At 42.7% G+C, this 1,012,893-nt stretch overlaps 4 protein-coding genes, 3 long non-coding RNA genes and 1 pseudogene across 14 annotated transcripts; 3 read left to right on the top strand and 5 right to left on the bottom strand.

The window, feature by feature from the left end:
- Positions 1 to 108,808: 108,808 nt before the first annotated feature.
- Positions 108,809 to 617,106, top strand: NKAIN3 (sodium/potassium transporting ATPase interacting 3). Of its 6 annotated transcripts, XM_075920623.2 has the most exons (8): positions 108,814 to 109,770; positions 345,999 to 346,136; positions 359,109 to 359,189; positions 499,998 to 500,195; positions 575,156 to 575,216; positions 609,155 to 609,234; positions 610,751 to 610,783; positions 616,076 to 617,106. In XM_075920623.2, exons 1-7 carry the CDS (start codon positions 109,717 to 109,719, stop codon positions 610,778 to 610,780), a joined length of 642 nt encoding a protein of 213 aa, XP_075776738.1. In that variant the 5' UTR covers positions 108,814 to 109,716; the 3' UTR covers positions 610,781 to 610,783; positions 616,076 to 617,106. The 6 variants fall into 6 exon arrangements, 4 of the variants coding, with proteins under 4 accessions (XP_075776737.1, XP_075776740.1, XP_075776739.1 ...); XR_016348755.1 differs by lacking the exon at positions 610,751 to 610,783 and having other exon boundaries at positions 108,810 to 109,770; positions 575,156 to 575,264; XR_012901430.2 differs by lacking the exon at positions 616,076 to 617,106 and having other exon boundaries at positions 108,810 to 109,770; positions 575,156 to 575,264; positions 610,751 to 610,785.
- Positions 583,987 to 585,758, bottom strand: LOC142826718 (E3 SUMO-protein ligase ZBED1-like; annotated as a pseudogene).
- Positions 617,107 to 641,890: 24,784 nt separating the features above from the next.
- GGH (gamma-glutamyl hydrolase) lies at positions 641,891 to 666,210 on the bottom strand. The gene is made up of 9 exons (XM_006113643.4): positions 666,020 to 666,210; positions 662,664 to 662,778; positions 655,070 to 655,120; positions 653,241 to 653,325; positions 649,164 to 649,302; positions 647,747 to 647,853; positions 647,566 to 647,656; positions 646,270 to 646,407; positions 641,891 to 644,275 (listed from the first exon to the last, which is right to left on the bottom strand). Exons 1-9 carry the CDS (start codon positions 666,138 to 666,140, stop codon positions 644,154 to 644,156), a joined length of 969 nt encoding a protein of 322 aa, XP_006113705.3. The 5' UTR covers positions 666,141 to 666,210; the 3' UTR covers positions 641,891 to 644,153.
- Positions 666,211 to 692,228: 26,018 nt separating this feature from the next.
- Positions 692,229 to 726,698, bottom strand: TTPA (alpha tocopherol transfer protein). Of its 2 annotated transcripts, none has more exons than XM_075920621.2 (5): positions 726,275 to 726,698; positions 711,153 to 711,306; positions 709,606 to 709,649; positions 701,685 to 701,795; positions 692,229 to 696,306 (listed from the first exon to the last, which is right to left on the bottom strand). In XM_075920621.2, exons 1-5 carry the CDS (start codon positions 726,473 to 726,475, stop codon positions 696,130 to 696,132), a joined length of 687 nt encoding a protein of 228 aa, XP_075776736.1. In that variant the 5' UTR covers positions 726,476 to 726,698; the 3' UTR covers positions 692,229 to 696,129. The 2 variants fall into 2 exon arrangements, with proteins under 2 accessions (XP_075776736.1, XP_006113706.1); XM_006113644.5 differs by having other exon boundaries at positions 709,456 to 709,649; positions 726,275 to 726,686.
- Positions 726,699 to 745,045: 18,347 nt separating this feature from the next.
- Positions 745,046 to 757,012, bottom strand: LOC142827055 (uncharacterized). Its single transcript, XR_012901428.2, has 3 exons — positions 756,857 to 757,012; positions 756,474 to 756,651; positions 745,046 to 745,607 (listed from the first exon to the last, which is right to left on the bottom strand). It is a non-coding gene; the product is annotated as an uncharacterized LOC142827055 (long non-coding RNA).
- Positions 757,013 to 759,720: 2,708 nt separating this feature from the next.
- YTHDF3 (YTH N6-methyladenosine RNA binding protein F3) lies at positions 759,721 to 813,937 on the top strand. 2 transcript variants are annotated; one of them, XM_006113645.4, is made up of 5 exons: positions 759,842 to 760,012; positions 762,003 to 762,027; positions 769,650 to 769,735; positions 775,096 to 776,688; positions 809,270 to 813,937. In XM_006113645.4, exons 1-5 carry the CDS (start codon positions 759,989 to 759,991, stop codon positions 809,291 to 809,293), a joined length of 1,752 nt encoding a protein of 583 aa, XP_006113707.2. In that variant the 5' UTR covers positions 759,842 to 759,988; the 3' UTR covers positions 809,294 to 813,937. The 2 variants fall into 2 exon arrangements, with proteins under 2 accessions (XP_075776735.1, XP_006113707.2); XM_075920620.2 differs by lacking the exon at positions 762,003 to 762,027 and having other exon boundaries at positions 759,721 to 760,012.
- A 28,603-nt stretch (positions 813,938 to 842,540) lies between these two features.
- On the bottom strand, positions 842,541 to 856,236 carry LOC142827054 (uncharacterized). Its single transcript, XR_012901427.2, has 3 exons — positions 856,138 to 856,236; positions 853,922 to 854,014; positions 842,541 to 842,651 (listed from the first exon to the last, which is right to left on the bottom strand). It is a non-coding gene; the product is annotated as an uncharacterized LOC142827054 (long non-coding RNA).
- Positions 856,237 to 1,003,060: 146,824 nt separating this feature from the next.
- On the top strand, positions 1,003,061 to 1,007,937 carry LOC142826717 (uncharacterized). Its single transcript, XR_012900926.2, has 3 exons — positions 1,003,061 to 1,003,169; positions 1,004,072 to 1,004,117; positions 1,006,142 to 1,007,937. It is a non-coding gene; the product is annotated as an uncharacterized LOC142826717 (long non-coding RNA).
- Positions 1,007,938 to 1,012,893: the final 4,956 nt, after the last annotated feature.

Raw genomic sequence — 1,012,893 nt, 5'->3', positions numbered from 1 at the left:
GCTGCGTTGCTGAGTGAGCCGCCGTGCCTCAGTTTCCCTACCTCTAGTAACCAGTCCCAGGGGTGCTCAGTTAGCTGGGGTAAGGACGCTTGTGTTGGTGACACAGGAGCTATTGCAATTGGCTAATGCTGCTGTGCACCCAAGGGAGCTGTACGCTGCAGGGCACGAGCCATGCAAGACACCTTACCTCAACCTAACTGGTGTAAAGGACCTGCAGGGCTACATCTACACTGGCAGCTTCTTGTGCAAAAACTCTTCCAGAAAAGAGCATCTACACTGGCATGTGCGTTTGTGTAAGAGCATCCATGCCAGTGTAGATGCTCTCTTGCACAAGAAAGCTCTGATGGCCATTTTAACCACAGAAATTCATGTTGCCTGTCTACACTGGCCTCTTCTGGAAGAGCTCTTGCGCAAGAGAGCTTATTCCTTAGCGGGAGCATGATAGTTCTTGCGCAAGAAGGCCTGATTTTATACATGAGAACGTCGATTTACTTGTGCAAGAACACATGGCCAGTGTAGATAGGCAGCAAGTTTTTGCGCAAGAGTAGCCGCTTTGGCACAAGATCGTGCCAGTGTAGACGCAGCCTTACATTTTGCTTTTGCCCATGTAACTGCCCCCCAAGCCTGACTGAATAGCCTCAACTCCACAGGCGGCATGGAGTCAAGGGCAATGTGCATAGGCTGAGGCAGAATCATTGTATGTGTTGCAGGCCAGTACGGCGGGAGGGGGGGTTGAAAGATTGCAAAAGCAGCCCCCATGGTCCACCAAGTAAGCATGCTCCAGCCAGTTAGAGGAAGGCAGGAGCAAGGTAGGAGCAGCGTGCTGCTAGATCCTCCCTCCCCATGCTCTGGCAGGTCTGGAGAAGGCTGGGGCTGATTTCTCTGCTTACTTGGGGGAGTGTGGTGGTGCATTCACACCTTTGTGTTCCACGTTTACAAAAAAAAGCACTCCCACCCCCACAGAAATTCCTGCGTAGGGGCCTTGTTTGTAGTTCTAGGCTATAACCTGGGTGGGGCAAGCAGGGGGCTCAGCCACTGGCAATGTAAATAGGAATATGGGGAAGGAAAATGGTGGGAAACTAGCATAGGGACTGGCTCCACCTGTAATTTGGGGGTAATCAACCATTCCTTTCCAGCCCTGCCCCCACTTCATCCCTTCCTCTAAAATAGCACCTCTTCTCCAACTATGTCCTGCCCCCATTGCACCCTTCCTAAGCATCTGTCCCACTGCAGCAGCCGCTGTGTTCTGGCAGGTAGGAAGGAGGTGGAAGAGTTGGTCAGCAGAGCCACTGGGTGGGTTACTATAGATGAAAGGAAGAGACAGAAGGCAGGAGCAAGGCTGCCAGCAGGTACTGAGCACTGGCCAATTTTTCCCCAGGGGTGCTCCAGCCCCATAGAACCCATGGAGTCTATGGTAGGAGGTGCAAATATGCTTGCTGGCTCCAGTTGCAAAGATGCATAGGTAGGGTTTTGCTTACATTGACTTACTGGCTTTCATGAACTTCCTTACAAATAATACAAGTGTGCCTGGGGAGACATGCACCCCAAGAAAAGTGTAGTTATGCACAAGCAATATAATTACTGTGACAGTTATCCAACATTATGTGCATAGAAAATAATGTGTAATTTCTAATTTAAAAGAAGAAAAGGTTGGATATCTATCCAGTTGCACAATGTTAGTATATAATAAATTATACAGAAATTTTCTTCAGTAAATCCCAAAGCATCAATATCCTCATTTTACAAATAGGGAAACTGACAGAGGTCTGATTTGCCTAAGGTCACGATAGGCCAGTAACCGAGCTTGGAATAGAACTCCTGAATTTCAGTTCAGTGCTAGCCCTTACATCACATTTTTCTGATTACATTGGTGCCAATTCTGTCAGCTGGGCTAACAGGAAGAAAAATGGCTGCTCAGCATCCACCGGGATAATCAGCTATGACAGCCACAAATCCACTCATGTGCCTGCTGGGCTCCCTCAGTCTTTCCCCTGAGCAGCAGGATTAGTTGTGTCCAGCCAATCAGCTATAGTGTGTAGTCAGTGAACAGCTGCTGGGCAGGGAGCCAGCACATGAGATCTTTTGCAGCCTGTCTCCCACTACTGTATTGGCAAAAGTGGTCTCTTTCCAGGGCTGAAGGAGCAGGAGCCCTTCAGCTACTCCTCCATTTTTCAGCTGTGGTAGGAAACTCAGGAACTGCTGCTCCCTGCTGTCACTGAAGAAACCTGAAACCCTTAGCTGTGAGCTGATCAAAAAGTTGCTTTGGCTGATGGGGCTTTTCTGGAGGAGCCGGATCAGTAGCTTCTCCTTCCCCTAGGCTCTGAGCTGTGAGAAATGTGAATTCCCCTGGCAGGGCTGCTGTTGCTCTGTGCCTGGGACCAGGATGGGAGAGCTCTCTTCATTGTTCTGTCCATTCTCTCCCCTTCTCAGGCAGAGGGAGTCTTTTAATGAGGTTCTCAAATTTCCCCTCAGGCTAGGAGACTGAGTGCCTATGCACCTTAGGGTAGTAGTCTACACTACCAAGTTTTGTTGCCACAAAACTTATGTAAACACCCAGAAGTCAACAAAATAAAAATCGACAGATTCACACTTGCTCCCTCTGTCCACAGATCATGTCCACATTGGAGGCACCATCATTGGCATTGTGAACAATGCATAGTGAGTATATACCCCACAATCAGGGGATGGGGATGGAAATGTGTGTCTGAGAGGGTCAGGGCATGGCACTAGACATGTTTGCGTGAGGGGCTCAGGGCAGGCGGCTGGAGGCGTATGGGGTAGAAGTCAGAGTAGGTGGCTGGAATGAGTGTGTGCAGGATGGGAGGCTCAGGGCTGAGGCACCCCCAACCAGCCACTTTCTTACTAGTGCACCGGCTTACTTTCACCTTTGTTCACAATGCAGAGCTGTGTTAGCTGGAAATATGGGAGTACCTGCACTATGGGAGCCTCTCTCTCTCTCTCTGGAATCCTTTGAATCAGGTAAGATTTCTCGGTGAGTGCAAAGATGAGAAATTAGACCAATTCTGGCAAGAAACACTCTCTGACAGTGGCTGTGTAAATGCCACCAGGTAGATTCAAACCTAAGATATCCGCATAGGAGTCTCTACAGCTTGAGATATAAAGCCAGCTGGCTTGCAGCTTAGTTTGTAGAGCTCACTTGTTTTTATCTCTTGCTGTAAGTGGTCTAAGTGCCATTACATGGAACGTTAAACCACACCCACTAGGTGTGTGGTTTACAGCTGCACAAGAGGTCTCTATCTCCAGTGGTGCCAACACCAGCAGCGCCAATGTGGGCTGGAGCATGCTCCTTATGTTGGGCTCTCCGATCTTCATGGAGATGACGCCTGATCTCAGCGTGTCAGGCACCATTCTTGATGGTGGTCCTCCAAGTTACCGGATCCTCCACCTGCTTCTCTCAGGTGTCAGCATCAATGTCATAATTTACCAAGGTGTTCCTAAAGATGTCTCTATAGAGATTCTTCTGCCTGCCATGAGACCTCATCCTGATCCTCAGCTGAGTGTAGAAAATCTTTTTAGGCAAATGTGTGTCAAGCATTTTGACCACATGACCAGACCATCATAGCTGCCTGTGGGTGATTATTGACTTGATGCTGCAAGAATCAGCCTCTGTGAGGACAGTAACATTGGTTCATCTGTCCTGCCAATATTCTCAGGTACCGTTGGTTGAATTTCTCCTGATCTTTAATATGACATCTATATGATGTTTTCATATAACAAAGTTGGGATGATTATGGCTTTGTAGATGACGATCTTGGTCTGCGTCTTGATGTCACAGTCATCAAAGACTCGCCTCCATAAATGTCCATAAGTCACCCTGGCACTGGCGATTCAGTGGCGGATTTCATCATCAATGTCAGCATTGCTAGACACATAGCTTCTGAGATAGGGGAAGCTGCTGACATTCTCCAGCACTTGGTCGTCCGCCATGATGGTTGGTTCTGGTAAGGGTCTGAGGGGTGTTGGCTGAAAGAGAACCTTGGTCTTTGAGAGTCAATCCCACCCTGTGGTAGGTTCGGATGAAAATGTCAGTGATTGCTTGGAGACCATCTCCCGAGGTGGCACTCACCCTTGGTGTTGTCAACATACTGAAGTTGTACCATTGACGTTGTGGTCTTGGTCTTGGCTCTGACATAGCCCAAATTGAAGAGGCTATCATCCACTCTCTAGGTTATTTCAACTCTGCCTTGGAGCTCATCTTCAATAACCTGGAGCATGGCCACCAGAAAGATATTAAATAGCATAGATGCTATCACACACCCATGGTTGACTCCAGTCCTTATGTCAATTGGTTCAGTTATGTTGCCATTGTTGAACATCATGGCCTGCATGTTGTCATGTAAGAGGCATATATTACTGTCAAATTTTGGTGGACAGCTGAAGTGTCGCAGGATCTTCCACAGGGCTTCGAGGTTGACAGAGACAAATGCTTTACTCAAATTGAAGAGTGCCATATACAGAGGCTGATAATGTTGCTCCCAACATTTCTCTATTAGGCGGGCAGAAAAGACCATATTGGTTGTTCCTCGCTCTGGTTGGAAGCCACATTATGACTCCAGAAGGACTTTTTCAGCCAGTAGAAGGAGACAGTTCAGAAGGACTTGGGTGAGAATTTTACCTGGGGTTGAAAGCAAGGAGATCCCTTGGTAGTTTCCACAGTCTGTCCTGTCACCCTTCTTAAAGATGGTCATTATAATGGTGCCTCTGCACTCGCTGGGTATGGTTTCCTCTCTCCAGCTCATCAAAATGAGGGAGTATAGGCTGACAGCAGGGATGGACCTCCATCGTGCCTATACTCCCTCATTCTGATATGGGAGACTAGCAGTCTATCAAATTGCACCGTTGAGGGCAATCTGAAGAAGCATTTTAAAGTATTGAGCTATCACCAAATTAACTCTGAAACAGTTTGTAAAAGTAATTCAGACAGTGAAGAAAAAATCCATCAAACAGCCAGTAATAAAATAAATCTATATTTTTATGGAAATTCTTTATCTTAATGTGAGGTTTTATTTTTGGTCAGTTACTGATCTGGAGAAAAACATAATTGAATAATACAGTCATAAAAACAAATGAACTCTCACATCCAAAAAAATTCACATTGAGGCCAAGACCATGAAAACAAAGTTTTAGTTCAAAAGAAATATTTGTAAGAATTATGAACAATTTAAAAAGAAATCTAGAATGGATGAAACTCTTTGCAACATCAGCAGACTACTTGCTACTCAACTAAACAACAAACTGAGGGCTGGTCAGAAAGAATTTCTTATTGCTGAGCACTTTGAAGCAATTCTGTAATGATGCTCCAGATTTTGGAAAACAATCCAGTAAACAGAAAGGCAGCATTGTTTTGTACTTTAATTGATAAAAATGCTAAACATGTCATTCATTTTTGCAACATGCTTAGTCTCCTGTCTTTTTAAAGATATTTGTGAATGATGAAATATGATTCATAACCCCAAGCTCTTTCTTTAGCCACAAATTTTTCAGATGGTTTTTGAAGTGCTTCTGCAGCTAAGTTCCATGTGAAAAGTTGCTATAGCTGAGTTCTTGTCTACAACGGCAAGTTACAGCTCAGTAAATCAGCTCAGTAAAGCAGCATTGAAACTCCTGAGGTGTCCACAGTGGCAATGCACTTAGTGTGCACTAATTCGACAATTGCTCTAAGGCTATGTCTACACTGCTGGCTTTTGCCGGCAGAGAGTATGCTAATGAAACAACTTCTCACACTTCATTTGCATAATCTCTGTCCGAGACTTTTTGCACAAGAGGGTTTTGCGCAAAAACTAGCTAGACGGATCCGTTTTGTGCAAAAACACCCTTTGCGCAAGATCTGTATACCTCCTTTTTTGAGGCATAAGGATCTTGCACAAAAGGGTTTTTTTTGCACAAAACGGATCCATCTACACTGCTAGTTTTTGTGCAAAAACCTCTTGCACAAAAAGCCTCGGGCAGAGATTATGCAAATGAAGTGTGAGACGTTGCTAATGACTGCTTCATTAGCATACTCTCTGCTGGCAAAAGTTGGCAGTGGAGACACAGCCTAAGTAAACCACCAGAGTGAGAGGTGTAAAGCTATAGTGCTGGGATGCCAGTGCTCCTCTCCTACAATGCCTGTTCTTGCCTCTCTAGTCACTGGTTTGAATTCTACTACCCTGCCCTATGACCCCGCCCTTTATATTCCTTTGGAATTTTGAAAGTCCTGTTCCTATTTGCTCAGTGACATGCAGGGTACTCTCAGTGCATATTTCCAAGTGACCATGTCTGCTCCATGCACCAAGCAATTCCCCTCCCTACTTGGAGCGATGACGAGGTGCTGGACCTCACCAGTATTTGAGGAGAGGAGGCTGTCCAGTCCCAGCTGTGGTCAAGCCATAGAAATGATGATACTTATGGGCAGATATCAAGAAAAATGACTGTTAGGGGCCATGACCAGTACAAATTGCAGTGCAGAGTCAAAGTGAAGGAGCTATGGCTATGTCTAGAATGCAGGCTTCTTTCAGAAGAAACTTTTCCGGAAGAGATCTTCTGAAAAAACTTCTTCCAAAAGAGAGCGTCCACACACAAAAGTGCATCGAAAAAGCGATTTGATTTTTTGAAAGACAGCATCCATGCTGAATGGACGCTGTCTCTCATTTAAGCTGTGATTACAATGGACGGAGTGGCCACCAGAGCACCTGTGCTTTTTCCTCTTTCCTCTTCTTCCAAAAGAACTCCCTCTTCCCTGTCCACACATACCTTTTTCTGAAATAACTCTTTCGGAAAAAGGCTTCTTCCTTGTAGAAACAGGTTTACCAATGTCAGAAAAAACGCTCTTTTTTGTCAACTTTTTTTCTGAAAGAACGCGATTGCAGTACGGACGTAAGTGAAGTTTTTTCAGAAAAATGGACATTTTTCCGAAAAAACTCTGCAGGGTAGACGTACCCTGGGGAATGTCTACTACCTATGGTGATCCATAAGCACCTGGAGAATCATGGAGAAATACTCTTACCCTTTAATGACCTGGTCTACACTACAGTGGAAGGTCGAAATGAAATATGCAACTCCAGTTACATTAATTACGTAACTGGAATCAATGTATCTTAAATAGCATTTCTACGCCTTCCACATAGTGGGAGGTCGATGGAGCAAACACTCCTGTCAAAAGAAGGAGTACTAGACACTGAGCAGAGCCACCCTGAGTGTTCGATGGAGTCCATACTTGATCTGCTAAATCGAACGTCAGAAGATCAGCCTCTGGAGCATTGATCTTCCACATAGTGTAGATATGCCCAATGTGCTTAGAGGCATGATCTGGTGCCAGAACTGGAATATGTGTGCCATCTATCGCCCTTCCACAGTTAAGAAGGCCCATTCACAATTTCAAGCATGTTGCCCAGAGTAATGGTCTTTTGGAGCAGGATGCAATTAATGGTCTGCACACTTCCATCAACACAAGTTGTCTCAGTTGTCTCAATTCAGCCAAAAATCACCAGCCATTTTTTAAACATCTGAGCCTAAACCTTTTGTCACAGAGATAGGTGAAGTGTATGTCAACTATGCCAGATCATAATGTCACTTCCAGGAGGGATGTTAAAATGGTTAACCGTTTAAATGATAGCACTTAACTGACTATTGTAACTCAGCTCCTGCCACCACTGCTGCTGTGAAATCCCGCCATGGCCGTGAGGTCTCACTGCAGGCCCATTGGTGGCTAGGGCTGCTCTGGCCTGGCGTGACTGACCTCCACTGGAGTTCACTAGCATGGACCAGTTATCAGTTTAACATCAATAACTTCCAGCTAGTTTCATCCAAGTGACGATAACAAAGAAAAAGTAGCAGGAAGTAGTTATGATGACAGATATTACAATTGTATGCAGTGTTGTTGTTTTGAGGGGGGGGGGGCATATTTAGCTAAGTTTATGCATCACTGCCATGACCTACTTAGTCAGACATGCAATTATGCACTTACATGCAAAATAGCATCCTCCATACAGCATGCCCTCACACTTACAGTGTATGCGAGATTATGCCATGCGGAGGACACCATTTTCTTTATACATTGGGAGGCCAGGGAGGATTGATTTGGAAGCACGGCTGTTGCTGGAGCATGCAACACATGTTGTATACGATGGCACATCACTGTTCACAAAGGATTGTATGTGTAATTGTATTCTGCTCATGGGAAGGGGGGGGATGTTACCACAGCTCCTTCAGGAACTAAAACAGTGTGTTTGTGAGCAGGGGTCAGTTTGAGGACTCATTCTCCTTGTCAATGTCACTAGAGTCACATGGTTCAAACTAGATTTCCAGAGATTAGGAAAACAAATAAAACACTTTTGTCTTAAAAAGACTGGCTACGTCTACACTGGCCCCTTTTCCGAAAGGGGCATGCTAATTTTAAACTTCAGAATAGGGAAATCCGCGGGAGATTTAAATATCCCCCACGGGATTTAAATAAAGATGTCCGCCGCTTTTTTCCGGCTTGTAGATAAGCCGGAAAAAAGCATCTAGACTGGCCCGATCCTCCGGAATAAAGCCCTATTCCGGAGGATCTCTTACTCCTAATTTGAAGTAGGATCTCTTCAAAGTAGGAATAAGAGATCCTCCGGAATAGGGCTTTATTCCGGAGGATCGGGCCAGTCTAGATGCTTTTTTCCGGCTTATCTACAAGCCAGAAAAAAGCGTCGGACATCTTTATTTAAATCCCGCGGGGGATATTTAAATCCCCCGCGGATTTCCCTATTCTGAAGTTTAAAATTAGCATGCCCCTTTCGGAAAAGGGGCCAGTGTAGACGTAGCCAACTGTGTTTAGACTGTCTCAGGGCCTTCTTCCTGATCCAGCAAATGGACAGAACTTTCTCTGCAAGGCCCAACCCTTGCAGAAGGGTTAGAAAGAATTTGGCCTGCCAGGACCCCATACATCTGTTGAGTGACTTACGGTAAGCTTTTAGCATGCATATGGGACAAGTTATGAGGATTGCATGTTTTCTCTCTAATGCTTATGCCCATGAATAAATGTAGTTTGCTTTGTGAAAGCTGGTTGGTAACTGGAAAGCTGGTTGGTAATACATAATTATAGTCTTAAGAAAGGGTTAGCCACAGATGCTGGACCCTGGTCAGATCTGCTAAAAAGTGAATGGGGTCCTGGTATGCCAAATCTTGCAATCTTAAAAAGCCAGTCTGCAGGGAGAAAGATATGAGTTTCCACCCCAGGAGTGGCAAGGTCTGGAAAACCTGCAGTCTTAAAAAGCCAGTCTGCAGGGAGAGAGACATGAGTTTCCACCCCAGGAGTGGCAAGGTCTGGAAAACCTTAAGTGGGTGCCTTCAAGGAAGAGGATCAAAGGTGCAGTTAAACCTGAAACTGTTATAACTACTTAGGAAGTACTTAAAAAACAACAAATAGTCTAGAAGCATCTTAAAGATTGAGCAGTTATAAGAGGCTGATAAGACCCATTAGTTAGCACTTGGAAAGGAAGATGACCAAATTCTAAACAGACTGTTTGTTGTTTTTTAAGTTTTTCCTGTTATAGACTCACTTGGCTATCCCTCTGAAGCTTATCTACTCACTGTATTTTTTTCTTCCTCCTCTTCAATTTTTTTTCTTTCTTCCTCCCTCCCTCCTTCCTTTATTTATTCTTGGATCTGGACATCCAACACTCCGGTCATCTGAAAAAGAGGGTTGTGTCCGAGTCAGAACTACAACAATGGCTGCAGATGAGCCATAGCCTGTCATACATCTAGGGCTGGTATAGGGGGCTCTGTCTGTGAGGCGGAGCGCTTCCCATATAAGGGCATGTAAATTACTGATCTTCCCCTGCTTGCTCCACCCACTGCAGTGAAAGATCAGCCAATGGGCTGACTGGTGGTCAGGCCTGCTCACTCCACCCACTGCGGCAAAAACCAACCTATGGGGTGATAAGTCCACAGGCAATAAAACAGGCAGACGAACCCTCCCTCAGGGGGATCGCATCGTGTCAACGCCTGGCCTCATCACCCAGTCGCCTTGCACCCCCCGCTCTCGAGTCTGTTTGAGCATACCTCGAGTTGGTCGACCTGAATGGAGATAGTTTGGGAGCATGTGCCTGGTATTCGTGTTCCTGCTGTCTCCAGAACCTGTAGAACACCTCTTACCCACGATTATCCCTATCCCAATTGATTTTTGAGTTGCCCTCATTGCCTATCTAGTAACAGTAGTTTAAAAGTTATTGTGTTAGTTCTTTTAATAGTGGTTGTTAAGGTTTTTAACTGTTCTTTGTGTAATATAGTGTAAATAGTTAGACTTATGAACAACACCAGTGTGGATTCGACTGTTTCTAACCCCTGGGCAGTTATTGGGAATTATTGTGATTTAGAAAAGCCTCAGGGAATTGTTTTATATTGTTTGATGATTTGTTTGTTTTTCATTCTGATGATTGTCTGGCGACCGCGCATGTGACTAAGTTTACAGTCATTAGGCGCCAGAGTCCTCATCAAAATAAAATCAGTTTTTATTTTTTAAACCCCCAGTCGTGGTCTCATTCTTTCCGGCATCCCTTCGAACCTCGTGTATTGCGGGAACTGACAGGTTGTACCTACCAAAGCTCATGATACCATCTACATGTTCTGTTAGTCTTTAAAGTGCTACCAGACTATTTGGTGTTTTTAAAGTTTTTCCTGTTAAAGACTAACTCGGCTACCCCCTCTGAAACTTAGGAAGTAGTTACTTTGTGAATTCTCCAAATCAGAAACTCCTGTTCTTAGGTGTGTAATTTGTCCTGCATTAAATACATTATGATCTAATTATTGTTAATATATGAAATACTTGTTGGGACAAGATTTAAGGAAGCTACGACTGTCTGGAATTTAAAGTCAATTAAGTACTTAAAGGCAAATACAGCAGTCAGAGCTCAGCAAAGCTCCAACTAAGCCAAGTTATCCTTAAAACTGTCAGTTAAAAAAAAGGCCACGTTAAGGCAAACTCCGTCTCCTCTTGCTTTGTTGACTTACATCAGCACCGCACTGTGACCCTCTTCTGACAATTAAAATTACTGAACGACCCCAAGAGGAGGGGACTGAAGCCTGAGTCCACCGGAGTCCTGTCATCCCGGTGGAGAGGGGGAACCCAAGACAAAGCCCGAGCCCAACTGCCCCAGGCAGGGGTGGGGAAAATGCAAAGCCTAAGTCCAGAGGATTCAGCCTGAGGCAGAGGGCCTGTAACCTGTGTTCCTCCACTCAAGATGGAAATCCTCAGGCTTCAGCTTCAGCCACTGGCAGGGAGGCTTGGACCCCAAGAAGTGTAACACCAGCACTGGTAACCCGATTAAAACAGGGCGGCAACCCACTCTGAGGTCCCAACCCACAGTTTGAGAACTGCTGACTTACACTGACATTTGACAAATTTATTGGGAAGTTTATGCAGCATTTCTTGGCTTCTGGACACTTTGTACTGATTTTTTACATGAGTCAGCGAGAGTCCTGTAAATGCAATTACAGCTGGCAATATACCAATAATAGTAAGGGTCACTTCTTGCATTTTCCACTTCTCAGGACAAGATTTTGCATCTGGTGAGGAAATCATATTGATTTTCACTGAGTTCATTTAGGGGTGATATGGCGGCAGGGAGGGGGTAAAGCAGAGGGTTGTCCTGGCCTCTCGCCCCCCTTCCCGCCTAAATAATAGCCCTCATGAGCTCAGCCTACGGTAGGGGGCTGGCTGCTGGGGTTGGCAATGCCACATACACAGCTGCCTAGGGTACCATGGAATTTGATTACACTCAAATTTCATGGTGCTGCATGCAACTGTGTATTTTAAGTGTTGGTAGGGTCGGTCGAGCCTTTTCCCCTTAAAGTGATAGCTTGTTGTTCTATACACAATCCTCAGCATATTACATATATGCTATGTTCAATTCTTGGCATCTCAGAACCAGAAAATACCAAGGTATGATGGAGGTTGTGGTGGGGAAGCTCCCCACCTGAGCCTCAAAGGATTTTAATAGATCCTCTGGACAGTCATTTCCAAACTGGTGAATCTCTGAGGCTTGTCAAGCCTGGAGAAGGGCAGATCCCTGTTGAGTTTAGGGGTGACACTCTAAATGGGCAGGACAAAACCAAAACCATTTGAGAGGCTTAGCCACCCGGCACTGTCAGAAAGGAGAGTCACCAGTTCTTTTCTCTTTTTCCCTCCTCTCTTTTTCAGATGTCCTAAAATCTGCTTTTTGCAGGCTGCAGAAGCATTTGGAAGCTTTTTGCAGAAGATGCTTTTATTTGGACTTTACCCACACCATGGTAAGGGGCAGGTGCTTAAGCAGCACAGCCTGAAGCTTGCTCTCCAAGCTCTGGGCCAATTGCACAGCAGTACTATGGTCCAGTGAGGGATCTCTGAGATAGGAATGATTCCAAATATTTCACCACAGGGCTGCCAGAGAAGTTTAACCTACTACAGAGGAAATTCAGAGAGGAATAATACAAATCGAGAAGTAATTGGAAGGCATGTCTGTGAGGAAAGAGTAAAATAACTCTGTGTTTTGCTTATCCAGTTAAATATTCCTGTTGGAAACTAGGTTGATGAGGATGTGATGGTCTGTACCCCCATGTTCACCTCTTTTACAAGACTGTGAGAAATTTCTTAACAAAGTAGGCCTTGTAAAGTATCATTTTAAATGTCATTTGCTAGCCATTATTGTCTTGATACAATATGTGTGGCAACAGTGTTAATGCAAAGTTGTTAGAGTCTACTGTATATTATTAAAAAATGTTCCATGTCTAGGGAGCAGCCACAAACTGGTGCCCCAGGGTTCGTGTACACAGCAGGGCTTAACTTGAAATAAGATATGCAGATTGAGCTGTCAATTGCGTAGCTTATTTCAAAATAGCCTATTTCAAAATTGGGAACGTCAGCACTTATTTTGAAATAGAGCACTTTTCCTCTGTCTTTCCTTACTCCTTGCATAATGAGGGTTGCAGGAGTCAGAGTAAGAAGTCCTCCAGCTTCACAGTATTTCGACATTATTTCGAAATAACTGCCTGCTGTGTAGATGTGGACTAAGTTATTTTGAAGTAATGCTAGTTATTTTGAAATAATGTTGCTGTGTAGATGTACTCCTAGAGACAAAAGGCTTGGCTGATGCCAGAGCTAGGGGTCAAAACCAAATGGACCAGCACCTGGTTAAGGGGCCATCCCATAACAGGAAAGAGTGTGAGGGTGGAAAATATATATCTTGACAAAGAAATAGCTTGGAGTTCCCATCCACACACAGACTTGCTGTCTCCTGAACCTCAATTGTAGATTATTCTCAAAGAGGAAAAAGCTATAAAAAGGGAGAGCAGAGGCTCCAGATTCTCTCTCCCATTCTCTCTACCCACAGCATCTACACAAATAAAGTAGCACTGACTAGGTGAGGGATCCTGACTGAAAGGAATTCAGCCAGTAAAAATTACTAAAACATATGGTAACAGAGATCTTTGCTTTGAATTCACTTAGATTGGGCATTAGTTGATTTTATTTTTATTTTCTTGTAACGAATTCTGACTTCTATGAGTCATTCCTCATAGTCACTTAAAATCTTTCCATGGTTAATAAACGTGTTTTATCTAAATCAGTGTGTTTGGACTGCAGTGTTTTGGAAATTCCATTGGGATAACAGGATTTCTGAATATTATTTATTAATAAAATGAGTGAATAAACAGGCTTTATATGATTTAACAGTGCAAAAGACACCCCAGGTTGGAGAACTGAGGAGACACGGCTCTTCATTAATCCATACTGTATCCTGGGTAATGTCACAGTGGGATATTGAGTACTGCTCTATTGTATCAGAAAAATCCTTTGGGTTTACTTATATACCATTATTTCATTTCTCTAGTTCAATCAGAATTTATGGGCTTAATGAAGGAATTCTGGGTGAGATACTATAATCTGGGTTCTGCAGCAGATCAGTCTAAATCATAATGGCTTTCTGGCCTTAAAATCTATGAATCATTTACATCAAACAATAGAATGCACTGAATAAACAAACTGAATGGTTATCTGCTGTTCTGGTAGTGTAGTGTGTGTGAAAGTTCAGTGATTGTAATCTTCTGTTAGAGTCCCTAATCTGCTCCTGAAAAATGCTGAGCACACTCAGCTCTTACCAACAGCAGTGGGAATCAGGGGTGCTCATCACTGCACAGGATAGAGACATTGGTAAACATTGGTCTTCTGGTGAGCAAACAGTACAGAAGAGGTTTACATTTTAATTTTATCAAGGGCAAACACAGAACAAATATAGTAGGAAGGAAAGCATTTATTTCATGACATGAGTCATACTTTTTGCAGAGCAACTCTACATGGCACATCTCAACTTTAAATGGATTTTAGTACATGTATACTGTCTTTTAAAGTAACAAAGCATTTTCTCCTCCTTAATGGCAAATCAGGTATTGATATCAAAATATAGTTGGATCCACATTATACCAATTTTCATAATGACATTGGAGAAACCATGTGGGAGCACAATCTGTTATTGCACCAAATTCTGTTGGTGAGAGTGACATGTTTTTGAGGTTTCACAACACTCTTCTTCAGGTGTAGGAAATATTCTGTGTCACAGCTAAATACAAGATAAAAGAGATTGTTTAACTTAACATAAGAGTTAACACCTCTTCAGTCATAAGTGGGAAGCGGGGGACGAGGGGGAGAGAGGGGGAGCTAGGAGAGGGGGAGAGAAATCTGGCCACCTCACCTTAAATGTTCCCTTGAAATATGCATTAATGGATGTTACATTTCATAGACCTGAAGAAGAGCTTGGTGTGCTTGAAATCTTGTCTCTTTCACCAACAGAAGTTGGTCCAAAAACAGGTACTGCCTCATCTACCTTGTTTTACTGACATCCGGAGCCCTAAACAGCTACATCAGCACTGCGTTTTTCAGATATATGGCACTGTAAGTGAGTAGGTCCCAGCCCTTTTTAAAATTAATGGACTTTGGATCTTCAGCTATATATGAACTGTACTTATCTCTTTCATATGAAATATGCTGAAGTTTTCCTTTGTCCTTTCCAGACTGTAAGTAGAATGGAGTAGCTGTGTTTACGTTCTAAAAATAACTGAATCTAAAAATCACATGATTATTTATTAAATTATAAACATAAATTGCAATGGTATATTATAAATGAGATGTGCACTTTGGAGCTATGTGCTTTGGAGGCAAGAGTCTATCTGCCTGTAATGGACAGGAGTGCTGACTAGCACCAGAGAGGCCCAATAGTGTTGAAATTTGAATTGGATATAGATTCCTTGCCTGCTTTCTTTGTGTGGGAGAGAAAAACCAGGAGTTGAGAGACACAGAATGATTAAACCCAAGCAGGACTATCTTAACTCCAAGGAATTTAGGACATAGGAGTGGACTGAATAAAGAGAAAATTAGAAGTAAGTAAAGGGAAAAGTGAATCTAGTCACATTCAAGATAATTTTTCTTTATTTTGTGGTTTGATTTCAACGAAGCATGTTAAATGTTGATTTGTTTACTAGTCGAGTAGTCGATGAAATTTCCATTGACTAATCAATAGGCACTTCTGCATTCCTCTTTGAAATGTTCAAAAGCCACAGTGGGGGCTCTTGTGCATTTCAAAGCAGAAGCAGCAACCAAGTTACTCTGTAACATCTAGTAACCAAGTATACTTTATCAAGTTTATCTTTTGTTTTATAATAAAAAAACTTTTCTTAAGGTAATGATTTGATTCTTGTGTCCTGTCTGTCTGTGTGTGTCTGCATGTCTCAGACTGAGAGGTCAGCTATGGAAGACTGCAGCTTGTTTTCCTCTTTTCAAGCTCTTTTAGGGCAAAAGAGCTTTAGGTACCCTGAGGGTAGGTTCAAATGCTCACCCCTGGGTTTTTAGGGATAAAAATCACTTGGTGGTGGTAATGATTCCCCAAAATATGTGTATTGTGATTCTGGGGAGAATTTTTTGTAACCAATGTAGAGGCAAAGAGTTGTTTTTTTCTTTCTGAGTTTTGTGGGCCCTCACCTTCTGCACTCGGAGCGCCAGAGTGGGAAACAGCTCTGACAGTGCCATTGGAGGGTAGTTGCCTCTTCTGAGGCCAGATTGTGGCTAATGATAATTTCATATAGCTTTGTGCCATTTTCACTCTGGCTAGTACTTTAAAATGTGCACCACATTGTACCAAGTAATGCAACATTTGCATTCCTTTCATTTAACTCAGAGGGTTTTAAATTGTTCTGAAAAGTGCACTTTCCATGAGCCATGCATTTTACTAAGCTATGCCTCAGTCACTGACAGGTAACAATATGTCTCCCCTTATGACTAGAGCAGAACTCTAAGGCTACGTCTACACTACGAGTTTTCTTGGCAAACAATATGCAAACGAGAAACTCATTTGCATGAGTCGTGATCTCATTTGCATATTTTCTGCCGATCCGTTTTTGTGCAAAAACAAGCATTGCGGACATTTTATTTTTGCGCAAAAACCCCTTTTTCCACAAGATCTTTATGCCCCATAAAAGGAGGTGTACCGATCTTGCAGAAAAAGGGGTTTTTGCGCAAAAAGAAAATGTCCACGCTGCTTGCTTTTGTACAAAAACCCAGTGCAAAAACAGATTGGCAGAAAATATGCAAATGAGATTGTGATTCATGCAAATGAGACCCTCTTTTGGATATTTTTTGCCAAGAAAACTCATAGTGTAAACGTAGCCTAAGACTGGTAAATTTTATTGCTTGTTTGAATGACTTATAAACCCTTTATTTTTGTTTTACTTTTTTCCACTTATTTCCCCAGAAATTTCAGTGAAAAAGAAAATAATGAAACTTAACTAAAGAAAAGAAACAGACAACACCACAAGATTCACACCTGGTTTCATTTTATTTACACCAAATTAGTCAACAAGTTCAACTTGATTTCTGATCAACCTTAATATCTTCAGGCTGAAGTTAGCAATTACATTTGAATTAGGCAAGTAGGCAGACTAGTACAGTCTTGTCTAAAAGGAACCAGAAGTGTCATGTAAACATTTGGTTGCATTACACTTTCACTGCAATGTGGATTGTGCATCTTTGCAGGGAACCTTGCACTTATTTGGTAATCAGAAAATCAAAGTCCATGAAATACAAGTGTATTACGTCTCTTCCTGATTGTATTTTTCTTGTAGATTATAAGAGTTTGCTCATTTTTTGACATTTAAAGTAAATTGCTTTCCTGCCATAAATAGTTGCTCATGGTGACACAGTATAAAGGTCGCCATTTCCAGTATAAAGGTCGCCATTGTGTCAGCTGTGGAGACTGTCATAGAAGATGTGCTATACTGAAGATTCCTTATTCACTATTAACCAGCCACGTGATTATCAACATTGCTTCTTTATCTTTCATCATAATAGAATCATAGGGTTAGAAGGAAACACAAAAGTCATTTAGACTAAATCAGACTCAATCTCAATCTCATCTCATCTATAACGTGCTTGTTTTTAAAGTTACATGACCATTACAGACTAACACAGCTACTCCTTGGAGACTTTTAGACTAAGTCAGACATGTCAATCTTAAGCGTAGATCCAGTAAGATGAAAAGATTTGAAGTAGCTATTTCTATTACACTGTCGGTCAGTTTCTGCCAACCTTTTTGAATAATAAGTGGAATAGAGTTCACTCAGTGTAAGGGTGGCTAGATCTAGCCTATTTTATTAATTTGTTGTTCTCTTTATACAATTTAGCAATATCAGTCTTCTAGTGTCTCTGAAACATGGGCTCCAAACCTTAAGGGCTAGATGATGACCTTTTGAGGTCCCTTCCAGTTGTAGTGATCTATGATTCTATGCTCTACTGAAAGTCAGTATAGTGTTATTGACTTTCACGGAGCATTGCTGATTTATACCAGTTGAGCTCCTAGTCCCAGATTTTTAGCTTTTAGGTAACCCTATCCAATCTGGAATGCATTTTTGAGTCCAAGCCCTGGTCTACATTAGGGAGTTATTTCAAAATAACCCCCCTTATTTTGAAATAATAAGTGGAGTGTCCAAACTACCAGGCCAGTTATTTTGAAATAAGGGACTGGTTATTTCAAAATCTGTACTCCTGCTTTCCCTGGGGAATAATGCTTATTTTGAAGTGGTTATTTCAAAATAGCGTTAGTGTGGACGCTCTGCTACTGCTATTTTAAAATAATTACTCCCCACAGTATTTCGAAATAATTACTCCACAATGCTTCCTGGGGCTCTAAGTCAAGGTAGTGCATCCACAATAATGGAGCCTGCCTCAGACTAACTTCAAGGCTTCCCAGTAGTGGGGACATGCTAATTTCAATTTTGTTATTTTGGGAGTTATTTCAAATTTAGTTATTTAAAAATAATTTCCTAGTGTAGACATGCCCCAAGAGAGCTTTTACTTCTATTTTAAAGCTACAGTTGAGACAGTTGTTTTTTATAATTTAGTCACAGACATTATATGTATGTTTAATTAATTTATAAGGACACTAATTGAGATGCTAATAAAAAATGTGTTCTATTATGTGCTGGGGCAGAGAACCTAAAATTAAACATTGCTACTAAGTTTTAAAATCTAAATGCAAATATTTTAAAGTTATTTTTCTGCCCTTAAAAATTATAATACAGTTAAAAATAAAGGCCCAGTCCTGGTTTCATTGAAATAAATGGCAAAACTCCCATAGACTTCACCTTGCATACTCTTGCTCTACACTTGTAGCATTCATGAGCTATTACCTTCTTTGTGATATTTTATTCTGTTGAAGTCATTATTATGTGATATTCTGTTGAAGCCATCGTGTTTTATTGATAAATAGAAAGTGATGTCCCAAGTCTCATTTATATTGCACTGTAAGTGAGATAGTTTAGGAGTGGATTCCCGGGAGTTACCCAAGGTGAACTGCAAAGAATGGAAGCTTCAGGGGCAGTCAATCCCCATTAAATATTCCTTACTTAGATTTACCAGGTCAGCACAAAACTGCTTCTTATCCAGAAGCCAACAACAATTCCCTTAAAGCAACCCAGGCTTCAGCCTCCACCCAGACACCTAAATCAAATATGATGAGGGTTACTGAAAATCTTATTCATCACATTAGAAAGTTCTACCAATCCCAAAGGATGAGACACTGTAAAAGGTTGCAGTTACCTCTCATGAACACCTCTGGTCTAGTGTGTGCGCCTGTACTCTGTTTTTTGTTGTTGTGGCTCTTCAGTGACTCAGACCTCCAGCCAAGTCACACACAGTATGAATGTGAAAATAAAACAAAGTAAACCCCTTCCGAGGTACAAGGCTAACAGGAGACTCCCTCAGTTTGTCCCTGCTCCAGAATAGGTCAGTACCTCAGGGCTTCTTCCCTGGAGGCAACATACACATAATCTCAGGGTTTTATCCACCCCATCGCAGACAAGTTACTTCCCAGGTTAAGAACTATTTCAGATTTTACCTAAAGACATGCTTACAACCAATTCTTATTAACTTTAAAGTAAAATGTCTTTAAAAAAGAAAATAAAGGAGAGAGTGTAGGATAAAATACCAGTATACATATGGACATGAGCACAATTCTTGAGATTCAGATTAATAATTGGGATGGTGAGTTTTGTAATTGCAGAGTTCTTTCAGAAACAGTCCATAGGTTATAGACCAATGTTTGTATTCAGGGAGTTCCATTTTAGGAGTGGGATCTTACTCTCATGACTCAAACTTCCTGTAATGAAGCTTAAGCAGACCTGAAATTTAAGGATCAAGTAACAAGATTCTTTTATACAGTTTTTAGCAGCCTCTTGACCATTCAAATCCTAGGTGACCAACAGGCTTTTGGTGTAACCTTCTGTTTCCCAAACATAGTAATTTTTACATGATTTCACATAAAGGTCTATACATCCTAAATTCAAAACTCCGGTCATCTGAAGAAGTGGGCTGTGCCCACGAAAACTTATACCCCCATCTATATGTTTTGTTAGTCTATAAAGTGCTACCAGACAATTTGTTGGTTTTTTAGTTTATCCTGTACAGACTAACTCAGCTATTGCCGGCTTATTATATCTAATAAGATATAAGTAAACACATACAATTAGTTTCACCTCTAATTCTCTAACAATACAGGTTTGCATTTCAAAGTTCTAGCCTACCTAACATGGAATGACCCTACTTACCATTTACATAGTTTTCTAACACACACCTCAGGGTTGAACCTAGGTCATGATTGCTGCTTAACCCTTTCCAGTCATGTGTCACATAATTAAGTACAGATGTATAAGGAAATGGTATTCTAAAACTCAAAACTTGTCAGCATGCATTAACCAAATTAGTCATGTGTTAAGTATTATGTTGAAAAGAAGTGTCTTATTTCAAGAATCTGTTTGCTTTATTCCTGATTAGATGAAGAAATGACATGAACCATTAAAAAACACACCCAGTGAACCATGAATACACAATGGCACAATCTGAAATTATTTTGTTAAGAAAATAGTTTTCTTATACTCTTATAATTTGCAATTTTTGGGGAGGTTAGTTGGGAAGGGAAATGCTGAATGAAAATACAAGAGCAAGGATCAAAGATATTGAAGGGAGGAGAGCAGTAAAAGAAGGTGGGTTTTGAGAGGCAGGTGTATAGTGGGACAGAGGTGAAAAGGCTGAGAGAAGGTGCAGGAAGCAATTGGTTTGATAGTAATTTCTCTAGGTTAGTGCAAACAGTATTAACAAGTAGGTAATGTCCTACTAAACAAATAGCTGCCTTTTCTCCCCTCTCCTGGTGACCAGTGCCAGATTTACGCACAAACTAAGTAAGATACAGCCTAGGGCATCAAATTATGAGGAGCCTTTTGTGAAAGCAGGCTCTTTTCTGGCCAGGCCTCGTGCGCATAGCCTTCCTAGCCCAAGTTTACCTTCCCCTCAAACCAAAAATCCTGCACTATGTGACTTAAAATCAGTAAAAACCAGGAGTAAGACACCAGGCAGGTAAGGGTCATACAAAGTTCGCGCCACTCAAGGGCCATCTCACCCCCTCCCCCTCAGCCTGTCACTAGGCAGACTGAATCTGTCAAGCCTATCACAACTAGGCGCGGGAAAGCTCTTGCTCTCTCTATAAAAAAGCTTCCCCTCCTGCATGCAGTTGAGGGTTCCCGAACATTTGGAAAGCAGAACACGAGCCAGGTTCTGAGGGCTGATCACCCGAGGACCCCCTCCCGCTCACCGAATCTACCGAATCTTTTGCAGAGCGTAACGAATAACGAATATGCTGTTGTCTCTGTTGTCTCTTGTATGTCTGATAAATGTGAGTATTGCTGTGTAAAATTAGTTAAAGGTTTGATAAATAATAGTGTTAAGAGTAAGTTAGTTAGAAGTTTGTTAAATAGTATAGTTAGGAGTTTAAATAGATGTTAAACCTCATGAGTGAAATTAATGTAAATATAACTGATAAAAATCCCTGGGCTGTTATTGATAATTACTTAGACTTAGAGAAACCCCAGGGCATTTTCCTCTATTGTATTGCAGTTTGTTTGTTGTTACTGTTAATAATTATCTGGCGCCCACGCATGTAAAAAGCTGATAAATAAAAAGGTATAGTTAAAAAGCATTTTAATAAAAGTTAAAAATATTCAATACAAGGCTGCCTGTTTCTGCACCTCTCTGGGGCTGGCCACATTCTCGAACCTTCCATTTTACCTCCACACCTTTAAATTAAAAAAAAGTTTTTAAATGTAGCCTCACCTATATACCAGTATAAATGCAAATATATAACTTTATTATTTCTATTTTCATTATCCTTTCTGTTATAATAATTCACATTTTTGGTAATGCTACGGGCTGTCTTAAACTTGACATAGTTTAGACCCTCAGCCTGTGTCATGATAATGAGATATGGCCAGCAGCTTAGGGACTAAGGGGTTAACTCCCTTCAATATCTTTACCGACTCAGCACTTTGTTGGCAAAAAGCGGCAGTCTAGGGGGGATCTGTCGAGAAAGAAAGCCTTTTTCAACAGATCCCTTATGCCTCCTGCAAGGAGGTTTACAGGATCTGTCGAAAACGGCTTTCTTTCTTGACAGATCCCCCTCTAGACTGCCTCTTTTTGCCAACAAAGTGCCAAGTCAGCAAAAACAGCGACCATTTTTATGCAAATTAAGCAAGGATATTTAAATCCCCGCTTCATTTGCAATGTTGACCTGCCTAATCTGCATCCCTCTGCCGACCGAGAGATGCAGTCTAGACATACCCTATGCTTGCAACAGGAATATTGTAGTGATAATAAAAGTTCTTTCTCTTTCCTTTTTATTAACCTGGTATTGGTTAATGGTTGTGTCCTGGTTTGTACTATAGAGTGAGATTTCCCAAGTGATCTCTCCCCTGATTTTCTTATCAATAGTTGGGTGGTGGCAGCAGAGTTTTTTATCCCCAAAATCTAGGTTAAGATTTTGGAGGGAAGTTTTATAACAAAGCCTGGTAGTTAAGGTTTTGGGGTACTTTTGCTGGCCCCCACTTCTGCATTTATCATGCCAGAGTGGAGAAGGAGCCATGACAGCCTGTCTTAATCCAGCGCTGCTGGTGAGCAGAATAGACAGCATTGCTGGAGCAATTATGTCAGAACTATGTCTGTAACTGATCCAGGGAGCTGCTGACAATTGTCACAAATTAAAACAGCCTGAAGGTGTCAGGTGACTCAGTGAAGAGCAGCCCAGCTCCTATCAATGTAACATCTAAGCACTGAATAGCATTAGTGTCACTGTCACTGCTGCGCTTCCTCCCGATGGGTTGCCATTTAAAGTCTGATCACTCCATCTCTAGTTACAAACAGAACAAGATCAGAAAATAGCAAGACACTAAAACAGGGGAGAGTTGCATTATTTCCTGTGCTAGTACAGCTTTAAGATTATAATCTTGTATGTCTCCTCACATGGCATACTGCTTTCATATTTAAAGATTTTACAAGTGCTTCTTTTGCTGACTCTCACAGCCAAACAGCGTTAACTAATGAATTATTCCAAGAGAATTAACAGACAGAAAGGATTCTCTACCTGTGTAATCCTTACGGAGCAATCTGTGAAAACAATACATTCAGTGAAGTAGGTCGCGTTTCAAGTGCCCATAACTCTCAGTGCAAATTTGGGCCTCTCACTCTGTTAATTAATTGGGTGGCCAGTCAAGTGATCACTGTCAATTGTAACCACTGAAAAGGGTGCTTCACTTCGCAAAACGCCTGACCCAGCATCTCTTGAAGCCAATGGAAATTTTTCTATTAGCTTCACTGGGCTTTAGGTCTAGCTCCAATGGTCTCAGACATAGACGCTGCTTTGAAATGTAATGAGCGGAATGGAGACTCTTTTCTATGAGGTACAAATGTTCACTTTTTGAAAGCTTCAGAGGAGTAGCTGAGTTAATCTGTCCTGTCATCTGAAGAAGTGGGTTGTGCCCACGAAAGCTCATGATACCATCTACATGTTTTGTTAGTCTTTAAGGTGCTACTAGACTATTTGTTGTTTTTTAAGTTTTTTGGTTAGCCAGAAATTCCCAAACTGCTAAATTCTGAAGACAGGTGTAAACGTTACCACCAGCACCAGCTCTCGACTTCAGAAGTAGAACTACATGGGGAGGGAACACTTGTGTTTTTCTGCACTTCCCCTGTGCTATCAATGATAAAGCTGTATTGCAGAAAGGGTGCATGCATTACCACCATGTCATTTGACCCTGCAATACAGCACTATAAATGCCGGCAGCAGCTACATTAGAGCTGTCATTGGTAACACTGCTGGAATTCCGCTGCTGCCAATATCAGTCAGACTCTAAAATCACTTCCAGTTAGCAAAGGCACCATAGATATGCCACACAAATAGTTCTGTCCTCAACACAATAGACACCCTGACATATAACTCCTCCTGAGGTCTCCTCCAGCCCTAGAATTCTATCATTTTATGATAACTGCAGCATGCAGGCCTAATTTGCTCCTGTCACAATAGCAACACTCTACCACCAGCACAAATTTCCTCCTGCCTTCAATTTATATCCTGAAGCATGAATGCTGATGAAGCCTGTAGCTGTTATCTTAACTAATGTAACAGTAGAAGGTATTCACATTCATGTGTCTCCTGTCTCCCTCTATTTTATACCTTACTAATTAGTTCACCTCAATAATATCCTACTAGAACTCTTTATTAAGTTTAATTTGAATGAGGAACAAAAGGTGACAATACACAGTAGTTTTCTACTACATCTAATAAGTTGTGATGTAAGTTAACAATTCCTCAGATGACGAATCATTCAACAAAGTTGGTCTTTTCCCATTTATGGATAGCTGTGAGATTGGACCCATTTATTTCACATGCAAATCTTGTCATGTACACTTTTTCAACCTTAAGATTGTACTACTGGAGTGCTCCATAGGGAAACAGTGCTTGACTCTATTGAGAAACTGCAACTAGTGCAGAAATTGATGGCCAGCTTTTTAAGTAATGTTTCTTGTGTGGAACATATTTAACCTGAATGGCTCTCAATTGATTTCCAGATCAGTTTTAAGATATTAGTTTTGACGTACTGAGCTGTAAATGGCCACAGGCCTATATAAGAAACGGCTTCTGTCCATGTGACATACTGCCAGAGACTCGGCTCAGTGACAAGTTTCAGTTGATGCCTCATTGGAAGTGTGGGTGGCTGGCAGGCATTCTCCATTAGAACCTTTGGAACTTGTTTCCTCCCCAGGTCTGTAAAAACAACAAACAACATAAGGTAAAAAAAACACACACACAAACCTAATTTTTTTTTTGTCAGTCTTCTTGGTGTCCTGCAAGACTCCTCTTTTCGTCCAGGCCCATGAAGGGATGGGACTGAGGTAGGGCTGTGTAAGGAGGGACTTGGGTTGTGGATGTGGGTATATTTGTTTTTTAGATTTCTGTTTAATTTATCCTGTCCTTGGCTCTTTGATCTGAGCTACTGAGATTGACAGGATTATTCATCTAATCAAAGACTGTGTATGCCTCTCAAAATACTGTACAGTGGCTTTGTCAAATCCAATTTAATTACATAAACAAATGTGTACATAAATTGTAATTGAAATGATCTGTCATACTTTTATTTGGATACTTTTATGATGCTAAGAGGGTTTTAGATATCTTTCATGAGAGTAATGACAGACATTTCTCTCATTTATTCACAGGGTGTGTGGTGGTGTAAGTGTAATTGAGTGTGTGTGCATGACTGTGTAAAGCATGAATAGTAGCAGGTTCAGTTTGCATGATTATAAGGGAAATGCCTGACAGTCAAAATGTAGGAGCATAGGATTTGGTATATAGAATCAGCTCATTAAACTACTTAGTCTAGCATCTTGTTTCAGGCAAATGCTCACACCTATTAGTTCAGAGGAAGGATTAAAAATAATTGAAAGAGAACTCCACTAGAACCACAAGGCACTTAGCCAATTCTGCTAAGCTACATGTCTGAACAAAATTCCTTCCTAATATCTATGGGTAATCAATTCATGCCTTGAAGCATGGAATTTGATAACTCGTATTATCTTAACTTGCTTAGCCACAAATGGTTTTTAATGGACATAAAATTACCCAATCCCTTAAGAAAAATCAGAAATCATATTTGATGTAATGACTTCCTGTTAAGCTGAATGTAATTTTACTTCTGTAACATATAAAGTAATATTCTCTTAACTTGAACCTGTACTAAATTTACAAGTTTTTAACTTCAAAGGTGGCCCTGTGTTTTTGTATTATAAGAACACAATAAAAGAGCAATCAATTTTCATTAGAAACTTCATCTTTTGAATGCTTAAATTTAGAAATATGAGTGAGGTAATATCTTTTAATAGATCAACAAAAAGATCTTTTATTAGTAATCTTTTTATTGGCCTAATAAATATGATTACATTATCCACTTTGTGTGTCTAATATCCTGGGACTGACACACCTGTAAAGCTAAACTTGGGAACATCTAGTTTCCCATTTCCCAACTAAACAATTATAGTGTATTTAATTTCTTATTATAAAGAAGTCATTTAATACCTCTAGCCATCTTTGTTTCCCTTCTTTGTCCCTTTCTTCTCTGACAGCCAAATTTTAAAAAATTAACTGAGCTTATACTATTGTATAATAAAGTGATTTGATTACTTCCTTATGTAAGCCCCAGAGCTAGAAGGCTTAGATGGATGAAACTGAGCTCTATCTGCAAGGGAAAAGCCAGCTCTGGCCAGCCTTATTTATATCCATTATAGTGTTGCTTATGCATTGTTCCCACATACTGTGTTTTCTTGAATTAGTTGATATTTGTCCGTGTTTTGAGTGTGTAAATGATAACAGATTATTCCTTTGAATGTATTAATGACAAAGCAAAGGAATAATGCACAATATGCTCTGGAGTAAGTAAACCACCCTAAGCATATAGATGAGAATTCTGACTTGGAAATAGGATTCAAGTTCAAAAAGTAAAGTGAGAAAAATGTATCCTAAAAAATAGGAGCTCTGTCTGAAAAAGCAAGAACTTTCCAGGGGTCCTAATTATACTAGACTCTCTATTTGGAGATTCTGAATCCTGGGTGTGGGGATTCTGTGGATGGGAATGGGATAAACTGGATGAGGCTGAATTAGTGTGCAGCGATTTAACAGTATCCTAATAGGTGGCAGAAGCTTAGAGTTGAACTTCGTAAGTCCCAAAAGACCAATAGTGTCAGAGCTGATGTTCTATAGCAGCGATGGGCAACCAAGACTAGTGAGTGGGCTGCATGAGGAGCTCTCCATCTCAGTGGGCCTCAGGATTGCCGGTGATGGGCATTCAGGGCATTCAAGCTCTAGGAGGGAGGGGAAAGAAGCAGGGACGGAGCATGAATCAACAGATTCATGGTGTTCTGAAAGTGTTGGAAGGGAGGAGGAGGAGGAAGTGTGGGGCTCCAGTGCCATACCTCTAGCAAGAGGTGCTGGGGGAAGGAGGCAGACAGAGGGTTTGTGGGCCACATGTTGCCCAGCACTGTTTTATAATGTAGACATCTCTGGACTGAAGCAGTTGGAGGAGAGCCAACCCCTCACACTCTTAGATGATCAATTAAACTAATTCATCCTGTAAGTGGGGATTCGGGCGGATGGTATTTCTTTCGTAACTACATTCTGGATTATAATAAGCCAGATAATAAATATTTTTAACTATGTTGTCGCCATGCTCCTGATACAGTAACTGGGATTTGTCCTTTTTGTGTATCAATACATGTAGCGCTATTATTTATCCACCCCCTCCCCACACACACACACCCCACCCCTGTTTGGTTCCTTGTTCTCTGGGAATCCTGAGTGCTCATGAGTAGGGAGAACCACCTGCAAAGATGAGCAGGAAGGTTACATTTATATTTCTCAGAGCTAAGGCAGGAAAACAGCTCTGGGTGGAGACTAAAGCCATCATTCTATTTATGTTAGAAAAGGATCTCACACAGGTTGCACTGAGCCCTGATTGCTGCCACTGGCATCTGGCTATTTATTTTGTATCTTTCTTTTAACCTACCCTTGCTGCCTGTTTGCTTCTGTAACTAATGCTATGTTACGGGGCTTGATGAAGTAATTACTATGGGAAGTTTTATGGCTAGTGTCATGGAGAGACTAAATTATTGTAATTGCCTTTACAAACTATGAATTTGTTTTCGGAAGACATTTTAATCGAGCTATATAGATGGTTACTCTATTTCTTCCTCCTCAAGCAAACTGAGAGCGCATCATCATACAATAGAGAATGGTGCACCAGTCCTGCAGCAGTCACAAAAGCAAGTCCAGAGCTGAGGCCAGGAGGTGAGTGGAGTAGCAAAAGGTACTGATGACATTCTGGGCTGCTCAAAGCTGTGGAGCAGCCCATAGGCAAGCCTCAGGAAGCAACTATACATTAGAACAATTTCAGATTGACGGACAGGAGCCCTCAGCTGTCAGTGGAACCTCTGTACTTCATAAAGACTTGCAGCATTGTGGCAATATACAGGGGCACCAACAGACTTGTCGGGCCCCTGGGTAAGGTGGGGATGGCCTGGCTTCATGCTCCTGGAAGGCGCAGGGCCTCAGCCGAAAGGGGCGGGGTTGCTCGGAGTGTACCACACGGTGCTTCAGAAGCAATTTAAAGGGCCAGGGCTCCTGCAGGAGCAGCGGTGGCATCTGGGAGCCCTGAGCCCTTTTGAACTGCTGAGCCCTAATGCAACTCTGCCCGCTTTGCCCTCCCCATTAGTGGGACTGCCAGTAAAAAATGGGTTATGTAAGTGAGATCAGAATTAGGCTGCATGTAATATCAATCACATGCATGTGCTTTAAAACCTACATCGGAGAATTGTGAAAGCAGGCAGAACACAATGAAAATATCTTTCACACAAAGTTATAGATATGCCAGAAGACTTACCCAGCATTGCCTGGGTCCTTCAGGGCAGGTGGATAGTGGTGGAGGGGTGCAGAAGTCAGGGCAGGACCTTGGGGATGTGAGGGAGGAGCAGTGCTGGAGGCTGGTGGGCTGCAAGAGAGAATTGGGAGGTGAGGAGGGGCGCAGGGTGTAGTCTACCATCCAGCATTGGCCTTTTCTCTCCCCCGCCCCCAGTCCGTGTCATGGCCATCAGGGGCTTCTTCTCTCTTCTCTCCCTCTCCCCCAACCTGGCACTGCAGCCAAGGGTCAGGAGTGGGAAAAGGGTTTGGGGCAGAGGGGCTACTTATCTAGGGTTTCCAGGTGTCCAGTATTCACTCAGACAGTCTGGTACTTTCGACTCCTGTCTGGTAAAAAAAAAAATTCAGAGAATACGGGACACCTAAAATGTCCGGTATTTTCTGAATTTTTTCCTGGCCAAGAGGCGAAAATGCCAGACACCTGGCAACCCTACAAACACTCAGCGCCCGGCCTGCCCCGAGCCCTCCCATGGCTCCCAACACCCCCAGCCCTCCGACTCCAGCCCTCATACTTACCTGGCTCCCCAAGGCTGCTGGCACAAAATGGCTGCTAGCCAAATGACCTAGGGGAAGCAATGCTTTCCCCTGGGTCTTAGTGTTCAACTTCTCCCTTGTTCCTATCCCTGCACTAACTCTTAAAGGGGACATGCTTTTAATGCTGTTTTATTTTAATTTTTTTTAGTTTACTTGGAGTCCTTTTTTTTTTGTTCAGCAACTTTGCTCTCCCCCCCCCTTTTTTTCCCCTTCAACAGAATTTTTTCCCTTTTTTGGGGGGGGAGGTAGGGTGTTCGGTATTTTTATTTCAACCATCTGACAACCCTATACTTACCTAGTGTGCTGGTAGGAAAGATAGCACAGCCCCAGCCCTGTTGGCCACTCTGTGGGTGGTATGGCTGCCCCCCCAGTGGCCACTCTCAGTATCGCATCTCTCCGAATAGCCCCACCTTTCTATGTTATGGAAATGCAGTCCCTTTCCCAGTGCTTCCAGTTTTCCTGGCACAACCAAAGTTAGCAGACGAGGAAGCTGCATACCAGATTTGGTGGCTTTAGCTTTTACCATTTAGGAGCTCTTGAGCAACCAGACTCAGACACATGCACAAACCTCTAAACTATATACACAGATTCACAGAGTGGTCACACTCAAAATGTTCATTTGCTTGTGTGAGATGTTATTACCAGGTCTAGGTGTTGAATTAAATTGAATTTATAAGAAATGTATCTCCAAGTGGTACAGTTCAATCTTTGTAAAAACATTTTAACAGTGGGGTGCATGAGAGAGAGAGAGAATAAGAGATCAAATTCTGCTCTCAATGTATATATGTAGCTCCAAGTGGCATTTAGTTCTATGAGTCTTCTTGAAGTGAAATTAATAGGAATCTCTCTATTGACTTCAATGGGCTTTGGATCAGGCCCCAAATTAGAGGCCCTTGTTAATTTTTCTTTAGCTCTCTTAAATGTCTCTGGGAGACAATTGCAGTGTTCTTCAAGTTTGCGATTTACTTTCTACTCCCCTTTAGTAATGCATATTGCTTTGTTCTTAAGCAATTTTGCCCTGAAGAGTTTTTGGATCCTGAAACAATACTGACAAAATTAGTTTTAAGAACAAAAGTCTTTCTTTTGTATCAGATTCAGGAGTCAGCCTTCACTGCTTTGGAAAGCTATGTGACTAATGTGAATTTGCAGCTCAACCTGTTTTTATGGTACCTCCTTTTTCAGACAGGCATTTAATTAGAAGTGGAATTTAATGAGGGTAATTAAATTCTTAAAATCAATGTTTATGTAAAATATCTGTCAAAATTACCCTTAGTTATGCTATCACATGCTATTAAATTATCCTATTTGTTGCGCCTTTGTATTATACACCCCACCTTAAATCAAAAAGGTAAACTCTCCAGCCAAGAGTTGTTAGACACATTCTGCATAGCAAGAGACATATAACTACTTTCCCATGCATAGCATGCTTCCTGTTCAGCCAAGGAGCTCATCCTAAGCACCTGAGGTTAATAGCAGTTTGAATCTAGATAAGCCCCTGTTTGTGTGATGTCTGCCATCTTGGCTTTTATCAGACTCTAAACCAGCAACTTCCAAAGCTAACAAAATGAGTTTCTACAATTTGAGTTCAATAGCTAGCCTGTTTAACTGAGCTGCAACAAACTCACACTTCCTTTGTGGAACAGGAGTAGTAAGGAACAAATACATTAAGTAGGTCGCATTTGCATTTTTGAAGTCACAAAACACCACACAGATTTCTTCAACGAAAGGGTTAACTTGGATTTAACATAGAAAAGCTCAAAGATTAGAGAGCAGTGGAGCAAAATTACATCATATTACATTCTCAGGGAGGTCACTGCATAGCTCTAGATCCAAAATAATTAAACATAGATGTAAACTAGAATATTTGTTTCAATAATGTGTAATTTTTTGTTTTTCCCCCAAGATTTCCAGCCACTTACTAGGCCACTAGCATCTTAGCTGAGTCTTATCAAGTCTGACCCCAGACCTTATGGCATCCCAGGTAAAGAACATCTTCTACACCCGCCTTTATTTGTTAAACTTTTGAATAGCTTGTTTTTATTGACTTTGATGCATAATTTGCATGCATGATTTATCCCTGTCATATAAGATAACAATTCTGCATGCTAGGTTCTATAAATCTATGATCCTGGTACCCCTCAAAACCACCTGCCCTAATCCAGCCCTGGGTCTTATCCAATGCCCATTGAAGTTTGTCTGTTAACTTTAATAGGTATTCAGTTAGTATAAATGATCCTTGCTTACTCTCTATATGCTTACATTTCAGAACCTGCTCAAAAGGGCAAGGTTCATTAACAGTAGATCCAAATCTTTTTTTAAAAAGAATTTATAAAAACAAAGAATGGGAGAAATGTTACCTCTAACTTCCAATGGGATCATTTCACAGAAACATTCATCTTTATTACAGACAAACATGCCACTTTATGCTAATATCTGAAAACATGGCTGAATAGAAAGTTTCTAGAAACACAAGTTAAATTGAGTTATAGGTTTCCATTGTACAAACAGAGAAAAATAAACAGTATCACCATTCATATTCTGAGATGTTATTTAAAGTATAGGTAAAGACTTTGTTGTGGTTAAAAAATATTTTAAATCTGACAGTAACCCTTTAGTATTCTAGTAGATTATTGTTTTAGATATGTACCAAATAGAGTTGCCAGATGGTTTCAACAAAAATACTGGACAAACTTGACATTACATGACAATCTACGTTACATCTTATTTAGAAAATACCAGGCATGTATATTTTCTCATTTATATTTTCTCAATTTGTTTCCCGAACAGAAAGCTCAAATACCGGACTTTCCAATTCAACACCAGACACCTGGCAGCCCTAGTACCAAAGTTACTCTTTAGTTACTGGGCCTTTGATGGATTATACCCCCAAACATTTAAAACATTCAGTTTTATAGAACCTTACAGTTCTTTTCCCGAACTTTTCCTATGAGGAGACAACAAATTTCTTGCGCTTCTCCTTGCAAATATTTCTATGTAATATTCCAATTGCTATAGAGGAAAAACAAGGATTTTTCCCTTACAGCTTGAAGCCACAGTAACAGAAGATGGCTTCAGGATGGCAGGTTCAGGAGCCCACAGAGGAGAATTTTAGAGTGCCAAAATGTGACAAAGTTAATGGCAAAGTTCAATGAGAATGTTTGTAAACTCCACCAGCCCAGGAATGGAAATAATCACTGATCCTAAATTGTATTTTGCCTCCAGCAGAATTTAATGTTTTAATACAGAAGACATAAATAATGCAAACTAAAGCAACTCTAATGACCGGCAATGGCTGAGATCCCAGAAGGATTCTCCATTTTGCTAACAGAGGGGAAAATAGGACACAACGTTCTCCTCTGACTTATGGGTTCAGCTTTCTCCTTTTGATAGCTCCTACCCAGCCATGATGGATAGGGGTCTTTTGCCCCTTTCCAGGCTGCTGTTTCTTGTTGACATGGTGTTGTGGAACAAGTTGTCTCCTCCACTAGCTCCCTCAGTCTGTAGACAGACTTCCAAATCCTCTGAGGGCTTTACTACAGAGAAGCTATTCCAGAATAAAGTGAATTGAAAGTGCAATAGCCCTTCTGGAATAATTACCTGCGTAGGCACTATGGGCATGTCTACACAGCAGCGTTATTTCAGAATAACATCAGTTATTCCGAAATAATATATTGCATGTCTACACAGCAAAATAATTAGAAATAACGGGCTTCTTACTCCAACTTCTGTAATTGTATCAGGAGTAAGAGAAGGCGGAGGAAGAGTGATCTATTTCAAAATAATCGCTGTGTAGACATGCCCAAATTCAAAATAAGCTATTTTGACTTAAGCTATGCTATTAGCATAACTCAAATTGCGTAGCTTATTTCGAGTCTAGCCCTGCTGTGTAGATATGCCCATCAATTATTCCAGGCTAAAAATAACATTTTTTGGTTTCACTTCATCTACTTCCACATTAATTTAGGTAAACCAGAAAAAAGGTCTCTACTCCAGAATTTGTTGGTAATCCGTCGTGTCCAATGATGCATCTTAAACTTGTACAGGCCCATTGGTTGTGGACTCGCATGTGGCTAAGGAGTCCAAGCCTTGAACGGCATAGGCATTCACAATAGGGGCAAAGGAATATCCTGGCTCTGTCGGTGTAGCTGCTACTGTTGCTTTTTTCCTCTCACGAGCATCAATCAGGCGTATGCGTCACTGCTCTTCAAAGTTGTCATACGCGTGTCGTAAAAGAACATGCCAGCCTGTTTGGTCTCCTGCATGCTGCTCTAGCTGCTTTGCCTTTAATCCAGCATGAGCAATGTTGGCCTTTACGCAGTCTTTATACCTCTTGCGAGGCCTACCTTTTGCCCTGGGAGAGTTCACCATAGAGGAGTTGCTTAGGAATTCTTGACTCCTCCATTCGAATGACGTGCCCTGTCCAATGAAGCTGGGCTTTCAGAATCATGGCTTCAGTGCTTGTGGTTCCTGCTCTGTCAAGGACTTCCAAGTTCGTAACTCTGTCCTGCCAGCAAATGTGCAGTAATGACCTCAGGCTGCATGTGTGGAAGCGCTCCAGTAGTTTCACATGTTTTCTGTACAAAGTCCAGGCTTCACATCCATACAGGAGGCTGGATAAGGCTACGTCTACACTACAAGTTTTGCCACAAGAGCCTATGCAAATAAAGCGCAGATTAGCATTTTCTCGCATTTCATTTGTATATTCTCGTCCGATCCGTTTTTGTGCTAGGGGTTTTTGTGCAAAAACAAGCAGTGTGGACATTTCCTTTTTGAGCAAAAATCCCTTTTTGCACAAGAACCTTATCCCCCAAAAATGAGGTATCCAAATCTTGCACAAAAAGGGTTTTTTGTGCAAAAAGGAAACATCCACTCTGCTTGTTTTTGCACAAAAACCCCTAGCACAAAACGGATCGGAATAGTATGCAAATGAAGCACGAGAAAATGTTAATCCGCACTTCATTTGCATAGGCTCTTGTGGCAAAACTTGTAGCATAGACTTCGCCTAAGAGTGCCCACAGAAGAAGCTATTCTGGTCAATTTCCCCACATAGACAAATCACAAGAGAAGAATGGGGCAGAGGCACTGCTCCCAGACAGACTTTTGCCTTGCATCATTACCTATTATTTTGTCCAAAGAAAATAAAACTTTAAGCTTGAATAGACATTTTCATTTTAATATCCTTTGAGGGCTCAAGAGAATAGACTTCTCTCCCACTGGTTTTGTCCCTTTTCCACTTAGCAGATATTTGTTTTGTTTCTTGCATTTTTGACTGGTGCTAAAAGTACTCTTCACTTTGTGGTATGTGCACTATAATCATCATGCATAAAGATAGCAATCTGGAAATATTATTTAATTGGTAGATATTGTGTATTTTAAAGCACAGTAATAATTCTAAGGTATACTATACTCCACAGAGCTCAGTAATAGGTAATAGAATAACGAGTCTCATGCTTTATAGAGTTGATTGAATTCAGCCCAGGTAAGATGTAGTTAGTGAAATTCTTCTGATGAGTAAAAGCTCTATAGGAAATTAGCTTGAATTCTGTACTGATGCTCCCTCCATGGCCCACAGTCTCAGTCCTAGCAGAGTCCAACATCAAATGGATATGGAGAATGCTCTAATTTTTCTCATCCTGAAGAGGCGTTGTCATGGTAGCACTGTTGTTGTCCAGGATGTACTGTTTGTGTGGATAAATATAAACATCTAACTAGAACAGTGGTCACCAACCAGTAGATCTGGATCTATCAGTAGATCTTGGAGCCACTGACAGCCGGGTGATCCTGACTGGTTTGGCCAGGAAGCTATCAAGCACTGGCACTTCAGTTGCCCCTGCACCCACTGTCAAGCTGCTCCTGCCCTCTGCCTTGGAGCTGCCCCCCCTTGGATCTTCCTGCTTGCTGTGCAAGGTGTGGGAGGCGGGGTGCTGATGTCAGGGTGCTTCTTCTCTCCCCATCGTTTACCCTGTTCTCTTTACACAGAGAGAAGGAGATGGCGGGAGCTTGGCAATGCAAATCTCTGTCACTCTCACACACTGTGTGTCTCTCCGTCATTCTCACAAACACCAACGGTCCTTCATTCTCATCTCCCTACCAAACACGTGGCAGGTTGTTGTTACTACTTTTACTGCTTGCAAAGTGTGTTATTTTTGGTCTTTGTCTGGTATTTCATAACTTTCATTTCTCTTTTATGCTTAAATTTAATTCTTTGAGTAGTGAGTTCTAAAATGCCTGACCTGTCCTGGCTGGAATAATTATCCCTGTGGTAATTGCTGCTCCTGGAAGTGGCTGGCATGTCCCTGCAGCCCCTGAGAAAGGCAGAGCAGGGGGTCTCCACATGCTGTGCTTGCCTGCTGACACCACTCCTGCAGCTCCCATTGATCATTAACATGGAACCGTGGCTAGTAGAAGCCTTGGGCTCAGTGCCTGTAGATGAGGGGCAGCACATGGAGCCATTGTTGTACAAACCAACTGCTTTCAGAAGTGGTACAAGGCCAGGGCAGGAGTAAGCCTGTCTTAATTCCACTGCTCCACCACCTGGGAGCCATCTTAGCTAAACGGTGCCCAGCCAGGGCCTGCTTCTTGAACTCCTGTCTCAGCCCTGAATCACCTCCTACACCCATCCTCCTGCCCCAGACGCAAGTTCCCTTGCACCCAAACTCCTTTCCAGGGCTTGTACCCTGAAACTCCTCCTGGACCCCAATTCCCCACCCTTGACTAAGCCCATAGCCCTCCACACGCCAAACTCCTTAGCCCAAGACCAGAGCCTGCACCCCAACCAGCTACCCCAGCCTGGTGCAAGTGAGTGACGAGGGGGGAGAAAGAGAGTGAGCAGGGTGAGGCCTCGGAGAAGGGGAGGAGCAGGGGGAGGGCCTCAAAGAAGGGGCAGGAAGGAAGTGGGACAAGGGTATTTGGGTTTGAGGTACATCTTACATTGCACTTAAACTGAAAAAGTGATATTGTGGTTTAAAAGGATGGAGACCACTGAATTAGACTGGCAAAAGAATTCCATTATTAACATCAGCAATCGGGAACTTTTCACAAGGATTAATATGTATTTTAAAAGCCATATCTAATTCTGGGTCTAAAGTGCTTAAGTAGAATCAGGATTAGAAGAATATAAAACATTAACACAATCCCCATTCACACTAAATGTAAACCAGAACATTAAAAAGCTACAAAATGATGATTTAAAGTGCTCAGCCTCAGACAGTGTATTCAGTGTTTGTTAATGGCAGCCATGCTCTTGCCATAGAACATGATATGCCTCGTGCACCTCATTAGTTAAATGTCTAACCTGTTAGACATCAAGAAATGTATGTGCTATGTTAATAACATTCTATAGTTACAATACAAGCTTCGTCCCTTCTTCCTGAGACTTACAAGTGTTTAATTTGAATCATAGGAGGTCTAAGAGCCCAGTGGTGAAAGCACCCTGCATGCAGAACTGACATTGACTTTATTGGTAGTACCGTATACCCGGTCGGTGTTCACACAACTGGCATAAGATGCTAATGTTTAGAGTTCTGACACAGTTTCATAACTACATTCCTTATCACTCTCATAGTCTTGCCATACGTTTTAATGCAGGGGTGGGGAACCATTTTTGGGTTGGGGGCAGCTGACCCACAGAAAAATCAATGGGAGCTGCACACAAGTAAGAAGTGCAAAAAAATAAAATTCCAAACCACCTCACTGACGTGGTGCCTAACTGAGAAAGAGAAAGACACTCCCCACATTTCCCTCACACACCAGAGCCTAAGAGGGTCCAGGCTAGTAGATTTTATGTGCTCCAGCCCCATGGTGAGTGGCAAGCTCCCCAATGCTGGGGCAGAGCCCTGAGCCTCAGGGGCTGAATCCAGGCAAGCCGGGACCACATCTGGCTCCCAGACCTGAGGTTCTCCACGCCGGTTTTAATGATAACCAGTTCCTTCAAAAAAGTTATAGGTTTGTAGCATCTCGTTTATTAAAAGCAATCTAAGGATATGATTCTATAGCTCTTACTCATGCAAGCTTTCCCACAGACTTCAAGACAATAGGTCATAGGAAGGAAACTTTACAATATCAACCATTTCTCCCTCTGCTATAAACAGGCAATATAGATATTGCTCAGCAGAGGTCAGTAGAGAAGCATGACAGAAAAGTACTGAGCGTTCTTAAGAACTCTTAGTTCCATACAGCAATGTTGCAATTGGAAAAGTCTGGGAAATTGTAATTTCTAGAAGTGGAATTTAATTAAACCTCTTTTTAGCAAAAGTGTAAAGTAAAAAAAACAATGGAATATAAAATAGTTTCCTATCATTTTAATCAAAATGATTAAAATAGTATTAACTCACCAGTAATTCTTTAATACTATGATGTAAATACACATATATTTGAATTTAAGGTAGCTGTTACCTAAACTGTAGGTGCTCTAAAAGTTAAAGCCAACAATAATTAAATGACAGAATACAAGATTTATTAATAATCTTAATATGCCCTTGAATAGAAAATACTTAAGCAGGGGACCATATTGTCAGCCTGATAACATGGACCTATTAAGAAAGATCAGTTTTACAGCAAGAGGATTGGGAGATAGTAGGTTTCTCCTTTTAAGTTTTATGTTTTCTGTTCTTTGTTTTATGTGGATATTCAAATGTACAAAGTAAAGAGGTGAAAAGATGTAAAAATCTCTTGCTGTCATCAGTAGCTCAGGAAGCATCTCTGGTCATCCTGTCTTAATACATGTCATTAAGCTAATTTCCTTTTGGAAATATAATGGTGGTGATCCAAGACTTCACCAGAGTCAATGGACTCCATTGTTTTTAATGGATTTTTGTAGTATGTGGGACAGGAGCCTCAAGGATAAACATTCATGTTAGTGCAGATTTTGAAACAGTTTAACATACATTTTAAAGCACTACTTTTTAATGTTCTTACATATCCTCATTAAATTATTCTGTTTATAGTTATTTAAAGTCATAAAGAAGCATTGTTGCCATTTTCCTTTAAATATTATATACTTTTCTCTAGAGACAGAATTATTAATGTACTAAATCAAATAAATTAGATATCATGTAAAACCAAATTTTTGACCAAAATATATAGATTTTTTTTTAGGTTCTAATAATGTAAAATCAATACAAATATTTAACACATTCTGGTATTTTCTGAATCTGACTTGAAATGCAGCTTCTCAGAACACTGTGTTATAAACCATACTGGCTATGTCTACACTGCAGACTTTTTGCAAAAACTTGTCGAACGTCCACACTACAAGCATGTTCTTGCGCAAGAAAAAGTACAGTAAATTATAAGAACACAGGCCTTTTTGCGCAAGAGCTATTCCTCTTTCTACGAGGAATAAGCCTTTTTACACAAGAGCTCTTGGCCATCAGACGCTCTTGCACAAAAGCACATCTCTTGTGCAAAAACACACGGCAGTGTGGACGCGTTCTTGCACAAGAACTTTTTGCTCAAGAATTCTTGTGCAAAAAGCTATTGCGCAAGAAACCTGCAGTGTAGACATAGCCCTAGCCCTAGTGTGGTTCACTGTCCCATGTAGTGGCACTTAGACCTCTTACAGCTAGAGATAAGAACAACGGAGCTCTACAACCTAAGCTGCAAGCCAGCTGGCTTTTAGCTCAAGCGGTAGAGGGTCCTACGCTAAGCTCCATGAGGTCCCTGAATTTAAGCTCCTGTAAGTCCAGGTTGAAATCCACTTAGTGGAGGTAACATATTGCCAAAAAACTGCTCTCTGAATAGGAAATGTGTTTCCAATGCTTGCACAGTTTAGTAGTTCTTCTTACCTTTGTACTGTTACTGAGTTTCTATTTGAATAGACTTAAAGACTCTCTCTCCTCTCAAACAATAATTCAATGACACATTAATTTAGCACAATCATCTGTCTTTGTTTTGAGGAAGCTCAGAACTCAACTTCAGGTTAAAAAGATTAATTTAATTTAGAGTGAAACAAAGAAATGATGCAGCCCATAAATCCAAAATCCCAACATATGCCTGTTCCATCCTGTTCTCTCAGCTGTGCTAGGACCTTATCCAACAATCAATGAGTGTTTTTCTGTTGACTTCATTTGGGTGAAATGGATCTTAAATATAGAGCACTTTTAATTCTGACACATATTAAGGGCCCAGTTCAAAGTCCAATGAAGTCAGTTAACAGTCCCAATAATTAATTCAGTTGTCTTTAGATCACATACCAAATGAATAGTTATAGATTATGTACAGGCAGGAGGGTGCTATAAAGCATCTTCTAGTAAGGCTGTGCCTTCACTGCAGAAAAAGGTGTGTTCTTATCTCAAGTTAGTGTTCTTTTGCCGGTATCGCTTATACCAGGTCCCTACTCCCCTGTAGGAATATGATTTTTATTGTATGCTCCTAATTGACAGCTATGCTGGCAAAACTTTTTAAGTGTAGACCAGGGTTTAGTGACAATGTTCCATGCTTTCTGTAGTTTCTTTCTGTCCTTTCTTAATTAACATTTCAAAACTAACTTTTTCCTCCACAAAAAAAAGGGCTCAGTATTCTCAAGAATGTCTGTATTTTATGCTTTTGCAGTCACAGGCAGCACTTTGACAAATTACACATCCATTTTCTGCACTGGGCCTGGAGCTCCTCTCACATCAACATTATAAAACCTCCATAAGTTAACTGAATGCAGAGAAGTTACTCCTGATTTACACCAGAACCAGTCGCACTGTCTCTAGAAGTACCCCACTACTAAGCATAGACAGCTTTGATTTGCAGTATGCAGTAGCATTAATGCAACAAATAACTAAAATGGGTTATCTAGAAATGTAATTGCTAATAAACACCCCAAGCATTCCAAGGTCAATGGGGTTGTGCATGCAAAATTAATTGGAAGCCGGGGACAGTGAGAATATGAGTTCAGCTTGATCTACACTTAAATGTTCAGTCTGCATAGCCATATCAGTCAGGGGTATGAAAAAAATCACTCTCAATCAACATAGCTAAACCAAGAGTAGACATAGCTGTGTCAATGATAGAGGGCTTCTAGGATGTAGTATAGGCTCTGTAGAATAGGTATGCCTTTAGGGAAGACACAGGAGAGAACGTATCACATAGATGGATCATTCTGCAGCAAGAGTTAAATTATTAACATTAAAAGAAAATTATAGTGCAGATTTTTTCATTTTCTCATGTATACCATTTCAGGATTTGTGGCACTATTCTGAAACCTATCCTATTGGGCTATATGTCCTTTGGGCTAACTGCTCTGTCACAGTTCATTAACATCCAATTGAAGACAAATGGAATGTATAATTTACCTGGAGGAGGGAGGTTAATATGATTCCTCTCGTGTTGCCTACACCACACTTTCCCCATTCAGATTGCATGGGTTTAGTTATGTGTGGTGGTGTTACACTCTCCAGGGGAACCCCAGTTGTGAGACACCTCACCTCCAGCTATCCTGAGAGTGAGTAGCCTTGCCTGCAGTGAGGAGCCTTGCCTTGCTCCTGAAACTACCAGCCTCTGGCAGCCCAAGCACTACCTTCCAGGCCCCTGTTGGCCTTGCACTCTCTGGACAGTACAGGTCGAGATAGGGACACACCAACCTCCAAGTCTTCACAGCATTTCCTGCAATTTCCAGCTCCTTATGCACTGAACACGCAATTACCAGGCCCACGGTTCCCAAATCTTTAAGATTCAATTTGCTTTGCTTACCATCCCAGCACTGAATGTATTTAAGCTTATTCTTCTTTTCACTGTATTATCAAAGAATAGAAATTAGACTAATAATGAGAAGACTATTGGAAACAAATAGCTACACATAAAACAGAATCCTAACTTTAACACCAGCGTATTCAACCAAGCCTAACTGAGGCCAGATCTACACTAAAGGGGAAGGTTGAATTAAGATTTGCAACTCCAGCTATGTTAATTATGTAGCTGGAGTCGACATACCTTAAATTGAGTTTCCTCGCCATCCCCACAGTAGGAGGTTGACAGGAACAAACACTCCCGCTGGCTTCCCTTACTGCTTGCAGGAGCAGGAATACAGGCCGCCAACATGGTTACCCTCTGAGCTCGATTTAGTGGGTCTTTCCTAGAAACCCTAAATCAAACTCCAGAAGATCAACTGCAGCAATATCAATCTTTCCTGGAGAAAAGGCATGGCCTGAGACCCCTTTTTATGAAGCAAAAATCACTGTCCTTTTACTATTTTAGTGTAGGGTGCCCAGGTGGCTTCTCTGCTCCCCCAAATATAGTCAAAGCTTAGGAGAATCTCAAGTTAATGATCTCTCCCCCGCTGGTTTTCCCCTCCTGTTAATTTCTTTCTGAAGGTCTGTCGATCCTATTGCATTCAGTTCAGATCAGTGATACCAAGCATATTCTGAATGGATACCATTCAAAGATATTTTCAATGTACGTATACATAACTCTGTACATAAGATCTGGACTTATATTTCAGAAAGATATTAATGATCTTGGGTTTTATTTGTGACCTCACTCAATGGTCCTTTTGGTGAAATAGAACATATGCGTCAGTCCCAAGCAAAGCTACTAGTGACCTCACTAGGCTTTAGACAGGATCCTAAATCTGTTTGCACACTATGGCTCAAGGACCTAACAGAGAGTGAAGACTTTGGAAATAGTCTCCCAGTGGGAGATCCTACTAATTGTTTAGATGGTATCTTCACTCTCAGGGCTTGCCTATACTCCCGAGAGGTTAAAATGGATTGATTTGATATACATTATTTAACTCAGTCTGTAGGACACAGTGAGTGCATGTGCATGGAATGCTGTGCCTCCTTCCAATTCACATTTACTGTGTACTAAATGTGAAGCATTCTTGGAGGGTGTCCTATGGACATTTGCTTCAGTGTTATACTCTGCTCAGCAGTGCACATCCTGGAATTTTTCTTGCTCTGCATTTTGGGATGCATAGTGGAAGCCAAGTTGGTTAAATGTTGTAAAAATTCCATGTTTCCCTTTTCTCTGCCCTATTCTTCCTTTCTGGGCAGCCTAGCTCTATTTTGAATTGTTGTCAGCTAGCCTTGGCCTAAGAATGTTCTGCACCACTGTAGTAGCAACTGCAAAGACAGAGCGTGGGCTATATTTCACCTTTTGAAGCTGGTCATTTCTGCAATCGACTTCACTTGCCACATCTGCAGTGGGATGACGTGGTCGTAGCAGCAGCTCCATCAGCACATTTAGCAGCCTTTTAAACTGGCATTTTCCATTAAGCATGACTTCACATGCACTGTATGTTTTTTTTTTTTTACAAAATGATGTCCTCTGTACAGTGCGACATACACACAAATGGTGCATGTTGTCACGAGAATCACAGGTCCGATGATAAATACCCGGAGGGGGGAAGGGCAGAACCAGGTGGACAGTTTTATCAAATAAAAAATATTTATTTATGACAATGGTGAATTTATAGTATTTATTCTAAGATTTTTAATAGACCGTGTTAATAATGAATTTACAGTATTTATTATATTTATTCTATGATTTCTAGTTAAACGTATCAGAAATATAAGGATGGGAAAGACAAGGGGAATAGTCTCTAATCTTAAAATATCCAGCTACACTAATTAAATAACAGTGATAACTACAAACTCTATGTACTACCCAAAACAACTACAACACTAAGCTTATACAACAAGAAAAAATCAAATCATACATACCAACTTACAGCACATGGAACATTTCACAGATATCGGTTCGGTTGCGAAGGCCTTGGTTATGCCCGAGAGTCGGGGGAGGTGGCTGGTCAGTTGATCAGGCCGGCAGCGCTTTGAAGTATACAAGAAGGCACACGCACGGTGGTATCTCCTAGAGCGAACTGTGCAATGGGTATTTATCCCCAAATCTGCACATTGCTTTCCTGCGCTTGCATATTACCATATATGGCCCAATGGTCACCAAGTGGGGGGGGGGGGTCTGTCCCCCAGGGGTAGGGCCGAAACTGTGCAGGTTTTATGCGACCAGGTAAGCCCCGCAGTTCTCACGCCAAGGTGACAGGTGGGAGAGTCTGAGGCTATTTTCCCCTTTTCACACCTTCCCTTTTTCTAAAGGCAATGGTATGCAGGAAGGGTGCGGCCAGTTTCTCTCAAGGAGTACTGCAGCCCACTATAGCAAGAGTGGCCTGGCCAAACTTTTTTACTGGGGGCGCAGTTTCTTTTCTCTAACACATGTGAGGTCAAGCTGTACAGAGTGACATTTAATAGAGCAAAAGAGCATTCTCCATGTTGCATGACCCTGCACATACAATGTGTGTGTGACATCACATTGTGTGGGGGATGCTATTTTGCACAACAGTGTCCTGACACTATAACCTCATCTGCTGATGGAGAGATCCCAATCCTAGGTTAATAGACACTGCTTAAAACATCCTTTCCTTATCTATTATTCTTTATATAAAGGGGAACTATATCATTTTCAATAAAGCTGTCTTGCCTGGGAGGGTTGAGAGAGCATTTTTCCATAAAATTTCTCACTTGTCAATAGCAACATTGTGTTACTTGCACTTTCTTCCTCTTATTTTCTCATTCAGCCAAGCTGTGGTGAAAAGATGCCTAGGTGAATACCAATTATTTCAGGTCACACTAGAAATCACTCCAAATTTCACTTGTGATCCATGACAAGCTCAGAGTACATGTGTTGCTGTTCTCTTAAGAAATGCTCCAGGATGGTGATATTAACGAATAAGAGTAACAGGACTAATTTTCCCCTGCTTTTGTGCCTCATGTGGTTATATTTTAAACACACATTGCGGATGTGTAAATGTCAGTGAGCAGAGAATTCTGTATTGTTAATGTTTTACACTCACGCTTTTCATGAATGCCTAGGCATGCTGCAGGCCTGGAGAATCAAGCCCAATACACAATTGGAATGGAAGGAGCTTAGAAAGTCCATTTAAGTAAGTACTTTGTAGAACTGTTAAATCCCCTTTCAGTAGCACCCTTTCATAAACAGTATGAATGAAAAATTGCTGAACTTTACTTTTACTTTTCTAAGTTCGTTTCATTAATATTTTTTGAGGCAACAGGGCGAAGTCCACACAGGAGTGTTATGAAACTGGATACAGTAAAACTCCAATAGACCGGCATCCAATAATCCGGCACTCCTGATAGTCTGGCATCAAAATGGCAAGAGCTTAGTGAGTGAGCTTTGGCAAAAAATTAGTCACAAGGTAACAGCAGCTGAACTGAGCAAAAAGGGTAAAAAAGTCTTAAAAAAACTAAAACATTACAGTATACTGTATACAGTATGTACAATAAAAAGAGTTAAGAACACTTTATATACAGTATATAATGTATACAGTATATATATAACCAGCTTATAGTACCTCCTGATAGTCCGGCGTATCTGATCATCCGGCACCACCTAGGTCCCATAGGTTCCGGATTATCAGAAGTCTACTGTACTTTCATATTACATGTCTTGGGATCTATGGATGGAAGATGCTATTGAGTTGTGAAGTAGTGATATTATTTTCTTTCTAGTAATTATTATTTTCCAAATTTCAGGGTGTTTAGCTATTACCCATTATAGAGAGTGATTTAGAGCTGTGAACTCTGATCTGGAGTTTTGATTTTTGGCTCATCTCAGAAATCAACCAAGAGGCATGATTCAGATGCTGCTTTAGACAATAGGATTCCAATACTGACTCTTCAATCCTTACAATGGCTAGTACTGACTTACATTCATTGATCCACAAGGGGTATGTCTAGACGGCACCCCTCTGCCGGCAAAGGGATGCAGATTAGGCTGGGCAAAATTGCTAATGAAGCAGGGATTTAAATATCCCGTGCTACATTAGCATAAAAATGGCCACCACTTTTTTCCAGCATGGAGCTTTGTCAGAGAAAAGCGGCAGTCTAGAGGCTGATCTATTGCTAAAGAAAGCCTTTTCCGATAGATCCTGTATACCTCGTTTTACAAGGCATAAGGGATCTATCGGAAAAGACTTTCTTTAGCAATAGATCAGCCTCTAGACCAGTGTTTCTCAAACTGTGCTTCGCGGAGCCCTGGAGACATCTCCAGGGGCTCCGTGAGGTTGACAAACTGGAAACATCAATAGGTACAACCAGGAGCGGCCCATGACTATCAGCAGACTCAGCCGCCGCCTAGGGTGCCGCCACCCGGGACGCCTGATGATGATGTCACGGGGCACCCGAAGTGCCCGATGATGACATCAGTCCATTGACGACCCTGCAGGCGGGGGCGCTGATGGCGTATTCCACCTGGGGTGCCAACTGCCGCAGCCGGCCTCAGGCCGCTCCTGGGTACAACACATACAACAAGTGGACCGCTAGGGCTCCGCATAAATTTTTATGCATGAAAAGGGCTCCGGAGCCCAAAAAGTTTGAGATCCGCTGCTGTAGACTGCCACTTTTCTCCAACAAAGCTCCGTCCGGAAAAAAGCGGCAGCCATTTTTATGCTAATGAAGCGCAGGATATTTAAATCCCCACTTCATTAGCAATTTCTCCCAGCCTAATCTGCATCCCTCTGCCGGCAGAGGGGTGCAGTCTAGACATACCCAAGGTGACTGGCCCTTATAAAGGGAAATGGCACCAGCCCTACCTGTGCCATAATTCACTGTCTTCTAGCCTGAGGGGCTGGGCTAGGGTTTAGGGTTAGGGACCAATGGAACACAAGGGCTTCGTAAAAAGTGTGAGGGAACTCAGGTATGGAAAGGAACTATAGCAAGTAGATTAGGCTCCTACAGGAGGCTCTGAGGTAGAATTTGCCTAGAGAAGCTGCTAGAGTCCCCTGGGAGATGAGGCAGCAGCAACCTGATAGGAAAAAAATCAATCCTTGGAAAGAAAGCTTTGGGAAGCTGTGCTGAGTTAAGGGGAAGGGAAAGCTTTGTGGGGCATAGGAGGAAGGGGTGGAGATATACAGTGAACAGAAGAGACAGAAAGTCCATGGAAAGAAGCCTGGAATTTTTGTTATCGCAGAAGGGGCCTGAATGTGAAAAGTGACCTAGCCAGTGGGTTGGCCCATAAAAGCTGTCCCACTCCAGAACCAGAATGGCTAACAACAGTGGGCATTAGAATAAAAGAGCCCCTGCAACACTCATGGCTGGGGGTGCTTTGGCAGAGAGTGCCCCTATCACATACAGGACAAATTTGACTAAAGTCAGTGGTATTCTTCTGTGGTTAAGAATGCAGAATTGACTCCTTATAAAGTGTGAGGTACCATGCAGCCAGCATGACGCAAAAGGGATCTGAAGTTCATACCCACTTATCAGACTGTTGGCTGATGTGAAGATTGTGTATCTGTCCAAGGACACAGCACTGATTACTTCCCCGTAGTTTCAACATATTTACAATTGCTGAGCAGCATCATTCATTTATTGTGTAATGCAAGAAAAATCAACTACAAAAACATTAAGAAAGGCAGTCTCCTACAGCTGACTGATTTGTGTAGAAATGAAGCAGCTGGAGCACTTTCACCAAATAATTCATCAAAAGGGCCCATTACCATTAGTCACACTAATGTCCAACCGCACCATTAGCTTAAGCGAGCTCATAGGCAGCCTCCATTTCATTTTTCTTTCATGAATGAGTCTTTCAGGGAGCCTACCCCTGCTACAAGTCACAGGGGATTTTCCCCTCCCCCCATTCATATTTACGTTATATTGTTATGATACACGATTTATATATTCAGATCCATTTGAGAGGCAAGCGATGCAGCAGCAGGGGAAATCAATAGCCAGGAAAAATATGGTGAGGATTCTAAGTACTCAGCAAAGATAGAAGGGTCAGGTTGTGAGCTGTCCTTATGTTTTCAAGTATGGTTAGAAGAGATAGCTAATATAGTCTTGTGTCATGGAGAGAATATGAAGCCTCAGTAAATGGTATCGTCTACCCCCTCCAATGTATGACTGACCTTCTCCTTCAGCTGCACAGTTCTTAAGAGGCTCTTTGAAGAAACTTCTACTGGTTCTGGGAAGGAAAGTCATTTCACAATGGCAAAATAGCCTTCCACATACAGACAAGTTCTGATAGATCCTTTCGTTCCTGACTAAGTGTTATGACTGTCACACAGCAGCACTCACCACACAGTGCCTCCTGGCTGTAGTACTGGGAATTAGCTCATATCTGCCCACCAGAAACCTCCCTCTGGCTGGTGTCCCCATCAGTTCCAGACCCACGTTGCTCCCAGACTGCCCTCCAGCTGCCCATTCCAGTGTCTCTCAGCCTTCTCCCAGAGGTGGGTTTTATCCTGAAAGGGCCAGTGTGGGGCAGATGCCATGTCACAGACCCATTATGGAGACTTACTATAACCAATCAATAATATTGTCTCATTATGTGTACATACTCCTATATCTTACCAGTTTGTTTTACACAAATGTATGACCATGGATACATACAAATTATTTGCAAACTGCAGCTAGCAAAAAAAGTGGCAGCCAGTCACCTGAGTAGAGAGCATGTTGTACCTCTGATCTGGGATCTGTGTTGCTTATTGATTAATTTTCAGTGTGAATTTTAAGGTGTTAATTCTGACCTTTCAATTCCTAAATGTTAGTTTGGATCTGGCTATCTTAGATCTTGTGTGCCAGACACATTCCTCAGAACACTGGAACAATCCTCTTAAGTGGTGGCAGAGCATTCTTAGGAAGATGTCCTCAGTTTCTGAACCTAGCTTGCTAGTTGGTCTGCCCGAGCCCAGATTTGTTTAAACTGTACACTACATCTATTTTGTTCACTGCAAACACTTAGGGAAGTTAGATAAAAATAATAATTTTTTTTCCGGAAGACTGCTGAGTAACACAACTGTATTTCTTAGAATGTGGAATCCTAACAAATGTGAACATAGAGAAAAACCAAGGTACTCCCTGAGGGTAGGGTTGCCAGATGGCTGAAAGAAAAATCCCAAACACTCCCCCCTCCCCCAAAAAAAACCCACCAGGAAAAAATTTTGTTGATGGAAAAAAAGGGGGGGACACCAGAGTTGTTGAGCAAAAAAAAAAAACTCAGAGAACCTAGATCTCTGAGGTAATCATTAAAAAAAACAAAACAGAACACGCTTCATGGAGGGGGGGGCCGGCCAGGGAGGGGAGGGGTCTGGAAACAGCTAATGGGGGGGGGCAATGGGGGTGGCCGGGGGAGATGGGGAGGGCAATGGGAAGCAGGGCTGGTCATGGGGGGGGGGGAGTCGGGTGGAACGGGGCTGGCCGCGGGATATCAGGGGAGGGGGGACCAGCCGGAAGGGGGCGGGGCTGGCCGGGAGTAAGGGGAGCGGGAAGCAGAGCTGGCGTGGGGCGGGGGGAAGTGTAGCAGCACTGGCCAGGAGGAAGGGGGAGCAGGAAGCAGAACTGGTGGGAGACGGGAGGGGTTGTAGCGGGGGGGAGAGGGGCGGGAGGAAGGGGAAGCGGGAAGCAGAGCTGGCAGGGATGGGGAGAGGTGCAGCGGCGCTGGCTGGGGGAGACAAGGAAGAGGAACGGGCCGGCAGGAAGCAGAACTGGGGGGCAGTGCAGGGGGGCTGGCCGGGGAAGATCAGGAGGGGAAGTGGGGGAGAACCGGCTGGCCGGGAAGCGGGAGGGGGGGGTGTGAGCGGGACTGACCTGGGCATTTGCTGCGTGTCCTGCGTAGGCTCCCGGTGACGCATGAGCGAGGAGGAGGCTTCCCCTCCTCCTCATACTCAACCAAATGAGGGCTCCCGCTGGCAATCGCAGCCCCACCTCCCACCTGGGAGGTGCCAGGCTTCCGTCGGGTGCGCAGCCGGAAAAATCAGAAAATACCGGACATTGCACATGTCCGGTATTTTCTGATTTTTTTTACCAGACAGAGAGCGCAAATACCAGACTGTCCATTACAATACCGGACACCTGGCAGCCCTACGAGGGCACATCTTCACTTGCTGCGCTGGAGAGTGACATTCTGCCATTCAATTTAGAGGGCCTAGTATAGATCCATAAATTGAACACTGATGGCAGCTCCAGCTGGCATCTGTACTTCTCTCAATCGCAAGGAGTAAGGGAAGCCAATGGGAGCATTGCTCATGTTAGCCTCCGGCAGTGTGGACAACACCAAGCTCAGCTTAAGGTAAACCAACTCCAGCTACGTATTCTATATAGCTGGAGTTGCGTACCTTAAGCCGACCTTCCAAGTCTAATGTAGACCTGGCGTAAGAGAGGCACAACTCACCTCACCTTACTGTAGCTGTTTTTTTTACACACTGACTACACAAATCCCAGATCACATGCTTCCCTACTGAGCACCCTACTCTGAAAGCAGGACTAGGAAATATTTAAATCATTATATTTTAAGTAGTAACTTGTGATTTCAACAATACCCCACAGATAAATAATATCCATTATAAATTTCCCTTTCTGGGAAACAAGATATCTTACAAATGTGATGTCCACTTTTTTCCAATCTCTTTTTAGAGTAGAGGGACTTGATTGAAAGGCTTTGCAAAATTCTTCTGCATAACAGTTACATCCGATTTATGTACAGACTATTTTGGCACATCTTCTGACAAAGTTACTTAGGCTCTAATTCAGAATAATATTTAAACATGAGCTCTAGTCCCATTGAAGACTATGGGCCTCTGTTGTGTGCTTAAACTTGAATATGTACTTTAAAGGTCTGATCTTGCACCGTTAAAGTCACTGAAGCTTTTCCATGATATCAGTTAGCATAAGGACTTTGTCCTGCTTCACTTGAGGGTTGGAAGGCATGGGGGAAATGCCTTCTCTAGGTTGTCAAAATAGGGCTAGATTTAAGCATGCAACTAAAACCTGGATTTATCAAAACACTAAATGTGCACCACCATATATATCAACTGGTATATCTACTGATCCCACCATATATATCATCAATGAATTTCAATGATACTTTCTAAACTATCTCTCATGGCACGCTGTCACTTTGATGTCTCTGGATGTGAATGAATATATTTTTGCAGAACCAGTCGTGTTGCAATAAAAAGTGCCCTTAGAAGAAATATTGTTTAATACAGAAATACTGATAAAAGACTCAATATCAGGAAGTGGATGTTGCAATAAGCAGTTGCATTGTCCTTAATTTGTTCAAGACTTTGTAGCCACATATGCCATTGGCCATGCCATTGACAATTAAAACAACTATAGTTACTTTTTAAAACAAATAGTTAGACAAGTAAGATAGATGGAAACATTGCAAGTCAGAATTAATTTATCTTTCATAATCTTAACAAAGTTATGAGAAAGATATACAAACCCTTTTACAATCTTGATTTTCTGCTCTATGATTTCATTACTAGCAATAAAATTCAAATTCAAGAAGGCAACAGCTAACTGATTACTCAATGATGCAGCAGAATAAATCTGTCTCAACCATAATTAAAGAGCAAATGAGTTTCACACTGCCCAGGCAATGAACATTAAATGTGCTACATACAGGAAGCAGACATCTTATTGATTACTTACAGTTCTCTAATAAATTGAGGTAATTAATTTCTGCTGTGAATGTCTCAGATGAACATAGCTTAAACTTTGTAAAAGTGCTTTTTGTATTCAGTAGTAATGATTTTGTATTTAGCTTTCCCAGTGAAATATTTAGATATGAAGATATAATTGAGCCCTTCTCTTAGAGTATCTTCCATTTAAAGCAAGCTTGCAAATTCTGCTCTCCCATTTATCTGAACAATGGTGGCTTTTTGTTTGTTTCTAAAATGTTTTGGGCCAGAGCTCATTCTCCTGCAGCAAGGCCTATTGGAGGTTTACAGACCCCACACTAAACCAGGGTAAGGCATAGATCAGTACTGGGGTAGGGAAACCCTGCCTGTGGGCAGCTGCAGAGCAAGCTCCATGTGGAACAATAGATTTAAATGACCCCAATAGGTGCAGGGAAGGAGTTAGAGGAAACCCCAGGAAATGAGACTGTGGTTGCAGTATTCTTGGGGCTACTCTGGAAATAGTGATCTAGATTACACACACACCCCCCTTTTGGGAGTTGGAAACTGACACGAGACAGTGAAGAATAGGACATTTTCCCATTTACAAGTAAGTGAATATGCAGGAGTCAGTGACCATCACACCCCAGATTGAGGAGTCATGTACAGGCAGTCCCCAACTTATGCGGATCCGACTTATGTCGGATCCGCACTTACGAACGGGGCTTTTCTCGCCCCGGAGCTCGCGAGTGGCGGGACCGCCCAGAGCACAGCGGTCCCGCCACCGCGTCCTCCGGGGCAAGAAAAGCTGCTCCGGGTCTCCCTGGTGTGCTGGGGGGGGCTCCCCAGCACAGCAGGGAGACCCGAGCAAAGCTGCACAGGCGGGGGACCCCGCCGCCTGTGCGGCTTTGCTCAGGTCTCCCTGGTGTGCTGGGGGGGACTCCCCCAGCACAGCAGGGAGATAGGAGCAAAGCCGCAGAGGCAGCGGGACCTCTGTACCTCCGCAGCTTTGCTCGGGTCTCCCTGGTCTGCTGGGGGGGAGGGGGCGCAGCTAGTGCACTCCTCCCCAGCAGACCAGGCTTTTGTTGCGGGACGCCTGGGGTAGAGCAGCTGGGGTGCTGCCGGGTTGGTCCTGCGGGGACCTACCCGGCAGTGTCCCAGCTGTTCTGTCCCAGGAGTCCAGATTCAGCCGCTGTTGAAACTGATCAGCGGCTGATTCCAGGAAGCCGGGGGCAGAGCAACTCTGCCTAGGGCTTCCTGTAGTCAGCCGCTGATTAGTTTCAGCAGCGGCTGAATCTGGAGCCAGTTCCGACTTACATACAAATTCAACTTAAGAACAAACCTATAGTCCCTATCTTGTACGTAACTCGGGGACTGCCTGTAGTAAGAAGTGACCTGGGGGAGAGGATAAATTGAGGTGGATCTGTGAGTGGCTCAGACTCATTAGTGGCTCTCTAGGGCCCAAGGTTGAACCTGCTGAAGCTTAAGTGTTGGCAGTAGGTGGTGCAGAGGGTGCAGCTGCACTCCCTGACTTGAAATGGCTTCCTTTATAGACAAAGTTTACATTTTGGTTCAATGGCTTTTAGCACCCCCACTATAAAAATGTTTCCAGCACTCCTGTGCTGAAGTGGATGGCCTACCCAGCTAGGGGCTCAGGAGGGACTGAAACCTACCACATATCACCTGGTCAGGACCTGCTCTGGAATCATCAGTCCAGAAAGAACTGTGGAGCCACTTCCTGACCACTAGGACAGCTGGCTCTCAGTGACCTGCTACAGTGCCACTGCGGAATTACCCTTCACAAAGGTTCCCGTGCATTTTATCACTGATGTGGTGAAGTTTCACAGATGGAACAAAGGTTATAGCACATCAGGTTTTGCTAACCGCCAGGAATCTTGGGGAATACACCAGAGGCTCATGATTATCTGTTCACCAGTTTCTGAGCATCCTGTAGCTCTCCATGCCAGAGAGACTGCCAGAGCTGTGCTGTTAGAGCTGCTTCTGCTGCTGGAGCTCCTAGGAAGCAAAGCTCTACTGCACTTTGAGGAATAATGAGAAGGTCCTGGGGCTCTATAGTGATAGAAATGTAGCCGTGTTAGTCTGTTGTAGCTGAAACAAAATACAGGACTATGTAGCACTTTAAAGACTAACAAGATGGTTTATTAGATGATTTCCCCTCCCCCCCCGCATCCCTCTTCTGTTCTGAAATGTGATTTGTCCTTTTCATATGTGTTCATTTTTTTATTTGTATCCTTTGGTATATATGGTTGTGACTATTTTCTTCTACTTTCTTCTATTTTCTTTGGTATATATGGTTGTGACTATTTGATCTGAGGAAGTGGGTCTGGCCCATGAAAGCTCATCATCTAATAAACCATCTTGTTAGTCTTTAAAGTGCTACATAGTCCTGTATTTTGTTTCTGGGGCTCTATGATCCTTTTGCTGTGACTCTGCTGGCCACCACTAGGGGCTGGTGAGAATATTGCTAGCCCTACTCCTGTTTCACTCCTCCCAACACCCTACCACGCGCAGATCCATAGAGTGTAAAGGATAAGTTCTGGTCCCTGTTGATCCTCAGTGTGGAAGAGATGAGCTCAACACACAGTCTGGGAAAGTGACTTCATGCCAACTTTTTCATTTCCCTGGTGTAGGGAGACGCAGTTAGATTTTGTGCTCCCCTCCACCCCCCCATAGCTCTTGGGCTATGTTCATTTTAATGTCAGGTTTGCCCCCTGTAGATGTATTGCCCTGCTACTCTGTGCGGTCCACTGTGGTTACACCTGCAGCCTGCAGACCTTCTCTGTGCCCCTTCCCTCATGTGCCTCTCACACACTGGGGCACTGGAGTTCCACACTTCCTACTCTGCCTCCCCAGCCCTCTCAGCACTTTCAGCACACCACAAACTGTCTGATTCAGGCTCTCTCCCCACTCATAGCTGATTCGCAGCATTCCAGCTTTGGGGGGGAGAGGGAAGAGTGGGAACAGAGTGCGAATCAGTGGATTTGTGGTGCTGCGAAAGTGTTGGGGGGGGGGGACAGGAAAGAGTAGCAAGTGTGGGGTTCCAGTGCCCCAGTGCAGGGTGGGCGAGAGGGACAGACGGGGTCTGTGGGCCAGAGATGGAATCCTAGTTAGCTGCATGCGCATCGTGGCATGCATGTTGCCCACCATTGATCTAAGCTGTTTTGCTAGGTGCTGTGCAGACATAAATGAATTAGTCCTTGCCCCTAATGGCTTAGAGTTTAAACCAAAAGATAAGATGTATAGGTATTAGAGACAAACAAAGAGGCCTAGATATGGTGGTGGGGGGCAAGAGGGTGACAAATGCTTGATTAATTGTATTTTTTGTAGAACTATTTCACCTTTTCCCATTTCTATATTTCAGATTTTATTTGATACCTTAGTATGCTTTATTGCCCTACCGTTTGGCTAGTTAATTGTTAAAGTAATACATGGTAAGGTGTTGTTTGACATGATTTTGTGTATCTGTTTCCTACGCTAGATGTCACACTAAGCATGTTTCTATTTCTTTCCTGTCTGGAGAGACTTCAACCTACAGACAAAGGGAAGACTGGACATTTTAAACTATAATTTTAATCTTAGTTATTAGAATCAGTAATTTAGTCTTTCATGTGGCACATACCAAACCATATTGGTGAAAATAGGAATATTATTAGAATAGAGTTCTAGAAGATTTTTTTAAGATAAAATGTACAGATTTTTGCTCCTTCAGATTGCTATACTGCAAGAAAGATTTAAATCCAAACTATTCATAATTCTCCAGCAACACACACTAGACTCATGTTGAAAGCACTATAAAACTTTTTTATGAGAGCTCAGAGTGAAAAATTGTTGAGTTTTAAATTGTGCGGATGAACTGGGACTTTACAAACTTAGGGCCTGGTTCTTTGCTGCCTTGCAGCTCATATAGACAGTGACACATATAAAGCACGGCCAAGGTAGAATGGTTTATGCTCCCTGGGCATATGTGTCAGTGGCAACACAAGTGGCGAGGCAATAGAAAATGTTTTGGCTTGTGCTCTCTCGCTTTTTCCTAGGTTTTGCAATCTTGATATATCATAAGGAAGATCAATGGCTGGGTGTCTACACCTGCTCTTTTCCCATTTCTGCTTTAGCACCAGTGAAACTCAGTGGTGGTAAGAGCAGAGGGAGTAGGTTAAACCAGGCAAAAAATGTTTACCGCCGTGTCATTTTACCCCAGCTCTTAGGGGATGGAGGAAAAAAATCATGCAGGCTTCATGATTCCCCTGAGCCTTGACAGTGATTTGGTCATTTTCAGATACCTTTATCTCTATAATTATCTTGCACAAACTCTCCATTGTTAACAAGGACAACAGGAGATATGAACAGCAGGATGGTGACCTTTGGGAGTCATTGTGTGAGAAATGAAAAAGTTGTTGGTGGAAGGAGCATCACCATATGTTGAAGTCTGTGTGTGAGGAAAGTTAACGCAGGTTTCCTACATGGAACAGATGGAGACAACGTCTTTTTGAAAGCTTTCTAAAACCTCTAAAACCATTTTGAAGCCTGCACATGAACCACTTGGCCATGTTTGAAAATGGCTTAGGTAGGACTGTGTTTAAATTGAATCACAATTTAGATTTACAAGGTTTTATTATAAAGGATCAAATTAATGCTTGGTACAATTGGACAACTTTAATTTAGGGTTGGCCTAACTTTTCTCCCACTGATTTCAATGAGAACTCCCCCCCCCCATCTCCTATTTATTTTTGGATCTGGACTTTTAATACTACATTCATCTGAGTAAGTGGGTTGTACTCACAAGCTCATGATACCATCTACATGTTTTGTCAGTCTTTAAAGTGCTGCTAGACTCTTCATTTTTTTAAAGGTTTTCCATTTTCAGACTAACTCAGCCACCCCTCTGAAGCTAAAGGAAGAAGAGTTAGGCCAATGATTGCTTCTGAAAATCCCACCCTAAATTTCTTGAAGCCTGTTTAGCCCTAGTGTATACGAACATTATTATAGGCTATAAATCATGTTGACGCTGGCACAGAGAGTGAGAGAACAAAGCAAACAGAGCACTAATAGGTCTCCCAACCCCTTTGAGTGTTCTAAATTATGGAATGCTGTCAGGCAATTTAGATCAAAGATTAGCACGAACACAGTATAAAAAAGTTATGAAATGTGGATGTAAAGGTGTTCAGGCTATTCAAAACAAAACATCTGTAAAAGTCTTACTTAGATATAAACATTGTTTTACTGTGTTTACACCTCTGCCATTGCAGAATGAGTCTAAGAGCATGAAAACTGGAAACTAAAAATCAGCATAAGCAAAAAACCCCACACAAACCCCACAGGTGCCAAATTTTGTGCTGCTTCATGTGTGACATTTAACGAAAATGGTTTATTGAGGAAATTTGCAAATGTACAGGAAGTTTATGCATTTTACATGCCCTGCCTCAAGTAATGGTGGAAGTAGGGCATACAACTGCATGAAACTTGGTGGTTGTTGGAAGTAGGGTTGCAAAAAACACCAAGCATAACGGGAAAAAAATTGGTTGAGCAAAAAAAAAAGGGGGGGATCAAAGTTGTTCAGGAAAAGCAAAAAAACAACACAAAAAAAACCTACCACCAAAAAAAAGTCACGGCACCTTTAAATCCAAAACTCCCTACCCACCAGACGTCGCAGGGGAAGAGTGTCCCAAGTGGCCTTCTGCCCGGTATTTTCTGGGTTTTTTTAACAGACAGAAGCCGCAAACACCAGACTGTCTGGGCCAACACTGGACACCTGGCAAACCTAAAAGGAAGAGGGAGTGTTGAAGGATGTGACTGTGCAGGGTAGCAAGAGCATGAGGCCAGAACTGCGTCCCACACATTTAGTTCCTGCTGCCACTGCCACCACCTCCGCTTGCTGCCACTGCTGGTTTCACCACCTGCTCCTCCTGCTATTTCTTTCCAAGTTCAACTAGCAGCAGCAAGATGGGAGGCAGAGAAGTCATCTGGCTGCCAGATCAGCAGGTCACCCAACAGAATCACACCCCTGCACAGCAGGCATAATGGGCCGGAGAATCAGCTCTATTCTATGTAACTCCAGTTTCCCTTTAATGAAGGGAGAGTTGTTGTACTCTTTTTTTCCTTGTCCAGACTGCTTGCATGCATGACAGGGAATGTGTAGCTGAGTGGGCAGCTTTACAAGACACAGAGCAGATTGCTTCCTTCTAAGTGGTTGTCTAGAGGCAAATGCTTCTTAAATCACTGGATGTGAACCAAACTTTGGGACAGTTTGGATCCAAAATGTGTGGCTTGTATTTTTCTTTCATTCTAGCTGCTTACCTCTTCCGTATTAGATAATTATCTGTAATCCTTTCTTTCTGCTGCTTTTACAAAACGACTCCTATCACTTAATTGAGTTGGCAAATAAGTGCATAATTAGAACAATGAATTAGTATTTAGGAGAGGGAGCCACAGTCAGGGCTGGTAAATGCAGTCAGCCTCTACATGCCTGATCTGGACTCTACACTGAAGTGTTAAATTTTCCTTACCTCATGGATGGAAGTTACAAAATAAAGTGCAACCTGAAGAGTGCTCTCTAAGAGCAGTTCCAAGTACAATGTTTACCAACAGCTTAGCTGAACAGTGCAGAGGCTGATAAAAAGCTAAACTCAGCAAGCTTGCTGGGGGTCTCATTCTGACCCAGTGCTGGATTTATCTGCTTATTTTTTATTCTACTCACAGAAGTCCAGCACCAGTTATTTTGCTGGCAGCTGCTGCTGCTACAGAAGATTATTGCTAGCTCTTTTTGTACTTGTCAGAAGTCAAAATATCATTGTAAAGCCATTAAGATATATGAATGGGACCATCTCCATGGGCTCCTTAAGAGGAATGCAGACAGTTCATGACATTTTGTGTAATAGAATTCTGTCTGCCAGATTCCTTATCTTTCATCAGGTTTCTAGGTTATTTCCTTTAGATGTTTTAAGGAAAGGATGTAATCTGATAGTAAGTTAAATTCTTGTATGCTGTTTCCTTGGGTGGGTGAACAGGACATGTCTACACATCTTGCCTTACACAATTTTGACCCTTCCATTCAAACTGTGTGTTCTATTGTCAACTGCAGAACTTTTTGGCAAACTTTAACAGATGAGCATTATTCAGTTTGTTTCAAGTTCCCTAGGTCTTTTGTCTAGCCTGATACAACTTGGGATGGTTTGCACAGTCACGCCGATACTATGGTGATGAATGTGACGTAAGAACCTATAAGGAAGTGGGTTGCTGGATAATAATTGAGGCCACTGTTTATTAGAACAAAAATGAGTGAGAGAAAGGAGGAGGATTTACAAAACTTATTAAATACTCAGTTCTGTCAGAGTTCTGGAACTGTTTCTGGCATCTATGATCTGCCCTAATACAAATGTTGTACAAAAAAACACAGTGAAAAATTAACCAGAAACTGTTTTTAAAATAACTAAGGGTTTGATGGCCATCAAGTTCCCAGCCACTCAACTGACATATGACTATACGTTAGTGAATTAGGGAGTTATTTTTATTTTATTTTAGAGTTCAAGGGGGAAAAACAGAGGAAATTACCTAGTATTAATGATTTATTGTAGAGTGTACCTAATTCTCTCTCCTGGCAGCTCCCAATTTCCAAGACTATTTCAAAGCCTTTCCTTGAAACAATTTTGTATTCCCTGTTTTTCTCTGTTCCCATGGTTTCTTTTCTTATCCATGGTTCTAACCTCTCTCCCATGATTCTGTTTCCACCTCTCATCCCCACCATCATTTCCCCACATGGTACCATGTCTTCAGAAGGTTTTGCTGCATCTCCATAGAGATTTTCCTTTCTGCCCCACATGTAGCTGTTAAGCACTAGGTAAACTGTGCTTCAACATGGTTTGGTAAATCTATTTGTGAGCCCTGACTTGATCCTTAACCGTTTCTAAACAGTGCCCTGGAAGGTTTTTTATTAGCTGGGAAATCCGCAGAGTTACACGTAATCTTTATTTTCATCTGAAATTAAATGAAATTCAATGTGGTTAAATGCAAAATAATGCACATTGAACACATAATCCCAATTATACATATAAAATGCTGGGGTCTAAATTAGCAGTTACCATTCAAGGTAACTCTTGGGGCTCGTCTAGACTGCATTCCTCTCTCGAAAGAGGAATGCAAATGAAGCAGATTGAAAATTCAAATGAAGCGTAATCGCGTGAGCGAGCTTTTTCAAAAAAGAGTTTTTTGGAAAAAAAATCCCACAGTCTAGACAGGGTTCTTTAGGGAAAGAACCTGAAAAAACGAGGAATGCGGGTTCTTTAAAAAAAGGGTGTGTTTTTGTTTTTATTGTTTTTTTCGAAAAACTGCTCTCACACGATTATGTAAATGAAGTGTGAACTTTGCAAATCCACGCTTAATTTGAATTTTTGATCTGCTTCATTTGCATTTCTCTTTCATGAGAGGAATTCAATCTAGACGAGCCCCTTGGAGTCATCATCACTAGTTCTCTGAAAACATCCACTTAATATGAAGCAGCAGTCAAAAAAATCCAACAAAATGTTGGGAAACATTAAGAAAGAAATAGACAATAAAACAAATATCATTGTTTTTATATAAATCCATGGTATGCCCACATCCTGAATACTACATGCATCTCTGGTCACTCAACCTCAAAAAAGAAATATTGGGAAAGGTACAGAGAAAGGCAACAAAAATGATTATGGGGATTGAACTCTCATATGAGGAGAGAGTAATAAAATGGGGACTTTTCAGCTTGGAAAGAGATGACTAAGGGGAGAGGATATGATAGAGGTATATAAAATCAAGACTCATACAAAAGATAGTGAATAAGAAAAGTATTATTTACCCCTTCTCATAACATAAGAATTAGGAGTCAAGTGAAATAAATAGGTTTAAAATAAACATAAGGAAATGTTTCTTCACACAATGCATGATCAACCTGTGTAAGTCTTTGCCAGAGGATGTTGTGAAGGCTAAGACTATAACAGAGTTCAAAAAAGAACTAGATAAGTTCATGGAGGATAGGTCCACTAGCCGGGATGCAAAACCATGATCTGAAGTGTCCAGAGTGGGGAGTTTGCCAGAAGCTGGCAATTGGTGACAGATGATTAACTTGATTATTAGCTGTTCTGATCATTCCATTTGGGGCACCTGGCATGGGCCACTGTTAAAGACAAGCTACTGGGCTAGATGGACCTGTGGTCTGACCAGTATGGCCGTTCTTATGACGTGTATCAATATTCTCTCTTGACTGGATATTAGATTTACTTGTGTAAATCTGTCAATTTTAAAAGAATCCAGCATACCAATGGGGGGGCTACCGAGATCTATTTTGGCATCAGTTTTCTTCTGCAACGTGTGAGGGTTATCATTTGTGAATGAGGAGTTTAAGAACAAGAAGATAGCCTATTACGCCCCACTTTAGAGCCCCATGTTTATGGTCTACACAAATCACTTGCAATCTTTATTTCCCTCTTCATAGACATGCCTAAAAAGACTGTTTCCAATTTGGTTGTCCATACAATTATTTTTAAATAATTTTAAAGCATAGTGCCCATAAAACTAATCCCTGTATGTACCCTGATTGTTGAATAGCAAGCTGCCACTCCCAGCCACAGTCACCCCAATGACTGATAAATTTTGCTATTGCAATGGCTTGACTTAATTCTTATTTGTGCCACAGGCAACAGCTGTTTTTTTTCTATTTATGTTTCTGCAGAATAAATTTTCCTTGGCTACTATAATTCTTCAGCAGGAGCCTCATTAGACTTTGGTTACTATCTGTGTCATATCGGCTTTTGGTTCCTTTTATTTATTGGTTGGCACAATGCAGTTCTGTTCTTCACTGGTGATGTATACAATCTGTAGCTGTTCCATATCTTTGACCTTGAAGCTTGGCATTTCAGATGCTCACTTACGTCGCTGTGTGATAAATAGAAAACTATGAATGTCTCAAAATTGTTTCCAGTTCAGTTCTACTAACACAAAATTTATGGGACCTGATTCCATTGCACAGGCACAGCAAGTCAGGGATTTAAAATTTAAAAAAATGTATTCTGGATTGGGTGAGATTCCAGCCTCTTCCTGAGCTATTGTCAAAAGTGTGAGGTGAGGGGTAGTGAAAGTTGCATTAATCCAAAGCTCAATACCCACATTTGTAAGATCACCACTGTGCCTTAGGAGGGAGATTCACGCTAGGGAAATCCATGTAGCAGACTTATTTCAGTTATTCTGGAGATAGGCCATTGAGCCATAGATTCAGACATAGATTCAAGCTTCTCCAAAATTCAGGGATGATCACAGCCAAGGTGCTGGTTCTCTTGTTTCCCTATTCTTGCCATATTTGCTACCTATTGAATATATTTTGTGCTCGATTCTTCACTTCCTTTTACCTTGCATGGCCATTTACATCCATTCTAATATTTCACACCCATGTTGCCCTGGTGTAAATGACTACACAAAGTGCAAGGCAGGAAAGAACCAGGTTTATTTGTCTTTAAGCAAACATGTACTCTTTCCTAGCCTATCTTGTCCTGTTATTTGACCCTCAAGTGAAATCATAAGGTGAAGTTTCTGACATCATGAACTTTTAGGCTTGGTCTACAGTACAAGTTTTTTGCGGCAGAGAGTATGCTAATGACGGACTCATTAGTATGAGTCGTGATGTCATTAGCATATTTTCTGCTGATGCTTTTTGCGCAAGGGGTTTTTGCACAAAAAGAAGCAGTGTAGCCGCTTCCGTTTTGCGCAAAAAGCATCCGCAAAAAATATGCTAATGACATCGCCATGAGTCCGTCATTAGCATACTCTCTGCCACAAAAAACTTGCAGTTTAGACGTAGCCTAAGGGTGAAATTCTGGCCCAGATAAAGAGAACAAGAGTTTTGCCATTGACTTAATGGGACCAAGATTTCATCACCTTATTTCACTGAATTGTTGTATTGCAAACATAGAGTTATGACTTCACTGCAGGTTATATAACAGGAAGACAGAGGGAGAAAGCTCTTATTCAAATAAACCAGTCTCCTGAAATAACTAAAAATTGAAAGGAAAAATGACTGAACAAATACATTATTTTCTGTGGAATTTTCCCCCTTTGCTAGTTTGGCCATCTTTGGAAGCCCCTTTTTAAATCCTCTGTATTCTGTTGATTTGTACACTTAACACTTGCATGTTCAAAGACCAACCGACACATTTAATTTATTACTGTTGTCTGGCAGAGGGAGCATTTTGCATATATTTTTGCTTTCTAAAAATAGTAATACATTGAAATTAATTTTGCCCCTTTGCACTGGCATAAAGTTTTAAGAAAGTCTTTTACTCACACTGATTTTGATTATATATAATGTACATTATTTGGGTAATTTAGTTCTCGACTTATACAGCCTGAGGGTATGTCTACACGGCACTTCTATTTCAGGATACCAGAGGTATCCCAAAATAGCTCTCCTGTGTCTTCACAAGCCACCCGTTTTTTTTTTAAATAAGAGGCGCACTTTTTCAGTATCCCGGTAACCCTCATTCCACGAGAGTTAAGGGATGACTCGAAATAGCATTTTATTTTGAAATTTGGTGCTGTGTATACTATTTCGAAATAAACTCTAAATAAATACACAATTTGCTAAAGTTATTCCAAAATAACATAGTCCTCATCTACACTACAAGCAGTTATTTTGACATAATGTCAAAATAATGTCAAGTTGGAGGACGTCTTATTCCGACTCCTGTAACCCTCATTTTATGAGGAGTAGGGGAAGCTAGAGAAAGAGTGCTCTAACTTGGACAAAATAAGCTATTTTGACTTAAGCTATGCTATTGATGCAGCTCAAGTTGCGTAGCTTATTTTGGCTTTAGCCCTGCTGTGTAGATATACCCTAAAGGTGGGTGTGTGCATGTGCGTGCATATATGCACACGTATAAACATACATGTATTATACAGTCTCTCTACCTGTTTTTTCACCTGGGAATGATATAATTTCTTAATGATTTAAGCCTTGAATTGAAAGCATTTCCTGTCAATAGGCATCTAAGCTGTGGGACTCGTTTGAATGCTATTAGAGGCTGACTGTGATTCAGACGCACCCTTCATTAAATACATTCCTGTTCTCCAGAGATTTTAGCTTCAGTTAATCGTGTTGATTCTGGCTTTTAAGGCTGACAATATTTACACTGATGCAAAACCTCACAGGATGTGATTTGAAAATTAAGCAACAGTATAAGCTTAATAAAACAAACTTAATGAGTTCAACAAGCAGCTTCATGTACTGTATTTCTACATGCACGAATGAGCATAAAATTCCATATATTTAAATATGGTTTGAACTAACTGCAAATCTGTGTTTTTCTTTTGCAACATATATTGGCGTATGAATCTGTAATCAATTGTATTCGGATCATTGAATGTCCAGGATTTCAGGACCATTTTGAGACAGGGTTTTAGCTAAGGTCCATCTCTACCCAAGCACATTTTACAACTATAATTTATACTGCTGAACATTTAGATGGTATGTTGCCTTTTTGTTCTGTAGAATGTTGATTCATTCTTGACCAGTTCAGCAAGGCCCTTAAGCAGGTGCCTAACTGTAACAACACGACTAGCCCTATTGAAACGAAAAAGACTATTTATGCGACTGAAATGAGGCACCTGCTTAATGACCCTGCTAGAACCAGTACTTGTACCTCATAATATGTGTGTCATATATGTATTAGAATGTTAAAGAAAACTATGGAAACTAGGGATGTAAGAATTCAACTGGTTAAACTAATGCTTATTAATTTACCTTAAAAGTTAAACACCCAACATGTGCAGAGCCCGTGAAGCCAGTAGCCACTGGGAGCCTGCAGGGCTGGCAACCAGCAAAGTGTTTAACCAACTGAATTTCAATTGGTTATGCAGTTACTGTTTTTTATATTTTTCCATCTCTAATGGAAACTGTCATTGACGGTTGCTCTTCTCCCAGCCAAATGGAGGCTGAGATCAACAACACATATTTTACTGTATATTTTAGAAATGCGCACCTGTCTGTCTGTTCATCCATTCGTTCAAGAATTCATAGAATCATAGGACTGGAAGGGACCTCGAGAGGTCATCTAGTCAAGTTTCCTGCGCTCATGGCAGGACCAAATACTGTCTAGACCATCCCTGATAGACATTTATCTAACCTACTCATAAATATCGCCAGAGATGGAGATTCCACAACCTCCCTGGGCAATTTATTCCGGTGTTTGACCACCCTGACAGTTAGGAACTTCTTCCTAATGTCCAGCCTAAATCTACCTTGCTGCAGTTTAGTCCATTGCTTCTTGTTCTATCCTCAGAGGCCAAGATGAACAACTTTTCTCCCTCCTCTTTATGACACCCTTTTAGATACCTGAAAACTGCTGTCATGTCCCCCCCTCAATCTTCTCTTTTCTAAACTAAACAAATCCAATTCTTTCAGCCTTCCTTCATAGGTCATATTCTCTAGACCTTTAATCATTCTTGTTGCTCTTCTCTGGACCCTCTCCAATTTCTCCACATCCTTCTTGAAATGCGGTGCCCAGAACTGGACACAGTACTCCACCTGAGGCCTAACTAGCGCAGAGTAGAGAGGAAGAATGACTTCTCGTGTCTTGCTCACAACACACCTGTTAATGCATCCCAGAATCATGTTTGCTTTTTTTGCAACAGCATCACACTGCTGACCTCTTACTCAGTAAGAGCTAGGACTACCCAAGTTGGTATGCAGCTTCCTCTTGTCATAACTTAAAGCAAGGTCAGGGTTTGGTTGTGCCAGGATAGTGAGATGTTGAAGGAATATGATTGTTTATCATAAAATGGAAAGGAAGGGATCTTGTAGGAGGGACAGTTATATTGCAGAAAGACTACAGAAGGACAGCAAGGGGACCGAGACAGTTATAATGCCATTGGGCCAACAGGGGACAGGGAAGAAAAAGGGATAGCTATCTACTATATATTTCAGAAACTTTGTGTGTTTGTTTGTCTGTGTGTCTGTCTGTCTTCCATCCACGCCCGATGCAGCATCCGTGAATAGGCATTTCTCACCTGGCTCCAGGTTGCTGTGGTGAGAAAGCTGGGGTTGTCTTCTCTCTCCGGGACAGCCTGTGTACCAAATGCCTCATCCCCAGCCCCACCCCAAAACACTGGTTTAAATGAAGAAAAACAAAACTTATTTGAGTTAAGGACTCAAGCAACACTGGGTAAATCTTCTAGTATTAACTATTTGCCAATGGTTCAGATGAAGCTGCTAGATGGAGGCTCCATTTCTTTTCTTTTTCCCCTGCCAAAAGAATACAGCAGTTTGGCACTCACCATTTAAGCAGGATCATTCTTGATCAATACAAAGCCTTGTTAAATGGGAAATAATGTGGATTTATAATAATTTATTATTTCAACTTCTTTAGAGTCTACTAATCTTATAAACTGCTGTCATGCTCCTTACACATGAACCTTACTCCTATGACGTTTACTACTGGAATCAGTGAGTAATTTTGAACACTAGGGACCATTTAGCTAATATCTAATCCTCTGTAAAACATGCTAGACATTCAGGTTCTCATCAGGATTCAAGGGAAAGAAGAAAAACTCTACTACCCCTCAAAAACAGACAATATAATCAGTAGATTAATGCTATTGTCTATCTATCAAGCAGTAGCAGATGTCCAAGGCCTTGCAGATTGGCTTCTCAGTGGAAGAGAAATCAATGGTGCAGAGTCTGGATAAATCAAACTGCATGTAAGATTCTTCCCAGAATCTCAGCCTGGCTCTAATACTTGATTCCCAGGCAGCTTCACATTTGGAATGGTATCTTTTTATTATGTATTTAGCACAACAGAGTCCTGGTCAGTGACTAGGGCAGAGGTGGCCAACCCATGCTGGGCAAAGAGCCAAGATAAAAGTGGATCCAGCACAGCGCGAAGAGCTTGGGCAAAGTTGTCAAGCAAAAAAAAAAAAAATAAAGGTCTGCCCCTTTAAAAGGAGCAGTGCCCTGGTCGCATTTGGAGGCTTTTTGGCCACATCAGGCTCCCACATCTTTATACTCCATCTTTAATGGCTGCACCAGCCGGCTCCCCTACCCCAGTGAGCAGGAGAGCCGGGAGGAGAGGGCTGTTTTCCGGGACTGCATGGGCAGCTTTACGAGCCATGGGGGGACTTCAGAAGCTGCACCCTGATGGAGGGGTGGGGGGAGAAAGAGCTGCGTGTGGCTCACGAACCACAGGTTGGCCACGGCTGGACTAGGGTCTCTAAGCACTATTTCAGTACAAATAATAAGGAAATTGATTCCATTCAGAAACCAATGTAGACAGCAAACTCTACTGCTATTTTCATGGCTTCCACCATCTAGAATCTTGCATGACTAAAACTAACACCAATTTTATAAAAAAAACTGGATGTGTTTAATCTTGAGAAAGTAAGCCCAAAGGGGAGGAGGATCTGATAATCTTCAAATATGTTAGGGATTGTTATAAAAGAGGATGATCGTTACCAATACTAATTATATTGGTAGTTAAGCACTAGAATAGACTTTCAAGGGAGGTTGTGGAATCCCCAATAAGAATAGTCTGGATAAATGCTTGGTTTAGATCAGCGGTTCCCACTGGTCCGTGGACCTGCAGCAGGCTGCGAACCCCAGACTGCCTGCATATTACCAGGCCACACTGCCAGCTTTTAATTAGCTCTGCCTTCTGGAGTTCCCCATAAGGGAATTCCCGGTGGGCAGCCGGTTGTGCTGCGGCTGGAGTCGGGGCCACGGTGAGTTTGTTCCAACTAGGGCAACCTCACCGTTGTCCTGGTTCCAGCTCTGACAGCCGCTACGGAGCCCGGCTGGCAGGGCCAAGTGCCATGTGGAAAACCACCAGGGCTTAGTGCAGTAGGAATTGAGGTAGGTTTCAATGTTTCTTGAGCTTATCAGTGCAATGAGTTATGTCTATTGTCTGTTGTCAATGTCTGTTATTATTTCTGCATCAAAATAGGCAACTTTGGATAAGTCATGACTGGAAACATGATAATATGCAAGGGCTTCACAGCAAGAAGGAACATGTTCACAGATCCATTCCCATATTATATTTTCACCATTAGAGAGGTGAAAAGAATATATTGTTCTGGGAAAACACTCTTTTATGGTAAAAGAAGAAAATTCTGGGTTCCTTCTGGGGTATGAATTGTTTTCAGTGAACCAAATCTCTCATCCACAGCTTCTAAGTCCAACCTTGCAGATACAGGATAAGAATTAACATGATTTTATTATTTATTTCCGGTAGTGTCTTCAATGAGATGATTAGGGCGTGGATTGACATTATTCTACCTAGCCCTATTCTCTTTCTAGTGACTTATTAGTCTCTCTTGGATTGGAAACATGTTTGTTTGGTTACATATCTAACAAATTACTTCTTAAAGGGGACTTGCCACACACACACACACACACACACACACACACACACACACACACACACACAGACACACACACACAAATCAGATCTTTTTAATTAAATTAAAAAATCTTTAAAGTTGCTTATTAATAGAAAGGAATTTTTGGGCTGTTTATTTACATTAGAATTTCAGGTCTGGAGAATTCTGTGATGGCTGGAGAACTAGTGTTAACCATCATGTTCCCCATCTTTGATTTGCCTCCTATACTATTGTCTATGGTTACAATGACATGTATTGCATGGGTACAGATGCGATGTAAAATAATATGCGACCCCTTAAAATTACCATAATGAATGTGTAACTATGGAAATATATTAATTATAATAATATGTGAATGTTTCAGTGCTAATCCACCAACAGTTTTTGAATGAGTTTGCCTGTCTGCAATATAAAAAAGGTTGGGAACTACTGGTCTAGATGGTCTAGATTTATACCTCAGCACAGAGGACTGGACTTGACTTCTTCAGATTCCCTCCAACCTTTCATTTTTATGAATCTGTGACCATATCTTTCCAGGATTGAACGTTTAGTCAAATGCAAACAAAAAGAACTTGGAAGAGTGTGACAGTGCCATCTGGTAACAGCTGCCAAAACAATATAATCACAGTGCCACTGACCGTGCCCCCTCCCTTCCTGATAATCTGTGCTCTACTCTTGCAATTCATCTTGAAAGGTGTCCTGCTAATGTACTGAACATTCTGCTTGCCCTCCAAAATGAAGGTGAAAATATTATTAAAATGCAAGTTCCTCAATTGTGTGATACCAGCAACAAACGGGCTTTATTGAAGTCACTGAAATTCATGTAATACAAGTGCATGCCAACATAAATCCTCTTTTTCTATTCTTTGCACTTGCTTTTTTATTTTTATGTTTTGTGAGGCAGCAGGGGATAGTACCAGACAATCCTCTTTTCTGATACGAGGGGAAAAAATTCTTGTCAATGATGGGTTACATTATTTAAGTATTATACCTGACCCATTTTTCTAAATGGAAAGAATTTTTTTCCCTCTTACGTTTTCCAAGTCATCACATACTAAAATTTGGCCATCAAGTATGGAACAGTAGCTATCATATAGTCGTGATAAGCTGGAATAGCTATCATTACTCCTATAATCTTTAAGTGTTTGATCATTCCTCAAGACAAAATGTATAGGTATTATTCAAGAGCAACATGAATAGGACTGGAACACATAAAAATAGCTGGTGTTTAAGGAAGATATTGGAAGAATGAAGGGAGGGAATGTATTAGAACAGCTTTTGTTTGAGAATAAAAATGGTGACTTTCTAAAATAAGGACCGTAAAAACATAATTATTCAAAGATGACATTAAGTAGCCTATAAAATGATTCATAATGATAATCAAAGATCATATAGAAGTACTTTGAATACATTGGACTTATTTGACTTAGATCATTGCAGTAATTTAATAAATATAGACACATTTTCCCATTTCATTTTGATATTCATAGTTAAACCACTCATAATGAAAAAGTTGAGGACTACTTCTTTATGCTACGGGGCTAAAAATAGCAGTGTAGCCCTTCAGGCTGGGGCTGGAGCCCAGGTTCCCAGACACAGCCCCTCTGTTGCTAATCATAGGGCTCTCGCTTCAAACAATTAACCAACACTTTCATAGGGAGTTTTGTGAAGGAAAAGCTCAGTAGACAGAGGCAGTCCTAGGATTGCCAAGGGATGTTAATAAACATTGATGTATTTGCTATTAGAAGCACATTAATTGCAGCATGTCTAAAAGAGACTGTCTGGAGCACAGACCAAAGGAAGAACTGTTGGACAAACATGTAAGAGTTGCTCTAGATAATACTTAGCCCTGCCTCAGGGCAGGGGCCTGAACTAGATGGCCTATTGAAGTCCTGTCCAGTCTTATATTTCAGTGATTCTATTTTAAAAACCCTTGTTTCCAGCTACAATACTTCCCTTTCATGATTTATAAATTGTAAAATATACTTAAAATACCAGATCTAAAAGGAGTAGATTTACAAAAGCTTTAAAGATGTGAAAGCACATATTTCAGGGTAAAAAAGGTTCAGGGGGCGGGAAACAGTTTTTTTGTAAATTTGCTGAAAATCTTTGGAAAAAAGTAAGCAAGGGAGTTCCAATGCAAGATGAAAATGTAACTATCTCTGCAGCTCTTTTCTGTTGCAGCTCTGTCAGTGACAGGAAACGGGGGAGAGAGTAATGGAATAATTGAACACTTGTATTCTTTAAGCTGGAAAGTGAACGTAGAGGTTAGCATCTCAAAATAGGAATTCAGCAGATCTAGGTTAGGTTGCCATTGTTCCTTTGGAGGCTTAAATGTTCTGCCTTGCCGTTTAGTACAGGGTGGTGCTAGCTACATGACAGTTATGGTTAAGAATTTGCTTCCACTACCAAAGTATGTGGGCAGAGGAGAAAAAGTGGTTTGGCAGCTTCAGAGCTTTTTTAATTTATGATGGGCTGGTAAAAAGCCCAGATATCTTGGTTTGGCTTCAACCCCCCAAGTTTTTATATCAAGTTTTCAGTCTCCTGAGAACTTCTCTTGAGGCACCTGAGATTTGATGTTTTTTTTCAATTCATCAGCATGCACTGAAGCAGAAAGAGTAATGGAGCAACTCTGGGCCCAGGCACCCGCCACCCACTCCCATCTGCAGAGCATGCTCCAGGTAGAGGTGGAGTTTAAAGGGAGTCAGACAGCTCAGAAAGTGACTGAGAGGGCAGGGGAGAAGACCTACCATAAGAGCTTCTGGAGAAGGATACTACAGAAACAGGTGTGGGGGGCAACGGAATTGCTGGGCCCCCTGAGCTAGACGGGGGTGGTGTGGCTCCTGTGCTTCTGGAAGAGGCAGGACCTTGGGTGAAAGGGCAGAGCTTGGGGCTAGACCCCCCCCTCAGCCCTTCACTGCTGCCCGGAACACACTGTCCAGGCCTCTAGTGAGCCTGGGGCTCTGACTGCCAGTGCTGCCACAGTAGCAATGGCAGCAGCCAGGAACTCCGCAGACCCTTTTGGATCACCAGATCTCAGGGTAGTTGCCTCCCTCTTGCCCACCTCCTCTGTGGGCAGTGCTGTACTGAAACTACCTTCCACAGAGTAAGAGCTTGTCTGCTGGGCCCAGAAGGGCTTGAATTATAATATTTTCTTTTACTCCTTAGAGGAAAACCAGAAGACTCTGGCAAGAGAGGGGTGCTAGGAAGTGGCCCTGGGAGGCAGCCTTGAGACACTGTTGGATGCTTGACGCTGTTGGATGCTTGACAGACTGCTACAGGGCATGATGGTGGCCCAGCAGGAAAGATTAGAGTCGTGGCAAGCAGAGGCCTAATCCTCTGACTATTAGGCAAACAGTACCAGCAAACAGTACCAGTACCAACCATTACAATCATTTGAAAGGTTTTAGGTTTTTAATAATGCCAACATACATGGTAAAACCTGTATCATTGATCAACTAGCAACTCTATGTTTTGCATCAGTCATTGTTCAAGCCTAAAGTAAATCCATTATCATTCATGTCTCAATGTAGGTGTCAGAGCAGAACTTTCAAGCACTCCGCAGCTGGCCTTCCAGTGATCTGCTGCACACTACCCATCCATCTCTTCACTGGTTGTTACCCTAATACAATACCCTCCACTATTTCTTCCACAGAAACTGTGATACTGGTAGACCAGCCAACCTGTGTGTGACCCATAACAAAACAGAAGGCATTAGAATTGTAATCAAGGCAATAGACTTGTATGTGAATTTCAAGTAGATGTACTAGACTAGCAATCAAACTCATTCATTTATTTCAAGATCATCTCATCTAAGTGAGTTTTGCCCATGAAAGTGCACGATACTTATATACTTCCGGTCCCCAACTTATGGCCACCTCGACTTATGACCATCCGCACTCATGACCAAAGCGGTCGTAAATGCGGGCTCCAAGTTACGAACGCGACCTGCACTTACGAACAGCGCGGTTGCAATGTAACTCAATGGGTTCTGAGTTACGACCATTCCGAGTTACGGCCAAGTGTTTGGTCCATAACACATTCGTAACTCGGAGACCGGCTGTATAAAGTCTCTAAGGTGCTACAGGACTACTCATCATTCACTTGTAGTATTAGAAATCAAAGGTAGCTATTAAGTGAGTTTATCTGTGTTTACCTATGTCTTACTAAAAATTTAACAATGTAGCCAGATTAGCTTGCAGATGCTAATTAATTTTTTGTATCTTAATTATGTATGTGATCAAAGATGTAAGATACTTCAGGAATCTAATGATATTTTTTATTTTGCCTACAACTAAACTACTTCTGTTATAATGAAGGACCAGTTTATTGCTTCTGTGCTTGTAACTAGTTTATCTGGATATGCATAGGAAATAGAAGATTAACTTCAAAGCAAAGGTCTAAATTACTTATGCTTCCTCCAAGGAAGGCCCTGCTGTGCCAATTGCTGTGTGGAGGCTTGTCAGCCAACTATGAAAGTGAAACCTTGAGCCTGAACCTGCCATCTTGTCTGATTAAATTTTGAACAGGGAAAGTATAAGCAACGGCAGATTAGCCACTAGACCAAAAGTACCCGTGCTCAGGGGCCATTGGCCAATTGAGGGCAGAAAAATGGGTTCTCCTGCTCCACTCCACCCACCAGCCTTCCAGTCAGGGAATGGGGTCAGGACATATTTGCAATTCTCTTCTTTCTTTTTCCTTTTACTATGAAACCTTTTAGATTTAGTTAATAGAGGATTAGCATCTGGTTATTGGGTAAAATTTGAGACTCAGATTGACCAGGGGCTAAGTGACTGATGCTTTGGGATTGGTGAACTTGAGATATGGTTAATCAGGTTTTCAGTAACCCCCCTCTATAGTAGACCAAGCATGTTTAAAAATCTCAGAGGGGTAGCCATGTTAGGGCATGTCTACACTACAGAGTTATTTCGAAATAACTCACGTAATTTCAAAATAACAAGGCGAGCGTCCACACAGCAAGGTTGTTATTTTTAAATTATTTTGAAATAACGGGCTTCTTATTTTGAAATCATAAACCCTCATTTCATGAGGAATAATGCCTATTTTGAAATTGTTTTTTCGAAATAGGGTGAGTGTGGATGGTGCAGCTGTGCTTATTTCAAAATAATTGGCCTCCCAGGCTCCTCACAGCTGTCCTGGTGGCCATTCTGTCCACACTCCTCAAAACTCTATCATTTCCCTTCCCCTGTAGCCCTTATGCTGGGCTTTAAAGTAAGACCCTGCACAGCCTTCTCTGCTGCCATGGATGACCCCAGCAGTCCTTCCGAGTCACCTGTGGCTGCAAGCATTCCAGCAGCCACGTCTGAAGTCTCTGGCCAGGGGAGGAAGAGGGCCCCATCTTGGACTGGTGTGGCAATCCTGGATCTCATAGAGGTCTGGGGCGAGGAGTCTAATCTCCAGGATCTCTGCACCAGGTGCCAGAACGCCAATGTGTACAGCCAGGAGATCCACACGCGCACGACGGACCAGGTTTGCATAAAAATTAAAGAACTGCACCAGGCGTACACCAAGGCCAGGGAACAAAGTTACCTATCCGGAGTGGCACCCCAAAACTGCCACTTTTACCAGCAGCTGGATGGCATCCTAGGAAAGGGGATCGGTTCCTTTCCCCCTGCCCTCCATTGTGCACTCTGGCCTGGACACGCCCATTGTCAACCTCCAGGAAGGTGGGACTGTGGATCAGGATGATGATGATGAGGGGCAGGCCGTCCTGGACACGATGCCTGCCAGCCAGCAGGTGGTCATCACCCTCGAGCTCTCCTTCCCAGAATGTCTCCCAGGGCTCCAACAAGACTGCGGAAGGCACATCGGGTGAGTTCTCTACCTTTCCCTATCTACACATAGGGGCAGGGGGCAGGCTTCAAGGGGCTGCACGCTCCTCGCTTGGCCTTCTCGGCCTGGGGATTGCACTGCAGCCTATACATGTGAGTGCACATGGAGCACCAGTCCAGAGCACATAGCCCCATGAGGCTGCCGTGCAGGAATCTGTTGCTTCACAAGGTTGTTGGACAGGCCTACCTCCCAACTCCATGGCTAGTCATGCCTGTATTCTTGGGGCACCATCCATTCCCAGAGGCGGAGGACACTGATCCCTTGCAGGAGAGCTAGATGGGGAGGAAGTAGAGGGGACTCCAGTTGTAGTTCTCTCTCTGTGAGATGCTGCCAGTGCCTGGCCTGGCATGTGTGGGACACAGAGGGAAGCCAAGCCACCCCATACCTCCACACTTGCAGGCTCCTGGCCTGGCCAGCACCTTCCCATGCCTGCTTGTCCCTGTAATGTGGGGGTAGCAAGGGTCCCCTGGGACATCTATGCCCCTGCTGTACAGTGCCTGCTGTTCTTGCTTGAAGCACATCATCGTCTGACCTGAGATCTTTGGTGTTGGCTCAGATATTAGGGCTAGGCTTCTTGCACAGTGTCTCCTGGGATAACAGCCCTTTCCACTTTTCTTTGCAGCTGGACCAGCTGTGAGTACGATGCATCCACCACCTCTTGCACCATCAGCACGACCCCATGAGAGCCATAGGCAGAGGAAACCCCAGAGTGACCTGATGAGGGAACACCTCGAGTGCCTTCATTCCCTGAGCAAGAACCTTGATGAGCAGCGCCAGGAGTGCCATGCTGACCAGGAGCTGCACCACACCGTCTGGGAGCAACTGTCCTGGCAGCACAAGGTGCTGTGCGCAGCATACACCAATGCCGGTGAGTGTCTGGTCACTGCCATTGTGTGGTTCAGCAGCTGCCCCCCTAGCATCTGTTCCTCCCTAAGTCCCTCTTGCCTTGTCCCCTGGTTTCTCCTCCTAGCTCTCCTGGGGCCACTGAGGGCTGCACACACAAGGCAATGGGACCTCTTGGGCAGCCACAGCATCCTGACACACTTGAGGCAGTTGCATCCCCATACCTGAGCCCCTCCTCCCCTTTCGTCCCCTCTCCCAGGTTCTTTCACCAGTCCGTCCCCAGTTATATATTCCCCAAATAAATATAACAGAGTTTATTTTTTTTAAACAGTCTTTTTTCTTTGCTCTGCAGGGGAAGGGTCGTGGGGGAGGGGGGGAGGAAGGTGGGAAGAGCAAGCAGGGCAGGAAAGTGTGTCAGAGGAAAGGCACACAGGGGCTATGCAGAGGCCCTTGTGGGAAGGCCTGGGAGAGAGTGTCACAGCTGGCGTTGGCTAAAACTCTCCCTCAGAGCCTCCCTGATGTGCACAGCTCCCGATGGGCTTGCCAGATGGCAGTGGTGTGCGGCTGCTCAAAAGTCCTTGTGAGCCCCTCAGCCTCTGCCCCCACCCTGGCAGGAATGTCTTTCCCTTGCTCTCACACTGGTTGTGGAGGACACAGCAGGCTGCAATCACCGGGGGGATGTTCCAGTCACTGAGGTCCAGGGGGGTGAAGAGACACAAGAACTTCCCACTGAGGCGGCTGAAGGCGCCCTCCACCATGATGTGGCAACTTATTTCAAAATAACATGGTAGTGTAGATGTAACTTTAGTCTGTAACTTAAAAAAACTACCAGGGAGATGTGCCCCCTGCTCGCTCTGCTCGCCAACCCCTCTGTTACAGGTGGTGGGCTACTCTGGCTCTCCCGCTGGCCACCAGGGAGGGCTGGGCTCCAGCTGTGTCAGCCAGGGTCCTGTCTCCCTCTCCCTACCCTACCAACCTGACTCCTCTCCTCCCACCCGCCAAGCCACCCTTCTTACTCCTCCTTCCTCCAGCCAAGGTGCCCTTTTCCCTTCCCCCTCCACCAACCAGGGCCCCCTTCTCCCTCCACCTTCCCACACCCAGGCCCGTCTTCTCCCTCCCACAGCCAGGGTCCCCTTCTCCATCCTCGCTCCACCAGCCAGGGCCCCGTTCTCCTTCCCCCTCCCCTCTCCCCCCTCCATCTAGGGCCTTCTTCTCCCTCCCCCCCTCCGCCAGCCAGGCCTCCCTACTCCCTCCCACTTTTTGCCATCCAGGGCCCCCTTTTTCCTCTCCACCTCCCCCCATCCAGGGCCCCTTTCTTCCTCTTTCCCTCCTCCCCCCATCACCACCTAACCATAACTCCAGTGGCTGGGTGGTGGTGTGTTCCAGGCCCAGCTCCTGGGGTGGCTTTCTCCCCATGCTCCAGGAGGGGGAAGACCCAAGCCACACCAGCCTGGTTTTCCAATTGGAGGGTCCCACTGGGAGGGGCTAGGCCCAGCTTCTCTCCACCCCCATTCTGCCCACCTGCCTGGAATGCCTGGACCCGAGACATGCTGGCCTGGTTTTCCCACTGGAAGGGTCCTGCCGGCCCTGGGCCTAGCTTTCCCTCCAGCCATTGTAGACAGCCCCAGCCCTCCATGTGGGTCCTGGGAAGGGCCAGGTTGGGGACGGGAGGGGCATGTTCCTGTGGGATGCAGAGTGACATGATGATGTCACTTTGTCATCCCACAGGCAAAACTTGTTTATAGGTATAGTAAAATAAGATTATGGCCATCTAATGGGAGTGGAGCGCTGAAATGCCTAAAGGGGACTGTTTGGTTTCTTAAACAGTGTCATATTACAGAAGCTCTTTTGTTGCTGCTTTAGCAAATCTAATTAGAGAGCAAGCCACCAGTTTTGGGGATTGTCTGCCCTATTTCTTGCAGTCTGCCTGGAGTGTTGCATTCTCGGTGTTGTCCATCCAAGCACATCGCTCACTGTAACTTTCTCACAGTTATTTCCATATCTAGGTGTAGCCCAAGGTCCAGTGTGTTTCAGCCGCAGCCCTGGGAACTACAAGTTGTGGACTACAAACTGCAGCATGTTGGGAGAACTTCCTGGTTCCTTCCAGGATGTGCCCTCTGCTCCCAGCAGGGTCTCAGCAAGGACTGTGCTAGAAGCAGCACACAGGCTGCATGCTGAGAGAAGGGGGCTGCTGAACTGTTTTCCTGTTCTATGTTTTTTACAGAATAAAGCCTGTTCCTGGTGATTTGTCGGAGTGGGTCTGGTCTGAGGTGCACTCACACATACACAACGCAGAGCACACCAAGCAGCCTCAGGCCTAGCCCTCCCCCCACAGTGGTGTAAGAAGTCACAAGCTTCCCCTATGCTGAATAACCTCACACTGGGCTAGCCAACAGGAGGGGTTACATATGCATAATGTGAGCAAAGTACATGTGATTGTATCTGCTATTTCTGATACCAAGATCAGCTCCCCCCCCCCCCAATATTTCTAACTAGCAGATGAGACCCGTCGTTGAGTGGGCAAAGTTATTTTGTGTAGATTACACTTACAGGAAAGTTCAAAAAATTAAATACAGTAGACTTCCGATAATCCAGCACCTTTGGACCTAGATGGTGCTGGATTATCGGATATGTTGGAGTATCGGGAGGTACTCTGGCGGGGGACTGTGATGGGTCTACTGAGTCCCACACTGCGTCCAGGGGGTGGGCGGGGAATGGCGCGGCAAGGGGCGAACCCTCCGCCGTTTTGCAGGAAGACAGGGGAAGGCCCGCGCAGCCAGCGGTGACAGGCCAGCTGGGGAAACCCAGCTGCCAGCCCGCAAGCAGCAGTGGAGGAGAGGGGGTAAGAGCTAAGTCCCCGAACTTGCATTGTTCTGGCTGCGCTCAGCCCCACGCCACCGCCAAGAGTTTCCGGGAAGGGAGCGGGGCTCCCCACTCCCCAGATTGCAGTAGTTATCGCTGAGCAGGAGGGTGGGGCGGTGCTGTGGAACCAACCCGGCAGCACCCCAGCTGCTCTGCTCCACTGCTTCCCCAAGTCTGTTGCTCGTCAGTTTTAGCAGCAGCAGCGGCGGACTTGGGGAAGCGGCGGAGCAGAGCAGCTGGGGTGCTGCCGGGTTGGTTCCGCAGCACCGCCCCACCCTCCTGCTCAGCGATAACTACTGCAATCTGGGGAGTGGGGAGTCCCGCTCCCTTCCCGGAAACTCTTGGTGGCGGCGTGGGGCTGAGTGCAGCCGGAACAGGGCAAGTTCAGGGACTTAGCTCTCGCCCCCTCTCCTTCGCTGCTGCTTGCAGGCTGGCAGCTGGGTTTCCCCAGCTGGCCTGTTGCTGGCGACTGCGTGGGGCTTCTCCTGCCTTCCTGAAAAATGGCGGAGGGTTCTCCCCTTGCCACGCTGTTCTCCGCCCACCCCCTACCCTCCGGCCGGACACAGACCCGTCACAGGGGTATAATCCCCTTCCCCTCTTCTCCCCTTCCCTTTCCCAGCCGCGAGTGCCCATGGGGCTCACAGCAGCTCCAATTGTCTGGCTGGCCAGAGCACTTCCGGGTTCCAGTTGATGCATGACTATCGGGAGTGCCAGACCACTGGATGCCGGACAACTGGAGTTTTACTGTATATGTAATAGAATTTTGTATTAAAGTGCTTGCAAAAGAGAAGTAAACAAACAATTTTAAATTTGTAGTATTTCAACTTCAAACATTATTCATTTTATTGAATGATTCCTATACATAGTAAATTTGAATCAGAAACTCGTAAAGCTTTCATTACTCTTTCTATAACTAATTTGATTATTTTGTGATTTGTAACAGTAAAAAATTTCTTTGCACTAAAATGACAGTTGAATACACAACTCGATTTTAATTTTGTTAGCAAATATTTTTTATGGACTGTAATCATAATAGTCATGACTTTTTCTGATGGAAAAAATATATTTAAACCTTTCACCCTGTATATTCTGGTGTAACAAGTAGTGCATTCAGCTAATATAAGTGGCAGGATTGTTTATGCAAAATTTGGTATTTGTAGGTAATCCCGAAGTATGATTTTATTTTGCACAAACAAATCCATAAACAAATAAACTCTTCAAAATATGTAATAGATATAGGCATTTGTCTTTTTTTTCTGTCCAGCAGATAGAGAAGAATCTTAACCAGCACCACATTTCAAAAGCTTCGATTTTCTCCTTGTCAGCTCCACTTCATATCCAGAAATTGCTATGGAACAAGTTCGGCTTTCCACCAGTCACACTTCTGTATATTTGTAAATGTTTTTATATTCTTTAAGGGAGGCTGCAGGTGAGCAAACAATCCCATATTCATCTTCCTGATTTCATTGGAACAGCCTCGATGCTTGGGTTTATATGAGATCAAATAATTAAATCCCTCTGCCTCATGGCATGACAAAGAAGCATATGGACGAGGTAATGATACTGCAACACTGGAGGTCAAGTGTCCTATGGACAGAGATTTTCCTGAGTGCAGATTGTGGGTCACACAATCAGCTGTTCACCTCAAACATCAAATTAAAATATAAAATAGAAATGACTAGGTTTGACAGGTCCACTACATTTGGATTGTCCAGAATCAACAAAAACATATGTAACTTTTATCCAGAATGGGTTTGAGCATTAGCATAGGTGAAAGAAGAGAATAACCCCAACAAATTTTAGAGTAAATGAAAACAATAATAATTGATACTGCCAAAGTACATATTCCAAAAAATCTGCATGAGATTGCACCAGGATTAACTGAAAAGGTGTTTGAGATTATGGAAAAAAGATGCCAGATGACAGAGAATGATTTGGAGACAGAAAAATGTAGGCGAGAATAAATGGAACTGAGCATGTAGAATCAAAGGCCAATGAGACAAGATGAACAAACTTAGAAGGGCAAAACATATGGAACTTGAGAGCTATCCAGGGTAATCATACAAAAGGTATGTTCTCAGTTGTGAGACCTTAAAGGTTTTCCGTATAATGAAACATGAGCATAAGGGCAGAGTTCTCACAGTGCGTAATGATATTAAACACAAGTGGGGAGAGTACTGTGTCAGTCTGCGGGACTCACAGAGCCACTCATAGTACAAGAAAATGGAAAAGAGCGTATGGAGCCAAAGCCATCAACCATGCAAAAGAATGCTCTTACTATCAGGAAAATGAGACCAGGGAAAGCACCAAGGACAGAACTTGCCTACACACCAGTTAAAAGCAACTGGTGAATGTGGTCCTGATATTATATGGAAAATGCATAATGAACAGTGTATGACTAGAAATTGGTCAGATAACTGGCCAAAGGGAATTATTCTGTCCTTGCCCAAAAAGGGAGACGTAACATAGTATGGTAACACTCAAAGCTCTGATCTACATATTTAGTATTGCCTGAAACTAAAGAGAGGAGCAGAACTAGCACCACAGCAAATTAGTTTCAGAGAGGCCTGGGGTACACATGACCAATCATGAATATCCTTCATATCATTGAAAAAGGCAAAGAGCACTGTCACTCATTGATTATGTACTTCATTAGCTGTTAAAAAGCATTTGATCCTGTCCCAGCATAATCACCTTTGAAGGATACTGGCTGACATGGGGATTCCAGAGTATCTCTCTGAGTTCATTACAAGTTTCTACCACATCACCAACAGACCACAGTATGAACAGCAGTGGGCTGTGGTATTCCAGTGGGCAGGGTGTAAATCAAGGGCTTATTTTGTCCTGAGGTTTTTAAATATATACATAGACTTTATTATGGGACAAACCTTGGAAGGTTTTGACAAAGTGAAAAGAACTTGGATTTCCATTAGTCATCGTAGGCATCCTTCAATCCTGAAGGATCATGGGTTTGCGCCCCTGTTGGACTGATTCAAGCAGCGTCTTCTGTGGCTGTGCAATCCAATCCGGGAATGGCAGTCCTTTCCGCACTGTGAGTAGCAATAGGCAGATGTCGCTCTGGTATCACGGGCACAGATCTTCCTGAGGGCTCTCTTGTCTTCCGCTTCCTTCACCAAGGTAGTTTCATACATAGCAAGAGCTTCCTTCAGTCCCTGTTTCCAGGCATACTTGTCTAAGGCGAGCGAATGCCAGGTGTTCGCACTGATAGAGAGAGTGCCGAGGTCACGCTTGCACGTGTCCTTATAGCGCAATTTAGGTCGCCTTTTCGGCCTCTTTCCAGATGCCAGTTCGCTAAAGAGAAGGTCCTTCAGTATTCGGCCATCCAACATATGTGAGACATGGCCAAGCCAGCGCATACGCCTCTGTTTGAGAAGGGTGAACATGGAGACAGTGCCCGCCCTCTCAAGCACTGCACTATTGGGGATCTTGTCCTGCCATGAGATACTGAGTATATGCCTAAGGCAGCGCATATGGAATATGTTGAGCCGCTGCTCTTGTTTTGAGCACAAAGTCCATGTTTCACTGGCGTACAACAGTGTGCTCAAAACACAGGCTGTGTAGACCTGCACCTTGGTGTGTATAGTGAGCTTATTATTGGCCCATACTTTCCATTTCCATGAGTACACTCTTCTTAATTGATCTCCAGTAGGCTGATGACATACTACTCTTTGCTGCAACTACCAATACAACGTAACAAATGTTGGAATCTCTAAAAAGAGGGAGAGAGGAATATAGACTCTTCCTGAATGTAGCATGAACAAAATGCTTGTACACTGACACAACTAACAATAACAGGATGCAAGCATGTGCGGCGAGTTATATGGGCTCATGGTGCCCATGCTCCAGCAATATTCAGAGCGGGGGGCCCTGCTCCAACAATATTTGGAGCTGGGTCTCTCCCCTGGCCCTGCCTGGAGTGGGCCCCGACCCCCACCTGCTGGCCCCCCCGCGCATCCTCCCACCCCAGCCCCAGCACATCCCCCCCTGGCCCAGTCCCGGCCCTGCCATGCGCAGCTTTCAGTCCGGCTCCCCCTTGCCGGCACTCACTGCCAGCTGCTGCTGCTGCCATGTGCGGCGTTTACAGGTGAGCAGGGAGACACCCGGATGTGACGTGACGTGACGTCACGGCCTGGGACTTTAAAACTGCTCGGCGTGTTGTTGCATCCGGGGACGTCTGGGGCCTGAGCGCAGACTCTGGCCCTACAAAGTGGAAAGCAGAAGGTAAGGTAAAGGGAGGGGGAGGAAGGGGCTTGTGCCGAGAGAGAGGGGTGGGAGAGGAAGGGGCTTGTATGGAGGTGGAGGGGGGAAAATAGGGGAAGCGGTGGGAGAGGAAGGGGCTTGTGTGGAGGGGGAGGGGGAAGAAAAGGGAAGGCACCAAGGGACTGGGTGGAGGAGAGACAAATGCCAGGGGACCAAGTGGAGACAATGAGGAAAAGGGCAGGAGGGGAGGTGTCAGTGGGAGGGGGGGCAGGGTGATGCTGGGAGAGGAGAGAGTAAAGGCATTGGGGGCTAGAGGGGGAGGGTGAGGTGCTGGGAGAAAGCTTGAAAGAAGGGGTGGGCATGAGAAAGGCAGGGATGGAGCAAGTCGTGTGAGGGCACAGAGGGGCAGGAGGGAACGGGGGCAGAGAGTGGTGAGGGGGTAGGCATCAGGGAAAAAGAGGGCAGAGAGGGCAGGGACAGTAAGGGAAGGGGGAGGCACCAGGAGGGTGCAGGGCTAAGGCAAGGTGCAGGTGCCAGAGGATTCTGGGGGTAAAGCAGAAGGGCAGACACCTGCAAGGGAGAGACCAGCACCAGAGGAGAAAGGCAGGGCAGGTGTGTAGAGGGAGGTGTTAGAAGAGGGGATGAGGAGGGGTAGCTCACATGATCAGAGTGGGGCTACTGGAGGAGTGGGCACGGGGGGCAGAGAAGGGCTGGTGGAGGGGGGCAGGTTGCAGGAGGGCTGAGGGCAGTGAGAAGGGCAGGAGTCAGGACAGCAGAGAAGGGTGAGTAGTTGAGGGGCAGCAGGCACCGAGGAAGCTGATGGAGCAAAGGGAGAAGACATGGCAGCAGAGAGGAAAGGTAGAGGTTTATAAGATATTTATTAATAACTTGGGTGCCACAGTGGCACATCCAAACAAGCCACATGAACTCAGTACTGATGCACAACACAAAATTCATTCTGCTCATGGGAGGAAACTCTTAGGCTATGTCTACACTGTTGGCTTCTTGCGAAGGATGGTGGGAAAATCCTTCGAGAGGGGTGACATGACACCTTTTACTTCTGGTCATGTGTCCATCTTGCCCGGAGTGTTTTACCTCCTGAGGCCTGGTTAAGGGGGGGGCTAAGGGGCGTGGTTAACAGGGGGGTCAGGGATGGCTAATGGGGGTCGGGGCGTGGTTAACAGGGGTCAGGGGGTATGGCTAATGGGACACCACCAAAAATTATACAGACCTGCCGCCCCTGGATGCAAGTAGATATCATGATTAACAGATAAACTGTAAAGGTTGTAGATGAATTTATTTATCAAGCCTACAGCTTGACATAATCTGTCAAACCCACGGCATGTCAATGAATTAACCCAGTCTCCTCCCCATAGGACCCGCTCTGACCCCTTTGTCAGATCCTTGTCATCTTTCAGTCTGTGCTTTGTACAGTTTATCATTCAGCTCTCTCTCTTATCTTGTCTGCAGAGTGACAATTTTTTTCCTTTAAATCCGCTTCTTCCTGGAATCTTTCCTACCTTGTTCTCCTCTATTGTATTCTCCCTTCCCCCACCCACCCACAATCTGTTTTATGTCTCATCTTTCAGTGTAAGATTCACAGCTAAAAAAGTGTCACTGTTTTATGAAGCTTCTCACATGCTTACACCACCGTATAAATGAGTAAGTCATTATTGACCATCTACTGAACCTGAGATATACAATAGGGAGGTGAATGAGATAACCCTTAGCTCTCTTCCATCTATAATTTATATTAATAAGCCTTAAAAGTACACTGATTATGTCTTATTACTTAATTTCACATTTTAGTAACACTAGTGTATGTGGTATTTCCATCTGGGTTATTTTAGAATGCAAGAGAATAGCATTTAATTCACTTTTTTCTCTTCCTGGCTGGAACACAATAAAGGAAATTAAAATCAGTGATTGATTGTCTTTGGGAGCATTATCATCAAGGCTGAATACATAAACAATGTACCAGATGAAAAACTATTTAATCACACTCTTTCCTCTGTGTCTTGCTCTTCTCAATTGCTGTATCATGAACCAAGTACATGACATTTATTTTTATTCAAAATAGGAAAAGTTCATGTATTCAGTTTAAATATTTCTCCCATGTCAAATACATCGTTTTCCTTTTACTTGACATCTCTCTGCTTAGGAAAACATAACAGTATTTGAATTTGGCACTTGGCATTATATATATATATTTGGCATTATGTACATATAATGCCAAATGCCAAATTCAAAAACTATGTTTTCCTAAGCAAAGAGACTTCAAGTATATGTCTATATGCTTTAGAAATGGCTCACAGAGGGGTTCTGTAATCATACTACAATACAGATAAAGCCCCAGTGAATGTGGATGCTGTTTCCATCAATATACACTTGTGTACAATTGCGGAATCCTTCTAATAGATGTTCAATACTATTTCGCATTCGTCTTGGCTAGTGTTTCTTTCAATCAATCTTATGTATTGAACAACATGGTCTTTTTTTAGTGTTATATTTCAGTTCTATTCTGTGGGGATGGGTGTGCTATAGAAAAACAGAATGTGTCTATTCTGCTCCGTGCCCTCATTTTCCATGACTACAGACAGAGCAAGACAGTGAAGACTCAAGATCTCCCTTTTTTTAATTAATGTAACGCACCAGTATTCTATGCATTTCTGACTTCTCGTATGAAATATTGGTGGACTTTTTTGTGCATTTCTTATAAATCAAACAATACGTGGCTACATTACTGTACTAAAATGTACAGATGCATTTGCAATGTAGTGATTTGAAAAAAAGAAATAATTTCAATAAATTTAATCATGTTCATCATTAGCTATATTTATTTAGAACAAATATTTTTCTTCAAACTGTCACCTATTATATTATGGGCCAATATTTTGTGCATTTCTCTTCTGCAGGATCTGTTGCTAAATCCTTCTATTGTGACCACCCAAAAGATCTTTTTATTTCTCCTCCTCATTAGGGGCAGGGGGACACTTTTATGCCAACCTTCTATGGCCTGTGTGTACATGTAAGCCTGGCAGAATCTGGCCCTTAATTTTCATGTTTTCTCAGCGCGAATAGAAGTGGGAATTTTATCTTATAATTTTATTTTCCCAAAATTCTTAGAGAAAGGAGAGATGATGGTTTTTTGTAGCTTCCCCAACAAAAAGTGAATGACATTTGCAGGTGGGTATTCAAAGAGTGTTGACAAATTAAGCTTTTTTCACCAGCTAGTCAGTATGTGTATGTTCATGTGTGTGCGGTGTGTGTGCACGAGAGAGAGAGAGGTAGAGCGAGAGAAGGAAGCTGGTTAAATTTGTAAATACCTTCACTTTTATCCTTTTTAAGGATCACCTCTTTCATGATGCTAACAGAACATTGCCCTCTGATAACAGCAAAGCAGGTGATGAGCAGAGATTACTGATATTGATCAGTTTATTTGTGCAAACAGTTGGCCTCCAAAATATGCTTGATTTACTCTATCCTGTTCTCCCATTCAACTCTTCACCCATTTATCTTGTGTTTTGTCTTTAAGGTTGTGTATGCTTTGAGGTAAGGATTATCTTTTGCTATATGGCTGCAGCTCCTACCATAATATGCTCCCAACCTGGCTGGAGGCAATACTAAAATACATACAATAATAACAGTAATTAATAATAAACTGATCCACTGACTTCTCTTAAACAGGACACGGATTGTCTGGACATTCCAGTTGTCCATTTTAAACTGACAACCTACACAGAAACCCATTTTATATAAAGAGATGTAATTCATTTTAATCCTACTATCCACCATTTTCACCAGCATTCATCTTACCATGGCCCACCCTTGTGGGACTTCTCCATCCCCACATCCCAGCTGAATATCGCCCTCCATGAAATACACAGATCTGTGGCATGCTGTCTATTAACTACCAGAAATCTGATGAGGTTCAACAAGGACAAGTGCAGAGTCCTGCACTTGGGACAGAAGAATCCCAAGCATTGTTATAGGCTGGGGACCAAATGGCTAAGTAGCAGTTTGGCAGAAAAGGACCTGAGGATTGCAGTGGACGAGAAGCTGGATATGAGTCAACAGTGTGCCCTGGTAGTCAAGAAGGCAAATGGAATATTAGGTTGCATTAGGAGGAGCATTGCCAGCAGATCAAGAGAAGTGATTATTCCCCTTTACTCTGCAAAGGTGAGGCTACATCTCGAGTACTGCATCCAGTTCTGGGCCCCCCACTACAGAAAGGACGTGGACACATTGGAGAGGGTCCATCAGAGGGCAATCAAAATGATTAGGGGGCTGGCACACATGACCTATGAGGAGAGAGTGAGGGATTTTGACTTATTTAGTCTGCAGAAGAGAAGAGTGAGGAGGGATTTGATAGCAGCCTTCAACTTTCTGACAAGAAGTTCCAAAGAGGATGGGAAGAGGCTGTTTTCAGTAGTGAGGGATGGCAGAACAAGGAGCAATGGTCTAAAGTTACAGTGGGGGAGGTCTAGGTTGGATATTAGGAAAAACTATTTCACTAGGAGGGTGGTGAAGCACTAGAATGGCTTACCTAGGGAGGTGGTGGAATCTCTATCCCTAGAGGTTTTTAAGTCTCGGCTTGACAAAGCCCTAGCTGGATTGATTTAGTTGGGATTGGTCCTGCTTTGGGCAGGGGGCTGGACTCGATGAGCTCCTGAGGTCTCTTCCAGCCCTAAAATTCTATGATTCTACTACTCTGCACGCAGTTCCTCTCTCAGAACTTGCTGAAGGGAAGTGGAATAAGAGATGTGCAGGTAGATTGGCATAACAGAATCCTGATGTACTCCTGTTATAACTTCAAAACTGAGCACACTATAATCAGCACTGCATGTAAAGTTGAAATAGAAGCTTCTGATGTTGATTATATGGAGAGGGATTCCATGTGCCCTCAGAATGCGCTGATCGTGTGAATGCTCTCAAAAGTCTTCTCAAAGACTAGGATGTTTATGTAGAGTTTCCATCACCGTTCTCAGCGTTTTTCTATTATGTTTCATAGAGTGAAAGTCTGGTCTGTGTATCCATTTTGCTCTTTTCTGAGAATGCTATCAACTGCCTCAGATATATGCTGGACTATGATCTTAAACAATACTTTGAATGGCACAGATCAAAGTGGGATACCGCACTAGTTATTACAGTCACTCAGAGTTCCTTTCTTTGGTATCTTCATTATGACTTCATTGGTCCATTCAACTGACACTTTTTCCTTTTCCCAGACTGATGTAAAGAGAGGAGCCAGGATAGATGCTACTAATTCAGGATTTACCTTAAACAATTCTATATTCAAGTTATTCTTGCCGGGAGCTTTCTCATTATTTAAGGGAAATTATTTGATGGCTTGAATGATCTCTTCTTTAGTTGGGGTGTCTATGTTGGCATCAAGATCTTGCTTTAGGTGGCTTCCTTCTCAGCAATTCTTTTAAATCCTCTGTCCAGCCCATTTCTTGTTGTTTTTCTGTTGTTAGTGAGTGACCCTGTTTGTCCCTGATAAGAGAGTTTGTTGGTGTCTGACATTTACCACGTTTGCTAGTGGCCCAGTTCAGAGAGCTTGAGCTTTCCCTGGGTGCCCGCCCAGCCAGAGGCAGTGGGAGAAAGCAGGAGCCTGCCATCCAGGCTGTGGGTGAGCTGAATGATCCGACCAGGGGCTGGTTGTCTGCACGGTGCTGGGAGTGGTGGGAATATGGAGGAGCAGCAAGGCTGGGAAGGGTGAACGGGCACAGCAGTAGGACAGTAAGAGGGGGAAGCATGTAAAGGACTGATGTGTGAGCAGCAGAGGTGACATTGGCTACCACTAGCTCACACTCACCGGCCCCCGCAACTAGTAGCCAGTGCTGGCTGGAAATGGGGCTGGGGGTTAAGGGGGCCTGCTGGCCAAAAGGAGGCATACAATGGAGACTGCACTGATGGACCAGCACTGGGAAAGCAGCTGGCCCTTCACACTGTTGCTGTGCCCATCCACCAGCCTTGCACTCCCAACCCTATTGTCAGCCACCAGACACTGCCCCCCCCCCCCAACACTTACTGCTGGTGGGTGGGCAGCTGGTGATCAAGGATCTGGCCAGGAGCATGATCCACCAGTACTAATGGGAGGGGAGAGACAGAAAATTTGGGACAATTGGCCCATTTTTTTAAATCTAGGGACACGTGAAGGAGGGCTGAAATATGGGACTGCCCCTTTGAAAACGGGACACCTGATCACCTAACAAAAATCTCAGTCTGTAAGAAGAATGAACCACAAGTGGGTCAAATTCATATCCAGAAGTTCACCGTAGTTTCATCGATATTGCAAGGCTCTTGTTCCTTGCTGAAAAGATGACATTTCCAATTGAATGCTGACATTTAAAAATACAAAACTAGAATATTACACTTTTTTTCTGAAATACTTGATATTTTCTCAAACAAATGACAGGCAAAGCTTTTCTGTTTTCATTAACTTTTGAGGAAACATTACCTAAGTTATTTGTGTTGGAGCCTTACTTCTCCATTTCAGTGGAAAATGGATGAAAAGCTGATCTTGAGTTGTTTAAGGCAAATAATATTATTATCCCAGTAGCATCTAAAGACAGATTGGGGTCCCTTGGGGGTAAGGTAGCAAATGTAACATAAAAGATAATCTGTGCTTTAAAGTTTTTGATAAATATATCATGACAAATTAGAAAACATTTTAAAGAGGAAGAGTTTACTCCTTTTTTATATCAGAAATGTAAGAGTTCTTGTTGCAGATTACAGAATGTATTAAATCAGCCCAGTATTAAAATGAAAACAGAAAGGTATATATACAAACCAAAACTATGCTCTATGATCAGAAACATGCATTGCTGGAGCATATATGCACAGTTCCAATAGTATCAAAGATATAATCAGACTTCAATGAATGGAGCTGCATCCCTGTAAAACCAGAGGAGAAACAAGAGACATCTCATGGTTGTTTGATTCATTTAATGTTGGCAGGACTGCTTTTTTTCTAACATATACACAGATGTGCAAATTGTTAAGTTGGAATAATGATTATTAGTGGGATGATCCAAAGCCTACTGAAGTCAAATAGATCAGTTTAGATTAGTTCTTATTTATATCTCCTGATATTGTGCAATTTTAAAGGACTGTACAAATATCCTTTTCATTTTGCAATAGATAGAATTCAGACGTAGAATATTTTTAATTTAAGATTAAAAAATCATCCGCAATCACATCCTCATTCTATCCACTGCAGGAGAAAACTCTCACCATTAGAGCTGGGGAAACTATTTGCAGCAGACAATTTTTTGTCTGAGAATTATCTGCAAACAGACTGAATCATAAACAAATTCAATTAGTTGGTTATGCAAATGTGCTTGAGCTCCTGAACTACTTTTCAACTCTTCACTCTGGCTGTCTTTTGTGCTGGGTAATCAGTCAAATAATCTGGTTGTATTATTTCTGTTCCCTGAATGGATGATTGCCAAAGCCCTGGAGGGCCATCTACAATATAGTAGCCAATCATCAATTACTGATGAGTGGTAGTGCTTCCTAGAATTTTTGTAGTTGTATGCACCATGACTCTACCTATTGCTATCCCTGACAGGGGCCTCTAACTCTACCAGGATACCCTGTGATAAAGTGTATATCCCACACAGGCCCTGAATAGGTTAATGTGGGCCTGCTCAAATATTTAATGGTATCTGGTTGCAATTTGAGGGTGAGCCATCCTTAAATGAACAGTAGCCCCATCTGGCAAAGGAACTAGATGGTGACTATAAACAGAGGAAATTTAGAGCAGAAAGGGGCTGGGTGCTGAACTAGAGAGAGGTGGAGAATTTTCTGACCTGTTGTTACTGAAAGATTGAAAACAATTATAGCAGGGTTTGCCTAGAATACTGCTTTGTAATTGAAAACCATTTTTGTTTCTACATTTCTCTTATTCTGGTATTCAAGGTTGTGACAGCCCTATGGACTTTCCAGGGAAAGTTGCTAATTAAAGCTAGTCGATTTCCCCGTTGAAGGACACGGATACAGCCCTCCAATCAAGAATAGGCAACAAGCAATCATTGATAAATGCTTCAAAAACAAGAATAACATGTGTTTAGACGTGATGTTACAAAAAAGGGAGATATAGAGGTGGAATAAAATAAAGCAGTAAATATTACAGTTATAATTTAAAGAACAGCAGCATGATAAATAAAGACTCAACACCGCACTAAGAATTTCTACTTAACTCTATGGCATACAAAAATTTACCAAAATAATCTTTCACTAATCACTCTGTGATATAACAATATATAGCAAGTAAATGTAACAATGTAACATTTTACATTAAATACTTAAATCATTAAAACATCCAATAAAAGCTGGGTAGAAGAAGATCTTACTCGGACCACAAGCATTCAGTTTTATTGACAGACAAAACACTTGTTTTTCTGGGGGTTAAATAAGAAAAGAAAGATTTTCACTTAGAAGCTTATCTGAATCAAATCCAGAATGGACCTTCTGTTGTATCACTAATGAAGGGTGATGTGCTTGGGGAGCATTATTCAGTGGAGGGATGCTTTCTGTGCTGTGGTAGCTGCTGAGGTAAAGCTGTTGCACCAGTGGGAGATACAGCAGACAACTCGACACTGCTGCTGAGCTGATGAATGAGCCTCCTGCTAGCCAGGTACCAGAAATGGCGGTTGCCAAGGCAGCCCTGAAGCCTAGGAGTGGGTGGCTTGCTGCTGCTGTTACAGTGACAAGTATTCAGCCAGCTCTTCCCTGGCAGGGTCTGCCCACGACTTCTCAGGTGGCTTCTCTTGCATAGTTGTCTTCTTATAAGTGTTCAGCAGTGTTATATGCTCTGGCTGGTCTCTGTACCTTCTGTTCCCTTCAAAGCTTAAACCTGTGCATAGTGGCTCTTATATACTCTTTGGCCACCTAGCTCAGCCAATCAGCTTTCAGTTTTGCTCTGATGTTACCACTCATTGACTTCTATGGGCTCCAATATAGCCCTCTGGGATTTTGCTGAGTCATTTTGACACATTTCCTCCCACTGTATTCGATGGGCTGCAATGCATTTTGATTCGAGTTGTCAGATGGTTTAACAAAAAATACGGAACATCCCCTCCCCCCAAAAAAACACTGGGAAAAAATTCTGTTGAGAAAAAAAAAGGGGGGGGGGACCAAAGTTGTTGAGGGAAAAAAAGGGGGCGCTGCACCTTTAAATGGATCCACACTCCTTACCCCCTCAGCCCCGCCAGACATGGCAGGGGGAAATTGTCCCTGCCAGGCTTCCTGCACTCTTCACTCCCCTGCCCCCGCCAGACGCGGCAGGGGAAAATTGTCTCCGCTGGGCTTACATCCGAGGGAAACGGGAAATACCAGACAGTTCACATGTCCAGTATTTTCTGTTTTTTTTAACTGGACGGGGGACCCGAATAACAGACAGTTTGGGTGAAAACCGGACACCTGGCAACTCTAATTTTGATGTGTTTTTTTTAGCAGATCTTTAGATGAACTCCAGCTACTTCCTATTTAGAGATCTCACTGCTTTCTATAAGCTATAATGTATCTCCATTGGGTTTTTCTCAGTCATTCCCCTGATGCCACCCTGCACCAGGCCCCCTGGTAGTCCCCCAGCTTGCATCTCTAGGAGAGGAGACTTTGGGGAAGAGGTGCAATGGGGCAGGAGGAAGTGGAGCAGGGGCAGGAAGAGACAGGGCAAGGTGGAGCAGCAGTGAGCCTTGGGGGAAGGGTTGGAGTGAAGGTGGAATGGGGGTTGAGTGGTGGTGGGAAGAGTCAAGGCAGGGGGAAGAGCTTGGGGCAGGAGAAGGTTGCCCCAGGCTCTGTGTCCACCAGACAGCCCTGTCCTTTAGCAACATAGTTATAGTGAAATAATTCTGCAGGGTAGCTCAGGGTTCAGCTATTCTGAACCAAGCCATATATTCCCCCTTTTTTGTACCAATGTTATGGGCACATAGCTACTGTTTGTAAAGGGAAAATGACATGCAGTAAATGTGAGGGAGAGAATTCATATGAATATTCTATAGATGGGGCAGAGGTCAAATAGTAAATGCGGTGTAAACACAATCCCGCATATAAAGGGTGTATTGAGGCAATGCAAGCTAAAGAGATACAAAAGACAAAAATTTGTTAACATATTTTTTCCACAAGCTGTAAGGAGCCTCTCAAAGCATCCAGTGGAAATGGAAAAGAAAATCAGCCAAGGAAAAGGTGTACAGAAGACACATTCTGTAAACAAGAATACGATAAACAGTGGAAAAGGAACAGGCAATGATATACTAGTAGTAACAGAGTAAAGGTTTATTGCTTTTATGATAGAAGTAATATATTGTACATCACAAACAAGGGAAAAAATTAAATGAAAATTATAGCAAAAACAGCCAAATATTTGTATATTAGCAATTTTCCAATGAATTGTATTCATGCAATTCTGAATGAGGTTAATGGAGAAATGTTTGGAATGTGCACAGTTTGATAGTATATGTTCAAGGAATAAAAAAGAAAATATACTGGAAATGAAAATTAAATCAGATATATTCATACAGGAAACAATTAAATCAGATATAAACATACAGGAAACAGGCTGGCCAAAAAACTTGCTTGTAAAAGTCCAGGGTATTTTGACTTGAGGCAAAACCAGAAACCAGGAAGAGGAGAGGTGTTTGTACTTCCATAAAGAAAAAAATTATACTACATAGCAGGAGAAAATAAAGACGTTAGACTAGAATATGATATTAAGATCCCCATGCAGAAGAGATAGACAGTATTTCTGTAAGAATTTAGAATCTCTGTAACCTGTGTGGGAAGCATAGACTCTGACTCCATGGAGCGCCAGGGCTGGAGCACCCACAGGGAAAGAAACTACCTAAAATACTGAAGTACTCAAAACTAAAAACTCACTTTCAGGGTGGAATGAAGAATGAAAAAAGGCAAAAATAAAAGGAACAAAGTCTACAAAAAATGAAAAATACAATGAATAGCTAAGATCTAATAAAGTATAAAAGAAGCACAGCAATAGCACAAAGAATTATTTTTAAAGAATCAAAGAAAAAGTTGGAGAAAGCACTGTGGGCGGATAAAGAAAGTTACCAAAATATACAGGCACGTTAGAAAAATTAATGGAATTCCGACTAATAGTCACATCACAGGTCTGATTGCAAATGACAACATAGACGTTCTAACAATGAGAAAGCAGAACTTTAGCAAAAACTTTCCTGGGGGAGAGTAAAGATGAAAATCAAAGTGAAGTTTTTCATTAGATTAAGAAACAGTTAATTAATTATGTAGTTGGGGTAAACATGAAGAAACTACACTGACTAAATGCTTTTGCATGCAGAAATTTGAGAAAGTTATTGATATCAGCAAGAATAAATCCCCAGGTAAATGTAATACATGCAATATAGAGTTTAAATAACTCTCTGAAAGCACAACAAATGGTCTGGTTGCACTTTATAGACTAACAAAACATATAGATGGTATCATGAGCTTTCGTGGACACAGCCCACTTCTTCAGGAGTTATGAGTTTAGGATGTGTATACCTAAAATAAATAGCAGAGGGGAAGGGGATGGGGGAGGGAAAAAAGAAGGGGGGTGAGAGACAGGGAACTAGAGGGAATCAGTAAGTCTCTGAAGATTGAATAGTTAAAACGAAGCAGATGAGAATCAAAGTCAATAGATAGTATCCTTCCTGACATAAGAGTCTAGAGCTGTTTGCACCTTCAATGGCTGTTAAGTTGGTAGTATCACAACCAACTTTAATCAATAAGTATTTTATACAAGAAACAGAAAACCATCAAGAATGACATTTCTAACTTAGATCGTCTCATCTCAAGACAAACATCCACACCAACTGACACCTTGCAAGACTTTTGTTCCACCAGACAAGAAATCTACTATACACACTTCTATTCCCTACAACAAAGAAAAGACAATAAATTTTCTAACCTGCTCCGTACCACTGGCTACAACAGCAACTGCCTCAACCCACCGGATAATATTGTTAACCTCTCCAGCTACAAACTCAATCCAGCAGAAGAGTCTGTCTTGTCCCGGGGTCTCTCTTTCTGCCCCACGTCCCCCACAAACTGGATACAATTTTGTGGTGACCTTGAGGCTTTTTTTCACCGCCTCCGCCTCCGAGAATATTTCCAAACCACCAATGAACATCAATCTGACCTACCAGATCCCCCCTATCAACACCAAAGGAAAAATAATTCTATATGGACTCCCCCTGACGGTCGGAATTACAATCTGGATTTCTATATACAAAGCTTCCGCAACAACGCACAGACTGACATTATTCGCAAACGATAACAAGCGACACACAATCTTAGCCGCGCTGAACACTATGCCATCCAGAGTCTCAAAAACAACCTGGACATTATAATCAAACCAGCTGACAAAGGGGGTGCTGTGGTCATTATGAATAAGGCCGACTATAACCAGGAGGCAACCAGACAACTCTCGAATACCACATTTTACAAACCTCTCCCCTCTGATCCCACCTTGGAATACCAAAAGAAACTACATTGTCTCCTTAAAAGCCTCCCCACAGCTACTCGGGAACAAATCCACACAGAAACACCTTCTGATCCCCGACCAGGATTGTTCTATCTGCTTCCCAAGATCCATAAACATGGGCACCCCGGACGTCCCATCATCTCTGGTATTGGCACGCTCACTACTGGTCTATCAAGCTATGTAGACTCTCTTCTCAAACCCTTCGCAACAAACACCCCCAGCTATCTCCGAGACACTACTGACTTCCTACGGAAACTACAAAACATCGATAACCTCCCCAATAACACCATCCTTGCCACCATGGATGTAGAAGCACTATACACCAACATCCCACATGAAGACGGATTACAAGCAATTAGAAACACTATCCCAGAGGACACCACTGCCAACCTGATAGCAGACCTATGTAACTTTGTTCTCACCCACAATTATTTCCAGTTTGAGAACAACTTATACCTCCAGATCAGCGGCACAGCCATGGGTACACGCATGGCCCCACAGTACGCTAACATCTTTATGGCTGACCTAGAACAACGTTTCCTCAACTCCCGTCCCCTTTTACCCCTTCTCTACCTACGGTACATCGATGACATCTTTATGATCTGGACGCATGGCCAAGAAACACTGGAGATATTCCACAGAGATTTCAACAACCTACACCCCACCATAAACCTCAGCCTGGACCATTCTACATGAGAGATCCACTTCCTGGACACCACAGTACAAATCAACAATGGAAAATTAGACACCACTCTCTACAGAAAACTCACCGACTCATACAGTTACCTACATGCTTCCAGCACCCATCCAGAACACACCACACGATCCATTGTCTATAGCCAAGCCCTTCGATACAACCGCATCTGCTCTAATCCCACCGACAGAGACCAGAAGCTTAAGGATCTCTACCAAGCATTTATAAACCTCAACTACCCACCCAGAGAAATAAAAAAGCAAATTGAAAGAGCCAGACGAATACCTAGAAACCATCTACTTCAAGACAGACCCAAGAAAACCAACAATAGAACACCACTTGTCATCACCTACAACCCCCAACTTAAACCTGTCCAACACATTATCAAGAAACTACAGCCTATACTGGAACAGGATACCATACTCGAAGAGGCTCTGGGAGACAGACCCATAGTCTCCTATAGACAACCACCTAACCTCAAGATGATTCTTACCAACAACCACAGGACATACCACACTAATACCAACCCTGGTACCTTCCCTTGCAACAAACCCCATTGCCAGCTTTGTCCACATATTCATTCTGCTGATACCATTATTTGACCTAACCAAGTGAGTTATAAGATCAAGAACACATATTCCTGCACATCCAGAAATATAATTTATGCTATCATGTGCCGAAAGTGTCCGTCTGCTATGTACATTGGACAAACATCTCAGACACTTCGCCAAAGGATTAATGCCCACAAAACAGATATCAGACAAGATCACAAAGAAAAAACAGTTTCTTGCCATTTTAACCAGAAAGGACACTCTCTCAATGACTTAACCACCTGCATTCTGCTACAAAGACCTTTTACATCTGCACTTGAAAGGGAATCCTCTGAACTGTCATTCATGTTAAAATTCGACACTCTCCAAGAAGGAATGAACAAACACTCAAACTATCTTACCCATTACCAAGATAGCTTCCCCAATTATCACCTCTAATACCATTAACTCACAGACATCCCACTCTCCCCACCTCTAATATCATCAATTCACAGACACTTACCTTCCTTCCCCCCCCCCCCCCCCCCGCATCCCCCTCCTGTTCTGAAATGTGATTTGTCCTTTTCATATGTGTTCATTTTTTTAAATTGTATCCTTTGGTATATATAGTTGTGACTATTTTCTTCCACTATTTGATCTGAGGAAGTGGGTCTGGCCCACGAAAGCTCATCATCTAATAAACCATCTTGTTAGTCTTTAAAGTGCTACATTGTCCTGCATTTTGCTTCAACTTTAATCAAGATTGAGTCCATTAGCATGTGAACTGAATTTGCAGATGAACTCTAATTCCAATGCTTCTCTGTGGATCTGGCTAGTAGAACTGGTTTATGACAAGACAGCTACTTGAAGATCTTTTAAACAGTGGTTCAGAAGATTGAAGTGTTCCCTAATAGGTTTCTGTATGTTTCCTTTACATATATCTGATTTATGTCCATTGATTCTTTCCTGCAGAGACTGTCCAGATTGTCCAATATATATATGAATTTGGATGTGGATACAAATTTTGTATCTAGAACTCTGCACATTTTCAGATATCCACTTTATATCTGGTGGTATCTGCACCTGCAGATGTGGATATCCACAAATCATTTTTGTAGATGCAGATACATATACAATTTTTTTTGTTTCTGTGCAGGGCTTTTCTTATGGGTGGGAAAGCTTCATGATTAAACATAAATATATATTCCTTTTATAAATGTAAGGGAAAAAAGAGATAAGTAGGTACAGTAGACTTCCGATAATGAGGCACCCTTGGGACCCAGGAGGTGCCGGATTATCGGATATGCCGGAGTATCGGGAAGTACTCCACCGGAGAGCTGTGACAGGTCTTTCAGGACCCACATTGCGTGGGGGGGGGGGAGTTCGGCAGGGAATGGCACAGGAAGGGGCGAACCCTCTGCCGTGTTGTGGGGAGAGGGTGGAAGCCCCATGTAGCCGGCTTGCAAGCGGTGGAGAGGAGGCGAGAGGCAGGCAGCTGTTTAAGGTGGGTGGGAGGTGTTGGCGGGCAACGGCGTGGCGAGGGGTGAACTCTCCACCGTGTTGCGGGGAGGGGGTAGAAGCCCAGTGCAGCTGGCTTGCAAGTGGGGAAACTCAGCCACCGGCTTGTAAGCGGCAGTGGTGAAGAGGGGGTGAGAGGCAGGCAGCTGTTTAAGGCAGTCGGGTGGGCAGGGGCGGGGGGCGGCGGGGAATGCTGCCTGCCTCTTGCCCCCTCTCTGCTGCTGCCTCTGGGCAGCTCCAATTGTCCGGCTGGCTGGATCATTTCTGGGTTCCAGTAGGTGCTGGACTATCAGGAGTGCCGGACCACTGGATGCTGGACAATTGGAGTTTTACTGTATTAGAAATGAAGTATGACATTATGTAGATGAAAAGTGGAATTAGTTTTGTCAGATATATATAGATGGGTGCACAAAAACAAAAAACCAGAGTGGCAGAATCGAGACAGCATATTGTATACCAAAAGTAGGAATTAGTACATCTAAAAGAATATCCAATTATATAGCTGTCATGACAGCTGAACTAGTAGCAATAATACTAGCATTAAATTGAAACTGGGATGTACGCCCAGCAGCGGTGGTTATTTTTTTGATTCAGTTTCAGGCCTTATGGTGAATAAAAAGGGTGTCAGTATGCAGAAGTGATTTAATCAATGAAATTATATTTCCAGCAACAGCTAAGGAGACATACAATTAGCTTGGATTCCTGTGAATATTGGTATAACAGGGAATGAAATGACAGATAAAGCAACTAAAAACACAGTAAGAAATGGAAGGATTGACACATAAATAGCCTTGAGTATACAGAAATTCAAATACTGCCTAGTACAGAAGAATTTAAAAATAGAAATAGAAAGCAAACTTAATTAATAAAAAAGTGAAAGATTATTTTTTGAATTGTGCCCTACAGTTGAGGATAACAACAAAGGACTAGTGATGTACCTTTGTTTAGAGTACGAGCTGGCCAATGTGGCTGAAACAAAAATCTTATTTTTTATAGACAGAAAGAGGAACTATGCATGCTTTGTAAGGTGGAAGAAGCAATTGATCACCTCATACAGGTATGTAAGGATTTTTATAAAAAGGAATTCTGAGGAATTTAAATGACTTGAGATAACAAATTACATTGTTATTTCATAAAACGCTGGGGAAGTGGGGTATTATTAAAAAAAGGCACTGTTATATTACCTGAAGAAGTCAGGGCAGAATGAGAGAATCTAAACTGCTACACATTGAGGAACTACAGTTAGCGGTAGCCACAGACTATCAATCAAACCTGCTTTGCTATGAAAAAAGAAAGGGGCTGCAGCTTGGAAGATCTCTGCTGTCATGCTCTGGGAAGTAGAGAGATGAGGGGGGATGGAGAGGAGAAAGAAAAGGAGTTGGAATTCCATCTCATTGAGAAGGAGAAAGGGGAGGGGACCAGCCAAGGTGAGCTGGATACCCTAATGATCCCTATTAAATGGAGGAGCGCGCCAGCCCCTGGATTGTGGGGTGGGTTGAGGGACAGGACAGTGTATGCTAGCGATGAAATGGCAGCCAAGTGAGCTCAGCCAGGCAGAAGGTTTGTTTTTTGTATTGCTACTACAGGACTTTGGTAAAGGGCTTGGTAGCCCTAGAAGAGGCTAGACTGTAAATTGAAGTAGGACAAAGGACAGAGGGAACCTGAGACACGAGTTGCGACAGCACTGTATCCAGACAGGAGAGAGGATGTTGGGCTAGCAACTGTGTCACTGCCCCACTTTAAACTAAGTTTTGTGAGAGTGTACTTAGAGGATAGCCTGTAGCTGTTTTCCTCCATGCCTATGCCGGGAGAGTTCTCAATTTTAAAGCTCCCGTACACTGTTTCACATCCTTTATCCAATGTCCACAGGCCACACTGGGGATGAAAATCTCTTCCAACGTATCTCAGTCTAAGGTTATGTCTACACTACAAAGCTAAGTTGGCCTATATTTGCCGACTTACAGCCTCCACAGTAAATACTGCAGTGGTGCATGCCTGCACTACCCTCCATGGTGTGTGGTGTGTGTCGTAACCAGGAACACTTCCACTAAAGGCAGTGTGGGGAGCTGCGAGCCCAGTCTCAGTTCCTCTAGCAGCTCCATGCAGTGAGCTTAGCCCCCCAGAGGCTCCCGGGCTCAGCGGGCTGTGCCCCCACTCCCTGTTCCCTGCCAGGAGCAGGAAGTAGCTGCCTGGAACTTCTCACCCTAGATCCCAGGCAGGAGTGGGATCCAGCTGCCTAGCCTTCTAAGGAAGCATGAAGAGGAGGTTGGAGGAAGGGGGAATTAGATGCCCAATTTTCTTGTCAGTTTCACTTTTCCTGCCATGAAATTGATAAGACAGCCAACAGCAGATGTAAGGAACCCACAGTCTTTACACAGACGTGGTGTCACCCTAAATAGATCGACATAGGCCTTGTACCTCTCATGGATGTAGTTATGATGTCGGTGTGCTAGGGCTTTTTTATCGATGGAAGGAAAGTTGTAGTGTAGACACTGACATAATTAGGATGAGGTAAGCTGCCTTGCCTTGACCTTATTGTGTAGTATAGACCAGAGAGCAATCCTTTCTGATGCTGTCAGGGTTTGCCCTCCATGTAGGCATTCTAGTAAGTCTAACAAAAGTGCCTCGCTATAAAAGTTAGATATAATTGTGTATAGGACAGAAAGTAGAGTAGCGCTTTTTTTTTTTAGTAATTTAGATACACAGGCTAAATTAGGTTTCAGTGAACTCAGTTATGGAAATTGAAAACTAAAAAATGTATTTATTTCAGAGTGACACATAATTATGTACTTCTAGTTTGTGCTATTTCAAATTACTTTATGCAAATCTAATTTCAAGGATTATGTATGGAGTATAAAATTAGGTAAATCCTTAAACTGCTAATATAATTGTGGAATTATTGTGTGCATTAGTGGGCAGGGGGCATATAGACACATTCATATATAAATGCCATGCTGTTTAAAATCTAGATGATAATTTGTAAATCTGGTTGGTTTAGCTAGCAGAAATTGGTTTAGCTTTTGGGAAAATTGAGAAGCCTAACTTTTTCCAGCAACTTAATGTTTATATTATGAGCTCATTGAGTTGAAAGAAAAAATTATATGGAGCAAAATAATTGTGTGTGTGAAGATACATGCTTGCCCCCAGGCTTTGTATCTTGTGGGCTACATAGCCTGGGTAAGTCAGCCCTGATTACAATATGAGCCCTACCTGAAAGGTATCATGTAATTAAAGTGTAAAAGGTAGCATGAATCTGTGTTTGGGGGGAGGAAGGCAGACAGAGCAAGGAAGCCCAAGACAGAAGTCTAGGTTTCTGTTGTGCCGTATAAACACTTTATGAATGACAGGGGCATTGTTGATGTTGGGTAATATTTCCTACAATCTGTAAGCCACTAAGAAGAAATGCAAATGCTGCTCAGCTGATTATCAGAGTGCCCTGCAGCCTGGTTTTGTTTTTCTATGTGTGGTGCACATTTCTATATGCTTCAGTGCACATACAATTTATTCTGCACATGCATGGAAAAAATTAGAGGGAACACTGATGGGTATGAATCATGAAATTACTATTGTGTTTAGACACTGGAGACTATTTTGAATTACTCTGGGCAATGAACAGTTTCAGTGATAATCTCTCTTAGAGCTATATGTGGCTCCAAATAGCCACTGAAGAGAGTATACAGAGGGAAGACTATGGTAACTTCTTTGGCTCTCAGAAGCACCTGGCAAATAGTGACTCTCCTACAACACACATAGGGGAAGCCTACTGCCTGCCTAATTTGTCTGGCCTGGCTGGTGCAAATAGAAGAAGTTTCCTGCTCATGGATGGTTGCTTAAGTTTACAAATCAAAGATAGGAACCCCTTAGAGATTATATAACTCAGTAGCTCATAGGATATTTTTGACAGTCAATTACAAAACCTCCCCATTATCAATCACACATCTTTAGTCCATGTCAACTCATGAAGACATGCTGCAGAATTTTAGGCCTGAGTTGGTGTGTCAGCATCACAAGTGCGTGGGTTTTTATGGCACTTTGCAGCATCAGCATGCCAATCTTCTCCACCCGCCCACCACAGATCCCTAAATTCCAAAGTCCTATCTAAATCCATTCTTGACTAACCTCTTATTAGCCCTGATAGACATCACACATCCAGTAGCCTTGAAACACAAATTGTAATGTCAAAGTCTGAAACAATTACCTTGCCCTCCAATGAACTGAGTAAATTCCTCCTCATCCCCTCCTCCCTATAAATACTTTGAACAGCCAGGCATTAAGCATTTTGCACAAAGACAAAATTAGTCAAGGACCAAGGTCGCAGAGATTTAGCTATCTGAAAGGGCTTCTCGCTGGCCCTTGTTGCGAGAACCACAGGCCCAATGATGCATACCCAAGGGGGAAAGGATAGAACCAGGTGGACCATTTTAGCAAATAAAGGATATTTATTTATTTATTTATTCTAATAGACCATGATAATAATGAATTTACAGTATTTATTATATTTATTCTACGATTTCTAGTTAAACGTATCAGAAATATAAGGATGGGAAAGACAAGGGGAATAGTCTCAATTCTAAAGATATCCAGCTACACTAATTAAATAACAGTGATAACTACAAACTCTATGTACTACCAAAAACAACTACAACACTAAGCTTATACAACAAAGAAAATCAAATCACACATACCAACTTACACAGCACACAGAACATTTCAAAGATATCAGTTTGGTTGCGAAGGCCTTGGTTACGCCCGAGAGTCAGGGGAGGTGGCTGGTTAGTTGATCGTGCCGGCAGCGCTTTGAAGTATACGGGAAGGCACGCGCACGGTGGTGTGTGTGTTGCGAAGACCTCCTCGAGCGAACTGTGCGATGGGTATTTATCCCCAAGTCTGTACATCACTTTCCCACGCTTGCATATTACCATATACAGCCCAATGGTCACCAAGTGGGGGTCTGTGTCCTAGGGGTGGGGCCGAAACTGTGCAGGTTTCACGTGACCAGGTAAGCCCCGCAGTTCTCACGCCAAGGAGACGGGTGGGAGAGTCTGAGGCTATTTTCCCCTTTTCACACCTTCCCTTTTTCTAAAGGCAATGGTATGCAGGAAGGGTGTGGCTGGTTTCTCTCAAGGAGTACTGCAGTCCACTATAGCAAGAGCAGCCTGGCCAAACTTTTTTACTTGGAGGGGGGCAGTTTTTTTTTTCTAACAGCCCTATGCATCAATTCTCAAATTCGGCACACCTCTTATCCTGAGTGACTTGCAAGAAAGAGTTCAGACCGGAGGGACAGGGTTTATATGTCCTTCCTCACATACACGGGGTGGGGGGGAGGGTGATGGTTTACTTCAGAGCCACAGGCCCAACTACCAGCTCAGATGATGCATCCCTTCACTTTCTCTTAGCTCTCTTTCCAGTCCTCTAAGGTTGGGGGATGATTAAAGGAACCACTACCACCTATACCACATGCCCAGTCAAAATATCCCCACACTTTGAGATTGCAGGGGTTGAATTCAGGTTGGTGAGCCAGAATGCTTCCCCATGGGTTGGTGTGGCTCCTCACAATATTATACTATGGGCTATGCCTTGTATGCTGCATAAAACAGCAGACACTTTACTTAAAATGTTTAATATATGTTTTTTAAAACAAAATAATAGCTATAATTTAGGTGAATTTTGTTGTTTGGCATTTAGTATTAAGTCATCTTTACCTTTCTTGTCATTATATGTTGGTGATGATGATGAAGTATAAATCAGCCTAAAAACACCAAGTCTTCTAAAACTGTTACCTAATACAGTGTCGAAATAACATGGACCCCTCCCTGCACAAAGGCAAATCCTGCAATACTCATTCAGGCCCCAATACTGAGTCCTTTGACCACTCAAAACCCCCATTGTCTTCAGTCGGAGTTTTGAATGCACAGGGAATAGGGCCCACAGCTCTTATTCAGCAAGGCTCTTGTTGTTTGGTAGGGATGGTTCTCTCAATCTTTTGTGGATGTCCAGACCAAGATTTTTCACTCCATGGGCCATGAGACTGAGACAGGCATGAGAGTAGTAGAGAGAAAGTGCCTCATGCCACATTTAACAGAATGATGTTGACATCTGCTGTATCCTGCATTAGTATATTATTAAAGACTAATATTAGAATAGGATCAAGAAGAAGAGAAATTACAAAGAACACCTCAGAAATGTCCTATATTTTGGATAATCTAAATTCAGGGGTTTTCCTCCATAAATATTACCAGAAGTTTCCTGTGTTCCATTTCAAAAGCTTCTAAAGAATAAATAGCAACACACTATTTGTTATTACTCTTCTGCAACTAGAAGGTATGTTAAATGTTGTCACTCATTCACTACTGGAAAACATGCATTTTTTAAATGCATGGTTTTTTTTACTAAAATATTTCTGTATCTCATTATCCAGGTTTTTAAAAGTGTTCATTCCATTTCCTAATGATAATGGGTAACCCTTTCAAAAACACCTACACTTAGGCTCCTGAGTCAGTTGGACACAGATGAAAATGTTACCTATTTTCACAAATCTTTGCTACAATCAGAAGTCTGTTCATTGTTGTTGTTTTAGTGAATACAATAGGGTGAAACAAAAACACTTAGTCTATTGTGTCAATTAGTTTGGCTTTGTGTAAATGGTAGTATTTCCATTAATTTTTGTTTGTCTGCAGTGAGGCTTTGGTACCACACTTTTATTCAATTTTGCATCCCTGAAAGAAAGAATAAATAAATAAATAAGGACTGCAGCACTGTATTTGTTCACAGTGAATGTTTTCAAGTGAAACATTTATTGCCTAGCAAACAAAAAGAAGTGTCAGTACTTGTTAGATTAAGTGTTTCTATGGTTAAGATAAACAAGATAGTTACAAAGCAAAGATCTCTAACAGTGTCCTAGTTCTACCAATGGTATTGTGTCATTGTAGCAATCACTACATATAAATAGGAGTGATAAAGAAAAAGAAAACAGAGGGAACATAGCGTATCTGGACAAAATATTTTGTCAACATTCCAAGACACTTTATATTTATACCCCCAAAACAGGCTCAAGTTTGCAAATTTAGTTTCAAAAGTCATCTTGGGTTATAAGTAAAAATTAGCTTGTGTTTTCATGCTACTCAGTCAACATCCATAGTTAACATCTGAACAAGGAAGCCAAAGACTGGAAATCAAGTATGTTGCAAATCAAAATTAAAGTATATGGGCTGAGCTATAAAAGGAAAGTAGTGTAACAGCTGCTCATGCTATTCCTTGCTCAGATCTGTGCTATCAATTCACACACGATATTATTTAAAACAATATATTTTACATAAAATCATTTTTTCACTGATCGTTCAGGACTTAGTAAACTCTTCCATTCCATAAAGTGTTTACATTTTAATGAGAAATACAATTTCCTAGCAGGAGGTGTTAAGATTGGAATGAAAAATTAGCTCATTATACTGCAGTTCTGCCTTCTGAAGGATAAATTGAAACTGGAATTTACTAAAACCGATAATATCTTGAAATACTCGTTTGTCTTTAAACATATATTAAATTCTATCTAGTTTCTAGGTTGTTTGTACTGCAGTATTTTAAGATGCTTATGGAAAATACCATAGAATAGTTTTTTCTCACCTATTACAATTCTATATCTGACTGAAAACTCAGCCTACTGTTAACTATAAGGAGAAGCACTATGAATTTTGTAAACATAGAAGACAAATATTAAAAAAATATCTAGCTCAGACTCCATGTACTTCCATTATTTCTTCACTATATGCAGAAGAACCGGGAAACTATTCCAAGGTCTAACCCTGATTTTTAGGTGAGTTGGTTTAATTTTCCATACTACTGTTATGAATACTCAGAGTTCATAAACATAGGCAGGGGTATAAGTCTTTGCAGGATCAGGGCCTAAACTGTAAGAGCCAGATTCTGAGACTAGTCAGAATGAGTGAAGGGGAGGAGGAGTCATCTCACTGAAATCAATGAACTCCTTTCGAGTCAGGTATTATTCCAAATGTTAGACCACAAAAGAAGAGTCTATTCTCCATTTTGATAATGATTGGCTGTGTTGAACATATGTAACAAAACTACTTTCCTTAACTTCCTGATCAACCATATTTAATAGAGGTTAGGCAGAGAATTAAATAATCGTGTTACTAGCTTCTGTGAATAACATGATCAATTTTAAAAGTTACAAGGAAATCTGGGGGGCAAGATCACTTCAGTATCATGAATTCTACTTACTTTTTGTTTGTTGACTTTAGCCTTTTAACATTACTTGAAGTGATTCATAGAGTCCAAAGTATAGTCTTTGCATAAGGTTATAACCTATCCCAAGGATGTAACCTATCAATCCCTGTACATATTAGATATAAACAATCTCTCCTGCCTAATAGTATATGTAAATATTGACCCAAATTGGAATTGCAAATCTGAATCCCCCAAACTCTGAAAAAGTTTGATGCAGATGGATCAAAATTTCATAGCTTGTGATTAATTTGATAATGTATTTGACATATAAAGTATTTAATGTAATATTAGCAATGTAAAAGGTTAACCGGTTACCTGGCAAGCATAAGCCTTACCAGCATGCTTACTGGGTAACCAGTTAAGTGTAGAGCCCGGCTGGCGGGAACTGCCCCCCACCTACAGCAGCCCAGCTGGCAGGACCCTGGCAGTGGATGGCCAATGGGGCCAGAGCAGCCTCCAGTCTGTGGAGTGATGGGCCTGTGCCAGAGCAGATTCCATCACCCGCAGCTAGTGGTTAAACGGTTAAACAAATCATTTAACCAGTTAAATATTTTAGTGGGCTTTTATATCCCAATGTTATATACATACTAGCAGATGTACCCAGCATTGCTGAATGAATTTCTTGTGTTGGGAAAATAGATTAAAAACATACACGAGTTATTTCAATGATTTTCTTTTTTAAAAATGAAGGAAATTGAAGGCTGGAGTGAGAGTTCAGGGGTGAGGAGGCGCAGGGTTTACGTGGCTTAGTGAAGAGGTTGGCAGGTGTGGGGGGCTTAGCACAAGGGGAGAGGGTGCTGAAGACAAGGTAGGTATGAGGTGCAGGACTCAGGGCAGGGGACTTATGATAGTGGGCTGGGAGGTTTGGGGTGGGGGCTTACAGGGACCACCTATGGCGATGAGGGTGGTGCTTCTCTAGCAGCGCTCCCCTGCCAGTGGACCCCCTCTATCTGCACCCCCACCCATGACCTACAGGCTATCGGGGGGGAGGGAAACCAGGTTCTGAAAACTACCGACCCCTCCAGTGGTTAGGGCTGCCAGGTGTCCGTGTTGAACCGGACAGTCCAGTATTTGAGCTTTCTGTTCGGGAAACAAATTGAGAAATTATGAGAAAATATAAATGTCGGGTATTTTCTAAATAAGATGTAATGTCGATAGTGATGTAATGTCAAGTGTGTCCAGTATTTTTGTTGAAACCATCTGGCAACCCTACCAGTGGTCCTCCCTGTCTGCAGCCTGTTGGAGTGCGGGTGGGTCAGGGTTCCAGGGACTGCTCCCAACCTCCAGCATTCCTCCCCACACCCCATGGCCTGCAGGTTGTCTCAGGGGTCAAGGCTCTGGGGGCTGCCCACTTCTGCAGTGCCCCTCCCCCTCCACAGCCTGCAGGCTGTCTGGGGAGGGGCTAGGCTCTGGGGGCTTCCCCCTCCTCCAGTGGCCCTCTCACAGCCTGAAGATTCTCCAGGTATGGGGCAGGGTGGCTCCTTACTGGTGTGCTGGCAGGCAAGATGGCAGAACCCCAGCCTTGCTGTCCACTCTCTTGGTGCTATAGCTGTCCCAGTGGCCACTCTCAGAATCAAACCCCTCCCCTTATGGTGCCCCTCCCTTTTGCATTCCTCCACTCTCTGCCCTCCCTTTCCATGTTGTAGGAAATAGTCACATTCCCAGCACTTCCGATTTTCCAGGAACAACCAAATCTTGACAGGTTTAAGTTGGATAAGCTTAAAAAAAACAACAAATGGTCTGGTAGCACTTTAAAGACATGTAGATGGTATCATGAGCTTTCATGGGCACAGCCCACTTCTTCAGATGCCCAGAGTGTTCGATGTCCAGGACCAAAATAAATAGGGGGGGAGGGGGAAAAGAAAAAATGGGAGGAGAGGAGGAACAAGAAGAGGCAGTAGGTAAAAAAAATATCAAGGGGAAAGGCCAGCTGGAATGAAATAGGAAAAACAAATTGTTTCTAAGCACCTAAAGGCTAGATAGTCAAGAGAGGCAGATAAGAACCATTAATTAGCAAACAACAAATTGTCAGGTAGCACTTAAAGATGTACCAAACATGTACATAGTGTCATGAGATTCTACATAGACAAAGAACCATTGTCACCTTCATTGTTTGGTAAAGTTAATAATGACCCAGCCATCCAGTATCTTTATTCAATCCATGGGTGTGAGACTCCAACTTGTGAAAGAGTTGTAGTTCCAGTCCTTCCCTGTGTATTTGGCTTGTGGAATTGGTTTAATGAATGCCCAGGGAGATTAAAGTGTTCTCCAACAGGTTTTTGTATGTTTTGGGAACCACTTAAGTTGCCGGCTCTCGGCATGTGCTGTGAGTAGCATTATAGCCCCTGGGACTTCCAAAGTTGAGTACCCTATCATAAACCATATAGTAAAGAGACAGAATCACCAGGCAGGTGAAAGAAGCTGGCTAGGGGTGCGACCCCTGCTCAGGACTGCCCCAGCTCCGAGCCTCCCACTCCCAGGCACTCCTTAGCGAGGACGGGAGGGGTGCTTAAGCTTCTTCTCCCCCTCCCCTTCAATTTGTATGGGAACATTGCTGGCTGTTCCTATCATGGAGCCAGGGTAAAGTGTACAGTTTACTGCATTCCTCAATATTACACACTTCTTAAAATATGAGCACCATATTCTGTGTTTGCTGCAGATTCTAAATGGTTTTAAGGTTATAGTTAATTCAAGTGGAGAAGGTATGAATGACTATGACAGAATCTGCATCTCAGGGGGGAAAAAAAGGACTGCAACTTTTTTTATTATGTTGCAGATAAGAATGCTGTTGTTAACTGCTGCTACCTGAGCATCTAGCACCAGATGGGAATCCAGCAAACCCCTTAGCTCAGGCACATCTGCTCAGAGAAGGAAATACTGACATCTCTTATTCCTCACAATTGCTTCTACTAACCTGTAAGTATCACCTCCCTCCTATCTTGAGCTGAAACCTCAGTAAACCGAGCTAGCTCCTTTATTCAGTCTGAGTGAGATGCTCAACTCCAAAAGTTTGGAAAATAAGTAAATATAAAGATTTGGCGTCACCCCTACATTGTACTCCACTGATGGGATCTGTACTTCACTTGTACTCCACTGATGGTATCTGAGCTCTTTCCCTGCATACAGGGATCAAGATGGAACTTTTATTTTCTATACCCTTAAATTTTCACAGAGCTTAGAGCTAAGCTTCAGTTTGTGTTTAAGGGATGTGTGTAGTCCATATAAACCTCTGACACTTGTATTCAGTATATCCAGTGCTTTTTTGTGACGGTACTGTCTGGTACGCAGTACCGGCACCTCCAGTCAGAGCTCAACAACTTTTCCCCTGGAGTACCAGCACCTTTTTTTTTTTAAACAAAAAAAGCACTGAGCATATCCCTTGAGGATGTTTAAAAAATGTGTTTACATTTTGCTTACCTTAATCCTGTGACCCAGTGGTTACTCATTTGAGCAAGGGGGAGCACTATGGCTTTCACTTCTTTATTTTGTTTCTTTATGAATATAAAACTGTGCTAAGCACTTTAATTAAAAAAAACACTACAATTTTCATAATTTAAAGCAACAGTTCAAATCCAGGTAAACATGTCACAGTCCTAGCTCACAATTAATTTTCTGGTAATCTTAATTGTGTTACCATTACTAACATTTAATCCATCAATTAAGTAATAATTAGATGTTGGAGACCAATCGTAGTTAGTCTATAAGGTGCCACAGGACCCCTTGTCAATCTTAAATAAGTCACTTATCTATTTAAGGAATTTAAAGCCAGTCTATGTAATGTATTTTAATTTTTGGGTACTGTACATTTCAAGTTAATCAGGTATTTGTCCAACCTCACAGAAATGTAGGTTTTGCCAAAAGCAACATTAAACAATTATTGGTAATCATTAGTAGATAATAGAATGACAGTAGTTAGTAGACCACAGAATGTTGGTAATTAGTGACTGGAACATGCCACATCTCCCACTATGCCTGTAAGAAGCAAGACAATTAATTATGCCATGCTAAAGGGAAGATGGGGAAAACTGACACTCTATCCACTTGCACAAATATTTTTCCAAAGGGGATGCACACATGTCTATTACTCTCACTTGCTCCTACTCACCCCATTTGCTTCAGGCCTAGATCTTGTAATGTGGTGCAGGAGTATGGATCTTTACACTTGTGGGGAATCCCATTCATCCTTTAATGCTCACATTCCCATAGCAATAGTAATAGAGATGTGTTAGTCTAGTCTAACAAACAAAAAACAGGACTATGTAGCACTTTAAAGACTAACAAGATGGTTTATTAGGTGATGAGCTTTCCTGGGCCAGGAAAGCTCATCACCTAATAAACCATCCTGTTAGTCTTTAAAGTGCTACCTAGTCCTGTTTTTTATTCCCATAGCAAGACTTTTCCAGAGGAATAATACTCATGCTTGCCGTGCAAGCACCCTCCTTTGCAATAAGAACTATTCATATGGCCAAACCTTTCTCCTGGGGGTGGTGTCGCTCAAACATGGGAACCAGCGACTGAATAACCCGCCAGGCTGGGGCAGCACAAAGGAGTTGCTACAGAAGGAACCGCGATTCCTCAAATACCGGGGGGGGGGGGGGGGGGGGGTTAATTAGCTTGGGAGCAGATTAAATAATTTGATCTCCCGGCCAGGGCACCCAGCTGCCTTATCCTCCAACAACCATCTCCGCTATCCCTGTCCGCACTCTCTTGCTATGGGGGTTGGCTCCCCAGCGGAACAGCCTAGAAACGAACAGGACGAGTCTGGCCCACATTCTGCCATCAGCTACACCTCGGCAGCAACCGCGATGCTCCTTGGAACAGAACATTAGACCAGTATCCGAGCTCTCTTACACCTGTGCAGCCCCCCCCCCCCCCCGCCCCGATCCGGCCTAGAAACTTATTCCTGCAGGCAACGCCGCCGCCCGGACGTGTAACCGCGGCTGAGATTTGCACGCCGAAGCAGGAGGCTTAACATGACACTTGGCTTCCTCAGTGCGACCGGCGCTGGGGTGCACTTCGGAGCAGGGGGCGCCAAGCCCGGGCTGCCGAGGCGCTCGCGCGCTCCTTCCTTTCCGAGAGGGATGGAGAGCGGCGAGAGCCAGGCAGCCCGCTCAAGTCCCGCTAGCCCCCGCTCTCCCTTTGCCCTCCTCAGACGCGCCGAGCCCCTCCCGCCACGTGCTGTCGCCCCTTGGCGCCCTTCCCCACCAGCCCCGGGGGCTCAGGCCGGAGCCGGGAACAATGGAGCCAGGCGCCCGGCCCCAGCTGTGAACACAGGGGAAGGGGGGTGGGTGTGGTCGAGTGCAAGCCCCTCCCAGCAGCCAAGCGTCATCGCCTCGCCCCCCTCCCCCCGCTCTCCAGCCAGCCCCCCAAGTCCCCTGAACTTTCCCTGGCAGGCTCTGCCACTGGCACCCGGAAAGCGCCACCCCGGAGCCTGCTCCGCAGCAGCCCCCCGCCCGGGCTCCTCCAGACTGTCCCGCCCCGCGCTACGGCGCCCCCCGCCCAGCCCCCACGCCCTGGGCCGCTCCCGCCCCTCCCTCACACCCCCCTCGGCCCGGCCCAGCCCGCTCACCGCCGCCGCCGCAGCAGCAGCTCGGGGCTGCCCAGAGCCCCCCGCCCGAGGCGCCCGCCACAAAGGAGGGAAGGATCCCGGGGAAGCGCCGCGTCTCGCGGGGCGGCGGAGCCGGGCGCGGGCAGCGGGTCGGTCCGGATGCGGTGAGCGCCGCGCAGCCTCCGGGGCTGCCTGAGCAGAAGGCAGGCGAGCGGGAGAGAAGCCGGGACCGTCCCCGGGGGCTCGGGCACCGCCAGCCGCCACCATGGTCTGCTGCACCGGGCGCTGCACGCTGATCTTCCTCTGCGGGCTGCAGCTGGTGAGTGGCCGCCCCGCGCTGCGCGCCCCCCGGCAGGGCCCGCCTGGGGCTGAGGGTCCCGTGCGCGCTGCAGCCAGCGGGAGCCCCCCCGCTCCTCCCGGGCGTTGCCAGGTGCCGGCAGTGAGGGGAGGGTGCCTGCCGGGCACGCTGCAGGTGTCGGGAGTCTCTCGCGCTCCCTGCATCCAGGTCCCCCCGGGGCACTGCCGGCTGTGGTAGGGCCGTCGCGGTGCAGAGCTCAGTGCCCTCTGCGCTGCTCACCGCCGCGCACCTGCGAGTGAAGGCTGCCCAGCCCCGCTTCAGCCAGGCAGCGCTGCCCGCTCGGGGATTCCGTTCTTGATATTAAATCCATTTTGTTTGGCTCGAAATCTGCACCTTCGGGGCGGGGTCGGGGGGGGGGGGGAGGATCTGTTCCCATCCCAGGGCACAGGCGCCGCTTAACGGTGCCTAGCTTCTGTTTCGGGTCTCCGGGGAGTTGCCACCGCTTGTTATACCTGGGAAGTCTCCTGTGTTTGATTCTGGACTCATCTGGAGCCCCGCTCCTTCTCTCCCCAGTTTGCTTAAACAACATGTTAAAGATCTCATTCAACTTTCTTTGGACATCTCACCCGTTCACACTCAGGTTGACAACCCTGTAAAAAAGTCACTTCATGATCAATTTCACGGTATTCACGCAGCATTGGGGGCGGGGGGGTCCGATAATGCGGGCGTGTAATATGAAGTCCAAGCGACTGAGATGAAGTCGTGATAGCCTAGCACAAGAATGAAGCTTTTAGGACACGTTTGTTGGGACTTAACAGTGGATACCGCTATTATTTTTCTAGTCATTTTCTTGGCACTCAGGAGGTACTAATCTTTTGTGGGAGATTCATTGGGGAGTGTGAAAAAAATCGTTGTGTTTAAGAATGCAAAAAACCTGCACATCCTTCTGGGTGTCGCACTTCAGTGAGTACATCTGGAGATGTAATTGACACAATTGAAAATGTATTTTTTTGCGTTTTAAAGTTGGCATATTTGTTTTAAAAAAGTGTTAAAACAGAACTATGCTGAACAGTAACAATTCGTTGTAGCTCAGTAGCTAAATAATGTTCTTCCTGTAACAGTTAGTCCCTAATCCTATAAATATTGAAAAAGTGTTTTTCTTTTCAACCCATTTAGTCACTTTTTGCTACCTGATCTTTCTTTTAATGAACGATCTTCATTCTGTGTTTGTGAAAAGTAAAGCTCTTACTGAATATAATCATGTCAGTCTTTCTAACTTTCTTCTAAACCTTTGGAAAAGGTTTCTGTTTCATGGGAAACAGTAATGTTCTGCTAAGCACAATGTATTCAATACTTCACTTTAAGAACATTATTCATTTTGAAGGATCAAATCCTCAGCTGGTGCAAATTGGTTCATTAGTATTGTCTCCTGTTCAGATATTCTTAAATAGCATGGGTGGGTTGGAGTATTAAAACCTGAAAAAATAGACAAAGGAAAGAATTACCAGTATATTAAATTGTACTTTTAATATTAGCAAATAACTCTGTGGCCTTGATCCCCTGGGCTTGTTTTACACTGCTGTGTAACTTCTTGACTACTGAGGAGTTATGTTTGATTTACACGAATGTGTGAGAGGAGAACCAGGTGCTTCATCTTTCAAAATATAACACCAACACACCTATGAAGGTTATAGTAACAGTATTTACTATTCTGAAAGATTACTTGGAGGCTATAAAAGCTGAAGAAGTGAAGAATAACTATCATAATAATGTAGAGTACTGTAGATAAAAATCTTTCAGAAAAAATAATCGTGTTTTATAACAGACCTATCAAATAATCTAATCACTTTCAAACAGTAGGTTTTTAATATGTAGATTTTTCTACTGTTCTTGCCAGTCTTATAAAAAACACAAATTAGGTACAGTCTGCTATAACATCCGTACGTTTTAATGATTGATCAATTTATATACATTCAAGTTCTTTTAGTGTAATTTATTTTCATTAAAACAAAAATAAACTGCAGTAGAAATGTGTTAGATCTAAAATTTAATCTAGTAGACATAAACTCAAGCAAAGATGCTCTCACTAGAGGTGGTGTTGAATTTATGTTTGTAGGAATTGTCACCACAGGGGACTTTAGATCTGTTTTTAACATCACAGAGGTCGCTAGTATAAAGTATGCCCAACAAAACTGTATCCCTAGACATTACTATCATTAAGAGAGATTTATTGAATGCTGCATCCATTTATGGAGAGGTGAAATATATATTACTGACTGTGGACAATGTTTAGATTAAGGTTACAAAAGCCAAAGTATGTGTCGTACTAATATCGATTGAAAAAACTTTGAAAAATAGTTGACAATGCTTTAAAATAAGTAGTGAATTTTCACACAAGAAACAGGTCACCCTCTCAATAACAGTGTCTTGTAGACCACACCAAAGGAATAAAAAATAGGATAATAAAAAGGGATTCTGTGAAAAATTCAAGTTTTAATTTGATTAGGAACTGTATAGACACCTCCTGAAGAAACAGCCAGCCAAAAATCTTCTTGAACATTCTTAACTGGCAGTTCTCTTTGTATGTTTGTGATGTGGACTGTGCCACTCACATCTTCCTGGTTGGTAAATGCATATTTTGGAAATACTAAATGTCACAGCATTTCTCTTGTGCAGATGTATTGATATTTGCTCTTGGAAGTCTTTCTGTACAAATGGTATCGTTGTTATTATAATCCATAAATGGAATGCCCCTCGCACAATTCTTGGCCTTGGAGGTTCTCATACTGGGTTTTAGATAGTTGTTCAAAATGAGACAGTTGAGCTTGATTTTCCACAGAGTTACACTAATTTTATATCCAGGGATTTAATTTAAGTAAATAGTCACACCAGTGTAAAACTGATGTAAGATAGCAGAGAATCGAGAGCATGACCTTTTAGGATTCCATTCTATTTGGCTCTGAAAATGCTGGCCATATTTGTGACCTGCTGGCTTCACAGCAGTTTTGCTGGTTTCCCCACAACCTTTCCCATTCAAATCTATTCTCCCCTCTTAATTGTACTCATTATGCTTGTATATAGAAAAATGCTGTTAGGAAGGGATCATAGACATTGAATGATTGTGGTGGCAATGGTGATCTACATGCCATCCTTTCTCTGATGGTAACATACTATGGCTTACGGTCTTGAAGAGGAATTGTTTGTAAACATGGTGGCTACGTCTACACTGGCCCCTTTTCCGAAAGGGGCATGTTAATTTCACAGGTCGTAATAGGGAAATCCGCGGGGGATTTAAATATCCCCCGCGGCATTTAAATAAAAATGTCCGCCGCTTTTTTCCGGCTTTTAGAAAAGCCGGAAAAGAGCGTCTACACTGGCGGATCTTATTCCTACTTCAAAGGAAGTACTTCAAATAAGGAGGATCTTATTCCTACTTCAAAGGAAGTACTTCAAAGAATAAGATCCTCCGGAAAAGGGCGCTTTTTCCGGAGGATCGGGGCCAGTGTAGACGCTCTTTTCCGGCTTTTCTAAAAGCCGGAAAAAAGCGGCGGACATTTTTATTTAAATGCCGTGGGGGATATTTAAATCCCCCGCGGATTTCCCTATTACGACCTGTGAAATTAACATGCCCCTTTCGGAAAAGGGGCCAGTGTAGACGAGCCCGGTGTGTGTGAGGCAAGATTTAAGTGGAAAATATTTATAAAATGTTATTACTTTCATTTCTATATTTTGAACTTCAAAAATGTATACATCAAACTACCCACGTAACCTTTCAGATTTGGTATGGAATATAGTTCAGTGTTAAGTACAAACGACTCTCAATATAATGCACAATGTTGAACAAGTCAGAGGCATTCCATGGTTAATCTTATATGGTTTCATGATAAATTTGTTTTTTCTTGATCAACTTGAAGTTTAAATTTGCATAAATTAGGGATATAAAATTGTAATAATTTGAAGGGGTAACTGATAACCTCTTATCAGTTACTCAAATGGTTATGTCAGCTCTCTCTGTATCAGAGGCAGCTGTGTGGGGCAGCACCTGGCTCCCCAAGAGCTGGGCAGCAGTTGGAAGCCAGTAGCATGGGGAGCCAACTTAAAAGCTAATTTTTTTAGCAGCTACCCAGTTACAATAATAAGTGTTTAATATCCTTAGCATAAATAGATATAATACAAAGTGTCTTGTAGTGAAGGCGCACTCCATTCTTTCTTGCGACAGGGTGGAGGTTAATGATGGCCCTGCAGCTGAGTCTATACGACCATTGGGATAGCTTGGCCTAGCTGCCAGAGTCAATAGGCTGCCCTAGACAGAATCCAGGTAAGGGACCCAGGTTCTCCCTGCTCCACCAGGTTCCAACACAGGGCCCTGACAGTAGCAAGCATGCCCACCACTGGGTCAGCAGGGATTCTGCCCAAAACACATTGCTACCACTTTGTACAATGTCTAGTGCCTCTGAGCTACTTCTTACCCTGTCCCAGGTGTAGTGGTCCTAGTGTCCCAGAAGTCCATAGGTTCCTTGGCCTGTGCAACTCTTAGCATCTCCATCACGTCTTGGATATCTTTCGGAGCTGGGGTACTTCTCTGGGTCTCAGAATTTCCAGCGTCTATGATGTGCAGCTCCAGCGGGCTTGAGCTTGCAGCATTCATCCTTCCCCTTAAGTGGTCAGCCCGGACTGAACCGAGTTGCTCACTTTTATACTTACTTCCCAGCCAGAGCATGCCCAGCCAGCCTGAGGGAACATGGACTCCTCTGCCCAGGGAGTAGACTTAACCCTTGCAGAGCCACAGAAGGGCTCTGGAAATTGCCTCACGTTGATTGAGGCTCTGTTAGGCCCTTAAGCACAAACTTTCCTTAACTGGGTCATTGTACAGTCTTGGAGGATGTCTCAGTAGTCTTTGCTTAGGCAAAACTCCCTTTGAGGAACCTGAAGTCAGGAGAACAATTTTGAAGGCCTGGCTTTTCACTGTGATATTATTACCTCTAGTATTGTAATAGTAATTTCTGAAGATGTCATATTGGGAGCTCTCAAGTGTGTATAACAGGAGTTATGTACATGTATTGAGAATATATCATGATGATATATTAATCTTTGAGCGTGTGACCATAACTCTTATTAGCATCATTGGGAGTCACATAAGTTGACCTTTTCTGTACAAGATAAGTCAGTAGCTCTATTGCAGAAACTGCCAGCATTGGTGTAAACTCTATTATAGCCACCAGGTCATTAAACCCTGCAAAATTAAAATGCTCAGAAAATAAAGCAAATCCAAAAATACTAATACCTCTTCCAGAATGTAACTTGGCAAAGAATTGCACGGAGTTACTTGTGTGAATCCAACTGAAATTAATATGTTACAGCTAAAGCCTTTATGCAGCCTAGAAAATGTATCTCTGAGGAATTTACATTTACATTTAATTTTGTTTTTAAAGTTTACATTAGATGTGTGTGCCAGTGGGGCAGCGATATTTGTAGGCAAAAATTATATAGATCTGTAAACATAACAGAAGTGTAAATAATAAGTCATGGCTCAGATTTCCAAAACCATGCAGAGAAGATTAATGGAAGGTGTATGGCTAACACCCCATCATGGTTTTAAAAATCTGTCTCTGTTTTAATCTACAGTTGTTGATGATCTGTGTTCATTTACGGACCCTGATTTTAAAGTATAACATTATATAGCGCAGTTGGTCTAAAATAGCTTATTTTCTACTTACCATATTACTCACACTTGAATTTATTTGATAGTTTAGCATGAGTTTAGATACTTGTCATGTAAATGTGACTGCGTATTAATATTTGCCAAGTAAGTGATTATTTGGTGAATGCATTCGGTCATCTTAATCTAATTCTTCTTTTGATATGCTGGAGATTTATGCTTGTAAATCCCATTAATGCTAATTGTAGTAATGTGTGTAAATCCTTGCACTTTGAGATGAGGCTGTATCCATTAGACTAAAACATAATACTTTGCCATTGATTAATATGCATAATACCACTTCAGTAGTGGTAGTGGCAAATGATACATAACACATAGTGTAATAATTTACATTTTTCATCTCATTGGGGTATTCTTTATAAAGCAGGAAATTATAACTGCTGCTACAATGCACTTTATGTAACCTTCTAATTTTTGGCTTTATACACTTTTTATGTTAGAGTAGACATATAGCAATTATATAATAGCATAAAGACTTGAGAGATTTGATGAGCTAGAGAAAGTAAACCCTTTGAACCGATAAATTGTGGAACCATTTAATGCTGGTAAAAGAATCACCAGTCTATTGATCTGGAGATGAAGCATCTGTCGATGGGTAAAGCAGGAGGTTGAGAATGTATGTTTTATATTAGTGGGGCAGGGCAGGGCTTTGTACCTGGCACTGACAGATGTACTGACTGCAGGAAACAGAAGGCCAGTTGCTTCTATTAAGGGAAGAAGGTGTGAAGTAACTGGCAAATTTTCTCTGACATTTCATATGGCTTCTACAAAATGAAGTCCTACTTTTTTGGCTGTTCCTGATAGAATGATTCTCTTGCCTAAGGCCCTGATTCTATAAAGATTTATATACATGCTTAATAGAGCTGAGTGGAAATTGGGTTTTTTGTTTTGCAGGAAAAGCGGGGATTTTGGATTTAAAATTCCCAAACAGAATAAAACCAATGTTTTAAAAATTTTTCTGTGAAATGAAAATCTAAAAAATATTGTGTGGGGTTGATTAAAATGCCGTGTTTCAATAAAATCAAAATGTTTTTCTCTGAGATGGGTTTATTAAAAGTGTATGTTATGTAATATTAAAAGTCATTTGGAAATGGAAAATCAAGGCCTTCTCTTTTGAAAAATTGTTTGAACCTTAAAGTAATATTTTCAGTTTTTTCCTTGAAATGAAATTTTGTCAATCAGCATATTTCTGCAAAATACTTCGCTTTAAACAAATTAAAATTTTCCATTGGAAAAATATTCTGTCACATTTCTGATTATATCTTCTACTTAACTTCAAGCATGTGAGCAAACCTATTTGGTTGACGGAGGTACTTGTGTGCTCCAAGTTGTGTAAACCTAAATCTTTACAGGTGGGAGCCAAAGTTGTCATTTAGAATCAAGCTTCTGACACGTGTTGGTCACCAGGGACATAAATATTCCTCCCTCCTAAAAATAATGCTTAACAATTGCATTTTGACTGTTGTACATACATTCCATAATGTGATATTAATATACATATTTCCAAATGGCTTACTATCTTAGTTTCTGAACACTCTGCAAGAGGAATAATATTAATAATATAAAATAACCCCAAGAATGAAGTCTATTTTTGTTTTATTTCACATACTAGGGGCTGGTGGTTGATTTTTTTCAGGAGATTTCTTTTGAGAATCATGATATAGTTGTTTGGGAAAACATGATTCTACAGAGATGTAACATCCTGTGGAGCTGGATGGCTATAGCGTTGGGCTAATGTTGGGTGCAAGTGAGTTCCATAAACATATGGTCTCCATCAGAAACTCTGCATTTTTTTGGTTTGTTTTATTCCAGAGGACAAAGTAAGTCCATATATCAGGAACTAAGCCTTAAAGTAGCTACAGCTAGCAAGGCAGAAAGAACTGTGGGATATGCCTCGAGAAACCACAGCATCAGATGTATATCACCGCACAGTCAGTATGAGCACACCTGCCTAGATATGGAATGGAAATGAAGTGTACACACCAAAGTACAGTTTTCACCTCCCAAAACCGGGACTCTCTGGTCTGGCACCCTCCGTGGTTCGGCATCTTGATAGGTTCTCTCAGGTTGGAGCACTCGCATGGAAGAAGCGGGGAGCCCCACACTCAGCAACTCCTACCCCATTCTCCCACAGCTTCTGGAGTGCCACAAATAGCTCATTTGCAGTGTTCAAGCTCAGGGAGGAAGGGAGAGAAGAGTGGTGGAGGGGAAGTGGAAGAGTGAGCGGTAGGGGGAAGAAGCTTGTGGAATAGTGAGTGTGGCTGCAGGGCCAGGTGTCATGTAATAGGCTAATCGAACAGTCAATGCATTTTAGCTGTGCCTTCCCTTTGAAATGCCACTGCAGCGTTTTAAAGCGGCAGTGCTTCACGGAGCCCGGTTCCGTGTGGCACTGATACTTTGAAGTACCCCTCTTTATCTTGTCAACTATCTGATAAGCCTTTGCTTATCAGCTAGTCGACTAGTCCTTAACATCCCTAGTGTGCAGTGTGGTGGCTGCAGGGCGCGGTGGACTTCCATGCGGCTGTGCCCCTGGATGTGGGGCTTCACAGCTATGCTACCTCTTCTCTCCAAGCACCTCCTCTTCAGTCTCCACCCAGTCAATGCTGGCCCCTCTCCTACACCGGGGCAGAAGCCCACTGCATCAGAGGGGCTGGCATTGATCTCTCCTGGTCCAGTATATTCTCTGGTTTGGAACCAATCAGGTTCCAAGTGTGCCGGAGCAGGGAGGTTCAATCTGTAACTCTAATGACCATATAATCTTATCATTTTTAGGACTGTCACTGTAGGATACCAGTTCCTGCTGCACATCTGGTGCTGTCCCAAACAATAGATTCTTGGGGTGAGATACTATGATTTACAGAGCTTCCTCTTGTAAAAATAAATAAAATTCAAAATAGGAAAGTTATATCTAATGTAGAGTCTGACTCTGGATGCAGAACTTGGATGTGGATGTGCATTAGGATCAGGACAAACTTTGTATACTACACTCTAATCATAGCAGAGGTTGACTAGATGATGCCAGTTGTGGATTTTATGAGGTAATGGTACAAACTGGAAAAGAAACCCTTTGGCTACGTCTACACTGGCCCCTTTTCCAAAAGGGGCATGCTAATTTCACAGGTCGTAATAGGGAAATCCACGGGGGATTTAAATATCCCCCACGGCATTTAAATAAAAATGTCCGCCGCTTTTTTTCGGCTTTTAGAAAAGCCGGAAAAGAGCGTCTACACTGGCTCCGATCCTCCGGAAAAAAGCCCTTTTCCGGAGGATCTCTTATTCCTACTTTGCCAGACAGAAATCTTTAAATACCATCTATCGAAGAGATTTCAGCCACGTCTGCACTGGTACCAGTGCATAGGTTTCCTTGTACTCTTGTGTCTGACCTGGTACCAACTAAACTGTAGTGGCACATTCAGCTATGAGTGTGTAAAGAAGTAATGGAACAAGTCACAAAATTCTTATATCCTGATCTTTCACTATGGAAGACAGGGCATTTTGGCAATTAACTTCAATAGGAGCAGGATCAATCTTGAGTGCAGACAGAGGTAGACATCTTGCTCAGGTTCAGTATAAAAAGCCATGGATTCTTGATGAGGAGGTGTGACAAGGTCTGTCAGGTCTTCTCTGCTTGATGAAGAGGCATTAGCATACTGACACTTCCTGCCTAAGGAAAACCCTCTCAGGCTGAGTGATCATGAAGATAGTCCACCAGAGGCCTAGAAGGGTGAGGAGGAAATATTGAAGCAGCCAGGCCAGTTAAGAAGGCTTGCCTATTTTTGCTTTGGGACACAGGAGGTCCCTTGGCCCCACTGCATCCCCCTGGATATTTCTCCGCACAATTTGGGGACCCCTGGTTTAGACTGTTGCTAAGCTCATAGCACAGATTGCCTTGGTGCAAGAGGGCAGCCAATCTTATAAACTAAGATGGGGAGGTCCTGCAGTACTTTGTGTGTCCTTAAAGAGTGCACTATGAGGCAGCCGCAACTCCCACAGCACATATTGTGTATTCAATCATTTAGATTACACCTAGGGTGCAAGAAGTCCTTACAGTCATTTAAAACCTCCTAGTTTGATGCTGTGGAAGTGGATCTGATGTAGGAATGGTAATTCTCAACCTTCAGATATCTCTTCTCTATCACGTTTCACTGTTAAATTAACAAAATAATAGCAATTTTCTGCAGTAATTTTTCCATTTTGTTTTTATTCCAAAAGCTGATGTCAAATGGTGTATAGATGCATTTGTATTAAAGTCAGCTATTGTTTATTCATTCAGTTTTACAACAGACTTACTAAAACAGACTGCAGCCACTTTGGGCAGGGGTAGGCAATAAGACGGAGGTGGCTTGCCAAGGTTAGCTCCCAGTGGCTATATTTACCTGTACGGCTACAAGTATCTGTGATTACAGCTCCCATTGGCTGTGGATCACTATTTTTGGCTAATGGTGTGGGGGGTGGAGGATAAGGGGGAAAGCGGTGCAGACCTAGATACTGCTTCCAGCAGCTCCCATTGGCCAGGAATGACAACCAATGGGAGCTGGGATCACCAGTACCTGTGGCTATGTAGGTAAATATAGCGGTGGAGGCCCCCCAGGTGCTAACCCTGGGGGACTGGATCTGGCTTGTGACTTTATCTCTGTTATAAATTGTGATGTACGTTTACGACTCTAGATAAATAATAGGTACTAATAACAATAAGGGACTTCATGGTTCATGAGTCTTTCTCTCATTTTTAAGTGGATAATTGAAATTCAGTGCAGGTTAGTTGCAGCTGCAAGTCAGTAGGCTTTTGTGCAATGAGTATTTCAATACAGTTTACATATAAAAACTCCATATTAATGCTAAGGGTACGTCTACACAGCAGGGCTAAAGCCGAAATAACCTATACAACTTGAGCTATGTCAGTTGTGTATCTTAAGCTTATTTCGGCTTTTGGGTCTGTTCACGTAGCAGGAAGTCTGAGACACCACTCCTCCTTCATCTTTCCTTATTCCTCATAAAGTGAGGGTTAATGGATTCAGAGTAAGAAGTCCTCTAGCTCGACATTATTTTGACATTATGTCAAAATAACTGCTTGTAGTATAGATGCGGACTAACACTGCTGTATTGACATACCCTAACTGGCACCCTGGCTGCTGTTGTAGGACTAATCTCAGTTAAAAGCTATGGAGTTATGAAGACTAAACCAATCCTTTTTCCTAAGGGTTCCCACAGGCCCCTGGTCAAGAATATCAGCAGGATGATGTGATGAAGTTTGCATTGTTTTGCGTATGCTGTACCTGATTTGTTATACAGAACATCATTGTCTAGGGCTTTCGCTTTGACACCTTTCATAAGCCGTACATTAAGTTTAGCACCCCATAAATCCCAAACAAGCAAACACACACATGCTCTCACACACTCACAAAAGAAATGACATTGATTATTAGCTAAATTTTAATTTTGGTAAGGGAGAGATCCTTCCCCTTCCTTTCTTTGTCTGCCTTACTTTAAAGACTTTGACTTGGAAACAAAATTCATGCAATAGAACTTGGAAATAATTGAGAATCTTGAAAGCTTTTCTGAATTTCATTGCATAAACCTATCTCCTTTCATGTATCAAGAGAGACTAATGCATACCTTTCCAAAGGGGGTGTCAGCAAGTTTAGGCCAGTGTATGGCTACTTTCAGTGTGGATTGCACTTCCCTGACAAATCAGTGCTAATGGCACTAGTATAATTTTTAGGGTGATCATGGGCTTTTTATCTCTCTGCGTGATAAATGACATCTTCGTCATCTCACTACAAATTGATGCCTTTTGACGGGTTTGCAGACAGTAGTGAATTGGGATAAATTTTTGATTTCTGGAAAGTACTGAATGCTTAAGATCATGGTAACAAAGAAAAGTAGATTTTTTTTTACGTTTTTATTTATTAGTATATTCCTTTTTTTTTCTTCCTGAACATGGAGCCATACCTTGTGCATTACTTTTCCTTGGCTCAGTGAACTAGTGGCCTCCTGTTTTTAATGGTGTGTCTGATGATATTGGACCTGATTTTATGAGTTGCTGAATGCTCACTAAAGTCACAGAAAATCATTCTTATGGGTCCAGAACTTTTACTATGATAAGCTCAAGTAAAAATAGCAACGAAGTCTTCCTTAGCAGTAAAGGCACACAAACATAATAGAAAAGTTGATTTTGTATTTGGATTTGAAACAAATAATGCATATGAGACAAACGTCCCCAAAAGTAAGTTCCAATACAAAGAACTAAAATGAGAAAACTTATGATATGCAAAAGAATGAGGAAATGAAAATGAATTAGTTGTGCTTAAGGATGTTACTCTTTCTAAAAGATTGAATTAGAGGATTCATGATGGAAGTTGAGACTGGTACACTTTATTGACCAAGACAATTAGAAATTATGAACATAGAAGAATTTTTACACCCAGAAGAAGCCACAATTAGTGACAGATATATGCGAGAGAAGAATAAGATAGGAGGTGAATTCATATAGGTGGAGATCTAGATGTGCTGTAAAAGTAGAGAGATGATCTAGGTTGAGAGGAGAGTCTGAATGGACCACAGTTCACCCAGTCGAATTGAGGTCAAGGTAAATGAAATGGGCAAAAAGCCATCGTCAGTGAGCAGATGGAGACCAACATTTTATATAGAAGACATGGCTGTTTTGCAGTGAGAATGAAGTCTGTATTTCGGGCAAGTAGCATTGTTCCATTAGGGCCTGGTCTACACTAGCTGGAGTTGGATTACCTTAAGCCAAGCCTTGGCAGCATCCACGCTGTGGGAGGCTGATGGTGGGAGCTGCCTTCAGCATTCGATTTAGGAACCTATACTAGACCTGCTAAATTGAATGCCAGAAGATAAACCTCGGGAGCATCAATGTTCTGGTAAGTATAGACATGCCCTAGGAGTCTTGAATACATTGTGCTTTAAGCAGTGAAGTGTGCAGGTGACACACAGATACCATTATTCCCATATGATTCTAAGCATTCATAGATATACCATCTCCATGTGCCAGTTTAGTGCCGTCCCTGCTGAGGGCATGCCCATGTTTTTAAATAATTTTTTTTTATTCAGAATGAAGCTGTGGAATACATCAGATGCAACCTCTGCTGCTCCAAAAAAACCCCCAAAGCTGAGCAATGACATAAATTATACCACAGAGATAATATCACAGAAATGTATAGGCTGTATCAATGCGCTGTACAATTCAGTTTTTACATTTTTTAAATTTCAGTGGATAATATCAACATTTATTTTTAAATACATATATTTTTATCTATTTATATTTTTATAGTGGTGGGACACTCCAGAGAGAGTTCAGACAATTATTTAGTTGCAATGAACCTTGAGATTCAAAAAGGTAGTTTTATGACTGTTAACGCACACACTGTCAATATATGATGTCCAAATATACAAAGTAAACATCCTTCAATCAATAAATCACATCTGGGTTTGTTTATTTGCTAGTTAATTTGTAATAAGCCTGCTACAAAAGTCTAAATCACTGGATTTTGATTCTAATAAATTCTCAGACTACATTTTTATTTTATTTTGCCTATTTACAAATTTCAATTATCAATGAAAATATATTTTCATGGACGTGTGTGTGTGTGTGTGTGTGTGTGTGTGTGTGTGTGTATATATATATATATATATATATATATATATATATATATATATATATATGTATATGTATGTATATAAAAAATTGGTATTTACTGATGTTTATTGGTGATAATCTAATCCCTCCAAGCCTAGGTTTATCCTACCTGCCCTCTCAATACAACCTTAGTAGCCTTTGCTTGTGGACCATTTATTCTTACTGCTAACAATCTTTGTGTACCCTTTTCCCACACAGTAAACTGAAAAGTTTTGTTTATTTAATATTTATTCTCTTTTTCTGAATTAGGTAGACACTCTCAAGGTAGGAGTGTTCAGAGGTTTTTTAACTGTCAGAAGCCTTGCTACTCTCACAGACTATCTGAATTATTTACATCATGGAAATCTCCAAAGTGTGTTAACTGAGACTAACCCACTTTCAGAACATTGAGGAATGGAATCCTCATTAAAGTCTACTGAGCTATTGAAGAGCAGTTGATTTCTCTGTGGCCATCTGTTCATTTTAGGGTGCCTACCACTAGAGTGTGAACATGCAATACAAAGTGCATACATTCTTCTTCATCCCTTTAATGACCTAAATTTCAGTGTATCCTGCTGCTTACATTTCCTGCTATCTCTCAGTTGACTACGGTATCTTTTCTGTTAACTTCCCTAACTACTGCCCCAGCAAAGTCTTTCTTTCCTTATATGCCTTTCATAGCAAATTTCTGGGTCCAGATATTTTTCCATGAGATGCTGGACTCTGTGCCATTCTAGCTTAGAATCCTTCTGCTTCTTTTCCCTGAGACAAGTGCATGGCTCTGCTCCTCCCACTGATATGATTCATACAGTTTTTATTAGTTTATGTAGCAATTATAACACCACCTGTCCCTCCTCAAGCTGACTTCTTGCTCTTCTTTTGGGTTCAGACCCTTTCCCCAGCACTCAAGACAAGATTATAGGTTGCTGCTCACAGCTGCTAAACACTGAGCTGGCTTGAGGCTCTCCCCACTCCCTCAGCTATTCCTACTCAGTGTTCAGCTGTTACCTTACTCCAGCTGAGGAGCTGTCCCATCACCACACTATTTCTATCTACCAGAATCTCCCACTTGAAAATTATGTAGCGTTCTAAGGATTAATGTAGGGCTTGATGAGAATTATATAGGAACTGGTAGGTAGGTGAATATTGTAACGTTCTAACATGTATCTTAATTACACAAAGATTAAAATTAATTTAGCTTAAAAAAACCCTGACAACACACACAACCGAAAGGGTATGTCTATACAGCAAAGTTACTTCGGGATACCAGTAAAGTTACCAGGTAGACCCTCCCCCCCAAAATACCGGACACACTTGATTGTGGGTGGGGGGGGGGACGGGGCTGGCAGAGAGGAGGGTTCGGGGGCCATGGGGCTGGCTGGGAGGAAGGGGAGTGGGAGGTGGGGCTCGCAACGGTGGGGGGTCGGGAGCCGCGGGGCTGGCCAGGAGGAAGGGGGGGCGGGAAGCAGAACTGGTGGGGGAGGGTGTGTGCAGCCACTGGCCGCAGCCGGAGCCGCACTCCCTCTAGTTGCTAGCAGACGCCGGTCAGGGGCGGGGGTGTGTGTGGCTGGGAGCCACTCCCCCAGCCTGGCTTCTGCATGCAACCAGAGGCTCCCAGCTGGGAGGCAGGGCCGCGATTGGCTCTGGGAGCCTCTGGTTGTGTGCAGAAGCTGGGCAGGGGGAGTGGCTGGGAGTCCCAGCCACTGGCCCCGCCCTGCCCGGCTTTTGAACGCGACCACAGGGCTCCCAATGCTAATCATGGCCCCACCTCCTCCCAGTTGCTCCCCCGCCCCCGCCAGGCTTCCATCTGGCATGGAGCCGGAAATTCAGAAAATACCGGACATTGCACATATCCGGGATTTTCTGAATTTTTCTACCAGACAGAGTGCGCAAATACCATACTGTCCGGTAGAAAACCGGACACCTGGCAACCCTAGATACCAGAGGTATCCCAAAATAGCTACCCTGCGTCTTTTGAACGCTTCTGCTATTTCAAAATATAGCGGATATGCTATTTCGCCATCCCTGTGAACCTCATTGTACGAGGAATAAGGGATGGCTTGAAATACCACTGTATTTCGAAATTTGGCACTGTGTAGACAGTGCCAAATGACAAAATAAGCTATTTTGAAATAGACTCAAAATAAACTACATTATTTGCACTATGCAAATTGTGTATCTTATTTTGAGTTTTGGGTGCTGTGTAGACACACCCAAATTGAGTGCTACATTCCTGTTGAAAACCAAAATAGGTTTTCAGAATGTCAGGTCTAGGTTTTCACTCATAAATTTCCCGATCGTCTCTTCAATAAAGTAAAGCTATTGCACATAGTAAGCATCCTTAATGCTGCGATATACATCACATTTTTTCTTAATCTATGGGTTTAAAAAAAAGGGTACGAAGTACTGGGTTGCAATTTGATGTAGTTTATTCCTTCTGTGATCCCATGGAAGTTAATGATATTCTATGCAGTCTTAATTAAGAGTGAGTTTGGTTCTTCATATCTTATAGGCACCAGGATCCTAAAAAGGGAGTGTGATTGATAGCATTTTGTTTTAGAAAAACTAGAGCATAGATGTGATAGACAATAACTGATGCTGGATGAATGAACTAATAATGTCATTTTCTGTAATGCCATTGTCTCTGTGGCTCTTTCAACAGAGTAGAGAAATGGAATTGAAAGGGTTTTTCTGTCAAAAACTTCATTTGTGATGAGACTTTGCAAATAAAAATGAAAGTGTTCTAATTTTAAATTTCATGTGAACATCACAAATGACTTGAAGTGCATTGAAGTATTTTAAATGTAGTCATGTCTTGAATGGCTTTAAATTGTATTATTAATGTATAATTTAATCACAGTTGCTTGATGAAAGTTGAAAATGACTGTCTTGTGTTAGAAGTAACCACAAAGTGCCAAACTTGGTTTAAATTGGATTAATATGATCAAGGCATACAACATTTCCAGCTATTTCATAATATAACTTTGCACATCCATGGACCAAAGTCTGATTTTTATGTTTCCCCAGCCTACAGAACTTCCATAAGCAATTTGCATCATGGATATAGACTACACAATGGTTGGAGACTTCTACTGACCTGTAATCTATCTTGGATGTTTAAGTGAATTAAAGATCAAATGGAAAGAATGAAGGGAAAGCTGAGGTGAAATAATTTCATCTCATTTTTTTAATCCCTGAAATGTATACATTCTCTTCGTGCAGAGACGGATCTTCACTTACATAGTTACATTAAAAGCAGAAAAAATCTGTTTTTTTGCAGGTTTTGGGGATGCTGGAAATGTCACGATTAATCTCAACTTTTATTTTAAACCAACGTTTCTAGGCCTTTTCTCTCTGTAGATAACTGTACAAATGAAAATGGATCTGTATGGTTGAAAGCGTGTCACTGATCTTATCTATAGTCACAGTTTCTCTAAGTTTCAGGCAGTTCCCGTATGGCGAGTGAAATTCTTGCCCACCAGTCCCTTAGTTTTTGAGAGAATTAAAGAGAACTTGAAATGCGAAGGAATGAACCACACATGCTGCTCCAATACTGAGGGCCATTACAGATTTCTTCCAAGATGATTCATTTGTCGCACAGCTCCTAACTTCTGATCAGAATCCAGCATTGCTACTTTTTAAAAGTCATTTGTTATGCTGCAACTAAAATTGCTTTCATACTAGGCTCTGTGCATACACATGGACAGAGAGTGCCCCAAAGAGCTTACAGTCTAACACAGGACACACAAGGTGGGTTAGAGGAAGCACAGAAACATTAACTTGCTTGAGTTTGAATGCAGAGTTTGTGAGCTGAACTCAAGTGTCTGTAGTGCAAATAGTTAGCCACAAGGCCACTTTTCTTCTCTGTGCCTATGTTTGTGTGTTCAACTGCCATAAATGGTGGGGGTTCTAACTCACATGTGCCTATCCATGTGGAAACAGTTCATTTTTGTATGTGTGCTCATGGTATCTGGAAATGCAAGAGTGCATATGCCAAAATATACAGGGTTTTAATACATGTTTGTAAAGTATATGCAAAAATGTATCCACTAACATTTCACTGCAATGTGCAACAAAGTTCTGGTACGAAATGGGTATGTGAATGGTAAGTGTCACTCTTACTGGTGATGCTTACCAGTCGGTTACAGTTAACCAGTGGCTGGATAGGGCTGGAACTGCCTGATGCAGGCAGGAGACTGCTCCAGCCTGGTCAGTCCCACCATGCAAAGGGTACTCCAATACAGCCATGCTGTAGCAGCTTCTCACCCACTGTGCAGCGCAGTGGGCTGGGCTTGGCTGGAGCAGACCCCACTCATGGCACAGGGCTGCTCCAGCCTGGCCAGTGGACCGCTCCAGCCCAATCAGGCTAGAGCAGACATTCCATCCTTTCCCGTTTAAGCAGTTAACTAGTTAAACATAAAATTTAACTGGTTATCTGATTAAACAGGATTTTACATCCCCAGCGTGAAGTGAATTCTAGTGGCCCACGTACACCCACCGTATTTGGAAAATTGCCTTCTTATAAACTATTCTATATGTTGACAAGTATGAACTGTGCTCCACTTCACTTGCAGCACGCGGCTGGTGCTGACCAAAACCTACTTGTCACCCCGTGACGAAAGACTTATTTTTGTCTATGGATGCTGCAAAGAATCTTCATGCCAGACGTATTCATGGGGGAGAGGTAGCACAGAGGACAGGAGTTAATTACTTTTTGTGGGTTATGATGAGCAGGGGAGTGAAAAGTTTTCACTGCAAAAATATTAAAGTTGATCTTACGCAATGCAGAGAGGGGAGTGTTTACAGAGAATGAAGAATTTCTTACAGCCCCCTCCCCACAATAGATTGAAGAAGTGCTTTGACTTTGGATATTTACAGTACAGTTTGGTATATTACTTCCGTCAGCCATCTGATGGCTTTAGTTTTGGATAACTGGAATTTAAAATGCTACAGAACTGTTATTGCAACGACAAAGAAATTCTACCCTTTCAGCAGGTGAGCCTTTGATTTGTGCATGTGCTCTCTATTTCAAGAAACAAAAACATATCTGACAGTGAATCCAAGGTATCTAGGCAGATTGGCAGATCATTCATAAAGCAATAGTTTTTCCTCCAAGAAACAAAGCCATACATTATTTTCATTGTCTCAGGGAGTAGTCTCTCTTGGCCTTAGAGGGTCTAAGTGCTTGATTCTGCAATATGTGGACCACCTCCTTAAAAAGTACTGAGTAGCCTTAGTTCTCATTGAGATCAGTGGAAGTTAAGGGTATACTACCTTCAAGGAGGTCCTCAAAACCTTGTGGGATTGCACCATAATTGCGATAGCCATGCCTTTGTAAATGTGAGCACTATTAGAAGGGACCATTAGATGAACTCATTGAACCATTAGGAAGCCTGCAAAAAATTAGTACTCTGTTTCTGATCTAAAAAGGTGTTGTGGTTGCGCACAGAGTCATCCTCAAGGGAAGATTTCTTTTACATCTACTGACTCCATCAATGCTGCCACCCAGCAGTTCACTAATAATGAGTCTTATGCTTTGTAACGTTTCACAGATTCCTTTATCATGCTGAGTAGAATTGGTCATCTATTATTAACATGCTGGCATTTTTGCTAAAGTAAAAGTGTCTTCATATTATCCATATTTCTGTTAACCCTTCCATGATAAAATAACCTTGAAAGCTCTATTCTGTTGCCACTTTATCACTTGGGAACAAAAGACAGTTCATATCTCAAAAACTATAACATGCTCCCTACTGAGCTTACAGAGAAAGATACATATTGATTTCTTAGAAATACCTCTGATATTTGAACCTAATGTCTGTAAAATACTTGTTTTTTTTAAAAACCATATTTCACTGGGTAACATTTTTATACTGTTGCATTAGAAACATGAATTATAATTGAGACCGCATGTTTTGGACTTGCATCTACAGAAAATGTTAAGAAATTACCACCCTATGAGGTAAGGAAGTATTTTAATTCCATTTTTGCTGATGAGGATACTAAAAGGGCTTTGTCCAAGGTCACAAAGGATGTCTGTGCTTGTGGCAGAGCAAGGACTAGACCCTTATTCGTATGACTCATGTTTAAACCACAAGACCATCAGTCCTCTTTTTTGAGCCTTTCTTGTTTGGTGCTTTCAAGTTTTCAGAAAAATTGGCCTTTGTGCGAGGAAAAAAGATTGAAAATCGCACCACAAAGATGGATTTTCTTGTGGAAGGTTTGATAATGTTACACTTGGTGGTTTGTACTGATTGAGCATACAGTAACTGAACAGTTAAGAGCTTTATCAGATGCTTTTTCTTTGCATGGGTAAGTCAGAGCTCATTTTGGGCTTATTCCCCAGGTGGTGCAAATATACTGACTTCAGTGAAGCTGATTTACATGAGTTGAGAATCTGGCCTGTTTTGAAAACTTCAGATTTGGAGCTGGCCCTCGGTGATTAGCATCATTCACATTTTTGAAGAAACTTGGCTTAGAAATGAATGTCCAAAAATCACATCTTTAAAGCTTGCTACTGATTTTTTTAATTCAATACTAGATGCTGTGGTAGGAGTATAGTGAGGCCCCTGTGGATTGAAACCAATAAAGTTGAGTTGCTTTCAATGAATACTTGTCCAAACACATACATGTAGGTGATTCTTCCTTTCTATATCCTTTGAGATGTTTACATGCCTGGGAATGGAGAGGCCCAAGATGCAGCAGAATCATTCCGAGGTTCTGTCTCTGTAGCATGGCTTTTGGCATAAAGGCCATGTAGGGTAACCAAGCACTCTCTGTATGCGATAGAGCAGTTCTGCGTGGCAGCTTTCTGTAGCACACAGAGGGATGATGGAAGGGACTGGGAGTCATGGGGAATCACAGATACATTCACCAAATCCATGTGTGGGGGGTATATGTTTTGATCACTAGCCATGTCCATGCACAGTCATAGCAACAGCAGATCAGGTGATATTCCATTCCCACATATCTTGGGGAGATCTCCAGTGTGAGGCCCATTTACTCAGGTGTTACACAGAGGTCCACAATTTAACCTGGTTGCAAACTGTATTGGATTGTGTGGCCATTTTCTACCTTTTCTATTGTTTTTTACACAGAATTTTATTCTTGAAATAAAAGAGGAATTACATGCAATGTTACAGTTACCATTTAAAACATTTCTGGTAACATTTTCCAGACAGGAGATGTGCACAGCTTGAAAAACTAATCACACTCTGTGTGGTTTCTTTGTAGGTATTTCTTCCTGTTCTTTACCATGTGAAAGGCGAACTTGATTATTAGATTGTTCACTTACTGGTATGTGTAGAAGGCTCTACATTATTTTCCATGCTCTATCCGATATTGATCAGTGTGTAAATGAGTCTGATGGAACATGGGGAAAATAAATATCCATCTGGGAATGCAGTTGTGAATTTCAACAAATATATTAAGGGTCAAATTCTTCCTTCAGACACTTATGGGCAGATCACATGGACTCTAAGAGATGCTTACACAAAATTGCTGATGGCAGAATTTGGTTCCAAGTACATCACTAGATACGTCATGAAAAACATTCCACAAATAAAAGTCTCTGTGAATGGGAGAGGAAATGTTGTCCAGTGTTTAGAACACTACTCAAAGACTTAAAAGACCTGGGTTAAACTCTCTGATCTACCACAGACTCATGTCTGACCTTGGACAAGTCATCCTAACACTGTGCCCCATCTATAAAATGTTGTTAATAATACTTCTTTGCCTCAGGGGGTGTTGTGAGGATAGATACATTAACAATTGTGAGACACTCAGATATTAAGTACCTTAGATTCCTAGATAGGCTTTTGTTCCATATTCATTGCTATCTCTCCCAGCATATGAATGAGCCCGAGCTACTCTTTAAAAGAGCCCTGTAATACTCACTTTTAATCACGATGGGCTTGATTTTCTATTCCCCTTCCCTCAGTTATACAACAAACCCTATTTTATCTTAAATAATGAATGGAATTGTATTCTGTTTTGAAGAATGTAAGCCTAATTAAGTGCAGGCAGGAAGGAGGTGCAAACCATGCAAACATTAAGTATTAGAAAGATTTAAAGTTAATTATAGATTATAAAGATATGTTTATTATGGCCCTGTATCGCATTCTTTTGGGAAGTTATGTAATGCCTGAAAGATGATAGAAAATGAACACATCAAAGGAAGGAAAGAAGGAAGAAAGGACAAAATCGAGAGAGATAAGAGGATATGTTTAGATGTAAAAGGCTCTTAGTTAATTTTTTTGTGCCAGATTTTGCTAGTCTTATTCAATTTGTGCAATCCCTTGCTTCTCAGGGAGTCCCAATAGTTCTAGTGGAACTCCTTGCAATACAGGGCAATAGAAGTAGCAGGATCAGATCCTTTAAAACATTGGTTATTTTAGTTATGATGAATTCAATATTTTCTCTCTAGCATGATAAAACATTTCTTTTTGCTGGATGTATGACAATGAACTTGAACCCATTCATTCAGCCTCCTGATCTTCCGTCTCCCTGCCACCTAATCCTCTCTGTTCCTCTTTCTCATTCCTTAGTTCTTCCTTCTTGATACTCTTGTCTTTCAAAATCTCCATTTGGTTTAAGTAAAAAATATAATTGAGAGTCTAATCTAGCTTCCAATAGTCAGGGTCCACTTCACTGTAACACCATGAATTCCAAATACTGTACCTGTCAGGTGGACAGCTGAGTGCTGTAGCCAGCATGCAGGGGAAAGCAGCAGAATGTGTCACTTGCTGGAGCAGAGACCCGTTTTCTGTTCTATATTGTACAGTACCAGGCACAATGGGGCTGGAATCTCTGCATGCAATCCAAACAAGCAATAATTTCAGTGTTAACAAATGTACAGCTAACTTGGGGTCTGTTAACTTGGACAGTGTCTCTATTGAAATATTCGTTTGTTACAGTGAAACCAGTGTTTGAGATTAGTTCAGACGGGGAGCTCTTACAAATTATAGAGGAAAAGGAGGCAGCTGAGCTAAAACTCCCAAGAAGCAACATAGCAGCATTTTCCAAAGCTTTTTCTTGTTTTTGACCAGAAATTTTTTTCAGTCAAACATTTTAAAATATCTGCAGAAAGTAGATTTTTTTTTAATAGGAAAAAAGTGAGTCAATAGTGAGTCAGGTGGTGTTGGAGAGAGGGATTTGGATTCTTTGATCATGGGATGTTGTTCCAGGAAAAAGTATTGCTAGGTAGAGCTGGGGTTCACCTAACAGAGAGAGGAAAGAGCATCTTCACAGGCAGGTTTGATAACCTAGTGAGGAGAGCTTTAGACTAGGTTGACTGGGTGATCGTGACCTAAGCCCTGAGGGAAGTGGGATAGCAGGAGGGGGGTGCAATAGGGGAGGCCTCCTGATTCATACTGAGAAAGTAGGGCAGTCAGCTAGTTAGCTTAGGTGCCTGTACCTGTGTGACGGCGCGATGGGGTTCCCCCGTCTCCTGCACCCCGAAATGGCACAAACAGACTGCACCAGCCGGTGTAATAGAGGAAGTTTATTGCCTCTCCAGGATACAGCACAGCATAGATGTAATCTGGTCACAGAGCTGGGCTAGGATGCCTCAGGCCCCCTTGAGATGGGGGAGACTGGGCCCCTAAACTCCAGTCCCTTTCCCTAGGCTGTCTCCTCCATGCTTCCAGCCAGCAACTAACTCACTCTCCTCCAGCCCTGCCCCCCAGCCAGGGCAGCATTCCACCTTCCTTTGTTCCTCTCCATGGGGGGTGTCTGGCCATACTGGTTGCATAATGACTCATCCTGTTTTGCTGGGTCGTGGTACCCACGGCAGCCAGTGGGGGTTACCCCAGAGCCAGCAGCATAGAAACCAGCCAGGTACCCCCACTACGTCACAACCTGCATGCAGGAAGCCTGGAATACAATCAGGAAGATGTAGAAGTCCTTGTACAGTCAAAGAACTATGATGTGACTGGAATAACATAGTCTTGGTGGAGTGACTCTCATGATCAGAGCACTGTTGTGGTGGGTATAAAAGATTCAGGAAGGACAGGCAGGAGAGAAAAGGTGGAGGAGATGCACTGTATGTAAGAGGGCAGTACGATTGCTCAGGGCTCCAGTATGAAACTGGAGAAAAGGCTGTTGAGTGTCTTCAGATTAAGATTAGAGGTGAGAGTAAAAAGAATGCTGTTGTGGTAGGTGTCTGTTATTGATGACGAGACCAGAAGGATGAGTTAGACAAGGCTTTCTTGGACAACTAACAGAAGTTTCTGGATCACTGGCTCTGGTTCTCATGGGGGACTTCAAACACCCTGAAATCTGCTTAGAGCTATACAATAGTGTACAGATAATCTAGTAAATTTTTGGAGAGTGGGGATAGGAAGAGATGGGGCCTGTGGTATAGGAGGGGATTGTCCCTGCCCTTCCCCAGGCTCTGGGTGATGTGGGGAGGAGTCACATGGGGGTGATCATGTGACTGAGACAGTCATGTAGCCAGTGCTCCCAGTATGTCCCTCCTCATCAGTCATCCCTGACTCTCAGATGGATAGAAAGCTGGCTAGATTTTTGGGCTCGACAGGTAATGATCAATGGCTTGGTGTCTAGTTGACAGCTGGTATCAATCAGAGTGTCCCAAGGGTCAGCCCTGGCTGATGGGACAGAATACATGTTTAGCAAATTCATGGATGACACTAACATGGCAGGAAGGAAGGCAGATATGCTGGGGGGTAGGGATAGGGTCCAGAGAGAAGTAAACAAATTGGAGGATTGGGCCAAAAGAAATCAATGAGGTTCAACAAGGACAAGTGCAGAGTCCTACACTTAGTCCATAAGAATCCCACACATTGTTATAGGCTGGAGACGAACTGGCTAAGCGGCAGTTCTGCAGAAAAGGACTTGGGCTTACAGTGAATGAGAATCTGGATATGAGTTAAATGAGCTTTGTTGCCAAGAAGGCCAACAGCATATTGGGCTGCATTGGTGGAAGCATTACCAGCAGATAGAGGGAAATAATCAGTTCACTATTTGGCACTGCTGAGGCCACTTTGGAGTGTTGCATCTGTTCTGGGTGCCCTGCTACAGTAAGGATGTGGACAAATTGGAGAGAGTCCAGTGGAGAGCAACAAAAAGGATTAGGGGATTTACGAGCAGAGTTTGAGGGACTGGGGCTTTAGTCTGCAAGAGTGAGGAGGGATTTTGGTAGTAGCTTCAGTTACTTGAAGTGGGGTTCCAAAGAGGATGGAGCCAGGTTATTCTCAATGGTAGCAGATGACAGAACAAGAAGAAATGGACTCAAGTTTCAGTGGGGCCAACCTATGTAGGACATTAGGAATAGCTATTTCATTAGGAGGGTGGTGAAGCAATGGAATGGCCTGGAATGGCTTTAGAGGATTTTAAGGCCAGGCTTGACAAAGCCCTGCCTTGGATGATTTAATTGAGTCCTGCTTTAAGCAGGGGGTTGGACTAGATGACTCCTGAGGTCTCTTCCAACCCTAATCTATGATTCTGTGAAAGGCATTCTAGTGGAAAAAAACTTCAACCAGCTCTAATAACCATATGCAAAATTTAATGTAAATTGCACTACCAAGGCCCAAATCCCTCATGCACATACTTATCTTTAAGCTTTAAGTAGTCCTGTTGACTTCAGTGGATACAAAATTCTAATTCGAGCATCAGCTGCTGTTGCATGGGATTATTAATGCCAAAATTTGTTAAGCTCTTGAACGACAAGTATAAGGATAAGAATCATGGCCTGAGGAGTTTACAATCCAGATCATTTTCTTTCTAATAGTGTCACAAACATCAATCTGAATAAGCTAATTGAAATCAATGGGATTGCTCATATGCTTAAAGTTAAACTCACAGGGTACATCTAGAATAGTGATAGAAATGTAGCCGTGTTAGTCTGGGGTAGTTGAAGCAAAATGCAGGACAATGTAGCACTTTAAAGACTAACAAGATGGTTTATTAGATGATGAGCTTTCACGGGCCAGACCCACTTCCTCAGATCAAATAGTGGAAGAAAGTAGTCACAACCATATATACCAAAGGATACAATTAAAAAAATGAACAAATATGAAAAGGACAAATCACATTGCAGAACAGAAGGGGGATGCGGGGGGGTGGGAAGGGGGAGGAAGGACATCTAGACTACGCAGGGTACATCTAGACTACGCGGAGCAACTTTTCTCGCCCCGGAGGACGCGGGCGGCAGGACCGCGGTGCGTCTGGGCAGTCCCGCCGCCCACATCCTTCAGGGCGAGAAAAGCCCCGTTTGTAAGTACGGATCCGACTTAAGTTGGATCTGCGTAACTCGGGGACTGCCTGTACAGTAATTGGGCGTAATAGCTACAGTTTTATTGGAATGACTGAAGAGCTTGTAAAAGTTGAAGGCGCTAAGTTGAAGCCTAATCTCATAAATATTTTACTTTATGTAACTCTATTGACTTGAGTCGACTGACCCTAAGTAGAGTTACACCACTTACAGAGTAAGTATGGTGAGAGAGAATCAGTTCTATATGTTCCCCATTAAGCTCTGACTGTAAAATATAATGGGACAAATTTTGCTCACACTTGTACATTTGCAACTGCATTTAAGCAAATGGTCTTGCATGGCGAGAAAGTGAGAACAGAAATCGGTACTTGGGTTTCAGTATAGTTGCATATACACTTTTGCACAGTAATTGTTGCATTTTTGTTCCATTTCGGCAGATTCGGTCCATTTGATAAATGCAGCTTCTACGGCATGGTATCTTAAATCTTAGACATGTAATCCAAGAAGTGATATTGAAAGAGTTAAATGATGTTTTTCCCTCATGGAAAAAATGTTTTATGTCTTCGATGAAACTTTCCTTAGAAATGTTTTGGGGTTTCGTTGGAAAACTTTTTTTTCTAATTTTTTATCATCTCTGATTAAAGATGGAACACCTTATGCTTTTACCCTTACTCTGATGGTGCACTGAAGTTTTATTCTGTAAGAAGTACAATGTTCTGGTGAAAATGGGAATGTAGAGTGTGAATAGTTCTGTAGTCTTGTCCAGACTAAATTTAATTTTATGCATATTTCTTACAAAGGTTACTTTACTCAATGAAGAAAACAATGTTTAGATTTTTTTTCTTCTTAAATTGCTGGGCATTTACTTTATACCAAGTTTTCTCAAATCCATTTTTTCTGCCAAAAAAAAGTAATTAACTTTGTTTCCCTTTTGATAACATCACCATTCATCTTTGTTAGCACCAATAAAATCTCTTATCACTTTGTCCTAAAAGTATGATTACATTTACCAACCTGTGCACATCATCTCTGTGTTCCCCAGGACTTCTCATTAAGTATCTTTTCTAGCTTTCAGAATTAAAAGACCTGTCCATAAGGGATCTATAAATGGACACTGATAAATATAGTCAATGTTTGGAAGGTCTTTGGAAGGATGGTGCTTTCCTTTCATAATTAAGGATTATTGTCATCTTCCAGGGTGAAATGTATATGCAGGGCATGCATCCTATCTTTCACAAAGCTTGTATAAATGGGCTTTGTAAATTATGCAGCAGCTTATTAACAGAGTCAGTTCCAAAGTACGTGCTGAAGTGTAGTCACTATTGTCCCTCAATTACCATTATATGTCTGGAGTTTTTTCAGTTGTATCCAAGTAAATGCATATCGAGAGGCTCTTTCCCAGTCCTGTGGGGAGGGGTGGCTCTGTGCCTCTGAAGGAGCAGGGCCTTGGACAGAAGGAGCGGGGCTGGGGCAGCCAGCCCTTGGTGCCACACAGACCGTGGCATGCGTCCCCCAACCCCACAGAGCCACATGGAGCACCACTGTGGCACTCCAGTGATGATTCAAAGGGGGACAGGGTAGCAACAACTGCAGCTGGGATCTCTGGGCCCCTTTGAATTGCCCAGCTTCTAGGCAACTGTCTCCTTGGATCCCTTCTGACCCCATTGGAAGGCCTAACGGACAAAATTCACACTGGGTAAAGGATAGATCTCAAGCTCTTGTTCAGGCCTTTCTTTGGTCTTTTTGTCCTGGTCTCATTGTGAACTGAGATTAGATTTTTTATTTACAAATCAGAATACACATAATGACAATAGTCTTTACTGTTGACTTGCAAGCATTTATATAGGAGTTTTTTTTTACTACTCATCATGTGTGCATCTAGGCACTTCAGGCAATTGAAGTTAGATGAATTCTTATATTTATGAGGTACTTATGTGCACAGAACAATGAGCCATTGTCACCACAACAAATTCACTACCTTTTTGTGTTTAAAAGTAATCCTTCTTGATTGCTTGTTAAATATTTGGCTACAATCTAATTGTGACCTTCTTCTCCTTAAGAGCAACTGTAGTTTGAGAGAATATCTATGGTAAGATTAAGGTAGATTGCATAGCATGTTATGTGTTCTCTGCCAAAATTTGGCCTACCTTGCCTTCTGACAAATTTGTATGGCTTGGAGCACCACTAATATTTATAGTTTGATCAAGTTAATTGCATCAAATTCTACATTTTATAGCCAAACATAGTGCTTACTGCCATGAATGGTTCAGCTAATGGGGTTACTGACAGTACCAAGTGCTGCAATAAGTATTTCCTTTATCAGATGGATTGTTAGCTTAGAGTCAGGAGGTGCACTCCTTTGAACTTCTCGTTCTAAGAGTCCATGCTGTAAAAAAAAATCCCTGGTTGCAGTGAGTGAGGCAAATTTTAGAAAAGAAATGCAAATCCAACAGTTTTATTCACTTTTCATGGCTGTCAGTGCCAGGTGACATTGATCTGTCTTTAGACATGGCAGTTTTTTCCATGTTGCAGTAATGGGTCTAGAAGATTTTAGATGTCTGTACAGATAGACAGATATTCTAAAATAATGATGATAACAGGCTTTTTACACTCTTTAATTTACATGCATTATCATCTCTAATGTATTTTTTACATATGCCAAGTATTGACAGGTTACACTTAGTCAAGAATTTTGATGCCAAAACTCCCTTCCGTTACACTTAAGAGCACTCATATCTGTGTTCTGGATGTAAATAGTGACACAAGCTGAATCCTTCCACTCAGATGTGACCTTATGGAGGGAGGGTACCATCCATGTACAAAGCAATCACCTCTTACTTTTGTAAATGAGAGAGTTAGCTCCTTTTCTAAGATTCCATTGAAGGCTCCTGGTGGAATACAGAATTTGCATATGGGGAGGAGAAATGGTGTGTGGGGACACCTGTCATGGGGTATATTTAAGAATATGAGAGCAGCCTGGGAATCTGTAGAACCCTTTCTGGCTGTTTGATCATCAATTTTTTTTCTAAACGGACTACCACCATAAGATGATGTCTGTCAGGGTCTATTAGATTGATGCAGGAAGTGTTGATATATTTAATACAAAAATGCATATTTACTACAAAAGAGTTAACGCAGTGGACTAGACAACTACCCAATGGAAATCTGTATAGCTCTATTTACATCAGTGGAGCTATCTTCAGATACACCATCTACAGATCTGGCATTGCTTGCCTTCTCTCACATACTTTCCTGCAGTGAATATGTAAATGCACACTAAAAGCTTTAGTCTGTAAAAATTCAAGTGAAGAAGGAATTGTATGCAAACTTTGGAGAGCCACATAGAAACAAATTTTGAGTGCTGACTTTTATACAATTGTATACTATAAAAATGAAAATCATGCTTGAAATAAGAGACTCCTTTTTTTGTATTTCCCATGCTATCCTGGAGAGAATACATGTTGCTGTGTTACAGAGACTTATAAACATAGTTTTAAATAGTAGTTGTGATATTAACTAAACCAGTTCTTGCAGGTGCCTTTTGATGGGGTGCCTGCCCCACACAATGGTGAAGAAGGGTTAAAGCAGCCTTTGGTAATGTTGTCCAGGGTCTTTGGCTGCCTCTACAAACCCTCTTCTCATTCGCAATGAGAAGGCATCTTGCTGGGGCAACCAATTGAGAAGGCCATATAAAAAGGGCTGCTCAGCAGAGCAAAGGGTAGTCTCTCCCTGGAGAGCAAAGGGAGGATTGGCACCTAAGTGAGGCACCTAAGATAGAGCAGTTCTGGGCAAGATCAGTAGGCGGCTGAGAGAGCTGTAGGCTTACTGCCAGACTGGGACCCTGACACACAAGGCAGAGAAAGTGCTGGGGCTATGGGGAAATAGGAAAGGGAAGCAAGTAGTAGAGGAGAGGTGGAGGAGGGCAGTAAGTGACTGCTGCTTGAGGATCTCTGGGTTGGGGCTCTGCTTTCTAGCTGATCCCGAGCTCCCTGCGGCGAAATGATCAAAAGCTTCCTGTGCATACTAGGAATGTTACATTTCGATTAATCAGCTAATTGAGCAGCCGATGGAATTTTCATGAACTACTTGATTAGTCAATAAGGGGAGGTGGAGCGCTTGCTATCCCAGCAGTGTCTGCCTTTTAAATGTAGTAAGAGCCACCCACAGCTCTTGCTACATTTAAAAGGCAGAGGTGCAGCAGGGAACCCGGGACTAGCAGAGACTGTGCCTCTGCCTTTGAAATGTGGCAAGAGCCCCATAGAGCTTTTGCTACATTTCAAAAGCAGAGGCACAATAGTTGGGACCTGGTGTGAGTAGGGACTCCTTCAGTCCCCACTCAAGTCATTTTCCCTGCTGAGCCTCTGTCTCCCATCTCCCTATGGAGATGATGCTGGGGGGAGCGGGCTTAAAAGCTGGTTCCCCCCAGCACCAAGCCAGTTCCCCCCAGCAACAGCTCCTGCTCCCCCACCCCTTGCTGCCTCCGTATCCGAGGCAGCGGAGGGAGTGATTAGTCGAGTAGTGACTTAAGCATAGGTTTATTGGGTAGTTATTGGGTAGTCAACTAGTTGCTTACATCCCTGATGCATACTGAATGAGCCAACAATGCACAATCATCAGCAAATAGGAGGTCATAGAGAACCTTTGGTGTGAGCCTGAAGTCTTCGGAGGTTGAAAATGCTACTGTCTGTTGAGAACGGAATAGGTATGCCCAACATGCAATCCTTGAAAGCAACTAACAGCATCATTGAAAAATAGATGTTGAACAGGAGAGAAGCAAGGACAGATCCTTGCTTTGTATCATTTGATACTTCAAAAAGGTGCTGAGATCGCTCCATTGTTAAGGATATGACCCGGCATACCATTATGAAAGGGTTCTAAACTATATATACAAAGTAGTAATGCTTAAGCAAATACCTCACAGCATATCTTTTACCTTTAAATTCTGATTTAGTATTTGCAACAGTGAACAAAAGTATACCTTCTTTGTACATTAGATAATTGAAGTAGTCTCTCAGAGATCGCACAAACATTTTATTCAGAGAAAACTTTCTGATAGTATGATGTGCTAATTCTTTTCTGATAGTTTGAAACTTAACAAGAGCCATTTAATATGTATTTAAGCCAAAACTTCTATTAAAAAGATAATCATTAAATGGTTGTCAAACTTTATTTAAAAAAAAAATAGAAGAGCTCATTAATATTTCCAAAATGCAGATAGACAGAAAAGTGGGAAAAGGTAAATCGTTTTTCACAGACTTATCATATGTTGTGTTCCAAAAAAACCCACTACTGGTTTGTAACTGGAAGAAGTAAACTACTGGCAAATTATGAAAGTTAATCTGACTTTTGCTAAAGTACTTGCTATATCCCAGGAGAATGGGAAATAGTAGATTTTGCGACTAAGTTTGTTCCTTTTGAGGTAACCAGATTTGCTTGTATGCATTTCAGTTCTTGGGATCAAAATACAGTCAGTACTAAAAAACATACCTGTTTATCTATCCCCCAAAATGACAAATTTGTTCATGGCCCTTTCCTTTGTCCTTGATATTTCAATAGAAAAACACTTGACTGTAGGCTTTCATAATATCTTTGATAATAGTCTCTTAATATCAATGGCAAATTTTAAAAAATTAACCATAGACTGCATAGGCATGTAATGAGATGCAGACCCACCACTACGGCGTCTGACCCTGGGCTCCTAGTGGCATGTATTGTAGCATGGAGCTCTGGGTCAGCGGGGGACTCTGAGTTCCCCGTTGATCTCAGGCTCCATGGCTTTGAAATGCAGAAGAGCCCCTGCTGGGGACTCTTGTGCATTTCAAAGAAGACACCGCATGCAGCCCGGAGTCAGAGGGACTTCCCACTGGCCCTGGGCTGTACATGGAGTTCTGCATTCCTCCTTTGAAATGTACAAGAGCCCCCACTGGGGGCTCTTGTACATTTTCAAGGAGGAATGTGGAAGTGCTTATCGACTAGTCAAAAAACTATCTGATATATAATGCTTATTGGATAGTAGACTAATCTTTAACATCCTTAGTCTCGGGAGGAATCCATGGTCTTGCTTGGGAGGGTAGTCAAGTTCCCCCTCCTTCCCCCCCGCCCGCATCACATGCAGCTGATCATAGAAGTAGCATGTTTGCAGCAATGCACCAGACCATTTGTCTCCTTTGTTTTCTGGTAGGACCGTTTCAGCTCCTTTATTTTAGTATAACACTGCTGGGTGACCCTGCTATATCCATTCTCCTACATGCCATTTGTGATCTTGCCATAAATGTACATGTTTCTTCTGCTGGCTTATAGCTCCATGAGAACAGATTCCTCTCCCTGCCCATCAATGAGGTCCAGGATCTCATACACGGCTGTTCTTCCGCAAGAAGCTGCCAGTGTAGACCTAGCCATAGTGTAGACCAGGCCTAATTATGAGAGTCAATGTCCTGGCTGGCATTACAACTCATTTCTGGCTTTCTAGTCACTGGATCATTCCAGTATATCATACATTTGATTTGTCATGACATTTTCCATATCTGGGCCTTGTATAATTATTTTGTGTTGGAGGAAACATTGCTGTTAATAATGAAAATGTCTTTCTGCTCTAAATATGAGTTTGTATTTGGGTTTGAATATGAACAGGATTCTGTATTTCTAAAGCTGAGCAAATAATTTACAACAAAATTTGTCTGATGAATGTAGCCTCTTTTTCTGCTCTTGGTATATTTACAAATATTGTGACTCACTCAGATTTTTTCTTAGAAGTATTTGCCCCTTTTTTTTCCAATTTGTTTAATTCCATGGATTCATTGCAGAAAAATCTCTGCAAGTATATGAAGTTCAGTATTAACTCTTCAAGGGGCATTGGTTAATTTTTCATTCATCAAATAAAGTCCCATGATATTGTATCTATTTCAAGGAATGAAAGCACTTTTGGTGTGAATAGTTGGGTATGCAAATTTAAAATATTTTCCTACCAGTATCCATGCAACTTCAAAATTTGTTATATGCAGTCATTTATGATAGCAACATTTTTATCACCTAATATAAGCACTTACAAACATGAACATCACCAAAGCAAATTCATTTAAAAATTATAGCAAATATTTACTGGAAATTGTTCTCATTATTGCTTTACCTCTGTTAATTTCCCATACATTCCTGGTTTATACCCCACTAATAATATTTGGGACCAAATAATATTTTACTTATCACTACATGATGTCTGGCATGACACTATCAACAGTGATCACTCTGACTGGCACAGCCTTCCTCAGTAAACCATTGAATGTTGGCTATTCAAATACAAATGCACAGCCCAAGTTGGTATATCAAAACATACTATGAAATCTCATTGACAAATATTTCATTGTATACCTTAGTAAAGCAGCTCAAAATGTTTTTTATTTTGTTTAGACCACTGGCAGCCATGAGAGAGCCATGATATAGCCATATATTGCTTATGTGCAGTGTACAATATAAGTGATTTAATCCCTAAAATAAGTAAAAAAATATAGTTAGAATTTTCTTTTCAAGCAATTTAAGTGTTACTTTTGTTCATAACATGAAAACACTATTTGAAATAGCTGTGGTAACTGTTGTCGGGCAATTCTATGGAAGTTACCTATATTTTTTACCTTCTCTGAAACACTTTTTAAAATTGTTTATTTAGTATAGCGTACTCTGTTAGAATAAAAACATTTCCATTCTCACCAAGCCATTGCCTTTAATTGCATCTATATTTCTGTCAAGGAGAGGTTTTTAGTGTGATGGTTTGCTCAAGCTGAGGAGCTGTCAAACATTTTCTCTTACAGTAAGTGAATTCATGATGGATTTGTTCGTTCTTTTGTACTGGAGCAAGACAGATTCAGATGACATGCATGGAGGTTTTCCACCAATAGTAAAAACAGTTCTGGATCCTAATGAGGCTGATTAGAATATCATCCACATCCAATGTTCTTTAAGGCTTCAATTCAGAATCAAAAGCCTAAAATCCTTGGAGAATTTCCTTCTATAGTACCTGTCATCACAAATGAACTGTATTTTAGCCTCACTGCTTACAGATAAAGATAAGTTGGCCTTAAGACTTTTTTTTCCTCTTGCATACAGAGATTAGTATTTCTGTGAACTAGCATAGTGCTGACAAATCAAAGAGGCAAACGTTTGCTGTCATTGTTCAGAGTGTCGTTTTCCTATATATCTGCATCTGTATTCAACAGAACTGTTTGATATGGCTAATTTGTGGTACGTTAACTGGGGGCTCTTTTAGTGTAATGGTACTCAGAAGAACAATATCCTGACAATAGTTTACAGGCAGCCAATGCCATGTGTTGAAGTGGTTTAATTGTAAAGCACATGGCTTTTTGCATGTCAACTTTGCTTTGACTTTATTTAAATACTGTATTTTGCAAGTGATAATATCTAGTAATTCAGCAACAAAGTCAAATTACCTTTCTGAAGTATGACGCATGAGGGAATGTTCATATTACCCTGACATTAGATGGGCGTGAACAAGTATTAATGACTGGGAACTTGATATCACCCCACCCTTTGATAGGACTTACCTTCTTTCTCTGTCCCCATAATCACACTGAGTCAGTTCATAGCAGAGTCTCTCTCTTTCTTAAAACAGCTTTGGGAGCTGTGATTTTTTGCTGGCTCCCCCCACTTCTTCAAAGCAGTCACTTTTTCTGCATGGAACAGGAATCTTCTAAACAGATCATGGCCAACCATTTCTCAGATGATGTGAATCTAGTAGACCTCCTATGGACTTCAGAAATCAAGATTGCTGTCCCCTCCTTGGTTATCTGTCACACAGATCCACCTGTCTATAAGACCCTGCTACTGGAATTTTGGAGTGTCTCTCCAATTAGGGGCAGCTGTCACCAATTAACACAAGTGACCCAAATTGCTCCATTTAATTTTGGGAAAATTTTATGATATTATGTAAAGGACTTGACTTCTGTGTACCTGGACAAATCTGACTGACTTTGTGTTCCCCTCTCACTGATCATCACGCTCACAAAATGCCCTCTCTAGGGCAGTGGTTCCTGAACCATTGGCTGCTAGGCCGCATAACACTGCCAGGCCATGGCCATGGCTTGACATTCCTGTACGCAGGGGTGTGAAGAGTGCAAATGCACCCCTCTGGTCCCTGTGCTGGTCTCTCCCATGGCCTGATGTGTGTCAGGCCCTTGGCCACCCTCCACGCTTTGTCCAACTCAGTGTGGGTCGGGGTTGCCAGGGGAGAGAGCAGAAGGCCGGCTCACAGCGCCTCCCCTGCCTCACGGAGCACTAGCTGCTGCAGCTCTGCCCCTATTGCTGAGAGTTTACTCCAGCTCCTCTCTCCTAGTGTGGTGGAGCCAAGGTGGGACAGACCCAACTGTTGCTGGGGGAGCAGCTAACCGAGCCCCTCTGTGGAGATGTGAGATCTTTCTGCCTGCCCCATGTGCGTCCCCTGGTCCTAGAGGTGCGTGGGAGCATCCCAGCTTCTCATGCTGCAGTTGCTCCTGCCTTCCCCAGGGGAGCCAGGTAGAATGAAGCTGCTCTGCCCGGTTCATGTGTGGGGCATGTAGGCTGGGAAGGCCTAGCTGTGTGTGTCTCCCTCTCTCTGGGGGTAGGGACTACTGCAGTGAGGTGGGGTTAGAGGGGACTTTGGGTACCTAACTTGTTTTTTTCTGGGCTGCAGACAGAACAAAAGGCCTAGCTCATGACATTTTCATGATTACATTTCAAACAAAACATAGTCTGGTAGCATGTTAAGAGTAACAAAACATGTAGATTGTATCATGAGCTTTTGTGGGTACTTCTTCAGCTCTTTCCCCTCCGAAATTTCAAACAAAGTTTACAAGATGTTAATGTTTCAAGATAAGAAAGGAAAGGATTATTTTAACAGAATTTTTTTGTGTTGTAGATATCTGCAAACTCTGATCTGTTACAATGACATGTATTACGTGCGTACAGATGTGATGTAAAATAGTAATTTTAAGAGGTCAATGGTTTGCTACAATGAATATGCCAATGAAATGTTACTAGTCCACCAAAAGTTTGTGAATGTGTTTGCTGGTCCGCAGTATGAAAAAGATTGGGAACTACTGCTCTAGGGGCCTGGCATGTGTCACTGAAGCTTGATCCAAGCAAAACCAAGGCAGCTACCATCATGGGGCACTCACGAGTCCATGCCCTGCCAGTCAGCTCTCAAGAAACTTCTAAAATCTTGGTTACCGTTATCTAATCTATTCTTGATGTGGTGAAAATAATTTCTGCTTGCTTGGAAGAAAGACCCACATTCTCAGGGTAAATAATTGGGTTCCAGATCAAAAGTGTCTTCCAATGCTCTTGCCTGCTGTATTCAATAATAACCAGTTGGAACACAATACTTTTCTAAATCCCATGTTCCTGAGGCAATAACTCTTTCCCAGTCAAGATTCTAGGATTTTGGGAATGTTCACTTTAGCTATACATTTGTCTTAGATGTTAAATATTCAGAAGAGTGAGAGAGTGATGGCACCTGTCCCCTGAGCATGTGGCATTGGGGATCACTGGCGGGAGGGCTTGGTGCCATGTAGCAGGAGCAGTCGTACCCTCCCCATGCCACCACAGGGAGCAGGAGCCGTGGAAGAAGCGGCGCACACTGGGCGGGCACACTCACACCACTTCACCCATGGCTCCTGCTGCCACGGGAAGTGTGTGAGGGTGGTGCAACTGCTGCTGCCTTGCAGCGTCAGGCCTCCTTGGTGATCCCCAAAGCCATGGGCTATGGGAACGGGGTGCCATGGGGGAAGAAGGAGGGACAATGGTGGGAAGGGACAGGACTTGGAGGACAGTAATGGACGACCCCCCGTTCCAGCCTGGTGGGAGTCCAGAGCCTGATTGCACAATCACTCCAGGTAGGAATGGCCCATGGGCCAGGAGTTTGAGACCCCTGCTCTAAGCATATGTAAACAAGAAAACCTAAAAATTACTTATACTCATATTCTATGTACATATAAAATACTAGGAGTTCCCTACCCCCATTCCTTCTCCTTATCAATTATCTCCCGATAAATAGCAATGTTAGCCCAAATCATGAGAGATACTGAGCTCCTGCTGAACATGTCATTTCCCCGTGATTTGTCTTGTTATCTTTTAAGGTAGAACTTCATTGCCAATTTGCACTGTATAAATTAAGGAATTATACCGGGTAAAACAAGTTGAGGGCTTGTAATGCAGATTCCTTCATCAAGATTCAAAAGAGGAATTTAATGGTGAGATATTATTCTAGCAGAGAGAGAATAAATGGAGAGGCTAAAAGCAATATGCGTCCAAGGAGTTCCTCTTGGTACACAGGTGGTCAGAAAATGGTCTGGCTGGTTTTAATTAGTCCTCTGGGACAGAGGAAACATGTGGCCAGCCACTCATTGCTAATTTTGGACAAACAGATAATGCTGTGTGCCCCATGATGCATTTGAGTCTGTAATTATGAGTTACTATTTTTCATGCTGCTGTTTGTCACTAATCAGCAGGTTATGTTCTTGATCTGCGCATTTTCCTTTTATCTGTCTGTTGCTAAGGTTTCTGGGTTTTGGTGTAAACAATAACAAATACCTATAATCCCAGGAATAACAGTCCACCGAGGTCTTGCATTCTTTATGTTCATCCATGAGCTTTGTGCTGCCTCTTGGCAATTTACAACTAGAGATTAATGCAGGGCTGACAGCCTGGGGCATGCACTTAGGATCAGTTGAAAACCTACTCATGGAATAGGGTTTTATAGCACCAAACATATTTGACAACCAAAACATCCCTTTCCCCTTTTTAATTAATCAAACAAATCTCAAGAATTATAAATTTAGACATAATTGTGTATACAAGCTTTATTTTCAGAGTTCTCTTCCACAGCTAAACAGATGATCACTCATTCCTGCCCAAAGGCATCATATATGAGATCCGAGTGAATTATCCTGAGTTATCTTTGTGACCAACAGGAGATAAAATGTTGTGTGGTATCTTAAGGCATGCGGTACTAAGGAGAAATCATTCTTTCATTTAATATTCTTCCAGCCAGACAGAGTTTTTCTCACAATAACTTTAAGGATGGCAGAGGAACAAATATCATTGATCATTGCTTTATCAGTTTGTGCTATGAAAAAATTACAAACAATTAAATCTGGCCCTGTAACTGGTCTCTTAGGGTACGTCTAAAGTAGCTTGTTAGGTCGAGCTAGGTAGGGTAGTTAGGGCAAGAGGGGTTGCAAATGAAGCCCGGGATTTAAATATCCCGGGCTTCATTTGCATGTTCCCGGGCGCTGCCATTTTTAAATCCCCCTTAGTCCGAACTCAGTGCCCGCGGCTACACGCGGCATGGATTAGGTAGCTCGAATTAAAGATCCTAATGGATCCTTAATGGATTGTGGAATGAGGAGCTTCCTGCTGCTCCACAACAGCCCACAGAGAGATCAGGTCTGTTACCATGGCAGTGAAATGACCATGTCACTCAAGTGTGGATGATGGACAGACTCTTTGTCCAAGCAGTTGATGATTTAAACAGCATTTTAAGATGCCACATGAAAACTCTTAGTGCATCCACAGAAAGAGAGGGTATATCCTCTCTCTACAGCGAGTCTTGTTATAATTTGTGTGTCTGGGTAAACAAGCTCTTTGTGAGCTCTGTAAAGAGGTGAGATGTCTTGACTTCCAGTTTCAAGGGATTTGTTCTTCTGTCTTCGGGCTGCATGTTGCCTAGATCTGAATGGAGTTAGCTGTAACAACGGATTTCTTAGTTATTCTGACACACAGAGTGAAATCTGTGCTAAAGACCCCAAATCCAGTGAAAGAAAGTGCTACTGTCAGAAGAATTCAATTCAAAGTCTCTTCAATTTTCTTCAAAGATTGTCTCTTACCAGGTAGTGGGACTTTTACTGATTGGTCCCTTATATTTTTGAAGGGTGACTAAATGTTAACTGGATTTTCTTGAGTAATGTCAATATTGCTTTTGGTCCAATCCTAGCTTAAAGTTTAATTTGGATCAGGCCCTTTGTAAGCAGGTTGGGAAGTTGTCTCATTTGGCAATTATTATTAGGTATTATTTACATAGTATAGGCATTGCCTTCACGGTATTGACATATACACTTCTCAGTAGCTTTACATATAAAATAGCCCAGCCCCATTGACCTCCCTGGGAAATGTACCTTTCAAGCAGTGATGGTGAGGGTTAGTGACATAGTTGTCTTCACTACTTGTAATTGTCATAATTAGTTCAGTATTGTCATTCTGGCTTGAAATGGAGGAGACTTGATAGTTTTGCTGTAACTTCAAAAATGCACTCGCACTATCTCTCATTAGGGATGTAATTCCCATTCATCAGTTAACCATTAATGTTAGGCCACACTGGGGCTGCCACCGGGACCCAGCACATCTAGGGCAGCCCCTGTCCGCAGCAGGCTGGACTCCCCATAGAAAGAGGCTTCTCCCCGGACACTGGCTCAATTCCTGTCTGCAGGGCCCCCTGGTCCCTCACAGATGGGCTGCTCCACAGCAGGGGGGAATTGCTCCAGTCCCCTCTGATTACCAGTTAATTGGAATCAGTAGACATCATCTGGTAAGAGGACCAAGGAAGTTGTCCCATGAAATTGTGGGATAGTTCTGGATGACTCCCAGGTCCTGAGCCAAATGGGGCTGCATCTACACTGGAGAGTAATAGGTCTTGGATCCTGGATCTCATATTGAATTGAGGTTGGACCCCTAGCATTGCGGTATCATGGGACCCTACATCTGGGGTCTGGGTTAATGTAATGGCAGTCTAGTTGCATGGGGGGGGGAGCGGTTCTGTGGGCTCAAACCCATCCCTATTGGTAGAGCATGGTGGGAGGAGTGCTTAGAGAGGTCACATGACACCCTTTACTTCTGGTTGTGTCCATCTTGATCCCGGAAGTACTGCCCCAGGCACAGAACTTCTTGTCTAGGTGGGCAGGACCTAAAGGGTCAGTGGGAGTGACCAGAGTGTCCCTATTTTTGATTCAGAAAATATGGTCACCGTACTTATTCAGTTCCCCAGCCCTGTGGAAAAGTACCACAGTCAAGATGGATTCCAGCACCAGGTGACATGGATGCATGTCTTCGTCTGGAGGGAGATAGTACTCCCCTACTCAATTTTCTCTTGCTAATGGGCTATTGTCTCTATGTCTGGCCTCTTCATTGTTGTTCCTGATGGGCTGAAGGTAGGCTTTCTCAACATGAACACTTTGATAATAAATCCATAGTTAATATGCTTAATTTCAGACACAGAAATGGTACATGCATACAAATAAACTATACACATTCAGGGGATTACAAGCTTTCCAATGATAGGTTACATGCAATTATTTGTAGAAGGCATGTTTGAGTTAGGTCAGAGTAATGGGCATATTTCCAAAAAGAATATGGGGTTCAACATCACACATTCCTTCTCCGGAACTGCCACTCATCCTCTTTATTTGTATGTAGGGCAGTGCTTGTATCTTTATTGGCATACCTCTGCTCCAATTGAAGTCAATAGAAACAAAGTTAGGCTAAGATGGAATGCTTTTGAAAATCTTGCCTCTAATTAATAATAATGTGGGCCCTTGCTCATGTGTTCAGTATGTGTTTGAGATGTCTAGTTCAGGGATTCTCAGACTTCACTGCACTGCGACTCCCGCCCCCCACTCCCACTGACAACAAAAATTCTTCTTCGAGTGATGTCCCCGTGGGTGCTCCACTACAGGTGTCGGGCTCGTCCCGGCGCCGCAAACCGGAAAGTTTTTGCTAGCAGTAGCCCCCTCTGGAGGACCGCGCATGTGCAGAGCGTCCTGCGGCGTTCGCGCCTTTTCTGCGTCGCGTGGTCCGACCCGCCAGTTCCTCCTAACCGTCCACGGCCGCAGACGGATTTGGAACACGCTCCTCTCCTGAGGAGAAATCGCATTGTTATTCTATATTCTTTCCCAGTTAGCCCCTTCCTACTTAGTGTTAGTCAGTTATGGTCTTAGATTAGTTAGTTAGTAGTTGATAGTTTAAAAAAAAAAAAATTCCTCTCCTGTTATAAACCCTGAGGGAAGCTACGGCGAGCCCCTCAAGTTGGTCTTTCCCCGGAGACCTCCTCAGCAGACATGCCCGGCTCTCCGGGATTTAAGAAATGTGCTTCGTGTGGAGAGGCCATGCCCGTCTCTGATGGCCACTCCCATTGCATTCGCTGCCTAGGAGAAGGCCACATCCCCCAGAAATGTGGTTACTGTGCCAAGTTAACCGCACGCACAAGGCGCGACAGAGAAATGCGCCTGAAAATGCTGCTTTTCAACAAGGCTCTCCAGCCCCCGTCAGCAACAGAACGAGAGGATCCGGGTGCGCATAAGTCTAAGGACGGAAGAGGCTCTGCTCCGTCCAAGAGCCTAAGTGCAGCAGACGTACGAGGCGCGTCGGGCCACCCTCCCACACAGGGAGCGGGCAAATTATCGAAAGCCCGCAGCACATCAGCGCCGAGTCCCGCGCTCTCAGTGATATCGGTCCCGCCAGGCCGCCCGGAATCGGCACCATCATCGGCGGCACCGAGTCTCCGAGTGGCACCGCAGCCAGACACGGTGCGGTCCTCGGCACCGAGGCATTCGGCACCGTTGCCTCATGATCGCTCCCAGGCTAAGCTGGTACCGGGAGTCGACCCGGCACCGAAGCCTAAGCCGGCACCGAAGACTAAGCCGCAACCACTCAAGGCACCGGATACGGCACCGAGGAAACACTCGGCACCTAGGTCATCCCAGTCAAGGCCTAGTGATACAGCTATCCCACACACTCAGGGCACGTCGGCACCAACCCGCACCGACCAACCATTGTGCGCGGCTGAGCTGGCTCCGTGTGTGGTTTCGGCACCGGCCCTTACGGCCCTACAACCCCATGTCTCTGGGAGTGACACGGCTCCACCATCCCCATCTTCGGCGCCTCGGTCACCACACCTTCTGGGAGAAGTCTCTGAAGTTGCCTCAGTTGCCTCCATTCCGGGTAGCCCAGTCCCCCAGGCTCTACCATCCACGGCGGTGCCGACTAAGGTGCAAAGGAAGACCCACCATCCTCGCACACCTTCTCCAAGTTCAGATAGGGCGACCTTCTCTCCTGGACCATCGCTCTCACCACCTCAAAGACGGCGGGACCACTATTACAATTATTCCCCTACGCATCGCTATTACAGATCCCCAAGGCGATCCATTACACCGCCTCACTATAACCGCAATAACTACTTGAGATCTCCGTATCGTTACTCATACCGCTCACGATCCCCGCGATCTCCTCCTCGCTCCCGTTACTATCGCCACAGGAGCGCCGCTTCTTACTCTCCGCAGTATCCACACCGTGGTTCTCGCCATCGTATGCACACCTCGCCTCATTCTGATCGTTCACGTTCAGTCACAAGGTGCTTATCCTTGTCCCCAGACCAGCAACAATTATATTCGCCAAGGCCGACTACCCAGGATTCTATTCCGCCGGCTCAACGCCCACCAACACCTACCCGGGGTGCGTCAACAACCTCCGCCCCGCATGACGATACCACTCAGTCGCCGGTGGCAGAGCACCAGCCTGTGGCCTCTCTGACAGATGCCGCTGCTTCTTCCCCGGACGACACGGTTTTTAATGACGATCCTCCTCTTGCGGATGACTACAAGCAATTTCATGAACTTTTCAAACGGGTAGCGCATTCACAAAACTTACGCACCTCTGGGGCACCACCAAAACACCATGCCCTCCTTAGAAACTTACAGCAGTCCAGCAAATCAAAACTAGCTCTCCCTTTCGATGCTGCTATCCTGGAAGTGGCTAATGACATCTGGCAAACCCCGGCATCTATGCCCCCTACCAATAAACGCACAGACAGAAAATACTTTATTGATGCCAAAGACGCAGAATTTCTTTTTACTCACCCCGTACCAAATTCCATTGTTGTCGACGCAGCTCAACAAAAGGCAAGGTCCGCACAAGCGAGAAATTCCACCCCGGACAAAGAAGCCAAGCGTCTGGACTTGCTCGGCAGGAAGGTATATTCGTCGGCAACAGCCACATTAAGGATGGCAAACTACTCAGCCCATCTTGCTAACCATGACTTCGATAACTACTCGAAGTTGGTGCCGTTGATACAACATCTTCCTCATTCCAAAAGGGACGTACTGAAATCCATTATGCAGGAGGGTTACACAGTGGCCCGTAATGCACTCCAGATATCTCTGGATATTGCCGATTCAGCTTCCCGCACTACGGCGACATGGATTGTCATACGACGTGACTCTTGGCTCCATCTGGCTTCTGTGCCAAAAGATCTACAGCCTAAGGTGGAAGACCTTCCATTCGACCGAGCATCCCTGTTTGACCAAAACACGGATCAAGTGTTTCACTCCGGAAAAGACTCCCGAACCATGTTAAGAACTCTCGGGATGTACACTCCGCCTTTCAGGCGCCGGAGAGCTTGGCCATATAACAGACAAAGGCCTCCTCCTTCTTCTTCTTCTTTTTATTCCAACCAACGCTTTAGACCTTACGACCAACATAGACAAAGGCAGCGCCCCCAATGCCGCCGCCAGCAGCCTAACAAAAATCACAATCAGCAGCAACCTCGGCAGCAGGTTTGACGGACTTGTCGAGGGTCTGCGTACCATCCCCCTACTGGAATCCCCAACACGAGTAACCAAGCTCTTCCACCGCCGTCTGAACCCTTACTCCCCTCGTTGGTTCGCCATCACCACGGACCGTTGGGTCAGGGAGATCGTAACCTCTGGGCTCACCATTCCATTCTCCACTTTACCTCCCACCAACCCCCCCATCCCTGTCCCTTTTCAGGGACCCCTCTCACGAATCCCTGTTACGTCAGGAGGTCATGCACCTGCTTACCATAGGTGCGGTGGAAATAGTTCCTCCCAAGTTCCGAGGCAGAGGTTTCTACTCCCGGTACTTTCTCACCGAAAAGAAGTCGGGGGGATGGAGACCGATCCTAGATCTTCGCAGCCTCAACCGCCACCTGCGAAGACACAGATTCAAGATGGTTACTCTGGGTTCCATCATCCCAGCACTACACAGAGGGGATTGGTTCGCGTTCCTCGATTAACAGGACGCATACTTCCATATTGCCATCCATCCAGCTCACAGGAGATTTCTACGCTTTACCGTGGGAGACGATCATTACCAATACACGGTGCTTCCCTTTGGCCTATCCTCAGCCCCAAGAGTGTTTTCAAAGACCATGGCAGTCGTGGCTGCGTACCTCCGTCGAGCCGGCATCACCATCTTTCCTTCGAGACAAGAGGCCGAGACCGCAGTTACCACTACAAAAGGTATCTTCGAGACTTTTGGATTAATTGTCAATCTTCCAAAATCTACTCTGATTCCTGCCCAGTCCATCATTTTCATTGGAGCCAAACTAGACTCTACCACCGCTATGGCATACCTACCTACAGACAGAGCCGATGTCATACGGGACCTATCGAGCGTCTTGCTTACGGCCCCGACAGTCTCATACCTCACCTGCCTGAAGCTGTTAGGCCACATGGCCTCCACCACGTATGTCATAACCTATGCTCGCCTCCGCATGCGATGTCTACAACATTGGCTCCTTGTAGCCTACAAACCGGGCATTACCAATATCAACAGTCTCACACCTGTCCCTGCCCGTGTCAAGGAATCACTCGCATGGTGGCTCCAACCGGCCAATACCCTGGCGGGTGTGCCCTTCCGGATCCAATCCCCGTCAATTCAACTTACCACGGATGTGTCCCTTGTAGGCTGGGGGGCACATATGCTGCACTATCGGGTCCAGGGATTATGGTCACACCAAGAATCCCTACTTCACATAAACTTCCTGGAACTCAGGGCAGTTTTCAACGCTTGTCGCCACTTCGTCCACCAAATACAGGGAACCACTCTACAGGTCCTTACGGACAACATATGCACTGTATACTACATCAATCGACAGGGCGGAGCCAGGTCCAGGACCCTGTGTGCGGAATCAGTGCGCCTTTGGAACTGGGCAATTCGTCACAATATCACAATCACAGCCTCCTATCTCCCCGGCAAAACCAATACAATTGCGGATGCACTCAGCAGATCCTTCCATTCCCAACACAAATGGGAACTCCTTCACTCCGTAGCCCGCAATCTGTTCCAGCTATGGGGCTACCCAGAGATCGACCTCTTTGCTACTCGCGACAACAAGAAATGTCGCGCTTGCTGCTCAAGAGCGGGCATAGGCACCCAATCGATGGGGGATGCCTTCCTGCTCAGGTGGGGAACATACCATCTCTTATACGCCTTTCCTCCAATTCCACTGAAACCCCGAGTAATAGAGAAGATACTATCCGACTCAGCGACAGTAATCCTGGTGGCCCCCTTCTGGCCTCGCCAGACATGGATCACGCAACTCATGCAGATGTCAGTATCCAGACCTCAACGACTTCCACGGATCAGCAACTTGATCTCGCAGCAAAACGGCAATCTTCTCCATCCGGACATCGACCGTTTGCACCTGACAGCTTGGCTCCTAACTGGTTCCAAGACCTAGAGCTAACCTGCTCCCAAGCAGTCAGGGACGTACTAGTACAGAGCAGACGCCACAGTACTCAACGATCTTACCTCTACAGGTGGCGTCGCTTCTTCGCTTGGTGCCAATCACAGACCAGCGATCCTCTCAAAGCTCATATTCAGTGCATCCTAGACTATGTACTTCATTTACATTCGCAAGGCTTGGCTGCTGCTTCCCTAAGAGTACACTTGGCAGCAATTTCGGCCTTTCATGCTCCAATAGAAGGGTTTTTCTGTCTTCTCTCATTCACTTGCAAAGAAGTTCCTCAAGGGTATTTCGAATCTCTACCCACCGCATAGGCCTATCTCACAACCATGGGACCTTACCCTCGTCCTGGACACTCTTACCTACCCACCATTTGAACCACTTGCAACTTGTGATTTACAGACCCTCACAATTAAAGTTACCTTTCTCCTTGCGATCGCCTCGGCTCGACGAGTCTCCGAGCTCGCGGCACTCTCTGCTGATCCTCCCTACACAGTATTCACTCAGCAGGGAGTCTCACTTAGATGTCATCCAGCTTTCCTGCCAAAGGTTAATTCGTCATTCCATGTCAATGAGCCTATAGTCTTTCCTACGTTCTACCCCAAGCCACATGCTACACCTGAGGAAGCCCGTTGGCACACATTAGACATCAGAAGGGCGTTGGCATTCTATTTAGACAGAACGCGTCCCTTCCGGAAGTCCCCATGATTACTATTGTCACTGGCGAATCGCTCTAAAGGTCAGCAACTGTCGTCACAACGTATTTCGGCACATATCGTTAACTGCATCACTCGTTGCTACACCCGCAGGGGCAGGTCTCTACCCTGTCCACCAACCGCACATTCAACCAGGAGTATGGCCGCCTCCACGGCTTTCATGAAGAACATACCGCTACGGGACATATGCCGTGCAGCTACATGGTCGTCTTCATCCACGTTTGCTCGACATTATGCCCTTGACCGTCTCAAAGCGGCAGACATAGCAGTTGCTCAGGCAGTTCTTTCTTCTGTGCGCAAGTAATTCTGAAGCACGACCAGCGGTTAAAGGACTGCTTCATACTCACCTGTAGTGGAGCACCCATGGGGACATCACTCGAAGAAGAAGAAATTGTTACTCACCTTGTGCAGTAACATCTGTTCTTCAAGATGTGTGTCCCCATGGGTGCTCCACGACCCGCCCTCCTCCCTGCTTCGGAGCTCTATTTTGTCTCTTTCAGATGTTCCGGCTAGGAGGAACTGGCGGGTCGGACCGCGCGGCGCAGAAAAGGCGCGAACGCCGCGGGACACTCTGCACATGCGCGGTCCTCCGGAGGGGGCTACTGCTAGCAAAAACTTTCCGGTTTGCGGCGCCGGGACGAGCCCGACATCTGTAGTGGAGCACCCACGGGGACACACATCTCGAAGAACAGATGTTACTGCACAAGGTGAGTAACAATTTCTTACTGGCACATATCAAATCTCGGTCTTGAATTCTTAAAAGATCAAGCACTGATAGAAGGTACATGCATGATGCAGATGTTCTCTGTGTGTGTGTGTGTGTGTGTGTGTGTGTGTGTGTGTGTGCACGCGCAAGTGAGAGAGCAAGCGTGAGAATGAACACCCCCTCCGACAACCAGCGGCAGATATAGGGCAGGATGAGTGGGGCGACTGCCCCGGGCCCCACACTTCAATAGGCCCCGTGGCAGTATTAGCATGTGCATGTGTGTGCACACCTGCATGTGTAAATACATGAACAAATCATGATGCAGATTCGATAGATATTTCAGCCTTGATCCTGAGAGATGTTGTATTCAGTATCTGCCAGGATTGGGATCTATATAACTATAAAGTAAAACTAGGATGGGTTCGTGTTTCTAGTACATTTTTTGCCAAGCTCTTGATTCTTTTTTGTATTCATAATGCACAGCACACTTCATTATTACTGTGGTTTCTATTGTGGTACCATATAATTCTTCTCTTTTAAGAATGCATCACATTCTGTCAAGCTCAAGTTGTGTCTGGCCCTCAGAGAACTCTACAGATAATAAACTGTGAAGTCCAAGCGTAGTTGGATGTTTATTGTAAAACCTACGTTCTTGTTACAGCCGTAGCTGATTTCCCCATTGTGAATGCTCACCAGGCTGCTATTCTGGATCCAAACCTTTGATCCCACAGGATTTTAATCTTACTCAGTTTGAGCAGCTCACTTTAGTAATCAAGGCACACTGTTGGGGAACTGACTCAGAGTCTGGTACCCTTATAAGAATGTGGGGTCCATAGCACAGCTAACTTAGGCCCCAAGGATCACTGCTAAGTCAGGACACCCCAGAAGCTTATGAATACACACTCATGGGCACCCTGGATTACTGTTTCATTCTTTGGGAAGACTGATAATTAGAGAGAGACTGTCATTAGTCAATGTCATTGAAGGCTTTTCTCTGCACCCCACTCATTACTCATAGACAAGGAAAGAGATATATAGATCCATGGGCAGATAAGTAATATGCACACGCAAGTTTCCTCACCTCTACCCAGAGCCCTTTCTACCTCAATCAGTATCTTTCAGGGCATCCAGAGCTGTGTTATTCCCTCTCCTGCTGAGTCTTATCTTCTGCCTCTGGTCTGCTGCCTCTTGCTAGGAAAAATATTTTTTGAACAGCAATTTGAACATCTGGGCTCATCTTGGTCTTCTCCTGGGCTCTTCTGTGGGCTGCTACCTCTGACCCTCTATCTTCACAAAAGCAGATAAGTCATTAGCCCTTGAGTGGTAGTCTCCATTAACCTGCTGAGGCAAGGTTATTCATTTGTTGATGATTCTAATCACTGTCCCATTCAGGGTGAATCTTCCAGGTGCCAGTCTCTTCCCTCTTAAAACAGTGATTGTGCCAGGATACAGTGTAAAACATCAGTAAGATATAATGCAGAGTTAGTCAGTAGGTGGAACATGGGCTAAATCTGTTCCACAGATGTTTTTGAACAGACCCCAAAATGTTATTTACTTTATTATTATTATTATTATTATTATTTTATTTTATTAGTGTGAAAAGTCTCAGTAGGGTAGCCCTGTTAGTCTGGAGAAGTGGGTTGTGCCCACGAAAGCTAATTATACTATCTACATTTTTTGTTAGTCTCAGGTGCTACAGGACTATTTGTTTTTTAAAAAATTTCAATTACAGACTAACATGGCTACCTCTCTGAAACTGTAAAAATAAGGAGTCTTTTGGCACCTTAGAGATTAACCGATTTATTAATGCATTAGTTTCTAAGGTGCCACAGGACTCCTTGTTGATTTATTATTATTAATAATATTTTATTATTTTTAATCATTATTTTCTCTGGGATCTGGATCTTGACAATGCTTTGAAATTCAGAGAAGTCATGAAATCTAATTGGAATTCATGAGCTGACATACATATTCCCAAACTGTCACAGTTAAGATAAATTTAGGTTAACAAGATTTTGTTGAAAACCAAAGCTTTGGAATAATAAAATGTATTTAAATATATGTTATCCAGGGTTGATTTAATGTTGTCTTTAAAAGCAAGTGTAGTCTTCGGTGACTAATTCTATGACAGTTTAAAATGTGACTCTGCTGAATTATCTCAGTATAAGCACAATAAAACTGGTCACTACCCTAGCAGACGTGAGAAGATCTTTTCATTTTGATTTGCTAAGGTTTTCACAAGACTCTTGACATATAGTCTGTGTGTGCAGGTCTAATTTTTAGCCTTACCAGTCTCAACTTTGTGTATTTTTAATGTGACTCAAATCTAAATTATGTGTTTGGAATGACCAAGCTATATTTCAGAATGCTCAAGCGAGTCTTTCATGTCATTTGATTGCAGATGAGATTGTGGCTTTCTTTTTTTCAGATAATGTGGTGAGAAGGTTTGAGTTTGGTTTAATAAAATGAAACAAGATAGTTGGCTAGAGGTAACTAGTGTTGCATGTGGCATGTGCTACTTCTTTCCATGTTTGGATGGGGCCTATGTAAGTGCAAAAACATATTGCTGTTACATGTATTTTAAATAAGAGATTATTTTAAATTTACAATACATGTATAGGATTACAGTGTCTTGTGACCATGCTGACCAATATTATTCATTTTTCACTTGTGTATTCATCCTCCTCCATTTATTTGCTATAGCTCCCTGTCGATTGTTTCATATTTAGTATGTAAAACAGCCCTGCACAACTTGGAAAGCGGCGAGGGCCATATTACTCCAAAGAAAACAGCTGTGGGCCGCAAGTAGGGATGCTCTTTCAAAAAATATCAAAAACGCGGGCTGAAAATTTGTGTTGAGTAAAAAAAAAAACCAAAAAAAAATCCCATGCGTGTCTCCACTTGGCCCCCTGGCATTTGTCTCTCCTGCACCCTGCCCCTTGGTGCCTTCCCCTTTCTCCTAGCCTGCCCCCCTCTCCTCAGCACAAGCTCCTTCTCCTCCCCTTCCTGCCTTCTGCCTTCCAGGTTGCGGGGCTGCTGGAGCCTCTTTGAATCCAGTGGTTGCCGGCTGTGATGTCACGAACCACATCACGCCAGCATCCTGGCATCTGCCGGTGTCCCACCCTCTGGGTCGCACCCCACTCCTCGTGCCAGAGCTGCATGCAGGCAGCCCGGCAGCGAGAATCACTGCACTTCCCCCTCCCTGGCGGCGCTCCGCTTCTCCGCCCGGCCGGCGGATTGGATGGGGCCGCACTGCCCGTAGTCGGCACGGACCGCACAGTGAGCCATGCGGGCCGCATGCGGCCCTTGGGCTGTATGTTGTGCCGTCCTGATGTAAAACATTTGGTGTGAGGACAGTCTCATTTCTGTGTTTAGGATCTACTCCAGAGGATCCCTGGTCTCTAGTTCCTACACACATTACAAATAAGTAATTTTAACTTCTCATTTTAAGAAGGATCAAAGTGATGGCCTGACAAACCAAAGAACACAGCTGCTATTATTTTTAAGCAAATCATAAAATATAAGCTGAAAAACTGATGTTCAAGTTTCAAATTAGAGGTTGGGTTGATTGTTTTACCAAAGGCTCAGATGCTCAGCATAGGCTCACAGGCAACTGGTGCCTGCGGGGAGGGGGCAGGGAGGTCCACCTGGGGGTTAGGGAGGGGACATGTGGGGGCACCCCATTTAGCAATTAATAGGAACTGTAAGGAGTTAGCAAATCTCTAAATAAAATACAAACAGGAAAGAAAAATAATATGATGCAGACTTTTTGTCTTTAGTATCGGAGAGCCAAATCTAATTGCTAAGACTGATACTATCAAGTATCCTAGGTAAGTGCACATGGGGCTGACTAGGTTAGTTAGTATAAGGGGTAACTGGTTAACAGATGCCCGTCCCAGTCAGAGTAGTCCAGGTGGACTTGCCGTGCTGCACCACAGGTGGAGGGAGTACTGCTCTAGAATTGCCATGCGGCAGGCTGGTTAACCAGTTAAATATATAGTTAAACTAGCTAAGATTTTCAAAGGGATTTTACATCCCTAGACCAGATGAAAAGAATCATGGGAAGGAAAAGAGATTGTTTGGGGCCAAACTGTTGATTTTGCAGGGGAGAAAATTAATGCAGTTACATAGGTGTCATTGATCATGACTTGTCACTAGCACTGTCTCATTTCCTTCTATTTCCCCATCTGTCTATGTCCATCTGCAGTTTCTTGCCTTATGCGTCTATCATAAGCTCCTTGGGACTAGGATGGTCTCTTTGTTCTGTACTTGTACATCTTGTAGCACCATGGGGACCTGGTCCACGAGCAGGGCTCCAAGGGTACCTCTATGAAGTGGAATTAAGCTACGCAACTTCAGCTATGTTAATTGCGTAACTGAAGTCGAAATAGCTTAACTTGGCTTCTGGCACTGTCCACACTGCAGGGAGAACTCTTTTGACTTCCCTTACTTCTTATGAAAGCAAGGTTACTGGCATTGAGTGGTAACTTCGAATTAGCTGTCTTAACTAGACCGCTAATTTAAACCCTGGAAAATCGACAGCACCAGCTTCAATCTTCCTCTAGTGTAGATGTATCTGTGGCGGTGTAGTCACACCACGTGACAGGAGTGAGACTATTCCAGGGTGAGGACGCCACCCGATTGGCTGCAGGGTCGTCCAGCGTCTCTTTAGTCTGTAAATATCTCCATGTGTCTGGGTAACGCAGAGTCCATAAGCAGCCCTGCTCGCAGGGCAGAATGCCCAATGGCCAAAGTCTGTAAGCAGCCCATGTCACCGGGTAGTATGGCCTGCTGGCCAAAGTCAGTAAATAATCCCTGTCTCGGGGCAGCACAGAGAGGCAGTTAGTAGCCCTTGTTTCAGGGCAGTAAGGCCTACTGGCCAGAGTCTGTAAGCTGACCTTGTCTCGGGGCAGTATGGCCTGGTAGCCAGAGTCAGTAGGATTGGTGGCTAGCACCTGGTAGGGGAACCCAAGCCCACCCTGCTCTACCAGGTCCAGAACCAGGGCCCTGTGAATGTCTACCACTCCCTTAGCGGGGAATCAGGCTGAAACATGCCAAGTGTGTCTGGGCAGCAGAGGCTGCCCCTGCACCCTCCCTGGGTCACTTCATACCAGTGCTGCTGAGGCATCATCCCATGTAGTGGTTGGGTCTCCTGGTTCCCTGGCATTGGTTTCTCCCTGGGGCTCCACTGGGAGTGAGTAGCAGCACCCTTCTGGAACTTCTGTTCCCAGTGTCTGAATCACTGGCTGTTGGAGCTCTGGCTGGAGGTCCTTCCGCTTCACTGGCCAGCCCAGACTCAGCTGCTCTCTTGCCTTTTATGCTGCCCCAACACCTGGAGCGTGTCCAGTCTGGTCGAAGGGGCGGGACTTCCTCTGCCCAAAGGGATTTCACCCCTCCTGTTCTAGTGCGGGGTATGCATATCCCATCACGGTACCCGTTGGTGCCTCAATAATACAATATAGTAATAACGAATAACAATAATTTGCCCCTGAGTGAAGCCTTCTGTATTGCTAAGGCCAAATGTGAAGTTATGACATTTTTCTTGTTAGCTTTGCTTTATTATAATGCAGCCTCAGTACTATAAGTTTTAGGAATCAGATTTTAACTAAAATCTGAGGCCTTGTTCCTACAATGAGCTCTGGAGAGGTGGAGTTTCACTGATTTTGGTGGGACTGGGCATGAGCCCAGGGACCTGCACAAGTGGTCGCTGCAAATTTGTGGCCTAAGGTATGTCTAGACTACAGGGTTTTTTCGAAAAAAGTGGCCTTTTTTCGAAAAAACTTCACCTGCATCTAGACTGCAGCCGCATACTTTCGAATATAAATCAAAAGAATGCAGCAGTTTTTTTCTACCGCAGTAAACCTCATTTTACGAGGAATAATGCCTTTTTTCGAAAGTGCTCTTTCCAGTCTGCCTGAGTGCTCTCTTTCAAAAAAGTGGCTTTTTTTTTTAAAAAAAAAGTGGTTGCTGTCTAGACTATCTTTCAGAAAAGCCTCTTTTGAAAGAGACTTGTAGTCTAGACGTAGCCTAAGAGTTCAATATCCCACATCATGCTAAATATCTGCCTCTGTCAGTCCTGTGAATGCCTTATTTGTTAGAAAATAGTGCCAATATTATTTTTAAAGATGTTCTGTTATTTAAAAAAAAAAACCTTTTTAAAAAAAGAAAATGCTGATCAATTTTAACAACATTATCCAAGCAATGTTCTTAATAGCTGTGAAAGACTTCCCTTTGGCAAACAAAAGCTTATCTACAGGAGCTATGTCATAATCCACAACAGGAAATGAGTTTATTCTATGGTTGCGGTGGTTTAGCTCCCAGGAATAACATCTGCATTATTTTACAAAGACAAATTGTAAATTCAAAAAGAACTACCTGTTCTGTTTGAAAAATAAGGTGACTATAGCAACATATGATGAATACCCTGACTTGCTTAATATAACACGTTGGCTATAGGCAACGTGGCCATTGAGTCTGCTGTACAGACATGTAATGCTTCATGAAATATTGGTCCTGTAGTGGGGTGTCTGTCCAACCTCCCTGGCAGAAGAGAGGTTTAAAGCAACCCTGGAGAGGCTGCCCAGGAGCCAACCAGTTAGCAAAGGATAGCCAATCAGGACCAGGCTGGCCAAATATGAAGGGCTGCTGAACAGAACAGCTTCAGTTCCTCTCTGAAGTTGGAGGAAGGAGAACTCTCATCTCTTGAAGGAGGGAGAAGACAGCCCCATGAACAGAGCAATTCTGGGCATAGGTAAGAGAGCATGAGTGAGCTGCCAGCCTGAGGCCCTGATACTAGGGCAGAGAAGATGCTAGGGCTGAGTGGAAGTGGCCCAGGGGAACAGACAAGGGTGGTTGGAGTCAACACTGTGTGGATGCTGGCTAGAGGGTCCTCGGCCTGGTACCTGGAATAGTGGGCAGGCCTGGGTTCTCCCCGGCCCCACTTGCCATTGAGGGGAATGGCTAGAGCAGTGGTCCCCAATGTGGTGCCTGCGGGCGCCATGGCGCCCACCGGGGCATTTATGTGCACCACTGAGTGACCAGGGCTGGGCCAAGCCATTCTTGTGCCCCAGGCCACATGGTGTGTGCATGGCTCCCCCCCCCCCCCCCGCAGGTGCCTGGCAGCCCCAAAAGGTTGGGGACCACTGGGCTAGAGTATGGGCTGAGGTCTACCACTGAGGCAAGTGACTGGATGGAGGACTGCCGGTCCCCCGGAAGTGGGGAGAGGACAGAGTGTCCAGAAGAGGACACTGAAGTCCTGAGAGCAACATAGGCCCTGATAACAGAAGTGATGGTGGTGAAATGCCACTAGATGAAGGCAAACCAGAGCTAATTACCAAGAAAGCCAGCAGGAAGTGGTACAGTGGTAAGTGCGCCCTGTGAGGGTGCGTCTACACAGCAGGGTTTAACTCAAAATAAGCCACGCAAATTGAGCTACATCAATTGTGTAGCTTAGTTTGAAATTGGGAGCATCAACACAGCACTTCAAAATAGAGCACTCTTCCTCTGAATTCTCTTATTCCTCATACAATGAGGGTCACAGGAGTCAGAGTAAGAAGTCCTCCAGGTTGGCAGTATTTGGACATTATTTCAAAATAACTGCCTGCTGTGTAGATGCGGACCAAGTTATTTTGAAATAATGCTGCTGGGTAGACATATCCTTATGGGCCTTTATTTATTTTGAACCTATTTTAATTTAATGTTAAATAATTTAATACTCTGAGTATTATTTATATGAAATTGGAAGATAGATTTCTCTGCTTTCATATATGTGTGAAGAAGGAAAATACCAGCACATCTTAAGTCACTTTATAGAAGACTTTTCAGTAGGCAGTTGAAAGACATCAAGCACTGTAGAAAGAAACATTGAAAAATACATTAGATAACAAATGGAATGAGTTAAGGCTACATTGTTGACTGGAGTTTGTAGTTTAGATTTCCGTAATAATTATAGTACCTTAATTTTACATTCTGCCTCAGTTACAAATTTGTATTATAAAATCCAGTATAGCAATTTTGTGGGAAATAATTTTGATCAAATGAATTTTTTGTCAATAAGCAAAGTACTTTAATGATACACATCTGCTGCTTAACTTGGTCCTGTAGCTTGGTGTGTAGCACCTGCAAATAGAAAAGAATATATTTTTTTTCATATAGGAAGTATAATACCAAGTATTCATACCAAGTATGATGATTTACAGTGCAAATGAATTATAAGCAACAGAGGAAAGCAAACATTTAAGGTGAGATTTTTAAGGAGGAAAATTGACTTAGTACCTCATAAGAGACAAGAGGATAGAATTCCAGATAAATGAAGCAACAAAAGTGAAAGCGTGACCTTGACCGTTTGGGAGGTTGTGAGGCTGCCAAATGTGGAGGAGTGGAATGAGCAGGGGGCAGAGGAGTAGGTGAACATAAGTTTATGGAGGTAAGGTGAGAGAGTCAATAGGGTTTCATGAGGTAGGAATATAATTCTGAAAATAAGAAACATTAATTTTTACAGTAATTTCAAAGATGGACAGATGACTGGGAATTATACTGGTGTCTTTTCACTTTTTGGAACAAGATGTTAGTTTGAAGCATTCTTGGCCTCTTGAAGCTATGTGTAGAGATTTGGGAAGAATAAAAGAAGAAATTACAGTAGAATCTCAGAGCTGTGAATATCTTGGAAATGGAGGGTGTTGTAACTCTAAACAAAATGTTATGGTTGCTCTTTGAAAAGATTACAACTGAACATTGACTTAATACAGCTTAGACATTTATTAATCAGAAGAAAAATGATGCTTTTAACAATCTTAATTTAAATGAAACATGCAAAGAAAGTTTCCTTACTTTGTCAAATCTTTTTTATAGTTACCCTTTATTTTTTAATAGCTTACATTAGGGCTGTTGCGTGACTAAAAATTGTGATTAATTGCATTATTAAACAAAAACAGAATACTATTTATTTAAAGTGTTAGGTTGTTTAACATTTCAAATATTTTTTTCAATTATAACATGTACAGTGCTCACTTTATATTTTGATTACAAATATTTACACTGTAAAAAAACCAAGAAATAGTATTTTAAATTCCCCCATTGCAGTACTTGCAATTCAGTCTCTTTATTATGAAAGTTGAACTTATAAATGTAGAATTATGTACAAAAATAACTGCATTCAAAAATGAAACAGTGTAAAACTTTAGAGCCTACAAGTCCACTCAAACAAACATGTTGGTTTACATTTACAGGAAATAATGCTGCCTGCTTCTTGTTTACAGAGTTACCTGAAAGTCAAAACAGGTGTTGGCATGGCATTGTTGTAGCCAGCATCGCAAAATATTTACATGCTAGATGTTCTGAAGATTCCTGTGTCCCTTGAGACTTAACCACCATTCCAGAAGACATATGTCCATGATGTTAATGGGTTCTGCTTGATAATGATCCAAAGCAGTGCAGATGGATGTATGTTCATTTTCATCATCTGCACCATATGCCCCCAACATAAGGTTGACTTTTTCTTTCGATGGTTTGCCTCAGAGAATTTGCTCTTGTAAGACTTCTGAAGGCATGTTCCACATTTGTGTCAGATTTTGGAACCTTGAGTCAAGTGCTAGAGGTATCTTTAGAAATCTCACACTGGAACATTTTTTGCATTTTGCCAGATTTGCAGTGAAAGTTTTCTTAAAACAAATAACCTGTGCTGGGTCATCATCCAAGACTGATATAACATGAAATATATGGCAGAATGTAGGTAATACACAGAACACGAGACATACAATTCTCCCCTAAGGAGTTCAATCACAAATTTAATTAACATTCTTTTTAAACCAGTGTCATTAGCATTGAAGCATGTCCTCTGGGATGGTGGCTGAAGCACAAAGAGGCGTATGAATGTTTAGCATATCTGGCAGGTAAATATATTGCAATATAAAAGTGCCATGGGAATGCCTGTTGTCACTTTTAGGTGACATTGTAAACAAGAAACAGGTAGCATTATCTCCTACAAATGCAAACAAACTTGTTGCTCTTAATGATTGGCTGAAGAAGTAGGACTGAATGGACTTATAGGCTCTCAAATTTTACATTGGTTTGTTTTTGAGGTAACAGTCTACATTTGTAAATTGTACTCTCACAATAAGATCACACTACAGTACGTGTATATGAGCAAATGAAAAATACGATTTATTTAATCATTTTACAAATATTTGTAATAAAATGTAAATTGAGCACCATATACACTTTGTAGTTTGTGTTGTAATTGTAAATGTTAAACTGCCAAAATATTTAATACATTTCAATTATTATTGTATTGTTTAAAATTGTGATTAATCACAATTTTTTGAGTTAATTGCCTTAGTTAACTGCATTAAATTGACAGCCCTATCTTATGGTTAACCCAGTACTTTACTGTATTTGCTTTTTTTGGCTCTGTTGCTGTTTGATTGCATACTTCCAGTTCCAAATGAGGTCAGTTCATAACTTTTGTGTTTATAACTCTGAGGTTCTCATGTATGTTGGTCAAGCTGGAATATGGCAAAGGGCTAAGCCTATTAAAAATGCTACTTTTCCATATTAAATGGTGTTTTTCATGTTTCATGAAACAGGATAAATACTTTCTCTTTACATATGAGTGAAGTAAAAGAGATAATATATGTCATGTTTTGGTCACATGCCACAAAATACCACTGCTTCTACTTAATTTTTTTTGAAAAAATAAATTTATCTTTGGGTGACAGTAAACATAACTTGAAGAATAATCCACCAAAGAATGTACGTAACCTTTGCCATGATGCTCATGACAAACATCGTATGTGATAAAACTTAAAAAACAACTAATAGTCTTGCGGCACCTTAGACACTAATAAAAAATGTAAATGGTGCTGCAAGAGTATTTGTTGTTTTTAAAGATTTTCCAGTTACAGACTAACATGGCTACACGTCTTACAATTTTTAATGATAAATCACTGTAGGTAGAATAGTTTTTGAGATCTGTCGTCACCCTGATCTTCCACCAAACACAAATGTTTCAATTTGGTAAAACAGGATTTGTGGCACCAGCTTGACCCTGAATAAGGTGGATTTATAGACCTTGCACATCATTGGAATCTAGTTCTAGATACAGGAGACCTATTGGAAGCATATTGGATAAGCATTTTCCATATATGAAGTGTGTGGATCTGGAAGAGTCTCCTATAGCTACATCTGCAAGAGTTAGGCACATTTTCATGTCAACTTATCCTGCTCAGGAGCAAAAGTAACAGCTGTTTGGGAGATCCATCAGTGCATTTGTACATGTGGCGGATGATATAATTTTAGCCATAATGTATACAGTATATTTTCCTTCTTTCTTATCATTTTTTTCAGTGTATAGTAGGAGTTTTTTTGCATAGTGAAAGAAATGAGATTTTAATATGTTTCAGTCTCACTTTGGAGGGACAATAGTTTTATAGTTTCAGGCTGATTTTGAAATAACACGTTTAAAGGTATGTGGTTGTATGTCTATCCATCTTGAGTAGTCCTCCTCTAAAGACGTTTATGTTCGATGAATCTTACTCCTGAAAACTATCCAGGTCAGTGGTCCCCAACATTTTCATGCCCAAAATTACTTTCTGAATATTAAGGGCAATCAAAGATCTATCTTGTTCCTCTCTCAATACTCTCCTCTCTCTGTTGCTTGCTCTCCCCTCATCCTCACAAAGTTTTATTGAGCTGGGGCAGGAGGTTGAGTTTGGGAAGAGGATTGAGAAGGTGGAGATAGATGCTGGCTCTGGGAGGGGGCTCAGGGCTGGAGTTTGGGGTGCAAGAGAGGCTATGGGATGCTGCTTCAGCAGGGTCAGGGCTGGGCAAGTTGCTTGGGGTGAAGGAGAGGGGTTCAGAGTGCTAGAGGGGATCCCTGCCTCAAAGGGGGATCAAGGTTGGGGCAGGGGTTAGCGTCTTGGCTTTGGGAGTGGGCTGCAGGCTGGTGTGTGGCCTCCTGGCCTCCCACTGGCAGTGGTGCTGGAACAATTCTTTGAATGGGGGTGCTGAGCTGCAACCTCCCAGCCCTGTCCATACCCCTCACTGCTCCTTAGACCTGGGGCCAGTGGCCAGGACAGGGACCATGACTGGCAGACCCCCAGGACCATCCCTGCAGAGAGAGACTCAGGGACAGCAGTGGTGTGTGAGGTCGGGATCCTGGGGCCACTGGGTGGTATTTACGGCAGGTGGCTCCCTGTTGGCAGTGCAGCAAAGCTAAGTCAGGCACCCTGCTTACTCTGGCTGTACGACACTCCCATAAGGGGGGGCAATGCACCCCAGAGGTAAGGAGTGGGGAACATGTGGCTTCGTGTGCTGTCCCTTTCTGCTGGCACCACCCCCTTAGTTCCCATTGACCAGTTTTCTATTCTTGGCCAGTAAGAGTCCTGAGAGCACCCTGAGACTTCTGCCCCCCAGCATCCTACATACACACACAGGGCTGTGGAGCTGTGCTGGCCGCTCCCAGGAACAGCCAATGGCATGGGGCCACGGTAAGCAGGGAGCCTGCCGATTGCAGTCGATTGTGAGACTCAGTAGGATGGACCAGTCCCTCGAGTTGACTGGTTTGTGACCACTGAACTAGTTAATGTTATTGTGAATTATCGGCTTTAAGCAAGTTGCAGCTATGTGGATACAGCTCTAAGCTTTTATTGAATAAATGTGTTGTGCTTCTGTATGCCCCTATAACACTCTTTCGTGTTAGATCAAGTCATGATGACTTTTGCACGTTAGTGTGTCCTTCAGCTAACAGGTCTCCTGAGGAGTGATAAGAAATCTGTGTTGATGAATTTGTTGCTATGTATGTTGCACATAATTAGTACAAAGGAATTCAGTGTCGCTATCCCTGTTTTTAAAGATGGTAGGAATGAGGCACAAAAAGGTGTAGAATGTTAGCAGGTCTGGCCTGACCATCTTCTAGATGAAGTAGGGGCCACCAAATTAGAAAAAGTGTTTTTTTTCTCTATTTTTAAAAATATATTCATGTTATCTTGTGTACTAAAGTATCAAATATTGTATTTGTGAAACAGGGCATCATTGTCATGTCAGAAGTTGAGTTATATTATTTATTTCACATTGTGGAACACATCTGTGTATGTAAATACAGTTTAAAAAGTGTCATGGCAAAGCTTTTTACCTGTGTTTGCTGCTTTGGGGCAGGGTCTGGCAGTTATAGATTCATAGAACTAGAACTGGAAGGGACATAGAGAGGTCACCCAGTCCAGTCCCCTGCCCTCACAGCAGGACCAAACACTATCTAGATCAGTGTTTCTCAACCTTTATAAAATACCCCCTTTAAAAAAAAAAAAAAAAAAAGTACTCCTAGTACCTACAGTTTTCAGATGCACACAATTTTTTTTCTACCGTTGCAACACATTTATTTAAACAACTTAATGGTGGGCAATTTTGGGGTGTAAAAAGTACAAAAATAATAAAACTCTGTAAAACTTAAAACAAAAATTCAGTTTTCTCCAAATTTCAGTTGTCAACGTACCCTCCAGACTTTTCTCAGGTACTTCTATGGGTACTTGTACCACTGGTTGAGAGACACTGATCTAGATCATCCCTGATCGATGTCTATCCATACTGCTATTAAATATCTCCCGTGATGGAGGTTCCATAACCTCCCCAGGCAATTTACCAACCTGACAGTTAGGAAGTTTTCCTTAATGTCCAACCTATACTTCTAATGATGCAGTTTAAGCTCATTGCTTCTTGACCTGTCCTCACAGGTGAAGAAGAACAATTTTTCTCCCTTCACAGTTACTCTGAGTAACCCACTGTTGGCCAGGCGTACAGTTGGGTCTGTGTTGCTAGCAACTTAGTAAAGGCCAGTCAGGAACCCACAACAGCTGTTCTGCCATGTTATGAGCCATGATCCCAAAGATGCTGAGCCAGCAAAGAATTTGATTGGACTTGAAAATTTTGGGAAGAGGTTTGAGCAAAGATTACAAAGGGAGAATCACAAGTACTTGTAAGGTGAAAATGGTGTATTTATTGTAGACTACTACTGTTAAAGTAATACTAAAGGCCTAATTTTTGAACACCCAAGTGCTAATGTTAACAAATACCACTTACCCTATACATCCTTTCCATTCTAACTGTAGTTTTGTAATAGAAATTCTGGCCTTCCATTTAATTTTTTAAATAGTTTTTAGTGAACATTGAAATGATAAATTCATATTTACCAAGATGTATGTTACAATGTCATCGCACTGCATGAACATTTGGAAAATTTACAAAATTGGAAAGAACTTGAATTATGATTGGAAAAAACAAAACTATTGAAGAAAATTTACCTGTAATCAAGTGAGAAGAAGAATACTAGAGCCAAATATTGGAGCATCTGATTGCTCTAGTGAGAGTTCTCAGAGGGCAATCCTAGCATTCTGTGGGATAAATGAAAAATTATACAGTGCAAGTAACAGAAACTTCTTTAAAAGTATCGAATACCTAGCTTTGTTTGATCCATTCATGAAAGAGCATCTGTGTAAAGTAAGTGACTATGAAACTCATTTTAATTACTTTGGAAAAATTCTGCAGAATGGACTGATTCAACTCCTAGCAAATGCTATTAAAGAGCAAGTCTTAGAAGCTGCCCATTCTGCAAAATACTTCTCAATAATTCTGGACTGTACACCTAAGAACATAAGAATGGCCATACTGGGTCAGTCCATCTAGCCCAATATCCTGTCTGCCGACAGTGGCCAGTGCCAGGTGCTGCAGAGGAGGTGGACTGAAGACAATAATCAAGCAACTTGTCTCCTGCCATCCATCTCTAGCCTTTGACAAACAGAGGCCTGGGACACCATTCCTTACCCTCTGGCTAATAGCCTTTTATAGACCTAACCTCCATGTAGTTATCTAGCTCTTTTTAAAACTGTTATAGTCTTAGCCTTCACAGCCTCCTTTGGTAAGGAGTTCCACAGGTTGACTGTGCACTGTGTAAAGAACTTTCTTTTATTGGTTTTAAATCTGCTACCCATTAATTTCATTTGGTGTCCTCTGGTTCTTATATTATGGGAACAAGTAAATAACTTTTCTTTATTCATCCTCTCCACACCACTGAGGATTTTATATACCTCTAGCATATTATAAAAACATAAGAATGGCTGTACTGGGTCAGACCAAAGGTCCATCTAGCCCAGTAGCCTGTCTGCCGACAGTGGCCAGCATCAGGTGTCCCGGAGTGGGTGGACCGAAGACAATGATCAAGCAATTTGTCTTGTGCCATCTGTCTCCAGCCTCTGACAAACAGAGGCCAGGGACACCATTCCCCTCTCAGTCTCCTCTTTTCTAAACTGAAAAGTCCCAGTCTCTTTAGCCACTCCTCATATGGGACCTGTTCCAAACCCCTAATCATTTTAATTGCCCTTTAGTGAACCTTTTCTAATACCAAAATATCTTTTTTGACGTGAGGAGACCACCTCTGTACGCAGTATTCAAGATGTGGGCGTACCATAGTTTTATATAGGAGCAGTAAGAGATTCTTTGTCTTATTTTCTAAAGCTTTTTAAATAATTCCTAGCATCCTATTTGCTTTTTTGACTGCAGCTGCCCACTGCATGGATGTTTTCAGAGAACTATCCACAATAACTCCAAGATCTCTTTCCTGATTAGTTTTACCTAAATTAGCCCCCATCATATTGTATGTGTAGTCGGGGTTACTTTTTCCAATGTGCATTACTTTACACTTACCCATATTAAATTTTCATTTGCCATTTTGTTGCCCAGTCACTCAGTTCAGTGAGATTTTTTTGAAGTTCTTCACAGTCTGCTTTCATCTTGACTATCTTGGGCAGTTTAGTATCATCCGCAAACTTTGCCACCTCACTGTTTACCCCTTTCTTCAAATCATTTATGAATAAGTTGAATAGGATTGGTCCTAGGGCTGACTTTTGGGGGACAACACTAGTTACCCCTCTCCATTCTGAAAATTTACCATTTATTCCTACCCTTTGTTTCCTGTCTTTTAGCCAGTTCTCAGTGCATGAAAGGATCTTCCCTCTTACCCCATGACAATCTAATTTACACAAGAGCCTTTGGTGAGGGACCTTGTCAAAGGCTTTCTGAAAATCTAAGTACACTATATCTACTGGATCCCCCTTGTCCGCATGTTTAACCCCTTCAAAGAACTTTAGTAAGACATGATTTCCCTTTATAGAAACCATGTTGACTTGTGCCCAACAAATTATGTTCTTCTACATGTCTGACAATTTTATTCTTTACTATTGTTTCAACTAATTTGCCTGGTACTGACGTTAGACTTGCAGGTCTGTAATTGCCAGAATCACCTCTAGAGCCTGTTTTAAATATTGGCATTATGTTAGCTGTCTTCCAGTCGTTGTGTACAGAAGCTGTTTTAAAGGATAGGTTACAAACCACAGTTAATAGTTCCGCAATTTCATATTTGAGTTCTTTCAGAACCTTTGGGTGAATGCCATCCGGTCCCGGTGATTTGTTACTGTTAAGTTTTTCTATTTGTTCCAAAACCTCCTCTTATGACACTTCAGTCTGGGACAGTTCCTCAGATTCATCACCCAGAAAGGACGGTGCAGGTTTGGGAATCTCCCTAACATCCTCAGCCATGAAGACTGAAGCAAAGAAATAATTTTGTCTCTCCGCAATGGCTTTATCATCCTTGATTGCTCCTTTTGTATCTTGATCGTCCAGGGACTCTACTGGTTTTTTAGCAGGCTTCCTGCTTCTAATGTACTTAAACATTTTGCTATTACTTCTTGAGTTTTTGGCTAACTGTTCCTCAAAATCTTTTTTGGCTTTTCTTATTACATTTTTATACTTAATTTGTCAGTGTTTATGTTCCTTTCTATTTATCTCACTAGGATTGGACTTCCACTTTTTAAAAGATACCTTTTTATCTCTCATTGCTTCTTTTACATGGTTGTTAAGCCACGGTGGCTCTTTTTTAGGTCTCTTACTATGTTTTTTAATTTGGGGTATACATTTAAGTTTGGCCTCTACTATGGTGTCTGAAAAGTTTCCATGCAGCTTTCATGACCAGATGTGAATCACATTGAGCAGATGATAAATATGATGAGTCACTTTGGAGATGTGTCAGTAATCTGCAGATGAGGATAATGCTGAAGAGATCACAAAGGAACATTTTTTGGGGGGTTTGTATCACTGAAGATCATTGAAGGAGATGACTGATGCTTTTATGACTGAATGTATTCTATGAGAGTTTTGAAAGAATCCTGTTATCTATTGAGAACTTGAGTGGCCAAGGCTATGACAATGGGAGTAATGTGAAGGGTAAAGAAAATGGTGTTTTAAAGAGAATAATAGAAATGTGTCTGTGGGCGTTTTTTGTTCCTTGCAGTACACATTCCCTGAATTTAGTTTTGAATGACACTGGCAGATGTTTGGAGGCAAATAGCTTCTTTGACCTAGTGCAAAGCATAATGTGTTTCTATTTTTTTCTAAGTTCAACATGCTGTTGGGAAGTTTTTCATGCCCATGTGTGTTCTCTGACTCTGAAATCATTGAGTCACACAAGATGGGAGAATCAAATTGATGCCTTGAAGCCTCTCCAGAATGAGCTTGAAAGTATCTATAATGCACTAATTGAAATTTATGATGGAATTATCCTAACAGGATCATCTGGCAATACGGTATGTGCAGATGCAGAATCTCTTGCAAATAGCTTTTGCAAGTTTAAATTCGTAGTTTCACTCATTTTGTGATATATCTTGTTGGAGGTTAACCTTACCAGTAAGAAAATTCAGGCAAAGGACTTCAACATACATTTTGCTGTACGACAATTGCAACAGGCTAAGAAGTTTCTAGTGGGATGCAGGAATGATGAAGTATTTGAAAAGACACTAATATATGCTAGTGAGCTTGATGAGTAATCTGAACTACCAACAGACTTAGAAACAGAACCAGCACACAGTTTGAGAAAGAAGCCACAGCTTGCATATGTGTCAAAAGATGAATCAGTTCAGGATCCAAAACAGAAATTCAAAATCAACTTTTACTTTTTAGTCCTATAATACTGTAATCCAGTCAGTTAAAGAATGATTTGAGCAGATATAGCAGCTTGATTCTAGGGATGTAAAAAAGATTGAAAATGTTAACCATGTAACCGATTACAGTTCAATCTGTTGTATGGGTTACCACTGTTGGCAAAGCTCCCAGCGTTCATGGCCCTCTGGAGTGTAACCAGCAACTGGAACCGAAAAGCTGATGCTTATTGGTTAACCGGTAACTCTTGCTTGAAGCTAGACTTTGCATGACAACATGGAACTTCAAAAGATATTGATGTTGTAGATTTGTGCCGTGAAATGAAGGATACTCCACCACTACTTACTCCTCAAAATGTACTGAAGTTAATTTTTCTACAGACTCAGTCAGCTTTCCCAAAATATTCAGTGGTCTTCACTGATCCAGTTGAGTTTCTAGAGGGAAGCATAGCTTTTCAAATTTAATATGAAGACATACCTTTTCTCTTCCATGCAAAAAGAGACACTTGTTGGATTGGCCACCATCTTGTTAGAACAGGAAATAGCTTCAGATCTTTGTCTCCAACAACTTATTGCCCAATTTGCAAAAGGAAAAGCAGGAAAAGCAAAGTTCTAAAGGTTTACACAAATTAATGGCCTGGTGAAAAGGGTTACAACTCAAAACCAGACTTAATTCAGTATCAGGGAGTAAAGATTTTCATAGCTTCCCCAAAATCAGTTCCTTTGGAACAGGGATGAGCAATAACTTTAATGGGGGGGCCCACTCCAAGGGTTTGGTAAATGGTCAGAAGGGTTGGCCGCCAGGGTTCCCTCTGTGCTGTGTGCCTGTGTACGCATGCAGAAAAAATTTCTACTTCGCCCACCTCCTATGCAAGGCAGGAGACTGCTGTGGCAGCCAGGACCAGAGGAGCCACGAGCTGCATGGAAGGTGTCAGGAGGCTGCTGAAGAGGTTGGGGCCAGAGGAGCCATGAGCCGCGTGCCATGTGGTGGGCGGCAGGAGGTTGCTGCAGTGGCCAGGGCTGGAGAAGCCATGAGCCCTATGCGAATCTGGGTGGGGCTTGGCAGGCTGGATCCCACCTGCTATCTGCCTCTTGCCTACTCCTGCTTTGGAGGAAAGACCATACAACTTGAAATGCAGTTGTTACAGCATTGATCAGAAGCACAGTGTACAACCCAAAATGGTTAAAACTTACCATATTTGTGGCCAAGAAGGAATTCTCCCCTCCCCAATAAGATTGGCAGAGATCATAGGATTCTCTGTAACTTGAAATCTTTAAACTATGATTTGAGAACTTCAGTAACTTAGCCAGGGGCTATGAGTCTATTAAAGGAGTGGATGAGGTGAAGTTCTATGATCTGCTATACACATGAGTTCAGACTCGATGACCATGATGGGTCCTTTCTGGCCTTATAGTCTGAGGGTACGTCTAGACTACATGCCTCTGTTGCCAGAGGCATGTAGATTAGGCTACCCGACATAGTAAAATGAAGCGGCGATTTAAATAATCGCCACTTCATTTAAATTTACATGGCTGCCACACTGAGCCGACAAACAGCTAATCAGCTGTTTGTCGGCTCAGTGTGGCAGCCATGTAAATTTAAATGACGTGGCGATTATTTAAATCGCCGCTTCATTTTACTATGTCAGGTAGCCTAATCTACATGCCTCTGGTGCCAGAGGCATGTAGTCTAGACGTACCCTTAGTCTATAAGAACATCCTAACACTTTCAGATGGCAATCAAACTTTTGCAGAAAACAAGCTTATTTAGCAATAGAGGGTCCCTGTGACGGGGTGAGGCAACCCTGCACTAAAAGGGCCCCCCTAGTGAGGCTGGAAAAAGCGGCACGGCTTGTCTCGCCGCTGCCGAGGACGCGTTTGGTGGGGTAACCGGAACGTGCCGCTCGGCAGGCGGTCTAGCGGGCGTGACCCTGAGCAGCGTGGGGGGTGGTGACAGGGTGAGGCAACCCCGCACCGAGGGTGCCCCCGCCAGCGGGGCAGAAAGGAGCGCCGCAGCTTGTCCCGCTGCCGCCGGGGACGCAGTCAGCAGGGCAGCCGGGACACGGCGCCTGGCTGGCGGCTCCACGGACGCGGTCCGGAGCACCGCGGGGGAAGGACCCCCCGCGCTAAGGTCAGCAGGGGCAACGGGAAAGGTACGCCACCCCACTAGCCTCGGGGCGGGCGGCCCCGCGGACGCCCCCAGCCAGCCCTATTCTCCACAGCTGCTGGAGGCAAGAAGGACGCTGGGGGTGAGGGGAAACAGCTGGGGAGGAGAAGCTAGAACCGCGGGTGAACGCAGGTGTGGGTGCTCTGGAGGGGCGGGGGCGGCACCTTCCCCAGGTATAAAACCAGCAGAAGCAGAAGCAGAGGGGGAAGGCGAGGAGGAGGACGCCGGAGGAAGGGACTGAGCGACACGAGGAGGCAGCAGGACAAGCCGGCTGGTGAGCGGACGAGCTAGGGCGTCAGGAAGCAGCCCGTGGCGGGTGTACTGGAGCCCGAGGGTTGATGCGTTGCGGCTCCGTGCCCCATCAGCCAGGTTGGGAGAGAGAGGAGCATCTCCCCCGCCTTAGGGCCCTGGGCTGGGGTCTGGAGAGAGGGAGGGCCCGGACCCCCCTCACCTCCTCGCTCGTGGGATCGTCTGGGCAACCGACGGGAGGGTCGACCCGGCGCCGCGTCACGGAGACTGGGACCGGCCGGGACGGCAGCCGGGGTAGCGGGGCTGCCCAGGGCGGGGTGGGCCCACAGACCCCTTAACAGTCCCCCTTCCCATCTCCCGAGTCTTCACCTTTGTGCTCTAGGCCTCAGGTTCACCTTTCGGAGGTATTTGTGACATTGTCTATAGTAAGATTTCTGATCTGGTTTCTTTCCATTGGTCTACCATTACTGATATAGCAAAAAAATTATAGTCCTAACTGGTGGTGTGACCAAATCTTGTAACTAGTAATTAATGCCACCTGGATTAGTTTACTATAAAATCTGTGATCTGCTAGACCTTGACTATAAACATAAAGATATCAGCAGGATCCATTGAAACACAAAATCAGTGCAAGGTTTTATTTAATAAATTTTACATGCCTTCTTTTGAAAATGACGTTGTACTGTAGTTTGGCTCTGAAACTTGCTTTGTATTTTAGATCTTTTGTAATGGAAGATAGAGCTTCTGGGTTCAAGGTCCTGATGGCAGTAATTTCATAGAACTAATAATTAGCAGTTCAAAGGTAAACTAGAAGAAATTATTAATTTATAGTCAGAAAAAGCCATATTCATTAAAAGTTGTATGCAGTTTTATTTGCGTTCTTGCCTATGAAAAACGAGGGCTGATATTACTATTGGTATCTAAAATTCAGATTTTCCCTGTTATATATTCTAAGGGCATGTCTACACTTGCCATTTAAAAGAGAAGTCCCCAGAAGTTTGCAGAAAACTGTAGAAGCATTCACACCTGCCAATGACTTTTTGCAATGAAAAGCAAAAGTTTCACAGAAAAAAGAAAACCATTTCTAGGAGAGGCATACAGTTTTTACCCATGATGCTTTTGCAGTGATGTGCAAATGAAGATACATTCAAACCCTTTACAAAGCTTACAGCCAAGCAAGGCTGCTCTGATGCCAGGTAAACAGACATTCACCCCTCCTCCTCTAAAGCCCACAGAACTTTGAAACTCCCCTTCCTATTTTCTCATCTCGCTTATATAGCCTGGTGACAATTAGGGTTGCCAGGTGTCCAGTTTTGAACCGGACAGTCTAGTATTTGAACTTTGTGTTCAGGGAACAAATTGAGAAACTGTAAATGAGACAATATAAAATACACAGTTTTCTGCAATATAAAAGTCCAGTATTTTCTAAATAAGATGTAATGTAGATTGTGATGTAATGTCAAGTGTGTCCGGTATTTTTGTTGAAACCATCTGGCAACCCTAGTGACAATGCCTTTTCTGAGTTGGTGTTTGGAGACAGAGGGCTATACAGGAACCCAAGATGCTCTTCAGTCACAGCCCACTTGCCTCAGGGCACTGCTCTCATTAGGATAAGGGACAGAAGTAAATGTAAACACACTCTGATGCCTGTGGAAGTGAATACACAAACCAACTGTTTTCTTTTATGGGTTCCCTCTCACTGGTGAAACTTACAATGGATAAAACCTCTTGTAATAAGGCTATGTCTACACTTGCAAAGCTGGGTTCAGTGGGTTTACACCAGCGATGAATTTGGACGGCAGTGTGAAAAGGCATGAAAACAAATAGGTTTACGGTACTGAAAAACCCCGAGCCCTTCACTAATGCTCAGTTAAGTTTACAAGATGGAGGTGGGTGAGTGGGGGTGTAATTTGCTGTTCTGTGGGCTGTCTCTCTGTATTAAATATGAAAGCAGATGCACTCTGTTTCTGTCAATGTAATTTAGGTGCATCCCAAAAGCTTCTAGCTGGTTGGTAATTAGGCCCGCAGTTGTACTACCTTTGTGTGCACCAAAATTAGTGCAAGTTCTGGTTAGTTTCTATCCTAGGAGAAATGAACAAAATGAAGGAAATCAGTCTTTGATCAAAGACCCTGTGCAAACGTGTGGTGTTTGTCTGTATGCCCTGTAGGATTTTTTCATGGAAAAGGGAATTTCCTTTCCTTGCTAAATTATACTTTTGCCTAACTTGTTTAATTCTATTGTAAGCCTTTTTCCATTTTTTTCTTAACACCTTATGAAATGTTCCACACAGAAGAACAAACTGCAGAGGCAGGGCATGGTAGTTATACTTTCTAAAGACTTTCACTCTCATGTTCTGGTTTGTAATGAATTCCAGTTGTTTTATCTCTAATTTGGGCAATAAGCAAACATTAGGTTGGATTGTCTTTATAATTTGCCAGTGGTTATTTTCATTCTTTTGTAGGAAACAAAAATGTAGCGTACAGTGCAAGGCCAACACTTTTAAGGTGCCTGTAACAAGATACTCAGAAAATCAGAGTTAATGCAGCCCAGCCATCAACAGAATGGGGAAACTCATTGCTCCATAAACTGGTCTTGTGGAAAAGACACATTCAAGCCCTTATTTTGTGCTTACAGAGTTGTAATTTATTATTGTCCTCTTATGGTTCTGATCTCACTTTCTGCTGTACTATTGACTCTGGCTTCTGAAATGTAAGGCTTCAATAATGGATTGTATTCTCTGCATGTCCATACGTATTTCTCCTCTGCCATGCACCTTTGTACCCTCCCTGTTCTTTTGTATGAAGAACACATTTTTCAAAGTAAATCCACACTAGTGAATAGTCATTTTTCTTATTCTGAAGGGGGCAGTTTCATATTTGTCAACCTTTCTTTCTCGGGTTGAATTGAAAACAGCCAATATGCAAGAGATAGTAGGCCTCTTTCTGCCAGGGTGTACTAAATGCCAGACTAGACACCAGTGTAGCAAAACAGACTTAAATTCCACCTGAAGTGCTATTCACTGATCAGCAGCAGGAGTTTTGAAGATTCAGTGTGATGTGATAAGTGGCAGTATCCCACTGGTGTAAGAATATGATGTAGCACTATTATCATGCTGACCATGCAGAATGGCAAGGGAATTCCATTAGTTGCTTTCTTGGTTATGTTTGGTCTTTGTGCATATAACTTATCTAATAACAAGATAACTGAAGGCAACTTTTCTTTCACCTGCTCTAGCTATTTTTAAAAGCAAATTAGACTACTGCTTTGTTTCATGAAAACCAGTTCATTTTGCTATATGTGGTTGATGTAACTCAATTAAAACATCAAGTTCTTGAAAAGCCTTCTTAAGATAACCAAAAATTATGATGCACAAGATTAATGTGTTGAGGTCTTTAACATGTATATGTGGAGAACAATTAATTTATCTTTAAAATACAGCCGTAACGAATGTGTATTTGTCACAGGCACACCTTCATTTCCAGTTTTTTTCCATTTTTGTTTGCAATTGTTTTTCCATTTGCAAAGTAAATCCCAGTGGTTATGCTTTTGAAATTTAACAGGGGATATATGTAGTAGCACACAATAAATTAACTATTAATTCAAAGAATCTTTTTCTAAATGTTATCATTTCAAAACAATTAAGTTAATAATGATTTTTCATATTGGTTCCATCCTCAGCACATTAACTGCTCATTATATCCTTGCATTGTGTATTGATCCATCTATTATGCTAGTTCATTCCTTTCTTATGCAGAGAAAACGCTTATCAATTGTACCCATGAGTTTGAATTTATTGGAACAGTTAAATGACATTTAATGCACTGTAGCTAGGAAATAGTGCCAGCAGACAAACCTATTATTGTACTAATGGAGTTTTTGAATTACATCGCTAAGCTCAGCATTATCATCTATGGTATTCTTAAAACCAATGACAGGTAGGATAGTTTAATATCTTCTGAATTGTGTATAATTCTGATTTGTTTGCTTAATGGACCTACCGTTTCTGACATTGTTTTCCTTTATTTCTTACTGAGATTAAATGTTTTAAAATAATTGTAAACAAACTAATAGGGATGTTAGATATTGTGTAATTGAATAGTCGTGCATCCGCATCAAAGCTTAGCAGCTACGTGACTATTCGATAGTCCCTGGAGGCGAGCAGCAGCTAGTGTGCTCCCAGCACTACTCCTTGGAAGCCCCCTGCTACCGAGCACACTGCTGCTTCTCTGTCAAGGACAGCCGTGCAGGGTGGCATGCAGAAGCTGGTTTAAAAACTGGCTTCCTGTGCAAACTGGTTCTGCCTGCTTTCTCGGAGTGTTGCCTCTGATATAGAGGCAGCAGCACGGGGTGGCAGCATCCTCTGTCTGCAGCAAGGGCGGGGGGAGGAAATGTGTGTAGACAACAGGATTGATTACAAAACAACCATGTGGTAAAGGTAGACTAGAATTTTGGAGATGGCATTAATTAGTTTTTCATTAGTTGTCTTTTTCTTTCAGAAGTCTGAAGCAACAGTAAAATTGCAACAAATCAAACTCAGAATTAAGTTAGTTGGTCTAATTCCAGAAAAATGAAAACAAGATGGGAAACTAGATTCTCTTCAGTGGAAGTATGGATTTATACCAGCCAAGCAGCTGACTCAGTGTTTTACTCATCCTGAAATATTTACTTGAAGCCTAATATTTTCAGAAAGACTAACCACTCACAAGCTCAATGAGGGAGCTGTCCCTGTTAGACCAGCTTGCCATACCTGGGATGAGACACAAGGTTTAATTAGTAGTACCAGGTGAATCCAAATAACTAATTCCCCTTTCAAGAGCATCAAAAAGTAACGGACGGGGAAAAAGTCAGAACCAGAGGGAAGCTGGTGTGAGAGCTCAGCAGAGGCTTGTCCAGACAGCAAATGGCTGCTATGAGTGAGTAGGCGCCTGTGAAGCTCTCTTATGGTATGTCTATGGAGAGAGTGCTGGTCTGGGACAGAAGTTGAGTGCAGAAGGGATCTCAGGGTGGGGGGAGGAGGACCCCAGTCTTGGGCTGTAAATAGCCTTGGTTCTAAGCAGGGCGCCCTGATTTGACTCTTTTACTGCACTCGGACTTTGTTACATTTACACTGATACAGCCCTGGAATATCCAGAGTCAGTGCTTATGTACTGTACCAAAAAAAACTGGGGGAAAAAACTGATTTCATCCTACTACAGATCAGAACAATACCCTATAGGGCTGATACGGTAACTAAATATCTTTGATATGCTGTTGCAAAATTTTTCACCTGTCAAGATATTTTCATTTAGAATTGTGTCTGCTAACATTATGATGCCCAAATCTGCTCTGGTTTACACCCAGGCATATTTGGAATAACTCTTCTGAAGTCAGTGGAGAGACCTGTGAAGGGACAATCAGGTACTTTGCATTTATATTAATTCAAATTGCCAGTGTCTGTACTAGAGCCAGCAGAATAATCTTCCCTCTCTGGTGTGAGCTACAGCACACTCTGTTTCTTATGTTCAGACTCCCAGTGCATATTGGCAATTTACAGTTCTTGTTATGCATTAATCTAAGTATTTTACATATAAAGAACAAGAGAAGGAATGTCAATTCCAATACTGGGCAGGCCTTTTTATATTAATCCAGTAAGATTAGAGTAGAGCCCTTATTTTGTTAAATTCTGACTAAACCTAAAACTCTAAGTAGAGTATGCAGCCATTCTTTCAGATTAATCAGACTGTATGTGCTGCTGGTAGAAGCATAGTGTGTCATGTCTCACCCAGTCCTGTGTTAGTTACTGTATGTGGAGTGAAAGTTTCATGTCCTTAGGATAGGAAAAAGAGAACCATCCTGCAAGGCCTCATAGCAGCTTTATTGTGAGCACCGAAGAATAACAATTAGAATTAGAGATGTATTCTGTGTGGGTGCAGTGATACAAAAGGGAATCCAGTTTCACAGAACAGTGTGGACATGCTGCTTTAGGAATAATTATTGATAGAGAAATGTAATTGAAAGCAATTCTCAAGCGCAGATGAGCTCCACCATATATTGCAGTATTGGTTTCACTCTGACCCCACAAAGTTCAAAAAGCATATACAGGCAGTCCCCAGGTTACGTACAAGATAGGGACTGTAGGTTTGTTCTTAAGTTGGATCTGTATGTAAGTCGGAACTGGCGTCCAGATTCAGCCGCTGCTGAAACTGATCAGTTTCAACAGCGGCTGAATCTGGACGCCAGTTCTGACTTACGTACAGATTCAACTTAAGAACCCCAGGCATCCCCAAGTCAGCTGCTGCTGAAACTGATCAGTGGCTGATTCCGGGAAGCCCGGGGCAGGGGCTTCCTGTAGTCAGCCACTGGTCAGTTTCAGCAGCGGCTGACTTGGGGACGCCTGGGGCAGAGCAGCTGGGGTGCTGCTGGGTTGGTCCAGTAGCGCCAAGGAGCGGTGCTGCGGGACCAACCTGCAGCGCCCCACCTGCTCTACCACAGACCCGGGGCTTTGCTCCACGTCTCCCTGGTCTGCTGCGGGGGGGGGCCACTAGCTGCGCCCCCCCCCAGCAGACCAGGGACAGGGGGAGCAAAGCCGCAGCGGCGGCGGGGTGCCGCGCCTCTGAGGCTTTGCTCTGGCAAAGCCTCAGAGGCGTGGGACCCCTCTGCCTTCCGGCTTTGCTCCAGGTGTCCCTGGTCTGCTGGAGACGGTCCCCAGCAGACCAGAGGCACCGGGAGCAAAGCGGCAGCAGCGGCGGAGTCCCACGCCTCCCCGGCTTTGCCAGAGCCAAAGCCTCAGAGGCGCGGGACCCCTCGCCTCCCCGGCTTTGCTCCAGGTGTCCCTGGTCTGCTGGAGACGGTCCCCAGCAGACCAGAGGCACCTGGAGCAGCTTTTCTCGTCCCGGAGGTCAAGGTGGTGGGACCGCTGCGCTCTGGGCGGTCCCGCTGCCTGCGTGCTCTGGGGCGAGAAAGCCCTGTTCGTAAGTGCGGATCCGACATAAGTCGGATCCGCGTAACTCGGGGACTGCCTGTAGTTGAACCTAATTAATGTAGTTGGTAAGGTACACTCAGGCCCATCTCCACTTAGGATCTCTTAGTGCATGGGTTTGCAGACGGGATCCAGCCCATGGCTTGTCTTGATTTGGCCTGTGAAACATGGGGCGTGAGGTGGTGCTGGTGCTTCAGCCACATGAAGGATGCTGTGGCTCGCTCAGCAGCCCCAGCCAGCTTGCACCAATGCAGGTGGAGGGGAGCCCCAAGTCTTTGTGGGGCCAATCAAAGCAAGCTGAAGTCTGGGTTGGGTCTGTGTCTCTGCCTGGGGCGGGGGGGAGAGGAAACTGCTATGTGAGGTGCAGGGAAATGCTCTGTACAGGCACCGACCCCTGTTCCTGCCTTTGGCAGAGCCATGCGGAGATACTGGTCCTTCCCACCGTGGGAGCTGTCAAGTAGGTCCCCCCCCATCCATTGCCCCATCCTACCCATATCCCGGACCCCCACCTCACTCCTACATCCTCCTTCCCACCTAGACCTTGCACCTTCAGCCCACTCCTGCACTTCTCCCCTCTGCCCAGTCCTTGTATCCTCACCACAGTCCAGCACCCTCCTCGACTCGATGCCAAGTGTGGGGAATCATTTTTGTGGGGGGGGGAGGCACTTAATGAATTTTGCTATGTGGTTATGGGTTGGCTCCCTACCCTGAAAGGGGCAGAGTCTGGGGCAGAAGGGATGGTGTTGGTGACTAGCTTCCCTCCAGAGTCGACTCGGACTGGAGGCTTTGAATTAAAAACACAGCGAAGGGCTCCTGGCCCTGCCGTTGTCACATGGCCTAGGAGCAGCCCAGGTTGCTGCAGCTATTTAAAGGTCTCATGGCTCTGGCCCCTGACTGGGAGCCATGAGCCATTTAAATAGGATCCTGCTATCTGGGGCACCGCCTGGGAATTTGGTGGCACCAGCAGCAGGCTCAAAATAGAAAGCAGCAAGGTGCAGTCTGCAGGCCAGATCGAAGTGTTAGGTGAGCTGGACCCTACCCAGTCCTGCCCTCTTGCCCAGTCTGCTTCTACGTGCCTTCCTGCCCAGCTCCATTCCTGCATCCTGTCTCTTGCCCAGAACCCACATCTCCATGCCCACTCTGCTCCTGTACCCTCACTCTTAGCCCACTCCTGCACCCTACCTGTCATCCAGAGCCTGCACCCTCACTCCCAGACTGCTTCTGCACCCACTTCCCATTCAAACCCTGGACCTCACAACTAGCCTATTTCCCAGCACACACCCCCGCACTGACCCTCCTCGCTTTTAGCCCCACCCCAGAGCCTGAGGTGGGTGTGTCTCAGACTCCATTAGCCCTGGACCCCCAGAAGAGTTAATACCCTTCTCCCCAGGCTGAAAGCCCAGAACCTCAGTGGCCTGGAACTTCAGGGAAGTGAGGTAAATGTTTTTTTTTCCTCCTTCTTTCATTTAGGGGCCACATCTGTGAGGATTTTTTTGTTTTTGCTTTGTTTTCCCTTGGGAGCCAGGTTAGTGAGGGTTGTGGGTTTTATTGATTTATTGACTTTTGCTTCTCATTGGTGTACGGCCTCCAACTGATTTTTTTTTTTTTTTTTTTTTTTGGGTGGGTCAGTGGTCTCCAACCTGAAAAGTATTCTCCACCTCGTCTTAGTGCTTGGGAGTACAGGTTAGGATTAAATAAACATCCACCCATTGAGTCTTTTTTTTTCTACTTGGGATAAATGGTTGTTTTTAATTTTCCCCCTTTTGTTCCTGACACCTTAAGAGTGTATGGCACTAGTCCTTCCACAAACACGCAGATACGGAATGGAGAGCAGTGCAAACAGTTGAGCGAGAGCATCCCAGCTAAGTAAGCAGCTAATGTCTGGAATGTGGGAAGCATGATCCCACTATGTCACATGCTCCTATTCTTAACTGAGTATGTGGTCTCCAGACACCATGGTGAAGGGTGCATTAGAAATGCTGAATAAGAGTGTAGTGACTTGGAGTTAGTGTTTCTCAGTCCTGTAATACCAGTTCTATTCTCAAGAAAGTCTTGTGTGGAAGTGACAAATCCTCTCTTGAATGAGGTGTCCAGTCAATCCCCATGAAGCCCTTCTATTGTAACTATGCTGTTTATTCTCTTCCTCTCTGCATATATTAAAGCTGGCTAAATCTCTCTCACATATGGCTACGCAAATTGCTGTCTCACCAGTGTTAGAATGGAGAGACTTCTGCACAAAATTCCCAGAGCTTTTGAGTTTCATGATCTAGTGGCACAGAGTTACGAGGCTCCTCTTTTGTGGAAGTGCTGAATGAAAGAAGGGTTATCACAACAGCCATAGCCAACATGGCATCGCTTGCCCGTACTCTTTGTGATATTTCCTGAAAAGAATATATTACGGAAGTCAACGTTTCTCTTAGGTTGTCAATCAGACATACAACAGTTTGCTTGGAGAGAATAAAGTCTTGAGACAATTACTCTTTTCCAGATTGTATTCATGAGGAATATTCTACATACTGTGTGAGGAGACACCCTAAGAAATGTTAGAGATTGAAAGACATTCCTTTTGAGAGTCAGTTAACAATGACCAGAGCTCTTTAGAGAAATGAGTAAATGTATTCAATAGTGTAATTTTCATAAGGCTGGAGTTGGTTATGTTGGCTTTTCAGAAATTGTTATTATGCAACATTATTTGTTTTCTTTCCTATTATCTACCTTATAATGAATGAATCATTACAATCAGTGTTGAATTTCTTTATAAATTCAAGAAATCCTTAATATTTCATCTTTGAGTATATCTTATGCCAAATTTGTATATATTTAATCTTATAGGGCTCGTCTACACTGGCCCCTTTTCCGGAAGGGGCATGTTAATTTCACCTATCGTAGTAGGGAAATCCGCGGGGGATTTAAATATCCCCCGCGGCATTTAAATAAAAATGTCCGCCGCTTTTTTCCGGCTTTTAAAAAAGCCGGAAAAGAGCGTCTACACTGGCCCCGATCCTCCGGAAAAAGCGCCCTTTTCCGGAGGCTCTTATTCCTACTTTGAATAGGGCGCTTTTTCCGGAGGATCGGGGCCAGTGTAGACGCTCTTTTCCGGCTTTTTTAAAAGCCGGAAAAAAGCGGCGGACATTTTTATTTAAATGCCGTGGGGGATATTTAAATCCCCCGCGGATTTCCCTACTACGATAGGTGAAATTAACATGCCCCTTCCGGAAAAGGGGCCAGTGTAGACGTAGCCATACAGTTTAGAAATGTCCATTCAAAAGAGAGACCTTACAATATATTTGTCATAGATATGTAGAAAGATGTTCTTTCCATAGAGTCACCAAGACGTGACCCAAGGAGATATTACTAATGTTTCCTTTCTTAAACTCTTTCAGAAAATGTCAAGCTACTTTATACTAATAGAGGACAAGAAAATTGCAAAGAGCTATAGATCATCTGATAAATTTTGGGTTGGGCTTTTCCAACTCATTCCCTACATGTTGTTCACATCACACCAAATGAGACTATAATGAAAAGCATCTATTCCAGAGAAGTAGCACATGCTGGAACATACCAATAGATTTAGATATGGCCATCCCATTCTAAATTTTAGGTGACACAGAAAGCTTCAGTTCAGATTTCTAGGTATCTGTGATTTGAACTCTTCTCACAGTAAACTGACTGTCATTCAAATATAATCCAATATTTGAGGATGCCCACTATCGGAGGATTTATCATGTGAGGTGCTTTCAGCCTGGTAAACTGTTCCCTGAACTGCCATAGCATGTAAGTGACAGGGTTAAAATAGAGTTGAAAATTCACCCCACGATGTTTCGTTTCTACCTGAAATTGTTAATGTTCATTCTGTGTTAGCAGACTTAAGGAATTGGATGGTAGTCTGTAATTCCCCCCTATACACACATTTTAATTTCTATAATTTCACTGGACACTGTAGTGATTAAAAAACAAAACCAAGATTACTTATTTGTCACATACAAGGTGATATTTTAAAGAAAATTTACAGAAATTAATTTTTATTCTCTAAAAAGCAGTTATTTTTACATTTAAAAAGTGGTTTTCCATGGCAAGGTTTTTCAGAAGATGGGCCTAAATTACTCTTGTGTAACCCCTGACAACAGTATAAATAGCTGTGATAGATTGAGAGTTGGCTTTTCACAGCAAATACTTCAATTTATCTACTGAATGTTTCCTCTTTATTAATTGCCCAGCAACATATCACAATACAGATATATCTGATGGATACTTTGTGCCATCTTCTTTTGGTACATGGACTTTGTGAAAACTATTGTCCAATAATATCTTTTTGATTCATTATTTGTAATTTGCTGTGACATTAGTCATCCAAAGCACATGATATTGTTTCATTTCCTGGATTTGGATGACTCTAACTCTCTTATAAACAGCAGAAGTTCCTCAGAAATCATTGTGACTTTGATTCTGTCAGGCAACAGGTGGCATGTCTTGAGGGAGAAATAAATAGCAGGAGGTAAGCAGACTTAGGGGATTTGAGGACATTCACTGTAACAGATGTGTATGCTTCCTCATTTTTGAATTAAATATTCTGCCTCTGGTGGGCCTCCAGTTGCTGTTCCACAGTGTACTGCTGCACAGCAAAGTCAGCTATCTCATTCCCTGTGTGCCCTCTGATCTGGGCTTATTTTGATGGGATGTCACATTCCTATTGAAATACTGGTGTACAATCACACACTCTTCTTTGTTGTTGAAGTTAGTGGCGAGTTCACACACTGGGAGTCGCATACTGTATAGAGCTGACATGCCCCATATTTCCATATGGTCCCAGGCTGAGGTCCATGCTAGATTTACTTAGCCTGTGGGGAGAGGAGCAGATCATGGGCAGTCTACAGCATTTGCCAAGGCTGACTTGAGCACCAGAAGCTCCTCTGTCACCCAGACTGTGGCCTTGCTCACTCCTGCTTTGCCCCAGCCCATAGTCAAGCTGGGCCCCTTTCCTCAAAGCTCCTCCACCCACTGGTCAGAATGTATGGGTCAAAAAGCAGCCAGCGCTGGGTGTGGAGCCATGGGAGGAAAGTGGGAGGGAGACTTGGGGCACAGTGCATGTGGGGCTACTAGGACTCAGGCATCTGTGCGCTCAAAGGCCTTGGGTCAGTGGCTGTGTCACAGGAAAGGTTTAGCTTCCCTGGCCTATTAGGGGGATCCAGTTCCATTTTAACAAGACACCAGAATGCACAGCTGTGTGAGAAACTATCAAACCAAATGAAGGAGAGGGGGCATTTCTGGGACCCAGTCCAGTGTAGCATTATAGAAATGTCAGGGACAACAACAAAACTACTTCTCATCTATAATGAGGACCTGGACTAGATTTTTGCAAGAGAAAGTGCTGCTGAACTCGGCATGTTCCAGACAGCACCAAAGCCACACCAGCAAATGCTGAGCAAGACTCCAAGTAGTGGCAGGTTACCCCAAACTTGCAAAAACTCAAGACAGGCACCAAGGCAGAGTGTGTGCTAGAGACCCAGGAGACTCCTCTTGTAACAACCACAAGTACTGGCTGCTTCCATTAGCATCAGGCAGCCAAAGTCACTAAAACAATGTGACACATGCATACGAGTTTTTTACTTCATTGTCACAAATATGAAGGTGCCTTTGACCAGTTGCATCCTATAGGAGAGACTACCTTTCTGGCTGTTCATAATGTTCCAAAACATCTTTCCTTCTCCTATTCCCACCCATTTGTGAGAGTATTCCTTGTTTTCTCAGACATTGTGCAAAATGTAGCAAGTAAGCATATGAGGCAGATATTACCCAACAGCTTGCAATCTTGTCATGTTTCCAATCTGCTTTTCCTTTAGTGTTTCAAACACACAAATTGTCATTGAGCAGTTACTTAGAGTGTAGTTGAGTGGCCCCACTCTGTCCAAGTGTCCAATAAAAGTCTCCAGAAGCCGGGTACACAGAGAATAAGCTGGTCTCTCAGAAGGAATGGAGAACTCTCAAAATCATTAATACAAACAGGCCTACCTTGGACATTAATGACAGGCAGCATTGCAAGACTCAGACATGTTTCCTCCATGCTGCGTGACAATAGTTGAAATATTAGTGCCATCTTGTAAAAGCATGATGGGACCACAAGAGAGGATCATATGAATTTGTTAGTTTGATTTAAGTCCCAGAATTCTAGTGTCTTCTAGTAAATATCCTATGATGTGTCATGAGAAAAATCCCAGGATGCAGTCTAGTGGTGGAACACTGCATCCTGGGATGTATGCTCGGACTCCTGTGTGGTTAGCTGGAGTTGGGAAGGAAAAATCCAAAGTAATTTCCAAGCCCTAACATATCCTGCAGTATGAGTTTCATTTTGAACCTCAGAAGTTCACAAAGCATAGAGTTGAAACTAATTAATGTTTCTATTTTTAGTATCCAAACACCTGAAGTTAGCAGTTAATTAGACTGTTCTTCATATTCAGTCAGAAAATGGAGACAATTAGGAATGAGAAAGCACTGGGTAGGTCAATTATGCATCATTATTAGAGCCATTTAATGCATTTTAATAGTAGTAGATAGGATGCAAAGTGCTGTGTAAGCCAAAAGTCAATGCTTTATTCCATTATACATTACATATATAGTTGTAAATAGACTCACATTTGCATTTTGCTATGTTGCGTTCAGAACACTGAAACTTGTTCTCATATCATGCTAATATGTAATTGTGTGAGACATATCTGTTGGTGATGTCAGTGACTTAGTATTTAGGTATCCTAGGCTTTTCAGGGGTAAGCTGACATTTTGCACATATACACTGATGTCAACAAGGAAAGGTGATTTTAATGCTTTATTTATCTACAAAGCATATGTAAAGTTGCAGCCTATGGGCTCAGTTCTGCAACCCTTATTCTCCTTGAATAGGACTGACTTGAATTAAGCTAACTATAACTGTTGCTTTGGATTCTGCTGAGGGTTATGCTCAGGCCACTTTATAATCACTCCACAAAGTAGCCTTTAAACTGACAGATACAGCTCTTGGAAGGTCTTCTTTGCAAAGATGCAAAGAGCCACCTTGCTGGCAGCTATATTGTTCCTTCCCAGCACCTGGCATGGTGGACTGGCTGGGTAAAACAGGGTAGTTAGGGCTCCAATAGTTATCCCTGATCTTTTATTGGTATAGCATAGTCAGTGTCAAAAGTAGGAAACTGGCCACATTTGACAAATGTGACTTTCCTTGATTTCCTCCAGCCATGGCTAAGGAGAATTGGTTGAACGTAAATTGAGTAATTATACGGTGTCAAGGTTTTAATTCTAACAGGGTCTGATCATGTAGTCTGCATCCTGAACATAGTTTGGCTCATCTCTATCAGCAGTAAAACTATTCAAACACAACTAAAGGATGAGCTTTGCAGCTTTGTTTGTAATCCAGTGTCAAACAATTTATTTTCTAGCATAGGAATATTTAGTAATAAAATAAATACAATAGTTTCTTTTTAGCAGAAAAACATGAACGTTGGATGTATTGTCTCAAATTTTCAAGTGACTTGTTATTCTAGGTGCCTCATACTTTGGGTGCCCAGCAACAGAAAGCGGAGTCTGATTTTCAGAAAATGCTGGGCACCCACTTTCTGAAAATAAAGGTCCTGTAAGGTGTCTCAAGATGGTCTCCCTTCCACAAAGTAGAAACACCCAGGATAACTAGTCACTTTCAAAAATATGGGCTAATTTTGTTTTCTATTTTACAAATTTATTTGCATAATGGTGGCCGTGTTTTTTTTTCGAAACAAAAATGGCTGTTCAGATGGGGATCAATCGAAAATAAAACCCTTTTTTGAAAGATCCTGTGCTCATTTTTTCAGGACCTCATTATGCAAATGAGCAGGAAATTAAAATCCCGCTTAATTTGCAATTTCGAACTGTCTAATTTACATCCCTTTTTCAAGAATAGAGATGTTGTTTAGACACCATCTGAGAGTCCTGGAAAATATGGGAATTCCATATGAGGGTTTTAGTTTTCAGTGCTATCAGTCTGGCACCTTTGAGAAGCAACTTTATTTTAAAAAAAATCTCAGCAAGTCTTTTGATAACATACAGAGATTAGTAGTGGGTTCTGTTTTTTGTGGTTTTTTTGGAAGGGGGTGTGGCTTTGGGTTCAGGTATTTAGTTTTTTAGTGAATGAAAGGGAAAAAATGGGAGCTGAATGCTAATTTCTAATACTGGAGGTTTTTTGCCAAGTTTGATTGCAAGAAACCCTAAATGTACCCCCACCAGTAAAAGAGGTGTTTGTGGAGTTGCACTGAATGTTTGAATTGAGCCCTAATTTTGTTTGTATACAACCTTGCTCTTTTCTTGTAGACTAGATTGACTTATTTAATTATAGAGCCCTGGGCTACGTCTAGATTACATGCCTCTGCTGACAGAGGCATGTAAAATATGCTACCCGACATAGTCAATGAAGCGGGGATTTAAATATCCCCGGATTCATTAAAATAAAAGTGGCCACCGGGCTGTGCCAGGTCAGCTGATCGTCGGCACAGCGTGCGAATCAAGACATGGATCGGTCGTCAAGGGAAGCCTTTGTTGACCGATCTGCATCTTGATTCGCACACTGTGTCGTACCCCTAGTGTCCAGCAAGTTCTGAAGCAGTAGTCCCCAGTGTTCCCTCTAAGACAGACCTGGGCCAAATACGGCCTGGGGGCCAAATATGGCCTGCCAAGCCACCAGATCCAGCCCATGGACCCTGCTACCAGGACCCTTAGGCACGTAGCTACTGCAATTTAAAACCCAGTTCCTGCATCTCTCTGCTGTGTGGGGAAGGATCTCTCCACCCCCAGCCCAATACTCAGCTCCTATTGGCTGGAAACAGCCATCCAACTGGAGCTGAGCGATTAGCCTGTGTGAGGGGCAATGCAAGCCTCTTCCCCCACAGTGAGTTGAGAGTCATGTGGAGGGAGGAGGCTGCGTTTTCTAGCGAGCTGGGCTGCAGCAGACAGGGAACCCAGCCTGGCTTGGGGGTACTGCAGCCTGCTGGCCAGGAGACACTTAGGTAAACTCCTCCCAGCCAGCGCCTGCTTCTTGCACCCCCAACTCCCTCCCCCAGGTCACATCCAAACTCTCTGTGCCCCCCTGCCCCAGGTCACAACTCCCTCCCAGACAGTGTACCCCCTTTAAAATCCTTCCCCCGGGACAGAATCCTCTCTTGCACCCACACTCCCTCCCTGACCCTACATCTCAATCACCTGACCCAGGTCACAATCCCCTCCTCCACCCAAACATCCTCTCAGACCCCACACCCTCTCCTGCACCCCAGTCCCTTACCACATGCACTCTTCTGCACCCAACCTTGACCCTGAACCCTCTCCACAGAAAGTGCGGCCCTCAATCGCTTACCAAAATCTTGAAATGGCCCCTCACCAAAGATTATTGCACACCCCTGCTCTAAGATTTTCCATCTCTGAGCGGGTTAAATTTTCTTTTGGGAAGGTTGAAATTTCTTATGTGCAGCACCAATATTGAGGTTGCGTGTGGATGTGCACTCACCAGTACAAACAAAAATGATAGATATAATCCTATTTTAAATAGTTCATAGGTGTGAAAGAAAATATATTAAAACAAGGGATAATTAACAAGGAGCCATGCTTATGATTATTTAATATGAAATCAAATAAAAAGAAAATGAACACTACCCTTAGCTGAAGAAGTGAGTTGTGCCCATGTCAGCTCATGATACTATTTCTATATTTTTGTTAGCTTAAGGTGCTACAGGACCATTGTTGTTTTTTCAGTTGCGGACTAACACAGCTAATCCTCTGAGGCCTTGGAGCACATGTATCATCATCCTTTCTAACAGACAGATACATGTTTCAAAGATCTTGAAAATAAGGTTTCATCCTACAAAACCGCTAGCATCATACCTAGTACTTTTGATTGTAAATATTCCCAAAGTCAAAATGCAAAAGTTATGATTCTTATCACCCTTTATTGGCCTATGTGGCATATTTGAGATTACTAGCTATGCTAAAAGACAATCTTCATACAGAATGGTCCTGGCCCAACTGAAGTTCCAGATAGTCACAACAGGTCTGGAATTGGTGAGGTTTTTGATTAAGGGTCCAATCCTGTAATGAGGACCCTGCAAGCTCATCACAGGACTAAGGCTTAAAATTATAACCCTGATGCTACATTAATTTAAAGACATTTTTAAAAATAAAAGTTATACGTCAGTGCTAGTACTAGTTTCTTTTTATCATAATTTCTCAGTTCTTTAAATCACTTCTTTTTCTTATTCCTGTTAGGAGAAGTTCTCCCGAAATTATCTCTGCACTTAAGATTTCTCTGTTTATTAAGATTTTTTACCTTTTCATATTTTTCTCATAGTATTTATAGAAATTAGAGATATTTTACCCTGTGCAGGAATGTTACAAACTATTTTATAGTGGTTTCACTAGGGTTGCCAGGTGTCCGGTTTTGAACCAGACAGTCCAGTATTTGAGCTTTCTGTTTGAGAAAATATAAACGAGAAAATATAACTGTCCAGTATTTTCTAAATAAGATGTAATGTAGATTGTGATGTAATGTCAAGTGTGTCCAGTATTTTTGTTGAAACCATCTGGCAACCCTCGATTTCATATTATTTGCTTTCTAGGGTTCTACTTCTCATTGAATATTCATGATTTTTCCGTAGCTATACAAATGTGCATTTAAAATAACTCCCAAAACAAATCAACCCCCACCACAAACCATTAATCTTATCTTTTTCCCTGCCCCCATAACTTGTCCATCCCTGTATGTTGTTTTTATGAACATGGCTAGTGATACTGAATTCGTCAAGCAGTGTAGATAAGTTGGTATGGCTGTAAAGTCCTGATTTGATCATTTAAGAAGTGGGATTTAGGTGTTACCTATTTTCTCTGAGTCTGGTGACTTGTGCAGTTCCTTAGATCTTTTGGAGGGTGGGAAAGAAGGACAGGAAAATAATAGTTTCCACATAGTGGCTCTGAGAACATCTCATGCTACCAACTACGGATGTTAGATAGCAGGAAATAGAACAGTCGACTAACTGCATGAATTCTTAGCAGTTACTTGATCATACTGTAGTCCCTGAGGTGGAGCTAGCAGCTGTATCAGAGGCAGCAGTGTGGGGTGGGAGGTAGTCCATGAGGGGAGCCAGTTTAATAACCAGCTCCCTTCCCGGACCTGCTGCCTGCTACCCTGCACTGCTGCCTCTGATACATGGGTGGCAGTAGACCGTGTCCATGGAAGGGTGCAAGCTCCCTGTGGACAGAGGCTGCTGGTGGGAGAGTGTTGGGGGAGCTGCTCCTGCTGCTTTGTGGCAGCCTCCACTGCTTCTCTCTGCACTGCTGCCTCAAATAGAGGCAGCAGCATGGGGGCAGGGGTGGCAGGTGGAACTGCAGAGCTGATGCTGGGGGGAATTGGCTTTTAAGCCATCTCCCCCTAGTACCAGCTCCAGCTCCATCCCCCCTCCCTTAGCTGCCTCTTCTACAGCGGGGAGGGGGAATGCAAGTAGTCGACTAGATTAACTGATAGGCATAGGCTTATTGGTTGGTTAATCATCTAGTCGACTACTTGTTGATATCTCTACTAGTAACAGGAGTATAAACTATTACGAATTTAATTTGTTCACTTTCAAGCAGAAATATGTTTTCGTGTTACCAGTGTTTATAGGGAGAATATTACAGGCAAGTGACTGCACTAACACTTTAGAAAATATACTTAGATGACTCATAACACATTTGCTGTACTGTTTCCTTATTTTTAACTTGTGAGGAACTACAGTGGATACCAGGCATTGAGCCAGTTCTGTGTGGACAATGGAGAAATGTGGGCAGAGAGCAAATGCTGTCGTCTTGGCCTATTCTTAGGTGTCCGTCTCTCTTAAATAACCTAGTTTCAGAGACAGATTCTGTGTTGGTTATGGAATTATGACTGTTCCTAGTATGTCATTCCATCAATTCCTCAGCTAGTAGTACACAGAAACTAATGATGATTCTCCTGCCTAAACAGAAAGCAACAGATTCATTGCTCATCTGTCATGCCCAGTAAATTCAGTCAGGTGTTTAATCAGGTTCTTTCTGAATTGCTTTTTTCAGCACAACTGAAGAAGCAAAAGGTACACACCAACATACCTAACAATGCAGAATTGTTGTATGGGTGTTCTTTCCGTTATTTTTTTTCAATGTGACAGCTTTTTTGTACGCTACTTCTCTCCCTCTTTTCTCTTACTCATCTGTGTCTCTCCCTCTGTCTGCCTGTCTTTCTCAAACACACTCACGTGCCCTACCTAAATCCATCAGAATGAGTGTACTTTAGGGATATGAACAGGTAACTGGTTATCCAGTAAGCATCACCCTTAGCGTGTGTTGCTTACCAGGGACCAGTTCAGAGGGTTGCTTCAGCCCTGTGGGAGTTGGGAGCTGGCTGCCCCACTTGGGGGAGGCAGCTCCTGCTGCTGCCCTCCCCCCCATGCAGGGGAGGAGGCAACCTGCTTAATCAGGTAACCAGTTAAACCTAAGGTTTAAGTGGTTAACTTGTTACGGTATCTCTTTGACAGAATTAGGAAGGATGTCTTAAGGACAGCTTCCTCGAGAGTTATCTAATAACTCTGCTCATCCGCAAGAGATGGTATATAAGGTAGTGACTCTCAAATCCGTATCTGATCACCGGGAGTGCCAATCTTAGATTTATATGGCGCGCAAATGAAAACTGGAGACTTGGATTTAACTGGAAACCATAAGACTATATTATTAAAATAAACAAATTTAACAACAATACCTCAAATGAACAAATGAGGGGGCAGTCCCCTTTACACTAATAGACCAGGAGGGGAAGTCTCTCCAGGCCCCTATACCTACACAGAGTCTACGATGATAGACGGTTGATGCGGTGCTAGCGACCTGCAACCTTCAGGCTAGTTGGAAGCCTTCAGGGAGGACAGCTAGGCGTCCCTCGTCGGCTGATCTCGACGCTAGGCGACCTACAATCCGTTGGCTAATTAAAGCCATGGGAGAGGAGCAGCCCAGGAGATCCCTCGAAGCACGGATGGAGGACGAAGACGGTAGGTTCACCTTCCGCGAAGCCCTCTGGTCCTCGCTGCCTCTTCTCTGTGCTTCGGTGTAGCCGGATCAGACGATGGAAGCTAGACTCCTTCCTATCTATCCTAACTAAATCTAAAAATAAAAACCCTATCTAAACCCGACGAGCCCGACGAACAGGCACGACGACAGCCGACATGCATGGACTGACGCAACCTGACGTACAAACTCGATGACGGGAGCTATCCTAACTAAACACTACCTAACTAAATACCTAACCTAATCAGAGTAGGTCTGACCTTCCGTCAGCCTATCCCTGTAAAAGACTAAATTAGACTAAATTGAGGGAGCATGACTTTCCGACAGTCCCTTCTAAGAGAGAAAGAGTTCCTGTATAGGACCTCACTCATACGACCTAGGACAAGATTAATGAAGAATCTCACTCTCTCTAGACCGACGCCCAACAATAACCCGATGCAGCTAGCTCCAAGGTTAAGCCCAGGGACCAGAACGAACTGCGCAGCAAAAGCTTTTATACTTAACACTCATGAATATGCATGAGGGTTTGAGGTTTAAAATGATTGGTTGGTAAAGATGCTCTTGTTGCCTGGTTCAAATTGATTGGCTCCTGAAAGATGCGTGTTATAAGCTGATTGGCTGGCACAACAGCTAATGAATATCCATAGTTTATTCAAATCTTGCCAGGTAACTGCATTGCTGTTTTCAAAATCTAACAGTTACCTGTGGACGTAACAGAATGTATATTTCAAATGGAAGTCTAAAGAAAGTTCTAAGGTTTCAAAATGGAGTTTCAGACTCCATTTTGAGATATTGCAGTACTCCATCATATTTAAGTTTTTATATATAGTAAGGAGTATATTAATTCACACAACACCAGTCCTATACACTGTACAATTATTCACAAGAAGAATTTACATTAAATAGCATAGCTTCCATTTGCATTTAACCACTTGATTTTACTTAAACATAGCCACTCCTGCCTTACAAACTGATTTACTGGAATTTTATATCCCTAGTATTTATTGCACATGTAAATCAGTAAACACATTCTTATATGTGCTGCATCTTATTCCCATTAAGTGAGAGCAAGAATAAACTGGAGTATTACTTAATGTGGTGTAAAACAATTAGCATATGAGAAGTCAATTAACAAGATAAAATTTGCAGTAATGCCTTAAAGGTGAAACTCAAAAGCTTAAAAAAAAAAAAGAATTAAAAAAACCCTCTTAGATCCCAAACTCGCTATAAAATACATCTGTAAGTGTAAAAATGACAAATATATTGTGCTACTGAATATTTAAAGATAATTTATTTCTTTACTTTCCTGTTGGGTTGTAATTTCACGGGTTTGAGTCACACCTCCTAGAACTGATAACGTATAATCACACAATGTACAAGGAATTAAATTTTTGGTGCTTATCATTCTGTCAGACCTAAATTCAGACCCTGCCTTAGAGCTTGGATTGTGACCATCTCCTCCTTCATCATGTGCTGAGATCAGAGACAACTCCATTTTCAAAGTGAAAAGCAAGGACTCATAATACAGAGTGTCATAAACTTTAACCCTTTTTTTTCAGGAACTGTGAAAATCCCCTTGAATGCTTTTGAGCTACTGGTGTGCTGGATGGAAGTGTATACAGGCTTACCATCGTTTGCTGCAGCTGGAGAGTAAAAAGCATAATATTTCCAGTAGAATATTCTTAATGATGATAGCTATACTGCTATCTTCTATCCTTTATGGCTGCGTCTAAACTGGCAAAATCTTGCTGCCTGTCTAGACTGGCCACGAGTATTTGCGCAAGAACACTGACTTTGTACTGAACAAAATAAGTGGTTCTTGCGCAAATATTTCAATGCTCCCGCTCAGGGATAAGCCCTCTTGCGCAAGTATTCTTGCGCAAGAGGGCCAGTGTAGACAGACAAGTTAATTTCTTGCGCAAGAAAGCCCGATGGCTAAAATGGCCATCAGCGCTTTCTTGCGCAAGAGAGCATCTACACCAGCACAGATGCTTTTGCAGAAAAGCAAATCTTTTGTGCAAAGGCACATGCCAGTATAGACACTCTCTTGTGCAAATACTTTTAACGGAAAAACTTTTCCATTAAAAGTATTTGTGCAAGATCATGCCAGTCTAGACGCAGCCTATGATTTGTATTGAATACAAAATTTGAACTTGGTAAACAAGATTCTTTTAAAGGATGGCTAGCTTCAAAATAGTTTTCAGAATGCTGAGTGAAATAAAACCAAAATACAATCATATGATACTAGTTCTGTTTTCTGGAATATGGGAGTTTATTTAATGTCTTCTAAATTACGAACTTCATGGCCTTCTCTTTTATAATGCCAACAGTTTGCTTCTTAAAGTGTGAACAAAAGACAGGACTATGCAGTTCTTTAAAGACTAACAAGATGGTTTATTAGGTGATGAGCTTTTGTGGGCCAGACCCAGAGGAGAAGGTTGCTGCCTTTTGAAAGACTTGGATTTTCCAAAGAGCATATAGCATTGCCTAGCCCTATAGACATCAGTGCTTATTGTTCTGTGGACAGTTGTCTGAATGCATTTGCGAAGCTGGACTTAGGCATAGGATAGGCTTCCAGCTACATATACAATACGGAATACCCATTGGGCTCCTCCACCTGTCATTCTGAGAAGCTCCTATGTGATATATGATAGAATTTTCAAGAAGACTAGCTCAGAAGGCAGTATGTAAAGGTTAGGGAGCACTTATGCACTGGTTTATCACATTGGTCCAACAGGTCATAATAGGTTCAAATGTTGCTTACAAAATTGTATTTACTGAACATTTGGTTAAGAATGCAGAGGCACTTAACTGTCTGGACAGTCGTCTTACTCTTGAAAGTCATGTGATCTGAGTAGATATTGAGCTTGATTAAAATGACATTTTATAGTATATTTTCAATAAATTTGACTGTTTCCTCAAGGATTCATTGATTATAAGGCCAGAAAGGAGCACTTAATTCTCTAGTCTGAGCTCCTGCATACCAGGTCACAGGAGTTCCCTGAAATAATCCTGCTTCAAAACCAGTAGTTTCGGCTGAAATGAAATGATCCATATCTTTTGGAAAAATAGTGGATGTGCCTGCGTGAAGATGCTCCAGTACCTTGGGGATGGGCATGGAATAAATCCTTACTTCAGTACTCTTGTCTTTCTAATGTAGAGCTTTAAACTTAATTGTTTTTTGGTCTTTAATTACAATACAGTGGACATTAACAGTGACATTTTGTCCAAATGCAGTAACTTCTTTCACTGCAATAAATCGTAAATTTTATCAAATATGTATAGGCTAATGGAAGAACAGAGAAACACATAAGCTGCTGGTTTTCCTAGATACTCAGTTTCTCAAGCATTCTATTAATGTCACTCTGAAAATGTGCTAGGAGCTGTTCAAATTCATAACGAGACCAGGTTGTAAACTCCAAGGAAAAGACTTTAACAGACAAGAAACAAGCAAAAGCTGGCATACAACAAAACAAAGTGATTGAACAAGATAGTTTAGCATATCTTGTTAGTTAGATCTGAGAACATTGACTTTCTAGTACTGATTTTTGTCAACACTTCACTTCAGGAAAGAAGCCAGGGTTTATCTTTTTGCAAGAAATGTGTTTTAAAGAATGGCTTTGTCCAGAGAATATAATGCCTGAGGGTTTTTTTTAACGTTGACAAGAACTTCTTAATAGCTGGCATATTGCCTTCACTCAGCAAATAATGCCTGCAAATTAAAAATGTATTACCCGAATTGCCAGCCAAAGTGCTTCCTTGGTCGTAAGAGCCTTAAGCTACAATATATGGCTGCTGTGCTGTTTCACCCTTTTCTGGAAATCAACCTAGCCTATCCTTCTAGGAAAATGGTACTCCCTGCAAAAGCATAGGTATGTGTACATTTATTTAATACTTAATGTTTAATATCTTCCCAGTTGTGGCTGCATCAGACTCCAGCGTTGTGTGCTTATAAACTTATTTATGGAAATAATCACTGTAGAGTGATAGATTGTACTTCATGGTATCACTTCTTTTCCCAGATGTCTTTGTTTGAAAGGTTTGATTGAATGAATTGTCATATCAGGAAACTCAGTAAATCAATTTGTTATACTGATATTCCTGTAAAATACATGGGGAGTGAGCCAAGAGCTGCTGTATTCCATGAGTCATTTCAACAATCCTAACTGATAAATCAGATTGAATCACATTCAGTAAATGCTGTGGCTTAAATTTCCTTCCACCTTGACTTCAGCTAAATTACAGCGACTGAGATACCAAATCCAATCACCAACAGCAAGGCCTGAACTGTAAGGAAGAGACAATATGAGAAAATGGGGAGAGAGAGAGAGAAAGAGAGAAGTGGTTTTATCTGACAGTCTTCATACATGAAGCCCTCAGCTCAGAATAATCTCCACAGAATGTATATGATCAGAATCTTTAAAAAAAAAAAAAAAAAAAAAAAAAAACACAGGTCCGTGAATTTTGGAGAGGCTCAGGTAACTGTATTACAGACTTCACAGAATACTAAATTAAAGGGTCTGCATTAAGCTATGCAGGATTACCTACAGAAACTCGTTTTGTGGTTCTGCCTCTTTCCACAACAATGAATTTAATATCTGATGTGACCACAAATATCTGATTAAAATAAAGTGGTTTTCTATATTATGTCAGGGGAAATCACAAAGATCACACCAGATCGGGTTGTATTGCATCACATAACAAAACCAATTTTATGCACTGTGACCTTATTGACCTGTTACTGTGGAATGGAATGCAAAACACTTTTTTAAAAACCAAGAAAGCCCGCAGAGCTCTTCTCTCCTGATTTTTTTTTTTTTTTTGGATGAGATACTCGTTGTTTTATCCCAGAGTGTTTGATTTTGTCCATAAGCCTAGCTCTCAGTAATGGGCAGTTTGTAAAGCTCACTCCTCAAAAGGCACCCCAAGAGGTGCCATACTCTGGATCCAAGGTAGGCAGTGAAAGGTGCATCCAGCCTCATGTTCCTGGGCAACAGCCTCTGCTTTCCACAGAGGATCCTGACCTGGATAGCAGCCAATATGGCCTTTCTGAACATTAGTCTCTATATAGTTCTGCTAGGGCTAGTCACAGCACAGCCTGTGTTACATATACGCTAGATGATTTGAATGTGTTTTTAAAAAGTCATTATGGTTCAATAGCAGCACATTTTCTAGCCATGTTAACATTTTAGTTGTGGGGTCTAAACATTTCATTAGACAGGAGGTAGAATTCTCACTAAAATCCTGACATTCTTAGTCATCACTCAGAGCAAATTCTCATTCAGTGATTTCAATCAGTTTGCCCTGATTTGGGGCTTCAGGATTTGTCTCGTTTCTTAACACTGGTATCTAATGTGGCAGCCTGGTAGGATGATTTATGCATGTTGCATTAAATTTCTTGCTCCGTTTCCTGCTTCCTCACTCTTTCCACTGCTCTCCCAATCTTACTTTTTCCTGTTTTGCTCTCCAATTATAAATAATAAAAATGAGGTGCATCTCAGGCTAATATCACAGGCCTCAGATGGCTCCCCTTTGAGCTGCTATAGGAGTGCAAAAGGCATTTCAAGCTGCTTTATGGCAGCATCCCAGGACTTTGCTATCCAAAGGGAATTCTCTGAGCATGTCAGCAGAGTGGTATATTCCCGAGATTCTGGAGTACTGCCTCCAATAGAGAGGAGCCCGGATCATTTCTGAATTCTGGCCAACATAAACAAAGACAACAAATTAAAAATTAAATTAAGAATTCTTTGTGGAAGGGCTACTGCAAAATCTCTTCATAATGCAGTTTAAAGAAGGGAAGTAGGGTACCAGCTGTACCTACTTCCAATTTCTGAAAGTGGTTTAGCATCTGGAAGAGAGCAGAGAGAAATGTGACTTCCTATGCTATTGGTTTTCCATGGTAGCACTCCCCTTCCGAGAGAGAATATATTGCTGTCCTCCAGCACTTGATCCTTGCATAAATCTTCACCGTTTCCCTTCTCTTTCATAGTGTACCTTTCTCCATTTTCTGTCTGGAGAAATAGACACACTATTTCAGTGGGTGAATAAAAAATGTTTTATTATTGGTCATTCTATTATGTATGGCTTTGGAGGGAAGATTTATCTCACTAGATCTGTCTTATTGATCTCTTACAAACCTCTCCATGCCTCCATATCCACCCCTGACATATTACCACCCTTTCCCTACATCACCCCTGCCTCTCTGGACTCCCCTCCTCAAGCAGCAATCTCCAATCCATCTTAAAAATCACCACCTATGCCTATTATGACAAGTTTTCATTAAGAAACAGTCTGGGGTTTTGTTCTTTTTCCTCTGAATTCAGTTTATTTTCCTAATCTATGTGTGCAAGGATGTAAACTCTTCCCCCCCCCCCTTTTTGCTAAATACAGTAGTTTGTGCATTCTGTCTTTCATTGAAAACAAGTAAAATACATATTAGAGATTTGCTGGCATACTAGTGGCTGAAGGAGCAAAATTAGCTAAGCCCTGTTAGGCATGGGTTGTGGTAAATTAGCAGATTGGGTACCTGAAGAACAGGAACAGGTTGAAAAACCAAAAATCTCAAGAGAGCAGGAGCTGTCCAAGGAAGTTCTGATCAGAGTTGGCTAGTGATAGAATTATAAAATACTAGAATTGGAGGAGGCCCTCCCAGCAGGACCAAGCACTGTCTATCATCCATGATAGACGTTTGTCTAATGTGCTCTGAAATATCCCCAGTGATGGAGATTCCGCAACCTCCCAGTATTTAACTAGTCTATGTGGTGTGTGCATTTTGTTGATCTCTTTCCGCATGGTGTTTTTTAAATCCTGATTGGGCTAGTGTACCCTTCCTCCAACTTTTCCCCATCTGGCAATCCATTCCCTCCAATTCCAGTCATTTGATCTCAAAGTCATCTTTTCATCCCTCAAATCCTCCATTTCCATGCATCAGAATGATGAGGAAGCTGCTTCTGCAATCAGTTTCTCTTACAGTGGTCTCTTCCTTTCCACCAATGTGACATCATCAAAGAAACATCATGCTAATGCTGGATTTCTCCTCTGTGCTCTTACTGCATCCTGCACTTTTCCTTCTTGCTCCTGTGAGTAATGTTTTGTCCCTATATCATGTAACTTCACTGGTCAATGATATGGCACAAACAGTGAATGGTTAAAGCAAACAGTTTGTGTGCAAATGGTAAGCGAGTATTTATTCACATGGCCTGCTCATCAAATAACTGGGGGTGATGAATAAATCACTAGTATTCACAAACTGTTCTCAGGTAATCCAGAGAGAGAAAAGAAAATGCTATATTTGTCAATTTATTCCTTATAAATATTTGTCAGCTCTGTTTGTGATAAAACAGGAGACAAAACATCTGTCTTTATTTAGACCATGATATGATAACTTTTATTACAAAGTGGTAACAACACTTTTTAAAATGGCAGCCACAGTCTTGCAAAATATACAGCTGCATCCGTGATGCAAAGGGCAATATGCGGCTCCACTGAAGTCAATGTAATCTTTGGCATTGGGTGAACTCCTGGCTCCACTGAAGTCAATTAGTAACTTTTCAATGCAATTTTCAAGTTAATAGAAATTGTACAGCTTGTCTCTGCACATTTTGAAAATATATCCTTAATTGGACAATGCACATATGTACAAAAGGACAATCACTACATAGAGAAACCCTTTTCATTAAGTATTACCCATGAAAATCACCTGTAATACATTATCCGATATCAGGTGACGTCCTTCCCGAAAGAACAAAATTAATTAGCTCCAGCTGCCATTGAACTGCTCCCATCCCCTTGAAATGAGCACTGAAGTGAAAGGACTCCATGGTGCTGATGTGTATTCCACCATGGTGGTACAGGTTGGAACTCTCTTAACTGGGATTCTCTGGTCCAGCAACATCCATGGTTTGATATGGACGTTGCAGGACCAGAGAGGCCCGGTGGAGGAACAGCAGTAAGGATCGCTGCAGGGCTAACAGGACAGTGGACTGCTCAGTGGGGCTGGAAGTCCTGGTGTGTTCATGTGGATGTTCAGGAAGTCCTGTCAAATGGGGCTGACTAGGGAGCCCCAGCATGTGCGGCTACCTGGAGCCCCAGCGATGGCTGCCCAGCAGGTTGGCAAAGCAGCAGAGTCAGCAGGAGGTGGGGAGCCAGCTGGGAGGCCAGCAGCCAGGCCTACGGGGCCGGTGGCAGCGGTCCAACATTGACCTCCCCTGGAAAAATTGATTCCCTTGGTCATTCAGGTCCTGAGGGTACTGGACCAGGGAGCTCCAATGTGTATTTCAAAAGCCAAAGCGAAGTCTGGCTAAGCAGACAAAAAAAAAATAAAAATAAAAATAAAAATAAAATCTATCTATTGGGGAGAGAGAGGTTGCTTTTGAGGGCCCCTGTTTTCAGTTTGATCCATGAAATGGGGGTTATTGGCAAGTTGTAAAGATGCAGAGCTACACATTCTGTCAAAGATCTACTTTATTAGTACACATGTATAGGAATAGGACACTGCAGAGACCAGAACTCCAGTCATTGGCTTCTGAAGAAAGTGCCATGCCTATCAGCTGAAATGAGCTGCTCCTGCCTACCTACAGTCAGCGTCATTCCAGTATACTGTCTACAGAGGAATTTCAGTGCACCCTCCAAGGAGGACCTTTTAGCTGTGTTAGCGCTGAGGCTTGGAACCCCCGCTAACAGCAAATGGCAGTAGAAAAATCTTGCTGAGGCAGGCACTGGAAGACTGCGCTCTTCTGTTAGAAGTGAAGCAGAAGAGAAAGTATTTCAAATCCAGAATAGGAGAACAGTATCAAAATGTACTGCATGAAGTTACACTGAAGATGTTTTTCCATAAGATTTAAGAGAGGATCTTGTTGGACTGTCAGGGAACTTTCCATAAACTTCTTAAAGCATTTGTGGGAGGAAGGATGTGACCCTCCCTGAAATTGAAGAGAAATGGCTAAAAAAGTGAACTTCTCTCAGCCAGAAAATTAATTCACTGACCATTTAGAAAAAGTTGGATAAATTTAGCGTCAAGACACATATTTCATCTGACTTAACCTGTTTTAAAGCTCTGTAACTTCATAATCAGGCTAAGGTTTCAGTGCAGGGAAAATATGTTTAAAAGAGGCTGTTAAGGACTTCACATTGCTTTTCCCTTGAGAAGGTTGCATATGCCTGATATGACAGAATAGTGTCATGAGTTAACTACTAATGACGGTCAGACAACATGCTACAACATTCACCCATGCTAGTTAGTTTGGCAGACTGTGCAACAAAACCATGTCAATTTTAAAGCCTCTTGCTCTTCACACAGAATTAAGTGAGTGCCAAAAAAAAAAAAAAGAGAGAGAGAGAGAGAGAAAAGCACTTTGAAGAGAAAATAGGACAGATAATAGCTCAAGCGAGGTGCAAATGGTCCATCAAAGTGCTAGGAAGTAGCAGATTAACAATAGCTGAGACCTAAAACAGTCTGAAGGATTAATTATAATGAATTTTTAAAGACTCTTTGTCCCTGCCACCCCTCACTGCAGGTACACATGTGCGCATGCACACACATGTGTGCACACTCTTTTTCTCTCTCCAGAGAGGCAAAGAACACACATGCAAACTTCACCTAGTACGTGGTACAAGTGGTCTTGTCCATCTCCGGCGGGGCCAATCACCCCCACGGGCCCCTGGACTATATGGGGAGGAGGTGGCTCCGTGCTCCCAGAAGGGGTGGGCCTGAGTCCAGCTGGCTCTCGATGCTGCCTGGAACTGGTGCCTCCACCCCAGCCCTTATCACTGCAGTGGGGTGCTCAGGTAGTAATTTAAAGGGTGCAGGACTCCAGCCACCATCTCTGATACTGCTACTGTTTTTAGGAATCAAGCACTTGTGACTTCTGTTGACTTCAGTGATAGTTTAGAGGTCTGAATGAGGTTACCACCCCAATGTAGTAGATGTCATTCAAACACATAGCAAAAGAGTCTACATGCAGCAGTTTTACAAGTTTAAATTAATTTTTAAAAAAGCAGTGTACTTACATGTGTGCAAAAGCACTACGTATACATACCTTCATTTTGATAAGAGTAGGTTGTCTCACCTCTGTGTAAATCTGTTCCTAAGCTAAATTCCAGTAAGTGATTCTTCCCATGTAAGAGTGTCGAGACACAGTTTTTTTCCACTGATTTAATTGAACGTTTGAAATGGTATCTTTAGCAGTGCATCGTCATATGTAAACAAGCCTAAGACCTTGTCCAAGTGAGAATGACCAGCAAAAGGTGAGTATGGAGGATAAAAAAAGGAGGGAAATGGTGCCTGGAACACGTAGTAACTATGTACACTATCTGCCCAAATTACTGTTCCATATAAACTAGCTGTTTAGATACAAATAAGTGGTATTAACTTGGCGTATAAATACCATGTAAATTGTTAACTGATTAACTGCTCACCATGCTATGGGAAGGGGGTGGCACTGGAGCAGCTCCCCCCCATGGCATTATGGGCTCCAGCTGGGCTGGAGTGTGCCCACAGTGCAGCGGACCGGGATGGGCTGGAACGCCCCCCCCCCACCTCCATCCATGCTGAGGTGTGGTGGGCCCGTAGGGTTGCCAGATGGTTTAACCAAAAATACCGAACATCCCCCTCTTGCCCCCGCCCCCCCCCCCCCCCCAAAAAAAACAAACAGGAAAAAAATTCCTGTACAAGGACAGTAATCTGCCTACTTAAACAATCTGCCCATCTCCTTGGGTGCTTTTGGATTGTATGGTTATGTGTAACTCGCACTCAATGATTTGTGGGTAATTTAGGGCACAGCTCATCTCCTCCACTATTCTGTGCACCACAGGGGTTGATGTGGTTCTTTTTGTTTAGCAAAACAAAACTAAGTTGTAATGAGAAAATTAATGTCTTGGAAAATTACTCTAAACGAGATAATACATTTTACCAACAAATGACATTATATTTCATCCTCTAAAGCAAGTAAATACTAATCCTGAGGTTGTGTATCTCTTTTTCTGCAACTAAGAACTTTAGAGGCTCCAGTCTTGTTTATTTTCTCTGCATCAAGTCTTCTGTCCCAGAGGCCCCTCCTTCAAATACAAATATACTTTCTCTGCCTCACAAATTTCATTGTTGCTTTTTGTAGTTTTCTGGTTAATCTTTGTTCTGCAATCCTTGTTACCATTTTAGCACATCCTTTTCTTGGTCTCCTTATATTTCCTTCTTCCACTGGATTATTAGACAGTACCTCTGTTTCTGCCTTTCTTTTAAATTTTTCCTTCAAACATAGAATCATATCAAATCCAGTCCCCTGCAATCATGGCAAGACCAAGCATCATCTAGATCATCCCTGTCAGTGTTTGTCTAACCTATTCTAAAAAATCTCCAATAATGAAGATTCCACAGCCTCTTTAGGCAATTTATTACAGTGATTAACCACCGTGACTATTAGGAAGTTTTTCCTAATGTCTAACCCAAACCTCCCTTGCTGCAAATTAAGCCCATTGCTTCTTGTCCTATCATCAGAGGTTAAGGAGAATATTTTTTCTTCCCTCCTTCCCTGCCCCACTTTTAGGTACTTGAAAGCTATTATCATGTCCTATCTCAGTCTTTTCTTCTGCAGACTATACAAACCCAGTTCTTTCAATCTTCCATCATAGCTCATGTTTTCTAGCCCTTTAATCATTTTTGTTGCTCTTCTCAGGACCTTCTCCAGTTAGTCCACATCTTTTCTATGATGTGGTTTGCAGAACTGGCTAGAGTACTTAAAGTGAGACCTACTCAGTGTGAAAAAGAGTGGAATAATTATTTGTCTTGCCTTCAACACTCTTGGTAATACATCCCAGAATGTTTGCCTTTTTTTTTTTTGTTTTGTGTTTTGGTAATAGTGTTACACTGTTGATTCATTTAGTTTGTGGTGCACTGCGATCTCCTCTAATATCTAACCATTTCCAAAACTCAGTCCTACAAGGAATAACATTACAATTCTAAGAAAGAAAAGTACAAAAGAAAGTGCTGTCTTAAAAAATGTGTAGAGGGGGAAACACGTTTACACTTTCAATTCTAGAAGCATCTAGTCATTATAAAAAATTCAAGTACTCAAACAAAATCTCAGCAAGCATTTTTATTCACCATGTAAAATAGGAACTCTGTTGAACTTAATACTACATAAACACAACAGTAGGAAAGTGCAAAATATGAACTGATTTTTTGTGTTGAGCAGTGTTCCAGTACAAATTGAAGAATATAATTTACTACTTAAACTACAGATTAAGAGTGCTCATTGTGCTAGGGTTTTGAGTAGCATATTATAATTTTTATAATGTTATCAGCCAGTGTTACTTGGAACTGGAATCATATTTTTTGTTTATAAAAGATTATTTAGCAATTCCTTGTTTCCTGAGTTCCTGTTTGAATTCTTATGTTTCTTGGACTATAAAAAGGTATGGAATTCAGTTTTGAATGATTTTATCTTTAAGGTGTTTGGTATCTGTCATGGCATATGTGCACCCTATTTCTTGGGGTGTGGGTACCCGGAGTGAAGACACCCCCTACTCAGCTGCCAGGTTCTCAGCAGTCTCTTTCAATCTGTAAAAACAACCCTTAGTCTAAGGTAGTACTGCCTAATGGCTAGCGTCAACAGCAACAAAAATTAATGGTACCAGCCCTTTGTTCAGGTACAGTCTAGTGTCTAGAATCAATAGGAGTAGCCCTCAGTTCAGGGCAGTATGGCAAATGGCCAAAGTCATTGGGGAGGAGGGCTGCTTAGGTCAGGGCAGCATGATCCAATGGCTAGAGCCAATAGGGTAACTCTTAGTTCAGGGTAGCACAGCCAAATGGTCAGAGTCAATAGTTTGGGACAATAGCCCTAAAAGGGGAGGCCCAAACACACCCTACTCCACTGGGTCCTGACCCAGGGCCTTGTGATTGGCAGAGTGCTCCACCATTCGCTTAGCGAGGAATCTGACTGCAACACACTGAGCTCACTCGGGTTGGAGATACCACTCTAGCACCCTCTTTGGGTCACTTCCTACAAGAGCTGGTGTGGGGATGTTCCATGCGGTCTCTGGGTCCTCCAGTTCCACTGCAGTTGCCTCACCCAGTGGCTCCTCTGGCTCTGGTAGCTCAATGTGGTCTCCTAGGCTCTGGCTCCCGTCGTTTGGGTGTCTGGCAGGAGTGTGTCTGCAGCCCAGACTGAGCTGAGCTTCTCCCTTTTATACTGCTCCAGCATTTGGAGCATGCCCAGTTGGGTAAAAGGGTGGGACTCCCACTGCCCACAGAGTTTTAACCCCTCCTGGTTTAGTGCGAGGTATGCACATCCTGTCACAGTGCCCTTTTGACTTTTACGCTATTTTTGTTATGGCTCAGCTTTCTTTTAAACCTCTACGTTGACTGCTGTATATATTTTACTCTGGGAATGAAAACTTCCTGAATTCCCTTAGGGTATGTCTACACTACAAAGTTAATTCGAACTAACGGACGTTAGTTTGAATTAACTTTGATAGGCGCTACACTAGCGCTCCACTAGTTCGAACTTAATTCGAACTAGCGGAGCGCTTAGTTCGAACTAGGTAAACCTCATTCTACGAGGATTAAGCCTAGTTCGAACTTACTAGTTCGAATTAAGGGGTGTGTAGCCCCTTAATTCGAACTAGTGGGAGGCTAGCCCTCCCCAGGTTTCCCTGGTGGCCACTCTGGCCAACACCAGGGAAACTCTATTGACCCCCTCCTGGCCCCGGACCCCTTAAAGGGGCACGGGCTGGCTACGGTGCCCATGCCAGGTGCAAGCCTGCCAGCACCCAGCTAGCAGACCCTGTACCTGGCACGGCTTGAGCCAGCCACCCGATGCCCCCCAGCCTTCTCCCTCTTCCCAGGACCAGGCTGGCGGCTCCCGGGGCTTGCCCGGGACCGCAAGAGGCGGGCACCCGCCTGGTTTAGTGCGGACATCATGGACCTCGTCCACGACCTCCGCACTAGGCACAGGAAAGTGGCCGTCTAGGGCAGGAGAGCTGCCAGCCTGGCTACCCAGGAGCAGGTGTGCATGAAAATCAAGGTGGTCCACTGAGACCCCCGACCCTGAGCCCTGAGCTTACAATGGCCGTACTGGGTCAGACCAAAGGTCCATCTAGCCCAGTAGCCTGTCTGCCGACAGCGGCCAACCCTAGGGACCCTGGAGGGGATGGACCGAAGACAGTGACCAAGCCATTTGTCTTGTGCCATCCCTCTCCAGCCTTCCACAAACTTGGGGCAAGGACACAACTCCTACCCCCTGGCTAATAGCACTCCATGGACCCAACCTCCATCACTTGATCTCACTTCCCTTTAAACTCTGTTCTAGTTCTAGCCTTCACAGCCTCCTGCAGCAAGGAGTTCCACAGGTTGACTCTTTGCTTTGTGAAGAACAACTTTTTGTTACTACTTTGAAGCCTGCTACCCATTCCTTTCCTTTGGTGTCCTCTAGTCCTTCTATTATGGGAACTAATGAAGAACTTTTCTTGATGCACCGTCTCCACCCCACTCATGCTTTTATAGACCTCTATCCTATCCCCCCTCAGTCTCCTCTTTTCTAAACTGAAAAGTCCCAGTCTCTTTAGCCTCTCTTCATATGGGACCTGTTCCAAACCTCTGATCATTGCAGTTGCCCTCCCCTCTCCCATCCTCTCTCTTCCCCTCTCCCACCTCCTTTTCCCAGTCTCCCTGAGTTTTGTTCAATAAAGAGAGATGCTATTTTTGACCACACGTTTTCTTTATTTTGTACATCAAGAAGAGGGGCTAGGGAAGGGTAAGTGGAAGGAGGTGAGGGAGGAATGGTCTACGAGCCCTCGATGGGGAGGACTGGGCTGGCTCTGCGGGCTTCTGGGGGTGGAAGCTCTCCTGCAGCCCCCCAATTGCCCCCTCTCCCCAGATGGCAGCCTGCGGCAAGTGCAGCCGGTCTGATGGCCGAGTGCTGTGATGTGCCTAGTGTGGGCACTCAGGGCACTTCAAGCCAGGACTGCTTTGCAAGTGGGGCACCCCTGAGAACTGTCTGTCTGGGATGGGGGTTGGGTCCCTTTAAGCACAGCCCTCAGCTAGCCTGAGGCAGCAGTTCCACGCTCTAAGTCCTCATCTGATGCCCTGCCGGCACTGCTTCCGGCCATCCTTAACCCCGGTTCAGGGTCCACTTAATGTGGACATGCTAGTTCGAATTAGCAAAACGCTTAATTCGAACTAGTTTTTTAGTCTGGATCCGTTAGTTCGAATTAGCTTAGTTCAAATTAACTTATTCGAACTAAGTTAGTTCGAATTAGCGCTGTAGTGTAGACATACCCTTATAGTCCTGCTGATTTTTCTCCTTACCATTTCTGGCTGCTATTGCTGCTATATATAAAAGCTGCACATCAATACTTCCTATTGAGGAGGACCAGGCACAAGCCATTCAATGACTTGTCCCCATTGCTCCTGAACAGGCCAGAAGCGTTGCTTTGAAGTAATGTGCAGCATTCTTTCACCTCAAAAGTTTCAAACCACCTTCATGATTCTATCTTGCTCCTGGGCTATCTAGGGCTGGTTTTCCCTCATCCCTCCAACACTGCCCATAGCTGCTCTATTTCCAGGTGATCGCTTCCTGTTAACATTATAGTTACAGCTGTCTGCGATATGATGTAAATGATTCATCTTTACCTGACCCTGGTGATATTCAAACCCCCCCCTCCACTCCCTTTACATGTATTCTCACTCTAGGTACAGTATTTGCTTTGTTCATGCTTCTATATTTTATAAATAAATTTCCATACTTCTTTCACTTTTATGTGACTGAGACCAGTAAAAAACCCCTCAAGTTCTTTGACACTGAAATGTAATGTAAAAGAGGAAAACCACAAGACATATTTTAGTCTTATGCACGTCCTAGGCTCCACATTCCATACATTGAGAGGGCTATATTATTTTCAGTAAACTAACCCTAACATGGCTAATAGAACCACAGCAATAAAGGTGGTACTATGTGTAATGTCACTAGGGATCTATTTAACAAAAGAATACATACCAATTAACAGCACTGGATCAGTTCTAATTGCTGACCTAACAACCCTGTTCTGACCATGGTTTTCTTTCCTGCTAGGTGGAGGAAATTATTGGTTTCTTTTAGAGAGTTAAAAAAATGGATCTGTCATGATAGCAGAGAGAACTATTTTTTTTCTCACTACATTCATTATTGGTACCTAGATTTGCTTCAGCATCTGTACAACTTGAGGGGAAGGTGTATTGATTTGTTATTTTAAAACAGATTTCAATATTTCTAGACACTTGCTTAAATTATATTTTATATCTAGTTTTCTGTGGCATCCAGCTTTGCTAGGCAATGAATAAACAGCCCCAAAGAGATTGCAGTCTAAGGCCCAGATCATGGAGTGAGCTCTGTGCATGTGGATTCCTGTACCTGCACAGAGCTTAACTGAAGTCAATCTACCCATATGGAGCTCAAGACTAGATTGAGCAAACACAGAACAAAGTAGTGGAAAGGTATACTGCAGGCAAATTGGAGCTGGCCAAATAATGGATTTTGTAATTTGTTGGCAATTTTGAAAAATTAATAGTTTCATGACAAACAGAAAATGACTCTTTTCAACATTTTTAAGCAAATTAAAATTTCAACTAGAAGCCAGTCAAAACAGTTATACATTACAGGAACTACAAAAAAATTACCCTTGAAATTTATTGGTAAAATAAATGTTTCATTTTTAAATGTTTCATTTTAACTTTAATTATGTTAGGCAGTGTTATTGTAGCCACATTGCCCCAGGGTAATAAAGATTGTCTTGTATTGGACCAGCTTTTTTTTGGTGAGAGACACACTTGCTCTCACCAAAGGTAACTGATCCAATATGATATTTCTCCCCTCACCTTGTTGCTCTCATTTTGACTTCAAGGCATTTTGACACAATCAAGCAGCGGAATCACAAAATGGCTTGAGGTGGTCCTTCTGTCACACTGTCCCCACTTTTAAACTTTAGCTCAGTGGTTAGGCTACTCACCTGGGATAAAAGACTCAAGTTCAGTTCCCCCTCTTCCTGATGTGGAGAAGGAATTTGAGCTTGAGTGCCCCCCAATTCAAAAAAGTGCCCTGGACTATGAGGTGTGTTGGGCTCTGACTGTCTCAAGGTCTCCTCTTGAACTTGATCAAAACTTGGGTCCCTCAAATCCAAACATTTTGACTTTCAGTTTGGTCAAAACTAGTTGGAGAACTCAGTAGGAATTTGTGAATAGTTTTGGTCAACTTGAAACTACTGATCTGAAAATTTTCACCCAGATCTATGGATAACTAAAGTAGTCTAAGTAATGACTGTTCATGTCTTAATAAAACAACATCATTACATACATAGACATTGATCAGACTTGCTGTTAGTACGATAAGCATCCGTAGGAAAGAGCAGTGGCTAGCAAGTCCCACTCAGGCAGGGCAGTTCATGTGTCTGAAATAGCCAAAGATCTTTTGTATTTAAAGAGTGAATCATGAGTTACTTCACATCAGTCTGAATAACAAATACTGAGTGATATTTAGTAACAGTTCATTAGTATCAATCCTTTTTATGACTTTGGCATTTTCTACTGGTACATTGCCATTCCCCGGGAAACATTGGATAGCTTCCTAGTCACACTGGTTCGATGTCTTAGACAACTTCACAGCCTCTCTTAGGAATGTACAGAGATTAAATAAAAATGGTCTTTAAGTCCCTTTCCAATCAAACTCTGATCAACACCAGTAATTTCTACCAGTAAATAAGTCTTGATTTTCTACCATCACCAGTGCATGTGCATCCCTTTTAACAAGCCCTGACAATTCTAGAGAAAGGTTCTACTCTGATCTCAACGTTCTCATCAAATCAACACTGCAAAGTGATCAACTAATCATCTTAAGAGTTTTCAGTTCAAGAATAGGTAAAGATAACAACTGGCAAGTGTCACTGGAAAAAAATGGCATTCCATAAATGAATGAAAATGGTCTCCTATTGCTAAGCAAGTGTGCAGAACGAAGCCTGAAAATTACAAATACTATCTTTAGACAGGCAAACAAATATAAACTATATGAATGCACACCAGATTCAAGCAATTGTATCTAATAGGTGACATCATAACTGTCTGGATAACTGTTTTCAGAGAGTAGTTATTAACAGTTCACAATCATGCTGGAGTGGCATAAGTGGGGTTGCACAGGGGTCTGTTTTGGGACCGGTTCCGTTAAATGTCTTAATCACTGATTTAGATGATGGCATAGAGAATACGCTTATTAAGTTTGCAGATGATACCAAGCTGGGAGGAGTTGCAAGTGCTTTGGAGAACAGGGTCAAAATGATCTGGACTAGAGAAATGGTCTGAGGTAAACAGGATGAAGTTTAATAAGGACAAATGGAAAGTACTTCACTTAGGAAGGAATAATCAGTTTCACACATACAGAATGGGAAGCGACTGTCTAGGAAGGAGTACTGCAGAAAGGGATCTAGCAGTTATAGTGGATCACAAGCTTAAATATGAGTGAACAGTGTGGCACTGTTGCAAAAAAAGCAAACATGATTCTGGGATGCATCAACAAGAGTGTTGTGAGCAAGACACGATAAGTCATTCTTCCGCTCTACTCTGAGCTGGTTACGCCTCAATTGGAGTACTGTGTCCAGTTCTGGGCACCACATTTCAAGAAAGATGTGGAGAAATTGGAGAAAGTCCAGAGAAGAGCAACAGAAATGATTAAAGGCCTAGAAAACATGAGCTATGAGGGAAGACTGAAAGAATTGGGCTTGTTTAGTTTAGGAAAGAGAAGACTGAGAGGGGACATGATACCAGTTTTCAAGTATCTAAAAGAATACTCTGTTACAAGGAGGAGGGGAAAAAATTGTTTTCCTTGGCATTAGAGCACAAGAAGCAATGGGCTTAAACTGCAGCAAGGGAGGTTTAGGTTGGACATTAGGAAAAACTTCCTAACAGTCAAGGTAGTAGTTAAACACTGGAATAAATTGCCTAGGGGGGTTGTGGAATCACCATCTCTTAAAATATTTAAGAGCAGGTTGGATAGACATCTAGATAGTGCTTGGCCTTGCCATGAGGATAGGGGAATAGACTTGATGATCTCTTGAGGTCCCTTCCAGTTTTATGATTCTATAATGTTATCTCCTGGGAGGAATTCAGAGACAGTACGACAATCTCCAGTTGGCTTCCTGGAAGAGATGGGCTCACTGTGACTGGTTTGATGAAAATAAGAAAATCACAGTATTCTTGAAAGAAATAATGAGGCTTTCTAAAATTGGCAAAATTGGTCTGATTGATATTCAGTCCACCTCAAAGAGAGTGAAACCAAGACACAAAGACAACTAAGGTTCAATACATGATAATGATGGGAGAAGGTAGCAGAAGACATTCACTCATATGCGGAAACAAATGAAACAAAGACATTCTTCGACTGATTGAAAGTAGTCCATAGTTGGCTCAGGTTCATTCTTGATGGCTAATCTTAGGCAAAGACAAACATGGCATGGAACAGAGATCAGTTGAACACGTTAGCCAGCTATTGAACAGACCATTCTTCATTGAATTAAGTGCTATTAACTAGATGACTCAGTTTAGCAACACCACCTTTACTTGATGAAACAGAAAAGGCAAAATCATCATGATGAGCTCAGGAAAAACATCGTACAGAGATGGAATACTAGCAGAAATATATAAATCCACCCGTCCAAAGGGGCTTTCCCACCTCTTCCCATTTAGGCCCAACCTCTTCCGGGGTGGCCCAGGGCTACTTCAAAATTTTTTGAAGTGGTCCCTGGGCAAAAATTATTGCCCACTCCTGCTCTAGAAGATACTGACATCCGAGAGAGTAAAGAAATGCCATACGGCTTCAGAGATGCCACAATTACTCCTGGCTCCCCCCAGCACTGCCTCTGTGGTGCCGCCTGTCTCCTTCTCCCCCTGTTACCTCTATTAGGGGCACCAGCAGGGTGGGAAGCAGGGGAGTCTGCTGTGAAGCAGCCTCTGCAGGGTGAGTCTGGGCCTGCTGTGAACAGAGGCTGGACACTGGCAGCAGCCCCTGGAGCTCAGACCACCCCTGTGGAAAGGGGTTGTTGCTGGATCAGCCTCTGTCCACAGCAGGCCCAGGCTTGCTGCGGACAGAGGCTGCTCTGTAGGAGGCGGAGTAGCCTTTGTAGACAGGGAGTTTGGACCCCCCACATACAGGGAGTGCTGCCACCCTGCACAGTATCAGAGGCAGTAGTGTGGGGTGGCAGGCAGCTGGTTTGCGTGGGGAGCTGGTTTTTAAACTAGCTCCCCTTGTGGACATGCTACTGCCTGGCACCTTGTGCTGCTGCCTCTGATACAGAGGATAGGGATGTAAGCAAGTATTCAAGAAGTTGACTCACCTGATAAGCCAGAGGCAGCAGGGTGGTGGGGGAGTAGGAGAGGCTGCCACAAAGCAGCCTGTGCCTGTAATGGGCCCAGGACTGCCTCAGGCAGAGGCTGCTTCACATCCCACAGAGTAGCCCCTGGCTAAAAGAGTCTGCTGCGAGATAGGGGCTGCTGGGCCCAGCATGAGCCAGGACCAAGCTACGGCTGTTAAGGACTAGTCCACTAGTTGACTCCCCTTCCCTTGCTGCCTCTATCAGATAGAGGCAGCAGAGGGGGTACTTTAAAGCAGCAGTGCTGCACGGAGCCTGTACCCTGGGCTCATGCGGCGCTGCCGCCTTTGAAATGCCAGGACGGCATCCTACTACAGTCAAACTGAAGAGCCACAGCGGGGGTAGCTCCTGGACTGGTGCGAGCTGGGATGGAGCCCTTCCCTTATCGATTATTCATGCACTTGATACAAGTGCGTCGACTACAGGATTAATCAATTACCCACCTTTTAACATCATTAGCGTGGGTTGGCAGGGGACTCCCTGAGAGTGGGGCACATTGGCTGCTAGCCCCACCCCCAGGGACTATCCAATAGTCGTGTCAACTATAAGAATTCATGCGGTTACATGACTATTCAATTACTCACTATTTAACATCCCTAATTAAAAAATGAAGGCAGTAAAATTGTGTGATAATTACCGTGGAGTAGCTTGATCCTCACTAAGAGAAGAAGCACTTTTGGAAAATAGGCAATATGAGGTGAGGGTATTGATAGGAATACAGACCATTTTTGCCATCTCCTGGGAAAGGCTTGGCACCTCACAGGGTTAGGCCCCTAGTCTTATTAAAGATATGCATCTTTAATAGTGAATGGACTTTAGATAAGGCATAAAAGGGAAATGGATATGCATTCGTAGGTCTATTGGAAAGCACATAACTGCTTTAAATAGGAATTTCCATATTACTCTAATAGTAATAAAAAAAAGTTGAAATGCTCATAACATGTTCAGATGCTTTTTAGTACATTAAGTTTAAAAAGTTATTTTGCTTACTGAACCCCTTTATTATGCGAAGAAAAGGGTAAACGTATTATATTCATTGAACCATTAAATGGGAGTCCAACAAGCCATTAAAATTAATAGATCAACCTGGAACTTGGGCGGATGGAAAAGAAAAAAATCAAGGTGATTAGCTGTCAAAACGTTGCATCCATTTGTCAAGATGAACAGCGTAGTCCAAATTTTGTATAATAGTCTTTCCATTTTAGTATTATCATTATACAAACGCTTGTCATCTTTAAAAGTTGCAGATTAGAATTAAATGGAAATGATATACCCATCCGGCAACAAAGCTAGAAAAAAATATGATTTAAGTTTTGTGGGAATTGATTTCATGTTCAGTGTTGCTGGTCTCATGGACTACAGCGTGGTAGGTAAGATCAGTTGCATATGTAACTGCTTTAAAAGCCTGTGCCGATATCTGTTGTAGGTTGGTTGACATGAAACTATCGGGTATCTTCACAAGGTAGAACACAATGAAATGTACATTCTATAAAATGAATAGTTGAATGACTAGATGAGCTCAGTAGAAGTGAACAAATGGAAACAGTATGTTGATCCAAGTTTTAATATTATTTAAATAGAATTTGTGCCGTGGCAATTAAAAATAATATAACAGGCAGTGAGATGAAGCTGAACAGGTTATTTCTAAGGGTGGAAAGAGTAATAGGTGGGGGTTATGAATGGAATGTTGTTTTAACCCCTGGACTACTGCTGGGTATTTTGCTAATCCTCACAGAATGCACCTTGCTATGCTCCATAAACCTAGTGCTCCATTGACTGCAATGGAACATAAATGGCACATCTGCAGCACAGCAGGTACAATGGGAGCCTGCAGTGAAAGGATTAATAAGGATTATGACCTACAGCAATGACTAGTTAGTTGGTGATTCTGAAGCGCAGGACACTTCCCTTTCTCAGTTATTACTTCAGGCAGCTTCCCGTTGCCCATTATTGCCTTTACTGTGGTTGCATGTGTGATGACAAGAATACTATTGCAATAGAAAGCAATTGCAAGATGTCTGAAGTGTGTTGGAACACATTAGAGGTGGGATATTTTCTGTGTCTTGTATTGTGAAAGTTGTTTAGATTTAAAATGTGGATTCAAACTAAGGAATGCTAGATAAATATTGAACGTTTTATACCGTGTCCTAGCCCTGCAAACCAGAACTCTTAAGTCAGCATTAAACTATAAAGGTTGGATTTACTTTTAATCCTCTAGAAGGCATCAAGTGAAATATTTTCAAGTATTTCAGTCAGGAGTCGTTCCAGCATTGAATGAATAACAAATGTGGATGCTTATGCCAGTTGCATAGGTATAAATCTGAAGTAACATCTTGGACATCAGCAGAATTAGTCTGGATTTATACTAGCAAAACTAAAGGAAGGATATTAGCACTGAATTTTAAGATTAATTCTATTCAACCCTTTCCCTAAATTAGATATTACATGGTACATCTGATCCTCTTGAGACATGCTATGCTCTTGAGACACTTTCTGTAGTTTTGACAACTCACATTGAATCCAAGCTCTTGTGATGCCACAAGTCCAAGTTATTGCATAAATGCAGTAGTGCCCACTTATCAGAACTTGCAGTTCATCTTACAGGGTTGTAGGTTCTTTGAAACTGGCCCATAAATTATACTTTGGGTCACAATGAGCCACTGCAAAATTTCCTTCTTTTAGTGCAGACACTTGCTTCAATTTAAATTATGCAAATTGTCTCATAGAAAACCACAAGACATTAGTGTTGTGGTGATTGATTGATTATTGGTTGGCCCTAATTATCTCACTGATAAAGAGCGATCAGTGGTAGGAAACAGCTCATAAGTTGGTCTTTCTTAATGAAAGTTAACAGATCCAGATCATATAAATTTGTAACTTCCTCCAACTATATATTTTGATCAGGGATTAAACTCTTCACTAAAAAAAAGTCAAGAGAAGTAGGTGAGCATGCTAACAAGAAAATTCAAATGTCTTCTATGTGATTTCAAAGATTTCCTCTCTACATGTAATGAAGGGACTGGTTGCAGTACGCTGGAACAATTAAGTTATAAGAGCCTGATTCAAAGGCTCCTGAAATCAATGGAGATTTTGTTCACTTCAATGGGAAGTTGATCAAGTCTTTAGTTCATAGTCCATAACGAAATCGATAACTCAGTGTGTTTCACTTATGGCAATAGTAAAATAAATTCTTGCTTCAAAATACCCTGTAAACTGAAGAGAGTTAGTCAGTGACCATTTAATTCTCAAGCATGATTAAAAAAAAGTCAAGTTCGGAAGTATTTTTCTGTAGAGTTCAGCTAATATAAAATAACAAATACAATCCACTCTATCAAAAAGATTAGCTTCTAAAACCCCGAAGTTAAAATGTCTAGAACTGTTAAAGGATGCAGCCATTTCTCCACTGTCATAATTCTTTGTTGCTCAATATCCTCTCACCTGATTCATACCATCCCTAGTTCTCTGGCCTTATTCTTCTCTGGCCTCCAAGATTCGGTTCCTTTTCATGTTTATGCTCTGTGCACCAGTAACCTGCAGTTCTTGCCATCGCCTATCCTCCTTCCCATGCCCCTTTGTCTTTCCCTGACTCCCTTCACTGCTCTTCGTAATAGCAAGCTAACATAATCTTCAATTATGGCGCAGTTTCTACAATATTGGATGGGATCTTCATATACAACAAACATTGCTTGTTTGTTGTTGCTTTGTGTTCAGGACACGGATGTTCATTTCTGATGTACTAGACTTGCCACTGAATTGCAGGTAGGCGATCAATGTCCAGGTGTTTAGGAAAAAAAAATTTCTGTACCCTCCTCTTCGGTCTTGAAGGACTGCCTGACAGCAGAAAGGGCTGGGTATGCCATAGATATTGCATGCCACAGTGCACAGTCAGTGGAGGCTCTTTGCACAACAATATGCAGGGGTAGGAATGATAGGATGGCCTTACACCCAAAGGATCTAGCACATCGCTGATTGTCTAGTGCTCATTCCTACACAGGAAGAGGGGCTGTATGGGTCTGTGGACCTATTGTAGATGCAATAATCCTGGGAGAGTTCTGACTTAAAAATATTTTTCATGTGGGGCAGAGGATTTGTTGCCCTATGCATCTGCTCAGCACCTAGTCCAAACACTTCAGATGAGCATTGGGTGAGGATTTGGCCTTTAATGTAGATTTAAGCTGTGGGCTGAATGTTAACAAAAAGCAATTTTTATATTCTAAAAATTAGATTAAGATGTGTGAAAGATGATCATTTTACCAACAAACATAGAATGCAGAGATCTCCAGGCACAAAGGCAATCAGGGAAATTGTCAATTGGCCTAGTTTGGGCTGATTTCACTGAATTGCCTTTTTAATACAACTAGCATCAGAAACCCAATATATGGGGCACAGATATGAGACTTTCCTGTGCATATCTTACCGAAGTACACTTAAGGAAGCAGAAGGAAGGTGTGGAAGAGAAAAACTTTCTGACTAAAAAGGGAAGTTTTGTAGCATTCATTCTCTCATTTTACATATTCAAAGGAGATAAGGGAAAACTGGCTTTTGAGATGCATCACAAGGGACATTATATTTCTCACACATCATAATAAACACATGGATTTCACTCATAGATGAGGTCGACTTTAGACTAAAAAATGTGTTTTGGGATAGTCCTTTTTTTGGTACAGATTCAAAATCATTTTCATTGCCTATTTTTAAGAGGGAGGGTGCCAAGTCTCTTGGGAGGTCATAGGTGTTCTCTTGGGAGTGTCTCCATGACAACACTGACAGATGCAGACTTTCCAAGAAATGGAATTGTGAAGGAAAGGAAAAAGAAGGCTCTCATGAATTATGCAGGTTTTCAATAGCTAATCAAATGAATACAGCTGGACTCCTTCTTAATAAAGTTGTCATTATGATGTTGCATCAGCATAGCATAGTAATGATGTACTAAAATCTGTATTGATTAGTAATTGAAAGCTAAAAGTAAGCTTAAAAGCAGCAATATGTAATCATCCCTCTATTTTCCAATTTGCCATTCTCTGTTTTGTCTTATACTGTCACTAGACCCAGCTTGCAATTAGAGAAGAGGCATGGAAACTAGATAACTGTTCTGCCATCATCATTTGCATTTTAAATGCATTGTGTGTAGCCAGGCATGAAGAGGGATGACTCTGTTTTCCTTTGGTGAGAGTTATATTGTAAATCCTACAGTCTAACCAGAACTAAGGACAACATGCATTTGTGCTGCCACAGGAACAACGTAGCTCTGAGGTCTTGTCTCCACTTACCAGAAGATCGATGCTCTGGCTATCCATCTTCTGGGGTTTGATTTAGTGGATCTAGTAAAGACCCGCTAAATTGAACGCTTAGGGTGCCCCTGTCGACTGTGGTGCTCCTCCTGCCGTGAGGCTGCCACAGAAAATCGATGCAAGGTACATTGACTCAAGTATGCAATGTGCATAGCTAGAGTTGCAGATCATATCTTGCATCAATTTTCTCTGCCAGCATAGACATGGCCTGAGTCACATTCGATCCTTCTTTCCTCACAGGGTGAAGTAAGCTGTGCTAGTCCTTTTTCTGGGGAATGGCATTGTCCTGTGGAACCCTGCTACGTTTTTCTTGATTTCCTTCTCTGCCCAGTGCCATGGGTTATCAGATTCTGAGGGGTATGATTAGGGAGACAGATGTATGATTAGCAAAACCAGGCGGCATGTGTGATACATGGGAAGTTGGGGATATTTAAACTGCCTTATTTTCACTTGAGGAGTCAATCGGGAACCTTTATTAGTATTTTGAGAAATTTTTGGAGTCATGTGAAATAAAAACTGAAACTCTCATGTTACAGTAGTGTTCAAAAAGAGAGGGGCAATATAAATCTTAAAAAAATTATTTTGATGGCAAAGGCCATCTATGAAAAGAGGAGAGAAACCAGAAATGGTAAAGTAGGAGAAGAGAGGGATGGAGTATCTTTTGGTGTCTTCATTCTGAAGCCAGGTACACTCCAGCAAGCCAGATGTATGCCATGTGAACAGTTTACATTTCATGTGCTGAGTATTCTGTTTGCATAATATATTTATCTAAGTGCCTCACTTGTACATCTCTAATATAGGTGCTTAATTTTGTTACTTTAGATCTGAGGACTGAATTGACTGAACAATTCAAGTCCTTTAAGGTTGTTTAGAGGATGTTTCATGCTGTGAAACAAACTGTTCTTCGATTATTCCATGGTTTCCAATCTACTCAGATAAAAAAAGGGTTTTTAATGCTAATTTTTATATCCCATCCAAAAATTGTTTAAATACCCCCCATTATAAAGATAGGATCCTTACGACGGAATATAAATGTGAATGATATTTGTAATAGGGAGACTGAGGTTGATAAGCACTACAGGAGGCACATAAATGGATTTTTAAATCCTTTAAAAATACTGTCTCTCCCACCATATTAATATATTGGAGCTTTAAAAGTTTTAGCTGGCAAAGCACTCCCTGATAGCCATTGACCAGGGAAATTAAACCACTCTGACCCTCTTCTCAGCCCCATTATGCTGACAGTTAAGAGTCCCTTATAGGAAACACTTGCCCAAGCTAAGGGTTTTCTCCTTTCTTTATTGTTTCTCTTTACTCTCATGTACAAAGCTTCTACCCATTTATCTACCTTTCTTCCTGCTGTATGTTCACTAAAAGCTAATTGACAGAGTGCCAATGGCCACAGTCTTTCTCTCAATAAAGCCTGGCAGTATCACACATAATTGATTGTGCTAATCCATGACATAATGTATAGCATCCTGCATTCAAAACCCAGAAGCTCACTGGTCAGTGCTGCTGCTGTTAGTCTAAGACATTTTGTTGGAAAATGAACCACTGACCTTGGAAACAGCCTGTGTAGATTATTAGGATTATGAAAAGAACCTCCGATTACTTTAGCATGTAATATATTAGTGCTAGTAAAAGGGAAAGATTTTTTTTCAAGAGCTAAATCACCTTACTCAAGTGAGTAGTCCCTCTGAAGGCATTGAGATAGGGGCGGATATAGGGCAGGGCGAATGGAGCGGCCGCCCCGGGCCCCACGCTTAAAAAAGCCCCATGCATGCGCTGTGGTGCCACGGCGCATGCGCCGTGGCAAAGGGGGGCCCTACGGAGTTACGCTGCCAGGGGCCCCGCAAAACAGTCATCTGCCCCTGCATTGAGACAAAGTCAAAGAGGATTTGGCTTCCAACATGTGCTATCATTTTATATAATCTTTTATGTTAAAATATACGGAGGTAGTTTTAATGTATTTTTCTATCTGATTTCAATTTAATGTACTTTCACATCTGTGTAGAGATAAGTATGGTGCTTACTTCAAAGTTTACAAATTTGCTAGGTCAGTATTTTGTGAAAGGTTTTATAGTAGTCATGGTAACACCAAAAAAAAAAAAATCTAGTGAAGTCTTATATGTTACAATAATCCTTAGAGAACCCTATTAGCATTTCTGCATTGCTAATTTTGACAATGGAAACATACTTCAGCTTGATAAAGATTTCATTAATTCAACATAGACTTCTGTCCTGGTTTTACTTTTCTTTAATATTAAAGACAGTATGGACAAGATTAAACTACATTTAAATGTCAATTAAAATTGGTAGGAGGACCACGACGTCAATAAATTATTCATATACAAATAAATTCAGTAATGATTTTTGTCATACTGTAACTTTTAGAATGGCATTTGTATATTACCATATTTTCCGGCATATAAGACGACTTTTGATGCTAAAAAACATCTCCCAAAAATCGGGGGTCGTCTTATACGCCGGGTATACAGGCGGCGGGGCAGCCCAGGCGCGCCTGGGATGCCCCGCCACCCGCTTCCCCCGAGACTTTGCAAAGCCGCGGAGGGGCCCCGCCGCCGGCTTCCCCGAGGCTTTGCAAAGCCGCGGAGGGGCTGCGGCGGCGGGGCAGCCCAGGCGCGCCGGGGCTGTCCCGCTGCCGGGGCGTCCTCAGAGGCTTTGCTCCTGGTGTCCCTGGTCTGCTGGAGACGGTCCCCAGCAGACCAGAGGCACCGGGAGCAAAGCCGAAGCGGCGGCGGGGTGCTGTGCTTCTGAGGCTTTGCTCTGGCAAAGCCTCAGAGGCGCGGGACCCTGCCGCTGCTGCGGCTTTGCTCCCGGTGCCTCTGGTCTGCTGGGGACCGTCTCCAGCAGACCAGGGACACCAGGAGCAAAGCCGGGGAGGCGTAGGGGCGCTGGGGTATAAGACGAAAACCTATCTTTTAACTAAAAAATTAGGGGGTCGTCTTATACGCCCAGTAGCCTTATATGCCGGAAAATACGGTAATTCAGAAGCACTAAATTCTGTCTCCAATGAGGAAACTGCAGTTGAAGACTAGCATCATTAACAGATGTTAATTTAGCTTTCTTGTGTTAAGGACTAATCTGGACCTAACCTCAAACTGAAAATACTGAAGACATTTGAAACAAAATAGTATCTTTGTATAATTCTAATAAGAGCTAATGATAAGTATCATTAGCCAATTTAATTTAAATTACACATAAACTGAATATAATCGAATTGCTTTTTCCTCTCACATAATTGAAGTATAAAATTGAATTGAATCTGTTTTGATTTAACCATAAAGAAGTATTTGCACCTCTTTTTTTTTAATCAAACTTCAGTGCTCTTAATTTCAATGTATTTTATATAAATATGGAGTCAGTTTCATCCTTAGAACTATCCTTTGTTGAAGACTAAGGATGAATTTAGCTCTGAGATAAATTTGGCCCATTTTGGAATTTGTTCACAGGGCACCTTGGTTGAATGATGAATGATAAGCAAAGAGAAAAGACAGTGGATGTCACAAATATTTTCCACACTAGGTAATCTAACAAATAAAAAATGAGCTTCTGAAGACATGTGAATAAAAGACATGGCGTGCTCCTCTATTTTTCAGTATGAGTGGGTAAGTTATTAGTTTTTTCCAGAGGTCCCTTCACGTGAATAACATGCCATATACATCACACTCCAGGAAGGCGAAACAAACCTATACTGATTAGCCTCTGGAAAGACAGTAGTTGGGTACACTTTTCATTCTTTGTATTTTCTATTTTGGAGAGGATGTTAAGAGTCTGTACCTGAGTGTCACGAACAGCTGAATTATCACTTGTATGTGTGTGAAGAGTTATTTTTAATTAACCACCTTCTTCCGTGAAAGGGACATATTTGAATATTGGGAATCTGAGAGTGACTAGAAGTAAAATTTAAATACTTCTTAATGTAACCACCACCAAGGCGGTTTGAACCTGGAGACCTCTCTTTAGGGAGCCTCTACCTTCTGAGCTAAAAGCCAGCTGGCTCCCAGCCCATGCTGTAGAGGTCTCTTGATCTTAACTGTTGCAGTGGTCTAGGTGCCACTTGCAGTCCTCAGTAACCACGCTAGGTGTGTGGGTTACACTAACACTGCTCAAGTGAGGCTGCAATGGAAAGATTCTAGGAGACATCAAAGCCATTTTAAAAAGGAGCAGATGGCAATCACCTTCTTTTGTAAGACATTAGATATAATTTTCCCATGTATTGCACAACCGAGGTGGTGGTGGTGGTAAGACCTGATCCAAAACCCATTAAAAGTAAGTGTTTCCATTGACTGTAGGTCTGGCTCTTAGTGAGTGCTCTCTCCTGCCAGATATGAATGGATTTGCAGGGCTGGAATTACAATGGGTGCATTGTGTTTATTCTTCTGGAAGAGGAACAGCTTTCCATTACTCAGTAATGAGTATTCTGGCCAGTTTAGGAGTGGAACTAGAGACTGGAAAGCGTATCCCACCCAGTCCTGCTCTGCCTAAAGATTAACTGTGTTTTGTACTGTTGGGGACTTTATAAAGCCCTGTAACTCCATGGGAAACAAAGAAGTATGATATGGGTCCTATCTTTACAACATTTCATTCTAACTGAATTTTATAGTGAAATTTACATTAAACTTTGCATATGGTTATTAGAGCTGGTTGAAGTTTTTCTTTCACTAGAACACCTTTAATAGAATCATAGATTAGGATTGGAAGAGACCTCAGGAGTCATCTAGTCCAACCCCCTGTTTAAAGCAGGACTAGCTCCAATTAAATCATCCTAGGCAGGATTTTGTGAAGCCTGGCCTTAAAATCTCCTAAAGCCATTCTAGTGTTTCACCGCCCTCCTAATGAAATAGCTTTTCCTAATATCCAACATAGATCGGCCCTGTATGGGCATGTACAACCTAGGGCTAGATTCATCCCGGAATTCATACTGGCTAATTCTATCATGCAGCCTGATGCTGGGCAAGAAATTGTTGGGGGGGAAAGTGTCCACAGCAAGTTTTGGACCAGGTGGGATGATAGGGACTCACCCAAAGTGAACAGTATTGGAAATGAGAGGAGAGGGAGGATGATTAGGAAATGCTCAACCCTCAGGCAGTGGTTCTTATTTACAGACTTCCAAGGGAGCACCTGTTGATGCTAAAGCTCATTCCCTAGTAGGGAAGTTCTCTGCTGTTGCTCCTTTAACTTCCCTTTCAACTGGGATTTTTTTTTAACCAAAGAAGACTTGTTTCATGATTGCAGAATGTTGGTATTTTGGACAGCCTGCTACCTACTTTATTTGGGTTCAATGCTCCTAAAATGCAAGCAACTTTGCTGAACAAAGCAGATATAATTTATAATCCCAGCAAGAGCTCTAGTGAATATGGCCTTTCTGACAAAACATTCTGCTTACTCTGGAAGGTATATTGTGTATTCTACTTACTCTGGAAGGTATTCTGCTCTGAAGATGAACATTGCTGAAGTGAGTTAAAACCATGTCTTTCCTTCAGGATAGGTGGAATTTGAATTAAATAATGTGACTGAATGCAAAGTTTATCTGTTTTATGTTTATATTTATAAACAGATGGAAATACAAGGAGAGTAAACATGAATTATTCAAGATTGAAGAAAGACCCTTGATTTTAAAAAGCCCTACAACAATGTATCTTATTATCCCATTATTTTCCTCACTGAAGAAACTTCTTCAATTTTAATTTAATAGCTATACACCAAGGTCCAAATTTACAAAGGTATTTAGGCACTTAAAAATTCAGATATGTATATAATAGGGGCATAAATTGATTAATCCAGCTAAATTAGAATTTTTTGGTAAATCTATGTCCAAGATCTCAGACCAAAAGCTGTTGAAGCCAGTGGAAAGATTCAGAATCCTCAGACTCTGACTTTTGCTCACATGCACACTGATTCAGAGTTAGAAGTTGCTAAGTTTAGTAATGAAGGGCAGCAGTAGAAAAGTGCATAGCAGATTCAGTAAAGAGACCTATTTCTGTTTCTGAACTCAGGAATGCAAATATGTTTTTGTCCCCAATGGCTTTTCTTGATGGCTTTGAAAGGTCCATAAAGAATGCAACAAATTATTCTCTTCTCCCTAATATGTCTAATTAGTTTGGTGCACATCAGAGATGCAATGGAGTTTTTAAGTGTGTGAGAGGTTTGTGACCCTAAAGTAAAATAATTCAGACTGTGAGGAAAGTCACAGTTTCAGTGTTCTGTAGTCGCTTGTCAAGCGCATGTTGATTATACTGTGCCATTTTTCCTCATCAGAGAGAGGTGATTTTTTCCATTTGAAAAACAACTGAATACTGCAAACAAAAGACAAAAAGTCTCATTGTGAATATTTGTTCTGAGTTTTAAATCACTTTGTTTTAGTCATATATAGACCCAAATATTGGTAAACAACTTTATGCTCTTATTCCAGAACTAGGAAGTGTAATTGTGGACTACAAGAAGTGAATTAATAGTTTGTAGTGAAAAATAAATTAGACTTTGAGTTCTTTAAAATTTATTCAGTTTTAATAGTAACATGAGGAAGAAATCTTAAGTATTATTGTCATCTACACAGTGGAATATTTTATTATGAACTGCCTTGCTTTAAGAGGGTGAGCTGAGTTCAAATGTGGGATTAATTGTACCTCCAGCTTTGTTCAAGAATGAAACAGAAGTGCTTTGATTATATACATGGAAGTTGGATATGTGCTCAGCTGTGATCTTACAGAAATATTTTTGGCATATTGAGTACAGTTATTTTTAAAGGAAACGATTGAAAAGGTCTTAAGTGTTAGCCTACTGTCCCAATGATCCTGAACTACTGTATATATGACTCAGTTATTTTCTGGAGATTAGGCTAGATGAACTATCAAGGTCCCTTCTAGCCCTACATTTCTATGATATAATATGTGGATGTTTTCAGTAGGGTGCTTTGTTATAGCCTATATGAGTTACATGACTGTTGATACAATGACAGATGTGCTAAGAACTCAGTTGCATATCTTCAGTGGTGTACACAAGGTTTTTATTTTTAAATGTATGCTGACTTTGGTTGTCTTTAATCTAGAACAATCAGTATTTGAGAGAACTGAAACTGTTAATTGATTTGGCTAAGAGTTTACATGTCAGGCTAATTACTTTAGACGGAAAGCATGCCCTGTGGGTAATCATGATATGTAAATTACATTCCCCATTTCCCTGTACATTGTTCTGGCTTTATTTAAAAAGGGTTCCAGGTCTTGGCTTCCAGGAAAGATGTATATTTTAAATTAAATGTTCTATCATTGCAGTGGAAAAACTGAACAGCTAATTACTGATAACTTGACTCTGATTACATGAGCCAACTGACTGTAACTTCAAAGAAGGAATGCTGATGATTTAGGGTCTGTAAACTATATTCAGGGTTTGGCAGTCTCATAACAGAGCAAACGAAGTGTCAGGAGCCTTCACAGAATTGTCATGAGATTTCCTGCTCCTTTTGAAAATGACTTTGTACTTCAGAGACTGTTAGAGACTGGCTTCCTGGTCATTCATATTCACTGGACTCTTGCTCTTAGAAACCTCTGACTTAAAGCTGAAGAATTTCCTAGACTTGGGCCAAATTCTGTATTGACTTGTATCCCATGCAATTTTGCTTCAAGATTAAATCATTATCAAAACCAATTTAGTCAAGGATAAATATTGGAGTTGGGAAAAAAAGGAGTTGAGACATCTTGGGAGATCATTCCTTCAACAATTGTAAATCTACATAAAATCCTAGCCAGTGGTTTTTTTTGCTTAACAAAAAAAAAAAAAAAAGGTACCGGTACTCCAGAAGAAAAGTTTGTTGAGCTCTGAATGGAGGTGCTGGTACTGGGTCTGGAGGTGCCAGTACTGTGATCCCAGCGCTCTTTAATTAGGCTAAAGGTTTCAGCCAAATACCTCAGTGTTCTTTAAAAGAAAGTATTGAACCATTTCCAGCAAACGTTGGAAAATTCAACTAATAACAAATGTAGATTGCTTTAAGACAATGAAATGTACTAATTATATTTTCCTATATACTTATTTACTATTTTAAGGCTGTCACCTTGAAATTGACAAATTAAGGAATGTTTGAGGGTTTCCATTATGATGGAAACAAATAGAACAGACTGTCAAATTTGAAATTGTAATGTAACTCAGCCAAAAAATGTTAAATTAAAGTACAGCTCAAACTGTTGCAGTTTCAGTCTCTTAAACTATCTAAAAAGTCCGTGAGTCAAGGAGGATGAGGTAATAACTTTTATGGGGCCAGCTTCTGTTAGGGTACGTTTACACAGCAGCGTTATTTTGGAGTAACATTAGTATTTTGTGTCTACACTACAAGCCTTTATTTCGAAATTATGTTGAGCTGGAGGACGACTTATTCCAACTTCTGTAACACTCATTTTTTGAGGAGTAAGGGAAGTTCGACTTCCTGCTGTGTAGATAGTGCCAAAGCCAAATTAAGCTATTTTAACTTGAGCTACGCAATTGACGTAGCTGTAGTTGCATAACTTATTCTGACTTTAGCCCTGCTGTGTAGACATACCCTTAGTGAGAGAGACAAGCTTTTGAGGTATAGATTTCCTCAAGTCTGCTTGCCTGGAGGCTATTTAACAATGAAGACATCGGAAAACAAAATGGCTAAATTGAAAATTAATGCTTGTCTTTACAAATAGTTAATCACATGAGTAGAATTCAGTTAAGGTGAGCTTCTAGTGTAACAGTTTGAGGGCCAGGCCCTTATCTATAAAGAATAACAGTTAGTATTTTGTATTTGTTTTAATTACAGAATTTTAAAGTAGCACTTAAAGCAAGGTTAAGGCACACCTTTAAAAAAAAAAAAAAAGACAGCTTGTTACTCAAAAGGCCTAGCTAAATAAAAGATTTAGCTTCCAGCATGAATAATCTAATTACTGCCCCTCCTCCCCCCATTATTTCCGCTGGTGGAAGATCAGGCATTTTCTTGGCCAAACTTACTCAGAACTGCCATGCTAGCTTTTAATTTCTGTCAACGATTTTATCCCTTAGGTTGCATAATTTTAGAACTTTGCTTGCTATGACAGCATGCCACTGCATTGAAATACATTTAGCTCATGTTTAGATCTTCAAGAAATTCATATTTTTCCTTTTTATGAAGAACATGTTAAAAAATGAATTGATTTGATATTCATCAACAACAACAACCATGGACTCCGCGCCCTTTGGTGTCCGAAGCCTCCCTCACTATTTCCTTCCATATTTCCCTGTCCAGTGTGGAGTGGCTTAGTTTCGTAGACCAGCTCTGCACCAGACTACTGATTTGATATTGGAGTTAGCCATTTCTGCACATGATGGAACTATTAGACTTCTTGGTATGTGGCAACTAAACATTATATATCACCTGAACAATGAAACTTTCCCAAGCAATACTTCCCTTTTGTCTTCCTATTTTGAATGTTGCATTTTTGGATTATATTAAATTGGGCTAAATATAAACTTCCCTGCTGGTGAGAAGAATTGATGTGGGGCAATGTGATAAGGGCATGCAGACCAGTTATGGGAAATGAACAGTAGCAGTGCTAGTCTCCATGGTGACTGAATGGCTGACAGACTAGTCATTCATTTGCAAGTGAGAACAATGTGTATTGTTGCTTTTAAAAAAGAAATGTCTCTGTTACAGTCCAGCACTTTTTGAATGTGCTCCTAATTCTTTTTTTTTAATTGGTGCCTCAATAACTGGCAGTGGCTTGCCATAGTATTACTAGAGCAGGTAAGGGGAGTTAAAGGTCTCCATAAAGAGGTTTGAAATTATTTTTAATGGGGAGGTAATTCTCTAGGAAAATATTTTGGCTGTAATACCTAGAAAGAAGCCTTTGTCAAGTTTTCAAACTTGGCATCCTAAAATTAAACCCTTAAATCTGTATTTAGGTATTTTAATCCCCAATGTTTGAAAATGTTTACTCTTGAATTTGGGACAGGCCTATCTCTCATCTGCTGAGGAAGCTGTCCCATAGGTTGGGTGAGCAGTGAGCTGTCTGGGAGCATATCTCCGTATAGACAGCACAGTGGTGCAAACCTGCAATTTCAAAAAAATCAAGGTGCCACAGATGATTCCTTATGGCAGATTTTTAGTCCTATTCTACTTCCAGTTAGTATTAGGGATGGGGAATGGTAACTGCTTAACCAGTTACCAGGTAAGCCCCTCCAGGGCCGCAGGTTGGACACCACTGCTCTAGGATTCTTTGTTAGTAATGCACAACATACTATAGAACAATATTCCTGACTTTCAAAGTAGCCTCAAGCCCATGAATACTGACCTTGGCCAAATAACTTTGTTACAAACAAGGCAAGTTACTGTTTGTAACTTGGACCCATGTTATCTAGGGATAGAAAGGAAGATACCAGTATTCTGGCATATGACGTTCTTATTGCACTACTGTGACATTACTACTATTAATATATTATAATAAATGGCTCAGAGGGGTAGCTGTGTGAGTCTGGAACTGAAAAAACTTACAGTGAACTATTTGCTGTTTTTAAGGTTTTTATAGTAAATGCCATTGCCAAGCAGTTCATCTGTCACAAGCTGTTTTACGTTTCACAGTTAAAATCTGGTGGGAAATAACACTGGTTTATAAGGCCATATTTTCATACAATCATCTAATTTTTTAAGCCAAAATCACTGCGGGTACGCTATTTACAAACTGCAGTTATTTATGCCTGCAGTCACTTGGACAACCCAGCTTCTGATTTAAGGGTTTAATTAGGGCTTAGAGGTGTACCGTGACCTAATTGACTGGCACAGTTTAATCGAAGGCATTAAATTATGTTCACATGTTTATACTTGTGATTGTGTACCTACAGAAGTAAAGGTCTCATCAAGGTCTCAAATGTGAACCTAAATATCCATTTTTGTTCAATTCCACTATGTGGTGGCAATTTTTTTTTAAAAAAATCAATGTTTAGGTGAGACACAATATACTGCAATTGCTTTGCTTCTTTACAGCCATCTGTAAGATTAGTGACTGAGTGCTAGCTCTCAGAGCCGTGCAGGCACCGACAGTGATAGTGATTCCCAAACAAGGAAGCAAATGAAACAGAATGATGATAGCCTGTGCTTCTTAGAAATGGAAGAATAAAACTGTCAATATTTGGTACAGGCAGTCCCCAGGTTACGTACAAGATAGGGACTGTAGGTTTGTTCTTAAGTTGAATCTGTATGTAAGTTGGAACTGGCGTGCAGATTCAGCCGCTGCTGAAACTGACGAGCGGCTGACTACAGGGAGCCCGAGGCAGAGTTGCTCTGCCCCGGGCTTCCTGGAATCAGCCGCTGATCAGTTTCAACAGCAGCTGAATCTGGATGCCTGGGACAGAACAGCTGGGGCGCTGCCAGGTAGGTCCCCGCAGCGCCGCACCTCGACGCTGTGGGGACCAACCCGGCAGCACCCCAGCTGCTCTACCCCAGGTGTCCCCAAGTCAGCTGCTGCTGAAACTGATCAGCGGCTGATTCCAGGAAGCCCGGGGCAGAACAACTCTGTCTCCGGGCTTCCTGTAGTCAGCCACTGGTCAGTTTCAGCAGCGGCTGACTTGGGGACGCCTGGAGCAGAGCAGCTGGGGTGCTGCTGGGTTGCTCCAGTAGCGCCGCTCCTCGGCGCTACTGGACCAATCCAGCAGCACCCAAGCGGCTCTGCCCCAGGCGTCCTGATTCAGCCGCTGCTGAAACTGAGCAGCAGCGGCTGAATCAGGACACCTGGGGCAGAGTTGCTCTGCCCCGGGCTTCCTGGAATCAGCCGCTGATCAGTTTCAGCAGCAGCTGACTTGGGGACATCTGGGGTAGAGCAGCTGGGGTGCTGCCGGGTTGGTCCCCACAGCGTCGAGGTGCGGCTGAAACTCACTGTGCCGGGACCAACCGGCAGCGCCCCAGCTGATCTACCACAGGCGTCCCGAGAAAAGCCTGATCTGCTGGGGGCGGGGCGCACTAGGTGCGCCCCTCCCTCCTCCAGCAGACCAGGGAGACGCGGGCAGCAGGACCGAGACGCGCCACGGACCCGCGGCCCGGGTCCTCCGCGTCTCCCTGGTCTACTGGGGGTCCCCCCAGCAGACCAGGGAGACGCAGAGCAAGCCGTGGAGGACCCGGGCAGGGGGACCGCCCAGACGCGCTGCGGTCCCGCCGCCTGGGTCCTCCGCAGCTTTGCTCCCTGGTCTGCTGCGAGAAAAGCCCCATTTGTAAATACGGATCCGACATAAGTCGGATCCGCGTAACCCGGGGACTGCCTGTACATGTACAAAGGATAGAGACCCTGATGTGTGATCTGTGATTTTTACTCAATAGGTTTACTCACATGTGTAAAATTGCGCACGTGAGTAAGAGTTTGCAGGATCAGTACTCTTGTTGGGAAAAGAGATGATAAAGACATGATTATAAAAAATGGGCAGTAAAAGTGGTTTACAGTGTGAATGCTTGTCTTACACATTATGGTAAAAAAGAATCTGAGTTTGAAGGCAGTTGTGATACAGCTCATATAATCTGCCAGGCAAGTTTATTTACAAGTGGCCTTCTGTGAAATCACTCTCTTCTTCAAAGCCATTGATGACCCCTGATTCTCATGAAATGCTGATCTGTTAAGACTGTTTATTTTCCTTATTTTGAGCAGAGTCAATATCCTTGAACTTTAACAGCATATATCAGATTTCCAGGAGGAAAAAATAAACTTAATGTAGCCTGTACTAAGATCCTATGTAAGCACCTACTGCCTTGTTTGTGTAGTTTAAGTTTTTAGCTTTTCATTTAAAGGTCTGTTCATGCTAGGTGTCAACCATAGAGTAGACAAGAATGGCAAAATGCCATTGGTTTCAATAGCAGCTGAATCGAGCTCCCTGTTTAGTATGATATTCAAATATAGGTTCTATAACATCATTTCTTTTCTGCCCATTGCATCCTATAATGTCTGACATTCATTCACAACAGATTTCTGTACAATTGACTGAAAGATCAGATCATGAATGCAATACTGGTTTATCACTGATTGAGTTTTGATTAAAAATGGAAGAGCTGTGAATCCAGCACCTCATTTTAAGTACATAATCCTCTATCAGATATTCCCTAGAACTAGAAAATAAACCTGATGACATTCTTTGTATGCCCACACTATAGGATTGTGTCTAAAACATTTGTTTACACTGTGGAAATCAATTTTTTGTCCTCTCCAACAACAGCATTTTTTTAGTGTATTCAGGTAACCTGAACAAATAGTTTATTTTCTACTAACTACTGTTAGTAACATGTGAGAAGAATGATAAAAGTTCATTAACAGTTTAATTATCTTTTTTGAGATCCTTAAAAACAACTGAAATAATTACTAATAAAAATAATCACTTAACTTATTCTGGAAAATATCCCTTCCAATTAAACCATAACAGAAATGTATGCTTGGGAATTCTAACATCTTTTGAGATTGTTTCAGCTGGAAACAGATGAATTTAATATAGCAGAAGTACAGGCAGATTCAAACACAACAAACAGCACATAAGTTTATAGCAGCTTTTTAACTGCATCTCCATATGACAGACCATTCATCAAAATTGTCACCTGTAATACAATACTGTTCAGAAGGAAGGTTTAATCATTTAAAATAGGCCACAGATATTGTTCAGATGATAAATCTGTGCTGTGGCAGCTTTATATCCTTCAGAAACACACAGAAGAATTGAAGCACCCTTGTCAGCAGATGGTATCATGAACAACTTGTGCTCACACCCCCAGAATCAAGTTCAATTGAGAATTTTCATTTAGTTAAATTTCCTAGTCTCAGTATGAGCCTCCACCCAAGACAAAAGAACTTGAACAAGAAATAGTCAAAGGATCCGTTCTGACCATGATTACTTCCAAATAGCTGTAAAAGTAATTTTAATCAGCTACTTCTCTCTCAAAAGAGAACACTACCATGCCTTTTAATTTAGTGACCCAGAAAACTTTCTCTGATGTTGATGTCGCCCAAGGGCATGTGCATTACAATTAATCTGTGCGAGACACTGCATATTAGCATGATATTTAATGCCCTGCCATATGAGGTTTACATATTTTTTTTCTTGCTGTCTTTAATCCTTTCTGGAGGGCAGAGGTAAGTGCTGGGAATGGCCACCATTGAAAGAAATGCAAGTGCATACAGCAAACATAGGCAAATACTAGTCCGTTGAAATAATGACTGTTTCTGTAAAAGTGCAGATTTTCCATTGTTGCAGTAAGAATGTGAGTGTGGCTTGCCCACATGGCCCTGCAGTTCAGACTATGGAGGTGTGAACTTTAGCACTAGCGTGCTGCCCTGTAGTTACCCCATATAGGCCCCGTGGGCATGAACTAAAAATTCAGGGTCTACACAAGGCAGTTACAGCACAGCTTGCTAGTGCTTGCTACAGGATACCTCCTGTAGTTTGAACTGTGGGTCTGAGTTCTACTGGTTGCTTGTGTATCTGAGTGAAAGATACAGTAGCTCAGGGGTGAGTATGGTAGAAAACACAATGGCATCTTTAACGGTATGTCGTTTGTGTATGGAAAGGGGTGATGGCGCAATATACTAGAAAAAGCATTCCTGTATTTATTTCCACTGTTACATAGTCATTATGATGTGAACTGTAATCAGTATGTTGGAATGGAATGTGATTTGTGGGGCCAGAGTGTCTACTTTGGGAATGAAGCTCAAGTATGGATTGGAATTGAGAGCCCAGGGCATGTCACAAAAAAACTTTTATACTTATTTCCATTAAAAAATTGTATGAGGAGAATTATCATATAGATTATCAGGATTTTGATTTTACAGCGGCAGATTGTGCCTATGTCTTCTTTGCTCACTCATCCATGCCATAAGGAACTTTCACCTTTGTGCATCCTGCCCTTATGCACAGTCAAAGCCCTTATCTGAAGACAGGAGCCATTACTTCCATGCACCTCTTGGGAATGGAATCCTTCAAAAGGGGACAAAGGAAGTAATGCCATGAATACTCCATTCTTTACGCTGGTTTTTTGAGCCAGATGGGTATCGAAAAGGTTATACCGTCTAGATGAAAAGGATAATGCAACTTCTGCGCCTTCCCTGTGCACTGGGGATGTGTAGGATGGATTGCACACACCTTATTAGAGCTTCCTCTGGGACAGTGCAATGCCTGTGATAGTGGTGTGTACCTTATGGATGCACACTGTGTTTAAAGCAGTGCAATGAAAGGAGTGATCTTTTTATATCACATTATGTCTAATCAAGGATTCCAAATTATTTTGATTATTTCTCAGCATGCTTGTTTACCTTTTGAGGTTTTCTGATTTCTGTTGCTGCCTGATCCATACAACTGTGCAAAAAAAAAAAAAAAAGAGTAGAAAATTATTTGGGTTAACAAGAAGAATAATCTTTGGGGGGAGGAAGGGGTATAAGAAATCTCCCAAATTTGGAATTTTGCATTCAACAAAAGGACAGATGTCTCAATTCAAATTGAGTCTCTGTACTGCTTTCCTAACTCACTGGCAGCTTGGTCCCACCAGACAGAGGGGATCATGTTGCCATGATTTGGGGGATCACTGCAGGCTACAGTCAACATTCCAAGTGTTCATTTATGCTGGGAACCTGTGCAGAGTGGGATGAGTCTGTGGAAAGTTGCTCCCTTCAATGCTAACTTGTCCTCAATATAGAACTGAAGAGTATACCTGTGGTGATAGGCACTGGCAAGAATGGTGAGGTGCTAGTACTTCCCATTTTATGGACTACTCATCAAGGAGCTGAAGCTTTAGTTTCTAGAGGAGAGAATGTGGCTCTCTGCATTATCATTTCGATACATTGAATATCACCTATTGCCCAGTATTTCATTTTCACTTGTTTCCTTGTTATTCAGGTAAGATGCATCTTAATAAATTATTCCTTTCTGCAGTTGTCATAACCCATTGTGAATTCTTAATACAGAACACAGGCATTGGTTTCTGAACGAGAAGAGCAGTTTCTTCTTGGAGGCGTGTCCCTGTGGTTGGTGTGCTGTAGGTGTCTAGGCACACCTGCGCTTATTAAAGGAACTTTCTAGCAGCAGTATTCCCCTGGGTGCCAGCACGCTACATGGGGTCACCTGGGATGCAGCGAGCGTGCTGGTGCGCATGCGCCATCAACCGTCCCCTCAGTTCCTTCTCAGCCATTCCTGGCTTGGTTGGAACGCAGCAGTGCTCCTGCTAGAATTTAGAGTAGTTTTACTTGTTAGTACATAGTAATTAGGATTTAGAGTTTAAATTGTTTGTCCATGGTTTTCTCTCCACTCCCCATTAGTGCTATTTTTTAAAAAGGAAGGTTTTTTTCTCTAGTTATTATAGTGTTAGCATAGGCATGCCAGGCTTACCAGGATTTAACGGTGTCTAACATGCAGGATGTCTATACCCATTTCAGATGGACATGCCCAGTGCATTAGGTGACTGGGCCAGGATCGCTGTCCCCAAAACTGCCACCATTCTAAGAAAATGTTGGTTAGGTTGTTGAAAGCAAGGGAACTCCAGCTGAAGCTTCTCCCATGGAGAAGGTAGAGGGACCTGCCTGAGAACTGGCTTCGACTGCATCACCACACCGTACCTCACCGACAGCAATATCAGACTAGAGACCCACACTGAGAGACGAGCTGTCATGGCTCCTTCCCCACTCGGGCATGATAAATGCAGAAGTGGGGGCCAGCAAGTGTACCCCAAAGCCCTATCTACCAGGCTTTGGTATAAAACTTCCCCCCAAGATCTTAAAAACCTAGATCTTGGGAATAAAACTTCCGCTGCCACCACCCAAATGTTGATAAAGAAATCAGGGGGAAGATCATTTGGGAAATCTTACCCCTAAAATAAAAATCAAGGCACACAATTAACCACTGCCAGGTTAATAAAAAGAAAAGAAAGAACTTTTATTATTACAACAATATTCCTGTTGCAACCATAATGACTAGATAGGGAGGTAACAAAATATACTCATGGAGAAACTCCATGGGCCTAGAACTTAGTTACAAAGAAAAGCCAAAACATCTTTTAAACAGTGCCAGATCTCAGATCCCATACCCAATCCTTAAAACAATAAAACCTAACGAAACTGCCTAAACTTTACCCTACTTACAGAAAATGAAGAATGGTGTCTTGGAGAGAGAGAGAGACATGCTTGTCCCTCTCTGTAGTTGCAGAGAACTCTCTCCGAGAGACAAAAGGGAGAAAAGAGAGAAACCCAAATTCCTTTGTCCCAGTTTGAAAAATCCCACCTACATTCCTATTGGTCACTCCACCTGGCTAGGTGTAGTTAACCCCTTAATCCCCAGGCTGCTGGCTAACCCTCATAATCATGACACGAGCCTTCAAAGAAAATAGTGAAAAGGAAGCACTCCTTGCCATCTGGTGACAGACCACCAAAGAAAGCATCCCCTTAGGACAAGCCCTTTCATCCAAGGCAAGAGCTTTGGGGGAAGCGCAGTTGCCAGGGAAGTCTGGTATGGACAAATCAAGGGGCAGTGTCCTCCAAAGACGCACGCCCTGTGGTCTCAGTGATGAAAATGAAGACAACCGCCTCTGTGTTATTGGTACCAAAGGCTCTGGTACTGACAAAATCGGTGCCCAAATTACCATTGCAGATTCTGGCAAAAGGGTGACCAGAACCGGCTGTGCAAACAGTCACAAAATCAGTACTGACCATATGTACTGAGTGTTTCTCAGTGCCGTTGACATACAATAGTGGTAGAAATGTAGCTGTGTTAGTCTGGTGCAGCTGAAACAAGAAACAGGACTATGCAGCACTTTAAAGACTAGCAAGATGGTTTAATAGGTGATGAGCTTTCGTGGGCCAGACTCACTTCTCAGACTCAGACTATTTGATCTGAGGAAGTGGGTCTGGCCCACGAAAGCTCATCACCTATTAAACCATCTTGTTAGTCTTTAAAGTGCTACAAAGTCCTGTTTTTTGTTGACATACAAGGCACGCGATGAGCCAGTGCTGCAGTGATCACAGGCTTTCACACCAGCAGAACCAGCCTTCCTGCTTCCTAGAATGCTTACCACACAACAGGAGTTAGCAGTTGCGTTGGTACTGGGTACGCCACTCTTCGGTATTGACAGTACTCCTTCATCAGAGGAACTGAGTAGATTGATGATGCCAGCAAGCTTGGTACCTCGCTTCTCCAGTGATAGTGAGGATGACCTTCTCCCTTTTCACCATGCTATTCGTCGCCCAAACAGACCTTGCAGTTGCAGCAGCAACAACAGCTGGTACAGATACAAATGTGGCAGCCCTTCCCATGGCTCCCTCCCATCTCACTCCCACAGCTTTGGCAGGGGTGGGGTCCCTAGAGTACCATGAAGGCCCAGATGCCACACCGGTGATGGTGAGACCGCAACCGATGGCACCCAACCTGCCTACCCGTAACATCAGAAGTGACACAGGAAGACATTGAGGACATGGATGAAACCCAAGAGGAGGACACACTTCCTCCATCTTATATTTCTTCATCCTCCCTGGACGAATCCATAATACCCCTGCCGCCTGCTATGGATGATGACTTTAAGTCATGTCAGGACTTGTTGTACACTGGTCGAGGTCCTGGACATTCTACATAAACTAACTATATATTGCAAGCTTTGCCTTCAGTGAAAACAACCTTGCCTGTTACCAAGGCTGTACTTGACCTTGTAAAGATTTTGTGGCAGACTCCAGCTTCCATCCCACCCACATTGAGAAGGGCAGATAAAAAATACTACATTCCAGATAAGGGGGCCAAGTTCCTTTTTATGCATCGTGCCCCGAATTTGCTAGATGGCGATGCTGCAAACAATAAGGGTAAGCAAACCCAGTTCAAATCTACCTCATATGACAAAAACTGGAAAAGGCTGGATCTCCTAGGGAGAAAATTATACTCATCAGCATTCCTCCTTATTAGGATTGCAAACTATTCGGTATTATTAGCCAAATACACTTACAACCATTTTGACAAAATGAGACCATTTATTGAAAAAGAACAAGGCCACATTCAAGTCCAACATAGATGAAGGCATCCTTATAGCAAAGACAGCACTCCAGGCATCCCTTGATACCGCCGACATGGCTTCCAGATCTCTTGCCACATCAGTAGTGAAGCGTTGCATCTCCTTGCTGCACCACTCTAGACTCCCTAGGGAGGTACAGAACACGGTTGAGGACCTTCCATTTGAGGGTCAGAAGCTATTTTCTGCTAGCACAGATGCATCCCTTAGGACAATTTTGAAAGCCCTGGGGATGTACGTCCCTCAACCAAAAAATAAAACAATTGTATGTATACGCCCTGTGGCAGACCAGCATCCTATCTACCTGACAGGGGCTATGAGCTGAGATGCTGCCAGGCAACAGAAATGCAGGTAGCCTCAAGAACAGCAAACAACATCCCAGTCATCCAATGGCATACAAATATTTTGAATAGTTGGCCAAGGGTTTGATGTTGTTTCTGCTAGCCAACCACTACAAATTCATTCTACCACGCTTGGTCCAACATAACTGACACGTGTGCTCTAAAGGTCTTTGCGAAAGGCCTAGCAATTCCATTCCTCACATTTTCCCCAACCCATTCCACCCCCTTCCCCATCTCTCTTCTGGGATCCATCTCACGAGACCCAGTTGCAACCAGAGATGGGGGCAATAGAGATTGTCCCAGAAGATCACAGAGGATAGGGGAGTTCTGTTCCAGATACTTCCTCATGCCAAAAATGTCTGGCAGGTGGAGACCTGTACTAGACCTGCTCAGACTGAACAAATACTTTAAAAAAAAATAATTCAGCATGGTAATACTGGCAGAGACCATATCCTCTTTGTAATGAAGCCATTGTACTATGGACATGGTGCATCCATCATATCAGCGGTATATATCCCAGGCAAACAAAATGTCACAGTGGACCAACTGAGTTGTTGTTTTCACCAGAAGCACAAGTAGGAGGTATACCCTCAAGCCCTGAATTCCATATTCCGTAGGTGGGACTTTGTGGGAATAGACTTATTCGCAACATCACTCAATTCCAAATGCCCCAAGTACTATTCCAGGGTGGGCCTGGGAATGAACTCTATGGATGACACCATGATCAGCAACTGTCCTCACAGCCTATTGTACACCTTTCTGCCCCTTCCCGTACTAGGGAAGGTCATTCACAAGATAAAACACAACCAGGCCAGGGTGATCACGATAGCACCCGCATGGCGCAGACAGATGTGTTGCAGATGTCAGTTGCTCCTCTGATTCCTCTTCTTCCATGGCTGAATATAGTATACCAGGACCAAGGCCGAGTTCTGCATCTAGTGGCTCACAAGCTTCAACTCATCGAATGACTCCTTCAGGGTTAACAGTGCAACCTTTCACATGTCCCAATGAAATACAAAAGATAATCCTTAGCTGTCACAAACAGAGCACAAGAAAAAACTTACCTTTACAAATGGCGGCGTTTCTCCCACTGGGCTAACCACAGAGCGCTTCAGTTCTGGTCAACACAGCTCACAATAGTCTTAGAATACCTCTTTGCACTCAAGGTGCAAAACCTGTCTAATTAATCTATTAAGGTGCATGTGGCGGCCATATCTAGTGAGCATAACATGGTGGACGGACAAACTCTTTTTTCTTACCCGACCACCAAGACATTCATGAAAGGAGTTAATAATAGCTTTCTTCCAAAAAACCCAATAGTCCCATCTTGGGATCTCAACTTAGTCCTAAACACATTGACTCACCTTCCATTTGAGGCCATGGCAACATGTTCCCTGGCACACCTTTCTATGAAGTGGCATTCTTGATAGCAATTACAACAGCCAGAAGGGACAGTGAGCTAAGCCACTCCAACCCACCGTTTGACGTTCCATAAAGACAAAGTTGTACTAAAACCACATCCAAAATTCTTTCCAAAAGTAGTCTCATGTTTCCACATCAATGAGCCTATATACTTACCAGCCTTCCACCAGAAGCCTCATCTGGATGCCACTGCAGCAAGGCTCCGCTCCTTGGACGTTAGGCGTTCTATCACCTTTTACCTAGACAGAAAAAGACAATTTAGACAATCACACAGGCTGTTTGTATCAATAGCAAACCACTCTACAGGACAAGCGGTATCCAAACAGACTTTTCAAATGGATTGTGAACTGCATTAAAGAATGCTATAACAATAACAAAGTTGCATTACCTGCACTCTTGCAGGCACGTTCTGTGAGAGTGATGGCCACATCAACGGCCTTTTTGCACAATGTGCCCATCCGAAACATTTGCAGGAAGGCAACATGGGCTTCCACGCATACCTTTAAAAAACATTATGCAATAGATACTTGTACTACCTTTGGGATGGTAGTCCTCACTGTGGTCCACCGCTGAGGTCTGAAGCCCCTCCTTCCTAAAACCTCAGAGTACTGCTCTAAAGTCACCTATAGTGTAGTGCCCACAGGGACACTCCTCATAGAAGAAAAGAGAAGTTACTCACCTTGTGCAGTAACTGGTGTTCTTCGAGATGGGTATCCCTGTGGGCGCTCCATGACCCAGCCTCCTCTCCTTCTGCTTCAGAGCTTTATTGTCTCTCTGCGGTTGAGAAGGAACTGAGAGGACGGTTGACAGTGTACGTGCATCAGCACGCTCACTGTTGCAAGCAGTCGCATGGAAATGTGCTGGCACTCGGGGGGAATACTGCTGCTAAAAGTTCCAATTATAAGTGTAGGGGCATCTAGATACCTACAGTGGAGCACCCACAGGGACACTGATCTCGAACATCAGTTACTGCACAAGGTGAGCAACCTCTCTCTTTTCCTTTTCAAGCTAAGCAACTAATAATTTAGTAAAATAAGTGAACAGATCAAGCTGGGAATACAGGAAAGCTAGGATGATATCAAACCGTATAATGAACAGAGCAATCATTCTAAGAACAATAGAAAAACAGATAAGATTAGAACTTATCATTGTTCTCAGGGAAACATTATGAAACAAAATACAGATTCTCCTGTGCTATTTCCTGTTTTTTTTTTTTAAAGAAGACCTTTAACCTGAGTGCTTAAGGAAAAAGCAAATGAATTTTGGGGTTTGGATTGTATTTCCCCAGGCCAAGAAAATTGTGTAGCACAGCTACTGAAGTAATAAGTATTTCATTTATACAGTCTTCTTTTTTCTCTTGATGTTAAATGCCCAGACTGGAATATGGAATCTAAATCAACTGATGCTGTCCCTGTTCACCTCACCTCCAGCTGGTACTTGGGAGATGAAAAATGTGACTACAAATGTGTGAAAGGTGCAAGACAAACCATCTGCTTTCACACAGCTGTGCATGATGGTCCTGTCTCTTGGGGTACAACTAGCTAAGGTCAAGTAGCACAGTGGCACCGGTGGGAAATTGGTTGAGTCAAGTATTTCAAAAGCTAGCCATGTCTAAACATCCTAATTAAGTCAGTATTAATTAGCTTCTATAGGTTCCTGAAAGTGCTCCTCTGGATATGTGCCAATATTCATAATTCAAGAGAGTTGTTTTCTGTAAGGGACGTTTGATCGAATTCCATTGTATTATGAATTATTATCAATATATAATCAGCTTATAGGAGAACGTTGTTCCTGTCTCAAGTATGTTATCGTCTTGATAAGTTAGTGCAAATGCTCCTGTTCACCCTAATGGAAGTGGGCTCATGCTTTAAATGGTAAAACAGCACAAGATACACTTTGAGACCAAGATAACTCTTGAGATTCTAATAGAGAAGAGGTGTTATCTGTCTTCCTTTCACACCCATTCCTCATTGACACCAGTTAGCATTTGTTGGCCTAGTAGAAAAGTCATCAGTGAGTATTAGGGTTTTAAGCAATGGTTTCATGGTGTGCCTCAAGGTGGCATATAAGATGCTATGAAAGAGACAAGAGGATGGGAGAAAAGATCAAAATTAGTGGTGAGGCATGATTTTTGAAGGAGTTTAGGAGGAATGTATTCAATATTGTCTGTCATTATGGTGCCTGATACTGAACTCTGTGTGTGTGTGCAATTATACGTTTTTCCTTCCTTAAATTCCTAAATTTGCCCAGCTACATAGTTTACGCTGTCAAAATAATTGGAGGTCTATGAATTGTGCACATGCTGGCCTGTGAAAAAGTTATACTTGTACAGTGCTGACTACTTCCAACCTCCTGGTTTCCTGTTTCTTCATTTCATGTACCTGTTTTGTCTGGTCTTTAGCTAGGATTATAAATTTTTTTAATGAAGGGATGGTCCTTTAGGGCATTCTTGTGCAGTGTTTTCTAGAATGGGAGTCAAAGTTGATTGCGGTCTGAATACAGTATTGTATTGCAAAGTAATAAAAATATTGTTTCACTTCACATCGTATCTTTTTCCTGGTGAGAACTGTCAGTGGTGCATGCTGCCAAAAGAACTTCCCAAAATCCCATTAAGACTCCTGCAGATACAACTGATAAAATAAAGTAGAATTCATAACTTCTTCTTATTTAGTGTTTATGAATGTTTGAATGGAAAAGAACACTGGCCAATACCAGATGCCCCAGACGGAGTGAACAGAACAGGGAATCTTCAAGCAATCCTGTCACCCACTCCAAGCCTTTGACAGTGGCCAGGGACACCATTCCTACCCATCCTGGCTAATAGCCATTGATGGACCTAACCTCCATGAATCTATCTAGCTCTTTCTTGAACCCTTTTAAAGTCCTGGTCTTCACAACCTCCCCTGGCAAGGCGTTTCACAGGTTGACTGTGCACTGATTGAAGAAAAACTTCCTTTTGTTTGTTTTAAACTATTAATTTCATTTGGTGACCCCTAGTTTTTCTGTTATGGGAATAAGTATATAACTTTTCCTTATTCACTTTTTCCACACCAGTGATGATTTTATAGACCTCTATCATATACCCTTTAGTCTCCTCTTTTCTAAGCTGAAAAGTTCCGGTCTTTTTAATCTCTCTTCATATGGGACCCGTTCCAAACTCCTAATCATTTTTGTTGACCTTTTTTGACACTTTTCCAATGCTAATATATCTTTTTTGAGATGAGGTGGCCACATCTATACACAGTATTCAAGATGCAGGTGTACTATGGTTTTATATAGCAGCAATTAAGATGTTTTCTGTCTTATTTTCCATCCCTTTTTTAATGATTCCTAACATTCTTTTTGCTTTTTTGACTGCCACTGCACATTGAGTGGATATTTTCATAGAACTATTCACAATGACTCCAAGATCTCTCTCTTGATTAGTTATAGCTAACTTAGTCCCCATCATATTGTATGTCTAGTTGGAATTATTTTTTCCAATGTGCATTACTTTACATTTGCCAACATGAAATTTCATTTGCCATTTTGTTGCCCAATCACTTAGTGAGGATGAGGTTTTGTTAACTCCCAAGTTATGTGGCATCTGGTATAAATGAAGATGAACTTGTTCTCACATGAATATTAGTTTTCATGTATAACTGGGTCTTCATGCTGGACATCATAAAAAGTAGTCAGCCAATTTGGTAACCAAACAATATCATGACGCTTTTGTGATGAATCAGGAAGCATGAATAACAGAGTAAAAAAACCATCACAACTAACAGTTCACAGATTAATAAAAAGGTGGAAATGAATGGATTTGGAAAAATCATATGCGCAACTTGCAAACCAAATAAACAAACGCAAACCTAAATTAATTGAATAAATTGTTATCTGCTGTTAGTTTGATTTGTTCTAATCAGTTTTATTCGGTATCTAGTAATGAATGCAAAATAAAGTATTAACCTTATACTTCAGCCCAAAAGATCTGCATGAAGAACTAATTTGGACAGATCTTCAAATAGACACTTTTCTTTCCCAATTTTCTCACAATGTTTGCTGTAAAAATCATGGCTGTTGAAATTCATGAGTAATCACAAAACAATTCATGTGATGCTCTAGTAGGATTCACCATATGTAGTATGCACTTGGAACAGACCTCTTTAATTATTTTTTCCTGTTTGAACTGCAAGACTAAAATATAGTTGTTTCCTATACATCTTAGGCTCTGTTTGCTAGAGTCTTTATTGCAGTAAGACAGGGTTTTTATGTAAGTCCTTTGTGTTCCTTGGTCCATGTAAATACAAGATTTTTTTGCCAGCTTTATCCAGTTCTCTGCTGGAAGGTTTTTATTTTAAGCTTTATATTGTGTGTTCCTCATTACAGCTTGAATTAGGTCTCTGAGGGTGCCTGATGCCCTTTCCTGAAAGATGTGTTACATCTTTAAGCGCTTCCAAGGTCAGGTTCTTCTTAAACTGGGAAAACATAATTATCTTTTTATTGATCTATGGAAGTGCTTTTATTTATCTTCTTACTGAACACCAAAACAGATCAGGAAATATACCAGAACAAGCTGGATCAATCATAACATTTATTTTTTAGCTACCATTTTTGCTATGTGGTTACAAATTAATCGTTTTCAAAACCCAAGTTTTATACTGACAGCCTCCGAACAAAAATAATGACCTGATTTAAAAATGGGTGAGTGGACTTAGTTCCTGTTGTTGTTGATGGAAGTTGAGGTTCCTCAGCATGTCTAAGAGTTGGACTATGGGTAAGCTTTAGCTTAGTGATGTAAGCAAGTGTCTCCTTGTGGAACCAAGAGCCATGTTGTCATCTTATCGTCAACATGAACATCTACACGTAAACGTGTTTAATCAACCTAAAATATGCAATTTCCTGCAATCTAGACAGTATATTTTAATAGAAGAACTGCAAAAAAACTGTGTGTGAGAGAGAAGGAGCAAACGTGAGGCAGCGGGTGATCTATCTCCTTTCCTTTCTTACTTATGTCCCTCTGTCAGTTTTATCACATTTGATGTATCACAATTCCCTATAATTTGACAATATATTTCTATTTATGGGATTTCTTGCTATGCTATATTCTAGTGACATAAAGTGTATATGATGCCACAAATTGCATGGCCCGTTTTGCTGCTATAACACATTTCATACTCAGACTAGTTTGCTGTTCACTATTATCCTGGATTCTTTATCAGTGTTTACTCTTTCCCAGGCTTCTTTCTTCTATTTTGCTTCCTATCCTATCACCCCATCACTGTGATTATTCTTGTTTGGTTGTCAATTCCATTTTCCATTGCCATATTATGATCTATCCCTCTGCTAAGAATTAGGTGATGCTGAGAGTCTTTCAGGTTGGTTTGGAGGAAAAATCAGTTGATGCAATGTCTGGGTATTTTCTTGGTATAAAATGTTTTAAATAAACAAAGACCATCACAAAAGCATGGTGATACTTCAGCCTTAACATCAGAGCCCCATTTGAAGGAAACAGTTCCACCCCAAGAACTTAGACTAATTAGATTCAGTCTGAGAGCAAATTTTCTTGCTGTTTGCTGCAGCTTTCCCAAAAGAATCTACATCACTGAGCTTACAATATAGTGTTTTTTCAAATACTATGTAGTGCCGAGACACTCAGAAAAAGAATTTGTAGGACTGTGTGCACCATCTGCAGCATTAACAATACTGACCTTAGACTTATAAGTAGAAAAACTTAATTCTCTTATGTCTTGTATTCCTTTTTCAGAGAAGCTAAATATACAATTGTGTTATGTCCATTTATCAGTGTTTCATGAATGAATCACTTGTAACTATAGCCGATTAAACTTTCCTGTGGGAAATTTCAATATTTTCATACTTTTTTTTTTTCTTCCCAAATTGACACTGACTTTTTGTTTCTAAATTTTTCATGGAACAAAAAGCTCTGCCAATTTTCAGTTCAGAAATGTTAGTGAAACACTTCAGCATTCTCAAATTGAAACATTTTGGTTTGGTGAATCATATCAAAATATCCCATTTTCAGCTTGGTTTGATGTTGATTTGTGTCCTCTGAACTGCTGGAGTGCTTCTTGATTGTTTTTGTTCAAGTGCCTCATGATCTTATTCTTCTCTATGAGCTGGGCTCCCAACAGATTTGGATTTATCATGGTGCAGTGCATTCACATGACTCCCATGATGTATCACAGTAGTTTAACAAGAAGGGAGACCTTGGTGCTTTATGGGAGCTGTATGTAACAAAGGGAACTGGATCCATGGAGAAGAATGCAGGAATGAGGCACTGGAATTACAACTCCTATGAAGCACTGTGTCAGTTTGGGGAAACACACATTAACATTGAACTATTCCCCCCCCATATTTATATATAATGTTTATCTCAGGTGAACCTGTTCTAAAACCAAATATTTTGTTTTACCAATACAAGATGAAAAATCATTTCAGCAAAAATATTTTTTCCTGTGGAATATTTTATTTTTTTTAGAAACTTCATAATTTCATAAAACCATTTTGACAGAAAATACAGTCCAGCTCTAATTGCAGAGTTATGTAAAGAGCCTTCCAGCTTGTGCCTCAAAATTTAATGTTCTGGGATCCCCTCGGAGAATTTGATATGAAATTAGATTAAGTGATTTTTCCAGAAAGCACTTCAATAATAAAAATGAACAACTTGTGCAAAAAGTCATGTCCATCTACATATGTAGCCCAGTGGAATGTCCAGAGAAAGCAATGGAACATTGCCATATGAATCTCTGTCAGTTGTAATGTGTATTATATGTGAAAAGTAGGAGGGAGGAAGAAAGGACTGTTAAACTGCGATGCAAATTGTTGCTTGGAAAAATGTGCTTTGCTATATTTCTGAAGGCTAATGTAAATTCATAACACAATATAATCTAGAGTTTGTTAGGACAAGAAGGTCAGGTCTTCAACTGGCATCAATCAGCATAATTAAATGGTGTTCCACTGATTTACATGAGGTATGGTACATGATATAGTGCAATAAAGAGTTGATTTATCTACTGTGCACAAAATCCTGCAGCATGATGTGGTGAGAGTTTAGTCAAATTCTTTAACCCCCCCTTTGTCTCTGCTTGGCCATACTTTCCTTGGCAATACTTTTCTATAGAATATTCATTTAAATAATGGGAATGAATATCAGATGGGAACAAGCATCTTTTGGTGAACTGGGACCCTGCATTTACCATTTGCACAAGATAGAAGTTGTAGTTCATTATGGAAGAGTCAACACACAGCACTCATCATCATGACACTGAAACCAAGCTCTTTTGCTATGCGTGTCACAATTCTGGGCAATTGCAACTGTATGCTCCCCTCGTGATCCACCAAGGGTTACTCACTGCAGGCTCCTAGTTGTGCTTTCCCCTTCAGCTCAACATTTCCCTGGTAAACGATTTTTTTACTGTGTGTCCTAAAATCCATCCTTGGCATGTTCATTATAGTCCCTTGAAGTTCATATACCCTTCCCAGGGTTCACATCCATCTTCTCCCAGAGAGTTGACATACAATCCTGAATCACAATAATAATTAATAATCTTTGCATTTTTGACACTGGGCCCAAAAGATATTTAAACTTAACTCAATAGGGTTTTTCAAGAATATTGCTGTTACATTGTGGTTTATTTCAGTTTTGCTATTATAAATGTTACATAGAAGCTGGTTGTAGTTTGTTTTAATTTTGCTTTTGCTTTGTACATGATAACCTAGGATTAATTCTTAATATAATTTGCACCACAATGTGAAGTCACATAAAAAGCAGAGACCAAATAACTGCTACATGAAAGGAAATTTATTTTTCAAATTACAATCTAATTTTACGTATGAATGATAAAAATTCCAAGGGAGGCAAAAAGCTGCAGTGAGGATAACAAACCTCTTCTACGTAAGCCCTGACTGTCAGACAATTGGAAAAATGCCAAGACTGTATTTTTAAAAAAACATTTGTATAAACAAATGCGGCCTGAGCAGAAAGGTACAACCTACTTATTCAAAATCAATACAAATTCATTTTTACCTTGTAGAGAACACATCTTGGAGGTATGCAGAAGCTACACCTACACTGTGACAGGATGCATTCTGCCTGGGAAACACAACGAGGGAACACACTGTCTTGTTCGCACACACAAACACAGTTGTGGCCATCAAGTGTTCTCTCTGATTACTATACCAGACCACTAGCCAGTTCTCGGGGGGGGGGGGCGGGGGCGTGTGTGTGAAGAGTCACAATTCTGCCCCTTTAGGGCATCTGAACCTGATATGCCAAGACCTGCCCCTTTTTTGTCCCCTTCCCATTTAAATCTGAGAGAATAATTGGGAATTCTGGCAACAGCCCTGCAAAGGAGCACATAAGGCGATAGCTCCCCATACCTCCTCCTCTTCTCATATCCACATATAAGCAGCCAGAATATAGCACCTAAATATTAGTAGTATTCAGAGAAGTGTTGCTTGTTAAGACACTAGGGCTGTGTCCAGATTCAGGGTTTTTTTCGAAAAAAGGCGCCTTTTTTCGAAAAAAACGTCACCTACGTCTAGACTGCAGCCACATTCTTTCGAAATTAAATCGAAAGAACGCGGCTTTTCTTTCGATGGCGGTAAACCTAATTTCACGAGGAAGAACGCCTTTTTTCGAAAGTGCTCTTTCAAAAAAAGGAGTTCTTGAATGCAAACAGGGGTTTTTCGAAAGAGAGCATCCAGACTGCCCGGGTGCTCTCTTTCAAAAAAGCGGCTTGCTTTTTCGACCACTTGCAGTCTAGACGCTCTTTTTCGAAAGAGGCTTTTTCAAAAGTATCTTTCGAAAAAACCTCTTTTGAAAGAGGCTTTCAGTCTAGACATAGCCTACATTAACACTTGAGAGGCCAGGGTTCAATTTCTGACTTTGCCACAGGTGTCCAGAGCTATTTGGCCATGGAGCTCTCTCTGGCTCAATTCCCCATTTATAAAATAGGGACTTCCCCTTTGTCTGTTTAGACAGTCAGCTCTATGGGACAAGAGCTCTCTTAGGGTACGTCTAGACTACATGGCTCCGTCAACGGAGCCATGTAGATTTGTTTGTTCGGCAAAGGGAAATGAAGCTGCGATTTAAATAATCGCGGCTTCATTTAAATTTAAATGGCTGCCGTGCTGAACTGACAAACAGCTGATCAGCTGTTTGTTGGCTCAGCACGCTAGTCTGGACGCTCCCGTCTACATGAAAGCCCATTATCGACCTCCCCGGTAAACCTCATCCTACAAGGCATAACGGGGAGGTCGATAAAGGGCTTTCAGGTCGGCGCGGGAGCGTCCAGACTAGCGCGCTGAGCCGACAAACAGCTCATCAGCTGTTTGTCGGCTCAGCGCGGCAGCCATTTAAATTTAAATGAAGCCGCGATTATTTAAATCGCGGCTTCATTTCCCTTTGCCGATCAGCCTAATCTACATGGCTCCATCGACGGAGTCATGTAGTTTAGACACACCCTTACTGTGTGTTTGTGCAATACCTAGCATAATGGGGCTTTGATATCAACCTGATTTTCTGGAGGCTGTGGTAGGAAAGGTCATTAATTACCTTTAAATACCATCATCTGTCTCAACAGAGTACAAGGTGCCAATTTTAGATGGTTCCTTTCTGAAAGGGTTTTCAGTCTAAATTAAAAAAACAAACAGAAGACAAGATGGACTGAAAAGCAACGGAAAAGACTGTGTTAGAGACGGCGTATAATGTATGTTATTTGTTCACTTCTGAGTATCATAGAGGGGGACTTGAAAGTTAAGACACTTGTGGATTTGAGAAGTAGGATAATGAAAGTATTTCCAGTGTACCAGCTGAACAAGGCAAAGTGTCGGGACAGGAGGTGCCAAGCAGGGCATTGGAGGCTGATGTCAGTGGTGAGATAGAGAAGATGTAAGAGAATATCTTAGATGTAAGCTGGATTTTGAAGCTGTGAAGGGCTCTGACATTTTCATTATGTATTGTGTGAGTAAGCATTTGTGCACACTACTCTCCAATGTGATGTCTAATTCAAATATGTAGTTTAATACCGACAAGAGCACAGATTTTTTTTTTTACAGCAATTTAAATTCCAGATCTAGTCATGGAAATTTTTCTGTGTTTATCTGCAAAAAGCACAAATTGTATGGTCTCATGCTGCTCTTGGTTTGTACTCAGAATTAGCATTGATGTAACTGATTTGGAAATGTGGTTTCCCCATTTGACCCAAGACATCTGTTCCTTTCTGATATTGAAATCAGAGGATTTCATACAGCTCTGAGTACTTTTAAAATAACCTTGTAGTCCAGTAATTAGTCACTGTTATAGCTACGAGCTAGATGAATGACCTGCATAGATGGTAGAGCTCTGGCCCACTGATGGGGTAAAGGAGGCAACTTCCCAGGGACCTAGTGATTCAAAATGGCCGGGGGCTCCCAGCCCACACCACTGCTGCTATGGCTGCTGCCAGAATCTCGGGCCCTTTAAATCTCTTCTGAAGCACAAGGTCCTGGCTTTGGGGGGGGGGGGGGGGCGCTAAGAATTGGCCCCCTGCCTTGCCATGGGGCCCGGTGAGTCTGCCAGGCCCCACTGGTAGTGCTGACTCTTCTCATGCCAGGGGAGATTAACTAGTGTAATGCCGGGTGATGTTCAGATCCAGGGTGCCTGCTATTTGATATGTACGTGTATCAGAAGTGTTCATCTTATGCTATTTCTGGTCTTTCCAGCTCCCAGCATTCCTTCCTACCCCTTGTAATTAAAAATCCCCAGCCCTAGGACTCCAGCATTCCCTCACTATAGTCATTGGGCCATTCACAGTGCCACTTATTTTCTGAATACATTGCATGCGTATGGGAAAAGCCTTCCACCTGCAGGCCATTCACCTTCTTCCTGGATCACAACGGTGTGACAAGTGATCAGTATCTCTCTTAGCCATTTTCAGCAAAGGAGAAAAACTGATCTCTGGTGAGACCATAGGCAGGTGTGTTGGCTACTGGTCAATCCCACCTTAAGATACGTTAATATTAAAGAAAATCCCAGTTGGTAAGCAGGAGTGTATTGCATTTTTGTGGGTTCATTCATTGTACCTGTCTTTGAAGTGTTGATTCCAAATATCAAAAGAAAAAAATTTCTGTTGTATAATTTTTCAGATGAATAATTGTTTATAACCCCAAAAAACAGTGATTAGATGAATATTACCCAGCTAAAGAAATATGTTTAAAAGCTTGCAATACTAATCATTGTGAGAAAAATGGGCAGTGTAGAAATTCTGCAAGCAGGAATGTGTCATTGATAAACGCAGATGGAGCATATTAGCGCAAATCTTAACTGGGATTCATGAGGACAATGTGGAAACTGAGAAATGTGAAATACCAACATTGAAACTACAGTGGCAGAAAGGAATCCTATAATAAGGTGTTGGTTAGAATACAGATACACATTTTACAAATTTCTCCATTAAAGCACATTTTGGGCACAAGATTTATTTTAAAAGCAATAAAATATGTTCTGACTCTGGTTGGAAGTAGGACACAGCTCTTCACTTCAAAGCTGCTACAATGCCAGATTATAATATTCACTATCATCTGAAGTGGGCGTGAGCAATAATTTCTGATGGGGGCCACACCATGATTTTGGTAGGTGTTCAAGGGCTACCCTTTTCTATGGAAGGGGTGAGGGTCGAGGACTGTGGTGAAAGATAGGGTGTGGAGTCTGGTGAAGGAAGGGGTTATAACCTTGAACAGGAGATTGGGGTTCAGGATCCAGGAGGGGTATACGGGTATGGTAGCTTTTGACTTGCAGGAGAGGTTAGGAGGTTGTGCAGGGTTGGGGAGGCAGTACGGGTGTAGGAGAGGATTCACACTTTTCTATGGAAGGGGTGCAGAGTCTGGGAGTGAGGTTGGGTGCTCAGGGTTGAGGATTAGGGTACAGGAGGAGGTGTGGAGTCTGAGGGGGAGTTTGGGCAAAGGAGGGGGTTGTGACCTGGAGCAGTAGGGAGTGCAAGGTCTGGGAGGGAGTTGTGACGTGTGTGTGTGTGTGTGTGTGTGTGTGTGTGTGTGTGTGTGTGTGTGTGTGTGCGCGCGCGCGCGCGCAGAGGGCTTAGGTGGTGACCCTGGAGTAGTAGGGGGTGGTGACCTGGGGTAGGGAGTTGGGGAGCAGGAGAGGGTGGGGTGCCAGAGGCAGGTTCTGGCCAGGAGGCGTTTCCCTTAAGTGGCTCCCAGCCAGCAGCCCAACAGGGACCCTGAGGCAGGCTCCCTGCCTGCCACAGCCTCAGGCTGCTCAAAACATCTGGAGCCTCAGGCTGCTCAAAACAGCTCCCTCTGTGTGCTGCTCCGCATCGTGCACCTCAGGCAGGGGCAGCAGGCAAAGTTGCCCCCCGCCCACCAGGGGTATGCAGCACCTAGAGGGCACTGCCAGCTGTTTTGAAAAGCCTGGGAATGCAGCAGACACAGCACCTGACTCAGGGAAGGGCTGAATCAAAATGCTGGGTGGACTGTATCTTGGTGGACCTCTCCTGATCTAAAGACTGCCAGTGCAATGAAAGGAGTTGTCCACTTGCCATCCAATTCATAATGAATGGGTGTCCTGATATCTAAAACCACCATCAGATGTGAGATCTTTTATGGCAATTAAAGCCGTTGTTGTCTTCTGTACTGTTCCCTCAGACCTTTATTCTGTTTTCTCTATCTCAATATCTGTCTAGGTTCCCCTTGCATGATGTTCATCACCCTGATCATCTATTCAGGAGCTCTAAGTGGAGCCATAAATGTACATGTATAATATTGCACGTAGAACTGCATTCCGCCTTTACTGTGTAATCTGTACATGTTACAGATCATTCAATGCTGGACATGCTCTTTATGACATAAGTTTGTTTGCTCTTGTCGGGTATGATGGCTCTTTTTTTTCTAAAGACTATTATGAGCAGACATAATGTTTCATTGTCCACTGACTAATGCATGTATGCATACATGCTTTACACTTCTGGAAGACCAAATGAATGGAAGCAAAGTAAGAGTTTAGAAGTTCTGCTTACTTTATTCATAACTAAAATTTGCAATCTGCTAAGGACACGCCTGACTTCATGAGCTGCTGTTCCAGTCAGCTTGCTTATTTCAAGTTCTTTCCATGTTTGACTGGAAGCATTAAGAAATGGTGAAGGCATAAAATATTTAAAGCCTATGAGGCACCGCAAACTGTCAATGTGATCTATGCCACACATGTGTGGCATTATATTGAGCCTTTTAGGGCAGCTTTTGCAATTTGTTAGCTCTAGGTAGAATTGCTGTTTTCTTATACTTCACTGAACTACATCATAAAACAAATAATTAACTTTTGAATATACTTTAATATCTCCAAGTCTTTTTTGTGTGATCTAGTTGCTTTCAGCTAGTACACATCAGAAAAAGTGGTGAGGTTGGGTGGGGGGATTTTACATTGTTCTAATGAATGATTTAATAGTTTTAGAATTGGAAGCAACCTTTGGAAGAATGTTTTCATTTGAGTCTTGATGCTTCCACATCTTTGCTGACTTGCCAGTCTGAACAAAGTGGTTTTTTTTTTTTCAATTTAGAAGGAATAAGTCATGTTAAAATTACCAAACTTCCCTTAGGGCCTGAAGGAAACTCAGTAAAGTCTCTGGCATGCGGTCCTTTCATAGTAGGGTTATCATCCAGTGAGCCTAGCAGCTTTGACTGGAAATAATGTGGAGGAAGGGATGTATATGAATTGCTAAATAAAAGAGCATTATTATCCTTGTTGGAGAAGAAAAGAACATTTGAATCAAAATAATACACTGCATTTAAGGTGCTTTTTTTGTTTTTTGGGCAATTAAAGTAACTTTTACTTTCCCCTGCTCCCAGTTCAGAAAGTAGAAAGCAGTGACTATAAATGTAGAGAAACCTAATGATGAAAAATGAAGATGGGTTAAAAAAGATTTCCAAAACACTCCCTAAATCCAGAAATTCTTTCTTGGTAAATCAGAAGAGCAAAGTAACAAATGAATTAACACGGGTGTCCTGTGACATTACTAATAGCCCTGCTTGAGGGAAGGCTCCTTGTAATGGAAGGTTTGTTAATAAAGAAGGCTTTTTGGAGCTACTGCATTTTTTTTTTAATAATCATGGTGTCAGTTGACAGTGGCATTTCTAGGTAATGTTTGATATTTCTAATGAACTAATATATTGAAGTGGCTGCAAGAACATACACATTTAGGGTTTTGTTTTTGTTTTTTCAATTATTCTTCTTGATACAGATATCAAAAGATACATTTGTGACTGGCTAGATTTTCCTACAAGGCTCCAACTTGTTTCTGAGCAGCAGTTGGTGAAGAAAGGTTCTTAGCACAACTTTAATCACCACCAGATTGCAAAATCTGGACTCATGGAATTGTAGGCACTTCAAGAGGTCATGTTAATCTACTCTCCTGCTCTGAAGCAGGACCATTTATTCCTGGATTTTTGCTGATTGGGAACTAACAAAACCTCTTAGTGGGCCAGAACTGAAGCAATTCCAGGCCCTGCGCCTAACGGGCGTGTGCCACAGAGAAAGGAGCTCAGCCGCTGGAGAGGAGACTGCGCTGGGGCTGAGGCTCCTCAACAGGGCCGGCCCCGGAGGCACTGCTATAGCGGCCATGTGGCCTAGGGCCAGCCCCGGAGGCGCCACTACCATGGTCATGCGGTCTGGGGCTGGCCCCGCAGGCTGGAGGTGTTGCTGCCATGGTGCCTGTGGGGCTGGCCTCAGGCCATGTGACCACGATAGTGGTGCCTTTGTGGCCAGCCCCAGGCCGCCTGGCCAGGGCAGCAGCACCTCCGGTCTCTGGGGTTGCCTGTGGATGAATTGCCTTGGGGCTGGCCTCAGACTGCGTGGCCCCAGCAGCACCACCTCTGGCCTCCAGCACAGTTTGTGGCTGTGGTGCCTTGGGGCCAGCCCCGGACCGTGTGGCCGTAGCAGTGATATCTCCGGCCTCTGGGACTGCATGGCTGTAGTACCAGGGCCTCCCTCCGGGATGGCTGGGACAGCATGGCTGCAGCCGTTGCTGCAAGGGGGCATGAAGCCAGGTAAGGTTCCTCCTCATGCCCAGACTCCCCCTACCCCAAATCCCATCCCTTCCCCCCCCCAAAACCTGGCACCCCCAGGTTGCTCTAACACCCTCCCTTGTTCTTGCACCCTTTCTCCTGGCCACACGCTGTACCCTCCCTTGTTCTTTCTCTGTACACCTGGCCAGACACCCTACTCCCAACCTGCTTCTGCACCCCAGCTCCCTACCAGGTCCTGCACCCCATCCCTATCCTACTTGCTGGCAGCCCTGTCTCACACACTGTGCCCCTCATTTTTGCCCCTACTCCAGAGCCTAAGGAGGTCAATAAAATCCACTAACTCTGCAACCCCAGAGAAGTAAATCTGGTCTATGGGATGCCCTGAACCTCAATCCTCCCTATTCCTTCTCCTCACCCCGTGAGGCTGGGCACCAGGGGAGTGAGGTCTCAGTTGGGGCCACATCAGTGAGCATTGGGGGGGGGGGAGGGTTGGGGTTGGGAGGAATTTTTTTGTTTCTCACTTGTGTGGTCCCCAACTGATTTTTTTTTGTGGGTCAATGACCCCCCCCCCATCCAAAAAGTGTTTCTCACCCCTCCCATAAATAAAGGAAACGCTGAAACCTTTTGTGTTGGATACAATATTTTACTTTATTTAAAATGAAGTTTGATAAACTAACATGAGAGAGTTAAAATGCTTCATCTGTTTCATAATTTAAATTAAACTGTTCTTACTCACTGCAGCTGGTTCAGAAAATAAGGTTACTGTACCCAGCAGGGTAGTTCTCAACCCCGCCTCTTCTACCTGAGGCATTGCCCCTTCCAGGTCAGCCCGCGGCCACTTGCAAAATTATTGCCCAGCCCTTGTCTAACCTGTTCTTAAAGGAGGGGAAAAAAGGAAAGGAGGGGAAAACCTTCAGTGATGGAATTTGCACAACTTTCTTTCAAAACTTATTCCAGTACTTAATTAGCCTTATATTTAGAAAGCTTTTTCCTAACATGTAACCTAAATCTCCCTTGCTGCTGATTAAGCTGATATGAAGACTCTTATCAGGTCCTCCATCAGTCTTCTTTTCCTGGACTAAGCATACTCAGGTTTTTTAAAATCTTTTCTACTAACAGGTTGTGTTCGCTACAGCTTTTATAATTTTTATTGTTGCCTTTCTGGATCTCTCCAAATTGTTCACGTCATTTTTTTTTATTGGTGCCCAAAACTGGACATACTACTCCAGCTGTGGTCTCACTTCCACCAGTTATAAACCCATCTATAGGAATTTTATCTATTTCCTTAGTTTGCTTATGAGAATATCACAAGGGATAGACCTTGTCTGCTGTTTTTCCTTCTACCCCCTACCAACTAAGGCAGCTATGCTGTCAAAGAAGGAGGTGAGGCTCGTTCTGGCATGATTTGTTCTTGGCAAATTCACAATAACTATTTCTTTATAATCCTGTTAGACTTTTGGTCCCTGCAAACTGATTTATTTAATAATTTGTTTCTGTCCTTCCCATCAACCTTTTAAAATCGACCCTGTACTTTATCTGAATGAGTGGAGTAAAGCCTGAGGCGGCATTCACATCTTGAATTAAGGGCAGTGTAAAATACTGTATACTGTCATTCAGTGTTAGTGGCTTCCATATGGTGGTGCAGAATGCTCTGTTGTGAATGCTTTGGCGAGCACTTGGAACTTCAATACTGTGCAGGCAGGTGAGCAGGAAAAGCCCTGGGAACTTTTGAATGTTTATTTCCCATTGGATTGGGAGAGCTCACCAGCATTGCTGAACGTGCATGCTCAGCGTCAAAAGTTCCTCCAGCATGGAGTGTTCTGGAGACTGGATCCGATTGCTGTGTGGAGAAAAGAGTCTGTGCAGGCAAAGCCCCAAGCCAGCAAAAGAAATGCTGATATTTATGCCAACATGCACAGGGCATGGGGGAGAAAGGCTCCACCAGGAGGACACAGTAATACTGCAAGCGAATAAAGAAGCTTAGACAAGTGTACCATAGGACGAGGCTGGTTCTGAGTCCTAGACATTGGGAAGGTGAATGACATGCACAAATAAACATGCACTGCAACATTTTCATCCCATGAGGCATTGGAACCCTATACCAGATTTCCAGTCTCCTGCAGGGACTGTCAGTAGGGTTGCCAGGTGTCCGGTATTCACCCAGACAGTCCGGTATTTTTGCCTCCTGTCCAGTAAAAAATATTGAGAGAATGCCGGACACCTAAAATGTTGGGTATTTTCTGATTTTATTTTTCCCTGGCCAGGAGGCGAAAATGCTGGGCACTTGGCAACCCTACAAACACTCAGCTACCAGCCTCCCCACCTCTCCCTCCCAGGCTCCCAACACCCCCAGCCCCCCGAACCCAGCCCCCATGCTTACCTGGCTCCGCAAGACTGCCAGCACAAAATGGCTGCCAACCAATAACTTTGGTCTCTCCACCCCCCGTCCCTTTTTTTCCTTCAACAGAATTTTTCCTGGTGGTTTTTTTTTTTTTTGCAGGGGGGGGGGGAGAGTGGTTCGGTATTTTTGTTTCAACCATCTGGCAACCCTAACTATGAGATAGTTACATCACTCCTTGAGTCAGTGCAACCCCTGGCAGTGAGGGTGTGCTCCGTTGACCACAGCCTCTTCGAGGGCCATGCAAAATTGCATTTGTTAAATTTGATGCTCAAAGTTGAATGAAATAAAACAAAGCTATTTTTGTAGTGTAGACATGTCCTGAGAGAGTATTTCCCCAAGTTGCACCTCTTGGGGGAAGGAAAGGGGAACTTGTAGCTTCCACAGAGTCACCTGAATCTTCATCGGATTAAACCAGCATGGCTCTATTGATTGTGGTTGAAGTTAAAATGATTTACACCAGTTCAGGATCTGGCCCCCTGATGACAAGTGTGGTGTGGCTGTTTCACCCCAGCAGCACCAGCTGGAAGTTAATCATATTGCAGTGTGTTAGAAGGTGTACAGATTGCTGCTCCTTTGTTTCCTACCCTAGCCCACCTAGAAGTATTACGCTTTCATCCTTCTCCACCAACACAATGCCCCATCACTGTAATGCTGGTGTAACACAGTGCATCTTAATGCACAATTAGAATTGATATTAATTATAACTGGTTGGGAAAATTCCAGTAAACATTTTTTTTCAAAATTTGTCAAACTTGAAACCTTTCTTGGAGACCGTTCTAATTTGACAAAGTTTTAATTGAACCTAGGCCTGATTCTAATGGAAACCTTATCGGATTCTTGCTAGCCCTCCTGTTTGTAAGTTTTCCAGGATCCATAGCTCTAGGATAGCACAGCAGGCCAATTTCCTAAGAGCTGGGGCTTCATTCCCTTTTGTGGAGGATTTAAAAAAAAAAATCAGATTTTGTTCCACATAGCAGATTCTTCCATGAAATAGAATTACTTTTCTTTTCCCAGCACTGCTATTACTGCCACAAACTGGCCCTAAAGAATCACTCTTACAAAAGCTGTTACTGATCCAATGAATGCCGTGGCTGGATTGGAGTGTGTAGAAACTGACAGTGGTATTTCCTGCCAACTACCGTACATCTTGCAATCAAGAACTGAATTGAAAAGCATTTAATTATTGCAAAGGACTATTGTGCACTTTGTTAATAGGTGTAGTGAATAATTCAGCGGCATTTTCTCCAAACAGAAGCTTGGTTTCCCTCCACTGCTAAATACTAGCAGAGGAAGTGAGGACTCATCAGATAAAAGATTCTGAAGAAACAGAATCCAGGAACTAGCTTGAGATTTTCTTGGACTCCCGGCCTTCCTACCGTTAGGTGAGCAGCAGTACCATGTGGTAGAAAAGGGGTTTACCAGCCTCTACCACAAAATTGAATCTCCCTACTAGCATTTCCTCTCCTCTAGGCAGAGAAGGAAAGAAGGGGAACCCTGCAATGGAGAAGCAAAGAGATAGGATATAAGACACAGATGACCCATACACTGGCTTCCCATGCAGTAATGTCCCATATAAATCAGCCAGCCTACAGTCATATCCCAGTGCTAACAATCTGGTCCTGTCAGGCCCATCTGTCTTAATGGCACCTCTCTAAAAATGAGAGAGGAGAAGTGAATTTAGGAGACATAATGGAGGGCAGATGGAATTGATCAGGAAAAAATGAAATGAGAAGACTACATGGGAGGAAGGAAAAGAATAACACCATTCCTGCTTCCCTGGTCTCCTGTGTCAATGCAGTGACAAGTCCTGTACACAGACAGAGTTGGCAGCAAAACCATTAGCTAATCTTGAACCATAAGAGGATTGTTCCATTTTGTTCAGTTGATATTGTGTATATGTTGTATGTAACCCAGATAAAATTCTTCACGGGCTCTCAACTTGTGTGATCCCAGCATGGTTGTGGAAGGCACGAGTCACCACAGAATGTGTTCACTTGAAAACTGGCATTGGCGTTTAGTTGTTCATCTGTCTGAATGAAAGCTGCTATTTCTGCCATCATCTGCATTTTACCCTGTGAAGCCATATCTTCACAATGCATCCATATTGTATTTAGTGGTGTTGTAGCTATGGCCCTAGGATATTAAAGAAACAAGATGGGTGAGATAACATCTTGTATTGGCCCGACTTCTGTTGGTGAGAGAGACAAGATTTTGAGTTTACACAGAGCTCTTCTTCAGACCTGTCTAGGCTCTAAAGCTTGTCTTTGACCCATAGAAGTTGGTTCAATAAAAGGCACTACCTCATCCACCTGGTCTCTCTAATGTGTCCATATGGCATTTAAAACAGTAAGAGAGAAAATAATCTAGTAAAAAATATACTGTCAAAACAGCAGGGTTCTGTGATAATCTGCTCCTTAGACAGTAATGCGCTGTGCGTGCATCCTGTGTGAGAACTGTGTGTTGAAATCTCATACAAATATTTTACAACCCACATAGCAAAGCAGGATTGTCTAAAATCTCTTCTAATAAAGGACTTTTTCTTTCCTTTCTCTTTCTCCTTCTTTCTTTTCTGAGTAATTGTGTCTCCCACTCACAAAGGTATTTTCTGTTGAGCACCTTTCATATGGTGAAGTAAAAGAACGAGCATGAAAATTCTTAGTGACATTTTTAGATTTAAAAAAATAGCTCTGTGGTTTTACAATAAAGGTATCATTATCTTTAGATATCTCAGAATATAGAGTACAAATACACCCAGCTCTTTTCCTGTCCTAATCTGATCAAGTGTTTACTCTTACTTGTTTTTTGAGTATACATTGAAGAATTCCTTTCATGAATTACTCGTGACTGTATTCTGCAACCCTTGTTCAACTTGAGTAATTATCTAGCAGTAGCCCTATTCATTTCTCACACAATGAGATACTATTAATTGAGAGAAAGGGTGGTATGATATAATCCAAGCTAACTGCAGAGTAAATCAGTGTTTCGGTTTTTGGGATAAAATTGCATATATCAATATATCCGAGCCCTTGTCAGGTCGACATGTTAATTACCATATAATGGGTTCCAATTTGTTTTGCTTGAAGCATGAAAAAAGGCAAATGTGCTAATCTTAGGAAGTGTTAGGTCCTGCTGCATTTTCTGTAATTCAGGTTCCATAATTTATGTGAATTTATTTATGGAATACTACTAGTAATATTCATATTGCATCCATCTGGTTAAGAACATAGCCTCTATGTAGAATGAACAATCATTTCCAAATATGGAGAACAAAACTTTTTTAATCTACGATTTAGCAATTATAACTGGGCGAATATATGATTTTTTTTTCAGTTTGTGGCAGCTCCCTTATCCCGTCTATAAAGGCCCATGTTTCTCCTAGATTCCAACATTTCTCCCATGTGTCCATATTTTTGATTGACCTGTGGGCTTTTATCATATACCCCTATTTGTATCTATGCTCTGAAGCACAGACTATTACCTAAATCTCCCACCATTCACTGAACGTAGATTATCCAACAAATTCTTGGAATGTATAAGAGACTTTATTTAGTTTTTAATTAGTTGAGAGACTGTTCTAGATTTGATTTTTTGCAAATAGGGAGGAACTGGTTGAGAATTTGAAGATGGAATGTAACTTAGATAAAAGTGATCATGAAATGGTAGAGTTCATGATTCTAAGTAATGGTAGGAGGGAGAACAGCACAATACAGACAATGGATTTCAAGCAGATAGAACTTTAGTAAACTCAATGAGTTGGTTGGTAAGATCCTTTGGAAAGTGAGTCTAAGGGGAAAAATATTTCAGGAGAGCTGGTAATTTTTCAGAGAGATATTGTTAAAGACACACGAGCAAACTATCCAGCAGTGTGGGAATGATAAGCAGTATTATGGCAAGAGTCTACCCTGGCTTAACCAGGAGATTTTTAAAGATATGATACTCAAGAGTCCTACAAAAAGTGGAAACTAGATGAAATTACAAAGACTAAACATAAACTAACAAAATTTAGGGACAAAATTAGAAAATCCAATGCCCAAAACAAGATTAAATTAGCTAGAGATGTAAGGGATAAAAGAAAATCTACAGCGACATCAGAAGCTAGAGGAAGACCAAGGACAAAGTAGGCCCATTACTGAATGAAGGTGAGGAGACAATAACAGAAAATGTGGAAATAGCAGAAGTGTTAAATTACTTCTTTAGTTTCAGTTTTCACTTGATAAATTAGTAGCGATTAGACAGCTAACATAGTGAATGGCAGTGAAAATGAGGTAGAATTAGAGACCAAAACAGAAATAAAAAGTTAAAAATTACTTAAATAAGGTAGAAGTCTTTAAGTCAGCAGAGCGTGATGGAAAGAAATCTTAGAATTCTTAAGGAGCTGACTGAGATGATATCTGAACCATTAGTTATTATCATAGAGGACAACAACTTAAACATGAGTCAACAGTGTGACACACGTAAAAAAAGCAAACATGATTCTGGGATGCACTAACAGGAGTATTGTGAGCAAGACACGAGAAGTCATTCTTCTGTTCTACTCTGTGCTGATTAGGCCTCAGTTGGAGTATTGTGTCCAGTTCTGGGCTTCACATTTCAAGAAAAATGTGGAGAAATTGGAGAAAGTCCAGAGAAGAGTAACAAAAATGATTAAAGGTTTAGAAAACATGAGCTGTGAGAGAAGACTGAAAGAACTGGGCTTGTTTAGTTTAGAAAAGAGAAAACTAAGAAAGGGACATGATAGTGGTTTTCAAGTATCTAAAAGGGTGTTACAAGGAGGAGGGAGAAAAATTGTTCTCCTCAGCCTCTGAGTATAGGACAAGAAGCAATGGACTTAAATTGCAGCAAGGGAGATTTAGATTGGATATCAGGAAAAACTTCCTGCCTGTCAGGGTGGTTAAACATTGGAATAAGTTGCCTAGGGAGGTTGTGGAATCTCCATCACTGGAGGTATTGAAGAGCAGGTTAGACAGACACCTGTTAGGGATGATCTAGACCCGTGGTCCTGAACACGGTGCCCGTGGGCGCCATGGCCCCCCCCCCCCTGGTTGCATTTCTCGGCGCCCGCCAAGTGCTCAGGGCTAGCTTGGCCCCGGGCACGTGGCGCATGCGCGGTGCCAGAGCCGGCCCCGGGCGCGTGGCGCACTGTGAGCGCCGGCCCTGGGGGCGCCGCGGATTCACCCCCCACGGCGCATGGGGGGGGAGAAAGCGCTAGCGCTGGCCCCGGGTGCGTGGTGCTTGGGGGAGGGGGGGGTGAGCGCCGGCCCCGGAATGCGGCTATGGGGGGTCCCGCCCCCCCGGGCGCCCGGCGGGCGAACGGCCACGCCCCCTGGCACCCGGCAACCCCAAACGGTTGGGGACCACTGATCTAGACAGTGCTTAGTCCTGCCATGAGGGCACGGGTCTGGACTCTGATGGTCCCTTCCAGTTCTAGTATTCTGTGATTCTACAAATCCTGAAAGATAGGAGAGATTATAGAGGACTGGGAAAGGATAATATAGTGCCAATCTATAAAAAGGGAAGTAAGGACAACACAGGGAATTACAGATCAGTAAGTTTAACTTTTGCAAAACCAATCAATTTGTGTACACCTAGAAAAAATTGTAAGTCACAACCAGAGCTCCCTCTGTGCTGTGTGGCAGCACAACTTCACGCAGATCATTAATCAGCCCTGCTCAGTCAGTCAGTTCCATGCATGCAGCTCTGAGCCTTTGACTGGACAGGGCTGGTTAATCACCTGTAAAGCTATGTTGCTGCTCAGCTTAGAGGGAACACTGGTCACAAAATGGATTGGCCAAGAACAAATTGTGTCAACCAACCTAATAGTTTTCTCTGATGGGATAGGGTGAGGAATCGGCAGGTTTGTTTATAAGCAGGGCTCGACAAATCCGCTTATCTACTCGACCGTGGTGAGTAGATTTTAGCCAGTTGCCCCGTTCTCTGGCGGCTCACGCATGCGCAGTGCGGGTCTTGTGCATGCGCAGTGTGGGGCTGGCGAGTGGTTTTCGACGTGGTTTCTCGAGCCCTGTTTATAAGGCTTTTGATACTATCTCGCATGACTTCATGAACAAATGAAATATAACCTAGATAGGGCTCCTACAAGATGCTACAGAGTGTAGTTCTCAGTAGTTCACAGTCATACTGGAAGGGCATATTTGATTAGGATCTGCAGAAAAGGACTTGGAGGTCATAGCTGATCTCTAACTAAATATGAGTCAAAAGTGTTACACTGGGGGTGGGGGGGAAGCAAGCATTGGTCTGGGATATATTACCAGGAGTGTATAAGCAAGACATGAGAAGTAATTTTGCTGCTCTACTCCAGATTGATTAGGCTTCAATTGAATTATTGTGTGTCTAATTCTGGATGCTACATTTCAGAAAAGAGGCTGACAAGTTGGATTAAGTCCAGAGAAGAGCAGCAAGAGTGATTAAAGGTCTAGAAAACATGACATATGAGGGAAGATTTTTTTAAAAATGTCATTACTTTTGTCTGGAAAAGAAAATTGAGGAGGGGCATTATAACAGTTTTCAAATATAGAAAATATTTTTACTAAGAGGAGGGAGAAAAATAATTCTCCTTACCTTCTGAGGATAGACTAAGAAGCAATGGGACTGAATTGTGGCAAGGGTGGTTGAGGTTGAACATTAGGATAAGCTTCCTGTCAGGGTGCTTAAGCACTCAATAAATTGCCTGAGAAAATTGTGGATGTCCATCACTGGAGATTTTAAAGAACTGATTAGACTAACACTTGTCAGGGATATGTAGATATTCTTAGTCCTGCTCTGAGTGCAGGGAACTGAACTAGATAATTTTTCTAGGTCCGTTCCAATCCTATAATTTTTTAATTCTGTTAAATCTGAAACTCCCATATCCTAAGGGAGGGCCCTAACCATTGGGCTAAAAATTATAATGGGGTGAACCACATGCTTTTCCAGCCACTTTTTTCTGTGTTAAAATAATTGGTAAATAATGTCAAATTCATTAATCTGTACCTGTATCTTCATTTTTCTGTGAATAAATTATTAATCCATGAATTTTTGCCTACCTCAGTTAGCAATATACTTTGCTTTCTTGTTGCATATTAATCTCTTTTCCTGTATCTTAAAGCTATTCACTGCAAGGTGTAATTAATGAAACGATTGATTAAAGAATTTATCACTGATTTTTTATTTAAACAAGGAAATGTGATATGTTAACTTAGATACAGATATTTTTTTAAATATAGCAGCCTATCTTACACTGCTCTTTCTCACTATAATTGCTCTTTGCTCAATTAATTCTTACATAGGTTTCATTTACTAATGTCTGGTGTATATTAGGCTTGTATCCAAAATGACCCAGAGAACTATAATAGTTTCACTATTGATCATGTAGTGATTTTCTGTCTCCTTTGTTTGGGCTGTATCTATAGAAGAGATTCAGCGATGAACAGCAACCATGTTAATCCACTTCTATCCAGTTGCCAAGGGCTTCCAGGTTTAGATGAAACAAAAATATTGACAGTACAATAGGTAACAAGGGTCAGATAATTGTCTGCCTTTCTGACTGTCTGACTTGGATTAACCTCTCCCGGTTTTGTTGTTGTTAGTGGTGAGGTTTCATAGTTCAACTCTTTCTGCTTAGGTCCATGCATGTCACTCACCAAACCTATGATTCAGAAATAAACATAAAAGGTTTCAATAGACAAATAGGGTATTTAAGTAAATGAAGAATTGATCAATATCACCATTTATAAGATGTGACTGTGTGTGAAGTTGTGGCTGATGATGGCTGCTGTATAGCAAGAGCTCTGTGTTGTCTGTTCCCTTGTAAGACAATAGTTGTTGTTTCATCACTGAACTCATCATCAGCTATCACCTTGCAGGGTTGGGCAAATAATCCTGATATGTGGAAACAGCTGATGTAGATAGGAGTTTGTGTGCATGTGTGTGCCTGTTTGAGAAAGAAAAGAAATACCAGTCTAACAATTACATATTTCTTAAATGGGGATGCTTTTCTCATTTAGATATGCTTGCTCTCTATATAAAGGATGCTTATGCCTTTTGAAAAAAGCAATAATTGAAAAGAATTCAGTATGCTGATTGCTGAGGACATAAATGAGTAATGAATTTGTCATGTTCTTATATTGCCTTATCTAACCTTTCATCACAGCTATGATTATAAACTCAAATATTATTCTATGGGTGGTTCAACATGAAGCAAGCAGGGGGGTTCTCAGAAAAGATCTCTGTTCTAATTACAGAGTGGACTAAAATCATAGTTTGCATGTCTGACTATTGACAGAGTGAATGCAACAGCAGTTGCAAGAATGTTATGTCATCAGATGTCTTTTATACCTTGACTTTTATTGACTTGCATAATAATAGCCTGAGCATGTTAGTGAATTGTTGTATTTATATTGTTAACAGAGATTTCTGAACAAGGCTTGTAAGGGTTCCAAATGTGGTTAATAGATACAAGTTGACCCTTTTTGCTTCGGTTGAAACAAGAGATTTTGGCATTTTCCACTTTAATCATTATTTACTGTTGCACAAATGATCGGGAGTGAGTGATTAAAAACAGTGATGTATTTATTTCTATCTCCAGTATTAAGTCATACAAAAATGTTCCTAGGTGTTCAGATTGGGGCACCTCAGGTCTTAGTTTTGAGGTATACTAATTTTAGATCTTGAATTTACTTTTAATGTGCTTTAAGCTTTGTTAAGTTTGCCACCCTTCCTCATATTGGACAGTATTTCTATTTTGCCAATAGTCCTCTTAATTATTCATGGTAGACAGTACTCTCTCTACTTGATGTAAGGAAGAATGTCAGAAATGGGTCTTTAAAAAAATTGAAGGGGCTGGATGATTTAAGGGGATACATTGCCAGATTGAATCCATATGTTACTAATGATGGAAAGTTGTTTCCATCAGCTGACAGGTGAGTGGCGAACTGAAATTGACTTTGCAGTCCTAATGCTTTTCCTGGTAGTGAAGTATTCACATCTCAATTGTCACTAATTAGCATCCTTCTTGGCAGTCTGGCTTGAATGGACACTGTAAATTAACAACACTAGAATGATGGTGAGCCAGTAGGGGGTGATCTTTCAGCTGCTGCATGTGCTGCACCTTTTCTATTGATAAACATTTGTAGCCTTCGGTTTCTATCACACACTTTTCTTGACCATAAATTAATTTTTAAAAATATTTAAATTTAAATTCAGGTTTTGTCAGAGAAAGAAAAAGGCTAGAAATACGGTTGGTATGGTTTACTGTTTATTTAAAGTGGGCAGAATTTCATAGGTGCTGAAATGAAAGGTGCTGGATGTGCTGTGCAGTCTTTGAGTTGAAGTGCGTTTCATGATACACAGGGTTTACAGTTTGCTTCAACAGCTCTCAGCACCTCCACTGTGTGAAATGCTCCTGAACCCTTGCAGATTTCTCCACTTTTGTTTACAATCAAGTAATGTCTGGCTCTGAAAGAGAGGAGGCAGGTGCTACTCAGAGAAAGTTGGTGTAGTGTAATATGTCCCTGTGTGTATAGCACTCACGTATCTTCATCCTGCACAAACGTAGTAGTAGTCCCCCCTTCCCAAGATGCTTATAATAACATTAAAATGCAAAGAAAACAACTCAGACTTTTAATGAAGGCACAAGCCAAAAAAAAAGAGTTGTAAGGAGGGTTTAGAATTTGTTGTGTTGTCTGAGGCTTTATTAGTGTACAAAAAACAGGGACAAGCACAAGAGAAGAAGGCCAAAAGATGAGGAGCAGAGAGGAACATAAAGAGGTGAGTGGGAGATGTGTAGATTGCAGAGAGGAAGTAGGTGAAAATGTAAGGCGAGGATGGGATGTTTTTGTACAGTGCCTTAAGGTGAGAACAAGAAATTTAAACACGATGCGAAAGGAAGCCAGTATATGTATTAAAAGAATGGAGTGTCCAGAAGAATGAAATTGAAATAAAGTCAAATACTTTCAGAGTAGACCAGAACATGAATTGTAGATTGCCATTATTAATTACTATGATTTATAATTATGGTAACACCTAGAGGCCTCTGTGCACTGTGGAAAAAAATAGGACAGAGACCATCGCTGTCCCAAACAGCTTGTAAGCTTAGTAAATAGTGATAAAATGAGTAAATAAGTGTTTTTTTCTTCTTGTATAGATTTTTCATATGGCTTCAGACTCCCTTCTTGCAGATTGTTGGTCATTATCAATGTTCCCTCTAACTTTTTCCATCCATGTTCAAAATAAATTGTTTTGTGCACTGAGGCATGTGTGGATGTGCACAACCAGTAGAAACACGTGATACCAGATATGAGCAACTGTTGATCAGCTGGTTGATACCTTAATCTCTCGTGGGTGGCTGCCCAGGTGCACAGTTTACAGAGAACACTGGCCACTATTGCAGACACAAGTCTAATATTGGCACCTCCCATGGGTGGCTGGTACGTTAGGCAGGGAAAGGCACTGACTTCCCAAACTGCCAGCCACCCCCACACTGCCCCCAAAATGCCTGTGGTAGGCATTCTGGAGTCAGACGGTTGCTGCCCCCAGTGCCTGCCCTTCCCGTGCTCTCGGGCTGGGGAGACTGGAACCATGTGCCCTCTGTCCTTTGTATGGTTCGGGGCCAGAGAGGCTGGGCCCACATGCTCTCCTACCTCTGTGCTCTGGGGCCGGGAAGGCTGAGGCCACATGCTGCCGCCCCCCGTTCTCTGGGCCAGGAAGGCTGGGGCACACATGTACATGCCTGCTTCCCTCTCCTCCGCTCCCCTCCCCATGTTGATGGGTGCCAGGGCCTTGACAGAAGGGGCAGGGATAGGGGTCGGGGCTTGCCTCTTCTAGCCCTACCTCCACCAACCGCCTATGGCCCTTCTCATTATTTTTTGTGTACCTTCAGTTGAAATGTGGGCACAGAGACATGAACCACAAATTGAGCTTGTTGAAAGGAGACCACCCATATGCAAATATGGTTTTAAACATCTTTTTTTAATAAATTTTACTTCTTAGAAGTTATACATTGGGAAAAGTTTCATGAGGATTTTTTCAGATTATAAAGTATAGTTTGGGATTTCTTTATCTTTTACTATATACTTTTAATTCTCTTCAGAATAGCCAATTGGAATCTCTACATTTTCTTGCTGAACAGTTCAGTGTATGAATGATATATGGAGATAAAACTTGAAAAGCAACAAATAGTCTGGTAGCACTTTACAGACTAACAAAACATGTAGATGGTATCATGAGCTTTCGTGGGCACAACCCACTTCATATGACTGAGCTAAATTCATCATAGGTGTAACTCCACTGAAACCACTTGACTACTCTGAAGTTATACCAGGGATGACTTTGACCCATATAATTTACATATTGTATCACAACGATTGAAATGTTTTTTAACCCATATAATTTAAAATCAAACAATTACTATTAGGTCACAACAGTCTGTTTTGTACATCACACACCATATTCTTACAGAAATTATACATATTTGGCTTCTCATTCCATTGAACTGTGCTTTGTGAAATCTAAACAAGACAATGGAATAGGAAAAACTCTTGATATATTCCTTATTTCTACAAATGCATTTTTGCCCAATTAGCACTTTATAATATTAAATGTGATTTAAAAAAATATTTTGCTAATTCATAGAACTTATAAAAGTATTTCTTGCAAGGTTGGTTGCCACTGAACTATCAATATAGCTCTCCTAACGGATGATATTCCTCAAATTTCCTTAATGTACACTTTCAGTATTTCCAATCTTTGAACATCAGTAATCTGATCCCACTCCAGCCTGAGTGAAAAGGTAGGGTAGGGGGACCAAATCTTCATGAGCCTTCAAAATTTTGCTGTTCATTCTGTTATTTTCAATGTGGGCTAAACTCATCCTGATGATATCAGTGGAATTTTAGTGGTCTGATGCCAAAGATGAATATAAGCATTTTATGTCTTAATTCTGAGAAACTTCCCAAAAATTGATTAACATTTTTCATTTGGAGATACATAAGTGAAAATTAAAGAATCAAGAAATATGATGATGTAAACTGAAAGAGAAAAAGTGAGGAAACAAATGGAAGGGAAAGCAGCAGATATACTTTATCAGCATTTAATGCTTGTCATATTTTTCTAGAGAAAAGTGAATAAAACTTCTAATATTAACAAAGAGGAGAAAAGGACTAATTAATTCCTATATTGCCTTTTGTGTATGTGGGGTTTTTTAGGCACATATTTCTCACTAGGGATGCAAAGCAGCAGATTGCACACAAGATTTGAAAACAGAAGCTGAAAGATCCCTGTGGAGTGCAATTTGTTTTCTGTTAGGGAGAAATCTGCATATGAAAATTAACAAAACTGGCTCTTTACTTATTGTAATCTATTTCCCTATTATATTATTTAACCCTGGCTCCATCTCTGACATTGAAATTTGTTCTACAGAGAATCACTGTTTCCCATTGACAAACATACCAAATGTTGGGAGTAGTGGATAGAGCTTTAGTTGAAGAAGTTTCTTACAAAAATTGCAGTGATTGTGATGTAAAGAATCTTTGAAATATTTTGCTGTAGTTATGCAGGAAAAGAGGAAACATTTTAACACTTCACTATAACGTAAAGTTAATAGTTTTCTCAAGCTAGTTAAGGGAAGGGCTGAAGGGTATGGACTGGAGAAGAAAGGGTGGTCAAATGTTACAATTATTGTTGTTTACTATTAAGCGAGCCTCAAAATACTCATTTATTTAGTTGCTTGTTATTACCAACCTTTACCTCTTTGGGTGAGTCTAGACTACAGGTTTTTTTCTTTTTCTTTTTTTTGAAAAAAGTGGCCTTTTTACGAAAACTTCTGTAGTGTAGTCATACCCCCCTGTCAGTCAGTTTCATTCATGGAGTCCTGTGCCTCTACCTGGGTGGGGCTGATTAATCACCTTTGAAGCTGTGCTGCCGTGCAGCTTAGAGAGAACACTGGTCTGGGGGTGCAGGAAAAACATTAAGATTGGATGAGCAACTGGAGTATATGAGGACTGTTCGGAGAGGGAGACTGGGAGTAAGTGTGAGACATGCATTGAGGTAGAGGGGAGACATTGTATAAGGAGCATGGAAGGATAGGCAAGAAGAATAGGGACAAGGCAGTCTGGTGGGAGAGGAAATAGGGACTTGTTGGGAAAGGAGACATTTATGGATGAAGAGACTGGGAATGTTTGCGGGGGGAGGGGTGAGATTGGGATTCAGACAGCGAGCCCAGCAGAAGAGACTAGGCCCTGGTAGGGCAAGGATACTAGGACTGGTATGTGCAATCTTAAATCAGCCCCTTTTTGTGTTGTGTAGTTGGAGGTGAAAGTAAGTGGGCACACACTGGTGCACAGCTCTGGCAAGATCTGGCTGAGCTGCAGAAAATGCCAGCAGGGAGCTATTTAAAGAATTGGCAGGGCCCCAGGTAGCAATAGCAGAGTACCCGTAAGAAACTTTACTTTCTCCACAAGAATTTCATTCTGGCCATTTTGTAACTTTTGAATGCTTGAGTTTGTAACCTTAGTGATGTAATTTTCTTGTGTGATACGCAACTCTTTGAATACTTACACTGGATTCCTTTCACGTCATCTTCAAATTTCTCCCTTTCCCTCCAGGCCAATAAGATGCTCTAGATCAGGGGTGGGGAAACTCCAGCTCACAGAACAGGTCCAGCTTAATTTCATCCAGCTCATGGCAAGTCTGTGAGCCAGAAGCCCTGAGTCTTATAGTTCCCCCCCCCCCCCATTCCTCCATAGGGCTGGAACTGCGAGCACTGGCTTGTGGTGATCCAGGACACTCCATGCGCTGCCCTCACATGTGAGAGCTGTGGGGCAACATCTGCAGGTGAGGGCCTACATGCCTATCCTCTGACTCAACCCTGCACCTGCTCCAACACCCTAACTCCCACCCAGAACCTATTCCCCCCCCACTTCTATCTTGAGCTCCCTTCCGCACTCTAAACCCCTTGGCTCCATACCAGAGCACTCCCCTCATTCCTAGCCCCGTCACACACTTCACAGGTGTCTCTCAACAAAGATGAGGAATTGCTTCACGCATTGTTCCTGCCAGTGCAGAACCCTGATTGAGAATATGGCAAATGAGCTGTAACATTAATTTGACTACTTTTTCTCATCACAGATGCTGTTTGATAATCAAAGATAAGATTCTGTTGGAACAGTAGCTACTGTAACAAGTGCTCTTCATTTCCTAAATGTAGAATTTAAATAATGCTCGTTGGAATATTTCAATATATAGGAACTAGAGTGAAAATGATTTGCCTACTAGATCATACCACTGGCCAGTCAAGTCTGGATTATATTTTGCTTCCAGCGGTAGCAAATACACGGAAATTCAAGGGAAGACAAGTTCACCCCATCCCACAAGCACCTGCAACAATGCACTTAGCCAGTAGAGAAGTATTATACATGTGTGTGGGAGAGGGAGGTGGTGCAGAGAAATCCTTCCTGCCCTCTGCAGCAATAAGTTTCTGCCCTGAAGCATAAGACTTGATTGCTTTTGTTTGGGCTGATGATTCAGCAGGAGTGTAAGATTTATAAGAGCTGTGGTGCCACGCTTGTTCAGGTTGTGTCAGTATTTCATTATGAATGCCTTTGTGTACAAACCTACTTCTCTCTGAAAGAGTTTATGGCTGTTAAATGAGGATTGTATTTTATTGCAAAATTCCCCCAAAGTTGGGTCACATTTATTATTATCGTTGTAATAAAAAAGTAGATGAATTTTAATTTTTGAGTGCATTGAACCGTATGCTTTTGTATTTTTAAAGAGAAATATTTTGAAACACCTGGACTAATAGGTGAACTTTATAAACTCAATAATTATCTGCACATGCTCTTTCCATGTTTCATTAGTATGATGTTTACATCATTCAATGTAATAATTTGTCGTATTATACTATATATATAAAGTCACAACAGCATAGCATAACTATGCTAAAACATGGTAAATATATTATTACAAATATTTACATTCTATGTGATAACTTAGTGTAATTTAGCAACATAAATCTATGATAATCAGTGAAAACTTATCTAAACTAAACAAGGAAATTCTCCCACAGAAATCTATTCAAAATTACCTTTAGGTGTGTGTGAAAATAAAGCACAGTTAATTGAAAGGTATTATCTCATTATCAAGTTTCAGCAAAGCAATAATTTTGCTCTTCCATATTATACGGTTTGTAGATACTGGAACTTAAATTTTTTTTTACTATGATTTTCCTCTTTTTTGAAGCTGATTAGAAAAACTTTCCTATTACTGCAAAGGAAAATGTGTCAGCCAATCTATTGAAACTGAAATGCTTCCTTGAAACATGTCAATTTTGCAGAAATTTTATTTTGGAGAGAAAAATGACTTTCATTTTTAATTATATACTAGCATTTTTAAAAGTAAAAATTGAAACTAAACATTTTGATTTTGTCAAAATGAAATGTTTTGATTGTTCCAAAAAACTCCAAAAGTAATAACTTCTTTGAGAATTTAAAAATATTTGGATTTTATTATGAGTTCAAAGTGTCAAATTCAATAGAAAAAAATCTTTTAACATGTTAGACCTTTTCCTGTTTCCATTAGTGGCAGATGCAGAGCTGTTACTGACTTCAACGGAAAAGAGATCGGGGCCTTATGGCAAACAAACATCTTGTTTCTGATTGCCATATAAGAACCAAGGCCAATCAGTTAGCATAACTGCCAAACTTACACCAAACCACAACAGTACTGATTTTTCAGCTATCAGCTGATGTATACCAAGAATGACACAAATCATTGTAACCACGTTGTGATACGTAACACCTCAGCTCATATACTCAGACATGTAAAAGGATTTTCATACAATATTCTACTGCACAAGATGCTTCTTTTGCTAACTCATTCAGTGTTATACATATCACGTTCCTTCTATTTTATTTAATCTGGAAATAAATTCAAAACATTTTCTAAATACTTGGCTAACAGTTGCCATTTATTGTGAGCTATCAGTGTGTGTAAAACAGCCTTTAAAACAGCTCCAGCCAATTAATTCTAATTTTAAAACTCCAGTTTCGAGTTTTGAAAGTACTGACATGCACTTTTATAAAAGGCTTTTTGGATATATGAACTCTACCTGCCAATGCCATTTGTTACGATTGCTACTTAATTCTTCTTTTATTCAAATTAAATACCTTCTAGTTATTCAGAAACTGTGAATTATGTTGCCACTTCTTGTGATTGTCACACTAGTTAATTAGCTCTTGGCATGCCTGATGTGTCTGGAGAGATTGGAAAAATGATTTGTAATTGTTCACTGAAGTATGAAGAGGCACTTGAAATAAATAAAGCTACACAAATGTGGAAAAATAGATGTGTATTTCTATCTAATTTAGGTGTAAGATTTTATTTCATCAGCAGAAAATAGAAAGGCTCATTTGTTTTACGTACAAAATATAGGCTCACTATTGTTACCTTTACCGGAGCTTAGCAAGGTCATAAAACACTAGGAAAACTGTAAAAAGAAAAATAGGATTGTATAGAAGCAAACTGCCAAATAAAATTTGTAAAGAGTTCCTCCTGTAAGACCTTTGGCATAGTAGCATTGATTCTCTACTAATGTTATATTGTGCTAGAATGGAGAGATTTAAACCACAGACCAAAGTTCATAAAGTGGGAACTTGCACACTTAAATGTATAGGGCTGGGTTGTGGGTTACTTGTATCTCTTGTGGCACAAAGTAGCCTTAAAATTGGCCTAAGCAGCTAGCAGATGATTCACCTGTAGCTGGTTCTGCATCACCGTTCCTCCCAGTTTGTGGTAGAGGGGCGAAGTTTTTCAAGGGATGCTGGCAGCAACCTTGAGAAGTCACTGGTCCAGCCCCTGATGTTGAGGCAGGACCAACTTTACCTATACCATAAGGTAGAAGGTACTGTACTTCAATGATGTATGGTAGTCTGAACACCTTTTTGGAGCTGTTGCAAGTGATCATAAATTAGAGAAGTTCTGAAGATGGGCTGAAGAGGCCTCTGACAGCCCTGGGTCTTGAGGGAGGACAGAAGTAGCAGGAAGTCACCTTCCCTCCCTCCTCCGTTTAGTGCAGATTATCTAGACCCGTGGTCCCCAACATGGCGCCCGCGGGGGCATTTGCATGCGCCCGCCAGGTGCTCGGGGCTGGCCTGGCCCCGGGCACATGGCGCGGCGCTTGCGGGGGGAAGCGCCGGCCCCGGGCGCGCGGCGCTTGCGGGGGGAGGAGTGCCGGCCCCGGGCGCATGGCGCTTGCGGGGGGGAGGCCCCGGCCCCGGGGCTATGGGGGGGGCCCCCAGCCCCGGGCAAGTGGCTATGGGGGGGCCTCAGCCCCGGGCATGCGGCTATGGGGGGGGCGCCCCTGGGCACGCAAGTGTCCCCGCCCCCTGGCGCCCGACAACCTCAAAAGGTTGGGGACCACTGATCTAGACCCCAAGGCTGTGTCTACACAGGCGCAATCTTGCGCAAAAGCAGCTGCTTTTGCGCAAAAACTTCCTGCCCGTCTACACTGGCCGCGTGTTTTTGCGCAAGTAAACTTACATTCTAAAGTATGAAATCAGGGCTTCTCGCGCCAGAACTCTGACGCTCCTGCTCAGGAATAAGCCCTTTTGCACAACTGTTCTTGCGCAAGAGGCCAGTGTAGACAGGCAACACGAATTTCTTGCGCAAGAAAGCCCTCTGGCTAAAATGGCCATCAGAGCTTTCTTGTGCAAGACAATGTCTACATTGGCATGTGCTTTTGCGTAAGAGATGTGCTTTTGTGCAAGAGCATCCATGGCAGCGTGGATGCTCTCTTGCACAAGAAAGCTCTGATGGCCATTTTAGCCATAGGGTTTTCTTGCCCAAGAAATCCCTGCAGAGCGTCGACACTGCCCTCTTGCACAAGAGCTCCTGGGCAGGAGGGCTTACACCTGTTAAAGAGTGTAGCTCTTGCAAGAAGCCTTCTCTTACCACACAGTATTGTAAATCTTCTTGCGCAAGAGCGGGTGGGCAGTATGGAGGCTTTCTGGAAGAACGGCTTGCGGAATAGCCTTCCAGTGTAGACATAGCTCAAGGATTGTAAACCATGGAGTTTTGATGAGTAGTTTAGTCTCTTCTGTAGGAGAATAGGTGGTAGGATCTAGGTTAATACTTTAAATGGTGTATTTTGGTGATTGTAGCTTCCTTTAGTAAAGATAGAGCCAAATCCTGCTCAGTGGGTAATGTTAAAACAATGGGATTTTTTATCTGAGGAAGGGGGTATAGGATTTTCTTTCTTGTTTCTGCTAGAATTAGGAAAAAAGTGATCCAGGATATAAGTGAGCTCTGTTTGTTTGTTTGTTTGATTGATTGATTGATTGATTGAAAGGAATTCAGTGCTTCATTCTTAGTACAGTGGTTACCACAGTTGCACATTATATCACGAGGGAAAGCAGGCCATATACAATATGCGCCTACATATCCTGAACATGAATAGAAGATGTCTGCATTGAATTGATAGAGTAAGAGACCTTATTAGCTAAAAACTTCAGAGACCCAGTTGTTCTATGTTTTTCTACCAAAAGCTTAATCTCCTAAACAGTCATGTAACTATTAGAGAGAATGCCAAATGCTGGGTTAATACAGAATTTAACATACTGAAGTAGTGGTGTCAGATAATTAGCACGATAGATTTTCCAATAAAATTGATGGTATAAGCCATTTATTTTTTATTTTTTTATAGAAGACATTGTAAAATCAATCTGAAAATAACATATCAAACTCTATAGCATGCTTGTAATTTTGGTTACATTGGTTCAGAATTGTTTCAGGCTCATTTTCCTTCAGTGCTCTTCTTCACCTTAATTCTGGCTTGCTTTGAAAAAAGTAAGCTGCCAGTGAGTGGTTCATTAATATCCTCAATTTGATCAAGAAGTACAGTGTCATGTGGTGAGAGTATTTTCACAAATAGCTGTTTCAAACAACTTTTAGATTTAGAGTGTTTTATTGTTTGAATTCTTCCGTTGATTAACCTTCCTAGCAACAGCATCATGAATTTTTACGGATTCCCATTTTGTGGTCATGAGAACTCTATGTTTAGAACAAAGGTACTGTACATGAAGATGAGCAAAATAATTCACATTTATTATGTAGTGCTTTTTCATATTTAAGGCACTTTACACACTTTATTGTTTAAAATTTGTATTGTATGCAGCATCTCCAGCAGAGGTTGAAGCTCGATTTTGCTAGCTGCTGCCATTAGAACACAAGTGACATACAAAGAGTTGGGGAGAAGTATATAATCAAATATATTACAACATTTATTTACACAGATATACTTTCAGTTTCATATATAGTTACTTTATCTCTGTATAATATCTAACAAACCACATTTGTCCCTCAGTATCTCTTTAGTTGACCGATTTCTTATGGTTGACATTGTAGAAATGGATGATAATAGGAGATTTAAAAGAGTGGGCTGTGAGTTTCCCTCTCTAAATGAAATTTCACAACCAACCTGTAAGATTCTTTAAGGAATGTGTATTACCTTCATTTTACACAAGAGAAAACTGAAGCAGAAAATGGAGGGTCTAGTGCATAGTCCAAGCTGGTGTCTGAGGCAAAAATAGAGTTTAAGGCTTTCTTATTCTGAATCATGTGCTTGATCCTGCATCATCCAAGTCAACAGTTTTTCCAATCAGTTGATTGAAATCAGGATAAAGTCATATGTGCTTTAAAATACAAGACTGAGCCACTTTCAAGTACTGGTATAATGACTGAAATAATTGATAAGATAATGACCAGGTAATTCTCTCAAAGCATTTAATACAATTTTTTTTATATAAAATTGGTGTGAAATGCCCAGAGTTTAGGATGGGTAGAGCCCTGCATGGATACAAAATTTGTATCTGCATGTGTACCCACAAAAACGAGTTGCAGATATTCACATTGACAATTAGGGATGTGGACCCCCACAGAAATAAAGTGGGTATCTACACATTTTCAAGATTCTAGAAGCAAAATTTGTATCCCCATCCATATCCACAAAAATGAGCTATGACTAGCCATATCCACCTCCATGGATATGGATACCTGTGGCTATAAAGTGGATATCCATGGTTTTGCATGGCTCTAAAGATGGGCACTTAATCAATCAAAACAAATTACACAGTGTCTTTCACCCAAATCAAACTGAACTACAGACCAGTTTAACACTGTGTAGCAAATAGCGCTGGGTAACAATTTTGGATAGAGAGCGCAGAATGTCCTGCTCACGTGAAACTGCAGTGCCTTCTGAAAGCCCTGCAAAGAGAGAGGATGGGGGAGAGTGTGGGATAATCTTTTTTAGAGACCTGGTATAAAAACAATAACCTGCTGATATTTTTAAGGTGGAGTTTGTCTGCTAGCACAGCTAAACCTGGTCTTGCTTCTGTTGTTAAGTGGTCTATGTCCTGCATAGAATCAAAGTAAGCAAATGATTCTTAAAATCCTGTCATCCTTGGACAGGCAAAGGTTTTATTCAAGCCACAGCAGGAACTCTGAGTAAAAATGTCCTGGGGCTGCAGAATTCCCTTCCCCACCCCATTTCTCTACTTTGTCTTAATTCCTAGTTTTTCTATTCATTCCTTTCTCTTACCTTGCCATAATGTGCGTCTTCCCTGTTGCATTATAAAGAGGTCAAAGGCATTTTAAAATGGATGACTGCACCAATACAGGAGGATATGTGAGACAAGGGAGTACACTGTGACTGAAGGATGAAATGACACATAGTTTGGCTATCACTGCAGAGACGGCTTGGATTGAAGTGAAATATAGGAAAGGCACAAGCGCAATCACAGGAAACTATTATAGATCTCCAAGGGCAGAATGAAAAGGCAGAGCAGGAAACATTTATGCAGATAGAGGAAGCGGCTTGTAAAAAGGCTAGAATGTTAATCACAGGGGATATATTCAAGGCTCATCAGAGAATAAATTGCAGCAACCTTTATTGGATTTGAGGTGGGAGAGGCTTTAGAAGGAATTTGTGCATTCCGTATGAAAACTTAAAGATGTTACTTGAAAGAAATCAGTCAGCAGATAGATATACATTATTGTTCCATTAAAAGGCAGATAGGTTATTAACACAACTGACACACAAGGACCAGAAGCGAGAGGGTAAAAGCAAGGCAGTTGAAGGGGACAGAAGTAAATAGTGAATTTGCTGTCCTATACAAATGAGCCCATGCCATGTTTGTACCATGAATGCTCCTTCTGCTTTGGTGTTCTGTATGGCTGATTCTTAGACGTCTCCTTATGGTTAGGTCTGTATATGTGAATGACATAAGATTTCACCCACGGGTGCATCTTCACAGCAGGGCTTAACTCAAAATAAGCTATACAAAATGAGCTATGTCAATTGTGTAGCTTATTTCAAAATTTGGAGCATCTACACAGCACTTATTTCGAAATAATAGGGAACTCTTCCTCCAACTTCCTTTACTCCTCGTACAATGAAGGTTACAGGAGTCGGAGTACGAAGTCCTTCAGCTTGACAGTATTTCAACATTATTTTGAAATAACTGCCTGCAGTGTAGACGAGGACTAAGTTATTTCAAAATAACGTTAGTTATTTGGAAATAATGTTGCTGTGTAGACTTACTCCAACTCTCATTAAACTCAGTGGGAAGCCTCCGATTGAGTTGTATGGGAGTTGGGTTGGACCCTTTAGGAACAGAACCTCAGCTGCTACACATTGTTCTAGCTCTAGATTCTGGAAGATTCAGTAAACAATATGAACACTCCAAGAGACAAGTAGGAAAGGATTTTGTAAGTATGTGAAGGAAGAAACTGCAATATATTATAGAAAGTCTAAGCGCCATCATATTCAGAAAGAGTATTTGAAAAAGGGATAAGAGATCAGCCTCAATGGAGCTTCTGCATATGTTTTCGCTAATCCTAAACAAACTGTTATATTTGGCAGGGTGCCATGGAAATCAGAGGGTATAATCTAATAGCTGGGATATTAGGACCTATAAATGTTTTAAGTATGCAGGAGGGAATAAACATATGGAATACATTACTTTTCAAGGCTGTTCAAAGAATACTGGCAGGACAGCTTCAAGGCACAGGGTGAAAATAGGGAAGAAGATGGAAACCATCTTAATTCCCTGCTTCCTGTAACATTTCTTGTAATCCAGTTATGTTAGATATTCCAAAACCATGTCTTGAAGCCGCTGCAAAAGCAAAGCAGTACCAGTCTGAACTGTTTTCTTTATGTAGCTATTGATATGCCTGCCAGTAACACAATATCCATCAAGCCAATCTATTTGGATAACTTTAAATATCAGGACAGAGTCCTGGAGGTGGACTCTGTATTCATTGGGACCGAATGCAGGGAACAGAGCACCAAGATGATGTGTTCACTGTCACTCATCTGGCTGAGCAGAAGGGTTTTGTATTTGTACGAGTTGGAGCACTTCAGAGTGTGTTCAGAGTTTGAAAAGGGCGTGTGTAGGTCTGACTTGCAGTAAAACTCTAGATCATGAATGTATGGATCACTGTGTCCAGTTCTGTGTCTGATAGGGTGAGGTGCAATTTTCTGGCCATCCATAGATGGAAATAGACACTTTTTGTTACCATGTCCGTTTAGCAATGAGAACAAGTCCAAATGAACCCCAAAGCTTCAAACTGGCAATATGAGAGAACAATCTTGTGATAATGGGGAGAGGACAAGGCAAGTAAAGTTATTCCTTCTAATGGACAGCTGTTCGTCAACCTGGTGCTGATTTTTGTAGCTGGGATATGGTGCTTGTTTATCAATTCTAGATTACATATGGGGTAATGGGCAGGAAGAAAAAAATAAAATAATAAATCAGTTGGTACTCCAATGATGTCAGAAATGTGAGAACTTCACTGTTGTGGTTTATTGGATTACAGGGAAGTAGATAGATTCACAGAATGATTTATTGTTGGGCTATGCAGGAAGAAGGACCGGAGATATTGGATGTGGTTTAATTAGCCCTCAGTGTTGTTATTAACTGTCTGGGAATGCCCAGAAGCTAAAAGTGCACAGTGCAGGTAATTTCATGATCATTTCAATATATATATCTGGGGTGCTTTGGTCAGCCCCCCCTTCCAGTCCTGGTCCTAGCTTACCTGCTTTGGAGACCTTACCATTCCCACCTCAAATGATGGTTAAGATGGGCTATAAAGAGGAGCAGGAGGGCTGGTTTCCTGCCATGTTGGTCATAGGAGCCGTACATCTAACACCTTGTTCCACAGCAACATGACAAATACCTCCTTTGTATGCTTTACCAATCTATTTAATCTGAACACTGTCTCCCGTCCCTAAAGAGAACCTGCACTGGGCATCACCTTTGGAGAGGTGCCAGCAATTACTTTGGCTCTCCCCCCTCACATGTAGCCAAGTTCTGGGGTATCTTCTAATGCCCTTTATTATCATACAAAAATGAGTCAACCCCCAAATCTGCAGGTGAGCCCATCCTCCTTGAATAGTTCTGATGCCTCATATGCTATGTCCAGATGTGAAATTACTGGTTCATCTGTGATGCCCCCATAAATTTGGCCACTTCCCTAATCACTACCTCCTAATCCATGTTGACTTCAGGGGCCTTCACAGCTCTCTGCCACACCCTGCATTACAGCATGTTGGATCATACAATTTTTACTTCCTGGAAATGTTCTTGTTAGCTCTGACATTAACTATATGCCTTTTCAAATTTCCAAATTACTGTCCCCAAGGTGAACCACAGTTATATCTGGTGTCCACTCAGAGGTCCCCCAGTGTACAGAAAGGGCATCCCCTGGTGCCATAACACGTCCCTTCTCCAGTGCCAGTTCAGGACTGATTCACTACTGAGGTCCAGCTGCAAACCTGTAGACAATCTGGACACCAGCCTATGTACTCAGTAAACAGTATTGTGCAGATCCATGCCACATCCTTTCTGGCCTACCTATCCCCATTTGGAATGAAAATATAAGGGTGTCAGTCCCCGTAATACACGAGGTTCGAAGGGATGCCGGAAAGGATGAGACCACAACTGGGGGTTTCAAAAAGCACAAACTGATTTTATTTTGATGGCGCCAGACAATCATCAGAACAAAAATTAAACAGATTGCCAGACAACACAAAACAATTCCCTGAGGCTTTTCTAAATCACAATAATTTCCAATAACTGCCCAGGGGTTAGGAACAGTTGAATTAACACTGGTATTATCCATAGGGCTGACTATTTACACAACTTTATACAAGGAAACAGTAAAAAACCTAAACCACAACTATTTATAAACTAACTTAGTAACTTTTTAGCCACTGTCACTTGGCAAGCAATAAGGACAACTAAAAAATCAATTAGGATAGGGATGATGGTGGTGGTGGGGGGGGGGGGGGGTGTTATACCAGTTCTGGAGACAGCAGGAACACAAGTACCGGTCACACGCTCATAAACTGTCTCCACTCGGGTCGACCAACTCGGAGTACGCTCAGTAAGACTCAAGAGCGGGGGGTGCAAGGCGTCTGGGTGATCAGGCCAGGCGTTCACTCAATGCGAATCCCCAGTGAGAGAGGGGCTGCCTGCCTGTTTTATTGCCTGTGAACTTATCACCCCATAGGTTGGTTTTTGCTGCAGTGGGTGGAGTAGCAGGCCTGAGCACCAGTCAGCCCACTGGCTGATCTGTTACTGCAATGGGTGGAGCGAGCAGGGGAAGATTATTAATTTACATGCCCTTATATGGAAAACACTCCACCTCACAGACAGAGCCCCCTATACCAGCCTCAGAGGTATTACAGGCTATGGCTCCCTGCGACGGGCAGCCATTTCTGATGTTCTGTCTTGGACAAAGGGAAAACTAATACAGATTCCCCACTACAGATACATTCTATAGGTTTCAGAATTACCCATTGCTTGAATTGCTCTTGCCCCCTATACCTGGCTAGGATGCTACTGTTGCCATCCCAATTCTGAATGAGTCAGTCCCAATAGCATAAGTACCCTTCCCAGCACTGTAAACAGACTTGTTTATTGTGAGAGGACCCCTGTCCCCATGAATAAAGAAGTGCCCATCTCTTCCTCGTTTTATCACCATGTATCTCCCCACAGCCTCTAGAGGGCAAATCCTCCCCAACTGGATTCTATCTGACCCCCTGGAACTGTTTTTGATGTCCTCAAGTTTAATGTAACTGTGTACCTCTCCCAATGTATATCCCTCAGTTTCAAGGCCCTTCCAGAAGAATCCCTACTGGACTCAGCTAAAAGCTCTGATCCTCAAAACTCAAAAAAATCCAAAACAAATAAAAAACCCATTACCAGAAATGCAGCCGTGAGTAAGGCCATCGCCTGTCCTCAGCAGCACCAGACCTTGAAGTGTATTAGCAGAATGGGATGATGTGTATCGTTCCTGGAGCCAGTGCTTTACTAGGAACTTGTGAACCAAAAAACTGCTGCAAGGATCTGGGTAACTATTCAGCCTGCTCACAAACATAAGGACTTGATAGGCAACTGGAGATAATGGAGGATGCCAACTGTTGGCTTGCTGACATCATGATGTACTACAGCATATGTTCCTATTTAATAGGCCCAAATCAGTGGCCAGTATTCCATATCTTGAAAGTGCACAAAATGTTTAAAACTTCTCTCATAGCTCTGCTGTGTTTGCGGAGGCACCAACCTCTGTGATAGGCTGACAGCCATTATATGTCAAGGTTCCATAGTGCATCTGTTCAGGTTTCTTGTGTATTTCCAATGCTAGCTCCTGAAATCTGTCCATCTGAAAACAAGAGAATGTATCTTCTGTGCTATTGTCAGCTCTTGGCACATACCTGACAGAGAAACAGATTTCAAAATTTAAATGTTGTAGCACAAATGGCCGTAACACCCTAATAGCCCTGTGTGATCTGGAGGTCCTGCAACTGATTACCTCTTCCACATTGTCACCAAAAACCTTTTATTAAAAAATTCCATTCCCCAAATGACCAATGTAGCCAAAATGGAAAAAAATTCCAGAAGTGTTGTATCATGCACTGTCCCTTTTTGCTTCTTGGTAGAGGGTCACTTCTGGGTGCATCACCTGCCTTGGTAAAATGCCCCCAAAACCACAGCTCCCAAATTGTCCAACTGCATTTTTAAATCCGCTTCCAGTATCCATTCCTCTCTCCATAATGGTGCTCTATTAAACTGGTTCATTAACTGTTCCCATGCCCCCAAACCATTCATCTCTCAAGTAACTCCTATAAAATGGTAAGTTCTTGTTGCACTGCATTGGGGCTAACACCAGGAAGGTACAGTTAATATGTCCAATAATACACTGCAGCTCATGGAGGGGGATGGGATGGGTCAGCATTGCCATGCAGACCTGCTTTGCAGCTGCTGCAAAATCTTAGTGGTACACACCTTTCAGCAGCAAGCTAGTCAGTGCCCCTCCCCACCCATACCTCTGGCTGGATGTGGTGCAGTCATTGCCTATGCAAGGCAAAATTTTTTGGATACAAATTAGTTTTAGTTTACAAATGTAAGTACATTTTAAAACTAGGGTTGCCAGGTGTCCGGTTTTGAACCGGACAATCCAGAATTTGAGCTTTCTGTTCAGGGAAACAAATTGAGAAAATATAAATGTCCAGTATTTTCTAAATAAGATATAATGTAGATTGTGATGTAATGTCAATTGTGTCTGGTATTTTTGTTGAAACCATCTGGTAACCCTATTTAAAAATGGAAACCAACTTAAAATGTATCCATGCGATTCATAACAGACGGAATGAGCATATTATAGAAGGGGGTTCTTTCCACCCTTCTATAATACATAGTTTTCATAAAAACAAAATTTGTTTCTAAATTAAATTAAACTATACATTGGTATGGGCAGCATCAAAATATGGAGAAACTGCACATTTAAGCACCTACCACCTTTAAACATTTTTCCTATCAGATTTTTAACTATTAGTGTAAACATATCTCTGAAGTGGGAGCAACTCAGAGATCATAGGACTGTAGCAATCCCACTGTGCTGTAGGTCTTTTATGTTCACAACTGCCTGCTTTCTCTGGTACAGCAGTAGCTGTTCTCCTTTTTCTTGTCTCCTTCCTTCTTAAAGCCCACCTCCGTATTTCCCTCAGTCCCTTCAATCAGGTATGCACAACTCCTTTCCCATGTACAGCTGGCACATCTCAACAATACCTCCCTTCAGGTGGCTGGAACAGATGTAGCCACTAAGTGTGAGCTGGCCAGCCACCTGCTCCTAATGATTCCCCGATAACTCTTCCACTTACTACTGCTGCTTTCTCATCTACCACCTGCTTGACTCTCCTTCCCCAAACACATCATCTGCTTCCTCCCACAGTATTCTGTATTCTCCTGTTTCCAGGAGTCTCCCCACTTCCACACAGCAACTGCTGTCTACCCAGCTCCCTCGTCCAGCTCAAGTCCAACAGCTAAGGCTAATTCTATTATCATTATCATCATCATGATTCATAATTGAGATGACCATGTATTGTCCCACCTCAGCTTCCTACTCTACCAAAGCCTTGTCTCAGGCCTCATATATTGACAGGTTAGTATTAGAGATGGGCTCAAACCAACATTTCAAACCTGAATGACCTGCTAAAATATGGGGCTGTTTGGAGTCTGAGCCAAAGTTGGCCCTGTTGTGCCCATGTGGGGCCGTGTTGATGTCACCACATCTGTGTGGCTCTTCTTGCAGGTCCAGTGTCTTACGGATCCCATATGTTTCAGAGATTGAACTGAAATGCTGGAACCAAACACCTCCAGACTTTGGGAAAACTTGGAATCACACCAACCTTTGCATCTGAAATCCCTCCTTACTTCTTATCTCTGTAGACATGCTGGGTGTGCATGTGTGTGCCTACATAATATAAATCTCGTATCTGTGGACTCATCTGGGTTGAATTTGACCAGAATTCATGTGAATCTAAGATACTGTATGAATCCGTCTAATGCAGTGGTTTTCAAACTTGGGTCGAGATCCTGCCAGAGAAAGCCCCTTGTGGGCCCGTGAAAGCTCCACAGCCATGGAGCCTTGCAGCTCCCATTGGCCGGAAATGGCAAACTGCAGCCAATGGGAACTGCATGGCTGTGGAGCTTTAGAGTAAACAAAGCATTTGCAGGCCCGCCAAGGGCTTTTCCTGGCGGGTCTGTGACCAAAGTTTGAAACCCCCTGGTCTAATGTATACTTTTAAAGGCTATCCTATGACTGTGAAGTCCGAGCTCCTTGACTGCTAGTAGATTAGTCAGTAGTTCATGAGCTGGTCCGGAGAATGAAACTGGCCTACTGAAGGTTGTCAGAAAAACAGCATCCTTCCTCTTTGTGAGTTTGTGTGTTTCTGGATGAATTATCCAGACTACAGTACATTAACCAAGGGAGGTTTGGACTGTGTTACAAAGAGAACTACTAAAAGGTAGGAACTCAGGGGCATATATACAGCCGACACACATCTGTTAACTTATATACCTGGTTCTGTGCTCTTATGAAGAATATTATGGTCCAGCCATGTGTTAAGATGCTGTTTACAGTATGTAAACATAGATGTAAGAGGTGAAAAAAATCATATTCCTTTATGGAATTAACAAGTTGATTAAGCTAGTCCACTAATGAGTCTCTTTTTTCCAACCCATATTCAGAACTATTACAGCCAATATAGTATATTTCCATTTATCTGAAATCTTACCGTAGGAACCTCTCCATTATCTGAATTGTTCCTTGTCCCTGCCTCCCAAATAACTGCCTGCATGCAACTCTTGCCACTTGTGCCCAGCTGCCTCCTTGCACCTCTGCCATGGAGCTCCTCTTCTCCTGGCTGATATCATGACTCTGTTATGGGCCCAGTTCCCGCTTTCAGGATCCAGTACTGAGGCATGCATGTGCCATGCAGTCTCAGAAGGATCCAGGAACTAGGGAGTCTGCTGTCTGGTTGTTACTATGCAAATGTAGTGAGAGCACTGAAGTCTATACCCTCCTGATAACTGAATGAAATCCATATCCTCCAGGCTATGTGAATAAATGGGAGATGCTACCAAATGCATCAAATGTTTAAATGCATATAGCAGGATGGCACTTTGCCTTAGAGTCCCAAATTTCCTAGATCTGATCTTGAGCACAATGATGTTAATGGAAAGACTCTTCAAATGGCTGTGGGATGAGGCCATCTCTAGACAGGAATTGGAGTATTGCAGAGCAAACACCACAAATATCTCTTTGATTACCTAGTCCTCTAACAAATACAGCCACTCTTACAGTGACATTGATGAGCTCAACGATTGCTTTGCCTAGTCCTCCTTGGGCAGAAGGAAGATGCTGGGACAGTAATGCAAGTCCTGTGAAGTCAGTGGTGGAGAGTACTAAGTGGCATGTGCCCTGAAAGAATGAAAGCCTCTATATGGTTTCCCCCAAGAGAACCATAGCAGAAGACTCTGATATGATTAAATGTGACTAAAATTAGGAGAACTATTTCCTCCTTTTCAGCATTCCATCACTTTAGTGTCATTAATTTCTTATCAGGGAATGGTTCAGTTCTCTTTCTCTCATCCTCCCCAGTGTAATGATTTTTTGCCGTCTTAATAAGTTACAATGAATATGCTGTATTAATGGGAAGCATCATTAAAGAGTGTAATTTCTGAAAAGACTTAACATATTTCACAATTAAGAAGGCATTAATTCAAGGTCTCTTTCAACAAGTAAACAGTCCAGATGTTTTCCCTCATAATATTTTCTGCCCTGGTGAGAGAGATGTTTTGAGTTTTTTCTGTCTGTATTTGTGTGTGGGTTTTTTAAAAACTTTTCTTCCTGAGGTGTACACTCATTTGGTTAAACCAGCATTATCTAGTCCCGTAACCTGCCTTAAATATAGAACACTTACAGATAGATAGTACATAGCTTAAAATATGTCATTTCACAAACGTAGCTCTTTAAAACTGAGTTATCCCCAAAAGATGCAAAGCAAACATTGTAAATGTGTTTAGTTTCGTTTTAAAATATATGATAATCAGTAAAGACAATTAGTGGTTCAAAGAATCAATCGCATTAGGATCCTAGGTTTAACTTAAAAACATTGAGATATGCCTCACTGTTTTCTTCTTTTTTACCCAATGGTCTGGCTTTAATGACACAGGTTATACCACCCTTAACTGGGACTCTGTGGTCTGAAAACATCCACAGTTTGGCATGGACCATGGATATTCCTGGACCATAGAGCCCAGGAGGAGGGATGTCTGGCAGCAGGGCAGGAGTGCTGTAAGGGGCATTAGTGACTCAGCTAGGAGCACTGTGTATGGGGAGAAGACGGATGGCATGGCAGGAAGTTCTAGCCTTAGCGGGGCTCTCTGGCCTTGGTGGCTGGGGAGCACTAGCCTGGCTGCAGCCATGGACCTCTGGCCCTGGCTAGGGAGCTTTGGCCCTGTGGAGCTCTGTATTCTGGCATGCCTTCATCTGTTCTAAGTCCCAAGAGTGCCAGGGCAGGGCTTGAACCTTCAACCTGTGGCTCTGGAGGTGAGTACCTTATCCATTGCACCTCTGGAGGAGCCCCCCTGTGTGGGGGCCCTCTTTCTCCACCACAGCCGCAGAGCTCCGGCCCCAGCCGCAGCAGCCTGGCTCCACAGAGATCTGCTTCAGTTGCTCAGCTATGGCCATGGTGCTCCAGCCTGGCAGCAGCAGGGATGGGGACAGGGCCGGCTTGAGCTATTCCTGAGCCCCAGGCAGCGGGCACGCAACGCATACGCAGCTTCACCCACTGGGCGCAGGGCGCATGCGCGGCTCTGCACCCCTGGCACGCTGCGCACCTTACAGTGCGCAGTGCCTGATGGCAGCTGTAAGGGGCGCCATGCAGCCCCCGGGCGCATGGCACCTCATGGCAGCTGTAAGGGGCACTGCGCTGCCGGGCATGTGGCGCCCCTTATAGCTGCCATCAGGCACCCCCCATAGGTTGGCACCCCGGGCAGCTGCCTGGCTAGCCCCCCCCCCCTTAATCCATCCCTGGATAGGGAGAGCCCTGGGGGGCTGAGACAGCAGTAGGAGCAGGCTAGAGACCTAGACTGGTGACAGCATGGTCACAAGGGGAGGGGCCTTCCCTCATCCTGGCAAATCCCCTTGTTCGGGACCAGTCAGGTCTTGAGGGTGCCGGACCAGCGAGGTTCAGCCTGTATTTGTGAGTGCTCAGTATTGCTCCGAGCTCAGCATTGTGGTGCTAATTTAGCAAAGCACTTAAGTATAAATCCCCTTGACAACAAAGGGCTTTGCTGAACTGGCAGGGTGCCTAGTAGTTCCATTGAACTCAGTGGGTCTGCTTATGTGAGTAAAGTTAAACAAATGTGACTTTTTCAGGATTGAGACCTATAAATTTCACACATTAATTTTAGAGCTGTGAAATAAATCTTGAGTGAAAATGAAAATTTCAGGTTATGTGTAGTGCAGTATTTTACTATCTGCTTTTTTGTTGATGAAAATAACCTTTATACTTTGGTGACTGAGTTGGAAATGCATATGAGAGTGAATAAACTTTGTATAAACCTTATATAAAGCTACAGAAATGATGTGATCCCTTTCTGGTTCCAAGCAATGCTGCATGCAAGTGTCTTATCTTTGGACCAATCAAAATTAGTGCCAGTTAGCCATCATCCCTGCCTGCTATAGCTTGTGGCTTTATATGCAGCAAACTCTTGCCAACTGTGAACCACTCTGGCAAACTGTCAGGAGTTCAAGGTCAGCTCCTGTTCCAACTTGTATAAAAATTGTAACCATATGGCCCTTTCCCATGGATGTACAATACACTGCGATCTCTGCTCTCTGAAGGCCTTACCTCTGCAAACCACATTGTAGAAACGGATGGGATTCAATTGGGGTTAACCTGGCAATAAGATGAGGTTTATTGACAGGAGTTCCTGTAAATGACAGCTCCCCCCCCCCCCCCCGTTTCTCTGAGCTATACAACATAAGATTTTTAAAGTGGTTACCATTTTAATTAATTTCTCATTATTTCTTGTCATGGTTGAGGCATCTTCAAAGGACTGATAATGTCAGGAAGATAGATAATTGCTGGTTCGTTTTGACAAGAGAGGCCAGCATTTAATAGCAAGGGCCAACACTGACAACATTGAGCCATTTTGCCTTGTGAATAGTAAGATGCAGATCTGGAAGGTTCTTTGACCAATTTCCCTTTAACTCATTAGGAAGCCTGACCCAGACCTGCTGGCTTGCTCCACTCCCATATAATTCTTTTTTGATATTAGCGACATTTGAAGGCTTACGTGTGTCATATCTTTATGCTCTGAACTTCTATTACTGTTGTGAAAAATGAGAGATATGGGCACGACAGCCCTTTCATTTAGTTCTCTTCTGCTCTTTTCCATAGTTGTTATGAATTAAATTATATATGTAGCAAGAATCTGAATGTTCATTACATGTTAAATTCATTGTTCATTACACAAAAAAATTGGGATTTGCAGTGCAAGACTCTAGTGAGAATAATTGTTTCAGATGGCAAACCTTCCCCACAGTGTCTGCGAACCTCATAGATTTTTATGAATTTCTTCTCATAACACCCTTGTGAGATAGAGTATTACAGTAACACCCCTTATTATTGATGCGGAATTGAAGTACAGACAGGCTAAATGACTTGCCCAAGGTCACATGGGAAGTCTGTGGGGTAGCTAGAAATTAAACCTAGGTTTCTTGAATAATAATAATACTCAGACCTCATATAGAACTTTTTATCACTAGGTCTCAAAGAACTTTACCAAAGAGGCCAGGATCTTTATCTCCACTTTATAGATGAGAAAAATGAGGCACAGAGCAGTGAAGTAACTTGTGCAAGGTCACCCAGCAAGTTAGAAACAGACCCAGGAATAGAAATCTTCTTTTTCTGTATCTCCTCCTTTCTCCAAAACTTATAAGTTTACTGATTCTCTGCTCCTAGCCCTTTTGCTTTCTCTCTTTTCCAGTTCCTGATTATTGTTTCCAGTCCTTGTCACCCTCTTTTAAAATTTGCTCATGTTTTTCCTTGGTACTTCCCAGATTCTCATGCTGATGTGACTTGCTGTGAGGAAGGGAAAGAAGGACTTTCCAAATCGTTGGGATTGCTGCAGTGATGGCTTTTCTCAGCCTCATTGCTTTAGTATGCTGACACTAGTGCAAATATAAAGGGGATGCATTGATTCATAATCTAGTGATCTTTTTTCATATGTTCATTTCAAACCATCGGATTCCGAAAGGGCTGGATATGTAACATGAATGTGACTGAACATATGCACAAGCTCTGTAATAAATTTAAAAGGCTCTCCAGCTGAACTGCTCGATCTACAGTATGTTGTGTAGCATTGCACACTGCTTAAACAGATGTGCCATTAAAATAGTCTAGTGATTCTGTGAGCATTATCTGTCTTCAGCTCTACTGTAGAAAGTCACTTTCTATTACAACATTATATTATTGTGGGAAAACATATCAAAAGCTTTGCTAAAGTCAAGGTACATCACATCCACTGACTTTTCCATATCTGCAGAGCCACTTACCTCATCATAGAAGCTAATCAGATTGGTCAGGCATGACTTGCCCTTTGTGAATCCATGTTGACTATTCCTGATCACTTTCCCCTCTTCCAAGTGCTTCAAAATGAATTCCTTGAGGAATAGGATACCAAATGCAATGGCCTTTTTGCTGTTTGTTGTAATTGCACAATACGATATTTAAGATAATTAACGGGGCATACTATGGACTACATCCTGAGGGGGGCTAGATGCTTGTTGACCAATGGTAAAATTCATTGACATCAGTAAGAGATGTGCAATGCTTGATGTGGTCCGTGAGGCAAAGTCTTGTGGTGTGTGCAAACCTCTTTCAATTCCCATTGTTAGGAGAGGAAGTTGAAGTCATTAGCTCTCAGGAGGCAATTAGCATTTTACAGGCCCAGGCCCTATACTTGACTGCCTTTCTCCCTTTAACAGATGGTCTTCAAAGCTCCCTCTCTCCACAAATGCTAATTTCTTGGCAGCTATGAATATGTATTCTGGACTAGTAGCTTCAGGACTCCCTTATTCCCACTGTTTTTATGCACTTAAGACTTTTGCAACAGGAATACTGATGCTTTCATGATCTCGTTACTTGCTGGTCATACTGCAGTGTGCTTTGACATCACTGATTCTGTCCTATTTGACCATCAAAGCTTAAACTGATTTTTTCACCGATGTTCTTAGACACACTCTCTCCTCCTTCTCCCAAACAGATGCTATAATAAAACCCAGTGTGCTAGTCCTTTCATTACATCCAAAAGGACAAGTACATTCTGAGAGGCAGGGACAATCTTGTTCAGAGTTTATACAGAGGGTCCAGTGTACACAATGTGCAAACGATTTCATTGTTTGCAATGATGGTCGTTATTTGCTGTAGAGCTAGACAGGAATATGGAATACTAATACAGCAAAATATACTTGACTCATCCCCCACTTAGATTTAATCTTGTGATCAAGCTGTGAGATTCCCCCACTTTAGCCTATGCTTGCAAAAAATTAGAAACAAAGAATGAAGTGGGACAATACAGAATCTATAAACTCTTCTCCTCCCTCCAAGCAAGCATCCTGAGTGTCCTCCCTTCCTTAGATATCTTTTGATGACAAGTGCAGTGACACAAAACTCCAGTCATTTGAGAAGTGGGTAGGGTTACCAGATGATTTCCAAAAAATACTGGACACACTTGATCTCAGATGGGGATGGGGACTAGCCGGGAGAGATCGGGGGGGCGAAGGGGACGGGGGAACCAGGAAGCAGGACTGGCTGGGAAGGAGTTGGGGGAAGTGGGGCTGGCCTTTGGGGGGGGGGGGGGAACTGGCCGGCAGGGAGCTGGGCTGGCCCGGGTGCATGCAGATCTTGGGGTGCTGCCTGTCCCACGCATAGTCCTGGCTGGGTGCACGGGCAAGTCCAGCTCCGGGGATTCCATCCTGCCCCCACGCCCACTCCTCTCTACTGCATGCTTACTGATACTCATGATAATAATAAAACTTACTTAATTAGAAAATACCGGACATTAATATGTCCAGTATTTTCTCAAGTTGTTTCCCGCACAGAAAGCTCAAATACCGGACTGTCCAGTTCAAAACCGGACATCTGGAAACCCTAGAAGTGGGCTGTGCCCATGAAAGATCATGATACCATCTACATGTTTTGTTACTCTATAAAGTGCTACCAGGCTATTCGTTGTTTTTTCTGTACAGACTAACTTGGCTATCCCCTGAAGCTCTTTCCCTTAGTTCATTCTTCCGAGGGCATGGTTTTCTGCCTTGTGTAGGTCTTTGCATGCTATTGGCATCAGCAGGCTCTTCTGGGGGATTGTCAACACTGGGCTTGTGCTTCCTCAAATATCCTTACAAGGTCATGTGTGTTGACTCAAAAGAAAGACATATGCAGACTTACTCCCTTCACTGCTTGATAACTTGAGTATAGAGTTAGCGAAAGATTTTGAATTTCCCCTGATTTTATGACAGTTTGGAGCACCTCCAAAGATTAAAACCATAGTGTTATCCATACTTTGCACTTTATAGCACCCTCAACCTCTTTTGCAAACATTAATTGGTTTCATCTCCCACACCTCTGGGAAATAATGCAGTTAAGTATCATTTTTCCCTTTATGCTAATGGGAAAATGGGGAGCGAGGTGAAAACTCTGATGCTAATGCTAGCTCTGATCACTACTGTAGGCTCAGTTAAAAACTGGCAAACCCACTCCTTGAATGCCAGGCCATTTCATTTGTATACTATCACAGGCCATAGTGATTGTATTTGGTGCTTAAACTTAACCTTTTTTTTTTAATTACATACATTGTTTTCTCCTATCTGTATTCTATACTAATGTAATAGTGATTGTAATTATATTGTAATGGAATACAGAGTCATTGACTTTTGGTTTTGCTGGTGGATGCTTTTGAAGAGATGTGCGTGTTTGCAGAAGGGGGAACTCTGCCCGTTTTAGAGGGAGATTATTTTCAGTGTATTTATACGCTTCTTTCATATTCTAGTTATTGAATATGCATCTATCATTGGTATTGTAATACTTTAATTATTAAAGCAGCAATGAACAACATACATTACATTATCATGAAATACAGCATATTAAAATCCTTGCTCTCAGCTGCAAGCTGTCTTCACTACCATCAGTTTAAAGACATTTTGTCTCACTGTAGCTTTCTGGATGAAACTGTCAGCAGTCTTGTATGCATCTTTCAGCCTGGCCCTTCTCACATCCATTACTGAACTGTGAATTGTGGCATACTAGTCTAATAATTCTGCCTGCGGGTTTCACTGCACACCATGTATGTGCTCCTGTCATCTATTGATGCCATTGCAAAATGTCAGTTTAAGACAAAGTAACTTCCAACGGACATCTTTAATAATATTTGTAATGTTAATTCCCCCCCCCCCCCCCCAATGCTGGGGCTCATCACTACTGAACACTTCTTTTTTTGGTGGGCCCTTGGGATGTAAAAAAGCTTTAAAAATAGTAACAGTTAAAATCCTAGCAGGTACATGGTTAAGCATTTTGGGGCTGTTCGGCTGGGTGGGACTAGAAAGGGAAGGATGCACCCTGCGGCTCCTGGGGAGCCAGCTGTCGCACCATGCTGTGGGCTCTGCAGTACAAGCTTTATACTGCATAGCACACAGCATGAGGTGGCAGCTGGCTCCCAGGGAGCGGGACCAGCAGCCAGGAGACACATGCCTTCAGGGCAAAGTTTAACAGTAACAGAAATTGATAATCTGATGCTCATTGGCTAACCAGTTAAAGTCTTGCATCCCTTGAATCCCAGAGCATCATGGAGGTGGCTGCTATGATTTAATGCACCCTTGTAACTAAATGGCCCAACAAATGAGAAACAAATCTTGTGTCATCAAAAAGAAGAACTTGAGCATGAAAGTGCTACTTCTTGTGCATTTGAAGGCAAGTAGTCATGGTGTGTGATGACCAGAGACTCTACATTGGCTCCTCTTTCACCACCAATTGAAGAAAGAACCCATGTGGGTGATGACTGTCAGCTTGTTTGCTGTGAGACAAAGCTATAAGCATGGATTTAGGAAAGATCCAGCATCTCTGGGCTGTGGTTTCTAACAGAACAGAATAATTACAAGAAGTACAAGATGAGCGAGATCCCAAGAGTTATGCTGGGTAGCCCTGAGATTTTTGAGATCTTGGCAGATTATTAGATTTGTTACCATTTGGAATGATAGATTGTGACTTATCTGTATGTGTACAGGCTGGACCTCTCTGGTCCAGCAATGCTGGGACCATACCGGTCCCAAATGAGACACTTGTACAGACCAGAGATGTCCCCTGCCACCTGCCCTGAGCCAGCCACTCCCTGCCTCTGGCCTGCCTCATCTCTTTCATCAACAAAATTTGGTGCAACAAAATATAGTACCTTGCCCACATTGCCCCTTTTACATGGATGTGTCTCTATGTTCACTGCTGCTAGTAAGTACATTTTACCAACTGGCAGACAAAAAGCTGACATTGATTTTATTCTTTTGTTCTGAGAGTGGGGTTTTCAGAACAGATCAAGGAGAAGACCTGTGACTTCTTTGCCCTTTCAGGTGCTAACATGAAGCTGCTTTTCCCATACACTGTGCACATTTGCTAGCAGATTAAAAGCCTTTCCTTGGTGAGATTTGAGAGAGATATGATGCCTCACTCCAGACAACCCATTGCAAGTGCCAACAAGGGAGCAACATGCTTGTAGAAAAGACACATAAAAGGGAGATGGATGATGAGAGAGCCTCAAGTGACCTTTGGAAAGATTCTGGCTGTTCAAAAGTTGTTGACTAAAATTGCCAATATTTTAAATCAGTGGTATAAATATTGCTGAAAAGATTGAAGTTTAATGTGTAAAACAAATGCTTGGAGATGACAGACTTATCAGTCACAATGTTGGAGAATTGGTCTTACTAAAAGTAACGTGATGAATTGTCATGGCAAGAAAGTTCCCCATTTCCTTTCCTCTCCAGGTGGTTGTTTAAAGATAGTTTTGGACTAGTGATAAAACCACTTGTATTAGGAAACATCAAGTGACACTCTGACATAGCATCCCACTGCGAAGCAATATTTTTCCTTTTTCCATTATTATTCTCTTCTATAATTCAGTTGCAGAATAAAGGCCTTCTCTGTTCTAACCTTTCTTCACCTGCTGGTATTGAGAATTTTACAAAGGATATTCCTGTGTTTGGCAAATAGCACATCCTCCTCCTTTTCCCAAGTGAAACCACTCATTCTGATGCTGAGTTGGGTTTGGAGTGGTTACTTGTCTTTAATTAAACCTGCTTCCTTATGTCTTCACTCTGGCCCGTCCGGAGGGTTAGACTTTTTTGCTGGCTCCGCTGAGCAGGGTTTTTAGGCTCTGTCTCCACAAGCACATGGCCTATTGCAAGCTAGTTGGAACTCTGAGAAAGGGAGGAAATATACAGCTGTCACCTGCTCTGAGACTACCTGCTCTAGGCCTGATTGACTTCAAGTACGTGTCAGTGTCAATCTTACACTGTGCATGAAGCTACCTCCAATTAGTTCTCTGCTCTCTCGTTCCTCCTGGTGCAACGGGTGGAGTTACTGGCCTGCTGGGCTGTCTTAAACCCTTCCCATCACATCCTGGTATTATTGCATCTCATTGTTTATCCTCATTCCACCAAGTTTCTGTGATGCCTGTTATATCAATAGCCTCATTTACTGCCAGGCACTCTAATTCGCTCTTCTTAGTATTAGACTTTTAGCATTGATAGATAAGCACTTGTACATTTTGCCAGTATTCAGTTGCTTGCCTTTATATGTTGTATTTAATGGGAGTTGTATGTTTGACTGTTCCTCATGAGCACCTACCTATGCTTTACGAACTTCATTCCTATCCTCTTTACTAAGATATAGATGTCCCCCTCCAATAAACTCATTTCTAAGGGAAGTCTCCACCCAAACTGTGCTCCTCTGTGCCTGTTTGCTTTCCCCTGATCTTTAGTTTAAAATAAATCCTCTACAGCCTTTTTAATTTTACCAATCATCGGTCTGTCTCCCTTTCGGTTTGGTCGGTCATCCTTCCTGTATAGGTTCTTCCTTTCCCAAAAAGGTCCCCCCGCACCTAATAAACTTAAACCCTCCTTCCTACCCCATTGTTTTATCCACACCTGGAGACACTGTATTTCTGTGTATCTTTGATTCTGTACATGAATCTGGAAAAAAATTCGGAGAATGTTACCATTGCAGTTCTGGACTTTAATCTTTGGTCTAGCACACAATATCTGACCTCTAACACCTCACTCCTGCATTTTCTAATATCATTGGTGTCTGCATATATCCTGACCATTAGTTCCTCCTCAAAACTGCACAGAAGTCTGTCTAGATGCTTTGTGAGATTTGCAACCTTTGCACCCAGGAGCTGGTTTACCACGTGGTTCTCCTAGTCATCACAAACTCAATTATCTATATTTCTAATAGACAGCTCCCCCATTACTATTGCCAGGCTCTTCCTCGGAACTGGAGTTCCCTCCCCAAGAGGTAAATCCTTAATTTTCAGAGGAAGGAGGGTCCCAACTAAAGGATCATTTCCCTCTGCTCCAGCTTGATGCTCTCTTTTCACAAGACCATCATCCTCCTTACACCAGTCTGATGGTCTGTTGATGTTAAGGGGAACACTGCTGTACTGCACCCCTCACCCTCTCCTCTGTATACCTCTCTGAACTTCTTAGCTCCTCCTGTTTGGTCAGTCTGGCCTCATGGGCTCTGAAGATCATGAGTTTTGCATAATGTATGCTGCCTGCCCACAAGCCAGGTAATGGTACATTTTGTATGCAGTGAAATAAATTGGATAACTCACGCACTGTTGCTGAACTTCTGACTGAATTATTTTTATTCTTGCTGGAGGGTTTTTTTTTTTGTTTTTTTTTTGTTTTTTTTTTGGTGGGAGGGACTGACTGGGTGGTTATTGGCTTAAGTTTAGAGTATGTATGTTAGGTGGGTCTGCCTCTCCCTCTCCCCCTCTCCTTCCTTCTCTCTTTCTCTGTCTCTCTCTCTCAACTTCCTTGCAAGACTCTCTTGTTTGTTGCTTCTCTGATCACTTAGGAATAGGGATTAATTTGTTAACCAGTTAAACATTTAGTTTAGTTAAACGTAATGTTTAACTGATTAACCAACTACGTGGGATACTCCGTTCACATCCCTACTTAGGAACTGGCTTTTTTAACCACCTGTGTAAAACAATATAGACTGACAGGGGTTTGGAGAAATAAAGTTCTCTTTATTTCTATTTTACAGGTAAAGATCAGAGACCAAAGGTGTACAGCTGGGGTATAAATAGCAGTATAGCCTTGGCAGCATAAGTATCTGCACCAAAGACTTTGGTTGTGTTGTGCCAAGTACAAATCCACTGGGTTCAAGTGGATTGCACTCCACATGGCTCAGCCATGCCTCCACTGCGGTTACCAGCACTACCGCTGCCATTCTTTGATTTACGCTTGGGCTAGTTCAGACAGAGTAATGTGTACCCGAGTAGGGGATTCACGTCTCTAGTTTGCAGTGGGGCTGTAGGCTATTGAATTGCCCAATCTGTCAAATGTCTCTGACAAAGAAAGAAATGGAAGACAGATTTTTCTGAGTCACAGTCTGGTGTCTGAAGAACCAGATCACCCAGGCTTTGCTTCCATAAAATAGAGGCCAGTGTTTTTTGTGAGCTGTTACTTTCTGTGTGTTTGATTCCAGACCTTGATCCCTGTATTGTGTGTGTACTTGATCACAGGTTTATAGACAATTAAACTGATATCAAACTTCCTAAAAGAGTTCCCTCGATAGGACCTTTGTTCAGCAGGGTTTCCTTTACTTTCAAGCAGACAATGTATTATTACCTACATCAGCACTACTCAACATGTGGCCCTCTGGCTGCATGCAGCCCACGGCCTGTTTGTTTGCAGCCCGCGGGGAAGTTTGGGTTTACACAGGGCTCGACACACACAGCCTGCGGGTGGGATTCTTTGAACATGGCCTCCACTGGGAACACACTCCTCAACAGCAAGGTGTCTCCCAGGTGGGGTGAGCATTGAAAGATGCAAACGGATGGGCTGCCTGAAACAGACAGGTACGGGGTGTCGGCGTTTCTAGCCCCCCAGGGAGGAAGAGCCGGGAGCTCCATGGCATTGTGGGAAGTGATTTGAATTCATGCCCGTGAGTATGAAAGAAGCTATTTGCATATATTTGTATATATATTTGCATGTATATGCAACTACACTTAAGTTGCAGTCCTTGGCATGTGCTGTATCATTGTGACCCCTGGGGCTTGCAAAGTTGAGTAGCCCTGACCTACATACACTGAGTATTTTAAAAGTTTCTGAAATATTTTGGCAGCAGGATTTGTTAAAATACATCTTCTTGATTTTTATCCTAATCTTTGCTGTTCATCTTATAAAAATATTAAATGTCAAATAAATCTTACTTTGACAAATCTGTCAATATTATTTCCATTTCTTTTGCAAGTCAATTTAGATGAAATTTTCTTGCAAAAAATTCCTGCCAAAACTTCCTTGTCCCTTGAAGACAATGATTCCACTTAGGACTCTCCAAGTATATACAGGCAGTCCCCGGGTTACGTACGGACTGTATGTTTGTTCTTAAGTTGAATTTGTATGTAAGTCGGAACTGGTACATGTTGTAGGGGAAACTCTAGCCAAACATTTCTCCAGAGCTCAGTTTTATTCTCCCACACCTCACTTCCCTCAGTCCTTTATTCTCAAGCTGAGGTGTCTGCTGAGATAAGCCGCTCCGCGTCTCCCTGGTCTGCTGGGGGTGGGTGCTAGCTTCGCGTCTCCCTGGTCTGCTGTGGGGAAACAGCTAATGCGGGGTTGCCTCACCCCGTTTGTAAGTAGGGATCCGATGTAAGTCAGATCCATGTAACCCGGGGACTGCCTGTACATATATTCTTCAACACTACTATGAAAGAACACAAGGATATTGTATTTCCAATAAATGATATACAACTCAAAACGCAGAGAATGGTTATTTTTATTTTGTGTCCTCCTTTATCTCATGTGGTACAAAAGACAGCATTAGCACAATGAGCTGAACGTGGGAATAGATTCTAAGAATAGGCAGTCTGGCTTTGTGGTTAAGGCCCTGGGCTGGGACTTTGGAGATCCGTGTTAAATTTCCAATTCTTCCCCCAGTCACTTACTTTCTCTATGCCTGTTCTGTAAAATGGGAATAATATTTCTCTCTCTCAAACAAGGATATTGTGAAGATGACTTTCTTGATGATTATGAGGTGATACTATAGTGATGAGATTTTTTATAAGGAAATGACCCAAATTGTAGTCTCACCAATTCCACTGGTTCACATTTGTGATATAATGCAAGTCACTTCACTTCCTCTCCATCTCCAGTCTGTAAGTTCCAGCTCACAGAGTCTTTGCAAATGTTAATGACAAGTGTTTTGAAAACACTTTGTATGACAGTTAGCAGTTACCATCTTGGAAATACCAATTATCTCCGGTTGTAAGCACAGGGAAATACTGTATCACAGATGTCAGTATGGGGTAACAGTTGACTGTCTAAGGCTGCTTTTGTGTGTATTTTTAACAAATACTCCAGCTAAATTATGAACAACTTTAATGTGTACCCCTTTCTGTCACCTTAGCTTCATACTTTGCTGAAACATCAGCCAAAGTTCTGTCTTTAGAGATTTTTAGAGAACATTATATACAATGTTAACCTCAGAGTTATTGTATGTAAGACCCTGAAAGTATTAATAGTATCTCTTAGCTTTAATGAGAGAATACTACACCATTTCTAGTAATAGACTGTGGCGGGGTACCACCCGCCTCCGTCCCCTTTCCCCTGGGGAACAAAGCGTTAACCCCCAGCCTGGGGGCCTAGTCCGCACTTGCAGCAGGCCCAGGGGCCTAGTCCAGCACTCGCAGCAGGCCCAGGGGCCTAGTCTAGCACTCGCAGCAGGCCCAGCGGCCTAGTCCCGCACTGCGGGGTGGGGTAGGGGGGTCCGGGCCCTCCCTCTCCACGGGACCCCAACCCAGGGCCCTAATGGTGGTGGGTGGTTCCCACCACCGGCTCAGCGGGGGGTCCTCCCCCAAAACATGCTAAGCCCAGTGTGGGGGGGGGTGTTTCCCGGCCCCTTGCCCTGGGTTGCTTCTTACCCCCAATCTGGTAGCCGACGGAGGTCCCACCTGGCGATGCTGGGTTGCTGGCAGCGGCTTCGTCCGACGGTCTTGTCCCTGGGGTCGCCGCACCAGGCGTTCTGCAGTGGGGCGGGTGGCCAACGGGCGTCGGTGTTGGGGGCGGGCTCGCCCCGGGGCTGGTGGCAGCGGCAGCAGCAGCAGCGCCTCCTCCGGCTCTGGATCTGGCGGCGGGCCTGCAGCTTGGGCCGGAGCTCCTGCCTCCCCAGCATTCTGCCTCAACTGAGCAGCCCAGCAGTCTTTTATAGTGAGGCTGCACTTCGAGCATGCCCAGTAGGGCTGTGGGGGAGGGGCGTGTTCCGCCCAATAAATGGGCTCCCCTTCCTCCTGCTCAGTGCGGGGCAGGTTAGCCCCGTCACATAGACAAAAAACAATGGATAGTATATACCAAACAGTATATGGAATATAGGTAGTGTATCTACTGGTGTTCCTGATACACCACTTTGTTACTCATGTATCAGAGGGGTAGCCGTGTTAGTCTGAATCTCATGCATCTGACGAAGTGGATCTTTGCCCACGAAAGCTTATGCTCCAACACTTCAGTTACTCTATAAGGTGCCACAGGACTCCTCGCCACTTTGTTATTTGTTATATATATATTTCATTAAAAAAACAACAAATGGTCTAGTAGCACTTTATAGACTAACAAAACATGTAGATGGTATCATGAGCTTTCGTGGGCACAGCCAACTTCTTCAGATGACCAGAGTTTTGAGTTTAGGATGTGCAGACCCAAAATAAATAGGGGAGAAGGGAGAGAGGGGAAGGGAAAAAATGGAATAGGGGAGAAGGGAAGGAAAAAATGGAATGGGGTGGAAAACAAGAGGGTGTGAAAATATCAAAGGGAAAACCGAATAGGCAGAACTGGTAATCTATAAGCACCTAAAGATTGGATAGCAGATAAGGATCATAGGATAGCAAGTAGAGAGGAAGGGTACTAATGCAAGAATCTACACAGACAAAGAGCTGTTGGCACCTTCATTGAATGTTAGGTTGATAATGTCCCAGCCATCCATTATCTCGATTGAAGAGGCCTTCAGAGTGAGAATTGAATTTATGGATGAATTGTAATTCCAATTGTCTCTGTGTATTTGGCTAATAGAATTGGTTTGTGACAAAACAGCCACTTGAAGATCTTTTAAAGAGTGATTAGGTAGATTGAAGAGTTCTCCAACAGGTTTCTGTATGTTCCCTTTAGGTAAATCTGATTTGTGTCCATTGATTCTTTATATTTCATTATAAGGTTTCATTACAGTGAGAATACTTCTTTACATTAGCACATACACAAGAACACGTTCCCCTTGGTCCGTTTCTCAGAGATGATTCTCCGTATTTACACGGTAGCTGTAATATTTAGTGGGTTTCCTTTGAGTTCTTCAAAGCTTCTTTGAACTTTCTCACCCATTACCAAGACAGTTTCCCCAATTATCACCTGTAATACCATTAACTCACAAACATCCCACTCTCCCTACCTTTAATATCAGCAATTCACAGACACTTACCTTCCTTCCTCCCCCTTCCCACCCCCCCGCATCCCCCTTCTGTTCTGCAATGTGATTTGTCCTTTTCATATTTGTTCATTTTTTTAAATTGTATCCTTTGGTATATATGGTTGTGACTACTTTCTTCCACTATTTGATCTGAGGAAGTGGGTCTGGCCCACGAAAGCTCATCATCTAATAAACCATCTTGTTAGTCTTTAAAGTGCTACATTGTCCTGCATTTTGCTTCAACTACCCCAGACTAACACGGCTACATTTCTATCACTACTCAAAGCTTAAGACATTGTCAGCAGCTTGGTTCTTTTACAAACACTTCAGAGCCTTGTCAGCAAACAAAAGTCTAAGCATCCTGGTAGCTAGTAACATTTCAGTCTGGAGCTTAGTCTCATCAGTTTTGGGTGTGGTGAGAAATCAGTTGGTTGCTTGGTGCAGATATTGAAACAAGCATATCAAATATCCATTTACAGGTAGTCCCCGAGTTACGAACGGGGATTTTCTCACCCCGGAGGACTTGAGCGGCGGGATGCCTGGTCCTGCCGCCCGCCTCCTCTGGGGCGAGAAAAGCTGCTCCCCATTTCCCTGGTCTGCTGCGGGAGCCAGCAGACCAGGGAGACGGGGAGCAAAGCGGCGCAGGACCTGAGGCCGGACCCGCGGCCGTTTCCAGATCAGCTGGAAGCGCCGGGGGTTGGGCCGGGTCCTGCGCGGCTTTGCTCAGCGTCTCCCTGTTCTGCAGACCAGGGAGACGCTGAGCAAAGCCGCGGAGGACCTGGGCTGGACCGCGGCGCTGATCTGGAAGCGCCGCGGTCCGGCCCGGGTCCTCCGCCGCTTTGCTCCGCGTCTCCCTGGTCTGCTGGGGGGGGGAACGCAGCCAATTCCCCCCCCCCCCAGCAGACCAGGGAGATGTGGAGCAAAGCCCGGGGCCTGTGGTAGAGCAGGTGGGGCGCTGCCGGTTGGTCCCGCAGCACCGCTCCTTGGCGCTACTGGACCAACCCGGCAGCACCCCAGCTGCTCAGCCCCAGGAGTCCTGATTCAGCCGCTGCTGATCAGTTTCAGCAGTGGCTGAATCAGGACGCCTGCGGCAGAGCAGCTGGGGTGCTGCTGGGTTGGTCCAGTAGCGCCGAGGAGCGGCCACGCTACTGGACCAACCCAGCAGCACCCGAGCTGCTCTACCCCAGGCGTCCCCAAGTTAGCCGCTGCTGAAACTGACCAGCGGCTGACTACAGGAAGCCTGAGGCAGAGTTGCTCTGCCCCAGGCTTCCTGGAATCAGCTGCTGATCAGTTTCAGCAGTAGCTGACTTGGGGACGCCTGGGGTTCTTAAGTTGAATCTGTATGTAAGTCAGAACTGGTGTCCAGATTCAGCGGCTGAATCTGGATGCCAGTTCGACTTACATACAGATTCAACTTAAGAACAAACCTACAGTCCCTATCTTGTACGTAACCCGGGGACTGCCTGTACTGTATTTCTATGAGGGTCTCATTCTATCTGGTGCTTTGCCCACATAAATTCAGTTAAGTCAGATGAGGTTCCACAGTCACCTCTTTCTGTTCTCTCTGACACATTCCTAATTTAAAGCAGATAGCTAATAGCTAAATGGGATTTCCATAGGCTTTGTAGCTTCTAAGAGTGACTGATGTTCTCAGCTCTTCCTCTACAAAACATATAACAATGAACCATACATTTATGCTAATGGAGAGCTTCCTTAGTAAATATAAATGGAATAATTCTAATCTATATAAAAATGGCCAGATACTGGGATCCAGCACTGACAGTAAACACATCTCTTGGTCCTGCATCAATCAATTGATTCTTGTGTTTATATCCTTACCCAGAACCCAAACTCTAAGACTTTGTGTGTAGCCCACAAGAGTGCTTGCCCTAGCTGGAGTGTTTATACATAGCTTCAGATAGAACTACTGAGCATGCCTAGTAACCACCACAACCTTCATTCACATGTTTCTGGGCCGTTCTTGCCTTGCCTTCGCTCTCTACACAAATGCAGAGACATAGTGTTCAAACAAAAATCCATGTCCTCTCCACTGATTCTCTCCATTTCTTTGGATTTAATCTTTTCCCATATGAAAATAATTCAAATAAGGAGGACCTATACCATTAAGTTTCACTTTAAGATATTAGAAAAAAACTTAGGTATTTCTTAGACCATTAGTCAGATTTTCTGCATTGGGATTGAATTCAAACTCCACTGAAAGAGTTTGAAGAGCATGGCATCTCCAAGGCAGTCTTTTAGATCAGTGTCTGGGTTGTATGTCTATTTCTTATTTGTACATGTCTGATTATACTGGTAATTTTGACATCTGCACTTTTTCAGTATGTAGCTTAGAAAAATATAACTTCTTTGGCTATGCTATCATGGCTGCAAAACATGATTATTTCACAGGGCACGTACAATATATATGGTAACAATTTTGTTGTCAGGCTAAAATTTCTTTCTAATCATGCCATAAAATAATGTGTCAATGTCAGAAAAATGGAAGGACTGGAGAAAACAAGCAAGAATGCCGCTACAGTCAGTTGGAATTATGGATTTTACAATACTCTTTGATATTTTCGCTTGTGACGTTAATGATTCATTCTCTTTTTTTCACTCACTATTAAAATGCTGAATATAACAAAAATTGATTTAGAATAGAAAAGTCATTTTCTTCAGATTTTACTGATGGGAAAAAAATCTATTAGTTTTCTGTTCAGAATGGAAGCATTTCATACATGCTGTCTCATAGCTTTTCAGTAGAATCAGTCAATTTATGTTGCAGCAGCATTTCCCTAAATGATTATGAAATGCCAGAGTTTAGTGGTCATTATTATTGCTATGCTCTATCATGCCTGCATTTTCTAGGAAGCTCTACTAAATTTAACTGGAAAATGTGTAGTCAAGTTCATTAAAGTTGGAAGGGCCTTACATTATTTCCTTAAACAGCATAACTTTCTCTTCATATTATGAATGAGAACTCAGATCCAAATCTTGATAATCACTTGCAGTTTCTCCCTGCCTGTCCACGAGCATCTAGGGATCCTACCTGAGTTTGCATTGTGGCCTCCTGGCTCTGCTATATAGTGCAGGCTGCAATATTGCAAAGCAGGTTTCAACTTATCTATCAAGCCACACAGAGAAGCAAATGAACATAAAATGTTTAAAGGTCAGAGCAGCAATGACCTAGGTTCATTCCACAAATATCTCTTGTTCTTTATGGGTGGATTTGCAGGTCTACAGAGCATGTCTAGTGTTTCTCAACAGACAGTCAAAGCAATAATACAGAGCTAACTTAGGCAGTACAGTAACATCATATGAATGGCATGTTTTGCAGATAAATAATGTTGAAACAAATACATTGGGTGGGCAACAGTGTTCCCTCTAACATTTTCTATCCTTGGGCGGGTTGAAATTTCTCATGCGTACCACCAATATTGAGGTAGAGCATAGGCGTGGATGTGCACCACCAGTCTAAACAAAACACGCACATGTAATTTTAATCAGTCCATAGGTGTGGAAGAATATATATTGAAACAAGGGATATTTAACACAGAGCAATGCATATGATAGTTAATATGAAATTAAATAAAAAAGAAAATTAACATTACCCTTGGAGTGTACGTATCAACCTTTCTACATGTATCAACCTGAGGCTTGTGAGCAAATTGCGGCTCCTAATGGAACCAGGACGGAACCCGGAACTGCTCAGATCAGCCACTCTCATGGCCGGGCCGCTGTGAGCCACATGCATGCTCACGGCCCTCACCATTCCACTCACGGCCCCCAGTACACTGCGTCTTATACTGCACATGCAGGCCAGATCACACACAGCATCCCAGCCTGCATCTACTAGCAGCTGGCCACTGAGCGCAGGCAGTGGCTTCGGCAGTGGCTCTGGGACCCACGCATATGGTTGGGGTGGGGGGGAAGGGGTGGGGGGGGGCAGATGCCTGGCTCTAGAGAAGGGGAGGGGAGGGGGATCGGGTTGGGGTAGAAGTGGTGTGCATGGTGTCCTGGATGCGGCGCAGCAGCTCTGGCTCTGAGCATAAGGTTAGGAGGGTGGAGGATTGGGTTACAGCAGGGAGGGGAGGTGTCTGGCTCTGGGGAAGTGAAGGAGAAAGGAAGGGGGATTGGGTTGCGCATGGCATCCTGGCCAGCTCATGCTCAAAGCCGGTCGTTCAGCGCATGTGCCTCAGTGCGTGGAGGGAGACACGCGGCTGTAGCGGTGGGGGTGGTTCTGGGACCTGAGAATTAGGTTAGAGCGAGGGGGAAGGTATGGGGGGGGGGCACTGTGCCTGGCTTTGGGGAAGGGGAGAAAAGGGGGATTGGGGGGGGAGGTTGCCTGGCTCTGGGGAGGGGGACTGGGTTATAGCCAACTGCTCTTCCCGTTCCCTAAACAGCTGGCACGCTTCCTGAAATGCTAGGTCTGCCACACCAACAGGGACTTCCCCCTGCTGTGTGTCTGAGCAGGGGGCGGGGGGAGGGAGTAGGAATCCTGGGACTGCATGCCAGCTTCAACTTCTCAGGAAGCATGCGGCTGTCATGAGGAGCAGAGGAAGAGCGTGCACTTCCTGAGAAATTGGAACTGGCATGCAGTCCTGGGACTCCTTCACACTCACACTCTCCCTCCCTCCCTGCAGGCAGGCAGCAGAGGAGAAGGAAGTCCCTGGCAGAGCAACAGACTGGGCATTTCAGGAAGTGCTCCAGCTGTTTAGGGGAGGGGAAGAGCAGCCCGCTCGCTTCCTGAGTCCCAGGATCCCCAGGTACTGGCCCCAGCAATCTCTGTCCCCTCGCTCTGGCCAGACCCTCCCCCCCCCCCCCCCCGCCCACTGGCACCCTACCCTAGCACCCTGTCTTCTGCCTCCACCAGCACAGTTTGGGCCATATTAGTGAGGCTTGGGTTTTTTTGGAGGGGTTGTTGTTTTTGCATCTCACTTGTGTGACCCCGACTAACTTTTCTGTGGGTCAGTGTCCCCTGACTCAAAACAGGTTCCCCGCCCCTCTCATAAATAAAGACAACGCTAAAACATTCTGTGTTTGACATAATATTTTACTTAAAAATAAAGCCTGGCCAATTGGGGCCAAGTCCCCATATGGCTGCAGCATCATAATACTCCTGCAGACCCCAAACCTGAGCTTATCATACACTGGAACCCTCTGTCCTGAGCCTCTCTCATCCCCAAACTCCTGTACCCCCATATCCCCAGTCTTCCGCCACAACACTTCTGCACCATCCACACACTGCAGATCTGTGTCCTGAGCCCTCATACTCACAGCCTCCCTGCCCTGAGCCCCTCATGTACCCCAACCCAAACTCCTGCACCCTCACAGCCACAAGCCTGCAACTTGCTCAGCACCTCAACCCTACACCTGACCCCAACACTCTCCAGCCTGGAGGCCCCTCCCTGAGCGAGCATCCTCTTCTCTACTTCCTCCTGCACCCAAATTCGCTCCCAGAGCTTGCACCTCTCACCCCTTCCCACTGCTTTTTTGTGAACCACAGTAGCAGTGGAGACTGCATGAAGAGCCGGGGCAAAGTTGTTGAGCCTTCCCCCCCTCCCCTCAAGTCAGGGCTGTGAAGGCCCCCCAGGGAAAAGTTGTTAACAAAACAAACAAACAAGCATCCCTGGGATGGTGTACCAGCACCTATTTATCCCCAGTGCAGTAGTGTTGGGTTTTTTTGGCTCAGCAACTTTGTCCCGGCTCTTCACACTGTCTCCACTGCCTGCTATTGTGGCTCTTCGTCTGGAACGGGTTGGCCACCCCTGCAATATGCCATGTATTAATTAGTAACAGATTTTGTAAAAATCAGTAAGTTCAGAGTTTTAGATATCTGCAACACTCCAAAGATATTCTGTTAAAAGAATCTTTTTCCTTCTTATCTTAACCCATTAACACCTTATTCAAACTTTGTTTGAATTGCAACCATGCAAATGTCCTGGCACACACATTTCCCTTGCAGCCTACTCTCCCACTCAACCCAGTCAGACAGAGAGGTCTGCAGCTAGTCAGGCACCCCCAAAAAACTGCCCCTGCCTCCACTCCACTGCACAGATGCCATCACTCACCCACCCTCTCTTTTCCCCCCCACCTACCCCATGCATTCAATCCCTTATCTCTCCCTTCCTAGGAAGCTTGAGAGTGCTGAGTGTTCACCTCTCTCTCCTCCTGCAGAGGGATGCTCTAAACTCCCCTTCCCTCCCCTCTGACTCCTCATCAGCCAATTAATTAATTACTTACTCATTCACTCCCCATCCCCCCAGCCACTAATTGTGTCCTTATCTTCCTTTTTTACCAGCTCTCTGGAGCTCCTCAGTTCAAGCAGGCAGCAAGCTGCTTGCTCAGTGAGACACCCCTCTCCCCACAGATCAGCTGAGCTCCCTGCCAGCAGGGATCTTTGAACTTTTGAGTGGAGCTCAGAAAACGGCTGTGTGAGCGCACAGGTGCACACCTTACAGGGAACCTTGGTGGGCAATAATTTTTGGTGAGGGATCATTCCAAGAATTTGCAAGTGGTCAGGGGCCGCACTCTTCCATGATATTAATGAAGGCGGTGTAAGGTCTGGAATGCAGGTAGGGTGCATCTGGAAGCTTGGGGTAAGGGATTGGGGAGGAGGAGAGGGTGTGGGATCTGGGAGAGCATTTAGATGAAGGAGGGGGTGTGTGACCAGGGATAGGAGTCTGGGGTGCAGAGTCTGGGAGAGTGTATAAGTGCAGGGGAGAATTGTAATCTGGAGGAGGCATTCAGGAGAGGGTGCAGGATTTGGGAGGGGTTTTGACCTGGGTCAGGAGTGCAGGACGGGGTGCAGAGATCTGGATTGTGTCGGGATAGGGGATTTGGGAGCTAGGTCTGCAGGTTCCTCAGCCAGGGTCCCTGCCTTCCCTGCCCCTGCACTGGCTGTGAGGCCATGTGTGGCTATGAACACTGCAATCCCAGAGGAGAATGGCCTCTCCCCCCTTCTCCTGGGTTTGCAGCATTCAGAAAACTGCTTTGTGAGGCATGTGGGGGTAGGGCAGTCAAGGAGCTTTGCTGAGGCTCCCATGGGCTGCCAGATCCGGTGACTTGGTTGACCAGGTTTGGCCTGTGGGCCATATTTTGCCAGCCCCTATATTAAGACTTAGTATATATTAGAACAGTTACACCGTATTTACAGTTTACCATTCTTAGGACCCAGTCAAGACAGAATCTCTCTGAACATGGGGTTTAGGGAAGACCCACAAGATGACAATGTTGTGAAACTGAAATGAGATTGAGTTCAGTTTCAATCTTAATTAACTTAGCTAAAATGGATGGTCTTGTAGCAAAGCCCATGAATAGATGTACTGTCAAACCAATTTCCATGTAATACCCATAGAATTTAAAGCAAATCTGGAGAAAAGGGTAAGCAGTGAGGTGGTAACATTTGCGGATGATACCGAACTGTTTAGGATAGTCAAGACAGAAGCAGACTGTGAGGGACTCCAACAAGATCTCACCAAACTGAGCGATTGGGCAACAACATGGCAAATGAAATTTAATGTGGATAAGTGTAAAGTAATGCACATCAGGGAAAAATAACCCCAACTATACGTACAGTATGATGGGGGCTAATTTGGCTATGACAAGTCAGGAAAGAAATCTTGGAGTTATCGTGGATAGTTCTCTGAAAACTTCCACACAGTGTGCAGCGGCGGTCAAAAAAGCAAATAGGATGCTAGGAATTATTAAGAAAGGGATAGAAAATAAGCCACAGAATATCTTACTTCCCCTGTATAGAACTATGGTACGCCCACATCTTGAATACTGTGTACAGATGTGGTGGTCTCACCTCAAAAAAGATATTTTGGCTTTGGAAAGGGTTCAGAAAAGGGCAACTAAAATGATTAGGGGTTTGGAACAGGTCCCATATGAAGAGAGGTTAAAGTGACTGGGACTTTTCAGTTTAGAAAAGAGGAGACTGAGGGGGGATATGATAGAGGTCTATAAAATCATGAGTGGTGTGGAGAGGGCCGATAAAGAAAAGTTATTTATTAGTTCCCATAATAGAAGGACTAGAGGACACCAAATGAAATTAATGGGTAGCAGGTTTAAAACTAATAAAAGAAAGTTCTTCACACAGCATGTAGTCAACCTGTGGAACTCCTTGCTAGAGGAGGCTGTGAAGGTTAGGACTATAACAGAGTTTAAAGAGAAGCTAGATAATTTCATGGAGGTTAAGTCCATAAAAGGCTATTAGGCAGGGGATAGAAATGGTGTCCCTGGCCTCTGTTGGTCAGAGGCTGGAGAAGGATGGCAGGAGACAAATTGCTTGATCATTGTCTTTGGTCCACCCTTTCTGGGGCATCTGGTACTGGTGACTACAAGGTTGGGGATTTTGAGGACTCTGCTACTCAGGAGAGTGGAAGGAAGGGGAGCCCTCAGGATCAGGGAGGCCTTTGGGTAAAAGAAGTGGGAGCAGGGACTCAGATCCTTTCGCTGGTCCATTTCACCAGGGTAGTATAGAAGCCAGGAAAGTTCCCCACAATAGAAGGACCATTCCCCCGCTTACAAAGATAAGAATTTTGATCAGATACTTGTAGGTTTTCTTTTGAAGTGCTAAATATAACTGCACTATAACGTTCCATGGTGGGAGAGGTTTTAATAAGCGTTTACTGTAAGAAAATGAATTTTATAAGATATCTTTTAATTTGAGAGAGAAGCCAGTATGAACATGTGGGGGCACGTCTCAGCTGTGTGAACTTCAGAGGAGTGATAAGAATTTTACGCCAGCTGAAGATCTTTCCCACAGGATCTAATTTTTCTCTCATTTACACTGGTTTTACACATGCATAACTTCTTTTGGATTCAAAGGCATTATTCTTGATTTACCCCTGGGTATGTCAGAACAAAATCAGGTCACCTTCTCCTTGCCAGGTTGGAACCAAATTTATTCTTAAAATCATTGACCTATAAGCAGAGGAAGTCTGAGACTTAAAAATATAGACTCTGTGGTAAGTAAGAGAAGTGAGAGTGAATGACATTTTAGTCAGAGACAAATGAACCAACAGTGTACCTGCACTTCAGGGCTCCTTCAGTTGTTCATTTTGAGTATGTCCCTAAGGATGATCCTATGCAAATCCCAAATCACCTGCTCTGGTTTATTTTAGCTTGTTTTTCTGTGGCTCCAAGACTTGCTTTTAGATCTTTGTTTCTAATGCTGTACCTACTGCTAGGATTTAAATTTAAATAACTCACAGTATAAATTAAAACATAATTTATAGATAATCTTTTGGCATTCTTGTCTGTTTAATTTGAGCTCATTCACATTATGTTTGCTTAAGGACTGGACATTATACCTTTCAGAGTTTGGGGTACAAATTCTGTGTTCTTTCTCAGGAGGATGGAAAGAATAACATTGTTAGAAAACCCTAAGCACTTAAAATATGAAAATAACTAGTTACAGGAAGATACCATTGAATAAATAACCAAATATTTTCAGAGTCCATAGAATCTCTTAAATGTACTACACAAATGTAAAAATTCACATTATACTTTACAAAGTTAGCCTTATTTTTACTCCATCCCATTTTATACTTAATTATCATCTGACCATCTATATATCAGAAAACCTCCTGAGCCAGACGCCATATTATATTATACACATTTCAAATGCAGGCTGCAAGGAGAAACAAGACTGAACATATGTGGCCCACAGACTGTCTTCAAATTCATCGACTTATTACTTTTTATCTACTTAGTATTTTGACTCTAACCAGAGCTGGTCAGAAATTTTTCAGTGAATCACTTTTTTTTGTGAAAGGATGCCAATTTATCAAAACAAAAATGTTCCATAGGAACATGGAATCTTAAAGTCCTTTCTAAAGGACTTGAGTTCCACTGAAGCCAATGTATTGCTAGATAGATACACGTATACATAACTGTATATGTAAACATATAGACACATATATTAAAAATGTTTACATTCACTTTACATTATGCTGCCAGAATGGAGCAAAGGAGCCATAGTATAAATGAGTATAAATGAGAATCAGACCAAATACGTACAGTGAAAATGTAGCCATTTTTTTACGTGAAAGGCACGTAAGCTCTATTATTTGCTTTGTACGTACGGTTTGGAAGAGGGAATCTTATAAAGCTTCTGTTATCCAAACCCATCATAGAAAATGGCTTGTGTTCACTATGAGACCTAAAATTAGATCCTTTAATTTATTTTATCATTGAATTATTTCAGACAGATCAAGAAATTACTTGATTTTAAATAGAAACAAATATATTGGACCAGTGATTTTTTCAAAATTTCAGGTGTCACTTGAGAGATGATTCTTCTATATGCCCCCATTGGGTCTAATTCTGAGTTATTGGTTGATTTCAGGAATAATTAAGCCAAATAGTGGTGAATTGAAAAATGAAACTTCTCTGAAAGGCACACACTGAATCTGATTACTGATTCCTTCTCAGTTTGTGGCCCAATGCAGGTCAATCAGGAAATGAGGCTAAAGGGAGCAATTATTAACCTTCAGTTTGAACAGCTCTGTTGGTTTTACTTCCAGAGACATTAATTAACCCCTGTAGTTTTAGGCAATTGTAACAGTGTAAAACCACTCAAACTTAGGAATTTCTGCAGAATGCCAAAATAGGCCTCCAGGACATTCAGGTTGTTTTGCTTTCCTTTTAAAAGCTTTCAGCATAACAACTGTGATATTTAAACTCTTTTATTCTAAAGAGCATTTCCTTTCTTTTATTTGAAGCTTGCTACCAAGAACATCTTGACATTTTGAAAATGAACACAGGTCCCTGGAGGCCATGCAACGTACTCGGGCTTAGCAGCTGCTTGAGTCAGTGATGTATACAATCATATTAAACATGTATTAATTGTGCATCAGAGTGACTGAAGGTTTGCTGAAAACAAAGCCCACACACTAGCAATCCATTACTTTGCACCTCTGCATTCACAGAGAGCTACTTCAGGAAAAAGGTGAAGGAGCCCATATTAATTTCTTCAATCAGTGCCAGCTTCATAATTCCACCTGTGAGCTGTCAAGAAGTCAGATTTAGCTTTAATAGAGAGCTGTGTACAGAGAATTCTGCCACAAAGCCTCCTAATGAGCGTTGATTACATTAAAAATTGCTTCTTAGGGATGGCATACTTATGTATGAATTATAGCCATTGCAAAGTTAAAAGTCTGAAAGGAACAAATATTGAGGAAAAAGAAACAAATACTTGTATAGTGGGAGTAGTCTTTGCTATTTTTTAAAGTTTTTTTCAGTTACAGAATAACATGGCTGCCCCTCTGAAACTTTTGTATGGGGTAGGGGATTGTCACAAAACAGGCATTTAAATTTGCCAAAAGATTATTTGCACTGACTGCAGTTTTCCTGATTTTAGGTCCCCATAAACTCATTTCTTAATACCAGAAATGGTGCCAAATAACACAAGGCCAGATTCTGTTCTCACTATAATCAGTTATCCAATCGGATTACATAAGTGGCAGGAAGAGTGGGCTGAGTTTATTTGGCTCAGTATCTCGGAATCAGCTTTGAGGTTTGATCAAGTTCAGTCAACTCTTCCTAGTTCTCTGATTGGCTGAGCAGATGAAAAAGAATTTTAAAAAAGTCCTGATTGACCACTATTAAAGGCAAATGGGACCAATCAAAATTTGTCTCAATTTGTTTGATACAGGTGGCAGTCTGTAAATAGACTACACCATTTTCTTTTACCGGTTAAGCCTACAGACATATTGCTTCCAAAGGGGGTCAGTCTTCTTGCTGTATATGAATGAATTTGCCCTCACTTTATCCTTTGATTTGTGGCTTGAAAGATTCTTTATATAGAATCTGAAGGAGTTGGACTGAAACAGAATCCTTTCAGTACATTTGTTGTCCTGTTCCTAAATTGTGTGTCTTTGGATTCACATACTACCTTACTCAATATTTTTTGACATTTTACTGTATTTCAGTGGAAATAATAGAGAAAAAGTATTAGCAGTAGTAGTATAATTAAAAAATAGGCCTTTACATTCCACACAGTTCTACGTCTCGTCTTGTTAAATATATTTATTTTAACAGTAGTTATTTATTATTGATGCCATTTACCCATCTATGAATTCATCTACCGTCTATTACAGAGTGTTTCCTTGGAAATAGTTGTTTCTCTTGGACTGTGTCACGTGAACTATTGGAAATTTGGGACCAGATTGTTGGGAAGATGTATCCAGAAATTCAACTAATATGGAAATAAAACTAGCCGCAAGGAAGGAAAATGGAAACAATAGCCTTATAGAGAACTTTTTCGCAACCCATATTTTAACTTCTTTCTTAGCTCAAGTGATCTAAGGGGCCAATGCTGTAGTGAAAAAAATATCAGAGCATGGCAATTTTGTAATTGCCCTACTTGTTTACTCAAGTTTGTAAAATTCTATATTATGACTCTTAAAAAAAGCAAAAAGAAATACTCAGTTCAGTTCAAACTAAATTAAAAATTACATACATCTGGGTGAACTGAAAAAATCAATTTTGAATCTTCTTCAACTCCAAATAGATTTTTGGGACATTTTAAAAGGGGATAAATTCACAAGCTAACTAGAGCAGAGGAAATTTCCCCCTTATAATAACCTTATAATAACCCCAGGGATTAGAGGTGGACGTCCCAGGTTCAATTTTCTTGTCTACCTTATGTGGAGAAGGAATTTGAGCAGGGGTCACCAATATTGCAGGAAAGGATGCTAGGTTTTGGACACTTTTGAGTAGGGCTTTCTCAGCCTTTCCTGTTGAAGTTCTTCCACTAATAATACATTATTATCATTTAAGCAAGAACCTGAACGTGAGTCCTTTGCAGCTTAAGTTAGCACCCTGTCTACCAGGCTATATGGTCCTCCATGCTCTTGTTCTCTTTGTGGTACAATGAATATTAACGGTCATTCATATTAGTACTCCATAGTCCAGGGATAGGCAATAATCTTTGACAGGGAATCTTTGACTCCAAGATTTTTTAAAGTAGTCAAGGGTCGCACTCTTCCATGATATTAATGGAGGAGGTGTGGGGGTTTGAGATGAAGGTTGGGTGCAGAAGGGAGGTTGGGGTAAGGGATTGGAGTGCAGGAGGGAGAGTGGGGTTTGGGTGAAGGAGGCAGTTGTGACCTAGGGCAGGGGACTGGGGTGCAGGGTTTTGGAATGGGACCTAGCGCAGGAGGGAGTTGTGACCTAGGGCAGGGACCTGGGATGAAGGGGATTGGATTGTAACCTAGGGCAGAGGACTGAGGTATAGGAGTTTGGGTTATAAACTAGGTTAGGAGGGGACTGTGATCTGGGACAGGGTATTGGGGTCCCAGATCTGGGAGGAGGTAGGGGTACAAGAGGGAGGCAGAGGGTTGGGTATCTTGTATGGTGGGGGAAGAGAAGGGTTGAGGTGCCAGAGGCAGGCTCTGGACAGGAGACTTACCAGCCAGCAGCCCAACCAGCATGCCTGCAGACTAAATGCCTGCAGAGCTTAAAAAGTTTCTTAGACTGCCTGCCCTGTGCCTGCATAAACTTCAGGACCATGTACTTGTATGAATAACTGAGCAGGAGGGGAGGGGGCTGTGGTTCTTTGTGTGCTGCCTTTTATTCAAACAGCTCTCATTGGCCAGTTTCTGGCCAGAAGCCAGCCAATGGGATTGTGCTGGGGGCAGGAGTTATGCCTGAAACTTTCCCTCCAGGCTCTCAGATTTTAGAGAGAAACGGCCCTGCAGCTGCTTTTCTGAGCCATGTGTGGGGCTGCGGGGCAAGCAGGGGAGCCAGCCTGGGGCTCCACATTGTGTCTGGGGGCTAGAGCTGGTGGCTTGGTGCGCCTGATCCAGCTCCTGGGCAGTATTTTGACCAGGCCTGCCATAGTCATTCACCATCATCACCTTCTCCTCCAGCTCTTCTGGCTAATTCATGAATTACACTTAAACCATGCATCTAAAAATACTTGGCCAAAATTTTTTTCACACATTGGACAAATTAGTGAACAGTTTTGGTTTGGTGAAAAAAGCATTTTTTCAACCAATTCTAGTGACAAATCCTGACTAATCCCCCTTCACCATATATGGCTCTCAGAGCATATTCCCCTTCCAATTCTAGATGGAAAAAAGACAACAATTCTATCCCCAGTTATGGTGAAAAACTATCCATAATTTTATCTCATTCTTATTTTCTTACTAATCCTGTGATATCTTGCAAGTAGCATTCTGAGACAAAGTACCATTGACTTATTTTAAAATCACAGCATTGCGTGCAAGAAATTGTCACCCAGAGACCTTTTGTCTGATGAGATGATTCAGAGGGAAATAGTAACAAAGCATCAGAAAAGCAAAGCTTCTGATCAGTTTATTTTCACTAGAACATTGTTTTAGGCTGCCAAAAAGAATTATTTACCTTTCCAATTAACAGAAAATGGCAATTGGCAGTGCTTGACTGCATCACTAGTGAGTGACATAGGATTAAAATAAATTTGAAGACATGGGATCATTAAGTTCAGTGCTTCTCTTAAAAAAACAAAAAACACCACTCTTAAATACTGACCTGCAATTGTATAATTATTACATGATATTTTTGTATTTGGGTCTGAGCCAGAACTTTGATACATCTAGTAAGATGTATTTACTTAATTGCAGTAAATTTTAAAAGGGTAAGTTGTATAGGGAGTGTGACGGCACTTCGGGGAGCCCCTGACCCTGGACCCCCATCCACAGCCAGATGTGACTCTCGGCCATCCAGTAGAGTAGAAGGTTTTATTGCTTCTCAGAGATACAGCGTAGCATAGGAGCGAAGTTAGTACAGGAGGCAGGGCAGACAGCCTTATTCCTCTCGGGGGGAAGGGGCGTCACCCCCTTCCTTGGTCTAAAACATCCTTACTCATCCTAACCCAGCCGAGACTCACCCAACTCCCAGGCCCTACCCCTCAACCTGGTGGTTCCCTCCCTCCCCCCCCCATCTTCTTTTGTCTCTCCCTCTGGGAATAGCCTTGTTACCTGCTCAGGCTGAGACGTAGGTGTATACGACCAATACACACGTGGAGTGAGTCATTGGGAATCACACACAGCAACACAGCCAGGTGGGAACATCTGGTTACAAGATAGACAGTACCCCCACTACATCACAGAGAGAAAAGGACTTTAACTTATTATGTCTGGCATCCTTTTGGCAAAGATGAACTTAATTTTGTAACATAAGCTTAATTTTAGTGGCTTAGTCATTCAAATAGAACATATTTGGGGACAAGTTATATTCCAGTTTATAGCAACTGCCCTTTGTTCTCACAATATTAAAGGATCTGAAGAGTCAGAAGAATGTCGTAGGTATGTCAATATTTCCTTCACAAAGTAAATAAATGGAGCACATCTCTTAGTCATCTATTATACTACCTGGCTTCTCTGTTGTACACAGAACACTCAGTACTCAATCCTACACTAATTAACATCAGCGTGGAACAGGGCCGTCTCAGTTTTTGCTCCCAGGCTGTGGAATTCTCTTCCTTGGGATAGTCGTATGGCGCCAATGCTAACATTGTTTTGGAGTCAGGCTAAAGCCACCCTTTTTACTCGTGCTTTTATTGGTGTTTGAGTCTATACGTGTATGTTCCTCTTCTCAATATTTTTAGCAGGTTTTATGTCCCTCTGGGGTCTCGTATTTTACATTTTTATATATATTTGTATTGTGTGTTAAAAATTTTCGTAAGCCGCCTCAAATATTTTAAAAAAGAGGCGGAGTAAAAATATTTAAATAAATAAATAAAAATAATTACACAAAGCACAACTCTGTTCTTCTCATCCGGGATACAGATCATCTTTGTAGACATCTACAAAATTCTTAAATTATGTATATTGCCTAATCCAGGTTCTGAATTCACTGCTTCTTGTAAAACATTATTTCACACCAAAGATGAGCCAGTGACTTGACTATCTTGTACAATTTAACAATAAATAATTTGCATATGTAAATTAAAAAATAATAAATATTGAAGCTAGAAAGTTCCTAGGTACTTAGGAAATTGTATAAAATGAAAGATGATATAAAGATACTAATGTACAGCTATTGATTTTTTGAAGACTAATTTATAACTAGCAATTTTATAGCACCAGAAGTGCAACACTGGAAGACTTGCTATGGCTTTAATGATGCAGTGTTGATCTACAGAGATAGAGGACATTTAAGAGTGAATTTTCCATTCCCATTTCATGTGCATGACTTTTCACAAAGCTTTGTGTTGTTTCCTAACACTGGAAGTTGGTGCTGGGGGTGCAGAACCTTTAATCCCTAAATCAGTGGGTCAAATTCAGGTCAAGTTATTAGTGGATGAAAATGTTAGCAATATGACATCTGCATGGTGACATTTATGACATGAAACAGCAATTTTAATTCATTTCCCTATGGCTAGATGGTACTAACACAAAATTCATCATAATAATTAGTTGGCAATTCCGGCACGAAATAAAGTTAATGAATGAGTTCATATAATAACTATCTTCCTGTTTTCTGACAGGTGTGTGTAAATTTTCCCTGCAGCCAAGTGTGCTGCTACCAGTTCTATGGGTAATTGGAGGACTTTTGATGTGTCCAATCCTATGTGTGTCATGTGTGCTTAATTTCTAATGGGAAAAAAATAAAAAAATATAGTACTATTTCCTTTAAAGTAAATCTATTAGATCTAATCTATCTGGATTTCTGTACAGTATGTGATACAATTCCACATGGTAAATTATTAGTTAAATCAAAGAAAGTAGCGATTAATACAAGAATAGAAAGGTACATAAATAACTGGTTAAAGGGGAAACTACAGCAGGTCATGCTGAAAGGGGAACTGTCGGTCTTAGGATCAATTTAACATTTTCATTAGTGACTTGGTACAAAAGTGGTAGAAAGTTAGTAAAATTTTCTGAGGACACAATGTTGGGAGGTATTGCCAATACAGAGGTGGCCCAGAATATCATATACGTTTTGGATGTCCGTGAAAACTGGAGTAATAGAATTGAAATGAAATCATGCAACATGCAAGGTCATGCACTTGGGGACTAACAAGAGTTTTTGTTATAAGATGGTGATGTAAACTCTTGTATCAGTTGGAGGTGACAGAGGAAGAGAGACATGGGGCATTGATGGGTCACAGGATACCAGGTGAGGTATTGCCAAGAGAAATAGGAAAATATTATTATTACCATTGTACAAGGCACTGGTGAGAGCTCATCTTGAATATTGTGTGCAGTTCTTGTCTCCCACGTTTAAGAAAAATCAGTTGAACCTAGAGCATGTGTAGAGACAGGCTATTAGGATGATCACTGGAATGAAGAGCCTACCTTGTGAGAGAAGACTTAAAGAGTTTTGATCACTGGAATGAAGAGCCTACCTTGTGAGAGAAGACTTAAAGAGTTTTGCTTATTTAGCCCAACTAAACGAGGGATGAGGGGAGATATAATTGCTTTCTATAAATACATCAGAGGGATAAACACCAGGGAGGAAGAGATGATAATGTTGACACAAGAACAAAATGTAGGCTTGAAATTAGACGAAGGTTTTTAACTACCAGAGGAGTGAAGTTTGAATCAGCTTTCCAAGCACAGTAGGGGGGGAAGGGGGCAAAAGTTGTTACATGTTGTCCGATCGAGGCTGATAAATTAATGGAGGGGATGTTATAATAAGATAGGCAGTATGCCTTTGTAGGCTATCTTGTCTGCTATTAGCAAATATCTCTAATGGTTGGAGGTGGTACACTGGAAAGGGAGTTAGAACAGAAAATTCTCTCCTAAATACCTGGCTAGTGGGTCTAGCCCACATGCTCAGCATCTTTTTTGCCTTCTTCTGCAACTCAGTGCCTGCATCACTTGAACTAGAGTAAATGATAGATTCTCTGTAACTTGAAGTCTTTAAGTCAAGATTTGAAGACTTCAGTAACTGAGCAAGAGGTTATGGTCCCATTGTAGGTGTGGGTGGAAGAGCTTCTATGATCCGCAATGTGCAGGAGGTCAGATAAGACTGAAGGACCAGAAGGGACAATGAGTAGGACTTGGAGCAAGGGTTGTCGATTATTTTTTGTCAAAGCGTAAATTTCTTGGTCAAGATATAGTCAAGGTCTTGACTCCAGAGAAATACCACAAGGTGTTCAATGAACACCTACAATACTGTGAAATATATTAAGTGTCTATATTGGTTATAGTGATAGAAATGCAGCTGTGTTAGTCTGGTGTAGCTGAAACAAAATACAGGACTATGTAGCACTTTAAAGACTAACAAGATGGTTTATTAGATGATGAGCTTTCGTGGGCCAGACCCACTTCCTCAGATCAAATAGTGGAAGAAAATAGTCACAACCATATATACCAAAGGATACAATTAAAAAAATGAACACATATGAAAAGGACAAATCACATTTCAGAACAGAAGGGCGATGGGGGGGGGGAAGGAAGGTGAATGTCTGTGAGTTAATGATATTAGAGGTGGGGAAAGATAGATGTCTGTGAGCTAATGGTATTAGAGGTGATAATTGGGGAAGCTATCTTTGTAATGGGTAAGGTAGTTGGGGTCTTTGTTCAACCCCCCACGGAGAGTGTCGAATTTTAGCATGGACATCGTACCCAAAGGACTGAAAGTGAACAATCTATTAAGATAAACATACTATACTGGCTAAAGTGAAAGACTCTGCCTCACACTATCCAAGAAATTAAGAAATCACCTGATAAGTATTTTATACAAGAAACAGAAAAACATCAAGAATGACATTTCTAACTTAGAGAGTCTCATCTCAAGACAAACATCCATACTGACTGACACCTTGCAAGACTTTTGTTCCACCAGACAAGAAATCTACTATACACGCTTCTATTCCCTACAACAAAGAAAAGACAATAAATTTTCCAAACTGCTCCACACCACAGGCTACAACAGCAACAACCTCAACCCACCGGATAATATTGTTAACCTCTCCAGCTACAAACTCAATCCAGCAGAAGAGTCTGTCTTGTCCAGGGGTCTCTCTTTTTGCCCCACGTCCCCCACAAACTGGATACAATTTTGTGGTGACCTTGAAACTTTTTTTCGCCGCCTCCGCCTCCAAGAATATTTCCAAACCACCAATTAACACCAATCTGACCTACCAGATCCTCCCTATCAACACAAAAGGAAGAATAATTCTACATGGACTCCCCCTGACGGTCGGAATTACAATCTGGATTTCTATATACAAAGCTTCCGCAACAAAGCACAGACTGACATTATTCGCAAACAACAACAAACGACACACAATCTCAGCTGCGCTGAACAACATGCCGTCCAGAGTCTCAAAAACAACCTGGACATTATAATCAAACCAGCTGACAAAGGTGGTGCTGTGGTCATTATGAATAAGACCGACTATAACCAAGAGGCAACCAGACAACTCTCCAACACCACATTTTACAAACCTCTCTCCTCTGATCCCACCTCGGAATACCAAAAGAAATTACTCTGTCTCCTTAAAAGCCTCCCTACAGCTACTCTGGAAGAAATCCACACAGAAACACCTTCTGACCCCCGACCAGGACTTTTCTATCTGCTTCCCAAGATCCATAAACCTGGACACCCCGGATGCCCCATCATCTCTGGTATTGGCACACACACTACTGGTCTATCCAGCTTTGTAGACTCTCTCCTCAAACCCTACGCAACCAACACCCCCAGCTATCTCCGAGACACTACTGACTTCCTAAGGAAACTACAAAACATCGATAACCTCCCCAATAACACCATCCTTGCCACCATGGATGTAGAAGCACTATACACCAACATCCCACATGAAGATGGATTACAAGCAATTAGAAACACTATCCCAGAGGACACCACTGCCAACCTGATAGCAGACCTATGTAACTTTGTTCTCACCCACAATTATTTCCAGTTTGAGAACAACTTATACCTCCAGATCAGCGGCACAGCCATGGGTACACGCATGGCCCCACAGTATGCTAATACCTTTATGGCTGACCTAGAACGTTTCCTCAACTCCCGTCCCCTTTTACCCCTTCTCTACTTAGGCTACATCGATGACATCTTTATGATCTGGACACATGGCCAAGAAACACTGGAGATATTCCACAGAGATTTCAACAACCTACACCCCACCATTAACCTCAGCCTGGACCATTCCACACGAGAGATCCATTTCCTGGACACCACAGTACAAATCAACAATGAAAAATTAGACACCACCCTCTACAGAAAACCCACCGACTCATACAGTTACCTACATGCTTCCAGCTCCCATCCAGCACACACCATACGATCCATCAGCTATAGCCAAGCCCTTCGATACAACCGCATCTGCTCTAACCCCACTGACAGAGACCAGAAACTTCAGGATCTCTGAAGCATTTATAAACCTCAACTACCCACCCGGAGAAATAAAAAAGCAAATTGAAAGAGCCAAACGAATACCTAGAAACCATCCACTACAAGACAGACCCAAGAAAATCAACAATAGAACACCACTTGTCATCACCTACAGCTCCCAATTTAAACCTGTCAAAAACATTATCAATAAATTACAGCCTATACTGGAACAGGACACTAAACTCCAAGAAGCTCTGGGAGACAGACCCATAGTCTCCTATAGACAACCACCTAACCTCAAGATGATTCTTACCAACAACCACAGGACATACCACACTAATACTAACCCTGGTACTTTCCCTTGCAACAAACCCCGTTGCCAGCTTTGTCCACATATTCACTCTGCTGACACCATTATTGGGCCTAACCAAGTGAGTTATAAGATCAAGAATACATATTCCTGCACATCCAGAAATATAATTTATGCTATCATGTGCCGAAAGTGTCCGTCTGCTATGTACATTGGACAAACATCTCAGACACTTCGCCAAAGAATCTATGCCCACAAAACAGACATTAGACAGGATCACAAAGAAAAAACAGTTTCTTGCCATTTCAAACAGAAAGGACACTGTCTCAATGACTTAACCACATGCATCCTACTCAAGAAGACTTTCAAATCTGCACTTGAAAGGGAATCCTCTGAACTGGCATTCATGCTAAAATCGACACTCTCTGCGGGGGGTTGAACAAAGACCCCAACTACCTTACCCATTACAAAGATAGTTTCCCCAATTATCACCTCTAATAGATGTCTGTGAGCTAATATCCCCACCTCTAATATCATTAACTCACAGACATTCACCTTCTTTCCCCCCCTCCCCCATCCCACTTCTGTTCTGAAATGTGATTTGTCCTTTTCATATGTGTTCATTTTTTTAATTGTATCCTTTGGTATATATGGTTGTGACTATTTTCTTCCACTATTTGATCTGAGGAAGTGGGTCTGGCCCACGAAAGCTCATCATCTAATAAACCATCTTGTTAGTCTTTAAAGTGCTACATAGTCCTGCATTTTATATTGCTTATATTTTTACTGCATTAAGTGAAAAATAAAATCAAACCACTATATAACCTCAAAATAACCTCCAAGAAGTAATTTATCTGAGACTTTGGGAAAGTATTAAGATAAAAAGTCAAAGAGAGGCAAATATTTGCATTACAAACACTTTCAGACAACTGTTTCAAGTTTTGAATGAGTTTTGGCAAATGCAATTATTTTAATTGAGGCATATCTGCATATAGATACACATATTCAAAAATCTTTTCAGCCTTTTGGGGTTTGTGGATTGTTTAACATAAGTTTCAGAGTTTGAAAGAAAATAACACTTAGTATACATGAACTCTTTGTCTTCCATGAGTCAAATCTGTCTAATACCAGGACTATCAATGGAGGGGGGGCAAAGAGGGCAATTTAAGGGGGACTTAAGGGAGGTCCGGGACTGGTGCCTTGTTGGGTTTATTTTAAATAGCACTGCTATGGTAGCACAGCAGCGACTGCAGGGAACTTTAGTGCTCTCTGTTGCTTTTAAACACATGCATGTCTGGGTTAGAGAGTGGAGGGGGAGCAGGCGTTGGTGTTAGATTGCTAAGGGCTGAGCTGAGGTAGGTGGCAGTGGGGTTGGGCAAAGAGGAGAGTGGAGCTGGCCAGGCTGTATTTCTATGGGATGAGATTAGTTGTGAGGGTGGGTACAGACAGGAGGGGAACAAGCCTTGCTGCTGGATCTCTGCATGTGGGTTCAGTGGGGGTAGATTGAGATGGGTTGAGTGCAGCCTGTGCTCTGGGAGTCTTTATAACTAAGAATGAAAACTGTGTGTATAGCAGAGAAATGACGGAATAGTGTCATCCAGAGCCCCTCACAGCAGCTCCTAGTTCACAGGCCCTGGTGAGCTTGGTGGACAGGTCCAGACCCGCCGACGGGAGGAGGGCAAAGGGGACAATTTCCCAGGGGCTTCTGGCTACTGCCACAATAGAAACAGCTGGGAGACATAGGCCCTTTTACATTGCCAGAGTGTCAGGACAAGAGGGGCTCTGGGTAGCCAGAAGGTAAGTCAGGGCAGCAGCTCCCCTGCTGCACTGGAAAGGCAGAGCCAGGGGAAGGAGCTGGCCTGGTGGCAGTGGCCATCACTTCAACTTTGTAATCGTGTGAGTGAGCGGGAAGAGGAGAGCTTAGCTGGGAAGAGAAGGAGCCAAGTGCTGGGAGTGGAGCCGGGAATGGGACTGAGCAGAGTGAGGGCTCACTGGTGGAAGCACCAGGCTGGGGATAGCTGGGAGGTGCCAGGCTGGGAAGAGAAAAGAGCAGAGGGGTGGCGGCAAAGTTAATTAGCATATCTGGGAGTAAGGAGCCAGGCAGGTAGGCGTTGGGGCTGCGAATGGCTACAGGGTCCTCTGATTGAGGGATAGCACATAGGGTTTTTTCATGTTGGGGACAAGGGGCTTACGGTTGCATCCAAGTGTGTGGGACGGGGGATTTATTGTGGTGTCCTGGCTCCAGAAATACCTATCCGCAGGCCTGCCAATAACAAGTACACCTATGCGTGTATTCACAAAATAATCATGAATTATTGTGAAATACCTGTTAAACTCTAATATCGTTACTAAAAATATAACTATATACAGCAACACAAATTTAAAATAGAATGTATGAATAATATAAAACTATCAGTGGGGAAAGTGACAAGGCCCTCTGGCTGGACAAGGGCTTTGAAGTTTGGAGCGAGTTCAGTCAAGTCCGTCAATTGCACAGATGATCACATAATGTAATGTTATTTATTGCTGAAAATACTGACTCAGACACTGTTCCCTCCACCGCCAGACTCCCAGCTGGCCCTCTGCTCCAAGCCGCTGGGACTCTCTTAGTATAGCAACATCTGTGGTCCTGCCGGACCGTAGAAGTTGCTGAAACAGAGAGTCCCAAACTGGAGAGATTAAACATGCATTAAATAGTTTAAGTTCCGTTGATCTAAATACAAATGGATTTAAAGATTCATAGAAGTCTGTGTTGACAATTAAGTAACACTCCATATAACTCCTGTAATGAGGAGTAAGGGAAGTTGGAGGAAGAGTGATCTATTTCAAAATAAGTGCTATGTAGATGCTCCGAATTTTGAAATAAGCTACACAATTGACTTAGCTCAATCTGTGTAACTTGTTTCGAGTTAGGCCCTGCTGTGTAAACGCACCCATAGTGAGAATAAGCTCAATAATATTTTCTGTTCAGAATAAAACTATATGAGACTTTAATCTTTTAAATGATCAAAGAGTTATGTGTGGTGTTTGTATACCTTTTCTTTAACCTTCAGGATTTATACAGCTCTTCCTTGGATGATTTTGAATGAGAAATTGATGCTGTCTGCATGTTATCTAAAAACAAAACAAAAAACAATGCAACAGTACAGGTCTCTGGCTTAATATCCTGGTGACATACTTTTCAAAGGGGTATTTTGAAATGCTGCAGTTATTACCAATGATTTTCATGGTATCATTGAGTTTCTTTTCTTGCTAATGGTAGTTCTTAGATTGCTTCAGCAGCTGAAGAGAGAGAATGTTCCTCTGAAACTCCAGAAAAGGGTTTTTTTGAGAAAAGTCTTTAGACTAGGTGTGGGGAGAGAATAATAAATACTGCAGCTTCAGCTTGAAGCTGGACATACGAAAGCCAATGGAAACTTTACTATTGATCTCAATGGATGGAGAATCACTCTCCCCGGAGGATAAGGTTTTCATAGCTGGGCTGGTGACTCAGTTTTGAACTGTCAACTTGGAGTAAGTCAGCCATGGTTTAAGAGTTGAGTAGATTAGAATATTGCTTGTGCTGGTACTGCATGTAACATATCAGGCCAGATGCTCAAATGTCACTCATGCAAAACTTCCTTGTCACCAGCAGTTTCTCCTGTGTTAGAAATTTTCGGGGTTTTCACTTTTAAACTGACTGCTTTCATTACAGTGCTTTATTTGTTAGGATTCCATTATATTGATACAATTACACAAATAACATCAAAAGGATTTCCATTGTTCAGTAATTGGCCTCTTATGATTTATACAGGTTCAGTTAATACCTACTCACACAGAAAATATTCAAATCATTCCAGCAATCTTGAATTTGAACTGTCAGAGAGTGTGAAAATTAGCTGAAGGCCTATTACTGAAAGGTAATATTAAACAGCAGAGGACTGAGTTACAAAGAGACATTTAGTTTTAATGCAGAATCTGTTGTGTCTCCTTGTAGTTAATATTTTCACAAATGGTCTGTGGGAAAAAATCCCAGCTTACTAATGAAATTGACAAATAATTAGATAAAATTTGGAGGAACTCTAAACAACGCTTAAGATACAAAATTAACACAGAGGGAGCTAGAAATATGAATATTGGCAGAATATAACAAAGTGAGATTCATAATAGAAATTACAAAGCAATACACATGAAGATAAGGAAATAATTTGGAATATAAACAATTAGTCTTGGCTGTATAATTCTGTGAGCAAGTGACTGCAAAAAGGTACGGGCAGTGCCAGTGAGTTAACACCCTCAGTGGTTCGGCAGAAGGGGATTCCTACTTCTCACTCTTGCCTATGAATCCTGTTGTTTAAAAATCAACTTGTTAAATTATACCTTAAGACAGGCTTGTCGAACATGCAGCCTGTGCAAAGTTAAGTTGTAACCAGGTAACCTGACAGATTTGCTGGGCCCCTGGGCACGGTGGGCAGGTAGTGGCTCCGTGGTCCCCAAAAGGGCGGGGCTTCAGGGAGAAGGGGTGGGGCGGCGACAGCAGCCCTCAGCGCTGCCCAGAGAGTGCTGTGCTGCCGCCCTTCTCGCAAACGAGCCCTCAGAGCTGCCCTGAGCATACCGTCTGGCACACCAACAATTATTTAAAGGGCTCCAGCAACCACTGTTCCCGCCATCGGTGGACCTGGTTGTGGTCCTTGACTGTCAGTAATGTATGATGAGTTCACACTCAGAGCAAAATATCTGATTAATTATTTTAATGTTACAGCTTACTCTAAATGAAGTTAAGTTTCCACCATCAGCAAAAGAAAGAAGCAGTTCAATGGTATTGATCAACAGCTTTGTTTACTATGCCAAACGAATTATAAGACGACACTGGTTAAGATGCCAGCATGCAGCCAGCAATTGCTGGAATCCATCCAAAGACTATATATGCATATAGTTACATAACATAATTCATTACGATCCCAAAGTAATTATAGCATCATTGTTTTTACTCTGGTCTTGATCATTTTTAGACATCAATGGGGAGATGAAGAATATTAACTAATAGCTTATTCTTTTGAAAATACTCTGAAGGACCTGGTTAAACATAACGCTTTGTAGCACCTTACATGCTAGAAGTGCTCCCATAAACTGAATGTGGCAAGGCTGGAAATGAAACACTTTTAAGCATTAGGAAGAAGTTCAATGAGCCAGGAAAAGTGCCAGCTCTTGGAGACTTTATTTATACTAGGTTCTGTGGCATACACTTTGAGAAGTGCACTTCCGTTGTATGTTGGAAGCCTGAAGGTATCCATTAAGCACAACTTTCAATACATGAAACTGGTGAGAAACTGTCTGAAGCAGTCACTCTTATTAAGAACGCTGCATGGGAAATAAAGTGGGTACGTTAATCCACAAGACCCCTGGGCATAGGCCACTGCATACCACGTCAAGCGCCGCCCTAAGAGTGAGATGCATCAAAAGGTAAAAGCAACAGAAACAATTACTGATTTTACTACTGTAAACTGTGCCACTCATCTGGAGTTCATAAATTGCCTCACATTGGCTGTAATGATTGGGAAAGTGGTAGTGATGGCTGATGCAGAGGATAAGTACAGAAAAAATATGTGCTTTGAAAAGACTGAAGAGGAAAAAATGCTTAGCAGAAAGACTCTTAAAACATTTATTGAAGATTAACTGTGGGATAGGGACATAATTTGTAGCAATCCTATCCACAGCACATGAAATGAATCACAGCACATATCTTTAAAAGCTGCAAAAGACATGGAACTTTGAAAATGAGAAGAAAGTGCTGATATCAACACTAAAACGAAGAAACTGTTTGCAGCTGTTAAATTTGTATGGAAAAGAATTTGGTCCCACAGTACATGGGAGCTTCGGGGATCTATAGCTTATACCAAACCTGAAAAAAGAACACCATGTGATCTAGTGATAGAAATGTAGCCGTGTTAGTCTGGGGTAGCTGAAGCAAAATGCAGGACAATGTAGCACTTTAAAGACTAACAAGATGGTTTATTAGATGATGAGCTTTCGTGGGCCAGACCCACTTCCTCAGATCAAATAGTGGAAGAAAGTAGTCACAACCATATATACCAAAGGATACAATTAAAAAAATGAACACATATGAAAAGGACAAATCACCTCTAATACCATTAACTCACAAACATCCCACTCTCCCCACCTCTAATATCATCAATTCACAGACACTTACCTTCCTTCCTCCCCCCCCCCCCGCATCTCCCTCCTGTTCTGCAATATGATTTGTCCTTTTCACAACCCATAGCAAATTGCTCATGCAGCTTATGCATAACTGCCACTCCTCCACTGATTACAACAAAGTACTCCACCTGGAAACTGCAGGTACAAATGTGATTCTTCACTGTATGGAATTGAAGGAACAGTTTTATCTTCCACCACACCTAATCAAAGGCAGACTTATATTTTGTGTTCCCAATACTTCTTTGAAGACATAACATGCTATTTCATGCTACTGTTATGGTTTGCTATCACAAGCACATTAATAAGGACCAGTCCGAGTCTCAAGTGTGGTCTGGACCAGCAAAGAACCATTCCTTGAAAGGACTTTCTTGTTTCCCTCACTTTCCTACCAAAGGCCAGAAATTCTGAATTGAAAAATCCAGTTTTCAATGGAGCACCATTACATTGACTATAGTAGATCTCTCTGCATTCACTAATCTTGATCTCCCTTGGTTATTGCGGGAAGAAAAAAATCCATGAGTATGGAGATTCATTTGAAGACCATACAGCATAATTTTAGGATCTGGGCCTTTAACTTGACTCTACATAAGGCTCCAGACTGAAAGACCAGTGTATGCGTATTGCCAGTCATATCGGCTAGCTCCACTGATAACTCAGTTCACACAGAAAAATTAGCATTAGTTGGGGGTGCTTTTATACCTGCTATGAAGAAGGCAAACCAAAAAGCAGTGGAATGGTTCTGGAAGTGCATCCACAACTACTTTCCCATACTGAGAATTGATGGAGGTGGGAGGATGGACTGAGCACATCAGGTATTTGTGAAAAAGCATGTGCTCCTGAAACAATCATTCAGATAACCGAAGCCTATGTGCAGAAACCAGAAGATCACCACCCTGCACATGTTTGGCCAATAGTCTGCCTTCTTTGGAAATATTAGTGTGCAGAGCAGATGAAGATCAGTGCGACAATGTATCGAGCAGTAGAACACGAGATGGAGATTACTTTGAGGGAATGTTTTCGGTCCTGCGTGTGCAGACTGACTTTCCTAGGATTGCCAAAGATCAGTGTCTTTTATGTGAGCAATTCATTCCTGTGTTAATGGATAATTTTTTTAAAATGTTGATTCTTGTATATTTTCTCAAATATATATGAATATAATTGTTCTATGTGTGTCATGCTTAGTTCTCTTGTGCTCACGAGAGGAAGGGCTTTCAAATAAAACCCATCTTGACCCACTTCCAACAACACTACACTATCAACATTTCTATCAATTGGAAATCTTGGAGTTGCCATGGTGGGGGTTGTTGAACTTCCCTTTTCATCATGCAGAGGATGACACCATTGAAATTATGATTTGGTAGGTTTATGATTTGATAGATTTTTACAAACCTTACTGTTCTGTCACTAATTTGGCTACAGAATGTGATTTTATTATTGTGCTCCCAGACTATCTATAACCCTGCAGCTCACCAGGTCTTTAGTTTGGAGTTGTAGGTGCTCAGCATTTTTTAAAATCAAGCCTTAAATGTACTTAAAAATAGTTCCAGGATACATCAAATGTAGTTTGTGGTAAAGATACAGATTGATTCAAAATGGATGTGTGGTTGTTGTCTGAGTAGCCTAGTGATAGCTGTGCTCCAGGCCTAGGAACTGTGATCCACTCCCTACTCAAGTCCTTAAATTTGGGGCATGGCTCCAAGAGTCCAGATTCCCTCTAGTTGGGGCTTCTCAGTAAATTCCCCCCTTTTCCCAGAGGGGTAGATGTGGGGGCGCATTTGCTTCCATGGCTGCTGAGCAGACAGGATCTGGTTTGTGTCATTAGACTGCTGAACTGGGCTCCTGCTTCCTTGCTTGGGAGCCCCAAACTGAGCCAGGCTCCTTCCTTTTCTCATGCCTCCAGACCTGGTGGTTGCAGACAAAGTGGGGTGGGGCTAACTGGGCCCCAAAGCATTATTTTAACTCCTCGGATGCTGGGCCCTCCTTTTTCTACTCCCTCGCAGGATGCATTCAAGAACCTTTTACTTGGGCACATATCTGATTTGCATTCACATCTGGTTATCTGTGTACTTAAATTGAACATATAAAGTTTTATGTGCACTACTGAGTGGACCTGTTTTAAAATAGACTCATTACTGTACAGCCAAAAGTAGTTTTATGCTTAAAGAATGGCCTAAACTAAGCAATTAGGAGTGAGGAGAACTATATTCTGTTCCTGGCTTTGCCACAGACTTCTGGTATGATCCAAGACAAAATGCTTATTCTGGTGAAAGCTACTTGCCTATCTCATTGGGTATGTCTACACTAGCCCCCTAGTTCAAACTAGGGTGGCTAATGTACGCATTCGAACTTGCAAATGAAGCCTGGGATTTAAATACCCCAGGCTTCATTTGCATGTTCCCGGGTGGGCGCCATTTTTAAATCGCCTTAGTTCGAACTGACTGCCCCGTGGCTACATGTGGCAGTCAGAAGTTAATCCGAACTAAGTCTTTAGTTCGGATTAACTGTTACTCCTCCTGCAATGATTTAAAAAGGGGATTTAAAAATGGCGCCTGCCCGGGAACATGCAAATCAAGCCCGGAATATTTAAATCCCAGACTTCATTTGAAAATTCGAATGCCTACATTAGCCACCCTAGTTCAAACTGGGGGCTAGTGTAGTCATACCCATAGAGATAGTGTGAGAATAAATTTATTCATGTTTGTTAAATATTCTGAGATTCTTGCGTGAAAAGTGCATTTAAGAGCAAAGCATCAAATTTTACCCCCTAGAAAAACAGAGGTTTATATTAAAAATAGCAACCGAAGCTTAATTGAAGTGAAATTGCCATTATGCTACAATATCGTATAATTAGCCTAATTTTTAGAGTGCACAAAGTTAATCTCATGAATTTGAGTAACAAGTTTCCAATGAAATCGTACAACTTTGCATATATGGATGGCCATGCATTCAGGAAAGCAAACAACCATCTTCAGCAACCTACAGTCCACCTTGAATAGAGACCTAAACATAACAAAGGAATTTTTTTCTGGAAATGAAGGCACAATCCAAATCTTCACAAAATAAGAGTCACTGTATTCCATCTTGATAACAGGAGCACTAAGTGTGCTCTGAAAGTGACTTTCTGCAGCAATACTTCAATGGCATGACCGCTCTCCTATCTCAGGCTATGGCTACACGGTAGCCTTCTTGCAGCTGGAATATTTCTGCAGTTCATTTGCATAATTAATTAGCAGCTGCTTTTGAGCAAGAGGCTTTTGCACAAAAAAGAGCTGTGTAGATGGCTCCTTTTGGTGCAAAACCCCTGTCTTGCACAAGAGCTGTTTTTCCTCATTTTTTTCATAAGCTTTTCCGAAAGCTTATGAAAAAAATGTAGCTGTAGCTGTAGCCCCTGTGTGAAGCTGACTCACATGTTAACATTCCACAGCCATCTGAAGAAGGTAGCTCCCAAGATGAGTACAACGGTCAACCTTGTCCATAAACTGACAAATTCAAGCTGGGGAGCATCAATATTAGTGTAACAGATGGCACTTGTGTACTTCGTATTTTGCACCGGTATGGACTAGAACGCCCAAATCAGCTCCAAAACCAAGGCTGCCAGCAAGGTTCCCTCTAATCTTTTCCATCAATGTGTGGATATTTCCCATCCATGAGCAGAATAAATTTTTATGTGCACTGAGGCATGTGTGAATGTGCACCGCTTGTAAAAACAAATAACCTAGCTGTGGTGTTCTGCTAATCAGCTGGGCACCATTTGAATCTCTCCTGACTGGTCGCACAGCACCCAACTTGCAGGGAATACTGGCTGCCAATGCTAACACACATTGCTCCCCCGTCCATTCACTGCACTGCTGCAACTTTTGGAAATTCCAGAGGACTGTGGGGAAAAAAATGTGTTCCCATCCAGAAGCATCTTAACCACACAAACAATAAATAATAAATGTTCAGATCTTTGAAGCTACCAAATTGGTTTTGCAGGGATGCAAAATTGAATGTGTGAGGAAAATCAGCTCGCCCACACATATCTAAGCAGTTGCCCATGCACTTGTTCGCGTGCCCCGTTGACATTGTAAGCCAGTTTTCAAGTGATAACTGTGAGTTAATTGTGTTTTGATCTTAGTTTTTTGCAAGCCTGTCTAAATCTCTGTGAATGAATTGTGTGTGGCACCTTTTATAATCCTGGATGAGATCCGAGGGGTATCCATGTGACACCTGTCACAGTCAGGATGATAGCTGCAAATTCACTGCATGGAACCATTTTACAGTATGTCAGATCTAGTACTGAAAGATATCTGCGAATGGACTGTCACATAGTATTTCACTATAATCTATAGAACAGGGGCGAGCAATAAAAAAAGGCAGCCCCCAGAGTTAGTTCCCAGCGGGCTGCTGCTGCTATGTTTACCTGTGCCATTGCAGGTATCAGAGGATCACAGCTCTGGTTGGACAGGTCCGTGACACTTCTCGCCACTTGCATTGGCTGCAAACAGCAATTCATGGCCTACCGTAGCTGCAATCCTCTAATACCTGTGGAAGCTCAGGTAAACATGGAGATGGGGCCTGTCAAGGACTAACCCTGCAGACTGGATCCGGCCTATGAACCGGAATTGGCCCACTCCTGCTATAGAAGATATTGCACAGAACTCAGCTACTTTGTGTTTTTAGGTAGGCAACTCCATGATCTAGATCAGTGGTTTCCAACCTTTTCCAAATGGAGACCCATTTTGACAATTCAGGAAGACTTGGTGACCCAAGGCAATTCAAAGGCGGGGGAAGAGGGGGAGGGGACAAAGCCACTTAGGGAGATACTTGGAAACCCTTTTGAAATGTAATGGTGACCCATATTTGGGCCGCGACCCATAGGTTGGGAAACTCTGCTCTGGATGGTCTTAAGCCTCTGATTGTGAGATGCTGGGACTGTACAATGGAGGATGGGTCACTCAATTATTACCCTGTTCTGTACATTCCCTCTGAAGTATTTGGAATTGGCTACAGTTGGAAGATAGTGTGTGGGGCTAGATAGATCCTAGACCTGATCCAGTATGGCCATTCTTCTGCTCTTATCAGGAAGGCAGACCTTGATTTTTATTTTATAGTTTTGGCTGATAACCTTGATGTTTGTTCTTATACATTTTTTCAGTTTTATCAATTTATTTTTTTCCGCGGGTGTGGGAGGTAGTGGGAGGTTAGACATTTATTTAATAAAAATAGACATTGAGATATAAAGTGTTAAAACTATGTAAACCATTAAACCAAAAACTGTCAACATCAGTAGCAGGGTTGGCACCCACCTCTTGTGAACTCCCCAGTTGAATGTGAGCCTGCTGTTGCCTGTTTGCTTGGGACAGGGTTTTACCTGCATCTGGTGAACATCCTCTGACCTTGGCCAATGGCTTTTTTCAAGAGGTTTTCAGTGACTTAGCCCTCTGGTCTTCCCATACACTGTAGGTGGAATGGAATGAGCAAGGTATATAGTCTTTACCTTCTACCAAGACTTCCTCCTTGGAAACACTGGCCTCTCTATCAGTCCAACAGGGCCCATCATGGTAGCTTCTATTGGTGTGTCCCTTTCACTAGCCTCCCCCCAGGCTCAGTCTTTAACCAGACTGACAGAGCTCATCATGGTACTGATGAGCCAAAAGCTCGTGTTTTGGTCTTCCTCCTGCCCTGGTCTTCAGCATCCTTCCCTGAGCTCAGCCCTGCCTGCACTGAGCTATCCATGGTCCTGCTGCTCTTCCTGACAGCCAGGAACCTGGTCCTCTCTCTTCCAGTTTCAGGCAGCAATTGACTGCTTTGTCTTTGTTGTTTCTTTTTATATGGCCCTCCTGGCCCCAGTTCAACACTCCTATAGCCTGCCTGATTGTCTGCCTCCCCTGTGGCCATGTTGGCTGTCTAGAGAACTTCTCGTTTGACAATGACGTATTTACAAAACTTTAAAAACAACAAATAGCACTTTAGAGCAGTGTTTCTCGAACTGGGGTTCCGCAAGGTTGACAAACTGGAAATATTGATAGGTACAACACATACAATCAGTGGACCGCTGGGGCTCTGCATAAATTTTTACGCATGTAAAGGGCTCCGAAGCCCAGAAAGTTTGAGAACCGCTGCCTTAGAGACTAGCAAATAGTATGGATGGCATCATCATCACCCACTTCTTTAAATGAATTGTATTCAAAGGCTTAGCAAACTGTATGGTGGGTTGGCAGGTGTAAAAGTGTGTTAATATAAGCTATCACAAACTTATTTGAGAATTCAGGGGCTGATGTTTTCTCACCAGCAGCTCCCATTGACTCGACTAGAAGTTGCAGGTGCTGAGTACATTTGGAAATCAGCTCCAGAAACTTTATCCAGATCCTTTTGAGGGGCATCGTATCAGTGCAAAACCCATATTTTATTGTATAGACTGATGGAAGGCCCTCTGCTTACCTCAGTTTCTGGTGATATTAAAATCTTGGAGACATTTATCAAGTACAGTAGAACCTCAAGGATACAAACACAGAGCTAAGGACTGACAGGTTACCCAGACACCATATGAAACTAGAAGTAGCCAATTGGGCAGCAGCAAAGACCAAAAAAAAAAGTAAATACTGTACTGTACCTGTATTACCTTTTAAAGATAGCCACATCTGGGCTGCCTGTCCCCACCCCCTCCCTATGGGGCAGACACTTACAGCAAGATGTACTGTACATACAGTAGAACCTCAGAATTACAGGCACCTTGGGAATGGAGGTTTTCCACAGCTCTGCAATGTTCATAATGCTGAACAAAGTGCAGTTCTTTGGATTGCCAGCAGAACTTAGAATTGGACAAAGGAGTTGCCAGGGATGCTCTGCTGAGATAAATGGAGAGAATATTGCTGGATAAATGGAGAATTCTACTGCATAATACCACCTATCTTCTCTATGTGCTGTACACTAAAAGGCGGCAGCAGCACAGCTAATGGAGTGTGGCGGGAAATGGGAAGGTAAGGGCAGATAATAGCTAGAGCCATGGATGGTAAGGAGAGGGATAGATAAGGTTTGTAGTAACACCTCAGGCACACTGCTAAATTGATAGAGGTTGCTACAGAGGTCACTGTAGAGAGAGAAGCCAGATGGTAGAGAATTGGTTTGTGGGGGACAGGAAAAATAGAAAATCTAATGGATATAATTCATCATAACGTAAATTATGTAAAAATTAAAGTATATGGAACAATGTTAACCATTTATATATACTTGTGTTTCAAATGTAGGAAGGTGTCAAATATATAGAGTCCAATGATCATATGTACTGCTTGATTTGTCAGTTTCTTTTCAAAGCAGCATTTCCTTATTCCTAAATGCGTTTTATGGTGTCGATTGTGCATTAATTCATCATCTGTAATCAGATTTAAAATGTTAATAAAAACACCCTAAGGCTTGATAGACACTATTGCATATATCAAGCAATATCACACCATTTTCCAGATTAGGTCAAGAGTGAAACAGCAAAGGGATTGACTTCTCTGTCCATTTTCCCCTCCAAGCAGAGCATTAGTTTTGTTGAAGAATGCTAATATACTTACCACTTGTTCAGTTAGGCAAGGTGCTGAACAAGGAATGACATTTGCTTCTATTGACAGCTTTCTAGGGAGCGCTCAGTACCTTGTAGAGCTGAGTCCTCCATCTGAAGCTCAATAAAGACTTTATTTTGCACTGTGGAAGACAATGAGAGTTTTGTCACTGGTTTCAATGCTTGCAGGTTCAGACCTTCATAACACGTGCAAAAGAGAAGGACTTGAGGCATTATTTATCTACCTTACTGAGCCTCTTTCACTAGCTATGTGCTTCTGTGTTGGTCCAAGGATACCCTCTGCCTCAGAATTCTTATTGTTTTTAACAGGGTACAATGACGTTCTTGTACATTCATATGAGATATAAACACCCTTTTAGCCTCTCTCTCTCCCTGCATCCCTCCTCTCTCACATTCCTTATTTGGGAGAATGAAGAGCTGTTCATAGGTGATTAAGTTTACTTCTTTGTCCTACAAGTATACTGTGCTAGAATACAAAGTAGCACCTTTATAGCCAGCTTTTGTAAAAACCTTCTTATTACCATCTAATGCTCTTTATAACCCTTATAGCTAAAGTTCCTAAGCAACAGGATCAAAATGTCAGCACATTGATACTAATGTGGGTATTAATGTGGTACCTTTCTCTTGCCAGTTATGTAATATTTTTTGGAATTTAGTTCTAATTCCCACCATCCCAGTTTTGTGTCAGAAAGTCTTCTGTAGAAAGCTTTATAAGCATAGTTCTCAACAATAAATTATGTATATAATATATATTATTGCTGAATTACTTCTGAGACCACTAGGTCAAAATAATTTTTGATCTGTTTTTTTTCAATTTCTCATCTTTTTGTACTTGGCAAAAAGAGAGGTTTAAAAAAGATCAGTTGCCCTACTTCTTGTTGAGAGTGGCTGGCAAGAGGACAGACCATGGGATGTTGTGTGTGTGTCAAAGCTACAGGATCAGATATTTGAAACAAAATGCTGATACTTGAGAACAACAATTGAAAAAGATGTAGAGCAAAGAATATGTCACAGATAATGATTTGCATCAGCCACAGAGCTTGCCTATGTCCATAAAAATTAAGGATACCTGCTAGTGGTAGTCAATCCAGTTCCTCAGCTATATTTATGAGAGTTTAAGGGGTCCCGGCAGATAGCAAGCCAAGCTACTGGAAGTATTAGATATTCCTTATTACACAGAAGCATAAAGAAAGGCAGTTTTGTATTTTTCCCCTAATAATGATGCACTAAATTATACTGCCTTAGCTTCCGTAGGTTCAGCTTACATTCTTAACAATGGAAATTGATCAGTTTCATTATAACATTATGGACCACCTCCCTTGAGTTGCTGTAGTAGATTGCTCTTGAGGGGTTTCTCTCTTTCGTCTTGCTGGGAGGTGGGAGTGCCAGTTGTTTCTCCACTATACTGTACTCCTGAACTGTGTCAGAAGGGACATGCCAGGCTGCCTGTGGAGAAGGAGGAAGAGCTGCAGACAAGGCGGAGGGGAGACAGGAAGGTTGAAGTTAGAGATTCAGTACTTCCCAGCTGGCTTGTCCTCAAATCAAAGCATTGCAGCAGAGCTTCCAGAATGTTGTAGCACTGCATTGATTTGCACGGCGGAAGGGGGCCCAGAGGGCATTCACTGACCTTTCTGCCCCTCATATCCAAGGCTAAATAAACCATTAGACTTAAAGCTGAGGGATGGTGTTACTTTACTTTAAACAGGAAGCACTTGGAAGTCGTTGTTTTTATGGAGAAATATCCAGTGATTAAATGTCAGTCAGGTTTCTCCTTTCAGCCAGATGGAATGAGAAGCTGAGGTGGTCAGATTTGCGGTTGTGATATGTTTGAGTACTAATGGCAGTAGCAAATGGGGGAAATGCAGTGCACTTAGTGTGATCACTTTCTACCTTACACCAAAAGAGAGGAAGCTTGGTCTCTTACAGGGATGGGAAAGGGATGCTAATATGCTTTCAGGGCTTTTCCCATTACATTTGTTTACAGAAATATCCCCTTCCAGCGACTCTGCTTTGTCTTTTTCTTCATGAGTTTGGGGAAAACAAGTGACTCCCCTCCCTACCTCCTTCCTGTTCCATGATGTTAGATCTCTGCAGAAGCCATGCAGAGAGGTTTCTGCAGAATGGGAAAAAAGAGGGAATCATGCTGCAGACGCAGACTTCCCACTGCCGTGGGTGCTAATATAGAAGATGACACAGGTTCAGATGTTCAGTGTTTCACTTTATACCTGAGAAAGTTTATTGATCTAAGAATTAGGTTTAGCAATCCTCAACCCGTTGGATCCACAAGCTTGCATCTCAGGCAAGTGGAGCATATTCTTAGCTTTTCAGGGGCCACATTAAAAACAAACTTTTGAATAGACATTGAAGATTCATTGGCATATTTCATAAGACTAGAGGCTTGAACCACTTTCTTGCCCAACACTCACCTCTGTTCTCTAGCCCTATATTAGGGCCTGATTCAGAGCATGGTGAAATCACAAGAAAGGTCCCATTGACTTCAGTGGATTTAGATTAGTCCCCCATTATGGAAAGAGTTGTACGCCGTATGGGTGTTCATTTTGGTGGCATGTTGTAGGTTTGCTCTAAAACCCAATTTCTTAGTGTTTATAAATTTGAATAACTATATTGGGTCCTTTATTAATTTGCATAATATGCTAATTAAGGAACAAAAATCATGTATTACCAAGGAGATTTTAGAATATAACTAGATGAATGGGTCCAATACAATGAACAGATACTTACTGGATTTTGGATTAGGGCCATGTAGTTGTAAATTATCCGTACGTAGCAAAAATATTTTAACAGGTTTTCTCCTTTAGCTTCACCTTCCGACATGAACACTATTGTACACAAAAAGATAGGGAGCTTTAAAGATTCTTTAACCCATAACCTATCTCTTATATCTACTTTTGCTGTGCATGTGTTGGCATTTAAATAAAACAGCCAAGGGAGTCTTAAATGCCATTATAGGCACATTCATTCCAGCTGTTGAGAGACTGCATAGGTCAACCAGCCAAGAGGCTGAATCTTAGTATTTTGGGATCAGTTACAGCTTCATTGGAGGGTTGAAATTCAATCTTAAGTTGCTGTTCTGTGACGAATTGGCACTTTGGGGTTTTATTACAATAGTTGGCTTGTTCCTTGTGTGGGCTATTCATGGACTGTAACTGCATTTTTATAGTGTCTGTTTGGTACAGCTCTAGTAGTCAGGCTGTGGTATATTATACTGGTACATGTAGTACTCTACAATGCAAGATCCTGTGATGTAGCCCACATGTCACCGAGATCGAGGGCCATCGGGGAACAAATAGAAATAGAGTTCCGCTTCTCCACTGCATGGTCTGTTTCTTAAATAATTTACTATCAGCATTCTGGTCCTGATCCTGAAGTACGCAATCAGTCAGAGTTCCTAGGGGATTTCAGTGGGGATTTTGCGTGAGCTAAGATTGAAAGGCACAATAGCTACAGAATTCTTTTGATAGAAGTCATCATTATAAAGAAGCAGAAAGATCACCAAACTTTTTGAAGTCCATGTAATTCAGAAAATGTAATGCCTCTTAGAATAGCCTTCTAGAAAGATCAGTATTTTAGAATATATGACACTTTTTGTGTTTGCTTAATAATATGCAAAACAATGTTATGAAAACAAATTAGTATTTATCAAATATAGTGAAAAATAAGTGTTAAGAATTAGGTTCCATTCAGTCTCTCATTATTATTCTTGCAAGTCAAAATTTTCAAAAGAGCTCAACTCTCATTCAGACAGTCCAGTAAGGTGAGATTTTTTGAAGTGTTTGGCACCCAGAAGCTCCCTTTGTGGTCTTAGGTCAGGTTTGAAAAGATCTGACCTCTTTTGAACATCTGGCCCCAATTGTGGGTGTTGAGGTCTTTGAAAATATGTTTAAGGATTGGTCATTAATTTGTAAAAATTCACAAAGCATCCTTATGTTGAGAAAGAAAACAATGTATTTGCTGAAATTTACACTGCTATAATATTTGTCTCTTTTTGTGAGGTAATGATGAGATGTGGTATGCTAATTTTCATGTCTTCCTAATGAGGTCCAAACTTATTTTGCTGTATGTATATTTGTGACATCTTTAGTGCACATAGAGTATATGTGGTACCATTATGGATGTACACACTTTCTTTAACAATAATTTCAAAGAAGTGGTTGGATGATGGACCATTACCAATTCCTTAGATTTCTCCTTAGAGAGCTTTGCTACTAAGCTATGAGCAAAAGTCATCACATAAGAATCACAGAATATCTTTAAAAAAACTAATATATTTGTAGTATTGTATCTACTTTCCTGTGTTCTGGCTTCCACTAACCTTTGCTATTTCTCTTTGTACCAAGGTCTTTCAGCAAGAATGTTATATATTTCTTTTGTATTATGTTACCCATAGTCCCTAACATCCACTCAAGTGACAGCCAATTATCCATTTGACTGGCAGTGCAAAGTTGCTTTTGGTATGATACTACTAGTTTTCTTGAACAAAACCTTGTCTGAAGATTAATGATTTCTCATACGTGCACAGTGCAGCTGAACTTACTGCAAACACTAGTGATTGAGTTAGTGTCACATAATGCTTTCTGAATCTCAAAAGCCCTCATGCCACATTATTTAATGATTTTGTTTAGCTGGTTATTACAAGGGACAAACCTTTTCAAAATCACCCAGAATCTAAAGTTTCACTTGGACAAGTTAGTTCAGCACTTATACCACTCAACTACCACTGAAGAGCAGGCCCACCAATGCGGGGGGTGGGAACAAAGGAGCCTGGTGATTTAAAGGAGCCTAGGGCTCCCAGTAGCTGGAGGCCTGGGCCCTTCAAATTGCTGTGTGACACTCCAGCAGCTATTAGGGCTGGGAGGGAGAGGCAGCAGGTGTGGCATAGTCCAGGTGGTGTTGAGGGCTCACTGCCCCAGCTCCACCCCTTCCACCTGAAGCCCCACCTCTTCTGGGAGCACAGAGCTCCTCCCCCCCTCCCCCACCTTACCCGGGGCTCATGCATGCTGTCGGCTCTCTGGCCTAATTGCCCATAGGAGTTTCTCAGATTTTGGATCTTAATATTTTTTGCTTCATCTATACTTCACATTGCCTCATTAGAATCAAGCACACTAGTAACATTCTAGAGTTGAAGTAGGAGAGTAGGGTATGTACTCAAAAAGTGTTTTGCACTTACTTTGACGTTGCTCAGTCTCTGACTAATTTTTGTTGTGTCTCTTGTTTTGGGTGTGCTGCACCTTTAAGATTTTGAATTTTAAATACTGTGTAAGCCAAATATTTTTGCTCTGTTACAGTGAGTTTAAACAATAAAAAGGTGGCTCTGGAACTGTGATCTAAACATTTAGCTTCACTAATGCTCTAGCACATATGTGCAAGAGATTATGAACAGTGATCTCCTATACCTCTAAGGAGCATGCTCTAACCAGTGTTCTGATGTGGAGGCTCCCTCAATCTCTTATTGAAACTGCTTTGGATACATAGTTCGACATTGGAGTAGAGCAACTGGAGACCGTGTCTTTCACCTCACAGGGGGTGTTCTAGTCATCAGGCTATAAAGGAATTAATTCTCCATTATTTATCTGAAGTGGAACAATTTCAACAGTATAACTGAGGAAGCTACCATCTCAGGGTGTCCCACATTTTAGAGCACTCTCCTGAGAGGTATGAGAGATATTTGTTGGGATTTTTCTCTCTCTGAGGCAAAGAGGAAATTGAATCTGGGTGTCTCTTATCTTACATGAGTGGTTTGACCTGAAGACTAAAAGTCAGTTGGTTCCCAGCTGCCTCTAGGCACCACATGGTATGTCCCTGCCCGTATCATATCCTTCTTTCCTCTGTCTCTATGCCAGGGCTTGAGCTGAAGTGTGGAGGACAGCCAGCTTCCTCAGTTCCTATACCAAGGAAATTCTCTCCTAGCCAGATCTAGGGCTTTCCGAACCATTCTTCATTGCTCTTGCCAATTTACCCATGTCAGTAGAATAAAGCATGGGTAAGAATTTCATCCATGGTGAGAGACCAAAGATTTTACAATATAGTAAGATTACAACCAAATGAAAGAAATAGGGAAGGAAAAATGATAACACTGAGGGAAGTATGAAGACACACATTATCTATTTTGATGGCTGTTTGAAAACTATTTTTGTATTTAAATAAATAACAGCAAACATTACTCCTAGCAAACCAAAACCAGTTAATTCTGGATGAGAATTCATTAATGTTTGGTGCTAATCTGTGAGACAATACTGAAATAAGTCCCAGAGGTAATATAACTTAGAAATTGTGTACAAGTTAAGCGAAAGTGTTCCGTTATTAGTTTAGCTCCCAGAATTCCAATAAGCACAGAAATCCAGTCCAGGTCAGTCTAGGAGAGTCCGATACAATGATAACGAATATTGTTACAAAATTCAAATTCAACTGTTAATGTCTTGTTATGTGATTCCTTACAGATGGCTGCATTAGAGAGGCAGATATTTGACTTTCTTGGCTTCCAGTGGGCTCCTATTCTTGGAAATTTTCTACACATAATAATCGTCATATTGGGTTTGTTTGGAACTATCCAGTTTAGGCCTCGATATATAGTTGTGGTAAGTCTCTTTTATGGACTTTGTGTTTATAGTAGGCTTTAAACCCTCTTAAATTACAAAACATATATTTTATGCTTGAAAACATATGAATGATCCTTTCTGCATTTTCTTTTGAGGGCTCCAGTTATTCATCATTTTGAAATTTATGGCCCAATAAATGAGATCTTGTTTTGAAGAACCACAATAGTAAACCCGTAGAACTCACTGCCAAAAATATAACTAGGCTTGGCAGAATTCAATTTTTACAATGACATCTGTTTATTTTAAGCATTTTGGAGTTTTACTGATTAAAATCTTTACAGTTATGTAAAATTATGAGTCTTAAACATTTATTTAAATTATTTAAATGTAAATTATTGCTGTTGCAGTATGCATGTGCAGATTATGGGAGAGTGAAGACAATAATTATTTAATCACAGTAGATGTTGAGAGTAAACCATTATAGCCATTAAAACACACGCTGTCAGCATCACATATCAAAATATATAAACATCCGTAAAGTGAACTCTAAATTGAGTTCTTGGGCAGCATTTTTCATTCATTGCTTACCTGTTCATTTTGATTATTATTGAGGGACCCATTTTTTCATTGGTCTGTGTGTATATGGTAAAATCAATGTTTACCAATAGAAATCTATTCCTACATGCCTACACATAATTAAGGTCAATGTCTTCATAGGACTTTAAAAAGGGATTAACATTTGAGAATATCCATAGTTAGACTAGACCAAAAGGAAAAAAAGCCAGAGAGTATAAAATGTCATGCTTCTAGCCATAAGCCAAACTGTAACTGATAGGAATTGGGGGGGGGGAAAACATTCTTTATGGGCTAGCTGTTCCATAATTGGTCAACATATAGTTTTGCCTTTCTGTTAAACAAATGATACTGGCTACACTTGGGGTATGTCTAGACTGCATCCTTCTGTCGGCAAAGGGATGCAGATTAGGCTGGTCAACATTGCAAATGAAACAAGGATTTAAATATCCCACACTTAATTTGCATAAAAAATGGCTGCCTTTTTGCCAATTCAACACTTTGTCGGCAAAAAGCGGCAGTCTAGAGGGGGATCTGTTGAGAAAGAAAGCCTTTTTTGACAGATCCTTTGTGCTTCCCACAAGACACTAATCATGTGTCTTCCCATCTTAAAACTCTTTTTGTTCAACATCAAAGATGAAACATAGCATATTAACCCACTGTTTCTTTTGTTTTATTTTTAGTGTAAAATACATTTTAGAGGTAACATATCTGTAGATGGTTGCTTTATAACTAGAGATGCAAAACTCTATCATTAAAAAGAGACACTGAGAAGATATTTTGACCTAAAATTTAACTCCACTCAAATTTTAAATTGATGTTCAAACACATAATTAATATTGGAGTGCACCAAAATGCTCAGCACCTTATAGGATCAAGCCTAAATAAATAGCAGAAAACAAGACTTCCACAAAAACTTTAAATGTTTCAGCATTTGGTTTCATTCCACACTGAGACAAAACCAAGACCTTTTTTAAATTTTTCACCTACACAAACAAACAACAATTACAAAGAGGTGGAGACCTAGTCCAGGGGTTAGAATACTCTCCAGTTTTGAGTCCTTGCTCTGTCTGAATCATAGCAAGTACTTGAGCCTGGGTTTCCCACAATCCAGAAGAGTGCTGGGCTATTGATTGGTAGGGCTCTCTTACGCTCCCCTGCAGGAACTGGTCCATTTGGTATAATAATTAAATATTCAATAAGACAGCAAGTAACTAATTCTACAGCCTGATGGTTAGATCATTTAACTGGGATGTGGCTGATACAGATTCAGGTTCCTGGTCTACAGAAGGGTCTTAAACTTGTGTCTCTCATATACTTGATGAGTGACTAGCTACTGCAGTGCTAGGCAAGCTTCAGCCCATCAGGGTTCTATCTGTGGCTCGCAACATATTTTGTTTTCTGTTGCTCACACAGAGGGTTCCCAGAATCCACAGGTTTCCATCACTATCAGTTGTTTTGTTTGTTTGTTTTTGTATCAGTGCTACTAAAGTGACTCTTACAGAAGGCAAGGGCACATGAAGTGAGGCTCGTGCCAATTGCACACAACATTGACTGTGAGAGCTGAGTGTTCCCTGTGCATCCAGTCAAAGCACTGCTGTGGTTTAGTCAACACACCTCGCAAATTCTAATTCCAGAAATTCAGTTGGCAAAACTACCCTATCCCAGGAGACCTTAACTATGACAATCTTGTGGTTCACTGAGTTAAAAGAAGGCCACTCATGCAGCTCACATATTAGGTTGTCCATCACTGTGTTATTGGCTATGCTACCATGAGCTGTTCTCTCTCTCTCTCTCCTCCCTCCCTCTCCAGAAATTCCATTCTAGGCCTGAGAAACATACCCAAAGAAAATGTCCTCAACATGGATACAATTAGTGAAAAGTGTCCATTTTGATTAAATAAAAAGCTGTTTTGACCAAAATTCTGCCCAGTTTTACCCATAAAGCAGTTTGTCTGGACTGTTGTTGTGTGCACTGTGGTATTACTAAATTTATTAAAAAAACATCAAATAGTCTAGCAGCACCTAAAGACTTAACAAAAACATGTAAATGGTAGTATCCTGAGCTTTCGTGGGCACAACCCATTTCTTCAGATATATTTATTAACTCAGCTTTTACTAAAGCAAAATACTCAATGAAGTGACAGGCACAGATCTTCAAGCCCTACAAAGCCTTCCTCCACAGAAGTCCATGTTCCTTTGGAAGCTGTACTTCTGGGGCTTTGCCATGTGCAGCTGTCCCCAGATTCCTCAAAGGGATTCACAGCATGGCGTGGAAACAATGTCAGTTACTGCATGCTTCAGACTTGTTCAGACAGCTCTGGGCTGTGTTAACTTGTGATACGTCCCACTAGGCAAGAGACAGTAAAGACGTCCAGCCTAAGGTTAGCCTGTCAGATTCTGAGTTCTGATTAGATCACAGTCTGAAGCCATAGGAGTAAAAATTCAGTTTGTTGACATGCAGGCTGAATTTTGGAAACTCAGACTCTGGTTACTACTAAAGACCTAGTGGGATTTTCTGAAGGGAGTTAGTCACCTAACTTACATAGGCACTTTAGAAAATCCCACTGGGAACTTAACTGCATCATTAGTCACTTGAACACCTTTGAAAAATTCTCCCTAAGTCCCTTAGTGAAATGAATTATGCATTACAACAACAACCCAACTGAGGAAGTATGTTGAATCAGACATTCAGAATCCTCTTTTCTGACTGACTCAAATCCCGAAGCTGACTTAATCAGATCTACTGTAAGTGGAAAAGCAACCAAATATTTCAGGGGGGGAAAAGTGTATATTGTGTTCCCTGAAGACTTTCATTGGAATTAATTTGTCCTGCCTGTGTATCTGCTCCTACTGAAGGAAAAAACATATTTAGATTTCACATCAAGACCTAATAGACCCCAATCCACAGTGTGTGTATATGTGTGTCGATTTTCCTTTTAATATTATGTCATATTTTTTCCTTCTTTCTCCTCAGCAGTAGAACTTTAATAGATCAAGCTTTTGTGTGTTAGGGAGGCTTTGACTATTGTTTTTTTTTTTCCTCTGCCTAGAGCAGTTACAGTGCCTCCTCTGTAATGTTCTTCATACACAAATTTTACATTTACTGTATTACACAATTATGAAAGACATGAATAAATATGTTAAATGTTTGACAAGAAAAATCAAACGTTAAGGGTGATGATGCATCCTTTAAAAGCCTTGAGTCTGAATTTCACTGTTCCGTCTAAGTAAGTTTAACCAGAGCAGCTTCTCTTTGCTTCTCCGTAGAAGCAGATTTCTGCAAAGAAACAGAGAGAATCTGTGGGGGGTGGGGACGGGACATTTTCTGCTGTGCAGGAGTAAAAACTTGGGCTGAGACTGATCTCCAGCAAGAGTAAATTCCTGCTGGGACCTTCCTCTGAGAAAACCTTGTCCCTGCCTTGAGACCTCCAGCAGGCTTACTGATACTTGAAGATGGTATACATGGACCCAAAGAGTCAAAGATGATAACATTACCCAGTCATGGTTCAAACTTAAACAGATTCAAATGAGGTTTGTTTTACAGAGGCCTCTGCCTACTTAGTACAGTGGCAAACACAGCATTAAAAATAATTTTCAAACTTGTAATAAAGATACAGAAAAGAAGCAAAAACAGTTAAACATTTAAAATGTAAAGTATTAAATTAGGCTTTCATTTTCATAGCACTCTTTGTTCCCTTTCCCAGTGCTGGAGAGAGTTTTTAGAAGGATAAAAACCCTTCTTTACTAATCTTTTAGATGGTATAAAAATAGTGATAACTGTCCTGAACTGTCTTCTCAATGAAAAGAGAAAAGATAGCTGAGATGAGTTGAGCTGTCCTTGTTGCCGCTTCTGGTTAAGTTTCTGAAAAGGCAAACCTGACAAACAGACATGTAATTGGAGAGAGAACAGCAAAGAGAAAATGCAGCTTTGGTCCATGCTGCCAACTTTCACTTGCAACTTCGTAGCTGGAAATAGAGTCACAACACATGATCTCATCAGCTGTTCAGATCTGGAAAACTTGTACCAGTGTCAGGATGTCCAGAGCTTTGCTTTTAGTTATTTTTTCATGCCGCAAGCTTACAGTAACATTACATCAGTAACAAGCCATCAAACTTTTATTAGACCGAGGGCAAAAGGAAAGGGATAGAAAAAGAAGAAATAAGGGGGAAAGGAAAAAGGCACATGGGAATGGAGGCACGAGACAGATTAGCAACATCCCTATTGATATTCAGGATTTAGCTGGAGCCTAGTAGAGGTGATGACTAGGGATGTAAAATCCTGTTTAATCAATCAATTGATTAAATGTTGTGTTTCATTAGTTAACCACTTAAACAGGAGTGGGCGGGGTGCTACTCCAGCCCAGCTGGGTCACCAGTTTAATCGGTAAGCATCACCAAGGAAGGTTAACCACTGACATCCCTAGTGCCGATGTCATCTGAGTCCCTCAGACTTGTTCAGTTTGCTTAGAAGATCCCTCAGGCTCAAGATGTCAAAGGAGATGGTAAGGGTGGCAGCTATGATGGTGAAATTCACTCTAGTTGCCATTTTTTCTCTGTAAAGTCTTTCTTTTAGAAGACTAAAAAATGGGAGTGGTGGGCAAAATAGCCCCCGCCTCTCATTATTTGTCCACCAAGTATTCACAGTTTCTGGCACAGTTTCTCTCTTGGTTTATTGTTTTTTTTTCAGTTTCACACTTTCCTTGTTTACCAAGTGTGAGTTTAACATAATCTCTGAATTATTTCAGCAGACCTTTTTGTTTCTACAAATCCAGGCTTTCGGTTTCACATTTGCATCTTATCCCATTTGACATTTGTTTTTATAAATTACTGTGTCTTCTCATGACTTTACACTCATTTTTCAGAGCTTATCTCACAATTAGGGTAAATTTGTAGGGTCCAGTTATTATAGCAGTTCATAGGTGTTTCCAAGCTTTGACCATAATAGCTAGGCTCCTGAAATGCACCTTGAATTCATTTGGCTCTCAATGTAGAGTTCAGTTTATTAATAATTATGGTGAGTTCTTGTTGATGTGCTCCAGTTGGCATACTGGCCCAGCTAACATGTTGCAATAGATGCACTTTTGACATCAGACAGAAGTATTTGCAGAAAAGTACTAGGAGAGTCACAAGATGGGAGGAGGGGAGAAAATGTAAGAAAACTTGTAAGCAAACAGTGTAGGAAACTGAAACAATAGAGTACTCTCAGCATCAGTGGCAGCACGCCTTCTCTGCCAGCATGAGGCCACAGGTTTCATGTGGAGGATGCAGGAGCCACTATGGTGAGATCAAGAAATGGGGTGGCAAGCACATGAGGTGGTAAGCCAAATACAATTATCTGATTGGCTCAATGTGGTCACCAGGTCACTAGTTCCCCATTCTGCTTTTTTTTTAATTTGATTTGGTGTTCGGGGAACCCTGTCAGATGGGGGCCCTTTGCAAGTGGACTCAATGCACATTAGTTAATCTGGGTGTGGCTACCCATTTATAGTATTCAAAGTAGACTGTTAAAATGGAGTATGCAGTTGTGCAAAACCAACCTGAATATGAAGTACCAGAGGCTGCATTAACAGAGGTGAGTGAACCTCTGTTCACTCCATGAAAAAGTCTGGGAAACACTGCCTTAAGATGGTGAAAGCAAGTTTCGCCGTGGCCAAGGCTGCATCCAGCAAGAAAAGACACAATCCAATGGGCTTCCTGAATGAAGATGTCGTGGTGGCAATCACTTCTATGTAACGTCCTGCAAAGGTCTGAGACCCTTAGTACAACCTAGCCAACAGATGGTGAGGAAAAGGTGGAATGGATTGGCATCTGGCATCCTTATCCAGGGCCGGCCCGAGCCATTAGCAGATGTAACATATATGACACTTGAAAACTTAGTGGATGAGATTAATCAGGCTAAAAGTCCTGCAATACATCATAATTAAAAACTGGTTCCTGATTTTTTTATATTAGCTCATCTAAAAAATTATACAAATATCCATTCACAAAGAACAAAGAACTAAATTTGAATTATAACCCACAATGGAACATACCAATCTCTCAGCTCTGAAATTACACCATTGTTCATTGTCCTTTCTTCACAGAACTTCCCATAGCTAGCAATGTTTCTAAGATGTTAGAATCTATTAATAATGCTAACAGAATACTTGTTAAAATGCTTGTTAAAGTACTGTGCTGAACTTCAAAAGCATTCAGAAAGATGTCGTATGGTTAAGATGGTGCAAATCTGGCCCAGCTAAGCGTAGATGTGTTATTGTACAAATTGATGCATAAATAAGACATTTAACCTATATTGAGAGATTATCTGATTAGCTTAATTTATTCTATTAAATAATAATAATTATTAAATAATAATATTAAATAAGGTGCTGTTGTAGCTGTGTGATACATGCAGTATAAAAAATAGCCAGAGTTAGATTTAAAATGGAAAGAAATTAGGGCATAGGATATATTAATCAATGAAAAGTCATTCCATGCAGAATGGTACAGCTTCAAGAGATTGGAAAATATTTTGGGCATTCAAAGCTACTTTGTGCATATAATGCTTGGGTAAATCCTGAACTGATAGTATCTGTGTTCTATCATATTGCCTTGTTCTGTGATTCCTGCTCATCTCTCATAAATTAATTTTAGTTGGGCTCTGTTAGTACTTGTGATATCTCCAAGGAGCACCTAGACATCTAACTCTGTAGTTGCCTCTCTTTCCTTGAATTAGCACTGCCTCAATATACTGTTATAGAGTTAGGGACGCTTTGTTAGTACATTTCAGATGAGCTATAAAGTTGAAATCCTGGTTCCTTCTGGCTTTTTTTCATACAAGCTAAAGTATTAATCTCAGTATCTTAGTCAAATACAAACTCAGGAACATCCTGTCTTTCAGTTTTACGCTTTTTGTTATAAACTGCTTCGGAGCACTGTTCATTGTTAAACAGTGGCTGTGTTTTACTCCAAAAAAGGCTGCAGTTCACCAGGGGATGAAATGTAATTTCTCTGCCAGTTTAAATAAGCAAAATGCTTTAAGAACACCAGAATAAAAGGAGCTGTATCAGTGTTCAGTTATTATTATATTCATTTGTACATATACATATAGGCATGAGACAGAATATGTATTTGTTTAAAAAAACCCCAACAAATGTAAACAGCTCTCCCTCATGAAATACTTCACACAGAGTCTAGTGGCCTATAATTTAGGTTGATCAATGCTTCCTAATAACTTTGCTAAATGTTAACTATTTGGGCTGAAATTGTCCATACCCAGCGTCTGCCTCAGGCTGAATTTATCTGTTTGTCCGCTCAGCGTGCTAGTCTGGACGCTCCCCTGCCAACATCAAAGCCCTTTGTCAGCAGCCCCGTTATTCCTTGTGGGATGAGGTTTACTGGGGCTGCCGACAAAGGGCTTTGATGTTGGCAGGGGAGCGTCCAGACTAGCGCGCTGAGCGGACAAACAGCTGATCAGCTGTTTGTCGGCTCAGCACGGCAGCCATGTAAATTTAAATGAAGCCGCGATCATTTAAATCGCAGCTTCATTTGCCTTTGCGAAAACAACAAATCTACATGGCTCAGTCGACAGAGCCATGTAGTTTAGACGTACCCTAAGAGTGTAAAGTTTCACAATCCCATACAGAGAACTTGTTCATTCCCATTGTAAACGGCATCTGGATAGCAATAAAAATAGTTAGGATGAACAAATTGATTCCCAGTCATGCAATGTGCAGATCTCTGCACCAGCATGGAGTACCAGGGACACCGGAGGTAATCCATGTAGAGCTCATTGTAGGGTTCTAGCCAAAGTTTCCTGCTATCTTTAAATTCACAGGGCCAAATTGAACTGTGGTATAAATGGGTGCAGTGCCATTTATTTTAGTGGCATTCTGCCCATTCATACCAATGCTGAATTTATTTTGTTGTATACTTCTTGGCAAATATAAGGAAAAAACAAAACAACAACAATAAAAACAAAACAGGCCTGTCATGGTTAGTTGAAAAGCTGCCATCGCTTCTTGTTAAAATACCTTTTGTGACGTAGTGGGGGGTAACCTGCTAACTCTCTGACTGCTGCCTGTAGTTCCACCGAGCAGACAAGTGATGAGTCACTATGCAAAGAGGGTATCTCAACTGGTTTGGCCAGCTGACCCCATGGAGAAGAACAAAGGAAGGTGGAACACTGCCCTGGCTGGGGGGCAGGGCTGGAGGAGAGTGAGTTAGTTCCTGGCTGGAAAGCAGGGAAGAAGGAACTGGGGAGGGGGCTGGGATCCCACCATCTCAAAGGGGGCACTGAGGCCTCTTAGCCCCAGTTCCTGTAACCAGATTACATCTGTGCTATGCTGTATCCTGGAGGAGCAATAAACCACCCTCAATTCTACTGGCTGGTGGAGTCTGTTTGTGCCATTTCGGGGTGCAGGAGATGGGGGACCCCCGACGTGCCGTCACACCTTTCACTGGAAGAAAGTCCATGGAGACTTAAGCTCAGCTATAAATTCACCTGCCTGATCATTTCAAATGACAACCAAACATGAGAAAAACACAGTAGGGAAGCTAATATCTCTTACTGGAGCAACTTCTAGTGGTGTAAGGGGCAAGCTTATGAGCTGTCCCCTCCCCCAAGTTCATTATGTCAATTTTATGGTCATAAAAATTTTAAATCTATTTAAATCTGAAATGTCATGGTTTTGTAATTGGAGAGGTCCTGACCCAAAAAGGAGTTATGGTGGGGGGATCACAAGGTTATTGTAGGGGTAGCAGGACTGTTAGAGAGCAGCAGCTGCTGGCTAGGAGCCCAGTCTGACGGCAGAGCTGCTGCCAGGAGCGCCACATAAGTAAGGATGGCATGGGATGGTACTGCCACTCAGCTCTGAAGGCAGCAATGCAGAAGTAAGGGTGGCATAGTTCGGTATTATCACCCTCACTTCTGCACTGCGGGTGGTGGCATGCTGCCTTCAGAGCTGAGTGCCAACAGCCACTGCTCATAGAATCATAGAATAAGAGGACTGGAAGGGACCTCGAGAGGTCATCGAGTCCAGCCCCCCGCCCTCAAGGCAGGACCAAGCTCCGTCTACACCATCCCTGACAGATGTCTGTCTAACCTGTTCTTAAATATCTCCAGAGAGGGAGATTCCACCACCTCCCTTGGCAATTTATTCCAATATTTGACCACCCTGACAGTTAGGAATTTTTTCCTAATGTCCAATCTAAACCTCCCCTGCTGCACTTTAAGCCCATTACTCCTTGTCCTGTCCGCAGAAACCAAGAGGAACAAATGTTCTCCTTCCTCCTTGTGACACCCTTTTAGATATTTGAAAACCGCTATCATGTCCCCCCTTAACCTTCTTTTTTCCAAACTAAACAAGCCCAATTCATGAAGCCTGGCTTCATAGGTCATGTTCTCTAAATCTTTAATCATTCTTGTCGCTCTTCTCTGTACCCTTTCCAATTTCTCCACATCTTTCTTGAAATGTGGCGCCCAGAACTGGACACAGTACTCCAGCTGAGGCCTAACTAGTGCAGAGTAGAGCGGCAGAATGACTTCACGAGTTTTGCTTACAACACACCTGTTGATACAACCTAGAATCATATTTGCTTTTTTTGCAACAGCATCACACTGTTGACTCATATTCAACTTGTGGTCCACTATGACCCCTAGATCCCTTTCCGCCATGCTCCTTCCTAGACAGTCGCTTCCCATCTTGTATGTATGGAACTGATTGGTCCTTCCTAAGTGGAGCACTTTGCATTTCTCTTTATTAAACCTCATCCTGTTTACCTCTGACCATTTCTCTAACTTGCTAAGGTCATTTTGAATTATGTCCCTATCCTCCAAAGAAATTGCAACCCCACCCAGTTTGGTATCATCTGCAAACTTAATAAGCGTACTCTCTATCCCAATATCTACATCATTGATGAAGATATTGAACAGTACGGGTCCCAAAACAGACCCTTGAGGAACTCCACTTGTTATCCCTTTCCAGCAGGATTTAGAACCGTTAACAACAACTCTCTGACTACGGTTATCCCGCCAATTATGCACCCACCTTATTGTGGCCCTATCTAAGTTATATTTGCCTAGTTTATCAATAAGAATATCATGCGAGACCGTATCAAATGCCTTACTAAAGTCTAGGTATATGACATCCACTGCTTCTCCCTTATCCACAAGGCTCGTTATCCTATCAAAGAAAGCTATCAGATTAGTTTGGCATGACTTGTTCTTCACAAACTCATGCTGGCTATTCCCTATTACTTTATTACCTTCCAAGTGTTTGCATATGATTTCCTTAATTACCTGCTCCATTATCTTCCCTGGGACAGACGTTACACTGACCAGTCTGTAGTTTCCTGGGCTGTTCTTATTCCCCTTTTTATAGATGGGCACAATATTTGCCCTTTTCCAATCTTCTGGAATCTCCCCTGTCTGCCATGATTTTTCAAAGATCATAGCTAAAGGCTCAGATATCTCCTCTATCAGCTCCTTGAGTATCCTGGGATGCATTTCATCAGGACCTGGTGACTTGCTGACATCTAACTTTCCTAAGTGATTTTTAACTTGTTCTTTGTGTATCCTATCTTCTAAACTTACCCTCTCTCTGCTTGTATTCACTACGTTAGGTACACCACCAGACTTCTCGGTGAAGACCGAAACAAAGAAGTCATTGAGCATCTCCGCCATTTCCAAGTTTCCTGTTACTGCTTCTCCCTCCTCACTAAGCAGTGGGCCTACCCTGTCCTTGGTCTTCCTCTTGCTTTTAATGTATTTATAAAAGGTCTTCTTGTTTCCCTTTATGCCTGTAGCTAGTTTGATCTCATTTTGTGCCTTTGCCTTTCTAATCTTGCCCCTGCATTCCTGTGTTGCTTGCCTATATTCATCCTTTGTTATTTGTCCTAGTTTCCATTTTTTATAGGACTCCTTTTTTATTTTGAGATCATGCAAGATCTCCTTGTTAAGCCAAGCTGGTCTTTTGCCATATTTTCTATCTTTCCTACACAGCGGAATTGTTTGCTTTTGGGCCCTTAACAACGTCCCTTTGAAATACTTCTAAGTCTCCTCAGTTGTTTTTCCCTTCAGTCTTGCTTCCCATGGGACCTTACCTACAAGTTCTCTGAGCTTATCAAAATCTGCCTTCCTGAAATCCATTACCTCAATTGTGCTGGTCTCCCTTCTACCTTTCCTTAAGATCATGAACTCTATTATTTCATGATCACTGTCCCCTATGCTGTCTTCCACTTTCAAGTTTTCAACTAGGTCCTCCCTATTTGTTAAAACCAAATCCAGAACAGCTTCTCCTCTGGTAGCTTTTTCAACCTTCTGAAACAGAAAGTTGTCTCCAATGCAGTCCAGAAACTTATTGGATAGCCTGTGCCCCGCTGTGTTAGTTTCCCAACATATGTCTGGATAGTTGAAGTCCCCCATCACCACCAAATCTTGGGCTTTGGATAGTTTTGTTAATTGTTTAAAAAAGGCCTCATCCACCTCTTCCACCTGGCTAGGTGGCCTGTAGTAGACTCCTAGCATGATATCACCCTAGTTTTTTACCCCTTTTAGCTTAACCCAGAGACTCTCTACACAGCTATCTCCTACGTTCATCTCCTACGTTCATGCTCTGTGGCTTCCCAGCTCTGACACAGACATAGAGGCGGCAATATCGTGACTCCTCCCCTCCCCCCATAACTTTGTGAACTCCCTTTTGGGTCAGGGTACTCAATGTGAGAAATGCTTGATCTCCCACATGTAACTGGTAGAACATAAGGTAAAGCACACAAAAGACTAGCTTTCATGGTCTGTGATGCATTTTTCATGACCATGAATTTGCTAGGACCCTCCTTATAAGTTTTACAGAGCTTTTCTTCAGGACTGGGGACTGATAAGCGTGTCCCTTTTACCAACAGAAGTTGTTCCAATAAAAGACAGTAACTCACCTACCTTGTTTCTTTAGTATCCTGAGACCAACATGGCTGCAACAACACTGGAAATCCACACATCAGACTAATGGAGCTTCTGGTTTGTTTGTGGATTTTTCCTACTTGTTTCCTCTTAACATTTAGCAAAGTATAGCACATCTATATTACTGTACAAGTCTGGGATGTCCAGCAACAGAGCTGAATGACATACTCATAAATTACACATTTGTAATAAACAGTGATCAGGTCAACATTTTGGACTTAACAGATATCAGTATTTTATTCTAACACCGTTAAAATATGTCTAACTTTTATTAGTATGCATTTAGAGCAGTAGAGAATATTGGATTTGTAATTTGCTATGGTTCTTAGGGGACTTGAGCCAGAACTCTGTTTCTGGATTCTCCCTGTTCGTTGATTTCTAGGATAATTATATGTATTTATACATTTTCTTTAAAAAAAAATGATTTGCTCATTATAAAGCCTTTCCGTCTTCACATTTTCTTTTTCTTTTTTTTTTGCTTTCATCTGGCTTTTGGTCTAGTACACGGTGTGGACTGCCCTCTGGGTCACCTGGAATGTTTTCATTATCTGCTTCTATTTGGAAGTAGGCGGGCTTTCTAAGGTAGGTCCCTTATAATTCTTGAGGGTTGTGGGGGGGCAAATGATTGTACTTTGATAGCAGCAATGCTAGGGTGTTTTAAATTACTAGATCCAGAAGAAAAACTAGTGTGCTCTTTTAACAGGTAATCAGAGCTCCAAAGGTTGTTGTTTTTCTCTAGCTAGAACTTCAGTATGGCAACTTATCTGTTGTGGTAAATATTCATAGAGGGGAAAAAAGTAAACATAATTAAACTGAACATCTGTGTCTCTCTGAAATAGAGCTTGCTGCTGAATCCATTTGATCAGGTTGAAGATTATTTTGATTGTTAAAAACATACAATATCTTTTTAGCAGATTCTTTGAGTAAATGAAACATCGATATAAATGTTCTGGGTCTGGTTTGAAAGTAGCTGAAGCAATTGATTGAGAAGGCTAATGTGACAACTTGTTGAGCAAATTGATCTCAGGGTAAAAACACTAATAAAGTTAAACAATTGCACAAGAAAAGATCATATTTTTGTTGAATCCAGTTTTCCTTTACTTAGTACTCAATACTTGAGTTTGCTGGTTCCTTTTTCAAAGTCCTGGTTAGAGCAGAAGTCTTTGCTGGAAGCATCAATGTACATATTAGATTAATAATATGTAGCACTTACGTTAATATCGCTTATTGTTAACCATGTTGTGTTCATAGTGGCTTCTCTACAACATTCATTGAATTTCATACTAGTACAACAAACTCAACCAAATTAAAGTATTTGCATATCGATATCAATATAGAACATTTTTTCATGCTGCAGCCTATTAACACAAAGTTAGAATTAGTGTGGCTATTAACAGTCTCAAACTTTGCAATATTAAGTACATTGCTGTGAATTCTTACTTTTTTTTTAAGCTAAGTACAAACTTCAACTGGCTAATAGGAGATCATTTATGATTTAGACCCTTTATTATTAATCAGGAAAAGTCATCATAGTATTTATCAATCTAAAGTTCTGGAGAAGTCCATTTTATAACAAAGAAAACTAATTTAGTCATTCAATAAGAAATCAATTGAAAAGTTGCTTTAGTACAGGGGTCGGCAGCCTGTCAGAAGTGGTGTGTCAAGATCTAACTTACTCACTTACATTTATGGACCTGCGTGCCAGGAGGAGAGAAGGGGCCGGCTGGGTATGGTGACCATATTTTCTAAAATTGGTTGAAGCTAGGGAGAATGGTTTAATTTAAATTATTAAACAAAGTGTTTTATGTTTCTTATATTAGTTTATCAAACTTCATTTTAAATGAAGTAAAATATTAATTTATGTTCAACACAAAAGGCTTCAATATTTTCTTTATTTATGGCAGGGGTCGGGAACCATTTTTTGGGTCAGGGGCCACTGACTCACAGAAAAATCAGTTGGGGACTACACTGATGAGAAGCAAAAAAAAACCCCAAAAAAACCACTCCTCCAAAAATCCCTAACCCTCAACAATGTGGCCCCCAACTGAGATACCTCACTCCTCTGATGCTCCAGCCTCACGGGGTGAGGAGAAAGGACAGGGAGGACTGAGGTTCAGAATTTCCCATCATCCAGATTTCTAAAATAGACACTGCTGTTCAACCAGGAGTTGTGAAATTGATGCAGGAATTAGCTGATGCTATACAAAAAGTGACTACATGGTGACACTGTTCCTTTAAAATCCATGAATCTATGAGATGAATATAGACCTCACACATAGTATCCCACAAGAATAACACACTGGTAATAAATCACCAATATAATCTTTCTTTACTACTTATCCTTTAGCACGTGGGTCTCAAACTCCCACCCTGCAGGCAATCCTTGGCCAAAACGACTGTGCAGTCTGGTCCATGACTCCAGGCAGGCTGAAGGAGGCCTGTCCATTACTGGCCTCCAAACTCTGCCTCTTCTCACCATTGTCTCTCCCAACATGGCACCTGTCCCTGAGGATGCAGCTTTGGGAATCATTGAGGGAAGGGCTTGGTGCCGTGGTGGCAGGAGCTGTGGAGGAAACAACATGCACAGTGCTTTATGAAGCTTGTCCCCATCTCCTCCTGCTGCTCTTATACAATAAAGTGAATTGTATGTACTGTAGTATTTTTCCCTAATGTTCTGTTGAAACCCCAACCTTTTGAATTTTTAATTACTTTGGCAGTAAACCTAGAATCTAATTTACTGCTAAATTATGTTAGGAACGTCATGCAGAAACATTTCAGAGTTTCAAAATAATGACTCCGGCCTTGGGTGGTAGTAGGGACTGTTAATCAAAAGTGCTGTGCAGTGATAGTATGCCCTTCAATGACAGTTAAACGGTAGTTTCTAATGTTCAGCTAATGTCATCAGAACATACCTCAGCAAAAACCTCATGCATTGCTTTGATTACAATACAAGAACTTACTGCAAAATTTAGACTTATGTTCGAGAAGGATCATGGGTTTGCAATTGTGTAGCTGTGTAAAAAATACAGTGTTTAATATATTGTTTACATCATTCAACACAAACAAGAGAAGACATTCAATTAATGCTTCTAACTTTATAATTCACTGAAATCACTGATACCTGTACAGCATGTTGGCAGGAAATGCTTAACTCGTGGTCTGTTAAAAATAGCAAGTAAGAACATAAGACCATAAGAATAGCCATACTGGAGACCAACAGAGGGTCCAAAGGTCCATCAAGCCCAGAATCCTGTCTTCCAGCAGTGGCCAATGCCAGGTGCCCCAGAGAGAGTGAATAGAACAAGTGATCATCAAGTGATCCCTCTCCTGTCATCCATTTCCAGCCTCTGACAAACAGAGCTAGGGACACCATTCCTACCCATTCCTATCCCTGGCTAATAAGTATTGATGAATCTAACTTCCATGAATTTATCTAGTTCTTCTTTGAATCCTGTTAAAGTCCCGGTCTTCACAACATCCCCTGGCAAGGCGTTCTATAGGTTGACTGCTCACTGCATGAAGAAAAACTTCCTTTTGTTTGTTTTAAACCTGCTACCTCTTAATTTTTATTTGGTGACCCCTAGTTCTTAGGTTATGGGAACAAGTAAGTAATTTTTTCTTATTCATTTTCTCCACACCAGTCATGATTTTATAGACCTCTATCATATTTCCCATTAGTCTCTTATTTTCCAAGCTGAAAAGTCCCAGTCTTTTTAATCTCTCTTCATATGGGACCTGTTCCAAATCCCTAATCATTTTTGTTGCCCTTTTCTGAACCTTTTCCAATGCCTATATATCTTTTTTGACATGAGACAACCACATGTGTACACAGTATTCAAGATGTGGGTGTACCATGGAATTATATAGAGGCAATAAAACAGAAAATGTCTTAGGGTACGTCTAGACTACATGCCTCTGTTGCCACTTCATTTAAATTTACATGGCTGCCGCGCTGAGCCAACAAACAGCTATTCAGCTGTTTGTCGGCTCAGCGCGATAGTCTGGACGCGCGGGTGTCGACATCAAAGGTATTTGTCAACCACCCAGGTAAGCCTCCTGGGATGAGGTTTACCTGGGTGGTCGACAAATACCTTTGATGTCAACACCCGCGCGTCCAGACTATCGCGCTGAGCCGACAAACAGCTGATTAGCTGTTTGTTGGCTCAGCGCGGCAGCCATGTAAATTTAAATGAAGCGGCAATTATTTAAATCGACGCTTAATTTTACTATGTCTGGTAGCCTAATCTACATGCCTCTGGCGACAGAGGCATGTAGTCTAGACGTACCCTGTTTCTCTATCCCTTTTTTAATGATTCCTAACATTCTGTTTGCTTTTTTGACTGCCGCTGCACACTGAGGGGATGTTTTCAGAGAATTATCCACAGTGCCTCCAAGATCTCTCTCTTGAGTAGTTATAGCTAATTAGTCCCCATCATTTTATATGTATCGTTGGGATTATTATTTCCAATGTGCATTACTTTGCATTTATCAAAATTAAAATTCATTTGCCATTTTGTTGCCCAATCACCTAGTTTTGTGAGATCCTTTTGAAACTCTATAAAATCTGCTTTGGTGGTCTTAACTATATTGAGTAGTTTAGTATCACCTCTAAATTTTGCTACCTCACTGTTTACCCTTTTCTCCAGTTCATTTATAAATAGGTTGAATAGGACTGGTCCCAGTACAGTCTGTTGGGGGACACCACTACTTACATCTCTCTGTCCTGAAAATTGACGATTATTCCTACCTTTTGTTTCCTGTTTTTTAACCAGATATCAGTCTATGGGAGGACCTTCCCTCTTATCCCATGACAACTAACTTTACATAAGAGCCTTTGATGAGGGACTGTGTCAAAGACTTTCTGGAAATCTAAGTACACTATAGCCTCTGGATCCCCTTTGTCCATATGTTTGCTGATTTCCTTCAAAGAACTCTAGTACATTAGTAAGGCATGATTTCTCTTTACAGAATCTATATTGACTTTTTGCCAACAAATTATGTTCCTCTTCATGTATGATAATTCTATTCTTAACTGTAGTTTCAACTAATTTGCCCAGTACTGATTTAACTTACTGATCTGTAATTGCCAGGATCACCTCAAGAACCCTTTTTAAATATTGGCATTAATATTAAGTTGTCATGGGATAAGAGGGAAGATCTTTTCATGGACTGAGAATTCGTTAAAAGATGGGAAACAAAGGGTAGGAATAAATGGTAAATTTTCAAATGGAGAGAGGTAACTAGTGGTGTTCCCCAAGGGTCAGTCCTAGGACCAATTCTATTCAACTTATTCATAAATGATCTGGAGAAAGGGGTAAACTGAGATGGCAAAGTTTCCAGATGATACTAAACTTCTCAAGATAGTTAAGACCAAAGCAGACTGTGAAGAACTTTAAAAAGAACTCACAAAAGAATTTTGTAATATTTGAATAATTTAAGAAAAAATCCAAAATTGAGTATCAATTGTGACAATTTGAAGACTCACTAAGACGACCATCAAAACTTACTCACAAGGAATCATTGAGACCAAGAGCTGGATAGGATTTGAAAAGAGTGGACATTTGGATGGACAACAAGAACATCCAGAGTTATAGATATATAGAATGTAGGGACATTACAGGACCATTAGATTGTAATGTCTGACCCCCTGTGTTTCACAGCAACTAAATGTCATCCATTTTACCCCTGTGTTTAGCCATTGGCCTAAATCATAGCCTACAGAAAGGCATACTGGCTTGATTTAAAATAATCAAGATATGGAGAATTCATCACTTATCTTTATCATTTGTTCCAATGACCCTCACTGTTAAAAATTTGTGCATTCTAATTTGAATTTTTGTGTCTTTCACTTCTGACCATTGGTTATTGTTATGCCTTTTACTGCTAGTATAAAAGTGCCCTTTAGTCTTGGGGGTATTCTCCCTGTAGATGTACTTAGACTGTAATCAAGAGCCCTCCATTGTCTATTTTGATAAATTAAACAGATTGAGCTTTAAAGTGTCTCACTGTAAGGCATTTTCTCCAGACCACAAATCATTTTTGTGGCTGTTTTCTGTGCATTAATCCAGATTTTCAACATCCTTTTAAAATGTGGTCAGTAGCACTGCACACAGTATTCCAGAATCAGTCTTGCAAATGCTGTATGTATAGATGAAATCACCTGCCTTCTGTTACTCACTACTCCCTTATTTGTACCTCCAAGGATGGCACTAGCCCTCTTTTACCATAGTATTGCATTGGACTCTCATGCTGAGTTGCTTGTTCACCCTGATACTGAACCCCTTTTCAGATTCCGCTTTTAAGGATACCATCTCCTCATCCCCTTTTTAGGCATGGCCTGCATTCCTTGATTCCATATGCATTTGATTGTATTTAAAAACATATTCTTTAATCAACCCCAGTTTATCTAGTGATCCAGGTTGCTCTGCATGACTCCTTTGTCCTCACTATTATTTACCTCTTTTCCAATCTTTAAGTTGTCCACAAAGTTTATTAGCAGTGATTCACACTTCCAGGTCCTTGATAAAAATGTTGGCTGTAGCAGACATACATTTACAGAATTTGCCATAACAAGAGTGTAATACAAAAACATTGTTATAAACTTTTGTTAAATATGTTAATCAGTACAATGAGAATGAGATGGTCTAAGTTAACAAGAAAAACCACAAATCAACTCCCATCGAGAGAGAGAGAAAGAGACATACTTCTGAGAACTTTGTGGGCAATGTGATTTCTGAGCCATTTGTTGTAAAGTGTTTGGATTGAAACTAACATATCCCTAACATTATCTGTTTTTTCCAACTGTGTCCTGGTACTGCAGCACATCTTGATGACCAGAAGTGTGTACTGGCTCTTGTCCCATATGATGCCCCCTGCTGATGTTCACTTAATTGCTGTGGTAGTCTTTCTTGCTGTTACTTGGCCCTATGGCCGGGTACCAACTTTAGTCCATCCCTTCTGGGGAAAGAGAATCCAATCAAACTATACTCCAATGACCTTACAGCAAGTCTTCTGTCTGATTTTTGGGTTCTGTGGCCCTTACGCCTGTTACCAGTTTCCTTTGCAGCTGGTAGGGGAATCTAGTTCCGCCCTCTACTTTGGGTTCTGGCACAGGATCCCTATACCTGGCAGCTAAGATCTACTCCCTCAGGGTATGTCTACACTACCCTCCTAGTTCGAACTAGGAGGGTAATGTATGCATACCGCACTTGCTAATGAAGCCCGGGATTTGAATTTCCCGGGCTTCATTAGCATAAGCGGGGAGCCGCCATTTTTAAATCCCCGCTGCTTCGAACCCCGTGTAGCGCGGCTACACGGGGCTCGAACTAGGTAGTTCGGACTAGGGTGCCTATTCCGAACTACCGGTACACCTCGTTTCACGAGGAGTAACGGTAGTTCGGAATAGGACCCTAGTCCGAACTACCTAGTTCGAGCCCCGTGTAGCCGCGCTACACGGGGTTCGAAGCAGCGGGGATTTAAAAATGGCGGCTCCCCGCTTATGCTAATGAAGCCCGGGAAATTCAAATCCCGGGCTTCATTAGCAAGTGCGGTATGCATACATTACCCCGCTAGTTCGAACTAGCGGGGTAGTGTAGACATACCCTTAGACTCTTTGCTGCCTTCCTGAACTGCTTCCTGCTCTTTCTATTGCCCTAGGAAATAACTGCAGATTCTTTACTTCTTGCCTCTTTCTGCTTAAAACTTCCTGGCTTTATGATCACCACCGAGCCCCTCCATTGCTGAACGTCATTTAGCTTGCTGCTAGATATATTGATTGGCCTCTCAGGGCCTGTTTTGAATAAAAACCCCATCACACATGTACTTATGTAGCTTGTTGCATTGGGATCAATGTTAATAGTGCCTTTCCAATGACACAGAATCCTTAGTCCTCTTCTTTACTCACACATTGAAGTTAAAAACCCTGCAATAAACTTTCATCTTGCAGTGTCAAAAATTGAGTTCCCAAGATAAGAATGCATTAGAAATTATTACTCTAAATTTATCTTTTTTCCCCTACACTCAGTACAGTGGTCTTTAAGCACCTTAAAATAGGCTATTTACTTGTATTGATTCTGCATAGGTTATATGTAAAAATATATATTCTTTGGTGATTAGTGCCTTATAAATTCCACTAAAGCTATATTAGGTAACTAAAGCTATATAGGTAAATTGATTTAGAGTATGAAACTTGTGTTAATACTCATCTTTATTAATCAATTGCCTGTTTTAACTTGCCATTCCCAGGGATCACCTAAACATTCCATAGGATTAAATGTATAAAGTTTCCATCAATTAAGTGCAAATAGATGCCACTCAAAAAGAGAGCCACTCCTAGAGTCCAATTGATAATTAATCTCTTTTTCTTTCATAAATATACAAAAGATATTAAAATTTGAAAAAGTACAGAGAGAGACAACAAAAAATATTAGGGATATGAAGCAGCTTCATATAAGAGGATATTTAAAATACTGACTGTTCAACTTGGAAAAGATATACCTGGGTAGGGAATTATGATATAAACCTAAAAACTCATGATTGTAGTGGAGAAAGGGAATAAGGAAGTGTTATTCATCCCTTCACATAGCACAAGAACCAGGGCCACCCAATAAAATAAATAGTCAGCAGGTTGGAAAAAAAAACGTAAGTACTTTACACACTGCACAGTCAAGTAGGGAATTCATTGCCAGGGGATGTTAGAAGGGTGAAAATTGTAACTGGGTTAAAAAAAAAAAGAATTAGAACATTTCATAAAAGATAAACCCATCAATAGCTGTTAGCCAAAATAGTCAGGGATAGCACCCCATGCTCTTGGTGTCCCTGGACCTCTGAGTGTCAGAAACTGGGAGTGGATGAAAAAGGGATGGATCACTCAATGATTTCCCTGTTTTGTTCATTACCTCTGAAGAATCTGGCTCTGGCCACTGTCCGAAGACAGGTTACTGAACCAAGAATGGCCATTTTTTGTCTTGCCACCTGAACTCTTTTGAACTTCTACTCAAAAGGACATTATATTTGTACTTTACCTAATTTCGTGTATTGTTTTTAATTTGTATATATTAGAACCTCAAACAGTTACATATAATACATTTTGCACTTTTATTTCACCTGTCACCGATCAATATTCTCACTATAAAGTTAACGGAAGCTCTGCTCTTTCACAGTTGCTGAGAAGCTGGCCCTGTTGGTTCAACATAGAACTGGAAGCTTGAGATCCAAAAAAATGAACCTTCGTTGGCTGAAAATGATAGTTTACTATTCTGAGTAGAAATTTCAATAACAATTCACTCGTCTTTTGCTCACAGGCAGACAGCTAAATACGTGGTGTTAAATAGCAGTAGGTCATTTACTTTGGTCATCTAAGAAAGTAAACAGAGACCTACTATATTACAAAAATGTCCCCGTTCTACCAATTAGGGCATGGTGGATCCTATAAAGGCCAAAATGGCCTTTACAGGTGAAACATCAACAGATAGGGTTGCCAGATGGTTTCAACAAAAATACCAGATTCACTTGACATTGCATCACAATCTACATTACATCTTATTTAGAAAATACCGGACATTTATATTTTTTCATTTATATTTTCTCAATTTGTTTCCTGAACAGAAAGCTCAAATACTGGACTGTCCGGTTCAAAACTGGCAACCCTATCAACAGAGAAGATGCACTTCTTTCTTAAGTCCACAGTCACAAATATAAGTCCTCTGTTTCAGTTATGTAAAGGCAATTTGAGGCTTATGTTGCAGCCTAAGCCACCCTCAGGGATAGACTAATAAGCTTCATCCAGAATTGTCTGAAAGGGCCTTCACACAGGCTGAAACAAAACTCTCACATTGATGGGTTTGAAGGGGAGCTGAGCTGAGTATAGGAATCAAAGGAAAAGGCAATTTTTCTATAGTGACTCACCCAACTCCTTGTCCCTCCCCTGCCTTCTCAAAGGAAGTAGAAGATGGACAAGGCAGAGTGAACCCTCTGATCATTCAGGATACCTCTTCTACTTTGTCCTTCTGCGTACAGAACAATGAAATGGGTGGGGTTTTTCAAGCATTAGTGAAGGATAGATCCCACCATACAGTCCCAATCAGTGCACATGATGAGAGATGCTTCACACTATTGTCCTCCCCGTTCTAGATATTTTGTCTTTTATGTATAAATAAATGCCCTTTAGCTGATCCAGGGCCCTTCTCTTTCTGCCTTCTCTGTGTAACTCTTTTTGCCTGTATTTGTCCTATCTGGTCCCATTTTTGGTCTCCTGTGTCCTTATGGAAGTCAATCTAGTTTTTCCATCAATTTCACTGTGTTTTAATTAGATCATTGGTGTTAAAGTGCCCTTGAAGACCAAGTATCCCCTCTGTTGAATAGAGTCCTGAGATGGTATATCTGAAGCCCAAAGTTTTCTTAAACTTCAGAATATCTTTGTTAAACAAAAGCCAACCTTTTTGCTTATAGTTGATGGTTGTGTAGTAACATTGGCATCTTAAGAATGATGAGTGAATCCTGTAGTGTGGTATGTGTCTTTGCTTACTGGATGCAGTTTTACATTTAAGAAGGGGAAAAAAACAAGGAAAAGAGATATTTTAGTCTAATATCAAAGGGAGACTACAGGTTCCTGAAACCAATGACTCCCAGAATTGCCTAAACATTGAATGATATGCATGAATAATTTAAAACTGTTTGTTAAATGTGCAAAAGTCAAGTTATCCTTGCAGAGAGAGACACTTTGTCAATTGCCAGCAATTTATTGTGTTTTTGAAAACCACAGGCAGCAATTTACAGAAAAGATTAGCCCTGTTACTAAATATGTGTGACATTTTCTTGATTTAAACTGTCATTCTGAAAAGCTGTTAACTGACAACTAGAGTTTGGAATGAGGTTATAAAGTTTAGTGAAGGACTCCTTTTAACTGACTGAGAGCTATATTTCTGCTCTGGGAAAGCACAGCACGTAGACCTCTTACTGGAACTAAAGTATGTATGCATTCAAATTAGCATTTTCAAGGGAAATTATACATGATCTTTTTAGACATTCATGTGCTGCAGAAGTATATGGTACTGTGCTGACATTTTACATCTCATAAACATAGTAATATATTTCTGAAATACCTTCATTCTGCTGAGATATATCAGAAATTCTGATTGTAAATGATTCAGATGGCTGACACCACATCAGTATGCATCAGCTTCATTATTTCATCCAGTCCCTAAAATTAATTGATGCTTAGAACATAAGAAGGGTCATTTTAGCTCAGACCAATGGTCTATCTAACTCAGTAAGCTTCAAAAAGAATGATCTTTTTTCCTCTCTCTGCTGGGGCATTGGCTCAGTGATCCTTTGGGCTTTTTTTTCATTTGATTTTTTTTAAAGGCTCTACCAGAGCTAAATTCTGCAGGCCTAACCCAATTCTCATTAAAGCCCTGGTCCCAGCAAAGAATTTAAACATATGTTTAGGTACTGTCCTGGTCCGAGGCATTACATCAGTGTAAACTGATGAATTTGATTGTTAGATACCTTTCATTTAACATCAGTGGAGTTGCTCCAATATAAATGACAGCAGAATTCACCCTCTATCTATGTATTCTCTTTAGTGATCTTGATAAATGAAGGTTGATTCAGGATGGAAATTACTTCTATACCTCATATCTGAATACTCTCCAGAGCTTATTTTCGGTATCCACTCAGATTGTTTAAAACTAACAAACTATGTAATACTTTTAGATAATATTTCAATGTATTCAAGTATAAGAACATAAGAACGGCCGTACTGGGTCAGACCAAAAGTCCATCTAGCCCAGTATTCTGTCTACCGACAGTGGCCAGCACCAGGTGCCCCAGAGAGGGTGGACCGAAGACAATGATCAAGTGATTTATCTCCTGCCATCCCTCTCCAGCCTCTGACAAACAGAGGCCAGGGACACCATTTCTATCCCCTGGCTAATAGCCTTTTATGGACCTAACCTCCATGAAATTATCTAGCTTCTCTTTAAACTCTATTATAGTCCTAGCCTTCACAGCCTCCTCTGGCAAGGAGTTCCACAGGTTGACTACACGCTGTGTGAAGAAGAACTTTCTTTTATTAGTTTTAAACCTGCTCCCCATTAATTTCATTTGGTGTCCTCTAGTTCTTCTATTATGGGAACTAATAAATAACTTTTCTTTATCGGCCCTGTCCACACCACTCATGATTTTATATACCTCTATCATATCCCTCCTCAGTCTCCTCTTTTCTAAACTGAAAAGTCCCAGTCGCTTTCCTCATATGGGAACCGTTCCAAACCCTTAATCATTTTAGTTTCCCTTTTCTGAACCCTTTCCAAGGCCAAAATATCTTTTTTAAGGCGAGGAGACCACATCTGTACACAGTATTCAAGATGTGGGCGTACCATAGTTTTATACAGGGGCAGTAAGATATTCCGGGTCTTATTTTCTATCCCTTTCTTAATAATTCCTAGCATCCTATTTGCCTTTTTGACCGCCGCTGCACACTGTGTGGAAGTTCTCAGAGAACTGTCCACGATAACTCCAAGATCTCTTTCCTGATTTGTCGTAGCCAAATTAGCCCCCATCATACTGTATGTATAGTAGGGGTTATTTTTCCCAATATGCATTACTTTACACTTATCCACATTAAATGTCATTAGCCATTTTGTTGCCCAATCACTCAGTTTGGTGAGATCTTCTTGGAGTCCCTCACGGTCTGCTTCTGTCTTGACTATCCTAAACAGTTTGGTATCATCTGCAAACTTTATTACCTCACTGCTTACCCTTTTCTCCAGATCATTTATGAATAAGTTGAAAAGGATTGGTCCCAGGACTGACCCTTGGGGTACACCACTAGTTACCCCTCTCCAATCTGAAAATTTACCATTTATTCCTACCCTTTGTTTCCTGTCTTTTAACCAGTTCTCAATCCAAGAAAGGACCTTCTCTCTTATCCCATGGCTATGTAATTTATACGTTAGCCTTTGGTGAGGGACCTTGTCAAAGGCTTTCTGAAAATCCAAATATACTATATCTACTGGATCCCCCTTGTCCGCATGTTTGTTAACCCCTTCAAAGAACTCTAACAGATTAGTAAGACAGGATTTCCCTTTACAGAAACCATGTTGACTTTTGTCCAATAAATTATGTTCTTCTACATGCTTCACAATTTTATTCTTTACTATTGTTTCGACTAATTTGCCCGGTACTGAAGTTAGACTTACCGCTCTGTAATTGCCAGGATCGCCTCTAGAGCCCTTTTTAAATATTGGTGTCACGTTGGCTACCTTCCAGTCATTAGGTACGGAAGCCAATTTAAAGGATAGGTTACAAACCACAGATAATAGCTCAGAAATTTCCCATTTGAGTTCTTTTAGAACCCTTGGTTGATTGCCATCCAGTCCCGGAGATTTGTTAACATTAAGTTTTTCTATTTGTTCCAAAACCTCCTCTAATGACACGTCAATCCGGGACAGTTCCTCAGATTCATCACCCACAAAGGACAGTGCAGATTCAGGAATCTCCCCAACGTCCTGAGCCGTGAAGATTGAAGCAAAGAAATCATTTAGTTTCTCCGCAATGGCTTTATAGTCCTTGATTGCTCCTTTTATAGCTCGATCATCTAAGGGACCCACAGGTTTTTTAGCTGGCTTCCTGCTTCTAATGTACTTAAAAAACATTTTGTTATTTCTTTTTGAGTTTTTGGCTAGCTGTTCCTCAAAATCTTTTTTTGCATTTCTTATTACATTTTTACACTTGATTTGACAGTGTTTATGTTCCTTTCTATTTATCTCTCTATTTATCTCACTAGGATTGGACTTCCACTTCTTAAAAGATACCTTTTTGTCCCTCACTGCTTCTTTTACATGGTGGTTAAGCCACGGTGACTCTTTTTTAGGTCTCTTGCTATGTTTTTTAATTTGGGGTATACATTTAAGTTGGGCCTCTATTATGGTGTCTTTAAAAAGTTTCCATGCAGCTTTCAGGGATTTGGCTCTAGTCACTGTGCCTTTTAATTTCTGTTTAACTAACCTCCTCATTTTTGTGTAATTCCCCTTTTTGAAATTAAATGCCAGGGTGCTGGACTGCTGAGGTGTTCTTCCCACCACAGGAATGTTGAATGTTTTTATATTATGGTCACTATTCCCAAGCGGTCCGGTAACGGTTATATCCTGGACCTGATCCTGCACTCCACTCAGGACTAAATCGAGAATTGCCTCTCTCCTTGTGGGTTCCTCCACTAGCTGCTCCAAGAAGCAGTCATTTAAGTCACTGAGAAATTTTATCTCCGCTTCTTTTCCTGAGGTGACATGTATCCAGTCAATATGGGGGTAATTAAAATCCCCCATTATTATAGAGTTCTTTATTTTGGTAGCCTCTCTAATCTCCCTCAGCATTTCAATGTCAGTGTCGCTGTCCTGGTCAGGTGGTCGGTAATATATCCCTACTGCTAATTTCTTATTATTGTAGTATGGGATTACTATCCATAGCGATTCTATTGAACATGTTGATTCACTTAATATTTTTATTTCATTTGATTCTACATTATCTTTCACATACAGTGCCACTCCGCCACCCACCCGGCCTGCTCTATCCTTTCTATATATTTTATATCCCGGTATGATTGTGTCCCACAGATTTTCATCATTCCACCAGGTTTCAGTGATGCTTCATATGTCAATTTCCTCATTTAATACGAGGTACTCTAGTTTACCCATCTTATTAGTCAGACTCCTAGCATTTGTGTACAAGCACTTTAGAAATTTGCCACTGGTTATTTGTCTGCCCTTCCCTGATGCATTGGATTCCTTTGTATGCGGTTGTTTGTCTGCTCTGGCCCATGGTTTGCCCTCTCCCCTCCTCTCTTTCTGATTACTTCTTAAAGAATCTCTATCAATGGATTCTCCTCTGAGAAGTCTCCCTACGATTTATGTGCATCTCCGCACCAATCGGCTTTCCCCCATCTCTTAGTTTAAAAACTGCTCTACGGCCTTTTTAATGTTTAGTGCCAGAAGTCTGGTTCCACCCTGGTTTAGGTGGAGCCCATCCTTCCTGTATTGGCTCCCCCTCTCCCAAAAGTGTCCACAGTTCCTAATAAATCCAAACCCCTCTTCCCTACACCATCGTCTCATCCACGCATTGAGACTCTGAAGCTCTGCCTGCCTACCTGGCCCTGCGCGTGGAACTGGAAGCATTTCCGAGAATGCCACCATAGAGGTCCTGGATTTCAGTCTCTTTCCTAACAGCCTAAATTTGGCCTCCAGGACATCTCTCCTACCCTTCCCTATGTCATTGGTACCTACATGTACCACGACCACCGGCTCCTCCCCAGCACTACACATAAATCTATCTAGATGCCTCGAGAGATCCGCAACCTTCGCACCAGGTAGGCAAGTGACCATACGGTTCTCCCGGTCATCACAAACCCAACTATCTATGTTTCTAACGATCGAATCACCCACTAGTAACACCTGCCTCTTCCTAACTGGCATTCCCTCCCCCTCAGAGGTATCCTCAGTGCGAGAGGATACCGCAACATCCTCTGGGAGGAGGGTCCCAACTACGGGATGGTTTCCCTCTGCTCCCATTAAATGCTCTGTTCCCTTGAGACTTTCATCCTCCTTCAGAGCACTGGGGCTCTCAGACTGGAGGTGGGACAGTACTACAGTGTCCCGAAAAGTCTCATCAACATAGCTCTCTACCTCCCTTAGCTCCTCCAGTTCAGCCACCCTGTTCTCCAAAGCCCGAACTCGGTCTCTGAGGGTCAGGAGCTCCTTGCAACAGGTGCACACATACACCACCCGCCCACAGGGCAGGTAATCATACATGTTACACTCAACACAATAAACAGGATAGCCCCCACTCTGTTGCTGGGCTTCTGTCTCCATTTTTCTAATGAATAAGTTTAAGTATAAACTGGGATTCTTTTTAAACCTCTGGAGTATAGATTATTCTAAGAGTTATGTTTTAAAGAAGGTCACAAGTCACTAGTGCCCTCTAAAACTCCCTCTCCAAACTCTCCTCTTAGCTGTTCCTGGTCGTGCTCTCCCTGGTCGCTGAGTCACAGGCTTATATAGCTCTGGTAGCCCCTCCCCCTGACTGAGGCTCAGCCAATTAACAGAGGCTTCTAGATTTCAAACCTTTTAGAAGCTCCTTCAAACAAACAAACAAAACAAACAAACAAACAATCCAGACAAACACAAGCTCAGCACACTGCAAATAACTCCCCCACACACAAACACACACTCCAGACAGCCACTTACCACAAGGGTCCCGTTTTTACTCCTCTTTTACCTGGAGAACTCCCTTTCCAAACTCTCCTGTTAGCTGTTCCTGGTCGCGCTATTCAGAGTAGTCTCCTTTCTCTGTACTGGATTAAAATCAGGCTAGATTTTCTCTTCAATGATGCAAACTAAATTTTATTGGGTATGAGTTAGAGTTCACTGAAGTAAAAAGAAAGACAACTTTAAACTTCTCTATCTAATATCTGTGTTGTAGGGTCTACAGTTCTTCATTTACTACAGAGCTCTCCCTATTTTGCACTGACTGGCAATCTGAACTCTCCCTGTAAAAAGGGGATACTGCAGTATGATTGAGTTAGATAACTCAACTTTCAGGAAGTGCTTGATGAGGGAGAGTACAGCCTGAATGTTACCTTGTCTTCCTGGCTCTCTCCTTTTGTATGGATGAATGTTGAATATAGTTCCTTTAAGGTGGAACAGGGAAGATCAAGAGAAACATGGTGAGGAGATTTTAAGAGTACTTAATAAAAATAAAAATATTCTACTTTAGATCAAAAGAATGGGAGGAGATAAATATTCCCCCATTAAATAAAAGCCCTGCTTTATCAATGTACTTAAACATGTGCCTAACTAGTCTACTCACATTGCATGTACTTATTACCTTTGCCAATCAGGGCCTAAATTACTATTGCTAAGGTGGCCTTTCTTCCAAATCTTCCTACTTAACTGAGAAATTAGCCACTAGACCACTAGGATGAAATCCCTAACTCCTGATTTACACAAAATATAAATCTCATTCTTTATTTTGATGTGGGTCTTTGGTTTGTGAGTCCAGTCATCAAGACACCAGATCCAAATAGCATATCCCTCAAAAAGATCTTTCAGATAGTTAAACACACACAAGGCTACCATTTTGTCATGGTTTACTAGAAGCTGTTTTCATGCCCCCCTATGTTTTAGGAAGTTTGGCTTACAAATATAAATACGTATCACTCAAAGATGCTTTAAACGAAATACCTCATGTAACATGTCAATTTTAATATTACAGACTATTGGATCTGTATATTCTGTTTTGGTGCATATACCATTCTTGTATGTAAAATTAGAAATATTAAGTATAAGACTGTTTATCATTTTAAATATGCTTCCTCAGAAGCCTTAACAACTTGGAGATCAACTTAATGACTTGTAAACAACCTTGTTTTCCTGTAAATTCAAAGATGATTGGACTAGTAAGACATGTGACCATACCATCTAGTCCTAGGATTCCCTTTTGACCAAGGTATTTTTCCATGGAAATGGGGAATGCTGAACAAGAGTCCCGCCCTAGGGAAAAGCTATTTAAGCATTGAGAAGCTCTCAGCCCTTTGTCTTCCACTGGTCTGCAAAACTGTGGAAGGATGCCGAGGGCTGGAGACACAGGTCAAGGAAAAAGAGGTTATCTCTGACCTGAAGACTACATTTAGAACAAAAACAGTTCTTTAGGTTAAGAATCAGTTTGCAATAATTTTTTTTGTGAATTAGCACTAAATTTGTGTTTTTATTTTAACTTAGTAACTTACTTTGATCTGTCTGTTTTCTCTTTCAACTTAAATCCTACTGTTTGTGCTTAATAAAAACAATTTTTGTTTACTATCAGGCTCGGTGTAAATAATTGTTACCTGGGAGGGGCAGGGAATGACCAGAGTGCATATCTTTCTTTCATTGATAAAGAAAACATCCTCATTAGCTTTCTTTGTGTAAAACTTTTACACAGAAAAAGACTGATTGATTGGGGGAGGAGAGAGGGGTTGATTCCTTTTAGGGGTTGGTTTCCTGGGTGCTGTGTCCAAGAATGCATCCTCTCAGAGGTGAAGTGGTTCAGTGTCTGTATTACTCTTCAGTGGGCCAGTAACTCCAACTCCATGCCTTGTCTGGGGGAGATCAGAGGCTCTAGCCCAGGAGGACATGGTGGTTGGGAGCCCCAGAGAGCAAGAAGGCAGGTGTTAGTGGCACTATCAGTACACTGGAGAACAATTCCAAGGGACCTTTTGTGACTTCACCCCATCCACACTAACAACTTGATATGCCACAAGCCATTATTTTAATTATAGTGCACAAAATTCCTGTCATGAGATCTTGTGATTGAAATTAAACTAAATAGAGTCATCTGCCTGTTTGCTAATTTGAATTATGCAATCTCCTAGGAATCCTAATGTAGCTGCAATATATCTACATACATGTTGTTTTATGGTTAAGCACTGAAATAAGCAAAGCAAGAGTAAACTTTGACACAAAGCTGGTTTGGGATTGATTTTTCTTTCTTATGTTTTAAATCAATCTGTTCCAGGCTAGTCTCTGCTTTCATCTTTGATCATTTGCTTTGATCTCCTCTGACCCCCATTTTTTCTCAGAAGAGAGGAATAGTGGCTCTTTAGTAAATTACTATTTTTATCTCCCCTCTTAACTTTCAGGGACTCAAATTGAAAATACTATAACTTCATAACAGGAGTCAAAAACTGAAGTGCTCAGTGAATGGAGATTAATATTAGTCCATTAGTCTGGCATTACCTGGGTTATTTCATAAATAAGAAAGATCAATAAAACACAAGCTAGTTTCAAAGAGCCTGTGAAATCTTTTCTCTGCTTTTGATTTTTCAAAAGCGTCAAAGACAGCTCTAAATTGGGTCAGTAATAATAATTATTTTACCAGGCAGATCTACAGCATGAAAGATATTGGGCTGTACATTATTGACAAGCCCATATGCTTTTGACCTAATGACAAGAGCACTGCTATGAAATTTGATGAGCCAATACAATACTCTCCCCCCCCCCATGTTCTCTTCTGTATAAGCTTTCCTCTGATCTGTGATAAAAGACTGCTAAATACAGGCTCCAAGTTCTTTTGATGAACACCATTCTAAACTTTGTGTCAAATCAAATGGACTTTGATGGCATTGCACATGGTGTAAATCAGCACAGATTTTATCCCCTTATATATAATTCTTTCTTTGATAAGATATATATATATATATATATATATATATATATATATATATATAAAACATCCTTGATCTATGAGAATATTCTGTGTGATGTCATGTTTCATTATCTGTATGGCATTCCATAATCAAGGATTTTTGATGGCCGTAATCTAAAGTGAAGGCATTTTGCAAGCCTCACATATGGGTGATGTCATGTAGCAATGTTTCGAAAATGTCAGAAATTCTTGGCTGAAAGGCCCTATGTATATGCAAAGTAGTAGTAGTAGTTTCATAACAGCTGTTTTTAAGGTTGAATCTGGAAGAGACAATTTATACCTTCATATTCAAGTTTCAAATTTAACATTATACTCTTTATCCTCAACATACACATACACACACACACACACACACACACACACACACACACACACACACACACACACACACACACACACACACACCCTATTTTAATAGTTGATGGAGATTCCACAACCTCCCTATTTAATTTATTCCCCTGGTTAATCACTCTGACAGGAATTTTTTTCCTAATGTCCAATCTAAATGTCCCTTGCTGCAATTTAAACCCATTGCTTCTTGTCTTATCAGAGGTTAAGGAGAATAATCTCCCTCCGTTTGTAACAACCTTTTTTGACACTTGTAAGCTGTGATCATGTCCTCTCTGTCTTTTCTCTTTTCCATACTGCACAATCCCAATTCTTCTTTCAGTCTTCCCTCATTAGTCATTTATTTAGAGCTTTAATAATTTAACAAATGCAGGGAGTTGATAGATCCCATGGGAAGCAAGTCTGAGGAAAAACTATTAAAGATAGTTGGCTGTTTTTCTAACAGACATTATTAAGAGCACAAGAGCAAACTATCTCATTGCATAGGAAAGAGAGGAATATGGCAGGAGACCCTCCTTAGCTTAACTAGGAAATTTTCAGTGATCTAAAAATCAAAAAAGAGTCCTACAGAAAGTGAAAATAGATCAAATTATAAAGCATGAATATAAACAAATAACACAAGTATTATGACAAAGTCAAGCCAGGTGGCTGCAAGAGCGTCCTGGAGGACCTATATATAAAACCTAGGATCTTAAAGGCCCTTTTCCCTCCAGAATGAGAAGTGGTTACCGCAGGTTCAATTAGAGGCATCTGAATTCAGTTAAGGGCTTCCCTGAGGCCTCTGGGATCTATTCGCAGGAGTGTTGAAAATAAGACATGAGAAGTAATTCAGCATTGTGTCCAGTTCTAGGTACCACATTCCAGAAAAGATGTGCACAAATTGGAGAAGGTCTAGGGAAGAGCAACAAAAATTATTTAAGTCTGCAAATATGATTTATGAGGGAAGATTGAAAGAATTAGGTTTGTTAAGTCTGAAAAAGAAAATAACAAAGTTTTCAAGTACATAAAAAGGATGTTACAAGGAGGGGAGAGAAAAAAATATTAACCTTAACCTCTGATGATAGGATTTTAAACAGTGGGCGAGACAAAAACACTTGTCTGAGTGGTCTGGATAATACTTAGTCCTGCCTCGAATGCAGAGGACTGAACTAGGTGACCTCTTAAGGTCCCTTCCAGTAATATGCTAAGTGTTAAGTGACTATCTGTCTCTGTCTGTCTATCAAAAATACAGATCTTATTTTAAAGTTTAATCCAAAACTCATTGAAGTCAGTGGGAATCTTTGCATAATTTCAGTAGCACTTGCATAGAGCCCATAAAGAATCTCATAACTGCACTGAATGAGAATTTCCCAGCATTTGTTATATGAAAATACACTATATAGCTATAATTAGGGGTTGTGTAAGCATCCAGAAGTTGGTTTATTTATTTGGAAGTTACCCTCAAAGTATCTGAACTATTTTGGTCTAGAAATTTGGTTGGAAATGTTTATTAAAGAAAGCCTTGCTTTTGGTACTTCAGTTATTTTAATTCTTATTACTTTTAATGCTAGGAGTGCAGAGAAGCATGAAAGGAAAATACTGAAAGCAAAAAGATTTGAAATAGAGATTTTCAAGCCTCAAAATCATTTTGATTTGTTTTAGTCCCAATTTTAGAAGGATGTTTGTCAGTTCTTTTTTCCCCCATACCCAGGGCCGGATTAAGACCTTTAGAGGCCCTAAGCACTGAAAAGATTATGGTTCCCCTTCTCCCCCCCCCCCCCATATGTAATTCAAAATAAAAACAATACTATACCGTAAAATCTCTCCCTTTTTGTGTGTGTGCGCCCCTGCTTTGCTGGTGCTCTAAGCACGTGGTTAGTTTGCCTATTGGGTAATCCAGCCCTGCTATACCCAAAGCTAAACTTTAATGTTATATTAATATAGCAACTGTTGCATTTGTCTCTTCATTTTTATATCCTGATCCTACAATGATTTCTTCATGGAAGAAATCTGCCTGCAAGCCTCTTATCACAGTACTAGGTTTAAACTGGTGCTGTGAGAGGCAGAGGATTTCTTACAAACCTTTCATTTTTGTATCATTCAGAGATACCTAAAAGTTTCTCTCATAATAAAATTCATAAAATTCTCAAAGTACTTAAAATCACTCCTTTTTAAAGAATATTTTCAGTTGTAATATTCTAATTTCTATTTCTGATCCAAATTGTTTAGTCTATTTCTGCAAATAACAAAGCTTTAAATATTACTTTCATTCTCCATGCATCTAAAATGTATGACTTTATTGCTGGCTGTTTTCTTCAATCCTGTTATTCTTGTCCAAATATCATACAATAGTCTACAGAACATCTAAAGTCCGTCATAGGCACATACTGAACATCATCCATATTACTATTAAAGTAGGAAGAGATTGAAAATATATTTTTAATTGTCTCCATTTACATATGAGAACTCATAAAACTTAACTTCCCAGCCTTCAAACTACTGACACCATTGGATACTAAAGGATGATATTAATAGTCTTGTAATGTATCAAACAATGGCCTTGGAAATGTTGACATTTTTATACATTTTTGGTAAACAATTAAATGAGAGATACCAGTTAGTCATTGCAGAACCACAAAATGCATCAAAACCTGGAAGATCAGGTAAATTAAAGGAGAATGTAGGACTAACCCAGTATACTGCAAGGTTTGGTAGTAATTCAAATTAATTTCCTGATATTGATTAAGAACAGATTGTAAGTACTCATTTGTGTTCCAGAAAGCAGATAAATCTCTTTGCAGGCCATTTACCCCCTCCTTCTTATTCTTAATTAATAGTGCTGATTTGAAGACTTGTGGTAGAACTAGCCTGTCAATTAAACTATTCAGTGCTAAGGTTTAATATAAAATCTTTTTTCATCCCGTACTGTTACTATAAGTAGACAGGATCCCTTTTTCCTTTGCAAAGACAATTAGCATTTAAATTGTTATTCTTAAGTTAGAAATAAACATGCACTCAACTCAGGAACTATTTATCATTTGCCTTAGGGAAAACAACTATTTAAAAATCACAATTTTGTCTGGAATTTTTTTACAACTTTTGTTACAAATTACACTTAAGACACTATAGCTGAAGGAAATTAGGAAGAAATGTTTCCTTTAATTTGAATATTAGACAGAATTTTGCAAGTAGTGAGCTTTTTTTTTAGCTTTCATGTATATAGTCACTTTCCTCTTTTGATTATGTGGTTCTTTCCACAACAGCAGTAGGGAGGGATTTTTTTTTTTAACAAAATAAGAAAATGTGAAAAACCACAAAAATCAAGAGGGACTTAGGGATATGTGTTGCATACAAAACTACCTTAAGCTTATTATTAATACAGATTACATTTCACATTGATTGTGTTCCCTTGAATTTAGTTTACATTATTTATTCCCCTTTTATTTTTGTTTAGTTTTCAAATTGCTTTAGATTACTTCATTCCGTTAAATTAAACATGATGCACCAAAATCTGCATGATTGTCCACTCTGCATTTTCACAGGCTCACTACGTAACCTTGGAAACTTTTTAGAATTTGATTGCCCAACTTATCATTTTTTTACTTTGTCAACATCTTTATTGTAGAGAAGTAAGCTGAATAGATGAAGCAGTGGTGTGATAATAAAAGCGTAGATCAGCTTATGTACATTTCTGCAACGCACCTTTAAAAATGAACATTCACAATTTTTCAGCATTTTTCTTTTTGATATTTATGATCCTCCCCATACCTAACTGGGAAATACTAATTTGCTTTAATGTAATGATTGCAAGGAGTAAATGTTACTTGATTCTAACATCACTTTACTCTGTCCACCTCCACCTGCCAAAACCAGACCAAACAAAGACACCTCATACAAAATCCTATTGTGTTTATATGTGAAAAAATTCTAAACCCATTCAGAACTACCAGACCATTTACATGAACCAAATGTAGCTTAAAAGTCTCTGAGGGGTAGCCATGTTAGTCTGTAACTTTGAAAACAATGAGTAGTCCTTTAGCACATTAGGGTACGTGTACATAGCAGGGCTAAAGTCAAATTAAGCTACGCAGCTTCAGCTATGTCAATTGAGTAGTTTAAGTCAAAATAGCTTAACTCGGCTTTAGGTGCTCTTTACACAGCAGGAAGTCAAAGAAAAAACACTCTTCTTTACTCATGACTCATGAAATGAGGGTTACCATGAGTTGGAGTGACAAGTCCTCCAGCTCGACATTATTTCTAAATAAAGGCTTGTAGTGTAGACACGCTCTTTGTTATTTTGGAATAACTTTAGTTATTCCAAAATAATGCTGCTGTGTAGATGTACCCTTAGAGACTAATAAAAATATATATGATATCATGAGCTTTCATAGACAAAATGGATTTCTTCAAATGAACAAATTAGAGAGAAAAGGAGGGACCCTCACAACTTATAACAGAAAAAGAAGGGTGTTATAAATTGTGAGGATCCCTTCTTTTCTGTCCACTCTGTTAATCTGAGGAAGTGAGTTTTACTCACAAAAGCATATATATGTTTATATTTATTGATATAAATATAACAATATATATTTGTTAGTCTCTAAGGGTGAGTCTACACTGAAGGGCTCAACTTGAAATAAGATAAGCAAAATGCATTATATCAATTGCGTAGCTTATTTAAAAATAACTTATTTTGAAATTGGGAGCATTTACGCAGCACTTATTTAAAAATAGAGCTCTCTTCCTCCGACTTCCCTTACTCCACGTACAATGATGGTTATGGGAGTTGAAGTAAGAAGTCCTTCAGCTTAACAGTATTGTGACATTATTTCAAAATAACTGCCTGCTGTGTGGACACGGGCTAAGTTATTTTGAAATAATGCTAGTTATTTCAAAATAATGTTGCTGTATAGACATACCCTAAGGTGCTACAGGGCTACTCATTGTTTTCAAATGTAGCTTGTTCTTCTGATACCAGTGAAAGCTATGAAAAAGCCAAGTTAACATAATACTAGTTCAGCCATCATTTTATGTGAACATAAATTCTGATTAGAACATTCAGGAGAAATATTGTGTGTTGTTTTTAATTTAACACACACAACTAAAAAACTACTGATTTTGCTGTAGTTTCCAAAAAATTGCCTCATCACCATGAGGCAAGACCAAGTATGGTAAACTTCAGCCACAAAGAAGGATTTCTGGGAAGTATGGATAATGAAAAATGTGTCATAATAGAAACTGCACATAGTTTTTGAATATAGTGATCATTGTTGTATATGTGCTTGTAACTTTTGGTGACTCACCATTGTGGCACCTCCTGTTGGTCTCAGGAATTAGCTCTTCTGCCTCAGAGCGCCTTCTGCTGGCCATTGTCTCTCCCTTGGTTACCTATCTTCTGCACTGGGTCAGTCCCCATGTTCCCCCTGTCCCATGATGCCCTCTCCTTGCAGCTTTGCCCTGCAGCAGTGCCCACCTGCACTCTGGGATCTTCCCCTCTCAGAAAACCGCAATCCCTATATCTTCCTTGCCTGTGACCCACTACCAGTTGTCATATTGCTCCTGACTCAGGGAAAACTTCAGTTTGAAATAGCGTGTTGCCTTCTCCTGGCCTGACTGCCTCCCTGCAGTCCTAGTACCCCTCAGGCCCCTGTATCAGTCCTGCAGCCTGGGAATTGGGTCAGGTCAGAGCTCCCCAGCTTTTCCTGTCTTTCCCCAGTACTGCTCTGTCTTTTCTGTACCTGCTGTAGCTCCCCAGAGAGCCAGGTCCCTCCTGCTACACACCTGGAGCTAGAGAGTGTGCCTGAGCTTAGCACTTTCTAGTTATACTGTCTCAGCTGGGCAGCAATTGGCTGCTTCCTGCCTCAGCTGCTTGCCCCATGATCCCAGTCCCCTCCCAGGACTGGGTTTAACTGTTGTTTCACCTAGAGCAGGGTCCCATCCCGTACAGTGCTATACAATGGTTTTTTATCCCTTGGACTCAAATAGTAAAACTTGAAGAATCTTGCCACCTTGTTACTTGGATGCCATAACAGCTTTGCTAATTGAAAGTTTCACCTCTGTGGTATTTCTCTTGGCATTTTTAGTAAACTTTAGCAACTTTCATGGTTACTTAGTTACTTTCCGTAATTCACTGTTTTCCCCATTATGTTTTCCCTTTTTATTTCAAATTCTCTTTTTGTTTATGCAAATAGCTCCATCAGGTTAATGTAACCTCTCACTTGTAACCAAAACAGGTTAATCAACTGTGTCCACCCTCACAGAAGACAAAGTGAAACTCACAAAATGAAGGGAATCCATTAGCAAATTGTTTCCACAGCTATGTTCCATTCAGGGTCACTTATTTTTGGGGTTTACATAGCAAAATATCTTGAGACTCTACAACTGTAAAGACAAGTTTAGTTGGGTAACAGAGTCTTCCCTTGACCCTAAATGTTCTTTTCCTAATAAGTATCTTAAGAGAACCCTTCATCAATGTCTTCATGTGTTTTCAATGCAGCAGGTCTCAGTGTTTTCCATCCCACAACCTTCTTTTTTCAGGCTACATCTATACTGCACCCTTCTTCCGCAAAAGCTTCTGCAAATGAAGCGCAGAGTAGAATGTCATCATGCTTCATTAGCATAATGAATTAGGGGGCATTTTTGCGCAAGAGACGTTCTTCCTGAAAAAAGATGCAAATGATATTTTACTCCACGCTTTGTTTGCATTAGCTTTTGCGGAAGAAGGGTGCAGTATAGACAGAGGCTCATTGTGTGGCGCTCTGCCTTAAATGTCTCTCTTGTAGCCAGGACAGATACATTCCCATCATTACCACTTCTTCCATTTAGCATTCTGGGGAAGGCCATATTCATAGCAGCCATTCCCTCTCGCAGGTTGAGAACATATTTCTTAGGGAACAGAACTTGTTCAAGAAGAAGAGTGAATCATAGAACTGCACAGTTTGTCAAACAATGGATCAGTAATTTATCTGAGGGCTGTGTGTGCATGTATTTAATAGTCCTAAATTCATTTACATTGAAGGGTCTAGATCTGAATACATTTAATCTGATTGTGATTTGTTTTTATTGAGTATCCAAGATACTAGAATCATACACCGCTATAATATTCAGGCATATAATTTAGCTTCAAGTATTAGACAAAGTAAATATAGTAGTATAAGGGGAAACTTTTAGAAATATAACCTATGCTAGCTGAAGAAAATTACAAGTGTATATTTTAACATTTCAGATGTCAAGAGAAAGCTAATCCTTTCTATCTTTTCTTGAATTACACCGAACATACTTTTTTTTCTCTCCCTTTATTTTTTCACTAACTTTTTTCCATTAAGATATAATAAGTCTGAGAGCAATCTGCTTTTGTGCAAAATCTTGCCGTCTGTCTACACTGGCCGCAAGTATTTGCGCAAGAACACTGACTTTGTACTGTACAAAATCAGTGCTTATTGCGCAAATATTCTGATGCTCCCGCTCAGGGATAAGCCCTCTTGCGTAAGAGGGCCAATGTAGACAGCCAAGTTAATTTCTTGTGCAAGAAAGCCCGATTGCTAAAATGGCCATCGGAGCTTTCTTGCGCAATAACGCGTCTACACTTGCGTGGATTCTTTTGCGCAAAAGATGTCTTTTTAACTTTTCCGTTAAAAGTATTTGTGCACAATCTTGCCAGTCTAGACGCAGCCATAGTGTTTATACAGTGTTTATACAGGGTCAATGGAAATAATTTCAGATGTAAAGATCCAAAACTCCAGTGGTCTTTGGTGTTCACTTGTCTGAAGAGCTTTATGTAGAATTAGACAAAAGAAAGTAAATATATGTTGTTGAACATTCTACTCTGGAAATGCTGCTGCAGTGCTTCTTGGTACCTCTTATTCAGATGTATTATGTCCTCATTCTCCCTACATTAACCAGAAGTTCTATTCTTACTAAGGCACTATGAGGAACACATTTTCAGAATAATTTCAATGCTGCTCTCTCCTTCCGCTGGATCAGGGGTGGGGTTGTCAAGCCACTGCATCCAGCCCACAGGCCACCCCACAGAGCTCTTCAAGCACAAAGCAACCATACACTTCAGAGCAGCCCCATGCTGCTTTAAGTGGCTGGCTACTCCACTTACCAAAACCTTGAAGTACCCCCCCCCCCATCAAAAATTATTGCCCATTCAAGGGCTAGATTCATAAAGTAGTCACAGGAGGAAGTACTGCCTTTTTACCCAATAGTCCAATGATGAGAGTACTCAGTAATGGCTTTGGAGACCCAGCTTCAAATCCTCATTCTGGCAGATATGGATTAAGGACTTGAACTTGGGTTACACACTTCCCAGGAGCCTGCCCTAACCACTGCATTGTAGGTATTCTGGATTGAATAGCTCTTTATCTGTCCTGATCAAGCTTTTCCACATTATATAAATAATTAGTCATTGGGGTGGGGATGTTATCCATCTGTCTTTCCAATAAGGTGAGCATCCTAATTGCCAGGCTATAGAGTCTCTCTCTCTCTCTTTCTCTCTCTCTCAATGGACATTTAAGTATTTATACAACATGGAACAGCTTCAACAAGACAAGCTGAGGGAGACCTGCATCAGACTGTCCCATAGCCCAATGATTTGAACATTCACCTGAGAGGTGGGACACTCAAGCTCTTCAGCTGAATCATGGACATGGGTGACTTATCCTTGTACGTCTCACCCTGAACGAATGCTCTCACCACTAGGATTTGGGGCACAAAGGGACCACTGCCACTACTACTTTGGTGATAGGCATTTTCAAATTTACTTTGGTTTTAATAAAAAAGTGGATTAATTAATGTTTTATTTTTAGTCAACTGAAACATTTAATTTGACAAAACATTTTGTTAATTTTCAGACAATTCAAAACCTTTTTCTTTAGTTTTTCTTTTTGGTCAGTTAATAAAAAATTAATTATTCACAAAGTTCTGTGGCATCATGGGAGATTTAGTCTATCAAATCCTGGTCAGTGGAGTTTGGTAAGAGGCTAAACTAAAGTCCCCATGAGGCACTATCGTGCCATTTTTGAATGAAGATTAGTGAAAACTTTTCACTTTGGGCTGAAGAGTGGCATTTTAGGTATTTGGTTATTTTCTACAAAAATTCCAAATTTTCCAAGAAAGCAGATACTTTTAGAATCTGGTAAATATTTGAAAGAGCTTGTCTAGCTGTGAGCGGGTGAGCAAGAGTGTTTGTCCGTCCATCCATCCATCTGTTCAAGAACACCTCCTAACTGGTAAGAGCTAGGACCACCAAATTCAATATGCAACTTCCTCTTATCATAACTTAAAGCAATATAAAGGTTTGGATGGAGGGGGCTGAAGTCCTCCCCCCTCCACTAATACACAGAGGGACACACAAAACCATAAAGAAAAGAGACAGTATCACGGGGCAGTTGAAAGGGGCTTGCTGGGGCAGTTGCCCCACCACCCCCATTTGGCTCTTCCCCAGCTCTACGCTTCCCACCACCCAAGTGTCCTTTAGAGAGGGTGTGGGGGGAGAGGGGGCTGCAGCTTCCTCCCACATTGCCCTATTTATCGAAGAACATTGATGGCTGTTCCCTTTGTCAGGGAGCGAGGGGAAGGTGCACAGTTTGCTGCATTCCTCAATCTGGCTGGGGAGTTCAGGGAGCAGAGGAACCTGGACCTGCCCCAGCTGGGAGACCTATATCCCAACCCTAGCTGTGCCTGATGGAGCTGCAGCAGCCATGAAAAAGTGTTTCTCATCTGACCCCAAACTGCTGTGGTCAGAGGGCTGCCTCTCTCCTCAGGGCAGCCTGCAAACTGAACCCCTCATGCCCAGCCTCACCCCAGAGCAATGATTTCAATGAGGAAAAACAAAAATCTAGTATCATATAAGTGAAACCTATCAAAATCATCTTAAACAGGAAATGTTGACAAGTCATACAGTTGGTATAGGCATCCCAACCTGGATGTTTTGTTGTACTGTTATATAAACTGATGAAATATTTAGACATCTGCCTATGCTCTTCATCTGACAGCATCTGATTCCTTTTCCCTATTAGACAGTCGATACAAGTAAAACTAAATACATTTCATCATCTATCCTGGAATATAGCCGAGCCAAGAAGAAGTCATTTTCCACTGTGTCCAAGAAGAATTGCATTTTAAAATGTATTTCTTACAACACTCTAGCTGTTCCTTGTGCACAGAAGAAAGGTTTCTTCAAACATACACCCACACCCACCCATACATGCACCCAACCACCAATTCAATAGAAATAAAAGAATTTTGTTGTTGTTGTTATGGTTTATTATGTGGGGGTAGACGGAGGGTTAAGAATTAATTAATATTTAGTTGGTGCAAAATGAAGTGAAGAATATAAAGATCGCTTCCACCACCTGCTGCCACTTACCAGGAAAAATTCCTGTCCTTCCGTTCTCACGTTGCAGGTGTGTCTCCACAGCAGGATTTAACTCGAAATAAGCTATGCAAATTGAGCAATGTCAATTGTGTAGCTTATTTCAAAATTGGGAGTATCTACACAGCACTTATTTTGAAATAGAGCACTCTTCCTGCGACTTCCCTTACATCTTGTACAATGAGGGTTACAGGAGTTGGAGGAAGAAGTCCTCCAGCTTCACAGTATTTCGACATTATTTCAAAATAACTTTTATGTCTGATTTTGTATGCAATTATTTTTAAGTGAGATGAAACTTGGGGATACAGAAGACAAATTAGACACCCCTCCTGAAAGGGATACAGTAGTATGGTGTCAGTCCCCACAATACATGAGGTTTGAAGGGATGCCGGAAAGAATGAGACCATGACTGGGGGTTTAAAAAATAAAAACTGATTTTATTTTGATGAGGACTCTGGCGCCTAATGACTGTAAACTTAGTCACATGTGCGGTCGCCAGACAATCATCAGAATGAAAAACAAACAAATCATCAAACAATATAAAACAATTCCCTGAGGCTTTTCTAAATCACAATAATTCCCAATAACTGCCCAGGGGTTAGAAACAGTCGAATTCACACTGGTGGTGTTCATAAGTCTAACTATTTACACTATATTACACAAAGAACAGTTAAAACCCTTAACAACCAGTATTAAAAGAACTAACACAATAACTCTTAAACTACTGTTACTTGATAGGCAATGAGGGCAACTCAAAAATCAATTGGGATAGGGATAATCGTGGGTAAGAGGTGTTATACTGATTCTGAAGACAGCAGGAACACGAGTACCAGCCACATGCTCCCAAACTGTCTCCACTCAGGTCGACCCACTCAAGGTATGCTCAAACAGACTCAAGAGCGGGATTGCAAGGCGACTGGGTGATCAGGCAAGGTGTTGACACGATGTGATCCCCAATCAGGGGGGGTTTGCCTGCCTGTTTTATTGCCTGAGGACTTATCCCATAGGTTGGATTTTGCCGCAGTGGGTGGAGATAGCAGGCCTGACCACCAGTCAGCCCATTGGCTGATCTTTCACTGCAGTGGGTGGAGCGAACAGGGGAAGATCAGTAATTTACATGCCCTTATATTGGAAGCACTCCACCTCACAGACAGAGCCCCCTTTACCAGCCTTAGATGTATGACAGGCTATGGCTCTCCTGCAACGGGCAGCCATTGTTGTAGTTCTGACTTGGACATATGGAAAGGATGAGAGCTACTCTAAGTGGTTTGAGATGGGTATTGAACTTACTTTACACCAGCAAGCTCAGCAGCTCCTGGCACAGAGAGGAACCCATGTTGCACTCTAGACGCGGCAGTGTAACAGGCGTTCGAAATAAAGCCCTATTTCAAACTACCTGTTAAACCTCATTGCAGGAGGAGAACAGGTAGTTCAAAATATGGCTTTATTTCAAAACACCCATTTCACTGCCGCGTGTAGACGCGGGCAGTTATTCTGGGCTTGTAAATTTCAAAAAATGGCTCCCGGGCGGGAAGATGCAAATCAAGCACGGGATATTTAAATCCTGGGCTTGATTTGCAATTCTGAATGCCTACATTTGCAGCCCTATTCCAAAATAGGCTGCAAGTGTAGACATACCCTAAATGAATGCATCAAGAAGTAGTTAGGCTCCTTTTAGTGGCTATTGTAGTGGTTTAATAATAGTATATTGTAGCTTAACTTGGAAGGATAAGATTTCAGTCAGAAATTGTCAGCAAGCTTTGATTTCACTGTGTACACAATCCAATAACAAATTTCCTGCATATTGGTGGGCAAAGTTTAAAAAAAAAACTTTGTGAGGGCTTATTGGATTCCCACGTTGATATGTATGAAACATATTACAATGCTAGCGTTCGTGGAGCTGGAATGCGCGTAACTGAAGGAGTTCTAACTTTTTAATCTAGCAATCTGCAATAAGTGATTTTTGTCCTTCATAATTTCTCACAACTTTGAAAATGTAAATGGATAAGAATTGAAAAAGGCTTCAAAATAAACATCAAAATTATACATCAAAATTTTATATATAAAAAACTGAATTCTGCCAAACATAATTAGATCTCTGGTTGTCTGTACTGTGTGTCAGGATGACACAGTCTTTAGCCCCACATTTCTGTGCCCGGTTCCATCTGAGAATATTTCCCAAACTGGGGAATGGGTTAAAGCCACAGTGTAATGTTTATTTATAGATACGTCTGCACTCTCTGGTCCAGCAACATCCATGGTCTGGTATGATTTTAGTTAGCTGGATGTCCACTTTTGTTTGGCCAAGTTTCCCGCTGTTCCATAAAATTTGTTTACAGCCAACCAGTCCTTGCTTTCAGTATTCTGTGCTGTTGTTTAGCTCTAATTTACCCCGAATGTCTTCTAAGAGCCCAGTAAGCAGCGGAAGTGTTGGTAATGCTGCTGGATGATATTGATCTCCCATGGTCCAGAGATCAATTCTCTGGTTCTGCATCGGTCAGGTCCCAAGGGTGCAAGAATAGAGAAGTTCAGCATGTACTAATTATTTGTGTCATAGCAGCAGCTGAGAGTCCTGGTCATGGAGCAGATAGAAACACAGACCAAAAAAAAATGGTCCCTGCATCAAAGGGCTTGCAATCTAAGTTTAAAGCAGTAAATAGAACTTCTCAGTAAGGTATTATCCTGTCTCAACCTTTAGTCGGAGCTGTTTTGAAGATTAATTTTGCTGTGTGAAATGAAAAGACAGAATTATTTTTTTATAATTTAATTTTATTTTGTGTTAATGAAAGATAGTCAATCAAGATCCCATTTATATACATAGCTTCTGGTTTTCAAGAAACTGCTAATAAAACTCATCAGTGTTTCCATATTTTAGCTGTTTATAGACATTTAATGGATGTTGCAATTAGCTGTTGTTAATGGAAATCGAATGGTATCTAGTAATCAGCCCCAAATTTACTCAAACAGCTTCCCAGTATGTTTGGACACAAACATAGCTTTACATTTGTATGTGATTTTTCTAGTAGGCGGGTACTCTATACAAAACTGAAGCACAAGAACAGTTGTTAGAATCAGAAAGTTGTTTGTGTTCACTTGTTTTTAAATTCAGTGTTGCCACAATAATTTGTAGTCCTACCATCCACGGTTGTGATCTTATCAGTTTAATCAAACTAAACAGGCTTGAGGTTGATCAGCATTTGGTAGGGAGGCCTCTTGCAGACACCTAATAGGTATGTATAAATCAATAAGCGTATGTCTCCATGGTGGGACACTAAGAGGGTGTGTCAAGGCTGGGTGAGGGCCCGCAAGAGGCCTTAACAATACCTTGCCTCCAGAGGCTTCTGTTTTAAACATTCCCAAGGTAAGGAAAAGAATTACAGCATTGTCACTCCTGGGCAAATGCCCCATGTGCTTCTCTCCTGGGTTTGGTCCAGCAACTGTTTCCTTACCTGCTGTATTACTATCTTTTATAGCAGCAAAACATTAATTATATTCAGTGCCTCATTTCTAAGGGGAGCAAATCAGAGAGAACCAGAATAATTCTCTGCATTATTCCTTAATTCCATGTAATCATGTAATGGGGTAATAAAAGCAGAAAGCAACCAGTGTGTCACCAGACAGTAGGAAGATTGCAGAACTTGGTACAGTACAACTTTGTCTGGAGAAGATGCACTGTCGACTACAGAGACCCAGTCACAGAATCTTTTAACCTTTGACAGCTCCTGTGATTAGCAGCTTTTCCTTCTAGTAAATCAGAGTTCTGCCAAATAATCAAACCAATAGCTCAGAAAGTTTTAGAAAAGAGAGGTGAGGCAATCCAAGAAGGCCATGAACTTAAACACATCATCTGTAATGGCTGGGTGTTCTCTCACAGGTCATTTGGTTTACATCGTTAGTAGTAAGGAACTATTTCTTCATGGTGCTGCAGAGATATACAGTCCAGCAAAGAAGGCTGAAATGCCCCATTTGTGGGTTCAAGAAAGGCTAATGTAGGGTGGTGATTTCACCATAATTTAATTAAATAGCTATTTTTGGAGAAGGTTCAGTCACCTTGGGGAATATCTCTACTTTGGCCTGAAGAGAGTAGCCTGGGGTAAAGGAACTATGCTCACCACTTCTCCACCTCAGAAGCCACAGAGAAAAGAATTTTAGGTTTTCTCCTATTAGAAATCTGGGGAAGGGATTAATGGCTTCGCAGTGTATTTTAACTGTGTCGTGTAAGGTCCGAAGACTGAAAAAAAATATTGGAAGCCCCCCCTCTTCTATCTTCTAATTAAACTAGGATGTTTTATGTGTATAGTGTGTCAACAAATGATGGTATGTATTAGCACTTTGCAGCTCTGTAATAGGGACTCACTTGTTAGTGCTTCATAGTAGTATTTGCATAGTCTGGAGCAGATCCTTGATTGGTGTGAATTGTTTTAGCTCTGTAGATGGATTCTGTGGATGGAAGTGTGGCAGTTTGCACCAGCTTGTCTCCTTGGCTTGAGAATGACCTTGGATGCTCTCTACCTCCTTTGAGGAAGTACGGGATGGGATATTGTGTAAGTGCTTGCAGTTTCAATGAGGCCTTGGCATCCTGCTACCGTCCCTAGTTGTAGGAACCATTTGTAGCTGCTGAATGTGGTGTCTGCCACTGTGGGTTGTTCATCAAGACTAAGCAGCATCCAAGCTGCTATTTGGCAACATAGTAACAGCGTCTGGGATGTAGGAAAAGCCAACAGATATTCTCTACAGGGAGAAATGGGCAGCCTTGAGAGAGAGCAAGGAGATACATAATTACTTCCTAGACTACTATCTGTCTTGATTCAAGAACTCATGAAGAGGGAACAGTTAAGGGTTGCCAGATGGCTGAATCAAAAATACCGACCCCCCCCCCCCAAAAAAAAAACACCGGGAAAAAATTTTGTTGAAGGGAAAAAAAGGTGTGTGTGGGGGGGGGGGGGGGGGACACACCAAAGACTCCAAGGTAGTCATTTAAAAAAAACTAAAAACCTGGACACCCTTCATTGGGGTGGGGTGAGGGGGAGAGAACTGGCCAGAAAGGAAGTGGTGCTGGCCGGGAAGGTCAGGCCTGGAAACAACTAACCCCCCCGTTAGTGGGGTTGTTAGTGGGGTTAGGGGGCAATAGGGCTGGCCGGGGAAGATGGGGGGGCCAACGGGAAGCAGGACTGGTCGTAGAGGCAGGGGCGGGCGGAACGGGGGGGGACACCAGCTGGGATGGGGCGGGGCTGGTCGGGAGTAAGGGGGGGCAGGAAGCACAGCTGGGGGGGATTGGGGGCCGTGAGGGTGGCCAGGAGGAAGGGGGGGCAAGAAGCAGAGCTGGCGGGGGGAGGGGTGCAGCGGTGTTGGCCAGGGAGATCAGGAAGAGGAACAGGCCAGCGGGAAGCAGAGCTGGGGGGCGGGGGCAGGGGCCACGGGGCTGGCTGAGAGGAAGGGGGCGGGAAGCAGAGCTGGCGGGGTGGAGAGAGGTGCAGCGCTGCTGGCCGGGGGTGATCAGTAAGAGGAATGGGCTGGCGGGAAGCAGAGCTGCAGAGGATGCAGGGCGGCTGGCCAGGGAAGATTAGGAGGGGAAGTGAGGGAGAACCGGCCGGCTGGGAAGGGGGGGGGTGAGCAATTTTGCCGGCAGGGAGCGGGACTGACATGGGCACTTGCTGCTTGTCCCACGCGGGCTCCCGGAAACACACGAGTGAGGAGGAGGCTTCCCCTCCTCCTCACACTCAACCGACTGAGGACTCCCAGCAGCAAGCGCAGCCTCGCCTCCCAGCTGGGACTCCCAGCCGCTCCCCCCGCCCCAGCCAGGCTTCCGTCCAGTGCTCAGCCGGAAAAATCAGAAAATACCAGACATTGCACATGTTCTGTATTTTCTGTTTTTTTTACCAGACAAAGCGCGCAAATACTGGACTGTCCGGTACAGTACCGGACACCTGGCAACCCTAGGAACAGTGCACCTAGAAAATGTAACCTTCCATCACAGCGCTGGATGAAATGATGAGATTCCATGGTACAGGTTGAACCTCTCTGTTCCAGCAACATCTGAGGTCTAGCAGAGGTTACCATTGGCCAGGAGTGGAGCTGGCCCAGTGCAGCCTGGCTAGGGGGGAGTAGGGAAGTGGCCAAGAGGAACCTTGCCAACGGATGAGGAGCAAGCCTGACTGGCAGCTGTGGGGCAGGGAGCCCAGCTGGCTAGCTGGAGGCCTCCTGGGTGAGCCTGGAGGCCTAACCTCCCGTGGTCCAGCAAACTCCCTTATTCTGGACTTATTGGGTCTTGAGGATGCTGGACCAGGCACGTCCAATCAATAATCAGTTGTAAATTAAGATGCTTTGTACAGCTTTGTTTTCTATAGCATCTTTCAGATGAGCTTTATCCCCAAAATGATTTGCAGTTTTAAATAATACACTTATGGAGTTAATCATAAATACCTACAGATGGAGAAAAGCATTAAGAGGCTTAGGAAAGTGAGAATAGATATGTTCTCAGACAAGATTTGAGAAGAGAATCATAGCAAAATTTTTAATTACGTGTGCTTAAATATCATCATTATCATTATCATCCTTACACTGTTCAGCCAGCTGTCCACTGGACATGGGTATAATGTAAACACTCAGAAAACTACCTCTGAGCTAACATCGAAGTCCCCATCTGCAGTGGAAAAAAATTGCCAATCTGTACAGAGATAGCTACACCGACCAAACCCCCCCACTGATGTGGCTGCAGCTTATACTGGCAAGGGAGTTATTTTGCTGAGATAGCTTATACCAGTTTTCCCTGCAGAATCAGATACTTAAGGCCTTTGGCCCATTTAAAAATGTGAGACTCACACACTCTAACCAACTTTAGACTCACACACTCTTAACCAACTTGGCACAAGTTTTAAGTGGAGACCTGGCCAGAACTGCTCCATGAAGTCCTTTTAACTTTTGCTAAACAGTTGTTAGTTCTTAGTTCTCAAGAAATGTGGGCCTGTGTTGAAGCACTCAGTCTCCTGATTGAATCATTAAATTGCATAATGCCTCAGTGCAGTTTTCTTGACGATCAGTTACCCATTGAACCACGTAGTGCAATCCTACAAAGAAGAAATTGTGCTACCAGGCATTAGTGGATTTCTGATGACTTTTTTGTTATTGTGATTAGATGGTTTATATGTAATCTCTTAGCTACAAAGATATAGTAAGAGGATGAGTGTAGTCTGTATTCTCCAATACTGGGCTTACGGATCATTTGTCATTAAAGAACCCTCTCTTTCTCAGTACTGCCTTAGCATTTAGCTTTGCACTGTAGAAATCAAGCTTGCACAATACATAGAACAATGATAACTATTACGGTCATTAGAGAAACAGAGGTGCTGCTGAATTCCTGCTTTTGAAGTCTCTGGCTATGTCTATATTAGCACTGAAGGTGTCATTTCCTCCCATGAATGTACATGCTTGGCTTTGATTGAGCTAGTGCACTAAAAATAGCAATGTGACCATGGGCAGTGTGGGTGGCTGGTGGGCTAGGTGACCCCAAGTAAGTACATATTTTTCCTGGCAAGATAATACTCAGGATTAGTCAGGGAAACTAATCCTTCCCAGCACTTACCCCTCCATGAGTACACTGCTCCATTTAGCACACTAGCTCAGTCAAAGCTAGCATGCATATATCTATCCCAAGCGGGAAACAATACCTCCAGCTTGAGTGTTAGAGGTACCATTTCTCTCAGTGGCTCTTCTAACACCAGTTGACAATTCAAAATTGAGAGTGACTTTGAAGGAAAGGTTGAAGTTGGGGGGCCTGGCAGAGTGGAACATGCTCAGGGAATTCCTCCTCCTCTTCAGATCCACACTGCTCAACTGCAATTACTAAACCTTGTGAGGACACAAGTCTTGGCCCTCCTGGATTCAGTCTGGAGTGCTGAAACACAACGGTGTAATCCTAAAAGATGTTAGTGGTCATGGCAGACTGGAGAATCTGCCTCATAAGAGGAAAGTTCATTTGTGAGAGCTCTTCTTGATTTCCTAGTCTGTTGTGAATTGCTCCATAGCTTTGCACTGTAAACCCCTGTCTGGGCATAGTGGGGTATATTTTATTTAGAAATAGTCACTTTGCAATTAACATTTTTTTCTTATTTTTAAAAATAATCATTTGAAAATTTTGACTCACTTTTTTCATCATTGAAAAAAAATCTGACCTGAAAAAACAAAACCAACTTTCAATTAAAAATGTAATAAAAAACTCAAAACTCAGAAAATTTTGACCAGCTCCGTGATTTAATGAGCACCTCATTGTGGGTTCCTGGTTTTCTGGGTATTGTGAGAAATCTGGAGCTAGATTTGTACAAGTGCTCAATGCTTATAACTCCTTCTCAAGACAGTAGGAGCTGTGCTTTGAACACATAAATTGTTATAATAATGCTAACTGCTCTGAAAAATCTGACTGTCAGAGTGACAAATTTGGTATTTTATTAATGAACGCTTTTAATAATTTTGACCTAAATCTTTCTGCTTCAGTTCCCTGTCTGTAAAATTAAGATGATAATACCACTTAATCTCAGAGGAGAGCTCTGAAAATGAATTCATTAGCATTTGTGAAGCATTCAGCAGAAACACTCACAAACATAACAGAAACACCTATGAAAAAATAAATAATTCTGTCTTCAGTGCAGAGTTTGTAAGTATACATTAAATGAGGGGTGAGGCCACATTTTGAATGAGGAAGACAGAGATATATCAAGTACTTAACCAGCCATTCATAAATGAGGCAGGGGCCCTGTTGAAAAAATAGTATCTGATCATGTCTATCATAATGCATTCACACATTAATATTAATTGTAATGAAAATGTTCCAATTAATTTTAAGGGTAATTGGAACATTTAAGATTAATTGGAATGTCTACACTCAGAAATAAGGTCCTATGTAGTTTACACAATCTTCTCTTATCTGGAAAAAATAGCATGGAAAATTTGTAAACAGAATAATAGCACATGGCAAACATGTTTTGAAAATTTCATTTGGTACACTAGCTTAAGGCTTGGCTTGGACTGGAAGCATCAGTCACTGCCAAAGCAGATATTAAAGAGAATCTAGTGAAATTCTGTCATGTAGGTATGATTTGCATATACACAAATACATGATTAATCTTCAAGCAGAAAGATTTAGCATGCAGGAAGAGATCTGCTTTCCTGGTATGGTATAGGGCTATGAATTATCAACTGCTACATTGCACAGTGATTTATTTTTATACACTATTTTGCCACAGTAAATTTAGTCTTCTACGGGGAAGAAGGAGAAGGAATTGCTCTCATCTCCATCTTGAAAGGTTGTGAATAAACAATAGCAGAAGTGTTCCAGAAGGAGAAGACAGTGTGGTAATTTGCTGTATGAGCCTTACTGCAACTGTGTTTGTATGGTGGTGGGTACGCATGTCTCTTTGCCAACTGGTCTATTTCTGTAGGCCATTCAGATTTTGAAAAATGGAGACCTTGAATGATTCTTTCTTTGATGTAGGGAATATTTATTGTGTGGTGATTGATAAAGAACGACATTTTACAGACTGCTTTGTCACAGAGTAGGAAATAGCTGCTGGTGATAAAGTTAATTATTAATGGAATTGGAAAAGCGGCCCTTTTCAGCCACGGGCAGTGTCTTCAGTCTATTTCTGGCACTAAAGAGAAAAAAGGAAGTTGTAACCATGTTCACTGTAGCATCATAAACTGCATCCTGCACAGCTTTGGTTATAATTCCAAAATGAGGTCATTTCTCTGGGCTCCTGGTCTTGGTATGGAATTGGTGAAGCAGTGAAGTGACCCTGTATGCAGGAGCTGTGTAGGTAAATACTTCCATTAGGAACCGTAAAATTCATACAGCAAATGAATGTTTTGGACATTTTCCCAAGCATTTACACAGCTTATAGGATTTTAGTGAAAAAGTGTGATGAGTTTATTTCTAGGCTCTTGGGAAGCATTAGAATAAGGGCAAGTTGTTAGGTGCTGGCAACTGACAGCACCTCTTAATGAAAGGGTCTGTTCATATATATATATTTGTATACCTTTGTTGAAATTAATTATCATCATACCAGTTACAGCAATGTCAGCAGGTTCACCAGGCCATACTGGAGCATTCTGCAAGCTATCTGGTCATATTTTTTATGCTTAAATTTATTTGGAAGTGCTTTGTAAAGAACGAGAGCAAAAGTATGTGCATTATGGTCACAAAGTGTCATTGTTTTCAGTTTGCTCTTTTTGAGGGGGTCAGGACAGGGAAGTGATTCATTGTGCAGCCAAGATTGTTTTGGAGAGTTAATTGCATTGTGTAACAAAGCAAAGCAAGCTAAGATTGCATGTATGTACAATTCCAATGGGGAATTTGTGGAGGGATTGTGCCCTGAGGATGTGGCAGTTTTCCCTCCTCTATAGCCAGTCACAACACAGAGCAATGTGAAGGATGGGGAGTAGTTAAGGCTGAGGTGGGCAATAAGCCAGAGATGATTCACCAGGGTTAGCCTCTAGCAGACCACCGTCACTTTCCAGCCAATGGGAGCGCCATTTTCAGCCAGTAGGAGGTGCGGATTGGGACACCATTTCCTGCAGCTGTCATTGGCTGGGACAGTGATCCGTGGCCAACAGGTGCTGCAAGAGCCCATATCTGCAGAGGCACAGGTGAATACAGTGGCAGAGGCTAACCATGGCGAACTAGATCTGACCCAGAGGCTGGTTAAGGCCACACTTCCACCATCCCTTTGGGGTAATTTATTCCACTGGTTTTGCACAGAATTACCTTTGTTTCAGCTCCCCCAAAGCCTGTCATGTACACAAGGGATGCAGTGTGGCCAAGGCTCTTTGTGCCCCCTCTTATTGTTCTGTGAGCTAGAGAAAATCTGTGTTTATTGGCAGCACCCATAATTACACTGAAAATGGGTTTTTTTCCCCTTTGCCATGAGACACTAAGCTTGTTTAAATGGATCTGAAAGAATGTGTTCATGCTTCAAGGAAATGCTCACTGGAGAGGGAAGGCTGGCTTTGTACACAGGGATTTGATGTGGTCTAGTGCTACTCCTCTGGCACTAGTTCTTATTGCTGGCAGCCGGAAGAGTATGCGAGAGGAGCAGCTTCCAAGTAGGTCAGTCCTCTCGCTGATCTTGTCCTTGTGTAATCTTCAGGGTTGGGTCACAGCCATGGTAGCTGTGGACAAGAGACTTTTTAGTCATTTTAATCTCACCTCTTAAGACCTCTTAATATGAAGAAGCAATGAACAAGAGAGCAAATATGGATAATAAATATATGACAAACGTTTCAGAGGGGTGGCCATGTTCGTCTGTAATAGAAAAAATGTAAACAACGAATAGTCCTGCAGCACTTTAGATACTAACAAAAAAGTTAGTAGATGGTATCATGAGTTTTTGTGGGCACAACCTACTTCTTCAAGGACTATTTGTTGTTTTTTAAACATATGACAGTGATTCTTAGCTGCACCCAGAGTATTATATTTAGTGATGGATCTAGGTCACAGTTTTGTTGTGGCACCGTGTCCTGCCTTCACTGCACATGCACTGATCAATAAAAGATGCTTTCAGTCTTTTGCTCTGGTGGCTGGGTTGTTTACTGGGACGTGGGTGCAGTCCCTGGGAAGCTGGCAGCATGCAGGTGGAGGATATGCTATACACTCTGATGGAAGATAGAAATGCCACGCCAGTGGGGCATGTGTGCCACATTGAAATGTGGGAAAATTTAATTTATTTTGACTTTATTTGCTCCTTGTTCTGAATGAAACAGAGTCCTGCATGGCCCCATGAAGTTCCAACATTACCAACGCAGCATGTTCAAAAATTATGAGTCAGGCTCCAAAAATAATTTAAAAATCATTAGATTAAACAGAATTATTTCTCATTATTTGCCTTTCAGTTTCTGAGCCTTTAAGGTGTGCTTGAGTCATGTTTTCATTATTATCTCCACAACAGTGAAGGCTAGAAATGAATTTTTATAAATGAAACCTAAGGTTCTCATATAACCATCTGCTGCAGAAGCTGGAGTGTTGAGCAAAGACATCAAATATCATGAAACTCACAGTAAAATTTCAGGCAGTGGTAATACTGAAATACAACCTAGGGAAATCAGTGGAAGCTGGAACAGTCAAACAGATGCTAATCATAGAGTTTAAAGAATGCAAGGCCAGAAGGAACCATCAGGTCATCAAGACTGACCTCCTATCAGCACCACCCAACATCTGCACCGCAACAACTGAAATTAGACCAAAGTATTACAGCTTTCAGAAGATCAAACTATTATGTGCCACAGGCAGTAAACAGGAGGGATTGAGGTGCACTGTGACGGACCCTACTGGGTCCGCACTAACCGCAGGGGGGACCTTCCCCCCCCCCGAGCGGGGAAGCCGCAGCAACGGCCGGCAGCGGCGGAACCCACCCGGGGCCGCCCAAGCGCAGGTGCCGGGCAGCGCGGGAGCACGCACGCTGGAGGGGGCGGGGGTGGGCTCAACCCGCGAGCTCGCACCCGCCCAGGATGCGGCGGCCAGGGCCGGGGGGTGGAGCCTTGGGTCGGACTCCCAGGAAGCAGGGGAGGGGAGGCGTCAGGGGGGCGGGGCCACCTACCCTGACGTCACTCCCCAGGGACGCCAAAAGCGACGGCCAGGCGCCAGGGACGGGGGGAGCCAAGGAGTGGCTGCAAACCCTCAGGAGCCCGCACTCCCAGGAAGGACACCTCCAGCAGCTGGTGGACGGTGTTGGGACGGACCCGGAGCATCCGGCGGGGTGAGTGACTTACAGCGGACCCCGCCAAAGGGGGCAGCGGGCAGGGAGTGGAAGCAGCCCGGAGCGGGAGCCTTTTGGCGCCCGTGCGCAGACAAGTTGCAGGCACCAGCCCCGTCTGCCGTGGAGGGCAGCCATTAGGTGCTGTGCTCCACTTAGGGCTCCGGGCTGGGACCCGGAGGCGAGGGTGGGCCTGGGTCTCCCACTCCCCACGCACCTAGCCCCGAAGCAGGTGATCAGGAACTATAGACTTTCGTATGGGTTGGGGCGAGGACCGAGTCGCAGCCCCGGTCCCGCCCCCTCCCCCCAGACAACTACTAGCCCCTGAGGGGCGGGGAGGGGCCCCCACCCCGGACCACAGGGGAAGGGACTCACGCCGCTGAACCCTCCCCCCCCCCGACCTAGGGCAGGGGTGTGATCGCACCCAACCGCTGGCACCACGATTAAACTGGGCTAGGGACACCCGGGACCATCAAGAGGACAGGTGGGTCCGCAGAGCCCCCTCTAACTCCCCTCGGAGGGATAGGGGTGCAGTGCTCGCACCCAGAAACCCCGTCACACTGGTGGAGAATGTGGGCAGTCTGAATGTTGTCACCCACAGACGAAAGGGATGAGGCGAACCGAGCAATCGCCACCACCGCGGCCGCAAGTGAGGCAGAGGAGCCCATGGAGTCGCGCCAGTTTCTGGACTGGTTCGGGGAGAACCAGCGGCAGCAGCAGCAGGCCCAGCAAGAGCAGCAGGCCCAGTTGGTTCAACAATTGAGTAATCAATTTCAAGAGCACCAGAGGCATATGATCCAGGAGCTAGCCGCGCAGCAAGAACAATGGTGGCAGACGGTCGAGCGGAGGTGGGGGACGACCGTGACGGGACCTGGTGAGGGGCACAACCTACCCCTGCGCCTCACTAAGTTAGGGCCCCAAGATGATCCTGAAGCCTTCCTCACCACGTTCGAACGCGTGGCAATGGCAGCCTGGTGGCCACTGGAGCAGTGGGCCACCTTGGTGGCCCCATACCTGAGCGGCCTGGCCCAGCTGGCATACCGCAGCCTGGCCGTGCTCGATGCCTTAAATTACCAGAAGGTGCGAGAGGCCATCCTGGACCAGCTCGGCCACTCCCCAGAGACCTGCAGGCAGAGGTTCCGCCAAGAGTGGTTCCAACCAGGCGACCGCCCTCGGGCGGTGGCACAATGGCTGCGGGAATGGGCGAACTGCTGGCTGGAGCCCGAGCAGAAGACAGGCGCGCAGGTTACCGAGGTCATCGTGAGGAAGCAGTTTGTGCGCATCCTACCCCGAGAGGGGCAGAGGTGGGTGAGGCGGAACCAACCGATGACTCTCAATGAGGCGGTCGCACTGATGGAGGCCCACCTCCTAGCCGAAAGGGAGGAAGGGGGCAGCAGATGGGAGACCCTGCCCATCCCGAAGACGGGAGGCCCCAGACCCCCGGGGAAGCCGGCAGGGAGGGACCTGCCCCCAGGAGTTAGGCGGGGAAGAGACAGCATCCCTCGACTGGCGCCGGTCTGGCCCAGCCTGACTCCGGAGAAGGTCGAAGTGGGGGAGCGGCCGGAGTCCGGCCCGAGGGAAGCCCGGCCCGGACCCCGCGGGACGTGTTTCCAATGCGGCCAGGAGGGGCACTTTAGATGGGAATGCCCCTTGATGGACTGCACACTAAACCAAGGGGACCAACCCGCACAGGGAGGCAGCGACCCCGGGGAAGGGAACCGGGTGCTGTGCGAGATACTGGTAGAAGGGCGGCCCGCCCAAGCCCTGGTGGATTCCAGCTCATCAGTTACGCTGGTGAGGGCCGACCTCATCCCCCCCGGAAGGCCTGAGGGCCTGCCCGTGCGGATGCGATGCATCCACGGAGAAGTGAAGGCCTACCCAACGGTCCAGATCCGCTTAACGGATGGCAGGCAGGACCATCCGTGCAGGGTCGGCAAGGCCAAGTCTCTGCCCAACCCCGTGCTTATAGGCTGAGACTGGCCAGGGTTCGGGCCGCTACTGAGGGGACACGGGCAGCCCAACTTGGGGGAAACCGGAGCCGGGACCTGCTTCCAGCTCGAGACGGACCCGGATTTTACAACCAAGCAGAGGATGGACCCCGCGCTGCACCATGCCTGGGACCAAACTGTGGCACCGGAGGATACCGAGCGACCCGGGGTGGCGTCGGCCCAAGGATCACAATTCCAGGTATGGAATGATCACCTGTACCGGTCACCACCGAGCGGGGCGGGGAGGTGCGGAAGCAGCTGGTGGTCCCCGCCCGCTTCCGTCGGGAGGTGCTGGAATTGGGACATGCTAACCCCTGGTCGGGACACCTGGGACGTGAGAAAACGCTCGAGCAGATCTTGCAAAGGTTTTATTGGCCGGGGGTCTTCCGGGCTGTGAGGGACTTCTGTGAGTCATGCCCCGAATGCCAAAGGACTGCCCCGCCGCGGGTGCCGCGAGCCCCGCTAGTACCTCTCCCAGTAGTCGGGGTCCCATTCGAGCGGGTGGCCATGGACTTGGTCGGACCCCTGGAGCCCTCGGGGCGGGGGCACCGCTATATTATGGTAGTTCTGGATTACACTACCCGCTACCCTGAGGCAGTCCCGCTAAGAAACACCCGGGCCCCGACCCTAGCACGGGAACTGCTGAGGATATTCTCCTGGGTCGGCCTGCCCCAAAGTATCCTGACCGACCAAGGTCCAAATGTAACGTCCCAGGTCATCAAGGAACTCTGCCGAATGCTAAAGATCAAATGGTTGCAGACTTCCGTCTACTACCCCCAGACTGACGGGCTGGTTGAATGTTTTAATCAGACCCTAAAGGGAATGTTACGACGGTTCATGCAGGACGACCCCCGGGGGTGGGATTTAATGTTGCCGGGGCTCCTCTTTGCAGTCCGGGAGGTCCCGCAGGCATCCACCGGCTTCTCCCCTTTCAAGTTGCTGTACGGCCGATGGCCGCGAGGGATCTTAGACCTCCTTAAAGAAGGATGGGAACACCAACCCACGGCCAGACGGGGGACGGTGCAATACGTCACACAACTCCGGGAGAAGCTGAGCTGGCTGGGGGAGTACGCGCGCCTGAACCTTGGGGCGAGCCAGGAGCGTCAGGCGAAATATTACAACGCCAACGCCTGCCGGCGGGAGTTCCAACCAGGTGACCGAGTGATGCTGCTATTGCCGACGAAAGAATCAAAACTGCTGGCTCAGTGGCAAGGACCCTTCGAGGTGGTCCGCAAGGCCGGGGAGGTCGACTATGATGTGAGGATGTCCGGTCGCCGACAGGGAACCCAGATCTTCCACGTCAACCTATTAAAGAAGTGGGTGCCTCGAGAGGCCCTGTTGATTGCCCCGCCCTCGGAGGGAGACGAATGGGGACCCTGGAGTGGGGACGCAGCGACAACTCGGGATCACCCTTGACCCCGAGCTGAACCCTCAACAGCAGAGACAACTGTACGACCTTCTCCAGCGACATCAAGGGACCCTCACCACCCGGCCCGGGCGGACAACGCGGGGGGGTGCACTGTATCATTACGGAGGAAGGCCGGATTGTGCGGGAGCCCCTGCGCCCCCTCCCCCGGAAAATGTGGGATACGGTGAGGCAAGAGGTCCAACAGATGCGCCGCTGTGGTGTGATAGAGGAATCGGCAAGTGAGTGGCGTAGCCCGATCGTGCTGGTACCCAAGGCAGATGGGTCCACACGGTTCTGCATAGACTTTCGGGGAGTGAACGCGATATCCCGCTTCGATGCCTACCCCATGTCGCGAGTGGATGAGCTCCTGGAACGGCTCGGACAAGTTGCCTACATCACGACTCTGGATCTGTCCAAGGGGTACTGGCAGATACCCCTCAACCCGGAGGCCCGCGAGAAGACCGCATTCTCGACACCCTTTAGCCTGTTCCACTTCCAGACCATGCCTTTCAGGCTCCACGGGGCGGCGGCGACATTCCAGCGGCTGATGGACCGGGTCTTGGCCCCGCATCACGAATATGTCACTGCCTACATAGATGATATCTTTATCTATAGCCCCGCATGGAGAGACCACCTGGGACATGTGGAGGCCGTACTTGCCGCACTGGGTGAAGCCGGGCTCACAGCAAACCCGAGGAAATGTCATTTCGCCCAAAGGGAGGTCTCATACCTGGGGTACGCGGTGGGTCGAGGGCAACTGAGACCCATCTACAGTAAAGTGCAAGCGTTACGGGACTACCCGCCCCCGACCACGAAGAAGCAAGTCCGTCAATTCCTGGGGCTTGCGGGGTACTACAGGAGATTTGTCCCGCGGTTCGCCACCCTGGCGGCACTGCTAACGGACTTAGTGAGAAACTCAGAACCCGCCAAAGTGAGATGGAACACGCAGGCTGAGCGAGCCTTTCAAGCCTTGAAAGAGAGGCTGGCCTCGGCACCAGTATTAGCTCAGCCCAATTTCAATAAACCTTTTACTCTTTACACAGATGCCTTGGAAGTAGGACTGGGAGCCGTATTAGCGCAGGAGGAACCAGACGGGGACCATCCCATCTTGTACCTGAGCCGCAAACTGCTGCCCCGGGAGCAAGCATATGCTACCATTGAGAAGGAGGCGCTCGCTGTAAAATGGGCGGTGGACGCTTTACGATACTACCTGTGGGGAAATAAATTCAGGTTGGTGACAGACCATGCTCCATTGGTGTGGTTGAATTCTTTGAAGGACACAAACGCCCGCATAATGCGGTGGTACTTGGCCCTACAGCCCTACTCTTTCGAAGTAGTGCACCGGCCGGGAGCGTCCCATCTGAACGCTGATTTCTTTTCACGGATAGGGGAGCGAACCCCACCCCGGGAACCGCCTCACCAAAAGGGGGAGGTGTGTGACGGACCCGGCTGGGTCCGCACTAACCGCAGGGGGGACCTCCCCCCCCCCAAGCGGGGAAGCCACGGCAATGGCCGGCAGCGGCGGAACCCACCCAGGGCCACCCAAGCGTGCACGCCGGGAGCACGCACGCCGGAAGGGGTGGGAGCGGGCTCAACCCGCGGGCTCGCACCTGGCCGGGACGCAGCGGCCCGGGCCGGGGGTTGGAGCCTCGGGTCGGACTCCCGGGAAGCAGGGGAGGTGTCAGCCGACGGTCAGGGCAGTGTGTGTGTGTATGCTTCCGAGAAAAGGTTTAACGTCCGTGTCTTTACTGCTAGGACCGGGGTCCCGTCGCAGAGGGTGGCCAGCAGGCCAACAGACGCCCTGTTATATAGAAAGAGCTTATTACACCTTAGATTTTAACTGCTAGAACACAGGGGTTCCTTCGCAGCGGGCAGCCTGGGAAAGGCTGGAAAGGTGCCTTAACGGATCTTGTCACCTGGGAGTGACACAGATCCAAACGCCCAAGCTCTCCCTATGTCTGTCCCTTTTATGACCGGCTGAAGTTCTTTTAAATTGTGCTTGGTTCTGTTACAGCAACTGAAGGAGTCAGGTTAAAGCTTAAACAGTTACAGGTTTATTAAAAGACTTATAAAAGCATATGGTTACAATGGCTATTGCTCTATTTCTTAAATGCTAACAAATACAGATTTTAAAAAATGGTTACAAAGAAAATAAAGATAGAAAATAGAAATAATGGTACCAAGTGACAGCTTAATCTTTAAAGAGCTCTAAGTCTATGTATATATATACTTAAACAAAGGACCACATCCAGGTACAATTTTTACCCCTTTCTGTGCCTCTCGACTCCAGCGTGTCAGGCCAGGGCCGGTCTCTCAATTCCTAGGAAAGACGAATACGAGGTGGGCGTCCCCTTGGAACCTCGGGAGATCAAACACCAAACCCGACCAGCAGATAGATGGTAGATTGACACTCAGAGAAAATGCGCTGCTGGACCTATCTTTATACCCCTAGGGGCCCGTATTCTCTTTCTTATCTAAGATGCCGAATTCTACTGGTCCGTTTTGTGGCGCCAGTTCTTACAAGCAAGTTTCAAGTTAATTTACACTTGCAAGAGAGATAACTAAATTGTGAGCACTAGACATTTTTTTACTGGGCGAGAGATTCCTCCCCCGCGGATGGATGTGTGTTCGTATCAATATGGGTTTGAGTCAAGGGCACTCCTTGGCAGCCTCTTGGTCAGCAATTGGCGTATCTCTGTTTACAGCCATTCACGGTCACACAGCCTGGGCCTTCTGCTCTGTGTGCCCTGTATGCTCCAAGCAAAAATGGATGTTACAAGGGGGTTCCTGTCTGGCTACAGGAGGGGAGGCGTCAGGGGGGCAGGGCCACCTCCCATGACGTCACTCCCCAGGGACGCCAAGAGCGACGGCCAGGCGCCAGGGACGGTGGGAGCCAAGGAGTGGCCACCCTGGCGTCCCGGGGCCTCAAACCCTCAGGAGCCTGCACTCCCAGGAAGGACACCTCCAGCAGCTGGTGGACAGTGTTGGGACGGACCCGGTGCATCTGGCGAGGTGAGTGACTTATGGCGGACCCCACCAAAGTGGGCAGCGAGCAGGGAGTGGAAGCAGCCCGGAACGGGACCCTTTTGGCGCCCATGGGCAGACGAGTTGCGGGCACCAGCCCCGTCTGCCGTGGAGGGCAGCCGTTAGGTGCTGTGCTCCACTTAGGGCTCCGGGCTGGGACCCGGAGGTGAGGGTGGGCCCGGGTCCCCCACTCCCCACGCACCCAGCCCCGAAGCAGGTGATTGGGAACTATAGACTTTCGTACGGGTCGGGGCGAGGACCAAGTCGCAGCCCTGCCCCCCCCCCCCCAGACAACTACTAGCCCCTGAGGGGCGGGGAGGGCCCCCGCCCCGGACCACGGGGGAAGGGACTCACGCCGTGGCGGGTCCGCTGAACCCCCCCCCCCAACCGACCTAGGGCAGGGGGGTAATCGCACCCAACTGCTGGCACCGCGATTAAACTGGGCTAGGGACGCCCGGGACCGTCAAGAGGACGGGTGGGTCCGCAGAGCCCCCTCTAACTCTCCTTGGAGGGATAGGGTTGTGGTGCTCGCACCCAGAAACCCCGTCACATGCACCACTATGCCAGGGCTTTGCAATGGCAGGAAACTGATGAGTGAAATATATCCAGATGATCCTGGCAAGTTACCCACAATCCGTACATCAGAGGAAGGCAGAAATCTCCTAGGTCCCTATCAATTTCATCTCTAGGGTTCCAGACTCTACAGATTGTGATCAGCTAGACCTTGAGCTTTTATGGGCAAGAACAGCAATATAAGCACCTGACAGAGAGAATGCTCATTGCTAGTACAGAGCACTGGCCTTACACTGTCCAACATCTCATCTTCAACTGTGGCCATTCCTGATGCTTAGAGGAAGGGATGGGGACAAGGAATTATATCATGAGCACATTCAGAACTGGAGTGGTTGAGGCGATTTTTCATTGTTTGGCTTGTCAGTGAAGATCTGTCTACATCAGATTCTTGACAGAGACAGATTGTTAGGGAAATGTTACAGATAAAGTATCCTACATATTTGACCCCCAGATCGAGCAAAGAAAATTACCAAAGTGCCAGTGATCTGTAACACAGCTCTATATTTAACAATATGCAAACATTCATGTTACCCATGAATTCTGCATGAAATCATCCAGCTGCAAAGAGCCTTCTTTGTCAGTGCCAAAATCTATTACCAGAACCGGCTGCCCAGCTATTACAATTGAAAAAGTGTTCCCATATTAATGTTCCCATATTAATAAAGTTTGTAGTTTGTGGTAATGAAAGAGAAAGGAGTCATTAACTAATGCCATGTTTACATTTAAATGCTGGAGTTTTGAACATACATTTTAAAATCTTTGACAGTGTTAAATCTTATGACTGCAGGTAAATAATTCTGAGGTGTTTTGAATTTTATCTGGCAGAAATTAAATAAAGTCCAGTTTTTTAATTGATCTTGGATATCAACACATAGTTAACATAAAGAAGTCTTCAAGGATGAACTAATAGCAGGGGGCCTCATAGGGTATGTCTACACTACCACCCTAGTTCGAACTAGGGTGGTAATGTAGGCATACCGCACTTGCAAATGAAGCCCGGGATTTGAATTTCCCGGGCTTCATTTGCATAAGCCGGCCGGCGCCATTTTTAAATGCCGGCTTGTTCGAACCCCGTGCCATGCGGCACGGGCTAGATAGTTCGAACTATCAAGCCATTCCACACTATCTGTACACCTCGTTCCACCTCGTTCCACCGCGCGGCACGGGGTTCGAACAAGCCGGCATTTAAAAATGGCGCCGGCCGGCTTATGCAAATGAAGCCCGGGAAATTCAAATCCCGGGCTTCATTTGCAAGTGCGGTATGCCTACATTACCACTCTAGTTCGAACTAGGGTGGTAGTGTAGACATACCCTTAGAGATTATTTTGGGGGGTGGGATAGAGTTTCCACCCAAAAGCATTTTTCTAAAAGAATTTTCCTATTTGTTTTCATTTTAGAAATATCTAGTTCTCACTTCCAAATCTTGCTAATACACTTTTAGTTGGAGTGAAATGGTAATAACTGCCCTCTTAAAACTCTCTGCTATTATTTTTTCCTGTTATTTTTTGACCTTCTGTTATTCTCTCAGGATAGGTCTACACAGCAGGGCTATTTTGGGATACCAGAAGTATCCTGAAATAGCTACCCCGCATCTTTTGAACACGCCCACTATTTCAAGATAGGTCTCACAATAGTGGACATGCTATTTCAGCATCCCTGTAACCTTTGGGGAACAAGAGTTACAGGGATGCTGAAATAGCTTGTCCACTATTGTGAGACCTAAGGGATGTCTTGAAATAGCATGTTATTTTGAAATTTGGCACTATGTAGGTGCATCAGATTTCAAAATATGCTATTTCGAAAGTCAAAGTAAGATAAACAGTTTGCCTACCACAAATTGCGTATCTTATTTCGAGTTTAGGGTGCTGTGTAGACATACCCTCACATTGTTTCCACTTCAGGAGTAATAACTCAATTACTTTATTAGTTATTATTTTTTATTTGTGTGTGGGGGGGGGTGGATGTTGTGTAGCTCTATGCTAAGAAATTATGTAAGTGAAAGAAATGAGTTTTGCACTGAGTTCTGAAAACAGTGGGATTCGAGATCACTTTTCCCTCTTGTATTCACAAACTCTGTGTTCTCTTATCAGCCCGTGAGATGGGTCTTTCTCTTGCTGTCAATATTTTCCTGCTGTTGTCTGACAGCTTCATCACTACTGGCCACCTCAAGTAATCGAAACATGTGAGCCAGGCCACAAAAACCAAGTTATTCATGTGATTTTTAAACAATAGGGTAATAAATGTGGTGGTCTTTTCATTTGCCTTTTGATTTTTAATTCTTCTGGGATCTTGTTTTCAAGTTTTTCTGGGTAACTAAAAAAATTAAGAAAGCTAATTATCTCCAACTGTGGTAACAGAAACTTTAAACCCACATATCACAAGACTCACCATAAAATCATGAAGATTCTCATAGAACTGAGGCTAAGTCTGTGTTTGAAAGGATGGAGCGTAATCTTCCAACCAGACAGTAACAGACATTTTGACTAGCCTAGTTGTTTGATTACAGAGGGTATGTCTACACTACCACCCTAGTTCGAACTAGGGTGGTTAATGTAGGCAACCGGAGTTGCAAATGAAGCCCGGGATTTGAATTTCCCGGGCTTCATTTGCATATTGCCGGGCGCCGCCATTTTAAAATGTCCGCTAGTTCGGACTCCGTGCCCGCGGCTACACGCGGCTCGAACTAGGTAGTTCGGATTAGGCTTCTTATTCCGAACTACCGTTACTCCTCGTGTTAAGCTCTCAGTAGCCATGTTACTATTAGGGACTTTAAAATGAGCAATACGACAATCTTTTAACTGGTTTGCCATTTTTTGGAGGAAAAAATAAAGGAATGCTGGTGCAATATGACCACAGTTTCTCAGTTACTCCCTGTGTACGTGTTTTACTTGTGTCCTTTTTAGCCCTCTACCAGTATTTTGAGGAAAATCTGAATAGTAATGAGAAGAATATTGTTTACTATAAAAATGTTCCTCCCTTATATCCAGTTGTACTCTGTAGGCTCATAGAAGAAAACCAGCCTACTGACCCAAGAGCATAGAAATGTAGGGGCTTAGATATCTTTTATAATGCTTCTTATCAAAGGGTACTGGTTATTCATGAAAGCTTTTAAAAAATGAGAAATACCTCTGGCTGTATTTTGATTTAAAATCCTTTCTTAAACAAATTAACAGGAAAAGCACTCATTGTCTGCTTTGCCTCATTCAGCATTTGAAATAAAATACACACATGGACTGGCAGCAAGTCTGGCTTTTTATTGTCATAAAGTAGATTCCAAATTATTCTTGTGCTAATATTCATATTAATGGTGCTACATTCCACACATTTTCTCTGACCATTTTGCTTTTTTGCAAGGCAAGTATCACTTTGCAATGTATCACTTTGTCTGATGTTCTGTAGGTGGATTTTTGGAAGGCATGTAGTTGAACAAATTAGGGTTTGTGAGTATCTGCGCTGCTTATGTTCCCTCACCCTACTCTTTGGACCAGTCCACAAGGGAAATCCACTTCCTGGACTCTACAGTGCAGTTAAATAATGGACAAATTTCCACCACCCTATATCGGAAACCTACCAACCACTACACTTTCCTTCATGCTTCCAACTTCCATCCCAGACACATTTTTCAGTCGATTGTATAAAGCCAATACAACTGAATTTGCTCCAACCCCACAGACAGAGACAGTCACCTACAGGATCTTGACAGAGCATTCCTAAAACTGAAATACCCACCTGGAGAAGTGAAAAAACAAACTGACAGAGCCAAAAAAATACCCAGACATGAACTACTTAAAGACAGACCCAAAAGAGAAAATAACAGAACTCCTCTTGTTGATACCTACAGTCCACAACTCAGATCCCTCCAGCGCATTATACACAATCTACAACCCATCTTGGAAAATGATCCTTCACTCTCAAAGGCCTTAGGAGAAAAACCTATTCTTGCTTACAGACAACCCCCTACCCTGAAACGTATTCTTTCTGATAACCATGTCCCACAACCATATCATAAACCTCCAGGAATCCAGCCCTGCAACCAAAAAAGATGCCCACATATCTATACTGGTGAATTCATCACTGGAGCAAACAACATAAGCCACAAAATCAAAGGGTCAATTGACTGTACATCCAGTAATTTGATCTATGTCATCAAATGCCAGCAGTTCCCCACTGCTATATATATGGGTATGTCTACACTACCCTCCTAATTCGAACTAGGAGGGTAATGTAGGCATACCGCACTTGCAAATGAAGCCCGGGATTTGAATTTCCCGGGCTTCATTTGCATAAACCGGGCGCCGCCATTTTTAAATCCCGGCTAGTTCGAACCCCGTGCCGCGCGGCTACATGCGGCACGGAGTAGCTAGTTCGGATTAGGCTTCCTAATCCGAACTAGCTGTACTTCTCGTGGAATGAGGAGTACAGTTAGTTCGGATTAGGAAGCCTAATCCGAACTAGCTACTCTGTGCCGCATGTAGCCGCGCGGCACGGGATTCGAACTAGCCGGGATTTAAAAATGGCGGCACCTGGCTTATGCAAATGAAGCCCGGGAAATTCAAATCCAGGGCTTCATTTGCAAGTGCGGTATGCCTACATTACCCCGCTAGTTCGAACTAGCGGGGTAGTGTAGACATACCCTATTGGACAAACTGGACGGTCTCTGCAGGAAAGAATCAATGGACACAAATCGGATATACATAAAGGGAATATACCGAAGCCTGTTGGTGAGCATTTTAGCTTGCCTAACCACAGTCTGACAGACCTGCAAGTAGCTGTCTTGTCACAAACCAGCTCTACAAGCCAAATACACAGAGAAGCCCTGGAATCCCAGTTCATCCACAAATTCAATTCACATGCTAATGGACTTAATTGTGATATTGGCTGGTGGGACTCTACCTACTTAATAACCACTGAAGGTGGTATCCCTGAGTGGTATCCTTCCTGTTTTAGGAATCTATCTATTGACTTTGGTTTTTATCTGCTTAGATTTAAATACCCATTCTCCAGATACTTAATGATGCTCTGTCTCCCATCCTCCTCCCTTTTTCTTTCTCTCCTTCTTCCCCTTCCCCTCTCCTATTTATTTCAAGTTTTCATATCCCCAACTCATATCTCCGGTCATCCGAAGAAGTGGGCTGTGCCCACGAAAGCTCATGATACCATCTACATGTTTTGTTAGTCTATAAAGTGCCATTTTTTTTTCTGTAAAAGACTAACTTGGCTACCCCCTGAAGCTCCTACTCTTTGGAATTCACTTGGGGATATGTATTCTACAGTTATGATATTTCTTTCTGCATTCTCTATAGTAGTTGGCATCTCCATCCTCTGGGAACAAATAAGATACTTGTGATATGAGATATTGGTAATGGTTTTGGGAACTCTTGTTTCAGGAAACATTAATCTTTTCCTCCTTTTGTCTAACAGGCTAGTTGTGAACCAAGTTGAAAAGGCTGTTGAAGAATTAGTTCAGAGGCCATTTTTCACTGTATTTATTACTAAGAACAAAAGTATTTTCTCACTAAGGTTATGTCTATACTGTACTTCAGGGGTTCCCAAACTTTTTGACATGGGGACCAGTAAATCCATTCACGAGCTTTTGGAGGACCAGTAACATTCATTTGCATATTTTCATATTCATTAAGCAAATGCTGATTATTCAAATAAGTTGTTTCTGGTCCTCCCAAAGCCCCCAGTGCCAGCGTTAGCAAAGCTTTTGATACAGTCACCCACAATATTCTTGCCAGCAAGTTAAGGGAATATGGGTTGGATAAATAGACTGTAAGATGGATAGAAAGCTGGCTAGGTCAGGGTTTTCCAAACTTTTTACTTTAGTTGGAACCCGGTTTTTTTAGTACTGTTTTTTGCAGCCCAAAAATATAAACACATATTTAAAAAAAGAATTAAAAATGAATAAATTTTCAGTTTTTACCTGGCTGCATTCTCCACCCAGCCTGGGCCAGGGCTTGGGGGACCTGACACTGCATGGGCACTCCAGGAGGTGGGAGGAGGAGCAGACTGGGGGTAGGGTAGCTGTCTAGGAGGGAGGGTGCAAGGAAGGGTAGGGTTGCCAGGTGTCTGGCTTTTTACTGAACAATCTGGTATTTAAGGGTTTTGTCTGAGAAACTAATTGAGAAATTACCAGACATATAAAATGTCTGGTATTTTCTAATTAGGTAAGTTTTATTATAATTAGGTGTATCAGTCCTTAGCTGCGAACTGCCTGGCTGGTAGCTGTGCTCACGCTGCCTGAGTGTGTCTACCTGCTAGGCAGTTCACAACTACTGGAGGGAGGGTATGTTGCGGGGGGAGGGGAAAAATGGAATCCCCAGGCCGACTCAGTCCTCTGCCAGGGTCTGCATGTGCCCAGATCAGTCCTGTTCTCCCCTCCCCTCCTTCTGATCTCCCAGTCAAGCCCTGCTGCCTCTATCCAGCCCTGCTTCCAGCGGCCAGTTCCCTCCGCCTCCCAGCAATCTCCCCCGCCAGCCCTTCTCCTCCAACGACCCCGCCCCCTCCAACCAGCCCAGCTGCCCCTGTCCAGCACTGCTTCCTGCAGCTGGTTCTCCCATCCTCTTCCTCCTTTTCTCCCCTGGTCAGCCCCTCCCCCCCCCCATCCAGCCCTGGTTCTGCCGCCTGCCCTCCCCAATTTCTGCTGGACAGCCCCACTGCCTCCATCCCTGCTTCTGCCACCTGCCCGCCTGACCCCCCCATCTCCGCTACCCCCAACCTTGCTTCTGCCCCCCGTCAGCCTCCCCATCTCCGCAGGACTGTCCCGCTGCTGCCAACCCTGCTTCTGCTGCTCACTCGCCCCCTCCCCCCCATCTCCGTGGGACAGCCCCGCTGCCTCCATCCCTGCTTCCGCCGCCTGCCCGCCTGACCCCCCCACCTCCATCTCCGTGGGACAGCCCCACTGCCTCCAACCCTGCTTCTGCCGCCCACCCACCTGGATCTCCACAGGACAGCTCTGCCCAGATCCCTAACCCTGCTTCCACCGGCCGCCTGCCCCGATCTTCGTGGGAGAACCCCACTGCCCCCAACCCTTCTTTCTGGTGGCCGGTTCTCCCTTTCCTCCGCTGCCACCTCCTTCCAGCCCGCCCCACTCTGCTCCCGTAGCAGCAGTGACGCTGAGGCCTGGTATTTTTTTCCTGTGGCCTGGTATCGGGCCGCGGCCCATAGTTTGGGAAACGCTGCTGTACTGCTTCTCCAGGATACTGGAGGTATACCAGAAAAGCAATGCCACGTCCAAGGAACGTGTCCGCTTTTTTGGAAAAATCTTTGAAAAAGTGGGCATGCTCTTTTGTCATCCCTGTAAAACTCGTTTTACGAGGAGTGAGGGATGTGTTGAAAGAGCACTTTTTTTCCAAAATTTGGTGCCGTGTAGATATGCTAAATTTCAGAAAAGCCTCTTTCAATAGTAAATTCTTTTTCTGACTTTCCATTGCAGTACAGTATAGACCTAGCCTAAGATAACAAGAATGATGTTTCAGGGCATATTCTGTAGGGAATTTCATACTCACACCTCTCTTATATAATACTACACAGTGTTATAGGTGCATTTGGGGTTCCCTCACTCCTCTAAGGCAGCAAATATTGACACTTTTGAAGACAAGATTCTGGAAGTGATCAACTACTGATCTCCCATGTCAAATCTTTTGTTCTCACTAGCCTTGAAGAGACTAAAGTTTTATTACTATAGAAGGGTAAAACATCCTTCATGCTTGTTTCCATTGGTGATGGTGTGAGCTAATAAATGGCCTTTCTTGGGCCTTTGATTTTAATTTTTTACTCTTTTTCATTTTTCAAAATAAATTTCTAAGTAATTTAGTCACAAATTATGTAAAACACCTGACTTAGAGCATCAAAAGGAAAATGCATCCCCTTTGGCTTGGCTAATATAGCTTATTTGTTTCTCTATTGTGTTTGAATTCCAAATATGGGATTCCCTTAGAAATCAGTAACAGTTCCACAAAGAAGAACTGTAACAGCTGGACCATTGGTGATATTATGTGTCATGAAGTCTGCATTGTGTTGAATGAAGGACAAAATATGGCTATGTTTTGGTAGAAAGCCTTGTCTGCAATAAAATGGTGATTATACAAAAACAGGTGCACAATTGAGCCTCTGTTTTAAAATTTAGATCATTAATGTCTAATGTTAGCAGAAATTAAACCTTTATTATTACTGGTTTAAAATATTGAGCTACATGTCACCACGGTGTCAATAATACGTGTAGTGTAGGTTGTATGTTGAACGTAGAGTAAGTCAGAAAATGGGAGTGAGTGCAAATATAGAATTTTTTATACAGATCTTGATTCGACAAGACACTTAAGTGTGTACTTGACTTTGAGTTATCCCCTTCAAGTCAAGCAATTTTTTAAGTACCTTGCTGAACTGCAGGCTCAGCACCAAATACAAACAAGTAATAATAAAATAAGGTACTTAACCCAAGTAATTTATATTCTAAAGGCTTATCTACACAACAGAAATTACAGCTGCAACTAAGCCAGTGCTGAATGATTTTACTGAAAGTGTAAACAAGGGCAAATTGTGTTAAGTTACTAGTTTCTGAAAAGATGCTGAAACCAGTTCATTTGTATCTGTGCTTCCAGGTAAATTGTGTTCATCATCAGGCCAGCCATACCCATTGCTTACATCTGTTGTCAGCTGAAAGCAAATTTTGTATTCTGCACACAAGGCTTTAGGGCTTAGTAATAAAAATATTAATTCCTTCGAGCATACATAAGCTTATATGAGTGTGCAGTCCACATGCTGTCAAGGTCACCGAAGCTCATCAAATAGATTGTTTCTCTCCCTCTGTTCTAATAGAAATGTTAATTATTACCCCCCAGTGTTGTGCCATTTGAAGAGGCCTCAGAACCATGAAGGATACAGCTGAGACCAGCCGGTTTACATTAAAGCTAGACTTGAGCAATTAAGACCAATACAATCCTTCCCCCCTGGTTAAAAACCATTGTAGAGTGCTACTGAAACACATTAAAAACAGATTGTGATAGCTAACCTGGGAGAGAGGTTCTGTAGAGATGTATCTTACAGTTTACAGAGTCCAAGGAATTCTGGCTATTTAATTTGCCTATTGAAAAAATACAGGGCAATAGTGCTACATACATGTTTTAAATTTGTGTCTGCATATAACGATGGATGTTCTACACATGATCTGGACGTGTTCAGCAACTGGCTCATGATAATATATACTGCAGGGTTAGTGCTCAAGAGGGTAAATGTAAAGTGTGTGTGTGTGGGCGGGGTGGAGGAGAGCCCCTAGCACACACTGGGTGCTAACAAGAACAAATAGTAACAATAATACCTGATAACTTGCGGATATTCTAGTTAAGAGAGTTAATTTGAATGATTTAGAATTCATAAATTAAATAACAAGCAAAGTAACCACAGAGTTAAAAAACCCTCAAAGGTAGCCAGGAAAGAAAGTATGTAATCAATCTCACGCCAATCTACCAGTATCCTTGCTATTTCTTTTTCTTACAAGTTCTAAGCAAGGCAGTCATTGTCTGTCAGTTTCTCAGCAAATAATCATGCTTATTTGCAACACGCTTGCTCTGCTTTGCAGCTTATGTCGTCATCATAGCTTTTGGGTGGTATCCATGACAGGATCAAAATCTGATTGCTCTGTGTGAAATGTATGGGCAGAATGAAAACAAAGGGAGGAAATGTCTGCTCCGCTTCCAGCTATGTTCCAAACCAATGGCTAGTCCAATCCTTAAGGCTGTCCTTAACAGAAGATTATCTACTACAGTGATGGGTAGGATGGAAAAACTAAGTTAGATAGGAGCTCCAGAATAGGGATGTAAAATCCCAATTAATCAGTTAACCGGTTAAACGTAAGGATAATCTAACATTTAACTGTTTAACAGACTAAGCAGGATCCTGGATGGGGTTCCAGCTCCCAGCCCTGCATGAAGCTGTCTGCCAGCTCTTAGCCCCCGTGCTGGAGCTGAGGCTGCTGCCAGCTCCCAGTCCCAGCCCAGTGGGGCTGGCTGATGGGGTTGGAGCAGCCCTCCGCCTACACAAGCTGCAGGTGGGCAGCTGCTCTTGGAGAACCGGTTAATTGTTACCCAGTAAGCATCCTCTTTTATTTTGTTCATTCTCTCCATACATTTTTATGGCACATACTAATGCACACAGAGCAATCAGATTTACCAGTTACCTGTTTACATCCATACTCCAAAGGGACATTCTAGGGTTAGAAGTAGCATTTCAGAGGCGTGGTCCACATATTTGTGTGTGTACGCTAGTCATTCATATTATGTACTGATAAGTAGCCACAGTCTTCACAGATTAGTTCTACTGCTCTCAGAAATAGCCAGGCTAGGAGCTGTTTTTTGGGGAGAAGGATAGTTTTGTTATTGCATCCCTCCAATTTTTCCTGCTCCAAATCAGCCACAGTAAATGCAAGATCAGACCATTTAAATCAGTTAAAACTGTTAATTAGCTTTTATTTAACACACAATAAAACTGCAGACTGAATAACAAATGTGGCCGCATGGAAAGAAATTGCAGTGCTCCCCAATTAATCTCTTGTAGTGCCCACACAAACAGCACATCAGGCAGATCTCAGTATGGCATAAACAAACAATGACACTCATATAAAAACAATCTGCTATAGGAAAAAACAGTCATAAAAACAAATGGTTTAAGAACAGCAATAAGAAGAACACAACAACGTAATGAATGTGAATGAAACAAGTAAAAATGTAAGTACACCATTCTTATAACCCATTCCCCAGGATAAATCAATTTAAGCATCCTGTAACGTGTGCTAGTTATAGATTCAATATTAAAAGAAAAAGTGTATTGCACAAACTGGGTCCGATTTTAATTTACACTGGAGGTATGTCTGTACTGCAGCTGGAGTAAGCCGCCCAGCCCTTGCAAACAGACTCGAGCGATCATGCTAAAAATAGCAGCGTGGAAATTGTGGTTCTGTTGGGGACTTAGACTAAACTCCTGAGCTTAAGCAGAGGGAGCAGGATGAGCTTGAGCTCAGCTTGCTAGCACAGATATCTGCCGAAGATGTAGGGTTGCCAACTGTCTAACCATCCAAACCCAAAGACTATTGCCCTGTCTTCTGTCCTGCCCCTTCTCCAAGGCCCCATGGCCTCACTGGGGCCCCACCACCACTCACTTCATTCCCTGCTCCTGCTGTCACTCACTCTCTGCCACCCTCACTCATTTTCCCTGGGATGGAGCAGTCGGTTGGGATGAGGATGGGGGTGCAGGCTCTGAAAGGGAGTTGGAGTGTAGCAGGGGGTTCAGGTTTAGGGTAGGCGGTTGAGGTGCAGGAAGAGGTGCAGGCTCTGGAAGGAAGCTTGGGAGTGGGCTCAGGGCTGGTGCTGGGGTTTGGGGCACAAGGAATTCAGGGTGTTGGAGGAGGTGTTCGGCGTGCTCTGGTCCTTCACCACTCCTGAAATCAGCCAGCACATCCCCCTCTGCAGGTACCACCATCGCAGTTCCTATTGGCCAAAGTTCCTGGCCAATAGAAGCTGCAAAGTAATCACTCAGGGAGGGAGCAGTATGCAGAGACCCACTGTTTCACCAATAGGCTGCAGAGAGGGATGTACCAGACACTTCCAGGAGCCGTGTAGCATTGGGGGGCGGGGGGAAGGCAGGGAAACTGCCTTAGCCCTACTGAAATGCCAGACCTTTGGTGGACAATCTGGTTTGACTTCACGTAAGGGGACTGTTAGCCCCTTACTAAAACTCTGTGGGAGTTTTTGATTCGCCAGCTCCCAATATCAAAAGGGGGACGGTCCACGAGAAATCAGGGCCCTGAGACTGACAGACTCCACAGACAATGGAAAGCAGCCAACACTCCAGCTCGGCCTGATTGACAGGTTGGACAGGCCAGTGAGGAAAGTGAGAGGCCAGGCCCCGTCCTCCCTGTGAGCTGGGATTTTTCTGGGTCTCTCTGACCAAGGAGAGAGCTGAGAGACAGCTAAGAGGAGCAAGCTGTGTGGAGAGGCAGTGCTGCAGCAACAAAGCCAGGCACACACAGTCCAAGGAGCGCAGACCCTGTGTTGAGCAGCAGACTGGCAGTGCTGAGAGAGCCAAAAGGGACAGAGAAGCAACGCAAGGAGCTGGAGACTGGCAAAGCAGCACAGCCTGCAGCTGGCTGTGGTGAGCAGCTGGGACCAGCAAAGTGCGGGGAGAGGCTCTGGGCAGGGAGATATCACCAGCCAAGAGGCCCAGCAGGCCGGACTGGGAGAGGGGTCTGGCCACTTAGAGCTTGAGGCTGTGTGATCAGTGCAGAGCAAGCGTGTCCAGCCTGCAGCCCCCCTACAGCACATCCAGGGCCTCTAAGGGGCCTGTAAGGAAGAGACTGTGAACTGTCCTTACACTCTGCAGGCTGCTGTTTTGATGTCCCCGTGCTACAGAGCAGGACTGTGTGTTCCCATTTAACCATTCTAATTTTTTCTTATTCTTTTCTCTTTAATCAGTTGATGTTTAATAAATTGTATTTGCTTTGAACCTTATGAAATGATCACTGGGCCAAGAAAGCCTGCAGTGTGAAGAGAGCACCCCGGAGTGGGGACACCCTAACTTCTGCCCCTAGTGACTACAAGGTTGGGGATTAAGCCCCAGGAAATCTGGGCCCAGCCTTGTTGGGGTTTCGAGGACTCTGCTATTCAGGAGAGTGGAGGGGGAGCCCTCAGGATCAGGGGAGCCATGGGGTAAAGGAAGTGGGAGCGGGACTCAGATCCTTTCATTGGTCCATTTCACTGGGGTGGTATAGAAGCCAGGAAAGTGCCCCACAATAGCGGGACCATTCCCCCGCTTACATTCAGGAGCTTCATTCTGGGAGACTCCTAGTTGAAACCAGGAGGGTTGGCTACCCTATGGAGCCACAATGTTCACACAGCTATTTTTAGCCCTAGCCTGAGCCCCACTAATGTGCATTTGTCTAGCTGAGCTGGGAGGTTCACTCTCAGTTGCAGGGCAGACATACCCTCTACATTGCTTTAGCAGTTTGAAAGGACTTAGTCTGTAAATTGAATGGAATTATGTTAAGGCTTGTTTGTGCTACCAGAGTGATATGAAGTGGCTTTGGTGTAAATGAAAACTAGACCTGAGCTTTTAAACTTGTGCTTGTTTAAATAAAATGGTCCATGACTTTGTTGTGTGGCAGCTGTGTACTTATCTGGCATAATCTAGCTATATGGCTAGAATAACTCAGTCACCATGGATCATGAAAACGGCCAATGGTGCAAGTAGGTTTTAACCTTTGTGCTGGTTTGCTTAGATAACTCATGGGAGGGTCACAAAGAGGTGCACCAGCTAAAGGAGGTCACATGATCCCCACATTACTCCTCCCCCCCCGTTCCCAGCTGAGGGCTACTGCACTGTCCCTGTCCCCTCCCTCATTATCTTGGGGGGGGGGGGTCCTATCCTTGTGCTGCACCAGATACTGATTTCGATGGAGACTGTTTTCTGAACCAAAGGGCTCTCTGCATCAGCAAAAAGAGCAGAACATGGGGCAGGAGGGCAGCCCCACACTGGTAGCTCTTCCAGCATGGCTCTACTGCCCCCAGCCATGCCCTCCGGTGGGGCTTTACACACCCCAGACAAGAGGATCAGCTGTGTGCAAGGGCTTGAGGCAGGGCTGGTTCACTACAGCAGCACCAGAGGAGCTGCTGGTGTAGGGCCATTGGACGGCCCTATGTTTTGCTTCTTTTGCTGCAGCAGTTTCCGTGAGAGCCCTGAAGTGTTTATCAAATGTGTCTTTCTGCTATGGTGTATTGGCAATACTGGCTTCCTCGCACCTCAGCTTAGACCAACAGTCCATCTACTCAATATTCTGTCTTCTAATAAAGGCCAATGTTAGGTTCTTCAAAGGCAATGAGCAGAACAGAACAGGTGTGATCCTCAAGTGATCCATCCCTTGATGCTCATTCCCAGCTTCTGAGAAACAGGATTATACCAGCTCATGCCACTCAGTCTTTCTTCTGCCTGTGTAAAAGGGAAAAGTGAGCATAGCTATTGAATAAGAGGCCAGGAAGTCTCTGTGCCACCTGCTCCTACACTGCATTTTTGACTCCATGTGGCCACTGCAGTGGATTTGTGTTAGAGAGTGTTAATTTCCATTCTAATAAGAGCCAGAAAACCCAGCCCTAGGTGATGTAATGGGAGGATCTGAGGAGTGCATATGTGTTTAGCCGATGCTGACGCACCACTCCTTTGAATTCTGTCCTTTTGTTCATACTGAGCAATCAGGTCCCCAAAAACAGTGCAAAAATAGGGAAAATTTACAAATGTACTGGAGGCCTTAGTGTCACCCCACTGTGGTACTGGTGTTACTCTCCCCAATCAATAACTGATCTATTTCATTCACATTCATATTCTGTAAAGATTTAAAACACAATTGCATAGGCTGCTTACAGAGTAGCTATTACAGAACTGTTTGCAGAGACAGAGACCATGTACTTTCCTGAATTTAATCACCCACTAGCTATCTCTGAACTGCTAGAATTCAGTGGAACTGCGGCAAAGACTGATAACTAGTTACAGCTCAGTCTCATGCTAATGAGATTAATTCTTGTCCTTTGCATGTAGAGGCAGGTAATGAATACCTTAGCATTTACACTGAGTCTATCTTGGCTATTTAAACAAATAGATTAAGTAGCACTTATGAAAATAACAATTGTATTTTATAAGGCTTTATATTTCTGGGTGAGAAATCAGATTTAAGATTTTACTGGTGTCTGTATGTTGACAAAAGATAATGAGCAAATACTCTGTCTAACCATTCAAATTAAGGGTCTATATGGTATATTGAGCTAGAAATCTGCCGTGCCTTTGTTATCTGACTATTGCTCCTTTAATTCTCTAGAGACGCAGTTCCCTGGAGAGACAAACAGCCTTTTTGTATTGTGATACAGCCTGTTATAGAAGAAGTGGGATCTATTGAGCCTGATTTTCCTTTCATTTACTCCAGTGTAGCTCAGCAGTGACTGTTTAAGTCCAGGAAGTCACATCTGTGTAAATAAAGAGTAATTCCATTGAAGCAAATGGCCACAATTTTAATCTCATTTAAACCAGTTTCACACTGGAGAAGCCTTAATAATTTCCGTTTTTATTCTTTATTTACACTAGAGTAAATGGGATCAGAAGCAGGAGCAGTTGGCACACACCAAAGTAAAACTACTGTGAAAAGAGAATCATACCTATAGACATTTTTTTTTCATATTTTTAGTGGTCCCTTGCTATAAAAATTTTTATATCATGCTTACAGCCTTGGTATCTGAGCAACAAACATTCTGAATGAAAGCATCTGTTGATCATTGTTTTTCTTAGTTCAACCTAGTATCCAAAAGACTGATTTACTCTCCCAGTCACTAATGCCTAATGCTGCTTTGTTCCATGATGGCATTGATTTCGCTTGTCCAGTGGCAGTGAATGGAGCAGGTTTGTGGTCCATTTTAAAATATTTGGTAGCAGCTGTATGACTGAAACCTGGTTAGCAATTCTTTTTGGTGTCCATGTCATTAACGCAAGGGTGTTTGAAAATGAAGACTTTCGTGGCTCTATTATAGGGATGCAATAGACTGTATTAGACCTTCCTTTTGAATTAACGTTCTTCATTTTCTAAGGGAGGAAAAGGCTTCTACTAAAAACGCTGCTCCTTTGTCTTCTCTTGCTGTCTTAATTGAGCCTTTGAACTGCATTAAAAGCTCACAAAACATATAGTATCCAATAAGATGTATATTTTAAAAATGAATCTACATTTGAATGCCTTTTCAGATTTTCCAATGCACCTGCAAAAATATATTTGAAAAGAAAGAGAATATATTTGCAAGTTTAATTTCCCTGGGGAGAAGAGGCTTTTCAGCGTAACTTTGATATGTTTTTCCTTTCTTCTTTGTGTAACCTGTGGTTTAATTTTTATTCAGATTTTTGTGTTCATATTTGCATGATAAAAGACATGCTGTATCTTAAAAAAGGGCCCCTCTTGAAAGTCTAAATTGTTCATAAAAAGCCCAAAGAGCAAAACAGGAATCAAATAAAATTTGAAAAACTCTCTTTTTTGAGCAATTTACATAATCCTCTAACATTCACCATCCTTTAGTTGATGGCGGTAATCTACCAATTTCATTGGGAAAGGTACAAGGAGAATGTTGCCTTGCTATTTTCATGGCCATCTTCTAATTGGATTTTAGGGTTTTTTTTAAATGGAATCACCTCAGTGATGGAATTTTTGACCTTCAAAGCTAAAGATATCCTCAGTGAATTTTCTCCAAACCCAAGCTAGCATTTAGACTGTATAGTATCCTATTTGAAAACTTTTTTCACACATTCCATCCTGTGGCTGAGATGATTCTGAAGCAAAAAGCTCTGGAAAAGGAAACAAAGTCTCAAACAGGGTGGGTCAGATCTTCATATTTTATAAGGAGTTTATTTCTTTTCCAGTGGTTCTTTAATGCACAACCCTATTCTTTTTATTTAGTGTAACATTTGTATTGAATATCATTACTAGGAAGAAAGATAAATTTGAGGATGATAATTTAATTTGTAGCCTATCTATTAGTTTTTGGTACTTTCAGTATGTAAGTCATTATGATACTTTAGTGCCTCACAAATACTTGTAAATAGGAATCATAACAATTTTGCTCTTTCTTTTCCTTCCCAGCCTGAAGGACAAATAACATGATTAATTCATAGGTATTTTATTTGCTTCTGGTTAATAATAGTTTTGGGTGACTAGATTTGTGTGAAGAAATTACTGAGGGAAAGTTGTTAAGGTGGTTAGCTTTTTCATTGTGTTTACCACCTGTGAGACTAAATTTCACGGTCTTGGTCCAGCTTACATTAACATTTTGTCTCCTGTGTGTGCATAAGTCTTGCCCTGGGAAGATTTTCATTATTCCAGATTAACACAATTGTCCTGAGAAGTCACAATATTAGAGAGCTCTGGTAGCAAAAGCCAAATCCCATGAAGAGTTTTGAAATATTAGAAAGGAGCCCTTGATTTGGGGTGTGGGGAGAATAGCAGAGAGTTAGAACTGGAGCATTGGGTTTATAGTCACCTGAGTTGTTCAACACACAAATTCCTGTCCTTTGTATCAAAATGAACTTTTGTAGTTCATGTGACTTCGGTTCCAGATATGATGAGCTGTAATAATAAATAACAGATGCAAGGACCTTAGTCGTCAGGGCTGTGTCTAATAGCATGGGATGCAATCTCTTCTCCACTTTCAGATGAAAGTAAGCTTTTTTTTAAATCCCCCCATGACTATTTGCATTTGCAGAAGCACTGAGGAACCAAAAAGGACCCCAGTATCACACAACAACTGTGAATTTATGCCCATTGAGGAGGCAAGTTCTTCAAATCCCAGTGGCTTGGTACAGGTGTTGAATAACGTGAGGGAGAGGGAGAGCCTTGTGAGACTACAGATGAGGGTTTTTGAACTGAACAAACAGTTGTCCATTTTGGGTTTGGTCTGAGAGACAGGTCCTGTACATTACACTCCAATGTATTTCCATTTGCCCCAGCAGCCTCTTCTAGGCAGGACAGTCATATTAAGTGATCATCACTATCAGGGATCACAGAGGCATTCCTGGAGAAATGAATATGGCTGTAGTTCCTTGGATCATGAACTGGAGAGCCTCATCCAACAGAGCAGGATTAGGTCTGAAATATGACTAAGAGAGATCAAGACTGGAGCAGGTGGTTTCTTAGTGTCTTGAGTATCTTGCTTAGGAGAGGTGTGGTAGTGTGTGGTAGCAAATGACTAAAGCCCTGCATATTAACGGATATTTGGTTAATATATGAGGTATCCGCATCTGTAGATATGAATTCAGATCTCTATGGATCATTTTTGTGGATATAGATTAGAGATGTTAAATATCGGTTTATTAAATAGCCGAGTAACCTCATCAATTCTTATCAGTTACTCGACTATTCTATAGTCCTGGGGACAGGGGCGATAGTCAGTGCAATCTGGCTTCACTCCCAAGGAGCCTCTTGCCACTTTGTGCTGCTGCCTTTGTATCAGAGGCAGCAGCATGCGATGTCAGGCAGGAGCTGGTAAGGAGCCAATTTTAAAACCAGCTCCCCTCGTGGACCAGCTGCCCGTCGCCCTGTGCTGCTGCCTCTGATACAGGGATGTCAGCAGCTCCTGTCCAGGGAGGGGTGGCCTCTGAGCTCCAGGACTCGGCATGAGCCAGAACTGAGCCAGGCTGCCTGCCCGCCTACCTCCTAATACACTTTAAATGCAGAGCTGCAGCGGAGGTAGGTCCCGGACCCATCGTAAGCCAGGACTGAGACAGGCTGATGGCCACCTGCTAAAAAATTTACTGGACAGGTGTGGGGGGGAGGGAAATGCATGTAGTCTATAGCATTAACCTATAAGCTTTTGCTTATTTGTTAATTGGTTAATCGATTACACTATTACATCCCTAATGCAGATACAAATTTTGTACCTTGAACCCTGAAAATTTGCAGATATCTGCTTTATATCTGCGGGCAGTGGCGGATATAGGGCAGGGCGAGTGGGGCAGCTGTCCCGGGCCCCACGCTTCAATAGACCCTGCTCACACGCTACTATCTGTTGGCTGTGGCCGTGGCGCATGCACGAAATTGTGCTCCCCGGGCTCTGCGCTTCAATAGGCCCTGGGCCCCGCAAAACTCTCATCTGCCCCTGTCTGTGGGTATCCACATCTGTGGATAAGGATGTGCATATCTATGGTTCATTTTTGCAGATACAGATACAGATGTGAATACTAATTTTGCATCCATGCATGGCTCTATATATGTCATCTCTAACATCAAGGAGTGTTGGCAATCTTTTTTAATGTTGTACCAGGTTCTCTTTTCTCTTTTTCACATTCAAGAAGGTCATGTGTCAGAGTCACAAATGGTGGTCCTAATTGCCATCAAATGCTGCTACTTTTGTAAGTGGGCAGAATTTTTAGAAGGAGAATGTTGTACTTCTAGTCATGTTCTTCGCTTGTTTGTTCTTGATGACAATCAAGCCATGGCAGCTGCTGTCTTTGTCATCAGGGGATTCCTCAATCCCTCCTTTTGTGTACCACTGAAAAGGGTGCTAAAGGGGCTTAGCTTGGCCTGAGGATTTTGCCCTTCTTTATGTTTCATATTTAAATAGTATGAAAATTGAGCACTTTTGTAAGGGTATAAAAATAGATTTTTACCACAGTAGATTGCATGTCCATTATACAGAGAGCTCATTCTCTTAATTAAGACCCATATTTTGAAAATATGTGTACTCTACTGTGTTTTTAAATTTAGATAAATAATTACCACCTATGTTTTCTTCTCTGTGGCTTTATTTATCTCTGGTAGAAGTAGGTTTCTGCATTAATTGTTTTTCATTGAATATATTTAATAACTGTTCAATATCCTATTTTTTCTTAATGATTTTTATCCTGTCTCCATGTTAGATTCCAGTTTCCTTGTTTGTTTTTCAGTTTTAGCAGTGAAGTATTCTGTTCCTTCTGGCTGGTAGCTTATTATAATTCTTATAACTTGTCTTCATTAGGTTTATATTTTTAAAGTATTGGCAAGTGTGTGTTTCAAATTCAGGAGCTGCTGTAAAGAGGACTATTAAATGATGAAAAGATTGAACAGAGTGAGGGAAAAAAAGCTCATATGGGATAGAAACACCAACTCATAACATTTTCCATCATTAAGTTATCAGTATCTTTTTTGTATTGTTGTTAATTATTTGTTTGTTTGTTTTCAATCTTTTTTCAGGTATATTGTACATAAATCAAAAACTGTCTGCAGATTGAATAGGAAAAGGAACAACTCTTCTGATTAGAAACAGCTAGTGTGTTATAATGGATTAGGACTGAAATGCATGCCTAATATGTACCTACTTCCAAATTATTGTTCTGATTCTTGTATTTTTCTTCATTCAATACAGCTATAAATTCAATCAAACGAGAGATCTTTTTTTGGTTTTGCCTTTTAAAAACCCATCCTGTAACACTGCCGGGAACACTGAAAGCTATATCATCTGTAACTGTTTTATTTTCCCGGTGTCCGTCTGCAGCTTAGAAGTATTCTCCTCCACACGTTAAACAACAATGGAGAACTTTAAAAGGCTGAAATATTTGATTAGATTCAGATTAGCTCTGCAGTCTGAATACATGATGATTTAGTTCAAACTAAATGTAGGAAAGGATTTCTTAACTTTTGCTTTAGTTGGATCCCCCACCAAGATGTTCCTTCCATCTAGTTGAAGTCTAGCTGGGTCTCCATCCCATTTAAAAGGAAATACTTTTCCCTGTAATGCATAATTAGGCTGTATAACTCATTGCTACAAGATGTTTCTGAAGTCTACAATGCAACAGATTCAAAGAAGGGTTGGACAGCTATATGAATAGCAGGAATATCCAAAGTTATAGTAGTGACTCCTAACAAGAACTTTAGAAAGGAGATAAAATATCATTATTTAGGTCTTTAAAATAATGTCTAATTAATAGGGGTTAAGATGAGATCACCGTGGGGGCAGATCATCCCACATCTGACTGCTCTGGGGTTTCTTGCACCTGCCTTTAAAGCCTCTTGTGTAGGTCACTGTCAGAGACAAGATGCTGGACTAGCTGGTCAGGAAGGCAGTCAATGTATCACAGGAATCAGTGGTGCTTCAGAAGTACTCTGGCTGAGAGGAGGAGAACGGGGACACAAGGAAATCAAGCTACAGTTACCATCACTTTGGGGAGTGGTTCAGTGTTCGATAACAAATCAGAAATATCCACAAAAAACAGACATTTTTCTCACATGAACAAATAGTTCACTTGAAAACCCAGTTTTCTGCTGAGAAACAGTTGTGATGGAAGATTTTCAATCATCCTTATTAAATATGTTGAAGCTTTAGAGGCTCAATACACTGCAGGGAGCAAAAAGAAATTAATGTTAATTGATGATATTAAGAAACCACCAACAGTGCGTAACCATTCCCTTCTGGTGTTAGGCACAAGGACTTGCTGAGGGCCAACTTTTTCCTCATTTTGTTCACTTAACAGGTGGCTGATTGGATTAAATTGACTAAATGATGCTTTGTAGCTCAGATTTCTTTGGTATCACTGGTAAAAGTCCTCATAATATGAAATCCATGTTTGAGCATATTCAACTGGAGAGAATGAAGAACAGTGCCCTTTGAATGTCATTGTACATTATTTACTGAGTGGTTAATACTTTCTGATCAAGAATTAACACTACATTTTATCGTGTAGCAGGTAGAATTCTTTCTGATTGAATAAGATGTTGAAATGAAGATTTTTATGCTTAGGTGGATTTGAGGAAGAGCCTTTTGAACTTTCATAGGCTATGTCTAGATTACGCTGAAGTTTCAAAAGTTTCAAAATTCCGCTAGAATTTGCATATCTTCTTCTGATCTCACTTTCAAAAACGGAGCTTTCGAAAGTGAAAGTAGTCGTGATGCGGTTTTTTCGGCAACCCCTCCCCTCTTTTTTGAAAAGCCTCTCTTCCTCAAAAAATGAGGTTTAAGTGGCTTTTCGAAAAAGGGGGGGGGAGCCGAAAAAAACCGCATCCCGACTTTCACTTTCGAAAGCTCCACTTCTGAAAGAGATCAGAAAATATGCAAATTCCCATGGAATATGTATATCCTCTTTCAAAACTTCAGTGCTGTCTAAATATACCCATAGAGTGATAAAAGTAACTACAAAAAGTCCTCCTCGTCTGTGCATGCAGCATGATCTGAGAGAGATCTGTTTCAGAAGCAAGGGACTAAACCAGAAGTGAGCATGGAGATCCAAAGTACCAATTTTGAAATTGCCTTGATAGGAGATGTTAAGTTTGTGCTTAACTTTAAACACATGCTTATTTCTGGTAAACAGAACCCAGCAGGCTTGTGTCCTTGATTTACTGTAAGTAAAAGGGGGTGAGCAATGTGGTTGGTTGGTAGGTAGGTAAGTAGGTAGAGAGATAGAGGGGAGATTTGTGGATGTTCAAGCATTCCTCAGGCTCCTCTTGCAGCATTACATGTTTCATTAAAGTTCCATTAATTCAGGATCATTCTGAAGATTCTATTTTCATGAAAGTTCAAGATATGAACATACACAGATGGAAGTGGTTTAATTGGTCAATTCAGAATTACTCATCCAAATACTATGGCAGCCATTTTGGCAATTTTGTCTTGTACATATGTTGGGGGAGGGGGCGGGTAGACCAAACAAGAAAAATGTTTTTATTATAAGCAGAGATGGTAGTGCTGCTTATAGTTAAGATTGACATATTCTTCCCATTGCAAGACCTGGTTTTCAACTCCTTAACATTTTAACAAAGTTTAACTGTTTGGGTTGAAATTTTCCAGGTTAGAACTCTGCTTCAGGTAGAATTTATCTTTCTGTCTTTGTTTCTTTTCTAGAAAGTTTCAGATAAAATGGTTCAGATGTTTCTGAGAATGAGTTTAGGAAAAATACATTTTTTTGTATCAATGTTTAAAAAGAAATCCTTACAATCAGTTAGTTGAGAAACTCGGGCAACTCCATGTTTTCGAACAAGTGCTTGAAACTTGCCAAGGTCTGGCCTTTGTGTCAGGTGATTTTTGCTTTCTCTATGAAAATTTGTCCAAAACTCGTGCAAGTTATAAGCCTTTGAAAAATTGTAATGTGCACATGCTCAGCAGACCCGTGTTAGAGTTTGGTAATTAATTTTGCCAAAGATTCTGTCTGTAGTAGACATGTTCCATTCCAGGCCTGCATGGACTGAGGAAGATTTTTGTCTATTGTTGCTCCCCTTTTGTAGTCCTGAGCAAAAGAAAAGGAGTGAGGGGAGACTGTCTCTCATGTGCCTTCAGAGCCTCCCTTGCTGGTGCTCAGGCAGCAGGGAGGAGGAGGCTGATTGACTGACATACAGAGGGGTAAGGAGCTGGGGCTAGCCAGTGGAATGGTGAGGAATAGAAAGAGTACATTGGCTCAAGGAGTTGTAAGGGAAGACTGGAACTGAGGAGGAATCTGGGCGGGAGGAGGAGATACTAAAAATGGCTAGGCAAAGACACTGACTGGGGGAAAGTTAGAGAAGGAAACTGGATGGAAGGGACGGGATGGGATGGGATGGGATGGATGGATGTGGGGAAGAAACTGGAATAGGAACTAGTTTGGGGATGAAAACAGATTGAACAAGGAACTTGAGAAAGAGAATGGGAGTGGCTTGGAAAGGAGGCCAAAATGGGGGGAGGATAAAGATACTAAGATTGGCTGGGAAAATAATCTGGTGGCGAACTGGGACTGGGAGGTGCCTTGAGGAGAAGATTGGAGGTACATAAGAAGTCCAAAGCTGGAAACTGGAACTGGCTAAGCAAGGAGATGCGGAGTGGGATGAAGAGCTAAGGGGATGATGGAAGGTTGAACTGAGAGTTTGAGGGGAAGAAACATCATCAGCACAGAGACAAGCTGGTGGCAGAATAGGTCATGCTTAAGGGAGCCAAGTGCTAAGGGTGCCCACTGGAGAACACTTGCCTCTGAAGCCTGCAATGGAACCCAATATGTACTTTCTCTTCCTGCAATTCCTTGCCTGCTCATTAAGCACCTTCCATCAGCAACAAATGAGATGGGATCCTGCGAACAACAGCTTCATTCACCACACAGCCTGGATTCATCTCCAGAGTGGCTCCATTCTGTGCACTTAATGAGGCAGGGGACGTGGAATCAAGTAATATAATATGTGATCACATTAAAAGATTGTATCATGGTGCCTTGTATGCAAAGGGACTGCACTGAAATTTCCCAGGCAACCTTAATTCTGGTATTTCCTAATTCCCTATGCTAGACCTTGAAACCTTAATCTTCTTTTAACATAATGTTTATGTATAATAATATATTACACCCAGGTGGTGCACCAAACTGTGGTACCAGAGGCCAATAGCTTTAAATCTTTCCATTCAGTGGAGGATTTGGCCTGCCCTACTGAGATTGATCAAGCACTCGACTGTAACTGAGCATTGCAGGAAATGTCTTGATTGGAATTTGTTCAGATTGTCACTTCTACTTTTATCTAAAAGTCTATGAGATCACAAGGGGTTAGAGACTTGGCTTTAGGGCTTGTCTACACAGGTAAGTTGTTCTGGAGTAAGATAGGACGTGAATTCAAAACACAATACCTTATTCCACAACAGCTGTTTTGGTCAATTTCCTTATGTAGACAAATTCTTCCTATCATTTCTTCACTGCTCCTCAAAGTTATTTGTTTTCTGGGAGAAATTTTCTATGGAATTGTAAGCTATCATGTCTCATCTCTGCATTTTTAAGCCCTAAAATTGTTCAGAGACTTCCACTCAAACATTAAATGTCATCTCAGATAAATGAGCTAAAACTTGGCGATATTGAATTTTTCATAGTCTGCTTCTGTTATGAATTTTTCTTTTTTAAAAAAAACTTTTCAAAGGGTCATAGCAATTCATCAGTTCCTCTAATAATTCCCATTGCATCTTTTTCCCTTTAAAAGAGACCTTTAAATAAACATTGTAAGTTCATATTTCATTCAAGTTCACAAATCACCTATTTCCACCTGGGTTTGAGTGTACATTCCTACTTTTCTTTTTTAGCAATGTTTAACTTTTGGGTGTAGGAAATGGAACAGATCCACAAGAATGTCTTTGACTGAGACACCAGATGAACCTAGTTTCTGATTATGCTGAGGATAGGGGTGGGGGAAGAGTGGCTATAGCCATTTTTACACTCTCGTCATCTAAATCTAGAGCTTTTTGGTGACCATTTTTCCTTGGTATAGCTTACAACAATCTAATTTATAGCTCAAGTGGTTCTTAATGGGATCAAACACTTGTACTCTGCTCTGTTTGCCTGCCTCTAGCAACCCAACATGCCATTTCTGCAGCACAAAGCTATTGGTCCAAAGACCACAACAAGGACAACATCTAGCCCCATTGTATTCACTTTGCTTGCTACCACTCACGTTTTAACCTCTCAATCTTATTTTAATTTCAGCTTAGATGACAGAGAAACTGAATTTGCCCAGAGACTTCTGCTTTAATATCTTTTTTCAAGAGAAAAATAAAGATAAAAATAATAATAAAGAATTGATTGAGGAGACGGAGATAGAATGAGAAAGCTTGGAGATTTTACATTGTGTTCTCACTGTCTCCTTCTATGGATACCTTTACGCAGCCGGGCTAAAGTTTAATTGAGCTACGTCAGTTGTGTAGCTTAAGTCAAAATAGCTTAATTTGGTTTTTGGTACTGCCTACACAGCAGGAAGTTAAAGGAAGAATGTTCTTCCTTTGACTTCCCTTACTCCTTGTGAAATGAGGGTTACCACTAGTCAGAGTAAGACTCCTCCAGCTCGACATTATTACAAAATAATGGCTTACTATGTAGATGTGCACTGTGTTATTTTGGAATAACGTCAGTTATTCTGAAATAACGCTGCTGTGTAGATATACCCTATTTGGCCAGTTAGAATAACTGTCATTTTGCATTCATCCATATGGTACAGTAGCATGGAGTGAGTTGCACTGTGATGGAAGGGACTGTCTTGAATCCTACTAAATATTTAGATATTCCACCAATGTATTACATTTACAAACAGCTGCGTTATAAGAGGTCATGGTTGCTCTCCCTTTTTCTCCTCAGACATTTTCAAACATAGGCAGCAGCATGGCACAAAAGTCTGTAGAAACTTCTGAAGAATGTGATGGTCTATAATTTGTTGTTGTAGAGGCTAAATGGCAACAGACCATAGATTTCTCTAAGGTCCTGTTCTCAGCAATTTCCACTCAAAATGTGTATTTTCCCTCTAACTTAGACACAGATCAAAGCTGTCCCCTAGATAGCAAGGCATATTTAATAGAGAGAATCTCAAGATCTAACCTAATGATTATCTGTACTTTAGCAGAGTGGCAAAATAATATGTCATAAAAGTACAAAAGAATAATACGTTTTTATTGTACACTTTCTTAATTCTTTTCCATAAATCATTTCACCTTGACAAAATGAAAACACTAGTGTTTTACCTTTTACAGAACTACTTTCTCTCATATCTTTTCTTGTTTCTCTATTCAATGCAGACTTCACTTATCTATTCTCTATGGCTGTTGAATTAAACATTTTATCTATTTGAAATGTCTTGATATTTTTCTTTCATAATTAGAGGAGAATGGGATTTTTTTCTGGATGAATTTCTAGGAACCAGTTTCCTTGGAGAGGTTCACACTGGTTGCCTAATTGCATCTGGGAAAACTGAACTTTTATGACTGAAGATGTAGATTAGCAGGTACATTTTAACTTATTAGTGAACAATAGAAAATAATATATCTAGCATTTCCTTAGCACCTTTCTTCTCATAATTTTTGCAGACAGGAATACATTTAGCCTCACAAGTTCCCAGTGAGTTTGGAAAATATTATCTCCATTTTATTGATGGGGAAAATGTGTTCTGAGCGATTAAGATCAACATCTTAAACTTGGGTGTCCAAAGTGAGACACCTAAATCAATATTTAGGTGCTTAAATAAGTAGTCTGATTTTCAGAGGTGCTGAGAACCCACTGTTTGCAATTATTTCAGTGGGTGTTAGGTTGATTAATTATATAGTAATTTGCCTGACCACAAATGTGTGCTAGAAATATAATCAAGAAATCAATTACCCAATATCAGTCAGGTTTATTACTAAAATCCAAGAATAATATTGTGAAGGAAAAAGATTCAGTACAACACCAGCCTCCAGGAAGCTTTTTCATGTAGCATTGTTAGTACACATGATGTGTTCCCAGCGTTACACCCTTAAAGCTATTTTTATAGTTAATGTGTTTACAAATAAAAAATACTGTATGTGTCATCTGAAACAAGATTTACCCTATCAGTTTTATAACTTGATTTTCTGATACGTAGTGTGTAACCCTCTCTGTTTGTTCTGAACACATATATTCTAATTGTGAAAGCACCACTTCGGTTTGTATTGAGGTACAAGAATCACATATCTTATCCTTTTCCTTTGGGATATCCTAGTGTCTGAGACACTAACTCACTGCCTGTTGCTATGATAAAACACCCTGATGTCCTCATCCTGGAAGTTTTCCTATTTAATTATGTCAAAGCTTACTACAGCTAATGCAAGGTGTTATGGGATACTGCACATGGGTGAACAGAATTGTGGGGCGAGTACAGTATTATACAATCAGTGAGCATAACTTCCCAACCCTTGTAGTAATACTGAGCCTAACACATTGCCTAACACTGTGTCTAACTTTCATGCTGCCAGGTTTGGTGTCACACATTAGTTTGTATAAAAACTAGGAATAGAATAGATTCCCAGACTGATGTCTTATCTACAAGATCACTGTATATTTGATGCACAATAATGTAGATTTGAAATAAATGGAGTACAATGGAACCAACCATGTGTCCCCTACATATGTAAAATGCTCAAGAAAATAATATAGTGACCCCACAACATAGAAACATAAGAATGATCATACTGGGTAAGACCAAAGGTCCATCCAGTCTAGTATCCTGTCTGCCAACAGTGGCCAATGCCAGGTGTCCCAAAGAGAGTGAACCGAACAGGTAATGATCAAGCAATCTCCTGCCATCCATCTCCACCCTCTGACAAACAGAAGCTAGGGACACCATTTCTTACCCATACTGTCTAATAGCCATTAATGAACTTAACCTCCATGAATTTATCTAATTCTCTTTTAAACCCTATTATAGTTCTAGCCTTCATCACATCCTCTGGAAAGGAGTTCCACAGATTGACTGTGTGCTGTGTGAAGAAGAACTTCCTTTTACTTGTTTTAAACCTGCTGCCCATTAATTTCATTTGGTGGCCCCTAGTTCTTATATTATGGGAACAAGTAAATAACTTTTCCTTATTCACTTCTCCACACCACTTATGATTTTATATACCTCTATCATATCCCCCCTTTGTCTCCTCATTTCCAAGCTGAAAAGTCCTAGTCTCTTTAATCTCTCTTCATATGGGACCCATTCCAAACCCCTAATCATTTTAGTTGCCCTTTTCTGAACCTTTTCTAATGCCAGTATATCTTTTTTGAGATGAGGAGACCACATCTGTATGCAGTATTCAAGATGTGGATTTATATAAGGTCAATAAGATATTTTCCATCTTATTCTCTATCCCTTTTTTAATAATTCTTAACATCCTGTTTGCCTTTTTTGACTGCCATTGCACACTGCATGGACGTCTTCAGAGAACTATCCATGATGACTCCAACATATCTTTCCTGATTAGTTGTAGCTAAATTAGTCCCCATCATATTGTATTTATAGCTGGGGTTATTTTTTCCAATGTGCATTACTTTACATTTATCCACATTAAATTTAATTTGCCATTTTGTTGCCCAATCACTTAGTTTGGTGAGATCTTTTTGAAGAGATCTTTTTGGTGAGATCTTGTCTGCTTTAGTCTTAACTACCTTAGTTTAGTCTTAACTACCTTGAGCAGTTTAGCATCATCTGCAAACTTTGCTACCTCACTGTTTACCCCTTTCTCCAGATTCTTTATGAATAAGTTGAATAGGATCGATCCTAGGGCTGATCCTTGGGGAACACCACTAGTTACCCTTCTCCATTCTGAAAATGTACAATTTATTCCTACCATTTGTTTCCTGTCTTTTAACCAGTTCTTGGTCCATAAAAGGATCCCCTCTTATTCCATGATAACTTAATTTGCATTAGAGCCTTTGGTGCGGGACCTTGTCAAAAGCTTTCTGGAAATCTAAGTACACTATATCTACTGGATCCCGCTTGTGCACATGTTTGTTGACCCCTCAGAGAACTCTAATAGATTAGTAAGACATGATTTCCCTTTACAGAAACCATGTTAACTTTTGCCCAACAAATTATGTTCTTCTATGTGTCTGACAATTTTATTCTTTACTATTGTTTCAACTAATTTTCCCGGTACTGACGTTAGACTTATCGGTCTGTAATTGCTGGGATCACCTCTAGAGCCCTTTTAAAATATTGGCGTTACATTAGCTGTCTTCCAGTCATTGGGTACAGAAGCTGATTTAAAGGATAGGTTACAAACCATAGTTAATAGTTCCGCAATTTCACATTTGAGTTCTTTCAGAACTCTTGGGTGAATGCCATTTGTTCCTGGTGACTTGTTACTGTTAAGTTTATCAATTAATTCCAAAATCCCCTCTAATTTCACTTCAGTCTGTAACAAGTCCTCAGATTTGTCACGTACAAAGGATGGGTCAGGTTTGGGAATCTCCCTAACATCCTCAGCCATGAAGACTGAAGCAAATAATTCATTTAGTTTCTCTGCAATTACTTTATTGTCTTTAAGTGCTCTGTTTGTGTATCGATTGTCCAAGGGCCCCACGGTTGTTTAGCAGGCTTCCTGCTTCTGATGTACAGGCAGTCCCCGAGTTACGCGGATCTGCAGTTACAAACGGGGTTTTTCTCGCCCCGGAGGACGGGAGCGTCAGGACGCGTCCTCCGGGGTGAGAAAAGCTGCTCCGCAACTCTGCCTTGGGCTTCCTGTAGTCAGCCGTTGGTCAGTTTCAGCAGCGGCTGAATCTGGACGCCAGTTCTGACTTACATACAGATTCAACTTAAGAACAAACCTACAGTCCCTATCTTGTACGTAACCCGGGGACTGCCTGTACTTAAAAAACATTTTGTTATTACCTAGCTGTTCTTCAAACTCCTTGTTGGGTTTTCTTATTACATTTTTACACTTTATTTGGCAGTGTTTGTGCTCCTTTCTATTTACCTCACTAGGATTGGACTTCCACTTTTTAAAAGATGCCTTTTTATCTCTCACTGCTTCTTTTACATGGTTGTTAAGCCACAGTGACTCTTTTTTAGTTCTTCTCCTGTGTCTTTTAATTTGGGGTATACATTTAAGTTGGGCCTCTATTACGGTGTCTTTGAAAAGTATCCATTTAGCTTTCAAGGATTTTACTTTAGTCACTGTACCTTTTAATTTCTGTTTAACTAACCTCCTTATTTTTGCATAGTTCCCCTTTCTGAAATTAAATGCCACAGTGTTAGGCTGCTGAGATGTTCTTCCCACCACAGGAATGTTAAATGTTATTATATTTTGAAGAGTTCCTGTTATAGTTACCTCTTGGACCAGATCCTGCGCTCCACTCAGGACTAAATTGAGAATTGCCTCTCCCCTTGTGGGTTCCTGTACCAGTTTCTCCAAGAAACAGTCATTTAAGGTATCAAGAAATTTTATCTCTGCAATTCGTCCTGATGTGACATGTACCCAGTCAATATGGGGATAATTGAAATCTCCCACTATTATTGGGGGGATTTCATCTTATTGTAACCTTGATTTCTAGAGAATGTTCTATCCTCTCAGGCTCTATGCGGTATCAGTTTGTAGCAACAAGATATGAAGGCTAAATTATAATAAAGGCTTTATTTATAACCCATTGAAATAAATGGAAGGACATCTTTCTTTAGTGTTCTTTGAATTAGATCCTAATTAGCCTAGGAAAACTCTCTAGCTTGACCTACATTTCTTCTGATGAGGTCCACTGCAGTGAAGAGGAGAGGGCCAGATGTAGGAAATGTTTCTTCCTGATCTGCATTTTGAATGTTGTGTGCCATTGGACTGGCCAAGAAGATTTTGCTGAAGGCTATTAGTGGCAGGAAGAATTGAGATTTAAGGATTCTCCAGCACTACCAGATCTCTCTTCTGCTCATTCACTGATGCTCCATTGAAATATACCTGTATCAACTGCCCCACGACATTGCACTGCCTGCACAACAGAAATATCATTGCAAGAAGAACAGAACTCTCTAGACATACCAAAAACAAGTTATAACTTCAGGGATTCTTTCATTAAGCTTTGATAAAGAAGAAAACTCTTATTTTCACGTGAGAAGATTTATGCTAAACTCACTGGTTTCTTGTTTGGATTATAACTACCAGGTTATAATCAACTTAGTCTTTGAAAACATTGCTGACTATCTTGCATCTAATCAGCATTGACTTTACTCCACAAAGATTGGATGTTGCTAAATGGAATCTGACTGGAAACCAGTTTCCTGGGTTTCCAGGTTAAAGATGACTTTATGAAGCCCTACCACACTTCTGAATAAATCTTGAGGGGTGGGTATAGTTAGGCTTGGCAGAATTTGATTTTTATTTATAATTTTGACAGATAATATCAATGTTTATTTTTAGCATTTTAAAATATTTTATTTATTTAAACGTTCACATAAGTAAAATTATAGGCTTTCATATTTTTCCAATTATTTTCAAATTTAAATTTTCACAGTTATGAGAAGTTATGGGGAATCAAACAATAAATATTTAATCACAATAAACACTGAAATTCAAAAACACAGATTAACATCACATGTCAAAATATACAAAGTAATTATCCTTAAATCAAATTGTCATAAGTTCTTTCCCTATCTGTAAATTTTGTCTATTACTGATGGAAATATTTTTGTCAGTTCAGTTTGTGTATATACGTTGACATTTAATGAAATTTACTAATAAAAATCAATCCTTCCAAGCTTAGGTATATGTCATTCCAGATGTGAAGCATAATTTTTAATGGCCAGTATTTCAAAGCTGTATACGTTATAGCTGCAAATGTGCCTGTATAAGTTCATATTCACAAAAGTCCATTTTGCATATACAAGCAACTATTTGCTGGCACAAGTATCAATGGGTATGTCTACACTACCACCCTAGTTCGAACTAGGGTGGTTAACGTAGGCAACCGAAGTTGCAAATGAAGCCCGGGATTTAAATATCCCGGGCTTCATTTGCATTTTGCCGGGAGCCGCCATTTTTAAAGCCCCGGTAGTTCGGACTCCGTGCCCGCAGCTACACGTGGCACGGAGTAGGTAGTTCGGATTAGGCTCTCTAATCCACGAGATGGAACGAGGTGTACCAGTAGTTCGGATTAGAGAGCCTAATCCGAACTACCTACTCCGTGCCGCATGTAGCCGCGGGCACAGAGTCCGAACTACCGGGGCTTTAAAAATGGCGGCGCCCGGCAAGATGCAAATGAAGCCCGAGATATTTAAATCCCGGGCTTCATTTGCAACTTCGGTTGCCTACATTAACCACCCTAGTTCGAACTAGGGTGGTAGTGTAGACATACCCAATGTGTGTATGCAAATATACAGTTTGCATGAGTAAAATTATCTATATGCAAGTGTATATGAATATTTTATTTTAAAATGTGCCTATTTAAAAAATGACCGCACATGCTTAAGATATTAATCATCTCTCTACTAAATAATGTGCTATGTATATCCATCAAAATCAAGAGTGATACAAATTAAGCAGTACTGTATATTATATGTAATTCATACATTGTAGATAATATTGTTTCTGAAGTTGTATTCACTGGTATTCTGAAACTTAGTTTTAAAAGCAGATCTTACTTCCTTGAAATCAACTCATACCTTTATATCATATTATAAATTTTCTGCATGCACACACTCACTCTCTCTCACCCCCGCCCCCATATTAAGTACTCATAATATTAAGTAGAAATACTGTAACAGCTAAACTGACCTATCCTGTTCATTTACGTTGAGTATCCCATAACTCCTTGAATTTACTGCAGTAAGCGTTTGTCAGAAGCAGATAGGAAACTTGTGAAATCAAGATGCTTTTGTTCTATACCTTAGTACAAGCTAGGGAAATACCTTCAAGGATCAGTACATGGGATGCTAATGTCCAAAACAAAGATAAGGAAGGAACAGAACAAGTTAGGGAAATGGAACAAAATGATGGGTTGTTATTTAGAGACTTATAAAGAAATACGTAACATGTAAAATCATATAAATAATACCAGCTGAAATGTGCAATTTGAGGAGCACACATAAGGTGAATGTAACATCACTGCACAGAAATGTTCTTCAAAGACTAGTATTGTAAGGAACATTTGTCCTCTACCATATTAATGAGCCTGATTGACATTGGGTTTTTTTGGTGTCGAGGAAATTTCATAATAAAATAATGAACCAAAGTGTGGTTGAGCAATTGCCTATACAATATATTAATACAGTGTAGGAATTAGGTGAGCTGACTGCCATTATGTGTCCCTGGAGAGACTACAGGTGGAAGGGCTGGGGCCAGGACAGCCAACCCTCAGTGCTGCCCAAAGGACATCACGCCACCCTTCCTTCAGCCCTTAGGGCTGCCCGGAGCATGCAGTGCAACACTCCAGCAGCGATTTAAAGGGCTTGTGGCTTTGAGCACCAACATTGCTGTCTTAGTGGCAGCAGTTGGGAGCTCTGGGCTCTTTAGAACTGCCAATTCCTTGGGCAACTGACCCCTTTCCTCCTCCCTCCCTCTTGATTGGTGGGCTTAGTAGGAAGTAAAAATTGAGATTGAAACAACTGCTGTTGTGGCAGCAGCAAATTTTCATCATGGTGCTGCTGATTCCATTCAGAACACTGCTCCAGCTAGAGCCTTCTGTTCTTTTTACTCATTATTTCATTTAATCTGAACTGAGCTCTTAAGAAGAATGCTATAATGTTTCCCAATATGATTTCCAGCAGAATTATTAGTAGTATTATTGTTTTAATGGAGTTTATTTGGAGGCACAGTATTCCCAGAAGAAACAGAAAAAAAAAACCTTACTAGTAGAGATTTCTTTCATTAAATTTTTATTTTCGTGGAATTTAAACTAGTAATCTGTGGTTAACTAATCAATCTCTCCTATTTCCTAAGCCTTTATTCATGCGATTTAAACTTTTTGCTTCTTTGTCCGCGACTGATGTGCTCTTCTGGTGTTTCTGTTCAGGATGGAAGTAGTAAAAGAGTCCTATCCATGGAATTATGAAAAGTAAAAACTATTGAAATTTCACAACTAACAGAGATTTCAAAAAGTCAGAGCCTCATTTGCAAAGGGGACTCAATTTGTCATTTGGGATTACAGATATTCATGTACCATTATTTACACACAAGCTTACATTTGAATGCAAATATGTCCATGCACATCAAGTAGTTAATATTTCTTCCTTTCAAATTTTAGCATGCAAATGCAGTAGCCATCTGCAAATGCTGCTTTTTTTTAATACAGATTGTACACCCAAAACAGCAGAAGCCAAGGTCCCCGGATCTGAGATGGAACTTCCAGACATACCATGTGACACTTTCAGCCCCAACTCTGGACCCCTGTCCTCTCTCCCACATCCAAGTTCTCAGCCCCTCTGCTCCCTTCCCCATCCTTAGCCCCCGTCCTCTGCAGTTACAAAAATACAAGTTTTTTTTAATACAAAACTGTAGTTTTTATTGTGTGTACAAGGAAGGGGGCAAAGGAGGGGTTGTTGTGGGAAAGTCAGAGAGGGGCAAGGCACAGGCCCCTAGTGTGGAGGCCCTGGGAAGTGTTACTGGGGTCTTTCAGAGAAACTCTCCCTCAGGGCCTTCTGGATGCACACCCCCACCTGATGGGCCTGGCGGATGGCAGCTGTGCATGGTTGCTTGAAGGCCCTTCCCTGCCGGACAGCCTCTGTCCCCTCACCCCAGAAGGAATGCCTCCCCTCTGTTCTCCACGATGTTGGGGAGAATACAACAAGCTGAGACCACCTGCGGGATGTTGTGCTCCCCCACATCCAGGCAGGTCAGGAGGCACCTGAACCTTGCCTTCAAGCATCTGAAGGCGCATTTGGCCTGGATGTGGGCCCTGCCAGGGGGGCATTGAAACGGTTCCTGATCAGCTCCAGGTGGCTGGTGTAGGGCTTCATAAGCTATGGCATGAGGGGGTAGGCTGCTTCCCTCATGATGCTCAGTGGCATCTGCATGTCCCTGACTCAGAAGTCACACTCGGGGAAGAATGTGTCAGCCTCCAGCTTCAGGTAGAAGCTGGAGTTTCTGAAAATGTGGGAACATAGGGAGGTTGCTGACTACACTGTGCCTCACTTTCCCTGCTAAGGATGCTAGGTAGAGGATGGGGCTCAAACCCTTGATCTGTGGCTCTAAAGGCAGGTGCCTTAGCCTCTGGAAGAGCTTCCCCCCCCCCAATCTCGGTACATTCTGGGACACCCTTATCCATCCTATATCCCACTAGTGCCAGGGCAGGGTTCAAACACACAACTTGTGGCTTCTGAGGCAAGTACCTTAGACACTGTACCACTGGAGGAGCCTAGCCCACAAAAATGTCTATAGACTGTCCACAGAGGTCAACCAGGGCCTGCAGGCTCATCAAGAAGTATCCTTTCCTACTAACGTACTGAACGGCTCGATGTTCTGGGCCCGGATGAGGATGTGGGTTCCATCCATGGTTCCCCCACAGTTGGGGAAGTCTAGGGTGGCAAATCTGGCCACGATGGGGTCCAGATCTCCCAGGCGGATGACCCTGCACAACAGGATGGAGTAATCAGTGTGGACGCTATCTTTCTAAATAGCAAATCACTATTTCATTGTGCTTTTTTAGTGTGAACACGCTCTTTCGAAATACACTTTCAGTCTACTCTAGATATAGCCTTAGCTTGACAGTAGTAGGGTTTTGCAGCAAATTTTATGTAAAATAATAAATCTTCTTATGGCTCTCCTTTCTTTGTTATTCCTTCCCTTTTGGGTTACTTTTGTTTCATACTACTTCCCCCTATCATGCCCTCACTTTTACTTGCATTATATCATGGCTTATCTTTTCTTGATATTTTTCAGGGCTTTTCTTACTGCTATGTTATTTTTTCCATGTTTGAAAATCCAGTATATTTTTCTCTAAGAACATTCTTCTTTTGTTTCCTTTCTCTTCAAGGAGCAATTTTTTTCTCATCTTGCCTCTCTCAGCTTCTTAGATTTTTCTGTATTGATTCTTACCTTGAAGATTTTCTCCTTCCTGCTTGGCACTATGGCTCTGTATTTCTTTTTTCTCCTCTTTGTCAAAAGTCTTCCTTTAATGTTAAGCCTTTGTCCACCTCTTTCCCACTCCTGTTTATTTGCCTATGCTTACTCATCCTCCTTCCCTCATATTTGTGATATGGAGTTTTCCTTCTCATCATTTCCTTCCCAACTCACATTTCTTTCCTTTTAATCTCTCTCCATCAATGCCTTCAAGGATGTTTGCACCAAAATCCTTCTTTCCTCTTGCACAGCCTTGGAGGCATGCCAGAATATGGCCTCCATTCCTGCTAACACATGCAGTGCCTGGGGGAAAGTCCTATCATAAGGCTTCCATCAGAGTACAAGGAGACCATTGGAGGATGGTGCTTGCATTCCTGCTTGGTGATATGGGTTCCTCATATCACTAGGGTCAGTGGTTCTCAACCTATTTGTAATTGTGGGATGCATAATGCAGCCTTCATCCTTTCTGTTCTGTCCCTTCCGTCCTGAACCTGTCAGAGTCCTGTCTCTTCCCCATGCCTGGTTCTGTGTCCCAAAACCATTCTCCTAATCATTCCCTGTCTTCACTCCTAGAGCTGAGGGTCTATTCAGTTGTAAATATATTCTCTCTGACCTGGCACTTTAAATTCTTTGCACTTACCTGCAAGAAAAATTACAGAAGGTGTATATCCATCCATCCATTTGTCCAGCAGCAGTTTCTTGAGGCCTTGTGTTGATTATTGGGCACTCTACAAGGAAATTATACAGAAATGTGCTCTGCTTCTTCTTATCTATGAAACTCCTTGATCAGTTGCAACACTGCTCAATTTTTCACAAAACTAGATTGATAACATGGTGTGTGTGAGAGGCACGTGAGTGGAAGTCTGCTTTCCATACACCATATGGTCAGTAAGAATTACATCTGCATATAATTTCATAAAACCGTCTGCCTTGGAGCAATTTGAGGGAGAAGAAGCATGATAGTCATGCTTTTGCTTTAAAGAACAAGAGGTGATAAAAAGTAATGTGCTGGACAACGAATTTTTAGTACCTTTTTGCTCATGTAGTTTTGTAAAAAGGTAAGCATGTTTCAAAGGACACAGAGCATGTCTACACAGCAGGGCAAAAGTCAAATTAAGCTGCACAACTTGAGCTACGTCAATTGTGTAGCTTAAGTTGAAATAGCTTAATTTGGCTTTTGGCACTATCTACACAGCAGGAGGTCAAAGAAAGTACACTTTTCCTTCAACTTCCCTTACTCCTCGTGAAATGCGGGTTACCAGGAATCAGAGTAAGAAGTCCTCTAGCTCATCATTATTTTGAAATAAAGACTTGTAGTGTAGACATGCACTATGTTGTTTACTTATTTCGGAATAATATCAATTATTCCGAAATAACGCTGCTATGTAGACATACCAAGAGGAGGCTTCTGTGGCTGGCAGGATTTATAGCTGACAAAATCGTAATTGGTTCATGTGTGACATTTTTCACAGAAATGAGCAGAGGAACTTTAGTGAACTTTTTGTGATTTGACTTCTTTCTACGTATCTTCATCTTTATCTTCATCTTCTCTGTCCTCTTTTTACCTTTCACTTTCAAATTTTATCCACTGTTTCTTTTTTATACCTTTTTTATCCCTTTCTCCTCTTTCTCATACTATATTGGCTCCTCTTTTTCCCTCCTCGTTTTTCATTGTTCTCTTTCATTGTTCCCCACCTCCCGTGTGACTGTCCTCCAGTCCTGCCTTCCTGGAGTGTATGCTTTTCTCCTTGTTGCTTCCTCTCCATTGAGTTGTCTTCATAGAGCCAGAAAATGTATAGGAAAAAGAGGGAGGTAGACATCACCTGTCTTCTACTCTCATCTTTCTTCATAATTTCTTCTCCACATGGTCATTCATTTAGATGCACTATTAGAACAGTCTAATATTCTTTGTTGACCCTATGAAAATGTTTGTTTGCTTCTATCCACCAGTAAGCATAAGTGACACCTGTCTACCGTGGCTATGCACAGGATTGGCCTGAGGAAGGTCATAGAGAGTTCATTTAAATACTCCCAAAATGACAGTCATTTGACATGAAAAGGGAATTAGGGAATGCTCAGGCTATCACCAGCCTCTTGCTGTGGAAGCAATTGAGCTCTTTGTGCTGGGGCCCATGAATAGTTGCCCACATATTTAGAAGAAAAACAATAAGCAACCCTGCCAGCTATGATGAGTGGTTGGAAGGTGGGAGTTCTATAGGGAAACCTTCCTTAATTCCTACAAGCTTACTGAGGGTGATATTTTAACATCGGTTGGTGACATGGGAATGGCTGGGACAAACACATGGCTGTGCCATTGAGAAGACAGAAAGATGGGATACATGAAGTGAAGCAAGTGTAGCCGGACAGAGTAAGTCTAAACCCAAAGCCCATTGGTGAGGACTGATTTGCTAGGCTCTGAGGCAGCCTTAAATACAGTTTTCCTGCCCTGTTTGGCAGTTTGGAAATTTCCAGAGATTACTCATTAGTGCTGATGTAGAACTTAGCTGTTAGTTATCCATCTGGTTCTGATCTGGATCTTTCTGTCCTTTGGCCCTGTTTACGTGATCAGTATGTTAGGGTAAACAGAACGGTTTATGCATTCTTGCCCTTTACCGTTATGTTATACTTGTTCTTGCTATACTGGCAACAATGCTTATCTTCAGTGACGTATGTTACTAAAGACTTGCTTCTGGCTCATCAGCTATAGGGGAAAGGGAAAGGAGGGAAAGAATGTAGGCCTCACCACCCCTAAACTAGCATGTACAAAGTTCTTCTGCAATTGACCACTACAGCAAGGATGCCTGTATTTTTGCCAGTGAGATATATGTGATCAATTTGGTAGGAGCCCAACTAACACACCACAGTAGCACAACAGACAAAATAAACTGAATTGCTGGCTGTCTTCTAGGGACATACAGTCTTCTGATCTCTCAGGTCAAAATGGACCACTGTGTGCTGAGATTCATACCCTCTCCTCTGTCACCTGCACCTTTGTATTAAAGATGAGCGGCATGGCAGAGGGCAGTTTTTTGATCTTGCCTTCATTAATATAAACCCACAGCATCTCATACATTTCATAGTACACATGCCTCCCCTGACCCAAGAAGTGGAAGAAAGGAAGCCCACTTCACAGATGCTAGTCATGTCCTTTATTGCACTATAGAAAGATGCTGTGCAATAACCTGAACGGAGGGAGAGGGACAAACTGGAGTATGAACTGTAGTGTAGAGCTCTATAGTTTTCATTTAGCTACCCTTGAAATAAGGATTCACATGTAGAAGCTATACCAGTCTTTTGTGATTGTGCTAGTAACTTAAGGAAACTGTAAGGCAAACAAAAAAGAGCTTTCTGGGACTCAGTGTTCTGATTGCTGTTATACAAACAGTTGGGTTGGTAAATTTCCACGGTGTATCAGGTTTTGGTCACTTCTTTAAAGTGGAATAAGGTGAGAGGGAGAGGCAGTTTGAGTGAAGTGACATGTATTCCATTTCACTAAAGAGATTGTGTTAATGTTCCAATATGTGAACCAAGTTAGTTAGCAAATAGCAGGGGGAAGAACATGTGAAAGAATGAGATGAAAACCCACCACATAAGGAGATTTATTGGAAATTATGGAATAACAAACTCCAGATAGAGCTTTCTGTTCACTGTCAATATTACAGCTCTGCTCATAATGTCCATGTGTATTTTCCTTATTATTACTTATAAACTCCATTTCATATTAGCAGTAAAATACTGCAGGATTGCAATCCTAAGGAATTAATGCTTTTCCTAGGTGATGAAATGATTCACTCTTTGATCTTGTACCTTACTTCACCACCCGAAGTATGCTCTAATTGCATAGAGACTAACAGTATGTCAAGTCTGATCTCTTCAGTATAATAATGTAACATCTTAGTAATTATATTGTAAAAACTGATGTCACAGTACTGGATGATAATTAGCTTTCCTCCTCCCCTCTTCTAAAAGTCAGCATTGTGATGAGATCTAAAAATTGTAGCGTATGTGGTAATTAATCATTGAAAAACTGGGTAACTTTAAGCATAGTCAACAAATGTCTGTAGAAATAGTTATTGACCACGTATGATATTTTGTCATATAATTACTAAAGACTTTGCCATACAACTATGCATTCCCAGAAAAATTAAAAAAAAAAATCAGAAGATGCCTGCGAGTATTATTATTTGGCCTAATCAGTCTGAAATTTCACCCTGTTATTTATTCTAAATGCTCACTTTAAAAAATCATATGACACTAATGACATTTTCTGTTGGTTATACCACACACATGATTGTTATCCAACAGATAAAGTTGTCTCCGTGCTTGAACATGGCATTCCCTGTCATATCACATTTCTAGATCTAGAAACATCAGATGCGCTGCCAGAATATTATGCATTATCTTGCAGGCTTGCAAAGCTGTATAATTCGAAAGACTACAGATCTTTACTCCTAGACAGGCTGAGGAAATGACAGTTGAGATTTGATATCAGACATTTTTCCCCTACATGGAGGTTTCTGCTGCTGGGGCAGATGTACAGAAAGCTCTCATTACGTGAGAGATTCTTCATTTTCTGATTAACAATCCTTTCTCTCTACCATCAATAAGGTAAAGCAATCTTGTTCATTCTGAATCATTCAGTCAGAATGAAGCAATAGAGAATGTCAGATATTTGTGGACAGTCTTCAGAACTTTTTGATGGAGTGGATGGATCACATACTGGCTGCCTCAAGGACCACCTACCTTCCAGTTACAACCATGCAGACAGACTCCTTTCCCATTAAGGATTCCATAACATCCTTGAAATAGCTACATACGTTTGTACATGGAAAATAATATTAGGAACTTATTATCAAAAGAGAGGTTATTAGTGCAGCTGGATAAAAAAGAGGAGCCTATACCATATGACCACCCTACTCTCTACTGGCCACTGGTAAATGTTCCAGTGACCACTTCTGAGCCTGCCAAGTCTTTCTAAAAAATATAGCTTATTTTGTGATGTTGTCAGAGCATGTCACTTTAATGTCCCCATCTCTGTAAAATCAGTGTGCATTGGGTCCCATTTTGCTGAAGGCGTTTTTGTCACAGTGTTGACCACCCCTACTCAAAAAAGAGTTAGATGAGAGTGGTGAAAATGTCTAATCTTCACGCTGCATTTTTGCCATCTCCGATGGAGAATTATAGGTCCCAGTCAGTGGTGGAAGTAAGCAAAAGTTCTTACCTGTATGCCTGGGGAAGGGCACACCAGCGACCTTGTGACCTTCCATGTCATCCCTCATCCCAGCCTGGGATCCACTTGTTCTTTCCCTCCCCGTCCCACATTACATGATGGGCACAGGGCCTGGGGCAGTACGATAGCCAGAGAAGCTTCTGGCAGTTCTGTTCCTTCTCTGCTGCTCCTCCCAGCAGAGAAAGGAGCAGAACTCCCAGACCCCTTTCCCCAGAGTTGCCATGTCTGTGCACAGGGCTGGGGGAGAAGGATGGGGTGGGAGCTCTACTCCTTTTTCTGCTGCCCCTTCCAGCAGGGAAAGAAGCAGAGCTTCCAGCCCCACCTTCTACCCCTCCACAAAGCTGTTGCTTCTCTGTGTGCTGGGCAGTGCGGGGAGTGGCTGGCATTTTTGCTCCTTTCCCCACTGGGAGGGGCAGTGGTGGTAAACTTCTGCAGCAAGGGTGGGACGTTTTAAGGAGTAAAACCCAATGTAGACATCCCCACTGAGATTTTTTCCAAGGGAAATCCCAAAATGCACTCTCCAAGAATAGGTTTAGTCTGGTCCATGCTTCCACCTCAGATTGGAGGACCAATGCTGAGCAGCTGTCAGAAACAGTTTGGTGTTTTCACATAGAGAAACAGTCACAACTGTTTGTCTCTGTGAAGCCCTAGTTACACTAGGAAGCATACCAAGTGCAGCTGAACTAGCACTGAAAGGGGTTAGGGTTGACAGGTGTCCGGTTTTGAACCAGACATTCCAGTATTTGCGCTTTCTGGTGGGAAACAAATTGAGAAAATATAAATGTCCGGTATTTTCTAAATAAGATGTGATGTAGAATGTTATATAATGTCAAGTATGTCCGGTATTTCTGTTGAAACCATCTGGCAACCCTAAAGGGGCTAGAGCGTGGAAATCTCACAATAGAATGGGGATTAATAAATAATAAGCTAATTGATTAACTCTGATTCAGTTACGTATATGATATTTTTTAAATGAAATGTCTATTTTAAAATCCAGCTGTTGCAGTGAATACTCTTTAATTTCTCTTTTCATTTAAAGTATTTAATTAATAGCTTCTTAGCACTTTTTTTCCCAAGCTCTTCTCAGAAGTGTTAATTTTTTTGTTTGTTCAGCTTCTGGACCTCTTAATTTGTTATGACATATATAGGATGTAGAATATTTTCATTGATCTTTTGCCTGATCTATCATCTATGATTACAGGCAGTCCCCGGGTTACATACAAGATAGGGACTGTAGGTTTGTTCTTAAGTTGAATCTGTATGTAAGTCGGAACTGGCGTCCAGATTCAGCCGCTGCTGAAACTGACCGCCAGTTCTGACTTACATACAGATTCAACTTAAGAACCCCAAGCTTCCCCAAGTCAGCTGCTGCTGAAACTGATCAGCGCTGATTCCAGGAAGCCTGGGGCAGAGCAACTCTGCCTCGGGCTTCCTGTAGTCAGCGCTGGTCAGTTTCAGCAGCGGCTTACTTGGTGACGCCTGGGGCAGAGCAGCTGGGGTGCTGCTGGGTTGCTCCAGTAGCACCGCTCCTCGGCGCTACTGGACCAACCCAGCAGCACCCCAGCTGCTCTGCCCCAGGCGTCCTGATTCAGCCACTGCTGAAACTGACCAGCAGCGGCTGAATCAGGACCTGGGGCAGAGCAGCTGGGGTGCTGCCGGGTTGGTCCAGTAGTGCCCAGAGCGGCGCTGCAGGACCAATCGGCAGTGCCCCAGCTGCTCTGCTCCAGGGTCCAAAACAAAAGCCTGGTCTGCTGGGGGGGGGGGGGCACACTAGCCGCGCCCCCCCCCAGCAGACCAGGGACACCGGGAGCAGAGCCGCAGCGGCAGCGGGGTGCCGCGCCTCTGAAGCTTTGCTCTGGCAAAGTCTCAGAGGTGCGGGACCCCCCGCGGCTGCGGCTTCAGTCCCAGTGCCTGTGATCTGCTGGGGACGGTCCCCAGCAGACCACAGGCACCGGGACTGGAGCGGCAGCAGTGGCGGTTCCCCGCGCTTCTGAGGCTTTGCTCTGGCAAAGTCTCAGAGGCGTGGGGAACCGCCGCTGCTGCGGCTCCAGTCCCGGTGCCTGTGGTCTGCTGGGGACCGTCCCCAGCAGACCACAGGCACCCGGACTGAAGCGGCAGCCGCGGGCGGGTTCCCACGCTTCTGAGGCTTTGCTCTGGCAAAGCCTCAGAAGCGCGGGAACCCTCCTGGTGCCCCTGGTCTGCTGGAGACGGTCTCCAGCAGACCAGGGGCACCAGAGCAGCTTACGAACGGGGCTTTCTCGCCCCGGAACTCGCAGGTAGCAATCCGCTACCTCGACCTCCGGGGCGAGAAAGCTCCGTTCGTAAGTGCGGGTCCGACGTAAGTCGGGGACTGCCTGTATTACATCTGAGATACAAAGTTGATTGTGGGCTGCCCTTTGTTTTCTGTGCATTGCACCTTTCCCTACATCTCTAAGAGCTCTCACTGTGTGATGAGTTTAACAGCCAATCTCAGAAAAGCTGAAGCTAAGTCAAAGGAGAAACAAACACTGTGTTCTGAGATAGAAACTTTAGGTTTGCTTATTCTAGTTGTTTCCTTAGTGTAAAATAAAAAAAAAATAATGTTTTGCTTTTTTGTGTGTGAATAGAAACGTAACAAGAAAGAAGTGTGAGATATACATTTTAAGAGTTGAAAAGTCATTTTCAGCAGAAAATCTGAAAGCAGCATGTTTGCAAATTTGGCTTGACCTTATATGATACAGATCTGAATAATTGTATACAGAAGTGAAGGACGGGGTTAGATCTAGTTCATTATAATTCAAGCAGCATCAAGACTTGTAGGCCCCGTAGGATCTTTTCAGTCTGATAAATGGAGTGTGAATTAATAGTTAGTTTTGCTATCTAAGCTCTTGATGGATTTATGCATGCAAATTATTTTGAATTCACCGATTGTACTGTTTAGAGCTATAGGATGGGCTTAGCAATTATCAAATAGCTTCTGATAAATTAGGACAGTGATCAGTGTTTTGAAGCTTAAGTGTATTGCAGTTTGTGACGGGCCAACGGCGGCCCGCACTAGAACCAGCAGGACGCCAGCCCCGACCCCGGCGGGAGGGCAAGAAGGCGCGGCTCAGCCGGCGTGCTACTGGGATCCCGGCCCCACTGCTGACCGCTCTGGGCCAGCCACAGCGGGTGCTAAAACTGGCAGGACACCAGTGCCGACCCCGGGGGGAGAGCGAGGAGGTGCGGCTCAGCCGGCGTGCGGCCAGAACACCGGCCCCGCCGCTTCCAGCTCCGAGCAGGTCAGATGGACACCGGGAAGCAGTACTGGCTGGCGGCAAAGGGCAGGCTTCTGCCCATCCCCCACGGCATGCAGGGAGGTAATCTCGCCCCCTGAAAGCCGACACTCTGGACGTCGGGGGAAGGCAGAGGGAGGGCAGAACGTCCGGTGGGACTTCAAAAGATGCCGGCAGAGCAGAAGGGAAAGGGGGAACGCAGGGAAACTTTTCCTTCCCCCGTGCTGGAGGCAGGACCACCGGACATTGGAGCCCCGCGGAGAGGAGGTCAGGAGCCCCGGAGTCGCAGTAGGATCCTGAGTTCCGGAGTGGGAGGCCTCCCCGACTAGGGGAGGCTAGGAAGCAGCCCGGGGCAGAGCGCTTTTGGCGCCCGTGGGCTGCTGTGTTACGGGGTGGGACCCCGTCAGCCGAGTAAAGGTGATACCTGAACCCCCTTAGGGCCCCGGGATGGGACCCGGTGGAGAGGGTGGGCCCGGGTACCCCTAGCTCCCACCCCATTATCTTGTATAGTGACTGCACCAGTAAACTTGAGGACCTTGAGAGAGACCGTCACCTCAGTGGGACGTGATTATGGAAGGCAGACCCCAGGGTGGAGTCGAAGGGTCATGGGGTTCCTTGGATGGAGGGCTCGCTGGGCCCTACTTCACCTGGACTGGGGGGAGTTGGGAGCTCGTTCCCATCTAGCCGCCGGGCCCCTGGCCTTTAAGACGGTGGGCTCACTGGGCCTCACCTCTGAGGCAGGAAGTGGGAGCTCACTCCCGGACAAATCGGTCACACAGTTTATGAAACCTTCACTCTAAAAAATATTCTTCATTCAGCAGGTTTGCACAAGTTTTTTGACATCTAAAGGAGAACTAATTACATCACAAAATAGATTACCTATATTTTTTCAAACTTATGTTCAAATGTACGCTACATCTTCCATCATTGTTGCCTTGATGGAGAATTACTAGTACTTTTTTCCCTAATGTAGACAGGACTCTTCATCATTTACACTGGTTTCTGTACTGGGATTACCCATCCCGAAGACTGTTTCTTAGCAATTTTTCAATTTCCTAGTACAGGTAAGACTTTTCATTGAGGGATTTCATCTAATCAGGAGTCACACCTATATTGGAATTAGTTGGAAATGCTGCTCTGAGTTATCCATTCTGCTCTGTTAAGCGAAAGGATATTAGTATTGCGTATTGAATCATCTAGACAGTCTATGCAGCTTTGAAGAAAATTTTCCCAGTGATTTCTCCAGTCTAGGTGAGATAATGAACTTGCTGCTTTATTGCTGGGTATCATCCCTAGAATGAGAGGGATGGAAAGTTCTGGCCCAGGGACTGGATTCAGGGTTCTGTAATCCTTCTTGATGGTGTTTTCCAGGAAAGGAAAATGATGACATCCACAGGGCAGAAGGGAACGGCTTTGTGTGTGTGTGAGTGAGTGAGAGAGAGAGAGAGAGAGAGAGAGAGAGCGCAAATGCAGCCTGAAAGCTAGGACAAAAGGTGTTTCTGGCAGATGGTAGCAGCTTACAAGCAGGAGCTGTGACACTCTCCAGCATCTCTACAGTAGGAGAGCAATACAACGATGCCACATTCAGTGGGACTGAGCTCTGCATAATACTACAAAAACGTAATTGCCCTTTTCAGAGAAGAGTGGACTAAAAAGAATGCCTCACAACTCTAGTCCTCTCCTCCACTAGAGCTGAATTAAGAACATGGTTATCTGTATTATCATTGTTCCAAGTCACTGAGGCTGGTGTATCTGCTGCCTTTATTTTCTGCCTATCCTAGTAAATAAACATGATGAAAGTGCTTCTTGGAAACTCACTATACTCTAGAGGCTATAGGAATTAGCAGTTCAAGTGTCTTCAGTGCTGCCTTTGATTTCCAGCATCTAACACAGAGAAAGTTGGCGATATATCACAACACCCTAGTAACTCCATTGGGGGAGAAAATTACCAAGCAGGCTCCTGACTGTGGATCTGTGGCTCACAAAGCTTGTAAGTTCCTGCTTGCATGGCAGGGCTGCCCTAGATATTCAGATCCTGAAAACCAAGGTTCTGGGCAATCTGAATGGCAGGATACTGCTCTTGAGCCATGGATCTGGGAAACTCTGGAGTCCACAAGAGACATGGCAGGAAATGAGGCAGGTGTGTGATGGACTCCCATGCCTCTTATTCAGTGAAAATGTGTCAAACCTGACACTTTTTTGAGACAGTTCAGGTGTGATGAAGCAGCATTTTTTGACAAAATAATAATTCACTCAGAAGTGGTAATAAGCATATTGCTTACTTAACTGGTCATAGGTAAAAAAAACCTGTAATTGTTTTCTACTAGATTACCATATATTTAATCTACTCAGTGATATTTAAATTAATTTATTTATTAATATTTATCTTTTCTTCCATCCAAGGATTTCAACCTTGTAAACCTGAGTGAATTTATTCTCACACAATCCCTAAAATTTGGATAATCAGTATTATTGTTACTACCATTTCCCAGATGAAGAAAATAATGAAGTTCATTAAAAATGTATAGGACTGTTGCTTGTGAAGCACATTAAGTTTCCCAAACACTTTGAGACTGTCAAATGACAGAGGCCTTATTTCTGCTAAGTACTTGTATTATCTTTTCTCATGTTGTCTTGAAAAAGAGTGTTTACATTCATAATTTGTGCGATGCTGATCTTTCCCACAACAACAGTAAAGCTAGTTTTCTTTAGTACTTGCTGGCTATCAGAGTATTTAATCATTAGTATCACATCAGAGTATTAATAATGAATATCATCTTAAATCCCTGAAGAGAATCCTTGATGTATGCCATTGTAATATTTCAGTTACATACTAAGTAGCTAACCACATAGTTCTATACCTTAGATTTGTTTAATGAGAAGTATGAATTAATAAAATTAAACATAAGTCTTAAATAATTAACTGATAGACTGTGATAACTCCCCATTTTGTTACAGATACCAGAGATTCTCAGTGTGTCTTTCTCTTAACTAATTTGGCGCTGAGAGAAATTATCATGATCTGGATAAGCTCCCTTTCATGTTCCTTACTCTGAAAACAATTATCAGTTACTTTGAGAAGACTGTATTGAAAAACTCTATCTGTTCACCTTTTCCCACTTAAATATTAATTAGCTCTGTGAAAAGTGGCTATTTCTTTGACATATGATAATTGGAGAATCAGAGTTTCTATTGGACTCTTAAAGAGTAAAACCAGAAATCACTTGCCTGCTGTCAGTAAACGTGATCCTCGGGAGAGACCTTCCAGTTAGAGTAGGCTAACTTATTATACCAGCTGATTATTTTTGTGACAGACTGCATTAGAAATAGTGCAGTCCTTATTCCCAGGTCACTGACTTGAATAGCACCTTCTGTTTTATTCATTTTCATTATCTTTCCAATCCTTACAACTAAGTGAAACAGATTTAATAAGCTGTAATTCTTTTCTGCAGACCCATCACTATAATCCGATTTCTTTTGGCAGTTAATAAATAACAGTGATTCTTTCCCTACATAGATCACCAGGGCTTACATTTTCCATTTAACACAGTGAGTTAAGGAACTTTTTTTTTCGTAGCTTTTGAATTAATGGAAGCTTTCCCCTCCTCCCAGCTGAAATGGATTTTATTTGTATTTATGGTCATAGTGGTGTTCAAATACTTTTTGTGGGGTTTTAATTAAAATGATAGTGGAAGCTATGCAAAATAGCAGAGCTGAGCTGACTTCTGCAGCCTACAAAACCCACAGTGGAAGAGTGTCCCAGACTTAGTGAGAAAATGGGAAGACTGCAGCCCATTGTTTGGGGCTCCATTAGCTCTACTTTATCTTGCCTGGAAGAAGAGACTGAGTGCAGAGGTATGCTCCTTCATAACCTTGTATAACACTGACAGGAGAAACCAAAGCTTGGACTTCTGGAGCTCAGTGCATGAGTCTCTACTGCTTGAGCTGAAAAGCCAGCTGACTCTCAGCTAAGGCTATAGAGGAAATTAATTCTCTCTCTGTAAGTGGTCTCAGTGTCACTGCATGGGACATTGAACCACATGCAGTAGGTATGCGGGTTACACTTGCAGAGAGCATCGAGATTTCTAAAGATGGCCCAGAGTTGTGAATTTGATACCAAAATGTATCAATAACAATGTAATAGGTGCCTTAAAAATACTGCACAGCAGATCTTCTTTCCGTGTAGGACTGTGACTCCCATTAGTGTGAACAGGATTAATGGGCAGCAGGTGAGAGAAGATCCTTCACCTGTGGAATTTAATGTTGATACATGTAAAGTAATGCACATTGGAAAAAATAATCCCAACTATATATACAATATATGGGGACTAATTTGGCTACAACTACTCAAGAGAGAGATCTTGGAGACATTGTGGGTAGTCCTCTGAAAACATCCCTTCTGTGCAGCGGCAGTCAAAAAAGCCAATAGAATGTTAGGAGTCATTAAAAAAGGAATAGAGAATAAGACAGAAAATATCGTATTGCCTCTATATAAAACCATGGTACTCTCACATCTTGAATATTGCATACAGATGAGATTGCCTCATCTTAAAAAAGATATATTGGCATTGGAAAAGATTCAGAAAAGGGCAACAAAAATGATTAGGGGTTTGGAATGGGTCCCATACGAAGAAAAATTAAAAAGACTTAGACTTTTCATATTAGAAAAGAGGAGACGAAGGGGGGATATGATAGAGTTCTATAAAATTATGACTGGTATAGAAAAAGTGACTAAGGAAAAGTTATTTACTTATTCCCAAAATAGAAGAACTAGAGGTCACCGAATGAAATTAATAAGCAACAGGTTTAAAACAAACAAAAGGAAGTTTTTCTTCACTCAGCATACAATCAACCTGTGGAACTGCTTTCCAGAGGATGTGGTGAAGGCTAGAAGTTTAACAGGGTTCTAAAAAGAGCTAGATAGATTAATGGAGGTTAGGTCCATAAATGGCTATTAGCCAGGATGAATAGGAATGGTGTCCCTAGCCTCTGTTTCTCTAGAAGTGGGCTATCTATTGTGATTCCTCCCTCTGGGGCATCTGGTATTGGCCACTGTCGGCAGACAGGATACTGAGCTAGATGGACCTCTGGTCTGACCCACTATGGCCATTCTTATGTTCTTATATTCTTATGTAATTACTCAACTGCAAGCACTTGAAGTGAGCTCTAATAGGATAGAGTATATAACAGAATACCATGGTGTATTTGTATTACCTTCCTACAGAGGATAACTATCCTACTAGCTCCTAGATGTTAAAGCAATGGGCACATTAGAAATGCCTTATATTTTTTGTATTATTTTTGGCTGAGTTTTACTTTGTTGGATTTTGGAACATAATTGAATCACCATTGAAATCTAACTTCAGCAGTTAAATTAAGTCTTAAATCTCCATGTAAATAATTCTTCCCATTTCAAACATATCACTTGCTGGCCTGATACAAAGCCTAATGAAGTTAAGGGAACTCTTTCCAAAAAACTAAAAATAACATTACCAAAGAACGTTAATACATCAGACCCAGATCCTGCAAGAGATATGCATGCGAGTAATCTCCTTGAATTCAGTGGTACTGCTTCTGTGCATGGAGATACTCATATGGTAAGCATTTGCCAGAACAAAACCTTGGAACTGACTACTAGCGTATTGGATTTCCCTTAATAGGAAAACCTGGCATTGACCATTTTACATGTCTTCATTTCACCATTATTTTCATATATCCAAAATCTGACTATTAAAGTGCACCAAACAGTCTTAACAAGAGTGTAAGTGAGGTACTCAAATGCATTTATCGAAATGGTTAATTTTCCCTATGATTAATTTTTCATTAGATAGAATAGAATGTATTCCTATGGTACTTTGCAGCTCATATTAAAAGCTGAAGAAAAGACAATAAAGTGTGTGTCTTAGAATTAAGATTACACAGAGTTTGGTATTAATTGTGGTGCCTGGATATTTTTATTTGGAGCTCTAACATCTCCATATCTATTTTTGCTATCATTTTCTTGCCCAATTAATGTAAGCTAGTTTATGCATCATATAACCATCTTCAAATCATAGAACTTCCTAATGCAATAGATATCTAACACTTATTTCCTTAAACTTACTCTTTATTTTAATAGCAAATACAACTTTGAGCAACTATTTCACTCCCCTGTGTCCTTAAGGGAAAGGGGAGGAAAAGGAAAACAAAAGTGAAGAGTTGTGTTAGGAAAAGAATAAACTGGTGGATAGATGGGGCACCTGGAGAGTATCTGAGTCTAACAGAATTACCATTTCATCCCTATGCAATTTACTTTTGGAAAGTAGCAAAATTATATTTACTAATTCCATAGAATGGAAATTGCAAATTTGTTGAGCTGCTGGGACAACATAGTGGATGAATCCCTGTTTTCAAGTTTCAACAGCCTCTTCCAAACATGTTGTGGTGTCCTTTTAGGATTGGTGGAAAGTCATATGTCCTGAGAATAAACACAGTGGTTACATAACACCTCATGAATCTGTGTGACAAGATAATTCATTTAGCTTCCATTTTTTACCTTCAGCAAATATTGTCAAAACACTACATACTAAAGAGAGAGGTCATCCAAAAGTGAAATGGCTGAGAATACCTGGAAGCTGTAGAAATACCTATGTAAAACTGATTCTAGTGTCAGGCTTACAAAGAAATAATCCAAATATATAGTTGCTAGCGCTAACTAACCAGATTTTCTAAATGAAGAGAAACATTCAGATCTGTCACAGAATGAGAAGGAAACTCATCCACCCACTGTGAGTAATGTAGTTGTTTTCACTGCCTCCCTGGCAGGACTTGTTTTCTGAAGTGTCAGCTACTATACCAGGCCAGATGTATAATCTGGGAAGTTTTCCAGAGCATTCATTAAAAAACATGAGGTGCTCAGCATTAGCCACTCTATGGACATTTTCTTTCCATCTCAAACTGCCGCCAGCAACACTGAAGATGTGTACTCTAGATGGTGGGGAAGTCAGACAGAGAGCACAGCCAAACATTTCGTTTGCAATACACTACTGCTCTTCCTTCACAGCTAAAAGCATTTTAATCTAATAAAAAGTCTTCTGCTGATACAGCAGTAGCTTGAGTTTGTGTGAACGAGCCACATTCTGGGCTGGCAGATAAAAGTTCACACTTTGCCCTTTAGACCTCAAAAATTATGCAGAAGCAAGACTAGAGTTTATTGCTGATATATGTAGCGGTGCCACTCCGCTGGTCTGTAACTGTCTCACCAATTTCTCTTCCACTGATGCCCAAGGAAAAATAATGACCAAACTGAGATGATGATGATGACACAGTCTCCAGCTCTCACAACATCCTACAAGTGATCGTTGTTAATACAAATGGGTATCTGTTCGGTGCCTGAAACAACTGACAAGCAATAGTTGCAACATACAGCCTTTCCTTAGAATACAGTAAGTAAGCTTCCGATAATCTGGCACCTTTGGGACCCAGGGGGTGCTGGATAATCAGATATGCTGGACTATCAGAAGGGGGAGCTATGAGGAGTCTGGGGTGGGGAGGGGATGCCACCCCAGACCGCTCATAGCCCCCCCCTTCCGATAGTCCGGCTCTGCCCCAGGCGTCCCTGATTCAGCCGCTGCTGAAACTGACCAGCAGCGGCTGAATCAGGGATGCCTGCAGCAGAGCAGCTGGAGTGCTACAGGGTTGGTCCGTTAGCGCCAACCCTTGGCGCGGCGAGACCAACCCAGCAGCACCCCAGCTGCTCTTGGGGACGCCTGGGGCAGAGCAGCTGGGGGGCTGCCGGTTGGTCCCGCAGCGCTGCTCCTCGGCACTACTGGACCAACCTGGCAGCACCCCAGCTGCTCTGCCCCAGGTGTCCCCAAGTCAGCCTCTGTTGATACTGATCAGCAGCTGACTCCAGGAAGCCCGAGGCAGAGCTGCTCTGCCCCGGGCTTCCTGGAGTCCAGCCGCTGGTCAGTTTCAGCAGTGGCTGAATCAGGACGCCTGGGGTAGAGCAGCGGGTGAGGCTCCCGGGTTGGTTTCAAGCACCGAGGTGCGGCACTACTGGACCAACCCAGCAGCACCCTAGCTGCTCTGCCGCAGGCGTCCCCAAGTCAGCCGCTGCTGAAACTGACCAGCGGCTGACTCCAGGAAGCCCGAGGCAGAGCTGCTCTGCCCCGGGCTTCCTGGAGTCAGCCGCTGGTCAGTTTCAACAGCAGCTGAATCTGGATGCCTGGGACAGAGCAGCTGGGGCGCTGCTGGGTTGGTCCCCGCAGCGCCACACCTCGGCACTGCGGGGACCAACCTGGCAGCACCCTAGCTGCTCTACCCCAGGTGTTCCCAAGTCAGCTGCTGCTGAAACTGATCAGCGGCTGATTCCAGGAAGCACGGGGCAGAGCAGCTCTGCCTCGGACTTCCTGGAGTCAGCTGCTGGTCAGTTTCAGCAGCGGCTGAATCGAGGACACCTGGGGTGCTGCCCGGTTGGTCCTGCAGCCCTGAGGAGCAGCACTAGGGGACCTACCCTGCAGCGCCCCAACTGCTCTGCTTCCGGCTTCTCCTATTCAGCCACTGGTCAGTTTTAGCAGCGGCTGAATCGGGGAAGCTGGGGGCAGAGCAGCTCCAATGGTCCAGCTGCCCGGAGCACTTCCAGGTTCCTGATGGTGCTGGACCATCAGGAGTGCCGGACCATCAGATGCCGGACCATTGGAGTTTTACTGTAATTAGCTGATTCTGGAATATAGAGAAGAGAATTTTTTAAAATTTTAAATAGTCTTCAGCTAATTCAGATGATAGAGAGAAGCCAATTCCTCACTCTTGTAAGGACCCTTTGTGTTGCATAAAATGCATTTAAGCTGGCTTTAATTAGGCAGTTGAGGACCTCCCCCCCCCCCCCCCCGTGTGAGAGAGCCCTGCATCCTGTAGTTTCATCATCTGCTCCTCCACTTCAGTGAGAGAGGTACACTTTAGTGCAACCCTTAGCCTGCTGAAACTTAGCATGAAGTGAAGGATTACCAGAAGAATAAGGCCATTTTTCTCATCCCACTAAAAGGCTCTGTGCAACTAAGGAACTAGCCAAAGGGGCTTAAAGTAAACAAGCCTAACACAATGAGGGTATGTCTACACTAGCCCCCCTAGTTCGAACTAGAGTGGCTAATGTAGTCATTTGAACTTGCAAATGAAGCCCAGGATTAAAATATCCCGGGCTTTATTTGCATGTTCCCGGGCACCGCCATTTTTAAATGTCCGGTAGTTTGAACCCACTGCCCGTGGTTACATGCGGCACGGGCTAGGTAATTCGAACTAAAGCCCCTAATTCGGACTACCGTTACTCCTCATTGCTGGAGGAGTAACAGTAGTCCAAATTAGGCTTTAGTTCAAACTGCTTAGTCCGTGCCGCGTGTAGCCGTGGGCAGGGGGTTCGAACTACCGGGCATTTAAAAATGGCGGTGCCCGAGAACATGCAAATAAAGCCCGGGATATTTTAATCCTGGGCTTCATTTGCAAGTTCGAATGACTACATTAGCCACTCTAGTTCGAACTAGGGTGGCAACGTAGCCATTCCCTGACAGCTTAAATAACCAAACATGGTGAATGGATCATGGTGCCAGTTGTGATAGTCTGAGCTGTTTGCATTGACAGTTCTTCATGCAGCAAAATGTTTTTTATGAATTTTAAATTTTAAAAATATCAACCAATTGAAATGCAAATTTTAGTGAAAATGCTTTTTAAAACTTTGCTTCAAAATGTAAAGTAAGAAAAAGTAGGCTCAGCACAACACACAGATTCTCCACTCTAAATGAGAGTTAAGAATGGTTACTAAGATATTTCTAGCTCCACTCCATATTTTCTCGAGCAGATCAGAGTAGTGTATGTAAAACTATTTATTCATTGTGATCCTAATGAGCAACAATAAACCTCAGTCACAGCAGGTTTTAAAACTTCTAATCATTACATTACAATTATAAATGACTGTGATATTGATGCTGTCAAATACATGTTTAGACTGTTGATGTTGCAGAAAGTCTAATTAGATAAATACTGCCTGAGGTATTCAGAAGAACTTGAGGTATCTTTTTGTTCTTTTTAAAATCTGCTTCTTCTATTGCTGGCTTTTGATTGTCAAGTGCTTTTTTCACTTGAAATGATGTATAGTACAGGTTGAACCTCTTTAGTCTGGCACTCTGTGGTCCAGCAACATCCATGGTCTGGAATGATTTTAGTTAGCTGGATGTTCACTTATGTAGGGGTGGTCAAGTTTCCCATGGTCCAAAAAGTTTGTTTACAGCCACCTGTTCTGGCTCTTAGTGTTCTGTGTTGTTATTTAGCTTTAATTTATCCCTAAATGTCTTCTAAGAGCCCAATAAGCAGTGGAAGTATTCGTAATACAGCTAGACAATATTGATCATCCGTGGTTCGGCAAATTCGCTGGTTCAGCACTGGTCAGATCCCGAGGGTGCCAGACTAGAGAGGTTCAACCTATAGCACCATCCTAAGGCCAAGTTCTATGGTAATGCAAATGGGTTCAGCTGCATTAACTTGAAAGGACATTTTGCCCATTTACGCCATCAGGGAGTATGACTCCTTATTGGGAGGAAACGTTCTATAAAGTGGGCTCTTTGTTTTCCACCAGCTTTATGGCACTGGCTCATGCCTTGTATCTGAATAATCTTTTTGTTTAAATGTTATTAGTCCAATGTTATAAGTCAACTTGACTGTTCCCTAGTACCTGCTTGTTCGTGATATAGTACAGCCTAACTGGCATAGCCAAAAATTATATATGTGACATAACACTTATTTCACCAGCGTGTATGCAAACTGTAACTTTGTTTTGGAGGCTGAGGGCCTTGTAATTTTGTTTGTCTTTGTTTTGGAGGTTGGGGGCCTTGTAATTTTGTTTGTCTTTTCCTTCTACAGTGGAAAAAGGGAAGCCAGTAGAAGAAATTCAAAGAAGGAAGTGATATGGTTAGATCACACAGCATCGTTATTTCAGAATAAGGGTGTGTCTAGACTACATGGCTCCGTCGAAGGAGCCATGTAGATGAGTTTACTAGACATAGCAAAATGAAGCAGCGATTTAAATAATCGCGCTTCATTTACATCAAAATGGCCGCCGCGCTGTGCTGATGATCAGCTGATCCAGCATACCGGGGCAGTCTACCGCTCAGGTAAACATCATTTCATGAAAACAAAATTTTCCCAGTCCTGCAGGTCGTGAATTAAAAAAGGTTGTGCACCACTGGTCTACGTGGACCAATTAAGAAGAAAGAGTGAATTATTTAAATTTGTCTGAGCATCTACTGTGAGACATAGGTCCACAAATATGCATGCAATGGCCTACAAGGCCTGAAGATTATATTTCAGAAGGTACATGTGGCTTTAAGCAGGAATAATGGTTAGAAATTGAGAGAGGGAAAACTAGCTGAATACCACAAAATGTTCATAACAGCAGGAGTGGGACTTGCCCCGGTGGTACAATCTTGCATCTCTCATTGTCTTTCTTACATCTCGTCTTGTATGGCTTGCTCTCATCTGAAGTTTAATATAGCCAGACTCAAGCTCAAGCCTCCTCATCATTTAGCCTGGGGAAGGTGATCTGAGATTCAGCTCCATCTTTCTCGTCTTCTAGCACCCAGGCTCTTACCTCGTCCTGTTTCTTCTTCCTCACTTCATCTTAAAAAATCCCTGCCTTCTTACATGCCACTACCTATACATCAAATGCCATCTCCAAGTTGAGAGCCAAGATATTTCCTTTACCTTGTTGAAATCATCTCTGAAAATTCATTTCTATTGTATTTCAAGCAAGAAGTTGGGAGGTAGAGAAAGAGGAGAGAGGAGATCTGTAAGATCTCATCAAAGTTACTCTTGTCTTGCCTCTACCAAGTCTCCACTTTTGTATCTCATTAGGAGCTCTTTATGACAGGGATCAGTGAACTACGGCCACTGAGAGCTAAGGGAGCTGTGCCTACAAATGCTCAATGTAAACAAACTGTCTCGCAGCATGCCAGAAAATATGCCTTCTAGGCTAGGTCTACACTGCCACTTTTTCTGATTCTTTTGTCGGAAGAGGCTTTTCCGACATTTGGCCCATCTAGACTTGGAACAAGGAATACAGGGTCTTCCAAAAGAGCATGTTTTCTTTTACAAAAAAAAGAAGAAGAGCAAACGCATTCCCTGGACACAGAACAGTTTTTCTGGGATACTTCTGGTATCCCGTAAAAACTATGTAGTCTAGACTAGCATATAGTGATAGACTCAAAGAGCACAATATATTTAGTTTTTATAAACATATTTTCACAATATATTTTCTCAAAGAGAAAGTTAAGGGGTGATTTGATTACAATCTTTATGCAGTTCCCTGTGTAACAGATGTTTAATAATGGTCTCTTCAATCTAGTAGAGAAAGGCACGATCCAGTGGTTGGATGTTTGACAAATTCAGATGGGAAATAAGGCATGCATTTCTGACAGTGAAGTTAATTAACTATTGAATCAATTTACCAAGGATCATGGTGGATTCTCCAACACTGTCAATTTAAAAAAATAGATTAGCGGTTTTATTTTTCTAAAAGATGTGCTTTTGGAATTTGGGGGTGGTTGGGGCGGGTGGAGGAGATTCTATGGCCTGTATTATACAGAAGGTCAGACAAGATGATCACAGTGGGTCCCGTTTGGCCTTGGAATCTATGAATTACTAGGGCCCAATTAATGTCACTAAAGCCTCTTTACAATAGTCTAGCAGTGTAATTACTCCCCTGTTGGGGATGCCTGCATAGCGCTTGGAAGTAATCTTCCTGGTCTGAACAGGCAGACTAGGGTGAGCAGGGCTCCTGCTAGTGCTCGAGGACTAGCTGTAGACAATGCTTTGAAGTTGCAGCTCAAGCTCTTAAGCTCACCCATCTCCCTAGGCTCCATAGCCTGAGCTCTAGCCCCAGCTGCAACTTCAAAGCACTGTCTACATTCCTAGTTCTAGAGCACAGTCACCGGCCCCACTACCCAATGCTCTGTCTGCTCTGCGATGCTCAGGCTTGTCGACCTATTTAAGGCTCTTTGACCCAACACTGCCAGAGTTCAGTAAAAGGGCCCTTGACCTGTCTCTACACTGCTTTTTTTTTTTTCCTGATAGAACTACTTCAGCCTAGGGGTTGAGTGTGTGTGTGTGTGTGTGTGTGTGTGTGTGTGTGTGTGTGTGTGTGTGTTACTGAAATACTGTGGGGACAGTTATACCTGTATAAAGATGTCTCATACCAGCATAGTTTATTGTCCTTCCTCTGCTGGAATAAGATATGATAAGCACCTTTATACCAGTATAACTGGGGTGGGGTTCATACTGCTTTAATGATTTTGGTGTAGTTAAAGGGACACAAATTGTGCGTAGACGAGGCCTCAGTGAACATGGCAATCTGTCCCATACTGATTTTGTTTAATTCATCAGAGACTCACACAAGCAAATTATTCTCATTATGATGATCAGTATAGCGTAGTGAGCTATGTTAAAGTGCCCTAGGGAACCTGTTGGCTGCATGAGCAGGGTCTATATGGATCAATTAATGCTAAGCATTTTAGCACACCAGAAATCACATCCTTATAGTACACAATATCCCACCAGGTAAACAAGCCTTAAGTCTGTTTTATATTGTTTGGACTATCTTACTCTTAATATAATAATGAGGCATAAGAAATCATGCTATAAGTGTAACTTAGAGGTGATTTTAGAGGGGTTGAGTTCATTAATTTTTTTAAAAGAAGAGATTTTATTGGAGGCTGTGATTTTTTTTCTTCTTTTCTGATATTTATAATTTTGAATTAAAGACTTTGAATGAAAGACTGATTAATAGTTTTGATGTGCCAGAACTCCAGCTGTTGTAACACTAAAATCAGTTGAATGACACTGGTTTGCACCAGTTGATGTTCTGCCTCTTAATCGTCATTTCCCATTCATTGTGACAAAAGATAAGAGCCTGATTCTGTGGTGCTAAGGAGTAAATAAGGGTCTTGGTCTCTCTTCTCTGACCCCTGTAACTACATTGACTCCAGTGGAATTACTCCTGGATTTATACCCATATCATGAGGCCCATAACCACTGATGACATTAAAATAAAAGTATCAGAGGGGTAGCCGTGTTAGTCTGGATCTGCAAAAGTGACAAGAAGTCCTGTAGCACCTTATAGACTAACAGATGTTTTGGAGCATAAGCTTTCGTGGGCAAAGACTCACTTCGTCAGATGCATGTAGTGGAAATTTCCAGAGGCCGATATAAATATGCAGGAAAGAATCAGGCTAGAAATAATGAGGTAAATTCAGTCAGGAAGGATGAGGCCCACTTCTAGCAGCTGATCTGGAGGTGTGAACACCAAGAGAGGAAAAACTGCTTTTGTAATTGGCTAGCCATTCACAGTCTTTGTTTAATCCTGAACTGATGGTGTCAAATTTGCAGATGAACTGCAGCTCAGCAGTTTCTCTCTGAAGTCTGGTCCTGAAGTTTTTTTGCTGCAGGATGGCTACCTTTAAATCTGCTATTGTATGTCCAGGGAGATTGAAGTGTTCTCCTACAGGGTTTTGTATATTGCCATTCCTAATATCTGATTTGTGTCCATTTATTCTTTTCCGTAGGGACTGTCCAGTTTGGCTAAAGTATATAGCAGAGGGGCATTGCTGGCACATAATGGCGTATATTACATTGGTAGGTGTGCAAGTGAATGAGCCAGTGAGGGTGTGGCTGATCTGGTTAGGTCCTGTGATGGTGTCGCTGGTGTAGATATGTGGGCAGAGTTGGCACCGAGGTTTGTTGCAGGGATTGGTTCCTGAATTAGAGTTACTGTGGTGCAGTGCATAGTTGCTGGTGAGAATATGCTTCAGGTTGGCGGGTTGTCTGTGGACTGGCTTGCCTCCCAAGGCCTGTGAAAGTGAAGGATCATTGTCCAGGATGGGTTGTAGATCACTGATGGTGTGTTGGAGAAGTTTTAGCTGAGGACTGTAGGTGATGGCCAGTGCTGTTCTGTTGGTTTCTTCTTTGGGCTTGTCCCGCAGCAGGAGGCTTCTGGGTACACGTCTGGCTCTTTTGATCTGTTTCCTTCCTCATGTGGGTATCGTAGTTTGAAGAATGCTTGTTGAAGATCTTGTAGGTGTTGGTCTGTCTGAGGGGTTGGAGCAAATGCGGTCGTGCTTGGCTGTAGACAATGGATCATGTGGTGTGTCCAGGATGGAAGCTGAAGGCATGAAGGTAGGAATAGCGGTCAGTAGGTTTTCAGTATAGAGTGGTGTTTATGTGACCATCACTTATTTGTACCATGGTGTCCAGTGAGTGGACCACCTGTGTAGACTGGTTCAGGCTGAGGTTGATGGTGGGGTGGAAGCTGTAGAAATCATGGTGGAATTCTTCCAGAGTTTCCTTCCCATGGTCCAGATGATGAAGATGTCATCAATGTAGCGTAGGTAGAGAAGGGGCGTGAGTGGATGAGAGCTGAGGAAGCGTTGTTCCAGGTCAGCCATAAAAATGTTGGCATATTGTGGGGCCATGCAGGTGCCCATAGCGGTGCCACTGGTCTGGAGGTATATATTGTCACCAAATTTGAAATAATTGCGTGTGAGGATAAAGTCACAGAGCTCAGCCACCAGTTGTGCTGTGGAATCATCAGGGATACTGTTCCTGATAGATTGTATTCCATCTGTGTAAGGGATGTTTGTGTAGAGAGCCTCTACATCCATGGTGGCTAGGATGGTGTTTTTTGGCAGATCACCAATGCATTGTAGTTTTCTCAGGAAATCAGTGGTGTCACGGAGATAGCTGGGAGTGCTGGTGGCGTAGGGTCTGAGTAGAGAGTCCACAAATCCAGACAGTCCTTCAGTGAGAGTGCCAATGCCTGAGATGATGGGGCGTCCAGGATTTCCAGGTTTGTAGATCCTGGGTAGTAGATAGAATAACCCCGGTCGGGGCTCCAAGGGTATGTTGATTTGTTCCTGTGCTTGTGTAGGGAGTGTCCTGAGCAGATGGTGCAGTTTCTTAGTGTATTCCTCAGTGGGATCTGAAGAAAGTGGCCTGTAGAATTTGGTATTGGAGAGTTGTCTAGCAGCCTCCTTTTGGTAGTCAGGCCTGTTCACGATGACACCAAGAGCCTCCCTAATCTGCCCCACTGGGGGCTTGTGCCTCATTCCTCCCTCACGTCCTTTCACTTACCCCTCCCTAACCCCTCTTCCTGATGTCAAATAAAATACACGTATTTTCATGAACACAAAGTCTCTTTATTTAACAAAACTGGAGGGAGAGGGAGGGCATGAAACTCTGGTGAGACTGGGAAAAGGAAGCGGGAGAAGGGAGAAGAGAGGGTGGGAGAGGGGAGGGGGAAACCTGAGAGGAGGGAGCTGGAAGGGGGAAGCAAGGGGAAGAAGGGGGAGGGGAAGCTCAGGGCTCAGGATTAGGGGTCTCGCCGGACCAACTTGGTTTTCATGCAAACCTGCTCCTGGGTTCGCATGTGGCCTTTGGTGGCCAGGCTGGCAGCTAGCCTGCCATAGACGGCCGCTTTCCTCCATCTAGTGTGGAGATCATGGACGTTGAGGGCATCCCCTCCAAACCTGAATAAGGTCCATGATCTCCACCCTGGACCAGGAAGGTGCCCGCCTTCTCTGGCCCCTGTCAGGCTCCTGGGAGCTGGCAGACTGCTCCTGGGGAGCAGTGGAGGGCTGGCTTGCTGGCTCATGTTTTGGGGCCACTGGGTCGGGGCAGTGACTGCTGGCTTGGAGCTGGCACAGGCACTGTGGCCAGAGTCTACCCCTTTAAGGGCTCTGGGGACGGGGGAAGGGAGAGAAGTGTTCTTGGTTGAGCTGGAGTGGCCACCAGGGCACCCTGGGAAGGCTGGAGGCCCCCTATTTCGAAATAAATGTCTACACAGCACTTATTTCAAAATAACTATTTCAAAGTTGGCGTTATTTCTCGTAGAATGAGGTTTACAAAATTCAAAATAAGCGCTCCGCTATTTCAAATTTATTTCGAAATAGCGGTTTGGCTGTGTAGACGCTAGGAAAGTTATTTCAAAATAAGGGCTGTTATTTCGAAATAACTTCGCTGTGTATACATACTCATATTCTTTCAGCACAGTATCATTGATTCAGACCCACAATTTAGGCTTAGTAAAACTTCTGAAGAGTATGGGCGCCCACACACACACATGCAAATGTGCTCCACAAAACATACAAAAAAAGTGAACCTTAATGAAGCCATACACTAATGCAAGAATAAAAGCAGAGTTATACTGCCATGAATTATAATGTCAGAATTAATGATGGCTTCCATTTGCACCAATATTTCATGCCTTTCATTGCACAGTAGCATCAGACTGTGTTCCAATTTGGAAATATATTCCAGGAGACCTCGTTATGGGCTGGAAGGCGGGTATTGTTCCATGACAGCACTATTCAGTTTAATTGCCTCCTCTCTGCAAGCAATACATGTAGTCATTACTTAAAATTATTTAAAATATATCAGGGAAAATCCATGTTTACAACGTAAACTAATTATAACATCTAGACAGCATTTCCTATTTCTGTCACCTCTCACTAGGTGTTCCTTCAATCTGAATACATTTGCAGCCCTCCATCATTTTCTACATTTGCATTTTTAAAATAAACAAATCATTCATTCCAATAGCCACTGAGGTTCTGTCTTTGCCGGGAATATTTATAACTCCACTGAGGCTGTGTCCAAGCCTACTCTGAAGAGCAAGTCCCAGCACCCTCCCACGAGGTGCCTTTATGATTTATGTTTCCTTACGTGATTCCTCCTTGTTCCGGGGTGAAAGAAAGTTTCTGCAGCTCGTTACAGGGTGTTACTATTTTTTATTTTACTCCTTATGGCAGCCTTGTCTTCTCCTTGTTTTCTGTATCTCTGTCTTGCTCACTTGTGGATTCTCTTCTCTCCCCTTGTGCCCAGACTCACAATCTGGACATGTTCCTGTGTAGCCGTGCAGAGAGACGATGCAGCTCTTTCACTTCTTTCCATTTTTATCTGCTCCCCTTCACACTTCCTACTGAAGGCCTTTCATGGTTTGGGAGTTCTTAAACCTTGATAAACAACTTGCCAGTCAGACATAGATGGCTGTTAATGTTTGTACTAGTCTATTAAATCCATTGATCATAGCCCAGTGGAAATACTCCAGCTGGAAATACTCCTCATTCCAGATATGAAGTCAAGCAGATTCAGATTTTAGAATGCCAGCTTCACTTTCTGGGCTGACTTTTGATCAATACATGAAACCAGCGGAGTTTGCTGCTATGTCTTCCTCTTCCATTGGTATCTTCATCAAGATAGAACACTGGGTAAAATTCAACCTAGTGCAGAAGGCCAGAGCATGGCCCTTGTATATCACTGAATTCCTACCGAAGTCCTCAAAATAAGTTTTAAGTGGGAATTAAGTGATGCATAGTTCTTCTGATTTTCCCCACATTCACTCCCACTTCCTTCATATATTGTGATCACTTCAACCCATTGTGAATAAAGTCTGTGCATTTACATTATGAATACTGGGACAGATACTTGGTTTGGGTAAATGGCCATAGCTTAGTGGAAATCAGAGGAGTTAGGACAGTTTATACCAGCTGGCAAAACGTGTCATGGTTGGGAGAGGAAAGCTGGGCACCATGGCCGAAGTGTCAGAACCATATAGATTTAAGGTTCCTTTTACACATCTCCTGCATTTGGCAAATTCTGTCTCCTGGCTGGGACAAACAACCTCTGCATGGGGGAAGCATATGCTGGAAAGTGCAAGAGGGAAGCTCATGACTTTTCTTAGACCTCTGCCCTCCTTCCAGGAATTTTATTTCAATAGGGGACAATGTGGCTGTGGTATTACAAAGTCCCACACATTCCTTTGTGAATCATGTCAATAAAAGTAATTAAAGCTGATCTTTACTTCTGCTGCAAAGGGTTTAAATGGGATTAATGGAGAGATTAGAGATTGATTGTAAAGAGTTGGGAATCTACTGAAAGACAGGTAGCTTTTATTATATTCATTTTTAAAGAACTGTAACTAAATCACTAATTTTCTGTTGGTTAGAGGGTACAGTAAGAAAATGCATGTACTGTTACATTTTTTTAAAGTTGCTCTCTCGGACAATACATTTGTGTTTGGAATTTGGATTTATGTGATTTTATGATCCTGCAAACTATATTTGCCATAGTTCTATTTTTCCCTTAAGAAATGGACTAGTGGCTATGTGATGGTAAAAAAAAATGAGATTGCATTGGATTTTCCATTTGAAATCCTCATTTTTAGGGATTTACAGCATGACCATGTTTTGAGGGTTGTTAAGCAGTTAAAAATTAATCATGATTGATTGTGCACATAAACAATTAATTTAAATTAATTGTGTGATTAATTGTACTCAAACAATAATAAAATACCATTTATATAAATATTTTTGATGTTTTCACATTTTCAGATATATTATTTCAACACAGAATAAATGTTATACTCTTAATAATATAATATATGGGGATATACCATCTCAGAACTGGAAGAGACCTTGAGAGGTCATCAAGTCCAGTCCCCTGCCCTCATAGCAGTACCAAGTACCATTCCTGACAGATTTTCCCCCAGAAGCCTAAATGGCCTCCTCAAGGGCTGAACTCACAACCTTGGGTTTAGCAGGCCAATGTGCAAACCAGCGAGCTCCCCCTCCCCCTGAAATATACTGTTCTCACTCTATATTTGTATTATAAATATTTACACTAAAAATAAAAAATGTATTTTCAATGTACTTAAAGAGATTGCACTACAGTACGTGTGTTATCACAAAAGTTGAAATTATAAATAATTATGTACAAAAATGAGTGCTTTCAAAAATAAAACAATGTAAAACTTTAGAGACTACCTGTCCCCTCAGTCCTCCTCCTTTTTCAGGCAGTCACTCAGACAAACAAGTTTGGTTTTAATTTGCAGGAGATAATGCTGCCTTCTTCTTGATTAGTGTCCCCTGAAAATGAGAACAGAAGTTCACATGGCACCAGGGTACACTTTGTATTCTATATTGTATTTGAAATCATTATATTTGAAAATGTGGAAAAACATCCAAAAGATTTAATACATTTAATATATTCCATTATTTAACATAGGTGATTTTTTTTAGTTAATCACATGAGTTAACTGCAATTAATCAGGAACCCTAATATTTTTTTAAATGAATCCTGAGACAACCGTGACAAACCTTTTATTATATTTTTTATTTTAGTGCTGTTACAACTTGGTATATTTTCAGTTAAAAATCATCTCCTTCCCCTGCACATTTTTTTAAAAGTATGACTTTTCTGAGTTAAAGGAATGAAAAAGTGAAGCAGAAATTAATATTGAGATCTTTTTGGCCATTAATATACTTTAAAAATTAATTCATTTTAAATGAAAATTTTCAGGTCATAACTCTTTAATGTGGACTATTCATTTTTCCTGTCTGAAAGAAAAAAAGTCGAGAAGGATTTTCCTTTAAAAAATAAGATTAATATGCTGTATGTGAATAGCATGTTCTGTTAACTCCAATGGCTTAGAATATTTTCTAAACTTGAAGATTTAAATATTCTAGCCATATGATAGTCTGCATGATATGCAAAAGCTACACCTGGGCTATGTCTACACTCGCGACTTCTTGCGCAAGTCTAGCCGTTGTTCCACAAGAATCTGCAGAGCGTCGACACTGCCCACCCGCTCTTGCGCAAGGAAATTTACAGTATGGTGTGGTAAGAGAGGGCTCCCTGCACAAGAGTTACGCTCTTTTTTATCAGGTGTAAGCCTTCTTGCGCAGGAGCTCTTGCGCAAGAGGGCAGTGTGGACGCTCGGCAGAGATTTCTTGCGCAAGCGAGCCCTATGGCTAAAATGGCCATCAGAGCTTTCTTGCGTAAGAGAGTGTCCACACTGCCATGGGAGCTCTTGCACAAAAGCACAGCGCGCACATGGCAGTGTGGACTTTTTTTGCGCAAGACTTCTTGCACAAGAACCCTTGTGCAAGATGTTCTTAAGAAGGCGAGTGTAGACATAGCCCTGGTGTTTATACACATACAATATACAATTATTACTCACAAAACAACAAAGAAGACATTTTCATTTCTATCCCTCTGTCTGTCTGAATGCCCTATTTGTTGTGGTGTGAATAGTTATATTTTAAAGGAATAGCACTCAGATGGGCAAAATCTAATGTATACCATAATAAGAGAACAAAGTTCAGTGACCAATCCTGAAGTTATCTTTTTAAGTATGTAGATTAATATTAATCTATATACTTCTCCATAGATATCCAGCCTATTACTATTCTATCTCAATTCTAAACACTATAATTCACATTGAGTCTGTTTTTCTGCCTGATGTTCAGTTTTGGTAGGATCTGTGGATTTCAGTGGATGTTGTCTACCACCCACATTGTACAGGCTAGCTCTAAACACCATTTAGTGAAGTTGTATATTGTAAGGCATAGAAAATTTAGGCATGCAATATTGCACAAGTAAAAACAAAGTGATATTTTCAGAAGTGTCACTGAAGAACATGTCCAGTGCAGGTTCAACCTCTGAGATTTTTCACATCTCAGTCCCTTATGCATGCATCTTTTAGATGACCATCAAAGGCACCATCCTGCAGAAGGATTCAGAAATTTATGAAGTGGCTCCCTTTTAAGGGGAAAGCTGATACAGAATGAACAGGAGACTGAAGAGACTCAGAGAGGAGTGAAAGGAAGATACAGAGAATAGGGACTGGAAGGGCAAAGAAGAGTTGGAGAGGACAGAGAGGAGAGAAGATGGAGGATCTGTGAAGGTATGAGGAATTGGAAGAAGTGTAATGGGGAAAGGATGTAGAGAGTGGGTAGGGAACTGGAAAGAGGAGTATAGGAAAGAAGATGTGGATTCAGCAAAGAGCAAACTGAAGGAGAAAGGAAGAGATTGTTTGGGATGATGAAGTACAATAGGTGGCAAAGGAGAAAAGGAGCCAAAGGGTAACATCTGGGGAGAACCAACCCTAATAGAGAAATAGGTTAAAGGGTTAAAAAGCCTGTGGAGTCAGAGGGAAAGACACTTGAGAGGAAATAGAGCATTGAGGATAGATGAGACAGAGGAAAAGGCAACATCATGATAGCAAACTATAGCTATGTCTACGCTGCAGGAAAAAGTCAGAAAAAGATATGCAAATTCTGAACCGCAATTTTGCGTATCTTTTTCCCCTTTTCTTCCGAAAGAGGCTTTGCCGACATTTGGCCTTTCTACACAGGGCCAAATGTTGGGAAAAAACTCTCTTTTGGAACATCTCTTCTTCCTTGTAGAACGAGGTTTACAGGGATGCTGAAAAAATGCATCCGCTTTTCTGAATTTTTTTTTAGAAAAGCAAAGGCGTTCCTTGGACGCGGCAGAGCTTTTCTGAATTATCTGCAGTATCCCGGAAAAGCTCAGCAATGTAGACATAGTCTTATTCAGCTGTGTCCCAGATAAATGATGTTGCGGAAGGTAATGATCTCCTCCCAAACACTCTGCAGGTGAAATATGGAGACTGTGCTTGTGGGTGTCACAGGGAGGCATTGGATAGGGGTGAGGGAGGTCCATGAGGGCATGGGGAGTACAGAATCTGCCCCTGCCTTCTCCCAAGCCCTCCCCATTTCCTAACGAAGAACTAGGACAGTTGTAGAAAGGGGAGGGTTGGAGAAAACAGTATTTATCCTTCTGTGACTCCATTATTCTCAACTGATTCCCCTTCCCTCCAAGTCTAGCTCCAACAGTACCTCTCTTCTGCTGTCTCTGTCCCTCCCCTTCTGGCACACCACCAGTTCATCCCCACTGTCATTCACCAGCTAAATCCTCAACAGTTTGCAGATGCCTTATATGAGCATAGGAACAGGATAAGAACCTCTCCCCTTCTTGCCTATCCCCTTCACAGCTCAAAACTTCCCCTCATCCCATCCATTCTCTTCCACTGGATTCTTTGAAGCTCAGAACATGCCCTCATTACACACACACTCCTCTCCAGGCTCAAAAGACTTAACTACATAGTCAGAAATCTTCTCTTTACCTGGCACTCAGCACCAGTACAAGTCATCTCCATCCTAGCTCAAAATTCTCACCCCCTACACCTTGTTGCTGGTTCAGGAGAGCAGGATCGAAGGCAACAGGAAGTATGTCCAGGCAGCCTTGTACTCTGTCTCTTGTGAGGCTGGCCCTACAGAATGCAGTATTTCCTGTTCTTTAACACCTCCCTCTACTGTCAATGGCATATACAGGCCCAGAAATACTCCATTGGTGGGTGTTTTGCTGCATCCAGCCAAGACAGCAGTTGGTATACTTGTAGCCAGCTCCAAGCCGATTCAAATCTGGGATCTCCAGAGCTTAGTGTAGGAGACTCTACAGCTTGAGATATAAAGCCAGCTGGCTCTCAGCTTAGGCTGTACATTTACTAGCTGTAACTTGGCCTCTGAGGATAGAAAAAGAAGCAATGGGCTTAAACTGCAGCAAGGGAGGTTTAGGTTGGACATTAGGAAAAACTTCCTAACTGTCAGGGTAGTCAGACACTGGAATAAATTGCCCAGGGAGGTTGTGGAATCTCCATCTCTGGAGATATTTAAGAGTAGGTTAGATAGATGTCTACGTCGACGGAGCCATGTAGATTAGTTTACACAAAAAAGGGAAATGAAATGGCGATTTAAATAATCGCAGCTTCATTTAAATCAAAATGCAAAGTTACAGCTAGTAAATGTTTTTATTCTTATTATTGTAGATGTTTAGCAGCAGCTGTCAGGATGTTTAATTGTAATTAAAATTATAGATACATATTGCGGACCTTTTTCCTTTTTTTCATCTTGTAAGGGGGGAGGAAAAGCAGTCTTTGCCTAGGACAGTAGCATCTTTAAGGACATTCCCTGACCTCTGTTGTTTACTTAATGTATATTGAAATTCTAACCTTAAATTTAAATCCCAGCGTTAAAATGTAATTTGTTTTATTTTGGTCTTTGAGCTGAATGCTTGGTCTGCTTTGATCTACTTTATACTGAAAACTTTTATTTTGTCATGTTTATGGAATTTTATTCAGTGGACTAATAATAATCTATAGCTACTCTCTGCTCCTCCCAGAAAATGGTAAGGATGTTCACCAACAATAGTTAAAGGGACAGATTTTGAAAACAATAAGACAAAAATAATAATCCCAGTTTAGGTCAAGATCCAGCAGCCACTGTAGTCAATTGAAATATTTCCATAGACTTCACTGGATTTTTGGAGCAATATATCATGTGGGTGCCAACAGCTGGACACAAAAGGGACGCCCTCTTCACTATATGTCATTGTGCTAATGCAGTGGTGGGCAACCTGCAGCCTCTGGGTCACCCATGGTCCATTGGGGATAATCCTCTGGTGGGCCACGTGATATTTTGATTGCATTGACTATCTGTAGTCACTTTCCCCTGCAGCTTTCAGTGACCACCGTTCACTGTCCCTGGGCAATGGGAGCTGTAGGAAGTGATGCCTTCAGGGACATGCTGGCTTCTCACAGCTGCCATTGACCGGGACCAGTGAACTGTGCTTATTATGGAGCTTCAGGGGGTAGCCAAATTAGTCTGTTACAGAAAAAACAACGAATGGTTTGGTAGCACTTTATAAACTAATGAAACATGTAGATGGTATAATGAGCTTTCATGGGCACAGTTCACTTCTTCAGATGACCAGAGTTAACTGAAGAAGTGGACTGTGCCCATGAAAGCTCATGATACCATCTACATGTTTCGTTAGTCTATAAAGTGCTACCAGACCATTTGTTGGGTTTTTTTGTGCTTATTATGGACAGTCAACATAAAATGTCTCACAGGCCACAGGTTGCCCAGCACTGTGCTAATGTGTTGTGTATAGGGAGCACTGAAAAAAAAATCTTTCCTACTTTCAAGAAAGGCACATTATACTGCCCGCAGGCTCTTCCTCATCCTTCTCTTTTACCCTTCTCAAGTTGTCATTTCTTAGGGTGTGTCTAGACTACATGCCTCCTTCGACGGAGGCATGTAGATTAGCCAGATCGGAAGAGGGAAATGAAGCCGCGATTAAAATAATCGCGGCTTCATTTAAATTTAAATGGCTGCCCCGATCTGCCGATCAGCTGTTTGTCGGCAGATCGGGGGAGTCTGGACGCGATGCCCCGACAAAGAAGCCTTTCTTCATCGACACAGGTAAGCCTGGTTTCACGAGGCTTACCTGTGTCGATGAAGAAAGGCTTCTTTGTCGGGGCATCGCGTCCAGACTCCCCCGATCTGCCGACAAACAGCTGATCGGCAGATCGGGGCAGCCATTTAAATTTAAATGAAGCCGCGATTATTTTAATCGCGGCTTCATTTCCCTCTTCCGATCTGGCTAATCTACATGCCTCCGTCGAAGGAGGCATGTAGTCTAGACACACCCTTACTGTTTCTTAATGCAGGCCCCTATGAGCTCACTCTTATTAACATGCTTTACTTCAATAGGACTACATACAAATCTGAAATTAAGTATATAGATAACAGTTTGAAGATTTAAGGTCTTTAGGCTGTACATTCTCCTGCTTAGGGAGAGAGTCCGCTATATTTCTGTATTTTAAAAACTCCAGCATATTTTCTGTGAGTATTAAATAATAATAATTAGTATCTTGAATGCATAAACAACGAGAAGTCCTGTGGCACCTTACACACTAACCGATTTATAGAAACATAAGCTACCCCTCTGATACTTGTCTTGAATGCATAGCCTGATTAATGTCCTCTAAGGAACCATGGAAGTGAAAGGCACTAATCACTGTGCAGAATCAGGCCTACACGGTCAGTTTCTTTCTTTTCAGACACAGTCTTAAGATTTGTTTTGTATCTGTTACGTTTCTGCAAGAGGGTTATATTGTGGGGTTTGTTTTCTGTTTTCATAAAAGAGGAACAAAAATAATTTTTAATCCCACCTGTGCTTTTTTTAAATTGTGCCATTCCTGTAGTTACTAAAAAAAAACAGATGCTGAACTACTGTTCTTCCTTTTTTCCTCTATAAACTGTCATTATTACTTCAAAAGCTAAATGATTCCATAATTTAAAAGATTCATATGTTTTTATTCCTCTAAAGTATTCCAGGTCCATTTCTTTCTATTAGAGTGGGATAAATTACTACTTGAATGATAATGATTAACCACAGGTATACAGTGTTAGAAGCTGCATGGATCATTAGGTTTCAGAGGCTTTATTTCTGTGTTAAAATGACCAGCTTTATATAATTCATATTAGACGGAACATTTTTCAAAAGATCTTAATGGGCCATTGTGTCTTTTTATATTGAAATGTACTAATAAAGACATTCCTTGGTACAGAACACAATAGATCAGAAGAGCTTTTAAAACCTGTTTTAGGTCAGCTTAACTATGGCTTTCAGGAGTCTGAATGTTTTCACATCCTTGAGTGACTCAGCCAGGTTGACCTAAATTTTAAGGGTGGAGCAGGCCTAAGTGTGCTTAAAAAAGAGAGAGAATACTGTCCTTCCTACTTAGTGGATTCCTATTGACACTACACTTAAAGTCCTTAAATCTGATCAGCAGCTTGCCTGTTTTGCAAAACAGGAAACAAGTTCCTGAGTAGCTGGCAAATTAAACAAAGCAAAGCAGCTATTTTTCCCTTTAAGCAGCTAATTTGCCTGTTGTTCAAATAGACCCACATATTTCATATGCCTGCTTCGAAAAAAATCTGACATACGGTGATTGCCCTATAAACAAAATAAGCAGAAAACAGTGCGTGCTTTATTTGTCCTTTTTTGGAATTGTTCATCTGTTTGGCTGCACAGCCTGGCTATTTAACAACAACAACAACAGCAACAAAATAGCCAGTTATATTGCCTACTGCAATAAAGACAACCAACAATTACTTTCTACGAAGTCGGTGAATAGACTAAAACACTTGTTCAGTTTATTAAACGAGAAATAATTGGGCTGATTTATTTTCGGAGTCTACTCTTGTGAAAGAGATTCCTAAATACCCCCCGTGTAAAACACAGGCCATACCTGCCACACATAGAATCTTTCAAAGTCTAGGGTTGCCAGGTATCCGGTATTGACCTGGACAGTCCGGTATTTTCACCTCCTGTCCGGTAAAAAAATCAGAAAATACCGGACACCTAAAAATGTCCGGTATGTTCTGATTTTTTCCCCAGCCAGGAGGCAAAAATACCGGACACCTGGCAACCCTATGAAACGCTCGGCAACTGGGCCCAGCCTCCGGCCTCCCCGCCCCCCGGACCCTCAACACCTCTAGCTCCCCAGACTCCCTGCTTACCTGGTTCCGCAGGGAAGCTGCGTTTTGGCTTGATCAAGAATACAAAATGGCCACCGGCAGAAAGCCTAAAGACCAAGGGGAAGCAATGCCTTCCCTGGATCTTAGTGCTCAACCTCTCCCCTGTTCCTATCCCTATTCTGACTCTATTCTCAACAACTTTGGTCTCTCCCCCCCCTCCCCGTTTTTTCCCCCTCAACAGAATTTTTTCCCCAGTTTTTTTTGGAGGGGGGGGGGAGCTGTTCAGTATTTTTGGTTAAACTATCTGGCAACCCTATTCAAAACAGAAGATATTTTCTAAGTGTGTGTGGGTGTGTGTGGGTGTGTGTATATGTATATATATAATATATATATATATATAATGAACCACAGATTAATAAACACAAATGCTTCAAATAAGGTACAGTAAGATCAGCAGTTATCCTTCTGGGGAAGTCCTGACCCTACCTCCATAGTTGTGGAGTTGACTAGTGTCTTGACCACAAAGCTAGCTATCCATCTGTACCCTCATCAGGTCTCATTGGGTGCACCCTATCAAGTGTCAGGTCTTGTGCCTCTGCAGGGATGGAATCTCACTAAACTGCCTTCTTAAAACAAAGGAATCACAGAATAGTAGAATAGTAGCATACTGGAACTGGAAGGGACCTTGAGAGGTCATCAAGTCCAGTCCCCTGCCCTCATGGCAGGACCAAACACCATCTAGTTTAAACTTACCAGTGAGAACAAAACAAAACATAGGAAAAGAAGTTTTTAATACAATAAACAGTATGCTCACCTATAATTCTGCCTTACCATCCCCCTCAAAAGCCTAGCTCTCCAAGCAGGTGTCTGTGTTAGTCTGTTCCTCAGGAAACAGTTATTTGACAATTGTATCCTTTCCCTCCAGAACAGCTAATTTCAGCTGTTTCTCATGCTCTTGATCTGTATGCTCCCAACACTGGCAAAACAAGTCTTGTAACTTGACTGACAACTGGAAGTAACATCTTCACAGCTTAGTGTGAAGATCCATGATATATTTACGGAGAGGCTGTTTATTTGGCGCCACTGTGGTTTCTTTCCTAACATCTTTTCTACTAAATTAAACCAAGATGTGTACAATAAATATTTCAGTAGCCCAATATAAATTTTGTAGCTATCCCAATAATCAGGTCACAGATAGCATTAAAAATTATTACAGATCAGCCTCATATCTTTTACAACTAGACATAGTTGATACGGTAGATTTCCACTGCAGGGGATCAGACGCTGGAGGTGCCCAAATTCAAGATTCCCATCCACATACTGTATTATCTTTCAGACCTTGTTGACTCTTTTTCTCTCTCCCATTCAGGTTAGCAAAAATTGCATGCAGGTAGCATATGACCTTGTCTCCAGAAGTCCTGCTTATTCAAATTAACCCTTAACTATGTGAAGTTCTGTTTGATTAATTCGTGGTGGCTAAATCCACACAATATGGTTGCAATTAGCTGGATCAAAATCTGGGATATACATACCCCTCAAATCTAGGGTAACACTGTACCCTTTTAAATAATGCCTTCCTCTGCAGTCAGGACATAGCTATTTTTACAAGCTTGTGGGTCTTCATTCCATGATTATATGATTTGCTGAGTAGATTGCTTGCTGTGTTGCTATGAGAATGTCTCCTAGACCACTTTAGTTATATTTTTCCCAGTTACAGCCAGAAATGTCCATGCTAAGCGGAAGCCAGCCATTCTCAACTCTGTTTTCTGAAATTCCTCTGAGTCATGGTCGATGGATTATATAAGCAAGGGAAGGCATTGCCTTCCCAAACCTGCTAAAACTCCTGCCATCTAGGAAGGTGGGGCAGTGATGTGACTATGGTTGGCCAGCCAACAGGTGTTCCAGGAGGATCGGGCAGTGGCTTGGCTGCCCAGCCAACCAGTGCTCCATCTGGCCTGGAAGGCAGGGGCCATGGGTTGACTACCCAGCCAATCAGTGCTCCCGCCAGACAGGAAGAATTAGACCATACCACCTACTGGGAGGCTGGAAGCTAAGGAAGCCTGAGGGTGCTCCGGGCTTGGGGTCAGTAGCCTGGGGTAGGGACTAGCCACTTTGGTGGGGGGTGGGCTTCGCTCCATGAGGAGGTGATTGCAGAAGGGGTGGGGCCTTGGTTGGAAGAGGCGGGGCTGGGGCGTTCACCCACTGTCCGTGCTCTAGGTACATCTACTGGATCTCTCGGTATACAGCTTCATCAATAGTCCGTACATTATAAACTTGCCCAAGTGTGCTAGACATCTTGCTGACAGTTTTCACTGTAGTGAAAAGAGTAGTACATTCCTAGACTGGCAGTGTTGGATAGTACCTAACAGATGGTACAGTTGGTATGGTGAAAAATTGTCACATTAAAAACCTATCCATTCTGGTATTTGAATTTACCTTTTCAAATTCAATGTCAAATAGCTTGTTTGGGCACCACCTTTGAATTATCCATTGAAGATCAAGGTTGGTGGCTTGTAGGCAAACTTCAGCATCAGTATACTGGTTATATTTTATTTTCTCCGCAAGATTAGATGTAAGGTGTTTATCATGAGAAGTGTATTTCAACATGTCTTTGCACATTGCAGAAGTTTCAAGTCATTGTCTTTGCAGTGTTGTTTTCTGTGTTTGAACCAGAGCGCTGTGCAAAACCAACCTTCCAGGACTGAGGGAGTTTGACAGTGATACACTATCATATCTAGCAAAAATAAAAACATCTTTGGTACATATTTTATTGCTGTAATACCGGAAATACACTTTTTTTCTGAAATCACATTGGTATGCGGATAAATTACACATGTAGACAAACAAGCAAGCAGAGAACATATTTAAAGTAAATTTTCCATAACAAAATCAATATATATTATTGTACACATGTTAAAGGAGAGACATTACTTTGCCTTTTTCAGGAAATATGGGACAGCAGTGTGACATGATTTACAAAAGCATCCATAATCCTCAAACAATATACATAATATCACATCTCCTTCCCAAAAATCACTCTTGGGAGTCAATCCTTTCATCAAAATGTGTCAAGCCTATTCTGTGCAGGCTGACAAGATGCTACAAATTTAAGCAGGGTTTTCCATTTGGGCTACTAGACTGCTACAGCCATTCTGAGATTGCAGTAGTGGACATGTTTTGATTATTTGAAGTGCCAGCATCAAATAATGCAATAGTGCCAGCCATTTTCAGTTTTATAAATGGGTTTTTCTTGAGTTGAGGTGATGTCAAAAATTTTGATTTAAAAAAAGAGTAATTAATATTCAAAATATCAGAAGCATGAGACATCATTGCTAATACATGAGAACAAGTGACAAAGGTGCCCCTTTATAATGCCACTTCCTTAGTGTAGTCTGCCCAGTGCTTCAGAATCAGTCTGTTCAGCTGTTATGAGGAGAGACAGAGAGTGAGTGGTCAGATGCAGTATTAACTGGGTTCAGAATCTGTGGATTGAGGATGTAATGGAGTGAAAAACTAAGGTTATTCTGCAAATTGTAGACTTTGGCTTGCAGTTGAAGCTGCCTCTCCAGGGTATCTATATGGTTAAGGCAGGCTTCATTAACACTGGAACACATCATTTGCATCTAATGGGGATTAATGACTCTTTGAAATTAAATATTAGGGAATGTGCAGGCTTTTTGTTCTTGCCAACATCATCACATCAAAATTACAAACTTAATTGAGTGCAGGGAATGAGGACAAAATATTCTTTGTTGCAGTCTTTTTTCCCCAGAATTATGTACATTATATTGTAATTATTTGCCAATAAGTTGTTTGAATTAATGTATTTCCTCTATTAGTGAAAATGCAAGGCTTCTGTTTGCCCTTTGTAGTTCCTCTACCTCAGCTGCAATCCATCCCCTATTTCGCCTTTCCCTGTGCTTCTCTGAGGGGAAGCCTTTTATAAGGGACCAGCAGGCACTAACTGGCTGCAGGTGTTCCCATGGTCTACTTACTGCAGGCCAGCTCAGATGAGTTCCAGGTGCCTGCCTGAATTGCTGAGCAGCAGTCTCCAGTAGCCTATTCTGAGAACAAAAATTGGTTCAACCCAACTGCCTGCATATGTTCCCTCTATCAAGATCCTGCAGTCTACTGTCTTTGAACTGCCACATTTGCAAGTAAACTTTATGGCTACGTCTACACTGGCCCCTCTTCCGTAAGGGGCATGTAAATTTCAGCAGTCGTCGTAGGGAAATCCGCGGGGGATTTAAATATCCCCCGCGGCATTTAAATAAAAATGTCCGCCGCTTTTTTCCGGCTTTTAAAAAAGCCGGAAAAGAGCGTCTAGACTGGCCCCGATCCTCCGGAAAAAGTGCCCTTACTTCAAAGTAAGAATAAGAGCCTCCGGAAAAGGGCACTTTTTCCGGAGGATCGGGGCCAGTCTAGACGCTCTTTTCCAGCTTTTTTAAAAGCCGGAAAAAAGCGGCGGACATTTTTATTTAAATGCCGCGGGGGATATTTAAATCCCCCGCGGATTTCCCTACGACGACTGCTGAAATTTACATGCCCCTTACGGAAGAGGGACCAGTGTAGACGTAGCCTATGAGAGTAGCATTGACTTAGCCATGTTGCACCTGAGTAATTTTCTATCCCTGATTTTCTAGTTCAGTGTGTAGCTAAACATGGACTTACATTGTTAGAATGTATTCTATACAACATGCAATGCAGTCACATTGACTTTTCTGTGGAACCTTTAACATCTTTATTTCCTGATCTTTGATGGCTTTCATCATGCAACACAACAGCTTGGCATGTAAGCATATGACACATAAAATACCAACACATTTATATGGCAAAAAAAGGGATTGTAGGCAGAGTTTTTTGAGAATAAAGTTTCAAACTTATCTGTTCTACTACTGTGACCATTGTGACACATCACTATGCAACAATTTGGATGGATCTGTTGGCCCATTAAGCCCCTATGGGCAGAGGGGCCACTGATGGCCAGGGTCACACCTAGGGAAGGGTCATACCTAGGGAAGGGGAATTTAGCAAACGGAGGTGTGACACTTAGTTGGAACAACAGGGGAAGGTCGGCAGCAAGGCTGGAGTGCACCTCCAGACAGCAGAACACCAGCAAAAGTCAGTAGTGTGGCCTTCAAGGAGGAGGGGACCAGCAACACTGGGTCCAAGACCTGTGGTGGGGGGACCGCCACATCAGGATTCTGGTGGCAGAGGCAGGAGAACACCAGCCCACGCACCTCCACTAAGGTTCATCCTAGGGCCCTAACAGTGGTGGGATATCCTGCCACCAGGTCGACGGGGATCCTCCCTCAATACACTGACTAGCTTTTAAGCCACAAAATCATTAAATTAAAACAACTGTACTACTTCCTACCCCAGCTCTAGATCAGGTTCCTCAGGTTTGTGGGGCTGCCTGGCGTGAGAGTGCGAGCCTGGGGAACAGAGGCTGTGGGGCTGCCCAGTGCGACAGCAGGAGCTTGACGCAACCGCAGGAGCCCAGTGCGCAGAGGTGGTGGGGCTGCCCAATAGGGCAGAAGGGGATGACAGGGCAGCAGAGCCTTCAAGAGAGGGGAGCCAGCTGGGAGGGCAGCAGTCGGGCCAGGTCTGGAGGGGGCTAGCAGTAGAGGGTCCAGAAATGACCACCCCTGGTCTGACAAGATCCCTCATCCCAGACCTGTGAGATCCCTTGGGTGCTGGACCAGGGAGATCCAACCTGTAGTAACTTTTTAAAAATCAGCATACTTTTGTAAGACAACAGCAATTTAAATGACATAAACTAGGGAACACTGAGTATCTTGAAGCAATTACTTAATAGTTGTTTTTATCATGAGAACACAGTAGTGTTATTTGTTGAAAACTTGTAAGCACCATCTCTTGGACTTTCCTAATAAACCTTTAACTTTCATATAACACTGAAACGAGTAAGCAATCAGTGATGCAGTTTCAATACCTTTCAAAGTGGTAGTTATATGAGCAGTTCTGCAGAAACACCCAGACTAAATTACAATGGTATTTACAAGCTGCACATTGGGAGAAACAACCTTTGAAATTTTTTTGTTCCAAATTTAAGCAACGCACTTAAGCATGTTGCTTATTTAAAATATAAGCAAACCCATCCCTATTCAGCAAAGCACGTAAGCACATGCTTAAATACACAATGGCTAGGGATGGGCTTGTTGATGTGATTGATCTTTGCTGAATTGGGATTTATCCCATGTGCATACACTTTATGGATTTGGATTAAAATGTAATGTTGTGATGCTGTCATGATCATGAGGGTTAGCCAGCAACCTGGGGACTAAGGGGTTGACTATGTCCCTTACTTAACCAGGTATATTCAACCAATAGGAATGCAGGTAGGAATTTCAAACTGGGATAAAAGAATTTTGGGGGTTTCCCCTCCTTTCTTTGGGCAGTTTCTCTCCAGCTATTGAAAGGGACAGGATGTCTCCCTCTAAGAAAATACTCTTCACAGTCTGTAAGCAGGATACAGTTTAGATAAATCCATTTATTGTTTTATGGTTTGGGAAATGGGATCTGGTCTGCGCATTTAAAAAAAGGTTTTCCTCCCCTTTGTAACTAAGTTCCTGGCCCATGGTAGATTTCTCCTCCGAGTACATTATTTTGTTACTTTTCCATCTAGTCATTATGCTTGCAACAGGAATATTGTAGTGATAATAAAAGTTCTTTCTCTTTCCTTTTTATTAACCTGGTATTGGTTAATGGTTGTGTCCTGGTTTGTACTTTAGGGGTGAGATTTCACAAGTGATCTTTCCCCTGATTTTTGTATCAATACTTGGGTGGTGGCAGCGGAGATTTTATTCCCAAAATCTAGGTTGTTGAGATTTTGGGGGGGGAGTTTTATACCGAAGCGTGGTAGATAAGGTTTTCAGGTACTTCTGCTGCCCCCCACTTCTGCATTTATTGTGCCAGATTGGGGAAGGAGCCATGACAGGTGCATTTACATAATCAATGCAATTGCTGAGATATCTGAACTGGTATTGAGACGCTTTATTGTTTAATACGTTTTCTGTGCGGCATCCTAAATGAGTGTTGGTGTTTCACTATTGTATATGTTATGACATATATAAATTAAAGTTCAAAATTCTACTCATATTGCCTCCTCAAAAATCCAAATTTCTCTAGTCCAACAACACTCCTGGTACGTCTACACCACAGAGGAAGATCAAAGCTGCCGCTGTTGATCTTCCAAGGTTCAAATTACCGATCTAGTTGAGACAGTTAAGTTGAAATGAGAGTCGATGACGGTAACCCTGCTTTCATGAGGAGTAAGGGAAGTCGGAGGAAGAGTGTTCTCCCTTCGCTTCCTGCAGTGTAGATAGCACCAAAAGCCAAGTTAAGCTGCTTTGACTTTAGCTACGCAGTTAACATAGCTGAAGTTGGGTCTCATAATTCAACCTTGTCCCATAGTGTAGACATACACTTCATGACCTAGCAATAGAGAGGTAAGCCGTGTTAGTCTGATCTTGGTAAAACAAAAGGAAAAATACTTTAAAGAATAACAAGATAGTTTATTAGGTGATGAGCTTTCGTGGGGCAGACCCACTTCTTCAGATCATAGTGAGTGCTCTGGGTCTGGAGCACTCATTGGAAAAAACTGGCAGGCTGACCCCAGGACTCTTTCAGACCAGGGAAGAGTAGAGCCAATGCATTTAGGCACATTACTTCATTAAAAATAAACCTTATAAAGGAAAAACATCAATGTCCGTAACCTCATCTAGAGCTGGATGAACAACTGGAAAAATTCTCCCTGAGGACTGACAGCAGAGTCCAAGCATCTTGGGAGCCAGTAGTGGGAAATGGAGCCCTGGCACCATGGAGATTAACAGCAGGACATTGACCTCAACTGGTCTGGCATACTGTTTCAGATCCCAAAGGTGCCATACTTGAGAGATTCAACCTATAATTGTACCTAAAATGATGAGGTCATTACATCTGTGTACATGAATACATTTTGCTTATTGTTAAGATCACCTCATTTTGAAGCTTTTTTGAACAGGAATTATGTAATAAGTAGGCTTCTTAGAATTAATTTTATATACTTTTATTTTTCAGCATTTTTTCTATTTTTATCAATTTACATTATCATAATTGTGAAAAATTATTGGGAAGGTCAGACAACATTTTAACAACAGTAGTTGTTGACATTCAAATTCCTAAAGCACTGTAATTGTTAAACTCAACTGTCAACATCATATTTCAAAATAAATCCTTAAAGCAGATTCTGAATTCTCAAGAAGCATTTGTCTGTCTTCGACACTTGCCAACAAGGACTTAACAAGACTTTGAACTTTCTCACCCATTACCAAGACAGTTTCCCCAATTATCACCTGTAATACCATTAACTCACAAACATCCCACTCTCCCTACCTTTAATATCAGCAATTCACAGACACTTACCTTCCTTCCTCCCCCTTCCCACCCCCCCGCATCCCCCTTCTGTTCTGCAATGTGATTTGTCCTTTTCATATTTGTTCATTTTTTTTAATTGTATCCTTTGGTATATATGGTTGTGACTACTTTCTTCCACTATTTGATCTGAGGAAGTGGGTCTGGCCCACGAAAGCTCATCATCTAATAAACCATCTTGTTAGTCTTTAAAGTGCTACATTTTGTCCTGCATTTTGTCTGTCTTTGACGTTCTTTAACTTTAGATCAGGGATTCCCAATCTTTTTGATACTGGGGACCAGTAAATCCATTCATGAGCTTTTGGAGGACTGGTAACATTCATTTGCATATTTGCATATTCATTAAGCAGATGATGAATATGCAAATTGTTTCTGGTCCTCCCAAAGCCTCCGGTGCCAACTTTAGCAAAGCTTTTGATATGGTCTACCACAATATTCTTGCCAGCAAGTTAAGGGAATATGGATTGGATAAATGGACTGTAAAATGAATAGAAAGCTGGCTACACCAGGGTTTCCCAAACTTTATATAGTTGGAACCCGTTTTTTTTTTTTCAGTATCTTTTTTGCAGCTCAAAAATATAAATGCATATAAAAAAAGAATGAAAAATGAATACATTTTCACTGATTATTATTTATTCACAATAATAATAGTACATAATAATATAAATCTTAATATAAAATACCTAAGTGCCTATCTTGTTGTTATTACCTTAATTACAGTTTAACCAGTAGAATTTTAACGGTTGTAAAGTTTGTTTATTTATAATTGAATGAGTTGAATATAAGTCATTTATTCTGTGGACACTTTATAGCTTTTAAATAAGTAAAAGGAGAACTAATGGGAAGGGTGATGTTGTTTTGCAGCACATAGCAACTTTGTCAGGAGCAAAAGAAGAAAGTTTTATCCTCAAATCTGGTTTGACATTCAATCTATTTCTGTGTTTATTTTTGAAGAAAACCAAAGATGAGAAACTAGTTTCACACTTATATGTCGTGACGAAAGGCATTAAGAATTTGACTGCTTTCTCAGATAAATGTGAATATTCATTTCTGTAGCTCAACCAAAACTCAGTCGAGGAGAGTTTATCAAAGTTCTCTTTTAAGGCAGAGTCACAGGAAAGTTCAATTAATGCATCCACTTCTGATGCATTCAATTGTAATATTTCTTCATTTTCGGTGTCAACAGGAAACGGGTTCCTAATCCACATTTTACTGGCGTCAATTAGAGGAAAATTTTCATTTAAGCTTGATGTTAGCCTCAAGAGATGTTGTGGGGGTCTGGGTGTGGGGGGAGAAGCCAGGGACCGCTATCTGGGGATCCTGTAGCTGCATACCAAGGCCCAGGAAGTGCGCAGGCTGCTCCCCCAACCCCCAAACAGCAGCGCGGTACCTGAAACACTGGTCTGTCATACGCCTGATGCCTTCCTGCACAGGTGAGAGGGGGACTCCCGGACCACGCCAGCAACAAATGCTCAGGCACCACGCGTCTTGCTCCTCCACTCCCCATGGCAACGCGTGCCGCCTGAGCAGCCGGAGCCGGTGCAGTCCTGGACTCCCACCTCCTCCCCCATGCGCAGGAAGGCAGCAGGGGAACAAAGTCCCCAGCACACAATGGACTGGCATTTTAGGTACCACGCCGGCTGTTGGGGTAGGGGGGAGAGCAGCCCACGCACTTTTGGGACCTGGCGTGCAGCTGCAGAACTGCCCCCCGACCCTACAGGAAGCCCACTCTGGTCCTACCTGTCCGGCAGGTTGTTCCACCTCTCACCCCCTCCCCTCCGGGCTCCAATCCCAGCTGTTTTATCGGCCAGCACCAGGCATTCTGCGTCAGTGCGCATGGCGCCCGGTCTTCTCTCTGGATTCTAGTGCCCACAGGATCTAGCCCTGCCGCCCAGGAGCATGCTCAGCAGAGACGCTGCGGTGGGCTCTCTGCCAAGAATTTTTCTGAGGACCGGTATTTTTTTTTTTAAGGACCAATATTGGGCCACGGACCACACGTTGGGAAACACTACTTTAGATTATTATTGAAGAAAATATTTTTGGCTGTTTGTTTGTTTGTCTGTTTGTGTGCATATGGTGATATTCAGTGACATTTCCGAATAAAAACCTAATCCTTGTTTTGCCATTGTTGGGAGCATATAAATGTTTGTATTGTATCTAGTATAAAGGGGTGAGTAGATGCTGCTATCAAACAAATAATTATTAGTATTTTATAATTTATTAGGCATGAACAGTTTTGTCTGGAAAAGTAAGAGAGACGTAGTGGATCAGTGTCACAGAATCATAGAGCTGGAAGAGACCTCAGGAGGTCATTGAGTCCAGACTGCCGCCCAAAGCAGGACCAACCCCAACTAAATCAACCCAGCCAGGGCTTTGTCAAACTGGGACTTAAAAACCTCTAGGGATGGAGATTCCACCACCCATTCCAGTGCTTCACCACCCTCCTAGTGAAATAGTTTTTCCTAATATCCAACCTACACCTCCCCCCACTATAACTTGAGACCATTGCTCCTTGCTTTGCCATCCATTACTACTGTGAACAGCCTCTCTCCATCCTCTTTGGAACCTCCCGTCAGGAAGCTGAAGGCTGCTATCAAATCTCCCCTTTTCTCTTCTTCAGACTAAATAAACCCAAATCCTTCAGTCTCTGCTTGTAGATCAAGTGCTCCAACATCCTAATTTTTGTGGTTGCCATCCACTGCACCCTCTCTAATGTATCCACATGCTTTCTGTAGTGGGGGGTCCAGAACTGGACACAATACCCCAGGGCTAAGTCTACACTGGCACCTTTTTCTGGAAATGCTTAAAACGGAATACTATTCCGTTTTCAGTTTTTCTGGAAAAGGAGCGTTTACATTGGCCCCGGAGTTATCGTCGTAACGAAGCACTTTTCCGGAAAAGCGCGTCTACATTGGCGGCGCGCTTTTCCGGAAAAGCAGAAGCCCGGAGCCATTTTGAAGAGGGCAAAGGCCACCAGACCTTTCCGGGGGCGGGGCCAGAGCGCCGTTCAGACACGTGGTTAAAGGGGTCTCGCCAGGCAGCCGTTGGTCTCCTGCTCCCGTGCCTTGGGGCCTCTGCCAGGGACTGACACCCTTCGCAGGGTCTGTGGTTGCCCTCTGACTTTTGGGGACACCACCCTTTGGCCCCCAACTGCTTTTGTCTGCGGTTTTTTTTTTCTGCCCTGCTCTGTCTGCTGTGGAGCCATGGTTGGCCATGTGCCTGGTCGGGCCCCTGTTGGGGCTGTACAGGTGGCTGCGGCTCCTGCTGCAGGCCGGTGCCATGGTGTACATGGACCAGGAGGCAGAGATCGCCTTGGACTCCCTCACCAGGGAGGCCCTGGCAACCGTGTGGCATCAGCACCCGACCGTAGACCGGCCCGGCTGGAGTTTGGAGAGCAGCACCGACTGGTGGGACCGGGTGGTCCTTGGACTATGGGACGACCACCAGTGGATCCGGAATTTCCGAATGAGAAAGCGGACCTTCCTGCAGCTGTGCACCTGGCTCACCCCCGCGCTGCAGAGAGCCACCTCCCGGCTGCGGGCACCCATCCCCGTGAAGAAGAGGGTCGCCATCGCACTCTGGAAGCTGGCCACACCGGACAGCTACCGCTCGGTGGCCCAGCAGTTTGGGGTGGGAAGATCAACCGTCGGAGTGATCGTCGTGGAGGTAAGTCCCAGGGGGAGTGGGATGGGGGAAGGGTGCTGCACTCCAGGCCCAGGGACAGCCAAGACTCCCGGCTGGGTCGCCCAGGGGTTTGGGCCGCCCCTCCCTTACACAGGCCTGGTGAGGGGGGGCGTGCGGCGAGGGGGGCCTGGGTGTGTGTGTGTGTGTGTGTGTGTGTGTGTGTGTGTGTGTGTGTGTGGACAGAGGGAATCAAGGGGGGGGCCCAAGGGAGCGCACACTCACCCCTGCCATATGTGATGCGTTCCCTTGTGTTTCTCTGCACCCTTCTGCAGGTCGTCCATGCCATCAACGACGTCCTGCTCCCACGAATCATCCGCCTGCGCAACGTGGATGATACCATGGCCGGCTTCGCTGCCCTCGGGTTCCCCAACTGTGGGGGAGCCCTGGACGCCACCCACATCCCCATCCGGGCCCCGGAGCATCGAGCGGCCCATTTCATGAACCGAAAGGGGTACTGCTCCATCGTTCTGCAGGCCCTCGTGGACCACCGGGGCCGCTTCGTGGACATTTACGGGGGCTGGTCCAGCCGGGCACACGACGCCCGCATCCTCCGGAACTCTGGACTGTATCGCAGGTTGGAGGCGGTCACCTACTTCCCTCGGCGGGACTTGACTGTCGGGGATGTGCCTATGCCCATCTGCATCGTCGGGGACGCGGCCTACCCCCTGATGCCCTGGCTCATGCGGCCCTACCTCAACGACCGCCTCAACCGGGCCTGAAACCCAGGGGAGCTGGCCTTTGGACGTTTAAAGGCCTGCTTCCGTTGCTTACTCACCCGTCTCGAGATGGGTGAGCAGAATGCAACAGAGGTCCTGGCCGCGTGCTGCGTGCTCCACAACATTGTGGAGCGCAGTGGGGAGGCCTTCCTCCCTGCATGGATGGCAGCCGAGGCACAGACCTTAGAACAGCCCGACACAGCTGCCGTCCGCCAGGCGCGCCAGGATGCGGTGCGCATCAGAGAGGCCCTGGTGGACGTTTGCCCAAGCCCCGTAGTAAGGTCGCCTGGGTCTCCCCAGACTACTCCCGCCCATCCCCTACCCTTCCCCATCCCCTCCCCTTACCTCTCCCCCAATTGTAAAGCGTCGGGTCAAAGCATGTCGGCCGTCATCAAGTCTGTTCGTCGGGTGCGTCGGGCTTAGTTAGGGTTTTTCTTTTTAGCTTAGGCTAGGGTTTAGGCCACCATCGCCTGTCCCAAAGAACAGCCACGAGGATGCGGGGTTCGTGCGGAAGGCTGAAGTCAGTGTACCTGCTTCCAGTCATCTTCCGTCGAGGGATCTCCTGGCTGTTCCTCTCCTGAGGCCTGGAAGGACCAAAGGATTGAGGTGGCCAGCAACACTACCCAATTGTCCTCCCTGCGCCTAAACTATGTTTAATTATCTGTTGTGTGCATCTTGTAACTGTTCTTGCTAGTTTGTTATCTATGTAAATATAGTTTGTGGTTTACATTTTACTGAAAAGTGTCAGCATTTATTTCTGCACCACAAACCACTGACCACTTATGAAGGGCCCCGCCCCAGTGATAGAGTACAGATTTCATTCTCCACAGTTTGCCACCATGTTAAATTTAAGTGGCTACTTGGCATCTCACATCATTTCGTACACTACCTAGAGTTACACAATACCCAACACAGGAATGAACAGCAAAATAGAGAACTGTTTATTTACATGGGGGAGGGGAGGAGACCTTCAACTGGGACAGGAAGGGGGGGCAGTTACTGGGACGGGCGGCCCCTGCGAGCGTTCCTCTGGGGGCCAGCCTGCCCACGCTGGGCAGACCACATCGGGGCAGGCTGCACGCGGAGGTGGCCAGGAGCAGGGGCAGGTGCTGGGATAGGAGGAGGGTCAGGAACAGGGGCAGGAGCTTGGATGGGAGGGGGCATGAGCTGTGCTACGGGAGGGATGGCGGGGGCCTGGGCTCTGCCCATGCCATAGTGAATGGCATGCACAATATGTGCCGTCAGCATGTCCATTATGGTGCGCATTCCTCGGCATTCGTCCAGGAAGGCAGCCCAGCTGTCCTGCCGCCACTGCAGGTCTCCCTGCACCCGCTCCGCGATGGAGGCCTGGATTGCCTCCACGGCGTTGACGTGCCGGCGAAGCAGCTGGTCCCTCTGGCGAAGCCTGTGCGTCCGGGGTTGGCCTGCTGGGGGTGCCGCTGCTGCCGCAGTGGAGGGTCTGGTGCTGGGTCCCACTGCAGGGAAGAGAAGAAAGGATGGGTCAGTCAGGCAGGCCGCCTACTGTCCCCACACCGCATGCCCTCCACCCCTGAGCCCAGGTGACCCCACAGTTGTGTGGCTTGGGCCCACTTGGTTCCCCTCCTGCCCCCGTGTTGTATGTTTGCAAGGAGGACCACCCCTGGAGTAGGGTCCCCCCTCCAGTACTGTAAGCACTGGTCTGTATCCTGGCCCCGTGGAGGGCGGGAGGGTGCTTGTGCTGCGTTCACTTGTGGAACTCCCTGCCGGTGGAGACTGTGAAAAGCTTTAGGCTAATCACTGGTGTTAGACAGGGAGCGAGATGCATCCCCATGCAGTGCCTGGGAGCACATCTGGCAGAGGCGGTCTGGGCTCTCAGATCCCCTCGCATGGGATATCTCCTGGACGGAACCAGAAGAGTGACTGGGTGGGGGGATGTTCCATCCTTGCAGCAACACGCAGGGGCCCTTCCCCCTCCCACTATCCCTCCCGCAAGCCCGGTAGCCCAGGGACATATGTGGCCACAGTGGGGACTTCCCTCGGGGAGGCAGCCAAGGCACCGGGAGCAGGCGAGGGGCTCGGTGGGGGTCCACGGTCACAGGAACTTGATGCTGCGGTGTACTCAATAGCAGCTGGCTGTGCCTCACAGCGAGGCATGGGACAGTGTGCCGTTCTCCGTGCTGCACCGTTGGCGGAGCTGCGGGCTCTGGGCTGAGTCCCTGGGGCCCTGGCCGGTTCCAGCCGGCATCCACCCTTTCCCCTGGTCCCGCCGAATGTGTGTGAGCAGCACGGTCCCAGGCGTGCCCTGCAGCTGCATGCTGCGGCTACGTGCCGCTCGTTCACCAGGCTGCACGTGGTTGCACGTGCTGCTTGCTGCCTCATGCTACGCAGCGTGCAGCTCACGTGGCCTGAATGACATGCTCTCCCCCTCCCCCCTCTGGGCACCTGACCCCCCCTCCCCCCCCCGCCTGTTGGGAGTGCAAACTGCACAAACTCACCAGTGGGTTCCGCCTCGGCCTCGGAGGAGCTGCTGGAGGGGGCCTGCTGGGCGGTGGCTATGCTGGCCTCCTCACCGCCAGACGCGCTGGCGCTGTCTTCTCCCTCCCCTGGCTCGGTGGGACGGTTGATGGGGGGGGCGCTGGCAGGTGTCCACAGGGACAGCTGGGGCTTCCGGGGCTGGCTGGCCCAGAAAAGCATGGAGCCGGTCGTAATAGGGGCAGGCATCGGGTCCTGCCCCCCTTCCGTCGGTGGCCTGCACATACCCCAGCCGCAGCTCTTTTACTTTGGACCGCACCTGCTCGCAGTTATGGCCGGGGTGTCCCTGCTGCATCAGGTTCTGCGCCAGCCGCGTGTACAGGTCTGCATTGCGGCGGCGGGACTGCAGGTCGTGGAGACCCTCCTCCTCCTGCCACAGGTCCAGGAGGGTCTCCAGCTCCCTGGGGGTCCAGGATGGGGCTCGGCACAGGTCCAGGATGGGCCTCTGGGGGCTTCCTCCCCTGCGGGTGCAGGTGGCTCACCACCCGGGGCTGCCATGCTGGGCTCAGAGGTGCCTGTTGGGCAGCACAGCGGCACGTGGCAGAGCTCAAGCTGCACGCTCTCCGGCAGGCTCCTGCCACGGGCGCCCAGCAGCCTCCGAGCTCTTTAAGAGCTTGGGTTAGCAGGAAGTCCGGGGCTCCTATGGGGTCTCGCGGCGTCCAAACCGCTTTTTTCCGTTTCTTCTGCTTTTCCGGAAAAGCTGTCTACACTGGCCCTTTTCCGGAAAAGCTTTTCTGGAATAAGGACTTATGCCCGAGCGGGAACAGTGTAGGGTTTCCGGAATAACGGCTGATTTTGTACAGTACAGTGTCGTTGCTTTTCCGGAAATTCAAGGGGCCAGTGTACACAGCTCGCAGCTTATTCTGGAAAAGCGGCTGATTTTCCGGAATAAGTGGCCCAGTGTAGACACAGCCCTAATGTGACCTCATCAGTGCTGAATAAAGGAGAACAATAACTTCTCAAGATCTGCTGGAAATGCTCCTCCTAATGCAACCTAATATTCCATTTGCCTTCTTGACTACAAGGGCACGCTGTTGACTCATATCCAGCTTCTCGTCCACTGTAATCCCCAGGTCCTTTTCTGCTGAACTGCTTCTTAGCCAGTCCGTCCCCAGCCTGTAACAATGCTTGGGATTCTTCTGTCCCAAGTGCAGGACTCTGCACTTGTCCTTGTTGAAACTTATCACATTTCTTTTGCCCCAATCCTCCAATTTGTCTAAGTCGCTCTGGACCCTATCCCTGCCTTCCAACATATCTACCTCTCTTCCTAGCTTAGTGTCATCCGCAAACTTGCTGAGGGTGCAATCCATCCCCTCATCCAGGTGATTAATAAAGATATTGAACAAAACCAGCCCTAGAACTGATCCTTGGGGCACTCCACTTGAAACCAACCATCAACCAGATATCAATCCAATGATCACTAGCCTTTGGGTCCAACATTCTAGCCAGTTTTCTATCCATCTCACAGTCCATTTATCCAATCCATACTTCCTTAACTTGCTGGCAAGAATATTGTGGGAGACTGTATCAAAAGCTTTGCTAAAGTCAAGGTATATCACATCCACTGACTTCCCCATGTCTACAGAGCCAGTTACCTCATCATAGAAGCTAATCAGATTGGTCAGGCATAACTTGCCCTTGGTGAATCCATGTTGACTATTCCTGATCACTTTCCCCTCTTTCAAGTGCTTCAAAATATCCTATTTCTTATTTTCACCTTTGTTTTTATTTGAGTTTCTTTATTTCAGTGAATAATACTAAAACCAGTAGTTGAGGTTATTTTTTTAAAAAAAGGCATATTTACTCATTACAGAGTTTAGGTGTTTCCTAGAGAGAAAATACACTTTAGCTACTACAAGTTATTCATTTTTTCAAGCTTTTGTTTATTGATCAGTAGCTTAACACTTATCAACTGTACCTTTGTCACTTTGTGGAGTAAGCTATTAGAGGTCAAACTAAAGCACCAAATGATTTTTGTTAGTTTATACTTATAAGACTGATATCTGTTGGACAATTATTTACCTTTGACATTTACTTTGGAGAATCAGGATATGACACTCTGGCATTCACACTCCCTCGCAGCTGCCGAACAAAATTAATGATATAAAAACTGCCATGATCCAAGCTTTTGTATGTCAGAGCAGAGAATTTGAGGTGATATGGGTGACTCCTCTCACTGTACCATCAGAAGCTTGAACATCAGATAGATATCACAAATAGCTCATCTTCAATTACTGAATGAAGGATGATAATGGCCAGTGATATCAATGGGACTTGTTAAGCGCATGCTAAAACTTAAGAATATTTGTAGGTGTTTTGCTGAATTTTAAATTTAAAAACATTGACAAAATTTACAAAAGAAATCTGATAGAACTTTTCCAAATGTTCATCCATCTCTAGATGAGATTAAGGACAGTGATATGACTGAACTCAGTTAATGAATGACTGGCATTTCATAGAAAAGTAAAAATTCTAAGCAATTTGGGCTGACATCTTAGTGGTCTATGATTAACATAGACACTTAAGAGAGATTTGTCTCTTCCTCTCCCCTTCTTTTATTTTAATGCTCTTTATTTACTTTTGAATATTATGATGAACCTGGTATTTTGGTGTATTGGAAAAAATAATTTAAAAAGAAAAGAAAAGAAAAGAAAAGAAAAGAAAAGAAAAGAAAAGAAAAGAAAAGAAAAGAAACACAATTTATTGTTAGCTGTTTCCTACCTGCAGTGTCTTATGGATCCAAATGCTTTTGTACACAGAAAAAAATCAAAATATTTGTAAACGTTAGTGACAGGAATATAAAACATTAAATAAGCTTAAAAGCATCTTTCAAGTGACAATTTCATCAGTAAAGTATTTATAAAATTAAAGTCAGATACAAAGTAATAATATTAGTACGTGCCAATAAAACACAGCTATATAATGGTTGCCATTAAAAAGTCCTTTTGCCTACATTGCCCACATAGTGGTATTTGAGATTATCAGTTTTTATAATTAGAATAGATAGTGACTGTGTTAGCAAATTCTGACTTTCTAGTGGTGTAAAGTACACTCAGGCCCACCAGCGGAGGAGGAGGGGCAAAAGGGGTAGTTGCTCTGAGCCCGGAGAATCAATGGAATGCTGCTTCACATGAGGTGGAGTGAGGTGTGCGATGATCTGGGCAGCATTAAGGGCTGACTGTCCTCGACTCCACCCCTTCCATGGGTGCGGAGTCAGGCCACACTCACACCTTGCCCCAGGGTCCGCAGTAGCTGTTGGCCCCACTGACTATACTTGACTGAACTTACCTATGTATAAATATAATCTTTTTATGACTGATTCTTCTTGGACACTAGCAAAGGACTAACCAAACACAAACATAAAAGCAGGGCACTTAAACATACAAAACTTAAAAGCCAAACACAGAAGACAGAAAATAGTAATATAGTCACAAAAACCTGCTACTACCACTAATTTATTTCTGCATTGTGAGTATCAATATATATTACCCTTAGTACTTGATATTCTTCCACATGTTTAGTCTACACTTAGAGGCAGCCGCCAATTTAGATGAAGTGAACAAATCTGTTCAGTTTGACCAATTATACTTTCTCATACTGGCAAACTTCTAAAAGTACATTACAAGAGTGTACAAAATAACAGGGATTGTTGCCCTGAGCAAAAAATAAGAAATTGCCTTTTATTTATAGTTAAATTTTACCTAAGCAGAGTTTTCTGTCAATTCAATCAGATATCACCCTACAGCAAGTGAAAAAATCTCAAGTGGAATCAAAGAATTATGTTCCAAGTCAAAAGACAAACATCTCATCAAGTCTAAATAACGTCCTGGCAACGTTATAATATGATATATAATGGCAAAAATCCTGCAACCTTTTTTTGGTATGGATGCCTTATGGGTACAACCAGAAGACCAGCATTTTTGCAGGCACACCTGGAGCTGTCTTCAAAAATTTGTTAGCACTTTGCCACTTATACTGCTGTGCTAAGCCATGAAGGTGAAAGTGAGTGGGTGAAAATATGCAAGTTATGCTGCTAGACTTACACAAGATAATGGATATTTCCACTGCACCTGTTGCCTCAAATGTGTGATGTATCGGTTTATTATAAATACTATCCTGTAGGAAAAACATTGGGGATAAGCCAGGGTTTCTCCAACCATGGGCTCGGACCCAAAATTGGGTTGCCAGAATGTTTCAAAGGGTCGTATGGCAGCTCCTCTGGCTCCTGTCCCAGAGGGCAGGCTGGGCACACCTGCCTGCCCCTGGCACAGCAACTTGTGAGGTCTCAGCATCACTCAAGAGTGGCCCAGCCGTCATGGTGACAGGTAGGCCAAACGTGAGTGAGTAGCCCTGCAACCCGCTGAGCTGCGTCACAGCTCCTCTCACACAAACTTAGTTCAATCAAGGTGATGGGGCCAACCTGAGCAGCCCTGGAGATTACACCGCACAGAGCCAAGCCTAGCTAGCCTCACAGCACGGGAGCTGCCACTGTAGGAAGAAGCAGGACCCAACCACCCAGGGCTTCCATGCTCAGACTGTTTACCAGATCATGGGGCAGGCCATAAATATTTATAAAGGGGTCCGGAGCTCAAAAAGTCTTTTACACAATGGTTTTCAACCAGTCATGTTTCCCTGCCAGAAGAATAAAAAAAAAACCTTTCTAGTCAAGTAATAATTAGATAGGGATTGTTGTTTCTCTACATTTCATAGAGCACCTGGCCGATCAGGGCCCTGAGAAGATGTTCCTTTCTCTTTTTCAATTGTCTGATTTTATATTCAAGATTTTTATGTATTTGTTTATTTATTTAGCTTAGTTTTTCCTGTATATGTGAAATTACATCATTTCCTGTTTTCACCTTCAATGCTGTGACAGAAGATAATTTCATCCCCTTTTCTCTCTCTGTTTCCTAGGAAACTGATCTCATGACCTTTAATATTTCAATGCACCGTTCCTGGTGGCGAGAGCATGGGCCAGGCTGCATAAGGAGAGTGGTGCGCCCTTCAGCCCCTGGCATCCTAGATGATTACTCCTACGTCTCTGTGACGGGCTGCATCATTGACTTCCAGTATCTTGAAGTCATTCACAGTGCCATCCAAATATTACTGTCTGTAAGTTTCCACTTTCTGTTATCATCGGGTTTTACCACTCCTATGCTTCTTTATTATACAGGTCATATGCTATTGTTTCTCTTTACTGAAAGTGGATGGTTTCGGTAACTGATCAATCACAGTACAGATTTTAAGTTGCATATCTGAATATAAAACATGCCATTTTAAATGTGCACTGCACTCACAGGCTCATATTTCATAACATCCCTATACTGGGAACATGAGTGGTTCATAGTGCTGGACTGGTGTATGGAAGTAAGTTTCATCCCTACCAATCAAAGCTCAGTCACTAGAACATGGGCAGAAAGGGTACACTGATGTGCAGCAAATGAATTTATCTAAAACGTCTACCCCGTGTTTGCAGTAAATGGAGTGGAGCATCATTCTTAATATAAATCTGTCGTAGGTGGTAACTAGCTTCCTAATGCAAACAAAGAACATTGAAAAAGGTCAGGGCAATTGTAGCAGAGTACTGTTGTACCTATGAGATTCTGTATCCTTCTGTAGGAATCTGGGGCATTCAAACATTTAACCTTATTGGGCTACTTCCTATGTAATTACCATACCACCCTGAAACAGTGCACCATTTAGTATAACAATAATAATAAATTAATTAATAATGTGTCATCAAGAGAAGCCTATTATCTATTAGATACTGCACATTGTTCTGGTAGTGTACTAGGAACATTTGCACTAGGAAAACAAACAGAGCAGTGGGGGAGACAGAATTTCTCCAGAGCAGTAGAAAAGATTTAGTTTATTTAGTTGAAAATTTCTTGGAAAATGTACATAACTGTGATTTTTATAAGATGTTGGTATATTTCTGTGCAGGAGGCATGGAAGTGGACGTCAGTACTGCCGCAGAGCAAAAAGATGTATAATTCTGCAAAATTGTTTATGGCAAAGTAGAAATAAGATCCCAGAATGCTTCCCTGAATTGTAGTGGAGAAATAGCTTTCTAGTAACAACACTGGCACCTGTGAGGTGCTAAGTATCTTTCACAAAATGCTTGTTAAGTGCTCTTTGCTCTTACTGATTTAAATTTAAATTGAATGTAGTCAACATCTTACAACAACTTTAGTGACATTGATCCAAAACTCACAGAAGTCATTGATTTATTTACAGCTTTCATTGATATTAATGTCTAATGTCTCCTCAGCTTCTCAGTGTTAGATGACACTCTAAAAGAGTGTCATCTACATATTTTGTTAGTCCATAAAGTGCTACCAGACCATTCGTTTTTTAAGTTTATCCTGTACAGACTAACTCGGCTACCCCTGAAACGTCGAAACCAGTGTTTCTTAAACTGTGTGTGCCGCAGAGAACAACAGAGTTGAAAATGGCCATCCTTAAAGGGGGAGGCGACTTTTTTTTCAATAACTTCCCCCCATACCCTTTTTTTTTTTTTTTTTTTTTTGTCAACAAAAAATCCTTGGTGTTCCTCATAAAAAAATTATTTATTGGTGTTTCTTGGTCTTAAAAAGTTTAAGAAACACTGTTCTAAACTATAGAAGAGGTTCAGAGGGGTTGCCATGTTAGTCTCTAACTAAAAAAACTTAAAAAACAACAATGGTCCTGTAGCACCTTAGAGACTAAGCAGAAAATATGTAGACAGTATCATGAGCTTTTGTGATCACAACACACTTCTTCAGATAATAAATATGTAGCAAGAGGCACAGAGGTTCAAATATAAAGCAAAAAAAGAGGGGAGAGAGGGAGGAGGAAAAAACTTGTCAATTAAAGTGTCCATGCTAAATGTGGCTAAAAGAGTGCTCTGTAAGTTCCCAATACTTAGCTTCTGATATTATTTGAAAACAATGGCCCATCCAGTTCATGTCTTTGTTCAGGCCATGATAAATAGTGTCAGATTTTCATATGAAGGCTGGTTCCACAGACTCTCTCTCTAGCTGATTTCTGAAATTATTTGTAAGAGAATAGCCACCTTTAAATCCATTAAGAGTGCCCAGGCAAATTAAAATGTTCTCCAACAGGTTTCTGTGAGTTACCATTTTGAATATCTGACTTGTGTCCATTAATCGTTTGTCGTAGAGACTGTCCAGTTTGGCCAATATACATGGCAGAGGGGCATTGCTGGCACTTGATGTCATAGATCAGATTAATGGATGTACAGTTGTATGAACCTCTGATGTGGTGACTTATGTGGTTAGGTCCTGTGATAGTGTTGCTTGTGTAGAGGTTTGGAAAGAGATGGCACCGGAGTTTATTACAGGGGTGGTTTCCTGGGTGAGTATGATGGAGGTGTGTTGCATGGTTGCTGCAGAGGATTTGTTTCAGGTTAGGGGGGGTTGTCTGTGGGTGAGGATTGTCCTGTCCCTCAAGGCCTCTGAGAGTGGGGGATTATTTTCCAGGATTGGTTGTAGATTATTAATGATGCACAGGTAGGGTTTAAGTTGGGGACTGTAAGGGTATGTCTACACTTGCTCCCTAGTTCGAGCTAAGGATGTAGCCAACCGAAATTGCTAATGAAGCAGGGATTTAAATATCCTGCGCTTCATTAGCATAATCGCACCCGCGTATTATTCCGCTCAACAGCTGATTCAAACCAGGAAGTGCGCTCCGGGACACGTTAGTTGGAATCAAATCCGTTGGTTCGAACTAACGTTACTCCTCAAAAAATGAGGAGTACTCATCTAACTCTGACTTTTTCATAAATTTTGTTGAAAGATGGTGTAGGACATTTTTACTTACCAGAAGATTATTTTCAGTAAATCAAAATGTTCAGTAGCAACTTTGATTTTATTAAAACATCAACAAAGATTATACAAAATCTTTTTTAGGGAAAAAAGAACCAAACTCAGAACGTTTGGAAGATGTTGACAATTTCTTTGGATTTTTTTTTAAATAAAGGGCATTTTTCATTAGAAAAAGTTGTGTGTGAAAGGAAGGAAGGAACTGTGTTTTTACTACCAAAATAGGTGTGTTTCTATAGTGAGATAATTAATATGCATTAACTGTCTTGTTGTACAGTCACAGTAAACACAATACGGGATATAACTAGGTGAGGTGAGCCCTGTACCTATATCCACGACTGAGTTTGCCTAGCTACATCACAGTAAAATTTACTATGCCTATCTCCACTTCGATTTTATAGCAAGATGGCTCATGAATGTTAGTTGTAAAAACACATCCTATTTTGGCAGTGAAGACAAAGTCAGATTGATGAGCAAGTTTTGGCACTAAAAAGAAGTCAGCACTAATTCTGTTGGCAGGTAGCCATCAACTGGATCTCAAAATACATCACTTAGGGCTTTTCTGTATGAGAAAATGTATTCCAGAACAACGGAAGAGTGAGAATTGAAAGCACTATATAACTATTCCTCAATAGCTCCCCCTGTGGATATTCTTAATCCAATATAGGAGTGCCTTTTTCTGGTTTAGTCTAATCTATTTACAAAATGGATTAAATTGAACTGGAAAAAGGTATTCCCATTCTGGAACAAGTGTCCACATGGAGAGTTATTCTGGAATAGCTATAGCAGAAAAGTTATTCCTGAAGAGCTCTTCCAATTAGTTACCTCCTTTCAATAATGCAACAATACTTCATTGAGCTGGAATAAGAGACTTGAAATTACTCCTGAATCCAGACCTCCACACAGAAATGTGAGAGAGCTCTATGGGCAAGCTGAAGGCTAACCTTAATATTATAGCTTGTTTAGCAATGGACTTGTGCTGCCCCAGTACTCATCAAAATGTTATATTTTGTCTATTAGAGTTATCAACCAGGTAACCAGATTTTCATATATAGGGAAAACTATCCACTGATTAAAACCTATCTCTCTGGGGCCTGCAGACATTTTTCTTTTAATCATGTTGTAAAAGAAAGGTGGGCTCCAGAGAGATCCACCTAACCTCTTACCTGGTTCTCACCATTTTTACCTGTCTATCAGGGCACCAAATGAGGAACCCCCACACAAAATTATAAGGAAGCTATACTTTATATCTATAGGATAAGGGAGGTAAAATGGAGTAGGGAAGGATAGAATAACTGGGTCTGGAAACTGGGAGTCACACACAACAACAACAGGCACAACAGAGGAGGGGTAGCTGATGTTAGGACTCCTGTCTTACCCAGATCCAGGGAAAGCTGACTTCAAGTCTCTCCGGATGACAGAGATCAGGAACAACTCAGCAGCAGTAGGAATTTAGGCTAGTCCCTAACTTGGAACCTACCCTAGCTCCTTTGTTCCATCTCAGGTGTGTGTTAGCCCTGTCTAACATGATGATCTGTGCTTGGAACTGTGCTCCCCAATAATCAAATACCATTAGATATTACCCCACCTTACTAACAACTGACACTCCAAACCAGTGATCAGTTGTCTAAGCAGCACTCGCTGCCCCCTGTCAGTGAGCAGGCTGGAGGAAGAGAGCCCCGAGCGCTCTGAGCACCCCCTGTTGTGTAGCAACATTTTCCCACTCTTTCTCTGTTATCCCGCCTTTTCCTTGAGCAAGGAAGAAGACGACTAATCAAAATGGAGGCTCACCTGTTGTTTTGAACAAAACAAAATGGTGAACCCACAAATAAACAACTTAAGCCATCTCCGCTGAACTGATTACTAAAAAGGTCTAACATTAATAAAGAAGCCTGCATTAACAATGCTGTACATTGACAACTGTACTCTTCCATTACAATTTGTAAACTGAATGTGACCTGAATATAGAAAGGATTTTTTCCTAGACTATGTCCCAGGTGATTTGCAATATTCTGTGCATTATCCTGTTTCAATAGGAGACCATCAAGTTGGGATTGTGCTCTGTACACATTTGCTTCATCCCAGACTTCTGAAGTTTGTTGTAGCTCTTTGGTTTCCACTGCAAGAGAAGGTGTATGTCCATATGACCTCATTTCAGAGCAGCTCAGTAAAAGGCATATGCAAGATTGTCTAGGAATCTTGATTTGTGAAATTTACAGTCCATAAAAAGGGCTATGTTCTTTAGCTCCCAAAATAGCTTCAGTTTTAATGGCCTAATACCTTCTCCATCCTAATCCATGTGAAATATCTCAGCCTGTGTTGGCTGCAATTTTCCCCCTGCTTCATGACCTAGAAAGTCTAAATACATTTTTAAAGGCTTGTTCTATGCCAGTGATAGGAGGTGTCTCACATACCTGATGTATGAGTGAACATGCTAGGATGGACAAATTTGGGACTTCAGTTCTACCAACAAAGCAGAATTTCTGATTGTCACTGGGGAAATGCAATGCATTAGCACACACCAGTCGGGGTAGGGATGGGCTCCTGGCAGAACTTCTGGATCCGTTGCTAAATTTATTTATTGACCATTGCCTCCTACGGGGATTAATCCTGTATGCTGATGAGCACTCTTGCACTGATCCTGGACTTATGTTCATATTTGGTTTAAGCCTAGTAGAGTAGATGGCTTTTCCCTGCTCCCCAAAAGTCCCCTTTTCTTCCTGTTCCTCTCCTCACTCACAGAACAGATACTTGGGTTGCATGGTGGGGAAAGAATTTCCCCCTCGAAGAACACATGCATATGGGGAAAGGCCCTCAAAGATTAGCTGACAGAGTAAATAACTATGGAAGACTAAAAATGAACAGGCTGTATGTTAGTACATGTCAGTCACAGATTAACCATTGCCCAGATTGTGACATTTTACAATCAGATATTTGGAGGTTCCTGTTGAATCTGTCTTTCTTTTTATCTGTTTTCCCCCATCAATAGTTGGCAAGCGTGCTTGGGACCTGGGAGAGGCATCTCTTTTAACTTGTTTTTACAAATCTAAAGAAATGAACTAAATATATAAAATAAACTATGTATTGTACAAAGGAAATGTGCAAAATCTGGATGAGCATAAATAAAGAGGGTAGTGGCTGGGAATATGACCATGAGGAAGTGTGTGCCAATGTATATGTGTGTTTGGAATGGCTTGAGAGTGATTGATGCTTGTGTCATTTCTTTGACATGGTTTGAATGTGGTTGGGGAAAAAAGATTATTACGCACACCAAAGATTTTTTTGGCAGAGACTGTCGGGTGTGAATTACTTTCATTTTGTAGATTTGTCACGTGTCAATACCAATTTAATTGAGAGTATAAGAAGAAAAAGGCTGGATCCTCTTCTTACACAGGCCTGTAAAACAAATTTGTTTCCTCCAACATTTGAGGGGAGTGCAAAGACCATATCTGGATCCAAGGCTGATGATAGGGAGTAGCAAATGGGGCAGTTTCTCTATGGCTTGGCGATTTAACAGGGCCCAGAGCTCCAGGCTGCCACCTCTGCTAATGCAGCAGCAACAGCAGCTGGAGCTGCAGGTACTTTAAATCACCGCCAGCCTCCTGTGCAGTGTGGTTCAGGTGGTGCTGAGGGCTGGCTGGGGGAAGGTAGCCTCATCCCTTCTGCCCAAGGCTGCCCCCTTTCTAGGAGCCTGGAGTTGAGGCCTTGCCCAACAGTGCCAGAGGCTAGCAAAGTCTGTTGCTAACCCTGGCTGGAGCAAACCCTGACTTGAAAAGGAAGAAAGTTATAGAGAAAGATAGTGCTCCTGAATTCTTCTCAAGCAATCTGACATGACTCTGAACCAAAGAGAGAGTCAAATTAGTCAACTGTTCTGAGAAACAGTTTCAGCAGCTAGAATCCTACTTAAGTCTATACAACGTAAGAGCTTTAGCAAAATTTTTCAAACTAATGTGGAATACCTTAGGGAACTAGCTATAGATTTATTTGTATTTGTACTTCCCATAAACTCCCATCTGCCACTATAGCCAGGTCTACAAGGGACGACAATGTCGAACTAAGATACACAGCTCTAGCTACATGAATAGCATAGCTGCCGTCAACATACCTTATTTTGAATTTCCACAGCATTCCCACTGTCAGAGATAGATGAGAGAAACTCTCCCATTGACTTCACTTACTCCTCACGACCCTTTGGCGTATTGGAGTCAACAGGGGTCATGAGCAGTGGTTGATTTAGCAGGTCCTTATAAGCCCCGCCAAATCAAACCTCAGGAGATCAATCTCTGCAATGTTGATCTCCCAGTAAGTGGAGACAAGGCCTATGTAATGTCAGTGATAATTATCGTGAGTGACAGCAAAAGGACTGATAATTAAACATCCATTTAAAGAAATTTTACCATTTTCCATTTTTATCTGTCTAGTTTCATGTGTTTTATCATTATTTTATTAGCTTATAGTGAATATTACACATCCATGTATACTGTAACACACGCCCCCCAAAGCACAAAACACACAAACACTATCAAAGGCATTTTTCAACAATAGATACATATACAAAAAGAAGACATCTCTTGAAAACTTTACTCAGGAAGCATATTTATTCAAGCAAAATGCATTTTTTGTTGAATGTTTACCAGACTAAGTACTGCTGAAGATGAAGTCAGTGACTTTAGTGGCCTTTGAATTAACTAATTCCCCAACAGATTTTTATTTACAAACAGAAGTTGGTGTTTAACACAAATATAGGCGAAAACTTGCCTAATCAGTGTTACATGATTTCAATTCGGAATGTATGTGTGACAAGGAATGCTGGAGGATGCTTCGGTGGTTAGAGCATAAGTCTGGACCTTGGGATTTTGTATACACAAGAAAGGGAATCATGCCCCTAACTTGTAGTGCAAATATACCTTTAATCTTTTTATGCCTCATTTCCCCATCTATAATAGTACTTCCTACACTTTCCAGGAATATTATGAGTTTAAATTTATTTAAAAACAGAGAAGCACTCAGATGGGTGGTAATAGGGCCATAAAGTAGCATTGATAGATGTTATTGATTTGTATCTCTACATCAAAATTAACAGGACTAACAGGACTAGCACTGTCACAGTGCTGCTTTAGTATAATACTTTCTCAGTGGCAGTTTAAATGGATAACTAGGGGTATGAAATATCTAGAGTTTCTCCTTAATAGAGCTTAAACATCATGAAAGATATTAGATTGCACCCTTGTACAATTGCTGTTCAATGACAAAATAAATTGGAACAAGATGCAATTTACTGTGTGGGACTGAATACAATCATTAGAATGATTACTATCCTTAGGTTTAATTATGTTTTCAGTATGCCATCCTTACAGATGCCTAATGGGCTCAATAAACGAATGCATGCTCTAATTAAAAAAATTTGTATAGGAAATCTTAAAAAAAAAGAAGATGAAAATCAGAACTTGTACAGCTAAAAAAAAAATCTACAGGAAGTCTACATTGTCCTAATTTGAATCTATATTAGCTGGCAAATGGCCTTGTATCCTGTGCAAAGGCCTGTGCTCTAAGTTGTACAAGGTAACAAAAGTCTAATGCAACCTGTTACGTGAGATTGTTTATAAAAGTCAGCAAATGCTAGAAAGAAATACCATAGAAAATTGGATTAAGTTAAAAGAATTCAGATAAGGTATATACAAGGCTCCTAGTCAAGTTTGAGATGAAAGATTAAAGAAATCATCACAATGGGTTTTGACAATGGCTAATGTTAATGGGATGAAGCTGCCACCTCTTCTTGTATATTGTTTATCCAAGTATTATGAAGGATATGTCTACTACACAACAATTAAAGGGGGTCCCAGAGGACTCAGCAAATCTGGGCCAGTTGCAGCTGTGCTGTAGCTATTTTATTCCAATGCAGAGGTACCAGAAGTGCGAGTGAGTGGGACATGTGGATTGGATGGAGCCAGGTTGACCATCATGGCTGCTTCTGTTATCATTTCATGGGGCCTACACCCACCATGACATCATCCTGATTCTGAATGGCGTTCTGACCAGACATCACGAGGGACGGAACTGGTGAGATCTGCACATCCACTGGCTCTGGCTAAACCGTGAAGAGCACCTGGAAGGTGAAACTTGGGTTACAGTTGTTATCCTCATCCTCATGTATCTTATTCCCTTCTCTAGCTTATTTCTTCTTTCCTACCTTTCTCCTTTGCCTCCTGTGTAGTAAGAGTAATAAGATTCTGGCTTGGCTGCCAACGTTGCTGCCATTGCCACAGCAGCAGTGGCTGGGAACCCTCAGCCCTTTTGAATCTCTGGGCCCCGGGACAGTTCCCTCCCCAGCCCCGCCTGCCATTGACAGTCCTCGGCATAAACAGTGTAGGGTTTTTTTTTTTGCAACTCTGCTAGGAGCTTATGATCAGTTAAGCAGCAAAAAGCAACACCCTGAAGAGACCAATGCTGGTACCAGTTTGCCTGGCCTCAGAGCGGCTCATCAGCCTGTGCGCTCTGCCTTCATTTCTCCAGCAGCGATATTGCAAAAGTGAGCCAGCACCAGAGACAGAAGCTACCCTTTCCATCTTTATTGTTCTTTTCTGCCTCTTTTTTGTGTGTATTTGTCTTCAGGGGAATAGGTTTGGACTTCAACTGCGAGCATGTCTACTGTGCTTGCTTACTGCAAGTTGTATCACATGCACAACTACAAGTGCTACAATGGCGCAAGTGCAGCAGCACTGTAGCCATGCCCCGTAGTGTTTCAGGTATAGACAAGTCCTTAAGTGATCTATGGTAAATTTTGCCAGGCATTGCCAAGTTGAATATATCTAACTTACCTAAGTTGCAACTCACACAGGCTTATGCCATAATAACTTTATGCCATAATGTCTTTAGGGTGCCACTGGACCCCTTGTTGTTTTTGCTGACACAGATTAACAAGGCTACCTATCTATAACTTATCTAAATATTAACCTTTTAATTGAAGACTGAAGCAAAACAGGCATTAAATTTTTTGAACACTGTTGTAATTTGGGCCTTTACAGTGTCACCTGACAAGTTCTACATATTATGTGTTGTGTAAAGATGTACTTCCTTTATTTTGTTTTAATCCTGCTGAATAAGTAATTTCATTTGGTGACCCCTAGTTGGGGTGTTATATGAAGGGGTAAATGCAACTTCCTTATTCACTTTCTCCACTACAGGCAGTCCCCGGGTTACGTACAAGATAGGGACTGTAGGTTTGTTCTTAAGTTGAATTTGTATGTAAGTCGGAACTGGTACATATTGTAGGGGAAACTCTAGCCAAACATTTTTTTTAGTTTTGGATAGCATAGGGAAAGGTTAACTCCCCTCTAATGTTTGTTTTGCTGTCTGTTCCCCTGTTCAGAAGATTTCACATCTATTTCTGTCCCTGTGACAAACTCAGGACTAAAGGAGTAACTCATCAAATACCAAACAGCTCTGCACCATGCTTTGAGCTAATAGCTTTATTTCCACACACCACCCAGAGTTCTAGGAGGAGGGTCCTTTTTTTGCTAACACAATGAGGCCAGCACTTTGTTTGTTTTGGTGGAGTCTTTGTTTGCCCAGGGAGCCCAGCATGTATAGGGGGAGGAGGGGCGGAGAGGCTGCTTTTGTCTGCTGTTCGGCAGCCTGTTGCTCAGGGGAGGGGGCAGCCTGTTGCTGGCAGGGGGGGAGGGGGGAGGCGTGCAGGATGCGAGGCCGCGGGGGGGGGGGGCAGCGGGCGTGGGGAGGCACTTTTCCTCTGCCCGGCAGCTCTGCGGGATCCCTGTCCCTGTGGCCAGCTGCTGCAGGCAGAGGCCAGTTGGAGCCGGCAGGCCGGAGGAGCCGGCCGAAGAGGAGGAGGAGGTGGATTCTAGGACCCAGGTGAGCGAGCCCCGGGGACGCTGTTGCGCTCCGGGAGCCCGGCATGTATATAGGGGAGGAGGGGCAGAGAGGCTGCTTTTGTCTGCTGTTCGGCAGCCTGTTGCTCAGGGGAGGGGGCAGCCTGTTGCTGGCACGGGGGTGGGGGGGGGCAGCGGGCGTGGGGAGGCACTTTTCCTCTGCCTGGCAGCTCTGCGGGACCCCAGTCGGAGCCGGCCCGAGGAGGAGGAGGATCCTAGGACCCAGGTGAGCGAGCCCCGGGAATGCTGCTGCGCATGTGCGGGAGTTGCCTCACCCGTTCGTATCTAGGGATCCGACGTAAGTCGGATCCACGTAAGTCGGGGACTGCCTGTATATTCATGTTTTTACATCCCTCTACTGTATCTCCCCTTAGTTGTCTCATTTCCAAGCTGAATAGTCCCAGTCTTTTTAATCTCTCTTAATACAGAAGCTGTTCCATACCCCTAATAATTTTGTTGGCCTTCTCTATTTTGTTGGTCTTTCTCAATTCTAATGTACCTTTTTTTTAGATTGGGGCTACAGAACTACATGTGGTTTTCAAGATCTATGCGTATCATGAATGCCCACATATATTGGCATTATAGTATTTTCTATCTTATCTATTTCTTTTCCTCAGTGGTTCCCAACCTTTTTTAGACCATAGTCCTGCAAACACATTCACAAACTTTTGGCGGTCTAGCAACATTTTATTTACATATTTGCATATTCATTATGTGAATAATGCCTGTCTGCCTAGCCCCAACCCATCCCCTTCCTCCCAGGTGCCTAACACCCTTTGACCCCGCTCCACCCCTGCATTGCCCAGCGTGAGGATGCCTCCTCTAGAGATCATGGCCATTACAGCCATGCGGTAGGAGAAGCAGCTACTGGTGGTGCACCTCCTTCCTCCCCAAGTGCATCTCGTGTTCGCATGGGTAGAGGCGGGATGGGGGGAGCACAGAGCCCCAGACAAGTTGCCATCTTACCTGGATGGGAAGGGGAAGGAGGGAGAGAGGTGCCTCCTGCTTTGCCTCCTCCTGCCACTGCCTCAGCCCCAGCGACACCACCAGGCAAAATCAGCCACTGTAGCTGCCAGAGCTGAGCCACTGCAAATGGCTGGTCCATGGACCAGCAGTTGAGAAATGCTGACTTTCCTAATGGTACCTAGTATTCTGTTAGCTTATTTGACTGCCAGTGCACATTGAGCAGATGTTTTCAAAGAACTATTCGCGATAACTCCAAGCTTGCTTTCTTGATGGATAACAACTAATTTGTATATGTAGTTGGGATTATGCTTTCCAATGTGCATTACATTGAATTTGTCAACATTTTTTGTTGAATATGATTTTATATCTACCACCTTATTGCCCAGTGACATAGTTTTGTGAGATTCCTTTATAATTCATCATTGTTGGCTATGAACTTTATCTTATATTGTCCGCAAAATTGCACTTCCTTTTCCAGATCACTTATTAATATTTTGAACAGCACTGGCCTAAGTATAGATCCTTGGAGAAAACTGCTTTTACCTCTCTCCATTCTGAAAACTGACCATTCATTCATACCTTTTGTTGCCTATCTTTTAACCAGTTGCTGATCCCTGAGAGGATCTTCCCTCTTATCCAATAGCAGCTTACTTTGTTTAAAGGCCGTTAGTGTGGAACCTTGTCAAAGGCTTTCTGAAGGCCTTGTTCCTAATGTATTTACAGAAGCTCTTCTTAATGCCATTAATATCTCTTTCTAGATGTAACTCATTTTGTTCCTTAGCCATTCTGATTTTGTCTCTGCATGCTTATGCTGTTCTTTTGTACTCCTCCTTAGCAATTTGTCTCTTTTTCCTCTTTTTGAAGGATTCCTCTTTGATTCTCAGGTAATTAAAAAGCTCCCAATGGAGTCATATTGGCTTCTTTACTATTCTTCCTGTTTTTCCTTTCCATCAGTATATTTTCCTATTGTGTCTCCTTAACTCCTTTTTCTGTTAGATCTTCCCCCCCCCCCCCCCCCCAGGATCTTACCTGCTACTTTTTGAGTCTGTTAAAAATCTGCTTTTCTGAACTGAATTGTCTTTATTCTGCTTTTCTCTTTGAGCAGTTCTCTACCCAGAGAGCTCCCACAAAAGTTACACAAGGAACACAAAGGCATCCATGGACATGTCAGCTTCTGTTTGAGACATAGGTGGATGGGAGCTGTTTATTCTGTTGTAATACCAGATTGAATAATCATAGATTTGCATTTATTTATGAGCCTTTCAAAACTCCTGTCTTCTTTTCTGACTGATGGAATTGTTTACCAGATGGTGGAGAAGGAGTTCTTAAGGATTCAAGATTTACCTTCCTCAAAAGCTCACGAAAGCTTATGGTACCATCTACATGTTTTGTTAGTCTTTAAGGTGCTACCAGACTATTTGTTGTTTTTTAAGTTTTTCCTGTTACAGACTAACTCAGATACGCCTCTGAAGCTTCCTCAAGTTGTTATAGACAGAAAGTACAAATAATACAGAGATTTCACATGGACTCCAATGTTTTTTCATTATATTGTATTGACAAAATCTCACATTTATAACCTAACCTGTGGGTTACATATGTTTTATGTGCATTGGTTCCTGCTGCTAGTGGTTGCTTGACTCAGTTCAGTTTAATGCCTGAAAATGTTAAATGAAAGAGCTCTCTGAATTGATGGAGGTTCCATTCACTTTTGCAAAGACATTCTCCACTCACACCAACATAAATCAGGATTAACTCAACTGAAGTAAATGGTGTGAGTGGCGAATCAGGCCCATTAGTAAAGATGCATAATGTGTAGAGAGGCTTGCATAGATATTCTGGCTCCTAGGCAGTAATATTTATTAAATGAGGGATTGCAATAACAAGTGGCACGTTTCTGGACTGTCATCCCTTTGTGAGCTTGGTACTGAGTAAGCAAGTTGTGAAGAGCATGATCACAGATTGCTGCCCTACCCTGCTACTGAATACTGGGCAGCACTGAACCTCTGATGCAGAAAGGATGGAAGCCCAGGAGCGTACGTACCATTCTAGTATAACTTCTCCAATCAACAGCCATTGCATGCAAATGATGAGATCTATAAAGAGACTATCATTTTAATGTTCTGTTTATGTGTTTTCTCATGTGATATGCTTTGGCTATGAGTTACATGGAGATACACTTGATTTACACACACTCACATACGACTTGATTCACTCTTACCTCAAGAGCAAGATTTCTCAACCTTTTTGGGTTGGAGACTTCTCTTGAGATAGCTTTATCCCAGGGCTCCTCATGTCTGTATCTACTGGTGCCTCTGAGTTTCCTTTGAACTCCTCTGGCAACCCTGGGGATAGAGAGCTGCTCATAGAAAACAGGAAACTAGACATATATACTGCATAAAAGGAGACACCAGCCATTCTCTGCTCCTTAGTTTGACCTCATAAAAGGAGCATTTTTGCAGTGGTAGCAGAAATTTCACCATTGCTGCCCCCTTCTCTTCCATTTCTCATGGTCTATCCAGTTGTTTCACCCGCTTCCATCCTCCAGTCTCACAGAGACAATCAAAGACAAGAGCAGCAACATGGCCTGTTTAAGAATCTCTTCTTGCTTTTTTTCCTCCTGCACTCATGCAGCAGGTTAAATGGCACATGCATTCAAAACAACTGCAGCCTCTCAATGTAGGGATCTGCCTCACAGATTAGAACCACTGATCAACAGAGAAAGAATTTCAGTGGACTGTAGATAGGTGATTTTACTCCGTTAAGATTCTGAAGCACCTAAATATATACAAGAAGCAAAAAAGAATTAGCAAGCTACAGAAAATGAGTGAGCAGATTGGACTGGTGGACACATGCTGGGCCTTTACAGAGGGCTATATTGCCGTTGTGGTTTTTAAAGAATACATTGTGAGTTTTTTTTTCTGCTTTCGGTCTAACAATTAAAAATCCAAACAGAGCAAGTGGATGGAGAATTACACTTCCATTTGCTCTGCAGCTTTGAAGCAGCAATTGCAGTGTCTCCATTCTTACGATCAAACATACATTTTTAAAAAGGGCAATAAAAGTAGTGCTTTAAATGGAACATCATCTGTGTCGTTAGCATATGCAAAGAATTTCTATTGCAAATGTGTGCATATTTCCATGCCGAATTAAATGTCTTTAGTGGGAATTCCTTTCATTTGAGGAAGCAGAGACACTTGAGAATGAAAGTACATCTGTACAGGCTGCCTTTCTTCCTCCCTTTCATCTCATATTTTTCAGCTTCCCATTTGTAGCTGAAGCCAGCATTTTGGTCTGTTGCTGAGATGATGGTTTTCTGATAAAAGGGAAGTCTTTCTATAGCAGTTGCATAGTGGGGGGAAAACCTCACTAAAATACATTGATATGGGATACATTTAAAGTACAGCCATAATGTTTACAACTGGCAGAAATAACGGACCTTGCCAATTGTTCTTATCATAGCTCTGTTAAATCAAGCTCCAAAAATCTCACCCTGTCCTATATCTGCTTCCTCTATTTTCTTTTGCCCTGAATAATATGATGAAAAGCTATAAAAAGCCAATGCAGGATTTTTTTAATCCCCAGAAGAATTGTTTTTGTGCAGTGGTTTTAATTTGTGGTGGAATTTCTTACTGAGGAAAAAATGATTCAACATGTGACTATAACTAGACAGATATCAATGTTGTCCTCATATAATAAATGTATGTGAATATAGCTATATAATAAAAAAGTTTTGTGTTACAGAATACATGTATTTCTAACCTGTAAGTTGCCAAGTCCCTAGATAATTGTAGCACAATACCCCAAAGTCAAAATCATAGATGCTCCAACGAGCAATAGCAGAAAGCTTAAAAAGAATATCTGACTTGTAATTGCATTCTATCAAATAGGTTAAATAAAGATAGTAGTTGGACCATTTTACATCCAGATGCATTAGATGATTCAACATACAAGGAGCTGAGTAATCCTATAAATATTTATGAGTGAACTACAGAGCCTAGCATAAACTTTACTCTATCTTCCAGCACATGGAGATTTTACAATGTGCACCATGTTAGTACAATATAATAAAACCTAATATTTTGGTTACTACTTAATAAATTGAACTGCATGGCTCTGTCTGCACCCGATATGCATATTCTCTAGATATTTTGTCACCAACAATTTTCTTTAGGGCAATTCATGAGAAAGCAGCCTGATTCCTAATTCCCAAAGCAGCTATGGGCAGCGTATGTCTTGGGAGAGGTGAGATATAAAATAAGCTGCTCTGCACTTTGACCTGAGGCAGGACGATTTGGAATTCAGAGATTAATAGATTTTAAGTGAATGGCTCAGAATACACAACACACCTCCATGAAAGAGCAAGGAGCTGACGAAAAAAAATCAGGCCAGAAAATTAAATGAGAGATCATCAATGTGACTTGTACAGATGCAGTGGCTTTAAGGACACTGCTGCCACTTATTCAATGAGTATTAAATGCTGTAGTAATTGGTTATTTTTACTTTAATTTGTAACTCCTCCGCCCCATTAATAAATTCTGACTAAATCTAAACATTGCATATGTTTAAGGTTTATCTTACTGGCATTGCTTTGACTACTCATTGCCATTCTCACCCTATCTACCTCAACTCTGATTCATCATACTAGAAGAACAGACATGAAATACATGAAAAAATCAGCATTCTGCTTTCTTTGTAAAGCAGCTGTCTTCCAAAAGCTGTACTTCCTTCCCACTGCTTACTGTTGTTGTTTTTCCTCTTTCGTAGCCTTTGCCCTTCCGCCCACAAAGCAGTGTTTTCTTTAATGTTCAGTCTGTCTAAGCTAGAGTCCAACCCTATACATACTAACTTCTCTATAGATTCTGTCTACACTGACCATGTGTTATCCCCTCACAATTTGCTTACATAGTCTGACTGTGCATGCACCATCCCCACATATGATTGGCCATGTTTTCCTCCAAGCTGCAGGGACTAAGGAGAGCTGTCCCTACAATTGCTCCTCTTAGCATCTCTTGGCTCTCTCTTCTACAGTTTCAGTGCTCGCCTGATGGAGGCAGGAGCTGGGTAGATGGGAGAAAAATAAGAGCTGAGGAGGAGACTGGGCAGCAAGCCGTGAGAGGAATAGTGGGTAGTATGGGCAAGCAGTGGAGGAGATGACAACAGAGGGGAGGGACAAGGACAAGGAGCTCTTGGTGGGAACAGAAGGGGACGTTAAGAGGCCTTAGGCCAGAGGCAGCAGTATTTATAAGCTATAGAGTATTTATAACAGTATTTCCCTACTGAGTATGGAATAAATCCCTGAATGAGATAGGAGGCTTGTGGGGGGGAAATTGTTTGTGGTCATGTAATTAAAGACCATTATAATGCATATGCACAAGGGAGCCGAATTAAAGTTGCACAGGCAATCTTCATTCTACTATTTCCTAACTTCTGAGTGCTTGACTTCACAACCTTAATGAACTTTTTTTATTTAGTCTTCAGGATGATTTAATGAGTATTAATACTAAGTACACCAAAGCTGCTGAATAAATAATTCTTTTCTTTTCTTTTTCTTTTCTTTTTCTTTTCTTTTTCTTTTCTTTTCTTTCCTTTCGGAATTTCAACAATGGGTATCTAGAATATCCTACACTGATATTCAGGCATCTAAATAAGTGGCTTGCTTGTTGACTCTGGCATGGGTGAACAATCAGTGACTGGTATGGAGAAAAAGGGGAAGAGGGGCACACAGAGGCCCTGACAAGTATGGAATAAGGGGCTCTCACTAGCTTTAGCATGAAGAAAGGGGTTGGAGGTTGCAGAAGGTCCCTGAGATAGATGAGTATGAGAACTTGTGCAGGAGAAAGGAGGAATGGTGTGTGCAATGAATTCAGTGTGTAAAAGTAAAAAAGCATGTGACACAATAGCTTTAAAATTTTGAAGCACTCCATGACTTTCATCACTATCAGTGAGAGATGCTGGGTTCTCCACACTTCTAAAAATCAGGCCCCTTATCAAGGTCCCTGACAGTGTTTAAAGGAACCTTGGGTGGGGTTTAGCAATGCAAATATCTTTGGCCAGGATTCTCAAAGAGGCCCAATTTCCATTGATTTTCAGTGAGATTTGTGCTCCTATGTCACTTAGAGTATGTGTACACTAGCCACCCTCATTCGAACTAGGGTGGCTAATGTAGTCATTCGAACTTGCTAATGAAGCCTGGGATTTAAATATCCCGGGCTTTATTTGCATGTTCCCGGGGGCCGCCATTTTTAAGTGCCCTGTAGTTCGAACTACCTGCCCGCAGCTACACGCGGCATGGGCTAGGTAGTTCGAATTAAAGCTCCTCCTGCAAGGCGGAGTAACGGTAGTTCGAATTAGGAGCTTTAATTTGAACTACCTAGCCCATGCCGCATGTAGCCGTGGACAGGTAGTTCGAACTACGGGGCATTTAAAAATGGCGGCACCTGGGAACATGCAAATAAAGCCTGGGATAGTTAAATCCCGGGCTTCATTTGCAAGTTCGAATGACTATATTAGCCACCCTCGTTCGAACTAGGGTGGCTAGTGTAGACATACCCTCAGGTACTTTTGAAAATCCAGCCCTGTAACTATAGGTACTCTCCTTTTGAAAATCTTGGCCTAATCTGAACCTGACTCAAACAGCACTAAATGCAGAAATTGCAACAAGCAAGCTTGGAGGGACTGCTAGCTGAAGTTTCATTTATAGTGCAGCTCACCACTGGCATGTGTACGGGGTGTGCCGGATGTGCCCAGGCATACCCTAATGTCTTAGGGCTGCCAGGTGTCCGGTTTTTGGGGCTCTGTCCGGTAAAAAAAAAAATCCAGAAAATACCGGATATGTGCAATATCTGGTATTTTCTGTTTTTCCGACTGGGCGCCTGGAAGCCTGGTAGGGGGAGTGGCTGGAAGGCGGAGCATGATCAGCGCTGGGAGCCCTGGTTGCGTGTGAGGAGGAGGGGCAGCCCAGTCCGTGCTCCTGCGCTCTGGTCAAGTGCGTGGTGCAGCCGCAGCCGGACTGACTCGCACATCGTCTGGACCGTGCGGGGGGCAGGAGAGCCCTGGGAGCTGCACTGCTCAGGGCAGTCCCACTCCCCACTGGCTGATATGCTCCTCCCCCCTCCCAATCCCTCTTGGCCTGCTGATTGGTTTTCCTCCACTTCTCCTCCCGATCTTCCCTGGCCAGCCCTGCTCTGCCCAACCTCCTCCCCCACCGACCAGCTCTGCTTCCTGTCAGCCAGCTCTGCTCCCGGCCTGCCCTGCTCCCCTCCTGGCCGGTTCTTCCTCCCCCCCCCCCCCCCATGAAGTGTTTCCAGTATTTTTTTAAGACTACCTGGTAACCCTATTAGGTCAAAAAAAAAGTGGCTTTGTGTTTTAATTAAATCGCATGATAGGTTCTTTTAGTTTTAAAGTATGGATTGCTATATTATGCAATAAGCGCCGAATTCCACATGTAAAAAACAAACTAAGAAGTACAATGTCCCACACTTAAATTTGTATTTTTTAAATAAAGTTTAGTTGTTAATTTAAAAAAAAATAAGTTTAGTTAAGTTTTAGTTTCCTTAGTTTGTTTGATGAATAAAAATAATGTCCTTTATGATTAAGTATTCAATAAATGTTCGCCTTAAAAAAAATAAAAAATAAAATTCCCTGGGTGCACACCCTAATGAAATGTGCTGCACACACCTATGAAGCTCACTCTGCAGTTGTAACAGTCACTGCTCAGCACCTTTATAATATTGGTACCTACAGTACCGTAAATGTCTTATTAAGCCTGACATTTCTGGGTTAAATAATATCTATAATTACCAGTGTGTTTCAGCACAAGTGAAAGAATATCACTAATTAAGCACTAGCTGCAAGAGACCAGTCTTCTCTAATCTTAAATCTTCTGTGGGTTTGACAGTGGGATCTTTTACATCCCTCTACATTCAAACAAATTTTTGTCTCCTGTAGAATTGACTTCTAAAATCTTCTGTAGAATTGTCAGCTGCTACTGGGATGATGTGTGCTATAAAGGTGAATTGAATTTCACTTGTCTTTATGAATCTTTTATCATTTTTTATTTTTGCTGTGTTTGGTAGTTCCACTGTGTCGTAAGACCTGATTCTGAGAGGTACTGGTGTTGCTGAGCACAGAGCAATGACTGGTTTTATATTTGTGTTCTCTGCAGGGCTGAGTATTCTCAATGCTTATCAAATAGGACACAACAATCTGCAAACAGGGTAAGACATCCCCGGCCAGACAGCAGAGTGTTCTGCATTGCAGTAATTGGTCTCCTAATGAGGCAATCTGTGTGGTGCTGTCAGGTTGCCATTCCAAACTCACTGTCTCTAATGTTTTGTGGCATGTAACTTGCTAGAAATATGCATCCAGACTTTTTCTAGGGAAGTGCCTCTGAGACCAAGTAGATTATTTAAGTGACAGCAGATCTTTCAGTCATCACATACATATAGTATACTTGTCTGACCCAAGGCTACTGTCATGAAGGTGCAAGAAGTTTGCCTCAGCCATATTCAAAGAATTTTCACTGCTATTTTAAGATGATCTGTAAAGGTACAAAAGCTTCTTTCAAGCCCAGTTTCATGGAGAGGCTGGATCAGCTGGGATACAGAACAATTTATAACTGTACCTAGATGTCATTTGTATGAAACTGTCATTTACTAATGGGGTTCTGAGAATTTCAAAAAATATCCCTTCAGGGAACATTAATAGTGACTTGCCTGCAATGTGTGATTTAACAGACAACCACTGGAAGACACATGGGGCGAGGCAGATAAAACATTGCACACCTGTCACACAGCATTTAGGGATGTGCTACTTTTCAGCTCATGGGCAAAGACTTAAATGAGCAAAACCCTTCACAGAAGGCACCAATGTGACTAGGCAGTACAAACTAAGCAGTTTAGTATCTCATAAAACTGGTTTCAGAAATATGCAAATATTGAATGTGTAAGTATAGAGTGCCATGGGACTCTTACTTTAGTACAAGCTAGATGTTAAGTAGCAATTAATTTGCCAGTTGAGTAGTCAATGGAATTTCCATTGACTATTCAACTAGTCGATAAGCACTCCGGTGTTTCACCTCTGCAATGTACAAGAGCCTCATTGGGGACTCTTGTGCATTTCAAAGTTGGAACATTGCGTGGAGCCCAAAGCCAGAGGGAAGTCTCACTGACTCTGGGCTCAACGTGGGCATTTCCACTTTGAAATGCACAAGAGCCCCCGTTGGGAACTCTTGTACATTTCAAAGCTGGAGGGGAGTCCCTGCTGACCCTGGATGCCAAGCAGTGCTTCGCGGAGCCCGGGGTCAGCTGGGGACTCCCCAGCTGATCTTGGACTCCACCCGGCATTTCAAAGCGGCTGAGCCGCATGAAGTCCCCAGCTGATCCCTGGCTCCATGCGGCACTGCCACTTTGAAATGCCATGAGGAGCCTGATGCTGGGTTCCTGCATCATTCAAAGTGGCAACGTCGCATGGAACAGCTGACCCCAGGCGCTGCCGTTTTTAAGTACCCTGCTCTTCTTCCCTCCCCCCCTTGCTGCCTGTATCTGATAGAGGCAGAAAGTGGGGGGAGGAGAGACTAGTCAACTAGTCTTTTACATCCCTAGTGCAAGCATGTGTATGCATGCACACAGCCTCTTGTTAGTAAGTACATCGTGGGACAGAGGGTAACTGTACTCTTTAGAACTTATTGAGCACATGGTTCTCTTCTCCCTGAAGCTGTGTCTGGAACTGTATGTGGGTTTTTTCCTGAGATAATAGCTCATTCTCCAGTCATTTGAGAGTTCACTGTACAATACAATAATGTCAGTGGGACAGAGGGAAAAAAAAGTTAAGATCTTTTCCATCTTTAACAATTTTGACTCTCCATCCTGAGAGGGCAAATCTGGATAGAATCTATACCTGGGCAAACTATTCATAGCAAACTATATATGCAATTTCTTCCTTCATTTTTTCATAACTTTTTTCAGAATAGTCTTTAAGTATTGTAAATGTGTTTGTTACTCAATATTATTGAATGAAACAAATTTTAGTCTATTTATTGCTCATGAATTGTGTATTGCTCATGAATTGGGTGTCTTAATTACAAACACATTTATCTTTGTGATGATCATCTGAGTTATGTGCTTTTGGTTCTTCTTCCAAACTGAAGGAGTGCGACTGCACTAAAGGAGTGGAGGAAATGTTATTAAAGTGTAGTCCCATTGATTCTCTGAGAGAGGTTGGAAGCAGTTTTTTATGGAGTAAAGAAGTGTTCAGCTGCCTGAAGTAGGGAACAGTTACGAAGTTTTAAAGCTTTCTCTTCCTAGGCCACTTGAGACTACACTGAGGCATTACTGCTAGAAAAAATAGGCTGAATCTCATTAAGGCCTTGTTTACACTTACTGGGAGATCAGCACTGTGGGGTTTAATCTCCTGAAAGTTGATTTAGCAGGCCTTATAAAGACTCGCTAAATTAACTGCTGATTGCGATCCTGTCAACTCTGGCACTCTGTGCAATCAAGATGAAGGGAAGTGACGTGGAGAGTTTCTCCTGTTGACCCCCGCCTCCCTCCCCCCAAGCAGAGACTCCAGAGTAACTCAAACTAAGGTCTTCAGGTAGCTGGAGTAGTGTATCTTAGTTCGACCTTGCCCCCTACTGTAGACCTGGCCTTATTTTCATTATTTTTGTGCCAGGGCCCTGGCTCTGGAATCCATCAATACATTTTTTTGCAGGTGTGGGGTGGTATTAAGTATTTTGTTCCACATCCTCAAACAGTAGCAAGTTCAGGCTTTGATTTTATTGATCCCTAATTTTATTGTCATCACTAATCCTGAGACATTGTCACAAATAAATTAGTAACTGGGGTAGAAGTATACATGTGCAATCCTGGTTTGGTCAGATCTGTGTAATAACCTACTTCTGGGCTCAGACCTGGCATCCTGGCAACATTCCAATAAGTCTCTCATTTTTTATGCTAATTAAGCAGAATATCCATCACTTCTTCATACTGGCAGTCAATCCACCTAGAACCCAGAGACCGTTGTTGTCCAGTGACAAGAGAATGTTGATGAGGTGTGTGTATCTGAGGAGGTAGGCTCATCTGTTAATGATGCAAGTAATGATGATTTTCCTTCTTTAGAAAAAAGATGGCACTAGTGCAGGCCCAAGGTGTTTTCAGGCAGAATCTTCTGGAAGGCAGGAAGGGGCCAAAAGAAGAGAATGAAACACATAACGAGAGATAATGGATTTCATTTTTCGCATCCAAGTAAGAAAGGTCATCCCCCTTTTTGAAGGCTATGGATAAAGGAACAGTCTTGGAGGCCTTTAGTGAAGGACTACAGAGCCAATTTATATAGAAAGGAGGTTTCAGGCTCTCTCCATAACTGCTGGCTTATCTTCACAATAGTTAGCGTCTCAGAATGTCTTAATGAACGTTTACATAAATTGAAATGCAGACATTTTTTCAGATATATTGGACCTGATGTTAAAGGGACCTGCACTAGCAACAAAGACATTCATTTTAAGGCTTTACTGTTAGAAAATGCTGTTTTGCACTTTACATATTTGCATATGGCAGGATTGTTTTGCAACTAATGAAGTATGCAGAAGAAGCCTATCCTCTTAAAGAGATAACCATGTGACTAATAATAATGCAAAGCATTAGCAGACATCTTACTTTATTACGCTATTTATTTCATAGTAAATATTTGTGCACCGTTTATTTTACTAAAAGTCAAATCTAGCTTGAAATCATGTTTATTAGTAGAAGCAGTAATGTTTCTATTGAATGTTAATTGCAGTTTGCATGGCACCACCTTCAAAATGCAAAACCCTAATATTTCATGGAGGGACAGATTCTTGTCACCTTGACTCATACTGAAGGGCACCTTATTCCACTATTTAGCACATTAAAACCAATGAAGGTACTCTGTAAGCAAGGTGTTGCTAAATGTCAGTAAATATGCTGAATCTAATGATGTTAGTAAGCATATAATTTAGTAATCGTGTAACTGACAAAATGTTACATACATACTTGGCTTTCTCTTTGATACTTATGTGCCCTCTGCCTCTTTCTGTCTGTCCCCCCTCCCGCCCCCCTTCTTCCCTCATTTACTTTGGTTCTGGACATCAAACACTCTGGTCATCTGAAGAAGTGGGCTGTGCCCATGAAAGCTCATGATACCATTTACATGTTTTGCTAGTCTTTAAAGTACTACCAGACTATTTGTTGTTTTTAAAGTTTTTCCTGTTACAGACTAACTCGACTACCCCTCTGAAGCTTTTGAAAAAATGTTGTTGGCTACATGATTAACCGATAAGCGGCTCAGTATTTAAATGACTTTGAGAGCCGGTGGGCAGGCACACAGGCTGCTTAGTGCCGGCTCTGGCCAAATCCCAGCAGCTACCCCCACTGTGGCTCTCAAATGAAGCGCTGCAGCTCAGGAACCTGCCGGACCTGGTGCAAGCTGGGACTCAGCCAGTGTGCCTGCCTGCTGGCTTCCAAAATATTTTAAGTGCCGAGCCACGGGGGCTCTGCTTATCAGTTAATCATTTAACCAGCTACACTAGTACATCCCTAATCTGGACAAGAGTCATATTATCATGTGCGTCTCTACTTTTTGCAAGATGTTCAAAAGATATTGCCCTAATTTGTAGTATGGGCTAGACTGTGCAACCCTTATTCCTACGGGTGAACAATGATTTCTATCATTTCCTGATAGTTCCTTCCATTGCATGCCAGAGTATGTTTGTCAGAGAACATGCCAGGCTACTCCATACCTATATAGCTCTTACCATCAACCACAGATCAATCTATCGTTTTGTTCTATAATTAATTAATTTAGGTAGAAATAGGTAGAAAAATAAAAAATAACCACTGGATTGATGAACATGGGTAAAGTATGAGGCACCGTGCATCACATGATCTCCTTCACATATTAGCTATCAGAACATCACTTGAAAGGCTAATGTTCCATTTGCACAGTGGCAAATTAGCCACTGGAACAATGGGGCCTGTGCCCAGTAGCTCCAGTCAATTACGGGGGAGGAAGGGGGCACTTCATACCCTGCCCCTCCTTGCCCTCTGGTGCTCCTGTCAGGGAACAGGGTTGGGGCCTGAGTGCTTGCCCTGCCCCGCTTGCCTGCCCGGCTGTCCTGATGGGGAACAAGAAAAGCCCCTGCATCCCAACTTGGCTCCCTGACAGAAGAACTAGGAAGGCAGGGGAAGCCCTCGCACCTCTACACAGCTCCCCAAGGAGTGCCAGACAGGGGGGCAGTATGGCGCAAGTCCCAAGCCCTGATCCTGTTTCCCTAAGGAGTGCTCGGGGGGAGGAGGAGAGGCAGAGAGCCAACAAACAGAAGAGTAGGGAAGGGCCCCCACTGGCTCTAGCTCAGGGCCACACAAAACCCTAATCTATCTTCACATGAGTGCTTGAGATGTATCAATAAAGGAGTTCAGAGCATTAAGGCTTCTCACAACCTTGTGGTCTGCAACAACTTTTTGCATGCTGTGTTGTTGTAGCCAGGCTATTAGAGAGGTAAGGTGGGTGAGGTAAAATATTTTATTGGATCCACTTCCATTGTATTTAGCAGTGACGCTCTAAGTTAGTTTCCAAGACCTGAAGAAAAGCTCTATGGGAGCTCAAAAATGTTCTCCCTCACATCCTCAAAAGTTGGTCTCATAAAAGCTATTCTCTCATCCACCTTACCCTTCTAAAGCAACTTCTTGTCAATAATTAAGGACAAGTTAAGAAATTAAACCTGGGCTAACCAACAGGGATTGTCTTTCATCAGCAGCGGGGTCCTGGTTGGGCTTGTAGGTACAACAGATAATGCAAATACTAATAAAGAATATTAGTATTTGCATTATTATAGTTTATAGTTCTACTATATTTACAGTATATTTATACCAACATAAACATAGTTTGAAGGTGTACAAGGAGTACTGGTCAACCTGGTGTACTGATTCCATGCTGATCTTCTCTCTAGACTTTTGGATTTGCATAGGGCTTACCACATCTGGGATGAATGCTCTCATGACTGGACTAAGCAAAACATTGGAAGCTGGGAGTGGGCGACAGCGGATGGATCACCCAGTGGTTACCTGCTCTGTTTTTTCCCTCGGGGGCAACTGGCATTGGCCACTGTTGGAAGACAGGATACTGGGCTAGATAGACCTTTGGTCTGTCCCAGTATGGCTGTTCTTATGGTCTTATAACTATCAGATACACGGATATAGATCTTACTCTGTCCTATTGAAGGTGTTCCACTTTAATTCACTATTAAATAAGCTAGGAAAAAGGTGAGAATGACTCTATAGCCTATTGCAGGGATGGCCAACCCATTTAACACAGAGAGCCAAAACAGCGGCGGAAAAATGCGAAGAGCCACAGAATTGTCGAGGGAAAAAAAAAAAGGAAAGCCCCCCAGAATTGTCCATTAGGGTGGGCACAGGAGCGGCTTCACAAGCCACACTTTTGGGGGAGAACAGCAGCATGCAGCTCACGAGTTTCCACCCCTGGCCTATTGGTTTAAGGCACTCAGCTGAGAGAAGGGCAGATTCCTAGTCAGATCTCTTCTCCTCATCAAGGAAAGGGGGGAGGATTGAACCAGTGGTCCCATGTGCATGATGTATTGGCTTAAAGCTTAGAAGGGAGTGCCTCCTTGTTGTTTTGTGTAGCTCTAGATGACCTCTGGACATACTTAGTAGATCAAAGCTCCAGCACATGAGCTAGGTGGAGGAGCGCTTATCTTTTCCTAGTTTGTGTATCACTCTGGGCCTTGGGCAAGAAATAGGCTCCCAAATGAAGCAGTAGTGTAGATGCTCAAAGGCATTACCATAGGTGGCAATTGAGTGGGAGTTTTGTAGATCACAGTGATGTCTAAAACTAGGACTTAGGCAGCTAAATCTCAGTGTTACGCACACAGGGGTTAGATTTTTACAAGTATTTAGACACCAAACGGGATTTTCAAAAGCACCAAGGCACTTAACTCCCATTGATTCCAATGGCTTGTAGGCACCTGGATGCTTTAGAAAATCTCACTAAGTGCCTAAACACCTTTAAACATCTGGCCATAAGTATCTTCGTGGATCTAAGCCTTTGATATTATCTGCTGTAACAAGAGATTACAACCGTGCAAGGTGCTAGGCAATTAAAATCAGTTACATTCAGAAAACGCTGAAGAGCTGCTCTGCTTTAACAATCACGCTAACTCACCATTATAACACTGCACTAATGAATGCCTTGAAGGCTTAAGCATAGACTTCGTTGTGCCATTTAATAGGCATCATAAACAATGTCTAATTGAACACCTATGTTTCTCAAATGAATCCACAGAGTCTAGTGTCCAAGGGAAACCTTTCCATTGAAAAGAGAATAGGAAATGATCCCAGTTTGAAATAGCCTAATTATAGTGGTGTAATCTTATAACTCTGTTCACATGTGTAGCAGAGGCACTTGTCTCACATGTTATTCTGTGCCTTGTTATCCAGTTTTAAAGTGTTTGCTCAGGTAGAAGGAATCGAATGGATATTGCACTTTACTGACCTGTGCCATTTTAGTTTCATTTTGGTCAAAAAACACATTAGGATTGTACAGTCTGCATGTGAAAATACGACTGTTTATCATGAGTAATGGGAAAAGAATATATATAAAGGAGGCTGGAATATGAAGGAATTACTTACATTGGACTTTCATTTCCACAAAAGTAACATTCCATTAGCAAAACAGGCTCCCGCAGGAATGTAGCTGGTTGTACTATACATTTGCTGCCCTTTTCTGTGCCATTGCTTAATCTGAGTGTGCATCCTGGGCCAATTTCTGTTGCCATTAAAGTCAATGGCAAACTTACATTGACTTCAGTGGGACCAAAGCTGGAACCCCTGTCCAATCACTGAAATCATTTTTCCCTAATATATGCATGGTTTCAGGAACTAAACTATTTTTCCATTATAACAGGGAGAGAGAGAGATACATTGGAGGGCAGGGATAGGGTCCAGAGTAACCTGGACAGATTAGGATTGGGCCAAAAGAAATCTGATGAGGTTCAATAAGGACAAGTATAGAGTCCTGCGCTTGGGATAGAAGAATCCAAAGCATTGTTACAGGCTGGGGACTGACTGGTTAGGTAGCAGTTCAGCAGAAAAGGACCTAGGGATTACAGTGGATGAGAAGCTGGATATAAATCAACAGTGTGCCTTTGTAGCCAAGAAGGTTATTGGTGTATTAGGCTGCAGTAGGAGGAGCATTGCCAGCAGATCTAGAGAAGTGATAATTCCCCTTTATTTGGCATTAGTGAGGCCACATCTGGAATATTGTGTCCAGTTCTGGGCCAACCACTACAGGAAGGATGTGGATGCATTGGAGAGGGTCCAGCAGAGGGCAAGCAAAATGATTAGGGGGCTGGAGCATTTGACCTATGAGGAGAGGCTGAAGCATTTGGGGTTATTCAGTCTGCAGAAGAGAAGAACGAGGGGGGATTTGATAGCAGCCTTCAACTTCCTGAAGGGAGATTTCAAAGAGGACAGATGCCAGAACAAGGAGCAATGGTTTCAAGTTACTGTGGGGGAGGTCTAGGTTGGATATTAGGAAAAAATATTTCACTAGGAGGGTGGGATTACCTAAGGAGGTGGTGGAATCTCCATCCTTAGAGGTTTTTAAGTCTCAGCTTGACAAAGCCCTGGCTGGGATGTTTTAGTTGGGGTTGGTCCTGCTTTGGGCAGGGGGCTGGACTCGATGACCACATTGCATTCCCTGAGATCCGTTGCACTGACTCTTTGGAATGGAACAGATATACAGGGATGGGGTTTTAGAAACGTGTTTATTGAAACAGAAAGGTTTTATTTTCCAGCAATTGCAAGGCTGTAACAAAGAACTAGAGAGAGGGATCATCACCTTCCTAAAATCATCTCTAACTGTGTTTAGCAGCAGCATTACCAAGTAATCACTTTTTAATTCGCTTTACTACAAAGCATAGTCTGGTTTTATTGGCACATTAAACTATGGTTTACCTTTCCGGGTTAATTGACTGCTTTTTGAACAGCTTGATTATGACCTTGTGGCTTGTTTGCAATGGTTAATAATTTGCACCAACTTTTTTCATTTTCTGCATTTGAAATAAGAAATACCTTTAAATGGATTTTTGAAAAATGTCTTTTTTGAAAAGCAAAAATGATGAATGATTAAAATTTGCTAAATTGCATCGTTTGTAGATCACAATTCTTATGACAATGCTTGGTGTAGAAAAGGTCATATATCACTCCTAAGAAACCTCATTTGCAAAACCTCACCTGCAGGTCGTACATGGGGTTGCCAGGTGTCTGGTATTGTACCAGACAGTCCGGTATTTGTGCTCTCTGTCCGGTAAAAAAAAAATCAGAAAATACTGGACACATGCAATGTCCGGTATTTTCTGATTTTTCCGGCTGCACACTGGGCGGAAGCCTGGCGTGGGCGGGGGAGTGTCTTGGAGTCCCAGCTGGGAGGCAGGGCTATGATTGTTGCTGGGAGCCCTCAATTGGTTGAGTGTAAGGAGGGGGGGAAGCCTCCTCCTCGCTCATGTGTCACCGGGATCCTGCGCGGGACAGGCAGCAAGTGCCCAGGTCAGTCCCTCTCCCTGCCGGCCAATTTGCTCACCCTCCCCCTTCCCGGCTGGCCGATTCTCCCCCACTTCCCCTCCTGATCTTCCCCGGCCAGCCCTCCTGCACTGCCCCCCAGCTCTGCTTCCCACCAGCCCGTTCCTCTTCCTTGTCTCCCCCAGCCAACGCCGCTGCACCTCTCCCCGTCCCTGCCAGCTCTGCTTCCTGCTCCCCCTTCCTCCCGGCCATTCTTGCCTCCTTCCAGACAATCCCCCCTCCCCCGATATCCCGCGGCCATCCCCATTCCACCTGACCCCCCCCCCCACGACCAATCCTGCTTCCCGTTGGCCCCCCCCATCTCCCCCGGCCAGCCCCGTTGCCATCCCCCCTATTCCTGGCGCCCCCCCCCCCCCATGAAGCATGTTCGGGGTTTGTTTTTTTTAAATGATTACCTGGTAACCGTTAGCAGTGATCCAGGTTCTCGGGGGGAGTTTGGCTCAACAACCTTGGTCCCCCCCCCCTTTTTTTTTCTCTCCTTCAACAAAATTTTTTCCCAGTGTTTTTTTTGCGGGGGGAGGGGTCAGTATTTTTCTTTCAGCCATCCGGCAACCCTAGTTGAACATCCCTTAACTGGGACTCCATGGTCCGGCAACATCCGTGGTCTGGCATGGACAACGGATGTTCTTGGACCACAGAGCCCAGGAACAGGGATGTCTGGCAGTGGAGCAGGAGCATTGTAGGGGGCACCGGTAACTCAGTTGGTATCACCAGTGTCACGGGAGGAGGGTGTGTGGATGGGCAGCATGGCAGGGAGTTCTGGCCCCCGTGGAGCTCCCTGACACCAGCAGCCGGGGAGCTCCAGCCTGGCAGCGGCCCAGGAGCTCTGACCTCAGTGGAAGCTCTGGGCCCAGCTGTGGAGCTCTGGCCCTGGCTGTAGAGCTCGGCCCCAGCTGAGGATTTCCGGTCGTGGCTCTGGAGCCAGACAGCTGCAGAGCTCTGGCCTGGCTGCAGAGCTCCAGCTGTGGCGCTCCAGCCCCGACTGTGGCGGGGCCAATGGCATCTAGAGAGCCCCAGGGGGCTGAGACAGCAGCAGGGGCAGGCTGGTGGCAGCCCTAGTCCAGAGGCAGCACAGGCCAGGAGTGGAGGGACCTTCCCTGTTCCAGCAAATCTCCTCGTTCCGGACCAGTCAGGTACCGAGGGTGCCAGACCAGCGAGGTCCAGCCTGTAGCTCTATTAACTTAAACTTTCAAAGCAATTGGCCCTTGTTTCAACAACTACTGGTGCTACTCAGTTTATAAGCCTCTAATATTTGCTACACTATCAACTCTGGTTCAGCTGGGAAACTAAATTGTTGCTTCTATTTTGACCAGGGTAACTAGCAACTTTTAAATTACGTTTCTGTAGCCAAAACGCCCAGATCCAAACTCTCTAGTTCTCCACCACTGATTTCTCATGAGAGTACAGTAAAACTCCATTAGTTCGGCATCCAATGCTCTGGGACTCCTGATACTCCGGCACCATCAGGAACCCGGAAGTGCTGGGGCAGCCGGACAGACTTCCCCCATTCAGCTGCTGCTGAAACTGACCAGCAGCTGATTCGGGGAAGCCGGGAGCAGAGCAGCTGGGGTGCTGCCGGGTTGGTCTCGCAGCCCCGAGGGGCAGCGCTACGGGACCAACTGGGCAGTACCCCAGCTGCTCTGTCCCTGGCATCCCCAAGAGCAGCTGGAGTGTTGCTGGGTTGGTGCCGTAGCGCTGCCCCTCGGCGCTACAGGACCAACCCGGCAGCACCCCAGCTGCTCTATTGCAGGCATCCCCGATTCAGCTGCTGCTGAAACTGACCAGCAGCGGCTGAATCAGGGACGCCTGGGGCAGAGCCGGACTATCGTAAGGGGGGGCTATGAGGAGCCTGGGGTGGCATCCCCTCCCACCCCACTCCAGACCCCTCATAGCCCCCCCCCCTTCTGATAGTCCGTCATATCTGATAATCCGGGACCCCCTGGGTCCTAAAGGTGCCGGATTATCAGAAGTTTACTATACTGGCAGACACCACATTCAGGGCAGGGGCTTAGCCTCAGGCAAACTCAATTGTGTATTTGGTCCTGTGCACATATCCCCAAGAGTGAATACATGTGTTGCTTGTATGGCTGACATCACCTAAAGTACTTCCCCTTCTCCATCTCCCACCCATTCCCTTAAACTGGCAATTCAATTACATTGCCCTTCTCAGCCTCTCCTCCTGCTACTCTCTCCCATCTAAATGGGGAATTCAGTTGTATCGCTCTATTCAGTGCCTTGACAGACCCTTTGCTCCGTTTTTACTGAGACCTTCCGGTTACTCTGACTCAGGGCCGGATTAAGGCATGGGCTAGCCGAGCAGCTGCCTGGGGCGCCAACCTATGGGGGGCGCCTGATGGCAGCTGTAAGGGGCGCAAAGTGCCCCTTATAGCTGCCATCAAGAGCCGTGCTCCTGGATCGCGGGCTGCAGCAGCTGCCTGTACTGGAGGCTGTGTTAACCCCCGCAGCGCTGGCCAATAGCGCCCTTCCCCCCGCGGCCATGTGGCCTGGATGGCCAGGCTCGGGCTGTGCACCAGTGGCGGTAGCCGGGCTGGACTGGGCTGGGCATGTGCGTCCTGCCACTGCCAGCTCCGCGCACCCTCCCCCACGTGCCGGCGTGGGGGTGAGGGCACACATGCGCCCTCCCTCAACCCGGGGCGCAATTAAACTGTCTGCCTGGGGCGCCAGAATGGCTCGGTCTGGCCCTGCTCTGACTGAGGGTTTTTTACCCACAAAATCTTATGCCCAAATAAATCTGTTACTTTTTAAGGTGCAACAGGACTCCTCGTTTTTTTGCACATACAGACCAACATGGCTCTGAGAAACATCACAGAAATTTAAAAACCTAATGGCAAGAATTGAGTGTTTGGTACTAATAATTTTCATCTGTGATTTAAAGTAGTTCTATTATCAGGAAAAATACTTCCTTTTTTTAGATCAATATTAGATATAATCCTTCCTTCTCCATTCTGTAAATGTGATCCCTCGCTACTGACCATATCCATACAAGAACATCCCTGTGCCATGCTACTGACTGAAGCTACACAATTCTGTGTTGAAATTGTTAGAAGTGAGGCAGGCTATGGCTACGTCTAGACTGTAAGCCTCTTTCGAAAGAGGCTTTTTCTAAACATATTTTCGAAAAAGAGCACCTAAACTACAACCAGTATTTTCTAAAAAGCAAGCCGCTTTTTCAAAAGAGAGCACCCAGACAGTTTGGATGCTTTCTTTCGAAAAAGCACAGTTTGCATTACATAGTGCCTTTTTTCAAAAGAGCACATTCGAAAAAAGGCGTTCTTCTTTGTAAAATGAGGTTTTCCACGGTCGAAAAAACTGATGCGTTCTTTTGATTTACTTTCGAAAGAACGCAGCAGCGGTTTAGTCACAGGGGAAGTTTTTTCGAAAAAAAGGCTACTTTTCTCAAAAAAACTTTGTAGTCTAGACACACCCTATGAGAGCACCTGTAGATTTAATAATGGGTGGTCAGAGGGGATATAGATTTAGGTGGTATCCTTGTGCAAATGTAAAAGGGGTTATCAGAAATTGCCAAGTGGTTGTTAATTTTTTTAAAATGTGCAGTTCTCTCAGGGGAGTAAGCTCAGTGTTTGACTGTGGGTAGCACCTGCCCTTTACAGCAGAATGTTAGAGAGTGAATACAACGTGTTGCGGGGCATCACTCACAGAGGGCAGAGTAAAAGTTGTGTGAACATTTACCTTAACTCTGAGTTTCCTAGTTTTCAGAAGTTTGGGTATTTCTGGACTTGATGTTCTGGAAGAGCATGAGATATTACCAGTCAATCTTAACTTTGCGGTAACACTTTACTTTTGCCATTTAATGTCGTAGGTGTTTGGTTTTTTTTTTAACAGAAAGAGAAATGCTTGTTGGTCATTTAAGATATTTGTAGGTTTGCAACTGATATGCTATTGTGATTAGCAAATTCAAAAAGCCTAGCTTTTATAGAGTGTCTTTCATTAGTAGATCTCAAAGAACTTTACATTATCATCCCCATTTTATGAGCAGAGAGGGAAAGGTTGTCCAATAATCCCTCTAATCTTTTCCATTCATGCACAGAATTTTTTCATCTACGTGTGGAATAAATTGTATGTGTACTGAAGCATGTGAAAATGCGCACTATGAGGAGAAACACTACCTTGCTATGGACACTTTGCTAATCAGCTGGGTGGTATCTGACTCTCTTGAGCAGCCACACAAGTGCATAGCTTACATGGAACACTGATTGTGTCCATGCTGCAGTAAAACACCAAAGTGTGTCCTGTGTTAGCTGACTCAGGCTGGCATGAGGATGAAATTGCAACGTAGATGCTAGGGCTGAGGCTGGAGCCCAGGATCTGGGACCAGTGCTCCCTATTAGCTATGTGTTTGGGCAGTCACCCAGGAGAGATTCAGATGCTGCCCAGCTGATTAGCAGACCACCCACAACAGCAGAATGTGTTTCTACTAGTGGTGCACATTTGCATATGCTGCAGTGCACATAACAAAATTTATTTTTCACACGGATGGAAAAAATCAGAGGGATTGTAGGACCATTGTCTCATCTATACTGCAGTTTTATAGCCTAGAGGCCTAAGGCAGTTGAAACAGCCTAACCATTTATATTTTATTTCACTACAGGCAGTCCCCGGGTTACGTACAAGATAGGGACTGTAGGTTTGTTCTTAAGTTGAATCTGTATGTAAGTCGGAACTGGCGTCCAGATTCAGCTGCTGCTGAAAGTGACCGCCAGTTCTGACTTACATACAGATTCAACTTAAGAACCCCAGGCTTCCCCAAGTCAGCTGCTGCTGAAACTGATCAGTGCTGATTCCAGGGTCCAAAACAAAAGCCTGGTCTGCTGGGGGGGGGGCACACTAGCCGCGCCCCCTCCCCCCGCAGCAGACCAGGGACACGGGGAGCAGAGCCGCAGCGGCAGCGGGGTGCTGCGCCTCTGAGGCTTTGCTCTGGCAAAGTCTCAGAGGCGCGGGACCCCCCCCGCGGCTGCGGCTTCAGTCCCGGTGCCTGTGGTCTGCTGGGGACGGTCCCCAGCAGACCACAGGCACCGGGACTGAAGCGGCAGCAGCGACGGGTTCCCGCGCTTCTGAGGCTTTGCTCTGGCAAAGCCTCAGAAGCGCGGGAACCCACCCGGTGCCCTTGGTCTGCTGGAGACGGTCTCCAGCAGACCAGGGGCACCAGAGCAGCTTACGAACGGGGCTTTCTCGCCCTGGAGCTCGCAGGTAGCAATCCGCTACCTCGACCTCTGGGGCGAGAAAGCCCTGTTCGTAAGTGCGGATCCGACATAAGTCGGATCCGCGTAAGTCGGGGACTGCCTGTATAGATAAATCCATAATGATTTGCCCCAGGTCATCCAGCAAGCCAGAGGCAAAGCTAGTAATAGGCACAACCCAGAAACCTTTCCACTAAGCCATGAGCTTTCTGTGTCATACCTAAGTGCTCTTTCCCCTCCTGTACATTGTTGGCATAGTGGAAAGGGGATCATGCTTTAAAATGTTATCAATGTGTAGTTTCTAATAGAGTTTATGAGAGAAATCTCAAGGACTACGAGCCAAAAATCTTGATAGATTTAGTACCTGGTGGATACAGCAACTTTAAGCATGTGTGAGAGACTGGTGTACATCCACTCCCAGCCCCATTATATATATCCACCTCCCCTCACTGGCTCTTCCAACTCACTCTAGTAATCCAAACTAACATAGGTTTTCAAAAATAGAATATAAACTCAGTCTTCATCCTAGTTTCAGCTGGGCAATGCTTCCTCCTTGAGGGACTCTTATTTTTTTCTGTCTCCTTCTGCCTGGAGTTTGTCCTTCTCCACTGATGCTTCCAGCTGGGCCTTTACAGTCTCTCCCAAACCCCCCTGCTGGGATAGATTTCCACATTCTTTCCTGTGTGATGAGCTTTTTTTTCTTGTGCTGACTCAGGACTCTACATCAGCCTTCTTGTTACAGACATTGCTACAAGTCTTTGAACTCTCCCTCCTGCATTTATAGCAGCTTGCTGGTTCTTTTGTACTCTAATTACCTGATTCCTCTCCAGTGAGGCTCGTCCTTTAATCAGAGTTAGGTTAGTCGCAGGATATCCAGCCCATCAGGCAAGCCACCCTGTTACAATATGGACACAGGGAAAAAGTGTCAAGAGATTGGACTCTGAGGTAAGGGAGATAGTATTTGATCTGTCGTTCAGACTTCTTGATAGTTCTTACATTAAGGAAAGTTTCTGATATCCATTATGAGTAACTTTCTTATTCCACAAATAATCACACTGACTTCATTGGGGACTACTTGTGAATTACTACATGAGTCAGGATATCTAAATCTGGCTTTTGGGTTGTAAGCATTAGACCTTACTTTGTGTGATTTTTAGCAATATAACTTTAAGGACTAGATGAGTTTAGGAATATTTTGTCTTGGACTTTTCTTTGTGATTCTGTACAAATGCCAATACAATTATTTTTATTTCAGATTGTGACCGAGTATCTCTGGCGGCGTGGTGGCCTATTGAGTAGTTCCCAGAATTAGTCAACAGAAAAGGGGATGCAGGCATCTGCCACTGGTGCTCTGGCTTAGAAATTCCAGCCCACTTACATGAATATAGTCCTTGTGTTTGGGGCATGGCCTTCAAGAGTCCAGATTCTCCCCTTAGCTAGGGTATTAGCAGGATGCCCCCTTTGACCGGGGCGGTGGGCGGGGGGGGGGGGGGGAATTGGAAGCTTAAGTGCTCCGGTGGCTTTGGTTCAGGCAGCAGAACCCACTCCTGTCTCTTTGCTGGTCAGCCCTAATTGAGCCAGGCTCCTTCCTTTTATCCTGCCTCCAAGCCTGGCACTGCCTACAGATAAAGCGGGCCAGGGCTAGCTGGGCCAAAAGGCTTTGTTTCACCCCTGTAATGCCAGACTCTCCTCTCTTTACTCCCTCACACAGACAAACCAAAGTGAAAGTCCAAGCTGTTAAAGCAGTTGCTGATGGACACTTCAGAATCAGAAACTGAGTTTGTGCATTGGTCGATGCAGAGCAGAGCATAATTAATAACTGGTGCACAACGAATATAGAATGTTCTAGGTCCCCTTTACCAAACTGTCACACAAGGGCTATCCTAGATGTGTGGGATTTAAAATATGATTCCTCAGTCTACAAATACTGAAGTATAGAAAACACTATAAAACATTGTTTATTCATTATTTTTGGCCATGTTGTTAATTTCCCATTTTTGTCTTAAATATTTGTAGAGAACTGTCCTATCTTTTTAACTGTCAGCATATACCAATGGATGAGTAGATACAGCCATGGTTTAAAAAAATAATAGCCTACAGTTAGGCTCCTAAATTTATATTTGGCTTCCTAAATAGGTGGCCTGATTTTCAAAAGTGCTAAGCAGGAATTCCTATTGCCATGGCTGAGATTTTAAGGTTGGGTACTTTTGAAAATTAGGCCACTCATTTTGGTTGCTAGATATAAATTTAGGAGCCTAACTTTAGTCTTCCTTTTTAAAAATCTTTGCCTACGTAGTTATTTATTTTCATTTTCCCATATCCTTGAATCCCACTCATGCCATAGGGATTTTATTTATTTTCTTAAAATTTCTGTTAGTTTTCTGACATCTTTCTGGCATTTAGATGCCAATGTCTAGGTGTGACCTTATCATTGCGTGGAGAAAGCAACTACCGCTTTGTTTTGTGATGTATTGCTAGCGCATATTCAGCTCAAAATCACACTGGCTTTTTTGTTTCCCAATGTAAGCTCATATCTAATGTGCTACTCAATATCTCCCACAGGCCCTATCCAGCATTATTACTTCCCTACTATTTCCAGAGGAATATCTGTGTTTCAGATTATTACTCTCCAGCTGTGTTTGCCTGCATTTTTTCCAAGTTGAATCTCATTTTGCTATTTCCTGTTCATCATCCTACTCTTAGTTCTCTGTTCACAGCACTGCTTAGTTTAGTATGAGCCTCATGTTTTTTGCATGTACCTGTTTTTCCACATCATTAATAAAGTTGTTTAAAATGGTCAAAACTAAGTCTGATAAAATGTTAACAACAGTGTTGAATTCCAATTAGAGAGGGATCTGCAGGCAGGGTCTCTGTGAGGGGTTATGAAACTCACTCATAGCAATTGTACCAGCAGAGAACAAGGGTGAAATTCCAGTTCTATTGAAGTCAATGGGAATTTTCCTATTGAAATCAATAGGATGATGATTTCAGACCAGATTAGTCAACATTCTGAGCACCTTGCAAAGAAAATCTCCCCCCTCCCCCCCTTCCAGGGTATGTCTGCACTTCAGGCTAAAAAGTTAAGATACTCAACTTCAGTTAGGTGAATTGTAATTACCTGAAGTCAAAGTAGCTTAACTCAGTTTTTGGCACTGCCTACACAGCAAGAAGTCAAAAGAAGAACACTTTTTCTTAGACTTCCCGTACTCCTCACAAAATGAGGGTTACAGATTCAGAGTAAGAAGAAATAACCTGCTTGCTGACGCACACTCTGTTATTTTGAAATAACATGAGTTATTTTGAAATAAGCGTGCAGTGTAGTCATAGCCTAAAGCTGCTCAGGAGGATGTGAGCCATGGTAAATATATTTATGAAGAGTATTTTGTTTGTTTGTATTATTTTTAGTTTGTTGGCCTGCATCCAGAGAGCTGGATGGGTGCCTGTGATGGCATTTTTTAAATGTAAATGAATGAACAAATAAATGAGTAAATAAATCCATATTTTATATAGTATACAATTTACATATTCTTAAGTAGGAAAGATTTGAATAGAAAGTACCATTTTAGAAAAATATACAGACTGGTCTGAAAAAAACTGAAGAACTGAAAAAATATTCCAAGCCCTTAAAATATGCCGTCCAAATAATAATATATTTTAATTTGATTTATAACTTTACTCAATAAATGTAAAAACAAGATAATGTAACATAACTGTCTTGCATACAAGGGCAGAATCTGAATGGACACTGTCAATGGAAGAATAAAGAAAAGAAAGGCACATTGCATTTGTTAACTGAGGCATTGATGTATGTTCCCTCTGGACAGAAGAGAAGAAAGATATAATTTTCTGCCAGTGAAAGGTATTTTTCCACACAAATAGCTAAGGGATCCTCTTTTTTCCATTGCAATATGACTTGCTTGCTATTTGATTTCTAAGGAAATGCTGGCTAACAGTATAAGACTTATTAAGTATTAGTCCCTTGTAAGCAGCCTTGCTTGTAATGAATTAACATGCATTTTTAATGAACATACTCTTGTTTCATTCTCATGCAAGGCCTGTGACTGCTTGTTCCTTTCAGTGTTTCTCTAAGGGAACCATCTACACAGACGTGCTATTTCGGGATAACGTCCGTTATCCTGAAATAGAGTTCTGCGTGTCTTAACAGCATGCCTGTTATTTCAAAATATATTTGAAATAGCGGGTTTCTTATTCTGCCAGTGCCAAATTTTGAAATAAACTATTTTGAAATAAGTGATTGCGGAGCTCAAATTGCGTAGCTTATTTTGAGGTACGCACTGCTGTCTAGACCTACCCTAAGTGTGCTCTGCAGAGATTATATTCCAGATTTTCAGGCACTAGCTTCCATTTTTGCAGATACTATTGTGGGTACAGTTTTGGAAGTAAAAAGTCTGACAGAAAGAAAGGCTGAAGAAGTGGAGCAATAGGTAATCCAGTGAGAAAGAAACGAGAAAACTATGGCATGATCCAAGATTTTGACAAAGGAGGTACTGGAAGGAAGGTGGAAATTTTGAATTGTCATAGAGGGAGAAGTCTCAGAGAGGGAGCCATGTTTGTTGTAACTTAAAAAAAAGCTTAAAAAACAATGAGTGGTCCTGTAGCACCTTAGGGCACGTCTACAGAGCAGGGCTAAAGCCGTAATAAGCTATGCAACTTGAGCTATGTCAATTGTATAGCTTAAGTCAAAATAGCTTATTTCTACTTTTGGCATTGTCTACACAGCAGGAAGTCCAAGAAAGAGCACTCTTCCTCTTACTTCCCTTACTCCTCATAAAATGTGGGTTACAGGAGTCAGAGTACGAAGTCCTCCAACTCAACATTATTTTGACAGTATGTCAAAATAGCTGCTTGTGGTGTAGCTGTGGACTATGTTATATCATAATAACATCAGTTATTCTGACATAACACTGCTGTGTATACTTACCCTAACAAAAAATATAGATAGTATCATGAGCTGTCATGGGCATAACCCACTTCTTCAGATGACAAATATGGAGCAAGAGGCACAGAGGGACAAATATAAAGCAGATAAAGAGGGAAAGGTTGGGGGGTGGGAACTGTCAATTAAAGTGTCCGTGCTATATGGGGCTAATAGAGTGGGCTATAATCTAAGGTGATGACTAGTGGTATTCTGTTATTTTGTTTGTTGGTCCTATCTTGAAGAAGCTGATGCCTGGCTGTTCAACTGACTCTGTCAGTCTGTTTTTTCACTTCCCTTGGTGGGTATTTAAGTTTTAAGAATTCCTGATAGTTATCTCTGTAGGATTGGAGCAAATCCTGTTGTATCTTAGGGCCTGGCTGCAAATAATTGATTGGGTGATGTGTCCAGGATGGAAGCTGGAGGCAAATAACGGTTGGGTGGTTTATGGTATAAGGTGTATACCTTTGAAATGTGGCAATAATTAATTGTACAGTAGTGTTAAAGAAATGGATATTTTGTGTGAACTAGTCCAAGCTAAGGCAGATGGTGGGATGAAAGTCATTGAAATCTTCAAGAATCTCCTTCCCATGAGTCCATATGATGAAAATGTCATCAATGTAGCATAAGCAGAGGAAACGTGCTAGGTGACAAGAGTTGAGGATACGTTGTCTGAGGTCAGCTATAAAGATGTTTGCATATCCGTTGCCAGAGGAGGCTGTGAAGGCTAAGACTATAATAGAGTTTAAAGAGAAGCTAGATAATTTCATGGAGGTTAGGTCCATAAAAGGCTATTAGCCAGGGGGTAAAATGGTGTCCTTGGCCTCTGTCTTTCAGAGGCTGGAGAGGGATGGCAGGAGACAAATCGCTTGATCGCTGTCTTTGGTCTACCCTCTCTGGGGCACCTGGTGCTGGCCACTGTTAGTAGACAGGATACTGAGCTATATGGACCTTTGGTCTGACCCAGTACGGCCATTCTTATGTTCTTATGTATGTTATATTGTGGGGACATGCAGGTGCCCATACAAGGCAGGTGAAGGACTGGAAAAGGACAGAGCCTCACAAAAATAAAAGAGTATCTCAAAAAGAAGTGAGTGAGGGTCAGAGGTGATGTTGTAGGTATGAGACAGAACATAGGGAATAAATATGGAGAATGGACTATTAGATTTGGCAAGGAAGATAAGTGTAATTAGAGAAAGTTTATAAGAAGGGCAGATATTACAGGGGACAAGAAGTAGAAGACAGATCATGTCTGTGTTATATAAACACACTAGACTGATCATTATATGGCTAGCCTGCAAAGCCCAAGGTTTGTCACAGAAGCTATATGAAGCCTACTTGGCAAGAGTTAGAATACCATGTAGAGTCAGACATTACATTCCAATATTTAGAGATGTCATTAGAGAGAGATGCTGATATATAACATTTATTTTACCATGACCAGTAGCATCAGTGATGTGTCCCTCAGCTTGAGTTTCTTTTTATCTGCACACTGAATCTTGGTCAAATAAGAAGCAAGATTATTTTGAAGCCTCCAAAATGTACACTGAAACAGTCATTAGCCCGGTTTTATCTTTTAGTTCTCTACAAGGCATACAGATAGTTCAGACTAGGCTTCCTATTCCGAATTATCTAGTTCGTGCTGTGTGTAGCCGCGGGCACAGAGTCCGCACTAGCGGACATTTAAAAATGGCGGCGCCCGGCAACATGCAAATGAAGCCTGGGAAATTCAAATCCCGGGCTTCATTTGCAAGTTCGTATGACTACATTAACCACCCTAGTTCGAACTAGGGTAGTGTAGACATACCCACATGTACTTAGGTTTAAGGATTGTTGCCAGATTAAAGGACTCCTTCCCCCAAAGAGTATTCTCTTGTACATTAGCTAAATAGTAAAGTACTTAGCAACTTTATTTTATACACATTTTGATCATATAACTTTCCCAGAAATTGTATTTCAAAGTTTCTAATAGAGTTAAATAATTCATAATAATGCATGGTACAAATTAGAGAAAGAAATGGTGAAAAGCATACTCTAGCTCCATAGCTGGGGGACCTGCACTGCTATACACAAGCTTTTCTTTGAATGTGTTTACTGATGCCTTTGAAAATACCAGCTGAATACAGAATGTATGAGATCAATTTGGAGATATAAGGGACACAACTCCAAAAAACTTTACTCACATGAGTAATCATTGCTCACCATAGTTGTCTCATTGTCTGTAAGGTTCAGGCTTCTGATTAGTAGTGAAGAGCTCATAAATCTATAAACAAAATGCTGTTTTATAAACACAAAGCTTCAGCCTGTAACTAGACATCTGAACCAATTGATATTTCTAGAGAGATTTAACTTTACAGAAGTTCCTGAAATTGATTGGCAGTGCCTTAGCATCTTAGCAATATTACCTGCTTACATATTTCCATTGGGCTATTAAACAGAAAATCTATCATTAACTGCAGGTCTAATGACAGATTTCTCTTGGATTACTGAAAGGTGTATTGAACGGCAAACTACAGAAGAAGTAGAGCTGTAATAATTTCACTGGAAATTGCCAGTATCAATTTCTAAGGGGAATGTTGTATTTAGCCAGACTTAATGATAATGGCTATCCATATCCATTAACACAAGTTATTAGGATTTTATGAAAGTCCTTGATAAAAATTGACATGTCATACTTCTTTATAAACTATAAGATGGAGAGTCCAAAGAATAGAATAGGTACAAAATTGTTAAAACATCAAAATGTAGTTTGAGGATGTGGAGATGAAAAAAACTTTTACTTAATGAAAAGATTAGGTTGCTCTCTTACCCACATAAGTGCGCACACACACAGTTTCTTTACATAGTCTGGCCTTTACTATTAAATATATATTTTTACATGATCTTAAGATCGTGGACTCTTTGCGTGGGTCTACACAGCAAAGATGTTTCGAAATAACAACCATTATTCCGAAATAACTATGCGAGCGTCTACACAGCCATTCTATAAGGAATAACGCCTATTCTGAAATAGCTATAAGGTGTGTGTGGAAGCTCCACTGCTGCTATTTTGAAATAGACCCTCACCAGGGCCATTCTAAGTTATTCCTCCTGGGGCTCTAAATCAAGATAGCACGTCTACATTAGGGAAGTCTGCCTAGCACTAATTTTGACGCTTCCCTGCAGTGTAGACGTTCTATTTCGAAATATGCTATTTTGGAATAACTATTCTGGAATAGCTTATTCCAAAATAACTGTGCAGTGTAGATGTAGCCTTTCTGTCAGTGCAGTTTAGTGCCCTTAGTTTATCTAGCATGCATTTTAAAAAACTGTCCCTGCAAAATTAGAAGCAGAGTTTTATTTTATTTTCAAGACAGGTTTTGTGGGTGGATGGGTTAGTTTTTTAACTTTAATGTGAGTCAATCAATGCAGAATGTATTATAGCAAAAGAAAAAACCAAGAGTAAACAATAAGATAACCAAAGATTTTAAAAATCTATATTAGGAGGTCAACCTAATTGCCTAAAGAGAAGCCCATACAAACTTTGGATCTGTAAATTTTATTTTTAGCCGTCTGTCATTGTAACGTTCATTTTACACTGAATCACAGTATGAAAGGTTTACAGTCATAGAAGAAATTTGAAAGAAAACAAATCTGGAACAGACATTTGAATATTGGAAATCCTTTTTCTCTCTGAGAATCTTGACAATGAGAAATAGCCCAGCAGTAAAGGTTGATGAAATGAGAAAGCAGGGATAATTTAAACAAGAATACAGTGGCATGGTAGGAGAGTGAGAGATAGTAATGTACAGTGCCAGCAAAGGAAAAAAACTGCTGCCTAATATTAATTGTTCCTGCTCAGTATTCCTCCCTTCATATCTCATGTTAATTCCACTATCAATCATTTGATTAAAGGAAAATAATTTAGATGAAATTTTTAGTTTGAATCTAATACCTAAAAATACTCAGTTACTATACAATGAAATTTTATTTTTGTTTACAGTAAAAGTAAGACACTATGGCTACGTCTATACTGCAGTGCTATTTCGGGATACCAGTGTGCCCCTTATTTAGAAATATAACAGACTCGCTATTCTGACATCCCTGTAAACCTCATTCCATGAGGAGTAAATGAGGTTTTAGAATAGTGATTTATTTCAAAATAAGTGCTGTATAGATAGCATCAAATTTTGAAATATATTATTTTGAAATTGATTTGAAATAAGCTACGCAATTTGCATAGCTCAAATTCTGTAGCTTATTTCAAGCTACGGGTGCAGTGTAGACACACACTATGCCTCCCATTGATTTTAATAGGCTTTGTGTCAAGTCCCTAATTTAAAGGTGTGTCTGCACTATAACCACTACAGCAGCACAGTTATGGTACAGAAGATGTGCTGCTGTAATGTACACACTTACTACAAACTACAATAATGGAAGAAGTTTGTCCATTGCTGAAGTAAATCTATCCTCTGAAGAGGCAGAAGGTAGGTGGATGGAACAATCCTTTTATCAATCTAGGTGCAACTACTGTGTGATTTCGGCTTTCCTCACTGCATCACACAGGTTGTGAAACTGTTCACATCCCTGAGCAATATAAGTAGATCAACCTAAGTTTTAGATATAGACCAGGACAAAGAGAGCACTGTAGGTAGCCTCAATTTTTTGAATATGTGTAAGACTGTGCCAGGGTAATTGGTTTCAGTTTTCATCAGAAGAATATAGGCTAAGGTCCTATAATCATTACACATCAGCAATGTGCAGCAAAGTTAATATGAGATCACTTTAGTTGATGTGATGCTTCTGTATGCCATCTGTTTGTAGGACATTATTAACTGGACATGATTGCAAAGAACAAAGACAACAAATAGTAAAGTACTTCCTCTTATAATGCTGCTAACATTTGCATCTCAAAACAAGTTGTCAAAATTTAATTTCTAAACAGAAGTAACTTCAACACCGAGTGTGCAGTGGATTATTAAGGAGATATTTTGCAAAGTTTTCATTTTTAAAAAAAAAAAAGAATTAGTGCTTTTATTTGTTAATATTCAAACCAGATAGCTCTCACATTAATGACTGAACATTGATATTTTTTTAAAAGTAGTATATATGAAGATATAGAAAAACATAAAATACAGGATTATGTAGCACTTTAAAGACTAACAAGATGGTTTATTAGATGATGAGCTTTCGTGGGCCAGACCCACTTCCTCAGATCAAATAATGGAAGAAAATAGTCACAACCATATATACCAAGGGATACAATTTAAAAAAAATGAACACACATGAAAAGGACAAATCACATTACAGAACAGAAGGGGGATGTAGGGGGGGGGAGAAGGAAGGTGAATGCCTGTGAGTTAATGATATTAGAGGTAGGGAAGGGGAAATGTCTGTGAGTTAATAGTATTAGAGGTGATAATTGGGGAAGCTATCTTTGTAATGGGTGAGATAATTGGAGTCTTTGTTAATTCCCCTGCGGAGAGTGTCGAATTTTAGCATGAATGCCAGTTCAGAGGATTCCCTTTCAAGTGCAGATTTGAATGTCTTCTGAAGTAGGATGCAGGTTAGCAGGTCATTCAGACAGTGTCCTTTCTGGTTGAAATGACAAGCAACTGTTTTTTCTTTGTGATTGTGGCGGGGTACCACCCGCCTCCGACCCCTTTCCCCCGGGGGACAAAGCGTTAACCCCCAGCCCGGGGCCTAGTCCAGCACTCGCAGCAGGCCCAGCGGCCTAGTCCAGCACTGCGGGGTGGGGTAGGGGGGTCCGGGCCCTCCCTCTCCACCGGACCCCAACCCAGGGCCCTAATAGTGGTGGGTGGTTCCCACCACTGGCTCAGCGGGGGGTTCTCCCCCAAAACATGCTAAGCCCACTGGGGGGGGTTTCCCGGCCCCTTGCCCTGGGTTGCTTCCTACCCCCAATCTGGTAGCCGACGGAGGTCCCACCTGGCGATGCTGGGTTGCCGGCAGCGGCTTCGTCTGACGGGCTTGTCCCTGGGGCAGCGGCACCGGGCGCTCTGCAGCGGGGCGGGTGGCCAACGGGCGTCGGTGTTGAGGGCGGGCTCGCCCCGGGGCTGGTGGCAGCAGCCACAGCGCCTCCTCCGGCTCTGGATCTGGCGGCAGGTCCGGCGGCAGGCCTGCAGCTTGGGCCGGAGCTCCTGCCTCCCCAGCGTTCTGCCTCAACTGAGCAGCCCAGCAGTCTTTTATAGCGAGGCTGCACTTCGAGCATGCCCAGTAGGGCTGTGGGGGAGGGGCGTGTTCTGCCCAATAAATGGGCTCCCCTTCCTCCTGCTCAGTGCGGGGCAGGTTAGCCCTGTCACAGTGATCCTGTCTAATGTCTGTTTTGTGGGCATTGATTCTTTGGCGAAGTGTCTGACACTCTCCGCAGGGGAATTAACAAAGACTCCAATTATCTCATCCATTACAAAGATAGCTTCCCCAATTATCACCTCTAATACTATTAACTCACAGACATTTCCCCTTCCCCACCTCTAATATCATTAACTCACAGGCATTCACCTTCCTCCCCCCCCCCATCCCCCTTCTGTTCTGTAATGTGATTTGTCCTTTTCATGTGTGTTCATTTTTTTTTTAAATTGTATCCCTTGGTATATATGGTTGTGACTATTTTCTTCCATTATTTGATCTGAGGAAGTGGGTCTGGCTCACGAAAGCTCATCATCTAATAAACCATCTTGTTAGTCTTTAAAGTGCTACATAGTCCTGTATTTTGTTTCAGCTACACCAGACTAACACGGCTACATCTCTATCACTAGAAAAACATAACTGTGACTGTTTCAACTTTTATTGATTAGTAATTATTGTAGCCATGTCAATCACAGGATATTAATGAGACAAGGTGGGTGAGTAATATCTTCTATTGGACCAACTTCTGCTGGGGAGAGAGACAAACCTTTTGAGCTAATACAGCTCTGAGAAACAATTCTGTGCAGCTCAAAAGCTTGTTGTCTCTTTCATCAACAGAAATTGGTCCAATAAAAGATATTAGCTTACCCACCATTTATCTCTAATAATGACTAGGAATGGGAAACTGTTTGCTGCAGTTTGAGAAAAGGACATATTATTCTGTTCCTGTTTTGATAAAGATAGTCCCCATCACTACATTGTTTTGCCAGGAAACAGTGTTTGAGAATAAATTATCTTCCCTTGAAAAACACGTGCCTTTCAGGGTAAAATCCTGGTGTCCATACTATCTCTCATGAAAAATACAATACACAGGTTTATGAATCCTTATGCATCCACTTACTATATAACTACTTATGTGGATGAGCCCATGCCATATTTGTTCATTAAGAATATTATGTCCAGGTTTCTCCATCAGAGATCTTTTCTGAACACTAAATCCAAGTTTTCCAAAGGCATAAAACATGAAAACAACCGTTAATAGCAAGTGGAAAGCCTGTGAAAAGTAGTTCGTCTATTTGCTGAGGTTGTCAGACTGCCAAAGATAAAACTATCCATGTTTTCTGGAATTGTCCCAGCTCACTTGCTTTCAGAGGTGTTGTAACTAATTCTGTCAGTGGGCTGGTTAATGAAAATACAGCAATTTTACTTAGCCCTTTGGGAGTAGATAGTAGATGAATCTCTACTCTAAAGTGTCATTCTAAATTAATATTAGGACTTTTAGTGTGTGTGCCAGGAAATACATTACATACCCCTGGCAGGATACCCGGCCTCTGCCCTTGAGAGAACACATCAGAGTGCTATATCTTGGAAGAGAAAACACAGGTAGATTCAGGTTCTGATACTGAACTCACAGCTATTTACACTCATATAACTCCATTGGCACAGTCCCCGATTTACACTGGTTTGAGCAAGATCAGAATCAGATTCTCTTTTTTGACACTTTTACAGACATGAAAAACTATGGAACCAAATCATCTACATCTGGACATATTATATTTGCTTCAATCAGTTAACAAGCTCATTTGTACACTTGTGCAATTCTTTTTCTGTGTAATCAATTATTGTTTAAGGTTCATTTTCTCATTATGCCCTTTCTGTTTTCTCAGAAAATGGGGAAAAATCAACATTTTAAAACCAAAAAGGATTATCTTAGTCATAGATAAATGGTCCTGCCATGAGTGCAGAGGACTGGATTTGATCTCTCAAGGTTCCTTCCAATTCTGTGATTCTGTAGACATGGAATTTGCAAAAGACCTATTCTGCCATTCAGTTACCTCATTATTGCAATTATGCTATATATTTTTACTACATTGTTTAGTTTTAACTATTCTTTTCCCACATATGCTATATATTTTATCATGTCTAATTTGGGCTGAGGTATACAGTACTAGACATTTGGATTAATAAGAAAGTGAAAAAACTGTACATTAATAAAGGAGCAAAGTGGGCTAGTTTGTATAAAGATGTGATATAAAGAAGCCGACATAAAAGCTCTTTTATCTAGTGCAATGTAGCACTTGTGAAACAAATTGAGCCTGTTAATCACCATATGTTACTTTTAGTGCTCCTTTTGTTGTCTTTATAATCTAAACCCAAACTCTTAGCAACAAAATTTCACCTTTCCTAATGCCTTACTTACTTCATTATGTTAAGTTCATAGTTCCATTTGACCACGGACAATGACTAGAAGAAAAAAACATTTATCTGAATAAGAACAAATGTAAATGTTAGTGGAGGCAACCACAATAAAATTAAGCATCTGTTCCATTGCATTTTTTATGCATACCAAACACAATCCTGACCCATTTTTTCCTGCAGATAAAACCAAATAATAATCTCATGCTGTATCCTGCAGAGATTCAAAATTCACTCTCGGGGTGCATCTACACTGCACCCATAGCACAAAATAGCTTATTTCATAATTTTGAAATAAAGCGCTAGTCTGAAACATCCCTTAATCCTTGTGCAATGAGGTTTACAGAGACATCAGAATAGCGAGCCCGTTATATTTTGACATAACCGGCTTGCTCTTAAAATGCCTAATAGCTATTTTGAGATACCAGAGGTATCCCAAAATAGTTCCACAGTGTAGACGTAGCCTCAGTGTACCCAACTGACAGAACAATGTAAAGCTATTGCACTAAATCAAATCATAGGGGTTGTGATGATGTGACTGTGTTTATAGTGAGTTGAGAAAGATGGAGAGCAGATGATGGTGCCTGTGAAATATGTAGAAGTCTTTCCATTGATTTCATTGGGCTTTCAATCAGGTCCGTGGAGGTATCACTTATAGAAGAAGGCTTTTTGTGTATTTACAGGATTATTCAAACCATGGACTGAGAAACAGAGAGGAATGTAATAATAAAGTAAATCTCTCTAGGTTTCTATATCCCATAGTAGCTGGGAACCAAACATACTTCTCAGTTTAGAGGCTTGGGCCCCAAGCCAAAAACATCAGAGCAAAGTAATAAAGAATATAACTTTAAAATTGGATACTAAAAGGGGAAAGTCTACAATGTACATGAAAATGAGGAATCCAGAATGACTGCTCTGCTACAGCCTAAACATGCACTGCTGAAGTAAATGACATTCTAACATGATCATTGAAAGGGGAGTTGGGTCCTTACTGTTTATAAGTCTGCTCTTGCTAGATCCTCAATCCCCATTCATTTCATGGTTTGAGCCCATGGAAAAAAATGTATATTCTGTCAGTGGTTTTGTTTCTCTCAGACATAAATTAGTAGCAAAATAGCCAAAATCTTAGTCATTTTTCTCTGTTGTCCATAAAAGATAAGAGCAGTAAAAAGGAAATAGAGGAAGTTAGTTGACAAAGAAGGAAATTTATTTTTAGATAGTATTGTTGGACAGTATTTTACCTTATATACGTGACCACATATTATAAAAATCCTTTCCCCGGAATATTTAAAAACAAAAATTCCAAGATACTCAGGTCTAAGACCTTAAATACCTGGTTTGGATTAGCTAACAATTGCAACTGAAGAAAAGGACAGGTCACTCACAGCAGCCTTTGCACCCAAAATTTGAGATAAGTTTATTAACAAAGATAACAACAACAACAACCAGAACTCTGCTCTGTTTCTTTCCTGCACCATCTGCAATGGTTATCACACGCAAAGAATATTTTCTGTTTCTGCTAGTTCCCAAACTATTCTTCTCCGTCTCCTATGCATTTCTCTGTCCCATTCCCACAGGTAACCACATTTTATATAACTGCTCCTTCCCCAAATGGCACTGACACTTTTATTGTAGCCAGCTTCATAGGAGACATGAGAAATGTTAAATGTAGCTTTGCATCCATACGGAAGATAAAAACTCTGCAGTACGCCATGCAGTGTTTCTGTGCATCAGGGCCTTCAGATTACATCAAGCACAGGGAAATCACTTAACATACCTAAATAAAGACATGACATGGAAAACAAAACAAAAAAAAGGAAAAATGCCTTACTTTTTCACCTGCACTATCCCCCCCCATCTTGTCCAATTTGTTTCAAAATACCCTCGGTTAGATCTCGTAGATTATTTGGTTTTGTTTTGTGACATGTCGCTTAGTGACTTCATGTTGAAAACAAGATGTATATCCTTTGCAGTATTCAGAGAGCTGCTGAATGTTTAAAAAAAAAGATACTTCATCTTGTTATGCTTTTAAGAAGCACACAGGATCTTTTTAGGAAAAAGGGCAGTATGCCATGCTTTTTGAGAACACAAAGTAAAATGCATTCGCTCTCTCTCTCTCTCTCTCTTTTCTCTGTTGAGTTGGGCTCTGTCGGTCTGGACTGATGCTCTAGGATCTTGGCAGAGCGGAACCCAAAAAACCATACAAGACACTCCATCTTTTTATAGGAATCCCTTCTCATGCAAATCTATGGATTGTGTTGCATCATATTGTAATCAGTCACTTTCCACTTTATGTGGAGATTGTTTTTTATTGTTGTTTAGTATCTGTCTGCTAATCACTTTTCTGTGTGTTTCCCCACCCTGATTTTCATGGAATTTGTACTCTTCAGACATTGGGGCTGCTTGCTTCTAACTTTAGGGTAGCCAATCTGCTCCTTATCCATCAGCAAATACTAAGGGCACATTTGATAGTTTCTTTGCACCCCCAAGTCTCCGGTCCCTCCTGTGCTTATTGGCATGCTGTGCTGGCCATCAAACTAATCTCTTTGGAAACAAACATTTGCATTCTTCACTCACACAAATCAAAATTATGTTGTTTCACACAAGCAAGGATTGCATAGTTGGTTTTGTAAAAACAAATCTAATACAAAATATTCTAAGATTAAATTAACTATTACTATTTTTCCATAATACAAAAAAAATTCTTACACTTTTAAAGTAAAGAAGAAAACAATCCTAATGGTAAAAGGGTGACAGTAGTGACCGACAGACCCATCTGGTCTGTTCCCACCTTAACATTAATAACAAATATAAACAGCCTGCTAAATGCATCTTTACTAACAGCACTAGACTGTTCCTTTTTGCTAGTCAGAAAGGATGTCTGGCAAGTTATGCGGAGGCACGTTACATTGCATAAGGGTACATTTTAGCTACATGGCTACAATCTGACACAATCCAAGTAGAGCAGGGGTGGCCAACCCATTAAACGAAGAGAGCCGAAATAGCGGCGGAAAAAATGCAAAGAGCCGCACCAGAATATTTTTTTTGAGTAATTTCTGTTGAGCAAAGAAAAAGGAAGAGCTCCTCACTAGCCCCCCAGAGTTGTTGAGGGAAAAAAAGGACGCTGACCCTTTAAAAGACAAGGCTTTTTGTCCACATCAGGCTCCTGCCAGCTACCACCATCTTGGCGACGCCATTTTGAATCGCTGCACTGGATGGCTCCCCTATCCCGGTGAGCACAGGGGGCCAGAGACCATTTCTAGGGGCAAAGGGCTGCCTTTGCGAGCCGCGGGGGAGGCTTCACAAGCCGCATTTTAAGGGGGGGAAGAGCCGCATGTGGGTTGGCCACTCCTGAGGCAATGGTAGGCTCAAGGTACGAAGAAAGCTCTTGGATTCAGCACAATGATCTTTCTTTCATAGTCATGCTGTAATTGAAGCCATAGGCTTGGCTGTGCAGTCCTGCAGTTTTATTTTATTCTCATTCATAATGTTCATAAACAATTCTGTTAGGCCTTTCCAAGTAGAGTTGCCCACAAACCAGAAATAGGCTATGTCTATACTACAGAGGTTTTTTTGGAAAAATGGCCGTTTTTCTGAAAAAATTTCATGTAAGTCCACACTACAATCATGTTCTTTCGGAAAAAATCAGAAGAATAGAGGGGTTTTTCTGACATTGGTAAACCTCTTTCTACGAGGAAGAAAACTTTTTCTGAAAGAGCTCTTTCAGAAAAAGGCATGTGTGGACAAGGAATAGGGAGTTCTTTCGAAAGAAGAGGAAAGAGGAAAAAGCACAGGTACCCTGGTGGCCACTCTGTCCATAGTAATCACAGCTTAAATGTGAGATAGCATCTGCACTGACTGGACACTATCTTTTGAAAAAGCAGATTGCTTTTTCAATGTGCTTTGGCAGTGTGGACGCTCTCTTTTGGAAGAAGTTTTTTCAGAAGATCTCTTCCAGAAAAGCGTCTTCCGAAAGAAGCGTGCAGTCTAGACATAGCCATGGGCAAGAAAATTCCTGTACTTGCATACAGCCATCCTTGTTGTTCACAAATCTTACTGAAAATAACATCTTTTCACTGCCACTAATATTGGGAATGCAATCCATTTTTATGGCCTAGTACTTTGCTTTGCCAAGTTGCATCAATATGTTATCAAACACCTTCATTGTCATGATAACAGTCAATTCATTTTTAATTGTTTTGCTGCATTAATAATCCACAGCTTCTTTACAAGTCACTCAAAGTGGGTTTTCATGCATTTTGTTGATGTATTTCCCAAGGAGCAGTATCAAACTAAGGAAAATACTTTTATGTTCACTTAACTTATCCGATAAGCACCAGAAAGCTTATTTTGCAAGGAAGATGCTTGAGTATGTTCCTCAAGTGATGGGAGTCTGTACTACGAATGCCCTGGTTTCTACAGCTATACTTTTATTCAGCTTCAGTTGAATGACCAAGTGACTTTTCATGTTGCTTCAGCACATCATGCCAGTAATTGTACCTGGAAAGTGTAAGCAATGATTTAAGATTCTTGTCAAATATTTTGCAACAAAAAACAGAACACCTTCTCAGTTGATTTCATGTAAACTTGTCAATGCCAATTCAGTTTCTCACTGTTTCCATGTACTCTTTTGCAGTATGACTTTGAGATTTGTCATTTCTGCTCATTTACTGGAAATGTCACAGTCTCAATTTTTCTCAACCCATTCAAAATTGCACAATAATATCAGCAGAGTTTAGAATTTGCTGACCATAAAGCGGGATATGATGTATCTTTATCGTATCTCTCCTTTTCATTTTAAACCAGATTCCTTTGTCATTTCTCTCCTTTCATGTGGACCACATTCTTGTTTATTATCATTCTTCTTTATGCCACCAGGAAAACTGGACAATTCTCTATCACTTTCCTCTTATTTCCATTCTTTACATTAAGGTAAATCTGCTAATTCCTTCATAATGGGACTTCTAGCATTTATACTTTGCGTCTCAATTTCTTCTGCAATGGGATGATCACTACTGCCTGAAGCCTGGGCTATGGTGTTCTTTTTCAGATATTTTCCCATGAGATTTGTCCCTTGCTGAAAAGTATATTGCAACTAAGCTTTGGCCTTTCTATACGGAACTCCTGAAGGCTTCTTTGTGGTATCTTTTATTTTCTACTGGGGAAAAAAGACAGTAATAGAGAGAGCAAAAGTCTGTTCCACAGTCTTAGTAAGTCATCAAACGTTACATATTAAGCATGGCAAAAGAAATAACCATATTTCTTTTATACTGTATCAATAGATGTCTCTGGAGTCTTATTAAATACATCCTCTATTAGTTGCTATTTACACTCTTCAAGTCTTAAAACACAAGTACATTTTCACAATTACACAATAAAATAAGGTCCACAGTATCACAGCTGGGCACTCACTTCACTTGATTCCTATCACTCTCTAACTCACTGGCAACCTTATATACCCATGAGGGCATGGCTGACAACATTCCAGGAAGTTTGAGGAAAATGTAGTTCTCAGAAAGTGTGGAGGATTCCAATCAATCTATTGAGTTACACTGGTATGAACCTACTGCAGGAAATTTAGAATTTTTGGAAAGAAAATAGAATTATTTTGAGAGAGTACTAAACTGTTAGTGGGGATCCAGAAACACACTGTACCCTTACATCTTTTTTTATTGAGTTTTCTGTTTGGAAATGTGCCTTTTTGCCTAGAGAATAAAATAAAGACACATAAAAGTATAATGCACACAGTGCCAAAAACAAAAGATTTGAAGGTACGATTTTCAGTAGACATTTTTAGACTACATGCTATCTGTTGTATTTTATAGGGCATCGGTCACAATAGTGTCTTGGTAGAAGTGTCCTTTAGGAAGAACATAGCATACTCCTTAATAAATTGACACTGTGTGGACAGAGCTTTTACTCTATGCTTTCTGACCCCCAAGAAAAGGTTTTCACACTTAAAATGGCTTCTTTGGTCATTAAAATAATTACAGTATAGTGCTGCTTTTCTCTTAACGTTTAGGTTGACCTTTTAAAATGTACTCTAATGACTTTATCTCCAATAAAGTTAATTTAAGAATTTAATATTTCTACCTGTTAAAATGCAGTAAAGTGTAGCTACTTTTGCTGCAGCATGTTAATGATGTCACTAATTGAGATAATAATTGTCACAATACGGGATCCTTCATTTTGGTCTGAATTAGTGAAATGAGTTTTACCTTTGGGAGAAATAGACCATGACCCGACATGGGAAATGCAAACTGTACTAATGAAATAATTTACTTTTAATCAACCAGTAATGCAGAGGAGACCTGTAGAAAAAACAATTAGTTTGACATAGTAGCTGTCATAATCAGGAGTGCTGACCAGCACCCAGTGACTAAGGGGCTAACTAGTGCCTCCTAGCCAAAGTATCAGGTAGTCAGCCAATACCAGTCAATGCAGGTAGGAATTTCAAACTGGAAAAGAGGGTGTTTTGTCTCTCTCTTCTTTGTTTGAGATTCAGAGCAATTTCTCCCAGCTATTGAGGGAGATGGGAGACACTTCTCTCTCCAAGAACGGATGTCTTAAAAGGTATAAGTAGGGAAAAGTTTAGATAGTCCATCAGGGTTTATTGTTTTCTTTGTTTGGGGATTTGGAAATAATGTCTGAGCTTGCTAAGTGTTTTTTTTCCTCTTTTGTAACTAAACCTGGACTTCCCCTGAGTATCTATATCAATGGGTGGCTCTTTCCATTTAGCCAATTTACTATGCTTGCAACTGTAGTTTTGTTTTAATAATAAAAGTTTGCTTCCTTTTTCTAATTAACTGGTATTGGTTGATTGTTGCATCCTTAGGACTCAGTGTCTAGTTAAAAGGGCAGAGTCCATTGTTATCTGTGGATTCCCTCTGTTTTTCCCAACTCCAAGCAAAATGGAGGTTGGGGCAGGGGGAGAGTTTTACCTTGGGGAGGGGATTTCCCAAGTGATCTCTTCCCTGATTTTCTTGGAATTACTTGGGTGGTGGCAGCAGGTCCCCCAAAATCTGAGTATTAGGATTTTGGTGGGGAAGTTTTTGTACCAGATCCTGTAGAGGCAAGGTTTTGGAGTGCTCTTGCGGGCCCCCAGCTTCTGCATTCATCGTGCCAGAGTGGGGAACAGACTTGACAGTAGCATTGCTTTTATTTCTGGTATTGTTAGTACGACACAGAAATAATAGCCTGGTAATCTGGCCAGTATTACTGGCCTGGAGGGTCCCTTCTATGCAACTCACCCCTTGCCTTCCATGGCACCATTCCTGCTCCTACTGCAGGCCCCACTGATTTCCCTCTGCAGAGATTCTTGGCTAAGAAGAAGGTCAGGAGTAGGAAGGCAGAGCAGAATGGTCTTGAATGTATTCCCAAAGCTTTACAGGCCTGTTATAGGAGAGTTACTGCAATCTGGGGTTGTATTAGCTTTTCTACAAGTCCCTACATCCTGATATCCTCCCTTATAAAAGAACCTAGGGATAGCAACGCTTTGAATGGAGTTTCAATGTTACTGGAGTTCTGGAGAGATGCAGGAGGTCTTTTCTGATGCTTATGCAATTAAACATCACTCCCCTAAGAGGCAAATATCATTATCCTCATTTTGCAGATGAAGTCACTGAAGCACAGAAGGTTCAATTCTCTTTCCCCAAGGTGTCACAGGGAGATTTTCACCCGGGAGAAGAAGCCAGCTCTCTGTTGTGAACATGGGCACCAACTTCATGGCTGGAGCGCCCCCTGGAAGCCAAACTTCCCCTCTGTTTGCCTCTCCACATCACCTCTTGCCTACTGATGGCCCTGCTGACCAACTCCTCCCCTGCTCTCCCAGCACTTTTAAAGGCCCAGGAACAATTGATTCGCAGTGTTCAAGAAGGGCAGAGAAGGGGCAGGGGCGGAGCACACTCTGGGGAGGAGGCGGGTGGGGAAAAGAGGTGCAATGGGATGTGGCATGGTTGGAGCAGGGGTAGGACTTGGAGAAGGGATGGAATGGAACATGATGTGGCAAAGGAGAGGTGGGAAGAGGCTGGACAGAGGCCTTGGGGGAAGTGTCTGCTTAAACGAAGCACACGAGATCTTTTATAGGGGAAAAGGCAGTACACTGCACTTATTGAGAATACAACAGTTGCATATGCTTTTCAATCACTCACACACAAACATACACACAGTCTTGCCAGACGATGTTACAGTTACCTATTCAGAGTCTGTATCAATCTAGGGGCCAGCTAGATTGAACACAGGGGGGAGCAGGGCCTTTGTCAGTCGATCGATCCAATGCTCCTCTGGATTTGGTATTGGCAAGACGAACCCAAAGTTCCATAGCAAAGCACCCTGCTTTTATAATTCTTTTCTCTGTTGAAATCCATTAATTCTGCTCTGTCAGATTGTGACCAGAATGTTATCTTGCTGATGTCAATTGTTCCCAAACATCTTCCAAGGCTCATCCTGTAATCAGTCGTCTTTAGGGGGTGCCCGCTCTGCTTCAAGGCTCGTCAATCTGCAACTCTGCCAATCTTCTTGTGAGTAGGGGGTATACATCGATGGTTATAGATGGCTTCTCTGCAGCCAGGTCGTCCCGTCTTCTGTCCTTCGCCCACGCTCGCTCACCCCCCCTTCTCTGGCCACCTGGTTCTAAGCAATATAACTTGGTATCTTATTTCGACACATTCACACTCCTCTCACACACATGAGCAATGTTTTGAGGTTACATAGATCTGCATTGGGAAAAGCAAAGAGGCGTTGTAAATCAAGCAATTAAGGCTTCAGCCTTCAACATTTTTCTAATCTTATTAACACAGACACAATACCCAGAACTCTCTTTCCACTTAGGCCCATTTACTAAACTCACTTTTAGGGTAAAGTAATAGACATTTTACTAAAGGACTTAATTCAAAACAATATTAAATGTATATTGCTATATTATTGCTACATTATTAGACTACAGTACAGGCAGTCCCCGGGTTACGTACAAGATAGGGACTGTAGGTTTGTTCTTAAGTTGAATTTGTATGTAAGTTGGAACTGGTACATATTGTAGGGGAAACTTTAGCCAAATATTTCTCCAGAGCTCAGTTTTATTCTCCCAAACCTCACTTCCCTCAGTCCTTTATTCTCAAGCTGAGGTGTCTGCTGAGAAAAGCCGCTCCGCGTCTCCCTGGTCTGCTGGGGGGGGGGGGGGGGAGGCGCTAGCTTCGCGTCTTCCTGGTCTGCTGGGGGAAGCAGGTAGTGCGGGGTTGCCTCACCCCGTTTGTAAGTAGGGATCGGATGTAAGTCGGATCCATGTAACCCGGGGACTGCCTGTACTGTATTGCTAAGCCTAAAATTCAAATATAAAAAGAATAAAGCTTTCAAGCCTAACAACAACAGACAGACCATTAAAAACCTGGTCTGCTGTATAAGAGGAAAACTGAGGCATGTTGCCCCATTAATTTAATAAATGAGCAGTGGAATGGTTTAACTGGAACCCAGAGAGAGTGGAGATGGGGTCTGGATGGATGGGGTTCCAGCAACCCACCCTCCCAGCGGGAGGGGAAGTTGGCATTATGGTTGTGAGAGAGCCATTTCTTACTCAGTAAAACATAGTGCCTCTCAGGAAAACTGCTTCAAATTGAAATATTTATGAATTCTGGGATATGATTCTCCTCTGCCTTGCATCTTGCGCAGTCACATACAACTTGTGCACAGTGAAAGCCCAGTAGGTGTGAAACAACCCCAAATTAGAATGAAACCTGAACATGGAAAGAGCTCTGAGAAGGTCAGTGACCATTTTTTCATTGATCTCAGCGATAGCAGGGTGAGTGTTTAAGGCTTAGGTCCTCAAAGGTATGGAGACATCTCCCATTGAAATTAATGGGACTGATTTCAATGGAAGTCAAGCACCCTGAGGATCTGGGTTTAAGTAATTTGCTTAGGAAGCAATGTGAGATGGTGGGTTGCCCATGACCTTGGAACCAAAAGATCTTGCTTAAACTTCTGGATCTAACATTTATTTGCTGTGTGAGATTTTGGGCATGTAATCTAGACATCTCTCGATTCCTCATTTGCACCATCTGTAAAATGTTCTCACAGATGTTTACTGTTGATAAGCACTTTGATATCTACAGATGACAGTGCTACATAAAAGCAAGCAACTAAGCAAAGTATTATGGTTGGTATCATTAGACTCAATGGACAGAAAAGAAGCTGAGTGAATTGCCAATGTAATCCTATAAGCTAAGATGCCTTGGTTGCCATTCTTGGTCAGAGGTTAATTTACTGTGTGACTCTGGGAAAAAAAAACACATTAGTCTCTGGTTTTCCCCAGCTCTAAAATGGGGATGCTGATAATTATCTGCCTACCTAGTGTGGGGGGGGGAGGGGTATAAGCATTAATTAGCAATATTTGCACATTTTTCAATAAGTAGTTTTTGTTTCTGTATCTTGGAAGAGTACGGAGAAGTTACCAAGGGAGAACTGGTAAAGGTTTTATAAATAATTATTTCCTTATTTGATTAACCTTTATCATTTCCCACCACTGTGAAAATATACATTGATGAAAATTGAAAAAATGCTTAAAGCCCATAATGTTGCTCAAATGTGAAAATAGAAATAGAAAAAAAATCTTAAATAAACATTGGTATTATCCATTGAAAATATTTTTTTAAAATCTGCCAAATCCACTTCTAGGCAGCAGAAAGTGTACACATAGGAGAAGAACCTGCAGATTCTGTTGATTCTCTGCAATACTAATCTCCCTTTGATTATTTGCAATACTAATTTCCCAAATTGCGTAGCTTATTTTGAGTCAATTTCTAAATAGCTTGTTTCAAAATTTGGCGCTGTCTATGCAGCGCTTATTTCAAAATAAATCACTATTCCAAAATGTGTCTTACTCCTCGTGGAATGAGATTTACAGGGATGTCAGAAAAATGAGTCCATTATATTTTGAAATAACGGGCACGCTCCAAAGAAGTGGAATAGCTATTTTGGGATATCTCTGGTATCCCAAAATAGCGTTGCAATGTAGATGTAGCTGATTCAACACTGCGGTTGAACTGTGAGGTAAAGTCTTCATTGGAATTATGGACCCAAGAAGATGAGGTCCAGTTCCAAGTATGAGGCATTCTTGACAGTCAGAAAGAAACAAGACATGAAGGCACTTTTGCATTGCTATAAACTTATCATAAGGCAGTGATGTTCTGTAAGTTTATAAATTGTGTTGCTGAAAAATAGTGTAAGAGATCACACTGGGTTACAGAGGACCTAGAGGCAGTCTCTGAAACTCATTGAGAGTGCAACCTGACAGAAAACATTGCTTCACTGCAACTTTTGATAGTTTTTCTTCCCAGTGGGCACCAAGCATGAAGTCCTTCCACACACAGTTTAACGGGGAATACCTGGGCAAACAGATAAAATTGCTATTTTACAGAAGCCTTATTTTTCATATCAGATGTCAGTCCACTTCACAAGGCATGCATATATTTTTGTGTGTATGTATGCGGATGCGGATGCTGTCGCTGTCAGGGGATGTTAAAAATAATGATGCCATATTATCCAACGTGAGAAAAAATACACTGGACCTTAGAAATGTATAAGTATTAGATGAGTACCTTTCCAAATAAACTTACAAAAATATATGGGATGTATTTTATCATGCACAAGTTTTATGGTAGTACAGCTGTCTGCAGAGCCTGCAAAGCCTTTCATCAAACATACAAATAACTCCATGTATTGAGTGATGATTGTTTCTGTTTTGGTTCTTCTTTTTTATTAAGATATATATATATATATATATATATATATATATATATATATATATATATATATATATTGTGTGTGTGTGTGTGTGTGTGTGTGTGTGATAAATTGTAGTGGGTTATCAGACTAATGTTCTGAGAGTCAGAAGGCGATATGGGGGTGGAGAGAATCTAATTACAGTTTCCTCTCTCTGTCTAGATAAGCTTTTAATATAGCAGCTTATCACTATAATATCTAAGCATCATTCATATAAAATCAATAGAAATATCAACGTTTCTAGTAGACTTCACAGAGTCTCTGACTCGTTTCCCTCTCTGAGGTCAAAAATCTCTTTGAGTGGGGCTTTTGGGTTGGTTTCTTTGCTTCGTTTTTGGAGGGGAAATGTTAATAAAGATTTAGTAGTAGAAGGGGATGTCATTATCAAGAGTGTCATTTTTGTAATGGAAAATCTTTTACCATATAGAATATCCTATAAGAAAGTGCACATGTAAAAAAAATTGGCTAAAATTATCTTAACCTCCCAAAAAGAGTGTATCATAAGAGAGCTTTGCAAGTTTTGCTTGTTGACTATGTTGAATGTCTTTGTCAAGTTAAACAAAGAAAATTGAACTATACAAATCTTTTCAAAATAATATGTAACAAGGAATCTCAGAGTTTGATTGAAACTTCTTCTTGATGTAGAGTAAATGTGGAAGGTTTTCAAACAATTTGTGATCATTAATGCTGCCTTATATGAATTTCCATACTCTTGCAAACTTAAACCAGCTATTTAGTATTACTGAATCATATTTTTGTGTGGGATCTAATTACCACTGGAACTAAGCTGGTGCATGTCTTTCAGGTTATGGAGCTTCCTTTTGAAGTACATTTCTGTGCCTGCATTTCCTGAAAATCCTGTTTGAGTCTTTCATGGGGGCTGGGGGGAGCTAATAAAAATGCCTGGTAAATGCAGAGATAAATCTTATTTCACAGTTCATTAGATCATAGAACATTTTGTAGCATAAGTAAATATCCTGCCTTGTACTTTTTTTCTCTGAGATGTACTCTAAGATTGGCATACTCATTGATAGTGTTAGCTTTGCATTTGCTTTCTACAATTTTATAATATCACTTAGGCTGTGTCCAGACTCTGGAAAGATGCTCTCTTTAGAAAGATGCTCTCTTTCTAAAAAGCCCTGTTGGCATTCAAGTAGCCTTTTTTCGAAAAAACTTCACCTGCATCTAGACTGAAGCTGCGTTCTTTTGAAATTAAATCGAAAGAACGCGGCTTTTCTTTCGATGGCGGTAAACCTCATTTCACGAGGGAGAACGCCTTTTTTCGAAAGTGCTCTTTCGAAAAAAGGCGTTCTTGAATGCCAACAGGGCTTTTTAGAAAGAGAGCATCCAGACTCACTCACTGCTTTCTTTCGAAAAAGCGGCTTGCTTTTTCGAAAGTACTGCTTGCAGTCTAAACGCTCTTTTTCGAAAGAGGCTTGCAGTCTAGACATAGCCTTAGAATAATGCTTCACTCCTGTGACACAAGAACCTCTGGATGCAAACTTGCAGAGGGTCCTCTAGCATATTGGATTTCAGGGATCCTCTGGCTTCACCAAAGAATGACACAAGGTCTTTAATGAAAGCCTGCATCACATTGGTCATCAGAACCATTGCAAAATGTATATATGGAGAATAGGAAAAGAGTTATGTATATATACTAAAAAATACATTTTGGGGGTCTACCATTTAAAAATGGACTCTCAAAGGTTCTGTGTGTTGAGTCAAATTCTTTCAGTTGAAGTGGGTTGGGTGTCTTGGAGTCTATTAGCATTTTAAGCCAAATGCTAATAAACAGCTGGCAGAAACTTGAGAAAGAAACTAAGAGGAAGAGGTAAACAGCAGATGGGGAAACCCCATCTTGAGGAGAACCACAAAAGGTCTGTTCTGATATATTTAAGAATGCAAGAGACAATCGGGCATCCTTCACATAGAAAGTAGTAAGACAGTGAATTTGCTTCATGAAAAAGGAATCTCGACCCGATTTGAATAAAAATGATGGAGAGATCTTTGGATGAAATAAACTTCTTTAGACAGGAGGATAATTTGTTAGTTATGTAAGAATGGAGGTTAAAATAAAACAAGTGTGAGTGATGGGAACATGCATTCTGTTCTTAAGTTTCCTTTTGTTTTATTAAGGAACTTAGTGCTGTGCATATAGGAACAGTAGTCAAAGCAAGCTAGCAAAATGTGGTACACTGTTCCTTTTGGAATAGAAGATCTGTCATTTCTGTGTATATCCAGTGATCAGGAAATGGATATTATAGGAGGACTCTTTGAGGGGATACTTGGGATGGGGTGTCTGAGTTGTCAAAATGTAAGGTAGCCCAGGGTGTTTTGAATGGCTGACAAGCTGGTTGCATTAAGGAGCTAACGCCCACCTAATACAGGCAACATTCCCTTACACTGGATGCAAGTAGTAACAAGATAACTCAGAGTCCTGTGTTTTGCAATAAGAATCACAAATCTCTCAGCTATTAATAGCTGATTTGTTTAAAAAGTACTATCAGTATAGGCTAGTGGTTAAGGAATGAAAATAAGGAGACAGGTAAACTGAGGTATGTACAAGTTAAATCAACATGAGTTAGTGGCAGAGGTAAGAATACATTCCTTATCTGTAAATGAGTTTTAGTAGCTGCCTCTCAGAGATATCCTAAGTTTAGTGGGTAATATTTACATGGTGCATTAAGCTTGATAAGTGTCAATATGAAGAAATGACTATTGACTGAAAGTAATCTTTCAAAATGAAACTTAGTATACCTGCCTAGCTCTATAAATAAGTGGAAATGATACTCTTAAATCATTCATTCCTTTTTGATGTGCCATGGATGAAGAAATTTTTATACTTCAGAATAAATGTCTGTATATTGAACTTTTGGCATCATGTCATCAAATAGCAGTGCCCTAGAAAATTCCACTGTGAGTTGTGGAATAGATTGCTTCCAACAAAAAGGAATGGTAATCAAAATTAATCAAGATATGAAATCTGATGCTGGGTTTATCAGTTTTATGCCATCATGAGCTCAATTTAGGAGTAACTGGATGAATTTCTCTGGTCTGTGGTATGTAGAAGTTCTGATTGGCTGATTTAATGATCCCATCTGGCCTTAAAATCTGTGAATGTATTAGACTTTTCTGAGGAAAAACAGGATTTTCTTTTTTAAAAATAGCACTGTGTCATAGCAAAGTGGAAAGAAATAAGTAGTAACTAGTCATTATAGTTCAGCAATAGAAGCTGAATCTTTTATCCCAGCCATTCATTTGAAAGAATCCTCAATCCTTACCAACCTAAAACAAATATTGACAACATTCTCATAAACACATGTGACAAAATTTGATTTTAATATAAAATTGATAATAATGATATACTTATTTTCAAACTTTAGTTTTTATTCGTTTAAATTTTCACAAAAAGGGACATGATGGTGGCAGACAATTATTTAACGATAGTAAATGTGGAGATTCAAAAATTAAAGCTTTGTAACATGTGACAGACTGCAGGCTAAGCCACAACTCTGCCACTAACGCCTGGCTGAAAAGGCCAATTGCAGACAGCTGAGCAAGCCCAGCCCTGAAAGGCTAATGGAGGCAGCTGTGGGGCTAATTAACCAGAGGGCTAGATTAGGCAACCGGGGGGAAGTGAAAGGGAAGGAGCAAGGAGTCAGGCTGTGGCTGTGTGTGTGTGCTTCCCCAGGCAGGGGGAGAGGCTGGCTGAGTTTGCTATAAACCAAAACACTGTAAATAGAAGGTGGTGGGAAATGGACAATAAAAGGCATGGGTGACTACACCAGAAAGGGTCTCCAGGTGATTTGTGGACAAAGAAGGTGTCCCAGGGTGAGGGGCCTGACTCAAACTATAAGAACACATACTGTCAACATTGCATGTGCAAATGTATTTTCAAATTCTCAAGAAGCATTTTTCTCACTTATTTGCTTATCTGCAAATTTCAGTTATTGTCTGTGGAAATATTTGTTCATTGGTTGGTGTGTATGCAGTGAAGTCAGTGTTTAGATTGTTATTGATAAAATTTCAGTAATCTGCCTAATCTCTACTCAGGTTTCTACATCCTGCTTACTGGAGCTAACAGACTCACCAAACCCCTGAGCACGGCAGGGGGAGGAAAAGGCCCAGCTCTGTGCCCCCCCCCCCGAAGGGGCGGGGCCTCAGGCAGAATAGGTGGGGCTGGGCTAACCTTCCCCAGATAACTGTCACCACTGCCCAGATTGCACCACATGGAGCTTTGGCTGCAATTTAAAGGGATAGGGCTCCAGTAGGGTTACCAGTTGGTTTAATAAAAATACCAAACACAGTTGATCTCAGATCGGTGGAGTGGGGAGTGGGGCTGGCCAGGAGAGGGTCGGGGGTAGTGAGGCTGGCCAGGGGAAATGGGGGGAGGGGAACTGGCAGGTAGGCAGCAGGGCTGGCCGGTAAGGGGTTGGGAGGGAGCGGGGCTGGCTGAAGGATATCGGGGTCAGGGAGCGGGGCTGGCTGGGAGGGGGTTGGGGGAAGCGGGGAGATCGGGGGCAGGAAGTGGGGCTGGCTGGGGGGAACTGGCCGCCAGGGAGCGGGGCTGGCCGAGAGCAGTCAGGGACAGTGGGGCTGGCTGGGCGGGGGAACCAACCGGCGGGGTGTGGGGCTAGTGGGGAGGAAGGGGGGAACCGGCCAGCAGGGCTGGCCCGGGCACACTCAGATCCTGGGGTGCTGCTCGTCCCGCACATGGTCCTGGCAGGGCACATGGGCGAGTCTGGCCCCAGGGATTCCATCTGGCTCCAGACCCGCCCCCACCCCTCTCCTCTCTACTGCGTAGTTGTGTACTGCCTGGCTCACGCAACATGAGTGTGTCTACCAGCCAGGAAGTATGCAACTACACACTGATACTCATGATAATAATCACGACTCGACAAAGCCTGTGGCGAGTAGATTTCAACCGGGCGCCCCGTTCATTTGCGGCGCGCGCATGCACAATGCGGGTCTTGTGCATACGCAGTGTGGGGCTGGCGAGCAGCTTTTACCGCCATTGCTGTTTCCCGGACAGAAATCTGAAATACCAGACTGTCCAGTTCAAAACCGGACAATTGGCAACTCTAGAATCCAGCCATTGCTATTGTCTCAGTTCCAGCAGCTACAAGCCCTGGATTCTTTTGAATCCCTGGGCCTCAGGACAGTTGCTCCCTTTGCCCCACCGCATCATTGTTGGTGGGTCCTGCCCTTTAGGAAACAGCAGCTGTCAAAGGGAAAAAAGGTCATTTAATTAACTGGGGCAATAAACCAACAGCAGATGGTGGTTACATGCTCACTCCATTAAATAAATTAAATTCTTAGCTCAAGTGCTTGTGACTGGGTGTGGAAAAATTAGGACATCGATAGAATTCTTGGTTTACCTCGAGGAAACAAAGTAGTGTAGAAGCTAACAACAACATACACAGGATCAGCAATTAAAAATGCACGGCACAGTATTTTCTGCAAACAGTCCCCAGCACTCCAGAGAAAATTAACTGCTTGCTGAGAGGATGCAAGACATTCAAACTACCTTCTCCTCATTCATATATGAAAATAAAAACATCTACTATCTTCGCTCTTTCTCTCTTCCAGCAATAATATAAAATGATCTTCCCCACCTTAACATCTGTCACCCTTTTTAAACCTGTTGCAGAATACATCGCAACCTTTGTTGTAGCCTGCAGGAGCTCTTTACCACAGCTGCAGATGGCAAAGCTGTCTGGAGTGATACGGGGGAAGTCATGTTACTAAAATAGGGAGACGTTGCCCCTAAAGCCTAAATTTAACTCATGTCAAATTCAATAGATGTAAGGCAGGAAAGAGCAAGTAAAATTTAAACAGAGTAATGTTCTTTAGGGGTGTAATTCACATGTTGCTTTTTCCAAACTCCACTCTGTTCTAAGTCCTGTGTTTGTTCTGTTTCTTTTCTTTTGTGCCTTTAGATTTGTAAGGGCTTCTGAGCAAGGCCTAGTAATCTGCATGGCTCTTTCCACTGCAGAAAAGTACTATACGTATAAGTGGTGCTACGTAAATTAATTTTAAAGGGCTAACTTCAGCTATTCATAGCTCAAAACATTTAAAAATGTATACAAAGTTTCAGCCTAGCTACAGTAAGATTGTCATGAATGATAAGTTTTGAGAGGAGATCTTGAAACTCTCATTGCAAAATTAACAATAGCTTAGAACAAAAGCAGCATAAAATCAAGACTCCAGACCCAAACTTCTTTAGATTTAATAGAAGCTTTGCTGTGTGAATATGTTGTGTAAATATGATTCAGATGTACTTCATTTGGTTCTAGCGTACTAGTCCACAAGTTTAAGAATTGATCTTTTCATTTAAAAATATTTTATTTAAAATTTTGGAGAAGCTTAATCCTGGTCCCTTTTCTTTTGGTAACTTTTTGGATCACTTGTCCTGGCTGTTTCACTATATGTGAAATAATAATTCAGTGGGCCAGTCCCCAGTCCTGTCTGTCCTTAGATTTGACTTATTTATCAATGGACACATTAATGTACATTCACACACCTTTTCCTCTCTTTTGCACACACAGTGATTTAAAACTATACTCTGACTTTTTGCTCTTAAGTAATAATTCCAAACAAAAGCAGGATCTTGCATATTACATTTGTTATCGTACCAAAATGGAGACGATTGCTGAGCAACAGAATTTGAATTTGTATAATTAAAACATAACCAAATTATTTTTCTGATAGGATATCAACCCTTGTGGATAAGGGAGAAACAGTGGACATGGTATACCTAGACCTTAGTAAGGCATTTGACGCTGTCTCGCATGACCTCCTTATCAATAAACTAGGAAAATATATACCTAGATGGGGCTACTATATGGTGGGTGCATAACTGGCTGGATAACCGTTCTCAGAGAGTAGTTACTAACACTTCACAATCATGCTGGAAGGGCATAACAAGTGGGGTTCCACAGGGGTCTGTTCTGGGACTGGGTCTGTTAAATATCTTCATCAACAATTTAGATGATGTCATAGGGAGTATGATTATTAAGTTTGCAAGGGGTTGCAAGTGCTTTGGATGATAGGGTCAAAATTCAAAATGATCTGGACAAACGAGAAATGGTCTGAGGTAACTAGGATGAAGTTTAATAAAAGTTTAATAAGGACAAATGCAAAGTCCTCCACTTAGGAAGGAACAATCAGTTTCACAACTACAGAATGGGAAGTGCTGAAAGGAATTTAGGGGTCATAGTGGACCACCAGTTAAACATGAGTCAACAGTGTAACACTGTTGCAAAATATAGAAACATGATTCTGGGATGCATTAACAGGAATGTTGTGAGCAAAACACGAGACATCATTCTTCTGCTCTACTCCGGGCTGGTTAGGTCTCAGTTGGATTATTGTGTCTAGTTCTGGGCACCACATTTCAAGAACGATGTGGATCAATTGGAGAGGGTCCAGAGAAGAGCAACAAATATTATTAAAGGTCTAGAAAACATGAGTTATGAGGGAAGACTGAAGGGATTGGGCATGTTTAGTTAAGAAAACAGAAGACTGAGAGGGGACATGATAGAGGTTTTCAAGTATAGGCAGTCCCCAACTTACGCAGATCCGACTTATGTCGGATCTGCACTTACGAACAGGGCTTTTCTCGCCCCGGAGCTCACGGGCGGCGGGTCGCCGCCCGTATCCTCTGGGGCGAGAAAAGCTTCTCCCGGTCTCCCTGGTCTGCTGGGGGGGGGGCCAGCAAAGCCGCTGGACCCCCCCAGCAGACCAGGGGGACAAGAGCAAAGCCGCCCAGGCGGCGGGGGTCCCGCTGCCTGGGCGGCTTTGCTCCTGTCCCCTTGGTCTGCTGGGGGGGTCCAACGGCTTTGCTGGACCCCCCCTGCAGACCAGGGAGACAGGAGCAAAGCCTCACAGGCGGCATCCCGCCGCCTGTGCAGCTTTGCTCGGAGGCAAAGGAGCAAAGCCACACGGGCGGCAGGGTCCCTCCGCCTGTGCGGCTTTGCTCGGGTCTCCCTGGGGTGCTGGGGGGAACTCCCCCCAGCACCCCAAGGAGACAGGAGCAAAGCCGCACGGGCAGCGGGGTCCCTCCGCCTGTGCGGCTTTGCTCGGGTCTCCCTGGTCTGCTGGCGGGGGAGGGGGCGCAGTGGGATGCCTCGGGTAGAGTAGCTGGGGTGCTGCCGGGTTGGTCCTGTGGGAACCTACTGGGCAGCGTCCCAGCTGTTCTGTCCCAGGCTCCAGATTCAGCAGCTGTTGAAACTGATCAGGCTGATTCCAGGAAGCTGGGGGCAGAGCAACTCTGCCTCCGGCTTCCTGTAGTCAGCCCCTGGTCAGTTTCAGTGGCAGCAGCTGAATCTGGAGCCAGTTCCGACTTACATACAAATTCAACTTAAGAACAAACCTATAGTCCCTATCTTGTACGTAACCAGGGGACTGCCTGTATCTAAAAGGATGTTAAGAGGAGGGAGAAACATTTTTCTCCTTGGCCTCTGATGACAGGACAAAAAGCAATGGGCTTAAATTCATAGAATCATAGAACCACAGAGCTGAAAGAGACCTCAGAAGGTCATCAAGTCCAGCCCCCTGCTCTAGGCAGGACCAATCCCAACTAAATCAACCCAGCCAGGGCTTTGTCAAGCCGAGACTTAAACACCTCTAGGATGGAGACTCCACTACTTCCCTAGGTAACCCATTCCAGTGCTTCACCACTCCTAGTGAAATAGTTTCTCCTAATATCCAACCTGGACCTCTCCCACCACAACTTGAGACCATTGCTTCTTGTTCTGCCATCTGTCACTACTGAGAACAGCCTCTCTCCATCCTCTTTGGAACCTCCCTTCAGGAAGTTGAAGGCTCCTATCAAATCCCCCCTCACTCTTCGCTTCTGCAGACTAAACAGACCCAACCCCCTCAGCCTCTCCTCATAGGTCATATGTTCCAGCCTTTTTTCGAAAGAACGCGCGGCTGCCATCATGCAAATGAAGCACGGGAAATTCAAATCCTGGCTTCATTTGCAATTTTGATCCGTCTAATTTACATCCCTCTTTCGAAAGAGGGATGTAGTCTAGACCTAGCCCTAGGGTCTGATCATTTTCCTAGAAGCAATAAAGAAAACCTCATCTCCAATGAGATTAGAAACTGTGAGGATCAGAGATGTGCAAAAGAAATTTGCCCAGGGATAAAAATAGCACAAGTTTGACTTATTTCATTTTCATACTGTTTTATTTTGGGGGTCTTGAAAGTCTAACTTGATTATAGTGGTGACTTCATTAAGTTTAGCTGGACCCAGTTACTTGGCATTAGATTTTTGGAACCGTGTCTCTAATGGCTAATGTGGGATACACATATTATTGGAGGCTTGATATTAATCCAGTAATTTAGCAGCTATCTTAAACATCTGGTATATAGTTGTGACGGGGTGCTGTCACAGATGACCCCTCGGGGGTGCCTCTCAGGGTGCTGACACTGCCACTGACCACTGCCACTCACCTTCCTGCTCTCTGGAACTTCTCACCACCCGATTCTGTTGGGCTAGCTCCACTGGTCTCCCCCAGCAGAGGCCCTGGGCTGAGATCCTTGCCTCCCCCACCCAAGAAGAAGCACAGACACTGAACCTCTTCAGGTCCAAGGAGAGTGCAGTTTTGGGCCTAGCTTCCTGGGATACCACTCTCCAAAAGGGATTATTTAGGAAAGCTCCCTTTAGCAATGAAAGGCGGAATGTGCACACTGATTGCCCCTCCAGATAACAATTATTTACACTGGGTTTGATAAAAATAAAAATGATTTTATTAACTACAAGCAGTAAGATTCAAGTGGTAATAAGTGAGAACAGGCAGAGTAAAGTAGGTTATAAATCAAAAGAAACAAAAATGCTTAGCTAATTCTACACTTGAAACCTCGGTACAAATTTTTCAAACTCTCCCTAAAACCTCTTTTCCAGCTGCCCCTCCAAACCAGGGCTGTCTCCCCACCCTGGGGTCTTCAGCTCCTTCCCTTGCGTGCAGCCCAGTGAAAAGACCCAGGCCCCTGCTTTCCTACTCTTTTTATTAAAGATTTGAGGCCTCTCCCTACCAACCACTGCTCAGACTTAAAGACAAAAGAGATTGTTTAACAGTTGCTTATCAAGACCCTTGATGTCTCTCATTCACACATTTAAAAACCACAAAGTATTCCCCACTCCGTATGTCTAATTTTACACACTCAAATGATACTTACATCAAAGTAAGATAAACAGAATCAGCAGATCATGACATGAAGATTGATAGGTTACATGAAATTACTAGCTCAAAGCACTTTTGAGTTTTATACATTCATGTCCATAAATCCATTTAATAAAGCATAGGTGGAAGGTTCATCACAACAGTAACATATTTCCTTTGGTCTAAAGGAATTACACTGTGCAAAATATGTAGAGAAAAAATCATATACTACAATAGTGGACTAGATGTTTTCACGCTGCTGGTGACAAAGCAGGGTGGGGTTGATTTAAATTGAAGGGATAAAACACACTGGCTGTGTCTAGACTGTATCCCTTTTCCGTAAAAGGGATGCAAATTAGACACATCGCAATTGCAAATGCAGCGGGGATTTAAATCCCCCCCGCTTCATTTGCATAAAAATGGCTGCCGCTTTTTTCCGGCTCGGAGCTTTGCCTGAAAAAAGCGCCAGTCTAGACGCGGATCTTTTGGAAAATAAAGCCTTTTCCAAAAGATCCCTTATTCCTCTTAAAATAAGGAAAAGGCTTTATTTTCCGAAAGATCCGCGTCTAGACTGGCGCTTTTTTCCGGCAAAGCTCCGAGCCGGAAAAAAGCGGCAGCCATTTTAATGCAAATGAAGCGGGGGGATTTAAATCCCCGCTTCATTTGCAATTGCGATGTGTCTAATTTGCATCCCTTTTATGGAAAAGGGATAAAGTCTAGACACAGCCACTGATTGTCCAGCTCTGATGAGAGAAGGACAGGAGACCTTTGATATGGATTTAATCAAGCTGCAGCTTTATTATTAGATGTCTGGTCAATAAAAGCATACAGTGCAGATATTTCCATGTTTATTCCATAATTACCTGGGGTGGCATCTGACGGCTCCCCTTCTTTTTCTGTCCAGGTCTCCCTAGCCAATCCATTGCTGACACCTTACCATCCATCTCCCCTCATATAAGAGTTAAGGTGGGCTCTATAAAAGGGAAATGGGTCAGTTGCCCCAGGGCCTAGCAATTCAAAGAGGCCAGAGCCCCTGGCTGCCACCATGGCAGCAGTCAAAATCCTGGGTCCCTTTAAATTGCTGATGGAGCGCCACTTCGCATGGCTCCGAGGGCTGAGCAGGGAGCGGTCCAGCACCTCAATCTGGGCAGTGCTGAGGGTTGGCTACCCCAGACCCCCGCCTTCAGCATGAGATCCCACCTCGTCCGGGGATGCAGTGTCACCCCCACATACACATTGACCTAGGGCCCATGGAAGCTGTCGGCCCCTCACCTTCCCTACAGAGTACCTGCACTGGACATGCACCACAAAGAGACTCCATCAATTAGCTTGGCTGGCCCCTTTTAAGCTCTTTCACCCATTTGGTTCCCTAGAGATGGTTCGCGTTGCCAGGCTGGCCCCTTCTCTCTTTTAGCAGCAGCTTTTTCCCCTTCCTCCTCCACTCCTCAGCCATAAAGCACCATTTCCTTCATTTGGTGAGGTGTGGTCATTTTAATGAAGATTTAATTGTATACCATTCAATTTAAAAATTTAAAAGACAATTTAAATACAAAAAAATCCAATGTTTTATTTAAAAATGTTTAGCCAGCATGAAACACAGCAGTATTTTGATTAAGTTATAAGCAACAGACTTAGAACTGACTATTCATAAAAGGACCTGCTATAAGCAAGAAATACTTTATTAGAACTATAAGGATTTCTTACTTCAGAATCCAGTCAAGATTATGACCCTCTTGTGCTGGGAGGTATTGAAACACTTAGACAGACATGTTTCCCCATCTAGAGCAGGAAGTCCAAAGGCCTAGTCTAGTGTCATTGGTATCAATGGAAACATTTGCATTAATTGCACAGGGTGATTAACTAGATTCCACAGGTCTGATCCTGAGCCATTAGCTGTCCAAATAGAACTGCTTGTAAAAATTTGGCCCCTCCAATCTCAGAACCACCATAAAACATTATTGAAATTCAAGATAAGAATAATTATCTTTTAGGTAATTTGAATTAGCCTTTCTTTTGTTATTGGGGAACACAGGTTTCACTCTGCGATTTGGTGCCAGGAAAATAGCCAACAGGGACTATTTCAGTTAAGATATTGAGAAACCAGGCAGTGCAAACCAATCAGCCCAGTGCAAATTGGTGATTAGCATGGCAGCTATATGGGCTTGCATGACCATAACATTATTAATTAAACAATAGTTGGGTTAATCAAGATAGCAAAAGCAATTTGTTGGAATAAATATTTTATTAGTGTGCCCATCAATAAAGAGGAAGGGCATGTTTTCATTAATTCATTTGTAATAATATTCAGACCGTGGCTGGTATAATCTGTTTAAGGATCGAGGTCTAATGTATGCATAATGGCATGTTTTCACCTTATCATTTCCTTTAATTGTACTGTAAATTTCAGTTACTTGACTATAATTACTGGCACATCATTTATCAGCTGAATTTTAGTGTCCACTGGTGGCATTTGTTTCTGTTACATGGTGCAAACTGAAGAGACAGTATTTATTAGCACTGCTGTGACTGTGTACTAAACTTGACATCCTGTATTGCTGCTTTTGCTAAGCAGGTGTCAGTATAATTTATACACTGCATACCTTTTTAAGGCAGTTTCAAAGTGCCAGTAATTAGTTTGTACCACAAGCTCTTGCATAATTGGGAACCAGCCATATTTGCTGTCACTGAACTATAATAACTTACCCTAGAGCTTTCCTATAGGTAACAGCATATTTTAGGCATTCATTCTCATCCTTAACCTTGCAAAAATTAATATAGCAAATTAGGTCACAAGTTATTTTATCCTGATTTTTTAGTCATGTAATGTACAATGTAAAATTCTATCATTTGGCCAACTGTAGCTCTAGATACAAGAAATGATGGCAGAAAAACCAGCTGTTTGTGAGGAGGTGTTCCTCACACAATACCTGTCACATAGGTGCAAGTGCCACATAGATGATAGTTCATAAGAACTCATTTGGCTGGGAACAAACAAACAAAAGTGAAATCTTTCTCTTCTTTCTCTGTGAGCAGGCTCCCTAGCAGACTTGGCCAAAGAGTTTGCAGGGCTCAAGAAGGCATGTTGTGGTTGGCTGCACTGCATGGCCAGGCAGCTGCCAGCCAGGGCAGCGAGTGAGCAGCCAGGCAGGGAGGTGCCGGATAGCGCGGGGCCCTGAAGGCACAGTGCCCAAGGCAACTGCCTTGCCCTAATGCCAGGCCTGCTCCCTGGTATTACTTTGGAAGGATTCTGGACAACCAAAAGTGAAAGGCAGTTTTGGCATGATTTCTTGTCTCAAACGGAGTTTGCCCCTGTCTGGATAATGTTAAATTATCTCTGTTAGGGTACATCTAGACTATGTTCTTTTTTTGAAAGGAGATATGCAAATTTGGTGCTAATTTGCATATCTTCTTCCGATCGCTTTTTCAGAAGTGGGTGGGGGGAGTTTCGAAAAAGAAAGCAGTTTAGACGTGGTTCTTCCTTCAAAAATCCCTTTTCAAAAGAACCCTGCACACCTCATTTTTTGAGGAAGAACAGTTTTCGAAAAAGGGATTTTTTTCCGAAAGAACCGTATCTAAACTGCTTTCTTTCTTTTTTTTTTAAAGCTTTTGAAAAAGCGATTGGAAAAAGATATGCAAATTAGTGCCAAATTTGCATATCTCCTTTCAAAAAAAGAACGTAGTCTAGATGTACCCTTAGAAACAACTTATCCTAGGGCCCAGAGAAATATGTACAATGTGCAGTTTTACATTTGAAATAGACCAGACTGCAAGTATCCTTAAAAAAATCCCAGAAGAGGGCAACCCCCAATATTTCTACAGAGCCTTCCCATTACACAGGTTGTACACTTAGCTACATTATCAGTATATTTTCTCAAGAAGAGAGAATATAACTTTCTAGGGCAATGCAGGTTAAACAACTTTATTTGATCAGTGGAATTGTTTTCTTTCTTGATTATAAATGTAAGAAAATATTTTGGCTACATGTGAAAACAAATGGCCAGAAGCCCATTCCTTATCTTTCCTCTCTAATTCACAAGTCTCGCTGGAATACTGGCTGAGGGGGATGTGTTTTGTGAGAGCCCCTATTACTATATCGGTTTTTTTTTTAAATGAGACTATTTCATTTATTTTACAGTGAGTTTAACTAACAGGCCTTTTTGATAAATTTTAATTGCCTGAGTTGGAATTGCAAAATTTCACATGCCTAGTTAAATTTTTATCAAGTGGTTTCACAAATGCAATAGGACACTTTGCGCAAGAATAACTGAAACTGTAGTAACTTTATTACTTAATTGCATATTTACTGAACATACCATTTGTACAGTGTCTTTTTAAAATGTGAATGAAATACATAAGGACCTCTTCAATGTCTAGTCTGCCTTCCTGGTGTTGGGATTTTGTGGTTCCCAGAGAGTCAGATGCTGGGCAGAATCAATTCAATACTTCAATTCAATTCAACAAAACTTTATTCAATGTGCACAAAGGGAGAGCCCCTGGTACTAAAATTCACCAGAGCCCCTCGAGCAAGGACCCCTTCCCCTTGCTGTTTTATAGCACATGGCAGTTATGTAACTTATGTAACCTGTTATGTAACACAAACTTCTAAACCAATCATATTCAACCTTTCCATATATGGCTTTGTTTGTCACATGCTTGTACTTATCCACTCCACATGTTGAGTTCACTCTCCCTCCCCTTGGCCTTTTCTAGACTGTTCCTAGGGTGGTTAGCCACAGCATGCTTCTTTATGCATATCTACTTTCCAAACCACATTTTGTTTAAAATGAACACATGCATACCCTTCAGCTGTTAGCATTCCTGTGAATGGAATCGTGTGCAAAAGAGATCGAGAACGCTTCTTAAATTTCAGTTACTACTTAAAAATCATGGTTCACATTCTTCCTGTCAGTGTTACTTGTGCAACAATATAGGTTAACCTGGGAGCTGCTTTAGTTAAATTATGTTAGAATAGTACTCTGCATTAGCAAAAGTTTATGCAATGTGTCTTTATATGATCATATGCTGAAGTCTGCTTTTAAATTAACAAAATGAAAGCATTTTTAATTCAATCTTGGCAGCTGTATTTATTGAGAATTTTTACACATTTTCTAACTTAGAAATTATTTTCCTTTTATTTTCATGCAGTTGATTGGTTTTGTGTACGCCTGTTACGTGATCAGTGTTTTCATGGAAGACGAGGACAGCTGTAAGTACTGATACACATCTACTCATCACTGGAGCTACAGAGTCTGGGGTGAGACTTAGTCTTGCAATAGCCAATTATAAGACTATATAGAGTCAAAAACCAAGTTGATAGATCCAAAAATCAAGTTTTCAAAATGCAGTCTTCACTTGCACATAGACAATTTTGTTTGTGCAAACACTTGCATGGTAATAGAATTATTGTGTGCAAAAAACACTTATGGATTTTGTGAACTACCACAACCACATTAAAGCCAGATTTCTCAAAGGTACGTGACCAAGAGTGTGGACACCCAAGATTTGATGTGTATAAATACAGTTTGGATTGAGGCTCTTTTGAAAATGAGTTCTGAAGACATTTAACTTGGGGTTTAAAAATGACCAGAGCGTCAACAGTAAAGTTAGTGTTGGACTAGTGGGCAAGTCACACTGGCAATGTGCAATATGGCTGTCACACACAGAGTGCTGTTATAGCCACTTAGACACATGAAATGCAGGTCTAACATTTTAAGTTTGCCTTTAACAAGGAAAAACTAAATAGTTTTCAATGTTAGGAAGAAAGGAAAGTGCTATAAAATAAGTTTTGATCAAAGGCCAATAAGGGATTCTTCAAACACCTGAATATGGAAAAAAAAAAAAAAAAAAACAAGTCCAGCTGTTGTGTGATGGCTTTCAGGATTCCCATGTCTTACAGCTTGTTGCCCTCTGCCTGTAGTGGAAGCTGCCTGTCAGCTTCCTAGCACCACCAGGATTTCAGCCTCTTGAGCACTCTCCTCTGAACTTATACCAGCTCTTCCATTATCTTGCAGGGTAACAATCATTGCACTCCAATCCGTGTGTCCCTTTGAATTGTTTCCCAGTGATATGTAACCCCTTACCCTGGATCATCACAGAAATTCCAGGTTCTCTAAACCCAAAAGTGTCCAGAGTAACCCTGTTCTACCTTAAACCTATGCTTCTTTAACTACACAAGACTTGTGAGCACTTAGGATAGAGCAAACATATGTTTATTTAAGAAAGAATAAAGATTTAACTAGAAACAGAGTGATGGAAACAATGGTTATAATTCAAATCTTATATGTTTTAGAAATCTGCATCTGTCTGTTTGTCCATCTGTCCATGAATCCACTGGTTCAAGAACTCCTCTTAATTGGCTTAAATTGCAGCAAAGGAGATTTAGGTTGGACATTAGGAGTGTCAGTCCCCGTAATACACGAGGTTCGAAGGGATGCCAGAAAGGATGAGACCACAACTGGGGGTTTCAAAAAGCACAAACTGATTTTATTTTGATGGCGCCAGACAATCATCAGAACAAAAATTAAACAGATTGCCAGACAACACAAAAGAATTCCCTGAGGCTTTTCTAAATCACAATAATTCCCAATAACTGCCCAGGGGTTAGGAACAGTTGAATTAACACTGGTATTATCCATAGGGCTGATTATTTACACAACTTTATACAAGGAAACAGTAAAAAACCTAAACCACAACTATTTATAAACTAACTTAGTAACTTTTTAGCCACTGTCACTTGGCAAGCAATAAGGACAACTAAAAAATCAATTAGGATAGGGATGATGGTGGGGGGGGGGGGTGTTATACCAGTTCTGGAGACAGCAGGAACACAAGTACCGGTCACACGCTCATAAACTGTCTCCACTCGGGTCGACCAACTCGGAGTACGCTCAGTAAGACTCAAGAGCGGGGGGTGCAAGGCGTCTGGGTGATCAGGCCAGGCGTTCACTCAATGCGAATCCCCAGTGAGAGAGGGGCTGCCTGCCTGTTTTATTGCCTGTGAACTTATCACCCCATAGGTTGGTTTTTGCTGCAGTGGGTGGAGTAGCAGGCCTGAGCACCAGTCAGCCCACTGGCTGATCTGTTACTGCAATGGGTGGAGCGAGCAGGGGAAGATTATTAATTTACATGCCCTTATATGGAAAACACTCCACCTCACAGACAGAGCCCCCTATACCAGCCTCAGAGGTATTACAGGCTATGGCTCCCTGCGACGGGCAGCCATTTCTGATGTTCTGTCTTGGACAAGGAGAAACTTCCTAACTCTCAGGGTGGTAAAACACTGGAATAAATTGCCTAGGGAGGCTGTGGAACCTCCATCACTGGAGATATTTAAGAGCAGGTTGGAAAGACATCTATCAGGGATGATCTAGATGGTACTTGGTCCTGCTATAAGGGCAGGGGACTGGACTTGGTGTCCTACCTCTTGAGGTCCCGTCCAGCTCTAGTGTGCAGCTTCCTCTTATCATAACTTAAAGCAAGGTTGGGGTTTGGTTGTGCCACAACAATGGGATGTATGTGGAATGTGGTTGTTTTGCATAAAATAGAAAGGGAGTGTGTGATAGTGTCACAAGAGGGTGCTGTTGCATGGGTGATAAGTCTAGCAACAGTTCCATAGAGCCGGCTGAAGAATAAATCCACAGCAGACAAAATATGCCTTTAACAAACTTTATTGCAAACAATTTAGAAGCGGTTTAAAACTCAAAAGCATTGTTAAAATTGAACAGTTAACAGTCTAATTCTTAACCCTGTTTTGATACACACTCTCAGAAGCACATTCACACACACACCACTCACCTTCTGGGGCTGGACAAACCCTAGGTAATGTTGGTTGGTTGAGGCAAGAGTCCAACGTGCACATCACTCCAATATGCCAAATCGATGGACTTCAGTGGCAAACTGATGGGGTACATATCCCCTAGGTGAGAGAGAGTTCGTGTGGGGTGATGTCCATTGATTGCACCACCTAAGGGTGTGCTTAAGACAGATCTTGGAACATCCTACTTACAACACCCAATTCTGCTTACCCAGCCACAAGCGATAAGCAACTGAATGTCCTTGATCAAGTTCCTCCCTTGATGACTCCTCTTATTTGGGAACTTTGCCTCCCTTCGTGCGGTTTTGCTTCCTTAGCGCACACAGTCTTTTTTTCTCAGTGATAAACAAGTCCATAATCCACCGGGGCACTGACTCAGACCCTAGTATGGCCTCTCTTCAGCTCACTTACTGTTAATTCACTCATGCCAACCATTCACACTACCCATGATTCATGACAGTAGCAGAGTCAGTTATACTCAGGAGTTCCCAGAGCGGAGCAGCAAGTGCCCGAGCCCCGAAGAGCAGGCCCTGGCCAGCGATGCAACCCCTGCCACTTGGCCTATTCCAGGAAGCAGCTACCAGCCACCACACAGCCCCTGCCTCTTCAAGCCACTCTAGGGCAACAATTCCACATGGTCCCTGCTGCTTTGAGCCAGCCCTGGAGAGAAGCCGACAGGTGGCTTACGCACACCCCGGGCCTGCCCTGGATCTAGGCAATGCTGGGTAAGTCTTCTAGCAAAATATAAAATGTGAACCTAGTTTTACAGTTATCAATGGTTGTCTTTCTTATCGAACATGGAAGATTATATCCCAAAGTTCATTCTAAGACTTTTATCTAGTTCCTCAGTAACCAACCTAATAATCCAAATGTCCATGAAAACACCTCCTCTGCCAGGGGTTTTCCTCAGTGAATGGACTGAGTGCCTTTCATAATACTGTTATGCTGAAAACAATCTTTTGTTTCTAGTTGCAAGCAGAGTGAATCCCCACTTTGTTGCAGTTTCTTTTCTACCTTTAAGTAATTTTAATTGTCTGTCATTGATTTATAGCATTGCATTGACTGTTCTGAGATGTGGTAAGGGTAGCCAGTGGAACAGTGACAACTTCCTCTCACTCAAATGGAACATCATGGAAACACGTAACTGCTTGGTGACTATTCTTCAAGTCCATAAGGCATAACTTCAGTATACATATACTAGAAGATTTACCTGGCATTGCTCAAATCCTTAACTCAACTATTTTTTGTTAAATCCTTGTTATGTGGTAGGGCTGGGGATGAAGGGTTCAGTATGCAGGCTGCCCCTGGGAGAGAGGACAATCTCAGCAGCTTGGTGAGAAGTGCCTCTCCATAGCCACTGCTGCTGCAATGGGCACAGCTGGGGGAGAGTGCAGACAAACAGGCAGACTTCTCTCATATATACAGTACATAGCTGTCCCTTTCTCCACCTGCCCCCTGCTGCTCCCGTAGAGTCACAGGTGTCCTGCTCCCCATCTCTGGTTCTTTGCCATCCTCCTGTGGACATTATAACTGTCACAGCTTCCCATTCCATATTCCCTGCTGCTCCCACATGGTGATTATATAACAGGGGTGGGGAACCTTGTTTGGGGGGTGTTACCGATCGCTCCCTCCCTTAACCCATCCCATGTGGGTTCGTGCGAGTTAACTAGTACTTGGTTCATGCAAGTCAAATAGTACTTGTGAAGTCCCAGTGATTTTAGTTGTGATCCTTTAGGTTTGACCTTTCCCTGCGCCGGGTCAGGGTAAGAGCACACCTAAACTGTGACCGCTGGGGTCAGGGAAGGGGGCTTGGGCCCTCCCTCTCTTCGAGCCCCGGCCCAGGGCCCTAAGGCAGGGACACTCGTCCCTACTCAGTGGAGGGGGCTGTAGCCTCTAAACCCTCCACTCACAGGGTTCATGGCCCTGCCCTGGGCCACTTCTTCCCTGACAGACCCATCTACCCGGCCCAGCGCAGTGCTAGGCTTACCGTTTCCTGCTCCCTGGGGGTGGACGCCCTTTTGCTCCGGCTCCCTCCCCCTTTGCTCGGGCTCCGTGTCCTTTTTATACTGGCTGCCTCAGCGTCCCCTGCCGGCCCCGCCCCTGGGCCCTCTGCCCTGCCCCTCCAGGATGCCCGCGTGACGTCACGGGTGACGTCCTCGGGTTTCGACCTACATGCCCGGCCACCCATGGCCGCGGCGCCGCTGGCAGTTTCTATCATGGTCTCTCCAGCCCCACAGTCGGCTGCCGTCAGCTCGCCGCCTCCCGGACACCCCTCCTGCTTCACCGCTCCCAGCTCGGAGTCGCCTCTAGTGCAGGGCAGCGCAAGCTCGTGGCCTGCCCCATCACAGGGGGGTTCTGGGGTCACTAACCCACAGAGATATCAGTCAGCGACCGCACAAGAGTGAGAAGCAAAAAAAAAAAAAAAAAGACACACAGAACGTACATAGAAAAATCCCACAAAACCCCTTGATGTGATGTTCTTTATTTTATTTAGAATTTTAGTCTGGTGGCTGAGTTTGCTTTTCCTTTCTCAGCTGTGGCTGCCCCTTCCTCCCTTTTCCCAGCTCCCCATGCTGGGAAGGACTTCTGGGGCTTGCCCAGTGTGGCCACCCCTTCCTCCCTAAAGGCACCCCCACATAGGGAAGGGGGTGGGAGGACTTCTCTTCCCTCCCACTCTTGCAAGGGATTCCCCCCCTCCAACCAGTCCCGCATTCCAGTCTGCCAGATGCTGCTCCCTGCTGCAGCCAGCCTATTTAAGGAAGGGTAGAGGGGAGAGAAGCTGGCCCCTCTGTGGCCTCCCCTTCTTCCCAAAAGGTGCTCCATGAAGGGAAGGGGCTGTGGGCTTCCCTTCCCTCCCACTCCAGAAATGGAGTTCCCTCCCTTTTGTCCCTGTGGCCCTGCACGCCTCCTTACCACCAAAAGGAGTTTTGCTGGCAGCCTCTGCAGCCACCCAAGGGAAGGAAGCAGCTCGAGCATCTTTTTCACTGCTGCCTCGCCAAAATGCTGCAGGGCTCCAGCACGTGGAGCTTCTCCCTCCCGCCAGGTCTCCCACATGCAAGGGAGGAGCTGGAAGTATCCAACAGCACTACAGGGGAGGCTGAGGAAAGTTTTTCAAGCAGTCCCCAGGAGTCCCCCCACAGCATTTCATGGCCACATTCCAGGCACATCCCATTGTCCTAGCACAACCAAACCTTTAACTTGCTTTAAGTTATGATAAGAGGAAATTATATACTGAATTTGGTGATCATAGCTCTTCCAGTTTGAGAAGTTCTTGAACAAACAGATGGATAAACTCTCTCAAATATATAGTAAATTATTCCTTAAATGTTACCCATACTTACATCTCACAATCATTGTGAGTCTTGACAAGTTACAAGCTTTTTGTAGATATCTGACATTTCGCTTTTTGTGGATTAATGTCCCGTAAGAGATTTTTTGTATGGTGAATTTGTCAAGTCTGAGGTGAGCTATTTGCCAAGAACAGGAGATCCTCTGCCAAGAAGGCTGTGTCACAGCATTTCTAAGGATATTATAAACTAACAAACTTTCGGTAAACCATGCGAGTTATTTTAAAAACCCTAGTGAACCATAATGAAACTGGAAGAGAAACTAAAAACAAATGTGGTTACCAGCCTTTTAAAAAAAGAAGGAAGTCCTGGTACTTATTTTCTCATACACAAATACTTACAGAGTCTAACTTCTCCCCTTAGTAAAACAATGTAATGTCAAGAGAAAAATCATTAGACAGCTAGAGGGTAAGTAATAAGCAACAAACATTTTAGAAAGGCTACATCTTGACAAACTTGGTTATTTTTCATAGAACTACATGAAATTCACTTGGATTTGGAGATAATGTCCCACAAAATCTTTCTGAAAACCGTAATTCAAGTTGTCTGATGGAAACTACCATATTTCACTTGAAAACCATATAAAGGACCATAAACAAATCGTTATCATATAACTGAAAGGAATTTCTAGTGGGATACAACATATATGGCATGCATGGGTGAGCAACTTTTAGGTTCTGGAGCAGAGAGGAAATAGCAATACTAAGTTGGGAAGAAATGCAGATTCCTGTGGCAAATATAATACAAAAAGGCCCAAGAAAAATTAGAAACATGGACAGAGAATAACATAATAGGTTAAACGTATGAAAGCTGGGAGCAATAACCTGGAACACATGTTCTGAATATTAAAGAGAACCCTAGAAAGCACTAATTCTGAAAGCTATCTGGGGATGGTAATGGCCAGCAAAATAGTAATGAGTGTGAAGTGCATTGTGACCGCAAAAAAGCAATTGTGCTTTGAGATGCGTGAACAGAATCCTTGCCTAGGAGATTGCTGGGGAATGGGGTGGGGAGGTAATCATTGTCCTTATATATATGGCTCTGATAGGATTGCAGCTGGAACATTACATTCAAATCTGCATCAAATGATTAGGGCTGGTAGATGCACTGTTTAAAACGGATGTGCCATCAGCTGTTTTATTAATAAGATGCTTCACATAATAGCACCTGGGAAGGCTGGCTCTTTACTTTTTAAAGTAAGTAGTTTTCTGTTGTCAGTGTTGCTCAATCCTAAATAATATTCCATAAGAGTGTGCTTCATAGGGCAAACATTTTAGTGATGTACATAAAGAAATACACAGTTGACTCTTAGCAAAAAATAGAACATAGCATTGGAAAACGTAAATACCTGCTAAAAATGCTATACCATTGTATTTGGCACCTGACAACAGGTTTATAGTCAAAAGCATCAAGGCCTTGATCCTGCTTCACAAAACTCACTGACATCAGCAAAAAATTAGGATTTAACTCTGGGCTGCTCTTGTAACCTGAAGCGTGTTCCATGGTTTGTTACACCAGTTCCTATTGACATCATGAAGAGCTGAGGGTTTCACAGTTTCAGGGTAATTTGCCTATATTCCTCCTTTGTGATCCTTCAAGGGCACCTACTTAAAGATTTTTATCTCCATTTATCACCTCTCTTGAGTGGATACCCACATCTCTTCCTCCCTCCTGGCCAGCGGTTTTTAAGGCTGCACAGTTCCCGGCCTATACTGTGATATTCCCAGCAAGCCAGACTGCCTAAAAAGGCCATCATCTGTGCTGTGCTTTCTCTCCGAAGGCTTGGAACAATGAAATTGCCAATAATTGTCAGTCATCATCCCTTTTTTTCTAAACAAGGATATTTATTCTTAAGTTGAAAGTATTATAGAGAAAACATTAAAACACTAAAAGAACATGCATGTATGCATGCTAAAAAGCTTACCAAAGGTCACCCTAACTCTAACCTCAGGATCAGGTAGGTGTCACTCCTTCAAAGTAGGAATAAGACCCTCCGGAAAAGGGCACTTTTTCCGGAGGATCGGGGCCAGTCTAGACGCTCTTTTCCGGCTTTTTTAAAAGCCGGAAAAAAGCGGCGGACATTTTTATTTAAATGCTGCGGGGGATATTTAAATCCCCCGCGGATTTCCCTACGACGACTAGTGAAATTTACATGCCCCTTCCGGAAAAGGGGCCAGTGTAGACGTAGCCCTTTAGTTGAGGGGCCAAATACAGCGTATGATACAGAACACAAAAGTAGCCTGGTGAATGTTTTCTAGAACTTTAGCAATCATGTAGTCAGTTTTTACTTGTCTTCTCTATATACCAATGGCAAGCAATGTTTTATTGTTGAATGCAAGGGCAATTTTATATATCCAACAAAAAGTTTATTTTAATGTAGTTCTCCAGCCTCCATTGGTATTGGTATGCTTTGGCCTTTTCCCTTATTCAGTTATAAATTTTCACTTGTTCAGTTATAAATTTCACAAATTCTCTTGGGCATATGCTAAAATTTAGGGCTGTCAAGCAATTAAAAATTTAATCGTGATTAATCACTCAGTTAAAAAATTAATCATGATTAATCATGCAATTAATCACGCTATTAAACAATAAGAATACTATCTATTAAAATACAAAGTGTATAGTGCTCACTTTATATTTATTTTTTTACAAAACATTTATACTGCAAAAACAACCTTAGTTCACCTCACTGAAGTATTGTAGTGCAAATTCTATCACAAAAGCTGAACTTACAAATGTAGAATTATGTAAACAAGAATAACTTCACTTAACAATAAAACAATGTAAAACTTTAGACCCCACAAGTCCACTCAGTCCTACTTATTTTTCAGCCAATCACTAAGACAAACAAGCTTGTTTACATTTGTGGTAGATAATGCTGCGCACTTCTTGTTTACTATGTCACCTGATAGTGAAAACAGGCATTCTCATGACACTGTTGTAGCTGGTGTAGCAAAATATTTACGTGCCAGATGTGCTAAAGATTTATATGCCCCTTCATGCTTCGACCATCATTCCAGAGGACATGTGTCCATGCTGATGATGGGTTCTGCTCGATAATGATCCAAAACAGTGCGATCGAAGCATGTTCATTTTCGTCATCTGAATCGGATGCCTTCAGCAGAAGTTTGGTTTTGGGTTTTTTGGTGGTTCAGTTTCTCTAGTTTCTGCATCAGAGGATTGCTCTTTTAAGACTTCTGATAAAATGTTCCACACCTCATCCCTCTCAGATTTTGAAAGGCACTTCAGATTCTTAAACCTGGGGTCTAGAGCTGTAGCTATTTTTAGAAACCTCAGATTGGCACCTTCTTTGCATTTTGTAAAATCTGTTGTGCACATGTTCTTATATCCAGCAACATATGCTGGGTCATCATCAGAGACTGCCATAACTTGGAATATATGGCAGAATGCGGGTAAAACCATGGAGCAGGAAACATACAGTTTCCCCCCCCCCCCCCCAGGAGTTCAGTCACAAACCTGCAAGGCTCAAGTAGTGTTTCTAGCTTTTGCAGTTTTTTGTACTTCTTATCTGTTGGCACTGATAAATGATGCTGTTGAAGAGCTAATGGGGATGTGATAGCGGCTTTATTGTGAAGCAGGTGCTGAATCATAGCCAATGTGGAATTCCATCTGGTTGAAATATCTTGTACCAGAGATTCTTGTTTCTGTCCATTTGCAGTTTGTTGTATTCCTAGCTCTGTACTGTTAGCTGGACTGTGTTTGAAATGGCCCACAAGTTTTCTGCATTTTGCCAGCATGTTTTCAAAACCACCGTCACTGAGTGCTACAGTAATGGATCGCTGCAGACTGTGAGCAACGCATGTCATGTGTTCAAAGGCAAGCGACTGGGCACTGCTACCATATTATGTGCACTGTCGGTACTAATTGTTACTTTTTCTTGAATATTCCATTCTTTCACAACACCATGAAATGCCCTGCACATGCTTCAGCATAATGTCTCTCTTCAGTATGAGTTACTGTTACAGCAAACGACTGTAGTGTCCATGCAGCATCAGTCAGGTGTGCTGTGACACCAAGATAGCTATGATTGCTCAAGGATGACCAGTGATCACCAGTCCAACCAACAGCCAGTGCATTTCTCTGAAGCTCCAACTTTGTAGTCTTCTCAATGTCATAGAGATCATTTATTCATGATGCAACGGTTCCTCGGGAAGGCAAGACGTATGACTGATTGGAAGATGCTATTTGAATAATATCTCTTAGCCCTCTGTCATTTACAATGTTGAGTGGTCTGCAATCCATAGCTATCTACTTTGCAATAGCATTGGTTAAGGTGTTGTATTTTCTTTGATCCGTGGGCTTGTAGCGATCCTAAAACTCTGTAATTGTACTATCATGTCTGGCTGGACTCGTTTGCGGGTGGTGGGTTATCTGTAGCACAAGATCCAGAGGCAAAAACATGCTTAGCATGTAGGTGGTACTGCAGACTTGAAGTGCTTCTATGGTATTGGAACTCAGCCTTGCAATAGCTACAGATAACAGTCCTTTTAGACAACAAACCATATGGAAGTATTTTAAACATAAACTTTCCCTTCAAAAGACCTGAACTGTTGCTGCTTTGCTCCATTAACTTTGTCTGATATTTTATCACTATAGATCATGAAAACAGAGTAGAATTGTGTCAATGTCTAGAATAAATTCAATAAATTCTTCTATATATAGAAGCTGTGGACGGCCATGGACAGTGCAGAGTTCAAGGGGACTCAGACCCCAACTGCAAGTGTCACAGGGCTCGGGGTGGGGGTCAGCCCCGAAGCTTGGGGGAGGGCCATTTCAAAGGGGCAGCGCCCACACAGCTGATCCCAGGCTCCACACAGCACTGTCCCTTTGAAACGCTGCCGCAGCATTTCAAAGAGACAGCGCTGCACAGAGTCCAGGGTCAGCTGGGGAGTCCAGCTGACCCCAGGCTCTGTGCAGCGTTGCTCCTTTGAAACACCACCACAGCATTTCAAAGGGGCAGCGCTGCACAGCTGATCCTGGGCTCTGTGCAGTGCTGCCCCTTTGAAACACCACTGTGGCATTTCAAAGGGGCAGTGCCACACAGAAACACCTGCGATTAATGCACTTTAATTTTTTTAACGTTAATTCTGCACTGCATTAATTGCAGGTGTTAACATGCATTAATTGACAGCCTGTCAGCCCACTTTCATACAGAGCTCCCAGGGACTGGGGCGCTTTATTAATGTTGCTAAGTTACTGCTATTAGAAAGTAACAAGTTAGAAATCCTATGCGGAGCAAAACAGATAGGAGTAATCGGTCTTGTGACATGCTTACATACCTCTACTGTGGGAAGTCCCATCCCTGTTGTCCTTGCTTCAAGGGCCACATGTGGCTCCAGGTGGGGGAGGTCCGGGCATCCCCCAGGTCTGGGTCCCTGGTAAGACTTCCCATGCATGGGACCCACCAACACCTTTGTATCCCAGCTGTTTACCAGGTGAGCGCATGCTGGCTCAGTACCATTCTTGTCACTCTTTATGAGCTGAGACCAAGGTCAAACTTGTTTACCGCTTAGTAGTTTCCCAGCTCAGGTGTATGGGTTAAAGCTGATAAGGGCCAACTGGTGTTTCAGGTTCCAGGGCTAAAATATAGGGCTGGGAATTTCCATCCTCTGCTCTCGTACCTGCGGGCCCACTTACGGCTTGTACTACACAGCCTTACTAAAATTGTACTAGATTTTCTCAGTCAACATAGATACATCACAGGTTTTCTTTCTCTGATGTACTTTTCAATACTAAGAGCTAAATTTTCTCAGAGAATTAGGTCAATGAAGCAGAACACGTGTTTCCTCCTTTGTCAACTGATTCATCAACCATTTTCTTCAGCTATCCATCACTGTAAGTCCCTGTAAGGTGGTGCATCAGAGCAGTGGTACTCTCTCAGGCCAAACACAATATAGCCCCACAGCTCACATGGCCTGCCAGTCTATTCCTGATGCCCAGGAGTCTGAAAATGCTTTACCCCAAGTCCATCAAGCAGTTAGTAGGGAAACCTAGGCTCTCCCACTTCACTGGGCCCTTAAGGTTGATAGGCAGGATCAGGGTTCTTCGACTCTGACAGCAATCTGAGATCCTACCTGCCGTCCCCTGGATCTCTGCATGCTGTCCAGTCTCTTGGTCAGTTCATCACCTTCTAGGGTGTTGTTTCTGGGCAGCTCTGTAATTGCTTGTTGTCAGGTGCTCCTTTCTGAGCCTGCTCATCATTCTGGTTATCCACCCCACCCGCTGCTTCCCAGCCTTTTATCCCAGCTGATGTGAGGCTGCCAATCAGCAGTGTCCAGCGGTGCCTGTGCTAACCCTGAGGTTCCAGGGCTAGCATGGTGTACAGAGGTCTCACAACAGTTCCTTTCCAGTTTGTATTTATCTTCCCAGCACACCCTGAGGGAATTAGTGAAAAGCAAAGTCCATGGACCCCTTCCCCTCATCTCTGATTATCAGGTGCCCATGACAATCATACATAAGAATGGACTTACAGCTGATATTTGATGTGGGGCTACACTCATAGTGGATGACTCATTGTGCAGCTGCTTCTCACTACAGTTGTGCTACCTCAGACATATCCATGATAATCTGAATATATGTCTGTGGCAAATTGAGTGACTGCAGGCCTCAACATGGCAGTTCACTAGGAACTGTCATATGCCTGCTCTAAAATCACACACACTAAATGCAATTGCTTGCATTTCTCCCTATGCTTCTGCAATATTCAGGCTACAAAACTGAATCCATTAATGACCTTCTTGCATAAACCCAGCTGGATCATTGCTTGCTTGCTCCATTTCTTCACAGAGCCTTTTCTCAAGGTTCTTTCCAGCTGTTTCATTGTTTGAATCATTAACCCTCCCTGACCTTCATGGATTTCACCCTTTCCATTTTGTCTCTTGTATTCAAGCAAAGTGCACTCTCCCGTTCAGTATCTCAGCTACTTCTCTTGATTTCCCAGTCATGGTGCTGCATTCAGGGAAGTCAGACACGCTTCTTGGACTCATTTCTTTAGTCATTACCTACTAGGGATGTCAACAAGTAGTCAACTAGACAATTAACTGATAAGCCTAGGCTTATTCATTAATCTTGACAACTATTTGCATTCCCCCACACACCTTGCTACCTCTATATCAGAGGCAGTGGAAGAAAGCAGGAGCCAGTGCTGGGGGGAGCTGGCTTAAAAGTAAATTCCTCCCAGCACCGGCTCCACGGTGCCTCTTGCTGTCTCCCCTCGCTGCTATCACAGGCAGCAGCAGGTGGAGGGGGCAGGAGAGACTGCTGCGAGACTAGGCCCACTGTGGAAAGAGGCTGCTTTGCAATAGCAGCTCCTGTCCAGGGGGACCTAGGACCCGCTCCCCTGATAGGGGCTGCTGCCACCCCACACTGCTGCCTCGTATCAAGCAGCCAGTCTGCGTGGGGAGCTGGTTTTTAAAGTAGCTCCCCTTGTGGACCAACTCCCGTCTGCCACCCTGCACTGCTGCCTCTGATACAGAGGCAGCAGTGCGGAGTGGCAGAGGGTCCCCATGAGTGGAGCCAGGAGTGCACTGGCTGCCGGCCCCGCCCCCGGGGACTATTGAATAGTCATGTAGCTGCTAAGATTTTATGCAGTTACAAGACTATTCAGATACCCGATAGCTAACATCCCTATTGCCCACTTTCCACCTTTGCTTACCTTAGCACTGTATCAATATACTCCTGAGGGTGAAGACCCATAGAGAATGTGTGATTGGCACAACATTTACAAGCTGACTGGCCATGCCTGGTGTTCTTGAGATCAGGGTTTCTTCCCTTCAGTAGATGGCCTTCCCTGGTTGTCAAGTCCCCACGGTGCACATTGACTCCAGCCTACTCCCCTCACCCTCCACATTGCTTCCTCTGTATCAGAGGCAGCAGTGGGGGTGGGAGGCACAAGCAAATCCCATGCTCATGGCTTGCACCAGCTCCCGCTCGCCTGCTCCCCCCCCCCCCCCACTGCCTCTGATACAAAGGCAGTAAAGAGGGGCGGGAGAATGCGTATAGATGACAGGATTAACTGATAATCCTAGTCATCTACACAGTGACATCCCTAGTACCAGTATCTTCAAGACAGGTATTTTGTTTCTCAACTTTCTAAAAAATGGCTTTATATACAGAAATCTGATTTTTATAGACTCGATGGCTTCTGGTCAATAAAGCAACACACAACAAGAAACAATAGCTAAAAAGTTTCAGAGGGGTAGCCGAGTTTGTCTGTAAGGGTTCAAAGTAGGGAGGCAAATGAAGCATACCAAAGTTGCAAATCAAGCGAAGGATTTAAATATCCCGGGCTTGATTAGCATAACCGTGGTCGGTCGCCATTTTAAAATGCCAGTCACCCGATTTAACTTGCCGCATGTAGACGCGGTAGTTCGATCGGAAACCCTTCTCTCGAATTAACTGTTACTCCTCATTTAATGAGGAGTAACAGTTAATTCGAGGGAAGGGTTTTAAAATGGCGACCAGCCGCGATTATGCTAATCAAGCGCGGGATAGCTAAATCCCGCGCTTGATTTACAACTTCGGTATGCTTCATTTGCCTCCCTAGTTTGAACTAGGGAGTAAATGTAGATATACCCTAACTGAAAAAACTGAAAAATAGTGAGTAGTTCTGCAGCATCTTAGAGACTAACAAAAAATATAGATGGTATCATGAGCTTTTGTGGGCACAGCCCACTTCATAAAATGAGTGGCGCAACAATAGCTAAGTTAACATTAGTTTCAGCAGAAACTTTCCTCTCAAAGAAATGCCCATATTTCATATGGTGATGAAAGGATTTGGATAGACCAGTTACCCAAGAGGAATGGGCTTTAAGATGGAAAAGAGGCCCTGGAACCTTAATTTGTTGCATGTTAAAAGAAAATGTCTTTTAAGATACTCTGTCAATGGTACCTTACATCATTCTGATTCAAATATAAATATTTTGATATAGAATGAATGGGATAAATGTTGGAAAATTGTTGTGGAAAAAGTGATTTAAAACATTTTAATATATATTTGCAGCATTTCTTCTTTCTTTTTGGAATCTTCCATTAATGTATAATATTGCAGATTTGGACAGAGAATAAATCCTAAGATATGAGATTCAAACTCTCCCTAATTAAATATTTTCTGTATTATTCTGTGCACAAAGTTAAGCCTTGTTCCTGGACTGAAAACTTGTCAGGGAAGCTTAAACATTAATAACTGCTTCCTACTTGGTTGCTAAGCATTGCTTAAATGGATTTTGGATCTTGCACTTCAGCCAAAGGATGCTTTTTGAAGGGTAATAAATGCTTGAGGAAACATTTATTTCCAACTATTGCTCTTTTCACTTGTGTTTCAGACTGCAGTTAACTTTTACTTAGAAGGAAGATGGTTGCAGCTCAAAGAGAATGAAAAGAAAGATATGTAAAAGGCATATTGCTCTTGCGGGTTTAATACCTTCCATCATTCATCCTAATGAAAACGTCTATTTATATCTCTTCCTTTCATTTTTTTTCATTTCTTCCGCTGTAGATCTATCAATCTATATGACTCTTTTGGAGATACTAAAAGATGTGAAATCTATAATCATAAAAACCTGTCACTATTCTGTTTGTAAATCACTTCCTCTTTAAAAAAAAAAAAAAACCTGAGATACTTGTTACCAGCTTGTCAGAGTTACTGAATGTTTTTAATAAAGTGGAGACTGGGAGCAAAGCAAATACATTTTTAAAAACACGATTAACCTTTATAAAATATTTTCTAGACGTTCTTAGTGGAACAACTGATAACATTTTATTGCCACTAAATACTATGTTGTAAATATATCTGCATATGTCTAAAAGGGATAGGTCTGAACTGTATGTGTACCTCATGAGATGGCAGTGGGAATTCAGTTGCATGTAAATAAAATGAGTCAGGAAAAGGAAGTGAAGTAGAAGGAATAGATTTGCCAAAAAAACCTTCAGTTGTGATTCAGCATTTGTTATACAGACAATACTGAGACTATATCTAGACTACAGGCTTCTTGAGAAAGAAGCCGTTTTTTGGAAGAGATCTTCCGAAAAAAGTCTTGTGCAAGCTAGTGTTCACACTGCAAAAGCGCATCAAAAAGGCAATGCATTTTTACTGCCAGGACACTATCTCACATATAAATAGTGATTGCTATGGACAGAATGGCCACCAGGGCACCTGTGCTTTTTCCTCTTCCCTCTTCTTCCAAAAAAATTCCCTCTTCCCTGTCTACGCACGCCTTTTTGTGAAAGAATTCTTTCGCAAAAAGGCTTCTTCCTCGTAGAATGAGGATTGCCATTTGTGTAAAAATTCCTCTTGTTTTGATTTACTGTCGAAAGAATGCGCTTGCAGTATGGATTTAACTCAGTTTTTCCAACAACCCTTTAGTCTAGTCATAGCCTGAGAGCCAAATGGCTAACCAAAGGAAATTCAAAACTCTTCTGTATATGAACAGAACTACAGGAAGCCTCCATGGTCCAAGAGGCAAAGGCATTATCCAGTCAGCCACACCACAAAATCAAAATTAATAACCTAGTGGAACATTTTTATGCCTAGTCCCTCTATATCAAGGCTGTTGTCAGAGCTAACATATTTTGAGAGCTGAATCTGCTTATTTTTTCTTTCATGAGGCTCCTTTTTAATGGGCAAGTTCTATTATACTATAATCTCTAGTACAGAGACAACCAGGTGGCATTGCTAGACAAGTATATTAATTAATACATAATATATTATTACCCACACTAAAAAAACTATAACATTGTACTCTTGTGAAATAGAACATTTCATTTATGCACACCATTGAACATCTGTTGTGAACAGTCAAATGAGCAAGAGAGGTTTATTTCCTGACATTGTTTAATATATACATGGTTATACAATAGGTGATAAACTTCCTATGAATCCAGTCTTTGTGGGATGAGGCAATAAAGAAGTGGCAATGAATTCCCAATGACTTAGCAATATTTAGCAGTAGACGTAATTCTATTAACATTGTGCTATTGTTCAGGGTCCACCCCATGAAGATTTCACATGGTTCACACAACTGACCCTGCCCATGACTCCCTGCCACTCTTCCCCTGACTGGTTTCCCCACAAAGGCATATGCTGCAGCTCCAATTCTTGTCACAGGTCTTGAAGCTGTTGCTGAACAAGTGCTGCAAGCAGAGAAGAAGGGAGAGGGACATTTGGAAGAGAAGCAAAGCTGAACAGGCTCCCATGGGGTACATGCTACACGCGGCACGGAGTCCGCATTAGCGGACATTTAAAAATGGCGGCGCCTGGCTTTATGCAAATGAAGCCTGGGAAATTCAAATCCTGGGCTTCATTTGCAACTCCGGTTGCCTACATTACCACACTAGTTCGAACTAGGGTGGTAGTGTAGACATACCCGTGTATAGTATAGAAGCCAGCCTTATGACAGGGGCATAGGTCACCCCCACTTCTCACTTAGGTTTGGCCCATCAGCCCCTCCATCATGATGGCAGTTGAGTGGCAAGACCAACATTTCGGGAGTAGGGTTGCACCTTTGTGCAAGGGGAAGGGGTCACAGCTCTGCTCAGGAAGAGCAGCAGGGCTGACCCTGAGTGCCACTGCAATCTGCATGTACCAATTTGCAATGCCACTCACTCATTTTTGACCCCACCATGTTAGAGGATCCCACTGGCCAAACGTGATGGGCGGTGGGGTAGCCAGCGTTGCTTGTAACTGCCATGGCACTGGGGCTATGTCAATGGGCCTGCCCAGCCTTGCCCTGCAAACATGGCATTTCCCTAGTGTATTTTTTTAAATATTTCAGCTGACCTGTTTTAAAGTCACCAGATGTTCTTGGCACCTACTCATTAAGGTTTGCACATTTAAATGGTAGGACTCAGTTTAACTGTATCGCAGTGCCTGGAGATGCACTATTCCGGGAGTTCTCAAACTGTGGGTCACCCCATAGTAGGTCACCACTCCATTTTAATGGGTTCACCAGAGCTGGTTTAGCCTTGTTGGAGCCAAAGGTGTCCTAAGCCAGGGAGTGTAAGCTCTGAATGGTGGGATTAAAGTTACAGGCTCCGCTGCCTGAGGCTAAAGCCCTTGGACTTTAGTTTCCCCTCCTCCATCCTCCCCAACTGTCTGAATCATTGGGACCCAGGCAGGTTCAGGCTTCAGTCCTCTCTCCTGGGGGTATGTAATCATTTTTTCATCAGGAGGGGGTTGTGATGCAGTGAAGTTTGAGAACCACTACACTAATCAGAGGGACTGATGCATTATGCATCTGATATTGGAGAACGGGATAAATTATCCTGTCTTTTATTCAGGTGATCTGCCTGGAGCTAAGTAGAACATTACAATCATCATAACATGTTTGTGTCCCATTTTGGAAATGCCTGCAAGGTTACACCTATTTGCTTCTCCAGCCTTTATAACCTTGGCTTGATCTTACCCTCATTGCCATAGTCATACTGTGCCATGGATTTCACCATTCAAAAGTAAATCCACATGCCATCAATACACTTTGCAGTGTATTACAATGGTATAACAAGGTACTTCTTGGAAAAGCATAAGATATCTGTGGTTTTCTATACACTCCACACACACACACACACACACACATACCTGTTCTTGCCAGAATCTGAGGAGGAGTGACAAATCCTTGTAAGAGGCAACTTTATGCTTAATGCCTGACTTAGCCCTTAAGCCATAGGTACCACTGGTCCTATAGACTGGATCTACATCTCATTGAAATCACATCTTTTCTTGGTAGAATAAACATTTGAGTGGTATTTGACCCTGCACTGATCTGTCTGTTGCAGTTATTTTGAATCCACTATTACATCATCACACCAATTGTAAGGCTTCATATGGTTGAATCCATTTGAGATGCAGTCCTCCAAGAGTTACATTTTATTACAAGAGGATTTTCACCATGTATCAAAATACACTAGAACCTCTTTAATCCAGCAATATTCTATGTTGGATTATGGAATTTTCCAGAACACCATGAGTGTTCACCATAATGAAGGGTAAACAAAGTCTGTTACTAAAGCTCTTGTACGTACTAACCATTATAGAGCACTGCACATGTATAACATGGCATAAGATAAATCCTTAATGTACTGTATTGAAATGGTTAATGGAAGTGGAGGTGAGGGTCTAGGAGGGAGCAGATGTGGGGGCAAAGAAGGCAGCAGCCAGAGGCCCAGACCCCTTTGAATTTTTGCTAGAGTGCTAGGACACTGCACCAGGCTCTCCACAGGACTCAGGCCTGGCAGGAGCAGAGGGCTGGCTGCCTCTGGCTACACCCCTTCCATCCGAGGCCTTGCCTTTTCTGGGTGTGGAGTGAGGCCTCCCACAAATCTTGTCCCAAGGCCCATGGTGGCTGTTGGCCCTGCTAGGAGGGAGATAGGAGCATGCTATGCTCCTGCTAGGAGGGAGATAGGAGGAAGGGGTGTGGGAGGGCCATGAATGTTCACAGATCACAGACACCTAGATTAAAAAACTTCAAGTGTAGTTACTATATTAGCATTGTACAGGGATGACCTGGAAGAAAGATGTCGGGGTGGTTAAACACTGGAATACATTGTCTAGGGAGATGGTGGAATCCCCATCACTGGAGATATTTAAGAGCAGGTTAGACAGCCATCTGTCAGGTATGATCTAGATGGTACTTGGTCCTGCCAGACTCGACCTCTCGAGGTCCCTTCCAGTTCTATGATTTTATGACCCCTAAGGCTGTCTGCCTTTTAACAGACAAGAACCACAAGTATCACAAGACACTAAACATCCTAGTTAAACTTATTGAAAGCGGGGAGGCTTCTGAAACTTTCAGAGCAGTGTCCAGCAGTTCCTAACTTAAACTATCATTAGGAATCTGTGAGCTGCTGTTAGTATTATGACAGGCAATGAGGAGAAACACAATGTGTCATTAATGGCTAGTACTTGAATATGCTTGACTGACCATCACACTACAATGATAATAGGCTTTACTAGCTGGCACTGAAACAATGTTGTTGCTGCCAGATTTAAAGCATTCCCCTGGGTTTGGAGTGTTTTAATAAGACAGCATTGACTAGTTGTATTTTGGGAGGCTTATATGGATACTTGCATCTTTCTGAACTGTCTGTGCCAGAAACCCCTAAAGATTAACATTTGGGTCAGCCAAGAGCATGATGTGCTGTTGAAGATGGAGGCAGGGTGAAGTCACAGATCTGGTGTGTCCCCCAGGTGAGCCCTGAGCTGTAACCAAGCAGGGGTGGACTTCTCTCACAACAAAAGCAATGCTGGTTTTGTTCCATGGGTTCTACAGTTATCTGTCTGGAGATGAAGTAGCTAACCAGGCAGTTCTCAAATTTGGTCCCAGGAGGCCCCGGGGCCCATGGAGCATCTGCTGGTGCTCTCGGAAGAATTGGCTGGTAATATGGTGTCGGTTGCCTGCCCATGTTTCCAAGTGTTAAATCACATTAAATACAGTAGAAACATAAATATTCTGGCAATATTATTTTTCCATGTAAGCAGTTGCTGTAGTTGTAGATGTTATCTGTGAATGGGAAGGAAAATGAAACATGACATCATTAATGTGAACATGTCCAGGAAACACACTAGGTATGTCTAGACTGGCAAGATTTTGTGCAAAAGCAAGTGCTTTTGCGCAAAAATTTGCCAGCTGTCTACACTGGCTGCTTGAATTTGGGCAAGAGCACTGACTTTGTAATGTACAAAATCAGTGCTTCTTCCACAAATACTTTGACGCTGCTGTTCAGGGATAAGCCCTCTTGCGCAAGAATACTTGAGCAGGGCCTTAGAAAGGAGATATGTAGCTAATATAGTAACTACACTTTTCTAAGTTGAGCAGGGCCTTAGAAAGGAGAATCTCTGCTCAGGGGAGCGGGGCAGCACTGTGAAAGAGCAGAGCTGCATCTCAGAGCTCCCTGGCTCTTGGAAGCATGTGTTGCCTATCAGGGAAATGGCTTAAAAGCCTGGGCCTCCCTGGCCATCTCAGAGAATAGATGGGCTGAATTTGTTTCTCTTTTTGTCTCTCAGATTTCATACACTGCTTTTTGTGAGCCGTGGGCTTGTTTGGACTACTTTAACTTCTTCCCACTAGGGGGAGAAACTGAACATCTCCTAAAGCAGGGGTGGGGAACCTTCTTTGGGTCGGTGGCCGCTGACCCATAGAAAAATCAGTTGGCAGCCACATACAAGTGAGAAGCACACTAGAGCTTGGGGGGGGGAGGGAGCAGGATAGTAGATTTTGTATGCTCCAGCTCTGTGGTGGGGCAGTGCAGTGGCTGAAGAACCAGCATAGTCTCGCCAATGCTGGGGCCGGGGGAGCCCTGAGCTTTGGGGGCTGGATACAGGCAAGCTGCCCCTTGGCCTGCGGTTCCCCATCCCTGATCTAAAGGGCTGTGCTCCAGGGTCTAAAACAGGAACAGTGCCTACCCTTTCACCAAGAGGCAGCGAGAGAGGTATTGCCTGCTAGAATGAGGCTATCGTGCATCTTTAATGGCCACATATATAATAAGGAGCAGTGCAGGGTGCAGATACAGAATATAGCATAGTGCCATACTTCAGAAGGGAGCCTTGACTCTGCGGTGTGTAACATGGCAAGAAGGAGTCATTCAATTAGAAGAAGCACACATGAGTAGGTTGAAGTCAGTAAATTATTTGTGTATGTCTTCGTTGCAGACTTAACTGAGGAGTTGGCCCTTAGCTCTCCCCCATCTATACAACAACCTCGCTATTCTGCGTTTAGTGATGCTTTTCAACATGCTAATTGGCCAAAGGTCAGAGTTCATGTGCCACTTTCAGCAGGCCTGCTAACCCACCCTCTTTGCAGTGAGGGAGCACACGGAATCACTGGAGTCTTTGTCATTGACCAGTGCCTTCCCACAGTTCCCCCTGCGGAATCCTCCCACAAGTTCTCCCACAATTCCCTGGAAAATAATTATAGAGCAGTCAAAATTTCTGCAGCACAAATAATCATTAGTCATACTCCCAGAAGTCCTAGCAACACATAGGAGCGTGTATAGCACCAGGGAGGACACAGTAATATGGGTAGTGCTTTGTGTACTGGATAGGCTAACCTTGGTGTTCAGAGCTGGAAGCCAATCACTCATGTTACTTCAGCAGAACTACCCTTTGTATTCAAAGTAATTCTCATTCTTTCTTGTGAAACATTAGGAGAGTTAAAAAAAATATGTTGTAATGCAGAATTTAGCTTTTCTTTAATGTTTTCTTGTTCCTATAAGAGTTACTTGTCACAATGAATTATAGTTTAAGACATTGGAATACCTAGTGATACAAAAATACAAGCATTAGCCTCCAGTCACCTTTCTGGAGGCTGAAAGGATACACACACACAGGCCCATGCACACACATCCCTTAGAATTAAAATAGTTTACTGACTTAAAAATAAAAATGTGAGTTCTTTCAGTCAATGTCTATCTCATAGCATGCCAATTTTAATTCCTCTTCATTGTTTTTGCTACTGAGAGATAGATAAATAGATGGATAGATCCCTTCCCTTCAAATCTCCAAATCTTCAAAAAACATAATCTCCATGGCTAGGGATTGTGCTTTCCTTTAAGTCAGGGGTGGGGAACCTCAGGCCTGGAGGCTGGATGTTGCCCCCCCCCCCCCCCCAGCTTGCCAGACTGCAGACCTGAGGCTCAGAGACACCCTCCCTCCAGCATTGGGGAGCCTGCACTGGCAGTCCAGCTCCCCAGCCACCCCACTGCGAGGCTGGAGAATACAAAATCTACTAGCCTGGGCCCTCCTAGGCTCTGGTGTGCGAGAGGAATGTGGGGAGTGTCTTTCTCCTTCAGGGGCCACATCAGTGATTTTTTTCTCACTTGTATGCGGCCCCCGACTGATTTTTCTGTGGGTCATTGGCCCCAATCCAAAAAAAGATTCCCCACGACTGCTTTAAGTAGACACAGATATAATAAATAATAGTCCTATTAAGGTTAAACAATGCCTATAGTTACTGTTCATCTATTGTTTATTAAATATGCCTCCTTATTCCTAAATACTCTGCTCAGCAAGCCTTTTTTTTTAACATACTGATTTGATTCTAGCTTTCACTTAGCTAATTTAACATTGATCTTGTTCTAGTCTCCACCTTCTACCTCCTTGGCCTTTCTGTTTATATTAAATCTACACTTAAATGGATGTTATCCCAAACCTCAGCTCCCAGCACCTTAGCTTTTCTGTTTAAATTGTATCTATTGTTAAATCAATCTTACTCCAGCCTCCAGCTTCCATCTCCTGAGCTTTTCATTTGACATCACATCTAGGCCTAAGTGGTGCCTATTCGCATCCTGAGCTTTCACTAGCTTTTCTGTTAAAGTTCACTCTCTTTTTCAATCTGTATTTCCACATCTAGTCCTGATCTTTGTACTTTTTCACTTCTCAGTGGCAACTGCCTTGAGTCATTTTTTCCTTGTAGGACTTGTACAGCAACTTAGCAGAATCCCACCCATCAATGCAAATCCCTTCTCCTTCTTCCAGTTTCCAATATTCAGTTTAAAGCTCATCTATTTCAGTGTTACTGTTCTTCAAGTGGCAGTTTTTACTATCGGGTATTGGACTTAAGAACTCTAATTTAATAACAGTTTTCAGTTCTGCTTTTAATATGGGGTATGTAGGTCTCTATTGAAAGGTAATTGCATGTTGTGAGGCTGTGTGGAGAGTTAAATAGATTATAGAGCTAATTAATCAGGTTTTACACCTAAATTATCCTTATTACCTACTGGTAAAGGATCTTGGGATTCAAGTAATTCGAATGGTTTCAGTTTAAATGAATATTCCCGTTGCTTCCTTTTATGAATAGCTCTGCATGTTTGACTCATTTAAAAAACTCATGAATGAATTAGCAATTTAGTATTCTGAGTCTTCAAAGCCTGCAGCTTTAGTCTCTCCCTCCCTCCTCCCACCCTGTTTAGGAGACCAAGAAATGTAGAGGACAATCTAGTTTAGTTTTAATAAAAAGAACGTTCCTAGTCTTTTTCCTTGCTAAGATAACCTTGAAAGAGTAAATCAGTCTATGTGGGTCCCTGGGCTGAAATTTCCCTAAAGACCGCAGATTATTCACAGTTCCCTTGCAGTCACTCGGGACTGTGAGCTTGCATGGCCACTGGTCCCAAGGAACACACTAACTCAATAGCAAGAGGCTGAGGGCAAGGGAGATCAGGTGAGTACAGATCACGTGCTGGGCTTTTTTGGGGGGGTGATGGTATTTTTGGTGAAGCACTGATGGCAAAACTGGCAAAATGTTTAAGTGGACATAGACAGCTCAGTCTCTTAAGCAGCTTTGAAAATCTCAGTTCTAAATACAGGCAGTCCCCAGGTTACATAGATCCGACTTACATCGGATCCCTACTTACAAATGGGGTGAGGCAACCCCGCACTAGCTGCTTCCCCCTAGTAGACCATGGAGACGCGAAGCTAGCGCCCACCCCCCCCAGCAGACCAGGGAGACGCGGAGCGGCTTTTCTCAGCAGACACCTCAGCTTGAGAATAAAGGACTGAGGGAAGTGAGGTTTGGGAGAATAAAACTGAGCTCTGGAGAAATGTTTGGCTAGAGTTTCCCCTACAATATGTACCAGTTCCGACTTACATACAAATTCAACTTAAGAACAAACCTACAGTCCCTATCTTGTACGTAACCCGGGGACTGCCTGTACTGCAACTGAGAAAAGAAACCAATACACTTCTCCAGGAAAATTGGCAAGTTGTTCTGGAAAAGAAAAGCCTAGATTTTCATACAATTAAATTAAAATAATCAAATTAAAATAAAAGAAATATTTATAGAAAACAGACATCTCACAAAGTATTGTTAAGATGGCTACACTGATAGGACAAGGGAAAGGAGAAAACAAATACAATATATTTAAATAAGTAACATTTTTTATGTACAAGTTAACATATCACCTGCCCTGAATGCTACTCCTGTTATAGTAAAAATTTGTTTAGGGCCAGTTTCTGTTAGAAGATTCCAGTGAGAGAACTTCATTCCACTGAATGACTTCTTCATTTGTGATCTGGGTTTTCTTCTGCAGGTGAACTTAAAGAGATGAGCTATATCCATTATTCCAGACATCCAAAATATTCAGTAAGCATTATTACTTCATCCTTCAGATATTTAATCTGTAAATATATTGTGCTAGGTTATTCAGCTATCTTGATACTTAATGTTTGTTAGGACTTTATTATAATACAAGAATGAACTTCAAAAAATTACCTGACATTGCAATTCAGATTGTGGTAAAACAAGAGAATAGCTCTTGAGGCAACCTTGGCTATATAATAACAAGGCAGGAAGAGAAGTATAATCAGTACATCAATGAAAATTCAGACCATACTGGCAAATAACTGAAGCAAGAGGATGATACAAGTACAAAAATCAAAAAGTGAGAAACAGCCTCTTCCCCTCCCCCTCCCCCCCCCCAAAAAAGCTTATAGTGTCAAAATACCTAACTTACAAACTGGCATTGACCTGTAAGTGGGGTAGATCAGTTGTAGTCAATCTTACCATCTGAACTAAACATTTTAAAAGGGCACCAGGCTTTATAGCCTCAAACCAGCAGAGAGATAAAGGAGTCTTGATACAGAACACATATCCCTGAATCAGCTTACAGCAAAAGATCAAAGCACATCTTCAAAAAGCAGACTCCTAGCTTGTCTCCCCTGAAGCCAGCCTGGAATTTATCATTAAGATTGTGAGGTCTGAGGTGTGACTGAAGTTGTAATGCAACAAACTTATACATAACTATCTCCTGTACTGTTTGAACTAGGAGAGCTGTCCTTTTAGCATACCAGTGCAACATCTGTGGTCTTAGAGCAGCAGGGTATCATCTCTGGTCTTGGTACCAGATCAATGCGGTTGGTGGATTACTGTGGGGATATATATTTTTTGCATGCACTCAATTTAACATGCACATTTGCACTGTAGCGATCTCATTATCAGGAAATGCAGATATGCCAGAGCATTGTAAGTAAAGCAGTTAGATCAGAAAGAAAGCAGAAAACACAAATTCAGCAGCTAGCCAAAACAAGTTCTATCAAGTATTCTTGTTTCCAAGTATATTTACCAGTTAAAGTTAGCTAGTAGGAGTTAAAATAGCTGGCAGATATAACTCGCACTTCAGTCAAAGACACCACACCATTGTAGAATTAGCCTGCTTCATGCCCTATTTTCAACAAATCCTGTCTTGCCAGTAACACCATTATTTTCAAAGGCAAACATTGCACACAATTTTCATTGTGTGGAACTGCTTTAAATGGACCTGTCAATTATTGTTATGATAATACTTTTTTAAAAAGAAAAAGGAATTCCAAATGTAATCAAGAAAACTATATAACTTGTAATTATTTGTTAGGAAAGTATTGTACAAAGCCGTGTTGCTAGGTGACATAAATGTGCAGAAAAATAGCTGACTCCAGTGCCTCTGTTGAGTTGCCTTGGTAAAATAAGTATGAATCAAATTCTAATGATAGCAGGAGTGAGCTGTGGTAATGAAAACCAAAATGGAAACTAGAGTGGGCAAAGCAACCATTGCGAACCAAAGATCTCAGAGTGAAATTCATAGATGGCAGAGTATGGTCTGATAGAACTGATACATGTAATTAAGTAATTACTTTGCATTCACCATTACAAATAATAAAAGTAGCAATTTACTTAATCTAAAGAAAAAGTTTTATGTGTATGTCAAGTTAGAGGATAGGAAGGCCAACAGACACTGTTCCCTCAAAATCCTTAACTTTGTGAACTCAAATTAAATATGAGAGGCTCTTAAAATGTACAGGTGCCTTGGTAACAGAATTTGTACATAATGGACCCAGCAAGAGAAAGATAATATAGAAAGAGAAATACTCTTCCAAGAGATTTTTACATGTTATCTCAGTTGAAAAGAGATCCTTAATGACTAGAAAGCAATCAATGTAAAAGCTTAATTTAAGAAATGACTTTTAAAAATACTTTGTGAAATTGCACAGCATGTGGTGTAATTTCAATAATGGAGTGAAGTGTTCAGTAGCTTTTTAAAATATGACTAGCGAACATTTTGGAAAGCGCAGTTTTATGAGGTTAAAGAAGGGCCAAAATGGTCCATTGAAGGAAAGTTTGAGCCTTACTAATTGGTAACTTCTTTCATGTTTCTTATATCTTCTTGTACCCTGTCCCTGGCAGAGAATAGCTCTGAATAGCTGATGTTAATGTCTTAGTTGTTAAATCACTGAAAACCTGGAAAGATCATCCAGTAGTGAAGATCATAGTTTAAATTACACCAGTCTTAAAGTGTCCTCAAAGTGTACTCATGAGAGAACATTTCTTAGGTTTAGTCATGCAAAGAAACCCCATCAGGAGAGTACTCAAGTGTCAAAAGGTGAACATCCAAAATTAGACGGGAAAGTTTAAAATATGGGGTCTATCTATCTTGCCCAGGGTACAGAGAGAGTCCAGAATCAGAGCAAGGAATATCACTCTGAAAAACTCTTTAAACCCTGAAATCTCTCCCTCCAATCCCAAGTAATTTAACCAGTTCAAAAAGTTGTTTTCTGATAATTTTCTGTCCCCTTTCCATTCCTTGTCCATTTTGTCTCACCTAGTGCTTTTTGGAGACAGAGAAACAATCACACAATCATATATTCCAATGATTTTGCCTCTGGTCTTCCTTCCTTACACTTACTGAACTGTTTCCCCTTGTAACAGGGCGGCAGTTTCTCGGATCCAGCAGAGAAGTGCAGGGTTGTTCTGTAGAGCCACCCTCGATTCAGCTGCTAGGGTCATATAATTACTGTTGGCCCAAACTGAGGAGTGGTTCTCGTTAACTCATCCCCGCCTATAAGACCGGAGTGTCTCAAGGCCAGAGCAAACTGGTAGGAGAGGAGTTGCTCAAGGGAAATCCTACTTGCAAAGAAAGCTTATGCTGAGGTTTATACTTAACTGGTGTCTAAATTACAATTAATTCAGTTTGTAATTTGAAGGTAGATTTGAACTTCATACATTGAGTCTTCTGCACCAATTTTATACTCATGCAACTGTATTGGCTTCCTCTTCCGAACACCTCTTGAGGTCCCTTACAGAATTTTTAAATCTTTTCCTAGCCAGAGTCCACTACCCAGTTCCTGGCAGAGAATATGAAGCTCTGTTCAAGGTGATCAACTTTCTACTAAGTATATCTTGCACAATTCATATGCCTTCCATGGCTGAACACCATGCATAAGAACATAAGAATGGCCATACTGGGTCAGACCAAAGGTCCATCCAGCCCACTACCCTGTCTGCCAATGGTGGCCAATGCCAGGTGTCCCAGAGGGAGTGAATCGAACAGGTAATGATCAAGCAATCTCTCTCCTGCCATCCATCTCCACCCTCTGACAAACAGAGGCTAGGGACACCATTCCTTACACATACTGGCTAATAGCCATTAATGAACTTAACCTCCATGAATTTTTCTAGTTCTCTTTTAAACCCTGTTATAGTCCTAGCCTTCACAACCTCCTCAGGCAAGGAGTTCCACAGATTGACTATGCGCTGTGTGAAGAACTTCCTTTTATTTCTTTTAAACCTGCTGCCCATTAAATAACATGCAATAAAATGAAACAACACCCACATTCATAACATCAGAATTCCAATTCCAAATAATGCAACAAAACATATTACAGGCAGTCCCCAAGTTACGCGGATCTGACTTATGTCGGATCCGCACTTACGAACGGGGCTTTCTCTCCCCGGAGCTTGCAGGCAGTGGGACCGCCCAGAGCGCAGCGGTCCCGCCACTTCGACCTCCGGGGCGAGAAAAGCTGCTCCGGGTGCCCCTGGTCTGCTGGGGACCATCTCCAGCAGACCAGGGACACCTGGAGCAAAGCCGGGGAGGCGGAGGGGTCCTCAGAGGTGCGGCACCCTGCCGCCACTGCGGCTTTGCTCCCTGTGTCCCTGGTCTGCTGGGGGGGGGGCGCAGCTAGTGCGCCCCCTCCCCAGCAGACCAGGCTTTTGTTGTGGACCCTGGGATAGAGCAGCTGGAGTGCTGCCGGGTTGGTCCTGCAGGGACCTACCTGGCAGCCCAGCTGTTCTGTCCCAGGCTCGAGATTCAGCCGCTGTTGAAACTGATCAGTGACTGCTTCCAGGAAGCTGGGGACAGAGCAATTCTGCCTCCAGCTTTCTGTAGTCAGCCCCTGGTCAGTTTCAGCAGCAGCGGCTGAATCTGGAGCCAGTTCCGACTTACATACAAATTCAACTTAAGAACAAACCTATAGTCTCTATCTTGTACGTAACCCGGGGACTGCCTGTACACAGAGCTATGGATAAGCAAAATGTATACAATCTGAAAATGACACCTGACAGTAGCTTGTCTAGAGGGGAAAGTGGAGAGTGGTGTTCCTTTAAGCCATTGATCTCTGAGCCTTACACAAGTGTAAAAGATCTTCTTAATCTTACTGTCTCCAAAGTCATTTCAGGCTGAACTACTCAACATGCTGTTACTGTGGTGATTCTCTAAGAGCACAGTATGTTTTCTGCATATGAATGATCTGCTTACACTTCCATGTTCAGCCACATCTAAAACCTGGTACCTTTGAAAGGAAATGTTGGTAATATAACAGTGGCTCACGCTGTGGCTGCTGTAGCTAATCATAGAATTGTAGGAGTGGAAGGGACACGACAGATCTTTTAATGAAGTCCTCTGCACTCTTCCTGCAGTGATCCTGAAAGCTACTGGTTACAATTATGGACTATGGCCAAATAAACTGTATTTTGAGTGAGACATTATCTTTTCACACCCCTTTTTTAATCCTGCGCTTTCCTCCCAAACCTGAAAAGAAATGTTAGCATCAGCACATGGGAGACAGCTCTGGATTAGTAGGAATAAAACATATTTGGATGTCAGCTATCCAGCAAAGTATGGATCTTAAAATCATTAATGATGGCAGGAGCACCTCCTTGGTCCCACAGTGTTTAACACTTTTCTCAATGAGGGACCTGGATAGCTATTCCTCCTCCCCCCTGTACTGCCCATGAGTGAATGAACATCATTTTCATAGCCTGCCCATAGTAACAGTCAAGGCAGTTTTGCAGCCTCCAAGCTCAGCACGCAGTGAACTTTTAAAGAACGTTTCATGCTGGCCATTAAGCATCCGGCACAACCACAAAACTCAGGCAACACAAGAAGCGAACAATTCCCTGGAAATATGGATCATGTTTTGCAGCCAGCTGCAGATAAAATAACTAGTTTCCTCTGTAACCAGTAATTATCTACAGGGTGCTGAAAATTCTCTCCCTAGTTTTCTAAGTGCATCTCTGCAAGAACATAGTTAATGACTGGACTCCACGCAGAGTTCTTTTTCCAGTGACTGAATATCACCACTGCTAAACTTTTTTTTTTAATGCACAGGGTATGTAACTGCAGAGAAAAATCACTTGATATTTCTATGGCACTTTATTCACAATGTATGTTGCTCTCTGGTTTAAAGCTTATTATAATAGTCTTATGGATCCATAGCAGATATTGCCTATAATTCATTAAGCAGGTCGGAGACACATAATCAATTATGCAGAGACATCCTCTGCCTACTTTATTTTTCTGGGGGAATCTACATAAATGTTAATGCTTTTTTCTCTGTCTCCATTTTAACAAAGGGAAACATACATCTTAAGAGTTCACTGAAGCAGAAGCAAAGAGTTTTATTTGATACATTTGACTCCTATAGCCAAACCAGAGTGTCTCTTGCAGCTGGATGGTACACAGAAATATTTATTTTCTCAGGCTCAGTCAGACTAGAAGCTCAGATATCTTCATAGTTAATAGATACCTTTTCTTTGTTGTTTCCATCCTGGGAATCAGCTGAGACATAAGTGAAAAAAGCAAGTCAAATGAAATCAAATTTCTAAAATTCATTGTATGAAAAATAATGTATAATTAAAATAACTGAAAATGAATCTTTTATAGAACCTCCTCATAAAGAGGCTTTCTAATTTGAAAAATTGTCAGCCAGATTTACTTAAAACACAGTTTTAAAGGGGAAAATGACATTTTTCTTTGTTGTCTCATGTAATAGTACTGTTTCTTGTTTTGAGAGCAAAGTCAGCCATCCATATTTATATGAGAGGGCTTTTGTAAGATCATGTATGCATGGTTATGAATAGCAGAGAGAAACATTCAGCTAGTTATTCATCTCATATCGACTCCTGGTTAGTATCTTGTATCTTTACATGTGCATGACATTATAGATTTTTATGTCAAAGATGCCTCCGAGTTAGAAATCAGTCATATTAATTAGCCTCATTTCCTATACAGATAAATATTAGGAAAAGATTAGTTGGTTTGTTTTCCTTATGGATGCAGATTGTGACTGGTGGAAGAGGAATTGTGTGTGATTCTGAAGTGGTGAATTATCCAAACCAAATGCATTTCCTAAATTCAGGTTTCCTTCCTTGGAAGCTGCAGTGTATGAATAGAGCTAAGGCATAGAATAGAGCTATGGTACCTCGTCTATAACATGTTCTCAATAGGTAATAATGCTTCTCAGAGTTTTGAGAAGGCCAGAGTGGAAGACCACAGGGATAGTGTTACTGTGAACATAATTTCTTCTGAGTTGAGTACTATGCTTGATTTCTACACAAGAAATAGCTGAAAATATCTACAAACAGAAAGCTTTTAAAAGTTACATCCTATTCTACTGTCTCTTTCTGGATGTTTGTACTGTATTTTCATATAAGAGTCTGAATGAAGATTGGAAAGTAATAAAAAAATACCATAGAGTACAAGTCACCCTGTGGCTGGCACACTGACTGTGTTAGCTTTTTCTCGGCATGATGTAATGCTCCGTAGGCTATGCAACAGTGAACTGATGGCTAAGGCACTAGACTGCAACTCAGGATATCTGGGTTTTGTTCCTGGATAAGCTAACATGGCCCATATTTTTAGAGTATTTGGGGTTGAGTGCTCAGTATTGCAACCCCTTAACTGATTTAAAACCCTATATCTCATTTTTAAAAGGAAGGTAGATATTTAGGTACCTAAATCCCATTTACTCTCAATGGGATTTAGGCTTCTAAGTGCCTAAAACCCTTTTTCAAATGAGGTATAGACTCCTAAATCAGTTAGGCATTGCAATGCTGAAGGCCTGAATGCCAAAATACCTTTCAAAATCTGGTTCCAGTTTCCTAAATTCAATGGGAAAGCCCACATAAGTCAAAAGGAAATTTTCCCATAGATTTCATTGGGCTTTTGATTAGGACCTTAATCATTGTATCTCAGTCCCTCATCTAAAAACATGGATAAAGACAGAGACAATCACCTACAGGATCTTTACCGAGCATTCCTAAAACTGAAATATCCACCTGGAGATATGAAAAAAACAAATTGACAGAGCCAAAAAAGTACCCAGACATGAACTTCTTCAAGACAGACCCAAAAGAGAAAATAACACAACTCCACTTGTTATTACCTATAATCCACAACTCAGACTCCTCTAGTGCATTATACACAATCTAAAACCCATCTTGGAAAATGATCCCTCACTCTCAGAGGCTTTGGGAGAAAAGCCTATTCTCGCTTACAGAAAACCCCCAACCCAAAACGAATTATTTCCGGTAACCATGCCACACAACCATATCATAAGCATCCAGGAACCCAGCCCTACAACCAAACACGATGCCAACTCTGCCCACATATCTATACTGGCGAATTCATCATTGGAGCCAACAACATAAGCTACCAAATCAAAAGGATATTTGACTGCACATCCAGTAATTTGATCTATGCCATCAAATGTCAGCAGTGCCCCACTGCTAGATATATTGGACAAACTGGACAGTCTCTGCAGGAAAGAATCAATGGACACAAATCAGATATACGTAAAGGAAACATACAGAAACCTGTTGGGGAACACTTCAATCTTCCTAATCACTGTCTTGTCACAAACCAATTCTACTAGCCAGATACACAGAGAAGCATTGGAATTAGAATTCATCCGCAAATTGTGTGAAGAATCCTCGTGTGCTGTGAATTGAGCACATCGGCACTGGGCATTTCAAGGCAATTCCAGACAAGAACAGCTTCTTACTGTCAAATACAAATTCAGAGTAAACAGCTGCTGAAGCAGTTGAGCCATTCCTTTCTTGCTGTTTTCCTACTACACCCTCTGAATTCAGCAATGAGAAATATGAAAAAATGGGGTTTGGTGTAGGCGTTAGAACTAAAGAACCCTGGTTAAGAATGAAGAGCTAGAAAGTACAAACATAATTATTTGAACAAGAACTCATTTGTGACCACAAGAAGTGGCATTAGTGTCATCCTCAAATACAGATATTCCACCATCATTTCTGATGTAGAAATCTTGAAGAAGAAAAAAAGAGGCAAGATGCTTTCTCACAAGATCACCGGCCCAAAGAGATTTGTTCAGAGAAGCTGCCTTTTGATTTTTCACTCATTCTTTTAATGTCACAAATAAAATGACAAACTCTGCTCTTTATCTCACATATGTAACTTCCATTGATGTGGGTCCATTGATTTGCACATATTTAACTGCAAATAGAATTTTGCTCATAGGATCCAGCACCTTCATTTCTCCTTATTAAACTCCCCACACATACACTTCCCTAGGGTTTTGATCTGAGCAAGAACTGCTTGATTAGATCTCCTGAAAATAAAAGGCCACATTACCACAAACTGACCTTCATATGCACCCCACATACACTACCCCTTTTGGAAGTACGCAGATATACAAGCGTGCACTGCATTTGGGTTGGGTGATAGACTGGTCTCTCCCTGCACAGAGTGAAGCAGGCACAAAAGGAGGCTAGGTTGAGGCCCCTCCATGCAAATGAGTCTCACAATATTTTTGATTTCTGTCTGTCAATATATTTGATTTCTTGTCTGCATGTATGTTCTTTATTACTATTATTATTTATTATTCAGATTGTTTCCCTCCCCTCCCCCCCCATTTTTAATTCTCTATGTGTTTTCATTTCCATTTATTCATTTCTGGACCTGTTGTATTTTCAGTTGATTTCATAGGTGGACTTGACACATACTGCTATCAGCAAACCCCCCTGGAACATGTTGAGTTAAAGCCTGTAAAGCCAGTAAGTAAGGTTTCAGTCATATGGACAATATTAATTCTTCTAACAGGACTGAAAACTACTCTGCTGCTGAAGTAGTTTGGCATGAGATTACTAATGGTTTAATTATAATTTACCATTAACTATGCTAAAATGAATCAATTTAAAACATGCTAAAACACTACACGTTATAGCTCATATCCACCAAAACAATGAGTGAATATTTCTCATGTTGTTATGACTAATTATTCACACTATGCAAATTGGCATCAGGGGTTCAGAAAAACTGAAGGGAAAAAATTCTTCTCTGCCAGCTGTGAAACAGAAATAGTGTAGATATATCACTGTTACTGCCAATGGCACCTAAGCCTTAATTCAGGGGTAGCTCTTGGTGGGTCACTGCCACTGTGTTTACCTGCGCCTCCACAGGTATGGATGCTTGCAGCTCCCATTGACTGTGGATCACTGTTCCCAGCCAATGGAAGCTGTGGGAAGCAGCATGGACCAGAAAAGAACTTCCCACATCTCCCATTGGCTGGGAATGGTGAGCCACAGCCAATGAGAGATATTATCACGCATACCTGTAGAGGTGCAAGTAAATATAGCAGTGACGGCTTACCAGGAGTTAACCATGGGGAACTGGATCTGGCCCATGGGCCATTATTTGCACACCTCTGCCTTAATGTGTGACCCCTTAAAGGAGAGAAAGAAACTCTTACTTTTAGCCAGATTTAGCTAGCTACCAAATGTGTCAGTGTAATCTAGAGAAAAATTTGCTGAGCAAAAGAAAGTTCACCATGATCAATCCATGGAGCAAACACAAAAATTCAATTATCTTTTCACCATAAATGATTTGCTTCCACAATTAAAATGCCATTGTTTCCATAGTTTATTCAAACAAAATATTCTCTCATGCATGAAAGACACACTTGCAAAATGTTCTTTTTAGGTTTGTTTTTTAATTTGGGGTAAATCTGTGCACTGGCAGATGTTAGCAATGCATCAGCTTGGCAGAAGCGCAGATACCTTCAAATGAGGAACGCTTCAAAGTACATTGGTAAAATAGATCACTTGGCAAATTCTTGTCAGGTGTTTATAAATTGCTGTCCTGATCCTACGTGTCATGAAATTCCCATCAGAATCTTTCATGCATTGTAAGATAAAGCCAAAGTGCAGCTGACTAACTTTACTTGATATGACACAATTTTAGCTATTAGGTAAGAGATTCAAAGGTTATATTTTTAAGCTATTTATTTAGAAAGTTTTAACAAGTGTACAAATCCTTAACATGTAAACATCTGAAACAAAACAATCATAACTGTTTGTTTTTGTTTAAATAGACTGTATACCAGAATACAGTCATCAGAACTTTCTATTTAACAAGGTGTCACATTATAGAATGAGTATCATTACAACAGTTTTGTAATTTCTTGTGATTGTATTAAATTTTGAAATCATGATATCACAAAGTTAACAGACCAGGTATGTCTATCAAATGTTGATGTTCAAAAAATGGACAGGTGTGCTGTCTTTTTTGCAGGTGAATGTACTTTGTCTGAGTACTGAATAAAAGGTAAACAAATATTTAACTATCTCTCTGTCCTCTGTCTTTTTGAAGTTGTGTATTGTTTTCCTCGTGGGGATGTGTTCAGGGATTGGAAAAATCTAGAGGAAGACTGTTAATTTATTTTAAAGAGAACAATTACTTACATAGTGTTTAAGATGGGCATTTGCTACATGAAATCAGAACTAGGTTTTCATTACTCTTAGAATGTTGTCAAATATAAATTTTCACTCCTGTGTAGCAGCATTTGGTTGCAGAAATGTAAATTAGGAAAAATGTTTCAATTTTGTATCATTACAAAGAGACGACATATTGTAGAATTATGAAAGCCCAGAAAAAAAATAATTGCAATTTAATAGTGTGTAAGGAGAAAAAAAGAATCCAATTAAGACAACTAATAAGACAAAATAGTGATCAGTTTATGATCATATTGATTGCATCTCTGTGCTAGGATCTGAATTTCCAAAATATTCCACTAATGGCTTGTCTACACATTGAGTCATTCTGGAATAACTATTCAGGATTAGCTTCTCTGGAATAACTATTCCTGACTAACTCCAAGTGTTGACTCTCTTTTCTGGAATAAGAGTTCCTTGTTCTGCTATTGCTTAATCCACTTTGGATTAAGCTAAACTGAAACAAAGTATTCTGACTCTTGAATAAGACTGTCCATGCTTGAAGTCAGGCTACATCTACACTATAACAGAAAGTCAACTTAAATTATGCAACTCCATCTATGTTAATAATGTAGCTGGAGTCAGCATACACAGGGCCTACATTGGGAGAAGGAGAGTTGATTGGAGAAACTCTCTCATTGACTTCCCTAACGCTTCTCCTTCAGAGTAGAGTAAGAGGCAGAGCAAGCTGCAGTTGATTTGGCAGGCCTTCACTAGACCCACTAAATCGACCACCAGTGGATCAATCTCAGGGTGTCAGTTCAGGCTATAGTGTAGATGTAAGCCTTTGTCAGGAATAGCTCTTTGCTCCAAATTCAAATTCGACCTTGAATTAACTTTAGGTATAAATAAGCCTTAAAGTAATGCTTTTGTTGCTCTTTGATATGGAAGGAATAGCAGTGGCATGGGTTTATTAAGTACACTGAGACTTGGCTTACACTTAAAAGTTAAAAACAACGAGCAGTCTTGTAGTACCTGAGGGCATGTCTACAATAGGAAATTATTTTGAAATAATTATTTTTCAATATTTTTCAATAATTATTTTGAAGTAATAACTCCCAAAATAATACTTTTGAAATAGCATGTCCTTATTACAGGGAACCCTTGAAATTAGTCCGTGGCAGGCTCCCTTAATGTGGATACACTACCTTGACTTAGAGCCCCAGGAAGCACTGGGAAATAATTTCTTTGAATGACTGTGGGGAGTAGTTACTTCAAAATAGCAGCAGTGGAGTCCACATACCGCTATTTTGAAATAAGTGTTATTCCTCATGGAAAGCAGGAGTTATTATTTTGAAATAACCAGCCCCTTATTTCGAAATAATGGGCTTAGTAGTGTGGACATTCCACTTGTTTTTTCAAAATAACTCCCTAGTGTAGACAAGGGTTTAGAGACTAACAAATATATTGTATCATGAGCTTTCGTGAGTAAAACCAACTTCATCATGATAGAATATATTTGTTAGTCTCTAAGCTGCCACAAATCTGCTAGTTATTTTTAAAGTTACAGACTAACACGGATACCCCTCTAAGACTTAAACACTAGGCCAACATAGCTAGGTAGCGCTAAAGTTTGAAGAACACACACTTGACCAACATACCTACCTCAACCTAACCTCAAATATGCATGCCATTTTGTCGACAAAAGAAGACTTCTATTGATGTAGCTACCATTGTTCAGGGAAGTGGTGTACCTACACCAATGGAAAACCCCTTTCTGTTATTGTAGGTTACATCTACACTACACAGTTATGTTGGCGCACAGATCCCTTGGTATTTTGTCCATAGTGCAAACATGCCAGATTGAGATAATGAGACAAAAAACATGGATTAGGTGGAAAGAAGATCCTAAATGCTACGTTTACATTTCTGATTTAAATGTTCATCACCTTTTTAGTGTAGGGAGTTCCCTCAATGTTGATTTTAAAGACCACCACTAACTTTACTGAAGGGTTAGAGGAAAAATTGTGATGTCCAGTATTTTATTAACCAGTGCACTGTTGTTCAGATAAAAAGGAGATGAAGTGGTAAATGTTTCAGAAAAGATTATTTCCTTTTTGAAACTTCTGCAAAATTTGCAATTACAATTGAATTATGGGCACAAATTTGAAAATTTTCACATTAAATAACCTGTTTTCAAGCTGAGATCAGGTAGAGATGCATGAATGAAGATTTGCACCCAGATTTTACTTTGTGGGTAGGCAAACTTTGTGGACATAAATTGCACCTGCTAAATGGGAGACCTCCCATTCCTTCCAAGTCCTGCTTTGGTTAACTTGTGACACCTAACAAGATCATGGCTGACAGCCCTGCAACTGTAGAGTTATAAAACAATAATAAACATCTTCAGTGATATTGTGGTTTTATGTAATGGCAAGGTACAAATTGGATTTATGCTTAAATAAGGGGGAAGAAGAATTTCAATCATCCAAGTAAATTTGAATTAAAAGCCAAGCTGCAGGAGACAAATTGGATAGTCGGTGAACTGTGCTATCCACTGGTTTGCAATGCCAATCTGTCTGCAATGCATCAACCTGCCTGCTTGTTTTCTTTCAGTAAGACAATTACTATCTGTACTAATTGTGGATGATCCTGGAATACCACAGTCCCCATGAAGAATAGTAACTGAACTGAAAAACTCCATTCCCTTTCACCTGAATAAGATACTTTAAAAACAATGAGCAGTCCACCCATGAAAGCTCATGATCTTTATTAAGACTCTAAATCTACTTATTTTTCATTTACTGTTTTCATCATTTTACTCCTAGGAAAAAGTAAAAATGTGACACTTCTTTATAAATTATAGCCAGGATGGATATTCAGTTTTCTTTCCCCTTGTCACATCAATATGTGGGGGTTTGTAGGCATTTGGCTATGAAAGTATTGTAGAATTATCCCAAAATCCTTCTTCTGTGGTCAGTAGTAAAGTGTCAGGACATAGGTAGGTTCCTAAACTTTTATGAATCGGTTTGATCAATTTCCATTGAATAGAAAATCACATTTACTCCATTTGGGTATGTCTACACTAATTCGAAATAGGGCTGCAAATGTAGGCATTCAAAATTGCAAATCAAGCTCAGGATTTAAATATCCCGTGCTTGATTTGCATCTTCCCGGTCGGGCGCCATTTTTGAAATTGACAAGCCTGGAATAACTGCCCGCATCTACATGCGGCAGTGAAACGGGCGTTCGAAATAAAGCCCTATTTCAAACTACCTGTTAAACCTCATTGCAGGAGGAATAACAGGTAGTTCGAAATAGGGCTTTGTTTCGAACACCCGTTTGGGCTTGTCAATTTCAAAAATGGCACCCGGCCAGGAAGATGCAAATCAAGCGCGGGAGATTTAAATCCTGGGCTTGATTTGCAATTTTGAATGCCTACATTTGCAGCCCTATTTCAAATTAGGCTGCAAGTGTAGACATACCTTTTGTGAATTGTCCTGCCCAATGCATGAGAGCTACATTATAAGACTTCCTCAGATTTTCATAGATTAATAAATCATAGCACTTCAAACCCTCAGAGTTCTATGGCCTTATCAAAACTATGAAAGATTATATCCTTAGTCAGCTGTGGATAACTTGTTCTCTGGGTATGGGGCTAGAGACGGTAGCATATTTACAAGAACAAAGCCCAATGCTTTACCCACCTCCTAATCATAATTCAACTGTTATATATTAGAGGATCTGTATAGTGCTACAATAATTATTAATAATTAGCAAATCTGAGAAAAATTGTCCTTTTCACCCCTGAAGAGATGCTAACATTAAATGTCTTCTCCTAAGAAGCATTGCTTTGTGTACACATAATATGCATAGGTTGTCAATTTATTGTTGTTTATTTCTGTAGCTTCATCAGTTTACCTGACACTCTACAGTAAAAGTAAAGATACATTTTGGGTGCATCTACACTGCCACTATCGGTCAAAATAAGATACACTATTTTAGCTATGCAAATTGTGTATCTTATTTTGATTTAATTTCGAAATAGCTTTGGTCTACACCGCACCAAATTTTGAAATAAACCACTGTTCTGAAACATCCCTTAACCCTCGTGGAACGAAGGTTACAGGGATGTCGGAATAGCGACCCCATTATTTCAAAATCTAACGGGCTGGTTGAAAAGACGCATAATAGCTATGTATCCTGAAATAGCGCCACAGTCTAGACGTACACTTTCTCTCCTGAGGTGATTACAGTCTAGCTCAAGATGTGCAGAAGTAAGGGAATAGACAACACACAGATGAAATAATGAAAGAAATGGACAAAGGAGAGAGTGAGGAAAATGTGAATGTGTTCTCTTTGGAGGCAAAGGTAGATTATAAAGGGGATCATCAGACAGAAGGAACATTCCATTTGTACACAGTTCCAGGGCAGCATTAAGACCTAGGTTAATTTAATTTGGTGAGATTACAGGAAGTGTTTGTGTGGAGCTAGGGAAGGTAGCATATTTACAGGAACAAAGCCCAACGCTTTATCCACCCCCATAGTCATAATTCTCATGTTTGTTGTATGGATAAGACCCCCGTCTATGCTCATATAACCAGATTAGCTGGCCATTCTCCTTCACAACTCTCTGTAGGATAGGACTATCACACCTGCTTCTGACACTTTACTGAATGCACATCTTCTAAGCACTGCAAATCACTATGAAATAACCACATGAAAGATCCCAGAATACAGTGCTAGGGCAGATGGATGGTATGTGCAGCTGCACAAACTCAGCTGACATATGGTTGGGAAACAACGTTTTATGTAGATCCAGTTCAAATATGTTTGCTATAACCAGGCCAGATGAGAGTATCATGAGCCAGCATGCAAAAATACGATTCATTTAATATGAATGAAGCCAGAGGAAATCGTCATTCTAACAGTTTCTGACACCTTACCAGATTCTGTCACCACATGGCTCTCACATCCTTTTGCCAAAGGAGATTACAGGGTGGGGTAATCTTCATAACTGCTTCCCAAGCATGTGCAGCCTTGCAGTCAACATTTCTTCTGTTCCTAGGAGTCTGTTCAATTGTGCCCTTTCACTTGGCTGCCACCAACATAGGAAGTGAACACCCAGAGGTCTGTTTCCACCTTTCTTGTTGATTAGTAACTCATCTATCTCTTCTCTCTATAGGTCGAACTAAGTAGTGAATAATGACTCAGCACTGCTGCTGTTGCTGAGGAAACAGACTTCAGAAGAAAAGACCCAACTTTGTGAAGAGGCACGTTCTATATTTCTCACAGAGTGTGTGGATTGCTCTTCCCACATGACTGAATCATTCAGTCACAGCCTCAGTACCATTATCATCATTGTTATTAGATGGATACTTGTAGATGATCTTGGATTTTTTAATTAGTACTTATATGGACACTTGTAAATTGTAAATTGTTTCCTTTTTAAATTTTGTTTTTTTACAAAACCTATTGTTAAGGCATGACAACGAAACAACTTATGAAAATGATGAGAGAAGAATGTGTGTTTTTCAAGAAACTAAATATTTCTGGACTGTACAATCATACTGTGCCTGGCAAAGATAGTGTTAGTAAAAGATAATACGACTCCAGAATACATGTCAGGGGTCAGATACTTGTAGTGTAATATGGACTGTCTTCAATAACATAGCAGACTTTCAGGAAGTCTGCACCTCATGTTGATTGAGCTACTGTATGCAGTAGAAACTGATCATTCTTTTCCAGATATCCTAAATACCAACGTGCTTGTCTAAATATTCTAATTCGTATATGGGGTTTTTTTTCATCTCCTCCCCTGCACCCACAACAGTAGCTATCTGTGAGCTGAAGAGAAGTGAAATTGATGTTCTCTGTTGATGTCATTCTCCAAGAACCCTTAAAACCAGGGCTCTTTTAGATATCTGTAATTTGCACATTTTTTTGTTTGTTTTTACTCTTTTCCCCTCATCCCAGAAAGAAACCAAGCATGAATGTACAATATAAGCACTAACTACAGCCTTAGAAGTCTCTGGGTGTAGATTTTGCTCTCGATTTAAAAGTAAACAAGAAAATGTGGATATGAAAATGTGTATAAAAATTTATAAAGCTACCTGTAAATACTTATTGACAAAGGACATGTATGTAAGTGTGCGGCATTTTGTTTTATGTTTGATCACTACTAGTTTAAAAAAGAAAAGTCAGACACAAAAGCTACTTTCTGTGGGGAACTGACAGTCTTTTTAACAAGACTTTTTTCATTTTTGTTTAATTAATTGTGGTTTAAAATATCACACAAGACACAATCCCAAGAGAGTGAAATCCTCTGTTTCTCCACAGAATCAGTATTTCATCAGCAGCAGGATCACAAGCTTCCTCATAAAGGTCTGACAGGCTTCCTCAAATTTTGGAAGGAAAACCTGTAGGGCTATGAGAGTGCTTCCATCTTTGTGCTTACTCTTTGATGGAACTGTCAGGAGGGATGGTATTTGTGATATACACACCTCACCTGGCCCCAGGAACCGGACTGAGGCCACCACATTCTTTCATACAAGGCACAAACAGTCGTAAGATGCTAGTGACTTCTGATCGGTCATCAATCGGCTGAGGCATCCAGTTCTTCTATTAATTGTCTTCTGTGACGCTTACTTCACTTGCATTGTCTGTTACTGAAAGGTTACATCTAGGTTCTTTACATTGGAATCTATATTTGTGCTATTTACCAACAAGAACCTAGTCAGAAAGTCAGCAAACAAACACAATGAAGGAGCTGTCTGTCATTTTTAGAGTGTTAAGCTTGGAAGCTCTTGTGGTGCTTGCCCACTTCTGACATTCAGCTCAACCAAAGACCTCACTCTGTCTTGTGAAGAAACATATCCTGCAGTAATTCACATAGGCTACTTTTTCCTGAAACTATGTATGAAACGTGCCAAGCCAATAATGACAATGCAATAAAATCACTTTTCAGTCTTTTCTATGACTAGGTAGTACAGGAGTCTCAGAGGAGTTGCCATGTTAGTCTGTAACTTAAAACAAAACTTTAAAAACAAGGTAGTAAAGGATAATATGCACTGCTGGAAGTCAGTGCCAAAAAAGGGGATATTTTGTGCAAAATATATTACCACACTTCACTGAATCTGTTCCTCTGGTAGGTATTTGGTTTGCCCTGTCTTGAAGTCCTAGTCTTCTGAAAATGTCAAAATGGGTATTTTGTCACCAAACTAATAAGAGAAAAATGTCATTTTAAGACAACACAACTGGACCTCAGAAGATCAAACTAAAGAACTGTTAATATTTCTAAATCACTTATTTGAAAAATATGCCCCTCCATAGGTTTTATTATTTTAGTGAATAGTGGTATGCATGATATAGTTTCTTATTCATACAGTCTGATGTAACAACCTATAGGAATATGACACAGCTAACAGATGCTTACCACTTTCTATTATCTATGTCAGTGCATTTCAGAGTCTAGGATTTTTTTTAAGTGTTGTTAAAAGTGCTTGAATAGTCCACTTTTTCCTTGTAGAGGTGTTCAGCACATATTCCTACAGTTCCACCGCTGGCCAGATGTACACTAGATATGGAAGGGTGGCTTAAGGTACTCAACTCGAGCTATTTAAATAATGTAGCTGGAGTTGGCTTACCGTAAGCCAAGATTGACGCCATATTCACAATGGGAGGCCAAAGGGAGCAAACGCTCCTGTTGGCTTCCCTTGAGAGGAGTAGCAGCACTGACCAGAGCTGCCTTGGTCATAACTAGACCTGCTAAATCGAATGCCAGATGATAGATCTCCAGCATGTAAGTATAGATGTAGCCTCACTTGCTGGAGCGTTTGTCCATCCCCAGGAGCAGTTTTTCACTCCAGTGTTTAGCTACATGCACTCTTCATTCCATCGGCAGCAAGGACAAGGTCACACCTTTGACTGCCATGTAGACATACCATACAGTATGTTTACATACAGTATGTTTTTCTCCTACTCTAATTATAAGGAAAAGCTGGTCCCAAATACCAATGTTAGCAAACTTGGAATTTTTAATGGCACGCACTGTATGCTTCTCTGTGCCAGGCTGTTTCATTTCCTTTCACTTTAGATTTATCTGATTAGAAAAAACCAACCCAGCAATCTATCAAGGGCCTATAACAGTGTTTGACAATGGCAAACTAAAATTGACATCCCAAACTAATTGGCCTGCCTCCTTCTAGAATCTGTCTAATTTAGTTTAATTATAATAAATTACAAGCTGGGAGCTGTTTCGTGCACTGAAGAAGTTTTTTCCAACACAGTAAAACACTAAATATTTACATACCTTGTTTCTATAAGCCTTCTTTGAAAAACCACTTCAGCGCTTATTCAGCAAATAAAACCTTTGACCAGAAAACAGTTAGAATCATAGAATCATAGAATCATAGGACTGGAAGGGACCTCGAGAGGTCATCGAGTCCAGCCCCCTGCCCTCAAGGCAGGATCAAGCTCCGTCTACACCATCCCTGACAGATGTCTATCTAACCTGTTCTTAAATATCTCCAGAGAGGGAGATTCCACCACCTCCCTTGGCAATTTATTCCAATATTTGACCACCCTGACAGTTAGGAATTTTTTCCTAATGTCCAATCTAAACCTCCCCTGCTGCACTTTAAGCCCATTACTCCTTGTCCTGTCCTCAGAAACCAAGAGGAACAAATTTTCTCCTTCCTCCTTGTGACACCCTTTTAGATATTTGAAAGGCGCTATCATGTCCCCCCTTAATCTTCTTTTTTCCAAACTAAACAAGCCCAGTTCATGAAGTTGTTTAAAAGTCATCACTCCAGATCATTTGCAGTGCTGTAGTTGTGATAGCCCCAGAATATTAGAAAGGTAAGTAGAGTGTGATAATATCTTTTATTGGACCAACTTTAGTTGGTGAAGAAAGTTGGTCCAATGAAAGATACTACCTCTCCCATCTTGTCTCCAGATCTTCGTTCGTCATTTACAAATTTGTGGTTGGACACTGCAAAGTTCTCAGCATTCTCAAATCACATTGAAGTCAGTGTAAGTTAATGGCATTCAGCCATTCATGTCATCATCGTAGGTGTCTTTACCATAATTTGGCTAAACTTTTTATCTACTGTATAAATAATAATAATTAGTTCTTATTTGCAGATAAACTCCAATTATTGATCACTAAAATTCTGAAAGATCTATCATTCAGAAATATCTCCCCCAAATCAGTATTTTGTCTTCCCAGAATTCTGATATATCCCCCTCATTGAAGTGTAGAACAACAGCCTTGTGAGACAGGTATGTAAATAGTATTAAGCTCATTTTACAGATGAGAAAGTTCAGTGTATCTTTTGGATGCATTTGTGTGGACAGCATACTTAATTCAGACAAAATGGCATTTACATATATTTCCACTACGTTTGCTTTTCTGGTCTTTTTTCCTTCACTGCTCAACACTTCTCTGATGTGTTTCAGTTTCTAAATATCTCTGTATTGTGACATTTATTTGGAGAAGGGTGCCAATAATGCTGTTACAAAGCTAAGAACTGTAGCCCATGGAAAATGATTCCATTGCATGACAGAGTAATAATTATTAAGACTGACTCTTTGCAATGAATGCAAAGGCAGCATGCAGAGCAGACAAGCTAGTTCTGAGTGAGACAGGTAGGGGAGTAACACAAAGCAAAAGGATCTAGGCTGGAAAAACAGTAATAGGGGATCAAATTAATCTCAGGTGTAATTCCAGTGAAGTGGCAAGGAGTTAGAAAAGGGAATTAATATGGCCCCAGGCATCTTGTGTTCCTTCTAAGTCCATAGATTATTTGTATTGATCATTATTTGACAGCATTCTTTACCTCACTGTTTGGTGACTGTTTCCAAATTATAGTACTTCTCACTGTAATTTCTGTTTCTTGCATGTTCATTACATGTAATGTTTATGTTTGTGTCTCTGCTTTTAAACAAATTAAACATCTAGATCTAATCCTGATTTCCCCAACTTTCACTTGCATCTACCCATCAGTTCCACTTAGCATGAGATTGTATTAAGTGCTTCTTGTTGTAAGTCTCCGGGGAATATTTGCCACTGTGTATGTCTGTTGTCATTCAAGACCAGCACCATAAGTGGCAGTTGCACCATTAAATGACAGCCATGGCCCAACCAGGATTGAGTTGTTCTCATTGTATTGCTAGTGCCACAAAGAATTATTGAACCGTGTCCACAGTTCGTTGGGTACTTAATTCCAGTCCTACACAGCCGTGTTTTCAAAATACTTGTGGACACACATAGCCCAGGCTAAACCCACTGAAATGGTTTGAGTTAGTTACACCTGAGATTAATTTGGCCTAAAGACACTACCATTAACCTAGTCTCAGTTGTTACAGGTAAATAGTGTACCCAATCAATTTATATGGTGTCATATTGATGGAGAAATGACAGCATTGCCTAGCATGTGGCAGGCATGTTGGCTGTAAGCCAGTCGGTATAAGTCCAAGGGTATAAGTCAGTACAAATGTTGGTTCATAGTTTTAAGTAAAATAAAAAAAATGCATTTAGTTTGCCACTACGGAATGATTACATAAAATCTCCTGTGCTGCAGTATCTGTAGGCAGAACCAATGCACTGCAGTGAAGAAGAATTGAGTTCTGTGTCCTGTGGCAAATTCAGCCAATAAATAATTCAAGCAACCACATTATGATATTAGTAACTTATAGTAAAGGCCAGTGCTTCCTGTAAACTGAGTACTTGTGCAGCCACCCAGGAATTATTCAAATGCCACCCAGCTCATTAGCAGAGTGCCCACAGCCAGCAGCATGTGTTTGTACTAGTGGTGCCAAGCCACACAGGCCTCGGTGCATGTAACAAAATTTATTTTACATATAGATGGAAAAAATTAGAGGGAACATTTCCAAAGACTTAGTTGATTTTATACCATCAGTACAGCCCCCTGGACTTCAGGTCTGCCAAAGCCCCCAGCATAAATCAGAGCAGACTCAATTGCCCTAAGAGACTTAAAAAGTATGAGAAAGAAAATCTGTGGAGTATAGGTAGACCTGCCCTTTTCCTCCCTGTGTCAGTGGTGCCAGAGGGTCTGACTCGGCATTCTGCTGCACTCCGCTGATGTTTTAGGAGAGCTTTAATTTCCCCTTGCTACCACTCTAGGATGGCATGAACCTGCAGTACTTACAATGAGCTGAGAGCCTGGCCCAATATGTCTGTCCCCAGTGAAAAACTGACATGCATGGATGAGTGTAGGCTATTCACTATTTTCCAGATCTAGCCTGCATCACTAGTGAATGATCTGCATGCACAGGATGTCTTTGAATGCTGAATTTTATGTTTGGTGTCTCTGGAACCCTGGCCTTGCTTATTCCAGTGAGCCAAAGAAGTAAGATGCTGTCAGGAAATGAGTTTCTGACACACTGATGATGATAAAATATACATTCGCTGTTCCAGCTAAATTTGTCCCAGTTCACATAGAATCATCGGGTTGGAAGAGAACTCAGGAGGTCATTGAGTCCAATTCTCAGCTAAAAGCAGGACCAACCCCAACTAAATCATCCCAGCCAGGGTTTGTCAAACGGGAACTTAAAAACCTACAGGCATGGAGATTTCATCACCTCCATAGATCACCCGTTCCAGTGCTTCACCATCCTCCTAGTAAAATAATATGGTTAATCTCAGCCTGCTGCATAAAAGTGTTTGCTGCAGCTAAAGAAACATGCACATGGACCTGAATCTTGAAAATTCTCAGTTATAGTATGTGTGTATTTTTAAACAAGGTCTAGTTCCAAGAAATTCAATGGTGAAGTAATAACTATAAATTGTAATATGAAAAAGCATTATGAATGACAGAATGAAGGTTTGCTTGCTGTTATATTGTACTAACTGTGCCATCTCATGGCTAACACCAGAAGTACCTAGTGCACTGTGTATGTGTTCTGCTGAAAGTGGGGAAAATAAAAGTAACACAGCTCTCTATTTGTACCTGCATCTGCAGACTGGGTTCTGTCAGCTCACAGCACATGGTGGAAGCTTTTGTTCTTGTTCTGCCTTCTTAAAGAAGAAATACAACAAAATGTGTGTTGCTCATTTTCACAATGGGACTTGTTGCATTTTATAGTAAATATATTGTTAATGTGATGTTTTTTTCCATTCTGAATTTATACTGTCCCATAAAAATATTCACTGTGGAGTAAGTTCACAATGTGTTATCTTGCTTTTGGGGCTGCTAGGTCTCCATTAATTGGAAACGTATTCACTTATTAATTCCAAGAGAGATCTGGCACTGCTTCTTCCAGTTCAGTCATGGGAAATACTCTGGCCAGACAGTCGTGTAACTGACAAATTGCTAACCCTGTAGCTGTGTCTACATTGGCATGATTTTGCACAAGAAAGCCCAATGGCTAAATTGGCCATCGGAGCGTTCTTGCGCAAGAGCGTGTCTACACTGGCACGGATGCTTTTGAGCAAAAGCACATCTCTTGCGCAAAAGCACATGCCAGTGTAGACGCTCTCTATGTTGTATAATATATACGTGAGTTACTCACATTTTAATGTGACCTGAAAGTTTTATGGCTAGAAATACTTATTTTACTTCTCTAAGGCACTCTAGATACAGTTCACAGCACATGAGCAGTAGTTGAATTATTCTTTTCCATTATGAATAAATTCATACATTGAACTAGAAAGTGGTTACCAGCTGAACTGATGAGCTTGTATGTTTCCAAACGTTAGTTTTTCAGAGCTAAATGAAAAACCCTGTGGCAAAAATGTTTGTTAAAAACAAAGGATGTGAGCTTGGAATATACAGAATGCACACACAAACACCTTAGAAGTCAGGCATTTTTCCTTTACTGTCTTACCATAATGTACATTCAGATTCAAGCAGTTTACAGCACATAGGTTTAAAGTCTTCCTAGCTGTGCAGGGGCCTTTCCTGTTCCATTCTGGTCATGTGGCAAATGTGGATTTATTTGGTTTTGTGTGGGGCTCATGAGTTACATTTTTTTTGAATGCTAAACAGTCCCCACTTGTTTACACCAATTTGAAATTCGGTCAAACGTGGGATTCAAATTATTTGGTACCATTTCTTTAAAGAGGGCTGGGCCTATGTTTCTAAAACATCGTTCTATCCATTTTTTTATTTTTTTTTGGTACATCAACATTTTGTAGATCAGAATTCTTTCCCTTTAATCTGCAGTACAACTTCATTGATGTGTTTGGGGCCTTTGTGCCTCATTCCTCTGTATTGTCAGAAATATCATATCCCCAAAGGATGATTTACCAGCCAACTATGTTAAGTGCAAAAAGAGACAGAACTTTCTTCTTCTTTCGTGTTAAGAATTGATTATTTATTGGAGTGAAGCACAATATATTCCCTGGGCTGAAGGAAAAATGTGCCATTTAAAACCCATAATGCAGAAATGTGTACTTACTACAGATGCTGTTTCTCTGCAAAAATGTGCAATTCTCATGAATGCCACTTCTTTCAATCTGTTTAATAACCAGCTCATGTGGGGAGCAGGGATTATAAAACCTTTTGAGTCAGAATCTTTTTTTTTTTTTTTGCAGGGGAGGGGGATATGCCCATACATTCTTTTCCCATTTCCAGTTTCAGAACAGACATTACCTTTGCCTAGATGGAAATGCAGCTGAATAATGTACTGCAAGACCAGTTTTCATACCTTTTGAGATTCATTCTATTCATACAGCAGATCCATTATATTCCTCTCATTCTGCTCTGTGTGACACATAATTATGCATAACATTACTCAGGATATTGAAAATGGAGATTCCATAATAAATACAATTTCTACTTCCCAAATTAAATGGAGCTGACTTCTTGGAGTCAGCTGGTATGTGGCTGTCAAAATCTATTCTCTGAAGAAGCTTGTGTCAGTTGTAATGAAGTTTAAAAAGGCTCTGATGAAGACCTGCGTGGGTCAAAACATTAGCGGTTAATGGTGCCTAGATCCATCTTTGTCATTCAGGAGATGAATAAATGAGAGGAGACTGGATTTGGTGAATGGGGACCTCTTACAGTACTTCAATAAAGCAATTACTTTACAAAGTGTCATTAGGAATAGAGTAGAAAATTCAGCCTCCTTGGTTTTAGCAATAGTATTAGGTATTGTATTCATTGTTCTAGTTGCATTGGGTCTTGTATCATTTGCAGAAACATTAAGGATAAAAAAGAGTATTTACCAAGCAGCACCATTAATGGGTAGGGCACAAGACAGGGACCTAGAATGGCTCTGACACTGACTCACTATGACCTTAAGTTGTTTAACCTTTCTGTATTTCAGCCCTCCTCTACATAATTAAGATAATACCATCTACACCCGTGGTCCCCAACACGGTGCCTGCGGGTGCCATGGCGCCCACGGGGGCATTTGTCTGCGCCCGCCAAGTGCTCAGGGCTGGCCTGGCCCCGGGCACATGGCGCATGCGCGGTGCCGGAGCCGGCCCCGGGTGCATGGCGCACGGTGAATGCCGGCCCCGGGGGCGCCGCGGATTGAACCCCCGCGGCGCATGGAGGGGGGGGAGAGAGCGCCAGCGCCGGCCCTGGGCGTGCGGCGCTTGGGGGAGAGAGCGCCAGTGCCGGCCCCGGGAATGCGGCTATGGGGGGGGCCCCGTACGGGGGCCCTGTCCCCCGGGCGCCCGGCGGGCGAACGGCCACGCCCCCTGGCGCCCGGCAACCCCAAATGGTTGGGGACCACTGATCTACACTGTAAGGCTGTGTCTATATTGGCACCCTTTTCCAGAAAAGGGATGCTAAAGAGACCAGTCGGAATTGCAAATGCCACGGGGGATTTAAATATCCCCGCGGCATTTGCATGAACATGGCCGCCGCTTTTTTCCGGCTCGGGGTTTTGCCGAAGAAAAGCGCCAGTCTAGATGGGATCTTGCGGAAAATAAACCCTTTTCCGGAAGATCCTTTATTCCTACTTGAAAGTAGGGATCTTCCGGAAAAGGGTTTATTTTCCTACTTGAAAGTAGGAATAAGGGATCTTCCAGAAAAGGGTTTATTTTCCGCAAGATCCCATCTAGACTGGCGCTTTTCTCCGGCAAAACCCCGAGCCAGAAAAAAGCGGTGGCCATGTTCATGCAAATGCCGCGGGGGATATTTAAATCCCCCGTGGCATTTGCAATTCCGACTGGTCTCGTTAGCATCCCTTTTCCGGAAAAGGGTGCCAATGTAGACACAGCCTAATTGTCTTGCAAAGCTGTAATAAGCAGCTTATCTGCACTCCATGGCTGTGTCTACACTGCATGCTTCTTGCGCAAGAATGCCCGTTCTTGCGCAAAAACTTGTTAGCTGTCTACACTGCATGTGCATTCTTGCCCAAGTAAATTTACAGTATAGCATCGGAAAACAGGGCTTCTTCCGGAAGAATTATTCCTCTCCCCACGAGGAATAAGCCCTCTTGTGCAAGATCTCTTCCACAAGAGGGCAGTGTAGACAGGCAACATGATTTCTTGCGCAAGAAGCCCCTATGGTTAAAATGCCCATCAGAGCTTTCTTGCGCAAGAGAGCGTCCACACTGCCATGGATGCTCTTGCGCAAAAGCACATCTCTTGCGCAAAAGCATATGGCAGTGTGGATGCGCTCTCGTGAAAGATATTTTGCACAAGAACTCTTCTGCAAAACAGTTATTGCGCAAGAAGCATGCAGTGTAGACGTAGCCTATAGGTATAATGCAGCTGCACATACTTATTAAGTACAGAATATTTATTACCATTATATCTGCGTACATTACCATATTTTGCATGTTACTTTCCAGGATTTTTTAAAATGCTCTGGAGTCCAAAGAGTTTACTGACTTGATTGTGAAATTCCTGTGACAGCAGAATGAGAAGCAGCATTCGGCTGCATTGCCATTGGAACGGACAAACCAAACTGTACCCCCAGGATTCAGTCTCTCTTCCTCCTTGCTCCAGGAGGGAAGTAATCTGTGCTAACCCTGGACATGACACAGCTCACTTCCCACTCCATGCCAGCTCAGCTCTGTTGCCTGACATTTTGGGGAAGGACAAACCAAGGTTATGCCCACGTCCTCATCCATCTGAACTGGAAAGGGGAGTAGTGACCTCATGGTATTTGCTATCCCTCTAGCAAAGATGAGACATGCAAGTTATCCAAACAAAGAAGAAAAGGAGCAGCTGCTGCTGCCACAGACATAATAACAAAGAAAGGAAGTTGTATCTATTGGAATTCTTTGAGGGAGACAACAAGCATGTGGACAGTGGGGATCCAGTGGTTATAGTGCACTTAAACTTTCAGAGAGCCTTTAATAAAGTCACTCACCAAAGGCTCTAAAAGAGAGTAAACTGTCATGAGATAAATGGGAAGGTCCTCATATGGATCAGTAACTGATTAAAATATAGGAAAACAAATGCAAGAATACATTGTCAGTTTTCACAATAAAGAGAGGTGATTAGCCGTGTCCCCCAAAAAGCTATTCTGGGACCTTTTCTGTTAACATATTCTTAAGTGATCTGGAAAAAAGAGGTAAACACCGAGGTGGCAAAGCTTGCAGATGACACAAAATTCAGATACATAAGTTCAAAGTTATAACAATGAATTTTAAAGGGATCTTATCAATCTGGGAGTCTGGGCAGTAAAATGGCAGATGAAATACAATATTATAAATGAAAAGTAATTCATATTAGAAAATAGAATCCCAACAATATATGAAAAATTATAGGGTCCAAAGTAGCTATTTCCTCCTGAGGAAGAGATCTTAAAGTAATCATGGATACTTCTCTGAAAACATCTACTCAATGAGCAGTGATAGTCAAAAAGCTAGCTGCATATTAGAGACTATTAGAAAAGGGATAGATAATAAGAAAGTGCCACAATGCCACTATATAAATCCATGATATGTTCTCATCCTGAATACTTTGCGCAGCTCTGATAGCCACAAAAATATCTATTAGAATTCAAAAATAATTAGAAGTATGGAACAACTTTCATCTGAGGAGAAATTAAAAAAGACTGGGATTGTTCTTGGAAAAGAGCTGATGAAGGGGGATATAACAAGTATATAAAATTATGATTGGTGGGAAGAAAATGAATAGGGAAAGATCCTTCTCATAGCCTCATAAAAACCATGGCTCTCCCAATGAAATTAATAAACAGCAGATTTAAAACAAATACAAGGAGGTACCTCGTCACACAATGCACAAACAACCTACCAAACTCATTGTCAGGAGATGTTGTGAAGAACAAAAATATAACTTGGTTTAGAAAAGAATTAGGTAAGTTTATGGAGGATAGGTCTAATCATGGCTATTACCTACGATGGTCAGGGTTATAATTCCATGCTCTGAGTGTCTTTAAACCACCCACTGGCAGAAGCCAGGACTGGATGACAGGCAATAGATCATTAGATAATTGCCCCATACCTTTTAATTCCCTCTGGAGCACCTGGCATTGGCCATGTGTTGGAAGACAGGGTACTGAGCTAGACAGATTCAATGTGCAAGCTGACCTTGTAGGGCCATTCTTATGTTCTTAGGAAGGTGCAAATTATAATATGACTCACATTTCTTATAATAGGAGAGTCAAATAAGTTCTGATTCTTTTCAGTAGATACTGAGATAGGGCAAGATGAGAGCTGACATGGAATCAGCAACCAGATGTGGAAAAAAATGTGAATGAACTGGGGTTTGAAAAGGTCTGAAGGTTTTGAGTGAGGACATGTGGCCAATAGGAAGGGAAATGCCCTTCCATGTATTGGAAACATTGGGGAAAAGACACAAGGCAAGAATAGGGCAATGGGAATAACAAAGCAGAAAGGGCACCACGCAGGGGAGGACCACCAAATGATGAAATGAGCTGGCGAGGTCAGGGAAAGAACTACGCAGGTTTAAAAATGAGAACAGGAAGTTAGATCTATATCACTGTTTCTCAAAGTGGTCCATAGACACCCTTGGAGAAAGCTGCTACCGGGCCGCTCCTGTTTGTTTACTTACCAGCTCCGCAGCCATGGAGCCCCGCGGCTCCCACTGGGTGTGGTTCGCTGTTTGCAGCGAAGGAGAGCCGCGGGAAGCAACAGACCACTTTGAGAAACACTAATCTATATTAGGGATGTTAGACTAATCAACTAGTCGATTGCCTCTCCCTCCTCCTCTCCCCCCCCCCCCACTGCCTCTATGAGATAGAGGCAAGGGGGAAGGAAGGGGTACTTCAAAGTACCCCAAGGCGGATCAGCTCTGCGGCAGCTGCCCCTTTAAAATGCCACCTCCATGCGTTTCAGAGGGGCAGTGGAGCCGGGGGCCAGTTGGGGACTCCCTAAGGGTATGTCTACACTACCACCCTAGTTCGAACTAGGGTGGTTAATGTAGGCAACCAAAGTTGCAAATGAAGCCCGGGATTTGAATTTCCCGGGCTTCATTTGCATGTTGCCAGGCACCGCCATTTTTAAATGTCCGCTAGTTCGGACTCCTATAGGAAGCCTAATCCGAACTACCTAGTCTGTGCCTCACATAGCCGCGGGCCCGGAGTCCGAACTAGCGGACATTTAAAAATGGCGGCGCCCGGCAAGATGCAAATGAAGCCCGGGAAATTCAAATTCCGGGCTTCATTTGCAACTTCGGTTGCCTACATTAACCACCCTAGTTTGAACTAGGGTGGTAGTGTAGACATACTCTAGCTGATCCCGGGCTCCGCGTGGCATTTCCCCTGAACCCGGGGCAGGTTCCAGGGAAGTACCATACGGAGCCCGGGGTCAGCTGGGGAGTCATCATAGAATCATAGGACTGGAAGGGACCTCGAGAGGTCATCGAGTCCAGCCCCCCGCCCTCAAGGCAGGACCAAGCTCCGTCTACACCATCCCTGACAGATGTCTATCTAACCTGTTCTTAAATATCTCCAGAGAGGGAGATTCCACCACCTCCCTTGGCAATTTATTCCAATATTTGACCACCCTGACAGTTAGGAATTTTTTCCTAATGTCCAATCTAATCCTCCCCTGCTGCACTTTAAGCCCATTACTCCTTGTCCTGTCCTCAGTAACCAAGAGGAACACATTTTCTCCTTCCTCCTTGTGACACCCTTTTAGATATTTGAAAACCGCTATCATGTCCCCCCTTAATCTTTTTTCTCCAAACTAAACAAGCCCAGTTCATGAAGCCTGGCTTCATAGGTCATGTTCTCTAAACCTTTAATCATTCTTGTCGCTCTTCTCTGTACCCTTTCCAATTTCTCCACATCTTTCTTGAAATGTGGCGCCCAGAACTGGACACAGTACTCCTAGCAGCACGCAGCGTAGCCTGGGGTCAGCGGAGGACTCTGAGTCCCCCACTGACTCCGGGCTCGATGGCTTTGAAATACACAAGAGCCCCCACTGGGGACTCTTGTGCATTTCAAAGCAAGCACCCATGTGCAGCCCAGAGTCAGCAGGACTTCCAGCTGGCCCCGTGCTATACACTGAGTTCCACATTCCTCCAGCAGTGGCTCTTGTACATTTCAAAGGAGGGATGCGGAAGTGTCTATCGACTAGTCGGCTAGTCTATTAACCGCATTTTAACATCCTTAATCTATACCAAAATCGCTACCCACTTTCCTACTGTTTTACTCCTTCCCAGTGTGCTATGAGGGATTGTTCGGTAGTAGATGCATCACTTTCTCTGATTTGTCTTTTAATCTGAGAGGACCAAAAAAATATTAATTAAACAAGATGTTCTCAAAGACTCCATCACTTCCTTCATACACAACTCTATGGATTATATTATCTCTTTCTTTCTTTCTTTCTTTCTTTCTTTCTTTCTTTCTTTCTTTCTTTCTTTCTTTCTTTCTTTCTTTCTTTCTTTCTTTCTGTGCATTGTTTTAGATCTTGTATTGGATGGGTTTTCTTGGATGACAAAAAAAAGGACTTTTACAACCATGAATTTTGTCATTGGGACATACCGCTCAGTCTTCTTTGTGCTCTTTCAACTGGATGAGCTATTTAAACAGCTGAAATTCAAGAGCTAAAAATAGCAAGCCCTTATTTAAAGGATTGTGATTTTTCTGGGTCCCTTTCCTCCCCTCAAAGTGAGTGCACTCAAATAAATTCCATTAAGTGGCTTAAAATTGCCAACATATTGCTAGTCAGTTGTAGCTGAAAGTGCCATTGTTACCTTTACTGTCAACAAACCTTGAATGCAGCCTAAGAACACAGCCATGAAATGTGACCTGTTCTCCGGCCTCTGCTTTCACTTTGTCAGATCATCTCTGAAAGACTGTTTTAAAGGGTTCTGCACTGAGTAACAGTGTATGATACACTAGTATGCGCTACTAATGCCTCCAGCTAAGCTCTGGGCTACATTTGTTTACTATATTTCTTTCCTTCCTTTTCTGATAAAAAGTGGGGGAAAGGGGAATATTAAAGATGTCACTACAGACATAAAATGGGAAACTCTTAGAAAGAGCAGCAATAAATAAAAATACAGTACCCTTTGAAGTACAGATCTTGTACCCTGGGAAGTAAATAACAAAACCACCCAGAGGAACAGGGATCAATATTAATACCACACTGGAGGGCTGATACAATGCCCACTGAAGTCAGCACTGCCCATGTGAGTTCAATGGGTACAATGGTTCTGTAGTCCCTGCCTATCGATTTTAAATGGGACTTATGTGTATGTTAAATGCTTGCCGAATGGGGCCTATGTCAAGGGCTGAAACATAGTTCAAGTTTCCAGGCCTCTTTGGTGTACTATCCAGACAAGGTGAAACCACAGAGAATTAAACTCATATCTTTTTCCTGTGTTTATTCTGCTGCTAAGAGATTAAAGGGTCACTAATGGCAAGTACTTAAAGGAAAATGAAATAATTATTCACAATGATCCAAAGCTTTATCCTTTTGATGCCTATGGCACATTTGTCATTGACATCAATGGGATCAGGCTTTGGCCTGCAGCATGTCATCAGTTCACATCATCAAATACTGTAGCGGGAATTCAAAAGGGAGTTGATCATTGCATGACTTCTAACAGCATTTTTTGCTTGTTTACACTCTTATACTTTGCCCAAAGTGGTCTATAATAGGAAGAGGAACAAAGACAGGTGACAAAAGAGAGAGAAGAAATATACGTAAACTAAAATACTTAAGCAGCACATACCTAAAGTGCCCCAGGAGCAAAGTAGAGACTTGAAATGAGTCTCAGAGAGTCATGATTCCATCCCTGATAAACACTTTGCTCCAAAGATTACGTTCCTGATTCCCACCTTCCTCCCTTGCTTGGTACATATAGAAATTCATGATCTTTCCCCAAATAAATGAATAAATAAATAAGAAACAATGATAACACTTGCTGCAGTAAAATCGATTTAACCAAACCCAATGCTTCAGAGTGTCATTTGACATCCCCAGAAGATAGGAAGGAATTTGCCAGGGTCTGCATTGCATGATTGTCATAGGGCAATATTGCAATAAAGGACATTTTATTTTGTGTTTTGCTTTCTTCTGAAGCTTCATCTGCAGGTCACGGGAGGAGGTGGGTTATCAGATATGAGGAACTCTTGGTACAGTCTGATACTTAATCACTGACAAATCCCCCATCAGAGTCAGCGCCTGTGATCTGGAAACTTCTATTAGCCATACAAAGAAAGCCTCATAAACTTCAGCCTCCCGGTCTGGTGGTCTATAGCAGATGCCCACCATGACAGCATTCTTGTTGCTCTCACCTCTAATCCTAACTCAAAGCCTCTCAACAGGCATTTCTCCAGTTTCATACTGGAGCGCTGAGCAATCGTACTACCCTCTTATATACAGTTCAACGCCTCCACTTTTTCTCTCCTGCCTGCCCTTCCTGAACAGTTTATACTCATCCATGACAATGCTCCAGTCATGCAAGTTACCCTACCAAGTCTCTATTATTCCCATTGGATCATAGTTCCTTGACTGTACAAGAACGTCCAAGTCTTCCTGTTTGTTTCCTAGGCTTCTTTCATTTGCGTGTAGGCACATAAGATAACTAGCCAATTGCTGCACATTCTTAGCATGAATTAGGAGGTCTCCCCTGTTGCACCCTCCTCATATTTCCTTCTCATATCCTGCCTCCCCACCTACTTCAGGGTTTAGGTCACCAATCCCATCCCCCCAAGTAAACCTAATCTTATTCTCTCTCTTCATTAGGTGGGTTCCATCTCGTCCTAGCAATCCTTTTTCCTGGAACAACATCTCATAGTCAAAAGATTCCAAAGCCCCCCTCTCCAACACCACCTGCAGCACAACCACACATCTACCTCCATACTTCAACTGTCCCTACGGGGCCTTTTCCTTCAACAGGGAGGATGGACAAGGACATGAGTTGTACCTCTAACTCCTTTATCCTTCTTCCCAGAGCAACGTAGTCTGCAGTGACCTGCTCAAGATCATGCCTCGCAGTGACATTGGTACCCACATGGAGATGAAGGAAGGGGTAGCTGCCCAATGGCTTGATCAGCCTTAGCAGATGCTCTGTCTCATCCTGGATTCCAGCTCCAGGCAAGTAGCACATTTCTTGAGTTTCCTGGTCTGGACAGCAGATGGGTGAATCCGTCACCCTTAGGAGGGAGTCTCTGACCACCACCACCCATCTCCTCTCTTGGGAATGATAGCCCTCGCCCTTAGGACAATGCATCCTACACATTCCATTCAAAGGGGTCTTCTTCTGATCCTTTTCCTCAGATAACTCTTCCAAACCATTCTCTGCAGTAGTACCTGTTCAGAAAGACTGAAAGTGGTTTCTTACCGTAGCTGCCCCGGGGTAGGTTCTGGCAGTTCAGTCATTCTCAGTAGCCTAGTGTCATAGAGTTAAGTCAGTGTTACTCACCACATAGCAAAGGCCAGTATGCAACCCACCACAGCTGTTCTGCCATGTTCCAAGCTATGATTCCAAAGATGCTGTGCCCACAAAGAATTTGTGTCGTGTTGGACTTAAATTTGGTAAGAAGTTTTAATAAGATTGTAAAAGGAGAATCACAAGTACTTGTAAGATTATGCCCTAATAAATCTGTTAGTCTTTCAAGTGCCATCTGACTCCTTGTTTTTTTCTGTGATAGGTATGACATAAAAATGGAATCATGGTCTGAGGCTGATATTATGATGGCTAGAACTGAAAAGAAAAAATAGTATTGGTCCTTAAAAATAAATTTCTAGAAAGGACACAGATTTTCCTACCGGCATTTTCATGAGTAAATTTTCATATTTTATGACACCAAATAAAAATGCTTTACAGATGTATAATACAGCAGGGCTCAGTGAGTTTGCAAGAACAGCAGATGGGTTATATACATCTGAGGGGTTTTTTAATATTAAACAAATAAAGGAAGATTGGAGAGGAGTGCCATTCATGCATCTTGTTGGATGGTTAATCAGGCAGAAGAGACATCCCAAATTTTAATTGCCTCAATTTTAATTTTTTTTAGCAATCCAATCTAATTTAAAATTGCTTCAATGAAGCTCTTTAGTTTTTCTTGTCTAGTTTAGGAGCCTCCATATGTAGATTATAATTTAGCAATAAATTCTACAGAAACTACCGAGGCAACTATTAAAAACACTGAGGCATTTAAACTAGGGGGACAGTGTTTGCTTTTAATTATTTTTCAAATAATTAATCATCCATCTGTCTGAATCTTATTCTTAAATATGCCTTATGATACAACCAGGAGTAAAAAATATTCCTTGAATTCATGGTAAGCTCATGAAGAGACTAAGATGTGATATAACAGTAAGGGTGAGTCTAAACTACACCCTTCTGTCGGCAGAGGAATGTAAATTAGACATATTGAAAGTACAAATGAAGCTGGGATTTAAATATCCTGCATTTCATTTGCATAATGGCAGCTGTTTTTTTTCCCTAAACGGGGCTTTTCGGGAAAAAACCCAGCCTTTTAGACGGGGCATTTTCGACAGATCCTCAGGAGTACAGGATCTTTTGAAACTGGGCATTTCTGTCGAAAATGCCCCATCTAAACTGCCAGGTTTTTTTGAAAAGCCCCATTTTGAAAAAAAGCGGCGGCCGCCATTATGCAAATGAAGTGCAGGATATTTAAATCCCGGCTTCATTTACACTTTCGATACATCTAATTTACATCCCTCTGCCAACAGAGGGATGTAGTTTAGATATACCCTAAAGGTTAAACTAATAACGTCTGCTACTGCCTGAAGATTATAGTACCACCCATATCGATTTACATGAAAAACACAGCTCGCCCTGTCAGTTCCTCTGTGCTGAATAAAGCCAACAACTCCAACCCTGAAGGTAGTTTTTCCCCATATAGCATTTCTGAAGGAATTGAGCAGGCATTCTCTAATTGGACACCCTGATGATGATTAATCCTGGCAAGACTCAGCCTAGTGCCATGCACAGCACTGAGTAGGCTGAGATGAGGAAGTGGAGGTTCTAATAAAATCCACAGGCAGCTGTATATGCCACTCTGGCCATGTAACCCACGTGCCTAATGGGGAGATAGCACTATAAGAACTCTTTGTGGGCAGGCAAAGAATGAGTTGTGTCTGTTAAGTGGCTCCACAATTAGCACACAGCTCATCAGCTTCTGGAATTGGATGTGCTCAGTAGCTTTGAGTAAAACTCAGTAGTTTCCCAGTAGCTGCTGGACTCAGTCAGACTCCATGAGGGCAATTAGTCAGGCAGTTGCTTTATAAAAGGCCACGTGCTCTGAGTGAGCTAGAAGAAGTTGGGCCTGTGGAGCTGAAAGCAGGCTGGTTTCCCCTTAACTTTGAAATATTTTACAGCAGTTTATCAGAACAAGTTTTATAGAGAGGGGTGCTGAGGACCAGTGAACCAAACTGTAAACCTGGCAAATAATGGAAACCATTTCCAAACAAAAATGCTGCCGCCCCACCACTTCCCCACACCAGCACCCCAGCAAATTAGCAAGTTCCCTCCACCAGGGAAATCCTGGCCATGTTAATTTTAGCAAAGGGAAACTGGAGGATAAACTAATTTCTCTTATTTTAATTGTATACTTTGAATGTTTGCTTTTAGCCAAGAGGTTTTACTTAATTTGTCTCAACTAGTATGATTCAGAAACTTCTAAGGTGAATGCACCACGTGGAGCCTCGGGTAAGCTAGGGACTCCCTTGCACTGTTGCTACAAAGATGGAGGCACCTTATCGACTAATCGAATTAGCCAATTGACTATTTGATTAGCCAATTACTCGATATGAACACCATTGTCCCCTGTGTGGGTGAGTGGTGTCTTCTTTAGCCTCTGTGAGAGATAAGTATTCACATCAAAGGTGAAAGAAGCCCTATCTATTTATTGCAATGATTTCTTTTTTGTGTGTCTCTCTTCCATTCATTGAATAATTTAATTATTGATCCAACCCACTAGATCAGTGCTATAATATTCCTTCTTCCTCCCCCTGAAAGCTGAGCCATTCCCCTATAATTCAACTATTTTAAAATGAAAAAAACAGTAAAAAGGGGGGAGGATTTCTTGTTCTACCAATATTTCCTTTCCTAACAAGACTCTGGTCTGTTTCACATTACCCTGTCTCTTGTGTATAGGTGGGAGAAGAAACGTCAGACAGTGCAATTCTGAGATGGCCCAAGTGAGAGAACTTGTTTTTTCTCCTACATCTGCCAGTTTGTTCAGCCACAATGGATGAAATCAAGCAAAGAATAATTTAGGCTGAACAGCTGGTAACATTTCCTGAGCATGTGGATTATAAAGCATGAAACAGTCTCACAAAAGACGTGATGGAAGCCACATTACTCAAGTAATTCAAAACTAGACTGAGCACTTGTGTATATGTGAGTTATGAGCATGCCCTATGTATGCAAACAGCTGATAAACATGGTGCTAGTAGATGGCAGAGTTATTGACTCGAGTCCCACGACTTGAACTCCGATTTAAGTCCCTCCAACTTAAGTCGTCTAGGTGACTTGACTTGAGACTCGACTCGGGTTCACTGTTTGTGACTTGAGACTCGCTAATTTTGTTAAATCGATTTGGTGAAAAAATTGTCTGAAAATGCCAATGTTGATGGCTTGTACAAAAGTGACTTGACATTTTTTAAATTAAGACTTGAGACTCGACTTGGACTTGACAATGATGACTTGAAGACAACACTGGTAGATGGTGCTCCACAATGTTCAACACAATTGCTTGGTTTTGCAGGACCAGTAAAACATTTTACATGCGTAATCCTGTTTTTGTTGTCTCCTTTTAGTTCCAACTGAGTAGAGCAGGCTAAGGGAGTACACTGTTCTGTGATGGTTTAGAAACATAAGCAAAGCAATGGGGGAAAGAACAGAAAGTTGGAGGGAACTGCTTAGACCAGCCAAAGCCGAAAAGGCTCATTAATTGGTCTCCAACCTCTTCTTAAACTGTTCAAGTGAGAACTATAAAGCTAGATGCTCAGTCAGGAGTAGTTATTGTCTGGACGGGTGTTACTTGAATTTAGATAAGATTTGACCTATTTAAGTGAAATTTCAATTAAAATATACTCTGTTTTTCAAAGAATGTTTCTCTCCTTAAAGTTGGTATAAAAACACCACTTCTCATGCTGTTTCACTTTGCTTTCAGCCAAGATGCCATTAACTTGACTCAGCTCTGTTGGTGTAAAAATCAAATTGAGCTGATCATGCAGAGGAGGGAGATGGCCTATTCAAAAATCTCAGCTACCCACTTCTTCCTAAAGAGATTCTCCCCTTGGCCACCCCAAAAAGATACGATTGTTGATAGCTGAGAATATGAAACACAATGTAGGACACTAAATCAAAATTATGCTAGTGTCTTGTCCCTAGATGCAGGGCAGGCAGACTCCCTTGTCCTCTTTGTTCCCTGCCCAGAATAATCACCCAGTGATTCCCACTTGCCCATTTGTGGTCACTGCCTCAGTGGTGTGGCATCTGGTGGGTCAGGGATATGGTGCCTCTGTGCATAACCTTCTGTTGGCAGCAGGCACCTGAGAAAGAGCAGCGGACACAGCAACTCTCCAAAGGCTTAGGCAGTTCCCGACTCTAGATTAGTCCAGCAACAGTCAAGGTTTGCTCCTCCCCGCCCAGGGAGAAGCCCAGAAGGCAGATCTCAACCCTGTAGATCTCTGGAGAATGACCAAAGTCCCAGTCATGACAACTCATGGCTTCCTTCTCTGCTTGATTCCTGGACAGCATGGCTCCACTGCAGCTGTGCTGCTGAGATTTACTGGATATGGTGGGCCCTCCGTGAAGGACATGTAGTGTCCAAGTGCAGGGGAGAAATGAGAATGAGCTGGCAGAGAGATAATGCAGCCTAGATGAGTGATTCTCAACCAGAGGCACCTTGCAAGAGCTTCAATTCAGTTTTAGGGAGTCCGCCAACATAAAATAGATAGCAGGACTGGTGTTAACTTCACTGGGAACCATGGCTGAAAGCCCAAGCAACTTGGCCTCAAAGGGCCCCTGCTTGCTAACACCTACCATGGCTTTTAATCTATGGGCTATGCAGAAAACCCGTTGTGATGGTACCAGTGGTCTGTGGGGGGTAGGGAGGGGAGAACTCAAAAAATAAAAGGTTGAGAACTCCTGGTCTAGGATGTATCATCTTTACAGTGAGGTCTTGCTAGGATCTGAGAAGTGCCCTTACGCAGCCTCAAAGACTCTCCCTATCCCTATGCACAGAGCTCAGCTCCACAGATGGTGCTCCATGGGGTGTAGTGTGGTAGAAATAGCTTTAGGAGGTGAGCTGCTCCCACATTCTCCCATGGGGAGAAGTGAAAATTAGGTCTAGATCAAAAGAAATAAGTCTCCATTCAAAATTATACTTTTTCTTAGCTGGGATTGAACCTTTGGTTAAGTGCTTTTTAATGCATGACTAGACCTTATTGCCTTTACACTATTATTTGTATTGACACTGATTCTAAGGAGGTAGACCCCATTCCTAGGCTAGCAGGAAAGCACTCATTCTTTTGGCCTATGAAGCGCCACAGACGGGCAATCAGTGCTGACACGGGAAGGATCATGAGACCTGCTCTAGGCTAGAGAGACATTAGAGTCTGAAATAAGCATGGCATTTTGATTTCTATGGAGAGTGGCAGGAGGACAGCTGTCTTGGAATAGAGCCTGGCCATGGGCAGGGCTGAGTTTGGGGAGAGTTACATGGGCTGGGACAGGAGGGCAGGAGTAAAACTACTGAATTCCCTGGCAAGTGCGGCAGCAGAAAGCCTGATGCAAGGATGACTCTGAATCTGGAAAAGGGCTAGAAAAATCTACTGAATAGGAGCAAAGGTAAAAGTACTTGAGGCAATTGGTTACAAGCATAAGAGCATGAGTACACTTTTGTTCCAGAATAGTGGACAGGAAACACTGTGAAATTCAATACTGTGTTTTCAGCTTCATGGAGTTGGTCACTAACAAAGGGAAACTGAGGCCCAGAAGGGCCAGCTGAGGTGAAGGGAAAGTATTATGCTATGTCCTATACCTAATATGAGAAAGCTGCTGTCCCCAATGGCATGAGTGCACACTGTCTCTCTCTCTGTACAGATTAGAAGCTATGACAGAGTGATTAAGCAACTTCCGTAAGGTCACACAAGAATTGACAGATCTGGGAGTTGGGCTCAGAAGATCTGAGTTCTCCCTTTATAACTCAATGTGTGTGTTTTTTTCTAACCTTTTGCTTCACACACATTGTGACTTTGTACAGTCTGTTTTTGCTTTTAAAATGGTATCAAGTTGTATAAGAAATCTAGTTTCTGCTACATAAAACACTGTGAAATAAATACCGTGAAACATCATATACTTCATAGAACCTTAAGGAAGGGAAGCTATTGTTCCCCAAAAGTGTATATCTTCATGCTAATTCTACTCAGTCAAATTGCATTTAATTATCTAATGTTATGATTACGCTTGCTTAAAAATTACTGTTACAGCCTTTTGTATTTGCTTTCTTTTTTCACTTAAGAGAACATTTTGTTTGTGACTAAAAATGGTGTTATTGTTCTTTCAAAAACTACATAAAAAGGGACGTTGACTTTTTAAATTAAGTTTGGAGCGAATTCCTGCTTTATGGAGCACTTTCAAATTTCGATGGTTATTTTCATGCAGTCTGAAACTTTGGATGAAAGGATATTGCAGTTTTAGCTGAATAGGGATATTCAAGCTGCTCTGCACCACTGCCCTCTCCCAGCCTGCTTTGGTTGGCTTTATCATGATGGTGGCAAAAAAGCTCTCTCCATCATATTCTCTCAGGCACATTTCCAGTGCTTCTCTGATTGCTATCGGCAAAGAACAAATCAGCCCTGCCCCCACACTGGTTCTGAAACATTTTAATTGTGCTGCTATGATTAGGAAAAACAGGTGATAGAACATGGGATTTCTTAAATTCTGTTTCTTTACAAAGAATGTGCACAAAGTCTTCTTTCCCTCCTCACAAGGAAGCAAACAACAGGAGACAGCTCTTTGCTGACAGTCCCTAGCCTCTTTCCAAGTGGCACTCTGCCCAATAAAAGCTCACAACTTTCTTTCAGGGCCATTTTACCAGTGCTTCCCTTCTTGTCTTGACTTTCTGCTGCATCTGTCTCCTTCTGTCTCCCCAATACACCTACCCTCCCACTCAGGACCGCCAATGGAAAGGAGAGCGGAGTGCAAAGGGGGCAATTGCCCTGGGGCCTGGCAATTCAAAGGGGCTCAGGCTCCACAGCACCAAACCCTTTAAATTGTTGCTGGAGTGTCACACAATCTAGCAGCACTAAGGGCTGCGGAAGGAAGCAACTCCAAGAAGCGATGAGGGCTGGCTCTCCTCAGCACTGCCCCTTCCAGGAGCACAGAGCTGCACGCTCATATATACGCTGTGCGGGGCCCATGGAGGTTGTCAGCTCCACTGACCCACCAAACAATTAGCAGCCCCTGTGCTTGTGATCACTCCCCAGTCAAAAACACTTCGGGCCTCAAGGATCAGTTCTTATTCCAGCCTTGTCATACAGATCTGCTATTATTTCAACCATCACTAAACAAAAGAACATTTAATTCCTCCTTCATTTAGCCTGAGAGGCAACTATCATGCTCTGCAGCTTCAATGAGGTTTGTGACTGCCCATGGGGTTAAAGACACACTGTAACCTCAACCACTCTACCTCATCATAACCATATTAATTGTTCAGAGCTGAGATTATTAGAAACAACTTCAAGGCAAATTCTCTGCCCTGCCCTGTCAGAGGGCTGCAAAGGGAGCAGAGATTGAAGGACAACCCCAACTAAATTACCACACGTGTTTGTGACAGTTCCCATCAGGAGGGCAGCCAGCAGTCTGTACTAGGGATGTACTAAATAGTCGTGTAACCGATTAATCAATAAGCAAAAGCTTATAGGTTAATACTATAGACTGCACGCATTTCTTTCCTCATCCTCCCCAACTAAATTTTTTAGCAGGCTGGTCAGCAACCCGGCTCAGTCCTGGCTTGCTACCACCCCTGCTGCAGCTCTGCATTTAAATTGTATTAGGAGCTAGGCTGGCAGGCAGCCTGGCTCAGTTCTGGCTCATGCCAGGTCCAGGAGTACAGACACCCGTCCCAGATGAGCTGCTGTCATCCCGTGCTGCTGCCTCTGTATCAGAGGCAGCAGCGTGGGACTACAGGCAGCCGGTCCGCAAGGGTAGCTGGTTTTTAAACTGGCTCCTCTCGTAGACTAGCTCTCGCCTGGCACCCCACACTACTGCCTCTGATACAGAGGGAGCAGGAAGGAGTGGCAGGGAGCTTCTCAGAAGTGGAGCTCTGCCTCCAAGTGCTATAGAGTAGTTGTCTAACCGACAAGAATAAATGAGGTTACTCGACTATTCAACTAACCGTTAAACACCCTAGTATGTACCATTTTTTATTCTTCCTCTGTCATGTGTGAACTAAAGGAAGTGGCTGTAGAGTGATGCATTCTGGCAATACTCAGCTGTCAGATGGTCCCTGGGGACTATGAACAAATGATGCAGATGTAGACCACACTCCAGACAGTTCTGTTTTGTGACTTTAACAAGATTGGGCAGAGTCGAGCACCCATGACTTATTTTTTTAAATAGTCTGTATATCTCAAAGAAGATACAAAATTGCTTGTGTAAACTTTATTTCAAGTATTTAAGGAAATCATTAATACAGTTTGTTCAGTGAAGTGCTTCTTTATATAGCAGAACAAAATAGCAAGGAAATAAACTTCCAAACTCATCAACAAACACACTGATCTCTCTCCTATTGCACATGCCCCACCCTCTGCATTTGCACAATTTGGCCCTAATCATTACCAGTAAAAAGTTAACAGAAATTCTACTTTCAGGCAAGCGAGATAATGGAGACCAACCCTGCAAAAGGCACACTCTTTGGAATGTGTACAATACAAATGGTATTGTGCACAGCTCTGCCACTGTAGTGTAGCTACTCGCTTCAACAATGGAAAGGGCTTTTCTGTCGCTTCAGTAAATCCGCCCCCTTGAGAGATAGTAGCTAGGTCCATGGAAGAATCCTTCTATGGACCCTAGATGTGTCTACAATGAGGGTAAGGTCAACTTACCTAGATCGCATGGCACATGCAATTTTTTTCATAGCCCTGATCAATGTAGCTAGGTCACCATACGTTATAGGTGTAGACAAGTAATACTAGGCAAAACTCCTGGAGATATCGGAGTAAGAATTGCAGCATTTGATCATTAGTGTGTAACCAATGTAGCTGCTATGCCTATATGTAGACACAGAGACTGACTGTGTGGACTGTCAAATACTAGTAGATGCATAATACACTGTAGAATAGTTAAGCACTCAGAAAAGGAATCTAAAACGTCCCAGGCTAATTAAGCTTTGCTCAGTTTGATTGGAACAGTACCTAAGAAATTGAAATACAGCTGCTGAGTTTTATAGCCAAAATTCACCACACTTATGAATGCATTGGGCTTGAGTCCTGACAGTAATTACAGATCACAATTTTTGCTTAATAGAACATTAATTAATACATTTCCAGTCATTTTTGTTAAGGGTTAAACTATAACTGACCTATGTTCTCTTTCCCTGCCTTTGAAATCTCCTGAGAAATGCAGCCCTGTACTGCAGACATGGTGCTGTAACTGCTGTGTGTTACTAACTTTCAATTCTGAAGACATGAGGTTAAAAAGCTGAATTCCTCACATTACCCAATATTTTCAATGATTTTAGTGGAAGATGTGGGCCTGTGGAAGAAAAGGGAAATGAAACTTATTGCTTCATCTCTGTCCCATTTGACACATCTCAATTACTGAAAAGTTTGTTCACTAGTTTTGTGAAGAGTCACTTAAGTTAAAGTAAATGTGTTGCAAAGCAAAAGGAAAAAATAGAGTTTAAATACAGCAACTCCTTAATAATTACACTGTATCAGTAGTAAAAGATTAGTCTTCTGACATTTAACTTTGCTGATTGCCTCCTTCCTAATGACATTCCTGAAAGGTATCACATCAAAAATGTTTAAAAACAAGGTATGAAATCCTGTATCAACTAAAGCAAAACACTCTTTAATTTAAATAGGACCAGGATTTCACAGATCTCAGCAAAAATAAAACTATGCCATATAGCATCATTATAACACCAAACAGTAATATTTTTTCAAAAAGCAAATTATCAGGGCCTGTCCAAAATCTTTCCACTGACTTCAGTGGACTTTGGAACAGATTTTTAAGGAATAAGTAAAACTGAACAAGCAAGAGGTGAATCAATGTTTTAGCTGTGCCTTCCAAATACTGCACCTTCACTATGTAAATCCTACAAGGTACAGATGGTACTGCATAGACTTCTTTATGTCCATTTGCAATCACATTTCCCTCTTATTCTGTTGTGTTTTATGGACAAATCATTTTCTCTGCAAGAGTTTGGTTATACAAGCATACATCTGTCAATCTCAAGATCAAAAGATTATTTCATCCTTTAATTGTATTGTAATCTGTCCAAGAGAACAGAATTATACTAGAAGACTTGACGCCACCCAATTATTATTCCAGAGCCCACATTTTGCACAAGTAAACTCATTTCTTTCAACTATATGACAGGAGCATTGCTCAATTTCTTTTAATAAACCTGATTCTTTTCAAATGTGTAAGTGCAATCAAGATGTAGCCTTTGGAAGTAAAATGTATTTCTTTATATCAGGTATACTGAAAAAAAAATACAGGACCATTATAATGTAATTGAATGGAAATTTATCAGATTAATGGGCCAATTCTACAGAGGCAATATAGTATAAATCACTGTAAGGTAGCGAAAATGTTTAGGTTTTCTGCCACTTGCAATGCACAATAAGAGTTTAACTATGAAATTTATAGCAAATAACTATTTCCTGTATCATGGGATCAATTTTTAATAAAAAAAATAAACTTGCTCAAATGAAGAAAATTCAGCAGTAAAAACAGGGATATAATTGTAAATCAATGCTTTGGTCTCTTCATCCTTATTAGGAAAATAGTGCAGGCTCTTCCGGGCTGTAAAACATTTTAGAAAAACAGATTACTCTACTGTTATCATCCATGAGAATATCTTTCTTGGTGAAAAAACTCATTCTATATAGGATTACAGTAAACAGTATAGTAATAGGGATACTTTATCCTGGAAGAATGTCAGTTTTTAAGAGCAATCACTGGTGCCAAAAACTTTGATTCTTGCAGCACTGGAGACACATGCAACACCAGAACTAATACATTACAAGACTGGTGTGATGTTGTCAGATTAATATATGATTGTAAAAACAATTTTTCTGCCTCTGTTATATAACTGCAGCAAATCTTATACCAAGTATGAAACATGGCCAGAAAGGGTTGAGCATCCTGCAGGCTAACTGACCCAGAGTCAACCTGTATAGAGATGTTAGAAAAGTATGCAAATGGTAATTAACACCATTCAACAGTAGTTAGGTTAGAACTCTGAAGTGCAAACCTGTATTATTAGAAATCAAGAGGTAATACTAATTGTATGTGTTTACTTAAATCTTGTTAGAGGTTAGCCATGTAAACAGACAGTTCCTGTCTATTACCATAGATGCTGATTCAGAGATCAAAGGGAATATTAACATTTATATGACTCGTGGGTGAAATAATTTCATTATCTATATGTCTCTCTAAAGTTTGTAATAAACTGCTTAATGCATAAATTATCTTATATTAATTACCATGATGCTTGAGAAACAGAAGGAAGGTTACATCCAAAGTTCACCCAGAACTGAACAGTCAAGAGGCTGCTTGGAAACTATATCAACTCCCTGATCCTTTTTCTCTCAGATCTGCTTAAGGTTTCAAGTAGGGAAAACCTAAGCCAAGGAACCTAAGGCCCACAGGCTTGATGTGGCCTCCCGGCTTGCCTGGATCTGGCCCCCAAAGCTTAGGGCTCCCACCCCAAAGCACTGGGGAGCCTGAAATGGCACTCCAGTCCTTCTCGTGCACACAAAATCTACTAGCTTGGGTCCATCCCCTCCACCCCCCAGGCTCTGGTATGTGAGGGGAATGTGGGAAATGTCTCTCCCCTCAGTCCAGGTCATGTCAGTAAAGGTTTGGGTTTGTGGGGGTTCCCCATCACCACCTATGTGCAGCCCCTGACTGATTATTCTGTGGGTTTGCAGCCCCCCAAACCAGAAAAGGCTCCACACCCCTAACCTAAGCCATAAGGATTGAGATCCCAGGATACTGTGGGGCCCCTGAAATGGACATTGAATTGACAGTTCTTTCATCAGTCCAGAGTTATTTTAAAGCTCACTGTCTCTACTATGAATCTGATCTCAGAACTGGACTCCGCTCTGTCTGCAATCTTTTTTAGCCAGTTGGAGTAATTGCTAGAGCCATTCTGTGAGGATTATCTACTGTATCTGAAGGGACTAACACGGAAGAGTTTGTGATCTCGAGTAAGAGACAGATTGACATGGCTAGGCTGGACTGTAGGTTGCCTTGCAAGAGGAAAGTGTGCGGGTCTTTCTCCGAGCCTAGAAACAATTTCCTTTTTATTTGTGTGCATTTCTCTACTGGTTTATTGTAATTACCCCAAACAAAACAAAACTCAGCTAGTTTCTGGAAATAACATCTCCCATTCATTATCTCATTCTATCTACTTTGCTCAAGGCAGAGTGAGACTGGGAGGTGAATAAGAGCTCTGAGTTCACCTTGAGCGCAGCCTTAATTCTAAAGTTTCATTGGTTACTGGTGTCTGCTCAAAAGTTTATATCAAATTAAAAATTGACACACTCCTCCTGTCAAATTACTGAAAGGAGTTTTTCCGCTTCCATTAGAATGCTTGGTTTTTGTTGTTACTTTTACTTAACCTTTCTGTTTACGATGTCTCTTTTTAATAAGCCTTTAAAGTTTGCATGGTACGTGCTGCTAGATCATAGGTATAGTATTCTGACACTTTGAAAGGGGTCTTTTTTTACTGTTAAAGGATGGTCTCTCTGAAACTGGATTTTATGTATATAACTGAAAAAAGAACTATTTACCTTCATTCACCAAGAAGTCAGCTGTGTAATATGCAACTTTCATAGCTGATGGGGAACGTGATATGCCTGCTGAGATCTTCCATTCAAAAGGATTTTTCTCTGGATGCCACTGGACACCATAAATTGGGTATTTATGTGCTGTGTGTAAATAAAGTTTTCATCAATACCAGGAACACTTAGGTCCTCACTTAAATAGTGGTAAACACAAATTTATTACAATGAACACATTATTAGAGATCTCACTTATAAAACTCACATATATTTCATAACTTCTATAATGATACCAAAAAGCTTTAAGCAGCTTGTAAAATGTATTCCTACCTAAACCTTCACATACAACATTTCAGAACAAGAACAATAATTATTTATTTAAGATTTAAAATATTTTGGACAATTATACATTATGAGAAATTAAAAGTTTCAGGATAACGTTAAATGAAAAAGTGCTTAATTTTATGCATACAAATTTTTGCAGGTCACTGTTTCACCATTGTCATGTGATTGCTTTAGCAGCAATATTTTAAAAAATAAAAAAGAAATTGCCTCATTATAAAAGTAAGAGACTACTAGGAATGGTATTAATTGCAGTTACTATCCACCTTCAATCCTATCCAATATATAATGTACACACACCAGACATTTCTCTTACTGCATAGCTTCTAGCAGAAAAATGACAAAAATATTTTCTCTAGCTACTCTAGCAAATCAAAACAACAGTTTCTGGAATTAAATATACCAGGTAAAGGCACAGGTAATGCAGGAGTGTTTAGAAGACAGCAATTACCAGCGCTGTGGCCACAGGAATGGGGGATAGTGTCACCTCCTCACTAGCATGAATAGCTCTCCCTGTACCACAAGCACAGATAACGAGAGCAACATAGATATGTCTGTAAGACAGTCAGCAGTGGAAATACAGAGTAGACATGACACACTGAGAAGGGGTTTGAGCTACAGAAACTGGAGGAAATATGTAAAGTATGCTAACATATCTGGGTGTGATGCAGTGGGGTGGAAAGATAGAACAATCATAATCTGAAAAACACATGTCTAAAGTAAAGGGAGGTACAAAGTAAAGGGAGGTACAACTTATCTTCAGACAAAACGTATTCGCTCATGAACCAGAAGGTGGGCAGTGCAGACACTTATCTCCTTATTCTAATATTAAATCTGTATCAATAAATTAATAACACCATCACCATGCTACTGAGATCTTCCATGCAAAAAAAGCCAAATGAACAACCACCTCTCTCCCACTAAAAAATCCTGTCACAGTTTACATGTTAAAATTATCATTACCTTCCATTGTCGATATAAACTCTACATCTGCATGGGTATTAGTTGTTAGAACCTTATAGAAATTTCGTAGCTTCTCATTATTTGTGAAATTCTGCATTAAAAAGGGACAGAAAAATATTTTATTTCTAGATTTAAACACAGTAAACTCATTTTGTTTCACTAAAACCAAACAATCAAATACCTTCATGGAGAGACTCCAGTGATGAAAGTGTGCTGTCAAAGGTTCAGTGGCAAGTTTCTGCAACAAGTCATCTGGAAAATTCTTGAACATCCTACTGCTTTTCACAGCTTGTACAAAAAAAAAAGACAAAGAAATATTCTCACCATCAGGTTGCCAAAGGAACATCATTATTAGGATGGAGACAAATGTTATGAAGTATTGGCTGCAATCATTTTAATTCCTTTTGATTCTGTTTTTTCACTTAATTTTATTAATCAAAAATACAACACAAACTAGGGATGTAAAAAAAAAAAATCCCCATTCAATCCCGGTTGAAATTTAATCAGTGAAACGTTCCCGGTGGCCAATGGTCCCATGGGCTCTCAGCAGCCTTGTGGACTCCCTGTGGTATTAACTGGTAAAGTTAACCAATAAGCTAATGCATATTGGTTAACCAGTTAAATTCTTACATCCCTAACCCAAACATACCCCTGGAGCAAATCTGTAATAAAGCTGTGGCAGAATGCAGACTAGCAACTCTCACTAGGCCACAGGCTGCACCCTGACCCCTTGAAGGTCCAGTTCTGCCTCCTTTTCTCATTCTGATTAGCATCGCATTCCACCACTGATTTCAATAGCTTAGTGAGGTACTACTGAGTGGTTAGGAACAGCAGAATTTGTCTAACTAAGACAAGAAAACAGGATTTAATCCATAGATTAATTACTGGAGATCAGTGGACAAAATCCTGTTTATTGGTACTAGAGAAAAAGCCTTAATAAGCATCATCAGAGCTAGCTTGTGCCACCCTTTTGCTGAGCTCCATCTCACTTGAACTAGTCCCACTGATTTCAATACTCTGTATTATAGCACAAGGATTAGGGATGCGAAAGGTTAACTGGGTGTTGCTTACCAGTTCCAGTTAACCAATGGGGGCTGGAGCAGCCCATTGCCCACCGTGAACACAGGTGCTCCAACCTGGCCGGAGCAACCCCTGTCTGTGGAAGGCCGGGGTGTGCCGCAGGCAGGGTCTGTCATGACTGGGCTAGAGTGTCCCCCCCATGAATCAGTTATCCAGTTAAATATCACAGTTAACCAATTTTACACCCCTACCAAAGATACAGAATTTTCATTCAACTCATTACAGAGTTAGGAGGCTGGATCAAAATTATGGTTCTAGGGCCAAACTTTCAAAAATTCATAGCTTTTTAAAGCCATAATTTTGTTCAGACATCTCTCTATTTGAGAAAATACAATTTGCTCTCAAACTTTTAATTTTTCAGTTATAGAATTTTATTGGTTTTCATATAGAAGTAGTACTATCAATATAATAAAAGTAGAATCACCAATTTCAAATCTTCAATTGTAAATAATGATTTATTACAAGAAAAAAATCACTGTGAATCCAAATGACATTAGCAATGTAACAGGACTGTTCACCTGTAGTAAAGTTCAGTGGGAATGCAAAATCTTCAGTATCAGTCCAAGTTAGTAAAACCTCCTCACTGGTGAGGTATGTAAGCTCTTCATATCCCAGACATGTTCCCCATACAGGAAAATAATCTCCTTTATCATTGGCCTTTAAAATAAGAAACAAAAAAATAAATAAATGGGTCAATACGTACAGTAATTTATGTACACACTCACAGACTGTAAATCCCTTTTACTGCTATAGATTTTTTTTTTGCAACATCTAGCCCTTTTATATGCTTGACATTTGCATAGCCAACAATTTTATGTATCAGGTACCTGAAAGAGAAATTTCCACTTTAAACATTACAAAATAGTAAGTGGCACTGTTATCTTAAAAACAATGAAACTGATATAAAATCTAAACTAAGGGCAAAACCAGGAGAAAGAAAGAAGGAAGAATTGCTGAGCAAAAGCAGATTGAAACTTTCAACTTAAAGCAGCACATATATTTCCAAACAGAGATCTGGACCCGGGAATAAAAATTCTATTTAATATGTTAACCAGTTAAACTATGTGTTTAACCATTAACTGGCCACTGTGTTGTGCCATTGGAGGAGATTCCTGCCCGCAGCATGGCAAGCCCGGCTGGGCTGCAGCACCAGTTAACCAGTAACCCTGGTAAGCATGCCAGTAAGGCAATACTTACCAGATAATCAGTTACCGTTTACATCTCTAAACTGGACAAGAAATGTTAAAATTCCCATCTACTGACTTTGATCTTTATCTGATTCGTTTTAATTGGCCAATCTTCAGGTGTTTACTGATTCTTCTGCCTTCCTGTTTTTCCCTTGAATTTTTTCATAACCTCTGTTCCTTGTTTCCGCCCTCCCACCGTTTTTTCTTCCCCCTTCTCCCCTATGTATTTTGGGTCTGCATACCCTAAATTCAAAACTCCGGTCATCTGAAGAAGTGGGCTGTGCCCACGAAAGCTCATCATACCATCTATTTTACATGTTTTGTTAGTCTTTAAAGTGCTACCAGACCAGTTTTTGTTTTTTAAGTTTATCTTAAAAACATAGTTACACCAAGTAACTTCTTTTAAACCTGATGGGGCAAAAAGGGAAGACACACTAATATGAATTTAGAACAGTAGAAACTCCAATCATCTTCTTACATGCAAATAACGTCTTGGCTTCTATAACTCAGATTGCACTTATAAAATGTATCAGTATTTTATTGCTAATTAAGTCTCAAAGGATGCAGTTCAGAGTACACAATTTCAGAAGCAAAGTAGAGAAAAGCATGCCAGGAAGAGACATCAATAAAGAAAATAACTTTCTACATTTTCAATTATCTTCATTATATACATCATGTCTGATAAGATTTTCCTCTCAAACTCTGTACAGGCAGTCCCCGGGTTACGTACAAGATAGGGACTGTAGGTTTGTTCTTAAGTTGAATCTGTATGTAAGTCGGAACTGGCGTCCAGATTCAGCCGCTGCTGAAACTGACCAGCGGCTGATTACAGGAAGCCCGAGGCAGAGTTGCTCTGCCCTGGGCTTCCTGGAACCAGCCGCTGATCAGTTTCAACAGCGGCTGAATCTGGATGCCTGGGACAGAGCAGCTGGGGCACTGCCGGATAGGTCCCTGCAGCGGGGGACCAACCAGGCAGCACCCCAGCTGCTCTACCCCAGGTGTCCCCAAGTCAGCCGCTGTTGAAACTGGTCAGCGGCTGATTCCAGGAAGCCTGGGGCAGAGCAACTCTGCCTCGGGCTTCCTGTAGTCAGCCGCTGGTCAGTTTCAGCAGCGGCTGACTTGGGGACGCCTGGGGCAGAGCAGCTGGGGTGCTGCCGGGTTGGTCCAGTAGCGCCCCTCCTCGGCGCTACTGGACCAACCCGGCAGCACCCCAGCTGCTCTGCCCCAGGCGTCCTGAATCAGCCGCTGCTGAAACTGACCAGCAGCGGCTGAATCAGGACGCCTGGGGCAGAGCAGCTGGGGTGTTGCCGGGTTGGTCCAGTAGCGCCGAGTAGCGGCGCTGCGGGACCAACCGGGCAGCGCCCCAGCTGCTTTACCCCAGGCAATGCGAGAAAAGCCTGGTCTGCTGGGGGGTGTGTGTGCACTAGCTGCGCCCCTCCCCCCCCAGCAGACCAGGGAGACACGGGCGGCGGGACCGCCAAGACGCGCCGCGGTCCCGCCCGCATCCTCCGCGGCTTTGCTCCGCATCTCCCTGGTCTGCTGGGGGGGATCTCCCCCCCCCCAGCAGACCAGGGAGACGCGGAGCAGCTTTTCTCGCCCTGGAGGACGCAGGCGGCGGGACCGCGGCGTGTCTGGGCGGTCCTGCCGCCCGTGTCCTCCGGGGCGAGAAAAGCCCCGTTCGTAACTACGGATCCAACTTAAGTTGGATCCGCGTAAGTTGGGGACTGCCTGTATATGAAGTGATGACAAGCAATTTGCTGAGTTCTTGTGAAATGTTCATACAATTTCATCATAATGTTTACTGTCATGGTGCCCCGAAAAAACACTGCACACTTAGTCACGTGCTTAATTAAAGCAGTGTGTGTAGTTTCACTGAGGAAAACAGGACTCCTTATACTGCATAATGTAAGCAAGACTTTGCAATATCAGAATCTATGAAAACCAGATGGCAATGCTCATGAACGAAGATGGGTGTTCAACTTGAACCCTTTTAAAGGAGCCTGCTTTTCAGAAAGTTCAGAGCACTCACCTAGACCAGAGGCGGGCCATGAACCGCTGGCTGCCGGGCCACCATGATTCTGGAGGCCAAGGCTGGGAAATACCGCCCAGTTCTGCCGTGGCTGCTGGGAGAGGCGGGTCCTGTCCTGCTCCACCTCTCAGCCAACCAGTGCTGGGCCAAGGCAGGGTCTCCTCCTAGCTGCAGAAGAGTGCTTCCCTGCACAGCAGGAGGGCCACGTAGAACATGATGCAGCAGCATGCTGGACTCCGTGCGGCACTTCCGCTGTGCAGCAAACTGCTCTTCTGACACAAGGAGGAGATCCCACGCCGGCTCAGCGCTGGCTGGCTGAGAGGTGGGGTAGGACATGCCTCTCTCAACAGCTGGGGCAGGAGAGGAGCCGCTAGGCAGTGTTCCCCAGGTAAGGCCTCCAGAGCCGCAGCTGGGGGCTGGAAGGCAGCACACAGGTGAGGAAAGCAGGGCAGGGCTAGTGCTGGAAGGCTCTGGGGGTGAGGGGCTCTAAGAAGTGGGGGGCTAGCACTAGGTCTCTGGGAACTGGGCTAGTAGCGGGCAGGGTATGGGGACAGGGCTGATTCTGGGGGCTCTGAGGATGGGGCTAATATTGGAGACTGGGGGCTGGCACTGAGGGGGCTCTGTAGGGGTTGGATGCAGTAGGAGCCTGAAAACAGGAGGCTGACACTGAGGGGGTCTGGTGGTGGTGGGCTCTAAGGGGCAGGGGTCTGGCACTGGGTGACTGGCATGGGGGGTGAAAGTGAGAGGCTGGCATGGGGGGTTGAATGCAGGGGAATCTGGGGTCAGTGGCTTGTGGGTAGTGGAGGGGTGGCAGGCTCTAGAGGTTAGGGCTAGCATGGGGGCTTTGGCAGCTGGGGCTTTTGGCTGACTGGCAATATTCTATTTGCATATGCATATTCATAATAAATATGCAAATATAATGTTGCTGATCTGCCAAAAGTTTGAGAATGGGTCTGCCAGTCCCCAGTATCAAGAAGGCTGGGAACCACTGACCCCTGAAAAATTTTGGCCTCAGTATTGAGCAGAACATCTGAGCACCATTTCTGCTTCATAAAAAAATTACACTGGATACCAAGAAAGATTGTGTGAAGTGTTGGCAATGAGGTGACTAAGTTAAATTTTACAAGAAATTATGTACAAATAAAGAAATTAACAGTTGACTTCACAAATTATTTAACAATAGGTCTCAAACCTTAATGTTAAGTTTCAGACCTGCATCTAAAGCTATTTGATGATGTTACACACTGCTGCTTATTAACGAACTAAAGGAATATATTGCACTCCAGTTGGAGATGGTCAAGATATAAGCCTCCCATTATTTTGGTCCCTGAACACTTAACAATAACCAAATCAGGTTTTTTTTTCCTTTAAGTAGTTACCTGTAGTGCTTTGTTGTAAAACATCTTAGCAACTCTAGAGAATTCTGAGGTCTTAAGATCAACACCACCTCCTGGGAAAAGTACCCTAAAAACAATTAAATATTATTACATGTAAATAACTACAGGTCTAGGCAGAATACAGCGTGTAAACATGGACAGGACTCATAAGAACCCACAGACCTCATCTCACAGGAAGCACACTCCAAATAATATGATCACAATGTCTAGGTACTACAGTAAATTTCAACATTTAAAAAGGGGTAAGGATAAGAATTAAAAGATAATATTTTCAGACCGAGAAGGTGAAACTGAAACATGTAAGTCCTACAAGATGAAAGGCCATACATAAAATTCTAATCTGAAACGTCCATATTATGATTCAATAGATGCAGTTATTTTATTTATTATTTATATAAAGTCAGATTCTCTCAGTCCTTACTTAACAGAGTAGGGGAGTGAAATGGGGTATGGGCCTCCCTTACTCACTTGTGCAGCCCTCCTCAGATTGGAGCAGCCATTTGCAAGTGTGTGAGGGGGAAGGAATGAGAAGAGACTTCACTCAGCTCTCTTCATTAGCCAGCCTCATATGTTGGCCTGGGGAATAGCAGTCTTCACAAAGAGGGATAAAATAAGTTACTCCCTCCTAGGGGAGCAGGGAAGGAATTCTCATTCTGAATCACAATTCCTTCTCTGGCTTGCTCCTAGTGCTAGACAGGTACATGATTCCATTTACTCAGGGCAGAGAGTAGAACCTCAGACTACAAATTGACTAGTCAATCACACACCTCATTTGGAAGTCAAAGTACACAATCAGGTAGCAGCAGAGACTGGGATGTTAATGAACAGTTGTGTAATCGCATACAATATTATCGGTTACACAACTATTTGATAGTCCCCAGGGGCGAGGCTGGCAGCCAATGTACTCCTGCCCCACTCCTGGGGAGCGCCCTGCCACCCCGCGCTGCTGCCTCTGTATCAGGCTCTACTAGGCTCACCGCAGACAGAGGCTGCTCTACGGGATGCGGAGCAGCCTCTGTCCATGGGGAGCTTGAACCTTCACTGCAGCTTCTCCTGCCTTCTCCCTCCCCACCCCTGCCACACGCTGCTGCCTCTTAAGCCACCTCCCCCCAGCACCAGCTCCTGCCTGCCCCTGCCCTCGCTGCCTCTGTAGGAAGCAGCGAGGGGAGGGCTGGCAGGTCCTCAGGAGCCAATACGCGTGGGAAGCTGGCTTGAAAGAGCTGCTGCCTCTCTATCAGAGCTCACATATCATCATGAGGGATGAGTTGAGTGATGCAAGGAACAAGGGAGAAATTTCAAGGAGGAAGTGGGAGAGGAAGAGGGTGAGGCAGGAAGAAGGATAGAAAAAGAGAGGGTTGGAAGAAGATACAGAGAATGAGTAAACAGAGTAAGCAAGCAGCAAGAGCTGTGAAATAGCTTTGGCAAAATGAAGTCCATCACGGCAAGGTACAGACAACACGAGCAGAGTGAAAGTGGGCTGCTTGCTGGCCCACTACTCCTGAACGCAGACAGAAAAGGGGTGCCAAGATACCTGCAGGGCTGTAAGCAGTTATCTAACAAACTCCTGTTTAAGGAATGGACACAGATGATTTCCTCTTTTAGCAGGTGTGTGCATGTGCATTACTTAGCACATACCCGCATGAAAGGTTAGACAAGCATTCCCTACTTAAAACAACGAAGTATATGAGTCTGGAATCACCAAAGGTAAAACCAAGAACTCAACGATAAAATAACAGTGGCTCTGAGAACTGTTTTAGAGAGACTTTGTGTTAATAGATATTTTAACACAAAATTGATGCTTCAAAACTTACCCATTAATAGATTGGAAAATCTGATCATACTCTTCTTCTGTACGATTGAGTCTGAAATCACAACAAAGATAGTTACAGGTATGTCTGAAATGTCTTCACATTTTACCATTAAAATACCAAAGGCACTTAATACAAGACATCTACAATAAGCATGGAAAATGTATAAAAGCATGTTTGAAAAGTAAGGGAAAGAGTAATTCTAGATGACTAAAATCCATAATCTCCTCCCCACCCATTCCCTCCCCCAGTCCTACACTATGAATTATACCTTACTCTTCTGGTCGTCTACGAAGAATATATGACTACAAAATGTGGAGTAATTGGTATGATGGGAGCAGTGTTGAAAATGAGCTGTGGACTACAAGGGACTAGAAATTGAATGAGTCAATATGATGCAGCTACAAAAAAGGCTAATATCATTCTGAGGTATCCTAACAGGAATGTCATATACATCACAGGAGGTAATTGGCCTACTCTACTCAGTGCTAATGAAACCACACTTACAGAAGGGTAAGTCTAACGTCAGTACTGGGCAAATTAGTTGAAACTATAGTTAAGAATAGACTTGTCAGATACATAGATGAACATAATTTGTTGGGGAAAAAGTCAACATGGTTTCTATAAAGGGAAATCATGCCTTACCGATCTACTAGGGCACAGCAGGGCTAAAGCCAAAATAAACTATGCAACTTGAGCAACATCAAAAGAGCTTATTTGGGCTTTTGGTGCTGTATACACAGCAGAAAGTCTGAGAAAGAGCACTCTTCCTTCAACTTCCCTTACTCCTCGTAAAACAAGTGTTACAGGAGTTGGAGTAAGATGTCCTCCAGCTCAACATTATTTTGACATTATGTCGAAATAACTACTTGTAGTGTAGACGCGGACTATGTTATTTTGGAATAACACAGGTTATTCCGAAATAACCTTGCTATGTAGACATAGCCCTAGAGTTCTTTGAGGGGATCAAACAGCATGCAGACAAGGGGGATCCAGTGACATAGTGTACTTAGCTTTCCAAAAAGTGTTTGACAAGGTCCCTCATCAAAGGCTCTTACGTAAAGTAAGTTGTCATGCAATAGGAGAGAAGGTCCTCTCATGGACTGATAACTGGTTAAAAGACAAGAAAGAAAGGGTCCATACTGGGACCAATCCTATTCAACCTATTTATAAATGATCTGGAAAAAGGGATAAACAGTGAGGCTGCAAAATTTGCAGATGATATCGAATGGCCATTTGGTTAAGATCGTTAAGACCAAAGCAGACTATGAAGAGCTTCAAAAAGATCTCATAAAAGTAAGTGATTCGGCAACAAAATGGCAAATGAAATTTAATGTTGGTAAATGTAAAGTAATAAACACTGGAAAAAATAATCCCACCGATACATAGAAAATGATGGGGACTAATTTAGCTACAACTGCTCAAGAAACAGGTCTTGGAGTTATTGTGGATAGTTCTCTGAAAATATCCATCCAGTGCACAGTGGCAGTCGAAAAAGCAAACAGAATGTTAGGAATCATAAAGAGATAGAGAATAAAACAGACAGCATTGCCTCAATATAAAACCATGATACACTCACATCTTGAAACTGTGTACAGACGTGGTTGCCTCATCTCAAAAAAGATATATTGGCACTGGAAAAGATTCAAAAAAAGACAAGAGGCTTGGCTTGGATTGGTTGTCATACGAAGAGAGATTACAAAAACTGGGACTTTTCATCTTAGAATAGAGGAGACTAAGGGGGATAACATAAGAACTAGGGGCCATCAAATGAAATTAATAGGTAGCAGGTTTTAAATAAATAAGAGGAATTTTTTCTTCATGCAATGCACAGTCAGCCAGAGGATGTTGAGAAGATCAGGATTTTAACAGGGTTTAAAAAGAACTAGATAAATTCATGGAGGTTAAGTCCATCAATTATCCAGAATGGGTAGGAATGGTGTCCCTAGGCTCTGTTTGTCAGAGGCTGGAAATGGATGACAGTAGAGGGATCGCTTGATGATTACCTGTTCTGTTCACTCCCTCTGGGGCATCTGGCATTGGCCACTGTTGGAAGAAAGGATACTGAGCCTAGATGGACATTTGGTCTGACCCAGTATAGCCCATTGTTATGTTCTCAACTGGAGTACTGGATCCAGTTCTGGGTGCCACACTTTAGGAGAGATATGGACAAATTGGAGAGTCCAAAGAAAAGCACCAAAATTGATTATAGGTTTAGAAAACCTCATCTATGAGGCTAGAAAAACTATGTCTCTAGATTATGAACATACAGGAAATGAAGATGAAGACAACTGAGTTAGCTGCAGAAGCCAGTATTTTAAGTTTCTCATGTTGACCTGGTTGACATAGTTGATTTAATTTTTGTTTCTAAAAAATATACATTTCATTCAACTATTTTAGTTAAAAACAACTTTAACAAAAACTTACTAAATTCAAAAATTCATATGCTTGTTTTGTTGAAAAAGTATATTTGCTGTTGAAGAAAAAAATCCAGACTATGTAACGTTGTTTTCAATAAATAGAACAATTCAAACATCTATCAGGTGATGTTCCCATAATTTAAATGTCTATCAGGTGATGTTTTTTTCCTAAACCAGCATGACAAGACAATCCTCTAATCCTCCTATTGAATTGCAGATAGTTCACCTCCCCGTGACTTCATAAATATCTGCTTCAATTACCTTTCGTAAATAAAATAACCAAACAATCATTCATTTTCTGATGTAGCTGTAAAACCAATCTGAAAAGTTTTCAAAATAAATCAGTTTAAAAATGTATAGCGTGTACCTTCTAAAAATGAAACCTACATCTATCTCTGAGTTGTGAAGAATATGGATTGGGGTTATTACAACCAACATGAATGCACTTTTATGTAGAAAACCATGATTAAACTGAGTCTTCCTGACTAGTGATTTAAATCAAAGCCATCCTAGGGATGTAATAGTATAGTTGATTAATCAATAAGCAAAAGCTGATAGGTTAATGCTATAGACTACATGCATCCCCTGCCCTTCACCACCAGTATATTTTTAGCAGGCTGGCCAGCAGCCCAGCTCAGTCTTGGCTCACGCCGGGTCTGGGACCTACCCCCTCTGTGACTCTGCATTTGAAGGCTATGTCTACGCTGGCATGAATTTTAACGGAAAAGTTTTCCGTTAAAAGCATTTTTGGAAAAGCGCGTCTAGATTGGCAGGATGCTTTTCCGCAAAAGCACTTTTTGAGGAAAAGCGTCCATGGCCAATCTAAAAGCGGTTTTCCGCAAAAAAGCCCCGATCGTCTTTTTCACGATCGGGGTTTTTTGCAGAAAACAGTACTATGCTGTCTACACTGGCCCTTTTGCGCAAAGGTCGTTCGGAAAAAGACCTCTGCTCGAACGGGAGCAGCATAGTTTTTCCGGAAAAGCACTGATGATTTTACATGAGATCGTCAGTGCTTTTCCGGAAATTCAAGCGGCCAGTGTAGACAGCTGGCAAGTTTTTCCACAAAAGCAGATGATTTTGCGGAAAAACTTGTTAGTCTAGACACAGCGGAAGTGTATTAGAAGCCAGGCGGGCAGGCAGCCTGGCTCAGTTCTGTCTCATACTGGGTCCGAGAGCTCAGATCCCTCCCTGAAAAGGGGTTGCGCTCCCATCCCACACTGCTGCCTCTGTATCAGAGGCAGCAACACAGGGCAACAGGCAGCTGGCCCATGAGGGGAGCTGTTTTTTAAACTGGCACCCCTTGCAGACCAGCTCCCGCCTGGCACCCCATGCTACTGCTTCTTATGCAGAGGCAGCAGCACAAAGTGTAAGGTGCTCCAGCCCCATTCCTGAGGAGCCCCACTAGCTGCTGGCCTCACCTCCGGAGACTACAGAACAGTCGAGTAACCAATAAGAATTCATTAGATTAATCCACTATTCAATTAACTGATATTTAACTCTAATCCACCCTGAGTGGAAGCTCTGCTAATTTCTTAATTCTGTCTCCACACCTATCAGCCTCAAGGAATTTAGGAAAGACAATACAGCATGGACCCTACCATGAATCCATGAGGCTCTGGGGACATCCCTTGCTGGTGTGCCTCCTTTGGAACCATGGTGCCAGAGCTGGTGCCGTGTGAGTATATCATTAATAGTGATTTATAAACAGGAGATTCTATTCCATTCCCACACTGGTTACTGACTTCAAGAGTCAATGGTGCTAGATTTAATTAATCCAAGGGTCCTGAGGGAGTTGGCAGATGTAATTGCAGAGCCTCTTGCCATTATTTGAAAACTTGTGGCAATAGGGAGAGGTTCCCAATGACTGGAAAAAGGCAGATGTAGTGCCCATCTTTAAAAAAGGGAAGACAGACAATCCAGGGAAGTATATACCGGTCAGCCTCATGTCAATCTCCGGAAAAATCATGAAGGGGATCCTCAAGGAATCCATTTTGAAGCACTTGAAGAGAGGAAAGTGAACAGGAATAGTCAACATGGCTTCACCAAGGACAAGTCATGCCTGATCATTCTGATTGCCTTCTATGACAAAGGTAACTGGCCCTGTGGACATGGGGAAGTCAGTGAATATGATATACCTTGACTTTAGCAAAGCTCTTGATATGGCCTCCCACAATATTCTTGTAGGAAGTTAAGTATGGGTTGGATAAATGGACCATAGGGTGGCTGGAAAACTCTCTAGAATGTCGGGCTCAATGTGTAGAAATCAATGGTTCGATGTCTTATTGGTAGTTGGTTTAAAGCAAAGGGCCCCCAGGACAAGTTCTAGGGCTGGTTTTGTTCAACATCTTTATTAATGACATGGATGAGTTTTTGGATGACACTAAGCTAGAGGGAAAGGCAAGTACATTGTAGGGTAGGGATAGGAGCCAGAGCATCCTAGACAAAATGGAGGATTCGGCCAAAAGAAATCTGATGAAGTTCAACAAGGACAAGTTGACAGAAGAATCCCAAGCATTGTTACAGGCTGGGGACCGACTGGCTAAGCAGCAGTTTGGCAGAAAAGGACTTAGGGATTACAGTGGACGAGAAGCTGGATAGGCGTCAACAATGTGCCCTTATAGCCAAAAAGGCTAATGGCATATTTGGGTGCATTAGGAGGAGCATTTCCAGCAGATCTAGAGAAGTGATTATTCTCCTTTATTCAGAATAGGTGAGGCCACATCTGGAGTACTGCATACAATTCTGGGGCCCCCACTACAGAAAGGATGTGGACTCATTGGAGAGATTCCAGTGGAGGGCAACAAAAATGATTAGAGGGCTGGAGCATATGACCTACGAGGAGAGGCTCAGGGATTTGGGCTTGATTAGTCTGCAAAAGAGAAGAGTGAGTGAGGGGAGTTTGACAGCAGCCTTTAACTACCTGCAGGGAGGTTCCAAAGAGGATGGAGAGAGACCGTTCTCAGTAGTGACAGATGGCAGAACGAGGAGCAAAGGTCTCAAATTGCAGTGGGGGAGGTCTAGGTTGGCTATTAGGAAAAACTATTTCACTAGGAGGGTGGTGAAGCACTGGAATGGATTATCTAGGGAGATGGTAGAATCTCCATAGTATCGGCTTGACAAAGCCCTGGCTGGGATGATTTAGTTGGGATTGGTCCTGCTTTGGGCGGGGGCTGGACTCGATGACCTCCTGAGGTCTCTTCCAGCCCTAAGAAACTATGAATTCCTGATTTACACATGTATCAGCAAGGTCACTTGTGCCCAGCTTCTTAAAACACACAAACCTGCCACATTCACAGTCCTAGCTTTCTCAATTTGCCCCTGCTTTCCACCATGCCAGTCCACTGCTGCCAGGACTGCATTCCCTACCACCAGCCCATTCCCTGAACTTGGCCAGCTGGGGCTCTCTGATTCTGGAGGACCACAAATGTTGACAGACCAGGGTGTCCCGGATTTGAGAGGTATAACCTGGACTACTTTAATCCCTACTAACATTGTACCTGGTGTTAGAGTTTTTACATTTTTACTGTTGGCCAAGAAGTGCTCTTTCTGGCATCAGCCTATCGCCTGCAGACGCCAGAATTTTACTCTGATCAAGAACCTGGAATAGTTAAAAAATATAGAACTCTTTGTAGTAGTAGTCAGTAAGCCAGATATGAGAGCAGGGGTGACTGATGAGAGGGCACACAGGGGACCACATGACAACCCCTCCTTCATCTCAAGCCCCACCTCTCCCTGTCCTTGCTCAGCCCTGCCTCTTCTCCCCACCCAACGTGGCAAGAGGGACTCCCCCAGCCACATCACTCCACTTCTCACTGGTGAGCACAGAGGCAGTGTCACGCCATCCCCAGCACGGCAGAAGTGAGAAAGCAAAGTGAGCTGGGTCCAAATTATTCTGCTTTTCCTGCCACTGCTGGTGAGTGTGGGGAAGCTTAAGGTGAAACCCTGCTGCAGGTGCCAGGCCATGCCTCTCGGACCCCACCAGTGGCCCCTTGCCACTCCCACCCATGGCATTGGAGCAAAGCACATGCCCCCCACCACGTGTCGCTTCTGTATGAGAGGACTCAGACCTTGACACTTCAAGCACCACTGGCAGTCTCCCTCCATATCCTGAGCCCTAGGCATTATTTATGTATTCATGACACTACCTGGCTCTGAAGGCAACAGCATGCATTTAGAAACCTGACAGATCACAGCTAGCACCTGGGTCATACATGATGTCTGAAGATTAGAAAATACTTTTAATATACTGCATTGCTTGGCACCAGCTTGGTGTGAGTCTATCCTCTGATCTTTAAAGCGTTAGAAGCACTGTGCACCTTCTACAGCAGGGCTTGGCTACCTTTTCAAACTCAAAAGCCAAACTACATCAAAATTCAGAACAAGTGGTCAGCAAAGAGCCCCTTTGCATGACTGAAAATACAACTTAATATCATTGATAATTGACATGATGATTAATAATAGCATGAATGAAACGTACCCACAGACTTCATTTAATGGGACTTCTGCTGCTGCTGGGGGTGCAGTTTGCAGATGTGGGGGTGTAGAAGTCAGAGCTGGGGTATATGAGGGGCTCAGGGCAGGGGGTTGGGGTGTGTGGGAGGTGCAAGAGGCAGGGCAGTGCACTGGGGGTGGGAAGTAGAGTATGTGGGTGGGACCCTGGGACCAGATTACCTTACCTGGCCACGGCTGTGCTGCATGCAGCAGTGGTTGCATGAAGGTCCAGGCCAGGATCGCTGCAGCCAGACTGTGACCTTCCCTCCTACTCATGCTGCAGCAGGAGGAGGGCCACTGCCAGCCCTTCCTGTGGCCACATGGGGACCAGACCGTGGGGGCCTTTTCCAAGATCGGGGCCTAGGACAGGACACTGCAACCAGATGGGAACTGGGCCCCGACTGGGGCCTTATTGGCCAGGCTGCCACAGCCAGAGCCCAAGCCAGGCCACTGTGGCTGGGCTGTTGCAGCAGTCGCAGGGACACTGGGGCTGGAGACAGACAGACCACAGCAGTTAGAGGGGGGCTGGAACCAGGCTACCAAGCCAGATGGAGGCATCTGCCACCACCAGCCCCTCACTATCCCAGCTGGCAGTGCACATGCGTCTCCTACAATGTGCCTTTTAAATGAGCAGAGTACCTGAGCCAGCTCTTTTACCTCCCACCTGTAACTATTTGGGAGCTTACCTTATTGGCACAACTCGTGCGCCTGCAGATTCTAAGAACTTCACATATGAAGCAGCAATGTAGGAACTTCCAAATCTATGGAAACCTGTAAAGTCACACTCCTGTGCCAATATCCCTAAAGTGTCCAGAAAACAAAGAAGAATGGTGCAAATTACAGTAAGTATAGAAGGAGTCCAGAAGAAGGCAAATTATATCAAAACTCTGATTCCTTTCACTATCTGATTTGATTCATACACTATACTGAGTAGTATCACACTTAATGATTTATTAAAAATGTGAAAATTGGAAAAATAAATCAGCATGATTCGTAATGGGGTATCAAATAAGACCATTTGAACAGTCTGACTAAATTCCCTGACTTATTTGATTAAATTCCACAACTTCTTCTAAACATATTTTCTGTATTTAATTTGTCTAGTGTTTAAATAAAGTATGTTTATTTATCAGGGCACTTTAAAGACAAGGTCCCATCTCCAAAGAGTTTAAAATCAAAATCCTGACCCTGCAGTCAGACTCTGGTCTCTCACAAAGTCCCATAGAATAAAGAAGAAACTCTCTTGGAATCCATCTCATCCACACAGATTGGCTCACAATACTGGGCCATAGTAATATGTATCAGAGTGCAGGTTACAGGCAACACAGGTTATTTCCTGTATGTCTAGTGAATGTGCTGCAGACTAGTTTGTGACGGCAGGTTGTGTTTGTCCATTTTAAATGTCCATTTCGCAACACACAGCCAAACCAGAACACTGCATTAGAACTTTTTCTAGACTGTTATGCAACATGATTCACTGTGTGTCAGCTTCTGAAAACAGCAAAACTGAAAAACACTATTTTGCAGACTAATTGCTCACTATTTACTTTACACATACAAAGCAAAGCTAGCTGAACTATTAACCGCAAGCTCTGGTAACATCTTTGGGTAAATTACCCACCTCCTTTTTAAAACAAAATCAGCATCTGTTCTTACTTCAAAAGTGAGCAGAGGAGCTTTTTGTAAAAGCTATGAGGAAGGTGGAGAATCCTGAATGTCTCTGTGCCTCAATTCCCCCCTCTCCAGGATGCAGATAACTGTACTTCCTTTCCTCTTGGATGTTCTGAAGATAAATACTCCTAAGGCAGGGGTCAGCAACCTTTCAGAAGTGGCATGCCAAGATTTAACTTACTCACTTCTATTTACAAATCTACATGCAGGGAGTGGGCGGGGGGGGGGGGGGGGGAGAAGAGGAGCAGGCTAAGTATGGGGACCATATTTTCTGAACCAGCTGCAGCTGGGGAGAACAGTTTAATTTAAATTAACAACAGACTAAGTGTTCTAACTTTCTCATGTTAGTATATCAAACTTCAATTTAAATATATTAAAATATTAATTTATGTCCAACACAAAAGGTTTCAATGGCAGGGGCGGGGCACTTTTTTTGGGTCAGGGGCCACTGTCCACAGAAAAATCATTTGGGGACCACACAAGTGAGAATCAAAAAAACTCATCCAAAAACCTCCAACCCTCACTGATGTGGCCCCAGCTAAGACACCTCACTCCTCTGGTGCTCCACCCTTTTAACTGTTTCAATGTAAAGAGCTCATGCCTCCCAGGCAGCTGTGTTGCTTAGCCATGCTGGATCAGATCGGATCAGACCAAAGGTCCCTCTAGCCCAGCGTCCTGTCTGCCGACAGCGGCCAGTACCAGATGCCCCCAGGCGCAAGTCTTTTAAATAGATTCAACTGAAGGGGCTCATGGGTCTCTGGCCCCCGGGGCAACACACTAGCAGGAGGCCAGAGTTGCGAGCCCTTTCAATAGCAAGAATAGAAAGGGCTTGCAGCTCCCATCTCCAGTTAATGTGATGCCTGGGAGCCACTGGGGAGGTGGGAGCCCTTTCAACACCTGCTATTTAAAGGCTCCGTCCCTTCTGTCCGAGGCCCCGCCCCTTCAAAATTTTTGAAGTGGCCCGCCCTCAAAAATTATTGCCCACCCCTGCAATAATGGATCTAAAAGTGACTGTATCTATAGTTTAACCATTTAACTAACATCCCTATCCTGCACCTCAATCTCCTGCCCCAGGTCACAACCTCCTTTTTCATTCAAACTCCCTTTCAGACCCCACACCCTCTCCTACAATCCAATCTCCTACTTTGAGCTCCCTCCTTCACAGACCCACACCCTCTCCATAGAAAAGGACAGCCCTTGACCGACCACTCACAAAAACTTAACATGCCTACTCTCCCCCATCAAACATTATTGCCCATTGTTGACTCAAGCAGTAGCATGGACCTACCCTATGTGAGTGTTACTCAAACACAGGGCCATGGACCAGCAAGCCAGTCGGTGGTATCAAAAAGGCTGGAAAACACTGGCTCTAAAAGATGCTGAGGTGCCCAGGCCCTACAGCAGTGGGAGTATATAAGTGCCCTGGATAGCCACTGTAAAATACGGATTTGCACCCGAGGGGGTAGGGCAGGCTAGGGTGTGTCACCAGCCTAACAAGTGAAACTGCCAGGCAGCTGAAGCAAAATGCAGGACAATGTAGCACTTTAAAGACTAACAAGATGGTTTATTAGATGATGAGCTTTGGTGGGCCAGACCCACTTCCTCAGATCAAATAATGGAAGAAAACAGTCACAACCATATATACCAAAGGATACAATTTAAAAAAAATGAACACACATGAAAAGGACAAATCACATTACAGAACAGAAGGGGGATGTGGGGGGGGGGGGGGAGGAAGGTGAATGCCTGTGAGTTAATGATATTAGAGGTGGGGAAGGGGAAATGTCTGTGAGTTAATAGTATTAGAGGTGATAATTGGGGAAGCTATCTTTGTAATGGGTAAGATAGTTGGGGTCTTTATTAAGTCCGGTGTGGAGGGTGTCGAATTTTAGCATGAATGCCAGTTCAGAGGATTCCCTTTCAAGTGCAGATCTGAATGTCTTCTGAAGTAGGATGCAGGTTAGCAGGTCATTAAGACTGTGTCCTTTCTGGTTGAAATGACAAGAAACTGTTTTCTCTTTGTGATCTTGTCTGATATCTGTTTTGTGGGCATTAATCCTTTGGCGAAGTGTCTGAGATGTTTGTCCAATGTACATAGCAGGCAGCGAGATGGCCCCTTTTTGACAGGCTGAAGCTTTATGCACAGAGGTGTGAGGGCTGCGGGAGGGGAGGGCTGGAGGGAGGAGAAGGTAGCTGTACGGCATTTTAAGGCGCGTCCCAAGCTGATGCTCTCGTGGTGATACCTGCCCTACCCACCCCTCTGCTCCCTCTCGGCTACAAGGACACCTCCCTCTGCACGCCAGCGCGGGCACCGAGCACGTCTCTATAGCTCGCACGCAGCAGCAAGGTGCCCCCCCCCATCTCCTCTTACCAATGATGGGTCTCTCGTTGCTGCCCGGCGGCCGTGCGGCGGCCAGCGCATTGGCGCAGAGGAGCAGCGGCAGGAGGAGGCAGGCGCCCGGCGGGGAGCGCGGCCCGGGAACTCGCAGCATGGTCTCCGCGCGGCCCTGCGCTGCCGCTGCAATGTTGCAGGCGCATCCCAACGCAGGGGCTGGCCGCTGGGCTGGGCTTGGCTTCCGGCGGCGGGGATAGTCCCTGCGGGCTGCACCCTGGGAAACGTAGTCTCGCTGCGGGGCTCCGCAAAGGGAACAGGCTCTGCGGGTTCGTGGGCCCCGGGCAGGGGCACCAGGGCTTTCCCCACGTGCCCGGCGCTGTCAGTAAACCCTGAATGCAGCGTACGAGCACAGTCAGGACATGTGAGCCGCTGTTCTCCCGCCTCCGCTTGCACGTTGCCAGATCATCTCTGATACAAACGGTTGACTATGTCGACATGTGAGAGTGCTTGACACACCGGCTGCTGATGCTGCATGCGCTCCTAAAGCCTCCAGCTAAGCTCTGGGCTACATTTGTTTACTATATTTCTTACCGTCCTTTTGTGCTTTAAAACAGGGGAGAGGGGTAATGATTTTGCCCATTCGGATATAACAACAATGCACCCACAGAGAGAGAGAGCAGTAATAAGTAAAATAGAGTACTAAGGCAGAAAATACAGTACTAAGGCAATTGGAAGTAAATAACAAAACCACCCATAGGAACAGGGTTCAGGACTAATTCCACACTACAGGGCTGATACAATGCCCTGGGAAGTCAGCACTGCCCATGTGAGTTCAATGGGTACAATGGCCTCAGTTCTGTAGTCCTATTGACTTGAAATGGGATTTACGCATATGTCAAAAGTGTTGCTGAATGAGGCCTGCACAAAGCCTGAAAACATAGTTCATGGAACTCCCAGATGTTGCTCTCTCTACACACATTCTTTCCAGGCCCCCCTTAGTGTAATATTCAGAGGAAGTGGGACCACAGAAAATTAAACTCTTGTCTTTGTCTTGCTTTATTCTGCCTAGGAGATTAAAGAGTCACTAATGGCAAGTACTTAAAATAAAATGAAATATTCTTCACACTGGTCCAAATCTTTATTTTATCTTTATTCCAAATCTCTTGAAGCCTATCACACAATTGTCATTGACTTCAGTGGGATCAGGATTTGGCTTGCATCAGTACATAATCAGCGCACAAAGTCAAACACTGTAGTCAGAGGGAGTTGATAATTGTGTGACCAGTAAGAGTATTGGTAGCTTATTAACACTTTTACACTCCACCCAAGGTCTACAATATGGAAGAAAGGAGAAGAGAGAGATAAATATAAATAAACTCAAGTACTAATGGATCCAAAAAGGCACAACCATTGTCACCCCAGCCACTGAACTCTGTATGTTGTATCTTGTTTCCCCACCTTTCTTCTGTCTTTTTAAGTCTCTTTAGGTTGTAAGATGTTGGTGACAGGGACTGTTTCTCCTCTGTATCCATAAAGCACATTTTGGGTGCACAATTCTAATGTAAGGACTTGATTGTGGAGTAACTTCAAGCCTTATGTAAAGAGTAGTGCACATAGGAGCAGGGCCGGATTAAGGAGGAGGGGGCTAGCCAGGCAGCTGCCCGGGGCGCCAACCTATGGGGGGGTGCCTGATGTCAGCTGTAATGGGCGCCGTGCCTCTGGACACATGGCGCCCCTTAGAGTTGCCATCGGGCGCCGCACACCTGGGGTTGGGGGCCGCGTGGTGCCCCTTAGAGCTGCCATCAGGCGCCGCACATCCGGGGCTGGAGGCCACGTGGCACCCCTTGGAGTTGCCATCAGGTGCTGCGCGCCCGGGGCCAGAGGCCGCGCACCTGGGGCTGGGGCCTGTGCGGTGCCCCTTAGAGCTGCAATCGGGCGCCATGCGTCCGATTGCAGCTGTTAGGTGTGCCGGGGGGGGGGGGGGGGGGGCAGGCCATGCATGTGTCGTGCGCCTGGGGTGCAGGAATAGCTCAAGCCGGCCCTGCCCAGGAGCAGAGCTGAGACTGAACTGAGTCTGAGAGAGTCATGATTTAATCCCCGATTCCTACTTTATACCTGGGAGAAATGTAATCTGTAGAAGCACTTTACCTGACATATATTATATCCTCCTTCATGCCAGCTCAGCAGTGCTGGTTGAGAGGCTGGGAAAGAGGTATAGTCTTCCTCCCAACCTGAATGGAACAGGAGTAGCAGTAACTCATGATGCAAGTAACCCACACAGCTGAGTAGTTGTGCCTTAGACATCCTTACTCAGGTGCAAATGGAGAGCCACAATCTTCTCCTAAATAAATAAATAAATGAATAGGACATGATAATACTGGATATAGTAAAACATAGATAACCAAGCCCATGGTTCAGAACTAGTCTCCCCAGATGATAAATAATTTCCCAGGTTCAGTAATGCATAATTACCAGGGGGTAGCATTGCAGTAAAGGGTATTTTGTTTTGTGTCTTACTTTTTTCAGAAGCTTCGTTATGGGTCAATGGTGGAAATGGGTTACCAGACACGAAGGCTTCTTGGTCCAGTCCAATACTTTATCACGGACAAAAGCTATATTCCTATTTAATACAGTGTAATGGAATTTAATTCCTGTTCTGATTCATAATGGTGTAAAGAAATCAGTAACTGGGATTTAACTTTCTCTGCCTTTTAGACACTGTACATAGTATACCGACAAATGACTGAAACTATTGTTGTGTGTTGGACAAATCAACAAAACTAAGACCCAGGAAACTAGCCAAATGCCTAAAGTCACTCACTATATTAAGCGACAAAGGGAGAAAACCATTTTGTGGTTGGACTCTCACATTTAAACTTGCATTCACTACAAAAGGGTTAGCCTTTCTTATGACATTTATGTATATAGTGCTATAACTATTTGCTGTTTGTATTATAGCAGTTGACATAGCATGTCACACTCCCAACATACTTCTTAAAAGTTCTACTGTACTAAGTTCTTATTGTACTAATATACCAAGAGCATTTTGTAAATATTAATCATGATTGTTTTCTAAACTGACCTCAAATGATTTCTTGACCAAAAAATTTCACAATCTTTGTGTGTGTTAGCCAAAAATACAGTTAAAATTCCAATATTAAAAAGTGTTTTATTTTGGTCTAATGAATGTCTGTAATCATGGCTTGTGCTCACTTATTAGTGCTGTTTTTCTCTGAACGTTAGCTGATCCTAGCTGATCCGAGTTATCAATAAGATGAACTTGAGCTAAACCTTAGCGTGCTCTTTTATTGTAACTCTTAACCCTTAGTAAATTGTGTCCAGGTGGTTGGAAAGGTAATTAATTAATGCAGGTGTTTTCTTTGATTAATAAGATAATGATCTATCAAGAGATGCTTTTAGTTTATCAGAAACTGCTCTCACAGATGCTTGTTGTCTTAAGTGTACTGTAACTAAAATATTAGTAATTAAAATGGACAGTGAACATGTGGTATAGCAGATGTGTTCTATAATCAATATAACAGCAAATCATGTATTGATTAATGTCTAAGAATTAAGAGTTTCTTGTGGTTACAGATGGTCCCAGCAGTAATAAAATAGTTACAGATGTCATTGGCTTATTTAATTAGGTTAATTGAGAATTTTCAAAATAAGAACAAAGCATAAGGAAAAAATGATTTTAAAGGCGTTTTCTTGTTCTGCACCAGTATGTGAGATGATGTAATTCTATGAACTAGTTAGAACGTGCTGCCTTGTGAAGCCTCTCCCCAGACTGGTTTGGTATGTATACTTTTCCTTCATGTACTGTTCTGTTATTCTTTGACTAATAACCTCTGATTAACTAATTCCAGTTGAGCTGAACATCTGACAGTTTGCATTGTTTACTTTGGTTAATAAATTCAAACACACAACTGAGCTTACCATTGAAGATAGACACAAGCTGGGAAAGGCTACAGAAAGGGGAAGTAAGGGTGCCCAGTGTCATGAAGCAGGTCAGTGGAACAGCAGGAAATAAACCCCAGGTCTCCTGTCTCTAAATCCAATCAAGGATGCTGCCTCCCTAGTTAATTTCAGCACATTCTCTTTCCTGTGACACTCACCTTGATCTTGGCCATATGAGTTCAGCTGCAGACATCACACATTTCCTCAGTTCCAAGGATCCTCTGAAGTTTGCCAGCTGAGCGGAGGCCCCATCACTAGGGCTAAGGACTGCTCAAGTACAGTAGGAAGCTTAGTGCAAAGAAGCACAACGGGAGAGAAACTAGCCTGAAATCTGTTGTTGTGCCTATGTTACCCGCACAAATTTCTCTATCCCTTTCACATTTTAGGGAAACAAAATACAGGACTATGCAGCACTTTAAAGTGCTACATAGTCCTGTATTTTGTTTCAGCTACACCAGACTAACACAGCTACATTTCTAACACTTTAGGGACACACACCTTTACCCAGTTCCTAGGGCTCAAGGTGCAACCCGGTTAATTTACACACCCATCCTTACCCAATTCCTAGGGCTTGGGGCATAACTTCCTGCGGGTTTGTAGGATCTTTTGCCACTGAAAGCCTTACACAGTAATATTCTTATTCTCTATTTATTGACAATTCCCAAGCAAGCAGAATACACACATGCTAAGCACACAGTGTCATGCTCACCAATCCTGATATAGGCAGGCAGACTTACCATTGTCCAGGCAAGGTCAATCTCTCTGGATCTTAGCTACTACACATCACAGTGGAGCAGAGGAGGCTGTGTCTTGGAGGTGAGTTCTTTCTGGTCTTTCCTCCTTCATTTTGGTATTTGTTTGTTTCCTTTTTCTTTCTTTTTTTTTTCTTTTCCTTCCTTTTGCTATAACATACATTTATTACAACTGACTTATTATTTACAAAATTCCAATTCCAGTACTACATAAGCCCCCAGCACCACCCCCTCTGGAGCATAGTCCACCCACCTTGCCCAGGACCCACAAAGTCTATTGCCAACCCTGATGCTGTGTGTGACTCAAAAGCTGAATCATAACCTCAGCCTTATGTATAGAGGTGACATTATAATGACATTGGCTACAAAAAACCAAAACACAAAGTGAAATTAAAAAGATTGGCCCTTAATCAGAAATTTTTCAAAAGGACCCAGCCTTTATTGCTGATATCTTTTAATGAGCATTTTTCCATTCTTGATGGATGGCATAAGGTAAAAATGGTTTGCACATATAATACATCAGGGCTCAGCGAATCTAAGAGAACAGCAGATGGCTTATATACATCCAAGGAGTTTTTAAATAGTAAATAAATAAAGATTGGAGAGGCGCGACACTCACACATCTTGTTGGGTGGTTAATCAGGCAGAAGAGACATCCCAAATTTTAATTGCCTCCGTTTTTTTAGCACTCCAGTTTAATTTAGAATTGTCTAGATGAAGCACTTGATGTGTTTCTGGTCTACTTTAGAAGCCTCTGTATCTAGTTTATAGTTTATCAAAAGTGCAACCATAAGTACAAAATGAAGAAATTATCAAAAATACAGGTGGCAGTTAAACTATGAGATGGTATTTATTTTTAATTTATTTTCATATAATATTCATCCATCTCTCTGGATCGTAATCCTCAATATACTTTATATTACAGCCGTGAGTAAAAAATAGGCCTTGAATTCATGGCAAGTTAAGTGTATAAGCCAGGGGTGGACAAAAGGTAGCTAGCAGGCCAAATTCAGCCACTAAGCCACTGGATCCAGCCCAGAGCTGCCTTCATAGAACACCAGAACTGAAAGGGACCTTGAGAGGACATTGAGTCCAGTCCCCTGCCCTCACGGCAGAACTCAAAACAGTCTAGACCGGGGCTACTCAACTTTGGAAGCCTCGGAGGCCACAAGGCAACTCACAGCACATGCCGAGGGCTGCAACTTAAGTGTAGTTGCCTATATATGCAAATAGCTTCTTCCACATTGATGGGCATCAATACAAAGATTAAGGCAAAACTACACAACATGCAGTTTTAAGTCCATTCTGCTGATATTAATCAAATGCAATACTTACCTGATTTCCACCTATATGGCAGCACTTTTAAGGAGCAATGACAGTCCAGGAATTTAACTACTAAAATGCATATCAACAGAAGACCATTATACTGACTACTGTTTTTTTTTTTTTTTTTTGCTCGTAGCCGCGGGCTGCATGTTGAGCCTCATGTAAACCAAAACCGCACCGTGGGCCGCAAACAAACAGGCCGCAGGCTGCGTGTTGAATAGCCCTGGTCTAGACCATCCCTGATAGGTGTCTATCTAACCTGCTCTTAAATATCTCCAGAGATGGAGATTCCACAACCTCCCTAGGCAACTTATTCCAGTGTTTAACCTGACAGGAAGTTTTTCTTGATGTCCAACCTAAACCTCCCTTGCTGCAGTTTAAGCCCCTTGTCTCTTGTACTATCGTCAGAGGCCGAGGAGAACAATTTGTCTCCCTCCTTCTTGTGACACCCTTTTAGATACCTGAAATCCACTATCATGTCCCTTCTGTCTTCTCCTTTCCAAACTAAACAAGCCCAGTTTTTTCAGTCTTCCTTCACAGGTCATGTTCTCTAGATAGTTAATCATTCTTGTTGCTTTTTTCTGATCCGTCTCCAATTTCTCCACATCTTCCTTGAAATGTGGTGCCCAGAACCGGACACAATACTCAATGGCTGTGTCTACACTGGCCACTTATTCTGGAAAAGCAGCCGCTTTTCCGGAATAACTTGCCAGCTGTCTACACTGGACGCTTGCTTTTCCGGAAAAGCAATGACGATCTAATGTAATATCGTCATTGTTTTTCTGGAAAAACGATGCTGCTCCCGTTTGAGCAAAAGTCCTTTTCCGGAAAAGGGCCAGTGTAGACAGCACAGTAGTCTTTTCCGCAAAAAAGCCCCGATTGTGAAAATGACGATCGGGGCTTTTTTGCGGAAAAGCGCGTCTACATTGGCCACGAACGCTTTTCCGGGAAAAGTGCTTTTCCGGAAAAGCATCCTGCCAATGTAGACGCACTTTTTCCGGAAAGACTTATAACAGAAAACTGTTCCGTTTTAAGCATTTCCGGAAAAGGGTGCCGGTGTAGACGTAGCCTAATTGAGGCCTAATCAGCGCAGAGTAGAGCGGAAGAATGACTTCTCGTGTCTTGCTCACAACACTCTTGTTAATGCATCCCAGAATCATGTTTGCTTTTTTTGCAACAGCATCACGCTGTTGACTCATATTTAGCTTGTAGTTCGCGATGTTCCCTTTTTGCAGTGCTCCTTCCTAGACAGTTGCTTCCCATTCTGTATGTGTGAAATTTATTGCTCCTTCCTAAGTGGAATACTTTGCATTTGTCTTTATTAAACTTCATCCTACTTACCTCACACTATTTCTCCAGTTTGTCCAGATCATTTTGAATTATGACCCTAGCTTCCAAAGCAGTTACAACCCCTCCCAGCTTCGTATCATTTGCAAACTTAATAAGCGTACTCTATGCCAATATCTAAATCGTTGATCAAGATATTGAACAGAACTAGTCCCAAAACAGACCCCTGCAGAACCCCACTTGTTATACCTTTCCAGCAAGATTGTGACCCATTAATAACTACTCTCTGAGTGTATGTCTACACTAGCCCCCTGGATCGATCTAGGGAGGCTAATGAGCAGGGCTCGACAAATGCACTTGCCCGTGGTGAGTAGATTTTTCCAGCTGGCAAGTGCAGGGGCGGACTGGCCCGGTGGGCCGTTGTGACGGGCTGGCCGAAGCCCACACTACAGGCGGTGCGGCTCCATCTGATCCACTGGCCAGCGGAGGAGCACAGCGCCGCTGGGACGTGGGAAGTGCAGTGATTCTTCCCACCGGGATGCCTGAGTGCAGCTCCGGCGCGAGAAGGCGGGGCGGGACGCCAGGATGCTGGCGTGACCTGGCCGTGCTGATTTTAAAGGGCCGTGGCAGCTCAGCTCTGGCCCCGTGTCCCTGGGAGCTGGCTGCGGAGTGCGGCACAGCCAGGGCCCGCCCTGCTGGCTCCAGTCCTGCCACGGCCCCAGCCCCCCTTTGTCTCCGCACCGCCTATTCCCCATGCCGCCCCTGCACCCCGGACCCCCTGCTCTCCCTCTTCCCTGCGATCCTTTGGCTCTGTGCCACCCTTACACCCCGCACGCTACTCCCCCCGATCCCTGCCCCCCAGCTCTGTACTGACCGTTCCCTGCACTGCCCCTCGACCCAGATCCCTCTGCCCCTCCCGTTCCCCCCATTCCATTCCCCGTGCCTCCACCGCACCCTGCTACCCCCGATCCCTGCATCCCTCTGGCTCTGTGCCTCCCGTTCTCTGCAGCACGCCCATACTCCCCCACTGTTCCCTGCACCCCTCTGGCTCTGTGCTGTCCCAGCACCCTGCTCCCGCTGTGAGTCGGGAGTGAAGGGTGCTTGCCCATAGGGAGGGGCTGGACAGGGCAGGGAAAAGACTGCTGTGACCCAGCAGCGAGTGAAAGGGGGAGTTCACTCGACGCGCCTTTGCCTTTATGGAAAAAAGAAATGAAAATGCTATTTGTTGTTTATAGGGCTAAAATGCTGGGACAAAAAAGAAAACAAACCAAAAAAAACCCCCCATTGCAAAATGCAAACGTGTAAAAGACAACAATGGGGGGGGGGGTGTTTTGCTTGGGGCAGCAAAAAACCTAGAGCTGGCCCCTGGGGAGGGGAAGGGGCTGGGCTGTGGGGGGGAGGGGAGGGGAGGGAGAAAACATGGGGAAGGGGCTTGTGCTGAGGGGAGGAGGTCAGGAGAAGAATAAGAAGAAGAAAGGGGAAGGCACCAAGGGTCAGGGGTGCAGTAGAGACAAATGCCAAGGGGCCAAGTGCAGACAATGAGGAAAAGGGCAGAGGGGGAGGTGTCTGTGGGAGGAGGGACAGGGTGATGCTGGGAGAGGAGAGGGTAAGGGCACTGGGGGCTAGAGGGGGAAAGGAGGTGCTGGGAGAAGGCTTGAAAGAAGGGGTGGGCATGAGGAAGGCAGGGATGGAGCAAGGCATCTGTGAGGGCACAGGGACATGAAGGGAATGGGGGCAGAGGGTGGTGAGGGGGTGGGTATTAGGGAAAAAGAGAGCAAAGGGGGCAGGGGCAGTGAGGGAAGGGGAGGAACCAGGAGGGTGCAGATGCCAGGGGATTCTGGGGTGAAGCAGAAGGGCAGACACCTGCAGGGGAGGGACCAGCAGGGCAGGGCAGGTGTGTAGAGAGAGGTTTTAGGAGAGGGGATGAGGAGGGGTAGCTCACACGATCAGAGTGGGGCTACTGGAGGAGTGGGCACAGGGCGGAGAGAAGGGCTGGTGGAGAGGGGGCAGGTCTCAGGAAGGCTGAGGGCAGTGAGAAGAGCAGGAGTCAAGACAGCAGAGGGTGAGGGGTTGGGGGAGAGCAGGCACCAGGGGAGCTGATGGAGCAAGGGGAGGAGACATGGCAGCAGAGAGAAAAGGTAGAGGCTTATAAGATATTTATTAATAACCTGGGTGATATTTATTAATTACTTATTAGTAATTACTGTTCTTATACTTATTAGGAATTTATGCCATTACATAAGCTATGAGATTGGTTTGACATGATTTGTTCTTTACAAATCCATGCTGGCTGTTACCTATCTCCTTGTTATCTCCCAAATGTTTACAGATGAATTCCTTAATTACTTGCTCCATTATCTTTCCTGGAATAGAAGTTAAACTGACTGGTCTGTAGTTTCCTGGGTTGTTCTTATTACCCTTTTTATAGATGGGCGCTATATGTGCCCTTTGCAAATCTCTCCTGTCTTCCATGATTTTTCAAAGATGATAGCTAAGGGCTCAGAGACCTCCTCTATCAGCTCCTTGAGTATTCTAGGATGCATTTCATCAGGCCCTGGTGACTTTCAGACATCTAACTTTAAGTAATTTATCTTGTTTTTTTTATTTTACCTTCTAAACCTACCCTAATCCCACTAGCATTCACTGTTAGACATTCCTTCATCATCAGACTTCTTGGTGAAGACCAAAACAAAAGCCATTAAGCACCTCTGCCATTTTCCTGTTACTGCAAGTTTCTGTTACTGTTTCTCCCTCCTCACTAAGCAATGGGCCTACCCTGTCCTTGGTCTTCTTCTTGCTTCTAATATATTTATATAAAGTCTTCTTTATGTCTTTACGTCTGTAGCTAGTTTGAGCTCGTTTTGTGCCTTTGCCTTTCTAATCTTGCCCCTGCATACCTGTATTGTTTGCTTCTCTTCACCCTTTGTAATTTGTCCTAGTTTCCACTTTTTATATGATTCCTTTTTTATTTTTAGATCATGCAAGATCTCCTGGTTAAGCCAAGGTGGTCTTTTGCCATACTTTCTATCTTTCCTGTGCAGCAGAATAGCTTGCTTTTAGGCCCTTAACAATATCCCTTTGAAAAACTGCCAACTCTGTTCAGTTGTTTTTCCCCTTAATCTTGCTCCCATGGGACCTTACCTACCAGCTCTCTGAGCTTACCAAAATCTGCCTTCCTGAAATCCATTGTCTCTGTTTTGCTGTTCTCCCTTCTACCATTCCTTAGAATCATGAAATCTATGGTTTCATGAACACTTTCACCCAAGCTGCCTTCCACTTTCAAATTCTCCACCAGTTCCTCTCTATTTGTTAAAATCAAATCTAGAACAGCTTCCCCCCAGTGGCTTTTTTCAACCTTCTGAAATAAAAAGTTGTCTTTAATTCAGTCCAAGAACTTATTGGATAGTCTGTGCCCTGCTCTGTTAGTTTCCCAACGTATGTCTGGACGTGGTACCTTTCCTGGGACCCTTAAGCACAGCGCTGCTGCTGCCTTAAATGTGGCTGATCTGTACTGGGAGCAAGAGAGGAGACTTTGTGCTCTGTCCTGCCCCCCAGCAAAATCTCTCAGCTCCCACTGGCTAGTTTCCAATTAAGCCTCCTCCCTCCCTTTCAGGAAAAGAGTCACGCAGAGCAGCTTGTGACTGCAGCCTTCAGGTTCCTGCAGGACTCATGGCTGGGAGCTGTCTAGGTAAACACCTCCCAGCCAGAGCTTGCCTCTGGCACCTACCTTCTCCCAATCAACTACCTGCCCCAGGCCACCACCCAAACCCTCTGTACCCCTTTTCTCCCAGGTCACAACTCTTTCCCAGAAACTCCTCTTCTATACCTCTCCTCAAGGCTAGATTCCTTTATACCCCATTCCTCTGCCCCCAGTCACCATCCAAGCCCTCTGCACCCCTTCACCTAGGTCACAGCTCTCTCCCAGACTCTGCACTCCCTGTAGAGCCCTGCCTCCAGGCCAGAATCCTCTCCTCCACACATGCCCCCTTCTGGACTCTGCACCCCAAACTCCTGCCACAGATCACAACCCCCTCCTTCACCCAAACTCCCTCTCAGACTCCACACGTCCTCCTACACCACAGTCCAAGCTCCCTTCTCCACCCAACCCCTTGATCATCTGCCAAAATCTTGGAGCGCCTTCTCCCCCCATTAAAAATTATTGCCCACCCCTGGTATAAGCTGTGATATGATAGTAAAAGTGTAACTAGTGATTTGAAATTTACAGTACAGTCAAGTAGGCTTAACTGAAAAAATGCAGGCTCACCCGTTCAGTTACTGCCCACTGAGAACCTGCCCATATTGACATGTTCCTCTGTGCTGAACAAAGCCATCAGCTCCTATCTTACAGTAGTTTTTTCCCAAATAGCTATTACTCCGTGTAAGCCCCAGGCCTGAAGGAACCGAGCAGCTTCAGCCTGAGAATGATGAATCCCAGCAAGGCTCAGCCTAGTGTCACGCACTACATTGAGTAGGCTGAGATTTGTGACTTCAGAATGTACACTCCGGTTTTGTCAGCTAAGACACTTGGCTGAAGATTCAGTTCTAATGATGTGAATGGAAGACTTGTCCTTATTACTGCCATGCTTTTATGGACAGCAGTGGTGGTAATGTCCAAACAAAAGAAGACAGGTAAGAAGTCAACTATAGAAATCTGATAGTACAGCTGCTTATGGGTGGGAGGGGTTGAGGATAGTGAAATGAAGACAGGGATTAATGCCTGTGAAGGAGACAGGTGTTGAAGTTTCAAACCTTAACAAACCTCAAGCCGTGGGAGAAGAATGCATTACTCTTGACTGCAAAGTGTAGTCTCAAATTAAACCACAGGGTTATATACCCTCCCCCTATTGCTCCACAGGTACACATTTCAGCATCTGTTTAAATAAATAGACCATTCTAATCATTGTCTTTTTGAGATCATTATAAATCCTCTATACGTGACATAGAAAACTATATTGTATTCAGTACAGGCAGTCCCCGGGTTACATGGATCCGACTTACATCGGATCCCTACTTACAAACGGGGTGAGGCAACCCCGCACTAGCTGCTTCCCCCCAGCAGACCAGGAAGACGCGAAGCTAGCGCCCCCCCAGCAGACCGGGGAGATGCGGAGCGGCTTTTCTCAGCAGACACCTCAGCTTGAGAATAAAGGACTGAGGGAAGTGAGGTGTGGGAGAATAAAACTGAGCTCTGGAGAAATGTTTGGCTAGAGTTTCCCCTACAATATGTACCAGTTCTGGCTTACATACAAATTCAACTTAAGAACAAACCTACAGTCCCTATTTTGTACGTAACCCGGGGACTGCCTGTAGCTGTGTTGATCCCAAATATTAGAGAGGTGAGGTGGCAGGGCAATGCTGGGGGGATTATAGGAATTATCACCACCCCCAAATTTACCTTAGCATCCCTATATTCATGCCTCCCAACACACAAAAGTGAAATGGGCTGACGCTTTGCCTGTTCTCCAGCACTGGGCCTCCTCCAGCAGGGGGTGGGTAACTGGGCCCCACTGTGGGGTGCAGTGTTTCCCCGGCTGCTGCCTGTACAGCTGCAGCCCCACCAGTTCCATCTGCTATAGAAGTTTAGGGATGGGATAAATATACCACATGGGAAAGAGCAGGAAGAGGAGTTGTTTTTGGTGATGGTGGAGAGCTCTCTGCTCAGGCTGGGCAAGTTAGGAAGGGGGGGTTAGGGAAGAGGAGAGCAGGGTTGGAGGACTGGGAGGGGGGAATCCAAGTGAAGGCAATCAAGAGTTAGGGGAGATGGGGGACTGGGAGATATTGGAGGGGGTGCTGGGTGGGAGGCAATAGGAGGGGAACTAGGGGGGTCCCAGGGTTCCAGCCCCAGCTGAAGCTGTAATTCAGGGGTGAAGAGGGCCATGCACAACCCTGACTCCAGCTGCAGTTGCAAGGGGGGTGCACATCCCTGGCTCTGTCCAAAGCCATGGACCAGGGAATCATAGCCAGATTCTGCTTCAGGATACTGACAGCCAAAGCTACAGTCACAGAGGTCTGCTATAGTCATTTAATCTGTGACTTTCATGGCCTCCGTAACTAAATTGTATCCTTATAAAGCCACAAAAGGTTTGACAGTTTAGAATGTGTATGTATAAATATACTTTATAGAGTAAGATATTTTATATATTTTCAACCCCCCCTTACAATAACTTTGACAAAACAAAAGTTAATATTCTTTGTAAACTCAAAACAAATTCAAAATGTTAAACAGTAGTCTGCAATTGTTTTAATGCTAATATTTGCCTATATTTGACATACTTATCTATGTACTTTCTGAAAGTCTCAGAGGTAACTTATTATACCTTTCTTGGAGGCTATTTTTAGGTTCTAAACTGGTTTCATTTTATTTTTCAGTTAATTCACTAAAAATATAAACAATAGGTCTTGGGTGTGTTACCAGTGCAAAGCATTATATACATTTGTTTTGTACCCACAGTATGAAAGATGGGTTTTTTTCTGGATTCTGGACATTGACTATATCTTGATCAAAAAACTGACCTTGACAAAAAGTAATTGACTACCTCTGACCTCCCCACCCTCCTTCTTCTTTGTTTCCACTTACATTTATTTTCTTTCAAGTCTGATAATTACCTATAGGTATCTTAATTGGCAGAGGGCACTTTATTGAACTAGGAGTATGTCTTATTATTTTCAGTATTATTTTGCTATTACAATCAATATCTAGAAAGGGAATGCACAGTTTAAAATCAACATTCACGATTCTTAACTTCTCTCTACTCTTAAATTGGGTCTATTATTTTTAACTATTGCCGCACATATGGATTGCATTTTTATACCCAGGCCTGAGACCTCTGCAAAACCAAGAGTTAAGGATTGTTGTGAGTTTTGAGGTCTTCAACATTTTGTTATTTTCTCTTTAAGGCAGGAGGTGGGTAACAAGATGGGGGAAATCCAGATACAAGGTGACTATGATCCTCTGGAAGGGCTAAAAAGAGCTATTGACCCAGAAGAAGGTCCAAAAGGATTTGAGCAGTTCCAAGCATGAGCAGTTGAGTGAACTTTTGTTCCATTAAATTGGGGGTGGGAACTTTGTTATGAAATGCAACATTATGTTTCCAGCTTCATTAAGCTGGGTCCAGAAAAAACAAAACAAAACTGAGGCATAGCACTGAATGCATTCACAGGCCCCACGAGAGATGGGAGAAGAGCACTGTGCCGTGTCCTGCACAAACACTTAGGCTATGTCTACACTGACAGGTTTGGCGACAAAAGTGCTGTCGACGTGCAAAAGTCGCCAAAGAAAAATGATCAAACCATTTTTTTTGCCTCCCACTGTCAACATTTCATGGCCACATTGCTAACACTCCTGTCAACAGAACAAAGAAATATGGGTAAGCATCCCCCATAGTGCAGTGTTATGGGAAGGCAGAGCTGATCCCTGTGCTTCTTGGGATTCCTTCCTAGCTCTGTGAGCTCTCTGTGCTGAGGAATTCAAAGCAGCACAGCGGTCTCTCCAGCTTTCCCACTGCAACAGCCAGCTGCCTGCCACTGTGTTCCTGGTGCAGGGCAGAACAGAGCATTCCAATGATTTGTTCTTTGTTCCCCAAACAGAGCAGCTCACTCAGCTGTCAGATACTTGCAGGAGCTTAAACCAGGGTGGAACCAGACTGCTGGCACTAAACATTAAAAAGGCCGTAGAGCAGTTTTTAAACTAAGAGATGGGGGAAAGCCGATTGGTGCAGAAATGCACGTAAATCGGAGGGAGACTTCTCTTAGAGGAGAATCCATTGATAGAGATTCTCTAAGCTGTAGTCAGAAAGAGAGGAGGGGAGAGGGCAAACCATGGGCCAGAGCAGACAAACAACCGCATACAAAGGAATCCAATGCATCAGGGAAGGGCAGACAAATAAGCAGTGGCAAATTTTTAAAGTGCTTCTACACAAATGCTAGGAGTCTGACAAATAAGATGGGTGAACTAGAGTACCTCGTATTAAATGAGGAAATTGACATATTAGGCATCACTGAAACCTGGTGGAATGAGGAAAATCTGTGGGACACAATCATACTGGGATATAAAATATATCGAAAGGATAGAGCAGGCTGGGTGGGTGGCGGAGTGGCACTGTATGTGAAAGATAATGTAGAATCAAATGAAATAATAATAAGTGAATCAACATGTTCAATAGAATCGCTATGGATAGTAATTCCATGCTCCGATAATAAGAAATTAGCAGTAGGGATATATTACCGACCACCTGACCAGGACAGCGATACTAACATTGAAATGCTGAGGGAGATTAGAGAGGCTACCAAAATAATGAACTCTATAATAATGGGGGATTTTAATTACCCCCATATTGACTGGATACATGTCACCTCAGGAAGAGAAGCAGAGATAAAATTTCTCAATGGCTTAAGTGACTGCTTCTTGGAGCAGCTGGTGCAGGAACCCACAAGGGGAGAGGCAATTCTCGATTTAGTCCTGAGTGGAGTGCAGGATCAGGTCCAGGAAATAACCGTTACAGGACCGCTTGGGAATAGTGACCATAATATAACATTCAGCATTCCTGTGATGGGAAGAACACCTCAGCAGTCCAGCACCCTGGCATTTAATTTCAAAAAGGGGAATTACGCAAAAATGAGGAGGTTAGTTAAACAGAAATTAAAAGGCACAGTGACTAGAGCCAAATCCCTGAAAGCTGCATGGAAACTTTTTAAAGACACCATAATAGAGGCCCAACTTAAATGTATACCCCAAATTAAAAAACATAGCAAGAGACCTAAAAAAGAGTCACCATGGCTTAACCACCATGTAAAAGAAGCAGTGAGGGACAAAAAGGTATCTTTTAAGAAGTGGAAGTCCAATCCTAGTGAGATAAATAGAAAGGAACATAAACACTGTCAAATCAAGTGTAAAAATGTAATAAAAAAAGCAAAAAAAGATTGAGGAACAGCTAGCCAAAAACTCAAAAAGAAATAACAAAATGTTTTTTAAGTACATTAGAAGCAGGAAGCCTGCTAAAAAATCTGTGGGTCCCCTAGATGATCGAGCTATAAAAGGAGCAATCAGGGACGATAAAGCCATTGCGGAGAAACTAAATGATTTCTTTGCTTCAGTCTTCACAGCTGAGGACGTTGGGGAGATTCCCAAATCTGCACCATCCTTTGTGGGTGATGAATCTGAGGAACTGTCCCGAATTGAAGTGTCATTAGAGGAGGTTTTGGAACAAATAGAAAAACAATGTTAACAAATCTCCGGGATCGGATGGCATTCATCCAAGGGTTCTAAAAGAACTCAAATGGGAAATTTCTGAACTATTATCTGTGGGTTTGTAACCTATCCCTTAAATCAGCTTCCGTACCTAATGACTGGAAGGTAGCCAACGTGACACCAATATTTGAAAAGGGCTCTAGAGGCAATCCAGGCAATTACAGACCGGTAAGTCTAACTTCAGTACCGGGCAAATTAGTCAAAACAATAGTAAAGAATAAAATTGTGAGGTACGTAGAAGAACATAATTTGTTGGACAAAAGTCAACATGGTTTCTGTAAAGGGAAATCCTGTCTTACTAATCTATTAGAGTTCTTTGAAGGGGTTAACAAACATGCGGACAAGGGGGATCCAGTATATATAGTATATTTAGATTTTCAGAAAGCCTTTGACAAGGTCCCTCACCAAAGGCTCTTGTGTAAATTACATGGCCATGGGATAAGAGGGAAGGTTCTTTCTTGGATTGAGAACTGGTTAAAAGACAGGAAACAAAGGGTAGGAATAAATGGTAAATTTTCAGAATGGAGAGTGGTGTCCCCCAAAGGTCAGTCCTGGGACCAATCCTTTTCAACTTATTCATAAATGATCTGGAGAAAGGGGTAAGCAATGAGGTGGTAAAGTTTGCAGATGATACAAAACTGTTTAGGATAGTCAAGACAGAAGCAGACTGTGAGGGACTCCAAGAAGATCTCACCAAATTGAGTGATTGGGCAACAAAATGGCAAATGAAATTTAATGTGGATAAGTATAAAGTAATTCACATTGGGAAAAATAACCCCAACTATACATACAGTATGATGGGGGCTAATTTGGCTACAACAAATCAGGAAAGAGATCTTGGAGTTATCGTGGACAGTTCTCTGAAAACTTCCACAACCTGTGCAGTGGCGGTAAAAAAGGCAAATAGGAAGCTAGGAACTATTAAGAAAGGGATAGAAAATAAGACCCAGAATATCTTACTGCCCCTGTATAAAACTATGGTACGCCCACATCTTGAATACTGTGTACAGATGTGGTCTCCTCACCTCAAAAAAGATATTTTGGCCTTGGAAAGGGTTCAGAAAAGGGCAACTAAAATGATTAGGGGTTTGGAACGGGTCCCATATGAGGAGAGGTTAAAGCGACTGGGACTTTTCAGTTTAGAAAAGAGGAGACTGAGGGGGGATATGATAGAGGTATATAAAATCATGAGTGGTGTGGAGAGGGCCGATTAAAGAAAAGTTATTTATTAGTTCCCATAATAGAAGTACTAGAGGACACCAAATGAAATTAATGGGTAGCAGGATTAAAACTAATAAAAGAAAGTTCTTCTTCACACAGCGTGTAGTCAACCTGTGGAACTCCTTGCCAGAGGAGGCTGTGAAGGCTAGGACTATAATAGAGTTTAAAGAGAAGCTAGATAATTTCATGGAGATTAAGTCCATAAAAGGCTATTAGCCAGGGGATAAAATGGTGTCCTTGGCCTCTGTTTGTCAGAGGCTGGAGAGGGATGGCAGGAGACAAATCGCTTGATCATTGTCTTCGGTCCACCCTCTCTGGGGCACCTGGTACTGGCGACTGTTGGCAGACAGGATACTGGGCTAGATGGACCTTTAGTCTGACCCAGTACGGCCATTCTTATGTTATGTTCTTATGTAGCTTTGAAAGGTGAGAGGTGCATGCCTTCAGGGCAGCAGAGATCATAAAACACTGAACACAACCATCAGGTCAGGCATTGTGGGATATTGGTGGAAGCCAGTTCTCTCAACAAAACAAACAAACAAAGTCCACATTGGCTCTTTGTCAACAATAAAGGGAGAAGAAAAGACAAAAGTTTTTCCTAGGGGTGGAAGTTTTTTGTTGCCAAAACTGAGTGCTTTTTCTGACATGTTGCATTGTAGTGTGTATGCTCTCACTTTTTTGTCAATAAAAGGTAGTTTTTGGTGACAAAATGTGCCAGTGTGGTAAGGAAGAAAAAGCCCCTCCATGAAAGAGCTTATTGTCTAAAAACACAGATGGGGGAAATGAGGCAGAGAGATTGAAGGCTTCTCTGCATAAAACAATTAGACTGAAGCAAGCTAGTGCATTAATATATATTGTGCAAGCTGTGCATGTGCACCCTGCTGTTGCATGTTGACATTTTGTTAATGTGCTTTGATATGACAGGCTAGTGCAGAGCAGATTCGCACCAGTTTGCCATTGTCCAATTGTTTGTGTAAACAAGCCTGAAGTGACATGTCCAAGGTGACACAGGAATTCTGTGGCAGAGTTGGGGGTTGAATTCAGATCTGACTTCCTTCCAAGCCCATCCTTCCTCTCTCTCTCCATAGCTCACTTAGTGTGTGGGGGAGAGGGAGAGGAGGGGCATTTTTCCAAACACAATGTATACTTATTTGGGATCTACAGATTTTCTTTTGGCTTTAGAAAAATTGGTAAGAAATTAATCATTATATATAATCTTTCATTCAGTTCTCTGCTATCATACTGAGATATAAAACACACAATGAAATAAAGTGAGAATTCATATACCATGTAGAATCTTAAAGGGAATGTGTCTATTGTTCCCAGAGGTACATATTTCCATGCAAATTTTGTAATGAATGCTGTTTAGAAATTTCTGTGTACATCCTTTTATAGTTGTGTTTGTTTTCACCAAGAGAACCTTTAGGTCTGAACACAAAGGGTTTCTTATTGCTCTTCCAAACACTGTCTTAAAAAAAAACAACAAAAAACTCTTAAGTTTGGGGCAAACGCTTGGTTTCAGGAAAAACAAGGAGTCTGGTGGTACTTTAAATACTAACATTTATTAGGGCATACACTTTCATGAGATACAACTCACTTCATCAGATGTTTGAAGAGAAAAGAAATAAGGAAGGGATACAGAGATGGAAGTGTGGCATCAGTGCTAATTAAATCTGAGTGATTTCAGAGGCATTGTAAAATTTTGATAGATGTTTCATGTTGTTTGAAACTTCTTGGATGAAAGTGTTTTTGCAGATTGTAACTGCATAGGGACTTGCAAAGAAAACTAGCTTGAAGTGAATTTTGTGTGTTGGAACAAAACTGAATCTGGTGAAGGAATGGGGAAAGCCAAAGCAAAAGCCAGAGCAAAATCCACTCACTCACGAAAGTACCTTATGAGGCGCTCTATCAACCACTTAGTAAGCAGATAAAAAACATAAAGAACTTTATTAATCAAAATGAGTATCTAAAATTGTACCTGGAACTGAAGTGGTAGCCAGTGTAGAGGATCTAAATTAGGGTTTGCCGTAACATGTCCTCATCATAGTGTATAAATATTTATAGTCTCTTTAAGAAACATTCAAATCAGAGATAATTTTGTCTGGAATTTTCAAAATCTCCTTTATGAATCCCACTTCAAGTTACTCCTAGTAAGGAGGAAAACAAGGAGATCATAGAGCTAAACACTTCAGAAGAGAATGAAGACAGTATAAGGCCATGCCTACTGAGATATACCCACCGTCTACCTTAACTCTGTTTTGTTTTCATTCTGTAAGGTAGAACATACATTTAGGCTGGACATTGGAGACATCCTGTCATGCTGAACCTTACTAGCACTCAGAAATGGTCTCCAGTTGCACTCTGGTACATCAGTATTTCCCACATTAGGCCCTGTTCGCTTCAGTCCCCTAGGCTACGTCTACACTGCAGGCTTCTTGCGCAAAAACTTTTTGTGCAAGAGCGCGTCCACACTGCCATGTGCTTTAGCGCAAGAGATGTGTTTTTGCACAAGAGCATCCATGGCAGTGTGGACCCTCTCTTGCACAAGAAAGCTCTGATGGCCATTTTAGCCACAGGGGTGTCTTGCGCAAGAAACCCCTGTCCCCATCCACGCTGCCTTCTTGCGCAAGAGAGCTTATTCCTCGTGGGGAGAGGAATAACTCTTGTGCAAGAAGCCCTCTCTTCTGATGCTTTACTGTAAATTTACTTGCAAAAGAACACGTGTGCAGTGTAGATGCTCCGCAAGCTTTTGTGCACGAATGGCCATTCTTGTGCAAGAAGCCTGTAGTGTAGATGTAGCCCTCAAGTTGTGACCATGTAGTTTTCACACAGTGTGGCTTCAGCAGTCTCTGAGGCCAGGGTTGGAGACTGTTGTGGAAACACGGTTCCTCCTAAGATATGTCCAAACCCTTTCCTCCCCATTCACTTTCCTATTTCTCTGCACAAGGGATGGGAAAGGGGTCACTCTGTATAGTTCATAAATACGATTAAGTTTCAACTAAAAATGCCAAAAGTCTAATATGCATCTAAATATTACTAATCATTCAGTCCCCTTGTATTTAAATAACATACCACATTACTATAACACTGTTCAAACGCTTCACATTTTTGGTGTTAACCAGAAAGTTGTGTTCAGACTTGAAAATGCTCTAATGATACAAACTACGCAGTTTCTTAAGCAGTTGAAAGCTAAATAAACTGGTCCTCTTTCGCCATCTAGTGTGAACATTGTAGTAGGACAAAATGAAAACCATTTATAAAATCTCATAAAGGTCCTGAAGTATTTGTAATGGACGGAATGACAATGTTAATTGGAAATAAGAGTGGGCCACATTCTGATCTCAGTTGCAACTAACTGAGATCAATATTGGCCCTCCTCTGCCCCTCCTCCTCGTAACACATTTTAACTGTATTTCTGTAATGCAAATAATGAGGCTTTAAAAACGGAATTATTATATACCTGTGCTAAGTAATTAAGAATCAACCCTCTTGATTGGAAGATATTTATATATAAATTCCTCTTTTCCTGCATAATTAGCCATTTCAAGGTCCTGCCGATTATTTCCATTAGGAGGAGAAATTGATGATAAATAGTTGAAATCTTATTTCTTTACAAAGATTGTGCACAAAGTCTCAGTTCCTTGAACACTAGGAATCAACTAACAGAAGCCAGTTTTTTTCTCAGTTCCTTGCCTCTTTCTAATTAGCACTCTGCCTAATAAAGCTCTCTCTTGGCTTTCTCTCAGGGCCCTTTTACCAGTACTTCTCTTCTTGACTTCTGGCTCTTTGGTGCCTGTAGCTGCTTCCAACTCACTCGCACAACTTGGCTCCACCAGACAATACCCAGCCACTGTGCTTGCAGTCAATTAGCAGTCCAAACTCCTCAGACCTCAAGGATTATCTCCTACTCCGGCTTTTTCCTACTGGTCTGTGATTCAGGTAATGACTTCAAACAAAGATGCATTTAAGTGCTCCTTCATTTAGCCTGAATAACAGGCTGCTATCATACCCACCATCTTGAATGAAGTTTGTGACTGCTCATAGATTAAAGGTACAGTTCCTGGGAGCCACTGAGCCTCCAGGATAACAACATTAATTTTTCAGAGCTGAGATTAGTTATTAGAAAGAAGGGACATTCTCTGCCCCTGCTCTGCTCCATTACACTGCAAGTGATTCAAAGTGGGCAGAATTATCACAAGTGTAGGATCATCTACTGCAGGAGGAGAACCAGCAGAATCATTGCACGAAAGGAGTGGCTGGAGAGCAATACAGTCTGGCAACCCACAGACAGTCTCCAGGAACCGCTGCCAGGGGGCACAGTTTAAAGCAGATTCCAGACTGCTCTGTTCTACCACTGCATCAGAACAGATCAGAGAATCAGAGCAGCTTGCAAGGACAATATAAAACAGCTTGTGTAGACTTTATTTCAAGTATTAAAGGAAATCAGTGGTACACTATAAACAGTTCAATGAAGTACTACAAAGCAGAACAAAACAGCAAGATTTATTTCCTTGCGCATGAAGAAATACACTCTCTCATATTATATACCCACATGTACATGCGCATCGTACTTTGGGCTGGGATTACTACCATTCAAGTTAATAGAAATTCCACTTGTGGGAAAGGTCCCTGCTCTTTTAGGTTCAAAACCTGCATTCCTAATACAAGCAAATTTTTAGGGCTTGTCTATATGGTAGCAGAGCTAGTGTGAGTGAACTGTAGACAATAATAAAGTGTTGCACTCTACCTGCCCTATATTGACCCTGCTACCATGAACCAAAAATGTACCCAGTTTGCACTGATATAACCCTGTTCCAAACAGGACTATGTTCTTGCAAATAAGATACCTTTAAATTAGGGGTGTGATAGAGTAAACATGTAAATGATTAATCAGTGAGCCTGTGCTCTTCTGTTAACCTTCACGATTACACACAGTCCTTCCCCTCCCCTGCTTCCTGCTCCTGGGCTGCTGCCTTTGATAGGGGAGGGGCAAGCGGGAGCCAGTACAAGCAGGGAACTGGCTTAAAAGCCTCTCCACCCCGCCTGTAGACATGTACCCACTGAAATTTTGGACTCCTACTTGAAAGTAGGAATAAGGGATCCTCCGCAAAAGGGCTTATTTTCCGGAGAATCGCATCTAGACTGGCACTTTTCTCCGGCAAAAACCCCGAGCCGGAAAAAAGCGGCAGCCATGTAAATGCAAATGCCGCGGGGGATATTTAAATCCCCCGCGGATTTGCAATTCCGAAGTGTCTCATTAGCATCCCTTTTCCGGAAAGGGATGCCTATGTAGACACAGCCATTCTTTTTTAAAAGCAGACAGATTCAGGACCTAAGCCAAAATCTGTCCATTGACACCAGTGGTTTGGACACCAGTGGTTCTGTTCAATATCTTCATCGACAATTTAGATAATGGCACAGAGAGTACCCTTATAAAGTTTGTGGATGATACCAAGCTGGAAGGAGTTGCAAGTACTTTGAAGGATAGGATTATAATTCAAAATGATCTGCACAGATTGGAGAAATGATCTGAGGTAAATAGGATTACGTTCAATAAGGACAAGTGCAAAGTACTCCATTTAGGAAGGAGTACTCTTCCATCAGTTTCACACATACACAATGGAAAGCGACTGTCTAAGGAGGAGTACGGAAGAAAGGAATATAAGGGTGAGAGTGGACCACAAACTGAATATGAGTCACCAGTGTGATACTGTTGCAAAAATATGCTAACATCTTTCAGGGATGTATTATCAGTATTATAAGCAAGACACAAGAAATAATTCTTCCGCTCTACTTTTTGCTGATTAAGCCCCAGTTGGAGTACTGTATCCAGTTCTGGACACCACATTTCAGGAAAGATGTGGACAAATTGGAGAAGATCCAGAGAATTAAAAAAAAAATGATGAAAGGTCTAGAAAACAACGTGTGAGGGAAAACTGAAAGAAATGGATTTGTTTAGTCTGGAAAAGAGAAGACTATGAGGGAGATGATAGCTTTCAAGCTCCTAACAGGTTGTTACAAGGAGGACGAAGAAAAATTATTCTCTCTAACATCTGATAATAGGACAGGAAGCAATGGGAGGTTTAGATTGGACATTAGAAATAATTTCCTGACTGTCAGGGTGGTCAATTACTGGAAAAAATTGGCTAGGGAGATTGTGGAATCTCCATCACTGGAAATGTTAAGGACATGTTAGAAAAACATCTCTCGGGGATGATTAGATGGTGCTTGTTCCTGCCATGAGTGCAGGGAATGGACTTGATGAATTCTGGAGTTCCCTTTCAGTTCTATTATTCTATGATTTTATGATCCTCAAAACATCAGCCATGAAGAGTGATTTTGTGCATGGCTGAAATTTGGTTTTCATTTGTAGTATTTTAGTATTGTTTATTTTACTTCTTACTGTTGGTTAAGTGCTGTTGCTGTCATCAGCCTGTGGAAACCAGAATGTTATTCTGATCCAGAACCTGGAAATTGGAATAGTTGCGAAACAGAGCTCTTTGTGGTAATAGTCAGTAAGCCATAAGAGGAATCAGACCTGCACACTTCAAGCACTACTGGCAGTCTCCCTCCATTCCCTGAGTCCTAGCATTATTTATGTACACATGGCACTACCTGGCTCTGAAGGCATCAGCATGTATTTGGAAACCTGACAGACCGCAGCTAGCACCTGGGTTATTAAGTCTGAAAATGAAAAAAACCTCTTAATACACTGCACTGGTAGGTACCAGCTTGCTGTAAGTCTAGCCTCTTTTTCTCAAGGTCTTATAAGTGCTGTGCAACTTCTATAGCAGGGGTAGGCAAATACTATCTCACAGGCAAGATCTGCTCTGCCAGGGTTAGCTCCTGGTGGATACCCACCACTCTATTTACTCGTGTCTCCACGGGTATTGGCAATCGCAGCTCCCATTGGCTGCAGATCACTGTTCCTGGTCAATAGGGGTATGTCTAGACTACATGCCTCTGCCAACAGAGGCATGTAAATTAGACATACCAACATAGTCAATGAAGTGGAGATTTAAATTTCCCCCTCTTCATTAGCATAAAAACGGTCGCCGCGTTGTGCCGGCTCAGCTGTTTGCCGGCTCCAAGCGGCAGTCAAGCCGGGGATCGGTCGACAAGGAAAGCTGTTGTCGACTGATCCCTTATGCCTCGTGTTGACAGAGGCATGTAGTCTAGACATATCCCAAGAGAAGAGAAACTGCTTTTCTAGTTGGCTGGCCATTCACAGTCTGTGTTTAATCCTAAATGGATAGTGTCAAATTTGCAAAAATAATTGTAGCTCTGCATTTTCTCTTTCAAGTCTGTTTTTGAAGTTTTTTTTTTTGCAGGATGGCTATTTTTAAATCTGCTACCGTGTGTCCAGAGAGACTGAAGTGTTCTCCTACAGGTTTTTGTATGTTATCATTCCTGATATCTGATTTGTGTCCATTTATTCTTTTATGTAGGGACTGTCCAGTTTGGCCAATGTATATGGCAGAGGGGCATTGCTGGCACATATTACATTGTTAGATGTGCAGGTGAATGAGATGGTGTAGCTGATGTGGTTAGGTCCTGTGATGGTATTGCTGATGTAGATGTGGAAAGAGTTGGCACCGAGGTTTGTTGCAGGATTGGTTTCTGAGTTACAGTTACTGTGCTGTGGTGTATAGTTGCTGGTGAGAATTTGTTTCAGGTTGGAGGGCTGTCTGTAGGCAAGGACTGATTACTGGCTTGAAGTTCTTACAATAGCATCAGCTATAATTGAACTATGATACTGCCCATTTTTCATTAGTGTGGAAAGTGGATGGGAAGGGAAGTAAAATCACAAAGTCAACAGAAAAAAAGTTTTTCATTTCAACTGGATAGGGGATTTTCTTTGAATTATGCCATCCTCTAAACTCAAAACCATAATGCTTACCATGCCAAACCTCTGAGTCAGTCTGTAAAGGTCATTAATGTGAAGCACCAGTTTGCATCCAAGCATAGGACTTCAATGCAGTCTGGCCTCCTGACAGTGTTGCAAGATGTGACAAAATTGAAAAACTCATGTCTTTGTATCACATCAAATGCCATTCTCCCAACATCAATGACTATACAGGAAAAAAAAAGCTTGTGCTGCTTCTCTTTGGGTAATGCTGGTGTAACCTAAGGTGTCCCGGATAGTCTACACTAGCAGGTGGTCAGGCAGGCTGCCAAACTGGTGACTAGCACTGGTTGGTGAATCCAACTACAATCTCGTGCTCCTGATCCATCCAAACTGGTTACCAAGAAGCTGGGGGGGTGGGGGGGGGGCGAAGAAACCTCACAGCCCCTTTTATTGCATTCCAGTCTATGGCTTCCAATCATCAAACAGGTTCAGTAAAGTGAGATACTTAATACTTAACACAATTCACTATACAAAATGATCCCCAAAATGCCAGATCAATGCTAGTTTAGATCTTGCCCAAAATACCACACTGGCAACCAGTCATTTAGGACCTAAATCCAAATGTTTATTATAAAAGAAAACAACAAGAAGAGAGTTGTTAAAATGGTCAGAGCAATCAGATACATACATATGAGTTCAGAGTCCATATCAGTTTCTTAGCAGCATTGGTGAGTTTGCTGGTAAAGTCCCTCTGGCTTCTCTCAATGGATTCATTGTACAGCTGATTGCATATGATGGTCTATCAACCAGTCTATTCTGATGCCAATCTGTACAGCAGGGCTACTCAACTTTGGAAGCCCCAGGGGCCACAATAATACTCACAGCACATTCTGAGGGCCACAACTTAAGAATGGTTCACACTGATGGGGATGAATACAAAGATTAGGCAAAACTACACAACACGCATACCCCATTTAAGTCAGTTCTGCTGATATTAATCAAATGCAATATTTACCCATTTTCCACTTATGACAGCATTTTTAATGAGCAATGACAGTCCAAAATGCATATCAACAGAAGACCATTGTATTAACTGTGTTTTTATTTCGGCTTCACAACAGTCCAGAAATTTAATTACTAAAACACACATCAACCCAAACTGTACCATTGGTTGCATGCAGCCCAGGGGCCACATGTTGAGTAGCCCTGATGTAACCCCTAAAAAATTTTAGAGGTTACATGGACTGCGGGCTATGCAATATAAAGATTAGCTCCCAGAGAGCCACAGCACGTAACCTTTGAAAAATGGGGGTGTAGGAGTGGGGCATAATGGACTGCCTGCGGAAGGTCCTGTGGGGCTGAAGCAACCTCCTGCCCAGGGAGGAGGAGTGGAAGGGATAGATGTTCCAGCCCTTACCAGTTGACCACAACTAGTAAGCATCATTCCTTAAGGGTCAGGCTTACCAGTTAACCTTTTACATCCCTAATTCAGCATATTTTTTGCATATTCAGAGGAGGAGGATGGCTCTCCAGTTAGCAAGCCAGAGACTTTAGCCAGGTTCTTTGAATATGAACCTGATCCTGACTAATTAGTAAGTAATATTTGACATAGTATGTTATCCTTTAATTGTACATTTTTCGTAATAAAAAGTTAAGACAAACGACTACGTGATACACCTAGAATGTTTGAGTAAGTTTACTTTTTTTAATATAAAGGTACAACACGTACATTGTTTTTATAATTTTGTACTTTACAGCGTGTGGACAGTCAATAGCAAATTATCTTTGCATTTATAGAATTTTTTTTAAAGGCACTCCTGCTTCAATCACAGTGGAATGAGATGTGTACTTTACAATTCAAAGCTACATCATTTTTCTTCTGTATGTGTAAAACAATAGGCCCTCCACCCATCTAACAATATTCACTGGTGACGTAAGACCCACATCAAATTACTCCTACTTAAATTACTCCTAAGTACAGTTCACTCTGTGATACAATAGGTGTAATCATTACAAACTAAATCAGAGTCCCATGAAGAAAGTAAATCACACCTGCCCCACCTTCAATGTTTTGGCAATATCATTTAACTTGCATTTAGAGGGTTTTTTTTCCCCCCTCCCTGAATGTTTACTTAGAGTTCAGCATTTTCGTGTTAAACAAAACCAAAGCCTTGTACCTCTTAAAGCCAAATTTTACTTTCATTTACAGGCATGCAACCCAAATGAAGTAAGTAGGGATGCATATATATAAAACTCGGAATAGATTTTGTCTCTTCCAGGTAAAATAGCTACAAGACAGAGTTTTGTTTTCTTGCATAGCACTGCATTGTCAGTCAATTGATGGTGTTTCTTTCCAAAGAACTAAAATTTAAAGCAATACACCAAAGAGCATCAGCTTCCAATTCTCCCCAGTAGTTTAGAATTTGAATTGTGTAGCTGAGCATTATTCAAGTTGCCAGGTATGTACTTATTACTTTATTTGCATATAAACAAGTAGTACCTTACAATAATATTCTCAGAGAAAAGAAATTTTGAATCATGCCACAAGCTGATTCTCTGACAACAAAGCATTATGAAAAATTCTTCTGACCATAATTTGAAGGTTAATGTTTTAAAACAGACTACAGATCAAAAGGGTCCAGGACAACAGAAAAAACTGTGCACAAGGAGATGAAGAAACAAAGATTCTTATTTTCATGTTGGCTTTGTAGCTTTAAAAAGATGCTGTTCATTGGCATTGGCAGTGTATCACAGTGGAAAAAGCCACCACAACTATCTCTAAAGAGAACTCTTGCTGCAGATGAAACAGCCTGAGCAGTATTACTGATCATCAAAACTCATACAAGACATTACTGATATGTTAATATGGCACTCTGGGTTTCTCCTTTGCTATTTAAAGTGAAGAGAAAGTTCTTGGAATCATCAGTAGATTTGATATTTAAAAAAGAAGCAAAATAAACATTTGAGTCAATTTTACAAAAGATATTGTTCTTATAAAGGCTTTACCATTAGGGTCAATAAAGAGCTGTTTAATATTTATGTTGGACAATTCCTGCCTTGTCAAAAACAAGAGCTAGGAAGTTAGTCTGCTGAAAAACAATCAAAATCGAAGTACATTCATCATTTAAACTGAAAGGATTTAAACAATCTATGTTATCACTGTGTAACACATGTCAGAACCATGTATCATTTTGTTAAAAGATAAGATAATAATTTGTATGTGGCTGGTGTCCCTTTAAGAACTACTTTTAGCAGAGAGATTGAGCAAGTTTTCAATTGTCTGTAATGGCTAAAGAGGAAGTGGGGTCAACAACAAAGACATTAAGCAAAAAATATTCTTCCAGTACCTAGGCATGCAAGATGTTGAATATTGCTGGCACCTCTTGGAAGAAAAGGAAGGCAATTGGCATCTCACTGCAGCAAATCCATAGTGAGCAGCAGTCAGTGAGAATACTGAAACCACACGACAAGTTTATTTCTATAGTCAAGTCCAAGAAGCAAAATCCATTTTCTTTCCCTCAAACAAATGGCCACGTCCTTGGCATTGCTAAGCACCCTTTACTTCCACGTGAATTCAGTAGAAGTCAAGGTTGTTTGGCACCTCACAGAAGCTGCTTTGTAACTTATCTGAGCAGAATGGTTGCCACAGGGAAAAAATAATTTTTCAAAGTTAAGTTAATCCATTTATCTCTTCCCCACCTTTGTGATTCACATGATCTTTTAATAGTTTCCAAGTGGAATGTCCCTTTGCAGCTTTGGCAGCTTACCATCTTACTTTCCCACATGGATACATGCAGCTCACAGCTGTGCCAGCTGCTTTTATGTTCCATCACTGCTGACCAGTTTTCATCTAAAGTGCAAGCTCAGCTGTACAAACTGACTAGAAATCCATTTCCCTGAGAATCAGCCTAAGGACCAGCCCTATTTTCTGCAAAGATTAGGCCTAAGAAAATTGCTACTTTGTATCAACACATTTCTAAGCCAAAAGACCAACTCCAAATCAGATGCGCCCTGCAGCTGTCAGAATCATTTGACTCTTTGTGTCAGCCCATCAACTTGAGCAGGTGCAAAGCAAGAGCCGAGCACGTGGTTTATATGGAGTTGTCACAGAGTGGAGCTCCAAGAGAACATATCTAGAGGAATCCTGTTCTCAGCAGTATCCTATATGAGCACTAGCTAACTTTTGGACACATATCCATAATGTTTATAACAGATTGTATATTATCCCTCTTCTGAAACTCATGAATCTCTCCGTTAGCTCTATGATGCAACTACTATTCGATCTCCTCTTCAAGCAAATATAAAAATGCAGCAACTGGGGCATTTCTACCCTCAGCAATGGTCTATTAGACCTTTTACAGTGGTCCCTTTTAAAGGAATGTCAAATCTAAATGAAAAATATTTGAAGTTCATTCTGCTTACAGCCGTAATACCAGGAATTAATTGCAGCTCTATTTTAATGAATTGTCTCAGTATCGAGATCTTACTTTTTAATACGGCTGCCTTACTGGAAAACCAGAGAAATACTCTGAAGATAATCTGCAGATTCCATTATGAAGTCAGTCCACTCTTGGGAAAGGTCCTCCATGGAGACTTCCTCCCCACCATATTCCTGTGGGAGAATGCTGGCCGGGAAGTGGTGCAGCAGACTCTGTGTGTAGTTACTCCCATGCATATGCACCTGAAACAAGAAAAGCCACTCAAAAATAGCTTTCCAGTTTACATAATACAAACACACCTGTACTTCCTTCTGAATCCCTGAATGGTTTGTGAAGAAAGGGAAGAACCTCAGGTGCGGGGACTGAAGCACAAGCTAGAGTTCACTAACTACATCGTCACTGGTTTTAATGTACATTCACAGCATACAAATAAGCTTTACCATAATCTCCTAAAGCTTTCTAACTCACTATTTGCTGCTTAGTTCAGGATGAAATGCAACGCTGAGCCCTGCTGAAATTCCAACGATCTGTGTTTTATGCAGCTGCAAACATAGAAATCAAGGCCATTTTACATGATGTAGCTTTTAAGTTAGGGATATGCATAGTATACCCCATCTACTCAGTGCTTGGGCCAGCCGTGCAAAGTACGGTCTCCTCTACCTTCCCATTCAGTATGTTAAGGGTTGTTCTAAAAAGGACAATGCTCAAATGTTCTCCAGGTCTACTGCAGGTAGGACAAGAAATAATAGGCTTTATCTGCAGGTAGGGAAATTTAGGTTGGACATTAGGAAAAACATTCTCGCTATGAGTATTTTATACTCTGGAATAGGCTTCCAAAGGCAGTTGAGGAATCCCCATTATTTGAGGGTTTTAATAACAGGCTGGGCATGGGCAATAACAGGCTAGGCAAACACCTCTGAGATTGTCTAGGTTTACTTAGTCCTGTGTCAACACAGAGGGCTGGACTTGAGCCCCCCCCCCCCCCCCATTGCTCCATTTCTATAATTCTACATAATATTAATGCTTATTTCTGATTCTGCAACACGTAAAAGAAAACATTTCTAAATGGGACAATTATGTCATCTCAAAGGTTTTTTCTGTGGTTAGAAACAGCACACGCACAGACCATACGTCTCAGAATATCAGCTATTTTAAACTTCTACTACTGCGGAACAGCTCTGTTTCTCCTTATATCTGTCTTTGAAATGTCATGCAGTACTTCCTGTCAAATGCATGTTTCATTTCCAAGCTCTAGCTCTTAAGATTAAATCTGGCTTTTCTCCAAATGTACATGACACTAAGACTTCCCATATCAAATGAGCGTCTAATTAATTGTCTTTGTGTTCAGGGCTTCTCAATGAAGATCTGAGAGAACTTAAGAACCACCATACTGAGTCAGACCAAAGGCCCATCTAGCCCAGTATCCTGCCTGCCGAGGGCAGCCAATGCCAGATACCCCAGATAGAGTGAGTAGAACACGGATAGAACAGTAATCCCTCTCCCATCTGACAGAGGCTAGGGATGCCATTCCCACCCATCCTGGCTAATAAGCCATTAATGGACCTAACCTACATGAATTTCTCTAGGTCTTTCTCGAACCCTGTTAAAGTCCCGATCTTCACAAACTCCTCTGGCAAGGAGTTCTACTGGCCAACCATACTCTGCATGAATAAAAACCTCCTTTTGTTTGTTTTAAACCTGCTACCTATTATGTTTTATTTGCTGACCCCTAGTTCTTATGTTATAGGAATCAATAAATAACTTTTCCTTATTCACTTTTCCACACCACTTATGATTTTATAGCCCTCTATCATATCCCTCCTTAAGTCTCTTTTCTAAGCTAAAAAGTTCCAGTCTTTTTAATCACTTTTCATAGGGGACCTGTTCCAAATAGATCTCTTTTGAGATGAGGTGACCACATCTGTATGCAGTATTCAAAATGTGGGTGTACCGTGGTTTTATACAGAGGCAATAAAATGTTCACCTTTTTAATGATTTCTAACATTCTGTTTGCTTTTTTGACTGCCGCTGCTCATTGAGTGGATGCTTTCAGAGAACTATCCACAATGATTCCAAGATCTCTCCCTTGAGTAGTTATAGCTAGCATAGTCCCCATCATTTAGTATGTATAGTTGGGATTATTTTTTCCAATGTGTATTACTTTACATTTATCAACATGAAATTTCATTTGCCATTTTGTTGCCCAATCACTTAGATTTGTGAGATCTTTTTGAAGCTTTTCACAGTCTGCTTTGGACTTAACTATCTTGAGCAGCTTGGTATCATCTGCAAATTTTGCCACCTCACTGTTTACTCCTCTTCTCTAGATCATTTATAAATAGATTGAACAGTACTGGTCCCAGTACAGACTCCTGGAGGGACACCACTAGTTACCGTTCTCCGTTCTGAAAACTTACTATTCATTCCTACCGTTTGTTTCTTGTCTTTTAACCAGTTATCAATCCATGAGAGGACCTTCTCTTTTATCCCATGATAGCTTACTTTACTTAAGAGCTTTTGGTGAGGTACTTTGGCAAAGGCTTTCTGGAAATATAAGTATACTATATCTACTAATTCCCCTTGTCTGCATGTTTGTTGACCCTCCTCAAAGAACTCTAGTAGATCAGTAAGCCATGATTTCCCTTTACAGAAACCATGCTGCCTTTCCCCTCAACAAATTATGTTCATGTATTTCTGACAATTTTATTCTTTACTATAGTTACTAATGTGCCTGGTACTGACATTAGATTTACCAGTCTGTAATTGTCAGAATCACCTCTAGAGCCCTTTTAAAATATTTGCATCACATTAGCTATCTTCCAGTCATTAGGAACAGAAGCTGATTTAAACGGTGGGTTACAAACCACAGTCAATAGTTCCCAAATTTCACATCTGAGTTCTTTCCAAACTCTTGGGTGAATGCCATCTGGTCCCAGTGACTTGTTACTGTTAAATTTATCAGTTTGTTCCAAAGCCTCCTCTAATGACACGTCAATCTGGGACAATTCCTCAGATTTGTCACCTAAGAAAAATGGCTCAGGTTTGGGAATCTCCCTAACATCCTCAGCCGTGAAGACTGGAGCAAAGAATTCATTTAATTTCTCTGCAATGACCTTATTGTCTGTGAGTGCTCCTCTGGCATCTTGATCATCCAGGGACCCCACTGTTTGTCTAGCAGGCTTCCTGCTTCTGATGTACTTAAAAACATTTTACTTTTTGATTTTTTGGTTAGCTGTTCCTCAAACTCCTTTCTGGCTTTTCTTATTACATTTTTACACTTAATTTGACAGAGTTTATATTCCTTTGTATTTTTCTCACTAGCATTTAACTTCTACTTTTTAAACAATGCCTTTTTATCTCTCACTGCTTTTACTTGGTTAAGCCAAGCCGTGGTGGCACATTTTTGGTTCTCTTACTGTGTTTTTTTTACTTGGGGTATTCATCAACGATTTAGATATTGGCATAGAAAGTATGCTTATTAAGTTTTCAGATGATACCAAGCTGGGAGGGGTTGCGACTGCTCTGAAGGATAGGGTCATAATTCAAAATGATCTGGACAAATTGGAGAAATGGTCTGAGGTAAACAGGATGAAGTTTAATAAAGACAAATGCAAAGAGCTCCACATAGGAAGGAACAATCAGTTTTGCACATACAGAATGGGAAGCGACTGTCTAGGAAGGAGTACAGCAGAAAGGGATCTAGGGGTTATAGAGGACCACAAGCTGAATATGAGTCAGCAGTGTGATGCTGTTGCAAAAAAAGCAAACATGATTCTGGGATGCTTTAACAGGTGTGTTGTGAGCAAGACACGAGAAGTCATTCTTCCGCTCTACTCTGCGCTGGTTAGGCCTCAGTTGGAGCTTTGTGTCCAGTTCTGGGCACCGCATTTCAAGAAAGATGTGGAGAAATTGGAGAGGGTCCAGAGAAGAGCAACAAGAATGATTAAAGGTCTAGAGAACATGACCTACGAAGAAAGGCTGAAAGAATTGGGTTTGTTTAGTTTAGAAAAGAGAAGATTGAGGGGGGACATGATAGCAGTTTTCAGGTATCTAAGAGGGTGTCATAAGGAGAAGGGAGAAAACTTGTTCATCTTGTCCTCTGAGGGTAGAACAAGAAGCAATGGATTTAAACTGCAGCAAGGGAGATTTAGGTTGGACATTAGGAAGAAGTTCCTAACTGTCAGAGTGGTCAAACACTGGAATAAATTGCCCAGGGAGGTTGTGGAATCTCCATCTCTGGAGATATTTAAGAGTAGGTTAGATAAATGTCTATCAGGGATGGTCTAGACAGTATTTGGTCCTGCCATGAGGGTAGGGGACTGGACTCGATGACCTCGAGGTGCCTACCAGTCCTAGTATTCTATGATTCTATGATTTAAGTTGGGCCTTTGTTTAGGTGACTTTGAAAAGTTTCCAGGCAGCTTGCAGGGATTTTACTTTTGGCACTGTACCTTTTAATGTCTGTTTAACTAACCTCCTCATTTTTATGTAGTTCCCCCTTTCTATAATTAAATGCCACAGAGTTGGACTGCTGAGGTGTTTTTCCCACTACAGGGATGCAGAGCTGGCCTTACCATGAGGCAAACTGAGGCGGCAACATCAGGTGCCAGACTGTCAGGGGGCGGGGGTGCCACTAGGACCCAGAGTGTAGAAAATTGTGTATTCTCTCTGCAGTACCATGAGAGGAGTAGAACAGGAAGAAGGCAGAACTGAGACCTTTCAAAGTTTTGGCCCAAGTGAGGGGGCATGTTGTGGGCCAGCCCTGCAGGGATGTTACATTTTATTATATTATGGTCACTATTTTCAAGTGGTCCAGAGAGAGAGAGAAAGCAATGCCCCCTCTTAAAACTAATGAGAAGCCCGTTCTGCTAGACACTTCCAGACTACCTGGGCTGGCCCTCACTATTGACTTCAGACTGCTTCTGTTCTGTTTCAGCAGTCTTGAGGCTCTCTCTATTCTCTCATTCTTTTCTCCTCATCCTCAGAATCAGTTTAGTCTTGCCCACTTTGCCTGGAATCATTGCCACACAGTTTGCCATGCTAGAGCAGTCTTGCAGGAATTCCTGATGTGTGGCTGCATCCAAATGTAACTGGGACTTAAAGTTAAACAAACAACAACTACAAATTCAATTAAAATAACTCAAAAGCTAATTTTTAAAAACAACTTTGCAGCAGTTGCAATTTGAATCTTTAGCCTGTGACAGGTGACAGCACAGGCTCTTTGGAGCTGGTCTAGTGTCTTCTAGTATGTTTGTAGAGAAGCACAATGTCTGTGCCCATTGAGTAATTATCATCAATTGGAGCACAGAGTCAAGAGATGAGGGCTTTCTTCCGAACTCTACTGCAAACTTGCTGTGTGACACTGGGCAACTGATTCAACTTCTTGGTATGCTAGTGTTCCTTATCAGTAAGGACTGTGATATGGTCAACCTCACAGGCATGATGCAAGTCTGAAATCATTAAAATTTGTGCAATGCTTAAAGATTCCCCAACTGAAAGTTTTATAAAAAGTGGAAAGTGTAAAATGGATTTATCCTCTTTGCTCAGGCATTGCAGGACCCAGGCCCAAATGGAAATTATTATTGCAGAAGCAAAAAAATATGTATTTATGTTCACTCACCCGTTCCTTTATTTTGTCAGTGAGAAAGGGCTTAATTAGAGCGAAGACCGGGTGGAAGAATAAAGGCTCGTTAATCAAGTGGATGCCACGAACTTTCAGTGGAAAGGAATCCTGCCAACATAAAAACAAATCATCACTGACATGATTGTATTCCTCTGAGCAAGTGTGAGAAATGTGTTTTGAACACAGGTTAAGGCAGTCCTCTTCCCCTTGCTTTCTAGACAGTGAAGACATTCCTGCACTTTGGAATATTTACTGCTTCCACTTCATCGCCACTAAACTTGAGAAAATGCATGTAAATATGTTCCTCTCACTGCATTAGGAGGAATAATTTCGTTACAAAGAACGCATAACTGTGGGTATGGGCTGATCACGAAATCTATGCACAGAGGGGATGCCCAGAAAGTATTTGTTTTAGGATTAGATTCTGTCTTGCCACAGTCCACTAGTTCTGTGCAACAGGGATTGAGCCACAAAGTTACACAATGTCCATTCAGGCAGGACTTTTGATTGGCAATTCATATGGCAGATTTTCAAAGAGTACCATAAGCTAATCTGTTGGCAGTGAGGCAAAGATTTGTGAAAACAGACTAGTGCTTGCCAAACAGCTTATTTTAAAAACTGTCCAAACTTATGTTGTAACTACAGTTTTTTTTAAAATATGTTGAATAAAATGTTTTCTTTAAAATACACATTGCAAAGAAAGAGAAAAATAAGCCTTAAAAATCAAATAAGCCATTTTGTACTACAAAAGAAAAAACACAACAACAAAATCCAAAGAAATCATGAGATCTGTAATTTAGGACCAAAATCTGGGATCAGTGGGAATTTTGCCTGAGTTGAGGATATAGGATCAGCTTTATGATTAAATTTGTATTTTTTTCAGTTCCCTAGAGTAAAAATAAACTACTATAAAATATCCAATGTTACTTGCATTGAAAATTCATTAGATAAATGTCATAGCTTCAGAAGTTAAAAGGACACATGGTCAGCACTCTGAAACATAATATTATGCACTGGAACTGTGGTGTCCAACATGCTAGGACTAGCCACATGTGGCTATTTGGCCAATTGACTTGAACAATGTGGCTATTTGGCCGGTAGAGTGTGACTAGTTTGCTATAGCAGTAGCCACTTGAGAAATGGTTGGATGCCATGGCACTAGAGAGAGTCCCATTTCATGTCCCATTTCACTGCTCTCTTTTTCTCTAATGTTCCCGTGAATTTTCTCTGTGCATGTGCAGAATAAAATGTTGTTGTGTGCACCCATAGGGAAGTGATATATGGTGGGGATGGGCCCAAGAGGTTCAGAATGTGGGAGGGGGCTCTGGTAAAAGATAGGAATGGTGAGATAGAGGGCTCCAGCTGGAGGTGAAGGATGGAGCTAGGGATGAGGGGCTCAGGATGCAGGGCTCAGAGGGGACACAGGTTTGGGGTGTGTGGAAATGTGGTCTCCAGGTCAGGGTGTAGCCTAAGGATGTTAAATAACGGTTAGTTGAATAATGGTTAGTTGAATAGTCGAGTAACCTCATGAATTGGTGATCAGAGAGGGTGTGCGGCCCCTAATGGATGAAGGAGGTAACTTAGTGACAGATGATGTGGGGAAAGCTGAAGTACTCAATGCTTTCTTTGCCTCTGTATTCACGGACAAGGTCGGCTCCTGGACTTCTGCGCCAAGTGACGCAAGATGGGATGAAGATGGACAGCCCGTGGTGGGTAAAGAACAGGTTAGGAACTATTTAGAAAAGCTAAACGTACATAAATCCATGGGTCCGGACTTAGTGCATCCGAGGGTACTGAGGGAGTTGGCAAATGTCATTGTGGAGACTTTGGCTATTATCTTTGAAAAGTCGTGGAGATCAGGAGAAATCCCAGATGACTGGAAAAAGGCAAATGTAGTGCCCATCTTCAAAAAAGGGAAGAAGGATGATGCAGGGAACTATAGGCTGGTCAGTCTTACCTCGGTTCCTGGAATCGATATTGAGGCACTTGGATGAGAGGAAAGTGATTAGGAATAGTCAGCATGGATTCACAAAGGGCAAGTCGTGCCTGACCAATCTGATTAGCTTCTATGATGAGGTAACTGGCTCGGTGGACATGGGGAAGTCAGTGGATGTTATATACCTTGACTTTAGCAAGGCTTTTGATACGGTCTCCCACAATATTCTTGCCAGCAAGTTAAGGGATTGTGGATTGGATAAATGGACGGTAAGATGGATAGAAAGATGGCTAGAAGGCCGGGCACAGCGGGTAGTGATCAATGGCTGGATGTCAGGATGGCGGTCGGTTTCTAGTGGAGTACCCCAAGGTTCGGTTCTAGGACCGGTTTTGTTCAATAGCTTTATTAATGATCTGGATGAGGGGATGGATTGCACCCTCAGCAAGTTTGCGGATGACACTAAGCTGAGGGGAGAGGTAGATACGCTTAAGGGCAGAGATAGGGTACAGAATGACTTAGACAAATTGGAGGATTGGGCCACAAGAAATCTGATGAGGTTCAACAAGGACAAGTGTAGAGTCCTGCACTTGGTACGGAAGAATCCCAAGCATAGTTACAAGCTGGGGACCAACCGGTTAAGTAGTAGCTCTGTAGAAAAGGACCTGGGGGTTACAGTGGATGAGAAGCTAGATATGAGTCAACAGTGTGCCCTTGTAGCCAGAAGGCTAATGGCATATTAGGTTGCATTAAGAGGAGCATTGCCAGCAGATCCAGAAATGTCATCATTCCCCTTTATTCGGCTTTGGTGAGGCCGCATCTGGAATATTGTGTCCAGTTCTGGGCCCCCCACTACAAAAAGGATGTGGACGCATTGGAGAGGGTCCAGCAGAGGGCAACCAAAATGATTAGGGGGCTGGAGCATATGACTTATGCGGAGAGGCTGAGGGACTTGGGTCTGTTTAGTCTGCAGAAGCGAAGAGTGAGGGGGGATTTGATAGCAGCCTTCAACTTCCTGAAGGGAGGTTCCAGAGAGGATGGAGAGAGGCTGTTCTTAGTAGTGACGGATGGCAGAACAAGGAGCAATGGTCTCAAGTTGTGGTGGGAGAGGTCCAGGTTGGATATTAGGAAAAACTATTTCACTAGGAGGGTGGTGAAGCACTGGAATGGGTTACAGAGGGAAGTAGTGGAGTCTCCATCCCTAGAGGTGTTTATGTCTCGGCTTGACAAAGCCCTGGCCGGGTTGATTTAGTTGGGATTGGTCCTGCCTAGAGCAGGGGGCTGGACTTGATGACCTTCTGAGGTCTCTTCCAGTTCTATGATTCTATGAATTCTTATTGGTTAGTTAACTACTCTATAGTACCTGGAGGCGGGGCCAGCAGCCAGTATTCTCCAGCACCATTTCCAAGGAGCCCCCTGCCACTCCTTCCTGATGCCTCTGTATCAGGGAAAGAAGTGTGGGGTGCAGGCGGGAGCTGGTCTGTGAGGGGAGCCATTTTAAAAATCAGCTCCCCTTGCAGACTGGTTGCCTGTCGCCCCATGCTGCTGCCTCCGTTACAGAGGCAGCAGCATGGGGTGGCAGCAGCCCCTGTCCGGAGTGGGTGTCTGTGCTCCCAAATCCGACATGAGCCAGAACTGAGCCAGGCTGACTGCCAGCCTAGCTCCAAATACAGTTTAAATGCAGAGCCGCAGCAGGCAGAGGTCCCGGACCCATAGCAAACAAGGACTGAGCCAGGCTGCCAACCAGCCTGCTAAAAAATGTATTGGGGGGAGGAAGAGGAGGGGAGGAAGAAATGCATGTAGTCTATAGCATTAACCTATAAGCTTTTGCTCATCAGTTAATCGACTATACTATTACATTCCTAATGTAGGCTCTAGGATGTCTGCACAGCTTAGAGGGGAACTTAGTTACTGACTGCAATTTTTCTACTTCTTCCAGAAGTGCACTGGAGATCCTGATAATAAATACTCTTTTCAATCACTATCACACTAGCCTTTCTTTGCTTATGTTGGGTAGAGCCAGAATGATGGGCTCCTAGCTGAATTAAAAAATAGCTTGCTGCGTGTAACTTTTTAGTAACTTTTTTAATCTGTTAGATAAAAAGCATCAGATTCTAATTTTGTTAAAGGTATGCAAAGAGCAGTGCTATGTAATCTCATCAAAAAACCTGCTTTGGCTCATATCTGTGGTAACAGAGGGTTCAAGATCCAAACAATTGGCACAGTTTAGATTAGTCTACAGTCTATAACAAATAAATACTGTTCAAAACTCTTTATTCTCAGGGTTCGATCCTGCCAGATGCTGATAGGGATGTAATAGTGTCGTTGGCTAAATGAATAATTGATAAGCGGAAGCTTATCAGTTAATGCTAACTAATACACGCATCTTCCCTCACTCCTCTGCTGCGGCTTTGCCAGTAAACTTTTCTAAGAGGACTGGCCAGCAACCCTGGCTCGCACTTGGCTCTGCCTTTAAGACAGTTTAGGAGCTCAGGGGGCAAGCAGCCTGGCTCATGTTAGGTCCCATGAGCTACCTTCGCTGCAGAAAAATATTACTGCAGAGCCACAGTGGGGATAGCTCCCAAACCAGCACGAAGCAGGACTGAGCCTGGCTACCAGCCACCGGACCTGGCACAAGCTGGGACTCAGAGCTTGCACAGATAACTCTTATTGATTAATCATGTCGTCGACAAATTTTTTTGTTGATTATAAGATTAACAAATAACACACTTCTTAACATCCCTAAGTGCTGACCACTTTGACCTAATCCAAAAAAATTTAAGCACGTGCTCAACTTTAAGCATTGGAGTAATTCCACTAGGTTCATTAAAGCTACCCTCATGCTTAAAGTTAAGGGCAAGCACAGGTGCTTTGCTGGATCAGGTCAGTTTTCAATACCTGTGTTGTGAGGTGGGTTAAACCTTGTCATGGGTTGGTTACATCCTCCTTAAAGTTGATGTGTAAACACACCCTTCACTAAAAATAGCTATAAAAAGCCCTTCAGGAGGCCATACTTAAAATCAGGCCTCAAAATCTTCTCAGATACTAGTGCCATGTGGGATGGAGGTTCCTCAGATACTGTAACTAGATGGTTGATTGGGTGAATGAGATAACACACATAAAATGAAAACCAGATGAGCACAAAGAGCTAGCCTGGAGCAAAAGACTACGTCTACGTCTACACTATGCAGCTTTTAGTAACAAGGCTGTGTTGACAGTCCTGTCACCAAAAGTCCGCATGTGTACATGTTGTTTTGTTGGTACTTTTGCCAACAAAATATTTCTAGTTCCTACAAGCAATTTTTGCTTTGTTGGCAGGAGAACACAGCTGCCAACAAAGCAGCGTTTATACTTCCAGTTGCTGTGACAAAACTTTTGTTGTTCAGGGGGCAGTTAAGAGTTTAAGCATGCGTGAATGACCAAAGTTTTGTCCTTCAAGCATAGATAAAGCCTAAGCTTATGTCTATACTACAGACCTTGACACAGTAGAGCTGTACTATGTAGCCCAAGGGTGGGCAATAATTTTTGATAGGGGGTCATGCCAAAATTTTGGTAAGTGGTCAATGGCTGCACTTTTCCATGGAGGCGGTACTGGGGCTGGAATGGGGGTTGGATGCACAAGGGAGCTCAGGGTAGGTGATTGGGGTGTAGGAGAAGGCATGAAGTCTGAGAGGGAGTTTGGGTGAAGGAGGGGATTGTAACCTGGGGCAGAAGATTGGGGTGCCAAGTCTAAAAGGGGATATGGATACAGGAGAGGATTCTGACCTGGGAGAGGGGTGTAGCAGGGGATGCAGGGGCTAGGAGGGAATTGTTACCTAGGCATAGAGGCATGTGCAGAGAGTTTGAGTGATGACCTGGGGCAAAGAATCAGGATGCGGGAGGAAGTTGGTGCCAGAGGCCAGCATCCCAGTGGGACCCTCAGGCAGGCTTCCTGCCTGCCGCAGCCCCAGTCCTCCATGTGCTTCTCTGCACCACATGGGAGAGGAGGGGAGCTTCACACACTGCCCCCAATACACAGTCTCTCAGATCCCATGACCAGTTCTCCATGTGGCACAGAGAGGCACATGGAGGGAGCAGCCAAACACTCTGAATGGGCTGGGGCTACTCCATGCCTGAGGGTCCTGGCAGGGTGGGATGTGGGTTGGATTCAAAGACTTGGCAAGCTAGGTCTGGCCCACGGGTCATATCTTGCCTAGCCCAGGTAGCTGCTTTAAATCAGTGGGAGAGAGCTCTCCTGCGGTCATAATTAAAACACCGCTAACAAACAGCAGTAGCTATTTCAGCAGGAGAGCATCTCCCATTTACATAGCACAGTCCACATCAGTGCTTTTGTCAGTGAAACTTCTGTCATTCAGAGGTGTGTTTTTTTTCCACAATCCTGAGTGTCAAAAGTTAAATTGACAAAAGTGCTAGGGTAGATAAAATCTAAAAAAGCCAAGCAATAGCTTGGGAGCAATGTGACCCTGGGGAAAGCTAGAGAGACAGCACACTTTTGTATCTGCTAGCTAATAAGGCTTGGGGCTATAAGCTAGCTTGTCTTTTCCTTAGTTCCTCCTGTGTTCAGAGAAGCAGGACTTTGTACATTCCTCGTAGACAATACCAAACTTTATCAGTTTTTGCTTCCAACTGTAACACCTCCAGCACCCTGAAACTGAGCTAACAACTTGGATCAAAAATAGGTAACACTTATTTTTATGCTATTTTTTTTCTACATTGCAGTTAGCTTCTCTCTTTCTCTGTGTCCTCATATTTCATGCAAGATCTTTTTTTTTTTTAAAACAAAAGAGACCCATAACAGTAAAGTTTTGAAAAAATAGGAGCTGAAAATTAGGCCTCTAAATAGAAGTGTTTCTAGATATGGATTTAGGAAATTAACTTTTTAAAATCTTGGCTAACAAAGTGTTAAACATCACAGTGACAAAAAAGGGACCTGAATTACCTGAACTGCTAAGCAAGAGCAGAAGAAACTTCTGTGTGAAAAACATCAACCCAACTTATAAAAACATGGGAGGAATATATGGAAAATAAGTTTATAAACTTTAAGCAACACTATTCAAAATTTAATTTTGATTTATTTTCTCTGATTCTTTATTTGTAGTATGTTTAAAAGTTTGAAAATCAAAAAGGGTAGATTCCAAAGCAGACACTTCACATTTGCCATGGGGTACTTATCCAAATCCCTAGATTTACCCAGCACCTTTTTTCCCCCACACCTGCAAAACAAGTTCTAAAGTTACCAGGGATCTGTTTACTGGTTCAAACGCAGGAGAACTCTCTCACAAGAACAGCCATTCTAGTGATATTTTCCCCATCATAAAAGTAACGAACCATATGAGAATTCCCCTATTCAAGATGGCAAAAGCTATGTGGTGCCTGCTGATTTAATGAAATTCTGAGGTAGAACTATTATGAAAAAAGCTGAGACTGATGTACCAAGATAGCAATGACCTAACTCGGATTCAGCCTCAAACCCAAACCCTTGCCAAACCAAAGCCAGACTTCATCTAGTTGGCTCATCTCTACATAATATTAGTTATTGGCTTTATTACTATTTATTTCTTATGGCAGTTTACTGCCATTTGAAATACACATAACTAGAATCTGGAGGATATTCACTACCAGATAATAACAAATCAAAGGCAAATCAAATAAAGTTTAGATTTAAATCAGTCAAGTGAGTGTCTCACTTTTAAAAGATCTAGAGAGCACTGTTTTGTTCTTTCAAGCAGTGTTACCTAAGCAAGGATCTACACAAAAGGAAAGGGTACCATAATTTAGAGTATAAACATTTTAGCTATTGCAATAAAGAAATTAAAAATTAAGCATCAAGCCTACTGTGAGCACGGCAGCAATCCTCTTGGCCACTGATGGACTGATTTGAAATGCATGAGCAAATCGCCACCCTTGAAGATCAAAGATAGCCTTGACTCCATTTTGTTGGGTCTCTTTCTCTTTTACAATAAGCTCGGATGTGATAAGACTTACACGAAACACATCATATGCCGTAAACATCTTTGGATCCCATCGTCCTGAAAACAAATAGACTACTGCATTACCACACAGATACTGCATGCCCATATACTATCCCTGGCTACTGTTTCTAATGCATTCCCCAAGAGCAACACGGAGCATGAAGGCATATCGTTTTCCTCCTTCAAGCCCTCTCCTGTTCTGTAATTCGTAGTTTGTCTGGTTCATCTTCCACCCTGCACGATTACTCTCTGCAATTCATTTATTTTATCAGTAGGACACCTGCCGAGAAGTTTTCAGAAAAGAATCTTGCAATGTTTGTTTCAAGAATCAACTAGATTTGGCCATAACTGTAGTCATCAAATTGGAAAGTCCCTAGCCAAAGCTCTGTTGTATAATATCTAAGAGAGACACCCAAAGGGTCTTCCTCAATTAACATGCGTTAAAATAAGAAATTGCCTTGTCTACACTAAGATTTGAACACATTAAAAATGCACTTTTTCCTTAGTGAGGACAAGGCTTGTCTCTAGTACTACAGAATCTGGCCATGATCCTTGTCAGTGGTTTCATAGGAACTACTGAAATAGAAATAAATAATAAGGGCGGGATGCTAAATACAATAATTAACATGGCAGACGCCTATTTAACTAAGACACACACGGAGTAGGGTCAACAGCAAATGAGCACTACTTTATCCAGCTATGTTAAATGTAATAGATACACACAGGTAAATAGTCAAAAATTAAAGAGATGTATGGCTATCACTAAAGAGTGCACTTAATCTAGCGCTTCAGAATTTCCATCTCCCAGCTGAGAACCTCTCTGCAATAGACATGAATTCTGACAACACTCAAAAATCCTTTTTTGTTTCTTCTCCCCAGCTCTCAAAGCACATGTGAGAGTTCTTACTCTGCATGTTAAGGGTGCATAGCTGAGGAGGCACTGCTGCTTGAGTACATGAACTTGTACCTCCTGGCTTAGTGAGGCACGTCACTACTGATTAACTTTAGAGCACATTCAGTGGGTCTTTCTGAAAGTACAATTTGGGAACCCATCCAGCAGATCACATAGCCTCAGAGTGTTCTTAATACAGAACACTCCAACAACTTGGGAGTAGACAAACAGTTTGAAAATCCTTCAAGTATCTGTCAATTGGACTCTTAAATAAGAGACCTTCAAATAGCCAAAACATTAGACTTAATGTTGAACCTTAACATGTTTCTAACCTTTGCCCAGAATTGTCATTTAACCCAGATGAAACTGTTTTTATCCAGTCAATGATAATAACCACTGGTCTACACACACAAAAAACACGTACTAATCTAACCTGGAATAGTTAAAGCAATACAACTCTCTTCCCTTTCCTGGAGTAGACACAGTTGTATATTATGAAGGTGGGGCTTTATTAGAATGTCTCTATCCATGCTATATAATCTGTACCATTAAACTGTTTAATTATTTCAGTAGAAAAAAAAAATCACACCCGTAACCAAGAGAGCTATATTAGTACACAACACAGTGTGTGGACAAGACCTAAGCCATAGAGTAGAGTTATTACTTACCAATTCTATAAATAAGAACCTTACTGCCATATGGGTCCCTTGATCTCAGGACTCCATGGTAACCAGCATGCAGGAGATTGAGAACAGAGGAAGGCTGCAAATTTGCACTTAATTCTGGGCACTCAGCTCTCCACTTGTGATAGTTCTTCAGTAACTGAGGAGAAGAGAAGCACTTGTTAGATGAATATCAGCAGAAGTGGGAAGAAAAATCCAGTCAAAAGGGGAAAAGTGTCTTGGACAGATGGGTCCAACAGGATTAACAGGTTAGAACTTCCTTCATGCCCAATGCTTCATTATTTTATTCTTACTTTCAACAAAATAATTTTAAGAGCAGAGTGATTGCCAGACTGGACAACACCAGTGGTCCAGAATTCTCTCTGATTTTTCAGAGGAAGAAGCAACATAGCCTACAATAGTTAGTTAAGGACCAGCCCAAAGGGAAGGTTTCTTCTTAAACTGTCCATTTCGTGAGGCAATGGGAGAGAGGAACCTCTGCTTTCTATTGAGTGATCCTGGGTCACTCTCTGCCCTGAATTACCGTAAAATCTTGAGTATAATGCACACTTCCCCCTCCCCCTTTTTTTAGTGTTAAAGTCAGGGTGTGCATTATCCATAGGAGGATTTTTTTTTAAGTTTTCAATTGGCGGTTCTGCGGCAATTAATCAATCGCAGGACACCAGAGGTTAAGTTGATTTTTATTAGCATCAACAAGCAACTATATGCACAGTTTCAAAAAGGTAAGTTAAACAAATGAAATCAACACTGCAACGCAAACAAGCAAATACCGGTATGTTAATTGATCATCTACTCATCTTCGAAGCCCTCGAATTTGCTTTTGTTAGAATATTCCTCGAACAGTTGAGCAATATTTTCCGGGATATAGTCCTCGACATCTTCATCCAGGTAATACAAATCACTGTCATCTTTGCATACCAGTAATTCGCCCTCAGCTGATTCATCGTCACTCGGCTCCATCCACAGGGCATCATCCTCGCTGCTATCCATAGCATTAGAGATGCTGCATTTCAGAAACCCCTTCCTTATCATAGCGGGATCAAGTTCAAGCCGCTATCCTCTGGGTAACATCTTGCAGCGTTGGTGTTCGCATACGTCCACCTGCAGTAAATGTATGTTCACCTTCCAACAACCAGGTGTTCCAATTCCTGCGTAGTGCATCTTTCATTGGCTTGTTAACTGTCACATCAAGCGGTTGCAACATTTTGGTCATTCCACCAGGAATAATTGCCAAGTCTGTTTTGTCCTGCTGAAGCCTTTTCTTGACGGATGGCATACGATGACACCGAAATGCATCCAAAACTATTAGAGACTGCTTTCTCATAAGTCCACCCGGCCGCTTCACCCAAAACGTCTGTAGCCAATCAAGCATTAAAGCTTCATAAATCCAGCCTTTAGGGTGAACACGCATGTGAACAGTGTTTGGGAAGATTACATTCCTTGGTACTGTCTTGCGCTTGAACACAATATAAGGAGGTAGCTTCGTTCCATTGGCCATGCAAGCAAGCATTATGGTAAACCTAGACTTTTCATGGCCTGTGGTAGCATTGGAGACTGTCTTGGCTCCTTTCAGTTCAAGCGTTCTGTCGTAGGGATTATCGAAATGTAATGGTGTCTGATCTGCGTTACTAATTAATGAAAGGTCGTAGCAGTGCTGCTTCCGTAGCTTTATGATACACTTTTGGAACTGCAGTAACTTGGTGTCTGAGTCCATGGGTAGCTTCTGTGCGATTGTTGTTCGGAGTTGGACCGATCGGTTCATAAATCGCCATGGCCTATCGCCCCAGCCATGTGAAGCTTTAAACCCGGCTGTGTTAGTGCACATTTTGGCAATGGTCAAAGCCTTCATTCTAACCTCCGCAATGCTAACCCCACTGCCTCACTGTCTATGCTCAGCAATCCATTCAGCCAGCTTGGCCTCCAACTCGGCCTCCAACTCAGGATATGCAGCGCTTTTACCTCGCTCAGCCATCTTCATCCTAGGCAGCGCTTGCAGGCGCTCTTTCTGCCGTCTCCAAAGCCGAATGTTAGACTCTGCTATGTCATCAAATTCACGGCTGGCAGCTCTGTTGCCATGAGCCTAGGCATAGCTAACAACTTTCAGTTTTTCAGCGGTCGTGTAAGATCGCCAACAACTCATGGCATCCCAAAGAGAGCATGGAATGCCGCGCACTATATACTCGTGCGCTCACGCGTGATTACCCGGCAGTACAAAAAGGCAAGACAAAATATGGCAAAGTCAGGGTGCGCGCTATAGATAAGAGTTCAGTTTATTCAGGGTTTCTAACGTTTAAAAGGTAGGTGCGCATTATACTCGAGATTTTACGGTATTAGTCAATTTTTAATGGGCTGTAATCCTCATTTAGTGCCAGCTGGTAGATCAGTAAAATATCCTATTGCCAGTATTTTCTACACAAAATGAATACAAATGGACTTAGTATTATTTAACTTGATAACATGTCAAGCTCATCCAGTGGCATGCTGAATAAAGGAGAGAGACACATCTTGTAAGAGGAATTCTAAACATAAAAAATTGTATGAAGCCATCTTACTGGACACAAACCTTTATTAATAATTCTGCTGGCCTTTGCACCGTTGCAACAGGATGTGGCCATTGGCACATCCACAGCACACCATTTTCAAAGACAAAGATTTTTCCACATTAGGGGTGTTAATTTAGATGACTGGTCAATGAAATGTCAGATAATAAAAACCATTTGGGCTAAATTAAGTGAAAAGAGAGCAACACAAATAGAGAAAGGCAAAGGTTAATACAATTCACCCTTCTGGGGACAATTTCACAGCTTAGTCTGGTCCAACTTGATTACAGCTCCCTTTTATGTCTCTCTTCTTTACAATATTTAACTTGTCCATTACATTCTGTAATTGGCTCCATACTCACCTTATTAAATCACAAGTTAACCACAAAAGTGATATTAATATTTCCAGTACATCAGCAAGACTCAGAACTCCTGTACATTTCCATTCCATATGCAATACAATTCTCATCTGTGAGTAGTTTTTCATTATTGTTCTATGCAGATATTTATAGATGCCCAATTCAGGTGTTAGGTACCAAACTCAGTTCTTCCAGTTATGCTTGTTTACAATAGGGATGTCAACATGTAGTCAATTACATTATTAACCAGTAAACTGGGTTTAATCGGTTAAGTCTATCATCTACACGCATTCCTCCCTCCTTGCTGCCTCAGAGGCAGCAAGGGTGAGGGGAGGAGGGAGCTGATATGCGTAGGGAGCTGACCATGGAACCACCTGCTCTCCCCTGCCTTGTTGCCTCCATTTAACCCAGTTCTCCATGCATAACCACTCCTCTGAGCCACCTGCCTCCCCGCCCCGCTGCTGCCTCCACCGGCAGCAGCACAGGCAGGAGCGGCCTGAGGTGCGCTGTGGCAGCTGGCGTCCCAGGCGGAACGCGCGATTGGCGCCCCCGCCTGCAGGGCCATCAATGGACTGACGTCATCATCGGGCACCCCAGGTGCCCTGTGACATCATCATTGGGCGCCCCAGGCGACAGCTGAGCTCGCCTATAGTCACGGGCCATCCCTGAGCGCAGGAGGGGGCGTGTGGAGGAGACCAGGGCAGGCGGAAGCCAGCACACACAGGGAGCTGGCTTTTAAGCCAGCTTGCCATTTGTGCTGGCTTCCACAAAGCCACCTCCCCACCCTTCCTCCCACAGAGGCAGCAGTGGAGGATGGGCGGGGGGGGAGGGGAGAAGGGAGCTGATGCTTGGGGGGAGCCATCTTAAAAGCCAGCTCCTCACGAGCACTGGCTCCCATGAAACCGCCTCCCCCACCCCCACGCTGCTGCCACTGATAGAGAGGCCGTAGCATGGGGGGAAGGGGACAATGCAGGAGCTGGTACATGTGGGAAGCGGTTTTCAAGCTGGCTCCCCATGCATATCTGCTCCTGTGGAGCTCCCTGCCTCCTGCACTGCTGCCTCTTTATCAGAGGTTGGGGGGAGGAGACAAGCACTAGCTCCTGCCTGCCCCCACCACATGTAAATGTGTAACCACTAAAACTTCCAGCAGTTACATGTTTATCCAAATACCTGATAGTTAACATCCCTAGTTTACAACTTGTCTACTTAATCATTCTTTTCTTGCTGTTTCAGTTACAATTTCAGTACCTGTTGTTCAATCAACCAAACCAATTCCATATTGTTGAACAAGCTCATTTCTTATTTGTTACACTTTCTAGCACATACGGAATTTAAAATATTATATACAGGTGCACGTACATAAGCTCCTAATAGTAGCTTATATTCAGCATTAAATAATTATTCATTATTTTTTATTTTATTAGCACTCAGATTAATAAAACTAATCTAATCAGCACATTTTCAAAGACAAACATTTTTTTCTGAAGCAAAATTACATTGTGAATAAAGAGACAATCTCTATAGTTACCCCATTTTTCAAGAGCCCAACTAACAGAGCTAGAAATAATAGCCAATAAAGTAATAGAACAAAGTACCAGCTTTTCAATGTCTCACTTCTATGTCTAATTGTTCTAACCAGTTTTTCCAGGGTCTAGAATTGCAGACTATGAAAGAGTCAAAGTGAAACCCAATCCTCCTCTTCTGTTACCACATAGCAAGCTAAAGTGGGATATTTACTGAGATTACTGACTTCTTACCCTTTCTTCTACTTTGTCTTTGTCTTTGTCTTTTTAAATAAACAGTGTATTTTACAGCATATTCTTCCCTCTCCCTCCCCCGTCCCCGCTCTCATAAAGGCATTTGAAGGTGTCATAAATAAATTGACAAGAAAGAAACTGATGGAGAAGACCCAACATCTCTCTCACCTCTACTTATAAAACAGGAAGAGATATAAAACAAGACCTCACCATCCACAGTTTTGCTGTTTGCAATTTCACGGATATCTCCAGAATGTATCCCTGAAAATATGGAGGTAAATTTCCACTCCTAACATACCCTAAAATTATTTATTCAGTAGTAGTTAAAGATCTTTAACCAGGTTAGAGTCCATCTTTCTTGAACACTATATACAAGATGGAAACTGATGATTCCTAAACCAAGTAATTCACAATCAAACCAGTTTTATCAGTTAAGAGTTATAATTAAGTATATAAATTAGCTCTCAGTCTAGGCTAATAATATTTAGAGAATTTTGTAAGGGGTGTTTTTTATGTTTTCAACATGCAGGAAAATTAAGCTATTGATAACTGAGGGTACGTCTAAACTACATCCCTCTTTCGAATGTAAGTTAGACATATCGAAATTGCAAATGAAGCCAGGATTTGAATTTCCCATGCTTAATTTGCATAATTGTGTCATGGTAGGTTTTTTAGAAAAACACTATTTCGAAAGTGAAACCGCGGTCTAGACGTGGATCTTGCAAAAAAGGCTTTTCTTTTCAAAAGAACTATGTCTAGACCATGGTTTCACTTTCGAAATAGCATTTTTTGAAAAAATGCTGTGACAATTATGCAAATGAAGCATGGGAAATTAAAATCAGAGCTTCATTTGCAATTTCGATATGTCTAATTCACAGGGCTCAACAAATACACTTGCCTGCTCGCCCATGGCGAGTAGATTTTACCAGCTGGTGAGTGCAGGGGCTCCCGCGCGAGAAGGTGGGACAAGAGCCAGAGGGCAGGACGCCGGCAGACGCCAGGACGCTGGCGTGACGTTGCGTCCTGACGTCACGGCCGGCAACCGCCAGATTCAAAAAGGATCCGGCAACCCCGCAAAGTGGAAGGCAGAAGCCAGGTAGGGGAGGGGAAGGGGCTTGTGCTGTGCTGTGCTGAAGGAAGGGGATGGCAGGGGAGGGTGAAAATATGGGGAAGGGGCTTGTGCTGAGGGGTGTGGAGGGGAGTAGGGGCGGATGAAGGTTTTGCGGGGCCCCGGGCAGCACAATTTTGCGGCCCCCCCCCTTTGACATGGTGCATACACCGTGGCACTACGGTGCATGCACAGGGCCTCTGGAAGCCGCCCTGCTCGCCCTGCCCTGTATCCACCGCTGGAGGGGAGGGGAAGGGAGGAGGTCAGAAGAAGAAGAAGAAGAAGAAGAAGAAAGGGGAAGGCACCAAGGGACAGGGGTTCAGGAGAAACAAATCCCAGGAGGCCCAGTGCAGACAATGAGGAAAAGAGCAGGAGGGGAACTTATTAGTAATTACTGTTCTTATTAGGAATTTATGCCATTAAAAAAAAACATTTTTTGGAGGAGGGGGGGTGGAGAGTCCCTTTTTTGTCTGGTGAGAAGGGTTTTCCATAATTTGTCGAGCCCTGCTAATTTACATCCCTCCTTTGAAAGAGGGATATAGTCTAGACATAGCCTGAAAGTAATGTGATTTGAAATTCACTGTGCTGGTAAACAGCACTCTGAAATTTGGTAATCCTGAACACCTTGTGCCAAACTAAACAGAATGAACTGGCAACACTATGTGTACTTTTTCTGTTGTCCTTCATGAACAAAAGCTGAATCATCAGCAAACATTTACTTTGCAAAAAGCTTACCAAAAATCTACAGTTTTACTTTCTTCCCTTTTCCTCTATTATGAGTTGTGCACCCATTTTCAATAATTAATTGTTCTATTAAAAGACAACTACTGTAAGTACAGTAAAACTCCGATGCTCCAGCATCTGATGGTCCGGCACTCCTGATGGTCCGGCACCATCAGGAACCCAGAAGTGCTCCGGGCAGCCGGACCATCGGAGCTGCTCTGCCCCCAGATTCCAGGATTCAGCCGCTGCTAAAACTGACCAGCGGCTGAATCGGAGAAGCCGGGGGCAGAGCAGCTGGAGTGCTGCCGGGTAGGTACCCTAGTGCTGCCCCTCGGGGCTGCGGGACCAACCTGGCAGCACCCCAGCTGTCCCCGATTCGGCCGCTGCTGAAACTGATCAGCGGCTGACTCCAGGAAGCGGGAGACAGAGCTGCTCTGCCCCGGCTTCCTGGAGTCAGCCGCTGGTCAGTTTCAGCAGCAGCTGACTTGGGTACACCTGGGACAGAGCGGCTGGGGTGCTGCCGGGTTGGTCCCTGCAGCGCCGAGGTGCGGCACTGTGGAGACCAACCCCGCAGTGCCCCAGCTGCTCTGTCCCAAGCCTCGGGATTCTGCTGCTGTTGAAACTGACCAGCAGCTGACTCCAGGAAGCCCCAGGCAGAGCTGCTCTGCCCCGGGCTCCCTGGAGTCAGCTGCTGATCAGTTTCAGCAGCGGCTGACTTGGGGACGCCTGGGGCAGAGCAGCTGGGGTGCTGCCAGGTTGGTCCAGTAGCGCCGCTCCTCGGCGCTATGGGACCAACCCGGCAGCCCCCCAGCTACTCTGCCCCAGGCATCCTGATTCAGCCGCTGCTGAAACTGACCAGCGGCTGACTCCAGGAAGCCGGGGGCAGAGCAGCTCTGTCTCGGGCTTCCTGGAGTCAGCCACTGATCAGTTTCAGCAGCAGCTGACTTGGGGACACCTGGGGCAGAGCAGCAGGGGGGCTGCCGGGTTGGTCCAGTAGCACCGAGGAGAGGCGCTGCCGGACCAATCCAGTAGCACCCCAGCTGCTCTGCTCCAGGCGTCCCCAAGAGCAGCTGGGGTGCTGCCGGGTTGGTCTCGCTGCGCCAAGGGTTGGCGCTACCGGAGCAAACCGGCAGCACTCCAGCTGCTCTGCTGCAGGCATCCCTGATTCAGCCGCTGCTGTAACTGACCAGCAGTGGCTGAATCAGGGACGCCTGGGGCAGAGCCGGACTATCGGAAGGGGGGGCTATAGCCCCCTCTTCCGATAGTCCGGCATATCTGATAATCCGGTACCCCCTGGGTCCTAAAGGTGCCAGATTATCAGAAGTTTACTGTAGCTAGTGGGTTCTGTTCATGAGAGAATCAAAGCTTAGAAAATCAGGATGCTGTTGGATACAACCAGAGTTAGATGAAAGCAGTCCCGTCCATGGCCTGGTCAAGACCCCAACCAGTGCAGAACTGCTCCTGTCAGTGCATATTTTAGACACACAAGCTAGCAGTGATTTAAAAATCAGTAATATTTGCACCTGCAATGTTAATGGCACATAAGGGAAGTCAAATGACACTTGGTTAGAACATTTCCCTATAAAAATTACTGAAGATAATATACCACTTTCAAAAACAGTCTGCCAGGAGACAGTCAGATGTAATTTTCATCTTTTGCTCCTCAGCTAAAAATTATCAGGCACACAGATCTACCACCTTGGTTCACACTACTATCTTATTTTGTAAACAATCCCACTGATTTTTGTGAGTATTTGTGGACTATCGTAGGGAAAATGTAGTATATTAGTATTGGCTTTAAGAATATAGGTATGATGCATAATGATTTGCTTATAAGTTCTGTATGCTTCTATTCTACTCTCTCTCTCATGACTGGATAATGTTTACTGTAAGGTCTTGCTTCCTGTTAGCATTACAGATTAAGTTGTACCCTCATCTGCATCACAAACTAAGTTGTGCAAGATTCCGTTCTTTTTGTTATTCATTTAGTAACTATTAATCTTGTCTGAAACTGCAAAATTGTGTGGTGTGAGTGGAGGATGTGTGTAAGTCTGAAAGCCTTCACAAATGCCCAGGTGATCAAGAAGTGAGAACTTTGAAGATAACCAGGAAACATCCATTGTGTCTGAGGCTGAATTAAATTAGCAGAATTGATGAATCCGGGAGACAGGCAGATATATACCAAGAATGAGACACAAACAAGAGACAATGATAAGAAGCCTGACAATAACCATCAAAGGATAACTGTGGGGAAATACCAAAAACAACATATCAAGGATTGCAATATAACACTTTAAAACCCGGACACAGACTCCAATGGGGACTTACATGTACAACGTGGGGAGGGAGAGGTTGTCATTATACGTTCGGTCCTGCAAAGCCAAACCTCAGAGGAACTACTCACTCAGTCAGCCTTGCCTAGCCAGCAAGACAGACTTGAGGCACGACAACCATCTGCAGGACCGCTGTATGGGTGGGGGGGTGGGGAAAGCTTGTCTTTATGAAACATATGCTAGCTGCTTCGATACTGTATTCTTAACAAACTCAGCGTTTTGCCTTTTCCCAAAAAAAAAAAAGGGAAAGCAGTGCTCCATATTGATACAGGCAGTCCCCGACTTACGCGGATCCGCACTTACGTCGGATCCGCAGTTACGAACGGAGCTTTCTCGCCCCGGAAGTCGGGGCGAGAAAGCCCCGTTCGTAAGCTGCTCCGGTGCCCCTGGTCTGCTGGAGACCGTCTCCAGCAGACCAGGGGCACCGGGCGGGTTCCCGCGCTTCTGAGGCTTTGCCAGAGCAAAGCCTCGGAAGCGCGGGAACCGCTGCTGCTGCCACTTGGGTGCCGGTGCCTGTGGTCTGCTGGGGACCGTCCCCAGCAGACCACAGGCACCGGGACCCAAGCGGCAGCAGCGGGCGGGTTCCTGCGCTTCTGAGGCTTTGCCAGAGCAAAGCCTCAGAAGCGCGGGAACCCCCGCTGCTGCCGCATGAGACCCGGTGCCTGTGGTCTGCTGGGGACGGTCCCCAGCAGACCACAGGCATCCGGACTGAAGCCGCAGCCGCGGGGGGGTCCCGCGCCTCTGAGGCTTTGCTCTGGCAAAGCCTCAGAGGCACGGGACCCCCCCGCGGCTGCGGCTTCAGTCCGGGTGCCTGTGGTCTGCTGGGGACGCCGCGGTTCCCCGCGCCTCTGAGGCTTTGCTCTGGCAAAGCCTCAGAGGCGCGGGACCCCCCCGCGGCTGCGGCTTCAGTCCGGGTGCCTGTGGTCTGCTGGGGACCGTCCCCAGCAGACCACAGGCACCCAGACTGGAGCGGCAGCAGCGGCGGTTCCCCGCGCCTCTGAGGCTTTGCTCTGGCAAAGCCTCAGAGGCGCGGGACCCCCCCGCGGCTGCGGCTTCAGTCAGGGTGCCTGTGGTCTGCTGGGGACCGTCCCCAGCAGACCACAGGCACCCTGACTGAAGCCGCAGCCGCGGGGGGTCCCGCGCCTCAGAGGCTTTGCCAGAGCAAAGCCTCAGAGGCGCGGCACCCCGCTGCCGCTGCGGCTCTGCTCCCAGTGTCCCTGGTCTGCTGGGGGGGGGGGGGGCGCAGCTAGTGTGCTCCCCCCCCCCCCCCCAGCAGACCAGGCTTTTGTTTTGGACTCTGGGGCAGAGCAGCTGGGGCGCTGCCGATTGGTCCTGCAGCGCCCGTGGGCACTACTGGACCAACCCGGCAGCACCCCAGCTGCTCTGCCCCAGGTCCTGATTCAGCCGCTGCTGGTCAGTTTCAGCAGCGGCTGAATCAGGACGTCTGGGGCAGAGCAGATGGGGTGCTGCTGGGTTGGTCCAGTAGCACCCCAGCTGCTCTGCCCCAGGCATCCCCAAGTCAGCTTCTGCTGAAACTGACCAGCGCTGACTACAGGAAGCCCCAGGCAGAGTTGCTCTGCCCCGGGCTTCCTGGAATCAGCTGCTGATCAGTTTCAGCAGCAGCTGACTTGGGGACGCCTGGGGTTCTTAAGTTGATTCTGTATGTAAGTCAGAACTGGCGGTCAGTTTCAGCAGTGTCTGAATCTGGACGCCAGTTCCGACTTACATACAGATTCAACTTAAGAACAAACCTACAGTCCCTATCTTGTACGTAACCCGGGGACTGCCTGTATAATATCTTGAACTAAGTTGAGGCATACCTAGCTCCTTCTATATGCCATGAAATCTGGCAAGCATGGTGGAAGAATGCCAAAGAATGGCTAGCCAATTTTGAACTTTAATAATTGTATTCTTCATTGCAGTTCTGCAATATAAACAATGAACTGAAAGCTGAAAAGTTTATGCAATAGAGCCCAAATGTAACATTCCTATTGCAGGCATGGTTGCTCTCTAACATTTCTCAAGCTAGCTTAGGAAAGTATTCAATATGACAAGGAGTATATTTTGTTTCCATCAAAAAAACAGCTGTGAAGAATGACAGTTTTCATGCATATGTTTCTGATTCCATGGGTACTTAGGAGAAAACTGACTACATGGCATTGTTTTGGATTCACACATCACCGGTAAATGAAACAGACATTAATATTTTGTCTCACTCTTCACAGATCTCAGTAACCACTGTTACTAAATTCTCCTCTTTAAGTTTTTTTCTTGTAACAGGATTCTAGAGCACTGAGAGCCCAGAATTACCTAATGTTTTCAGGTCCTGATGCCACAAATACTCGGGAAGGATGATACCATGCCTCTTATAACCTAGAGCTAGGGAGAGGGTACTCACCCAGAATGAGAAAGATTCCTCATAGTTCCAGTTAAAGTGCTTTGCTACGCACAAAAAATTCTTTCCCCACCCACCTTGTCTGGAGAGTGGCACAACAGCACTCGCAAGTCAGGCAGCTGCTCCAGTGGGTGGAGCCAGCTGAGACAGTGTGGTGAGGGAGCCACTGGCACGAAGGGCCAGGACCTGCTGCAGCCATGTCACAGGGAGGGGGCAGCTGCTCAAGTGAGTGAGGATGCCACTTAGCCGGGGGCCAGAAGGGAGGACCAGGGCCCGTTCTAGTGTCTGGGGCTGGGAATGGGATCCGCTGTATTGCGGGGGTAGGGGTCTGCTCTGGTGGCCAGGAACGGGACATGCCGCATGGTCGGGGGGGAAGAGGAATGTCTATTCTGGTGGCTGGGAACAGGATCTGCCGCACGGTGGGGGAGAGGGTATCAGCTCTGGCGGCCAGGAGTGTGTGTGTTAATAAATTGGGTGCCTTGTGGCACACATCAAAACCAGAGAACCTTACCTTAATATTTGTGCACAAGCCAAAACTCACTCTGCTCATGGTTGGAAACTCTTAGAAGGAACACTGTTGTCCAGTCAAATCTCCCCTCAATCTAAGTTAAGAGTTAAGGTGCCTATATATATCCTCAGTGTCTCCATCTGTAAATTGGTGGTACTGATACTGACCTCTTCCATAAAGCAGTTTGAGACATATTGATGCAAACCACTGTAAGAGCTAAGAATTGGTGTTATTGCAGTATAAATAGCAGATCCCTGCCTTAGTCTTTAAAGTGCTACATTGTCCTGCATTTTGTTCCTAGAAGAGTATCAGCAATGTCAATGACAGTACAATTCTCTTGCCAGTGTTATTCTTCAGTAGGTGACCATGCTGCCAACCTGTCTTCCTAAAGTTGCATAGGAAAAAAAGATTTCCTTGTTTGTGTATTCAAACCGTATTGCACATTCAGTGCCCTGACTGTGCTTAATCTTTTCTGTGGCAAAGGATTTCTGTATTCAGCCCAAGGAAGACAAATTTCTGCCAATACTCCACTTAGAATTAACCCTTTTCTACTCATGCATGTTTTCCCTGGCAATCCTTTACAAAAGCTATTTATCTACTTTTGGAGTTTGTTTTTAAATTGTCAAGGCATGCAGTCCCACCAGCTTTTCAAGAGTAAAGTTTGGGAGTCAGCCAGGTTGCTTAATTGAATTTGTTTCAGTGTTTTACATATTTGCTTTTACTATTACAAAAGCATATGCTATGTGTGTTCCTGCCCACTCTATGGTTTGGAAACAGAGGGTCTTATTGAGATGGAAAAAAAGAAGTTCAAGGTAGCAGAGAATAATATGTTGTGAAGAATGGCAGGCAAGCAGAGTGTAGACCGGGGTGGGCAATTTTTCTTAGGAGGCCACTTAAGAATTTTGAGAGTGACCAAGGGTGGCACTTTTCTATGGAAGGGGTGCAGGGTCTGGCACAGTGGTTGGGTGCAGAAGGGAACTGGGAGAGGGGGTGGGACCTGAAAAGGAGCCTGGGTGAAGGAGAAGGTTGTGATCTAGGGCAGGTGCTTGGGTTGCAGGGTCCAGGAGGAGGTATGGGTGCATGAGAGAGTGCAGGGTCTGGAGGGAGCTGTGATCTGGGAAGGGAGTGGGGGGAAAGCAGAGGATTTGGATGATTACCTAGGGCAGGGGGATTATGTGTAAGAGAGGAGGTGTGTGTGCAGGAGAGGTGAGGCATGGGGAAGAGGTGTAGAAGAAGGGGTCCTGTTTATGAATGAAGACAAAGATTGTTCTGGTATATCTTGGTGTGCAAGGAAACAGGGTTCTTCATCAAGGCAAGCTGACAGTGTGCTTGATCATAAAACGGGTGCCAGCCAACCTGGCTCTAAGGCATTGTAGATTAATGCTCACATCAAATCCTTATAAGACATTAGGCTACCTAGTTAATTTAACTATAGGCTTTCAGAGATGTTATAATTTTATGTTATATATTTCCAATACATCTACTTGCTGTTACTTGACTCTGTGTCCTGTTAAATAAACTCTCACTTGATTTCACCCTAAACATACCAAAGTGAGTTAAGTGGCAAGCTGAAGGGAAACAGGCAAGCTGGGGGGGGGGCGGGGGTTGTTTCTTTGGAAGCAACAAATCCACAAATACTGAAAGTGTCCAGGGGACCAAGTGCCTCACAACCCTGGGTCTACTTGGGAAATGTCACATGTGTCAATGCAGTTGGCTGCCTGTGAGGTTTAAAGATCTAGGGCAAGTTGGGGATCTAGGGTAGTCTGACTGCAGGGTTCCAGTCCCCAAGAAAGGCTGAAACCAGAGGTCTGTGCCTGGAAGCATGCCCTAGAATCCATAAACAAGTATACCAGAGGGCTTAGAAGCATCTATGGTCCAGGATTGGGTCTGCACACACCACATTTTATTTATGTTTCTCCACAGAGGAAACACCTACAACACATCATTCGATGCCAACTAATCACAAAAAAGTGCACAACCATGAGCCAAATTCTGTCATGCCCATCTATTTGGTAGCGTTGCAAGTTCTCCATTTTATGTGAAGTCTTGCCATATTTATTGTTTTTATTAAATCCTATAACATGGACTCAAGTAATTACATGAGAATCTTTTTTTTTTTTTAAAGTAAGATCTCAATCCTGAAATTGCTTCTGCATGTGCTTGACTTTGCTACTCTAAGTAATCCCATTGACTTCAAGTAATGGTAAAGTTAAGCATGTGTGCAAGTGTAGGGCTTACGTTTCTAGCTCTTATGTAGCTTTTCTGTGTGATCACAAGGTGACCTAAGCATTTGGTCTCACAACCCATATGTAAATAAAATGGAAAACATTAAAAGATTTTGGCAGGCGTATTTCATGACTTTTGAACTTGCAGAGTTGGCCATATTAATTTATCAGAGAACCAGTAAGTGAAAAATCCTGGTCTAAGGCAATATTACACAGCTGGTAATAAGGTGTGTTGGCCACACTAACTCACACACATCAATTTCAATTAAAACAGAACACATATGCAATGCAGGTAAGTTAATATTGCCCTGAGAAACTTTAAAGGGACACTGATGGTTTTAACTTTTTACCCGTTTTTTAAAAACTTTGTAAATAATTACCACATAAACAGGAAAATGGTGAAATTCACTACATACTGAATTCAAATGCACTAAATGAACAAACTCAGCAACACAGGAAAATACTTTTCCTAATCTCTTTGAGTTATAGTAACTCCAACTGTTACTTGTAAGAGAAGAATGTGATTTTTAATACTAGGAGCATCCTTTAATTGTTTCACTTCCTGACGTTAGGGCATCTAAACCTGTACTGCAAATGTAACAGAAGTAAGACTGCAGAAAGTTAATAGCGTGCACTTCCATGGCATCATTTTCGAGGTGGGCATCCCAGTGTGGCTTTGAATAGTTAAAGAACGTGGTTTACTTACCAAACCAACTGCTCCAAGTCCAATCCCTACTACATCCTACAGCCATTTCCTTGACTCAGTTATTACAGCACCGAGACCAGTCCCTGGGACCTACACTGGGAGTCGTCTCATTGACTTCAGCATGGTTCCCTGGGAGCACAGGAACCTGCCACACTGAGCTCTTGGTAGGAGCAGGGCTAACGCTCTATTTTCCCCGCAACCCAACTGCGCGCCCATACGATGCGGGTGCGCGGTGTGACGAGCTCGCTCACCCTTTCCCCGCTGGGGATCAGCCCCTGCTCTGACAGACAGACAGACAGACCGACCAAGAGCTTGGACCAGACGCTGCAGACAAGCAGACACTGTCCCGGCGTCCGGCGCTGCTCTCCTCACACCCGGGACACGTCCCTTCCCGCTCCCCGCACCAGCCTCCGAGGGCGGCGGTGGGACGCGCAGCGCGGAGCCGGGCCCCACCTTCCAAGCCAGGGCCAGGTCGAAGTCCCGGGCGCGCAGGAACCTGAGCAGGAAGGAGTCGGTGAGCGCGAGCGGCCAGTCCTGGCCGCGGTCAGCCTCGGCTCGGCGCCGCAGCTCCGCCACGGCGGCTCCCACCAGCGGGGAGCTGTCGGGCAGCTCGCTGAGGTGCCCCAGCGGGGCGGGCGGCCTCTCCTGGGACATGCGGGCTGCAGAGCCGGGCGCTGCTGCGCGATGCGCCACGACGCGGGCGAGCGGCGGTCAAATGCCCCCGAGCAGCCTGAGGGCGGACACGCCGCTCCCCTCCCCATGGCCAAACAGGCCCGGGCAGAGCGAGTCAGGAACCCTGGGCTCACCCGCCCCTGCGGGCCCGGCCCGGCCGCGCTTAACCCTACAGGGCACGCTGCGGCCAGCAGGCGAGTTCTCGTGCGGGCGGGGGACCACGTGGAGGTCAGTGGCAGATTAGCCATTGGATCTAAGCCCAAAGATCCCGGGAACAGCGCCCCGAGCTGTTCTGCCCAACCTGTCTGGCAGGGCGGGAGGAGTGGGACACGCCCCCAACCCAAAGTTTCATTGCTGTGCGAAGAGGAGGTCATGCCCCTACTACCCAGCCCCATCTCAGTTTTTCAAAGGAGCCTTCAGGACCTGTGATTTCAGCCCTTATAGATACCAAGAGACCTCCCAAGTGTAAGCGGGGGAATGGTCCCGCTCTTGTGGGGAACTTTCCTGGCTTCTATACACCCCGGTGAAATGAACCAGCGAAAGGATCTGAGTCCCCGCTCCCACTTCCTTTACCCCACGGCTCCCTGATCCTGAGGGCTCCCCCTCCACTCTCCTGAGTAGCAGAGCCCTTGAAACCCCAACAAGGCTGGGCCCAGGTTTCCTGGGGCTTAATCCCTGACCTTGTAATCACTAGGGGCAGCAGTTAGGGTGTCCCCACTCCGAGGTGCTCTCTTTACACTGCAGGCCTTCTTGGCCCAGTGATCACTTCATAAGGTTCAAAGCAAATACAATTTATTAAACATCAACTGATTAAAGAGAATAGAATAAGAAACAATGAGAATGGTTAAATGAGAACACACAGCCCTGCTCTGTAGCACAGGGACATCAACACAGCAGTCTGCAGAGTGTAAGGACAGTTCACAGTCTCTTCCTTAGAAGCCCTGGAAGTGCTGCAAGGGGCTGCAGGCTGGACACACTTGCACTGGCAGTGACCACACAGCCTCAGTCTCTAAGTGGCCAGACCCCTCTCCCAGTCCAGAGCCTTTCCCCACACTTTGCAGGTCCCAGTAGCTCACCACATCCGGCTGCAGGCTGTGCTGCTTGGCCAGTTCTAGCTCCTTGTGTTGTTTCTCTGTTCCTTTTGGCTTTCTGAGCACTGCCAGTCTGCTGCTCAACACAGGGTCTGCACTGCTTGGCCAGTCTGTGTCTGGTTCTGTCGCTGCAGGACTTCTTCTTGTACTCCTCTTTCTTCTGCACACAGCTTGTTTGTTCAGAGACGGAGCCAGAACAATCCCCACTTACAACCTGTCAGTCAGGCTGAGCTGGAGTGTTGACTGCGTTCCATTGTCTCTGGGGTCTGTCAGTCTCAAGAACCCTTCCCCTTCTGAAGCTGGTAAACCAAAAAACTCCCACAGAGTTTTAGTAAGGGGTAACAGTCCCCTTACACAAGTCAAGAGTGTGGTCCGCACAAAAGTTAGACTTCTGAAAGGATCTGACCATGCCGTTCTCTGGCCCCAAATGTATTTGTTTTTCCCAAGCAAAGCACTGTCCTGTTTCCCTATGCCTGTCATCTGTTTTGCAATTTGAATGAGCAACTGGATTTGATAGACTGGCTACAAAAAGGGCAGATGGAGGGATCAGAATGTATAATAAATGATTCATACTTTTTGCATTTTACAATTGTACATTTCACTATTAACATACAAAAACCCTTTGTTGTCAAGCTATTAATTTTTCTACACCGTTAACATAGCTGATGCAAAACTACACAAAGCAAGGAAATGAAAAGGTAAGTCACTTAGCATTACATGTACTCTATTACTCCTCCCACGCTCCTTACAATGTCACAATTACCAAACAATTAATGATTTAAAAAGCCTTGATGTAAATCAATTCACTGTGAAAAGTTTATCCTTAACAGCATGATTATGCAGTGTATTAAAGCTCACTCTAGGTTTTGGTTGACATTTCTAAAAAAATAAATTTATATCAATGAATTATTTTTATTAGGATTTTGGCTTTTGAATGAGAAACCAGCCAATAAGGATCCTAGCCTCATGGGATCCTGAACTCACTGAAATCAGTTGAAGGAATTTCACTCTCTGGCTACGTCTAGATTGCATCCCTTTTTCGTAAAAGGGATGCAAATTAGACGTATCGCAATTACTAATGAAGCGGGGATTTAAATCTCCCCTGCTTCATTAGCATAAAAATGGCTGCCGCTTTTTTTCGGCACGGAGCTTTGCTGGAAAAAAGCACCAGTCTAGACGCGGATCTTGCGGAAAATAAAGCCTTTTCCAAAGATCCCTTATCCCTCTTAAAATAGAGTCAACAAGGCATGATAGATCCTGGAGTTTTGCCCAGCAGCCCACATTTTACTAAAATCAGTGCAGATGCTGAGATATGAGAAGACAAAAGGGAAAGAAGGGAGGTATAATGAGAAGAGGGGAGATGCAGTGTCATTTTGCACGGCTTGGTTTTGGGTGGGTGTGTTCATCTCTCAAGAAAACATATATGCTGGCTTGTTCAATACAGAACTAAAAAAACTGAACCTTCAAACTTTCTGCTTCAAATGTAGTATGTTTTTATATATAGGTTGATTGGGAAAATATTTTACCAGTTCACATACAAAGGTATAAAGCTAAGTGCTAGTAAAAGGGTATGTCTCACTGAAGGTTTGCTATTACTGTAGCCCTTTGTCAATATGCATCTGGATTTGCTCCTGAGTATTATAATGGTTAAGCCTCAGTACAACAATGAATTCAGCATAAGAAAACTCCTGCACCCATACAGAGCCTCTACTGAAGTGAAGAGCTTACAGTCAAATCATGGGGTCTCCAACAGGGTGCAGTATCTGCCCATGCAAGCCTCTTTGCAGCATCACAGCCTTACTCAGGAGGAAAAAAACACATTGTCCATCAGATCCTATAAGTGAGGCTGCCAAATGCTGCAGGAGGAAAATATAAACAGGTATAATTGTTTACCCCCCAATCTGTACCATACCAATGAGAATCCAACACTACACCTATTGTGAGGTATTTTGGGGCAAACAAACTTTAGAGAACCTACAGTTATATCTCTCATGAGCAGTGTGTGTTTCATATGTATTTGTGATAGCATCCAGGTTATCCCAGTTCACCCTTTTTTAGTCAGATGGAGCTAGCCCCTCAGTGAGCCCAACCTCACCTCCTTTCACCCAGCTTATAAACAAGGCCAAATAGTTGCTTTTAATCAAAGAGAACTCCTTTTCCAAGGGTCTTATTTATTAGCAAAACTCAAGAGCCATCAACATAAATTAGCTACACCCAGGGCCATTCCTCAACTTTACCTTAATTCAACATGCTGAGTCTAGCTCCTTTCTTCAAGAGACTCTTCTTTCCTGTGCCTATAAAAAAGCTCTATTTCTGGAACCCTTCTCACTTCCTTCTCTGGGTTATGCCTTCTAGTCTTTCCTTTGGCAGGACTCTTCTGCTCTCCTGTCTGGAATTGGACTATAGTATTATTAGTCCCCTCACTGTCTCCTCACGCAGAAGTCTCTTCAGCTCTCTGTTCTGATGCTGTTTATCAGATTTCATGGTTATAGGATAAAAATGTCTGAGGCAGGCTTTGATATTCTGTTAAGAACCCCTATTTTATCTTTGGTGTCTCAGATTTAATCCCCAGATGGACCACATCCTGCAGAGATACCTTCTTGAAGCTGACAGACATATTACCACTTAACACATAATTGATAATTGATGTCTGCTTTGTTTAAATACTTGTTTTACTGGAAACATTATGTAACTTTATATTATTGCTCTTATTTTGCCTCACAATTAGCACCTATCCAAGGGTCCAGGATCTTACCCCTCCCCACATCACTTTGATCTGCCCATTGAGCATCCTATATAATTAGTTGTAACCTATTGTTTGGCAGTGTTCACTGACCCCTAACAAGCGACGTGACACTCTGACAGCGCTGTGTGTGTAATAAACTTTCCTGCTTGCTTCACATACGGTGTCCAGGTTCTGTTCCTTCAATAGTCCTCCTTAAGGGGCTATCACTTCTCTCTGGAGCTGAGTTGTGTTTTTGTCAGCCGTCAGGCCTTTCCCAACTTCTCCCTCAGCTGGCCCCTTCTCCCTGAGCAGGCTGCCTAGCAGTTTCTCTATTGGTGTGTACTCTGCAATGATGAGTGAGGAGGCAGCCTTTGTGTTGGTCACCTTTTCCCAGCTTGTCTTGGAGGACTGCTCCCACTGCCAGCATGCTGGCAGAAAAGAAATCATGACAGAATTTCATCCCAGGGACATCCCGGGACCGTCTCTTCTCGTGTGTGTGCATGCGTGCACACACCTTTGACCCTTTTCATGGTCATCCCACATGCCAGGGTGGGTTGACCCTTAGTCAGCATTACTCTTAAGGCAGTAGCTTCAGGAGGTAGCTAAGTTAGGCTGTTACAGAAAAGAAAAGCAAGCAAATGGTCTGGTAGCACTTTATAGACTAACAAAACATGTAGATGGTATCATGAGTTTTCGTGGGCACAGCCCTCTTCTTCAGATGACCGGAGTTATGATGAGGGGATAAGAAACACTTAAGGCAGTGTTTCTCAAAGTCATATGTAGACCCACTCTGAGAGCAGCTACTGGGTGCTCCAGTTTGTTTACTTACCAGCTCCACAGGCACGCAGCATCTCCTATTGGCTGCTTGTCCTGGGTCATGTGGCTCCCCTTGGCCACAAACAGCAAACCACCACCAATGGGAGCTGCGAGGCACTGTGGCTACAGAACCGGTAAGTAAACAAACCAGAGTGGCCCAGTAACAGCTTTCTCAGAGTGGGTCCATAGATCGTTTGGAGAAACACAACCTTTAGGGACAAACTATCCTATCACAATATCAAAATAAATAAACAATGAATGACTGCACTCAGACATGATTTCGCAATGTTAGGATCTAATTTTATTCCCATTGAAATGAGTGAGAGTAGGAATAAACCTGTTATTTGCAAAAACAGTTTTATCATCAGCTTGTTTTTATTTCTCAACCTGGGGGTCATGGCCAGCCACCCTTATCATATTCTCTTATCATATTCTTACATGGAAGGGGCACAAGCTAGAACCTAGGTACACGGGAAAGGAATTTTAAGGGCTCCTCAAGTGGAAGAACTTGAGAACCACTGCCCTAACAATATCAACATTTATATAGTCCTGGGGTGGGGAACCTAAGATGCAGCCCCCAGCTTGCCTGGATCCAGCCCGAGGGTGGAATTCCCCCCAACACTGGGGAGTTCATGCTGGTGAGGGGTGGGGTTTTTGTTCCTCACTTGTGTGCAGCCCCTGACTGATTTTTTTTTTTTGTTGGTTAGTGGCCCCCGACCCAAAAAAAGGTTCCCTATCCCTGATACAGTCAAATCAACACAGTCAGCTGACTGATTCTAGCAAAAGATTACAGGGTTAATGTTTAAGTGCCCATCTCAAATTCATTTTATTATACTATGTGTGTATTTCCATCAGAGATCAACAAATACTATTAATTGCCAGTGCTCAACACAGTATGATTTGATGGGCAATCTGCTCTCGAGAGGATCTAGATTGGAATAGCAGAAATACCAGGATCAGGATCCACCAACTACAGCAAAGCCATGTGTGGAATTTTGTACAACCCCTATTGCAGTATGCCTGGACCAAACCAATAACTGCTCACTTTCCTAAGACTTTCCACTCTAAGAATAACAATATATCATGTTTCCCCTCTCTCGGATTTATTGCTATAATTGAGCTGAATAGTTTTGTGATGGGGATAGGAAGATATTGTGGAGTGTTATGATTTTGGAAGAAGCAGAATAAAAATTATCTTCCAGAATGTAATATTTATCTTGTAATCAGTGCTTTTTTTGTTAAAAAAAAAAAAGGTGCCGGTACTCCAGGGGAAAAGGTGTTGAACTCTGACTAGAGGTGCTGGTACTGCGTCTGGAGGTGCCAGTAATGTGCAGTACCATCGCAAAAAAAAAAAAACACTGCTTGTAATAATCTGTGCATTGTGCTTAGGAGCCAGGCATTAGCACCTGGTCTCAAGAATAAACAGTCTCATTCAATGTAGCGCTGTTTGCTGCACTTAGTAATTATTCTCTTAATAATTAATCAAACTTTTCCTGAACCACACATTTGCTTCTTAAAAATCTGGTCTGTGCTGCCTCCTTATGGCACTGGCTATATATGAACCCACCGCTTTTTTCAGATGAGCAATTTGACTGTTGTTTTAATCCTGTTGAGCCACTTGACTCTCTGCTTCTGGCTGAAAGATCATCTGTCGCTAATAGGCTGCATAAAGAATGTGTTGACATGTATGCGTTATCACTGCCTTCTGCCATAACAAACACAGCTTGGACACAGAAGATGCTGAACTGCCTTTTTGGGATACCAAATTAGAGCCAGGGTCATGGATATGAGTTTCATTGCTTCCTGTTGATACCACATATGTCCTGCTGGCTGATGACTGATAACCCCAGATCAAGATGATGAACATATTAACCTTGCAGGCAGAGAAATGTTATCCAGTACAAACTAAGAATAGATTGCAATGCATCTCATCTTGGGTGGCGTGTCATAGAACAGATTTAGCATGGGGAGTTTTGTGCATAGTAGCTGCTGAAGTAAATCTTTCACTACAGCTGCTGCAGTATTTCCACCATTCAGGGTAGCAAACTGGAGAGATTCAAACAGCTACAAAACTTCCTAATACTGAAGAAATTGTTATGTGGAGGCAATAGGAGGAAACTCATCCCTCCTGTTTAACAACAGATTTATTTTGCAGAAGTGCTGCTTATAAATGACTGGCCCCTGTTGACTTGTTGCAAGTTAGTAAATGATGAGTATAATAGTGATGCATACTCAGAAAGCTAAGGCACTGTATGATGAACTATGATTTTTTTAGAACATGTGGGAAGCTACTCGTTTCTTCTTTTGTCTTGTCTATCTGGAAAGCAATTTTGTGAGTGGTATGGTCCCCATTGGAGATATGAAGAATGAAAAAAATTATGTGAGCAGTCATCAAGATTGAAATGTTGATGGTGGTATTTTGAGAAATCCCTAACAGTACGTCCACACAGCAACATTATTTCAAAATAACTGTAAGAGACAGGAGGACTCCAGAAAGATCCATCTAAGCTCTTATTTGGTTCTCACCCCTTTCATCCATCTATCAGGGCACCAAAGAGGAACCCACACACAAAATTATAAAGGAAACTATACTTTTTATAATCTATAGGATAGGGAAGGTAAAAAGGATTAGGGAAGTATAGAATAACTGGGTCTGGAAGCTGCCAGAGTCACACACAACAACAGGCACAACAGAGGAGGGTTAGGCCTTCTGTCTAACCCTGTTGCAGGGAAAGCTGACTTCAAGTCTCCTCTCCGAATGACAGGGATCGGGAACGACTCAACGGCAGTATGAACTTATGCTGGACCCTAACTCAGAACCCACCTTAGCCCCTTTTTGCCATCTTGGGTGTGTGTTAGCCCTGTCTAATCCGACGATCCATGCTTGTGAGTGTGCTCCCCAATCATCAAATACACTTCAGAGGGGTAGCCGAGTCAGTCTGTAACTGGATAAACTTAAAAAACAAATAGTCTAGTAGCACTTTATAGGCTAACAAAACATGTAGGCTGTGTCTAGACTGGCAAGTTATTCCGCAAAATCATCTGCTTTTGCGGAAAAACTTGCCAGCTGTCTACACTGGCCGCTTGAATTTCCGCAAAAGCACTGATGATCTCATGTAAGATTGTCAGTGCTTTTGCAGAAATACTATGCTGCTCCCGTTCGGGCAAAAGTCTTTTTCCGAAAAACTTTTACGCAGAAGGGCCAGTGTAGACAGCAGAGATTTGTTTTCCGCAAAAAAGCCCCGATCGCGAAAATGGCGATCAGGGCTTTTTTGCGGAAAAGTGCGTCTAGATTGGCCATGGACACTTTTCCGCAAAAAGTGCTTTTGAGGAAAAGCATCCTGCCAATCTAGACGTGCTTTTCCGAAAATGCTTTTAATGGAAAACTTTTCCGTTAAAAGCATTTCCGGAAAATCATGCCAGTGTAGACGTAGCCGTAGATGGTATCATGAGCTTTCGTGGGCAAAACCCGTGGGCAAAACCCTGTTGATACCACATATGTCCTGCTGGCTGATGACTGATAACCCCAGATCAAGATGATGAACATATTAACCTTGCAGGCAAGGAAATGTTATCCAGTGAAACTAAGAATAGATTGCAATGCATCTCATCTTGGGTGGCGTGTCATAGAACAGATTTAGCATGGGTTTTGCCCACCAAAGCTCATGATACCATCTACATGTTTTGTTAGTCTTTAAGGTGCTACTAGACTATTTATTATTTTTAAAGTTTTTATCAAATACCCTGTTTGATGTTACCCCACCTTAACAACAACTGACACTCCAAGCCAGTGATCAGTTGTCTGAGCAGCACTGAATGTTCCCTGTCAGTGAGCAGGCTGGAGGAAGAGAGCTCTGAGCGCCCTCTAGTTATGCACTCCTGTTGCCTAGCAACACTTTCTCACTCTTTCGCTGTTTTCCCACCTTTTCCTTGAGCAAGGAAGAAGAAAACTAATCAAAATGCATGCTTACCTGTTGTTTTGAACAAAACAAAATGGCAAACCCACAAATAAACAATTTAAGCCATCTCAACTGAACTGATTACTAAAAAGGACTAACATTCATAAAGAAGCCTGCATTAACATAACTAGTGTTATTTTGACATAACTTAGTCTGTCTATATGACAGGCAGTTATTTCAAAATAATGTTGAAATGGTGTCCAGCTGGAGGACTTCTTACTTCGACTCCTGTAACCCTCATTGCACAAGGAGTAAGGGACGTCGGAGGAAGTGTGCTCTATTTCAAAATAAGTGCTCTGTAGAGACTCCCAATTTCAAAATAAGATATTCTGAAATAAGTTACGCAATTGACATAACTCAATTTGTGTAGCTTATTTCGAGTTAAGCCCTTCTGTGTAAACACATTCTAAATCATTTTCAATGGTATTTATGTTCCTAAATCACTTTGGCATATATCTCCAAGAGCATTTTGGCACCTCCCCCAAATCAGTGCTGAAACCTTTTGAGGATCTGGGTCTTAAGCTTTTGTTAAAATCCTATCTGGGACATCTAAAATTATAAGTGATGGAAACTGACAAAGACTTTAACATTTCTAAAGCACCTAACTGATTTAGGAGCTTAGTCCTTCTGGGTAAGTGAATAACCTATGAGGCCTTTCCTATTCCTGAATCAAGCTTTGTCGTTTCAAACCACTTTATAATAACTAAGGCCAGTGGTGGGGTCAGCAATGCTTTTTACACTGTAATTTACAAAGAGGGTCTGACTTTATCCCCAGAGATAAAGAATGCACACAGAGAGTGGAATGCTGGCCCAACAGAAGATACTAGGAGTTTTTCCATTGACTTCAGCAGCACCAGCATTTCATCAAGTCTTTCCAAGTTGCCGGTTTAAAATTGTTTTTAAGAACAAAATGAAATAATACTACTGCATTAGCTGCCAGCAGTGGTTATTTTTTCACGTTTTCTCAGTAACGCAAGAAAAAGTCAACCAACCTTCCCGGCAATCCTTTCTGGTTAATAGCACTGACTGGAGACTTCATTCAGGACTTTAGGGACCCCTGGTTTACTTGTATCTCTGGTCCCTCATCTAGACTATGAAACTGTATTTATGACCATGAATATTGTACCAACTTTTCACCAAGATTTATACTTGGGATTTTAACTGCTGACTCATTTGATTTCATAAAAAGTGAATTACGCAGCTGTTGCAGTTGGTTATTGATTTTTTTAAAAAGATTCCTTAATTGAGTTCAACTTGAAAAAAATTAATGAAGGTGCCTTACGTACTTATTTTTTGATTCTCAGAACTCTTGATTTCCATCTTTGCAGACTTTGGAATGGGAATATGCAAGGAAATGCACTAAATGGTCTAATATTTCCATCTGTAACTTCTATAGACATTTTACTTCCTTTTAGATTGTGAAGCTAATGAGCTATCTATATTGGTCACACATGTTAATCTTTTCCCTGACACATCATCTTTACCACCAGAGCAGTGGAACTGGTGAGATGACAATGACAAAAGAAAACAAAATGAGAATGGCAGGAACTTCATGGATATAATCAAACCTGTCCACCCTCTCCTGTAGCCTATAAATTCCCTTTTCGTGTGATACCATCTGAGGTAATGATTCATTTCTTCTCTATAGGTGATTATCTTTAGAGTCCTGCAAATCTGCCTATATCTGTTTTATAGCCACCGGTATCTGCCTGGGTGAATATGGATGTGGATATCCGCAGTTCATTTTTGCAAATGCAGATACAAATTTTGTATCCATGCAGAGGCCTACTAACCTTTCCAAAAACCCAGATAAAATTGTTTTAATCCATCAACATCAATTCAGGCAGTGTTTTCAAAGGAAATGTTGTAAACATAAAAATGGGAACCTGAATGTTCCAGGCCTTCTAGCAGCATCAGAGTAACTTCTCATATATGCATAATCTTAATTTACATGCCTTAGTCTGCTTCCAGATTTATATGGGGAAAAGAGCCAATGTGCTTCAGAGACCTCAAGCACAAGCTCTTAATCCTAAATGGCACATTTTATATGGCATCAGTATATGCTGTTTATGTTTACATGCTCTCTGGACTTTCATTATGTCTATCTGCAAACTGCCCCACTGCCAGCTTGTCCACATTGTTTCCTGCAAACCCTTCCCAACATTAGTTCTCAAAGAGGACGAGGAGGAGGACTGGTGTGGTTGTGTGAAGATCCTTTTGCCAACCTCTTTGCGTAAGCCAGTGTGAAGTCTGCTGCTACCTGCTTCTGCATGCATAACAGGTGGAAATAAAGCTGGTGACGGTTCTGCTGGCGCTTGCTTCACCAGCAGAGAGTGCAGAACATTGCATTGTCACATCATGTGCCTTGTGAAAGGGGTCTTGAAGCTTCCACCACTGCTGTAAATGTAGAACTGCATTCTGTTTCTGAGGGAACCCCAGAGAGCCTTCCCTGCTGATTTGAGAAGCTGATATCTCTGTCCTGGGAACATGGAACTAAGGGACAAAAACCCTTTCTCCCTTTTCCACACCTAAAAGTAGCTTGGAGGGGCCTATTTCCTTGAGTCTTCTCAGCACTGGGAAATGCGTTTTAAGAAACATCTTCCCAACTATATGTGTATTTGTTGTCTTAGGGTAAAATCCTAGTCTCAATTAGTGTGAGGTTCTCCCCCCCCCCCCCCCCCATTATCCTTAATAGGACCAGGATTTTACTCTTAAAGTTAAAATCAGGAATGGAGCATCTTCCTGCCCCCCCCCCCCCCCCGCCCTTCCCTTTCTGGCCTGTTCTTGCCCCTGTTCTACTCCCACTCCACCCCTTCCCCAAACAATGCCACCAGGAGGACTACCAAGGGGCGAGGGGCTGGCTTTGGCAGCAGGGGTTCTCCCCACACTCACCAGTGGGGGTGGAGGGAGGCAGAGTGACCTGGCTCCAGCCTACTCTGCTCCTCGCCACACTTCCTGCCACCTGTAAGTGCAGGGATGGTTCCTCCCCTTTTCCTAGACCCTCTCCTGAGAAATGTGGCTGGGAACCAGGGGAGCGGGCTGTGGCCAGGGCACTCCACTTTCCCCCACCACGAGTGAATGTGTTTGGGGGTGGGGGAGGGTTGATTTCTGCTGCCAGTTCCAGCTCCCACACTAGTCCCCTGAGCTGTGGTGTTCAGCAGAAGGGCATTTGGGGACAAGTGGAACCACCTGCCTGCACTCACCAGTGGCTGAGAGCTGGAGGAGCAGACTACAGCCAGGTTTTGGATAAAAATGTGTTGTGTAATAACCAATAATGCTAGCAGATTAATTTAACTTAATTTGGCGTTTATTTAAAAGATTCATGTTTATTCAGAGGACAATCAGATCTTTTAGTTGCTTGTACTGATTTTTTAAAAGTAATATTCACACATTTCTAGCAGAGGGATCTATTTTCATTACAGTTTTATAAAACAGTAGAAGATTTACCTGGTGGGGCTTTGGGTTCTTAACTCAAGCAAGTAATTTTTTTAAATTTAAAACATTGTTCTGGTATAGGGCTGGGGATGAGGGGTTCAGTATGGAAGCTGGTCCATGGAGAGAGGACAACTCCAGCACCTCAGCAGCTTGGCATCACGTGCCTCTCCATGGCCGCTGCAGCTGCAGTGGGTAGTGCCGGGGCAGGGTCCATATCCCTCAGCTGGGGAACAGTCAGACCACAGACAAACTCTCTGAAATATATGGTAGTTAGCTGTCCCCAGGAGCGGCCCGAGGCTGGCTGCAGCAACTGGTGCCCCAGGTGGAAGGCGCGATCCGTGCCCCCACCTGCACAGCCGCCAATGGCTGTGATGTAATCACGGGGTGTCCCGGCGCCCCGTGACATTATCATTGGGCAACCAGGCCGGCGGCACCCTAGGCAACTGCCTCGTTTGCCTAGGCTCACAGGCTGCCCCTGGCTGTCCCTTTCTCTACCCTTATCCCCTGCTGGCCCAATGGGCTATCCTCGATCCCATCTCTGCTCCCTTGTTGCCCCCTGAGGTCATTCTATGGTATAACCATCCCACCTACCAGACTCCCCCCCCCCTTTCCATTTTATGAGAAACAGTTGAATTCCAGGCATATCCTGTTGTCCTAGCTAGGGATGTAAGCGACTAATCGACTAGTTGACTATCTGATAAGCAAAAGATTATTGGATAGTCGTCACTAATCTACTAGTTGCTTCCCCCCCCTTTCCCCGTTGCCTCTATCACAAAGCCAGTTCTCTCCAGCTCCAGTTCTGTGGGAGGAGGAAGGGGTGCAGCGCCGGCCAACTTTGAAATATACAAGAGTCCCCGTTGGGGAAAAGTGCTGCGAGGAACCTGGCGTTAGCGGGGGACTCCATGCTGGCCCCAAGCTGCACATGGTGTTCCAACTTTGAAATGTACAAGAGTTCCCAGCAGGGACTTGAAACTCTTGTACATTTCAAAGGCAGAACAGGTTAGTCCTTATTGACTAATCAAATAGTCGATGGAAATCCCATTGACTATTCGATTAGTTAATTAATTGAAATTTAACATCCCTAGTCCTAGCACAACCAAACCCTGACCTTGCTTTAAGTTATGATAAGACGAAGCTGCATACTAAATTTGGTAGTCCTATCTCTTACTATTTAGGAGGAATTCTTGAACAAACAGACTCACAGACAAACAGACAGGCACACAGACAGAAGCACAAACTCTCTCAAATGTATAGTAGATAACTGAAGGTAAATCAGATCTCCTGTGTCAGAAAGGTATAGCTGAATGTAGTAGAAATCCTAAATCATAGTCTTCCAAACAGAAAACAGTTAGGTATTTTTATTTGAGTAAACAACAACAACTAAATTATATTGCTATTAAGTGTAGGCTTAGTTTATATTTTAATCTTTAGGTTCCCCTCTTCTTTTTGATAGAGGAGATTTTTGTGTCTGGGTGTGTACATTTGTTACTTTAAAACAAGTTGTACTCCTATTATCCTTATCAAAATGAACCCCCCCACACTATGTTTTCATGTCCATTTACTCAATATATTTCTCTTGTAAGTATGAAAATGCCAAAAATCTACCCAAAATATCTTTATTTTGTGGCTAAAAATGTTATTTAACCATCATCTTGTGGGAAGCTCTGGGTCTCTGTCACCAAACAGATAAACGACATAGGATTTATTGCTGAAAAGTCCCTTTCCTAGGTTTGTACTCTGAGTTATAGTCAAGTGACACAAACATAAAAAAAATCCTGAGTTATCAGCTATTGTCTACCATAGAGACAGGTCCAGAGAAAGTTTTGTAGAGAAATAGTTTTGCAGAGAAACTATCCCAACCTTGCAAAATTCTATGTGCCCAGTGTGATCAATTTTTCCCCATCATCATAAGGATGAAAGGCTGGGTGGACAGATGGGCCTGTATATCTTAATGACAATTCTATTTAACATATTCAAAAATGATCCGGAAAAAGGGTAAACAGTGAGGTGGCAAAATATGCAGATACAAAATTACTCAACATAGTTAAATAGCAGGCATATTGTCAAAAGCTACAAAAGAATCTCTCAAAACTGGGCAACAGCATGGAAGATGAAATTTCATGCTGATAAAGGCAAAGTAAAGGCACATTGGAAAACATCCCAACTGTACGTACAAAATGATGGTGTCTAAATGAGCTGTTACCACTCAGGAAAGAGATCTTAGAGCCTGAGAGCCCCACATGTGGCATAGGTGGCCACAAGTGTGGGGCCAGCAACAGAGCCCCTGAAACTGGTATTCCAGCAGGATGTAGGGCTGGTATCAAAGCCTCGAGGCAGTCATGAGCAGCAGGGCCAACAGCCTTGCTGGCCCCTGAGCAAGGCGGGAGAGGAATTGATCCACACCCCTGAAAGGGGTGGGGCCTTGGGCGGGACAGGAAGGGCTGGGGGTAGGCAGCCCTCAGTAGCGCCCAGTCCATCGCACCCTCCCCTGCCCTCAATGCTGCCCAGAATGATGCATGGTACTTTGGGAGTGATTTAAAGGGCTTGGAGCTCTGGCTGCTGCCACAGTAGCTGTGGCTGGGAGCTCCAGGCCCTTTTATATTGTCAGGCCCCGGGGCAGTTGCTTCCATTGTTCCCCTCATCAGCAGGCCTGGTTGTGGGCCCTGCAGCTGGAACACCGGGTGTAAAACCTGGGGGTGCTGCAGCACCCCCTGCAGCCCTATTTCCCATGCCTATGATTAGGAATGTGAGAAGAGATTAATAAGACTGGGACTTTTCAGCTTGGAAAAGAGATGACAAAGAGGGGATATGTTTGAGGGCTATAAAATCATGACTGGTTTAGCGAAAGTAGATAAGAGAGTGTTATTTATTCCTTCTCATAACACAAGAACTAGGGTCACCAAATGAAATTAATAATCAACAGGTTTAAAACAAATAAATGGAAACATTTCTTCACATGCACAGTCCTATCTGTAGAACTCTGTGACAGGGCAGGGAGTAGCACAGGCCCAGCTGGCTGAGAAGGCCCTGCCCCTCCAGTCCTGCTGGGCATGATCCCCGCAGAGCCAGAGTATAAAGGCAGAGAGAGCCCTGCAGTGACGGAGGCTTCAGGGGGGAGTAGATCAGGCTACACCTGTGTTTCTGCAGCAGTTGAGACCGGAGTTTCTGCTCGCAGTCACCCCCTGGGAGGCAGGAGTGCCTCCAGCCCCAGCCTGGGCCGGTCTGGGAGTCAAGCAGACTACAGGGAACTAGGGCATGGTAGTAAGCAGCCCAGGGCAGAGGACTGACAGTGTGGCTCAGTGTGTAGCAGCCGGATTCCCCTGCCGAGCCGGCAGGAGCAATAGTCTCTGCCTAAAGGGCCCTGGGCTGGGACCCACTGGAGAGGGAGGGCCCGGGTCCCCCTGCCTCCCGTTTCCCCTCCCTAGATAATCAACCCCTGGCTGGGAGAGGCTTTTCTGGTGACTAGGCCTCAAGAGAGAGGGACCTGAACTTTATGACTAGGGCTGTGTATGCTTTAGTAGCCAAGCAGAGAACCCGGATGGGTGGCCCCAAAGCCAAGGTGGGGACCCGCCCCTCAACAAACTCTTTGCCTCAGGATGTTGTGAATGCTAAGATTATAATAGGGTTCAAAAGAGAATTAGTTAAATTCAGGGAGGAGAGGTCCATCAATGGTGGTTAGCCAGGATTGGCTAAGGATGGTGTCCGTAGCCCCTGATGGTCAAAAGCTGAGAATGAGCAACAGGGAATGGATCTATTGTTGATAATCTATTCTGTTCATTCCCTCTAGGGCACCTGGCACTGCCCAATATCAGAAGACAGGATATTGGGCTAGATGGACCTTTGGTCTGACCCAGTATGGCCATTCTTATAGTCTAGTTTTGGAACATTTAGTCCATATTAGAACCAGGAGTTTATCATTTATCTCCCATTCTTGAGGACCAAATTCAACCCTCGTGTTAGTGGGCACTACTCCATTAATTTTGTGCACTGATAGCATTCCTCTCTGCTCTCTTCGAAAGAAGACAAGACTTTTTAATGTGATATAGTACTGTAATGAGTTAGATGAAAACGCTGTTAAAACTGATGTGAAATGCATCCATTCCTTGAGAGTCATAAGAACATTTAAGGGACCATACCCAAAACAAAGCCTAATTAAATATGTTCAGAAACTAACACCATGTCATTGGAGGGTTACTATGATTAAGTGTGCCCAGGGTAGGCAGAGCAAAACCTGGGAGAGACAGTTACCCAGAAGGAGCAGTTACCCATGAACGCATGATTTCTAACTTTGGAAGAAACCTGGGCAGAAGTGTTGGATTAGTGTTCAGGCTGAAATGAGTTCTTGGTATTATAAGCAAAAGAAGAGGTCTCATGCTATGTGATTCCTTCTATGTTCAGAGACACAGGACTTAATACAAACAAGATTGCATTAAAGAAATACCTGATTATGACTGATTTCTCTTCCTAACAGGAACATCACCAGAAACTGACCTTTGACTAGCCACTTGGATTAAAAAGGAGAAAAAGTCCCTTAAAGGCCTTGTTTCATACAATGGGGGTATGTCTACACTACAGCACTATTTTCAATTAACTGATTTCGAATTAGTTAATTCGAAATAAGCTAATTCAAAATAACGCATCTAGACACAAAATCTAATTCGAAATAGCGTTTTGCTATTTCGAAATAGCGTGTCCACACTGATTGGACGCTGGATCGCATTTAAGGGCTGCTGAAACCAGTTCCAGCAGGGCATCAGGTCAGTAGTTGCTTTGTGTGGCTGCTGTCTGAGGCTATCTGAGGCTCGTGCTTAAAGGGACCCCCCCTGGACAGCCGGTTCTCAGCTTTCCCGCTTGTTTGCCTACCTCGCCAAGAGACAGCAAAGCGTTTTCCTCTCCTCCTGCTTCGGTCGCTCTCCTTTGGGACACTGCAGCACTCGGCACCCATGGAGCCAGAGCTGTCCCTGGGCACTCTGGTGCTCATGTTGAACGTCTTGCTGCAAGCCTGGCAGCAATTGCTGGAGGCTGCCAGGCACCTTCTGCTGCAGGCCAGCCCCCTGGCCCTCCTCTTGCCCCCCATGGGGGCCCTGGAGGAGCGGCACCCAGATGCCAGTGTGCCCCGCCGCATCTGGCGTCTGGACACCAGCAGCGACCAATGGGATCACATCATCCTGGAGCCCTGGGGAGACCAACAATGGACCCAGAACTTCAGGATGAAGAAGGACACCTTCCTGGAGCTCTGCGAGTGGCTCGCCCCTGCTCTGCGGCGACAGGACACACGCATGAGGCCCGCCATTCCCCTCCACAAGCGGGTGGCCATCACCCTCTGGAAGCTCTCCACACCAGATAGCTACTGATCTACGGGGAACCAGTTCGGCATGGGGAGATCCACCGTCAGAGCGATGCTCATGCAGGTACGGCACTCACCGGCCTCTGGGCCAGGAGGGGGGGCTGCAAGGAGGACATGGGCTGGCCCAGGGAAAACAGGAGGGGAGGTGATGTAAGTGCCCTCCCCGGGAGGGTTTGGTCTGTCCCAGCCATGCTACAGACCACCTGCGATGACCAGGATTGCAGCGGGGAGTTGCTCCTGGGAGTGGGGTGCGGGGCAGTGGTGGGGAATGAAAGCTCCCAGCTACCCGGGCACCCCAGTGACCCTTGGTTTTGTGTGTTTCTCTGCAGGTGGTGAAGGCCATCAACAGGGTGCTGCTCTGCAGAGTCGTCCGCCTCACTGACCTGGGCCCTGGGCTTCCCCAGCTGCGGGGGGGGGGGGGTTAATTGATGGGACGCACACCCCCATCCGTGCCCTGGACTACCAGGCCTCCCTCTTCATCAACAGGAAGAGATACTTCTCTGTGATCCTGCAGGCCGTGTCTGACCACCGGGGCCTGTTCACGGACATCAGTGTGGGTTGGTCCGGCAAGGCACATGACACACGGGTGTACCGCAACCCCTCCGTGTGCCAGTGGCTGCACACCAGGACTTTCTTCCCCGACCGCCACATCATGCCAGTGTGCCTGCTGGGAGATGCGGCCTACCCCCTACAGCCCTGGCTGATGAAGCCCTACATGGGACACCTCAGGCCCTCCCAGCAGGCCTTCAATGTCAGGATCAGCAGGGCCTGCATCATGGTCAAGGGGGCCTTCGGCCGACTGAAAGCACGATTTAGGTGCCTCCTCACCCGCCTCGACCTGTCCCAGCACACTATTCCACACGTGGTGGCAGCATGCTGTGTGCTCCACTATTTATATGAGAGGAAGGGGGAGGCTTTCCTGCCAGCCTGGATGGCAGAGGCTGACCGCCTGGCTGGCCAGTACGCACAGCCCCGCAAGGCTGCCAGCTGGGAGCCCTTCAGGGGGCTGTCCGCATCCGGGAAGCCCTGCGGGAGAACTTCCAGGCGGACGAGCACTGAAGTCCCCTGGCGTGCCCCACTGGGGCCTTGTGCCTTACATTCCACCCCCACCTCTTTATCCTCCCTAACCCCCCTTCCTGATAAACAACAAAAGCACCTGTGTTGCCACAAAAAAATCTCTTTATTTAACATAACTGAGGTGAGGGAGGGGAGGAATAAGGGTGGGAGGCGGAAGGGGGAATACCTGGGAGGAGGGAGCTGGAACGGAGAGGTGAGGGGAGGAAGGGGGAGGGGAAGCTCAGGGTTGAGGGTCCTGCTGGCCCTCCCGTCTTGCAGCACTGCAGGTGCGGGGGCCTCAGCGTTCCCGGGGGGGGGGGGAGTGGTTACGGAGGGTGGGGCAGGAGGGACGGGGGGGTGGAAGAAGTGGGAGGGGGAGCAGGGGTGGGACGAGGAGCGATAGCTGGGGCGGCCACAGGGACTGGAGCAACAGGAGGCAGCAATCGGTCCGCCAGGGCCTGCAGGTGCTCTTGGAGGACATGGCCCTGCTCCCAGAACTTCCTCAAGCTCTCCCGCCCCAGCTGCAGGTCCTCTTGCACCCACTGCTCCTGGCTGTGGACCTGCCGCCCCTGCAACCGCAGCTGCTGCCTCTGGAACTCCTCCTGGTTGCGGGTGTGCCTGCTGGCCCGAGTACGGGTGGATGGTCCAGGTGGGGTGGTGTGTCCTGCACTTGCAGATGCTGCGGCTGCGATGAAACAAGAGAAGTGGTCAGTTCTCCCTGGGGACACAGTGGGTGAAACCCAGCCCCCCTCTGCATGGCGAGGATGACTGGTCTCCGTGCCACCACGTCCTGCTATCCCCCGGAGCATGAGCTGGCCCAGGACTGCACCCCAGCCCCTGTGCTGCCTGTAGTGTGGTGGGGGAGGGGGAAGGGAAGATGTGCCTGCCTCTGTGTAGAGGGGGAGTCTGGGGGGAGGGCAGTGTGCAGTGTCTCTCCTCGAGGTCAGGAGCCTGTCATATGCCTTCACGCGTAGATGCGTGTGGGGAACAGGCCAGGGCCCCTGCATGGCACACAGCTGGGGCCACATGTCCTGGATGGCACGGTAGATGCACAGATTGCCGCCTGCTCCATGGTCATCAAGGCTGATGTGCACGGTCCCTGGGCTCCCCTCCATGCCCTGCATAAGGGGACCGTGATGTCACTCTCATGTGGAGGCCTCCCCGGCCTCGGATGAGGCTGCTGACTGGCTCTCCAGTTCTGCTCCGGGGTCCTGTATGCAGGGCACGCTTCCTGCAGGCTCCTGGCTGCCGTCTTCCTCCTCTTCCCCTGTGTCAGGGGCAGGGCCCTCTGTCCCGGGGTTGATGACAACCGGGGGGCATGAACCATCTGACCCCCCAGGATGCAGTCCAGGGCCTCATAGTACAGGCAGGCCTCTGGGTCAGCCCCTGGTTGGGAGGCCCTGGCATTAGGGTTGCCAGGTGTCCAGTTTTCTACCATATAGTCCGGTATTTGCACTGTCTGTCTGGTAGAAAACTTCAGAAAATACCGGACATGTGCAATGTCTGGTATTTTGTGAATTTCTGGCAGGGCGCCAGAGGGAAGCCTGGCGGGGACAGGGGAGCGACTGGGAGGTGGAGCGCAATTGGCTTTGGGAGCCCTGTGGTCGCGCACAAAAGCCAGATGGGGTGGGCCTTCCCCACCCGCGCCTGGCTTTTGCACAGGACCAGAGGCTCCCAGTGCCAATTGCGGCCCACCTCCCAGCTGGGAGTCCCTGGCTGCGAGCAGATGCTGGGCAAGGGAGTGGCTCCCAGATCTGCCCCTGCCCCCGCCCAGCTTCTGCTGGCAAGTAAAGGGAGCGCCTGCCGGGGGTATGGCTGGAAGGACTCCCGCTGTGGTGCAGCAGCTGCACCCTCCACCCCCACCAGGTCTGCTTCCCGCCCCCCTCCCTCTGTCTCCCCCATCCTCCCCTCCAGCCCCACGGCCCCCGATTCCCCCCAGCTCAGCTTCCCACCCCCTCTTCCTGCTGGCCAGCCCTGCAGCCCCCGGAGACCCCTCCCCCCGCCAGCCCAGCTTCCTGCCCCCCTTCCTCCGTAACCCCCTTTCCTGCCGGCCAGCCCCCGGAAGCCCCCCACTAGCTCTGCTTCCCACCCCCCTCCTCCCGTCTAGCCCCGCAGCCTCTCCAGCCCCGCTAGCTCTGCTTCCTGCCCCCTCCCAGCCGATCCCCCCCCCCGGACGAGCGTGTCTGTTTTTTTAGCGGGGTCTACCTGGCAACCCTACCTGGCATAGGCCTGCCGCATTTCTTTTATTTTGCTGCGCACATGCTCCTGGCTGCGCATGTGGCCTCTGGTGGTCAGGCTGGCAGCCATGCGGCTGTAGACGGCCGCATTCCTGTGCCTAGTGTGGAGATCATGGGCATTGGAGGCCTCCCCCCAACCTCAATGAGGTCCACAATCTCCGCAGTAGACCAGGAAGGTGCCCGCCTTTTGCAGTCCTAGCAGGCTCCTGGGAGCCGCCAGCCTGGTCCTGGGGAGTGGTGGAGAGCTGAGTGGCAATGGGTGGCTGGCTCATGCTGTGCCAGGTGTACGGTCTGCTGGCTGTGTGCTGGCAGGCTTGCAACTGGCACAGGCACTGTGGCCAGAGTCTGCTCCTTTAAGGGCTCCAGGGCTGGGCAGGGGCGGGGGGGGGGGGGGGGGGGTGAGCAGACAAGTTTTCCTGGTTGTGCCCAGAGTGGCCACCAGGGCTCCCTGGAAAGGGCTGGAGGCCCCCTAATTCGAAATAAGTGTCTACACAGCACTTATTTCAAATTAGCTATTTCGAATTTGGTGTTATTCCTCGTAGAATGAGGTTTACCAAATTCGAAATAAGGGCTCCACTATTTCGAATTTATTTATTTCGGCTGTTATTTCGAATTAACTTTGTAGTGTAGACATACCCTGAGCGAACCTTCCAGTCCATCAAATGACAGAGGGACAAACATCTGCCCACCTGCTTTGCAAAAACTGTGCAACCTAGAAACCTTGATTAGCCATGCTTTAACTTCCCTGAGTAGTAGTAGCTATCAGGGGAAATGTGTGCCTTCCGGCATGTTCTCCAATACAAGATCTGACATAATGCAATACAGAGACATCGGGTGGTAATGATCTCTGTCTCTCTCTCTCTCACAAGTGAAGTATAAATGACTAGAGAAATGGTGGATAATATGAATATTTTCTAGGAAACATTTTCTTCACCTATTTTATTTGTTTTTTTCACTTGAATGACCAATATTTCTAACATACCTTTCTTTCCGCTCTCGAAAAAGCAACCATGACTGAAAAAAATTGTTTATTGTCTGAGATTTATCTGATATTTAGGTTGGAGTACATTTTAATAGAGCTCTTACAGACACTACATAGTTCTATAAATAAGGTATTGTAAATTCCTAAAAAGAATTAAGGTATTTAGGATGCATCTTTAATAGCAAGGTTCTAAACACTAGCCCAATAATTATAAAATAGATTTGACTTATTCAGAACTTTAATATAATGCCCATCTGAAATCAAAGCAATCGCATAGATAAGTGACTATAATAAGGGTAAAGTGTGGGAAGATAAATTATTTTTACTTTTCAAGTATTAGTCACAGCTAAGCTTGCTTTAGAACTGATGTCCTTCCACTTACCTTGTAAGTTATTTTATATAGTTATTTTGTACCACATATGAGTTCTAAATCTGACCCCAATAAACTAACATACCTAAGAAAAAGAGAAGCATCAGGGGCAGCAGCTTTTTAATAAGTTTTACAAGGTTATAACAGTGGTAAAACTTTTCCAAGTTTAGAAGTCAGCTTAATGTAATAGGAGGTGGAATAGATGCTGGGAACTGAGCCAAAATCATTATTCTACCAAAGACTGTCCTTGTGGGACTCAAGGGTAAAGGAGGCAAGAATGGTAGCCTCTTGAATACTGAAAATATTCAGTGATTATTTGGGGAGGGGGGAAATGTCCCAAAAGTCAGTACTGTAACATGGCAACTTAGATTAGAGGTAATTTTTGTCCTGATGTCAACATGAATGAAAAGGATGAAGAAAGAGATGCTAATATATTTAAAGCATCACATAGGAAACATTTTATTACTACTGTTAGCCTGTCTGATAGTGCATGATGAGGAATCTCCCTTCTATTAAGGGTAGAAACATGTATCTATTCTCAGAGGGTATGTCTAGACAGCAGCACTATTTTGGGATACTTCTGGTATCCCAAAATAGCTATTCTGCATCTTTTAAGCAAGCCTGATATTTCAAAATATAACGGGCTTGCTGTTCCAATGTCCCTGTAAACCTCGTTCCATGAAGATTAAGGGACATTTTGGAATAGTGGTTTATTTCAAACTTTGGTGCTGTGTAGACAGCACCAATTTTTGAAAAGCTATTTCAAAATTACTTTGAAATAAGCTATTCAATCTCTGTAGCTCAAATTGTGTAGCTTATTTTGAGATCAGGGCGCAGTGTAGATGCACCCTATTTTTAACCCTTTTTTCAGAAATAAGCACCACAGTAAATTTAAGTAGCTAACTGGGACCGCTGTCTAGTTTGATATATCAAATTTGGGTACAACTATAGGAATATCCTTGATTCAGAAGTCAGGGGGAGAGAGTTCAGAGAGCCTTTTTTTGAGCTGATTATGAAATTTGACATATGACATTGTTCATGAGTAACAAAGGAAATAATAAATTCAAGTAATGCTTGTCTGAGAGACTGGACTATCATCTCTAAGCTTTTACTCAGGAGAACACATCACCTAAGGCTGGAATTTTCAAAGGCGTCTAAGGAGTTAGGTGCTCAAATGGGACCAGACCTGCCTCCAATTACCCATAATTCCTCAAACAAAATGTTACTGAAACAGGAATTTAAAGCTTCTGGGTTGCTGTGCAGGAATGCCAAGTGTCAGTACTAAATGGTACTTAAGAAGCATTTGCTACTGAGGGACACTATAAGTAGGTAAATAATGTAGTACATTACTCACCCAAAATAAGATCTCCACATTCAGTTGTGCAATGCACTCTCCAGTTTAGTTTTCTAGGTGACCAGCAGCACAAAGTATGGGTGGAAATGGGCTTTTTCCTTCTTTTGTTTCTTTATAAAGACAGCGTGAAATTTGTGTGTGCTGCTTTAAAAAAAAATCTGCTTTGCAAAGAAAATTCGGTTTTGTTTGTCCTGTACTACTGATTGGATGGCTGAAGAACAGGTTTATGGTATCATAACTTCCAAGGATGTAAAACCTAAGTAATTAAAAGGGGAATAAAAGTCTGGGGCCAAGATTTGAAGATGTGTCTAAAGTCAGGTTTCTAAACCCATAATTTATTGCTAGATAATCAGTAGTTCTGAAAATCAGGCTACTTATTTAAGGGCTTAAATTCAGGCATGCCATTTTTAAAAATGTTGGTTTTTGTTGTTGTTAATAACACCTATTTAACTAAAAATTTGGGAAAAAAGCTATGACAAGCCCAACAATGCACTTCTTTTATTTAACAGAGAAAGCACCCTGGCTGCCTACCATGACCTCCTCTGGAAGGAGTATTGGAAGTGAGTCCTCTGAGGCTACAGCAACACTGACGCTTTTTTCTGGAAGAAGGTATGCAACTCACGCTCACATTTATATTTCTTCTTCTGATTCTTTCTGTGGAAGAGGTTTTCCCGCTATTTGGCCCCATGTAGACGGGGCCAAATGTCAGGAAAAAACACTCTTTCGCAAGACCCCTTATTCCTCGTAAATTGAGGTTTACAAGGTCTTGTGAAAGAGGGTTTTTTCCCCAACATTTGGCCCGTCTACACAGGGCCAAATAGCGACAAAACCTTTTCCACAAAAAAAATCGGAAGAAGATATGCAAATACAAGCACGATTTGCATCTCTTCTTCCGGAAAAAAAAGTCAGTGTAGCCGTAGCCCAGAGAAGCTGTGTGAAGCATAGCCAATTAGGGAGGAGTTGCAGGGAGCAGCCAATCCAGGCCCCTGAGGCTCATATAAAAGAGAGCTGCAGGGCAGAGTAGAATCAGTTGCTGCTTGGAAGGCTGAGAGAACTGTAAGTACTCTACCTTGGACAGAGTAGCTGCTGGTGGGGATCTGGGAAACAAGATAGAGCTCCTAGCTGGCTGCTAGGACTAAGCAATTGAGGACCCTGAGATGAGGGCAAAGAAGGTGCTGGGGCCATGAGTAAGTGGCTCAGGGAAATATGGTAGTATCCAGAGAAGTTAAAGAAAAGTGGAAGGCTCCAATTTATGGGGTCCCCAGGAAGGGTGAACACGAGGCCCACACTGAGAAAGTGGGAAAAGGCACAGAATGGGGAGAGGCCCCACCCAAGCACTTGATGGGGTGTAAGAAAGAGCTAATAGTGAAAATGATTGAGACAGAGAGGACCCAGAAAGATGTAAGGGTGAACCCAGTGGTACAGCAGGCTATTTGTGAGTGCTCAGTCTCAGAGGATGGGGGGTGAGAGGGAGAAGGGATAGGGGAATCCTGAGGGGCAAGTGAAAGAGCTGTAGAGGAGTTTGGTAGAAATGGATTAGGCCCTACAAGTAGTGGAGGGGAACTTGGGGTTCCAGAGAGACCAAGCCCAGTATGCTCCAGGATAAAGAAAACTCATGTTTCTTATTGAAAGGTAGAGAACAAGAGAGGATACAAGCTCAGACGCAGCAGATGCAGGACTGGAGGCATTCACCTCTGGGAGGATATGTGTGCTTACCCCATACAGCCATAGAAAAGAATAACCATGCCCTGAGGAGGAGCAATAGAGGTAACTGGGGAAGTGTCTGGACAATGGGACTGGGATATGCATTTCTGAAAGCAGGAAACATGGATGGTAGCCTATGCAGAGGGCTGAGTTACAAACAAGATATTGCAGCTGAGAGAGGAGCAATAGGCAGAAACAGAAATGGAGTGACAGTGTGCAGATGGCTGACAGTGTATCTGCCTTAAACTAATCCCCTGAATAACTAGAACTAGGAGCAGGAAGCACCAGTTTGGCAGTGAGAGGAGGACACCTATGAAACACTGCTTGACTCTGTCTCTTCTTTTCTACCTGATCACCACAGAAAGAGCCTTCTAGACGATCCAAGGAAAATTAGGATGCTGTTCTAGGTAAATCTTATCATTCCTATGTATAGTTTCTTCTCTTTGAAAGCTTTTAAGGGTGTAATTGACTTCTGGACTAGTAAAGCCGCCGCCACCACCCACCCACACTGTATTTGTGTGCATTGTATTTGTATTGCAAGGGTTGGAAGGGCCTCTGGAAAGTTCGATTTCCAGAGGCTTCAAGAAGGTTCGATCTTAAGGCACTGGCATGTAAACATGGACATTCAACCGTGTGCAGTTGCTATTGCCATCGCCTATTAGATCAATTGAACCTACGAGTCTTGAAAGAAGCCTCATACACTTTGTTCAAATCAGAGAGGAGGAAAGCAACATTTCTCACATGTTGTTTAAAATATGTATGGCAATGTTAACTCAATGCCAAGTCTCCGCCTGTGAGTGTACTTTCCATCTGTGTGGCCTGCCTATGAAAGGGAGCACAAGAATCATTTATGTTAACACAAGAAAGCCTGACCTTCGATTCAAAGTTGTAAGACTGCAAAACAGAGACATTCAAAACTCTGAGGAAGCCCCAGAGGAAGACTAACAAGGAACAGAAAATCTGCCAGATCAAGATCCAGAAGAAAAAGCAATAGGTAACAATAATTTCTGCAAACAAATATTTGATTGATGTTGATGAACTTTTGGGAGGCTTGAACATCTTGCTCTTCGGTGATCTCCTTCAACTTCCATCAGTATGAAGCAGTCCCATTTATAAGCAACCTGTTTCAATGAGACCCCCTGTGCAGCTCTGGTGCCTCTTTAGCTTTTGTGAATTGACTGAAAACGTGCGACAGCGAGGGGATGAAACATTTATCAAAATTTTAAATAACCTTTGAGAGGAAAAACTCACACAAGAACAACTAAATATTTTACTGCGTAAATGTGAGGAAAGCAGACAAGGGAACTTTTCGTCCAGAAGAGCTTTGAGAATAATGCCAACTTGTAAAATGGTAGACGACCAGAATAATCAAATTTGGTCCACTTTAGACAATGCGAACCTCCAAGCGTTCACAATCACAGTGCAAGATACCCTCATTGAGCAGAAAAGATGAGTGCCTAACCTTTATCAAGCTATCCCAACAAAAATCAATAGAACGGCAGGCATTTGAAAGACAATTGTAATACTATGTCTACACTACCCCCATTTTTTGCAAAAAATATGCAAATGAGACAAAGTGTGGAATATTGCGGCACCTCATTTGCATAATTAATTAGGCTCCTTTTTGGCGCAAGACTTTTTTGTGCAAGAGCCATTCTTCCTGAAAAAAATGTGGAAGAATGGCTCTTGCACAAGAGGGGGGTTTTGCACAAAAACAAAGCCTCATTAATTATGCAAATGAGGCATGCTGATATTCCACGCTTCGCCTCATTTTCATATTTTTTGCGCAAAACGGAGGCGGTGTAGACATAGCCCTGGGCTCTAAAGTTATGCTTCGGTACAACGTTTACCAAGCAAAAGGCTTGATCAGCAGCAAAATTGGCACCATCACCAATATAATATGGCCCTAGTACTGCCGCTACCAAATTCATGAAACTGATATCCCTAAAGTTGAAATTGAATTCAAAGGTGATGTTGCAAAACACATCACTGAGCCAATTACATGTCAGTTTCAAGTGAATTTTGGATATGGCTTGGTGGAGCAGTGAATGCTTCCAATCATCCATGCTTATGCAGTCACCATTCACAAACTACAAGGGACCATGGTAGATAGAGCAGTTGTGAACCTTGGCTCTCAATACTTTGCACCAGCTCAACCATTTGCTGTGCTCAGTTAAGTCCATTCTTTGGAAGGCGTAGAGATTGAGGAAATCGAGCCAAACAAATTCATGGGTGACAATGTTTGTCATAAAGACACCTTAGAAGAATTACAGCCTCTTCGAAGCCTTCCTTTTTTTAACCAGCAAAACAATTGCTTGATCACCTCAATTACTTTATCCTTGCCTTAAACATAACTGATTCTAATAAAATATAAATACCTAGTGCAAAAAACATTTTGTTAAACAGTCTAACTCAAAACACATAAGGGCTATGTCTAGACTGGCATGATTTTCTGCAAATGCTTTTAACGGAAAAGTTTTCTGTTAAAAGCATTTGTGGAAAAGAGCATCTAAATTGGCACGGACACTTTTCTGCAAAAGCACTTTTTGCGGAAAAGCGTCCGTGCCAATCTAGACGTGCTTTTCCGCAAAAAAGCCCAGATCGCCATTTTCGCAATCAGGGCTTTTTTGCGCAAAACAAATCTGAGCTGTCTACGCTGGCCCTTTTGCACAAAAGCTTTGTGCAAAAGGACTTTTGCCTGAACGGAAGCAGCATAGTATTTCCGCAAGAAGCACTGATTTCAGATAGTAGGAAGTCAGTGTTCTTGCAGAAATTCAAGCGGACAGTGTAGACAGCTGGCAAGTTTTTCCACAAAACCAGTTGCTTTTGCGGAAAAACTTGCCAGTCTAGACACAGCCAAGCATATCAAAATGAACCTTGGAGTTTTAATTAGTTGAAACACACTAGATTTAAGACCAAAAAGACAAAAATAATATATGTTTTAAAAAGACAGTCTTTCTAAAAGCGCACCAAAAGACTAAAAATAATCAAGAGTTTTAAGCTAGCAAAGTAGGAGAAAGATTTGGATGGCTAATAATTAGCAACTACCTTGAATCGTACTTAGCCATCCAATCTTTCTCCTACATTGCTAGCTTAAAACTTTATTTTTGACTTTTTGGTGCACTTTTTTAAAATTATTTTTAGTCTTTTGGTGTGCTTTTAGAAATATTGTCTTTTTAAAAAGTATATATATAAAAATGTATATTTTCCTAACTTGTTTGCAGTGTTAAAGGCTTCCAATTGCTTTTACTAAGATTACAGAGGGAAGAAAGATAGGAATTTAAGATGATATCCAGTTACAAATGTAGAATGGCAAAAATCAAACTCTGAGGATACCGCTCAGGGTATTTTTTTTATGTAATTTAACTGTGGTGTTTTATAGAGACCTATTTATTATCTCTTTAATAACAACTTTGTTTTGTGCACTTGGGAGGTACTGTTTCTTGTACTGAGCAGGGCAGCTGGTCCAGAGCGGCGAAATGGCAGCGGTGGGGGTCTGGCGCAGGTGCACTTGGCACGGGGCCGGCCGGCCGAGCGATGCAGCGGGATGGCATCATCCACTGGTGCGGTGTCCGCCACACAAAAAGGTTGGGGACCACTGCTCTACAGTATAATATGGGTATATATTGGAATAAAAAAATAATAGTTCACATTACATGTGAAGTCAATTTTCTTGATGAAATAATTAGTGATGTAGAAAAATGAGTTTACACATAGGTCTAATGACTTCAAACAAAAACCATACATAGCTGAAAAAATCTCGAGAAAGCCTAATGCTCCAGCTTGACCTATTATATTACAGACTAATTGCCACACAGCATTCTGGTGAGTCCTCAGAGTCTTATAATATTCCCATCAAAAACGTTCATTTGAGCCTAAGAATCTGTGAGGCTTTCAGTATAGACTGGAATCCTGCTGAGCTTGCATTCTTAAAGGATAGTTTTCATTCTGCCACATTCTTAGTGATACAGATAAGGAGAGGTGCAGAGTCCCTTCCTAGCACAGCCTCTAACCCAGGGGTGGGGAACCTTAGACCTGGGGGCTGGATGTGCCCCCCCCCCCAGCTTGCCTGGATCTGGCTCCCGAGGCTCAGCACTGGGGAGCCTGTCCTGGCGCTCCAGCCCCCCTTGCTACCCACCCGCAGGGCTGGAGCACACTAAATCTACTAGCCTGGACCCCACTAGTGTCTGGTGTGCAAGCAGAGCGTGGGGAGTGTTTTTCTCCCTCTGACAGGGGCTTCTCACTTTGCTTCTCCTTGTGTGTGGCTCCTGGCTGATTTTTCTGTGGGTCAGTGGCTCCTGACCCAAAAAAGATTCCCCACCCTGGCTCTAATCCATCAAAATATTACAACCACATTAATTATATATTTTTTAAATCTAAGGTTCCTACCATTTTCTCCTATCCCCCCATTGCTGCACTGTATTGAACTGGTATAATTGAACAGTGCTCCACTTGGAAAACAGTATACTAGAAAGAGCCAGAGACATGAGGCTGGAGATGAGGCCTCAGACCTGGCTAAAGTAGCAATCAGTCCCACTTGATACAAAGTTAGCAGAGTTGTGCTGTGAGCAGAAGGCAGGCCCTGTTACAAACATGCTTGTTTGCAAGTTCACAGAACCTGCAAGAACAGGGATGGTATTGCAAAAATGCACACATTCCTGAGAAGTATTAGGCACAGGACACTCAAACACACATTCCAGAAGGGTATACCAGAACACTCCCAATAACAGATATTGTACAAACGCTCTTCCCAAAGCTAATACCAGGACACAGGGGTTAGGGTGACGAATAAACATGTTTTGATCAAACTAAGATCTACCAAGATAGAGTGGTAAATAACGATGTTTAGAGGAGCAATATATAAAATATATAACTTGTGTTCATTGTATGTATAGAAGATATACCCAGCAGTGCTCAGGTCCATAACTCAAGTTTTCTTTTTCTTCATTTAAATCATTGTTCTGGTATGCAGGCTGCCTCAGGACAGCCCCAGTCTTCTCTCACCACTGCTACTTATTCATGACTGCTGCAGCTATGCAGGCACAGCAGAGCGGGGTGCATGTCACCTGCTTGAGGGACACACTGACAAACAGACATACAAACAGACAAACTCTTTGAAATATGCCCCTGCTGGTCCAATGAAGTTATAGCTCTCCGGGTCCCCATCACTAGCCACTTGCTGCCCCGTGGTCATTCTACAATATATCTCCCTCCTCCCAGACCCCTCCCTTTCCATTTTATGAGAAACAATCAAATTCCAGGCACCTTGGCACAACCAAACCCTTACCTTGCTTTAAGTTATGATAAAAGGAAGCTGCATATCAAATTTGGTGGTCCTAGCTTTCACCATTTAGGTGAAGTTCTTGAACAAATGGATTCAGAGACAGATATTTCTAAAATAAGAACGGCCACAGAGGACATATGCAACATGTGAGGGAACATGATAAGTCACATGCTCCAAACACATGGGCGGGGGAGAAGGGGTAGAGGGGAGCCAACAGCCAGCAGGAAGACTAGTCAGGGGAGGGGCGACAGGATCTATTGCCCACAAGGAACTCATCCCACTTTCTACTCACCAGCAGTGGCAGGGTATGGCAGGGTATGCAGAGCAACTGCCCCAGCTTTCTGCACTCCTCCAGCTGTGTTGCTTAGGAAGCCGGGTCCACACTCACCAGGAAGTGGAGTGATGCAGCTGGCGGAACAAAGTGAGCTGGGGCTGTGTTGCTTTGCTTGCCTTGCCACTGCATAGATGTGTGTGGGGTGGACTCCTGCTGCTGGCACCGGCTCCTCAGCCCCACTAGTCCCCTGGGCTGCTCAGGGGAGGGGGAAGAGTCAGGGTGATGGCAGAGCAAGGGTGAAGAAAAGGTGGGGAGGGGCAGAACGGGGGGAGGGGAGAAATAGAGGTGGGACCTAGGGTGGAGTCACACTACATTAGCTTAAAATAAAAACAGTAAATGTGGGATCCTCTTGTTTGACATTTACTTCTGAGACTTTTGTTTCCTTCTTTTTGAGCCTTTATCCACAATTGTAAGTTGTTTTTTTAATAGAAGTTGATAATTTTCATGTAATAACATGATTCCAGGAGCTGGGGGTTTAAGAAAAACACCAATATTGTAATACTCTTGATAAAATAACAGTTGGCATGATTAGCCAATGAGGCTATTTTGATGCAGATGGTGCATCGCAGTAAAATCTATAATTTCTTCAAGTTGTGTAGCTCACTTTGGTAAATTTAGACACTGGTGCTATTTTGGATATCCAAAATAGTGTTTTCTGCATCTTAACAGTATGTTTAGGATAGTTAAGACAGAAGCAGACTGTGAGGGACTCCAGCGTGTAATCAACCTGTGGAACTCCTTGCCAGAGGAGGCTGTGAAGGCTATATAGGACTATAATAGAGTTTAAAGAGAAGCTAGATAATTTCATGGAGATTAGGTCCATAAAAGGAGGTTAGGTCCATATTAGCCAGGGGATAAATTGGTGTCCTTGGCCTCTGTTTGTCAGAGGCTGGAGAGGGATGGCAGGAGACAAATCGCTTGATCATTGTCTTCAGTCCACCCTCTCTGGGGCACCTGGTGCTGGTCACTGTCGGCAGACAGGATACTGGGCTAGATGGACCTTTGGTCTGACCCAGTACTGCCGTTCTTATGTTCTTTTATGTTCTTATGCCCATTATTTCAAAATGGAATTGGAATAATGGACTTGCTATTCCAATGTCTTGGTAAACCTTGTTCTATGAGGATTAAGGGACTTGTTGGAATAACAGTCTATTTCGAAATAAGCTACACAAATTGTGTAGCTCAAATTGCATAGCTTTATTCAAGCTGATGTGTAGATGCACTCTTAAAGAGCCAAGAGCGCTCTCTAAGAGTGTAGGTGAGACTATCTTTTATTGGGCTTAGCAGATGCAATAAAAGATATTGCCTTACCTGTCTTGGCTGTCTAATATCATTGGACAAACTGCTTCAAAACTGCATGGGTCAATTAGAAGCATGACTACCTGTGGTTCACATTATACAGGTCAGAATCAAAATCCATTACTAAGGAAAATGCATAAAGAGGCTATTTTCAAAACGTTTGGATCTAAATTTCAGAAGCAATATATGAATGTATACAGGAATGTACACAATGTCTGTGCACGTTACTTGGGTGAATGTGTCTATGTAATTATGTGTTTAGTACCCATACATCTGCACATATTACTATTACTTGGATGCAGATGCATGGGTTCTGAACACAAAATTACATAAGACACAGGCAGAAACGAATTGCACAGTTACCCAGGTGCAATGATTACACATAGAATTAGCGAGGTGCACAGAAAGAGGGGATCATATTTTGTTACATGGAATTACACACACATTGCTAGGATACACAGACACAACACAGCTACAGCACATGCACTTACTAGGATGCAAGTTTGCTCAGTGGGGTTACACATGATTATGTTGAGGTCACACCATTAACCAGATGCACAGAGGATTTCCATCAACATTAACTATGTGCACATACAGGGGGACAGCTCAAGAGGTTACGGGGGACGCAGGACCACATGCCCAGATCATGCCCCTGCTCCACTAGGCACATGTATTTATGTATAAAGACAACAGTAGGTTCAGATGTTTTGCTAAGTTGTCCCCTTCATTTCCCCCCCATTTCCTCTTTAGCAGCCTCTAGAGCTGCACCAAGAATAATTCAGATCTGCAGCAAACAGCCGCAGCGGAGGGAAGAAGCCCGCAGCTTATCAGTGTGTCAGGCTGGCACCACGAACGGCTGGCTGGCTGCTCCACGAGTGACAGGAAACAGCTGGCTCAAGCCCCTTGAAAGGAGACGCTTCTCGCATGCGCATGCGCAGCCTTGGACGCCTGGCGCCTGTCCCTTAAAGCTAATTGCGAGCATGCGCATTAGAAGAAATGGTAACTTCCAGCCTCTCTCGAGTCTCTACTAGCCTCTGTCCCCCCCCCTCTTGCGCATGCGCCTCTCCGAGAGCTAGGAAGCCGGCCCCTAATTGCGCAAACGCAATCGCTCTCGGAGCCACTTCCTCTCTCCCCCCTTCAGTCTTTAGTTATGGCGCGCGCGCGGGACGGTTGCTATGCTCACGTGACATGGAGGCGGAGAGAGGAAGGGAAAGGTCAGCGGCGACGTCGGCGGAGGGGGAGCGGAAGGTCAGGGCGGGAGCGGAAGTGGGAGCCGGAGCTTGTCCGCCATTGTGGGGAAGCGGAGCCCAGAGCAGGGGGGGGGGAAGCAGTGCTGCGTCCGGCCGGCCGGCTCCTTCCAGCGGGAACCCGATCAGCGGCGGCGAGCCCGGGCGGCAGCAGCGGCGACAATCAAGCGGCAGCGGGGAGAGCGGCGCGGTCTGTGTGCGGCAATCACTCGAGGCCCAGGCAGAGCGAAAGGGGATCGCGGCTCCCCGTGAAGAATGTCAGCCACCAGCGTCGACCAGGTACGGGCCGCGGCGGCCCGGGCGCAGGGCGGGAGGAGGAGGAGGTACCTCAGGCGGGAGGGCCTGCCGCTGCCAGGAGGGTCGGAATCCCGCCGGGCCTTTTCTGCCGTCTAGCAGCCAGTGCGGCTTCCTGGGCCTCATCCTCGCCGCTGGCAGCGCTGCTCCGCGCCGCCTGGGCTTAGCATCGTGGGAATCCAGCAGCCAAGCCCCATGTTCATAGCCGCCTCTGGGCCGCGCCTGCTTCCCTTTCCCGCTCCGAGCCTCTTTGTACTTCCCATCCCAGGGCCTCTGCCTTCCTCCCCCCAACACCTTGTCTTTTGATGCTTCCTCCCTCATTCCTCTTCTCTGGGCTGCTGTCTCCTTTTTCTCCCTCTCTCTGGCCCTACGTCGTCTTTAGGTCTCTGTCTTTCTCCTGTATCCCAGCAATCCCCTTACCCTTGGATCTGGCTCTCTGCTACTCCCCTTCTGAGCCACCCACACTTTGGGTCACTTTTGCAGCCTTCCCTGGTACACCACAAATTCCTTTTGGGTCTCTGATGCTGCCTCCTTTTCATCTTTCTGTCCTTATTCCTCCTTTTCCTATTCTTTGGGTCTGACTTCTCCCTTTCCTCAAAGCTCTCTCTTGTGGGTTTCCCTTTATATCCTATCCTTGTCTCCTGCATTTACCTGCTCTGGGCCTCTGTCCCTTCTCAACCTTGTCTTCATTGGGCCTTTGTGGCATCCTTATCTGTTCAGCTGTATCATTTCTAGGCCTTTGCCCCCTTTTTTGGCCTCTACTGTCTCAATCTTGTCTGCCTCTTTGTATCTGTGCTCTATGCATGGTTCCTAGTTTCTTCTGTGCGCCTCTGCCTCTGAGGGCTGCCATACTGCTTCTTAATAGCATGTTTCTCTCTTCTTCATTCCTATTTTCTTGTGCCTTCACTTTCTTTCCTCCCATCCTCTTTTTGGGCCATTAGCCCACAACTCCACCATCTTTTTGTTTCCCTCTGGGTCCCTGTATATGGAGTGGCTGTGTCTGTGCTAGGATATGGTGTTTTTTTGTTCAAGAGTTAAGGGGCTTTTTTCCTTTTTTTCTGGATTGAGAGGATAAATAACAAATGAGTCATTAAAGGGTGATGGAGACAGGGAATATCCACTGCAGCTTAATGAAATGCATGTGCCAGGGGGAAGGGTGGTGGAAGCATTAGAACTTTCAGTTAGTAGTTGTGTTTTTCCCCAAACAGAATCTTATTTTACAAGATGTTAAGATATTGTGACCTTCTCTGTTATAATAGTACTTATTGCCTGACAGATTAAAAGTGTTTTATAATTACTAATCCTCACAGCCCCCTTGTGTGATACTATTTTTGTGATACTATTATTATGAAAATGCGCATGCACTGGGCTGGGCTTACATAACTGTCTTACACCTGTCCAATGATCGGTCCGCTATGTGTTGCCTTATTACTGTACATTCCTTCAAATAGCTGAAAAACCTATAAAATGTGCTTCACTGAACTACATGTTATAAATTTTGGTCTGTTCTTCAGTAACAGTAGTTCCCTTGTGCCAGTTTAAAAGAATACAAGTATCTGTATTTGCAGTAGCCTTAGCCTACTAAAAAGAAAAATGTTTTTAAAATTTTATTTTACTTATTTTGTTTAGTACTCTTCTCTCATCTTGAACAGTAGACAAGTGAAAACAAAACCAATTTACTTTGCAGATAGTGTTGTATCATTTAGATTTCAAATACTGCAGAAGAATGGTTTTGATTTAAAAATAACCATGCATTTTTCACTAGACCTTAGATAGGGAAACATATCTGTTTATATCGGATTTTGTGTAAATATGTTTTTAAAATATTTTAAGTTTTGGGTGTAGCTTAAGTTGATCCTTTAAGTGGATAAAATCAGCAAATATAAACCAGCATGGATAGAAAATTAAAGGATTTGAATTTTGCTAATTTCCCAATTAATATTTCTCCTCTTATTTTCTACCTTTTAATATACAGAGACCTAAAGGACAGGGAAATAAAGGTAAGATGTTTTCTTTATTATTTATGTCTGAGGCCTGGTCCTGTAATATATGAAAAAGATGACATCAACCAATTATATAAAGTGAATGAAAATATTCAGAAAAAACATTTTTTTCAGGGTTGGCAATGGCTTTGGAAAAATTAATTCAGGACAGGATGTTGGTCAGTACTAGTTTAACCCTGGTTTCTTGGTCTAAACTGGGAAAACCAATTACTTCAGTGTCCAGCAAGTTCAGCAAACACAGAATCAATCTTTTTAAACTTTTACATTCATTCAAAGGTGAAGAATGGGTTCGGTCTGTCCCGTGCATCAGTGTTGATTCTCTGCTAAAGAATGCTGCATGGTCAATAGATCTGGAATGCTAGTCTGAAATGCTGCATACTTATGATTACTTAATGATTCACTCAACATTGTTGTTGTTTTCATATAATCAAATGTTTTGGAGTATTGTTTATGTAATATTGAAAAGGGAAACGTGAGTCATGATTTACCACTTGCTTGAGAAAATACCAAACCAAAAAGTATACAGATATTCCAGTGGTCAGTATTATATATTGCCATATATTAGTATTATGCTCACTGCAGTTTTACTTATTTGTACAATTCTGATTTCCAACCTTACTGCTTATGTAATCACAGTTTAAATATGTAAATCAGGCTAAGTGTATTGTGGTGTATGTTAAAGAAGCAGTTTTAAAATAGATACTGGGACTAACTAGTTTTTCCTGGGGCAGTAAAAACCATAATTGTACCTGGTAAAAGCTACCTCTGTTAAATACTACGCCACCTTGATTTTATCATAGCAACATGATTAGAAGTGGTGAACTAAGAGTAGGATTGTGAAAAGTTAACTGGTAAGCATCACCCTAAAGGAATAATGCTTGTTAGTTTGGTAACTGGTAGGAGCTGGAGCAGCTACACAGCTGCCCTGGGCAGAGAGCTTCTCCAGTCCCACAGGGGGCATGCCTCAGACAGGGGCTGCTCTCATTTGGAGTACCCTCTGTCTGTGGGTGGCCCAGGTACCCTGCTAGTGGCTGCACTGGAATGGGCTGGGAGCTGGCAGTGGCCCAAGTGCATGGCTGTGAGGGGGAGCTCTGCCGTCTGGAGGCAGCTCCACTAGGGCTGGGGTAGTTCCTAGCTCAGATCTCACTTAGTCAGTTAACTGGTTAAATGTTGGGTTGACCTAATGTTTAACCGGAATTTTATATCCCTAAATATATTTTTTTCCAGTATTTTAAACATGGTATGTTGTAAAAATTCTTTAATCTGCTGAGCGAAGTAATTGTCATGAATAATCAAGAGAGAGCTGTTACCATTTAGCTATCTTTCAGTGAATATGTTGTCATGATATCTTTGGGCATTTACATCAGCTCTATTCATATTTACTTATTAATGTCTAATGAGGGTCTTTTGATCTAAAGAATGATGATTGTGTGTTAATTTAGTTTCTTACTCATATACATGAACAGAACTCATCACCACTCATATTCTGGGAAATCTTCAAAATTGGAGTCTTGTTCATTTGAGAATCCAGAACAGAGTATTCCTCTGAGCAGTTATCTAGATTTCTCTGTCTTCATTTCTTCCCCTTACTGTTAGCACCTTACTTTAAATTCCATACTTTTCTAGCTTATCCTCTCCCGCAAACTCAACTCAGGTTTTTTTTTAATATTCCCCTCTCCTTCCCTGCAAAAATATGAAAACAAAGAGCATTTATATTGAATGTCTTACTCATTTAGTTTAGTTTACTACTTGATAAAATAAATGATCACTGTTTTTAAGATTTTTGTTTTCAGTCTCCTGATACATAGTGGTTCTTTTGCTGGGTGGTATTGTCCTTATCCACAGTTTGATCAGCACAGTTCCATGCAGGGGTCTCCCAAATCTACCTTCTCAACTTTGACCTCTCAGGAAATGTTTCTTCTTAATCTGTGTCTGTGGTGAAACACTGAGTAAACTTTACTTCCTAAATCCTCTCTCCTTGGCTGTCAAAACCCTGCACAGCTCCATTCCTTCCTCCATTTTTCTTCTATCATATTCTCTTGGCACTCATTACACTGTCTTCAAGCCTGGCTTTTACCTAATTGCTTTGCATTCCTTTTCTGCTCTTTTCTTCTTTGCTACCCTGTGAATGGAATTACCTTTTATTTCTTTATGCCAAGAGGTCTCTACCTTCAGTTTTCTCCTTAAACTACAGTATTTCTAAGCTATTGAAAGATCTGTGTCAGTTTGTTTCATCCAGTGTTTTGTTTGATCTTTATTGCCCGTATTTAAATTAGAATTTAAACAATTTGATGAATGGATTGCCTACAATTATTTAATAAAAATAATGTGAATTTTATATTGATTGATGTACTTTAGCATAATTTTGTGATCTATTATTAATACTGCATATAAAACTTAAGTAAAGCCTTTTTCCAAAATTTAAATGTTGGGCTTAAATTACTGGTTATAGGCTATTTTAGATTGCATCCTGTTAAATTATATTAACTGTTTATAACTAGTTGGTAGTGAAAAGGATTTGAGATCTCTGGGAGTAACTAATGCAATCAGATACAGCACTATGCAGACATATAGTAAAAGACAGTTCCTGCTCATAATAGCTCTGGCAAGATATGACAGATGATTAAGGGAGGGGGAAAGAGAATGAAGATCATGATGGTAGGAGTGCTTACTTATATAGAACAGTTTCTATGCACAATTAGATGGTTTTGAGTCATTCAGAGACTTTATGTATTTCATGGGTATTAATAAAGTAGAGATTGGTGGTCACTACTTGGCTATCTCTTGGAAGGATCATGATAGGGTTCTGCTTGAAGTAATCTTTAAAGCAAGTTAAAGTAGTGAGATGGCAAATTAGTTTGCGGAGTGTGTATATTTCTATACATAGCAGAAAATGGAAAAGAAGGTAGTTGTGGGGGGCATCTCTGGCAGATGGGAAAAGGAAGGAAGTAGTACAGTAAGGCATGAGACTAAGTAGCAAATGTATAGCATGAGTGCAGTTTACATTGCAAATGTAAAACTCCTTTTAACAATATTGTGAAAGTAGCTATATTATGTAGTCTTGTGAGATTTCTCTCTTCTGACATTTTGTTGAGGGAAAACACTACTCTTGGCAGCCAGAAATAGATATATAGGAAGAGTTATGTGTACCAGAGTAGTAATATATAACTGTTGCTGCAAGAACTAAATGAGTAAAATATCTTTTTCTGAAAGTGGTGTTCATTACATTTGTCAACTCTTGGACAGAGTGCTTGGTTGGAATGAGCATCAGCCCATAAAAGATGACTTTTCTTATGAAAATATTTGATTATTGCTCTTTTCAAAAAACTTTTTTCTCAGTTTGTATGTTCTGATGCAGTGGTGTCCACATGTGACTATTTAGCCCAGTTGAGTGTAGCTAGTTTGCTATAGCTGTTGCCACTTCTTCAGAACTGGCTGGACATCACAGTTGTAATATGTATTAGAACTACAACTATGTGGCCCCATCATGGGTTAGAGTATAGGTGCAAACAGTAAGAAGGCAAGCACGTTTAAAAATAAATCTGAACTACAAATTGATGGACCAAATAAATCTGTTGTATGTGGTTTGATTTATCCTTAAAATACCTCTGAAACCACCAAATGCTCCTCTTAGATCTAGATGTTATGCAAATTACTTGATATAAATGAATTGCTCTTAACAGGAGGATTCCATCCTGGACATATTACATATCTTATTCCTCCAACTATTTGTGAACAGTTTTTTGAGGAATTTGTGTGTATCCATATGTTTTTCTTTAGAAAGTTGTACCTGAGAATTGTCTTCCAAACCATTTAGCTAGGATCTGGCAATGAACCCTTCCTTTTAGGTGACATTGATAGTGTAGACTTGTGGATTACTGTCTTATGTAACTGAGCTTAAACATGAGAAGCAATGTACTCTATAGGTTATCAAACTTTTCTTGTTATATACAGACTAGATTTAATCAGGAATAGGGATGTAAAATCCTTTGTAATATGTTTAACTACAAGTGTAATTGGCTAACTGCCCAGTGCCTCATGGGTGGGGGATTGCCAGTAAGATAGTGCTTACCTGTTAACAGTTAAATTTTTACATCCCTAATCAGGAGTGTATCTGTTTTAGAGTTTTTTATTAACCTGTGGTTCACGCCATCCATTTTGGGGAAAATTTTGGTAAATATTTGTTTTTGCTTAAGTTTAAAAATGAAACTTAAATGTTTCTATATCAGAACATCTGTCTCACTTATCGCCTCGCCTCCCTTTAGTATTGATCATAAATATTTGACTGTTGTATCATACTGTCAGTCTATATAAGCTACTGTAGTGTTAAGTGTTAGACTCCCTTGATGAAGAAGTACAAGAGAAACTTAGTTGTCACTTTCACTTGTGACTAATAAAGATGTGGTCAGTATTATTGCTGCAGTTCTATTGGAGGATATGAATTGTCAGCTCCTTTTGGAACTGTTGTAGTTTTACTATTTTTCAGAACTTCAGCTATTGTTTATTAACCTTAGTCACATTAGTCCAGCTAATAGTATACTTATTTGTTCCCAAGACACATCTCTTAGCTCAAGGCTTTACATATGACAAAATATATGAAAAATTTGCAAAATTTCACTAAACATTAGCTGTAAATTCTTGGCTTTCTTAGTTTCCTGGCTATATATATGCTATTCAGAGGCTCTTGCCAAAAGAGGTAAATAAGCTCTCCTTTCTGGCTTCAGCTTGACAAAAATTCCATTCTTTATGCTTGGAACTTCTTCTTTCATAGTGCACCAAATGACCACTTTAAAACCTGTTTCTTTTGCTTCCTCTGTCCATGGTAAATCATAAAAATGCTTGTTTTTAGGAAAGCACCCATACAGCTTTGAGGGTGGACGGTTACCTATTGTACTAAGCTTGGTCCATATTTTGTTTGCATGGTACTCAGCCAAGGCTGCGTAAAACAGTTTGCTTGGAAAGGAGTATTGGTATCATGAGAAGGGATACTTGTCCCAGTTACTGTCCACTGGAGGGTGACTTTTAGATAGCTGTAGCTACCTGTCTGGGAAATGGGACATAACTCTGGCCTTGGGTATAACTTTGGAGAAGCGTTGTGAAGTATTGTGAGCTAGTGTTGTGAAGCTGTTGGGTGCCGTGAAAGGTCTGCCCACCCTTCTCATGGAAGTCCCAAGTGATTGTCTGATGAAGAAAAAGCAAGGAAAGCATTAGGCTCTGGAGTGTTGGAAATGTCATAACATTTTATTTTGTTTAGTAATAACAAAAAAATGAAATTGAGGAAATAATTGAGGATTTATGAGGGAGAGGTTGGGTAATAAGAAGGTGTTGTTTCCACCTTATCCTAGAGGGGGAGGAGGGGGATCTCTCAATGGGTTGAAGAAGCGTATTATAACATCAATTCAGGGACTCAGCTCCTGCTTCTTTCTCCTCTTTAACCATTACAAGTGTTACCTTAAGATGGCTGCAGATAGAAACGTAGGAGCCAAAATGGGTGGGTAAGAAGTTCACTTGCATAAACTTTCCACCCACTTGTTGAACCATTCATTTTGCGCTAGTTTCAAGCTGTTGATGGCTGAAAAGAACTGGGAAATGTATTTATTCCTCAGCAGCAGTCGTGTGTTTCCCAGAATATTTTGCCCTCAGGTTGCAAACTTTCTGAGGTCATGGAACTTGACTACCTATGTTTTTGTATAACGTATAGCAGGGGTTCCCAAACTTTTTGACACCGGGGACCAGTAAATCCATTCACGAGGTTTTGGAGGACCAGTAACATTTATTTGCATATTCATTAAGCAAATTATGAATATGCAAATAAATTTCTTTGGTCCTCCCCAAGCCCCCAGTGCCAACTTTAGCCCACAGAAAAGTCAGTCGTGGCCACACAAACACAACCCCTCCAAACCACTCAAACTTCACTAATGTGGCCCCAACGGTGCTTGTGAGTGCTGGGACAGAGTTCTGGGGAAGGGTGCCAGTGAGTGCTGGGGCAGGGGACAGGGTGCTTGTGGAGGTCTGGGGGGAGGGGAAGGGGACAGGGACTGCTACCTGGGGATCCTGTAGCTGCGAAGGCCTAGGAAGCTCACAGGCTATTCACCCGTCCCCCAAACAGCAGCGTGGTACCTGACATGCTGGTCTGTTGCACTCCTAATGCCTTCCTGCGCGGGGGCAGAGGGAGTCCTGGACCACGCCAGCCTCAACCGCTCAGGCAGCGCGCATCTTGCTCCTCCGCTCACTACGGCAGCATGCGCCGCCCGAGCAGCCGGAGCTGGCACAGTCCTGGATCCCCACCCACTCCCCCGCATGCAGGAAGGCAGCTAGGGGACAAAGTCCCTAGCGTGCGATGGACTGGTATTTTAGGAACCGCACCTGCTGTTGGGGTAAGGGGGAGAGCGGCCTGCGCACTTCCAGGACCTGGTGTGCAGGTGCAGAACTGCCCCCCAAACCCCGCAGGAAGCCCGTGCTACCTCCATGGTTCCAGGAGGGAGGTAACATCGGCACAGCTTGGATCTTGGGGGTTGAGGGTAGCAAGGCGGGCTCTCTTGCAAATATTTTTCTGAGGCCCAGTATTTTTTTTCCATGGACTGGTACTGGGCCACGGACCACAGTTTGGGAAATGCTGACGTATAGCATAATGCAAGTATTCAGTAAACACAGTTTATAACCTTGCATTCAAAATAAAGCAGCTATATTAATAAATTCAGATTCCACCTTCACCCCCAAAAAGTAAAAATAGCGCCTTGACGAAAGTAGTATGAATGTGAAGCTCTGAGAAACGGAGCACTTAAACTCTTAAGCAGTTGAGTAGGGTTATAGGCTGCACTGTGACGTGACAGTTTGGTGTGTTCTTCATTGTATAGGCTTTCTGCAGATATAATGCTGACTTCATTTGTTTGGATTTTTCCCTTATGACTGCAGGAAAAATGGTTTGCTGTGACACACTCCTGCATTATGAAATTGCCAGCTGAGTGTGTCTGCAGGTGCTTTGTTCTCACAGAAAAAAGTGAGAATTGGAAACCATCAGACCTCTGTCGTTTATGAAACAATTTTTTTTCTTTTTTAAACAAGTATTTTAAAGCTTGAGCTGAGCTATAAGATGGTGGTGTTTCTTCATTGGATTACTTTCTAGTGACAACTGTCATCTAAGTATTCATTAAAACTGATACACCAGTGTACTGTAGGATTAAACAAAAGGTAGAGAACCTGTCTGATCACTTGTAATGATATTTTATAACCTATATAGTTCTTTAAGAACAAGAAAGGATTATCTTGAAATGAAATCTTTCAAGAGAAACTTGCAGTACTTTTGTTAATACTGGATGTATATATCTGTCATCAAGATGCTATCTCATTTGATTCAATGGCATAGGCTTTATGGTGTCCTCTCACAAAGAGGAGTATCATGTACTGGTTTTTAAACACTCTGGAGAGCTAAAATGTAACAAAGTCCCGGTAATTGAATCAATACAAGATATCCTATTTTTCCGAAAATGGGAGAACAGGCATTTTATTATACAGGTGACAATTTAATAGAAACAAAGACTAAACTACTTTTTTGTTTTGAATTAAAATGACAACACACCAGTTTTTAAAAGTGTGCCTAATACAAGCTTGCTTTTCAGTTTCAGTACAAAACGGTTCGATTCATCAAAAGGATGCAGTAAATGATGATGACTTTGAGCCATATCTAAGTAGCCAGACAAATCAGGTAAGTGAGTATTCATTGCTGTTTTGACACTTATTTGGATTTTAATTGTTTAGCTAAGCTTTCTTCTCTTACACTGAACCCAGAAAGTGTATTGTACGTCTGCTTGCATGTTTGAAATGTAACTTGATCCTTTGTATATAATAGCTCTAAAACATGTAATCTCTTTCATAGTAACATTCTTGTGAAACTTTAGGATGGAATTAATCAGTTCTGAGTGTCTAACATAGGTATGCATTCTAGAACCAGAAGTATATTTTACCTTTAAAGGGCTTTTAAGTGAGTTCAGTATACTCCTGCTATGTCACTGAAACAGTTGTTCCTTGGCCCTTAGATGATAGTAAAAGAATGCACATGATTTCCACTGAAGTCAGCAGGAATTGTTACATATGATAGATAGCATAATTGGAGGCCTCTGAAAGCTTATATTGCCTGTTTAAGTTTTTGGCCAGTAAATGGATGACTTCACTTTCTGAAGCTGTAGAGCCTCCATCTTTTGTAATACTAAATTCAGAGGGATTTTTCAAATTCTTAATTAAATAATTAAGATAAACTGGAAAGTTCTAGGATTCTGTTTTTTGGAGGGAGGATACAGGCAGTCCCCGAGTTACGCGGATCCGACTTATGTCGGATCCGCAGTTACAAACGGGGATTTTCTCGCCCTGGAGGACTGGAGCGGTGGGACACCTGGTCCCGCTGTCCGCCTCCTCCGAGGCGAGAAAAGCTGCTCCCCGTCTCCCTGGTCTGCGGGGGGAGCTAGCAGACCAGGGAGACGCTGAGCAAAGCGGCGGAGGACCCAGGCCGGACCCGCAGCGCTTCCAGATCAGCTGGAAGCGCTGCGGGTCCGGCCCGGGTCCTCTGCGGCTTTGCTCGGCGTCTCCCTGGTCTGCAGTCCAGGGAGACACTGAGCAAAGCCGCGGAGGACCCGGGCCGGACCGCGGCGCTGATCTGGAAGCCCAGGGCCTGTGGTAGAGCAGGTGGGGCGCTGACGGTTGGTCCCGCAGCACCGCTCCTTGGCACTACTGAACCAACCCGGCAGCACCCCAGCTGCTCTGCCCCAGGAGTCCTGATTCAGCTGCTGGTGATCAGTTTCAGCAGCGGCTGAATCTGGACGTCTGGGGCAGAGCAGCTGGGGTGCTGCTGGGTTGGTCCAGTAGCGCCGAGGAGCGGCCGCGCTACTGGACCAACCCAGCAGCACCCGAGCTGCTCTGCCCCAGGCGTCCCCAAGTCAGCCGCTGCTGAAACTGACCAGCGGCTGACTACAGGAAGCCTGAGGTAGAGTTACTCTGCCCCAGGCTTCCTGGGAACAGCTGCTGATCAGTTTCAGCAGCAGCTGACTTGGGGACGCCTGGGGTTCTTAAGTTGAATCTGTATGTAAGTCGGAACTGGCGTCCAGATTCAGCCGCTGTTGAAACTGATCAGTTTCAGCAGCGGCTGAATCTGGATGCCAGTTCCGACTTACATACAGATTCAACTTAAGAACAAACCTACAGTCCCTATCTTGTACATAACCCGGGGACTGCCTGTACTTTGGGGATTTTCCTTGTCTGCACATCATCTTCTTTTGATGTCACAAAACTGGGTTGTCTTGTGCTAGAGAAAGATGGAGGGAGGTTGCATCTTTGCAAACTAATGAATGCCGCTTGAGATCTCTGGAGAGGGTCTTTAAAGAGACATAAGCTTTACCTTTCAAAAGGCTGAATGCTTTGTTTCCTTAGCACCTATATTCCATGAGCCCTAGAATTTCAACATGCAAATTATTTCTCTAGATCCATTGAATTGAATCATATGTTTGATGCTATCATTTTTAAATATTGTGGGACTATATTTATTAAATGCTTTATATAATACCATATCCAGAACAAAATAAACATTCATATCCTTCCATGAAGAAATTAAAATTATTATTACTACCTTAGCAAAAACATTTATTGAGCTACTTTTTTAGTTTCTTTGCTGTGGACTTGTAATAGTGAATTTGATTTGGTAGTATACTTTGTATGACTAGATTTGAACTTTTTAATTTAAACATCTACATTATACATACCATTTATTAATATCCTTATGTTTATCTCCTTTGTTATAGCTAGCATGGTTTTAATGCTAAGGATTAGGTAGCTACAGATTGGATTTAATGCTAAGGATGGTTATGTTTCAAACACCTTGTTTATGGCTCTTGAAACATATTTTCTAAAACAAACTAGAAAAGCTCAGTTATTTTAAATGCAGTAACATGTGACTAGGCCTTGGAATGTCCAATTTGTGGGTTCATATTGGAATTCATACCTTGTCATAGTTAATTGTCTGCTTTTAAATGTTACTTAAAGTGTAAGTTGGTAAAACACTGAATGTTCTGAGATCTTTTTTGCTGCCAGTTGGATTTTCAGAAAAAGGTTAAATGGTTTCACTTGTATCCAAATAATATAAAATACTAGATGATGTACCTGGCATTCCTTGGGTCCTTAACTCAAATTTTATTTTTCTTTATTTAAATCATTGGTCTGGAGTGGGGCTAGAGATGAGTGGATCAGTATGCAGTTTGCCCTAGGGACAGAGGACTACCATAAGCCTCTCCCACTGCAGAAACTTGGGTTGGGAGAAGCAACTGTCCATAGGTGCTTGCAGCTGCAGTGGACACATGCATGCATACTCTCTGTCTCTCTCTAATATATAGTAAATGGCTGTCCCTTTCTCCACCTCTGCCCTCTATTGCTCTAATGGTATTAGCTGTCCCACTCCCCATCTCTGGTTACTTGCTGTCCTTCCCACCTTCCCTCCTCTCATGGTCATTATACAGTATAACTGACCCTGCTTTCCATCCCATATCCCCATCTTCCCCATATGGTCATTATATAGCATAGCTCTCTTTTTCTGTTTGAGAAACAATCGCATGCCAGGCACATCCCATTGTCCTGGTACAACCAAACCCTTATCTTGCTTTAAATTATGATAAGAGGAGGCTATATACTGAATTTGGTCATCCTAGCTCTTGTAGTTTAGGAGGAGTTCTTGAAAAAACAAACTCTTAAACTCTTTCAAATATATAATAGATTGTAAGATCTATTGACATTGGGTTTATATATGTAGAAAGAACTCCCTTTAACAAATAGAACTAGTGTAACAAGTTGTGAGTTTTTGGCAAATTGTATCTGCCTATGTTATAATAGTCCCTCAGCATTTGCGTGAAGCATTTTCTTCTTTTGAATACAGGCAGTCCCCGACTTACGCGGATCCGACTTATGTCGGATCCGCACTTACGAACGGGGCTTTTCTCGCCCCAGAGCTCACGGGCGGCGGGTCGCCACCCGTGTCCTTCGGGGCGAGAAAAGCTTCTCCCGGTCTCCCTGGTCTGCTGGGGGGGGTCCAGCAAAGCCGCTGGACCTCCTCCCCTCCCACAGCAGACCAGGGACACCCGAGCAAAGCTGCTGCCTGGGCGGCTTTGCTCCCGGGCAAACGAGCAAAGCCGCCCAGGCGGCGGCTTTGCTCGGGTGTCCCTGGTCTGCTGTGTGTGGGGGGGGGGGGTGCAGCTAGTGCCCCCCCCCCCCCCAGCAGACCAGGCTTTTCTTGCCTACCCCTGGGGTAGAGCAGCTGGGGGCTGCCGGGTTGGTCCCGCAGCGCTGCTCCGGACCAACCTGGCAGCACCCCCGCTGCTCTGCCCCAGGCGTCCTGATTCAGCCGCTGCTGGTCAGTTTCAGCAGCGGCTGAATCAGGACGCCTGGGGCAGAGCAGCTGGGGTGCTGCTGGGTTGGTCCAGTAGCGCCGAGGAGCCGCGCTACTGGAGCAACCCAGCAGCACCCCAGCTGCTCCTGAAACTGACCAGCAGCTGTCTACAGGAAGCCCGAGGCAGAGTTGCTCCGCCCCAGGCTTCCTGGAATCAGCCGCTGATCAGTTTCAGCAGCGGCTGACTTGGGGACACCTGGGTTTCTTAAGTTGAATCTGTATGTAAGTCAGAACTGGCATCCAGATTCAGCCGCTGTTGAAACTGGTCAGTTTCAGCAGCGGCTGAATCTGGATGCCAGTTCCGACTTAGGGACTGTAGGTTTGTTCTTAAGTTGAATCTGTATGTAAGTCGGAACTGGCATCCAGATTCAGCCGCTGCTGAAACTGACCAGTTTCAACAGCGGCTGAATCTGGATGCCAGTTCCGACTTACATACAGATTCAACTTAAGAACAAACCTACAGTCCCTATCTTGTACGCAACCCGGGGACTACCTGTATCTACTTTAAGCTAGCTGAATTGATTCTTCTTCACACACTTGGGTATCTTTAGTTTTGCTTAATATATTAAGCACTGCTTTATTTGTCCATAACTAGGTGTGGCAGCATTCAGTTGTGTTTTTTTAAAAAGAATTTTAAATTTTGGCAGATATCAGTATTTTTAAGAACTTTATTTACATATGGGATATTAAGTGTCATGCTGGTAGGGTTAGGCTATTAAATGACATTAGATGTTGAGATTGAAAGAGTTAAAGCTGTAAAACCTTTAAAACACACTGTTAACATCATTTGTCAGAATATTATATATATATCCTTAACGCAAACTCTGAAGTTCTCAAGCAGCTTTTTTCTTTCTTTGCCTATTTGTAAATATCTGTTATCAAAAGGAATATTTTTTGTTAGCTTGTGTATACTTGATGAAATCAGTGCTTATTGACATTTACCAACTTTAAAAAAAACCCTCACCCCTCCATACTTATCTATAATCAAAGGTTAACCCTGAAGTTAGTATTTAGGAAGACAGTTAATACTCTGGTTGATATTACATACAGTTGAACCTCAGTTACAATCACCAGAGTAATAAACTGACTGCTCAACCTTAAACCTCATTTGGAAATTGAAGTATGCAATCAAGTAGCAGAAGAGACTCACAAAAAAGCAAATACTGTCCATTACTCTAAAATGTAAAGCAATAAAAAAAATTGGACAAGGTAAGGAAACTGCTTTTTTCATTTAAATTAAAATGATTAAAAGCAACGTTTTTCTTTTGCATGTTAAAGCTGCAAAGCTATAATGTTCAGTTGTAAGCATTTGTAAGAATGATCATGTTTTCAGAGAGAGACACTTGAGAATTATTAATAATCTCCATTTCCAAAGTGTTCATAACTTCGGATCTATTTTATTAGGTTTATTGGAGAAATGGATGGATTTACACTAAAGTCAACTGTGAGAAAACAAATTTAATGAGGCATATGACGCTCGAAGGCTCATATTCTCAATTAAAATCGGTTTGAGATTTCTGTAGCCTTAAAAGAAAAAAGACACTGTAAACAACATCAGCATTATTTGTTGTTCGATGCCTGCCATTATCCCTTGAATTATGTTGATAATGGAAAATTGCTGATTTTACTTTATTTTCTTGCAGAGTAACAGCTATCCACCAATGTCAGACCCGTACATGCCTAGTTATTATGCTCCATCCATTGGATTTCCATACTCTCTGAGTGAAGCAGCATGGTCCACTGCTGGTGACCCACCAATGCCATACTTGACAACCTATGGACAGATGAGCAATGGTGAACATCATTATATACCTGATGGTGTGTTTAGTCAACCTGGGGCTTTAGGAAATACCCCTCCATTCCTTGGTCAACATGGATTTAATTTTTTTCCTGGGAATGCAGATTTCTCTACATGGGGGACAAGTGGATCTCAGGGACAATCAACACAAAGCTCTGCTTATAGCAGCAGCTATGGCTATCCACCTAGCTCTCTTGGTAGAGCCATAGCAGATGGACAGGCTGGCTTTGGCAATGATACTTTGAGCAAGGTGCCTGGGATTAATAGCATTGAGCAAGGCATGACTGGACTGAAAATTGGTGGGGATATGACCGCTGCAGTGACAAAAACTGTAGGGTCAGCTCTCAGCAGTACAGGTATGACAAGCATTGCAGCAAATAGCGTGCCCCCAGTTAGCAGTTCAGCACCTAAACCAACCTCATGGGCTGCCATTGCTAGGAAGCCTGCTAAACCTCAGCCGAAACTCAAGCCTAAGGGTAATGTGGGAATTGGGGGCCCTGCTATACCACCACCTCCTATAAAACACAACATGAACATTGGAACTTGGGATGACAAAGGGTCAGTGGTAAAAGCACCCCCTTCCCAGCCAATACTGCCTCCTCAGACTATAATACAGCAGCCTCAGCCATTAATTCAACCACCACCATTGGTGCAAAGCCAACTGCCTCAACAGCAGCCTCAACCACCACAACAGCAACAAGGACCTCAGCAGCAGGCTCAGAACCACCAGTTGCAGCAGCAACAGCAGCTGCAAAACCGCTGGGTAGCTCCTCGTAATAGGGGCGTAGGCTTCAGCCAGAACAACGGAGGATCTGGCAGTGAAAACTTTGGCTTAGGTGTTGTACCTGTCAGCTCTTCACCCTCTGGTGTAGAGGTTCACCCAGTACTGGAGAAACTAAAGGCCATAAACAACTATAATCCCAAAGACTTTGATTGGAACCTGAAGAACGGACGTGTGTTTATAATCAAAAGCTATTCGGAGGACGATATACACCGCTCCATTAAATACTCTATCTGGTGTAGTACTGAACATGGTAATAAACGCTTGGATGCTGCTTACCGTTCCCTGAATGGAAAAGGTCCACTCTATTTACTCTTCAGTGTGAATGGCAGTGGACATTTTTGTGGAGTGGCTGAGATGAAGTCTGTTGTGGACTACAATGCATATGCCGGAGTCTGGTCTCAGGATAAGTGGAAGGGGAAGTTTGATGTTAAGTGGATCTTTGTCAAAGACGTTCCCAATAACCAGCTGCGGCACATTCGTTTGGAAAACAACGATAACAAACCTGTTACCAATTCGAGGGACACTCAAGAGGTACCCCTAGAAAAAGCCAAGCAAGTGCTTAAAATAATTGCTACTTTCAAGCATACCACCTCAATCTTTGATGACTTTGCACACTATGAAAAGCGTCAAGAGGAGGAGGAAGCCATGCGTAGGGTAAGAATCCAATTTCATTATAGTCCTCTTTCTGTAGTGTCTTTTTGATAGCCAAGTTATTTCTTACAATTCAATTTTCAATATACATCGAAGCAAAAAGTAATGTTGCTTTGTCCCAGACTAGTTATAGTGCTTTAATAGTTGCTGTAACAAGCTCTTATAAGATTGTTTTAATTCTTGTGGTTAAACCTAAATTATTTGTAGGTTAACATGAACAGAACAATTCTAATATAAGCTTATGTATAAGAAGTCTTAAAATATTTTATTTATTGTTACAAAGGTGGATGTCACTGTCAGTGGAATATAACAGGCCTATGGGATCTCATTTTTTAGTGTAATGTTAACATTTCTGAGAGAACTTTCAGTGCCTTATTGAAATTTTGTGTGGCATAATTGTTTACACCCAAGAATAGAAGCTGTTTTTTTAATGAAAGATTGTAACTTCTGCAGCAATTAATGGTTTAGGTCCCATCGCTTGTTAGGACAAACAAGAATTTGACCCTCACTGCACTTTGCATTGCTTCTTCTGTAAGACTATCTGCTGTAGGGATGGGCAAATTCAAGGTGATACGTGCTGCAAAAACCCATTAATACCCTTTGATGGGTATACATTTTTGGAGGTTAGGTATTGCATAACTCAGAAATGTTTCCTAAAATCATGTTAACACACTGTTAATCATGTAGTAATCTAAAACCATAGTATTCTTAAATAAAAATACCTGTATTGCACAAACTTTAAATATGTGCTCATCCGAAAAAACTTCTACAGACAGTTTAAACAAAAATATTTAACCTTTTTAGTGTGCTGAAGAGCATGGGATTGATAAATTAAAATAAAACAAAAATGAAAACAAACATAAATCTCAATGTTTTATATTTGCTGCTTCCAGTTTGTCTGGAATCCTGTGTCAAGAGGTGGGTAATTGGCTAATCATGTAGTCAATAAGTTTATCAAGTACACTTTGTTCTGGCTCGCACTGGTTCCAGGAGCTAACCCCGCTGTGCCCCTGCAGTTTATATGTACAGTAAAACTCCAATAGTCCGACATCCAATTGTACAGCACTCCCGATAGTCCAGCTTCAGAATAGCAAGAGCCTAGTGAGTGAGCTTCGACAAAAAACGAATCACAAGGCAGCAGCTGAACTGAACAAAACTGGACGGGACTGAGTCAGTCTGCCACTGGCACTGAGTGATGGTGGACAGTGCTTGTGCTACAATAAAAAGGGTTAAAAACACTATATACTCTGTGTGTGTGTGTGTGTGTGTGTGTGTGTGTGTGTCTCTCTCTCTCTCTCTCTCTGTCTCTCTGTCTCTCTGTCTCTCTGTCTCTCTCTCTCTCTCTCTCTCTCACCATCTATAGTACCTCCTAATAGTCTGGCATATCCGATAATCCAACACCACCTAAATCCCAAAGGTTCCGGATTATCAGAAGTCTACTGTAGTAGGAGCCAGGCTGCCTGGCTCTTAGTACATTTAAACTGTAGGGGCACAGCTGGCAGGAGCAGCCCCTGTTCATGGCTAGTCATTGGGGCTACAAAACTGATGGTGGGTGACACTGGCAGGGGTGAAGCCTGTGATGCAGAAACAGATCTGAGCAGAGAGGCTTGGGTCTGTACTTTATGTAGCATTTTTTACTAAAGAGTGTGCCCCTCAGCAGCCTATCTTAACCTTGTCTGAACTTTAAATACTACAGCAGTACAGATGATGCAATCCAGCTGAACTGCTGTACCATTTCACAGTAGTCACTATGCTGTTTAGAACCTCTCATGGGCAGGGCTCGCCAAGCGGCGGCGAGCCCCACTCGCCAGCTCCGCAGTTCTTCGTTCTGCACATGCGCAGATCGCTGTGCGCCGGCTATTCCTGGTTGTAACCTACTTGCCACGGGCGAGTAGATTACATTATTTGTCGAGCTCTGCTCATGGGCATAGGTAATCCACCTTTTTGAGATGTGGTAACAGGGTTGATGGAAGAATTCTTCTATTGGCTTGTCACTGTCTGCTGGGAGTAAGGTCAGTTTAACTACATTGGCCCAGAGGTGTGCATATTTTTCACATCCACTGAACAGCACAGATGGATCAACCAAACTTTTTAGTGTAGACCTGGCTTGTTTAAAAAAAAAACAATAAAAAATGTTTGGAGGCTGCAACGCTGCCTATAGGCATTCCAAATAGAATGGTCTGGTGAGCTGAATGCATCACTTGAGGTTCCAGTTTCAGTAGGCCAGAGAAGAGTATTTTTGATTGACATTAGTAGACAGGTACTATTGTAGGCCTCTACAGTTGGCTGCCATGAGAAAGTGGTTTAAAGATTTGATAGAGAAAGTGAGACCAAGTCTCTCAGCAAGTCTGATACCCTTTAAATGACTAATTATTTAGGGTATAATATATTTAAAGGCGAGAAAATGAGCAATTTACAAATTGTGACGTTTACCTAAAGATTAATATATAACTGACAGGATTTTCATTGTATCTCTAGACTGTACCATATCTTTAGTGTATTCTTTTATGGTTTCTGAAAGATGTATGTTCTGTTTGAGAGAGGGATATTACATTTACTGTTTTTTTTTTCTTTTGCTTCCCTAAAGCAAATTTAAAGTTTTTGCTTAAACTGATACTTTGAAAGTTACTATTTTGTGGGAGAATTGATCAAAGGAGCTAGTAATTCAAACACCAATACTTTAAGAACTGAGGTTATGTCTACACTAGAAAGTTTTTAGCAATAAGACTGTGAACACAGCCCTGTCGCTAAAAGTCAGTGCTTGTGAACATATTTGTTGTCACTTATTGACAATATACTTCTACCCTCCACAAGCTGCTTTTGCTTTGTCCACAGGCCAGTGTTCCTGCTGAGAAAGCAGCATTTGTGCATGCTGTGGCAAAACTTCTGTTCAGATTTTTTTTTTTTAAAGCAAAAGTTTTGTTGATCAATTTCAAGTGTAGACATAGCCTGAGGAAATGAAAAAAAGTGAAGACAACCAAAAGTTACTTTAGGGATTTTGTGATTTGTGGATCTTGTCCACATATTCAAGGTCTAACTGATTGCCATATTTGGGGTTGGGAAAGAATTTTCCCCCATGTCGAATTGGCAGATACCTGCAGGGGAGGGAAGGGAGTTATTGTCCTCTGCATTATGTGGCACAAGTTACTTGCAGGTTTAAACTAAGGATGTTAAATTGTGGTTACCAAGCTAATTGTATAGTTGATACAATTTGTATCAAGTATATGATTAGTTGCTAGGACTGCTCTGCAGAGCCGCAGTGGGGGTAGCTCTGGGATCCACCCGTGCTGCAGCTCTGCATTTTAAATGCAGTAAGAGCTGCCAGGGGATGTTCCCCTGCCAAGGAGAACACTTTCTCCCTCCTCCTTGTTAACCCCCTTTTAGATGCTTGAAAACTATCGTGTCCCCTCTCATTCTTCTCTTTTCTAAACTAAACAAGCCCAATCCTTTCAGTCTTCCCTAATAGGTCATGTTTTCTAGACCTTTAATCATTTTTGGTGCTCTTCTCTGGACCATCTCCAATTTCTCCATCTTTCTTGAAATGTGGTGCCCAGAACTGGACACAATACTCCAGCAGAAGTCTATATCAGGGCAGAGTAGAACAGAAGAATGACTTGTGTCTTGTTCACAGCACTCCTATCAATGCATCCCAGACTCACTGTTTGCATTTTTTTTGCAAGTGTGTCACACTGTTGGCTTATATTTAGCTTGTGCTCCACTGTCACCCCTAGATCTTTCTGCAGTACTCTTTTTTTAGACAGTTGCTTTGCAGTCCGTATGTGTGAAAGTGATTGTTCCTTCCTAAGTGGAGCACTTTGCATTTGTTCTAATTAAACTTCATCCTATTTACCTCAGGATATTTACCCCAGTTTGTCCAGATGATTTTGAATTATGACTCTATCCTCCAAATCAGTTGCAACTTCTCTGCTAACTTAATTTATAGTTATGAGTGTGCATATATTTGTATTAAAAAAAGACAACCCCACTTCACAATTTGTGGGCTTTATTTGCCGTCAGGAAATGTACAGTATCTGTATGGTTCAAATACTGGCATTTGTAAATCTAGTGTGGTAAATAATGTAGAGCTTTTTCAGTGGCATTTCTCTGGCTGGCTGAGGAAAAAACTCAGAGCTAAATATTTGTCATGTGTTTTTTTAATATTCTGCATTAATTTTTACAGCCCTCTACAAAGAGTTTGAGAGAGCTGACAATTTAACAAGATTAGAGCTGCATAACTATTCTTCTAATTTTTTCTTGTCCATACATTTGAAGTATGGCTGTAATTGATTTAATATACAGGATGAACTCTCTAATCTGGCACTCTCTGGCCCTGCAACATCCATGATCCAGCATGATTTTAGTTAGTCAGGTGTCCATTTATCATGGAGGTGGCCAAGTTTCCTGTGATCTTATAAAGTTTGTGTACAACCACCAATTCTGACTCTGTGTTCTACACTGTTATTAGGGGTAAATTAGATCTAAATGTCTTCTAAAAACTGGGCCTGTAAGGGTGTAACCGTTTAAACCAGGGGTGGGGAACCTAAGGGTGCCTGTGCTGGTGCTCCAGCCTCCCCACTGTGGGTCTGGAGCACACAGAATCTACTAGCCTGGGCCCCTTTAGGCTCTGATGTGTATGGGGAATGTGTGAGGGGTGTTGTCTTCAGTCAGGGGCCACATAGTGAGGGTTTGAGTGAGGAACTTTTTACCTTCTCACTGGTGTATAGCCCTCCATTGAATTTTTCTGTGGGTCAGCGGCTCCCAACCCAAAAAAATCTCCCCACCCCTGATTTAAACTCATGCTTATCAGTTGACTATTTGTTTCTGTAATGGTTACACACAGATTCCTGGCCCCACTCCTGGGGAGCAGGCTACATCTCTGCACTAATGTCTCTGTATCAGAGTTGGTGTACTAGTAAGCTGGCTCTGGGAAGCCGGGGCCTTTAGAATGGCTTTCCTGGATTTTCAAATAGAGCTTCTGTCTGCAGGCTCTATAATATAAAGTTTTTACTGCAGAGTCCACAGCGCAGCTAGCTCACCAGGAGTATGACCAGGAGCCAGCACACATCTGGTTGCCATCCTCACTCCCAGGGAGCCAGCTGTCTTGAGGACTCTGTAGTGTAAGCTTTATAGTGCAGCATGTAACCATTCCATTATTAATCATTTTCAGGGGCAGCCCTAGACTAGCTGCCAGCAACTGGCACCCTAGGTGAACCATGCAATTGGCACCCCCACCTCCAAACCCCTCAATGATATTGCGCCACCATTTGGTGCCCCATTTAACTTGGCGCCCTAGGCGACCGCCTAGTTCGCCTATATGGATGGGCTGCCCCTGATCATTTTTAACATCCCTACTAAGAACCCAGTAAGCAGTGAAAGTGTTTGGTATTGCTACTAGACCAGGACTGGGCAAGAACCTGTCAGAGGGGGCCTGATTGGGCCTGCCTAGCTCTTTTATCTGGCTGTGCTGCAGTTCCCTGCCCTGCCCCCGAACAGGTTGCCTGGGATCAGGGGATGCAGAAAGTCTTTCAACTGCTTCTATTTAAAAGGTTAACACCTTCCCTGGGGGCACCAGGCAACATGTTAGTGGTGGGGATGGGAGCTGCGAGCCCTTTCAGCTGCTTCTATTGAAAGGGTTCACAGCTCTTGACCCCGTCATGTTGCTTGGGAGCCACAGGGGAGTCGTAAGCCCTTTCATTTATTTTTATTTAAAGGCCCTGCCCCTTCTGCCCGAGGCTCTACCCCTTTCAGGACCTCCCACAACCACTTTCAGAGTGTTTGAAGTGGCCCCCAAATTATTGTCCATTCCTGTGGTAGACAATATTGGCCTCCTGTGATTGGGCAAATTCTCTGGCGTGGCACCAATTGGGTCGCAAGGGTGCTGGACTAGAGACGCTCAACATGTGCAGGCAGTCCCCGGGTTACGTACAAGATAGGGACTGTAGGTTTGTTCTTAAGTTGAATTTGTATGTAAGTCGGAACTGGTACATATTGTAGGGGAAACTCTAGCCAAACATTTCTCCAGAGCTCAGTTATTCTCCCACACCTCACTTCCCTCAGTCCTTTATTCTCAAGCTGAGGTGTCTGTTGAGAAAAGCCGCTCCGCGTCTCCCTGGTCTGCTGGGGGGGGGCGCTAGCTTCGCGTCTCCCTGGTCTGCTGGGGGGAAGCAGCTAATGCGGGGTTGCCTCACCCCGTTTGTAAGTAGGGATCCGATGTAAGTTGGATCCATGTAACCCGGGGACTGCCTGTACTTAAAAACATAATAGACTGCCTAATGAAACTCTAACATTGGCTACCAAAAGTTATTACCAAACAGTTACCAAACTCTTGATAATTAATAAAACAGCACAAACAGAATTTTGTCTTCAAATTGGTAGATTTTCTATTTCTGACAACTAATTTTTTTTATATAAATTATTAATGCATACTATAGTCTATTTATAATTGGAGAACAGTTTCAGAAATACAGTAATGTATGGATCTGAAACTTGATGCAGTTTATAGATAATTGGGTAATCTTTTTTTCTTTCTAATACTGTGTTGGATTTTCTGGAATCATATACCTAAATCACTGTATTCTACAATACTGATAGAACTATATATTTTGACTGTTTTCTATAGCAGCTATTATAATTGCTTTGTTTCTTTTTGTGTACTTTTCATAAGAATACTAGTTTTTGCTGTTAATAAAATATTAAATAGATTAAATAATAGTAGTCAGTTGCACTAGACTTGAAGTACAATCAGGATTTTATTGTGCACATGTAATAACAAATGTCCTTAGTCAGTTATCTAAACAGAGCACATTATTTATTTATGGATTTAATTATGTTTATAAGTGTCTGTTCCACTAATTTATTTTAGAGTAATTGGTTTTAAAAATTTCATCTAACAATTTAGGATGATCAATAATTAATTTTAAATAGGATTGTATGTTAAAATATGATAGTGTCCCTATTGAAGTGCACACAGTTTTATGTGGCTAAGCTCAAAATAATCTTTTGAAATACTTGTTTAATGAATGTCTAAAGGTTTTTTTTACCATCTCTCCACTCATTTGAATAAATTCCCTTTTGATGTATTCAACATTATTTGACTGCTACTTCACCTATAATGGAGTAAACATTAAGGGTGGAAACAGATTTTGCTTGTACATATTACATAGGTACAATAATCATGCTTTTTAGTAACTTGGAGTCTACTTCTCAGTTTTAAACTTTCAGGGGATCTAATCTTTAATCAGAAAGAAGGAATTATAAACTTGCTTCATATGCGATCTGTCAGCAGTAATGTAAAATCATCTAAGGTCTTGTTAATTATTAGTTTGTGCCATTTAACATTGTATAAAATCCTGTGCATTTATAAAAACAACTCAGAAAATAGTATATCTGGGACAGTCTCTTACCAGAAAGTGGTCAAGATGTCTGTGAAACAGTTAACTTTTCAGACGGGGCAAGTTTCTCTCTCTATCTAAAAACATAAACTTTTCCTGTGGGGCAACAGTGACATCATCACATTACTCTGTTGCTCCTGCCCCTAGCCTCAGAGTCCCCAGAGGAGGGAGAGGCAGCCATGACTCCAGATTCCCTCCCCACTCCTCTTTGGGAGGGCACCCTGAGCTCCTTGGTAGGAGGGCTTGGGAGTGGCAGCAGCAGCTCCTCGCTGTTCTCAGGGCTCTGATGCTCTAGGACCCAGTAGTGAACTACTGCCCTCTAGCTGTCTTGGACCAGGTGCTCCAGCCTTGCTCCTCCCTCCCTCCCCCCAGATGAGTGTGCCAGCACTGGCTTCCTGGAGTTGGGGGGAGGAGAAAGCCCCAAGACTGCGTGCTGGATTCAGCTTGCAACAGTCTTGGGGCTTTCTCCTCTCACCTGCAGGAAGCTGGTGTGCTAATCGGGGGGATGCACAAGGCTTGAACACCTGGCCTGCAGCAGCTAGAGGCTGCAGTTCCCCACTGGGTCCTGGAGTGTCAGGACCCCGAGTGCAGCAAGGAGCAGCTGCTGCCACCATATTCCTCAGCCCCAGCACTGCTTGGAGGGGTGGGGGGGAAGATCTGGGGCTATGATGGGGGAGAAGGATGGTGGGAGAGAGGCCAGGGCTGTCTGCAGCTGCGTGGGGAGGGGACAGGTTGGGAGAACCGAGAGGCCAGAGCTATGGCTGGAGAGGGGAGAGTGGTGAGAGGCCAGGGCTGGAGTGGCCTGCTCCCCTCCTTGGCCGCCAGGCAGGGAGGGGGGTGTTGAAAGGCTAGGGCTGGCTGCAGCCACCTATCCTCCTCTCCTTGGTGGCTGGGGAAGAGTGGCGGTGAGAGGCTGGGACTGGTACAGCCCTCCCTTCCCTGGCAGCCTGGGGGTATAGGGTGAGAGACTTGGTCTGGCGTGGCCCTAACCCTCCCTGGTGGCTGGGGGGAAAGCCAGGCTTGCCTACTCCCAAGGGATGGGAGGTTGGTGACCGAAGAGAGCAGGAGGCACATCCCTCTGGTAAGTAATAATCAAGGATGTCAAAATGTAGTCTACTGTGTGATTAACTGATAAGCCTAGGTTTATCGGTTAATCTTTTCGACTACACACATTCCCTCCCATCCCCCGCTGCCTCTGTATCAGAGGCAGCAAGGGTGGGGAGGAGCAGGAGCCAGTGCACATTAAGAGTTGGCTTAAAAGCTGCCTCCCCTGAACACCGGATCCGCCTGCTCGACGCCCCTCCTCCCACCTGCTGCTGCCTCTGATAGAGATGCAGTAGTGCAGAGGATGAGGGGGATAAGCTGGAACCAATACATGTGGGCAGCTAGGGATCAGGTTCCCAGAATGCAACTTTAACCATGCCATTAAGCTATCTGGAGCTCCTAATTGTTGTGCAGGCAGTCCCTGGGTTACGTACAAGATAGGGACTATAGGTTTGTTCTTAAGTTGAATTTGTATGTAAGTCGGAACTGGCTCCAGATTCAGCTGCTGCCACTGAAACTGACCAGGGGCTGACTACAGGAAGCCCGAGGCAGAGTTGCTCTGCCCCCAGCTTCCTGGAATCAGCCTGATCAGTTTCAACAGCTGCTGAATCTGGAGCCTGGGACAGAACAGCTGGGGTGCTGCCGGTAGGTTCCCACAGGACCAACCCGGCAGCACCCCAGCTGCTCTACCCGAGGCGTCCCGCAATAAAAGCGTGGTCTGTTGGGGGGGGGGGGGGGCGCACTAGCACACCAGGGAGACCGGAGCAAAGCCGCACAGGCGGAGGGACCCCGCCGCCCGTGTGGCTTTACTCCTTTTCCCCCGAGCAAAGCCACACAGGCGGCGGGATGCCACCTGTGTGGCTTTGCTCCTGTCTCCCTGGTCTGCTGGGGGGGGGGGGCCCAGCAAAACCGCTGGACCCCCCCCAGCAGACCAGGGGGACAGGAGCAAAGCTGCCTAGGCAGAGGGGGTCCTGCTGCCTGGGCAGCTTTGCTCCCGGGCAAACGAGCAAAGCCGCCCAGGCAGTGGGGTCCCTCCGCCTGTGCGGCTTTGCTCGTTTGCCTGCCGCCTGGGCGGCTTTGCTCCTGTCCCCCTGGTCTGCTGGGGGGACAGGAGCAAAGCCGCACAGGTGGCATCCCGCCGCCTGTGTGGCTTTGCTCGGGGGCAAAGGAGCAAAGCCACACGGGTGGCAGGGTCCCTCCGCCTGTGCGGCTTTGCTCGGATCTCCCTGGTGTGCTGGGCGGCTTTGCTCGGGTGTCCTTGGTCTGCGGGGGGGGGGTCCAGCGGCTTTGCTGGACCCCCCCAGCAGACCAGGGAGACGGGGAGAAGCTTTTCTCGCCCCGGAGGACACGGGTGGCGACCCGCCGCCCGTGAGCTCCGGGGCAAGAAAAGCCCCGTTCGTAAGTGCGGATCCGACATAAGTCGGATCCGCGTAAGTCGGGGACTGCCTGTACTTAAAATCCATTTCACCCCACCACTGGATCTGTGGTGCTGCCTGGCCTCTTCCCCTGAACTGCTCCCTTTATCAGGGGCAGCATTGTGGGACAGGGGAGGCTGCTGCAAAGCAGCCTTTCTGTGATGAGCGTGGGCCCCCTGTGGGCAGAGGCTGCTTTGTGGCAGCAGCCCTAGTTCGCAGGAGGTCCAAGTGCCCTGCGGACCAAGCCTGCTCTGTGGAATGTTCAGTTATATCTTCAGAACCAAAAAGAGAAGGATTCTCAGTGTGTTCTCCAAGAATGTCAAAAACCTTGACAGAACATGTAAATGTATAAATAGAAAGTGAAGAAACAGGGCAAGGAATGTGATAGTGATCTGTGGATGAGAGGGAATTTCTTTGGCTGTACCAAACTTATTGCTTCCATGATGCATGATGTCGCATCTATGATAAACTATAAAAAGTTGCTAATATGTCCCATAAGGCCACAAATACTATGTTCAGAGTCTAGAGCTCCGAATAAACTGGGAGGTACATCTGAACATAACCTAAACTTATCTATCTGTGCCTATAGTCTTCCAATTTTTGCTGTGGCTTTTGTGCACCTAAGATAGTGAAACAGGATTATCCATCTTCCTACCTTTAGCTTTAGGTTCACGTGTGATGTCAGGAGCTCATAAATCACATTTCTTTCTGCCAGCTTATATCATTTCCACATATGTGGAAAACTGCTATACATAGTAGGAAATAAACACAGGACAAAACTAGCTTTTTTTAGTTTAAGAATAAGTGGGGTGGGGTGGGGCAAGGGAGGCAGAGCAGTCCTGGGTGCAGTGGAAGCCAGGGATGTTTAGTCTTGGCTCTTCCTGCCTCTGAGAGCTAACCCAGTTGCAGCTCTGCACTTTAAATATGGTACGAGCCACAGCAGGAGTGAAATTCCATTGACAACTCAATTCATTATTTAATTGATACTTAACATCTCTATTCTACTCTGAAGCAAAGCATGAGAAATTTTGGTCTGCAAGAGAATGCTTTAGAAAGTTTCTAGTGACTAGGAAAAACTTCTCTAGGTTAGGGATGTTAAATATCAGTTAATTGAATAGTCAAGTAACCTCATGAATTTTTATCAGTCAACTATTCTGTAGTTCCCAGGGGCAGAGCCAGCAGCCAGTGCACTCCAGTTCCATTCTTGAGGAGCCCCCTGCCACTCTGTGCTGCTGCCTCTGTGCCAGGCGGGCGCTGGACAATGAGGGGAGCCAGTTTAAAAACCAGCTCCCCTCATGGACTGGCTGCCTGCTGTGTTGCTGCCTCTTTCATGAAGAGGCAGCAGTGTGGGGAGGTAGCAGCCCCTGTCTGGGGGGAGTCTGAGCTCCTCAACCCAGTGTGAGCCAAGACTGAGCCAGGCTGCTGGCCAGCTTGCTAAAAAATTTACTGGGAGAGGGGGGAGATGCATGTAGTGTATAGCGTTAACCAGTAAGCTTTTGCTTATCAGTTAATCAGATTGTACATTTCAGCTATGGGGTTGTTGATAAAAGACTATATTCTGGCGCAGCTTGGATTTGTGTAGTTATAGGAATAGAAATAAATGATTGGAAATGCTGTCAGACTTCACATGCGCAAATTCTAAAATAACTGATTTATTATATTTGTGGATTGTTTTAGTAAATCTCTTACTCTTGGGGCAGCTGAATGTTTTCCAGCTACACAGGTTTTAATTGCTTGCTGATAGAGGTCGAACCTCTCTCGTCCGGCATTCGTGGGTCTGGCAACATCTGTGGTCCAGCATGATTTGAGTTAGCTGAATGTCCACTTATCATGGCTGTGGCCAAGTTTCTCATGGTTCCATAAATTTGTTTGCAGCCAGCAGTTCTGACTGAGTGGTCTGTGCTTTTACTTAGCTCTAATATACTCTAAATGTTTTCTAAGAGCCCACTGAGCAGTTGAAGTGTTGGTATTTCGCTAGACAATATTGACTTCCCGTGGTTCTGCAAATTCTCTGGTTCAGCACTAGTCAGATCCTTAGGGTGCTTGACTACAGAGATTCAACCTGTAGTGCTGACTACTCCAAGAAAATTTCTCATAGCAAGTAATCTGCACTTACTTGCCTATGTATGCAAAGAATATTTATATAATAATTTAAGTTTACACAGCAGTTTACAGTAAAAAATGTGCAGGATAGTCTGCGCACCGGAATGTTTAATCCAAACACTTGCATGTATAGTACAGGACAAATATAAATTGCCACAGTCTTATCGTTGGAAAAGAAGTAGATTGTAGCCTCCTATTTTTTTAAAACCTACAAATGTTTCAACTTTCCAGTATTCGAATGTATTTCTTGAATTAGAATAGAACTACACTTGCAGCATTTGTTCTGATTATTATTAATGTAAAAAAATGCCAGATGCTTCTGTAAAAAGACCAACATGACGGAATTTTTTTTCTTACAGCTGACCTATATTTGTAATGACTTTTTAAAGTATAAAAGAGGAAAAATGTTGTTTATAAGAAACTGAAAGCGGCAAACATTATATATAGTTACCTCAGACACAACAGTGGAGGCTAACCCATAATTATTATGGAGCAGTATAGCCAATACTACATCTGAAATAACAGAAATATACGATTTTGTCTGTTGGTTTAAATTAAAGATGAATTTGCTGCTGAAATTGATAGCTTAGGTCCCCTAACTTGAGAACACGTTGTTTGTTACTGTTACTGTTTGAATCTTTGGATAGTTGCTTACATTAAAAAAATGAACACACTTGATTTCATGTGCTATATTACTGACTCTGGAATGTGTTTCACTTTTTCACTAGAATGAGTAGACTAAATTTGATATATGACTTTAAAGGCAACAGAAAACACTGTACTGTGTAGAATTGTCAGCTCCAGTGCAAATTTTCCTGCATTAATGTTGGTCTTCCTGACCTAGACAGCTACTCATTTGGGTAGCAAGAATTTATACCTTTACAGTTCAAGCTGGTGCTGCTGTTACAGTGGCTGAATACTTGAGTTCAGTTCATTTTAATACATCTTTCATGGAGTGCATGGTATCTCATTACTTCCCAATCAGATAAGGCAGAATTAGGGATGCGTTCCCAGTTGACGAGTTAACTGACTACACGGACTGGCGAGGGCTACCTGTAGTGGTCCTTACAGGGCTCAAGCATCCCCCTACGCACAGTGGGCAGGAGCTGCTCCAGCCCCCACTGATTAACCATAACTGGTAAGCACCATCCAGCAAGGGTGATGTTAACTAGTTAATCAGTAAACCATTTACAAGTCCCGCTCGCCAGCCACGCTGTCCGGTGATCTGCGCATGCGCAGATCGCCTGAACCTGGCTCTTCCAGGTTGCAATCTACTCGCCACGTGCGAGTAGATTGCATTATTTGTCGAGCCCTGCACATCCCTATTAAGAATATTTTCATATTTATAGAAAGGATGCAAGAGAAGGAAGAGGTAAATGACCATTTCTAAATAGACTAGCTGCTAAGGTAAGCGGGAATGTTTTAAGATAGAAATTAGAGGAATTCCGATACAGATACTGTGTATGTGATTGATTTGTGACAAATGACAGTCTCCTGTTCTTTTCTACTTTTAACAGATGCCTTTAGAATTAGAGAAGAGAAAATGAAGTAATCAGAGTTCAGATAGAGAGGAATAGACTGGAAGAACATTCCTATGGAGGAAAGTGGAAGTGGCAATTTTAATTGCATTCAAAAATTGATAAGGAACCAGTTCAGATAATGGAAATGGAGACTCATTGTGTATCTTGGCTACCATGTTCTGGACAGCTTGAACTATAGAAAGACTACAAAAAGAACTGTAGGAGTTACGACCAGTAATGAAGGCATAGATAATTTTTTTTGAAAAGCTGCTCTGTCTGGCAATGTAATAATGGCTTTGTATCTAGTAGAGCAGGGCTACTCAACACGTGCTCCATGGGCCCTATATGGCCTGTTTGTTTGTGGCCCACAGTGTAATTTAGATTTATGCGGGGCTCAACACATGGCCCGTGGGTGGGCTCCTTTGAACATGGCCACCACTAGAAATACGCTCCACAATAGTGAGGTGTCTCCCAGGTGGGGAGAGCATTGAAAGACACAAGTGGACAGGCTGGCTGGAACAGAGGATTGCTGGTGTTTTTAGCCCCCAGGGGGGAGGTGCCAGAAGCGTTGGAGCATTGTGGGAAGTGCTTTGTATTCATGCCCATCCATGTGAAATAAGCTATTTGCATATATATGCAACTGCACTTAATTTGCGGCCCTCGGCATGTGCTGGGATTATCATGGTTGCCCCCGGGGCTTCCAAAGTTGAGTAGCCATGAAGTAGAGGTTAATTAGCATGCTTGTTTTTCTAGAGCACAACTGAAATGTGAAAAGTTTTATATTTCAGTTGCACACTAAGATTTAAGATTTCTAGTTTTCATATAGCTACTCCAGAAGGATTTAGAACTCTGTTAACACTCTTTAGTGGAAAACTTCTCATTAAAAACACAGTAGTTCTTAGAAAAGGCCTTCATGTTCCACAGAGCCCAGAACTTCATTTTCTCCTCCTCCCTATTTATTGCTTGTTTAGAGACAGCCCTTTCACAGTGTAAAGAATATCATTATAAACAGATACTGTTGTGCCAGAGCTGCATCCAATAGTTTTAAATCAACAAGTGCCAGTTTAATCTTTTGGATTTTAATGTCAGATTTTCTGTATGTGCAAGTGAGAAATCAGTCCTTGTTTGCTTTTATGGCTTTACCTCTTAAACTTGAATTGGCTCTACTGGCTAAGCAACTAAGTGGTGTGAGACACTATTGAGGCTCAGATTAGTGAAGAATCTCAGGGACATTAGTCCCAGTTCTCTTAAACATCTATTTTAGGAATTGAAAGTTATTGCAACTTTAGTTTCCTTTTATTGTGATAAGTTAAAAGCAGAAGCTTGTTTTGTTACACTGATTTGACAAACCAAATTTGTTATCTAATTTGGGAAAAAAGCCCACTTCTAATACACAAGCTGCTCTCCTAAATGTGCTTCATAAACAGTCTTATAAACCAGTAGGAGTGATTGGAACTTAATTGTACCATTTGTCATTTTAGTTGCAATAAACGCCATTATTTTGTGGCCATACCAATCTATGTAATGGCTTTCAGCAGAGACTCTAGGTGCACGCTAAGGATGTTAATTACTAGTCGACAGGTCTATTCTCTTCCCCACCTCCCGGTTCCCTTAATCAGATAGAGGCAGCAAAGCGGGGGGTGGGGGGGGGGAAAGACTGGGTACTTCAAAGCGGCAGCGCCTCATGGAGCCCATACCTGGGCTCTGTGCAGTGCTGCTGCTTTGAATGCCATGGCGGTGTTTCAAAGCAGCACTGCATGGAGCCTGGGGGTCAGCTCCCTGTGGCTCTGCCACTGTGAAATGCCAAGGCAGCATTCAAAGGGGCAGTGTTGCACAGCTGAGCTTGGGCTCTGTGTGGCACTGCTCCTTTGAAACGCAGCGCTGCGTGGAGCCCAGGGTCAGCGGGGACTTTAAGTCTCTGCTGACCCCAGGCTCCATGAAGGCGCTTCCGCTTTGAAATGCACAAGAGCCCCTACTGGGAACTCTTGTACATTTCAAAGCTGGCACGCCTGCGTGCAGCCTGGAGTCAATAGGAGTTCCCGTTGGCCCCGGGCTTCATGCGGATTTCTGCATTCTGCCTTTGAAATATACAAGAGCCTCCAATGGGCCTCTTAGACATTTCAGAGGAGGAATGTGGAAGTGCTTGTTGAGTAGTCCAGTGGTTCTCAACTGTGGGTCATATGGCTCCTCAGGGGCCACGCCCTACCTCTAGGGGGCCACATGGAAAAAAGGAACATTAGGTAAATTATGTACCTTTTTTCCAGCTAACAGCGGCTATGGGGGGAGCCACGGAGGTAAACGAGGCTCAGAAGAGGGTCATGAGCAAAAAAAGGTTGAGAATTGACTACTTGACTAGTAAATTAATCATTACTAGTACATGCATAAGTTAGCTATTGCTGGAAGAATTTACGTACAGAGTTTCCTTTTTCTGTTTACTTCATTTACAGTCTAGACTGCAGTCTTATTTCGGGATACTGGAAGTATCCCAAAATAGCACACCACATCTTTAAACATGCCCACCATTTCCCGAAATAACGGGTGCGCTATTCCAGTGTCCCTGTATCCTTCGTGTTAAGGGATTGAATAGTGCTTTATTTTGAAATTTGGCGCTGTCTACACAGTGCCAAATTTCAAAATAAGCTCTTTTGACCTAGATTTGGAATAAGCTACGCAATTTGCATAGCTATTCCAACATAAAGGTGCTTTCTAGATGCACCCTTTAAGAAGCAAATTTAGCTCCAGGTTGGATCTCCCTGGAGGTCCAGCGCCCTCAGAACCTGAGTGCTCCTGAACGTGGGGATTTGCTGAACCAGGGAAGGTCCCTTGGGGTACATCTAGACTACAGGGTTTTGTTGACAGAAGTTTTGTCGACAAAGAGCGTCTAGACTACATCCAGTTCTGTCGACAAAGCAAGCCGCTTTGTCGACATAACAGTGTGGACGCAAAGGACAGTGTAGATGCAATAATGCCTTCTATCCACAGAACTCTGTCAACAAAAGGCATTATTCCTCGTAGAATGAGGTTTACATACGTCGACAAAACTGCTGAGTTTGGTCAACATTATGTCGACATAACTCAAAGGCAGTGTGGACGCAGGTATAGTTTTATCGACAAAAGTAGACTTTTGTCGATAAAACCCTGTAGTCTAGACACACCCTTGTTGTTGTCCTCCAAATTCTCCCTACTGCTGGCTGCTCCTTGCCCTGCTGCTCCAGCTCAGGCCCCTGTCCTGCTGCCACAGGGCTCCCCAGGGACAAAGCTCAACAGCCTCCACTGGGGCTGGAGTGCCACAACTGCCATTTGGCTCCTGCCAAATCGTAGAAATGAGTTACCTGGGATCTCTGGAGCTAGGGATCAGGTTCCCAGAATGCAGCTTCAACCATGCCATTATGCCATCTGGCGCTCCTAATTATTGTGCTTTTAAAAAAAAAATCCCACAGACCTGCTGGCACTCTGGTGTCCAACATCTTAGATGCTTGGAGCCTGCAGAACTCTCCTTTGTTCTCATTAATGTTTCAAATACAGGGTGCCTGATTCTCTTGTATTTTCAGATCTACAAGAAGTACTGTGGCAGTGGAGGGCATATTGATTTATTTGAGGACAGGTTAAAGAACAAAGCAAAAAACAGTTCAAGGTTGTTGCTATTCACAGAGTAGCTGCAGCTGGTAGGGTGTGCTTTCTGGACCAAGTAAATGAGCACTGAGTAGTGCAGTTGCGTCATAATGCAAGTTTGGGATGACAAACAATGGCTGCAGAACTTGTGGATATGAAATGCCGTGTTTCCTACTCACTTCAGCCTTCCAGGACAGGGACACAAAAGAGAGCTACAAAAGAGAAGCACATGGCAATAACACTCTGGAAGTTTTCAGTGCTTCATTGCTGTCTGTGGAAAATAATTTTGGAGTTGGAAAATCCACAGTGAAGACCATTGTTATGCAAGTGTATTGGACTATTCATTTTCTTCTGCTATGCAGAACTGTGATCCTCGGCAATGTGCAGAATATAGTGGATGGATTTGTAGCAGTGTGCTCCTGGACTGTAGGTAAAGTGATAAAACACGTCAAGCATGTTCCTACTTCGGCACTAGCTCACTTTGCCACAGAGTGCATCAATAGAAATGGCAGCTTTTCTATGGTTATGAAAGGATTAGTGGCTCACCCTGGGTGCTTCACTGGTATCAGTGTGAGCTGGTCAGGGAAGGTGCATGACACTGACATTTTTAAGAACATAGCAATGTTCAGAAAATTGCAAGCATGGGACTGTCTTTCCTTTACCATTAGCAATGCCAATAGTAATTCTGGTGAGCTCAGTCTACCCTTTGCTCCCCTGGCTTGTGAAACAATACACTGGCCATCTCGACAGCATCAAGGAAAGATTCAAGTACTGGTTCAGCAGGTGCAGAATAGTTTAATGGCCTTTTGGTAGACTGAAGGGATGCCAGTGGAGTTTATGCACAAAAATGGCATAATATTCTCTCAGATGATGTAGCTGCCTGTTTGTGTCTTATGTCATATCTTTTATTATAAAGAGAGAGAAACTGATGATAGAGGGGAGGCTGGAGATGGAGATTTTTCTATGAAGATTTTTAAGTAGCCAGATGAAAGGCTCATAAGAGTTTATTGTGAATCTGTGTGGTTGAGGGAGCCTTTAAAAGAGCACTTTTATGGTCAGTCAGTGGTGTTCTGTGCTGGACTCTTACATGGGCCTGGAACACTGAGTGTTGCTATGAAATATGCTGTACTTGCTATACATTAATAAATGACTGGGTATTTTCCTAGTTATGTGGTACTTGCTGTACATGTATAAGTGTGTGCTTTGAATACCACCGCACGTTCTGTAATATGTTGTGAACGCAAAGATAAATTTGTTCTCCAAAATTTGAAGATCAGAAACACTGCAGACTGTGCAAAAACCAATCAATGCAATACTAACTCTTAACAGAAATTAATCAAATGGGATTTTAAAACTGGTAAGGCGACTATTTTTTTGTCCATTTGTGTGCAAATGTAGTCTGGCTAAACATACCTTAACTAATGGTTGATGTATGAGAAGCAGTGATTTTCCTTCCTGTATCCCTCTCCTCCTGCCCCAGTATGGAGTGCTAAGAATAAGGATGCAGCTTATGATTGTGGTGTGTTGGGGAACGTAAGTGGCTGCTACAGTGCAGTCCTCTGAGGACTACAAAGGGTGGGTATTGGGTGACTTTTGGAGGTGTAGATCAAGCATAGTCTGCAGCATTTGGTTTTTCTGCCTTTGAAAGCCCATTGTTCTGGTGCATTTCCCCCTCACTTTCCTGCTGGTACTTCTGAGCCTTTCTCCTGTCCGCTATTTCCTTCTCTATGCTGTCTGCCACATTGACCCTCTGGCTTGCAGAATTTTGCTGAACATAGGATTGTAAGACTAGAGGGGACCTCGGTTTTCTAGTTCAATCCCTTGCACTCGGGGCCAGACGAAGTATTATCTAGTCCGGGGGGGGAGGGAGGGGAGGATTCTGGTAAGAGGTCAAGGGCCACACTTTTCTAAGGAGGGGCTGTGGGATCTGGGATGGAGGTTGGATGCTGAGCAGGAGATCAGGTTAGGGGATTGAGATGCAGTAGAGTGTGGCACCTGAGAGGTAATGAAGGAAGGAATTGTGACCTGGGGCAGGAGTTTGGGGTACAGGGCCTGGAAAGGGGTTATAGGTGCAGGAGAGGACTCTAGCATGGGAGAAGTGTAGGGACTGGAAGGGAGTAGTGACATGAGGCAGAGGGGGTGTAGAGAGGGTTTGGGTGCCGCCCTGGAGGAGCGAGTTTGGGTGCCAGATGCATACTCTGTCCAGGACGTACTTACGTAGGCAGCTCCCGGCCAGTGGGATGCTCAGGCTGGCTCCCTGCCTGCTGTAGCCCTGGGCTGCCCAAAACAGCCAACTGCTGGGGTCATGTGCCTCTCAGTGCTGCAGGCCCCTTGTGTGGGGGCGGGAAGACTTCACATGCTACCTCCACTATCAGCACAATTATCACAGCTCCCATTGGCTGAAAACCTTTTGGTGAAAACATGAAAAAAGTGCTATTTCCATATTTTCTGTCCCTCTCTCCCATCCCAGATCAGTAATGAACCTAGCTTGTCTTTGGTCTTCATCTTGCTCCTAATCTATTTATAGAACATGATCTCCTTAGTACTGTTCATTCTTCTCCTCATCAGGGTCAGTTGTGGAGAGGGCATCCCTCAAGTCTGCAGCAGCTGCTGATACAGACAAATGGATCATTGGATTGGCTGTGCATTAAGTGAAGAAGAATTTGCTTAAGTTGGTTTTAAACTTGCTGTCTATTGATTTCATTGTGTGGCCACTAGTTCTTATGTTACGTGAAGGAGTAAAATGACACATTCTCCACATGATTCATGATTTTATAGACCTCTGTCATATTGTCCCTTTTCTAAAATGAACAATTCTAGTCTTCTTTAATCTGTCCTCATATGGAAGCTATTCCACACTAAGGATGTTGAATTGCGTTTAGTCAGCTAATAGAATAGTCAATGGAATTTCCATTGACTACTCAATTAGTTGACGAGGGGAGAAACTGCAAAGCTTCAGTGGCTGTGAGCTAACCCTGTAGCGGCTCTGCCTTTTATACGTAGTAAAAGGCAGTAAATGCAGCTCTTACTACGTTTAAAAGACAGAGGCTCAGTGCCCGGTACCCCGCTGCGTCTCTGCCCTCCCCCGCAGATATGAAACTAGTCGCTTACATCTCTGTTCCAAACTCCTAATTGTTGTTACCTTTCTCTGTACCTTTTCCAATTCAAATATATATTTTTGAGATGAAGTAACATGAACTGTATAGTGTATTCAAAATGAGGGCATACTGTGGATTTGTATAACGTCATAATTATTATTTGATTTATTATTTGTCCCTTTCTTAATGGTTCCGACTGTTAGCTTATTTGACTGTTGTACGCTGGTTCTGGGATGCATTAACAGGAGTATTGTGAGCAAAGCACAAAGTCATTCTTCTTCTCTACTCTGATCTGATTAGGCCTCAGTTGGAGTATTGGGCATGACATTTCAGGAAAGATGTGGAGAAATTGGAGAATATCCATAGAAGAGCAACAAAAATGATTAAAGGTCTAGAAAACATGACCTATGAAGAAAGACTGAAAGAACTGGGCTTGTTCAGTTTGGAAAAGAGAAGGCTGAGAGGCAACATGATAGCGGTTTTCAAGTATTTAAAAGGGTGTTAGGAGAAGGAGAGGGGAAAAATTGTTCTCCTTGGCCTCTCAGGATAGGACAAGAAGCAATGGGCTTAAATTGCAGCAAAGGAGGTTTAGGTTGGAACACAGGAAAAACTTCCTGCCTATCAGGGTGGTTAAAAACTGGAATAAATTGCCTAGGAGGATTGTGGGATCTCCATCACTGGAGATATTTAAGAGCAGGTTAGACAAACACCTGTCAGTGATGATCTAGGCCAGGCCTGCACAACTCGGAAAGTGGCAAGGGCCATATTACTCCAAAGAAAACAGCTGCAGGCTGCAATTAGGGTTGCCAGATGCTTTCTCAAAAAATACCGAACATGCGGGCTAAAAATTTTTGTACGTGTCCAATGTTCTCTGAATTTTTTTACGGGGCAGAGCGTGCAAATACTGGACTGTCCGATAGAAAACCGGACACCTGGCAACCCTAGCTGCAAGGGTAAGTTTGGGGGGAGGGAGGTGTTACTTTATTAAGAATTTTTCAATTAAATCAGGCCTGCACAACATACGGCTCCGAATGCCCTTACCCTCTCCTCTCCCAGCATCACCCTGTCCCCCCCCTCTCCACCCACTGACACCTCCCCTCCTGTCCCATTCTTCATTGTCTCCACTTGGGCCCCTGGCCATTTGTCTCCTGCACCCTGTCCCTTGGTGCCTTCCCCTCTCTCCTGACCTGCTCCCTTCCTCTCTGCACTAGCCCCTTCCCCTCCCCTACCTGGCTTCTGCCTTCCAGTTTGCGGGGCTGCTGGAGCCTTTTTTAATCTGGTGGTCACCGGCCGTGATGTCACAATACCACATCACACCAGCGTCCTGGCGTCTGCCGGCGTCGCGCCCTCTGGCTCGCGCCCCCGCACTGGAGCTGCACAGAGGCAGCCTGGTGGCAGGAATCGCCGCACTTTCCCCTCCCCGGTGTCGCGGCGCTCCGCTCCTCCACCCGGCCAGCGGATCGGATGGGGCCACGCCGCCCGTAGTCATCACAGGCTGCACAGTGAGCCCCTGTGGCCCATATGTTGTGCAGGCCTGATCTGCTGTGCAGTGCTTGGTCCTGCTGTGAGGGCAGGGGACTGGATTCAATGACCTCTCAAGGTCCCTTCCAGTTCTAGTGTTCTATGATTGAGCAGATGTTTTTGGGGAACTATCCAGGCTCTTTAAGTAGGTGATACGAAACAATTTGAATTACTTTATGTATAGCTGGGATTGTTTTCCATTGTACATTACTTACACTTAACAACATTGACTTTCATCTGCTGTTTTTTTTGCTCAGTTCATACAGTTTCATAAAATCCCTTTGTAACTGTTTGCAGTTAGTTTTGAACTTGGGGATGTCAACATGTAGGCAACTACACGATTAACCAATAAGCCCGAGTTTACTGGTTAATCCTGTTGACTACATGTATACACCCCTTCCCCCCCGCTGCCTCCTGCTGCTGAGGGAGTCGAGGGCTCTGGTGCCTGTGCTGGAGCAGCTTCTATCCGTGAGAAGCTTGGACCTCCCCACAGACGGGCTGGTGCCACTCCATGCTGCTGTCTCTGTATCAGAGTCAGTAGTGTAGCGCAGCAGGCAGGAGATGGTCTGTGTGGGAAATGAGCTCCCCTCATGGACCAGCTTCTGCCCCCCCCCTCCCCCCTCAACTGCTGCTTCTTCTGAGACAGCAGTGTTGGCAGCGGACTCCCCGGGAGTCAGGCCAAGAGTGCACTGGCTGCTGTCCCCGTCTCTGGGGACTATTGAATAGTTGTGTAACTGCTAAAATTTGATGTGGTTGCACAACTATTCAGTTATACAGTATCTAACATCCCTACTTAGTTCTAAGTTACCTTGGGTAACTTTGCATTGTCTGTAAATTTTGCCATCACACTGTTCATTCAAGTAATTTATGAAAGTACTCCAGTATAGAGTCATAGGGAAAACCCACTCTTTGCCACTCTTCATTTAATCCTACCTTTTGTTTTCTATCTTTTAACTGGTTACTGATCCAGGTGAGGACCTTGCCTCTTATCCTGTACGTTTTTGTTACTTGAGAGCAGGGATGGGGAGTAATTTTTAATGGGGGACCACTCCAAGATTTTGCTAAGTGGTCAAGGACTGCACTTCTGTGGATGGGTATGGGGTGTAAGATGGCAGGGGTGTTGTAGAAGGGAGCTTAGGATAGAGGACTGGGGTTCTGGAAAGGGTATGGGGGCTGAGAGGGAGTTTGGGTGAAGGAAGGGGTTATAATCAGGGGCAGGGATTTGGGGTGCAGGGTCCAAGAGGGGATTCTGGCATGAGTGGGGGAGGGGAGTAGGAGTGGGTGCAGAGTCTGGGAGGGAGTTGTGATATGGGAGAAGGTGGGAAAAGGAGGTGCAAAGGGTTTGGGTGGTGATGTGGGCAGGGAAATGGGGTGTAGAGTCAGGAAGGTGGTATGGGTGCAGGAAAGGATTCTGGCCTGGGAGAAGGACTGGTAGGAGGGGTGCAGGATCTGGGAGGGAGTTGTGACCTGGAGGAGGTGGGGAGAGGGAACACAGAGGGTTTGGGTGGTGGCCCGGGGGAGGAGAAAGGGGGGCAGTGCCAGAGGTAGGCTTTGGCCGGGCAATGCCTACCTAAGCAGTTCCTAGCCAGCAGCTCTGCAGACTCCATGCCTGTGTTCTGGGTGGGCTGTTCCATGTGGCTCTGCTCCAGCATAGGGGGAGAGGGAAAGAGTGGGGGCACAAGGGGGGAGTGAGGAGGCTTCATTCGTTACCCCTGCCTTCAGCAAAACTACTTAGTGCCTATTGGCCAGAAACTGGCCAATGGGAGATTACAGATTTTGCTATGGTGTGGGGACAGCTCACAAAGCTTTCTCCTCTCTGCCCAACTTGCAGAGCAATTACAGCCTGCTGTTTAAAGCTGCTGCTCCTGCTCTGTGGTAAGGATTTTGGTGAGGCAGCCGCAAGCCGGAGCCAGCAGTTTTGTGGGTTGGATCTGGCCTGTCTGGATCTGGCCTGTTTTGCCCATCCCTGCTCAAGAACTTTATTAAAGGCTTTTTGAAAATCCAAGTATAGTATAGATTGGATCATTCTTATCCACATTTTTATTGATAAGTGAAAATAATTTTAATAATTTGGAGAGACATGATTATTAGCCTGTCAAATGATTAAAAAGATCATGAGGTTAAAAAAAATCAATCAATCACAATTTAATAGCACTATTAATAGAATACCATGTTTAAAACTATATTTTAATGTTTTCCATGCTTTCAAATACATGATTTCAGTTACAACACAGAATACTAAGTGTACAGTGCTCACTTTATTATTATTACAAATGTTTACACTGTAAAAAAAAAAAAAGAAATAGTATTTTTTCAGTTCATCTGCTGATAGGTTAGTGCAATCTGTTTATCATAGAAGTACAACTCAAATGTATACTTTTTTTACATAGCTGTAATCAAAAAAATGTAGAATGTTAGATTCTATGTTTCTACCTAGTCCTACTTTTCATTTAGCTGGTCACTAAGATAAACAAGTTTGTTTACATACTGGAGATGCTACCTGCTTCTTATTTACAAAAAGTGCAATGTAAACACCTGCTCTAACTTTCAGATGACATTATAAATAATGGTAGAGGTCAAGGCTACTCAACATGCGGCCCGTGGTGCAGTTTGGGTTTACGCAGAGCTCAGCAGGTGGCCCGCGGGTGGGAGCCAAAGCAAAAAAGTAATCAATATAATGGTCTTCTGTTGAGATGCGTTTCAGCATTTAAATTCTTGGACACTCATTGCTCATTAAAATTGCTGTCATATGGGTGGAAACTGGGTAAATGTTGCATTTTATTAATATCAGCAGAACCAACTTAAATGGGGCTTGTGTTGTCTAGTCTTGCCTTATTTTTTGTATTAATGCCCATCAGTGTTAAAGAAGCTATTTGCATATATATTTGCATGTATATGCAGCCACGCTTAAATTGCGGCCCTTGGCATATGCTGAGAGTATTATTGTGGTCCCCAGGGCTTCGAAAATTAAGTAGGTTATATTTTGCATTTTGTTCATTAGCCTAGTCCCGTGGTCCCCAACACGGTGCCCGTGGGCGCCATGGCACCCGCGGGGGCATTTCAATGCGCCCGCCAGGTGCTCGGGGCTGGCCTGGCCCCGGGCACATGGCGCACGGGCGCTTGCGGGGGGAGCGCCGCCCCCGGGCGCGCGGCCCTTGGAGGGGGCCCCGCCCCCGGGCACGCGGCTATGGGGGGCCAAGCCCCCGGGCACGCAGCTGGGGGGGGCTGTCCCCGGGTGCGCGGCAAGGGGGGGCCCGCCCCCGGGTGTGCTAGTGTCCCCGCCCCCTGGCGCTCGGCGGGCAAACGGCCACGCCCCCTGGCGCCCGGCAACCTCAAAAGGTTGGGGACCACTGGCCTAGTCAGTTTAACTTCCTGTTCTCTCTTTCAGAGGCCAAGCCTAGACTGCAAACTTTTCATGGCATGGTTATGTAAGGTATTGGTGTGATGAGGAGGGATGTAAGAGTTTAACCAGTTAACAGATAAGCATCAGCTTATTGGTTAACCATACCAGTTAAAATTCTAGTCGCTGCTGACAGCCCGTGGATCATTTAACTATGTAACCTGGGGTGGGGAACTTCAGGCCCCGGCCAGATACCGCCCCTGGCTTGCCTGGATCCAACCTCCCAAGGCTCAGCATTGGGGAGCCCATGCTTGCACTCCAGCCCCAGCCACCCACTGGGCTGGAGCATACAAAATCTACTAGCCTGGGTCCCTCTAGGCTCTGATGTGCAAAGGGAATGTGGGGAGTGTCTGTCTTCAGTCAGGGGCTTCTCGCTTTACTTCCCACTTATGCGGGGCCCCCGACTGATTCTTCTGTAGGTCAGTGGCCCCCAGCCAAAAAAGGTTCTCCACCCCTTATATGACAGATTGAATGTCAGTCGGTTACACAGGGTTTTTTAAATCCCTAATGGTATGTGATTTTGAGTGAAATAACTATCAGCGAAAGCCCCTGGTATAGATGCTGCTAGCACCACTTTTTGTTGGTTAGTATATAGTAAACCTATACCAGCAAAGCCTTCTATGTGTAAGTCTGTTGTGACTGCTTGCATTTTCAATCCTGCAGTAAACATTCACATTAAAAAACTGAAATACATAGAATCGTGCGCAATTACAAAATTTGCATCCATATCTGATCCACAATCAGTGAACATAAGCCACAGATACTGGCATATTTGCAGGGCTTTACAAATACTCTTACAGTTCCCATTAATAGATTTTGCAAATCCCTCGTCCTCTTGAACATTTACTGATCTTTTTGGGCATGAATATTATCTTCTTTTTACACTGCAGTGAGTTTTTGTCAAACTGCTTACCTTTATTTTTCCTCAAAAATTACCCTTTGACTTTTCCTCCCCTTTTCATTAAAGTTGTTGCCCATTTATTTTGTTGGTTACATTCATCTCAAAATGGCAAGTGCTTTAAGTTAAACTAGCTACTCATTTGTATGACTTTGGATAGGAAAAAAGGGGGAAAGCTTAAAAAGATCCCTCTTCGTACATCATTGAAATCATAATTCTGCAGATAATTTCCTGCAGAAAATGTTTCATTTGGTGATCCTTCAGTTGTTATCTTGAGTTTAGAAAGAACTGAAACTGCATGAAATGGAACAATATGGAAAAGGTGAACACAAGTTGCTATATTATCACTTCAATGTGTTTGCATATTCTGGGTTGATGCATGTATTTCCAAAGCCTGGATGTTTTCCAAGTTCATCTCCATAACTTTATTTTGCTAGTATGTGTAGCAAATTCTGTTGGCATGCACAAAATCTGCTTGCCATGTGGTCTATAACTAGCATTTCTCATTAACCAGCTGTTGCATTCTCATGTAGCTTTAATCAAATGCTAATTACTCTCCATGTGTTGTCAAACTCCACCCAAAACACTGTAACATCAGGGCACCTGACAAATTCTAAAATGAAACGGGCTGCACTATTGTTCCTTAGCAAAAAACGTAAGTTGATCGAAGGAAACTTCTATCCTGAAGTGTGGAGATTTGGCAAAGATTCTGATAGATTTTGAGAAGTAAAGAAAAGAACGTAGGGAACAGAATGGGAGCTGGAAAAGAATTCAGACTGAACGCTTGAAAATGACTCCATGTGAAGATGCTCTGTTGTAATCGCGGAAAGCCTGGCATAAAGGTGTTCTATTGTTTGTTCTATCTTAATTGCTTGAGAGTCAGAACATTCCTGAGAACTGTGTATCTAGTCAAGATGGGAGAAGGTAGTTGATATTAAATGGAATTGTACTTGTGTGTTTTGGAGACTTTAAAAATTTGGGAGGTGCCTAACTTCAGTCTCTTAAAGCAACAAATATCTTCAGGTGGCATTGCTGTGGCGGGTTTTAAGGGTGCGAGCCTCGCACCCCCAAATCCCCCCGGACTGAGCCGGCGGGGTGGGGTGGGGCTCCGCGAACCCACCGCCTTCCAAATGCCCTGTTGCCCCGCCCCCCGGGGTTCGCGGGCGAGTCTGGCCTCGGGTGCGATCACCCCTCGTCCCGAGTAGGGCCGAGGGGGCTCAGCGGACCCGGACCTGTAACGTCCCGGGCGGCCCCCGGCCGGGGGCCCGACCGGGGCTCTTGAGCCGTCCCTCTACTCTTTGTCCCCTTGCCTCGTTGCCCCTCTCCGCGGGGAAGGGGAGGGGTGTTGCGTTCGACCGTCGCTGCCTTTTCAGGCTTACGCCGAGGTCGGGTGTGGGGGAGTGGGGGACCCGGGCCCGCCCTCACCACCGGGTCCCAGCCCGAGGCCCTAAGTGAGATGGGTGCTTTAAGGCGCTCCCCTCACGGCAGGCGGGGCTGCCGCCCGAAACTCGCCTGCCCACGGGCGCCAGAACGGCCCCGCCTCGGACTCCTTCCACCCCCGATGCTCCGGCCCCCTGGGCCGGTGCAGAGTCGGGTCACTTACCCCGTCGTAGCCGCCGGGTTCGTCCCAATGCGAGCCTCCAACTGCCGGGGTCGTCTCCCTTGGTCGCCCGGAAAGCCGGGTGCTTGGGGTGTCGGGAAGCCAGGGTGGCTGCCCGCTCGCTTCCCCCTTCTTGGGCGTCCCGGTGCCCCTGTTATGGGTGCAGCCGGGTGACGTCGGGGCCGTCAGCCCCGCCCCCTCCGGCGGATCCCCGCGCGGCTCCGGCCGGAGCGTGCCCGCGGCTTCCGCCCGGGGCGCGAACCGGGGCGCCCGCGCCGGACGCCTCCCGGGCCCCCGGTGCTTCCCCCGTCCCCTCTGGCGCGCGCCCGCCCCCGCCTTTAGCCGCTGCGGGGCCGGCGGCGCCGCGCCGAGCGGCTTCTGGCCGTCCCTGGCCGCCGCTTCCTGCCGGGTCCGTCACAATTGCTTTTTAGCTTATTAATTAAAAAACCATTCTTGGACATGATGGACAGTGTTTGTGTCTTGGCATCCAAAGAATGTTACAAAAATGCAAATAAGAATGATGATGGTCTCTAGTTGTTAGGGGTTGGGTGAGTAGAGGAGACCCTCTGTAGCAAGTATATACTTATTTCCATGAGTTGGCTTTCTTCACAACATTTGAAAGTATAGTAGGAAATATTTCAGAAATTCAGTGTTGCTTAAACAAAACCTTTCCTAAATGAAAATCATTTGATCTTGTGCTGTTTTTCTCACTGCTTCACATTACAATATTGCAGCTAATGATACAGCAATAAGCTGTAACAATTTAGAAATGAAGCTAAAGGTCAAGTGCCTTTAGCCACCTGAAAAATGCACCAATAGTGGACTAATACTCATGAATGGCTCATTAATTTCTAATTTAAAAATTCTTTGTAGGCCTTAATGCAGTGTATTCCTTTGCTATAAAAAGTAGCTCCTAATAAAGTGATGGAAAAACCAAGGAAAGGAGAAAATACTTTTCCTACTATTTAAAAAGCTTGTTTAGATTATAAGCTATTTGAAGTGTAAGCTGCTTTGTGTGTTTGTGCAGCATTCAGCATAGTGGAATCCTGATTGATAGCAAACCCTATTGTAATAAAAATAATTTGCACTATCAGTACCTCAAAGTATGCAGTTTGGGGATGAGAATCTGGCTCTGTGTAGTGGTTGCATTTTGAATGGTGAGGTTCTAACTGTGCAACACTGTGAGCTACTGCAAAGGTGTTCATTGAAGTACTAAACCTCTTTGAACAATCCATGGGCTCAGCTAGACTTTGAACTTTTAATTAGTACAGCTTCAGTCACATATAACTACTATGTACCTTCTTTCTTTTAGCCTGTCTTCTGAAAGCATTTGTTCAGGATCTATTGTTTCCTGCCTAATATATTAATTTCCATAACACTGTATAGCTTCAATATGTTACATGACAAGTATCAGAGGGGTAGCCATGTTTAGTCCATAACTTTGAAAACAGTTTGTAGTCCTGTGGCACCTTAGATTAACAGGTACATATAGTATCACGAGGTATAGTATCAACAGATACATTTAGTATCCCACTTTCTGGCAGCCCTGTCTTGCACACTGAACCCCTCATTTTTGTACCTACCCCAGAGCCTAAGGGGGTCCACAAAATCCACTAGGCAACCACAGAAAAGTAAATCTGGCCTATGAGAAACCCTGAACCTCAGTCCTCCCTGTCCCTTCCCTTCACCCTGTGGGGCTGGAGTGCCAGAGGAGTGTGTGTCTCAATTGGGGGGGGGGGCACATCAGTGAGGGTTGGGGGTTTTTGGAGGAGTGTTTTTACTTCTCACTTATGTGGTCCCCAACTGATTTTTCTGTGGGTCAGTGGCCCTGACTCAAAAAGTTTCCTCACTCCTGACGTTAATAAAGAAAACATTGGAAACCTTTTGTTTTGCACATTAATTAATATTTTACTTTATCAAATTTCATCTTCAATAAACATGAGAAAGGTAAAACACTTAGTCTGTTTGGTAATTTAAATTTAAACTATTCTCCCTAGCTGCAGCTTGTTCAGAAAGTGTGGTCACTGTTCCCAGCCTTCCCTTGCTCTCCTCTCCCAGTGCATAGATCCGTAAATAGAAGTGAGTAAATTAAATCTTGGCATGCCACTTCTGAAAGGTTGCCAACCCCTGTATTTGAACATGAATCAGTGTTGTTTTAATTGTAATGAAAATTACCTGTGAGTATGGCAGAAGACTGTCTTGGACTGTTTAACCGGAAAGCATCACCCGATATGTTAATTGGCAACTTTGCTAGTTCCTCTGCCTGCAGTGGGCCAAGCCTGCCCTGAGCATCCTGCTGCACCATACACAAAGGTCACTCCAGCCCATTTACATTCTTATTTAAAGCGACTGGGACTTTTCAGTTTAGAAGAGAGGAGACTTGGGGGGAGGGGGGATATGATAGAGGTATATAAAATCATGAGTGGTGTGGAGGGGGTGGATAAAGAAAAGTTATTTATTAGTTCCCATAATAGAAGAACTAGAGGACACCAAATGAAATGAATGGGTAGCAGGTTTAAAACTAATAAAGTTCTTCTTCACACAGCGTGTAGTCAACCTATGGAACTCCTTGCCAGAGGAGGCTGTGAAGGCTAGGACTATAACAGAGTTTAAAGAGAAGCTAGATAATTTCATGGAGGTTAAGTCCATAAAAGACTATTAGCCAGTGGATAGAAATGGTGTCCCTGGCCTCTGTTTGTCAGAGGCTGGAGAAGGATGGCAGGAGACAAATGGCTTGATCATTGTCTTTGGTCTAGCCTCTCTGGGGCACCTGATGCTGGCCACTGTCGGCAGACAGGCTACTGGGCTAGATGGACCTTTGGTCTGACCCAGTACGGCCGTTCTTATGTTCTTATTTAAAATGTTGAAAATACTGTTATGATATTTCACTAAATGACTACACAATATAATGCACATATGCAAACTGCATATACAACTGCATATGCAAACACTTAATAAATGTTAGTCACGGAAAACAATTGCTGGTTCTGATCTCTAGGTTAAAAAAATCTTCATTCAACTGCATCTCACTTAAAATATATATATTTGAAACAAGTTACAGAGTAGCCTTGTTAATCTGTTTCAGCTAAAACAACAGTTGGTTGGCACTTTAAAGACTAACATTAGGGTATTGGGGCATACAACTCACTTCCTCAGGTGCTGAAAAGGAAGGGACACAGATTGGAGTGGGACATCAATGCTACTTAAATCAGAGTATATGTGGGTCAAATGCAACACTGATGGAAAGGTGAGAGTACTTGAATAGGAAATTACTTATTGTAATGTGAGAACAACAAATGGTCTGGTAGCACTTTATAGACTAACAAAACATGTAGATGGTATCATGAGCTTTTGTGGGCACAGCCCACTTCTTCAGATAACAGGAGTTTTGAGTTTAGGACATGCAGACCCGGTGGTACCAGACCATTTGTTGTTTTTTCCTGTACAGACTAACTCGGCTACCCCTTGAAGCTTCTGAGAGAGCCACTCCATGTCTCACTTCCATCTCTGTATCCCTTCCTTTTCTGTTTTCTTCAGCATCTGAGAGAGTGAGCTGAAGCTCATGAAAAGCTTATGCTCTAATAACCTATTAAATTTGTTAGCCTTTAAAGTGCCACTAGACTCCCTTTTTTGAAACCGTAGAACATTGACCATTAGGTATAGTGAACAGATAACCAGTTCCCCAGGAGCAGCCCAGGATGTGCATGACTAGTCAATTAGTTTCTTCCCTCCCCTTGCTGCCTCTATCAGAAGGAACCCAGAATCTGCCACTTCGCAATACCATTTGTAGACTGGGGTCAGCTGGGGACTCAGAGTTGCCAGCTGACCCTGGGCTCCCTGCAGTGCTGCTGCTTTGAAAGGCTGCAGGGAGTACAAGGCCAGTGGGGAACTGCCCCTCTGGCCCCGTGCTGCCCACAGCGCTTTCACCTTTGAAGTATTGCAACAGCCCAAATTACATTGACTATTCAATTAGCCAATTAATTGACATTTTACATCCTTACCCATGATACGGATGGAGGGCTGCTCCAGCTACACTGGGACCTCGCATGGGGCCACAGTACGCATTTCAGAGGGAGAGAAGCAGAGGAAACCCTTTGGGTCTTCCTCTTCAAAATGTACAGGAGTCGCGGGCAGCTCTTGTACATCAAAGGGAGAGGCTCAGCGGGATACGGAATTTCCTCCTTATTGACTAGTTGAGTAGCTGATGGAGATCCCATTGATTACTTGATGAGCTGATTAATTGAAATTTAACATTCCTAGATGGCATGCTTTTTTTGGTAAAATAAAAGGTGCCAGTACTCCAGGGCAAAAGTTGAGCAAAAAAAAGTTGACAGCAGCACAGAAGTTGGTTGAAAATAAGAATCATGTAGGAAAGTCAGTGTTTATTCATGGCCATCAATTTGATAGAGCCCTCTCAATAACGCTTCTAGAATCTAGGGTAGTAAAAAGCTCCAAGGAAACATACAGTGCTACTAATTAAATATACAGTCCCTTTTGTTGCTAATCTTAGGCAGCAAATTTAAGGTCCTTCCCCTCCCCCCCCTTGCATCAGTGCTGAATAGCACCTTTTTCTTTCATTGTGATTATTTCATTCAGTGGAATGTCTTTTTAGTAGAAGCAAATTTCTCCAGTATGATGCCTAAATGTAAGTGTGAGGTGTTCCTTTCAACAGCTAGTTGTCATTTAAATATATTTGATTTTTCTTGTACTTGTATAGGAAAAGGGAGAATATAACTTTTTAAATAGGTAGGTAGATAGATAGGTTAACTATCTACCTACCTACCTACACATTTTATGTATGTAGTCGACTTGTTTGAATAAATACGGAACATTGATTTTATTTCCTGTAAAGTATGCTTCATTCTTTAACAAAGTTCACATGCTTAACATTTTTGACATTATTATTCTGTTGAGGAGAAATAAGAATGTAATGTGAAGATGCTTGTTTAACTTTTTCTTTTCTTTTCTTCTTTTTTTTTCAGGAGCGAAATAGAAACAAACAATAACTATATGGAGATGTCCTGCTAGAATTACAACACTAATGATGTAGACTCTGGAAATGCCTAATATGTCTAAGAAGACGTTATTAAAGCTTTTTTTCTGCTTAAGGTGACATCTTTGAACACTTTAACACAAATTGACTCTTCTTGTAATGGTTCTCATCAGTGCATCTGCCCTTATACTCTCTCACCAAACACACTTGAGAACTGTAACTTCGTCAAGCACTTTCTGTCCTGAAGCTTTTACCAGTATCTGCTGTCTTTTTGTATTTATGCATCCTAGCTAAGGCACAGGAGACGGAACGAATGCAAGGATTCATTAACTCTTTGAATTTGTTAAATACTAACAATTAACCATTAGAAGTGATTCAATGATGTGAGATTCACATTGCTTCAACTTATTTTTTCTTTGTTGTAGTTTTTTTTTAATTGTCAGTTTTTAGCTATTCAACAGATTAAAAGCAAAATCATGCCATATTTAGTCCTGGAGTAAAACTCAAGTCTAAATGTTCATGTGAAAATTATTGTAGTAAACTTTTAATATGGCAAAGCAACTTTGAGATGCAGTTTAGCCAAATGAAACGTAACATAAAATTATATTAGAATGACATTTCCCTTGTTTCAAACTGTTTGGTGTAAGAGAATATTAATATGCAGCTTGGTGGACAGCACCAGTTAATGCACACTTCTTTATTTTTTCTGTAATATGTATACCGAAAAAAGTGCATTTGTCTGAGGAACTGTTTGTTTGCTACCACTCAATGAATCTCAGTTTTGAGTAAATGTACCTCAGTCTAAATCAGACTTTTTATGACCTTTATAACTACATTTAAAACCTTTAATTCCTATTTCTGGGTGTTTGCAAGCCTGACAGATTGCTATCATGGAAGTGAAATTTATTCCTCTAGGTGATTCACTAGCTAAATAAACATAATTCTTGTTTAGCAAGCATATACTGTTTCTCAACTTTTTTTTTCTCCTATTATCATAGTATTCAGGCATTCTCTCTCCTCAAACTTTTGGAGAAAAATTTTGTTCAATGCATCAAGTCTGTGTTCACATCCATGTGTACCTGTTATTGGCTAGAGCTCTCTTAACAAAGTATTTAAGATGCTATTTCAATCTGACTACTTCTGTGCTAAATTTAGCTTTTGAAAATTATTTTTTACAGTAATGTTTTTAGCAACATGAATTTTATCTGATGGAAGAGTTTGTGTGATCAAACATATCAAGCAGCTGTATGAACGGCATAAAATATTGAGCAGTCTGTACAGACTCCAGAGATAGTTTTCTCTTTTTAGAACAGCAGTGTAGAAGACAGATATGTTAAAGCTTAAAATAGCAATACTGCACATTTGAATGCCTTTGGTGTGTCTTGTTATCTAACACAAATGTTTACATGGTGTTTTGGAATCTTTTGCATTTACAACGGCTTCTAGTCAGCTGAGTTGACATTTAGAGAGAGCCTAAATTTTAAAAAGCCATGCTATTTTACTATATAGGCACTACTTTTTTCTACATGCACGCACCTCTGTCAAAATTTAATTTAGTATGCTGGAACATGGGAAAGAGTTAGGAATGCAAATGTTAGCTTGTCTGAGTACTCTGAAAGTTCAAAAGGCACCTGGCAGTGTAGAGAAGAAAGCAGCTTGATTCAAATGCCGAGAGGTACAGGAAGAGGCCAGGAGATGAACAGAAAGGGACAAGCTGTGTTTGTGTCGTGGAATTACAAGCTAGGGACTGTGGCAGAAGGAGCTATGACTGAGTACAAGTCCCTTCTGGACCTGGATTTGAAATCCTGAATCCCAGCATTCTTTTGTCTACCAAATAGCTATAAAATAGTGGCAAACTGTTAAATCTCTCTCCTATTGGTTAGTCTACAGAGGGAAATAGCCTACTAGCTTAAGTGGCAGATATTAATGCTGTGAGTCTAACGGGTCTACCCATAATGGCATCTGTGTGTTTTCACAAGATGGAATTTGGGTTTGCTATTGCTTTTTAAAACAATGTAGGCTATTACAGAAGGACTACAGGGAGGGGAACTACAATGAAAGAATGTTGCTAGCAAATTAAGCATTCAAAAATCAGGAAATGCCAGAATCAAGTATGGGTACTCAAAATTGACACGTCTGAGAGAATGCTGAAAGAGACTGACTGAACCAGAGATGAAAGTTAAGCCAGTGTGCCTCTCCAGTGAGAAGAAGCTGGTCAGAGGGGAGCGCTTGGCTGCAGGAGGAGGTGGTGTGCACTCCCAGCCCAGCTCCCAAGGCTCTGCTACAGGCTTCTGCACTAAGCAGCAGGCAGTCAGGCAGGTGTAAGGGACTGCCGGGGGAAGGAGGGAGAACACTTCATTGATCTGAGACTGTCCCAGTCCCAAGCCTCCCTCTCCCCTCCGCCCCCCGGCACCTTCAGGTAGGGCAGGGGGCTGAAGCACACTCTTCCCCGAAACTCAGATTCAACCCAGGACACTAGTGGTTGTTCTCCTTTGTCGCTGTCAGAGAGCAAGGGGAAAGTTCACAATTTGCTGCGTTCCTCACTCTGGTTGGGGAGAGCAGGGGACAGGTGAGCTGTGCACTTTGGTCTTGCTCCCTGAAAAAGGCAGGAAGTGGAACAGCAAACAGATACACATTCCCTACACACACACACCAGCCACACACCCAGACCCCTGCCTTGACAATGATTCCTCTCCATACACACCAACCCCCTGACTCCTGCTCCCCCAAACCTGACCCTGCACCGCTCCACGCCCCAGCCCTTGCTCTGAACTCCTCCAACCCTGGCATGCCCCCACATCTCCAGCTCCTTGCCTTGAGCTTCATCACATCCTGACACTTCCAACCCCGTGCCTTGAGCTGCACTCCTACCCACACTTAAATTTCTTAGTTATCACACCTGCCTCCCAACCTCCAGTGGATACGACAGTACCTATACAAAATTAAACTTACTTTCACTACTGGACTGAATCAAGATGAGCAAGAAAAATAGGATGGACATGGAATAGGTTGTCTCAATAAACCTTACAGAAAAGAGAGAAACTGGAGAAATTTGGAGTAGTGTTCTTTTTTAACATAGCTAAACCAATGCTTCCAGTTTGAAAAATAGAAGAAAACGTTAATTGAAAACCAAATCGACTATAGTCCTTTTGTTAAAACATAGTGAATGATTATAATTTATAGGTATTAAGATAAAAATGCACTTGGAGTTCCCAAGCAATGCCAGGTACATCTGCTAGTACACTCTAAATAAACAGGAGCCTGAATGGTATTAGGTACACAAAATTCATGAGTATTTGGGTATTTTTGTCCTTTAGGGTCTATCATTTTATCTATAGAAAGGGGATGACAAATCCTACCTATATCACAGGAGTATTGTGAAAATAAGTTCTCAGATACCATAGTGATGACTGCCATCAAAAAGTCCACAAAGAAAAAACTAATTCTGTAGTCAGTGTGGGGCTTGGGTGATGTAGTAGGTAAGGTACAAGGTCACACACAAAATGAAAATGAAATAGTTATTCGGTGAGCATAATCCATTCTGTGCACAAGGGGTTGGTAGAAAATACATTGTGATCCTGTAACAAGACTGTTATACGTATGTACAAGAGGGACACACTAACTTTGCATGAGCAGCCATAATTGTGCTATTCTCTAGCTTTTGAGTTTTGCTTGGCTGTAATTTCAACATTTTTAAATGAGAAATGCATCTTGTCACAACTGATGGCCTAAACAAAATGGAGGTACTATTTTCTTTGAGAGACTTCTGTACTGGGGCAGACTCTCACCTATTGTCACTTAAGCAAGTTCCAGCTCTTCAGGTTTCTTCATCTCTTTTGGTAACTTACTATATTTTTGCATGTAAGGAAGTTTGCTCCTTTTAGAGCTGGTCTCTTCTTCCTGCTTGATTCTGTAGCAGTGACATGCTGAATCATGACTGCAAATTTTCCAAAACTCACTGGAGGAAAAAAGTTGATCTCAAAGCCCAGGTCTGTGGCACCAAACAGAAAATTGAGCTGAGGAAAGAGGCTTTTAAAGTTTAGTATCTCCATAGCAAGAAGGATGATTAAATGGTTTTCCAGATGTTGCTAACAATTTAAAAATTTAATATAGACCGGGTCTGTGGGGGCAGAGGTGAGGGGGGGTGTTTTGATTTTTTTTGTTTGTATGGCAGCATTAACTTTTTAAAATGGATCCTTGACGTTTGAGGCATTCAAATACCTAACATTGTTTATTGGGGAATGGTTAGGAAAATTTTAGAATAATAATCAATATAAGCAGTTTGTTCATTTCAACTTATTTTGCTTCCATTTTCATTTTAAGGAAATGACACAATATAAGCAGTTTGTTCATTTCAACTTATTTTGCTTCCATTTTCATTTTAAGGAAATGACAACTATTTTCAGTAACAGCTTTGTATTCTTTTTCTGTCTTTTGTATTGTCTCTTTTTCTGGTTAAAATTTAAGGAAAAGATTAAGAGAAAATGGTTCGTTTAACTTAATTCATAGCAGAACATGGGTATTTGAATTTTGTTTGTTCCTTCATGTGAAATAGAATGCAGTTAATTAGGTGAGGACTTCGGTTTCGCATGAAAACTCACCGTTTGGTCCTTTTTAATTCTTGTGAGGGTTTCAATAAACAGAATCTGTTCACGTGGCTGACTATTTCAATTTTCTCCATTTGTAGAGTGTAACATGCTCCCTGATATCAACATTTACTTTTAGTCTGGCATCATCAAATTCCACAAAAGGAAAATTGTCTGTCAAGGAATTTTAAGTAAATGACTGATTTTTTTTTTTAAACCCCACTTATATTGCAATATGGGCTATACATTTGTATACATAAATTATGCCAAAAGTCTCTGAGTTCTAACAGCATGAATAAGGGGAGAACTTTTTCTACCATGTCAAATCTGTTATCCGATTTCAGCCTGGGAGGGTAGTTAGTTTTTTTGGTGCGGATTTTATAAACCTTGAAACAAATTTATATTGATGACATGCTACAGTGTCTAGCATAATTGGGCCCTAATCTACTGTAACATTGGAACAGTAATATATTGTTTGAACATTTGGAGTTATTAATATTTCCAAAATTTGATGCTCTCCTCCTAGCTATTGATCACTTCTCTAAAGTCAAACAATTAGGATTTCTCCTTTGCCTGATTCCCCTTATCCCCATCAGAAGTCATTCATGCTACAATCAAACCAGAAGCACCCAGACTGCAACTTCAAGCATTTAATTACAAGAGGATCCCCAAGGTTGGCTGTGGCCACATCCAGATAAGATGGGGACAGAAAGAGGCTTTTCACTTTCCCTCCTGCCCCACTGCCAGATCATGAGGGAGTGGCTTTTGAGCAGAAAGTCTCTTCATATCCCTGTCAACTGCCTTGTTTAGAACCTGATGGGAGAAGCACAACATGGGCTATTATCTCCTATATTCATTATGTGTGGTAAGATTACCAGGTCCTTTTTGCATATTCCTTTTATGGAGGGCTCCTTCCAGAATTTGCTTCTTTTTAGATCCGTAGCAGCACAGAAGCACCTCCTTTTTCCCCCATGACTTTCTTCCTCATGGGTAGGTAGAGAAGTATTCCCACTATAACTTGTGTGTATGTACTCTGCCATACAATGCCCGTCTCTTTCAACAGGGCTGCAGTGTGTTAATAGAAATTTAGGAAAGGATTATGGATGTTAAAGTGTAGTCAATTAACCGATAAGCAAAAGCTCAGACCCCACCTACACAGGGTCTGCTGCCACCCCTCTGTATCAGAGGCAGCAACACAGAGCGACAAGCAGCTGGTCCTTGAGGGGAGCTGTTTTTTAAACTGCCTCCCATCATGGACCAGCTCCCACCTGGCACCTCGCACTGCTGCTTCTGATAGAGGCAGCAGTGCAAAGTGGCAGGGGGCTCCTCAGAAGTGAGGCTGGAGCATATTGGCTTCTGGCCCTGCCCCCAGAGATGCTTAGAATAGTTGACTGACTGATAAAAATTCATGAGGTTACTCGACTATTCAATTAACTGATACTTAACATCCCTAGAAAGGATGTAATTTCATTGGTGAAAGTTACATTGGGTATAATTCAGGTTATCGCCTTTAATATAGATCATGTGGGTAAGTTAATGCGTCCATTAGAACTTTTAACTTTTACATATGCTCCCTTGTGTGTGTCTGTGATTTTAGTCTGTAGCCTGGTATACATCTAAAAATTAGCTTAACCTAAGTACTTTGTTCAGGGCTGTGAAAAATTACGTGCCTTAAGTGCTGTAGTTAGGTCAACCAAGACCCAATTGCAGATACAGCTAAGTAGATGGAAGAATTCTTCCATTGACCTAGATACTGCCTCTTGGAGAGATGATTTTATTAAATTGACAGAAAAAACCTCTGTTGTATTAGGAAGCTTCAACACTACAGTGCTATAGTGAGACAGCTGTAAGTGTAGACCTAGCTTTAAGGTTAAAGCTGCATTGGCAGCTTATGTATTCTTTCAACAAAAACAGGAGGAGGAAAGAAGACCTGAGTTCCAGCACTGTGGAACTATGCAAATTGGTTGGTTTTTAGATTTACCCACTTGGTAGAGACACTGGCATATCTAGAAAACATTAATACTCACATAGCTTTCTGCAGTTCTATAGCTCTGAAGGCTGGTTATGCAATGCAAAGCAGTTACTTCACATTGACTGAACTAATTATTTATCTTGGAACTTAGTGTTTTTCAGATTCAAAGCAACTCTTCCTCATGGAAAGACAAACTCAGTGTCAAGTCTTTTTATGTTTTAATATTGAATTGCTAATATGTAAGTATTTTTCCTTGTTTGCTTTGGAAAATAGCAGAAGGGGAATTTATTTACATTCTTGCATTTTGAAGGAAAAAAATAACCTTATGTGAAGTTTCAACCAAGTAGTACTGAGCAAACAAAAATGGAGTTTGGCAGCTTAGAGTCCATTTACAAGCTTTAGCTATATGTTCCAGCAAAAGGGGGAGAATGGAGTTTTTAGATCCCCAACTATATAAAACATCTGCTTCTTTGCAGTTACTTTGTAGACCTATTTGTATATGAATTTGCTGTTCAATAACACAAGTATTGCAACCCTTCAGAGAAGGAGTAATGTGATGTTTTGTGTGTTTAAATATATGGAAGAATAAATGGTTGGAACCTCCTAACTGCTACATAATTGTTAAATAAGCTGGTTATAATTCAGATATTCATTGTACTGCATGCCTGGAATGCGTTAAATCAGTTCTTCTACTCCTAGAAAACACTGTTGCTATTGCATTCTTAATGTGATTTTTCTGACTTCAAGTTGCCTTGAAATTTGTTTTCCATACGCTGAACTGTTTCATACCTTCTTTCTCATGACTTATTCAATAGGTCTCGTGATTGTGCTGTTTTCTTTTGGAAGTATGTAAAATTGTGCATTTAATTTCTTCAAGTTAAAATCTTTAACACAGTTGCTATTAACTTGAATTGTATTCCATTCAAATTCCAGATTTTTATGGTAATGCAAGATCTCTAAATTGTATTCATTTCCCTCCAATGTTTTTAATATGGAAAAGTTACTGTGATCACACTGGCTAGCAGATTGAGACACAGAAAACCTTTTTAAGTTCTTTAAATTTACGATGAGTTTTAAATATTAATAAATACCTACTATATCTAACTTTGTAGATTATTGGTTAGCATTGATAGCTTCTTGGAAAACCTAAGTTACAAAATCAAAGGCTGGAACAGGAACAGGAATAAGATGAGATGCTGGGATAACAGAAAACTAAAAACCATATAGTGCAAAGGAGGGCAACGGTAAGAGAGTTGTATAAGGGTACGTCTAGACTACATGCCTCTGTCGCCAGAGGCATGTAGATTAGGCTACCAGACTAGGAAAATGAAGCGGTGATTTAAATAATTGCCGCTTCATTTAAATTTACATGGCTGCTGCGCTGAGCCGACAAACAACTGATCAGCTGTTTGTCGGCTCAGCGCGATAGTCTGGACGCACGGGTGTTGACATCAAAGGTATTTGTCGACCACCCAGGTATGCCTCCTAAACTGAAAGCTACCCAAAAAAAAAAAAACACCCCACAGAAAACCAGAATGAATCCTCAAACTGGAAGAGGAGCGATAAAGGTTCTAAGGTTTTTCTTTCTTTCTTTTTTTATGGTGTAAACTTCTCCGTCCCATCTTGAGAGAAACACAAGGCAAACAGGAGGAAGATGCAGTTCTTGCTACTGCTGTGTGTGTGTGTTCTATGTAAGCTTGCTTCATGTAGCTGTTAAAGCTGTGCTTTGTTGAGGGTCTCTTTGTGTTACAAGTTATTTTGGAAAAAAAAATCTAATTAAGCTTTTGATATGACACTGCCAATGGCTTGATCTATCTTTCCCTGGCAGGGGGTACCTGTTATATTCCAACCAATGGAACTTCAATCCTAGCTTCTCATTATGTTAACCCTGAGTGAGAAGTCTGGTTCCTGCAGTTTATTCTCTACTTACAACAGGCATCCCAGGATCCGGGGGCGGGGGGAGAAGATGTAATAAACACAAATATCTCTCTCTCTCTGTCATTTTTGTTTTTAGAAACCAGCTATCAAAGATTTAATGATTGCACTGTTGGATATAGTTCAAACAATGCAGGCAGCAAAGAATGTACAGCTGTCAAGTATAAACAGAAATGGGTAAAGCTTAGAAGTACTCCAGAGGCATCATTGCACATAATCATATTGTACAAACTAATCTTACCAGACAGTACTAACTGGTTACTGTGTAATGGATTATCTTGGAAATTACCGAAGACTTGGGTTATCCCTGAAGCTAGAATCAGGAAATACTAGTTATTTGGAGACACATACTATTGTCCAGTTACTGTACAGATGATGTGGAAAGAATTAACAAAATAATCAGAGAATCAGACCAATAAGACGCATTAAAAAAAGAGAAGTTTTTTTCTTCAGTCTTTTCAGGTCTATCTCCCTAAGCTTGTGCAGTATGTAGGAGGGGATACATGCATTTAGTCCTCTTTATCACAAAACACGTGTATTAAATATGGATAGTGTAACTAGTACATATTTTGGGGGATAAAATGGCCTAATTGTGTGTCCGTGCATGCCCTTGTCCTATTACATAATTTGGCAAGATAGAGCTTAAAGCTTTTTCTGAATTTTTTTGATCAGCCCTCATATGTTGGTATATCATGTTTTAAGTCCTAACATTTTTTTTCTTTTCCTCTTGAAGTTTGTCTTTTGCACATGCATCCGTTTGCCCTCAGAAATTTATGTACAGTACATTGTTTTTTTGTTAGATGATATCACAAACTCCGTGGATACTTAATTGCTGTCTGTAATCTGAGCTATTTGCCCTTTTTTCTTCTCCACACACTGTGCTGGGAGACAACCAGTGTTCCCTGTAAGCTGGGCACTTGGGCAACCACTTAAGAGAGATTCAGATGCTGCCCAGCTGATTAGCAGAGAGCCCACAGCTAGGTTTTGTTTCTACTGGTGGTGCACATTCACATGCTTTGGTGCTCATAAAATTAATTCTGTACATGGATGGAAAAATCCTCACAGGAATGAAAAAGATGAGGAAACATTGGAAACAACACCTTTAACCAAGACCATGTAGCACTGTATAAGTAAAAGAAATTGCAGTGGGAATACTATTTATATTTGCTTATTCTGATAATATCATCAGGGGAAGGAGCTTAATTATCCTTTCAGTTTTTTGAATAAACAGACACTGTTAATAGTTTAAAGAATGATGAAAAACAAGATGTTTTAGAATAACAAATTATAGTCCCCTGCTCTCATGGCAGGACCAAGCACCATCTAGATCATCCTTGATCAATGTTTATCTAACCTGCTCTTAAATTTCTCCAACGATGACGATTTCACAGCCTCACTAGGCAACTTATTCTAGTGCTTAACCACCCTGACAGGAAGTTTTTTTTTTTTCTGATGTCCAACCTAAACCTCACTTGCAATTTAAGCCCATTGCTTCTTGTCCTACCCTCAGAGGTTAAGAAGAATATTTTTTTCCCCTCTTCCTTGTAACACCCTTTTAGGTACTTGAAAACAGCTATCATGTCCCCCCTCAGTCTTCTCTATTCCAAACTAAAACCCAATTCTTTCAGTCTTCCCTCAGAGGTCATGTTTTCTGGATGTTTAATCACTTTTATTGCTCTTGTCTGTACAGTCTCCAATTTCTCCACATCTTTACTGAAATGAGGTGCCTAAAACTGGACACAATACACTAAGATCTAATCAGTGCAGACTAAAGTGGAAGAATGACTTCTCATGTCTTGCTCACAAGACACCTGTTTATGCATCGCAGAATGATGTTTGGTTTTTTTTGCAAGTGTTACACTGACTCATATTTGGCTTGAGGTCTACTGTGACCTCTAGATCCCTTTGTGTAGTACTCCTTTTTAGACAGTCACTTCCCATTTTGTATGCGTGGACTTGATTGTTCCTTCCTAAGTAGAGTACTTTGCATTTGTTCTTATTGAACTTCATCCCGTTTACCTCTGTTCATTTCTCTAATTTGTCCAGATCATTCTGAACTAGGGCCCTATCCTTGAAAGCACTTGCAACCCCTCCCAGCTTGGTATCATCTGCAAACTTTATAAGCGTACTCTCTGTTCAATATCTTCATCAATGATTTAGATAATGGGTTCCCAAACTGGGGGGTGTGCCTCCCTGGGGTGGCATGAAGAAATTCCAGAGGGGGGGGGGGGGCGAAGCAACCCAGCCACACCCCCCTGCATCAATCCCACCCCAAGTTTTGCTGCTATTTTTTTGGGAGGGGGTGTGTGAGGCTTTCTTAAAAATCAAAAGGGGCGTGATGCTGAAAAGTTTGGGAACCACTGATTTAGATGATGGAACAGAATGGTCCCAAAACTGACCCATTTATATCTACTCTGAGAGTGATTATCCAACCAGTTATGCATCCACCATATAGAAGCCCCATCTAGGTTGTATTTCCCTAGTTTATTGATAAGGTCATGCAAGACTGTATCAAGTTTTACTAAAGTCTAGGTGTACCACATCTATCACTCCCTGCCCCCCCCTTATACACAGGGCTTGTTATCCTATCAACAAATATTTATACTTTTCAAGTTAGTGTAAATTTTCAAAATTAATGTTCATAATTAGCCAACAATGCAAACAATATTGCAGTCTGTTCTCATTTCTGCTATACTATACTGTCAGCCCTTAGAAAGCCAGCTGCAGGATTGGTGCCTGTATATTTGTGTGTCATCAATATAATCTACACAACAAGGGAAATGTGTGAATAAGAAATTAATATATTTGAGAAGTTGAACAGGGAAAAAAGGCAAAATTAATCAAATCTAATTGTTGAATCATTTAATTGAGAACACAATAAATGTTCATTACACTAAAGTCTTTATTATAGATTTATCTCCTCATATCTAGTTATTCTTTAAAGGAATACTGTCTGGTGAAATATGGACTAAAACATATGTACAAAATAAAGAAAAATTGAAATGTTTGCGTGGTTTTAAAATTTAAATTGCAGTCAAACTAATGTTTTCCAGCAGTTTGACAAGATTGTTAATTTGTGACACCTGAAAGTTATATTGAGCCACTAAGTACAAACAAAGATTACTAGTTTCTATCACAGGGATGGGTAATAATTTTTGATGGGAGGCCACTCCAAGAATTTAGTAAGTGGTCAAGGGCTGCACCCTTCCATGATATTAATGGAAGAATATCAGATCTGGGATGGAAGCTGGGTGCAGAATGGTGCTTCAGGAGGGGTTCAGGGCTTGGAAGGGAGTATGTGTGCAGAAGAGGATTCTGACCTGGAGGAGAGGTGTGGGAGGGGGGTTGTGACTAAGGATGCTAAGAAGGTAACTGACTAATTGTGTAGTCGATACAATTTGTATCGACTACACAATTAGTTAAGGAGCTACGCTGTGGCTCTGCAGTTTAAATATAGTAGGAGCCGGGTGCACAGGCAGCCCAGTCCCTACTACAATTAAACTGCAGAGCCGCAGCAGAGGTAGGTCCCAGATTACTGTGGCTCTGCAATTTAATGTAGAAGGAACCGCCTGGTTCTTACTACATTTAAAATGCAAAGCTGCAGTGAGGGTAGGTCTGGGACCCGGAGCGAGCTGGGACTGTGTAGTCCCAGCTCCCACTGGGTCCTAGACCATTGCGCCTCTGCCTCGCCTGCACCGTGGAGATGGTGCTGGGGGGGGGGATTGGCTCCTGCTCTTCCCCCTTCGCTGTGTCTGTATCAGAGCCAGCAAGGGCAGGGGGAGTGAATAGTCCAGTAGTAACTCGACTGCCCAATAAGCCTTATTGGGTAGTTGAGTACTTGATTAGTTGCCTAAATTCCTAGTTGTGATCTGGGTTGGGAGGTGTGGTGGTTTGGGTTGTGACTTAGAGCAATAATAGATTGTGAGCTGGAGCATGGGATTGGGATGTAGGGTTTGGTGGGGCGTAAGGGTGTAGGAGCAGGAGTATAGAGAGTTTGGATTGTGACCTGGTGTGGGTGAGGAGGGCAGAGGGTAGGGGTAAAAGGAGGGGTTGGGTGCTAGGTGCAGGCTCTGGCCCGGAGGTGCTTACCTTTGGACAGGCCCCCTACCTGCCATGCTCCCACGTGCTGCTCAAAGTGGCCTGCTGTGGGAGGCCATGTGTGTGTCTGCGTACCATGTGCCTCTGGGGGGGTGGGGAGAAGCGTCTCCACATGCTGACAGTGTCACATGCTGTCAGACTCAATTCTCCAACCTGGCACTTTGAGTATAGTCATGGGGGCTGGCTAGCAGAATAAACTCTGTAAGAACTTGTCTCTGTAACTCCCAAAGAGAAACTTGTCTGGTCTCAGTTTCCCTGAGAGCCAAAAAGAAAGAAAACGGGTCACTGCTACCACAAAGGGTAACTAAAAATATAAAATAAACCCTTTTCCAGGGAAGAAATCACTTGGAATCTTCTCCCTGAGTCAAAGCTCTCCCCTCTACCCCAACCTCCATTTTGCTTGGAATTGGGCAAACAGAGATAATCTGTGGAGAATAATAGGGCTCTGCTTCTCCCAGGTAACATGGTTTCACTTAGGCATGTAGGTTTAAGGACACAAAAATCAACCAATACTGGTTAACCAAAACAAAATACAGTAAAACTCCATTAGTCTGGCATCCAATGCTCCGGGACTCCTGATGGTCCGGCACCATCAGGAACCCGGAAGTGCTGGGGCAGCCGGACAGGCTTATAGAATCATAGAATCATAGAATAGGACTGGAAGGGACCTCGAGAGGTCATCGAGTCCAACCCCCGGCCCTCAAGGCAGGATCAAGCTCCGTCTACACCATCCCTGACAGATGTCTATCCAACCTGTTCTTAAATATCTCCAGAGAGGGAGATTCCACCACCTCCCTTGGCAATTTATTCCAATAAATTGAATGGGCTTCCCCCATTCAGCTGCTGCTGAAACTGACCAGCAGGCTGAATCCGGATGCCTGGGGCAGAGCAGCTGGGGTGCTGCTGGGTTGGTCTTGTAGCGCCGCCCCGCGGCGCTGCGGGACCAACCCAGCAGGACCCCAGCTGCTCTGCCCCAGGGGTCCCCAAGTCAGCCGCTGCTGAAACAGATCAGCGGCTGATTCCAGGAAGCCCGGGGCAGAGCTGCTCTGCCCTGGGCTTCCTGGAATCAGCTGCTGATCTGTTTCAGCAGCAGCTGAATCGGGGACCCCTGGGGCAGAGCAGCTGGGGTCCTGACGGGTTGGTCCCGCAGTACCGTCCTTTGGCGCTGCGGGACCAACCCGGCAGTACCCCAGCTGCTCTGCCCCAGGTGTCCCCAAGAGCAGCTGGAGTGCTGCTGGGTTAGTGCCATAGCGCCCCCCCTCGCGCTGCGGGACCAACCTGGCAGCACCCCAGCTGCTCTGTTGCAGGCATCCCAGATTCAGCTGCTGCTGAAACTGACTAGCAGCGGCTGAATCAGGGACTCCTGGGGCAGAGCCTGACTTATGATAAGGGGGGGCTATGAGGGGTCTGGGGTGGCATCCCCTCCCACCCCACTCCAGACCCCTCATAGCCCCCCCTTCTGATAGTCTGGCATATCTGATAATCCGGCACCCCCTGGGTCCTAATCGTGCCGGATTATCGGAAGTTTACTGTAAAACACTTTTATTATTAAAACATGACTACTGTTGCAAGCAGAGTAAATGACTGTGTGTTAAAAGCATGATTTCCAAACCTGCAAACAAGTAAAACAATAAAACCTAACAGACTATCTAAAACTTTCCCTACTTACACATTTCAATGAATTCAAAGAGTATGTTCCTGGGAGAGTCGTCTCAGGCTCCATGGGGAAGGAAAAAAAACACACCTGCTGCTGACTCCAAAAACAAAGGGGAAGGGGGGGAGGAGAGCCCTCTGTTTGAAATTCCTTATCAGCATTTCATTGGCTGAATGCCCAAAGCCCCTTCCCTCCCGTGCCTCTCCAAAGTTGCTTAACCCTTTCCTTGCTCTCCAGGTAAGTCAGACTCTCCTTTGTGGCTCCTATTAATGACACAGTGTCCAGGCAGCTCCTGTTGGCCGGTTTACCAGTAATGTCCCCAGTATCATCTGTGTGACAGTTACGTACTCTGGGCCACTTCCCCACAGCCCTCCCCAGCACCTCCATTTACTGCAGGCCCTTACAAATACTATCAGATACCAGGAGTACTTCCCAGATCTTTCACAGTGCCTTCTTTCCCTAGCTCCTTGCATGCAGTGAGCTAACAAAAGGGGAGTAATTTTTACCAGTACTAACTGGTTCTTATTGCTCATCAGCCTCCTAATTTGTTCTAGAAAGTTCTTGATTGACTGCAGATGCCTTGATTGGCCTGTCTGCCTTAACTGTTTCTGGCAAGTTCCTGATTATTCTGGATTACTCCTTTTTACTTTACCCAGGAAAAGCAGACCTATTTAATCTGGGGCTATTATGCTTGCCTTTTATTGCTCTCCTGTAGCTGGCTAGCCTGACCTGGTCACAGCTTTATCAGTCGTCTGAGGGTCTCCAGATAGAATAATTAACTCAGAAGCTACAAACTTGTGAGGATACAGGGAATGTTCTAAGAAAGTTATTCACTGGGTTTTATTTCCCCACGAAACTAACCAAACCAGGAGAGCACTTCAGTAAATGATACATGTTCTACCTATGAAAATATCATCTTCATATGTAGGAAGTTTCAATAGTCTTTTGTAAAAATAGGAATATATTAAGGGAAATGTATGCTCCAAACCCAGGTTCTTCAGACTTTCCCCACAGTGTTTTCCACCCCTGACAAAATTCTAGAGCTGCGGACATCAGTTATTATTGAAGTGAATGCGAGTCAAATGTCTCAGTCTTTAAATATTACATGTTTGGCATCCTTTTCCAGAGAGCAAACTGAAACAGTACCTTTAAATATAGTAATTTGGAGGCAGATACTCCCACTGGATCAAAGGTTTCATCCTTCACTGGGACATAAAATGTGCTTGTTTGGCTTAAAATAGCATGTCTGATGAATCAATAATTACCTTCCTCAGGAATTATTGATCTCTTGGAGTGTGTGCCTGTCACTTTAGATGGAAAATAACCTAACATAAAGGACTATTCCAATATAACAGTTGAATACTTCATTTTTAATTGAACAATTACTATTTTAAGTATTAAAGACAATGTATTCTACAATACAAATAATGGAGTACAGCAGCCATATTTTCCAGGAAGCAAAAATTGTTTATTGGAGAGGATCATGGGATGAATGCTATGTTTTTGAAGCCAACAGATTTGTTTGCACCTTGGTATTAGGCTTTGTCTACATGCTAAAGTGATTTTTTTTTTAAATTGATAAACTATCAATTTAAATTCACATCTTGTTCTACCAGCAGACCATATCTCTTCCCTCTCTACCGCCTCCTCTTGGGCCCCCTCTCCTAACAGACAGGAACAAAAATGGCTTTTTTGGTCACGCTCATTTCAGAAAGGGTTTAAGTTAAACTGAAAGTCATTTATGTTAATAATAATAATTAATAATAAAAAGCATCCACTTCTATTTCACTTGTAAGCTGTACCATGCAGAATACTGAACAAATGACAATAATGAAAGGTGGCAGTATTTGGTACATCGGCAGATCCTCTTGGTCAGGGAATACATTGGTTAACCCATTCCTTTCATTGGCAGTGCAGGGCTTAGCCTATCCTGCTGCTCCACTCATACTTCTCTGCTCTGGAGATTCTCTAGTATTTATGCATTAGTGTGCATCAAGCTTTTGACACTGCATAAATGAAGCCTGGAGTATAAATAGCAGGCGAGAGTGACTGGATCTGTATTTGAGAACCCTTGGAACACAGAGGATAAGCTGAGTTTCTGTTGCCAGTGCAAAGGATGCAGGTTTTTGTCCCCTCCCTTTGAAGATGTACATTTGGATTATACTTAGATATGCAGATGTATAAATATACCACAGATCATTAAGCACTGGATTTGTATGAATTTCATACAGTTCTTAATACTGGGCTAGTTGCAGCTCTCTGACTTTGTGCTACTCGGTGTTGACATACTTCAAAGCTGCTGAGGACTCACTGTGGCTTAGACTCTATTTTGGTAGTGGACAGCTTGATTACATAGATTTGGTTTTGTAGCCGTGTGATGAATAGATTTGGTGTCCAAAGTATCCTGCATCACTCACTGCAGAATATGCTAATTTCTGCTGGAAAAGGAAGAATAATCTTGTGGCAATGGTGGGATCACATGGTTCACCCTTGTAAAGGGAAATGAACTGTAGCTCTGGCATTGGATCCCACACAACTTCAAAGGCAATTCTGGAGTCCCAGCAGCAATGAGGTTATTACAATGCCCTTCCCCACACTGCTGCCTGACCCAGTGTGGGCCATTGTGTAAAGCCATAATTTTTCTCTTCGTTTGTCTATTGATCATTGGGGAATAATATCAAAGAGGTCTGCTACGTGATCAGAAGAGAGGAGACACCCCAGTATTAACCCTAGAGAGAAACTAAATCCATGAAGAAGGGATAGCTTTCACACCCTTTATTTCTATTTTTGTCCAGATAATAAAGGATCAGTACATGGTGGGGCTCCATGACTCCCACAGGCTCACTGTTTCCTTCCTGGTCACTCAGGAAGTCCCTTTGCATGATGTTTTGGCTGCTGATGGAGGGTGATGTCTCTGGAGTCATGCAAGTTCTATGTTCTCCCAGTCACTCAGGAGTGTCCTTGAAGAAGTATCTCCAGCTCCGTAGCAGCTGGAGGAGGACATGATGAAGGTTGCTGACTATCAAGTGATTCTTTGGTCATGGCAATAGGTAGATCCCTAAGTAATTTGGCCACTAGTTCCATTTATTTACAGCATCCTGCCTTTTGTTCTGTGAACTAGTTCATCCCTGTCCAGAGCTTTATAAAGCAGAGAGTCAGCAACTAGGGAAATTGTGAACAGGGACTGCAAACGGGCAGTGGGAAGGGGGCGAGATACACACACCATTCTTTAAAATCTTTAATAACATCTGAGGAATCTCTCAGAAGGAAGGCAGGTATGGATATTGATAGGTCATCTGCTGATAACTGCACAGCATGTGCCATGTTTGTCTTCCTCCCTGAAGAAAGAAAGGATTTCATCTGCACTAAGTGCAAGCTGGTCGCTATTTTGGAAGAAAAAATTAGAGGACTTGAGGCCCAAGTATCGACCCTATGTTCCATCAGAGAGGATGAAGACTTCCTTGATAGAAGGCAGCATTTAATCCTGCAGGCTGAACAGCCAATGAGGGCAGTACAGGACAAGGAAGAGAACTGGCAGCATGTAACCTCTAGAAGGCCAACTCAGGTATCCCCTATTCCTGTAGAGGTAAGTAACCACTTTCAGGCTCTCTCCACAGGCACTGCAGTGGAGAATGCTTTGGCAGGGACCTCTCCGGGAAGAAATCAGAAGGGAACACCATCTTCTGGAAGGCATAGGATGCGTAGTCCTAGGGATGGGGGTTCCATGATCATCACCCCCAAAAGAAGACGACGGGTGGTGGTGGTCGGAGAATTCCTAAGAGGGACTGAGTCATTCATCTGCCATCCAGACCTGGAATCTCAAAGTGTGCTGCTTACCAGGAGCTCGCATTCCGGACGTGACTGAGCACCTTCCAAAACTGATCAAACCTTTGGATCGCTACCCCTTCCTGCTTCTCCATGTGGGAACTAACAATACTGCCAAGAATGACCTTGAGCAGGTAACAGCAGATTATGTAGCGCTGGGAAGAAGGATCAAGGAATTTGAAGTGCAAGTGGTGTTCTCGTTCATCTTCCCTGTTGAAGGAAAAGGTCCAGGTAGGGATCATCGAATTGAGGACGTAAATGCGTGGTTGCGCAGGTGGTGTCTGAAAGGGCTTTGGTTTCTTCTACCATGGGGCTCCGTTCCGGGCTCAAGGATTGTAAGGAAGAGATGGGATCCACCTAAGCAAGAGAGGAAAGAGCATCTTCGCAGGCAGGCTTGCAAACCTAGTAAGGAGGGCTTTAAACTAGGTTCATTGGAGGGCGGTGACCAAAGCCCTGAGGTAAGTGAGGAAGTCGTATGCTGGGATGAAACACAAGGAGGAACGAGCAACAAAGGAGAACCTCTGATTTGAATGGAGAGGGTAGGATGATCAACTGGTTCTCTAAGGTGTTTGTACACAAATGCAAGAAGCCTGGGAAACACACAGGAAGTATTAGAAGCCCTGGCCCAGTCAACGAACTATGATTTGATTGGAATAGCAGAGACTTGGTGGGATGACTCGCATGACTGGAGCACTGTCATGGAAGGGTATAAACTGTTCAGGAAGAACAGGCAGGGGAGAAAAGGAGGAGGAGTTGCATTGCATGTAAGAGAGCAGTATGATTTCTCAGAGCTCCAGTGTATAGTGGGAGAAAAGCCTGTTGAGTCAACGGGTTAAGTTTAGAGGTGGAAGCAATAGGGGTGTTGTTGTGATAGGTGTTTGCTGTAGACCACCGGATTAGGTGGATGAGGTAGATGAGGTTTTCTTCATACAACTGAGAGAAGCTTCCAGATCACAGGCCCTGGTGCTCATGAGGGACTTTAATCACCCTGACATCTGTTGGGAGACCAATATAGCATTACACAGAAAATCCAGGAAGTTTTTGGAGAATGTTGGGGATAACTTCTTGGTACAAGTGCTGAAGGAACTGACCATGGGCCATGCACAGCTTGACCTGCTGCTCACAAACAGGGAGGAACTAATAGGGGAAGTAGAGGTGGGTGAGCAACCTAGGAAGCAGTGATCATGAGACGGTAGGTTTCAGGATCCTGATCAAAGGAAGAACGGAGAGTAGCAAAATACACACCCTGGACTTCAGAAAGACGGACTTTGACTCCCTTAGAGAACTGATGGGCAGGATTCCCTGGGATGCTTCCATGAAGGTGAAAGGAGTCCAGGAGAGCTGGCAGTATTTTAAAGAAGCCTTATTAAAAGCACAGGAAGAAACCATCCCGCTGCTCAGCAAGAAAAGCAAATATGGTAGGTGACCAGATTGGCTTACCGGGGAAATCCTTGGTGAGCTTAAACACAAAAAGGAAGCTTACAAGAAATGGAGACTTGGACAGATGACTGAGGAGGAGTATAAATATATTGCTCAAGAATGCAGGAGAGTTATCAGGAAGGCGAAAGGGCAGTTGGAATTGTAACTAGCAAGGGATGTGAAGGGTAACAAGAAAAGTTTGTACAGGCATGTTAGTAATAAGAGGGTGATCAGAGAGGATGTGGGACCCTTAGTAGATGAGGGAGGTAACCTAGTGATAGATGATGTGGGGAAAAGCTGAAGTACTCAATGCTTTCTTTGCCTCTGTCTTCACGGACAAGGTCAGCTCGCAGACTAGGCAATGCAGTATGGAAAGGAGGTGAACAGCCCTCGGTGGGGAAAGAACAAGTTAGGAACTATTTAGAAAAGCTAAACATGCACAAATCCATGCGTCTGGATTTAATGCATCCGAGGATACTGAGGGAGTTGGCAAATGTCATTGTGGAGCCTTTGGTCATTATCTTTGAAAACTCGTGGAGATCGGGAGAGATCCCGGATGATTGGAAAAAGGCAAACATAGTGCCCATCTTTTAAAAAGGGAATAAGGATGATCCAGGGAACTACAGACCAGTCAGCCTTACCTCCATCCCCAGAAAAATCATGGAGGGGATCCTCAAGGAGTCCATTTTGAAGCACTTGGAAGAGGGGAAAATGATCAAGAATAGTCAACATGGATTCATGAAGGGCAAGTCGTGCCTGACCAATCTGATTAGCTTCTATGATGAGGTAACTGGCTCTGTGGATATGGGAAAGTCAGTGGATGACTTTAGGAAAGCTTTTGATAGGGTCTCCCACAATATTCTTGCCAGCAAGTTAAGGGAGTCTGGATTGGATAAATGGACTGTAAGATGGATAGAAAGCTGGCTAGACTGTTGAGCCCAATGGGTAGTGATCAACGGCTCAATGTCAGGTTGGCGGTCTGTTTCTAGCGGAATGCCCCAAGGATTGGTTCTAGCACTGGTTTTGTTCAACATCTTTAATGACGTGGATGAGGGGATGGATTGCACCTTCAGCAAGTTTGCAGATGACACTAAGCTGGGGGAGAGGTAGATGAGCTGGAGGGTAGGGATAGGATCCAGAGTGACCTAGACAGATTAAAGGATTGGGCCAAAAGAAATCTGATGAGGTTCAACAAGGACAAGTGTAGAGTCCTGCACTTGGGATGGAAGAATCCCAAGTATTGTTACAGGCTGGGGACTGAATGGCTAAGTAGCAGTTCTGCAGAAAAGGACCTGGGGGTTGCAGTGGATGAGAAACTGGATATGAGTCAACAGTGTACCCTTGTAGCAAAGAAGGCAAATGGCATATTAGGGTGCATTAGGAGGAGCATTGCCAGCAGATCCAGAGAAGTGATTATTCCCTTTTATTCGGCTCTGGTGAGGCCACATCTGGAGTATCATGTCCAGTTCTGAGCCTCCCACTATAGAAAGGATGTGGACGCATTGGAGAGGGTCCAGCGGAGGGCAACCAAAATGATTAGGGGGCTGGAGCACATGACCTATGAGGGGAGGCTGAGGGATTTGGGTTTCTTTAGTCTGCAGGCTTTGCTATGTTTAGGCCTCCAGTTTTCTTCTTTGTTTTTGTTTTTGTGTTTTTGTTTTTGTTTTTTTGTTTTTTTTAGATGTATAAAAGATGCCATGGCCCTTCACTCACTTTTAAAATGTATTCTTTAAGACTTGTTTGGTTACCCTGTTGTTGGTTTCAGAAGGTGAAGTAGGATACAGCTTTCTCTCAGAACAGCCATGCCTTTGCAGGTGGTGAAAACATGTTTTTGTCAGCAACTGAATGTGACTTTTCCCACAAAGTGCAGAAATGCTGAAAAAAGTGCTAATTTTTCAGTTATTAAATACGGCATTTGTTGTTTTTATGGTGGCATCCACACTGTGTTATGCCTTGAATGAAGGTAAAAGAAGGCTTAACTCTGAAAAACAGCTATTTAACTGACCACTATTTCACTTCAAGGTACTAACTTGTGGCTCCCACATTTTTGACTGCCCATTCTCCAAAGTGTTTGAACTTTGATTGGTGGTAATGTTAAATACTGATGAAAAAGTTAAGTCCTAATGAAACTGCTAAGAATGTACCAGCAGAGGGCACCATTGAGACTTGATTTATATTTTCTTTCTTGGCTTCTATGTAGAAATAGTCTTGCAATCTTTCAGAGTGCACATTTTTCTGTATGTGTGTGAGACAAAAAAGTACCATGGTTCAGACTTTTAAAAAGCTAATTCCATTTGATAGCTTTAAAAGGAGGGAATGCTTCAGGTGTCCGGTTCTAGAAGCAATCTGTACTACATTTTATATCAAAACTGTTGCAGCAAGTTTGAGGGTCAATCAGAGAGATGATATATATTTGAAAAAAGCTATTTTATTGGGACATCCAGTCATCACTTTGATTAAATTCTTTGTGTGTTATGCAACTTCCTCCCCTCCTTTGATTTAAAAAATGGAAACCAACTGGGGCAGGTTTTGTATATTCCTGTGATTGTGCAATGCCTATCGCTGAATGAGCTAATAACTTAAAAAACCACCCTGTGACATCCTGACAGCAAGAATACGAATGATAACATCTTTCTGTCCTTATTTTCAGAAGTCTGTCACATACAACACAGAATTTTGGGCCAGATGGAAAATAAACCAAAATGATTTTTGAAGGAGAAATGGGACATTTCAGCTCTAAATACTTGTATGTTGCACTTGTAACTGGAGAGTCCAACCCAGACTGGAGGCCCAGTTTGCTAGGTCCTGTATGGACATATAATACAAGACATTTCCCGCCTCAGAGAGTTTACTATAAATAGACAAGACAAAGTGGGAAAGGGGAAACGAGCAGAGAGATGGAGTGAGCTGTTGTAGGGTATACCTCAGGGAGTTGGGAACAGACTCCAGGTCCCTTGAGTCTATACACTAGGTCACAGCCTCTCCTTGAAATGTCATATTGTAAACACTGCCTCGTGTAAGCTTCTGAAATTTATTTTGTTTGTATCACAACAGAAACATCCCAGCACAGCTATTCTTTAAATACAAATAGTAATAAGTATTCTGTACAAGTCCCACTATGTATCAGATAATTCAGTGCAGGGAATTGTGTGTGCAATTCTGTCCCATGCCTCTGACTGCTACAATACAGAATGTACAGCCCCAGGGAATTGCAGATGCTATGGTGGTTTTAAATCCTCCTTCTGTCCACCTACTCCTGTGCTGCTCTGTGACCCCTGGCATAATTGAGACTGATCTTGGGGCCTATCTTAAACAGTGGCAGCAGCAGCCTATCCCTTGTTGCTTATGGATCGTAGTAGTGGCTCAGCATCTCTTAGTGCAGCAGCCCTGAGACAGAAGGGAGTTGTCCCAGCCCTTCCCCAGGCTGAGGGTGGGGCATGTGGCCGGTGCCGCCTCCATCCCCACCACCAGTCGCCTCTGCTTTCTGTAGTGGGGATTCCAATACTTCAGGGCTGCATCTAGACTGGCATGATTTTCTGCAAATGCTTTTAACGGAAAAGTTTTTCCATTAAAAGCATTTGCGGAAAAGAACGTCTAGATTGGCACGGACGCTTTTCCGCAAAAGCACTTTTTGCGGAAAAGCTTCCGTGCCAATCTAAACGCGGTTTTGTGCAAGAAAGCCCCGATCGCCATTTTCACCATCAGAGCTTTTTTGCGCAAAACAGTTTTTAGCTGTCTGCACTGGCCCTCTTGTGCAAACACATTTCCGGAAAAGGGCTTTTGCCTGAACGGGAACATCAAAGCCTCTGTGCAAGAAGCACTGATTTCAGACAGTAGAACGTCAGTGCTTTTGCGCAAAATCAAGCGGCCAGTGTAGACAGCTGGCAAGTGTTTGTGCAAAAGTGGCTGTGGGCTCACGTCCAGCATCTTGTGCACTATAATCCCCAGGCATTTATTGTATTAGCATTTGCTTATCAGATAGTCGACTAGTCCTTCACATCCCTAGTGCACAAGGCCACTCCTCAGGTAACAATTATTTACAATGGGTTTGATAGTAAATAAAGGTGATTTTATTAAGTACAAGCAGTAGGATTTAAGTGGTTGGAAGTGAAAACAGGGAGAGCAAAGTAGGTTACAAATTTAAAATAACAAAAAACGCACAGCTAATTCTAAAGTGAACTCAAGCTTATTACAAACTCACTCTAAACCCATTCTTATTCCAGCCAAGCCTCCAACCCAGGAAAGTCCCTCTTTTTATGGGGTCTTTTGTTATCCTCTTGGGTGGCCATGCCAGCCAAAGACCCAGGGACAGCCAGCTTCCATTGTTTTATAGATTCTACTTTGAGCAGGAATTCTGTTTCTACATTCCACCCTTGCATGGAAAGTTACTTGGTCAAATCCTACCAGTTGGGGTGTTCACATGACTTCCTAAGACCCGCCACTGCTTGGACTCAAAGGACAAAAGAGGCTGTTTACCGGTGATTACCCTGACATTGAGGTGTCCCCGCATTGGAAATATCCTTGCTGGCTTTCATTTGCACATTTAAAACCATAAAGCATTCCATACTTCATATCTCTAACTTTACGCACAAGAATGATACATTCACCAAAACAAGATATACAGACCTAGCCGAATATGACATTAAGGCTACGTCCACACTGGCATGATTTTCTGGAAATGCTTTTAACGGAAACGTTTTCCGTTAAAAGCATTTTCGGAAAAGCGAGTCTAGATTGGCAGGACGCTTTTCCATTTTCGCAATCAGGGCTTTTTTTGCGGAAAACAAATCTCTGCTGTCTACAATGGCCCTTTTGCGCAAAAGTTTTTTGGTAAAAGACTTTTGCCTGAACGGGAGCAGCATAGTATTTCTGCAAAAGCACTGACAATCTTACATGAGATCGTCAGTGCTTTTGCGGAAATTCAAGCGGCCAGTGTAGACAGCTGGCAAGTTTTTCCGCAAAAGCAGATGATTTTGCGGAAAAACTTGCCAGTCTAGACGCAGCCTAAGATTGATAGGTTACATGAGGTAATTTGTACAGAGCATCTTTGAGTTGTGCATATTTGTGTCCATAAGTCCATTTCATAAAGCATGGAGGGGATCCGTTGCATACCCCATCTATATTCCGCAATGAGTGGTCAGTGATGTTTGCCATATTTATCTGTAAGGGCCATGGCACTGATGGCCACAAGAAATTGTCGTAGTTTTTTTATCTCTGTGGTTGATGATGATGTCTCACTAAGTGTCTAATTTAACCATCTCATAAACAGATGATATGATTGACTTGTCAGACCTTTTTGAATGTTTGGTTTCTGTCCAATCAGAAATCAGAAGAAATTATGATTGAGAATGCTGAATAAAAATTTCAGTGGACTTGGATGACATTGGAGGGTGTTTATATTGCTAGTCCATTCTGATCTGAGACAGATTTAGGGTATATTGACTATAGAATAACCTTGTTTGGTTGTCAGATGTTTTGTTCTTACTCTTTCACTTCTACAAACTACTACTTGTCATTCTTAATTCCCAGACTGCGCACCTCAAATGAAACCTTGGATACTATGGCATGTCTGTTCCTTGTAATTATTCTAGGATTTTTGGTGACAAGTTTGACCTCATTAGATCCCAGCTGTCCTCCAATGACATAAACTTTTGGAAATGAGGTTATCTTTCTACATCGCCTTTCATATGTCCAGATAGCTTTCAGTTACTATTACTAAAATTATGAAGTTGATCCTAAAACTGCATGTCACTTGGTGCAACTGTAATGTCTGACCTTCATAGCTGCATTGTGCCATTGGAGCCCAGTGATAAACAACTTATCTTATTGCTGTTTTTATTCCAATGGGGAGATGTACAGCCAATTATTTTAAAAAGTGCTTTCCACTTGAGAATTTATCTGAGATGCTGGCTAGGCAGTTAGAAACAGTTGTTGCTATTGTTTCTAGGTTCAGGCATAGAATTGTGTAGTCAGTTGATGGTTTTGGTTCAATGGCACTTAACAAAAAATGTTCAACATGAAATGAAAATTATATAAAAAAATTTATGGAATGAAAAGTTGAGAAATGCTTCATTTTGGGTTGAATTAAACATTTTGTTCAATCTGAAATGAAATGTCCTTTTAATTTTGAGATTTTAAATTTTTTTAAAAAATTGTTAAAATAAAATTCAAAGACATTTCTTTAGATATCCAAAAATAATCAAAATGTTTCATTTTGACATATTTTTAAATGGAAACAATTTTGTGAATTTGACATAAACTAAACCCAAATCTGCATTTTTGTGTGTTTAAAAAAAAAAAAAAAAAGTTTGTCCAAGAATTTCACCCAGCTGTAGTTATTAAAATATCAGTTGAAAATTACTAGAAAAGTTTCATTCTATTGTAGCTTGAAGTCTGTACCAAGGCAGCTTATTTATTGGTAACAATCCTGTTTTTGTCTCTTTTGATTGTTCCGGCTAACTTAGGCCAAAGAACTTCCTCAAAATAATTCCTATAGCATAGCTTTTTGAACAATCAAGTCTTGATTTACAAATTGTCACTGATGTAGAATCCACCACAATGCGTGGAAAACTATTCTGATGGTTAACTACCCTTAGTGTAAAAATGTCTCCGCTTCCAGACATTGGATTGTGTTATATCTTTCTCTGCTAGTTTAAAGCATCCATTATTGAATAATAATTCATTAATTGTTCCCCATATAGATGTTTATAGACTAATAAAGAGAAGGTAAGAGTGACTATTAAACTAGATTAAGTTCCTTGTTTCTATTGTTACCATGGAGGTTTTCTAATCCTTTAATCGTTCTTGTGCTGTTTTCCTGAGTCCTTTCTAATTTATCAACAACTTTTTAAAAACTGTGGACACCAGAACTGGATACAGCATTCCTGTAAAATAATCTCTCCACTCCTACTTGAGATTCCCCTGTTTTTGCAGCCAAGGAAGGATTGCATTAGCCCTTTTGGCCACAGCATCACACCGGGAGTTCATATTCAGCTGATTAGCCACAAAGACCACCAAATCTTTTTGAGATTTATTATTTCCCAGAGTAAGTATCATGTAAGTGTGTGAGCTGGGGACTGGTGTTGAAGTACACACATCCATTCAACTTATAGTGAAGATCCATTGTCTCATTCACCAAAAGGACTGTTCGCTAAGGATGCATCTACATAGCAGGACTTAACTCAAAATAATACATCAACTGCGTAGCTTATTTCAAAATCACTTATTTCGAAATTGGAAGTGTCTACACAGCGCTTATTTCGAAATAGAGTACTCAACCTCCAACTTCCCTTACTCCTCGTATGAGGAGGGTTACAGGAGTTGAAGTAAGAAGTCCTCCAGCTTGACAGTATTTCAGCATTATTTCAAAATAACTGCCTGCTGTGTAGACACGGACTTCGTTATTTCAATATTACTCTAGTTATTTAAATAATGTTGCTGTGTAGGCATACCCTTAGTCTTCAACAAACAGCACTCTCACTCTTTCTCTGATTGTTTGATGAGTTGGCTCCTCACCAGTTATGAGACTTATCTCTTTCAGCATTACACCCATGCCTTGTCACTTCACCTCTCTGTGATTTTTTTAAGCCAACAACATTGATGACTCCTTCTCTGCTCCTTGTCCCCTTTCTTCCATTGATATTATTGTTGGTTTTCTCTGTTTGACTCTTCTCCACCTTTGTTTTGCCCTTCTCTCCCATCTTAAGGGCTTCTCCTCTTGCCAACTCACAGTTCTGATTGACCCCCAACATCTGCTTCCTTCAGCCCTGCTCTTGCGCTGTAGTGTGTCTGACAAATACTCTGTGACAAGGCTGACTTTCTCCATTACTAATTAATGTTCTTCAGTTCTAGTCAAGCAACAATATAAACACTCATAGTGGGTCAGCTCAGTGGTCCATCTGGCCCAGTGGCCAGTACCAGAGCTTCAGGAGGAATGTATAAGATGGAACAATTTTGGTGAGTTCCACCCTGTCTTTCCCTCCCAGCTTCTGTCAGTCAGATGTTTAGGATCAAACAGTGCATGGGGTTACACTACTGACCATCTTGGCTAACAGCTATTCATGGACTTGTCCTCCATGAACTTATCTACTTCTTTTTTTAACCCAGTTATACTTTTGGCCATGATAATATCTCATGCAATGAGTTCCACAAATTAATTGTGTGGTTTTGTGGGAAAAGTGTTTCCCCTTGTTTAAATTGCTGTCTACTAATTTATTTGGGTCACCCCTGGCTTTGTATTGTGGGAAAGGGTAAATAAATAACACTTCTCTGTTCACTTTGTCTACACCCTTTATGACTACACCCTCTGCCAAATCCCTCCCTTGTATGAACAGCCCTAATCTTTTTAGTTTCTTCTCCGATGGAAACCATCATAACTGTTGCAATTTTCTGAACCTTTTCCAGTTCCACTAGATCCTTTTTGAGATGTGGAGACGAGAACTGAATGCAGTATCCAAGGTGTGGGTGCACCCTAGATTTATATAGTAGCGTTGTGATATTTTCTGCCTTGTGTTCTAACATTCTGTTAGCCTGTGGCTGTGATTTGAGCTGAAGTTTCCAGAGAACTATTCATGGTGACTCTAGGATCTTTCTTAAGTGGTAACAGCTAATTTAGAACCTCTCACTCTATATGTGTGGTTGGGATTATGTTTTCCAATGTGCATTACTCTGTATTTATCAGTGTTGACTTTCATCTGCCATTTTGCTGCCAAATCACCTAACTTTGTGAGACCACCTTGTAGCTCTTCACAGTTTGATTTAGACATCATTATCTTGAACAATTTTGTATCACCTGCACATTTGCCACAGATACGGCTTCAATTTAATTGAATCCCAGCTGTCTTTTCACTGCTTTTGATTAACTCCTAAACCTTTCCCTCCTGTTTCCAGTTCAGTCTGCACAGAAAGTTGCCAAATTTTCCTAAGAAAAAAATTAACTATTATATGACCTTCCCCTCCCATAAATCTTCTCTTGTCATAGGTGTGACTGTTTTTGTTTTGCTCTCTTCTATCCTCTTGACATGCCTCAGTAACCCTCATCCCATCCCATCTCCTGTTCACCCTCATACCCACTCTCATTCCCTACTTCACTTTTCTTCTTAGATTTTCAGTCTCCTCCATATCTAGAAAGGACTGAACCTTGGAACAACACACGTAAGTGAACAGAGAATGTTTAGTTAAATACAAAATCAGGTTAATTACTTTTGGACTCCTCTGCACTGATTTATGTACTTCCTCCCTGGCTCTTCCCCTGTACACTGTAACTTTTAAACTAAAAACAGAAAGAATTGTTTTCCTTGGATGCAATCTGCATTTTTCCAATTGTTCTGTAACACCTAGTAACCAAGTATATCCAAAGTATCTCTTTGTTCTGTTAATAAATTCATCTTTTTAAGATTTAATCTGATCTGATTTCTTGTCTTAGAAGGCAGGAGATTCTGTGCACATGCCTGAGACTGAAGATCAGCTTTAAAAAAATTACAGTTTGTTTTCAAGATCTCTCCTGATGAAGGCTTAAAGAGCTTGGGATTACCCCCTAGGAAGAAATTCCCAGGTGAGTCTTCCTGGGCTCTCAAGGGGGATTTGCATTTGAGTAGTGGCAGCATACCACCCAAGGTCAGGGAATCTGTGATCTTGGAGTTGTGGACTCAGAAGTAGGTGTTATGACTTAGTAGTTGAACAGGAGTCAAGTTGAGGGGGGATGAACAGACTTCCAGGTTGGGGAACAAAGCTGAGGGTCAGCAGCAGCTAGTTGCTAATTACCACAGACTGGGCAAGCCAGAGTCAGGAATTGAAGCTGAAAGTCAGAGATAGGACTGGTAACTGATGATGGAAGTGAGATGAAGGTGGGAACTGGAGGAGAGGAAAGGATCAATCATAGAACAGGAGTGAAGGGAGCCGAGAGGCAGGAGCCAGGAGCAAAGAAGGAATTGGGAACTGGGATAGGCGCAGGCGGCAAGCAAAAGCAGGGTCTACTGCAATCACAATAGGAAATCACCTTGTTGGTTGGGCAATCTCTTTAGTCTCCTTCTGACATAAATAGCATAGTTGGTGGAGCTGAGCCTGCAATGGTGGGACAAAGGAAGCAATTGGCCTGGGGTCTGGTAATACAAAAGGCCCATGGCTCCTGCCCGCTACTGCTGCAACTGTGACTGAAGCTCTAACCCTTTAAATCACCACCAGAGCCCCAGTGGTGCTGAAGGGCTAGTGTGGGGAGGCAGCCCCAACTACACCCCTTTCACTTGAGGCCCTACTCTTTTTCTGAGAGCACAGAGCCTCCCAACCTGGCCTATGGGCCCAGCAATTCTGTCCCCCCACCCGCAGTGGAGCCATGGCTGAAGCTTAGTCTGCTTCCCAGACCACCAGATTTCAGCATATACATTGCTATCTATTTAGATGGGCATGAGTATTCTATGTTCAGCTTAAGTTCGTTGGGAGTCTGACTTGGCTGGAGGGCTGAGTAGCCAAAAAAAGGCTGAAGAACAGAGGCAGTGCAGGCTCATACACTCAGCTAGACAGGGGTGCTCATGGGAGGTGATAGCTTTCCCATTTACAAAGTGGTTCCAGAAGTGGGAACTTGGAACCAGCCCTGCAAACAAGGGTCATCGAGCACAAGCAGCAGGCAGTGGGACCTGACAACTCAGAGGAGCTTCAATAGCAGCCGTGACAGCATGCACCCAGATGCCAGATACAGGAGAACAGGTACTCGGGGAAAGAGACTAATGTACTTGAGAAACTGTGGTCCAAGATGGACATTTATTGGAAGGCCTATGCAATTCAACTTGCAGAGCAGCAGTGGGGACTCTTTGGGTTGCTGCAGGAGTGGGCACATGGACCTTAAGGGAGACCAGGCACCAAGGGCTGGAGGCCAGTGCCTGAATTGAGAAACTGCTATACTTTCAAGAGGGAGTGCCCCTACCAGGAAGGAGTATGGAGGCCCCACTCAGACAGTGAAAAGATTAGGAAAGCACTCCCTATGAGGGTAACCAGCCCCTCCCTCCCCGAATATGCTGGACCTGTGGGGAGTCTGGGCACATAGAGGGAATGCTCCAATGGGACCTGCCAGGCCTAGGATAGCTCTGAGGGAAGGGCTAAGCCAGGTCGTGATTATGGGAGGCCTGTCGCCAATGGAATGCATGGGAGGTACTTTCACTGTTGACACGAGCCATGTAAGGAGGCGTTGTCTTCAGAGAAGGGACAAGGGGGTGCCAAAATTTTGGGCTCAGGCCAAGACCACCCCAAGGGTAGGTGTAGTAATGACTGGCTCCCATTCAGAGCAGAGAAGTCCCAGGTAAATAAAGGAACTCATCTGGAAGCTGAGGGGGCTACAGCAAGGACCCAAAGAGTGGCATATGGTAGTCTTAGTATTGGATAGTCTAAGGCAGGAGGTGGCTCTCTTGCAATCACAGCTCAGGTCAAAAGCTGGGGCAAGGGATTACCAAATCTTTGCAGGTTGAGAGGCCAGGCAGGGAATCCTGGGAAGTCGGGGCAAAGAACTATAAAGCAAGAGACTATAAGAAGCAGAACTCTGTAGGCTAAGGTGCCTGACAGGGAACTCGGAGAAACTGCGACATGAACTATTATAGCTCCCTGGGTGAGGTAGGCCACGAGAGAGAACCCTGATGAACACGGGAAGTGACACTATTTTGTGGAGACACCCCGACCTGCTTGTTGGAAGGGGGAGAAGCGTGGTAGGATGGATGGGGTTGCGAAGCTCCCTGCTTGAAGTCTGTGGCCTTACTGTCCCAGTACACCATAGAATTATAGACTACTAGAACTGGAAGAGGTCATCAAGTCCACCCCCCTGCTCTCCTGGCAGGACCAAGTACCATCTAGATCATCCCTGATCGATGTCTATCTAGCCTGCTCTTAAATATCTCCAGTGATAGAGATTCCACAGCCTCCCTAGGCAATTTATTCCAGCGTTTAACCACCCTGGAATCAGAAGCCAGAAAGGCCCCATAAAAGGAGCTGGAGGACCAGAATCAGCCCAGTGCAGCTGGAGATGTTTAGGAGCTGTGGGTGACTGGCTGGCTCAGGAAGTGTCAGCATCATGGAGAGCTCCACCTGGGGTGCTACTATGGACTATATGAGAAACTGAGATAGAACCCTGAGGTTAGGGTGAGAACAGTGTCTCCAGGAAGGGAAGCCCTGGAGGCCCCACTCTCTATCTGAGTGGGGGAATAGACTAAGAGACTATACAGAGGGCAAGGAGATAGGCCCTGTACTCCAGGAGGGGTTTTCAGTGACAGGAGTGTGATTCAGCCAGAGGGCTAAGCAGCTGGAAAAGGCTGAAGAACAGGGGCAGTGCGGGCACATGTACTTGGCCAGATTGGGAGTGGGAGGATGCTTGCAGGAGGGGTATGCCAACCCATTACAGGTATAGTAGGGGCGGTGCCCCCTGCCGCTACGCTTCCCAACCTCCCTCTGGGGTAGGCAGCCCCGTCTCCCCCTCTGGCCACTGGGGAGGGCCAGGCTGAGATGTGGCAGCCCTGGCTCTCTCCCGTGAGACCAGGCAAGCCCTAGCTTTCCCCCACACTTTGGCTGCCAGGGGGTTGGGCTGGGCTGAGGCTGGCCTGGCTTGCTCTCCCCAGCCATTGGGGAGTTGGGCTGGGCTGGGCTGAGACTCTTCCTCCTCTCCCCCCCGCTTCCCCCAGCCCAGCTTCCCACAGCCAGGGAGGACCAAAGTCTGCTCTTCTCCCCTGTCCCTAACCTGGAGGCTGTTCCAGCTCTTGCCCCCTCACCTCTGCTCTTGGCCTGCCCCAGTCCTGATCCCCCACACCAATCAGCTCTGGCTTTCTCTTCCCCCTGGCCGCTGGGGCGAGGTTGCACCCGGCTGTTCCCCCTCAGTCACCAGAGGGAGGGGGGCATCTCTGGGGCCTCTCTGGCCCTATGTGCTCTTGTCCCAGGTTGCCAGCGGAGAGGGGGGCCTCTCTAGGGCCTTATAGGCCCCAAGCTCTCTTACCCCCTGGCTGCTGGGGGTAGGGTTGCCAGATACCTGCACAAAAAATCCCAGACATGGCAGGAAAAAATCGATTGAGCCCCCCCCCAAAAAGTTGCTGCACCTTTAAATTCATATTTTCATATTAATATTTTCTGGGTTTTTTTTACCAGACAGAAGATGCAGTTACTGGACTGTCCAGGCAAAAACTGGACACCTGGCAACCCTAGCTGGGAATGAGGGGGACCTCGCTGGGCCTGCTCTCTTCCCCAGGTCACCAAGCACAGGAAGGAAAAGGGGAGGAGGGAGGGAGGGGCTGCAGGTTGCAGAGTGTTGTAATGATATCACATGGTCATCCTACAGGAAAAGTTTAAAAAAAAAATAGAGACAATATTCAACAATTCAGTGCTCTCTAAATGTCAGCTCCATTCCCATGGTAGTCTATTGGAATTTGTCACTGATTTTAGTGAAGCAGAGTTTTGGCCTTAATAGACATTTCTACTGTACTCTGTAGCTGAAAGACTTTGTATCTACCATTTGCCAGCAGATGGCAATAGTGTAGGAGTTTGACAATAGCTTAAGAGCACCTTGTCACCAATTGTTGTGTTCTTCGTGTTCAGAATCCTTCTCTTAAATCTGACAGAGAACTGTGAACACTGTTTTTCCTCTAAGAAATTATCTTCTCATTAGCAACTTTCTGATCTACTAGTAAATGTCTAAAATCGTTTTGTTAGCACTGATTTTTCCCATGTATGTGAAAATGTTAACTCTGCCATTATGTTAGTGACAATCAATACTAATTAGATTAAATAACAAATTTCTTACATAGCATTTCTCTAGGTCCCCAAAAGGCACTTGTCCATCATGTATTATTGTCTATTAAAGTCATTTAAATAGGCAGGCAGGTCTCTTCATGATTTTTCCAGTTTCCAACTATAATTTCTGAAAAAAGTAAAGACAATTTGCTTTTTTTTTACATGGTGATACCAACTGGGCTTCCAGCATATCGGAGATCTCATTAAAACTCTCCTTTCCTGATTTCTGTTTTTTTTTCCTTTTCACTTCTAATAACACAGTCTTTAATACCTACATGTGAGTCCCCTGTTTTACATCTCAAAGTGCTTTTCAATGCGAGGTTAGCATTATATCCGTTTTCACAGGTGGGGAGACTGAGGCAAAGAGATTTAATGACCTGTCTGACTTCACAAGGGAGTCTGCAGCAGAACCAGGTATAAAAGCCAGCTCCCTGCTGTTCATTGGATCATGCAGCTTCCTATTTACATTTCAGCCCTCCTGGCATGGTAAGAAAGTACTTCCTTCCTACTTGTGAATCTGAGACAACCAAACTCAAACGTACTCCGAGGGGTGGGATTCTGAAAAATGCCTAAGTATGTGCCTAGCTCCCAAGACAGCTCTTTCTCTCTTACATGAATGATGTCAGTGTTACAGCCTTGTACGCATAGCAGAGGTGATGTGTGGGATGAGGGCATGTGTAGGCCTGCAGACTGAATTGGGTGCGGAGAGAGTGGGGACGACCTGGGAGGGAAAGGGAGCAATTGCCCTAGGGCCAAATGATTTTAAGGGCTTTTAGCTCCTGGATGCCACTGCTGCCACGAGCAACCAGAGCCTTGGGCCCTTTAGAAGCCTTGCCAGAGCGCTGCTTCGGGGGAGAAAGGGATCATGCTACCTGGGCAGTGCTGGGGGCTGGCTGCTCCCAACTCTTTTGCCTGAGGCCACCTCACTTCTGGAAGCCTAGCGATACCTTTCCACATGCACATTGCCCATGGACCTGGCAGCCCTGTCAGCTCCCCTGTGGATGTCCCACCAGATTTCTGCCTTCCATTTGGTACTGAGATTTTCAAAATGTCACCTCTTGCTAGGAGCTAGTGGATTGGAAGCTGGTAGGTGCCACCTGGCCTGCTTGAGCCCCTGGTGCTCTCTGATGTGAGAGTCGAGGCATCTTTGCACACCTGGTTGCTCCCCAGGAAGGGTGGGTGGCACAGCTCTGAGCCGTACCCCGATACACTTTTGCTTCTCTCCTGAAGAAGCCCAGTGCCATCTGGTGACATTCCTTGGAGCTGGTCCCTGCCTGTGGAGGTGGATCCCAGCTGCTATAAAATGTTCCCAGGGGTTCACTTGCTGCTTCTGTGGTGCTTTTGGCTCTGCTACTGCTGATGCTTCTCCAGAGACAATTTGAGAGGGTAGTCATGTGTCCCTTGCCTCCCCAGAACATTTAAATTGCACTTTTCTTCCCGTCTATCCAGACTTATGTCTCATTTCTGAACCAAAAAATACAGCTTTCGTACTGCATTACATTAAAACAGCCTAGACAACGTCTTACCCATATGTACTACCATATGGAGATCAGACTGAGAGCCTAGCCCTTTCGTTTCTAAGATTTGCAGAGGAGCTGGCAAGTGTGTTGCAGAGACAGCTTGACCCTGATGGTTTGGGGTCTCCATGGGTTCTCTGGCTGACTTTAGGAATGGTATCCACTTGCCTCGACACTGGGGTAGGCAATCATTTTTGCTTGGGGGCCACTTCAAAAATGTTTGAAGTAGCTCTGGGCCACCCCAGAAGGGGCAGGGCCTCATCGGGAAGGAGCAGGGCTACCCCACCCCCAGATCATGATTGGTTTGGGGGTAGGGGAGCCCCTTTGCTCCTCCTTCCCACTAGGCACCCATGCCCTGGAAGAGGATTGGCATGTTTCCCCACCCCTGGGCCAATCAGGGACTGGGGGCGGTGGAGGGCAGGAAGCTTCCTCCCGCCCTGTGAGGAGCATGTGGCACTCTGAAGTGCTGCAAGCTCCTCGCAGGGCCGTGGCAGGGTGAAGGAAGCTTCATGCAGCTCCCCCTCCCCCAGGCCCTGATTGGCCTGGGGGCAGGGGAAGTGTGAGAAGCCTCCTCCGCTCTCCCCCCACCCTGCGATGAGCGTGCAGCGCTTCAAAGCACCATATGCTCCTCACAGGGTGGAGGAGGCTTCACGTGCTCCCCCGTTCCCAGGCCAATGAAGGCCTGGGAGCAGGGGAGCATACGAAGCCTTCTCCGCTCTGCCCCCGTCCTGTGAGCAGCGCAGGGCGTTTTGAAGCACTGCATGCTGCTTGCAGGGCAGAGGCACAGTGGAGAAGACTTTGGGCACTCCCCTGCCCCCAGGTCCTAATTTGCCTGCAGGGAGCAACAGAGCCTCCGCAGGCCAGATCCACTCGCTTAGCAGGCCGGATGTGACCTGAGGAGGCCCTTTTGCCCAGTCCTGCTCTATACCATATAGTTTCATGGAGGGAGGACATAAGAAAGGAAAAAAGGACAATAGGAGGATCTTTGTGCCTTCAAGATGGGTTCAAAACCAGACCATGGCCTGGGAGGAATGGCAAAACAAATACCAACAGTAGTTGTGAGGGGAAATGCCTCAGAAGATGCTTCAAAGATCATCATCCAGTTCATGGACTTTCTAAAGTAAAAGCCCTGTTTTTCTTTCAAATATTATTGATGTTTTTATTCTGGCAGCACCCACAATGCTCTTGGGGCTTTCTCCTGACACATGAAGACCCAGATCTTGCCTCTAAGGACTCACAGACTTAGAAAACGAGCAGCATGAAAAGAGTAGGGCAAAGAGATCAAATATGTAATCAAAACATAGCCAACATGTAAAAAACATCCACTATCCTGAAATGGCCCCAGGCAGCATTTGTTAGCTGACAGCTTGGCAGTATCTTGGCAGAGGTGGGGTGTTGGGACGAGGAAAAGTAGTAGCCTTATTGAACACTTTTTGGGGGTGTTGCACATAAAGAGCATCATAGAAGAAGTGGGGAAGACAGTTGAGAGAAGTGGGCAAAGGAAGGAATCAGTATTGCCCAACTGCAAATGTTCAAAAATCTTGAGTCTGGCTTGCCAAGAAAACCTATATTGGGCTTGAAAATAATGTACAAAGAAGAGATTTGGTGTTCTTTTCATTTGCCTTTTGTGTTTTGAGCCTATAGTGTGTACCGGGATTACATTTGGAAGCTTTCTCCACAGCCATGAGGGCTAGAAACTTGCTTTTCCTTTAAGAAGGAAGGCTGAAATCATGCCACACGCACTGGACTCTGAGAGTGAGGAAGCAATGATTATCATGAGAGTCATGACAAAATCATGGGAGCTGGCACTCCAGGGTTGAGGCTGGCATCATGGTAGCAGTGGGCAGCACAATAACTGAGAAAAGTAGCTTGTGTGGGGAAGGCAAAGTTATGAAGGGGCTTGGAGGGGAAAGTAAGACGGTTGAACATGCTGCAGAGGCAGTGGTGGAGTCAGTGGAGTGATATGGTGAGGGAGCTGAAATTAGTGCAGGAGGATGATTTTAGGAGCTGCTTTATGCATGGGTTGGAAGGAGTGAGGGTGATGTGATATGTTTGTCATGGAAGCTAGGGAGGAGAAGACTATGGTAATCAAGACTTTTCTCTTTTGCTGTAACAGGTAATGTGGGTAGTGAATCCTCCCTTCTGCACAACCAAAAATGTCTGTGCTTTTGACTCACTAGCAAACAAGTGTGTCTATAGTCTTAGGCTGTCATGCCATGAACAGTACATGCCTGTATATTTGTCAAAGCTATCTCCTGCTTGTTGGCTGACATGAAGTCAGGGCCGGATTTATGTACAAGCTAAGCAAGCTACAGCTTACAGTCTCAGTTTGAGAGGCCTCTAAATACAAAAATATAATAGTTTTTAGTTGCATCATCACCTATGTACTGGCATATATGAAAATGTAAAACTTTATTATTTCTATTGTCATTATCCTTCTGTTAGCATTACCAAAACATGTGCATTATTCTATGGCGCCTCTTAAACGTGACATAGTTTAGGGCCTCAGCATGTCTTAATCCCTGCAGGAAGTAAATAAACGTGGGTGCAGGGGAGGGAGGAGTACTTTAGAGAATCCACATCTAATGTAAACAGCATATTTTTACTCCTTTTTTCTGTGTTGGCTTTAGGTCTCTTGCCCATACCCATTAGGGTTGCCAGATGGTTTCAACAAAAATACTGGACACACTTGACATTACATCACAATCTACATTACATTTTATTTAGAAAATACTGGACAGTTATATTTTCTCAATTTGTTTCCCGAACAGAAAGCTCAAATACTGGACTGTCCAGTTCAAAACAGGACACCTGGCAACCCTAATACCCATTGCACAGCTGCAGTGTTAAATGCTGTGATACCCAGTTGTAACATAAAAGGTAACAAATCATTGAATCAGGAGGTGTTATCTAAACACCTCTGGTTATTTTTGTTGTAGTTTTTACACTTCTATGGCATACAGAGAGATAATGCTAAGTACCAGCTGCTGAAAGAATGTGTTCAGCCTTACATCCGGTATCATGTCTCTGAGACTGACTCTTCGATAATGAGTTTTCTCTTTGCATTTTCCTTGGATGCCAGAGGGAACTGCACCAGAATGCCATTGCCAAGTGGCAATTGTCTGCTAGTGCCATTGTTGTTGAGTGGCATGAAACACAAATGTTTGCTCTATTGATTATCTTTCCAAAATAGAAATACAAAAATCTCCTTGTTGCAATATCTTAAATATAAAGGCCTGTGTAGAGAAGTTCTGATTGAAAGAACTGGAAGTGTTCTGCATTGAAAGAACTGGAAGTGTTTTGCAAAATAGACTGTTCTCAAAGATGTAATGGGTTTGCAAGAGCATGTGTGTAGAGGAAACCTGTACTTGAGCCTAAACCATCTCATTGTTCTCTGATAATCCTGGTACATGACTATTGCTTGTTGGCCCTCCTGCAATGCAAATGTTTTGGTTTTCGTCAAGAAGATTGATGGTGACAGGATGCCTACCCTGTAGAAATGTGGTAGGTTTAGATGTTAAAATAATAAAAGAACAAGTTAAAAATCACTTAAAGTTAGATGTCTGCAAGTGATCAGGTCTTGCATCCTAGAACACTCAAGGAGCTGATAGAAGAGGTATCTGATCCATTAGCTATCATCTTTGAAAAGTCATGGAAGTCAGGAGAGATTCCAGAAGACCGAAGAAGGGAAATAAGAACAACCCAGGAAACTAGAGGTAAGTCAGTTTTACTTCTGTGCTAGGGAAGATAATGGCGTAAGTAATTAAAGAATTCATCTGCAAACACCTGGAAGATAACAAGGAGATAGGTAACAGCCTGCATGGATTTGTAAAGAACAAATCATGTCAAAACAATCTGATAGCTTTCTTTGATAGGATAACAAGTCTTGTGGATAAGGGAGAAGCGGTGGACATGGGATACCTATACTTCAGTAAGGCATTTGATACGGTCTCGTGTGACCATCTTATCTGTAAACTAGGGAAATAAAACCTAGATGGGGTTACTGTAAGGTGGCGTTACTGTAAGGTGGGGGCATCACTGGCTAGATAACTGTTCACAGAGTAGTTATTAATGGTTCACAGTCATGCTGGAGGGGTGTAACAAGTGCGGTTCTCAAGGGTCTGTTTTGGGACCGGTTTTATTCAATATCTTCATCAGCGATTTAGATATTGGCTTAGAGAGTACGCTTACTAAGTTTGCAGATGATACCAAGCTGGGAGGGGTTGTAAGTGCTTTGGAGGGTAGGGTCATAATTCAAAATGATCTGGACAAACTGGAGAAATGGTCTGAGGTAATAGGATGAAGTTTAATAAGGACAAATGCAAAGTACTCCACTTAGGAAGGAACAATCAGTTTCACACATACAGAATAGGAAGTGACTGTCTAGAAAGACATATTGCAGAAGGAGATCTATGGGTCAGTGGACGCCTTTAGATATGAGTCAACAGTGTGACGTAATTACAAAAAAAAGCAAGCATGATTCTGAAATGCATTAATAGGAGTGTGGTGAGCAAGACACGAGAAGTCATTCTTCCGCTCTACTCTGCACTGATTAGGCCTCAGTTTTGTGTCCAGTTCTGGTCACCGCATTTCAAGAAAGAAGTGGAGAGATTGGAGAAGGTGCAGAGAAGAGCAACAATTATTAAAGGTCTGGAAAACATGAGCTATGAGGGAAAACTGAAAGAATTGGGCTTGTTTAGTTTAGAAGAAAGAAGACTCAGAGGGGACATGATAGCTGTTTTCAAGTATCTAAAGGATGTTACAAGGAGGAAGCAGGAAAAATTGTTCTCCTTGGCCTTTGAGGATAGGACAAGAAGAAATGGGCTTAAATTGCAGCAAAGGAGGTTTAAGTTTGACATAAGGAAAAACTTCCTGCCTGTCAGGATGGCTAAACATCGGAATAAATTGCTTAGGGAGGTTGTGGAATCTCCATCACTGGAGATATATAAGAGTAGGTTGGATAGTAATCTATCAGGGATCATCTAGACAGTGCTTGGTCCTGCTGTGAGGGCAGGGGGCTATACTCAATGACCTTGCAAGGTCCCTTCCAGTTCTAGTAGTCTGTTTCTATGATTCTATGACAATACAGTGTTCGGTGTTCAATGAGAGGTTTAACCTAAGCAACAGTATCTTGATCTTTATCTAGTACTTTGCATCAGTCGATCTCAAAATACTTTACAAAGGAGGTCACAATCATTAGGCCCATTTTACAGATAAGGGAATTGAGGCACAGCAGCGATGTAATTTGCCCTAAGTCCCAGTGCTCATAAGGCCAGGTGATTGTCTCAGTTTACACTTCATGGGCACATGTTGAAAACTCAGAGGTTTATGTTGTGATGTTGCTCTGATTTTATTTCCATGATTTTGGAATTAAATTATAAAGACTTTGCCATTTTCCGAGAGAGTTAATGCAGCATGTTACATAGAGGAGGCCCTTACTTTTATGTTTCTCATTTTGTTTTTCTTAATCTAAAACCAATGTGAAAATATGGATGCGCATTGAGTGTGGAGTGAGGGGCCTGGAAGGCATTAGTGACATATCTAAGGATATCATTTCAACTCATCCTCTGTATATGCTTATTGCCATAGCTTTTAACAACAATTTCTGAAAAAATGTGATTGTTACTGTTTGTGGGGTGCTCAGAAACTTCCTTTCCACAGGACACCTAATGAATTGAGCTTCAATGAACCACTGTGAGGTAGGGAAATATTACCTATATTTTGCTGATGAGGCATGGGAAAAATAAATAACTTGTCTGAGGCCACACAGAAAGTCTGTGGCAGAGATTAATCCCAGTCCAGTGCCTTCAGCACAAAAATATCCTTCTAAATTTTTATCTTTAAGTCTTGCTGGTTAAAATTATACCCAAGATCCAGGTTTGGCAGGCTAAGACCTGATGAAAATAGGTAATAGGGGATTAACAAAACCTCTCCAAATTGAAATATGTCTTCCATAGGCTGGTGACCTATACCTTTTGGATCCTTTCAGAACTCAAGAAGCATCACTGGTCCAGTGAAGAGGCTAGTGGGGTAGGAAACAGCCAGTGGTAGATGAGTAGAGGAGCAGGGAGGTGATAACAGAATGAACAGGTCAGTGAGGTAATTAAAAGCATTAGCAGCCAGTCTGTCAAGTATTTTGTATAAGGAAATGTGACACTCCAAAGTGAAAGCAGCTGTGCTTACTGTAATATAAAACCATCACAGCTGCTTTTGTAATGTCAGCAGACTCTAGTGGTCTGCAGGCAGAATCGAACTTCTGGGACTTCTGGAGCTTAGCAACGAACTTCTGCCGCATGAACTAAAAGCCAACTGGCTGGTAGCGAAGGCTGTAAAGCAGAGTGACAGGGCGTTTGCTCTGCACTGGCCCTTTAAGGGCAAAACTCCAGCCCTGAGTGAGGGCTGAGAGTGAAGCCCCAGCTGAGCCAGCTCTGCTAATGAGGGCCATATAAAGGAGGACTCCTGTAGAGAGAGGAGAACCTAACTGCTGCTCTGGCTGGAGAGCAGTAGAGACAAGACTGCCAGGGAAGTGGGAGGCTTCCTGGAGGTAGAACAGTGCTGGGGAAGGAAGGCAGAGCTGGGGAGGCTCTGGCCAAGTAAGCCCCCAGGCTGCAAGGCCTAAGCTACTGGGGCTGCAGGAGGCAGCCATGGTAAGCAGGGCAGCAGGTCCACACCTCTTTGCCAGTGATGAGTGGCCATTACAGATTGCAGTCTGCCCTGGAGGCAGGGGCTAGAAGAAGGGTGGCAGTGGGTCACTGAGGCATGGTGGGTGCAGGGGAACTAAGTGTTCCTGGGGAGAAGAACTGAGGGTCCCTGGGAGAAGGGAGCACCCTGGAGTGTGCAGTAAACACTACTCCCCTGGAAGGGGGTGCAGAGAGACTGGAGTGGGCACTGCCGGAGGGCAGAGTCCTGAAGAGGACACCGTGGTTAAAGAAGAGCACAGGGAGATACCAGCTAGAGGAAGGCGCCCAATGAAACCATGAGCTAATTCCCCAAGTCAACCAACTGAAGGCTCCATGCTGGTGAGTCTACCCTGTGACAAGCAGACTCATTATTCTCACTCTAGGTGGTCTGGGTGCCACTAGATGGGACAGTAGACCACACCCAGAAGGGGTCACACTTTCATTTTGGAATGCAAAATGAAGAAACAGAACCATTTCTGTAATTGAATTCTTCAGTGGTGACCTAGAACATAGGGAGCAGTTGTGGAAATTTTGCATTTATCTCTGGGAGATCTTACTATATTAAGAATTGTAGAAACAATTGTGGCACCTTAGAGACTAACAAAAATATCTATAGTATCATGAGCTTTTGTGGCCAAAAGCCACTTCTTCAGATGATCTAGAGAGAAATTGTAGGTAATTCCAAAAGGTAGGGAGACCATAGCCCTTCAGGGACTGAGAATAATGAAGGTTGACTAGACAAATTCACTCTGATTTTAACATGTCCAGAAAAGTTATCACCTCCTGGAGATGTTTGTCTATATTAAGGCGGCATTCTCCAGAAGCCAAGGGCGGTGGAGGATGGGGGAGGGGGAGAGAGACTTTTGGATCTTTCCAGTTGAGTAAAAGGATAGGAAAGCTTCTTGGACTATCTATTCAAGGAAGACCCCAGTCCTTCCTAGCAAGGGTTGGAAGGTCTTGGCCTTTGCATGGAGGTTCTTGTTCTGAAGAAAATGGTCATGAACTTGTAACCCTAGAAAAATCCCTGGGTTGTGTTTAAAGGACTGTTTACCACTCTGAGTCCTTGTTGCAGTTGAGGTGATCTCTTAGCATGCAGGTTCTTTCATTGGTTTTAATATATTTTATCATTAATGTTTTCTCCTTACAAATGAATGTCCCTGTTTAGAAAGAGCTGTGCGGTAAGTTCTAATTGGGTAATTACAGCCTCTGAGGAGAAGGCAAAGCAGGCCTGCTGAGGCAGCCTGACTTGCTGGGGATATCATAGATACCCCAATCAGGAGGGAGATCTGGTTCTCTACCCAGGAGAGGTGAGGACTGTGGAGTAAGAAGCCTAAAGATGAGTGTCCCTGCTGGACCATGAGGGGGAAATGGAGGTGCAATTTCCTCAATCTGTGACATATAGTGGCAGTGTGTGTGGAATATATTGCAGTGTGAATTACCATTAATGACAACCATATTGAAAGGAAGTACTGTAGAAGGAATAAAACAGAGAAAAAAGGGTCTCAGAATCTTTTTTGGAAAAGGGATAGAAAAAAGAGACCAGGAATTAGGAGCTACTGAAGAAACAGCAGCTGCTGAGCATGTGTGAGCAGCAAGATTTGTCTGCTGTTGATCTGAAGACAACAGAGGAGGTAACCTGTGCTGTGCTCAGATATGAGGCAAGACGGGGGTACCCTGAATACAGGGGCTCCCTTTTCCTTTTACAGGGCAGGCAGGAGATGGAGGAGACAGATCTACTGACCAGACACTCAAAGTAGTTACTGCAGGCGGGCAAGTTAGAGAGGTGCCCTGTCATTTCCTGCGCCAGCCTCTACTCAGCCAGGGCCACCTCCTACCTGCATTGAATGGCTGCAGCTCTCTGTCCTAGCTCCACAGATCCATCTCGCCTACTCATGTTTGAGGGGAAAAGCAAGAAATGACAGAGAGGAGGCAGCGGAAAAGAAATGGAAGGGAGTCAGACTTCAGGGGAGATTGCAGTGCTCCTGCTCAGGTATCCAGTTTTTAAATATTATCAAGTCAGCAACCCTGCTTAGCTTAATGTAGATTAAATGTTAGTGTTACATCAATGAATGATACAAACATAAGCAAACCAGGTATTTGCATTTTGCCCCAGAGGTGGCTGCTTTTCAGTGATGGAAACAGACTCCAATTAAAGTACATGTGTCAAGGGTGTGTCCTTCATTGAAAAGCATAGGAAATAGCATAAGGCCCTGTCTGCAAGCCCATGGACAGTGGAATTCCTATTGACCTTCATGGGAGTTCCCTTTGACTTCCAAAGGAGTGATGCATGAAAAAGTCTCGTAGCATAGAGTCCAAATTTGGTAAAGTCCTTTGGCATGAACGGTTCTGTATACATGTGAGAAGAATTTATTGTTGCTGTGTCTAATATTGATGTGTGTATAAATAGTTTGTACTTACTTGGAATCCAAATACAGTATAATTGAATTGAGAGTTCAAAGAATGTAATGCATGATTTTGTTATAACGCAAACCCTAATGACACCATTTAATTTGGCTTTAGGCCAAAACCAGATGCCTCTCATAATTAATTGGCTTGTTAGCAAATTAGGAGGAAAGCATATGACTTCTATTAAACAGTGTCAAGTTGGTCTTGACAGAGGTGGGTGCAGGTTTCCCTCTAGGATCAATACCTTAACCCTTCTTGCATGCAATCATTATAATTGAAATAGCACGCAACTTAGTGCACACTGTGTTGTGCTCATCTGACTTTATGGTGAGAGGCAGCCTTGGTCAGCAGCCCACTTGATGTCCGTTGGAGCTTAGCTTGCTTCAAAGCTCCCCCCCTCCCCAATCTTGTATAAAAGATTTTGCAGATTTGCTCTGCTTTGACTGTAGTCCTCCCCGCATTGTGCCACCACCTCAGTTCTTTGCTCAGAATGGGGGAAACTTACCTAGAGCCTATTTCACTGGTTGGGTTTATTTTGCGTTGTATTAGGGAAGATGTTCTTCTTCACCCAAACACTAACTTAACTCGTATATTTGGTGATTTGTTCTTTTCACTTATAAACATGTAGACTTAGCTATCTCCAGAGGCTTTTTGCCACATTGGCCCTCCAGATCTGTACTGGGTTGCCTGTGATGGCCACTGGCATAAATTACAGCAGCTGGGGAGGCAACCAGACCCAGGCTATATAGGGATTGCAGAGCCTTTATATGCCCCCCCCCCCCCACTTGACTCACCCATTGCAAGGAGTGCAGGAAAGTGCTATCTTCATCAGCCCTGTGCATGCTGCTTCTGCACCAGGGAAATTCTCCTTTTGGCCTGTTGTAGAGCTATGTGGAGGAAATCATTGGCAGGGAACACACATTGTATTAAACCTATAAAACCTAAGAACTATGCTATAAATTCTTGAGCTTCATCTGTTGGCATGCCATTATTAACTATTTACCTATGTACATGACAGCTATCATTTAAAGAGTCCTCCTTGTAACACTGTGTTTCAGCTGTGGTGGAGAATGGCACATCTCATTTTTTCCATCCATCATTAGGCCCACAAAGTCGCACCCTGCAAAATTGCTTTGTGAAGTTGACAACTTAGTAAACTCTGGGTCCCTCTACTCAGACTGTGGTGATTTTTTTTTTTAATGCTATGAATTACCTTTTTGTTTCTTTTGGGCCTGGACCGTGTCACAGTAATTCATGCCTGGTGATTTCTAGCCTGGGGCTATTTTAGTGCACTCCATTGGGGTACCATGGATGACCATCTGGTTCACAATGCAGCTGCTCCCCTGTTAGGTGGTGTCAGCCTAATTAGAAATGATTATGCTGTGTCTCCAGACCACTTCCTTGCTGCTTCTATATGCAATTCAAGAGGTTGTCTTGGGTCTAACCCTCCCCACCGCAAATTGCAATGAAGGGTAACCTATGCTAGAGAGTGGGACACATGAGTGGCCCTCCTTCATCTCAGTGGGCTGTAAGATTGTCTCCTGGGACAGGGTAGTTTTGCTGACTGTGTTTGCATACTTAGAATTTGTTGAGTGCCGATTGAACCATAGGAGTGCTTCGGATGCAGAGGGAGCTCTCATAATGCTGTGTGAAATCAGCACACACAGTACTTCACGTGCCCTTGCTTTATGTGTATTTCACTTTGTAATACTGGGAGGAAAAAATTATGTAGATGGAAACCAGCAGAATCTGGCAACCTGGTGGCCAATGGTAAACAAAATGTCTCCTGCGCCGCACACAAGACCCCAGTGGACCACAGGTTGCCCACCACTGCTATATTGGGTTGAGTCCTGGCTGCTTTAGAGACTACCCGTATTGACTAGCACATAAGATACAGGGAGGCCATTGAGTTAACCTTTTGGAGACTAGCGGCAGGTTGTGTTTTCTGGGAGAAGGGCCTTTGATTCCGGAATTGATTGCCCCTGCCCGACTGACAGAGCCAGAGTCTGCTGACCTCTAGGTGAAAGGGAGGGTTTAGCTTGAAATGAGTGGCTTGGGGGTGCATAGGGAGCTTTGTAGCGGGTTAATGGGAAGAATGTCTTCTCTGTTTTTAGTAAACATGTAATTGAAATTGCACATAGTTAAACAGAGCATAGGCCCCATGGGACCTGATAATTCTATGCACATTATACATTAAAGGATGGTTCCGTAGTAACGGTGTGGTAATTATCAGGGCTTTTGTCATAGGTATCTGTGAGAGTTCATGTTGCGAATGGGAATCTGCTTTTCTCCAGTCCACGGCCCTTCCATACCCCTCCACTATCCCACTTAAACCTCCCACTCAAAAAGAGGTGTCTTGTCTCAGTAGGCTACCCTGGTAAATAAAGGAAAGAAAGAAAGCCCACCTAGTCACACTGTCTGTAATTCATTATAGCAATGTCACCCAAATCTAGTGTGGAAGGGGGAGGTGAGTGTTACAAACTGCAGATTTATGCAAGTATTTAATAGTGGCTTGCCAAGAAAGTCGCTACTCTTTTCAGAAGAAATCTTTCTTTGTGTCTTTTGATATTTAAAGAGCTGTAATTACAATGGCAAAGCTTTGAATTCTTTTTTTTCTGTCCTCTTATACACACTAATTTATGGACCAATCCAACATTACAGACAACCTAATGAAAGAATCACACACTCCCTTTATACTCCCCACCCCCCGTTTTACAGTTTCACTTGTGTGGATGAATGCAGAGTAGTTGATGCTATAAATAAGTTTAATGATGTATCTTGCCCCTCAATTGCTAGTTGTTGATGCTGCAGTCCTGCATAATAGGAGAAGAAAGGAACTGAATTTAAATCTTTGTCTGTCTGTTTCTTCCTCTCACTCATGATCCTAAAGGCTCCTCTACTAAATTTAAAGCTCTCAATATGATACCCCTTTTTTGTTCCTTTTTAGCATTGTGGAAAAGATTAAAATGACATAGGTGAATGCCAAGAGGTTCCATCAAAATATGCATACCCTCTTTAAAATGATGCTGTCTTTTTCTTAGGTGGCCAGAGTTGGTGAAGAGCAGAATCAGGAAAAGGATGGAGGGAAACTCATGCTGTGAGCTTTGTGCTACTTTCTGTGAAGTATCCTGAGGCTGACATATCAGACGCACTGTGACAGGGTGGACCAACCTCACATTGGGCCAATGGGGTCTGACCAATAACAGCGAACCCAGGAAATCAAGCCCCCCCCTCCTCCCACACACACACATAATGCACATGTTCAGGGAGGAAGGCATAAATAAAAGGATGCAGCCCAGCTATGTCTGGACTGGCTGAGGAGGAGGAGGGACATGTGCTGAAGGCTCCTGCGGAGATGCCTGGGATCTCCGAGTGGTGGGAACCATGGATCCTCACTACGCAGCGGACAACCACCTGACTGCAGAGACCGACCGGGATGCCAAGCTGCTGCCAGCCGAAGAGACGCCTGAGATGAGCCTTGCTGTAGGAAGTGACCCAGGGAATGTATTTGAAGCTGATGCTTGAACTTTTAACTAGGAAGTTCCAATTTCATCTGACGTGTCATAGGAGATCCTGCATGTTCAGCAGGCCCACCCCCTTTGGTCCAATGCAAGATTGATACATCCCATCACCGAGTCATCGGGACTCTCTGTTAGATCAGGCAATTTAAGGAGATCTGGGGAACTCAGGGCTCCTGTCAGGGCCCAGTAAACTCTCTGCCTATGCCTCCCAAGCCTCCTGGCTGGGGCAAGCAGTTGCAGCTGGGCTTTGATCCTCTGGGCAGGGTAAAGACAGCAAATATTCTGCAGTCCCTGTGCAAGGCAAAGCAAACAAACAGCCAGCTGCTCCTATCATTAGAGATCTTTGAATGTGCACTGTCCTCCAAAGCTTTTGGGGGAAATTGGTCCTCACAGCCAGACTGCAGAACTAGCTAACAATCTGACTGACCCCTCCCTGGGTTTCCAGGCTGTAGTGGAGACAGGCTCTTAACCCAACCAACAGTTCCAAAGCATATTTAAAGCCCAGCCAATGCTGTAAATTGGAGCCATGTTAACAGCTCAGTCAGAGCCAGGTTGCCTGAAAAGACTGTAGCTGTGAAGTAGCCAAGGTTGGAACTTCCAGGTGTGTGTGTGTGTGGGGGGGGGGGGGGGGGGCAGGGTATAAACAACGTGAGAGGCCTACCTGTGCCCTCTACCCTAGAATATATGTCTCCCTATTTTTGGCTTCTGGATATCAATGTCAGAAATGAGCTGTTGAAATCATCTTATGATTTGAATTTTTAAGGGATAGAGGTGAGTGTTGGCGAAGTTTCTCAGGCTAGCAAGGACTGTGGTTCATCTTGTTTCTGCCTTCCTCCAGTGTGAGGGAGTCTTGCTTGTGCCAGGTGGGCATTATAAGCCTAATACACCCATGAGTCACTCCCACATTCTCCTCTGGGCTACACCAGCCCTGTAGGTTGACAACAGATGCACCCAAGCCCAAATCCCTTCAAAGTGTCCCTCTGATTTCTAGTCCCTGATCCCAGATCCTTTATCTCCAGTGTGTCTACACTGCAAAGAAAGACCTGGCTCCAAGTCGCAGAGCTTGGGTAAACTGACTTGGGCTTGTAGGGCTTGGGTTGTGAGGCAAAAAATAGCAGTGTTGGATGTTCCTACTTAGCCTGGAATGTAGGCTCTGAAACTCGGTGAAGGAGGTGGTCTTGGAGTCCAAGTGCCAGTACTTCTGTAACCACCTACACTGCTATCCTTGGCCTACAGCATGAGTCCTGGGAGCTCAAATAAGTTAATCCAGGCTCCACAACTTGGTGCCACAGATTTTTCTTTTCAGTGTAGACATTCCTAATGGAACAGTGTACCTGAGTTTATCTTAGGTTGCTGCTCTTGTGTCACATCCACCACTGGAGTTTGATTATAGTAAAGTAAAAGGAAATGTATTTGAGAAAGTAGAGCTTCAAATAGAAACAAGTCTGACTGAGTTATGGTAACAAATGGTTATAGGCAGCACAAATACAAAACTGAGGCCTGCATTTTTATTAATAATTATCTTTGCTATCTAATAAAATCGATTCTCACTCCAGGGAGCTAGGAGCTAGTCTTTCATGAAGCACTGCCACACATCAAGGTGGTATCTCTTCAGTGAATGTCTATGCACACAGAGCGTCTTCCTCTAGCCTGTGATGTACTGAATCTGTCTTTTGTCTTTATTCACATACACTGCTGGTCCCTCGCTGTCGTATCATTCCTCTTCACTTCACAGCGATTTCATTGTTTATACTTTGTCTTTGATGCTTTCCCTTTGGCTTTTCTGGGTTAGTACAATTTGAGCAATGCAGTATCTAATTGGCTAACTAGGGAAAGGTGATGCTTCCTTTCTACCACTCAGTGATGACCCATCACTGAGACATGATTTCCTGATGACTCACTTTCACTCTGAGATCAGGACATAATGTTCAATATTGTGACGGTCCTTAAATATCACCCATAGATAGACACATCTCTCCACTTATCAATAAGTTACAAGCTTTCAGTACAGACTTTGCCTGCTAACCTGTGTGGATAAATACCATGTGTGCCAGGTGTAGTGAGTTTGTCCGGTCTGAGTCAGGAGTTGCTTGTAATTCACTAGTGGGGACCAATGGTCTTCTGGGACACATCTGTGCACTTTGCCGTCCTCATCTGATGCAGCTGTGTGACAACCGCTGTGTTGATGGGGCTGAATCTAAGCATTGGAATGCCAGGATGTTATGGAACCACAGGTTGAACTCATGGCAGCTATGTGTCTTCCTTTATTCTTTCCTTATTACAATGAGCTTCATGAAACTTGGGTCTGGTCCAAATGATTTTTCCACTCGCTAAAATACCTTCAGATCGTGTACTTTTGGACAAGGTTGGGAGCTTCTTGACATTCTTCTTTGCTTTGGATGGACATTGACACAATTGTGTCAGAGCCATTTAGACTGGGGCTTTGCTTTAGCATTTTGTTGGAAGCCTCTCTTTTCACTCTCGCTATTACTATGTAGTCCCCACTTGCCAACCCTGAGGTAGCTGTGTTACAGTGATGCTGGATGCACACAATTCCCATACTGTCTCGAACACAGACCATCAGTATTTAAGGTGACTTAAACAGACCGATATATAAGGCAATTATTGGGATATTAATAATATAGCTCAACTGTCACTTATTATAGGGATAGTTCCTCATTTCAGGCCCACATTTACTTTCATTCTGGTGTTCTTTCATCCTGTATTGCATATCTACTTAGGAAAAGGATGAATAATTGATTCCCAAATCATTTTAAGCATTCCTATTCTTTTTTCTATTTTTCATTGTGTATTAACCTGTATTTTTAGGCTATTGCTGGATATGAAGTCTAGAACACCCCAATGACACAAGTTGCCAGATTTAAGACCCAGGTCATTTCTGTTGTCTTTAGATAGGTGCTCTTGGACCAAGCTTTAGCTATAGTTCCATGAGTATCGTTTCATAATGACTGCAGGCAGGTGAGCATGGAATGCGTGACTCCCAGTGATCTATGAACACTAAATTTGTGGCTTGAAATTCCATGCTGTTGATATTATTTCAAGCTTTGTAAGAAGAAAAATAGTTATTCCTGCGACTCTCCTCTCCAAAAATGCAAGTAAACAACTGAGTTGCTTAGTCTAGAGCGCATTGTATTTAGTGAGCTGCATTAATATAGATTCTTTTAAATAAATATTAAGAAGCCCTTTTAAAAAGCTAGTCTTAGAACAATTTTTCAGTACAGTTTGCATTACATTGTACAATTTTTTTCAATGGATTATTTTGTTTAGATTATCCTGGCAACACACATTGATTATGAACATATGGATAGTACATTCTTGTGTTCTTGACAGTGGGGAAAAAGGTGACTTAGTCTGAACAGTCTTGTAAAATCCTTAAACATGAGTAGAGTTAAACTGAGACTTAAAAATAAATAACCTCTCTCTGAAAAACATGCTGCTTGGGTCCTTATCCAAAGCCTACTGAAATATATTGAAGTCTATTCAGTGGCATTGAAATAAGCCCCAAACTTTACGTGTTCTTAGACCATGGAAATATTTTACTGTGTTCATGCGTTCCCTTGAATTTGATTAATGTTAAGCACATGCATGAGCACTTAAGTTGGAACCTCAATATTGAAAGACTTTTCTTTTTATTGCAAAAGTAATGTGTACTCAAATCAGTCCTGCGAGAGCTTTAGTTTTCTTCAAAGAATTTCTTCATACATTTTAGTTTCCAATTTCCAATTTATTACTACATTTATGACACTCAATTGCTCTCATAATACAAAACCTCTTCGCGTTTAATGAAAATATTTAAACAACTTTTTTTGGTGAAGAAGCAAATGATGGTTAATTTGCCTGCCATTTTGCATACAAATTACAAACTAGAGAACAAATAACTCCATAGCCCTTATTTTAGACTGTATAAAATATACAAAAATGTTCCTTGTAGTGTTTGAATATACTTCTATTGCATTCAGAGAACAATAGGAGAACCCTCCTGCAGATAATTAAAACACCTGCAAATGTTCATAGTTCTTAGAAAATGTAATGTCACAAAGTGTATAGGTTAACAGATAACGTGTCCTTTAAATTGCCTAAGTAAAACATTTGAAGTACTTTTAAAGCCACACCCTTATTGACACTTTTTGATTACTTTTCCCCATCAATGAACACTTTTCCCATCAATGCCATTACAGATTAATTATTACCAATTTTCTAAAGTTCCCAAAAAAACCCAAACCCAAGCCTGAAGTAGATCATATGTAGGCAGAAGAATATCTGCCATGCTAGAAAGTACATTAAGGTATTTTTTTCAATTCTTTAGCTGTAAAAATTATAAGAAAAAATAATTTTCTTAGGACAATTAACCACAGTTAATCTTTGGTATGTGGTTTTGATAGAAAAAACCTTTTTGACAAAACAAATAGTTTAAGGAAAAAAATGCATTTAAAAAAAAGATATTCTAATTGCCCAGATTTTTAAGTTTTATATTTTCCAGTGAAAGCCTGAGTATCCTTCTTGCCCCCCCTTCCCAAAATGCAATTGAAAAAAAATTGAAACTTTTCATGAGGATTTTTCTCTCTCCTCCCCCTGCCCCCAAGCTATAAGTATTTTAATATTGGAATTTCCTAGGAGTCAGATATAAATCACTTCAAGATCTTGCTCCTAGTGAAAAACTTGTCATGAGAAGAAATATTAAGGTCTTATGTGGAAGAAGGCTGAGAATAGGAACATCTAAATGTGTCCAATTAACCCAGAATCCTCTCTAAAACTGTTGTCATTTTCATAGTAAGATACACAGCCTGCATAATGGATGGTATGCCAATAACAAGGTATGTTTCTTCCTAACTTCGGGAGTATGTCTTAAATTATGAAGTTAAAGAGCCCTATTAAATCTTTATCTTAAAAAGAGAATTCCATCCCCTTTATCCCCCTTATCAATATTCAATATTCCTAGGTGTCCTTTGAAAAACGTGGTGGTCTGTTTTTATATAAGATTTGCAGAAGTGATATATTTAGTGGGTAGGCCTAAGACTTGATCTTCATTTACTTTCTCCTCAGTGTTAAGGCGACAAACCTAGATGCAGGGCAGTACCTGTATTTCAAGTCTGGTGTAGGTCAGATGTGAAGGAAAGGTGTTAGAACCTGTTAGGTCGTTTGATGTGGAATGAGCAACCAGTCTGTCAGGCTAGTGGACAGAGGGGATTCAGGTAAAATAAGTACTGTGTGATGGAGTGTACAAACCCTGCTGTAGGCAACAAACGTTTAGGAAATTACTTTGGGTGCAGCCAACTCCGCCCACTGCACCTGCAGCAAACGCTGCATCTAGAAGAGGATTTAAAAGACAGGAAACAGCTTATTTGATGGCAGACCTGGAAGAGAGCAAATCTGCAATCTATGGCTCCAGAAGCAGGGAGCAGAGGAAAGGCCTAGTTATCTCTAGGATAACTGCCCGCCCTAAGGGTAGGAAGGACCCACCCCAGAAACAGCCAGAAAGGGAAGCATTTCACCCTCCTCTGCATATGGACCCTGGACTTTGGCAATCCCTTTTTTACTTTCTTGGTGTGGACTACTCTATCAGGGGAAAGCCTTGTACTGAGCTGGTGCAGAGGGACAGGCAGTGGCCCAGGTAGGGTAGCCATAAGTAGCCTTGGTTGCCAGATCACTGGGTTGGAGCTTGGTGGAGTGGGAGAGTCTGGGTTCTCCTATTAACACTTTCCTGCTGGTCATGGGTTGTAGCCCTGACTACCCGGCTACCCTTCTTGACTGACCCCCTGTGTGAAGACAGTTACATATTTTCCAAACCCTCAGACTGAACCCAAATCGGAGACCAAAACTTTGAAGTTCATCAATGCTTTTTTCCTAATATTTTGTGCCTCCCACTGCGCTTCCTTTGGGGAAGTCTGAATCATCTGGATGTGATTTGGGATCCAAACTTTGTGGCTAAGGTATATCTCTGTTACTACCACTACTGCTGGCCCTAAGGGGTACGCTTACCAGCAGCCTCTTTAGGAAGCCACAGACTTAGTAGTCATGGAGGACGAAGTGAACACTCATTGCTAGAAGTGACTCTTCCAAATCAGGACAGGCAGATTCCCCATCACTGCTGTCTGGACTGTACTTGGACTGTAGATATGCAGAAAAATGTCACAAATCAAGGCTTCTGATTTGCCCAAGTAAAAGTCAACATCAACAATAATACAACAATCAAAGCCAAAAATGCATGGTTTGCGAACACATTAAGCCCAGAATTAATAAAGGGGGTTAATGAAAAAAAAAATCACAACTAAGTAGGTGACACAAGAGGGGAATTCACAATATTTAATGATTTCACTTCATTGTGTTTCTCTTCTCATTCTCTTGCTTTAAGACACTGGAGTCTGAACCGTGCTTGGCAGAGCAGGATTGACTCACAAAGCTGATGTCCACTGCTGGCTTCAACAAACACTGAAATCCAACAGCCCCTCTTGCATATTAAACTGCTAGATGTTCATTGTATGCACATGACACTGTACCCTTCTGTTATCTTGTGGAATTCTCTCTTTTCCCTGCAAACAGGCAGTGCTGGATTGATTAATGAGGGATGTCCCCCTCTTGTGTTTGCTTTCCCTATATTTGTGTGCTGGAGAACTGTTTCTGTGAATGTGTCGTTATCTAAGAACTCAGAAAGAGTTAAACAAATTGGGCAATGTTTCTGTGACCGTGGAATTATGACAAGCTCTGACTCTGGAATTCAGCAGCTGACAGGGGATTCTGTGGGTGTGAAGCTGCAGATGGCTATGCGTTACTGCAGCCGCCGCAGAACTGACGAATATTTGCTGCAGAATTCTCTTGCCCTTGCTGAAGGAATTGACCTTGGAATACTGCACAATTCCAGAATACAAGTAGCAAAAGCATGATTATGCTGGAAGTGTGTGATTATGCAGTACAGTAACAGAATATATTATGATCTAATTTACCTAAATGGACTACTCTAAATTGATTTGGACACCCTCTATTTCTTAACTGTCTAAAGAATGTTATTCTGTGATTTCTTTTTTAGTAATGACACTTCATGTGATGTCTTGCTCTTTTTTGGTGTGCACTATCTCCCTGAGGCTACGTCTAGACTACAGGCTTCTTTCGGAAGAAGCTTTTCCAGAAGAGTGTCTGCTTTTTCGATGCGCTTTTATTGTGTAATCTGCTTTTTCGAAAGATAGAGTCCACACTGAATGGACTGTATCTCGCATTTAAGCTGTGATTACTATAGACAGAGTGGCCACTAGGGCACCTGTGCTTTTTCCTCTTTCCTCTTCTTTCAAAAGAACTCCTTCACTGTCCACACACTTGGAAAAAGGCTTCTTCCTCATAGAAAGAGATTTAACAATGTCAGAAAAACCCCTCTGTTCTTTTGATTTTTTTTGCCCCTGAAAGAACACGATTGCAGTGTGGATGTAAGTGAAGTTTTTTCAGAAAGTCGTTTTTCCAAAAAAACCTGTAGTGTAGACATAGCCTCAGTCTCTCAACATCTCCCCCTTGATCCTTTTTTTAAACAGACCTACTCCCAAAAATGAGAGGGGGGGGGTCTGATTGCTATCTCCTGAAATCATCCCTCCTTCATATTCCCTGGCTTATAGTCATTTCAGTGAAAGTAGTGGTTGTGGGCAGTGAACTTGGATTTAAAACTACATAAAAATGTCAGTTTATTGCAGAAATGAGTAACTTTACAAACCAGAAAACATCATGGGTTTTTTTCATATCTTGGTGGTCAAAGGAGAAAATGTCTTAATTATTAATTCATTTTCCGTTATTTTTTATTATCCTTTTGTTCCATTTGGTATGTTACATAAGCTCCTATCAAGGATGAATTAAAGATGGATCTGACAGGCCTCTGTTGAGCTGTGTTTTGCATTCTGATGTCCCTTGCTACTTTTCTAGCCTGAATTGCAGCACAACATGAATCATCCATCCTTTTTTTGGAACAGGTTTGGGATTCTCCATTTTCTTATCTGTGTGATATTCATCCTTATTCTAGAGTTTCTAGCTCTCATGATTGTATTGCAATTCTCATGGTCTTTTGTGTATTTTTAAAGGCCTGGCTTCTGGAGTCAGGTGAATAAGAGAGACAGACAGATTTTTTTTTTCCTAAAAATATTTTTAGCTACCTATGTTTATGGAGAGAAGCTTGAAAGTATGACCAGAGTGCTAGCTGTATGATTAAAAAACAGAAAGTAAATAAAAAGAATATAGCATTTATTTGTTTATCTTTAAATCAGGAGATTTGTTTTTAATTTTGTGGTGCCTGATTATGATCTTTGAGTGTTTGGGGTTGTCCTATCCCTGTATTTATTCTGTGGTGCTACAATCATTTGACATGAAAGGCTTCAAAACTTATAACTCAGGGGCTGTCATATTTGGTAGCAGAGTTGTAGACCTTATAAAGCTTTACCTATAACAAGTAGTTTTATCTCCTTTCTAGTCCCAGTGTTTATACTGCAGATAAATCAGTAGATTTATCTGATCCAATACAAGGAAACTCTCTTTTGGACGGAGGTTCCTCTTTTCATTCCTATGACTCACTGATAGATCACCTGAAGTTGAATAATGCAGACGGTTGCTTAATGAATTAAATGATAAATGGCTGCCCTCAATGATTTTGCAAGGAAGCAGGGTCAGTAGCCTCTTCTGATGGCACAGGAAGAATAGATACCAGCATTTGGCATCTTTTAGGGGAAAAAAGTCAATTGTGAATGAAAGATGAATGCACAAAACAAAGCAGTGCAGGCAATCCTGGCAAGGTAGTTTAATAAGTCTTCAGGAATTATTGAATCAATACCTCTGTCTGATTTCTGATGCATTCTGACATACACAAATGAGAACATTCTAGAGATGCAAGAAAAGAGACATTTTAGAGAATGTAGATTTTTCCATCTTAAAACTCAGGAATTTCTTGTTGAATGATTTTATTTTAAATTTTATGTTGAAAGAACAAAAGTAATATTTGTCCCTTGGGCAGCATGGTGTGTGGGTTATCCCTAACAGACTCTATCTGAATGGAATACAAAATGCCAGATACTTCTAGCAAATCACAGACGACTACCAATTTAATAGTGGAGTACACAAAAACAAGCCTCAGTCACCTAGCTACCACCATGCACTAAAGCTTTACAGTGACTGGCACAAAGGCTTCCATGGGAGTCTAGGGGCAGCCTCCTGACTCTACTCCCTATTCCCAGCACCGGAAGCACAGCTGGCTTGCCAGTGTGCTATTAGAATGGCACCATCTCTTCAACCATCTGCACCCACGTGCCATTCCATCCTCCCCCTTGAAGATTCAGAGAATGGGCAAGGTAACTTGATAACACATCCCTAGCATTAATACATGCTGCTTTTAGGGATAGGACTTATGCTGATCTTAGAAGGGAGTGTGCTCTGTAGATGAGTTGCTTTCCATCTCTTCACCTAACATTGTTTACAACGCTGTTTCCACACTGTGCACTGAAACAGTTTCCATATGGTTTTGTTTCTTTTGCAACAGCAGGGAAGAACAAAAGGGGCCCAACTATCTCAAGGACCATCCCTCTATCTTTGAACTGAGACAACATGCACTCATCTGGAAAACTTAAGCTTCTTATGCCAAGACTGAAGGCTTTAGTGCTGAGAGATTCTCAGAAGCAGTGGTCTCCGATTCTAATCTGCAATTTACTACATTGGGAAAGTTGCATAAACCTGCCTACATTCAGAGGACACTCTATCATTACTTTATTTTACCAGTATTTTTCGTAAGGGATGGCTCAGTTTCTTGTTGTCAATATCCTCTTCTCTGACTTCTCAATTTTGAATGCCAATTCAGCCAGGTACAAAAGTATGTGCATCATACTATGCACGTGGGTAGCTCCAATGATGTCAGACTTTTTATAGAATCAGGATTTGGTGCTTATGGGAGATGTAGGTTGTTACTTTCTCTCTCTAAGATGTGTTTTGAAATTTCTACCCCCCTGCTCATTCCTAGTCACATGTAACTCAGTACTAAACTGATGGTCTCCATATAAATGTATTTATTATATCCTACCAGTAGGATTTTCCCCTCTCTTCTGATGTGGTAGCTACTTTTCCCTTCCTCCACCCCCAGGAGATGAGGTAGGATATGAACCCCTTCCACAGGTGTTTGGGTGATGCTTCTGAGTATGCTGGGGCCATCTCTGATACTCCAGGAATTCTTTGGATTTGTGATTGTCATAGAAATCTGAGCGTTTATTACAATTGTTGTGGTGCTACCATTAATTCATTTGTTGGAGAACAAACATATTAACTTGGCTCTAGCTTATAGCGTTTCACTACAGATATAAGATTTTGTAAAGACATTGAGGATTAGATGTTCCTTTGCTTTTTAGTTATTAAAATAAATGATTTATTTGAAAAATCTCTCACTTTCAACTGAATAGGGGATACTTGAGTAATTGAGCTAGTACTTTGAATGTTATATTGCTATTAAGAAAACCATGATAAATTGCTGTAGTGAAACAAATTGGGATGCAGATACTTGTTTCTTCTGTGTGCCTGAAAGATTCTTACTTATTATTCTTAACCCAGGAAATATGAAATGCCTCCTTTTGCCACGATCTGATATGCCTCCTTTTCTATAGCTGTAACGTCTTGGGGGAATGTCACATAAATTAGCAGTTGCTCACCCTGAATTACAATACAGAAATGATGGTTTTGTGGTGGGCTGTGGTTGACAGCTGCACTGATTTACAGACAGTGATCTTTTAATTTAAAGAATATCTATAAGCTTCAGAAAACAAAGGCTGCAATTCTCCCCTTGCACATAGTCAGTCTTTGTAGTGGAAGAATTCAGGCTAATGATCAGAGAGCAGGTTCTCCTTATTGTGCTCTACAACGTTGCCCCTGGATGGCGGGAGAGAGATTTTTGGATGCAATTTCTCACTTACCTTCTGAAAGGATTACCGTAATATCATGTTACTAGTATTGAATGAGTATGCTAATGACGTGATCTGATATTTTTAGCAGTGAGTGTACCAATGCCAAAATTAACCCTTTGAATTTACCTAGTATGAATTAGGTATTCCCAGCAGACTCTTCTAAGTTCACTGTTTATGCAGTTAAGTGTCTTTTATTTCAGAGTGCACACTAAATATTACACCTTCATGCTGGGGCTCACCTGTCCCTCCTTCCAGTCCAGTCCCTTCTCTTGCCTATCTCCACCCCAGTTGCATTTGACCCACCTGAAGGGCTGAGAAACCAGGACAGGGTGAGTTTGGGTCCTGGGTGCTATTGTGTTAATTTCAATGGCGTAAATGGGCCCAGCAAGTCAAAGGCAGGCAACACTAAAACAGTTAAACATGCTGCAGGGTTTTGAGTACAGAGACATTGGCTTAGGCTCACCGACCAGGGCGGAGTGGGCAAAAGGTATGGTGGTTCTGGTGGGATAAAGTTGCATTATGTTGCCGTCTGTCAACCAAACCTTCCTATGCAGAGGTTGGATAGTTTTTTTTCTTCAGTGCTTTGGGAGATGCTAACTTTCTAACTGTGGCTAAACTATCCGAATGACTAGAGAATGGAAACTCAAACTTTAAGGACTCTGAAGCTCAGCAACCATTCACTGAATATGCTATTTTCTCTTATTCATCTTTATGTGGACTGGAATGGTATGGTAGCATGACATTCTTTTTGAATTTTAATGTTTTTCTTTGCTAAATTGTATTCTGGTCAGAACACAGAAGATTTAAAAAAATTGATTTAATATCTTTGTTACTTAAATTGTTTTGTGTCTGAGAATTCTATAATCATCTCTGTGGATGGAGCTGATTATAGAAGATTGTGATGTTTGGCCATGAGGCAACTTACTCAAAACCAGTTTGTGTGGTGGAATTCTCCCAACACACACATTATGTTGTAGGTCTCCGATGAGATTTTCTTGTCTGAGAGGAGACATACGGTTAATCTGCTATTGCTTGGCCTGGGCTTTTGCACCCATTGAAGACATGCCTCTGCTAAAAACTTACCCTATCAGCAAAGTAGGTATGTATGGTTTTTTTTAATCCCATATATGCAATATATACTTTATGCTTTTTATTTCTATTGTTTTCTATATAATTGCTTTTATTTACAGGCAGTCCCCGGGTTACGTACAAGATAGGGACTGTAGGTTTGTTCTTAAGTTGAATCTGTATGTAAGTCGGAACTGGCGTTCAGATTCAGCCGCTGCTGAAACTGACCGCCAGTTCTGACTTACATACAGAATCAACTTAAGAACCCCAAGCGTCCCCAAGTCAGCTGCTGCTGAAACTGATCAGCGGCTGATTCCAGGAAGCCTGGGGCAGAGCAACTCTGCCTCGGGCTTCCTGTAGTCAGCGTTGGTCAGTTTCAGCAGCGGCTGACTTGGGGACGCCTGGGGCAGAGCAGCTGGGGTGCTGCTGGGTTGCTTCAGTAGCACCGCTCCTCGCTCCTTGGCGCTACTGGACCAACCCAGCAGCACCCCAACTGCTCTGCCCCAGGCGTCCTGATTCAGCCACTGTTGAAACTGACCAGCAGCTGCTGAATCAGGACCTGGGGCAGAGCAGCTGGGGTGCTGCCGGGTTGGTCCAGTAGTGCCCAGAGCGGCGCTGCAGGACCAATCGGCAGCGCCCCAGCTGCTCTGCCCCAGGGTCCACAACAAAAGCCTGGTCTGCTGGGGGGGGGGGGGCACACTAGCTGCGTGCCCCCCCCCCAGCAGACCAGGGACACGGGGAGCAGAGCCGCAGCGGCAGCGGCTTTGCTCTGGCAAAGTCTCAGAGGCGCGGGACCCCGCCGCGGCTGCGGCTTCAGTCCCGGTGCCCCTGGTCTGCTGGAGACGGTCTCCAGCAGACCAGGGGCACCGGGAGCAGCTTACGAACGGGGCTTTCTCGCCCCGGAGCTCGCAGGCAGCAATCCGCCACCTCGACCTCCGGGGCGAGAAAGCCCCTTTCGTAAGTGCGGATCCGACGTAAGTCAGGGACTGCCTGTATTTTCTACCCATTTTAATTTAATTTAAATTATATATGAATCCTGTTTTAATATTTTAATTCTAGTGAGGAATGTACAATAGTCATGCTCTTTCTAATGTTGGTATTTTTGGACCAAATCCCTAGTCTCACTGAATTCAGGGCGAATCTCTCATTGGTATTAATATGGTCAGTCTTTGACCATTTATTAAGTATTTGTATTAAGGTGCACCTAGGAGCTCCAGCCAAGAGGCTCCTACATACGTATTCATGGCAAGAGATACTCCCTGCCATACACGGATAAGGTAAAATGTGGGAGATAGAACAGAGAAATTAAGTGATTTGCCCAAGGTCAAACAGAAGATCATTGACACAGGGTGGAATAGGCCCAGACCTCCTGACTCCCAAGTTTGTGCTCTGTCAGTGGAAGAACTGCCATTATTTGGTTTTGTTCCTCTTAAGTACAGTATATTTCAAAACCAAAGATCAACTGTTTGCAAGGAGTCAGCTGTTTGAATGGCTCTGGCTGTTCCAAGATGGTAACTTTGCTAGTGCCACATATGAAAGCAATTTCTAAAGATTTCAAAAAGAGCTGTCATTCTGGTTGGCATTCTGTAAAACAATTCTCCATTAGAACTAGTCAGTGAATTACACATAATTATTCAGAGTCCTGGAACTGCCTTTATTGAGCTCTTTAATGTTTCCCTTCATAAATGCATCCTTCCTGTATGGTTCTCCACTGAGCTCTGGATAGGAAGCTTAAAAAACTTCACAGCTGGAACAGTGTGAGATTATCAGCACTTGCCTGAAAAATGTGAGAATCCCATATGGAAAGAGAGAGAGAGAAAGAAGAGTGTGTGTCTGTTTTTGAGATGTCATGATTTTGGCTAAGGGTGAGTTATTGCCCCTAGGGTTATCTTTGCTACCATGAAAAACTGGATTAAGCATGACCTTGAAATGTATAGCAAACTGGGCCATGTGAAGATAATATAATTTAACTGCATCATCAATTAGAAACTTCATTCAACTGCAGCTAAATGTGAAAAACGCTTCCAAGATACCTGGAAAACTGAAAAAATTGTGATGAAACAACGCTGACAGAAACATGATTTTTCTTTTTCTGGATGACTGTGTGAATTTTTCCATAAAGTTTTGTCAGCTATTTCACAAGACCTCTTAACACTCTCACTTCACTTGTGAGACTAAACAGTTTGACTGGAAGGCACCATGCTTGCTGTATTCTTGCAAGTAAGAATCAAACCCATTCTCATTAATTTTAATGAGCATTTAATGAACTTCAAGTGTGTTATTTTTACATTCCAAGATTTGTGATGGTTAGACATTGAGCCGTATGGATTTTTTTAACAATGTCCTACAATGTGGTGTTTCTCCGCTCCTTTGCATATGGCAGAGCAGCACAGCACAAGGTGAATTTTTATTTGAAGTATATAATTAAATGTTCAGCCCTCATGTGCCCTGATAAAAATTAAAGTGAAACAAACACTTCAGGAGATCGGAAGGCTTTTAACATATTGCTCTCTTTTGACTTAACTGAGATTCTGACGTTCATGGCAAGACAAGGAAACCTGAGTCATCAGAATATGATCATCATCCTGTCAAAGAATCCTATTCCATTGACTTTGTCTTTCCATTATGCAGTATTTGTGTGTGTTTAGTTGCTATTACTTATTTATATTTCAGGAAGATGGGCATCTTTCTCTCTTATCTCATGTCAGACTTTTATTGGCAATGTCAGTCTTTTCATAACAGCTGACTGCTTAATCAGGGAAAGCTACTTCCTTAAATTATACAGCTGGAGTCAGAACCTATATATTAGATTATATCAACTTGATTAAATTTGTTTTTGTGTATCTCCGTTGGAAATGCTTTCTGTGAATAAAATAAAGACCTTTTGAATTTGCCTACTATTTGATCAGGACATGCTGTCCCCCCTCCTTCTCCTTCAATTTTTTTTGGATCAGGGTATAGTTCTGCTAATTAATCAGAGCAACCTCAGCCAAAATCCAAATTAAATCAGCAGTTCAGATATTTAAGGTATGACTAATATCCATAGTTTTTTTTAAAAAAGACCTTCCTTCATTACCATTGACAATTTAGGGTTGAAGCATAGTAATTGCCACTGCAGGGTAATTTAATGCTCTTTTATTAACACTGACTTACAGCTCAGAAAGGAGTTCTGGGATCCATGAGCATGTCCGTTTTCTATAAAATACTGCCCCAATTAAGAAAATTTAATTGTAATATACAGTTTTATTAAACACATGAAAGAATAAAGATGGATTGGAATTTATTCATGCAATAAATATAAGAACCCATTAACCTGCATCTTTGTTGGTTTTGTACTCTGTGCTAATTAGGATTTTGGTGATCTCATGCCCCTGCTTTTCTTGAATTCCTGATCAAACAGATCAACTGGATGGGTAGAAGCTTGAGTTTTCACGAAAGCTATGATCATATTGGGATCTTACCCACCAGGGTGGCTAAATCCCCTATTTCCTCACTATCCTTCATGATCCAGTCCATTTCCATGCCCAGTATTCCTTGGAGGCATGGTAGTTTTGCCTGGATTTAAATCATCCTGTCTCTCCCTACTCCTGCCTTAAACTCACACAAAGAGAAACAGCAGGCAGGTATATGTTTACAATTCAAATTTCAGCACTGTATCCCATTGGTTCTTCTGGCTCCCTGCCAACACGCCCTTAACTACCTGAATTTAACCCTTTAGTTATTGAGTGCTGGCCAGCACTACTCCTATCTAAGGCTTTTGATATGGTCTCCCACAATATTCTTGCCAGCAAGTTAAGGGAATGTGGAGTAGATAAATGGATAGGAAGATGGCTAGAAGGCCTGGCCTAGCAGGTAGTGATGAATGGCTTGATGTCAGGATAGCGGTCAGTTTCTAGCAGAGTGCCCCAAGGTTCAGTTCTAGGACTGGTTTTGTTCAATATCTTCATTAATGACCTGGCTGAGGGGATGGATTGTACCCTCAGCAAGTTTGCAGATGACACTACGCTAGGGAGAGAGGTAGATATGCTTGAGGGCAGATGCTCTAGCCCCCTAATCATTTTGGTTGCCCAGAGTGACTTAGACAAATTGGAGGATTGGGCCACAAGAAATCTGATGAGGTTCAACAAGGACAAGTGCAGAGTCCTGCACTTGGGACGAAAGAATCCCAAGCATTGTTACAGGCTGGCAACCAACCAGCTAAGTAGTAGTTCTGCAGAAAAGGATGTGGGGGTTGTAGTGGATGAGAAGCTGGATATGAGTCAACAGTGTGCCCTTGTAGCCATGAAGGTTAATGGCATATTAGGGTGCATTAGGAAGAGCATTGTCAGCAGATCCAGAGATGTCATTATTCCCCTTTATTTGGCTCTGGTGAGGCCACATCGAGTATCGTGTCCAGTTCTGGGTGCCTCACTACAAAAAGGATGTGGACGCATTGGAGAGGGTCCAGCGGAGGGGAACCAAAATGATTAGGGGGCTGGAGCATCTGACCTATGAGGAGAGGCTGAGGTAGTTGGGTCTGTTTAGTCTGCAGAAGTGAAGAGTGAGGAGGGATTTGATAGCAGCCTTCAACTTCCTGAAGGGAGGTTCCAAAGAGGATGGAGAGAGGCTGTTCTCAGTAGTGACAGATGGCAGAACAAGGAGCAATGGTCTCAAGTTGTGGTGGGAGAGGTCCAGGTTGGATATTAGGAAAAACTATTTCACTAGGAGGGTGGTGAAGCACTGGAATGGGTAACCTAGGGAAGTAGCAGAGTCTCCATCCCTAGAGGTGTTTAAGTCTCTGCTTGACAAAGCTCTGGCTGGGTTGATTTAGTTGGGATTGGTCCTGCCTAGAGCAGGGGGCTGAACTTGATGACCTTCTGAGGTCTCTTCCAGCTCTGTGATACTACTATGATCCATCACAGGGTCATATCAAAGTTCTTAGCTAGCACTACAAAATTGTATATTGTGATATATTTTATCATTAATAAGCCATTTGGAAATTTCTGTGATGTAATTAGTGGTTGGAGAAATTGAAGGCCAGAGGTGATTTTGAGGATTTTTTTTAAAAATTATAATTAGGAATCTGTTTTGTTAGTATTAGCCCTTTTTACTCTTTACTTTTCTGTGAATATTCTAATGAGCAATTTATTTTTGTTAGCAAGAATGTTCCTGTCCAATGCCAGTCTTCTGAAAACTTGAGCCAACAAGTGTTCCTGCTGGAAGTGTTTCTATGGCCATTTTGGAAACTGGTTCAACAAGTGACTTATTTAAAACTTCTTCCTATTTACACAAATTTTAATGCCACAGAAGGAATACTGCACATGACTGTAGGAAAAGAGAATTCCCAATACAGGCAGTCCCCGAGTTATGTGGATCCGACTTATGTCGGATCTGCAGTTACGAATGGGGTCTGCTCCCCATCTCCCTGGTCTGCTGGAGACCAGCAGACCAGGGAGACGGGGAGCAAAGCCTCTGAGCACGCCGGCAGCAGGACAGCCGCGGCGCGTCTGGGCTGTCCGCTGCCCGCGTGCTCCGTGGCTTTGCTCCCCGTCTCCCTGGTCTGCTGTATGTAAGTAGGAACTGGCGACCAGATTCAGCCTGTTGAAACTGATCAGAGGCTGATTCCAGGAAGCCCGGGGCAGAGCAAATCTGCCTCGGGCTTCCTGTAGTCAGCCGCTGGTCAGTTTCAGCAGCGGCTGAATCTGGATGCCAGTTCCGACTTACATACAGATTCAACTTAAGAACAAGCCTACAGTCCCTATCTTGTACGTAACCCGGGGACTGCCTGTACATTTAAAGCAATAATCACTGGACTAGATTATAAGCAATCATTTGGCTGAATTAAAGTGGTGTAAAACATCTGTTGAATAGTTTTAAATAACAAACATCTGGGAAAATCATGACCTTTGTTTAGAAGGGGCTAACTTGAGGAATTCTTTGAATAGTTCACCTAGCTCTAATCTTGTGTAACTGATGAACAGCATGAAACACATCATTAGTGTTGTATGCAACATGCAAAGAAGTTGGTGTCATCCCCCCAACCTACAGGTAACTGAGGATTTTTTTGCAGTGGATACAGGAATTACAATAGCTTCACATGTACTGGCCACATAAGTAGTGTTTTGGAAGGGGAAGGAGAAATATTACCCATGTAGCAGTGCCAAGAGGCGGTATTACTTATGGCATAATGCCTCCGTAAGTTCTGAGAGAACATTTGGCTGCAGGACTTGGAAAGGGTGCGCTCACCCACTGCAGATCTGTTGTCACACAGTAGAGACAGGATGGGTTGCTACCAAATTCCCTTAGAATTACTCTCCCTTCTCTGCACTCAGGAGCATAGCTAGTTGAGTTAGGAATGCCTCACGTATGGGTGCACAGTGGGAGGGGCAGGAAGTAGGGAAGGAAAGAAGGGCTCTTTGCACCTTCTCTCTCCAGCAGAGATCCAGACATAATTTGTCCCCTACTGTAATTCTGGGCAGTGATTTGTGATCTTTTGGAATGAGGGCCATATGGCACTACACACTATGCCTACATCTACACTGCAGGCTTCTTGCGTAAGAACTGTTTTGTGCAAGAGTTCTTGCAGAAAAGGTCTTGCGCAAGAGTGAGTCCACACTGCCATGTGCTTTTGCACAAGAGCATCCATGGCAGTGTGGACCCTCTTGTGCAAGAAAGCTCTGATGGCCATTTTAGCCATAAGGGTTTCTGGCACAAGAAACCCCTGTTGCCTGTCCACACTACCTTCTTGTGCAAGAGGGCTTATTCCTCATGGGGAGAGGAATAACTCTTGCACAAGAAGCCCTCTGTTCCGACGCTTTACTGTAAATTTACTTGTGCAAGAATGCACGTGCAGTGTAGATGCTCCGCAAGTTTTTACGCAAGAACGGCCGTTCCTGAGCAAGACGCCTGCAGTGTAGATTTAGCCTATGATTATGCGGTGGCTGCTCCATTCAGTCTGTTAGAAATTAAAGGGTTTCAGAAAAGTCCACGTACTGAACATTCTCCTAGACTTTGTAAAAATGGAATAATTAACTTTTGATGCATCACAGATCAACTATGGCAAAAATATAGGGAATTTATGTTCAGACATAGGAGGATTTTGCTAGTTAATTAATAGACTAGTTTCTACCCTATTATTGCTTAATATTTATATTATGATAACACCTAGAAGTCCCAGGCTGTACATTGTAAGCACACCCAATGAAGATAGTCTATGTCCCAAAGACCTGGCAACCAAAGTAATTTATTTTTAGTACTCAAAAAGTCTTTTACATATGAGTTGACAATCATTTTTCAGCCAGTGAGATCACAGGATTCATAAGAATGATGATTCAAGGAATGACCCATTATCATGAGATCTCACCCATTCAACTGAGGAGAGAGAGATGAAAGGAAAAGGGCAAAGGTCACTCGCAAACTGGAAATTGTGAGGTATGTAGCCATGTAACTGTGATGGTTTTGTTTTCTCTATAACCATGCCTTTAAAGAGATTGCTTGTCTGCAGAGGCAGCTGTCATTCTGAGGCAGAGCTGATGTACAATGTTACATACTATGATGTTTCATGGAGATTTGTTCTTTTGTTGTTTTTATTAGTCAAAGATAGGGTTTTTTTTTTCAGGCCCAGGATAAAATTCTGTCCCAGCTGAAGTCAATGAGAGTTTATCCTTTGATTTCATTGTAGCAAAGATTTTGCCCAAAAAGGAAGAATCACTCATGGAAAACAGAACAAAAATCTTGTTTGTAATGTTTTATGCTACCAAGTGAATTTGTACCTTTAGCATTTGTGTAGACATACCTTTAGCATTTGTGTAGAGAGTTACTGTGATAGCTTCCCTCACAGAGTTCAGTCTATGGCTTTCAAACCTGAGCCATCACATCAGCCAAATTCTGTCATATCAACTTGACTGATACGTTTTTCTGAGACTTTATCTGAAGAGTGTCAAACTATGCAGACTGCCTTGGTGCTTTCATAATGTGGATCATCTCCACTGGGGACTAGAGTGAGACACCAAAATCATTTACACTTGTGATTTTAAATAGGTTCTGAAGTCAGAAGTGAAAGTGAAATATTAGCATACGCTTCCAATGCACCACACCAGCCTCTCTAAACAAGAGACTGCCTGACCTGCGAAAGTGGACCAGGAATCCCAACTTCTCTACAGCTGGATCAGTGTTCCCTGTAATTTTTCCTGTCCCTGCATGGAGTAAATTTTGTGTGTACCAAGGCACGTGTGGATATGCACCACTAGTAGAAATACATGCTGTGGGCCACTGTGAGCACTCTTCTTATCAGCGGGGTGGCATTTGAATCTCTCCTGGGTGGCTGCCCAAGCATTCAGCTTATGAGGAATGCTGAGCTGGATCAGGGGGTTTGGTTTCATCATTGAAACAAGACAGCTTCTGATGACTCAGTGGTCATTTTGTCTATGGCTGAATATCAAAAGGAATGACCCCTGTCTCTCTCCCTTGCTGGCTGGAAGATACCAGATAATGGCAGAATAATATGGACTTGAGGAATCAGTTTCTAATAATGCATAGTAATAACTGGCCATGAAAACCGATGTTCACCAGCTTCTGGAGACAGGATGCTGCCCTCAATGAAATGCATAGATGGTGAGAAGAAGCAAAGTCATGAGTATTCTCAGGACTCATGTAAAAACAAATGGGGATTGGTTAAAAAATGATGCATCCCTTGAAGTTTTTCACTGTTCTGAGGTGAGTGCCCTTATTCTTGCTTAGTGAGATAATTTTTAGAATTTGACTTTGCTTTTTCAACCGGGCAACTCCGTTCTAAATAGCAGAGAGTATTAAAAGGTGTCTATTAATAGCAAGCAGTCCCATAAAACAATAGGAACATTAATTGTAAGAGGACATGGCATAATTTAGTTAAGCATAATATTCTTAGGATGGGTGAGCACAAAAGTGCTGTTGGGCATGCTGTGATAGATCTGCTTGCTTTAACAGCTACCATTCAAATAGAATTTAAATACCACGTACAAAAGTCTTTTCATGATAGTACTGAGACTGTAATACAGCTGCAAAGTTCCAGAGGAAAATACTGCATTGCAGCTCTCCTTCTGTTTTGTACCAAATCTCCGTTGGCATGTAACATACAGGGGAGGAGCTAGTCACACGCAGGCTGTTTTCAGCTTCACTATGCAGATCTACTATCTCCATCATCCACATTAGAAAAACATCTTTGACTTCCTTTGGGGGGAGGGAGGGAAGGAGGTCAGATGGCTTACACACTGATTTCTCCTGGCACTATTGTACCGCTAGCTCCCAAAGGGCAATCTTTTGCGTTCATACAGATGCAACAGATTTTTGACATCCATGTTGCTCAATTTGAACAAATGATTATCACTGGAATTTAGCATTAGACTCTGTGGCTGGGGCTTTGTGGGAGCCTGAAAGGAATATGCTCTGCTGTCTTAGCCAACTGGCAGCTCTTCCCTGCTGAGCTGAATGGACATGATGATTTGTGGCCACTAGCTGAGGTGAGAAAGGGAGGGAGACCTTTCCAATAACCTTGAGACTAGGGCTGGCCAACAGCCTCTCCTGTGTTGAAATGAAAGAAAGGGATTAGTAGCACTGCGTTTGCAGCATGGTGATATCGGGCAACCTCCCTCCCTCTGTGAGGATTTGCTTTTTGTCTTGGCTTGTTCAGGAGCCTCTTAGAACAGGAGAAGTCAAAGTGCTGTAAATAGGAAAGAACCCGGTGTGTTCTAATTGGGGAAAGAAGAGCATGAGTGTCATTAGGGGAGCAGAGTTCATGGGGAAGCTCTAGAGCCCTTTGACACACCTACAGAAAGAGGAGGCTTTCGGTTCTGTGGTCTTCCCCTTACCTGCAGGTAAGGACTGAATAGGGTGAGGGACCACTCTGGTTCCCTTTCCATTCTACAGGACTAGAGGTGAATGTGAGGAATTCAAGGCCATCCCACTCCAGGCATCATCAAACTGGGGGGGGGCAGCCTCTCCTTTCTAGCAGGGGCGGGCTGAAAATGAGAAGGGAGCAATAATCAATTCCTCTGTTACCCCACAGAGCCTGAGGTGGGTGGGGAGATTCTGCTCAATCTAGCAGGCTCAGCTTCTGCAGAAGTGTTCTGAAGCCTGGCTTGACTGATTCCAATAAAGCACAGTTAGCAAACCAGGGATTTCTCTCCCTCATTGGGGCCCATGAAGTTAAAAAATGTCAGTAGTAACATGTCATGATACAACCTGCCAGTAGGGTTGGCAACTCACATTTTTTCCATGCATCTGGCAATGTTTGATGTTTTTCTTTAAGCCCCAAGCTTGGGAGTCAGCCTCTTGGCTTGTATTTAAGAGCTCAAGATAAATCTCTAGCCCTTCTGGTTATGGATAAAAGCTTTGCAATGTGAACCCTAAAGGCCCCAAACTAGAAGGCAAAAAACAGGCTCCAACATGATGACTTCATCAAATCTGATGATTTTAAAGCCAATTTCATGACTTTCAGGGGCTGATGTGATATTCTTGAACATGTGAGGTTGGCAATACTGCACCAACTGTGCTTAAAATGTACTAGGTGTTAAGTATGTGTAACCCCTTTGCCCGGTGGAGTTGGTAGCAACCAGGACCAGCTTCAATATCTAGGTTCCTTTTCAACACTATGGCACAGAACCAGCTAAAGATCCCACCCAGTAGCCTGGGAGAATTACATACCACCTCTGGGTACTTCTAAGAGGCACTATCCCCCCCCCCCCCCTTCTCTCCAGCATAGAGTCTGAGAGAAGAAAAGAAATGTTTAATGATGAGGGAAATCACTTGACATTAGAGAAAATGCCACAAGGATTAATAAATATAATATCATACGCTGTCTAGAGTGCATGGGGCAGTGCCTTCTGCCTCATGCTCTTGACTTCTGCAATCAAAAGTTCCTTTACCATGTCCCTCTTTGTTTTCCCCAAGCACATACCACTCACTGCGGTTGTCCATGGTCAGTGAGGACCCAGGGTTCAGCATATGTAACAAAACAAAAGACTTCTAATGGAGCCTTACTTAGCTGTATGTTAGAACAGTGTGGAGGAACAGGTTAAATCAAATCAGGGACCCACAGGTAATGTCCATACCTTCTGGCAGGGACACCTGTCCCAACCCCCTCTTGCTTTCATTTTCACAATGATCTGCATCCAAGCCCCCAACACAATGCATTCATTTCAGTTGAGGGTGACCCCCTTAATCAGGACAGACTAAGCACCGTTCTGCTCTCCTTTACTCTCTCACAATAAAGGTAACAAAACTCATAACATGTAACTACCCCTGCTTTCAGTCCTCAAGTGGTTTGTAACCCAATGCCAACCAAAGTTGATTGCTTAAGGTAACACAGTTCTGTCTGCTATGTTCATGTAAATAGAGTCTGTTTCTGAAGTCTCTTCCTCTCCCCAGCTAACTGTCAGGGGAGAGCTCATTTAGTCTCTCTCTCTCGCACTCGCACACGCATGCACACACACACACACACACACACACTTTTGTCCTGCCTTATGCATCAATAAATGTTGCCAGCGCCCAAGCAAAATTTGCGTCCCTCCTGTGATTTGTAGCCTCAGAGTGATAATTTTGGCCAACAGCTTCTACCTGAGGTTTCGAAATGTATCATTTTAAATTTCATTCAGAAATAAGTTCCCTGTGTCTCCTCTGACTGAGAGGCACCCAGGGTAAATTGTTACTTACACTGCCAAATCCTTTCTAAATAAAACCTTCCTCTCCTGGGAGATGGGGAGAGGGAGAAGGGAGACTCATGTTTCACATTTAAATGAAATCAATTGGTTCTCTTGGAAATGTATGTTGCAGTAGAAAGGAGTTTATAAAAGGAGACTGCTCAGCACAGGTGAGGCATGGGAGGCACAAAAGGGCTTGTGCTCCCAAAATGCCATGGGCAGGAGGGGCAAAGGGCTTGCCAGCAGCTGGCAATGGACTAGCAGGGAGCGGGGGGTCTCGTGCCCACAGCAGGAGTCTGCCCACCCCTTCCCTGCACTCACTGGCAGTGGCAGGGCAAGAGGAACAATGGCCCCAACTTGTTGTGCTCCTGTGGCCATGTTGCTCTGGGGAGAGATGGGACCAGCCCACAATCACTCATGAAAGCTGAGCTTGGCCCACCACTGCTGTTGAATGCAGCGGGTAGAGCCCTGCTGTCAGTGCTGGCCCCGCTATCCCCTCAGGGAGGGGGAAGAGGTGAGGCAAGGGTGGAGCAAAGGTAGGAAGCGACAGAACAGAAGTGGGGAGGGGCGGGGCTTGAGGTAGAGAAGCTATTCCTTATGCTGGGGAGTGGGGGGGTTTCACATGCCTGGTGGCTCCTGTTGCCCCTTTCACCAGTCACCTCTGCTTCTCAGTGAGTTTTTGTTCTTTTCTGTTCAGCAGCAGAGGCCCATGTGAGTTCAACTTTTGCATATGTAAGCGGGGGAATGGTCCCGCTATTGTGGGGAACTTTCCTGCCTTTTATGCTACCCCAGTGAAATGGACCAGCAAAAGGATCTGAGTCCCCGCTCCCACTTCCTTTACCCCACGGTTTCCCTGATCCTGAGGGCTCCCCCTCCACCCTCCTGAGTAGCTGAGTCCTTGAAACCCCAACAAGGCTGGGCCCAGGTTTCCTGGGGCTTAATCCCCGACCTTGTAGTCACTAGGGGCAGGAGTTAGGGTGTCCCCACTCCGGGGTGCTCTCTTCACACTGCAGGCCTTCTTGGCCCAGTGATCATTTCATAAGGTTCAAAGCAAATACAATTTATTAAACATCAACTGATTGAAGAGAAAAATATAAGAAAAAATTAGAATGGTTAAATGGGAACACACAGTCCTGCTCTGTAGCACAGGGACATCAAAACAGCGGTCTGCAGAGTGTAAGGACAGTCCACAGTCTCTTCCTTATAGGCCCCTTAGAGGCCCTGGATGTGCTGCAGGGGGGCTGCAGGCTGGACACGCTTGCTCTGGCAGTGACCACACAGCCTCAAGCTCTAAGTGGCCAGACCCCTCTGCCAGTCTGGCCTGCTGGGCCTCTTGGCTGATGATATCTCCCTCCCCAGAGCCTCTCCCTGCACTTTGCTGGTCCTAGCTGCTCACCACACCCAGCTGCAGGCTGTGCTGCTTTGCCAGTCTCCAGCTCCTTCCGTTGCTTCTCTGTTCCTTTTGGCTCTGAGCACTGCCAGTCTGCTGCTCAACACAGGGTCTGCGCTCCTTGGACTGTGTGTGCCTGGCTCTGTTGCTGCAGCACTGTCTCTCCACACAGCTTGCTCCTCTTAGCTGTCTCTCAGCTCTCTCCTTGGTCAGAGAGACCCAGAAAAATCCCAGCTCACTGGGAGGACGGGGCCTGGCCACTTACTTTCCTCACTGGCCTGTCCAAACTGTCAATCAGGCCGAGCTGGAGTGTCGGCTGCTTTCCATTGTCTCAAGGGTCTGTCAGTCTCAGGGCCCTGATTTCTCATGGACCCTTCCCCTTTTGATGCTGGGAGCTGGCGAACCAAAAACTCCCACAGAGTTTTAGTTAGGGGCTAACAGTCCCCTTACACATATGAAGCCTAATGCAGGATCTAGGAGGCTGGTGAGTCTGCAGTGAATTCTAGCCATTTCTAGGAGAATGCTCACAGCTCAGTTAACAAGGCTGAAGTTGCATGGCCCCAGGCAACATCTCCTATTTTGGGGGGAAAAGCACTACACAAGTTGGAATAGCTTTTTCAGTTATCTCTTAACTTTTCATTGGGAATGAATCATTTTTTGCTACCTTATTAAAATATTGTCAGAGTAGTTGGGTTCAACCAAAATATTCATAATCTTGCCTTGTAGAGCCTGTGTAGATAAATTCTTCAAGTAATTAAATACCTAGCTTATTTTTCCATCTGTCTGTTGTTGCAGTGTATCTGACATTGAAGGAGTAGCTCTGAGAAAGAGGAGCATTGTACAGTATGAGCGACGAGGAGTCCTGTGGCACTGTACAGTATGGTGTATATTTGCACAGCAGTCTGGTTAACTGACATAGCCAAATGTGAGAAATGTTGCTATCTGTGAAGTTCATTGCATAGACCCTGAATAAATACTCGGGTATTTTCAAACCATGATGAAAGTTACCAAAAATGTCTTTTCCCAGTGGAAAATTTTGAGTGTGCCAGATGAACTGTGAGTGGTGGCAAAGGGATGTAGGTAGGAGGCTACATATTCAGCCTTCTTGCTAGGGTTTGGGCACTGAGGGTATGTCTACACTACCCCCCTAGTTCGAACTAGGAGGGTAATGTATGCATACCGAACTTGCTAATGAAGCCCGGGATTTGAATTTCCCGGGCTTCATTAGCATAAAGCCGGCTCTGCCATTTTTAAAAGCCGGCTAGTGCGAGCCCCGTGGAACTAGGTGTACAGATAGATCGGAATGGCTACGTAGTCCGAACTGTCTAGCCCGTGCCGCGTGTAGCCGCGCGGCACGGGGTTCGCACTAGCCGGCTTTTAAAAATGGCGGAGCCGGCTTTATGCTAATGAAGCCCGGGAAATTCAAATCCCGGACTTCATTAGCAAGTTCGGTATGCATACATTACCCCCCTAGTTCGAACTAGGGGGGTAGTGTAGACATACCCTGAGAGAATGGATAGTGGTTTGGTAAGAGAGAAATGTATTGTTCCCCATTCAGTAGCACCTGCTCTCTGCCATGCCATCAAGTTGAAGAACTGGCTTTCTATTTTCAACCTCCAGACTTTCACTTTGAAATGTTCATAGGTCACTTGTTGCTTGAGACTGCAGTTTTCACATAAAAATCATCCTACTCCTGAATTGTCAAGTGAAGAACAAAGCCATTTACTGTCTCATTAATTTTAATGGGGATTTTAAACATCTGAAGGTGTAAGAAATAAATAAATCCACTCAAGGCGTTTTTCACTGCGTAAAGCTGAAAAGGATTAATTCTTGCCTAAAGAACATCTTTTGAATATATTTCAGAGGGACAGAGAAGTCCAGTTCCTGACAGGCTCAACAGGCAGCATTCAACAGTTTGATGTCTAGTTGGCAGCCACAGTGCCCCAGGGGTCAGTCCGGGGGCTGATTGTGTTCAACAGCTTCATTAATGATTGAGATGATGGTTGGCTTGCACCCTCAGCAAGTTCACAGATGACACCAAGGTGTGGGGAGAGCCTTGTCCACAGAGCCAGTTACCTCATCATAGAAGGCAATCAGTTTGGTCAGGCATGACTTGTCCTTGGCGAATCCATGTTGACTATTCCTGATCGTTTTCCTCTCTTCCGACTGCTTCAGAAAGCCCAGCCAGAGATGATTTAGTTGGGGTTTGTCCTGCTTTGAGCAGGGGCTGAACTAGGTGACCTCCTGAGGTCTCTTCCAACCCTAATCTTTTATGATAACACTGCAAGTGTATAATCACAGGCTCCTTCAACACAGTAGGTAACAAGGCAGCTACTGGCAGGTCAATATCCTGTACTGGATAGGATGGAGAAAGATACAAAAGATGTGCTCTCTGAGTTACTTTCAATGTACTGTTGTCTATAATGGTTACCAGCTAAAGTAAAGCATGGTGTACATATTGCCCCCAGTGGCTGAGCATTATAATAGTTTCAGCATTCCAAAACAAATACTGTGAATGGCAAATAAATAAAAGCCAAGTTCCAGTGCTCTTGAGTCAGCCTCTTTGAAGCCATTGGTGTGCCTGACTACTACACCTGTCTCAAACTGAGGCAATGTGCCTTTGAATAACATGGGTCTACTGGACACTTACCTGAAAGTGGAACCACTGGAAATATCACAGCATTGGTCAGAGTTGACTGACCAAGAAGGCTGTGTTACTGGAGGTACTATTTTCTAGGGCAGTGGGTATCCTACGATAACACACTTTAAATCACTTCCTTTAGAACTCAACACGTATTGGAAGATGGAGTAGAAGGAGAACAGTCAGCCTGTGTTGAATATTGAGCCATCCTTGAGAAGAACGTGCCCTTTTTTAAATTTTTTTTTTTATACTGGAGTTAGGAATCAAACATTAAATTTCAGAAATGGTTATATTGAATCTATGTTGTGAGTTACCATGCGAAAATGGATGACCTTCTTGACACTGCATAAGTTTTCATTGACACAAATTTGTTTTGCTTAGTGCAGTGATAATATTCCTATTACACTCAGACATCTTGGAAGCTCTTGAATTGAAAAATATCCACTGTTCAGTGGGGAAAACCTCTTGACTGACTACCTGTCTACTCTCATTACAGGAAGGTTAGCAGAACCTGTCTGCTCCCAAATAGGTAGCAGTGTACCTCACTTTTTTCTCTCTTAAATACATATTTACACAGTTATTTGTATTATTTTTCATAGCGTTAAGGTCAGAAGAGACCCAGAAGGGAAATATGTTGCTGACCCTATATTGTATCAGAAGTCATTAACAGCACCCTGCGTCTGCACGTTAAATCCAATAATTCAAATTAGAACAAATTCTATTGCTCTTTTTTCTGCCTTCAACAAACTCTTCCGTACAGCAACTTTTCTTTGTGACCTATTATCAGCATCCAGTCACTGGAAAGGAATGTGAATAGACCCAGTCTGTAGTCACTGCTAAGGCCTTGATCCTGCAATGGGGTCTTCAGTACAGATCCAGTTGCAAGATGAGGTCATTAGGCTAAAGGTGGGATGTTCAAAAGTGCTCACCATTGGCTTGACTCTGCTTCAATGAAAGTCCAGTAAGAGCAAAGTTAGGCCAATGCCTACAACTCTTGAAACCCTTACCCTAATTTCCATTGAAGTCCAGTCCACCAGAAAGCCCTAAAAATGGAAACAGTTCAGTTATAACTATAATACTGGATTCCATTTCCCAGCACTCAAAAGCACAAATATTGAAGGGGTCATTTGGTTTAGGTTTCAAATTTTAGTTTCTTTGTAAAAGACTGGCTGAGCTTAGACTATTAGTGTGAAATTAACAAAAGTTATGTTAAAAATGTAAACATAACTTTACAACCATGGAAAGCCTGCATTACCCTACATAAGCAGTCCCCTAGAATTAAACAAATCAGTTTTCTAGCTAAACAAAGTACAAAGTGCAAACAAACAACAAATTAAAATAGATTTAAAATATTTTCCCAGTTTAATAAAACAGTATAATTAAAATTAAAAAATAGATATATTTGATGGAATTCCTTAAACACACATCCAATTTATCCATTAAGGAGCTCACTTCTTTAAATGCTAATCAGAGGAAGTTTTATCCAGTGATATTGTTTGTGAGCACGGCTTTTTCACTATCTTTCTATTAGACAAATAAATAAGCATGTCTCAAATGTTGGCCAAGAGTGAGTACAAAATACAAGTATTTTCATTAGTGTAGCTAGTGCTATGATGGTCACTGTGGAATATTAAAGATTGGAAATCGATAGCACAGTTGAATTTTTATAGCACACTTTAAGAATAATTACTAATACCACAAGCCTCAGCATGTCAATATTACATCAGCAAAAACTGGCCTTAACAAATTAGTAATATGAACAGTTGAATTACTTAAAACTGTTGGACTGGGAAGTTAAATGCTGGGCAAGTAATTTATTGGGTAATACATAAGGTTCTACGGAAACTTTGCATGGGTCATTATAAAACAGTGAAACATACGCCGCTACTTGGGGCAACAGGCATATTTACATTCAATTCTCTTTCCCTTTGCTTTTTCAAAAGTAAATACAATATTCAGTGAAAGCAAAACCATAATCTGCCTTTACATCTAATCTTATATGGCCCCTGTCACCAGGGCATCTTAGCACCTCAGATGTGAATAAATTTCTCCTCCATCTGGGGGAAGTATTCTTTTTCCCAGGGAACTGAGGCATGTAAGGCTCTGATCCTGTAGTGGGGTCTGTTGGAGTATACGCCTGCAGACCCTCCCTGACTTCACTCTGATACCTCGCATGCTTAGGGCACATATTAGCAGATTCTGATGCAGAATTAGAGGCCTAATCGTGGCCAAAAGCACATTGAAAGTCTGTGGCTGAGACAGGAATTGTACCCAAAGCTCCTGAGCCCCTGGCCAGTGCCTAAACGCTGTCATCATTCCCTCCTTTAATAATACTGTGCCGGTTGTAACACTGACAGGTGGAACAAACCTGGGATCTCTGGAGCTTAGTGCCTGAGCCTCTACTGCTTGAGCTAAATGCCAGCTGGCTCTCAGCTAAGGCTATAGAGCAGACTCATTCCCTCTCTCTGTAAGTGGTCTCAGTACCACTAAATGGGACAGTGAATTACACCCAGCAGGTGGGCAGATTACACTAACAGGATGTTAAACGGGGGCAGAACTGAGTTCTAAGTATGAACCAGAGAGCTTTCATGTGGACCTTGATAAAACTCAAACATTGCAAAATTCTGCGATTTTGGGACACCCAATTACAGCAGAGATTGTGGGAGGGTTAAAAAAAAAAAAAACTTTCCCTCACTTCTTTTGTTCAGCAGCTAAATGACCCTTCCCATGATACATATTTTGATGTGTTTTAATACCTCTGGCTGTTTTTCAGTCTCCTGCTTGTTTTTTTACGAAATTATAAAGTGCACTCGCTCTGTAGTGACACTAAAGAACTATTCATGTGTTGTTTGTGGTATTGGGATGAGAAGCAAGGCTTTTTTATGGTAATTGATCATCTCTTTAATAGTTCAGTATCACAGAACATAACACACAGTTTTGTGTAGGAAAGAGGAATATGGGTACCAGCATTATGTCCATTGACTCCTGCTTTGTCACTGAAAGAGAATCTGGTTTGCAAGTGAACACAACCCCCAGATGTACTGGAGAAGAGGTTGTGATATCAGTGGGCTTAAACTACAGCTTGGAGGACCATACCAACAGGAGAGAGAAAGTGATACCGTAGCATATTAATACATGTTGCATGTGATTTAAAAGAGTTCCCTGAAGTAACAATAAAGATGAAAGAAAGAAGCAAGTAATACTGTGTTGGGGAGAGTACATAACTAGAGATGAGCTGATACAGAAATATCGCAAACGCAAAGGTAATGCCGAACCTCCTTTGTCCAAAAGACTTTGTCTTGTGTCCCTATGCAGTTCAAGCATAGTGTATTATTTTTAAGAGAAATTTAAATATTTAAATTCCTGTGATCATCATGTTATAAGAGCGAACCCATTCATAATATTGCAAAGCCCTATGGCATATGCTAAAGCAAAGCAAGAGCTCCTGGAACTCATCCCTTCCTAGCACTGCAGTCTTTTAGACAAAAGATCAGAGCAAAATCCAAAGGTTAATTGTCTTACCCCATCTAGCCACAAGAGGGAGTTTGAAGAACACCATCTGTTTTGGAACTTCATCAGAAGACTCTGCTTTCCTGCATTGTAGGTCTCCACAGATTCCTCATACAGTGTGTCTTCAGCAATATGTATACTACTTAGGAAGACACGAGCTATGAAAATGTTCTCCACACCTTTGTGTTGTATGCCCTTTTACTGGGAGAAAGAGGGTGGGGATATGACTTTCAAACAGAAGAAATCACCACATTTTGAGAGGTTTTTCACAGTAATTCTGTGCTTTCTGAGGGTATGTCTATTCCAAAAAATTTAGTTTGAAATAACTTATTTCAAAATAACTCCTGAAATAACTATTTCAAAATAGTGTGTCCACACTACAGGAAAGCCTAGAAATTAGTCCATGGCAGGCTCCCTTTAGGCTATGTTTACTTTGCAGCACTATTTCGGGATGCTGGAGGTGTCCATTATTTGAGTGCACCCATTATTTCAAAATATAACGGGCTTGCTATTCCAACATCCCTGTAAACCTCATTCCACAAGGATTAAGGGAAGTATCGGAATAACGATTTATTTCTAAATAAGTGCTGTGTAGACAGCGCCAAATTTCGAAATAAGCTATTTCTAAATTAACTCAAAATAAGCTACACAATTTGCATAGCTTATTTTCAGCTCCAGATGCAGTGTAGATGCATCCTTAATGTGGACACGCTTTCTTGACGTAGAGCCCCAAGAAGCACGGGGGAGTAATTACCTTGAATGACTCTGAGGAGTAGTTATTTCAAAATAGCAGCAGTGGACCATCTACTGCTATTTTGCAATAACTATCTTGAAATAAGTGTTAGTGCCCATAGAAATCAGGAGTAGTTATTTTAAAATAACCAGCCCCTTATTTCGAAACAACAGGCTTGGTAGTGTGGACGCTCCGCCTGTTGTTTCAAAATAAGGGGAGTTATTGTAAACTAGGGCTGAGAGGGTAGCGCTGGTGCATAGACCTCTTCAAAGAAGTAGAAACGACAGTACTTTCTAACTGCCTTCTATTTCTCATGTTACCTTTTTCCTGTTTTCTTGAAGCATTTCATCTTGCCAGGTATGTCTCCTCTTATAACCTCAGTGGTTTCCCACTTCCCATTAATATGCTGATTCCATTACATTTTTCTTTCTCCTGTGAATTTTGCTCAGTTCTTTTGCTTTTATATGAAATAACAGTTCTGTAACTAAGAATACAATCTACCTACATCCCCATTTACTTGGCTTTTATTCCTCCTTTTAGAGAACTTAATTACTGGCTTTTTAACTTCCAGGGTAGACCAGCAGGGCACGGGAGTGCTGTTCATCAAAGCCACCGTACTAGTGCTGCTGCATGAGCTGCCTGGCATGGAGTACAACAGAATGCCACAGGTTCATTATTTCCTCTGTTTTTGACTCATGACCTTGGAGAAGGGGAATGTTAAATCCATGATCATTCTAGACTCCACTCTGTCATTTCACATGCACAGGCACCTTTCTTCTCTCTCTTTTTTTCTCTTTCATTCTTCAAACAGTCATTTTTCTATCCCTTAGGGAAAAACTCAGGCTGCAAGTTATTTCAAGTTACCATTGCTTGGCAACATCTTTCAGAGGGGGGTATGTTACTGAAGCACGATGATTAAATAGACCTTGAATAAACTTTTCAAAGTGCCTATATGATTTAGGAGCCTAAATTGCATTTTCTAAAGTCATTTAGAATCAAGACTTTTAAAAATGACTAGTGATATTTTTTTGGAGAACCTAGTTTTCAGATGTGCAACTTGGAGCACCTTAAAGGGGTCAGATTTTCAGAAAATGCTAAGTACATCCACACTGAAAATCAGGTCACTTTAAGAGGCCTTATGTTGGACACCAGAAATAGAGGCACTCAAAATGATAGTCACTGTTGAAATCTGGGCCTCATGCACTTATGGAGAGGATAAGTCTTTTTGAAAGCTAATAGGACCAAGGTTTTATGTACATAGCAAGGCAGGTCCCTCTTGTCTGATAGACAAAAAGAACCCACTGGGGTATTTCCAAAACCATCTGTTGCACACAAAAATAACACTTTTTATGATCAGAAAACCCTCAACATGTCACCAAAACTGAGTACTGACAGATATAGGAGCTACAGAGCAATATGTTGAGTTGTTTCTTCTGATCCCATCCAAACACAGCCACTGAAATGGAAGAGGCAAAAATATTACTCTTCTCTTCTCAAAGACACATGCGCTTTCCTGATTTGAAAATAGCGAAGAAGTGGAAGCGGTGGTTCTTCTTTGGGTAGTGTCCCTGTGGGTACCCCACTGTGGGTGTCGGGCTCGTCCCAGCGCTGCAGTCCGGAGATCTTTCAACCGTTGTCTGCTGGACCGCACGTGTGACAGCCATCTTGTGGCTTTTCGCACCATTTCTGGTCACATGGCCCGGCTCTCGCCAGTTCTTCCTAACCATCTTCGGGCGCAGACGGAGAATGGGGTCCCTCTTGTGTTGATCCTGTCAGGACTGAGAGAGGAGAATTTGTATATAGTTAATTAGTTAATGTTACAGTAACTAGATTCTAGTTAGCTTAGTGCATTTAAAAAAAACAACAACTTTTGCTCTCACCATGCCTGGGTCACCTGACATGCTCACGTCAGACGGGCACTCATGTATAAGGTGCCTGGGGGAAGGACATATTCCCCAAAAGTGCCCACAGTGTACGAAGCTGATGGCCAGGGCACGCCACGACCGGGAGATGTGGCTCAAGATGCTCTTATTCGATAAGGCACTTCAACCACAGGCGGAAACCCTAGCTCAACTGCCGTCTTTCTCCGCAGCCTTCCCCCAAGGTGAAGAGCTCAGAAAAGAGACGATCGCTGTCTCGCTCCTTACCAGCACTCAGAGTGAGCACGGGAGATAAGCCAGGTACCTCGGGGATAGCGGCAGCCCGAAAGCCACATAAAAACAAACTGGTGCGTAGTACATCAGCACCGAGCCCAGCCGTGTGTTTGGCACCAAGACCAAAGTCAGCACCGACATCGGCATCAGTCGCGGCATTGGTACTATTGGCACCTGCCCCATCTCCCTCTGACCTACTGGCACCGACGCCGGCACCAGAGACCATATCGGTGCAGTCTGCAACTCATTCTCCAGCACAACAAACTCGGCACCGGGATGCACCGTAGCAATGCACAGGGTGCCAGGTCCACCGGCACCGATGGATAAGGCACAGGCACAGTTGACATCAACACACTCAGCATCGGAACCATTGGCACCAGCAAAGCACTCTCCAACATCTCCATACTCGTGCCGAATTTCAACTCCTAGCGCGACACCATCCACGCCTCTTATGCAGCTCTCCCCTTCTTCCACTGGCAGAGGAGGAGCAGCGAGTCTGCAACAGGGGATCTTTTCCCCCTGAGTCCTCTTCTCCACCTCCAACTCAGCATGAATCCAGGCGGCTCCAACCTAGTATCTCCCCTCGATCAAAGCACCACTATCATTGATACTATCTCTCGCCGTCTCCTTGCTATTCTTGGCACAGATCCAGATCCCCAAGGTCTCCCTCATATTCCAGGAGCTCTAGATACAGGGACGACCACAGGTGTAGATACCAACCTTGTTACGATGATCCCTGGCATGGATACCATAGCCATTGAGAGCGATATTCCCTTTCAACTCGCACCTCACCTTCACAAGCTCCGTCATTCACAACTTGACAGGAGCAGATCCCCCATCTTGCCCTCAGCCAGACCACCTACTCCATCCAGTGATCAACCACCAACAGAGCAGCCCACCATGGAAGTAGTGCAACCTCTGACAGGGAGGCATCACATTGAAGGTCCCCTACAGATGTGGCGTCGTCTTCGCCAGATGATTCTATCCTCACTGGAGACACCTCATCATCAGATGACCTGAAGGAATTTCAGAAGTTATTCAGGGCGGGTAGCCAACACCCAGAACATACAGTTAATGAAGGTCCAACAGAAACAACATCATCTGTTGAGAAACTTACATCCTTCCTCCCACTCATCCAAGGTTGCTCTCCCACTGGATGAGGCCATACTTGAAATTGCCAATGGGAAATGGCAAACTCCTGCTACGGCGCCAGCTGACCAAAAAAAAGGCCGACAAAAAATATTTCATCCCAGCCAATGGGATGGAATTCTTGTTTAACCATTCCCAGCCTAACTCCTAGGTCGTTGACGCAGCTCAACAACGGGCCAAAGCCCCACAGTACAAAACCACCACTGGAGATAAGGACAAGTGCCTAGATCTCTTGGGCAGAAAGGTGTACTCCTCGGCCACGCTAACGCTCTGAATGGCCAATTACGCGGCGCTGTTACAAATCATATTTTCGACAATTGCGCAAAGTTAGTTCCCCTACTCGACCACCTTCCAGTTACTAAGAAACAGCAGCTCAAAGCTATTATTCAAGAGAACTACACCGCCTTTCATTCAGCGCTTCACATTGCTCTGGACACAGCGGATGCAGCAGGAAGGACAATAGAAACATCTGTCGTAATGCACAGAGCCTCATGGCTCCACATGTCAGCAGGGACAGGGAGCTTCAATCTAAAGTTGAAGACTTGCCCTTCGACAGACAAAGCCTCTTTGCGGACAAGACAGACCAGCTGCTTCACTCTGGCAAAGATTCGTGCACCACGCTTAGGACCTTCGGAATGTATACACCGCCATATCGATGGAAAAAGTACATGCCCTATCAGAGACAAAGACCTTTCTCTTATGCGCAACCACAACAATAGGAGCACCAACGACCTAGGTAACAGCCTCAAAGATGATGGCCACAAGCCGCCAGACCAACAAATCAGCAACAAACTAAACAGCAAGTTTGAGACATGAATCGAGGGATTGCAAGCCATTCAAATACTACCTGCCTCAAATGCCAGTACAATGCTTTTCCACCATCACTAAAGGCCCTTTCATCATCGCTGGGCTGCAATAACAGACAGATGGGTCATGCAGCTAATAACAGCGGGCTACGTAATTCCCTTTACGTCCCTTCCTCCTACCACTTCTCCTCTCCCGTCCCTCTTCAGGGACCCATCTCACAAACTCCTCAAGCAGGAGGTAGCTCACTTGCTCGATATTGGAGCAATAGAGAGGGTACCAGAGCCCTTCCAAGGGAGAGGGTTTTACTCCTGCTATTTTCTAACACAGAAAAAGTTGGGGGGTTGGAGACCTATATTGGACCGTCACAATCTCAATCAATACATACGAAAGCAGCGTTTCAAGATGGTGACCCTAATGGCCATCATACTGGTACTCGAGCAACAAGACTGGTTTACATCCCTCGCTTTACAAGATGCCTATTTCCATTTGACAGTTCATCTGGCCCACAGGCGCTTCCTTTGCTTCCTGGTAGGCTCTGATCACTACCAGTACAAGGTCCTGACATTTGGCCTTTTGTCAGCCCCAAGGGTGTTTTCCAAGACACTGGCAGTAGTGGCGGCCTTCCTACATCGACTAGGAGTCATCATTTTTCTTCATTTTGATTATTGTCTTCTCAGAGCCCGATCATTCGACGAAGTCTTAAGCGCTGTCAACACAACAAGACTGCTCTTTGACACCTTGACTCTTATAATCAACATCCAAAAGTTGTGTCTCGTGCCTCAGCAGACCAGAGTTTATAAGCAGACCAGAGTTTATAGGCGCTCGCCTCGACTCCATCACGACACGCGCCTACCTACTCGACTCCAGACTTTGTACTATTCAGTATCTTGTGCAGGTTCTCACTATAAGCACCACAGTCCCTGTGCTTACCTGTCTGCAGTTGATGGGGCACATGGCAGCGACAACATATGTCATTCCACATGCTCAGCTACACTCCCAGGGTATGTCTACACTACAGAGTTAGTTTGAACTGACTTAGTTCGAATTAGTTAATTCGAACTAAGCTAATTCGAACTAACGCGTCTAGAACTAAAAACTAGTTCGAATTAGCGTTTTGCTAATTCGAACTAGCATGTCCACATTGAGTGGACCCTGAACAGGGCTTAAGGATGGCCAGAAGCAGTGCCGGCAGGGCATCAGAGGAGGACTTAGAGCGTGGAGATGCTGTCTCAGGCTAGCCGAGGGCTGCGCTTAAAGGGACCCGACCCCCACCCCGGACAGACAGTTCTCAGGGGTGCCCCGCTTGCAAACCAGTCCTGGCTTGGAGTGCCCGGAGTGCCCACACTGGGCACATCACACCACTCGGCCATCAGACCGGCTGCACTTGCCGCAGGCTGCCATCTGGGGAGAGAGGGCAATTGGGGGGCTGCAGGAGAGCTTCCACCCCCAGAAGCCCGCAGAGCCAGCCCAGTCCTCCCCATTGGGGGCTCGTACCCCATTCCTCCCTCACCTCCTTCCACTTACCCTTCCCTAGCCCCCCTTTCTGATGTACAAAATAAAGATAACGTTTCTTCCAACATTGACTCTGTCTTTATTGAACAAAACTGGGGGAGACTGGGAAAAGGAGGTGGGAGAGGGGAAGAGAAAGTCTGGGAGAGGGGAGGGCAACTAACATGATCGGGGTTGGGAACAGGTCCCAGATGAAGAGAGGCTACAGAGATTGGGACTGTTCAGCTTAGAAAAGAGGAGATGGAGCGGGGACAGAATAGAGGTCTCTAAAAGCAGGGGTTGGGTGGAGAGGGTGCATTCCGAAAAGTTCTTCCTGAGTTCCCATAAAGAAGGACTAGAGGACACCAAAGGAAAGGAATGGGTAGCAGGCTTGAAACTAGTAAGAGAAAGTTGTTGTTCACAAAGCAAATAGTTAACCTGTGGAACTCCTTGCTGCAGGAGGCTGTGAAGGCTACAACTAGAACAGAGTTTAAAGGGAAGTGAGATCAAGTCATGGAGGTTGGGTCCATGGAGTAGTCTTAGCCAGGGGGTAGGAGTGGTGTCCCTGCCCAAAGTTTGTGGAAGGCTGGAGAGGGATGGCACGAGACAAATGGCTTGGTCACTGTCTTCGGTCCATCCCCTCCAGGGTCCCTAGGGTTGGCCGCTGTCGGCAGACAGGCTACTGGGCTAGATGGACCTTTGGTCTGACCCAGGATGGCCATTGTAAGCTCAGGGCTCAGGGTCGGGGGTCTCAGTGGACCCCCTTGATTTTCATGCACACCTGCTCCTGGGTGGCCAGGCTGGCAGCTCTCCTGCCCTAGACGGCCACTTTCCTGTGCCTAGTGCGGAGATCGTGGACGAGGTCCACGATGTCTGCACTAGCCCAGGAAGGTGCCCGCCTCTTGCGGTCCCGGGCAAGCTCCCGGGAGCCGCCAGCCTGGTCCCGGGAAGAGGGGGTGGGCTGAGGGACATTGGGTGGGTGGCTCTGTGCCGTGCCAGGTGCAGGGTCTGCTGGCTGGGTGCTGGCAGGCTTGCACCTGGCACGGGCACCGTAGCCAGCCCGTGCCCCTTTAAGGGGTCCGGGGCCGGGAGGGGGGCAGACGAGTTTCCCTGGTGTTGGCCAGAGTGGCCACCAGGGAAACCTGGGGAGGGCTAGCCTCCCACTAGTTCGAATTAAGGGGCTACACACCCCTTAATTCGAACTAGTAAGTTCGAACTAGGCTTAATCCTCGTAAAATGAGGTTTTCCTAGTTCGAACTAAGCGCTCCTCTAGTTCGATTTAAATTCGAAATAGCGGAGCGCTAGTGTAGCGCCTATGAATGTTAGTTCGAACTAACGTCCGTTAGTTCGAACTAACATTGTAGTGTAGACTTACCCCCCATGCCTCCAGCACTGGATGTCTACAGCAGGGGTTCCCAACCTTTTTTGGTCTCCGTACCCCCTTGGCTTTTAGTAAACCTTACCGTACCCCCTATTCAATACGAAAGGAAATAAATTCTAGACTCTACAATCCACAACTTTTTTCACTAACACTACTACTTTTGGAATATTTGAATTAGGATAATCTAGTTATTTACCAAATATTCCCCATACCAGGTTGGGAACCCCTGATCTACAGTATACGCACCTCACAAGCATGATGTCCACAGAATGGTCACTGTACCAAGCATGGTCAAGCAATCCTTGATGGGCCTTCCCCCACAACACGCTGACAGGTATACCGTTCCACAGACCCCAGCCAACTGTCCATGTGACAATAGACGCATCCCTACTCGATTAGGGGGCCCATATGCAGGGCAAGCAAGCTCAAGGTCATTGGTCAGCGCAGGAATCGCTATGCCATATAAACCTGCTCGAGTTACGAGCTGTGTACTATGCTTGCAACCACTTTCTCCCCTGGATACACAACCAGGGAGTGCGAATACTCAGACAATATGACAACAGTCTATTATATAAACAGACAGAGAGGAGCCTGCTCCCGTACACTGTGCAGGGAAGCCGTGCATTTGTGGAATTGGTGCAGTCGCCACAATATCATGATTACAGCAGCATACCTCCCTGGGGACGACAACATGATGACAGACACGCTCATCAGGCACTTTGCTCAACAGCAGGAATGGGAACTACATCCCAAGGTCTTACGGAGCATATTCTCCCGCTGGGGCCATCCAGCTGTGGACCTCTTTGCCATGCAGTACAACATGAAGTGCGCTCATTACTGCTCCAGAGCAGGCATAGGCCTTGAATCGAAGGAGGATACCTTTCTATACAACTGGGGTCAGCAACTTCTGTATGCATTCCCACCCATTCCCCTAATCCATAAGTTCCTAGAGAAAGCAGCTGCAGACAAAGCAACACTAATCCTAGTAGCACCATTCTGGCCGCACCAGACTTTGATTTTCTTACTTGTTCCACATGTTGCCTCATCTTCCGTATCGTTTTCCCAATCGGTCTGATCTACTGACACAGGATCATGGGCAGCTACTTCATCCACAACCGGGTCACCTTGCTCTACCCGCTTGGCTCCTGACGGCTTCCAACAAGAATAAGTAGTTCAACAGCTGTCAACCATGTTCTTTTATATAGTAGGAAAGCCTCGTCCCGAAATACTTACCTGTATAAGTGGAGAAGATTCACTGAATGGTGCTCCTACAAGAACTCGGATCCCCATGGAATGCCTCTATATTCCATTTTGGAATATGTCTTGCACCTCAAACACCTTGGACTTTCTCTGTCATCTCTCAAGATGTACTTAGCAGCTATCACAGCTTTCTGCCAACCAATCAAGGGCTTTACTGTCTTCTCGCACCCTACTATGGGACGATTTTTCAAAGGGTTGGCCAACGTGTTCCCTGAACACAGACAACCCCTGGACTCCTGGAACCTAGAGTTGGTCCTAGATACTCAGACGCGGCCACCGTTTGAGCCTTTGGCCACATCCGACTTCAACACTCTTACCATGAAGGTTGTGTTCCTGTTAGCAATCACATCAGCACGCAAGGTAGGAGAACTGGCAGCCTTGTCATCATCACCTCCCTACACCATTTTCACGCCATAGGGAGTCATCCTACGACCACAACCATTGTTTTTGCCCAAGGTCACCTCCAGTTTCCACATAAACGAATCTATCATTTTACCTGTATTCTACCCGAAACCACACTTCTCTGAACACCATGAAAGGCTTCACTTGCTTGACATCCGTAGGGCCCTGGCATTCTATATTGAAAGAACCCGCAATATACGAAAATCTCAGCATCTGCTAATCTCGCTAGCTGACGGTTCTAAAGGTCACCCATCATCATCTCCGCGAATATCGAAGATAAAAGTGTCCTGCATTGCTCAATGCTATGAACTAAGAAACTTCACATTACCTCATATGGTCAGAGCCTATTCTACCAGGGCAGTAGCATCCTCTACAGCCTCTCTCAAAGGCGTCCCCATCGAGGACGTTTGCCGAGCAGCGACGTGATCCTCCGATCTTACGTTCGCAAACCACTATGCGCTATCAAAGATCATCATCTCCAACACAGCAGTAGCCACTGAGGTCCTCTCCTTAGCGGCAACAAACTGACTTCGCACCCTCTGCCGTATGTCGGCTACTGCTATGGAATCACCCACAGTGGAGCACCCACGGGGACGCTACCCGATGAAGAAGTAGTAGTAGTTACTCACCTTGTGCAGTAACGATGGTTCTTCAAGGTGTATGTCCCCATAGGTGCTCCACAACTCGCTCTCCTCCCCTCTTCAGAGTCTGTTATTTTGTCTTCTAGACCTCGATGATCAGGAGGAACTGGCGGGAGCCGGACCACACGACCAGAAACAGCATGAAAAGCTGCAAGATGGCTGCCGTGCATGCGTGGTCCAGCAGACAACAGCTGAAAGATCTCCAAACTGTGGCTCTGGGACGAGCCTGACACCCACAGTGGAGCACCCATGGGGGGACATACCTCAAAGAACCATTGTTACTGCACAAGGTGAGTAACTTTTTCCTCTGTATCATACAGATTACATCTCAGCAATTCTCCGGGAGTCATATATGGGACCTTTTTCAGATTGAACTAATTTATTTTCATGTGAACAAACTAGTTAATTTTTGTTATAATTTGGTCTATTTTGGGTTTTTCCTCTTTCTACAGATCTTTGATGTCTTCAATGTTGCTTTTATACTAGGTCCATCTTTGGCAAGCACTTTTAATTTCATCCTTACACACAGTCACAAAGGACCTGATAAAAAGCACATGCCAGAATGTAAATGAATTTGAAAGCATGGTGGTCAAAAGTAAAGAGATTATTTTGGACTACTTTTTAGAACTCAAGCAACCTAGACATGTGATACATAACTTTGCATCATAGCATTAGATGAACAGAGTACAAGCAGCAATGCAGATAAGAATGGCTTAATCCTGAATCTTAATTTTTGAATGGGCTGTGGGAATGTAGGGGCATTCCATTCATTTATTTAAAACAGGCATTTTGGTCCCTGGACAAAGCCATTGTGTTTAGTGAGTGTAGCTGATAGTTAAAGCATATTAATACACACTTCAGTTTTTCAGAATCATGACGTTTGGTGCAAATGGCGCTTTTTAACTTCAGTATATGCTTTAACAGGAAGAGTTGGGCTGCAGGCATCATTGATGTACGTACAGGTAGACTGCATTTATAGCCTGATATGATGAGCTCTGTCGTTACCCTGCGGGGAATGGCGAAAGCTCAGCATTTACAGAATTGGGCCCGTCTATGTAATTTTCAGTATCACTTATTTTCAGTGGGTTTTTTAGCCCTGTCCTACAAGCAAGGGTAGAATGTGACATGCCAGATTTGACTGAATTTTTTGTATTACAACAGCGATGAAAGGTCCTTGTCAAGATCAGGACTCCATTGGTATAATTGTTGTAGGAGCACATACCAAGGCATTGGCCTTGAAGAGCTTAAGTGAGAGCAGCTCAGATTGTTGTGTGGACAATTCTGACTTCATCAGCAAACTTTTTTTGGCTAGCAGCATTTTCAGGTTTTCAATAAAATGTTGAAACTTCCTGCAGAAAGCAGGAACATTTTGAAAAAAAAAAAAAGTTTAGTCAAAACTCCCAAGTTTGTCAGTTTTGATGGAAATGTTTTGAGCAGGATAAAGAGTTTATTCTGTGTACCTCAAGGTGGCAGGATCCCCTTACAAGTTTTCCTTCCCCCTCTCCCCCGTAAGAATATAAGAACAGCCATACTGGGTCAGACCAACGGTCCATCTAGCCCAGTATCCTGTCTGCCGACAGTGGCTAATGCCATATGCCCCAGAGGGAGGGAACACAACAGGTAATCCTTATGTGATCCCTCCGCTGTCACCCATTTCCAGACAAATGAGTGATTGTACCTCTGTGTAGTGCACGTCAGAATTGTTCATGTGCTCCCTGTGACCAGGACTGGAGAGTGTTCCCTAGCAGTATACATGTGGTCCATACATTTGCCCGTCTCACACTGCTAGACTTGCCCCGGCTTACTTCCCTCTTACTGCTGGTGGTCTAGGCCAGAACGTCAGTGTTCTTGCTGACTTCAGTTTTTTCCCTATAAATAGTTTTACATTTTCAGATAAGATTGTAGTATAGTTAGTAAACAAATACCAGCCAGTTTAAGTGCCTCTTCGTCACTCCCTCTTAACATGATTTTTTGGTTTCTTTGCTTTGATTTTTAACTTTGCGGTGGGGAAGCTATGTAAAATAGGTGCGTTTCTCCACTGTTGTTTTGAGGCTGGTGAGCTCTGTTCATATCTTTGCTGTGTTCTGGGACATCCAGACCCTGAATTGCTGTCCTATTCTGAGAAAGCTTTGAACACTGTGTGAAAGGCAGCTGCCATGGCTGAGTGAAGGGATTTCTCAGTTAATCTGAGCCTGGTCCATGGAGGATGGTAACTTGATTCTGTATTTCATGGGGAGCCAATCTAGAGAGTGGAGCATGGGGGTGAGGCATACTCAATGATCTGAACTGTTGAGTTGCTGTATTCTGGACCTTTTCCAGTGTTTGCAGCTTCATACCTAAATATAATGACATTAAATAATCCTGCTGTAGAGATTGAATCACAGGGACCAAATCAGAGTATGATTGCAAGGCATAAGAGGGTGTTCATAGTAGCCATAGCTATGTGGATGTCCAGAATTATTAGTGCGGAATCCAGGACTGTCCTGATGGTTGGAAGACAGAACCCCTTGATGAAGGGTGACATTTTAGACCATGGAGAGTTGTCTTTCTTTCCTGTCATAGTTTACATCTTGCCCAGTGGAGACAGCCAAGTCAGGAACCTTGTGGCCAATTCATTCCTGTGCCATAAGCAATTCTATATATTAAACATGGCTTGCTAATGTCCTGATTCACCTTTAGCACAGTATGACACAGCTTCAGTGAGCACCAGTAGTGAAGAATGGGTGGGTTTTGAGAGATATAGAAGGAGCCTAATAGCAATGATGGTATCTCTTGTCAGAACATTTTTGCTTGCCCTGGGCATCCTGTTTATCTGTGATGGTCTCTGCCAGACCAGGGACTCAACGCATGAGTCTTTCTAATGTTGTGAAAATAGGACAAGCTGTCTCATCAGCTGTCAGTAAGAAGGGCCATAGCTGACAATAGGGAGATGGAGGGGCAAAGGGGGGCAGCTTCCTTGGGGCCCAGCGATTTGAAAGGGTCCAGGGAGCCTGGCTGCCACTGCTGCTATTGCAGCAGTGTCCAGCACCACAGGCCCTTTAAATCACTGCTGGAGCCCCACATAGTGTGCTCTAGGCACCACTGAAAGGCTGGCTGGGGGAGGCTAGTCCCTTCTGCCTGAGGCCCCACTCCTTTTGGGTGCATTGAGCAGTGTCCTCTCCCACCTTGTTCAATGTCTGTCAGCAGCCCTGAGGGGGCCCTGTGGCATAGGGGAAGTGTCCGCTCTCTGATTGGAGAGATCTCTTCCTCTGCTCAATGTTGGTCTGAGGCCTATGATGGGAGATTGATTTATCTGCATCCTGTCCATGAATATCCTTAGATTGGTGCTGTATATCCAAACCCTAGTGTTTTGAATAACATCATTAGGTGCACTCTTGGTACACCAGTCAGCCTCTGACTGTAAAGAAGACAACTATAAAGACCAAACTTAAGGAGAACTGTGTTACTTTATACTGTGGCACTGATGATGTAGTTTTATCAACAGGAGAATACAGTATCATAATGCTCTGGATTATGTGCTGTAAGCACATAGCCTTCATCTGAGTACTTCTCCATTGTGGATCATACCAGGTGTCACCCCCCACTTGCCTGGTTGACTTTAGAGTGTGTATTTGAGGTCAAAAACATGCCCTGGAAACATTCCGACTCCGCCACGAATCAAAACAGAAATGGAAGCCACTGAGGCCTTGTGTACATTTAAAATGCTGCAGCAGCTCAACTGTACTCCAGTGGCACTTCAGTGAAGCCATTGCCTATGCCAATGGGAGGGTTCTCCCATCAGTGTATGTCAGCCATCTCCCTGAGTGGTGGTGGCTAGGTCAACAGGTGAATCTTCCAGTGGATGTAGCGATGCTGACACCAGGAGTTATGTTGGTTTCACTGTGTTACTCAGGGGTGTGGATTTGAGTGTGACTTTGTTATACCGACCTAACTTCCTCTTGTAGACAAGGCCTGACTTCAGAACACTGGAGCCCAGAAATAGAATCCCTCTCTTTGGGCATGCAAATGTAAATGTGGCAAAGAGAAACAATCCTGTGTGGGGATGTGTGTGTTAGGGTGTGTTCAGGGTGATGCATTTAGTCTCCTATGAAGAATAGGTAGGTGCTTCCTCTGAGGAAGTGAAAGGAGGTGCCTCCTAATTGGAGGAAGGGGAAGACCCAGTTGGAGGAGAAATAGGGGTGGTTGAGAGAGAGAGGTAGGGAGTAGGAAGATACAGGGAGATAGTAAATTAATAGAGGTGGGGGGAGGGAGGGGACAGAGGGGAAATGGGGACTAAGAAATGAACACTGAGTAGAGAGACTGAGACTGAGCAGCAAAGGGAGACATGCAGATGGCCCGGCACACTCCCCGGCACCATTCTCCTGCACCAACATCCTCTGCTCTGCCCTGGCCGGCCTCCAACTATTTTTCTAACTCCAAGACCCAGTCAAGGAACGGGGCATCCAGGTCATGCTCCCGGCACTGGAGTGCCTCAGTATGGCCTTTCCAGGCCACATGGCCTCTGCAGTGGTAGCCTCTGGTGCAGTGACCATTCTGGAGCCTCTGGGCTTATCAGGCCCACAGTCGTGGGTCTTCCCTCCCTACCTCTACTTACTGAGGTCTGTGGGTTCCGCCATCTGCAATGCCATTGACCCGTTCCCCACCAGAGACCCAGTCCCTTGTCCCCCGTAAGCCCCTGCCCAGACCCTTGGGAGATGGGGCAGTGAAAGCAACCCTTGAAGTGGGCCAGGAGCAGTCAGTGGTCCCCCAAAACCCGGAGCAGCAGCAACAGCAGGAGGAGCAAGTGTTGAGGAAGTGCTCTTGCTCATCGCCAGATGAGGCCCTGTGGAGGTCCATGCTATCTTATGTCATCAATGGGTTCAAGAGCCCACTAGGACCTTTTAAAATGCCTCACACAGGCTTGAGAGGGTATCGGAGGATTACAGTCTTATGGTGGACATCCTTAATGTGGATGCTCCGACCAGGATGGCACTCCCCCTTAACAATGGTGTCCCATTTTCATGTTAATCAGGATTGTTTTTGCCTGTGTTTTACCCCAAACCACATGCTTCTGGTAAAGAACGGGCTCTACACACATTAGATGTATGGAGAGCTCTAGCTATTTATTTAGACAGAATAAAGCCTTTTCACAAAACTCCCCAACTCTTCATCTCAATAGCAGATAGAATGAAGGGCCACCCTGTTTCGGCACAGGGTGTATCATCATAGATCACCTCCTGTATTAAAGTTTGCTATGATTTGGCTGGGCTATCAGCCCCATCCTCTACAGTCCCACTCTACTAGGACCCAGGATTCCTCCGCCACTTTCATTGCTCAGGTGCCTATCATGGGCATTTATAGGGCAGCAATCAGGCCCTCGGTTCACCCCTTTGTTAACCAATATGCTTTAGTGCACTGGGCCAGGGATGATGTGGCTCTTGGTAGGATAGTACTATGTTCCATTGAAAGTTAAGGCTCCGATCCTGCCTCCTGAGGTTCTGCTTGGGAATCACCTACATGGAATGGACATGAACAACACATCTCAAAGAACAGCAGTTACAAGAGGTAAGTAAATGCCTTTTCTTTATTTAGAGCCACATTTCTAAATACAGAGCAACTTAGAGGGCGGTCACGAATAACTTAGATGGGGGTTGCGAGCAACTTAGAGGAGGGTCGCGGTATCACAAAGTTTGAGAACCCCTGATTTAGAGGATAATATTTAGTTAAGTACACTTAGTAGCAAATGTGAACTGTTATGTTTTATTATAGATAGTCTTCATCTATTTTATTGTTGTAGGTGGAATCCAGTTCCATTTATTCCACTTCAAATTAAGCCCCTATTATGTTATATTTTTTTGTCAATCAGTTATATTATTTTGACTATTATTAAATAGTTTTTATGATTTATGTAACACCCTTCCATCTAAGTGCTCCCCCGCTGGCTAATTTATACCATCACTGTCCTGGACTATTACTAAATCTTCGCTGGTGATTTTGGGATGGGTAACCTTTGAATCTAATTCAATAACACAAGAATTCTTCTCTGCAAGGATGCAGCAGAAATTCCCTATATTCACATTAACAGGGATTCCATGCTTGTTGGCCCACAGCGGGTCTCTGCTTCAATCTGGAGGAAGCGTTGAGGGGGGCAGGGTTACCCATTGGGTCTGCATTGGGTGGAACATCCAGGGTGATGCCCTGAGTATGGGTGGCATTGTGGGTCATAGGCCCCATTTGTTTCTCCAAAGGAGAACCTGCTGATGTCAGGTGGAGGATTCTGTCTTTCTCCCCATTACTTGTTCATGCTGCGGAACCCAGCCGCCTTACACTGGCTTAGCTCCATGGCACAGGAAAAGGCCCTGCATGCTAAACGCTACATTGGAGGACCTTGAACAACGTGATGTGTTGTTTCCTTCTGACAAAGTAAACAATGGTCCAAAAGGCTAATGGCCTTTTTTTTCTTGATGACTAGAGAGGCTTGGGGAGATTAACTGCTCCTCCCTATGGGCTGAAATAATCACCCCTTTTGCTTCACAGCCATCATGTGGGGCATTTGGGCCCAGCTGTAGATCCCATATAATATCCCTTGGCTTGAATTTTCCCACGTACCTCTCAGCACAGCTAAGTCCATAGGGCTCCAGGGGACTGGCTGGTGTTGTGCCAGACCTCCATTCCCCAGGGGGCCTCAGTCTAATGAATGGCTCATGTTCCATTGACTTCAATGCCAGCAGGATTGGTTCCCACATCTCAAAGGCTGAGGGACTAGGGCTCCACTTTGACACAGTGTTCAATGAAATACCTACTACTTTTGTTTTAAAACAATATATTAATTTATGCTGTTGGAATTGTGGTAAGCTGCTCTAGTTGCAGGCATTGTGCTAGGCACTGCACAAACACAGACTAAAAAGATGGCCCCATGCCCCAAGAATTTACCAAGGCAGGAGGCACGGTGTAGTCAGACAGACCACAAGCACACAGTGTTGATCAGTGTGTCTACAAATGTCCTCATTTCTAGCAAGGAAAAGCCTGCTGCCTTATTGCACATTGACTTGAACCCAAGGCAGCAAGTAACTGTCAACTAAAATAAAGCTCCTAAGAGGAAAGATCCTCATCCTTGCTCCAGCCCCTTCCTGCTGGATTGGTGAAAGGGATGCAAAAGCCCCAACTGGAGGGAGAATCCCACCAGCACAAGTCCTCTGAAAGGCAGTCAGCCATAAAGCTGCCTTTGGAGGGACCCCTTGCAGTCCCTGCCGGGGGGGAGGGTGTCTTCCAGGAATCAGACTGAGGATGGGAGGTGTTTGAGGAGGTGTGCTACAGATGACTCTAGGCATGGCTGTGTGCTGTGGTTCATAGGGAAGCTCCAAGGAGGCTTCCATCACTTAAAGAAGCCCTCAGGGCAGTCCCAAATGTCAGGAACCCAGAGCAGCTGAGGATTGGGAACTCACAAAGGCAGCTTAAAGTTACCATAGTTCCCTATTCTCCGTTGGCTACAAGTTCTGCACTGTGCCTCTGAGCTCTCACCCACAGTATGTGCATTGCAACTAATTAGGAGCTTTATTTGCATCACGTGTACTTCTCCGATGAGAAGATTAAAATGTGAAAAATTTGCAATTTTAAAAATCTCTGCTCTTAAAAATTTCTATTACCCCTCTCTGCTATGATTTTGATATACAGAAGGTGTTTCAAACAGATCTAATAACGATACATTTTTTGGAATCCTGTATCTTTTTTTCTTATTTGGACAATTTAAACCAACCTAAATTAGTGCTTGCTTCTTTTCTCCTCTTCCCTCCTGACAGGCAAAGGGGACAACAAGAGGCTGTGTTTCAAGGATCTTCCAGGGCTCTCTAGTATGGGTCATGTTTTTCTCTTCTCTCCTCTCAAGGCAAAGTGGATAATGAGAAGAAATGCAGTTGATCCATTCTTTGTGATTTGGAAAAGAAAATTCCATTCAGTTCTTTATGCTGGGAAATTTTACAAGAGTAACTGTTCACTCAAGTGCTTTTTTGTCCCTAAATTGAAGCTGGATGGGCTTTTCTCGGGAGAGGCCATCACTTTTTGATCTGGGTAACACTTGCATCTGCATCCTGTTGAACTGGCATTCAGCAAGTATTTTACTTTTGTGCCCCTATCCATGATGAACCCAGTCAGGCTCTGGGTTCTGGGCAGTCTTGCCTAGTGGTTAAAGCCATAGTTAACAACGGGTACCAAAGGTCAAAGCAGCCATAGAATCAGGTACTGACTGAGGGCAGTGCTCAGACTGGTGGTTGTGGGCAGGATGTGGGTCAAAACTGTGGTCAGTGGGGGAGCCAGGAGGCTTGTCTGACCTGTGGGCAATGTGTATGTGGGGGGGAATCTCTGTACTCCTGGAAGGGACTGGGCTTTGGGCAGAAGGGGTGGGTTTGGGGCAGCCAGTTCTCAGCATCTCCTGGAGCATGCAGTACCCCTCCCTCCACCCGGTTGTTCTTTAGAGCCAGCTGAAGCATGTTGTGCGGGGCTCTAGAGTATGTTGTCGAGCACCAGGTACTGGTGATTCTGAAGGGCGCAGGCCTTTGCCCCTTAGAGGCTAAAGACATTGGGCTGAGCTTGAAAAGAGACAGGAGTTGGCTGGGAAATACATGGGCTATGTCTAGGCTGCAGGCTTCGTTCAGAACCTTTTGTCAGAAGAGATCTTCAGAAAAAACTTCTGAAAGAGCGTCTGCACACAAGTGCATCAAAAACGCGTTCTGCTTTTTTGACAGTGTCCACAGTGAATGACCTATGGTCATCTTTAGATGTACTGAAAAATCCCTTTTGAAATGCTAGTATTGTTAACATGTCTTCTGATTGAATAGAGAAGGAAACAATATGCGTGTGGGGGGTTTAATACTATGGGGTACATCTAGACTACATGCCTCTGGTGACAGAGGCATGTAGATTAGGCTACCTGGCATAGGAAAATGAAGCGGCGATTTAAATCGCCGCTTCATTTAAATTTAAATGGCTGCCACGCTGAGCCGATCAGCTGTTTGTCGGCTCAGCGCGGTAGTCTGGACGCGCCGCGGTCGACATCAAAGGCATTTGTTGACCTCCCAGGTATGCCTCCTGGGATGAGGTTTATCTGGGAAGTTGACAAATGCCTTTGATGTCGACCATGGAGCGTTCAGACTACTGCACTGAGCCGACAAACAGCTGATTGGCTCAGCGCAGCAGCCATTTAAATTTAAATGAAGCGGCAATTATTTAAATTGCCGCTTCATTTTCCTATGCTGGGTAGCCTAATCTACATGCCTCTGTCGCCAGAGGCATGTAGTCTAGATGTACCCTATGACAGGTTAGGTGTATGACAAGTCACAATACATGAAAGCCTCTACTGAGCACCTACAGCAGGTCAATTGCTTTTTTGGTATTTCAGTACCTTCCGTAGAAGAGCTAAAGGACAGAAAATTATGAATCAGATTTTTTCTTTACTCTTGAAGAAAATAACCCAATTTACTGATCAGAAAAAACACATGATGGCAGTCTACAAATTGGAGAAGATTATTGAACATCTTACTGCAGTGCTTTTATAGATGGAGAATCTTCTAATTTAATTAGAGAAGATATTTTATGATTAGATCAGGGATCTTACTTGTTATATTCTTTCACTCCCAACAGCTTTCCCATCCCTGAAGACATCAATTTATTTTTTATACAAAATTTAAGAGCTTTTTTTGGTGTAAGAAACCTAAAAAACAAATATCAACATCCTTCTTTTTTATGTGGTATAATTAATCTTTTGATTGAACTTCCTGCTGTGACATGGGATCAGGATTAATGCACATTTTGTAATTTGTGTTTATTTTTGTGCTGGGAATAAAAGGAGAGTGAATAGTCATATGTCAAACGTGCTGGTATAGAGTAATAAATGTAGTTTTCTTTTAGATAAAACCTTTAATTTTGAATTCTAATTAAATCTCCTGATTTTAAATAGAAGGGAATAAGGACTTAGCGTTATATATCCAAGGTAACCCCCATTTAGCTGAGCATCAGCCAGTCTTTATATATTTATCTTTGCTAGCTCTCTGTAAGGTAGGTAAGCATCTCCATTTTACAGATGAGGAACCGAGGCACAAAGGGAAAACGCATGTGGGCATGGACGCCTTCCTTGCGTCAGAGTTGGTGACTCTCTCAATTATAGAGAAGTACAGCAAGTGCCCACTCTGTTCTGCTTGTACCAGAGTGGTGGTTGGTTCCTCTAAGTTGACAGTCACCCAGGAAAACTGAATGGTTGATTCAAGAACGAAACTCTGATGGAGAGATGAAGGTGCCCAGTAGGGATGAAGCTCCCACCTCATGAAGGCTGAGGAGGAGGAAGGATAAAAACAGTCTCTAGCCCTCCCCCCATAAAGGGACAATGTTTAATATATGTGCTGGGAACCTGTTCTGATGCCCCTTTTCCCCATATTGCTGCTCTTTGAGGCATAATGCAGCCCCCGAAGGTCGTCTTTGTGTTTGGGGAATGGGCCACTAAGCGTGGTGGGGAGGTAGAGGTGGTGACTCAACTGTCAGAATCAGCCAAGTCACACTGTGTGGGCCTAACTCTTATTTCCTCACTCCTATGTGAGACTGGCCCAGTACTTAGCCTGTTTCGAAGAATTCACCGTCCTCTTTCTGTGGCTTATTTTCAAATATAAATAACTTAGCAATATTGGGGTTTTTTATTATTATTAATTGTTACTCTGTTCCTAAATAGGCTAAATTGACTATTAAAATGAAATGGGAAACAAATATTATCAGGTATTTTTTAATTAAAAACCAACTTGTAAGTTTTAAAAAAGCTAAAGCATCTTGCATCCTTACATTACTTTTCCCTTTCGTGTATCTATTTCTCTGCTCTTGATGCCTCATTAATGTAATATTTGAGGGCCTACATTATTTAGCATATATGATGTAATGGTAGAAAACTTTAAACACAGGATGGAGCAGATGTTTGAAAAGCACGTAGCTTTTTTGTTACGGAATCTGAGTATCAAAGGAGAACAAATAGATGTTGCTTTTTCAAATACACTAGCCTCTAGTTTTGAAAAAAATCCATGATATTTTCTATCCAGAACATTGACCATTGCAGATACACTTTTAGAGGATGTTTTTTCTCAGTGTTTCAGTACTATTGAACTTTCCATTATATATTTACCCATTTTTTTCCCTTGCAAACCCTTCTGATAGATAGCTGCGTCTTTACATTTGAGGAAGATGAAAAACTGCAACTTCACTATTGCAATTTTGCCCAAAACACCATCTTTGCTATTAGTTAGTAAGCATTCTTGGCTCTTAATATGTTTTCCCTTACACCATCCCTGTAGGCATGAGAGAATCTTCACATCCTAAAATTGATGAAATAGGATTTTTGACGTTGTACAAACATTGTTGTTTACCTGAATGGAATAGTGGACATAGAATTTATCAAGGTCAAAGAAAGGAGGTGTAGAGAGAAAAGAAATTGAGACAAGTTACCTGCTGTCAGGCTCAGTGCTTGATTGCCACATTTCAGACCAGATCAATCCTTGCTATAATTCTGTGAAGAACACTACTGTAATTAGAAAGGAAAATATAAATAATGTGCTAACAAGAGTAGGGAAAACTTTGTAAATAAAGCAAGAAAAGTAAAACTAATATTGTAATTGGTCTTAGCATGTAGAATACTGGTGCCTCTGGAGAAAATTGGTGGCCTTTGATAAAATTGAGATTTATCATAATTTGATTAGACCAATGAATTTTACGAACAGGTTGGTCTGCATCACTGAACAGGAAAAATAAAACCCCTACAAGGAACCTATTTTGATTTGAGGCATTTTTGGAGGGCTATTTTAATTTAATTAATGAAAAATCACAGGTTAATTGCCTCCTGCTTTAATGTGAGGGTATTATGCATGCAGGCATATTTTATTTATATCTTGACTGTTTGATGTACACAATCAATTCAAAAAGGGATAATGAAGAAGTGTTCTGCCCTGTGTAGAATAGTAATTAGGGACTCTAGTGCAGCTTTTTTTTTTATTAATTGTGCAGTTCTGTAAACATGTTTGACATAATGCTGAGAAAAGCAATTGTCAAATTTTGCCATTCTCCTCTTTTTTTTCTTCCATTTATTTAAATCCCATTGTATCATATTAACCCTCTTTGCTTCAGGAGCACACTAACTTTTATATGACAGATATACAGTAGTCAACAAGACAGCAAGCAAAAGCTCCTTCAGAAAGGTTGATGTCACGAGAGGTACGTATGCCCAGAATATAAATGTTATCATTTGTGGGCTTGAAATAGGTCCAGGAAAATATGCTGAGCTGTAATGAGGTTGCAGATCTTGGTTCAGCAACGGGCTTACATATCAAACAGAGGTCAATTTGGCAATGAAAGTAATAGTTCTCTTATACAAAAATCTAGGCCATATTCTGCCACAAGGGCAGGGGAGATCATGGTAATGAAATCTCCTTGCTCTGCTCAGCTTTCTATTTCATCAGTCATTTTACAGCATGGTCTGCAAAAACACTGCCTATTTTCAGCACAGGAAAATATCACATTGCAAACTGGAGTATGACTACTCCCCGAACCTGTTACACTCAAACCTTTCAAAAAGAAAAAGGTATCTACCTTTCAGGGAATTGATTTGAGTGTGTGCTGCAGAGCTGCTTGATACCTGTTCCTCCCCCTCATCCCTCTTTGAGTCTGGTATGTCATTTTGAATGTCCAATCATTGTCTCATTTTAGAGATCACTCAAGAATACCATGTCTGTGCTGAGACAAAGTGTATTCATAAGAATGATCAAATTACTCTGCCTATCTAGGCACTCTTTGGCATCCACTCAGGAACAGCTGAGTATTTCACAAAAATGTGTTCATTTGTTTACATCAGTGGGGGGCAATCTAGGCTAGTGAGAGGGCCACATGAATGGCCCTCCTTCATCTCAGTGGGCCACAAGATTGTTGTAACCAAGACAGTCTCCTGGGATAGGATAGTTTTTCTAACTGTGCTTGCATACCTAGAATGTGCAGGCTGTGCCGATTCAATCGCAGCCGCAGTTTGATTGGATGCTGAAGGGGCGCACAGTACTCAGAGTGTTGTGTGCAAACAGCCCACACCTCACTTCATGTGCCCTTGCTTTAGGTGTGTGTAATTTCTGTAATACTGGTAGGAAAAAACCTGCATGGATGAAAGCCAGCAGAATCTGGCAACCCTGTGCATGAGCAATAGTCAACAAAACGTCCTCTTGTAGGCCACGCATAGAGTCCCAATTGGTCACAGGCAGCCCTCAGGTTGCAGGTTGCCCACCACTGGCCTAGGTTCCCCCTCTCCCTCTCCCTCAATGTTATCCCCATTGAACAGATGGGGATCTGAGGCAAAAAGAAATTAAGCAACTAGGCTAGAGCCTATGACAGTGCTGGAAGTTACCCTGGTCTCCAAAATCCCAGGATCAAGCCTTAAACCCAAGGCCATCCCTTGCACCCAGATTGCACTGGCCATCCTTTTCCTTCTGCCCAGAGGTACAACTGGGTCTCTGACAACCCAGCTGGGTGTCCTCACCATTACGCTATTGGGTTCAAGAAGAGTGATGGTGGTATCTTCTGCCGTTTGGTTTTGAGGATTGTACATAAATTCCCTTGTGAATCTAGCCTGGAAAACGGAAACCTTTCATTTTGATAGTATTTTAACATTTCAGAATTTTCTGCTTTCTTTTTTTCTTTTGATGGAAACAATTTGCCAAAATCAGCCTCAATTTGTGAAATATTTCCATGGACCCAAATTTGCTGCTTTGGAGCAAAAAAGTTTTGGCCAAAATTTCTTTGCCCAGCTCAGTTCCCAACTCGGTAACCCTCCTTTCTTTTCCCAGGTAGATTTTTCCCAACCTTTCTTACCAATCCTTCCCATTCCTTTCCAAATTTTCATGTTTTTCCTGATACCAACAGCTTCTGATTTCATCCCATCACGGGTCTCAGCAGGTCAGCAATTCAGTCCATCTTCAGATCTCATGCAATGCAATGCTGGAGTCAAAATAAGAAAAAGAAGAAAATCTGTTGACAGGGATTGTTTTCCTTCAGTCCAGGTGGAGAAGAAGGCTGCTGATCACCTCAGTGATGCTGTTTGCCTCTTTCAAAATCTTTTCTCAGAACTGACAGAGCATCCTCTTCCATCTCTTCCAGAGCACATGGGTGGCAGAGCAAATGGATGCATGTATGTATAATCCCCACACCTATTGGGGTGGTGTACTGTTCCACCTACTGGCACAGAGACTACTTACAGAGAGAATGAGTCTGCTTTACTTCATTAGCTAAGAGCCAACTGACTTTTAGCTCAAGCAGTAGAGGCTCATGCACTAAGCTCCAGAGGTCACAGGTTTGGTTCCACCTGTCTGCATAACATAAGCACATAAGGTACGTCTACACTACAGCACTAATTCGAACTAACTTATTTCGAATTAGTTAATTCGAACTAAGCTAATTCGAACTAGTGCATCTAGACCTAAAAACTAGTTCGAATTAGCGTTTTGCTAATTCGAACTAGCATGTCCACATTGAGTGGACCCTGAACTGAAGTTAAGGCTGGCCGAAAGCAGTGCTGGCAGGGCATCAGATTAGGACTTAGAGCGTGGAGCTGCTGTCTCAGGCTAGCCGAGGGCTGTGCTTAAAGAGACCCAACCCCCACCCCGGACAGACAGTTCTCAGGGGTTCCCCGCTTGCAAAGCAGTCCTGGCTTGGAGTGCCCTGAGTGCCCACACTTGGCACATCACAGCACTTGGCCATCAGCCCGGCTGCACTTGCCGCAGGCTGCCATCTGGGGGGGGGGGGGAACATTCGGGGGGATGCAGGAGAGCTTCCACCCCGAGGAGCCTGCAGACCCACCCCAGTCCTCCCCATCGGGGGCTCGTCCCCCATTCCTCCCTCACCTCCTTCCACTTACCCTCCCTAGCCACGTGTGTTCAAAAATAGAAACTCTCTTTATTGAACAAAACTCGGGGAGACTGGGAAAAGGAGGTGGGAGAGGGGAGGGCAACTAAAATGATCAGGGGTTTGGAACAGGTCCCATATGAAGGGAGGCTAAGGAGACTGGGACTTTTCAGCTTAGAAAAGAGGAGACGGAGGAGGGATATGATAGAGGTCTATAAAAGCATGAGTGGTGTGGAGAGGGTGCATAAAGAAAAGTTCTTCATTAGTTCCCATAATAGAAGGACTAGAGGACACCAAATGAAATGAATAGGTAGCAGGCTTCAAACTAACAACAGAAAGTTCTTCTTCACAAAGCAAATAGTCAACCTGTGGACCTCCTTGCTGCAGGAGGCTGTGAAGGCTAGAACCATAACTGAGTTTAAAGAGAAATGAGATAAATTCATGGAGGTTGGGTCCATGGAGTGGTATTAGCCAGGGGGTAGAAATGGTGTCCCTGGCCTCTGTTTGTGGAAGGCTGGAGATGGATGGCACGAGACAAATGGCTTGGTCATTGTCTTCGGTCCATCCCCTCCAGGGTACCTAGTGTTGGCCGCTGTCGGCAGACAGGCTACTGGGCTAGATGGACCTTTGGTCTGACCCAGTATGGCCGTTCTAAGCTCAGGGCTCAGGGTCGGGGGTCTCAGTGGACCACCTTGATTTTCATGCAAACCTGCTCCTGGGTGGCCAGGCTGGCAGCTATCCTGCCCTAGACGGCCACTTTCCTGTGCCTAGTGCAGAGGTCGTGGAAGAGGTCCACGATGTCTGCACTAAACCAGGCGGGTGCCCGCCTCTTGCGGACCTGGGCAGGCTCCCGGGAGCCGCCAGCCTGGTCCCGGGAAGAGGGGGAGGGCTGGGGGGCATCGGGTGGCTGGCTCGAGCTGTGCCAGGTGCAGGGTCTGCTGGCTGGGTGCTGGCAGGCTTGCACCTGGCACGGGCACCGTAGCCGGCCCGTGCCCCTTTAAGGGCTCTGGGGCCGGGAGGGGGGCAGAAGAGTTTCCCTGGTGGTGCCCAGAGTGGCCACCAGGGCAAGCTGGGGAGGGCTAGCCTCCCACTAGTTCGAATTAAGTGGCTACACAGCCCTTAATTCGAACTAGTTAATTTGAACTAGGTGTTAGTCCTCGTGGAATGAGGTTTACCTAGTTCGAATTAAGCGCTCCGCTAGTTCGAATTAAGTTTGAACTAGCGGTTCGCATGTGTAGCGCCTATCAAAGTTAATTTGAACTAATGTCTGTTAGTTCGAATTAACTTTGTAGTGTAGACATACCCATACATACTTCTGCTCGCAGACACACAGCAGGAGCTCTGATAGTATAACCAAAGACTTTCTTTTCTATGTCTGTTACAGCCTCATCTTCCTCTAGGCAACAGATCCCTTCTCCTGGGGCAAATGGTGGAGGAAAATCCCCAGGTAATGTAGCTTTATGCGGTAGGGAGCAGAATGGAGCCAGTGTAGAATACCTTCATAAGGGTGGCCTTGACCTGCTCTGGATCCCCACTATTTTCAAGCTTTTAATGGCTGATTTTACTGCTACTTCTGCTAGCTCAGTGGTTTTCAAACTTTTTCTCATGACCCAGCTAAAGGAAATTGTTGATGCCCATGTCCCAACATAATTTGAGTAGAGTGTGGGCTCTGGGGTAGGGCTGAGGATGAGATGGGGAGAGGGGTCAGGGCAGTGGCAGGAGGGGCTTACCTGGAGCGGCTCCCAGTCAGTAGTGCAGTGGGGGGGCTAAGACAGGCTTCCTGCCTCTCCTGGCACCGCACATCACGCTGCCCCCAGAAGCAGCCAGCAGCAGGTTCTAGCCAACAGGAGTGCAGAGCTAGTGCTGAGGGGAGGGGCAGTGCGCGGAGCCCTGTGCGCTCTCCTCCTGACCCATCTAGGAGCTGGGCCAATTGCTGGCTGATTCTGGGACACAGCACAATCTGTGGTGCTAGGGGCATGCAGGTAGCCTGCCTTAGCACCCCCACTGGTCACCTGATCCCCCTGCAGCACTGCAACCCTGTGACTGACATTCCACGACCCAGTACTGGGTCACGACTCCTAGTTTGAAAACCACTGCTCTAGCTGACTCCACAGAAGCAATACATTGCAATTACATGAGGTGTATGGAAGATGTGCTCCCCAGATCTAGAGCAAACCCTTTCCTTGCCTAGGAGAAAATCCTAACGTCTTTGACTGCTGCATTTTATTTTATCACAGTATAATACATACATACATTTCATGTAAATGCTGAGCACCTTTTAAATGCCCAAATCCCAGGAGAGATCTTTGGGATTCATTTGGCTTTTCTTGGAAGAATCTCAGGCCCCACAGTAAGATAATAAAATGTTGTTAATTCAGATTTAGTAGGCCACAATATCTGAAAGATTTTGGATGTCGTAAATAAAGGCTTATGTTGGATTTCTGGCTTATTTTTATAAGGAAATCTCTAAAGCTTTTTACAAACAGAGCCGAGGCTTCAGAATTAGTCAAAGGAGTATTATTCAAAGGTAAGTCTATTGCTTTGTCATGTGGATAAACAAAATACAGTGTGTTAAATAAACATTATGAGTAAGGAAATCTAGGAAGCTGCCAAAGTTAAATTACTGGCAATGATTATTTTGAGTTTTTTAGGGGCAACATAGTCACCTGCCATTTTTCAAGAACAGTTTAATGGCTTCTCCTGAGCAGGGAGAGCTACAAGAGCCTTTCCCTTCTGCTGGAACTTTTTCCCATGGGGTATCAGTACATGTGTAGTGCCTGTACTCTACTTGCTTCTGGCCTTGTTGTAAGTCAAGTTTTCTGGACCTTGAATTATTCTTGTAGGGTTTTTTCTTAAGCCCTTTTCATTTTGCCCAGTGGCCAGAGCTGGTGCCCAGGAGTGGGGCTGATGGCTGGGAGAGGATCCTTGACCACCCCGATCTGGAAAACTCCTTGGTTCATGACCTCTCGGGTCCCAAGGGTTCTGGATGAGGGAGATCCAACCTGTACCATTGGGCCAAGAATAGTTGCTAGCCTAGAAATGTCTCCATTGAAATTACTTTTTGAGATCTATTGGTTAGCTAGTTTTTAATCCATTCATTATGTGCTGCATTGATTTAGTTTTATGAACAGCTTGCAATATTGATCTATCTGAATTTTAGAGAATCACCTGGTAAACTGAGACTCAAAATCATTACCAATATTTTTATCAGAGTATTATGAAGGACCATTAAATCCTTTGAGAAATCTAGCTACATTTAAGTATATAATTACCATGTCCAAACTTGCAATCTCATCAAGTCATGCACTATCACTGTTTTCTGCGAAACCATAAGGAGTGGTATTAATTGTGCTACAATCTTTTATTTCTTTCCCGATTGCATCCCATATCAGCCCTCTTAATGATTTTCCCAGGATTAGAGTTGAACGAACAGGGTTATACCTAACTGGATCATCTCATTTATCCTTCTTAAAATGGTACTATGTTCACTGTTTATTTCTTTACAGTTCTCTGGAAGTTCCTTAATAGTCTAAGATTTTTTTTAAAATAGGAACATTAGTGGTCAGAGAACTCCACAGCCATTTCTTTCAAAACTCTTAGGTGCAAGTTATCCTGTCCTGATAATTTAAAAATGTTTAAGTGTAGCAGTTACTGGTTAACGTCCTGCCTCATCACTGGAAGAGAACATATTTCATTATCACTATAAGATAGGAGTACATTCTTGTTTTTTCCATATACAGAACAATGTATTGAAGACTTTTTCTTTATCTCCATTGCTGACAGTTTTACCATACCTTTCTATTTATGGACTTATGCCATTGCTAGTGTGACAGATTCTGATCCAAGTTACTTGCATGGTCACTCAGCATCTTTGTGTTTTATCTTTTATGGAAAGTAAGAGCAAGAGGCATGAAGATAAAAGGACGCATCCCTGCATGCAGCCAGATTGTGAGTTGCCATTAATTAAATATGAAGAACTGTGCTTACTTGCTGAGATGGGAACAGAGAGAATATAGGATGGAGAGTGAAAAATGAAAGCAACCCTAAAAAAGATTTGTTGCTGATGCAGAAGAAAAGAATAACATCCAGAACAAAACAATGCAGCTTTCTTGACTGGTCCAGCAATGGAAGAAGAGGGAAAGCTTGGAAACTCACAGGGTTTTCTTTGGCGGGCTGCAGAGTAATGGGGGAGAGAACTCAGTTATCTAGTAGATATGTGTTGCAAGCTCTCCCAGCTCCGGTAATTAGATAGGTTTGTCCGTCTTTATGAGTGGCCCACGATTACTGATTAATGTTCCACTTGTGCACAGCGGTGATTTAGCTTTCTGCTGAATAAACATAACATGGGGATGGAAAGGTGATAACTACCATGCTCAGCAAAAAGGCGGAGGCTATAAATATGCCAGTGGGTCAATAGAAGTGATTTCAGTCTTCCTTCACAGGGCTGCTGATGAAGTCTGACAGGGCAGCTCTACTTCATTAATGCATCACAATGGTGAAGAAAGCCTGAAGGGCAAAAAGAGCTGCCTGCAGCAGATTGGAGCCTGGGCTGCAGCTGTCAGAGAACAGCCAGAGAGAAATGAAAAGGGCTGCAACAATGAAATAAGGAAGGCTGCTGCAGTGCTGTTTTCTCTCTTCCCTGAAATGGCTGATAGGGGAGCTGCAAAGAGCAGAGGGGAGATTGTGGAAGGGAAGCTCTAATCGGAATGAGAAACAATTCTGGGAGGAAGGACTGAGTGTATGAAGAGCGTGTGGTTACCAGATTATACTGAAGAACTCTAATTCTAGGGGTGGACAAAGAGAAGCTTAACAGTTCATAGAATAGATCAGGAGGTGTCTATTCAAGGAAATTATTCGGCATGCAATAAGGAATTACTGTACTGTATATAGGGGCGGAGTCAGATTCTGAGCTCAGCCATACGTGCATAAATCTAGAGTATCATTGAACCTACTAGATTTATGTTGGTCTAAATGAGATCAGACTCCCACCCATATTAATTATACTACTAAATATGTCTACATTGCACACTCCTTATGGTTATTTATAGAGTACATACAAGCCTACTCTCCTCCCCCCCCGCCTCCCAAGCACAGGTATAAATAGCATGGTAGTGGATGGAGTAAAGACATGCATGAACCCGAGGGTATATACTTTACATGGCTCTCTACATGCCCATGCAGTGCTTCCCATGTCTATACTGCCATTTTAGAGTGCAGTATCTTGCTGCTAGAGTCTTTCCTTCCCACAGAGAGGCTCTGGCAGTGGGGAAAAGCTCCATCAGTGGGTGGCAGGGGTGGGGGAAGGGGAGAGAGATCTGCCAGAGCTTTCCCTATGGCCTCCCTGCTGCCAGAGTCTTTCACTGAGTTGTGTGTCTACATGCATCAGTGCTCGCTTTTCATGGTGGTATGTAGCTAACTCCTCCAACATGCCAGCACTAGTGGTGTGCAGGGTAGACACAGCCTTAATGGTAATAGCAGTAAGGTTTTGGGGATTAAAATCAAATTTTATACCCACCCCTGCCCTCATCTCCGTACTTTCCTCACTAAGCCTCAAGGGACTTCTCTGTGGGCTGCAGGCCCCTGTCACTGCTTCAGGCCCAGTTAATTTTCTCCTTTTGCCATCATTATTTTAATTAATTCCCTGTTCTGCTTCCATTCTATTTTTGTATAGCTGGAAAAGGGAATGTAAGGGTATGTCTACACTACCCTCCTAATTCGAAATAGGAGGGTAATGTAGGCATACTGCAATTGCAAATGAAGCCCGGGGTTTGAATTTCCCGGGCTTCATTTGCATAAGCGGGGAGCCGCCACTTTTAAATCCCCGCTTGTTCGAACCCCGTGCAGCGCGGCTACATGGGGCACGAAGTAGGTAGTTCGAACTAGGCTTCCTAGTTCGAACTACCGTTATTCCTCGTGGAATGAGTGTGGCCAAGTTTATCATAGGTGTGGCCAAGTTTCCCACAGTCCCATAAAGTTTGTTTACAGCCACCAGTCCTGGCTGTCAGTGTTCTGCTATTATTTATATTTAATTTACCCCTACATGTTTTTTAAGAGCCCAGTAAGCAGTGGTAATGTTGGTAATGATGCTAGACAATATTAACCTCCCGTGGTTGAACAAATTTTCTGGTTCAGGACTGGTCAAGTCCTGAGGGTGCTGGATTAGAGAGGTTCAACCTGTATTAGTATTTTATGCTCTAGATGGAAGGCATTGATTTAATCAGCTTTTATCAATTTTGTGAGGCTGAAATTTAGGGCACTCGGAGAAAGGCTCACAAGATAGAGATGGCTGAGTTGGAAATATTAAATTGCAGGATCCATTAGCATTCAACTGACAGAGGACAGTGAGTCCTACATAGCCCTTAACCTCTCCCCATTGCTGGTCTGCTCTTTGCTTAATCAGTAAGGTATTGATATGTGGATTATGTTATATTTGCATGAACTGCAAACTGTATGATTTTGCCATCCTCCCTGCTAAGGGACTGAAAAAGGTTAGAAACATGAAGCCTCCTCATGCATGGATCTCCCCCTTCTTGTGTGGAAGGGAAGGCTCAACTGCCTTTTCTGACATCATGAGGCGGGAGTGAAGTTGGAATCTGCAAGAAGGGGGACATGGCTGGGGACTACTAAGCCAGGGGTGGGCAGCTCTCCACTGGGTGTTGAAAGACATTCCCCAGAAAAAAAGTGATATTTTCCCATGGAGGCTCCTTTTGAATGGGGAAACCCCCCTTTAAGTGAATTCCCTGGGCAGTGATAGCCAGAGATGATTTCTGGCAGCACAGGTCTACTTCACCACAGGTTCTTGGCAGCTTACTCAAAATTCACATTCATATTAAGGTGCAGAGGAAGGGGATCAACATTTGGCCCCATGCACTGACATCTGCATTGGCCACTAAAGTAAATCTTTCCTATGTTTTGTAGCCATTAGCTGGGAAAAGTAACAAACAAAATTCAGTCAGGAAAACCATCACTGATTAAGTAACTTTAGAAGCCTGACATGTTTCTTAAACATGTACCAGCCAAGAAACTGACTGATTAGGCTAAAAATGTGGCCATGTCATCTGTCTTGCGACATTGTGCTGACTTCCTTTTGTTTCTTGAGCAGTAAGGCAAATCCTGGGTCTCAGCAGCAGTCAAAGTGACCAAGCTGTTATGTGGCTAATCACACACAGAATTGGAGGAAGGGACACTTCCCACGACATGGCAATCAAAGTAGGGAAGCTGCTACCATGACCCAAAGGCTGAGGGGCTGCCATGGCACTGGCTTGCTTGCCTCTGGATTTGCATAGCAATTGTTTGATGTACCGCACAGTTGGTTAATAACATAAGAAGACTCCATGTTTCTAAAACTAAACTGGTCCTTTATTGAGAGAACTATTTATAGAGCTGCTGCAATTGCAGCTAACATTCCAGCCATGTGCACTCAGACTGGTTGCCTGGTGCCTCCTCCAAATTCTTGCCTCCTGAAGACCTTCCCCAAGTGCCCCTCTTTCTAAGATCCATACAGGTTGCTGTGACAGTCTGTCCCTGATTCAGGCTCCTTGCAGAGTTGTCCCTAGAATTAAGCTCCCACTGTGCTGGCCATGCACACCCCAGGCATGGGTTTCAGAAATCTATTTGTAGGTGATTGTGGAATTTCTGCTGTAATGATATTTCTGACTTCAAGTTGCCATTTGTGAGCCTATCGTGCCTTTTTGATCAAGTCTGAGGTGCTGTGCTGACTGATCTGGTAAAGCTGAAAATGGAAGAGGCATGTGTTACATCCCAGGAACTGATTTCTTTAGCTGCAGTCTGCTCCCATTGAAGTCAATGGGAATCTTGATAGTCAAACCACTCATGAGATGAGAAACCCCAAGACATGGTACTGAAAGCACAGCACAGTGTACTGCATTCCCAGCTGGGACCTGAGATCATGAATTCCCAAAGCAGAAGGTCAATAAACTAAAGTGGATGCATTAGAGTTAAGTGCCATGCTGGCTGCTGTCGCAAAGCCTCATATAAATATTACACCTCGCAAGACACTCACTGTTTGGTTTCTGAACCTATTAATATATAATGAAGATATGGTGTAATTAATATAGTTTGTTTTGATTTTCCTATAAATCTACTTTAGCAATAAGAATGCAAAGTAATTATTCCAAAAAGCCCTTTCAATAAATGGCAGTTTTCACTGATTAAAAATCAAATCAGTGTTTTGTTTAAGTGATTACCAGTGTGCTTTAAGCTGAAATGAATAATTCTTGGTTATTGAACTACAGGATACCTGCAAAGGAAAGCCTTTCTTTTTCATTTAACTTGAGCATACATATCATAGGCTGCATCAGGGAGTTTTAGACATATAGCAAGTCCCTTCATTTTACCATAATCTTTTATACTCAGATTAGATGAGATCAGTTTTGTGATAGAAAATGAAGGCCCTGAGATTTTTTGGAAAAAAAAATTAATGTTTCAATTCCTTTTTGCTGCATTTCAATAGTCACCATCCTTTTAGTTCATGATACTCTGTGCTTCTCTAATCTGGATTCTCTGGTAAAATTAATTTCTATTGGAAGATTATTACCAGTCAGCCAATAAAGAATCAAAGTAAGTTTGATTGAAGATGATTATACTATAGACCATGGCCTCTGTTATACCCATGAAACTCCACTGAGAGCGGATTTAGGCCCTTTTAAAAATATCCTCACAGACAGCTCTATTTATAAATTGCAGTATAACAAAACTGCACCTGCCTCTGACACATCCTGTGTGCGTGTGTTAGAAAGTGGAGGGCTTTTGTATTTATAGAGAATCACAGATTGGTATCTATAGCTGGCTTTTTTTTTAAAACTGCTTAATTAGGAATGTTTCAGGTCTTTTACCTGACTGGGGAAATCAGACAAGCACTTGAACATGCAATCACTCTTCTTGTCTAAAGTGTCCCTCTGTTGCAAGTGTTGTGAATTCTGGGTCAGTGGGAAAAGCTGACCAAGTATTGGAATAAAAAGGAGCCCTGCCTTGCCTACGTTCACCCAGCAGGGTGTCACAAAAGAAGGCATTACTTGGAGTTTTGCATAAGATTATGATGAGCATGGAAAAAAGGAGACTATTGGAGTGTTTTCTACTTTTTTATAACACACACTCTGAGGTAAAAGTGAGCAGGTGCACTCTAGTGCATAGCTCCAACAAGAGCTGGCTAAGCTGTGGCAAAAGCCAGCAGGGAGCTATTTAAAGAGCTGGCAGGGACCAGGGGCTGCAGTAGGACAGTACCTGTAAGAATCTTTAAGATACTTTCACCGCTGCACAAACTCCTTTTACTTCCATGCCACAGTTTGTGATGGCCATAGTTCTGGATCTGTTAGCTCTTCATTGTAACATTTCATATGCATATCCAATGTTCAAGGCCTTTAGTGTTAGGCCTGAGATCAGGGATAGTCTCATTACATATATAAGATGACCTCTTGAGGTCCCTTCTAGTCCTAGTATTCTATGATTCTATGATTTCTTGGTCCATGAAGTGAGCTGGGAAGGTAGCAAACCTGCTGTTGGGAAAATTCTTTGTTCTGTTTCAGTTGCATTGGTTTGTTGTTCGCAGTTTAGAGAAGTCTAATAAAGTCTCATCAACTCTGGGTAGAGAGTCTGCCACACATCAATTTGTGCTTTCATTATGTTTTAGTGGGAAGGCAGCCTTCTTGGCACAGAACTTTTAAAGTGGAGAAAAGGCTATAAATGTCAAATCAATGTGTGGCTTAGTGTGTGAGAGCATCAGGCACTCTTGAACAGGTCTGGATAAATCCAGGTACTTACGCTGAAATGAAGCTACTCTTTCTTTTGCTCAGAAGGTAGGACTTGTACTTCTACTAGTGAAGGTGCCAAGTTCAATACCTGCTGAAGAGTGTAGAATATAAATATTTGAGACCAGGTCTTTCTTACAAATTCTTCATAAGTTTTGACTGTGGGGTAATGCAGCAGTTTCCTGTCTCTGGATTAAATAACTGTTTTAGAGGTCTGAAATGGAATTAGGTAGAGCTTACTTACTTATCTTTTATTTCAAAGAGTGGTCGATAACACATGACCGCTGCTTCAGTTATAGAGTGGTTGCTCATTTACAGTATGTCAATTTCCTGTGAAGTCCCTAAGCAACCCAATATCAAATACTAAATGATCTAAAAGTTTACAATTAGGTAGGATGAAAATCCTGGGAATGTGAAGACCTCAATAATTCCATGGCATCAGCAAATTAAATTTCTGCTATAACGAATTACGATATAATGAGGTCACATTAGAGGAATAAGAGGCCCAGATGTCTCAATGATTTAATCTGCCTCTTCCTGTAGGCCTGCACCTAATTTTAATGAGTATTTTTAATAGATAACTTATTTGGTTCAAAATAGGTCTTTGAAGATAGTTGGCAGAGTATTACATTTTAAAGATGCGAGGATAGAAATTCATTTCATTAACTAGCTGATAAGAAAAAACGACTCTACAAATGTGCTGGTATCAGACATACTATTATGACCCATCTGCTCTTATTGAGCAAAGTGACAGTAATATATCTTTATTGGTCTGTTCCTTGAATGCTTTAGAGGCTCATTTTCCTTGTCTAATGAAAAGCCAAGTGACACTAATGAAACAGGTACAGAATATTCCTTAACTTCAGGAAAGAAACAGAATATCATATAAAAACGGGCTTAATAGAGAACTTCTGCAGACAGGGTCAGATGTAGAATTCACACAAATAGGAAAAATTTAACAATATTGCTTTATACAGTCACATGTATTGAATAAACTGTACTGGGATAAGGATAATAGGAATGGCTAACACAAATACATGTCACCTGTCCCCACTTAGTTATGCTTGTGGCTGAGGTGTTTGTCCTCATTTGGAAGCCAGAGCAAATCTCATTACAATCTTTCTACATTAAGTAAAATTTAATTCCTGGATCCTGTCTCAAGCTGCTCTCTCTAGCTGCTATCTTACTCCAGAGAGGCAAAGCACTTCACTCCTGTAGTTAATCTAGATAGTGTAAGCAAAGGAAGCACAGGTCCTTTTTTGGGTATTTTGTTCTGTGTTCTGTTCCGTTCTTGACTAATTACGTTTTCTTTTCTATTTAAGCTATGCCCATCACTGAGGTATTTGAACATATTCCAGAGTGAACACCATTCCAATTAAAGGTTCCCTTCAACTCTCCTTATTGTAGGTAGTCAGCACTGGTTTTTTTTCCTGTATGTAAATTCTAATAATGCACTTGTTTTGTAGGAGAATGGGGTCCAAGTTTCACTTTTACACTTAGAAAGTCATGAGATTTGGGAATTAATTTTGCAGATTGGGCAAATTGTTGATAGCATCCTGTTGCTTACATATACAAACGTCACCCTTCACTACAGACGGTTCCATTGTTTCTGAGAAGTGGTTGAGCTCTCCAAGGTGAAGAAGTGTTTTAGAATTTTAGGACCTGGAGGTTTTGAAAATAAGTGCTGAGATCTTAAACATAACATGTTATAAGCTGGCTCCCCATGGGCAATGGCTCCCAAGTCTCCCCTTCCCTCCTCCCCACTGCCTCTGATACAGTGCGTGTAGCCATTAAGATTAACCAATAAGTCTTGGTTTCTCGGTTAATCATTGAAACAAGTACATGCTAATATCCCTAATTTTTATTATGATACAGTTTGCATGACCCATAATATTTTTTCCACAAGACCCTTATCTCTGCATCATTCAATGTCGGGTCCCATCCTTTATGTATACCATGTTATCCAAACACCGCACTGAATAAATTGCCTAGGGATGTTGTGGAATCTCCATCACTGGAGATATTTAAGAGCAGGTTAGACAGACACCTGTCAGGGATGATGTAGACGCTGCGTAGGCCTGCTGTAAGGGCAGGGGACTGGCCTTGATGATCTCTCGAGGTCCCTTCCAGTTCTAGTATTCTACAATTCTATGAATACAGAATGATTAATTTCATCATGGTCTTTTCTATGGTGCTCTCCTCATAGTTTTTTAGTTCTTTACAAACATTAATGAATTTATCTACACAACAGCCTCATAAAGTAAGAGGATGATATTATCTCCATTTTGCAGATGGGGAACTGAGACATAAGATAAAATGGTCAAATGTATTAATTAAACTGGGAATTTGGGAAGCCTTAGGTCTGATTTTTCAGAGTATAGAGCATTCTATAGCACTTTATATGTTCAAAGCAGAGCTCAGATTAACATCTGCTGCAGCTGTGAATGCTTGGAATTCTGCAAATCAGAGCTCTGCATCTAAAGTCGGGTCAGGGTGAAAGTAACTTAAGTTTCTTACTGGTACTCTTGTATCGCAGCTCCCTGGGAGTACCTCAGGGCAAAGAGAGAGGGGGTGTGATACAACAGTATGTGTAAGAAAGGTAAGGCTATGTATAGACTAAATTCCTCTTTTGAAAGAGGAATGTAAATGAACCCGATCGAAAGTGCAAATGAAGCGCAGATTAAATATCCCACGTTTCATTTGCATATTTACGTCCAATCGCTGTTTCGAAAAAGGGTAAACTGCAGTCTAGATGGGGTTCTTTCGGGGAAAAAAAAACCCTTTTTTGAAAGAACCCATACTCCTCATTTTTTCAAGAACCCCGTCTAGAGAGCAGTTTCACTTTCGAAAACCCCCTTTTCAAAACAGCAATTGGATGTGAATAGGCAAATGAAGTGTGGGATATTTAAATCCGTGCTTCATTTCCACTTTCGATTGGGCTCATTTATATTCCTCTTTCAGCAGAGGAATGTAGTCTAGATGAGCCCTAAGTGTGGGGTGTAGTGTGGGGTAGGGAGTTAGAGATGTGGGGGTGCAGGAGTCAGGGCAGGAGCTTTGGGTGTGAGGGCCACACAGCAGTGGGCTGGAGGTTTGTGTGGGTGTGCAGAAGTCAGGGATGGGGGTCTGGAGAGGGGCAGAGGGCTGAAGTGTGAGGGGGTGCAGGAGTATGACTTTGGGAGAGGTGGAGGGTGCAAAAGTCAGGGTAGGAGCTAGTGTGAATGTGGAGGGGGGCCAAGGTCACCATTCGAGGGGAAGAAGGGCTGCAACTGCACATACCCGGCTACTGCTACTCTTCTTCCCCTTCCTTTGACTATCAGGCAGTGAGGAGAAAGCATACAGCTTGCATTAATTGTTCCTCTGCTTCTCCCCTCTGCAACAGGAGTGAGAGGAACACATGCAACCTGGGTACTTTCCCCTGTCTCCCTGACAGTCAGAGGAAGGGGGAGAAGAGCAGCAGTATTCCGGATACACATGGTTGCAGTCCTCTGCCCTCCCTAAAGGGTTCAGGGAGGGATGGGTCAGGCCTGGTGCAGTCATGCACTGTTGTGGGGGGCATGCCCCCAACCAGCCCCTTTCACCTGCCTGGCTGTCTGCTGCTTAGCACCGCAGCCTGCAGGAAGCCCCAGGAGCCCGACTGGGAGTGCTCCCCGGCTCCTCCCGCAGCCGAATGCCCCAGCTGGTTGGCTCCTTCTTACCCGAGCAGTGCATAGGGGTGCACTGGCTTACTTTCACATCTGGTTGGGCATGCCAGAAATGACAGACATACAGTGGCCACATATGAATGTTTCCATATAAATGACTTGCCCATTATCAGATAGGAACTCAATGGCAGAAAAAGTGATAGATCCAGTTCTTCTGGGCAACAGTCAACTCCCTTAAGTGTAAAACTATCTTCTCTTTCTGCCGTTCTGTGCTGCACTGTCCACACACCTTTATCTACTGCAGCAAAGGAGGCAGAGTGCCTACAGACACAAGTCACCTACACAGCCCAGTTTTGATTTCTCCCCTAAGCAGATCCATCCTGTGGAGAATAGGCAGGAGTCCTGCTGAAACTGTATTATGTGACCTTGTAATTAGCATTATCCTAATGCATATGCCTAAGGAATGCTGAAGTAAAGCTCCCCAGATAAACTTAGTTCTGGTGTTTCCTAACCTGAGAGTGCATGACTTGGCAATCTTCATGTTCTTATTGATTTTTTTAAAAATATGTAATTTAAGCGTCTAAAAAGTTTAAACATTAAAAAAAGTCCATTATTGGCTCACCAGCAGGATTGGGATTTTCAGATCCATCACACAGTTCTCTACAACTTATATTAGCTGTGGGCCTGTTACCAGAGGCGTAAGAGATCAATGCTGTTTGCTCTGTTAAATGTACATTGAGCCTCAGGAACAGTGGGTTAAATTCCAAATTCTGGAGGAGGGTGTGCTCTAGTTGTTACATTCTTCTGTTCTTGTCACCACACCCTCAGCTCCTACCACTATCAACTCGGTGCCCATCCCCATCAATTGCTATCCCCTCTGGTTCCTGCTTCTCTTCCCTGCCCTCCAGAAAATGCTCATGCCTTGTGTGAGTACAACCACCAAAGCACAGAGGTACTAGCATTTCTCACTAAAAATGGATTTTTTTTTAACGTGGTCAAAGCAATATTTTTTCTCTGACCCGATTCTGAGGAATGGCCAGTCTGGTTCAGCCAATTTTTTTCTCTCCCAAAAATAGAAGGGAATGTTGTGAAGTGACAGAGGGGGAAGGGAGAGGACATGAGCCAGAAACCCGGTGTATCACATTTCAGCCTCAAATGTTTAATTTGGCAGAATAGTAAGCAAATGAAAAGAGGATTTATAATGTAAAGTGTTAATAAATTACATGTTCTGCCTATAACAAGAACAGAGCGAAAACAGGAAGGGAGGAAATGATTTTTTCTCTCTAGCCAGATTTTTTCTGTTACATTGCTCTGTTTAGGAAATACATGTAAGCCAGTGATTTGAATGAGCTCCCTTCTGCCATCTATTGAAGAACTGTGGAAAAATATCTCAGGAGCAAACTCTATTTGCACAGAGACAAATGCTCTGCTTAGGTGATCAACAGACATGGCTGTTTTGGGTTAAAATTCACTTTTTGGCTACAGGGGCAATTAAATGTCATTATCCTAATTGCATTACTAAAAGGCAGCAGAATTGTACTTACTAGGTCCAAATTGAGGGGGGAAGCTAGCATTTCTAAATGTACCCTCCCTCACTAAACATGGGACATGCCAAACTCATATGAAAACCAAAAGGAGAGGATTAACAGGTTTTTTTAAAAAAACATCAGGACGGAGTTGACAATGGCTTCTCCGTTTAAAGGGTTTTAGAGGCTATTCGACTTACTGTATGGTTTAAACATGGAGTTGAACAGTGGGGGTGTTTGACATCCCCTGCTTTCTTCTCAGTGATTACTAGTGCTGAAATCACCAATAATCTAGTCTAGGGATCTACACCTAAGACTTGGAGTGGGGATAGCATTGCAGTGAAAAACAGTGCAGAGGATACTGAAGTCCCACACTACCCAGTGAAATCACTAAGAACTAGACTAGGTGATGGAACCTGAGGACAGAGCATCACAGTGGAAAGCAGAAGTGGAGCAATGCTGTTGAGCAGTAGCAGAGGCTGTAGCAACAGTGATGAGCTGCAGCAAGTGGAAGCAGCAGTAGCCACAGAAGCAAAGTTATCACTAACCACTCCCTCACCTTCCTATGGAACAGGAGCCTGTTGAACTTAGCTGAACACATCCCTGTAACCTGGGACTTTGCCAACCTTGCACAAAAACTTGTGAGTGGGGTGCAGTTGAGATAAAAGGGAGTGTGGTGTGCTAAAGGAACTGTACTTTCACACTGTAAGATGGGAAACTGGGGCAAAGAACTACTGCCCAAGACACTGAGAGGCAGATATTTACTTATTGTTTGCATACTTTGAATCATGGTGTTTTCCCAAATTAACTCTGCTTTCCCTCTCCTCTGAATAAAAGTTTTCTTTTGTTATATAAGACTCCGTGATTGTGAGTGGAGGAGTATTGTCTCTGAAAGGCGCTCAGGGGTGTTATTTAGTTTTCCCAGTTTCCTGTGTGGGAACAAGAGTTGGTGTTGATGGGAAAGCTGGCAGAGGCAAGCCTAGGATCCTAGAACTGGAAGGGACCTCGAGAGATCAAGTCCAGTCCCCTGCCCTCACGGCAGGACCAAGCACTGTCTAGATCACCTCTAACAAGTGTCTGTCTAACCTGTTCTTAAATATCTCCAGTGATGGAGAGTCTACAAACCCCCTAGGCAATTTATTCGATGTGTTTAACCACCCTGACAGGAAGGAAGTTTTTCCTGATGTTCAATCTAAGCCCATTGCTTTTTGTCCTATCATCAGAGGCCAAGGAGAACAATTTTTTCTCCCTCCTCCTTATAACATCCTTTTAGATACTTGAAAACCACTATCATGTCCCTTCTCAGTCTTCTCTTTTCTAAACTAAACACATTTTTACAGTTGAATGACATTGCCATTCATCATGCGAACTTTCAGAAAACCGAGGGAAAAAAATGGGTGCAGCTTCTTCTAGTGATGATCTTCTGTTTTCTCACCTGTATACTGTTGATTCTAGTGCAATGGGTTTAAAACTTTTTTTCTTGTGACCCAGATGAAGAAAATTGTTGATGCCTGTGACCCAACATAATTTGACTAGAGTGTGAACTCTGGGATGGGGTGAGAGCTTTTGGGTGTAGGGGAGGACTCTGCCTTTGTCAGGGCTGTGGCAGGCAGGGCTTACCTTGAGTGACTGCCAATCCACAATGCAGTGGGGGTGCTAAGGCAGGCAGCCTGCTTGTTCCAGCACTGTATACCATGTTGCACCCCAGAAGCAGCCATCAGCAGGTTCTCAGCCAAAGGGAAGGCAGAGCTAGTGCTCAGGGCAGGAGCAGTGCACAGAACCCTGTGAGCTTTCTCTCTCCACCCACCCACCCAAGGAGCTGGGCCTGCTGCAGATGAAGGGTATCACATGGAGCCACTGCTGTACATGTCAGCTGCTTTCATGGGTGGTGCAGGGCCAAGGTAGGAGTAATCAGCTGTCTGGCCGCTCCCAGGGTGGGTGGTGGTGGGACTTGAACCCACTGCCCAGCACTTCCCAGGTAAGTGCCCTATCCCCGTGGCAACTCTATAACTGACCCTATCTCCCTACCTTCAAGGGGTCCCTTATCCTGCTTTACTAATGCAAGTGCCAGCCTGTGGTTCCAGGATGGGCAGGCAGCCTGTCTTAGCAGCCCTACCAGTCATCTGATCACCTGCATCAACAAGACCCAGCGCCTGGCATTCCTCAACCCAGTAGTGAGTCATGACCCGTAGTTTAAAAACCGCAGCTCTAGTGTATAGACATCATTATTCATAGGAATCTTTCCTCCATATTTCATTGTACTCCATATCATAAACCTGATTAACTTGGAGCATAGCTACCGTAATGCTTGTGAGACTTGTCATTCATATGTGAATGCCATAAGCTCAAGTGGACAGAAGAACTGCATACATACTTCAGCACCTGTCTGAGAGTGATGTTTGCCCAAATGGCATGTTCTTGTTGTTAAAGAATTTGCTTTAGTCTAGGTTTCTCGCCTTCAAGATGATATGAAGGAAAATGCTAAGTATGTTGATGTACAGACTCTGCTATATGTCTGTTTTTGAGCTCCCTTACATTTTGGAGCCCCCAACACTTCTGAAGTTTACTGCACCCTCTGTTGTTCTTCCCTCAGAGTACATGTTGTAGGGGATCTACTCAAAATTCTGTCAGCATACACTTTCATTTCCATAATGGCATTACTTTCTGTGGATGTCCCTTTAAATAAACACTGCAACCAGAATCCCTCTCTTTTATCTGGAATAGTCTGAGCTCTGAACATTAGCCTGCTTGCTACAGTGTTCGGATAACTTTCTTAGAACAGGAACAGGAAGCAGTAACACAAACATCAATAACTCCAACATTGAGCCGGCAACATGAAGGTTCTCTCTCATCTGTGATCTCGAGCTGCACTGTCGGAAGGGATGCTTATATTCCTGAGAATATTCCAGAGCACATTTTGCATAGAAACGGCACAAATACATTTTGTGTGGATTACAAGCATTCCCAACGCACATATTTACAGCTCATTATATCTAGGAATGCAGCCACATGTCCCGACAAAGCTGCCACTGGTACAAAAGGCAACAGCTTGTCTGCTTAGCAACACTGATTGCTATATGTGAGTCAGTCTGGTGTTCTGCTCTCTGCACTGGGTTTCCCAGTGAACCTAGAGAGTTCAGTCCAAAGTCTCTCCATGGGACTGAGCCTTGACACCTGCAAAATAACCTCTCTCTCTACGCAACCAGGACTTCTTATGAGAGTTATATTCCCCTGGAAATTACAATTGATCACCGATAAAAGAAAGCTCATGAGTGCAGAAGACAGAACTTACATAGACGAGGTTAAGCGCCTGTGAAGATTACTTCCACAAGATGTAGGAATAACCACAGACCCTAACCGCTCTTCCACATTAAACATCACTTCTCCAACTTACCTTAGGGTACGTTTAGACTACATGCCTCTGACGACAGAGGCATGTAGATTAGGCTACCGGACATAGTTTAAATAATTGCCGCTTCATTTAAATTTACATGGCTGCCGCGCTGAGCCGACAAACATCTGATCAGCTGTTTGTCGGCTCAGCGCAATAGTCTGGACGCTCCCCTGCCGACATCAAAGGTATTTGTCGATCACCCAGGTATGCCTCATCCCAGGAGGCATACCTGGGTGGTCGACAAATACCTTTGATGTCGCCACCCGCGCGTCCAGACTATCGCGCTGAGCCGACAAACAGCTGATTAGCTGTTTGTCGGCTCAGCGCGACAGCCATTTAAATTTAAATGAAGCAGCGATTATTTAAATCGCCGCTTCATTTTACTATGTCCGGTAGCCTAATCTACATGCCTCTGTCGCCAGAGGCATGTAGTCTAGACGTACCCTTAGTCATTTTTGAAGACATCCACAAATTCTCACAACCTCCAGCTGTCCCTTTCTCCCCTTTATACACCAGAAAATAAATAGAATCAAGCTATTTCTCCTAAAGGCTGAGTATGGGAAAATGAGAATGTTATTGTTTGTTTTTAAGTATTTGAGAGACTTTCAGATAATATATATAATGATGGGGAACATGCTATTACCTAGGTAATTAGTTAGATTTGCTTTATGCCTATGCAATTTGTATACTCTTTTAGTGTCACTTCCTCTGTGGTAGTGATATGAATAACAGAATGGATCAGTCATTCTTTATTAAAAATATGTGATTTTTATTCATGTAAATGGAAGGCATTTTATTTGAAGCCTGTTTTGACTAACCTAATTTAAAATATAGTATTTAAGCATTCAACTTTCAAAATATTTGTCCCTATCATGACGCCATATAAAAACTGTCAGAACATGAATTAGAATTAAAGATTTTCAGCCATTGTACTGATTTTTTTGGGGGCACAAACTTCAGTATTTATTTTGAAGGGGATATAATACTGAAGGCTCAGGGACATAATTTCCTTCTCTTTTACAAATCTCCTTCCAGATTCTTAAGTCTCACACAAAGCAGATGTCACTTTGAAAATGCAAAATTGCAAAACAGTACAAATCAGCATTCTTCAAGAATACTGCTGTACTTTAGCCCCTTTTGCTGATAGAAAATGTGTGTGTCTTGAATACCAATTATCCCTCTAATATAGTACTTTTTAAAGAAAACAAAAAGACTTCATGATACAGATACAGTGGAAAACCAAAATGGTATCCTGGAATAACTCTCTTGGAGCCAGGTACTGGTCCTACTTTGTCATACTTTTATTGTTGTTGCTGATGTTTTAACGCTCAGATTTAGATTGTTTTGTTTATATAATTATTATTTCTTCAGGCTTAAGGTTCAACATGGCAAACTGCGAAAGTTAATATTCCCAGTCTACATGAGAGTATAGCCAATCAGATTGTAGAGAATTTGGACTTCTGAATCTCAACATGGCCAGAGCAAGAATATCCAGTACCTTTGCCAAACTAGGTGGTGAGATGCCCTTCTCTCCCACAAGGTTTGATCCAGAGTCCACTAAAATTGATGAGTCTTTCTATTAACGGCAGAGGACTTTGGATCAGACCTTGTAATGGGAAAGTAGGAGTGAACTTTGCTTCCCCCCCCCCCTTTCTCTGTCCTTGAATAAGCTTACACCTACTTCCACATTTTGGGGGGAAAGGCAGAACATTTCTGCTCTAAATAAGGTTAGCTGAGATGGGGGCAAATTCTTCACAAAGGTTTTCACCAATACCATAAAAGCTAAGATGTGACATTCTTAATACAGGTTGCATCTCCCTAAACCAGGACTCTCTGGTCCAGCAAAATCGGACCAAGGATGCTCCTGGGCCAGAGAGTCCTGGTGGCTGGGGATTGGGAAGCAGGAAGGCAGGCAGGTGGAGCTTTGGGAGTCTGGTGGGACTGGCAGCAGCCCAGCAGGGGAACTGGAGCTGCAGCAACCCAACAGCTCAGTAGGGGAACTGGGGCCACAACAACACGGTAGCCCGGCAAGGGGGCCAGGCCGCAGCAGACTGGCTGCCTGGCAGGAGAGCTCAGGCTGCACAGCCAACCATGCCTAAGCCAGCAGCAGGCAGCTTGGCTGGGGCTGTCAGTAGGGTGACTGGTGGGGGCCAGAAACAGAGTCAGCATTAGGTTGGGGGGCTAGTGGCAGGGGGCCTCCCATGGTCCAGCAAATTCCCTCAGTTGGCACCAGTCAGGTTCCAAGGGTGCTGGACCAGGGAGGTCCAAGCTGTGTTTTTTATCCAAAAGCAAGCAGAACCCCCTTTCTTTATTTTTTCCAGGCCTCCTTCATACCTCACTAAAGCAAGAAGAAAGGGAATAAAACAAACTAAAATCCTTCACATGGCTCCTTTTTCGTTTGTAGCTATAGCAGTAGCTATGACTAAGCGTAATAGGATGAAAGTAAGAGGGAGAAATGTTAGCTTCATAGCAAGAAAAACATCCTGCCAGGGACACAGGATGGAGAATAGTCTCCTAAAGGAGCTTTCATTTGGAATCTTCAAACTAGACTAGACAGAACACTGGATACAATCCTGCACTGACGGCAATGCTTAAAGTATGTGTGGGGGGAGCAATAAAGGGCCACAGACCCACCTCAAAGTACAATTGAGCTAAGTCACTAAGGGCAATACTTTAGACATTCTTACCAATGCCACTGCTCCTGGAGCATAACTGACATGCCCACACTTTGTCAGAGTGATAGGCTGGATGACCAAGTAAATATACCCCAGTAAGTTGTAGGGAAATCATTGCTGGCTTATTCCAATTGCAGGAGCGGAGAAGTACTAAATTGTTGGTTGAAGTGGTACTGGCTTAAGTACCCTAAAGAAAACCAGGGTTATATTCCTACTTTTGTTCTCTTACTATTTGGAACAGTCAATAGCAATACCTCTAAACAACTTATGGACAATTGTAGTTGGTTGTGAAGAGTCCCAAGGAATTCTTTCTAATTCAAGGGGGATGGGACAGATCTGGTGCACCCTCCCATCCCCAAACCTATTGGTGGGGCTAATTAAAGGTGTTGGGTGGATTTGGTTTTGTTTTGTTTTTTTACATGTGCAGTTTCTGAACAACAGAAGAACAGTTTGAAGCATTTTTTCCCTTGCATGGCTCCAGGGGAAAATATCAGTTGGAATAATGGTATGTTTATGTGCGGATACTATTAAGGACACTGTGGCAACTCATATGACTTAAAGTTGGCCTTTTTGGTATTATAAATCATGTCAAAGGTATCCCTAAGCACATTTAATTACAGGTGACAGAAAAGCTTCATGTGCTAATGCTTTTCTTGTTGATCCAGCATAGATTCCTGCTAAAAATTTTATAAGCCTTGGAGTCAGTTCCCTGGAGGGTCTCTGGAGCATTTCCTGGATGATAATGATGCAGTAGTTTCCTACCCTATTGATAGGTGTCCCAGAGCACATCAGAACAAGTGCTCCTATTCCCTGAAAGCTGCTCGAGTACCAGGATGCTGCTATAAATGGCTGAAATGTGATGCAGTTTCCCCTTCAACTTCCTCTAACTCAGCCTAATGGGGATTAAGAGCCATTAAGGGCTCTTTGCTGCATGTGCAGTTGCTATTGATCAGACTGACTCAGTTGTTTTAGCCAATGATCTGATTACAAGTGTCTCTTTCCAGTGCTTTACTGGCAGAGGGAAACCTACAAATGTACAAGAATAGGCAAGGAATCCATGTATGGGAGTTTTCTATGTGTATTTAAATGTTGCTTAACAAGAATGCTAAAACAAAAGGTTTCTATTCTTGCTGCTCAATAATAATTGATTCCAGCCATCTAGCAGTCCAAAGATGTGTTTGAAAGAACATCAGAAATATAACAGGGGCCTCAAAACTCTTCTTTCTGGAATGTGGGTTGTAAAATTTATTTCAATTCTAAACTTAGCTAAATAAAAATGTCCTGAAATTGAGAGAACAACTGCAAAAATGACAGACATTTTTCACTAGTAAAAGCTCATCCTAATCCTATCAATTTTGGGATATTCTGCCCATGCTTTGGATACACACCATACTGTGGACACACTCTAGAACAAATCTTGTGAATCGAAATGGACACGGGAGTGGGAGCTATGGGTATGTCTACACTACCCTCCTAATTCGAACTAGGAGGGTAATGTAGGCATACCGCACTTGCCAATGAAGCCCGGGATTTGAATTTCCCGGGCTTCATTTGCATGAAGCCAGCCGGCGCCATTTTTAAATGCCGGCAGTTCGAACCCCGTGCCGCGCGGCTACACGCGGCACGGAGTAGCTAGTCCGGATTAGGCTTCCTAATCCGAACTAGCTGTACTCCACATGGAATGAGGAGTACAGCTAGTTCGGATTAGGAAGCCTAATCCGAACTAGCTACTCCGTGCCGCGTGTAGCCACGCGGCACGGGGTTCGAACTGCCGGCATTTAAAAATGGCGCCGGCCGGCTTCATGCAAATGAAGCCCGGGAAATTCAAATCCCGGGCTTCATTGGCAAGTGCGGTATGCCTACATTACCCTCCTAGTTCGAATTAGGAGGGTAGTGTAGACATACCCTATGAGACTTACAGGCTTAGCCCAGTGAAACTCCACTATCATCTCATAGATTGTCAGATTTCACTCTGCTTTCCAGCAACAAGAAGGCCTTATATTTATAACCTGCCAAGAAGGATCTAGGAGGCTCTCACATTTGACTACATTTCCCAACATCCTACTGGAATCTTCTCCAGCTGAAATCTGGATGAGTCAGAGTGAGCACATGCTGTCTGTGCATCCAGACCCAATGCCCTCACAGAACACCACAATTCTCTGACTACCTCAAGAAGCATGAAGGAAGGAGAGTAAAGTGATAAAGGAAGAAAACAGAAATAGTTGGCAAAAGAAATTCCAAAGATGCCTACACCAGAGTCATAGAAAAGGCCACGACGGCCTGTAGGTTCTATTATATTCTGTTCTATTCAGATTTTTATAGCTCTCATCACCAGTGTCTGTGCATCACATGCATTAAGCGACATGACTAGTGTCTGCCACGTGTGGGTCTTTCACATTATTTTCCTCTTTTGCTGTCACCTTTGGAAACTTCATGAGGACTTTTTATTTCTGTTATATAATTTTTATTTAATACATTTTATTTACCTTGTGTTTTCATTGATAAAAGCAAGGTTGAAGCATTGAGGCTTGCACTTAAAGTGGCAAATGGTGGTGAGGTTTCTGGTGGTTCTCAGTTCCTGTGGGAGCACAGTCCACAATCTTGGAAGGATTCCCAAGAAAGATCTCAAGCCCATTTTGTTTTATTATTGTGTCTTGTTATGAAATGGTAGCACATATAGAAAGGAGATGGATTTTTATAGTTTAAACAATAACATTTTCAGTGATTGTAAGAATGGCCATACTGAGTCAGACCAAAGGTCCATCAAGACCAGTATCTTGTCTCCCAACAGTGACCAGTGCCAGATGCCTCAGAAGGAAGGAACAGAATAGGTAATCATCAAGTGATCCATTCCCAACTTCTGGCAAACAGACGGACAACAATAGTAGGCTGTGAAAAAAGATTCCCAACCTGGCGCTTGTGCAGCTTTCAGGGAATGGGAACATTTGTTCTGAGATGTTCTTGGATACCTATCAGTAGGATGGGAAACTTCTGTATCATTATCATTCAACAAATGCTCCAGGGACCCTCTGGGAAATTGATTCCAAGGATTATATTGATGGAACTGCAGCACAAAATTCTTCATTATTCCTTAATAGCTTCTGACAATAAGAAGAAGGATTTGGCAAGTGCTGGGTGTCTAGCTCTCTACTAGCGGTTTTCAGGGAAGCCACTAAATTTCTCTCACTGGCTAGAGAAATATCAGCTCCTGCCTGATGGCATTGTGGCACTAGGTTCTGTTGATCCTTGAGCCCCCTGCTAGTCAGTGGGATCAGTGAGATCTGTTTTGTCTGCCACAACTTGGATAAGTCTTAGGGGGCTGCCAAGCCTTGATACCTCTGGGGAGTTCAGGTGTATGCACAGTAGAAGGTAGGAACCAGCAGTGTGGAAGAACTCCTATTAGCACAGTACAGGAGGATATCTATGGGGAAATGAAAGCTCAGACTGGCAGCAAGAGGAAGGATCTCCAACGGTAGGACTGGAGCTAAGAAAAGAACCAGGATGGCGGAATCTTCCTCTTTTAACTGTGACTGAGAGAAGCCATGTTGTAGTTGAGACACAGCAACCACAATTTTGTAAGTCCACTGTGTGCTTAGGAAGGAAAACATGCAATTATGTACTATCTATACCATGTGTGGGAAATCAAATATGTCATCATGAATCATCCATGATTTGGGCCATCAGGTTAGCAGAAGGATGAGAAGTTGGTGAGAGAACCAGGAAATTTTCAGTTGAGGGTGTGGGAGGCTAGTGGGTGAATGGGAAGCCCACTGGTGTGGCATAGGTGGGGCAGGAGCTGAGTGATAAACTTGCCACTGAGAGTAAGAGATGTCACCTAGGGGTGTGTGTGTCATTTTGATTACACTTCCCACCCCATAGGAGCTATTTGCTATCTGTGGCTCTCTTTCTCTGCAGCAGTACAGATTACAAGGTGGGAAGCACAGGAACTGCAGTCAGCTTCTACTTGCTACAAAAGGGCAATAGTCCTTTATAGCCCCTGAGAGGAACTACAGGACCTTCGCTGAGGTGTGAGTTCTTTCAGTATAAGTGGCATGTAAATAGCTCCCCAAAGTGGTAAAATTCACATGAAGTTATCAATGCTTTTGATAGTGCAAGTCTTAGCTTCTTAGGTGTACATTTTTCAAAAAACAAAACAAAACAAAACAAAAAACCCCAAACAAGCCATGCTTTAGGATCCTCTGATGTCCTGCAGTATTCTTTCCATGCTTTCATCCTTCTTGTCTCATTTTACCTTTACTCAAAACGACTTCCACTTTACATCACTTTCAGTGAAAGTGAATCCACAAGCTGCCCACAATTAACATGGGTATCATTTACCTCCAGACTCATGGGATGCAGTGAGATTGCCACTAGTAAAGATAGACACCTGCTCCCATTATTTCCTGGTTTGTAAACTGGTCAGTAAGAGGAAAACAGTCTGGGTAGAAGGAAACATGTACGGGAAAAGTAGAGATTAAGGAGGGTGCATAGGAATGGGGAAGGAAGAGAATAAAAAATTTCCAGCTCTCTATTTAAATTATTAACTAATCAGATTATAAGTATTGGCTAGTGGGAAACTGAAATTATCCACTTGCTATACAAATTGCTATGGTGGTTCTATTTTTTTATTTGTTTTACGTTTTGCATCACACATCTATACTTTTAACTAATATCATGGGAATTTAGTTTTCATTCTAACCATTGAAAGGCTAATGCTGTACATGATGATATGTGTGATTTTTCAGATGTACACATTTTTACATCTTGGCTGTGGTTTATTTTTGTTTGACTTCATTCAGAATATTCCTAGTTTGAAACTGCTCATACTTATAATAGTATTGAAATTGTTAATTCTTCTTACTTTTGAAAGGTTGGCTGAAAATACAAATGCTATAGTTTGTCCGAGGTAAAGCATCTAACATATACTGGTACAGCAGCTTGGTAGGCTCATTCATAATTCATCAGATATCTAATAAAATATAGTTTTAGCTGACTTGTGTGATAATGTTTGAAGCTAAATTAAAGGAAAAACGCTACTTTTCCAAGTTGCCAAGATATTATAATCACATAATATGAATCTTTTCCTTTTGATCAAAATGTACTAACTTACTCTTTTTATAGATAACATTTTGTGTTTGCATGGATATATTGTTTCCTATATTTTCTCTTTTTTCCCCCTGTATTCGTTTCAAGAGTGGCAAGACAAGTAAACCTGGGTCCATTGCATTTGTAGTTGTAACACTAAAACTTCTCTATAATTTCAAAACAGATTAAGTTCATTTGAACCTGTGATAAATAATAATTCTGTGCTCTTATGACTTGCAAAATAAAAATAATTAAATTGTATTAATATTTCTTTTGGCTTTTAAGCATGAGAACTAGTGATATATACTATTCTGTTAGTTTTACACCAACATGATTGCAGCTTTTAAAAATTCATTAACTGGTTTGTATAGTATATAGTGTTTTATTTTGAACAGAGTGCATATGATGATGCTATTAAATTGAATTGTATAACTGAAGAGCACATGAGCATTCATGCTTAGTATACATCTTTGCAAAGTCATTAAAAATTGGGTTGCTGGTGGGAAATTGGAGAAAAACAAACTTAACATGCATACTTCAAAAAAGCAAGTCATCCTGGCTATTACCTTCATTATAATGCAAAGTGAAAATTAAATAAACCCATATGACTTCTAGAGGATAATGTAGCCATCAATAATTAAACACATGAACTTATAAAGAAGTCTTGCCAGGTAAACCTGAGGTTGTGCTGATAAAAAAAACCAAAAAATTAGGAGTGGAGGAAACATAACAGATGTTAAAGGAGGCATTAGACATGGCTCCATGGTTAATGCTGAGTTTTGTACTTACAAAAGGAATTCAGCCTTTTTGTTTGATCAGAAGACTATAAAAGATTCTTCACTAAATTACATTACTTGCTCTCTGAGTACAGAATGATTAATCAGAGAGTTCACAGGCAGATCTATTAATTAGCGCTAAGGTCAATTTTAATATGGGTTCTTTAAGAAAAACAATGCCTTGTTTCCATCCTTTTTTGTGTCCAGCACAAAATAACACAGTCTCTTCAAACTTTATTTTTTCCTTTGGCACTTTTGTTCATAACTGGAAGGTTCTCCTTCTGCATCTCTGTCATGTAAAATATTCTTCAGAGAAACTCACACAGAATTGCTTTCTTTCAAAATGGTCTCCATCTTCTGTTCTCAATTAGTTGTGAAACCAGAGTCTGCTCTTAACAAAGATGATCATCTTGTCTCCTCCATTCACATAGTCCTTTTCTGTCTCTTGACAGTACAGGGACCCACCAACTTCCCTGAGGGAACCTTGACGTCACTCTCTTTGCAGATAATGGAAAACTACCCATCTTTGCTACGGGCAGCCTCACTGATCCAAACACCTGATATTTTGCAATCACCGCAGGCAGTCATCCTATTCCATTAGCACAATCACTCAAATGAAAATTTAGACTTTTCTGTCTCTGTTATATCTGACTTGGTCTAAAGTCAGGTATCTTTTGGACTATACATTAGAAAACCCCAAAAGGGTGTGGAGGAGAGACTGAGAGAGAGCTCAGTATAATTCTTATATTGATGGTGCTATGCACCAAGTTCTTCCTTAATAGCTACATATGCACATTTGGCATGAGGGCTTAATGAATGGAGTCCTGTGATATTTTACATGAAAGATCCCTTGGGGAAGATAAGCAGTTGACCAGCACAACCTTTTGATTCAGAGATAGGGCAGCTGGGATATATGCTTGTATTGCCCAAGGAAAACTGGTAGTTGTAGCAGAAAGAGCACGAGGGACTAGAGCGGGGCAAATGGTAGGAGTTTATTCATGGATGATCTAATGATTTCTAAAGAGACATTTGTTTCAAATGTGTTTGCATCCCATTTTATTAGTCTTTTCTGACTATTCTTACACATTTATTTTGTTGATATGACTCTTCCTGGAAAGTAAATTTGAGATCTTAATTGAAAAGTATTCGATTCTTCTAACAAAATCTGTTTAACAAGCACTGGCATTCCATTGGGGGTGGAATTTTCCCAATGAAGAGCAGACGCAATACCAGTGAAGGGCAATGTAGACTAGTGAGTGGGCTGCATGAGTGGCTCCTCTTCTTCTCAATGGGCTGCATGATTGTTGTAACCAAGAAGCTCTCCTGGGAGAGGGTAATTTTGCTAACTGTGCTTGCGTATGTAGAATGTGTGGGGTGCGCCGACTGAACCAGAGCAGCACTTTGATTGGATGCTCATAGCTCTCACAGTCAATGTGGTGTGCAATCAGCATACATCTCACTTCATGGGCCCTTCCTTTACATATGTGTCCTTTTTGTAATACCGGTAGGAAAAACACGACATGGACGTAAACCAGCAGAATCTGGCAACTTTGTGGGCAGGCAACTGTAATGTCTCATGGGCCACACACAACCTCAATGGGTCACATGTGGCTGTTGGGCCACAGGTTGTCTACCATTAAGCTGTGCCATTTAACCTAGGTGGTCAATGTCGCAGCTCTGTCAAGGAGGCCAAGGAACATGCATAATGGGCATCTGCAAGCACTTCACAGTCTGCAGCTTGTTTGAACAAAATATTAATTTCTAATAGAGATCAATTTGTAAAAATCAGTCTGTTTCCTGACAATTTGCCAATGGGGACAAAAGGCAATTAATACAATCCTACTTTGATCCACTCTTGTCCCTTTCTTCTCATACCGTTTGTATCTTAATTCAGATTTCTACTTTTCACTCCCTGTATTTTTTTTAAAAATCTTTTGGTAAGCTTGGCTCCCATTTCCAACCCACAAGGCAATGCTTCTGTGATGGCAATGTTGGGCTGCTGCACTTAGTTCTTTGTGTGGGAAAAAAAGGCTTGTTTTTTCGTACGCTATTTATACAGAGCTTCTCCACAGTGATGCCGTCCCCTCCCCCAAATAGCTCCAAGCATCCTCATGCTGCGGATAACCACCACCTGATGTCCCATTTTCTGATTGGCCCTAGCTGTTTCTGAACCTTGTAACACGTGTGAACTCACACCCAGCTGTACTGCCTATGAATCCCCTGTAGTGAGATATAGTCTTCACGTCTATCACGGTGCCCCTAATACACTGAAACCACTGAGCAAATACCTGCATTCATGTACACAACTCCCTGGTCTCAGGTCAGCCTGGAAATGGCTTTGGAAGTAAGTGTACTATTTTGTTTTCAGATCTAGCAAGGAGTTCTGGTACAAAAGCAATATTCATAGCACAACTGCAATCCATTATCATTAAACAGAGGTACAGGATTTTTATATTCAAATTGTTCTTTTTCTGAAATTGCACGTACAGTTTTATCCTACATCTATTGTTTAAATAAGTCAGGCAGCAATTCACTTTCTTAATGGGAATTCCTTGTGATTATCAAGACAGGTAACGATGGCATGGTCACTAGCGAAAACAATCTTGTGGCTTTTATCCTGATAGAGAGCTGACAGGAAATGCAGATGAGAGAAATGTCATACTTAGGAAATGATAACCTTAAATATCAGAGACTGAGCTCAGATATGTTATTTCAGACCATCAGAGGAGTGTGTGAAATATGTCTGTTTATTCCTCCAAGAGACCCTTTCTGTTCTTACATCTCAGTGTGCTATGATAAATAATGCATTCCCTTCCCAAAAGCACGGCTAAAATGGCTTCCTTACCCTTGTGAGGGGTACGTTTCAAAAAGAGAACAAGCAGAGCACTGAAATGGAAATTAACCCCAGGACCGCCAGCCTCCATTAGCAATAATAGTATCTGACAATTTCAGGGTTAAATGAGAAGTAGGTGCCTTTTCACCGAGTTCTGCTCTTTGTTCTTGCTTTAGAGTGCGTCATTGTAGCAACTGTCATGTAAGGTTAATGACAGCCTCTCATTACCCTTGTCAAATATGTAATAATGTGGCCCAACAACAGAGCTGAATGGCCCCTGCTTGTCAGACCCCAATGTTTTGCCTAGCAGATGGTCACTGTGTTTGGAGAGGCCCTCAGATCCATCAGTTCTACCCAGAACACGTGCACGAGGGAAACATTTTTCCCTGATGGGACAACTCATGGTTGGAATACTAATTGGGCACAGCAAGACAACTAAGGATTCTTTAAAAAATCCCTGTTAGTGTTATGCTGTGCCCCAGGGAAGGGAAATAGACTGGTGAGGTCCCCTGTTTTTGGCTAGCTCCTTGAATTGGCAACATCTTTACATTCTTTCTAGCATTGTAAATCCGGATTCTTCAACAGCAATATTCGTGGGCACTGGAATTCATTCTTTGCACAACCTGTGACTACATTCTTTAAAATCCAGATTTCTTCTGCAGTGTCTTAAAAAAGGAAAATAAAGATATTGCTCATATCAGACAAGCTTTGGAAAACATCCCCTTGACATGACCAACGGCAGTAAAGATTTATATTGTGGTTTCCCATTGAGGCCCCATTCTGATAGGTTTTGTATTAGCCAGAATGGGTAGGAATGGTGTCCCTAGCCTCTGTTTGTCAGGGGCTGGAAATGGATGACAGGAGAGGGATCACTTGATGATTCCCTGTTCTGTTCACTCCCTCTGGGGCACCTGGTATTGGCCACTGTCGGAAGATGAGATACTAGGCTAGATAGACCAGTGGTCTGACCCAGTTTGGCTGTACAAACAGAAAAAGTCCAAGTCCTTTCCCTGAAGAACTGAAATAATTTCAACATTAGGTTGGTGATCTAGAAGGCAGGGCTCTGTATTGTTAGATAAATATAGTGACCTGCCTTAAAGGCTCTTGATCTTCTACATAGGCAGCATACCTGAGGGTTTCTCTACATGGGAGCTAGAGGTATAATTTCCAACTTGGGTAGACACCCTTTGAGTTCGATCTAGTGGGTCCATATTGCATCAGCTAAATTGAACCCCAGAAGCTTGACTGCGGCAGCGTTGACCTTCTATATAGTGCAGACATGCTCACAGTGTCTAGCTCTTCCTACTGCTCAGGTATCCATGGTTGCACTGCTGTTTGTAGTGTACTAGCTCCACTTTAGCTAGCACAGGCATTTCTACCTGGTTTGGAAATTATACCTCCAGCTCCAATGTAGACAGACCTTCAATTTCTGTCAGAGCACATTTGTGGCCTTTAAACAGAGAACCCTTTGCATAGGATCCTGTGTATCCAGGGGTCATGCAATGTGCTGCAGAATCCACTTTTATTACAGCATTATGTTCTAGAACCTGAGCGTCCTAGCTTTGCTTTTTCATTTAAACTTGTTTTTAGCTCCTTATGGTTCCAATGAAAACCTTGACATTATACAAGTGTAAACTGATGCCATATTGTCGTTTTACATGAAAAAATGTTGCATCCATGTCATTACATCATTTTTTAGTGCAACCCCCTAAAATAAACTGGCTGCAGTAGCCAAAACAGTGCTTAGAATGGGTACAACCTGTCTAAATTAGGGGTTTGTATCAATGTAACTAAAATTGCTGTAGTTATACTGGTACAGATATTCTTAATGGAGACTAAGTGTGAGTTTGCAGATAGCAGGAAACAATAGCTCTGAAAGGTATAAATTGCAAGGTATAAACTGCTTCATTTATTTCTGTCAGGTGTTAACTCTGGAACCTGTAGATTACAATTTACGTCAGAATTGTTAATTATTTTACTGCTGATCATTTTAGTGGAAATATATAGCAAATGTGCATATCCCAATCACAGGCAGACTCCCACAACTCTGTAGGGATTGGGTTGGGAAATTGAGGGAAGTTGCTGCAGAAGTTAAGCCAGGCTTGTAAAAGACTTCCTGAGATCATACCTGTTACAAACTAAGGGGCAGCATTGACTGGCTCTGAGAAAAGTGCCATTTAGTAGTTTTCCCTAGTCAAAAAGAGATTAAAAGAATTTGGGAGGAAATCTTCTTCACTTCAGTAGGCATGGGTGTCAAGTTCAATGGGCTCATGGTGTCCGGGTAACAGGAATATTCTTGGCCTGGGTCCTGGCTCTAGCAAAGTTTGGTGCCAGGTCTTCATGCTCCTTTATGCCTTTGCAAGACTCCCAGCCCATTTGCCACCCCTTGGTGATTTAAAACAGCCTAGGGCCCCCTAAACTAGCAGTGCAGGGGGCTACAGTGGCTTCTTCCCACTTGCTCTGCATGGTTGCCAGCACATGCATCCCTGCAGCTTCTGGGGGTGTATGTCCATGTGCTTCCCCCATGGCCAATGCAGTGCCTAGGTGCAGAGATCCCTGCTCCCCCCACCTAGGAGCTGCTCCAGGTAAGCGCTGCACCCCCATCCCTCCCTCAAACTTGCTCACACACCCTCCTGCACCCCTTCAACCCCTAAATTCCCTCCCAGAGTCAGCACCCAAACTCCTTCCCAGAGCCTGAGGCAAGTGGGAGGGATGAGGCAGGGATGTGGGTTCTGGGCCCCACCAAAATTTCTGCAAACCCGCCACATCTGGCAACAGGACAATAAACCCCCAGTGTGTAAGATGTTCTAAGAATGGCTTTTCTCCAGAAGTCATTTAGCAGGTTTAATAATCCCACAGTCCCCAAGAATCTTTAAGATTTTTTTAATCTGGTGGATTGATTATTTTCTTGATCTGATTCTGATGAGGCACAAAACGTTCCATTCTAAGGGCCTAAAATGGCAACCTAATGGTGCAACCAGACATCCACTGTGTGAGCATGTATCTTATTTGTGGTCAGCCTACCACCATTTTCTTGTTTTGAAAATTTAGTCCTAAATCCTTTGTCTGGAATGAAGATTCCTTGTGGGGGGGGTTTTTTAAAGTGTGCTGTGAATTTTTGTTAAGTTTCCATTTTTTCCTTCTGACTGATTGAAACCACAAGGAAATTAGATCAGCTGTGGAAAAAGCTAGTTCAGTATATTTGTTCCCGCCACCCCCAAACCTGGTGTGTCCCCTGTCCAAAGGAATCATAAAAATAATAGGCAGGGAACCATGGGCACTTACTGAAGCTTTCTGAAGGAAAACAAATGAGAAATAAAAACAATGCATAGATAGTCAGCTGTCCTACAGTGCCCATGTATATTATGACATCCTAGGAGAATGAGGCATTGGAAAATTAATTGTTCCCACTTAGTGTATCCACTTTATTCAGAAGAAAAGTGAAATACTCTAACATTAATACATTCTGGGATGATAAAGAAACAGCTGTGTCAGTAAAGACCATAATTAAAACGAGGCTCCCACCTTAACAGACATGTTGGGACAAATCTTGGTGATGCTCAGCTGAAGGCAACAGCTATCTCAGGTGGCTACTTCAAGTAGCACTTTCTGAAAGATTCCAAAGCAATCTCAGTGCCCTGGCTAATGTCTACTCTTTTAACAGCCTTTAATGCGCTAGTCTGTGGCTGATTCATTCTCCAGTTCAAAACAGGTGCTCCATTTGCCTATATAATCACTTCAGTGCCACAACATAGCTCATGATTTTGTAATTGTTTTGAGATACATTGAGCTCCCAAGTGGCTCATCTTTGAAAACTGAAGCCCTCTGACTTACAAGAAGCTCTCCAAACCCGGACACCTCAGGATCTTTTTAGCTAACATCATACAGCAGTAGATTAAATAGCATGTAACAGGGTACATATCCAACCTCCTCCCCCATCTTGGGCACTGATTAGCCTCTCAAAGTAGAGTCAGAGAGACCTCAGGATTGTGCAGCTTTCATGTCTTTATTCCCAAAACATGTCCTACCACAAGTGCCAAACTGTATATAATTTACAGGGCTCTTTTCCCTTAAGCAGATTCAGACCTTAGCTAGTAGACCACCCATTCGCAGACCTCTCCCTTAACTCACTACTTCCCAGCCTTTGCTGCCCTTGGCTCATCAGGCTGCAGGTGTTGCCCATCTTCAGGCTAGCATCAAGCCTTGTCATCAGCCCCAATCTTTACCCCTTGATTGGAGAATACAGGGCAGGGGCTAATTAGGTGCTTTAGTACCAGCACCCTGTTACATAGTAAGTTCCCAGAAGGCAGCAAAAATAGTCTGACCATCTGTCTTTAATTAGGAACTTTTTGTGTGGACTGAAGTGCAAAGAAATTTAGTTCTAGAAGGCTGTGCATGTTGTGAGGCTAGTGGTGAGAGGGTAGAGGTACACAGCTGATAACAGGGCTGTTACCAGGTCTCAGAAAGAGTAGAGGAAAAAACATCTGAGCCCTTAAGCTCAGATTCTCACAGGCATTTGAATCAATAGGAGTAGATTGAATACTTTTGAGGGGCTGGGCCTTAGCACCTATACTGAAAAAAACATTTGAAGACCAGGAGAGGGGAAATGTAGAAGCAATTCACTGCCTCAAAGAGAAACAAGAGGTCCAAACCTACAATCTCTTAGGATACACCTACACAGCAGGGCAAAAGTCGAATTAAGCTACACAACTTGAGCTACGTCAATTGCGTAGCTTAAGTCGAAATAACTTATTTTGGCTTTTGGTGCTGTCTACACAGCAGGAAGTCGAAGGAAGAACACTCTTCCTTCGATTTTCCTTACTCCTGGTCAAATGAGAGTTACAGGAGTCGGAGAAGAAGTCCTCCAGCTTGACATTATTTCAAAATAATGGCTTGTAGTGTAGACAGGCTCTTTCTTACTTCGGAATAATGTCAGTTATTCCGAAATAATGCTGCTGTGTAGATGTACCTTTACTGTTCCCAGAAATGGAGGATGAAGTAAACCCAATACAATTAAAATGAGTTGACTGCTACTTCTTTGCTTTACATTTGAGTGTGGGAATTTGGGAATTAATTTCAGAGTTAAAGATTGTTTTGACTCTCATTGTGGAAGGTGTGGGGGAGGGGTAGTATTTGACCAATGGAAGACGTTGGCCTTCCTTACTATTTGAAAAATATTGATGGACTAGAGCAGAGATGTGAAGTCCGAGGCTACTTTATTTTATTTCCCCAACTGCATGTGTACTCGTCACTGAAAAGAGAGACAGGCACCAAGTTGGTGTGTCCTAATGAACAAGACTCCAGATTTAGAGGGAAAGCAAAATGGCTTCAGTCTTTGTGTACAGGTTTTGTGGGATGGGTTGTGAATGCAATGTGCTACCACACTAATTCTTTGCCTCTGGAAACCCTAAGCTCCAAGTGATGTATTCAAAATAAGTCTCAGGGTGATCCCAACCTAACACACAATGGACATGTGTTTTTATAAATATAATAGGACAGTTACCAGAGTGAGCTCTCACTACCTAGAACAGGCCCGGGAGTAGAATATCACTTCAGATTGAGGTGGATTGGTTGTACATAAGAAAATTATTTGCCGTTATTCTGGTTTATCTTCACAGACAACCAACCTAACTTAACACTTGGAGATCCTGAGTCTCAAGAACTGTCAGCAAAGGAATGATAATATGTTAGTATAATAGTAATAACTATTTGGGTTTGTAGCACTTTGCAGCCATACATTCTACAAAAATATGATTGTGTCAAGCATTAAAACTGATCAATGAATAAATAAAACCATCGTCAGCATTTCAAAGTTCAGGGTTTGCAATAGGCCCATCTGTAGTTAAAATGTTAATCAAAATGATTATAAATATATGACTGATAACATTTTTACTTACCAATAAATACAGGAGTTTAAAAAACAAAAATGTCAATAATAGCATTGATTAAAAAGGTCACAAATTTTTGCAAAAGCCAAAATATTTTGGAAAATGTCACCATTTTTGGTGACTTTTTCACTGTTGGAAAAAAAAAAACATTCAGCCTTCTCCACTCCCAAACCTTTTGTGTTTGAAATGTTTGACCAGCTCTAGAAGTATTATAGTCCTTATTTCACAGTTGGGAAAACTGGAAAACAGAAAGGGTAGGCGTAGGTAACAGACCAAATCATGGAAGAATTGGGAAAATATATCATTGTCTCTTGACTCCCACCTCCATTTTCAGTCCACTGAATGGTGGCTGCTTTCTGTATCCATGTGTGTTGGACAACAATATGATAAAGATTTTCAGCAGTGCTCAACATTGGTCTCATTTTACTCCTACTGAAGCAAATGGGGATTTTACCATTGACAGCAATGAGTGTTCAATTAGGCTAATGTTGAGCAGTTGAAAAATCCTATCCACGTATAATAACTGTAGTTAAATATAGATAGCACTTCAATTTTCTATTCTTATTTTCAATTACTAATAGCTTTGTTTGGGGGGGGGGGGAGAACCCTCTTCCCTTTAGGGCTGGCCAACAACATTTTGGCACCTGAGGCGGGGAGCTCAAATGATGTCCCCATGTCCCCTTGCTTGGTCCAAAACTTTGGAAGGTCTCAATTCTGCCTTCCTGTTTTACTCCTCTCATGGTACTGCTCTGCCATCTCTCTGCATCTACAGCAGAGAGAATACATATGTACCCAGCAGCAGACACAATTTTCTACACTCTGGTCCTAGTGGCGCCCCCCCACACAGTCTGGCACCTGAGGTGGCTGCCTCAGTTCGCCTCTTGGTAAAGCCAGCCCCGCTTCCCTTTGAGCTGAAATTTCTCAGGGTGGCTATAATTTCAGAAATAATTTAACTATGGAAACTTAAACTGAATTCTGACTTTAAGTGTGTAATATTAATGTCTGGTATATACACTCTGTGACTCTGTAAACATTTCAGCTATACTGAATATACTTGAAACAATTAACATTATGCACCATCTCATTTGTGCTACGGTCACACTCTCTAAGGGGTTTTTGTATCATTGTTTTCTTCTAATAAAACATTTGAGAAAGGACAGGCAAACATGGAGAGACAAATAACCATTTCAAAAACAGCCACCCAACTGGAAACATGCAAGATATAACACAGATTTTACTCCAGTACGTTATATTTGTGATTGCTGATATTCATCTTTCATTTTTAAATGGTGTCCCTGTCAGAGATGAACTCAAAACGAACCTTTGCTTATTATGCATATATATTATTTATGCAATACTGGGGCATTTCTGGTTCCCAAGAGTATGCCTTAGCTTGGGAACAACTGAGTTCTGTGTGAGGCTCCTTTCATTTTTTCCAAAAGCAGGTGAGGGACTGTGTGTCCTGTTTCTGGAAACAAGTCCCTTCCTGGAGCTGTCTGGGCTTGATTCAGAAATCTGGTTGGTCCCAGCCTTATCCAGGGCCTGAAGTTGGCTATCCTGGCATATCAGTAAGGTTCCTTGTCTAACCCCCCACATATTGGTCATGTCTCAGAAACCTGACCAGGCAAATCTTTGGGGTTTTTCTTCTCTCTGGAGCCTTGCAAGATAGGAAGAAGCTTTATCTATGTTAATTTAGTGCGCTGGATATGCTAGAGTAGGCTTTCTAAATCTGTCTCTCACACATGCATGAACTCAATGCAGTAGGAGTTGAAAAAAAATCAAAGACCCCAAACCATGAATCTTTAAAAAAATATCAAATTTTTGAGCCAGTCTCTTGATTTTGAACATTTGTGATTGTCAGTGCTATAAATGGAGATACAGTTGCTGCCTTGAGGATCTCACAATTTAACCGAGTGTTTTTGTGCAAAAGTAGCATTTTGAGCATTAGAGATCAGTCTGTAGTGAATTCTTACGGTCTGTTTTCAGGTGAAGCATGAGTGGGTCAGCTGAGCTTATTGTTTTTTAAGTGGGAGATTTTGAATAGTCTTTCAATATGCCCATTGTGGACCGGATCCAAATCTCATTGTTCTCAAAGACTACATTGACTACACTGCATGCTAGACCCGCTCTATGGAACCTGCACCTGCAGACCTGTTCTTACCAGGCTCATGCTTGCAGCGCACGCCTCGTACCTAAGTCAATGCATCCATCCTGTGCTATGCAGACACAAGTCAGACACTGGCTTCAGGAGTTGAATCTTCTTTACTAGCTCTAGTTGCTCTGGGGGTTCCTGGGAAAACTAATCTGGCCATCTTGCAACATTTGAGCAGAAGTGTTGTTAGGCCACTAAGGTGTGCAGTAGAAACATTTTTTGTCTGCATATTCCCTGCAATTGGAGGCAGTAACCTGCATATAGCATGGATGGAAGAACTACTCCTGCTTGTACTATCATTGCTATTTCAGCTTTGAATCCATAAGGGTAGATGGATCATTCCTTTAAATATCAACATTCTTCCCCTTGCTCAAACAATATCAGCCACAAATTTGAAAGGCCCAATTTTAAAAATCTGTGGCTGGGGAAGTGAGATAGTTTGGGTTCCCTACTCCTCTCATATATGCACAGAATGATCCTTGATCCCTTATGAACATATTGTGAGAGCCAGAGATACTTATTACTGAAGTTGTTTGCAAGAATCTAGGTTAAAAACTCCTTGGTTTGGAATGTTCACATGGATAGGCATATATGTCTACTTTTAATTATTTTGATTCGGGCCTTAGTTGTCCAAATCTTTGACAAAGGCTTTTCTTGATATATATTTTAAAATCTAACAGTTTCCTTTACTTCCAAACTTTCCTTTAATTTTAACCTTGCAAAGCAAAATTATTTAAAAAGATACTGCACTTACACAGAGGAGAAAGGCCTAGATTTTTTTCTCTAACTCAAAGAAGCAAAGCTGATCCTCACTTCTACATTGGGAACAGGTAAAGTAATTGATATATTTATATGGTTGTCATTAATTGGCTCCTACTTAATTACTTAATAAGAAAATTCATGAATTTCTTTAGATTGTAAACTTTTTGATGTGGGAGTCTGTTTCTTTTTAAAAAAAAAAACACTTATCTAAACCGCTTCCCTTCCTTGACCTGAAATAGTTTGAATTTTTTTACTTCAGAGCATGCTGCAAAACACTTTTCTCACTCTCCAGGGAAAAGCTGAGATATCTGAATAGACAGACATGGGTTTGAAAAGCACCAGTATATTTGAGTTTTGAAACAGGCTTTAATATTTTTGACGGGTGGATAGATGCTCCAGTTTCTTTTATAGAAGCTTACGCCCATATTCTGTGCACACAAGTCCCATTGGGAAGAGTTTAACACCCAGAATCTGACGAAAAACTTATTAAATTTCTGGTGAGACAAATGCAATTAAGTGCAAAATCCAAATATGTTTGTTTTGTTATATAACCTGTTTGTTGGGCTACTGCAAACCAGCACAATCCACAGAAAAAATAACAGCATGCCTAAGTTCACTAAATAAAAGAACCACATCTGTTTATTGTTGGCAGAAGGCATGCACACAGCTTACCTCCTGCTGCTGGTGTTAATGATGTGTACAGAAAGATAGGAGAAACATAAACAATCCTGTCTTCTTCTCAGAATTACTTCCTGAGTCAGGGTTCTTTCTTCTGTTCTGGGAGGAGCTGCCACCTGAGTGTATGCCCATAAGCACTCACTCACTCAGGTAGCATAGTGATTGTGTTGCAGTACAGTTGTGTAAATAGAGTATTGGATTTTTTTAATGCACCGTTCTGATTTTTCAAAATCCAGTGTCTGAGGACAGACATGGGACCTATTGTAAGATTTTTTCAGAGAAAAGGGGGTAAGTAGGATATAACTCTGATCAGAGGCTTTTTTCTCTGATTCCCCTTCCAGCAGTCAATTTGATTAGGCAAAAAAGAAAAGAAATATTTTACAAATCTTCCAGTTGATTAAATCAGGTTTTTTCCGTATCCACTTGGCTTGTGAAATGGGGCATAATTTAAAATTGTACAGTTTAGATTATTATCCCTCCAAATGGTATTAAACTTGCTATAATATTCCAAGCAAATACAGGGAAAAACAGCATCTAAGTGATTGCTCAGGTTTTTTGCAACCTCATAATAATTTAGCCTTCTTCTAACAAGCAGTAGCATGTAAATCTATTCCAGAAATATGCATGTATTTTGAATTGTGTCACTGGTTTGCATTAAAAAAGAAAAAAGTGCCCACAACTCTAGATTGCGAACTGTATTGTGAACCAGGAGTGTCTGCACTCAATTTCCTTAACAGACCCAAACATTGTCTATTTTAATGTGGTGCTATGAAGGGAAGAGTAGGTCAAGGAGTGGCTTTTGTGTTTTGCTCCAATGGTGCCAAAGTTTGCAGCCATCCTGATCTCTTCGGAGTCTGAGTCAGTGTTTGTTGCTCCAGCAGAATGTAGAAAAAGCTTCTTTCCCTTTAAAAAGAAGTTTCCTTTCTGAAGGTGCCATGTTATTGTTATGGTGGAATGTAGCTGATAAGGGAGGTCATGAGGGTGCAGAAAGAGAAAGAACCAGTCCAGGCCAGTCCCACTGAGAACTCTGAAGATGAGCCCTTAATCTTTGATTTTGACTTGATCTTCTTAGGGAAACCAGTGACGGGAACAGAGCCCTGGGGTAACGTGGTCAACAGTAAGTGTTGCTGCACAATCAGGCTTCTGAGCCAATTTAAGACTGTATTTTTATATGTATTAACAGAAAATGTCAATAGTTGAGCCTGGAGATCACAATGCATAGATTACCATGACTAAATCTGACTCTGGCACTGTCTTCTTGGACAAAGAAGAGGGTGTTTTCATGGCCATCGGTCACCAAAAAAAGGAGGAATCCCAGTAACTATTGTGCAGCTGCAGACTGCCCTAGCATTCACAGAGGTACCCAGCATGAACTTGTAGTCTGGGTGATAGTCTCCACCTGTCATTAACTTAAGTCTTGAGCTTGTACCATGATTGTGATTAATTGGTCACAGGTGTGTAGTGACAGTTCAAATGTTATTGATGGGAACAGAGCAAATAGTAAGCTATGAATAATATGTAGGGCACATTTTGCATTTTTTTCAGCAAATATTCATTTCCTTTATTTTGACCTCGCTAGCTATTTGGTTCTTATCACTATTAGAAGACATTTGGGGAACAAAGGTGAGGATGAAAAACAGAGCAGATGGACGATAGGATGAAAATCTCACAGGGAGAAAGAAGAAGACTGTGTAAAGGGACCAGAAAGTAGAGGGGAAAAACAGCAAAACCATGTTTACTGGCTATAGGACACCATGTTTGTCTGTTACAGTCAGTTTTTCTAGCACTAATATATTTAGCATTGGTTTCTCTTTGAGCTAATATAAAGAATGCCTACTAGCTTGTTCAATGAGGAAGCCTCATTTTGTAAGGCTTTGGGAACACACAACCCCAAGACTATGACTGCAATGCACAGAGTTCCATGCTTCACATTGGTTACGTCTGCCCTAGTTTTTGGCCACCACTTGGCAGATGCTACAATTGACAATGGTGGAGTCAGCTTTTCCTAGGAAAGGGAAAGGAAATGTAATGGGACGTATGCAGAAACAGACTGCTAGGTGAAGCCAGCTTTTCCAAGTGCCTAGGAGTTTGTTCATGAAGAGCTTCCATTTTGGTTCACCTGTTAGAGCTGTTGCCTGTGACATCTGGGTTTGAGTCTCAGCTGGTGCAATGTGCACTAGTACAGTTGAATGGTTATATTCATTGCAGTGTCTGCCAAAAACATTTGGAAGAGCCATGTGTGCCTAGGGTCTGATATAGTCTATCCAGTAGAGGGCAATGGTACATGCACACACTCCAGCCAACACACTAAAGCCTGGCATGCTGCAGTTTGCTGGCTCCTTTTTTGATAACTGCCAGGGGGTACAATTGAAACTGACAAGATTCATATCTTCTGAAATGCTTGGACAGCAGGGTTCTGTCCATGCCATTCCCTTGCCAACTCATCTGGCAGGCAGAGTGCAGTGCATATGGAGTGACACAATTTACCTGTGTGCTTATGTTTCTTGCATTTTCAGTCCCCTGAATGTGGTAGGCTCTTCAGCCTAGGAACTGAGATTTTAAGTGTTCCAGCCCTCGCTTTTTCCCCATTAGTGGTCATTTTTACACAATTTAGCTGGGGGTAGAGTGGGGGAAAATGTGGACTATCACTTTTATAAAAATCAGTTAAAGTATGTAAATAATGGGCATGTGCATATTTAAAGTAATTCTCTCTCTGCAATAGTTCTCAGCCTCATCTGTCCAGAAACTTATTTACATACCTCAAATATTAGTCTATTTATAAGAATTCGGGTGTCTCCTCTGGACCCACTTTCTCACGATATTTTAGTGCTTCTATTTCTGGACCTAAATGCAACCATAAAGTTTAAAACACTCTTGTGGAAGAGACAGGCAGAGTGGAGGAAATTAGCAGTGGATGATTCAGGAATTGGTAATAGAATATTATAGGGCCCTTTGGAATTGAATCTGTGGGACCTGTGTGTGTGAATAGTGGGGGAGTGACTGGCATATGTGCTTCAGTCAGAGAGAGCATGATTAAGGAGTGGTGGTGGGGCTGAGAGAAAGATAGGGTGAGCAAAAAAAGGATGAGGTTGCTGGGAAAGTAAAGATGACAGGAAAAGAAGAAAGGGAGGGGAAGGACTGAGATGTGAAAACAAACAAAAAACCAGACTGACAGGGCGCCTTGCCCCGCAACTCTCCCAAAAGGGGGTGCGGCAGCAGCTGGTGTGGCAGTAGTGGTGGGTGGTGCGGCAGCAGGCTGTGGTTAGCGTGGTGGCAGCGGGACGGTGGCTGTGGCTGCAGCCCCGGTTGAGGCTGTGGCTTGAGTTCAGAAAGCAGGGGCGGCTGCTCCTGTGCACCGACAGGAGCTCCTTCCCCTCCAAAGGTCAGCCCCAACTGAGCTGCTCCTCTGGCCTTTATACTGGGCCCACAGTTGGAGCATGCCCAGCAGTGCTGTGGGGGAAGGGCCTTCTCAGCCCAGCAGGCCAGTTTAGCCTCCCCTTGGCTAAATTTATCCATTTTCAGTGGAATTTATTCCCCTTCTCCAGATACGGCTGAGCTACAGTATTTCTCTGAATAAGATTTGATCCTTTCTTGCTCCTGACTAGGCATTGCACATGTCCCCTCCGTTTTGTTACTTCATCTCCTGTAACTCCACCCATTGTTTATGTCTTGTCTTGTATGGAAGCTTTAGATGGCAATGGTACAAATTTTCAAGATGCTTGTTCAGCACCAGGCACAGTGGGTCCCCAGCCTACCTAATGCCTCTCGACATGGCCACCATAGAAACATAAAATAATAACCACTGGCTCATTCTTTTGTCTTTGAATGCAATGTACACAGAAGATAGAGACGCACGTGAAAATCTGCTGGGCATAATGCCCTTGGGCTATTTGAGGGATATTGTCCCCAGTTGTTTTGCTCTGCCTGTGTAACATTGACTTGGTGATCTCTGTCCAACGTCCAGTGAACAAGTATCCACACATAAACACTGGCATTAATTGGGACTTCTGCAGAGAGGAGAGGCTGATCTACTCTAACCTATAGGCACATTAGTGGGACTATTTGGGGAAGTTAGAACCTTCTTTGTGGATAAATAAAAGATTTCTGTCTCTTGTGCCGTCCATCGGGCAACTTCCAGAAGCCATAAACTCACATGTATAACAAACAGTTTTCTTTAAAAAGAGGATACCACTACTGAACTCCTTCAAACTTAAAGTTAAGTTCAAGCTTTTAGTTCAAGCTTTTGGTGAAGCTTTTTGTATGAGGAGTACAGCTAGTTTGGATTAGGAAACCTAATCCGAACTAGCTACTCCGTGCCATGTGTAGCCGCGCGGCACGGGGTTCGAACTGCTGGCATTTAAAAATGGCGCCAGCCAGCTTCATGCAAATGAAGCCCGGGAAATTCAAATCCCGGGCTTCATTTGCAAGTGCGGTATGCCTACATTACCCTCCTAGTTCGAATTAGGAGGGTAGTGTAGACATACCCTATTTTATTAACCTGTTTCTGTTATCTGTCATCTAAATAGCTTGCTGATAATATTATTTTAGGGCCAACACTCCAACCAAAGACCTACCTGATACTGAACTAATTCAGAACCTGAAATCATCAATATTGTGATGTATTTTAATGTTCCAGAGCCTCAGCTTTTTCAAAGGTTAAAGCTGAAAATGAAAACAACATTGTTTTGGGCTGTATATCAATTCAGAGTATGTAATAACTTTTCTGGCATCGAGGGCATTGCTGCTTACACTTCAAACCACAGTTTGCTTTTAGCCTTACCCACTGAGGCTATTAAGCAGGCAGGTGAATGTTTGCCTGCCTTTCTCCTCATCTCTCCTCTGCAGGATTTTAACTCTAAAATGTGTTAAAGTAATGTTGTTTACAGAGGAGACCAGGAAAAGCAAGGGGAGGGGGAGGGAACTACCTCATTATTATCTTATCTAGGCTGACTGGATGGGCCTCTGATCAATGAGGAGATTTTAAATGAAGATTGTATAGTCTGAGACTTTAGAATAAAGCATCTTTACAGTAAGTGATGCTCCAAGGAGCTAGCATCACATCCAACCTGCCTTTCTGCGCCAGAGCCTGGGAAAAATAAAAAGCGTGCAGCTGAGCACGAGTGTTCATTGAAATTTAAGGAGAATGTGCATTGACCTTTAAGGAACATGCACACTATTTAAGAACTTGCCCATCTCCAGGCAATTATAAAAATGCCTGAGGCCTTCTGGGAGTTCAGTTGTGGTTTGCTTCCTGCTCCCCCTTCTCTCCTGGAAGCAGCCATGTTCTGCAGCACATCCCTGGCAGAGAGAGCCTGTAGCGAAGGAGCGGTTCTGAGAGTCCCACTGCCGGGACTGACTCCATACTGTGGAGGCTACCCACATTTCCAGATGCAGCATGTGGAGAAAAGCAGCTTCCTAAGGGTGCCACTCCCTTTCCCATGCAAGTGGGTAGGAAGGGGTGAGAAATGAAGGGACATTGTTTTGGGGAAAACAAGATGATTCAGGACAGAGGGGTTAATCAAGGACTGAGTCGAGACTCTCTATTTTGACCCTTGCCTGTTCCTTTTGTGGCATAGCTATTTGCTGCCCCCATGCTCAAAGCACCCATCCAGCCTTGTATATGAGTTTACGAGACTCCAACCTGCACCAGATGAACTGGGGACATGCCATTCTGGGAAAGCCACAGCTACATCACAATGTGTTTTACCATAGGCAGTATTCTGACTCATGGTATAATAAACACTGGTGCTTGGATGTTTGCCAAAAATGAATTTCAAATAGTACGTTCTATAAAAGTTAAAATTGCACCAGGGCCCATTAGCTGCGTAAGTCATCTAGTCAGGAAATAGAAATAGTACCCTATGATTTACATAGTCCACCAACACAGCAGAAATCTTAACGTGCAAATGTCAGATATGTACATTGTAATCCAATCTTCTGTCTGTCTCTGTCTTTTTGTATTGTGGGAGGAGTCCCAGTCACGGACCATCGTGCTAGCGAGATGCTGTACCAACACAGAACATAAAAACAGTTCCTGCCCCAAAATAGCATGGAGTTTAAGCAAGCTAATTCCGTAAAATACAATTCAGTGCACTATGGCCTAAATAATCTAAGTCAAACGAACTGGACAGGAGCTCTTTGTGTAGGGGGAAATTAGCATGAAAAATGTACTAAAAAATTGAAAAAGATGTAAAATCCTGGTCAAACTCCCAATGACTTCAGTGGGATCAGGATTTCACCAAAGAATTTTTGTAAATATTTCACAAGCTGGTGAAATTTGATTACTATATTATTCATTGAGACTTACTCGCTCAGCTCTAGAAATAAAAAATACAAGGACATCTTAGAATTTCTTGAGTGACTCCTTTAGTTCTGGCTGGTAAATATGACCGTTTACAAACATTTAATAGCTCTTTTGACCACCCCCTGCACCTTGTGAGGGGGCACAGAAAGGACTGTGGTGCAAGAAGTCTCCAGGTGGTCCTTCTCAATAGCTGCTTGAAATGGTTTTGCTAGAAGCAGAGTTTGTCCCTACGTGAAAAAGACTGTGGGGCCCACTCACAAAACTGGATCCCCAAATTCACGTGAAGCCAATACGAGGCCAGGACCATCTATGTGACAGCTCATACTTCCACCCCAGTTCTTGGTTTCTAGTAGTTTTCATTCTGCTCCTGTTCAGGGCTTCCAAAGTCAGGGAGCTGCCATGAGCCGCCCCCCTCATCCCCCCGCCCCTGAGAAGGGGGTTGCCAGTCATGGAGAGGCAGGCTGCTAAAAATAGTTCAGCCTCTGTAATACTTTTCTGCACTTAACTTGTAGAGCTGAGGGTGAGGAGTAAGGCTACGTGTTCTCCAGTCGCTCTGCTCTGGCCTGCCTATTTGTCAGCTGGCTCTGTCCCTCCCCCCATGCCAATCCCCAGTTCCAGAGGGTGGGTCTGCAGGGTCTGAGGCAAGGGGATGCTGCTGGGGAAGTGCCTGAGTCTCCCTCTCCCCTGGAAGGGTGAGACCTGCACACACATTCTGGCTGTATGATCAAACCCTCTGCTTCCTCTCTGTCATAGATACACCTACTTAAGCCTGGCACTTTCTCCATCAATTTCTTGTGATTTCATCTGGGATGGAGATGGCCTTTCAGTTTTCACCTCTGTGTGTTCTCTCTGTCTCCTCTTTCCTTCTCCCCACCAATTACGAGCTAATCTTAGTAGTCAAAGATGTATGTATTTTCTGAATCATGTATCTCAGTCTGTCAAGCTTTCAGATTTTCCCTCAAGTCTCTGAAAAATTAGTTTCCCTGTGAGAGACAAGTCTCAGATTTATATGCAGTGTTCAAGTTAATTTATTTTTATCTGTTTTTTTCATAAGATTGTGGGTGTGAAATTGTATTCCTGTTTCCCTTTAATACTGTTTTTATTGCATTTCTTTAGCTGTCACACCCACATTGTGCACAACGAAATTTTTTACCTTTGTCACTCTGTGCAAACAAAGAGGGGAATAGATTTAACAAATGCAGTTGTATTTTCTAATGGGCTAGAAATCAACCAGTTGGAAGCTGTCTCTCCACAGATCTTGATGAGAATGCCAGAATACTAGTTCCTCAGGTGAACATAATATTTGCAAACCCTCTTTAGCATTGCAGAGCCACAGTGTAGTTGAAGGTGGTGAGCTTCTAGGCTGCCAGCCTCTGCTATTTATAGCTTCAAGGGCGTCAGGGTACAAGTCAAGATGTTGGTACCACAGTGGCATTTTCTTTCATTTAATCAGGGAGTAGAACAGCTTTTTAAAAAGTCATTATTTCAGTTTAAGAGACTAACACTTCCTGCTTGCTTAGTCAAGCTTCTAAGAGATGTGGTATTTGCAGAATGAAGAAATTCACTTGCCAAGCTTTTAAATGGTAGAAATCCTACTCAAGTCAACTTTGATGTTGCTGGCAAATGTAGGGAGCAAAATCGATAAACAGCATGTAAAAGAGAGAGAGAGAGAGAAGTTTCCGCTGCAGAGAAAAAAATGCAGAGAGGCACAAACACCTTTTATCTTTTACCTTTCATACCTGCAGCCATTGTACTGCTGAATATGTGGATCATAAACATTGGAAAGTGGACAGAAATCTGTTTAGGCTGAAATGCTGCTTCTAAGGCCTGATAAGAAAATTAACTTACTGATTACTGTACCAGTTTTAGATTAGTTTGTAGTTCACTGTGTCCCCTTTTATGTCTGCTTTTGCCTCTTATTTCTTCCCTATATAGCACTTTCAGATATTCCCAGGTGCAAAGTAGGAAAAACACATGTTTTTAAAATCCGTGTGTCCCATACTTCCATAAAAGTATTAGAGCAAGTCCCAATTGGGGAGAGGGTTTTTATAGTAGTGCCCAGTACTAGGTCTGTACAAGTTATTAGAAAACGAGGACAGAAAGCTGCCAGTGAAGGATTTTATTTTTTTGTGCTCATACATTAGCACATTTTATAGTGAACCCCCTGGGCCTTCCATAGCCAGTTATCTGTGTGTCAAGTGAAGTGAATGGAAGTTACTCAGAATGAAGCAATCCTAATTTAACATGAAAAGAGATGTTGTATGGTACGCACATTAATACAGTAAGCACCCCCGGTTATTTTTAATGTATGCTATTCAATAGGTCTCATAAATTAAAACAACAACAGAAGATGGCCCATATCATTAATAACAATGGAACACTTGGGCAATACTTGTACATTTAGCAACATATACTCTTTTAAAACTTTTCTTTTCTTGCTCAGAAATAGCAGAGTAAAATCACTAGAGCAGAGGAAGTATGGGAAGGGGGGTAGATATTACGAAAGCACGGCAAATACGAGAGGCAGAGAAAGATATAGACAACATGTACTTTTAAAAATGTACCGAGAAAGTTTTTGATTTTGTTTGTGCTTAAATGGACTTGTACTTGGTCATAGTGGGGAGCTTCCTAGTGAAGGCATGATTCAAGCCTAGCGTTACCCACATACGTCCATGAATGATGTGATAAGAAGCTAGCTGAACTGACAAAAAGATGTAGAAAGTCCCAGGAGTCAGTGAGAAGAAGGCTCACTGAGGATGCGGCATGCCTATTGATGAAGTTGGGATCAGCTAGGTGGACATGGACCACTAAAATGTAGGAAGGGTGACCTAGCAGAGGTACTAGTAGAATGGAACCAGGGACACTTGTGCTCATTTTGTGGATCAGCTACAGACATCTTTTGTAAGCCTGAGCAGGTCACTCAATCTACCATTAAATAGGGATAATATTTCTCTTCTTCAGAGGGGTGCTGTGAGGTCAAAATTCATTAAGAATTGTGAGATACTCAGCTACTGCACTGATGAGCCTGTGTAAATACCTAGGTGGCTAAGAGCATCTGAAGTGGTGAGAGCCAACAAAGAATGAAAATCAGTGTATTTTCTTTGATTTTGCTTTTAGAGAAACAGTAAAATTCACTACAAAGAAATGAGATCCTGTTACAATACAAAAGGAAAAAGGCATTTTTTATAAACTAAGGCTCTGATCCTACAAAGAACCCCCATCCCTCTGGACCTCTTTACTTGTGTGATGCCCCTCTAGAGTCAGTCAGGCTTTAGTGGGCAGACGAGAGCCCTGAAACCCAACCCTACCAGGACCCAACTATGAGGTTGAGTGGGAAAACAAGAGGACCCTCTCTGGCTTGGGTCAGGTTGAATATGGTGAGATGCACATGTCAGCAGGCTGTGCGCCCTGCTCCTGATGGCTGCCACCACCTCATTGCATTCTACATGCTGTGGAATGAGCACTCTGAGGAGTCTTAGTGCCTCTCACCCTACTGTGCACACATGGGCAGCAGGGGGCAGCACACATCAGGGCAGGCAACCACCACCTCACTAGCCCCACAAAGAGTAGCCCCACGAAGAGTTGCTCTCGTAGGCAGGATGTGGTGGCGACAGTGCTGACTCAGGTTGGTGGAGAAGGTGGGACTGGGTTGGCCTCAGGCACTCATCTCAGGTTGGTCAGATGAGCTTGGGTCTGGTTTGAGCTTAAAAATTAGGCTGGAGCAGATTTCTGGGCTGGATCCCTGTGACCACACACAGCTTATTTTTTCAGGATTGCAGCCTTAATTTGTATTGGGCCAAACCTTGAAGTCCTTACTAAATGCTTTTCCCCCCTCTGTCCTTCATGAAAAAAAAAAAAACCCTCTCACTGAAGTAATTTAGAATACTGCCTGAGTAAGGACTATTGTGTTTATGGCTTATATCTCTGCCACTGAATATGTAATACATTTTTTAGGTAGCTAAAGTAACTTGGCTTTCAGCCTTCTCATTACAGTGTACCCAAGGTGTGAATTAATTTGTTGGACTGAATAGGGGATGCTTGTCCCAGATAGCTTCTGAAAGTACAATCTAAGGACTTTAGTTTCCAAAGGAGAAGCTGAAATAGTGCCAGGTGCCATATATTTGCATCATTCCCAGAAGTGCCATGACATATTTAGGTATTTCTGGAGAGAACAATATACTGTTCAATGTATCTGGGGGTTTTATTTTATTTTTGTTACATTTCTTGTTAAGCCAGCTGTGCAGGGACATTGACTCAAACTGAAATCTCACCTCTTGAGGTAGACTAAGAGTCAGGTGTCTAAAGGGTCTTTGATATTCCTGATAAGTCTAAAGGAATTTTGTCATTGACTTCAGCGGGAGCAAGATCATTCCCTAAAACTGTAAATATTTGCAACAGTAGCATTATATTTTTACTGCAAATCAAAAGCCAATTTAACAATCTCAAATTTGACCAACAGAGGGCTCTATTGGTTTGATTTAAGCCACACAAAAAAGGGCTATTAGACTTTTTGGGGTTAGGTTGCTGTAATAAATTCAAGAGCATCTATAAAAGTGGACTCAGTTGAAATGAACCGAAAGGCATGTTTAATTGAAGAATTTGAGGCTTACTTTTAGAAAAAATGGTGTTAGGTGATCTGACATTTTTCATTGAACAGACGCAATTTAGAGTAAGCACACTGTGACTTCTTTCAGTGACATGAAGATGCTAGTGGGAAGCTGTGCTTAAATGCCCCATAACATTTAGAATGTGACCAAACAGCAAATTATGCCTTTAAAAATAGTGTGGACATTACTATTTTTTACTAAATTGATTATTTGGCTGTACATTTACATCTGTTATAATTATACACACATGTTTATTTTTATACCAGAATCAGTATATTTAGCTGAATGTACAGCTACATGCAAAAAGAATACTCATGTATAAATATAAAAATATGACTCAACAGAAATATTCATTTCCCCCAGCTAGCTGTGGCTTTATTAGATCATGATTTGAAATTGTTAGTAGACTTCACGGAGAGCACAATTAAAAGGAAATGTAACATTGCTTCAGTTACAATAGGCCATAAAGTGAATTGAAGAAATAATGTATTGTATTGTTGGATATGACTGTTAATCTCTCTCTCATTCTCTGTTTTTTTTGCTGTCCTGGCACTTCTCTGATGCCACTTTGGAGTCCCTTTCCGCTTTTTAATTTCTTATACATTTCTCAGCCACTGAATGGATGCTAGCACACTGATAACCTGAAATAATGGTTTTGAAAGTTAGCTATATAATGTGTAAAATATAGTCCACAGCAATGCAAACAAACAAGTGTGGACTATATTGTTTTTAAAAATACTGAATCAATATTAAATTTGTTTATACACATACATAACAATTAATATAATATTTGTAAATATTTGCATATACAATTGTGTGTATGTCATTAATGGACTGTAATGTCTATCTGTGTTTATTTTCTTGAAAAAGGAACCACACAACATCATAAGCAAAAGTGAGTTTATAACAAAATATATAATGTACAGCTTGTGCATATGTATGAAATCTATATAGTACCTTCAGTGTTTCTATCTAAGCACAGTGTATGTATGCATAAAGCAACATTGCAGTTCTATCCATTTGGTAACCATAGAGGAAATTCCATTTCTACGCAGTAGTGCAGTGACAAGTTTCCTATAAAATAAATATGGGTCATAAATAGAAATACTTTAACTCTTCTCTTACATTTTTTCTAGTAATGAATACAGACTTCAAGTTGGGGAAAATATAAAATGATCCCCCTTTTAATATAAATGTCCCTCCAAAAATCAATTTCAATTTAATTTGTTTTAGTAAAAAGAACAAAAAGATCAGGACTATAAATAATGGCTACCTGCAGTTTCCATAATAAATACCTCAGGAATAGCAAAAAGGCTGTAGAAATGCATGGATGGTTTATTTTCACTTCCCTCATGAATTTGATGTACTGCAGGAATTTTCATAAATAGCTATCCAGATACGGTGTGGATTCAGATTCAGCCATTTTTCCAAATTAAAACACACATTTTGTGGTTGGTTTTTGGAATGTATAAGTATGTTCAGAGTATAGAGACTTCAACAATGTATTACAAATATAAAACATTTTCTAACACCCTATAAATATACATCTATAGAAACAAAAACCTGTATACATTTATGTTCTGTGCTATAAATCATCCATCCTTGTTTTCAAATAAATACTACAGCATCCTTTAGCTGAAGCTTTTCATTTTTTCTAGGCAGTATTAAGAAATCTGTGTATGGATGCCTAGATGGATATTTGTACACAGTGATTTGGAATCTATTGTTGCCCTATACACACATTATTTTTTCCTTGTATTTTCAGGAAAGGAAAGCCCTGTTATGTTAATCTAATTTTATAGAATAGAGAAATCACTAGCTTTACTCCTTCCACCGGATCGTAACCTTAACCAGCACAAAGCAGTATATGTGTGTCTAATATAAAAATAGGCATGATAAGTATAACGTGAAAATATTTTGGAGACTCTCTTGATTAAACGGTACAGTCAGAAGAAATGCATGCAGATCTATTTTTCTATATCTGTACTAACATTCTCCTCATGGGGTCAATGCTATATTTATGTAGGTAAAGATAAACACTTGAGCCATACCATTGTGTGCACCATTAAATTTACTAGCAGCTATATTATTGCATTAATTGCATCTCAAGCATGTATCATTATTAAAAAGAAAAAACCCACCTAGAAACCATTACCTTAGCTGATGGTGCTTATATGGAGTGCCAAGTCTGGTTTCTAATAAAACCACATTGAAAATTCTAGTGTACTACAATGTTTTATGCTTCTCCTTTCTTCAGGGCAGATTGGTTCAGCCTGCACTTTATTCCTGAACCTATATTCATACAAAATGGATTGCTAGATTTAAATGCACTACCCCATGCTGCTGACTAATATAATGTTCTCCTTTCACTCCCACAGCCTTCTGTAATCAATAAAGCATATATAACCATGGAGTGCTTAGCTGTAATTTTTGTGGTGTTTTGCCGTGCTTGATTGGAAAGTATTTCTGAGGCGAATAAATAAGCTTGCCCCCAAACTGTCCCCTCTCTTTCCTATGCTGAGGTTGCAGAGTGGCACACTGCAAGACGAGAAATGTCAGAAATGCAGTAGCTTGGAATGCTTTCAGGGAATGAATTTGCAGTTCACTGGCTGCCTCTCCCTCCTGTAATATTAGCACCATATAGATTTAATTATTAGGTGATTGAGGACATTTTGATGATGGAGCGGTTTCTATGATCTGCAAAAGAAAGCATCTGTGTTCCTCGTGTACTAATTAATTATTTATGCAACAGAAAATACAGAATACAGTGTTCTCAGTCATAAGGAAGGGAAGGGTTGGGTGTTTGTGTAATACCAAGTTAGGCCTGGCCTGGAAATTACATCATTCTGACCTTGAAAGGTAGTGGAAGATTTCCCTCCCCCCCCCAATCAAAGCAGCAAGGAAAGAATACTTTGTTCTTTCACATTCTTTTCCAGCATGTCTCCAAACTGGGTATGGCAGCTAAAACAGCACCTTTAGTTTTATTTTCTATTTCCAGCTGAATTTTATTAGCAGGTTTTCTATTTTACAGTGTTACCAACTGATTCAGCACCAACTCTCTTCCAGCAAATAATGCCGTTTAGCGTAGGCTTTGTTTGGTTTTGCAAGAAAAGTGCAAACTCACTCAAGCAGTTTCCATAACTGTTGGGCTTGGATTTGTTTTGGAAAGGTCTATTTCCAAAGGCTATGACTTCCTAAAGTTTGCAACTGAAAGGGGAGCAGATCCTTGGGTATCACAAATTGTGTTGCTTTGTATTGTGACAGTGGTGTTCATATGCCTGACATCCTCATAATAATATCAGGATCTCTTATTTAGTATTATGTACTTTATACATTTGTATAAATGTCACAGCTTGTAATCACTTCCTTTGTCATCGATGATTCGTCTAAAAAAAAAATCGAATAATTCACTGCCCCTTGCCATTTACATATCGTCTGCCACCATCTGTTCTTCTCAGCAGCAGTAAATGATGGGTAATTAACTCAGTGCCTTTGTCTTTCCCTTGCTGAATGTCTGACACATATAGATTTTCATGTGTGTGTGTGAGCGCACGCGCGTGCGGGTGTGTATAAAGGGAAAAGAAGCACACAGAGAGGGAAGAGGAATGATGCTGCAAACCTGACCTGAGAAAAGGTCAGTATAAAAATGTTTGGAAGGGAAAAAGCAGAGCAAAAATTCTAGGCACAGGAAGGGGACACATCACATGGCCTTTTGCTTTCCTTCATATCAAAAGAAAGGGGGAATTGACTGTGCACAATGGCTGCCTTGCGCATGCAAGTAGCCTTTTCTAAAGCACCGAGGTCAAGGTCAAGATGCAGTGCAGCAGAGAGAAAAAGCTTCATGAGCTCCTCTTGTCAGCCTGAGTGCAAAAGAGGGGATGTGAAAATGAGGCCAATCGCAGGGAACCCAGAATGTCATTTTGTTTCTGGGACTAGAGACTCAGCAGATTATTTTTATACAGGGCAGAAAGGTTTGCAAAAACGACATCTTTAAAATATAGTGGATCGGTGTATTGTTTCCACACACAAGTGAATGTGAGGGAATAGTGTAAAAAAACCCTCCATTTCTGAAGGGTGTCTGTTATGTCCACCAGCTTCAACTCCCAGCATGGCAATATAATCCAACCCCCAATGTAATAATATAATATGTGTCTATGTAAACAGCACCCACAGAGCCTAATCTAGCTGAGCAAATAGAATCCTTCCTGTTGATGGCATTCAGGTTGTACTAAGATAGAGGAAGGTGAAGGGAACAAGCCACACACAAAGCTGTTTACAGTGTTGCCCTTCCTGGCGTTTCTGCCAGGTAGGGTAGTTTTAAATTCCATCTGGAATGCTGTAGGAGCCTTGCCAATGGGAACTCCAGGTTGCTTTTACATTGCCGGATAAGCCCAAGCTTTATGGGGCTTGACTCTGGGTTTGAGAACCCAGGACTTGAGCACCTACAGGGATATCACAGATTCTCTTGTGGTCTCACTAAATGTAGCCATTCTAGACCTTTGACCATGGTGCACTGTGGAAAAAACTTGGCTGTGCACCCTGCACATTACAGGAAGTTTGAACACCCTGCTGTCATGGGGCTGACTCACCATCCTGGCACCTCCAGGCAGCAGTCCTGGGAATTAGCTCACCTGCCTTGCTAGGTGCCTCCCTCTAGGTGGTGTCCCTCCGTGTTCCTCTTATGCACGGCGTCCTCTTCAGGACACTTCCCTCCAGCAGTGCCCACTCCAGTCTCTCTGCATCCCCTTCCGGCGGGGTGTGGACCTGCTGCCCCACCAGGAAGCCTCCTGCTTCCACAGCAGTTAGGTCCCTGCTACTCTCCATCCAGAGCCACAGTCAGTTCTTCCACTCCCTCCAGGAGTCCTTCATTAGATAGCCCCCAGCTGGGCCCTAATTAGTAAGACTTTCCTCAGCTAGGGCTTTATTCTCCTACCTTAAAGGGCTAGTGCAGGGCAAGTGCCCTTCACACCTGCCAAGCACTCATTTTAGTTTGTGTACACCCAATTACTGGAGCCAGGAATATGGAGGAGGCACTTTTGGAAGAACTTCTCTTGCTCACGCTTTCACTCCTGTTTCAAGAAGTGGGCAGAGCTTCTGTAAGTTGATAGTGGATGTTTCAGCAACATTTTGTGACACACCAAAGGCACCTGACAGAGCTTATGAGGGAGCAGAGGGAGTCAGAAAAGGAGGAATACTCAGGCATGGCAGATTTGAACTGCCTGGTGCTGTTCATGAGTCTTGTTATGGCCACTAATGCCTCCTATATAGACTGGTACTTCTGGAGCAGAGACACAAGCACTGACTGGCAGGATTACATTGTTATGTAGCGGTGGGATGACTAGACCTTTTGCATGAAGAAATCTACATTTCTGAGCTTTGTGAGCAGCTTGCTCCAACCCTTCAGTGTAAACACTGACAGATGAGGTCACCTTCACTGGTCGAGAAACAGGTAGCTACTGCATCTGGAAGATGACTATCCCAGACTCCTATGGGTCCACTGGAAACCAGTTTGGTTGGAAAGTTGACTGTGAGGAAAATGGTGGCTCCTACAGCTGGAGCTGGATGCACTTGAGCTGCCGTGTTATGGACTTGCATGGCTCAGTGGAAGATGGGCCGGTACCTTTATGAATGGGCATGTTGAGGAGGCTGTATAGGGGGCTCACTGGGGCAGGTTGGGATACTCAGGGAAGGGTGTGAGACGTTAGTGCCTGCAATGAAGCTATGAATGGCATGACCACACATGAAGTGGGGGTTGGCGCGTTACTGACAATGTAGCTTGATGTAAGGAAGTGAATGAAGTGTAAATTGGTGTAGATAACTGGCTGGCGGGATCGACGTTACTTATTAATTAACAGGTGTCCCTGATCAGTATTATTGTTTTGAATACATATTGTGAGATGTGAAGCAGTGATAGAAATAAACTTCCTTGATGAAATGAGAGAGGTTATTTGTAAACGTGTTAGAAAAGAGCAACATTCATCTATTGCTAGGTAGGCCAGTTGCCATTGCCACAACAATACACCAGCAACAACAGAACCTTACAGAAAAAGAAAACCCAGGAAGAACAAAGTGCATGAATAAGTGCAAGCAGCGAACCTTGTAAAAGGCAGAAATTCCCTACCATGGCATGTCCTCCGGCTACCTCTTCTTCTTTCCTCAGGAAAGCTGCAGCAAAAATCTTTACAACTTTTTTTTACTGTTTGAATTTTCTGGTCACCATTTTGAACTCCACATGGTGGGTGGTTTACAATCTGCCATTAGCAGATAGATGCTGCTGCCTGGGGCTCTCATAACTTTTGCATTGGTCCTTAGAGCAGAAACCCCTCCCATTACTGGGTTAATAAACATGACAATGGAGCCAGAAATGACCAGGTTCAGAGATGGCTTCTGTCCCATTGGTGTCTGCTGCAGGCTTGGCAGTGGGCTCTCCATTAGGTAATGCATCAAGCAACTCCAACTATGGACCAAGAATGTGCTGCTGCTGCTCCTGTTCCAAAGCACGCTCTTGGACCAGTTTCAACCATGCAGCGGAACTTCATGCTCCTCCATGCTTGCTGTTGGCTTCCATTGTTCCCCATGCTGGATTGTGCCTAAGCCAGCTGACCAAGTCATCATGCACCACTGCTGGTTTCATGCTGAGTACAGTGCCTGCCCCTGGTCATATGCTTCATAAAACAGGTGTGACGTTGCTGAGTTGCAGTTCTGTTCCCTGGTTTTCCGATACTCACTCTTGAGCAGCTTCATCCATTCCCTGCACTGGCCACTGCTCTGGCAAGGTTGCAGAGCTGCCAGAGTCTTTAATATTTGTTGTTATGTGCGATCATTCCTGGTACTCTTATTAAAGTCCACAGCTTTGCTGGCCTTGCACCTGGGGTTTACTAAAATCTGGCTGTTTCTCCATGACTGAAGAACAACGTGCTTTGCAAAAGACTTGTCCTGGTCAGATTCCATTGCAAACACAGAATGGAAGCCTCTCTGCTGGTGTGTTTGCAGTTCGGTGATCAAAAGACAATGGAAGGGCTAATGCTGACTCATTGACCTGTTGCTTACACCAAGGGGGTTTGCTGTTGTGTTGTACTGAGTGGATTTGAGATTTGGGATACGGAGTACAAAGGAAGTTGGCCAGAGTCAATGTTACCCCACTGGTGGCCCAAGGCTTAAATATTTTGCAGGCAAGTTATTATAAGAAAATAGGGAACCCCCCTCGAGCTGCTCTGTATCTAAATCAATTTCTTAGTCTACTAATGCCTAGTGCTGGCCCATGGGATTGTGGGATAGTTGACCAGCTCCCAAGATTTAAGTTGGGTGGCGGGCTGTGTTTACAATCCAATAGGGCTCAAACCCTGAGCCAAAACTCTACTTGGGCTCAGACCTTCAGGGGCTCAAGCCCTGGATTAGCACAATTGGCATGTAGATGGAAGTAGGGTTAAGCCTGAGCCTCTCACTCACGTCCGGGGCTGTGCTAGCCATCTCCAGTGTCTGTGGTGGAGTAACAAGCTGAGGGAGCCTGACTTCCTCCTAATAGGAGGTGGGCTGGTGTCCTCTTCTGGGTGCTGCTAGTGCCACAGATCTGCTGGTACTTTAATCAGAAGTCAGCCATGTTGCGTGTTGACTGGTGACCATATGTCAATATGGAAACCAATGTTATTTGTCAAGTGAATTTAAAATGGTCAACAGGAATTTAGAGATGGTCAATGGAAATGAGCCAAAGATTGGAGGAGTTGACCAATGAGCTAAGAATGAAATCTTGACACCCGTTAAAATCATTGATTGTTCATTGATGTCAGTCAGGCCAGGGTTTTATGCATCGTTTGGTAAAGCGATAACTGGAGTTAGTATACCACAATATACGCATATTTGAAGTGTTTTAAAATATTAAAATCAACAAGGGGTCCTCTGGCACCTTAGGGTGTGTCTAAACTACATGGCTCCATTGATGGAGCCATGTAGATTAGGCTGATCAGCAGAGGGAAATGAAGCTGCGAGTTAAATAATCGCGGCTTCATTTAAATTTAAATGGCTGCCGCGCTGAGCCAACAAACAGCTGATCAGCTGTTTGTCGGCTCAGCACGCTAGTCTGGATGCTCCCGCGCCAACCTGAAAGCCCTTTATCGACCTCCCCATTATGCCTTGTAGGATGAGGTTTACCGGGGAGGTCGATAAAGGGCTTTCATGTCAACAGGGGAGCGTCCAGACTGCCCTGATCTGCCAACAAACAGCTGATCGGCAGAGCAGGGCAGCCATTTAAATTTAAATGAAGCCGCAATTATTTAAATCACGGCTTCATTTCCCTTTGCCGAACAAACAAATCTACATGGCTCTGTTGACGGAGCCATGTAGTCTAGATGTACCCCTAGAGACTAGATTTATTAGAGCATAAGCTAAATCTGTTAGTCTCTAAGGGTATGTCTACACTAGCCCCCTAGTTCGAACTAGGGAGGCTAATGTAGGCATTCGAAGTTGCAAATGAAGCCCGGGATTTAAATATCCCAGGCTTTATTTGCATGTTCCCGTCCAGTCGCCATTTTGAAATTCCACTAGCCCGAAGTAACTGCCCATGGCTACAAGCGGCAGTGAAACAGCAATTCGAACTAAGTCCTTAGTTTGAATTAACTGTTACACCTCATTCCAGGAGGAGTAATAGTTAATTCGAACTAAGGACTTAATTCGAATTGCCGTTTCACTGCCGTGTGTAGCCGCGGGCAGTTACTTCAGGCTAGTGGAATTTCAAAATGGCGACTGGACGGGAAGATACAAATAAAGCCTGGGATATTTAAATCCCGGGTTTCATTTGCAACTTGGAATGCCTACATTAGCCTCCCTAGTTTGAACTAGGGGGCTAGTATAGACATACCCTAAGATACCACAGGACTCCTTGTTTTTTTGTCAGATACAGACTAACATGGCTACCCCTCTGAGACTTTAAAGCATGAATTATTATTTATTATTTCTATTGCAGCAAGGCTGAGGTACTCCAGTCATGCCCCAGGATACCACTGTGCCAAGCACTGTACAGACAAAGATGAAAAATCAGTCCAGGCAAGATATAGCCAGTGCCCACAGGCAAATAGATGGGGGAGCACAAGGAAACAATGAGACACTATTGATCAGTGCAGAATCAGCCTGGTATATTAAATGAGGCCTAACTGTTCTCAAGTTTCCTGTATCCCAGTGAGGAGAGTTTGAGGGGGCAGGGATAAGATAGATTTGGGGATGTTCATGGGGAGCAAAACACTGAAGGCGTTTGAAAATTTAACAAGTAGTCGTTGAAAGCTGGTATCATTGGTCAATAGAAAGTGGGAGTCAACCTTCAGATAGCATATAAGAAATGACAGATAACAGGGCAATAGGCTGTCAAGGGCCATGAAAATGAAGACAATTTGCATATGCTTGATGTGATGCAAAAAGAGACGCCAGTGGAAGGATGCAAAGCGTGGGATTGCCGAAGTAACAAACTAGGGAAATGATCTTTGCAGCAGCATTTTAAGTGGATATGAGCAGGGCAGCATTGTACAAATATTAAAGATGAAAAGAACAGACTTAGGCTAGTACAAAGGGATAAATCTAGGAGTTATGGGATGAAATTAAAAAAGGGAAAATTTAGACTTACCATAAGGAAAACTTCAGAGTGACAAGAGTTTGGCTGTGCAGGACTCTGCTAAGAGAAGTAGTGGAAATCCATTGTGTGGGAAATTTAAATAGTACAAATATAATGAAGGGAACAGTCCTGTAATGCTAGGCACACCGAATAAGTCTTGTCCACCTCTGATAGCTTTGATGCTAATGCAGTCTGCTTAGGCTGCATTATATGGCAGTATATTTGCATTGTAACATGCCTGTAGAAATGCACATTGGTTTAGCAAAAGATGTGGGTACATAGTGGGTTGACTGTTACGTTGTTTGCATATAAAGGGAATTTTCAAAACATGGGAAGATATACACAATGAATGTCAGAGCTCAGCATCTGAAAGCACTTCAAATATTTTTGAGCTTATTTTTGTAAAATCAGTATGCCATATCGAGGTAAATTTTAAAGCAACCCATTTTTAAAGGAACAAAATACAGGACTATGTAGCACTTTAAAGACTAACAAGATGGTTTATTAGATGATGAGCTTTCGTGGGCCAGACCCACTTCCTCAGATCAAATAGAGGAAGAAAATACTCACAACCATATATACCAAAGGATACAGTTAAAAAAAATGAACACATATGAAAAGGACAAATCAAATTTCAGAACAGATGAAATTTGATTTGTCCTTTTCATATGTGTTCATTTTTTAACTGTATCTTTTGGTATATATGGTTGTGAGTATTTTCTTCCACTATTTGATCTGAGAAAGTGGGTCTGGCCCACGAAAGCTCATCATCTAATAAACCATCTTGTTAGTCTTTAAAGTGCTACATAGTCCTATATTTTGTTTCAGCTACCCTAGACGGCTACATTTCTATCACATTTTTAAAGGAGTTACTGTTAAAATGTAATTCAGACATATAGCATTGAGCTGTCCTGTTGCAGTCTATACCTACTCAAAACTCCCCCAGATTTCATCAGAATTGAGTACTTGCAGGGATTGAAAACTCAGGACCAAAGTTTGCATCCAGAAAAGAAAGCTTATGTTATTTTTTTAAAAGAATAGAGTAAATGAGGACAAAATTCAAACCACACTGCAGATCCCTTATCTGCAGTGCAGATTATTTCATGGCCAGTGCTTGTTCCACATGTGGTAGAGTTCTGCTGCACAGCTTAGAGAAGAGAATTTTGTCTACAGTCTCACGATTTAAGTTATACTTTGAGAATGCTCTTCTCTTGTGTGCATATCATGTAAATGTGTTACACGTGCATGCAGTTAAGTGAATGGACAGATGAGTGCTGAAACTTGGACATTTATATATAATTGGTATCTTTTCTGAGCCCTTCTAGGCAATGTGGAACTTCCTTGAATATACAGTATTTCACAGAATTCATTATGGGATTTTGTGTGTGTATTAAAATAGTTTTAGGTCACTGAAACCATCTGTGCCACAAAATTAGGGAGTCCCTCTACAGCAACCTTCTAAAATCTATATATTTTCGATGATGTCACACTTGGTAAGTAATATAAGGATATTTGTACAAATGATGCTTTTAGTGGGGAAAAAACGTGTATTGCATGGATATAGCTCCCACTGTTGGAGATGAGTTGCAGAAATAAGAACAATTCCCTTGGAAAAAGCAATGTATTATATAATGCATTGAGTCAGTAGGAAGAATGTTTGATGACATAGGAGCTTTTCACTGAGAGAAAAGGTGGATGACTAAGAAGATTAATGGACTTTCGAAATACAGTATAGTCAGAGATACACTACAGTATAGCCCAGATTGCTCCTAATTGCTCAATAAAATGGTACATTATGCAAAACCTGGAATGCCTGTAATGTTAGTTAATAAAGGGAAAAAGCTGATGTGGGTGGAAGTGGAAAAGGTTATTGTTATGTTTAATATTATGCATGAGAATGGTCTTCACTGATTTTTGAAGGAAATTTGAAAAATTTGTGGACTTGGGCTATGTGCAGTGTAGAAATTGTAAACAGAAAAAGACCCTAAGCTTTGAGTGGGGAAAGGGACATCAATATCTTTGATGCAGTCTCCTCCCAGACCTCAGACCCTGCAGAAGCCTTTGCCTGACGCTGATGGTCTGCTATCAAAGCAGACAGAGATAGAATGTACATGCAAGAAGGCCTTTTGGGGTTTGCAAATCGACCCAGTAGCTACTGCTAATCAGAGCAGCAGTAATTTCCCTTCCATGCGGCAGCTTCTTCCTTCTTTTTCTTCCTCCCCTCAAGGAGTCTAACATCGCCATGAATAAAGAATACTTTGTGGCATAATACTGGCTCCACTGCCATGGAGAATGGGGTTGAATGGAAGAGGCTCGTTCCCCTTGTGGGTATGCCTATACCTGCCTAAATCTCGGATCATTTGCATGTCAAGAGTACCAAATCCCTGTACGTTTCACAGGGCAAGGGCAAAACTCCCCCTTTGCCCTGTCAGCATGTTGTGGGTGGATTCCCACTCATCTGCAGTTTGGGCCCTGTGGGGGGAGGGGGACAGGCCCATGTTTCCCCTTCCAGCACACCCCAGAGGTGACAATACTCCCCCTCCTTATACCAGGAGACCACACTTCTTGGATAACCCTTGCAGGCGCCCTAGACAGTTAGCTGACCCATCTTCAACCTCTCACAGCTCCCTGCCTAAGGGTTAAAGCCTTTGACTGTATGGAGCACTACCTGGGTGAGATCTTGGGCTCCTAAACTACTCACAGTCCTCCTCCGCTTACAGGTTGGGGTCCAAAACCACTAATTTCCCCTATACTTATCCTGTTGTTTCAAGAGCATGTGTAGCAAAGGTGTGTGGTCTCCCTTGAAGATGACAGCAAGACAGAGCCACATCCACCTGCACATTTACAGGCACCCAGATCATAGAACTGTCACCAAAAGATGTTTTTATCAATATAATTAGGTTAGTACTGTATTATCTTTAATCTTGGTATTTATAAGGCACCCATCACTGTAGTATCTGGCATACTTGTCATACAGAGGTGTAGGTCAGATGCAGAAAACATTTTCATACAAACACTTGAAACTTGTGATTGATATCAGTGACAGCTGGAGATGCCAATATGAATTGTATGAAAGTCAAAGATAGACTATGCCTCCGTTTTAAGCTAAAACTGAGATACTGGTTACCCTATCTGTTGGTAACTGATGATACCTTTTCTCTGAATTAGATCAAGCTTTAATTTCAATTTTAAAAGATGGAGGCGTTTTTGTGTCTATTAGTCTAACTATGAATAACCTTGTCAATATGTCAAAATAATGGGGAGACTCGGTAAGTGGAGTTTGACTACAGAAGAGTTCTTATAAGAGGAGGACATGGAGGAATTGTTAGGTACAAGACTGAATAAAATATTGATCATCTCTGTGAGAGAGATTTATGAGATTAGTTTGTGGAAGGCCTGGCCTTGTTTCTCCGTTTGGGTCTATCTTCCTTTGGTAGGGTGGGGAGTGTAATACGAAAAGGTATCTTATACATTGTAGCGGGTGGCAACATTTCTCACAATGTTTTAGAATGCTGCAAGATACATTGTGGACCTACTTTGATTCCGACATCAACATCCATCTTTTATCTATCTACCAAAACAATCAGTTTAAAAATGGGAAAAAATCTGAGAGAGAGAGAATTTTATGTAAAATATAGGATGCTTTATGCTGCAGCCACGTCCTTCCTTAGTGTTGATACTTGCCTACTGGGACAATTGATTCATTTCTAAGCATCACCTTTGGCAGCTCAGGAAGGGACATCCAAGTAACTGACAGCAATATAGCATTTAAGGGCATGAGCCTGGTGCAGAAATGAATATAGAAGAGAAACTGGCGATTGAGCAACAGTGAAGGAAATGATTTGTGCTGCCTGCTGGAATATAGAAGAATTTTATGCACAGTAAGAGTTGTTTATTCTTTTGGCTCTTGAGTTGAATTATTAGACCATGTTAAAGGTGCAGAATACACTGCAAGAGTTTGCCTTTTTCTAGCTGTTATAGACAAGAATTTGGGATCAATTTTCTTAAAGTTTTGCCTTCCATATTAGCTTTTTCTTGACAAACTTTGCAGCAGAATTCATTCAAGCTGGTATAGAGGTGAGTGTGGTTGAATGAAATCAGCTTTTTGGTTCATGCTGTCCTTTTGCCTTACATGACTGAAACCTCATGAAAGATACTACAACCCTCAGCTGTGGTCCTAATCTTTTGATCAATTGCATCTAATTGGGATTCTCTGACTAATCGGTTTTTGCATTCATATCTACTCTGTGGCCACTATAATTGTAAAATGTACGGAATTGATTCCATATGCTGGGTGTCACTTGCATTTCTCTCACTTGCATTTTTAAGCAATGACTACACTGACCCAAAATCAGTTGATCAGTTCTGCTACAGTAACTTAAAACCACACTAACTGTCATGAGTGAAAACAAAGGGCCTGATGATCTGCTACCTTGAGCTTTGTGCAGACGTTTGCACTTGTGTCGCATGGGTTTAAAGCACCACCACTCTGACTGGATCGCAGTTTATACCCACTCTGCACACATGTAAATGAGCATGTGAAGTGGAAAGCCGTGTGTGAATTTGACCTGCACTGTACAGTTAGGCTGTGTCCAGACTCCATGCCTCCGTCGACGGAGGCATGTAGATTAGCGAGATCGGAAGAGGGAAATGAAGCCGCGATTAAAATAATCGCGGCTTCATTTAAATTTAAATAGCTGCCCCGATCTGCCGATCAGCTGTTTGTCGGCAGATCGGGAGAGTCTGGACGCGATGCCCCGAAAAAGAAGCCTTTCTTCATCGACACAGGTAAGCCTCGTGAAACCAGGTTTACCTGTGTCGATGAAGAAAGGCTTCTTTGTCGGGGCATCGCGTCCAGACTCTCCCGATCTGCCGACAAACAGCTGATCGGCAGATCGGGGCAGCCATTTAAATTTAAATGAAGCCGCGATTATTTTAATCGCGGCTTCATTTCCCTCTTCCGATCTCGCTAATCTACATGCCTCCGTCGACGGAGGCATGGAGTCTGGACACAGCCTTAGAGAGGTGTATTTGGTAAGAAGCTAAATGATTGCTTGTTTTGTGTATAGTAGTTATAATTATAGCTGCTCACTGTTTATCTTCTTTCTAATTTAAACATATACAGAAACACCATTTATGAAATTATGGAAAAGAGAAACTACTTTGTTGAATTTGCTCAAGGAATGAAGAAAACCTAGCTCTCTCCCTTACTTTCTAATTATGCATTTGTTAGCTTGCTTATCACGCAAGTGTAGGGGAAGTATCATTCCACTCAATGGAGGCTTTAACAAAAGTCCTTTAAAGAAATTAAAAATCATACGTTGGGCATTTTCTCTTCCCTTAGAGGCATATTGTCCTCTTGGACTCAATTTTCAATCTGCCTTAACTCGTTTAACTAAAGTTAGATACTAAAATCATGTTTTGAACATGCAAGACCATATTTTATGTAGTGCCTAGAGTCATTGGAGATTGAGAGCTCTGAATTCTAGGCACCCAGATTCAAAAATTTTTCCTATTTCTCCACAGACAGTAGCTCCATGACACTAATGGGGCTGTGCCCAGGCCTGTCAAGAGAATACATCTGCCCCTTCTTTATCATGCTCATGTCTTGGCTTCTCAGATTTACAGACAGTTGTAAATTTCTACTTGTGGTGGTGTGGTTTGTTTTTTTTAATGACTCTAGTGAGCATGTATGAGAACCATGTGAACTGAACTCATGAGGAGCTTTTCAGGCAGAGTTGAAATCTCTTGAAGTATTTTTAGCAGGCTAGTATTTTTAAACCTTTCTTTTGAGTCAATTGAAAATCTGACAAGACCACACAAAGGGCCACATTTCACTCTCTACATGTATTATACCGGACAGAGGCCTCAGGAATAAAACGGGATAGAGAGGCCTATGGATAGAGAAGATCCATGCAGGTAGTCCCATTAACCTTAATGTGACTGGTTGGGTGAATAAGAAATAACCACATGAGTATGAGTTGCAGGATTGACCTAATTTTTCCTTCTTGAGCAAAATCAGTGAGAAAATAGCATCAACCACAATACAGCAATATGTAACATCTTAGACCTTTTGCGATCAGTCTTTGGACAGGTTCATGGCACAGAGACAGCCCTAGTAAGGCTAGGATGACCTCCCCTATGTTAATGAACAAAGGCTACATCTCAAAGCTTGTATTACTTGACCTGTCCCTGCGGTTTTTTAAGGGTGCTACTAATCAGTTTACATGACACAAGCGAAGTAGAGGTTGCAGCACTATAATGGCCTAGTTCATAACTCAGAAACAGGACCAGAAAATGATGATAGACAGCTAGGGTCTACGGGGAGAAGTGGCGAGATATCATAAACTGTCATAGAATTTTGGCAGGAACTAAAGAGAGGAATATTCCCAACTCCCATTTGCTTCTAATGATATATTGGTAATGCCCAATTATCTCATTTTCTTTCAGCAAACACAACCAAGGCCATCCCACATCTTCACAGTGCTAGCAAGCGTTCTGCTTTCAGATGACAAATGTTTGGATCAAACTGGACCTGGTGAAATCACAACAGCATCTCACAATGAGGTTATCTGCCCTCTGTTTGTCAAAATTGTGTAACACCACAAGTTCCTGGGATACTCATCATGAACCCTTGAGACTGACCAGGTAACATCGGTGGCAAGAAATGCTGTCTTCCATCCTCATCTTGTTATGTTTTGCATCTTGCTTTGTGACAAAAAGCTGGCCAAAGTGACCTATAAGTCTTTATTCCCATGAATCTAATGAAAAGATGCAGCTAAAAATAAAAATGTATACAAAAACATGGAACTAAAAAGATGCATGCTTACGATTGCTTTTCATGTCTGCCCCACCCCCACTGCCATCTTTTATTTGTTGTCATCAGAGACGATAAGATCTTCATGACCTTTTATGTCTGTCTCTAAAGCAGCTATATAATCTCTAGTGCCATGCAATAATCATGAATAATTTCCTCATCTCAGTTTGTATACAATCAGGACTAAGTTGAGTGTGTTCCCTATCTTTCATTATGATAGCTTCCCACAGGGACACTATTTGGGAAATGCAATACTAGAAGGAAAACAGTTTCCCTCTCTCAGTGACAGGTTGTGAGCCTGCTGTTTGCTGCTGGTCAGTTTTTGGTGCAATAACTTAGAATCAGTTTCAAAGTAAAGGCAGCCTGGAGTACTTGTGAAGTACATAAAGTGATTTAACACACAGAGAGAGCATCAACCGAGGCTGCAATTTAGCACAGAAACAAAACCCTTTTCAAATTTTTCTTTCTGAATTATTAAAGAGGCCATGTCAGAAGAACTCTGATTATCTTCCAGTCCATGTGCCTCAGCACCAATCTTTTATGTAATATCAAGTGACTGCAGTGATCAGTTGGACCAATCATGGCTCCTCACTAGTTCTGGAAACGTTTCAAGCACTCTGTTGTTCCACTGCAGCAGAATCGCCTGAGCTTTTCTGGATATACAAGGTTCTGCTCTACAGCTTAAAGGGCATGTCAAGTACTGACTTCCCTCAGAGACCATATAAAAAGTAGCTTTGGGAAAAATACTTAGGCAGCTATCAGCAGTCTTAAAAAAAAACCTTCTCTCTCACACACACATATATGCGCACACACATACATAGGGAGGTGTATGTATGCATGCACATATGTGTGTGTTTTATGCCAGTTGCTGAACCCTTCTGTTCTGTCTGATCAGAAATGCTGTTTAGCACCTTCCTGTGTTCTGAAAAGCTTTTTGTAACTGCTGCGATGTTGGTAAAAGGGTGGAGAAAGAAAGATATGGGGAAATGAAACTGTATTTCAGTCTAATCTGTAGAATTTAATATGACAATCTCTTGTCTCAGACAGCACAGATAAATAAGCTTCATCATGTCCTGAATGCTTTAGATGCCTTCAGGGTGTGGGTGTTTAATTAAATGAGACAAAATATTAATTGAATTTCAGTTCTTCTGATTTGTGCTAAAACACAAACATGATCTATTCATTGGAGAGGAAGCTTAGACACATATAACCTTCCATTGTATGTCAAAAAGCATGAGAATCAATGGATAGGACACTAGCCATACATAGCAACTTCCTTCTTTATCTTTAAGGGTCTGTGGAATCAAGATTTAGGAGGCCCACATCCTGCATGATTAGAAGCAAAAATCCACAGACCCCTCTTTCTTGCTGCTCTTGGTTTGCTGGTCCTTCTGACTGCTGATTCAGATTGCTTGCTTCATCTCCCCTGCATGTGATTTTGACGTTAGACACAGGGAGGCAGGGTTAAGCAAAGCCAGAGAACAGGCGATGGAAACAACCAATAAAAAGTGTCTCTCAGGGAGTGCTGCTTCCAGGATAGATAGAAGGAAAGGAAGCCTATTCAACCTCTGTGTGATCAGAGAAACGGTCTGATGCACAGATTCAGTGGCAATACATTTTTAAACTAGATAAGACTGATACTTGGACCACCTCAAAATTAATAGCCGGGGTATAGGAATTTACGTTCCATAAAAAAAGAGTGCCTGATATACTGCTGGTTGTAAACTGGGTTGTCTGTATTGTGGCTTTATTTTTATTGAAAACCTAATAAAATATTTTAGACCTTTCTGGGGGATTACAGAGGAAAAAAGTAATAGAGCAATCTGATATATTTTTTCTTTACATTTGAACAACCACTAAAACACCATCCATGCAAAGACCCAACAATTACATTTACAATTCCTTTTTATACAGACATAAGCTATTATATATCAGTTGTAGTGTGCATATAGAAACAGAGCAAATGCCTCTAGATTTCAGTGGGCCAGGATTTTTCTTTGAATATTTATAGGTATATGTTTACATTGAAGTACCTTGCAAAAAGGTTAAAAGTCACATGGTATGCAAAGAACCCACCGGTCTTGAAATCTCAGTCCTGAATTATAACTACTATCTTTGAAGGCAGGCATGAAGTGAAAATGATATAAAGAGGAAAAATCAAATTACAAAACACAGAAGGCTCCCAACATGGTGGTCAGTTCTCATTAATCATGCAACACTTGGGTTTACATAATTAACTTTTTGATGTTAAACATTAGAAGAATATATATTTACATAATTCTTTGATTTTCAGTAATATATCTAAATCTAAGTGAAGGTTGCACTATATCTGTAATAGTATCAAATAGATGCAAAACCATATGGTAGAAGTAAATTTATTTATTAATTTAGAAATAATTGTCATTGGTTCTCATTTCCTTTCAAACTATTTTTTCTTGCTGAGACTTGCTCCATTAGAAGGTTTAGTCTAATTAGGTTTGTCTGTACAGCCTTTTGTGGTCTTGCTAGGTTATCCATGATATCCAGTATTATTTGTCTGACTAGTATTAAAAATAGAACCTGAAAGTATACCCATTTGATGCAGTTTTAAAATTTTACTAAGTGCCTAGATAAATAATTGTGGGGTTTTTAGACCAACAGTCTCCAGCATGTCTTTCATTATATGTTCTGCCTGAAAAGTTTGTGTTAGTTGATTGACCTGACAGTGACATAAGAGACTGCTAGCAGATTTTCTTCATATTTAAAAAAAAAAAAAATCAGGAGTGGAGTAATAAATGGAGGATTTTAGAACAGAGTAGAGAGATGTATAGAAATCCAAGGGGAACACGAAGAAGTTCAGATATATTCACCAAATCATATGAAGCAGTCAACAAAATGGTAGCCTACAAAAAGGGAAATGAAACTGAATCACTGCCTGTCTGAGACATAACATACCTGCCTTTAGTTTGTTTGTTTGGGGAAGGAGGAGCAGGAATGTTATTTACTGGTAGTTCTTTTGAGATATTTTGTTTTTTGAATCAATGCTCTTCTTTTTATCATCTTCCTCCTCTGTTATGTCTGAACTAAACTAATAATTTAAAATGAAAAGTTTCACATAGTTGAAAGCAGCGTACCTATGAACAAATGACTATTTGATTGAACTAATTATTTTTACAAAATTATATGATTAATATAATTTTGAACTTTTTAGTCTTGGAGTCACAATAAATATTTAACATTAGGACTGGGTTGCATGTAATTTTTCTATCCCAAGAAAATTTTGAGATTTGAAAAGATTTTTCTGTCTCAAATAAAGATGAACAGTGAAAATCTTAAACTTTTATGAACTGGCAGTAAAAAAAAATTCAGGTCAATTGAAACATTTCATTTGAACAATTTGTAAATGATTTGGTTTGATTTTGACCTTTTAAACTTTTTATTACAATACATTTTAAAATAAAAAGTCATTTTGAACCAAACAGAATTTTTTATTTGGGAAATTCTAACACTATTTTTTTAAATTTTGAAATGAAAAATTAATCTAACCTGATCCTTTCCCGAGAAAAATCTTATTTTTTACAAATTAGTATTTTCCAGTAAAAAATGTTTAGATACAAAATTCCTGACACCAATCAGTTGTTAAATATAGTTGATTATTGACTGTGGTTGATATGATACTCCTTGTCTTATTGATAGATTGTATTCAAATCAGTCCTGCACAAGTACTTGGATTATATAAATTTAAAATTTACCTTCTAGAAATACTTCCACATTCAACTTTGAAATTAACTTTTGGTGAACTTTTATGTAAATAAAACTAAACTACTTTCATCTTCACCAAGAATGAATATAAAGTGTTCACAAATATGTCCAAAACAAGCTGATTTTAATTTTATATAAAATCTTTTCACTTTTCACCTCTTGTCTGCCATGTGCAGTCAGTGGGGAAGACACGAAGTAAAAATATCCTCAGGTGGAAGTCCTGCATAAAAAAGGGGGGAAAACCCTTCTGTCTGAGGTGAATTTTACTTTGTAGGAAAAATTCCTTAAGACACTACACTGAATTGTTTTTGACTGTAAAGAATGACCTTATGAGGTGTGGAATTCCTTAAAGCAATAGAATCTGAGCACTTTCAGAGATGAAATCCTGGACATAATGAAGTCAATGGGATTTTTGCCATTAACTTCCATGGGCCGTGTTTTCTCCACAAACATTTTCTTAAGTGTTATGTCTAGACTGAGTCTTAAATATTCTCTGTAACAGTGGTTTAGAGAGAGAATTTGGTACTGCATCCTACTTGCAGTATTTTTAAGTGCTAAGGAAAATAGTAAATCAAATAATTTCACAAACTAATTAGTGTTGTTAAGCACACAAACTATAGTTTTGAAAGCCAATTTAAACTCTAGGTAAATAAAAGAACTGAACAATCACTATTATCTCCCTGGAGGGAGGAGAGGAGAGAGGCAGGAAACATGGCTTAGCAAAAGACTGAATGTGCACTTAAATCTATTTTTACATAATCCTTAATTATGGGAGATTTGTACTTTTTTCATAAAACAGTAATATGTACTACTTTCAGTTCACAACCCTGTCTGCTCCTGTTTTTACTTATTTATCTTTGCTAGTTGAAACCCTTTAACTTAAAGCCCTCAAAGCTTGACATCCAGGCAGCCTTGATGACACAGATGTGAATGTCCTATAAATTCAGCAGCTTCGCTTACCTATTTAACATCATATATGAAAGGTCAATAGTGTGGTCAGTGTTGTCTGCCTTTGAATGAATCTTGTAGGAAAGATTAATTATCTGATTTCTTTTAGATTGTTTTTCTTTTAGTCTTGCCCATTTATTTCCCCCCCTTTTTGTTCAGAATAAAGTTCTGTTATTTATATTTGTCCTGGAGGGGGGGCTAATAAAAACTCATAAAATGAATTAAGAAAAATAGGTGCTTGAGTACAACTTCCAGATAAAAGAACTGCTGTATATATTTAATGCATACATTTAAGCAGGTGTTGAGGAAACAGTGTAACTTGCTGAGAAAAAATACCATATTTACTTTTATTTTCATTACTCAGAAAAACAGTCTACTGTACAGAATATACAGTGGATTTTTTTATAATAGCTTCAGCATCTAAAAGAGCATCTAAAACCAGCCATTTCATTTTCATCATGTCTAACAACTAGAAATAAACATGAAGACAAACACACACCTTCTTCAACTGTCTATTTCTGTACAGCAAACAGCTGCTGCTGACTTGAACTTTAGACACCTTACAAACTAGATTTTGAGGGTTCTGAATTATTTAAATTTGCTCTTGCTCTTCCCCCTTTTTCAGAATGTATGATGCTTTTTCTTAGCAATCACAGTCATGGTACATACATTTATATCTTCAGTCTCTGCTGCAGCTGGGGGAGAGTAGGATTAATTTTTTCCCGTGGAATACTGAGTTTAGTAAGAGGGTACAACTATTTCCATCATATTTTAGGGTCCTTTCTTAAGGTGGATTGTAGGATTCTAACAGTAGTGCATCTGTAGCACATAACCATGGCATAAGAACATACTGAACACTCTGTTCTTTTTATGGGATTGTCACTCTGATAGCTGAACTGAAAAGATGCTTTACTTATAGTCTGATTCCTGTTGCCTGTTCGCCTACTCTTAGGCTTCTCTTCTTCACACATGAAGAAGCAAACATTGTCCTTGTCAAATGATAAATGAGGCAGAATTGGTGACTTGCATGTTTGTCAACATAAGCAAGATCAAATGATTGCTCAGCGGGAAGAAGCCACGGGAAATCCAATGATTTTTGACTAATTAGCAAAATAATAATAATGTATGCCTAATGATTACCTTGTACTGGGTTGTGGCCTTTTATCAGGCAGCTGCAGACTAGTGCTTTTGAAAGGAAACCAGTGTCGTGGACTTGGAGGCTTTCTGACAAATCTTCTGAGAGCCTGATTGGTCCTTTGTATAGTTGCCATAATTGGGAAGGAAAATGAGTTAAAAGTGAAAGCTCCTTTCTTCTTTCCAGATTCCATTAAAAAAGATTTATTTAAAATAGATTGTGTCTGTTTATGTACCCCGCCCCTCCAAGAGGGGGTGAATTTTAAAAACAGTTCAAATCTGTGGAAATAATTTGCTTCCAATTGTTTTTACACATTCAGTAACAACACTAGGAAGTACAGAGGTTTGATTTCACTTCTGAAGGGTGGATTCACAAAATGTTGTAAGTGACATGAGTGAAAAGGCAGGAAACTTGGGCTAGTTAAACTTGGAATCAAGGGGTCTGGATACTATTTCACCCAGAAGACCTATGGGAGATCTTGGGCAAGTTGCATGGTTACCTAAAAACCAAATTGCACTCATGGATCTAGTCACCTGATATGTGCCTGTAAGGAAGTAGCTAAAAATATATTCTTGCTCTGGTGATTCAGCTGAAATTTCAGACACATAAAGGAGGTGATCCTGAAAATGTGATCCTTGAAATAAATGGAAGCAGAGTATTGGTAAAACAAACACAATACTTACCATACTCCCACATAACCTATTAGACTAAATCAATCACTATTTGTAAAGTGCTTTAAGATCCTTAGATTGAAGGCACTATAGAAATGTTACCATAAGTTTGATGTCAATCCAGTTCCCTGTGGAAATGTGTCTTCATTGCATAGCCAGTAGGCAATTGGCACAAATCTGGTGCCATACATGTTAAATCTGAGATCATTAATAAGCCCCGTGGGCATATCTGCGTGATGTCTACATAACTGAATGATGCCAGTCTCCTCCTTTCATAAGCACCAAATCCATCAACAAAATTTTAAACTTCAGGCTAACATTTCAAACTTGGATGCCTAAAGTTCAGCTATTAATTCCATATTTAGGCTCCTAAATATGGCCTAATTTTTTGCAGTGCCAAGTAGCTGCAGCTGCTATTGAAATCATTTGGCCTAAATAAATGAAGTTCAGGGAGCTGTAACCTTGATGCTAAATGAACAGTATGCTGTACACAGAACCATGGACAGCTACCCACACTGAGACTGACTACAGCTATGGGTATCTGTCTCTGATTGTCAGGAGCACTAAATCACTCCCATTTGTTAAATACAGCCCTAAGGGTAAATAGCAGAAAAGGTACTGTCACGGGTCCTGAAGTGAAAGCAGAAGAGTCAGTATATTTCTGGAAACAGCAGCAATAACACCAAATATTAGAACAGTTTCAGCAATGAATGTCACTGTAGGCTACAGTCCTAATGCAAAATTGTCATCATACTCTTTCATAGTATTTTTCACTAGCTGGCAAAATCCTGCCCTTCCTTCCATACGAGTGCTGAGTCTGAGCGGAGCTCTGTGGCATGGCAGAGCTCTGCAACCAAAGGGCAAGGTTCTAATGCTGAGGAGGTGACAACTTCTTCAGCAGAGGCAGTGGGGCTGCTCTGTGGGTAAGGTTCTAGTTCTGCCCCCTTTCCCAGAGGAGAGACTGACACATGGCAGTGGGGACTACTGGGAGAGATGTTGGGGGATGAAGTGCCTCTCTTGGTACCACTGCCTAGGTACCACTGTGCTCTTCTCAACAGAGAGAAAGGGGTAATCAGTGAAGGGGGCAAGCTGCTCATCTACCCTCCCCCTTCACAATTGGCTCCCTATCAGAGTTGCTGGCCAGGATCATGGGGACCATCCTACCCCCTCTTGTGGCATGCCCACTCTTTACAACAAAAGTGCTGGATTATAGAGCCCTCTGAACATGCCCCTGTCCCCACACTGTCTTCCAGCCTCAGGTTGCTGCACAGTGACTACTTCATCCTCAGGTTACTGGACTCTCTGCCCTTGCTCCTGGACCATTCTGGCCATCCCCTCAGTTAGCCAGCCTGCTAATTCCCTCTGCAGGAGCTAGAGCAGATGGAGGAGGATTTGAAAGCCAATGGAAACATTCAGCCCCATGTTTCTCTTCGTTCTATGTCATGGAGATGAGTGAAGGAGAGCAGCAGGAACCAGTGGGAACTGCTCCCTACCTATATCTTGCAAATGGGGTTCTGCAGCTCCAGGCAGAAGGTGCAGAAAAGGGAGCACACCAAGGAAGCAGCCACTCTGTGCAACATGCTTCTCTCAGGTACTGGCTAATACCTGTTGTCTTCACAGCACTTAAAGCTGTTCAAATAAGCATTACGACCCCTTCTAGCCTGGAAGAGTAAGACACAGGCATAAAGAGTCATCCTGGCTCCCTCCAAATGTGTAGTGACCATGCAGGTGTAGCCTGGTTTTTCAGTGCAATTGAAGGCTCTTGCAGGGTTTCCAAGTCTCACCCGTCCGCTCTATGGTTTCCCAGACACCTTGTGGCATTTGGTCTATTCTGGAGACTTACAGGTAGGCCATGTTTTCTGTTTTTTCATTGTTAAATTAAGAAGTGTTTTCATAGGTTTGATTGGAAGGAGGAGTATTTTGTATGGGTGCACTGTCATTTCTAAACTGAGAAAAGATATAAACTGTTCTTTTGTACTGAGTTAAGAAAACAGAATTAAAAATTGCAGCCTGTGGTGTGCCCTTTTATTTAAACAGATGCCAAAAGTTAGAAACAGCTGATTGATGGCCTACAAACTAGGTATGACTGAGCATTATTTATTTATTTTATTTAAAATGTGCATTAAGTTGAATAACCCTACTGAGGCCCTAGACGTGTTTTCAAAGGAGCCCTGGGATACAACAGGATTGAAAAGTTGCACACAAATTTCCATAAATTCAAACACACACAAACATCAGCATTAAAATTTAATGATTGTGTATCTACAGGCTTTTCAAATGCTGCTAGGGCTTCCTTTAAAATAATTAGGATGTATTGCATGAATTACATTTCTATGGCATTGTTACCTTATTGATTTTTTTTCCTTTTATCAAAAGTAATTTTAATCCTGCCCACTATGATTTCCTTTTGAAACTATATTTCATGTGTGTTTTTTTCCATGAACTGATATTTGTAAAATCAAGGACTGAGCAGACATACACAATCACTGCTTTTATAACAGTTTCGGTGATATGTATTTGATGAGAAACATAATTTTATAAGATACACGAGGTGCACATACTATGGCAGTGCAATCTTTACTGAGAGATTGTCTGTTGTTACCTTATGTTGATAACTGCATTTTGCTGCTTTATGTGTAAAATTCGTTCCTGATCCTGTTAAAGACTTAGCATGTGCGTAACTTTAAGCATTGTGCTCACATGGATCTACTTACTGTGCATGAAGTTAAGCACATGCATAAGATTTTGCAGGATCAGTTCTTTATGCTTATAAGCCTTTCAGGATAGAGAAATCTATTCTTCTATTTTGCTTGTACTGTAAAGTACCTAAATTATTTTTTCTGAATAATTAATGGTGATTCCAAATTATATACTAAAATGTTAACTTTAACGTGGTTTTAGAAAAGATTAAGGTCAAAATATTCAAACTTGAATGTCTAATGTTTGGTTTCTTAATCTATACGTAGTCTGGCTTAATTTTTATCCATTGTCTTTGCATGACAATACAAAAACGTTTAGTTAATACTGCTTGCAGTATAAAATTTCACTCTTTTTTAATGTTGAACTCTACTATATTTCTGTAAACTTGGTAGTCATTTTGAGGAAATTCACAATGCTGGTTCTTAGTAAGTGAAAATAATCTTTGGACCATTGAAACTTATCTTCTATTTTAATTACATAGACTCTCAGCAGGTAGCAGGGGGTTAAGGCAAGCTTGAAAAATGCACAGGATTCAAGTAACTGAAGCATTTCTTTTAGTGAGCAGTGTAGGGCAAAATTTCTGCTTTTAGCTTCATCAGCTACATTTGGAATAACTCAATTGATTTTGACAGCAAACACTGGCGTATCTGAGAGCAGATTTTGATTCATTGCCTGCATATTCACAGACTGCACAGGTCCTTATATTCAATGAAATATTGATAGCTTGTATTCACACAGCAGTAACAAAATGGTGGCACAAGACCTCCCTTGTCTTACACATTCTGTGCTTACAATGCATTATGTACAACCCTGGAAGCCATATGGCTACAGGGTCTTTTAACTCAAGAGGGATACTCAGAAGTGTTAACAAAAGGACAAGATTACTATATTTAGTTTACAGTCATGGGGAAAAATAAATCAATAGTGTATGAATTAATTAGGACTTTAGTTGCTATCATTAGGGGAAACCAAGCTATCTAACAACATTTAATTTCTGGAACATCGGAGAAGGTAGAAACCTACAATACATTAAGAAAATCGACTTTTTAGCTTATTGTTTTCATCTGTTGCCTGGAAAGCTAATCTCTTAATGGAAGCATTGGTTTCACCTTCCTGATGTCAAACTTGGTAAAGAAATGAAAACTTTATTATAGTTTATTGTGAATTGTCCTCAATGCCTTGATTTATTAAACTAAGTGGTTTGTGATATTCCTTTTGATTTATTATTGCTCATTTATTTATGTGGTAGTGTTAGTATAAATAACACTTTGCCTTATATGTGCTTCTTCTGTGATAAAGAAATTTGGATAATTTCTGCCCCATGCAATGACATGGACTGATTTTAATGAAGCTGTATGGAGTGGAAGTTAAGGCAGAATTTGTGTTCCTGTCTTTAGGAGACAGAAAAAGAAATTCTTATTTAATTTCTGGCTGAAACTGAAGTTAGAAATTTCTGCTGTCTTTTATACTGTCTCTCCCTAGCACATTCTTGTGTGGTGTCAGTGGCAAATCCCATGCAAATTATTCTTCTAGTAGTATTTAATGCAAATATATGATGACAGTGCATCCCAGGACACATCTGGGCTGGGGACTGTTTGGTTCAGCGGTTCTGTCTATAGTCTTACGACCAATTATACACTGTGATTTGTAACTCACCTAGAAACCACTTCTTGGTTTAGTTTTACTCCTGTATTTAAAATAAAGGCCATATGCTCCCCTTCGTTATTTAAAGTGGATGCAAGCAAAATACAGAAGAGATCACAAATTTGTGGAAAGACCTACAGTATCTCTGCACTCTGTGAGCTTCTGTAACATGGTCCCAGATACCATGAATTTCATAATTCATCTATATAGACTCTTGTTTCTTTTCATTGTTGCCATGGATGGCAGAGGTCTGCAGCTGACTGTGTGGATGGAGGCCACAAAATACCAAAGGTGAGCAATGCACAAACCCTATCATTGATATTCATACATCAGGCTTTAAAACACCATCCATTTTGTAGTACTGTCTATTTGACCTGCCCTTCAGAGGAGACATGAAACTGAGGTAATGACTGCTTGTGATTATTAAAGATCAAGTTGCTGCAAGCAATAATGTACTGTCCAAATTCTAATTTAGGTTATTGGTTTTGTCCTATCTAAATCCCCCCTGCTGTTTCATTTGAGAAGGTATTCTTCCACTTCTTTCCTAAAAGACTGTTATGTAGCATTGCTGACACAGTATAGCTACCACATGGTGAAGTGATCCCTTTATATAATCTAAAATGCTTTAAAAGATAGAGTTCAATGTGGGCTTAAAATGCTTTTAAAATATGGGGTTCAATGGTTTTAAAAAGATCTGTTTGACATACATAGGGTTTTCTTCCTGAGTATTTAAACTAAAAGTTCTGTAGGGCAGGGACTGACTCTTACTTTGTGTGTACAAGGTGCCTAGCACAAGAAGTCCTTGAGCTTGGTTGGGGCCTCTCAGAATTGCAAGAATACAAATAACAGTCATCATAAATGTGAATACTCTCCAGTTTGGGCAGGGCCTACAGAAACTGGATTCAGATACAGAAATCAATAAATCACTATTAAATTGAGCTGGTTGGCTCTGGAGATAGAAACTTATATGTCTCATTCTCTCAAATGTTTCCATGCCTTCTTCAAAGCTAACCTTGACTCACTGAAAGCTGTCTCTGAGCTAGTCCATAAGGTCACAGCACTCTTTTTTGTTCAAATCTCTTAAACCCTACCTTTGGCACAAGTAGCCAACTGCTGATGTGTTGAGGGGCAGATAGGGTTTACTGACACTTTCTAATTATGCAGGTGTATAATTATTTAATTATACTGCATGTATTTAGTTAGATCCTTCTCCACCCAGTCATTGTACATTATTTGTCTTATATTCTAAAATTTTGAAGGTAGGAACTGCCCTTAGATGTATGTATACAGCACCTCACAGTTTTAGATAAAGTTCAGATAGGGACCTCTGTGCACTAGTGGAATATAAATATAAAACTATAATGTAATCTGTCCGTAAGGCAACAATCACTTCGTATTTTATTAACTGTAAGAAACTCAAAAGAAATAAAGGACAATAAACAAATCTTTTGATATTGCCCAGATTAGAGATTTCTAATTTATTCCTGATTCACAAATGAGGACGAGTTTGAATAGCTGTAATACATGTAAGTACACTCATTGACATAACCACCAATGGAGACATACCATGAGAATGCCTATATTGTGTTATATGGTGTGTATGTAATTTATTGTTCAGTACCGATATTTATAAAATAATTATGTTTTATTTACTGTGTAAATTTACTCTTCTTTAATGGTAGCAATGAGTTACTTAGTGGTAAATGTTCTCATAATTGACGTTCAGCTGTAATAGCCTCATCACCTAATACTGTGATTGGAAGAAAAATGCGAGGAAATGATGAAAAAGGGGAATGGAATTTTAATAAACATTCATTCCTAGGAGGACTTTGGTGTACTGTAAATATACCACAATAGTATCAAAGCAATATTTCCTTTGAACTGAAAAATGCAAATTAGGTATACCTTCCTTCCATATCACTTTTTGTTTTTAATCCAAGTAACTTCTTATTTTCAAAGGAAAATTAAATGTGCTCTGGCCTTGTTTTCTTCCTGAAAACTGGGTCTTGCTAACAGTGCCAAACTTTCTAGTTGTCAACATTTTTTACAAAGTCTAAAAGGCATTTTCAAGCTCATTAATGAGTTAGGTGGAAAAATAAGCTACTGTGGATAGTCTAAACTTTTTATCATTTGTGTCTGATGGTGCTTTTCAACAGCCGGAGTGCCATACTCTGCCCTCAATAAAACAAATGCAACAGCTCTCATTGAAGTCAATGGGAAAAATGTCCTAGTATCTGAGAGTAGAAATTGGCTAATAATTCAAAATGTTTAAAATATTTTCACTGAACAGCTTAAGCAGCATTAGATATTGTGATGATAGGCACGACATAAAATCTCACACAGGGCCCTAATCCGCTCCCATGGACCTCAACTGGAATTTTTCGATTCATATCAGTTGGAAATGAATCAGACCCATGGTCAGTTCTCATAAATGGGAATCAAATTCCTTGCCTACCCCCGACTGTCTTACCTTATTCTGCTTATTGTCATTCTCTTACTCTGTTTTTTTCATATGCTTTTATCTCCTTAGTTGTATCAATGTTCTGTTGTATAGACACTTGCTTCTCAATGTCACCATATTACAATATCACAGACTGGTATTACATGCTAGTCTTTTATCATTATTTCTGCTGTTAGTTCTAGCTTTCTGGCTATGCTCAAGATGATGTTAAATAAATAATCAAATGTACTACAGCAGCAATGGGTAACCTAGGCTACTGTGTTACAGGAGTAACAAGAGTGGCCTTTCTTCATCTTAGTCGGCCATAAGATTGTCGTAATCAAGATAGTCTCCTGGGAAAGAATAGTTTTGCTAACTACAATTGCATATCTAGGATTTGCGGGGTATGCCAATTGAACCATAGCACTACTTTGATTGCGACAGTGTTGCATTCTGGGATGCATTAACAGGAGTGTTCTTAGCAAGATATGAGAAGTATTCTTCTGCTCTACTCTGCGTTGATTAGGCCTTAGTTGGTACATTGTGTCTAGTTCTGGGCACCACACTTCAGGAACAATGTGGAAAAATTGGAGAAGGTCCATAGAAGAGTAACAAAAATGATTAAAGATCTAGAAAACATGAGCTGTGAGGGAAGACTGAGGCTACATGTGGACTGCAGTGTTAAATCGGAAAAAGATACACAATTTGTGGTACACAAATTATGTATCTGTTTCTAATTTACTTTCAGAAGAGGCTTTTCTGAAATTTAGCTCATCTACACTGCACCAAATTTCAGAAAAAGTGTTTTTTTGACACATCCCTTATGCATTGCAGAACGAGGTTTATAGGGAGGGTGAAAGAATATGTCCACTTTTTCGAAAAATTTTTTGAAAAGCAAATGTATTCCTTCCCGGTATCCCAGAAAAGCAAAGCACTCTAGACGTAGCCTGAAAGAATTGGGTTAGTTTAGTTTAGTTTGGAACAGAGAAGACTGAGGGGGGACATAACAGTTTTCAAGCACCTGAAAGGGTGTTACAAGGAGGAGGGAAAACTTATTAACTGTCAGGGATATTTAAGAGTAAGTTAAAAAAAATCTCAGTGATGATCTAGACGGTGCTTGGTGCTTGCAGGCAGTGTAGGGAACTGGACCTCTCAAGGTCCCTTCCAGTTCTAGTATTCTATTCTATTCTGTGATTGGTTGCAGAGGGGATGCATGGCTTTTGCAGTCAATATTGTGTGCAATCAGCATGCACCTCATGTCACGTGCCCTGGCTCTCTGTGCATGTCACTTTAGTAATAGTTGAGAGAAAGCAGCAGAATCTGGCAACCCTGTGCATAATGGCAAAATGGTAAATAAAATATCTCATGGGACACACACAGAAGCCTGATGAGCCACATGTGGCCCTTGGGCTGCAGGTTGCCCGCCTCTGTACTGCAGTATAATCTAATTAAAACTAAATCACAGATTCTTTAACCTTTTAATATCACCAAAGAATTCAGGGTCATACCTGCCCACCCTGCCTAAAGGCACATGGAAGCAGAGATCAGTCTTTTGAGGAGAGACTATATCAGTGACTTCTGGGAAAGAGCAATTGCTCCACATCTGCCATCTTGTTTCTGCAAAAGAGCTCGCAGGTAGAAGAGTTGTGGAATGCAAAACAACAGATGTATAGACTGAGGAGTCATGGGTAACAATTGAGGATATACACACGTTTCCACTTGGCTTCCACATAAGCCCCAGACTCAATGCTGCCAGTGGTTCTTTTACTGCCTGCACTCTTATAACATTATCTATAGCTACAGGGGATGTAGAATAGTTTTTATAGTGGGGGCAAGGGGAGGCTGACTGCCATTGAACCAAATTGTAATCTCTGTATAGAATGGAAACTCCTTCAAGTCAGGGGGTGTTGCAACACCCTTTGCACCCCCTAGATCCAGCATCTATCTCAGGGTCTGATTTGTGCTGTTTTCTAGGAAACAGCCCCTATCTTTTCTCCTTTTTGTCGTTCACATACTGTTAGTGAGTTAGTATTACTCACAGGTATCTGAAACAAAAAACAGGACTATGTAGCACTAATACCAACCCTGGTACCTTCCCTTGCAACAAACCCCGTTGCCAGCTTTGTCCCCATATTCACTCTGCTGATACCATTATTGGACCTAACCAAGTAAGTTATAAGATCAAGAACACATATTCCTGATCATCCAGAAATATAATTTATGCTATCATGTGTCTGCTATGTACATTGGACAAACGTCTCAGATACTTCGCCAAAGAATAAATGCCCACAAAACAGATATCAGACAGGATCACAAAGATAAAACAGTATCTTGCCATTTCAACCAGAAAGGACATTGTCTCAACAACTTAATTACTTGCATCCTGCTTCAAAGACCTTTTAAGACCACACTTGAAAGAGAATCCTCTGAACTGTCATTCATGCTTAAATTTGACACTTTACGCCTAAGTTTAAACAAAGACATTAATTATCTTACCCATTACAAAGATAGCTTCCCCAATTATCACCTCTAATATCATTAGTTCACAGGCATTTACCTCCCCACACAATCCCTTTTCTGTTCTGAAATTTGATTTGTCCTTTTCATATGTGTTCATTTTTTAAAATTATATCCTTTGGTATATATGGTTGTGACAATTTTCTTCCACTATTTGATCTGAGGAAGTGGGTCTGGCCCACGAAAGCTCATCACCTAATAAATCATCTTGTTAGTCTTTATAGTGCTACATAGTCCTGTTTTTTGTTTCAGCTACACCAGACTAACACGGCTACATTTCTATCACTATTTCACATGTATCTGGTGTGTGCAGAATGCTCGTGACGGCATAGTGGAATGGAACACACCCACATTGTAGTGTTTTCCCATCACACAACCTTCTCAGGTCCCCCAGCATATTTTTAGTGCAACATATAGACTTTAATGTTTAATATAAGGTTAACCCCCCCTAAATATTTACGATGAATCTTATATTTGTATATAATAGGGAAGAGGTGTGGTCTTACACTTGGAGATTGTGATTGGGAATCGAGTTACAGGTTTTATTTCTAGCATAAAATTATTTCATCCCTCAGTTTTCCCATCTGTAAAATAAGGTAATGCCTTCCTGAGGGGTGTTAAAAAGACTGAATTATTACACATGAAGTGCTCTGAGATCCTGGGATGAAAGGTTCTCTATAAATACAAGGTATGAATTTTAATAAAGGCAATGGAAGGAACTACTAAAGGTTGAATTTGTCTCAACATCTGTCCACTGGTTGGTTTAATTGTAACTAGGAGTATATAAAGAGTCCAGGTTCCTATTACGTAGTTTCATATTGAGTATGACTAAGAGCAGCTTTTAAGCTTTACCAGCTTCCCTTCAGTTATTTATCTCTTACATTTACAGTGTAGAGAGAAACCACTGGGAGTCCACAATTTCAGGTTTTACCTGTTTACAGAGAGTAGTGATCTGAAAAAAACTTTAGTGTCATTGCTCTAAAAATGTTACATAGCAGATAATCTCATCTACCACAGTCAACTGAAAAAACAAGTTAAAAGCTTGAGTTAAATGGTTTGAATATAATACACTGCCCTTTGAATAATTGAACTTGAATCCATTTGAATCAACAATATTGCCTGTAACATGGAACTACAGTTTGCAGTATCAATGCACACCTTAAGTAAAACCTATTTGTATAAAAATAAAAAGACATTTCAATTATTCTCTTTGTGGCAGAAATTCTACTGTTAAATGTAATAGCTTAATCAGCTCTCCCCCTTTGTGTATACTTTTTTTTGTAATAGTCCATTATAGTAAGCACTGTTCTGAAACATCACCTATCAACCAATTGAATAACTCTAAGGGATATAGGTCATTATATTCTATAGATACGTTTTCAGCTTTGCCCCATGTTCTTCCTTCCTAGGTGTGGGGACACGACAAGCTGATTTTTAGCTTAGGTTTGGCTCATTTTATATGGATTAGTTCAATGAGAAAAAAGGGTGCCTCCCAATTTCAGCAAACACTAAAACCTACAGTTAAACGAAAAAGTAACTGTTACTTCTGTGTGACTGAGTATTTGCCTTTGTCTCCCTGTGTGTTTTGGTTTGCAGCCATTAATAGCTTGGACTCCATGAAGCAGTAGCAAAGGGGAGTGTGTCAGAGCAGCAGGCCAAAATTTAATTACAGCAACCTTGCGCTTTGCATTAAAATTTCCACTAAGTGATGGAGGTTTGTAATCGTCTGGATTTTCCTTAAAGACAATGGCCCTCCATGCAACTGGCTACGCTCAGTTAATTCATGCTGTCAGCTTCTTTTATTGGCTATGGGGAATGCAGTATTGATTCCTGAACTCAACAGCAGCACAAAGAGCCACTAGTGCATGGTCAAAATGCAGCAATAAAGGGCTGGCAGCTTGAGAAAAGCAACCATTCCATTGCACAAACAAGGTCAATTAGAGGACAGTGCAGCATAATATAAATAGCATTAGCATCCCTCTTCAACCTGGATGATATCATGCTGGCAAGATGACAAATAAAATAAGGTTTAATACAGAATAAATAAAAAGGCATTTAATGTGATTTAATTTAAAAATCATGTGCCACTTTAAAATTGCTACCAATAGTAAAATAATTATTTTTAAAAAGCAGATGTCTACTCTTATAACTCCCCTATTCAGGTAAAGCTCTGTGTAGATTACCCAGTTATCAATGTTCACATATACAATGAAACTGAGGTGATTATTTTGTTTCTGAAATGGGTAATTCTTACATTATAGAAATGATATATTAGGTCTGTCAATGTAATCTATTATTTTTATTAATTTGAACCTTTCAATGTCATTTAAGTGTAAACACGGAACAAAGAGGTCTCTATTTTTAGATCAGAAAGTTAAAAAAATGCCATTATTGCTGTGTTGTTATTTAAGGTCTTGCAATCATTACCTTTTTGTATGTGAGAGACCTTTTGTTCCTGTTATGTCAGCTCAAAATTTAATTACAAATGTATTAAAACATCACAGTATTAACTATGCAGTCCACTAAAGAAGTTCAGCTCTGAGTAGATACAGGTAGCTTGGATAAGCTGTTGATAAACCTAGACTGCAGAAAAAAGCTGAAAAGTTTTAAAAAATTGTTTAGGCTGGAAAAAATCCATTTGTTTTAATGGACTCTTAAATTAATAATGAATGTACTAAAGTTTGATAAAAGTAGGAATAGAAAGGAAAAATTTGGAAGCCTGATTCAACACTGCAGTCTTCCATTTTTATGCCAGCATAAGTCTTTTGCCAATTTAAATTAATAAAAAAGCCTATTTCTCTGAGCTTTTTGAAAGGCTCATAAGCCATGAGCTAGTTTGGATCAGGCCCTGAGTTGGATCAGGCCCTGAGTGATGAAGATTTATAGATTGAATATAAAGCCACCATTATCCATTTTATATATGATATTGGGCTGAATTTTATGTCAGACATGATGTCATAACACAATAATACCCTTGATATATGTATATCTCTATGATGACGTGTAGAAATATCAGTGTTCTGTTACAATGCATGTATCTTCTACATTTCCAATAAGAAATTCAGTCATCGTATGGAAAATTCCAGTCAGTGCTATCAGCAATGACTTTGATGGGAGATGCTGGTTTCAGGAAGAAAACCATAGGTCTCTCTCCTGGGTTGAGAATGCAGGTCAGTGTTCTTCGTTGTCTGTTATTTCTCAAGCAGCTGCTTTCTTGAAAGTATGAAGCCAAGATGAAGAGGATAAAAGCAATTCAGATGTCAATAAAGAGAAGAAAATAAATCTGAGAGGAAAGACCCAGATAAGGAGGGCACCCCTATCGCTGGACCCTCGGCTTTGAGGGCACCTCTCACATAAGATTTTTCCCCACTTTCCTCTCAAGTAGTCAGCATTCTTGCCCCTTTGTAGAGTAGCTTCCTGGCTTAAGTACTAAATGTTCTTGGCAGCTACCAATCTTCAAAGCAGTTTTGTGTCTTCCTGTTCCCCTCTCTCTTCAAGTGAGAAAGTATTATTGAAGATTTTAGGATCAATTTCTTCTCTGTGAGACTAATATAATTGTATTCCCACTTCTGGAAAGGAATACCAATGAAGCTGTTCCCTCAGGGTGACACCTTTAACATACAACCTCAAACTGAGTGTGTGTGTCTTACGTTTTCAATCTAGAGCAAGGGACAGTTAAAATGAATTCAGCTTAGATTTGGTAACATAAGGGTGATTTGTGTTTTTATAGAGAATTGAACCATGCTTTTCATTAGCTGATAGTGAAAAATAAGGAGAATATTATCTGAGTCAGCATGTTTCACTAAATTTATGGTGTCCCTTCTACATCTTTTTCATTGTGCAGTTGCCAGGAGTTGGTGAAAGTCACAAAGCCTAGGGGAGAAATTTTGCCCCATAGAGGCACAGACCCTGAGTTTCTGTGTGTGGAAGGCAAATATGCTTGTTGTTGCAGCTTGCTTCCCTTTGCATGCCTGGCTAGTCTGCAATATATTAGCTGTATGGGGGAATCCTCTCGTCTCTGCCTGTCCTCTTTATAGTCAGGTCCAATCCTGGAAACATAAAGTATGATCAAGGGCTGTACTTGTCCCTGGTCCTTGTGTAGAAGGGAGGTTTCTTGAAGCCTAAACCTCACCCCATGCAATGGCCACAGACAATCTGTCCCCTAGAAAGTAGTTGTTTTCAGAAGACACTGAATCTGAAATCTGCTCACTCTTGAGCACTATTCTGAATTAAACCACTGAGTTTCATCACTCAACTTTCTTCCCTCCCTATTTTTGTCCCTCCCTCCCTCCCCAAACATTGCTACCTATACCACAGTCTGGTTTTTTTGCTCCAACAGGGAACACATACTCTCCTGACTATTGGCTATATCCTTCCCTTTTGGGGCTCTTGCAGAGTTACTTTGTGACCGTCTAATCTCCATCTCCTTTTAGAGTATTTGGAAGAGCAGGCTGCTTTTCCTTCAAGCTTTTCAGCCACAATATTAGGAAATGCTCCTCTTGTTCCTGTGCTGCTATGTATGTAAAGGTCATGCTATGTCATTTGGGGCATGATGTGTTCCTAAATATACCACCAGATTTAAAAAGGAACCTACTGTCCTCCGAGGAGCTCAGGAGGGTGGAAGCAATTGGCTAAAAGAAGCTGGGGGGAGGGGAGGGAGAGAAGGGAGGGAGCGTCCTGATGCTATAGGGATATATGTGAGAACTAATAGATGAAGTAGAGCCCAATTTTCTAAGGTTGTTAAAGTTTGAGAAGAATATGTGGATGTGTTCACTATTTTGTGTTGGGAAAATCAAGTGAAGGTTATGGATGGAAGAAGGAAGGAGACAAACCCAGCAAGGCCAAGGAGACTAGGACAATAACTGAGAACTGGACTGCAGCCTTACATATATGTACAGATGTGATGGACAAAAGGAACCCAAGTGGGAGTGTCTCTCTTCTCAAATATTTAGATGTGCTTATCAGCAGCACATGACACATGGGAGGCAGGGTATGGCTGAAATATGATGAGGTGTTTAGGCTAAGGGCAGCAAAGGAGCCAAACTTGCCCCAATTTCAGAAGGATCAGCATCTATGGATCGAATACATGTAGAATTCAACAGAATCCATGCCATCCAATCCAACATGTTACACAGAGAGTGGGCTACCTGTACCAAAAGCACAGATTTCAAAAGGGGATATCATGTCTAATGTCTGTTTTGTATTTAACATAAGGGAATGTTTTTGCTCCTCTTGAAAATACAAAGACTGGTGTAGTGTAAGAAATATAAAGGCCAACATGATTCCTGTAGTTTCTGTGAGGGTAGAGAAAAGGGTCTGTCTGATAAAAAGCAAAGTGGTTATCCTGTGCACAGAACTCCACCAGCAATCATGGAAAGAAGCAGCAATGGCAGGGGTGGGGAAGGGATCCTCCATCTTCAGCTAAATTAGAGCTGTTAAGGACCTTGTTATGGGATTATCTGAACAAGACAGATTTATTCGTGGAAGAGATTTTTGGAAGGTTTTCAGATCCCAAGGGACAACAATTTTAGGTATGGGCAGAAAACTTGAAATTCATTTAAGGATGAAAGGAATAGTTTGTAAAAAGATTCAGGTGGAGGTGACATGTGAAAACATAGTTGGACTGTTTTACCAATGTTGGACCTATAGCTTTTCCATCTGGGTGTGCTACCTAAAAAAGCTAAAGTAGAATACAGGATTATCTACCATTTATTTTGCCCTAGGTGAACAGCAATATTTTGACCCTCAGTTGTGTTCAGTTTGGTACTCTCTATTGAATGCAGTACTTACTGGTGGTTTAAAAACGCAACCTAAGAGCACAATTAACAAAATGCCATTTTTAATCTGAATTTTGATTATTCCCTCTTTATCCCTGGTTACTTCCAGTTCAAGATTTTAATTTATTAGATTTTCAGTTTGAAGTATATTGCTGTTTTGTCAAGCCCATGCCTGTGGGTTATTACTTATCATATTTAGCATTTGAAAGGTTTGGCTCAACACTGGATGTGGGAGTGGGGAGGGAAACGGACTTGCACCAACCAGTTCAAAGTCTCAATTAATTCCTGTTTTCAAGGCAGGTGAATACACCCACCGACAGACAGCATTTTAGGAGAAGACAGAATACTTGTGCTTTCCATTACCCTCACAATAATGTAATCCCCAGAAAAGAAATTAATGCATTTGGGAACTAAATTTGATAGAATGCAGAGTGTATCATGGCTATTCAGTATAAAGTTAAATAATGTTAGGATGATGATAAACATAACCAAAGATTGTAGGAAAGTTATGCTAACATGGGTACAGATTATCACAAGTTGCCTACACTTTGAATGTGCCAACATTGGATTGAACCTTTTATGCTCCCTTGGCAGTTGCTACCTGTGGAGTCAAGACATCATTTTGTCAGGGTGACTAAGGGAAAAAAAGAAAGATTTGGAGGTACGAGCATAAGAACGGCCATACTGGGGTAGACCAAAGATCTATCGAGCCCAGTATCCTGTCTGCCGACAGAGGCCAGGAAACATTTTCTGTTATAGTTTACTGGGTTATCAATCTGGCTGGTTTACTGGATGTTGATGATAGAGCTTCAAGTGCAATCTGATGTCTATGGATGAATCCCATTTGGAGTGTATTTCCAAGGGAATTGGTGTATACGGAGGTGGCCTAAGGAGTGGGCATGCCAAGGCATTTTATTTTTCCCAAGTGCTTTCTGATGCTGGTTCCAGCCAGTGTTTGGGATGAGTAATTTGGAAATAAGTGGGTTAATTTCTGGGACAACAAGCAAGCAGTGATTCACATTTTAATTGACAGTTAACATCGTTGCTACAGGCAATGTAGTTAATAAGGGCATTTGTATTTCATTGCCTTTTGTTTTAGCATTCTTTTCTGGGCAATACCTATTTCTGGTGTTGATAAGGGCATTTGTGACGGGGTGGAGCAACCCCGCCACCAGCCGCAGGCGGAAGGACCGCCCGGGGCTATTAGAATCGCCGGGTCTGCGGCGGCAGCCCCGGAGAACCCCCCCCCCCGGTCTGGACTAGAGGCAGGCAGGGGCCGGGGAAGACTACGGCTGGCCGGTCCGAGGGCAGGGAAGATGGCGTGCCGCAGCGCCCAATGATGACGTCGGCTGACGTCACCGGCGTGACGAGCAAAATGGCCACCGGGAACCCGGAAGGCGGGGGAACCGCTCAAGGGGAGCATAAAAGAGGCTGGAGGGACCAGCAAGGGGAGGAAGGGGAACAGGGGAGGAACATAGGGGTAGGTACTGGGTGGGGAGAAGAACCGGAGGGCGGAGGGCTCGAGCGGTTCACCCCGGGGTGAGTCCGCCGCCGGCGGGGTTGAGAGGCCCAGGGAGGGTCGCGGAGCCCATGAGCAGGCGAGTTTAGGGGCAAGCCCCACCTGCTTCCACTGGGAGTTACAGCTCCCAGTGTTAGGGCCCTAGGCCGGGGTTCGGGAGTGAAGGAGGGCCCGGACCCCACCCGGCCGGCGGTGGCTGGCACTTTAACCCCAAGGCCTCCCCGGCTTTGGTTTGTTTTGTGGTGTGATTGGCAATTCAGTCGAGCCGGGGGAGGGGAGAACTGCGACAGCATTGCTGATGCTTTGCTTTGATTTCAGGACAACAGATTCTGGGCGCTAGTGCCATCAGCCGAGACCCACAGGTGCTGTCTCACCATTTGTGGTTTTGTAGTTCTTGACTACCCTAGGATTGGAGGAAAACCCTATTGCCTCATGGAGCTTTAGGATTTACAAGGCTAGTTTTGTTGACTTCATTGAATCTAGAGCTAGAGAAGGTCCCCAGCATGTTTGGTCCATCTCTGGCATTAGGTGGTGACATATGTAGTGTCTGTGGTGCATCATGTATTGGCTTCAACCATAATCCTGAGTCATTTTGTTTGGAGGCTGGCAGGATTTGCTGTCTCAGATGGAGCATTCTTATTAAGGAAGCACTTAGAGGGATGGTCCAGAGATGACAGATTCAGAGTAGATAACAAGCATCCTGTAATCATAGTAATTTTGTCCGAATTCTTGAAAGTCTTTCCTAGAGAATGCAACCTTGGGACAGAGGCAATTCTGCTCAGCCAGCAGGCGTTGGTGCATTCAAGATTAGTGAGCTGGTGTCACTTCTTCACCACAAAAGGTGAGGATCGGCCCAAATTCTCTTAAGTGCTTTAGAAGCTGGAGGTTCAAGCTTTACAAATTGCTCTGTAGTACTTAGAAGAAAACCATAGCTTGCAACTGGCTGAAATCAGGTATATGGTAAATAAATAATTTTCTGTGGTTTAAACTTCCTGAGAAGAACCACACTTCTGAAACTGGACACAGCACTGATTAATGATATCAACACAATCTAAGAACTCTGTAGGCTATTCTTGAACTTGTAGTGCAGTCAATCAGATATTGTATGCAATTTTCTGTTTCCACATTGATTTATCTGAAATGAGTTCAAGATTAAAGCATTAAAAAAGATGTGTGTAATTTGATCTAACATAATGACGTATCTTGACAATTGTTGATCATGAAGCAGAAGGAAGAGTGCCCTAAAACGCCAAAGCATGCCATTATTAGACCACGATATACATACACCTGTAGAGCCTTGTTACAATTACAAACAGATTTTTCTAAAGAAAAAATTCAACATGAGGGGGAGAAAAATATATATAATAAATTCAAAGAAATTACTTTAAAAATTAGGAATTAGGCTGAATTTAAGGAAAATATTCTCAAATATTTACATAAGAACATAAGAATGGTCATAATGGGTCAGACCAAAGGTCCATCTAACCCAGTATCCTGTCTACTAATAGTGGCCAAAGCTAGGGGCTCCAGAGGGAATTAACAGCTTCTGGCAAACAGAGACTCGGGACACTTTAGAACATGGTTTTGCAATGTTAGAAGTTTAAAATAGTAGTGGTTTATGATTTAAAGAGCTATAGTTATAAAATGAACAAATTACTCATTCTCTACAGTGTGCTTGAAACTGCTAATTTTAAAAATCTGGTAACCTTTTAGTAATGCCCTGATTCTTCTAATTTTATTCAGACAGAGTAAGGACAGTCCTCTGGAACAAATCCTACTAGGACTACACGTAAGTAAGGGGAATAATCAATCTGAGTAAAGGAAACAGAATCAAACCTTATTAACGAAATTATTATTAAATTAAATAGTTATGGCCAGATCTGATAACATTACTCCTGTTGACTAATACCTTACTCAATTAATAGTCCTTTTTGAAATCAATGAATTCATAGACTAAAATCATAGAGTCATAGAAATGTAGGGCTGGAAGAGGCCTCAAAAGCTAATCTAGTCCCTCCTGTCACTCAACGTATGTCTAGATTACATGCCTCTGCCGACAGAAGCATGTAAAATAGGCTACCCGACATAGTCAATGAAGCCAGGATTTAAATATCCCTGGCTTCATTAAAATAAAAATGGCCGTCAAGATGTGCCGGCTCAGCTGCTCGTCGGCACAGCGCATGAGTCAAGATGCAGATCGGTCGACAAGGGAAGCCTTTGTCGACCACTCCCTTATGCCTCGTGAAACAAGGTTTACAGGAGTGGTCGACAAAGGCTTTCCTTGTCGACCCATTCATGTCTTGACTTACGCGCTGTGCCGAAGATCAGCTGAGCCGGCACAGCGCGGCGGCCAATTTTATTTTAATGAAGCCAGGGATATTTAAATCCCGGCTTTATTGACTATGTCGGGTAGCCTGTTTTACATGCCTCTGTTGGCAGAGGCATGTAATCTAGACATACCCCCAGAGACTTGATTAAGTATTTCCACACCGAAGGCCAATCGAGCCCAGTATCCTGTCTTCCAACAGTGACCAATACTAGGTGCTCTGGACAGAATGACTACCTTGTTTGTCTAGCCTGTTCTGACAAAACTTCCACTAAATGGAAAAAATAGCATCCAATTCTGACCCTGAACTAAAATGGTGTTTATACAGTCAATTTTCTACGTTGATATGAAGATTGCCATGAAAGGCCAAAACTTTTGCTCCAAGTTGGTAAAGGGTCATTTTTCTGAGCCTATTGAGTAACTAACTTAAAATCTCATTTGCAGTTCAGGACAAACGATTGCCAATTTGTTGACATTTTCAGAGTAGTTGAGGTTGAGAGCCTGATCAGAAAAGTCTGCTCTTTAGAACAAGTAAATAGTTTCTCTCTGAGTTAAATGTTTAAGTCTTTTCCACTGACCAAAATATAACAAGTATTTTTTCCTTTGAAAGAGTCAGCTTTTCTGATTTGAGCTTTCAAATAAATGTGGGGTTTTGATGTGTTCTTCAGGGGAACTGTATTTGAAAATTGTAGTCCAGCACCATAATTTTAAAAAATGATTAGAGCAGGGTCTTGGGTGTTTTAATTTTTGAATGCTTACCCGGAGATACCTTGAAGTAGCCTGATTTTCATGGGATTCATGTGCAGCAATTGTCTTAAGACCATCTAGAATATCTATGTTGTAGGCATGAATTTATAAAGTGTAAAATTTTCTTGTTTATTTGGCTGGTTGTTTTATTATTTTAGAAATTATCATTCTGAATTGCTTGAGAAAGGCAGGAATTCCAAGTTATTTCAAATCAGTTACAACTATTCCAATTTTCAAATATGATTCTTTAAATTAGACATCCAAACCTTTCCATTGGCTTCACTGGGCTTTGGATTGGCCCTAAATGAAACTTTTTATATTACCATTTTTACATCTTTTAAAGATAGAAAACATCATACATATGGATGAGTGTAATCTATTCCTTGTTTTATGGATTCACAGTCCATGCAAAACAAAATCAATGTGATGATCCTGAATGAGCTGGATTATGTGAACCATGTTTATAGCTTCTATCAGTAGTTAAGGCTGTAAAAACGATCTTATTTTAAGTAATATTGAGTCTGTTCTAACTTTGTCATATACAACAAACAAAGGTTCTTTTTAACCTAATAATTCTCAAGTTTAGTCTTGGGTCTAAGAAAATAATGTATTGGCAATTCTTAAGCAGATTAATCATGCTGGTTTTTGAATTTCAAGATAGCAAAAATCTAACATGTTTCTGACTTTTAGAGAGAAGTCCAAAATGCCTATGTGAATTAACTCATTCTGTGCTATTCCAGCGAGACAATGAACTTGCATCAAGTAGCTTTGCAAAGAGCTGACTGTGTGCTGAAGTCACTGAGTCAGGCAGCCTGAGGAGAACTGGTTATTTGTTAGATTGCTGACACCTGCTTGCGTGACAGAAACAAAGGGGAGAACTGGTTCTAAAATAGCAGATCTTCAGAGAAATGGTGCAGCAGCTGAGATACTGCATAACAATAATCTATAAAGGTGGGTGAATAATAAAAAGTATTAGCAAAGATTTATTCATGTTAAAAATAATGATTCATGTATGTTGTAATCACAACCCTTTTTATTTGTTGTCCTACAACATGTAAACAAATGACTTTTTTAATTAATGGAAAGAGAGAGAGAGAGAGAAATCCATGTATTTACACTCAGTGTCATGAATTCTCATACAAATACGTTTTCACACGATGTTAACCCCCTAAGTGACTTCTTCATATCTTCCTCTTTATAATATCCATGCAGGCATAGAGTAGAAATAATGCCATGCTACCCAGGTAACAAATCACTATGCTAAAAGGTTAATAGAAATGTGAATAATTGAGGCATAGTTTCAGTGAATATTTAGAACTAGTGAGTGATTCATAGGATGAAAATGGTTCACATAAACATGAATCAAATATTTTTCAAAACATTGAAAAAACTTGAAAACTATACAAAGAGTGCAAGGAGACATGGGAAAATGATGAAAAATAAATATAACTAAATAAAACAAAAAACTTTTGTGAACTACATAAATATTTTGTTAAAGTTTTGGAAAAAACTGTTGTCAGATTCTGTTCTGTAACACAAGTGTAAGTCTAGAATAGCCAATGTCAGTGGAGTTACTGAGGCCCTCACTACAATGGGATGTTACGCACTGGTGCAGCGGTGTCAGTGCAAACCTCTGGTATAGATGTGATTTACATTGGTGCATTGCTATTTGCACTAGTATTGTTTACTCAATAAGGATGCAACCTCCTACTAATCTACATGATTTACAGTGATGTAGTACAATTTATGCTAGTCCTACTAAGTCAAACCCGTGCAACCTAGTTTAGACACAGTTTACACTGGGGCACTTCACCCTAAACAGATGCAACTCTTGATATAGACATAATTTAAACTGGTGCAGTTTGTGCCAGTGTATAGAGTCAGAGATTCCAAAGGTATCATTGTAATAATCTAGACTGACTCCCTAAACAACAGACACTGCAGAACTTTTCAAAAATAATTTATAGAGTACAACTTTTAGAAAACAGCTAATCTTGATTTAAAAGTGGTCAGTAATAGAGAATCCACCACAACAGTAGGTAAATTGTTGCAATGGTTAATTACCTTCACTGTCAAAAATATGTGCCCTATATGTGAGACCTACATTCTTAGTTGCTAGATGTAAGATTTACATTTAGCCATAGTAAAAAGCATATTTTTTGTCAGTGCATAGTTTATCAAGGAATCGAGATCTCTCTACCAATGATCTCTCTACTGCTCTCTTTGTGTGTCATCACCTTTCCCATTGATGATTTAATGTTTTCATCCAGGTTAGTAAGAAAAATTTAGAACTTTAGTAACTGCTGTCTAACATCATTCTAGAATAGTAGTGGAATGAAGAAAGTATTACATGATATGACTGCATCATATTTCCCTCTAATTACAGCACAGAAATATGTATTGAACACTTCTTCCTTTTCTGCATTATGATTAATAATTCTATAATTTCCATTTAGTAATGGGCCCCAGCCATTATTAGGAGACTTTTTATTCTCAACATATTTAAAATCCTCTCTTTTTTATTGTCCTTTCCTCTGCTGAAAATGGATATCTCCTTGTGTCCTTTTGCTTCCCTTATCAGTTTTTTTTTAAAGCACCTGGTATATATGTTATTGTCCTGCTCTTTAATCTCTTTGTGGTCAAATGATAATCACATGTTTGTAAGTTACCATTAATTTTTAGGTATGTGATTGATCCCTATTTATTGGTCAAGATGTGGCCTAATATAGAACATAACATAAGAACATAAGAACGGCCATACTGGGTCAGACCAAAGGTCCATCTAGCCCAGTATCCTGTCTGCCGACAGTGGCCAGCACCAGGTGCCCCAGAGAGGGCGGACTGAAGACAATGATCAAGCGATTTGTCTCCTGCCATCCCTCTCCAGCCTCTGACAAAAAGAGGTCAGGGACACCAATTCTATCCCCTGGCTAATAGCCTTTTATGGACCTAACCTCCAGGAAATTATCTAGCTTTTCTTTAAACTCTGTTATAGTCCTAGCCTTCACAGCCTCCTCTGGCAAGGAGTTCCACAGGTTGACTACACGCTGTGTGAAGAAGAACTTTCTTTTATTAGTTTTAAACCTGCTACCCATTATTTTCATTTGGTGTCCTCTAGTTCTTCTATTACGGGAACTAATAAATAACTTTTCTTTATCCACCCTCTCCACACCACTCATGATTTTATATACCTCTATCATATCCCCCCTCAGTCTCCTCTTTTCTAAACTGAAGAGTCCCAGTCGCTTTAACCTCTCCTCATATGGGACCCGTTCCAAACCCCTAATCATTTTAGTTGCCCTTTTCTGAACCCTTTCCAAGGCCAAATATCTTTTTTGATGTGTGGAGACCACATCTGTACACAGTATTCAAGATGTGGACGTACCATAGTTTTATACAGGGGCAGTAAGATATTCTGGGTCTTATTTTCTATCCCTTTCTTAATAATTCCCAGCATACTATTTGCCTTTTTGACCGCCACTGCACACTGTGTGGAAGTTTTCAGAGAACTATCCACGATAACTCCAAGATCTCTTTCCTGATTTGTCATAGCCAGATTAGCCCCCATCATACTGTACGTATAGTTGGGGTTATTTTTCCCGATGTGCATTACTTTACACTTATCCACATTAAAATTCATTTGCCATTTTGTTGCCCAATCACTCAGTTTGGTGAGATCTTTTTGGAGTCCCTCACAGTCTGCTTCTGTCTTGACTATCCTAAACAGTTTAGTATCATCTGCAAACTTTACGACCTCACTGCTTACCCCTTTCTCCAGATCATTTATGAATTTATAGAATTCTCCCATGTTGGAGACAGCACTCTTTGAGTTAGGAAATTGGTATCTATAATAATTAGAAATTCCAAGAGTATTTCAATACTGGCAGCATGAGACTTCCAGAATATATCACTCAAATTGAAGTATCAGAGGGGTAGCCGTGTTAGTCTGAATCTGCAAAAGCGACGAGGAGTCCTGTGGCACCTTATAGACTAACTGAAGTGTAGGAGCATAAGCTTTCGTGGGCAAAGACCCACTTCGTCAGATGCATGTCAGACACTCCCCGTCACTCAAATTGAAGTCCACCATGATTACGCAAGTTTCCCACCCCCCTGCATATTTTGTTTTTAAATTAAGGTAAAGTGCATTGGTGCAAATCTTGTTGTACTAAATATGAATTCTGAGTATGCTGTGGTGGGGAGGGGCCACACAAGTGCAGCTGCTTTGGTGGCTAAAACTTTACTGTAGACAAGACCTACGAGACAAGGAAAAGCGCAACAGCAGACGTCCAGAAAAAAATAGGTCAGTGGAGTCAAAGTAGCTTAGAAGTAAAGGAAAAGGGGATTATTCACTGTTTGGATCTAATTGATCAGGATTGATGTTATAACTAATGCCACATGAAAATAATGGATGCTAATATCAGTAAGAGAGATACCCTTTAGAGTTTTTTTCATTTAAATAAAATGTAGAGAATTCCAAAGTTGTGTTTGGAAATTAATTAAAAAATGAAAGGTTTACTTAGACGATATTCAAAAATACACGATCAGACTAGAAAAAGAATTATTGAGCAGATTTAGAGATATATCATTTCTTTCAACAAACACTTCCATTTTAATATTCAGTGAGTCAGTCTTTCCTGTCTGGAACACATTGAATTTAAACAAGAATTTGGCCTTAGTACAAAAATTAGTACCATAACCAACCACTAAATTAATGTTAACTAAACACTCCATCAAAGAATGTATCTTCCAAAAGAGCTCATCCACATATGTTTAGCTCTAAGTACAAAAGGTAGCCGCAACATACAAAATTCATTAAATTTCTTCAGTGGACAGGACAGTATTACAATTCTAAGAAAAAATAGTATTTTTCTGTCATGAAATTATAATCTACTTAATTTATTTTTTACCTGTTGATTCTTTTGGATTCATGTGTGATCGCATATATCTAAAAATATGCCAACTGATCCATTTGTATCTCCACCAAAAGGGTTCAGAGTGGCTGATGTTCCACACAGTTGCTCATGTACACACACAGTTACATACTCCTTGAATATTTATCAACCCCCCAAAATGGTATAGTATAATGGTGGGAGAGAAGTCAACACATTCCATTTTTATCTAGTGAATGTTGTGTTCATTGAAGGTACTGGTTTGGTAGGCCTGTATAGGGGACAATTGCGGAAGAACTCTGTACGTGTGAAGTATAGGGGTGGTGAGGCATGCATTCTCCCCCTTTTCCTATTCCCACCCACCCCATTCTCTACTACTGATGAGCCAGAAGCAAGCCTCTAGGAACATACGCCATTGTAGCAAGAACAAATTGTAGATAAGAGCGAGACCATAACAATCTTTTGTTACCTAAATATAGCGATCATGTAAACAAAGTCAAAGGACAAGCAGTACAGCTGAGCCATACTGTAACAAGCGATGAGTAACCCCCAGAAACTTCCAAACTGCCAAACAAGATAGACACGCTGTATTTAAAGCTGCACCAGAGCACAGCAATTTGGATGTCACCAATGGGCTTTGGGTACCGGCGCCTCGGAAGCTGAGACAGTCTCCCATTTCATCCGCAGCCAAAACGGGGTTCCTCGGCTAGCAGAAGGGATGTAAGAATGCCGCTTTTACTATCATGTTGTTCTTTTAGTTAAAGGGCACGGCTGATAGCTGTCAGAAAATAAACTGCCTGTGTTTGACCAATACCTGGGTAGCATGTCTTTGTACTTTGAGAACCCAGTGTCGGACCTGAGACTTACTCTTGCTGGCAACTCCCTGGAATCTGAGTTCCTCTGTTCACAGAACAGCTGTGGCATGGACTGTGAAAATGTAACACTGCCTTGTTAAACCGCCTCAGCCTTAATGTGGAGGGAACATCCGTGTGGTAAGTGACTAGTTCAGATTCCGTACTTCTTCAATCCCCGGTCCTGTAGGCTGGCACAACCAATGAAGATGCTGATGGCATTACATGAGATATTGATACATCCCCCTAAGAACTGGAGTGAAACCACCAACTTATTTCACATAAACCACATAACAGGCATTACTTGGTAATATGTTACCAGTTCCTTTTGCCATCTATCCCTCCAAATAAATTTCACAATATATGGAAATTAAATCCATAGTTTAAATGCCCCTGTTATTTCATATGGATCTTTTAAAAGTTTCTGCTTATCTCTCTGTTTCAAGGGCTGAAAACTACAGCAGTTCACATAGACAGATCTGCCTATATTAAGAAAACTGTGCAACATTCCTATGGCGGTGAGATGCAAAGGATTTGTACTCTACAAAATTAAAATTAAGTATTATGCAGGCCCAGGTTTCTGATCTTAGAATCTCTCCTATATCCTGCAATCAAGGGGACTTTAATATGCCAAAGAATTGCAAGAACAGTTGCACAGATTGTTTTTTCTAAATCTGAGTGTCACTTGGAATGATCAATTTATGGACCTGCAGGACATGAGTGGTGTATAAAATGAAGAATAATGTAGACAAGGTTGATTTAAAACTTCGATTCTTCCATCAAATTAGAAGAACAAGGGGATACTCCAGACAATCAAAAGATGGGACATATAAATTGATAAAAATAAATACTCTTTCACACAACATGCAATTAAACTGTGGAACTCTTTGCCACAGGAAGTCCTGGAAACCAATAACTTCGCAAGATTGAAAAAGAGAGTGATATTATATGGATAGCAGGAATATCCAAAGTTGTTATAATTATAAAAAATTAGCTTAAGGGATGTTAAACCTCTTCTGACAGGGCTTAAGCCAATCTCTGTCTCTGATAGATAAGAATGAGTCCTAACATAATTACTGGTATTCTACATCTGCTCACTATAGGATTCCCACACTTTTGTGAAGCATCTGCTTATTTTGACCATTACCAGGGACAGGATACTAGATGGAGCATAGTTTGATCCACTAGAATAATTCCTATATTCTTAAGGCATTTGCATGGTTTATTTTTTATTTAACCATACTTTAACCTATGGGTCTAGTAGCAATTAGTGAATTTTCAAATGAAGAGAAAACTGGCTCAATTATAAAAAATAGCACAATATGATATTTATGAAGTGCCAATTTTGTGTAATTAGAAAAAAAATCCGTAATTATCTGTGGATCTATTCATTAATATTTGAATGTAGGTAAATAGAAATGTCATTTATTCATTAAAATTCAAGAAAACAAAGGAATAGCTGAGGATTATTATGCATTTGATTCTAACCCTATGTATCTTGCAACAAGGTGGTTAAGATAATGATACTGGTAGTGCTCAGATGAATATAGGTTGCTTTCTTTGATGTGTTGGATAATATTCTCCTGCTGTATAATATAAATAATAATGCCAGCAACCACAGTTAGAAACCAAACGACAGCACAAGAATTAATCGCTTAATAGCTGTAACTATTAGTGTAAGGCAAAAGTGATCCCACTAAGTTATATAAAGGTTACAGGCCTCTTGGTTTATTTACTACCATGAAAAAAGAC

The sequence above is a fragment of the Pelodiscus sinensis genome, chromosome 2 (genome assembly GCF_052426305.1).
Source record: "Pelodiscus sinensis isolate ZL-2025 chromosome 2, ASM5242630v1, whole genome shotgun sequence".
Lineage (NCBI taxonomy): Eukaryota > Metazoa > Chordata > Testudines > Trionychidae > Pelodiscus > Pelodiscus sinensis.
Note: the sequence above shows the minus strand (reverse complement) of the source record. Positions and strands in the feature narration are given on the sequence as shown.

Coding starts and splice junctions, on each gene's coding strand:
- NKAIN3 (XM_075920622.2), top strand. CDS start 109,717: ATGGTCTGCTGCACCGGGCGCTGCACGCTGATCTTCCTCTGCGGGCTG. Junction 346,137..359,108: donor GGCCTCGATATATAGTTGTG/GTAAGTCTCTTT, acceptor CTTTTGGTCTAG/TACACGGTGTGGACTGCCCT. Junction 359,190..499,997: donor AAGTAGGCGGGCTTTCTAAG/GTAGGTCCCTTA, acceptor TCTGTTTCCTAG/GAAACTGATCTCATGACCTT.
- GGH (XM_006113643.4), bottom strand. CDS start 666,140: ATGCTGCGAGTTCCCGGGCCGCGCTCCCCGCCGGGCGCCTGCCTCCTC. Junction 649,303..653,240: donor TTTACAACAAAGCACTACAG/GTAACTACTTAA, acceptor CTTATTTTAAAG/GCCAATGATAAAGGAGATTA. Junction 647,854..649,163: donor CCCACTGAACTTTACTACAG/GTGAACAGTCCT, acceptor TTTTTGTACAAG/CTGTGAAAAGCAGTAGGATG.
- TTPA (XM_006113644.5), bottom strand. CDS start 726,475: ATGTCCCAGGAGAGGCCGCCCGCCCCGCTGGGGCACCTCAGCGAGCTG. Junction 711,307..726,274: donor ACCTGGCCCTGGCTTGGAAG/GTGGGGCCCGGC, acceptor TCTTCTCCTCAG/TTACTGAAGAACTATCACAA. Junction 696,307..701,684: donor CTGACAAAATAAAGGAACGG/GTGAGTGAACAT, acceptor TTCTTGTTTCAG/GTGCATATGCATGGGAGTAA.
- YTHDF3 (XM_006113645.4), top strand. CDS start 759,989: ATGTCAGCCACCAGCGTCGACCAG. Junction 760,013..762,002: donor CAGCCACCAGCGTCGACCAG/GTACGGGCCGCG, acceptor TTTAATATACAG/AGACCTAAAGGACAGGGAAA. Junction 769,736..775,095: donor TAAGTAGCCAGACAAATCAG/GTAAGTGAGTAT, acceptor ATTTTCTTGCAG/AGTAACAGCTATCCACCAAT.